This window comes from Ambystoma mexicanum, chromosome 12 (genome assembly GCF_040938575.1).
Source record: "Ambystoma mexicanum isolate Mex_15411 chromosome 12, UKY_AmexF1_1, whole genome shotgun sequence".
NCBI classification, from domain to species: Eukaryota; Metazoa; Chordata; class Amphibia; order Caudata; family Ambystomatidae; genus Ambystoma; species Ambystoma mexicanum.
Window position 1 is genome coordinate 1,066,782,583 of NC_090936.1, and position 972,893 is coordinate 1,067,755,475.

The 972,893-nt window shown below is 45.8% G+C and overlaps 1 protein-coding gene across 2 annotated transcripts; it reads right to left on the reverse strand.

The window, feature by feature from the left end:
- Nucleotides 1-98,349: 98,349 nt before the first annotated feature.
- LOC138514251 (protein phosphatase 1 regulatory subunit 42-like) lies at nucleotides 98,350-917,420 on the reverse strand. Of its 2 annotated transcripts, none has more exons than XM_069629622.1 (10): nucleotides 917,357-917,420; nucleotides 579,284-579,463; nucleotides 578,227-578,259; nucleotides 568,863-568,973; nucleotides 564,200-564,389; nucleotides 546,179-546,379; nucleotides 540,581-540,858; nucleotides 488,755-488,820; nucleotides 440,338-440,500; nucleotides 98,350-100,314 (listed from the first exon to the last, which is right to left on the reverse strand). In XM_069629622.1, exons 2-10 carry the CDS (start codon nucleotides 579,451-579,453, stop codon nucleotides 100,249-100,251), a joined length of 1,278 nt encoding a protein of 425 aa, XP_069485723.1. In that variant the 5' UTR covers nucleotides 579,454-579,463; nucleotides 917,357-917,420; the 3' UTR covers nucleotides 98,350-100,248. The 2 variants fall into 2 exon arrangements, with proteins under 2 accessions (XP_069485723.1, XP_069485722.1); XM_069629621.1 differs by having other exon boundaries at nucleotides 579,281-579,463.
- Nucleotides 917,421-972,893: the final 55,473 nt, after the last annotated feature.

Sequence of the window (972,893 nt, forward strand, 5' to 3'; positions counted from 1 at the left end):
AATCCTTTATAAGGACCCCTTGATAAAGCCTAAGACAGGTTCAGAAGTTGTAACAACTTCTGAGGGACTGGTAAACCAGATCCCCTATAACTTTAAAAAGACTGATGTTCCTCAAAGGGTTTTTAGGTCATATAGCTTACAAAGGAAAACCTTTGATTTGACCATAGGACATAGGTCAAGGTGTCACCACCAAAATGCTGCTGATGGTCTCTCTAGGATGAATGTCATCGACTAGAGGTATGAGATTCATCCAGGAGTGGATTAAATCCTCCTGTCCCTTAGTCTGGGGGGGGCGAGTGTTAGGGAGAATTCTCTCTTTAGGCTGAATTTCCTAACCTAGTGAGTCCTCCAGCAGCTTTGCTGGATTCCTGGAGTTTGTTTTTTTCTCCTGCCAAGAGTGAGACTCTTTTTCTCCCACTCTTGGACATGATTAATGGTGTTCCTTTGACTGGTAATGTGTTTTATGGGCTATGGGGTCCTTTACTCCATAGGGTCTCATGTGTTTTTACTATGTGTGTTACACCGCACCCTCCGTGCAGTAACACAGGGGTGTCATAGTGACACCCCACCATAGACTCCATACCCTGGGACTGACTACTGTCTCCCAGGGCATGTAAAGTCACCATTGGCTTTATTAGTCCCAAATTATTAACAGAAACCAGTACAAACCATCATATTGTGGACGTACTGGTCGGGGCAATTCGATTGCCCCGGGGTCTGTTAGTCGAGGGGGCACGTCGCCGTCCCCCCTGATCGAGTTTTGGCTGGTGGCAGTGGAAACTACTTTTTATATTCGACCGCAAATATTTTCCTAAGGGATTTTTCCATTGTTCGAGGCTACCAACTTTAATTATTTAATTATCATAGCCTCGAACATACCGCCGGTTTATTTAATTAATATTAATTCGCCGGTTGGTATTTTTTGCCAGGACTCGATTCTAAAATGGCGTTTGTGTTCTCTTCTGTGACTCCAACCCAAGTCGAGCCCTTTGTTCCACTTTTTGGCGGGCTTCTCCACAGAAGCCTCCAAAAGTGGTGCCACTCTGTCTGGGTACCACAGGGGGTGTGGGAGGGCGTTTAGGCACCCTGGACTGAGTTACCTTGGTAACTCAAGTCGCACTCTTATGTGATTGGCCCAAGTGGTGAGCCGGCCGGCTCACCACTTAGCATGTTTGATTGACAGCTAGGCTGAGTGAATGGGGGTGTGCTGCATTAAAGCAGGGCTTTGGGGACTGGAACTTCAGAAGTCGCCACAGGACTTGAGAATCCGACGAGGGAGAAGCTGAGCCGACCTACCACGATGACACCACCGGTGGAGCCCTGCGGAACCGACTCACCACTTCCCGGCGACAGAGAAGATATCCCGGCTGGAGAGGCTTCTTCCCCTGACTGGTGGGCACAACCAGTTTTACCTTCTTTCTTCGCACCCCAGACCGGTTTGTGGTTGAACTGCCCGTGTCAAGCACCCCGGCAGCCGGATAGCCACTCACCACTGAACCGCGAATCAACGGACCGCTCCTTGTACCTGAGAAACTCTGCGGCTGGTTTCTTCCCTGGCAATGCAACGGACTCCTGCCTTCCTCCACGACGAGATCCTCTCTTACCCCGGACGTAGCACCGACTTGCATCCGCTGCCAGGAACAACTGCCCCCACTGGAGTATTCTCACCACTTAAGGTACCGTGTCCGCCAGGCCTCCATTTCTAAAGATTGCTACAAGGTAATAATAACCCCTTAACCTTCTGGACTGGGCTGGCCGCCTTGACCCTCTAACTGGTCCCTTTCTTTGGTCCAACTCCTTTTTGTGAACCATTTCAAGACTTTTGTGCACTGCAACCGTGTGACCTTGGACACATTTTGTTTGATCCTCTCTAAGTGGATCCAGCCAGTTGAACTCTAACTTCACGGTTTTACTTTGCCTTCCTCTCTTGATGTGTTCGTGAAAAAAGAGTTGGGATCTGTTTCAATTTATTCTCTGTTTTTCTCTCCCTTTTTAAAACGAACTATTAGAGTGCCATCTACGTTAAGCGCTCACTGCTGTCTGAAAATAAATGGGGCTTTACTTAGGACTTGTATAATATTCTTTTAAGGGAGTGTATATCTTTTAGTGACCGTGTTTTTGAATTGCTTACTATTAGTGCCTGTGTGTTTTTCTAGATGTGGTTTTAAATAAATAATTATATCTCTTTTACACCAAGCCCTGGTCAGTGTTTACTTGTTCTATTGTGTTCTCTTGACCTATTGTGAATACTCTGTATACTGCCTAACTCTTCATGAGGGAAGTCTGACTGCTCAGCCACAGCTAACAAGTGAATCTGTGTGGTACAGACTGCTACCAAGTGGGTTTACTGCCAAACACCTGTAGTCTTAAATCTTTTGCAGTGGTCCCAGAGGGAACTGCACAGGTTTCTGCCTAACAGGGTCGATCAGAGAGGAAAGAAGTCAGCCAAGCTAGGGCCTGATCGGTGATACCCAGGTTGTCACAAAGGCGTTTGAGCAGGATGGCATGGTTGACCGTGTCAAAGGCAGAAGAGAGATCAAGTAAGATGAGGACACAGGGGGTGTTGGAAACAAGGTTGGAGAGCAGGTCTTCACAGATGTTCAGGAGAGCAGTTTCTGTGCTTCTGGCAGCTCTGAAGCCAGACTAATGGTCATGGAGACAACCAACAGATTCAGTGTGAAGATTTAGCTGGGAGATGGACAGCTTTTCCGGGAGTTTGCCCAGGAAAGGAGTGATGGAGATTGGGCAATAGTTAGCCAGGCAGGACAGGTCAGCAGAGGGTTTTTTAAGAAGAGGGTGCACAAGGGAGTGCTTCAGGGGGGAAGAGAACACTCCAGTGGCAAAGGAGTGGTTGCAGAAGTCAGCCAGAGAAGGAGCCAGCGTGTCAATGTGGTCTATGATGGGGTGAACCTGTTTTGACGAGACTTTCATAGATTACACTTGTCTAGAAACCTCATCTGGAGAGAACAGGGGAAAGGCAGACAAGGAGGGAGGAGAAGTGGCCGAAAGAAAGGCCAGAGGACGAGCATTGAGTAGAGGGAGGATGGGGAGAGGAAGATAGAGATGACAGGATGTCCTGAGTTTTAGAAATGAAATGAGAAGCCAGGGACGTGCAGAGGGTTTGGGAGGGGACAGGAGAGGTAGACACTGCACATGATTGGCCAGTTCCTGAGTTCAGCTGAGTTGTTAGATGCCGCAGAGACGCAGGCTTGGATGTGAGCTCTCTTCTTGGTGCGGAGAGAGAGCCAGTATTGCCTTTGGAGCAGGCGGCAGGCCAGTTTGTCAGAGGATGTACCAGAAGCATGCCATTTCCTCTCAGACACCCGGCACTTGCGTTTGAGGGTGACGAGGTCTGATACATACCAGGAGTTGCACTTGGCTTTGGGCTTTAAGCAGATCCTCATGACAGAGGCAAGAACATCAAGAGTATCAGATTTAGCAGAGTGGAGTATGGAAAGTGTTGTGTCACGGTGTGAGTCAGCCAAAGGGGGAAGATGGGGTGAGAAAGTGGCGGCGAATGCCTCAAATGACACACGCTTCATGGGTCGGATGACCGAGAAGGTGGTTGGGAAGGTGGTTGGGAGTGCTGGAGGTGGCTTGGCCTGAGGGTTATCCTCCACAGAGTATTTAAGGCCATTATAACTACTAACTGTAGCCCACAACTTCTCTCCTGAGGATGTAATCTGAGCATACAGATTGGCAAAATGTTTAGACGACGATGTTTCAGAAATAGGATTGACCTGAGCCTCAATTTGAAGATATTTGGACCTATACATTAAGTCCCCGAAACTTTGTTAGTTTTTTAACTCCAGGGTCCCCAGCATTTTTTCAGCATCCATTTGCAGTAGATTATGTTTTTGGTCTTTATGCAATTCCTATGTTGTTGTTTTATTGATTTGCATAAGGATACAGCATCCAACCCTGTATGTGTCCTAGCTAGCCTAAGTTATCTGCGTATTTGCACTTTTCTCTCATGAACCGCGACATCATAACAATGATACATTTTAAGGGTGGAACCAGACAGCAACTAAGACCTTTTTTAGGGATCAATCCATGATAAACATATTAATTTTAGCAATCAAAGAATCAGGAGTGGAACTAACCTCAGGAAAGGATAAGAAGCCTCCTGAACTTAAATACTGATTCACAATCTGTATGTTAGTGACATTCCATTTAACATGATTTCTTGCTTTGTTTGTTACTAGAGGCCTGAGAACACAACTGGGTTTTTAAGTCAATGGTTAATCGGAGAATAGAATGATTGCTCAAAGTAGTCTCAACAATTGTCAACTTCAAGCTTTTATCAAATAAGTCTTGTGACGTAAAAAAATAATCCAACATCGAATGTGTGTCTCCTCTTCTCCAAGTAGGTTTGTTATCAAAATCACCTTTAATGTTACCATTTAACTTAACTAGACCTCGAAGATGCAACACTTGCATTAATGCCATGCCCCTTTACAAAGACAACCTTTGATGATGGTTCATTGGAGCTTCATTTATACTATCTTCATCTAAACACAGACAGTTAAAGTCCCCTGCAACAATAAGGCCATCAGAGTCGTGTTGTTCCAGCCAAGCACCCAAAATAGCTGCCAATGAATCTAAATACCTGTCCTGCGATACCTTCTGGAGCTTTCAATAGGACGAGATTATCAGTAGCTCTTTTGGGAGATTGCTAGAGACTTTCTTGCTTGTATGTTTAACCGCCAAAAAGCATGGGTGGACTGGCCCAGAGGGAACTCTGGAGATTCCCCAGTAGGCCTCTGCACCATAGGCCTCTTTTGTGTGGTATTTCTAAATTTCCCTTTAGGAAAATGGTTGGGCTTGCTGAAAATGTGTAATATGGGGCCACTCTGAAAATTATTTCCAGGGCCTCTTTTGGTTCCCAGTCCAAGCCTGCCAAAAAGTGAGGGGATTCATTGGACAACAATGTAGACTCATATACCTAATCATTTGTTATCGCAACCAATAATCCACCTGAGGGGCATCCCCTAGGCCCTTTGGAATCTGAATTTAAAAAACTGTATAGCCATCAAGATGTCGTAAGTACTGCAACCAGACGTCTTGCAGTAGTACAATATCAAATGACTTGACTACAATGTTCTTTAGCAAGCTAGATAGCAAGTGTATTCCATGAGAGAAACCGTGAAGGCAAGGTCACAGGAAATCATCCAGAATGCACACCCCTACCACACCCCTACCACTTTGTCAGGGTTCCATTTGATTCCTCTTTGTCTGGTCATAGACCGGTCTCACACAGGAAGAAACATTCCCGAATCCCCAGTAGATATAACAGTTTACGTTCACCTCAGAACCCTGGTTCGTCCTTGTTTACACGTCCCTTCAGAGAACGCTATGTGTTGCCTCGGAGACGCTGGCGCCCTTTGCATTCACGTAGGCGTTCAGCTGATCTGTATTTAAGCACGGCGGTGCTTCTGAATTTGTAATTTCAAAGCTACGCATCTTGTTATCTTGTTTTCAAGCTCTTCGAACCCCTTGTCTGCTCTGTGACCTTCCTTGCCTCGTTCTCTTCATTTACCTACTTGTTATCTGTTGTTGACTCGGAACGTCCACAAACTGCATTCGCCTCATCCCTGCACGTCTTACCTGCTTGCTGCCAAACCGGAACGTCCACGGACTGCATTCGTCTCATCCCTGCACATCTTACCTGCTTGCTGCCAAACTGGAACGTCCATGAACTGCATTTGTCTCATCCCTCACGTCTTACCTGCTTATGCCAAACCGGATCGTCCATGGACTGCATTCGTCTCATTCCTCACGTCTTACCTGCTGGTTGCCAAAACAGAACGTCTATTGGACTGCTTCAACTCCAACCATCGTCACGTCTTCCCTCTCTTACAGCTCAAAGACTCTAAGGAACTTAAAGGACATTAGCGCATCGGCGCAAGGATCAAAAGACATTAGCGCAACTGCGCAAGGATCAAAGACTCTTTAGGCGTCCTCTTGCCGGCGGGAATAGGAAACAAGACATTTTGTTTCCAGGACTGCCAGTCCATTACAACAACTTCATCTTCAGAATCCATCCAGACCACTTATTGGTAAGCACACTACTGTCTGGTTCTTCGTTTGTCTTACTATCCTGTACTCATGGTAATAGTCACCTCTCTTGTTTCAGGATACTCACCAATCTAGCTTGGAACTTGCCAGTCCCAGTCTACTTTTCTTGGTTGTGAGTATCTGCTCATCGCCTTGCTTAGATATTTCGTTGTCTTGAGTCATATGTTAATACTTGGTTAATTTCTCTTGCAGCCAGCTGTCTGGGTACCGGGGTGTACCAATATTTTTGGGCAATACTCACCTCAATCTGTCCTTTTGTACTCTTGAGGGGTATATTGTCAGAAAGACTCAATTGCATCACGACGTGTCAAGCCACCACTGCTGGATTTAGCCCTTGGGCCCTAACACACTTGTATTGGACAGGGCAGAGGCAACCTAGGACCAATCTCTTTTTCCCCAACTCTGCATTGTTACCAATTGTAAATACTCGCTTATCTTTAAATGAAAATTGTAAGGGGAGCTAAAGACCTTTGATCAAGGGTTCTTTCATTCTCCCTATTCACAGTAGGGTTTAGTTGCATGTCTGTCAAATTGACAGGAGCAGCAAAAACATCATAACCCAGTGGGATAAAAGAATCTGCTTCTGCCAAGATGCTCTTAAAAATGAAATGCGACAATAAATAAATGTACACAAAGGGCCCGATTCATGGAATAAATTTGCACGGAAAAAGGGGCGCTTGCGTGCAAAATGCGCACAAGCTCCCGTTTGTCGATTCATGGAACACATTGGGCGTGGCTTACCCGAGACTTGCGCTTAATCCGCGTGGGTCAAACACGTCACTGCGACACCACGAACGCTTTGCGCGAGACGCCCAGCGAGGGCGCATACCGTCTAGTGCAGTCACCTAAAAAGGGGGCGGAACACGTGGAATGGGGAACAAAAAGCGCAAATGTGGGCATCACGCGGGATGTACCACAGTAAAATACTTGTGTCGCCCACGCGTGCGCTAACAAAACGTATTCATGGAATCGAACAGGGCTCTCTGGCGCGCAGAAAAAGACGCGCTAATCCGGAAACACGTCCGCCACTTCAAAGCTGGCATAAACGTCAATGCGCACTAAACACAATGCATAAAAAGTGCACGCAAAAGCCAACGCGCGTATACAGCTACGATGAATGTACCATTTTTCGCAGCCGTAATCGTGGGACACCTCAGGAGGAGGAGGATAGCCAGGGCATGCATTATTTTACCCAGGATCAGCCTTTTTGGGATGCCTGATGACCAGGTCTATGGCAGGTATAGGTTTCCACCTCATATCATATTAGACCTGGTCACGAAGTGGGAAGATGACCTCACATCACCCACCCTGTGCTCCCAAGCACTGAGGCCCTTGTAAAAGGTGCTCAATGTACTGCATTTTTTGGCCACTGGGTCATTTCAGCTGACAACTGCCATAGGCCACACAGTCACGCTGCCTACACCGTCTTGGCAATCATGACTGCACGCCCCTCAGTCCGCAGGCACACATACATGCCCAGAACACCTGTAGAAAGGCAGGTCGTGGTCTAGGACTTTTATGGGGTGGCGCACTTCCCTAAAGTGCTTGGTGCCATTGATTGCACCCATGTGGCCCTATGTCCACCTAGGGCCGCAGAGCACATCTATCGCAATCGCAAGCACTGGCATTCCATCAACGTGCAGGTTGTATGTGATGCCAAGGGAATCATGACCTCTGTATATGCAAACTATCCAGGGTCCACCCATGATAGTTTCATTTTCAGAATGTCACCCCTACACTGGGCCCTGGAAGCTGGGAGGCATGGCAACACATAGCTCATTGGTGAGTACAAATGGCACTGCAAATGCATGCATGTCTCACACAGACAAAACCACACCACTGACAACCCATCTCAACTCCACAGGGGACAGTGCCTACCCTCTGAGCACCTACATGATGATGCCAATACGGAACCCCACCACACCACCCCAGGTAAGATACAACGCAGCCCATATTGCAACTAGGGCCATAGTGGAGCAAACATTCGGAGTGCTAAAGTCATGCTTCCACTCCCTTGACCACTCTGGTGGTGAGCTACTATATGCACCACCAGTAGTGTGCAGGATCATTGTGGCAGCATGTGTCCTGCACAATGTTGCAACACAGCGTGGCGTACCGGTGGACATGGTGGTGCCCCCACACCCCCAACCACATGCACGGTGGCTGCGCATGGGAGGGGAAAGGGCATGTGTCGAGGCTGCCCGTACCCAGCTTGTGGCACAATGTTTTATCTAAAATTCAACCCATGCGGAGTGCACACAGCCATGGCACATTCCAGGTGACAATCAATGATGACAAAGGGACAATCAACTGTCCCAACCTTAACACCCTGTGAATGTGTCCTTGGAAGTGCTACATTGTGTGCATTGTATCTCAATCAGGTGTGCACAAAAGGAACACATGGAAGATGGAGTATGCCACTAACACCATGCCAAAGAACACATCTAAATGCTGGTATGTCACCTAAACACTCCCACACTTCAAGTCACCTGGTTGACACACCATGTCATGGCATGCACGTTCCAAAAAGAGAAATAAATGGCCAACACATAACACCACTGTCATAAAGCGCTCAACAATCAACGGAACAAGTTCAGAATCAACTCACTCTCACTCATCAATCTAATAATGTACACAGGAACATCAATTGGCCAGTATAACGTAACACAAACACAGGACCCAAGAGTGAATCCGTCTGACCGTGACCATACATAATTGCACATGTGCCTCAATGTGTCGTGACTTGCACATGGTATATTCATGTGGCAATGCTAACCAAAGGGGGCAAGGAAGCACATACAGCATGAAGGCTAACAATAATGGAGATAGTCAAGCCAATACATGAAGATGGAACATGAACGAAAGATGGATCTCAATGTACAAACAAAAAGGGATGCCAACCATGCACTGGACAAACAATCATGAATCCCACTAGCAGTGTATACACAGGTCGGACTTGAGCCTGTCCACAGATAGAATGGAAGCCCAATGCCTCTGTGTAAGTTACTTTTACACGCTGCACTCCTTGCAAGCCCATGGAAAGGGGAAGCAGGAGTGGCACATGTGCATGGACCCTAAGGCACAAACAAGGAGGGTACCCAAGCGAGACAAGCCTGCATGGGTCCATCTGGGATCTACAGTGGATACCCTCGGCTGCCACACAAAGCAATGCACTTTCACATAAATGCACAATAGACAAAAAACTAGTAAGACAAAATCTAAGGGGTGGGCCACCCAGAAGGGAGGAGGTGCAGGGTGCACGTCAACACCCACATGTGTGGATGTTAAAACAAAACCCTCCATGGGTTAATGGGTCGCATGGCTATCATGGATCGGAAGACCTGTTGCTGATGTCGCCACCCTCTGGTGTTGCATCAGAATGTGGTAGTGGAAAGGGTGGATCATCACGTATAGCCCTGGTCTGGTCCTCCATGGCAGTGGCGATGCAGGACTGAGATGCTTGCATCTGCAACATGATGGCTCGGAGGTCTCCATGCAACACCGCACGGGGTGCACACAGTTCCTCCGTGATGGTACGAGTCACCAGTTGCATCTGCTGTCCGTCTACAGCTGGATGCCTCGAGTGCAACCAGTATAGTCCTGAGGAACCCATACTCTAACCTCAGGGCTTCCCTGTGGGCCCGACCCTCTGCAGCCATGGATGCGTACAGAGCCCTCAGTTCTGCCTGTCAGCTCCTGTTGCTGGCCACCATGTTCAGCCTGTGTGAGCGGCATGTGGACCACAATGCCTGCTGCTGGTGCTCCAACTGTCTTGCTCGGGGTATCATGGAATTGGCCACCCTATCCATGCCCTGAGCCAACATCTCATATGAAGCAGCCTGTTGTTGTGCAACAGCATACATGGACTGATCCCACACAATATCGCCAGCAAACCCACGGCAACCACGTTGGCGGACCACACGCCTGCCTGTGCCAAGGGTACCTGGCCCTTGATGTGATGGCGCTGTCTATGGCTGCAGGACTGCATCCCTCCCTTGATCATCTGCCCTGGAACAGGAGTCAATACTGTGGAGCATGACCCTGCAGCCGTAACCACCACAGATGGACGTACTGACACTAACTGGCCCTGTGAGAGGACGTCCCCCTCCAGACATTTGGGATGCAACAGCACCCAGAGTGGTTGCAATCACCTGCAACAGCACAGAGGTATCCATTTCCGTTTCACCACCAGAGCCAAAGGCTTCCTTGGAGGCGGACTCAGACTGAGTCAGGGCCAGGATGGCCTGTAGCACCAGTGGATCTTCATGGGCTACCACACCACGTACTCCACTGGTAGTTGGTTGTGGCTCAGTATCCTATTCCTCCTCCACCTCCTTCTCTGCATCCAGTGCCTCATCAGCTGCACATGGAAAGAAAAATACATGAAGAGCCATGTAAATAGCATAGCCCACACACATAGGCATCACAATGTCGTCATTTCACAAACTCCTGCACGTACTCAGTGTCCATGCAAGTGAAGGGTAGCATGAAAGCAGCCATGGACGTGTGTGGAAGGGCGAAATACAACATGTAGTGCATGGTGCCTAGCACCTGCTAAACACATGAGCACCTGACTGGCATAGTTCATTCACCAACATCACTGATGCAAAAACACATATGCCACATAGCATAGCCATGCCTGAACTGTAATACTGCATGAGATGGAACTTGCTGACTACTGTCCCAGAGCCATGTACAATGGATGTGACATGACATGACATGTAAATCACAAACTCAATACACACAAGTGTTACACAGTGCTACGATGCAAGGGTGGTGGAATAGTGTGAAACCAGACACACCCATCCCATGAGGTCAGGTCACATTGACATCACACGAGTGAATAGGCATGGTGAAGGTAAGACCTGGGGTTGGAAGTGGGAGTGGGCAGTGCAGTACATGGGAATGGCATACCAATTAAATACAACTACATAATCAGCAATGAAAATGCGGCGGGCTGGTTGAAGTGTATGTGCAGACATCAGGTGTCAATTGCTGCTAGAGGGTTTTAGGGATACAGTAAATAGTCACTGAGTGTGGGGGATGGCAGGTAGGCAGTGCATGGGTACAACTGGTGGCTCAAGGCCTGTGTCGGAGATCAGAGTGTGGGCAGCTGACAAGTGCATTCTCTCAGTCCTCCAGGACTCCAGCAGGGGAGAGGAGGTAGAGAAAGCACAACACATGAGGAAGCATCAGAAGTGCCTCCAGACCCAGAGAAGGTTCACCTCTAGTTCCATTGAGGCAAAGAGGCTGTACCAGAGAGAGGCCCCAGCCAAAGATAGACATTAACCACCAACTAATTGCTTTGAGAAGTAACTGACCCTGAGGGAGTAGGAAAGGGATGATTGAATACCATGAGAAGGAATCAAATTGGGAAGATGGAGTTGAAGGAAATGCGGCACCAGGACCCATAAGGCCGTGTAGATAGTGCACAGCGATTGGAAATTAACAGTGGGAGCCAGTGCCATCATCACAGTCCTAGGAAGATACAATACCTGGCACCAAGACAAAAGGACAATCCCCACTGTACAGGTCAGGATCAGTTGCAGAGGGAAGAGAGTAGAGGCACAGAATTCTTGGTAGAGGCTGTTGCAGTACCCCACCATAGGTATAACCAGTCCTCTGAAGACAGTAAGCTACTGGGGGAATGAGAGTAAAGGAAGAATACCCCTGAGGTGGTGCAGCTGGCAGGGTGACCTTTCAGAGACGTCAGAGATGTGCAGAGAGAAGGCGAGTGTGGAGTGCAGGATTGTCACAGGCGATCCACCATCACAATTTGGAGCAGGAAGAGGGCCAATAGAGGCTGGACAGAGAGCGACATGGAAGGAGTGAGCAGGTGTGGTGATGGGGTTTGTCACAGTGTGCAGCACATTGTGCGTATGCAGTTTGCAGGACAACAAGCACGTGTCAGTCCACCATGACATGGTTTACCCATGACAGTCATGTAAATGCAGGCAGAACTGCCAGACAATCATTACACTTCATCCAAGCAACATACACATGTCCTGGACACACACGCATCACCACTCACCAGACATTTCCTCATTAATTTGGCACGTCTCTCACGCTTTGGATCTGCTCCACATCATTCATAGCACCTATGATCTCCTCATGTGAACTGAGTTCTTCATCCTCTCGTGGTGACCCACCTCCAGTCACCTGAGTAGAGGCGCAGTTGGCACCCATCTTATCTTTGGCTCAGCCCGAGAGGTCATACCAATGCTTCATTGCGTCAGTAGCTGAGTGCCACTCATGGCCCAAGGCATTAATACGATCGGCGACACACTGCCAGTGGGTGTCATGATGCCTACCCCCGGGCATCCAGACCAAGTCCAGCAACCCCGGAAGCAGGCATCATGTTACCCAGAGAAAACCCAGCAACCCTTGTTAGGGGCTATATGGGTACAGTCCTGGCGTCTATGGCGCCAGGCTCATATGGGGGAACAGTCCTGGCACCATAGGCACCAGGCTCATATGTTAAAACTTACCTGATGCAGACCATGCTGCAAGAGATCCAAGCCCATGTGAGGCTTGGAAGGGACTACTTTACCTAGGGACTATTTTATTACTCGGATGTGGTTGTGGAGGAATACTTACCTGGCGCACCCAAGCGAGTCCCCGTGGAGTCCCCGCTTTGCCGCTTCACTCTGCTTCAGTCTGCTCTGCTCCTGCTATTTGGACATACAAAACTTTTGTGGACGCGACTACAACTACCAGCAGGCTTTGTGCTGGTCCCTGTTGGAGGCGGGCCTATATAAGGTTGGAGCCGCGCGCACCGCGCGCGCACCCGAGAGAGTCCCCGTGCAGTCCCTGCTTTGCTGCTTCACTCTGCTTCAGTCTGCTCTGCTCCTGCTATTTGGACATACAAAACTTTTGTGGACGCGACTACAACTACCAGCAGGTGAAACCAACTCTCAAGAAAGCTCTCTTTATCTTACATATAAGGTGAACTATAATAACTATAGTTTGTTCATATTTATCTAGGCTTTGTGCTGGTCCCTGTTGGAGGCGGGCCTATATAAGGTTGGAGCCGCGCGCGCGCACCTGAGCGAGTCCCCGTGGAGTCCCCGCTTTGCCGCTTCGCCGCGGCGTCCGGGGCTCCACGGGGCCTTTTTAAATCTGCTCTCAAGCGGTAGAGCGTTTTATTGCACAGTTTGTTTTGCCCACTAAACTTGTGGCCTGTAGTGTTATTTTTAAAACATGTCTACCAAAAGAAACGAAATTTATCATCTTACAACTGGTATGCCCACGAACACACGGCTACGAATTATGTCAGAAACGCAGCCTATGCTGATCGCGATGGCGGACGAAAGACTTCCATCAAGTTCTGCAGTAAATACATGCTCTACGCCTGTTCAACACTCTGCTTGATCCAAATGCAAAACAAAGGATAAAATGAAAAGGCTACCAATGGATAATGTTGACATTCGGAAATATGGTTTTGGGGCGCAGAGTGGAACGAGCACTCCAGCTCTCCTTACTAATCAGACGGTAACTGCTGCTCATGTTAATGATATTATTGATATTGTGCTAACTAACTCTGAAACAGGTAGTGGGGGTGAGCTGGTGCTTATATCAGATGACAACTTAAAAGAGATTCTGGAAATTTCTAAAATGCCTGCCTCCATGTCAGACAGTATGCTTTTGAAAAATGCTTCGTCTGGCGTTGTGCAGCCTGGAGCTGCTGCGGCTTTAGAAAAACCAAGTGAAATAACAAATGTTCTAGAGAATAACAACTCGGATTGCTCGGCTAGAGCAGAAGGCTCCAAACTATCACAATCCCCAGATATGTTCCATCGTCCTGATTGTGACATATCGACTTTGGAAGCATCATATATACCACCAACTCCACGAAGATCGAATAATATCCTTACGAGCCTTGAAGGATCTTCTAGTAATCCCAAATCTGAAAATTTGACTTTGGAAGTCATGAATATAGCATTAATGGCGCTTGCGAAGCTCTTTGAATCAGTGGACAGCACCTTAAAGTGCCTCACTGCTAATGTCAAAATTCTTGAAAATAATCAAATTAAACTGTCATCAGAGATGTCTTTTTTACATTATGACATTAATGCAAAAATAAATAATGTTACTCATTTACAACAAAAAATAGCCGAGTCTCTGGCCCAGAAGCCGAGTTGTACATTAAAAGAAAGTGTGACTGGGACCTGTATAAGCACTCAAACCATAGAAGACCCAGATTGTCAAATCGTAGAAATCATTATGGACTCTCAAATTTGTCTTGAATCACATAAATCCAGGGTCTCACACAATTCCAAGACAGCGGTTCCCTTTGTGCCAGGTATCATAGTAGAAAAAATGGCACCCCAAGAACCTGTCATATTGTCCCCTATTGAACGTTCTTTAGTACAAAAAGAAAATAATAAAAAACTGGAGTGTGCTCAAACACATAAATCGATCTACCCTGTTTTTGACAAAAAAACTATCAATGAAGTGAGTGAGAATGCCTCAAAAAAGAAGAGCTCCAAACAAACGGCTGTAAAAAAACAAAAAATATGAAAACTGTAAAAGTAACAGCCTCTCATCTATTAAACAATTTGTCAATAATATTACAAGGGTGAATTCTAGATCAACAACAGCAGCGAGCCTCATAACTAAAAAATATGTTGCTCTAGCAAAATCCAAGAAGCTAAAAGACATCACCAGCACTCAGTCAGCGGGAATGATTATGGATCATCCTCCATTGAATGATCTGATCAAATTGGCTGAGGGACAACAGACCTCAGTCAAAAATAAAGATCATAGTGCACTATCCTTTATCCCACTCATCAATCCTAGCAATGATCTTAACGCAGTGGCTGAAAGTCTATCTTTTAGAACTCCAAATAAACACGCTTGTGTGCCTTTGAGAACCACTGTTGAAAAAGTGAATGCAATGAGTGTCCCAATTACAAAAGTGACAGAAGATGTTGCATCATCAAGAAAAGCATTAAGGGAGGAAATTGATTTATATCTGGCGACACGTAGATTTGAACCTCCAGTTTTTCCGATCATAAGTAATGGTCCAGCAAAATTTTCGACTGTCAATTCACCTGATCTTATATCATACGTGATGCCTAGTGAATCAATAAAGCCATCAGTAAAACGAGTATCGTTTGCTGACTCATTGTCATACGCCGATGAGAAAACAACAAGGGAGGGGTTTGTTAATAATAACATGTCACAAACAGATTTAAATGAAATTAAAGAGTCCATCGCACGCCTATGGATGTTAAATTCCAAAGCGCAAATGCAAAACCATTCGAAAGATGAAAGACTCAAAAAACATCCAAACTCACATCAATTTGATAACCAAGCAGTGGCAGACCCAAAGCCTACTTCTGATAAATCAACAAAGTCTGGTAGAAAACAGCAAACAAAAGTAGAAAACAGACACTCCTTGCTCTTAACAGCACGGGAAGATTTAGCTACATCATACAACATGAATCGACAAAGTATTCTCAGACTTTTCTCGGATGTGAAATCCTTGCGGGAGATTGATTCTAATGATATTGATCAGATTGAATTCCCTCGCAGTGAGGATCTGACAACAGTCCTTATATGGTGTCAATCTTTAATTATTTATAACATTATTTGGGCTGCCCGGGACGAGCTGTTTGATTTGGGATTTGTACTCTCACGTAACAACAAAGATGAAGGTCCTATTAAGTCTTGCTTGAAATCTACCCATAGATTCCAACCGTACATCCCTAAACACAGAAATGAAACAAATACACCCATGTATAAGAGTCAAAATGTCATTACTAGAGTATAACTAGATCGAAATAGGGAGCAGGTGGGTTTGTCGGTGCGAAGTTGGAACACTCAAGGTTTCTCTCATTTTATTAATAACTCCGAAAGCATACTGGGCGATTATGATTTGGTTTTTCTACAAGAGACTTGGCTGTCCATTGCACCAACTTGGAATAATTACGATATATTACTTGAACCAGCATTGCGTGCTTTGAGAGGTAGACCTATGTCAGGTCTGCTTATCGCATCTAATTCTCTAGCAAATATCCATCTCTCTCCCTTGCCTTTCAGCAATCCGTTCATCCAATGCTCCTATATTTCTGTCAGTTCTCTTAAAATTGCTTGCATTAATGTATATTGGAATCCAATGGGCATTACAACTGCCAAATTTTTGAAAGATCTAACAGCCGTTCTGGAAAATGTTATGCTTGTGCGGGGAAATTGTACATTTTGTTATTGCGGGTGACTTGAATTTGCATCTTCTCAACAAAGAAACCTCAAAAGATCTTGAGCGTATAAAATTATGGAACAAATTCATGAAGTCATGGAATCTAATTATGCTGAATGGCACAAGTGCAGCGGACTCTCCTCCATTACCGACATGGCATAGCCAAAAACAGTCAGCAACTATTGATTTTATTTTTGTTTCCAGAAATCTCTTTGCACACACTACCGATTTTGCCATCAAGTCATCGCAATATAGCGACCACTGTCCATTAACATTTAAGATCATGCTGTCTCCAGTACCGAATGTAGAAAGTCAATCTCTTATGGGCCAATATGAAACTAATAATTCTCTAAACCGATTAAAATGGTCTCACGAGTCCTTAACATGCTATCGTGACCATATAAGATCTTATGCAGAAATTTCTCAAATGTCAGTAGAGTCATACAGAATGGTCCCTTTTGATCTTATGCAATTATATGCCACAAAACAAAACATCAAATTAAAGTCTGCTCAACCACATGATACTGCAATTCGCACTAGGAAAGCTCTCTTTAAAACACAAAAGCGACAAGCTCTCAAATTATCTCCACTCTTAAAGATTCAAACATTAAGAGCTATCAAAACTGCACATAGAAACTGGATAAAAGAATACAAAATAACAAAACAACAAAAAGAAGGAGAAGATATGTTAGACCAAATTAAGAACAAAAATACAGCACAAATTTAGCAATTTCTAAATTCAGTTACTAATGCATCGCAAGTATCATCTCATATAAATGGAGTGTCGGAAAACGATTGGTGCAAACATTTTTCATCTATATATGTTGCTCCAACCTTGAGTGAGACCTCGGACATGATATTGTCACCCTTTACCTTAAAATTTGATCAAGATGACATTTTTTATTACATTAACAAAACAAGCATGTCGCGGGCTCCGGGTCCTGATGGACTCTCGAACGCGGTCCTAAAGAAACACATCGATATGTGGGCACCAATTTTGTACTCACTCTTTCAATTAATCATTTACCTTCAAAAACTTCCAAGCTCCTGGACACACTCTATCATCGTCCCTATCTATAAAAAAGGAGATAGGCAAAATCCTTTGAGCTATCGACCTATAGCCTTATTAGATGTTCCGGGAAAAATTTTCTGCAGGCTGGTATTACGTGATCTAAATAATTGGTCTCTCCATTGTAAGCGAAGAGACCCGTTTCAATCCGGTTTTGTAGCAGGACTCGGAAACAGCTATTAATTTGACCATTCTTAACGCAATTAAACAATCTTATGCCATGCGAAAGCAACCCTTATATGTCGCATTTGTGGACTTTCGCATGGCATTTGATTCTGTTGACCGAGTGCGTCTTTTAAGGAAACTGGCGTATTATGGTTGCCCAGGGAGATTGTTAAAAATTGTGAGCTTGCTACACTCTAACACTTCCGGGCCTTTTATCTAAATCTATCCCAACTGAGAGGGGACTCAAGCAAGGATGCATACTCGCCTCTACTCTCTTCAATCTATTTTTGCTTGATTTGGCGGATGACCTTGCGGTGGCACAATCTGATCCCCCAAAGTTGGGAAATCAAGCTGTTGCTTGGCTTCTTTATGCTGACGATCTAGTCCTCATTTCTCAAACTCCTAGTGGGCTCCAACACTTACTGAATGTCCTTGATCTTTATGTAACCAAAAATAATCTCACAGTGAATGAACACAAGACGCAAATTATTATTCTTGGGAAACCAAAATCGTCTCTACGGTCTAAATATACATGGTCGATATGTAATAAAAAACTACAGATCGTGAATGAATACAAATATCTAGGAGTATATTTTAACAACTTCGCCTCAGAAAATGCACTTGAGACAACAACTCAAATCAAATTAGCAGGATTAATTTCGCAGGCCAGAATAATTCATGCAAGATTTGGTAAGTTTACTTGCATTCCGATCATGAAATTTTACTAGCTAAAGGTAATACCTGTTCTCATATATGGTTTGGAATCTCTGCTCCTAAGAACTTTTAAGTTCTGGAATGGTATTGAAGCAAAATTTTGGAAACGTATATTTGGACTCCCCAAGTGCACATCTAACATGTTACTGAGATTTGAACTTGGCTTGTTGTCCATTCATGCTCAAGTTACATGGAAAATGTGCAGCCTTCTAAGAAAATGTGTTATGGGGATAAGTAAGCGAGATAGCCTTGCCATCTTAGCAAATTACCTTTTGTTCTCCACTCACTCATTTCCACAAAAATGGAGAACACATGTTATGAATGCCCTTGCTGACGCACACATATCAATTGATCTTTTGATTACAAATCCGAATCGAGCCAAGACTAAAATGTATCAGACCGATTGGCTAGCCACTCAAGAAAAGTGCCTAAGATTAAAAGATTTTAATAGACTTCTTTTTGGTCACAAGGAATTTGGTAGTATGGCTGACTATCTCATTAAATGTCCATCTGTAAATTTAAGATCGAAAATTTTGCGTTTGCGTTTTAATCTATGGCCAGTCAATGACATCTTGTAAAGACGTGGTATGGTCACAAAGAAGCAGAGCCACTGTCGGTTTTGTAATGATAAATCTCAAACAGAAACGCTTGCTCATATCATTATCCAATGTAATGCTTTTGCTCCACATCGATTCAAACTGATAAAAGAAATGACATGGCAACACGTTAGTCGATCCTATGATGAAATATGGTGTGAAATTTTCAGTGCAAGAAAAATATCGATCAGCATTGCTGCTATACAATTGCTTGACATAGCATTTCCTTGTGCAAAAGGAATTTCCTAAAAGTTGCACCTTAGTGTACCAGAAAACCGGGGAAAAAAAAATATACATGTCTATATTTTAATATAGTCCTTTTTATATGTTGAAAGTAAATGTTGATTTTATTTGTTTATCTGAAAAAATGAAAATTTGTAAAGTTGTACTAACAACTAAACCAAATAAAAAAAATAAAAAAAAATACTTACCTGGGACTACTTTGGAGGCTATTTAAACCACGCCCGAAGGGCAGCACACGCTTTGCGTTATTCTGCATCCAGCAGCGTAACGCTCACCGTGCCTGCAGTCAGCATCCAGCCTCGTGCCACGCCCGCCTCGAGTCCAGAGCTCCTAGAAAGAAGAGAAAGAAGAAGAAAGGTTAGAACAAGAACATTATTGGGTTTCTTACCTGATTCCAGATTCATCGCATCTTTGCACGAGGAAAAGACTTTATTTTAAACACGGCGCATCACCAGCAGCAGCGCTGCGCCATACTCACCGTTCCTCGCAGCATCTCTACGATCCGGCGCTGTCTCCAACATTAAGTTGCCGCATTCCAGCACCTAAGGGGGACGAGAAAACAACAAGGTGAGCCGAGGGGAAACAAATAAGGACAATCTCTTGCCAACATATACTTACCTGATTTTACCGCCAGAGGTATTATTCATCAGCACGCCAAATCTTCTTACGCTGCACCTGTAAGAAAAGAGACAGCAGCGAGTTAAACTTTGGCATCATTTAACGGACAGTGTGGAATAGCACAGACTCTTACCAGAACGCTTTCAGCTGCCACAGAACTATCTTCATTTCGGTCTAAGCTGCAAGATAAACAAAGGAATTGGACAAGAGTGATTATTCAGACATTTTTGAACTCTTTAGAACTATATACTTACGGCCCTTCGCCAGGAGTTTTGGAGCCAAGGTTGTCTGGAACTCTTCCAATATCATCAAGCCAGTGAAGTAACTGGCCATCAACATGCCCCTGCATTCCTCGCAGGATGGAGAGCTCTTCATTCAAAACTATAAGGTGAGCTTGGTGAAAGGGAATATCAGAGGTGATAAATGGGGACCCAGTGAGGGGCTATTACTCAACTCCACAGGTGGCTAATTCCCTTTCTCCGCCTTTAGGAGACTACTTCTATGGGTCAAGCAGACAAAGCTAGGTGGGCCAGTCCAGTCAGTCATCTCTGCACTACGCATCACGTTGGTGGAGACCGCGGCTGTCCATTTCTGCCCGACACCCCTGTGGGAACCAGGTGAGCGTAACGGAACGCAAAGCCTCTCTACAAACCCTCACCCGGGTGTCATGGATACCTCAGAAACTGACCAATTGGCCCTATTATTAGGGGAATTTAGGGCTGAAATACATGCCGCTCGTCAAGAAACTAATACCCTCAGGAGAGAACTTATTGTTTCTAAGGAACGCACTGATGATCTTGCTAGACAATTATTGCAAAACCAAGCTGGGCAAACACCATTACCTGGACTCGGGGGGAACTCCTGTTTCATCAAGCAATCCTGTGCAAGTGGTTCTACCAGGGAACATTCCTTTAGCCCCGCCGGAACGTTTTGCTGGGGACTCGAAAAGGTTTGCCGTGTTTGTGAACCAATGCCGCTTGCACTTTTTATGCAGACCTGGAGCCTTTCCAAACGATCAAGCCAAAGTAGCCTTTGTATTATCATATCTCAACGGCAGTGCAGCGGATTGGTCAATTCCACTAGTCCATCAGGATGACCTTATTCATCGGGATTTTCAGGGTTTTCAAATGAGCATGGAAAGACTATTTGCCCGGCACTCCCAAGGACAGGCCCTGGATAATGAACTTTTGTCTCTACGACAGGATAACCAGGACCTTTTAACCTACATCGCAACCTTCAATAGGTTGGTGGTGGAAACTGGATGGCCCGAGGTAAAACAGATTACCTTATTTCATCGAGGACTTCGAGGAGAACTCAAAGATGTTTTGGCTCAAGTTGTGAACCCACCTCAAGACTGTGCTGAATATATAGACTTAGTGGTCCAGTTAGATCACAGACTTCAGAACAGAAAGGCTGACCGAGCCAAGTTCGAGAACCGGGTGTTGGTTAAACCCAATGCTACCCCAAAGGAGCAGATGCCTCAGAACCCATGCAAATCGGAGGGGTTAAAGGACCCTTGACTCAGAGGGAAAGAGAAAGGAGACGGCAAATGCAATTGTGTCTATACTGTGGAACTTCAGGGCATTTTCTATGGGATTGCCCTGTAAAACCACCCAAGAAAGTGGTAGGAGCTGCTGATAAAAGCCATATGGAGTCTGACTCGGGAAATGACCACACCCGACAAGCGTAGAGGTCCGCTTGCCGAGCTTGAAGAAGGATACTCAGACCTCGCACTTTATCATACCAATGGTCTTAATAGATCCAAGGCAACCATAACGTATGCACGCAGTAAGGGCATACATTGATAGCGGTGCCATAGGAAACTATGTGGACCATGAATTGGCTTCTAGGATGAATCTACCTCTCTGCAGAAAGACCACTTCGGATGTCATCACCACAGTCGATGGAACTGAAATTGCCTCTGGGCCTGTAACTCATTCCACTGCAGAGATGACACTATTGGGTCAGGATGGGCATCGCGAGACTATTGTGTTTGATTTAATCAAAGCCCCGCAGTTCCAAATAATACTGGGATACCTTGGTTGGAAACACATAATCCTTGTATTGATTGGCGAGAGAAGAGAATAACCTTCCCGCACATACTTGTTACCCGAAAAAACCCTTGAAAGAAGGCCTGGCCGCAGTCGCTACTCCAGTCGTGCAGTTACCTCAGGAATATCAAGAATTCCAGGATGTTTTCCAAAAAGAACAGGCAAACACCTTACCACCTCACAGATCATATGATTGTCAAATCAATCTCATACCCGGTGCACAACCTCCATGTAGTAGGATCTACGCCCTTACTGAACCTGAAAACCTTCACCTTCTACAACAATACTTGGACCAATACCTTGCCAATGGCTTAATTCGTCCATCCAAGTCCCCTGCATCTTCAGCTTTGTTCTTCGTGCCAAAAAAGGAAGGTGACCTCAGAACGTGATTGACTACCACGCATTGAATCAGATCACGGTTAAGAACCGATACCCATTGCCTCTGATCCCCAAATTACAAGACCAAGTAAAGGACGCTTGCATCTACACTAAATTAGATCTCCGAGGGGCATATCATCTGGTACGTGTGAAGAAAGGCGACGAATGGAAGACTGCTTTTCGCACTAAGTATGGGTTATTCGAATACCAGGTGATGCCCTTCGAGTTGTGCAATGCACCAGCAGCCTTCCAGTATTTAATGAACGATGTCCTTCGTGAACTCATTGACGTCTGTGTTGTCGTATACATAGATGATATTCTAGTGTACTCCTCTTCAGAATCAGACCATGTGAAGCACGTTTGTGCAGTCCTAGAGAAATTACGCCAGCACAAGTTATATGCAAAATTGGAAAAATGCGTTTTTCATGCTACGGAAGTTGAATTCCTGGGATTTATCCTGACTCCAAAAGGAGTCTGAATGGATTCTCGAAAGGTGGACGCACTTCTCAGGTGGCCATCACCCAGTTCAGTTAAAGGAGTACAAAGCATGCTCGGATTTGCTAATTTCTACCGCAGATTCATTCCGGATTTCTCACATGTTGCACACCCTATCACAGCACTCTTGTGAAAAAACAAACGCTTCTTGTGGACTGAAGAAGCTGAAAACGCCTTCCAAGAGTTGAAAGCGAAATTCACGTCTGCACCTGTGTTAAAACACCCACGCCCTGAACTTCCATACATAGTTGAAACTGATGCATCCAGTTTAGCCATGGGAGCTGTCCTGTCCCAGAAGTATCCTGAAACTGGTCAACTTCACCCAGTAGCATTCTGGTCCAGAAAGTTTTCGGCACCCGAGTTAAACTATGCGGTTACCAATAAAGAGTTATTAGCCATCAAATCCGCCTTCAAGGCTTGGCGGCACTATCTTCTCGGTGCCAGGCATACCATTACTGTAATCACCGATCACCATAACTTGCAGTATTTAAAAACAGCCAAGGCCCAATCGTCACGCCAACTTCGATGGGCATTGTTCTTTGCCGAGTTCGATTTTGTGATCAATTATCGACCAGGCTGTAAAAATGGCAAAGCAGACGCCTTATCCCAAATAGGGATGGGAGAAGCATATGTGAACCCAGAACCGGTACCTATAATTTCAGAACAAAGAATTCTTGGCATAACTACTCTACAGACACTAGAGGATATTCAGGTAAAGATCCAATAACTCTTCGATCCAACAGCCCTGCAGGACTGGGTAAAGAAAGGCCCGGACTACTCAGTCATCAATGATCTACCTTATTATCAAGGGCGACTATTTCTGCCACACAAGGAACTCCAAGAACTAGTCATCTCCAATTATCATGACACCCTGATGGAAGGGCACCCAGGTATCGCAAAGACTGAAGCTAAAATTAAGAGACAATTCTGGTGGCCCACCTGGCAAAAAGACATAAAGTCATTTGTAATGTTGTGTGGCATTTGCGCCCAAAACAAAAGTCAGAAGAAAAAACCAGCTGGACTTTTACAACCGTTGGATGTCCCGCCTACACCATGGCACACCTTATCGTTAGAATTTAGTACAGGCCTACCTCCATGTAATGGATTTAACACCATTCTAGTTATTGTGGATCTTTTTTCCAAGATGGCCACTTTATTCCTTTAAAGGGATTACCTTCTGCTTCAATCCTGGCCAAGGAGTTCCTCGAAAACATTGTTTGCATACACGGATTTCCTTCCATATTGGTCTCTGACCGAGGTAGTCAATTTATTTCACATTTTTGGAAGAAATGTCAATTGGCGCAAATCGACATGAGGTTATCAACCAGTCACCACCCCCAGACCGATGGTCAGACGGAGAGAGGATCAACCAGACTCTTGAACAATACCTGCGTTGTATGTTACACCAGACTGAAGGTAATTGGAAGGACATTCTATGGATTGCCGAATACGCATACAATAACTCTGTACATTCTGGAACTGGACAAAGCCCCTTTTATACCATATACGGGCACCATCCTCGAACCTCAGAACTTGACTCACCTCAACACTTAGAAATGTCCACAGTGAACCATCTGCATGCTACTATTACACAAGCCTTTAAGGAAGCAACTGAACATTTGAAGCAAGCGAAAGAAAAATACAAGAAAAATGCTGATCAGCATAGAAGTGATGCTCCACAATACCAGATTGGGGATCACGTTTGGTTGGCCACAAAACACATACCTCAGCTGCCACAGAACTATCTTCATTTCGGTCTAAGCTGCAAGATAAACAAAGGAATTGGACAAGAGTGATTATTCAGACATTTTTGAACTCTTTAGAACTATATACTTACGGCCCTTCGCCAGGAGTTTTGGAGCCAAGGTTGTCTGGAACTCTTCCAATATCATCAAGCCAGTGAAGTAACTGGCCATCAACATGACCCTTCATTCCTCGCCGGATGGAGAGCTCTTCATTCAAAACTATAAGGTGAGCTTGGTGAAAGGGAATATCAGAGGTGATAAATGGGGACCCAGTGAGGGGCTATTACTCAACTCCACAGGTGGCTAATTCCCTTTCTCCGCCTTTAGGAGACTACTTCTATGGGTCAAGCAGACAAAGCTAGGTGGGCCAGTCCAGTCAGTCATCTCTGCACTACGCATCACGTTGGTGGAGACCGCGGCTGTCCATTTCTGCCCGACACCCCTGTGGGAACCAGGTGAGCGTAACGGAACGCAAAGCCTCTCTACAAACCCTCACCCGGGTGTCATGGATACCTCAGAAACTGACCAATTGGCCCTATTATTAGGGGAATTTAGGGCTGAAATACATGCCGCTCGTCAAGAAACTAATACCCTCAGGAGAGAACTTATTGTTTCTAAGGAACGCACTGATGATCTTGCTAGACAATTATTGCAAAACCAAGCTGGGCAAACACCATTACCTGGACTCGGGGGGAACTCCTGTTTCATCAAGCAATCCTGTGCAAGTGGTTCTACCAGGGAACATTCCTTTAGCCCCGCCGGAACGTTTTGCTGGGGACTCGAAAAGGTTTGCCGTGTTTGTGAACCAATGCCGCTTGCACTTTTTATGCAGACCTGGAGCCTTTCCAAACGATCAAGCCAAAGTAGCCTTTGTATTATCATATCTCAACGGCAGTGCAGCGGATTGGTCAATTCCACTAGTCCATCAGGATGACCTTATTCATCGGGATTTTCAGGGTTTTCAAATGAGCATGGAAAGACTATTTGCCCGGCACTCCCAAGGACAGGCCCTGGATAACGAACTTTTGTCTCTACGACAGGATAACCAGGACCTTTTAACCTACATCGCAACCTTCAATAGGTTGGTGGTGGAAACTGGATGGCCCGAGGTAAAACAGATTACCTTATTTCATCGAGGACTTCGAGGAGAACTCAAAGATGTTTTGGCTCAAGTTGTGAACCCACCTCAAGACTGTGCTGAATATATAGACTTAGTGGTCCAGTTAGATCACAGACTTCAGAACAGAAAGGCTGACCGAGCCAAGTTCGAGAACCGGGTGTTGGTTAAACCCAATGCTACCCCAAAGGAGCAGATGCCTCAGAACCCATGCAAATCGGAGGGGTTAAAGGACCCTTGACTCAGAGGGAAAGAGAAAGGAGACGGCAAATGCAATTGTGTCTATACTGTGGAACTTCAGGGCATTTTCTATGGGATTGCCCTGTAAAACCACCCAAGAAAGTGGTAGGAGCTGCTGATAAAAGCCATATGGAGTCTGACTCGGGAAATGACCACACCCGACAAGCGTAGAGGTCCGCTTGCCGAGCTTGAAGAAGGATACTCAGACCTCGCACTTTATCATACCAATGGTCTTAATAGATCCAAGGCAACCATAACGTATGCACGCAGTAAGGGCATACATTGATAGCGGTGCCATAGGAAACTTTGTCTAGAACTCTTCCAATATCCTCAAGCCAGTGAAGTAACTGGCCATCAATGCACCCCTGCGTTCCTCGCAGGATGGAGAGCTCATCATTCAAAACTATAAGGTGAGCTTGGTGAAAGGGAATATCAGAGGTGATAAGTGGGGACGTAGTGAGGGGTTATTACTCAACTCCACGGGTGGCTAATTCCCTTTCTCTGCCTTTAGGAGACTACTTCTATGGGTCAAGCAGACGAAGCTAGGTGGGCCAGTCCAGTCAGTCCTCTCTGCACTACGCATCACGTTGGTGGAGACCGCGGCTGTCCATTTCCGCCTGACACCCCTGTGGGAACCATGTGAGCGTAACAGTGGGCCATACGCTGGGCAGGCATATGTGTGCGCCCTGCCCGAATAAGCATGTGATGTTCGTGTTCCTGCACATAGTCCACGAGGATCTGGAGTTCCTCATCACTAAAACTCCTCTTCATCGATGTGTGGGTCTCCTGTGCCGTGCCTTGGGACTGATCCTGTTTGTCTACTACACGCTTTGCATTCTTGCAAGGTTGTGCAGACCCTAAGTGGCTGGGACCACTTGGGTCAGTAGGTGCTGGGGCACTGGTGGCCTGGGCTGTGGCATCACACACTGATGGTGTGACAGTAGGTGCCCTTGCAGGTGGCTGTACCTGGCTGCTGGTGCTACGATGCTGAGCATGTCCCTTCCCCTTTGATGCATGGATAGCATCTGCCCTGTGTCTCCGTGGACCGGGGTGGGGAGCACCACAGGCCTGGTTGGGTGACCCCGAGGCTGGGTTGTGAGGTCTGCAGATGGCCCTGCAGCTACTTGACCGTGGTGGGTGTTTGCAGCAGTTGACACTGCTGCATCTGACCCTGGGTGCCGGTTCCAGGATGCTGCACAGCATGTCCCTTCCCCTTTGATGCACGGATAGCATCTGCCCCTGTTTCTCTGTGGACCGGGGTGGGGAGCACCACAGGCCCGGCTGGATGACCCGGAGGCTGGGTGGTGAGGTCTGCAGCTGCCCCTGCAGCTTCCTGACCCTGTTGGGTGGGGGGCATATCTCTCCCTGCATGGGCCCGGACTCCTCAGACACCTCCGCCACCTCCGCCACCTCCGCCACCTCCGCCACCTGCGCCATCCCGGCCACCTTTGCCTCCCTTCCCACTAATTGCCCTCCCAGTCATGGCACAGATGGATTAGTGCAATGGGAGGTGTGGCTATTGATTGTCCTGAGCAATTTCAGTGAGGGTGGCAGTGTACGTGATGTTAAACGTACCAGAGTGCCCCAGCAAGGCTCGATGTAACCCCTGGGAAACAAATAAACAGGCTGCGTAATGCACAGGCACCCCAAATATGACAAATACGTGTACGCAACCCCTCGGCAGCCCAAGTGTAAAGGAAAAACTTAACACAGTATGCTGTGGCACCCAGCAACACAAAAAATATGTATGCGAAGGACACATAAGATACAGTGATGTTAAATAAAGGGTTACACGACACACAGGGGCACCCACAGAATGCAACATGCGTATGCAGCTCACCATCAGCCTCAAAAGCCCACGCGCGTGGGCACGGAGGCAATCCCCCACCAAAACAAGAGGCTTGTACGCAGTGAAGAGATTGCGTGGAAACGAAGTCCACACGTCCGCCCGCTATAACTCGGCAAGCGTGTGATGCTCACCCATACACTGCTTTATCCTGAACGCCACACCCAACGTTCACCGCGTGTCACGTATGTTACGCACTTAGGGCCTTTCCTTTGATTTCAGGCTTACATGCTGGTTCCGCACGTGCGGAGTCACTCTGTTTCCGGCTGTCCACGCGAGTAACACGGAAGACCCACGCCCCTGCCTACCAGCCAATTTACCTGCCTCCAAGTGCTCCGAACTGCCTCCTACGAGCCATCTGTTGCTGCCTGCCCACTGTGTGTGCCTGCTGCCCACGTGCCCTGCAATTTTGGTGCCTGCTGTACAGCCACTGCCAGTGCTCCTGTCGTTGGACTTGTGACCACATCTACTGATCTAGAAGAATCCTGACGTGCCAGACCACCGCTCCACATCCCAGCACCAGGACCACCTTGCCCACCCACACCTGCCTCTGGGGTTGCCATGTCTGAAGCATCATTTATTTATTTATTTATTCATATTTTTAAAGCGCACATCAGCCCTTAGGCATCGTGGCGCTGTTAAATAAATGTGTTACTGGTTACATAGGAGGGAAATCATTACTGGTTACATATTCGTCACGCTTAGCAGTTACATAGTATTAATACATTTTAGTTTTAGTTATAGTTACATGGAAGTTGCGTTTTCAGTTTGGGTACAAAATTGCAGGCAGTGAGAGGCAGGAGTCTAAGGAGAGTGGGTGAGGTTATGTGAATAGCGTGGTTTTGAGGGCTTTGCAAAAGGAGAGTAGAGAGGTTTTTGCTCTGAGTGAGTTGGGTAGGGCATTCCAGAGTTTGGCCGCTATGTAGGGGAAGCCGATGCCTCCAGCTTTGACTCTTTTCATGTGGGGTATGCAGAGTTGGTTGGCGTGGTGCCTCCTTTTGGGGCAGGCAGAGATATTCTTGGATATGGTTTCTGATAGATAAGATGGAGCGGAGAGATTGATACACTTGTGTGTAAGGGTAAGGATTTTGAAGTTGATCCTTTCTTTGACTCGGAGCCAATGGGCATCTCGTCTTGCCTGAGTAATGTGTTCATTTTTGGGGATGTGTAAGGTGGCGCAGAGCGCATTATTTTGAACTATTTGTAGCCTGTTTTTAGTAGAGGTGCCTGCCAGAAGGGCATTGCAATAATCGAGTCTTGCTCCTATGGTGGCCCTGGCGATGGAGAGTCAGTTTTGGGTGGTAAGGAAGGGTTTTATAGCATATATCAGTTTTGTGGTGAGGGCGGAGGCAGAAGAGATGGCGTTGACCTGTTTTGTCATTGAGAGTGTGGAGTCTAAGTGGACTCCAAGGGTCTTTACTGATGTGGAAACTGATATGTTTGTGTTGTCTATGGTGAACTGGGAGTAATTTTGGTTAAGTTTGGAGAGGGTTTCCTTAGGGCCTAAAATGATGCTTTCGGTTTGTCCCTGTTAAGGCAGAGACCATTGATTGCCATCCAGATTTGGATGGTGGTGTATATCTGGGAGAGCAATTCTATATATTTGTCATAGTCGCCAGTGAGGGGGAGGAGGACTTGGGTGTCGTCGGCATAGTTTGTATAAGTTATACCGAGCGCGTCCAGAAGGTCATAGAGAGGTGTAGTGACATATAACATCATCGGAGGCAAGTGGCAACCCCCCGGCAGCGAGGCAGAGGGCTGTCAGCTTCTCAGCCAGGGAAGGTGACATTCTGGTGGAGCAAGTCCTGGTGCATTATGATGCCCTCTTCCACGGACTATTGCAAGTCGGCAAGGAAGGACGGAGGAAGATCTGGGCGGACATCGTGGGTGCCATCAATGCGGAGGGGGTGGCACCCCGCAACTACATCCATGTCGACAAGTGCTGGGAGGACTTCAAAGCCAGGACCCACAACAAGGCCTGGCGCTTCCTCAAGGATGGCATGAATCAAGAGGGGCACCGGGGCCGGTTGACCACCGACAACAAGCGGGTTCTGGAGCGGTTCTACCCAGCGCTGTATGCCCAGGTCATGGAATTGGAACTCCGCCTGGAGTTGACTGGTAAGTGTCCATGTGTACATGGCCACCATAGTGCATGTGCATGTTGATGTATGGTTGGAGTGTGCACCTTGGCCTTATGTCTGGTATGCCTCTTGTACAGATGTCTGTGTGCATGTCCCAGACAGTGCTGCATGTGAGTCCATTCAAGCATGCGTGACAACAACAGTGTTTGTGTAGCAATGTGTGATGCGCGGCAGCATGTAACTATGTGCACATGGTTGATTTCATGTGTCTGGACTTGGCCATGTGAGAGGTGTCACATGTGTGCTTTTGGCAACATCATGGACATGCATGGTGCATATGTTCATGTGTCTGAAGAGTGAGTGTGTGACTGGCCAACACTCCGGGATGGATGTCACTTGAGCATTAGATTGTGTGATTGACTCATGCTGCAAATTGACCTCTAGTGTACTCTGACGTGATAGCTCCATGGCCTGCTTCATGACTGTCAATTGATGTGTGTGAATGAGATGTGTATGTCCCATGATGCATGTGAGGCGAATGAACAATTTTGAGGTGCTGACAGTGCTTTGTCCAAGGATGTGATTGTCTGTTGAGAATGCCAGACATGATTGTGCATGTGTGTTAATTACACTAACCTGTGTTGTGGACGGTGATGATGGTTGTGACCTTTGACAGTGCCACTCAGGTGCATTTGTTCTGTGCAAAACAGCCATATGTTCAGTATCCTGATGTTTGTGTTCTATGTCTCCCTATCCACAGCAACGATGAACGAAGAGGACAGAGAAGGCACTGTGGGGCAAGGCAGCAGGGATGCCTCCACCAGGCACAGACGCAAAGCCCAGTCACGCTCCCAGGAAATGTCATCTTCTGGGAGCGAGGAGACTGGTGCCGCGTCCGAGTCAACGGCCGCAGCTGGTGAAGGTGGTCGTGGACTCCTCGGCAGTGGGAGGGACAGGTGAGCCCACATAGGGGCAATCCAATGCGGAATACGGTAGGGAGGCATCCAGGTCGCAGTGGAGGTGCCTGTGCCTAATCCTGCCTCTGGGACTGCGACTGCACCTGCATGCACCTGCGGGCATGCCCCAGGCCGGACCCATCTGCATGTGGTGGATGTTTCCATGCAAACGGAAACTCCAATACCTGTGGATGAAGCAATTCGGGACAGGGTGGAGACATTGCCAGCCGATATCACAAGGTGTACAGGCACCATCCGTGATGATGTGCAGGCTTCCAATCGGGGGCTAGCATGTCATCACAATGAGGTCTGGCGTCTCCTGAACTGGCTAGCACATTTCCTGGTCTCGAATTGGGTACGTGGGCTGGCCACTGCTGCGACCCCCTCCTTGTCTTCCTCCTCTGTCCGCCAGTCGTCTTCCCTGCCGTCTTCCGGCCCAGATACCACCAGGGCCCCCTGTGTACCTGTCACAACCCCGGCGGCCAGTCTGGTGGAGATCACATCCCTTTCAGAATCAGGAGTCGAAGTTGGATCAGCCGAGGTGGTCACCACGCAGACCCGGCCAGCGGCAGGAGCCGTGGTAATGGAGGAAGAGCAGGCACCAAGTAGCAGGGCACGTGCACGACAGCCCCGGGGGTTGTCATCATTCCAGAGGCTGTCCTTGAGGCACAGGCACCGGGCTATTTGGCAGCAGCAGGCTCGGAGTAGGAGGCTACAGGACTCGAGGCATTCAATCGCAGGGAGGCAGGTATTGGCCATCAGACAGGAGGCAAACGTGGACCTTACACAAAGGATGTCTTCCATGTGGGAACGTTTGGCCCAGCAGATCGGGGCAAAGCAGCAGCGGGCATGGGAGGCAAGACTCGCGATGGCCAGGGCGAGAATTCACTGCATCGGGCAGAGAGGCTGGCTGAGCTCCTCGAGAAGACTTGCAGGGAGTTTGAGAGGAGCATGTTGGTGTCCCTGCAAGCCCTCGAGGGGGGAAGCAGAGGCCCGCCTAGGGGAAGTGGACGCAGTGTTCGATGATGCCCTGGCCGAGACTATGAGGGAGCATGGTGAGGAGAAGGACTAGCCCGCTGCCATTGTATATAGTAATTTAGGTGTAAGTTACATTTTTTGGTTCATTTCTTTTTTGGAGTTATTGGCCTGTGCTCCACTTTTTGTATATAGTTATTTATTGGTGTGTCAGTTCCTGGATTTTTAAAAAATCTTTTTGTTATGCATATGGGGCAATGGACCTCTTATAGTTGTACATAGTTTTCATCTTTTTGTATCCTTTTATGTTCTCCATGATGGAATGGTTTTCTTTTAATTTTGGTTTTAATTTTGGAATCATTTAAGGACATGGACCGCATTTTTGAGTTTGACATTTTTTTGTGAACTCTGTTTTTTCATTTGGACATGCTTATTTTTTATTTTTGTTGGTGATTTCATGCACATTTTATTTATTTTCTGTAAATTATTGTCACTTTCATACTTGTTTTATTATATTTTCTTATTTTTACTACAAGTGGTGTTTGGTCTCGGACTTTGTGCAAGTTTGACGCTTCCTTACTCTGTTCTGGGTCCCTGATGATGACCAATGTTGTTCATGTGTTTGCACACAAGCATGCATGTGTCATGTTTGACATCCATTCGCATGGGGCATGTCCTGGTGTGCATGACCAGTGGATGGGTGTTAAGGTGGAGTTGGAGTGTGCACCGTGTGGTGGTCTTTGATTTCACACGTGCAACATATTTGTGTCTTGGTCCTCAGCGTTTTTGGGAGGGTGGTGGATTGGGTGAGTGATGGGAGTGTGTAAGATTGAGATTTTTGGAAGCGGGTTTGCTTGATGCTGTGTAAGTGCCTTCACAATCATGTGTTTGTGCTGATTTCATTGTAGCTTGTGTAGTTGGACATCTTGCTTTGCTATTCCTATTTTTATATTGCTAGGGTATGACACATGGACAGACCAATGCTGCAGTATATGTTGTTGTGTAACGGAATGTTTGCATTGTACACAATCATGACTTGAGTCATTCCTCAGTGCTTGTGCTTTTCTTACTACTCTGCCCTGATGACGTTCTGTGGAAATCTTCTATGGTCAGCTGTGTACCCTCTGAACTTGTCATAAGGTCCCCTTGCACGCCACTTGCACACCAGCAGTGGCTCACAGCCATGCACAATCTTTAGACTGTCTTAATGTATGCCAATAGACACCTACCAACAGTTTGCAACTCCTGTTTTCACTTAGGCTTGGAATTGACACCGGCTGGCCAGATCAACATTGTTGTCGTTTTGGGTGTTTTTGTTGAGGTGTCCTTCATATGTGCAGAACTGCCACCTCTGCAACCACATTTCATCTATCAACATTTCCCAGGCACGGGCACTGTCTCAATGTCACCTGCCCAGACACATTTCTAGTGTCTGTCTTCACTCAGTTCCCCTCCCGGGACTCTTTGGCCCTTTGCACACTTGTGTATGTGTGCATTGCAAATAACATGTGATTTGATTGGATGTCATGTCATGTCCCTCACCCATGGGAGGGTCACTCGTGTGTGTATGGGGTAATAGGTTCATGTGATGTCTGCTCATTGAGGCTCATGCCATGATATGCCAGGTCACGGTTGATGGGGGCTGCGGTAGGGTCCCTTGTGGTGTAGGCTGCCTGCGGGGTGTGGTCACGGGTGATGTGGGCTGGGGTGTGGCTGTCCCTTCAGAAGGGATGTGCTTCCAGTGGATTTGTGCATGAATCTACGCGATTTGGCTGGGGTGCGGACGGGGTACGCGCTGAGTTTCATGCGATTACCCGGTCCGCAACCCAGCCAAATCACGTGGAAACTCAGTGCGTACCCCGTCTGCACCCCAGCCAAATTGCGTGGAAACTCAGCGCGTACTCCATCCGCACCCCAGCCAAATCACATGGAAACTCAGCACGTACCCCGTCCGCACCGAGTTTCCACACGATTTGGCTGGGGGGGCTGTATGCTGGACCAGGGATGGTGCAGGGGCTTGCGCCGTGTAAGCATTTCACTCGCTTTTTACTGCGTGTGGGGCGTGTTGCGGCCGTTCTTGCCGCTGCTGGATGTTCCTTGTGCCACGGCTAGTGAGGACTCGGGTAATCTATGAATATACGTGCCGCGCAATTGTTTCTTTGCGCCACGGCTGGCGCACGCTTGGCGTACGCTACTTCTCGACGCACAGCACTTGCGCCTTTTCTGCACTGGATTCCATGAATCAGGCCCTAAATCGGTGCGGGTTTCATCAATAAAATATATAAAATCAATATCTTTTGAAAGAATATTCTTATTACAAAAATTCATTAAATCACCCTAAAATAGCCTGTCGATTCAGAATTATAGAGCAATCATTTTTCAAAATATTCTACATGGCTAAAAGCTTACCCTCCACATCAAGCAATAGTTTTTCTAACAACCCAGACTTTATGCCCTGAGAATTAGACAAATATTTAGCTTGAAGCTCCTGATTGGAAGGAAACTCTAAAGATTTCCAATCACTCAAACAGCCATCTGGCCAAAATGCACTTTGTCTTGGCACCAGTTGCATTGAATTATGCGAGCTGCAACCACTGTTCCCCTGCAAGTTAGCTTTTGCATGAGCAGCTATTCTCTTTTCTTCCAGAATTAAAAATGGAACAGATGTCAGCTCACGTATACAACCAGCGATGGACCCGAGCTCACAGGCTGATGTTGTTGGCATTGCTTTAGGAGGAAGGATCCTGTGTATGCTTCATAATGGCAGTTACCTACCCAGAGTATGTACAAATCACTTAGATTAATCATTATAAGACTAGAATAAATCGGTTCTAGGTGGAGAACAGCAGCAGTCTGCTCCATGGGCCTGGTCAGATCGACTAACGGTTCACTAAGGCGGGCCTTCACTTTGTTGTTTTTCTTTTGCCCTGATTTATTTGAACTTTTCAAAGACACCTTCTGTGATTGATTAGAAGATCCATTTCCCGCAGACGAGAGAACGTCGTCATCCTGACATAGGAGTTTAGCACGCAATGATCATAGGCATTTTCTAGAGCCACCATTATTAGTGGTAGGAGGATTTTTTATATTTCTTTACTTCTTCTTCACTAGAGGTTTCTTACGCCTTGCTTGATGAATGTTTTGGTTGACTGTATACAACTCTTGGATGATTAATGACGCATCTTTGTCAGGAGTCAGCCCTGAAAATCCAACGTTGACCACTGCGGGTATAGACTTTAAGATGTTTCACACCGGGGTAGTTAGTACAGATTGTTGATCAGTGGTAGATGGATCACTAATCTCAGGAAGATGCTTTTGGGAACAAATTTAGCCTTTCAGAAATGTTACCATGGTGATTAATACAAACAGAGCCTTGGAATTGTCTTTTAATTCAATATTTATGTTCTTGTAAAGTTTCATCAAGGAGTTCAAAACCAAGTTCAAGGCAAAAGGAGAAGGTGGTGCCAGTTCCTGAGAATTGGAAGCATTTACCATTGAACATTACCCTTGGAGTAAAACAAATGCATTGGCATTGGTTTTGGATTATAAAATTGGATATTTGTTAAAGTCAGAATGAGCAGAGTTTGAGGGTGAGTTAAGCAGCAGTAGTGAATCATTAAGTGGATTGGCAGAAAGGCTAGCATTAGCGGATTTGGAAACACAGTAATCTGACCAGCCAGCTTGCCCTGCCCCCGTGCTGACGGTTCTGTTACAGTTTTGGTATTCATCACTTCCCCCAGATACACTGCCCTGTCCTTTAAAACAGACCTCTCTGTCGCTAAATTAGCAGAGTCCTTCTCTGTACCCCTGTATTTTGGCAAACAGTTGAAGGTGATTCCGTTGGGCAATTAAGTGCTCCTCTCACACTGTTAGGCATGATGGATTCAGAAATCAAAGTAGTAGACAAGAGCGAACAAGGCAGGGAGCCATTGCTCACAGATGATTCGCTCACTAAGGCGTGCGTAGCTTCTTAAAGCATACATATTTAGTTCATGGAATACACAGAATCAGCAATCCGTTCCCTGTTCTCAGCACCCAGCACAACTGCTTTAACTGCACTTAGGTGCACTTCACATACGCTTTGCGCCCCAAGCAGTATTTAAAGGGTGCGCCTCCTCTTCCTTCTCACGTTGAACATTGAGTGCAGTAAAGATGAAAATAGGACTCCCCGTAGTCCTTTTAGCAAACAGTGATTTCACTGGATGCAGAAATTAGTTGCAATGTTCACGCTCCACGCCAACAAGCAGACCGTCTCCCAGGCTGCTATAACTGCACCTAGGTGCACTTCATGTGTGCTTCGCGCCATGAGCAGTATTTAAAGGCTGCTCCTCTTCTTCCTTCCTACGTCAAACGCTGAGTGTAGAAAAGATGAAAATAGGACTCCCACTTGTAAATTAGAAGATAAGATTGAAAGATATTCCGTAAAGGGCCTTCCAGAATACCTGAAAATAGTGTTATAGGCAAACTTTACATCTCAGACTAATCATAACAAAAAACACAAGCACATATATTCCATAGAAATTAGAATGAAAAAAAAATGAACTTAGAAGGGAGATAAGGAAAATCACTAAGAATCCTAACGATTGTATGAATGGTGTTGAAAAAATTAGGAAGTTAAAGCAGAGGTATACCAACTGGTTCAAACTAGAACGCATTCGTATTACCCAGGTAGATGGGGAAAAGATGCTAGAAAGTCTGCAGGGGAAAAATACCAGGGCCTTTTGGGACCTCATAAATCATAAAGAAGTAATGAATCGGAAAAAAATGACAAATCCCATATCTGAAGATGTTTGGATAAACTATATTGAGCATATGTATACATCTGAAAATGCCTTAGAGTATATCCAAAAAATAGAGAAATGGGATCTAGACATCACCATAGATATTATTGAGGAGAAGATAAAGAAATCGAACTCCTCAAGAGCCCCTGGACCTAACAAACTAACTAACAATGTTTCGCGGCATTCCTCAAAGTTATGGGCCAAGATTCTTTACATCCAATTTCAAGACATAATAGAGTCACAAACCATTCCTGATTCTTGGAAATTATCATATATGGTGCCAATCTTTAAAAAGGGCTCAAGGGAAGACCCAGTAAATTACCGTACTCTCAGTATAATGGATGCAGATTCTAAAATATTTGCCGCCATTATACTGGAAAGAATTAATGACTGGATTGAAGAGATGAACATCCTTGATCCTAGAATAATAGGATTCCGTAGAAATATGGGGACGGACTGTGGAGGACTCCTGATTAAGTGTCTCCAGACATCAGCCTGGAAATCTTTGGATGCACCAATTTATGTAGCATCCATGGACTTAAGTAAAGCTTTTGATTGTGTAAATAGAAACCTACTGTGGCAGAGGCTTGATTGTTACGGAATTCCAAAGGGGCTATTAAGCATTATAATATTTCTACATAATGAATCTAAAACGCAGATTAGACTGGACTCAGATGGCCTCCTGTCTAGAGAGTGTTCTATTGAAAATGGAATTAGGCAAGGATGTATTCTCGGACCCACTTTGTACAATCTTTATGTTGCAGGGGTAGGAATAGCATTGGATGCATCAGTTTTGGTTTCTCCAAAGATTGGTAAATTGAAAATTAGTTGGGTGAGTCTTGCTGATGACTTTCTGCTTATAGAGACACTATGCCGGGGGGTCTACAAAGACTAATAACTTTTGGCAAATATATGTTGGGAATGGAACTAAAGATCAATTCAGGCAAATCTGTTGTTATCAAATTCACAAAAGGAGGGGTTCAAATGTGGAAAGACTAAGTTTGTGTGGAACTGGGATAGCAACAAACTGACAGTCAAAGATAATTTTCAATTCTTGGGGTATCCCGTAGTAGCCAAGTACAGTAAGACCTTCTTGATAAACTATCTCAACTCAAAAGTCAATGGTATGTTAAATCAAATGGAGAGAGTTGATAATAAGTATGGTCAATTTTCCCTTGAACCATGCAGAGAATTCTATAAAAGTAAGCTACTGCCTACAATTATGCATGGAACTGAATTCTGGCCAAAAAGAATGGAGACAGAATATAGAGCTGTCGAAAGCAAAATCTGCAGATTGATAGACAGAATATAGAGCTGTCGAAAGCAAAATCTGGAGATCGATACTATATGCCTAAATGCATTCCTATAGAGGTTATAAGATACGAATTGGGGATACAATCACTTGTGAGTTTGATTCAGTGGAAGAAACGTTGCCTCATGAATAAATATGAATTTTCTAAGGAAAGAACACTATACTCCCAGCTCAGAGAGAATGATACCGATGGATTTATAGCAAATCTAAGAATTGAATGTGAAGTACTACTCCAAGAAATAGGTGTGACAATGGATTTTCTGGGGAAAAATCTGAATATGGTAAAGAAAAGACTTCAGGTGAATGATTGGGAAAAAACTTGCTTGATACAAAGCTATGTACGCAAATACTAACAGCAGGGAAAAGAGTCAATGAAATGGAACAAAATCTAAAGAAATTTCCTACCAAAAAAATGAAAATTGGTTTTATGAGATTTCGTATGAATGTGTTGTTGACTAATGAAATAAAAAGCATAAGGGCTAGACAATTTGGTGCTGACGGTTCGTGTAGATTTTGTAAAGATAAGGGTGCGCTGGAAACTCTATGCCATCTTATGTCCGAATGCCGAGAGCTAACAACTAAAAGAGAATTGTATTTTAAAGATTTTGTTTACAACGTATGGTTATTTAGGGACCTTTTATGGATAAAAATGTTACATGGAGAATCAATGTCCTTGAGAATAAGAGTTTTAGCATTTATAGAACATGTGTGCGAAATAGAATCAAATTTGCTCGAATTGTATTATGATTGTATTCATGAACAGATGTTGTAAATCCATTATATACTGCACAATTATTAACTGTAAATCGTAAATTGGAAATTGTAAATTGTAAATTATGGATTCATAAGATTTTAAATATATGAAATTGTTATTTTCTTTTTTTGTTTTTAAGTTTTGTAAACGTTTGTAAAAACTAAAACAAAAAAAGATTTTTTTTAAAAAAAGGACTCCCAGTAGTCCTTTTAGCTAACTGCGATTTCACTGGGGACAGTAGTGATGTCATATATTCTTATTTACAGTGGTATCTCTAGACAGCTCTCCCACCATTTATCTGTGATACCCCAATCCTTGTTGCACAGTATCTAGCTATTAGAGAGAGAGAGAAATAGAGAGAGGGAGAGAGAGAGAGAGAGAGAGAGAGAGAGCGCAGCGAGAGAGATTGTCACTAGCAGAATAAGAATGAAAGAGAAATTTGTCTTCAGAGATTAGTGGACGAATTGTGGGAAGGATGCCATTTAGTTCAGTTGTATGCCTTGTCATGTATGTTGTGCTGGTAACGCCTTTTCCTTCCTTCTTGTGCCATTTTAGCCTTGTCTTACCATTCATGGCTGTCCAGGCTGCGTCAATGATTTATTGTCCATCGTAGTGCCTTTTTAGACTAAATTAGCAAATGAAAGTCAGTATTGACTGCCCCATCCAATCAGAATAACCTGAATGCAGAGAATAACTATTGGTATTGACTGCATTCTAAACATTCTAACTTCAGTATCTGACAGGGGCACAACAGAAATGATTTCTCTGTATTCAAAATACAGCAATCCAATTTCACAGCAAGTTTTCTTTCAGCATGTAATTCCCACTGTGGGTGAAGCTTTATTCACTACACTTTCAAGGTGACAGGAAGCATCCCAATTTAATTCACCAAAGAGAAAGCAAAATCATGGACCACTGCTTTCACTTTCCTATAGACAAACAATTCACTTTCAACTACCCTTTCAGCCTCACACCCAAAACTGACACATCCTTCCACTTCACCATAACACTAAAAGTCTCAAAGCACACACCAGGCATGCACAATCTTGATTGGGTCTCCACACAAACTCACACTGGATTTCGAACATACCCACCCCAGGGTATGCCCAGGCCCGGTCTCGCAGGACACAGCGCCTCCACAAACACGTACACCCAGGTGCTTCTGATCTGCATTCATTAACACTTCAGGAACAGCTTTCTTGCCCACCTCACTCTAGCCCGTCAGCGCTGCCTGCGCAGATGTGCAAGCGCCAAGAGGCCATACAAATGGGAAACTTTGTGTTAGATATGACCCAATAGCATTACAGGCGAGTGGAGATTTCATAACTAAACTAATGAGGACATTAGATACAAGCTGTTAATATGGGTAATTGTGGCCATATGTATTATGAAGAAGCTCGATTGCATTGTTAATATTAAGATTCCTAGCCCCACTGTATCATATAAAGAGTAAGGATGCATACTAGGTGTTTGTCACAGCAACAAACTATAGAGGAGCAGATTAAACCATTACACAGTACTAGCTGGGGGTACTTTATTCTGTACAATACTAAAATGACAATGCATTATCTTGTTTCAAAGCAAATAATTGGTGCTTCGAAGGTCAGAACAATTTCCTTTCCATAAACAGATCTTCACTTGCTCCATATGAAAAGCATCTGTGTAAATGCTGTGGTGTGCACGGTCTGCTTTTCCTCAGCGGGAACTGTGAGCCTTCCGGACGGCAGCCTTCTTCCTCTCCCATGACCTTTGCTTCCTGGAAGTAAATGCTCGCTGACATCACGCCTCACTGATCTTAATATAAACAGCGAGTTCTGCGGTCATAACCAGTTGAGGAAAAAGAAAGAAACTCCACAAATTTTAAATGGCATGTTATGTTTTCTTTAGGTCCAAATATAATTTTCAACGGTGGAAAGGCCAGCTGAACAGGTACAAATAGCTGAAAGCAGCTTTTGGCAGAACGTACAGCATTAGAAAGAGTCCAGAAATAAGATGTTTGCTCACTTCCTCTCTAAAGATGAGTGGCTCAAATCTGCATCTTTTTGGAACAGCCTTTCGAGGGGTCAAGAGACTGCCCTCACAGTGGGGGCCTTGACCTTTCTAGCGAAAATTGGTCTAGTTAAAATCAAATACTAACATCGCATTTGAATTGCTATGATTGTGCATAGATGAATTTTGAAAACTTGTATTCGTTCTACGAGGTTATTCTTTTGGATGGCAATTTGATCGTGAATGTGTTTCTATTATATTTGTTGCATTGTAATTTGGTAATTCTTATATAATTTATGGATTGTTTTACTTGTTTTTCTATATATGTGTGTAATGTGATTGCGTCAACCAATACATATTTAAAAAAAAATAGTTTCTACCCAGAGCTGTTGCTGACATGGAGAAAAATCAGGTTGATTCCAGTTGCATCTTGTTTTTGGTGTCCAACAGTGTGTGTTTCTTTGTTTTTTTAATTTATTTGCATAGTTATTTATTGACATTTAAACTGTGACATATTGCAATTCAATATCAATCAAAGGTGCAGAGGGGGGAGGGGTTGTGAGAAAGTAAGTAAAGTAAAGTAAGCAGCTAAAAAAGGGTGTCGGGTGGTCAGGAGAAGGGAGGAAACGGCAGAGAACGTTCACAGGTAACCCTGAGGGTTCCATTCAAGATGGCGGCTGAAGAGAGGTGGAGAGAAAGAGTAGGAAGTGGCAGACAGTGAAAGGGGACATGTCAGGAATCTTGACAGATACAACTAAAGGCCTCATTCCAGATTCTAACTGAGGGGGTGAGAAAGAAGGGTAATGGGTAGACAGGGGGTAAGGGAGTGGGGTGTTCACAGCTAAGCATGACAGCCGTATTTCAGATCCTGACCAAGGAAGTGGAGGAGAAAGGAAGCGCAGACAATATTGCCCAGGGGCCAGACCAGAACTAATAAGAGAAGACAAGAAAGAGTTCCGACCAAGAAAGCCGGACGTTGAGACGAATAGGCCAATAGCAGGCAGCAATAGTGTAACATACTGCTAAACAATAGGGCAGCGGGTAAAATGCTGGGCGGAAGTTATGAACACTCGAAAATGGTCAGCATGCCAACTGGTGACTAAATTATTATGAAGCAAAGAGTCTGGCAAGCCCCAGGTAAGTGAGTTGGGTGAAGGGTTACAAACAGTGGACACTTACTAAGCAGGAGCAAAGGAGGAGGACTGCAGTCTGCGTAGTCCAATATGGAAGAAGCAAAGGCCAAAAGTAGTTACAGTAGAAACCATTTGCAACTGGTCAACTGGATGTCCCACCATAGCCACCTCCCAAAGGCAAGTGGGGGCTGTTTTGTTTCTCTTTGCACATAGAGGTAATAGAAATAGTGAAAAGGTGACATGTTTAGAAGAAGAGCTTCTCTGCTAGCCAAAGGCAGAAATAGGACTATTTCTCTGAACGTTCTGCTGTTCTGAATTCATTTAAATGTATAGTACATTAGCACTGTGGGCGGGGAAGCCAGTCAATCGGGTGGCTAGGAACGCGTGCTGATACTACCAGTGAAAGCCTGTGTTCTATGCCACCTGACTGCCAGCGTCTTTACGGGCGGGTAAACAAATCAAGTGATCCAGTCCCCCACCTTGAAAGACGCCCTTACATCGCTGCTTGATTAAAAAAGGTGAGTGCCCAATCTTTTACCAAACATAAATAACAACTTAATCATACTGTCTGCTGTGCTGCTCACAGTCTCAGTCTGCTGCCTGGTTGTGGTTGACAAATACTTTATGATCTGATCAATTGATTCTGTGATGAACTATAGAGGCTCATATCCTGGCTCTGATACAAGATGATATCGGATGATACCGGACTTGGACAAATATTTTTTTCTCGCTGTCTAGTACTGTGTTGTCTTCTGTCAAAAGGCTTGCCTACTCACATTTTGGTGGCATTGTTTTAGCCCATTGCCTGCGCTTTCACTTAATGTGGGGCACTTGACTAGAAGGGGTTATAATCAACAGAGAGATGGCCTAATGTCAAAGGGTTTGGACTAGCTTATTTTCAGGTCTCCTTATTTGACACAAAAACACTGTTTGTTGGTTTGTAAAAATTCAAATGTTTTTCTGCACCCCATGAATAAGGACCCACAAGTCTGTTTGATGGGTGTATTTTAAGCTTTTAAATACAGCAGTAAAACTCAAAGGAGAATATTTAGGTTCACATCAATTTTCTCCAGTAGACTTACCTTGATAATGTATAAAATGAAGGTAGAATCATTCTCCTTTTGCATAACATGTCTTTGTTCATTTAAAAAAAATGTGTTGTCATTTTGGATTATTAGGTGATGTGTGTACTTTGTAAATCAGGTCTACAAATCAGGGTTGTTAGCTCATGTAGGTCAAACATTCACAAATAACTGCACCTTGATGTAACACAACAGCTGCAGCGTTTGACTCTGTAAACAGAAACCTATCATGGAAAAAGTGGCTGGGTGCGGATTCCTTGGGGTCTGCGGAAACTGCTAATATTGTTGCATAGTGATTCTTGCATTCAGATCAGATTTAATCATGAGGGGTTATTGTCTCGGAAAATGGGCACTAATAATGGCCTATGCCAAGGGTGTATACTGGCACCAACAACGTATGTATGCCTAATGCTTCTTGTCCGCTTTATATCTTTCCCTGAATGTTATCTGCTCATTTCACCAAGTATATGTACTGAGTAACTGGTCGTAACAGCGCCTTGATGCCCCCGGGTTTAGGTGCTTTACAAATGCAAATAAATAATAAATGTCTTTTTAATTTATATTTATCAGATCTGGATGAGGTTTTCGCACCTGTTAGTTTCACCCCTCGCCCTTAGATTTGCACCACTTAGCTTCTTTTGGATGGCATATGCTGATGACATTATGTTGTTCGATAATACACCTATTGTCTAAAAAGACTGATTACCGCCTTTGGTTCCTAGGGCCAAAACAATGTTCTTTCTATGAATCCGGATAAAACCAAAATTCTGGACTTCACGTCTAGCAAACAACCTAATCTCCTTTGTTGGTGGCTGGGCTTGCAGAAGTTAACTGCTGTGGAAAATATTTTTGTATCTGTGGTTCCTCATTTTCAACAAACCATCTAAGGTGAACATTTATGAAATATTAAAAGCCAAGGTGGAACGCCTGGGTGCACATGTGCGGGTTACCAAACAGAAATATAGTGAATTCTCAATGAAATCTCTGGTGAATGCGTGGAATGGAGATGATGCCCATATGGGTGATTGAGAAGTGGAGATGCTTGTGGGGTTGATTTGAGGGAAGCGTTAAATCTCCCCAGTTGTGTTCCCATTGCATTTATGCGATATGAGCTGGGTCTGCATTCACTAATGGCTAGACTATGTTGGAAGGTAATTTGTTTAATGTGGAAGATTATGGTTATTGATTGTAACTTAGAAAAAGCGTCAAGAATCGATTGGAAGATGAACGGGAGACCATTGAGGTAGTCAGACATTACATATATCTTGGCATCATCCTTGACTCCAAGGTCAATGGTTCCATTCAATCTGATCATCATAAGCTAAGATCTGCACACATAGTTGGTGGTATTAGCTCCCTCTTGCATAAAGGGGCAGGCTATTCTTCTGGGATATTGACTAAGCTTTATTCCACCAATATGTTGCTGGTCATCACTTATGCAGCAGAGGTGTGAGCACTAAGAAGCCTTGAGGCAATTTCTAAATTGGAAATTATGACTTTAAAGAAAGTGTTAAAGCTGCCCTTTTCTACCACACCAGAAATCTTTTATTTGGAATTTAACATACTACCAATAAGAGAACGAGTTATGTCCAATTGTTCAATTCTTCACTGGAAACTGCCTCACACTGAAAGAAATACTCTCATGGGTTGGCTATTTGAAGCACTCATCAGCAATGTTTCTTTCATGCAGTCTAGCGGGTTAGCACTGAAAAAGCAGGAAACTGATAGGTGGATTTCTAGAGCACAAGGTGGCGTTCTTTCGATGACTCTGACCTCATACAAAGGAACAATGAAGTCTTTACTAAAATCTTTCGCCACTGAACAGTTAATTGTTAATCTCGCCTCCAAGCCCACTGGGCAATGGTTTATGCCATGTATCCTAGAACGGCAGGTTGTCCAATAATACATCAAGCACTTTATTGGAAACCTTTTAGTTTGGGACTATATGCGTCTTACATTTAATGCTGTGAAAACATACAAGATTATTTGGGGATGGTTTAAAATCCTGAGGAATTAAAGAGTTTGTCGCCTTTGCTGCGATCTTGAAATAGAGTCTGACCCCCGTCTTCTTTGTGGCTGCCCTGCATTGGTTGTGTTGCGATACAGAGCTGTTAGAGCAGCAGGAGGGGCGCATCATGGCTGATGATCCCTGGTCACTTTTAATTTCTGGAACTAATGAAGGATACATTACGCATTTTACTAAATTATGGATAAATGTTTTTCAGATATTATTGATTTTCGATTAAGGATGTTTTAGACTGATGATATTTTGTTCGATTGACTTCTGTTGTTTGTATTAAAAGTTATTAATTTTCACTGCATAATACTATCAATGAAAGCATTTTTTTTAAATGTGGACATTTTTAGATCCACCTAAAGTGTCGATGTATGAGGATATGCACACATTAGTCGACAAAGACACAAATGAAACTATTTGACTTTTTACATACACAAACATTGTTGAGAAATTGGGATTTACTATTCAGACGATACCTATAGATATTATGGGTATTAAGAAAGCACTATATATATACGAGTATACTCGTCCTTTTTACATAGACTTCAATAATAGCCTGGCACTTAAGAGGTTAAGACTGATTGGTGTGAAACTATCAATACTATGCATAAATATAGTGAAGAAAAGTATTTGTCTATGTAGGCCTCTGTGCATTCATCTCTACGTTAATCCTATAATCCAATTTTGAAATAAGTCGCTACTGCACACCTTTTAATGAGTAACAAGTAACTGGTTCAATTCAATTATCTACAGTGTTTTACATTGGTGAGAATTTTTATTATTAAACTTGTGCCAACATAACTCCGCTAGGAGGCAAGTGCATGTGTTTTGCCCTTTCCTGGGCTTTTTCAAGGCACTAATACATTGGTTTAGCGTATCCAGTATGATTAAAAAATACATTTCATTTATTAGCATAATACAAGAGATTTTTTCATCAATAATCCATTAACAATCTTTTTTGATTGGCTTTTGGTTGTAGTTTGTGAATGAACACATTTCTGCTGTCCTGAGGGTTTAGGAAAGAGAAACAGGGGGAATAGGATTAGTCTGTGAACTGCTGGTGTGTAGGAAGGAATCGCCAACAGTTAACAATACTGTTTGTCAGTTTTTAGGATACGGGAGTCCTCGCCCTGCTCTGGTGAGTGACTTCCTCTGTCCAGGGGTACTGTTATTTATGCAGATACTGCGTTGTTCCGCAGTTCATCTTCTGTGTTGTGCAACACTTGATTTCCTGTGATTGCGTATATCATTCCCTAAAATTGAGAAGCTATGTACATTTTTGTATATAGATATTTTTTTAGGGGGAGGTTTCTAAATATTTTCTATATAAACACTGTCCATTTATTTAGGGCCAGATAATTGAATACCGGGTTTCATTGGACTCTCATTGCCCTGGTTGTGTTGAATTTTAATACAATCCTGTGTGTTCTGCTTCACTGTGCATTTAGCCAACTCAAGAAGGGCTACTTTTGAGAGCATACAGTAGGGTGCACATGATTTCACAAAGGCAATGCCCATCAGTCTAGTTGTTCGGATTTATCTTGGACGTGCTCAATACATCCTTGTGTGCCCGACCCAGTCGTTCCATTCTGTTCAGTGGGTTTTTTGGTAGTGCAAGAATGTCGGCTTTGCCGTGTGCATCTATAAAGTTCTTGCTAATTCCATATGCAGGTATTAGGTTCATGATTAGGTAAGTATCGGTCTGTGCTGTTATTCGTACAGAGGAGCCAATTGGTGCGTGATGTCTTTGTTTTTACTTGTTCTTTCATAATATGAAGTTCATCCTTATTTGTAATTTTGGTTATCTGTTTATATCGACGCCGTTTGGAAAATTGTTTTCATTCAATTTGAGTCAGCAGCATCAGACCTTACCTAGCTTATATTCCTTGTTTCAGTGATGCATTTGTTTATCTGTTAACGGGTCCGTGGCTGAGGTGACGTTTTTACTTTTATTTTGTCTCTTATTGCGTCCGTGCCTAAGTTAACAGTGCCTAGTTTACTGTGCTGTGATCTCCTCTCGTTTCGTATCCTGTGCCAGTGTTGTAACAGGCGTGTGTTTTGTTTTGTTCTCATCTAGTGCTGCCGCGGCGTTGGCCATCTGTTGAATATTTAGTGTTATCATTGTCTAACAAGAATTGAATATGCTAAGTTGAATTAAATTAAGGTACCGGTTTGAGTTATACATAAAGGCCTCAGAAATCTATAGTGCCGGTGGTACAGCCAGCTGTGAATAAGGCTAACATCATTTTCTCCAATGTTACATTAATACTTCTGCAAACTAGTATTTTTTTGTATAACGTTTTTGACTAGCTCTTATCTATTGGGAGTTCCCACTGCTCACCTCTTTGTGCTGCCATCCGCTTCTTTTGGATGGTTCCAACCGAGTGTTTCCGTACGAGATGGGATATAGTCGCAATCCGTGACGTTAGTGAGATGTGACGTGTTCACGGCGTACTGGTCCCGTGACGGGGTTTCTCTCAGCATCACGCCTGTTTAACCTATTCGGCACATTACATATTCTGTTTACAGGGCCCGATTATGTCAAAGAACTTATATTAATGGTTTTTGTTAACGGAACTTCTACTAACGGACTGGAAATGTTTATGGCTGTTTTTTCACGTAGCAACTTTGATGCTGTTGTTTTTAGATGTCATCACTTATGGTCGTTAAGTCTGGTAAAATTCACCCTATTTTAAATGTAATAAGAAATGGTTTTACCTCATAAGAAAATTGTTTCAAAAAGATTGTTTTTCCTCCCAACATGTTTTTTATAATTGTATATCTCTGCATTATATATACTCATCTCATGAATTATCATGCCTCAGAGAACACATGTTTCATGAGATGGTTTAATGATCTTATCTATACATTTTGAGACATTTTCAATGGCCAACCCTATCCCCCTTACTATCGGTCCCACCTCAGGTAGTAAGTCTCTATGTGCTTTGGGTAGGAAATATATAGTAGGGATTATTTTTAAGCAGTCCTACCGCCTACCGATTAAGTGGGAACAAATACCGATTTTTAGCATTCCCTTAATAATTCAAAATTGTCGCCCCTGAGAGTGATTTAGTCCCCTGGGTACACTCTTAAAAAAAAAGCCTCACCCGAGGTTTAATTAGCTATGATGTTGCTTCAAACATAACAATAGTGACCAGTTATATAATGCACACCCCAAAGTCATTTGTTTCTTTTCTCATTGATGGCAATGCCACTTGAAAATCTTAGCCCTATTGTAATCTGGGTCTATGTCGGGATACACACCCTCCTGGTAGCTTTACATCTCTATCTACTATCTATGCCATGGCATTTGTGTCTTTCTCTTTGCTTCCCATCTGTCTCCTACTCCCAAGATTGAACACTTTTATATTTTGTGAACATGGTAATATGAGTTCTGCTACAAGGCTGGGGCGCGTGCACCTTTTCATACAGCTGATGATCTGTGTCCTGCATCTCTACATCCGCCTGTATACCATCCTTGCGGTTGCTATAGTTATCATGTGTCCTGTACCTATGCCAGAACACAAATACCCTTGTCGTGGACTGCTAATGCTGCCCTTCAAATGCCCCTTGTTTTTTCTACCCTGATTCTATCAAAGATGGGTACAGGGGCTTAATGTGAGCCCACATACTTATCTTGATTGCTGCTAGGACAGACTATCAAGCTTTGCGATAGAGGGTTTCTTTGGCTCGGGTAGGTCCCCAGATGTGTCTGTGCCCCAGGCCTCAAACCCCCTTAAGAAGGCCTAACCCAGGGCCCCGGTTCGGTTGCATATTTTAGAGGACAGGCCACTTCCCAGCAAACACCCCTTGCGAGTTGGCGGCAGGGATGAAAGCACATCAAGTTTCATTATCTGTTTTTCTGATCTTGATGACATCATGTCCCCCAAGAAGCTAGGACGTAAGGTCCCAGGGATGTGAAAGCCCACTTTCTTCCAATTCCCAAACCCCAATCAGGACTCGTTCATCAGCAAATTGAGTGCAATTTTCATATTTTCATAATGGCGGCAATTTCCCATGTAGCTTATCTGCCACCTTTCACTAGATCCAGCAGGACTCTGGGAAACACAAGCATTCATCATTCACTTAATTGCACAGACCCCCTGTTTCATGTGTTCTGAGGAAAACAAGGCCGATGCGGCATTGAGGGAGTCTGACCCCTCACGACCTTCGCTCCTGCTTATTGTGAGAAGTTTCCATTTCAGCTGGAGCCCCGCTTACCCCCCACACACAGATGAAAAGATGGGGAGTGCTCTCTCCCCTCCCAGCACCGCCCCTCCCGTGAGCGGGCAGCCATCACACAGAAGTACTCCAGCTAGGGGCCAGCCCTTTCATCGTGACAACCTTTCACCCCAAACGTCAACCCTCCCGGCAGCCCTCAGTGCTTTCTAGAGTGGCCCCTGGGGCCTACAGATCATGTTGTGATCGTAAGCTCTTAAGGTTGCCTGTGCGAGTGTGCGTGTCCTCGCTACTGCCGTCACTTTCTAGAGACGGGACTTGCCGAGTGTCACGCAGTGCTTCCGTGTTCAATGCTTACACGTTTAGGCGCCGGTGCCCTTTTTGGACTTCTGAACACTCAATATTGCTTAATACGTTGACAATACATTGTTTCCATGACAGCACGAGGCCCGGCACATATGCCATGGGTAGCCTTCTGTGCCCGAGTGCTGCAATCATAGCCAGGTGCAGCTTCACATGTATAATCATACCATGCAATTTCTTATTGAGCAAACTGCTCAAACCAGTGGCCAGGTATGGGCTCATGGGCTACTCGAGCAATTGAAGATCAAACACAGAACAGACAAGTGTGTCATTTGTCAGGTCGTTCAGCCTCAATTGCAAGATACTGTCATTATATGGCAGACATCCATATATGCTTATCTTCAGCCCGTATATGGCGGGATGTAGCCTCATATGCCATATACGTCCCCCTTGCTCCGCACAGCCACACCTAGGTACTCCATCACATGCTAGGCGTTGCCATCATATGCCAGGTAGTGCCACTTAATGCGAGAATGCATGTTCCTTCGCTAGGTAGAAAGGACCGTACAGGATGACTTTGGAATGCAGTAGCTCCACGTCCCTCTTCCTCGTCTCAGTACTCGCCTTTAAGAGCCTCAATCTCCCTTTGGAACCCTTTTCAATCTCTTATCTGTAGGCTCTACCCCTCCTCTGGAGGTATAACTTCCCCCTAACCCAAGAGGCCTCCGTTTTTCTTAATTCCCCCAGGAACATGAGCTACTTCGCTGTGCGGGGCATGGTGGGGCATCGTTTGGCAGCCCTTGTCCTCTTTGTCCCCCATGGTTCTTGGGGACGACAGGGACTAGAGGATGCCTGCTGGGCCTCCGGCGGGTGTCTGGGCCCAGCAGATGCACACATGATACTGCGGGCAAAAGAAGATGGCCCAATGTGAAAGGCACACTGGTGGGAAAGAGGTGAGGGGCAGCCTGCAGAGGGGCTTACAGGTGTGGCTCCAGATGAGACCTCCGGTTACCCTTGGCATCTCTCCCAGGGTGGGTTCTGAGGCCATGCTCAGGAGGAGGGGAAGGAACATGGACACGCCGGTTGCGTGGCAATACAGTGTTGCCTCCATGCATCTAACTACCACTGCGAGCAATAGATAGGCAATGTCAAGCGTCTTTGCACACCTCATAGTGCGTATAAAGATGGCGTCCTGTTGTCGCCTGGCAACGTTCGTACACACTGTAGGCAGCGTTACCAGCACTTAGAATGGGCGAGTGTACAGGGAAGCGTAAAGTTTTGGAGGTGGAGGCTTCTTCCTCGTCAAAGCATGGCAGTAAAAAGAGGAAGAAAGCCACAAAGGAGGACAAGGACTATACGTCCAGAAGGGGATGAAGCTCCAGTACATGCTTAAAGCTCAACAGTGGAAAGGAAGGAAGAAAGAGTCCCTTTCCCCTTCCTCTTGTCCCTCCTCTTCATCCACTTCTATTTCACCTTCGTCCAGCTCGTCTTCCACTTCAGTGGATGTTGATGCAGAAGCATAGACAGGAAAATACCTGGAAGGTCAGGCTACCTGTATGTTATGTTATAAAGCATTTGTATAGTTCCTAATACCATTGGTATGGCCTCAAAGCGCTGTGGGTGAATGCCCTTGGAGGACCGAAATCCAAGGTATGAGAATTGATCAGAGGATTTTAAATGCGTGTGTGAATTTGAGCCAATCCATAGGTAGGTACAGCCGGCTAAGCCCCTGCTAGCGACCCATGGAGATCTGGCTAGTGGATGGTGCTGTGATAGGTTTTCGATAGAGTATGCGAGTCAAGGAGACTGATTTTATGCCCAGCTAGACCAAACATTTTCGTGGGACTCAGCTGCATTCTAGTGGCAGAGGTGATGTGTATGAGTTAGAGTAGTGTATTATTGTAGATCTGTGCGGGAAGATGGCTGTGCCCCGGGAGGGATACAGTTATCTTCCATTGCGATGGAGTGCAATACATACCAGAGGATCATGGCTGTTGTGTAGTTGTGATGAGAAAATGCATATCATATATTGCACGGATCGGCTGGAATCCATACAATGCGTGTTCGGTCCTGTCTTATTGTCTCCTGACGGGACTCATTGAAGCCCGTACCTACCTGATAGGGTAATATAGTTCACCCAGGAGGTCGACTAGGTTAGCCAAGATGCAGAAGGGAAGAGCCAGGTCTTGAGTGCCTTCCAGAAGGCAAGTGATCCTCTATGAGGCGGATGCTAAAAGGCATAGAGGTCCATATGGTGGAATTTTGGACAGAGAAGGACCCCCTATTCTGGTCGAGTTGACGATTGGGATGACGAGGCTTAGTATCAGTGGAGGTGGCCGATATTTTGAGTCTGGAAGGACGTTCCTCCATGTCTGGAGATGAAGCAGCCATCAGAGACTCAGTTGATAGATAAGTTGGCATGGCCCTTAAGAGGTCCTATGACGGACCACGCCTGGTCCTCTGATCCAACACCTATGAGTCCTATGCTGCTGACACAGTGTTGGCTGGTATCAGGAAACTCTGGTAGTCTCCAAATGTGGGCAAATCCTGTGGGCAGATTCCGATGGACATGCAAGCAAAGGTAGAATTATGTCAGACCTGTTCTGCAATGGGGACAGAAGAACTGTCATGGCCATGGGGGCTACCATCTCTGCAAAGCACTGCACGTGCATTAGGGATTAGAAGTATGAGGATTCCCAGAAGCCAGTAGCCTTAAGATTTCATTAGAAGGCCACATGCTGTTTAGTGACTCATTGGAAACCACAGCCCTTTAGGTTTTCCAAGAAGACAAGCATGTGGACAAATGAAGGCAGACATCCTCCACCTCTGGTTCCTTCGGTTCTAGGCTGTATAATGAGCCACACTTCACCTGGACAAGAGGCAAACAGAAGTCTGGTGTCAGAGATCCATTCAGGAACCCCAGATCCCTGACAAAAGGACAGAATCCCAGAACATTTATGTTACCAGGTGGAAGGAGGACTGGTCTACTTTTCAAAAATACAGTCTCAGATACCTGTCCCACAGCACAGTACGGCAGGTGTACAGAATAGAGTTATCTGCATTGGCGATGATATGGCAGCTTTGCTTTCAGTGCTCCAAGATCTGCAGCTCAAAACGACTTTAGTGAGGGTGACTCAGTCTGAAGTAGGATGGGGGCTTTACTCCAGAGTATTCTTTGTGCCCAGACCGGGAGATGACAAAAGCAGAGTGATTATAGACCTGAAGGATCTTCACAACTTTGTGAGGTCTAGGACATTCGGGATGGAGATGCTACAACAAATCATTCCTGGCATTCGAAGTGGGGACTGGCAGCTGTTGGTAGATTTCCAGGACGCCTATTATCACTTCCCTATATTTAGGAGTTATCAACTCTTCCTGAGATCTGCAGCAGGGAAGGTTCACTTTCAGTTCCGAGTTCTCCCTTTGGCCAGAAGTCAGCTACCAGGGTTTTCACAATGTTGTTGGGCCCCCTTGGTGGCATTCCAACTTCAAGTAGGGATTCACATCAACCCTTACTTAGACTATGACTGGTCAGAGCTATAAACATGAGGAGTTCTGGTATGCCTTTGGAGGGTTTGCCAGTCTCTATCCACCTTGGGATTTCTGATTGCAACCCCAGTATCTGAACGGTTACCTTGTCGGAATAGAAATAATATTATGCCTCCAATTGTAATAGTTGTATGTGTATTGGACTACGCCAAGTTGTCTAAACATCATGGGCGAACAAACTCCACGACAAGGTCTTGACCTTAGAGAAATCAATGTAAGCCGCCATCTTGGATTAAGCCGCCATTTTAGGTTCTCTTGTTATGCAGAAGTCCCCCTGAACATCAAAATGGAGGCCAAATGACATACCGAATGAGATTCTGGTCGTTGTGACCTCCGTACAGCTGAATAATTAATATGCCTGCAGGCCACTTGGCGGGGTCGCGAACAGAGACCTTGTCCTATTGTTGACCTATATGTAAATGTACTACTTATATCAGCGAAACTAATCAAAATGCATATATTAAAGGTTGACCTGGCAAGGAACCCTAAGACTAGTATTGTATTTCGCAGAATGGTTAACCCGCAAGAGGGTTGGCCAAGGGCTGGACAAATTGTATAAATAGCCCGGGTATTCCAATGTGCGCTCTCTCACTAACACATCGAACCCTCGTTGAAGTTCGTTATGTTATACTGAGAGCCGAATAGCTATCCATTGGTCAATTGACTTGGTAACTGTTGTAGCTTGAAATAAAGTACTTGTATGTTTCTTTGTAACCTGTGTTGGTGTGCTTCCTTTTGGGCTTCCCGGCCTCATATTATTTTTCTATTTTTACAGTTGGCGCCCGAACAGGGACCCTCAAGATTGATGCCGGATCATTGAAGGTTGACGCAGTCTATCGAACCGGGATCGGACAGTGTGATACTGCGGGCCCGACCGAGCGAGACGCAATACCTCGGCAGCGCTGCACGATCCGATCCTTGGACAATGGTCGTGTGGTCTGACACGGCATCTTGACAAGGGTCCATTTTTGAGACGGGCAGATTTGTCGAAACCACCAAACACAAGGTAAAATTCGTTAGGTAAATTCTTTGGTAAACCGTACGGTCCTCCTTAGGTTTGGTCAGGTGTAGTTGTGACCCGACTCATAATTTAACCCTGACAATTTGAATTTGGCGTATTGTATCTGCAGACACAATTATTGACCAGGTAACACCAATTTTTTGTGAAATGCCTGGGAAATTGTCTAGCTGCTTTAGGGCACTGTTCCGCAGCGATCGACAATCTTTGGCATTTAGCCGCCCGGCACCACAGGAGGGGTCGCCGGCGTGTACTATGTACTGTAAGCATGGCATTGGAAGTATAGTATTTAATGATATTTGGCACAGACAAACCAGACATGCCCCCGAATTTCAGTGGCCAATCAATGGTAGTTTCGAGATCCCCCGTATTGAATACCTAGAATCGGTCTTCTTAAAAAAGAAGGCCAGACCTGCAGCATTTGATGTTTTGCAGAATTGGAAAAAAGAAGCGTTGCAGCAGCTTAAAAGTAGGGATAAGCATGCACGCCATCATAAAACGAATGCCGAAAAGGCGTTGTTATATGATAAGGAAAAACATTCAGAGTCAGTCAAGAATATGGATAGGGCTTTCTCACTCGGTATCCAGAACATCTATCCCTCTAGAGATTTTCATGTTTCCGAAGAATTTATTGATAAATTGTTAAATGAACGCAGGCCTGGTGCCTCTGCGCCACCTCCGTATGATCCTCTCCCTGGTGCTCTGCCCATTCCTGCTGTTATCCCTGCTGTTATTCCTGTTCCCCCTGTACAACCTATTGTTCCTATTCCTCCAGTTGTTGTTCCTCCACCTACTCTACAACCCCTTCCCCTTGCGCCGATAGTCGCACCTCCATTGAATTTGCCCGCACCTCCGCTCCCGAGTGGTTCTGTACCGACTGAAGTTGATCAGGGTGCGGGGTCAAAGATTGTCACTCGAAATACTGTCTCTGCAGAAAAGAAACGGGAATTATTTGCATGGGCTAAGCATTGTATGGAGAGAGGTGATCAAGCTGATGTTTTCTCCACGTTATCAAATATGGGCAATTTTCCCGCGAAAAATGTTTTTATTGAATGTTTGGGGACTTATTTATGTGTAATGTGGGGTAGATTACATAATGCGGATCTCCCACAAGGGTTGAGGGATCTGAATACTTTAGCGCTTTCGAGGGACACTGAGGAGAAAGTACATGGTCATGTTGAGAGGTTATTTGAGTATAGGAGGGACTTAGAAAAATTGCGGGATGAGGATGATGAAGATGACAGTATGTATGTACAGAAACGGTTCCTTCCGTGTCGTAAATCAGCATCTGAGGAAGTACGAATCTGTACCAAAGATGCGATTCGATGGATCTCGGATTCATCGATACCGCCAGATAAAGTGTATGACACGTATAGTAAGTATACGGTAGAAATGCAGAGGAAGGTGATTCAGGTAATGGTACAGTACCTGCAGGATGAATGTGTAAGGAAGAAGTTTAGTTGTCCTACAGAGTTATCGGGTATTTGTAAGAGGGCTTTTTCACCCAACACTTCTTCGACTGCCTTAGCGCTCGACCTGGCTCTGTTGCTTAGTAAGCGATCGGAATTACCCATATCTCAGTTGCCAATGAGAGAGGTTCCTCCGACATTTGTCCCGAAGGTTGAGATTCCTGCTAACGTTGGGACAGGTACACCCGCTGTGGACATTCCTGCACATTATGTATCACAATTTGTGCACTTCCCGTTTTCGAGACAGGAAGTGACCACTATTAGACAATCAATTCCTGATATTGGGAAAAATCCGACAGGATTCTACAAAGAGATAGAGTCTGTTTTACAGTCCTCTGTGTTCACCCTAAGTGATATTGACTTGCTATTCCCTGTACTCCTGCCCGTAGATTTATGGAAGCAGGTTCGAACAATAGACGATGTGCCCGGGTTGGGAGATACGTGGGCTAACATAACTAGGTTTGATGGGGAAAGACCAGCTGGTGAGAAACCACCTCAGGTAATACTCACTTTGCCTGATAGAATTGTTGCAAAATTGAAAACCATAATTCCTGAGAAAATAATTATTTGGGACAAGCTTACGGCCTGTGTTCAAGGAAAATCTGAAGGTGCCACCGAATTCTTTAATCGATTCGAACAGGTATTCTCTGACTTCAGTGGACAGGACTTGGGCAAAGAGTCTGGGAAAAGGTTGTTTGTGGACAAATTTGTGCGTGGATTGCTGCCTGACATCCAGTCACAGATTATGTCCTCTGAGAGCGCTTGGCAGGCGAAATCCCAATCTGAAGTTTTGCACATGGCTCAGTATTATGAGAACCGTGTTAATAATGAAAAAGAGAGAATAGAGAAGAGGAAAGGAGATTTGAAGACCTTTAGTATTGTTACAGCAAATTGTTAGAAATCCCAGAGGAGGTAATTCACAGACCAGAGGTCAATATGTTCCGAAGGCGAACGTCCCCTTGGGTCCTGTGAATATTAATCAATGTGCCTATTGTCGCCAGGAAGGTCATTGGCGTGCACAGTGCCCCGTCCTTCGACAGAGGTCAAACAACACATTTGGGAGTATGGGTAGACGACCTAGAGGTCGCCTCGGAGTGGGGGGCCCTGATAGAGGTCAGTTCTCACAAGATCCTCAGCAACCTTTTTCAAAGGATAATCAGACTTCGAGTGTGGACACAAGAAACATATTTGATCACCCTTCTGCTGCCTACCTTTCTGAAGAGCGTCCTTTTGACGACATCTTGTTAGGATTGCCCGAAGCAGGGTTTGGAACCTTCACCTATTCCCGTTAGTCAAAAAGGTCCCTACGTTGAACTGTTAGTGGGGAATAGGAAACATCAGTTCTTGATAGACACTGGAGAACAGAAGTGCTCCATTGATCATTCTCGGGTTCCAAACATTCCACTGTCAGGGCAAACTAATGTTTCTGTAGGGTTTTCTGGCATACCAGTTGCTTGTCCGGTTTCTTCGCCGGTGCCTGTTTCTTTGGGTCCCTTTTCGGACCACTGTCCATTCCTCTTGACTTCGAACTGTGGAGAGAATTTGCTGGGGTTAAATCTGTTGAAGAAATTAAATGCAGTAATTCATTGTTCCTCTGACAGAGTGCGACTGACGATTTCACCACACCAACTTCCCATTTCTCAGTTTCTGACTCGACCATTGCCACCTGAGTTTAGCGTTGTCCCGGAATGTTTGTGGGCAGTTGACGACAATGATTTCGGGGTATTACAGGTTGAACCCGTTAAAATAGTTTTGAAACATGGAGTTAAACTACCACACATTCCGCAATATAAAATATCAGTTGAGGGCGAGCGTGCTTTGAAGTGCATTGTTTCCGATTTTGTGCATCGAGGAGTGATCGAAGAGATTGCAGGTAGTTTATGTAACAGTCCGATTTTACCCGTGTACAAGAAAGGCGACAATGCAATCCCATTCCGTTTCATAATTGATCTACGCGCTATTAATAAAGTTGTCGCCCCACAATTTCCAATTGTGCCTGATGGGACAACGATACTAACGATTATCCCTGCTACAGCTACTCACTTTAGTGTTGTGGATCTGAAGAATGCTTTCTTCAGTATTCCTATACACAAGGATAGTAGATATTTGTTCACGTTCACCTTGGGGGGACGTTCGTTCACATTTACTCGTGCACCTTAAGGTTATACTGAAAGACCAAGCTTTTATAGTAGGGGTTTGAAAGAGCAGCTTGACACCCTTGAATTGCCATCTACTTGTACACTGCTTCAGGATGTCGATAACTTGCTTTTAGCTGCAGATTCTGAAAGTGCTTGTAAAGAAGGCACTGTATTGTTGCTTATTCATTTGGCTGAACATGGTCATAAAGCTTCGCTAAAGAAATTTCAATATTGTTGTCAGGAGGTCGCCTATTTAGGCTATCTCCTGTCAAAGGAGGGGAGAAGATTGACACCTGTCAAAGGAGGGGAGAAGATTGACACCTGAAAGAATAAAACACATTTCTGGCATGTCTGTCCCAAATACACAGAAGGAAGTCAGAGCCTTAATAGGTATGGCATCTTACTGCAGGTTGTGGATCCCGAACTTCTCACTAGTGATAAAACCGATGTTGGCCTTGATGAAGAAGGGCATTTCTTCGCCACTGACATGGAAGTCGGAACATCAACGATCATTTGAGCTTCTCAAAACCGCGTTATGCTCTGCACCGGTTCTGGGTACTCCAAATTACAATAAGGCCTTTGTGTTGTTTGTGCATGAATGTGATGGATGTGCTTTGGCTGTGTTAACACAGGAACATGGAGGGAAGAATAGACCGTGCGGCTACTACTCTTCCACCCTTGATCCTGTTGCATGCGCTTTTCCAAGATGTCTGAGAGCCGTCGCTGCTGCTGCCGCGTCTGTGAAACAGAGTGAGGGAATGGTCCTAGGCCATGATTTAACCCTGATGGTACCTCACTCTGTAGATGTCCTATTGAATAAAACCCAAACACAGCACCTCACCTCTGCACGGCTGACGAGGTATGAATTAACTTTGTTTGCCCCTCACATTCAAATTAAGAGGTGTTGTGTTCTTAATCCGGCTGAACTCCTACCTTTCCCGCAAAATACTGTTTGCAGTGACGAAGAATCACATGACTGCCTGTATACTACTGAACAGGAAACAAAGGGCAGGATAGACCTTATAGATACTCCTTTGGATAATTCGGAAGGGGAGCTGTTTTGTGATGGCTCCTGCTTCAAACTTCCGGATGGTACATCTACAGCTGCTTATGCAGTCACTACATTGAGTACGGTTGTTGAAACTAAGAGAATTCCGCATAACTCTGCGCAGGCCGCAGAGATTATAGCGTTGACCCGAGCTTGTGAACTCTCCGAAGGGCGTACAGTAAATATATATACTGATAGCCAGTATGCCTTTGCGGTGGCTCACAACTTTGGGAGGCTGTGGTTGGAAAGAGGGTTACTAACCTCACATGGGACCAAGATTCAGCATGGCCCCCTGATAGTGCAATTGCTCTTGGCACTCGCGCTCCCTAGTCAGTTAGCGATCATGAAATGTACAGCACATCGTAAGGTCATAGATGATGTGGGGAAAGGGAACGCTTTTGCTGACCAGATAGCCAGGCAAACGGCCACAGACCTTAGCAGAGACATGTATGCTCTAAGAGAAACAAGAGATGCCTATGTAATGGATGAGGGTATTGGGTCTGTATGAGATATCCAAGCTGATGCCACAATAGAAGAGTCTAAGAAGTGGGCCGAAGGGATGGGGAAACTAGATGAAGATGGGTGTTGGGTGGACACATCTGAAGGGAAATGGTTGCTCCCTAATTCATATGTGCTGGCTATGGTTACGATGGCACACGGTCCTATGCATGAGTGTGCTCAGCAGATCACGAAAATGTTAGAACAAGTCTGGGTAAATGATAACATTTTGAAAATTGCGCAGCGCTATGTCCAAGGTTGCATGATTTGCTTGCAGCACAATGTGGGGAAGGGGACAGCAACTCCAAGGGGTAGTTTTGGGCCTCCTTCTGTCCCCTTCGAGGTCATCCACTTTGATTTTATTGAGATGGAACGGTGTAACAATCTAAAATACGTCCTTGTGATCATTTGTAAATGGGTTGAGGCTTTTCCCGTTAAAGATGCTACTGCCATGACCACTGCGAAGACTATGGTAAAGGAATTCTTCCCACGATTTGGGTTGCCAAGAGTAATTTGGTCGGACAACGGTCCACATTTTGTTGCAGCAGTCATTTTGCAGATATGCACAGCATTACATATCAAAAAGCAATTTCATTCGGCTAGACATCCTCAGAGTGCTGGGTTGGTAGAGAGACATAACGGTATCCTAAAGAATAAGCTTGCTAAAACATGCGCCGGCACCAAACTGAAATGGCCGGACGCCTTACCTATTGTATTGTTAGCCATGCGTGCCACACCTCAAACTAAGACTGGGCTCTCTCCATTTGAGGTAGTGATGGGGAGACCTGCTAATATTTGGGGTCTTCCAAAGCCTAAAGCGTTGAGAGAGGTTGAAAATGTATTGCTTGTAGACTACTGTAACCAGTTGACTAAAAATCTGTATCTCATTTATCATCAAGTTCGATCAGCTTTACCTGTACAGTTTACAGGCCCAGGACACAATATTCAGCCTGGAAGTTGGGTCCTGGTGAAGGCCTACGAAAGGTCTTCCTGCCTCACGCCTCGCTGGCGGGGACCCTACCTGGTGCTGTTGGTCACCCAGACAGCAGTGCGGGTGGCTGGAAAGAAGCATTGGATCCACGTGACGCATGTCAAGAGACTTCCTCACCCGACGCCACACGTTACAGAAGAAGCAGAACCCCTTGCTGATGCTACAATCTCAGATCCTGGAGTAGCAAATAGCGCTGTGAGTGTGTCGGAGAATCTCTCTGAGCCCGTGGAGCTTGGGGAACAGTCCATTTTGTCTCCACACCCTTTGGAAAGGTCACTTCCGGAAAACGTTGTTTCAAGTTCTGCGACTTCCGTCGCCTCTGATACGTTGCTTCCCTCAGGAAGTGACGTTACCTTATTTCCGGATCAAACAGTACCGGGAACCACCAGGTATGACCTTCGACGAAGAAAATAGAACTACGGCACGGGGTTTGCCTGTGCATCTGGAAAAGAAAAGAGTCATTGAGAGTTTTGTTCTTGCAAAGGAAAGTTTTGGAAAAAAAAAGGGGATTCTGCTGGCTAGGGTTGGGGAAGGACTAAGAAGTCGCGCGACCGTAGTGTCGCCAGCAACAAACATTGGGGTCGTCGATTGGAAAAACTACGATGTCTGCCACCTCCACCACTGCTGCTCGCATTGGACTTGTAAATAAAGGGGTGACCAACTCGGACAATGAACAATGTGCCTGGGCCCCGAAAACGTATTGCTGTGTTGTGATGATAGTAATTGGAATTTGTATAGTTACTGCCGTGGGACTCTGGTACTTTGAAGACATTTATCCTCTAGAGCCTCTTCTGCCAATTGAAATTGTACCTACTGCTCTGACTCCCTCTGTACACCTTCATACTTTGTCACCTAGGGACTCCCAGCATAGACGAAAGTATCATAATAACACTTTCATGATAATAATGAATTCAACGCATGCCATTTTTAATAAGAGTAATTGCTGGATCTGCACCCATTTACCGCAACATGGGAACAAGGGGCTAGGATGGTATATTCACCCTTTACCTTTAACGACTGCTTGCTATGCCTCTCTTAGAGCACTATTCTTTGGCCGTTGGAATGACAGCATCTCAGGGAACTTTGATGGAACTAATTTAAATGATTTTGAGAAACATGAATTGACTCCCCTGGGATGCTCGCTTTTTGCAAATAGAAGTAAGCCTAATGTTGCTTCTATTAGGCCATCTGATGAACTGTCTCTTCCCTTCCAAACTCTAATTTCCTTTAAAATGGCTCCAATAGGTAATAAGGACGCCTTGCCTCCTTCCTACTCCATTAACCATAGCCCTGATTCAGTTCCCTCCTGTGTACAAACGAATGGCACCCGGTCAATGGGAGATTTTGAAGGTTGTGTGAACATTGTAAATCTGATCGGGAAGAACAGGGGGGCCTGTCTATTTCATTTGCGGTAGTACAGCATTTCCCTGGTTGCCCAAGGATTGGCAGGGAACCTGTTATTTAGGAATCCTGTTACCTGGGGTATTCATAGCTAGCACACTGGAAGTTTCTAAGGCTCGCCCACGGCGGGACGAGAATGGAGATACCCCTGGGCAAATATTGGGAGATATAACAAAATCAGTTGTGCCATTTTTGGGACAGATAGCAAATTCTGAAAATATTAGGGGGCTAGCAAGAGTACTGGAGAGAACCATCAACCGGACCACGGATATACTCTATAATATGACACTGGAACAGAAAGCAATAAGATTGGTAGCGCTCCAAAACCGGATGGCATTAGATGTCATTCTGGCAGAACGTGGTGGGGTATGTAAATTAGTGGGGTCCGCTTGTTGTGTTTTCGTACCAGATTCCTCACCGACAATTTTCAAAGCAATCCAGAACTTGCACGTCCTTAGTTCAGAAGTGCATGTTCCTGTGGGAGATTGGAGTATTAGTGCTTGGTTCTGGGATTCCCTACGATCCTGGGGTTGGAAGGTGCTTTCTGTCATACTGGTTATTTTGGGAATTCTGCTATTCCTTTGTTGCTGTATCCAATGTCTACCTAGTATATGTGCAATGCTAGGGGGATGTTGCGCTCAGGCGGTGAGCACGATAGGACATAAAGTGTATGCCCCAGATACAGCATCTAAAGAGTTTGTGTTGCAAGAGGTTCTGTGAACGACCTAATGGCTATAGATATTACAGATAACGATTCAGGATGTATGGACGACAATGTATGGAGTTATTTACAAAGACATTAGAAATGGTATTAGCACTTGGCATAGGCCAAAAGGAGGGTTTGTCGGAATAGAAATAATATTATGCCTCCTACTGTAATAGTTGTATGTGTATTGGCCTACGCCAAGTTGTCTAAACATCATGCGCGAACAAACTCCATGACAAGGTCTTGACCTTAGAGAAATCAATGTAAGCCACCATCTTGGATTAAGCCGCCATTTTAGGTTCTCTTGTTATGCAGTAGTCACCCTGAACATCAAAATGGAGGCCAAATGACATACCGAATGAGATTCTGGTCGTTGTGACCTCCGTACAGCTGAATAATTAATATGCCTGCAGGCCACTTGTCGGGGTCGCGAACAGAGACCTTGTCCTATTGTTGACCTATATGTAAATGTACTACTTATATCAGCGAAACTAATCAAAATGCATATATTAAAGGTTGACCTGGCAAGGAACCCTAAGACCAGTATTGTATTTCGCAGAATGGTTAACCCGCAAGAGGGTTGGCCAAGGGCTGGACAAATTGTATAAATAGCCCGGGTATTCCAATGTGCGCTCTCTCACTAACACAGCGAACCCTCGTTGAAGTTCGTTATGTTATACTGAGAGCCGAATAGCTATCCATTTGTCAATTGACTTGGTAACTGTTGTAGCTTGAAATAAAGTACTTGTATGTTTCTTTGTAACCTGTGTTGGTGTGTTTCCTTTCGGGCTTCCCGGCCTCATATTATTTTTCTATTTTCACACCCTCACAGTCTCTTCAGTTCTGCATGATGAAGAAATGTTAGCCATATGCTGGACAAGGCTGTGGGAATACCTACGCTACATTCTCAGAAGGCCACATGTGACAGGAAGGGTCCTTCAGACTCTCCTGGAACACATGGCTTCAGGGGTTTTGTGGTTCTTTAGGCCAGACTTCATCTGCAACCGCTCATCCAAAATTTTCACTTGTTTGGGACCCTTTGTCAAGGATGTACCTCTGCCAGATCCTGATCACATAGACCTTCAGGAGAGATACTCTCTGGTGGTCCTGCCTATCACACCTTTGCAGAAGCGTGGACATGTCCCTGAGCTGTCAGATCATCTTCCTACAGATGCTTGCAGCCTGGGCTGGAGGGGGGACTCTTCTGAACCAAGATGATCAGGGAAAGTGGTCCTAAGAAGAAGAGTGTTGCTCTTCCAATTGAAAATAACTGCCAGCCACTGGCAAAGCACTGCGGTTCTGCAAGTACCAGCTTCGGAACCAAGCTTTAATCATTCGTTCAAAAAGGCAGTACTACGGCTCTATCCTGTGTGCACCACTAGGGAGGTGAGAGGTTCCGGTCCCTGGGGAACCTATCGATTTTCATAGTTCGTTGGGCAGAGTCTCATCTAGTGTCTCTACATGTGATTCAGATCAGGAGCGTGGACAATACAAGGGCAGGCAGGCTCAGCCGGGTTGTCCTAACTAAAGGGAAAATGGCTCTCCAACACCACATGCTTTGGAAAATGTACAGAAGATTTAGGAATCTGTGTTTAGACCTGTTTGCATCTCCCCTGAGTGCACAGATTCTCAGTTGCTGCTCCAGGTTACCGACATAGGGAGCTTAGGGGTGTGGACGCTCTGCTAATGGAATTGCCTAAGACCCTGGTAGCTGCCTTCCCTCCCATTCCTCATATTTCTTGGGTGATCAGCAAGATAACGGAGAACCAAGTCATGGCAATATTGGTGGTGCCTTTCTAACCCAGGAGGGGCTGCTTCCCCAAATGGAACAAGCTTCAGTTGAATCCCCCGTGGGTACTGCCCAGGTGACCGTCTCCCGATTAGGTGGGGCCAGCGCAGTCCTCAGTCTGTCCAATCCATGGGTGATCTGGAAATTGTAAGGGGGCTGCAAACACTAGGGGCCTTCCTGCAGATGACAGATTTAGGGCAGATGGCCTGCAGGTATTGGTAGTCCCAATACTTAATGCACGACCTGCCACTATTGACCTGAATCTATTGGTTGACACTTACCACGACTCCATGACCACAGCCATAGACACTATTGCCCGCTAAAACTGCACAAAGGTAAACGCAGAGTACATCTGAACTCTTGGTTCACTCCTGAACTTAAAACACTACACACAGAAAAAAGAAAACTTGAGACACTCTGGAAATTGACCCCATCTACAGAAAATAAAGCCAACCTAACCAACATCAGAGCCTCCTATAAAAACTAATCCATACAAAAAAAGAAACATTCAACCTCAGAATAAACCAGGCTGGCTCCAGCACCAAATCATTATTTAACATTCTAAAGGAATTAGAAAACCCTACTCCACCTTCAGATACTAGCACCAAGAATAAACCATGGTGCACTAGCATTCAAAATGCTTTCTCAAACAAGATCATAGGGCTCCAGACTAAAAAGCCGACAAATGTCTCCAACTTACATCTGGCAATCCCTCCATCCCTATCCTGCCATCAACCACATACCATAATTCAGGCTTCAAATTCGACAATGTAACCATTCCCGAGGTACAAAAAAATATAGCATCACTGAAACCCTCTAACTGTAAAGGAGACAGCTGCCCAGCTCAGATCATAAACGATGCAGCTAGAGACTTATCTCCTTTTATTACCAAACTAATAAACTCCTCATTCGCCAGTAACTTAGGCCCAAGTAACCTGAAACAATTGTGGGTCCTCCCATTATTCAAGAAACAAACACTTGACCCGTCTATTCCCACTAATTATAGACGGATCACCACAGTCCCTTTCTTATTGAAAATTTTAGACAGAGTTGCATACTTGCAAATTCAAGACTATCCTGAGACCAACCAACTACTTGGAACTCGACAGTCTGGCTTTAGGCCTCAACATGAAACGGAAACTGCCCTTGTTGATCTGTCTTAAAAGCAAGATTGACGAAATAAAAGACAAAGCCAGAGTTGCCATCCTACTTCTTGACTTATCGGCAGCCTTTGATCTGGTTGACCATAAACTCTTATGCAACCACCTATCATCGGCAGCACACTTTTCCAACTCTGCTGTCACATGGATTCAGTCATTCCTCGCAAACAGAACCATGCATGTTTTCTCATCCCCAGATGCAGCTGATCCTATCCCCATCACCTGCAGTGTCCCACAAGTTACCTGCGTATCACCCACTTTGTGTAATATCTTTACAAAGCCCCTATTTGATAAACTGGATCGTCTGAGTGTCACCTACACAAATTATGCAGATGCCATCCAGATACTCCTACCATTATCAGGCTCATATGACACAGATGTTTGTCGGATTAACAAAGTCTACACGATCATTCAGGCATGGATGGCCACACATGGCCTCTGCCAGAATGATGATAAGACTGAGCTGCTCCAAGTTGGCTCACCTGAGAACCTTTCCAAACTGAGTCTTAACTACAACAGCATCCTCATTGATGGGAATAATATTCCCCTAGCCAAAAAATGTAAAAACTCTTGGTTTCTACCTCGCAAATACTAACCTAACCAAACAGATCAATATGACTGCCCCAGCCACCACCTACACTGACAAGCTGATCAGGGCTTGCAGACCTCTACTGTCTTCCAATAGCTGCCTTATACTGGCCCAAGCACTTATTCAGTCCAAATTGGACTACTGCAATGTCCTTTACTTAGGAGCTAATAAATTGTCACACTCACCTGTGTCTCCGCAGGAGCGATAGACGAGCCTCGCTTGACCCAGAGTCTTAACTTCCCCTGTTTCACCCGGAGGAATACCTGTCAAATACAAGGTGTACACTCAGACCTGAATTCACCCGATTCCCCTGGGCCCTTACCTTCTCTCTACTGTGTGCTCTGATGTCCCCCTATGGGCTTACCTTGATCTTTAGTAGGGTGTGCACTCCATCCTGCATTTGCAGGGGCGCGATTCACTCATGTGATTGGTGACAATGTCTGTAGGCTGAGTTCAGATGCCAAACGCTGTTTTATGCCTTCACAGCGAGGCCGAGAGTTCAAGGCGCCAGTTTCTTCACTGGCTAGAATGTCCTTCCCACAAGTGAACGTTGTGCGGAGAATGTTGAGTGCCAAAATTGTCCGTATTGTCTTTGTTTGCCAGTATTTTTGTGGGTGAGTAGCGCTGCGTGTAGAAGCTAGCTGCTGGTAGGTTTGCGCAGCGCCTTCAATTCGAGCACGCCTGGTAATGTCTCTCCCTTTCCCTTGCAGGAGAAATTATGTGGTATTAGCGCCTCGAATCCGGGTTCAGTGCTACTGGAGACTTGGTGGTTAGGTAAGTTTGCACGCACGCTTTTGGTAAGTATGCACCGCGCAGAGAGAGAGAGCACAGTGAAATAAGTGTCCGCGTTATTGGAGCGAGCGCAATGAATAATGTCTCTTCTTTCTTACAGAGGTTTGTGCGCTTGTGCAACTAACCTGGATTCCAGCGCCGCGGGAAGATTCGGTGAGTAGGCGCAGCATTACTGATGTGCGCGTGTTAACGCTGTTCTTCTTTGTTCTTACAGGTGCCGGGGTAGAAGTCCCCTCTTGACTGGAGATAGCTGCGGCGTGGAGTAAGAACCAGGTAAGCTGAAGCTGAATGATCTAGAGCGGGTAAGAAGAAGTAGGATGATCCAGAGCAGGTGAGCAGAAGCAGGATGATCCGGAGCAGGTAAGCAGAAACAGGATGATCTGGAGCAGGTAAACAGAAACAGGATGATCCGGAGCAGGTGAGCAGATGCTGGCTGATCCAGTGCACGGCAAGTGTGTTGCTGATACAGCCCACAGTAAGCAACACGAAGCACTGGAAGAATCTTGGGTGTGGCTTATATAGCCAGCCACACCCAAACACTAGAGAGCTCATGAGTTATCATGCAGTTCCTGTTTAACAACAGGAAGTGGAAACCAGGAAGTTACTACAAACACTAGGAAGGAATGAAAGGAGGGATTTGTTATGGGTTCTTTGTGTGCCTATGCCAGGCCTGCCAAGCCTCGACCCAGCTTGCCCCAACTGCCTGATACCCATGACAAAATCCATTATTCACAAACTACAGGTTATGCAAAATAATGTGTTTAGAGCTTCCTTAAATATACAGAGAAGAGAGCACATTTCGGCTACTAGAAAGCTTTGCAAATGGCTGTCCATACATGAAAAAATTGACCTAAAAACCATCTGCCTCACCTACAAAGCTCTGAACCACCAAGCCCCACCTTATCTCACAGACAAATTCACTTTGAAACGGTCAGCCAGATTCACAAGATCCACCAACACCTCCTGCCTGGTGGTGCCCAGGTACAACCTAAAAAGAGCTGGCGGAACTAGTTTCCCAGTTCTAGCCGCCCATCTTTGGAATACACTTCCACGGATATCAAAACCAGCCCAACCTTCAAAAAATTCAGAAGCCATATTATCACTTGGCCACTGAATAAAAAGTAACTACACATACCTCAAACCTAATACCCCCTTACCCTTGTTCATCGTTATGTACAGTTCTCTCTCCCCGTTCTTGTATCCCATCTTTGTATTGTCTCCCCATCTACCCTGCACCCTTTCGCTATGTTAAATCTATAAATTTGCAACATATTTCTGTAAACTGTATCTGTAAACTGTATTTTACTTGTAACTACTATCTGTAGTATGTATATATATATAATTCACTAAGAAAAACTTTGGTAAGGGGATGTTATGGTTAATTTGCACTACTAAAAACCTATGAATTTCACAAAAAAACCTTTGCTAACGGAACATTATGGTTCAAAGTTAAACTGAAAAACCCCTGAAATTCTCCAGTTATGGTAAGCTAAGCAACCATAACTTGTGCCACCACCGTGCATTGCTAAGACTAACACCCAGGACATCAAACATGACATCACAAATGTCATTGATGACATCACTGATGACATCACATGTGCATTTACTTTTCATGAAAAGTGTGTACAAGGGATTCTTATTTTAATGTTGACAAAAAAGTGTCAAGGATCATTGGAATAAATATCATGAGCTAATTAGTGCATTAAGCAAAGCATTGGTATAAATAGCATTCTATTATGAAGTTCTTTACAGTATAGTAAGCTACTCATGTATAAACATAAGCATTGTGTGCAGCATACACGATGGAAGTGCAATAATCATAATCTTCCCATGTTCAATAGTGAAATAATAAATGCTTTCTTATTACAGTTTTGCGTACTGTGCAACATGTAATACGTAGCTAATAAAACCCACTTACTACATAATTTCATTATTACATACAAAACACAAAGACAAAACAAAACATACAAATATGAGTATATAAAGGGAAAGTGAACTATGCAAAAAAGCAGCAGTAGAACCAGAAAGTGTTCATTACCTACCTGATTATCTTTATGCACAGAAATGATTGCTCTGCTTCAAACCTACTACTTCCCTATGTATAACTATCACATGATGTGACTGCACCCTAAAGAAAGTAATGCGCATACAAATATGAGCCTAACTAGAGAAAGTATAGTAATTAAAAAAAGCACAACAATAAGAAAGTGTTGATAACCTTACTGATTGTCTTCATACACAGAAAGCATTACTGTATTTCAAGTGTGTATATTCCTTATGTACATGTTTCATATCCTGTGAGTGGACCCTAAATGAATTATTGTAAGAAAATGTTTGAAGTGTAAGTCTACAAATATAGTAGTTTTTGAATTTTTTGTTCCTAACTATTACTGGCCAAGATATATCACTAAAGGAAAAGAGAGCGAGTCAGACATGTGATGTCATCAGTGATGTCATCAATGACATTTGTGATGTAATGTTTGATGTCCTGGGTGTTAGTCTTAGCAATGCACGGTGGTGACGCCAGTTATGGTTGCTTAGCTTACCATAACTGGCGAATTTCAGGGGTTTTTCGGTTTTACTTTGAACCATAATGTTCCGTTAGCAAAGTTATTTTTTTGTGAATTTCATAGGTTTTTAGTAGTGCAACTTAACCATAATGTCCCCTTAAAAAAGTTTTTTAGTGAATTTTATGGGTTTTTAGTAGGGCAACTTAACTGTAACGTCCCTTTAACAAAGTTTTTTTTACTGAATTTCACAGGTTTTCAGTAGAGCAACTTAACCATACCGTCCCTTTTACAAAGTTTTTTTGGTAAAATCATCGGTTTATAGTAGTGGCACGTAACCATAACGTAAAGTAACTTCTGACTTATTTACACACCTTGCAGAGAATACCACATGACAATATGCTGATGTACAGCACGATGACGTGTCCCAGAATCCGTAAACACGTAACAGTAAGATGTATGCCTCGTAGACAGTGTGGAAACAGATTTTATATTGATGTAGGAACGTCCACCTGCAACATTTCCCTTGCACAGCACCAACAAGTATTGGTAGTGAGCTATTAACAATGTAGTACACATTACATACTTTTAGCAAAAGTTCTAGTTATCTGAAAATGACATCAGCTAAGGCCATCCCTCCTCCCCAAGAAACAGCAGCACTGCTGTAATGAAGGAGCATGACAAACACTGCCCCAACCTTACAAATTGCAAACACACAATATTTGTGCGCCGTCCACCTACCCCTCCATATTACTGTTTGGTGCCTCTTTCCTTATTTCCGTTTGCAAATTGCCTTGTTAGCTGTCCTACCAAAAAAGAAAGCCATCCGTTAACAAAGTAATAGTTCCGTTAAGAACCACCTTCCACAGTGTAGGTATATTAAAAAGAAAATCGCATACACTCCATGTACTTTATATTTCTCGGTAAAGGACATAGATGCAATAAGATTTGCCAGTAATAGTATAGATTTGCAAATCAATAACGTGTATTACTGAAAAAAAGGATTTTTGGTTACAAAAAAAAATCTCTTTTCAAGATGGCCACCATAGAAAGGGAAGGCGGTTGTTCCATACATGGCCCCTCTTCGCTTTCCATGGCAGCCTGCAAAAAGCAAAAGTACGTGCCGTGACGCAGAACCTGTAAATAAACATACAGCGACGTACAACGTGGTACCTTACATTTTCAAATGATACACTGGATTTGAAAAGAAAACGTTAACATTTTAGAATTTGTAAAGTAGTTTTATTTAACAAACAACAGTCAGAGACATCGGACTAATCCCATTTTCAATTAAATTGTAACAATGGTTCTAAGGACGTCATTGAAATGTTCATGGTGAGGCACACGTAGTTATTTTCCCATACACAAAGTATGCGTTTCTGTTAGAGCACCCGCTTTGTTTGCACAGTGATTTCCAAGGCAGCGCCATGACCTTTGCCCTACACCACATAAATGATGTTATGTTACTCCTAATGGCTAGTTCAGCATAGGGACAAAGGGGTCCTGGCCGGTTATCCCACAACACTGTAATGGACAGGCAGCCGGTCACAAGCAGTTGCATCTGGCGTCCAAAGAAGCCTTCACTCGGCATCTGGAAAACATGGCACGCACAGTACGGCAAGATGTAGCTAGGCGGAAAACGTAAGAGAAAATATGTGTCAATACCCAAACTTTAGCAAAAAATTTCAAAAAAGACACAAAGATTGTGCAAAGGAGAACACAAATCGAAGTGGTCAAACATGACATTTTAAGGAATTATTAGCATTGACCATGGGTAAATATAGTGACAGCCTACAAATGCCGAGAATCAGCACTCGCCGTAAGGTTTAAAAAAAGGGCAACTACACAGTGAGATGGTAATTCCGTTATGAAGCCAAAATGAATGGACAAGCAAGAAAAAATGACATCTCTTCTTTTTAAACAAGACCAAAAGACTGTGCTAAGTGATACACAAAGCTATGTGGGCAAGCATAACATTTCAAAGAAGAAATATTAGCGGTCAACAAGGGTGACTCCAGTGATAGCCTGCAAACACGAAGAATCAGCACTCTCCGTTATTGGAGAAAAATACAACTGCGCAGAAAGATAATACTTCAGTTGTATTGTCACAATTAGTGTTTCGGTAATATAAAATTAAAACGCGGTTCGGTGTAGAGTCGTCAAAATTAAACTTACATGATGTTTACTGCCTCCATTGTTTTTGGCCAAGTCAGACAGCAATATGTGCGGACCAAAGACTCTTCGTGAACTGATATTTCATGTTCCTTACAAACATTTTTAAAACATAACCTTATCAAATGGTATTTATTCCAAGCTTTCATTCCTTGCATTGCGTTTGTAGTTTCCCTTTCATTCAAGGTCAAAAAACAATTGCCCCTTATGGATTCACTTGGATGAGTGGGCCTACTGAGCTCGCAACCAAAAAAGCAAATCAAGTGACCTTCACTCAGAAGGCAAATACATTCTCACTTTGCAACAACATATGGGAATCCAATCATGAGAACCGCTACTCCCATACGCCTCCAGAACTGCTGTTTCCATCAGACAGTCCAGGTGGCGGCCTCAGATTTCAAAACGTCGGACGCCAGTCTGACTACAATATTAATCTAAATACATTGTACCACAGACGCAGTAATTGGTCGCCGTACATTGAGCACCAACTTCCACTTTACCGTATGAATTTGGTGACAAGAAAACACCACTTTTTGAGTTTCCGCTGCCACATTCCATACCAGCCTAATTAAAGCTCACCTTCGGAAACAGTATTTCATAAGTATAACAAGTGCATTGGTGTCTTGTTTGGTATGCGTTACCGGCGATGTCCGCATACACCAAAACATGAACAAAAGATGGTGGGGGCAGCGAAGAAATCTGACGCACTTCACGCTGTTCCACAACCAATCAGTGAAAGCGCCACATGTCCGCGGACATGATGCTATGGATTAGTCAATCGATTTCTTGTCCGTGGAGCGAACAGGGAAGTGTGACCGCGGAGCGGACATAGATATCACTAATTTTTTTAGACCTACTTTTTTGTTGTTTTTAAGAAAACTACTGGACGGATTGGCACCAAACTTACAAAGGCACACTTGCAAAATAATTCAGAGTGGCCATATACTTTTTCTGCAAAGTTTGGTGAGGATTCGTCCAGGGGGAACAGAGTTATAAGCCGCCCAAAAAGTCCTCTTCCTATGGAAAAAGCAACTTAATCATAACTACACGGCCACTACCGTGGCTGTGTAATGTCTCCTGAAACCATTATCTTCACCTAAGCGCCCAGATACCCCTGGGTCAGGCGCACTATATAAATAAAATAAACAAACAAACAAACACTGTTCTTTGGGACTTTAGACTTTGCCCCTTTCCATCGGCATCCCTCTTTCGGGTTCACTCTTGCCCATCTCACAGTTTCTTCTACTTTCTTACGATGTGGGATTCACTTCCCTTATTCACGATTATCTGCCGGTAAAAGACTTTCGACTTTACAGAGGATTTTACTACACCCCGTATGACCACTTTGACCCTCTTTGTCACCTCTCCCAAGGCCTTCTGGGAATAGTAGTTTCAACAATTGGGTAATTGGCCAGAGGTTCTCGAGTGAGCACCCACGTGGTGCCTGGCTCATCTGCAGCTGGCTTTCCCTTTTCACAATAACAGTTCTTTGAACGTTTTGCAATGAGATGTTTGCTACTTCTGTTCAACACAGTTCGGTTTCTTTATCGGTTTTCCCCTTGACTCACCGGCTGTGATGAACTGCTGGGCTTTCTTCCTATCGGGAGTCAAGGCCGGTACCACGGTAACAGGCCCCTCCCTATGCCCTGCTTATCAGCATAGGTACACTGCGTGTACCGAATGGCATCTGCTGCTGCACACTTGGGCTATTGTTCTCGGTCTTACGATTCCTACCATGAAGGTTTCACGGGCCTTGGTCGGAAAGGGAAGGTCGCTTCTCTCCTTGCCACCCTCTCGGCTCGCACCGTCTTTCTCCTCCTCTTGAACTGCCGTGCCTGAAAAGCTGTCTCGCCGTGCGGTCTGCCTTGCTCGTATGGTTTTCTCGTGCGCCACCTTTTATCCCTGTGGGGAAGGGAACTGCCGTCAGGTATGTGTGATTCTGGTCAATTGCCTGACTTTACCTGACCCTTGTGTTGGGACACGTCAGGTAAACGGCTCTATTAATCCGTTGTCTTTCATGATGTGTGAAAGTGTTTATGTCAGAAAAGGGGGGAGGGGCAGTGTTTTGGAATATCCTACGTGGTATGATGGGGAAAAGGTGTTGAAAGAAGGGGGAAACCGCGTCTCACCCATAGGCGTTCCACTCCCACTCCCCAAGGACCCCCCATCCAGGTGCTCCCCAAGGACCCCCCATCCAGGTGATCCTTCTCACTGGTCCACCCCCAGGAACTGGATCCAATAGCGATGGCTGTGTCCTGGCCACCTGGATGACAGATCAGCCGGGACTCGTCAGGGAGACACCGTCAGGTTTCTCACAGACTATAGAATCCATTGATTTAAAGTATCTAACCTTGAAGTACCTAGCTCGACAACTGGGGAAAATTGGGGCATTTCTGTGCAGACCACCATTTTTGAAGGTCAGCAAGGAGGCTCGTGTTCACGATGCACCCCTTCCTTTATTCCCAAAGTTTCTCTGAGATATCACAGGTCGCAAGAAGTGGTTTCACCAGCTTTCTATCCAGAGCCCACTTCTCCGGAGGAACAGGCCTGACACTGCGCTGATGTTAAAAGAGCAGTTTTGGAATATCTTGATCGTACCAAGCCATTAGCAAAACAGACATACTACTGGTTTCCTTTAGGACTGGGACATTGGCCAGATGGAGTCTATTCCCACTATTAAAGTGTGGATGAGGGCTCATATCCAGATGGCTTATGAACTAGCAGGTCAACGCCTTGAAACACTTGTGTATAGGGGCATTAAACATGCTGTATCATATCATAACACCTCAGGAGCCCAATTCAGGAGAAATCTGCTAGTTGATGGCTAGCTCAGGCACCAGTATGCTAGAAGTATCGCTTAAAGACATTTGTAGAGCTGCCATGTAAGTCAGTCTCAATACATTTATGGGGCACTATCAATCGAATGTGGAGGGTCCCAGGTTTACGTCCTTTGAAGTTGGGGGTGCTGCTGTCTGGTTCTCGATGGATACACGCTTTTTCTATGGTCTGACAGCATAATGTATTGGTGATGGGCTGCTTAAGCATGATTGTTGATGGCTGGTATATTTTATTCGGGGTAGAGGTCCCGATAGGACTAATTATCACAATATGCACCACACCTTTCCCTACACACAACAAACCGCTTCATTATGCAGTGTGCCTAACTCATTGTGAAAAACCCAGCAGAGCATCTTGTGCAACAGAATTAATTCTGCTGAGTATGAGGCATCCCGCTCCAGCACTTGCCTCAATCATTACAGGCCAAAAGACTGCATTGTTTATTTATTTATTTACTTATTTATTTAAGATTTCTAAGCCCCCTACTGCAATATAAACACTCATGGAGCCTCAATTAGGGAAGGGTAGACCATATGTAGATTGAGGACTGAGAGGGGATGCAGGAGATACATGAATATGACCATTCACAGGATATGGTGCATCCCAAGTCAGTTAAGTGTAGGGGTGAGGGTAGTGGAAGGAACGCACATAGACACTCAGTCCAAAAGTGCTAAGAACATCGAAGTCCATGTCATATTCCGATCAGGACGTCACTGGTCATGCTCAGTCAAAGACATGCAAAATCCAGGAAAGTCACCAGACCAAATGGCCAAGTACATGTTATTTGTTGGCCAGCACACCTAACGTCATGAGATGTTGCAAGCGTAGATAGAGGTGTTGGGAGGACTGGGGGCAGGGGGTCTATAGCCCTGGGTCTTTTCTTTTGGTTGTACCCCCAGACAGAAGCCCAGGGGCTACAACCAAAAGGCTAGCTAGCCCTGAGTCCCGACATTCCCGAAATTAGCGTAGCCCCGGATCTTTTCCAGACCTAGCAACACCCCTGAGCATAGATGTTGACTGAACTGCAGAGCAGGCTTTCTGAATGGGTAGAGGCAAACTAGAGGGAACAGTAATTAGTGCCCAGAATAGAGGCTGAAGAGAAAACACAATCTTCAGAGAAGCGCTATGAGTTCTTTGTGGCCATGATGTCAAAGGTCATGTGGCTGGGGCTCGCCAGAGACCAGCCCATAAAGGGGAGCACTCCTATTCCGCGTTCTAGGGGTGGGGGCAGGAGAAGACAGTAGGTCATTTAATCAAATGCTTGGTTGAAACGAAGGCTGTTTAATGGTTTCTCAGAACCTGAAGTAGTTTTCTTCACTTTTCAGTGACAGAATCGTCCAGGGGGCGGTGCTAGGGACTCTGATGGTTCTCCCCTGATCTATTTTTCTTGGTGTGAGTCCTGCTAAGCTTCTTTGCATTGGTGGATCTGAGTTTTATTGAGAGGGAATACTTTATGAAGTTGTGGCTGACATGTGTCAGTCCTTTGTACCTAAAAGATCTATGAATGATACAAAGAGTTTTAAGGTAGCGTTGTCTACCCACTGGGAGCCAGTAGAGGGATTTTAATGATGCAGTAATGAGGGTTGTGGTTTAGGCTCAAGATCAGTCTGATAGCTTTGTTTTGAATCAATTGAAGTTGGTGGAGCACTGTTTTGGGGCTGGCAGGTAGAGGCTGTTGCTAATATTGCTATTATTACATAGCTTGGCAGGCACACTACCTTATTCAGTTGTTATGCCTGGGATTAAAAGGATGTTACAGGATTACAAGCCACAGTCTCCGCCGGTCTCGGCCGCGTTGAACGCGATAGTACGTATGCTTCGCATCAGGTATTGGACTCCCATTATTTTGCTGGACTCAGGGCCTTGCCCAACATAGACCATCATTGGCCACAAATGTTTGCCTTTTTGCAATGCTGAACATGTATAACTTCATGTTCCTGCCTTGACTCCCACTAGCAATGTACCTACAAATTTACCAGGGAAACCTGCATGTCCACCCATTGCCCAGTTAGCAATTGCTAAGGAAAGTATATAAATGCAACGTTTGCACAGTTTGGCAAGTCCTGCCACTAGCTTGAGCGGCTCAGCTAACATCCACGAAACTGTTCACGGTGATCCTTAATATTGTACACGAAGCAAACATGGTATGCATTTACTGTCACACATCGATCCCTTTGCCTCCTCCAAACTCCTTTCTCCAATGAGCCATGGGCCCTGCAAAGCACTGGCGCCCAACATTGCCAGCATCCCCTATCGCAGAGAACCCACGCACACAAGCTTGCCCTTTACCTAAGGTACTCTTCCCTACTGCTAGTTCGCGCTGCAGTGCCTTACCTGACTCTATCAACAGTGCTTTAAGTGGGATTGGGAATCAAGGGGGGGCCCTAGTTAGGGGGTGTAGCCTAAGGACACGCCCCCTTATGAGAGCCCCCCCCCCCATGATTAAGGGAGGCTGGTAAAAGAGGTGTAGCTGGGGCACACTGGCATTATTACCTTTGATGCGCCCAGCCCCTCCTTTTAAACAAAAGAAGGGGCCGGGCGCACCAAAAGGTGTGACATCAGTGTGCCCCAGCTCACACGCAGCAGGCAGCCCTTTTATTCAAGGAGAAAGGTCTGTACTTGAAAGAGGAGGTGGGCTGGAGGATCCAGTCTCTCCTTTTGTTTTCGAGTAACTAGTCATCACCTAGCATCATGCTGGGTGATGACTAGTTAGTTACTCAAAACAAAAGGAGAGCTGAGCAGTCCAGCCCTGCTCCTGTTTCAAGTACTTGTACATCAGGCAGCCCGCACTGCACGGTTACGCCTGATGCTTGCAGGTGTCAGCACTTCGGTATAGAAAAAAGAAAAGGTTTTTTCTAAACCGAAGTGCTGACACCTGCAGGCAGCTCGTATAACCGTGCAGCCTCTACACAGGCTGCCTGAGGTGTCGGCTGGCTGGGGCTAGTGAGGGGTGGGCTCCAGCAGGGCCCTGTCTCGGGAGCCATTACTGGAGACTGCCAGGCTGGCCCCGGACCACTTAAAGCCCTGTCTTTCACCAATTGTTGCACGTACAGAGTCCTACAAGCGAGCACGGCCCGCCTCACACACAGATTCCCCCCTCCTTCCTATGAATGCAGAAACATAGCGAACCTACTCGGTTCGCCAGTCCCGCTGGGGAAACCACATCCCCCACAATCCGCTGCTCTTGAGCATGCGCACTCATTGCAGCGCGAGTCCACGCTGTTAGATCACAGGATAAGACATATTTTCATGTATAAAATAACTTCCGTAACTCTCACAGATGCTTATGTGACTACAATGTGCCTACGTGGCATCACTTACAGTCTACAGACTACCGAAAAATGTGGCACATTACATTTAGAGGATTCTTGTAATGTTCTAAAAGTAAAAGTACTGATTTAGTTTATAAAGCCAAGGGTCCTTGTGACATTAGAATGATGTATGTAAGTGCAGAGCAGAAGGTAATGACCCCAGTTCTTAAAACTCTGATTCTTGCAGGATAGTGCACCAACACCGGACTTGCAAAATGTCCTAAAGTAATTTGAATGGGACAACACACTATTTAAAAAGTTTTCCCAAAACCAAACAATATACCAAAAAATATATTTTAATCTATTTCAGCGTCAATAAAGTTAAAAGAACCCTTTACGGGTGTCTGAAAAACAACCATATACAATAAGAAAAACATACAATAAATTCAATTTAAAACAATTCAGAAACACAAAGTGGGGTTAGTACATGTTTTCTGTGTGCACAACTAGTTGCACAATCACAAAATCGGGTAATAGAAAATGTATTTGCCCTATAATGGTGAGGAAGAAACTCTTTGAAAATAAACGCTTGAATGGCTGCACTCGCCCAGAGACAAGCACCCTGCTGATTCATTTTTCGGAGCTGATATACTGTCACTCCAGTAGACCCTTTTCTGTTGCGTACATCGCACCCAATAAAGAAGGACATCTAATCTAACCTTGTTTCGCCTTATAGGCAAAATTATTAGTCTATCCAGACGTTTCTAAACGCGGTACCCAAGATACTCAAAATCTTGTTTCATCCTCCGTGATCCTTACAAGGAGTTTCCATCTCGCATTTTCTATCTATTCAGAATGGGTCTGAAACACCTAGAACAGAAACATTGACGAAAGAAACGGGTATTATATATTTTTTCAACATCATCAATTTCAACGTCCTGAAGACGGCTACACCTGCAAAGACTGACATTAGTGATAGTGTTTGATCTACTGCAATATGCCGAAACATATGTCGACCATCACACTGGCCTAAAAACATCTAGAAGCCTGTTTCTGACAGAGTTTTGATAAATGTGATATCTCTGCTATTACCCAATTTTGTGACTGTGCAACTAGTTGTGCACACAGAAAAGATGTACGAACCCCACTTTGTGTTTCTGAATTGTTTTGAATTGAATTTATTACATGTTTTTCTTATTGTATATGGTTTATTTCAGACACTCAAAGGGTTCTTTTAACTCCAGCCTTTATTGACGCTGAAATAAATTAAAATATATTTTTGGGAATATTGTTTGGTTTTGGGAACACTTTTTAAATAGTGTGTTGTCCCATTCAAATTACTTTAGGACATTTTGCAAGTCCGGTGTTGGTGCACTATCCTGTAAGAATCAGAGTTTTGAGAACTGGGGTAATTACCTTCTGCTCTGCTCTTACATATGTCTTTGACCCATGAAGGTTCTCCCCCATAAAAAAAACAGGGTCCTCCCATTTTCTGATACCGACATTAGAATGACTACAAGGTTTATGAACAGAAGAATATCGTAACATTGTTCCAGGATTCGGTTAAGAATACAGGCATCGATGGTGGAACACTATCTGTACCATGGGCATGACACAAATGATCTTGCTCTGATAGTCATAGAAACATGGAAGGATATTGAAAGACATAGAAAGATAGAAACTCTCCTGCACAGAAACTTTCACAGGGCTCAATGAACAGATAGAGTGGCCTGTACTACTCAATAGATGAACAGAGAATGCAAGGGCCCTTTTCAACAAAACATGCATAAACCTGCACCTCTTGCCACAGAACGTCACACAGATCAAATGTCTTCTCCACAATATCTTTGCTATTTTGGCTTAACTAACTGGGGTCCTTAGTAGAAGAAGGGTACTGGAATGTGGACTTATACCACTAAGTGGAATATTTTCAAACAAAATACAATTAAAGATTTAGATATTGGCTCCAATATCAGCCAATAGTATCCCCTATACACTTAAACAATTCTCCAAAATTGGTGCGATATTAGACAAAACTACTAAAAAAAGAATGTACTTTGGTGAGTTAGAGGCACTTCCCATCCTCAGCTATGACGGGGCCGAGCCACAGGTATTGATCCGTGCAGTGCCTCCTGAGGGTGAACTGTGCTTTTATGCCTTCCCTTGGAGGACACCAGAACTTCAAGCAACGCAATAGGACTTCAAGTTCCATTAACGCTTGTGGCTTATGGGGATAGATCATGGAGCAAAGCTGAACACTAACTGCAAGCACTTACCAAAACCAAGCTGCAGCCATGCCGGGAAAGAAGGAAGATTCCAGGCTGCCCACGGACCATGTATTCTTGTGAGAACTCTACAATCTTTCAACCCACAAGCACAGGCAGCTCCAGAGCACCATGGAACCAAAACCACACAGATAGGAAATACCAATATGTTGTCAACGGCACAGCATACATTTAATGCCATGGAGACAGCAATTAAGAAACGTGAAGGTAATGTACCTACTACTGTGAGGAATCTGAGCACATCCTCACTTATTTCCCCTATATATCCTCCCATGTGGCCAGGGAAAGGCCGTCGCTTTCGGATCATGAACCTGGGGGTGGATATGTGAAGGAGGATCACCTGGCTGGAGGAGACTTGGGGAGTCGGTATGAGGCACTGTATCCCCCATTTCCCTTTTATAAGTAGTCAAATATTCCCAGTCTTTTATATGGCATTACCAATCTCTTCCCTTTTTTTTCCAGAAAACACTCCCCCAATACACACCAGTCAGGTACTGAGACGGGGAAGAGACAATCCAGAGTCATCCATCCTCTCTTTATTAACTCAGACATACACAAACACTGCTCTAATACTGGGACGGGGAAGAGGCATGCCAACTACCAACACTGTTATGCAGTAAAGGAACATTGTCTGCACCTGGAGCTCAGGGGGTAGTATAAGTGGCCCACTCAGGTGAGGCTAATGAGATCACCTGTGGAATGCTTGCAGGAGAAGCCGGTGGTGAGACCAGGGAGACGTGTGCCCGAAGCGCCCAGGAGCTGCAGACTCGTTGCAGCGGAAGCAGATTGTGGCGGGAGCATTCAAAAGGTCTCCAGTAGCAGAGCTGGTCTGCAGGCCTCCTGGAGTCGCAGGGACTCCTTCTCCGTACAACCAAGGCGGCAGAGATCCTGGAAGAGAGGCACGCTGAGCTGGGAGCAGTGACATCCACTGAGAGCCTGCCGACGCAGCGAGCAGCACCTAAAGACAGCGTACCCAGTGAGTCAAAGGAGCCTGCGTGGTTCCTGCAGGTCGGATAGCTTGTGAGTGGACGAGGAACTATTTAGGCAATATGAATGCCGATCCAGATGGAAACAAACACTTTTGACAGTACGATAACCTGAAGGCTGAGAACACTGCATGAAAGGGTTTTTGTGAATACCGAACTATGAACAAGATGAAATTTATAAGGCAAGAAAGGGCCAAGGAAACAGAAGTCTTTAAACTTGGGAAAACACCTGGGAACATTCCAAGCAGGAGGTAAACTGGGAATTTGATGGTAATCTATTCAATGTGACTGAATGGAACAAAATGAAACCTTTTGTTTTGAATACTGACCCGAAAGAAAGCAAGTACCAATAGAATTGAAAGCAGTTGGTGATATTCCCTGATACAAAGGAACCATGTAAAGTGAAGAAAACAAGCATTGGCAAGGCCCATAAAATATAAGGAATGCGAACTGTGTAAACTGAAGAAAACAAGCATTGGCAAGTGCCATAATGATATAAGGAACTGGGCAAACTGAAAGAATAAGCAGCGGCAAAAACTTTGAGAACATTTGAAAGTATAACAAGTGAATGGTGGCAAAACAAGTATTGAGAAAGCTCCAAGAGGATAAATCCAATGCCACTGAGAAGCAGAAACAGCGGCAGTGTAACTCCGAAGAAGAAGCGAGTAAGGTGTGTCAGTTGTGTGACCTGTAATGGGTGGACAGTGTGGTCCGACATCTGCGCTTAGACCGGATAAACCCACCTAAAGGAAAAGCCACTTAACTTGCCCATAAGCTTGTGTTTGACTGTCAAGGAGAACTTAGGAGATCTGAAATTAAGGAAATGAACCTGGCGATATTGATGAAATTGATGAAAGGCAACACCACCAGAAAAGCTGGGAAGTGCCCTAAGGAATTGTGTTGTTTTGGAACATTGAGAAACTTGAAAGCTTGGGGAAGGGAGCCCGCCATTTTGACAAAGTGAACTATCCTGAAACTTGGGGAAGGGAAACCCCTTTTTCCAACCACGAGCTGAAAGAAGCCCTGAACTTTTATCTGAACTCTTCTAATTTTGATGCTGACATCCCTACACATTATATTCAAGGAGTTGTGAGGGCAGGTATAGATATTGGACGCAGACAGACATTTGCTTTGGACTTCCTGACACATACTATCATTAGTTTAAGTTAGTTAGGAAGTCCCACCTTAGCTGTTAAGATAGATTTCTGAACTCTGACCTGGTGGGCAGAGGTTCGGAAGGCCAGCCTAGTTTCATGGAACAGGGTTTCCTTCTGGACTAGCCAGATTAATCAAGGTAGCATTGGCAGCAGTCAAGACTAGGCCTCAGGAGGGTTTAGGGTGATCAAAAGCCCACAATGAGCACACACAGTAAATGACACTACAAATTACTCTCAGTCAGGTGTGTATATATCAAAAATACATATACATTTATTAAAGGCCTTTTAAATCAAACACAAAGCAAATATCAGTAGTAATAACCAAACCAACAGCACACTAACTATTAAACATATATACAGTCACCAATGGCCTAAAGGAATAGCATACAGTATGGGTCCACAACCTGCAAAGAAAGGAAGCATACAGTGCAAATATTGTTTAGGCAGTTATTCACAATTCAAACCCTAACTGAGAGGCAGTCCAGTCCCTAAGATGAGTGGAGCCTTGAACTCAAAAGTGCTTTTGGTGGTAGTGCACGCGATCATACGGTTGAGTCAAAAAGGGGTCTCTTGCAGGGCTGTAGCGACTTTGGTAGGTGGGTGAGGCAGTGAAGAATAAGTTTCCACTATTCAAGGAGGGTCTCCCCAAGAGGGCAGAACAGGATCCAAGAGTTGGGACTAGCTCGGGAGCAAAGGCTACCTTGATAAAGAAGAGTGGTCCTCAGGGGACACTCATGCGTAAAAATGGATGGATACATCAGGGGCCACCGGTAAGTGTTGCAGGTACTCACCGACCCTCGGCGCACTCCAGACCAAACTTCGGCAGTTGTGTCCACTTCGGTTGCAGGTTCAAATCCTGCAGTTGCGCGGCTCTGTGGCTTTCAGGGGCTGCATTCCAGGGATGAATCCATGGCAGGACAGTGGTGATTTCTCTGTTCCTGATGAAGGGATCAGGCCAATTCCACTGCAGTGAGTCTGAGGGCACAGGGAGGGCATAGCAGCAAGGCACCCACGAAGTTCATCACCGCAGCTGGGTGTACTCTCCTAATTCCAGACCTAGGAATGCTACGTGCACGAAACTCAGCAGGAGAATATCTTATACCCAGAGCTAACAGTCTCCAAATGCTCAAGTGTCAACTCGAGATGGCGGCAGTTCCAGGGCAAAGGTCCCGTATAAGCTGGTGAGTTCAATGGGTGGTCCAGAACACTTCCGAAAAGGCTTGCTTACAGGTTAAGTTGGAGGTGCGCCGAGAATAGTTAGTCCAACTATTACAATGGGTCAAAGCATCTTTGCAGACCTTCTAGGTTCGATCAGGAACAGGGGGTCCAATGAGACGACAGCGGGCTCAGGGTGCCAAACCTTGCACTGGGTCACCAGCGGTTCCTCGGCTGTGCTTCTCGGTTTCAGGATACTTGGTTCCTTTACTCAGTTCAGTGAGTTCAGAAGATCGAACTGGAATGGGTGTAAGATGCCTTCTCTTATCCAGGATATCCTCTGCACCAAAATGAAGAGGACCCAATGAGAGATCTGCCCACATACAGCCATCCCAAATGTGGACCAATCATGGACCACAGTGGTCCCAGTCATTCCCAGCACACCAGATATCCTGGCACCCAGGATGTGTACTGGAACTAGACATTCTAGCCCACATCCTGTGCGCACACACACAAGGCATGCAGAAGCCCGCAAAAGCTTTGGTTTGCGCGGGGGTCTGCATGACCAAATAACACATTTCCCAGACCTGCTCAACCTGTGGAAGGCAAAGGGACAAGATGACCAAAGGACAGAACAAAGAACCTTGTGGAATGGCCATTTTAGTCACTGGCCACTGTCCTGGGCCAAACGCGGTAAACATGATAGAAAAGGGTTACAAATACATGACAATTAACAGCTGCCACCAGCTCTGTCCAAGAAATTTTATACATTCACTGAAAAATCCTTTGAGTGTGTCTAGGGCATTAAAAATGAAAAGAGGACCCCAGCACACTGTACTGTAAGGTACTTTGTGCACAGATAAAATGTTGCTAAAGAATAGCAACAAGGTGAAAGACTAAGGGAAACAAAGTCTCCCAGTACTGACAGTCTGAAGGGCATGTCAGTTGCCCCATAACAAAATGAGCAAAAGCCCAGCAGAGTACAGCAGAAGGCTGGGCTCCACTGGAAAAAGTCAGGCTAGGATGGTCGGACAACAGCAAAAAGTTGGGGGGTTCACAACTGGAGGGAAAATTACGCATAAATGGAATTCTTTCCTAACATTAGCATAGGGCAATTTAGGGCCTTTTCCCAAACTTATTTTTATTTTAATAAATGTTTGTGACTCACTCCTCAGTTGTCTGCGTCTACATCCTGATGCCTTCACACTACCCAATTTCATGGGAATAGTAATAATAGTATTAAGACCCAGCTAAGCAACCAATCAAGAAGGGGCCAATCATAGGATCTGAGATGGGCCACACACGTGAAATACCAAACCCTGGCTAGCTTACAAAGACACCTTCCACAGTAAGTGTATAAAAGTGGCTGAGGAAGCCATTTTGGGATGTGAGCCAGGAGGAAGAAGACTTTCTACTTGCTCCTCCCTAGGCTACATGGACAGAGGTAGCCTACCTGCTGTGATCTATGCAGCAGACGGTATGGCAGATACAAGATAGAGGTCACATCTCAAAGACCAGGGTGTGAAGGGGGCAGAGCTTGCTGCGGGGTTATACCACTGAAACCAGGAACGGGGAAGGCCTGAGGAGTGGTATCTTCCTCCATCCTGAGCCAAAAGAAGGCAAAGATGGAGAGACTTCTGGCAGTAAGCCAATGCTATCAACTGCCTGACAAGGACCCATAGTGAGGGTGGAGAAATACTCTTTGCATCAAGAGATGGTGAATCCATTATTGACAGAGGAAAGGGTGCCACCAATCCGAATCCCAAGGCAGGAGAAGGTGTGAGTGCACTAGACTATGAAAAGAAATGGAGAGACGTGAAAAAGATCTGGATAAAGCCCGAAGAGATCAAAGTGGAGCCTTGAGAAGAAACCGAGAGACCATACAGAGATTGTTACATTACATTAGGCAACCTTCAATATGCTGGATTGGCACAAAGTAGTTGCAGCACCCTTGCTCGTGCCCTACGTAAGAGCTCACACACACAATGGTGGTGCAGCACAGTGACAACCACAAACTAAATCTGCAGCTGCCATCAGCGCCATTTGGTGAGCTGCTCTCACACTACTTGCGAGTAATCAAGTTTAAGGACTAAGGAAAATGACTGCTAACTCAGAGTCCCCCACACCGACGCCCTTTTTCCTTCCTTTTCCGTATCCTCTCTGCCTGTATACACCTCCATTATCATGCCTTCCACTCTTTGGGCATCTGCCCTTGTCATTCTAGCTACCTTAAGCTACTTTACTCTTTTTGTATATAATCTGTATATACATGTATGTAACTGTACAGCAATGTAATTGAAGCTGAACATTTTCTTGTTGCTTTTTGCGCCCTGATACCCTCGGGTCTGGCGCGCATTATAAATAATAAAACAAACAAACAAACAAGTTTAGAACGGTTGATCAGTTAATTGCTCTGACATTTTTACTATTCTGAGCCCCTTGACCTTTTAGGATCCTCTACCAAATTATGATATAAAAAGTAATGTGATTAGCCCAAAGGAAGGGATTTCATAATCACACATTTGCCCTTCAAAAAGTATCACAGAATGTGCAACTACCTTAACATTTTTACGAAGACTACAAATACAGGATAATTGTTCAAATGGTTGATGTGCATATCTAATTTAATCTGTAATGACCAGAGTAACAACATTGAATCCACTTTCATAATAGGTTCCTCACTTTGTAACTTTTAAAAATATATTTCCTCATTTTTTAAAATGACGTTTTTGCTTTCTGTGTCATAAATAATTTACATAAATTAAAATCACTGTTTTGTAACTCACTTTAAGGGTATATTTTTTTTTGTATTGCGACAAATCCCATCTTATTGTCTCTGCTTCCATGGGGGAAGGCCCTTTCCATGAGGCTAGGGAGGAGATGCCGCTACCCGATAGTCCCCCTGTGGGTGGTACTCCGCGGATGGATCTCATGGGGAGGGAAACCCTTAATGGGACCGGTGACGATGGCCCTGGGAGAATGTTGTATTCACCTAACCCTTTGGTGTCCACACTTTCCTTACACCCCACTCAGGACGCTGTGGGTCCCATACCCCTATGTGTTATAGTAGTATAGAGGGTCTCATTAACAATACTGGGATGAGGAAGAGTGAGACTTACCCAAATTTAATACAAAATACCACTGAGACGAAGAAGATGAAGCAAAGAGGAAAAAGCCGACCACAGAACCAACACATGCGGCACAGTTTTCAAGAGGCAGCCTCAATCATAAAAAGGGAAGAAGGACTGAATGAGGAATCCAGCCAGCCCTGGAAGAGCAGAGGAGGAGATGCATGTTCCGTGGCAGGGGACCCGAAGGCTGGAAGCCAATGCGCAGAGAGACGTGACTTTCCAAGATGTCCAAGAGAGGCGGACCTGGCCATGGCAGAGAGAAAAGACACCCGGCCAGCGAAAGCAGACCGAGAACGAAGTTGCAAGCAACCCGAGACATGAAGGAGAATCTGGAGCTGCAGAGCCATGAGAAATTGAACACTGAGCGCAGCAGCAACAGAGAAGTGCGGTTCCACCTCTGAAGAGTCTGGAGACCACCCAAGACTTCTCAAAGGTAGGGAAAGGGTCAGACCAGTTATTGGGCGCAGTGAGTGAGCTGACGGAACTGAAAAACCTCTTAAATATATCCTTGACAGCAAAAGGGGAAAACCGAGGAATTAAACAACTTGATATGAACGTCTGAAACCCATAAACACATCCCGAACAGCAAAAGGGGATAACAGAGGAATTAAACAATTTGTCCGGACTTTGGGAATAAGTCTATGTGGGAGAGTACCTGGCAGGAGAGTACACCAGGTGTGTCCAAGTAGACAATAGGTAAAGCAGGAAGAGGGACCCCGCCAAAGCAGAGGAACAAGGTCTGGGACCCATATGATAGCAGGCAAGCCCTGCCATTGTACAACAGGGTCTGGGGCTCCTATGGAAATGGGCAAGGCCCATCAGTAAAGTATATAACGGTCAAAAACCCACATCAGTGCAAAGATACCTATAACCAGTGGACTGCAGTCCAGAAGAGGTCAGGGAGACCCCGAGAAAATATAAAAAGGGTAAAAAGTGAACCAGACTTCATACACCATTGGTGATTACAGCATTGAGTCATTTGGGAAAGTCTACAGTCAGATCTGGCTGTTTAGTGAACCAGGCCCGATAAGAGACTGGAAAACAACACTTTGTTTTACAGACAGTGGAAGAGGTTGCCTCCAGAAGATTGGGGAGCTGTGATTTGTGTTTCACGAACTGTGTTTGGTTTCAGTAAAAGATTTGCTTCAGGGGATTGGGCAGTTGTATTTGTTTACGAGACGAAGACTCAGATGGAAGAAGAGGTTCCCTCCAGAAGAAGGGAACATTGTAATTTCTATTTTACAAATAAAGGAAGAGGTTCCCTCTAGAAGAGTGGGGAACTGTGTTTTGTTCATAAATTGAAGCAAGAACCAAGGAGCAGGTTCCCTCCATGAGGTTGGGGAACTGTGTTTATTTGAAGTTGGTTTGAGCATTCATGCATGGACATTCAAACCAAATATTCTTTCACAAGAACTGTGCCTTGGAGTCCGCATCCAGAATGAGAGGGGCCTTCTTTCTGAATTAATGACATATCCAGTTTTCTTTGGCGAGTTTGAAATTGTAAGGTATGGAAATAGATTTAAACACAAGATGGTGAACATTTTGCTTTATGGACATCCTGACTATGCCCTTAGTATTTTCTGATGAGGCAGGGCATCTCCTCATATTGATAGGGCAAATAGGATTTTCTTTTCTTTCGCTATTATAAAGAAAAGTCTATGCCAACCAATTTACCACCATCGTGTCAAGACTCATAGTTCTGCACCCTTATAGTATATATATACCCCACAGGCTGATATTAAGTCCACACTGGCTAATCTCAAATAAAAATAGGCCAAAAAATAAGCTGTAGTTAAAACATGTTGGTGCAAAGCACAAAATATGAGGAAAAAAATCCAGGCTTAACTGTATATAAAAGTGATATTTTAAAAGTGTGTCACAGAAATAATTTCAGAATATTTGTTTAAAGGTTGCACGTACACTGTCAATACAGTTTTCTCTAAATTAGTGAAATGTTCTGTACATTTTTGAAATGTGAGCAATAATAAATGTGATAGGAATGAGTTTATAATTGAGTAAGCCACATGATAGGTATCATAGACATTGTATATAAAACAGATCTGAAAAAATAAACTTCTTTTGTATTTGACATTAAAAAAGCTCTCTATGGGTTGAGCAGCCTGCAAGATGGCTGCCTAGCTGTAAAGCTGTGTTTAGTACCTACTCCAATCCGAAAACAACGGCTGATCCCTTCTGTTGTGAGCCCTATAACTCCCTACACATGCTGCCAGGAGTTTGAGGCAGGCTTACCCCCGATATCGTGAAGAATCGGAGTTCAGCGACTGAGATACGCTGCCCGATCTGAGAGGCGGCTTGGACGGCATCGGGCCTACTCCCAGGTCTGTGTGGAGCTGTATGGCCCCGGCCCTGCAGCGGTTCCTGTCTGCACAGGCACCTGGACAGCCCTGATGCAGGCGGCTGCGGCCGTGATGCCGATGTCTGCCGTCCCCAACTGAAGGTGCTTCCAAGGCCCCGTGGAGGGGGCTTGTCTGCTGTCCTGCGGTGGGGAGGGCCGGACCGGAGGCGGGCAACCTGGGCCTCCCCACACTGTGTGTTACCCTGCTGTGCGGAGCGGGCGGCCTGAGATGGGACGCGGCTCCTATTGCTGCCCTGGAGGACGTCGCCTGGATCCCTGAGAGCCGAGGCCGACCCGGCCGTTTCACAGGTGAGTGCGCTGGCGGGAGGTGGGGTGCCACCGCTGGGGTTTTCTATCAGACCCTGTTGACCGCCGCCGGCCCGGTCGCGGCTGCCCATACCCCTGCCTGCGCCTCACTGCAACATAGCCCCTGTGAGGCTGATGGGACCGCTCCATTGGGCTGTGGCGCATTGAGGGAGTCCATGCGCCAATCCCCCCTAAGTGCGGCAGGAACTTGCTCCTGCGGCTCCTGCATCACCCGTCCATTGGGCCTCCATGTGGGCGGAGCACAGCAACTGGTGGGGTGCTGTCCGCACACCTGCCATCTACACATGTTTCTAGCCGGCCTGGGCCCAGACACCACATGTCCCACCGCTCCCCCTAAGCAGCATGTGTGGAAGGGGCCTGAAGACCACGCTATTGGAGCCCCCGCTGCCCTATGGTGCTTTTTCTTGGAGGTTTGTCAGGGTGCACCACTGCACACCACCCTGTAGCCTTCCCAGGCTACCACAGAGTCACAGAACACTCGACTGGGATCACCTGCTCATCTAGTGGTGCAATGGCACAATTGTGCTACATCTGTGGCCACAACTTTGGCGGTCTATCTAGGAACCTGTTTTCTCGATGCTTTATTGTCCACTCCCCCTGTATCGCTTGATGGACCCCTCACAAATGCATGATAAGCCCGTCGGCCCCTCTCTGGCATCTCCTGCTGTGCAGAAATGGAACACGAATGGCCAGAGTGAGTGTGTGTGGGCGCTAAGCATCAGATAGAGAACACTGCTCTCCTATGTTCCTACTGCGGCTCGCTACTGTGTTTCCCTTTCTCTGCTGGGCCTCCACCCTGTCCCCTCATCGACACCTGTGGCTCCTCCCGGGCGCCGTCTGTTCTGCTCGGAGCCCGTGCACTTAACCCCCCGCATCCCCTGGGGCCAGTTGAAGCTGCAATCATCTCTTCACAGCTGTGCCTGGTGGGCTCTAGTGCGTATACCCTTACTGCCTTCATATGTGCCATTCTTTTATGCAGACATCAGCATTGGCCTGGCCATACACCTGCGGATCTACAACTTGTCAAGACTCCTTAGCTGTAGATGGCACACACCTATATGAGGCTCCTTCCACTGTTCAATAAGCTGTCCGGCGACCCGGTTCACTCTCAATCTCATATGCTGGGTGGAAGATCGCAGCCCAGCCTACACCGTCACGTTGCTGTTTCCATCTCTATGCATTCTTCAGCCCTGGAGGTGTCATACTCGGCACGCCACCTACTGCCGGCAGCTAATGGTGCTCTCTGATCCTGTCCCAAATCCAAATTGTTTTCATGGCCATCACCATTGGGTATTGCCCAGCCCCACACGGATCGCTGAAACAGATCCTATCTCCTGACGTCGACCACCCGGGCCCCACCTCCTCTTCAACAGTACTGAAATGTCTAACAAATCCCAAGGTGCCAATAAAACGGGGGCCAGGGATAAGTTTGCCAAGGCAGCACTTCGATCAGAACAGGGTCAAATGTCATCAAATCAGAAAGATCCTCCATCACCCCCGGGCACTCCAGCTCCTGACCTTATGGCGATGATGGAATCGATGGATAAAAACTTCACCTCCATCCATGAAAAGTTGGACGATATAAATGCTAACGTTGCATCACTCAAGTCCCAACTTGATCACGCTGGGACCAGAATCACTGAAGCGGAATCTAGGATTAGCGCTAATGAAGATGGTTTACACACTCTCCAAGGCACGGTTGCCTCTTTTACATGCGACATGACACTTGTCAAGAACAAGTGCGATGACCTGGAATCTAAATCGCGTAGGAACAACATACGTATTATCAGTGTTCCTGAAAACGCCCTTACGGTTCGCATGGAGCTAGCTGTTGAGAACCTGCTTAAGGAGTTGCTGGACAATCCTGATCTGTCCCCCTTCTTCACTGTCGAGCAAGCGCACGGGGCCCTATCCCCGTGACCCAATCCTGGGGACTTCCCTAGACCTATTATCGCTAAAATACTTAATTACAGAGACAGAGATCTTATTCTCCGCCTATCACGTGAGAAAGGGGAACTACGTCTCGGCTCTCAAATAGTCTGGATCTTTCCTGACTTTTCTGTGGGCGTACAGCAGGAGACGTCAGTTTCTTGGTGTGAATTATTTTTTGCGTGAACGTAAGATCTCCTATGCAATACTGTTTCCAGCGCGGCTGAAGTTCATTTTCAGGGAGAAACTCTATTTTTTCACTGTCCCTAAGGAAGTGGTGAAGTTCATTGAGGCGCAGATACCACTCAACAACCCGGCTGATGATCTTATGGACAATGATTGACCTATCAGACTCCTTAAGGTTCATGCACTCAGAATTCTTTAATCTCTGTATGGGCAGCAGCGTCGTATTATCCCAATTATGATACACTCTATCGCCTGCACTGACACTAGGAGCTCTTGCTCAATTATGTACCCATCATAGTATTGCTCCTGAGTATACTCTCACTTACAGCTGTATTCTGATCTACCTGAGCTATTTGGAATTGCTGGTTCACAACTCCAGCTGCTTTAGTTCTATTTCGTTGTCACCGCATATGTCGGTGAAATGGTAAAATGTGTTTGAATTGTTTATACTGCCGATCTATAGTTCCATTCTTGGTACATCATTACTTCTGCTCTTGTCGGATGCACGGCAACAGCACTCCCCGCTGCGGTTGCAATGGCTATTGTAGTGGATTGTTAGGTGTTGGCACCTGTTGGGCCCATAGCACAATCGGTCCACGTCGGGATCGTCCCGCTATCACCTGGATAGAGGGGGATATTGTTGATGGTGCGAAGGGGGTGGGGGGTTCACTGCCAGCTGCAATAGGGTGGTGAGGGGGGAGGGGGTGGTGCTGTTCGGGGAAGTTTTATTGAAAATGGCAGTGGCAGTCCAGTATCTCAGGTCATGTCAGGGCACACTACTACGAACAATCACACTTGCAGAGGCATGCTGTGACACATTAACTGGGGTGTACCTTAGGACAATGAAATGCCTACAAAAATAATGTCCTGGAATATCCGGGGACTAAGTAACTTCACCAAGTCACGCAAAATCATGGCCTACACCCAAAGACATGGTATTAAAATACTTATGCTGCAAGAAACGCACTCCACAGGCAGCTTGGCGATGCACATTGCACCATCCTGGGGACCTAATATATTCTACACGTCCTACTCCACACAAGCTAGGGGAGTGCTGACCTTGATTCATAAATCTATTAAGTTCACACTCCATAAGGACTATATTGATCCCGAGGGAAGATACATTGGGCCTCATTACGACCCTGGTGCTATGGTATAGATGGTGCCGGTATGGCACCGGCACGGTCCATACCGTACCGCCTTATTCCGAGTTATCAATGGTGCCGGTGCAACCATGCTCCCGACCCTCATTCTGCCATGTAGGGCAGAATGGGCATCGGGAGCCCGGCATTAGGGCCTCCCGCAAATGGGCAATTACCGCCCCATTCAACTCGTATTGGGCCGGTAAGTGCTCATTCACAGGAGGCGGTGTCGGTAGCGAGCATGGCGTTAGCCGTGCTGTTGCCGTGCATCCGACATACAGGCACAGCTACCGCCATGGTCGTAATGAGGCCCATTGTCTTGCACTGCACAATAGTGAACAGGGAATATATTCTTGTTAACACTTATGGTCCCAATGTAGACACCCCAGACTTCGTTGATAACATCGCCTCAATACTTCTGGGGTATGTGGGTACTCCAATCATTTGGGGAGGTGATATGAACCTGATTCTCGATACCGGTCTGGACAGGACCGGAACCACACCCAGACCTCTACCACAGGCCGCACGCAGACTACACATACATAATGCATCACTGGACAACAGAGATGTCTAGAGGGCCCTCCACCCTCAGCTACACGAATATACTTACTATTCTACCATCCATGATAGTTCCTCTAGAATCAACCTCTTCCTGGTATCCAACATCCTGATGGGGAAGATTATCGAAGCGCAGATACTCACCCGTACATTGTCCGACCATGCCCCGATCACCCTGTCTGTAGAGTTGGGTGCTCCTGTGCCTACTTTCAGTACATGGAGCTTCAAGTCTGCTGCCCTCTTCAACATAGTCTTCAAGGCTGACATAGTAGCGGACATCGAGACCTTCTTCGAATGCAACTCCCTACAAGCCACTACTGCTGGGGTCCGCTGGGATACTTTCAAGGTATACATCAGAGGGATGTCCATCTCGAGGGAGGCGGGGTTGCTAAAAACCATACGAAATTATCTTAATCACTCCGAATCCAAACTGCGAGACTTGGAACGGGATTATTCGTCAGCAACCGACCCCGCCAAACTCGCTCAAATCAGTGAGGAACTTAAGGTGTTCCAAACACACGCCGCTAGGGATGTTCAATATTTTATCCGCCCACAGGCTGCAGATAAATATGGGGAGGGTGACAGACCTGGCAGAACACTGGCGAAATTAATGAGAGGGGAAGCGGGACAAGCCCAGAGTGTGTCTGTCAGGGATGCACAGGGTGTTCCACAATGGTCGGACCAGCGAATACTAGACATCTTCACTGAGTTCTACACTAATCTGTATGCCTTGCCCCCAGAACACAGTGAACAGCACATGCGAGACCTTCTTGATCAGATTCCCATGACATATATCTCCTCTTCTACCAGGGACCAAATGGACTCCCCAATGGACGAAATAGTCAAGACCATTTTGGACCTCCTGAAGAGCAGAACACCTGGCCCTGATGGACTCACTCCCGTGTTTTACCAGGAGTCTGGGAGGAATCACTTCAGGTATCTGCTCCCCCCCCCTTCCTGCGTGAAGCCGTTATAATGCTATTGCTCAAACCAGGCAAACCTAGCGATGAGTGCGGCTCATCTAGGCCCCTCTCCCTCATGAACATTGACACCAAGATCTTTGCTAAAGTTATAGCAAATCGCTTCCTTCCAAACATCTCACACCTGGTCCATGAAGACCAAGGTGGCTTTGTACACGGGAGATCCACTTCACATAACATCCGGCGTCTCTGTCATGGCCAGAATCGACCAGGACGCGAGTGCCATCGTGGTCACGCTTGATGCTCAAAAGGCATTTGGCATGGTCTCATGAAAATATATGTGGCAGGTCCTAGAGACGGGGATTGGCCCCGACATGATTGGAGACGTTAAATTGCTGTACACTACCCGAATGGCAAGAGTCCAGGTCAATTCCTGACATCTATATTATTCACACTCTTCAGGGGTACTCGACAGGGCAGCCCTTTCCCCCCGATCCTTTTTGCGCTGGTTATAGAACCTATGGCAGACCACCTCAGAGTGCGCCATTCCCACAGGGCAATACGATTGAAAGACTCCCTGGAGATAATATCCCTGTAGGCTGATGACATATTATTATACATTAGAGATCCTGCCACCCATTTGGACCCTATACTATGAGATATGCAAACTCGAACTGCAAAGGTGATGCATGCCCAGCCTCCATTATCAAAGACTGCACTGAAACGCTAGCTCCCTTCCTGTCAGCCTTTGTTAATGCATCCTTTGCCACAGGGAATGTCCCCGCCTCCCTCAAGGAAGCCTGGGTCCACCCTCTTTTAAAGAAACCAACTCTCGATCCCACCTACCCCAACAACTACAGACCTATCAGCACTGTCCCTTTCCTCCTCAAAATACTGGACAAAGCAGCCTACCTGCAGGTTCAGCACTTCATTGAAGAGAACAAACTCCTTGGACTCCGCCAATCTGGTTTCCGTCCCAGACACGGGACCGAAACCGGCCTACTTGACTTGAAAAACCAGATGGATGATGCTAGAGACATGGGTAAACCAGCATTTCTCCTTCTCCTTGATCTATCCGCGGCCTTCGACCTCGTAGATCATGGTGTCCTATGCCACCACCTCTCCTCTACTGCCAAATTCTCCCCAGAGACCACAGCATGGATCACCTCCTTCTTACAAGACAGAACCATGCAAGTATTCTCTGACCTAGCTTCCACCTCACCAACCATCATACTCTGTGGGGTGCCCCAAGGCTCCTGCCTCTCCCCACCCTCTACAACATCTTCACACGACCCCTCTTCCTCATCCTCGATGCTATGGGCATCTCCTACACCAACTACGCCGACGACACTCAGATCCTCCTCACTGGGAACTATGACACTGACTCCCTGACCCTCAACAACCTCTACAACGCCATCCAAGCCTGGATGGCAGACAATGGACTATGCCTCAACTCCCACAAGACTGAACTCCTCCTGGTAGGTTCCCCCGACACGCTTAAAAAATCTAGACTCCCAATTCAGTCACTTCACCATTGACACCATCAAAATTCCTGTCTCAGATTCTGTCAAAACTCTTGGAGTCTACCTGGATTCCAGCCTATCCATGGATAGACAAGTCAACGCAATAGCCTCCGCAGCTGCCTATCATGCCAAACTAATCAACGCAGTCAGACCCTTTCACTCCAAAGAGGATTGCACCAACATAGCCAGAGCCATTACCGGTTGTAGGCTAGACTACTGCAATGTACTCTTTCTAGGAACCTCCAATAAAAACCTAGAGAGACTACAAGTCATACAGAACAATGCTCTCCGGGCAGCCCAAGGCATTGCTAAAAGAGAACACATCTCTGAGGCCAGAAAATTAGCCCACTGGCTCCCAATAAAGGAAAGGATCGTCTTCAAAGCCCTGACACTGACCCACAAGTGCATGTACCTCACTGCTCCTGCCTACCTCTCACAAAGGATCCACCCCGTCTCCAGTACAAGGCCAATCAGATCACTGTATACCAACATGCTCTCTGTGCCATTAGTAAAAAGAGCCAGAGCGGGCGGATCCAGCTTACCTTATCTAGCACCCACTCACTGGAATGCCCTACCTCCCACTATCCGAGGTGAGGCCTCCCTCACCACCTTCCGCAAAGCCTTGAAAACCATCCTCTTCACATAAGGCCCTACACATCAGCATGAATACTTATCATATGACCCGTTGCACAAGTTGTAATATAATGACTGTATGCAATATCTGTAACAACAGTATGATGTTTTGTAGTATTCACAATGTGTCAACGACCGCTACCATGCCTGTACCTGTGTAACTAAGTTCTTGCAAGTAACAGCGCCTCAATGTCCCTGGGCTGCTTGCGAGCTATATAAATATAAATAAATAAATGAATAATTAAATATCACACGTGTGGGCACCCTCTCAGGCTTTGCTATTAATTACTCCAAATCTGAAATCCTCCCACTTACCGACTCCACCCAGCAACCTCACTCTGAGTATCTGCTCCGCTGGTCCCCCAGCGGTATTAAGTACTTGGGTGTCCGAATGTCTCTATCTAAACCTACCCTGCTAGCAGATAACTACCTGGCTGTAACACAACTTGCTGAATCAAAAATGACACAGTGGTGCCATCTCCCACTATCACTCGCTGGGAAACTCTCCCTCATTAAGATGGTCCTAGTCCCCAAATTGCTCTATATTTTTAGCAATGTACCCATGTGGCCCAGGAAACAATACTTCACACAACTACACAAATCATGTGCTCAGTTCCTATGGCATTCAGGTGCAGTACGTAAAAAAGGTCCGATATGACGCTCTCATATGACAATGGGAAATTCACAGCCCCTGACCTACTACTGTACTGGATGTCTGCACAGGCCCAATATGCCACTTACTGGTACCTGAGTTCCTTGACTCGCCTGCATGTCAAATTGGAAACCCTGGCGGCGGCTGAAGTCAATATCATGACACTTGTATTCCATTGTGGTCCCCATCAATCCTGTGGCAACTACCCTGCTGGCTTGGGCTGTCTATTGACGGCTACCGATGTAGCTTACCCCTATTATAAATGGCTCCCCATATGGAGATTCCCAGGATTGGAGCCCACACATGACATGGCCCTGATCCACCGGTGGGGGGCGCTAGGCTAGCAGGCGCTCACTGACCTTTTTCCCGATGGGAAATTCATTGATCCACAGACATGAAGGGTCTGCACTTGCGTTGTTACGATATTATAGGCTCCGTGCTGCCTTCCATGCTCGATGGCCCACTTTCCCTGAAGAGCCTCCTGATACGCCGTAAATTGCTTATATTGCCAACTCAAGCGGCACCCGCAGCATTGTCTCCTCACTTTATAAAATGGTACTGAGGGCACTCCAGTCCAGCCTTCCAGAGCACATACCGAATTGGCCGACGAATTGGGTCTGGAGGACACCGACCAATTATGGGAAAAGATGTGCTCCCTAACTAATCGAGTATCCCTCAACTTCCGTTACTGAGTCATGCAGTTCAAATTACTGAACAGGTTGTATTACACTCCCCTTAAGATCTGTAAATTTGTTCGCACTACCACACACACCTGTGCTCGCTGAAAGTCAGAGGGCGCTGACCATCTACACATGTTTTGGACAAGCCACATATTAGGAGACTTCTGGGATGGGATTTTTAGGGCTCTTACGGACATCACTGGCACAGTGATTGACCCCGATCCGCTGGGGGTGCTATTTGGGGTGTGGAATGACGGTGATTATCCCGTTTATTGCCGTGTTCCTCGATTGATCGAGCTATATATTTCACTCAGCCATTACGGCACTTACCTGAATTCGTCTGTGATTTGTATAACATTATTGGTGGTTCTTGCTGTTTACTGGACACGGCCATCCTTTAGGATTCTCCAGATTTCTTGAATGAATTTGCTCATGCCTTGAAGACGACCTGCGTGTCGAAACACGTGTCGGCTGTTCATGACCAAATTAAATCTACAAATACACTTGTTTTTCTTGTAATAACTATCATTACTTTAATGGTGCAGAGTGCATTACCATCCCATTCTCCATTAGTATATCTTATTAAAACCAACCAGGGTGGATTGGTTGGCGGGATTAGAGTGATTGCTGCTTGCACACATCCTATTTATATAACCCGACCATAGTTAGACTATTTAACTATAATTCAATCACTTTAGCGCACGGATATCTAGTTTCAAATCCACTAGCTAATTCTTGGAATGACGGTGAGGCTAGACGTATGGCTACATTTATGAACATAGCCTGCATGATAGCAAAGAAGTGTGTATTACAATGTTGGAAGAACCCCCCCCCCAATCTTCCAGAAATGGCTCAACACACTTACCTGGGGCAGGAATTGTGAAAAAGAATATCTCAACATGCTCCCCGATCGATCTCGCCCCAGAAACATATGGTCTGCCTTTAATAGCTACCTTATCAGTCAAGAGGAGCGTACATCTGATAATGACTCACCCCCTGTCCCACACGAATGATTCCAAATAGTACGATGGCCCACATCTGTCTGCTTCTCCTACTGTGCATGTGTTATTTTATCTGCTGACGCACTGTGTCTCTGGCATGTATCGATTTTATCGGATGCTTTGATGTGTCTGTTTGCTCTAAACCTCTGTCAATAAAAATAAACGTTTTTTAAAAAAAGCTCTCTATGCGGAAAAGTAAATATGTGTAGGTTCACGATGCAGCTTATCCTCAGTGATTCTGCATTAGACTATTGTTGCATTTAACTTTCTTATCATCACATCAGTGTTTGGCTATGACATGCAAGGGTTAAAATCCGACAGCGGAACTTGAACAGGGGAATAGACAAGGGGTACAATCTCAAAAGGAACCAGGGTATATGGTTCTCTTACAATGTTCTGGTGTCATCATTACATTTCCAGATTCCAATTCTCTTTATCTTAGCTGCTGATGAGATGTCTATTAATATTGCCCTTAATTTATAGTGGTTCTTTCATTATAGTGGAGTGATACTAATGTCTCCCTTAACAACAATCCCACCCCACAATGTGGAATAAGAAACATACTTTTATAATCAGATTATTTAAATTGTATTAAAAATAATAAAAGCATCCAAATTCTGGCGGTCCCCTCACTCATACTGCTGGGAATGCCCCTCAAACAGAACAAAAGAACTTTGACTACAATAAGAAATGATTTAAAACTTCAACTGGCCTACTTTTATTGCAAGCATCAGTTTTATCAAAAACTAGAACAACACATTTACTTTGCATATTCACGCTGACATCCCCACAGCTACAATGACATATGCATGGCTGATCCCTATAATATAGTTAGATGTTTCCTTTACAATGTACTAATCAATATTATATTTGTGAGCATCAAATGAAATACACTTCACAGTTTAATTAATGCAAAATCAAAAAATCCATTGTCAGCAATATATGTTTTCTTCAAAGAGTAAACTGCATATAGGTGTCTTTAGTCTAATTTAACTGGGACATTCTGATCAATGGTACCTATATGCTAGAATGTAGATCCAGAATCAAGCAGTTTGATTTCCCCTTTAAAGTGACATGTATGCCAAGATAAACAATTTCAAACAATTTAGAAATGTAGGTGAATAGTCTACTGGACAGAGGAAGTGAAGGTTATAGTTCAGAGAATACTCCTACTGGACTAAGAAAGAACTTATTCAGAACATCTGAACAGAACATTTGAAACTGAGATTGGGTTTCAAGTTAGGAATAAATTAAATGGAAATGTTAAATGGTTTTGCTTGCCCAACTGGCCCTCTCCAATACTTTTTTTACATCTGTTTATATAAGCTGCCACAGAGCATCCAGCCCTTTAATTACTTTGCCAAATCTGGGAAATCAGATGAAGAAGTCTTGCGTTCCAGGAGACGTCTAGCTTTATGAATTAAACACAGGAGATGAATTAATTATTTGATCAAGAAAGAGAAATGGCTTCCCCTTCCTACTATTCAAATGATATGGGAGTTCATATTTTGATTATGCAATGTGACATGGTATAACTTACATTTCAGTAGTTGATTTAAATGTTGTGTGTCAGAATCAGCCAATGGGATCAATGTCTCAGGACCCCTTGTGACTGGCAATGTCCTACTGAAGGGGAGGAACTTAAATTCCAGGTCATTTGGTTCTCTTCCCCAACCCATTGGATCCAGGTAAGAAGATGTCCTAAGCTTCAATACTCTTCTGCTCTATTTTGAGTATCCCCCTGACTCCAGCCGCTCAGCCGTTTGTCTGCAATTCAGTGCAAATTAATCACCAAATTGCCTGTGTTGGCAGGTTGTAAGAAAATGGCATTTGTCTCTCTGCTTTTACTGCCCAAACTCCACCGACCTTAGCATTTCATGGCACAACAATTATGATTATTAGAAAAGTTCTGAAATTGGTTTCTTTCTCTAATGCACACCCAAAATACCATCCTCCTAGCTTTCATTCTACCAAGAACTTGGAGCATCATTAGAGAGTATCAACCTCAATGCTGTCCCCAAGATTGGGGAAAACATTTCAGCTGAATTGAAATATTTACTTTCAGCATAACTCTGTATATAAATATGTGTGAGTGGGCACAATTACATATTTATGTTTGTGGGAATATTCTACATGTTATGCTGTGGTTTTTATTAATGTATACAAATTATGCAAAAGTATGCATTCCATAATAGAATTTGTATAACCATCTGATCAAGTTTCTAACTTGGTGAGCTGCACAGTACCTGAGTATTTCTCAATTGCAGGCATCAACACAGCAGCACGCTATCTCACATGCTCCCACTCTCCCCATTACCCTCACCCAACCCACTATTTCAGATCCACCAGAGAATCAGGAGGCCATGCAAATTGCACCAGTCTGCGGTATAAATCCTAGTAATATAACATAACATACCATACCATAGCATAGCATAGCATATCCCAAACCGAAAAAGATTGAAATAGTTCCACAGTTTTACATAGGTCATAATTAAGTGTCTCAGAATCAGTATTTCCCATTCCTGTTGAGTCATCCATGTGTGGGTAGCAGGATCCGTGAAGCAGGGAGAGACCCGAGTCCATTGCTTTGGCATCAGTCGCTGTCCCGAGAAGCACCAACTGGTGGGTTGGAAAGTAACCAGGCTGCTGCTTTCAAAACCTGGTCATGAAATGAAAAAAAAACACTGTCAAATTTCCATCAGGGACATCCTTCACTTTACCTCCATCCTATATCTCACCCTCCAAAATATCATTGACAAGGGCCAACCCACAGAGAAATCAGAGATAGCTGTAGCTACTGGATCTACAAAGTCCCTGACTGTCACAAGTCTAACCCAGGACCCAGAAGGCGTGATATGGATTGGGTCTATCCTCTTCTCCAACGCACATGCTGGCATCTCAGATGCCCACTTCGCCACCTGCTTATTATACATGGTGCTCCACCATCCTATTTATTTGGCAATGACAATTCACTTAAAATACAATTGGTGCCTATGCTTTTAATGAAACGTACAGAGTCTCAGAAGTCAGAGGCTTGACAGAACAGTAGTTACTTTAAACTGTTTCATATTGAGTACTTTAATGATAGTCATCAATTGTAACAGTGTGAACTTGGTAGCTGCTCTTTAATCATGGAATGACTTCCATTGGGGCATTTGAGGCCCCCCTTGACATATGAGAACCAAAACCTTCTGGCTTTGCCAACGCTTCTTCCCCCTAACTGGGGGAACACAGATTGGTGACACAACCAGAAGAAGCAAAGACACTCCCATAGCTGAAATATCATTCAAGGAAAATGTTTTCCAGTGTGGAGCACTCTCACGTTTGGGTGGTCGTGTGACCATATGCTACTGTATACAGAATTCACAGACACACTACTGAACAGATACACATAGAATGATTTAGCCTTTCCCATTTTCTCTACCCCAATCGTCCCTGGTACATTCCTAAGTACATGATTAACGAGTGCCTCATGATACATTGTACATTAGCACCCTCGGCGGGTGCGTGCCAATCAGGTTGCTCCAAACCCGGGCCGAATCTACCGATGCAAATCTGGGTTTGGAGCTAACACGGGTGGTCGCCGCACCAAGCGCTGCCATTTTCCCTCCTCCCCTGCCTACTGCCCCCAATCCCAGCTGCTCCTCAACCCCTGCCCCAACTCTCTTTACCCCTTAGGCAGTGGAGTAACTTTGCTGAAAATGTTGGGGGGACATGACATCTGAAGAAAAGGTGCTTCAGCCAAATGAATGGGGACAAAATAGTGTGCCATTAAAGTTGGTGGGGACAAACACCCCTGGACCTCCCTAAAATTACGCCCATGCCCTTAAGGGCTTCAAAAGCCCGGGAACAGCACTGGGGACCGGCTGCAAGTTGGGCCTCAGACGTTTACAGGCCAGTGTAGCCCGCAGAACATGGGGTTATTGCTTAAGTATAAAGCAACCATTACCCAGTGCCCAGCCATGGAGCAGTATTAAAGCCCACTATACTCACCCAAGCCCCTGGCCCGGGTCTACCTATCATGCAAGCATGGACTTGCATTAGCTCGCTTTCTTTTAATGAAATCAATGGCATGGATAGCTTGTTGGAACATGAGTACACAAATTATCTTTTTAATCAATTATGTATTCATGTATTGATGCACAGCACACTACTTGACAGCAACATCAGTATGCCAGTTGTAAAAAGGGAGGGAAGGCGAGGTCAGAAAAGAGCATACAGTAAGGCCCTCGTATTGTTGGGGTCGCCAAATGGTCCAGAGGCAATGACACATGTGGCTACAAGCTCTCTGCATGTTGGGCCACTTTGATACAGCTCTCATACAGCAGCAGTGTAGTGCCTGAGCGGGCAAGGCCAACCCAAAATCTGTAAATGCCCACTCAGCAGCACTGTGTGGGGATTTACAGATGTTAATGTCACTGCGGTGGGCCCCACTACATTAGCTTCAGGCCTCACTTGTCACACAATCCTGGCTCCGCCTCTGGCAGTGTCACCACCCACAACACATTTTGATGTGGGCGGAGAGGCTGAGTGCCCTATGTATTCTGCCTGTACTTTTACACCACACAAGCAGACAGAAAGATATTGATCCCGTGCGATGCTGCCTACCACGATTTTACGTTACAACTGCCATTACTGATTACCTCTGGCAAACATGGGTGCAAGCAGGATAACGCAGTGCAATTAACACACGGAGCGGGTACTGGCACAGGAACCCGGCGACCAACCAGATCCCCAGGATATTTTTGGCAGGAAATGATCAATAATCGATGAAGCACATCATGAGGAGGCAGGCAGGTTCGATCCAGGTTTGCTTTGCCAGATGTTACAGCCTCAACTGACTGAGGCTGTAAGAAAGGAACCAGCAAGATTTCACAGCTAAAAACAAGCTCACATTCCACAGGTCCTCAAAGTGGTCATCATGCTGGGGGAGTGGAAAGATACCAACCACTGCAGAGTTAACTGGGTCATGAGCTTCTGTACTGCTGACCCACGGCAGAGAAGAGGGTTGGACCTCGACTACCTGACCTCTTCCAGATCCTATCATCATAATGAGAAGGCCTAATTAATGAGGATGGAATTCTGTTCTTTTGATATGTCGTGTGGTCCAACTGTAGTCTCGACTCCCTCAATCCCACACAGCATGCTGAGGGTATTTGGAGTTTTGCTTTTTCATCACACAGCTGGTCTAATTTCACATCAATGTGGTGCTGCCCCACCCTCATGGTAAGAGAGAACACCCTGAAAATATGATGATCTAAGGATGTCTGTGCATGAGAGCCAGGTCATGTGCAGAGGCATCCTCATCCTAAGACCCGGGGTCCCATCTCAGCCACTCCTTCTACAATGTTGCGCAGTCCCCACCTGGTTTTGAGCAGAGGAAATATTGCCAGGAAGCAAGAAGCAAGACGGTCCTCTGACCCCAATGGAGGGACAGATGTCACAGCCTGTTTATCCTCACATACAAATCCTAAGGCTTTATTCTTCTTCTTAGGGTTTGTTCCTGGGTGACAGTCGTCAATATATTGATTATTTGCACACATCATCATTTACTACGTCTGCCTATTACAGTTTTGCCCACTTCGCTGGGTATGCAGTGATAAAATCGCTGCAAAAACGTCACCTATACAAAGAATCGTGGCAAAAATGCTGTGGTTTGACCCGGTAAAGGTGAACCCTGTTATACCATTTAAGGGGAGCAGTGGTTGCAGGGGTGTCCCCTTCCCCCCTTAAATGGTATAATGGGTCTGGGAGTTGCGGATTGTCCCCCACATCCTTTAAATTGGTTGCAGCAACAAAACCACTGCATTTTTGCCACGATATTTTGTAACCACAGCAATTTTTGCCGCAATTTTAACACATGGAACCCTTCGCTGCCTTGGACTCATATCGTACGATCATCTGATTCGTCTTATTCCATTTGTCATTTCCACCCTCCCTCAAAATGTCTCTTCAAGATCTTTCCGAATGAGTATATATATGAATATAGATGCTTCATAGTTGCAAACACTTCAATATTAGGAGAAGTGGTATGAATAATGAATTGAGCGCCAAGCCCGGTATGCATTATGTACTTAGTGATTCAAGGTAAACAAATGTTGTGAGCACACAAGGTTCCTCAATTTTTTGTAAAGGGGGCTGTGGTATATGAGGAAGGATACATCAAACAAGCGAGTACATTAACCACTAGCTACCCACCTCTAACACATCCAAGGGGAAGGCTACTTATCAGAAATTATCCTCACAGTGGAATTTTCATACAATTCTGTCTACCACCACGGTCAAAAGTCATATTTTAATCAATATTTACTTCTAACATAACAGTAAAAACAACATAAAAAGCCATATATAGTGTTCATCATTTACGAAAGCCGTAATGGACAAGATGGAGAGAAAACAACACTTCACACTTATGGCTGTAGTTCACATCACAATGTTTACAATCTATCAACATTGGTTATTTAGCGTGATGTTAGTAATAGTGTGACTGAATCACATAACTATTATACACAAATATGGTATAATGGTGTCAAGTGATTGAAGCATGCAATCCTATTAGCACAGACATAGGTTTCAAATATAAAGATCTGTGATCATTTGTATGTTCTCAAAATGCCCTTCGTTTTATGCAAAACAACCAGAAACCCTCACTGGTGCTATTCTTGCTCTTCCTCTTTCTCGTGGGGGTAATTTGAAAGAGTACAGTAAGAGTATTCCAGACTGTGCATATTTTATTTGCGAGCCTAGTAATGCGCATATCCTAATGGAACTTTGCAGGAAACTGCATCTGGGCACAGATATAACAAAACATCAAATCCTCTTAACAATAGCACGCCCAGTCATTGTAAAAGGAACGTTGTCTGTTTTTTTCCCAACACAAACTAAGAGTTGGATAAATGTATGTCTTATGGAAGCTGGTTCCAAAGTTTAGGTCCTACCACTGACAAGCCCTATCACAGCAAGAGGAGAAATGAGCATGAGGACCAATAAGTAATTGTTTATTCTCCGAGTGCGGAGATGTAGGAGGATATTATGGCAAAATCTTAAAAACTGTGCCTTGCTGGACTGGGAGCCAGTGATGATCTTTTTCCAATAAACCGAGATTTCGCACCATTTCGGGAGGCTGAAAATTACACGCATTGCCATATTTTGAATGGTTTGAAGCTTGTGTAAGAGGCTGTCCAAAATGGCTGCCTATAGGACATTACCAAAATCCAGCTGGGAGTTTATGAGTGCAGCAGCCACCAGGGGTCAGTCCTCTTGAAGCATAACATGAAGGGTCCGACTGAGAAGTTGAAGACAGAAAACTGAAGCTCTGACTACTTCCTTCACCTGAGGCGAAAGTGATAGATCGGGGTCCTGATGAAGCGCAGGCTCTAAACCTCACTGGGGAAGGATGTGAGTAATCTGAAGAGGTCGTGAGGTGGTGGGGAGCATAAGGAATCTTTTAAAAGGTATTTAGGGCCCAGCAACATAACTTCTGTTTTGGCTGGGTTCAGCTGTAGGCCATTAAGTATCATCCATTGGCGAACCTCATCCAGATACTGATCTGATTGTGGCTATATTTTAGCAGAGCGGGAAACTGGTTAGGAATGACATTTCAGCTGAAATGTCTGAAGAATAGTTACTGGGCGGCGTTGTGGGATGCGTGACTTGGATGAAATGGAGTATTGCCTTTCGCGTTTCAGGTGAAAGGGGTTTCCCAGCCTTTTTAAACCCACCATAACTCTGCTGATGTTTATTTATCGGACGTTGAATGTTGTAACCCTCCTTGAACGAACGATTAGATTAGCAGTGAAGGCTAGCAAATAATTAATCTCGCTGATTTAATCATGGTGGCCATGTGTTGTTTTCTTTGTACTAAATGTAGACAAGTAGAGATGAGGAGACTCCATTTGGGGAAAGACTGCCGTTTTGTACAGTAACAGAAGCCAAACATGTTCCCTTTTATTGTAGAACACCTCATGTAATCGTCACAGTGTGTAATAATGTCATGTGTATTTATGCATTCAGACATGGTTGTGCTGGAGTTCTGTTCCACCGAATTACAATATTTAGTGTTACATACAATATACTGATATAATGTTCCCGAACTCTTAAAGGCAACATAACTTCTGTTTTGGATGGGTTCAGCTGTAGGACATTAAGTATCATCTATTGGCGAACCTCATCCAGATACTGATCTGGGAGATGCAATAAATGATAACATTGCAAAAATCTAAATAAATAAATACATAATGGGCTGCAGTGTTCTTGGTTACTCTCCCCATAGCTGGAAAAGAATCGTACATACTGTTCAGATGCTGCAGGCAAGGGGGCTCAGAAGCTTGCATCACTCCCTGGGGAACACCCACCCACCGCTTAGCTGTAACAATTCCAATCAAAACATAAACGAATGTCATAACTTAAGCTGCGTGTCTTCAAACATGCCTTACTCCGCAAAAGCGAGACATCTCGCCCAAAGACCTCGAGCAATGGGAGTGTGGACGCCCTGCTTGCGGCTCATCCGTCTTCTGCAGTTGGCAAGCTTTTAGGTTTTAATCCCAAGGAGAGACGGATACTAAGCTACTTCTTGCGAATACAAAAATGACAACAGAAGGTTTTTTCCTCCAATGTTTTTGGAAAAGATGAACTGCCCGCGAGCTTTTTTTCAGAGGCTGATAAGTGAACTTGGCATCCTACCTTAGTTTGCAAGCTTTAGAGCACTGGCCTTAAAACGGGGGGTGCTGGACCAACCCCGATGTGGGAGGGGCCCAGAAACAATATTTTTACTCAACGGGGGTGGGAGCTCAGTATGAAAAAGTGTGAACTCTACTACTTTACAGATTGCACATATCCTTATGGCAATGGCTCTGCCCATTGACTACCATCTTATTGACAAACCTACCGGTCAGTCTTGGGAGGATAGCTCATAGGCAATGCGCTCGCCTTGGAAGCAAGACGACGCAGAGCAGCAGAGGTTCGATCCCCGGATCCGCGCTTAGAAACCTACGGGTATTAAGCGTGTTATAAACAACCTATGATGATCATACAAAGTAGCTGGAGAGTATTAAGATTGACAGGTCCATCTGACTAAATTGCCCCCCCCGCCCGCTCGCACTCGGCAATCGCGCCTCTCCCAAACTATAACCTGCGGTGAAGCAGCTCCTACCCAACGACAATAAATCACTGTTATACACATGAAACAGGTTTGATTACATTGTTATTCAAGAACCTTTAATTAAAATTGCTTTTTATTTTTCTAACAATTAATGTCTATTTTAATTTCTTGTATGTGTGACTTATAAAAGCACATACTTGACTTTTTGCATCCTTTCTGGTCCATCATCCAACTGGTTCTTAATTCGTCACTCTCCTCTGGTCCTTGGCTCCCTTGCATACCTGACAGGTATTGCCATGTCCTTTGTGACACTGAGCCAGCCTAGGCATCTCCTGTTAAATGCTAGGACTGGTATTTGTGTTCTTCCCATTATAAGTATGGGCCTAGAAAGACCACCATGCAAAGTGAAAATCCAGGACGGCTCATGGCGTCAGGCATGGCATGGGCCCCCCACTTGGCAGCAAGGCCCTTGTGAGTTGCTCTGCTTTTCTGTCACCCCTCTGGTCCTTGACTCCCTTGTGAGTCACACTTATCTGCTCAGTCACCCTTCTGGTCTTGGGCAACCCTGTTGATCGCTCTCCTCTGGTCCTTGGTTCATATGGCCCATCACCTCTCTGGTCATTGGCTCCCTCATGAGTTGCTCCTCTAGTTCATCACTCGTCACATTTTGATTTAATCATAAATTACCTGGCTGGTTACCAAGGATCATTTTTGGTGAAATAAGGGAGGAATAAAGTGTTTACAAAGCATCCACTTGTACTCCCCCAAGTGAACAAGGCAAGTGCCAGGTGCTATGGCAGTACTGGCAAAAGGATTCAGTTGTCTGGTTCATGCTAGAGTTGGCCTGTCAATGTACTGAGCATGAATAGCAGTCAGTCAGGCTCTGCTATTCAATGCCCAGGTATCCGCACCATTTTTCACCTGCTACGTGAGGATAGTTCTCAGCTTGCCACTGCCACTGGAGCAGCAGAATCAACGGACAGCACCACCAATGGTGCCTTTCCTGATGAAGGCCAGCATATAGACCGGCTTCAATCAAGCCATGTTTTGGCCGAAACACACCTGTGTCCACACCTGTGTCGATCCCCGTGACACAACTGTATCTTCCCCCTTGTGTATGTTATGTAAATATTTGTTGTGTACACCTTATGTGAACTAACCCTGGGGCCATCTTCAAGCCTCAGGTATACTTTTCCCTGCTTGATAGTTCTTTCTCTATCACATCTATACAGGGAATGTATTTCAGTGTGGAGCTTCAACCTCAATACATCAGAGGTTGACACTTAACCAGTGTTACCACCGTTCACAATAACTTTTGTCCGTTTGATGCCAAAAAACGTTCGTGCTTATCGAAAGATCTGTAAAATAAATTGTTGAATGAACTAAAAAAGGACTGTGTCAATGTAAAATAAATACACATGCATGGCACAACTGGCTTATTTGTAGGATCTTCTTCATCCTGATTATTTCTTTTTTTGTACATATACCCACCTGGGCAAATCAGGACTCCGCCAGGCGCCCTATATTTTTCACTTCTGACAGCATCAGACCCATGTATCCTTATTAAGATCATATCATAGACATGGGGCGGGGCAGCCAGATTATGCCGATGGATCTCGTACATCTGGCTGCATGGGCCAATTTACTGTATTCTCCAAAAGCATATTTTTGGGGCTTTTAGGTGTCACTTGCAACACCTATAAACTGAAACTATTGCATTATAATACAGATAGGGAGAAATCGCAAATGAGGAGCGACACACAGCTTGTAGGTGTTGTTCGGTTATTTGCCCATTGACTGCTCATGGCCATACGAATCCCTGAGGCCATTCCCACCCAGTTCTTGCCCCTCGCCACCCAAAACACCTCCTCATGGGAACTCGTTCAGCTTGCTTTAGCCAAGCCTTACCATCAAACTTTGCACTTAAAGTGCCTGCCAGTGATTTTTCAAAGCAATCGTCTGCGAGTTAATGGCTTCATTGGAGTTGTAAACCCACTACTGGTGTAATAAAAATGTCTTAACCAGGTCTGCCTTCAGCCACTCGATGTATGAGCGCTATGTGCGTCCTTCACGGAAGTCATGTTAAAAGAAAGCATTGGCAAAGCCAACCGTTTTGGTTTGTGTAGAAGTATTAAGTATTTGCCAGGCACTGCTATTAGATGCCCAGGTACTCGCACTCTTTTCTCCCCTGCTACCATTAATGGCCAGTTAATACCACTAGGGCTGTGCCTGCCAAGTATCTTTCCCAAGCTTTCACAAACGCCCAAACTGTTGTCATTGCCAATGCTTGTTTTATGAATTCCAGCCCCCCATAACCCATGTGCTATCCCACTCCCACCTCCCCCCAACTTCTCCAGCACTATTCTACCATTCCCCTATCCGCCCACCCTCACAAAACATACAGTGATAAAATGCAGAAAGTTTTACCTCTGACCAATGCCGTCAGTCAGCTGCAGCTAGATGGGACTAACCTTATTTTCTGGGTGGTAAGATTTGCTCTGTGACCTGTATATCATTAACGCCCAGTGAGGATTGCTTGATAGATTTCTGAATCAGATGAATAGTTCACAATCTGTTAGCATTGGGTTTACCCTAATGACAATGTGGTTTACCATGTTTTGTAGATATATACATTCTGCATATAAATATATATTTATATATAAATTCTGACACGTGCTGCCCAGCAGGCCTTTTCTCTGCACTAGTCTCTAAAGGAGATCCATCCATCTTTGGCAAGCAGATCATGTAGGTATTTCATCTGGCAGGGATACGACTTTGTCCAGAATAGCATCCTGCTGTTGTGTTTGATCAACCATTTTGCCAGAGCAAGGCTTCTCTAACAATGTCATTTCCTACCTTCTGGCGATCTTCACTCAATAATCTCTCAGGGATTGTGTAAGCAGGTCATATCCTTATGTTTAGATCTTGCTGCAATCAAAAAATTGTCTCTAGTGGACTTGTTTAATTATCTTCAGGTGCAGGGTTGGACTGGGACATAAAAGCGTCTAGGGCACCAAATAAAAAGTTGCTCACAGTCGAAAATGTCAGTTCATTCCATTTGTGATAGAGTGTTTCAGTATAACCCAAGATGGAGTTTCTTTTTAAATAATATGTTTGCAAATTGTGCATTTAGAAGCATATTTTTTTCAGTGATACCGGTTAAAACTACTAGCTGAACAGTGAAGTGACACACACTGGCCCACTTTGGCCAAAAAAACGGGTTCACTTTGACCAAAAAATGGTTCACACTTACATATTGCCCCATTGCCCTATAGGTCAGTCTAAGCCTATTCAGGTGTGACAGTCACAGAATGCCATCTGTGAGAGCGGAATAGCCTAACCTTTTCTGATTTGTGTTAATACATTGAGAAGGGTAGCTCTGTCTCTGAAGGTGAGGTTTGCTAATCAGGTGCCCCCTTTCAGATTGTTCCATACATATTGTGCATATGTGACTTTTCTGACCGTGGCCCTCATTAGGACCCTGGCGGTAAGGGGTTTGCGCCAGCGTTAGCTGCGCCGACCCCTTACCGCCAACTACGAGTTCCCATTGCGCCATGGTCATTTTTCCGCCCGCTTTTTGCGGGCGTAAAAATCCATGGCGCTATGGGACCTTGGTGTTAATTACGCCACCGTAATTTACGGTGGCGTAATTAACGCCTTCCCCACTCCCATTGAGCCCTATGGGGCCGAAATGGGAATGGGGAAGGGTAAATGGGTCAATGGGGACTTACCGCCCCGCCGACCTCGGAATGGGGCGGTAAGTCCGCCATCCGCCATGGCGTAAAGGGACTTTGCGCCATGGCGGAAAAGTCCGCCGACGGCGGAAAAAATCCGCCAGGGTCCTAATGAGGGCCCTTGTCTACTGACACCTCACAGCAGCTGCCTTTTGGTTTGGCAACATGGAAGTCACAAAGAGGCAGGTGCATTCCTGCCAGCAAATGTTGGAACTAAAAGTCGGGAAGTCAGGATCTGACTTTAATCGCGGGAAATCTCGGGTCTGAATTCAATTATATAGTTGTGGGCCCCAGGATCTGGAAGCAGTATATGAACCTAAAAAGTAGCCATATCTGGCTATAATATTATGATCGACGGGATTCCACAATTATATTTGCCAAAACCTATTAATGTACATTTATTATCAGCTTGGTTTCCAGTGGTCCTCCAGGTCGTGGCCTCCTGTGTATTCAACATCTGGGACTGGCTTTCACCCAAAATAAACCCTTTGTGCTTGGTCCCAGCAAAAGCCTGTGCCTTCCCTGTGAAATCTTGTCACCTCAGAGGAAGGCAGGAACTCCCCACAAGTGGCACAGAGAGGTCCATTGCTGCAAGCAAAGGACGGACTCTGCTAGGCCAAGGGAAGTCAAACCAGGTTGTCACTTAACAGGGACCATTTGATGTAGGTAGACAAGGGAAGAGGGTGGAATAGAGTAGCACATGAGAGGACTTTCCTTTTCGAGAGCAATTCTACCATCTTGGATTTTCTTAGGGCTCCCTGTTAGGGAGAATTCTCTCTTTAGGCTGAATTTCCTAACCTAGTGAGTCCCCCAGCAGCTTTGCTGGATTTCTGGAGTTTGTTTTTTCTCCTGCCAAGAGTGAGACTCTTTTTCTCCCACTCTTGGACATGATTTATGGTGTTCCTTTGACTGCTAATGTGTTTTATAGGCTATGGGGTCCTTTACTCCATAGGGTCTCATGTGTTTTTTTCTATGTGTGTTACACAGCACCCTCCGTGCAGTAACACAGGGGTGTCATAGTGACACCCCACCATAGACTCCATACCCTGGGACTGACCACTGTCTCCCAGGGCATGTAAAGTCACCATTGGCTTTACTAGTCTCAAATTATTAACAGAAACCAGAACAAACCATCATATTGTGGACGTACTGGTCGGGGCAATTCGATTGCCCCAGGGTCTGTTAGTCGAGGGGGCACGTCTCCGTCCCTCCTGATCGAGTTTTGGCTGGTGGCAGTGGATACTACTTTTTATATTCGACCGCGAATATATTCCTATGGGATTTTCCCAGTGTTCGAGGCTACCAACTTTAATTATTTAATTCTCATAGCCTCGAACATACCGCCAGTTTATTTATTTAATATTAATTCGCCGGCTGGTATTTTTTGCCAGGACTAGATTCTAAAATGGCGTTTATGTGAGCCGACTCACCACTTCCCGACGACAGAGAAGATCTCCCGGCTGGAGAGGCTTCTTCCCCTGACTGGTGGGCACAACCAGTTTACCTTCTTCCCTTCGCACCCCAGACCGGCTTGTGGTCGAATTGCCCGTGCCAAGCACCCCGGCAACCGGATAGCCACTTACCACTGGACCGCGAATAAAAGGACTGCTCCTTTTACCTGAGAACTTCGCGGCTGGTTTCTTCCCTGGCAGTGCAACGGACGATCCTCTCTTCCCCCGGACGAAGCACAGATTTGCATCCGCTGCCAGGAACAACTGCCCTCACTGGAGTATTCTCAACACTTTAAGGTACCGTGTCCGCCAGGCCTCCCTTTCTAAAGATTGCTACAAGGTAATAATAACCCCTTAACCTTCTGGACTGGGCTGGCCGCCTTCACCTTCTAACTGGTCCCTTTCGTTTGGTCCAACTCTTTTTGAACCTTTACAAGACTCTTGTGCACTGCAACCGTGTGACCTTGGACGCATTTCGTTTTGATCCCCTTAAAGTGGATTTGGCCTACTCTAAACTCACGGTGTTACTTTGCCTTTCTCTCTTGTGTTTGTGAAAAAGTGTTGGGATCTGTTTCAATTTATTCTCTGCTTTTCTCTCCCTTTTAAAACAAATTATTAGAGTGCCATCTACGTTAAGCGCTCACCGCTGTCTGAAAATAAGTGGGGCTTTACTTAAGACTTGTCTAATATTCTTCTAAGGGAGTGTATATCTTTTAGTGACCGTGTTTTGAATTGCTTACTATTAGTGCCTATGTGTTTTTCTAGGTGTGGTTTTAAATAAATAATGATATCTCTTTTACACCAAGCCCTGGTTTTACTTGTTCTACTGTGTTCTTTTGACCTATTGTGAATACTCTGTATACTGCCTAACTCTTCTTGAGGGAAGTCTGACTGCTCAGCCACAGCTACCAAGTGAATCTGTGTGGTACAGACTGCTACCAAGTGGGTTTACTGCCAAACACCTGTAGTCTTAAATCTTTTGCAGTGGTCCCAGATGGAACTGCACAGGTTTCTGCCTAACACTGGTGTACAGCGGTGGGATTTGTATTGAGTATACACTTTAGAGTGCTTTTTGAACACTTTAGGACAACTAACCACAGAGCTTAGCACTAAAAAGCTGATTTTCTAACTATGTCTGCTATGAAGAGTTATACCCTAGAATCATTGTCTGCCAAAACTGCTGATTGCTTAAAAGTATTGTGTAGACATAAGGATCTCTCTGAGAAGGGCAAGAAAATGGAACTTATAGAAAGATTGTCAGAAAACCAAAGTCTGGGTGGTACAGAGGAATCTACCCCCCCCCCCCGCTCCCCCCCAGCAAATGGAGAAAACAGTGATGGTATTGATCTGAATCAAAGTCTTGATAATGAGTCAGAAGAGGAAAGTGAACCCAATGAAGTTAGCCACCCTGAGCCTCTGTCTGCCTTACCTACTGTACCTACTGGGCCTATACCAGGTCCTGCATGTAACCCTGCTTATTTTGAACTTAAAAAAATGAAGCTTGAATTAGAGTACAAACGTTTTATTGCTCAATCTGAAAGAAACCAAGAGCTAGAATTCAGAATTATGAATGCCCAGGCTGAGCAAAAGCAAACTGAGTTAAGACTCAGAGAAATAGAGCTTAATCATGAACTAGAAATGAAAATGTTGTCTGTAGAAAATGCTTCTCTCTCCTCTGGTTCCTCTAGGAGTTCCAGTCCCAAAAGACCCCAGACGCCTAAGGAATTAGTGGGTCTGTATGAACCTAAGTTGGATGTGTTGGATTGGTTAAAAATGTTTCAGTATAAGCATGGGCTCCAGGACATCACAGGGAATGATTTACTTCCCTGGTTGTTCTCTAGGCTTCCCCCTGTTGCAACTGATGTGGTAATGGAGTTGGGGAGGTGGATAAGAAGGATTATGAATGTGTGAAACTAGCTTTAATAGCTAGATTTGGGAAGACCCCTTCCCAGTACCTTAAGAGATTTAGGACCCTCAAAAAGCATGATGGTACCCCTTGGGCTACCTGGGTGAGTGAAAGTTTGAAAAACTTAGAGGGATGGATTAAGGGTTACAGAGTTAACACTTATGAAGGAATGAAGAATCTTGTAATGTTGGAGTCGATGCCTGCTCTCCTGAGCTCAGACAGCACTTGGCTGATTCAAAGGAATTAGATTCCAGGAAGGTAGCTAAGGTTGCTGACTTGTGGGTTGCCAACAGGGCCACTCACAAGGATTCTGGGGCTACTCAGAAAAAGGATGAGGGAAAACAGCCAAAAAAGGACTCCAAAGAGAATTCTAATAATTCCAATTCCAAAGAGGGCCCCAAACCAAACCAAAGGGTAAGCCACAAGGGAAACCAAATCAGGCTAGTGTACCTCCTGGTGCCAAACCAGAAGGAGGTCAGAACAAGCCACCATTCCAGAAACCATTTGGTAAATGCTTTGTTTGTGGCTCTACTGACCATGTGAAAGGAGATCCCAGATATAAGGGTAAACCTTCAGGGGTCCAGCTTGTCTCCTTAGCCTTCGCTCCAGAGGAGGAATTACAAATGGCAAGTGGAAACTTTCTATTGCTGGCTGATGAACCCATTGGAGTCTCAGCCAGTGTTTCTTTAGTGTGTCTGGGTTTGTGGGAACAACAGAACTTAGATGTCTATAATTCTATCACAGATGATATTTAAGAGTATTATAAGGAAAGTGTCCAGGTGAATGGTCAGGAGACTCCTGCCATTAGGGACACTGGGGCCAGCATAACTGTGGTGGACAAATCGTTTTTTCAGGCTGAGGATGTTGCTAAGGCACCGAAACGCCTCACCAAGTTAGCTGGAGGGCCTGTGCAGATGCTTCCCCAATTACCAGTTCTCATCCTGTGTAATGACATGACTGTGAAGATACCTGTCAGCATACAAAGTGAGGTGCCAGGAAGAGTTCTGCTGGGTAATGACTTGAAAACTCTTGGAGTAGTGTCACATACCCCCAGACCTCCTAGTAAAAGGTTACAGGAGCTCACCAGACCTGCAAGGGAGAGAACCATGAGAGGTACTCCCAAGGAGATGATGAAGAAAGAGATCACTCCTGCTCCACTGGAGATGTCAGCTGCTGTCTCTAAGAAACTAGAAGAAAAAGGGAAACCTAAAACTTCTAAAAAGAACCTCACAGCCAGCACTCCAGTGCAGCCAACAAGAACTTCCCCTAGGTTGTCCAAAGTTACACCAGTAACTCCCCCTCCAGCTGAGGCTGAGAGGGAGGTACAACCCTGTCTGGTTGAACTAGAATCTGAAGAAGAGCTAGTGGAAGGCCAGGAACTCATTGGAGATCTGGATCCTGTTGACCATCCTGAGCTGCAGTCTTTACTGGCAGAAGGTGGACCCAACAGGGCAGACTTCAGTAAGGGACAGAGAGAATGTCCAACTCTGGAAGGTCTTCGCCACTAGGCAGATGCTCAGGCTGAAGGGCAAGAGCCTGGGAAATATAGGTTACACTGGGAAGATGGCCTCTTCTACAGTGAACCCACGAAGTCTGCACCTGAGGACAACAAACGACTTGTAGTACCCCAAGAGAACAGACCACAGTTCTTGCAGTTAGCCCATGAGATTCCTTTGGCTGGTCACTTGAGTTTCAAGAAGACTAAGGAAAGGCTCTCACTCTACTTTTATTGGCCAAAGATGGGGGCTGAAGTAGATAAATACTGCAGGAGCTGCCACACCTGCCAGACTTCTGGTGAGATTGGTTCCAAGAATGTGGCACCTTTAGTGCCTCTCCATGTAGTGGGAGTCCCATTTGAGAGAGTAGGGATTTGACATTGTTGGTCCCCTTGATCCTCCAACTTCATTAGGCAACAGGTTTATACTGATTGTAGTAGACCATGCTACTAGATACCCTGAGGCAATTCCTATGAGGACTGTTACAGCTCCGGCTGTGGCTAAGGCCCTCCTTGGTATTTTTACCAGGGTTGGGTTTCCTAAGGAAGTAATCTCTGACAGGGGGTCGAATTTTATGTCCCACTACATGAAAGCCATGTGGAAAACCTGTGGAGTTACTTACAAGTTCTCAACCGGATACCACCCTCAGACAAATGGACTGGTTGAAAGGTTCAACAGAACCATGAAGAGCATGATAGGTGCTTTAGAGGACCCCCTTAAAAGAAAGTGGGACCTTCTACTGCCATGCCTTCTCTTTGCTTATAGAGAAGTCCCTCAGGAGGGAGTAGGTTATTCTCCCTTTGAACTTCTTTATGGTCATCCGGTCAGAGGTCCATTGGCCCTGATCAAGGAGGGGTTGGAGAGTGCTCCTTCCCCCAAGCCAGTCAGAGTGACTGACTATGTGATAGGTCTCCGAAGGAGAATGTCACAAATGATGGCAGAAGCAAGTGATAACTTGAAAGCTGGACAAGCATTGGTCAAGCACTGGCATGACCAAAAGGCTAACATGGTCGAGTTTACTCAGGACCAGCTAGTTCTCGTTATGGTTCCAACAAGGCAGAGGGCCTTGCAAGACAAATGGATGGGACCCTTCAAAGTTGTGGGTAAACTTGGAGAGGTCAACTATCTGGTGGACTTGGGCAATCCCAAGGAGGCTCCAACAGTCTTCCACGCCAACAGACTAAAAGCGTATGTCTCCAGACCTGATGTAGGAGCTTTGCTTCCAGCATCATCAGAGGAAGAAGAAGAGAGTGAAGTTCTTCCTGATCTCCTCAGAGGCTTACCTTTAGACGAAAAGATTGAAGGAGTAAATCTCTCTTCAAATCTGACACCTGAGCAACAGGAAGAGTGCAAATCTATGTTAAATCAGTTTGCCTCTCTGTTCTCACTTTCACCAGGCTTGACCCCTTGGGGACAGCATGACATACTCACTGGTGACTGTCTGCCAGTCAAAAGCAGAGGATATCGAATGTCAGAAAATCTAAGAACCCACATCAAAGGTGAGGATAACAAGATGCTTGATCCCGGGGTAATAGAGCCATCTACTAGTCCATGGTGTAGCCCAGTTGTGTTAGTACCAAAGGCAGGATCTAAAGAACTTAGATTCTGTGTGGGTTACAGAGCTCTTAATGCAGTCACTAAGACTGATGCCCACCCTTTGACAAGGACAGATGAGTTGGTGGATAGACTTGGTGCAGCCAAGTTCCTCAGCACATTTGACTTGACGTCAGGCTATTGGCAAATAGCCCTGACAGACCATGCCAAGGAGAAAACTGCATTTTCTACCCCAGTTGGCTTATACCAGTTTAAGGTTATGCCTTTTGGATTGGAAAATGCACCTGCTACTTTTCAAAGGATGGTAAAACAGGTTCTGAATGGGATGGAGGACTTCTGCATGGCATACTTGGATGACATAGCAGTGTTCAGCAATTCCTGGGAAGAACATGTGGACCATCTGAGATATGTTTTGCAGGCTCTTGGAAAGGCCAATCTGACCATAAAGGCAAGTAAATGCCAGATTGAACAGAGTAAATTGGTCTACCTTGGACATGAGGTAGGAGGTGGAGAAATAAGGCCTTTGCTCAGTAAGATTGAAGCTGTGCAAAATTGGACAACACCTACTACTCAGACCCAGGTGACTTAGGTCTCACTGGGTATTACAGGAATTTCAATAAGAACTATGGGTCCATAGCTTCTCCACTGAATGTCATCTCCTCCCCTAAAAAGGTTAGGTGGAATGAGGAATGCAATCAGGCCTTTGAAACCCTGAAAAGGGCTATTTGCCAAGCCCCAGTACTCAGAGCTCCTGACTATCACCAAACTTTCATTGTGCAAACAGATGCTTCAAATGTAGGAATAGGTGCAGTCCTCAGTCAACTGGATGGGAAAGGTAGGGAGCACCCCATTTGCATCATCAGTAGAAAACGGAAGGATCCTGAAACAAGGTGGGCAACCATTGAACGAGAGTGCTTTGCTATTGTGTGGGCTCTGAAGAAGTTTAGGCCATACTTGTATGGTTCTACTTTTGTCATTCAGACTGACCACCAACCCTTGAGATGGTTAATGGAATCGAAAGGGGAAAACCCAAAACTACTGAGATGGCCAATCTGCCTGCAAGGGTTTGATTTCACCTTTGAGCACAGGTCAGGGTGTCACCACCAAAATGCTGATAGTCTCTCTAGGATGTTTGTCATCGACTAGAGGTATGAGATTCATCCAGGAGTGGATTAAATCCTCCTGTCCCTTAGTCTGGGGGGGAGGGGGAGTGTTAGGGAGAATTCTCTCTTTAGGCTGAATTTCCTAACCTAGTGAGTCCCCCAGCAGCTTTGCTGGATTTCTGGAGTTTGTTTGTTCTCCTGCCAAGAATGAGACTCTTTTTCTCCCACTCTTGGACATCATTTATGGTGTTCCTTTGACTGCTAATGTGTTTTATGGGCTATGGGGTCCTTTACTTCATAGGGTCTCATGTGTGTTTTTCTATGTGTGTTACACAGCACCCTCCGTGCAGTAACACAGGGGTGTCATAGTGACACCCCACCATAGACTCCATACCCTGGGACTGACTACTGTCTCCCAGGGCATGTAAAGTCACCATTGGCTTTACTAGTCCCAAATTATTAACAGAAACCAGTACAAACCATCATATTGTGGACGTACTGGTCGGGGCAATTCGATTGCCCCGGGGTCTGTTAGTCGAGGGGGCACGTCTCCGTCCCCCCGATCGAGTTTTGGCTGGTGGCAGTGGATACTACTTTTTATATTCGACCGCAAATATATTCCTATAGGATTTTCCCATTGTTCGAGGCTACCAACTTTAATGATTTAATTCTCATATCCTCGAATTTACCGCTGGTTTATTGATTTAATATTAATTCGCCGGTTGGTATTTTTTGCCAGGACTCGATTCTAAAATGGCGTTTGTGTTCTCTTCTGTGACTCCAACCCAAGTCGAGCCCTTTGCTCCACTTTTTGGCGGGCTTCTCCACAGAGGCCTCCAAAAGTGGTGCCACTCTGTCTGGGTACCACAGGGGGTGTGGGAGGGGGTTTAGGCACCCTGGACTGAGTTACCTTGGTAACTCAAGTCGCACTCTTGTGTGATTGGCCCAAGTGGTGAGCCGGCCGGCTCACCACTTAGCATGTTTGATTGACAACTAGGCTGAGTGAATGGGGGTGTGCTGCATAAAAGCAGGGTTTTGGGGACTGTAACTTCAGAAGTCGCCACAGGACCTGAGAATCCGACAAGGGAGAAGATGAGCCGACCTACCACGACGACACCACCGGTGGAGCCCTGCGGAACCGACTCACCACTTCCCGACGACAGAGAAGATCTCCCGGCTGGAGAGGCTTCTTCCCCTGACTGGTGGGCACAACCAGTTTACCTTCTTCTCTTCGCACCCCAGACTGGCTTGTGGTCAAATTGCCCATGCCAAGCACCCCGGCAACCGGATAGCCACTTACCACTGGACCGCGAATAAAAGAACCGCTCCTTTTACCTGAGAACTCCGTGGCTGGTTTCTTCCCTGGCAGTGCAACGGACTCCTGCCTTCCTCCCCAACGAGATCCTCTCTTCCCCCGGACGAAGCACCGACTTGCATCCGCTGCCAGGAACAACTGCCCCCGCTGGAGTATTCTCACCACTTTAAGGTACCGTGTCCGCCAGGCGTCCCTTTCTAAAGATTTCTACAAGGTAATAATAATCCCTTAACCTTCTGGACTGGGCTGGCCGCCTTGACCTTCTAACTGGTCCCTTTCGTTTGGTCCAACTCTTTTTGAACCTTTACAAGACTCTTGTGCACTGCAACCGTGTGACCTTGGACGCATTTCATTTTGATCCCCTTAAAGTGGATTCGGCCTACTGACTCTAAACTCACGGTGTTACTTTGCCTTCCTCTCTTGTTGTGTTCGTGAAAAAGTGTTGGGATCTGTTTCAATTTATTCTCTGCTTTTCTCTCCCTTTTAAAACAAATTATGAGAGTGCTATCTATGTTAAGCGCTCACCGCTGTCTGAAAATAAGTGGGGCTTTACTTAAGACTTGTCTAATATTCTTCTAAGGGAGTGTATATCTTTTAGTGACTGTGTTTTTGAATTTCTTACTATTAGTGCCTGTGTGTTTTTCTAGATGTGGTTTTAAATAAATAATTATATCTCTTTTACACCAAGCCCTGGTCAGTGTTTACTTGTTCTACTGTGTTCTTTTGACCTATTGTGAATACTATGTATACTGCCTAACTCTTCTTGAGGGAAGTCTGACTGCTCAGCCACAGCTACCAAGTGAATCTGTGAGGTACATACTGCTACCAAGTGGGTTTACTGCCAAACGCCTGAGGTCTTAAATCTTTTGCAGTGGTCCCAGAGGGAACTGCACAGGTTTCTGCCTAACACTCCCAAACTTCCTGTCTTGTTGCCATTTCCCACAGAAATCACTCTGGATATGGCATCAACCGAGGCAGGGAAATGTTGAAAGTGCAATCAGGATTAGAGCCCTTACAGACGGTTAGAAGGGAACCAATCCATTGTGGCCATTTGCCTATAAAGGGGGAGGGGACCCTCTCCTTAGTTCCTGCTCCTTAGTTGATTCATCTTTGGTCTAATGAAGGAGAAGGATTCGTTGGGAAACTGATTGCTTGTAATTAAGCAATAGTGAGCGCTGGCTCGGACATGGTCTCGCGATCGGTTGGACAGGACGTGTCATAATGATACCAGGACCAGAGTGATGTAAGCGCGACATTGCAACGCCACCCTATACCTGCCTTGCTGGTAGGTATTAATCTCTCAGAGGCAAGTGTAGGACAGCTTTCCCGGCACCACGGACGGGTACCCCAGATTTACATGGTGCAAGGACAGTGCACGGCACTGTGTACGGGGGAACCACAGTTGGAAGTTAACTAGTATGCCACAAGTACTCAAAGGACCAAGATATTAGGAAGGTAGTCAGAAAAGCAGAGGTTGAGGCAACAGGAAAGAATCAGGGTAAAATGGAAGAGGCCAGGTAAAAGGCAAGCAAGGCAGCAAAAGGGACCAAAGTGGGAGCAAAAGAGAAGGACAACAAACAGGAGGCAGGCAGCATAGAGAATCACCCAGAATGGGTGAACAGAGAGAAGGGAAGAGAACAAGGCACAGGAGCGAGGCAACAAGGAAGTAGAGACGCACCGAGTGTGGTCACTTTCTGGTTCTTATACTCGTGCGTGAGAACGAGGTTGTTGTTCTCTGGTTGCCTGGCAAACCATTGCGGAGGCTGGGACATATACATAGTAATGGACAACAAGGTTCCACTGTCGACGTCAACAGAAACAGAAGACGGCGCCCCGTGGAATGGAGCCCCTGCAAAATGAGGATTCCAGTCAGTAGATGCAGGGTTAGCGGAGCCCCTAGCGGCCACATCAGAGGCAACAGAACAAACCACCAACAGGTCAGTGGATGCCCTAGTGAGGGCACAGCTTTGTGGGCACCGATGAGACAAGCGCTAGTGGGGATAAAGCCCCAGACCCTCTGTGCTCGTCTGCGGGGCTGCAAACCATGCGGGTGCAGAACACTTGTACAGTCTGCTCCAAAGTCCCCTGCCATAGGAGTGAAAACCAAGATTTACAAGGAAGAGGCCATCTCTTCCCCTATCTATCCAAACAAACATTTGTGGAGACCAATTATTGGACAAGCCCGGCTTGTAAACAGGACACTGGTACCCAGGATCCTGCCCACTAGAGGTAGCTGCCCCTGCAAGTGCTTTCTGGAACCTTCCTGCTTAAGAACGGTATAGGACGATTTTACCGACAAAAAATGGTCGCAATGGCCAAAAGTTCTAAAAATGCTACAACCAAAGGTTTGAACAGCAAAAGTTCGAACCTTTGGTGGTAGCATTGTAAAAAAAAAAAAAAAAAAAGAACGGGGGCTGCGGGGGTTTCCCCCGCATCACCCCGCTCACTATACTTCATGGTATAGTGAGCGGGGCTTGCGGGGGACACCCCTGCAGCCTTCCGTTTAAAAAAAAGAAATTGGGCTGTGGGGGTGTCCCCCGCATCGCCCCGCTCACTATACTTCATGGTATAGTGAGCAGGGGCTACGGGGGACACCCCCGCAGCCTTCTGTTAAATAAATAAATAAATAAAAAACAGGGGCTGCAGGGATGTCCCCCGCATTGCCCCGCTCACTGTACTTCATGGTATAGTGAGCAGGGGATGCGGGGACACCCCCGCAGCCTTCCGTTAAACAAAAAAAAAAGAAAAAAAGAAAACAAAAGGACTCTGTGGCGCCGGTTCCTGATCACGGAAGTGAAAGGGAACTGGCGCTGCAGGAACCCAGCATGAAGATGAAGGTAAGTGGAGTTTGTTTATGTTGGGGGTGTGGGTGGGGGTGTGCTGAGGGTGTGGGTGGGGGGGTGTTATGGGTGTGTTGGGTGTGTAGGTGTGAGTATGTATGTGTGTTCGCATGAGAAAGGTGCAAACTTTTGGTAGTTCGCACCTTTCTCCTGCGACCGTTCCGGCCGCGGTAAATTCAGCCACGGTCGGATCACTGCAAATCTTAAGAACGGCAACACCAAGGCTACCCTTTTCCTTTAAGACCCTGGAAAGGGTCCCCCAGCAACCAAGAAGTGACCCTGAAACAAGATTAAATGTACCAATAGTGGTTCTGTCCCGCTGACCTACGTTAACATGTCCCAGTGACTTGTATGACCCCACTCTCAACCTCTAGTAAAATACATCTTCAATGAACAGGCATTGCTGCTAGAATTATTGCCAGTCCACCTGTGTCTTTAAACCCAGAGTGCCCCCTTTCATTCCAAAGTCTAGATTCTCTGTGTTTGCCCTTACAGCGGTGGGTCACTAGTGTTTTTATTAGTCATGTGTATTTTCTAGTTTAAGTATATTTTTATAACACTTTGGTTGGACAGTCTTTCATTTTGGAACCACAACACTATAGTTGTTTGGTCTGCATCTGTGCTATCTCACATCCCTCCTGAAGAGTATAGCCTGCCCTCTGCCTACGCTACCTTGGTAGTTTTATTCACTACTCGCCCCAGCACTCCGGCTGAGCAGTAGTCATTTCATCACACTGCACCTATTCTTTCTCACTGCAGGCAATCACAGCAGGATTGTACCTAGCACTGAAAGAGACGATATCTCTCAAAGTGTGGGATGTTCATTTCACCGCAGGCCTGAGGTAGCTTTAGCTTCCAACGACCCATTCCCAGGAGTCTCAGTAGGAATGATTGCCCTCACCCGATAACTAGCGTGCACATGCCTGGCCCAAAGGCACTGGCAATAAGAAGCTGATTTTTTGTGGTGCCGCCATCTTGCTCAAGTTACTCTAGTCCCGGGTCGGCATCCTGTAGCTCTCCGGATGTGTTAGACTGCGATCTTCATGACCCTTCACCATTTACCATGCTGGGTAGGGCTGATGGATGGTCAAAAGTTGCACACCCCCACCCTAGTCCCATAGTATGTTTTGTGTCTCAGCACTGGTCCAGATGCTTAGATATTTCAGCCCGTCCGAGACTCCCCCTGAAATTCCATTTCTGTAACAGATGTTTCATGTATAACGCAAGCACACGCATTTCCTCAGCCTTGCCGCATTTTATTTTGTAGCCTGAGATCTGCGAGAACAACTCTCCATTGGGGTAATCAAAGGCAGACATTCCTCAGTACCAGCTGGGGTCATCTGCATACAAACATAGCGTTTGTTCTGTTTCCCCAATATCACACTCCTTCAATAGCACCAACCTTTCGCATCCATAAAGTGAGCTCTTCGATGACAAGAATAACAAACATTAGCAATGACAACAGTTTGGGATTTGCCAGGCACTGCCGTAGTGTTATTAACTGGTCATTGATGGTAGCAGGTGCACAACGGTGTGAGTACCTGGTCATCTAAAAGCAGTGCCTGGCAAATGCCTAATACTTAAACACCAGCCAAAACCTTTGGATTTGCCAATGCTCATTTTTAACAGCCCTTCAGTGCAAGACAGTGCTTAGTGTCTGAAGGCAGACCTGGTTGAGACATTTTTATTACACCACTAGCTGTTTACAGCTCCAATTAAACAAGATAAGAGTTCCCAAACATAAGGGAACTCCCGTCCCCTGCACACTATCACAGGCTGAAGAAAATCAGACAAATATTATTTTTTTTCAATATGCAAAGTCACAGTATGATATGACAAAGATCAAATAAAGTATAAATCTCAACTGTAGAACAGTGGTAAAAAATTATTGTATTAATATGGCCCAATGCGTTTCGAGAATAATCTCTCTTCAGCAGGGGTGATCTTTCTAAAAAATAACCATACACAGTATTCCATAAATGTAATCTCATTACTATAAGTATAAATTCATCACTTGATAGTCATGCAAGGCAATTTCTCTTTTGACTCCTACAAACTTAGAGATAGATGTCAAAGTATAAGGGATGCTCAGAACAGTAAGAACAAAAACACAAAAAACAATAAGTATTCTACCAAATGAGTATTTGGATTAGGTAGTAGTATATCCAAACATTTTGAAGTGAACTCAAATGAAATTATTCAATTGTTGTGTGGGTAAACTTTTGCCACATGCTCTATTCCTTAAATCCCAACAAATCTACAGTGAGAAATTCGTACCTTAACATTCCATAATACGTCTTATAGGAATGTATTTGTATAGTCCATGCTGGCTGCTGCCTAGCTTTCTAAAAAATACAGAATTCCCTACGTAACATAGTGTGTGGTAAGAATGTCGATGTTAAAAATCCAAGGGCAAAGCCTCTCACCCTGCTGGTAGGCAGCGAGGCTAGTTTGAGTGTGTTGAGAAGACTAATGGCCCTCACCGCTATGTGTTGTGGTAAGAGTCCCTTTGTATCTGGGAATAGAAATAGTACATCACCATATTCCAAGTCTATTATTTTAGTTAAGGAGAATCTGAGATGTTAAGAAACCAGTCTGTCAAGCATAAGAGACTGTGCTGATGGGGGCCGGCAGGAGTGTTGGTGGCCATTGGACAGGGGGCCAGGATCCTTCCTATTGGGCTCCTGAGAAAGTGGGGTAATTTAAACAAATTACCCCACAAGCATCCTGCGGCGGCCTACTGGAGGTCTCCTGCAATTCCGAAGTTGACGTCAGAGCCGGGTATTTGCTATGGCTAGCAACGTTACGTACTAATTTTGAGCACAAAGAGCATTGCATCCTACTTCTTTACTCAGAATGTCTTTATCACTGCCTGACAAGTGAGTAGAGAGATGCTCCCTGCCACCCGTGACAAGAGATAGAAAATATATTGTCCTTTCCTCTAAGAGCAATTCTCAGGCGCCAGCTACGGGCACTGGCGCCAAGTCTTCTAGACACGGGGGAGGTATTTGTTTACAAAACCCGGCAGCCATGTTGCACTTACAAGAACCGTGCCTCTAACGGGACGTTCCCTCAGTACTTGATCCAAAAGTGGGATGCACATTCTTGTTATTTTCTCCTGTTGTAAGCCACAGGGGCCAGACCCAGCCAGTGAAGCCTCTTGTTGTTTGAGAGGATCCGACCTGCTTGATTAACTCACTAATCCTACCCGGGCCCTCGAGGCAAGGTGGTTGCGACCATCTTATATTATTCCCCAAATGGCTTTAAGACTTAAGTAGCCGTTGCACTGATCCGGTCTTAGAGTTACCAGTGAACGCTGAGGAGTCTGACCTTTGCCTTGACTCTTTTCACTGGTCAGGTAAATCGATACCAATCTCGTGTGGGCACTCAGTCGTACTTCTGCACCCACGAAGGCGCCGTCCTGCATGACGGTCCCATCACCTGGTACACTGCAAGACACATCCATAGCAGATGCAATAGTAGCCGCCACCTCAATTAAATGAAGGCTTCTTAAGAACCTCCTGGAGCTCGATTTTTGTCCACTTTTCTATTTTTTCTGGTGTTAGTGCATTTGTTGTTGTTTGGACACTTCTCTGCAGAGAGGGGCTGGTAGAGTGGCCACTGTCAAGTCATTTACAGATGTAAGATTCTCAGACCCAGAGAGGATTTACATTGGTCTTGGGAGGATAGCTCAGGGGCAACGTGCTCGCCTTGTAAACAAGCCGACACGGAGCACTACAGGTACGATCCCTGGGTCCACGCTTAGAAACCTCTGGGTATTAAGTGCGTTATAAATAACCTATCTTATCATATCATTGCCGAAATGTAGCGCATGTTTAGCGAGGAGAATCACATGACTTCAATGACTTTTGAATTGCCGCCAAAATTATTTTTATTTCACTAAATTGGAGAGTATCAAGCTCAAGCTGGATATTATCATAGGGTCGAGAAGGAGCTCAGTGCCATATTTAAGGAAGAAATCTCAGGTGCGGTTAGCCTGATGTTTTTCTCTACCTCCCTTAGTGTACAGCGAAGAGCCTGTTGCGAGGGAGCTATACCACCAGAATGATCTATAACAGGGCGGCTATCAATACGGTTAAGATGGTCCGTCAAGAATGATGGCAAATCCTCAACTTCGATGGCTGCATTAAGTTCTGCATTCTCGTTGCCGCCACCCCTTCATCCACCATCTGAATTCCAAATCTAGCAGACTTTGCCCACCAATGAAATCACATTCTGTACAACTCGAGACTTTGCAGAAGGTCTTCTTTCCGAGCTTGTTATCATTCCAGGTATCACGAAAAAGTCAGCCAACATTTTTTGGTTTACCGGTAGCTTTGATGCTATTATATATATCAGGGTTTTTCTTATTAAAAGATGTCTTCATATGTCGTGAATCAGTAATTCGTGAGCAGGCCAAGGGGCTACTGTCATGCACAAGCGACCGGTCGAAAAGCACAGGTCCTGGAGACTGATATAAACAGAACGGTTCATTCAACACAACGCCCATAGCTTTAGCCAAAGGGCCCAATGGAACCAGCATCTCGGGCCTCACCCCAAGACACAACAAAACCCAAATCACTTATGGGAGCGAGCAGGGATGAACCTACCCCCTCCCTACAACACCCAGGTTCAGGAACGCAGGTCTGCTCAGAATTGATAGTCACATAATTTTCCTGCTCAGTAGGTGCGGAGCTAATTGGCACAGAACTCACCAAAGCCGATGATACGACCCCAAACAAAGCTTTAGGTGCCGATTCGATCCTAACAGCCCAGCACTGGCAGAAGAAACCACTTTGTTAGACATTTTAGCAGATTCTGTGATTAGTCACAGCCAGAGAAATTGATACGTTGATAAAAGGAGTTTCCCCTGAAACCGGGATTGAGGTGCTAAAACTTTCCGATGTAATTGTTCCCCCAGTCCTGTTTCCTAGTGAATCGATGCCATGCAATGAATAGATAAACTAATTCTGGGGGGGATCCAGGGGAATGTTGGACACCTCGTGTCCTTTTACAAGGGATCATTTTGAGCCCAGGTCTCTATGGTACTAATACTGACTTTTTCTGAAGTAGGATTATTCCTTAAATTGTATGTTTTTATGGCACCAAAATAGTCAGTCGGTATTGCAGAAACGATCAGGGTAACCTGGGCTACTCACTCTGCCTCATTGAGCCAAAATCCCCCGCAATCCTGCCACCAGCCGCCGGCCCCAACACTTTGCCAGCAATTTGCACGCGCTTCGCACAAGGAGAGTGCTTTTGAGGACTTCCAGTTGAGGTCGGTTAGGCCGGGCTCCAATCCCAGAGTTAAAGGTACAGTATTTCCAAATCCTCCAGTGCTGAGTAAAATAAATACACAAAATAATGAAAACTCCGAGCAACACCAACACACCGACACTTTGCCAGCACTTTGCAGATGGAGATTGCAGGGCAAGTATAAAAGTTGTGCGAACGCCAAACTATCATGTCCATTTGGTCTTGTGGCCAAGTGCCCAGCCTTAAAAACAGGAGACCCAGGTTTGGATGGTTCCATGTGTTAATATCCCCACAAAAATATCGCGATACAAAATTATCGCCATATTTTTGCAGCGATATTTACCCATGGACCCTGCGGGGGATACCCCTGCAACCCCTGCATTATTTAAAATGTGCAAGGGACACCCCCTGCAACCCCTGCTCCAACAAAGTATGCACCCCAAAAATATCGCCTATGGCGAGGCAAACAGTCATATGTACGGCGATATTTTTGGTGAGGATATTTTGTAGGGATACCGTTTGGATACCAGTACGTTCCGTAGCATTTTTTTTTTTTTTACATGCAGGGGTTATGTGCTCATATGGCTGGTGGCGATAGATATCTATTACGTACTGGCTGCAGCAAAGTAGCTGCGCCAAAACACACAGCGCCCAAGGATTAGCGCCAAAACGTCCTACGTCATCTGAAGGTGGGAGTAAGATCATCCTAAAAACGTACAAAACTAAATATACGTCTGCCTAAAGAATATTACCATTTCACGGTTTAGTGCTCCTTTCCTTACTACCTGCCCATCATTTGTTTTTTGTTTTTTAAAATAAACGAGCATTTCTTCTGTTCTACTCCCCCAACTTTTTAAAATCTGGTGAAAGCCAACATTTTTGGCCGATTAAATAAGATTTGTCAAGTCTTTTTTTATTCATGAAATTCATGAGTACAAAAACCTCAAATATTTTATTTACCTTACAAATGCATTTGGTGGCCTTGAAAGTGGCCATTAATGGATTTACACACCTAAAGATGAATGTGCTACTTTGCGGGGAGGAGGCGCAGTAAGGGTTCCATGCCACTTCGCCGACAGTAATTACTTTGTGGTATTTTACCACAAAGTAATTACTTTGAATTCTTTTTAATTTGGGGCCCTCTCGTGCTCCACTTCCCCTTCATTACTGCCCTTACCCCAAACCCCCAACCCCTTTTTATCCCCTACCCACAAATACCTATATTTTTGGATGACATTTCAAAGTAATTACTCTGTGGTAAATTACCATGAAGTAATTACTGTCGGCGAAGCAACAGGATACTGCAGTAAGTCCTTTAACCACCTCTTCCCCTGCCAAGTCACAGGGACACCTGTAGTAAAAGGATGAGTTACAGGTGTGATACTTTATTAAAGTCACTTCAACAAGAATCCCAAAACGTAATGATACCAGAACACTCTATGTCACCAAAGCATAATTTTTCCTGTTTAATTTAATAAAACTGCACTGGAGGAGTTCCTTTGTTAATATAGCTCTATAGACCGAAGGTGAGGTCATTATCAAAGTTCTGTTCAGTAAATTAAGAAAGTCACAAAATAATGTACATGATAAAGAATAGATCGGCCAAAGACAGTGACAGTAGAAAATGGGCCTTAAGATGGGATCGAAAGATGTGAAGGGGAGGCACGGATGTCCGGTGGGAGAATGTTCCATAATTTAGGAGCCAGAGGTGAGAATGAACGGAACCGCGCCAGAGCACAAGGAGTCTTGAGAGAGGAAAGATTGTGAAGATGCTGAGAACGGAGAGAGCGTAAAGGTAAATTTTGCTTTGACATTGCGGATCGGCGAGGATAGAGGAACAAACAAATCTCCTCTTCAAAACCTGGTCTATACCGACTGTGTTCAAAATAACAGCACAGTAACAGGATAATTTAACATTAGAAACATATTCCTATATAGCAAGAGCTACACTAATCAGCAAGTTAAACAGGATTCTCACCTGATGGTCCATTATAGAATAATGGAGAAACACGCGTAGAGAGAGAAAAGAAAGAGGAATTTTCATATCAAGAAAAACCAAAAGTATGATTTGAGGGAGAAAGGAAAGAGGAATTTTTATATCACGAAGAACCAAAAGTCTGATTTGAGATTAAAAAGTGAAAAACAGAGAGAATGGAAAGAGGAATTTTTATATCAAGAAAAAAACAAAAGTATGATTTGTGATTGAAAAGTGAAAAGCAGAGAAAGGAAAAAGGAATGTTTATATCAAGCAGAAACAAACGTGTGATTTGAGATTAAAAAGTGAAAAACAGAGAGAAAGAAAAGAGGAATTTTTATATCAAGAAAAACCAAAAGTATGATTTGTGATTGAAAAGTGAAAAGCAGAGAAAGGAAAAAGGAATGTTTATATCAAGAAGAAACCAACGTGTGATTTGAGATTAAAAAGTGAAAAACAGAGAGAAAGAAAAGAGGAATTTTCATATCAAGAAAAACCAAAAGTATGATTTGAGATTGAAAAGTGAAAGGAAAGAGGAATTTTTATATCAAGAAGAAACAAAAGTATGATTTGAGATTAAAACGTGAATAACAGAAAGAAAGAAAAAGGAAAACATTAATTTGTATGATTTGAGAGAAAGTAATTAAAATAATAACAGTGAAAAGAAAATTGAGTGGTTATTGTGATATCTGGATAAAAAACCACCTGCCATCACCCTGAAAATAATGTAATGGCTGGCGCACTGGCAAATATACCGCCTGAGAGAATACTAGGTTTCGGCTTCAGATGAAGCTGGGCACCATAAATTGGAGTCGTTATCCCAAGGGATAAGAACCCCTTTTAAGGTCTAGAAGATCATTAGCACATAGTGGGAAAAGCAACATATGTTTGGCGTTATGGTGAAGAGTAAAAAATAGCAACTTTAATAGTGAGTACAGCAAGTTGAAAAACCTGCTGATAGATTAAAAGTGGTTGTACTGTGCATTATTTAAAAACATATCCTGCCCTTATAAATTAAGCATTTTAATGGTACGCTTGGTTCACTTGCAACGGTTTAAAAATATAAGTATGCATTTGATGTAATGTAAATGTAAATGGTTTATAAGAAGCTTTTTCCAAGTATCAGCTTTCTCTCGGGGGCATTCATTTGGATGTTGCTGTCGCGTTGTTGCAGGGAGGACGCGTCTTGTTGAAATAAAACGTGCAGGGAAGTAGAAGGGCTGTTTCATGAATGAAGAGGACTGCTTTCTGCTGATTCCCTGTCTGCTTCTGACATCAGCATGCTCAGAATTCACTCTGAGTGTTCCGATTGGCTCAGAGGAGGTCAATATTGACTTCCATGCGCTTAATTTGATTTAAGCGCCTAGAATCAGTGATTTGTAAAACGAAAAGCTGGGACTGGCTGGAAAAGTGCTGTCCCCTGACAGGTAATCGTCTGGTCATACTTCCCAAAGTGAGGCACATTCCCAGCAAGGGAGACTGTCCCTTAGTTGCTGAGTTCCCCACTTGACAAGGCAACATTTCTTCCCAAAATGGCATGTTTCCAATATCGGTGCAATCAATGAACATTTCAACCAATACATAACCCCTGCCACTGCAGGGCAGGTGGCTAATTGTATGGCCCTGATGTTGGATCTAGGACTTCCTCGGTGGGTTGCAGAGCCGACTCACCGACGGGGCACTATTTTGGACTTGGTGTTTGCCCCAGGGACGTCTATCACCACAGCCTCTCCCAGTCCGGAGATGTGGTCTGATCACTTCCTGGTGCCTTTTTCCCTCCCTCTAAAGGTCCCACCTCCTCCTCCTCCTCCTCTGGCTAAACCTGCCATTCTTAAGCGGAGCTGGCTCGGGGGCTTTAACCCTGTGCTAACTACTTATTTGAAAGCACAGTGTGATCAGGCTGCCAGTTGCACCCGGCCACCCTGGATGCCTCATTGATAGCTACTGCTGATTCGCTGGCTCCTTTCAGATCATGTAAGCAGAGAAGCCGCTCTCCGGAGCCCTGGTTTTCTGAGGAACTCAGAGCGGGTAAGCTGCGTTGCAGACAGGCAGAGAGAAAGTGGCGGGTTAGCTACTCGTGTGAAGCAAAGGCTGTCTTTCACTAGTCTCTTACCGCCTATCATAAAGCAGTTGTTAAGGCAACAAAAAGTCTTTTTTAGTCACAAGGTATAGGGGCCCTTAACAAACCAAAGGCCCTCTTTGGCCTCGTTCAATCCCTATCCACTCCAGAGAAAGTGCGTGCCCGGGAGCCGCCCTCACGGGACTTGTGCGACCCTCTCTCTTCTTTCTTCCTGAGAAAAATTTCGACTATTCAGGATAACATAAATGGTGGGGTGCCTCGGTCATCTGCTGATACGGCCCGTGTGGGCCCTGTTACTGCTAATGGGCTGTGGTCCACGTTTCCTACTTTTTCTGACTCTGATGTATTGGATGCTATTTAGCGCCTGAAATCAGCCTCCCCTGCGGATGCCATACCCTTGGCTCTTTTGAAGGACGCTTCGTGTGATCTGATTGCTCACATCACGGCAGCAGTTAATGCTTCATTCACGAGTGGGGTGATCCCGCCCTCACTTAAGCATGGTCTGCTGATCCCTCTGCTAAAAGCCCGTCCTTGGACCCAGAAGTACTGGACAATTATCAACCTATTTCGCTTCTGCCTTTCTTGATGAAGGTTCTGGAAGTACTGGTCTCCTCTCTGTTGGCTGCTTTCTTGGAATCTTCCCAGTACTTTGATTTGTTTCAGTCTGGGTTTCGGCCCATGAGAGACATGGAATCAGTCTTGAACTCGGTGCTGGATGACCTGGTGCGCTTGGCGGATAGTGTGGTGTCTGAGCACTCTTGTTGTTAGATCTCTCCGCTGCTTTCGACGCAGTTGATCATTCCACCTTGATTCCCGTCTTTCTGCCGCTGGTCTGTCGGGCCAAGTCCTCGACTGGTTCGTGGCATTTCTGGCTGATCGTTCCCAGTCAGTTTCTCTCCCTCCATTTCATTCTAGCCATGTCTCACTTTCTTGTGGTGTCCCACAGGGGTCGGCACTGTCTCCTATTTTGTTTAATGTTTACATTAGGCCTCTCCTGTTTCTTATTCAGTCTAATGGGTTTTGTTATTATTCATATGCCGATGATACTTAAATCCTGGTCTGCCTGGACCTCCCCCAATCTGATACGACTGTCCGGCTTAGGAAGTGTCTTGAGGATCTGGGGGTCTGGATGATGACAAATTGGTTAAAGTTGAATGGCAGTAAGACTGTGGTGTTGGTGGTTGGTACTACTTCTCCTCTTTTGTTTTGGACTTCAGACTTTTGGCCCACAACTCTTAACCCTCTCCCCACGCCTGTCTCGTCCATTAGAAATATAGGTGTTAAGATCTCTGCCTCCGTTGCCATGGACGAGCAGTTTGCGGTAGTCTGTGAAACTGGCCATTTTAAACTCTGTATTCTTCGGGAGTTCTTTCCTTTTATTCCTGTAAAGTGTTAGGCTCCGGTTGTGGCAGCACTGGTTTTGTGTGTGGTGAATTACTGCAACTCACTGTATCTGGCACAGCCTCACTGTCTGATTAATAGGCTCCAGTTACTCCAGAACGCTGCCGCTAGATCCATCCTCCCCCCCCCGCTTGGAGCCCATATGGCTCCGCTGCTAAGGCAGCTCCATTGGCTTCCCATTGAAAACCGGTTTGTTTTTAAATCCATGTGCATTGTCCATCGTGTCTTTTATGGCCTTGGCGGAGTATTTGCAGGCAAACTTTTCGCACTATGTGCCTACTCGCTCTCTTCGCTCCCATTCTGCTCGCCTTGTGGTGGTCCCTCCGTTCAGACTGTCTTGGACGGGTGGGAGAGCCTTCCTGGTGGCTGCTGCTAAAGCTTGGAATGATCTTCCTCTCGTTTTACGGGGGACTGTTGATCACCTCACCTTCCGCCGGCTACTGAAAACCTTACTATTCTAGAGTACCCTGACATATTATTAAAATCTCCTTCCATGCGATCAGCGCCATGATGCCGCTGGGCGTACTTGCGCTTAATAAGTTCAATTAACATAAAATAACCAATGTGACTCAAGTGCAAAATTACAATGGTTTGTAAAAGGAAAGCCCAGAACTGGAAACTCAGCCCTCCAAGTGAGAATGGCATGGAGTCATCTGCTCACCCTTAATTAAAAAAATGCTTTGGACAGAGTTTGACAGATGTGTATTATTACCTGGCACGCTGCATGTGACAGTGCCTGGAGACCATGCAAATGGCAGCGGTGCACGGTATATATCCCATCAACATACCATTACAAATGCTGTTTGCGTAAGATTAGAAGAAGACTGCAAGGGTACTAATCTTAGATTTTCATTTCTCCGGCAATTGCAATCTGGGAGTTGTAGTCTTGCTTCATTTCATTTGAAAACAAGCATTGACAAAACCAACAATTTGGTGTTTTGTGTAGGAATGGGACACTGCCATAATGCCACAACCCAACCATAACAGCTGGCAAATGGTGTGAATACATGGGGCATATGAGGGCAGTAGCTGGTTTGTTTATAACATGGATTCAGTGCAAGAAAGAAATGTGAGGATACACGTATTGCTTATAAATCGTATTATTGCTTATTATGCCATGAGCTAATTTACAGCGACAATTAAGCCATTACCTTTCAGAATATTGCTTAGTAGTAACTGTCATATTCACCATAAATGCTGATAGTTTGATGTGCATGTGCAGGAAACAAGAGTTTCAGAGCGCGACAAGGCAAGGGAGGGGAACAGGGGAGAACAAAACAGCGATGTTACTAGGCCCAGTGACATTGAGAATGCGCAAGTGCATGGGGGTGGGGAAAAGTGCATGGAAGGGGGGGAGGTGGAAAGTGCAAAGCAGAGGAGAAACAGATAAATAACAATAAATAAATAATAAAGGCAACAAACAGTGGTAACGCAGCCAGCAATTTGCAAGTGCTAGGATTAAAGGAATGGTTCGGTCAAAATTATTTATTGTCCCTACGGGTCGGCCATGTATTTTTAAGCCTAAATCGCACGATTTTAGAAAAATTTCCTATGGACCTTACCCAAGTTTTCGTCCATTAAACGCACGCGAAAACAGGCACCAGGGCGCTGCCATTTTGTGATACTCCTATCACTTGCCCCATCGTCCTGGCTGACCTGCTTTTGCGGCACTAAATCATATCCCCCACCACTGAGCGTGACATTATCAAAACATTCATATTCCCCGCCTGTGACGTTACTGTGCTGCGTAGGCAAACGCGCCCAGTCGTCTTCTACGCGACTTCACACAGAACCCAGAAACCAACACAGATCAACTCACAACACAGCGCGCCACAATTCGGAATATGAAACTGTACTTTAAAATCAAACAGCAACACAGTACATTTGGTAAAGTACATTTATTTGACATTAAATGTTTATAGAATATTCATCAATTGGCATATTAAATCAGAATGTGATTTTTTTTCTTTTCTCTCTATCCTCATATGCTGTTCCGTTTTATCGTGAGTCACACGCTGTTCCTTTATGGTACACAGGGTGTTGGTTTTTGTTAAAAGAAGCACTTTGGTCGCACGGTGAACCGCAAGGCCGTTCCATCAACTAGGCACTAGGCCAGCGTAAAGGTTGATATGTTGCTTCTAGCCGCTAGTACCGCATAAGGGCATATGGGCCCTTGGCGATCGTCCCATAAGATCGTGAAAGTGGTGCAGTTGTTTACGAGAAGCTGCAGCTGGCGGTTAAAAAAACCATCTGCCGGGGTCTGAAATTGGTGGCAGTAGCAGTAGGGTAGGATATACCTGTTTTGAAAACATAAAAATTATAAATAGTCTCGCCAGCCGATCTTTATTACTATTATTCATTTTATTTATTACGGCCGATCAGAAACTATTTGCTTGCAAGGATAGTGCAATGGAGAATGTTCGGCTCTAAAATCAAATCGAAAACTAACAAAATAAATCGAGGTTAACACATAATGAGAAACTACTGTTTGTCTACATGCGTGTGGAATGTGGACCTGCATGCCCATGTGCCCGGTACAAAGACGATCCCACAAATGTTTTACTTTCTCTTTATTCATTCATTCATCCATTCATTAATTCTTCATTCCGGTATAATAGCATCTAAAGAGTTACTTACATTATATTTGCAATTTCCATTGTGGCTTTGCGTAATGCAGTCCGTAAATCCCACTGTGCTCGTGACAACGATTTTTTGTATACTGAACTAACATGAAACTCGGTCTAGTTTCAGAATTTTCTGCCTTATCGTCTCTTACGTTATTGCCCACCTCCTTCAAATGAAGTCCTTTCGGCATGGTCCCTGTCTCTCAAGGTCAAAAAACAATAGAACCTTATACTGCTAGTGCGAGCTGTGGGCCTCTTCAGGCCGCGAGCTGAAAATCAAAGCCGCTGACCTTCACTCGAAATGAGCATACATTCTTACTTTGCAACATCCCGTAGTAAAGCCATCTGTGAGAACTTGAATTTTCGAATCCATCTATGTACTGGGCCTCAATGTGCAAATGCGAACTGGCTTCTCTCCCATCTGCAACGGCTCGCTTGGCGCGTTCTAAGGCCCCCAATTTTGTCCTCGTTGTCCGCGAGCTTTGCAGCCCTACAGACCCATAACTATGGGGATATTGACTTTTTGGGGGAAGGTCAGGGAAAGTATAAAGTACCCGAGGAGTTGAGTTGAAAGTGAGATTTATTGTTTGTTTGTTTTATTATTTGCAATACGCAAGCCTCCCCTCGGTTAACAGTGCGCAGCATTTACATGAGATTGCGAAACTTAGTTACATCAACAAAAATATATACATACACATATTGACAAGGTCAGCGATATGAGGTGAATAGAGAGAGAAGTCAAAGATGACACCCAAGTTGTTCGCCACCCAGGATGGTGAAGGTAGGGGTTAGGGTTTGCATACTTTGTATGTACACTGTACAATAAAAAATTTTTACAAAAAGACAATCAGATTATAATGATTTAAACCGGGATTTGTACTTCTCAACGAGTTCTTCTTTGGGTGGACATGGCACAGTGGCAATGTTTGGTGACAATGCATCAGAGCTCTGCACAGAAACGCTCAAAATTCCATATCTGTGCTTCTCGAGTACAGCAACAATAAGGCCTTTAACAAAGTCGAACTCCATTTCCTCATAGAATGGTTTGATCACCCATTGCTTACTTCTTTTTGCAAAGGCCGTGGTGTAGCGAAGCATCCCTACATTACCTGTAGTTCTAGATTGTTCACGGCACACATTCTCGTTATGGGCCAAGACCGCAAGTAGAGTCCTATATTTCATGCCCTGCATGCTGAAATGCAAGTGCTTTGGCCTGTACTTTAGGCACATATTGTGGAACACTTCCAAACCTCCTGTGTCAAAGAATTCTGTCAGCCCCCTCAAATTTCTTGATAGAGTTTTATCGAAAACAATCTTCTCAATGGCTTTGTGTGTGGGTGAAGATGGAACCAACCACTTCTTCTTCCGTGCCTCCTCTGGGGACAAAGGGCCATGTTCACATTGGTGGAAATGTAGGTTTTCTGTCCAGCGGTGAACATTGGTACAGTGGTGCATCAGTGACCGCCATTTTTCAAGTAGGATTTCCACTGACCCTTCACAAGTTTTGGAGCTCCACCAAAGATGGTTGCTGATAGACTGGGACCACTGTGAAATACTTTCCAAACCTTTTTTTTTCCCTGCAGCCGAGATTTTCTTATGGATTGATTTAGCAAGATGCCATACATCAAATTGATGTTTAATGTGTGAAAGCTGCTCTCTCATTGTCTTGGCAATTGAAACGTGTCTGTCCGTGGCTATGAGGTCGATGTGCATTCCCCTCGATTGTAGATATTCCACTGATTTTATAAATCCTAGTTTCTCCATGGCCACTGAGGATTTACATTGGGACACCTGCACGACCACCAAACTCACAATTTTCTTACTATCCATGTCCTGAAAGTGGTAGGTTCAGTACTTGGCAGAAAATCCAGGGCTGTCGCACTGTCCATCGCCGGCTAGCCTGAATCGTTTGCCTTCGACAATTGTTCAATTTTCCAAGCATCACTAATGGCCGGAAATAGATAATCACGTTGGTATCTGTAGTACTGTGTTTTAGAAATGAAATGGAGTCCCACAAACTGAAAGAAAGACTTTAACTTTCTAAAACTGGAGCCACTAAAAAGTGATGCAGCTGCACACAGTAGATTGCCTGCTGGCAATTTCCCCAGCATCAGTTATGCAGACCATGAGAACGTATGATTTAATCTACAGGCGGCATGTATTGTGACGTTACTGCCTTGTTTTTGACGAGTCACATGAATCAATGGCTTCCGACATACTTTCCCTCTGACGGAATGCCCACATTTCAGCATACTTATAATATCCATCAAACAACTGTTGAATACTATGTATTTGCCCTCTTTCATTACACTGTCATCCGGCATCACACTTGTTTCGGACTGCATCGTTGAGGACCTATCAGCAGCATTGAAAGAAATATCGCCGATATCAGGTTCTGATGCGTCGGTGAATGCTGCTGCTGGTCATTCTCTGTCATTCCAACATCTGTTACTTAAACATTGATGGGAGAACACAACAATGTCGACAGCTGTTTTGGTGGCAATTTTTTGGCGGGTGTAGATTGTGTGAATTGATCTGTGACTACTTCAGAGCTATCTTCAATACATTCAGTATCATCTTCTTGTGGTGTTGCAGTAGCACTGTAGCAATGGTCCATTACAACTTTACTGGATTCTCCGGACACATTCATTTCATGTTCTGGCCATTGGACATGAGCATCTCTAGTCTCAACACGCAGCGTCTGAATTAAAATTCCTCCATAGTGTAAATGGTCTGGCAAGCAACATCTCTCATTCGCTTCACTGTCTGTGTATGTATAGTTCGTACACCCACGGGTAACTAGAGGACAGATTGGAAAGGGATGTTCAGTTTAAACACAAGATAAAGTATAGTACAATTGACTGGAAAAAAACATAAAATAGTCCCCAGCACAAAAAAAATTCTAAAGTTATGAACTGATTGTAACTAACCTTATTTTTGTTTCTTTTCTTTGCAACTTTTTTGACTCGACCTTCAACATCTGCACGCTGTAGCTCCGATTCGTTTCTGCATCTCTTCCCTTCCTGTTGCGCTGCAACGACTATATTTTTTGTATCCGCATAGACAGCACAGATTGATGCTTCATCGACTCCCTGAAACACAGTACTTTCATTACTATGTATCACAATATTGTTAGCATAAAACACACGTGAGGACGAACACACAGGTACATCTCAATAGCTAAACACGATTTAAACATTGTGTAGAACAATCAAACGACAAGTATTCGAGCTCTGATGACCTAGTTCGATGGAACTGTCAGTATCCATACCTCTGGCTCTGCATGGACTGCCATGAATGATTGTATTGGATCGGATGCATCAGCAACTCCCTGAAACACAGTACTTGCGGCACAGGTACATATAAAGAGATAACCACAAATGATGCTTTGTCTAAAAGAATCAAGGAATATTTAAATATGATCCGATTTAATCGACTTATTTCTCCGATTTCTTTACATCTGCATCATCTAAATGGGATGTTGTGATTGTAATAGAAGCTCCATCGTCTCCCTGAAACACAGTACTTGCGTTAATAGGGAAGAAAGTATAGCAAATGGAATCACGTTATATGATCACGCTCGATGGAGCTGTCAGTATCCATACCTCGTGCTGCTGAAGAATATCTAGGGATGTTGTAAATGTAGTGCGCACTTCCGAAAGCTGTTGCGCCGATTCGTATCCGCATTGTCCCACTTCCACTTCCCCTGGAATTACTTGAATGTCAGGCTCCGCATCAAGTGCGGGGGGTTGACGCTTCAACAACTGCCTGAAACATAGTATTTGCATTAGTGAGGATTACAATATTGAAAACATAACACACACTTGGGGTCGACCGCACAGGTACATATCAATGTCTAACCACAAATGAAACATGGTGTAGAACAAACGACAAGTGTTCCAGTCCTGATGATCATGGTCGATGGAGCTGTCAGTATCCATACCTCGTGCTGCTGAAGAACATCTAGGGCTGTTGTCAATGTGGTGGACGCTTCAGCATCTCCCTGGAAGAGAGTATTTGCATTAGTATGGATAACACTAATTATAACTAAAAACAAACACCAGGGGACGACAACCAAGGTGTATATCAATTGGAAAGCACTAACCAAACAATTGGTAAACTAATCACACGATACATAAAAACTATTACTTGACATGCATAAAACAAGTCTGTAGCGGAATAGCCAAGTAAGATTACCTGATACAAGCTAGAAGTGGTTGATAACTGCGAGCACGTCACGGAAGTAGAATGTTCTTGCTTCAGATTCAAGGGATAGTCAAGCAGTTGTAAAGGTAAATTATTGTTTGATAATGAAATGCCAATATTTAAAATTGCCATGTAAGGAGACAGAATACTTGAGTAATGCATTTGAAAATGCACAATATAGCACAGTTCCCTGTGCCCATATATAGATTTCGTTTGTGGGTTATGAAATCTAAAAATAATATATTGATAAATGTCATTATTCAAAAAGCTATACACTCATATCAATGTCGAAAGTATTATAAATTGGAAACAACACCTAAAATATCAATGAATCCATTCGGCTACCTACACACTACCGCAAGGCCTAAAGCTAAAAACAGACACTTGACTCACCAGTGGCGGAATGTGGACGATTAGAGTGGGAATAGCATTTGCGAGCAATTTTCGTGTCGTTCGACGTTTATTCCTCTTTGTTACCCAAGATGTGGCGTACATGTTCGAGGGAAAGTGCCAGATGCAGATGCGGTATCGATCACCCCTCTTGTCCTCAAAGACTTGTTGGACTCTACTTTCAAGCTCATGCAGTGGATATCCGCAATGTCTGACCCATTCTCTTATTCGATCAACAGTTTTCGGGAATACATGCATTGTAGTGCCTTCAGATTTAGCATGGGTCTTCGAAGGGCAACCGCTAATCGAACAGGCAGGCATTGTTGATAAATCTGAAAAGTAAATATCGACATTATTATACAATCTTGATGAATGAAAATGTGATACAAAAGTAAATGAACCATACAATGTTCAATGCAAAGTTTGTTTTGGTCGCCGGAACTATACCATCATGTGCGGCTTAGTGATTGCATAAGTTGCAGAAATTTGTAAATGATGTGACTAAACTCTGAACATGTGACTCGTCCCTTGGATGTTCTGTCTTGCACGAGAAGGAAACATGCCTACATTATAGCCTGGACCCCCGAAGGATGCAATTCGATGACAATTGACACAGATGAAAATAAATAGATCTATCGATAGCATAAATATTGAAACTCAAGTCAATAGCAATGAGCCAACTGAACATACCACTATTGGGTACTCTAATCGCAAATAAATAGAAATTTAAAAATGACCGAAATATGACTAGGATACATGGCCTTACCTTGACCAACAAACAGTTGGATTCAGCAGGCCGAGCAGTATGTTGCAGGAGAACAGGTAGATGGCCACAGGTAGCACACTGACGAGTTTGCTCGAAGCGGTCACAGATGGCACGACGATGAGCAGATTAGCATAGATCTAAGTGCTTCTCAGGTAGAACGTTCAGGAGTTGACTTGCAAAGCACAAAGATGTTCTCATGAGACATATCAAGTGGTTTATAAAGTATTAGAAACAGAGGTGTGTTTGTGAATGAATGACGTGTGTATGTCGTGGTAGTATGTGGTTTGCAGGGGGGCGGCCAGTGTCAGGGGAGGCCTGCCTGGAGACACGGGGTCTGAGGAGGCCATGTGAGTGATTGCCCCTTTGGCGTGGGATACCTTTTGAAGTGTACATGGTGTTTGGCACATTGGCCGTTATCGCCCCTGACAGCACACCATGGCGGCACTCATCCACGGGTGCGAAATGCCTTTGATAGGGGAGGGGGGTGGATGGATGGGCCGGTGGGCGGGCAGACAAGGCACAGGAAGACTGCTGAATGGAGACACACTTATGTGGATTGCAGGGGGGCGGCCAGCCTCAGGGGAGGCCTGCCTGGAGACACGGGGTATGAGGAGGCCATGTGAGCGATTGCCCCTTTGGCGTGGGATACCTTTTGAAGTGTACATGGTGTTTGGCACCTTGGCCGTTATCGCCCCTGACAGCACACCATGGCAGCGCTCATCCACGGGTGCGAAATGCCTTTGATAGGGGAGGGGGGTGGATGGATGAGCCGGTGGGCGTGCAGGCAAGTGTGTGGGAGCAAGGGGCCATCAGGCCCCTCTCATCCTTTATCTCCTCCTTTACTTCTCAGTAGAAACTCGGACCAAGTGCCCCCAGTAGTGGGTTCGCCCCTTGCCCTTATGTGATGTTAACTTTGGTTGACATTAGCGTAGATGGGACCACTGAGCAGGACACGGGGCATCCATTTTTGTTCCCCCTTTCGACTCCATCTTGATGGCCAGGCCTCACTGCGATAGTACAGCGTGCAGAGCACATGGCCCCCACCCTCGTTCCCACTCTGACTGGAAAACTCCTGAGGTATTTACAACAGCTAATAAATGTAACACATCAATCTTCCTCTGAGATCACTGTCCTGCATGTGAACCAGCCTGAACTAAGCACATAGCTCGTTCATCTCCACAAACGTGGCCTTGCCCACGCACCCTCGCCAGTGGAAACTTACTGCCATTCTGACCCTGTGTCCCTGCAAGGTATTCTCTTCATGTGCCAGACCACTGACCACGCCATGATGCCCTCCTAGCAGATCCCCAACTAACATTAGACCCCTACCACAGTATATCGTTGCCTATCAATAACAAATGACACATACCGGAGATTCTTGTGAGCACAGACCCACACTTCAACCAGTGTGTTAATTGATAGTATAGATATATGTGTGACTTTTATAGAGACATAACCTACTGAAAGACTTTGAACAAGTGTTATTTAGTGCATGCATTATTGAGAATATATTATGTTAGCTTAGATAGTGACCACCCCGCTTCACAGCGACCTGACCTTCACCCATTCGGAGCACAGATGTCTGACGTCCATCCTTGAATGGAGACACACTTCATTCATTTAAAAAATCAAAACAACCGTTGTTGAAATATATATGGTGTTTTATTTTGTATCTTATTTTGATGGCACAATAATACAAGACTTTACACATTGTACAGGTCAGGTTGCAGCACAGCGAGGGAAAATCCCCTGTACTGACCGCTGTCACTTGGGAAAGTTTCTCTTATGGCACGAACGGCACAGGCGGGTATTACTCTTCGAACGCGGTGTACCAGCCTCCCATGAAGCCACCATGTAAAGGAACGATAGGCCACCAGCCGTGTACCACCTGTGAAAAAGAATGATACAAACTGTTTTTAAATGAACAAGATAAGTTTATTAAACGTTTGTTGTCAATGACAATTCTTGTAACTAATGGCATTCTGCTTGGACAAATGCTATCTAGAGACTGCACACTATTGAACGACTTTCATGCGTTAACATGATATGTATATGTAATTTTGGATATAGTAGAAGACCATGAAATAGGAGTGGCATCACAAGCAGAGTATACTACTCGTTACTCGGATTACGAGGCCAAACAGTTGCGCGAAGTTCATGCATAAGCACCATCATTATCCTCAACACGTGAGGCAGGCTGCCCTGAAGTCTGGCAGCTCGGTGATGCGTTGCGGTCGTGGCTCGCCTTCCGAGATGTAGGCCACGCATCCCGAGTTTTCACAGCAGCAGCAGTTCTCCTCCTCGGTTGGCATTAGCTCGCACCGATTGCATGTGCACCAGGTGGAAACACCATCCATGTGACTAGGTCCAGTGTCTTCATCCGTTGATTCGTCCTGCCAAACTGCCGTCCGAAGCCCCATCGTTTTTGCATGTTTCCCTTTCCAGTAGTTCCTCCTCAGTATACTCGGGCTCGTACATGTAGGGCATTATTGTAGCCATTGTGTGGTAAACAAACTAAAATAATTTATAGCGATGGTACAGGTGTTCACACGGGCTACAAGCGGCGAAGGTAGCTGACCAGAGCACAGAAACAAGTCACAGAATACTCAAAGTAACACAGAGAGAGGAATGGAATCGAAAATCTGATGCTGTGTGTTGTGAAACGGTCTGTTTATACTTATTGAGTAAAGAGGCTTCCTGCCGTTTCCATGGTGACACGTCATTAGCTCAAGCGCAGCGATTGTTGATACGAGACGTGCTTTGGCGTTGTGAAATGGGCGCTACGCGTCTGCTGATGACAGGCTCAGGGGCGGGGGATATGATTTAGTGCCACAAAAGCAGGTCAGCCAGGGCGATGGGGCAAGTGATAGGATTATCACAAAATGGCAGCACCCTGGTGCCTGTTTTCGCGTGCGTTTAATGGACGAAAACTCGGGTAAGGTCCATAGGACATTTTTCAAAAATCGTGCGACTTAGGCTTAAAAACACATGGCAGACCCGTAGGGACAATAAAAAATGTTGACCAAACTATTCCTTTAAGGCAGCAGACAGGGTAGGACCGATAAGTGCAGGAAGAAAAAGGGGGGGGGTTCTGTATGGGGACAGATACAGACCCCAGTGCAAGGGGTGGCCCGGAGGCAGTGCGGGAGGGTGACAGGATGAGCAGGTACCTGGGCCCAAAAGACAGAGGGTGGCCAGGTGCACGGTGCCAAGAGAGAACAGATCAGCAGGGGAGAGGGGGAGCGAAGGCAGAAGAAAAGAGGAAGGTCTTGAGGTGCTTCTGGAACCGGAGATGGTTCTCCTCAAGTTTTAGAGTGGCAGGGAGGCTGTTCCAGAGGGAGGCCCCAGCCGAAGACAGAGATCTACCCCCAGCTCGTTTCTTAGAAAAACGACTGACCCTGAGTGAGTTGGAGGTAGAGGAGCGAAGAGCTCGAGAGGGGAGGTATTTGCGGAGGGATAGCTGAAGGTATTTTGGACCCAGGCCCCAGAAAGCCTTGTGGACAATGCAGAGGGTTTTGAATGTAATCCTTGCATCCACTGGGAGCCAGTGAAGAGATTTCAGAGCTGGAGAGATACGATCCCAGGGCTTGAGGCCAAGGACAAGTCTCGCAGTCCTGTTCTGGATTAGTTGCAGAGGGCGGAGAGTAGAGGCAGGTAGATTTAGAAAGAGGCTATTACAATAGTCCAAGCTAGAGAGAACCAGAGCTTGAGATACCATGAGTTTCTGGGGGAAGGAGAGGAAAGGCAGAGTACCTCTGAGGAGGTGCAGTCGGAAATTTGACTTTTTAGAGACCTCAGAGATGTGGGCGGAGAAGGAAAGGGTGGCGTCAAAGATGACCCCGAGGTTCTTAGCCTCGCAGGTGGGGGTAGGAGGAGGGCCAAGGGAGGCCGGCCAGAGAGTGAGGGGAAAGGATGGTGAAGGTGTGCCGATGAGGAGGATCTCCGTCTTAATCTCCGAAGATCATTGGCGGCACACCAATCTTGAATGGCAGTTAGGCAATCAGAGATGAGAGAGGGAGAGGAGGTGGCAGAGGGCAGCTTGAAAATTAGTTGAGTGTCGTCAGTGTAGCACTGGAAATTTGAGCAGAAAATGGCAATGCAGTGGGCGAGAGTTGCCAGGTATTGGTTGAAAGCCAGGGCAAGAGGTTAGACCCCTGGGGAACACCACAGGTAGAGAGGAAGATAGATGAAAGGAAGGACCCAAATTGGACCTGGGAGGGTCGATCTGAGAGAAAAGAGGTCAGCCAGGCCAGAGCCTGATCAGTGATACCCAAGTTTTCACGAAGACAGTTGAGCAGGATGGTATGGTTGACCGTGTCGAAGGCAGAAGAGAGATCAAGGAGGATGAGGACAGAGGGAATGTTAGAGTCAAGGTTGGTGAGCAGATCTTCACAGATGTTTAGGAGAGCAGTTTCCCTGCTTCTGGCAGCTCTGAAGCCAGACTGGTGGTCATGGAGACAGCCAACAGAATTGTAATGAAGGTTAAGCTGAGAGATGGCCAACTTTTCCAGGAGTTTGCCAAGAAAGGGAGTAATGGAAATTGGGCGATAGTTAGCTGGACAAGAAGGATCAGATGTGGGTTTCCTGAGAAGAGGATACACAAAGGAGTGCTTCAGAGGGGAGGGGAAGGATCCAGAGGCAAAGGAGTGGTTGAAAAAATCAGCAAGGGCCAGAGCGAGGGTGTCAATGTGGTCCTTGATGGTTTTAGAGGAACAGGGATGAACCTGTTTTGAAGAGGCTCTCATAGATCGTCTGGGAAGGGTGCCACAGGACAAGTGCTGAAATTGGTGTGCTGGCGTAGACTGGTCGAGGAGGGCCTGGCCCCAGTAAGGCTCATAAGGGACGAGGCACCAGTCGCAGTGGAAAGGGGGCATTAGCACAGGAGGTGGAAAAGGAAAGAGACGGAGAAAGGAAAGACTTCAGAAGCTTCCTGAACTTAAGGAGATCCGGCTCAAGTCTGTGAGGGGGGCTGGGATGCCGTTCCAGAGGGAGACTCCTGCCAAAGAAAGAGATGTACCCCCCACTCTCTGCTTGGAGAAACATCTGATCAGCAGAGAGCTGGAGCTGGATGACCGAAGGGCTCTAGCAGGGAGGTGTTTATTGAGAGGACCTGAGAGCTTTTTAGCTCCTGATTGTGCTCTAGAAGAGCCTGGCTAGCTTGACACCAACAGCAACCAGGAGATACTTGTGGCTCCCCAGGGCAACTGATGGAGAACAAACAACCCTTATTTATTTATGTATTTACTGTTTGCTTGGTAGACGCTTATACAGCAAGTAAAATACTGTTTCAAAGCACCCACAGGGCCAGGGGAGGGAACAAGGGAGTGAAATAGATTACAAAATACAATAATTAATAAAAGCAGTGGAGGGAAAATGAGGAAGGACGACCCTGTTTATGTTTATGTTTAACATTTATATAGCGCAACGGGTACCCTAAGGCTTAAGGGCACTTCGAAATGAAACATTCACAATACACAAACGGACAGGCGGGTAAAACCCAAATAGAAGCAGAGGGTTCGTATGCAGAGAGAAAACATAGATGAGAATCCAACCTACGAAAAGAGAGCAGTTTTCAGCCCTTTTTTCAAAGATTTCTACGGAGGTAATAGTCCTCAATGAAACAGACAATGAGTTCCAATTGAGAGGGGCTGCTGAGATGAAGGCTGAGTCTCTGGATTTTTGGTTTTCACACGTGGCATGGCCAGAGTGTTTGTTTCATCAGAACGCAGGGAGCGGATGTTATTTTTTACTAAGACTAGTTCTTTTAGATATAGTGGCATAACTCCATGTATGCATTTCTGGGTGATAAGAAGCAATCTAAACATAATCCTCGCTTTTACTGGTAACCAATGGAGGCTACGCCGGGCCTCCGACACATGGTCTCTTTTAGATAAGCCTTTCACAACCCTGACTGCTCCATTCTGAATAACTTGCAACCGTGGATTTCAGAAACCGGCAACCCTATGAGTAGGCTGCAGCAATAGTCAATCTTAGAGCCGATTATGGCCCTTGCCAATGTTTCCGCATTGGATTCTGATATGAAGGGTCTCAAACAACGAAACAATTTGAGAAAATATGAGGCAGAGGAGACCAAGTTGTTCACTTGGGCATTCATGTTAAAGTTTTTGTCCAAGTAAATGCCCAAGATTTTCATCTTGCTCATAACCTCAATGTAACAGTCACCAATAATGAATGATTTATAGCGAAGACCTAATTTGTCTAGCTTGGTCTCTGAGCCAGTAATTAAAAGCTCGGTTTTTGAGCTATTTAGAGCTAAGCCATTCAATACCATCCAATCCTGGATTTTCTTGTATATTTCGTTAATCCTTGCTTCATCTTCTGCATGGGAACCTGATATGGGGATGACACATTGGGTGTCATCCGCATATGATCCCCTCGTTCTCGAGCATCTGAAAAAAGGGAATCATAAATATATTATAGAAGCAAGGCGACACGCAAGCACTTTTGGGAACCCCATACGTAAGTATGGTCGGTTCTGCTTCTGCAATGTCGCTGGCCACTCTATTTAGTCTATTCTTCAAAAAAGAGATGACCCAATCAACTGCTTCATCAGAAAAATTGGAATTCTGCCTTAGCCTGGTGGACAGAATGTTATGGTCCACCAGGTCGAAAGCAGCTGACAAATCTAAAATCATGAGAAGGGAAATATGATCACCATCCATTCTCTGTAGGAGATGAGATTTGAGTGCCAACAAAGCTGTTTCGGTGCCGTGATTCAAACGGAATCCTGATTGAAATTTATGATAGATTTGGTTTTGTTCCAAATAGCTGGCGATCTGATTATAGGCCACCCTGTCCAGGATCTTTAACAAGAACGGGGTGTTAGTGATAGGCCTATAGTTAGAGGCGGTGAGAGGGCAGAGGTTGGGTTTTATTAACAAGGGAGTGATACATGCTTTTTTTATATTGTCAGGAACTTTATTTGCTAAAAGGGAGGCATTGACGAACTTGGTTAGGGCTGGAATGATGACCAGAGAACACTCTTTAATTATGAGCGAGGATCAAGGATCCGCTTTACAACTTGTGGTTTTTAGATTAGAAATGATCTTAGACAAGTCTTGCTCTGAGATGGGTTGAAAGCTGAACGTAGCTTGATCCTCTGGATTACTAATGGGGATCAGGGGGCTCTTTTCTAAAACCTGAGTCGAAAAGCTAAGTTTCTTTACCTCGATACCTTCTCTAATTTTAGTCAGTTTGTTGGATAGGGCGGATTGAACCTCCGTACACCATGCCTTATCTTTACTGAAAGTAGCTTGAGGAGCAGGTCTGGGTGCATGAGCCTGTTCTTTTAAGATTTGAAACAGTTCACGGCTGTTAGACTAAGCCTCTGTAATCCTGGTGTCAAAGGATTCCTTCTTAGCAGAGTAGATTGCTGTTTTATAGACCTTTGCAGCTTTTTTATAAGCGGAAAGGTCTATGCAGTTATTTTTGCGCCAGGTGTGTAACAGCTTGATTTTCTTAGATTTAAGTAACTGAAGCTCCTTTCTGAACCATGAGTTGCGTACCTCTACAGGTATTGATTTAGTTTTCAATGGTGCTAAAGTCTCTGTTATAGAGCCCAGCCCCTCAGAGAAAGTACAAGACATTTCATCTAAATTGTCCGTGCTGCTAATCTGTTCGTTAAGAGAAGCGGCCCATTCCGCCATATGTGTAAGATTTAACTTCCTGCGGTTACGCGTCAAGATGGATATTTTGAGAGAAGGAGCTTTCTTTTCATAGTAATCCATCTGAATTGAAAAATAGATACAGAAATGATCAGACCAAGGAAGGACACACGAGCACCTCTTGATCAGTAAGGTTGAGATTCAGAGTCGAAACCCAATCCAGGGTGTGTCCCTTGATATGAGTTGGAACTCGAAAATGTTGAAACATCTCAAGAGAATCGAGGATAGTTACCATATTCTTGGATAACACATCCGTGGCACATCCCAACCACAAATTAAAATCACCCACAAGAAGAAGTTTAGTTTTTGGTTTGAGGAAAGCCAGTAATGAGCTATTAAGAGACGCTGCGAAATTGGGATCAGTTGAGGGAGCTCTATATAATATCACAACATTCACGGTGGTTTCTGCATTAATGGACACCTTAACCCTCAAAAGTTCTGCACCATGTATAGGGTCGATCTTACATTCCCAAGTTTTAAAGTGTGATTTAATAATAAGTGCAACCCCCCCTCCCCTGCTCGAAATCCTATCCAATCTGACAATGTGATACCCTGCAGGGGTAGCCGGTTCCAATATGGGATCCGCTGCGGCGTGACCCCAGGTCTCAGTAAGGGCGCAGATGTCCAGGTCTGAGTCCTGGATTATTGCCGCTACCTGAGTTGCATGTTTTACAAGGGATCTTGTATTGAGCAACATACATTTAAGAGAGCAAGTGCTCATATTAGGGAGGTCCATACAAGATTGGTCCTTGTTACTAATGGTAGAAGTAGGATTGGACGTGGTTTCATGTGTGTCTGGCTCCTGTACCGAAAAGTCCTGAGAGGTTATTGAGTGCAAAGGGACAAGGGGGATAGGAATGTAGTCAGTGCTTGAGCTGTTCATAACCACCTTTAAGGATTTAGGGGGTGGCTGACATGAAAGAGGGGTATGGGTCCCAATATTTGGTGCCTGATGCCTAGGACTGGTTTTAATCCTAGACGCCCACTCCATGCTCAGCGCGTCCATACGATCTCTTGCTTGTGAGTATTCAGAATGTGCAAGTGCAGCAAGGAAAATGACAGAGGGCATAAGTGCTGGAGAGTCTGGGCTCATGGGTGAGCCACAGATGAAGTGCTTGGGTTAATGAGTGCTACACGGCCAGGGACCACGTTAGGAGTAAGTGTGAACCTCTCCTAGGCAGAGGGAGTGCCAAAGCAAGTGCTGAGAGTAGACAGGAACTGGGCAGATTGGGAGTGGGAGGTCAGGGGCCAGAGGATGCATAAGGGCCCCAGACACCAATCACAGCAACTGTGGGATTAGCAGGGAAGAGGAGAAGGGAAGGAGGAGGTGAAGAGGTAGGCCTTGAGGAGCTTCTGGAATTAAAGAAACTCCTGCTCACGGCGCAGAGTCAGGGGAGGCTGTTCCATAGGAGGGAGCCAGTTGAGGAAAGCGATCGAACCACCTACCCTCTGTTTAGCACAGTGCTTTACACACAACATGTTTGTGCCAGAGGAATTAATTGGTCTAGATGGAGAGTATTTCGTAAGTTAAAGTTGGAGACAGTGTGGCCCCGGGACCTGACAGCATTGTGGATGATGCAGAGGGATTTGAATTTAACCTGTGCAACAGCCGGGAGCCAAATAAGACATTTTAGGGCAGGAGAGATGCGGTCCTTGCGTTTAAAACCGAGAATCAGTCTTGCTGTGCTATTCTGGATTAGCTGGAGGGGTCGCAGAGTGGACGAAGGTAGATTCAGGAGGAGGCTATTGCAATAGTCCAGCCTAGAGAGAACCAGGGCTCGGGTAACATTGAGCCTCTGGGGAAAAGTGATAAACAAGAAATTCTTTGAGAAGGAAGAGCTGAAAGTGGGACTTATTGGCAATGTCCTGAGTGTGAGGGAGGAAGGAGAGAGAGGAGTCGAAGATGACACCTGCGCTTGGGAGATCTATAAATAAACATTAGGACACCTCGATACACTGTTTAAAGCATATTTTAAAGCACAAGGGGTCATAAATAATGTACAAAATGATATGTTTGCATTTTATGTGGAACGCTATACGCCAGTTTCCTGTCCTGCCATCATAGCTCCTGGGCACTGGTTAAGGCTGGATACCCAGGAGCTGCTTTTAGCTCCTGCTTATCCAAACTTAATGTCGACCCCTACTGTGACCATAGATCTTCAAGCTCAATCGTTTATAGTGATGTTGGCTAAAAGCTAAGCGTGGACTAGGGCGTCACATGTGACATGGAGCCACCGACAAACATATATCGCCAGAACGCGTTCAGAAGCCCCGGGGTCGGCTCCCACTGTTTAGTGGGCACACGTGCCGTCTTTCCAGGGTGAACCGCGGCCATGCCTTCTTCAAACATACTTTGAGCTGGAAGACAAAGGGATCCCGCAGGAGGAAGATACAGGGCCATAAATCACAGAAAGGCACGCCTGACAGGTGCCCAGGTTCAGAGCCGCGGCGCGCGCTGGCAGGTGCAGGCATCCCTCGAAGGATCAGCGACTCCTAAGTGGGGAAAGCCCTGCCTGGAATGTGTTCTGCTCCATTGAAGATTGATTAGCATTCCTGCAGCAGCCCTGCCCAGATGTGCGCTGGTAGTGGGGTGGGGGGGAGAAAGATCTGGGATCAGCAGGAAGGGAGGGGCAGAGAAGCCAAAGAAAGAGAAAACGAAAAGAAAGAACGTGTGGACATTTAATGGGAGGGAAGAAAGAATAAACAGGAGCAAAAGAAAGGGAAGATTACCGGACAGACGTAGAGGAAGGGAACAAGGGACGGGAGGGAAGGAAAAGATGGGAGGAGGGACGGAGAATGAAAGGATAAGGGAAAGGAAGAGGAGGGAAGGAGAGGAAAGGAGGAACAGGTGAGGGAAGGAAGAGAATAGAGGAAGGGATGGAGACGGGAGGAAGGAATGAAGGGAGTGAATGAGGGGAGAGATGGGGAAGGAGGGTGGAAATGAAGGAGAGAAAGGGGGAATTTAATAATGTGTTCTTATATAGGGTTTATGCTGGAGGATGGAAGGAGGGACAGGTAAAAGAAAGGCACGAGAAGAAAGAAGGAGAGGAGAGGACGATAGGCAGAGCTTTAAGTGGGCCAGGGCTAGGTGGGGCAGAGCCCTGGCAGTCTCCAAAAACTGTGCCGGGGCTCCCTGTTGCCCAGAAGCAGACCATGTTCTATTTTATTTTCCCTATGCGTGTTTGGAGCGCCTTTGCCTCGGCTCCCTGTCAAATCTTGCATAAGCTTCCTGTGCGGTTTCCTGGTTCCCCCTTCCGTCCCCTAGTGACTTCAAAGCTTGCACGCAGGGAGGGACTCACCAGGGCCATCTCCGGGATTGCATGTTGGTCCTCTGAATTGATATGCAGACACGGATTAACATGCGGTTCGCTCTAATGCATGCCTTTCAGCACGCACATAGAAGGGTTAGTGGCTTGATCACTGATGCTGTCAGGGAGGTGTTCTCCACTCCCATGGGCCAGTAGCACTTCATTCCCGGGAGCAGGGCCACAGCAGGGTGCTAGATGTCAACTAAAGGAGCAGCTTGTTTGCAGACAGCCCTCACCATGGCTCCCCTGTGCTGTGCACACCGAGAGCACTGCTCTGCTGCCTTCCTCTGCCTCGCATAGAGGCAGAAGCAAGTCCCAAAGGACCCAATCTGATCAACTGAGCCAGTGGTGCATGCCAGGTTATTTATAGTCCACTTGCTTTGTGCATTTCCTATTGCACAACTAGAGTAGCAGTATTCTCTTTGTAGAATATGTTGATCAAATGCAATAATCAAAGTTGCAAGGCACACTTCTAACTTTGAGTGACACCTCTTTTTCAGAAGGTAGCTGAGTGCGTTTAGTACATGCTGCAGAGATCTGTGGTATTGTTCCATACCAAAGTACCTAACACTAGCATGGCCAACTCAGCCATTCTTCTGTCTGAGGATATATGTGTATAGATATTTTTGTATATAAACAGTGTTGATAGTAAGACTTACTGTGAAACAAAGGAACACAGCATAAAACCCAAAATACATTACTTTGCAATATGCAGGCTAGATACAAGCAATACCATGTCAGACCATGCTGAATCTCTCCAAGTACATGTTTGCAGGGTCACGTACTGTGTTTGACATAGGGCTCCTTCAATGAAAGGGCTGCCTGCTGCTTGCGATCTGGCGCGCACTGGTGTCACATGGTGCGCCCAGCCCCTTCCATCAAAAGTAATAAAGCCAGTTCGCCCCGGCTGTAATCCATTCACCGTGTAGCGTTTTAAATAAACAATAAAATAAATTACCAGCCTCCCCCCACTTAGGCGAGGGAGGTGTGCTCTCCTTAGGGGGCGTGGCCTAGGTACAGGTGCACTAGGCCACGCCCCCGAAGGAGACCCCCGCACCCCTGATTTCTAATCCCATTTAAAGCACAGGGTGTACTCAACGGAGGCTCGGATCACACCCTGCAGTTGAGGCTGGAGGCGGTGTACTCAACGGAGGCTCGGATCACACCCTGCAGGTGAGGCTGGAGGCGGTGTACTCAACGGAGGCTCGGATCACACCCTGCAGTTGAGGCTGGAGGCTCGGATCACACCATGCAGGTGAGGCTGGAGGCGGTATACTCAACTGAGGCTCGGATCACACCATGCAGGTGAGGCTGGAGGCGGTGTACTCAACGGAGGCTCGGATCACACCCTGCAGTTGAGGCTGGAGGCTCGGATCACACCCTGCAGTTGAGGCTGGAGGCGGTGAAAGGCGGTGTACTCACAGAGGCACAGATCACACCATGCAGGTGAGGCTGGAGGCTCGGATCACACCATGCAGGTGAGGCTGGAGGCGGTGTACTCAACGGAGGCTCGGATCACACCCTGCAGTTGAGGCTGGAGGCTCGGATCACACCCTGCAGTTGAGGCTGGAGGTGGTGAAAGGCAGTGTACTCACAGAGGCACAGATCACACCATGCAGGTGAGGCTCGGATCACACCATGCAGGTGAGGCTGGAGGCGGTATACTCAACGGAGGCTCGGATCACACCATGCAGGTGAGGTTGGAGGCGGTGTACTCAACGGAGGCTCGGATCACACCCTGCAGTTGAGGCTGGAGGCTTGGATCACACCCTGCAGTTGAGGCTGGAGGCGGTGAAAGGCGGTGTACTCACAGAGGCACAGATCACACTATGTAGGTGAGGCTGGAGGCTCGGATCACACCATGCAGGTGAGGCTGGAGGCGGTATACTCAACGGAGGCTCGGATCACACCATGCAGGTGAGGCTGGAGGCGGTGTACTCAACGGAGGCTCGGATCACACCATGCAGGTGAGGCTGGAGGCGGTATACTCAACGGAGGCTCGGATCACACCATGCAGGTGAGGTTGGAGGCGGTGTACTCAACGGAGGCTCGGATCACACCCTGCAGTTGAGGCTGGAGGCTTGGATCACACCCTGCAGTTGAGGCTGGAGGCGGTGAAAGGCGGTGTACTCACAGAGGCACAGATCACACTATGTAGGTGAGGCTGGAGGCTCGGATCACACCATGCAGGTGAGGCTGGAGGCGGTATACTCAACGGAGGCTCGGATCACACCATGCAGGTGAGGCTGGAGGCGGTGTACTCAACGGAGGCTCGGATCACACCCTGCACTTGAGGCTGGAGGCTCGGATCACACCCTGCAGTTGAGGCTGGATGTGGTGAAAGGCGGTGTACTCACAGAGGCACAGATCATACCATGCAGGTGAGGCTGGAGGCTCGGATCACACCATGCAGGTGAGGCTGGAGGCGGTATACTCAACGGAGGCTCGGATCACACCATGCAGGTGAGGCTGGAGGCCGTGTACTCAACGGAGACTGGGATCACACCCTGCCGGTGAGACAAGGGGCTAGGACTGTGTGCATGGGGGTAGGGGGGTTAAGGGGGGAGAGATGTAGGGGCTGATAAAGTAGTCGGTGAACGAATCTCCAAATGACACCGAATAGCAAGTGGGGATGAGGCCTGGCACAGATAATCACTGCAAAGTAGAAAAGATGAGGGTTCAGTGGACAGGAAGTTAGGCAGCATTTGTGGAAATAGGAAAGACGGTGGCAGTGAAGGAGACAGCGGGAGTTCGATAGTGAGATGGAAGACTATCCACAGAGACATAAAAAAAGCAGGCACATACATAGAAAGAGACGTATGTGATAGAGATACTCCAGGGAGAGATCAAAAGAGCAGAGTAACAGAGAGACAGGTTTTTTAATTCCTTCACGAGTTTAGACACCTCTGGACACTGGACTAAGGACAGCGGTGCTGAGCTGGCATTCTGGTTTTTGATGTGGCCTCAACACTGGCACGGCTCCACCGCATGTCCTGTGTGATGCCTGTGGCATGCTGCCGGGTGGTGGTAGTGCTAACCTCTGTGTTTTCCTCAATCCCTCAGTGGCGCTCGGCTTGATTGACACCAGGGCACTTCGTGTGCATTGCATTGGACTCACACGCCTTTCTTGTGTAGAAAGTTCCTAATCGATTTCCAAAGCTGCTTTCCTCGTTTCTGCAGCAACGAGTTACACGCAATATAACGATTTCAATGTTTGACCTCATTGCAAAATGTTTTATATGTTCTCAAGAGATAATTGAATAGGGGTCATAAAGATGGCAGGCCCGCAGTTTCAAGAAGAAGACCCTTGTCAGTGAGACTGAATGAAAACGGGAGGATAGCTCAGGGGCAACGCGGTCCTCTTGGAAGCAAGATGATGCGGAGCAACACAGGTTCGTTCCTCGGGCCCACGCTTAGAAACCTCTGGGTAGGAAGCGTGTTATAAATAACCCATTACAATCCCGCTCTGGTATGTTTGCTCACACCAAGTCATCTTGGTCAGAATATCGAATTTAATACTCCTCTTTATTTCGCTGGGAAGCACCTCGCTGAAACAATATAGATGCGATCGAGCCTAAAATGCATATATGAGCACAAAAGTTACTTCCGGCATGTTCTCTGTCACCTGAACAATCCCCATTTTGCACATTTAAAATGTCTTATCCTGCTACCTATTACCCATAAGTATTTATCTCCTAATACCACAAAACACATTGGGCCTCATTACGAGTTCAGCAGTACAGTAAAAGTGGTGGTAATTCCGGGTTTGACCTTGAACTCGAGGATTTACTTCCAGGTTACTGCTGGAGGTAAATCTTACACCTTAAAGCCCACAATCATTCACTGTGCAGAATTACCATTCACTGTTGGCCGTGTATTGGTGGTGACCAGTATTAGCATTCATTTTGAAGTTTGGGATTTCCATTTCCTTCTGTAGTCGACCTGTCTGCAGTTAAGGCGTATAATCACCTAGTCAGTGGCTATAGTGGGGATGACGTGTGCTTAAAGCACGTTGCACAACATTAGTCATACAAGTATAATGGTCAGTATCTATACTGGGCCCAAGTTAAAGGTTGCTAACAACATAGTTGGCGTACCAGGCGGGAAATGGCACTGTAATTATACTGGTGAAACTAATCTAGCTGAGGTATATACGCGCAAATCATAGAATATCACTGCTAACATTGTATAGGCTAATATTATGTAATTTCTCTGCGAGCATTGTATAGGCAACGTGGTAATACTGAGGCCTCATGGTGAGCAAGCAGTAATGCAAGTGTAAGGCTAGTTAGTATTGTGGGAAATACTATTGCAGTGGGTGTGCTAAGGTTTCAAATGGTACTTGCACAGTAGGTCATAATGCAGGCAATACTGAGGAGATCTCTAATGGAGCAATTGCAACGTAAAGCGGCAATGTTTAGCAGCAAAGATACTTCACAAGTGTTTTCACTCCAGAGGACAACTTTAGGTAAGCAATGATTGATCATCCGGAGGCACGATACTCTGGCAAGGTTTACAGTTAGTAGGTGAGCCGAATGTTTTACTGAAACCGAACAAGTAAAAGCAAAGGTAGACCCTGTGGTCAGGTGAAGGCAGTGATTAGCAAACTCGTTAAGTAAAAGTCAAGATGTGGTGTTGAAAGTTAATACGATGTTGCACTCACTGTGTCTATGGATAGGCTGGCGAGTGATGAAGTGTTCCTCATGTGTGCGGATTTGGCGGTCAGGAATAGATCATTTGCGGGGGCCTGTAGGGTACGCGTCATCCTTCTTGTTCTGACTGTGCTAGCTCAACCATCATGTCAGTTCAATCCGTCCAGGAATCTGAGGAGGCACCCGTACTCGTACTTGATCCTGTACTTGATCCTGTATTTGGACCTGGTCTTGGATTGGTACCAAAAAAGAAAATATTGACAAATAAGAGGAAAAACAAACTTTAGCCTTAACTACCCCAGCTCTCCCAGGTATTGCTGACGTAGTGGATTTCAGTATAGCAGACACCGACATAACCACTCTAAGCTCTTTTGGTGATGCCAATCTGCTAATTAGAGAACTCCAGTAGTTCCTGGGTACACCTAGTGCACCCACCAGTTTGATCGCCGAGGAGGGACTAATCATCGATAACCTAGAGACTATCATGGCTGCTTCAACACATCCTCTTTAACTGATGTTAATCTGGGCCTTTGTGTTCCTGGGGATGCGGGGGACGTGGGGGATGTAGACTGTTGATCTATCTCCCAAGTCCAGCAGGTCCAACAATTGTGTTTATGGGGCCTGGCCTGGCCACCCCGGTCCTAACCCCGGCACTATTATCCCCAGACCTCAGCAGAGTGATATTCCTGTTGTTACCCACCCTCTCCCATGTTAGGCTGCCAAGGGAGTCACTGTACTTTGGCTCAAACCAAAACTCAGCCATTTCATGGGGGAGGTCACACCGCCATCCAAAGTGAATATTGATGAGTTTTCCCACCAATCCTCTAGCCCTCCACTTGTAAGTGTGGGACGGGAATCTGGGGGGAGTCTGGCGTGCATCTCAGGGACACCTAAAGTAGCCCCACTGGATAGTGCATTCGGTCTGGCAACCAAAGTCAAGGAAATGCTTATTGCCACCTACAACACCACCCCTGAACAGAAAGGGGAGTGGTTACTAGAATTAAAGTAGTGTTGCAGAACTTGTGGTATAGTTTTGTGGGAACTTTTGCTAATAAAGAACCTGCTTCTGCCCCTAATTCAAGCCACTGGAAAGAGAGCAGTTGCTGCGAATTCCCCAATTAACCAGGTGGGCGTGAAAGCGATCCTGAACAACCTAAATGCCCGAAAGACAGTCGGTCCCCTTATTCATGAACCTTGTAACAATTATCGCAAGACAATCCAGGGAGACAGTGGGCTTTGTGACGGGAATAAAGCACGGTCCAATAAGGTTAAGGTCCAAAGGGGCATAGGGTCATTGTGCAAGCTAGTTACAGCTGACTCCGATCCTAAAGAGACCCTGTGCCTTGTTGCTCTGCTTTCAACGAGGCAGTCTCGTAGCTTGCAGATAGACAGAACCCCCTGGGCGAATGTGATGCCCGTGGAGACGGTCAGCGTGCTAGCCCAGGATCTGCCTAACCTCCAAGATACAAACAGTCCTTTGCACCCTGTTCCATATTTATGCACAGTCCCTAAACTAACCTCAAAGCGAAATGTACCGAGGGATGCTCTCCAGAATAAGTGCTTACATTGATTGCGATCTGTGATGGGTTGTCATTTTGTCACTAGGGAACTTGATGTTGATAGTACCAGGATCTCCAAAACAGCAGAGGACATGCCTGATTCTGTTTAAATCAAGTTTCAAGAGCCCAGAGTGATTATGGACATATTGAGCACCAACAGGTCATGCAACATCACGACAAATAATGTAGTCAAACTCATCCCTTATCCCTGAAGAACTATGTCGAAGGGGTCTGTATTGTCAGGAGTGAATGCTGTTCCGTTGGGGGAAAAGGTCTCTAGGGACTTTCCTTGTTTATGAGCATTAATGATGGCTGACGTATATTCCAGACTGAGAAGTTGCTGTTCTCATATGAGATCATACTGGATCCCAAGACCATTGTGTTTGTGTTGTGGAAACTTTTATGGCTCAATGCCGAAATAAACGTAGGAATGAGAATATTAGGGTGCGCTTTAATGACAAAACCAAACATAATTATATGTTTCACTGATGAAGGAATAGTGTGTTCCACTCCAGAAATACATTATATGGATGTGAGAGAGTTTATATTACCCTTTAAATAAAGCATTATGAGGGATCCTTTTGGGCCCAGAAGTATTTCTGTATGGAGTGACTGTTTTATTGTCATGGTTATCCAGATTGAAAGGTAAACTATTGAGAATACCTGACAAGTTTTTGTTTAGACCAGAAATCCCTATGGACGATGAAGAAGGGCAGATTAGTCCCTTAGAGTTACAAGCAGCAGTCGTAGAGAAAAAAGGGTGGTTCTTCATGGGACAAATTATGAGGGAAGATGATGGAGAACAGTGATAGCCCCCAGTGAAAGATACAAGCTGAAGATTTGCCAGATGAGGAGTTGTTTAAGGATGAGTATTCAGATGATGAATTAGTATTTTTCTTAAGTCTCAATTATTGGATAAAAGTAGAGAATAGAGAAATACCACAGAGAATGGCGTTGGAAAAAAAGACACTGTCATTTTTCCAGGAAGATTTAGAAAAAGTGCCAAAGATTTCATGGACCACAAGTTCATATGATGTGGGTCTATTAAAAGCAGTAGGAGCAGTTACAATCAAGCTTAAACCAGGAGCACGTTTGCTACGTGCAAAGCAATAGCCTGTGTCCAGAGAGGCGGATCCAGGTATATTTGAGACCATTTCTGCTTTAATAAAGTAATGAATTTTGATATCAACTGATTCTCCATGTAACACATCAGTGTACCCAGTGAGAAATGGACGTTTGTTGAAATATATTTAGGACCTTGCCCTCTAAACAATGTAGTCGAAGCGGAGTTTCCTTTAGTTACAAATCCTGCGACAATATTGTGTAACATCCCATCTATGGCAAAATATTTTACAGCAATAGATTTAAAAAATGTGTTCTTTTCAATTCCCCTTCATGAAGACTCACAGGATTTGACTTCCTTTTCATATAGAACGATCCGCCTGAAACATAGTTGATTACTCCACGGGTACTGTGAGACCCCTTCAATCTTTAATAGAGTCCTCCAGATGGACTTAGGCAATATTCCGTTCAAAAGTACAACAGGTCAATATGTGATTGATATTTTGGTGTGCAGTGAGGCAGAAGAAAGATGTAGCGAAGATTCAATTAAACTCATGACTATTCTTTAAGAGAAAGGATACAACGTGGACAAAGAGAAGTTACAGTACTTTCAGGAAGAGGTCTTGTATATAGGACAGTCTATTTCTCATGAAGGGAGGAAAGTCACCCCTGAAAGAGCAGATGCAATTATGAAGACCTCTGAATCTAAACCAGCGGGGGAAATGCAACACTTTCTAGGCCAGTGCAAATTTGAAGGGCCTGGGTTTTCGATTACAGTACTTATATTCAACCACTTTTAAAAGGTCTTAAAAAAGCATAGGTGGGCCAGAGCAAAATAATACAGACAGATGAAATGACTATTCTTGTGATCAATGTGTACAACCCACCTGGGGGCTTTCAAACTAAAAATATCATAACTACTATTGAGAGATTATTCTGCAATGGTTTGTAACATCTCATTCTGGCCTCGTTGTAATTGCAGGTGATTGTAACGACAGGAATCTTCATCTTTCTTCTTCCCAACCTGCCTATGATGCAAGTGTATTGGCCAGTTTTCTGGTCTGCCATGATTTGGCCCTTTTGCCTTTCAAAGTTGTCAATGACACTGTGCCGATCTATACATGGATGAGCGGTATTGCCAAAACTCACATTGATTACATTATCACTGATTCTGTAACTAAATCAAGGTGTAGTGAAGTGACAATCAACATTAATAACTTGAGTGATTATGCTGCACTTAAATGGAAATCACATATCCCTGCATTTGATGGAAAAGGATCTGTGGCAGCCAACGTCGGTTTAAACCAGAAGGGTAACTGCATAGGTTGGTCTGCAACACAAATGGAGGTTCTTAACAAAGCGTTTCGGCAGGACCCGAATGGAATTCGGGCCGCTTTGATTAAAGCTAATTGGGACCTCGAATGCATGGTCCAGATTCATATCTTTCCTACAAGGAAAATGGGTAGCAGAGCAATGATTCAGAACGGCACCTCAAAAAAAAAAAACAGCCCTATGATGCTACAATAGCTGAAAAAAAGAAAGCCCATCGTAAAGCTATAATTAAGATCAAAATAGTGTAGTACTTTTCTCCGATGAATAATTATCTCGTATAAATAATCTGGCAACTAAATACAGGAATTGGAAAGAACACCACAAATTATCAACCAAAAACTCAAACTGGCTTCTTTTATTTGGCTGGCTGAAATCGCATGATAGCAAACAATTCTGGGCAAACTATAATGAATATAAGAAGGATGTCTTCCCAATTTAACTGAACCCTTTACCGTAAAATAAATGGCTGGATTATATTGAGAAGCTATACTATGACTCTGAGATACCTCTCGAATGTTCAAAACCAGATGAGGCAGTATTTAGTATAGTCAACTTTGATATTGATGAGGAATTGTTGATGGACATTATTAAGTTCTCGTGCTCTGGGCCCCGATGGTATGCCTAACTTAGTACTTAAGGCTTTTGCAGAACTCAAGGCCCGGATACTTGACTATTTGTAGAAGTATATAGAATTAACAGGACTGATACCTCATTGTTGGTGTGAATCCATGCTGGTACCTATATTCAAGAAAGACGACAGGCTTAACCCCCATAATTATAGGCTACTTGCTATAATGGATACTAGCCAAAAGAGCTTTGCCTCAATCTTTTTGCGTAAACTAAATAGGTGGCCGGACGATAATGCAATAGTTAGCCCTTTTTCAGACGGGCTTTAGAAAGAATTATACCACTGTCACTCATATATGTGCATTGCAATATCTAACTTCTGAAACGGTTAATTCTAACAGACCACATCTATTCGGTTGTTTTGTGGACTTTAGCAAGGCTTTTGACCTCATGCACTGCTTTGGAGAAAACATATTGATTTGGGTAGAGATCCAAATCTGTAATATTACATTCAACAGCTGTACACTAACACATCGATCACAGTTAGATTGAACCTTGCTGGCCTCTGTGCTAAATATCAAGACACCAACAGCAGCATTAAGCAAGGGTGTGTGTTGGGCCCGATCCTCTATAACCTATTTACAGTGGATCTGAGTCTAGTATTTCGATCACTTAACAACTTTCCACCTAGGATCAATGGTGTACAGATAACTGGTTGTCTTACGCTGATGACATAATAATGTTTGACCTAACTCCTAGCGGCTTACAGCACCCTATAAGTGCATTAGCAGATTATGCTAATGTTAATAGTATGGTCATCAACACAACCAAGTCCACAATCTTATGCTTCAGCAAAAAGAGCACAGATAAGGGGAAGTTTGTTTGGCACGTTAATGGCAGTCACCTCAATAGAGTTGTTGAATACAATTACTTGGGTGTTCCAGTTACCTCTAACCCATGTTCATCATTCTATCAGGAAAAGACCATTACTAAAGCCTGGAGAAAATGGCTCGCCATAAAACATTACATTGTACATCGAGGTGGCTAAAATATTGAAGAGCTTCTGGAGGTTTACAGTGCAAGTATGGTACCCCTCTATACTTTACAGATTGGTAGCCTTGAACCATAAGCAGATCTCTTGGCTAAAACAATTTGAAGGCAAACTCTTGATGTCTGTCATAAATATGCCTAACTCAATACCCGTAGAGGCCTTGCGTCTTGAGTTCGGGGTTACCTCACTCACGACATCATGGTATGTTCAAAGAACTCTTCTATATGCTAAATTTATGGATAGCAGCTTAGTCTCTAATGATCTTTTGCCATTAATGGGTACTCAAACGTTTTATCCTGTACTTACGGCTCAACTTATTGGCTACCATGGTGAAGAGGAAAAATGGGAAGGTCCCTTCCCTCAACCCACGTACAAACTGTGGAAGATGATGTCACGGGCAAAAAACCTCCAGCCACACAAGTTCGCACCTCTGCCCACTGCCCCAGATGCCAACGCACACTGTGACCATGCTCCACCTGCAAAACCAGGCCGCATCCCGCCCAAGACATGCGGCGGGAACCAAGATGGAGCTGGAACCGTGTCACAAGTCTCTCCCCTTCTCACCTGTTTTTCTTGTTTGCTTATGACCTTCTTTGGTGACTTCTTTCGCACGGTCCGGGATTTATATAAGCCCGTGTGCTGGTCTTCGGATTCCAGCGTGAGAAAGATGTTTCAACTCCAGGATACGTTCAGAAGTCCAGGACGGAACCAGGAAGGAATAGTGTGTGGGCTCAGAGACACGGAACGCCGTGACTCGAGCGCGGGCGAAAATCCAGGAAGTTCGGAGGTAAGTTAGAGGGAAGAAAGGAAGAAGGAGGATTCAAGGAACTGGGAAACAGGAGTGAAGAAAAAGGCCTGAGCGAACTCCGGCAATACACGTACAACTACAGTGAGCGGTAGCGTTGAGATGCGGAATGCCGCGGTGCATGTCTGTTTAGTAGTGTGCAAAGCGTGGAGCGCAAAGACTGGCAGGCTGCGTTACGTATCAGGCGGCCATGTTGGGAGGATTACTGCATTCAGTCTTCTATGGGTCAGGGACCACGAAGTCCAGAATGGACGCAGGCGAGGGTTCATGACAAACCGATTGCATGGACCAGCTCGACTAAATGCTTCGCAACCTTAGCTGCCATCACTAGAGATGACATGACGACATAGCTGCGACAGACAGAAACACGTGTTGCCGTTCACCTGGATCATTCACACAGAAATCTACATGAACACGCTCAGTACTATGACTTAGCGGACCACGCACACTCACAGACATGCATTGTTATTATTTTTCACATAGGCCAGCAACTGCATCGCAGAAACGCAAGACGCCAAAATAATTTGTGTATATGCTTGCAGAGCCTTCATGCTACTAACCCTGGGGATAAAACCCTATAGATGTACAAGCAACCACGCTGCGCTCCACACCCTTTTGCCCTATGGACCTTATGCCACATCATACAACCAAGCCAAAGTAGGCCTCAGACCAGAGCCGACAGGCAAGAAGTAGCTCATACGGAGCTACAAGGTGCTGAGTTCACAGAACAACCGCTGACTGGAGCCACCGCAGCCACAGTCATGATGTTGCAATTCACATTCCACGCTCTCCAGGCCAAGGTGACACCTGCCACTGCTGTGACTACCCGAAGCAAAATACAAATCAAATCCCCGTAATTCTGCCTCAGCCACAGTCTCTCAAGACATGACCAGGCTGACCTGATACAATGCCAAGCCCGGAAGACTGAAGAAGCAATGGTGTCTGGGACCCCTCTTGCAACAAAGTCGTAACAACTCAGACACAAGCGGCGATGGGAAAGGAACGCTCTAATGGCAGTAGCAGAACCTGTCCATTGTTTTTCACTGACACATATTTGTTGCCAGCACCAGGTACATTGCGGGCTGGGAACAAGGATGCTCCCAGGCTTGGGGCTCGCTGATGGAGCAATCAGGACACGGGGGCTAACCACTGACGACAATACCACACAACCAATCACTAACTCTCTCCATGTAACAATTTATAGGGACGAACCAAGCATACAACCTGACCTCTACTCCACCAAAAACCCTTTCCACTATATGGTCCTATACTGAATCTACCACTCGGGGAACCAACCTGGAGTGGCGGTAGGTTTGGGGATGAGCTTTCGGAGGTGATGCAAACTGTTACGTCATTCAGGTACAAAACGGGCCTGCGAGCCCGACTAAGATGGGAAATTGACTGGAACCTACGCTCCATGTATTCGTCCCTGGTTGTTTCTTCTAATAAACAGCAGTAACTAATTGCTCTTGTGCGGCCCTTCTACTTCTTTGGGATGAGGAAGGAGTTAGGGCCTTCTGAGAACTGGAGGTCCGCGGACCCCAGGTACGGCTCTGCCGACCACTAGAAGTTACCCTAACACAGGGTGGCAGGTGGTTTTTACATTGTCGCAACATTTGTTGTATCTGTGTTCATAGGCACGTGAATTGTAATAGGGAACAGAGCAAAGGTAGTCCCTTCTTGTGTTGATGAGCATATTGGGTGGGGTGACGAGTCCCCACGTGTTGGACAGAGTGCCGCGCTGATCGGTCTAGATAGCGAACACATGTATGGGGGTGTGGTATTCCTATGAGTCTGCATTGTAGGTCGAAGAATAGATGAGGATTCCTATTAATTGAGTGTTTTAGCTCAGCAAATAGATGATGGATTCCCGCAGCAGGTAGCTAGAGTCTTTCTCAGATTGCGGAAGATAGTTGGCTGGTTAAGTTCCTGTGGTGAGGAAACGTATCACACGCGAGGCGGCGCAGCGGGTGCAGACTAACTATATTAAGAAAAGTGATTAACGGATACTCCACTCCAGGTGTAGTGGGAAGACAGCTGTGGGGATTGTGGAGTTTTTCTTGTGGGGAAAGTGGCGCGCATTACACGTTCAACTGATTGTACGTAGTAGGTTGTGTTAGCTGGTGATGTCAACCATAGAGTATTGGATAGGACATTGTGTTTTTTATGAAGATTGTAGCTGCGGCAAGCAGCTGGGTCACCGTCCAGGTGAGCAGGCGGCCACGCACGGAGAAGGTAGGACTCAATGGGAATGGGGAAGTGGAAATACCGGCACCATCTCGTGATGGTGCCGGTGTTTCCATGTCCGCCTGTAGGCGGGTGGTGTTAAACCCACCAGGTAAGACCTGGCAGGAATGACACCTCCCGCCTGTAGAACACGAGATCACCCGGTCCGGAAACAACGGTGGCTGCGGGTTTACCGCCACCGTTATTTCCAGACCGGGTGACTCGTAATGAGGCCCTATATATTTTAAAATGTCATCGTACTATGGGATAGGAACCCAACACGGCTATCACACGTTAACAACACCACTCCAATACATTAGTAAAACACTGCCACCATACAGAGATAAGATAGTAAAGTACAGTATTGAATGGACTAAAGGTACAGGTGAAAGAATAAGTATTGCGTGGCCGCCTAATGGTAGCTTCTGCAAGGAAACTCAACATTCATTGCTAGCGTACTTACACAACACATACAAGGGGAAGAAGTTGACAAACCATCTAGACATTTTTCAACTCTGGAGGATGTTTCAGGGATATGGGCCAGGGATGATGAGTGTGCAAGAACTAAAGTAAGAAGGAAGGGGATGGTGGGGAGAGGGGTGCGCTCTGCCCCAGGCCCCTCTCAGCGGTGTCACAAACAGCGCTGAGGAGAGCGAGGAAAAGAACGAAGGTCTATACCCAATGAGAGAATTGAAGGAAGCAGCCAAACCCCGAGAGTTGACAGCAGCAGAGGGATATTCAAACCCTACATACAACTCACCACCGTATGCTCCGGGAGAGCACTACCGAAAAACGTCACTTAAAGAGGGCACGGTAGGTATGGAAGGGACAAAGGTGAATGATGATGGCATGAAGAACGCACGGCTTGAATTAGCAAGAATAGGGCCAGACGAATGGATAGGAGCACAGGTGCTCTTAAAGCTATAGGGGATGACCACAGAGATGGAGGAGGGGGCAATCAAGGCAATAGAAAGAGTGGAAGCAGGACGGACACAGAGGGAGGCAGAGGTAAGTAACAAGGAAGAAGGGAACTCACGAAAGGAGGAAGAAGCCAGACTGGAAGAAAAGATTGCTGAACTAAAGAGAACACAAAGCATACTCACTAAGCAGCTTGAACTAAAGGAACTGGAGAGGCAGGTGCAGCTGGGGAGGGAAAAAGGAGTGAGGATGGAACTTGAGCAGCAAGGGAAAGAAGAAAGGGAGCAGGAGGAGGCACGCATACGGTGTATCACCGAAAGGGAAGCGCGTATGGAACAGCGGGAGAATAGGAGAAGGGAAGATGAAAGGGAAGAGGCTGACAGGGAAATGACACTCTGGAAGAAAAAGATCATATCAGAAAGCGCACGTATGTACGAAGAGGGCCGGATAATAGACAACATACTAACGAGGGTTAGTAGAGAAGAGAGTATGAGGGATAGGGATGCAAAGGCCCTGAGCGAGGTGAGTGATGCCATAATGAGGGAACTACGCAGGGTCAGGGCGGACGAGGAAGGTCAGGATGAACGGCAAGATGAAAGAGCATGAAAAGAAAATGACAGTGGTGCGAGGAGTACGTCGAATACACGCAGCAGTGTGTTGGTGACAGCACCCCATGGAGGGGCGGATGACGTAGATACAGGTAAGTGCACTGACATAGATTTGGAAATGGTAACAGTACGATACCCGCGCCCACGCACAAAACTCACATTCTTGGGGGGTTCTGTAGTTACGAGGATGAGGAACAAACATGGTGAGGACTGGGCGATGAAAACGGAGAGGGGCTAAGCAAACTCTACATCACACGTACAGGCACAGGGTTGTCATGGGAATGCAGAACACAAGAGGGGATAACAGCAGAATCAGAAGTTAAAGCACGCGGAGGGAGGATACACTACAGACAATAACATTGTCAGCAATGCACACGCCATATTTCAACAGGCTCAGAGACCTCCTGGGGTGCAAGAGGGAGGGGCCGGCGATAGCGCACAACAAGGACAATTCATGCCAACGCAGGGAACACAGGGAAACGAGAGACACGCCTCATGCACACAACCTCATAGAACTCTTTGACGAATTGTCCGATATGGAGGATGACATGAGAGATATACAGACAACACAACATAAGCGCACACAGGAGGAGATGGCCGAATACACACAGATGCCCTTATTGGAAAGGGTTGGGGCAAGGCCACAATATGTGCCCTGGAAGCATGCAGACAAGGAGGACATTAAGTGCAGGCTACCCTCCTTAAGTGGAGGGGTGGGGAAATGGATATACGAAATGAAAAAATTGACAGCAGGGCACAGGCTAGCGGTTGGTGACGTCAAGGGGCTCTTCATCTCAATTTTGGGCGACACTGCAAATGACATTTGGAAGAGGGCGGGGTTCCCTGGGGTGACAATAAGCAACACATTGCACGACTGGTCGCCATTTGCAAATTGTAGACACACGGTATGGCAGGCACTAAGGGTACAGTACCCTGACACATCAGACATAGCGGTGATTACGTCACGCAAAATGCATGAGGATGAGGATCCTGTTAATTACATCCAAAAAATTCAGGAGAAGTGGCGCCTGGAAATGCGGGAGCCATGGGACAAACACTGGCTATCTTTTATCATATACTGATATAGGGGCTCTGGGAGCCCCTGCAGAGATAACTGAAAAAGCTGGTGGGAATGGAAGCGAAGGTGTGGCCAGAGATACAACTAACCATAGTACACCATTCTAGACTATGGCAAGAGAAGATGAAACAGAAAGAGGAAGACAGGAAGGCAGATGAGGCAAAATTGGTTCAGAAAAAACTATCAAAATATGCCATAGAGGGAGCGCTCATAACAAGCCCCGCCCCACAGGTGCCATCACTTGCGCAGCAACAACCAACCATACAACAACCACAAGTACCGCCCATGACCCAACACTTACCACCCCCGCCCAATACACAGCACCACAAGAATATGCACAACCCATGGGGGGAGGTTACATGACAATGGGCAATGGATATACGAACCACTATAGGGGGAGAGGGGGTTTTAACAGGGGGAGAGGATTTGGACCATCAGCACACCAACCTCTGGGCGGGTTTCGAGGGTATTCCCAATATGGACAGCAGGGATACATGGATAGCACAGGGGGATTTCCATGCAGGCACGGGAGCCGCCCACATGTTGGACATGCGGGTTGGTAGGACACGTAGCACACACATGCAGGGCAACACCGGCACAACCAGGATGGGATGAAGAGGGACAACAGGGCTACCAAGGGGGACCAAACAATTACTACCAACAAGAGGCCCAGCAAACGGGTCAGATGCAGATGGGACAGCAATATAAAGTGCCACAACCACAGCAACAATAGCAAACACACGCCATGCCCAACACACAACAGAAACCACACAAACCTGCTCAACTACAGGCACAACAGCAAATAATAACAGCACAACAACAACACGTCCAGACAGTGCAGCAACTAACACAATTACAAGACGATTCACAACAACCCATGGACACCACAGTACCGATGATGCGAATGGGGGGAGTAATGATCATGGGACATAACCCCTACAGAAATAGCGGACAATCATTGTACCCGCAACAGGACAGCCCACAGACTTCCTTGTTGTGTCCCATCCTGTCGGTAACACCTAACCCTGTGGAGGAATCACGCATAAAAGTGGCAATAGGTGACAAGGCATTCTCCTTCCTAGTTGACACAGGGGCCACTAGATCCTGCATCAGGGAGGGAAAGTTCAAATTGTCAGGCGATGCCATGAACACTCAAGGATTTTCTGGAGCTCGAGGGGTGGTTCCATTTACTGATAACATCTCCTTATCTGTAGGAGATCACAATCTATCTCTGCCCTTGTTATATTCAAAACAAGCACCAGTAAACATACTAGGATGTGACATCATGAGCAGATTGAATATGACTATCTCCTTCACTGACAAAGGCATAATATGCTCCACACCAGGCATACACATGCTCACGGCAAGACAGATACTTCAGGCTTATTGTGGCAAGACAGTGCCAAGATCAGAGCCATTGGACCCCGAGATCTTCCAATACGGGACAGACATGGCAATAGCATGGCTAACAGGCATTGCGGGTAAGGTGTGGAGGAGGCCAGCCACCTATCTTTTCAGACCAAAGACGCCAGTAGGTGAAGGAGAAGGGTCAATAATATCAGTGGATATCGAAGGGATAGTGGCAAGGCAGGACTGGATTGCTGTTCACGCTATATATGAGGAGGGTAAGGCATGGAGAGCAGTGATAGCACTGGTGGAAGGGTGTAGGTTAACGCAGGTGTCAGACAAGGAACTGTTCTCAGACGAGGAAAGATGTGGCGAGATGGTGTTTGAAATGAGTGTCTATGTCTGGTTAAAAGTGACGTACAAGGAGTTAGCAGAGAAAATGGTAATGGCTCCTTGCACCCCCTGATTTTTACGATGCAGATTTGGCTACTGTACCTGCCTCACTATGGACGACTAGTCCCTATGATGAAGGAAGTATAAAGAGCATGGGTGGAGTGAAGATACATTTAAAAAAGGGAGCAATATTACCCAGAGTGAGACAATACCCCCTGTCAAAAGAAGCTGATGAAGGGACTTATGAGACAATAACTGCCTTAATAGAGAGGGGTATATTGGTATCATCAGAATCACTATGCAATACTGTGGTGTACCCTGTGCGCAAGGCCAAAGGAGGGTCCTGGTGCTTCATACAAGATTTGAGACCCCTCAACCACATTGTAGAGGCAGAGTACCCGGTGGCAGATAACCTGGCCACAATATTGTGCAGAATACCAGCAGATGCATTACGATTCACTGTAATCGACCTCAAGAATGCATTCTTTTCAGTACCACTGACTCCAGAATCACAAGATCTGACAAGTCTCACATACCTCAACATAAAATGGAAACACACCAGGTTACCCGAGGGATACTGCGATTCACCATCCATTTTTAACAGAGTTATACAGATGGACCTGGGGAATGTCGAGGTTGAGGGCACGGTGTTGCAATATGTAGATGACATTCTCATCTGCAGCACCACCAAAGAGGAGTGAAGGATAGACTCTGTGAAGATGCTCACAGTGTTGGCCGAGAAAGAGTACAAGGTTGACAAAGCAAAACTGCAATATTGCCAGGAACAGGTTCTGTACATAGGACAGATCATATCACAAAAAGGGCGGAACATCGCACCACAAAGAGCACAAACAATAATGAATACGCCACAGCCACAAACGATACGAGAGTTGCAGCAATTTCTTGGCCTCTGCAATTATTGCAGAGCATGGGTATTTTACTACAGCACATACATAGGGTCCCTACTCACAGCCCTCAGAGAAGCGCAAAGAGGGGGGAGAAAGTTGGGATGGACAAGAGAAATGACTGATGCATTCAATGAATTAAAACCATATCAACCGCACCAGTCCTGGGCATCCTCAATTACGAAGAAGAATTCTACATCTTTTCGCATTGTGATGATGCAGTAATGAAAGCAGTACTCACCCAAAAAACAAGCATGGGACACAAACCTCTAGCATTTTACAGCAGGCATCTAGACCCAGTAATAATGGGTCACTTCCCATGCAAACAGCACCTGGCTGCTGCAGCGTTTGCCGTAGAAAAGTCATCATCCTGTTAAGCTCACCTGATATCCACGGGGACGCCACATGATACTGGATGGTAGGCTGTGCACTATCCTGGATCCCTTTCTGCCTGTTTGTATGTTGGCTAGTGGACAGGTCCTATGACAGGAGAATGTGGGTTTAGATACGGAGCCTGTGATGAGAGTTCCCACCTCCCACTGACCAAGTCACTTCCCCTTGGGTTAGGCCTCACCTTATTTTCTTGTGCATTGAGCTCTCTGTCCTGCGTCTCAGTGCAGGGGCGCAGGTTAGTTGTGGGCGTTCTGAGGGCCTAGTTGCTTCACTGGTCCTGTGCCCTTGTGTCGGGTCCAGTCCGGCTGTGACACCGACTTGTTTAACGTGCTCAGGTGAGTCTTACAGTCTTTGCTCCCTCTCCTGTCTTCTTTCGTTCCCTGTGCTTTTCGGTGTACCTTTTGCTCTTAATGTCTCTTAATGTCTCTTTCTGTCTTCTACAGGGATTGTTGCTGTTGTGGAGCTGCAGCGCCGGATGGTTTAGGTAAGTAGTTTGGGGCTAAGGGCAGCACTGTACAATCTGAGCCAGATGCAAACCTGTTGCCTTTCTCTCCTTCATACAGGAGGCAGTGCGCGGATGATCTGGAATGCAGTTTGTTTGGTGACCGGGTATGCAGGTAAGTGATTAATGGTGTTTTGCTTGTTTCTCCGTCACCCTTGAAGTTTAGCGTAGTGCTATGTTAGAAACCGCTGTTAATGCTGTCCGTTACTTTGCAGGTTGCGGAGCACTCAGGAGATGGCGAGGTTCACAGAGCGTGGATGGATGCAGGGGCTGTTACTCACAGGTAAGTGTCCCTTTGTAATGCGGTTCTTGTTCTTGCAGGTTGCGAAGTGCTCCAGAGATGGGTGAGCCACCGAGCGCAGAAAGATGCGCGGATGGATGTTGGAGCTGCTACTCACAGGTAAGCATTTCTAGTAATGCTGTTCTTGTTCTTGCAGGTTGCCGGGAGAATCCAGGTTGATGCTGCAGATTCAAGCCGCCGGGAGAAGCAGAGGAGCTGGAGCTGGACATGGTGAGTATTACGCTGCAGGAGTGCAGAATAACGCAAAGCATGAATTCCAGTTCGGGTGTGGCTTATATAGCCAACCACACCTGAAGATTCGACCACACCCAAAACACTAGTCTGCATGCTTCAGTTCATGGAACTGAGCTGCAGGAAGGACTTCCATGTTGGATTAAGGCCCAAAGTGGGCTTGCCTTATTCTTGATAATGAGCTTGGCGCCAACAGCGCCAGGACTGTCTCCATGTCTGCTGTTGCTGGGTTTTTAAGACCATTGGAGTCACTCTGTGGGGCTGCAGCCTCACTGCTGCCAGGGGGCTGTTGCAACTGAGGGGGTCAGGGATAGGGGTCATGACACATCCATAATGATGGGATGCTCTACAACACTGTATGTGGAGCACGCCCTCTTCGCAATATTGCATAAGCTGAAAAGCACACTGACTACCCAGAGGGCAACGGGATATGAGATCATACTATCAAGACCAGTACTGTAAATAGTGAAATGCAGAAATGTTAACCCTGCACAGTTCATATCAGAGGTAGTAACAAAGGGTGAACATGCTCACGATTGTGCATATGCCACTGAGTACTACTCATTCACTCGTAAGGTAGAGGAAGACGCCCTAGAGGGGGGTGATGTCATGTACATTGATGGGTCCTCAACCATTGATCAGAGCGATGGCATATGAAGAACAGGTGCAGCCGTAGTGCGATTAAGGGAGGAATGGACAAGCGAGCCAGTCAAATGCGTCAAAATACCCCCACAATATTCAGCAAAAGCAGCAGAACTAGTGGCCCTCATACTGGCTCTAGAAGAAAGTAACAGCAAAAGAGTAACAATATGTTCTGACAGTGCCTACGTCACGTCAACAGTACACTCAAGATTAATAAGATGGCTCCGACAGGGATTTAGAAGAGCAGATGATACCCCGGTGCAACATTCTCGCCTCCTGGATGAACTAATAGAATTAATAACATACCCACATGAACTAGCATTGGTAAAATGTCAGGCACACACAAATGGTGAAGATCCAATATCTAGAGGAATAGAAGCAGCAGACTCCCATGCAAAGCATGCTGCATATTTTACCTCCAAGAAAAACAAAAAGAGAGGGGGAGGGCAAGACAGATGATAATGAAAGAAGGCTACAGGCACCTCCAACAAACACAGATTATGGAACTACAGGCGGCAGCCCCCATGGCACAGAAAGAGTTATGGGTAAAAAGAGAATGTACAATGTCCTCAACAGATGCACTATGGAGACAAAATAACACAGGAAAAGTAGTAATGCCCCTGGCCCTACTGAAAATAGCATTAGCCCAACTGCACCACCCCACTCATACAGGAAAAGAGGTAATTGCAGCATGAATAAAAGAGTCATGGTTCTGTCCCAAATTAAATGCGCACGTAGCAAACTTCATCAGCAATTGCCTCACGTGCCAACAATTTACGGCCGGTCACACGTTACAAGTAATCAAAGGTAAAATTCCACGGCCTGAAGGACCCTTCCTACACCTGCACATCGACTACGTCGATATGATCAATGTATGCCAAGGCTACCAATACATGATTGTGGTAGTATGCCCCTTCTCAAGGTGGATTGAGGCTGGCCCGTGCTCCCATGCCGACGCACAATGGGCAGCTGAATTTCTGGTGAGGGAGGTGTTCCCGAGGTGGGGGGTTTGTGAAGTATTAAGGTCAGACAACGGTCCCCATTTCACAAATGAACTATTCCAGCACATCACTGCGTTACTTGGCATCAAACATAAGTTTGCCTGTGCGTACCACCCACAAGCCAATGGCGTCTGTGAATGCTTCAATGGCCTCTTAAAAGAATCCATCATGAAAACACAGCAGGCGACTAAGAAGAATTGGCTTTACTGCCTTCCTCTAGCCCTGCTCGAGTTGCGAAACAAGCCTCATTCAGATCACCACCTCATGCCCCACGAGGTGGTGACCGGGTGCCAAATGCACTTCCCATTAACGCCATCCACAAGGGATATGTACGACTGCGAAGGAACTCATGATGTATTTGGACAAGAAATGTATGACTATGTTACTTCCTTGGTTACTAGTGCCTCCTTTATCTCTCAACAGATTCGACGGGCACAGGCAAGGTCAAAGAAGGATCAACATGAAACAACTAACAACTAGGACCCAACAGGACAGTGTACATTGAAAGAAGGGGACAACGTATTATTGAGGAGCTTTAATAGAAAGTGGAACACTCCCAGGTTCACGGGGCCACATGTAGTAGAAAGGGTGGCACCCAGGGCTGTAAAGTTAGCAAATAAAGAAGTTTGGACACATATTCACAACATCAAGCCCTACAAAGCACCGACCTCGCCCCATCACAGCAGCGACAGGGCCAACGCATCAGCAACAGAGAGGACAGACAATGGAAAAGAAACATCAAAAGCATCAGATACCCCTAAGGACACAAAAGAGTCACAGCCCGTAGCCCACCCCATGCTTAGGAGATCGCAGACACAAAATTTCCCCAGGGAAAAATGTATTGAGATCTGATGTGAAGATGACATTGGAGTAATACAGATTGCAATATAATAAGTGACAGACAGTAGTTAGTAAACAATAGATATTGCTAGGGGCATCCACAATACGCACCACACTATGTAACATGTGCATGTTCTCTTCTTCTTTTTGTCTTGCACATGCAGGTCTTGCGCATTGTAATGTTATATGTGAATATGTGATAAATGCACATTGATCATTGCCCAGGCTTAAATGTTGCCTCCCATCGACCACCCAGAAGCACTGTCAGACCAGTTTATACACAGCCTTAGAAGGCCAACCCATTCAAGACGTAGCCGGCCATGTGTTTATTATAACACCTTCATTCAATTTATAGTGCAATCAGATCCACACCTCCACGAGGCCCTACCCGCTCTGAGAAACAGGGCAGTTAGGCAGATGTGGGAGGAGCTTTTTGCATGGGCATTGAATGATTATTTGATCCGCAAGGCTTAAGTAACAAATACTAACAGTAACAACGCAACATTTTAGACAATTTCAGGCAGGCACCCATATCATCTCGAGCCAATAGTTGCAAGACAGCATCATAGGTAAGATCAACATGCCAGTGGCCGCAACAATTGTGATTAAAATGTTGGGGGTATTTTTTACCACTGGGCTGACAACTGCCGCTGTCTGGTAGGCCTACTGTGCATTGCATGCACCAGCAACACCCATTACTAACATTTCCCCTACTACAGCTGCAAGGAGCACTGTGTCAGGTGGTACGAGTAGCCCAGGACAAAAAGTAAGAAGAGGTAAACGTAGGGTTTCCATTGATGTAAATGGGGTCGACACATATTTTACAGAATCTGCACACGTCTCTAACAACATGTGGTATAAACACATGTTCGAAATTGGTAAAGATACAACGAAGGACAGTTGTTACATTTGCTTGTTGATTCCATATGCCATGAGCACCTCCCGAACATTTGTTGCCACAGAAGTACCAGCACCCACAGAAGAGTGCCTCCTATATTTAGCGCTGTTTCAAACACGAGGACGGTTCCAAGGTAAAACGGCAACACTTAGATGAAAATCAAGGTCAGCATACCCATACGAAGACAACTTCATTAAAATACTACCTATGTTTGACAACTATTGGCAGCTCACAGAAGGACTGCAGTACATAACAGACAGGCCAGACAAAGGGGAAACAAAAGAAGTGACATTGGACTACCTGCCATTCAAATGGAGCGCAAGAGAGATAGGAGGAGAATCTGAGTACTGGGAAAGACCGCTGATAGTGATCTTTGGCAAGGTGTACACGAAAAATGGATGGGTGGATGGAGTAGGGGGAAGCAAAATACTGATGCTGGCGAAAGCTCCAGTAATGACGCTGAAAGAGGAAAATGACAAATGCTACAAGGAGTGGGCAAAGAGTGCAGGCTTGCTCACCTGGTTGGATGAGGAAGAGAAGCCATTAACAATCATTCCCGTGGCATCCCCCACGCTATGTTACCAGCATGATGAAGAGGTTGCTGTAGGAGTGAACAAAGGATGCAAAAGAATAGTAAAGCTTCCTGAGGTGGGCGCTGGAACAGCAGTACTAATGGACCACTATTGGACCTGCGGCGCAAAAGCATATCACAGCCTACCACAATCATGGGGTGGAGTATGTACTCTTGTACACATCAATGTACCCTCCCTAGTAGTACCACAGAAACACATCAAAATGGAAGACTTCCCCAAAATGGATGAAGGAAACTGGAGAAGGAGAAGGTCCCTGGGACAAATTGGCTGCACATCCCAGGGTGCCACCACCATAGGCAAGACACTGACGAGAATAAAAAGCCAAGGAGAACCTCTCACCGGAAATTACCTTTAGGGCAAATCAGAAACAGCCCTCAGCAACATCCCAGCACCTCACAGACTGTTCAGTAGAGCAACATGTTCTTTCCATCGATAATACATCCGGGGGTACAAGCATATGTGAATGCAAAATGGCTGCAGATAACCAGATGTGAGCTGACGATGACAATAAACTCCACGGTGAACGGATTCAACACCATTAAAGAAGATTTGAAAGCAATACGAATGGTGGCCTTACAGAACAGATACGTGCTGGATCTCCTCACTGCAATGGAAGGAGGAGTTTGCGCAAAAATTGGAAGTTCCTGCTGCACATTAATTCCCGTGAATGATGAAGATAATGGCACACTATCAGAAGCGGTATCACAATTGGCAAAGATGCACACGAAGATGGAAGACGAAGCTAGGGGAACAAAAAAGGATGGAAGTTGGTTCTCGTACCTCTAGTCATGGATGCCATCATGGCTAGAGGATGGTCTCAAGGTGTTAGCAGGATGTCTAATACTGTGACTGGCATCGCTGGTGGGAATAAAGTTATGGATGGCGAGATCAAAACGGACGGCAGAAGAAATGATCGGAATGCATGTCCTTATGCCTGCAGGCGATGAACTACACACGGACGTGGTTCTCAAGGAACGTGAAAGGCTACGCCAGAAGATAGTGGAAGCAGACTTGTACCCACCATCAATAAAAGTTGAAAATCCGCAAAATCCGAAAACATATGTTGGGAAATGGGTTTATTGTAAACCCGGTGGTGGATGTGTATACATGTATTCGTCATTCGAAGATCATGTCAACTACTATGGACACCTGGCAGGAATAACGAAGGTGTGGCGCTTACGAGACGATAAAAGAGTGGACAATTTTGTGGTCGACAAGTCAACCAGAGGAGGGACTGAAGAGGAAAAATGGGAGGGTCCCTTCCCCCAACCCACGTACAAACTGTGGAAGATGATGTCACGGCCAAAGAACCTCCGGCCACATGAGTACGCACCTCTGCCCACTGCCCCGGATGCCAACACACACCGTGACCATGCTCCACCTGCGAAACCAGGCTGCATCCCGCCAAAGACACACGGCAGGAACCAACATGGAGCTGGGACCGATCGTATGGACCAGCTCGACTAAATGCTTCGCAACCTAAGCTTCCATCATTAGAGATGACATGAGGGCATAGCCATGACGGACAGAAACACATGTGCTGCCGCGCACCTGGATCATTCACACACCAATCTACACGAAGAACATGCTCAGTGCTATGACTTAGCGGACCGCGCACACTCACAGACGTGCATCGTTATTATTTTTCACATAGGCCAGCAACTGCATCGCAGAAACGAAAGGCACCGGAAGAGTCTGTGTATATGCTTGCAGAGGCTTCATGCTACTAACCCTGGGGATAAAACCCTATAGATGTACCGATGTACAAAGAACCACACTGCGCCCCACACCCCCTTGCCCTATGGACCTTATGCCACATCATACAACCAAAGTAGGCCTCAGATCAGAGCCTACAGGCAAGAAGCAGCTCATACGGAGCTACAAGCTGCTGAGCTCACAGAACAACCCCTGGCTGGAGCCACTGTAGTCAAGGTCACAATGTTGCAATTCACTTTCCATGCTTTCCAAGCCAAGGTAACACCTGCCACTGCTGCGATTACCCGAAGTAAAATACAAATTAAATCTCCGTAATTCTGCCTCAGCCACGGTCTCTCAACACGTGACCAGGCTGACCTGATACAATGACAAGCCCTGAAGACTGAAGAAGCATTGGTGTCTCACGTCTGAGACCCCTCTTGCAACAAAGTAGCAATTCAGACACAGGCGGCGATGGGAAAGGAGCGCTCTAATGGCAGTAGCAGAAGCTGTCCATTGTTTTTCACTGACACATAGTCATACATTGTTGCCAGCACCAGGTACATCGCGGGCTGGAAACAATGATGCTCCCAGACTTGGGGGCTCGCGGATGGACCAATCAGGACACGGGCGACAATACCACACAAACAATCACTAACTCTCTCCATGTAGCATTTTCAAAGTAACCATTTTTAGGGACGAACCAAGCGTACCACCTGACCTCTACTCAACCAATAACCCTTTCCACTATATGGTCCTATACTAAACCTACCACTCGGGGAACCAACCCAGAGTGGCGGTAGGTTCGGGTATGAGCTTTCGCAGGTGACGCAAACTGTCACATCACTCAGATATAAAACGGGCCTGCGAGCCCGACTAAGATGAAAAGTTGCCTGGAACCTACGCTCCGTGTATTTGTCCCTGCTTGTTTCTTCTAATAAACAGTAGTAACTAATTGCTCTTGTGTGGCCCCTCTACTTCTTTGGGACGAGGAAGGAGTTAGGGCCTTCCGACAGCTGGAGGTCCGAGGACCCCGGGTACAGCTCTGCCGACCACCAGAAATTACCCTAACAATGGATCTCGTTGGTGCTTGGCAAAACATTCCATAAGATATGATATGATAGGTTATTTATAACACGCTTAATACCCAGAGGTTTCTAAGTGCGGACCTGGGGATTGAATCCGTGGTGCTCCATGTCATCTTGCTTCTAAGGCAAGCACGTTGCCACTGAGCTATCCTCCCGAGAGGATCAGTTATGTCGGCTCTGTTAGGCTCATACAGAGACTTGTCGACATGTCCTGACCAATTGTGAGTCATTGCACACCAGCTACATACTTGGTTCCACTGATTTTGTAAGTAATATTGAGCACTGTTGAAGTGACCAATTTTGGTCTACTTTGCTTGGTGCGTCATCAATTGTTATAGTGGCTGCTGCTTTTAATATACAGAAGGAAGCATTGAAGACATTTTTAAAGATGTGACTGTGATTTCATTTGATCTGATTTGAACTGATTTGATTTGATTGTACATACGTGGTAATCAATTGATTTTGGTTCTCGTTTAGGATATGTTTTATTATTAATTGTATTCATTTACTGTACTATTGATATGCCTATTTTATCTTTCTTTTTCATCTGCTTAAAGTTTTGTATTTAACTAAGTGCACACATAAAAAACAATAAAATGATCAAAGGATTTGAAGAATTTAAAAAGTTGATTAGTACAGCCCCTGCCTTAGGAATTTCAGATTATCATGAAGAATATTATTTATTTTCCCATTCAAATGGAGAAGGTATGACAGCAGTCCTTAAACAAAAAAACAACATTAAGACATGGACACAATCCATTAGCCTATTATAGTGGGATTTTAGATCCAGTTCTGAAAGGGCATTATCCTTGTGAGCTGTCTTTAACTGCTGCTGCATTTGCAATTGAAAAACCTTCTAGTATAACAATGGGGGGTTCAGTAGCATTATTTGTTGAGCATGCATTATTTGTGAAATTCAATGAAACATAAGAGTGCATTGACCACACAGAGAGCATCAGGATATGAGGTAATAATATTAAATCATGCGATTAAAATTGTCAGATGTAAGACAGTGAACCCAGCAACGTTTATAGATGAACCAGTAGGAGAGGATGATTATGTACATGATTGCACAACTATAATGAGAATTATAATGAAATCCCCCAAGCTAGAGAATATTCCCTATGGAAGTGGGAAGTTGTTTTTATTGATGGTTCTTCAAAAATGGATGAAATGAATGGCGAAAGGCATACTGGATCAGCGCTAGTGAAGCTGAACCAAGAGGGTGAATTCAAAGTAGTGACAACTGTGAGATTGCCTTTGCATTACTCAGCACAGTCTGCAGAATTCAAGGCGCTTAACTCGGCGCTTCAGTGATTCAAAGATGAGGAAGTGATGGTGTACTCTGACTCCGCCTATGTAAGCACTGTTCGCATGTGGGTGATAAGTGGAAGAAAACGTGTGCTCAATCTCTAATGGAAGAACTATTTGCTCAAACAGCTCATTTACAAAACGCGGTCCATTGTCAGACTGCAAATCTTCACGCACACCCCATCTTGGGAACACTTCACGCACAGTGAACAGTGCATACTTCTGAAGGATTGGTTGTGTGCAGAGCAACAGCCTTAACCAGACAATGGGAAGTAGTTGGGGCAAATGCAGAAAAGGAATGCAAAACCCAATGGCCTAAGATTGCAAGATTGTTGACATGGGTCCACGATGAGGAAGAAACATTGCAGATACTACCCCTGAAGAAGGTGTCCTTATGCTTCAGAAATAATGGTACGGTGAAAGTTGGAGAGAATCGCAAGTGTGGTCGAATTTTTGATGTACCAGGCATAAAGGAAGGAACACGAGTCTTGATGGACCATTACTGGGCCTGTGGATCAAGAGCATATATAAAGTTGCCACCAACATGGGGGGGTGTTTGTTTATTTGTGCTGATAAGCATACTAGCCTTAGTAGTACCGCAAAGTGACGTGCAGATTACAGACTTCCCAAAAGATGGACACGCACCTGAGGAAGAAAAGATCGGTTTACCAAAGCAGACAGAGGAGAAGCAATGACTTTGCAGCAAAATCAATAGATGCCGATTATGACATTCCAGATGAGCATAAGTTGTTCAGCAGAACAGCAGTGATATTCACAGCTATATTCCTGCCAGGAATTCAGACTGCAGTAAATGCCAAGTGGCTGCAAATCACCAGATGGGAGCTTCTGCAAACGATCAATACGACACTAAAAGGATTTAATGCGATGAAAGAAGAGTTGAGGGCAATCAGGCTTATGGCCCTCCAGAACAGTTATGTCCTGGACTTAATTACATAAATGGAAGGAGGCATAAGCGCCAAGATCGGGCCTTCTTGCTGTACATTTTTTACTTACTCATGATGAAGACAGTGGGACTCTGACAGAAGCAATAACGAAGTTGTCAGCCCTGCATATGAACATGGAGGAGGAAGTGGACAAGATTGAGGACAATGATATGATATGATATGGCATTTGTAACGCGCCTATACACAAGTGTTTCAAGGCACGAAAATGGCTGTTTTTCTTCTCTGTTTTCATGGGTTCCAACTTGGTTGTCAAACGCCTTCAAATTACTTTGAGCAGTACTAGTATTGGTATTGCTAGGATTTTATCTCATAAGGATCATCTTGGGACAATGCCAGAAGACAGCCAAGAAAGCTATTGGGATGAAGATCATGATTGATATAGATGCTGAAACTGAAGAGCAGATGCAAAATGAAGAAAGTGCCTGTGAGAGTATAAAGAAAAGTACCCTTGCTCCTCCAGGAATTAAGTTCTACTACCTCGAGGAGCATCGAAAATATGAGGGACAGTGGATATTCTGTCCACCATCAGGAGATTGCTGCCACATGGCCTAGAGTGTGGATGAACATATAAAGAATGCAGGTCGCCTGAGGATTCCAAAGAAACAATTGTATGAAGAGATGATAAAGAAGAATGAAAAAAAGAATGAAGAGAGGAATGTGGTCGATAACTCAACCAGAGGGGGCAATGTAGAGAAGCAAGTGGATGCATTTTCCCCTAACTCCCACCCCCTCACTGCTGTCATACTGGAATAGTAGGAGAAGTGCCTTGTGTGAGACTCCATGCGTTTTGCCTTTACCTCATTGGGTATATGAGAGACGATATGCACTCAGAGAACTTTATCGAATGTACCCTCTCACTGAAAAGTGTGGAAGGATGCCATATGGAAGGATGTCAGCACATACCATTGGACATCATGGAGTGCTGAATGAAATCGGACGTGGGCAGAGTGATGTCATAAAGTAGATATACTGAGCCATGCTGAAACGATATCAACATACTGAAAAGTGATGATGTAATTGAAGTGACAAGAGAAACATGTACGAAACTATAAAGTAATCATGAATGCAAAAGAAGAATAAAGTAACTTGCTGACCAATAAATGTTAATACGCAGTAACATAAGGTAGAAAAGATACATAGAAGCTTGCTATAGAGGATTATATAACGTGGCAAGGATGGCCATTATTGGAAAATGGATGCCGGCTCTTGTAAATATTCAATTCAACTACCTCAGAAGCCAATCAGGGTTAGAGTCAGGAGACACTAGAAACACAGCTTTATGTGCAAAACAAAAAGGAGTCAGTGTTGGCTTGGGATCAAGGAGGCCATTTTTAAGGAATAGCTGTAGAGCACAAAGGGAGGCAGATGGATGAGTCATGGACATGAGACATATTTCTCTAAAATTAAAGAAGTAAACATCTGCAAAGCCAAGTATTGGACAGTTAAAAGTGTATAAAGTCTATGCAAGCTAGAGTGGGCAAGTCTCTGGAGGCCAAGAGGATCAATGACAACCAGTATAATTTAATTAAATAACAGTAAATAAGAAGCTGAAATTGACAAATTTGTGTTCTCTTCACACATGACCCAGAAGTCGAAAACAAGGGCTATTCATTAAGCCTCGAATGAAGATAGTGATATGCTTTCACTCCCTTGAAGGTCCGAGAACAGAGAACAGGCTACAAGGTCAACTACAGACAGGAAGCTTTGGCTCATAGCCAGACTGATGAGAGATGATGGACTATTTGGGAAAGTAGGGAGTAATCTGACATGATCCAAGCACCTGGGTTTCGGTTTCCTTACGTGCTACTACCCGAGTCGAAAGTCCACAGGGTTGGGTGGGAATGCCAACCAATCAGTGGGTCTATGGGACAACCTGCTATACAATGTTGCATAGACCAATCCGCTGCCATTTTGTTTGCTATAATCAGTATTATACGTATGTAGAGGTAGTTTGAGGGTTGTCTTACAGATAAGAGACAGCCAATGAAGTACTAGCCCGTATATTTTCTATAAGTACATATGTTTCCCTAATCCAATCCCGCTCGCTGATATGGTTTGCCACATAGGATGAAGACATAGATGACGCATATTGGGGTATAAGACCCCTGTGCAATCAAGTTTGTATGTGAGTGTTCAAGCATCAATCCGATGTCTACCAGATGACCCTGCTTTATTAAATTGTGAACAAAGTAGTACTGTGCCACATTCCTTGAGTCTGTCTAGTTATTTAGTCTGAGATCTTTATTGGTAATTCAATCTAGTACCAGAGACGCTTCAAGGTGCTAAAGCACAAATGCACACAACTTCATTAGTCACTGAAAAATAGGTTTAAGTGCCAAATCACTATCTTTAATGGTTTGCAGACAATGCGATCCATATCGGCAGGTGGGTAAATAAAGTAACATGTTGCTAATAGGGGCACTTGTTCTGCCTTGGCTGCCTGTTATGTTAGGTAATGAAGATTTTATTATGTGCCAATCACCACCCAAGTGGTCTTTTGTCGCTGGTACCTTGTCCAAAAATATAGTATTGGGCCCTCGCCGGGGGTACCCAGACTAGTCTAATGAGGAATAAAAAAGGAAAACAAAGTGAAAAAGTGGGAGACTTATAAGGGCGTTATTACAGAAACGTTGCATTGGTGCAAGTGCAATTAGTGCTAGGGCAGAAATTGCCCTAGTGCAAAAATATATACTGTCAATGCTTTTTTGCACCAGCGCTCAAGCCTACGACTAGGGCAAATATTACCCTGCTGAAAAAATGCATTAAAATAATATCTTTTTTGCACTAGGGCAGTTTTTGTCCTAATGCTAACCACACTTGCAGTGGTGACAAAGTTTCTGTGATACTGCCCTCAACCTTTTTAATAACGAAATATAGCACTTTTCTCCCGACAGGTTTAGTTTAGTTTAGTTTAGTTTATTCATTTGTATTGCGCACCAGACCCGAGGGTATGAGGGCGCATGAGCAGCAAGGTGATTCAAAGCTTGGTTACAGGATGCTTATACTTTACATTACATAATTATACATTACATTACATAATTACAGTGTGACGATGAAGGAACATGTGTACAGTTTGGCAGGAGAGAATGCAGTAGATGTATTTAAAGAATTACAAATATATACAAGTTTAGTATTACAAATTTACAGATTCTCTTAAAGCATGCAACGCGGAGAGCAGCCGTGTGGTGTTAGAGGTGTTAGTGGTTCGTGTTCTTTAACCAATGGATGTAGTTGCGTCTAAAAAGTGAGTAAGGTTGGGGAGTTCTGAGCGATGGTGGTAGGGAGTTCCAGTGTTGGGGTGCTTTCACCTGGAAGCTGTTGCCACCCATTTTAGTGCGTTTAAACCTGGGGACGGTGAGCAGATTAGCATTGGAGGTTCTGGTGGGTCTGATGGGGCTGTGTTTGCATATTCTGTCTGCCAGATAGCGTGGGGCAGCATTATTCAGGCATTTGTGGGTGAGCGATGCTACTTTAAGCAGGATTTTGTCTGTTGTGCTGAGCCAGTTATGGGATTTCCTGATATTGGAAATGTGTTCCCTCCTGGGAATATTGAGTGCTGCCCTAAGGGCGTTGTTTTGTAGCGTCTGAATTTTGTTGGTGATTTGTTTGGTGGCTCCTATGTAGAGGGCGTTACAATAGTCCAGTTTGGATAATACCAATGCTCTGGCAAGTGTAGTGCAGCTGTGGGTGGAGAGGAAGGGTTTGGCTGCTCTTATGAGCTTACATGTGTAGGCCGTAGAGGATGCCATCGAGCTAACCTGTTTGTGGAAGGTTAGGGAGGAGTCGAGGTATATTCCTAGGGTTTTTACTTCTTTCGAAACCTTGATTAGGTTCCCATCTATGATGAAGTTGGCATAATTGTGGTCGAGTTTGGTTAGGTTGGACGTAGAGCCAAGGATGATGAGTTCAGTTTTGTCATCATTCAGGCATAGACTGTGCGAAGCCATCCATGCCTGGATGATGAGATACACCCTGTTCACCAAGGCCAAATCCTGGATGTAATCTCCCGTCAACGGGATGAGGATCTGTGTATCATCGGTGTAGTTAGTGTAGGTGATACCCAGGCCGTCTAGATCATCAAACAGGGGCTTTGTGAACACGTTGTACAGAGTGGGGGAGACGCACGAGCCCTGTGGGACTCCATATGTAATGGGGATGGGTTCGGCGGCGGCAGAGGAGGAGAAGACTCGCATGGATCTGTTGTTGAGGAATGACTCAATCCAACTGATGGCTTCTTGTGAAAAGTGGGCAGCTGAGTCTAAATGATTACATAGAATTTTATGGTCAACTAGGTCAAACGCTGCAGAGAGGTCTAGCAGGAGTAGTAATGCAGTTTTCCCGTTATCTCTAAGGTCGTCTATTTGGGCTTTCAGATCTATCAGGGCTGTTTCAGTTCCATGTTGGGGTCTGAAGCCGGATTGTCTTATTCCTAGAAGGTGATTTGTTTCAAGATACTTTTGAATTTGTAGGTATGCTGTCTTGTCTAGTATCTTGAGCAGGAATGGGACGGTGGTAATCGGTCTGTAGTTGGTTGGGATGGACGGGTCAAGGGAGGGTTTTTTGAGGAGAGGGAGGACCCAGGACTCTTTAAGGTTACTGGGGACTGTTCCTGAGGAAAAAGAGGCATTGATGAGTCTGGTGATGAATGGCAAGAGGTCTCGTGCCGCGTCTTTAATGATTTGTGGGGGGCAGAGGTCACCTTTGCAGTTGGAAGGTTTAAGGCCAAGAATTATTTTTTCTACTTCGAGGGAAGAGACTTTGGAAAAGCTGAAGCGAGCAGAGTTAGGTGTGTGGTGTGAGGGTGGAGGGCTCGAGTGGGCGTTGATGGGGTTGGTAAGATTGGTGAGGGAGTCTTTCTTATTTTTAATTTTTGTTTGAAGGCCAGTGACTTTGTTGATTAGTGCATTTTGGACACTGGTGCACCATTGTTTGTTTTTAACGCAAGTATCTGGGATTGTTACCGGGGTTTCCAATTCTTTCAGGATAGTAAATAATTCTCTGGAGCTGGAGTTGGATTGGGAGATTCTCAGGTTATTCTCAGGTTATAGGTTATTATTAACCACAGGAAACTGTTTTTTGCCAAGATTAAGCAAAAACAAAGAGGTGATGGCTGGAAGGTTTAGACTGAATCTTAACCACTGGCATTGCTCGGGGCAACCCTCCAGACCATCGTTCTTCGCCTGCCAAGCCATTACAGAAGGGGAAAGACCATATGCAAATCAAGCTTGGCCCCACCCCAAAAGGGGCAGTCCAGCCCGAACTGCTAGGTCACATCCCTTCTGCACGAGACCACAAGCATCCCCAAACATGTTTCGCCCTTGTTGGGGCTCATCAGTGAGGAGTAGCTTGGGTCTCTAGGCCCAGCAGGCACGGGACCCACGTCTGGGCATACCCGTCCCACTGGGGGTGACAAAGCAAAAACAAAGATGTGATGGCTGGAAGGTTTAGACTGAATCTTAACCACTGGCATTGCTCGGGGCAACCCTCCAGACCATCGTTCTTCGCCTGCCAAGCCATTACAGAAGGGGAAAGACCATATGCAAATCAAGCTTGGCCCCACCCCAAAAGGGGCAGTCCAGCCCGAACTGCTAGGTCACATCCCTTCTGCACGAGACCACAAGCATCCCCAAACATGTTTCGCCCTTATTGGGGCTCATCAGTGAGGTGTAGCTTGGGTCTCTAGGCCCAAAATACTAAAATATTTGAAGTATGTTTTTGTTTTTTAAATCATAAACTAATAAAAATGATGTGGAGTTAAAAAATGGATACTTCAATAAAAAGTGAAACTTTACAAACATGTCTTGCTGGATAGAGAAAAGTGAGTCTGAAGCGTGAAAATATTTTACAAAACAGAAAAGCATGCGCAACATGTGCTCCCTTTATTCTTGCGGGAACTCCACAACGCAGGGGCAACCGTAGCCTTGTATCTTATAGGATTCCTGGGAGAGGAAAGCAAAAGATCCTGCCAAGCACTACAATAGTGCTTTTGGTGTTCTTCTGGTGAGTGTCCTGACCACAGGAGGCAAGAGCCCAACAGCTGGCACAGGGGTCTGCAACCTTTGGCTCTCCAGGTAGCAGCATTTGGCTTTCTCTAGCTAAACCTGCATCCAGGATTGCTCAGTCAGTGTCTCTTGGGGGCACAAGCCTGCAGGCTAAATGCCTGCGCTCGCTGGATGGCACAGAGTATCAGAAATGGGTTACCTTATCGCAACTGGTCGACAATAATCAAAGAACAGGGCCTCATCACGAGTTGGGAGCTAACCCCGGGCGGTATTACCGCTGGGGCTATTAGCCCTATCGCCAAACCACCCGGCGCTATTAGCGCCGGATCACAGGTTTGGTGGAACGGTAAGCCCCCATTCCCCATTGGGCACATTCAGGAATTGACCATTCCCCAATGAGCCCAATGGGGAATGTTCGGTATTACCGCCAGCGGTATTACTGCAGGTGGTATTAGCACCGAAAATCGGCAAAATTGCGGCGGATTTGTCCCCTGCTCAGAGCTACATTTAAGGGTTACCGCCAAACTGGCTGGAAAACACCAAGTTGCCCGCTTTGAAAGAGTCCAACAGCTCTGTTGAACCATCTCGGAGCCAACTTAGTAATGAACCATTGTTAGCAAAAGTAATGAGCTTAGCAATGTGGCGCCAGTCCACCTATTACCTACTCGCCAACTTGCCCCATGTCAGTCAATCGATCCTTAAACTTTTCATTTTTTTTTTCTTTTTCTTAGCATTCTGGGACTTTTTTTCTTGATCTTCACAATGTAAATCCAGTAAATCCCAGCATGCAAAAAAGAGGTGTGGGCGAGCATCTCCTGAATCAGATGTGTCATGCGTTGCTGCTGCACGACCCTGTTTGCATCAAGCTGTGCCTTATTTATGTAACCACCGCCCTGATGCCTATGGGTTTGGCGCGCTCTACAAATGTTAAATAAATACATAAATGTTGGCATGTATGCATGATGACAGGCAATCTAGTGAGCGTTCCTTTCATGGACTCGTGTCCGGACTAAACCCCCCCAGAAATCCTAAATTGCCCTCTGGCGTGTGTGACCAGCACTTCTGCTCGCCTTTTCTATTTGCATTCTGGAACTTGTAGTCGATAGATTTACCTCATGAAAAAAAAAATTAAAGGTGCAGAATGCAAAGATTAAAACCAGGACCGGATGAGCTACTCTGTCATGGAACCGCTCCTGGTGTGTTACCTTTGCTACAATTATTATAACTATTATCACTTTTTTTCAAAACATTGTTGTCACCCAAAAGACTTCAGGTGAACAGAGACACCACTTTTCCAGTTGCAGATTTCCATGTTAAAAAAAACACAAAAAAACGAATGCATTCTGGAAGTTGTAGTCTTGGTTCACTTCAAAGGGTCATCTTGGACTTTTAAATTTCATACCAATGGTATTGTTAAACTAAATCCCAGGACTGTAAAACTGGTGCCTCAGTGACATTAGGATATCAGGTCACCCTAATAATTGCCATCAGTTTCCCAATTTTTCAGCGGGGCATAATTGGGAAGTATGGTTCAGGTCATGGGGGAAGAAGATTTCTTGTTGGGTTTGGAGGGTTATTTCAGGGCTGAGAAGAAAAGCTTCCTTTGCATAGATGGCCAATTTAGGAAGGCACTCAGGTCTTGGGAGGATTGCTCAGGGGCAACGTGCTCGCCTTGGAAGCAAGACGACACTGAGCAACACAGGTTCAATCCCCGGTCCGCCCTTAGAAACCTCTGGGTATTAAGCGTGTTATAAATAACCAATCAGAGCATATCTGTGCAGCCTCCTCGCACCCCCAACAGCTACTCCCACCCCTGCCATGATGCACCCCTTCAAAACATTGCATATATTCTTTGTCATCATGCACCCACATGGACGGACAGCGTCAGGGCCATTCAACCTTTTCAAATGAAACGGGCCTCAAATCTCAGAGGTGGCTCCAGCAACTGCCCCCATATTACCAGTCAGCAGTCTAATAACACTGCAATACATTTGTCTATATATTGACTTATAGTGTGCACTTTGCAGTGCTCGCTTTATAAGCTGCCTTCTGTCCGGCCGTAACTTCCATTGGGGAAAACAGAAGTGTTATCACCTCTTTGCTTTTCAACACTGGTTCTTCCACTACAGCCACTTGCTCACAAAGAAGCATTCATAACTATTCAGCAGGCATTCAGTGTTTTAGCTCCCTGTTGGCTTGCCGTCTCGTGATAATTGGCGGCTATTAACCTTATCTTTATCTCCATTATAATGTATGCCCCTCAGGGATGCCTCAGACTGCTTTCTGCTCTAAGAGAGAAGGGGTGCCAACCATCATGTTGAATTGGGCCCCCAGTCATCTTGAGCCGGGCCTGTGGACAGTGCCCACACCATGGTATTTGATCCCTTTTGTTGTATTATCAGCATCTTCAAGTTTCAACATGAAGTGTTTGGGAGCTGAGAAGCCACATATGAACTGGTGCAGCAGCAGGTGAAGGGGTGCCTACCTTACTGATTTTCCTTGGCGGGCATTCCTCCCCCCATAAAAGTAATTGTTCATCTCACCGCACATAGATAGAAACATTCTTTTTGTTTAAAGCATGGAAAAACAGCCTGTGAGCAAGCAGTGTTTGAGAAAGGAGCAATTAGAAGAAATGCCAAGCAGTGCAAAAGCTTTACCGCCCCTTCCCCCCACGGTGCTCCCCACCGATTGGCCAGTGAACTGGGATACTCCGATGTGCTTTCTGACTTCACATTCCTGCCCTCCTTTAACAATAGGCGTGGGTACCTCTGAAGCCAGGGCCGATATTGCAATATCGGCCCTGGCTTCAGAGGTACCCAGCACATGCAAAGCTTCAGGCACCCCAAATTGTTGTTGGCAGGTTTTAGGGGCATGATATAATAACTCCTGGGAGCAGGCTTCATTTCCCCCAGCAGTGAACATAAAACCCGGCCCCCCACCCGTGTGTCCTCAGTGTCCTCCAGAGGCCTAGGGCGCAATATTCAACCCTTTTGTGAGCCAATGCGAAAATAGCCGGTAAAATAGCTTGGCGGGTTGAACGCTGGCTGCTGCGATCTGTGTGTGATCTGCTAGTCGCAGTTTCGAATCCCAGCAAGGCCAACTCAGACTTTCATCCTTCCGAGGTTGATAAATGAGTAGCAAATTAGGCTGGGTGTTATTGTATGTAAACAGTTTCTCTGTAAAGCGCTTTCGCAAAAGCGCTATATAAAACAACACATCTAACGATAGTTCTGTTATGATATTTTTGCATGCTTAGGGGGTCTCGAAGAAGTCATGATGCGTCTCTGTTCACTTCCCTCCTTAACCCTACTGCACTGCACATAAGCTGCGTGAGCTGGCCTAAGTGCGGTGAAAGTGCTGCACAAGCCGAGACATTTTAACGCAGGAGCCTTAAGGCTCACAGAAGGAAGGCCTCCAGTTTCCCAATGGAGGGTTACCTCTACCTGACCCCAGTGCCCTCCACCGGCTGCAGCCCACAGCAGTATTTTTACAGAGTGACCTCTCTTTACAGGAAGCAGTCGCTTGTCAATGTCTAATTTGTTTTTTTACACTTTGATCGTCTTTATGACATTTGCAGCAATGCAATCAGAATAAATGCATAAGCAATATTTCCGGTTCCACGTATTTTTCTTGCATGCAAGACATATTACCAGCGTATTGTTGCAGGGGCAGTGAAAAAAACAAAATAACACATATGAGAAAATACAATGAATACGGTAAAAAATGTTCCCACTTGTGTTAGCATTATTTCCTCATATATGCATTTCTATCCCTATGAAAAGGATACAAACATAAGCAGTTAAATATTAAAGCAGTTAAATTGCAGAATGGAATTTATGTTTTTTGCTTAGTAGGAATAATTATTTGATCTGCTTCAGATATAAACCGCTGACTTTAATTGATGATTGTGTTGTGTTTAATATTTTGAAATGAGAAATAAAGAGTAAAAAAAAAGAGGAGCGTCAGTAACCACTCGTGTGCATTGCACATTTCTCTGTGCCTGCTTTTACAGTTGATTGCACGTTGCATTTGTGAATACACAAAGTGCACTGGAATGCCGGAAATCCCACTGGCTGTGACCAACTGTGCAAAGCAAGGGAATGGGACGCATCATTTCTTCCTGAAAGAGGAGGGACTTGTCTGCCGTGGCTTGCAGGAAAACATGTTAGTTCCAAGCCAAAAAGTGTTTTGGATGGTTTGTGCTAAAATAGTATAGTAGCCTAACTAGAATGACGGGGAGACTATGGCAAAATGCTGTTGAAAATAGTCTAGTAATTAACAGAGAGGAAACTAGAGTTATGTTTTAGTCAAATAAGAAGATACAAAGGCCCCCCTATCTTTATATACATCTTGGGGTGGACATTGATGCTGAGCATATTCTAATTGTCTAATCGCAAAGAAAATAAATGCCACAGCCCTTAATCTGTCCATTGCCACATTTTCCAAGGACACGGCCGGCTCTAGTATGGATGTAATTCTCTGACTGCATAGACAGTGTTTTGTTCCAACAATCTGTTATGGTTTGGAGGCATTAACCTTAGGGGACACTACTTGGCTTCGGCAACCAAGGACGTAGACCGTGTCGACATATTTTGGGCTGCCTACTTGTGTTGTTATGGCTGTCCTCCGATTGGAATTGGGTCTTATTGCATTAGAAAGTACTGCAGTGATAAAAAAGGGAGTCTTGTACATGAAATCGTTGATTAATCCTAGCTGTGGGTTGTTGGCATTACTTGGAGATACTATGAAAATTAGCATTTAAGAAAAGTACATAGCTGGGATATTAGACTTTTTCAACAACAACAAAAAATGTGTGCCCCAAGTGGGACATGGTCTTTGAGGTTTAGAAGAGACTGTTTATCTCCGTCTGCTACTGCAACTGGGCACCTGTCTACGCTCTGAATTTGAGCCCAGGTCCCTGCCCTCCCAGCTGCATACCCGCATTGCCTCCTGGCAACCCTTGCACTTGGGTCTGTATCTTACCTACACTTATTAGACACCCGTTGCCTGCGCTTAATCTCTTGCACTTGCCACATGCTGGCCGCACCACTTGTTGTTTGATCCCATGTTCAGCGCTTTCCACTCCTCCCCAGACCCTTGCACGTTCTCCCTCCCCACTCCCGTGCACTTGCACGATCTCAATGTCACTGGGCCTAGGAAGATTGTTGTTTTGCCCTCCCTTGTACCTCTCCCTTGCCTCGTCACGCTTTGAAACACTGGTGTATAGGCGCGCTATAAATAAAATATAACATATCAAGAAGCCAGAGACATGGGATTGGATACAGAATTTTGAGCATCTTGTCAGAAGGATCTTTCAATTTTAAAACTGCTCAAGGATATTTGCTATTATGTCCATCGCCGTCGCTGCTCAGGTCAAGGACAAGTCTTGCAGTCTCGCAGTCCTGTTCTGGATAAGTTGCAGAGGGCAGAGAGTAGAAGCAGGCAGATTTAGAAAGAGGCAGTTGCAGTAGTCCAGCCTAGAGAGAACCAGCGCTCTAGAAACAGTGAGCTTCTGGGGGAAGGCGAGGAGAGGAAGAATACCTCTGAAGAGGTGCAGTTGGTAGTTTGACTTCTTAGAGATGTTGGAGATGTGAGGAGAAAAGGAGCGTGTGGAGTCGAAGATGACCCTGAGGTTCTTAGCCTCACAGGTGGGAGCAGGAAGAGGGCCAAGGGAGGCCAGCCAGAGAGCGGGATTAAGGCAGAGATTGTTGGCGTCACACCACTCCTGGATAGCAGACAGTCAGAGATGAGAGAAGCAGACGAGGTGGCAGAGCGAGCCTTAAAACGAGCTGAGTTTCATCCGCACAGCACTGAAAGTTGGAGCAGAGAGCGGCAATGCGGTGGGCGAGATGTGCCAGGTATTGGTTGAGCATTCAGCGAGAGAGGTTAGACCCCTGGGGAACACCACAGGTAGAGAATGAGATAGAGGAAAGGAAGGTCCCAAGTTGGATCTGGGAGGGTGGATCAGAGAGGAACGAGGTCAGCCAGGCCAGGGCCTGATCGGTGATAACCAGGTCATCACGAAGATGATTGAGCAGGATGGCATGGTTGACCGTGTCAAAGGCAGAAGAGAGATCGAGTAAGATGAGGACAGAGGGGAAGATTAGAATCAAGGTTAGAGAGCAAGTCTTCTCGAATGTTCAGGAGAGCAGTTTCCGCTGCTCTGATGCCAGACTGATGATCATGGAGACAACCAACAGATTCAGTGTGAAGATTAAGCTGGAAGATGGCCAGCTTTTCCAAGAGTTTTCCCAGGAAAGGAGTGATGGAGAACGGGTGATCGGGTGATAAAATAAAATGCGTAACTTACCTTCTGTCTGGCTCCTACATGACACTATAGGCATTTACCTCACCCAGTTAGCTCCTGCATCATCATTTATAACACAGGGAATGTATCTAAGCGTGTTGGTTTCTGGTGACCAGGTCAATTACTAGTTTCAGAGAAAATGTAATATATTCATTGGTAAGCGGGAGATTACATTCAGTGGCTGTACAAAACTGTGCTATCTTTCGGTGGCCATAACACATTCTAGCTGTAGTGAAGAAGTGCTATATTTCTTGGTAGGCAGGAGGAGGTTATATTCAGTGGCCATAACAGGGTGAGTCATTTTTTGCATTTAAAATATTTATTGTTTTAAATGCATCCGATTCATGCAATATGACATTTACATTGAAATTCATTAGAACAAATACATTGGGGGTCATTCCGAGGTTGGAGGTAAGGGATTACCGGCGCCTGTAAGGGCACCGATGGCGGTAATCCCTTACCTCCGTATTCCGAGTTCCCTTTGCGGGTCCCTCTTTACCTCCTGCTTTTAGCAGGAGTAAATTACGGGACCCACAAAGTGACCTTGGAGTAAATTACGGCACCGTAATTTACGGTGCCGTAATTACCTCCTTCCCCATTCCCATTGAGCCCTATGGGGGCAGAAATGGGGATGGGGAAGGGCTATGGTGAATGGGGAATTACCGGTCCATCCAACCTTGGAATGGACCGGTAATTACTCCATTCACCATGCCGGTATTCCATGGAGTAAATAGCTCCATGGTTGCCAACCATGGAGCTATTTACTCCATGGTGTAGTCCTAACTCGGAATGAGGGCCATTGACATAATTCATTTGAATTACTCCTTGGAACAATACATCAGAAATGTGTAATCGTGCGACACAGGCAACAACCACAAGAAACAGGGAATTAACCACAGTGAGATGCAATCATGGGACAGTACAACTGACCACCATACCACCCCCAGTTTGCGGCATATGCCATCAAAACCAACCACTTCGATAACACCCTATTACAGCCACTGCTAAATCCAGCAAGGTGTCAAGGTAGTATATCACCGAAAAGCGACAAACAGGGTTCTAAGCCCTTATTCACCCCATGCAACAATGACCTAGCAGTCCTACCATATCATTATCCAGGAAAGGATGCCGGTGCGTTGCTACCGGTCACCTTATTTCCAGACCACCATGCTTGTAATGAGGCCCAATGTATTTAATATAATATGTGACCTTTGAGTGGGTAAACACAAGAAGAATAAAAATAAACACGAAGGAAAAGACAACAATGGACAAGGGAAGACAAAGACAACATAGTGAATTAAACATCCACATACACACACCCATAAGAAGAGCTCTGTGCTCATTGGAACCTCCCGCACTGCAATGCAATGGTAACAGGCTCAAAGGGGAGAGCATTGTTGTAACCTCACCAATCCTGAACGGGACTCCCATCTTCAGATATCGCTAAGGAATTTCTCTAGGAGATGCCTCAGTGAGGGCATTAACCCGGATCCCAGTGACTTCCTACCTAACCAGGCTTCCATTCGATGAGTATACGCCACCTGATTCCACCCCAATTCCGTAGATAATTGAGACAGCTCCTTTTGACGTTATGACTTTTACCGCTATGGCTAACAGAGCATCAAATAAGCTCCAGTGCTTAAGCTTCCTATTGAGTGCAAGGTGCACACTCCCCATGAGTACTACGGCCGGCTCAAATGGTAAATTAACTTCACAAATTTGAAGAATTTGCAGCCATATCCTGGCCCTGAATAAGCTTTAGAATTGGCACCAAAATAACATATGAGCCAAAGTACTAACCACCACTTTACAGGACCAGCATAGTGTGATGCCTCTACTCGTGTTGGCCTTACTGTAGCATCATGGAGTGAAGAGGGTGTTGGTATACAACATATACAGCGTTTGAGTCATGGATGCAGCCGATGAGGTGCGTCCAATTTTTTTAAAAATTATTACACCATATACACAGCCAGACCTACTCCGAGATCCTTCCCCCACAGTCACAGTTCCATGCTAGTTCTGTTTTCTCATTGGGCCTGGATTCAGTGCCCTGGCTCAGAATGGCATACACATCCAGCCTTACGGGAAGCTGATCCCCACCACGCTTCAGTGCGGCCCCCTCCATTTACTACTCTCTGTACGCTACTGGTAAGCTAGATATATCTATAGAATTCACCGGCTGGTACACAAAACACCTTTTGCAACTCCACAGGAAGTCAGGCGCCGGTAAATTATTCTGAGTCCGGGGGCAACCCGCCGGTAGAACCGGCAGGTTTACCGCTAGCCTCGGAATGAGGCCCACTGTCTTTTACTGTGAGCGTAAGGCCTTTCACATTCCACGTGATAACATAAAGCATAGTACTGCATCAGCATATGCGACATAGCCGTATACAAATCCATGTGATTCCAGTATTCAGCAATTTCCCGGCCACATCACAGAGGAGACCATGTATCTTCACCACCCATCCCAGTTCCCATCTTCATTTTCACTACAGGTGATTCACCACCACCACACAGGGCAGACAAAACCAATACAGACACAAAAGGATAAATACAGAAATAACCAAGAACGCTAACATTGCATAGACTGGTTGCAAATCATCCCATCTCCACCACGGGCCCAGCCCATAGCCCCTGCATCGCCCTCCCACCAACAGATGATTCAGGCTTGCCGCAACCACAACCTAAATATTCACTCATATCACTGAGGGCCTAAAGGCCCTCAGCAGCACCGGGGCCAGGGGAGGGGGGTAAACCACCAGCGTCACAGAGCCTCACACTCACTCTCAGTAGGACCAATAACACTTATGGACTAACATTGTAATACCATCCCTGCGACACTCAACAGCCAGCTGCACAAGCTTGCAGTCACCCTTGACTTGATTCGTGCTCCACTCTATTGTTAGACTTCAGCGGTGACCTGGATTGTCTCGTGGCTCATGATCCTCTGTCTGCGTGGTTCCAGCATGACGCGGGTCAACTCCAACCCTGCTCGCGGGGCATTTCTGGTATCTGTATCGTGAGAGCCTGGCTTCAACCTCTTGAGAAAGGTCAGAGGTTCTCAATCCCGTCATTGTCCCTGATGACCTTGAGTCCATGGATAGATCTGATGTCATCTCGAGAAATCTCCAGAGATCATCTGGGTCATCATGAGAAGAACTTAGACGCTCCCAGCCCAGTGGTGATTACCATTTTTGCTGGTGCAAGCAGGGCGTATCTTGGCCCCCAGCCAGAGTGCCAAAAAATGGCTTCCTTATGTTCATTGTTTGTTTTGACAAGTCCTGGGCTACATAGACATGGTGACCCTCGAATGACAGCTTGCCTATCTTTTTCCTCACTGCCTCTAAGATTTAGACCACCTGGGTATGCCGGAGTTGGCATGCAATTAAGGGTCCTGGCTTCTTCTCACTGTGTCCCCTCTATGTGCCCTTTGTATTTCGAAGCATGGCATGAAGTTGATTTGGAGTCCCTGAACTAGGCACTTCTCCATCCCTTGTATAGGGTTTGCTCCATCTGCCTTTTCAGGAATTCCAAAACCCTGCTGTTGTTTCTGACGGTTCCTATCTTCCAACTGCAAGACAGCCGACTCTAGCTCATTGACTCCACCCTGAATGTGTTCCAGGCCTTTTCTCCTTCAGCATGGATAGCCACTCCTCTGCGTGATCCAGACGACCTACAAAGGTCCCCATGTCCTTCCTAATGAACATCATCTAGTCTTGGACATCCTGGGTGCGTCTGTCGATGGAAGACACTGTTTTTTTTAATCACTGACAGTTGAGCCATAATTAAGCTTAACTACCCCTGCAGAGGCTCCATAGCTAAGGCACCAGATGATGCACTGCAGAGAGTGTTGGGTGGTGACTTTTTGAGAGCTTCAAATTTCAAGTCTTTTTATGCCATTATCAACATTATCACCAGAGAAACTCTCAATTCCAGTATTTGTGCCGCATAGTGAAATCTCTTTAGCCCCCTTAGATGTTATCCAGTGCTGTAGCCCACTACCTGGCTTATATACTGAGTCTTGCAGTCTAGCAGTCTTGCAGTCTTCAGCATGAGAAAGTACACTCATACACAGTGGCTATATATGCGTGATCAGAACTTCCAAGATGGCCACCCCCATTACCAATGCATATTGCATGCGCAGCATTGGAGAGGAACTACAGGGCTCCGAGGTCTTGGCTCATTGGAAATCTTCAAGCAGTTGACGATCCTTCACGGCTTGAACCCTATCAACTCCTGACACTCCCAGGGGCCCTTCTAACCACACATGACTGACCATAGGTGGTGCTGGGCCACACTGGAATCTCAGCACTCAAAGTCACCTCGCCTCTCAGCGACTGCCAACCTCACATCTCCTGCAGTGGCCCGTCTCGCAGCCCACATGGTGGCTGTCACTGACCTTCTGCTGAGCTCTATGACAGCTGTTAGCAGGCGAGTCACTGGCAGCCCAGCACCGGATTATAACAGTGCAGATATGTCCTCACACAACGAAGCAGGGAGAAACAAAACAAGGTACGTGTCCAGAATAAGAAATTTCATTACGGGTTTGGCGCTCGCAGCTAGTTTGTGGACTTCTAGCGGTCTGCTGGCCAAGCCCTGTAGGGTAAGTTATTTTGAATGACCAGACCAAATACTAGTTGCAGAGAAAAAGTCTTATAATTCTTCATAGGCAGGACATTATATTATGTTGCTGTCAGTGACTGTGCCATCGTTTAATGGTCACACCGAATGCCTATTGCTTGTAAAGTTGAGAATAACAAATCTTAGCGATATATTGAGATACGAGAGCGCATTCAGTGGCTGTAAATGAGTCTGCAACATGCCATCTTATTGGGGGAAAGAAAGTGACAGTTTTCAGTGCCCACATTTCTGGAGCACCTCAATGTGCCAAGGAGGAGAGGGAGGCATTTGGAGGAGGTTCACACTGTCACTGGAGCCAAAGGGGGAGAGGAGTTGTATATTGTAGCTAAAGATGAGTCAAGAGAAACAAGTGCAGATGTGTGAGCATGTTGACCTAGATAAAGATGGTGACCAATCTAGGAATAGGCCACATTTGACTTAACATACCAGTAATGCTGAGAAGGAGGTGGATAATGCCGGAGATACACATAAGAGGGAAAGACAACACTATTCTTTCACCTTTGTGCAGAGTTTTTCAAAAATGTGAAAACTGAAAGTGCAAAATACCTGAGTGTGCCAGCCACAGCATAAGCCTTGCCTTCAGCACTGCCTTGGCCTTCTTGGCCATGCTACAGGACAAAGAATAGAAGCATCTCACCATCCGCCAGTACAGTCTTGGTACCACATCTTTGCAATGCGATATGACCCAGCAACTTGCACATCACTGAGATGGACCCAGAAGACCTCTACTGCAGCCCTTTCATTAATGGTCATTCACCATGCCACCCCGTTAACGGGTGGCACTGTTGGCAGGTGGCTGCCAAGTCCGTAACAATGAATCCTACACTTGACTTCCCGGTGCCACTGGGACATTACAAGTCCTGGCGGTGCGGAAAGTCAGGCACCAGATTTTGTAAGTCCCCATTCCCATGGAGTGCTATAGGACTCTATGGGAATGGGGACTCAGAAGCACTGGCACCATTGCTGATGGTGCCGGTGCTTCCATGGCAACTCCACCTGCCGGGGCCGCTGCACCCGGCATGGTCCAACCTGTCAGGCACAGCGGCCACGGCAGGCAGACACGTAGTGTAGCAGTCCGGAAACAAGGGTTGCAGTTAGCTTAACGGCACCCTTATTTCCAGACCACCACACTTGTAATGATGCCCATTGAATTCAGTGGTGATTTGATGATGCATTTTCTGTAAGACCCTACCATATCAAATATACAGTGTCCTTTCTTCCTTCCAGGACAGAGGATTGAATAACACAAAGGGCCCATTCCTAGCTGGCAGCATTTTGCATGTTCTGGATTCAAAATGCAAATCTGTGCAGTAAGAACAAGTGGAACATTACTCATCGGCCATCTGAGGATTTAACGTCAGTCTCATAGCAACTTAAGTTCACATATCAAAGTAAGTGCGCTAATATTTGGTCCATTCATTAGAGTCTGTTTTGCATTAGGGCACATTTAACTCCAATCAACTAATTTCTCAACTAGTTTCCCTCCCTTCGCAATTCTGAAGACAGCGGTGCAACTAAGCGACCTCTGCAGCTCACTGTGACCCTTACATATCCTTGGAACACCACTCCTTCAATATTTGGGAACTATCCTTCCAGCTCAAAGGACAGTCACTCCTCCTGCTACTTCTATTGTCAAGCCAGTCACCATTAGAGGGTATGGAGGTGAAAGAGCATGCCCCTTCCACAGCATCCTCCACTACAATTTGGTTCTGTTCCCCTGACAGATGGTCATCGGGCAATGCAGGACGTACATGCCAGCATGACACACTATTCAATCCCTCCATGCCTTCCCAAATAGCTGAATACCCACAGGACTACCAACCAGAAGCTGTGGTGGTGGTGGTGGTAGTGGTGCTTGGGAACAGGAACCTGCCGGTGTTTGTGCCACTGTCACAGTAGACAGGAAAGCAGAGGTGTTTGGCCAGACATGGGGGTGGGGGCACTGAAGATTGTGTCTGTGAGTATAGGACCAGCAACATGCAGGTGTGTTCTTCTGTGAGGGCACTTCCTCATTTCCTTCCACATAGCCGAACGGTGCCGTGAAAGAGGGTGCCTTAAGCAAAACAGAAGGAAAGTTTTGAATTAATCATAACCACCACCACAGCTTCTGGTTTGGGCATTGCTCTGAGCAACTCTCCAGACCATTGTGTTTCTGCCTGCCTTGCCAGTAGAGAAGGGGAAAAACCATATGCACATCAGGCTTGGTCACAACCCAACAGGGGCATTCCAGGCCAAACTGCTAGGTCACATCCCTTCTGCACAAGACCACAATCAACCCCAGAAATATTTCTGCCTCATTGGATGGATGCCATCAGTGAGGTGTAGCCTGGGGGTCTCTGCCAAGCAGACTCAGGACCCACATCTGGGGGTATGCAGTGATACAATCGCTGTAAAAATGTCACCAGTACAAAAAAATTGCTGCAAGAATGCTGTGGTTTGACCCGTTAAAGGTATAGCCCATTACACCATTTAAGGGGAGCGGTGGTTGCAGGGGTGTCCCCCGCTCCCTTTAAATGGTATAATGGGTCCACGGGTTGCGGGTGGGATGTCTCTGCATCCTTTACATGGATTGCGGCATCAAAACCACAGGCTTTTTGTCACGATATTTTGTGTCCACTGCCATTTTTGCCGCGATTTTAACACATGGAACCCATCGCAAAAAAATGCAAATCACACAAAACAATGCCCTGAGAGCAGCTCTGAGTATCCCAAAAAGGGATCACATCTCCCAAGCCAGAAAAGTGGCCCACTGGCTAACAATAAAAGAACATATCCTATTCAAATCCATGCCCATCACCCACGGATGCCTCTACGCTGACGCTCCGCCCTACCTCTCTGAAAGGATCACCCTCAATACATCCACCAGACCCACCAGGTCGCACCTAACTAACCAGACCTATGTACCCACATTCAGGGTTGGATTGTCCCCTCAGCCTTTCGGCCCGTGGCCGGACCGAAATCGCCTCTGGGGAGTGGGGGCCGGTTTATGGCCATGCCTGGGACGGTTTGGAATTAAACATTTTTTTTAAAAAAATATCTTTTTCAAATTTGTTTTTTTTTTCCAAAGCCTTTCATCCTTAGGTCTATAAATGAGTACCAACACAGGTTGGGTGATATTTTTTGCGTATTTGTTCTATAAAAAAAGCTTAAACGTAAGTGCTATACAATGACATATCATAGGCCTTGGATGTCTGCTTGGATTCACAGTAATTGAGTGTACTTAGGAACAATGCTATTTGATGCCACTTCCTGTTTTGTCAAGGGGTAAAAGGTCGTGTTTCATTGCTTCCCGGGATGTCACTTTGGGGTGGGGTCAAATGACATCACTTCCCGAGATGTAATCAGAGGTCAAGAGTTGTGAGACGAGGGGTGGGCCACTTTTTTGAGGCGAGGGATGAGCCACTTTTTTTTGGGTGACCGGGCCTATTTCTTGTCCCAGTCCGACCCTGCCCACATTCAAAAGAAGCAAAGCCGGAGGATCCAGCTTCCAACACCTAGCACCAAAAAACTGGAACGCACTCCCCACCACACTAAGGAATGAAAACTCAGACCATGCTTTCCGCAGACTACTCAAAACCACTTTGTTCAACTAGTCCTCTCCACCCTCCTCCTCTTCTACTGTATATGACAACTGTATGTACCTATGTAATGCCCTGCTGTAATCTATGCAGTATGTACGTTATGTGACAAGACTACTTTCAGCGCCACAATGCCCCCGAGCAGATGTGCACTATACAAATCCAAATAAATAAATAAATAAATAAATCTGGGCCTATCCGTCTCACTTGGGGTGACATAAGCAACATAAGATGTTAATGGCTGGAAGGTTCTGAATCAATCATATCGATAGGCAATGCTCTGGGCAACCCTCCAGACCATCGTTTTTCGCCTGCCATGTCATTACAGAATGGCAAAGATTATATGCAAATCAGTCCGGCCCGAACTGCTAGGCATTCAACACGTGACCACAACCAACCCAAGACATGTTTCGGCCTCAAACTGTTCGGGCTGGCTTGCTCTCAATGGTGGCAGCAATAGGCCTATTGTGCAGACAGGCTAAAAAATGGTCCATATTAATACAAAACCTCCCACCCATTACATTTTTTGTCTATAGTGTACCTCCCTATGTGAGAGAGGGTAGGCCAAGACACGGGTCCCTTGTTCGCTGCACCATAGAGAACGAGCTGCACCTCACTGATGAGGCCCAATAAGGCCAAAACATGTCTGGGTTGCTTGTGTTTGCGTGCAGAGGGGAATGTAGATTGGCAGTTCGGGCTGGCCTGCTTTCATTGGTGACGGCACTAAACTGATTTGCATATGGCTGGTCTCTTTCTGTTTTCAGACTGACTAAAAACGGCGGTGTGGAAGGTTGCCCAGAGCAACACCAATGGTTAAGATGAATTCAAACCCTTCCACCCATCACATTATCTGGCTATATATGCTGTGAAAGAGGGGTCACTGGAAGCTGACCTGGGTGCATTAGGACTGAGCAGACCATGTTTCCATCTCATTTGCTTGTGCATTACCATGATCCACACACAGCAACCCTTCTTTGGTGCACCACAATTCACTTATGTGTATTTTGCATAGGTTACATATTGCAGTGCCTACCTGCCACCTCACATTCTCCTCCTCAGCTATACTAAAGTGCTCCAGAGTCCAGGATGTGGTGAGCACTGTTTGGGCACTGGATGTCCCCTGTACCTCCTGAAACATGATCAAGCAGGGATGCCTACACCTGCCTAGCCCCTTGTACAAGTGAAGGCATGGTTGCCCAAGCATCAGTCTCCTCCTCCCGAGGCATCTGCTGGCATGCCATCGGTTGCCCTTCCGTCTCCTCCTGCACCTTGCATACACCACCCCTCGCTGCCACAAGGCAGACCAACTCCTCGATGCATCCTCTCACAGCGTTTCCACCATCTCCTCTCCAACTCCAAAGGCATTGTTCTCTAGCATCTACAGAGCATCCACAATTACAAAGCCCTTCTGAATTAAGTCAAGTATTGCCTGCCAGTCGTACCTGGCCATATCCAACACACACCTCTAGCATAAGGGCACCTTGCCCCCGCACTGCCTACTTCACCCCCTGTCCCAACTCATCCTGTGTCAGGCTAAACACTGAATTATCAGCTCTGCATCCTCCCTTCTCAAGGCTTCCACCAAATGAAACTTCCTCATCATACAACACCTGCCATGACTGTGGGGGTCTGGCACTGAGGGGCCCACAACCACAAGTGGCCCAGCATCCTCTCCTCTAAACCCACACCTGGCCACATCCTCATCCAACAAAAAAGCAACATCCTCTTTCCTCCAAATCTCTGCCCCACATCAAGAAGTTAATTCTCTTCTTGCGAAGGACTAAAGTTGGGCAATGACAAGAAAGATAAGTGGATCGCTTCGGCTCAGGGTTATCAGACAAGGAAAGGCAACTAAAACAGCAAGCATTCTCTGTTGTACGCACTAATGGAAGATAATTTAAGTTAAATTGCACACACAAACGGGAATAAAAAAGGCAATTGTTTTTTACTGTTTATTTATTTTTATTTTTTGGGGTCATGGGATTAAAGGCAGGGTAAAGGAAAGAAAGTCACACACGTCCTAGAAGAACAAACACATGCCCAAATGTGATTAGCAATGCAAAGTGGAAAGGAGCTTTAAAAAAAATCTTTTTGTGACGCAAAGGGGAAAGACAGGGTAAAACGGAAAGATAACAAAGGAGACCTAATACACACACAGAAGAAGGGGGACATTTGGAATAAAAAAGCATTCAAACCTATTTCGCTGGGAGGAAAGGTCAACTATCTGCTCCAAAGATCCCCTACACCGCCTCTAAAACACAATCTCTGGGCTTGTCCTGCAGAATCCCACTCCAACAGTCTTAAATCCACAAAGAGAAAGTGAAAGTGAAAGTGATCTGGTCTGGTCCTTTTACAGGGCTCCTTAAACTTAAGAGTGTACTGAACCACGTTGGGTGTTTCGGGGACTTTGATTGGCCCGCCGAACAGATCCCTGCCTGTCCCCTTGAGGCCCAGGGATGAATTCTGGCACCATTACTGACTGTAGGCAAGATCTGCGGAAACTACGCGTAGTGGAGGACGTGTTGGGTTCGAGCCGCAAGCAAGGCTGGGCGGAAGTTCACCCAGCCTTAATCACCAGCAAGATTGACATGAAACACGAATGTAATAGGTAAGGTGTTATGTTTAAAGATTTAAAACACCCACGTCAGTAGTATCTGCACGGTCTTACAGATTGGGGTTTATTTACTTTTTAGCAGAAGACGCACAGGCAGAATGTGTTTCTAAAATGCACAATTATTTTCCCCTGTTGGGAGACCCCATCCTGTATTAATATAAAATAATAATTTGGCATTCATATAGCCAACGCGCTGCTTATTATTACCCACGGTGTGTGGTGCTCGGGAGGGATTCGAACCTGCGTTAGCAAGCTCTGCACGGATGTGAAAGCGAGCACTCTACTCACTGTGCCACTACTTATTATTACCCACGGTGTGTGGTGCTCGGGAGGAATTCGAACCTGCGTTAGCAAGCTCTGCACGGATGTGAAAGCGAGCACTCTACTCACTGTGCCATTTGACCAGCTTATTGTGATTGCTTTTTGAAATGGGGATTCCTCCTACAATGCACCCTTCCAGTTTTGTACTGGCTTGTCCCCACCCACCTACCCCTTACATTCCTTTAACCCTTACAACCTCACCTGCACACCGCGCCTGCGTTTCAAACACCATTCTTTATCACCACCACGCTGCACGACTAACATGTATGATAATCCCCCCTCGTATGTAATTGTGCCACCCCTGATCTATGTGTGACAAAAAATATCACAATTGTAGGGCAATGTTTGCTTCCTGACTTGTAACTGCAACATGAAAACAGAGAAAGTGAATGAGAATGCGAGAACGCAAGGAAAGCAAGGAATACTGTCTCTGCCACAAACGAAAGGAGGCAAAAGTAGAGGGGATAAGAGAAAAGGAAAGCAAGAGACTGAGCAAAAAACAAAAGGAAGTGATAGGGGAATAAGGAAAAAGAAAGGTGGAGAAAGACAGAGAGAACCTGCAGAATTAAGACAGCACAGTAGAAGTGGACCATGAAAGAGCATGCATTAGGAAGAGATGAAGGGAAGGAAATATGTGTAGCAAGGAGGGCATGGGGGTGTTCTAAAAGAAAACAAGAGGATATCAGGAGCTAGTCATAGTTGACCGATGAGATGGAGAGAAAGGAAGGAATAAAAGGAAGGGAGATCAAGGGATAGAGTTGGGGAGAGTCGTGCTTGTTATTTGCCTGCGGCACCATATTGACTACAATATGCACTGTGTTGGGGCACAAGACGAAAGCATTGATTAATTGATTGATATGTTATTCATAATGCGCCTATAGACAAGTGTTTCAAGGCGCAACCAGGCAAGGGAGGGGCAACAAGGGAGGACAAGACAAACAATCCTACTAGGCCTAGTATTTAGATAGTACAAGTGCACAGACAAGAAGTGCAGGGGAGAGGGTACAGGGAGAAGTCCACCCAGAGGTACTTGAAGAGGAGAGACATCTACCCCAATCTCTGCTTGGAGAAATCACTAACCGGCAGAGAGTTAGAAGTAGCCGAGCGCAGGGCTCTGGAAGAAGAGAGAGTTGGAGATAGCAAGGGTACAGAAGTTCAAGGAATGTCAGATGTCAGAGGAATGTTTGACAGGAGAGCGAGAGTTGAGAGTAGCAAAGTAGAGCAATGTAGAGCAGGTTGCCACTTTCGAACGACTTCCGTGGAAGGGTACAAGGGAGAGAGGTACCCATCGGAAGTGGCAGAGGAGCCTGAGAGGTAACGGGAGGAGGTGGCAGAGGGATTAAAGAGGTGGTGTGGTGACGGGGAACCAAAGAGGTGGAGGCTGAAGGCAGCAAGGGAGCCAGGAGAGAGGAAGCTGGCAAGGCTGCCAGAGCGGTGGGGATCAGAGCTGGCAAGGGAGCCACATGCGAGGCAGATGGGAAGGGAGCTAGAAAGATGGTAGACGGGGGAGGAGCCGGAATGATAGAGGAAGGAGGTGGAGGAGGAGCCAGAAAGGAATAGCAGGAGAAGGAAGGACTTGATGAGGCGCCTATAAAATGGTCAGAGGTTGGGCTGAGGACCCTAGACCATGATGCTACCATTTATATAGACTCTATAGGACTCTTGAGGACTGGAAGGAGGCCACACGGACCTCCCATCGGGTGCCATCGTTAATAGGTAAAGAGGAAGAAGGAGAGAGAAGAGTGACCATATGAAGGGTCCATAGGTCGGGTGAAGGAACGACAAAGAGGATGTTGCTGAAAGTCTCTCTGGAGGAAGCACTGACATAGGTGTCAGCGAAGGGAAGGCCTGGGTTGGAGACCAAGGTGTCCTTCTTAAGCTTCTTCCTACCAGTCTTAGTGAGAAGAGTTGGATAGGAGATAGAAAAACAGAGAAGATGGGAGAGAAAGCACCATAGTGAGTGTGATAGAGGTAAGAGAAGACAGGAGAGAGAGGGAGAAGCAAAAGGAGCACTGCACAGGGCTATGCCTCACAGAGTGCACAGGAAGGGGACACAGAGGGAAGGGAGAGTGGAGGCAAGTGGGTAAAAAACAGGCTGCAACAGAGCACAGAGGACAGTTAAACAAGGCAGCAGCAGACCGTGAGAAACAGCAGTGGGAGCCGGCTCAGAACACCCTAGGAAGGAGGAAAGGGCAGGAGGGCAGCAGTAGAGAAACACAGAGAAGAGGGGAACCTAGAGAAGAGGATAAAGGCGTAGGGGACAAAGCAAACCATGTGAAGCACACCCAGGAACACTTGACCTAGAGGAGAAAAAATGCAGGAGTATGCAAAAACAGAGACAAAGGCCAAAACAATCACCCAGAGGGATAAATGCAGAGAAATGCAAGAAAAATGCAAAGAAAACAGGTCAGAGATTCAGAAAACAGAATACGGCTACCCGGGAGAGGGACAGCCTAAGGGATGCGTGGAAACTGTGCAGGGTAAGAAACAAATTGAAAAAAGAAGTACACGCCAGGTAGGGCAGTTTAGTAGGATGCAGTACTGGCGCGCCCCCTGCCTGCAACTTTGTTACCTTGCAGTAGCTGCTGGTCGATGGCTGTACTGCATGCTCGCACTCTACGACCCGACCCCTTAGTCGCCAAACACTTGCGTTGTTCAACACTGCAGCCTTGTCCTGCAAGTGCTTTGCCGCAGAGGGTCCAATACTTTTTTCTTAAAGGCTCAGAAGTGTGGACGTGCGATGAGTGCTACTATCATCGGGCAGCTTCTCCTGCGCGCCTGCATTGCTCAACACCCCGGCCTTGTCTTGTGAGGGCTTTGCTGCAGACAGTCCGATCCTCTGTTCTTGAAGGCTCGGAAGCGTGGACAGGTGATGCGTGCAACATATCGTCGGGCAGCGTCTCCTGCACACCTGCGTCACTGAACAGTGCATCCTTGTACTGCAAGGGCTTTCCCCCATTATCCACTCGACCTCCCCCATGGTCCATGCGAAGAGGGTGACTGGATACCAAGGAAATTGCATCCACCCACTTTTTTCAGAGAGCAGACAGCCCTCCAACTCCCCCGGCCCAAGTGTTTGAGGAATTAAAAAAATACTTTGTTCCCTTCCATTGGTTTAGGGTAGGGTGACCAGATGTCCTGGTTTTGCTGGCAAAGTCCCGGAAATGGGCCCCCGTCCCGAGAGTTTTTTAAATTTAAAAACCACATCCCGGCTTTGGGGAAATGAAGGGCCTGTAACAATTAGAAAGTACATAAATATTGTAATAGACTCAACATGTTGCCACAGTAGGTTGGGCTTGAACCCCTAACATCAAAAGTCTTAGGCACATTAATTAACTGATAGTGCCACAGAGACCTTAAATGAATGAACTATAAGACCTGCAATATGTATCAGAGCAAAAGCTCTTTTTAGTAATATGTTTATATCAACATTCAAAACCGTGCAATTTATATGCAGGACCAGTGGTAGATATACTGTGGGATGGAGGGGGTTTGAAGGTGGGGGCGGTTTGAGTCGGAGGGGGTGCAGAGTTGGGGGAGGGCCTCTGATGGGGTAGTCCTTTTTGTGTTGTTGGCTGTCCTGGTTTTTCATCTTGAAAGTCTGGTCACCCTAGTTTAGGGTGTTCTGTTGGCTACAAACAGTGCCCAACAAAGCTGGGGTTCGAATCCACTTGTCAGAATCAGAGGCAGGACACACTCGGAGGTGTGATCATCAAAACGCTTGTGAAATGTCTCATTAGGAGATTTTACTATGTAGGAAATATTTAAATACAGTTTTCTAGGTTTAAAAGGTGCATGCCTTTCATACTTTGCCCGAAACATGATGGGAAACGTTCCTCTCTTGGGTTATTTTTCAGGTGTTTTTCTTAGAGGCAAATGCTTATTTGTCCTGTGCACTTTCTCCGATTGGGAAAAAACAATTAAATGACATTGCCATATTTCACTTTTTAAAAAAAATATATTTTATTTAACGTGCTTTAGTTCACATATACATTTTTTCACAAAGAAACAATCAATATCCTTTCTTAAAAGAGATTAAAAAATCACCATACATCATCAGATGAACTGCCCTGTATGAGCTGGTTTCTGACCATGGTCTGGGGGTTTTCCCAGGCACATGACAGCGACATCTGGCGCAAATGTCCATAGAACGTGTCCAGACACTCAACAACTTTCTGCCCCACACTATACATGACAAAGTGTTCAAAGTCCGTGTTGGTCAACGGCATGAAATGCTCACACAGCGGATTCTTAACCGCTGTGTATGATGCATCCGCTGGTTGCAGGGACTGAACAACTTTGTGCAATGCTGGTCCTGCCGAATATAGAAGTGTTGCCACTTTGCTGTCCTCATCTGTCTCACCCGTGGCCCGGAAGTACATGTCCAGCTGATCTACCCAGAGCCGCCACCTTGGTCCAAGGCTTGACTGAGCCTCATAAATATCAAACCCAGGCATTGCTGTGAGTGCCCCTTGCTATCTCGCCGGACACGAGCATCCACTGGGCCCGCTGGTCCTGCCTGCGCAGTCGGTGCTCCTGCACCATCTTCCTGGTCACCCATGGTTGTGAGCGCACACGCACCCCACTTGAGCACTGGTGCCGCAGCTCACAATGGCCCTCCTCCAGGCAGAATGCACTGAAATAGTGAGCGTGCCAATGTTAGCCAACACTGCCCTTCGGGCTAGTTATGGGGATTGACCCTCCACCAAATCCACACAGTCACAACATGCATTTTACGAGTGCACATGCCAGAATGTTCAAAAATGAGCGCACCAAAACACTTGCCACCACTCCACCCTCGGGCTTGCTGTATTGATTGCCCCTCAACCAATTTCCAGCCAGGAATATGGAGTAGCCTACTTAGCCCACAAGCTAGAAGTTGCAAAAATTGAGTGGGTTGGGACACAGGGAACGAAGATAAGAATTTTTTTCCCAGGCCTCCCCTCTTCCTCACCTCACATTCGACGAGAAGAAAATGTCCAAAACACTTCAAAAAGATTTACGAGCACTACAATGCTGCCCCCTGCGTGACGGGATCCAGAAATACATGTGGGAGGTGCATGAGCACTCCTGATAAGAGTCACAACCCTCACCACCACTTGGACAAGATGGCGGCTGACTGCATCAACCTTGGCGACTCTGCGGCATAAAAATTAGGAGAAAAATGACCCCAAATACTTCACCGCCTCAGCCCTTCAGGTTTGCGTCAGAACGTCCACGCAACATCGTCACCACTGTTGGAAGTGGCCAGTGTACTCATCCGGTTCCCATGAGCCCCCCGTTTATTACGAACACATGCGGCAGAGTTGCCTCACTCTGCCGCGTGTGTGCCCTTAAAGGGGCAGGCACCACATGCGCCATTGGTACCACCCCTTCGAAGAAGTTAATCCAAGTCGGAACCGTAGTATTGATTTGGAGACACGTTGGCAAATTCGGTGCTCCCTTCCATATCTTACCATCAATGAAGTTTAAATGAATCTTCTCCACTAAGACGTTTGTTTTCAGTCCATATAAAAGCGATGGGACAACTTTCCCCACATGAACATGTATCAATGACTGGATTGAAAAACCAACACTACTTAAAAGTGACCCTCTTCATTTGTGCTATTGCATAATTTGCTTTGGCTTAATATCTGTCCACTTCCTGTAACGTCACTTCCTATTGTATATGTTAATGAGCCCCTCCTCCCTTTTCTACGACGTGTGCTGTGCGTGAGAGAGATAGCAAGCTTAGCTCGTGTGTGTATGAGAACTCAACATGTCTGTGTGCATCTGTGCTAGAGAGAGAGATAAAGACATGTATGCGACAAGTGAGGAAATCAGCTAGTGTGTGAGAGAGGGGGTGAAAGAAACGTACGCATGAGTGTAAAAGAAAGCTTTAAAGTGTGCCTGAGTGTGAGCAAATGTAGTAAAACGGTATGAATTGTCTCATTCCACGTTACATGTCGTGTGATAACTTACGTAATACTTATAAAACTTGTTCTTTTGAATTGGATTAACCATTTGGAGCAGAAGAAGCGTCACCTGTGATGAATGCGTTTTAACATGTCCCTGTTGGGGGAGGCGGCTCTGCTCCACCTTCTGAACACTTTGGCACTCCTGTGCAGTCCACCTCCCTCATCTGTCCTCCCTCCCCTGGCTGACAGGTAGCCGAGTGCACAGATGCAGAATGCAGGCTTTTCTTTTTTAATCGTGGAGATATTTCGCAGCTGCCAACACTCTAGCACCTGCAGCTAGGAGAGAATGAAAGAAGGGGGCGGCGGGGAGTTTTTCCCTTGACATGCCAGAGCCTGGAGCAACCTGGGTACGGAGGCCAAAGACAGCTCACCTGAAGCGCTGGGAAGGGCCTAGGCTTGATGGGAAAATATTACTTGTCATTCTGCGTTCACATCCCTGCCCCATGCAAACTACCCTAGCCTGATCTGCACTTCCAGGTTACGGAGCACGTATGTTACAGGCTGCCTTTGCTGGCTCCCTCAGGTCTTCACCTCCTTAGGCCTCTGCAGTATCCAGCAGCATTCTTATCACCTCAACAGCTTTTTACTCCATTGTTTTCTAAACTAGTCCCTTGCTGACAAAGAGCGATTAATAGCTTTTCAGTGGCCATTTCGTGTTTCAGCCACCCCCTGGCCTGACTGTATTTCTTTGACTCCATTATAATTTTTGCATTCCATGGGCGCCTAAGACAGTCCCTCGCCGACATCCACAGCTCTAGGTAAGGGGACCTTCAAACATCATGTTGAAATGGGCCATTACGTCATGACATTCAGCCAGCCCTGTCCACCGCCCGCCACCTTTTCCCTGTCTAAGCTGGTACACTCCATTACTATAAAAGGTGGTAGGCAGGACTGGAGGCTAAGGACGCCATGATCCATCCAGTCAGGCCAAGCTCCTCTAGCTCAATTTTGTCCTTCCTGCAAATCTTGCTGAAGACTCTATACATTTGCGTTGTTACATTACATTAGCAGGATTCATACTGCACCTTGTGATGAATACTGACCAGTCCTCACAGAATACCAGCCTAAGGTGTCCTCCCAGGGGGCCAGGGAAAGGCAGCCGCTACCTGATCCTAACCCTGCGGGTGCCAGTAGCCGGGTGGATCACCTGGGAGGAGAAGGCCCCCAAAGGAACAGGAGGGCACCGCTAGGAGATACGCAGTACTCATCTTCCTCAGAGGATGAGCTATCCATGATGCCAGAATATCTAAAGGCTTGCTGTCAGAGTAAGGCTTCCCTTCCCAAAGGTATCCAACATGTTAATAATAAAAACCCTTATGATCCACATAAGAGGAGAACTTGTAAAGATCAGAACATCAATACCAGTATTAATGAGAGTTGTAAGTTTCACTTTGGTTGAGTTGTGAAAATAAGAACCAACCATTACAATCTTGAAAACCTTTATCCAGAAATGTATCCTATCAACAGAATGAATTTGGTAAAATTAAAACAGAAATGAAGAATAGAAACATTGGGGACTTCAAGTCCCATAATGCCCTAAGTACTGGGGCGAGTAAGGAGGGCTCAAAAGGCGAAGAACTGCAATATGCAGTCTAGTTTTCCTGAGAACCTACACCTGAGTGGGAATTTTGATTATTTAAATCCCACGCAGGTGCAGATCAGGAGGAATAGTAGCAGTAGTAGAGGAGCTCATCCGCCGTGTGAGCAGCAGAAGCAGAGAGAAGACGATGGTACCGCTGCTGCTTTTCCAGAGCGTTGCGGCCCTGTGAGAGTCGAGAGAGGAGACACCGGGACCGCTGCTGCTTTTCCAGAGCGTTGCGGCCCTGTGAGAGTCGAGAGAGGAGAAACCGGGACCGCCGCTGCTTTTCTAGAGCGCTGCAGCCCTGAGAGAGTCATCGAAGTTGTGGCCTTGAGGTGCAGAGATTGTGTAGCAGGAAGCAGTGTGGAGGCTCACTGTCCCTCGGGAGAGAGGAGCTCTCCCAGTTCTGTGCAGTGCTTCAGTGGCTGCCAAGCACCGGAGTATGCAAGGAGTGAAGCAGACTACATGCACAGAAAGCACGAGCACTGGAGGTGTGACCGGAGCAGTCACTCATTTAAAACCTGACACAGGAAGCAGAAGCTGCACCAGCAGTGGGTCGGAAGGAAGTGCAGAGGAAGGCCACTGAGTTTGTCTATGCAAGGTGGCTCTGGGGTGCTCCGTGACAGACCGCTGTCTTGAAATAGACATTTAGAATACCGAATTAATGAATTAAAGTACTTTTGGAATAATCCTTGCATTAAGAAAAATGTGAAACCGAATGATAACTACTACTGCCAAAGTAAAGAGGGGGGAATACTCGATAAGGAGAACCAGCATTACCTAAGCAAAAGAGGCAATAATAAATAAGAATAGCACCCTGGCAGGGAGCGCAAGCCAATTCGGTGGCTAGGAACATGGGCTTGAACCGGCTATGAAAGCCACGTTCCATCCTGCCTGACTGCCAGCTCTCCCTTCCTGCCATCTTCCCCCACCCTCTGTCCTTTTTTTTTGGTTGTCCCCCTTCCGACCCCCCAATTACCTTATTTCTGCGGCGGTGGCACTCCCCGCTGCTCCTTCTTCTCAGCTCCTGTAGATCGCCAAGAAAAGGGAAGCGGGGCTCCGCAAAGCCCCGCTTTCCTTTTCATGGTGACCATCTTGCAAAAATATTTTCCTTTGTTCAACAAGACGTATGCGGCGTCCCATTGAACGAAGGAAAATACTTTTTTTTTAGCACCTCTGGCTGCTGCTTTTTTAACCTGGGTGCTAATAGCCTTAATCCCCTGTTCCAAGTGCTGGAACAGGGGGTAATGGCCCAGAGGCCTCATCATCCGCCCTTGCTTCGCTTAGGACGATAACTTGGCCTACCAGGCCGTTACACCCTTGAAACGGGGGATTAATACCATAGGGAAACCCATTTTTCTAGAGAGAGTACACCAGTATTATGTTTTCAGCAGTTGATTGGTGAAACAGAAGAAATCCAAAGCAGCCCTCCTTTTAATTATTATCAAGGAGAGGAAATTAACCTGTATTGTATGTGGCAAACAAGTCAAAGGAGCAAAGGGCATCAATGGGTATTATGTCCTTTTGAAAGAAGTTATCTCTCTAAATGTTGTTAAAGGTTGAAAACCTTTATGAAGTTTGAAGCAGACCGCACCACTAAATACTGGTAGTAGTAGGAGTGTTATCCTGGTAGGTGAGTGTACCAGGAAAATAACTTTTTAGTGGTTAGTCCTGGCAAGTTAATAGATTAGGAAGACGACATAGAAGTATTGCATTGTGTTTGTAGGTTATAGTGGAAAGTAGCAAGGCCATTAGAATGTGGTGGCTTGAACTGTGATAAAAACTCATCCTGACAAAATCGTATTATATATGAAGAGAAAGATGTTGAACAATCACAGAGTGGACATATGAAAGTCTCATGTTTGTGTTGAAGAAGAAAATTGTTAACACTTTGACTAATCTCCTTGTAAGAGACTTTTGTTGTATTTGATCCAAGTGTCAATTGGAAAACATTAACATTAACCCATGGTGACAACGGAGGCCCAAGTGGGCTGTGATTCTGGGACAGAGTTTTTGCAGCAGCATATTTCGTTGTGGTAGAAATCATCAAATGTGTTAGCAAGAATTCTGCTGCAAATATATGTGGGGGTAGGTTTAGGTTAATAATTAATGTAGGGTAATTAAAGTGGGGCTATGGAGCTCTACCCAACATATATTTGCATAAAAATTGTCCAGTCCAAACGAAAAACAATCAGTGAATTCTACTGCGATTAAATAAATTCAACAAAATCGCACAGAACTGTGATTTTATTCCATCTTGGCTTGGTTGGGCATCATTTCTGCCTCTTCGTGCCAACTTCTAATGTGATCTTGTGTTACCACACCGTGACTTTATCCGGGAAGCAAAAGTGTGAGGGAAGTGCTAAGGTTTTCATCAGGTTTGAGCTCCCTGTGAAGGAAATGCTAGGCAGCTACCTATGGTGACACAGTTAGTGGGCACCACATCTCCCCCTAGACACTGTAAACGTGTTGATATTGGAAACTGCCCCTTCAAATAGAGCAGAAGAAAGTCTTGCACCAGCCCTGCATCTCAAGTACTGTGACCACCTCGGGCCCACACTTTTATATTTTTCTTTAGCTTATCTGTGCCCCTACAGAAGAGCATCAACCTTGAATAATTCAGCCTAACTCTTTTTGCTCCCAAAGGGGCAGTTTGACTCAAACTGTTTGCACTCATTTTCTCTTCACGAGACAACGAGCAATCCCAGGCTCCTTTCAGCCTCACCAGAGAGGTTTAGCTTGAGCTGCTTGGTGCTGAGAGAACGGGACCCGAGTCTGGACATACTGGGGCCAGTGGTCAAAGTGGTTGGGGGCGTTGCTCCTCTACTTTAATTTTTTAAGTTTTATTGTTCCTATACTTTTATTTTTGAAAAAGACCGTTCCGGAATGGTTTACTTTTAAAATGAAAGTGTAGGAAGACTGAACATTCCCTCAAACAACAGGTGCTCCTATTTGAGGGTTTGGACTGCACGTGGGAGGGGGCGTGGCAATGGGGTTTGTGGAGCCCAGGGCAGGCCAGCTTGGAACATAATTCCACTACTTCATTTTGTACACTTCGACCACTGACTGGGGTCGATTCACAAAAACGTTACCACCAGTACCTCTCCCTTACTACTGAACAGAGACAACAATTTGCAAAGAAGTTCCCAGGAGTAAATCAAACGTCATAAGGTCAAAAGGATTACCTATCAGCCAATTTTTGGGAAATTGTTTCCCCTATTCCTGTTGGAACTGTTAGACTGGGCATAAAATAGCAATTGCCTCCCGAGATACCAGAGGAACACCTGTGAACCGCACTGCCTAGCGTGCTGACACATATTGGCGATGTATACTGCTGGACAGGCATATAAGGCTGCCATAGGAGCTGGCAAGTCAACCCAATGGAACACATTTGTGGCATAAGCCTAGATATTCTGGGTCTCCAGAATAACACACCTTGATGCTCTGGATAACATATGACTCAATTGGCAAATGGCCCACCTTACAACTGGCACTCAATTCAACAAAATGTCTGCCTATATGGGTGTGCTGTAGACACCCTCTTTTTCAACCTGTGCATGTCCGATCTCGCAGGGGCTCTTCCGTCTAGGAAGACCATGCCACCTTTACCCGCCACCAGCCCCAAAGGGAAAAGCGCCACACCACGGGTCCTGATGTATTTATTTATTTATTTCGCAATTTGTACATTATATTATAGGTTATTTATAATGCGCTTAATACCCAGAGGTTTCTAAGCGTGGACCTGGGGATTTAACCTGTGTTGCTCCGTGTCGTATTGCTTCCAAGGCGAGCACGTTGCCCCTGAGCTTTCCTCCCTAGACACTGAACCCTGAAGCATCTGGGTCTGATGACACTACAGAAGAGGGAGAACTCCCATGGGCTGATTACAGCGGTAGGGCTGTATGCCCACATTCTGGTGCAAATATACATGATGGCTAAAAACTACAGCGATTCCGAAGACGTGGAGATCTAAAACAGAAGCTGGAGTATTAAAAGGCGGATCCGTCTAGGTCAGTGGTATTCACACATTTTCATGCTGAGCCTCCACTTGATTAAAAATATTGCTATTGTGCCCTCCCCCCTTGAGTAAAAATAATGTTGCAGGGCCTCCCAGATGCCATATCTGCTTATATTTTCTATTGGAAGTAGTCATCACGCGCCCTTTTGGAAGAGCCTCGCGTGCTTCTCCCCACTGTTTTGGCGCCAAAGTTTGAAGACCAAGGGACTAGATGAAAAAGTTTGCACCCGTTGAGAGTATAGTTATCGAGGCACGCAAGAGGTGAGCGGATTAGTGTTGTCCGCCCATGACCAGTAAATAGATGCAAAGTTGAGAGTGGAACCCATTGTTTTTACACCAACATTTTAATGTTTTCAGATGTCAAAGGGGTCGCTAGGAGCGGGTTAGGGGGCTTATAGCCCTGTTTTTTTGGTTGTAGATCCATATACAAGCTCAGGGACTGCAACCAAAAGGCTAGCTAGCCCAAGACCCGACAATAGCATAGCCCGGATCCTTTCCAGACCTAGCAACACCCCTGCCAGATGCATTCTGGGATGAAAACATTATGTTAAAATAAAACTTTACCTGCCTCTGCCAGGGGCTTTTCAAATTGCATCCGAAATCTCGTGGAGCTGGGGGGCACAGAGTGTGCTGCAGCCCCCGCACCGGAGACACTCAGGGGATACATGAGTGTTCTTATGAAATATAAGCGCGTTGCAGTCAGTCAACCTCCGCAGATACATTCCAAAACTTGGGTCTGGTGCCATTGGCGTGTCAAACTCGCACGCAGGATGTAAAGCCTGGGCATGCGCAGACTGCAGACATAAGCTCCTGTATTTAAGACCTTCTGCATAGTTAAGAAAGAGAAGAATTCAGAGTTGAAGATGATCCATTTCCTCAGCCGAATGCATCACACAATTCTAACTCCCTCGTATTTAAAATATTTATTTGCAATGCATTCCCCTCCAGGGCAGCTGTCATCCAAAGACCAACCTTGTGCGCTTGGCAGTAAAACATGTCTTGGAGACAGACTGAATTCAAGCAGCAGCATTAGTCAGCAAGGACATCTCACCAGGCAACATCAGAATTTACCTGCACTCAGCGGAAGTAGGTATTTCAAGTGTGTAACCATGTTCTGTTATATCACATCTTATCGCCCCCTCATACTGGGATTGACCTTTTAAAGGGATTTTTTGTGTGTGTGTTTTTAATGGTCTGGACAATTGAACTGGAGAAACACTAATACACACGTACACAATAACTTTTTGTGAGATCTAGAATGAACACGCAGTACTTGCCGGGTAGTTCCAGAAAGAAACTACTACAATGGTAAAACATAGAATTCAGCAAAAACAGAAAATGGACTTGGGCCTTCAGGAAAAATGGTAGGTTCAAGAACAGTCAATTCTTTGGTTGGGCATTTTTTTTTCAGGATACTTTCAGAGTAGCAGGACTGCTTCTTTTGGGTCACATGTGTTAATAAAGTGTATTTGCCTTAACTCTAGCTTTATTCATTTCATATTTATTATTACTGGAATTTTTGTTCAATGATGGCCCTACCCAGAGGTACCATGGTTGATGGTGTAGCTGTGGGGTTTTTGTGTTTTGTGGAAGACAATTTTGTCGAGTGCTTGTGTTGTGATTGTGTTGGAATTGTTGAAAATTGAGGGGTGTGTGTTTGGGGAGTGGGCGTGGTATGAGTGGTGCACTGTGTTTGATTGGTCTGGATGCGTGGTGAGGGGAATGTGTGGTAGAGTGAGTGTAAAGGAGATTGCAAAGTGGTCTGACCATGACACCTAGATTTGATTTTCCACAGAGATTTTTGCTTGAAATCAAAAGATCCTGGGTTTTGCCAGCTGTGTGTGAATGTGTGTGTGGGCAGGGAGATTGATGCCCTGTGCAAGGGCATAGGGGTTGAGTGGAGTGAGATTGCTCTTTAGTTTGTGGTTGCCCTCTGGATGGGAACTACCAGGGTTGAAGACTCCAAGGTAGATATTGATGCAGGGGGAGCTGTGTTTGTTAGCTAAGAAGTGAGTCCATTCAGTGTAAAAAGTGGGAGTGGGGGTTGTAACTGAGGTGGAAAAAGGGGGTGTGTGATTGAGGGGAGCAAGTGAGAGAGGGTTTTAAATGTGTATGGGCATGTGGGGGATTTCTACGTGCGAGTAAATATTTACATATGATGGTAATGCAACCACCTTGTTTGTGTGGGCAGTCTCTGTGGTCGATTGAATAGAGTGGTGGAAGCATGTCAGGGATGATGGGTGAATGCTGGAGTATTGGAAGGCATTTATATGAGCAATTAGGAGTGTGTGCACATTTAAGGGAAGCCCCAGTATTGGTTTGAGTACCTGGCTGCTGTGAGAAACCTGAGGAGTTTCTCCCATGCTATTCCAGGGGATCCCTAACTCAGGTGGCCAGGGGAGGGCCATAGCTCTTGAATCCCAAATCTGGGGCCAGACATGCGAGGGTTGAACACCTGGGAAAGGAACCCTTGGAGACTGTGGGAGGAACGCCGTTGGGTGAACCATGCTATCCCCCCATTGCAATACATCCTTACCCAACATCCCCTCAGTCATCATGGGATATTATCGCCCAAAACCCATTCACCTACAACAGTACATCTGCCCCTTCACCCTACAAAAACCACATGGTTTTTCCATGATCCCTAAGAAAAACTAAAACCCCCACAATCCCTTCATCCACTATAAAAACCCAAAGACCGATACTAGGAACATTGCCTATAATGATATGCAACTGCCCTGTCCCACTAATAAGACCAAGCATGGTCACCAGACCCGCCCACTCAGCCTTTAGGAAATATGTGCAATGCCATTACATGTTCCCCTCCCCATTTTTGTACAATACTAAGAAGAAGAAGTGGAAAAAGAAAGCTATGAAGATTACCCATAGGAGCTAATGCACCGCGCGTTCCTATGGGCAGTCGCCATTTTGTCCCGATAATGCGGCCAAGCAAGATCAGGCCTCCCTCCACAATCATTCCCACCTGAAACCTGTTTAGCCTCCCAGTCAGTATAAAAGACAGAGCACACATGCACACTTTGAGCGAGCTGGGGAGGCTGAGAGGATTGTGCGGTCCAGAGGAGCCAAGGAGAAGCTGCAGAGACCCTGGGAAGGAACCCTGAGAAGGAGGACAGGCTGTCAAGTCACTGGGCCAGTGAGTGCAGGAGGGGCGGTAGTGTGTCAAGAGAGCTGTGCTTCCAGGCAGCCAGACCAAGGGTAGCTGGCGCTATATCTATCAGGACCCAAGGCAAGGCTCATCCCCTGGGTATAACATTAAAACCCAGGCCTCTGAGGGGCAGGTGCGATGACCCTGACCCCAGAAAAGCCCGATTGAAAACCCAACAACTCCCAGAACCTACACAATGCAGTTTTGGGCAGCTGGCCAAGTTGGAGCAAAATAGAGGCTGTTGCATTGTGGACCTTGAAGTCCAGAGACATTTGTTTAATTGAACTTTTGTGCAAAGCGAGAGGGTCTGAGCCCGACTGAGGGAGACTCGTGTGTGAAGCAAAGGAGAGGATCCAAGCCCGACTGAGGGAGACCTGTGTGAGAAGCTAAAGAAGGGGTCCGAGCCCGACTGAGGGAGACCCATGAGAATTGGAGCACAGTGGAACATTGGAAGGAGCAGAACTTCTGGGGTAAAGGCAAACCCACTGGAGCAAAACAACTGATTGAGAGACCAGGGCAAAGGGTTGGGAAACCCTGAAGTTCCCTGCAGGAGGTCATTGCCTCCAAAAAACTGGGAGAGAGCCAAATCCCAGACAAGAAGACTGCATTTTGTTTCAAGGACACCAGCAACCCTCCCGGGTGAACGACGGAGTTGGGGAGCCGAGGCCAAATCTGTGGTATTAACTGACTCCTGAATTGAAGCTGCAAAGTGAATGAACTCGGAAATGCATAATGGTCAAGATTAACCCCGACAAAAGGGGAAGTGAAAAGGTGAATGCTTGAAGAGGAAGATTTCTTTGAACGTTTTGCTTATGGTACAGAACTACCAAGACCAAGAGACACTGGGGCAAATAACACAAAAGTAGAGTGGAAGTGAAAGTTGAAGTAGTCCTGCTGAGGTCCATAATAAAAGACTTGCACATTCGAAAGTCTTCGACATCAGTGAATGGTCCGAGCCCGACTGGGGGAGACCTGGAGTGTGAAATAAGTTAAGGGAATGGAACACCTAATGAATGTGAATAAAGCTTGTGGAAGGGAACCCCTGCAAGTGCTGTGATTGCGAGTTCCGAGCCCGGCAGATGGAGATTTATGTTGAATCAGGTACTTTTTGCTTTGAGAGGTCTGAGCCCGACAGAGGAAGACCTATGTGAACTTTATTCTTTGAGAACTTTGAGCCCGACAGAGGGAGACCTATGTGAACTTTTTATTGAACTGTGAAAGAACTTTGGTGAACTGGAAAACGAGTGACTTTAATGTGGAAGGCAGAGTGGGCCTCGACCCACGTTTTGAACTGCTTCCTGATAACCTGAGCCAGAGTGTGTCATCCTGCCTATGGGGGGAGGCCTTATTCCGTGCTGTCCAATGTGGGAAGGAGAGCTAACTCAGCCATCTTGATTTTATGTTATAACACTGAATTTTCTTTGTATAGATATTCTCCATTACACTTTTTTGTATAAGAGATGGGGCAGGCATTAGGCTTTGTTAGTATAGGCCATTTTGATTTGAGAGAGACTAACTAGGACTGTGTCTTCTTTATTATTTGATGGTAGAGACTACTCACATCATAGATATAAGGCAAAGTAGGAGTTTTTCCAAATCCCGCAAATCTAATAAAGGTTTTGAAATTGTATCTCTTCTGTCAGTGTCATACGTGTGATACCATGCCTTCCTTACAGTGCTTGGTGTCAAAACCTGGCATTGGTGTGAATAACATTTCTTTTTATGGCAATCATTAGCATGTCACATTATAAGAAATGAATAATAGAAAAAGTAATGGCAACTATTTGTATGTATTGAAAACATGGCAAATGCCTTTACAAAGCCAAAAGTAGCTTTGCTAATGCGTGTTATCATTGGTTTTACAACATTGTAAATGGAAATGAAAACAGACATGCTTGGGGTGCCAATGGGCTTTGTGAGATGTGGATGGTGCAATGCGATTATCACTTTGTGGCAGAGTGCATTGTGAGATATGAGGATGGGTTAGTGCTCTTCTAAGCTTCTCCAAGGTTCACCATCATGACATTGGAAGTGAAGTGGCAAGAGCGTTCGGTTTCAGTGGCAGGACGCTTTTAACCCCATCATCACCTTTGACATAGATGCGATAAACGAAACATATCAGGACCGGCACGCTGATCACTTTTTTTGCATTGCCAAATACTGCCCTGAAACTAAGCCAGTCACGCTAGTATACGGCACATTGTTCCAAAATGGCAGTGAATTGAGCCAGCATTGAGTCGCACAGCGTTGTGACAGGTCTCAAAGATGTGGTGCTGTTTAGCAGTGGCACTGCCTTGCGAGTCAGAAATGCTGGGATTGGCATGTGGTGTCAGGTCAGCAGCAATGGAAGTCTCTGTGACTCCTAGGGAGGGTGACCCAGAGGCTTACTTTTGGTGACAAGTCAACTCGATTGGCTCGGCAATGCTTCGGGCGGTGCAGCTCTGTCCTCTGAGAGCCTGAGGAAGCTGGTGGCGGGCAGCGTGTCGAGTTGGTAATACTAGAAGTGTCAACGTTTTCAGATGTGGAGACATTGGCTCTTCGGCATTGAGTGAAATCAGAGATGCACAGGCAGTTGAGTTTCGATGTCAAGGATGACTCTGGCGGTTCCTTTGCATCAGGGTGGATGGTGTCAAAGGTGCCAAGCCGACATCAAGGCAGTTCTAAGAAGCAGGGAGAGCCAAGGGTCACCTCTTTGGTTCTGTGGTTGCTGGGAGACTCAGTCTAGGATTTTCAGGGACAAGGAGTCCTTCTGTTCTGTACTCCCACTCCACGAAGCTTGGCTGGCACCTTCAGGGACCATTCACCTATAGTGAACAGGTTCCTGGTTCTAGCGTCTTGGTCCAGAAGCAGTTCACCCCCAAAGTCCCTGGGGATGGTTAGCAAACAGACTTTGGCTCTACGCTGGATGCCTTCTGTGTTCACTGCTGTGGTGGAGGACTTTGAAGTAGCCAGCACTTTCAACAGAGGTACAATGAATCCTTGTTGTTCTTGTAAGAGTCCAGCACTGAATTAAAGAACGAGGGGTGGCCCCTCTCCTTATAAAGGCATAATGTCACAGGTGATTGGTCCAAAGCAAGCCTGCTATAAGAGGTCCAATCCATGATGTTGTAACAAGTGCCCTTTGCCTTATAACATTTCAGCCAGAAACACTTTCCTGCAGGACATTGAGGGTAAAGAAAAAGGAAGAGAGCCCTAACAGAAACAAACCAAGATGGTGGGAACCTTTTCTGCAATAACCTCTCCTCTCTGGCTACTCTAAACCCACCCCTTCCAATGCCTGCTGGCTTTAAGCAGCTTTAAATGACGTCAGAGTTATGCAGCCTGGTGTAAGAGTGGCTTTGTTATTTCAGTGCTGCCTCTGCGACACCCGTTCTTTGTTGTGCTCTGATGGAAGGTGTTGCCCTTCCTGCCAAAGATTTAAAGAGGCAACAATCTGGCAATTGTTCCACATGGCTATAGTGCAGACAATCAGAACAGACACTAATAAACCGTCAGTCCTGTCATAGCTGGGCTTTGCTGACAGAGCTGACACTAGTATAATATTAAATGGATGTGGCTTATTGGTGTGCTGTCTGTTGTCACCGACCCAAACCAAGGCATGCTTTATTTTTTAATATTTACTGCCACCAGACTGACTACGGCATACAATTATTAAATTTAAAAACAGAGTTGAAGAATATTAAAAAGCCACCTTTGCCTGTAGGAACCTTGTGTTCCAGCAACAGCCAGGAATGTACATGCAAGCTTTAAACCCTATCTGTGCCACTGAAGGGCTGGTGCTGAGGAAGCCAGGAGGCTGTCTAAGCGAAGGTGCACATGTTCACTGCCATTTTGGTGTGGAGCATATATAAAAGCTGGGTCTGATTAGCATACCTCCCTTTCAGAAACCCAATTACCGGCATAATTTTATTTTAATAAAAATCATAAAAGCTCAGGACAGTCTGCCCTCAACGGATGGAATTACAACACAGTTACCTGTGCAGTGTTGTGTGCAAGGTGGCCATCAAATTCGACAATCTTTTGCCTTACGCCCCTTACTGAATTCTTTGTTTGTCAGAGTCCTTGAAACTAGCCATAACAATATTTCAGATGGTCAGGGCTCAATGTCTCTCATTCTCTCATTGGGGTCGATACTCTCTTGTACAAACCACATTTTCCATGCTTGTGATTACAGACCATCTTCTCTGCCAGATTAAAAGTAAACACATGGCGTTTCTGGATTTATGGTCAGGGCTTTCCTACTGACATTCCCATACAGTCTTTCTGAAAGCTATGGTAGCCAAGGTGTGACATCTCTGCATTTAAATTAAGAGAATTTAAGTGCAAGAAGCCTAAACTGAAATTCTGCATAAGCAAGGTAAGCTGACCTGTTGAAACTGAAAACTGACATGGTCCTTCTGACTGGAGAACTGCCCATTCTGAGGTGAGCCACAGCCTCAACCGTAATATATGCCATTGGGCTCAATCCTGATCACACCTCCTCCAACATTCTTCCATATCCCATGTCATCACTGATTCCTTCTTTGAGCGCAGACCGGAATTTACATAACCGATTGCACCCTTTCACAATGCTCAGTTTGTCTTAGCAAATCAGGATGCAGAAATTCTGGGCATTAATACCCAGTAGTTGCCTGAAATGTTTGTTTCTTACCTGCTGGATGCGCAGCATATTCTCTGCTGCCTCTCTCTTTCCCAGCTCACCTTTTTTTAATCCCACTCTGGAGCAAAGCCTCAGCATGCAGCCTACGGCCTGCCCTTGTCTCTGCACTGAGGTGACATGTGGGAGGTTTGGCCTGCTCTCCCCATTGTCCCACTCGCCTGTTCCAGTCTCTCTGAGGCCCCTTTCAATGGTGTTGGATGTCGCATCCTCCAGTCACTTTGCCTCTCAGCACGCACACATCTTTGTAGCAACTAGGCAATGTGGGGAAGGCATGGCAGCTGAAATTAGGTTTTTTAAATTCCTCCTACACCTGGCAAGCCCTAAATCAGGCTCATGAAGTACACAGTCAGATGCTAAAAGATGTAGTACCCTTGGGGGCAGGAATACCATTTATTAGGTGACCCATAGCCATCCTTAACACACCCAATGGCGCAAAAGCATATGTCATTCAGCTGGAATGTTTCAACTGCAATAGAAAGCAGTCCTGAAAAAATAAAGGATTGAATAAAAGAGATTTAATGACGCTGAGAGAAACACAGAGCTCAGAGCAATACCACCAGAGTCACTTATTCCAAAGGCCTGGGGCTGCCTGCAGAGGTCAGGGAACCCTCCATGACCAGCCAGGGTTCATCTATGGACTGATCCTGTGACCCCTGACAAGCTTTTTAAGAAAATAAATTAGGGGCGCCCTGCCCCGGGGCATCCAGTTAAGGGCTGTAGGTATGGTTGCACGTACAACCCCATAGAGGTGCCATTTTGTAACCTGAAGATCCCCTTTCAGTCCCCTGTCCTGCCTCTTAACAGCACCATGTGATCCTGCATCTGCTGCTTTCACTGTCAAAAGAGGACAAGCTTCCTGTTTCCTGTTTATATCTGTCTCCTGCTGACGTGTTTCTGGGTTTCTTTGGGAATTTGAGCGCTTTCATTGAGGAGTCTGCTCGACCGGCATCCAGAGCAAAGGGCTGTCAGAGCATTCTTCGGTTGTATGCAATTGGTTCGATTCAACTACTACTCTGCACCTGCTCAAACATATGAATGAATGAACTCATTAGCACACATTCCCCTGATATACTCCTCCTAATTGCTCATATAAATGCCTTCCAATCACACATCAAGCGGCCATAAAGCAGAGGCCCATCACTGTTCTTGTTTATTATTAATTACCTACAGCATGGCTGAAGAGGCCTCACCGCTCCCACCACTGCCCGTGCACACTTCTGTATACTTTAATTCTCCCCCTCTCTGCCTCTGACTGCTCTTACAGAAAAGCAGTGCATTCGCACCCAACCTGCTTTAATCTGTCCACGTTTAGTAATGTAAGGACATTACAGTTGCTAGCGTTTGCCAATGGTTTCAAATCAATTCACATGTAGATGTGTTGTGGGTGTTCTCAGCTAGCATCGGTGCTCATATATTGTGTAGGGTTAGAGTTGGGAGTTGAGGCAGACAATACCGCCTTTTTTCCACACTGGCTGCATTACTTTATTTCCAGCCATGAGCAAAACATCATTTAAAATTGATAACCACAAGACAAGATGAGCACGACTGCTCCCATTTTTAGAATTTGTACCACAGCATAATGAAAATCGTTGCTGATCGGTGTTATCAATCAGGGACATTTTTGTGATATATCAAGTTCATCACTGAAGACATTTTGAAATGTGAAACTTTGGCACATCGCTGCACACACTTGAAAATGAACATTGGTAGGGAACCTATTTGGGATTGCATTGCTTCATTTACTAGACATCTCAAAAGTGCAGACATTTAGAAAATGCCAAAGATGCCCAGAGGGCAGCGAGGTACAGAAGGCAGGTGTATTGGAGTAGTAAAAAGGTGGGCCTTTGGAGGACCCTCCTACCCTCATCGTCACCACCCAATGAAAAGATGAATTCAAAAAGGAGAAAGGAGGAAGGGGGTTGGATGCATTGAAGGATTCGGATGAGGTTTATTAAATAGGTTGTATACAAATTGTACGAATGACAATTGTTCGAATAACAATTGACCTTCTGCACAATTGACTGAATTTAAACGGTCAATTAGGATATATATGTGGGGGAACCCCCACCCAATCCAACCCCCATCCAATCCCCTTATATTATTATTACCCCAATCCAACCCATTATATATATAAAAATGACCATAGGGTCAATTGTACAGAAGGTCAATTCGGACCCCTGTTATTCGAACAATTGTAGCATTCGAACAAATGTAAATGAACAATTTGGGTAATACCATTAAGTATTCACTGAATTTAGATTTCACTGACTATGGCGAACTGCATTGCACTCTAGTTCATCGTGTATGGAAGGATGGTTGCTTTACAGTGATTAGCCTTTAAAACCAGTGACAAGTCTCACATGTGCACTTTCCCAAATCCCTACCCCAAATGTCATCCGCCCAGAAATGGCATAGACCTCATTCAAGGTCCCCAGTTGTGTTGCTGCACATGTGAGAGTCACCAGAACTGATGATTTTCAATGTGAGAAAATAGTTTACATGGCAGAGCGAGCAAGAAGAAAACAGCCTAAGCAAATAAGACGCAGAGTAAGCAATGCCGCGCAGTCCTGTGTCCTGCTGTCAACGTTCTGCCGTCAACAGTCTTGGAAGGTTGTATCACCCATAAGCCCATGGCTTGTACCAACCCTGCTAAATCCATTACAAATAGCATAGTATGAAGGTCCTGTTTGTTATTACGGTTATCTAGAAAAATGCACACATTGCTACACTGAGAAATCTACAATCTTTGGCCATCCATATGTTTCGGACTACAACTCCCATCAGCCCTAGCCGGTACTGTCAATGGTGAGGGATCATTGGAGATGTAGTTCAAAAAATCAGAAGGGTCACAGGTTGAAGACCTCCATACACAAGCCAAAGCTAGTTGAGAGAGTGAAGCTGGGCAGTACTTCCTCCTTCTGCATATATACTGATGCGGAAGAAGAAATAGATCAATAAGAGGTGACTCGACAAGGCAACAGGTCTTGAATCAGGGCAAAGAGGGCCTCATTTGGCAGCTGGTGTGACAACTGTTGAGGACCAAAGCTCACAGAAGTGTGCACAAATATCTTTGCACTTGTACCATAAGTATGTATGTACTATACCCCCAACTATTTACCAAACTTTAGTGGGATGTCCCTTGCAATGCAGGGGCCTCCGTAGTATATTTTATACAGCAACGTGCAGAATGTATGTGGTGTGAGATCTGAAGGCTGGGCATAGCTGTCACACATACCAAGCCCCTAACTGTCCTACTTGGCTCTCAACCATCCAACACCAACCAACTGTCTGAGGTGGCCATTACTAACCCTTACACAGCCCTCTCCTTGGGCCTTCAACTCGTGGCTCTACGGATGTTATGGACCATGTCTCCCATCATCGCCCACTCTTCAGTATGCTTGCTAAGGCTGATGGGTGTTGTACTCCAAAACATCTGGGGAGCCAATGGTTGCGGACCCTGCAGTAGTGTTATGCAGTGCTAATGCCTGTTAAAGCGGTCTTGTTTTTGAATTTACAGTAGTTGTCTGCAGTACCTATAATCGACATTTGTAATATCGGCCGACACATGAAACATCCTATGCCTTAATAAGAGAGCCATTTCCTCAGTGGGATAGGGATTTATTTTTTTACCCATGTGGCAGTCTCACTGAAAAGGTACACAATGTTTCCTACCCTCGTAGCTACAAATGAAGCATCTGACAATTCTCTGACAATACTAATTGGGTATTGTATACAGTGCACTATATTGTACATTAGCTCTTAAAAACAAGAAAAAATAAAACAATAAAAATATGTAAAACAAAAAACACAATGTTCAGTAGTGTATATAGTGACAAAATAACATTGAATGAGCAAATCAAAATCGGGTGCACAGTTGATTGAGGGGTTCATCCAGTTGGTGAGTGGAACCTTGTTCCCAATCAATTGCTGGTATACCTGGAAGACGCTCAGCATCGCAGTGAATGATATTATAGAGAGAAACTGATGCCTGATTGCTCATGTGCTTGAATGGATGCCTACGTCACACTCTACTGAACCTTACGCTGCATTGGGGCCAAAGCATGCAGGTGCAAGGGCTTAAACCCCTGCTGAATGACTGGGAGCCGCATAGTGGCAAAATGATTAACAAAGTTTCAGAAGGCTGTGCCTTGCAAGTGGCAGAAATAAATCAGGGTCAAAATATTGGCAAGATGTGTTGGTGAGCTGTCGGTTTTGGTCAATAAAAAAAGAGCGGATTGATATGGACAAATGTTGCTCTCAAGTACGTTATATGGTTTGGGGCAGGGAACAATGGATAGCATGTAACCAGGCAGCATATATCATTTATGCTGCATGTCAAAATCTCTGGCTTTGTTAAAGGGGAAGTTCTCTCAGGAATGTTATTGGCCCAATCGATCAGGCGCGTATTTTTGAGCATACATGGATCAATCGTAAAAAGAATTCCAATGCATCTTACCTTGGTTTTTCTCATATTCACACACGCGAAACTCACGGGTGAGGAACCGCCATCTTATGTTTATCTTATCCATTGATCCATTGCCCTAAGTTCAAGGGCCCTCGAGGCAGTAATTCAGTTTACCCGCCCATCAAGCTAACATCACTAGTCAAAGCAGCATGCTCCGCCTATTCTCATGATGTTCGTGGACAGCGCAGCCAAATGTACCCTGTCATCACCAATGTCATAACTTGCACGTTCTGAATGCTCACAAGGCCTAGTAGATCCGCCTCTATCTCTCATTGTTATCCCCGCATTTCATTCCCATGTCTCCTCCCTGTTGCCCTGTGGACGCTTTGACACACAATGTACTTGATGTATAAGCAGCTTACAAATGCACAATAAATAAATAAATACCCACCACAAAACCGGAAGATCAACACACCCATCCACACACAGTGCAAAAGTTCACTTTCTTTTAACAAAAAGAAGACAACTTACAATTTTAAGTAAATACTAATAGTCGGGAATGTAGAAAGAGTTATATTTTGAACATGATGCTCAAAATAGAAAATTACATCCACAAAAACATTGAAAACATTTGTGAATAGAAGTTATAACCAGAAAACAGGGCATGCTTCACATCTTTTCCCAAACTTTCAACCTCCATCAAATATTGCTGATTGCCCTGATCGATCAATTAATTCCTGTATTTGCATTGTGAAGTCAAAGCTCCAAGTGGTTAAATCTAATGCACTTATGTTCCATCTCCAATGTTTGATTGACGTGCATGGTATTTCGTTTGTGAGAACAAAGGACTTCTTTCACTTTGTAATGCAAAACTTTGCAGTCTGCAACTATTCACAATATAAAGGCTGGCATGCTACTCCATTTCACTGCCACTGAAAATAGACAAACTGGTGCCTGAGGATTGTCCCAGAATATGGATATTACAGCTCCATTATTGATGGTTATTGTCCAGATTTGTTAAAAAACCTGTACAGGGGAAGATTGTAACCATGACAAACGCACATCCCCAGGATGTAGCTATGCAAATTTGGGCATGCAATAATATATTTCATTACGCATTTTCAAAAATAATATACAGAGTACATAAATATGATAATTTATGGTAAAATGTACATGTACAATGTATGGTCTTTGCATCAAATTGAACAGTAATCCGGCACATTGTTAATTATCAAGCATGCAGCACACATGATCAGTCTCATAAATATTATGAAAAATTGTCCTTATATTATTTGCGGATTTGCAATTCTCTCTATGTAAAGAGGATCAACCATTTCGAACGACAGATCTCGGTAATAGAAAGTTCACTTTCTATTGCTCGGTTTCATTATAGTGAATATTATCAATTCTTTGTGGCTATTCACCACATTCTGTCCTTCAAATTGTTAGTACGAGGGATTCTTTATTTTGTGTTCATATTGCCAAAGGGAGGTTTCATTTTCAGGAACGAATGCCACAAAAATGAACAATATTATTTTCTACTTTCACATTGCATCCTGTGCAGTGAAAATAAGGAAATATTTCAACTATTCCACATAACAAAATATGTACTTTCTTCTTTACTATAAACATACCCCTTCCCAATGTAACCTTTTTTTTATTTATTTTTTATACTTTAAACATCCAAGAATGCATGCGGAAAGTGGAAGTGTTCATCTGGGTCAGCTCTTTTTTCAATGCAAATCCTCTCAGACACAGAGAGATGGCTACAGCACGAAGTAGAGATGCATGGCATGGATATTTATGAATAAAAAGCGGTGGGTGAATACATAGAGATGGCATGGGTGGACTGGGAAGGGTGCGAAGATGCAATTGTCCCCCAGGCTGGCTGAACTGTTACTCCCAGGGCCAGAGGTGCAAAATACCGGAAAAGCAATATAAAAGAAAACATCTGTCAAATTCCAACCTGCCTCGAGTGAGCTGAGTGTTAAAAGGCTTGCTGGCTTCTCTGTAGATGGAGTCAACCAGTCAACCAGTCATCTTGATTTCAGCAGTTTTATAGGAGCGTCTGGGAGGCCTGCACAGCGAGATGGAAATGAGCCTATGCCACAGGTGCATTTTCATACTGCGCAGCGGCAAAGTATGTATTTAAATGACAGCTTCTGTGACCCTGGATATTAATGTTGGCTCCCGCTACGGACCATAAACCTTTGGTCTATTGCAATCCGCAGCCACTTATCACGACTCCTACTTGTCAAGGAGGTTAGTCTGCATATATTATTAGAGTTTGTCCTTGGTTTGATTCTGTAAGACTAAGGGACCACGCAGGTGGTGAAAGTGCACGGTATAAGAACCTTTAACATAACATAACATTACTTGTGAGTTCATTACAAAAAAGAGTTTAATACCACCCAGAATAATAATCATGAATATTAAAAGGTGGTGTTTTTTGGTACTCACTTTTGTTCACAGTTGAAAAACATGCAGAGAAAAATGTAACTGTCAGGTATTAATTATTAGTGGAATATAACTGAGTGGGTCATTCAGAGGTGGGCAGATTCTTTTGTGAAATACTGCTGGAAAAAGTTACCAAATCCTCCAGTGATATTTCTGAAATCTGCCCCTATTCATAGTTTACCACTAGAGTGGGTGGCATTTCTGGAATACCTCAGTAGATATTCCAAAAAATACCACCTCTGCTGGTGGGAACATAAAAATGTATCATTTTAAGCATCCTTTCAGCCATTTAAAACTTCACTGTGAATGTGGAAATGGCTTATCTACAGTAGTGGCTCATACCCTCTCTGGTATATTTTATGCACATAATAGTCAATATGGTCCCTTTTAGGCATTTCCTGGGAAAGGCCATGAGAATGTCGGCATCGGAGTTGCCATCCTTTTCACGCCTTACCATGACTCTTTCGAAAAACTATAAGTGTTTTGAAGGAAAGTGCGTGTCCTTGAAAACACAAATACATATAATAGGTCACTCTTACTCCCTCTCCATCACCATCACCATATCCCAGGATGACCCCCCTTGCAGTTCCCTCTGCTTCCATGAATTGAAATGTGCAGCCAACTTTAAAAGTAAGTGTAACTTGGCAGCACAATAAATGTCAGGTCCACTCAGCATCTTTCACTGTGTTGCCCAAGTGCAGACCCTGTAGCTACAATTACCATCAAGTCCACAACCAAAACTTCTTGGCGTGTCTGGAAGAGGATGAATGGCAAATAAAGGTGATCTACCATCTACATGTGAACCAGGCCAATGGAAGGGGGTGAGTTACAAGGAATTAGTGACTGAGCAATGTGGGCAAGGGAAGGGGGTGCATGAGGTAAGATAAGAGAACTCTGTTAAGAGCAAATGAATGGCACAAAAGGGTAACATAGGTCTGAAAGTTAATTGTAAGGATTGGAGGGTGAAGGGGCATCAAGGATGTGGTGAAAAGGAAGAACACCAGAGGGTGATGTGTAAGGAAAATACAGTAAATGAGACAGATGTATAAATCAAGAAAGGTAGGTCAGTAGATTGAGTGACCTGCAAGCCCATGTGACTCCCTGTGGAACTGGCTCAACTCGTTTCTTGTTCTAACAAGGTGATGCATACTTGCCTTACGAACATGTGTTTCAATTAAGACATCTTATTTTATGTCAGGTTGCAATATTATTTATTTTATGTCAGGTTGCAATATTATGTGCCTTGCTTCACTGAAATCCAGAATTATTGAACAGCGTTCCAGTTTAACTCTTGAAAAACTTTGCAGAAAGTGTTTTGCTGATTTTAATATTGAAGATGAAAGAGGAAAAGATGAAGTCTCCCATTCAGTCTACTAAATCTGAAACTCTGTAACCAGGAGCCAGTGCTCAAAACCCTGCCTTTCCCACTGTGCACATTAGCAGATCCTGAGCAAGGCACTTTTGGGTACTGTGCCTTATTTCTCTTAATTATTTGTAGGGAAAGTCTTAGCCATATGGGTTCATAATCTATAGAACTACTCCATAAATAATTACAAAATGTATACCATTCAACTCCTTGCACATAACAAATAAACAAACAATTGTTTAATAGTTAAACAAAGTAATGTTAAATACTTTGATCAAAAAGCATACACCATGAGAATTTACTTTTTATGATTGTCGACTTTACAACATCAGTTACACATCGAAAACAGACACAGTAAATCACTTGAAGACATCTTTTAGTCAGAACCTTTATAAAAAAATAATGTTTTATAAGAGAAAGTTGAACACTGTAGATCTAATATTTTTAAAAAAGAATTTTGAAATTGAAACTGTTGAACTTCAAAGATGTCCCAGGGAATTGGTGCGAGTGTTAGCACTACACTGCCATCCTGCAAAACAAAGAGAATACATTACTGCTTCCAAACGTGTGTGGTATTTTAATTTTGATTGCATCTATGCAGCTAAAGGCAGCCAGCAACAGTTTATTAGCACATGTATAGACCATTCAGAGAATGAATTAGTCTGTTAAAATCTTCTACAATCAAAGTTTTTGTGACAAATTACAGTCGTTGTTGCATGTGTGTAGGTGAATGACACAAGGTTGTTGATTGAATGCTTTCCAATTTGTCCAAATTATTATTAATTGTAAATAAATGATCACTTGTCTTATTCCTTTTGAACATAATATGAATAATCAACAATTATGAATATCATTCAATAAAGTCTCACGTCTCATTCCTCATCCTCCTGACTGGTTGCAATACAAGAATAGCATATTGTTGACGTTCCTGCATCCCCCTGTATCAAAATAATTGTTAGAATACTGATGTAAGAGCAAGAACATGTAATGAAAAAGATAATCAATACTGTAATACCATCCTACATACCAATTTATATCAATAGCAAATATAATCAGTAACAATGATCAATATGTTTAAAGTTGAACTTGACCTTATACATTTATAGTATAGTCACATCTAAATGAACAGTATAAAATACAATATCTTGAAAGGGGAGTGAGGTTGCTGTTGATTCCTGAATAGTTGTCAAAGTTGAATCTTGGTCCTTTTTTCAATGTATATATTCAGAACAGTGTTCAATAGAACATGTACATTAGTATTAACATTTAGACAATTCCATGTACTGTAAATACATTTATGTGCATGTCGTTGGCCTCACCATTTGGATATTTGGTGTGTCTGTTGTTTCCTCCGTGGGAACGGTCTGGACTTCCATCAGTGTGGTCTACATAAAGACAGACATGGTAATCAACACATTTACCAAAATAACCAATTTTCATATGGCGCCATTAAAATTTTTAGAAAGGCTCACATTACACAGAGGTATTTGTGTACCTCTAAAGTATGGATCTATTCAAGAAGAAAGTGTAAGATTTAAAAAACGACTGAACATTGTGTTGCAATGGAAAATTGGGCAATAAAATATTAATTCCAATATTTCAAAATAACTCCAAACCTTTTGACGACATATGTATATCCACACCAATTCTGTACATATGAGCAGGCATAAATATTTCAACGTTCACTACTCATCTAAGTCAGCGTATGCTGAAATTCATTGGAACTGGATTGGGAAGTAATTTGCGAAGGCATCTGGGGTGACGCTATTTAGTGTACTTTTTTGGTTCGTACATATCTTCCGAGAGGTGCTTGCTGCAGATGCAGAATCAATTGCCCCTCACGTCCTCTGAGACCTCCTTGGCTCTGCTTTCAATCTCGGTTGTTGAACTGTGGATTTCCAGTATCCATGTTCTTATCAACATCATATCCTTTGGGAGAACAGGCAGCACTGTACCAGGAGTTTTGACATGGCTGATATTAGGGCAACCAAAAACAATACATGAAGGCATTGTGATTATCCAGAAGATCTAGAAAAAAAGAAAGATTAGAATGAATAAAGTATCACAGTGAAAAATAATTCAACCATCACCTAGCTTTGAAAGTAAACTTTTTTTTTGAGTTTGAAAAATGCCCTGTAACCTGGTCTAACCATAACGGCGATCAAATTAGTCAAAAACCATTGGTCTACCACAAGAAGAAGCCTATTGGTAGATTGAACTTCCTTTGAGCCCCCAAAAGAAAACATTCATTGAAAACATGGATTACAAAACATTACATTTCCAAATGATACACTGTCATGTGATGTGGTAATTCCAGAGATAACAATACATAGAAAGGTTGATAATGGTGAAGTCTTCGAGATACACTAAAATCAAAATATGATGTACATTGAATAAAAAGCACTAGAAAAGTACTCAGCAGAGAACGATGACACTCGAACCGTTACTTGTAAAAATAGATGAGCCGATTCAGCAACCAAAATAACAAGCGCTCCGACGATATCCATTGCAGATTGCAGTGATGTTTTCTTGCTAACTTTCAAGGTGTTTATAAACAATTTGAAAAGTGGGTGTGTATGTGAATCATTTAAGTGTTTGTTCCAACCCACCCAGCCCACTTGCGAGTGCACAGTCACAGGTGCGAACTAGCATTAAACCGGAGGGTGATGGATGTGGATGAGGCAAGCGCAATCGGCCCAGAACCTAATCAAAGTTCCCAGAGATATGTTGATTGCAGGGGCGTGGCCTTCATAGGGGAGTCTGGAGACACTGTGTCTCGGGTGGCCATGTGGCTAATGGTCTCCATCCAACAAAAAAAAGTTGAGGTGTACATTGTATTTGCCACCTTGTTCATTCCCATCCACCCAGCCCCATTGTGAGCACTCGGTCACATGTGAGAACTGCCATTGATAGCAGAGGGGGTGAATGTGAATGAGCCGAGCGCAATAGGCCAGGAACCTGGTCAAAGGACACAGAGATATGTTTATTGCAGGTACTGGGTCTTCAAAGCAGAGTCTGAAGACACTGTGTCTCGGGTGGCCATGTGGCCAATGGTCCCCATGCGAAAGAACCCTTTGAGGTGTACATTGTATTTGGCACCTTGTTCGTTCCCATCAACCCAGCCCCTTCACGAGCGCTTGGTCACTGGCGTGAACTGCCATTGATATTGGAGTGGCTGATGTGGATGAGGATAGCGCAATAGGCCCGGAACCTAGTCAAAGGGCACAGAGATATGTTGATTGCAGAGGTGGGGTCTTCAAACGGGAGTCTGGAGACACTGTCTCGGGTGGCAATGTGGCCATTGGTCCCCATGCGAAAGAACCCTTTGAGGTGTACATAGTATTCAGCAGCTTGTGCATTCCCATCCACACCTCCCCCTTGTAAGTGCATGGGCGCAGGTTACAAATGCATTTGGCAAGTGAGGGGGGATGGATAATGAAGAAACCAGTGCAATATGCCAGGAACCTTGTTAAAGGAATGTGATCTTTCATGATCTTCTTGGTATAGCATACATTTATGAATATTAGATGTTTTGATGTGTTGCTGACTTAGTTTTAATCACTTTTCATATTGCCTCATTTATTAAATTTAGTTTGTCACTGAAGGTTTGACGATTATTAATTTTTATTTAAAGAGTACTTTCTTCTGAAACAGACTGTAATATAATATAGAGTACGTGAAGGCAAAACAGAACAAGTCGGTAAATAGTAAGATTATAATTTACAATTGCACTTTCAATTAAAGTACTTTTTTTTATTTTGACTGTAGCGTTTGTGCCTTGTTATATGTTGATGGTGACAGTTTGAGATTAGAAATAAAAAATGGGAACTTTAAATGAAAAACATACTCAATATAAATAATTAAAAAAATACAATGTAAAAATATTATATGCATACATTTTTATAGAAAAATAAATAGTTTTTGTAAAAAGGTACTTTTTTAATATAAGGTTGATTGACGGCATTGACAAACTACACATTGTACTGTTGTGGTTGAGGTACTGTCTGTAAAAATCCTGTGTATTGTCCAGAGTCACTGGTAAATTTCTCATGATTTGGCTCGAACCACACTGGCAGGTATTACTCGTCGAACGTGGGATCCCAGTCTTCCATGAATCTACCCTGTAAACGCTCGATAAGCCAGAAGCCTGTACCATCTGTGTAAGAGATACAGAAAAAGTTTACTTGAATTCATCCAATAATTGCAGTTATCTTGTTTGCACTGTCTTCTAAAATATAAGGCATTGGTATGCTTAAAAAAAGTACCTTTGCGAGCAAAGTACTGTCAGTACTATTGTTTTCAAGTAGGGATGAATTTGAAATGTGGACACCCATTGCAGCAAAAAAACAAGTTTGGAACATAGGGAAATATTGATTTTAACTTTAAAGTAAACCAAATGTAATTGTTAGGTCACTAAATATAATTTTGAATACTTTGGCTTGAGGTTAGAACAAGACATTTTTTTAAAATATATGCCAAATTCTATCGTCAGTGATCCATCAAAGTTATAATGTAGTAGAACAACATAACATTTTAGCAGTCTTGGTTGTCAGAAATACAACGTATAAAAAGGAAACGTACTCATTACTTGGATTACGAGGGAGAACTGTTGCTCGAAGTATGTGCATAAGGACCATCATTATTCGCATCACAGATCTTGTAAGGTAGGCTGCCCTGAAGTCATGCAGCTCATACAGCAGTTCTGTATTAAAGTTGGCATCACATCACAACGATGGAAGGTACGCCAGCTGGAAGCGTCTTCCATGCGACTAGGATCAGGCTCTGACGATTGTCACGACATTCATCTGATTCTTCCTCATTTCAGCTTCTTTGTCTATTAACCACTTCCTATGCTGTGTATTCGGGTTCACACAGATAGGGCTGAATTGTTGCCATAATTCCTGGATATTGAAGAAGTATGAAATCAACAGTCAGAAAAATTAAAAAAGGTTTAATTTGTACACAGTAATGAAATGAGATTTTAGTTTAAAATGTAATGTAAAAGAAAAATATGAGAAGAAACAGCCATGTTACAAAAACCCATAGTGCAAAGACAAGCATAATAGTCACAAACTTTGAAATTTTGCATTGACATATGTAAAAAAGAAGCCATGTAAATATAGAATTTTAATATGATTTGTTGAAGACATTTGTAAAGTAGAGAACCATATTTTATATTACAATCGATTGCACAGTTAATTCGTTAGATGTAGTGTAGTACCTCTTCTCAGTAGGTCGTTCTTGGTAGATAGCTAAACAGAGCAAAAGGAACTCATGGAGGATCGGAGTGAAATACGCTGACACTAAGGACCAAGAAACTCAAATGTCTGATCAGAAAGGGTTTGTTGATAATACCGAGGTAAGAGGGTCTTGACGATTCCATGGAGACACTAATAGATTCTGCATTGAGGACGTTGAAATGAGACATGCATTGGCGTTTTGAAAAGGGGCGTAAATGTCAAGTGATGTCAGCTTGAGGGGGCGGGTGATCTGAATTACCACTGCGAGAGCACTTGAATTTAGTGCGACAGATCAACGGATAACATTAGCACAAGATGGCGGTTCCCGACCCATGAGTTTTGCATGTGTAAATGTGAGATAAACAAAGGTAAGATGCACTGGAATTTTTTACGATCGATTGATGTATACTCAAAAATACATGCCCGATCGATTGGGCCAATAACATTTCAATACAAAAAAGAAGGTGGGTGAGGCGCGCACTCCCGGTCCTGGTCAATTGAACCTGTTGCAAAAAATAAGTAGCTGGGTCACATCCCAAAATAGACAAATATTCACAGGGTTAGATCCCTTCTGCTGCAAATCAGGTACTCAGGATTAACAGGGTTAGATCCCTTGCTGCAAATCAGGTACTCAGTAATAACAGGGTTAGATCCCTCAGCTGCAGTTCTGTGGTCTGTAGTTGTTCTCCTCCTAGCGCTTTCTTATCTCAAATAATCATCAGGGAGGCTGTTGAGCAGGTGTGTCTAATTAGACGCAAAGGATTCTGGTAGCTGTAGTGAAAACGTTTTTTCTGTTCAGGTGACCAGCAACCGACACCCCTCCAAAGCACAAGTCCTTCCCAAATTTGGGGGAGGGGAGAGAACCATCTTTATGATTCTCCAAAGTGGGGCATAGTCACCCCGTGGCGCTGCCTCTGGAGCCCGGGACTCCCATAGCATTCAGTACAAAAAAGAAGGTGGGTGAGGCGCGCACTCCCGGTCCTGGTCAATTGAACCTGTTGCAAAAAATAAGTAGCTGGGTCACATCCCAAAATAGACAAATATTCACAGGGTTAGATCCCTTCTGCTGCAAATCAGGTACTCAGTATTAACAGGGTTAGATCCCTTGCTGCAAATCAGGTACTCAGTAATAACAGGGTTAGATCCCTCAGCTGCAGTTCTGTGGTCTGTAGTTGTTCTCCTCCTAGCGCTTTCTTATCTCAAATAATCATCAGGGAGGCTGTTGAGCAGGTGTGTCTAATTAGACTCAAAGGATTCTGGTAGCTGTAGTGAAAACGTTTTTTTCTGTTCAGGTGACCAGCAACCGACACCCTCCAAAGCACAAGTCCTTCCCAAATTTGGGGGAGGGGAGAGAACCATCTTTATGATTCTCCAAAGTGGGGCACAGTCACCCCGTGGCGCTGCCTCTGGAGCCCGGGACTCCCATAGCATTCAGTACAAAAAAGAAGGTGGGTGAGGCGCGCACTCCCGGTCCTGGTCAATTGAACCTGTTGCAAAAAATAAGTAGCTGGGTCACATCCCAAAATAGACAAATATTCACAGGGTTAGATCCCTTCTGCTGCAAATCAGGTACTCAGTATTAACAGGGTTAGATCCCTTGCTGCAAATCAGGTACTCAGTAATAACAGGGTTAGATCCCTCAGCTGCAGTTCTGTGGTCTGTAGTTGTTCTCCTCCTAGCGCTTTCTTATCTCAAATAATCATCAGGGAGGCTGTTGAGCAGGTGTGTCTAATTAGACTCAAAGGATTCTGGTAGCTGTAGTGAAAACGTTTTTTTCTGTTCAGGTGACCAGCAACCGACACCCCTCCAAAGCACAAGTCCTTCCCAAATTTGGGGGAGGGGAGAGAACCATCTTTATGATTCTCCAAAGTGGGGCACAGTCACCCCGTGGCGCTGCCTCTGGAGCCCGGGACTCCCATAGCATTCAGTACAAAAAAGAAGGTGGGTGAGGCGCGCACTCCCGGTCCTGGTCAATTGAACCTGTTGCAAAAAATAAGTAGCTGGGTCACATCCCAAAATAGACAAATATTCACAGGGTTAGATCCCTTCTGCTGCAAATCAGGTACTCAGTATTAACAGGGTTAGATCCCTTGCTGCAAATCAGGTACTCAGTAATAACAGGGTTAGATCCCTCAGCTGCAGTTCTGTGGTCTGTAGTTGTTCTCCTCCTAGCGCTTTCTTATCTCAAATAATCATCAGGGAGGCTGTTGAGCAGGTGTGTCTAATTAGACTCAAAGGATTCTGGTAGCTGTAGTGAAAACGTTTTTTCTGTTCAGGTGACCAGCAACCGACACCCCTCCAAAGCACAAGTCCTTCCCAAATTTGGGGGAGGGGAGAGAACCATCTTTATGATTCTCCAAAGTGGGGCACAGTCACCCCGTGGCGCTGCCTCTGGAGCCCGGGACTCCCATAGCATTCAGTACAAAAAAGAAGGTGGGTGAGGCGCGCACTCCCGGTCCTGGTCAATTGAACCTGTTGCAAAAAATAAGTAGCTGGGTCACATCCCAAAATAGACAAATATTCACAGGGTTAGATCCCTTCTGCTGCAAATCAGGTACTCAGTATTAACAGGGTTAGATCCCTTGCTGCAAATCAGGTACTCAGTAATAACAGGGTTAGATCCCTCAGCTGCAGTTCTGTGGTCTGTAGTTGTTCTCCTCCTAGCGCTTTCTTATCTCAAATAATCATCAGGGAGGCTGTTGAGCAGGTGTGTCTAATTAGACTCAAAGGATTCTGGTAGCTGTAGTGAAAACGTTTTTTTCTGTTCAGGTGACCAGCAACCGACACCCCTCCAAAGCACAAGTCCTTCCCAAATTTGGTGGAGGGGAGAGAACCATCTTTATGATTCTCCAAAGTGGGGCACAGTCACCCCGTGGCGCTGCCTCTGGAGCCCGGGACTCCCATAGCATTCAGTACAAAAAAGAAGGTGGGTGAGGCGCGCACTCCCGGTCCTGGTCAATTGAACCTATTGCAAAAAATAAGTAGCTGGGTCACATCCCAAAATAGACAAATATTCACAGGGTTAGATCCCTTCTGCTGCAAATCAGGTACTCAGTATTAACAGGGTTAGATCCCTTGCTGCAAATCAGGTACTCAGTAATAACAGGGTTAGATCCCTCAGCTGCAGTTCTGTGGTCTGTAGTTGTTCTCCTCCTAGCGCTTTCTTATCTCAAATAATCATCAGGGAGGCTGTTGAGCAGGTGTGTCTAATTAGACTCAAAGGATTCTGGTAGCTGTAGTGAAAACGTTTTTTTTCTGTTCAGGTGACCAGCAACCGACACCCCTCCAAAGCACAAGTCCTTCCCAAATTTGGGGGAGGGGAGAGAACCATCTTTATGATTCTCCAAAGTGGGGCACAGTCACCCCGTGGCGCTGCCTCTGGAGCCCGGGACTCCCATAGCATTCAGTACAAAAAAGAAGGTGGGTGAGGCGCGCACTCCCGGTCCTGGTCAATTGAACCTGTTGCAAAAAATAAGTAGCTGGGTCACATCCCAAAATAGACAAATATTCACAGGGTTAGATCCCTTCTGCTGCAAATCAGGTACTCAGTATTAACAGGGAAGGACTTGTGCTTTGGAGGGGTGTCGGTTGCTGGTCACCTGAACAGAAAAAACCGTTTTCACTACAGCTACCAGAATCCTTTGAGTCTAATTAGACACACCTGCTCAACAGCCTCCCTGATGATTGAGATAAGAAAGCGCTAGGAGGAGAACAACTACAGACCACAGAACTGCAGCTGAGGGATTTAACCCTGTTATTACTGAGTACCTGATTTGCAGCAAGGGATCTAACCCTGTTAATACTGAGTACCTGATTTGCAGCAGAAGGGATCTAACCCTGTGAATATTTGTCCATTTTGGGATTTGACCCAGCTACTTAATATATTTTTTGCAACAGGTTCAATTGACCAGGACCGGGAGTGCGCGCCTCACCCACCTTCTTTTTTGTACTCAATAACATTTCAAGGCTTTGTCGTGCAACCATTTCATCAGCATAAGCATGAACTCTTCAAAGCTTTTCCTTGTGTGCGTGGATGGTAATATATGTGTATCATCTACATAATTGAATAAGGAGAATCCAAAAGATCGAATGGGAGCCACCTTTGGCCGTATGCATATGAAAAAGAATAATGACAGAGTAGAGACCTGAGGGTTTCTAGAGATAGATCAGGTGAGGGTGGCACACTTAGTGTGCATTCTGCTACAAATTAGTATTGGGTGATATTTATCAATACATTGAATTTATTTAAACAGGTAGTCATTCTTTTGGTCAGGTAGCTCAACAAGGGTGTCTAGTAAATCCATCAATGGACTTTCCATTTCATTAATTTGCGTCGAGGGACTTGCATTGAAAAAAATTCATTGAATGCATGTTTTTAAAGGAAAATAGTATGGTTGAAGTTACACCTCTTGCATACATGCGCCACAATTTCAAAAAATAATGCCTCCACTCAGTAGGATTGTGATTATAAAGTGCTTATATTTATGTGAACGGGTGCCCTTTTAGGATGACACGTGTTTCAACTGACCCAGCCATCTTTTTCAAATCAGGGCTAAATATGAATCCATTTTCTTTGAAAACGGAGTAGAGGAGCCAATATTTTTCCGTTGTTACCCTGCACATGCGACAAATCCATTGCTTTAATGAGGGCGCTGAGGTCTAATCTTATAAGTGTCCACTGAAAAGGTTAATTTCAATTCCATGTTTTTAAAGGGTAAAGGGTAAAGGGTTATTTCTTGGTGGGGGGGGTTTAAAGGGTAAAAAACAAAGTTTGGGGGGACCCCCGCATTAAAAAAAAAAAATTAATTGAAAAAATGCATTCAATGCTAATTTTTTCGATGCAATAAACTCAATGGAAATGTCCCTCGATGCAAAAAATTTGATGGAAAGACCATAAACCCTCAACAAGTAACATGGTCACTGCTGATATTTGTATTTACCCTATCAGTCACAAATCCGAAATCCTGGCAAGGATTGCTCTGCCTTTCAACTATGCAACTTTCCAGGGATGACTCAGCTCTGCTAGGATTCTTTAATGCATCCTGGAACTCTACCCATACTTGAGTGCAGAAAGTACATAACCCACTGTGCTATTTTTTCAGATTGCGGTGGAACAGGCACAGTGAAGTGAGACTGATTGAACTAAGGGCCCGGAAGAGTTTTGTCACTACTTCTTTCCTCCCAAACCTCACCCGGTGGGAGGTGCGGAGTGTTGTAGGTAGGATTGGCACTGAGTGGGTGCCCAGGCTCAGGCTCAAACTTCTTTTGCTGGAACTCTTCGGGTTGTCACTTCCAAGTGACGGCCTGAAGTGCTCCAAGAAATGAAACTTGTAACGCGCGTGCTGCAAAGCGCACATTTAAACAATCTGCGGCACGAACATACTATCAAAAAGGAATCTATTGCTGTATTATAAAACCGCTGACTGGCAACACGGGAGCAGTTGCTGGGGGCCCCCATGAGGCTTGTGGCCGCTTTCATTTGGAAAAGTTGAAAGGCCCTGACTCCATACCTGTCCAGACTACATGCATGCCAACATTATTCATTCCACTCCGGACTCACTAGTCAAGTCCTGGTTTTAATTTGCATTCTGGGAGTTATAGTCCTGGATGGCCTCATTTTAAGTTAAATCCAGCACAGGGTTATTGTCTCCCTAATGGACTGGACAATGTTGGTACCTGTGCAGGCAAAGAGGCCGAGCGCTCGCTTTAAATCAGCAGTCCTTTCTTCTTTACCTAGCAGAGGTATGCCTGGAATTCTTTTGGGAACTTTCCAAAAAGATGCTTCCTGCTCTGCCTTTTTCCCGATGCTCAGATTTCGGTCGCAGGGAACGGCCGCCTTCGCCGAGAGCGTGCCTGGGCCTCGGTGGCAATCCCCCGCAGGGGAGGGTGTGTTCGCGCCGCCTTGTGATCAGGCCTGGTGTTGACAGATCTGCTCGAGTTATCGCTGCCAGCGACCTGTAACCTCCCCGTGGAAAGACAGTTTAGTTGCGGCAGTGACCCGGATCACCGCGCCTCCTCCCTTTCGTCACTTCCAGGGGTATTCAGGAAGCGCATAAACAGACTCCCCAACGCGCCTAGCTGATTAGGGGAGCCTGTGGTTGGAATACAGCAGGATAGCATGGGCTCAATTAACATTAAAAGCAATCCCAGACGCTAGGCTTCATTTCTTTCGCATTTTCCCAAACAATCCTGAAAATCCATATTCAATGAAATAGCTCAGTGGGTCAGGAGCCTGGTGCAGAAATTATTTTAACTGATCCACACCGATCTCTGCAGTAGAGCACGGAAACCCTAGGTCACTGGTAAGAACTAAATCTCCGACTTTCATCGTTCTTCAGTCAATAAAATGATCACTGTTAGGTTTGCCTCTAAGCAAGGCTTTTCATTAGGCTTTAAGAGAGTATTCAGCTCCTGGTGTACACTATATTATATTAGCACCCTGTGGGTGGAGCCAACCAATCAGGAGGCAAGGAACGCAGGCTGAAACTGTTAATTTAACACGCGTTCCAATCCGCCTGATGGCCGGTTCCTCCCCCCTTTTTAACAACGGCATTCACCGCCGCCACAGCTGCTCCTTCCACTCCTCTACCGTGAGGCCACCGTGGAATTGGAAGAGGTGCTATGTACGGAGCCCCGCCTTCCCAATGGCGTCCCATTCACATGAAGAAAATACTTCAAATGAGCCACGTTCCAGCCTGTGGAGCAGGTGCTAATAGTGTTAAGTACCTATGCCACGGGATATACCGGGGGTAACGTCCCAGGGCCCTCTTAACGCCTTAGAAATGATCAATACTAATTGGACTAAGTTGATATTGATATTTTATTTGTATTGCATGTGTCTCAGAGCGCGAAGAGGCAAGGGAGGGGAACAAGGGAGAACAAAAACAACGATCTTACTAGGCCCAGTGACATTGAGAATGTGCAAGTGCAGGGGAGAGGGCAGGGGGAAAGTGCAGGGGTAGGGGAGAAGTGGAGAGTGCTGAGCATAGGAATGGAAAACAGCAAGTGGTCGTGTAGTCAGCAATTGGCAAGTGCTAGGTATAAGTTAAACGGAATAGGGCGCATCCTGAGATGGAATCATGCACACGCTTTCAAAGTGACACAGAACTTCATCAGGAGGTAGCGCCACGTTAGTCCCATTGTAAATAAATCACAAAATGTGTGTTTTTGATAACTTCAATGGAATTAATTGAAATAATATTATGCTGAGATGCAAATCAGAGGGACCACCTATTGTTGGCATGACCTGAAGCTTCAACACTTTTTAAGACCCACTACCATGGCTGCCAGGCTTGACCTCCTGAACATCCCTAAAACACACATCCCCATCACAGCTATCCCTCTATCAAAACACACACACCAGCCTCGTCCTCAGCTGGCTGGATTACTGGCCGCGCCCCGTGAGGCACCCCGTCTTCGACTGTGCTGATCTCAACAAGATATTGAATACTGCTCTCCGTTCCTTCCGCATCCTACCACGATTCCACAAAACCCCATGCAGAGCCTTCAAGCGGGGTGTCTTCATGCAAAATCGCTCACTATTCAAATCCACCCACAGTCAGCCCTGCCCCCTATGCAGCAGTGAATCTATCTTCCAATACCCCTGCCCCCTGTTCTACACTTTCAAGCTCTCTCACCCCAAATGTCCTCTGCCCATGCGCAGAGATCTCCCGCGTTTGCTCCATCTCGCTTCCTGGCTCTCCATCACTGGAGCTCCCTTCCCCTGAAATGGAGGACATCCTAAGAGTGACTGGCTCTTGAAGAATGGAAACCCAGAGTCTTAGAGGGTATCACTTCCCCACCTAATGATCCCCAACTACTTCATCGCTGGATTGCATTTGTGTTTATATAAATGTAAATAATGAGGATGTGTTTAAAGTTTGCCCTCCCCCCATTTACTGTTTCCAGCTCTTTCCCCACCCCGAGCCGCTTTAATCTATTAACTACCAGATCATGATTTGAGAAATATTTGTAAACTACTCAGCAATTAAACAGCTCCAGCCATCAATAAACACTTTCTGCTGTCTTACTTGGTAAACGGAGGATGTCCTGGTCTTGTGAGCAAGACCACGCAGAGCAACAGAGGTTCGAGTCCCAGACCCATGCTCAGAAAAAATAAATATATGTGCTTTTTATTTGCAAAATAATCGTTCAGTAGCTCCTTGTCTTCAAAGCCTGTTCGCTTCCTATAGCTCGGATGTTTTAAAAAAAACATTATTAGGGCCTCAACATGAGTTTGGTGGTAACCCTTAAATGCGGCGGTAACACTATTACCGCCGCATTTAAGGGTCTGCCAAATCACGGGCTTGGCGGATTTACCCCCAGCTCTGAGCTGGGGGCGAATCCGCCGCGATAATGGCACCGAACATTCCCCATTGGGCTCAATTCCCGAAAGGGCCCAATGGGGAATGGGGACTTACTGTCCCGCCAAACTTGTGATCCGGCGCCGGGGGGGTTTGGCGTTAGGGCCAATAGCGCTGCGGTAATGCCGCCGGGATTAGCGCCCAACCCGTGATGAGGCCCTTCTATTAGTGTTGTTATTGGGGTATTTACTGAGCACAGTCCTAGCTTCGGGAAGCCGCAGGGCGCTCTACAATCACAGGGCGAAGAATGCACTGAGCGAAGCAGAGGAAAAGGAAATGGGGAGCCAACAACAGGATAGTGCAGGCAATTGGCAGCAAGGGCTCTACAGCTTTAAGTTTGTAGCATTAGCAATTGAGCAGGGGGTAGCGGAAGATGGGCCAGGTGTTATGGGGGACAATTTGAAAATGATGTTTGGGGATCCACTTGTCTACAACTGGGAAAAACAGTCTAAAACACATGTGGGGTGCGTAGATTAGAATGGAGAGATAAAGGAATGGAGGGAGGGGGTGAGTAGCTGCAGATTGTCACAGGAGAGGTTTATTGGTGGCTGCACAGATTAAAGAAAGGCGGGCAGCTTGGATATGAAACACTGAATGTCCACTGAAAAGCTAGTAAGCTCTCTCTGTCAGCAAGATGCGACCGTAGTTGAAACTGGAGTAAAAAAGCAACAAGGAGATAAGAACACTGCTGGATACTGCAATGCCCGTGAGAGGTGACTGCCCTAGGGACAAGAAAAGGCAGCTGAAACGTGCGTGCTGCAAAGGGCCCAATTAACGTACTGAATTAAAGAAGTATTTTGCTTTGTAATAAGACTTCCAACATGGAGGCAGCAGTTCAGGGCCCCCATGAGGCTCGACACATGATATGATATGACTGGTTATTTATAACGCGCGTAACACCCAGAGGTTTCTAAGCACGGACCCGGGGATCGGACCTGTATTGTTCTGTGTCATCTTGCTTCCAAGGCACGCACGTTGCCCCTGAGCTATTCTCCCAAGACAACTGCTTCAACTGAAACAGCAGAAAGGTCCTGGCACTGTCTCTGACTTTGGCGTCAGCAGGCCAGAAAAAGGCAGAATCATAAAGTGGTGGGAGAGTGCTCTGACCCAAGGTTTAGGAGACAAGATGGGTAGAGCTTGTGGGCAGTAAGGGGGCTATCTATGTTAACTCATGAATGACACCAAGAAGAAAGACTGAGACATAAAGTAAGTCTATGTCTATTGAAAAGGCTAGGAGAAGCAGCTTGAGGCTAGTCAGTGCTCCTAAAAGTTACCCTTAATTATTAACCATACCTGGAGTGCCCTGGAGGACGTCAGGAGTTGGTGAGAATCCCAAAGCCACACATAGGGAAGAGGGGAAGACAGTTTCTTGGTCAAGGGGCACAGCGAGTAGAGCGCTTGCTTTGACATCCATGCAGAGCTTGCTAACGCAGGTTCGAATCCCGGTAGGGCCAAACTCAGCCTTTCATCCTTCGAGGTCGATAAATGATCACCACACATCGTGGGTAATAATAAGCAGCGCTCAGATACCTGAGGGTTCGTAGCGCTATGTAAATGCGAAATATATATAGAAGCCACTCTTAAAAAACAGTGACTTTGTCATGACTGTGGCACAGGGTAATCAACTACAATATTTCTAATTATATTTATTTGTGAGTGAAAGTAGTGCTTCGAAACAGAAACACTGCACACAAGGTTGAGTGCTTAAACAGCAACCCCATAGCGTGGGCGCTTTACAACAAATGGCATTCATATATTGGATGACACCTTCACCAGGTGATGGGGGTGTGATTGGGTCATTATAATTAGACACCACCGCCGACCTGTAATGCAAAATGTTTATTGCACTGACTATATATTAGAGAGAGAAAGAGAGAGAGAGACAGAGAGAGAGACAGAGAGAGAGAGAGAGAGAGTGTGTGTGTGTGTGAATTTCAGTGAAAAAAAACGTTGTCAAAGGGATGTTATGGTTACAATTAAATTCTAAAAACCCCAGAAATTCACCAGTTATGGTAAGCTAAGCAACAATAACTTGTGCCACCACTGTGCACTTCTAAGATTAACACAGAGGACAACAAGTGTCAATGACACTTATGATGTCATCTTTGATGTCCTGGGTGTTAGTGTTAGCACTGCACGGTGGTGGCGTGAGCTATGGTTGCTTAGCTTGCCATAACGGACACATTTCTGTTCTTTTTTAAATTTTACTTGCAACCATAACGTCCCTTTGACAAAATGTTTTCACTGAATTTCATAGGTTTTTAATAGTGCAACTTAACCATAACGTCCCTTTAACAAAGTTTTTTCACTGAATTCCATAGGTTTTTACCAGTACATCCGAATTTGCTACAATTTCCTAATCTCATGCTCACCCCCAAAATAGCAGCATTTTCGACCAATGTAGAAAGTTCCAAGTGAAAATTGTGCCATTCACCACCTTCTTGCAACCCTCATAAAACTTAGATCAACTTTCTACAACTTTTTACACCTTTTTTTGTTCGCTGATGTCCATGAACATCAGACGTCACAGCAAACTTTCCGGCACAGTGTCACGTGACCACATTGAACGGGGATTACCGCCCCAGCCCGTTAAGATGAGGTAGAAATACTTTGAGATGAATGGGGATACAGAAGATACTTCAACATCAATAATCAGACTAACTCAGAAAGTTGCCAAAGGTTTGACGGTTTTAATGTCAATTATCTAAAACAGGGAGTACAATGGACATCAACGGACGTCTCACAGCATGATCTCGAAACATTTAATAAAAAACATGAGTTATATAGCAAAAACTCATTACTGACGTCAAACTACGTGGTTGAGAACGTCATCCTACGTGGAAAACTAAACAAACCTATTGGAGAGAAGGATTGGGTCTAAGGGAACATCTAGGTATACGTTCCAATATGGTCTAAGAGAAGGATAGGGTCTTTAACGTCAGGTGGGACAACTAAGCCCTCCCCTCAAACAGGTCACTATGAACGTCATCAATTACACAACGTCCCATTGCTTACACAATATATAGGGCTTTTCACTACGTGGCCCTCTATAACTGGTTGGCACTCTTACATCCGTCAGAACTTTTCCACCTGTGCCAGCAGCACGCAGGCTGGTCTTCAGGTGCTGGTGAGTTGGTCTTCACCATTGCTTCCCACCAATTAGAATAGCATCTATCATCACCTCAGTGGTCTGCACGTCAATTACGGATTTGAACTCGGCCTTGGAAATTTTCCTTGCTCTGGAGAATACGAGATGTGGTTCGTCATGATTGCCCTTTTTTACTCCTCCACATGGCTGAAGAACGAATTTGAGCTCTTGGTGTATTTAAAATATTATTATTTAATGGACCTCTGACGTCTTCCTTGTTTTCGTGCACGTCTTCTGAACAGGAGTTTTTTCTTTCACACGTTTGTAACTACCTGTTTGATCATTCCAGTTCAAAGCAGCCATGGCTTCTTGGGACTGATTGAGCCTCACCATTCTGAGATTCACTCCTGTAATTCAATTGCTTTTTAACTGCGACACACTGGAAACAGCCTTCCTTTTTCTGGTCCAGCTATGCTATAATGCGTAGTGGAATCGTCCATAGTTCACTCACTCCTATATATATATATATATACACATACATTGGTGCTTGCCGCAATCTATTCACTTCATAGCCATCCTCAAGAATTTTTCGTCTTCTTGCGTTTCTTTGCATCTGTACACATGTAAAATTACTTGATATCTTCATCGTCTTTGTAACATCTTCATCTCGATCCAGAAATGGTACTTATCTTTGATACTTTGACGTTTATAGAATATCTACGTTCTTCTGTCTCTGCATGTCTTCTGGGTGCATCAGCCTTACTTCATATGTCGTCACCAATCTGCTCTTTTGCTAATTTTTCACTCCTCTTCTGGTATTTCATTCAAATGACCATCATACTATCGTGTATGCAGGTATGGCTTTCTTTTTTTTTATAAAGTATTTTATTATTATTATTATAGTACAATAATCACAAAAAACAACCAAAGCAAATCAACATAAAGACTGTCATGGTCATTCATAATCAACAGAGGTAGTACACATATCATCAGAGGTCGAACAGCTTTCTCAGTACATATAATAGCGTGTAGTACAAAATACCCAGTGCCCGCTCCCCAGAATGTAGGAGGGATTCTCAGGTCACTTCATCTTCCCATCTATCCCATCTTTTCGAGGCTTTGTTGGGACAGCCTCGTGCTTGGTAGATCCTATGCTCCATCATAGCGCATGTGTCCATATCCGATTTCCATTGGTCCAGTGTCGGAGAATCAGGGGCTTGTCATTTCTGCGCCAAATTACGCTTAATCAGTCCCATCGCCGTATACAGGAGCAATCTCTCCCACTTGTTAACCTCAGTTTCATCAGGCACACCCAGGAGTAAGGCCTTTGGGTCCAGTGGTATGGTACGGGTCAGCACTCGGGAGAGGTCCCTACAGCATGCATTCCAAAAGGTTTATATCCGGGGACATGCCCACAAGATGTGAATGAAGGTTCTCTCCTCCTCCCCGCATCGCAGACAATTCGGGTTTGGGGCCCGTTTCCAGCCGTATAGGCGCGTCCTAGGGTAATATACCCGGTGCAGTATTTTCAGCTGCACAAGTCGAAGCCTAGAGGAAATAGCGATTTCCCGGGGATGCATGAGGACTTGTATCCAGTCCTCTGGATCTATTTCCCCCACATCTGCTTCCCATTTCGCCTTGAGCTCATTCAGTTCAGGGGTGGCAAAGGAAGATATGGCATTGTAGAGGATGGAAGTGCATTTGGTGGGAATATATGCCGGCAGGATGTTACGCTCTATAGGGGTGTACTCCGGTACCAATGTGTCTGCTGTTAAGTAGGGTCTTAAGGCGTGGGCCAGGCGTATGTAATGATATCGCTCCGTGTTTGGGATCTGAAATTGTAGTTGCAGGTCGTCAAATGAGGTCAATCTCCCATCTGTGAGCATATCCCCAACTCTAGTGACCCCCGCTCTCACCCATTTGGGCTGTGAAAACAAGGAAATAATATGAGGCAGGGTAACCAAAAAGGAAACACACCAAACACAGGTTACAAAGGAACATACAAAGTACTTTATTTTATACTGAATCCAGTTACAAAAGAACAGAACAAAATTCAGATAGCTATCGACCCTCAGTACAACACTCAGAACTCCGGCGTGGTTCGGTGTGCTCAGTGAGTGCAAATATTCATTGAAACAGTCAGGCTTTTATACATTTCTCCAGCCTGTTGTCCAGCCTTTCTGCAGGTTAACCATTCCATAAATAAGTTACTGCCCTAGGGTCCCTTGCCAGGTCAAATCTAGTTCATCTTAGGTTTATACATTAACAAGAAGAAATGGTAATAATGTATGCTCTAGGCCTAACATTACAATGCGGGACTTAATTTATACAATATAGTTAAGCAGGTGTTCTCATTCAATTATAGATCAGTTTCGGTGATACAGGTAATCCATTGCACACAGGTCAGCAGAAGGACAAGGTCTCAGCTCATGACCCTAACAAGTGGCCTGCAGGCAAGTTATACATTAGCTGTACAGAGGTCATGACAATCAAGTTCTGTTCTGAATAACATAGGCTACCATTTTAGCTCACATGGTGACTTTATAGAGCAAGAAAACCTAAAATGGCGGCTTGACCCAAAATGACAGTTTACATGGTTTCTAAGGTCAGGACCTTGCAATGCAAATTTATTCACATGTAGTTTATAAGCAGCTTGTTAGCAGCTTGGCGTAGGCCAATATACATATATTCATAGCAATAGGAGGCACGATATAATTTCTAGTTTGACAGGGCCATGGCTCAAATTTCCGGATTTCAGCTAGGTTATTATTTTGCCAGAGGGGTTGTGCGGTAGTAACTTTGTTTTCCCACCCAATGAATCGGTGTGCCTGTCCCCATATCATAATAAGGTGTGTTGTGGTTGTGGGTGGGGGAGTTCTTGGAAGGGGTTGATAGAGGAGGGACAGCAGATCTGTGTTCTGTATAGTGGCTATCTCAGCACGTATGTGAGGTAAGTCTCGATTTCCATGAAGAAGATCATTAACTACTGCCAGTTGTGATGCCCAATAGTAAGTTTGGAGACAGGGAACTCCTATTCCTCCCTCCCAGCTCGATCTCTGGAGTGTGGTTAACGCGATTCGTGGCTGGCCTCCCCCCATATGAGATCTCTGAGAAGTGTCTCCACTTGTTGAAATTCTAGGTCTGGGATTTTGAGTGGGGCATTCTGAAGGATGTAAAGGAATCTGGGAAGGGCCATCATTTTAAAGAGTGCCGCCCTTCCCATAAGTGTCAGGGGGAGGAGTTTCCAGTGTTGGACATCAACAATGAAACGGTCTGTGATCGGTCGGAGATTGTGTTCTATATAACTTGTCAAGTCCCCGGATATCCATATTCCCAGATATCGAAAGCCCTGTCATTCCACTCGGTACGGGCACTGCTGGGGGATTGCTTGTTCTCCACCCTTTACAGGAAAGAAAACTGATTTATCCAAGTTGATTCTGAGTCCACTAAATTCACCAAAGCGGATGAGCAGTTGTGTTACAATAGGGGAGGTCCTTGGCGGGTCTCCCAGATATAAAAGGAGATCATCTGCGTAGAGAGATGTACGATCATCATATCCCTCTGGCCATCTAAACCCCGTCCAGGCCGTATTTTGGCAAAGCCAAAGCGGCAATGGTTCGATTGCAAGGGCAAACAGAAGGGGGAAAGCGGACATCCCTGCCGTGTGCCCCAACCCAGAGGGAAGGACCTGGAGGACCATCCGTTTACTTTCACTTCAGCTTGGATGTTGGTATAAAGTAACTTCACCCATCCCAGAAAGGCTTCTCCGAATCCCATACGGCGCATGATCTCCCAGAGGCTGTCCCATCGAATGGAATCTAACGCCTTTTCGAAATCGATTGCCAACAGGGCCAAACGTCCATCTATAATCGGGGATCTCTCAAATGCCAGATGGAGATGGCGTAGATTCATCCGAGTCGATTTGCAAGGCATAAATCCACATTGGTCCGGGTGGACCAGGGTGGGTGCGACCAGTTGTAATCGGTTCGCTAGTAGCTTAAGTCGGGTAAGGTCCATAGGAAAGTTTTCTACGATCTACCGATTTATGCTTAAAAACACATGGCCGAACCGTAGGAACAATAAAAAAAAAGTCCCGGAACTATCCTTTAATCAGTGATATAGGTCTGTAGGAAGCACATTTGTGTGGAGGTTTGTCAGGTTTGTGAATGACCACAATGGTCGCCTTAGAGAGATCTGGTGGGAGAGTCCCCTGTTCCCAGGCAGCAAGAAACATTCTATGCAGGGGAGCCGCCATTTTGTCTGCCCCTAGCTTTTGCCAGGTTTCAACAGGGAATTCATTCGGGCCTGGTGCCTTCCCTGATTGGAGTTGAGATAGCGCCGCTGAAATCTCAGCCTCCGATAAGGCAGAGTCCAATTGGTCCCTCTGTTGCTCAGAGAGAGTCAGCAACGTTACCGCATCTAAGAGGGAGGGGTTTAGCAGAGAGGTTGGGGCTCGATACAAGCCTGCGTAAAACGCTGCGAAGGCCTCAGCAATCCCAGCGTCTGAGTGATAGCTGTCGCCCTGTGGTGTAACTATTTCCCGGACATGGCGCTGTCCCTCGTCCCTTTTCTGCAGCCAGGCGAGCAATTTACCTGCCTTGTCCCCTAGTTCGTACACCCTCGCATTAGCCTGCCAATGGGCCTGCTTAGCGTCATCCATCGCTCTGTTCCGAAGGCGTTCTTGGGCGCGTTGAAGGGATCAATGAGTCTCGGGCGTGGGATCAGAAATGTGCTTAGTCTCCCAGTAGCTCACTTCCCTCTCGGCCTCTAGTAGTTCCTGGAGCCGGGAGTTTCTTTTATGTGTCGTCCAGGAGAGAATCTCACCCCTGAGCACTGTTTTATATGCCTCCCATAATGTCACAGGGTTATCTACCGATTCCTCATTAATTTCGAAATATTCGGCTGATACTTCCTCTAGGCGATCTATCAGTTCTGGGAACCCTAAATAGTAGCTGTTAAGTCTCCACGTTCTGGGGGGGAGAGGACCCTGCATACGTATTTCCACTGAGAGTGGTGAGTGGTCCGAGATGCCCCGAGGGAGCAATTCTGCGGACATTGCCCTGTAAAGGTCGGTATGTGGCAGAAAGAAATAATCCAATCTGGACATGGAACCGTGGGCAGCGGAGTGAAAAGAATATTCCCTATCATCCGGGTGTAACTCCCTCCATACATCTCTGAGCCCAAGAGCAGATGTAAAGTTGGCTAATCTGGTAGGGGGATCTGGGCTACGATTCCGGAGATGGTAATGGTCAGTGTTATTATTCATGGTGTCATTGAAGTCCCCCCCTAGGATGTATGTATCAGGGTGATGTTTCCCTATAAGGGTGGTGAGGTCATTCAGTAACTCCTGTCCCAGCCCAGGTGGAGAATAGATCAAGGCAATTGCTACAGTTTGACACCAGATTGTTCCCAAGATGAACACATATCGGCCCCTGGGGTCCTGTTCTACAGTTTGTTGAATAAATGGGATGCGTTTGTGTATCAGAATGAGGCTGCCCCTGGAGCCCATTGTGTACCCCGCATGAAAGGCAAGGCGATAATTGGTTCTCTGAAAAAAGGCACAGTTTGATCCGGCCAGGTGGGTTTCTGTTAGGAGGACCACATCAGGGGAATGTCTATTTAAAAATTGCATGATAAGACGCTGTTTAATTCCCGAGCCCATACCATTCACATTCCATGAGTGATGTACACATTTGTGCGGAGGACATTTATTACGCATGATGGGGCTTTCCAGGGTATAGCGATCAGCGATCAGTGAAAGATGGCGGCATAGCTCCCGCCCGTACCAAAGGAGCAGGGGTGCCCTGTGGAGTGGTACAGAGTATCCCCAACCAAGGACAATGATTCGTTTGACCTATGAGCATGTGACAGTCTCGAAATAACAAAGTTTTGAACTTTCCCAACTCACCCCCACCCTATACTCCACCCCAACACAAAGTACCTGTCGCCCAAACATTGCTGAACCTACAACTTAAGGTGTCAGCTCGAAAACCAGACCCTTGGATAGAGTCCAATGAAGCAAGAAAGAGAGAGGGGGGGGGAAAGGTTTGACCAGGGGAGGGATCAGAGCTTCCCCCAGAGTTCCCTCTCTTGCGCCCAATGTCAACATTTTCCATGGTGGACAGATTATGCGTCGGGATCAGAGGCGTGGACAGTGCACGCCCAGATGTCAGAGCACTGCTCCTAGCCCCCCGAGTAAGGGACAACAGTTTGTTCTGTGTTCTTCTTGTTCTGCCACTGGCTCCAGGATCTCCTGCCCCTCCCGGTCTGGGTTTCCCCTCGGGGAGGCCCGCCTAGGTCCTGGTCGGGGTCTTCCTCTCGGTCTCCTTGGTCTTGCAGTCCAATCTCCTTCTATGTGAGCCTCTGCCCATTTCCAGGCCTCTTGTGGGTCATTGAAGTGAACAGTAGTTCCTTTATGAAAGATTTTAAGTTGGGCCGGGAAGAGCAGACCGTATTTCACATTCAGTTGAGCCAGTTGTCTCTTGAGTGGTTCAAACGATTGTCGTGCCCGCTGCACTTCTCGGGTATAGTCCGGGAAGAAGGCGATTCGGGAGCCGTTATGGGTGATCGACCCTTGCAAGCGTGACAGTTGCAGGAGGGCGTCCCTGTCCTGGTAGTTGAGCAGGCGGGCGATGATAGTACGGGTTGGAGCACCCGGGAGTGGTTTGCCCGAAGGCATACTATGAGCCCTCTCCACTGAAAAGAACTTTGAGAAGGATTGGGCCTCGAAGATGTCCACGAGCCATTGTTCTAGGAACAGTTCCATGCATTGTCCCTCTTCCCCCTCCGGCAGGCCCAGGATGCGGACGTCGTTACGGCGGGACCTTCCCTCTCCATCATCCACTCTTGATTCAAGGGTTTTTAAGCGGCTTAAGGCTTGGGACAGTTGACGATTGATCCCGCCAATGTTGTCTTCCACTTCAGAGATGCGGTGTTCCGGAGCTCCTGTTCTGGAAGTCAGCTTCTGCAAATCGTGGCGCAGGAAGGAGACATCCGCCGCAATACTGTCAATTTTGGTCTCCATGGAGGATCGGGAGTTGGCGATGGCTGCCATTACGTCATGTAAGGAGAGAGAGCCGTCCCCCGTGGGGGAGTTTGGTCGTGTTGCTGGGCCCGCCGGGGCTGGGGTAGTAGCGACGGCAAACTGGTCTATACTGCTCTGTGTGGATGGATTCTTCTGCCTGTCCTTCCCCATATTTCCGGGAGCCGTGGAGCGTCTGGCACAATGGGTCGAGTGGTATTGTTTGTGCGCAGTTAGAGTAAACGTTCCTCCCAGGTGTGTGATGTTGCAACCCTGTAACGGGTCAGATGGAGAGCCGTGGGTCCCCCAGAGCGTCCTCCAGTAGGCTAATATGGCAAAGTACTTTAAGCGCCTGGGGCTCAGTGCCCCTTATTGGGCCTTCACAGAACCTTCACAGAACTCGCGGACCTCCGGCGTTTCTAACAGTTCACCCAAGAAGTGGTGGTCCCTCTTTTGCTTCCGGTGTGTTATGGCTCTCAACAGGCACCAGACTCCGTTATCTGTATGGATCAGGGGGGTACCTCATGCGCGGTCTTGTCGCTGCTGTCCTCTGCAGTCCGGGAGCCGGGAGGTACTCACGGCGTGGTGTCCCAGAGTTAAAACGGCCCAGGAGATAGGAGCCGCCTGCCACTGGGATCGCAGGAGGGCTCCGCTATCCTTCCTCCGCCTCCTCGCAGCTGGGGTCCGTCCGGGCGTCCTCCAGATGTCAGCGAGCTCTGCTGGTAATTAGTCCCAGGCCCCACTACCCTCGTGCACAGCCTCTTGCCCGCGTGGCGAGGGGGGGGGACGAGAAGAGTGGGCGCCCACTGGTGTCCGCCTCGCGCTCCGCTCCGCACCTCACCGTGTTAAGTCGCCCCACACCTCCCAATCAGGAGGAGGCGGTCTGCCCTCGGGTACCAGCGGCCATCTTGGTCTCGTAGTTCAGGCGGTGCTGCCGGCCCTCGGCGAATTGTGGATTTGGCCCGCCGGGTGGGGAGATAGGTGCCCAAACCTCCGTCGATCCTAGCCCACAGCTTCACGGGCTCGGTTGCAATGTTTATATCGCACGAGATCCCCAGGAATCAAGATAAAACTGCAGGATTGTTTCGGCGCTTACGGGAGCTCACTCAGCTCACGTCCGCATCATACGCGCGCTGGCCACGCCCCCTCAGGTATGGCTTTCTTAAGGGGAACCCTGCTTCCAGGATTCTCCTTGGTATTGCTATTTTCACTAGTACTGCATGTACTTCACACTCTGGTACATAACATATAGGCAACATGGGCGAGATGCTTGAGGTAGAGGCACTTGGCTCCTTCTCTGCAACATGTTCGCAAATGGGTCCGTGCTTTGCAGACATTTTGAAACTGCATTTTCAGCCAACCTAGGAAGTTTCAAGCTGAAAGTTTACCCTTGCACAGCTCCTAGACCTATTCTTACTAATTTGTCATCTGCAATCCAGAGAGAGCACCTGCTTGGAAGAGTATTAGCACACCTGCTACTTAACTTCAAAAATGGTATCAGCCACGGCCATCCCTCCTCCCCAGGAACTAACACCATCACCAGCTGGAAGGCGTGGACGAGGGAAAAGGCGCAATGATGCAGAGGAGGATCAAGAGGACCAGGAAGATGAGATCGGGGAAATGCCTACCTCCAGCACCCCGAGAGAAACACAGGTGTTGAGCGGTTCTTTAAGACTGTACAAGGGGTACCAAAGGCTCGGGCTACCCATGTTGAATGCATTGAGTGTACTCAGTCGCGGACAACATGGGCAGTACTCTTTTGGTACCACGTCCATGCGCTGCCACACCCACTCATATCACCCGGGTGCTCTGAGAAAGTCTGTTCCCTTCTCGACACACGACTCTGCAGGGGGGAGCAGTTTCAGAGGGATTTTCAGGCCACGGTCAAGGAGCATGAGAAACACTGTCATGCCCAACATCTTCCCCTGTCCATCTGCCCCTTTGTATCTGTGGTTGGTGCCCCTTCCTTCCCCCTCCCTCTCCTACACAAAACAAAATCCCAAAAAATATAAAAGACAGAAAGACAAAAAAATGGTTCTTTCAGGACCCACCTTTCACAGTGAAAAAAATAGAACTAAAAATAAAAATCACAGGACATTTTGCAGTCTGTATAGTGCGGTTGTAGTGGAGTAGTGGCGTAGTGGAGGTTGTATATACTACTGAACTTAATTATTTTTTCTAACTTTCACAAAAACTGCTTCTATTTTTTTCTGTTTTGTTTTTCATATATTACAAATACTAACAAAATAATTCACAACATATTTCATGAGTTCACAAAAAAATGTCAGTGCACTTTGGATATTCTAAAGAAAATTCTGATTTCCGACATCAGTCAAATGCACTCCATCTCCTCGAAAAATATTTACGCCATCCAACTTGTTATTTTCGTTGTCAAAAGATGCTATTCCTAAAGCATATAAAAAAAAGCACATACACTTTTATTGACATGCTGTCCAGCTTCTACCATTTGAGGACAAAAAAGGTTTTGGCGTCTCCATATTTGTCTTTGATTTCAGAAAAAAAAATATTTACTGCTGTAAACAGTTCCATTAGGCCTCTAATCATATCCTTCATGGCAAACTGCAAAGATCCTGCAGTCACATAGCCCAAACTGTTGCCTCCACAATGCACAATAACAATATTTGGATGTTTAAAGTGAGCCATACTCTCACAGAATGGTAATAAAGTTTTCCAGTTTAAGCCACAATCTGCATACCATGAAACTTCCACTTCGCCCCCAATCCAATAGTAGCAGAGATGCCACGAGATTTAGTATAAACTTTTAATGAATGGATCTGAGAATCTCCCACCATCCACACAGTCTGCTTCTTCATAGCCATCTTCACTACACAACAATGAAAACACTTCCTACCATGTATTCCTGCACTTCAACTCCTCCTCCAGACCCACACAACCCAAGTGGCTAGTCCCCTAATGTTCTCTTTCCACCCCAGACATTCTTAAAAGACCTGGATGTCACGTGAGGATCCGCGGACTACCGCGATATCTGCGGACTCCACAGCACCGGCAATGCTTGTATTCACCTATAAAACAGCTCCCTATCAACTTTTTCCACTCCCCCAACCTTTCCAGACCCTCTTTCAGCCACAAACTAACCCTAATTATGTTTTCCAGACTCTTTGCTCACCATGCAGTCCGAGGACTACAAAGGGTGTCCGCGGACCCAACATGGCGACCATTTCCAAAAATCTGACGCAGCTCACGTTTTCGAACAACCAATCTGCATGCTCCTTTGATGTCCACAGACACCAAACCACCCTCCGATTGGTCCAGAGGTGTCCACGGACTCTAAATCAGGAAATTAGTCCACAGACCGGACCAAGATATCACACATTTTCTGAGGTGCTGAGGTTCGTTGTCCAATAAGCGTGCTTTTCTGCACCTTACCTGCTTGTACGTCCCTCACTTCATAATGTTTTTTTTTTTTTACAGGAAAGTATTTTCTCTCTGTGAACAGGATACCTCGCAGCTTCCTGTTCAAAGAGAGAACATACTACACCAACATGGCCGCCATGGAATTGGAAGGCGGGGCTCCATATGGAGCCCCTCTACCATTTGCATGGTGGCCACACTGGGACAGGAGCTGACAGGAGCTGTGCTGGAGGGTCCCCTCCGCTGCAATCAGATATGTGGGATGGGGGAGGGAGAGGGGAAAAAAGCAAGATTGGTGGAGGAAGTAGGCAGGCGGGGAAACCAGCCACCAGGCTCCTTGGAACGTGGGCTGACAGTAGTAGTGTTATCCCACATCCTGAGCTCCCTGATTAACTAGCACCCCCGCTCAGGGTGCTAATGCCTGTTTATGCCCGACATCACATGTATAGTCACGAGATGCAAGGTACAGCCTAACATGTGGAGATTCTGCCATATTCATATGCCAAGTGCAGGATGGGGAGGCTGGTAGTAGGACAGACCTTTTCGATGCTGCATGGCTGGGGATGAAGTGTGGGGGGAGGCAAGCAATTTTGTTCCTCCTGATACCAATACTGCCTTTTGCCTCCCAGATCCAGAAGTAATGGGAAGACCAGGAACTAGGACTAATGACAAGGGTGCGTTGTGGCATGAGTTGGAAGAGATGGCGGACCCCTGAGCCACGGTCACTCACCTTCAAAAGAAACTCTTGTATTCCTAACCACCCCCATTACCTTCCAGTAGCCAATAAGTAGCTACATAAGGGGTAGCCCAGTAGCCCCAGATGTATCCCTTCACTAGCCAACGTCCCATCCACAATCCCTCAGCAGTTGGGGGGACGTTGGGTGGGGGGGGGTACTTGGGGGTGGGCATACCTCTGAGGGCAAGCTCCATTTGCTTTCTGTTCTTAGCACTGGTCCTATGACCTTTGACCAACAGTAACAAGGGCAGTGCCAGGGGTGCCAAAAGGGAATCCATGGATACCAGCTGGTACCCCTGGAAGCTCCCAAATGATGTTCCTGATCAACCAAAATGGAAATGGTGACTGTTGCGCTGTACAGATACTGCTTAACATAACATAACATGCAGCTGTACAGTTTACAACCGGTTGCTGTTAGTTAATTTGGGATCTGAGCCTGTGCACATGTGTGTTTACTGTGTATGGAGTATGTGCAGTATTAGGTGGATCTCCCTGCACGTGTGTTGGGAAGACACTGCTTAATTACGTAACTTCCTGTTTGATTGATTAAAATAATGGTACAGGAGCACGTGTCCAGTATGTTGCAATTGGGAAAGCCCTGCTGGTGTGCTTGGGCGGGTTCTCCTGGTGAACTCTTGATGTACTGTTGGCTTTCACGTAAGCCTTACATGACTATAAACCTACATCTCAGGATGCTTTCGTTGGCTTTTAGGTATTTGTAGGTGCCTTTCTTAGTCAGGGTCAGCTCAGTTCTTTACATTTCTGGCAGTTAAAAGGCAACTAGAATATATTCCACTATAATTTCGCTTTTGGCCACATTACATGATCTGTCTTTCTATGTTTAATGAGTTCAGTAAACAAGCTAGTAGTTTACTTTTTCATCCGCTTGCAAGAATATGGCTAGAAAGGCCATGCCCCAGTCAATGGTTTAATATGGTCGAGGATGTTGCAAATGTTTTGGGGTGATCCATACGCTTCTGTGTTTTCCCAGAGTGACATTTGGGGAATCGCTCGGATAGCATCATGTCATATTTATGCATCAAACTGTAGACCATGGCTGAGTACTGCAATGACATGCCATGATGGGGAAGACTCTAAAGAAATCAAGAGATTTTCTAGAATGGCTTGTGCTTCTGAAAAGTCAGTAGGGCTGGATCAGAGTCAGTGACGCAGGAGGCCTTCATCTTTAATGAAACGTACTACCCACAACTCCCCGCCCCTCCCATCCACACTTGTAGAGGCATTTGCCCATCTCAAAATGTACAATTAATTCTATTGCTCTTCCCCTGCTTCTTTTCACCTGCTAGCGAAGTTTTACTTTTATTTTATTGTTCATTTATAACGCGCTTAATAGCAGCGAGTGGCATTTATACCACGCTTAGTAGCAGCGAGTGGCTTCTAACCGCAGCATCGGGATTCGGATCTGTGTTGAGCTGCGTTGTCTTGCTTCCAAGACAAACGCGTTGCCCCTGAGCTATCCTTCTTCCCCTGCACTTCGGTTGTTCTTCAGATGATAATAGTTCCCAATATGTAAACACAGGACATCATTTCGAGAGGCTGTAAATGTTGGTGTAACAATAGTCAACATAAGCTTAGGAGACAGGGCACAGGAATATCCCAGTCCTAAATTCCACTCAAAGAACTCTTGAAAATGTCTTCTCCCAAAGACTCTGGGCAATGGTAGTCTGTAACTAATCTCTAGCTAAGCTGTAGACTGAATAATTACGGTAGCACAGCGAAGATGTTATGACTCCCACATACAGCCAGCTTGGGGGAATAGCACTGCCCCCACGTGCAGAATGTTGCTGATGCACCACCGAATAGCTGCTGCTGCAATGGCAGTCCAACCCGTTTCTAGTCAGTTTCCAGAACACAGGCATTCACCCAACCACCACTGATATTCTAACAGCAAACATGACGTCATATACATGATATCCAGACAGTAGTGGGGAATGACAATACGTGTCACAATAGTCATCTCGTTCAGGCTGTCATGGATTTCTCAAAATACCTCTGCCATGGCTATGGAGTTTCAATCAAGCATGTGGCATTGTGGTACAGCAAAAAAGAATCTTGATTTGGTGCTAACATCTTTCAACAGTTGGCTGAATTTTCAATCATGTTTTTCCTATAGTGACCTTTTTGTTACTTGGTGGCTGCAGGATTTTCCCGTGGGGAAATTCCATTCTTTTGAACTCACAGTTCTCACTCACCTCACTTCACAGTTTTCCGAAGCTTTTTAAAGCAAATCATTTTAGATGCAAATTACACGGTTTTCAATTGAGCTTATTCTTCACTCCAGTCAAATGCTGAGATCCACTTAAGAACTAATAATGAAAATGAGATCTCTTTGAGATTTCTACCACCAGACTACAGAAAAGGTCCAACCGAAAGCAAATGACATGACTTTAGGAGAATAAGTATATTTCACTTCTCGGAAGTGAAGCGTGCCAATGAAACCACGTGGTCTTCATATAGAGTGGAGGCAACGGCTGCGAATCAGCCAAAGGGTCAAAGGTTCATCAAGACCACAGCAGCCAATGAAAGGAACCTAAGAGGAAGCCATCTGAGGGTTAACCCAGCTCCACATCAGGCCTTGGACCAAATCTCATGAGTTCAGTGAAATGGCACCACCTGGTTAGAAGTAAATCTCCATGACTGTGCGAAACCAAAGGCAGGCAAAACTATAAAACCTACACATATCTGACTCTGTAAGGCGGCAGGCAAGTTATAACGCTACAGGTGCTGACTACTACCCATTAACCACAAGGAATCTCCTATTCACTTGTCGGGCTCACCAAAACCGTATTGATAGCTTGGAACTGTGGTCCATTATGAGTACGGCTGTGCAGTAAATATCGGCGGTAACCATTACCGCACCGCCATACTATAAGTTAGGCAGTGAAGTGGAGGATTCACTTCCAGCCAAAAGCTGGAAGTAAATCTGATACTTTACCGCTGAAAATGAGCAAAAGTGGCAGAATTACTGTCGGCGGTAATTATGCCAGAATCCCCATGGTGTCCTTTGGACTCCAACAAATGGGGAATAACCCCACCTACCGCCACTTGTAATCTGGCAGTAAATCCGCTGGACCAAGTGGCGGTAACAGTAATTCCGTTTGGCGGTATTCCAATGGATTTACTACTGGAATACCACCAAAATTGCAACGAGGTTGAAGAGTCCACAACCCACTGGTATCATGGGAAGTTTACAGGATGTGCTGCCCACAGTCTAATTTCTAGAACATTGGCAATACGGAGTTTGGTGGCAGCACGTGCTCCTAGCCCCAAAATTCAAGCAGAAACAGAACATGTTACCCATCAGACAATGGATTGCTTTATGTAATCAATCCGACTGTCAAAGACAATTGAAAGTAAACTATAACACAATACCTTTTCATCCCCCACCCACAATGTATGATGTGGATTTGGGCTGTCTGGGAAAGGTTTGCTAAGAGTTGCTCTGCTTTGCAGTTTCCTAGAACCCAGGCCTTGAATGTCATCTAAGAAGTGAGAAAATGGCTCACTTAAGGATAGTGGAAGTAGACTAAAGCCCCGACTAAAATTACACCATCAGGCTTAAGCGATCCATGAGCCCTGACTAAAGTTTCACCATCAGGAATACATGTGATCCGGCAGCCCAGACTAAAGTTGTACCATCAGGGATGCGTGCAATCCGTGAGCCCTGACTAAAGTTGCACCATCAGGGATGCATGCAATCCGTGAGCCCTGACTAAAGTTGTACCATCAGGGATGCATGCGATCCGTGAGCCCTGACTAAAATGACACCATCAGGCTTAAGCAATCCGTGAGCCCTGACTAAAGTTGCACCATCAGGGATGTGTGCAATCCGTGAGCCCTGACTAAAGTTGTACCATAAGGGATGCATGCGATCTGTGAGCCCTGACTAAAGTTGCACCATCAGGGATGCATGCGATCCGTGAGTCCTGACTAAAGTTGTACCATCAGGGATGCATGCGATCCGTGAGCCCTGACTAAAATGACACCATCAGGCTTAAGCAATCCGTGAGCCCTGACTAAAGTTGCACCATCAGGGATGCATGCGATCCGTGAGCCCAGACTAAAGTTGTACCATCAGGGATGCGTGCAATCCGTGAGCCCTGACTAAAGTTGTACCATCAGGGATGCATGCGATCCGTGAGCCCTGACTAAAGTTGTACCATCAGGGATGCATGCGATCCGTGAGCCCTGACTAAAGTTGCACCATCAGGGATGCATGCGATCCGTGAGCCCTGACTAAAGATGTACCATCAGGGATGCATGCGATCCGTGAGCCCTGACTAAAATGACACCATCAGGCTTCAGCAATCCGTGAGCCCTGACTAAAGTTGCACCATCAGGGATGCATGCGATCCGTGAGCCCAGACTAAAGTTGTACCATCAGGTATGCGTGCAATTCGTGAGCCCTGACTAAAGTTGCACCATCAGGGATGCATGCGATCCGTGAGCCCTGACTAAAGTTGTACCATCAGGGATGCATGCGATCCGTGAGCCCTGACTAAAGTTGTACCATCAGGGATGCATGCGATCCATGAGCCCTGACTAAAGATGTACCATCAGGGATGCATGCGATCCGTGAGCCGTGAGTAAAGTTGCACCATTAGGGATGCATGCGATCCGTGGGCCCTGACTAAAGTTGTACCATCTGGGATGCATGCGATCCATGAGCCCTGACTAAAGTTGTACCATCGGGGATGCATGCGATCCGGGAGCCGTGAGTAAAGTTGCACCATTAGGGATGCATGCGATCCGTGAGCCGTGAGTAAAATTACACCATCAGGCTTAACCGATCTGTGAGCCTGGACTAAATTTACACCATCAGGGATGCATGCGAATCGTGAGCCCTAACTAAAATTACCTCATCATGGATGCAAGTGACAGCTCACTATGGGAGACTAGGCACTTGCGTGTCATGCTACTTTCAACCCACCAACAGAAAACCCTGCACTGGGAGTGAAATGTTCCTTAGGCAACCTCTCAATTGTGGTTGGACAGGTACCGATTCCTCAGTTCAAGAGAGTCAATAGGCAACGTCTTAGAGAGTTCCTTTTGCTCATTCTGGTTGCTGCAGCGGGACCGCAGAAAAGAAACTGACCAGTTACATGTAAATGCAGTTGGACTATTTCCCAAAGTTCTGATTCATCTCCTCACACAGCATAGATAGATCAGTGAATGACCACGTGTGTGCCATTGACATGCGTGGGTGACCCCGGTGGATGGCAACTTCCCACGCTCCTCACCAAAAGCATGTGGTCATTCTGGAACGATGTATGCCACACCCACATGTAGAGGTAGAGATCAAATGATGGCCACCATTGGAAAAATATCTCCTATATCATGCCCCCATGCATTTGAACGGATGAGCCATGCATGGTTTTGACGTGTACAAAAACCAGGCACAAGAAGGCCGATTGCGGAGGAATGGGGATGCGGATTTCCAGTGGCACGATGATGTTCTTGCTCTGTGTGGAAACCATGTGCCAGTGTGAGTTCCCCGGTGTGGAAACTGACTGCTGCATGTTGCCACAACACAAAATGGCCCAAGGACACATAGCGGGATCTTGGGAAGGACCGATTTCCCTGAATGCCCTCAATACCCTCCTTTATAGGCAGGGTACCCGTTACCCCCAGACTCAGATCATAAATCAGCATGTATGTTCCCAACCGAGTTCCCTGTTCTGTGCCTGTGCTCAGAGCAGTTCTCCCTACTCTGCCTGTTAGGGTTCCACTGATGTGGAGTACACGATGCCCCCCTATAGCCATCAAGATACATCAATTCTCCCCAAACTCCCTCCATCTGCTGCAGTTACTTCCTCCCGTCAATAGGGGGCAGTAGGAGGAATCCTGCATAGGGAAGTTCCCTGGAGCCCTGCTCTTTACATAAAAAACTATCCAAGTGAGCTGCGGTACGAAACATGGGGGTGGGATAATTTTAGCCACCAGTCCATGCTGATAATAAAAATATGCTAATTAGTGCGTGCCAAATGTTTGTGCAATTTGATATATATTTCACTTAATTGCTGGGAGGGAGGAAACCATGCTAAGGCACCATTTGCTGGCATACTTTAAGGCATTGAGGCTGTTTTGATGGACAGAGTTGGCGCATTGAGTTTGTTGTTTAATTGTTTATTTAGGTGGCATGTTGCATTCTGCCTGCCTTAAAGGGTTTGCATGCCTTGCTGATGGTGTCAAGGTGGAAGGCCAGGCCTTGTGTTGATAAGTCGCCATGATTGTTTGATGAGCCAATGAGGCAGAAGGAGAGCAGCCGGCAGACCATTCTCTAATTGGACTCTGTCCCTCATTGGAGGAGCTGGGGGTTGATCTTGTCCAATGTGCTATTCTGTGAAAGCTAGTCTTTGGTTCCCCAGCCTACAAAACTATAGGGCCATGCACAAACAAACATGACATAAGATGATATGCCATAACCTAGTATTAATAAACCAACATAGCATAACCTAGCAAAGCAGGTATGGGATTGATAAAGGACTACCGTCGTTGGGAGGCAACACAGCACTGTACATGGAGGCCATCTGCTCCCCCTGCACCCTACCTGTAACCAAAGGACAGGGGTCACACAGGAAGATGAAATGGAAAGGAGTAGGGAAGTGTGTGAAGGGGTGGGCAGGGTTGAGTGGGTTGTGTGCGATTTTAACGAACCAAAAAATAAAGAATGCAATTTTTTACTGAACTCAGAAAAACAAAACAAATGCTGAATTTTTGGGGGGTCCCCCAAGCTTCCTGTTTACCCCCCCCCCCAACCAGATTTAACTCCTTATCCCACCCCACATATATATTTTTAAAATCAGTATTATTTCATTGGTTATGATATGATAGGTTATTTATAACGCGCGTAATACCCAGAGGTTTCTAAGCACGGACTGGGATCGAACCTGTGTTGCTCCCTGTCGTCTTGCTCCCAAGGCGAGCACATTGCCGCTGAGCTATCCCCTAAATTCATTCTTTATTTTTTATTAGGTATAATTACAGGATACCGGTTGTGTGGAGCATGCAGTCATTGGTGAGATTTTATTTGAAGATTAGGCTATTCAGGTCCTTCCGGACAACGTAACATGGCCACCGCCAATGACATGGTGAACCACGCCCCTCCCCCTCCTCCCCCAAATAAGAAAGTGAGCTTTAAAAGAAATCCCACGTCAAATGGAGTGAAGGAGATGCTACAGGTGGAGTGGTCTGCTGAAGGGAAAGCACATCCAAGTTGAGGACAGCACGGGTCCGCAAACGCCATCAAAGCGATAAAGACTGTTTTGTCTACACTTCTGATGCTTAGCCTAGCCATTTCTACAGGGCCTGGGGCCAGGCATCTGTTATTTTGCTACAGCTGTTTCTGACATCTATACGATAACTTTCTCAGCCACAACATGATGACTAAAAAAGACACATTCTTTCACTTTGTTTTTAAAAATATGGTTTATGTGAGGGCAGTATTCCATTAAAATTGTGTCAGATGGTCCAATATTTGCATCTAGCATCATATTGATAATTGTAATCATAACTCTCAAATTCAGTGAGTATGTTAAATCATCAGACAACAAAACTAAGACTTAATTTACAAATATTTGATGTGGCCCGATATAAGGTAATGGAAGCCCAGACCGTTTGGGCTCAATCTGCTGAGCTTTAATCAAGTCTATGTTAAAAGGACAAGCATACTCTTCCCTAGCACTTAAGGGGTCAATGTCTCGGGAGGATAGCTCAGGGGCAATGTACTCGCCTTGGAAGCAAGATGACACGGAGCAACACAGGTTCGATCCCCCGGACACGCTTAGAAAGCTCTGGGTATTAAGCACGTTATAAATAACCAATCACATCATACTGATATATATATTTGGTTATGTCGTGTTGATCTTTTTTATATCCTGCAATAGATCACCACAGTAGTAGTATCAGAGCGTCTAGGCTGCAGTGAAAACACACACAGTCCAGCCTCTATGCGCAGAACCAGGCTTCAAACCAGTGCTGCTTTGCATTGTCTTGCTTCCAAGATAAGTGCGTTGCCTCTGAGCTATCCTTCAGAATCCAAGATGACCAAGTCCTCACCAGGAGTATGCAGAGCTTAACCTGTGAAAGCAAAAGGTGCAGGGCCACCGTAACCAGTGCTGCTCTGCATTGTCATGCTTCCAAGATATGTGCGCTGCCCCTGAGCTATCCTCCAGAATCCAAGAGGACCAAGTCCTCACCAGGAGTATCCAGAGCTTAACCTGTGAAAGCAAAAGGTGCAGGGCCATCATAACCTTCTAGTTTGTCCAACTATAAGCATGAGGATCATCTTCAATTTGCATGTCAACAAGTCACAATGGCAACAGTGTATTCTCGGATTTAACATTAAGCCTTTACACATGTCCTATACAATGTAGTTCCGCTAGTGTCCACGTTCAGTATTTAGACAGCATTGTAGTTGATGTATATCCGCAGATCAGACTTGTTGGCGCAGATAGTCCTCTGTCTACAAGTCAGGCATGGGACAAGGTCTCTTTACCCGACCCAAGCATTCGGCCAACGGACAGTTTGAACATTAACTTCTATACAAAGGTCAGGACGGCTCAGTTACAAGCGGGAAAAAATGTCAACCATTTTATAACACAGAATTACTTTGGAGTAGAAATCAAAATTGTGGATGGACCTAAAATGGCGGCTAAATCGATCTAAGATCGGAACTTTGCAACACGGATTTATTCGCAGAGCGACTGGGCTTAGGCCAATATATATAATAAAGGAGGCACAATATGATATCCCGTTTAACACCAATGAGAAGGATCTCAGTTTTACTGGCATTAAGGCAGAGATTGTCAGCAGCACACCATCATGGGCGTAATTTTAGGGGGGACAGGGGTGTTTGTCCCCCCCAACTTTCATGGCACATGATTTTGTCCTCATTCATTTGAATGGGGCATTTTTTTTCAGATGACATGTCCCCGCCAACATTTTCAGCAACGTTACTCCACTGCACACCATGCCTGAATAGCAGTCAGACAGTCAGGAATGAGAGAGGAAGAAGCAGGGGCAGTGGAGGGAAGCTTGAAGGAAAACTGTGTGTCATCCGCATAACACTGCAAGTGAGGAGAAAAGGCGGAGATCAAATGGGCTACAGAGCAAGGTAGATGTTGAAGAGCCACGTCAAGAGGATAGAGCCCCGAGGGATGCCGCAGGTGGAGAGTGATGGAGGAGAGAAAAGGGCCCAGTTGAACCTGGGAAGGTCGGTCAGAGAGGAAGGAGGTAAGCCAGTCCAATGCCAGGTCCATGATGCCAAGGGTATCATGGAGCCGATTTATAAGGGTGGCATGATTGACCGTATCAAAGGCAGAGGAAAGGTAAAAAAGGATGAATACGGAAAGAGAGTTGGAATCGAGATTTGTGAGAAAGTCTTCACGGGTGTTCAGGAGTGCAGTGTTTGTGCCTCTGGCTATTCTGAAGCCAGACTGGTGGTCATGGAGACAACCAATAGATTCAGAGTGTTGAATTAGCTGGGAGATGACTAGCTTCTCCAAGAGTTTGCCCAGAAATGGGGGAGTGGAGATAGGGCGGCAGTCAGCTGGGCGGGAGGGGTCTGCTGAGGGGTTTTTAAGGAGAGGGTGCACAAGGGAGTGCTTGAGGCATAATGGGAAGGAGCCAGTGGCAAAGTGGCAAAGGAGTGATTGCAGAAATCAGCCAATGCTGGAGCAAAGGAGGCAATGTTGTCCTTGATAGTTCTGGAGGAGTTGGGGAGCACCTGTTTGGAGGACACTTTCATAGAGAGGACTTGTCTAGAGACCTCATCCGGATGTATGGGTGAGAAAGAGGAGAGTCTGAGGGAAGGGCAGGGGGGGCAAGGGAGGTCTGAGAGTGGGTGATGGAGAAGGGAGGGGTGTAGAGGAGAGTGATGATAGGATGTATAGGATGTATTCTAAGTAGTCCTCTCATTGAGGGACAAATTGGGGCAGAAACCAAACCTGATGGACATACTGTGGCAGAACTTGGCACTGAGGGGCCAATAGGCAGACCACCCAACTGAGGAGCAAATTTGGGCAGAACTTTGCACTGAGGGGCAAACTGCACTGCTGCACACAGTTGGGTTTCCAGTAGACCACAGTCTGAACCTAGCATCTGTTGTGTCTTAGGGCTAACGGAAACACATGCGCTGGCACACTGCCATGTGTCAAATATCTCTGTGAGGAGAGATGACTATTATCGGGATATAGTCAGGTATAGCCAGAGCACAAGTCCATGAGTCTCCATGTGTCGTTTAAGCATCATTCCCCAGCCCAAAGTAACAGACATCTGGAACTCTGTTCCTATGGAATGCAGACCAGTCTGCCTTACCAGCAATCACTGGAAATAACTCAGGTGGACAGAAACCAGGGACATGCGAGCCAAGCCAAAGGAATGTGATATTTATGGGACAGTCCGGAAGCAGATTCTCGGAAGAACAAAAAGGTGAGCACAATGTGTAAACCACCGGAGGAGGTGCCTGCCCACGGAAAGGGGGCGCTATGGCCTGGCAGACATTCGCAGAGCTTTGCCACATAAGAGATGCAGGCGAAGGACCGCTATGCTCCATGTCCTGGTTTCAGGTCCAAACTCTGACCTTTGACCCTCAGTACTTCCTTGTACTACCCTGCGCATCATGATCCCATCCCTATATTGGAACTCATCATTGGAGCCCTGGAGAAATCAGGACGCATCGCTCTATGCCGAACGGCTCTTTACGTGGGGTCCACAGCCATAGAGCCTAAGATTACCCTTGCGCATCCTGTAGAATGGCGAAAAAAGGGGTGGAAAGGCTGTGTTTTGAACTCTTGACCATTCTTTACTGAAAGTTTAGTAGATCATTTTGAGTTGGAAAGAAAAGCAAAAACAGACACCAATAGTTACACTGGATCAAAATAACAAATGCCCCAAGTGGTTCAAAAATTAAGGCACATTTTACAAAGTTGATGTAGCCTGTCCTGAAGTGAAACAATTCTCAAACTTCAACAAACCACACTGCATACCAGGAACCCTGGTGATCAGTCCTGTGGTGCGCGCAGAAGGGCACAGCGCAGCAGAGTCTGGACGTCCCATTGCAAGGCGAAGGTGTACAGTGTGTGCTTGCCTTCTATAGGGAGGAAGTACATCAGAAAAGATTGGTATAATGATTCCATGCCTGCTCACTTGGTTCACGAAGCACTTTAACGCTTGCTCCTCTTTAACACGGCAGCTCATTTTAAATGAGCTCATAGTTTAGCGGCAGGCGACGTTACTTTAGCACTGCAATGTACGGCTCCCGGCCACTACATTTTGGGCATTCGCACCATTGAGTGCAAATGTGCGGGGAGGAAGGCCACATAAAAGGCTTTTACATTGCACTTTGTTGTACAAATAAAATAAACGCTGCCTGCCTTGTACGCAAAGCAGGCAGCATTTACAATCGATCCCCAGGGGGTCCGCCTGTTTTCCGTAGGCAAACGCCACATGGACACTCAGCATTTGTGGCAGAATGAAAATGCATGCTGGCGCAAATGCTGGGGCATTTGTATGGCAGAGAGGAAGGGAGGCAGCGGAAATGCAAGTTGTGCTCTGCTCCTCTTCACTGCCAATCAAACATTAAAGCCTTCGGCAGCATTAAAGCCTTCCGAAATCCAGTTTTGGGGGTTGGCACATGGCTTCTAGCCTCAGAGGCCTTCATGGGTGAGCCCACAACATGACCACTGCCACGCTCTCCTATGGCCCAGGTTGTGCATAAGGAGCTGAAATCAGGGAGACAAGGCACGCGGTTTGACACTGCTTGTTAGGCTAAATTTGCTGATTAAGCATTACTCCCCAACAACGTCTACAGATGCAGTTAAACTTAACCCTTTAACTTTTCACAAGTTCCAACTCTTTTTACATGTACGTTTACCGGCATGGGGTTGACTGGTACTCAATTGGTGGATAGCTCATGGATCAAGCACTCACCTCTGACATAAAGCCAGCCTACACTTCACATATTCAAATTCCCTGCAGAGCAGTCTCAGCCCTTCGTGCTTCTAATATCAAGAAATTGAGTACCATTGCACTGGGTAATATGAACAGCTATTATTATAGTGCTTCGTAGCTCGAGGATTCTAAAACTAAGCCCTCTGTAAAACGATTAATAATCTGGAAATTGCTCCCCATAGCCTAGATAGTAGGACGTACTTCCATGTTAAATGATGTAATAGTGTTTTCTAATGGAATGACAAATCGAGCAAGTGAGCTTGTGAACAACAAAGCAAAGTGCTCTGTAATTTTACAATTTCGTGGAAGTGGTACGGAAGAGGGCACTTATGTTTGCAGTTATGTGCGAACAAGTCCCCACCGTGCCATTTTTGTCATTTACACTATAAAGTGGCAAAAGAAAGTGTGACTTTGTTGTGCAAATTAAGTAAATGGCACTATCCATTTACGCATGGCAGGCAGCATTTGCAATGGATTCCTATGGAATCCCCCTGCTTTTTGAAGGTGTAAAAATCAAGTGGACTACATAGGAATCCATTAGTTTTATTCCAACATGAAAATACCATGATGGCGTGAGTGGTTTTTGGAGGAGAAAAGGATGGCTAAAATTGTACTCCCATTCAGTGTCCCCCCTCCACCTCGAAAAATCAATCACAGACATGTTATAATGGTTCCATGTAATAATGTTATAATGTCCACGAAAATAATGTCATCGTTTTTTGCAGAGACATTATTGCATTGAACATGCAGGGGACACCCCCCACAACACCTGTCTTTTTACCCAAACATTATGTATGGGGAAACTGGTATAATACCTTTACACCTGTCTTCAGCAAAGTTTTTTAGATTGCGCTGACTTGAAAAATGGGACACTTAGTGTCAAATAAAGAAAAGTTGAACAAGTAAGTAAAAAAGATACATTTAGCAAATCTGGCATGGTTAATACAATGAAACCATAATGCAGCATGTCAGCATGTCTGGGAATTGATAAAGAAGTAAAAGTTCCAACATCTTTGTCAATTTCAAAGGATGTCTTAAATTGATTTGTAATGTCAGATGGTGTTGGGTTATCTTACCGGAGCCGGCCCTTTGCGCTATTCCTTCTCGCGTTACTTGACTCAATACGAAGTCGGGATGAACAAGCTGAAAAAGCAGTGGTAAGGGAGAAACACCTTTAGGGGCCCAAGTGGAACCCAGACCAGAAAGCTTAAAAAATAGAAGAGACCAGGGTTTGTGGTGGTTTAATGCATGTATCTAAAAAAATTAAATAAAATAAAAAAAGTTCCAGACTGGTGGGTCAGAGCTCCCCCAACAACCAGAAAGGAAAGGAAAGAGGCTCAGTGACCGGCTCGATGGTAAGGAAGAAAGGCAAAGGGTGATGAGAGAAACAGAAAGTTGAAAACAGATGGATTGAGGGTGCGGGGAGGACAGAAAAGGGTGGCAGGCCAAGGGAATACAGGATTACTTTCAGGATAAGGAGAACAGCTTGAGTGGGCGAGGACTTAGACAGTATACATGGATAATGTGAAAGCAAGTCAATGATAAAAAGATGGTGATCGACCCTGATCGGCCATATATCGAGATGAGCTGCCATGACAGTGTGCATAGAAAATCAAAAGAACAGCCTAAGTAGTATCAGTGATACGCTGGAAGACTGCATGGTAGAGCTGGATACAATGTTTCTAGAGAAAGGTAGCAGAAAGGGGATGTCAGGTTCAACTTATCGTCAGAAATTGACACAAGAGGGGAAGGACTGACCTTGACATATTCAGTGCGGCGCTTAACTCTAACTTGAGACAAGACGTACGGATTAAGATTCGCGAAGATAAGGGTATAAGGATAGAGCTGCGAGGCTACTCCTGGGTGGAGACAGAGAACAAAGCATGGTCATCCAAAGGCAAGGCGTAAGCCAGGCTTAAGCAAAGGCAAGGCTACTCCTGGGTGGAGACAGAGAACAAAGCATGGTCATCCAAAGGCAAGGCTTAAGCCAGGCATAAGCAAAGGCAAGGCTACTCCTGGGTGGAGACAGAGAACAAATCATGGTCATCCAAAGGCAAGGCTTAAGCCAGGCTTAAGCAAAGGCAAGGCTACTCCTGGGTGGAGACAGAGAGCAAAGCATGGTCATCCAAAGGCAACGCTTAAGAAAGGAGTGTCAGTCCTACGGTAGGTATGACCACACTAAAACCACGTGCAACGAAGCACTGCTCACAAATTACGCAACAAGATTATAAGGCATGTTAGAGGGGTGCATGCTAGAAGAACTCAAAAGTCCCAATCACTTAATAACTAGGCAGGGCTATTCCTGTAAAACATCAAGACAAAGCCAGACATTTTAGTGTTGATAGATGGGGCATATTGGGAAAAGGTGTGCTGCAAATAGAACTCCATAGTTTCGCACTTTGAAACACTTGTCTATGGCACGATATAAATAAAATATCACATCATAGATATATTAATTCACAAAGGGCCATCTCCCATTATATTGACCACGAGTGAAACTTGTTGTTTAAGACTGTGTTGAAACAAGGCAGCTCAACAGCAACATTTAGGCATGGCCCCGCTCATCTGGTACCTCCAACGTGTCCTACACCCTAAATCAAAGAACAGTCTTCATTCACAAAAGCTAGATTTTAACACCATGTGTTAATTTATTCTTATTCGGGAATCGAAATGAACATTTGATAAGCAGGTGCTAAAAGCAGCTCCTGGGTGTCCAGCATTAACCAGTGACTAGGAGCTACCACTGGGGAACCAGGAGCTAGTACATAGCCTTCCGCAAGTCTAACTTCCACATAAGATACAACCATATCACTGTGTCCTTAATTTATAACCCCTTATGCTTTAAATGTTATCTACATGTGTCCTAATGTTTATTTATAGATTGTCCCAAATGCACAGAGATGCATTTGTTTGTTGGGCATCAGTTGGCCTGGGGAGCCAAAAGTAACTCCTGGTAGCTGTTGGTGCCAAGCAGGAGCTCAATAGCTCCCAGCTCCCCTCAATTTCGAACCCTGATTAGTCAAAGGTGCCTTTATCACACCAGAGTAGTTATTTCAGCTTAGGGCGTTGGTGGGGGCAGGTATATTTCCTCCAAAAGAGGAACAGGTCTGGTATTTCAAGGAATGCCAGGAGCAGCAATATTTCAAGATGATAAAAAAATCTTGCTTTAGGCAGAGTACAGAAGTAGTCATTACTGGCACATGACTCTGGGAGTTCTAAACGCTATATATCGAGAATGATTGGCCATACAAGTGAATGTGAAAGTATTAGAGGAAGTGACGAATGAGAGATTTCATTCCTTTTTCGCAGGGATTGAATGGACTGCCGCTCTACAACTATTTGAAATATCAAAGCATTCTGGAAATGAGTTTTTTGCATGTGTAGCAGTCATTAGTGGACACTGAAGTATTTAGTTATTTGATTTGATTTGGGGCATTAATTGAACGTAAACCTAGCTTGGGCAAACAATGGAACCATGGACAAACTACAGAAAACCCTTGCATTTGCTTCATGCGCTCTTCATCATTCAGAAATATGCAACTACTCAGTATATGTGAGTCATTGGACTGCTGGTGATCAGCAGAATATTTCTATTCAGGGGAATGGGGGACAAGTGGGATCACAAAGCACGCATATAGGTACTAACTCCTGCAGAAGCTGTCGAGATCACCTTTATATGGATAGGCCTGGGGGTCAGGTTACAGGAAAACCAACTTTTCCAGTGTGCAAAAATGTCACATTTACTGGTACCGCGCAGGTCGGATCATGGTATCGTTCCATTTGCTTTTAGGATGTCGCCACTCATTACCCTGCCCCTCCATTGGAGTTAGTGACTCTACAGATTCGTTTAATCTTTCTCTGCTGTCATCATTTTTCACATCTACTGCCAACCTCTTAGCCCCACTCACAAAATCCAGGCCCCGTAGACTTCACTCAGAGCCTTGGTTCTTCTCAGAGCTTGCCAATCTCTGCCTCCTTTGGAGGCAGACCCAGCGAAAGTGGCGTATCTCTTACTGCCCATCTACTTGACTGGCTCTCTGTAGGGCGACCGCACTTTATCAGGCCACCGTTATTGATGCTAAACGTGTTTTCTTTACTTCTCGGCTTGAATCAGTGGTAAACCAACCAAAGGAATTGCTCAAACTTGTTCATTCTCTGTCTTCTGACCCCTCCTCTTGTTCTGTTGTCCCCTCTCAATCCTTCTGTGATTCCTTGTCTTTGTTCATTCACTACATCATTTCTATTCGACTGAAGATCTATGATTCCCAGTCTCCTTCATCTGCTGTCATCCTAATTCATCTAATCACTCCTCTGCCTGGTCCTCTTTTCCTTCTTTATCCACGCCACTATTGCTCTGAAATCGGTATCTCCCTTGGATTCTATTCCTCTCTCTATCCTTAAGGACTTTAATCCTTCTACAGCACCTCTTGTGTCTTCTGCAAATAATTTGTCGTTCTCAGACAGCTTCATCCCATTGTCGCTCAAACACGCTCTGGTGATTCCCCTTCTTAAAAAACCCTCTTTGGACCCTTTTCTTCCTTTTAACTATCACCCTATTTCTCTTCTTCCTATTCTTATGAAGCTGCTTGAGTCTTTGGTTACCCCTCTGTTCCGCTCTTTTCTTGATGATTCTGGCTCTCTTGATCCCTTCCAGGCTGGTTTCTGCCCTAGTCGGGGCGCAGCATCTGTGCTGGTATCCGCCTTGGATAACCTGACCCGTCTCGTTCACCAGGTTGGTGTCGGGCATTGATGTTATTAGATCTTGCAGCGGCTTTCGACACCATTGCTCATGCCATCCTTCTTGGTCGGCAGTCCTCAGCGGGTATCTCCGGCCCAGTGTTCAATTGGTTTCACTCTATCTCATTGCTCTCAGTCACTCTTTACTGCTCCGTACACCTCGTCTTCAGCCCCCATCAGTTGTGGTGTCTCCCAAGGCTTGCCTCTCTCTCTTCACTTTAATTTATACATACAACCTCTTGTTAAATTGATTCTCTCTTTTGGGTATTGGTGCTACTCCAATGGGGATGATACACAAATTCTTGTCCGGCTTGACCTTTCACTTCAAGCCACTGCTGAGCGCTGTCACTCTTGTTTACTTTCTGTGTATTTATTTATTTATTGTTCACTTGTTAGGCGCCTATACAGCAAGTAAATACCGTTTCAGAGCACACACAGGGCAAAGGGAGGGAATGGAGCGTCAAACGCATTGGTAAACACAAAATACTAAAAAACAGCGGGAGAAAAAGGAAAAACCTACTATGCAGTGCGAGTATTCAGAACGTGCAAGTGCAGCAAGGAAGAGGGAAGGGGGAAGTGCTAAAGTGTGTGCTCGTGGGTGAGCCAAAGATAAGTGTACAGTAGAAGTCTATAGTGAGGAGAGTGGCACACAACCAGGGGCCGCGATGGCTAAGTGCGAGCCTCCAAGGTGGAGGGAGTGCAAGGGCAAGTGCTGAGAGTAGACAGGAGCTAGGACGATTGGGTGTGGGAGGTCAGGGGCCCTGAGGACGCATGAGGGTCCAGGACACTAATCACAGCAGCTGTGAAAATTGCACGTGAATGTGCAACAACTGGCTTTGCCTGAATGGCAATAAAAGTGATATTCTGGTAGTGGGCCCTGTTGATGTGGCCAATCTTTGGTCCTCCACTCACTGCTCTGCAGTTCTGGGTCCACTACCTAAACCTGCCTCAGTTGTCAGGAACCTGGGAGTTAAGCTTTCTGCCTCACTTTCTACTGAGGCTCAAGTCAGCTCGGTGTGCTAGATGGTTCACCTTAAGCTCTGTATTCTTTGCAAAATAGTCCCGTACCTGCCACCTCATTTGCGTCCTCTCATGGTCTCCTCTATGGTATCTGGGTCACTTCACTATTGGGTCAGCCTGCCTACCTACCTCAAAGGCTAAAGATCCTCCAGAACGCTGTCGGGGGGAAACTCTGCCGGGGTCGGCCGGGCCGTACGCGGACCTCCGGGCAGGGAGGCCCCAACTCCTCCCGTATATCCCAGATGAGATAGAGTATGAGACACACGCAAGAAGCAAGGTGACTCTGCTGTTTATTAGACAGAAACGGCAGGGATGGGTCAAGGAGCGTACGCGTCCGTCCTGACACACACACAATCGTAGGGCTCGCAGGCCCTTTTTACCTTGATATGACGCGCTACTTGCGTCACATTGGAAAGTTAGCAAAAAACCTATCGCCACTCTTAATTGGTTACTCGAGTGGTAGGGTTAGTATAGCACACGTATAGAGAACAATGTTAGTGGTCGAGGGTTAGTCAGGTGATATATCTGGGTTGTCCCTACGATTAGATACATGAGAATTGTTACATGAAGACCCCTGATGATTGGTTAAAGTTAATGGCGTCAGTGATAGGAGCCCCATGTTCTGATTGGTGCGCCCGCGAGCTTCCCAGCCTGGGACCATCGCTGTTCCCAGCTCTCGGTGTACCTGTCATTTGCAACAATGTTTCACTATGGGTACGTGCAGACAATGTGAGGATTTATTCATAGCTGGAAGGCCGACTGCTCCCACTGTCGCAGATGTCCATTGAGCCTTTTTTAATTGTATCTGCTTATATCTTGTAACGAGAGATCCAGATGCTTTCTTTCTCCTGGGCTTGGCATCCTGTCAGGTTCGGCTTGGTCACGTGAGGTGGGACCGTGTTTGAGGCATAATTCTGCACAATTAATATTGTTTTTGCCACTGTGTATCCGGTTTAATTTGCAGGTGTGACTTTAACGTTGGTGCGCGGCGTGCGAGGTTGCAACATCGTGCCCTTGATGATTTGCTCTTGGAATGTGGGTTTGCAACATTGCGACCTTGGCTGGTTGCTTCGCCGGGCTCATTCTGCAGGATCAGCAATCTGACTCTTGTTCTTTTAACGTCCATGGAAGCTCTTGCTTGCGGCCTACTTAGGCCTGGTGTATAAGTGGGTCCGCCTGGTGCACAGGTGCTTTAGGTTACAGTACCATATAGTTTCATGACCAGTATCGTGTCTTCATTATATTTCTCATTGTGGCAACTGGTTTTAGGAGAAGCGTGAGCAAGCTTTTTAGATGAGTTCATGACGCGTCTTGCGTTGCTGCATTTTGAAAGCCTATGTAGAAAATAATAAAGATGCACGTCCGTGAGTATGTCTGTCGCCTACGTCATAGCACTGGGTATATTCTTCGTGTAGATTGGTGCGGGAGTGTCCAGTGTGCATATTTGTACAGGTGTGCTAACCGTTGGCTAGGTCGTCATGGCATCTCTAACGACATGTAGGCTTTAGTCTAGTTGGTCCGTGTCGCAGGTGTCGGCATGGCTAGTGCGGGCTGCTGGGCAGGCAGATGGACACATCCGTATGTTCCTGTACCAGGGTATCTGGTCGTCTGGTAAATGGACAAACTCTTCTCGTGGCGGGTGTCTGGGTCGTGACCCTTTAGGCCAAGCGCGAGAGGTGAAGGACGGGAGCCTGGTCTTCCATTCTCCCACTTCAGTCCCCCCTCTGGTCGACTTGTCGACCACAAACATATCCTTTTCGTTGTCTCCTCTTACTCTCCATATCTTAGTTATTCCTCCTAAATGTCCATAGTGGTTCACATGATCTTCAAATGACCAATACATATATTCACAGGTTCCTCCCGGAGTACAGTATACCCATTTCCCTATGTAGCTCCTGGGGTTTCTTGGGTTCTCGATCTTCACCGATGGTGGGTCTAGATGGTTGGTGATGATTTGGTTGCGCAACTTCTCCCTCTCCTGTATTATTACGCCTGTGTGTTGGCCGTCATCTGCTGGCATCAAGGGGTGCATACCGACCATTTCAAGCAACTCGTCAGTGGTGCGTGCCTTCCGGGCCTTCCAAAATCTAATTATGATCAGTGTAGCTCCAGCCAAAATAGTACAACCAACTATAATTTTCAGTCCATCTGACAGCCAGGATGGCATCCATGACCATAATAGTGAAAACCAGCTCTTATCCTTGTTTACATCGTTACTTTCATCCATCATTTTGGAGTGCATCTGGGCCAATTGTGAAACTGCTTCTGTCAGTGTACCATTGTCAGCATCGTTGGCAGGAATGAACGTGCAGCATGATTGTCCTATCTTTGCACAAACTCCTCCTTCCATGGCTGTGAGAAGGTCCAATACATATCTGTTCTGGAGTGCTACCATCCTTATAGCTCGCAGCTCCTCTTTTATTGCGTTGAATCCATTTACTGTAGAATTGATAGTCATCATTAGTTCCCATCTAGTTATCAGGAGCCATTTTGCGTTTGCGTAAGCCTGCAGTCCCGGATGTATTATTGAGGAGAAGAACATTGCTGCTCTGCTGAATAGTCTGTGTTCTGGCGGTATTGAAGTGAGTGCCGTTTCCGACCTTCCCCACAGGTAATTTCCTGTCAGAGGTTCTCCTTGTCTTTTCCTTCTATTTAGGACAGTATCATTGCTGTTGGTCCTGTTCTTTTGCTCCTCCTGAAGTGGTGCAGATCTCTTTTTTCTCTTGTCCCCTTCATCCATTTTGGGAAAGTTCGCCACATTCACATGCTTCTTGGGTACCACTAGTGATGGTACATTGACGTGCACCATTGTGCACACACCATTCCACAGGGGAGGCAGTGTATGGTATGCCTTTTCTCCACAGGCCCAATAATGGTCCATTATTACTGCTGTTCCTGCTCCCCCCTCAGGTAACTCCATCACGCTTGCACAGTTGGTGTTGTATCCTACGTCCACCTCTCCTTTATGTTGGTAACATACCTTAGGCGCAGTCAGCGGCAGTATTGTTATTGGGTCTTCATCCGTCTCCACCCACGTGAGCATGGGTACGTACTTGATCCACGTCATCCAACATCGGTGGTTGTGTGCCTCGATAGTTGAGATAGTTTCTTTTGTTACCATGTTGCTGCCAATCACTCCTATCTCCCAGCTATTGTCCAGGTACACCTTCCCGGTTATCGTCACAGTGGCCTCTCCCAACATCCTTGTTTACCAGGAACTTCAGTGGTGTACCAATCACATGGTAGATACTGCAGTGTTACTTTCTTTGTTTCTCCTTTTGCAGGACCACTTGTTATGTATTTGAATGCTTCAGCATGTAAACTGCTCTTGTGGTAACTCAAATAGGTCTTGAGGAAGTTGTTTTCATATGGGTATGAGTCTCGTGTTTTCCATGCCATATGCACCACTGTCCCTTGAAATCTTCCTTTCGTTTGGAACAGTGCCAAGTATATTATGCACCGTGCTGTCTTTTCATCTATTTCTGTGGCAACAAATGTTCGAGAAGCACTCATGGCGTATGGTATTAATGAGCAAACGTAGCAGCTGTCCTCTGTTGTCTGCTTACCAATGCGGGTCATGTGTTGGTACCATATGTTGTTTGAGACGTGTGCTGAATCTTGTATATAATTATCAATACCTTTATTGTCTGAGTATGTGCTGCGTTTAACTCTATTTTGCTTGGGTGCAATTTTACTACTATCACCTGACGTAACACCTGTTGCAGCAGGGGACGGGGGTGTATTAGGTTTGGGTGCAGCAATAAAATGAATAGCATAGCTGTACTGCCATACAGAGGCAGCCAAGAACCCGGTGATCATCAAAATCCCTATTAGTTTTATTACATATGCTAATTTCACCGGCATTTTGCTCTTACCTTGCTGCAGTCCTGGCAGCGTATTCTTGCGACGTTAAAGTTGCCCGCCTGAAAATTCTCAAAATGCTTGTTATTAAATGTTAGTTGTTGTTTTTCTTTAAGCTCTCCCTATCAAATAGTCATTCAGTGCCCAGGCGAAGAGCTGTTCCCACGCTACTCTAAGTGATCTATCTCTTAGGACCGGCAAGTATGGGTGGAGGTGGGGCATTGAATATTCTATGGCCAAGAGGAATGCTGTGTAGTAGACACGTACCCTTCTCCTTTTCAGGTACGTTGGCCTTTTTATTTCGTATACAAATTGGTGTGACAATTCTTCCGGGTAGTTATCGTCTGGGAGTACCATCTACTCCTGGGCAGTGAATTTGTTAGTTATCTATTTTCTTAACAATACAATAATACGCAGTTCCTGTATGTGCGAGAGAAGAGAAAAGAGAACATTCACGTGTTTACATGTGTACTTGTGCAGGCAATGTCCTTCAGTTCGGGTATTACTATTTTTGGGGGTAGGGGTCAATGGGCAGGGGGTTTGGGCTCAGCTGGCGGAAGTATTTTTACTCTTTGAGCGTGTGACCATGGGGTGGGCAGTATGGGGATCACCCCTTTCTTCGTCAGTTATTGTCTCCGGGGAAGCTGGGGAGTGACAGGGCATGGGAACAATTGGGTCGTTGGCTGTGGTAGAACTCTCTTCCGCCGTTGGTGATGTTGTTGTTGTTCTCCCAATGGACCTGTCGGTGGCGCTGGGGCGGGTCTGCAGTTTGTAGATCTTTACATCATGTAGGTGGTTCCAGGCACGCTTGTCCTGTAGCTTTACTGCTCTTGTTGATACTTCCTCTACCAGATGGGGGCCAGTAAATCGTTCATTATTCCATTTCCTGTTGAAATTGCGAAGTAGCACGTGGTCACCTTTAGCAAGTTTACACAGGTTTTCCTTTTCCAATTCTGTATTCGCGCCTTCTTGTTGATTGCTGTTAGACCCGCCCCGTGTGCGCTCGAGCTGTTGAGACACAAACTCAACACTAGTAATCAAAGAAGACACATATTGGTACATTTCATCACCTAGAACACTCGCTGTACTTTCGTGGTCAGTAAATGCTCTTGACGTTGGCGTTAGGGGAAGGCGCATTTGACGTCCGGTAACCACCTCGTGTGGGGTGAGGTGGTGGTCGGAACCTGGTCTATTCCTCAGTTCAAATAGGGCTAATGGAAGGCAATATAACCAGCTTTTCTTTGTTGTTTGTTGTATCTTTGCAATTGCCTCCTTTAATAGGCCATTCAGGCGTTCACATACACCGTTGGCCTGTGAGTGGTATGCACATGCGAATTTGTGTTTTATGTTCAGCAAAGATGTGATATGCTGGAACATTTCGTTTGCGAAATGTGGGCCATTGTCTGACCTTAACACCTCGCACACTCCCCACCTGGGGAAGACCTCCCTCACTAGTAATTTAGCTGCTCTAAATGCATCTGGGTGTGAACAGGGCCCTGCTTCAATCCACCTAGAGAATGGGCATACTACTACAATCATATACCTATTACCTTGACATATGTTGATCATATCAACATAGTCAATATGAAGATGCCGAAAAGGTCCCTCTGGCCGGGGTATAGTACCTGAGACAATTGCTGATAAAATTCGACACATGAGAATTTAACTCGGGGCAGAACCAATCTTCTCTAATTCGTGCTGCAATTACTTCCTTGCCTGTGTGGGCTGGGTGATGTAGTTGGCTCAGGGCGGTGTTCAAAAGTGCCAATGGTATTACAACCTTTCTAGTGCCACCCTGTCGCCATAGTGCGTCGGTTGGTGACATTGTGCATCCTCTTTTTACCCATATTTCTTTTTCGGCCATTGGTGCAGCCGCTTGTAGCTCCATAATCTGCGTGGCTGGGAGATGGGTGTACCCTTCCCTTATCAACATCTCCTTAGCCATTCCCCTCCCTCTCCCTCTCTGTGATTCTGGGGGGTTCCATATCTCACCAAAGTATGCAGCATATTTCGCATGTGCGTCGGCTGCTGCATTCCCTTTTGAGACGTGGTCTTCACCATTGGTGTGTTCGGTGCATTTTACTAGGGCTAATTCTTGGGGGTCATTTATTACTTCAATTAGTTCAGCCAATAAGAGGGCATGTTGCACTGGAGTGCCATCAGCTCTCCTAAACCCTCTTCTTCTCCATTTCGACAGCCCTGAGTGGACAGTGGATGTAACATATGCACTGTCGGAGTATATGGTTACTCGTTTGTCAAAGCTTTCCTTCAATGCCAATATTAGTGCAACCAGTTCTGCGGCTTGAGCGGAGTAATGCTGTGGTAATTGTACACATTTCATAGCCACACACACCGGTACCTCCATCATTTTTACCACTGCTGCCCCAGTTCTCCTTATCCCATCTCCTTGATCAATAGTTGATGACCCATCAATAAACAAAAGCTCACCTCCCTCTAGTGCGTTTTCTTCAACTTTTCTAGTACATGAGTACATTTCAGTTATTTGCGTACAGTCATGGGCATAATCTCCCTCCTCAATTACTTCTGCTAGGAACCTTGCAGGGTTAACCGTGCTACATCTAACAATTGCTAGTTCAGCTCTAGACAGAATGATCTCATAACCTGATGCCCTCTGCGTGGTTAGGGTGGACTTAGGTTTATTCAATATTGCAAATAGTGCATGTTCCACAAACAGTGTAGTTGGACATCCCATGGTTATTGCTGATGCTTTTTCCACTGCAAAAGCAGCTGCAGCGAGACCTTGTTCGCAAGGGAAGTGACCTAACATCACAGGGTCCAAGTGACCGCTGTAAAATGCTACTGGTTTATAGCCCAGGCTCGTTTTTTGGGCCAATACTGCTTTCATTACTGCTGAGTCGCAATGTGAAAATATAAAAAATTGTCGCTCATAGTCTGGGGATGCCAGTACTGGAGCAGTTGATATCGCATCTTTCAATTCATCAAAGGCCTCTTTCATTTCCATAGTCCACCCCAACTTTTTCTCCCCTTTATTAGCTTCCCTTAAAGCCTCAAGCAGGGGTCCTATGTATGAACTGTAATCAAATACCCATGCTCTACAGTAGTTGCACAGCCCCAGGAATTGCTGCAGTTCCCTCACAGTTTGTGGCATTGGAGTGCTTGAAATGGCCTGTGCTCTTTGTGGTGCAATCTTTCTTCCATGTTGGGATATGAGTTGGCCAATGTAAAGTACTTGTTCTTGACAGTATTGTATCTTTTCCATGTCTACCTTGTACCCTTTTTCAGCCAATATTGTCAACATCTTTAAGGAGTCCTCTCTGCATTTACTTTCGTTTGTACTGCAAATTATTATGTCATCCACATACTGCAACACTGTGCTTTCCACTTCAATGTTACCCAAATCCATCTGTATTACTCTATTGAAAATTGAGGGTGATTCGCAATACCCCTGTGGCAATCTGGTATGTTTCCACTTTGTATTTTGGTAAGTGAAGCTTGTCAGATCTTGTGAGTCTGGGTGCAATGGTATTGAGAAAAAAGCATTTTTAAGGTCGATCACTGTAAATCGTGATGCTTCCGCTGGAATGCCACACAATATTGTGGCCGGGTTTGCTGTTACGGGATATTCTGCTTCTACTATGTTGTTCAAGGGCCTGAGATCCTGTATGAAGCGCCAAGACCCCCCTTTAGCCTTGCGCACTGGGTACACAGCCATGTTGCATGGTGATTCTGAGGGGACCAATATGCCATTGTTTATAAGGGCCGTTATGGTTTCATATATGCCCTCATCTGCCTCTTTTGACAGTGGGTACTGTTTCACTCTGGGGAGTATGGCACCTTTTTTCAATTTTATCCTTACTCCCCCCTATGCTTTTTATGCACCCCACGTCATAAGGGCTAATAGTCCACAATGATTTGGGTACCTTTGACATATCCTCCTTAAAGAAGGGGACTGGGGTGCATGCGGGTGCCTCAAGTGCCATCGCAATTTTCTGTGCTACTTGTTTGTGAGCCACTCTTAGCCATATTTCTACACTCATCATGAACACCATTTCACCTTCCTCCTTTTCTTCTGAGAACAGCTCCTCATCTGACACCTGGGTTAGCCTACATCCTTCTGCTAGTGCTATCACTGCCCTCCATGCTCTTCCTTCTTTATCTTGGGCGTGCACAGCAATATAATCAGCTGTTGCAATAATGCTCTCAATGTCCATTAGAACCACCTTTCCTTCTGGTTCATTAACAGGTGTTTCTGGTCGGAACAGATAGGCTGCTGACCTCCTCCATATTTTCCCTTCTATCCCTGGCATCCATGCAAATGCCATATCTGTTCCATACTGGAATAGCTCGCCATCTACTGGCTCCGCCCTAATCGCTGTCTGTCCACAGTATGCTTGCATAATCTGTCGTGCTGCGAGCATGTTAATCCCTGGAGTAGAGCAAATTATGCCGTCCTCTGTAAAGGAGATCGTCATATTCAACCTGTTCATTATGTCTCTCCCCAGTATATTTACTGGTGAGGCACTATAATATAAAAGTGGAACTGACAGATCATAATCTCCAATAGATAAGGGAATGTTATCAGTAAAGGGAACCAACCCTCTAGCCCCAGAGAATCCTTGGGTGTTCATGGCTTCGCCTGACATCTTAAATTTACCTTCCCTTATGCAAGACCGGGTCGCCCCGGTGTCAACAAGGAATGATAATTTTTTGTCACCTATCGTTACCTCTATGCGTGGCTCCTCCGCACTATTAGGTGTTACTGACAGGATGGGACACACCAAGGCCGTCTGTGGGCTGTCCTATTGAGGGTACAATGATTGGCCATTTCCTGTGTAAGGGTTGTGTCCCAAGACCGTCACCCTACCCAATTGTGTTTGCTGTGTTTGGGGTTGTTGTGTTATCGCTACCTGTTGTTGTGGCAGTGAATATGTCTGTGGCTGTTGTTGTGTTATTTGTTGTTGTTGTTCACTTCCCTGTTGCAACGTCTGCTGTTGTTGTATGCCCTGCTGTTCTTGTGAGGTCCTAGGTTGTCCCTGTTCATTCCATGCTGGTGTTCCTGGCCTAACCCTACACGTGCGTGACATGTGTCCTAATAATCCACAACTCCAACACACGGGTGGTTCCCTACTCTGCCATGGGAAGCTCCCTGTGTTGTCCTGGTATACTGGTTGCCCTGTGGGGTAGGAATTTCTAAGTCCTCCCACCTGCTGTTGGGTGTTATATCCGTATCCTCTCCCTCTCATAAATCCTCCTCTCCCCCTGTTATAATTATAATACCCAGCTCCTTGCATTGGGTACCCTCCTCCCATGTTGGTTGCGTGTAATTGCAGTGGCGGCGCTTGTTGTGTTATAGTCTGTGAAGGTGGTATTTGGGCGGGATCTTGTGCAGCCACTACTTGTGTGGGGCTTTGGGCCATTGTTGTGGGCGTAGTTATTAGTGCCCCTTCCATTGTGTATTTAGTAAGTTTTTTCTGTACTAGTTTAGCCTCTTCTGTTTTCCTGTCCTCTTCCTTTTGTTTCATTTTTCCTTGCCATGTCCTGCTGTGATGTACTATAGTCAGTTGTATTTCTGGCCATGGTTTTGCTTCCATTCCCACTACTTTCTTTAGTTGTTTCTGAACTCCTTCTGGGAGCCCTTGTACTAGTATATGATAGAATATTGCTGGTGTTTTATCCCATTGCTCTCTAGTTTCCATGCGCCACTTCTCTTGGATCTCCTGGATATAATCAACAGGAGCCTCATTCTCACGCATCTTACGGGAAGTAATTACTCCTATGTCTGATGTGTCTGGGTACTGTACCCTCAGTGCCTGCCATAGTGCATGTCTGCAGTTTGCGAATGGTGCCCCATCATGCGATGTGTTTGTTATTGTTACCCCATGAAATCCCGCTCTCTTCCAAATGTCATCCGCTCTATCCCCTAATATTGATATTAACAGGCCCTTTACATCTCCTACTGCTAGTTTCTGTCCTGCGGTGTGTTTTTCCATTTCATATATCCACTTACCCGCACCTCCACTTAATGATGGAAGCCTACATTTTATATTTTCTTTATCTGTATGCTTCCAAGGGACATACTGTGGTCTAACCCCTCCTCTCTCCAAAAGTGGCATTAAGTTGTGTCTCGTTTCACCCTTTATGTTCCATAATATCGAGTCCTCACACCCGTCCTCGTCTTCCGTTTCTTTTACATCTTCAATTTCGTCCTCATTACCCCTGCTCTTAACTCCTTCTTCTCCATCCTTTCCCCTCCTTTCATCATTTCCTGTATTTAATGTGGGCATGTGTATTTGTCTGTCCTGCCTGCGACTAGGGAGGTCTCTAAGCCGACATGCATAGGGTGTCAGTTCGTCTATGAAGGGCGCGAGTTTTATTTTGTGCAACGAGCGTGAGGTGGTTGAGCATGTAGGGTGCGATGGGGGAGGGCGTGATGGGGATGGGGATGGTGTGGCTTCATGTGTTTGTCTTTCCGCTAGTCCTTGCTCTCCCTCCTCACTTCTCTCCAGCTCCTCCTTTCTCCTACTGATCCATGGCGAGTCTATGTTGGTTCGGGTGAGGTATAGTTTATCTAAGCTTTCCCTTTCACTTTTTCTTCCTTCCCTCTCCACTCCTTCTTCCTCCTCACTACAAAAGTCATTCATAAACGGCATCCCCCACTCGGTCTTTTTCCCTTTTATTGTTACTGTTTGTAAGTCTATTAGGTCTAATTCTCCTTTTTCTCCGTTACCAACTGCTCCCCCTAGTGCTGATGTTGTCGCTACTTCTCTGCTTCTATATACATTCCCCCATCTTTCACTCTCCCTACTCCTATCTTCTCTTCCTCCTTCACTTCTCTCCTCCATCTCCCTACTATTTTCCTCCCTTTTCCTTTTCAATTCCTCCATCACTTCATTGCTCATCTGTTCCAATATTCTTTCATCCTCTTTCTTCCTTTCCCATTTCACCCTTTCTCTTTCTACTATACTCTCTATTACCTTCCCTTCTTCATATTTCTTAGTTGTCTCTGATAGTAACCTCCTCTTCCATATTGCCATTTCTTTTTCTTTTTCTTCTTCTTCCCTCTTCTTCTCTCGCAGCACTACTCTTGATACCCTATCTGCTGCTGCTTTAACCCTTTCAGCTTCTCTCCTTTGCTCCTCATTCCGTTCCCTTAATTTTTCCAATTCGTTCTTACCTTCTTTCCTTTTCCTCGCTCTCTCTCTTTCCTCCCTCTCGAGCTGTTTGATCAATTCATTCTGCTCATCCCTTAGCTTTGCTAGTCGTTCCTCCAAAATCTCTTCCTTTTGCCGTAATAGCTCTTCCCCCCTCATTTCACTCTCTCTGGCACTATCCTCGTCTGTTTTCTTTACTACCTCCCTCACTTCTCCAGTTAGTGAACCTCGTAATTTTAATAATATCTGTGCAGCTACCCACTCATCATTTCCTATCTCTACAGTCTGTTCTTCTCCAATCCTCCCCTCCCCCACTGGCATCTTCCTATGAGCCACATATGGTGGAGGGCTGTATGCCGGGTTCGAGTATCCTTCAGCCGCCCTTAACTGTCCTCTTTCTATTTCGCCTAATTCTCTTAAAGGGTACAGCCCCCCTCCCTCTGTTTTCACTTCCTGTGTTATGGGTATCTCGTTGCTCGGTTCCTTTTTTATGTCATCTAATTTATTATTCTTTACTCCTCCTTTTCCGTTCCCCGTGTTTTTTCTGCTTTCACTCCCCTTTTTCCCATCCTCTCCTTCCTCCTTAATCTCTTTTTCTTCCGGTTTTTCCCCCATAGTGAACATTCCATTTGGTCCTGGTCTGGACCCCTGGAACATCCTCCATAAGTTAAACACCTCCACATGGTTTGCCAACTTCTTCCACTTGTATGTATTGTGCAGATGGTTTAGCAGTGAATGTTGGGCATATGGATCGAAGCTACCATTAGGCGGCCATGGTGTTAGCATTTTGTTATCCGTCCCCTGGGTCCATTCTATGCTGTACTTAATTAGTTTCTCCCTATGGGGTGGCAGTGTGGTGCATATGTGTTGTAGTGGGGTAGTGAGGGTGTTCCCCCACCCTCCCTACCCTGTCCCGTATGACATAGTAGCGCTCCACTTGTTACCCTTCCCCTATCTGGTAGCAGTTTATCTCACTAGCAGTTTACAATATACAACCTTATATTGTTTACCTGGCCCGGTAAGTTTGGGGACTTACGACAATCCTTTGATAAAATTATAAAATAAAAAAATGGGGTTTTTACATTTGTATATTCCCTTCTGTCTTTCTTTCTTTATACAACACCCTTACGGCCCCCTGCGGCCGAAGCGCACGCAGCCCCCTGCGGCTGCGTACCCCTTATGACGCTCTTATACAGTCGTCCTGTTTCCACGTTCTCCTCCCCCTTTTACACTTGCCGTGGCCGGCGTTCTCCGTGCGCAGCCACGCCCCTCCCCCCTTCTCCTTTCCCCGATCAACTCGTTTACCGTTTATCTCCGTGTCCACTCCCTTACCATATTTCTCTTCCCCACCACTCTCAAAACCAAGGTGCCTTGTGCTCGTGATATCCTATTAAAGCCCTACTGGTGACGTCACCGATCTCTTCGAGCTACTGGTAAGTTCTTCATATGTTCTTTAAGTTCAAAATACACTTGCAATCTACCCCCGTTAACCCTACAGCTGTCTTCCTGTCACTCCTGGAACAAGGTAATCAAATCAATAATATAATCGGACTGCGCACGCTGCGTCGCCTCGCGTGTGATACGCCCCTCGACAGGAGGGCTTAACCAGCCAATTATCTTCCGTATTGGGCAACTAGCTAGCTACCGCCTACAGGGAAACATCATCTACCTATCGAGTTTCTTGCTCGAACAATAGGGATCCTCATCTACTCATCGATCAATAAATGCCAAATCGTAGGAAACCACACACACCCACCCTTACACGTAGTCGCAACCTAGGCCAATCAGTGTCTACGAGCGGCCGCACGTGATGTTTTTGTGCTCCGCCCCCCTCTTTCGCGTGACGTAGCCGACTGCTCTCGCACTCGTTTCACTACCATTCATTCCATTGCCAACACTAAGTTGTTAAACCTTCGCCGCGCACCTGTGCAACACCTCCCTCCTCCCTTATTTACTTCCTCCCCCCTCCCTCACAATTTCGCATTGCTTGTTGTGCGTGTCATGCTCACCAAGTTCTCTCGATGCAGGGCCGCTCGACTGCGTGCACCCCTCCAAGTGGCTCGCCACCTCCCCTCGTCTGGACCACGTCTGGACACTCGCCAACCGCGGGCGGGATACTTCTCAACCGGCTCCCGAGGGCCAATATCCGGATTGCACTGTCCGGTCTTCTCGCAGCTCCGCGATGGTCCTGTAGTCCTCAGAAGGGGGCAACGGCAGAGGGGGCCGCGCCGCCGGGCCTCCTCGCAACGGGAGTGCCTGGAAAAAGTAAAAATAAAAAGGTGGATCTTAAACAGATCTCAGCAGTGCCTCCAACTTGTCGGGGGGAAATTCTGCCGGGGTCGGCCGGGCCGTCCGCAGACCTCCGGGCAGGGAGGCCCCAACTCCTCCTGTATATCCCAGATGAGATAGAGTATGAGACACACGCAAGAAGCAAGGTGACTCTGCTGTTTATTAGACAGAAACGGCAGGGATGGGTCAAGGAGCGTACGCGTCCGTCCTGACACACACACAATCGTAGGGTTGCAGGCCCTTTTTACCTTGATATGACGCGCTACTTGCGTCACATTGGAAAGTTAGCAAAAAACCTATTGCCACTCTTAATTGGTTACTCGAGTGGTAGGGTTAGTATAGCACACGTATAGAGAACAATGTTAGTGGTCGAGGGTTAGTCAGGTGATATATCTGGGTTGTCCCTACGATTAGATACATGAGAATTGTTACATGAAGACCCCTGATGATTGGTTAAAGTTAATGGCGTCAGTGATAGGAGCCCCATGTTCTGATTGGTGCGCCCGCGAGCTTCCCAGCCTGGGACCATCGCTGTTCCCAGCTCTCGGTGTACCTGTCATTTGCAACAATGTTTCACTATGGGTACGTGCAGACAATGTGAGGATTTATTCATAGCTGGAAGGCCGACTGCTCCCACTGTCGCAGATGTCCATTGAGCCTTTTTTAATTGTATCTGCTTATATCTTGTAACGAGAGATCCAGACGCTTTCTTTCTCCTGGGCTTGGCATCCTGTCAGGTTCTGCTTGGTCACGTGAGGTGGGACCGTGTTTGAGGCATAATTCTGCACAATTAATATTGTTTTTCCACTGTGTGTCCGGTTTAATTTGCAGGTGTGACTTTAACGTTGGTGCGCGGCGTGCGAGGTTGCAACATCGTGCCATTGATGATTTGCTCTTGGAATGTGGGTTTGCAACATTGCGACCTTGGCTGGTTGCTTCGCCGGGCTCATTCTGCAGGATCAGCAATCTGACTCTTGTTCTTTTAACGTCCATGGAAGCTCTTGCTTGCGGCCTACTTAGGCCTGGTGTATAAGTGGGTCCGTCTGGTGCACAGGTGCTTTAGGTTACAGTACCATATAGTTTCATGACCAGTATCGTGTCTTCATTATATTTCTCATTGTGGCAACTGGTTTTAGGAGAAGCGTGAGCAAGCTTTTTAGATGAGTTCATGACGCGTCTTGCGTTGCTGCATTTTGAAAGCCTATGTAGAAAATAATAAAGATGCACGTCCGTGAGTATGTCTGTCGCCTACGTCATAGCACTGGGTATATTCTTCGTGTAGATTGGTGCGGGAGTGTCCAGTGTGTATATTTGTACAGGTGTGCTAACCGTTGGCTAGGTCGTCATGGCATCTCTAGCGACGTGTAGGCTTTAGTCTAGTTGGTCCGTGCCGCAGGTGTCGGCATGGCTAGTGCGGGCTGCTGGGCAGGCAGATGGACACATCCGTATGTTCCTGTACCAGGGTATCTGATCGTCTGGTAAATGGACAAACTCTTCTCGTGGCGGGTGTCTGGGTCGTGACCCTTTAGGCCAAGCGCGAGAGGTGAAGGACGGGAGCCTGGTCTTCCATTCTCCCACTTCAACGCTGCACCTAGGGTTGCTACTGGCACCCCGTGTTACGCTTCTAGTTCCCCCGGTTCTCGTGTCTCTTCATTGGTTTCCCGTATTACAGCGTGTGAAGTGTAAGGCTTGATGCATTGTTCATCTGACTTTTTATGGCACGGGCCCTGAGTTTTTACAGACCAAATTCTGTCCTTATGTGCCTTCTCGCGCATTTTGCTCTGTGGCTGCACTGCGCGTCTCTTTACCTCGCGTCAGACATTCCCGTGTTGGGGGTCGTGATTTCTCTGTCACAGCAGCTCTTATATGGAACTCTATTCATGTATCCCTTCTTTCGATTCAGGGTCACCTGCTTTTCCGACGCACCCGTAAAATCTTTTTTTGTTTTAAGTGTTTCCCCTTTTCCTCTCTGGCATTTTCTACAGCACCATGATCCCCTTGCTGGTGTAGGTTGGGCTCTACCTGTTGCAAGTGTCACTGATTTAATTTATGTTTCAATGGAAGTGATAAAAAAGGAAGATAGTGTGCAAATGAAGATGAAATGCTTTAGAAAGTGTAGAATTGTGTTTTTATAGGCTGCCCTAGGCACACTTGATTAAATAAGTGAATGGAGAATTGTTCTGGGAGGAGGTCATTTTACTCCACCTTCAGGAGTGAAGGAGAGGTTCATGGATCCATCTTGTGGCCATGATGAAATGGGCATGTCAGTAACCAAATGAAAACTCGGGGAGGAATGTTAGTGGCCAGCTATGTGACGTGTCTTTGGACCCAGTAGAACTTCTTGTTGGATCTTGGCAAAAGATCACAGCTACAATTAAAAGGTACCTTGAGAATTTACTTTAACGTAACAGACATCCATTGGTCATGGAGGCTTGAGGCACTGGCGGAGCTGTCCATGGCTGATTCGGTTCCATTGTGGATGACAGGATCCAACTTGTGGCCATGGCAGCATTCAGATCCCCCTCCAATGGAGGGAATCCTCCGGGGTCTGCCCTGTCCCTGCTGCTTTTAAAGTTAACTTCCAATCCTTTGCGAGGCTTTGCAGGGACACGGCTTACACTTCTTTTCCATTCAGATGATATCTGGTTGAACTGGGTTCTTCGAATGACCCCACATGATTTTCCTGAATGACGATGATAGGATGGCCGGTCATTTGCTAAACCATAATGCCGAGAAGCCAGGGGTGATGGTAGTGGGTGTAGCACTGTGGGACCCCAGTTCTGACCTCCAGAAATGGGCCCCCTCCCTCATTCAGTCTCTGTAGTTAGGAACGTTGCTTTTATTTTTCGTAAACCATAGATTGGAGCGATGTCCAAAAGGTGTTACTTTGCACTAAAACTCTTAGATAACATCTTTCCTTTCATTTGAGCTTAAGTCTACCTCAGTCTCTGCATCCAGGTCTATGGGAACTCCCTTTATTTAGGCTTACCCAGTTAAGTGGTTTGTTGTTTCCAAATGATCTGGAATGCAGAAGCTAGACTGGCCACAGGCACACCGTTCCATACTCTATCTACTCCTGATTGGTTACCTTCCCAACAATGAATGAAGATTCAGGTCTGCTCCACCAAGCTTGATATGTCTTAGGTGAAGACAGACAAGTTATGCTGCCTCTAGCGCATGTCAGGAATCCAATTCTGTCATTGAACCAAATCTGGAAAAACCGACATTGCATACCATACATGCATGCATGTACAATGTAAACAGTTACTATTAGCAAACTGCAGGAAATCTACAATTTTTCGGAAATGCATTAACAAAGAAAATAAAAAAATAAATAAATTACTAAAACGTCTGATTAGCCTTTCTACCTGGCCAACATCCTGTGGATGATAACCAGAGTTGAGGTTTCTTGGACAAACTGCTCTTCAAAACCTATAACAATGGTTTGAATGTATAGCAGAAATCATCTTTCTTGCACGAATGTTGTGGTATTTTAAGACTTTGAATAGATGATGTCCTGCCTTACCCCCAGACAATGTTTAAGATATAATTGGTGTTTTGAACCTTCCCCTTTTATAAATGGCTTGTATGTCTTGCAATGACAGGTTGATATATATGGGGCTTATGCTAGAGGTCATTCCATCCCGACATCCTCTCCATGAACAGCGACCACCTGAGTTATAAAACATGTGGTTATCTTCCTAAAGTTCAAACCTCAGTATCCTTATTTTAGGGTGGTACTCGTGATAGGAGCATACTAGCAGGGTTCTAATAACACTATTTCAGTCTATCAAGCTGTGTTATGTTATGCTGTTCTGTTGTGCAATTTGTGATGCACTCTCCGCCACAGGAGTGCCTCTTTGAGCAAGCTAATCCATACACCCGTAGCACGCATAGGACATGAATCAGTTTACCGGGGAAAAGGGAAGGTTCTAACAGCCTTTCTGGATGGAAATCGGTCTTCAAAGAATCTAACATCAGCTGGAAGGAAGCTCCACATGGAAGCAGCACAGACTGACAAGACTTGTCCTCTGGTTCTTTTCAATGTAGATTTTGGTATCTGATGAGACAATGACTGCTTGGTTCTAGTGCATATTTACTGATTGCATGCCTAATAAAAAGGGGGCCGGAGTCATGTTGTCATGCCTGCGTGCGTCACAAGCTGGCTCACTTACCCTGCACTTTGGTGCCGTCCCTGGCACTCCTGGACATTTGGCACACTCCCTGATGCCCGACCTCGCTTCCTCTCCAGAGAATGATCCACTGTTCCCGTCCTCAGGGTTGAATGGCGCCAGCCCTGGGTGCTGCCATCTTGCTGCTGTTGTGTGTCCTTGGAGGCCCTGCCCCTGGATACGCCACATGCGCAGTGTGTCGGGCGACCTCCGTTGCAACATGTCCGGCATCCGTTGGGATGCAGCCTGCCAAGGAGGCATATAGAAGCAGCCTCTTCTGCTTGGCGGGTGGATCTTAATACTGCTTCCCACTAGGTCCGATCCTGGAAGTTCCTTGTTTCTTCAGTCCATTCACTGCCCCTTCGCTTCCTCTTCTGTCTGGCTTCCCTGATCGCTGTCCCCCTTCTGTGAGGGGGGCTCTCTTCCCTGCCCTTGCTCTGCCTGTCTTCTTGCCATTCATTGGTGCTCCAGCTACACAGTTGCCAGGCTCCTTGGTCTGGTGCTTACCACATGTATTAGTCCACCTGTCCATCTCTAGACGCATAGCCCAGTTCTTCTGCAATCCTTGACTGTTGGGTCCTGGTCTGCCCATCATCTGTCATATCGTAGGCTTGGAGCACGCAAATCAGACGAAGCAGGGCCATAGTGCGGGGAGTTGGCCCTGGTCTGAACTAAGTTACACTTCTTGGGGAATTCCTGAATTGGCCATTTGCACCGCTCTACCAGCAATCCAGGCAACATGGCAGTGTCCGAAGATTCCATTTTCACCAGAGATACAGGGGCGCAACAAAGGAGGAACACCATGACACATGTTAAGCATTGCATATCATGCAGTGCGATTTGAATTGTACATTGCAATCCACAGGAAGCCAGGGTAGCCCAGAAAATATGTTCAGATCTGTGAAGTCTAATAAGTGAGCAGGCAGATGCATTTTAGAGTCTTTGGAGCCTATTCATTAGGTATTTAGGTTGCTCTAGAATTACATTTTTTTGGCATAGCTGTCAGCGACAGCCCTTACCTTGGGTGCTTTGTGAGGTTTTGGATCGAAGAGGTAAGGCCTGTCTCCCCAGGTAGCCCGCACCACCATCTGTATTTACCACAGAAAGGCCAGAGGGTTAACCTGAGATTTCAAGTCTCCAATTGCAGAGGAAAAACTCAGGACTGGGAAAAAACCTCCAGTTGTGGTGCAGTCAGGAAATAGGATAGTCCTCAAGTATCCGGGAAGTTTGATGAAGCCAGGAGGCAGGAGAATAGGTAAGCGAGTGAACACCACAGAGGGATAAGGCAGAAGAACAACAGGAGCCCAGGTCAGAAGGAAGAGGGCACAGGAATCAGGAGCGAAGCAGAAGCACCGGCCAGGAAGGGAAACAGAAGGTTAGACAAGCATTGTAGAAATCAAAAGGGAAGACAAGATTACGACACACCACTTACCATCTGTCTCCCGTTCCTGTAGTTGTTCCTGAGTGTGCAGCACCATATTGTGGCTCGGACGTCATGGCGTTAAGGCATACAGGACGTTGGCGCCATCTTGGAAGGGGCAAAATACCTCTCCATCATTGCCATAGAGATGCCAAAGCATGTTTTTACCAGGCCCAGGCGAGGTAGTGAAATTCCCTAACAGTAGCCCAGAATACAGAGAATCAATACCATAACTACTTGTACTCGGCTCTGAGAGTCCAAAAAGGAAAGTACTCTCCAAAGGAATTGCAGGGTAAAAAGTCCCTGCTGGGCCACTACAATCACTTGTGGATACAGGTTGAAGTTAGACTATCGGGCCCCTAGATTCATGAACATATTCATTGGCTAAGGAAGGGCACCCAGTTTATGTATTGACTTGTCAAGTGCAACGCTAACCCTAGGGTATCTTGGCAATTTGCAACTGGCCGAGAGCGGAAGACCAGAAACGAGGAAGCTCGACTGGGAGTTAAACTGTTGATGGGAACAGCAAAGTTTTTAATGCTTTCCTAAGTTCCTGAAGGCAAATACGTTCACATAGTCTTAAATTCAATGGCCATTGATCGACTAATTTGTCTGTAATCAATATCTCCATTTTGGCCAGATTCATTTTAAGGCATATCCAGTTACAATTGGGCAGTAGAAAGTCTCTGAATCAATTAGAGCCAGGAGGCTTATCCATGCCAACGGTTTGGGTATCGTCTGCATAATTGTATTTGGTGACCCCCAAAGATTTAACAAGCTCCAGTAAAGGACAGATGTAAACATACAAAAGGATAAACGCCATGCTGAGCCCTGTGGGACACTGCATTTCATAGGGCGGGTTTTTGAATAAAAATATGGCAACATCATTGATTATTGGTGATTGTTGGTGATCGAATAAAACGGATTTAAGCCATTTACCCACCTCTGGAAGTCTTTGGAGTGGAGTTTCATAGCAGAAAGTGTTGAACACATCCAAAACTTCCATAAGGACCAGGGCTTCATTTCCACCCTGATCGATCCATAGTCTTACATCACCCAAAATGGAGGTAAGAACTGACTCAGTTAGTCCCAGGAGAAGGTCTGATCCCAGCTTGATACTGGTTGAGAAAGGAATGTTTTTAAGAAAGGCGTAAAATTGGTTTCCAACCACATTTTCCATCAGTTTGGCCATGTAGGGAATATTAGAAATAGGGCAACACTTACACAAGTCCAAAGTTGTTGATCTTAGTGGGATGCAATGAAAACGTGCCCTTGTAATTAGATATCTGTCATAGAGCTTATAAAATCTTTTGACACATGACACAATGGCTGGTTACACTTGACATTGAATCCTTGTATACAAAGTTTCCACAGCAAGGGACACTAATAGTGATTCGTAAGTGATGCTCAATGTAGGAGACTACAATCTAGAACGTCCAAGATTTGCAATAAAAAGATGAAAAAACGTACATGACCATCTCGGTCATAGTTACCAACAAAAACTAATACCAAATACTACGCAGGCAACGTTATGGTTAACTGAACGAGCAACAGGACACGCTCCATGTGGTGGATGCTCTGTATGTCAGCAGACATGGAGAAGGACATCCATAAATATCGGGTGGACCACCCCATGGATACAAAAGAATTTTACTCATTACAATTCAACCGATGTGATATATCTGATAACCTGCCCATGTGATCTTCGATATGTGGGGATGACAGCATGGAAAGTCAGACTGAGACTCGCAAAGCATAAATCGTGCATGCGGACAAGAAGAGTGACTACCCCGATGGTAGAACATTTACTCCTTAAAAAACACCCAGAAAAGGAGTTGAAATGGACCGTCCTAGAACAAGTTTGATTACCACCAAGAGGAGGGGCTATTGGCCGCCTCCTACTCATGGCAGAAAAGAAATCGATTTTCAGATTAAAAACAGCCCTGAAGGGCCTCAATGAAGGAACCCCTGGGCAACATCTGGCCACTGCCTGACAGAGCAGCCCATATGGTCAACATATAAGATCCGACGATTGAAAGGGCGCAACATCCCTGCAATTAGACATGGTTCAGATTCACCACAGGAGCATTAGACAATATGCTATATGCAGAGTACAGACATTCCAGCCTATGCACACTTGAGTCTTACAGTAGACACAGGTATTTTTCGTATATTTATTTTCATTTAAAAAATAAATAAAGAAAGAAATGGATCGGATGTTCGTTTCTATGTGGAATTTATGGCACAATAGTTACATCATACTCGCAGATACACACACACGCACATGGTATCCTGTCCGTTTTCACAGGAGCATGTTTTTTGTGCACACTCTGAACGAGTCCGAAATGACATAAGCAACGATGATGCTCAGCGTGGATAGACATGGAGACGGCTAGCAGTGGGCGTGGTTAATTTGCGGGCACCTCTATAGCACCTGCATGCTAACACAACCACAAGCATACTGGAAATAACACACACACACAACTGTGTGGCGAAAGGTGGAAGAAATGGTATATAAGTAAAATATCAAACCAGTCGTTTGCCTGGTACTTTCACCCCACAGGGGCATAGGTAAAATGCATTAAACAAATTGCATAAAAGCGGTGTAGGTACTACACTGCCCCTTCCAAGATGCCGGCTTGTATTGCAACATAGCCCATTGCGAGACGCATTTCCAGAAACTAGGACATTGAAAGGGTAATAATACAAAACCCAGCGTAGTACGTTGGATACTAGCCGACTGAATGGAGGCACGTCGCACTATTCAACCGCCGGGTGAGTCCTGCTATTTTTCCTTGTCTTTACAAATTGTAATGAAAAAGGACGGTCTGTTTATCGGCCGCTAGTCTAACACGTTCTGACACGGCTTAGTTGCACGTGAATAACAGCAGTAGTAACCTCAACTGCACGTCAGATTTTCGAAGTTTCAAACTTTGATTCAATCTAAATCCACCTTTTTGTTTCATCTAAATTGCTTCAGTGAGCAAGCCATAAAAGCGACAGTCTAACAACACTGCACGCTTGCAATCACTGCCCGAAAATTGAGGAAAGACACCGAGCAAAATCAAAGGCCTTTGGCATGCTGGTAAGCAATGATGGGGAGCAGGTGCAAGTGGATCTAGATCACCTGGCTGCAGCCCAGCCCACCTGGCACCTTCTTGGTTGCCGCTCTTTTTCCCCACTTAGCAAGCCCCACCCACCTGGCACCTTCCTGGTTGCTGCTCTTTTTCCCCACTTTGTCATGAATCGGTGGGTGTGCCCCTTTTGGGCTTCATGGTCCCTGTCACAACGGGCTTGTTCACATGAATACTTCCAATATGGCCGTCCAGCGTATTCCCTTCTCGCTCCATGCCCTGGACGTAGCCCTTCTCTATTTCTAGACCACGCCTTCCGCGGCTCCGCGTGTCTCAATGCTATTGCGAAGTAGCGACCAGACGTGTGCTCCGTAGCTCGCGGTTCTTCTCCTTTTCCACTCCCGCTTTCCCTTCCTTATCCTCCCCCTTCATCTACCTCCTGGATTCGAGTTCTAGTGAACTTGCATTGCCTCCTGGATTCCTGGGTTCGGCCTCCTGGAAAACTGAACGCATTCTGGATTCGGCAGAGACACGGGCCGCCTTCTTCAAAACCCGCTCCATCCGTAAGAAGGCATCAACCAAGGACGCCGGTAAAGAACGGACTCAGGTGAGAAGGAGGGAACTCCTTGACAGTTTGAGACGCCACCCGATCGAAAGCAATATCGACATGGAGGCTGCCGTGCAGGACCTGATGCGTCATATGCAGGAACTATCAACCGAGGTACAGAATCTGAAAGCGGAGAATGCCGCTCTCAAACAATTGGTCCTATCCCGGGATTCTGCTACAAAAGAAAGTGTCATACTGGGCGGCGTCGTGGATAAATACAACGGCTTAGCAAAAACCCTTCGTGCATTCCTGGATTCGTGCTTGGTTCACTTTACCTTCAAGCCTTACTACTTTGCGACCCCCAGGTCCAAGGTGGGTTTTATAATCTCTCACCTTTCCGGGAATGCCTTAACTTGGGCCACTCCCCTCGTTAACTCTAGTGATGCCCTCTTGGACGATTATGATGGGTTTATACGGGCCCTTAAAGGCATGTTTGACCGCCCTGAGCAGGTTTTCAGTGCACAAGAACGCTTGTTAGATTTTCAGTAAGGGACCCAGGATATGCTCACGTATGTGACTCGATTTAAACAGCTGGCAAAGGAAGCTGACTGGTCCACTGAGGCGAGTTTTACCCTGTTCAGAAGAGGATTGAACGAAGAAATTAAGGATGAGCTGGCCAGAGTGGCACCACCAAGTTCGTTCCAGGCACTAATGGATCTTGCCATGCAGATTGACTTCCGTATCCAGGAAAGGAAGTCAGAAAAGAAAAAATCCAGGGGAACTCCTTCCAAGGTAACATTTGAGGGTACCCCCAGACCGGACATCAACCCAAGCCCAGTCACGGAATCCGAGCCAATGTAGATTAGGGCCTATCGTGGACCCATATCTCCACAAGAGAGAATGAGGAGAATTCATACGGGCTTGTGCATGTACTGTGCCTCAGATAAGCATTTGGTAAGGGAATGTCCTTTAGCACCCCCTCGGCATTCGGGAAACGCCAGCTCCCGATCCTAGATGGATCTGAGCTTCGGGAGAGAGATGTTTGCTCCACATCCATTCCATCCTTGAACTCTCCTGGACAAAACACTTTGGTGGTACTACAGGCCTTTTTATCACCATCCAAGAATACGAACTATTCCATTTTGGCCCTGGTAGACTGCGGAGCTATGGGAATATTCATCGATCATGAGTGGGTTGCTAAACATCGGATTCCCTACGAAACACGAAGCACCATGCAACCTGTGGAAGCTATCAACGGAAGACCCCTCATATCAGGGCCCATAAGCCTGCAGACCAAGGAGATTTGGCTTTCAATAAATCACCATCAGGAGCTGATCAGGTTTGACTTTATTAAGTCAGCTCATTACCCCTTGGTATTGGGCATGCCCTGGCTACAGAAACACAACCCATATATCAACTGGTCTGCGGGTTCTCTATTCCTAGGCTCGGAGTTTTGCATGTCTCACTGTCTATCCCTAGAACCTCCATTAACACACCCAAAGGAAACAACAAAGGAACAACAGACACCACTAATGGTATCCAATGTCATGCAAGTTCCTGAGGCCTACCAAGCATATGCTGATGTGTTTTCGACTGCCATTGTCCAGGCCTTACCCCCACACAGACCTGAAGACTGCGTAATAGATACGGAACCCGTTGCAGTGATTCCCTTGGGCAGGATGTTCATTCTTTCCGAACCCAAGAAGAAGGCCCTAAGAGAATACCTGGATACCAACCTTGAAAATGGCACCATAAGACCTTCGTAATCCTGCTCCACCAAGCTTGATATGTCTTAGGTGCAGACAGACAAGTTATGCTGCCTCTAGCGCACGTCAGGAATCCAATTCTGTCATTGAACCAAATCTGGAAAACAACGATGCATACCATACATACATGCATGCATGTACAATGTAAACAGTTACTATTAGCAAACTGCAGGAAATCTACAATTTTTCGGAAATGCATTAAGAAAGAAAATCAAAAAAATACTAAAACATCTGATTAGCCTTTCTACCTGGCCATCATCCTGTGGATGATAACCAGAGTTGAGGTTTCTTGGGACACCCAATACCTTACAAACTGCTCTTCAAAACCAATAACAATGGTTTGAGTGTATAGCAGAAATCATCTTTCTTGCACGAATGTTGTGGTATTTTAAGACTTTGAATAGATGATGTCCTGCCTTACCCCCAGACAATGTTTAAGATATAATTGGTGTTTTGAACCTTCCCCTTTTATAAATGGCTTGTATGTCTTGCAATGACAGGTTGATATATATGGGGCTTATGCTAGAGGTCATTCCATCCCGACATCCTCTCCATGAACAGCGACCACCTGAGTTATAAAACATGTGGTTATCTTCCTAAAGTTCAAACCTCAGTATCCTTATTTTAGGGTGGTACTCATGATAGGAGCATACTAGCAGGGTTCTAATAACACTATTTCAGTCTATCAAGCTGTGTTATGTTATGCTGTTCTGATGCACTGTCCGCCACAGGAGTGCCTCTTTGAGCAAGCTAATCCATACACCCGTAGCACGCATAGGACATGAATCAGTTTACCGGGGGAAAAGGGAAGGTTCTAACAGCCTTTCTGGATGGAAAGCGGTCTTCAAAGCTTCTAACATCAGCTGGAAGGGAGCTCCACATGGAAGCAGCACGGACTGACAAGACTTGTCCTCTGGTTCTTTTCAATGTAGATTTTGGTATCTGATGAGACAATGACTGCTTGGTTCTAGTGCATATTTACTGATTGCATGCCTAAGAAAAAGGGGGCCGGAGTCATGTTGTCATGCCTGCGTGCGTCACAAGCTGGCTCACTTACCCTGCACTTTGGTGCCGTCCCTGGCACTCCTGGACATTTAGCACACTCCCTGATGCCCGACCTCGCTTCCTCTCCAGAGAATGATCCACTGTTCCCGTCCTCAGGGTTGAATCGCGCCAGCCCTGGGTGCTGCCATCTAGCTGCTGTTTTGTGTCCTTGGAGGCCCTGCCCCTGGATACGCCACATGCGCAGTGTGTCGGGCGACCTCCGTTGCAACATGTCCGGGTCTGTTGGGATGCAGCCTGCCAAGGAGGCATATAGAAGCAGCCTCTTCTGCTTGGCGGGTGGATCTTAATACTGCTTCCCACTAGGTCCGGTCCTGGAAGTTCCTACCACCTGGAGTTCCTTGTTTCTTCAGTCCATTCACTGCCCCTTCGCTTCCTCTTCTGTCTGGCTTCCCTGATTGCTGTCCCCCTTCTGTGAGGGGGGCTCTCTTCCATGCCCTTGCTCTGCCTGTCTTCTTGCCATTCATTGGTGCTCCAGCTACACAGTTGCCAGGCTCCTTGGTCTGGTGCTTACCACATGTATTAGTCCACCTGTCCATCTCTAGACGCATAGCCCAGTTCTTCTGCAATCCTTGACTGTTGGGTCCTGGTCTGCCCATCATCTGTCATATCGTAGGCTTGGAGCACGCAAATCAGAGGAAGCAGGGCCATAGTGCGGGGAGTTGGCCCTGGTCTGAACTAAGTTACACTTCTTGGGGAATTCCTGAATTGGCCATTTGCACCGCTCTACCAGCAATCCAGGCAACATGGCAGTGTCCGAAGATTCAATTTTCACCAGAAAAACAGAGGCGCAACAAAGGAGGGACACCGTGACACATGTTAAGCACTGCATATCATGCAGTGCGATTTGAATTGTACATTGCAATCCACAGGAAGCCAGGGTAGCCCAGAAAATATGTTCAGATCTGTGAAGTCTAATAAGTGAGCAGGCAGATGCATTTTAGAGTCTTTGGAGCCTATTCATTAGGTATTTAGGTTGCTCTAGAATTGCACTTCTTTGGCATAGCTGTCAGCGACAGCCCTTACCTTGGGTGCTTTGTGAGGTTTTGGATCAAAGAGGTAAGGTCTGTCTCCCCAGGTAGCCCGCACCACCGTCTGTATTTACCACCGAAAGGCCAGAGGGTTAACCTGAGATTGCAAGTCTCCAATTGCAGAGGAAAAACCAGGACTTGGAAAAAACCTCCAGTTGTGGTGCAGTCAGGAAATAGGAGAGTCCTCAAGTATCCGGGAAGTTTGATGAAGCCAGGAGGCAGGAGAATAGGTAAGCGAGTGAACACCACAGAGGGAGAAGGCAGAAGAACAACAGGAGCCCAGGTCAGAAGGAAGAGGGCACAGGAATCAGGAGCGAAGCAGAAGCACCGGCCAGGAAGGGAAACAGAAGGTTAGACAAGCATTGTAGAAATCAAAAGGGAAGACAAGATTACGACGCACCACTTACCATCTGTCTCCCGTTCCTGTAGTTGTTCCTGAGTGTGCAGCACCATATTGTGGCTCGGACGTCATGGCGTTAAGGCATACAGGACGTTGGCGCCATCTTGGAAGGGGCAAAATACCTCTCCATCATTGCCATAGAGATGCCAATGCATGTTTTTACCAGGCCCAGGCGAGGCAGTGAGAGTTCCTAACAGTAGCCCAGAATACAGAAAATCAATACAGGTTGAAGTTAGACTATCGGGGCCCCTAGATTCATGAACATATTCATTGGCTAAGGAAGGGCACCCAGTTTATGTATTGACTTGTCAAGTGCAACGCTAACTCTAGGGTATCTTGGCAATTTGCAACTGGCCGAGAGCGGAAGACCAGAAACGAGGAAGCTAGACTGGGAGTTAAACTGTTGATGGGAACAGCAACGTTGTTAATGCTTTCCTAAGTTCCTGAAGGCAAATACGTTCACATAGTCTTAAATTCAATGGCCATTGATCGACTAATTTGTCTGTAATCAATATCTCCATTTTGGCCAGATTCATTTTAAGGCATATCCAGGTACAATTGGGCAGTAGAAAGTCTCTGAATCAATTAGAGCCAGGAGACTTATCCATGCCAACGGTTTGGGTATCATCTGCATAATTGTATTTGGTGACCCCCAAAGATTTAACAAGCTCCAGTAAAGGACAGATGTAAACATACAAAAGGATAAAAGCCACGCTGAGCCCTGTGGGACGCTGCATTTCATAGGGCGGGTTTTTGAATAAAAATATGGCAACATCATTGATTATTGGTGATTGTTGGTGATCGAATAAAAAGGATTTAAGCCATTTAACCACCTCTGGAAGTCTTTGGAGTGGAGTTTCATAGCAGAAAGTGTTGAACACATCCGAAACTTCCATAAGGACCAGAGCTTCATTTCCCCCCGATCGATCCATAGTCTTACATCACCCAAATGGAGGTAAGAACTGACTCAGTTAGTCCCAGGAGAAGGTCTGATCCCTGCTTGATGCTGGTTGAGAAAGGAATGTTTTTAAGAAAGGCGTAAAATTGGTTTCCAACCACATTTTCCATCAGTTTGGCCATGTAGGGAATATTAGAAATAGGTGTCATGCTCCGCGTTCCTGCGCACAGGCGTCCGGTTGCATCTATTTCCAGCTGGAAGCTGCCCTGGCGGCTGCTTTCAGTTCGCGGAATACGCCGCACTACATTATCCAGCATTCCTTCTTCCCGCGGTCACCTGAAGCGCACGCAACGTGTCTTGCGTCCTGAAAAGGATACCAGTATTTAGTACGGCGTATCGCCGCAACGGGTGCTCCTAAACTAAGTAATTAGTTCGAGTGCCCGATTTATTGACTTCCTGATTCCTGTGTTTCTTTGACCCTGCTTATGCTTTAAGGATTACTCTTGAACGTTTTTTCCATACGATTTCTGGCGCCATTTCCCTCGGCTGTTTTCCCTTGGTAAACAAACTCACGGCCTTCTTAACAGACTGTTTCCCTCTTGGCCTTGTTTGGTGTGACGCCCTGGAATTTGTTAACCTCAAGTTCAATGCAATACAGAACACTAGGAGAATCTGAATGAAACCTCTTTTCAAGTTTCTTTTCTCTCTTCTGGCTGCTAACTCCACTGGCTTTCTGAACCTTTCAACCTCACGTGTGTCACAAGCCCACAATACACTCTTTTTCTGGATCTACTATCAACGCTGCTCTCATCACCAGAAACATTGCTCTACACATCGAAGTGACCGATTGGACGCTCTCCTGATTTGGTGGTCACTACTTGGATTGGATATTCTCACTTTGGGGACGCTTTGCTGATTTCCTTGGGGATTATTTTTGGACTCTAGTTGCGCCCTCGTGCCGTTCGGGTTAGGTGGATTATTGCACAGACTTCCTTCATCTGAGACTTTCTTCCTTCTTCACCTTGTCATAGGTTGCGGGACTTCCTTTTGGCTAAGCAGGTAAGAGAGGGTAATTGCGGGCGGGTGATTGCTGCACTTTGGTAACTCTGGCTGCTCTCTTGAACCATCGTTTCTGCTTTGTTCCCTTAGCTCTGTTGTCGCTGCACCTGCCTTTTCACTCAAGCCCCTGGCCTGTTAGTTATAGTTTATTTCTACAGGCTGCGCTCTTGGGGGGAAAGTCTTGTTAACATCACGTTCAAGATATCCCAGAGCAGAGGGGCTCCCAAGGTGGATGCTGATTCTGTATCCTTTATAAGTCTGTATCCTTTTTCAAGTTGAGTTAAAGTGTGACAGATTTAGGAGCCTATTTTTGCCTGTCGGCCATGGAAACCGGAGCCGATCCAATGGCTGCCGTGATGCAAGCCTTTACGGTTTTGTGCACCGACATGGCATCCGCACATGCGACTCTCCATCATCGCATGGATGTGCTACAGAGTTTTGTGCAGCCGTTACCTCCCGATGAGGAGTTTGGCGATGTTGCTGCTGCAGCAGCCCCTCCTGTACCCCAGGCGCCACCACCTGCTTTGGCACCCATTGTGCTTCCTGGACCCTTTCCCTTGGCCCCTCGGGAACGCTTTTTTGGAGATCCGAAAACCTATCGGACTTTCGTAAATCAATGCTGTCTGCATTTCCTTTGTCGACCATTGGCATTTCCGGACGCTACTACTAAAGCAACGTTTCTTCTTTCCCATTTGGGAGGAACAGCAGCGGCTTGGGCTAACCCATTACTCGAAGCCAACGACCCAGCCCTGTATGACTTTGATGCCCTTATTTAGTCTATGAATAGCGTGTTTGACATATGTTACAAGGCGCAAACTTCAGATCTTGAATTCCTTGCCATCAGCCAGTGCAAAACAGACCTTTTGTCCTATCTTGCCCGCTTTAATCAGTTAGCAGCGGAAACCACCTGGCCCGAACAGAAGAAGGCAGCCGTCTTCTATAAGGGACTTTCAGATGAACTAAAGGATGCTCTGTCAGTGGTACCTGCTCTACCGTCTGGTTTTCCGGAACTATTGGACTTTGTCCTGCAGGTTGACGCTCGGCTGCGACAAAGACGTGGCGAACGGCGTATCCCTGACCTTCGCTTCTCAGCCAAGTCAGAAACGGCCTCTCCTGCCCTTGCAGGAGAAGCCGAACCAATGCAAATAGGGGCAATCAGAGGTCCGCTAACCAAAGCCGAACGAGAACGGCGTATGGTTAACAACCTATGCTTCTACTGTGGCCACTCTGGTCATTATATTCGTGTATGCCCTAGGAGACCTGTTAAGACTGCGGGAAACGCCAAGACTCGTCCTTAAGCCGAGCCCTAAGGATGAGTCATCAAATGGACGGCTCGGACCAATGTCCTCCCTTCTCACACATCTACCTTGCCATGTGTTTCTCGATCCCTGGTGTTAAGCCCTTCACCAATCCAATTACGATTGATTCAGGGGCTAGCGGGAACTATATGGATATACAATTGGCTAAACGCCATGGTTTAATGGTAGTTCCTAAGGGTAGACCTGAGGAGGTACATGTCGTAGACGGTTCTCGTCTGGTATCCGGATGGGTAACAGAACAGACGGTCCCGCTTTGCATGTCTACCACAGAAGGTCACACTGAACAAATAGTGTTTGACCTTATTTCGGCTCCCCAGTTTGGGATCATTCTTGGTCTATCTTGGCTCCGGACTCATAACCCTGTAATTGACTGGGTCAAACAAACGGTACATTTTTCTTCTGTGTTTTGTACCCAACATTGTTTTCAAAACCCGGATGTGACGTCTTTGTCTCCTTGCTTAGCCTTGGTGGCTAACGTCTCCTCCATTAGTGCCACGCTGAGTGATCCAACATCCGAACTACCAGCAGTGTACAAGGACTTCTCTGACGTATTCAACAAAAGGCTATCAGAGAAACTCCCTCCACATCGTTGCTATGACTGCCCCATTGATGTGGTACCTTGGGCAGTGATACCTCATGGTTGTGTTTACTCCCTGACTGTTAATAAAGAGAAACATCTAAAAGAGTATGTGGATAAGGCATTGCGTTTGGGACACATTCGACCTTCCCGGTCCCCTGCAGCCTCTCCCATATTTTTCGTACCAAAAAAGGAGGGGGATCTACGTCCTTGTGTAGATTATAGAGCCTTGAACAAAATAACGGTTAAGAACCAATACCGTTGCCTCTCATAACGGAACTACTCGATAAAATGACATCCTCTACCATTTTCACTAAATTAGATCTTAGAGGGGCATACAATTTGGTGAGGATGCGAAGCGGGGACAAATGGAAAACCGCTTTCAAAACGAAGTTTGGGCTTTACGAATACTGCGTTATGCCCTTTGGGCTCTGCAACGCTCCAGCCACATTCCAGCACTTCGTTAATGACATCTTTGGAGACATGCTGGACTCTTATGTAGTGATCTACCTAGATGATATTCTGATATTCTCGGATTCACTCACTCAACACATCCAACATGTTCGCTCCGTACTGCAGCGTTTGCGTGAACACTCTCTCTATGCTAAGTTAGAAAAATGTGTGTTCCACGCATCCTCAGTTGAGTTCTTGGGGTTTCAAATATCTGCAAAAGGGGTGCTCATGTGCACTTCTAAGGTTAAAGCAGTAATGGACTGGCTGGTTCCGGATTCTGTAAAGGCGCTTCAATCTTTTCTGGGTTTTTCAAATTTCTATAGGCGCTTTATTGCCTAATTTTCTGAAATAGTGGCCCCCCTTACCCGTCTCACCAGTCCCAGGGTTCCGTTCTTGTGGGACTACAAAGCCCAGGCGGCCTTTGAGGCATTAAAAGAGGCCTTTACTTCTGCTCCCGTTCTGCAACACCCAAACCCTTCTCTCCCTTTTATAGTGGAAGCAGATGCCTCCGCTATAGCGGTGGGGGCCATCCTGTCACAGATCTGCCCCACTACACAGCAGTTACATCCGGTGGCTTATTTCTCCCGAAAACTATCTTCGGCTGAACGCAATTACACCATCATGGAGAGGGAACTCTTAGCAATTTGAGCGGCTTTTAAGGAGTGGAGACACCATCTTCTGGGTGCTCGACATCCAGTAACAGTGTACACCGACCACCGGAACCTCCAGGCTCTCTCACATGCAAAATGTACCAATGCTCGACAAATACGTTGGCATTTATTTTTCATGCTATTTGACTTCACAGTCACATACCGCCCTGGCCCTCTACATGGAAAAGCAGACGCCTTGTCCCGTGTTGGTGCCGATTTTGACACCCAAAGATCGGTATCACCTATACTGCCCTCAGGTTCAGTTGTTTGTGTCTGTTCGGTTTCCACCTCACTCCTTGACCCAGTGCGGCAGTGGGCCAAAGACCATGTCTCTTTTCTCATCACATTGGGTGCCCAGATTGTTACAGGTCTTCCTTATGTTGATGGACTTTTGTACTTACCTGATAACCAAACCAGACGGAAGGCCTTGGAATGGGCACATGATACTCCGTTAGCTGCCCACCCGGGTAAACTTTAAACCTATGACCTGCTACATCGATGGTGCTGGTGGCCTGGTATGAAGAAGGATACCGAATCATACGTATCTAAGTGTGCGATATGTATACAATGTAAGAGACAACCGGGGAAACCCTTCGGTCTTTTGATGAACATGCCCCTGCCACCACATCCGTGGCATACGGTTACTCTCGATTTTGTGGTAGAACTCCCCTTGGTCAGGGGCATGTCAACTGTGCTCGTGGTGGTGGACGTTTTCACAAAAATGGCACGATTCATACCATGTTCGGGTATACCTACTGCTCCATTACTGGCCAGTTTGTTCTTTGATCATGTGGTGCGTTTCTTCGGTCTACCTACAATCATGATTTCCGATCAGGGAGCCCAATTTACCTCATGGTTGGAGAGCCCTTACCCATTCCCTTGGCATAGACGCACAACTTTCGTCGTCCTACCAGCCCCAAACGGACGGACAAACCGAACATACCAATGGCACCATAGAACAGTACCTTCGTTGTCTATGCTTGCAACATCAAACCAACTGGTTATCCGTTTTGGGAACCGCAGAGTTTGCATATAATAACTCCCGACACACTTCAATAGGTTGTTCCCCGTTTTACGCCTTGTACGGGTTACACCCAAGAATCCTTCCACCCGTCCTACCTTCATTGGACCAAATTCCTGCTGCAAAAACCACGAGGGACACTCTGGTTGCTATACGCGATTCAGTTGTTTCTCATCTACAGGCAGCACAGTCCCGGGCAAAGACGCAAGCAGATAAACATCGTTCACCAGCCCCCTCCTATGCACCTGGTGATCGTGCCTGGCTTGCGACCAGGTACCTCACTATTCGGGTTAAACAGAAGCTGTTGCCTCGCTATGTAGGCCCCTACAAGGTACTTCATTGTCTCAATCCTGTTGTTGTCCGTTTGGACATCCCGTTCCATTGGCGGATTCACCCTGTTTTTCACGTTTCCTTGCTCTGTACTTTTGTGCCTGGCACCCGGCTTTCTGTTGCTCCTGCTCCAATCACTGTACAGGGAGAAGACGAATATGAAGAGCATGCTATACTAGACACCCGTCTACGTCACGGAGTACGTTCCTACCTGATTGATTGGAAAGGTTATGGTCCCGAGGATAGGACCTGGGAACCGGCCTCCAATTTGCATGCACCCCGACTCCTGCGCGCCTTTTGGTTGGAAAGATTGCATGCCCGCAGGGGTGGTCGCCCTTTGCGGGGGGGTACTGTCAGGCCCCGCGTTCCTGCTTACAGGCGTCCGGGGGCATCTATTTCCAGGTGGAAGCTGCCCTGGCGACTGCTTTCAGTTCGCGGAATACGCCGCACTACATTATCCAGCATTCCTTCTTCCCGCGGTCACCTGAAGCGCACACAACGTGTCTTGCGTCCTGGAAAGGATACCAGTATTTAGTACGGCGTATCCCCGCAATGGGTGCTCCTAAACTAAGTAATTAGTTTAAGTGACGATTTATTGACTTCCTGATTCCTGTGTTTCTTTGACCCGGCTTATGCTTTAAGGATTACTCTTGAACGTTTTTTCCCTACGATTTCTGGCGCCATTTCCCTCGGCTGTTTTCCCTTGGTAAACAAACTCACGGCCTTCTTAACGGACTGTTTCCCTCTTGCCCTTGTTTGTTGTGATGCCCTGGAATTTGTTAACCTCAAGTTCAACGCAATACAGAACACTAGGAGAATCTGAACAAAACCTCTTTTCAAGTTTCTTTTCTCTCTTCTGACTGCTAACTCCACTGGCTTTCTGAACCTTTCAACCTCACGTGTGTCACAAGCCCACAATTCACTCTTTTTCTGGATCTACTATCAATGCTGCTCTCATCACCAGAAACATTGCTCTACACATCAAAGTGACCGATTGGACGCTCTCCTGATTTAGTGGTCACTACTTGGATTGGATATTCTCACTTTGGGGACGCTTTGCTGATTTCCTTGGGGATTATTTTTGGACTCTAGTTGCGCCCTCGTGCCGTTCGGGTTAGGTAGATTATTGCACAGACTTCCTTCAACTGAGACTTTCTTCCTTCTTCACCTTGTCATCACTTTGCTGAACTCACATAGGATGCGGGACTTCCTTTTGGCTAAGCAGGTAAGAGAGGGTAATTGCGGGCGGGTGATTGCTGCACTTTGGTAACTCTGGCTGCTCTCTTGAACCATCGTTTCTGCTTTGTTCCCTTAGGTCTGTTGTTGCTGCACCTGTCTTTTCACTCAAGCCCCTGGCCTGTTATAGTTTATTTCTACAGGCTGCGCTCTTGGGGGGAAAGTCTTGTTTTTTTTTTTTTAAAATAATTTTATTATTTTTGATCAAACAATACATTAAACAGCAAATAAACATAAAACCAGAAACAACATAAACACTGCACTCCCACCCGCCTCCCCCCATATGAGCCTGTTTATTCCTTGCTTTCGATATCTGTTTCATGTGTCGGGGTCTCACTGCTTTCAGATCCTGCTGGGGCCACTGCGGCTCCGAACATTTCGGCTATCAGCAGTTTCCATGCCATTAAAGAACCCGTTTCCTCTTCACCCCCAGCGCCACTGGCTTCTTGCCACACAATTGTTTCTGCCTCAGCCCATTTTTGCAGGTCTTTCCACCACACCTCCACTCGCGGCCCATGACACTTCTTCCACCCCATGGCAATCCTGCATTTCGCCAGCACGTATGCTAGGTCTTTTAATTTTTCAATATGTCTGTACTTCCGCGTTCTGGGATACCCCCCCAACAGGCAGGCCCAGGCCGAGTCTATTGCTAGTGTGATCCCTTTTCCCGCTAACTTCAGAGCCACTTCCCCCCAATAGGCTCCAATTACTGGGCATGCCCAGAACATATGTATCATGTCTGCATCCTCCTCGTCGCATTTAGGGCAAGCCTGGCGCCCAACATTTCTAAACCTTGATATTCTCCGAGGGGTCCTGTAGGCCCTGTGCGTCATGTACAGCTGTAGTTGCTTGAACCTAGCATTTCTCGACACCTTCTTATGATATCCCATAGCCCGTTTCCACATCCCATCCTCCATCGGGGCTCCCATCCCTGTTTCCCATTCTGTTCTCAAGTGTCTCAGGTCCTTCCCGATACCAATCATCAGCATCTCGTACAACCTGGACACTTCATGTCCCCCCTCTGCAGTGTCGTATATCACCTCAACGGTGGTGTTCGGTTCCTCCGCCAACCTGGCTTCGGGCCACCTACTCAGGATCTCCTGTACTATCTTGTGGTAAGTTATATACTGCCCACTATGCAGTCCCGACATCATCCTTAGCTCCCCCAACTCCACGATAGCCCCTTCCTGCCAGATGTCTCCCAAGGTGACTAGTCCCACCGACTCCCAATAAGTCCTAATGATTACCCTCAATTGCCCATCTCCCTTCGTCAGTGCAACCAGCGGCACCTGCGGGACACAAGGGAAAGGGTCCCCCATCATTCGGCAGGCTCGGCGCCACATGCTCCATCCCAACCACAGCATCCTAGGGCGCCCCCTCACCTCAGAGCTAGCCACCCAAATTATTTCCCGCAAGTAAAAAGGAGCACAATCTCTCGCGAGCAATCTGTGTTCCGGGGTTTCCTCATCAGAGAGCCACCTGGCTACGTACTGCAGTTGTGCCGCTACATAATAAGCCTCGAAGTTGGGCAGTTTGATACCGCCTTTCTCATAAAAGTTCTGCAGTTTCCATAATGCAACTCTGTGTCGGGTGCCATGCCACAAAAAGTCCCTGCACAAGCTGTGTAGTCTAGCAAAAAACGCCCTAGGGATCATATAAGGGATATTGTTGAAATAATGTAAAAGTCGGGGCAGGACCACCATTTTAAGCATAGCCCCCCTGCCCATCATCGTAAGGGGCAACCTTTCCCAAAACCTCATACACTTTCCAATTTTTCCTATAGCAATTTCGGTGTTGCGCCTGTGTTCCTCCTCAACGGAGTGATATACGTCTATCCCCAAATAGCGGAAGGAGCCCACCACCCACGGGATCTGCAACACAGGTAGCCTCTCCACAGGCTTTCCCACGTACCTCCCCAGCGGGAATAGACTAGATTTTTGGGGGTTCACTGCTATACCAGACAGTCTGGCGTACCGCTCCATCACCTCCAAGACATATTGAAGATTCTCTTCCGGATACATTAAATATAACAACAGATCATCCGCGTACAAGGAGATGAGATGCCTTTCCTCTCCTATCTCAATGCCAATCAGCTCATATTGTTGTCTGAGGTATATCGCTAGGGGCTCCAGGGCCAGGATGTATAACATCGGGGACCACGGGCATCCCTGTCTAGTGCCTTTGCCTAGCTGCCATCTCTCAGACACCACTGCCCCCGTACGGACCCTAGCTAACGGTTCGCTATATAGCATTCTAGCCCATTTAATGTAACCCGGCCCCATGCCATACTCCCGCAGGGCCGCCAGCAGCCACGGCCACTTCACAGAATCTAACGCCTTGACCGCGTCCAGCGTCACAATCGCCATTTCGCTATCTTGTCCACATCCCCATTCGACCACTCGGTGGAGTCGTCTATGGTTGTGAGTGATGTTTCTACTCGGGACATAGCCTGTTTGGTCAGGGTGAATCAACTTCCCAATCACTCTCCGCATTCTATTAGCCAAGACCGCCGTGAGGATCTTACTGTCCTGATTTAACATCGACAGAGGCCTATAAGAGCTACAGCTATGTCCTGGTTTATTGGGTTTGGGGAGCGGTATAATAATCGCCTCTCTAAGCGACTCCGGCAGCCGTCCCACTTCAAATGCCTCGTTAAGCATGTCTAGCATGGGTGGAAGCACCTCTTCCTGATATATTTTATAGAATTCGCTAGGGAACCCATCTGCCCCCGGGGCTTTACAAGTAGGTAACTGCCTCACCGTCTCTTTCAGTTCCTCAAGAGTGATTGGTGCATCAAGTTCCTCCCTTTCCTCGTCACTCACCTTGGGCAGACCTATGTCCTCCAATACTTCCTCAATCTCATTTTGGTTGCTATCCCCATCATCTACATATAAGGCAGTATAATATTTCGCAAATGCCCCGTTTACTCCCTCCTGAGTATCCACCGTCTCACCCTCCTCATCGGTTACAGTTCTAATCGGGGATCTGGGGGCTTCGCTCTTATATAGCCACGCCAGGAGCCGGCCCGTTTTATCTCCTCCCGCATGTTGCCTTTCTATGTATTTTTTGTAGTTTAGATTACAGAGCCTGTCCCAGCATTCCGCACACTTCCGCTGTAGTCTAGATATTTCTTTCGTGTCTGCCTCCTCTCCCTCCAGCTTCTTCTCTAGTTCAGTCTCTGCCTCTTGTAGTTCAGCCATGACCCCACCCAGCAACCCCTTTGACTTAGCAATGGCAACCCCTCGCATCACCACTTTGAAGGCCTCCCATAGAGTGCCCGCTGACTGCACGCTGCCAGTGTTCATTTCGAAGTAAGCAATAATCTCCTCCCTCAGATCCTCCCTGAAAACCAAGTCTTTGAGCGCCTCCGCACGGAGGCGCCATGTTGGTATTCGCGCCCTGGGGGGGCAATACTGCCACCGGAGGACCAGGGGCGAGTGATCCGAGAGAACCCTAGCTTTATATTCTGCGTGGGTACTCTCAGTAACCACGTCCGGGGTGGCAAAGATATAATCAAGTCTCGTGTATAGCTGATGCGGAGCCGAGTAGTGCGAATACTGTCTCCCCTCAGGGTGTTTCACTCTCCACACATCAGCCAAGCCAAAGTCTGTTAGCAATCCCTGCAACACCTTGGCCGCTGGGCTGAGCCTAGCCGCCCCCCCGTCCGACCTATCTATTTTTGGGTTCAAGACACAATTGAAGTCCCCTCCCCACACCACCGCAGTCCCCACCCCCGCACTCAGCTTAGTGCACAACGTCTTAAAGTATGCCGCCGTATTTTGGTTTGGGGCATAAGTATTCACTATACATACTTCTCTGTTTTCTAACAGCCCTTTGATTATGACTAGCCTCCCTTCTGCATCTACAGTTTCTTCAATCATCTTAAATGGGACATGCGGCGCTATCCACACAAGCACTCCCCTTGCATAAGCAGAATACGATGAGCCCACCGCTATTCCTTTCCATTTCGTCTTCACCACTTCCAACCTCTCCTTCGTGAGATGTGTCTCTTGCAACAAGGCGATGTCTATCTTCTGTCGCCTCAAGTACAACATAACCTTATTTCGCTTCAGGTAACTGTTGAGCCCTCTAATATTCCAGGTTAATATTTTGAGATCACCCATGGTCTGTCAATTGCTCCCCATCCCCTCCCCCCCCCGGCCCTCCCCTTCACACCAAACAGATTCCCTGTAATAGAACGCCCACCAGGCTCATATATGTATTTTAAACACCCCAACACCCCAACCCAACTAACTGCCCAGCTCCATCCCTGGATCTCAGGCATTCCCGCGTTTGGCTCTCCCTTGGCTACCCAATTGAGAACCCAGCAGGGCGTCACCTCACTAACAGTGACCTAACTAACCTCTAAATGGGGGTAGAGAGATCGGTCTCGGGAGACTCCTACCTTACATAGCATTTTTCATGCGCACGGCTCATGCTTTCCACCAGCCGAAGTGTGCCAGCCGCCTAGCCACATCAATGACTATAATCAAGTCCCACAGATCTCAATCCAGCTAACTCCATCCCTCTGCTCGTCCCGTCAAACTGCATCTTGCTTTTGGATATCCGGCTCCTGGGGGCAGCTCTGCATGTCTAGCCACCCCATGGCGTCTTCTGGAGTTTCAAAGAACAGCATCCTGCTTCCGTGGAACACCTTTAATTTAGCCGGGTAGAGCAGCATATATCTGTAGCCCGCCTCCCGCAATCTCCTCTTCACCGATCCGAAGTTCATGCGACTTCGCTGCACCCGCAGGGTGTAATCCGGATAAGCAGTTATGTTCGCCGCACCCCGTTGTATTGTTCCCCCCTTAGGGAAGTGTTCAAGGATTTGTTCGCGATCCCGATAATTCAGAATCTTAGCAATCAATGGCCTGGGCGGGCTACCCGGAGGTGGCTTCCTGGTCAGAGCCCTGTGCGCCCTTTCCACAGCGAATCCCTGTGATAGGATCCCCCCGGTGATTTCCTGCAGCAGCATATTTTCCACGTACTCCGTTGGATTGTGGCCCTCGGCTCCTTCCGGCAGTCCGACAATACGAATATTATTTCTCCGAGCGCGCCCTTCTGCCTCATCAGCTCTGCTCTCCAAATTGCCCAATCGGTGCACCACGGCATGTAGCTCCCTTTTGTGTGCAGCACAGTCTGCAGTGGTCGGGCCCATTTCCTTTTCCAGGGTCTCCGTGCGCTCCGCCAGAGTCCTGACATCTTGCCTGAGGAGGTTCACATCTTCTTGTACTGCCCCAACTTGCCGCTCCATCGCTGTTTTCAATTCCGACACAGCCAGTTGGAGCTTGGACTCCCAGGCCGCCTTCAAGTCCGCAATTGCTTCCAGGACCTCATGATTTGTACTCACGGCGGTCATTCCACCTGCTGGGGTCTTATCCTTGCTCTTGATTCCTTCAGGGCCAGTCGGCGTTCTGGTGTATTCATCTAGCGTAGGCTGCTTAGCTTTCGCTCTCGGGGGCTTGCTGGCCATTTCGTTAACAACAGTCTATCGTTAAACCTTGAGATTCAGGGGGCGATCCGCTTTGTGTGACCCAAGCGGATGGTGGCCACTCCCCCGCCGACACTGTTTCTTGGTGATGTGCCTAGGCGTGTCTCCGCCTGCGGCCTATTGCCTGCACGGAGCTCGGCTATTTACTGCCCCTTGCTATAGACTTTGCAGGTCCTAGCTTTCGCTACCTTCTCTCACCTTTCTCGGGGCGAGTGACGTCCAGTGTCTGCAGTGCAGGTCATTTCTCGTGCTTGGAACCAATGTTATGCAGTATCACCTTGCCTCAACCCCCTCAGGCGGTGTACTCCGGGGGCTGGTGCGGCCCCCTATGCTGCAGCATTTACGTGGCCTGTCCTGCGGGCTCCTCTGCTCTTCCCCATTATCAGCAGGCCATCAGGCGTGTTGTAGGTGGGCTCCGTTATGGGGCTCCCTCTCCGATGGAATCAAACAGATAGCACAAAGGGCATCTCCCTGCCTTTGCCATAAAATAATTCCTGGCGTAGTGCGGGCGCGCGAAAGTTTTCCGGGACTCCTGGAGCTTAACTTTTCTCCGCTCAAGCAGATTAGTTCGAGGCAACAACGTTGCAACCTCGCGTGGGTCTAAGCACGGAACGCGCGTCACTGCCGAATCCCATCGGCGCCTGCAACAATGTATCTTGGCCAGCGTGTGCGATCATCTTCGCACTCTTCGTCTGCAGCACCTCAGCATGCCCGCGTCCCGCACTCGCCTCAAGCCGTCTCCGCATGGGGGGCACTTCACGGTTGCCGATTGCTATTGTTCACTTGGCCTCGCACATCCCACGGTGTCGGCGTCCACATCAGCGCCGATCGGACGCCAAGCCTCCGCGGCGCCTACCCGTTCCTTTGTTCCGATTGGCCGCCATTTTGAATCCCAATCCGGCGAGAAGCGGGCTGATGTTTTTGCCTTTATCTACTGCGTGCCAGCTGCATTCGTCGCGATTCGTTCCACATGCATGCGGTGGAACTTCACACGACTGCTCCTACTTTTTCAGCGCCGTGCGCCTCATTTCTCGCCCGTTTTTGTCCGCGGCGTACAGGATCATCAGGAGCTCCTCCACAGACTCGTCCTCTCACATGGCACCGTAGCCACGCCCCCCCGGGGGGAAAGTCTTGTTAACATCACGTTCAAGATATCCCGGAGCAGAGGGGCTCCCAAGGTGGATGCTGATTCTGTATCCTTTATAAGTCTGTATCCTTTTTCAAGTTGAGTTAAAGTGTGACATTAGGGCAACACTTACACAAGTCCAAAGTTATTGATCTTAGTGGGATGCAATGAAAACGTGCCCTTGTAATTGGAGATCTGTCATAGAGCTTATAAAATCTTTTGACACATGACACAATCAGCCTCATTACGACCCCGGCGCTAAACCATGGTGCTGTTAGCACCATGGTCCATGCCGGGGTCCGTCATGGTGAATGGCGGAATTACCGCCCCATTCCAAGGTTGATGGGGCGGTAATTCCCCATTCACCATGGCCCCTTCCCCATTCCCATTTTTGCCCCATAGGGTTCAATGGGAATGGGGAAGGCGCCAAGTACGGTGCCGCAAATTGCGGCACCGTACTTAGCACCAAGGTCCCTTTGCGGCACTCTACTTTAACGGCTGGAAAAACCATCCGTTAAGGTCGGGTTACGCAAAGGGACCTTGTAATCAGGCGTTAAGGGTTTAACGGCGCTGACACATTTTACGGCGCCGTTTAACCCTCGTAATGAGGCCCAATGGCTGGTTACACTTGACATTGAATCCTTGTATAAAAAGTTTCCACAGCAAGAGACACTAATAGTGATTCGTAAGGTTTTAGAAAATTGTATACCACCACCAGAAGTTCCTGTTCAATTTATTTCACAACTTACAGAACTTGCATGAACAAACAACTTTTTATATATCACAAACATTTTTTTCAACAAGGATCAGCGACTGCTATGGGACAACGTTTGCTCCGAGCCTTGACAATTTATATGTAAGTGCATTTGAGGAAGACACAATCTACGACAACAATCCTTTTTGACAACATCTGGATATCTGGCGTAGATACATCAATGATATTTTCATCATATTTACAGAAAGCGAAGACCAACTCGCACATTTTTACGAATGGCTAAATACAAAGAACAGGTACGTACACTTTACAATGACCAAAAGCTGAACTGCGATCCAGTTTTTGGATCTATGGATCACAATAGAGGAAGGCACAATACAAACTACGGTCTACCACAAACTTACAGACCGTAAATCCATATCAACATTTTATAGTTTTCCACCCCCTGAGCCTGAGACGGAACCTGCCTTTAGGACAGTTCTTGAGGTATAGAAGAAATTGCTCAAGTAGATTTGAATTTGAAAAGCAAGCAACAGAACTCAGAATGAAATTGAGGGAACGAGGCTATCCGAAAAAGATAGTCCACCACGCACGTAAAAGGGCAGCAAATGCACTGATAGAGGGGACATTACAACAACACCAATGCCTTGCTAGACCTGAACCGCAAATTACTGCTGTCCTGGCAATTCCCCATTGGTGAACCAACTGAAGAAGGCAATTAACCGACTATGGCCGATGCTCAATGTAGGAGACTACAATCTAGAACATCCAAGATTTGCAATAAAAAGATGAAAAAACGTACATGACCATCTCGGTCATAGTTACCAACAAAAACTAATAGCAAATACTACGCAGGCAACGTTATGGTTAACTGAACGAGCAACAGGACACACTCCATGTGGTGGATGCTCTGTATGTCAGCAGACATGGAGAAGGACATCCATAAATATCGGGTGGACCACCCCATGGATACAAAAGAATTGTACTCATTGCAATTCAACCGATGTGATATATCTGATAACCTGCCCATGTGATCTTCGATATGTGGGGATGACAGCATGGAAAGTCAGACTGAGACTCGCAAAGCATAAATCGTGCACACGGACAAGAAGAGTGACTACCCCGATGGTAGAACATTTACTCCTTAAAAAACACCCAGAAAAGGAGTTGAAATGGACCGTCCTAGAACAAGTTTGATTACCACCAAAGGAGGGGCTATTGGCCGCCTCCTACTCATGGCAGAAAAGAAATGGATTTTCAGATTAAAAGCAGCCCTGAAGGGCCTCAATGAAGGAACCCCTGGGCAACATCTGGCCACTGCCTGACAGAGCAGCCCATATGGTCAACATATAAGATCCGACGATTGAAAGGGCGCAACATCCCTGCAATTAGACATGGTTCAGATTCACCACAGGAGCATTAGACAATATGCTATATGCAGAGTACAGACATTCCAGCCTATGCACACTTGAGTCTTACAGTAGACACAGGTATTTTTCGTATATTTATTTTCATTTAAAAAATAAATAAAGAAAGAAATGGATCGGATGTTCGTTTCTATGTGGAATTTATGGCACAATAGTTACATCATACTCGCAGATACACACACACGCACATGGTATCCTGTCCGTTTTCACAGGAGCATGTTCTTTGTGCACACTCTGAACGAGTCCGAAATGACATAAGCAACGATGATGCTCAGCGTGGATAGACATGGAGAAGGCTAGCAGTGGGCGTGGTTAATTTGCGGGCACCTCTATAGCACCTGCATGCTAACACAACCACAAGCATACTGGAAATAACACACACACAACTGTGTGGCGAAAGGTGGAAGAAAAGTAAAATATCAAACCACTCGTTTGCCTGGTACTTTAACCCCACAGGGGCATAGATAAAATGCATTAAACAAATTGAATAAAAGCGGTGTAGGTACCACACTGCCCCTTCCAAGATGCCGGCTTGTATTGCAACATAGCCCATTGCGAGACGCATTTCCAGAAACTAGGACATTGAAAGGGTAATAATACATAACCCAGCGTCGTACGTTGGATACTAGCCGACTGAATGGAGGCACGTCGCACTTTTCAACCGCCGGGTGAGTCCTGCTATTTTTCCTTGTCTTTACAAATTGTAATGAAAAAGGACGGTCTGTTTATCGGCCGCTAGTCTAACACGTTCTGACACGGCTTAGTTGCACGTGAATATGTAGTAACCTCAACTGCACGTGAGATTTTCGAAGTTTCAAACTTTGATTCAATCTAAATCCACCTTTTTGTTTCATCTAAATTGCTTCAGTGAGCAAGCCATAAAAGCGACAGCCTAACAACTCTGCACGCTTGCAATCACTGCCCGAAAATTGAGGAAAGACACCGAGCAAAATCAAAGGCCTTTGGCATGTTGGTAAGCAATGATGGGGAGCAGGTGCAAGTGGATCTAGGTCACCTGGCTGCAGCCCAGCCCACCTGGCACCTTCTTGGTTGCTGCTCTTTTTCCCCACTTTGTCATGAATCGCAGGGTGCGCCCCTTTTTGGCTTCATGGTCCCTGTCACAACGGGCTTGTTCACATGAATACTTCCAATATGGCCGTCCAGCGTATTCCCTTCTCGCTCCATGCCCTGGACGTAGCCCTTCTCTATTTCTAGACCACGCCTTCCGCGGCTCAGCGTGTCTCAATGCTATTGCGAAGCAGCGACCAGACGTGTGCTCCGTAGCTCGCGGTTCTTCTCCTTTTCCACTCCCGCTTTCCCTTCCTTATCCTCCCCCATCATCTACCTCCTGGATTCGAGTTCTAGCGAACTTGCATTGCCTCCTGGATTCCTGGGTTCGGCCTCCTGGAAAACTGAACGCATTCTGGATTCGGCAGAGACACGGGCCGCCTTCTTCAAAACCCGCTCCATCCGTAAGAAGGCATCAACCAAGGACGCCGGTAAAGAACGGACTCAGGTGAGAAGGAGGGAACTCCTTGACAGTTTGAGACGCCACCCGATCGAAAGCGATATCGACATGGAGGCTGCCGTGCAGGACCTGATGCGTCATATGCAGGAACTATCAACCGAGGTACAGAAACTGAAAGCGGAGAACGCCGCTCTCAAACAATTGGTCCTATCCTGTGATTCTGCTACAAAAGAAAGTGTCATACTGGGCGGCGTCATGGATAAATACAACGGCTTAGCAAAAACCCTTCGTGCATTCCTGGATTTGTGCTTGGTTCACTTTACCTTCAAGCCTTACTACTTTGCGACCCCCAGGGCCAAGGTGGGTTTTATAATCTCTCACCTTTCCGGGAATGCCTTAACTTGGGCCACTCCCCTCGTTAACTCTAGTGATGCCCTCTTGGACGATTATGATGGGTTTATACGGGCCCTTAAAGGCATGTTTGGCCGCCCTGAGCAGGTTTTCAGTGCACAAGAACGCTTGTTAGATTTTCAGTAAGGGACCCAGGATATGCTCACGTATGTGACCCGATTTAAACAACTGGCAAAGGAAGCTGACTGGTCCACTGAGGTGAGTTTTACCCTGTTCAGAACAGGATTGAACGAAGAAATTAAGGATGAGCTGGCCAGAGTGGCACGACCAAGCTCGTTCCAGGCACTAATGGATCTTGCCATGCAGATTGACTTCCGTATCCAGGAAAGGAAGTCAGAATAGAAAAAATCCAGGGGAACTCCTTCCAAGGTAACATTTGAGGGTACCCCCAGACCGGACATCAACCCAAGCCCAGTCACGGAATCCGAGCCCATGCAGATTGGGGCCTTTTGTGGACCCATATCTCCACAAGAGAGAATGAGGAGAATTCATACGGGCTTGTGCATGTACTGTGCCTCAGATAAGCATTTGGTAAGGGAATGTCCTTTAGCACCCCCTTGGCATTCGGGAAATGCCAGCTCCCGATCCCAGATGGATCTGAGCTTCGGGAGAGAGATGTTTGCTCCACATCCATTCCATCCTTGAACTCTCCTGGACAAAACAATTTGTTGGTACTACAGGCCTTTTTATCACCATCCAAGAATACAAACTATTCCATTTTGGCCCTGGTAGACTGCAGAGCTATGGGAATATTCATCGATCATGAGTGGGTTGCTAAACATCGGATTCCCTACGAAACACGAAGCACCATGCAACCTGTGGAAGCTATCGACGGAAGACCCCTCACATCAGGGCCCATAAGCCTGCAGACCAAGGAGATCTGGCTTTCAATAAATCACCATCAGGAGCTGATCAGGTTTGACATTATTAAGTCAGCTCATTACCCCTTGGTATTGGGCATGCCCTGGCTACAGAAACACAACCCATATATCAACTGGTCTGCGGGTTCTCTATTCCTAGGCTCGGAGTTTTGCATGTCTCACTGTCTATCCCTAGAACCTCCATTAACACACCCAAAGGAAACAACAAAGGAACAACAGACACCACTAATGGTATCCAATGTCATGCAAGTTCCTGAGACCTACCAAGCATATGCTGATGTGTTTTCGACTGCCATTGTCGAGGCCTTACCCCCACACAGACCTGAAGACTGCGTAATAGATACGGAACCCTCTGCAGTGATTCCCTTCGGCAGGATGTTCATTCTTTCCGAACCCAAGAAGAAGGCCCTAAGAGAATACCTGGATACCAACCTTGAAAATGGCACCATAAGACCTTCGTAATCCTGCTCCACCAAGCTTGATATGTCTTAGGTGCAGACAGACAAGTTATGCTGCCTCTAGCGCACGTCAGGAATCCAATTCTGTCATTGAACCAAATCTGGAAAAACAACGATGCATACCATACATGCATGCATGTACAATGTAAACAGTTACTATTAGCAAACTGCAGGAAATCTACAATTTTTCGGAAATGCATTAACAAAGAAAATCAAAAAAATACTAAAACGTCTGATTAGCCTTTCTACCTGGCCATCATCCTGTGGATGATAACCAAAGTTGAGGTTTCTTGGGACACCCAATACCTTACAAACTGCTCTTCAAAACCAATAACAATGGTTTGAGTGTATAGCAGAAATCATCTTTCTTGCACGAATGTTGTGGTATTTTAAGACTTTGAATAGATGATGTCCTGCCTTACCCCCAGACAATGTTTAAGATATAATTGGTGTTTTGAACCTTCCCCTTTTATAAATGGCTTGTATGTCTTGCAATGACAGGTTGATATATATGGGGCTTATGCTAGAGGTCATTCCATCCCGACATCCTCTCCATGAACAGCGACCACCTGAGTTATAAAACATGTGGTTATCTTCCTAAAGTTCAAACCTCAGTATCCTTATTTTAGGGTGGTACTCGTGATAGGAGCATACTAGCAGGGTCCTAATAACACTATTTCAGTCTATCAAGCTGTGTTATGTTATGCTGTTCTGTTGTGCAATTTGTGATGCACTGTCCGCCACAGGAGTGCCTCTTTGAGCAAGCTAGTCCATACACCCATAGCACGCATAGGACATGAATCAGTTTACCGGGGAAAAGGGAAGGTTCTAACAGCCTTTCTGGATGGAAAGCGGTCTTCAAAGAATCTAACATCAGCTGGAAGGAAGCTCCACATGGAAGCAGCACAGACTGACAAGACTTGTCCTCTGGTTCTTTTCAATGTAGATTTTGGTATCTGATGAGACAATGACTGCTTGGTTCTAGTGCATATTTACTGATTGCATGCCTAATAAAAAGGGGGCCGGAGTCATGTTGTCATGCCTGCGTGCGTCACAAGCTGGCTCACTTACCCTGCACTTTGGTGCCGTCCCTGGCACTCCTGGACATTTGGCACACTCCCTGATGCCCGACCTCGCTTCCTCTCCAGAGAATGATCCGCTGTTCCCGTCCTCAGGGTTGAATGGCGCCATCCCTGGGTGCTGCCATCTTGCTGCTGTTGTGTGTCCTTGGAGGCCCTGCCCCTGGATACGCCACATGCGCAGTGTGTCGGGCGACCTCCGTTGCAACATGTCCGGCATCCGTTGGGATGCAGCCTGCCAAGGAGGCATATAGAAGCAGCCTCTTCTGCTTGGCGGGTGGATCTTAATACTGCTTCCCACTAGGTCCGATCCTGGAAGTTCCTACCACCTGGAGTTCCTTGTTTCTTCAGTCCATTCACTGCCCCTTCGCTTCCTCTTCTGTCTGGCTTCCCTGATTGCTGTCCCCCTTCTGTGAAAGGGACTCTCTTCCCTGCCCTTGCTCTGCCTGTCTTCTTGCCATTCATTGGTGCTCCAGCTACACAGTTGCCAGGCTCCTTGGTCTGGTGCTTACCACATGTATTAGTCCACCTGCCCATCTCTAGACGCATAGCCCAGTTCTTCTGCAATCCTTGACTGTTGGGTCCTGGTCTGTCCATCATCTGTCATATCGTAGGCTTGGAGCACGCAAATCAGAGGAAGCAGGGCCATAGTGCGGGGAGTTGGCCCTGGTCTGACCTAAGTTACACTTCTTGGGGAATTCCTGAATTGGCCATTTGCACCGCTCTACCAGCAATCCAGGCAACATGGCAGTGTCCGAAGATTCAATTTTCACCAGAGATACAGGGGCGCAACAAAGGAGGGACACCGTGACACATGTTAAGCACTGCATATCATGCAGTGTGATTTGAATTGTACATTGCAATCCACAGGAAGCCAGGGTAGCCCAGAAAATATGATCAGATCTGTGAAGTCTAGCAAGTGAGCAGGCAGATGCATTTTAGAGTCTTTGGAGCCTATTCATTAGGTATTTAGGTTGCTCTAGAATTGCATTTTTTTGTTTGGCATAGCTGTCAGCGACAGCCCTTACCTTGGGTGCTTTGTGAGGTTTTGGATCAAAGAGGTAAGGTCTGTCTCCCCAGGTAGCCCGCACCACCGTCTGTATTTACCACAGAAAGGCCAGAGGGTTAACCTGAGATTGCAAGTCTCCAATTGCAGAGGAAAAACCAGGACTTGGAAAAAACCTCCAGTTGTGGTGCAGTCAGGAAATAGGAGAGTCCTCAAGTATCCGGGAAGTTTGATGAAGCGAGGAGGCAGGAGAATAGGTAAGCGAGTGAACACCACAGAGGGAGAAGGCAGAAGAACAACAGGAGCCCAGGTCAGAAGGAAGAGGGCACAGGAATCAGGAGCAAAGCAGAAGCACCGGCCAGGAAGGGAAACAGAAGGTTAGACAAGCATTGTAGAAATCAAAAGGGAAGACGAGATTACGACGCACCACTTACCATCTGTCTCCCGTTCTTGTAGTTGTTCCTGAGTGTGCAGCACCATCTTGTGGCTCGGACGTCATGGCGTTAAGGCATACAGGACGTTGGCGCCATCTTGGAAGGGGCAAAATACCTCTCCATCATTGCCATAGAGATGCCAATGCATGTTTTTACCAGGCCCAGGCGAGGCAGTGAAAGTTCCTAACAGTAGCCCAGAATACATAGAATCAATACAGGTTGAAGTTAGACTATCGGGGCCCCTAGATTCATGAACATATTCATTGGCTAAGGAAGGGCACCCAGTTTATGTATTGACTTGTCAAGTGCAACGCTAACTCTAGGGTATCTTGGCAATTTGCAACTGGCCGAGAGCGGAAGACCAGAAACGAGGAAGCTAGACTGGGAGTTAAACTGTTGATGGGAACAGCAAAGTTTTTAATGCTTTCCTAAGTTCCTGAAGGCAAATACGTTCACATAGTCTTAAATTCAATGGCCATTGATCGACTAATTTGTCTGTAATCAATATCTCCATTTTGGCCAGATTCATTTTAAGGCATATCCAGGTACAATTGGGCAGTAGAAAGTCTCTGAATCAATTAGAGCCAGGAGACTTATCCATGCCAACGGTTTGGGTATCATCTGCATAATTGTATTTGGTGACCCCCAAAGATTTAACAAGCTCCAGTAAAGGACAGATGTAAACATAGAAAAGGATAAAAGCCACGCTGAGCCCTGTGGGACACTACATTTCATAGGGCGGGTTTTTGAATAAAAATATGGCAACCTCATTGATTATTGGTGATTGTTGGTGATCGAATAAAAAGGATTTAAGCCATTTAACCACCTCTGGAAGTCTTTGGAGTGGAGTTTCATAGCAGAAAGTGTTGAAAACATCCGAAACTTCCATAAGGACCAGAGCTTCATTTCCCCCCGATCGATCCATAGTCTTACATCACCCAAATGGAGGTAAGAACTGACTCAGTTAGTCCCAGGAGAAGGTCTGATCCCTGCTTGATGCTGGTTGAGAAAGGAATGTTTTTAAGAAAGGCGTAAAATTGGTTTCCAACCACATTTTCCATCAGTTTGGCCATGTAGGGAATATTAGAAATAGGTGTCATGCTCCGCGTTCCTGCTTACAGGCGTCCGGGGGCATCTATTTCCAGGTGGAAGCTGCCCTGGCGACTGCTTTCAGTTCGCGGAATACGCCGCTCTACATTATCCAGCATTCCTTCTTGCCGCGGTCACCTGAAGCGCACGCAACGTGTCTTGCGTCCTGGAAAGGATACCAGTATTTAGTACGGCGTATCCCCGCAACGGGTGCTCCTAAACTAAGTAATTAGTTCGAGTGCCCGATTTATTGACTTCCTGATTCCTGTGTTTCTTTGACCCTGCTTATGCTTTAAGGATTACTCTTGAACGTTTTTTCCCTACGATTTCTGGCGCCATTTCCCTCGGCTGTTTTCCCTTGGTAAACAAACTCACGGCCTTCTTAACGGACTGTTTCCCTCTTGGCCTTGTTTGGTGTGACGCCCTGGAATTTGTTAACCTCAAGTTCAATGCAATACAGAACACTAGGAGAATCTGAACGAAACCTCTTTTCAAGTTTCTTTTCTCTCTTCTGGCTGCTAACTCCACTGGCTTTCTGAACCTTTCAACCTCACGTGTGTCACAAGCCCACAATACACTCTTTTTCTGGATCTACTATCAACGCTGCTCTCATCACCAGAAACGTTGCTCTACACATCGAAGTGACCGATTGGACGCTCTCCTGATTTGGTGGTCACTACTTGGATTGGATATTCTCACTTTGGGGACACTTTGCTGATTTCCTTGGGGATTATTTTTGGACTCTAGTTGCGCCCTCGTGCCGTTCGGGTTAGGTGGATTATTGCACATACTTCCTGCAACTGAGACTTTCTTCCTTCTTCACCTTGTCATCACTTTGCTGAACTCACATAGGTTGCGGGACTTCCTTTTGGCTAAGCAGGTAAGAGAGGGTAATTGCGGGCGGGTGATTGCTGCACTTTGGTAACTCTGGCTGCTCTCTTGAACCATCGTTTCTGCTTTGTTCCCTTAGCTCTGTTGTCGCTGCACCTGCCTTTTCACTCAAGCCCTGGCCTGTTAGTTATAGTTTATTTCTACAGGCTGCGCTCTTGGGGGGAAAGTCTTGTTAACAGCACGTTCAAGATATCCCGGAGCAGAGGGGCTCCCAAGGTGGATGCTGATTCTGTATCCTTTATAAGTCTGTATCCTTTTTCAAGTTGAGTTAAAGTGTGACATTAGGGCAACACTTACACAAGTCCAAAGTTATTGATCTTAGTGGGATGCAATGAAAATGTGCCCTTGTAATTAGAGATCTGTCATAGAGCTTATAAAATCTTTTGACACATGACACAATCAGCCTCATTACGACCCCGGCGCTAAACCATGGTGCTGTTAGCACCATGGTCCATGCCGTGGTCCGCCATGGTGAATGGCGGAATTACCGCCCCATTCCAAGGTTGACGGGGCGGTAATTCCCCATTCACCATGGCCCCTTCCCCATTCCCATTTTTGCCCCATAGGGCTCAATGGGAATGGGGAAGGCGCCAAGTACGGTGACGCAAATTGCGGCACCGTACTTAGCACCAAGGTCCCTTTGCGGCACTCTACTTTAACGGCTGGAAAAACCATCCGTTAAGGTCGGGTCCCGCAAAGGGACCTCGTAATCAGGCGTTAAGGGTTTAACGGTGCTGACACATTTTACGGCGCCGTTAAACCCTCGTAATGAGGCCCAATGGCTGGTTACACTTGACATTGAATCCTTGTATACAAAGTTTCCACAGCAAGAGACACTAATAGTGATTCGTAAGGTTTTAGAAAATTGTATACCACCACCAGAAGTTCCTGTTCAATTTATTTCACAATTTACAGAACTTGCATGAACAAACAACTTTTTTGTATATCACAAACATTTTTTTCAACAAGGATCAGAGACTGCTATGGGACAACGTTTGCTCCGAGCCTTGACAATTTATATGTAAGTGCATTTGAGGAAGACACAATCTACGACAACAATCCTTTTTGACAAAATCTGGATATCTGGCGTAGATACATCAATGATATTTTCATCATATTTACAGAAAGCGAAGACCAACTCGCACATTTTTACGAATGGCTAAATACAAAGAACAGGTACGTACACTTTACAATGACCAAAAGCTGAACTGCGATCCAGTTTTTGGATCTATGGATCACAATAGAGGAAGGCACAATACAAACTACGGTCTACCACAAACTTACAGACCGTAAATCCATATCAACATTTTATAGTTTTCCACCCCCTGAGCCTGAGACGGAACCTGCCTTTAGGACAGTTCTTGAGGTATAGAAGAAATTGCTCAAGTAGATTTGAATTTGAAAAGCAAGCAACAGAACTCAGAATGAAATTGAGGGAACGAGGCTATCCGAAAAAGATAGTCCACCACGCACGTAAAAGGGCAGCAAATGCACTGAGAGAGGGGACATTACAACAACACCAATGCCTTGCTAGACCTGGACCGCAAATTACTGCTGTCCTGGCAATTCCCCATTGGTGAACCAACTGAAGAAGGCAATTAACCGACTATGGCCGATGCTCAATGTAGGAGACTACAATCTAGAACATCCAAGATTTGCAATAAAAAGATGAAAAAACGTACATGACCATCTCGGTCATAGTTACCAACAAAAACTAATAGCAAATGCTAAGCAGGCAACGTTATGGTTAACTGAGCGAGCAACAGGACACGCTCCATGTGATGGATGCTCTGCATGTCAGCAGACATGGAGAAGGACATCCATAAATATCAGGTGGACCACCCCATGGATACAAAAGAATTTTACTCATTGATATTCAACCGATGTGATATATCTGATAACCTGCCCATGTGATATGTGGGGATGACAGCACGGAAAGTCAGACTGAGACTCGCAAAGCATAAATCGTGCACACGGACAAGAAGAGTGACTACCCCGATGGTAGAACATTTACTCCTTAAAAAACACCCAGAAAAGGAGTTGAAATGGACCGTCCTAGAACAAGTTTGATTACCACCAAGAGGAGGGGCTATTGGCCGCCTCCTACTCATGGCAGAAAAGAAATAGATTTTCAGACTAAAAACAGCCCTGAAGGGCCTCAATGAAGGAACCCCTGGGCAACATCTGGCCACTGCCTGACAGAGCAGCCCATATGGTCAACATATAAGATCCGACGATTGAAAGGGCGCAACATCCCTGCAATTAGACATGGTTCAGATTCACCACAGGAGCATTAGACAATATGCTATATGCAGAGTACAGACATTCCAGCCTATGCACACTTGAGTCTTACAGTAGACACAGGTATTTTTCGTATATTTATTTTCATTTAAAAAATAAATAAAGAAAGAAATGGATCGGATGTTCGTTTCTATGTGGAATTTATGGCTCAATAGTTACATCATACTCGCAGATACACACACACGCACATGGTATCCTGTCCGTTTTCACAGGAGCATGTTTTTTTGTGCACACTCTGAACGAGTCCGAAATGACATAAGCAACGATGATGCTCAGTGTGGATAGACATGGAGAAGGCTAGCAGTGGGCGTGGTTAATTTGCGGGCACCTCTATAGCACCTGCATACTAACACAACCACAAGCATACTGGAAATAACACACACACAACTGTGTGGCGAAAGGTCGAAGAAATGGTATATAAGTAAAATATCAAACCAGTCGTTTGCCTGGTACTTTAACCCCACAGGGGCATAGATAAAATGCATTAAACCAATTGCATAAAAGCGGTGTAGGTACTACACTGCCCCTTCCAAGATGCCGGCTTGTATTGCAACATAGCCCATTGCGAGACGCATTTGCAGAAACTAAGACATTGAAAGGGTAATAATACAAAACCCAGCGTAGTACGTTGGATACTAGCCGACTGAATGGAGGCACGTCGCACTATTCAACCGCCGGGTGAGTCCTGCTATTTTTCCTTGTCTTTACAAATTGTAATGAAAAAGGACGGTCTGTTTATCGGCCGCTAGTCTAACACGTTCTGACACGGCTTAGTTGCACGTGAATAGCAGCAGTAGTAACCTCAACTGCACGTCAGATTTTCGAAGTTTCAAACTTTGATTCAATCTAAATCCACCTTTTTGTTTCATCTAAATTGCTTCAGTAAGCAAGCCATGAAAGCGACAGCCTAACAACTCTGCACGCTTGCAATCACTGCCCGAAAATTGAAGAAAGACACCGAGCAAAATCAAAGGCCTTTGGCATGTTGGTAAGCAATGATGGGGAGCAGGTGCAAGTGGATCTAGGTCACCTGGCTGCAGCCCAGCCCACCTGGCACCTTCCTGGTTGTCGCTCTTTTTCCCCCACTTAGCAAGCCCCGCCCTTCTGGTACCTTCCTGGTTGCTGCTCTTTTTCTCTACTTAAGGAGCCCTGCAGCCTATTTTACTTTGCAGATGGGGAGCAGGTGCAAGTGGATGTAGGTCACCTGGCCTAAGCCCCGCCCACCTTCTTAGCCCTGCCTCTTCCTTCCTGCTCTTAACTCTTAGACCAAGGGCGTCTCTCGCTCAGGCGTCTAAAGCGAAGGGCTGATAAAGAAAAGGGCAATTCCTGTTCGGACAGCAGGTAAGCATGCACCAACATGTGTATACTCCCTCTGTCTCTACAGGCTGTCCCCGCCCCCTCTTGTACCCTTTGATGTTTCCTTGTGCCCCCCTCCCTTCTTGCACACAGGTGTTGCCTGTTTTTCTTGATTCTTCTACCCTGCTCCCCCTCCCCACCTTGCCTCCTCTGGCCTAATTCTGCAGGAGTCTGTCCTGATACATTTTGGTTTCAACATCACCGTCTTGTGGCTAATGCTGGATTTGACTTTTATGGACTTCATGGATTCACGGTGTGTGACTCTTTCTCAACTCTCATGCTGGAATTTCTTTGCATCTTGCACTCATGGTGGCCCTGAATCATGCTGTTCCCATCTTCATCTTGTATCCTAGCGTGCAACATTATGTGTTACTACTGACTTCTGCAATTGTGTTCGCTCTCCCCTCTTGCTTCTCCACTCTTTTTGACTGCTTACTCTCTGTTCTCTCCTCCTCTCCCTTTCTCCCTTTTCCTATCTTCTCCCCTCCTCCCCTTACTTTCTTCTATGCACGTACTCTCTTAGAATTGTCTTTAGACCTAGTATGATAGCAACCTTGTCTGTCTCCTTCCCCCTCCTCCTACTTGTTTACCCCTCACCCCCTCCAGCACTATCTGAAATGTCGTCAGACCTAGTACAATATCCGCTTGTTTTGTTCCTCTCTTCCCTCTCTCTCTCACCTTTTGTTTTTCTCCGGGTCTACCAGAAATGTCATCAGGCTTAGTACGGTAGTCGCCTGTCTGTTTCCATTTCCTTCCCACTCTCTCCCTCCCTTCCTTATCTGTCTTCTCTCTTGCACTATCTGAAATGTCGTCAGGCCGAGTATTATGGTTAATTTCACATAATTACTTTTCATGGCCTGTAAGAATGTCGTTATTTTCCCTTGTTCCCTCCCTTGCCTTGAAGCGCTTGAAAACACATTGTGTATAGGCGCTATATAAATAAACTATCATATCATATCATGTTTGTTTTTGCTTGATGTGAACTACACTAGGCTTACTATAATATTTGAAAAGCGGAAGAGGAGGTTGTTTTGCTCCCCCCACCCCACCTTTTCCCACTTCTCCTTAGCAAGACTAGGAAGTTAATTGACACATAGAATCGAGACATTATGTCTTTGGTATGAATTTCATATGTATAATAAAACCTCTGTAAAACGTTCAGACTAAGCTAAAGGAACACATTCTGTGTTTCTCTATTTTTTATTTTATTTCTGTCCTCTGCAGATGATGCTAAAACCCACAACAAAAAAAAAGCAGTCACAGCGATGGGGTGACAGCATGGCAGATAGAGCACTTAAATCAAGAAGGTTCAACGTTTTTTTCTGAACCTGGCGCCCTGAGGAAGGTGGTATAAGCAATATAAACCAACTGAAACCGGTAGACATTAAGGATACGTTTTCACTAAAAACACGCGCAAGATCAAATAATTGCAAAAAGACCTACAGGTGGACTTTTTCTTTCCCCACTTGCAACTCTTGTCTGTTGCCAACGATTCATTTCCTTTTCTTTTATTCATTTCTCTTGTCTTTTTCTTTCCTTCTGTTATGAACACAAGAAGCTATTTTTGTGTTGAAAGTTGTTATCAATAATTGACACAATGCAACAGAATAAAACATTAGAAGCGACTGGTTGTGAGCCAATAGTGTTTTTAGAAGCATGTAGATAGGGAAAACATCTTCCTGTCCTTCACCTAGATAAGCGTCTCACCAGCGCTGACTAGGGATAGCACACCCACACATGGAGGGAAAGTGAGAGTCTTTGAAGGGACAGATAGCGATTTGTTAGCTGTATCCCATTCTAGTAGAGGTCCTCTCTTCACAGTATTTTCACATTTAATTGAGGCATCAGAGAGGTTCAGGAGTCCAGCCCTGTATGCCCTTTAGTTTGTTGCTTCATAGAGCTTATCACTCCATAAAATACAATCTTGGATGGTGTTTGTTGCAAATATAGATCTACAATTAAAAGGTTTTAAAAGTTCTTTGATTTATCTGCAAACTAAAACAAGGCACTTCAAGTGTGATTAAAACTCTTTGTGTGATCTAGTTTAAAATAGAGAGAAGAAATATGACTGTGCGTTCATTTTCAATAACAAAGGGCTAACATAAAACTATGGGATCATTAAAGCACCCCTTTTAGATAAGGTATTAGTAATGATAAGCTGAGTAAGGACTGCCATGGGACTGGACCAAAGGCGTAAGCAATGACATCATGGACATCATTTAGGGGTCGCCAAGAGTCGCGACTGCGACCCCTGAGGTCTCCCTTGCTACCCTGTGGTCTCCCTTGCTACCCCTAAAAAACATGTTTTTACATTATTTTTTTTAGGTTGAGGCTCATGGGTTGTGGCCAGCAGTATGTTGCTTGTTGTTTCTGGAGTGGCTGGTTTTCTGATAGCTATAGCCAGTAAAATAGCTCAGTGGGTTGAGCGTTGGCTGCTGCAATGTGTGTGTGATCTGCAGGTTCGACTCCCAGCAAGGTCAACTCACCTTTCATCCTGATGAGGTTGATAAATGAGTTCCAACACAGGTTGGGTGATATTGTATGTATATTAGTTCTATATGAAGCGCTTAAGCTTAAGAGCTATATAATGACACATAATTATCGCTTGGCCTTGGACGTCTGCTTGCATTCACAGTGATTTGGTAGTATGGGCCTATAGGCACTGATAATAACAATACATATGGTATGTACATACATTCTTGTATGAAATGTATATCACTTTACAGTGATATCGTAACCATATTGTTCGTAGTGTACTTAGAAATCATTCTATGTTATGCCACTACTTGTTTTGTCAAGGGGTGAAAGGTCATGTTGCCTCGCTTCTCGTGATTGCACTTCAGGGTGGGGTCAAATGACATCACTTCATCTGATGTCATCAGCTGTCAAGGATCATGCAATGTCACTTCCGCTACCCTTGGCATTTTGGTGAAATGACGTCCGTGAATGATATACAGGTTTGAGAGACATCTTCCAAGTAGATCTGATTGAGCTTGGTGTGCACTGCATAAGTAGAAGCAGATCTCGGGAGACCCCACAGTTTATGGGGTTTTGCAAAGCTATCTCTGCTACAAAGTCGCACCATATTTAGCTACTTTAAAAATAAATGTATTGTATAAACCATAAGAATCCTATTTAAAGGTTGTGACTTGCACATATTCATAAATCGTGACATACCGCCCAGAGCCTGTTTAATTCTAACGAGTTGTCTGGCAATATGACAGCCATCTGTTAGATAAGCGAATACCTAGATCAGTAATCCCCAATGTGTAGCTCGGGAGTAACACCTAAAAAAAAGTTATTCTTTTTTTTTTTTTTTTTTTAAATGGAAGCTCCTGTGCTGTGTTTAGTGCCATGTGGCTCTTTGCCTATGGAGTGGCAAGCTTTCTTGTGCAGGCCTCTTATTTAAAAAAAAAAACAGGGATTTCCACAAGTGTAACACTTTGAGCAGTGACCCTAAATAAGAAAGAATAGGAATAACAAATAATTTGTCTTTCTGGAATTCTCTACAATAACTGCTAGACTCATTAAAGTTTTATTTCAGGCACACTTTCAGGGGGTGAGTCACTGATTAAAGAATCAGTCTGTTCTTATACACCTCAAATTCACAATTCAGACAAAACGTACAAAACGCATTTACAGTAGAATAAGCATCCATTTCGGACCATTTATTTTGCTTTTTGCAAGTTACTGTTATAGCATGTTTTTTTCTGCCGTTGTCTCTGTTACGATCATAAACAAATTAACAAGGGGGGTCCTGGGAGTCTCTCTGCCAGACATTAGTCCTGGTTGCGAGAGACTTACCCAGAGTCTTTAGCTCACTATCTTTCACAGAGAAGAAATATCCTAAACATATCAGTCTTTGTCCTGCCCTGGGGCAGTCCAGCACCGAAATGCTACGATCATGACAAGACAGTCCATCTCAGTGTCCTCGTCACTTGACAAAATCCTTGTGCCTAAAAGCTTGTGTACAGTGTAGAAATGTTTGACCATAGCACATAATGTGGCTCTTGATTTCATTGTGCCAAAATGGCATACTGTTCAGGATGTTTGTTTGCATGTATGAGATAACTAGGGCTCAGAGTACGGGATGCTGTGTGAGTGCGCTGCTTTCCCTGCACTACTCTAAATTCTTTAACACACAGTTATGAACCCTCCCAATGTTATGTATTTTGCAACCTCTGAAGCCTGAAAAGTAGATCCACGCAGGCGTGACATGTGGCCAACTTTGCACCAGACCTGCAGAGGAACTGGCCTGCTGTTAAATCTCAATTGCCATTGTAATGGTATCCACTACAGAGTGTAATTTTGAATTCTGACTTGGAGAGCGTTCAGACATTTAATTCCTCTTTTTACAATAGCCGGTGGTAAGATAGCTATAGCCAGTAAAAGCTCAGTGGGTTGAGCGCTCGCTGCTGAGATGTGTGTGTGTGATATGCGAATCCCGGCAAGACCAACTCAGCCTTTCATCCTTCTGAGGTGGATAAATGAGTACCAACACCCATTGGGTGATATTGTACGTATATTTGTTCTATGCAAGGTGCTTAAGCGTAAGGGTTATATACTAACTCATCATTATCATTTGGCCTTGGACAACTGCTTGCATTCACAGTAATTTGGAAATATGGTTCTATACACACTGATATTAAGGTCATCAGATGTCAAGGGTTGTGTGATGTCAGGCATTTTGGTGAAATGACGTTCCTGAGGTACTGAAGGCATGAGACCTCAACAGCAGTATAGCTAGTGCTGTGAATCCTGGACTGTGTGGGAACGTTAACAAATTAGCCTGATGTGGTTCCACTTGGCTTATTTGCCCTCTCTCCCCTGATGTTAGATCCCCACGCCCTTGTTTCTCTGCTTCCTGACCTTGTTCTTCTCCCTATGATTGTAAAGCGCTTTGTTGCTTCCTGAAGCTTGGTCCACGCTCAATAAATACCCTAATAATAATAATAATAATAATATTACCATATTTTGAACAACTTGACTGTCCCAATGTGCCTAAAAATGTGCAACTTGCCTCTTAATTTCCGTTAACATTTCCTGTAAACAACCACTTAATATGAAATGAAGCTATAAGTCACAGTACATTTCCTGGGCTCGAATTGCACATGCACAGTCTAGATAACTGTTAAGCTCTGCAAAAGAATGCGTTCTATTAGCAATCTTAAGATTATTACATTTAAAATTTGAATTGCAATACTTTTTACACCAACTGAGCCCAATTTGTTCCGTTGAAGAATGGACGTTGCTCACCATTTCATTTGATGTGCACATTTTGCTCATTCTGCACAAAAGGTTGGGGACCCCCCTGGCCTAGATAATCAAATTCAGACGCCTGAGGGATGGCACAGTTAGTATTCAACATCTTAGGAATTTTGGGACACTCTCTAGTTAGGGTGCAAACCAAAATAGCAGACTTGGCAGCATTAACATGTACATCTAGGTGGATTCGTTTGCGTATACTCTGTGATCACGAGGAGCAAGGCTCTCAGAGTTTGTGGATTAGGCACTGCGCCATCTGCGTATGCTAGAACTGGCAATGGCGTGCTACCATCATCATCAAGTCTGTTTATTCAGATCCATCAAACAGTATCATTACAATAGAACACAACACTGAATAAAACTAACAGGTCCACAGAAAAAATAAGATAAACGAAAAAAGCATAAAATCATTCATCTAACCGCATCACTATATAATGAGTAAAATGTAATAGTTCAAAGAATTACAGAGTTAAAACATCTAATTGTGAACAGACACAATTATTACACATCCGTCTTAGTAAAAAAGTTGTTCTCGGTTTCCATGCTACCTTTAGGGAACATGCGAGAGCAAAAGCAACCCCAGGATCGGGGGGTGGGTAGACAGCTGGCTTGACCCCAGGCACATCGGCACCCATCTTAACCAGAGTGTCATAGAGGCCATTTATATATAAAGAAAATAATAAGGACTCAGCACACAACTGTGTCTTACTCCTGAATCTACCAGGAAGTGCAGTGACCATTTTCATAACTTCATACATTCCTTATTCTCTTGATGTGCGCTAATAAAAATATTCAACATGCCATAATTTAGCACAGAACACTCACATACCTGCTCCAAAGCCCATTTCTCACACCACACTTCATGGGAGACTGAATACAGAAACGGCCAAAGCCTCACATCCTGTGCTACAGCTGTCTTCTTCTTCTTCTTAATTATCGGGTGTGTGGGCGGACCCACGCAGGCGCTTCCCCATCCTAAAGGATGATGTGCACCAGACCCACCAATCAATACTTGCCTCACATAAACTCACAACTCCTCCCACCGCCCCGTCTGCCTCACAAAATCCATCACACTGTTCCTCCTCCTGCCTCTCACCCCGTCACCTCCCAGCAAAGCCTTCCCACTAAGCTCAGCCACTGTTCTATAAGTCTTACAATTCACAGATATGTTTTTGTTAGGGTGAGTATTGTGACCAATGAAAACAGAGAGTTTAACTTCCATTGTTCCCTCAAAAGGGTGTGTTGCTGAATGAGTACAAGACATGTTTCAAATTTAAAATTGCGGGCATCCTTACGTTCCCATAATGCTCTTTGCTTTTATGCAAATTGGCAGGATTGGGTTTTGTGAAGAGATACTGTGTTGCTGACCTGACCTGTGAACTGGCCTGGGGACATTCCCCTCTGCCCCATCACAGCCTCCCCACGGCTCCACCCCTCCAAGGACGAGAGGGATCCCCCAGTAGGTTTTTTTCTCCATTTCTAGCACTGGTTAAGAAGGTTAACTTCAAGGCAAAACATGAGCTCCCCACCTAGCAGTACACTTGCTGTACACACCAGTGAATTGTAACTTTTCTATGTTTTATATTACATTTTTGTCTGTTATTGCACGGACAGCATTGGGATCAATGCCTGCAATCATGACACGGACACGAGCACACAGCCCTTTGGTGTGTGGGTAATACAAGTCAATCGGCCTTAATCCTTGTGGATTATTATGTCACCAAAACCCCAAACATGGTATTGGAGGTCCATAGTACATGATTACCATTCATGTATTCCTTACAGAACACTGTGTAAGATGGCCTTATAATGCAAAAAATGTGGTCCGGTCACATGATCAAAGTAAAATAAGTGTTTTGAAAATTGCACCTGCCCCCAAATGGCAATATTGGGCCTCAACACACCATGGCAATATGTTATAGCGATTGTGGGTGTAATGTCTTCCGGGTCTGTCGCTCAGTGGACCAATGCATCCACTGCAGTGGCCTGTGTTTGACCTCATGGTCACAGGTTCGAATCCCGGCAGGTCCACTCAGCCCTTCCAGTACCATTAAAGGCATGGTCTAGTAAAAAATGTTATTTAAGAAAAAAGATAGGCAACATAAAAAAAAAAATACTAGCATTCTCTTTTTTAAAACTTCCTATGTAAAATTTTGAGCTATTCAAGCACAAAATTCGCAAAAGCAAGCACATGGGCGCATCCATTTTGTGAAATGGATGCCCTCCTGTGCTGGCTTTTGCTTTTGCGGCACTAATGAAGGAAAAGCCAGCCAGCTGTAGTAAACAAAAGCTACCGCTGGGTGGCTTTCCCTTCATTAGTGCTGTACGCAGAGGACGGGGACCGGAGACCAGAGCAGGAAAGCTGCAGCTGAATCTCGGTAAGTGCTATTTATTTGAAAAAAAAAAATAAGCACTAGCTGCGTTTTTTTTTTCTAAGTTTTCCGGGCTGGAGGAGCCCGGAAAACTTAGAAATAAAAGCGCAGCTTTAAAAACGTTGTATTTATGTTTGCGGTCGCTTTTGAATCGACCGCAAACATAAATACAACGTTATTGTGTTGGAAAACGCTGCAGGTTTTCTTTCCAAGTTTCTCAGGCTCCTCCGGCTCGGAGGAGCCTGAGAAACTCGGAAAGAAAAAACGCAGCGTTTTCCAACACAACCGCGTTGTGTTTCTGCCTGCTGTGGCTATCACTTTGGGTCTCCGGTGCTCCCCCAGGGGAGCACCGGAGACCCAAAGTGAAAGCCAAGGCAGGCAGAAACACAACGCGGTTGTGTTTACATGCCGCGGTGTTTCTGCCTACAGCTGATTTCCCATTTGGGGCTCTCAGGCTCCCCATGGAGAGCCCGAGAGCCCCAAATGGGAAATGCTAAATGCTGCGTTGTTTCTGCCTAAATCTGCTTTCCCATTTGGGGCTCTCGGGCTCCCAGTAGGGAGCCCGAGAGCCCCAAATGGGAAAGCAGATTCAGGCAGAAACAACGCGGTTGTTTTCCGCAATGCTGCGTTGTTTCTGCCTGAATCTGCTTTCCCATTTGGGGAGCCCGAGAGCCCCAAATGGGAAAGCAGATTCAGGCAGAAACAACACGGTTGTTTTCCGCAATGCCGCGTTGTTTTCTGCCTAAATCTGCTTTCCCATTTAGGGCTCTCGGGCTCCCCGTGGGGAGCCGGAGAGCCCCAAATGGGAAAGCAGATTCAGGAAGAAACACAACGCGGTTGTGTTGGAAAACGCTGCGGTTTTTCTTTCCGAGTTTCTCAGGCTCCTCCGAGCCGGAGGAGCCTGAGAAACTTGGAAAGAAAAACCGCAGCGTTTTCCAACACAATAACGTTGTATTTATGTTTGCGGTCACTTCAAAAGCGACCGTAAACATAAATACAACGTTTTTAAAGCTGCAGTTTTATTTCTAAGTTTTCCGGGCTCCTCCAGCCCGGAAAACTTAGAAAAAAAACCGCAGCTAGTGCTTATTTTAAAAAAAAATAAATAGCACTTACCGAGATTCAGCTGCAGCTTTCCTGCTCTGGTCTCCGGTCCGCGTCCTCCAAGTCCCAGCACCAATGAAGGAAAAGCCACCCAGAATAGCTCAAAATTGTACATAGGAAGTTTTAAAAAAGAGAATGCTAGTATTTTTTTTTTATGTTGCCTATCTATTTTTTAAATAAAATTTTTTACTAGACCATGCCTTTAAATTGGGTAACAATAAACATCTGTTATCTGTCAATAGCACCAAATTGCCCGTCTGGGGCTGAATGTGTGCTCTAGAAATACAGCGCGCGTGCGCGTGCGCGTGTGTGTGTGTGTGTATTGGGTATGTATTCTTTGTGTGGATGCACATGTCAGACACCAAACCTTCATTGGGAGAAATAATTGAACCTGTTTAGGATGAAATAGTATCTAGTGCTGAAGTTACCGATTGTTGAGACGGAAGTCCAAGGCCAGGATTCCCTGCTTGAGCAAGTGATGTGATCCTGCACATCACTTCTCTTGCCTGCAAAAATACCATGTGTAGGCACTGGAAACAATCCTGCACATTACATTACATTCTATTACTTGATCCTACACTCCTTGATAGCATGGGGTATTGGCCCCAACGCCTCCCCTGTCATCACCCAACTAATCGCCCAGCACAGAGGTCGGTTACCGTTCGTGTGGGCCGAATACAGCGGTGGTCTGGGTGGCCAGGAGGCAAGGCTCTCCTCCGTGTCCACGGGCCCTGCTGTTTCCGCCCAGCGTCCTTAAGGACAGAGAGGGGCGGATGCCATACATTTCTCACCAGGCCCAGAGGGTGCGAAGTGCTTGCTCAGGGAGAGTGGCTCCTCACCTTTCACCTTTTGGTTGAGGTCTTTATAATGCAAGCATCTGCAGAGCCTCTTGGGAGGCGCACGTGCCCTGGGGACAGCAGGGAAGTGACAGTGAGCAGGCGCTCCCTGATGGATCCCAGCTACAATGGAAGAAAATAGCTGAGGGGGGAGAGGGGTCCACGAAGACCATTCTAGTGGGGGCGATTGTAGGGTGGGGGGGGTTAACTACCTCTCAGCAAGACAGGGAGAGGCTGGCAGACCTGTGGAGCCTCAGGAAGCCTGACACGTGACACATTTCGACCTTTAAAACAGGTGCCCAGTAAAACTACCACGGGCCAGGCTAACAATCTGCGAGGGGGTGAGTGAGAAGTGTCAGATCAAGCCAAAGGGCATGGGGAAGCGGGGCAGGGTGGCACCCGCCTCCCAAGCAAGTTCAGGACGGTTCGTTTCCAGCTCGAATGGATACAACCCTGAAAAAAACATGTTTATCGGACTCTGCAGAAGCACGTTTAAAATGTGAGTTGCTGTATTCAGACCAGAAAGTGGTGTAACACTTTCAAATAAACCACATAAATAAACAGTTAGTTGTGGCAGTTGTTCGGGTGTCAGTGGTAGCCCTATTATTGGGATGTGATGGGCTGCAGGGGGCTTTTTTATACTTTCTATTACACATAAAAACACACTAGCAGGAAACAAAAAATAACGACTCAGTGGATTTTAGAGGATTCCCATATTAAGGCGCATTGAGGCGCTTTAACCATGGATGCCCAACTGTGCAGTGTGTTAAGGGCTTTGGGGAAGTGAAGGGGTTGGCAAGGGAGTTAGCGGACGAAAGGCCCCAATCATAGTAGAGCACTCATCTGGCCATGGCAGGGAAGTGGGAGAGTGAGGGGAGGCGAACTTGGTGACAGAATTCAAGGTTATTAAGGGAGCGGGGGGAGGGGACAGCTAAATCCTCAAACGGCCTCGAATGAAAAAACGGGCATGTACCTCCTGAGACTCAGGGTGTACAAGCATCCCGTCGTGGAAGATTACACGAGCCCAACCGGTTCAGTCCAGGATAGAGATACAAACTAACCAATACCACTAACAATTTCCTTCTCTGCATACACCTCTCAAACTCCAAACCAAACACAACCACAAACCTCTAGCGCAGCAAACCACACGAACTTCACTACACTGCAACAACAAAACAAAAACACACATACACTCGCACATCAGCACACGACGATTACTGGCCTCATACACCCCAGGCCCAGCCGACGGAACCACCGGGCTGAGGCTGCCAACAGCACATCACTGCAATCTTGCACTTTTGCAGCCTCCACCCACTAACCCACCCTCCCTCCCTCTTTCAGAGCCGCCAGAGCGCCTGGGGACTACTCCGGTGGTGATAGTGCGCGGTACAAATGACCTTTAACATTAACATTAACATAAGCTCAAGGTGCTTTTTAGACAATATGGCGACCAGAGCAAAACCATAGAATGTCACCCCTCCCTCTCTAGACAGCAAACACTGCACGGCAACCGCGCCCCAACAATATGAAACCATTACAATATAAATAAAAGCGAGTTTCAATAACTTGTAATTAAATTACTTAAAAAGTAATAAGGCAGAGCAAAGGCCTGTAGACCTCGCTCAAGCAAAAAGTATACCTTTCAGGGTCTCATAATGTATATTAGTACCTGGCAAGCAGTTGTAACAATGTTACGGTGCCCGCAATTAGTTTGAATGTGGGTGTTACTAGCCCATGAATCCCTCACCACAGTGGGATTACGCGCCAATCTTTCCTCTTCTGGCAACATCTTACTTGTTTATTATTATTTTTTTACTCCTTTCAATGGTATTCATGGAAAGGGAGAACAGACTTAATTTCCCCTTCCATTGGGCCCATTTGTTTTTTTTCTTTTTTCAGTTGCGAAACGCCAGAGTGTCTCGCAACTGAAGCAAGTTGCTTTTAGTACCCCGGTCTCAGTAAGTCACATCTCAGCCTTGGCTCTTACAATGGGAATGATGGCTCTAGAAATAATAATTAAATCAATTCCAATAAGGAAGTGTGGAGGACTATGGGGAAGAAGTTTGTGCTAATGAAGAGAAAGCGAAGTATAGCGGAAGCCAGATGAGGTGGGGTCTAGTGGAGAGTGAGCAAAAGATACTAAGAAGGATGAGACAGAAATGTGGGTTTTTGGAAGGAGGACACAGGATTTAATGGGGAAGACGCAAGCTCTGGTGTGGAGGAAGGGGCACTAGTGATGAATGGGGCTTAAAAGGAGGCATTCTGGGCAGCAATGGAGGTTTAAAGGGGGATGAAAGGATATTTCCTGATAAGAAAGAGGTGGCCATTGAGAATGAAAGGCAGTCTAGGCAGCAATAGGTACGGTCTAAAAGGAAGGAAACTGAGGGCAACTAGGGAGGTCTAGAGAGGAGCATTGCAATCTAGTGAGAAGGGGTGGCAGCTAGTGGGCAGGTATAGTGGGATTTAGGCATTATAGTTGCGTGGGGGTGGGGGAAAGAAAAGGAGAGTCGTCTAGTGAAAGGGGAGTGAGATCTACAGAGGAAATGAGTTCCAGTGGGGAGAAAGCAAGGTCCTTTGGGGCGGAAATGATATCCTGCAGTGTGCTGGGGGCGGAGGTTATGTCCTGTGCGCAGGGATGTCCTATGCAGGGAAACTGAAGTCCTGCGCAAGAGGACGTGATGTCCTGTAGGGGTGGAGGTGGAGCGGTAGGAGGAAAATCACTGCAGTACTGCTCCGTAAAAGCCCATGCATGTGGAAAGTATGTTGAGGAAGTCTTCATGATCAACAGTATCGAAGGAAGAGAGGTTGAGTAGAACGAATAAGCAAGGGTTCCCTTTGTCCTTGATGTGGAGAACGCTGTTGCTAACTTGGATAGAGGCAGTCGTTGGCTGATCATAGTTTTAGTATTTGCTCTTCAGAAGAGGTAGGGTCAGTCCTGTTTTCAGTGCATCTGGAAAAGTGTCATGCATGAGGGATGCACCGCGGACAGTGGATGCTTAACCCGTGAAGGGTGTGGCCCAAACTGAGCCCAGCTATGCAGGGCTACATACTTGTAAGGGACATTAAGAAAGAAAGACACAGACAGCAATGTGTAGGGGAAAAAGACTTAATGTGTTAGTGTATTTAATATTGAGTAATGTTTGGGGTTAGACTTGGACTGAACCATCCACCCTACCATGCGGATGGATAGAATGAAGAAAAATAGAACAGAAAAGAACAAAGTACTGAGCTCACCTGATCAAAAGTGGGCCGGGCAGGGGAGAAAAAACATTCCAAAAGAAGCCGCTGAAAAAGAAAACAATTGGAGAAAAATGAAAAAAGTAGACAGGAGACAAAGCAGCTCTCTGGTGGGCTGTTGCCGCGAGCGCCCCCCCCCCAGAGCCGAATATCTTTATGACAATGGGGCCGCATGTGTGTGAGCCAGGTGTGACAAATCAACTTCCGGGGCACCAGTGGTCCAGGGATGAACATTGGTTTCTAAACCATCAATCAGCCCAGCAGCTCTGGTACACCAGAAGGGATCCGAACAGATTGGAACACAAGTAAATTATGAACCTCTTTGTCCAATTTTGGTAACATGGATGGAACATCAGGCTCATCCTTGCAAGGTCGTGGATCATTGGTTCATTGGAACACATTGAAAATACAGTTATTACTCAATGATAAAAGGGACTGTCCAGTCAAGATTGTATAACAATATCTACTTTATTATGATCACAACACACAGTTCTAGCACACTTCAAAATACAACACACCCTATAAAGGAGTGCAGAGGACAGGCGGTTTCAAAGAAAGAAAATGAATGAACTCTGGAAACTGACAGGAGTCTGTAAAGTAATTAATCACAATAATTCAAGGATACTTGGTTTCAACCCAAAGGGCCAATGGGTCATAAAATGTCACTAGGGGCCTTCGGATAAGGACTAGTTGGACAGAACCACAATGTAGCTTGTGCTGAAGATGTTCTTGGTGCTCGACAGGGTTGAGTTGGTTTCAGGGCGCTTTGCAACTTCTGCAACCGAGTTCAAGACAGGACACAGGTGTGGGTATCAGGCGGCAGGCAGTTCACTGAGCCAGACTGCACGGACGGCTGCAGGCTGGCCTGCACAGCGCTCGGTTCATGAATCATTGTCTCAGTACTGGTCAGCAGTTCTGAAGCACTGGTCGAGGCGTCTTAGACATCGTTAGCGACTTCGACGAAACGGGCAGCGGGGCGGTCGGTTGCAACTCGAGGGACTAGACTGGCTTGAAAATGTCCTTTAAGGCAGAAGTCAGTGGATGCTTGACGATGCACTCATCCTAGCTTTATACTGGGCTTGTGTTGTCCTTTAAGGCAGACATCTCAAAGCTGAGGAGAGTGTTGCAGGCAGCTGCCTTGTCCTTAGTTCGGTTCAGAGACTCTCTGGCACTTCACACCTAGGAAACCTGCTGCAGAGCCTAGCAGGGCACGCTGTGTGCTGGCTGGGTACCGGTTCTGGTGCTGGTGGAGGGTCCTCTGGATTCAGTATCTCCCTCTGTTCCCTGGGAGATATTTAGGGAGGGATCTTGCTTCCTTATTGGAAGTCCTGGTCTTCCTTCACTGGCGGAAGATGTAAGGAAGACTGTACCTTCAGCAAGTGCCCAATGCTGAGTTCTTCTTGCTACTCCTTGTAAAGTCCTCAGATGATCTGCCCAAAAGAGGGGCTCAGATCTCTTTTAAAAGCCAAATGGGCCACAGCGATTGGTGTAGGCTAAGCCTACCGTAATTAACCAATCCCGAGTCCCCACCAACAATCTCCTGTATGCATGAGGTCATAACCAGAGTGCTTAGCAACAGAAAAGCTAAAGGGGTAAAAACATGTAATACTAAGTCCCACCCATCTACCTGTCTGTTGTAGATCAAAGGGTCTCTCTAGTTAATGGAGCTCTCTGTGGTTCTGAATAAAGCGGCAGGTCCACCTTGAAGCTGCAGCGAGAACAGACTTTCTGTCTACATCAATCCACATACTCATAACTTCTGAATGGGCCCCCTCTCCGGCAAGGAATATTGTAAATATGCAATCCCATGCAGTTTCACTGTCCATTGATACTAAGGGCGGGATCCGGCTTCAGGTTCACACAGTGCATATCAAAGGTTGTTGGGGTTTCCTATCTCCTTCGTTAACCTCTGCAGCCCGGCCTCACGTGGACCTGTTTGAAGTATACTCTAGTAGTATGCTAATTATGTTAATCACTGCCACCATTCGGCAGGGCTCAACAAAAGGACAGGGTGGATCCATGGAGCCTTTGATAGTTAATTAGGCTGGCCATGGCAGGGGGAAGGTTTTTCCCTACCCCTTCTGAGATTTATTTTATTTCTTTTTTTATTGGTTATTTATAAGGCACTGTACAATAAGACAGTGTTTTGGTGTAATCCTAGCTGTCATATCCCCACTAAAAATGACAGGGGGCACTGCACCTGCAGGCTGTGTCCATCCAGAGTACACAGTCTATGTGTGTGTCGTGCAGTGATCTTATGAAAATGTGTGCGGATGAGCCCCACACATTTTCCGGAGCATGATCTACCATCATTCAATTTCATTTAAAATTTCAAAAAATCCAGGCGAGCGCACACCCACCATGTGTATGGTCGAATTCCTCACACCAAAGCTACATACTCGCAGTAGAATGGGCACCCATATGGCTGTGTGAACTGTAGGCTGGCCTGGGACCCTGACTGGAAAGGCACAAGCGGTAAAAAAACATCCTGTGTGCGTGACATGGTGTGGGATCAAAGACAGTGCCTCCCAGGCCCGGCCACTTGGTCCCGTTAGCCTGAACTGGACAACATGGCCATGCTCCATGACGGACCCCGAAGGGAGGGCCTTGCAAGATAACAAAAGCTTCCCGGGCCAAGATGCCAGGTGGGCCCCTGGAGGTGAAGAGTGGGAGTAAGTGGCTCCATAAGCAGCCCCACCACAAAGGGTGGAGTGGCGAAGAAGGTGAAATTCCAGGCTACTCTGTCATTGCGGGCCTAAAGAAGAGAAGTAGCAGGCTGCCCACATCCTGACAGCCCGGGTGAAGCAGAGGGGTCCGGTATGCTAGCCAGAGTGCCAGATAGTCCACGGCACAACCAATGCATCATGCTGGCACATTGAAGACAGTGGGTGGGGAAGCAGGATTGTGGAGGCGCCGCAGTTATGATGGCGGCATCCCCCATGACAACGGGGCCACCGCCTGAAGAATTAAAAGCTGTGGGATGCAGCAGTGACGACAGATGGAGCCCCAGAGCATGAGACCACCCAAGAGGGTCTGAAATTGCCATGGGCGTGGCAGTGGGTGCCTAGGAACAATTTTAAGGCACAGCCCACACAGCGGGATCGGGTGGCACAACATGGTGGATGGGGCCACCCAGAAGAGTAATAGGCACAAGTGAATCAGATGAAGTGATGCACCATGTGGCAGAGGGGGCCCCACCAACTAAAAGATAGAAGATTAGGGTGACACATCCCCATTTCCCAACAAAGGGCAGACCACCCCAAAATACCCAAAGACAGCCACACCCAAAGGTACTGTAAAGGGGTGGCTGATTGCAGTAGCCACCCTTATGTAATTTAACAAATTAATATATATCAGTGCATTTATGTTTATTTGTATTGTATTTAAATGTACATTTATTTGTGTGTGTGTAATGCTCTAGCCATAGGTTTTATGGAACAAGTTACTTACCTGTAACTGTTGTTCTCCAGCATGGGTCTGGCATGGATTCACATGCTCATGAATATTCCCCGTCGTCAGGCCGGGAATCCTCGGTATTGAAAAAAATTAGTATCGGCTTCGTTTCTGATCTGTCTTTCTTAGTAGTAACCAATAACTGGTCTCTGGGTCATACTGCCCCCAGCCAATGACTGCCCTCTCCCTAAGCCCCACCTCTGGCAGCCATCCTCAGATTTGGTAGCACGTAAAGTGGCAGTATGACCAAGTGAAGAGCCGCAGAGGGGTCGGCGGAGCATGTGAATCCATGCCAGACCCATGCTGGAGAACAACAGTTACAGGTAAGTAACTTGTTCCTTCTCCAGCATGGGGTCTGGCATGGATTCACATGCTCATGAATAAGAGAATACATAGCAGTACACACATGCACAACCACAGGAGGTGGCAACAGGCGCAACATTAAGCAATACAACAACTCAACATTAAGCATCTCTTACCTCCTCACCAGGCTCACCTTAAGCGAACATGTTGCGCAGCACTGCTTGGCCGATCCTGGACTCCTCCCTGGAGTCCCGATCGACGCAGTAGAATCATGTGAAGGTGTGCGTCGACCTCCACGTCACAGCCCTGCAGATGTCCAGCAGGGGCACACCAGACAGGAACGCTGTGGTAGCAGCGATCGCTCTGGTCGAATGGGCTCTCGGATGGCCGGGCAGCAGTCGGTTTGCCAACCGGTGACAGTGCATGATGCAGCCGGAGAGCCATCTGGAAATGGAAGTCTTCGAGAGAGCCTTCCCTTGATTCACAGTCCCAAAGTTCAAAAACTGCTGTGATGTCTTCCGAAAACTCTTCGTGCGGTCCACGTAGAACTTCAACGCTCTAGCTACATCCAGCGAGCGCAGAGTCCTTTCAGCCGGCGACGAAGGAGACGGGAAGAAAACTGGCAACACCAAGGGTTCGTTGAGGTGGAAGTCTGACGGCACCTTGGGCATGAAGGAGGGGTGCGTCCTCAGCACCACCCTCGTGTCGTGAAACGTCAAGTATGGTGGCTTGCAAGATAGGGCCTGGATATCTCCCACTCGTCGTGCGGAGGTGATGGCCAAGAGAAACGCTGTCTTCCACGACAGAAACTTCAACGGTGCCGAATGCATAGGCTCAAATGGGGCGCCCATGAGCCTGGTCAGCACCACGTTGAGCTCCCCCACCGGGGCAGGGGCCTTCACCGGCGGGAATGATCGGAACAATCCTTTCATAAATTCCTTCACCAGTCGATGAGACCACAAGGACACCCGTCCCGTAGTTCTGGTGTATCGTGAGATGGCGGCCAGATGGATCTTGATGGAAGCGTGAGCTAGTCCAGCCTTGGCCAATGACAGTAGGTACGGCAATACTTGAGGGGCCGTAATCCGCAGAGGGTTAATCTTCTGTGCACGGCACCAGACAGAGAACCTCTTCCATTTATATCTGTAGCACTTGAGAGTTGAGGACGCCCTGGCCTCTCTGCAGTCGGCCGGGATGTCGTACCCTCCAAACTCTAGTGCTGCAGGAGCCAGGCCTGCAAGTTCAGCGACTCCGGGTTGTGGTGAAGAATGGCGCCTCCTTCTCTGGAGAGAAGATCTGCGTCCGTCGGCAGCTTGGCTGGTGTGGACGTTGACAAGTCCAGAAGGTCCGGGAACCAGATCTGTCTTGGCCACGCTGGTGCGACGAGGATCATCCTGTACCGGGACCTCTTGAGCTGGTTGATGAGCCGGAGCAGCAACGGCAGCGGAGGGAACGCATAAGAAATAGGCCGTCCCAGGGGAACGAGAAAGCATCGCCCTTGCTCCTCGGCTGGGAGAACCTGCTGGCGAACCTCCGGCACTTGGAATTCGTCACCGTCGCGAAGAGATCGATTTGGGGTTCGCCCCATCGTCGGAAGAGTCGATTCATTTGATCCTGGTGTAGTTCCCACTCGTGGCACGAGCGCAACTCTCTGCTGAGTGAGTCGGCGATCGTGTTTTTTATTCCTGCCAGATGAAGAGGCACCAGAAACATCCCTTGGGCGACAGCCCAATGCCACAGATCCTGGGCTTCCTTGGATAGGGCAGGGGATCTGGTTCCGCCCTGCTTCTGGATGTAGAACATCGTGGTGATGTTGTCGGTGAAGATCCTCACCACCTTGCCCTTGAGGGACGGAAGAAAAGACCTGAGGGCCAAGAACACTGCGCGGAGTGACTTCTCCTCCGGGAGCCAAAGGCCTCTCACGTGAAGATCTCCGGAGTGCGCTCCCCAACCTTCCAGGGAAGCATCCGTCGTCACCGTCACCTGGTGAGCTGGGGTCTGAAAGTCCGTGCCCGCCGACAGATGAGAGTGGGTACCCCACCACCGGATCGCCTGACGGAACGTCTCGTTGAGGGGGATCCTGTCCTCGAAGCTGCCCATCGACTGGACTCAGCGGGCATCGAGGAACTCTTGTAAGGGGCGCATCCGAAGCCTACAAAGGCGCACCAGATAAATGCAGGAGGACATCATCCCGAGGAGGGACTTGATAGATCTTACCCTGGCCATGTCCGTGGCCAGCAGACGCTGTCGAGCTTGGCTCCCAGAAACAGGGCGACTTGCGGCAGAACCAGGTGGGATTTTGGAAAGTTGATGGAGAATCCCAGGTCCGTGAGCAGCTGGGCGGTCTTCGCAGTGTGCTCCACGGCGAGCTCCCTTGTCCTTGCCTGGCTGAGCCAGTCGTCCAGGTAGGGGTAGACGTGGATCCCCTGTAGGCGCAGCCGCGCCACCACCGGTGCGAGGCACTTGGTGAACACCCTGGGTGCCGACTTCAATCCGAATGGGAGGGCCTTGAACTGGTAGTGCCGCCCTTGGACCACGAACCTGAGGAACTTTCGGTGTCTTTTTAGAATGGGGATGTGGAAGCACGACAGGAAATCGCCCTCCTCCAGCTGTCCCAGCACGTGCTGGAGGCGGACCATCCGGAACTTCTGTGCCTTGATGTACTTGTTCAGTCGTCGCAGGTCCAGGATGGGGCGCCATCCTCCTGTCTTCTTTTTTACAAGGAAGTACCTTGAGTAAACTCCGTAACCCCGAAGCCTCTTTGGGACGAGCTCGATGGCACCCTTCTTGAGCATCACCCTTACTTCCAACAGTAGTTGAGGGACGTGATTTTCCTTCCTGGCCACAGGTGGAACACGAGGGCACTTCTTCTGAAACTAGAGGGCGTGCCCTTCGGCCATGGTGTCCAGCACCCAACAGTCGGTGAAGATGGACACCCACACGCTGACGAACCTCGCCAGCCGGCCTCCCACCGGGGTGCTTCGGCGGGGGCCCGACACCACGGTCGGTTCAATCTTGTTTGGAGGCCGCCTTGCCTCCTTGGCCTCCCTGTCGACGACGACGGGCACCACCTGACTTGCCGCGTCCCCTGTAGGCTTCCTGGGAACGAAGATCTTGCCGCTTGGCGGTACGTGGAGGAGCCACTGCCGGATCCCTTGGAGGCACCTTGTCTGCTTCCGGAGCTCCGAAAGGACGGCCGTCGTTGTTGGAGCACTCCAAGTGCCCGGGCAGTCTCCATGTCTGTCTTGATGGCCTGAAGGGACTCATCAACCGCCTTCCCAAACAGGTTGTTCCCGTCGAAGGGCATGTCCAAAACCTTGGTTTGTACGTCCTGATGGAAATCCGTCGCCTTGAGCCATTCTCATCGTCTCAGGCAAACGCTGTTGACCAACTGACGGAAACCGGTGTCAGCGATGTCCGTTGCCACTGTGATGGCGTGGTCTGAAGCAATCTCTCCTTCCTGTAGGATTTCAAGGGCCCCAGCCCTTTTGGCGTCCGGAAGGAAGTCCAACAGAGGGGCGATTTTGAACCACAACTCCCTGTCGTAGCGGGCTACGATAGCCAGGGCGTTTGCCACCTTGATAGTCTTCGCTGCGGATGAGATGACCCGTCGTCCAATTGTGTCCAGCTTCCTGCCCTCTCCGTCCGGCGGGGAAGTTGATGTTGAGGCCGATGCCCCCCCAGCTTTCTTCTTTGCCGCCGCCGAGACAACCGAATACGGGCTAGGTTGCGCCCGAAGGCACAAGGAGGCAGCATCGGGGACCCGGTACTTCTTCTCGTACCGGGCCCTCTTTGCCGGCGCCATGGCAGGGTTCTTGAGGAGGGCGAGCCCCTCATCCCAGATGTCATGAAGAAGTGGTTCAGGCGAGGACCGTCTTCCTTTTAGCCTTGCGCCGTTGGTAAAGGAACCCTTCCTTCTTCTTCTCTTCTGGGCAGAGCTGGAAGAGCTTGGATGCCCTGGAAATCATGGCATGAAAGGATCCAATCTCGTCAGGCGGGGACGCCTGAGCAGGGGGTGACGGGGGACACGTCCTGTTGTCGCCTCCGTCGTCATCTGTACCTGTCGTAGCCGTGTCTGTGCCTGTATCATCCCCGTGGGTAGTAGACCGGGGGGAAGGCAGAGCAGGCCACAGAGGTGGGAGAGGTGGCGTAGGATGCGTCCTCCTCCTCTTATGAGGTGGACTTTCCGGGTGAATTAAGGCCATCGTCACCTTCTGTACGCCTGGGGCCTTCACCTTGGGGGGAGGGTCCGAGCCTCGCTCCCCCTCTGCCGGAATCTTCGAAATCGACCGGGGCCTCTCCAGAAGCTTCGCCGGGTTCTCCGACTTCCTCTTACCCGAGTCAGAGCGTTGGCTCGTGGTTCATGGCGCCGGGGAGGATGCGCCCTGCCTGGCAGCCAAGGAGCCCGACCGTTCCGCACTCTCGGTGCCCGCGGACTCGCGGTGCTTGGCCTTTTGTTGGGCCCCCGTCGCCGGGGCGCCCTCACAGGACTTAGAAGATCGCTCGAACTTCTTTTTCTTCTTCTCGCCTGACGGGCTCTTCCCTTCCAGCAAGTTGGCGAGACGGAGGTGGCGATCCTTCATGGTCCGCTCCGACATGTTCCCACAAAACGCACAGTCCTTCTCCGTGTGCGCCTTGTCCTCATGGAGACAGTAGAGGCATAACAAATGCTCGTCCTCCTTGAAAACTTTCTGAAGCTGGCATCTAGAACAGTTCCTGAACAGCTTCCCGGGCGTCGAGATTCCTTTCTCCTGGGCCATGTCCGGGGTAGGCCTCAGAACTTCTGGAAACCTCCAAAAGCGTAACTCGACAAAATCTTCACCCTTGAGGGGCGTAGAAAACTCTGAAACGGATCCCCGTTGATCGGATGTAGAAACGGTGGAGCTTGAGGCTCTATTTAACCGGAAAATGAGAAAAATCTCCTGAAAAAGCACGACAACGCAGCAAAAGCTCGAGAGCTACAGCACGAGGACTCCCAACACTTGAATGTGTAGTAAAAATCTGAGGATGGCTACCAGAGGCGGGGCTTAGGGAGAGGGCAGTCATTGGCTGGGGGCAGTATGACCCAGAGACCAGTGATTGGTTACTACTAAGAAAGACAGATCAGAAACGAAACTGAAACTGATTTTTTTCTATACCGAGGATTCCCGGCCTGACGACGGGGAATATTCATGAGCATGTGAATCCATGCCAGACCCCATGCTGGAGAATTACAGTTATTAATGTTGCACTGCCTGATAGTAATTACGTAGGGAGAGTTGGATTTAGAAGGTAAGGGGGTATCCTGGTGAAGGGGCAAGTAAGGGAAGCGCTGGGCTGCCAGAGGCTGCCGCCTAGGAGGTGGGTTGTGGGCTCACCGAGAGGCCATCTACAGGCCCTCCCTCTACAGTGGGTGGTACCAGGTAGAAAGAAGTGGTCTGACCCGTCGGCTCTAACCTAGGTGTCTATATGTGATCCCTCTAAGGGTGGGTGGCCTAATGTGACAGATTCCTCAGAGGGACTTCATGCCAGGGGACTACAGGAGGGATCCCTAAAAAATCCACCCTGGTTCATTTTCCCTATCTGACTGTAGAAGGCAAGGACTCAGAATGTGGCCCATGCTCTGTTTCACAGCGATTTTATTTGCAGGCTGCAGTGCACCCTTTCCTTTCCAGCTCGTCTGAGGCATGGGGTTGGTGGGTTCCCCTGGGGACTGTCCCTGGGGGAAGTGTACACCAATGCACCTGTTTAGGGGCAGAAAACAGGGGCAATGGCTATTATCACCTTAACAAAGGAGGAGGGGAGGATGTAGTCTGAGTGAATAGTGAGTTTCAGGGCTGCAAGAATGTTGGTCTTCTGGAGTAGTTGTCCTGAATTCGATCCATCTTGAGATGTTGTGGACTGGGCTGAGCAGGACATCTGGTGTGCCTGGAGCTGTCAGTGTGTTTTTTCGTCTTGTCTGAAGTTGATGGATTGATATTGATATTTTATTTGTTTCGCGCTCATACAGACGTGTTTCAGAGCGCAACGAGGCAAAGAAGGGGAAACATGCGAGGACAAAAACAAACGTTCTTACTAGGCCAAGTGACATTGAGAACGCACAAGGGGAGGGGAGGAGAAAGTGAAAGGGAGAGGTGGAAAGTGCTGAGCAGGGAGAAAAACGACAGCAACAGGAAGTGCAGCCAGCAAAGGTGGCAAGTGCGAGGGTTAAAGGGAAGACAAGGGGTGTCTAATAAGTGCAAGTAAGGGGACTGTAGCGTTACAGATACAGACCCAAGTGCAAGGGTTGGCCGAAGGCAGTGCCGGTCTGTGGCAGGGTGGGCAAAGACATGGGCCTGAAATCAGAGGGTAGCCAGGTGCAAGGAGCAGAAACAGACAGATCAGTAGGGGCGAGGAAGAGCGAAGGCCGAAGCAAAGAGGAAGGTCTTGAGGTTCTCCCCAAGTTTCAGAGTGGCAGGGAGGCTGTTCCAGAGGGAGGCCCCAGTCGAGGAAAGATCTACCCCCAACGCGTTGCTTAGAGAAGCGACTGACCCTGAGGGAGTTCGAGGTGAAGGAGCGAAGAGCTTGAGTGGGAAGGTATTTACTGAGGGAGAGTTGAAGGTATTTGGGACCCAGACCTCAGAAAGCCTTGTGGACAATGCAGAGGGTCTTGAATTTAATCCTTGCAGCCACTGGGAGCCAATGAAGAGATTTCAGGGCTGGAGAGATACGATCCCATGGCTTGTGGCCAAGGACAAGTGTCACAGTCCTGTTCTGGATAAGTTGCAGAGTGCAGAGAGTAGAAGCAGGTAGATTTAGAAAGGCTGTTGCAGTAGTCAAGCCTAGAGAGAACCACAGAGCTCTAGAGACACTAAGCTTCTGGGTGAAGGAAAGGAAGGTATCAGCTGAGGAGGTGCAGTTGGCAGTTTGACTTCTTAGAGACTTTCGGAGATGTGTGGAGAAAGGAGAGTGTGGAGTCGAAGATGACCCTGAGAATCTTAGGTGGGAGCAGGAAGAGGGCCAAGGGAGGTTGGCAAGAGAGTGACAGGAAAAGAAGGGGCAGGTGTGCCAATGAGGAGAATCTCTGTCTTACTGGCATTCAGGCACAGATCATTGGCGGCACACCACTCCTGGATGGCAGACAGACAGTCATAGATGAGGGAGGGAGAAGAGGTGGCAGAGGGGAGCCTGAAAACTAGCTGAGTGTCATCCGCATAGCACTGAAAGTTGGAACAGAGAGCGGCAATGCGGTGGGCAAGGGGTGGCAGTTATTGGTTGAAAAACCAGGGAGAGAGGTTAGACCCCGGGGGAACACTGCAAGAAGAGAGAGAGAGATGGAGGAGAGGAAGGAGACCAGTTGGACCTGGGAGGGTCGATCAGAGAGGAAAGAGGTCAGCCAGCCCACGGCCTGATCGGTGATGCCCAGGTTATCACGGAGGCTGTTGAGCAGGATGGCTTGGTTGACTGTGTCAAAGCCAAAAGAGAGATCGAGTAAGATTAGGACAGCAGGGATGTTAGAATCAAGGTTGGAGAGCAGGTCTTCATGGATGTTCAGGAGAGCAGTTTCCATGCTTCTGGCAGCTCTGAAGCCAGACTGATGGTCATGGAGACAACCAACAGAGTGAGTGTGAAGATTAAGCTGGGAGATGGCCAGCTTTTCCAAGAGCTTGCCCAGGAAAGGAGTAATAGAAATTGGGCGATAGTTAGCCGGCAGGAGGGGTCGGCTGTAGTTTTTTTGAGAAGAGGGAGGGGAAGATATGGTTACAGAAGTCAGCCAAAGCCTGAGCAAGGGTGTCAATGTGGTCCTTGATGGTTTTGGACGAACAGGGAGGAACCTGTTTTGATGAGACTTTCATTGATCGGACTTGTCCGCAAATCTTGTCAGGGAAGAAAAGAGGAAAACATGAGAAGATGAGAAGGAGGGAGGAGAGGTGGCTGCAGGCTGCAGGGGGGCTGGAGGGGTCAGAGAGAGAAGGGGGAGGAGGAGAGGAAGTGAGGGTGCACAGGATGTCCTGGATTTTAGAGATGAAGTGAGAGGCTAGCACCATAAAAAGGGCCTGAGAGGCACCAGGAGAGGTAGAGACTGCAGCAGGGTTGGCCAGCTCCTTGCAGCTTTTAAAGAGTTTGGCTGAATTGTTAGATGCCGAAAGAGATGCAGGCTTGGATATGGGCTCTCTTCTTAGTGTGGACAAGGAGCCGGTATTGCCATTGAAGCAGGCGGCAGGCCAGTTTGTAAGAGGATGCACAAGAAGCCCACAATTTCCTCTCAGCCCCCCTACACTTGGCGTTTAAAAGGTAACTAGGTCTTCCATGGAACGCGATATTGCAGGGTCTGTCAGGGGGGTGATGCTTGCATGCTGGATGCTGCGTAATAGTTTTCTACAGCTGTGCTGATGATGCTCTGCACGCTGAATGGAGACGCTTAAGGTGATGAGGTGTTCATTTTGGTACCACAAATAAACAGCATTCATTTTCTTGTCACTTTTATTGTCTCATGATTTTTCAACAGCATGCCAAAATATCTCACTTCTTCTGGGTAGCAAGACACGGATGTCATTTAGGCATAGGCAGGGGTCGCAACTGCGGTCCCTTGCTACCCCTGTGGTCACCCTTGCTACCCCTACAAAAAAAGAAAAAAATATGTTTACATTTTTTTTTTAAATGGACGATCCTGGGCTAGGGCCAGCACCATGTGGCTCTTTGTTTCTGGAGTGGCTGGCTTTCTTGTTCAGGCCTCTTAAAAAACAGGGAGTTCCACAAATGTATCCCTTTGAGCCGTGACCCAAAATAAGAAAGAATAGGAATGACAAATAATTTGTCTTTCTGGAATTCTATACAATACTTGCTAGACTAAATAAAGGTTTATTTCAGGCACACTTCAGGGGGTGAATCACTGATTTACTCAGTTCTTAAACACCTCAAATTCACAATGCAGACAAAAAGCATTTAGAGTATAATAAGCATTAATTTCGGACTATGTGTTTTACTTTTTGCAAGTTGCAGTTATAGTATGTTTTTTTTCTACTGTTGTCTCTGTTACAATCATCACAAGACATTCCATCTCGTTGACGTCGGCCACTTTACAAAATCCTTGCGCCTAAAAGCTTGTGTACAATGTAGAAATGTTTGACCATGGCACATAAAGTGGTCCTTGATTTCATTGTGCCACAATGAATGCCTTGGTGTAATGTGTTTATCTTTCCTATCTCCATGGCATGCTGTTCATGATGTTTGTTTGCATGTATGAGGTAGCGAGTGCCCAGAGTACGGGATGCCATGTGAGGCCAACCTCTGAAGCCTGAAAAGTAGGTACACGCAGGCTTGACATGTGGCCACCAGGGTCGGATTGGCCCCTCAGCCTTTCGGCCTGTGGCCGGACCGTAATCGTCCATGGGGAGTTGTGGGCGGTTTCTGCCAAGGTCTGGGCTGGTTTGGACAAAAATAAACATGTGAAAAAATATATATATTTGAAAAATAAATAAAAACATTTTGAAAAAAAACACCTGACACCTGCAATGGCGTAATTCATCAAAGCAAGTTGATTTATTTGCATGCAATGCATGATGTGTGCATCATAAATTATGATGCATGCATCATTCACATGCTGCTGCAGCATGCAAAGTTGAGGGTCTGTGACTGCCGGGCCGGCCGTTGTCACTGTGCCACCACTCCAGGGGGCACGGTGCCCCCTGGAGTTGCTGTGCTGTTGTATTAGTGATAAATACGTATAAGTGATAAACGACCAATTTTAGAGTAGAATAAGCATCCATTTCAGAGTATGTTTGTTTGTTTGTTTTATTTGTATGGCGCTCCAAACCCAGAGGTAGAAGGGCGCTTAAGAATTTGGTTACAGCGTTGAGAAGTATCTTTGTGTTGCATACTTTGTACAAGTTTATAATATATACATATATATATATATACAGTGATCAATAAACAGAGCATGTGCAGTACGTACAATAAACAATTTTCAGTATAAATACAGTGTCTAAGCCAGTTACCGCATGGGTCTGGTGTTAATGGCGTTCTTTGTTTAGCAGCCAGCTGATGACCCGCTTCCTAAAGATCTGGAAGGATTCGACAGTTTTGATGTTAAGCGGTAGGGAGTTCCAGAGTTGGGGGACAAGCACTGTGAAGCTTACCCCTCCAGCTCTTTTTAGGTGGAACCTGGGCACTAATAAGCAAAGAGTGTTGGAGGATCTGGTGGATCTGGTGGCAGGTTTCAGGGTGAATTTATTAGCTAGATATGGTGGTGCTAGGTGATTGCGGGATTTGTACGTGAGGCAGATGGTTTTTAGATCAATTTTTTGGCATATGGATAGCCATTTGCAGGCTTTCCTAGTAGCGGAGATATGCTCTTGTCTGGGAATGTTGAGGGCTGCGCGCAAGGCGTTATTTTGTATTACCTGCAGCTTGTTGAGTACGGATTGATTAGCACCTAGGTACAGGCTGTTACAGTAATCCAGTTTGGATTGTATTAGGGCCCTGGCAAGGGTGAGGCAGCTGTTGGGTGATAGGAAAGGTCTGCTGGCCCTAATGAGCTTGCCGGTACAGGCAGCGGCTGAGGCGGTCATATTGGTGTGTTTGCTAAGGTTGGTGTTGGCATCTAGATAGAAACCAAGGGTTTTTACGCTTTTGGCTATGGGGATGGCATGGCCATCGATGGTGATGTTGTTATAGCTAGGGTCAAGTTTAGGTAGAGTGTTGGGGGAGCCGACGATTAGGAGCTCTGTCTTCTCATCATTCAGGCAGAGACCATGGGAGGCCATCCATGCCTGAATGATGGAGAATATTTTGTTGATCCGGGCGGAGTCTTCTTGGTAATTACCAGAGATGGTGAGGAGTATCTGGGTGTCATCTGCGTAGTTTGTGTAGGTGACACCCAGACGGTCCAGTTGGTCAAATAGAGGCTTTGTAAATATGTTGTACAAAGTGGGGGATACACAGGATCCTTGTGGGACCCCGCATGTGATGGGGATGGGGTCTGCTGCAGCTGTAGTGGAAAATACTTGCATGGTTCACAAAGACATGTATTTTGCCTTTCGCAAGTTGTAGTAATAGCATGTTTTTTTCTGCCGTTGTCTCTGTTACGATCATCACAAGACCTTCCATCTCAGTGTCCTCGGTCACTGTCTATCTTTCCCATCTCCCTAGCATGCTGTTCAGGATGCTTGTGTGCATATATGAGGTAAAGAGTGCTCAGAGTGTGGGATGTCCTGTGAGTGCACTGCTTTCCCTATTTTGCCAACCTCTGAAGCCTGAAAGTAGATGCATTCAGGCTTGACATGCGGCCAACTTTTCACCAGACCTGCAGATGCACTTAACTGGCCTGTTATTAAATTTGAGTTACCAGTTTAATGGTATCCACTACAGAATAATTGATCATTTTACTATAGCTGATATGATAGCTCAGTGGGTTGAGCACTCGCTGTTGCGCTGTGTGTGTGATCTGCAGGTTCGAATCCCAGTAAGGCCATCTCAACCTTTCATCCTTCTTAGGTCGATAAATGAGTAACAACACACGTTGGGTGATATTGTATGCATATTTGTTCTATAAAAAAAGAGCTTAAGCGTAAGTGCTATACAATAACATATCATTTGGCATTGGGAGTCTGCTTGCATTCACAGTAATTGACAATATGGATCTATACACACAGATATTAATGATACATATGGTGATCCATTCTTGTATGAAATGTATATGACATTAGTGAAATCATAACCATATTTTTGTAGTGTACTTTGGAACATTGTTATTCGATGCCACTTCCTTTTTTGTCAAGATGTGAAAGGTCGTGTTTCATCGCTACCCGGGATGTCACTATCGGGTGGGGTCAGATGACATCACTTCTGGTGATGTCATCAGAGGTCAAGGATCGTGAGGCGAGGGATGGGGTGGGCCACTTTTTTGAGGCAAGGGGTGGGCCACTTTTTTTTGGGTGTCCGGGCCTATTTCTTGTCCCAGTCCGACCCTGGTGGCCACTTTGCAGCAGACCTGCAGATGAACTGGCCTGCTGTTAAATCTGTTACCAGTTTAATGGTATGCACTACAGAGTGTAATTTGCTTTCTGACTTTGAGAACATTCAGACATATAATTGCTCATTTTGCTATAGCCGGTAAAATAGCTCAGTCGGTTGATCGCTCACTGCAGCGATGTGTGTGTGATAAACAGCTTGCAGGTTCGAAACCCGCCAAGGCCAACTCAGCCTTTCATCCTTCTGAGGTTGACAAATGAGTACCAACAAAGGTTGGGTGATATTGTATGTATGTTTTTTCTATATAAAGTGTGTAAGAGTAAGTGCTATATAATAACACATCATTTGTGCTTGGACGTCTGCTTGCATTCACAGTAATTTGGTAATATGGGCCTATACACACTGATATTAACATTACATATGGTGATCCATTCTTGTATGAAATGTATATCACATTACAGTGATATCGTAACCATATTTTTTGTAGTTTACTTAGGAACATTGCTGAGTGATGCCACATCCTGTTTGTCAAGGAGTGAAAGGCCGTGTTCCATCGCTTCCTGTGATGTCAACTCAGGGTGGGGGTCTAATGACATCACTTCCTGTGATGTCATCAGGGGTCAAGGGTCGTGTGATGTCACTGACGCTACCCCTGGCCTTTTGGTGAAATGACGTCGCTGAAGCAAGATCCTTTCACTAGCAGAAGCAGTGGAAATCCTTTTCTTGGTGTGGCCTTCACAAATGCCAGCCTTACCATGTGAGTTGCTTTGAGGTTGGAAAAAGGCAGGGATGTGTCCAAGAAGGGCATAGCTCAAAGCCAATTAAAGGAGGGCAGAGACATTGGAAGGTCAGTGTCAGGAATCGGACGTAGTAAAGCCAAATTAGAGCCAACCTGTTTGAGTGAGGGGTTGGATGTCAGGAATCGAAATAAAGAAGCTAAATGCAGCTCCCGGATGTCATGAATCGCCTACTAACAAGGAACTACCTCCGAGGATGAAGGCGGTAGCACATAGCGTGACACAATTCCAACTAGCACATGCAATGCCAACGATATACTTTTGCCCATTGCATATGAACCAATATGCTACAAGTGCCAAGGACGAGTCCTTGGAAGTGCATGTGCAGTGCCAAGGACGAGATAGCTCGTCATTTTTGGCTCTTTGTTTTGTGTGATCAGGGATCACACAAAACAGTAATCCAACCCCCGGGCTATGTGAGGGAGCCAGGGGGCTGGATTACCTTCAGTTTCACGTCGGCGCGCGTAATGCACGTCGGCGTGAAACTGAAAGTAATTTTCACTGCAGCAGCCATTTAGGGCTGCTGCAGTGAAAATATAAGGTAAGTGTTCACCTTTCTCCCCCTCGATCTCCGGCTGTATTTCAAACCGGAGATCGGGGGAGGTGTCGTTGGAAAGGGGAGAACCTCCCCTTTCCAACGACACCCTGTGTGACAGCATTGCTGCCCGCGGATCGGGCGCAGGGCGCTCGATGCGCGGGCAGCAATGCCCACTAGACACCAGGGAAACGTTTGTGACGTGGGGGGAAAGAGGGCTGCTTACAGTAAGCAGCCCTCGCCCCCCCTGCCCCCAAAGTATGGGGGCACATATATAATGACCCCTGGGGGCAGACAGGTGACCATCTGCCCCCAGGGGTGGGGGCATAATAAATAAAAAGCAAAATAAAAAAAAAACGTGATGGGAAGGGGGAGGGGGTTTAGGAGCCCGGGCCACCACAGATTTTGTCGGAAATGGTGTCATTGGAAAGGGGAAACTCTCCCCTTTCCAAGGACACCGTTTGTGACAGCATTGCTGCCCGCGTTTCGGGCGCAGGGCGCTCGATTCGCGGGCAGCAATGCCCACTAGAAACAGGGATGTCTTTGAATGCGGGGGGAAGGTGGGGGATGCTTACAGTAAGCAGCCCTCGCCCTTCCCCGGCCCCCAAATCATGGGGGCACATATGTGTACAACCCTGGGTCATCTGCCCACAGGAAAGGGGGAAAAAATGTTTTAAAAAATAAACGGAAAGCAATGGGGATGGGGGTGGGGGTGGCTGGGATTTTTTTGCCCCACTGAAATGGTGGTGGCCTTCCCCCTCCCACACCAAGTGGAAAGTGGGGCCACCCTTGTAGCCCTTCCTGGGGGCAGATTTATGCCCCCAGGCAGGAGTACATGAGGTGGCCCCCCATCCAGTTTGGGGCTGAAGGGGGAGGGCCACCAGGAAATAGTGTGCAGGCCCCCCAAAGGATGGGGCCTGCAGGTTAGGGCCCGCCTGGGGGCAGATGGCTGATCATCGGCCCCCAGGGAAGGGGGCAAAAAGAAAATATATAATAATAACAAAAGGGAATTTTGGGTGGGATTGGGGGGAGCCACTAGCCAGCAGGGATATATTTGACAGAAAAGGGGGGTGGCCCTCTCCCCCTCGCCCCAAGGGGAAATGGGGGCACCCCTTGTAGCCTTCCCTGGGGGCAAAAATCTGCTCCTAGGAAGGGGCATCTGACCCCAGGGAGGGCTGCATGAGATGCCTCCCTCTTATAGGCCCCAGGGAGGGCTGAATGAGATGCCCCCCCTTGCATTTGGTGTGGGGGGTAGAGGGTCACCCCCAGTACATTATAAAATTACCTGACGGTTTAGAGTGCCCCTCATCCCGCCCTAAAGTGTAGTGTATCTTTTCCATTTTCTTCTTTGTTTACGAAAGTTGCCTTGGTGCAGAGGGGCACATTGGTGTGCCAATCTGGTGCCGGGGTGCCCAAACCTTACTGCCCCACCCACTGGGGGGCCTTTCCCACCATTTTTGGGGACCCTCTCCCCCACACCCCAAATAGAGGGGGGGTGTACCTCACGCAGTCATTTGTAGGATTCCCACGGGTGTTCTCTTTTGGGAAATGCATGGGGTTCTCTGTTTTCCTTGCTGGCTTCGACACCCTAGGCCCAAATCTGTAGGTTGCCCACATGAACAAAATGGTCAGTGGCGAAAGGTTTGGGGTTACCAGTGGGTTACCCTTTTTTCTTTTGCACCCCGGTAGGTGCACCCACACATGTGAGGTACCGTTTTCATCGGGACACGTGTGGGGACGCGGGAAGGTAGGCCATGTGTTGTTGGCGGTGTGTTTCGGTGGGTGGCCAGAGCGAAATGTCTGAGAATTGTCTTCATTTCCAGCCAATTTCAGAAACATTTCCCTGTGTCCACCCACCGAAACACGCTGCCAACAACAGATGTCATACCTTCTCGCGTTCCCACAGGTGTCCCGACGAAAAAGTTACCTCACATGTGTGGGTGCACCTACTGGGGTGCAAAAGGAAAAGGGTAACCCGCTGGTAACCCCAAGCCTTTCGCCACAGCACAATTTGTTCATGTGGGTAACCTACAGATTTGGGCCTAGGGTGTCAAAGCCAGCAAGGAAAACAGGGAACCCATGCATTTCCCAAAAGAGGACACCCGTGGGAATGCACAGAGGTCTGACTTGCGTGAAGCGGGCCCGAATCTACTACCCAGAACCCACGGCAAATTCCAAATTTGGGGGTAAAAAACACAATTTCCAGACATTTCACTCTGCTCAAACACCGAAACACGCTGCCAACAACAGCTGTCATACCTTCCCACGTTCCCACAGGTGTCCCAACAAAAACGATACCTCACATGTGTGGGTTCACCAATCTAGCCGCAAAGGGAAAAGGCTAACCCACTGATAACCACAAAAGGGTTTGGGGAGATAACCTACAGATTTGGGCATAGGGTGTCCAAGCCACCAAGGAAAACAGGGAACCCCATGCATTTCCCAAAAGAGGACACCCGTGTGAATGCACAGAGGTCCCACTTGCGCAAAGCGGACCAGAATGTTTTACCCAGAACCCCCGACAATGTGAAAAATGTGGGTTTTTTCGGCACATTTCAGACTTTGCCGGGGCTTCTTGGTAATACATATTGGGCCGATTTGCCAAATCATACCTCTGCGGATTTCCACGGGTGTCCTCTTTTCGGAAATGCATGGGATTCCCTGTTTTCCTTGGTGGCTTGGACACCCGAGGCCCATATCTGTATGTTGTGCTTGTCTGGAGAAAGTGTCAAATTCAGGTGTCGGAACAGACTTGGGGTTACCTGTGTTTTAGGCTTTGCCCTTGGCGCCCAGTTAGGTGCACCCACACATGTGAGGTACCGCTTTCCTCGGGACACCTGTGGGAACGTGGGACGGTAGGCCATGTGTTGTTGGCGGTGTGTTTCGATGGGTGCGCCGAGTGAAATGTGCGGAAAATGCATTTTTTTCCCCACATTTTGGACTTTGCGGGGGTGTCTGTGTAATAAATTCTGGGCCGATTTGCCAAATCATACCTCTGCCGATTCCCACGGGTGTCCTCTTTTCGGAAATGCATGGGGTTCTCTGTTTTCCTTGGTGGCTTGGACACCCGAGGCCCATATCTGTATGTTGTGCTTGTCTGGAGAAAGTGTCAAATTCAGGTGTCGAAACAGACTTGGGGTTACCTGTTTTTTAGGCTTTCCCCTTGGCGCCCAGGTAGGTGCACCCACACATGTGAGGTACCGTTTTCATCGGGACACCTGTGGGAACATGGGACAGTAGGCCATGTGTTGTTGGCAGCGTGTTACAATGGGTGCGTTGAGTGAAATGTGTGGAAAATGCGTTTTTTCCCCACATTTCGGACTTTGCGGGGGTGTCTGGGTAATAAATTCTGGGCCGATTTGTGCAAATCATAACTCTGCGGATTCCCACGGGTGTCCTGGTTTCGGAAATACATGGGGTTCCCTGTTTTCCTTGGTGGCTTGGACACGCGAGGCCCATATCTGTATTTTGTGCTTGTCTGGAGAAAGTGTCAAATTCAGGTGTCGAAACAGACTTGGGGTTACCTGTGTTTTAGGCTTTCCCCTTGGCGCCCAGGTAGGTGCACCCACACATGTGAGGTACCGTTTTCATTGGGACACCTGTGGGAACGCGGGACGGTAGGCCATGTGTTGTTGGCGGCGTGTTTCGATGGGTGCGCCGAGTGAAATGTGCGGAAAATGCATTTTTTTCCCCACATTTTAGACTTTGCGGGGGTGTCTGGGTAATACATTCTGGGCCGACTTGCGCAAATCATACCTCTGCCGATTCCCACGGGTGTCCTCTTTTCGGAAATGCATGGGGTTCCCTGTTTTCCTTGGTGGCTTGGACACCCGAGGCCCATATCTGTACGTTGTGCTTGTCTGGAGAAAGTGTCAAATTCAGGTGTCGAAACAGACTTGGGGTTACCTGTGTTTTAGGCTTTCCTCTTGGTGCCCAGGTAGGTGCACCCACACATGTGAGGTACCGTTTTCATCGGAACACCTGTGGGAACCTGGGACGGTAGGCCATGTGTTGTTGGTGGCTTGCTTCGATGGGTGCGCCGAGTGAAATGTGCAGAAAATGCATTTTTTTCCCACATTTCGGACTTTGCGGGGGTGTCTGGGTAATACATTCTGGGACGATTTGCGCAAATCATACCTCTGTGGATTCCCACGGGTGTCCACTTTTCGGAAATGCATTGGGTTCCCTGTTTTCCTTGGTGGCTTGGACACCCGAGGCCACTATCTGTATGTTGTGCATGTCTCGAGAAAGTGTCAAATTCAGGTGTCGAAACAGACTTGGGGTTACCTGTGTTTTAGGCTTTCCCCTTGGTGCCTAGGTAGGTGCACCCACACATGTGAGGTACCGTTTTAAACTGGACACCTGTGGGAATGTGGGACGGTAGGCCATGTGTTGTTGGTGTCGTGTTTCGATGGGTGCACCGAGTGAAATGTGCAGAAAATGCATTTTTTTCCCACATTTTGGACTTTGCGGGGGCATCTGGGTAATAAATTCTGGGCCGATTTGCACAAATCATACCTCTGCGGATTCCCACGGGTGTCCTCTTTTCGGAAATGCATGGGGTTCCCTGTTTTCCTTGGTGGCTTGGACACCCGAGGCCCATATCTGTATGTTGTGCTTGTCTGGAGAAAGGGTCAAATTCAGGTGTCAAAACAGACTTGGGGTTACCTGTGTTTTAGGCTTTTCCCTTGGCGCCCAGGTAGGTGCACCCACACATGTGAGGTACCGTTCTGATCGGGACACCTGTGGAGACGCGGGACGGTAGGCCATGTGTTGTTGGCGGTGTGCTTCGATGGGTGATCCTTAATAGACTCAAAAGCAAGAGATTCGCTGAAACCCAACAACATTTACCTCCCTCTAAAACCAAACCAGGGGCATTGAGCATCACTGTTTACTAGTTGGTAGCGAGGCTGAACCCTGCAGCAAGCCTTCAAGAATTGGTGGCATAATCGTCAGGTACACTATCACAGTTGTAGAGATACACCCACAATTATATGTGCACTCAAATAATATTACAGAAGTTACTTATACATAAAATAACATGTATTGCCAAAAAAGCTGAAAAAAAAATATATAGTGTAGAGGCAGGTGGTACATCAAAGACTTTGCCTGCCCAAAATGCTAGTGTATAAAATGGCATTAATGTATGTTAAAGGACTGCAACATTTCTTCCATACTGGGTGCACCTCGGCCCATGGATGGCCATCAAGGTTGAGACCAGGCCAGCAGAGGGAGGGCTTCACCTGGAGGTCGGTCCTCCAGCGCACAGAGTGCCATCACATACTGATTAAGAATAGGCAACAGCTCACCGCAGACAAGCCAGGTAACTAAAGCCATCAACTACCTGATGATCACACCAAAACTACAAACAGCACCCCTGAACCTCAAAGAGCCCAACAATTACCGCCCCATTGTGCGGTGGCAGAGGAACTCCAAGACTCTGTAGAAAACTACAAGCACACACAGAATCCAACAACACACTGAACATATATGAGTCAAGACTCTGCCCGCATCCTGGAACACAAACCACACTTGGGCAAACACAAAATGACCAGAAATTAATCAGCTTCAAAGTTTGTTGAATTACCAAACGTGGCACTAGAAACAATATTTGACTATTTCCAAAACAAAGACCCCCTGCGCTTAAAACACATTTTTAATTTCAAGCAATGGTAGGCCTTGCACTAGAAAAATAAAATTATATCCGAGAATGATCTCCTTTGCCAGTCGAATAGAAACTCTGCTAGTTATGCAACAAAGAGTATTCTTGGTTCTACATTGAAATACCCAATACTTTTTAACGCACCACCATACTAAGAGTTTGGTGGTAAGATGGAGGATAAAGCCTCCATTATACAGCCAAAAATCAGATAAATCGCCTGAATTACCGGCAACAGTAATTCTGGCGGAAATCCCCTGGAGCCCAATGGATTCCGGAGATGAGGACTTCCATCAACCTACCGCCACTTGCAATCCCACGGTAAATCTGTGCTGCCTAGGGCTGATGGGAGCTGTAGTGCAAAGCATCTGGAGAGCCCAAGGTTGCAGACCCCTGTTTTTTTTTTTTTTACAGTGGCAATGCTGGCATATAGCCATTGTGCAGAAACCCCCCATAATGTATACACGTATGGAAGAGAAGCCCTTGAACCTCTGAGAAAGGCGTGTGATGAGCAGAACAGAGGCTCTCTGGGTTTTTGGCAGGTTGCAAGCTGCATGAGCACCCGTAGGCGTGGGCCGATTCCGCCACTCAGAAAGGCACCTTTTGTAGGAGTGGGCCTCTGCCTGGGTATGGCCAGCTCTGCTCTCTCCCAGGGGGAAGATTGCGCTCCATCCTGTGCACAGGTTCAGCTTAGCGGCCTTCCTTTGTTTAATGACCTTTTTTTTTTGTTTAACTGCACGCAGACAGATGTTTTTTATCTGTGGACATGTGCAGACAGAGGTGCTGTGCAAAGGCCCTCCGAGGATGCAGGCTACATCGTGCAACAGGGGCTGAAGCCGAGAGGCAGCCATCACTTTGAACTCGTTCATCCCTTTAGCATTTGTTGAAATTCCACCACCCACATTCTTTTTTTAAAGTTCAAGTTTGAGCAGACTTCTGAATTGCGCAAAATACGGATCACCATGCGAAAGGAGCAGAGACTACCACCCTAACCTGCGATGGGACTTTAGAGAGAAATTGGAGACTGAAAACAATATTTTGCGATTTAGGACTCAGTTTAAATCCTCCCTAATGCTGCCAGAAGAGCACAAACGGCCGGATTCACAAAGATGTGCACTACTGAAAATTCAGACGGTTCATAGTGATTGCATCGAATGCCAAAGCATCTAAAACAAAGCAATGAAAAAAAAAGCATGGAAGGCATTTTTTTTTTTTTTGGGGGGTCCCCACCAACTCCCTTTTTTACCCCTTAAAACCCATTATACTTAAAATCAAACCTTTACCTTTGAAAAAAATGCATTTTATGCTTTTTCTTCGATGTTTTTTTTCTGATGCTTTTGGCATTTAATGCTTTGTATTCGATGCAATGACTGGATACCATTCAGACATGGCCGGCAGCATCTTAGATCTGTCCCTTTGTCTCGCGCCTGATTCATAAGTGTGAGGGGTAGAAATGGAGCAAATCTGGAGATGCTGAAGCATGAGCAAGTTTTTATGAATTGCATTTGCCAATAAGCATCTCAAAAATGTTCCAGGCATCTCCCAATCTGCTCCAGGTTTAGGCTTTTAACAGGTGCCCATCAGAAATGCTTGCTCTCCGGCATCTCTCTGCATGTGCTCCAGAGCAAACACCGGGGGCAGGTATGTGTAGGTGAGCGAGCTTCTTGCTGGAATAAGGGAACGGAAAGGTCATTGTAATGGATTATTTGTAGTGGGTTATTTATAACATGCTTAATACCCAGAGGTTTATAAGCGCGGATCCGGGGATTGCACACGTGTTGCTCAACGTCGTCTTGCTTCCAAGATGAGCACATTGCCCCTGAGCTATCCTCCCGAAATAGAGTAGAGGAAGAGGTGAGGGATCCCTAAGGCCATAAGGTGGTTCGTGATAGGGAAAGTTTGAGCTTATAATGAACATAAGAATGAAGACTGTGACAAATCCCTAGCTATCGTCACTTCTCCCCGAGGAGGAACCCCTTCCCATGAGGCCAGGGAGGTGAGGCCGTTACCCAATAGTCCTCTTGGGGGTGGCACTCAGCGGGAGAATCTCATGCAGTGGGGCCCCCTCCCCATGGGACTAAGGACGACTATCCAGGGAGAACGCAGTATATTTCTCATCAATCCCCCTCGCCTAAGCCTACTTTACCTTGCCATCCCAGGTATATGTGTTATGTATGTAGTAGTAGCAGTACTGAGATGAAGTAGAGGCAGGTCCACCTTAGAGAGAGCTCTCAGGGAAATACTGGGATGGGGAGGAGATGCAGAGGCATGAAGAGCACTCCACGAAACACTATTGAGCAGTCAACTGTTTGACTAATTCCTATTGGCCAAGGCCAACACAAAATAGAAGAGGGAAAACCAAGCAACGAGTCACCCCAGGAGGATCCGCATGCCTGGAGAACATCCAGCATAGAGCAGAGAGGAAGCCTTGGACCGGGATGCAAGAACGGGAGAAGAGATGACCTTACCCTGTCTGCAATACCCTGGCCGACCGGAGAGCTGGAAGAGATGAAGTCTGATGGAGCGGAGCCATTGGACTGCACGGTCGTGGAGAGACCCGCCACCGGCTCAACACCACATGCTGCAGAGCCGCTGCAGTGGTCGTGCAAGAAGAGTGAAAGCACAAGAAGCCGAGCAGAGCAACAGAAGTGCTTGCAACCGGTGAACAAGGTCTGACATAGATCCAAAAGATACAAGGGTTGTGTGGGGAAGAAGGGAGGGCAAGAGAAGCCCAGAAACCAGGGTCAGGGACACATACATATCTTTAGAGACTACGAGACACGATAGTACCTGGCAGGATAGTGAACCAGGTCTATCACCAACAAGATATAAAGAGGAGAGAAGGGTCAGGGACCTGCAACGGAAGAAAGCGGTCATCACAACTACTCTTCCCCATCACAGTACCTGGCAAGGAAGTGAACCAGGTCTGGCAACAGGGGTCTGGGACCCACACACATAGGAAGACCATCACATTCACCCTGCTTCATCACAGTACCTGGCAAGGAAGTAAACCAGGTCTGCCAACAGGGGTCTGGGACCCACACACACATAGGAAGAGCATCACATTCACTCTTCATCGTCACAGTACCTGGCAAGTAAGTAAACCAGGTCTGCCAACAGGGGTCTGGGACCCAAACACACATAGGAAGAGCATCACATTCACTCTTCATCGTCACAGTACCTGGCAAGGAAGTAAACCAGGTCTGCCACCACAGGCCTGGGACCCGCATCCAAAATAAGGGCCTGAAGAAGGAAGGCATTCCCCTAGCCTTTGTGAACTGTGGTAAAGAGCCTGAGAAGGGTCTTGGGAAGGGAGTCAGTCCCCCTACTATAGTGAAACCATGAACCCAAGAGAAGCCAGGGGAAGGAAGCCATGCCCTCTGGTGTTGTGTATTGTGAAGCCAAGAGAGATCACTGGATGGTAGCCATAACCCCTGGTGTTGTTTACTGTGAAGCCAAGGCTGATCAGTGGAAGGAAGCCATAACACCTGATGTTGTGTTCTATGAAGCCAAGGGAAACCATAGGAAGGAAGCCATACCCCCTGGTGTTGTGTACCGTGAAGTCAAGAAGAAAGCCATGGGAAGGGAGCCATTCCCCTGGCAAGGTGAAAGTATTGAGAACAAGATTCATGGAGAAGGGAGACATTCTCCAAGAATCCAAGAGACAACAATAAGGAATGATGTTTAAGTTGGGACTTTACATTTGAGTTAGAACTGAGAACCTTACAGCATTACAAGCTGGAACTTTGTTTGCCATTTTGGAAAGGAATTGACACCTGGGGAAGGGAGTCATTCTCTCAGGAGAAGTTACCAACTGCAATTGAAACTATAGCCCATTGCCCAGACGAAGGGAGCTATTCTTCTGGACCAAGAAGATCCACTCTTTAGTATTAGTTACAAGTGTGAGGGACAGAAGTAGGCATTTTGACACATGACGGTGGACTCTGTTGATTTACTGGGACATTCTGACTTAATCCTTAGTTCCTTGGTTGAGGAAGGAAAACCCCTCTTAGGTGTCCTCCTTACTTTAACAAAATAAAAGTTTATGCCAAAAGTCATGCCACCAGTGTGTATTGACTTTTCTGGAAATTCTATTGTTAATAACCTAAGGATTGCTATATTTGATGACATTTTTTTAAAACAAAATGCCTGCCACACTTCCTCCAAATTAAAAAATAAAAATAAAAATCCTGGGAGAAATGTGTTAAATGGTTCAGAAGTTATTACGAAAACAAAACAAAAAAAGCTGCTTTCTGCCTGCTCCCATTCATTTTCCTATAGTGAATAAGGTACTTCCATTGAACACACGTGGCATGAAAACAGCTGGACAGATTTGCATCAAATAAGAAACAACTTGGGTAGAAAGTGCTGAAGATGTGCCATTTGATGGTTTAAGATAAAACCGTGCAGTAGTTTTGAAATAATTTGATTGAGAATGGACTGCCCCGCCCCCAAAAAACGTTTATATAGCACCCATGATGCACTGCATGAGTAAGGATTTTGATTTTAAAAAAGTCGCCATTTTTTATCCTCGATGGAAACGATTCACGCGGTAATCCAGAGGAAAGCCAAAAGAGAAAACTACTCAAAATTATATTTGGAGGACAAAAGGGTGGAATTTACATCATAGAAGTGTTGGGGAAGTGAAAAGAGGGCTAAGTGTGTAGTGGCAGAGTTAGCGGTGGGCTGGCGAGCACGTTTGTTCCAGACCGTTTTTGTTTCACTGAGTCCCTGTGGAAATGTCACAAAATGGGCACAAAGAAAACGTGTCACACGAACCAGCGAGTGAGTGTGGTAATAGGAGAGGTTGAGGGAGGATTTACACGAGGTGGGAACCTAGAATGGAGGTGGGGGGCACATAAATTGCAGTGGGATGGGGAAGACTTAAATTGTCAAGTGTTTTTCCATTCTCGCGGTAAACAGCCATCTTTTTATTTTCATCGATGAGAGATGTTGTTGTGCTTAGATCGCTGTATTTGCTGATTAATTCACAGTAAATTTACACCGTAACCAAAGAAGGGTCAGAAAAGTGCTTTTCAAAATGTATGTTAAAACATACAGGGAAACCACCAACATTAGTACAGCGCCCATGCCAGTTAAATCTGATAATTGAATTGTGAGAGGGGAATTTGAACCTCTGCTGTAGGCCTAGCCCACTAGCCATGGTCACTGTCTTTTAGTCTATTTGGTGTAATAAGGACAGTGGACACAGTCGAACGGCGTAGCAACTGACCCTGGCCAAAGACTATGTCCGGTGGGCCAGGATCTTTTTGTCTCATTTTTGCAATGTGGAGAGTGTACATGGCTGAAGCCATTACCCACGACCATGGGCCATGGCTCGGTCTTTTGTAGGAATTGGTCAAATAAGATCTGGAGAAGAAATAGCATAACAAATCCATTGAAATTCAGTGAAAGACTCTGGATAAGAGAGGGTTAAGATTAATTTATCACAACAAAACCCTGACATTGGGATTGTGTGGGAAGTTATGGCAAGCTTAACACTGAGTAACCCCCGTTTCTCAGCCCAGGAGCACATACACGAGATCACTGCAGGGATCAACAATGAAATAAAAAATGACGAATCTCTACGAAACAATGCACACAAATATAGAACTGACTCTGAATTTCTTTGGACAGTTTGTGCAGTTTTGAAAAGGTGGAGTAAAGTTGTAGTGGGGGGGGGGCAATATGTTCAAAATCCAGATAGACTTGATAGGAAATAAATGTTGCTTGCGGCCAGAGCCACAACTACTGGACGTATTTGCAATATACTTGCGTGAGGAGCGGCAGCCTCGCCCTGAAAGTTTGCTTTTGCAAATTTGGTGTTCATCCAAACAGCTGATTTTTTGTAAATGTCTACAAAATAGGTTAAATATTGAGTGATTCCTCAGTTCGGTCCAGGGACTCACTTCCTCTGGACCAATTAGACATCTGAATAAAGTTTGCGGACATGGCGTGTAGGCAATACACTTGCCCTACAAATGAAGCAACCTTTCGTGAGGTGAGGGGTGGTGTCAGTGGAGAGTGGGGTGGATTATGACTATCAAAGGGCAACAATTGGTGTATTTTCTTTTCCAATGTCCACAAACATCTCCGATGTTCAGGGACCTTGCACCATTTGACGAATCACCACAAAACATATAAAAACAGAGTCTTTTTGGAATACTTTTGTAAAGTTCGGTGGTATTTCGTTAAGGAGGTGCAGAGTTATAGCAGAATGGGAAAGAAAATCCTGTCCCGCCTGCAGCCCAAACCTCTTGACAGATTTTCACCAAACTTGTGTGTGAGCTTTGGCCAGGTCCCATAAGCATGCTTTTGCAAATTTGGTGTTAATCCGTCTAGGGAATCGTGTTGTTTTACTGACGCTGATTTTTCTGAAGGAATTCATTACTTCGAAAATGAATCGAAATATATGGGGTAGGTTAAAGTTCAAATGGGTGGGAAGGGCTGGGGTAGGGGTAGGAGTATAGGTAAAGGGGGGCTGGGAGAGGACACCCCTACAATAAAAAAAGAAATAAAAAAGTAATAATTAAAAAATAATAAAAATCATTTCATTTTTTCAAAGTAATTTCTTTCATCAAAATTTGCTTCAAAAAAATGAACATCGATGAAGGGACATAGCGCCCTGTCTAGTGTTTTATTTGTTCAAATGTGCCAAAATGTGGGTATAAAAAAATGATGATATATATGATTTAACTGAGGCATGGGGCCCCCGCCAGGACAATGTGCCCACTTGTCATAGCCACCAGGGACCAGCTATCAGGGTTAATGTGGGCACTGGGTCTGACCCACTGCAATGCCCAATGTCTACTCAGATAGGCTTAGCAGTGCCTGCAACATGGCTAAAGCCCATGCCCCAGGGATTGTGGCCACTGACCATGGTCACAAGCCATGAACAGTGGACACTAGGGCCATCATGGGGGTACAGTGGCCTCTGGACCAGGCTCCTTGCCTGGCCCAATGTCTTTTGTGGACTGCTTTTTTGTATAATTGGGTCCCTGAAGATGGTCTTTGACAGAAATGCATTCAACAACATACAACTATCTGTGTCTTTGGAATAAAAACTGTTTTTGAACTATATACCGATGTCATGAGACATTTATGTAAAAAACGAACAAAAGATTGTTAAGACAAATGCTTTTTTGAATTGTATCATGAATCTGAATAAGAAAATGCATTGATACACACTTGGGGTCCTTTCAACTTCCTAGGTTAAATAACTTAGGATCTATTATTGGACAGGTTTTTATTATTAACCACGACACAATAAAAATAAAGACTTTGCAATTTAGAGAAAAACTCTTTGTTAAAAGGGTGTTATTTGCAGTGCAAAATCGAAACACCAAAGAGATTTGCCATTTATGGTACGCTATGCAGCCATAACCTGCGCCCTTCATGCATTGCTTAGACTGACAGTCAGGGCTGTGTGAGAAACCTGAGGGTAGTCTCCCAGGTAAATCCCAGGAATCCCTTATTCAGGTGGCCAGGGATGAACTTGCCCTCCCAGATCCGTATGCAAAACGCAACACTAATAGTAGTCTGAATATGAATACTATAGCTGACTTAAAAGTAGATGAGTATAAACAAACGGAAGTGTAAAATAGAAAGGTGCCTGAGATAGTTGTTAACTGTAAATAGCCACCAAAATAAATCAATGCAATAACCCTAATCAACGTCTTAGTCACCGTCAAACTAAATTCCTCCTATAAAACATCCAACAGTTCAGAAGTCATTAAAGGGATAGTCCAGTAAAACATTTTATTTTAAATATAGATAGGCAACATTAAAAAAATAATACTAGCACTTTTTAAAAAAAAACTTCCTATGTAAAATTTTGAGCTATTCAAGCTCAAAATTCGCAAAAGCAAGCACATGGGCGCATCCATTTTGTGAAATGGATTCCCGCCTGTGCTGGCTTTTGCTTTTGCGGCACTAATGAAGGAAAAGCCAGCCAGCTGTAGTAAACAAAAGCTACCGCTGGGTGGCTTTTCCTTCATTGGTGCTGTACGCGGAGGACGGGGACCGGAGACCAGAGCAGGAAAGCTGCAGCTGAATCTCGGTAAGTGCTATTTATTTAAAAAAAAAAATAAGCACTAGCTGCGTTTTTTTTTCTAAGTTTTCCGGGCTGGAGGAGCCCGGAAAACTTAGAAATAAAACCGCAGCTTTAAAAACGTTGTATTTATGTTTGCGGTCGCTTTTGAAGCGACCGCACACATAAATACAACGTTGTGTTTGAAAACGCTGCGGTTTTTCTTTCCAAGTTTCTCAGGCTCCTCCGGCTCGGAGGAGCCTGAGAAACTCGGAAAGAAAAACTGCAGCGTTTTCAAAGACAACGTGCTGTGTTTCTGCCTGCTGTGGCTATCACTTTGGTGTTTCTGCCTAAATCTGCTTTCCCATTTGGGGCTCTCGGGCTCCCCACGGGGGGCCCGAGAGCCCCAAATGGGAAGGCTGGTTTAGGCAGAAACACTGCAGCATTTAGCATTTCCCATTTGGGGCTCTCGGGCCCCCCGTGGGGAGCCCGAGAGCCCCAAATGGGAAAGCAGATTTAGGCAGAAACACTGCAGCATTTAGCATTTCCCATTTGGGGCACTCGGGCCCCCGTGGGGAGCCCGAGAGCCCCAAATGGGAAATCAGCTGTAGGCAGAAACACAGCGGCATGTAAACACAACCGTGTTGTGTTTCTGCCTGCCTTGGCTTTCACTTTGGGTCTCCGGTGCTCCCCTCGGGGAGCACCGGAGACCCAAAGTGATAGCCACAGCAGGCAGAAACACAACACAGTTGTGTTTGAAAACGCTGCGGTTTTTCTCTCCGAGTTTCTCAGGCTCCTCCAGGAGCCTGAGAAACTTGGAAAGAAAAACCGCAGCGTTTTCAAACACAACGTTGTATTTATGTTTGCGGTCGCTTCAAAAGCGACCGCAAACATAAATACAACGTTTTTAAAGCTGCAGTTTTATTTCTAAGTTTTCCGGGCTCCTCCAGCCCGGAAAACTTTGAAAAAAAACGCAGCTAGTGCTTATTTTTAAATAAAAAATAAATAGCACTTACCGAGATTCAGCTGCAGCTTTCCTGCTCTGGTCTCCGGTCCCCGTCCTCCGCGTGCAGCGCCAATGAAGGAAAAGCCACCCAGCGGTAGCTTTTGTTTACTACAGCTGGCTGGCTTCTCCTTCATTAGTGCTTGAATAGCTTTACATAGGAAGTTTAAAAAAAAAAGTGCTAGTATTATTTTTTTAATGTTGCCTATCTATTTTTAAAATAACATTTTTTACTGGACTAGTCCCTTTAAGTGTGGAAGTTAGTACACAAAGTCAATAACCACCAAGCTCACCTGAAAGTAGGTAAAACAGAAGATCAAACTGCAACACAGAAATCCGGAAACTAAATGGAAAATAGGCTAAAAATCAACTGCCAAATGCAACAGTCAGCATGAAACACTAAAAAATAATGAACATTTTCACCATGGTTTATCGGTGGCTTCTATATCTTTACTACTCAGTACTAACCAGCGCGTCTTCTCAGCTCACAGTTTTCAGTCACGCTGCTAGTCCTGCCACTCACTTAAATACCAGGGAAAAACGGAGGCAAACAAAACTACAATAAACATTAAAAATTGTAGTTCTTAAGGTCATAGCTTAAAGATGTGCAATTGCCCACCACTCCCAATGCAGAAAATACCAACCAGGTTATCTCCGATACACTAGAGAAAATACATGAGAGACTGTTAGCTATTATACCCAAAAACTAAATAAATGAATTCAATGCTATAATAAAGCCAAGAGAGATACTAAAATGGTAGTTCTTTAAACCCATAGCTTGGAGGTCTAGAACGGCCCACAAACTTCCTGCATTCTCGGCAGGAAATACCAATCAGGTCATCTCTTATACACACAAAAAATTCCTACGAGAGCGGTTCATCTATTATACCCCAAAGAACATTTTCAAAAATGAAAATAAATGAATGCCTCAACCCACAAATGGTTCATAATGTAAACATTCACGATACCCTCCATTTAGAAACAAAAGACAATCATAATGATCAAATACCATAAAAAGGTAAACGAATAAAGCAATCAGCATTCCAAATAAATTAGCAACAATATGTTCTAAAAATCGAAATAAACAATCTCTAAAAAAAATAAGAAACACTTGTTCCCCCAATAACTTAAAAGCCACATCAAAAGAGATGACCTTGACATTGAAATATCACAAATGCAAGATACATTTCAGTGTGATTGTGCCATTACCAAATTGAAGGCAAATACTATGGGCCTCATTACAAGTTTGCCGGTCGGGGAACTACGGTACTGGTAAGCTTGCCGGTACTGTAGTTCCCGGACCAGCAAATTACGAGTTGTGCTTGCGGGTGCCTTTCAAGCCGCCAGATCAGACCTGGTGGGCAGAGTGGCACCCGCGAGCACAGCATGCACCGGCACCATTCACGAATGGTGCCGGTACATGCGGCTTCCCCATTCCCATTGAGCCCTATGGGGCGCAAATGGGAATGGGGTAATATTCCTTCCGGCACCCTGGAATGGACAATTACCGGGTCCGCCAGGGTTGTAATATCCCAGTAATTGCCCATTCCAGGGCGCCTGAAATTTTTTTTTACATATTACAGGCATGGCTGTCCGCCAGGGTCATAATGAGGCCCTATGTCTAGAGATCAATAATTAGGAGCAGCGATTGAAAAGCTGGTACCATCATTGCTTCATGTAGTTGATTATACATGTCAGAGTGATTTTCAGCATTTTCACTCTTTCTGATTTATTTTGGGAATTTATATATCATAAGCCTAACTCACATCAGAGGATCGGTGCACTGAGCAATCATTATACAATATAGTGCAATTCCATAACACATACATACGTTGACGCCACTAATGGAGTAAAACAACAAGGGAGTTAAACATTCAGATCAGCTTTGACTAGGACCACAAACCCATAACCATGTTATTTCCGTCCTTAATTATGTAATCAGTAATGATTTATATTCCCAACTATTATTGAAACACCAGCATCTTAAGTTCTTTCCGAAAGCTCAAAAGTGTTAAGCTTGGATGTAAAAAAGAGGAAGAATACCACGGCACTGGGAAATAGTAAGAACAATATTGAAAGTTTTCTCTCTACTTTGCCTTGGACTAGCTGGTCTTAGAATTTCATCATTACAGGCGATTCTTATGCCTCCTGAAATCTGTGGTTAATTTAGCCAATTCAGCCGAATACATAGCCTTTGCTGGTTTACAACCTTATAAATTAGACATCCCACCTAAAAAAATATTTGCTTCCGGAGATCGGTGTCGCTCAATGTAAGACCAGCAATATTGGTGATAGAGGATAGTCTTTCCCCTGCTACCTACTTTCATGATAAACTGCTGTTAATGTAATAGGCGTAGAGTTACGTAAGCCCATCAGCACAGCATTAGCCCATATATGTTCACAAGTACAAGAACCTGGACAACAGTTCCGAAGCTCTCTACAAGGAGACAGGGCTTAATCCTCAATAACAGGTGAAGCTGAAAATACACCACTTGCAACATTGTATCTACAGGCAGCTTCAGAGCAAGCAAAAGGATTGGAAAACAAGTGATTTTGTGCCAGTGGTAAGGGCTGGATAAAAAGAATACAATTACATGGCCATTAACTATTCTTGAAAGCTGCCTTGTGGTGGGGCACGGCCGAGTGGCGACGGAGATGGCCACATAGCAGAGGAGCTCTGGGAACCGAGGAGAATTTCTTTTTGTTTAACATGCTGTTGGTCAACATTTATCCATGAATTTTACTTTTATGGGTACCCCAAGTGTAACTCTACTTGCGGAGCATTTACAAACCTCTACTCAAATTAAAACGCTTCAATAAGCACAGACGCCGATCCGTGGTGCTGATACTACATACAGAGTCTTTGGATTCTACATTGATACAGAAATAAGACCGCTACAGTTTGAAACACAATTAAGGCACTTACCTTCTACTATGCCTGCAGCGACGTTCCTCTGCAATCCTCTGGTCGTTCCTCCGCAGCTCCATGACTTTCGTTGACAAGGCGCATGCAACTACACAACGTTAAAGGTGGGCGAGGCCTGCAGCAGCGACCTTGCGTCAGGAATTGCCCGACACTTCCTGTCAGCTGACACAGACTATGCAAGCAAGGTAATCCACTCGCAGTGAGGTAACGCTCTTTCTGCACCACAAAGGCTGTACGTTTTAATATATCACTTACAAATGACCTTGTTAGTTTCTAACATCCTCGCAACAGAAATATAGGTGTTAACCAGTGTTTTAACACTTTTGGAGTTTGCTAATGGATTGTATCTGAATTATTAATTAAACAACCTCACATGGATCCCAATCAATTCAATGCTATTTTTTCAAAAAACTGAAATGCTTAGAAAGCTGAAATGCTCCACTTAGAGAAGAGTGTGTAATTCAAGTTTTACACATTTGTGCAGTTTTTATTATTGAACTCTTTCTAATTTCCTGATAGAACAGCTCCAATTGGGACCTCGTTAATTCTCTATTTTATTAACCCCATTGACCAATTTCTATTTATCCTTAATCTTAAACTTTGGACTTTGCTGAGGTTAAATTACCCTGATTATTTGAACTGTCAGACAGCCTGAATTTTGTATTGTACATTTATTCGGCAAGCAAAATAAGTAACTCAAACACCTAATTCCCAATTTCTCCTCTCCGTCATGAGTTGTAGCCAATTTAATTGGCCTACAAACTTAATAAAATTTACCAGGGATATTTCATTGGATTTGCCATTCTAACTTCCAGCTGAGTTTATCCTCTACCCTGAACATAGCTGATACTTCCAAAAATATGTCCTCTTCTGACAATACAGCATTCAATGCTTGTATGGTGAAAAGTTTAGAAGAACTTGGTAGCATTCGTTCCTCTATTTCCACGCTAGACCTCCGCTCCTCCTCCATTCAGGAAGAACTCAAAGGCTTCAAAAATGACATCAAACTATTCTCTAGCAGGCTTGATGAAGCAGAATAAATAATTAGCACTGTGGAAGACAGAGTAGACGACTTAGAAAGCATGCAAACTAAACTCATGCAACTGGAATATGAAGTTACAGAGTTAGAGGACAGAAATCACAGAGACAACCTTCACTTTTATGGGATCCCTGAAAAAGCAGAAGGTGATGACCCTATCAACCTTCTAACCAAATGGATTTCCTCAACCCTGGGATTACCCGGATTAGTTACCACCTTTCCAGCAATAATTCCTCTCCAAGGCTGTTTATTGCTTGCTTCCTCCGACATCAACAAGCATGTCAAGTTCTCCAAACTGCCAGGAAAAACTCCCCTATTCTTTTCCAATACAATAGAATCTTCATTTCTCCAGATCTCTCCAGAGTTACTCAAGCTAAAAGGAAAGGATTCCTAGATACAAGACCTCTCCTAAAGTCCCTCAATATCAGGTACGAGCTATTGGACCCCGTAAGAATAATCATTACCATTCCTGATGGACCCACTAAAGAATTCACTGATCCAAATGAACTCCACAATATTCTTCAATCCTTACAACCAACACTGATGGATACATCTTCTCTGAATCCTGTAACTAATTCTTCTGTATCAGATCCTCAACCTTCTATATTGGCTTTCAGAAGACCCAAGAATCAACATATCAAATACTCCTAAACGTAGCAGATCAACATCCATTCCTGCTCATCACAGAGACAAATCTAGATCTCTCATCAACTCCATTGATCCCTCACTTGCAACTTTGCAAACACGATCAACTTTAAATCCGGATTACATCACACAATTATCTTGGATGAGTAATATTTTATCACTGTTGATCAAACAGATTTAACTATTTATATCTCTACTGATCATACAGCATGCTTAAACCTTCATAATTAACTTTGCTAATCTCTCCTTTGTTCTTACTTCTCTTCGCTGTGCTTATTCCATTTCCACACTTTGGCATCCCCTACAAGATTCTTGATTGCTCACTCTTCAATTAATCTCATGTATACCATCTTGCCATTTCTTATTCACATACATCCATTTCTATTCATCTTATTCATACTTATACATTTCTCCTCCTATTGTCATCTCCCCCCTTACGTTTTTCGCCATTTGCTCCGAGTGTACCGTTATATTCAGCATTTCTTATTCCATACATCTCTCGAGATTCTTCAAAGTGTATTATGGCTATATATTATTGATTACTGTTTTTTTCTGCATTATACATTGTATTTGTCAACATTTTCGTAATTTGTTCTAATGTCTGTTAAATTTCTCACATGGAATGTGAAGGGGTTAGGCCATCCCATTAAAGGTAGCAAGAATTTTACCAAATTTACGAAACAAAAACTGGATATTATAGGTCTCCAAGAAACCCATTTAAATTCTGATATTGAAAATCTTAAGATCAGAGCCCCCTTGAATAGTCACACACTTTTCTCAAATGCTTTAAATAAAAAAGGTGGAGTGTCTGTTTTGATCAATAAGCAATTAAGCTTTTCACTCGTTAGTGAAGATAAAGATCCAGAGGGTCGATGGATTATTGTGGAAGCAAATAGCAATAATTTACCTGTCACCATTGTAAATATCTATGGTCCTAATGATCCCAACCCCGGCTTTTGGTCCATTTTTCTTACAGTTTGCTCACAGAAGAATTCCGACAAGCTCTTTTTTTGTGTTAATATGAACCAGATTTTTGATTTCGCCCTACACCGTAAATCCTCCTCAAATTTTACCAATTCCAAATCTCGCAATAGCTTCTTAAATCTAGAAGAAAAAAAAAATCTAGTTGACTCTTGGCGCTTCTGTCATTCAGAACTAAAGATTTAACGTTTTATTCCCCGCCTCACCAGTCCTTTTCCAGACTAGATTATATTTCTGTTAATTCCTCATTAACTCCTTACATATTAAACTCTGAAATTGGTCCATTAACGGTCTCTGATCATGTCCCAGTATCCACTATTATTGAATGCACTCCTTCCAATAAACTCTCTCCTAGATCGAGATTCAATTAATTTCTTCTTAAAGACCAAGCCTTTATAAGCAAATCCAATACCATTATTAAGGAATTTTTCTTTAATAATCGTCCTGAACACACAGCTATGTACAATAATTGGGACACTTTTACATTTTTCCTCTAAGGATTTATGATCCAAATAGTTGCTATCAAAAAAGACAATCTGAATTTACTCACAACACCATTTTAACATCAATTAAAGCCCTTGAACAATCCTAGTATGTAAACCCAGATCCGAGCATCTTGAACTCCCTTATAGTTAAACACATTGAATTCAATAAAGTCTGCACTGATAAAGCAGCTAATTCCATTCTCATATCCAAAACCAAATTACACAATGGATCTAACTGTTAGCCTCTTACCTAAAAAAAAAAGAGAGAAAAATCTCATATAAAACATAAAATCTCCCCTGAGGGTAACAGATTAACAAAACCAAAATACATAAACAATGCCTTTCTTGATTTCTACTCTAAGTCATATACCTCTGATCCCTCCATCAATGCTGCGGATATCAATTCTTTCTTTGCAGCAAACAAGAAAGCAAATATCTCCGAACCGATTGATTTATGCCCCCTTGATTCCCCTATTTCCCTTACCGAAATTAAACAAGCTATATTTGACCTTAAACTCAACAAAGCACCTAGCCCGGATGGATTCACCTTAGATTTTTATAAAACTTTCTTTGACTCCATTGCTCCCAAACTTTTAGAATTATATTCCTACTTTATAGAAATTGGACAAAACCCTACATCCTTTAGAGAAGCCCTTTTAATACTCTCTCCTAAACCCGACAAGGATCCATCGATAATTAAAAACTACCCACCCATTTCTCTCATTAACTCAAAAATACTTGCGAAACGACTAGAATCATACCTCCCCAAACTAATAAATCCAGATCAATCTGGTTATGTCAAAGGTCGCCTTGCTTCCTCTAACTATAGACTGTTATTTAACACACTTCCGCACTTCCATAACACAAATGAAGCTTCTGCCCTTCTTGCCCTTGATGCTGAAAAAGAATTTGATCATGTATTCTGGCCTTTCATGTTCCATTCTTTAACCTGGCATGGTTTTCCTCCTTATTTCATCAATCTGATTAAAATTCTAACCTCCTCACCTACCACCCGTATTCTCATCAATAATTCGCTCTCCTCCTCATTTCAAATTGAAAGAGGAACTCGTCAAGATTGTCCTCTTTCTCCCTTATTATTTAATCTGGCTTTAGAACCCCTTCTTCAAAGCATTAGAATGACCACGTGCAATAAAGGTATCTTTATAAATAATATAGAAATTAAACTCTCTGCCTACGCCGATGATATTCTAATATACCTCCCTGAACCTGCTTCTTCCGTTCAACATTTAATATCCACTATAAATAATTGTTCTACTGTTTCTGGATACAAATTGAATTTCGACAAATCGGAGGTCATGCCCCTCATATTTGCCTGTAACATTACTAATATCCATCTTTCTGGCTTGTCCTGGCAACCATCTCATATCAAATATTTTGGACTTCTTATTGCTAAGGATATCTACACTACTATTAATCTCAACACTAACTATCTAATTGAAAAAGTCACAGAAATGACTGAAAGGTGGTCGCTTCTTTTTCTATCTTGGTGGAGACGCCTTGACACTATCAAGATGATGATCAGCCCCAACATCTTATATACACTTTCCATGATCCCCACTATAATTCATAAATCCTTCTACAAAAAACTGGATTTACTTCTTCTTAAATTCCTATGGAATCATAAAACATAGCTCATTGCTATTAATAAGCTAAGGCTTCGCAAATCCTCAGGAGGAGTACAATTTCCTAATTTGCAATTGTATCATAAAGCTTTTATCCTGAAACAATTAACTATTTTTAAACATTACGAATCCCATCTTAATAATGCCCCTCTATGGATTAACATTGAAGCTAGCCATATCTCTCTGCTCTCCCTTTCCTATTTTCTAACACCCTCATCATAGCCCAATATTTCTACCTTCCCATCACTGCACTTTTTAAAAATCATCTGGAATAATTTCCCAGCCAATTCTTTCGCTAAAGCTAATCCTGATGACACTTTTCTTTGGTTTAATAAGCAAAATTCTACCAAATCCAATCATTCTACTATATATAGATGGTACACTTCAGGTATCAAGTTTACTAAACAATGAATCCAGAACTCAGAAGTAGTCCCTTTCCCGACGATCTGCTCACAATATAATATCCCCAGTTCAGATATTCCCTTTTACAGATCCCCAATTAAATCAATCACTAAATCTCTACCTACTCTGAACCAGAAATCCCCCTCTCCTTTGCTAAACCTTTTAATCAATAATTCCTCTATTAATGCCACCAAACTTTATATTTTCCTAAATCACCCTCCCTCCCTCCCCCAACTTGCTTAACCTCAGTACTATCAGACCATGGGAATCAATTGGAATGTTCAACCCTACTTCGATAATTGGACCAACATTTTTTAAATGTCGTCAGTCTACATCCCCTGCAGCCAACCTTACCCAAAGATTTTTTTTAATCTTTCATTGTACTTTTCTCACTCACTCACGTATTGCCGAAGCTGTAGATGGTTTATCCAATCATTGCTGGTCATGTTCTGAACCAAATGCAGATTTTACTCATTTAATTTTCAATTGTATGTATGTTTATGCTTTCTGGTCTAAAGTTTGGTCACGCTTGCCATCAATTTTTCTTTTAGCAGAACCATTAAGGCTTGCTAATCTCATGATTGGTTCTATAGTTAACCCTGTTTTTTAAAAAAAAATGACTGTCCTTGTCTGTTTAACTTGTTTATAAACATTGCCTTTCAAAAAATATTGCATGTAATTGGAAGAATACTGTAAATCTCTCGCTCAATACTTAGTGGAATTCTATTTGCTCTATCCATCGAATGGAACAATGTGTTATAGACTGCGTCACGAGGACGTTGCGTACCTGTTCGTCTGGTTGAAGACCTTGATGATGATGCCAGGCTGTCAGGAGTCCTGCGTTGATGTGGTTGATGACGCGAGAAGCCAGCCCAGCTCCCGCCCGAATGGAACCGGGTTGGAGATGAACCAGCTCCTAACGCCACGAGTCTGCTCACCCCTGATTTACGTGGCGTCAGGACAGTGCAAGCACTGACAGGGGGAGCCTTTCCAGATGACGATACTGAGTCCCAAGGAAGACTGGGTCCGGAAGATGGAAGTCCCAAGGAAGACTGGATCCGGAAGATGGAAGTCCCAAGGAAGACTGGATCCGGAAGATGGAAGTCCCAAGGAAGAGGACACAGTGGAAGTTGGTAGGAGGCAGGATCCGGGAAAGGAAAGTAGAAGTATGGCTCACAAGGTAACCTCTAGGCAGAGGGAGGCTGAATGGGCAGGCAGACAAGGTACAAGGGCAAGGACCAACTAATAGACACAGGGGAACCACCCAACCCAGGAGAGGGGAAAAGGAACCACCCAACCACAGGACAAGGGAAGGAAGGATAAGGCAAGGCAACTACAGATGTACCCGAGGGTACCAGGAACAAGGAGGACAAGAATCAGGTAACAGGTAAGGAAGGCACAAGGAACCGGCGAGGAAACACGATCCTAATCAAACCGCGTTGAGACGCAGTTTGAATGAACAACCGGGCTCCTTAAATAGGACTGCCAACCCCTAGGAGGCTTGGAACGCACGCCGTGCCGTCTCCCAAGCGTTGGCTGGCTCGGAGAGAGGCGTGGACCGCAAGGTCCTCCAAAGCGAGTACTCCGTGCAGCGCGCATGCGCGAAGATCGCGAAACGGCCGCCCGCGCATGCGCTGACCAACCTGCCCAGGAAACCCGGAAGCGCCCGATGACCAGAACAACCCAGGGACCCCTAAGCGAAAGCGCGGGTACAGCCTCCAGGACGGGGCGCGCCGCTTCAAGTAAGTGGACCCCAATGCGGGCGGCGTGACACTATGCCCCCTCCCAGAAAGACCCGGAGCCCCCGGCTTCCAGGGACAACGAAGGAAAAAGTCACGAACCAGACGGGGCGCATGCACATGACAGCGTGGCTCCCAAGTGCGATCACAAGCAGGGTAGCCCTTCCAATCAACAAGGAATTGGAGCACGCCCCGACGAATCCGTGAGTCACATATTTCCTGTACCTCAAATTCAGGGACCCCCCGTACTTGAATGGAGGAAGGCCGAGGACTGGAACGCCCAAAGACATCCTTCACAAAGGGTTTCAAAAGGGAGACATGAAACACTGGATGCACTCGCCAAGATTGGGGTAACACCAGTCGAAAAGCAACTGAGGACAAACGTTTAGAAATCCTGAAAGGCCCATAGAATCGGGGTGCCAATTTGGTGGGCAGATTGCGTACTGGCAAGTTCTTAGAGGACAACCAAACCAAATCGCCCACCTGGAGATCCGGCTCCGTAGTCCGACACTTGTCTGCCTGCTTTTTCATGCGCTTCCGTGTCTCAACCAGGGTACCCCGGGCCAGGTCGTGCTGCTTTTGGATGTCCGAAACCAATTGATCCGCAGAAGGAACAGCACTAGGTAGTACTGGAGTAAAAGGAACCAACTTGGGATGTAGTCCAGTAGAGCAAAAGAAAGGGCTGATACCAGTAGCAGTATGCGTTGCGTTGTTATAGGACACCTCAGCCAAATCAAGATTCTTCACCCAGTTGGATTGAGTAGCATTGGCATAACAGCGTAGGTACTGCTCAAGAGTTTGGTTAGTTCTCTCCGTCTGTCCGTTTGTGTGCGGATGATAACCAGAACTCAAGGCTCTGCGGATACCAAGATGATTGCACAATTGATGCCAAAACGAAGAGAGAAACTGTGAGCCACGATCAGAGATGATCTTCTCCGGTAATCCATGTAGCCGGTAAATGTTGTGTAGAAATGCCAGAGCCATCTGAGAGGAGGTAGGTATCTTAGAAAAAGGTATAAAGTGAGCATACTTCGTGAAACAGTCCACTACTACCATAATGCAAGTATTGCCCTCGGAAGGCGGAAGCTCGACAATAAAGTCAGTGGCGATGGTGTGCCATGGGTAAGGCGGTGTTTCAGTAGGCTGAAGCAATCCCAAAGGTTTTCTTCTTAGCGTCTTAGTTTGAGCGCAAACTGGACAACTCTCCACATACCTCTTGACCTCCTTAGCCCAACCCGGCCACCAGAATTGTCTGGAAACCAGCTCCTGAGTGGCCTTGACGCCACGATGACCACCAACATGTGAATCGTGTAACCCTTGAAGGATGTCTAACCGGAGTGAACACGTCGGTAAGTACAGACGTTTCAAAAAGAACAAAAGACCGTTGTGTTCAGTGATCTGTGGTCGCTTCAGAATGTCGGCTCGATCAGGGTCCACCAATGTTTCTTGTACTATTCTCTGCAGATGAGGAGAAATCGTCAAAAGAAAATGCTTAGGAGAAAACATTGGAGTGTTCTGACTGCAATCCTTCTCTTCCTTCTCCAGAGAGCGCGATAAGGCGTCAGCCTTCAGGTTCTGAGAGCTGGGGATGTAAGAAATGTTGAAGTCGTAGTGAGAAAAGAAAAAAGCCCACCTGGCCTGGCGAGCGGTGCGACACTGCAAGGATCGTAAAAATTGCAGGTTACGATGATCAGTGCGGACTTCTACAGAAAAAAGACCTCCCAGCAAGTGGTGCCTCCACTCCTCAAACGCAGTCTTAATGGCCAAGAGTTCCTTCTCTATGACAGCGTAGTTCTGTTCACTCGGAGCGAGCTTTCGTGAGAAATAGGCCACCGGGTGTTCTTCGTCAGATATTGGATGCTTCTGTAGGAGAACAGCGCCAACAGCGAAGTTGGAAGCATCAGCCTCAACGATGTAAGGCATCTCGTCGTTGGGATGACGTAAAACAGGAGCTGTACTGAACGCCGTCTTCAAACGGTTGAAGGCTGCTAACGCCTCTGAATCCCAAAGGAACGGAGTCTTAACGCTGGTCAAACGAGTCAACGAGGCCGTGATACGAGAAAACTGAGGAATGAAGCGCCGATAAAAATTGGCGAATCCCAGGAATCTTTGGAGGGACTTCAAGTCATGAGGTTGTTTCCAGTCTCGGATTGCTTGTACTTTATCAGAATCCATGTGGATTCCAGCCTCGCTGATTACATACCCCAGAAACTCCATCTTGTTCCGATGAAATGAACATTTTTCAGCTTTGGCGAACAATTGATACTGTGATAAACGTAGAAGGACCTCTCGTACATGTGAAACGTGTTCCTCCGGATTTTCTGAGAAGACCAGGATATCATCCAGATAAACCCAAACCGAGATGCCAATCAAGTCACTGAAGATGTGATCCATGAACCGCTGGAAGACGGCCGGGGCATTACACAACCCGAAGGGCATTACCCTGTATTCGTAATGCCCAAATGGAGTCTTAAAGGCCGTCTTCCACTCGTCGCCCTCCTTGATTCTGACTAAATGGTAGGCTCCCCGAAGGTCTAGCTTGGTGAACTCTCTGGCTGACCGTAATGACTCCATGATGTTTCGAATCAAAGGTAACGGGTACCTGTCCTTAAGGGTGATGTCATTCAATTGACGATAATCGATACATGGCCGTAGAGTGCCCTCCTTCTTCTTCACAAAAAACAGCGGGAATCCCGCGGGGGATTTGGAAGGTACGATGTATCCTTTCTTGACACAATCATCCAAGTAGTTCCGAAGTACCAGTCTTTCGGTCTGAGTCAAGGAATAAACCTTCCCATGTGGGATCACCGCACCTGGGATCAGGTCAATGGAGCAATCAAAAGTTCTGTGAGGTGGAAGGGGTATGTCTCCAGGCTCAGAAAATACTGTCCTCAGGTCAGCATACGCATGTGGAATCTGGGACAAGGAGCACAAACCAAGTGGGTTCTTACCAGTGGTAAGAGAGGTTGAGGTTGGTGACTTCAATGACGTGCTGGAACCACAACATTCCTGAATACAAAGAGTAGAGGTAAACACTAGAATACGAGACTTCCAATTGATCGAGGGATTGTGTCGCTGAAGCCAAGGTAATCCCAACACCACTTGATATGAAGGCGATTTGATGACATCGAGAGCAATTTTCTCCTCATGAGCCTCGATCCGCAATAGCATGCCAACTGTATGCAATCGTATAGGTCCGGAAGATAAAGGTGTACCATCAATGACCTCCACAGGTATCGCATCTCTTCTGGTAAGCAATGGTATGCCGTTGTTGATGGCGAATTCCTTATCAATATAATTACCGGAAGCCCCACAATCCAATAATCCATGAACATCAATTGTCTTCTCCTGCCACTTCAGACTGATTTTCAAAATCATCAAGACGGCTGGCTGCATGGGCGGAAACGCTGTACTGGCACAAGAAAGGACTTGTAGCAAAGAAGGACCTGTCGTAGCCTTTCCAATAGACGACAGGTCTCCTAGTTTCCCCCTTTCTTGATAGGACGCAAAGGACAGGTACCCAGATAGTGGCCGGCAGCTCCACAGTATAGACACAATCGCAGACTTCTTCTGCGCTTCTTCTCTTCTTCTGATAAGGGACCCCTTACTGCACCTAATTGCATTGGTTCAGTAGAGGAATCCGAAGGTACTGGCAGTCCAGTCGGTAGGGTTGAAGGCCTGGGGAACACCTTCTCAAACCGACGTCTCTCACCCTTTCTCTCGGCCAATCTCTGGTCTATCCTCAAAACTTGTTCAATAAGTTTCTGTAGATCTTCGGGTTCAGGAATGTGCAACAACTCGTCCTTGTATTCCTCTCTTAATCCCCGGCGAAACAAGGTCTTCTGTGTTATCTCTGGCCATAGGGAATCAGTCGCCAGTTGACGAAAACGGCTGATATAAGTTATTATATCGGAATTTGCCTGTTGAATATCCATCAATAGATTCTGTGCTGTGGAAGCCAGATTAGGAGACTGGAAAACATCCAAGAACGCTTTTTCAAAGGCCAAGAAATCGCTAAGAATGGGGCTATTAGTAACAACCAGGGGTGTAGCCCAAGCAAGAGCATTCCCAGATAAATTGCCCAAAATGTAGCCGATCTTGGCTTTATCATTGTTGAAATGAGTCGAACGGTAGAGGAAATGTATCCGACAATGATTGCAGAATTCACCCACACGTCTGGGATCTCCATCGAACTTGATGGGTGCGGTGTGGGCCATGGTGTTTTCAGACTGTGGAGATGCCCCTATGTTCTGTGTCACCATTTGACGTAAAGTCACGTTCTCCTGACGGAGTGCTGTCATCTCAGCACGGAGAGCTTGTACTTCAATACGAAGACCTGGGTCCTCTTCCATCTCAGAGTCCGAAGTATCCGAAGGCAGGCGTCTCAATCTGTTATAGACTGCGTCACGAGGACGTTGCGTACCTGTTCGTCTGGTTGAAGACCTTGATGATGATGCCAGGCTGTCAGGAGTCCTGCGTTGATGTGGTTGATGACGCGAGAAGCCAGCCCAGCTCCCGCCCGAATGGAACCGGGTTGGAGATGAACCAGCTCCTAACGCCACGAGTCTGCTCACCCCTGATTTACGTGGCGTCAGGACAGTGCAAGCACTGACAGGGGGAGCCTTTCCAGATGACGATACTGAGTCCCAAGGAAGACTGGGTCCGGAAGATGGAAGTCCCAAGGAAGACTGGATCCGGAAGATGGAAGTCCCAAGGAAGACTGGATCCGGAAGATGGAAGTCCCAAGGAAGAGGACACAGTGGAAGTTGGTAGGAGGCAGGATCCGGGAAAGGAAAGTAGAAGTATGGCTCACAAGGTAACCTCTAGGCAGAGGGAGGCTGAATGGGCAGGCAGACAAGGTACAAGGGCAAGGACCAACTAATAGACACAGGGGAACCACCCAACCCAGGAGAGGGGAAAAGGAACCACCCAACCACAGGACAAGGGAAGGAAGGACAAGGCAAGGCAACTACAGATGTACCCGAGGGTACCAGGAACAAGGAGGACAAGAATCAGGTAACAGGTAAGGAAGGCACAAGGAACCGGCGAGGAAACACGATCCTAATCAAACCGCGTTGAGACGCAGTTTGAATGAACAACCGGGCTCCTTAAATAGGACTGCCAACCCCTAGGAGGCTTGGAACGCACGCCGTGCCGTCTCCCAAGCGTTGGCTGGCTCGGAGAGAGGCGTGGACCGCAAGGTCCTCCAAAGCGAGTACTCCGTGCAGCGCGCATGCGCGAAGATCGCGAAACGGCCGCCCGCGCATGCGCTGACCAACCTGCCCAGGAAACCCGGAAGCGCCCGATAACCAGAACAACCCAGGGACCCCTAAGCGAAAGCGCGGGTACAGCCTCCAGGACGGGGCGCGCCGCTTCAAGTAAGTGGACCCCAATGCGGGCGGCGTGACACAATGTCATGCTTCTTCATTTGACTATCTACATGAATTCAATGCTAAATGGAATAAATGTGTGAATTATCTTAATACGCATGATTAGCTGATTTTACCTATTTAGTAATGTACCCCTACCCTATTCTGACCTAATGTTTTATGTCCTGTTGGTATGTCCGTATTCCCCCCTCCTTTGTCTCATCATTGTTCATTTCTACCAAGTTAAATGAAACCATTGTATTCAACATGTTTTTTTTATATTAATTATATACATTTTGACATGGGAAGTTATGTAATTGTTGAAAAATAACTAACTCTGTTAGTAATATTTGCCTCTATTCAATTTTAATAATAAAAATATTTGAACTGAAATTCGCCTGGTTGCCTCCATGATGAGAAATAGATAAACTCCATCTTTAGAAGGCTCCTATAGACCGAGGACACCCAAGCCTAGCTAGCAGTGAGATACCCCTCCAGATGATGGTCGGCAGCTGACACCACCTTAAGATATACTTTCATAAGGGGTTCCACTGCTTGCCCTGATGTTAACTGCTTCTCCTGCAACCATCGTAAAGCTAAGGTTACCACCCACTGCTTCACCTTCTTGGCTCTCACCACCTTCTCCTGGTTTTCACTGCTACCTCACCACTCACTTCCACCATTCGAGCCTCTGATTCTTCCGCCACTCTCCAATCTTCTCCAAATGGAAGCCTCCTGCTCCTCCAAACCGCAGAGAGAAAATCGTTTTGTGTGCTCGTATAGTGCGCTCTCTCCTCCCCCTAGGTGGGACTTTCACTAAGGCCTGCACCTATGTCTTGTGTGAAGTCTGGGATTAGTTGTTGCCACTGAGTGCACGTGGGCCAGCTTTGGGTCTATGGGGCTGGACCTAGCTAACATTTTGATAGTGAGATTTCCTCCACTTCGACTTCCTGGTACCACCAGTGCTGCGCGGAGTTCTCATGTGCTTGAAGCATGTGAACTAGACGTGGAAAACCGCACTGGGTAAACCTATGTTAACACACTTATGTTCCCTTTTCATACCGTGCGTCACTGAAATTGAAACATTGTATCCATGGCATCGCGAATCTCTTGTGAGAAATCATGCTTCTGCAAATTTGCTTCTTGCCTAGCATTCAAGTAGTCACAGACGTGTAACATTGCATTTGTGGGGCTTTGTGAACTCATTTAATGGCGTATATGAAGCTGAAACTGCATATAAACACATGCTTGCATCATTGAGTGAAGTGAAATGAGATCCCATAAAGTGTTTGTTTTTTCTATGACTACTACAGTAGAAATAAGCCAGGCCCCCAAGACTAGGCTGTAGTGAGGGACTGTGAATGTCCAGAGACATGTGAGGAGGACTAAGGTAGGATGACAAGGGCATACACCCCAGGATCCAAACCCACTGGTTTGGGGTGACACCCATTCCCATGAGTCATCATCTTGGTTGTCCCCAGAAAACAACATAATTTAGGGAGACACTAATTAAATACATAAATATAAATAAATAAAACATTAAATAAATGAATACAAAATAAAGCTAGAGTTGCTTGAATTAAGGGTGAGCATAGGAGACTAAGCGGCTGCTTGCCGAACCAGCTCTCACATATACAAGTACCGCAATAAAACATAACATAGAAATATAAAAATGGCTCCTTTGGCACTCTAACCTCCTCAAACAGACTGAACCAATCTGAAGCATGCCTGGATTATGGGAAAGATTGCCAAAGAGGGACTTGCCAAGAGATGTAATATCTACTGCACGTCGCCAGTGCGCATCGCATGGCAGAGGGACACCGGAGCCTGCATGGTGATTCTGGCTAAAGCAACTAAGAGCAATATTTTGGACATATTTTTCATCCCTTCTTGTTCCTGCCTCTACCATGGACAACAATCCCAGAAGCCCTAGGGTAACATAGAGCTGGCCTAACGGGGGAAAGAAAGAGCAGGAGCCAATTCGGAAGTAAACAGGGGGTAAGAGTCCCTTCTATAAAAAGCCAGACCAGGAGACAGAAGCTCAGTTTGAGTTTGGGCAGCAAATGGAGAGGACAATGAGCTGCAGAACATTTTTCGGAACCGGAAGAGAAGCCTCTCATTTGGCCAACACGGAACTTCAGCCCTTTTCCAACGGCTGATGGATCCCCTATTGGAACCACATCAAGAATATGCCAGAGCCTCTACGGACGGAATAGGCGGGCACAGTCAGAATGGGAGACCCATATCCAACATCTAAGATGGGTCTTGAATAGCTTGAAAGAAGTGGGTCTTACAGCAAACCTGGCCAGGCGTACATGAGCCATCTCACCGGTACACTACCTAGGATGCCAGGCAGGAATGGTGAAATTCTGCCGGTACACTACCTCGGATGCCATCCAGGAATGGTGAAATTCTGCCTCGGGTCCCGAAAGTTCAAGCATTACAAAAAGCACCTATTGTGAAGGAGAAGGATCTAAGGTCAGTCTTGGGCCTCATTGGGCAAATCTTTCCTCGTGAGAAACACTATTATCTGATATGCTCTCAAGCAATCATTCAAGCAGGGTGAAATGGAGTCAACAGGCCTCGTTGGCCTTTCAAGACGCCTAATGCTAACCATCGCCCCCAATTCCATGGACCTGTTTGTACAACATCAAAAGTTGGCTTATTCTATTTATTGGGTTTTTGTAAGGTGCTAAGCCCTTTGCTTGGCCTGGGAGCAGTACTGCCAGAAGTCAGAGACCAAGAGCAACAAGCACTTCTGTAAATTAGCAGATCATGGTCTTCTTAGAAAAGTGAATACTCTGTGGTCATATATGGAGTACATAGCTATAAAATGTGACACAAAGGCCTCAAGGTGCTATCTAGCCAACAGATGTTCCGTGCGAGGCACCTACCATGCTCCGTTGCTATGGTTTTCCAGACTTTTTTCGCTGAATCATTGAAATATGTAGGGGGTGAGGGGTTAAAAGGGGTTGGAAGGGGGTTGCGGTAGCGTTAATAATATAGGGAGAGTGCTAAGGAGGATTGGGTGAGAGCTCCTAAATATATTTTAAAAAATCAATGAGTTTTTTCAAAATAATGTCTTTGAAAAAAACAATTCTAAAAAACTCAAGTAGGTAAATGGACATAGAACCGTTCTGCGGTGGTTGCTACCTTTACATGCCTTTTTGTTTTTTTCTGGAGAACACAGGGAGGATCCAGTTTCCCACTCCTCTTTCTGACAAAATGGTGAAGTTGAAGCCAAGGGAGAGAGTATGTAGTAAACCGCCCTGCCCAAACAGACTGACATGCTACATGTGCATTCTGTACACGCAATATTAAAACTACATTGATTATGGCGTTACGAACATGGCCGAACAATGTCAAATCTCACATGATTTATGGAAAAGACTGCCAACAAGAGACTCCGGTAGAGCAATTAGGTCTACTGAACAGATCACGTATGTGGTACCTGGATGCAGAAGTGAAATGATACTCAAACTGGTGGATGGGTTTTGTTCTCATCCTCTTCCCCGCCTCGACGTCTGACATCGTTCCCAGAAACTCAAAGGGAATTGAGCCGGCATAAGCTCTCAGACGATGATGTGCAAATGTGACACAAGAAGAGCTAGGGAGGAGCAGATTAGGGGTGAAGATGAGCTGCGGTTGGTCAAGGGTCCTGACCATGAAAGGCCAGGAGATAAAAGCTCAGGTCGAGTTTGAGGAGCAGATGGAGAGGAATCTGGAGCTGCTGAACCTTCACCAGAGTCTGATGATTAGCTGCACAGGGTCGAGGAGACCGTCGAGTCTCATCCCTGCAAAAGAGCTCATGAAAAAGCCAACTGCCCGAGAGGGCTGAAGAAACCATTAAGACTGCGTGCGTCTCACACCTACCCCACTATATCAGAGGTCCCAATGGCCCTAGGAGACTGCAAAAGCATGAATCCTCTAAGACATTAATCTGAAGCCTGTGCACCAAAATGCAACTGTCTTTTGCTTGTGGGACAACACTTTTCTTTATTGCACATAATGCCGGTGAAATCCAAATCTGACGACAGAGGAAGAAATCCTCCTCTGTGTGTCATCCACACCCTACAATGGGCTGGTGACCATCACAACCATGTCTCGGCCTGTGCAAATAGATTCTTCTCTTATGATTTCAATGCACATAAAAAGTGTTAAAGTACAAGTGTAGCTCTGCACTAGTGATTCCTCCGGCCCGGAGTGTAGAGTGCGGAATATGTTTGTACCACAAAACTGGTGCATAAGGGTGGGAAGGTTTGGGGAGTTACGGTGCAACTACTGCAATGTCCATCTCATCAGCACACACAGAGCTGGAGTCTTGGGGCGGGGGGAAGAGATCAGCGGGGATCAATGAGCAGATTGCACAGGAGCAGCTACACTGAGATTTCTGTAAATTAGAAAGTGATGGCTCGGCCCTGAAGCTGGTGCGATTATGCTGCCAATCCCACAGTATACACACTGCTGAATTTGCATGCTTTGTAGTGTGGAAAGCACAACTGCTCACTGCCATTTCATTTGGTCACTTTGGAAGGATGGTGATTGTGGACATTGGTGCGGAGCACGTGGCCGTTCACCACTGGATTCTGTCAGGACTCAGGCCTCCAGAAGGAGTGAAAAGGGAGATATAGGCCTAAAAGACTGGAATGCTCACAAGGTCCTGGGAAGATGGCTATCCAGAGAGAGTGTGGCCTCACTATCCTCTAGAAATACTAAGAAGCTGAGAAAGATCATCACTGAATCAACGATTCACGGTGTTAATTCCACGATTCAACACACACCATCACAAAGAAGGAATAAGAAACACAACTATCACCAAGCCGAAAAGCTGAAGAACAAATGTAGGAGCCAAGTGGAGAACATAGCGGATGCTGGGACAGGGTACTATGGAGGAGAACCACAGGAACTAGCTGGAAATGTAGGGTGCATACCTGCACCCAGATACTTGAGGAACACTAAGGCACACCATCAGACGTAAGAAAGATTCACATTCATGTGTGGGGAATGTGATGAAGTCCCCTACCCTTTTCTGGGGACAACCAAGATGATGACTCATGGGAATGGGTGTCACCCCAAACCAGTGGGTGTGGATCCTGGGGTGTATGCCCTTGTCATCCTACCTTAGGCCTCCTCACATGTCTCTGGACATTCACAGTCCCTCACTACAGCCTAGTCTTGGGGGCCTGGCTTATTTCTACTGTAGTAGTCATAGAAAAAACAAACACTTTATGGGATCTCATTTCACTTCACTCAATGATGCAAGCATGTGTTTATATGCAGTTTCAGCTTCACATACGCCATTAAATGAGTTCACAAAGCCCCACAAATGCAATGTTACACGTCTGTGACTACTTGTATGCTAGGCAAGAAGCACGTTTGCAGAAGCATGATTTCTCACAAGAGATTCGCAATGCAATGGATACAATGTTTCAGTTTCAGTGACGCACGGTACGAAAAGGGAACATAAGTGTGTTAACATAAGCTTACCCAGTGCGGTTTTCCACGTCTAGTTCACATGCTTCAAGCACATGAGAACTCCGCGCAGCACTGGTGGTACCAGGAAGTCGAAGTGGAGGAAATCTCACTATCAAAATGTTAGCTAGGTCCAGCCCCATATACCCAAAGCTGGGGCGACATTTCACAAAATGTGCACTCAAGTACTTTCCCCAAATATTCTCGAACTTGAGTTAAAATAGTAATAAATACCCATCCTAGAATATGTGGGGGAAGGCTTTTAGGGGTGCACAAAAAGCCTATTTGGTGACTTTTTCCCCACGGGACCTTTTCACATAGGACCAACAGTTATACTCCCACAGAACGAACCCAGTTTTCCTTCATTTGTTGTGCCTGTCCAGTTTTAGGGGTGTAATTATGAGTTTGGCGATATTACCTTCAGAAATACTGGGCCTCATTCCGACCCTGGCGCAAAGGGATACCGGGCACCGGTAAGGACACCAGTGCCGGTAATCCCTTTGCGCCCTTTTCCGAGGTCCCCCAACGGGACCCGTAAGGTACGTTTGGTCAGACCAAACGTACCTTACTGTTCCTGTTAGGGCCCAGGGTCAAATAACGGCCTTGGCATGCGCCGGCCCGTTATTTGCGCCCTCCCCATTCCCATTGAGCTCTATGGGGGCTCAAATGGAAATGGGTATGGGGGCTAATAGCGCCATGACTACCTCCAATCTCGGAATGAGGCCCACTGTCCAACAGTAATACTGTTACCGCGTGCGGTAGGCATGCAGAAATGTTAAGGGTCTGAGTAATTCGGAGTCATGTGGACCCTTAAGTTATTCCCTATTTTGGAGTCCCACTGGACTCAATAATTAGCACGTGCGGTAATTGTTTGTGTGGCAGTCATCAAGACACAAAAGCAGGAAAAGTAGAAGCATTTATAGTCTGAAACTCAGAATTTTGGCAGAGTGGTCAAACATCCGGCGTTCTACCACTACTGGCAAACTCATAATCGGGCATTGGAGTAATCTGGCATTGACCAGTATTGAATATTAGCGTGGTTGCAGCTCTGCCAGAACAGCTGCTGAACCCCACCGGCTATACACCTCCTGCGTCTTTAACCAACACACTTTGCATGCCAAGGGAAACAGCAAAGTACATTACCCAAAGGCGGGGGATATAATACAACCCAGATTTAAAAAAAAGTTATTTTTAAGGACCGGCCTAGTTTAGGAAAACCTACCAATAAATTAAAGTACAATACAAACAGAGCCAACGGCAACAGCCTGCAGTGCAAGCTGCCATGCTTTGGTGTGCAGTAGGTATTGCAGAGCCAACTATTCCTGTCTATTCCGGACAGTAAACGACATGTCTGCGCTGTGTAAGGGGTAGAAGTTTGGAAACTGTGCAAAATGTAGCACTGGTGGCAAACATAGTCATATGCTCTTGGCCCACTTAGCTTTCTAGACCGAGACGGATGCGGAAGCGTTACAAGAAGGACATACGCGCGAATAACTTTCTGTATTTGCTGTACTATTTTTTCTATTGTTACAACTGTATGTAAATGTCTAACTTGTGCAACATAAGAAATGCGCCAAGATACCTAAGGGTTCGGTGCGAGATATATATATATATATATATATATATATATATATATATATATATATATATATATATATATATATATATATATATATATATATACACACACATTTCTGCAGGAGCTTTAACTTAGGGAGGAAAAAAGTGTATATTTTCAATGAAAACCACTCCTGTCAAGTACAATTAAATACATTTAAAGGTCTTTGAGACAGGAAGTAGAAAGAGTGAAACATCCCAGACTGCTTCATGCTTTTCTGAAAGCAGTAAGTCTTTTCTGAACCACCTGGGAAGCATGCCCCATGCAGGAGTGATTCCTTGATCCCCACTGCTTGAGGAGTTCAAAGGGATGACGTCTCTGCAGTGACCACACATTTGTCAACACAACCCGTACACCTGCAACCCATTGGGGGAGCTTTCGAAACCTTCCAGATATAGTAAAGAAAGGGTCTACGAAAAGTCATGGGGCAGGGACCGCCATTCTCTGATCTCGGCCAATGGTGTCAGGTCTTGGAAACATGCCATGTTCTTGTGGTGCCAGTCATGCCAGGTATGAGGCTTGGCCCAGCCAGTCACAATTAAGCTGGTATCTCTGGGTTGCAGAACATACTGCAGCGCTACGCTATGGTTAAATGTATATGGGTCTGCTAGAGGCATAGAGGCACTGCACGACTATAGGCCTGGAACGAGAAGGGCGGGGATGGCTATGCAGCCCACAGATGCGGTGGAATCCAGGAGTAGCGTTATATCTATGCCATCCTTAAAATGCAGAAATACAATCACTCGAGTCCAACCCTCAGGAGCTCACATTGCGTTCAAATAAGGGAACTACCGAAATTTAAGATCCTCTATGTTGCAAACAAGGCACTTCAAAAAAGACCTCCATCTTTTTTCTGCTTGACATTCTACCCCATTGACTAACCAGACGTCTATGGTCGACTTCCCAGATACCACAATGCATCCTCCGGCATATATATAAAAGGTCTGCAGGGAGATCTCTGGATACTCAAAGCTGCGCCCCCTGGAAATCACTCTGAATACACACCAGACCTGAAACAGTCTTTCTATGATTCCGCAGAGCAGGCCTTTAAGTGTGCCGGGGCTAGACAGGGCAGAGCCCTGACAATCTCTGAAAATTGTGTCTGAGACACGGCCCTGCCAGTGCTCCATAAAGTCCCCTGGTAACTGCAGGCCACTAACCCGCTAGAAGCCAAGTTTTTTTTCTTCTCGAAATTCTGAAGCTCTTGTGTATAAGTGAGAGCCTGGGGCTTTAGAAAAAAAGCCTCACCTTTTGTTAGGAGGGTTTTTTAAAGTCACTATCTGGGATAGGTCTAGGAAAAGCCAACCAAGGGTTAGCACGGTTTCTTACAGTGCCAGTTGGGCAAAGTCGCTCTCTTAAGTAGTCATGACCAAGCAGCAAGACTGAACTAAGGAGGCAGTCGCCACTGTGGTATAGTACAGTTAACAGTTATCAGATCAGGCAAGTAAAAGACCCACACAGGTAAGTTATAAAAATAGCAATCTTTTATTACAGAACTACAATAAGGTGCCATTTAGATATTGTAAGGTAAGTAAAACTACATTAGAACGCATATACACCTACAGTTAGGTCACCCACAAAGGATTACACTGTACTTTAAATTACTTTGGCATAAAACACTTACATTTACTTTTCTCTTGTAAAGTAGGGATCAAGTGATGTTATTTTGCAATGAAGCCCAGCACCATATACTGACTTTGGAAGTCCAGGCCTAGTCTACCCCATGTCTGTGTAGGTTTTTGAGCTGTCCCAAAACGCTCCTGAGGATGGAGGTGAGTAACCAGGGGGAGAAACTCAATCAGTGCAGGAGGTGGGTGAGATAAACAGATCTCACACACCTGTGGAGTAAGAAAAAATCCCAGAGAATCCAGCAGAAGTGCTGGGAGGTTCAGGAGTAGCAAAAAGAAAATCTTCCTGACACTTTTTCAACAGCAATTTTTTCAACCCCCGCCAAGCACACCATTAACTACAGTTGAGGGGATCATCCCCCTCATACTCCAGTGAGAGGGTGATGATCGATGCAAAAGGATGCCTGGCAGGGTGTTGGTGCTGCAATTAAGAGTCAACACTTAGCTGACCTGAATAGCGCCTGTTAGGCTATGCCCTTTTTGCAAAATCGAACCGGGCTGTTACGCAGCAGGGCTTAACAGGAGGCATTCATGTTAGGAATGTATTGCCTCTTAATTGTGACACCAACGCCTTTGGGAAGTCTTATTTAGATTAGATCTGCCTTGTGACTACATTCCCGCACACGGCACGTTCCAGCTGCTATATTGCTTCTACCGGACTGCTGTAGAACTACATCTCCCAGCAGACCGGCAGCCGCATATAGGGAAACGTCAGGCGCTTCAGCGCCGGTGCTTCCGCGGCAAGCCAGTCTTCGCCAGTCTGTGCCGGAAAATGGCGTTCGGAGCTGAACTCCGCCCAAAGCTACTATCAACACTCTGACTCCCCTCAAGGAATTAATCAGGTATGGGATATCTAAAAACATGCAAACCTTTGACCCAAACAAAGCAGTTACATCAAATAGCACTGGTAAAAAAATATATCGAAGTCAAACATGATTCCACTAACCTTCCCCAAGATATAGACATATCAGTGCTCACAACAGATCCAGGTCCTACGCTGAACATCTGTGATACAGATTATACCCCAAATTTCAACTTACCTATTGACACCCCTTTTGTTACTCCACTCACCATCACTACCCCACAATCCAGCATCAATCCGGGCGACACACCAACAGAACTTACACCTGCTCCCAACGCTGCAAAACCACAGGACATCAAAATAGGACTCCTAAACACAAGGTCCATGAACAACAATGCACAAGACATCCATGATGGTTGTAGGTTATAGTATCGAAAACAAAAGGATCGAATGCCTTTTGTTGGTCAGTCAAAGGACCGAAAAAAAGGGTCGATTTTTAAAAAATGTTTATTGGGGGGGTTGTTCCCTACTCCCAACCCCCAGTTTTCTTTATTAAAAACACTTTTTTTACCAACCCAAACTTAAAAAATATATAAATAAATAAATAAAAAAATTCGACCCTTTTTTTCGATCCTTTTGTATTCGAGCAAAAGGTCATTCGATCCTTTATTTTCGATCCTTTGACTGGACACCATCCATGATTACATCACTCAAGACAAACTTGATATATTATGCATCACGGAAACCTGACTACAAGAGCCGGGGGGACCTACAATTGATGTCGCAGTTCCCGAAGTATTTAACATTTACTATAAATAGGGAGGTAAGCAGAGGAGGGGGAGTGGCTATTATAGCCAATCAAAACCTGAACCTTTTTCCCTCATCCATACATTGCAATGGATGTGAGATAATCATGTTGAAAATATCACCCTCGAAAAATAGCAGCATTAACCTTATAGTTGTCTACAGACCACCTTCCTTAATTTCTGATTTTAATGATGAGCTAGTCCATTTGCTGAACACCCTAAAGGGACCCAACACAGGCACACTGTCATTGGGAGACCTCAATAGATGGAAAGGAAACCCCCAAGATAAAGACACTATCTCTCTTGAAAAAGAGCTAATCTCCATTGACTATCATGTTCTCAACTCCAAGCCCACCTGCATTAGCAGAACGCAACTTGATTGGATTATTTCCAACAATGTAAGTGCCACTAATCTTGAGACATATCCCTGCATATGGTCCAAGCACCATAACATTGAGCTGAACCTCACCCCCAAAGAAAACATACAAACATTGAATTATACCCCAATCATCACTCTAAGCAGAAACTTTAAAAAGATTACACCAGTCCACCTTGAGCTAGGTATCGCTCATATACTGAACTCCACGGAGGAAGAGGATTCATGCAAAAAACTAATAGCCACCTACAATGATCAATTCACAAAAATTATCAACCTATACACTCCGCTCAAACAAAAACTAGTAAGGCCCAACAAAAACCATCAACATTGGTTTAATGCTGAAACCAATAACCGCAAAAAAGTGAAGAGAAAAGCTGAAAAGAAATGATCTAAAGACCCCTCGGTTAGTAACAAAGAAAACTGGAAAAAGTTAGACCAAGCATACAGAGAAAAACTGACATCAGCAAAAAAAAGCTACTAGAATGACCAAATCAACTCAGCATCCAACTCTACAGGCAGACTTTTCCAAATCCTCAAATCAATCGACAAACCTGTTACCCTGTTGCCTCCATTCCAACCGTCTCAAGGAGACTGTGAAATGGTACAAACAGTGTTTCATAACAAAGTCATGAGAGCCCGGGAGAAAATCCAAACATGCACCACAACAAATCAATCCTCTATTCAACCCAATCATGAAACCAAGGCCATCCACCCAGAGTTGACTAAATTTCAGTTCTCCAAAACCACAGTAAAAGAAATAACTTAAGTCCTTGCATCCACTAAGTGCACCTTCTGTACAGAAAACACCCTCCCACCCAAAATGGTTCTTGACAACACTGAGCTCTTTGCCCCTTTTTTGTGCAGAATGGTTAACTCGTCCTTTAGAGACCGCAAGGTACCCACATCCATCAAAACAGTAATGGTGACACCACTTGTAAAAAAACCCGGCTTAGACCAACGTGACTCAGTCAATCTTCCACCTATCACAAATTGCAACTTTCTCCTTAAAATTCTAGATAAAGTTGCAACAAGCCAGCTGCAAATATATATCTACAAGAATATTCTATTACATACCCAACAGACAGGATTCAGGGAGGCCCATGGCTCAGAAACTGCCCTACTGGACCTCCAGATCAAAATGTTGGGTATAATGGACAAAGGCAAATCAGGACTACTAATCCTGCTGGACCTCTCAGCAGCTTTTGATCTGCTAGATCATCAGAATCTCCGAGAGGCCCTAGAGAAGTCAGGTAATTGTTCACCAGATGCCATTAAATGGATAGCCTCCTTTCTGGGAAACAGGAGCTCCAGGATCTATTGGGGTGACCACACATCGCCCTCTCAGCAGGTAGATTGTGGTCTCCCCCAAGGAGCCAGTTTTTCACTGCTGCTATTTAACATCTATATGCACCGTCTCTGCACCCTTCTGACCAACTTGGGCATATTTTTCACAAACCTCGAAGATGATACGCAACTAACTGGCTGCCACACCACGGACAATAGTAGGCTTGACTCGGTCTCCAACTCCATTGAGGCATGGATGAAGACCAACTGGGTGTGCCTCCATGGAGGGGAAACTGAACTCATGGTGTTTGGTTCCCCTCAAGCACGAGCAAAACTAGATCCAGCTTATGCAACCTTTAATATTAAAAACTCACCAGTTAGGGTCTCAGAAAAATTGAAGACTCTCGGTGTATACCTGCAGGCCTCCCTTGGAGAAGAAGCACAGGTGGCATACCTCAAATGGACATGCCAATACCACCAAAGACTGTTAAAACAAATCAAACCTCATTTGAGCCAACAAAATAGCTCCAATATCCTTTGAGCTATCATACTATCCAGACTAGATTACGGAAACTCCCTAATGCTAGGTGCCAATAGAAAGTGCCTTAAGCAATGCCAAGGCATTAAAAATAATGCCATAAGGACAATCACCTGCAAATCTAAGAGAGACCATATTACCGAAGAACAAAAATCCCTCCACTGGCTCACTATCAAAGACTGTATCACTTTCAAGTTTATGTCTCTTGTTCATCATTGTCTCTATGGCTCTGCCCTGAACTACCTCAAAAAACAAATCAGCCCCTAGGTACCCAGTCGGACGTTAAAATCGGAAAATAAAGAGCTGGTTAAAACTGGACAAACTAATAAAACCAATGGCTTGGGTCGAGCTTTCCCCGGCCTAGCCACGATCAAATGGAATACATTTCATCTAGATCTCTGACTTGAGTCCAACTATTAGAACTTCAGAAAAAAACTGTAAACTGCATTGCTTAAGTAAACTCCTGCTCAACCAAGCTCTGTCCCACTAACTGACTGAACCGGTCCACTCTTCCTGTTCTCCTATGTTGTCCAGTGTCTTTTTGTTAGCGCCCTGATGCCTGCGTGCTGTGGCGCTCTATAAATATATCATGAAAATAAATCAATAAACCCTCTGCCAGCAGAGGCGTTGCTAGGAGGTGGCTTAGGGGGCTATAGCCCCAGGTCTTTTGATTGTAGCCCCGGGTAGAATCTCAGGGCCTACAACCAAAAGGCTACCTAGCCCCGAGTCCCGACAGCCCAGACATTAGCATAGCCCCGGATCTTTTCAAGACCTAGCAACACCCCTGCCTGCCAGGCTACGCCCCTTTTCAGCCACTCTCCCATAAGAGCCCCAGCTCACTTGTGCATGCCACTTAAAGAACTGCTGCAGAAGCTTAAAACGATCCTGTTCCTCAGAGACTTTGCCACTTAGATCAATGACCATGGACTCCCACTAAATTAATTAGCAGAAAATCATATCGGTCACTAGGTAGTACTTACAAACAAGCCTGTAGAGCTACAGGCGATTGAACTTGATGAAGTGAGCCTTTGGTGTTGCCTTTTAAGTCGCCTCCCCAAATGCTCAGAGTTGTGACAGTGAAGCAGCACAAGCACTGTACAAAATACATGCATCAATATTAAATAATCTGATCAACATTGCCAACAGTTCCAATTAACTTTTTTTTTAAATCCAGAGATAGGGGGCATCACGCCCGAGATAGTTTTCTGGTGTAGGACCTTTGCAAGATTTAGGCAGGCCAGGAAAACCCCAGTCTCTGGATTACGGATTGCCTCATGCAGAGACGAGTGCTTAACCTGTGAGCTGCTTGCTGTTGCAAGAGCCATGCAGATAAAAGGCCAACAACCAAATCTGGAGTTTTCACAACCTCCAAAAAGGGGTAACCTTTGGTGTGAAGGGAAATTCAGGGCAGCTCCCTGGGAATGTCAACACTGGAAAAGACCAGAGCACTTTTGACAAGGTTGGTCATTTAACAGTTGCAGCCAATCTTCTTTCTACAATATCTTTCTATTCAGGACTCAATAAAACAGTTACAAAGAGAATTGTGAATGGGAGTTTATAGGGGAGTAGTGAGTGTGGCGAATCAACTTCCGGGGCACCAGTGGTCCAGGGATAAATATCGGTTTCTAAACCATCAATCAGCCCCAAACCTCTAGTACACCAGAAGGGGTCCAAATGGATTGGAACACAAACAAATTATAAACCTCCTTGTCCAATTTTTGGTAACGTGGATGGAACAACAGGCTTATCTCCGCAAGGTCGTCGATCATTGGTTAGTTGTAACACAGTGAAAATACAATTATTACCCATTGATAAAAGGGACTGTCCAGTCAAGGTTGTATAAACATATCTACCTTGTAAAGGAACACAGAGGACAGTTTCACGAAGGAAAGGGATGTACTCTGGATACTGACAGGAGGGTAGTTAGTAAAGCAATCAGTCTTAACTGTTCAAGGCCATTTCATTTCAGCACCAAGGGAGCAAGGGGTCGTAAATGTCACTAGGGATGGGGACAGAAACACAATGTACCTGGTGCTTGAGATGATTATGATGCTCAACAGCGTCCAGTCGGTTCCAGGATGCTTTGCAGCTCCTGTGACAGAGTTCAAGATGGGGGACAGTTGTGTCTATCAGGCGGCAGGCAGTTTGGCAAGAAAGGCTGAACATACAGATGCAGGCTGGCCTACACGGTGGCTCCGGATCAAGAATCATTGTCTCTGTGCTGGTTGGCGGATCTCGAACACTGGCTGGTCGAGGCATCTCAGATGGCTTTAGTGACTGCAGCATGACAACAGTCAGTGGTGCAGCCGGTCACAGTTCGAGGGCTCGACTGCCTCAAAAATGCCCTTAAAAGATGGACACTGGTTGATGCTTGTGTGTCACTCCTCCTAGCTCCTTCGCAGGGCTCATGGTATCCTTTCAAGGAAGATGGCCCAAAGCTTAGGAGAGTGCTTGCAGGCAACGGCTTTGTCCTTTGTTCACAGACTCTCTGGCACTTCCCACCTAAGAAGCTTGCTGGCAGAACCAAGCAGGGCAGGCTGTGTGGTGGCTGGGTACTGGTTCTGGAGCTGCTGGAAGGGTCCTCTGAGTCCGGAATCTCCCTCTGTTCCCTGGGAGATGTTTTGGGGTGGCATCTTGCTTTTCTCTTGGAAATTCTGGCCATTCTTCACTGGCGGAAGGTGTAAGGTAGACTGTACCTTCAGCCAGGGTCCAAATTAGTCCTTCTTACTCCTTTCAAAGTCACTGGATGATCTGCTAAGTGAGGGGCTCAGCCCTCTGTTAAAGCCAAATGGGCCCCAGTGATTGGAGCAGGCTAAGCCTACCTTATGTAACCAATCAGGGGTCCCCACCAACAATCTTCTGTTATGTGTGAGGTCAGGACCGAAGTCTAAGCGAAATACCTACTTAAAGTGCACACATGTCTGAGTGGCATGGTCATCTTCATTGATGGAAAATGCTGATTGATTATTTTGTCTCTAGAAGGTCTATTTTTATCTTTTTTTGGCAAGTAGTGCTTTTGCTCCTTTGATTCTACTCATATATTGGCCGCTTTCATGTGACATATGATTTCATGAAGCCGTGGAGCAGAGTGTGGTTGATTAAATAAAACCATAGAGCACGGCGTGGTGGATTAAATTAAACTGAGGAACAGGGTGTGTTGGATTCAATTAAACCAAGAAGCAGGATGTGGAGGATTCAATTAAACCAAGAAGCAGGGTGTGGTGGATTCAATTAAACCAAGGAGAAGGGTGTGGTGGATTCTCTTAAACCGAGGAGTAGGGTCTGGAGGGTTCAATTAAACCGACGAGCAGGGTGTGGTGGATTCAATGAAACCAACGAACAGGGTGTGGTGGATTCAATGAAACCAACGAGCAGGGTGTGGTGGATTCAATTAAACTGAGGAGCAGGGTCTGGAGGGTTCAATTAAGCCAACGAGCAGTGTGTGGTGGATTCAATGAAACCAAGGAACAGGGTGTGGTGGATTCAATTAAACCAAGGAGCAGAGTGTGGAGGGTTCAATTAATACGAGGAGCAGGATGTGGTGGATTCAATTAAACCAAGGAGCAGGGTGTGAAGGGTTCAATTAAACCAAGGGGCAGGGTGTGGAGGGTTCAAATAAACCAAGGAGCAGGGTGTGGAGGGTTCAATTAAACCAAGGAGCAGGGTGTGGAGGGTTCAATTAAACCAAGGGGCAGGGTATGGAAGCAGAGTGCTTTGCAACAGGAAAGGTAGGAGGTGACAACATGTACTCCTATGGTTCAATTAAACCAAGGAGCAGGGTGTGGTGGATTAAATAAAACTGAGGAGCAGGTTGTGGATAGTCTCAAAAAGGTCTTCGAGGGGTGGTGTTCACTCATCGAGATTTAAGGAGGCTTTGGTAGCAATTAAAAAAATAACTACATTGGTGAGTATCTTACTTTGCTACCTTCAAGCAGGAAGAGAGGAAATATTGATAACAATGAGCTTGATGCCTTCTAAGCGCTGCAATAATAGGAGTCCTTGATATCAATCTGTGACAGCGTCAGGGACCTGAGTGTGTGACGCGACTTTATAGTACTCAATTTAGTGTCCTCATAAGAATACAAGTCTGGGGGGGCCCTGCAGGGATTCAAGGATGTGTCTTACTTGATGAGTACAGACATCTGGGGTGGGTGCTCCCTTTGCTGAGCTATCTAGCCAGTAGCTCCTCTGAGATTTTCGTTTTAGCATTTTATGATGGAACATGTAGAGTGCAATGACTGATTGGTGAGAAAGTGGTCAGACATCGTTCATGGAGGGATAGCATGCATTTTACCTCTGGAGCCTTGCATATACTTCTCTCGTACCCTCATTATTGGAGTCAGTAGGATATTTTCGGTTTCATCCCATTACCATCCCATTTATTCCTGGTGGATTGGGATACATTGAGTGGTTTATTACTTGAATCACATCAATTGCTATGTTGAAAACAACTCTCTGGGACCTGTTTTTAGTACTCAATGTAAGCCACATTCTGTAAAATAAATGTCAATATATTATTTTCCATACAGCAAATAGGATTTCACAAGCAGTGAGCTTGATTTTTGTTTTGTTTATTATTCATGTCTTGCATCATTAATGCAAACCTTTCACATTACAGCAAATTCAATGAACAAAAGAATACACATTTCTATATAAAGATGATTAAAATATACATAGACAATCCAAGACATAAGAAAATCAAAAGAAAGTAGCAAAATATAAAATTCCATTCTATTAGGAAAGATTTGCAATAAAAACCTAATAGAAGCTAAAACAAGATAATTATGATTACCCACTAAAATTCTAGCCAGTAATTCATCTACGCTAAAATACCTAACAATTTCAACGTAGCGTTCAAGGGTCAGTTGCCTCAATATATTAAGGCCTTTGCATTCCACAACGATGTGTTTTCGTTTTTCTACGTTTGCTTCATTTTTGCAGTTTACACAAAAGTGTATGGCCTTGAGACCGCGATCAAGCCGCCAAAATCTCATTAGTCGGGAACAGATTGAGACTGATTCTTAGAATCTTTTGCCTATATTTATTGTCTGTAAATATTGCAGGTATTTTGGTAGTTTCCTGCAATTCCTGGTCCTGATATATATTTGAATAGCTTATATTTAGCGCCCTTATCTCTCATTTACGATCCAGTTTTGTTCACGTTGCTTTTTCCTCAAGGAGAGCATATGCATAGGGAGCAACTCTGCAGGGATGTTAAGTTCAGATAAAAACTCTCTATATCCTTTTCCCCACATAATCAGTTCTTGATCAGTTTGCTGCACTAGAGCTAGTTTTATGGATTAAAAAATTGACGTCCTAGGTGGGTCCAAGACCTTCCTATATAAGGACGTTATTTTCCACTTAACGTGTATTCTAGGGATACTAGACCAAGTTCATATCTAATTATGGGTATTGGAACCTCATTCAGAAATTTCAACATTGAGTGATAAAATAAACCCTCAAATTGAAACCATGGATTACACCTCCAGTCACCCCAGACTTCGGCTCCATAGGTTAAAACTGGAGTAAGCTTAATTTTGTAGAACTTTAACACGGGCATTAGGGAACAATGACCATAAATGTTGTTCAATTTCTTAGCTTGTGCGACCAACGGCAAGGTTTTTGTTTGGAGTCTTTTCAGGCCCTCCTTAGCTGAACATCAAGCACGAATGGGAAAACCCAGGTAGATCAAGGAATCTGTTGGCTTTAATGCAACAAGATTTAGTGCCTTGTAAATTGTTTATTTATTTTTGCTCCTCTCATCATTACCATAACTAACGTTTTGGTAGCATTCATTTCCAGCATGTTACATTTCAGATATTGATGAATGGCATTTATTTTTCTTTGAAGACCCTATCAGTTCAATCAATCAATATTATTATTATTATTATTAAAATCAGACTTCTGTAGTTTGGTGTTCTCCCATACCAGTGGAAAATTGTGCAACCCCTCAAAAGCCTCCCACAAGTCAGATATATAGAGATTGAACAACATGGGGGCAAGGACACAGCCTTGACGTAACATGGGGGCAAGGACACAGCCTTGACGTAACATGGGGGCAAGGACACAGCCTTCACATAATCCTCTGATAATTGAGTTAGACATTTCCCCCATGTTGTTCAATCTGACCTGAAAGACTGTGTCTGAATGGATGAATCTTTTTATATTGAATAAGGGGAGTGGGAAACTCCATTTCCTCAGTTTAGTCAACAGGAGATCCATGTGGATCAATAAAATATAGGTAGATTGATAAATATAAATATTCATCATTTAATATTGATAACATATTGTGCAAATGAAAACCCTTTGTTAAGTACCTGTATTTAAAGTGCCCCAAGTATCCCATAAACCAAATTAGTAATCAGGTTTTTCTCTGGTGTTTTGTTTGCTGGTTCTTTTAATCTGCCCTGGTCTTTGGTCTTCTTCTTCTTGGATGTTCTTCCTCCTCCACCACCTCTTCATCTGCAACCGCTGAATTGGTATTTCTCGTTGCAGTATCTTTTGTGATTGTTTCTGCAAATCTCAGATGCTTTGTTGTGTCCTACCATGTCTGAAGTGTTTTATTTGGTCTAAAAAATGCCTTTATTTACTAGATTGTTTTTCACTCGTGGTACTTAACAAAGGGCTTTCATTCATACCCACCAACCCCATTGTCAGGGGCAGACCTGGGGGGGCACGCAAAAAGCATGCAGCAAAGTATGCGGCGGCACCTGTAGTGAAGAAACTGGTGGGTGTCCTGCACTATGGGCCACGTGTTGTGAATGTGTGTGGTGTTCAGGTGGGATGGGGAAGGGTGCTGCCATACAGGAGACTGCTTTGTCCTCCCTGTAGGCTGCAGGCGCTGCAAGTGCATTGAGACTACACTTCCCAGCATGCCTCGCGCACAGACAGCCAATCAGGAATCAGATCGGGCGTGGTACGCCCCAACGCGCATGCGCGAGAACACCAACACGGGGCTTGTGCTCGAGATCGCTGTGGAGGAGGACGTGAGACACCGAGCTCCGTAGGAAAACCCGTGCGAGGGGCCCCGCCCCGCCTGATTGAGAGTCTGGCCCCTCGCCGATACTCAGATAAGTTTGGGACGCATACCCGGGGAATCGAAGCCACGCAATACTCAATCCTGAGAAAGCCTGTAGAGAGAGTTTTGGGAAGCGCAGGGGCCACAGTCTCCCAGTCCATAGCGCTCGCCCCTGCGCCGGCATACGAGATAAGTACAGGCCCTGGGACAAAAGTGTTTAGCAGCGCGAGTCATGCAGAAATGAGGAGCGCAACATTGGCACCATAAAAAGGAGAATACCCGTGCCCCAAGCCACGCGCGGCGAAGCTCGCGCTGACACGTTACTAACGACCTGTTTTGCGCCTGGGGAAGAAAGTATGAATGCGGCATGGAGTGAATGACCGTGTGTATGTGTGACCTGGAATAACACATACTCTTTCTTTGTAGCGGAAGACGTGACCAGTCCACACTGTTTTCGGAGACGCAGCACAGACTGACAGCTTCCCAAGGACCGAGCACTCGGACCGGACAATGAACCCAAGCTAAGTGTTGCATGCTAGTTTACCTCTGACAGTGGTTACCCACTGCCAATTGAACTGCTCAAAGGGGTCAAATGTTGCTTATGTGATTCACACTTCAGAAAGCGTACTGTGTGGTCCAGCCTGCAGGCTCTGCAGGAATTATCATGTGGTGTGTTATGACGATGAAGGTGTGCAGCAGTTGAACCTCACCCAATTTCCCTCTACCTACCCATTACCTCGCCCTACTCCTTTTCCCGGTTTTCCCACAACCCCCCAACCTATCCAATCAACGAGACCCTAACCCTCTTTCCCTGCCCTGGTCGCGAAGGCCTGCGTAAGCTTCGTCTTGCAGGTATCAAGACCAGTGTGGGGGTAGTTGGTACATCCACTCCTGCGCCAGGTACCGGTGTGCAACCCCGACACCCATTGAGTGCATTGAAACATAAATTGACTTGTTTAAATTAAATTTGTGAGAAAGCTCAACCTAAAGACATTTGTTCACAATAGAACTGTGCAATCGGACATTCCAACAGAAAATATTTTACCCAGTACCTTCACAGTAGGTGATATTGAAGACACTAGATAACTCCTGTCTTTAAATGAGGAAACTAACGCACCAGGCCGACAAATCATTCACGGTCTAGAGATGTTATCTGATACTCTACATGATTCCTGTCTAAGAGCTAAATCTAAATTTACACCGGAAAAAGTTCCAGGCAGCATTATAGAAACCTTTTACAAGGCCATACTATCAGACATGCACACGTTAATGGATAAGAATCAAAACAGAAACCTACCCTTACATTATGTCAATTTAACTTTGCAAGAACTCAGCGCAGTAGACAACCTAGCCAATTATCAGACCATCATCATTAAGGAGGCAGGCAAGGGTGGGAATATAGCTATCCTCTTCTGAGAAGACTATATCACCATGGGACACAAACACCTTGACACACCAGGGTGTTATAGCACACATAAGCATAATTCAATGGCTGAGATTCTGCAGGAGTACACACAGATTGTCTTTAAATGGCATTTTAGGGGCATTTTGATGGACGAGGACGGATCATATTTGTATCATGAGGAGCCTACATTCAGGAACGTCATTTCACCAAAATGCCAGGGGTAGCAGAAGTGACATCACAATGCCACACCCCCAAGAGTGAAACCACAGGAAGTGATGTCATTTGACCACGCCCCCATGAGACATCACAGAAAGTGATGTAATTTGACCGCGCCCCCACATGACATCACAGGACGTGGCATCATAAAGCATTATCCCTTAGTACACTAAGAAAAATATGGTTACGATATCACTATATTGTGACATTTCCCTTTGCTGCCTCCACCTCAGCGCTGTTCCGTGCTTGCTTGTTGCCGCTCAGCACTCAACACCACACTGGCACGTGTTGTCAATAACCATTTATTTGTTTCTGCAATAGAAGCAGCCATTACAGCTTACCTCCCTGTTTCATCAATTAGGGATAGATTATTGGATGTGAACACCTGCAAGAGCTTGCTGCCAAGCTCACCTCCTGGCTGGGATTAGATAACATATTAAACGGTTCTTTATTTTCAGGCCAAAAACTCAACTGGGAAGCTGGAGAATTCCAGTACTAACAATCCCCTATCTGCAGGCACCTCAAATTGTTTAGTATTGCCATCAGTTCCCAAAAGGTCTGAGGCATTTATTATTTAGAATTATTTCTAGTTGTTATAACATACTTGATAAAAGCTCTTGGCGGCAGGCATTGTCTTCCCAGTCATTGTCGCATCTGCCAGGATGGAAATGATAAACACACACACACACAGTGCTCCCCTTTCTTCCAGTTATCATTGTTAGAGGGCCCTGGAAGCCTCTGCACAGGTGGTTAGGAGGCATGTATGCTTTATTGGCTTTTCACTGCAGCCCTGGTGTGAAAGCCACCGCACTACGTGTAATAGGAACAATAACAGTGCACGGCCAGGCTGTTGCATGGCAAAACAGTAGAACACACCGAAACATGCAAAAAAAGAACATGCAATGTGTACTGTGCGTACTAGTGCAGGCTTAGAGTGACAAACAATCAGAGGAAGTAGGTGTGTGTAGTGTAGGCGGATTCAATTCAACACTACAGCTAAGTCAATGCCTAGTCTGGGATGTTGAGGGAAACCCTTATTGATATATTTTTATGTCCAGTTCGTTTACTCTGGATGACAACCCTCTCTAAGAATCCCCCTGACCCCACTGAGCCAAGAAGTAGGTTTGTTTTGCAAATTAAAAGGTTTATTTGAAAATTAAACAATATATATATATATATATATATATCACACTTTTATAATAAATTAATGTTTGATAGCACACTGGTGAAGATGATAGTGATCAACAATGGATAATGTTACAGTGGTACACACTTTTTGATATAGAGAGGATAAAGTAGATGAGAATGCTTTTATGGCTTCAAGGACAATGCAATGATGAATGAAAATGCAGTACAGAAAATAAACTTGATATGACTTCAACAAAAGACAATGTAATCACTTTTCTTTGACAATTCACCCCCCCCCCCCTTCTATGCAAGGTAAAGAGATGGGAGGAAAGCACACAGTTCTCAGGAATGCAATCAAATATAATTCAGTTCCCCCCCTAGCAAGCTTAGAGGATAACAGGTAGGAGTTTTAAACACAGGCAATATACTTTGATGTGTTGCAATAAAGTGAAAAATATGCTAAAAAGGCTTTTAATTCCCTATAGGGGGTTCAGGGTAGGTGATGGCTACTTTATATTAATTCAGGATCACTTTAGCAATGCTCTATGAAAGATTGTCAGGTTGCACACGAATTTCAGCAAGGAAAGCAAGGACAAATATTTTTACACGTGGCTGAAATTAAGCAAAATGTCAAATCGCGGCAAATTTAGTCGCGTGCATCGCGCGCAATTACGGAGGCACTATAAGATACTTAAGATGACAGTTAAAACTCGCTCCTAGCACAAACGGTTCCGGAGATACGGCCGATTTAGTAAAGGTAGTTTTTCGGATTTGAAATTTTAAAGCTCAGAATGACAGATGACAGTTTTCAGTTTTAAAGATGACAGAATGACACGATTCTAGGAGGCAGTTCTAATAGGCTATAATAGTTTGGATTAGATTATTTTAAACTAAGAGATTGGTTTTGGCACAGTGCTAGCTGGGTACTCACACTAGATTTTGGACAGGAATGCGACTTCGTCACCGATCGGGTCAGGATTGGCTGGACTTCTGCTAGCGGTTCTTCACAGCAATCTGGTCTCTGGGTCTCCGGTTCTGTTATCGGTTCTGCTCTCAGCACTGCACAGTTCTGGTCTCTCTGGATCTCGGGTCTCTCTGGATCTCTGGTCTCTCTGGATCTCTGGTCTCTGGAGATTGATGGATTTGAAGTCTGGAGTCTCCGTGCAAAGCGTCCCGCAAGAAAGTGGAAAGTCAATCTCTACCTGGGTTCCAGTGGCTCTTTTTATGTGTTTAGAAAGTGGGTGGGTCGGCTCATTCTGCATGCCCAACCCTCTCAACTTATCATTGGCCAGTTCCTCCTCTCTTCCTTGATTGGGGGAACTGGGTTGTGAGTCAGAGTGATGAGTTAGGTTTATGGTCAGAGGATACTCCCCTTGTCAAATTGCACACAAATCTATTTCTGATCCAAATACATATTTATCTATGTACCATTTTTTCTAATATTATGGGTCCAGTTAACATATTTTCTGTAGCACCAAACCATCCGATCCCTGTTTTTGTACGATGTCGTGTCCACTTATGACAGAATTCTCCCCTTTTCATCCAGATAACGACCTCTAAACCTTTCCAGATTTTACACAAATGTGCACCAGGGATATGGGTTTCAGATGATAAAGTGTCAGATTTTTAATATGCATACACTTGGAGTAACAACCTTTTTTTCCGCTACTATCCCCAAGAACATCCCACAGGGTCCTAACACCTCTTAAAATGTGCACAGAAAAATCACAAGAATGATGATGTTATTTATATAATTTTTACAAGTCTGCACTATGAATTATCCATCTTTTCAAAATCATGCTCTGGCCCCAAAGGGGTGTGGTTTTCCAAAGCACATAGTGGAATTTCTGGTTTATCCACTTCCCCCCAGCTCAGCTTGCTCTCACCAGCACTGCCCCTCCCAGTTTCTCCCAAGAGGAAGCCATTTTACGACCCCCCCAATATAACATTTGCCTGAGCCAGGGACAGTGCTTTGTTTAGTTTCCTGTAGTCCCCAGGTGCCACTCCCCTAATTCAATCAGAGAGGTGTCATCTTCCTTTGGCAGGGGCAGCAGGATGCAGCCAGGCCTGGGAACACAGCTGCTGAATTCCCTCTCCTGTCGGGGGTAGTTGTCAGGCAGAATCCACTCTCTTCAAGACAGGCTTCAGCTAAATGTCACTTTAGTTCCCAGTTTTCTACATTCAAATCACACTGACAATTTTTACACATGCAGCTAGAACACTGATTCTAAGTTCAAAACTATGACATTTAAACAATTGCAACCTATGTGACACTCACAAGTAGGTCACTCATTTATTCTAAACATTTCGATTTTAGTGGCTTTAAACCCAAATTCACTTAAGCTGCTGACATCCCCAGCTATTTTTTTGATATACATTAAATAATTACTTCCTTCAAGTCATTTCAGAATATAGTTTTACATTGTATCCACCTCTTAGCAAGTCTTTCCTTGGCCTGGTTTGGGTTCATTTGTTCAGTTCTACACAAAAGTCTGTTGGTTTTAAAACGCCGGCTTTCTGATAGTGGTGAGCACCAGTATTGCATCCATTTTTGACATTAAGGAAATTAATTCCCCACAGTTCTGGGTTGCTTTTGGCAATCAGCATTGCCATTCCTAATGGTTTCAGGCTGCTGTGTGTGTAGCCCAATGGTGGTTTTAGGCAGTGCCCTCCTGTGCTCACAACATAGGCAAAAACGGGTGGCAGCCTATTCTTCATGTTTTCCCTGTGCACTCTCTGGGGAGTTCTGGCCATCATGATGTTTTCAATGCCAGTAATGCACAGTTTTATGGTAGGGCTTGGATGCATGGGTAAAAACATCCCACAGTAGTAAAGGAGAGAAAGAATGGGGTACAACTGGGATTTGGGAAGGTGCATAGCCTTGGGGGGCCACTACAAGTGAATGAATGCCAATAGCTGGGACAATACACATAGCACATGACCGCTTGATAGTTCAGTAGCACCTGTAGGTGGAGGCAGGAATGCATTAATGAAAGGTGCAACGTGCTGCAACAATACAAACTAAGATGTAATCCAGTCACCTCGGGATGCTCGCTGACATGAAGGAAGGAATTCCACAAACATACAGCTAATCCAAACAAGCAAGAGCCCGATGGATTAAGGCAGGCCACCACTGGCCTAGGAGACTATGGAATGACCCACCTACCCATGAATCTCACACTGGAGCCCAACCAATGAGATGCCAGGAAACGCCTAAATTGAACTGCACTTTTTTCTTTAGCCCACACCAAAAAATGAACGCATGACTTTCCTACCTTACTGTGCAGGAAGTAGGCCGACCATGTGTCCCTAAAGTGGAAGCAGTCACCCTGATCGGCCAGCAAGACATATACCCTTGATGTTGTAATATTTAGTCGAAATTACTGCTAAAGGCGAAAGCCTGCGCACGACCTGGAATGAACAGAACCTATGGGTCCCAAAGTTAGAACCAACAGAAAGGCAATTCTATTTTATTGAAACTATCCTTTGGGTAGATGTCAATTAATTTCGGCTTTCCCAATGTGGACTGTCTGTACAATAGGCTGTGATGTCCATGTTACTATCACACTGTTATGCGGTAGGGTGTGTCAGATAGGGGCGAGGGGTGGTTGCACGGCCAAATCAGACCTCTAAACTAGGCCCCTCTCTGCTAACTGCACGCCTTTCCACGGGCAACCCTTCCAGCGTACAGGTGCACAAACAAACAAGGCGCAATAAACATGAACACGCTAACTGAAAATGTAATCTTAGGTCTAGTACTTGCAAGATATTGATTTTAAAATGGCCATTCATTTCCTGTATATACGCAAGTACCCCAAAGTGATTTTACAGCAGTTAGCGCGTGTCTTCAGGTTGGATTTAATGCCGCATGGATGGGCAGACTTCGGGCCAGTTTGTTTGCTTTTCTTAACTCTTTCTGCCCACGTATTTTGTTCGTCCTTAAGGGCACATTTCCCACGCCCTGTGCAGTCACGTTGACATGATGAATTCAAAAGCAATGAGAAACAAATGTACCAAGTATAAGGGGGCGGTGAGCTCAAAAGATTTGTTTTTTGTTGCTTAGCTCATATGCCGCACTGCACCACACTTAGGGAGTCAAAGCTATGACGGACAGAAGGAAAACCAATGTTTGATAATTAAATACACTCTGGTATTAGCCGAGCAAGCGCAGCAAAACACGAACAATAATCTACTAGAATTCCAAAATAAACACGTCAGATCAGCAGCGCTTGCTTGCTGCACACACGAGTCCCTGGGCCGTATACGCCATTGCCCAGCCAGGCTGCAGCGCACCTGGCACAGATAAGAGCACAATACAGTCACACACGACAACGAGGACCCACGGCAACCACCCCACACCCAGGCCAGCACACGCACTCATCCCCGACCTGACGTGGTGTCACTCACTGTGTTTCAGTCAGAGCAAGTTTGACTTCCCCAAGGATCCGTCATCAGCCGTTTCCTATTCTCCGGCCCTCTCGGACAGCGGCAGTGCTGTGCCCCTGCAGTTGGCACACATGAATGGGCTGGCTGTGTCGCGGGTTAGAGTGCCAGTAATTGAGGGATATAATGCAGCCCAGGAGCTCGACGGAACGCACACTGCCATGAAGAGGACTGGAGTTCTGTACTGCGCCACAGCCACACACGTGCTGCTGAAATGACAAGACAAAATGGAGGAACCCGGCACCATGCGTGCTAGCTGTGGCCACGCCCCTTGCATTCCAATTGGAGGAATGCAGAGGTTGCAAAAGATTGGCAGAGGTCGCAAGCCAATCAGCAGGGGTCGCTCTTGCGACCTCTGGTGACCCCTAAATAACGTCCCTGCCTTCATTGGCCACGATATGTTTTCCACCTAAGATTCATAAAGACCAGCTTTCAGCGGGATAGTTTGGGTCACCAAAAATGCATCGAAATACATGGATCAGTACTTACAACCAATGGTTTTGAATTTGAAATCATACATACGTGACTCTGCACACATCATATAAAATATTGAATCAAGTGGAGTGCCATAAGAATTATTATTTAGCCAGCTTTTACGTCAAGGTATTGTCATGCGCCCGTTCTCCTGGCGCCTTTGGGACTGTTGGCGTTCTTTCCGCCATTGATTGTCCCTCCATGTCATTGCACGTACCGCATCCGCGGTCCAGTCTTTTGCAACATGGCTGCCGCCGGGAGGTTCTTATTCTCAGTCCTGCCGGCGGTCGGCTTGTTGCAACTGTGTATTTTTCTCCATTACGGTTCATCGCTGTGATTTTTCCCTCTGGCTCTGCTGAGCCCGCTATCCTTTACCTCTTGCCACCCTCGGCAGCTCAGTATTCTCTCCTCTCCTCGTTTCTGCTTCTCAATTCCTCCCATGCCTCTTGGCACTCTCGCTCTCTGTTCGCTGCTTTTGCCTGGCTTCCTGCCTTCCCCCCCCCTAGGGCTTCTTGCTCTCTCTCCCTGGTCCACAGGGCTGGCTTTCCTCGCTACCTGCTCGCACAGCTCCTGTCTTCTGCGCTTGCCTCCACCTGCCTATCCTGCTGCGCTTAGCTTTGCTCCGGTCCGCCTACGTTCTTCTCCTCCCGTGCACCTTCCTGGATTCTCCTTTGTCAGTCTTCTGTTGGACTTTGTATCTATTGGACACAGACGTATGTGATTTACCATCCAGAGACAGAAACTGCTAACCTCTAAACCCTCATCATTCCAGGTTTTTTTTGTGCCGCACAAGGCTTTTTCCCCTCCTTGGTTTCCGGGGGACAGGGGTCACTGATCTACTGGTTCTCCAGTCAACCATTGAGGCATTGTCCCACGGTAGACTGTATCTACACAAAAAAGAAGCTTCCAGAGTCGTGGGGAAAAAGAAGCCACCCATGGTCACCACCAGCAGCTCAGGTGAGAAGCAGGGATTTAGCTCAGAACCCTAAAGGTTGACCATTATACACCTCTATTGACCATTCACTAGCCATTGAATCATTTGACTATAATATGTCAGGGTTATCAGCTACATACTTCTTGCATTAATCAAGGAATTACTTGTATTTGCAATGATGAAAAACTTTTTTGTTTTCGATGGTGAATACTATATAAAGAAAATAGGAGTAGCGATGGGTGCTTGCTATGCCCCTTCTCTAGCAAATGTTTTGATGGCGCATTTTGAACAGAAACATGCATTACCATTGAATACTTTGTCGTGTCATGTTAGCAAATGGTGCTGTTACATAGACATTTTTCTAATATAGGATGGCACTCCAGAAGAGTTTATTGAATAGACTGACTATCTTATTACTGAAAACTTTGGACAGGAATTGGTGGGACATATACATGACATCTATCTATTTTTAGATTTGGTGATTTACTTAAAGGACAATACTATACACATTTGTACACTTCTGGCAACCAGCTGCCATTTGATTCATGTTATAGATAATATCCCTGTTTGGGAAATTATACGGGCAAGACGTAACTGCAGTGAGTTCCACAGCTGGGAGGCAGCCACCGAGAAGACTCACCCTCCAACAGTGGCTCTGGAAAAACAGGGGACCATCAGCAGTAAGGAATTGGCTGAACAAAGGTTTCTGACGGGAGTGCACTTGATACATTTCTTCTGAAGGAAAAGAGCACCTCCCCATAATATTAATGATGGACAATACACATAGACTTGAACTTAATTTGCACCTCCACAGGGTGTCCGTGAATGCTCTGGAGCGCTGGGGTTACATGAGAACATTTAGGATAACCAGCAGCCAAATGAGGAGCAGAGTTCTGCAGTACCTGCAGACGTTGAATCAAAAATGTGAGCTGAGAAAGCAGTGTGAAGGTCCATTAGTCTAAGGTCCCAGCAATAGTCACTGAGACTACAAGACTATGCAGACCCACTGAGATGAATGGACACATTCTCCTCAGAATCGTCCACTTAAGGTGCCCTGAATTACACCTGCAGAGCCACTGATAGGGACGATGAGACTTTAATCCAAAAACTTTTAACAACTGCCACAGGAACTGGCAATTGGCCAAGTGTAAAAGGTCTGTAATCGGCATTCCACATCGTCTGAGCTGAAACTGAACACCTCAGGACCATAACTTCAGTTTTTCCAGCATTGAAACTGAGCCATTTGGCATTCATCCACCTGCGTATATCATCAAGGTAGTTTCTCAGTCGCACAGCCGGAAAGTCCTGCTCTCCGTCGATTCTCAGAATCAGCAGCTCCCCGTCGATTCTCAGAATCAGCAGCGTGTCATCTGCACAGGTGTAAAACTGGTACCCATGTGAACGAATGAGTCTAGTGAGCCGAAGCACATATATATTGAATAGCAGGGTGGAGATTGCCAAACCCAGGTGAACACCACAGGTCAGTCGAGATGGTGCATACATTAAAGGGGGGGAGAGAGGGCACCTGCAATCGATTATCAGGCAAGAACTGAGCCTCCAACCCCAATCTCTTCAAGGAGGTGACACAAAATAAGATGGAAAACAGTGTCAAATGCTGCCGAGAGAGCAGGCAAGATCATCAGACCAACCCCACCCTGATCCACCACCATGGACAAACCGTCAATCACAGAGACCAACCCTGACTCTGTTCCTCCCATAGATGGTCTAAACACAGACTGAAATGAGTCCAGAACATTCTAGTGCTTGAGAAAATCTCTAATCCTGAACAATTGCTTGCAAGGTCTTCATCAGAAACCTCAGCAGGGAAATTGGGCGAAAGTTGGCCGGTCCGCAAGGTCTAGCCTAGGCTTTTTCAGAAAAGGAGATACCACTGCCCGTGTAAGATCTTCAGGAATTAACCGAATTTCAAGAGGTGGTTCAAAGTCACAGTCAGCACCGACATAAACCCAGTGCCCAGTCTTTTTATAATTTTTAATGGGATGGGTTTGTTTGTTTGTTTGTTTATTTTATTTGTAAAGTGCTCCAGACCCGTGGGTAGATGGGCGCATAAAGAGTTCAGTTACAGGAATGAGGTATACATTATACATGGGTCAACAATGATAGATTACAGCAATTTACAGCATTTTACATTATTTACAGAACTTCAGCAGGTTCAGCGGAGATTCAGAGGTAATAACTATTCTTTGTTCAGTAGCCAGCGAATAACCTGTTTCCTAAAGATAGGGAAGAACTCAATTGTTTTGATATTGAGGGGTAGGGAGTTTCAGAGTCGAGAGGCAAGCACAGTGAAACTGGAACCACCTGCTCTGTTTAATGTGAATCTAGGCACTACCAAGCATAAGGAGTTGGGTGACTTGGTGATTCTGGGAGCGGATTTCATAGTGAATTTGTTGGTGAGATAAGGTGGGGCTAGGTTATTTAAGGCTTTGTAGGTGTGGCAGATAGTTTTTAGGTCAATTTTTTGTTGTATTGAGAGCCATTTGCATGATTTCCTTGTAGTGGAAATGTGCTCTCGTCTGGGGATGTTAAGTGCTGCGCGCAGTGCATTATTCTGGAGAACCTGGTTTTTCTTAATTATTGATTGGTTGGCACCTAGGTATAGGCTGCTGCAATAGTCCAGTTTGGACTGTATGAGTGCTCTGGCAAGTGTGAGGCAGCTGTGGGGCGAAAGGAAAGGTCTGCAGGCTCTTATCAGTTTGCCAGTGTAGGCAGTGGCTGATGCGGTCATATTAGTTTGTTTGGTGAGGTTGGTGTCGGCATCAAAGTAAAAGCCTAGGGTTTTCACACTATTAACAATGGGAATGGTGTTGCCGTCGATGATGATGTTTTTGTAGTGAGGACTGAGTTTGGACAGGTTGCTGGGAGAGCCAACTAGGAGAAGCTCTGTCTTCTCATCATTCAGACAGAGGCTGTGAGTGGCCATCCATGCCTGAATGATTGAGAAGATTTCATTGATTCGGGTGACGTCTTTGTTGTAGTTGCCTGAGATAGTGAGGAGTATCTGGGTGTCGTCTGCATAGTTGGTGTAGGTGACATCCAGACGGTCCAGTTTGTCGAAAAGTGGCTTTGTAAATATGTTGTACAGGGTCGGGGAGACGCAAGAGCCTTGTGGGACTCCGCATGTGATGGGAATGGGGTCTGCTGCTGATGTGATGGAGAAGACTCTCATGGTTCTGTTCGCTAGGAAGGATTGTATCCAGGCGGTGGCGGAGGGGGAGAAATGTGCTGCGCTAGATAGGTGGCTGCAAAGGATATCATGATCAACTAAATCGAAGGCTGCCGAGAGGTCTAGTAGGAGTAGGATAGCGGCCTTACCTTTGTCTTTAATTTCGTCAATCTGACTTTTTTGGTCCACAAGGGCAGTTTCTGTACCATGTAGAGGTCTGAAGCCAGATTGACGAATACTTAGGAGTTGGTTGGATTCCAGGTGCTCCTGGATTTGGAGGTAAGCGACTTTGTCCAGTATTTTTAGCAGGAATGGGACCGTTGTGATGGGTCTATAGTTAGTGGGTATGGCTGGGTCAAGTGATTGTTTTTTTAGCAGGGGGAGAACCCAGGATTGTTTTAGGTTGCTAGGGACTGAGTTATTAGCGAAGGAGAGGTTGATACGTTTAGTAATGAAAGGGGAGAGGTCTCTGGCTGCATCTTTTATTATCTGGGCGGGACAGCTGTCCCCTTTGCAATTAGATGGTTTTAATGAGGCAATGATTTTTTGGACTTCTGTAGTAGTGACTTTTTTAAAGGTGAAGGCTGTATTAAGATCGGTGGGAGAGGATGCGTTTGGGCTGGTAGATTTGCTGCTAGGGAGTTGTAGGCGTTTGTCCTCAATTCTGGTTTGGAGTCCTAGGATTTTGGAGTTAAGGGCGTTTTGGATGCTGGTGCACCAGGGCTTGTCTTTTATGCAAGTGTCTGCAGGTGGATTTGGGTTCTCTAGTTCCTTTAGAATTTTGAAGAGTTCTTTAGTGGAGGAGCCTGCCTGATCTATCCTGACGTTATAAGCGTCTTTGTTAGTGCGAATTATCTCTTTTTTGTATAGGGTGGATTTAAGCCTGAGGTTGGATTTGTTTTCCGCTGATGGGTTCGTCTTCCATATGAGTTCTAGTTTAGCGTTTTGTTTCCTGAGTTATTTAAGTTCAGGGGAGTACCACGAGTTTAGATGGGCTGTTGGTTTGCTTTTGCGTATTTTCATGGGGGCAATGGTATCTATGGCGCTGGCCATGGACATGTTGAAGGTGTCAACCAGTAGGTTTAGTTCAGCATTGGCCGGTAGTGCATTTAGGGCTGGTAGGACCAGTGGTATCAAGGCATCGGCCGTAATGTTTCCTTTATTTCTGGTCGGGCAGCCAGGTGCCATTGGGCATTTTTTAGGAGCTGCCTGATAGATATTAATTTTGATGGGGATAAGGTGGTGGTCTGACCAAGTGAGGGGTTGAGGGTCGCTACAAGTGGTGTTGCAGTTAGCTAGTGATGTAGCTGGGGCATCGTTAGGGTAATTGTAGCCAAGATTAAAGTCTCCAAGCAGAATAGCTTGTGCTAGCGGCTTGGAATTTTCGGCAATGAGCGACGTGATATCTTCTTCAAAGACTCCAGGTGGGCCTGGTGGTCTGTAGATAAGGTGAAGTGTGATTGTACTTGTGGGAGAAGTTTGTAACTTGACTGTGTGTAGCTCACAAGATTTAAGTGATGATGAGGAGACTGATCTACAGCCAAGTAGTGATTTAGAGATGAATGCTACGCCACCTCCCCTACCGTTAGGTCTATCGGCTCTGAGGATGGAGTAGTTGGCTGGGATGGCTATAGATAGATAAGGTCATGATGCCTCATGTAGCCACGTTTCCGTTAAGGCAAAGAAGTCAAGATCATTAGTTAAGATGGTTTCGGCCACTTCAGTAGGGTGTGCCGCCAGGGATCTGACATTGAGCAGGGCTCCTTTAAGGGGCCGTGGATTGGGCTTGTTGAGGGTCTTTGGTGACTTCTGGGTTGTGGTGCTGTAATTGGCAGAGTCCCTTCTGGTTTTCGGGTGGAGTCTTGTGGCAAGTCTGTTGTTGCGTGCTATGATGTTGGGGTTGGCGGTGCATAGGATTTTTTGGGCAACCTTTGGGATGGGGGGCTTAGTATTGAGTTTAGTTTGGTTAGGCTTGGTGGTGTCCGGCACATTGCCTAGGGCAATAGGTCTAAAGTGATTGGAGATAGAGTTGGCTGGGAGGCTGGTGTCTTTGGCTGAGGTATGGTGATGGTGTCCGTTTGGTGAGAAGGGTGGCCAGGAGGGTAGGAACGGTGTGGGGCAGGGGATGGGGTAGTGTCTGGGACATCCGAGGTGGGCTAGGCCGTTCTTGAAGGCAATGAAGACATTGCCACTACAGGGATCATTGTCTTGTATGACACAAAAGGGGAACATGGTTAGAGTGAGCCAGATGAACATGGTCTAGTCACAGGGTTACGCCGTTAGTAGGCTGAAGTGTAGTGGGGCCGTAACTAGCGTTGACATTACACTTAGGCTAAGCTGCAGTAAGGCGGCAGTAGGAAGTGTGGGCGCATTGTTAGGCTGGAGTACAATAGGCTACAGCGCTGGCCATCTGAAGGACTTCATCAATGAAACAATTCTCAAACCTTGGTCCTCTGTTGCTGGGGAAAATTCAGGAAAAGTGGCACTGCCCACACTTTCCCCTCCTTCATGGGGCAGATCAATAGGTTGCTCCAGGATGCTAAGGGCAATAGAATTCTGAATCTTAAGTTATTATGTCATGAAATAACAGTGAAAGTGAGTCACATAGGTCTTCAGAAGCTGAAATAGAGTGGCCCACAGTCTCTTTACCTGACAATTCTCGTACAACAGCAAACAGTTCCAGGGACTGTTTTTTTTTGCAGCCAAAATATGTCCCAAGAAATAGCTAATCTTAGCTTCCCCAATAGCTTTATGATAGTGGAGGCGAGTCACCCTAAGGGCCACTCTGTCCTCTTCAGAGTAGGCTCGCTGCCACTGACATTCGTCCTGCTTACACTGTAGTTTGAGGTTGCCTAAAACTGGGGAAAACCATGGAGTCGGTAGCCTAGATGACTTTCTCTGTTTATTTTCTGAGGCCAGAATATCTGCAGCGGTGTCAAAAGCAAAGTGCAAAGACTGGAGCAAGTCCAAGTTTAGTCTGGAGTTGCCATGGTCATATTATTCCTTTACAGTAGCTAATAGTGTGTCAGGATCAACATGCTTCCCAACTGTACAGCATTCTCAAATAACATTGGCATCTCCTTAATATTAAGGACTGCCTTCTAATTATAATTGTTTTTTTATAACGCGCTTAATACCAAAGAGGTTTCTAAGTGCAGACCCAGGATTCGAACCTGTGTTGTTCTTTGTCATCTTGCTTCCAAGACGAGCGTGTTTACAATGAGCTATGCTACCCATGCCTTAGGTCAGATGTTGGTGCCAAACCCAATATAGTTTACAAAAAAGCACCCACCTTATGCAATACACTATGTCCTAGTTATATGCAACTATTAAAAGCAACAGGAAATTGGCTGACCGCAGAACAACAGATCGTATGTGGTGTCTGTTCAATGTGTCCCTTTGCTTTGGTCAATACACACAAACGCACTGGTGCTACTACCCAATGTATATATCCATTTATTTTTAACTGTTGCAGCACATTTGTACTCTATATTATTATCTGTATCTGTGGCAAGCTATGCATAGGAAGCATGATTTGTGAATTGCATATTCGCATCAGGGGCCATCTGAGTGATACTGGCAGCCAGGACCAGAGCCTTCCCTTGGCACAGTGCTGGAATAGGATACACCAAACAGAATACAAGAAAGATGTGAGATTTCTAGCCATCTATCAAGCCAAAACATTGCTGAGAGGTGGCAGCAGGGAGAACAATTTGAGAAAAAGGGAAGCCAAACCTACATGCAAATTGAGGACCACCATACAAGGTCTGAAAAGGGAAAAAGAACTTGAGGTTTTTCTCCGATATACTTACATGATGCTGCCATCTTTCCTTCAAACGATTTAAAATGTACCACATGGAGATATTCCCATTTCACCAAAAGAATGATGATGCCATACAATGGATACATGCTTGATGCCATTCAACCTGATGCCAGCTGATTAGCAGTGAAAAATGTTGCCAGATACGATACTGCCAATTGAATTAGAGCCTATGCACTATTGCAATGTACTTTATATTGTAAGGTTATTAATTCCTGTTTTCTGCCTTCAAACTGCACACACAAGGGAGGTTCCCTCGATATACAATTGTGTAACGGTACGGACACTTTGTTTATGTATGATATTACACGTGTATCCGCATGAGGACGTCATTCTGACTACACATCCTTACGTTTCACCAGTGCTTAATTTGTGGGGGTGGTTGCCGGTGGCCAACACGGCACTCTTTTTTGGGCACCGGAACTCATGCAGGGCCAGCGCACGTGCAATTGCTTTGTTTGTTCTTCCACTCCGCTTTGCTTCGATTATAAATCATTGGGATTTGTCATTCTGATCTCGATCTCTCTCGTGCTTGCAGGTTGCAGGCCATGGCTGGCTGGGCCTGGGAGGGCCAGCAATAGCAATGAACAACAAACTGTTACAAACAACAGCCAATGAAAATTACCATTCTGTTGTTACTATGCAGTATTTGATACGTTCTGTATAGTAACACAGAATGTGCAGTTTTCATTGGCTGTTCTCCTGAGCCAGTGAAATTACATGGTGAAATGTTGTTGTTGCCACAGGAGGCAGCGCGGTGCCACCTTCATTTCACGAGTTACTGTGAAGTGAAGGTGTCGAGGCGTGGCGTCGTCGGTCCTGACTTGTGAGAGAGAGAGCCTGCCCTGCGTGGTGCGGCCTAGTTGCTTCCTGGGGCCCCCTCTGCCTGATTTTTCATTTGTGCGGGTGCCAGTGTACGCACTCGGCCCACCCCACCCTGAGGCCCCAACAGGAGACCAAGTCCCAGCCGGCAAAGCAGATAAGTCACTTGTTGTTGCGTGCGGTGCATCCTGAGCCTGTCACAGTCAAGTGATCAGGCAAGGCCCAGGTCGGGGCCCGGGTGCCGGCACGGTCCCCTGGTGGTGTCCTGACTGCCCAGGAGTCAGGATCCCACCAGGGGCCCGTCCGGGCTTTTGTCTGTGTGACCTGTGTGCAGTGTGCTGCTGACTGCAGTCAGTGCCAGGCCCAGGCCAATTTCTGTTACCAGGGGCTGCCGGCTGCCGCAGAATTGGATGACTCTGCAGCTGGCGGCCGGGTCTGTGGATTGTGCCCAAAAGTACATTTTTTACTTTTTTCTTTGAAAACCTGACCTTCTGTGGGGCCGGTGGCTGGGGCCCCGCCCCACGGAAGGTAGGTTTTAAAAGAAATAACTTATTTTGAGTGGCAGCTGTGGCCCATCATTTCTAAAGTGATGCACACCTATTTTTATCATCATCAAGTTCAGCATGGCGGTGGCGGTGGCGGCCCCACGGAAGGTAGCCTACGTGCTTGAGGCAAGTCAGGGCAAGGCCCAGGACGGGCGGCGCACGGGCGGCAGCGTGGTCCCACTAGTCTGTCACAAAAGGAATGAAATGTCGTTGGCAACTTTGGCCACTTTTTCATTGGTGCCGAGCCCGACTCGAAACAATTGTATGCCCCAGTCCGACCCTGGATATCATTCATTTAAGCGAAACATGAACTGTGTATTTTTGCCTGGCTGTTTTCGTTCTTCCTTTTAATGTTATCGGCCTCATTAGTTCACAAACGAGCTTCAGCGAGGGGACCCGGTCCGGAACAGTGCACGTATTGGGCCAAACCCGAACCAGCTGCTCTTTGCGAGAAAAGCCCATACAAAGACGAACTTCTGAAATGCCATTTCAGGCAAAGATCCACACATGGAAACTAGATGGGGATAAACATGGTGCACGTGCCCACTAATCTGTTGTCATAAATAAAAGCACTAGCTGAGTATTTGTGTATAATTCTCAACCGTCTTTTGCTGTCATTTTTTTTACATAATTCCAGCGCATGTATTCTATCCTGATGTGTGGTTTATACACCAGATGTGGCCCCTTAACCTGGGTACAATACGCTCCGAGCATGTGCTCTGAATGAGAGCACATGCAATCGTCAGATAGGAACCCTCAGATAGAGGTGGGTGTCTGTTACACCCTGCAGTTTAGTGAAGTATGTCAAGAACATGTCAGTGGAAAGGAGATATCCGAATATGCATTCTCCTCTGGCTCCTGAATATTGGGTGATAAAACATATTTAATGTTTTAATATGTGTTAAGGTGGAAAGAGGCCCTAAATCAGAAGTAGCACAGGCCGTTGATTTCACAACAATGTCTTGAAGTAATGACTTTTTCCAAGTTATACAACACCATCCTCATGCTTGAAGGAAGGGTGAAGGGGGATGCATTTATGAGATGTGATGACTGACTGATAAGGGCTTGAGAGTAAATTGATTACACAAAACACCTGGATCAGGTGATTGAGGAATGGGCTGAGGGGAGGGTGCTCTTCGTGAGGTAACCGATTAACAATACTTGGTGTACTTTAACAGACTGTCAGATCGGGCAAAAGGGGTAGAGGCAAATACCGTGCAACAATGACTGAAACAGAATGCTTTTTAATTTAGTTGCATTTTTAAAGCGCTCAGACAGCCCTGGGGCATCGAGGTGGAGTTACAGGAGGAGCATGTCTTAGTTGCGTATTTATAACGCGCTGAACGCCCAGAGGCTTCTATGCAAGGAGTCGGGGATCGAACCTGTGTTGCTTCGTGTCGTCTTGCTTCCAATCGAGCACATTGCTGCTGAGCTATCCTGAGTCCCGGGACAATGATTGCAACGCAACTCCAATCAGAGCCATTTGGGAAACAGGGCGGTGGGAGGGGGTGGGCTGGGCGGTGGGGGGTCATTCTACAAAATTGACAAATAATATAACATCCACAGGTTTGCAACAATGCATTATCACTTCGAGGACAGCAAGTATGGTCCAGTCGTCTAACAAGTGTGCTCTAGAACGTGTTTCTACAATGTCATAATTCTTAAATGTTGTCGCAACAAGGAATGAAGAGAAGAACCAAGTGGTGCAAAGTGCTTGCTGTAGACTTTTATTAAATAAATCAAACCTATCTATCCTTATCTTTAAGGGGTTTTCCCTACCTAACCTAAAGAAACTCAGGCTACTTGTCAGGAAGTCAGTGTGAGTCAAAGCAAAAATGCCCCATCTCGGTGGCAAAGGCTCCTATTCTATCCCTGTCAAAACACTATAAAGTCCAGCTAATGTTCATAATCCAGATGAATGACTCCCTTCACCTGGATATAAAGCGCGCAAACGCTTATCAGGTTGTTCAAAACAAAAGTTCCACAAGATCCAACAGAAAACAAATAGTCACATAAAGTTCTTGTGAGGCTAGGAAAATGACTCCCTTCTCCTAGCTGGTTCCCTGATGTTCTTCACAACTTTCAACATGGTTTGTAGCTCTGTTATGGAGGTTTTCAGAGTCTCTAGGTTTTTGAACAATTCTTGGTCTGCCACACTGGGATGATGAAGTTGTTCCTGGAGTTCCTCTCGACTCCCCAGTACCATCCTCCTGAAGGACAGGCCAGGGAACTGTATCATAAAATGCGTAACTGGTATTTGTATTTCTTTATGCTTATAAGAGTTTCTTTGTATATTGAAGAGGCAAGGTTAAGACATGCGCCATAAAGACGGGTGCCTTGGCAGGACCTGGTGCTGACCAATTATCAATATTTACTAGAGAGATGAAAGAAGAGGGTTGGGGTTTGGCTCGATGGTGCCTCCCTAGACGATTCTAGGGTGTGTAGGATGATGCTCACTCTTAGCAGGGGTTTCCCCAGCTATTCAGTGTTTGGATAGGGAAGGAAAGGATAAACTATCACCAGGCCTCTAACCCTTTCAGGCCAATTCCAGGGTCAATAAAATAACCCCCTTTTTATGGCATTTTGTGGAGTTGAGTTCTTGGGTTCCTGGACAATGTATCTTCTCAATCACTGAGGTAGGTACCCTCTGTTCATACTATTCACTGTTCTCCCTTGTTGCTTTTACATTTCATGAAAAGGTCTAAAGAGTTTCTTAAACAGCTCCTCTGCTCCCTCACAGACTTTCATTAACTTCCGTTACCTGCTCTAGGGGTCGGGATGATTCATTGGGTCAGTAGGAATTTGGATGACACCATCAGCCTTTGCTGTGTGGGGTGCCAGTCCCTGGAGCCTCACACTGCTCGCTTGTGTGTTATTGATAGTGGCTTTGACCGTCCTTTTCATATAGGCCCTGGCGCCACCAGTACTCAGCATTTCCCCCCGGCTCTGTCTCCCTTCTCTGTAGCAAGCCTGGGGTAGCGGTTTCGGCATAGTTGTCGGACCCGGCGGTCCACCCACAACAGATCACGCCACCGCGGTACACTCCATGCCTTTCTATCAGGCCCTCTGCCGGCCCCCTGAGGAGAAGTTTTCCACTCTTCAGGGAAATTCTTCTAACCGAGGCAAAAGGCCACTCGTTCTTGGTTGCATTTGTATTTTTACCTGCCGACCACCAAGTATAGTTCTGATAATGTTTGGTGTTCTGTCTTCGTATATAACGTGTGCTCCAGCTTCTGCTTCTACTTCTCCTCTGAAAACCATAGCAGCCTACTGGGTTTCCTCGTTCATTCTCCTGAACCACACCATCAACACCTCTCTTTCAGGACATCATGTTCTTCCTTCGTGATATGCGGATATCTCACTCTCTCGACCTTGGCCACTTCCACGGTCTCCGTTCTCATCTATAAGTGGGTCTCTCCAGCCTTGACTCGTTCTCGCTCTTCCTCCACTATCTCTACTACTCTCCTCACTGTCCTTCCTGGGACTCTCCTAGGTACTCTTCCCGGTACTCTTACAGTTTTCTTTGTTTCTGCTGCCCTGATATACTGTTCATTTAAATTTTTACAGCTGCACTGGAGTTTTTCCAGGTCGCTTGAAGCACTCTAGAAAGTTTATTTTTCTCAGTTCCAAAACCATCAGGGTGGTTTGATCTTTCACAGTAACACATGGTTTTAGTCATGAGCTTAGACCCATAAGGCTTTGGTCCCACCATCAACCTACCAGGTTGGGGTTTTAAGGGGTTGGTCTCAAAATGGCCTCCTTATCCACAGGGGAGGAGTCTCTTTCCATGATATCCTCCTGCATTACCATGCCTAGGGGACGATTGGTTAGCGGCTTGACCTCCCTAGCCTCATTGAGAAGCCTTCTCCCCTGGGGAGAAGTGACGCTATCTGAAGGATCGTCACACTATTCACAGATTACTGCCCCTAAAAATCTCATGGTCAGCAGAGGCAAGAAACATACTTTAGGGGGACTCACGTATATTAGAAAGAAAGCGAGTGCTGATTAATTCACACAACATATCCTTACCTAATCTTTGACTTGACAAGACTATTTGAAGAGGACAAATTAAGGGTTCTCATATAGGGTATTCGGTCTTGTTTTATTCGTATTTTTAACTGGATTGGATGACTATGGACACATTCGAATAGAAGGAGGTTATGATCGTTACCTATTGAGCAGGACTTTAGTGGACTTGACGAACATAATATATTTATGGTTATACGGAAATTGAAACACTTACAAGCTCCAATTCTGACATCGTTTTCGAAAGCTGCCATACATTGACATTTTTTGGTGCTTTCATGAACGTTTATCTAATGGTTCTATCTTTATTTTACTTTTTGTTCCCTTACTACATCATTTCTGTTATCTCTCCCTTTCTTTCCCTCATCACACTACCTTGTCCACCATCATTTGGACATCAATATTGTTTAAAGTTGTAACCAATGCCTTGTTAAGGCCCTGAAGGGTATAACGCATGGCTGTGTAGTTGGTGGTAATGGCGGCAATGAGCATTGAACTGCATATTGTTCTAGTTTTAGGAGAGCAATTTGACAGAATTATTTTGTCACCTTACTAACAAGCACACTATCTTTTTTCAGACTTGTTTATAACTACCCATAATGGTAAATAAGCCTTCTTAGCAACTCCGTGATTGTCAAGTCTATAGTTTTGGGTAAGAACGCTTGCACGGGGGATTGTCGTAACTTTAAGTTTCCAATCAGTTACGCTGTATTGTATATTTGTATTGATTAGCTTTGTCAATTTTCCTGCTTGTAAACAACATTATATTCTGTAAGGTAAATGTTTTCTATAGGTCAGATTATACCTGCATTTTCCATTCAGTACAAGTGACCCAGGAAGTGTTTTTGTAGCATTTTGTGAGATACATTTCTTACATGACTGTTTCATGGTTTGCCACAGTTCGGTCTTCGTTTCACTATGTGCAGTCTCCCTCCACCTCCAGACACTACACATTATGTTTACAAGGTAAAGACCATTATAGAAGGAATGCACAGATTACAGGCACTTGTATGTATTTATTGTGCCTTGTTGGTGTCTTGATCGTAATACCATTTAAAGAGATGTGAACTTGCAAATCAGACTTTCGCATCACTGGAGATCATATACAGGAAGGTCATGGCATTACGGTCACAGTGGGTGGATTGTTTACATAGACTTCCGTATACAACATTAAAAAAAGACTTTTTCTAAATTCTCTGTAGACGCCATCCAGTTTCAGTTTATTGTTTTGCAAATATAAAAAAAATGCATTTGAACAAAACGAAACTGAGCAAAATATTCACATTCCAAAGACAAATAAACACAAGATTATTTGTAATCACAGTCTCCGATCCAAAGCAAAATTCCTATAATTCATATAGCTCCATAATGATACGAATTCCATTACGACAGCTTCTTTTGATGTTATTGATTTCCATGTTCCTGAATGTCATAAATGATCGATAATTACAATAGTGTCAGGCATCACGCTCTTCTTAGTAAACACAGGTGTTCAAACATATACAGTAATCGTCCTTTAATGAATACATCTAGCGTATATTATTTTAAACCCAAAAGTATTGCTATAAAAATGGCCTAGATTTATATTTTTGCAACAACATTTACATTGGGAATACTATACAGTTATTCCATCGCCTCTTTATTTTTAACAAAAGTCCCAGAATTTACAATCTCAGTATCATTTGTTGTGAATACTTGCTAAACCAAGGAAAACCAGGAACATATATGCTCACATGTTTCAATAGCCAATTCACAACAACAAAATCACAACATTCTAAATTTCACTCTACATGCGGGATAAATGAGAGTTGAAAGAATTAAAAAAAAACATAAAATACCTTCAATGTTTAGTTGTGAAATCTCATAGCAAACATTACTGGTGATCACTTACACTGCTTAGTATCACATTTTGTCTATCATCAGAGAAGCTCAAATTTAAAGGTTGTCTTTCTCTTTTTTTTAACATTTGTCCCCTACTTTGGTCAGTACAAGGGGTTACACAAACTTTGTAAAAAAAATTCAAACCATGTAAACTTTTTCACATGTAAAACTAGGCAAGGAGAACATTTCATCTCTTCTACTTGAACATTTATATTATGCCAAAACTAAAAATGTGCTTACTGAATGGACTACTTCCATGCCATAAGGTAAAGAGCTACTACAAATGCAGCTGCAGGTGTTAACTGCCTCAAACGCAACCATGTCCTAAGGAGATTCCCTTAAATTATTTGCAACTTCTTGGTTTCCCGATTTATTTATTTTATTTAAAACACATAAAATCAACAGGACAAACAATCAGAACAAATAGCACTGGATTGGTGCGAAGGGGGAATACCAGGGGGAAAACCTGAGTCAAATAAAACCAGCTCCGAAAGAAATCAAACAGATAATGCCTAATCGGGTGGTAGGTTGAAGAGGAGCGTCTTTAACTCCTTTTTAAACGTAACTGTGGTCTCCAAGGCTCTCCGATTAGGAGAGAGGAGACTGGCCCCTAGTTTATGAACACTCCTGCGCTAAGCTCTGGTAATTTTATGAGCCCACACCTCTTGGTATGGTTAGAGAAAAAGTCCTGGTTACCTTGCAAGGGTATGTTCGGAAAAATTGATTTACATTCTGGTTGCAGTTGGTACAGTGTAGGTTTTTTATTTTAGTGTGGACTCATAATCCTAGTGGTGGTCAGCCGACACGTGTTTCGACCTTGTGGGGTTTTATCAAGGCTAAATTACGTTTTAGTATAGGTGGCCCAGGATGGGGTCCCGTTTTGTGGTTAGTGCGGGTCCTGTGTGTTCACAGTCTGGGTCCTGATGGGTCTAGGTTTAGGAGTTTGGCGTTCTGGACGAGCGAATGCTACAGGTTTTGGAGTTCCGGCCAAGCAAATGGTGTATTGATGTGTACCGAGTGGTACCGAAGGTACACATCAATACAGCATTCGCTCGGCCGGAACTCCAAAACCTGCAGCAAAACCTACACTGTACCAACCGCAACCAGCGTGGAAATGAATCTTGCCGAACATATCCTTGCAAGGTAGCCAGGACTTTTTCTCAAAGATTAGGAAGCAACAGATTCCACAGATCGGGACCTTGCACACTAAAACTATGCCCGCCTGCCTTCATCGGACTAAATCTGGGTTTAAGCAGTCTCATGCGATATTGGGGCCTAAGTGGGCGAGAAGATACCTGAGATTGAAGGCATGCTATGAGATACTATGGTGCCGTATTCATCACACATTTGTTTGTAAGAGTCAGGACTTTATGCCTGATTCCAAGTTTTACGGGCAACCAGTGAAGGCCCCGCCTCGCCACAGTAACATGGGCTCGCCTAGCAGGACCTGAGACTGCCTTCACTGCAACATTCTGTGAAACCTGAAGAGCAGCTATATTCGAATGAGTACAACCACTGAGCAAACTATTGCAGTAGTCCAAACGTGTGTTAATGAGGACTGAGGCCAGGGTGGCTAGGTTCTCATAGGAGAGAAAGGGTTAATATTAGACAAAGGTTTTGTTATCAACCCGCAGGAGGACCGGATGAGGGCCACATGATGTGACATGGACAGTTCAGCATCCAAAACCACCCCTAGGGTTTTAACCATCTCTGCCACTGGGATCCGCATACCCAGGAGTAAGAAATATTTATACTCAACTGGCAAGTACCGCAACCTCATCGTAGGAGCTACAATTAGAAGATCAGTTTAACTAGCATTTAGCGCCAAGGAGTTAGCCCATCCAAAGGTGGATGGCTTTGTAAATAATATTCAGCTTAGCTGCATCCTCGAGGTATGAGCCAGATAATTTAACAATCACCTGGGTGTCATCAGCGTAGTTGGCCACATAGACACCCAGGCATATCACAGATGTATTGAAAAAATAAAAGTGTCAACAATACACAGTCTTGTTTGATACCTTTCTGGGTTGGTACCAATCTGGAGATCTGGTGTGCATTTTCCAATCTAACTTTGGTGTTTGTATTAGAATTCAGCATTTGAATCATATTCAGTAAAACCAAATCTATGTGCAATTATGAAGTTTGCTCCAGTAACCATGTCAAACCTTGTTTTATATTCAATACAACAGCAGTGTAAGAGAAGTTTGCACCCTTTGATAGGTCCCAGGTGACAAAGTTCTTCTTCAATTCTAAACAGCATTAGTTCTCACTCTACCAGCTTCCCAGCAACAGGATCCACCAAGGCAGTATATTCGCTTCACTGTCATCCAGAACCACCAGCATGGTACCTTCCCAGTTACCAATCAAGGATCAAACAACTTTTTACCAAAATGGATTAGCCTCTATTCAGCAAAGATGGATTCACCAAATCCATCTAAACCAAACCCCATTATCCAGATTGACGTGGCATGCTGAATCCTCTTTACAGTGAATACCTGGTCTTTGGAAGCATGGTCCATTTTCTATGGCCAGTGTTTACCACACACAGGCAGGAAGAGGATCAGGTGTGGCAACAATGTGGAGGTAAGGAGAGCATGATGGTTGGGTGAGGGGGTGTGGGCGGACAGCATGAGTGGATGGGGCAAGGAGGTGGAGCCCCCATTAGGGACGAAAGAGGTGAGCAGGCAGGCCTTTAGGACATGGATAGGGAGTAGGAACAGGACTGTGGCAGGTGGGAGAGATAAGGGGCGTTGGTGGGGATGTAGAAAAGCTCCAGATCCAGAGTTGGATTCTGTGGAAAGGATTTGGTGGACATGCCATGAGAGAGGGATGCGGTGGGAGGGATTTTCACAAATGAGTGATTCTGTACAGGACCACAGATCCTTCAGAATAGATTGGCCACGGGATTATAAAAATGTAATCCTACAACAATTGTGATTTACAATAAAACTTTCTGACATGTGAATTGACTTTATATTCTAGGCACTGAGTAGATGTTGCCCTCTTCAAGTGTTATGGGTCACATCCATCCCTCCCTTTTGGGGGCTGGTTATGTGTTAAGGTCCAGAGGTGTTCTGTATCAGTCAGTTGTCTGATTATTTGGGGGCAGTGCTTTAAGTGGGCCGGGGCCAGACGGGGCTGGGCCGGGCCATGGCAGTCTCCAAAAAGTGGTGCTGAGCCGGAGCCCTGCCGGGGCCCCCCGGTCCCATCACACCACGGCGGGACACATTATCCCGCCACGGCTGCAGCCGCGACAGGAGATGCGCCCATCATTGAGTTATCAAGCTGACAAAAATGCCAGCCAGCCGCAGCGTTGCTGCTGCTGCTGGCTGCCACTTCTGTCAGTCTGTGTGACTCATTCTGGTGACCCCTCACGCGAGGGGTCACCAGAGGAAGTTGCTGTCCCTTTGTTTCACCATCCCCAGGTCACCGAGGAGTCTTTGACAACTCGGCAAACCTGGGGACTGTGTGACATATTTCAAGGTTTATAAAAGATGGCTTGAAAAGTACACAATTCAAGCCATCTTCTATAAAGCTTTGCAGACGAACAAAGACGTCTCAGGCAGATGAAAAAACTATTTGCAGAACAGTGCCGGCCATCTTGGAATGATGATTTCAGCCATTGCTTTTCACAGTGTATGCCATTGTATTCCTGAATTTACGATATTCATGCATTGATTCCAAGACTATTTTTCTACAAACAAAACAGCTCCCGAGTGTCTGAAGTGCCTAAAAGAAATATGTTAGAATGTGCTGCCGTACATATCCTATTATTCATATTAGTTTCTTTCCATGTGTAAGTTATCAACGGAAAGCAAGATTGTGATTCAGAAATGGAAGGTGGCAATATTTTCTTTTCCGATTACTCCATGCTCGGCATCTCAATAGCTGCCATCTGGATGAGGGGCAGTGGTGGGGAGGGCACACCTTTATAGTGTTTAGGTGGCCATCTGCCAGGATTCCAGTGAGAGGGGCGTGGTTTGCCTCTACAGGAACTGATAAGGGGTAGCTCCCTTAGAATTGTGTCCCATTACACCTGCCTTTCAAAGGCAACTGCTGTGGCCTTTGTCCTGATTGCATAGCCCCATGGGAGTGGGCCACTGTTTGTACAATTCAAGCGTACATACAATCATCTACATACCTATAAAAGCCTTGGATGCTTGATGACCAGGAGAGCCGCTAAAGGTCTCCTCTACCTCAACTCTCACCACCATTTTGTGCGTCTCAGTAAGGCCTTGTGTGACAAACCTGTGGGATACTGAAATCCAGCGCAGAGCCTGAAGGCCTTGATTTGTTTGTTTCCTCAGGGCAAACTCCCTATCGGCTGCGTGGACCTCTGGCAAACACAGGATGCACCATCCTCAGAATCCAAGTCTCTGAGAGTCCTCTGGTGTGGAGGCAACCCTTCGGGCCTAGGCTAATTGACCTAGGATAAAGCACCACTGATATCCCTGTGGGCCTCTGGGAAAGTCCCATGATGATAGCAGGAAACCATCTTCACATTCTTTGTAACCCTCCCAGGAGTGGAACTCCTTGGAAAGGAATTGCCTTGCTGTGGTGCCTGAGAAGAAAAGAGGATTCCTCTCTTTGTCCTTCTTCCGTACTAATTCCTTAAAGTGCATATGGGGAGATCTAGGAAAAATGCATCTTCAGGGCTGAAGACAATTCTTTAATGCTATTGGAGAGAATGGGGGTCATTACGACCCTAGCGTTAAGGGTTTAACGGCGCCGTAAAAGGTGTCGGCGCCGTTAAACCCTTAACGCCTGATTACGAGGTCCCTTTGCGAGTTAAAGTAGGGTTTGCGGTACCGTACTTAGCGCCTTCCCAGTCCCATTGAGCCCTATGGGGCAGGGCCATGGTGAAATGGGGAAATACCGCCCCGCCTTGGAATGGGGCGGTATTTCCCCACTCCACCATGGCAGACTCGTTACAACACCGGCAGCAGCCATGGTGCTAATAGCGCCATGGTTTAGCGCCGGGGTTGTAATGAGGGCCAATGTGTGCTACATGCAATGCAGTTATACGACTGTTGCTCGGTCCCCAGGAACTCAAGCAGTGTGTGGGAATCAGAGGCCACAAACAATGATTCGCATGATGCCCATTGCCAGAAACCAATCACCACCCACATGCATCAGAACAACTCGGTGTGCCGGGGGACATAGCGAGAAGAAAGAACAAAATATAACATGGGAAAGCCAGAAAGAACGAAAACAAATGAATAATAATCGAGAGTGCTGCAGGTGCAGGCATCCGTTACTTTGCATGGAAAAGAGGACTTACAGGCCGTCATGTGGTGCATCCACACCCTAGCCGCAGCACCTATGCATGTTCGGAGCCTAAGGGCAAAGGCATTTTTGGGGTGAAAATGGCTCCGGTCCCATCCATATGGCGGGACATCCTGTAGTCTAGAGGAAAGGGGATGGGATGTAGGAGGATGTCGCTTTCATTTGATAGGTTGGGACAATTCACTGGACGGGGAATTCACAGCTAGGCACGAATCAAGGGAAACCCCACATGCCATGTTATTTTCTAATAACCAGAATATCCCAAAAAGGAAAAAGGACAGTGGTCACCGTGTCCTCCCCGATGGCATTTATAACTGTTTTCCATCATGCTTAAAACAATTGAATAGATAGTCGCAGAAAGGTTCCTCTGGTAGGAAGGTACTGTGCTGGAAACATTACACTGCGTGCCTTTATGGAGCCTCAAACCCTCGCCCGACCTCGTACCACAACTTTCCTATCCGCACATACATCCATAAAAATAAAAAAAGGGTCGAATTCTGGTCGTACAAAAGTGAACGTTCAATGCGACCACTTTAAAAAAGAAGTCAGTAAAAACACGTGCCATGTTTTTACTGAGCCAAGGCAGCCATGGGCGTAATTTTAGGGGGGGGGGGCAGGGGTGTTTGTCCCCCCCAACTTTCATGGCACACCATTTTGTCCCCATTCATTTGGCTGGGGCACCTTTTCTTCATATCTCATGTCCCCCCCCCAACATTTTCAGCAAAGTTACTCCACAGGATACAGCCTCCACCCTTCTTGTGTACATGGGTTTTATGGCACCTTTGCGAGATATATACTTCACAGTACCACATCAAACCAAGTTAAACATGCAGTTGCACATCAGAGGCTGCTCTTTAACTAGTGATTATGAAGCAACACCCTGGAATGAAGAGAAAGCATGCAGTGCCCCGAAGAAAACAGACGTGAGGCTTCCGACAGCTTACAAGACTTCACGGCATAGTCATTAGAAGCCGTTTACAAGAGCACGGCTTACCTCTTCGGGCTCCGTTAGGTCTTTGAAAGGCAGGCCCTGCGGCCTCCTCCTCCCGAGCTCCCACCTCTCCCAGAATTTGGTAAACAGGTACTTCTCCATAGCCCTTGGAACCTTCTGAGGATCAATGCTCTGGAAATCCTCCGGGGGGATGGTGTCAATGTACCTACGACAGAACGAAGAGCACGAGTGACTTCACCACACATTATGAGGTAAGTACCATCTTCAGCCAGTAACAGAAAGAGAGTCATTGATTGAACCGACACTTGACCCTGACTCCCCTAACAACTACCGTCCAATCACCACCTTGCCTTTTTTACTAAATATTCTGGACAGGGCTGCCTATCTACAGATACAGTCCTACTTGGAAACTCATAACATCCTTGGCAAAAGACAATGGCCCTCATTACGACCCTTGCGGAAATTGACTGACCGGACCGCAACAGCGTAAATAGCGTTTCCGCCATTGCACGAAGGAGCAAAGTGCGGCTAATTACGACCCATCGGGCACGAGCATTACGCCATGGCGGAATCCGAAAGGCTGCGATGGCGGAAATGACCCCAAAACGGCCCTTACCGCCGCCGTACGCTGCACCAGGTGCAATACCGCCACCCATCTTAGCGGTCACCGTAATGAGCGGGCACCGTAATGAGCGGCCACCGCAAATTACGGGCACCGTAAATATACGGAAACGGAAGTAAAAGCATGTGGCCGGAACGGGAAACAGCACGCCGCACAACTATAAAATCCGAATCCCAACACAACCATAAAAAATCCGACCCTGACACACATCCCAACCCGTTCGCAACCCCAGTTAAAAAAATAAATATGGGAAAGGTAGCCAAGAAAGCGTGTGATCGCAAGCGGCAGGTCCACTTCTCCCGAGAGGAACTGACCGTGCTGACCGAGACCCTGCAGGAAAATGCCGCCGTCGTCTTCTCCAGTCAAATGACCAGGACGGCCCTTGCCAACAAGAAGGCCATATGGGCCCTTGTGGCACAGCGCGTAACTGCGGTGGGGACAACACCCCGCACGCCACAGCAATGTCGCAAGCGGTGGGACGACCTGCGGATCCGCGTACGCAGCATACTTTCTGCGAACAGGAACATCGCCACAGCTACCGGGGGGGGATCAGAGTCGCCCATCAAGTTGACCCCCTGGGAGGAGATCTGCGCCTCCACCATAGGAATGGAGAGCATAGAGGGAGTCGGAGGGATGGAGAAAGGAGTGCCGACATCCGGAGAATCAGGTAGGTTGGCCAAGAGAAACAATGCGAAATCCACAAACCACGAACATGTGCAGTACCATGTGACCCCATAGTGCAATACATACTTTGCCCTGACAGCGCCCTCTAAAAGTCAGAATGAATAAACAAATTTATCAAGATGCCATAAACAACCCCTACATGTGCAGCATGCACCCCCTAACTGCAGGCAGCCAAATGAATGCATCCTCAACCCACACGAAAATGAGACCACCTCCAAGGCCCAGTCCCAAATCACCCTCATGTACCACCCCAATGCATTTGATACGTTGCCATTCCAAATCCCACAGACCCATAACTAACGCTCGCCCCTCTTTACTCCACCACAGGGTCCGATACCAACGACGAGCTGCAGGACACCCCTACCAGCACGCCTGCAAAGAGGGCCAGGACCAACGTCCCAAGAGCCTCCACCTCAGGTGCAAGGATCAAGACACGGCAGCAGCAGGAATCAAGTGCCAGCACACTGGAGGGGACTGCAACAGGCACCCCAGCAGCCAGCAAGTCCACAACCCCAGCACCACAGGTCCCCCCAAAGAACGTATCTGATGGCACTGCCTCTGGTGGTAGCAGCACCATAGGTGACACAGCTGTCATGCCAGCATGCTCCGACACGGAAAACAGTGCTGGCGACGTAGGTACCATCCATGACCTTTCCCAATCCCCCTGCATGTCCCATCCCCTACACCATGACGAAACCACGCAGGGGCACCCAGAAGACGACGACTGGCCAACCCCCACAAGTCCTGTGCCAAGGCAACATGTGTTGAGCAGCCCCCCTGTCACACCACCGCAAATGTCCATGGCCCAGCAGAGGCAACAGTCCCTCGACCTGCTGATCGAGCAACAGCAGGAAGTGTCCACGCTACTCAAGGACCATGCGAATGAATGCGGGGGTTCCAGGGCAGCCATGGAAACATCCACCGAGACACTCAGGGCACAAATAGAGAAAAGTAGTGAGAGCCTCAGGGGAGAAATGGAGAGAAGCACCGAGAGCCTGAGAGCACAAATGGAGAGAAGCACCGAGAGCCTGAGAGCACAAATGGAGAAAAGCACCGAGAGCCTGAGGGGGGAACTGAATGCGACGTCCAAAGACGTTTGTGCTGAACTTGCTGCTGTGCGCCGTGTGCTCTCGGAGCTCTCACAAACCCTCAGAGACATGCATGGACGCGAGCAGGCAGAGACGTCATCCGTGGCAAGTTCCGTCCAGGGCAGCCCCCAACGCAGATCTGGCAGGAACCTGCGCTCCACGGGCAGGGGTGCCCCTGATACCCGTAGAGGGGGCTTGCAATAGCGTCTACCCACGGGCAGCATGCATATTTGGACACTGGTGTTGGGGGGGGAGGAAGTAGGGTGGAGGGGGTGTGTTGGGCTTCACTGGGTGGCGGGTCCATAGGGTGTATGAATCAAATCACATTAACAATACAGCACTTCATTATCATCCAATGACATGTGTGGACATTGATATTTGCGTACGAGGCCTTCATAGGCGTACAGTCCACTATGTGCCTGTACTACACACACACAGTGCCACAGGTCCCCTTTCCGTGTAATAGGCACCATGCGTGGTTGCTAGAAGCATGCATCTATGATGCTCTGTCGGATTGCACGTGCATCCTGTGCCTCATGGACTCCTTGGGGTGCCTCCACATCCCCACCCTCATCATCATCATCTTCAGGTGCATGCAGTACAGCGTCAGGGGGCATGGGCACATTCCTACGTATGCACATGTTGTGCAGCATGACACATGCCATGACCATCTTAGAAACCCTCTCATGGCTGTACATGAGTGCCCCGCCAGACCTGCTGAGGCTGCGGAAACGAGCCTTCAGTAGGCCGAATGCCTGTTCAATGACCACACGGCTACGTGAGTGGGCATGGTTGTAGTCCTCCTCATGCTGGTTCTGTGGGTTCCGGATTGGTGTAAGGAGCCATCTCTTCAGTGGATACCCGGCATCACCTGTATGGGACGAATAAAGGGTGTCAGTGGAATGATAGTGCTAAGTAGCCCCCCCCCCCTCCTGCAAGGTCATTGACGCATCAAATGGGCCACGATGTCATGCATGGAATGAGACTCACCGAGTAGCCAGGATCTGTGCCCTGCGTGTCGCTCCATGTAGCGTGGTATTCTTGAGTTCCTCAGGACCATAGAATCATGGGTAGATCCTGGAAATCTGGCACAACAATGCGTAAAGATCTTGTTGGAGTCACACACCATTTGCACATTGATTGAATGAAATTGTTTCCGGTTGCGGTACTGGACCTCCATGGCATGTGGGACAACCAATTCAACATGGGTGCAGTCGATGGCACCAATGCAACCCGGGATGCCGCCAAGTGCATGGAATCCCACCTTTGCGTTGGTAATTTCCTGGTACGTGCGTGGTAGTGTGATGTGGTCGTCGGCGTGCTTCAGGAGGGCATCGTGCACTTGGGAGAGTGTCCGTGAGAACAGTGGCTGTGAAATGCCATGCAACTGTCCCACTGTGTGCTGGTAGGTGCCTGTGGCCAGGAAGTGGAGTACAGACACCACCTTCAGTAGGGGTGGGATGGCGGTTGGGCTATCTATCATGCTCACGAGGTCAGCATGTGTCATGTCCACAATGGCGATTATGGTGTCCCGGTCCAAACGGTAGAGGGTGTGGATCTGCTCAGCAGTGAGGTTGAACGGATCAGCTCGGAGGCGTGGGATTGCGGGCCGCCTGCGTGTTGGTAGTGGCAGTGCTTGTGGGCCTTGCTGACCCTGCCTTGCCCTCCTCCTCCTCCTTCTCCTCCGTCTCCCCTGTGCGCCCGGTTGTTGTACCTGTTGTTGTTCGTCGTCTTCTTGTAGTTGTAGCACTTGCAGTGCTATCTGGTGCCCCAGGCCCAACATCGCTAGTCCTGCCGGTAGCATTTTGGAGTGGGAGTGGTTGTGGGCGGGGTTTGGGTCTGCTATATATGTGCTGTCGGCCTGTATGGCCTCCACCTGTGCTGATTGAATGAATCTGTGGCAGATGCAATCCCTTCTGGCCGAGCACGTCCCGCACGTAAGGCTGCATTTGGCCGCATGGCATCTTGGGATTGGAATCATGTATCGAATCCCGATGGCAGTGTGATGTACTTTGACTGATTTTCATGCTAGGCTCCCATTGTTACACATGCTATGATTGCAGCCGCTTACATACCTGTGAAGAGTCAGTGGTATGTAGGGCTCGATCGATGGCCGACCCTCATGCAGCACAGTATCGTACTTCACCGACGGGCGTGGCGTCCCATTTGTGATTGCAGCCAGTTAGCATTATGACACACAGCCGCACTACATTGATGTAATTGTGAATGCAAGCGTTCACAGAAGCCTTTTCGACGTAATGTTGCAAGTGAGGAATTCGAAGGCCAGCATTTTTGGTTGCGAAGTAGCGGTGAGGAGACGCCCACAGGTCTGGCTGGAAATGTAACGTTCTATTGTTGAATGTCCTTGGGACAGGGCCCATAACGAGCAAGCAATGAATGACATGAATTGAATGGGATGCGCAATAGCGTAGTGGACGATAAGGCAGGACGTTCCCAAGTCCATCTAGCTTCACGACACTACAGATCCGGCCAGGAGCACAGTGGTTTTTGCAGACTGCATTACGCACAGACGCGATGGAAGTTTCACATATTATGTGAGTGAATGTTCATGCGTTTTCATTGCGGGATGAGGGAATGATGAATGGATGCATGGACAGATGATTCCATTTAGGGTCTGCCATGTACATGTGTTTTTTGATTCAATCCCCTTCCCCTGCGCTATGTGATGCAAGGCTGCCATAGTGGGACTTACGTCTATCTGCCCTTGTCGGATCCTCCCTGTCTCGACGCGCCTTCATACACTTGTGTCTAGGCACGTTACTAATCCCATGTCATGGGTTCTATCTTGACGGACGCATGCACAGTAACCGACGTTGCCAATGGTGTATTAACCTCGATTGGTTTCGTTATGTATCGATACTGATTTAGGGGTGTGTATATTCCTTTGGAGTGGGCTAGCATGCATATGGGTGTGGATTTGGTGTGTTGAATGAAGATAGTGATGCATCATGTGTCCTGTAGTGCAATCGGTTAATTTGTGTTTCATTTTGGTGACAGGTATCTCCTGCCCTATTGCAGATGCCATCTGTACGCCACTCCTCCAGATGGATTTTACTCTCGACACCTCCAGCTTCGGGTGAATCAGTGGAGCACCATTACGATCTTATGGGACGATCGCCAATGGGCCACATGCCCTTACGCTGTTCTGGTGGCTAGGTGCAACATTTCGGCCTTTCAGCTGGACTAGTGCCTGCCTCATGGGACGGACCTGCGGTTCTTGCCGCTTCCATGTTGCCTTTTGGAACGTTGATGTTGGCCCTGTGTGCCATGATGGTACAGGGCGTCACACAAGTGGAAGCTGGTCAATTATTGCAGATGCAGCCCTCGGTGATGATGGATGTTTTGGTGTTATTTTACAAATTGCTGTGAGGCCTTTGTCATTTGGATGTGCATTTAAATTGTATTCCGATATTTGGCGTGTTGCGTTATTCTTTGCAGGTGATGTGGCGATTTTCGATTTGTGGCGGTATGTATTGCGAGATGATCTGCATTGTGTTCCGCCTTCTGAGTTGAGTTGTGTGGTACAGTACTGGCCGCTTTTGCCTACGTAGCACAGTGTGGTCACGGATAGGGGCTGCCATTGTGACTGTTTACATGATGTGCTGTTCAGGGGCGGGGGATTGGCTTTTGGCCGACTGGTGCCTGTCAGCCAGGTCGATTGATGGTATGATGGGATGTTCAGAATGTGGCTGGTCACAGGTGCCTGTGTTTGCGTGCGTTTGTTGGAGGGGGACTGGGGTCATGTCCATTGGAATAGCTTCTGTATTCATGCCATCTGTGCCCTGCAGCTCCCATCGGCCCCTCTTGGGATGTGCCTGGCTGCTCAGTCACCCTGCCAACTTGTGTGGTACATGCTTCTGCTGATGGTTGGTTTGTTTACTGGCAAGAGTACAGGGCTGGTGCAATCCCCCTCAGGATGCTGTTTTGGATGTTGCCTTGCGCTGGTGGCAAGCGATGGGGGACTACTGTTGTTTTGTGTCATGTGTTCTTGATTTCCATTTTGATGTCTTGTACCTTCACATGCCTGTGCTGCATCAGTACGGCTATGGTGACATGCCGTACATGGATGCCCACTCACGGGGCGCTTTGAACACCTGCATGCATTTCTACGTTGGCATGCATGGGTGAATTGTAGATTTCACTGGTTGCATGGTGTGAGTACATTGCGCCTGCCAGGAGTTGTGCAATGTGGCCAGGGAGTGGAGTACAGGCACTCAGTGGGCCATTTACGGTTGGTTCACGATGCCGTATTTCTCGCCATGGCGGAATGGTCCATTCCGCCATGCCTGATGGCGTTAGGTACATGTCCGCTAGGGTCGGAATTGGCGTAGCGTTGCACCATGGTGGTGTTTGCGGTTTGGCATGGTGCGCGCGCGCGTGCTTAGTGCAGTTAGCGTTGGCGTTCACTACGGTGTCGCTAATGGCTTCGTACTTTGCGGTGACGGGTCATAGTCGCACCGAGCGATTTTCGATGGCGGTATTGCATTTCCGCCATCGTTTTCCCCTTTCCGCAAGGGTCGTAATGAGGGCCAATCTGGCTTACGCCCTCGTCATGGCACTGAATCAGTCTTATTTGACCTTAAGAATCAGCTCCTCGAAGCCATGGACAAAGGCAAGTCCTCACTCCTCCTACTCTTGGATCTCTCAGCTGCCTTTGACTTGGTTGACCACAAGATCTTGTGCAAACACCTTGCTGACAATGCTCATTTCTCTCCGGAGGCCACTGCCTGGATCACTTCTTTCCTTTAAGGCCCAGCTATGAGAGTCTCTTCCGACCAAGCCTCAGCATCCCCAACCCCCATTGAGTGCAGAGTGCCACAAGGATCCTGCATCGCCCCCACTCTTTACAACCGCTTCACACTCCCACTCTTCAGAGACTTAGAAGAATTCGGCATATCTTTCACAAACTATGCCGATGACACACAAATTCTTCTCCCCCTAACAGGCAACTATGAGCAAGACCTCAACAACCTCCAATCTACATATGCTCGCATCCAGGCCTGGATGGCCGCCAATGGGCTCTGTTTAAATGGGGAAAAAATAGAAATTCTGCTGGTAGGCCCCAAAGAAGCCCTAAAAAAACTAGATGAGAAGTACAACCCATTCGATATTGAAAACACTACCATCACAGCCTCTAGCACAGTGAAAACCCTTGGCGTATATCTGGACTCCATGCTATCAATGGATAAGCAAGTCAGTGCCATCTCATCCGCTGCTGCATTTACCACAAAAATCATAAACGCAGTAAAACCTCACCTATCACCAAGCAACCTACTTAATATCGCTAGAGCCACAATTGGCGCAAAACTTGACTACTGTAACATCCTTCTCATAGGCACCTCTGCTAACAACATCAACAAACTTCAAATGGCACAAAACAATGCCCTCAGAGCCGCCCTCAGCATCCCTAAATCAGAGCATATCTCCCAGGCTAGGTGTCATGTCACGCGGGAGACTGGGGTCTGCCGCTCCCATTTCCTCCTGGCGAGTCTACCCGCGCGTTCGCGTCTGGGGACTCGCCGGGAGGGGAGCGACTGGTTACGGGGCCGGCGGCCTTCGGCGCATGCGCGGGAGACCTCTGTCTCGGTTCCGCGCATGCGCCGTGGACTGGGCTCGCCTCCTTGGAGGGGCTTGCCTTCCAGGCCTCGTTGTGGGTTCGCCGGCGCCCGGAAACGGAACGGCTTGCGTTCCAGGCCTCTCGGGCGCCGGTGGCCCATAAAAGAAGCCGCGAGTCGAAGCGGGTCGCGTCTCAACGCGGTTCGCTTCGCTCGCCTCGTTGTTCCTGCCTCCAGCACTTACCTGGGTCCTGTCTTGGGCCAGCCTGCCTCCAGCTCTTACCTGGGTCCTGTCCTGGGCCAGCCTGCCTCTAGCCCTTACCTGGGTCCTGTCCTGGGCCAGCCTGCCTCCAGCTCTTACCTGGGTCCTGTCTTGGTCCAGCCTGCCTCCAGTCTTTACCTGGGTCCTGTCCTGGGCCAGCCTGCCTCCAGCTCTTACCTGGGTCCTGTCCTGGGCCAGTCTGCCACCAGCCTTTACCTGGGCCCTGTCCTGGGTCATCTACCACCAACTGTGTATCTGGGTCATACCCTATGCTAGCCTGCACTCTCCTGTTCCATCCTGGGCACGTTTAGACAGTTCTTTATTTGGCCAGACAGCAAGCTCCATCTGACCTCCCTCTTTCCTGTCTTGCCTGACTCCGAACTCTATCCTGTGTACCATTGGAACCATCAGCACCAGCCAAGCTCCATCTGACCTCCCTCTTTCCTGTCTTGCCTGACTCCGAACTCTATCCTGTGTACCATTGGAACCATCAGCACCAGCCAAGCTCCATCTGACCTCCCTCTTTCCTGTCTTGCCTGACTCCAAACTTTATCCTGTGTACCATTGGAACCATCAGCACCAGCCAAGCTCCTTTTGCCTACTGCGAATTCCCTTTCTGCCACACTGGTCTATCTACCAACTGTCGCTGCACAGAGGTTCTTGGAAGATTCATGGTCTCGACAACAAGCTCCACCTGGACTATGGTTCCATCCGTCTGAGCCTAACAATCCTCTTGTCACGCTTATCTGGAGAGTGCCTTTCGTGACATTGGGAGTTGGTCCATCCTCCACCCAGTTCCTCTTTTGGGTGGTGGAGAGGCTGGTTCCTCGTGCCACTAGCTCATCAGTTCCCGGACTCCAGACTGGCGACCTCTGCGAGACCAACCACCAAGACTGCAGGTACGCGGTCCTCTCGGGCCAACCAGCTTGACAGATTGAGACGCCTGCCTTCTGATTCGGAGATGGATGATTCGCAAGACATGAGGAACGAGTTGCTAGCGCTCAGGGCCGAGATGACCGCCCTGCGTCAGGAGAATCAAACTTTACGTCAAATGATAACGCAAGGAGCACCCAGTACCTCTCAAGTAGAGGGATCATTGGCTCATACAACACCCATCAAATTCGACGGAGACCCTAGACGGGTGGCAGAGTTTTGTAACCACTGCAGGATACATTTTCTCTTCAGGTCTACCTATTTCAACAACGATAGGGCCAAGATTGGGTACATCTTGGGGAACCTAACTGGGAACGCATTAGCTTGGGCAACTCCGTTTGTGGTTACGAACAGTCCTATTTTTAATGACTTTGCTGCCTTTGAAAAGGCCTTCCTTGAGGTGTTCCAGACGCCGAACCTGGCCTCCGTTGCACAGAATCAATTGATGGACTACAAACAGGGAAGCACTGACATCATCACCTACATCAGCCGCTTCCAACTTTTGGCTACCGACTCCCAGTGGCCCGAAATTACACAGAAGACACTGTTTCGTCGAGGCCTGAGAGAGGAGTACAAGGATGAGTTACTTGAACCCGAGAGCCTTCAACTCTTGATTGATCAGGTACTCCGTATTGACCAAAGGTTAGCCGAACGAAAGGCTGAGAGACGTCGGCTTGACAGAAGCAGTCCCAGGACGACCAGCTCACCCGCAGGTTTGTTCGGGTCGACCGAATCCGGACCTGAGCCCACGCAAGTAGGAGCCATGAGAGGACCTTTGACGGAAGAAGAGAAGAAACGAAGGAGGTCTTTGCGTTTGTGTCTTTACTGTGGAGCAGCTGGGCATTATTTGGGTACGTGCCCTTTGCGTCCGCAGAAGAAGAAGTCGGGAAACTAAGAGACCTGTCGTATACTGGAAGGGCAACGACAGGTCCTATACCTTCCTCAGACCCTTCTGTTATTTGTTCTATTCGTCTGCCCATGCAACCAGCGGTGCTACAGACCCTGAAGGTCCAAATTAAGTTACCAGACAAGAACCTGGAAGTATTCGGTCTATTGGACAGTGGGGCTTCTGGCAATTACATTGACGAAACGTTCGTCTCCAGGCATAAGATACCACTCATTTCCAGACACACACCTCTGGCTGTGGAGCTTATTGATGGTACTCCCTTGTCTTCTGGACCCGTTAGTCAGTTCACAGTTGGACTGGCTCTTCTGATTGCTGACCATTATGAAGAACTTGCCTTGGATGTTATTAAGTCACCGACCTACAAGGTGGTCTTGGGATTACCTTGGTTGCAATACCACAATCCTTTGATAGACTGGAGAACCCAGACCTTGACCTTTTCATCCACAGTGTGTGCTCAAGAATGCAAGCTACCGGTTCCCACCATGGCCGTTTCGACCTCTCTAGAAAAAGACTGCAGTGGGGTCCATCTATGTTCCACGTCTCTGGTCCCACAGGAATATTCCGAATTTAAACAGGTATTCTCTGAACCCGGCGACATACCCCTTCCTCCACACCGTTCCTTTGATTGCTCCATTGAACTGCTGCCGAACCACGTCATTCCCCATGGGAAAATATATGCCCTAACACGTGACGAGAAGCAAGTTCTTCAGGAGTATTTGTCAGAGAGTCTAAGAAAGGGGTACATTGTGCCGTCAAAATCACCCGCAGGATTTCCCCTGTTTTTTGTAAAGAAGAAAGAAGGTACATTGAGACCCTGTGTCGACTACCGGCAGTTGAACGACATAACAGCCAAAGACCGGTATCCTTTACCTTTAATTCGCAGTATCCTTGAAACCCTGCACACTGCGCGAATCTTCTCCAAATTGGACCTCCGCGGAGCTTATCATTTGGTGCGCATCAGGAGTGGGGACGAGTGGAAGACAGCTTTCAAGACACCTTTTGGGCATTTTGAGTACAGGGTTATGCCTTTCGGCTTATGTAATGCCCCTGCTGTTTTTCAACGATTCATGGACTACATCTTTGGTGATCTGCTAGGATTATCCCTCTGGGTTTACCTGGACGACATACTGATTTTTTCTAAATCCTTAGACGAGCATGTGGAACACGTTCGTGAGGTCCTTCGTCGGCTGTCCATCAATAACCTATTTGCCAAAGCAGAGAAATGTAGCTTTCACCAACCCAGCATTGAGTTTTTGGGATTTGTTATCAATCAGGAAGGTATTGGGATGGATCCCAAGAAGGTGCGAGCCATACAAGAATGGAAACATCCACACGATATCAAGGCTCTCCAACGCTTTTTGGGATTCGCAAACTTTTACAGGCGCTTTATTCCACAGTTCTCGCAGATCTCGGCGCCTCTCACCAGGTTAACCAGCAGCAAGATCTCTTTCGAATGGGATTCCGTGGCTTCTCAGGCTTTCGACGTCTTGAAGTCGGCTTTTATGGCTGCCCCGATCCTGCGCCATCCCCAGGAAGAGTTGCCCTACATAGTGGAGGCCGACGCTTCCAGCTTCGCGGTAGGAGCAGTCCTTCTTCAGAAAGATCCAACCACGTTAGTAGAACATCCAGTGGCCTATTATTCTCGCAAGCTGAGTCCCAGCGAAAGAAACTACGCGGTGATTGAAAAGGAACTGTTGGCCATCAAGACCGCATTCGAGGAATGGAGACATTTTCTCCTCGGAGCTCGCTTTTCTGTGGAGGTGCGGACAGATCATCGCAATCTGCAATATCTTCGCTCTTTGCAATGTCGGACTCCTCGTCAAGCCCGGTGGGCCTTCTTCTTCTCTCCGTTTGAGTTCCATGTTACTTATATCCCGGGAACCTCCAATTTGAAGGCGGATGCTCTTTCCAGGTCCCTGGAAAACGTGGAAGAGACGTCTTGTCCAGATCTGCCACTGATTTCTCCTCGCCATTTTTTGCTGGCCTTGTCCCCTCACCTTAAGTCCATCGCGGAAGCCACTCGGTCGGATCCAGAAAGAACGACCCTTCTTAGTCGGCAATTGGTTTCAGAACGAGATGGACTGTTGTTTTTTCAGAAAAGACTCTACATACCTAGAGGAGCTGTTAGAAGGGGCATTCTACATGGATTCCATGATTCACCCATAGGAGGACATCGCAGGATCAGAGCCACTCGAGAGTTGATATCCCGACAGTTCTGGTGGCCTGGTTGGGCGACCGAGGTCCAGAAGTACATCGAAAGTTGTCCAATTTGTGCCCAGTGCAAGGTTCCTAGAAGACAACCATTGGGATTGCTAATGCCCACTGAAATAGCACCCTATCCGTGGCATACTATCGCTACCGATTTCATTGTGGATTTGCCTCCATCAGAAGTGTACACCTGTATAATGGTGGTTGTGGACAGCTTCACCAAACTGGCCCATTTCATCCCATTCCAGAAAATCCCTACAGCTACTCAAATGGCTTCAGCATTCCTGCACGAAATTTACCGGTTGCACGGCCTACCGGAGAAGATCATATCGGATCGGGGAACCCAGTTCCTTTCATCATTTTGGAGCCAGGTGTGTGGTCATCTGGGAATACATAGAGCCCTAAGCTCAGGCTATCACCCACAGACCAATGGGCTAACCGAAAGGACCAATCAGACTTTGGAGGAGTACCTCCGCTGTTTTGCCAATGCCACACAGTCTAATTGGAAAGATGGGTTAGATCTGGCAGAAGTGTCCTACAACAACACCGTTCATGCTTCCATTGGAGTCAGCCCATTCTTCTGTTCCACTGGTCTACATCCTCGATTGATGCCTTTTCAACCAGTTCCATCTAGTACTGTTCCCTCTGCTGATGGCCTGGTCTTACACATCCGGAAACAACAAGAACTAGCATGCGAGATCTTGAGTGAAGCCAAGGATCGGATGAAGAGACAGGCAGACAGGAAGAGGAGTGCAGAACCAGATTTCCGGGAGGGTGACAAGGTGTGGTTATCCTCAAAGAACTTGCCCCTTCACAACCTGCCCGTCAAACTGGCCCCTCGATATTTGGGGCCATTTGTTATCACCAAGCGGCTGTCCTCTGTAGCCTTCCGTCTTCGACTACCCCCTTCTTGGCGTGTACATCCCGTTTTCCATGTGTCCCTGTTGAAACCCTATGTGGTCGATAATTACGGCCACACCTCTCCTCGTCCGGCCTCTGTTCTGGTGCAGGGCGTCCCGGAGTTTGAGGTACACGAGATCTGTGATGCCCGTTACCGCAGAGGGGTACTCCACTATTTGGTTGATTGGAAGGGGTACCCAGCCTGTGATCGTACATGGGAACCGCGCCAGCACGTGCATGCACCCCGGCTGATACGTGAGTTCTATGTACGATTTCCCTGGAAACCTGGGGCCCCGGGTCTTCCTGGGAGGGGGCATAGTGTCATGTCACGCGGGAGACTGGGGTCTGCCGCTCCCATTTCCTCCTGGCGAGTCTACCCGCGCGTTCGCGTCTGGGGACTCGCCGGGAGGGGAGCGACTGGTTACGGGGCCGGCGGCCTTCGGCGCATGCGCGGGAGACCTCTGTCTCGGTTCCGCGCATGCGCCGTGGACTGGGCTCGCCTCCTTGGAGGGGCTTGCCTTCCAGGCCTCGTTGTGGGTTCGCCGGCGCCCGGAAACGGAACGGCTTGCGTTCCAGGCCTCTCGGGCGCCGGCGGCCTATAAAAGAAGCCGCAAGTCGAAGCGGGTCGCGTCTCAACGCGGTTCGCTTCGCTCGCCTCGTTGTTCCTGCCTCCAGCACTTACCTGGGTCCTGTCTTGGGCCAGCCTGCCTCCAGAACTTACCTGGGTCCTGTCCTGGGCCAGCCTGCCTCCAGCCCTTACCTGGGTCCTGTCCTGGGCCAGCCTGCCTCCAGCTCTTACCTGGGTCCTGTCTTGGTCCAGCCTGCCTCCAGTCTTTACCTGGGTCCTGTCCTGGGCCAGCCTGCCTCCAGCTCTTACCTGGGTCCTGTCCTGGGCCAGTCTGCCACCAGCCTTTACCTGGGTCCTGTCCTGGGTCAGCCTTCCACCAGCCCTTACCTGAGCCCTGTCCTGGGTCATCTACCACCAACTGTGTATCTGGGTCATACCCTATGCTAGCCTGCACTCTCCTGTTCCATCCTGGGCACGTTTAGACAGTTCTTTGTTTGGCCAGACAGCAAGCTCCATCTGACCTCCCTCTTTCCTGTCTTGCCTGACTCCGAACTCTATCCTGTGTACCATTGGAACCATCAGCACCAGCCAAGCTCCATCTGACCTCCCTCTTTCCTGTCTTGCCTGACTCCAAACTCTATCCTGTGTACCATTGGAACCATCAGCACCAGCCAAGCTCCATCTGACCTCCCTCTTTCCTGTCTTGCCTGACTCCGAACTTTATCCTGTGTACCATTGGAACCATCAGCACCAGCCAAGCTCCTTTTGCCTACTGCGAATTCCCTTTCTGCCACACTGGTCTATCTACCAACTGTCGCTGCACAGAGGTTCTTGGAAGATTCATGGTCTCGACAACAAGCTCCACCTGGACTATGGTTCCATCCGTCTGAGCCTAACAATCCTCTTGTCACGCTTATCTGGAGAGTGCCTTTCGTGACATTGGGAGTTGGTCCATCCTCCACCCAGTTCCTCTTTTGGGTGGTGGAGAGGCTGGTTCCTCGTGCCACTAGTTCATCAGTTCCCGGACTCCAGACTGGCGACCTCTGCGAGACCAACCACCAAGACTGCAGGTACGCGGTCCTCTCGGGCCAACCAGCTTGACACTAGGAAGGATGCCCACTGCCTCCATATCAAAGAATGCATAACATTCAAAGCCCTCACCATCACACACAAATGCATCGCCCGGACCGCCCCAGCATACCTAGTAGACAGAATACACCAGGCTCCTGCCCACAGACCCAAACGTGACCAATATTCTCACCTGCTTTCGGTTCCAGCCTTCAACAGAGCTAAAGCTGGCAGCTCCAGCTTTGAAGTCCTAGCCCCAATAGCCTGGAACGTGCTGCCCCTCAGCCTAAGAAGCAAAGAATCCATCACAGTGTTCAGAAAGTTGCTTAAAACAAAGTTATTTAACTAATACTGTCTACAAATGTACCGTTCTCCCCACTGTTCCATTGTAACCTCGGAACACTCTGCCAAAACTGTCACTATAACATGTACTATTGTAACATTGCCTGCTAAGTAAATCTTCTGTAACAGCGCCACAATGCTTCTGGGCCGCTGGGCGCTTTATACATTCAAATAAATAAATTGGCTGCACTGCTAGGGGAAAAGCCGGAGGACTGGTGGGATGCACACGGAGCAGTAGAAATATCAGGTAAAATGGAGGTTGTGCATCCAGGCCACATCTGGAGTATTCTGGCTCTGTATACCAGCCATCTAGATTCTCTCTTCACTTACAAAGCTAAAGCCTTGGTGAAAATTCACCAAAGGGAGGAAGCCTTGTCTGGATCTGCCCCGCTGTTATCCAAAGTCGCTGGGTCAACTGCTGACCCTTCAAGATCTTTGAAGGTTTAGCAACCTCATCTCCAATACAAGCCTACTGATCCCCATCACCTACAATCGCCTACAGTCCCTCAGGTCCAGACCCGGGACGCATTCCAAAATGGAGTGAATTCCTGTCCATGGCTGCCAACCATGCAGCGCATACTGATCATCCTGACCTACAGACCCTCAGGTCACAATCCCTGATTCCATCCAGGATTAAATTAATTCCTGTCTGTGGCCACCCATGCAGATCAGATCTTGCTGATCAGGGCCCCAATGACTTGGATAGACATTGCAGAAAACAAGCATGGCCAAAAAATACTGGAGTCAATGAAATACAACGTTTTCACACACCTATCTATCTTCCTGCACACATACACTGGCATACCTTAGAGGTCATGTTCTCCCACACTTGCACTATTGCTGATCCAAAAGCCAACCCTAACTTCTGGTCCAATCACATTCTCAGGCAAGGCTGATTATTGTCTCCCATGACCAAGCCTAGGGTTTTTAAGACTTTCCAACACTTTCAGATCATAAATAAAATGATCACAGGGAAGCTTTGCAAGCCAGTTGTCATACAACCTGGCCGTCTAGAGGTAAATCCCATCCCAGAAGCCCTGTGCAAAAAGTGCAATGATGCAGTCACCAGAACTCTGGACTCTGGACTGCCAAGCCCTTATGATTTGCTTTTGTATTCGCTCTCCCCTCTTGCTTCTCCACTCTTTTTGACTCCTCCTATCCCTTTCTCCCTTTTCCTATTCCCTCCCCTCCTCCCCTTACTTTCTTCTATACACTTACACTATAAGAATTGTTCCTGAACCTAGTATGATAGCAAACTAGTCTGTCTCTCACCCTCCCCTTACTTGCCCCCTCTCCTTCAGCACTATCTGAAATGTAGACAGGCCTAGTACGATAGTCACTTGTTTTGTTCCTCCCCTCCCTTTCTGCACCCTTCTCCCTCACCTTTTGTTTTTCTCCGGCTCTACCAGAAATGTCGTCAGGCCTAGTCCGGTAGTCGCCTGTCTACTTGCACTATTTGAAATGTCATCAGGCCGAGTACAATAGTTAATTTCACATCCTTAATGTTCATGGCCTGTAAGCATGTAATTGTATGTTCCCTAGTTCCCTCCCTTGCCTTGAAGCGCTTTGAAACACATTGTGTATATGCGCTATATAAATGAACGATCATATCATATCATGATAGCAAAAAGACCCAAATCACAGTGGAGGAGCATGAACAAATGGTCACTCCAGTTGCCATTTTGAAACGAGACAAAAATCTGCAATGAATTTAGAAAAAAACACTCAATCCTGATGGCAAAGTAAAATGTCTTAATCATAGGAGGAACTACAGGCAAACCATTCAATGAAAAAAGACAGCCTTCCTGCATCAGTGTATTTACCTCTGCCAAAAAAAGAAACGTAAGAAATGTTCTTAATCTATGAAGAACTGATTACCGCTACTCAAATGGTATCATCCTGGGAACCTTCCCAGAATATGGCGGTGGAGATCACAACCTTCTCAATCTCCAAGATAGAAGGCGTTCAAAGTTCTATCGCACAAACAGCAAACCAACACTCCCCTCGATTGCCTGCAGCAAACCTGCACAACCAATGGCAGTGTTCCAGCACATCAGTGGAAATGCTGAAAAGCGTAAATACCATAGAAACATTCAAAGCCCTGACATCACTGTGCCCACGTGCCCTGTCCACCTGTCCTCAAAACATGGAGCCATAATGGACTGTCCGCAGATGGCCTTATGGAACTCCTCCATCTTCTCTGGCACAGTGTCTTCAACCTTAAAACAGCCAATATCATGCGCATCTTAAAGCAGAAAGATGCAGTACCTACTGTCATAGGTAATCGCCACTCCATTTCTTTCATGGCCATTGAAGCTAAGCTCATCGAGAAGCTGGTCACGAAGCAACTCCAAGAATGCAGTGAACACCATGATTTACTCCATGACAAACAGTCAAGTCTTCGCGGGTGAAGGAGTATGGCAACTGCCTGCCTGGACACAAGAGAGGAAGTCCTTCTGAACCTGGATACAGACATCCAGCCGCAGTCGCCCTTGTGGACCTATCACCTACAAATGATGGTTCATAGATTGATGCATAGAATTAAGCAATACATATGCATTGAAGACACAGCGGGAGTGGATCGCACCCTTCCTGTTGGACTGTAGAGCCAGGTGAAAAGCCGTAACTTCAGGTCCCAGCTAATCTCCTTCTCATGTGGGATTGCTGAGGGCTCTTGCCTCTAACCATGGTTATGCATGCATTGAATTTAACATGTGAACGGAACATAGCACAGGGGCAACGTCTTGGAAGCACGACCACGTGGAGCAACAGAGGTTTGAATCCCCTACCGCACTTAGGAACCGAACTCAGGTACGTTATTAGGTGCGTTATAAAAAAACTATTTAAAAAAATATATGCAGACAATGCGTACATCAGAATCAATCTAGAGACCAGCTCTAGTGCCTGCATACACCACATCACTGCCTGCCTATCAGCAGTTGCCAGAGAAAAAGGAAATCCTTACTTGTTGTGAAACACTTTAGTGCATCTGACTCAAAGATATTGGCCCCATAACCACACTGGTTGAGAAGGTAAAGAACTGGATCTATGTGATTACTGTACGGGCCAAATTCCCGCATACGGTTATTCCGAATGCGGAAATGGAGCTGCACCAATCCCCTCCTTGTGACTGTGGGGGACACCCACCAAACCCATTTTACCATACAAAGGGGAGTGGGGAACACCCCTGATCCCCTTGTTCAGTATTATTGGATTCAGCATTTTCGTTACTGCCGAATTTGCAGTAAACGTGCATTCAGCATTTTATTTCGTATTATGGAGCGATACCTAAAGAACCTAGGTGTCATCTTTGACCAGAACCTCACCTTCTCAAAACACATTTTAGCACCCGTGACCAAATCACATTTCTCCTAAATTGTCTTTGCAGAATATTCCCTCCTGAAGACATGAACTTCAAGATCCACATCCTCCAGGCCTTGGTGATTTCTAAATGAGACTTCTATAATGGTCTGCAATGGGGCCTACCTAGCAGGTAACTACACGCTTGCAGTCAGTCCAGAACAGGGCCAACCACCTTATCCTTGGCCTTAGGAAACGTAAACCAATCTGGGTGCTGTTCAAGCTGCACTGGCTTCTGATCACGTCCTGCATCAAGTTTCTATGCTTTACCAAATAGGCCTACTGAGGCACTGACCGCAAATACCTCACCACACAAACCATCAAATATGCACCCAAAGGCTCCTGGGATACTGAGCATGCAGTTGTTTATTGGTGTACACCTAGAAACTGAAGAAATTTGTGAAAGAGAAGGTAGTTGCAGGACCTGGACTATGGAACGCCCTAATCGACATGCATCAAGCCCTTCAAACTTTTCTCTTCAGAACGGCATCCCTTGAACATTTTTAAAAACATTTGACAACTACCTAGCCTTACGGCCACTGCCGCTTATGTTTCTTCTCATGTCTTGCACTTCCAGGCGGGAATAGGCTAAAGCACTTAAGCCTATGTATTGCCGGTAAAACCTGTATCATCCTTCACGCTCGCTTCTTTTTCCCTTTTCCTCCCACCCCTATCTTCCATATGCGCTCTGAAGTATTTTGTATTCATGTGTGCCTTAAAAACCACCACATTAATACATTTAAAAATGAATAACCATCTAGAGTGCTGGGTTTCGCAAACTAGCAGCCAGTTCTGGGGGCCACATCAGGAGTATGTCATCCAGTTCTGGAGGCCACATCTATAATACTCAGTCAAGTTGTGGAGGCCATGTATGGAACATTGTGTCCAATTCTTGAGGCAACTTCTGCAATACAGTGTCCATGTCCTTGATGTCACCTAAGGTTCTGTAGGCCACATCATAAGATGGTGGTGGACATATTGGAGACAGTCGAGAGAAGTGCTACCAGATGGGGAATCTTTTAGACTACAAATCACGTGGAGGAATTCCTTTTCACTAATCTCCTCAACGGGATGTCAAACGTATTTTAACTTCCTCCCAAGACAACATATGAGGAGAATTCTTTCCGAAGCCATTCTTGAACAGTTTCCATAGCTAATTTCCATTGCCAGAAAGGGGTCCACATTCCATCGGATCAAAGAATGCGTGCCAGTCGGTTCATAGTGAGTGTTTCGACAGTCAAATTTTCGAATGACAAAAGTGACGACACAAAAGTGTCGAAAAAAATGTTTAGAATGTATTTTTTTTATAGGGGCGTTCCCCCACCAAGCCTCCGTGTTTTTTTTGTAAAAACACTTATTTAACTATACGAAATTAAAATAAACTCGTTAATATTAAAAAATATACATTTGACACTTTTTTTTCAAAACTTTTCTTTCAGAACTTTTGTCATTCGGAACTATTGTTTCGAAACTTTGTCTGAACAGCGTGCCAGTCAATGGAAATGCATGGGAACACTGGTTCACTCGTTTTCGTCCCACACCGTTTGCAGCCGGAACATGACGCCATTTTGGAAGATGATATATAAAAGAACTAGAACGGAGACCTGGTCAGCGAGGATCGATGGAGTGGCTCAAGCTCTCATCCTTGGCCTACTTCTGCACCTAATGGAGATGAAGAAGTGCAAACTACGGGTTCCATGTAATAATGCCCCTGCAAAAATGTCCCTTGACAAAAAAGTCGCCGTTTTTTGCAGAGACATTATTACATTGAACATGCGGGGGACACCCCTCCAACCCCTATTTTTTATTTTTCCAATGGGAGCAGGGAACATCCTCGCAACCCATCCCCATACATAAAGTTACTGCATATAATGTTGCCAATGGCTTTTCCTGGCGACATTATGTATAGGGACATTATTTCCTGATACCTAACTCAGGGGGTCATCAAGTAGTTAACATCTGCTTGGCTACCTGCCCCCGGTTCTTGTTACACTGAGAACAGAATATCAGGAAACAGACCCTCAAATGTTATGTCACAATATATTGATGGGTTAGTCGCTTAGTGCTTGCCATATACTGCAAACAGGAGGCGAGCGCAGCCTTTTTGAGTGCATAGTCTGGGGCACACTCGGACTCAGCGAAGACCAGCCAGTGAAGGATAACCACTGTAACTGATTCCTGGTATATTTATAACTGATGAAAGATATACGTTTAATTTACAAATCACTGTAATAGCTCACTCGTGAAACAGACAGCAGTTTTGAGAAGAATTGCAAACCGCTAGCATCCTATTGCTTCCAGGTCAAGAGTCCATGTTGCGTGTGTGCGATATCAGCAGCAATGTCCGCCCTCATTGATGCCTCTCCGGCTGCAGCTCAGCTATGTGCAAAACAGTTTTTCATACTGCACCAGTCACCACACTACCGATCTAACATCACCAAGCGTGCATGATACCAAGCAGCACGTACACGCTTATCGCAAAGGCTCTTCTGGTTTGTATGAAGGCAATCATTGGCATCTTCCTGGCATTTTCCTGGGCACATGTGCATTGCTCCAGAGACCTGATCCGGTTGCCAGACATTTCGTCGAAAAAAATTGGTCCCCCCACCAACCCCCTTTTTTCTCTAAAAACCCCTTTTTTAACTAAACGAAAACCCGAAAAATAAATATATAAATTCGACCATTTGGTTTTCGACCAAATTGCGTCGACCAAATTGCAGTCGACGAGTTTTTTTTCGACGAGTTGACTGGACACCACCTGATCCCACGTGAAAGCCACAACTCTCCTCTAACAGCCTCAAAGCTGTGGAATGAAACACTTGTGTAGAGGCGCATTATAAATAACCTATCAATCAATCAATCTGTGGAGTACTTCACTATGTGGAAGAATTAAATTAGAATAGTATCCATTCACAGAATGCTATCTCCCTTCAGCGCTCATTGTACCACACTTCCGATTGTTGACTTGCTTATTTGAATACAACTCCCGAAGAATACTAGGCCACTTTCTATATCCTGCTAGCCCCCCGAAATACGGGGATTTTTTTGTTAAAGAATAAGCAAGTGGGAGCCTCCCAACCGTATGGGTCCTCTTGGGCACATTTGAAACCCATCACGTAACCATACACCACATCTATCTAGTACCACACATCGTCGGTTCTACGTAAAATAAAAAGAGAAAAAACACTAGGCCTAAAAGACCGAGGTTTTTCTAGTTTAATTCCCAAAATTTGTGGGGGGTTTTTCACATTTAGTTTTAATAATGTAAGGTGAGACCGCCCCTCCACCCATTTCCTCCACCTTTATTTTTAATCTTACCCAAACCCCCATATATTTGTATAAAAATGGGTACCAAAATCCTGGTGAAATTCTACCCAAAAGACTCTGATTCATGGAATTATTCGCGTGTAAAATGGGGATTTACGTGTCATTCTGCCTGCAAATCCCTGTTTGACGAATAGGGATTTGCGTGTAGAATGGCACGCAAATCCCCGTTTTACACGTAAATAATTCCATCTTTTCGCCTCATTGTTTTCTGATTCTGCTCCAGATAGTTCCATCACATTAAAGCAGCACTTCAAAACAAAATAAATGCTCTTAAACATTTGACCACGCTAATCATTAATTAATCACAGTTAAGAAATGCCCATCTCCACTATTACAAACACACTCCCTTCCAGACTTCCTCACTCAACCGGTTTGTCTTTTTTCTAAAATCCCTTCGGCATCTCCTCCCCTTCCTCACAATAATAATTTAATGAAGGACAAACAGGAAAAATACAGCAATGTATAAAGCAACAGAGAAACCAAAATTAATGTAAAAGCATCATTCACAATTCTCACTCACAAAAAATGGCTGCGGCTAAAACAGAGGTTTCCTCAGGATGCACTCATGGTGCATCAGGGAGAAACTGACAGACACCAGTAATCTCTATGATATGTCATTTCAAGAGTGTTGCAGAGAGCGAAGTCTCTTGCTAGGCTGACCTAATCAGAGCAGAAGCGTTTGGTGCATCAATCACCATGTTTCTCTTGAAGTATGTATACATGTTTCAAATGTGGTATCTACTGTGTTGATTGGTCCAACCCTGCAGAACGGGTCCAGAAAATAAGCTTTGTGTTTATTGCTTCAGTCAGTTTTATCTTGATGCTTGATTTCTGCTTGGTACCTCTGTCATATACTGTTACGCTCCCTTATACAAAATGTAGAATTATCCCCGTTTGCTATTTAAATCATTACCTCGGAAAATTAAGGGATTTTCATACTTCCGTTACTTTTTGTATCCAATTTGTTGTTGATCACTAGCTTAAGAAACAAAACTTCTAGCACAGTTTGTACTTGTGTCCCCCCTGGGGATTTCAATTGCTTTGTGTCCGACGTTGTTCCATGCCAGGTTTCAAATAATCAAGCAATCTTGGCTTGACACCGTACTGTATTCTGGTACTTGTAGTTCTGTATTTCTAAACTATACAAGAATGCAGAATGCCATGCGCTCACACTAGGATTTACAGAATATGACGGGAGAGTTATGTTTCAGAATATCTTTCAGTGTATCTTTATTTAACAAGAGTGTGAATGGAGGACTTTGGTGAGGGAAAAGGGGCAGTGGTTTGTCTGCAGTGTCAGCTTCAGAATTATTCACACGCATACGTTATTTTGCATTCATGGCACCTTTGTGCAGGAGCACAGAACATGCTCAACTATGCATGTTTGCCTGCATGGGGGTTAATATAGCGCAAACCAAACTGGCAAGAAGCGTAGTGCTGTATAAAAAAAGCAAAAATACAGAATGGCAGGCCAATTAAGAGGTTTTCTCCTATGAGGCCAGGTTCAATATTTATTTATTTATTTAATTTGATATAAGGTTCATGTATTTGTAGAGCTCCTGAGGTCTTTGTGAAACCTGCATGCATATGTTCCAAGGGCCCTTTTTGCCTTTCATCCTCAGACAGTCATTAAAGGGAACACCATTTAATTTGTTAACAGCAACATTTGTTATTTAAAATGTAATGCAAATAGCCTGTGAAAGCTCAAACTTTGGTCATGGGCGAGTGGAAAAGGTAACATTGCGATAACATACATCTCTCTTTTCCATTGTGCGGGTAGCCTTGCAGCCTAGGCCCAAGTGAACATGCTGCCGGCCCATCCTGTAGAGAAACCCTTGCTGCGCCATTGTGGGAGACTGCTAAAAATCGGCCTTTCCATGGACAAGTGTCTCTTTATAAAACTGTAATCCCCTGCCAGCCAGCTTCCGAAGTCAACTGACCTCTGCACCTGTTTTTCGCTGTCCCTTGGCTTCTCTGCTCTTTTTCACTTTTTTTTAAATTCTCTGATCTCTTCTCCTCCCCCCCCTCCCTCTTCTCTTTGTCTCCTCCCCCCTCCCTTACTTTTCTATGTACTTACTCTATCAGAATTGTCCCTGGACCTAGTGTGATAGAAACAAATGTTTGCCCCCTCCCTTTTTACTTGTTATTGCATCCCACACCTCCTCCAGCTCTATCTGTAATGTTGTCAGGCCTAGTACGATAATCACTTGTTTTGTTCCTCTCCCTCCTTTCTCCTGCCCTCTCCCTCACCTCTTGTAATTCTCCAGCTCTACCAGAAATGTCGTCAGGCCTAGTACGGTAGTCACCTGTCTGTTTCCATTTCCTTCCCATCTGTATCTTAGCTCTTGCACTATCTGAAATGTCGCCAGGCTGAGTATGATAGTTAATTTCACATTCTTGGTGTTCATGGCCTGCAAGAATGTTTTGTATTTTCCCTTGTTCCGACGTGCTTTGAAACACATTGGGCCTCATTAAGACCCTGGCGGTGACGGTATGAACGGTGCCGGTAAGGCACCGGCACCGATCATACCGTCCGGCCGCATTACGAGTTTTGCTCGCGGGTCCCTGACAGACTGCCAGGTCTTACCTGGCGGGCTGTGCGGCACCCACGAGCATAACTCGTAATTGCGCCGGCACGGTTATCAACAGTGCCGGTGCAACCATGCTTCCCACCCCCATTCTGCCCATGGGGATCGGGAGACCCGCAATACCGCCACCCGCGAATGGTCAATTACCGGCCCATTCATCTCGTAATGGGCCGGTTATTGCCCAATCACGGTAGGCGGTGCTGGTAGCGAGCATGGCGGTAGCCGTGCCTGCCATACAGGCACGGCTACCGCCATGCTCGTAATGAGGCCCATTGTCTATAAGCACTATACAAATAATCTATCATATCATATGATAACCTTAATTTCTTTGAACCTACTGCCCCTTCCCCTACTTGCATCTCTTATTTCTCACTGCTCCTATACTAATCTCCTCCATCAACCTGTAATCCTAAAACAGAACCTTAACCCTAACATGTGACCTTAACCTCTAATCCTGACTCTATTTCCTATAGCGGTAGACATTGACTATCAGTCGCATGCATGGCTCACCTAAAGCAAACTCGCATTAGGCAGTCACTCATTTGGAGGTAACCCTTTGAAGTTCACACCGTCCTATCAAGTTTGCCCTCCCCCTCTGGTACATGGTTTATTGAATCACTTTGTCAGCCCGAGAATGGTTGGAATGGGAAATGGAAATGTCAGGGTCATTTGAAAGTTTGGTGCATGTCTTGTCGTAGACCAATGTAAACGGTAACATCATGACTCTGGTATTTCCTCTGCCAAACTGTATTAATGTTACCGCATGCAGTCACTTTAAGGGCACGCATGATTCAGAGTCATGCAGACCATTCAGTCAGTGTCCATTTTGGAGCCGGGTAGAACTGAATGTGGATTACCTATTATCACATGCGGCAATTGCCACATGTGTTAATTACAACATGCATTAATGATTTTGTGTGGTGCTAGTTACCTCTACACAGGAGCAGGCTCCAGAAACGAAATTCAAAATTTGGCAGAATGATAAAACACCCAGTATTCTAAAATATCAGACAATTTACCACTATGGCCAAACTTCTAACCGGGCCCCTTGTGTTCATTTTTTTACTCACTGTTGCATTACAATTGTTGTATGGTGTGTTATCACTTTTAATCAGGCCTTTAAGTGGGCCGGGGCTAACCTTGGCCAATCCTCAACAGTCTCCAGAAAGGGCTCCCGAGCCGGGGCCCTGCTGGGGCCCACCCCCGACTAGCCCCAGACATGCTGATGCTGGAGGCAGCTTGTGTAGCCGAAGCGCTGCGGTTACACAGGCTGCCTGCAGGTGTCAGCACTTCCGATTAGAAAGAAGAAAATGCATTGCTGCCTTTTCTTTTTTCTAAATCGAAGTGTTAACACCTGCAATCAGCCTGTGTAACCGTGCACCACTTTGGGTACACGAGCTGCTTGATGTCTCCGTACTCCCAAACAGGAGGAGGACTGGACTGCCCAGCTCTCCTTTTGTTTCCAAGTAACTAGTCATCACGCAGCAGCATGAAGCACCTTGGCTTCATGCTGCATGATGACTTTACTCAAAAACAAAAGTAGAGCTGGGTAGTCCAGTCCTCCTCCTGTTTCTGAGTACAGAGCCATCAGCAGCAGGCAGACCTTTCATTCAAGGAGCTTGTGGTTAAAGCGTTGCACCACAGGGCTCCTTGAATGAAAGGGCTGCCTGCTGCTTGCGAGCTGGGGCACACGGGTGTCACACCTTTGGTGCGCCCAGCCTCTTCTTTTGTTTAAAAGGAGGGTTTGGGCACATCAAAGGTAATAATGCCAGTGCGCCCCAGCTCTACTTCTTTTACCAGCCCCTAGCCCCACACTTAGGCGAGGAGGGGCTCTCCTTAAGGGATGTGGCTTGGGTACGGGTGTATAGGCCACGCCCCTAAGGAGAGCCCCCCTCGATTTGTAATCCCAGTTAAATCACTGCTTTTAATCAAGTTTGCATTGGTTTCCAAATGGCAAACTACCCATCAGACTAAGAAACATGGAGCCGGCACACACAGTGCTTAGATTTGCAACTGTAGCTCTTGCTTGGTTGTCTGACATTCTGCCTGTTGTCTTCTTAGGCACTGAGTACATGGGGGCAGTTGACCCTCATACTATTTGAAGCACGTTTTGCTTGATTCTTCTACCCTGCTCCCCCACTCCCCTTTCCCCCCCTCCGGCCAACTTCTGCAGGAGTCTGTCCTGATACATTCTGGTTTCACCATCAACGTCATGTGGCTAATGCTGGATTTGACTTTTATGGAATTCATTGATTCACAGTGCGTCACCCTTTGTCAACTCTCATGCTGGACTTTCCTTTGCTGTACTCATGGTGGCCCTGAATCGTGCTGTTCCCATCTTCATCCTGTATCCTGGCTTGCAACATACTACTGACTTCTGCAATTGTATTCGCTCTCCACTCTTGCTTCTCCACTCTTTTTGACTGCTTACTCTCTGTTCTCTCCTCCTCGCCCTGTCTCCCTTTTCCTATCTCCTCCCCTTACTTTCTTCTATGCACTTACTCTATCAGAATTGTCCCTAGACCTAGTACGATAGCAACCTTGTCTGTTTCCTCCCCCTCCCCTTACTCCCCCCCTCCAGCACTATCTGAAATGTTGTCAGGCCTAGTACAATAGCCGTTTGTTTTGTTCCTCCCCTCCCTTTCTGCACTCCTCTCCTCACTTTTTGTTTTTCTCCGTCTCTACCAGAAATGTTGTCAGGCCTAGAACGGTAGTCACCTGTCTGTTTCCATTTCCTTCCCACTCTCCCCCTCCCTCCCTTATCTATGTCTTAGCTCTTGCACTATCTGAAATGTTGTCAGGCCGAGTACGATAGTTAATTTCACATCCTTACTGTTCATGGCCTGTAAGAATGTGGTTGTATTATCCCTTGTTCCCTCCCTTGCCTTGAAGCGCTTTGAAACACATTGTGTATAGGCGCTATATAAATAAACTATCATATCATATCATATCACGGGAGCAGTAGTGCCATTTTGGATTTTCAGCATGTAATTGTATGGAGGGGACCAAAAACGAGAAAAAAAAACAATAAAACACAGGACTGAGTGGTGTGCGCTTTTAAATCGCTCAGCACAACAGGCCTCCTGGCTCCTCCCCTGCTGGGCTGAGGCTCAGTGAAGTGTTAGCATGCCTCTTGCAAAATCAGCAAGCTCTCCTCACTTCAAAGTAGGAAGGCCCCCTCACTAATGGTGCACTTGAGCCTTAATTGCGGGGTGGAAGGAGGCGGCTGGACAAGCCAAAGCTATTTGGCGGGTGCAGAAGAAGTAAGAGGAAGGTGGAGAGCCAAAAGCAGAATGGTCAGGAAAGACAGCTCAGCAGGTGAGAGGATTGTTGCTGAAATATATATTTAGACCTGCTTGTAAATCCTATGGCCTTTTTTCCAACACCTCCTGCAAAATGTGCTCTAAACTGGGTTCTTTCCACCTGGGGATGGGTATGGCCCCCTCGCTTCGCTCTGTGTGGGAATTTCCGTGCCACATAGCGAAAATCAAAAGTTGTCACCTATGGTTTTCCTACTGTTCCAAACGTGTGCGTCCCCGCAGTTGGCTACCCATACTGCACTCTGCTACCAAGCACTTATTATTGGCCTGCTTTTGGATTTCCGCAGTGACTTGCCAACCTGGATAATGCTCTATCCAGTTGGCCTGCCTCACTCTGTTTTCGGATTACCCACTGTGCTGTCACCTGGGAAAGTGTAGTTTGGGGATGCGGTCTGCTTTTCAAAGCCATCTCTGTTCCTCTCCTCCCGCTCCTTACTGGATTGCATTCCTTCTCCTCTCCTGCGAACCTTGGACTTGTTAGATACCTTGCATAACCCCAGTTTTTGGCCCCCTAGTTGAGTTCTCAGGCCACCAGGATCAGGTCCTTGCAAACTATTCATTTGTTGAGTCACCAGTGGTTCCTTCAGCTCAGCGTCCAGTCATCCATGATCTGTGGATTGAGGCCCCTTTGAGTCAAGGAGTTGTGTTATGTTATGTTGATTCATACCGTGCACCGCTACCACCCAGAAGCACCCTCAAGGAGTGCCCATTTATGCTTCCAGCTGTACCCCTACTTGCTCTAAGAAAGTGTTATACAGGGAGAGGGGATGTATTGCTGTGTTAAAACTGCCTTGACTCACAGGTTTGCTTCTTTTGCAGCCTGGGAAGTGAGGTGTCCAGCATTCCTCCCACCTTTTCACCTGACCGGTCAGCGCAGTGATGGCATATCATCCCCATGCTGCGCTCTATGGAGTAAAGTCTTGCTGGGAGCTCCAGTGCGCCCGGCCTTTGACATTCTATCACAAATTAGGAACTCACAACATGGGTATTACTGTGGCAATAACCGCCGAACCAGCGGGCCATTACCACCTATGGTTCCATAAGGCGGTAATGGCCCGCTGCCGAGGCGGTTATTGCCATCAGTATTCCGGTGTCTGCAGGCTCAGGATACTTGTTTTCCCTAGTTTGCAGCCACGGAACACTAATGGCTGACGAAACCTTTTCAAGCGGCATTTCTTTTGCCTTTTGAAAAGGTTTTGTCACAGTACGAGTTGGTTCTAGGAACACTAGAACGCGCGTACTGCTTCATTAATACAGAGCAACAGGGCGGCATTTTGGGCTAAGTTGCTCCGTACTACTGAATCGGAGGAAACTGGCCACCTTGGAAAAGGGAGAAGGGACTACGTGTGGTCCCTTCACCCTTTACATGGTCGCCAGAGAAAAAAAAAGAGTGTACACGGTGCAAGATGCACGTTAGTGCGTCCACGGGATTACACTGTGGTATGGTTCGGAAACGAGCCAATCCACGTTAAGTGTATCCCGTGGAACGTCGCCGCCGGGTTCTAATGGTATATATGCAAGTCTTTTCTCCATGGTTACCATTATTGAACCTGGTGAAGGCTTATGGACAGGAAACGTGTTTTTGGTATGGTGTGTGACCTGTAAATGCCCCAATACCGCAATCCTTTGATTAATTGCTGAATGAAAGGTTTTCTTGGATCTGGGCAGCCCATGTGCCAGAGAAACTTCTCTCCCCCGGATTAGGCATTTCCACATCCAAGGTACATTTGCTTTATCTTTGTATATCGACATACACAAACACATATCCGACACAGGGCCAGATTAACCATAGAGCAAAAGGTTCATCTGTACCAGATCGCCACGAATGCTGATGATTTTAGAAAACTTTGTTTTTTGCACCAAGGTCTGTCTTTATGTAACTTATCTGACTGCTGGTCAAAACCTCTGCTGACACATTCCCAGAAATCCATCGACAAGAAAGCCTGTTACTGCCATACAATATTTGTTATATTGTGTTCCATTATGTTATGTTATTGGGATTTATACTACACTCCACTGCCATTTTCATTGTCTCCAGGTGCTCATCTAAAGTAGATTTATTAAAAAGTTATTCCTCAAGCTGGATCCCTAGCGATAACTCGTTAGCACTGTAGGTAAGTAACCTCATGCTCCATCGCCGCTTGCCCTAGTAAGTGCTGGTGTGCCGATTACAAATGGGGTGTAGAGGTCCTCTCCCTATCCTCTCTCACTACTTTCCTGTTTTCTAAAAGTAAGTGCATACGTAATGGGGGTCGGTCTCTGTCTTTAATGTTACCGCCTCCAGAGCGTATGTCTTATAACATAAAATGGTTTCCCTGTGATCAGTAGTCAAGGGATGTTAAAAAATCATATATTTCTGTTCGCCTAACACAAGGTTAGATAGAACTAATGATTATATTGCTTCAAACACGCCCCGTACATCTATGTATATGGGGTATCGGAGTCTGGATAATCAGTCCAGTACTACTTAAAAATAGGTCAACCGGTTTCAGCGGGATTTCGTTATTGGCCGCTTTCTTCAGGACGAATACTTCTGATTATGGTATTCTATATGTAATGTTCAATATTGCGAAGGTTATCAGGATATCTTCGAGTGTCCCATGGGCTTAATTAATGGATCCCTGAATCCTATAGGATAAAACGACAAGAAAGACAAATGGGACTATCATCAGTCTATGGGTGCTTCTAAACGGGTTTGCATTGCGTGGGTTTGTCTGCTCACACATTCTAAAGGTAAGCCTTTTCTTACCTGTGTTGGGAAGTCTTTGCTTGTTGCTGCCTTTTCTATGGTGAGCAGATCATATGCCCAGCTTTATACGTTCCATACTGGAATCTGTGGATACATTAATGGTAAATGCTGGTATCTCGTTATCTCATACTCTGATATTCTACCCCTATGGGGGAGGTGTGGTACACCAAGACATAACATACATTGTTCACCTGTCTTCGCTGATGGATCTTTGCACGATAGAGGTATATGGTCGATTCTTCTGTCCTTGAAGCCGTGCTCCTATGGACAAAAACACAGGGTCCCTTAGGGACATGTAACTCAATGGTCTCTATACAACTAGGGCCCACTCTCAATGGTGTAACCCTTTTGTTATAGCCTGTATGAGCATCTCTTACATTAGCCTGTCTCATTCTAGTGTCCGCTCTACATAGTGTGTTTCCAGTGCCAGTATCTAGGGCTACAAGTGCCTATGTTCTTCTGTTTATTTAAAAGCTCCCGCATTCAAAGCTGGATGTATTTATGGTGTGCTCATCTGCGCCTTCACAAGTCTATACGTACGAGACTGCTAAACCGCCGTTGTGTCATATTCTATTATACTCCTGAGTAATATGTAGTTCCTTAACAGTGAACTGCGCTCTATTTAGATGAGCATGTGCTCTTATGCATATTCCCAAGTGTACATGTTCGGGGCTGGTAACCCGCCATTCATACCTAGTACATTCTACTCCTGCGTACTTCGTGATTCCTAAATAGTGAACAGCTCTATATCTTAGTGTGGCCCACTCGAACACTCTCATACCTTCCTCACCTTAATTGCTTGTGTAAGCCGTGTCTCGTATGCCGGTTCATGTAAGGTGCCATCTTGGATTACACTTTGTTTATATGCCATCGTCGTACTCACGTGATTTGGTGCCTCCGTGTTAATAAAATCTCTAAATCACTGTGTGGCGGTTCATAATGGGCCACATACGGGATGTCAACCTCTGTTGTGTTTTCGCGTCTCCGTATCATTGAAACTCGCTCCCGTATGTCTATTTTTTGAGACACGCTACGACAACTATTTTGCCCCAAGGCTACTGGGAAATGTAGTTTATACTCCTATTGCTGTATCGCGTAGTGATTATAGCGGCTCCCGACAGTGGCTATATCACGAACTGGGTCATGTAGGTTACTTACCTACAGGGCTAACGAGTTATCGCTAGGGATCCAGCTTGAGCAATAACTTTTTAATAAATATCCTTCTGTCATTTTTGTGATACAATAATGAAGGTATAGTCGGGAGGTGACTACCTTTTGACTCTCGTTTGTTGTTACTTTATCTTCTGGCGGTGTCACTAACCGTGACTCAGTGTACCAAGAGGACACTCTAAAAAACATAGAATAATGAACAGGAATAGACGTGGACTACATACAGGAGTGCTTTCTAACAAACAGACAATAAATATAACGTGATGGCAGAACCAATGTACCTAGCCTTTGCTGAGGATCTAGGGGAGGGCATTTTGGCCAACCCCTCGATACTAGGCGTGGAACAACAAGCAGCCATAGCTACGAAAGGTGATGAATGGAACGAACTTGAGGTGTTACGGAAAAAGTTGATTAGAACCGAGCTACATGGGGCCATAATGACCGAGTATCTGCGGGCACATATAGCTCCGAATGGACTCATCATCCGAATAGAGCCCAGAATCTTCCTGGAAGAACTCGAATTTAGAAAGGACTGGAGTTTTATTTCAAATAAGTGTACAAGGGACTGGATCATACTGATCATAAATACGGCAAAAACTGTCTCAGAGAGACTAATGAATGAAATGATTATTAAACAAGATGCCTTAACGACTAAAATGATCATAGGAGATTACCTCAAGAGTATGGCAGCTTTGGATGCAACAATTAAAGAATTCAAGGATCTGAACCTTAACAAAAAAGTGACCAAACTAAAAAAGGACATTGCCGCATACTCTCATGAAAAGAAGTACCCATACACAATGGATGCATATTATGAGGAACAGGAGAAGAATGCAAAAATACCCTACACAGGATCCATGAGAGGGAGACAATACCAACAAAGAAATAGACCAATACCGGGGAACTGGAACTTTTCAAGCGGCAGCTCAGATGAAGACACAGGTAGAACCAACAATAATGTCCGTTTTGACTACCAACAGCAGAATAGAGGTGGACAAACCCGGGGTTTCAGGCACCGAGAGGACGCGGAAGAGACAGGGGTTGGTGTCAGGCACAGTCACCCAGGGTCACCAGGAACAGAGGGAAAGGGTGGTACCAACAGAACGCATACCCGCAGAACGACCCCCAAGAATAAGAACAGACTCCGTGCCAACTGGAAAAGAATCACTGGTGGTTAACCTTTCAACGTTCACATTGTCAACCACACATTTAAGGGTTCTCCAAAAAGGCCTACACCCCCACATGACCCATTTCAAACAAGAATTGAAATTACTCAGTTGATGAGAAAAAGATACAGCTTAAACAATTCTTCTCTAAGAACATCTATGAAGGAGCATCAGATGTTACGGGATTACATAACAAATCTACTTTTTATCCACCTCCACATGCAATCACAGTGGAATCCCAGACTTTTGAGAAAGTTATCCTAAAAAAAATTAGAAGAAATTGAAGCAGAAGACACGAGTGTTTTTTTTTACAACATGACAAAAATGGAAAATACATCCTTGAAAGAATTACAGATGAACACAGATATAATCATAAAACCGGCAGACAAGGGGGGAGCCATTGTTATTATGAACAAAGCTGACTATGACATAATGGTGAATACCCTGATAGAAGATCGAGCCACCTATCAAAAACTCGGAAGCAACCCTACAGAGAGACTGAGGAATATGATCAATCCAATCATTGAAGAGGCAGAAGCCAAAGGCCACATCAGCGTCAAAGAAGCCGCTTTCCTAAGCCCATCTTTTCCAAGGCGACCTGCCTTTTACGCCCTACCTAAAATGCATAAGAGCATCTATCCAATACCCGGGCGCCCAATAGTCTCCGGCATTGGTTCCATTTTAGAACCATTATCACAATTTGTGGATTTCTTCCTAAGAGAAGAAGTTAGTAAAATGCGGTCGTATACTAAAGACACTACTGCTGTTTTGGTCCACCTGAAAAAACTCACAGTAGAGAGTCAAGACATTTATATTGTGACCATGGATATTGAATCACTTTATTCAAAAATTCATCAAAGGGAAACTCTGAAAGTGATCGAGAAGATATTACAAGCTAAAACTCTCGACATGCCCATCGCATTGATAATGCAATTGGCAGAAATAGCCCTGACCAAGAATTATTTCTTGAATGAAGACGGAGACCGCATTATTAGACCTTAAAACTCAAATCGAGGTTCTAAAGGATCAAGGCAAACTAGCAATGCTACTACTTCTCGACCTTTCAGCCGCATTCGATCTGGTCAACCATCAGATCCTGTGCGAGCACCTCCATTCCGCTGCCAACTTCTCTTCCTCGGCTGCGGCTTGGATCAAATCTTTCCTGAGCAACAGATCCATGAGAGTCTTTGCCCCATCCGCAGCCGCGGACCCTTCCCCGATTCACTGTGGCGTTCCTCAGGGATCTTGTGTGTCACCTACACTCTATAACATTTTCACGAAACCACTCTTTGATGTGCTTGACTATCTGGGTGTCTCCTGTACTAACTATGCGGACGACACCCAGATACTCATCCCCATCACTGGTGATTATCTAGGTGACACCAAGGCCCTTAACGACGTCTACTTGGTCATCCAAGCCTGGATGGCCCAACATCAGTTGTGCTTGAATGATGACAAGACGGAGCTCCTGATCTTGGGCACTGCACAACGCCTGAGCAGACTAGAGCCGTCCTATCAGTCATTCAACATAGATGGTAATATCATTCGTGTCTCAAAAGATACCAAAACGTTAGGTTTCTACCTTGATGCCACACTCTCATTAACCCGGCAAACTAATGCTGTCAGATCTGCGTCTGCATACACATGCAAACTTATCGCAGCTTGCAGACCATTCCTCACTACGTCTAACAGCGTTACGCTAGCGAGAACCCTTATTATGGCTAAAATTGATTACTGTAGTGCTCTTTATCTTGGCACCAGCCAAGAGAACCTGAACAGACTTCAAACGACACAAAACAACGCCATTCGTGCCGCTTTAAACATTCCCCGACACCACCACATCACAGAAACCAGAAGTAAGTTAAATTGGCTACCTGTCAAACAGAGAATTTCACTCAAAACACTCGCCCTTACGCACAAATGCCTAGCCAACAAAGCCCCGATCTACCTTGGTAGTCGACTGTCGCGCCATTCTACCTCCCGACCTCTAAGAACAGCCCAATCCCACTGTCTAGCGATCCCCAGATTTAAATTGTAAAAAGCAGGGGGCTCAAGTTTCCCCGTCTTAGCTTCCAAGTTATGGAACTCCCTCCCTGTTACAATTAGAGCGGAAGACTCTTTCAATACCTTCAAAGCCAATACTAGATCTTGGCTTTTCAACCAGTTTTTAAGGCCGGCTTCGCGCTTCTTCCTGACCTACCCTGACTTGCCGACCGCTACTATCACCTATCGGCACTGAAACTACTGTACATATGTATATAAGATCCTCTTGTAAATGTATATAATGTTTCTTTGTTATACCTGCATATCTGATCCCATGTGTAAATGTTTAATGATTCTCTGTTATACCTGCATATCTGTAACCTTGTACAAATTGCGCCCTGATGCCTCCGGGCCTGTTGGTTTGCGCGTTATAAAATAAAATACAAATACAAATACAACTACTATGAACAAATAGCTGGAACAGCAATGGGGGCAACCTTTGCACCAACTCTATCAAATTGTATATGTCACAGACTTTGAGGACAAATGTATATATCCTAAGACTAACCCCTTTGCCAATAACATTGTGAACTGGCGTCGATACATCCACGATATACTTTTAGTATTCAATGGGGATAGCACTACACTGGACAACTTCAGTAGATGGATCAACAAACTCAATCCATTTCTCAAATTCACCCATGAGGCAAGCAAAACAGAAGCCATCTTCCTTGACCTCAAGATCATGAGAACGGGACATACCTTTGAGATGACAGTTTTTCAAAAACCAACGGACAGGAACTCTCTGCTCGACTATAATAGTTTTCATCAAAGGTCACTAAAGGAAAACTTACCGTTTGGCCAGTTTCTTAGGTTCAGGAGGAACTGTACCACCAGAAACGAGTATGACCGACAAGCGGAAAGACTTACAAAGAACCTGAAGGACAGGAATTATCCACACAGAATAATTAAACAAGCAAAGAAGAGGGCGAGAAATATACTAAGAGAAATAACCCTCAACGAACAGGGCAAAAGGAACAGAGATGAAAATACAATTACAGCAGTATTTAGTCATTCTACAGTTACGAATCGACTAAAAAAAGAAATCCGGAAAGCCTGGCACATATGGAATGTAGAGGAAAATCCACTACCGATACGTCTGTTTGCAATTCGGAGGAGAAAAAACCTGAGGGATTCCTTGGTGCATAGTTATAAAGAAAATAGACCGGTACCGGACACGACCACCCTCTGGAATGCACCGAGACCATTGGGCCACACACCGTGTAGGAAATTGCTCAGTATGTAAATTTACAGATCGTACTACATCCATCGATATAGGTTGGAAGTACCCTGGGAACAAAGGACCTTCACAAATTTTAATACCACAAATGTGGTCTATTTAATTCAATGCCCATGCAACAGAAAATACATCGGAATGAGGACGAGAGCCATCAAAATCTGCATTGGAGAACATAGGTCCAACATCAGGACCAAGAAAAGAACAGCTCCATTGGTCGAACATTAAATTGAAATGAAACACACAGAAAATGACCTCGTATGGACTATATTAAAAAGTCAAAATACCGAAACGAGGTGACAATATAGCAGCTCTCTTGTTGAGAAGAGAACAACAATGGATCTTCAGATTACGGAGTCACCAACTTGGCCTCAACAAAGAAATTTTTTGGCAAGCCCTGGCTGTTATGTAAGAGGAGGACAATGCACGAATTAGCAGACTAAGAAGACTGATATGGCTCTCAAGGTGCTTTAACAATATTCAACATCCGCTCTGAAACCGCACGGGCAATAACGTTGTAAACATCTCCATGTGTCATACTCCTTATATTCCGCCGTTAGACCGGAAAACCACTTGGACTACACGCCACTGAAGAAATACAGACTTTCTTCCTGAGAGCACGGCTTGCAGTGTAATTAAACCTGTCAGGCCAAGGGCTCAGGCAAAAAGGCGGAATGCACAGCAGAGCTAGATGGAAGAAACAAACAAGGCAACTATTACATACTGTTGTTGATGGCAATAAACCAGTCCATCTACCCCCTCTGAGACCCACAAGCTTACCTGTAGAAATTCCTTTTCTTGCGGAATACCTACTTGTGACAGAACACAAGACAGGGTGAAGGTGAAGGTCTGCTGGCAACTTTGAGAGTGTCCCAAGGACAATGTTACTGATGTCCCAAGACCAGGTAGAGGGATTCCCCGACCCGGATGGCACGAGGACGCTGCTAGGGAGGTGGTAGAACAATCCTTAGCAAGGCAGCAAAACGTCTCAAAATCCAATGAGTGATGTAAACAGCAAAGCGTCCCCAAAATCCAGTGAGTGATGCAAACAGCAAAGCGTCCCAAAATCCAGTGAGTGATGCAAACAGCAAAGCGTCCCAAAATCCAATAAGTGATGCAACAGCAAAGCGTCCCAAAAATCCCCAAAAAGAGTCAAGCCAATAGAAAAATGTCCCAATGTGTGTGCAAACAGCACCGTGTTTCCAAATGCATCAAGAAAGGTTTCAGGAAAAAAGGCGTAGTGTTTTTTTTATAAACACCTTTGGAGAGCGGGTAACCAGGAGCGGGTAAGGGATGCATGCAGAGTCAGGAATCAGAAAGGGAGCCGGGAACAAGACATGAGAAGTGCAATCCAAAAGGCAGTCCGGTAAGAATTCCGTGGTCAAGCAGGGGAGGGCAAATCAGAAAAGCGCCGAAACAGAATCAGCAAGCAGGGAACGGAGTCCGGAAGGTAAGCAGAAGTCAGAAAACCAGGTAAACAGAAAGTATGGAAACTTTTCCGAGTAACGCTGCTCACCGTAATACAACGGTTTCGAGCACAAGCTTTCCGGGGGCGTGTCTAGATATAGGAAGTAGGTTTGAAATGAGGCGTAGAACGCATACCAGGAAAGGAGCATTCCAAGAGTTATGCCAAGTGCAAGTCCCATTGGGAAATCTAGTTTTTCGTTGATGTAATCGCCAGGACAAGCGCCATGGGTTTCCCCCATTGGCATAAGAATGTCGTAGGAATCCGGGGGGCATGACACCATGGCGACAGTAGAATTAATTACTAGCAGAACACTGACAAACATATTGTACTTTGCAAATACAACACTGAATATTACATTTGACCCCGCCTCCCTGTACCACTCAGGACCGACCAGTAAATGGCACGGAATTGGTAGCCTATTGTTGGACAGGATCTAGGAAGACAGGGAGGTAACTATAACAATGACTATGGTAAAATATAAATATGTGAGTATACTATACTTCCCAGCATTCTGGGGGCGGAACAGGTAGACAGAGCGTGTCTCCAAGAACCGAGAGAAGGTACGAAGTGTTGATGACACGTAGTTGCTGGAACCCAACATTGTTAAAATAGTGAGATCCTGAACATGACCCAGTTTGTGATATAGCCACTGTCGGGAGCCGCTATAATCACTACGCATTACAGAAATAAGAGTATAAACTACATTTCCTACTAGCCTTGGGGCAAAATGGTAGTTGTAGCGTGTCTCAAAAAACAGACAGAGGAGCGAGTTTCAATGATATGGAGACGCGGAAACACAACAGAGGTTGACATCCCGTATGTGTCCCATTATGAACCGCCACACAGTGATTTAGAGATTATACTCGCGTTTTATTAACACAGAGGCACCAAATCACATGAGCGCGACAATGGCATATAAACAAAGTGTAATCCAAGATGGTGCCTTACATGAACCGGCATACGAGACATGGCTTACACAAGCAATTAAGGCGAGGAAGGTATGAGAGTGTTCGAGTGGGCCACACTAAGATATAGCGCTGTTCACTATTTAGGAATCATAAAGTACGCAGGAGTAGAATGTACTAGGAATGAATGGCGGGTTACCAGCCCTGAACGTGTACACTTGGGTATATGCATAAGAGCACATGCTAATCTAAATAGAGCGCAGTTCACTGTTAAGGAACTACGTATTACTCAGGAGTAGAATAGAATATGACACAATGGTAGTTTAGCAGTCTCGTACGTGTAGACTCGTGAAGGCGCAGATTAGCACACGCATAAATACATCCAGCTCCGAATGCGGGAGCATTTAAATAAACAGAAGAACATAGGCGCTTGTAGCCCTAGATACTGGCACTGGAAACACACTATGCAAAGCGGACACCAGAATGAGACAGGCTACTGTAAGAGATGCTCATACAGGCTATAACAAAAGGGCGACACCATTGAGAGTGGGCCCTAGTTGTATAGAGACCATTGAGTTACATGTCCCTAAGGGATCATGTGTTTTTGTCCGTAGGAGCACAGCTTCAAGGACAGAAGAATCGACCATATACCTTCTATCGTGCAAAGATCCATCAGCGAAGACAGGTGAACAATGTATGTTGTTATGTCTTGGTGTACCACAACTCCCCCATAGGGGTAGAATATCAGAGTATGAGATAACGAGACACCAGCATTTACCATTAATGTATCCACAGATTCCAGTATGGAACATATAAAGCTGGGCATATGATCTATTCACCATAGAACAGGCAGCAACAAGCAAAGACTGCCCAACACAGGTAAGAAAATGCTTACCTTTAGAATGTGTGAGCAGACAAACCCACACAATGCAAACCCGTTTAGAAGCACCCATAGACTGATGACAGTCCCATTTGTCTTTCTTGTCGTTTTATCCTATAGGATTCAGGGATCCATTTATTAAGCCCATGGGACACTCGAAGATATCCTGATAACCTTTGCAATATTGAAGATTACATATAGAATACCATAATCAGAAGTATTCGTCCTGAAGAAAGTGGCCAATAACGAAATCCCGCTGAAACCGGTTGACCTATTTTTAAGTAGTACTGGACTGATTATCCAGACTCCGATACCCCATATACATAGATGTAGGGGGCGTGTTTGAAGCAATTATAATCATTCGTTCTATCTAACCTTGTGTTAGGCGAACAGAAATATATGATTTTTTAACATCCCTTGACTACTGATCACAGGGAAAGCATGTTTTAAGACATACGCTTTGGAGGCGGTAACATTAAAGACAGAGACCGACCCCCATTACGTATGCACTTACTTTTAGAAAACAGGAAAGTAGTGAGAGAGGATAGGGAGAGGACCTCTACACCCCATTTGTAGTCGGCACACCAGCACTTACTAGGGCTGGCGGCGATGGGGCACGAGGTTACTTACCTACAGGGCTAACAAGTTATCGCTAGGGATCCAGCTTGAGGAATAACTTTTTAATAAATATCCTTCTGTCATTTTTGTGATACAATAATTAAGGTATAGATGGGAGGTGACTACCTTTTGACTCTCGTTTGTTGTTAGCTCATCTAAAGTAGACAAGGGTGGGTGAGGTTAGTTGGAAGAGAGGAAAACGCAAGTTGGCTTTCCTGTTGTGTTGATGTGTGCAGACTAGAAGTACCCTGAGTTCTGCATCCGAGTCAGTTTACAGTTGTTCTGTGCGAAGAGCATAGAGGCATTATTTTATAGAGTAATTATAATTGTTCTTTTATAATGCGCTTAATACCAACAAGTGGTTTCAAACTTGTGTTGCGCTGCATTGTTTTTCTTCCAAGACAAACGTGTTGCCCCTGAGCTATCCTTTGCATCCGAAGGGAGCCTCGTGTGTCCCAAAATGCCAGAATGCATTGGCCCGGGGAGTGGTTTGTAAATTAATTGTAGAAGTGTAGCATACGGATGTTTGATCTGTCAGTAAGGGAGAGGTCTTCACTTGCCATTTGTGGATGGTTTGGTTTTCTATGGGTATTGTGTGTTTGAATGTAGAACTTGAGCGTGTTCGAGCGGAAAGCAGTCAGTGACCTCGATAGCCACACAAACCTGAAGTCACATATAGCAGATCATAACATGGTATAGGAAGGCATGACGGAAATCATATTGTGCCTCCTTTTGATTTATATTGGCTTAAGCCTAGTCGCTCTATTGGGAAAACAGTGTTGCAAAGTTCAGATTTTGGATCAACTTCGCTGCCATTTTAGAATCATCCGCCATTTTGATTTCTGTTTGTACATTCTCTGTTCTAAAATGGTGGACTGTTTTCAACTTACAACCAAGCTCGCGACCTCTGAGTTCTGTTAATGGTTAGACTGTCCAAGAGCCGACTGTTTAGACTAGGTAATGAGACCTTGTACTATACATGAACTGTTGTCCTAGCATTGTCTGCGCTAACAAGCCTCATCCGCGAATATACATCTGGAACAATGAAATGTAAACGCCAAGCGTGGACATAGGCTGAACTCGATTGAATGCAACTTGTAAAAGGAACTTGCTGTAGGATATGGGAACATACGTTGTCATTGTATGACTGTGGAAATGCAAACATGTGTAATCCTTTGTAAAATATTGCGTGAACCGAATGTGAACTAGGCACAAACTCTAGACCGCAGATTATTAACGTGAAGAGGGGCTGGAAAATATTACTCAAAACTGTATAAAAGCACGAATGTCTAGATGTCCAGCACTCTCTCTCCTCTCTTTGACGGGGTGGCATTCATTGCGGGGTGTTGAGAGCCAGATAGCTATCTGTGTTTCTTTGTAACTGTACAGAATAAAGATCTGTGAATCTTTTTCGCCCGTGATTGGTGTATTTCCTTTTGTGGTACTCAGCCTCGATATTTTCACGTTCTTACACACTAGCCACATGCAACCATGTCCCTTTTCACTTTCTCACATTACCAATGTCTATCTCTCTCTCTTTGTCTCTGTCTCGGTGTCTCCCTGTCTCTCTCCATTTCCTCTTTCCTCTTGTGCCTCTGTCTCTCTCTCTCTCTCTCTCTCTCCTATACATTTTACCCTGTGGGCCACAAGACACAAGAACACAGAAATAGGGAAGTCTGGAGAACCCACTTATTACCATACACTAGGTGCAGAGGGTTATGGAAGACAAGAACATTTGGTTCAGAGAAACAGCTGCTTGCGCTATGCAGACATCAGGCACAACTTTTCAACTTCCTTAGTAAGTAGGTTGGCAGGCTGAAAACTATCTCAAACCTCACTCCAACTTACTGTGATTAGTAGTCAGCTGGGTCGTTTGCCTGTCGGGTGCATCGTACAGCGTTTGTCAGGCACTTGTCAGGTGTTCAGGGCAGTGGCCAGAATCCCTTTCTCCAGAATCCCTATCTTAAATGTCTCAAATCTCATGTCTCATCTTGAGACTCCTTCTCCCTCTCTGATTCTGGACCCAACAGCGATAACCCTTCTCCGGTCATACAAAAAGGATTCCAAGGGGTTGGATGGAAAAACACCGTTGGTTTTCTTACAATTGCCATAAAAAAGTTGCGGTATCGAAAAACAAGTTAAGTCACACACAAATAGACAAGGGTATCAATGTAAGTGCACAGTGCCTCAAATGTCCATGCAACGGGAACCAACCCAGAATCAATGAGCTATATTGACTGTATGGGCATTTAATAATTTTATACTAACTATGCCAACAAGCCTGGCGTACTAAGCAATTCTATGAGCAGTGGCCTTGTCCTATGTCCGGAGCACTTCCAACTTTAGAATTGTGTTCCATAGCACGATCCAGCCACAGGGGAGCACATCGAGGAGCAGGGCATGGGTAGAAACAGAAGGCGGGCAGGGAGCGCCCGGCAGCTTAAGGAGCTGCCATAGTTCGACACTTCTCACCCCTGCCCCGCCAACTAAACTCCAGACTCTCTAATGAGGTTCTCAACAGGCACAGCGATCGAAACCCTACAGCAGGCACCAGGGTCCAATTCATACAGGTTCCCATTCAAATGGGGACCATCAGTGCTTACTTTATAGCCCAGCCCCTCCAGGAAAACCAGGTGGCAGTACGATATAGACAGGGGTAATCACCAGGGAGCCAAGGTCTTCTTTCTTAAATCGCTTACTTGTCCGGTTGTCGCCTGCTGGATTGAATGAACACCATTCGCACCTCATCAATACTGTTTCTGACCTTCAAGCAATAACTGTTAAGAGTGCTTGGACCTTCTACCACCACACTCAGCGCAAACACCAAAGCAGCACCAACACTGCACCATTTCGCTACCGTGGGCTTACGCCACTACGGGGAGGGAGTAAGGTTTTTGTAGATTAGTGGGCGCGATCACTACTGGAAGCAGCAAGGGAATTCTCTCCAGACACACGATAGTGCGCCAGCACCGTGCCCTTTCGCCACCGGAGGCATAATCAGGTCACCTTCCTGTAATAATTGTTTTACAGAGTATGGAGAGTATGTTATGCAGCCTTCGTATTTCTAATCAAACAACATTTGCACTTCTTAAATCACATCCAACTAACAATAGTGACTTCCAATTTCCACTCAAAGCTGGGCCGACAGTCATCTAACACTAACAGCTACCATGTTATATGCTAGGCTGACAGCAAATGCATATTTGAAATATTAACATTTAAAGAAACAATTTAAAAAACAAATAAATACTTTATTCTTGTGATTTTTAAAATCAAAGTGCTCTATAATCGATATATTGAAAAATACTAGTTCTGTTTTCTAGGATGTCCCTTTTCTAAGGAGCATTGTAATTCTTCTGTAGTCAGTGCATATAATAAATGGTTCAGTGCATAGAATAAATGGATAATGAGTTGGTGAGAACAGACTTTATCCATTCAATTAATTACAATAATGAAATTTTTAAAAAAAACACAGAATTCATAATGTGTTAATGCATATATATGTTTTTCTGTGGAAACTGATAAATAATATATACATCAGGAAATAAATCATAGTACAGTAGGGGTAAACACTAAAGGACATCTGTTATTTGAAACACATAACTAACCAAGTGGACTAAATGGCTATACAGTATATGGAATAGGCCACTCCAAGATGGATGCATATTTGTCTTGTGCACACTAAGAATTTCTAGTCCTCTTTTTGTTGATACAAACACATTTACCTATTTCTGATTTTGTGTAATTTGACAAATAATGCACATATCCGGAATTAAATAATAGAAGACGAAAGATCACTAATAACAGACATTTGTTATTTGAAAACGGACATTTGTTGTTTGAAAGCGGACCAAATGACTAGCAATTTTATGGAAAGGCCCACTTCAAGATGGATGCCTATTTGCCTGTTGAACACCAAGAACTACTAGTCCTCTTTTTCGTTGCTATCATCCAACAGGATCACCCTCACAAAACATGCAAGTACTGTGCTGCGTGCATTGCAAACCTGAACGGGGTAAGTGCCAAATAGAATAGCGAAATGGATGTTAAGCTATGGCTTATTGTGTCAAAGTACAGATAGTTTTGCAACATTCTAAATGGTTTGATATTGAATTCTCAGATAACAAACAAGTTAACAAATAGACGATTTGCATACCCAACCGGATTGTATGTGAAAAATGGACCGTTGTTCAGGACAAACTTGCTAAGGGGTAAATTCCATAGTTTTAAATTGAAAGCATACAGTATATTTTATGTTAATTAATTTGAAACTGATGAGACAAACATAGGATAAGCAAAATTATTTATTTTTATTTTTTATTTATTTTATTGGATATTTATAAAGCACCTATACATCAAATGGTGTTTCAAGACAAACAAGGGGGAGGGTACAAAGGAGAACACAACAATAATGGTCCTACTAGGCCATGTGTAATTCGGAATTGTGCAAGTACAGTAAAAAGAAGTGCAGGGGATGTGAGGGGGGGTGCCGATAGGGGTGGAAGGGAAAATGCTAGGGTGGGAGGCAGAGTGGTGGCATGTAAGGGCAGGGGGGAGGAGGAGGAGGAGAAAGAAGGAGGCCCCTGGTGCAAGGCAAGTGCTAAGGGTAGGCCAGATAGGCAAGAGCCAGGGGATGCAGGGAGTGAGGACCACATGCTAAATGCAAAGACGGTGATGGATCAGAAGGGCAAGTGCAAGTAAGGGGGGCCTGGTGGGCTGGGATATACTTGGAGAGGAGGGCCTGGTGTCCTGTATGACTCAGAAGTGACCAGGCAGCCTGTCAATGTGGCAGAGGGAGGTATTAGCAGGGGAGGGGAGAGGGAAGGAAGAAGAGAAAGCAAGGGTCTTGAGAAGCTTCTGGAACTTAAAGAGATCCACCTCAAGCCTGAGAGGGGCAGGGAGGCCATTTCAGAGGGAGGCGCCTGCCGAAGAGAGATATCTACCCCCACTCTCTGCTTGGAAAAGCCTCTGATCTGCAGAGAGTTGGAGCTAGAGGACCAAAGGGCTTTAGCAGGGAAGTATTTAGGGAGAGAGAGTTGGATGCAGAGGGGTCCCAGGCCCCAGAAAGCCTACTGAATGGTGTAGAGGGTCTTGAACTTGATCCTTGCAGCCACCGGGAGCCAGTGGGGAGATTTTTGGGCTGGAGAGATGCAGTCCCTGGGCTTGAGGCAAAGGATAAGTCTTGCAGTCCTATTCTGGATTAGTTGAAGGGGCGAGGGGGGAGGATAACGGTAGAGCGAGGAAGAGGCTGTTGTTGTAGTCCAGCCTAGAGAGGCCCAGAGTTCTCGAGACATTGGGCCTCATTGCGAGGTTGGCTGTAACCTGCAGGTGCTACCGGTGGGTTGCCGCCAACCCCGTAACATTGATTTTGCCACCTGATATCCTGGTGGCACCGGGAAATCACAAGTGGCGGCGGAACAGTAAATTCCCAGTCCCATAGGACTCCTTTGGAATGGGGACTCTGAAGCACTGGCACTGTTAGCAATAGTGCCGGAGCTTCAGTGAGAGAAATGCTGGTGGGGGCCTGATTTCACGGCAGGTCAGGTAAGGCCTGCCAGGGGATCTGTGGCCCCTACCGGCATTCGCGTAGTACAGAGGTCCGGAAAGGGTTCCAGTACTTTGCTACCAGCACCCTTCTTTCCAGACCACCGTACTTGTAATGAAGCCCATTGAGTTTGTGGGGGACGGTGAGGAACAGGCGAATGCCTCTGAGGAGGTGCAGCTGAAAGTGTGACTTCTTAGCAAGGTCCATGATGTGAGGAGAGAAGGAGAGAGAGGAGTCGAAGGTGATGCCAATCTTTTTAGCCTCACAAGACGGTGAGGGCAGGGGACCCATGGAGGGTGTCCCTGGAGAAGGAGGGAAGGAGGAAGTAAGGGTTCCAATCAGAAGGATCTCAGTCTTACTGTCATTAAGGCAGAGATTGGTATCAGCGCACCATGCCTGAATAGCAGTCCGACGGTCAGGAATGTTAGAGGAAGATGAGGAAATGGAGGAAAGCTTGAAGGAGAGCTGTGTGTCGTCCGCATAACACTGAAAATGAGGAGAGAAGGTTGGCCAGAGGGGCAAGGTAGATGTTGAACAACCAAGGCGAGTGGATAGAGCCCTGAGGGACGCCGCATAAGGATTGTATGTTACAATAACAATTTTGAACAAGCATGGATACAACTATACACCAACGAATCAATAAATAGATAAAAACTAAATAGATTTAAACACTAAAAGAAAAATATAATATACAAATGAGGTAGAATAAAACTAGATTTACAAGAAACATAATGGATATGTAACCTATTTCTCTTTTTCACTCCTCCCCTATACTATCACTGCTTGTATATTGATTCAAATAATTTCTTTTACTTTGCATACTAATTGGTGGCTTATGAAATATTTTAACTGATTTAAAACAGAAATAAAATACATGGAATATTAGAATGTAATGAAACTAATATAAAGAATAACAAAATGTAGATTCATTAAAGACGTTCACTAAGGATACTGTAATTTGACAGATCCGTAGAGTGAAGCACTGTTGACAAATGTTTTTCATTTTGACAAGTGCTTTATACATTATATAATGACAATTGTTTGTGTTACAACATAACTTAGGAAAGGTGTATCTAAGAAAGAATTATAACTTTTATTAGAAAAGGGAAAGGGAAATCCTAGAAAACAGGACTGTTTTCTTATGATTAGTACATTTCAATATATCGATTTTAGATCACAGTTTGATGTTAAAATCAGTGTCACAAGAATACAACATTAATGATGTTTTACATTGTTGCGCACATTTGAAAGTTGAATTTCTTTCAGTGTTGTTATTTGGTTTTATGCACTGCTCGGAGTGCATATAATATAACAAATTGCAGCAACACACTGTACAAGATGTTTCTGTACCTAAAGATTCAATATAAGAAATAGCTCAGACAGGGAATTTAGGTATTTCCTACTGTTGTAATCTTTAAAACATACTTGACAGACTATGTGCCGCCCTGTTTCTTTCTTTGCAATTGAGATTCAAAGCAGATAAACCCAATAGAACAGGGCTTCAAAATGTATCTCAAAACTCTAACTGGGAACAGCTGACCCTGTGCCCACTGCATACCATTTCCCCCGGGCAGGTGCCCGACCCTTAAGCCAACCAAAGGGTCTCTTTGGTTCATCCATGTAGAGAGACAGAAATGCGTAAACACTCGTTTGCCAACTGTACAGACACTTTTGTTCATCCTGGACTTTGGTTTAGAATCACTGCTGGACACGGCCTACAAACCATTCCTATTTATTTATTTAATTATTATTACACTTGATTTTGCGTGCCTAACTCTCAGGCCTCTGGGCGCATAGCTTAAGAATGTGGTTACAGGCACAGGAGTTATGCAAAGTTGGTTGCATGTTAGTCAAGCGCAGGAGATTAGTTACCATTGATTCAGTTTAAGAGATTGTTTGCAGGTTATGCAAATCACAGACCATGCATACTTGGAAGAATTTGGTTACAGGTTATGCAGGTTATGCTTAGGAGATTGGTTACAATTGATTCAGTTTAAGAGATTGGTTACATGTTGCAATTGAGATTATTCTCATTATACTCATACTATGAGATTATTGTACAGAGAAACTGCTTTCTGGATTGTTTGCAGCACACCCTAGTAGCTGTAGCACACCATTACTGATCATGCTGCTATATGAACAGTGGCTATCTTCTGAGGCACTCATAGAAATGAGTTGTTCTGTGTGTGACTCATGATGCATGCGCTAGTGAACGGGAGGTAGTCCTCAAGAGTGGCATGGAGGTGTCACCATTCATTACAAACACAAGAGCACTACAGAGGTGGGCCTGATAGCCAGCCATGATTTTGCCCAATCAGCTACACCACCATATGCACTACCAGTCTCCAGCTTAGTTTTCTTGTTCAAAATCAGAATTGTAATATGTGCGAAGTTTGCAAACTCCTCACACATCCTATTCCCTAAGGTTCTCATGTCTGCCTGTTGTCCTTCACAGGGTCGTAAAATAAGTGCTGTTACAGAGGGCAATAGCAACTGTTAGCAAGGATGCCATCAAGGGAGGTCAGATCAAATGTACTTCACAAATTCTCTTTTATCTGGCTACTCCAGTGCTCCTCTAAAGTGCTGCATTGAATGATGGTAAGCAGTAAGCCGTAGCAAAACATGGAGGACTGCACACTCCATGAAAATCAGGAAAGCTGAGATAGCTCAGCAGCTACAGAGTCCAATCCCAGTCACATAGCTCTGCCTGTTCAGGTGCCTGCTGCAGAGTTTGGTGTGTAACTAGCCTGCAGGTTATAGGTTCCAATCCTAGAACGATAGCTCAGCCAGCTAACGCATTTGCTGCAGCAATGCTCTCAATGATCTGGCCTCCCCACCTGAATGATTGCACACTGCTCCTCTGGAAGCTTAATGCAGCCCTCCGCTGCCAAACATGGCTAAGAAGTGCTTCAATGCATACCTTACCTCACGCAACCTTCCATCTCCGCGCCAAGGTTCTCCTCGTACTCCTTCAGCTCTTCCTGTAGATCTCTACAAGGAGGAGAGTGAGTGTCAGTGAGGGTGGCATTTACCAAGTGCCATATACAATACAAGCATTTACATAGCCAATAAAGTTGAGTTTTGTGTAGGCATTTCCAGCTACAGCCCTTTGACGCCACTTGCCTCAGCCTGGGTTAGGTGTACTATCGTATTTTGAGAATCTAATCTTTTCAATGATGGCATGGCGCCAACTGGGGGACAGCAGAGATGCTGTGCCCTTCTTGCTGCTTTTATCCGATTATGGCACCTGTGGGATGTATTTACCCATGCATCCGAGCCCTACCTCAAAACTGTGCAGTACTGACATGGAAAACCTCATGATGGCCAGAGCTTCCCAGAAAATGCACAGGGAAATGCATGAAGAATAGGCTGCCACTCATTTTTGCCGATGTTATGGGCACAGAAGGAAACTGCCTAAAACCACCATTGGACTACCCACACAGTAGTCTGAAACCATTGGGAATGGCAATGCTGATTGCCAAAAGCAAACCCATAACTGTTGGGAATTCACTTTCTTAAATCTCAAAAATGGTTGCAGTACCAGTACTCACCACTATCCAAAAGCCGGCAATTTAAAACAACACCAGATTTTACTTTTTGCAAAACTGAATAAATGAACCCAAAACAGGCCAAAGAAAGACTTACTGAGAGGTGGATCCAATGTAAAGTTATATTCTGAAGTGACTTGAAGGTTTATAACAAGACTGGCTGCGCTGTGGATTTCAGCAGTTTAAGTAAATTTGGACTGAAAGACACTAAAAAAAATCTAAATGTTTAAATTGACTGAGTGACCTACTTTTGAGTGTCACATAGGTTGCAATTGTTTAAATGTCATAGTTTTAAACTTAGAATCAGCCTTCTAGCTGCATATGTGAAAATGTTTAGTTTTATTTGAATGCAGAAACTGGGGAACAGAAATGACAGCTTAAAGAGATTCCAATTTGCCTGGCAACTACCCCCATCAGGAGTGAAACTTGATTCACAGCTGTGTTCCCAGGCCTAGCTGCCCTTTTGCTGCTCACACTAAGGATATGCCATCTATCTGATAATTGAATTACCTGTGCTCTGCAGGAGAGTGAACAAAGCCCTCTTCACTCAGGCAAAGGTTTTTATTACCGCAGTCGTAAAATGTAGCTTCCTCTTGGCAGGAGCTGGGAGGGGCACTGCCTGTGAGAGCAAGCTGGCTTGGCAGAACTGGATGAACCAGAAATTCAATCTTGTGCTGAGGGTAAACCACACCCCTTTGGAGCCAGAACATAACTTTAAAAAGATGAATAACTCATAGAGCGGACATGTGAAAATTTTATAAATGATACCATAATTCTTGTGATTTTTCTGCCCACAGTTTAAGAGGTTTTTAGAACCGGTGGTATGTTCAGGGGGGTGTCAGCGGAAAAGTGGGGATAACTCTAAATGTATGCATGTTAAAAATCTGAAACTTCATCAGTTAATGTCCGTACTCTCTGCGCACATGTATGTAAAGTTGGGTCAATGTCAGAAATTGCAAAATCAGTTAAAAAGTGAAATATGTGCCATTTCTGAATGCAAGCTCCCAGGAAGAGCAGAGTTTGAACAGGGGATACCTCCTGTAATGCATGATGGGTGCATATGATTTTAAAACAATATGTACCTCTGCAAATATGTATTTGTTTCAAATCTAGATTTGTGTGTAAGTTGACAGGAGGAGTGGACTTTCTGCAGGCTGTAAAATGACATCACTCTGACTCACAGTTCATTCCCCAATCAAATGATAAATGGAAGTTTGACCAATTAGAAGCTGAGAGAGAGGTAGGGTCAGTGATGCTAGAACACACCCACATTCTAAACACATAAAAGCAGACAGACAGGACAGATAGGGACCTTCAATTCCATTTGCTGCAACGCACTCTGCCGGACCATACAACATCCAGAGATCCAGACTTCAAATTCATCAAACCTCCAGAGAGCCAAACTAGAGACTTCAATCTATCCAGAACTAGAGACCCAGACCAGAGAACCAGAGAGAGCTGACCCAGATCACTGTGAAGTGCAGAGACCAGAGGCGAGTTTAAAACCTGACCAGATCCATGGCGAGGCCCATTTCACTCAAGAATATAGTGTGAGTACCTAGAAAACTGTGCAGAACCAGTCTCCTAGTTAAAATAATATAATTCAATCCATTTTTAACCTAAGTAGAACTGCAGCTTAGCAATTGTGTTATCCTGCCATCATTTTTAAAGCTGAAAAAGTGTGCGTTTAAAATTTCAAATCTGAAAAACGACCTTTATTCAATCGTTCATATCTCCGCAACCGTTTGTGCTAGAGACTTGCAGTAACTTTCATTTTGAAGCTGGGATCCTAGGCTTTCCTAGGACCCCAAAACGATAGAGATAGTCCTTGTGGTTCCTCTGTAATAGCGCTCGGCGCATCCGCGAATTTTGCCGCGATTTGCAAATTTCTTCACATGTAAAAACTGCTGCTGCTTGCCTTCCATTTGCCAGAAATTCGTTTAACCTGCTAACTATCCCTGCCTCATTGCTAGTGTGAGCCTGGACTAATATTAACTAGATACCACTCACCCTGAACCTCTGAAAGGGAATTAAAAAGCATTTCCAGCATATTTCTCATCCATTGCTAGCACATATCAAAGCATTTGGGCCTGTGTTTTCAAAACTCCTATCTGTGTTTTAAACTTCTGTTGTCTAAGCTTGGGGGGGGATTGAACTGATTACATTGATTGCATTTCTGAGAACTGTGTGCTTTCCTCCCATTCCCTTGCATTGCATAAAGAGGGGGGGAGTGAATAGCCAGAGAAAAGTGATTACATTGTTTTGTTGAAATCATATTGAGTATTTTCTATACTGCATTTCATTCATTCAACCTTGCATTTCCTTGAACCCTATAAAGCATTCTCTACCACATTATCCTTCTGTACCTATTTACCAGTGTGCTACCTTATGCATTTCATCTCAACTCCTTAGTAATTATAAAGAAGTGTGCTAGTGCCAGATTCTCTGTTGTTAATCTGTATCATATCAGATTAAGTGTGATATTCAATTATTAATTTATTATAAAGTGTCATATATATATCTATTGTTTAAATTATCAAATAAACCCTTTTAACTTGCAAAACAGAACTACTTCTTGGCTCAGTGGGGTCAGGGGGATTCCAAGAGAGGGGTGTTATATAGGGGTAGTCGTCCAGAACGCATGAACTGGACCTAAAGATATATCAATAAGGGTTTTCATTCAGTATTATAGACTAGGCGTTGACTTAGCTGTAGTGTTGAATTGAATCCTCTTACACACCCATGATCTCCCCTGCATTCTATGCTCTAGTTTTCCAATTGCATTTCACTGCTGTGCCTTGTCAAGAATACACACTGCATGGGATGTTTGCAAGGATGTACTTAGGGGTGTCAATTGCATCAGGTCTCTACCATGTACATGAGGGCAGTGTGTAAATTGCTAGCTGCCGCCAATCATCCAAACCTATAAAAATGGCCACCTTTAGAAATTAGACCCTCTGCCAGAGGTGAGCCGCCTTACAATGCTCAGGCATAAAGCGGCGCAGAGTGCAGTTGTTTAGTGGCCATTTCTTTACACTGTAAGTAATAGGTATTACTATCACCCACCTTAATGGTACTCAGTTTAGGCCTGCTGTGATTCGGACATGTGACCTGCTACATGCAAGAAGGCATAAGAAGCTTTGCACAAATGTTGGAGGACACTGAAATAGTTTGGTCCGAAATAATACCCAGGCAGGAATGGCGAGGCGCTCGATCAGGTAACGTGGTTTAGAGATCTAGGCAGAGGATAATTAGGATGATGGAGCAGTTCATGCAGATGGAAGGGTTGGGCTTTATCATACATTGGATGCTCTTTGAGAAAGATCCAGCCAATTACAGAGCGGATGGGGTGCACTTATTGGACAGAGGGCACAACGTCTTTTTACTGGATATCTTTGGTGAACTCTTGAGAGCTGGATGCAAGTAGGACTGAAAGGATGAGTATGGGAGGTGTGGGGCATTGGTGGTCATGGAGGGGCCACCCCCAAAGCATGGTAAAGTTACAGAGTGGTCCTAGCTGAGGAGGAATCACGCTGCGGATGCTAGCCGCAAGCATCATCTGCTGACTGCTTGGTCACAGTTGGTGCAGGTGCAAAGCACACTATTTGCAGGCCCATTTTGTAGCCAGAGGACAAGCCATTGGAAAGAGGCAGACCGTCACTGCCTCTGCAATGAGGTCTTTTTCCAAGGGACTCATGTCATTTACTGGATGGTGCGACTTAAGGCCCAGGAATCCAGGCATATTGCAGGTTCCAGTGCCTGCCACCGAGTCATGCAGTCAGTGCTTTAAATGGAAAAATCGAAGTGCAGGTACTCACCAATCTAGACTTTACGTGGGCTGCGGCTCAGACCCGATAAGGTCCAAAAATTGCTCTCATCCCGGGGCCCTGCCAGGTCTCCCCGACCCGATTCTATGAAACGTTCTGCCCAGGCACCTAGCTCTCTATTTGTCTCGCTTTCTATGCGTGTCTTGCTATTAGTGGTTCACTAACGTTAGATATCATTTTCTAATTGTCTCTCTCCCCACTTCCACCCCATCCAATCAGATTTTCGCCCACTTCCTCTCTGTGTAAGTCCCTTTTTGATTAGCTTAGGCCTGCGGACCCTGACACACTGAAACATTTGTATCAGTGATTGCAAACGAAAACACAGTATGATGGTCTACTTTTAAGTAATTTGTCTGAAATGTGATTCTGTCAGCCTAATAGTCACATCTCAAAGACGTCCATCAATCACAGACTAATTTTGAGTTTTGTCGCCAATATTGTGATGCATTAAATTCGGCAGGCTTTAGAGGACAGGACGGTCAGAAAAAAAAATTATACCATACAAATAACTGGTTCCCTGTGTTAATATCCCCGCAAAAATATTATGATTCAAAAATATCGCCTATGGCGAGACAAACTGTCATATGTACGACAATATTTTTGGTGGGATATTTTGTAGGGATACCAAATAACTATGTCCTATGTCTAAACTATGATGCTTAAAGAGAAAAGTCAATGATAAACTCTCACCATCCCCACAGAAACCTGCTGAGGGACAGAGGGGGTTTGCTTAAATTAAACAGTGAGTAGGGAGAAGAACAGCTTAGCTTCAAAGCTGATCATCCCAATGAGTTGTTCTTCTGCAGACATTTAGATGTGTAACTTGGCTTCAAACCTGATCATACCAAAGTAGCTCTGCGGATTTGACTCAGGGCAGCATATCACGCCTTCGCCATGATTGGAAGGGGTTCATTTTCTTCCCTGTGCTAAAGGCAGAGAGTGACCGCTCTCCCCAACGCTGACGTGTTAGCAGTCCCCCCCCCCATGCAATTTTGTTTGCTTGCACCACGAAGCGCAAAAATACATGGAAATTCAGGCGAAACAGAGTTTGAGTGCATTCTGCCATAATCACAGGATATTCCAAGTGACTGTTTGCTTTAGGCCCTGATCCCTTGTAAGTCAGATGTAGGTGTTTGTTGATTTCCGTAGTGCAATCGTAAATGCTTCCCGACGTGTATATAAATAGTGGTAGTTATTTAGATGAATTCCCATGGAATGTACCAGCTTTTACCAGTTGCTAAAAGCTGGCGGATTCCATAGGAACCAAATGCATATTTGCCATCAACAGACGCAGATGCTGGTGGATATGCATTTGTTTTTGAAAGGTGGAGCGTATGGGGTGGCGGGCATTTAAGATTTGTCCTGAGTACCGAGTGAGAAGTCAGAACTTTGAAATTCCCCTGGAGTGACAAATTAGGTTAAAAACCATGCATATATTTTTTACACTGGGTTTTTACTCTACATTTACTGCTCTAGGAGATTTCAAAATGACCCCCCAAATCTGGCCCATTGTTACAGAGGATTTTCTTCTCAGGACTCCCAATTTGTGCGGATAACGCACAATACGAATACATTATTTGCCCAGGATCACACACTTTGCTTAAGTAGTGAAAACAGGATTTGATCACAGTCGCGATTTAAGCACTTGACAATTATCTTCCCATCTACCGTTATTATAAGTATTTGTTACGGTTTGGGTTTGAAAAGATAACATAATATTTTAATTGCAATGTATTTTAAAGCACACAACATTACATAAAACACTAACCTGACATTAAATCCATCGTTTCAGAAAAACATGTCAATCAAAAACAGTATTATAGTTTTATTTTACCCATCCTGACTGGAAGTTGACAGTACAGGCCTAGGAAGATGTGTGCGATTTTCAAACTGTTTTCACAATGAAAGAAAATGGGTTTTAAAATTGTATTCACAGTGAAAGAAAAGGCAATGTCATCTGCTTTATTTCACACAGCATGTAACGTTATGCTCCCCTTCCATGTATTATCGCCCCTCCCTTAACACCTCTTATTGGACAGTAGTCCTTCCCCAGGCAATCCTGCTCTTGGGCCATGAACCTCAAATTGCTCTTATTGTAATGCTTTGTTGAAACAAAGTGAAATTTCAAGAGGGAGCAGCTGTGCTTCCTGACCTGGGGCAAGACAAGAGAGGATGCTGGCAACTATTCCCCTCAAGCTCTGAGAAGTTCTTGCCCTCAACAAGGTCAAAAACAAGAAGTGCAGGTACCGAGTGCCGGTAAAAGCCGGCCCATTTATAGCACTACATGCAGTGAATCTTTCTTTAACTCCAAGACTCTTAATGCCTCTCTGACAAGTTTCCCAGTTCCATGCGTGGCACCTTAAGCCCGTCCTAGTTTTTGTTTCCAATTGCATGCTAGCTTGTAGTTTTGTTTTTCTCATTTCAAGGGTTGGCCTACAAGTCCCAGCATGCCGTGCAGAATAAAAACAGACTGACTGAAAGATTCTGCGTAGAACTGGGGAACTCGGCAGCTATATTAATGCGGCCCGCCATGAATAAACATGGCAGCTGCCATAATCACAGGATATTGCAAATGACTGTTTGCTTTAGGCCCTGATCCCTTGTTAGTCAGATGTTGGTGTTTGTTGATTTCCCCAGATTGGGAGTAGGAATTCTCTGTTATTTATTACACGGCCTTCTTGTCCAACAAGTCAATTTGTTGTATATTGTGTCGGTTTGGAATTCTTTTAATTTTTCTCTTGAAGATTTAGTCTTTTTTTCTTCAGTTTGTTTTATTCTTGTGGATGTTATGATTTTGTGTATATTGTTCTTTTTCTACATTTCAGAATTATATGGAGCTCCTTCATACACTGTGTTGAAAAATGTGTAATTAAGTAAAATCATTTTTCTTTTTTTGTGTGTAATCATTCGGTCATTACCTCATCATTCGTACTGATTTATCTAACTGTGTCAACTAAATGTAAAAATAGCTATGTGTTTATTCAACTACATTTAAAGTCTATCTGTTGATGGGGGATACTGCTATCAAACCAATGTTAACTAAAGTCACATATAGTAAATAATCAAATGAAGCAATTTATGTAATAGCTTCTATAAATCATTCCTGGTGGGAAGAACCTTTCATGTCTATTATTGCTCTTAGGCAGTGGGCAGAGGGCATAGCGTTCCCAGCCTCTCCGCTTGCGTCAAACTAGTGGTGCATGGAAGGATATCCGTGATTTCACCAAATCCACTTCATCTAAAGGAGAAATCATCAAATGTTTGTCCCTTCTAATTATCTTTTATTATGCGGTTGGAGGCCCCTCACCCCCACCCCCTACTCCCCACTTCCCCGTACCTTATCCTATCCCCTTACCCCACCCCCATCTATGTTTTTGTTTTAAATTTACCTTCTTACCTAACCAATTCGAATTAAAAAAAAAGTTTGGTGATTTCTGATTTGGTGAAATTGGATTAGGTGAAAACTAGGGTATCGGTATGAAAAGAGACAGCGGGGAAACGCACGGAGCACATTCCCGGCTGTACGGCTAGCTCCATGCAGGGAAAACGAATGAAAATGGCGCAGCTGGTGCCATTGTTCTCATTAGTGGAAGTGAGGCCCTTGAACTTCAGCTGTAGATCCCCATCCGATGGGCCTCGGGAAAGGTCTGGAACTCTCAGCTCCCCGCTTTGAAACGGTACCTTGAGAGGGGGCTCGGCCTGCGCGCCATTTCCAGGATGGAGCTGATGCAGCATGGTGCGCCCCTAGCGGCCAGACTGCCTGAGCGCATGCTCCGGTAACACAAATCGCGCTCAGATAATTGGCAGCTCATCATTTGTAGGGCAAGACCCCACGTAAAAGAGGGAACGCCTTTATTTGAATGCATATCCGCAGCGTGCATTCGGTATTACACTAGAGGGGCACAAAGTGCAACTTGAGCGCACATTGAATAACGTGGCCACACAAGGATAAAGTGAACGTCAGGGTAAACAGAAGTGGGCAGGGGTCCAGTCCTAAAAAATAAGTGGGGGCACTCATTAATATATGTGACGTCATCAGGATCAAGGTGAACTATGCAAATTTCATTCAATTGGCTTTGCATAATAGAAATTGCACAGGACAGTTGGAAATGGGCGTTTCATAAAATCAAATACATTAAAAAAACTGAGGATATTCTCTTCTAAATGGATTTAAAAATGTTAAAAAGTGGGGGCGTATTCAACCCCAAGAATCAATGCCAATGTTTTCTCTGGAGAGTGCAGTCCTGAAATGTGACATTTCACCTTTAGTTGTTCATTATTTTTCACCAGGTTATCTGGTGTAGTGGTGAACGGCCCGACCTGAAAACCTGGCGACCGGTTCGAAACCCCAGGTCGCTTTAGATTATAATTTCGAAAAAGACAGTCAAAGTGCCTTTATTTACATACAGCCTCCCGCCCCTTCTGGACGCCTAGTAAGTAAAATAAAAAAAAATGCATCGTATCAGCATCAAGACCCCAAGTGTTGATGGAAGTGGGACAGGGTTGTGGTGGGTCTACGGAAGGAAGACCCCGAAGCATGAGGTGTGGACTTTGACAGTTGTGGGCGGGGGGCTAATGGGTTGTGAGTTGGTCTGGACTACGCTCTTGGAAAGGTGCGTCTGCATTGCGTTAGTCACAAAGAGGGAAGCCTGCTGGATTCTGTTTTTAGCTGCACGCTCTTGACCACAGAGAAAAATCAGAAGTATAATTCTTGTCATCACCCACAAAGTGCAAACAATGGCTTCGTCAAAGCCACAAGGCTCGGTAATTCGGTAGTTGACCCAGCACTAAGCCTCCCCTACAGAAGTGACGGAGCGTAAAGTTAAATAAGCCATACAAGTCAACCAATTAGGGAAGAAAAAAAGGAAGACCGCATGTAGACAAAATTTGGCAAGCAACACAAAATATCAAAAGAAATATGCACTGATCTAGTGTGGCGTGAAAATAACTGCTCTTAGAACATACAAAGTAGGAGAAAGTATTAGAAAAATGTGGGACAGAAGGAAAGCGTGATAGAAAATGTTTTGGGAAAATAACCAAGTGTTGACATTTGCGCTTTAGGGTTGAGGACGGTTACTAGATAGAGCACAGGGTTCCACTGGGCGTAAATAGTGCTGTCATCGGCCGAGCACTTTGGCTGCTGCTAGAAGGCTAATTATGGGGCTTAGTCTCGGGCACAGAGGGGACGGAAACAAGCAAAAGAGAGGGCATACAAGTGCTATCATCAAAGGTGAGCAATTCATTCATGTGTACTTTAATACTACTATCACGTCAGCGACTGCCCAGCTACAGAAACTATGCCCATATTTACAAAAACAAATGAAGTCCCTTAATGGAAACTCACTTTAAATGCTCTCGCGTAACATGTGCACAGGGAGAGGGACGCGCATCAGGAAGGAGACAGGAGGCCTGATTTAGTGGCCCATGCTTCGAAGCCTACAGAATACAAATAACCCATGCATTGATATCATCTAGGGCCCTGCAGAAGTTTTGAGCCTGCCTGCCTACTGACTGTTGTTTACAAATAAAGTCCCATCTGTTCAATTACTCATGCATCCCCTATGGCAAACTCGGGTAGGGTGCTCACCTTTCTTTAGGGAATATATATTGATAGCGTGCAATAACCAAGGTTGAAATGCATATCAACAAGTTCAAGTGCCCTGGTGGTTCAGAAGATAGCTCAGTGTGGTAAACCCTCATTGCAGAGATCTGTGTTCATCTGCCAGATCAAAGTACCCAGGATATCGACACGGTAATCTGTCTTTCCTCAGTCTTAGGTCGAGAAAGACATTGGCGATAGTAAAACCTACTGTGCTACACAACCACTGAAAGCTCTAGTTCTAAAAACTAAAATAGCATCAGTATGGTGCAGTCCTAAAGCTTGGTTCTTCCAAATGAGGCCAGCAAACACGTGACCGTCACCACCAATAAAGCATACAGCATTATTCAAGAGTGTTGATTCGGCAGACAAATGTAAGACTTTGGAGCGAAAGTGTCCGGGCTCATACAATATCCCGGCTTTGCCAATAGACGATACTGTGATCTTGGACAAATTATCTTCTGTGAAAAAGTTACCCATCTCACATACCGATTGCACTGCTTAGCTCACTGCTCCTCTTTATTTTCATGTAGCCCATTGGAGTCAAAGGGGGCTTGCGAGAGAGCCAACTAAAGGTCACAGTCTCTAGTGCGCTTACTTTCGGGTCTGCTTATTTGACACAAAAACGTGTTTTGTGAAATTTCAAACTAAAACCCTACGAGACTGCTAATCTGAGTTCTGTGTCTACTCTAGGGTATTTGCCCTGCGTCTGTACTACAACCTGTATCTCTTCCTCTCGGCTGCTATTGATAAAATCTTTCCGGAACCTACACTAGAACAAGCAACCTTGTCAAGGACTGCTAATGTTGTCGTTGACATGCCATTTGTTTATCGTTATGATTCCAGTGAGGATGAAGGGGATCAATAAGGGGACTTGAAGGGAGTAGCCATGCTTATTTTGATCTCACTGTCAGGCAGCATATCAAGCCCTGCGGTGTGATTGGGACAGAAAGGGATGGAGGGGCAATAAGAGATTGTTGGACCCATAATTCCTTTGGTTTTGGGGTGGGCGCCAAATGCTTATGGTTCCATGTGATATTTTCACCGCAAAAATATCGCGACGCAAAAATATCGCCATATTTTTGCAGCGAAAATAACACATGGACCCTGCGGGGGACACCCCTGCATCATTTTTTTATGTGCGGTAGACACCCCCGCAACCCCGTCACCTAATATTTTCGCCACCAAAAATATCGCCTATGGCCGTTCCCGACGACCATATGTACGGCAATATTTTTGCATGCAAAAATATTACCTGATACTATGCTTATGTGCCCCCGGTCTGCAAGAGCCCTTAAAGGCATTGTGTACTGATGTAACAAAATGCCATCTGCGAGGGTGAAACAGCCTGAGAATTTTTTATTTTTAATAATGAAATGACGTGGGTAGATCAGTCTCTGAAAGTGGGGTCTGTTATTTAGATCCCCTTCAATAATGTCCCATGATGAAAAGCATAGTGCAAACATTTAACTCTGTCTGTCTACCGACACTCCTTGGCAGCAGCTCTCTAGTTTGGCAACATGGCAATCACAAATTGACATGTTCATTCCTGCCAGTAGATTATGGAACCAAAGCACTGGCAGTCATTTTCTGCTTTTCATCCATGGACAATCCTGATCTTAAACTATATCTTTGTATGCTTACAGACAGGGCTGTCACAAGATGTGGTGAGGCCCGGGGCAAAACATTTTGTGTGGCCCCTTTTGATGTTACGCACTGGGCCAGTGGCAGCACCTTCTCAAACAGGGCACTCGAGAAATCTCCCCTTGAGTTTGTGTGGAGGAACCCAAATATGGTTTATTACTACAACTGCAAATCAACCACAGTAAAGTTAGATTTCTCTACTGAAGAAAGGTTTTATGCCAGACTGACCTTTGTGTCATAGGCATAAACATATATAGGATGGCATCACAGCATGTGGTGCCTGACGCCAGCATTAAGGAGCACCCTACCCCAGTGTGCGCATTAAAACACACAGCATACACAGTGACAGATGGATGATGTACAGTGGAGGCTGGTGAATTTCTGAACTGAAGAGGCTTAAATGTTTGTGCCAATTATGCAGGATCAGCAGAGCACAGTGAGGGTGCCCGAACCAAACATTTGAGGGGGTGTCTCACTCCCAAGAAAATGTTTGAAACATTGGGTTACAATTATGCATTTTACAGCACTTTCTTTGTAACATTGGGTAAAAATCCACACAGTTTGCAATTGGTTTTGTATGGAAGCACATGGAAAAACCCAATAGTTGCAAGTCACCAACCTTGCACAGGAACATTTTCCAATACATTTCATGCCGCCGTTGCACACAACATATGCTAGTATAAAGATATGTTCATGCTGGTTGTTCCCACACAACATATGCTAGTATAAAGATATATTCATGCTGGTTGTTCCCATGTGGTCCATGCAGGCTGCACCAATATATGCCATTATTACCATGTACACCCTCACTGCCAGTAAACATGCCATGCCACAGAAATTATGTCCAGGCTGACTGTGCACCATAAGTGTTCTTACTGGCTCAATTGGTCTAAATTCAATGTGGGCCACTTTAGCCAAGTAGTATGTTTACTTTAACCTTGATGCACAGTCCTGTGCAACATGGGTAAAGCAAAACAAGCATTGGCAATCCTAACAATTTGGGCTTTTATGTAGGCCTGGTAAAGGCACTGCTGTATTGGTATTAACTGGCCGTTGATGGTAGCAGGTGTAAACTGGTTTGAGTACCTGAGCATCTAATAGCAGTGCCTGGCAAATGCATAGTACTTATGCACAAGCCAAAACTGTTGGCTTTGCCAATGTTTGTTTTTAACAGGACTTCAGTGAAAGACACATAGGGTGCAACACCATTGAGCGGATTGGACTCCAGCCCCCTCCCAAAATTTTGGGTTTTGTTGACTCGACCTGGCTGCATGGGCGGAGACAGCCCCTGGCTAGGGAGGGCTGAAGCCCTCCCACTTTGAGGCAGAAGGCCTCTCCCGAAGTGTTGACAGCCTGTAGCTCTCATTATGGAGTGGCAGCAGCATCAAACATGCAGAGTACAAATGCCGATCCATGCGATATCAACAGACTAACTTTGATAAAGCCAAAGTGTTAACTTCTGGTCTCAGCTTTTAGATTGCCAACCTCTCCAGAGATTAGCATAGCATTATGAAAGTAAAGAGCCTCTGAACTGGGGTGAAAGGTACGACTAGTGGCCAAAGGGAAGGTGAAATTGCTATTCAGTTTCCTAGCTGGGCTCAGGGTGTTGGGAGGGAAGTGGGAGCAGGGCTGGTTGAAGATGTGTCAGGGCCAGTGGGGGCCTATTTGTTTGCGTTGTTTGTGGGCCACCCCAGGCCTTACAGATTGGAAAAATAGGCCAAGGCACCTGTGGAGTGATTAAATCAATAATTAAGTCAAAATAATACAGTGAGGTGGTTAAAAGATGCAGATTATCAGTAGGTGTCTGTGTCATAAGACTGCCAACATGGGGCAGCTGCTTGGGGGCCCATTTCAACTGCAAAAGCTGAAAGACGCAGACGCCATCCCTCAGTGGGGAGACCGACAGCGCAATGGGTTTATTGGCCCCACTCACTATCCACTTTAAAAACTGTCATCCAGGGGGGCGCTGTTGCGCGCAACGAATATGGCCGCCTAGGTGGAGAGCTCCGGCTCGTACGAAATCCTTTTTATAAAATATCCTGCCAGAACCAACGCGGATATCTGCAAACTTCATAATATCGTGGCGGAAGGTGCAAGGTATAAACCCTGAAAAAGCGAGACGCCCAGAGTGCCGTACGACGAAGAAATCTGTGTCGGACCCTGCAGCGGCAGTGGAGCTGCAGCGTGACCGCTCAAGAGCTCTGCGCGTCTTCTACTCTGGCCCGGGATCCTGAGGACAGCATGCAGGCCAAGTGGGGGAGGGGCACCAAGACCGTACCGGGGCGCCGCAGATCGGCTGAGGCGAACTCGCTGCCACCCTCTCCTCTGAGGAAACACCCACGACTGCCAGCCCCCCTCGTGTGGGGGAGGCCCTGCGAGCCGCGGCGGATGCATTTATGGCCCGAATCCCGCATTGGCAGCAAAAGGGTTGCCCAAAGACACAGACGGGCGGTGACGCTCCGCACCTGCTGGGGACGGATCCGCATACACTGCGAACTCCTTGAAATCCAGTATCCCCTTCCTGGGCAACTTGCACGCGATTGGACCCATGGATTCCTGCAGCAGGAGAGGAGCAGAGACAACACCACCAAGTGAGTGCAACGCTGCAAGAGTGCGCCCGACTGTGATATCCTGGTGCGGGCCTGCGCTGTGACTGTGGGAGGGAGAGGCTGGACGCTCGTGCCTTAAGGGTAACAAGAACCGTGCACCTCATTGGAAGAGGGGAGGACATACAAATACACTGCCAGTACTGCCCGTATACAGCCACGAGGGCCAGGTGCAGTTATTCCCCTATGCTGCACGGCCACCTCGGGGGAGTGGAATTGGTGGCCTCTTATCGACTGGTGGCTGGGCGACACACATTGCGGCCTCCACCGGCGACCCTCTGGAGGCAGTGGGAGTCCCCTTGCAGCAGCCCACAATCGAGTGCCACTCACTGAAGCGAGCTGGGAGCCATATCTGATCTGTAACGCATCCTGCGCCACGACCGGGGCGACGGCATTGCCCTCTTAATATACACCTAACTCTTTTACTGGGTACTAAGGTACTAGACTCCTATACGTGGGAGAGCATAGTCCACCCCGAAGTGGTAATCGACACACATGGGCCGCACGGAGAAGAAGGGTGCAGGAGGGAAAAAAACGGCCCAATGGAATCCTTTGCTAGCTCCCAGCCACTCGGTGTGGCTGGAGGACCGCCACAGACATCCGACAACCTTGAGACAGATCCTTTAGATCACCTGGCTACGGTGGTGCAAAATGGATTCATGCCGGTCAACGTCAAGCTGGACAACATAGTGGCGACAATTGGATCCTGGAAAGTGCGAGTGGAAAAAGAGAGTACGCGCATTACGGAAGCGGAGAATAGAATAAGCACGAATGAAGACACGATAACACAACATGGCCGCGATATAGCCAAACTCAAAACGGAGCTGCGCAAAACACAAATCAAGCGCGAGGATTTGGAATCCAGATCACGCAGAAATAACATTCGGATAGTCGGGGTTTCGGAAACGTTTGGCAAAGGCTCCATGGAAAGACAGGTAGAAAATTTGCTTAAGACGGTCCTCGGGACGGAGTCCCTCTCAGACCACTTTCTTGTCGAGAGAGCTCACCGTACTCTCGCACCCCCTCCGAAACCAGGCGCTCCGCCCGCACCATTGTGGCAAGGCTCCTAAATTACAGGGACACAATACTCCGATTATCGAGGGAGAAAGGATCGCTGCAATTCGAGGAAAAAAAAATACACATATATCTGGACTTTTCGGCAAACATACAAACACAGAGAAGGTCTTATGAGATGGTCAAGAAACAGCTGAGGTTATGTAATGTGCTATCCGCCCTAATCTTCCCTGCAAAAATGCGAATTCAAAACAGTGGAAGAGCCCACTTCTTTGAAAACCCCTCAGATCGAATGGCATATGTGGAGGCCTCCATCCCACTTCCTTCCGGTGATCGGGGGAGAGCCCAAAATGCGAGGCCAAGATCTGGGGAGGAGAGAAGGGACCCAGCAGATGGATGAAGATACACCATCCCCACGCAGGGACATTACTTAAGGAACACTAACACTGTTGGTCTGAAACAAACTTCTTTGTTTATCGAGCCGTGAAGCCTCCATTGAGGGCAGCCAGATGGCCACAGCAGCTGTCCCTCTGGAAAGGTCCAACAGCTCAGAAGTAAGCCCACAGGGGAAGTTATGAGTGTTATGGGGCTGCATCGTCAAGTTCGGGGTGTTGGTGTGGGCGGGGGGGTCAGGGTATACGGAAATGTTTTGCCATGTTGAGCTATGGGGCAGGGGGGAAGGGGGGAAAGTTGCAAGCCGGCCTTGCAGTTGATGAAGCGAAGTTGCTCTGGTTTTGAGATTGGTTTGAAGGTTAAGTAGTCTCGCAGGTACGGTTGCTACTCCCGTCATATGAACACTGGAATTGGTTTATGCCATGGCGGGTAAAGACACTCATAGGAAATATGGCACAGATGGGTTGAGAATACCACTCCTGTCCTGGATTGTAAGAGGTCTAAACAACCCAATGAAGGCCAGGAAGGTTGTAAATTATGTTGCTACGCATTCCCCACAGATTGTGATACTACAAGAAACTCATGCAATGGGTGCCGTAAACATGAATATAATGCCCAAATGGGGAAAGACACGATATTATACGAACTATTCGTCTCAGTCAAGGGGAGTTATAATTCTCATATATTCTCATACACCCCTCATTGGGGTTCCAGTTAGCGGGACACAAGGTAGACTCGCTGGGAAGGTATGTGCTGGTATGGGGGGAGATTGCTGGTAAACAAATCACATTGGTTAACACAAATGGCCCCAACATTGACGACCCAGACTTTTACTTAAATATATATATATATATGAAACCCTAAATAAACTCGACGCATCGTCCATAGTATGGGGGGGATTTCAGTATGGCCCTTGACCCGTTGACAGATAGATCCAGCACGAAAATGAGGCCACCAACCAAAATGGCACTGACACTGGGTACTACTTGCACAAATGACATTGACAGATGCATGGCGCACATTACACCCAGATGATAGGCGATCCACCTACTACTCATCCGTCCATGACAGTGAATCACGTATAGATTACTTCTTTGTGTCGCAGGGCCTTTCTGAGACACTGCATAGCTGCGAAATCCTGCCCCGTATGCTGTCTGATCACTCCCTGTAATACTGGAGCTCAAGCTGAGAGACGTTCCCAGGCCTGCTAGGAGATGGAGAATGCCGAGTGGGATACTTGGTGACCCATGCATAGTGGAGTCCCTACGGGAGGAAATAAACAGAGTTTTTTACTAATAATATTGGGACGGTGGCACGGGTATCCACGGTATGGGAAACCTTCAAGGTCTGGGCTAGGGGGGCACTTATCTCGAAATCCACGGGCCTTTTGAGGGGAGTAAGAAGAGAGCTTGAAGGACTGGAAAATGCCTTAAATAGTCTTGAGGAAACTTACAGCCGCACACAAGAGAGGGCCACTCTGGCTGAGATTCACAAATCCATTAAAGACTTTGACGATCTAGCTGCCAGAGAAAAACGATACATGGCAGCCCCGGCCAGGGCACGTAGATATGGCGAGGGCAACAAGGCGGGTAGAACATTGGCTAACCTGATTAAGCATGAGAGGCAATCACACTCAATTACCAGCATGCAAGCAGTAACAGGCGAGGTAGTAACAAGCGAAGAAGGTATAAACCAGGAATTTACCAAATTTTATCAATCACTTTATTCAAACAGAGACAGGAAAACTACCGCTGAGATTAAGACATACTTGGCAACACTGGGGCTCCCAAAACTACCGCTTGAAAACAAAATGGCCCTAGATCAACCGATCACTGCGGAAGAGGTGAACAAGGCGATCATGGGGCTGGCATCGGGCAAAGCGCCGGGCTCGGACGGGCTAGGGGCCTAATTCTACAAAGAGTTCCATACGGAACTAGTTCCCATAATGCTAGAGACATGGTAGGAAGCCCTAGAGGGAAACATGCTACCCCCGACAATGAGAGAAGCAATTATAAATGTGCTGCCCAAGCCCCGATGCCCGCCTAACGACATGTCATCATACAGGCCCTTATCGCTCATCAATGTTGACGCTAAGATATTTGCTAAGGTATTGGCAAACCGAATGCTGCCCCTGGTCTCCACATTAGTCCACCCTGATCAAAATGGTTTTATTCCCCTAAGATCTACTGCGCTGAACCTCCGTAGACTATTTGGTATTATGGCACAGATAGATCCAGGCAGAAGCGCAGTCGGTGTGGCCCTAGACGCAGAGAAGGCATTCGACTCCGCTTTGTGGGTGTATCTCCTCACGGTGCTGGAAGCATTTGGGGTGGGACCCGCCTTCATTAGATTTTTCCGGCTACTCTACACCGCTCCAGGTGCCAGAGTATGCACCAACAGAACCATCTCCGAGTTTTTCCAATTAGATAGGGGTACACGGCAGGGGTGTCTCTTCTCGCCCATCTTGTTTGCCTTGACTATTGAGCCCATGGCAGCGGCAGTCAGACTGAGACATGGGGATAAGGGAATAAACATGAAAGGCTCCATCCAGCTAATTTCACTCTACGCTGACGATACACTTCTATATGCCCGCGAACCAGAGGAAAATATAGCACCCATTATGACTGATATACATGAGTTTGCAGAATACTCGGGATATGTCATCAACACATCTAAATCGGAAATATTCCCGCTCACCCCATCCACTAAATGCCCAACAAGCACATGCAGACTCAAATGGTCGTAACAGCACATCAGATACCTTGGTGTGCTAGTATCTAGTACCAGACACACGCTTTATGCAGACAACCACGAACAGGCACTACAAACTCTGGGCAACAAGCTGCAGATTTGGGGACGCCTCCCCATATCCCTATATGGCAGAATAGCACTACTCAAAATGATAGCCCTCCCAAAGCTACTGTACTTCTTTATAAATATGCCCATATGGCCGGGCAGAGACTTCTTTTCCAGATTGCGGTCATTGGTAGTCACCTTCCTATGGAACGGGAAAACGGCAAGAATCGGGTGGGAGAAAATGACAGAGCCCTATAACACCGGGGGTATAGCGGCCCCAGACTTTGAGCTCTACTATCTTGTTGCTCAGGCACAGTTTGCGAAGTACTGGTACGAAGAGTCAGATGAAACACCACACACTTGGGTAGAAACACAAACTATATCTCCTGCAGACATCAGGTCAGTTATATTTAATCCACGACACAAAGACACATGCAATTATGACCCGGTCAGCTGCACGGTCCGGGCCTGGGGCGCGCTATTTAAAAGATTAAAGCTGGAGACTCCATATAACCCAGAGGTCCCCTTGTGGAACTTTCCGGGTATGCCCCCGACTTCTGATACGTGTATCCAGGAGGCCTGCGACCCTCATATGGAAATGAAGGTGGGCGATATGTTCATAAATGGTAAATTTGCTACTAAAGAAGACTTCACGAGAGCACTGGGTGGTGGGCCACTCAAAATACTACAATACTACAGGGTTAGAGCTGCGTTTCAGAAAAGGTGGCCTGTGTTTCCAGATGAGCCCCCCCAACACCCTTGTACACAACTTATCACCACGAAAGCTGGCCTGGGTATATCCAAATTTTATGTGGCAATACAAACCCACACCCCTACAATAAACCGGGTCAAAGACAAATGGGAGGCAGACCTGCAAATGCCCATCCCGGAAGATAAATGGAACAGATACTGTGCACTCACGAAAAAAGTTTCTTTAAATGCGGGGCTACGCCTGATCCAATTCAAACTCCTTAATAGATTGCACTACACGCCAGCTAAGATGGTAAAATATGTGGCGGAATACAGGGGGGAATGCCCCAAGCGTGGGTCCCAGAGTGCTGGCTCCTTTCATATGTACTGGGAGTGTCCTGCGCTGTTGAGATTCTGGGGAGAGGTGGCCGAGATGCTATCAGAAATCACGCAGATACCCCCACAGTTAGCTCCCCAAAAATACTTATTTGGAGACATCGGCAAGTGTTCAGAGAAAACTAGGAGATTATTTAATGTTTCATATGCGGTGGCGAAGAAATGTATCCTTCAAACCTGGAAAACTCCTACACCATCAACCATGACCACTTTCCTCTGTTTACTGACATATACCAATGAATGTGAAGAACAATATGTTTTGACATTGCGTGGGGTAAGTCAACCAAAAGACATATGGGGCCCCTTCCGCACATATTTGTGTGAAATGCTCTCAAATGGTGAAGTGTCCATTTAACACTAAATGTAAATGTTTTACCTGTTTGTTGACTTTTATGTATTGATGGGATGGGGCTGCTGTAACTGTTGAGACCACTGTTGAACAATAAAAAGAGTTTAAAAACAAAAAAACTGTCATCCAGCCCCGCCGGGCTGACCAACAGAGCTGTGGCCAGATAGAACAAGACACAGATGTTAAACGGAGCCTGGGCTTCGCTGTTAAAAGGCCCTGAAGTTACTAGCATAAAACATTTCACTGTTAGCACCTGCATTCACAAACATACATTTTTAGGTAATTGAAATTGTGATGTGGGGTTAGCACTTGCATGCCAGGGTAGTCATTGGAAGGGAAGTGGTTACATGAGATATCTCATTCTCATAGCAGTCCTTAAGTCTAACGGTTCAGAAATGAGGGCGAGAGTTAGCTGCTAGTAACATTGAAGCTTCATCAGAATAGTCTCATTCGAATGTGAAAAGATATTAGATGTCACTTGCCCACACAAGTAAGTTTACCCCTCCCCCACAGGCTCTGAATTTAGGGTCCCTCCCAACATTTGAAATGTTAGTCCCACTCCGCCACCCCCCGAACATTTTGCGTAGGTGTACCTCTGATGCCATGACCCCACCCCTTAATTAAGTGGCCCGCAGGTCTGCTAAATTTAGGGGCGGGGGCGCACACTCCCATACAACACTTTCACCCATGCATTTATCCACCAGTCACACAACGCCTTGCATGCACGCATACATAACACCAAACACAGCATTGACACAAACATAAACACCAACATACAAGCACACATTCATGCACATATACATACGCGTTTAATTTAAATACACATATATACTACACATATATACACATTTAAATTAAAATGAAAAACACTTACCTTACCTCCATGCACCCCTGAAAAGCCCCATCACAACCCGGCTGCCTGGAAGGAGAGAACTCCTCTCCTATCAGTCAGCGTGTTTACACTGAGCAACGTGAACATACTAACTGACAGGAGAGGAGTCCTCTCTTGTCATTCAGCTTGTCCACATTGTCAGCTGAAAGACGGGAGACAACAGAGCTCACTTCTGAGCCCTGCTGTCTCACATAATTTAGCTGTTTGTTGCAAAGCCAAACGGGTTCGCAACAAACAGCAAAATCATTTCAGGGGCAGAGAGGAGACAGCACAGTCCCCCGTGTGAATAATGGACACAGGAGACTGTGCTGCCTTCTATTTAGGAGAGGGGGGCCCAAGCAGTTTGCCCTTCCACCCCCCCCCTCGTGACGGCCCTGCTTACAGAACCTTGCAGCAGATAAGGCTCCAAATATAAGCCTTGTTTGGTTTTAACATGGTGGTCTCTGGGAGTCTACAATTAAACTGACCGAACGTATTTTTGTCATATTATCGTCAGCTTGGTTACTAGTGACTTACTCACAAGGTCTTATGGATATCATTGTCTAGGAACAAGATTTCACCCAAAACAACCCAGATGCGCCCAGCCAATGGAAAACCCCTCTTGATCCCTGGGAAGGTTTGTAACTTCCTACAGAAATCTCACCAGGGGGGTAGTTTGGAACCACTGTGTCAAAGGCATGCCCTGTCAGGTCAATGGAGGGCTCACACCAGGTTGGTAATTGGCAGAGTCTTTGATGTAGGCAGCGAGGAGGAGGGGCTGAACTGCAGTAGCTCAGGAGGGGACATTTTAGGAAGAGAGGGGATCCCAGATTCTTAGCATTTTCTAGAGCTCCCAAACTTCATGTGACTCCTCCCCATTTCCTGGAGACAAAACCCTCAAAGTATGACACTGCCAGGCAGAAGACTGAAACACCAGCCAGGATTGGACCCCTTACTTTTGAAGATTGTCTACTTAATGGGGTGAGATAACCACCTATTTTGAATCGTCAATGTACTACTGAAGAGGAATACACCTGAAACTTAGTTGGGGGTACAGTCTGCTCTAAAGTCCTCTTCCATAGATGTGAAGACAAAGGCTTCCAATAAAAGGGCAAGCCTTTCCCCTCAAACATCCCTGAGGTATATTTGGGGTGACCTGCTGGCTGGACAAGGCCTACTGCAAGCTGAGACCACTTGTACCCAGGAACTTGCTCATTGGAGGGAACAGACCCTTCAAACGTTCTCTAAAAACCGTCCTCTCTAAGAGGCGAAGGTCAAGAACTTATCTTGCACCTGGATACCATGCATGGGATTCCCCAACAACTGGAAGTCAAGGAACTGCTCTGGACTCTGATTTCCAGATTTGATAGATTTTCGAGCAGGATCAACAGTTTCCAGATGCTTTTTTGGCTGCTGCAAGTACCCAGAGCTGCCTTTGACAGTTGTTGCTGTCGAGCCATCACATCAAGACTTGACCCTTCACCTGCCTGTGCTCCAGCCATTTTGGAGCCTATCACCACTGCAGTACCACATCCGATTTGAGACACCAACTCGACCCATTGCCTGCCTGTTTTTCACTAGATTTCAGCTGGTCACTGCCCCAGGGCCACACCGCATCCCTCGGCTGTCTCGAGCTGACTTGACTGGCCTGATGGCTGTGATCCATTGGGAACTGATTCGACATTGACTTGACAACTTGCAAAGAGCCTAGAAGCCTGGCTGTATGTTGTCGAGTTCCAAGAACAAGCATTAAAGGAGTCATTCTGTGCCCCTGGCCTGTCTTAGTGGGCCCTAGTGATTAGTAAGACCCTACTCCCCATCCTTTTAAAAGACCTCATCAGTGAACTTGCCATTTCTGCTGAAATTATTGCTTGTGCACCCTGTCTTCAGATCTCTCTTACAGGTCTTACAGGGGCGGCTGATAGTGTTTTTTATTAGTGCTTTATTTTGTGTTTAATTGGTTGGATATGCTTTTTTTCTGTACCACAACATGGTTGCTGCTTTGGATGCTTCTGTGCCAACTCACATTTATTCTGAAGAGAATTGCCTGCCCTCGCCCCATACTACCTTAAAGAATCGTAGGAGGTATACCTATCAGTCGGTGCCTGCTTCACGTTTATGATAGGGATCACAACTGGTATAGTAACAGTATGGGTCTCATTTGATCCATTGCTCATTGATGTATTCCTGCAGAGCAGCATCAGCTCGTCACACCTCAGCCAACAGCGATGGACACTTGCCTTGAAGTGGCATTGAAACCCCAGAGCAGCACGACACAAAGGGTTCCTGGTTTGCTATGGCATGAAGGATGGTGTAGAGGATGAGCTTGGGTATTCAAAGTCTGCTAGAATCATCGATTGATGCCCAGGTTGCTGTGTACAAGCCAGTTTCTGGCCTTTACACATTGCAGGCTGCAGCTGCAAATGCTTTACATTTGTTCTTCTTATTGGTCACTGCAAATATTGAACTGTTCTGCTACTGCCCATGCAGCTCTGTTTCTCGCACACCCCTGGATTCTGTAGTCCATTGTATTCTGGGACTTGTAGTTCAGATCAATGGACTTATAATTAATGTTAGCTATTCCGCAGGGACTGGAGGGAGAGGCCAGTGAGAAGTGTTGTGTACATAGGTTTCCATTTCTAAATATTAACCAAAAAGTGTCATTATTATATATTGGCTTTTGGTATTTAGGGTATTGTTGAATTACTGGTGCTTATGAAAATTAACTACATTATCTTTCTGAATGGGAAAACATCATTGAATTTCACGTGATTTTCCCAGCTTTGTACCTTAATAATGGCTGGGGAGTTGGTGTAGTTTTTCAGATTCCCTGTTACAGAACCACAGGTGGTATACCATGCATGAAACCCATGCTCCCATAATGTTACATTCAGATATAGCACCAGGATTTCTGCTTCACATCCCAAAAGGAAATGAAGGAGTAATATTATGTTTGCTAATTGCTTACTGTGAGGAATTGCCATCTGACAAAGGTATAGGTGCCCTGGCTTTTGAGATTTTATTAATAAAATAATGTGGGTAATTCCCTCTCAGAAAGGGTGATGTGCTAACCAGAGCCTCCTTTCATAAACTCCATGTTGCAAGCATAGTGCCATGTCCCCTGCTGCATCAGTCTCCTGATCTCCAGATCCTGTTCTCCAGTGGCAAAGAGCAGGCTCAGAGGTCACAAGTGCCCTTTTGACAGCTTTTGTGAGAGCCAAGTTACTTCACCACAGAGGCTGAATTTAAAGCCTGCAACTCTGTTCCAAAACCACATAGTAATGAGGAATTACCACCATTCTGATGACACTTTAATCTTTAATCTTTACACATAAAGTCATACCTGAGTAACAGAACTATAAGAAGCCACATCAGATTGATATCATGCACGTGTCGGCACTGTGAGCCTAGGCCATCTGTAAAAGGTTGTGTGTATTCTGGTCAGACAACCCATCGCTGCCAGCCTGCAGGGCCTGCAGGGCAAGGGAATGAATGTCTGTGTCTCTCCTTTGATCCTTGTTTTAGGTCTGGTAACACCTCTTTCCAGCAGGACAGCCTCCCAACAGGACCTGTCCTGGGAAACAGGAATCAAAGGGCACACCCATCCCAAAAGGACTAGCCTCACCTCAGAGTGCTGCATACCAAAAGAACCTTTGATTTCATTGGCAACAGAAGGGGGCTAGAGAGGGAGCTCAGCATAGTTGAAGGAACATTCCACAATTTTGTTTCTCTGTATGTCCTTCTTTCCTAGCTGTGTCCTCCATTCCTCTAGCGGGTGTGGTCAGCAGGTAAATACCACTTGTCTCCAGTACAGGTATTGGACACCTTAAAGCAGGATTTATTTTGTCCAATTACCTGTGGAAGTCTGCTATAAAAGATGGGGTTTCCCTCTGCTTCTTTGATTCATCTCAGGACATCAACACTTCAAGAAGTATTTGGATTCTGTTGGGAGAGCATTCCTTTCCAAGGGCCTTTAGCTTGAGGTGAAGAGAGGTGTTCCAAGGTAGAGGCAAGTTCCCTAACCATCCCCTTGGCACTTTTGGGGTGACTTACTGCTGGAGCAAGACCTGCCTCTCTGCCAGCTACACCTGTATACAGGACCTCACTGGAGGTCAAGGATACCTGTGGGTGTTTGTCAGCATTCCCTGTGCTTGGGGGAACATCTTGCCCGTGAGACCCTGGATTGGGACTCTCAACAACCTGAGAGCTAGACCAGCCAGGATTCTTGTGTTTTTGCTGTTGAACAAATTTAAGTCACGTTTCAATCCCTTTCGACACATTCGGACCACAAGGACCCACCAGTGCTGCTTTTGGCACTCTCAGGATCTTTGAATTGCTTGCTCAGTACCAATAATCCTGGTCCAATATCACTGAATCACCAAGAACAGCAAGAAGATATTATTGACTCCTAACTATCCAGCTGATCCACCTTTGGAGCCTAGAGCCTGGTTAGAGAAATACAGGAGGGAAAGCCCCAAAATATAGCACAGGACAAAGGGCTATCAATAGAAGAAAAACACAAAGGGGAGTCCTGTCTAAAGAAACAAAGTTGATTGCAATTTAATTATATGCAAAAAGAATTTAAAGTGTATCTGCTCCTATATTGTAGCATAATTTATGCATATCCAAAGGATAAGTGTACGGGCAAAGGGGAAGGTGGTACACGCACTCATATAAATTAAATAGAATAGAAACTGAGAGTAGTTTTTTTATTTTCTCTCTTCTCAGTCATTCAACAAAAACTGGATTGTAAATTCCAGTAAGTAAGGCAGACATTGCATATAAACAATTATACAATTATTCCGCTTTACAAAAAGAGAATGCTGCATTGGAAACTTTTGCGGCACATGTGTAACAAACTTAGGTGAGTGAATACATAAAGATACCATGTAATGACGTTTCAAAGAGAAAGGCACATATACAGGCTCAAAATATTTACACATTTATCTCAAACATATATAAACAACATGAACAATTGTTGCTCTAAGCACAGAACCTTGGATAGGTCTGACAAAAGCCAGGCTAGAGGGTGACCAAAATGGATCTAGAGCCTGGTTAGGGCACTTTTGATCCTGTTTGCTTGCTGGAGAGAAATACTTTTATGAACACTGGTTTTTGATTACCTTTCACTCCCATTCATTACCCACAGTGCTGCATCTTTCTAAATTGGAATATTCTGTGTTCTTTCCACAGGGGCGAGTTTTTGTAGTGTTTTTTCTATTAGGTTATTATAGCATATTGTGTTTATTTTATATATATTTATTTATAGAACCTTGATTTGACATTTCCTTTATTTTTGACTGTTATGCTTTGCTGTTTGGGTTGCTACTGGATCACATTCTTGAGATGCAGCCTTCCCTCAGCCCACGTTACCATGGAAGGCGAAGGAGGTATAATCTCTTAACGGTGCCATTTTGACCTTTGGGATTGGGATCACTCTTGTTTTGTAGAAATGTCAGGGTCTGAGAAGGCGGCTTAGCCACTACTCATCCTTGTACTCCTGCGCGGCAGAAGTCATTTTGTCACACTTAGATGAAGTTTATACCATGCGACAAAGCTGAAGAGCAGACAATGCATTTTGGGGAACGGTAAGGGACTATACCAGGGTCCGTTGGTGGCAGTGTGAGGTTCTGTTGAGTGCATGTGAGAGATTTTTCACAAAACATTGGTAAGTGGCTTTGTGTTAATTTGGCTTCTGGTTGGATCTTCTGTTGGCTCTTGTGTCATCTAGAGGTGCTGCTGTGAGAATGCCTGGGGGTGCAGCGTGGTGATGATGCAAGCAAGACCTCTGGGTGACAGAGGGAGAGGAATCAGAAGTGAAGCAGATATGTGAAGCAATAACATAACAACGTGAAATTACATTTTGGATGGAAAAAGTATAATCCATTTGAAAAAGGGGCAGACGCAAGTGTGCCTATTGATATCAGGGAACTGCATTCCTACCACCTACATTGACTCGGGTTCATCTCCCTTTTCTGGTCAGCCCTCAGAGCTTGCCTTTTCCGTATGCTGTGCCCAGTTAGAATCACCAGAACTAAGCAGATCAATAAAAGCAAAAGGCACACCCGATCCCCTCTTCAATGTTCCCACGAGATCTGCTCCAAAACATGCATGCTTTCAGATAGTGTCAGAACTGGCGTCCCCTTCCCTTAACTCCTCCTCACCTGGGTCCTCCAAGGAGCTATCAGGAGGCTTCCTTCTTCCTTCTTATTTTTCACGGTTTCTCCTCCTTCTCCTTCTTTCAATGCAAATAAGGGCGAGTCTCCTGGGAGGCCACCGTGACTGGAAGGGAACCAAGTCCTGGGGACCCCCGAGGAGCAAGCCCCCGGATACAGGGAAAAAGCTGTATCAGCAGAAACGCCCCCCCACCCCGAGTACATAGATCCTTGATGTCAATTCCCTTGTGGAGTAGCCAGTGTATGGATATTGGGAATCACAGTCCTTTTGGAGAGTTTAGCAGATACTCCAGGAGTAGAGGCTATCCTCATAGCTGGGAATAGGAAATTCCATAGGTAGTACACATGAATACTGTGTGAGGAGCAACAGGGCGACTTCAATGGAGAGGTAAAGGGTAGCTCAGCAGAGGAAAATACGGATGACTGGACAGGTGGAAGAAAGGTCCGTCTTTATGAATTCACCGTGGATACTTCAGCCGTTGAAGAGGAGTAAATGAAAGCGGTACGCATGGTGCTGGGAACAGTGGGCATGTCTGCAGCTGAAGACAAGGGTGCGTTACCGAAAACGGTGCCGCGAGAAAAGAAAAATAAGAATAAAGACTGAGATTGACTATCAAGAGTACAGACGAGGTAAGTAAGATATAAGAAATAAAGAAATAAAGAAATAAATAAAAGTACGAAGAGAAAGGACAGCAAAGTCCGTAGAAAAAATAAACTCACCCGTGAGTAATAACGGAAGCTTAGCCCTGGAAAAAGGAATACCTGAAAGAGAGTAGTTCCACAGAAATAGTACAGGAGCGAAGAAACTATAGAGAAAACACAGCTAATAGAAAAATACTGGATAACTAGGAGAGCACAGAAATCCAGCAGCGTCTAAGATTCTGAACAAACGATACAACGCATATGAGGAAAGGTGCGTGTAGCGTAAGTATGTTCCGGTGGCCATCTTGAAAAAAGACTAGGCTGGCAATTCGGAACTTGGGGCTCCATATTAGGTGTATCTCCAGTGGAACCAACACCTCCATAGCTGGTGCATGACAGTATGCCCCCGTTTATATCTGGATCCTCCCGGCATGCTGGGATAGAGCCTGTTGAACCTTTGCACCAATCTTGGAGAATGTATATGAGAGGTTGGTTCCCAGGTTCTTTCCGACCTGGGGTATCCCTTCCAGTGTACCAGATATTGCAGAATGCCCTGTCTATATCGGGAATCCACCAACCGGGCAACCTCATACTCTTCCGGTACTGCTGCTGAAGGGACTCTGTTCTTGTTGATCGGTCTATAGAACGGATCCTCAACATAGGGCTTTAGCAATGAGGAATAAAACACAGGATGTATCCTTCTGAGGTGATGTGGAAGTTTTAACTTGAAAGCCACTGGATTGTCCCTGATCTCAATACGAAATGGTCCCACATAACGGGGAGAAAATTTACCCAACTGTGCCCATCGTGGCAGGTATCTAGTGGACAACCAGACTCAAGTTCCGGGTTCGCATTGGGTGTTTGAACCTCTCTTGGTGTCGGCATACCATTTATAAGTCTTACGGCTGTCTTCCAGAGTTCTAAGAGCCTTCTGGTGGGTCTTATTGAGCTCTGACATAGTTTGTCCACCGCCGGAACCTTGAAATTGGAAAGAATGGTACCCGGCAATGAGTGCGGATGGTATCCATATGTGCACTTGAATGGGCTCTTTCCAATGGCTGGATGGATGGTGTTGTTACAGGCGAACTCCGCCACGGGAATGAGAGAAGCCCAATCATCTTGTTCTGAATTACAAAAACAACGTAAGTATTGTTCCAAATTGGCATTCAGCCTTTCTGTTTGGCCATTGGACTGTGGGTGATAACCCGATGAGAGTGCTCTTTGAATTCCTAACTTGTCACAAAGGGAGGTCCAAAAGTTTGAGGTGAATTGTACTCCTCTGTCGGATATTATCACCCGGGGTATACCATGTAGCCTTACTATTTCTCTGAGGAACACGGCTGCTGTGTCTGCTGCTGACGGTACTCCCGGTAAAGGGGTGAAATGAGCCAATTTAGAGTAGGGATCTACAGTCACCAGAATCGCGGTCTTCCCCAGAGATGGTGGTAAATCAACCACGAAGTACATTGAGTTTTTTTCCTACGGATGGGATGGTAAGACTGCTTGTTGCAGTAATCCGAAGGGTTTCTGTCTGGATACCTTACCCACGGCACAGATGGGACAGGATCTAACATATGAACAGACATCAGAGCGTATTGACTGCCACCAAAAGTACCTGGAGAGGAGATCATATGTTGCATTTGTCCCTTATGTCCTGCTAAGGGTAGATCATGGCATAATCTCAATGCCTGCTCTTGTAAAGCGGGCGTAGGTAAAAAGAGGGAAGGTCCTTGAAACCAGAGTTCTCCTCTCTTCTGTAGGCCATTCGGAAGCAGTCCCTTCTGCTTCCATCTCTTACAGTCGTCCTGTACCTTATTGAGGAATGTGTTGACCACTGCTAGGAACCTTTGCGTGGGTAACAGTCTTTCTCCTTCTACGATCTGCTTGCTATCTTTGGCCCAGCTCCTGGAAAGAGCGTCTGCTAGACTATTTTGGGTTCCTGGGATGTAAGTTATTTGTAAATCGAAGTTTGAAAAATAGTATGCCCATTGGGCGTGTCTAGAGTCGCGACACTCCATCTGTTTGAGGACTCTCAGATTCCGGTGGTCGGTGCGTATGAGAAACTGATGTGTTGTTCCCGGTAGCAGATGCCTCCATTCCTCACAAGCCTTCCTCATGGCTAACAGCTCTCTTTCCAGAACTGAATAATTCTGTTCACTCGCTGAAAACATCCGGGGGTAGTCGGCTATGGGGTGTTCAAGACAGTCAAGTCCTTCTTGTAATAGTACAGCACCCAAGGCCCCGCCGGAAGCATCGGTCTCTAAAATGAAAGGCTTGGATTGGTCAGTTAAGTACTGGTGCTGCTGTGAACAATGTCTTCAGCTGTGTGAAAGCGGCTTGCACTTCTGGGTTCCAACTGAAGATACACCCCCTTCTTGAGTAGAGAAGTAAGGGGTAAAACAATTTGAGAGAAATTAGGAATGAACCGGCGATAGAAATTAGCCAGTCCCAAAAAACCACTTCATGGGCCGACTGAATCTCTTCCTTCTGCTCCTGGATTTAATGTCTTCCACAATATGCTGAGTCGAAATTTTATTTATTTGAACTCCAGTTAATGCAGGGGTTGTGTCGTCTCACCATGAAATCCCCAAGATTATGGGATAATGTGCAGCTCTAATGACATCAAATACTAGGGTCTCAGTGTGTTTACTCATAGAGATGAGAACTGGTAGTGTCTCTCTAGTTATTGGTCCTGAAGACAAAGGGCAACCATCAACTCCTTCTACAGGTATGGGTATCTTCTTATCTTGGAGCGGGATGCGATTTTCAGTTGCCCAGGTCACATCGATGAAATTACCCGCCGCACCACAGTCTAACATAGTCAGGACAGAGATGGATCGACCTGACTCGATTGTTAGGGAGATCTGAAACACCATTAAACTATAGTCTTTGGTTCCTTTATCTCTGGCTTTGGTGAAGTTGCAAGGGCTAGGGCTGTTCTCCCCGTAGTCTCCCTTGCATATGTACGGGGTTGGGCGTTTCCCTGACATCTTGAGGGAATCTCTTTACAATTCTGTAATTGATGTTTGGACAAGCCACAGTAGATACAGAGGTTTTGGTCTCGTCTTCTCTTTCTCTCTTCCGAGGTCAGGGGTCCTCTTGTCGCCCCTATCTGCATTGGTTCGTCAAACATTGGTCTTTCCTTCGGAATCACAGGAGGGTTGTATGTCAACTGATAACCTCTTCCTCTTCGTCTTTCCTGTCTTCTTTCTAACAAACGGAACTCAATCCGAAGCACTAGAGTCACAAGTTCCTGAAAGGTGTTCGGTCTTGCTACCCGGGCCAACTCGTCTTTTATCTCCTCATGCAAGCCTCTGCGGAATATGGTCTGTTGGACCATATCCAGCCATCCAGCGGTTGTGGCTAGTCATTGAAACTGTGTCACGTACGTTTGAATATCCTGGTTCCCCTGCTTAACATCTAGTAAAGCTTCATACGTTGAATACTGCACTTCTGGTCTATCGAAATGTGCCTTGAAGTTAAGTACAAACTGGTCATAATCATTAATTGAAGAATCTTGGGCCGTCACAAGAGGCGTTGCCCATGCCAGAGCACTTCCTGCTAGATTTGATATCAGTAATCCTACTCTTGCTCTCCCAATCTCAAACATCTTTTGTCTGAAAGATAAGTACACCGAGCAGGCATCAAGGAATTCTTTAATTACCTTGGGATTACCATCATATTTACCAAAAACAAAAGGCATAGGTGGCAGGTTGCCTCTTCCTTCTTCTCTTGCTGCGGCTTGTTGGCGAAGGGTTAAGTTCTCTGCGTGCAGGTTCTGCATCTCTACCCTGAGCCCTTGGATGGCATTAAATAGTTCCTGAAACTGTTCTAGGGTAGCCATTGTCTCCTTTTGGCGTTGTATACTGTCAGAACTGGCGTCCCCTTCCCTTAACTCCTCCTCACCTGTGTCCTCCAAGGAGTTATCAGGAGGTTTAGCTTCCTTCTTCCTTCTTGGTTTACTCGGTTTCTCCTCCTTCTTCTTTCGATGCAAATAAGGGCGAGTCTCCTCGGAGGCCACCGTGACCGGAAGGGAACCAAGTCCTGGGGACCCCCGAGGAGCAAGCCCCCGAAAACAGGGAAAAAGCTGTATCAGCAGAAAAAACCCTGAGTACGTAGATCCTTGATGTCAATTCCCTTGTGGAGTAGCCGGTGTATGGATACTGGGATTCACAGTCCTTTCGGAGAGTTTAGCAGATACTCCAGGAGTGGTTTATAGTCACTATTTGGAATAACATTTGGTCGAAAGTCAAAATGTTGAGAAAAGAATGTCGAAAAAAAAAATTCAAATGTCTTTTTTAGTTTGTTTTTTGTTCGAAATGGGGGGATTGCCCCAAAAACATTTTTTTCCGTTTTAACCCTTTTTTTTACTTGCGGAACCAAAAAAAAAACATGTAAATAAAAAAATAAAACTTTCGAAGTTTTTTTTTTTTTTTAAATAATTTTTTCCACATTTTTGTCATTCGACCAAATGTTTGACATTTTGACTGGACACCTCCAGGAGTAGAGGCTATCCTCATAGTTGGGAATAGGAAATTCCATGGGTAGTACACATTGATACTGTGTGAGGAGCAACAGGGCGACTTCAATGGAGAGGTAAAGGGTAGCCCAGCAGATGAAAAGACGGATGACTGGACAGGTGGAAGAAAGGTCCATCTTTATGAATTCACTGTGGATACTTCAGCCATTGAAGAGGAGTAAATGAAAGCAGTACGTATGGTGCTGGGAACAGTGGGCGTGTCTGCAGCCGAAGACAAGGGTGCGTTACCGAAAACGGTGCCCCGAGAAAAGAGAAATAAGAATAGAGACTGAGATTGACTATCAAGAGTACAGACGAGGTAAGTAAGATATAAGAAATAAAGAAATAAAGAAAAGTACGAAGAGAAAGGACAACTGAAAGTCTGTAGAAGAAAAAATAAACTCACCCATGAGTAATAACGGAATCTTAGCCTTGGAAAAAGGAATACCTGAAAGAGAGTAGTTCCACGGAAACAGTGCAGGAGCGAAGAAACTATAGAGAAAACACAGCTAATAGCAAAATACTGGATCACTAGGAGAGCACAGAAATCCAGCAGCGTCTAAGGTTCTGAACAAACGATACAACGCATATGAGGAAAGGTGCGTGTAGCGTAAGTACGTTCCGGCGCCCATCTTGAAAAAAGACTAGGCTGGCAATTCGGAACTTGGGGCTCCATATTAGGTGTATCTCCAGCGGAACCAACACCTCCATGGCTGGTGCATGACAGATAGCTTCTATGGCCCTTCAGTAGATTGAACCATCATAGCCACTCTGAGCGGGTGGAAGAGAGAAATTACGTTGGCAGGATGTAGGCTTTCTGACCAGAGGCACATGATTGAGGCTTTATTAAACACGCAGCACCTGTGCAAAGAATGCCCCCCCCTTTAAACTCTTTTCACAATCACAGGACTGAAAAACCACTCCAAGCCTTGCTATTTATCTATAGTTTCCACTCGCTCACCTGAGTAATGTCCGAGCAGGTCTCCGCTGTAGACAGAATTCAGAGAACACACTTGCATGTGTGCTGACAGAATGGGCACCATTCTCTTCCACCAACCCTCCGACCCCCAAAAAGGCAGAGATGACCAAATACACAGCTGGAGCCCAAAAGGTTTTCTATGAGTTATCTTTAAGGACTGGCCCTCCCACATGTGTTGGACTACAACTCCAATTGGCCCTAGCCAGCATAGTCAATAGGGGGGAATCATGGGAGTTGTAGCTCAAAATATCTTGCGAGCCGCAAGTTGCAGAACCCCAGATCTGCCGCTTACATCTTCGAAGCGACAAAGTTACACATCAAAATGGAAGAGGAAGTAGAAGACGTTGCAGATGACAGCTGGTTTGCATCAATCTTCTCATGGGTTCTGCAATGGATGGCAAATATTTTCAAGTTTCTTGGAGCCCTGTTGGTGATGATCATGTTTGGATTCTGTGTGATCAGGATAATAATCACACAATGCAAGGAGACGGCAAAGAAAGCAGTAGGAATGAAGATTATGGACGATGAATCAGGGTTCAAAACCAAAGAGCTGACAGATGAAGAAATCAGACTATGTGAAGGACGAATGGACAATGCAGTCGCATGACCTGGAGCATTGGTGAGCATGTGAAATCAGCAGGATGCCTGGAAGAAGTGAAAGATATGGACTCCAAAGAAACACTATTTCAGGAGAGGATGTCTGGATGTGAAGGTTGATGAGAGAGTGGTCAATGAATTGCCCAGAGGGGGGGTGTAGAGGAGGAGCCAAGTACCTTTACCAAAAGCCCCACCCCTATGCTGGCTATATGTTGGGAACTGGAAATTGCGACATACACAGTACCAGTGAGGGTGCCTACACTGCAAAGAATCCTGGAGAGAAGGTACCCATTGAGAATACCCTATATGCATGCACAAAGAAATAACGGTCTTCTAAAGGAAGTCACGGAAGAAGTGTGAAAATAAATGGGAAAGAAGACTGGTGACGTCATGCAAGATGAAAAAGATGCACCTAGATGAGATGCCAATAAATAAGAATATAGACATTATGAGGAAACTGATAATGATGAAGTATTGAAGTTATCAACATTGCAGGATCGAAAGGATGATTGCTTGTGCGAAGAAAATGCAAAGTCATTTTACAATTGTACAGATGCTGTAATGCAAGTAGACAAAGTAATCATGAGGCTAGCTATGTAGTGAATTAGACTGTAGGCGATGCACCAATCTATATTTATAGGAATGTATAGAATCTGGATGTTCCACAATGCACTTTAGCAAACTTGAACCTCATGAACAGAAGAGGATTTGACTGTGGCACAGTTGAATAAAGTAGCTGATGGAGAAGAATTCATGAAAGGCTGGCTGGCCCAAATCATGAGTCGAGACCGCAGTGAACCTGAATGTCTGTTCAAGAAGTTACATAAACGTGAGAAAGAAGCAAGTTCTTGTTTGAGGTGCAATGGAAAAACGCTGAAGGTGCCAAGAGTTCATCATTTAATAGTATTTTATGCAACTGAAGAGCTCGAAAACGTGGTCTACAGTCACATGGTCAGATGAAAATAGGCTTTGAGTTGAGCAACACCGAAACCAGAAGATAAGACCATGCCACACTCCCTCTTATTCCCAGGCACGGGCAGCGCTACAAGGCCGAGTTCAAAGCCTTAATTGAATGACAGACCGCAGGAGTGATGATAGAGGAGGACTAGTTGAGTGAGGAGGCATGGCCAGCCCGATTTCTCCCCCCCCCCTACGGCACCTGGGGTTCCAGCTTGCCTGCTGCCAACGATTGGAACATTCCAGAAGGGAACAAGCATGCCAACCAATCGTAGAGGGCCACGTAGTACAGAGCCCTTTAGTTTGAGAGGCCAATATGGTGTTGAATATTAGTATGACAAGGAAGATGACTTGCACTTGGGATGGGCTTAGTAGTCCACCTGATCCTAGAGACCCAATCACTACTCCCGGCTGTATCGAAGGTATACCTAGATGTTCCCTGAAGGCCAATCACTTTCCCTAGTAGGTTTTCTTATTTTGCCACCTGGGATGACGTTAGCAGTGACAAATCTTTAGTATAAGAATGCTGTTTTTTCATGAAATGATTTGAGAGAAATCGAGCGAGCGTCCGTTGATGATCATTGTAACTCCCTGTTTTAGATAATTGTTAATAAAACAGTACCCTGCTTTGCCAACTTCCTAACTCGGTCTGATTATTGATGTATGAGTAAGTTCTGCATCCCCATCCATCTCTAAGTACTGCTACCTTGTCTTAAAGGGCCTTAGGTCACGGGGTTCACGACCGAAGCATTGCTCTTCATAGCAAACTAAACCTCTGATACGCGTTCAGGCACAAAAGAATAGGCCACATTTTAATTGTGCTTTTACATAGCATTTCTAATAAGGGTCATTGTAACTCAACTTTTCGACCACATTTGGGAGTACATAAAACAGAGATAAGTTGATTTGTAGAGAATCATACAGTTTAGTGATGTGAGGAATGCTGGATTGTACTAATTCCAAATTCAACAAATCCCACAGTTTGACAAAAAAATACATTGTCAAAGCTAGCAAATTTCACACTAGCCCTCCCACCGAAATAGATCTATTTTGCTTTGGGTAATGATTGGTAGTACTTGCCTTGCTTAGCCTTAAAACAGAGTGCAGTATATCTGCGGTAATGTTGTCGTCTCTTGGGGACTCAGGCCTCAGAAAATCTCAACCACCCATCAAACAATGCAGGCTATGATTTGCTTTTTATTGTGAGAAGAAATACAACAGCAGATGTTTCTATTAGAGACCGAAGTGAAAATTCAGCCTGAGGTGTTGCTTCTATAAATGGTATTCATTAATATTATCATCATAATTATTAATAATATTATACTATATTGATCATCTTTGCAAGCTATTAAAGTATCCATGGATGTCTCTTTTCGGGTAGCCACACACCCTATAGCATCTAATGGAAATAAAACACAGTGAGATAAAGTAATTTCCCAGGTTTACATACATTTGTCAACATTGGAATCTGGGATTGGAGCCCATATTTTTTGGTTTAACAATTTTAAATGTAGTAGTAGACCACACCTCTTTCCGTCCCATCCTTAGTGGTACACCTGTGTACACTACAATGCATTCTGCAAAGCAGTCTTTAAGACCTAAATTGGTATTCAGTGCTGTATAAGACAGCGTTATTGAACACAAGGTCCAAACCGACAAGATCAATAATGAACCTGAAAAAACGAGACATCCTTATAGAAACATGTAAGTATGAGTCACTCTGAAAGAGGATATGATCAGTACAGACAAGGCATGTCCGTAAAAGGTCATTCAGAAAGCTGCGTGGATTGGAAATTAATATGTGCCGTCCTCTGTTAATGCCAAAGGCAAAGCAGCAGAAACACTGCTCAAACAATTTCAGAAGTTCTCAAATGATGAAATAGGCTATCATTTACATATAAATAGAGGTGATAAGGTACTACATCAGAAAAGCAATGCAACCACTTATGCAAAGGGTTCTTTGTGGTAATTTACTGGTGGCAATTTACTTATTCTTTAAAACAAAAACAAACAAATCTTCTAATAGGGGTCTTCCCATACCAACCACCAACCCCTTCCTACCTCAAACCCTACCCTTTACCGGCCTTATATACCCTATCCCTCTACATATACGTCTCTATTAAACCCCACAAAGTAAATTACAATGCAGTAAATTAACCCATACTAATTTATTTCGATGAAACCACAGGTCACGATGCAAAGAGTCTGTGTCAGGGTTACAGCCCAGAAGACTCCTCTGCATGGACAGTTTCTAGTTTGCCTGCTTGCAGCTTCATACCATTGCAAGGGAGCCTGGAGTCTGAGGATAGAGAGAAGAGATGTGCTCATCAGGAGCGTCCAGCATGGGGGCGTGCAGGTGCTAAAGAAAACTTCAACTCGATTCATGTGCCAGTGTCAGAGGGAAGAAAACAGACACAGATTGCTTACCCGAAGAAATGTCAAAGGGGACGGGCTCTCTGCAAATGCAAGTGTGTGCACTGGAGATACATGGAAACTAGAACAAATTGTGTACATTTCAAAAGTGGGCTATGTGTGGCATTCATTATGTTTCCAGCTCTTATGCGACTTGCCAATCCCCATTGTACCATGACGAGTCGCATTGCACAGCCTGCCTTCAGGATTCTAAGGAGCTCTGGTGACCAGGAGTGCCCAAATACCAATTGTACTGCTGCCTGGAAGATGTAAATGGTGGCTTCCCAGCGCCCCGCGAGGGGTCCCCAGGTGTTAGGACTTTTAAGATCAAGGGTTAAAGCTACATAGCCTATAACTCATCTCAGAGTGAGGGTGATGAAAAGAGAAAAGGGGAGCCCCCATATGACACATGGACAGACCCCCTTGTTAGGCCAGTCAATCACCCCAACCACCTCCCAAAATCGATGCCAGTGTGGTTTCAAGAACAGGGAGCAACAATAGTTCCTGAAAGGAAATCCCGTCCTTCAGAATTGCTAATGATGTGGCCCTAACATCTATGTGCGGCTCTGGTGCCGCAGTAGAATGTCCACCGCTCAGGCAAGGAATGGTTACGAACCCGCGGTTCATGCATTTTCCGGCAGTCACAGCTGTCAGAAAACTAGGTTTTTTCGATCAGCAGGAAGGTCATGTGAAGTGACGATAGTTCGTCTTGAAGATAATTTCAAAAGATTGACGAATTTCGCTTCATAAACTTTAATGATTTGGTGCATATAATTGAACAACCATCAAAGATCTATTCTGATGAACATTTCTTTTGCTTCCTAGCCGAACACAGCAATGATGTTTAAAAGCTGGGCAAGCAAACGCATGCCGATGATACATTGAAACAGAAAGAGCGGAACCTCTAAAGGTTTGTCCCGCGGAAGGAGGACACCAGTCTGAAACGCGTTGGGATTATTAGAAACAATCTGTCAGGGGCTTGAGGGCAGAGATGTGCCCACAAGGCTGAGGGAGAAAAGTGCACAAGAGGCAGGAGTGTAAGGAATCCTGCAGACAAGAAAGGGTAGGCAATAACTACAAACAGGCATCAAATGCAGTGAACAGAAAGGGGCAGTAAATACAAGTAGACAAACACGTTATGCTCCCAATTGAGGTGTAAAAAGAATGGGGGGAAGAGTCAGGGGAAACTCTAGCCTTCAGAGCTGGTTACTATTACAGGGCCCCACTCTGAATGCTCATGGAAAAAAGCAGCAGGAGTGGGTATCTGTGTCTGGACTCTAAGGCATGAACAAGGAAACAGTACTCACAATACTGAAGCCTGTACGGGTCCAGCAAGAACAAACAGGGACTGCCTCCTGAAACAGGAACCAGCACACTATTAACAATATGGCACAAGGTACAATACTGAAACGCGCCAAAGGAAAGGGGCAGAGATTGCCTGCTGGGAAACCTAGCAGCCAAACTCTGAACAAAGGAATCACACAAGCACAGGTGAGGACAAGAAGAGTAACATAAATATCCAAGGAAATAACAGGATGTCAAAGTGAGCAAAGTTCAGGACACCGAACAGGGAAAAAGAGGCAAAGCAAGAAGATAAGAATCTAAATGCAAGGGTACAGGAATCTGAAACTGCACAGTATACACTAAGGACCGGAATATCAAGGAACAGCGGACTGAACTATAGACCAGGAACAAGAAAACTCAGGACCGAAACTCTGGACTAGGATAACAAGGACTGAACTGCAGACTGGTAACAAGGACTATGTACTGCAGACAGATAAGGCAACACAGGACTGGAATCTAGGAAGCTAAAGCCAGGTAACATGGACTAGTGGCACAGAACAAGGAATTGCAGGCAGGGTACAAAGGACTGCAAGCAGGGGAGCAGGGCTGCAGAGCAGGAAGCACAAAGGAGCAGGGCAGAAAGCTGGGGAGAGCAGCAAGAGTAGCAGGGTTGCAAGGCAGGGTGCACAGGGCACTGGAGGTTCTGGCAGCAACAGGATACAGCAGAAAATCAAAGCTCAAAGCACAAGTATCTGAGAGCAAACTGAATGCCAGAGCAATGTGCTCCTGCAGGAAGCTGCTTAAATACCAACCTGCCCTCTACAGAAGCAAGCCCATTAGCAGCACCTGGAGCACCACACCTGAAGGTAATTTGCCTCCTCCCTCTCTGATCCTGGGAAAGTGAAAGCAGCACTGATCTCTAGGCTTCTGGGGATAGTAGTTCCAGAACTGCTGCATCAGAATAGCCAGTAATTGAGATCTGCCACAAGGTGCATTATGGGATATGTAGTTTGTGAAATTAAGTAATGAAGTACCAAAGTTTTACAAACGGTAAGTAAAAACAAAAATATGAATAGGTATTGTCCAGGGAGGATTATGGTGATGAATGACTCCCAAATAGCCCACAATGGGTGCCAATTGGTGCTCCAAAGGCACAGTCGTGACACAATCCATTTAGCTGATTATAGTACACATAGATGTTGAATTTTTGTTTCTACTGTTTATGCAAGAATCTGCTGCACTTTTTTCAAGGAACTGTTCATGTACCTGAACAACACAATTAAGAATGATTCAATATCCAAATGTTAAGATGTTTCATAATGTTGCTATATGAGAATATAATGTGACAACTGCAGAAATTAAATTAAGTGAAACACAATACTTTTATAAGAAAGGAAATATTATTGGTTATGGATTTGAAAATATACCATAGAATTAGGATGTGTTTCTCATTGAGAGTGCTGGGTATTCACAATAGATTCTTGTCTGTTGGATTTGCATATGTGTCACCTAACACAGATTCACAGAAGCAATGGTAGGAAAGCTCACTGTGCAGTGCCGGAGCGTGTAGACCGAGTACCACAACCAGAATAGCTCGCACCTCTTCTGGCTCTCGCACCAACAAGCACAAGGAGAGTCAGATCTTTGGGGAAGAACAGGAGTGGAGACGTAGGAGAGTCTGCTACATGCAATACCACAGACTGGCACAGACCAAAGCCAAAGGCTATACTTTAGCCCATAGTGCGAGAGTGAGAGACCAGAGATCCTGATCCTGGTAGTGACCAGACCCCGACAAAAGAGTAAAATGCCTGGTGAGAGCTACTATGGGCCTCATTATGACCCTGGGGCTGCCGGCCCTGTTAAACCCCTACCGCCTCATTACGAGGTCCGCTCGCGGGACCCAGTAAGGACGCCTAGTAAAACCAGGCATCCTTAGCGGGTCACGCGAGCGGCCCAGCATGCTAACAACGGGTCCGTCATTAAAAGGGCCCATTGTTAGCATGCTCCCCATTCCCATAGAGCCCTATGGGGCTCAAATGGGGATGTACCGGGACCGGGTTCCCTGAATGGGGAAATACCGGACCCTCCAAGGTTGAAATGGCCGGTATTTCCCCATTCAGGGAACCCAGACCCGGTACCCGGAATGGGGGTAGCCATGCCGCAAATAGAGGCATGGCTACCTCCATTCTTGTAATGAGGCCCTATATCTAGGCACTGGCAGAGCTCAGATCCAGGGAAAGGGAGAAGGCTACATAGTCTTCTGATGGCTATTTCTGGTACTCTGGCAGATACCGTAAGATGGAACTTGAAAGAAACAGCTAAAAGCCTGCAGAAAACTATTTCCCAGAAGCTGGGAAGAATCAGACACTGAGAGAGAACCAAGTAGACCTTGGCCCAGGAGGGCGGCCTATTGCTTGTAGGTTATAAAAACGCAGACCGACAAAACCTTAGGCAAGAGGGCAGAAATTCTTGTCAGTAGTGCTGTGTAAAATGTATCACCAGCAGGCCAGGGTGGTGACCTGTGGCAAGAGGGTGATTATATCTGAGCCTGACACTTACCCTAAATCAAACAGGGGGAACGGCTTCCTGATAGGTGACGTTAAGTAGCGATCTGTGCCATAAATCCCAGCGTCAAAAGGCGAACTGGGTACTATAGCTCAGAAACTGTAAGGGGTGTTACATTTCTGAGACTGTGATATATAGGGGCTTTAGGGAAGACCATCATTCCCATAGACAGGTCCTTGGAACTCATTCAGTTATCCCATCCTGACACTTCAGGATTGGGAATATTTGATTGCTAGTTTGATTCCCCTAAACCATTCAGGCATTAACCTCACCCAACATACTGTATTCAATAAAAGAGTTACACTTTATTTGAGACTACTACATATTTGGCTAATCCTTTGTCACACATCTTAATTCATTGCTTGCAAAAACAGGGCACGTTCACAAATTTAGCGATGGAAAGGTTCATCCGTGAAGACCTGCTCTCTAACCTTGACTCTAACATTCCCTCTGGCCTCATCCTTCTTGATCTCTCCTCTGCTTTCGACACGGTCAACCATACCATCCTGCTCAACCGTCTCTGTGACAACCTGGGTATCACCGATCAGGCTCTGGCCTGGCTGACCTCTCTCCTTTCTGATCGATCCTCCCAGGTACAACTTGGGTCCTTCCTATCCTCTATCTCCCTCTCTACCTGTGGTGTTCCCCAGGGGTCTAACCTCTCACCCTGGCTTTTCAACCAATACCTGGCAACTCTCGCCTACTGCATTTCCAATTTCTACTAAAACTTCCAGTCCTATGCTGATGACACCCAACTCATTTTCAGGCTTCCCTCAGACACTTCCTCTCCTTCCCTCATCTCTGATTGCCTAATTGCCATCCAAAATTGGTGTGCCGCCAACGATCTTTGCCTAAATGCCAACAAGAGGGTTGGGTGCGCCATACAAATAAATAAACAAACAAACATGCAAGGCTAAGAATCTCGGGGTCATCTTTGACTCCACACTTTCCTTCTCTGAACACATCTCTGACGACTCTAATCCGTCTTGATCTCTCCTCTGCTTTCGACACGGTCAACCATACCATCCTGCTCAACTGTCTCCGTAACAACCTGGGTATCACTGATCAGGCTCTGGCCTCGCTGACCTCTTTCTTTTCTTTTTTTTTTTCAAATATATTTTTATTGTTATCAACAAGTACATCGGCCGAAAGGCCCCCCAAAAAAAAGGCAACCAACATTTGATCACAAAGAAACCATTTTCCATTTTCAACAAAACCAAAGAAGAAACGAAGAAAAGAAGAGAGAAACAAAGAGCCCTTTCCCTCCCCCCCCACCCACACCTCTTCCGCGGGCCTGAGCCTGGGGGACAGCAATGAGAGGGAGACATCATCTTCCTTTGAGGAGTATAAAACAGGGGGTCTGAATTATGCAGATGTTTCCTCCTGCATGGTCTTCCAAAGGTGGCCAAAGTACACATAGAATGTTAAGGTTCAGTCTCTTTTCAGTGTTACGAGAGTACAAGCGTTGTAACTATTGCGGGGCCACTTGTGCCTCCCTGTAAAACTGCAGAAAAATGAGCAATTGCTGCTCTATGTATGTATGCGTTTCTCTCAAAATGGCAGTCAGGCTCTCCATTTCGTAAATTTCCTTTGCTTTTCTCAGCCAGTTTACTTTTGTGGGGAGGGAGGAGGCCTTCCACTTTATTGTGACTCAGACACAGGCTGCTAGTAGCAACTTCCTTGGCATGTGTGGGAGGAGCGTGTATCTATCTTCAGTGTGCTCCACACCGAAAAGAACCAGGAGGGGGGAAAGTTCTCTGTGGATGCCTTCAATCTCATGGATCCACCCCAAACTTTCCTTCCAGAACAACTGAATCCTGGGGCAGCCCCACCACTGATGCCATTACATATAGACTTGCGTGCACCCTCTCCAGCAATAGGGGGAAATGCCCTGATACATTCTAGCTAAACGTTGCAGGGTTAGGTGCCATTGTGTGAGGATTCTACAGTAATGCATTTTATATTGCATTGCAATAGATGATTTCCAAACCGCCCTGTATATGGCGTCCCAACCCGTTGGATTGCCCTCCCACTCCAAATCTCGGTTAAACTGGTCTCTGTCTGCACCTGCCAGCGGGGGAAACACAACCCTCGACATGTAATCCTCGGTGGATTCAGGGGAAGGAGGAATATCTGCGGTGTAGAGTCGCTCATAAAATTTAGCAAATAGGGCCATAATGTCCTCTGGTTTTGTCAAAATCAGGTTAAGGGGTGACCGCACTTTCAGGACCGCTCTGTCTGCTCTTTCTTTGCGGAGCCTCGCTGCTAACAGAGTGTGAGCTTTTTCCCCTCTTTCAAAATATTTCTGTTTGGTGAACCGCAGGCTGGTCAAAGCCCTGCTCTGGAGTCAGCGGCTTCCCCTTTTTCTCTTACTAAGGCCTGCTCCTTCTCTAGTATCTGTTGTCTGAGCTGGGTTTCTCTTAGCAGTTTCAACCTTTTGACTGAAGCTCCTTGTACTATTATGAGTCCTCTCGTTGTAGCTTTTGCGGCTTCCCAGAACGTAGAGATTGGGGTTTCACCGGTGTTATTTCTTTTGAAGAAATCACATATTTCTTCTTCTAGCCCTTCCCGGAAGAGCTTGTCCTTGAACAGCGTGTCGTTACAGGTCCATTGACTATCGACCGGAGCGGTCTTTCCCAAATGCAAACCAACAATGACCATGTCATGTTCTGACCATCCTACCACCTCTATCTCGGCTTCTGTGATCGGATGCTCTAGACTGGTATCTAAAAGGATATAGTCTATACGTGTGAAGGTTTGGTGAGGGTGCGAGTAAAAGTTGTAAGCTTTCCTAACCGGGTGTGCTATTCGCCAAGCATCTATAAGATGGTGGGTAGTAATCAATTGTTGGAATGATGTGTTGTCTGGTGGGGGAGGGTTCCAGTGCGGAACGAATGCCAATCTAACGTTGGAGCCATGATTTGGTTAAACCCCCCCCCCCAACAAATCAGTGGGCCTACTCTTTCCCCTTCCAAGGTGGCTAATAAATCCCTACAGAAGTTGAGCTGTTGGGTGTTTGGTGAGTAGGCTGAGCACAGTCTGATCGTAGTGGACCCCCGAGAGCCTTGTATAATTAAAAACGCCCCGCTCTGGTCCCTGCGAATGCGAGTGATGTGAAGGCCCAAAGTGGAGCGATACAGCATACCCACTCCTCCCTTTTTCCCAGCCCCGAGGCCCACAGTGACCTGCCTAGGATCCCCCCCTTTTATCTCAAATTCTGCCCGTAGCTTATATTTTGTTTCCTGGACTAACAGAATGTCCAGGTTAGCTTGTCTGAAGGTTCGCTTTAACATGGACCTTTTCTGTGGTGAATTTAGACCTTTCACATTGAACGACCCCACTCTGATTATGTCACCCCTCATCACCAGAGAGGTTATGGCTTGTCATCTGTACCTCGACTTTCCATATGAAAAACCAAATTCCATACATGCTCGGATACATTATCTCAGAGTCTGTGATCCCCACAAATTGGGCAGGCCCCGCGTACCCCTCCCCCTGTCCCTAAGAAGAACAAAGAATAGGAAAAAAGTGAAGGAAATAGAAGAGAGTGAATACATTTTCTACGTAAAAGCGAAGACACCCCATATGTGAACATAGGGCCACACAACGGCTGCAGCCCCTAAAACCTTCCGGCTAATAATCTCTCTATGGTTACTGTGCATTTGCGAACTCTTGGATCCAACTGTTTATAATGCCCAGCCCGGCAGCGGTTTTGGGTATGCTTTGAGCTGCCTTATTTTCTTTTCTTTTCTCCTCGACGTGTCCCATCAAGGAGTGTTTCATCTCTGGAACTTCTTGCCACCTCTGGTCTTGCTCTTTTGCCTCTAGGGGCCCGTGCCGCTTCTGATGAGGAGGGTATTTATTCATCAACATCTCTATATGGGCTTGCCTGCAGGTTCTTAAGTACTCCCTCCGCTTCCTCTCCTGAGGTCACCCTAAATTCCTCAGTCCCAAAAGTGAAGACCAGGGTGAATGGGTGGTTCCACCGATATCCGGGTCCCTGGTTGCACAGCCAAGAAGTGAGGGGGCCAGCATGCTCTTCTGTGGACTAGAGTGGAGGTTAATAAATCCTGGAAGATTTTAACCTTAGAATCTTCAAAGTTAATGAAGTCCAACTCTCTCGCTTTTTGAAGGATCTCTATTTTATGTTTATAGTGATGACATCTTGCTAGCACCAATCTCGGCCCACCAGGTGGGCCCACTGCCATGTGGACTCTTTCAAACTCCAGCTGGGGAGTGATCGGGGAGGGGAGAATCGAGGCAACGAGGTCCTTGACCGTCCTTCATAGGGAAGCAGGAGTCTCCCCAGGGAGTTCTTTCAGGCCTTGTATCCAGATATTAGCTCTGCTTTCCCTACTTTCGAGGTCATCCACCTTTGCTTCCAGATCCCGGTTTTGTTCTAATTCTTGAAATCGGCCCTCCGTTCTCATTTCAATAAGATCCGCAGATTGCTGGTAATTCTCTAATGCCTCTACTTTATCTTCCATTTTATTAATCTTGTCCTGTAGAATGTTGACCGTTGTGGTCATACTTGTTCTGAAGGCCTGTATTTCCCCAAGCAAGAGGCGGATGTCTGCTTTGGTGGACAGTTCTTGGTCTCCCCCTCGGATCATCTTGAGAGGAGGGCAAGGCCATTTCTGCGGATTCTCGTCGGTATTTCTGTAGTTTTTGGACTATGGCGATGACAGCGGGAGACTGCATGCAGGGCTTTCACTTGGTGATTCTCTTGGACCGCTTGCTTGTCGCTTGTGTACCATAGGCCCGCCCTTGACCTTTACAACATGCCCCAGGTTTCACAGCCCTCACCCGGTGAGGGCACTGGGCCCAGCTACGATCTTAAAGCTGCCATCGACTATGTGGCTCTTTGAGCTGGTGGCGGTCCTCCCAACCACAGTCTCACAACACGCCGGGTGGTATCTCCCTTACAAGCCACACAGGTGGGAGGAAGCGTTGGCTGCTCCAAGGTCAGGCCACCCACCTGGCCTGACGTTTAGAGTGTGTCTCCCGCTCCACGCTTGATGAGGGGGTGGAGAACCCGCCACCCCTGAGAGGCCCAAACAGAGGGCAGTGGTCAGCTACCTGTGCTTCCTTTGGCCCTATAGAAGAATCTTGAGTGTCGCCTCATACAGGGCAGAAGGTTAGTTGAGGTAACAGCAGGCGACACTGAAGGAAAACCCCCTGTGCTGCTCTCTGACAGGTGGTTTGGCCACTACTGGGTCAGTCCGCTGGGCAGGTTTGAACCATATAGGGAATTCCTCTTTGCTTGCAGGTGAATGGTCTCTGTACTAGTAAGTTCCAATGGCCTCGCCCTGCCCAACCGTCTAAGATTTAAGCGGGAGACTGTCTCAAGTGACTGTAGATGCAGCCTGGGAGCAGAACTCTATGCTGCAGCGTGTCTCTCAGTTGAGGCCGTTGTGGCCGCGACCCAGGCTGACTCCTTGATGGCAACCTGCACTTACCGGCCCCTGGGCCGACTGCCGCTCCTTCCCCACTCCTTACCTGGCAATAGAGGGTAATCATGGCCAAGTTCAGGAGGACCCCCGCATTGCTGGGCCTCTTTGTGGCTATCTGAGTCCGCCGCTCCCCAGCCAGGAGTTGCTCAAGTCGAGGCGTGCACACCACGCACACCGGGGGCTCACTGTTGGAGAGCCAGAACCCCACTCCTGCGTGATTCCAGATAACGGCTGCTGAGGTTGCTGCAGTTTGGCGATGGGGCTTCGAGTCCTGCATCCGGCCCTGAATCTTTGTGCGGACCGGGGGATGGTCAGTCCGGGGTAATTCCTTACTCACGAGTGCCATCCTTGATTCCCTTGCAGAGAGCGGCCGCAACGTTTTGCAGATGCAGGAGGAGTATAGCCACCCGGCTCGATCCTCGCCTAAGCCGCCTCAGGTCACACACCGGCACTGTGGTCCACTCAGGGCTCTCTCCAGAAGCTGCTGGGATGCTGATGCGTGGGGCACAGACCCCTCTGTCGTCCCGGCCCACGCAGCCACCTCCTCCAATACTGCTCTGGCTGGTGCAGGTCTCTCCAAGATTCGCCGGCTGTGTCTCGCACCACAGGCTATCAGTCCTCGTCAGATGGCCCCAGGACACCCGCACGAGTCGGCGCGCACATCAGTCAGCGCAGGGGCTCCGCTCCGCCGTCTCTTGGCCCTCCGAGAGGGAGCACCCCTGCAGTCTAACACAGAGGACCCCCTGGGTCAGGCACTCACGGGGCCAGGCCTCTGCGTCCCACACATTCCGTCCAGGCGGCGCTCTTTGCAGGGCTGCTGTATTCCAGGCCTTGCACGTAGTTCGGGGCGCCCCCCTGCGTCACAGCCGGAGCACCGCGCTACACTCCCGGAGGCCCCGACCCACGGTTCCGGGGCTGGCTTGCAGGCATTGTTTTCGGGTTTTCCGGGACCAATTCTGGCCGAAAATACAGCTGCAGATGCCTGGTGTCTCGGGCTTTCTGAGTGACAAATTCCGGCGTGCTGCAGGCTGGGCAGACTAAATAAATTTGCTTCTGGACGGAGGTCTAGGGGGAGCTCAGCAGTCAGGCTTCCATATAGCCTGCGCCCCCTGGTGGTCTCCCAACCTCTTTCCTTTCTGATCGACCCTCCCAGGTACAACTTGGGTCCTTCCTATCCTCTATCTCCCTATCTACCTGTGATGTTCCCCAGGGGTTTAACCTCTCGCCCTGGCTTTTCAAGCAATACCGGCCAACTCTCGCCTACTGCATTTCCATTTTCTGCTCAAACTTCCAGTACTATGCTGATGACACTCATTTTCAGGCTTTCATCAGACACGAACGACCTTTGCTTAAATGCCAACAAGACTGAGATCCTCCTCATTGGTACACCTTCACCATCCTTTCCCCGTACTCTCTGTCCGGCCTCCCTTGGCCCTCCTCCTATCCCTACCTGCGAGGCTAAGAATCTCGGGGTCATCTTTGACTCCACACTTTCCTCCTCCGGACACATCTCTGACGGCTCTAAAAAGTCAAACTTTTTTCTGCACCTCCTTAGAGGTACTCTGCCTTTCCTCTCCTTCCCTCAGAAGCTCACTGTCTCCCAAGCTCTGGTTCTCTCTAGGTTAGACTACTGTCACAGCCTCTTTCTAAATTTACCTGCCTCTACTCTCCGCTCTTTACAACTAATCCATAACAGGACTGCAAGACTTGTCCTAGGCCTCAAGCCATGGGATCGTATCTCTCCAGCTCTGAAATCCCTTCATTGGCTTCCAGAGGATGCAAGAATTAAATTTAAAACCATCTGCATTGTCCACATGGATTTCTGGGGCCTGGGCACAAAATACCTTCAACTATCCCTCTGTAAATACCTCCCCACTCGAGCCCTGCGCTCCTCTATTGCCAACCCCTTACGGGTCAGCTGTTTTTCAAAGAAACGAGCTGGGGGCAGCTCTCTGAACTCGGCTGGGGCCTCCCTTTGGAACAGCCTCCAGGCCATCTTGAAACTTGAGGAGAACCATCTTCGGTTCCGGAAGCTCCTCAAGACCTTCCTCTTCGCTTCTGCCTTTTGCCCCTCTTCTCCCCTGATGATCTGTTTTTCTCTCTCAGCACCGTGCACCTGGCCACCCTCTGTCCTTCGGGCCCAGGTACCTGATCACCCTGCCTCCCTCCCGCACTGCCTTCGGGCCACCCTTTGCACTGGGATCTGTACCCATACAGTCCCCCATTTTTCTCTGCACTTATCAGATATGATATGATATATGATATGATATGATATGATATGGCATTTGTAACGTGCCTATACACAAGTGTTTCAAAGCGCGACGAGGCAGGGAGGGGGAGAACAAGGGGAAGACAGACAACGATCCTACTAGGCCAGGTGTCATTCAGATCGCGCAAGTGCAGGGGTAGGGGGAAGGGAAAAAGTGCAAGGGGAGGGGGGAAGTGCTGATCAGGGTAAGTAGAATAAAAATAAATAAATAATAAATAAGTAGGGCCAGATGGTGGCAAGTGCAAGGTAAGTGCAGACAAGTGCTAGGAGGGGGGAGCTGTAGGGATGCAGAGACAGTCCTGCAGTGCAGGGGTTGCCAGGGAGGCAGTGCAAGTGGAGAGTGGCTGGGCCAAGGACCGAGGTCGGTGAGAGTGGCCCAGGTGCAGGTTCAGTGCAGTTTCAGTGAAGAATTTAGCAGGGGAGAGGGGGAGAGAAAGCAGAAGCAAAGAGGAAGGTTTTGAGGTGCTTCCGGAACCGAAGATGGTTCTCCTCAAGTTTCAGGGAGGCAGGAAGGCTGTTCCAGAGAGAGGCCCCTGCCGCAGAGAGAGATCTACCCCCAGCTCGTTACTTCGAGAAGCGGCTGACCCTGAGGGAGTTGGAGACAGATGAGCGGAGGGCTCGGGAAGGAAGATATTTAGGAAGAAAGAGTTGAAGGTATTTAGGCCCCAGGCCCCAGAAGGCCTTGTGGACAATGCAGAGGGTTTTGAACTTAATCCTCGCAGCCACTGGGAGCCAGTGTAGAGATTTCAGTCCTGGAGAGATATGGTCCCTGGGCTTGAGGCCAAGGACAAGTCTCGCAGTCCTGTACTGGATGAGTTGCAGAGGGCGGAGAGTGGAGGCAGGCAGATTAAGATAGAGGCTGTTACAGTAGTCCAGCTTCGAGAGAACCAGGGCTCTGGAGACCGTGAGCTTCTGGGGGAAGGAGAGGAAGGGAAGAATACCTCTGAGGAGGTGCAGCTGGTAGTGTGACTTCTTAGAGACGTCAGATATATGAGGAGAGAAGGAGAGTGTTGAGTCAAAGATGACCCCGAGGTTTTTTGCCTTGCAAGTAGGAGCAGGAAGTGGGCCAAGAGAGGCTGGCCAAAGCACTGCAGGGAAGGAGGGAGTGGGTGGGCCGATGAGTAGAATCTCAGTCTTACTGGCATTAAGGCAGAGGTCATTGGCGGCACACCATTCCTGGATAGCAGACAGTCGGAGATGAGGGAAGGAGAGGAGGAGGCCGAGGGTAGCCTGAAAATGAGCTGGGTATCGTCCGCATAGCACTGAAAGTTGGGGCAGAGAGTGGCGATGCGGTGGGCAAGGAGTTCCCTATCTGACTAATCATGCACTTACCACTTGCTGGCTGCACTTACCACTTTTTCACTGCCTTTTTTATTTACTTATTGGACTTATTATTTATTCTGTTTTTCTCCTCTGCTCCGCACTTTCCATCTCTCCCCCTTCCACGCACTTACCCCTTTTCCCCTTTCCATGCACTTGCACGTTTTTAATGTCACTGGGCTTAGTAAGATCGTTGTTTGTGTTTCTCCCTTTGCTTGGTTGCGCTCTGAAACACGTGTGTATGAGCGCTATATAAATAAAATATCATATATCATATCATATCATAGCCAACCAATTTATTTCAATGGAAAAACAAATTCGGCTCGGTTTTCGCAGCAGGAAGATTCTCGCCACCAAACACAACTCTGACATGTTGAGGGGCTCTCTCATTTTTCACAGGTATGCATAGTTAGCATCTAAGCAATGCAAAACGTGCAACGTTGGCTAAGAGGGGCATTATGCAAGCAAAAGTGTTGGCATATTACTTGAAGAATGAAGATTGGAAATGCAAATGATACCCAATTGGAGAGTATGAAACTGAGATGTGTGCTAACTGGAGAATTAAGGAAAGCCGCAAAGAGATTTTAGTGCGACATTTAAGGGGTGGAACATTGAATAGTGTGCAACAGTGCATAGCTGTCAAGGGGCTATTAGACCAAACCTTTTACTCAAAAATGAGGACCAGCTCGATGGTTCACAGTAAGGGGTAGGCAGCGGACTGTTGGGGTGTCGGTCAGGCAGAGAGTGGGACAGGGGTCCATTCTCATTGCTTACGCTTTGAACAGGCCAAACCTGTTGGACCCCTACCCTCACTATTGTTTTCAACCTCACATAAACCAGTACTTGAATTTAGCTTTCCACATTATAGAGGATTGTGTTGGCCTCACGATGTTTAGTTCTCGTCTGGAAATTAAATTCTTGCTTCCTAATTTCCTAAATTTAGGAATCGTTCTACATTCGATTAAGAAATGGCAAATACACAAGAGGATGTTTGTTCTCTTACACTATCCAGTTTCTTCTCACATTATCAACCGTATTTCAGCTTTCCTATGTAAGCAGAACAATACATTTTTCTTCTGGTGGTTGGAACACACAGCATAAAGGCAAAAACTAGGACATGTGTGTCGCTTATTCACCTTCGGGAGAATATAAAAAACCGGGACGTCAACCAAATCAGCAGTTTTTCCCAACTAAAATGAGCTTACTGGTTTGATGTGGAACTCCACGAATAATAGGTAGCTAACTGTTGTTCTGCACTGCATATGTTCCTATTACTTTTCAATACACAAAGTCAGGTCGAACTAAAACAACACCATTTAAAATCATTGGTCCTGTTATATGTAGAATGACAAGGTATGAAAAAGTGCACATTAAGACATCAGTATATGCAAAAGGTATTACATTAAATGAATGCCTCGGATTCAATTCAACCCTGGATCTAAGAACATGGGAGGCTTTGACAACCCTTAAAACAGGCACTGTGGGGCCCCTTATACTGTATAATACACCAGACACTCTCTTCAGTTTCACCCAGGCTCTATGTGTTTGCATTCTTCCCTACCATTCTCAAGCCCTTCCCTGTTTCCACCCATCTCTTCTGCTCTCTCTGATATCACCAGGCTTATTCCGGCCCCTCCAGGTCATCATTTTAAAGCTTGCATATCCAAATGAAGAACGGAGAGAAATAAATCAAATGGAGGAATTACGTACTATGATCAAATGATGATCATTGGTATGTACAATAACTGTGCTGCTGACCTTAGCCTCCACTATGTGTAATGAGAAATACTGTGGCATTTGAAAAGCTCAATAGCGCTTTGTAGGACTGATATCCATGTGGCTTACAGGATCCTGTTGTGGAGGTGGTGGATGGTGCCTTCAACGTCCTTCCTCTTTTTCTGCAGTTTTTCCATGAAGCTCTTCCTTGCAGACTCCTTCAGGTGCTCCTTCATCTGAGCCCCGTCTGGGAAGTTGAGCGCCGGATCCGGGAGCAGCAGAGACTGGTCCACAGACAAGAGCAGGGATTTGCTGGGGCTCTTCAGAAGGGCGTTATCCAGGATCTCCACCGAGGTGGACTGGGCTACGGCAGTGACGTAGCGGTTGTCTCGAGCCAGCGGGTTGCCCTTTGGCAGAAACAGGAGGAAAGAAGATAAAGGTTGAAAAATGTAATTACTAGGCCACGGTCCAAAAACCTAAAAAATCCTCTTGGCATATACATCTGTTTGAATTTGGGCCCAAAGAGTATTCAAAATGCAATACATCCATGCACATCAGTATAAAAATATCATGCCACAATGTTGAAGGAAGCATATGGAGTCTACTTGGCACACCGACCTCGAACTAATGTGAAACCGGTGGTGCCGAGAGCTTGTGTTCTAATGAAGAACACAGTTATATGAGAACGGTCCTGCTGGTAAATTGGTCCCCTCAAGAAGTTCTACCATCTTCCCAGTGTTATCAATGGAACGAAACATGGGTTATTTTTGACTGCATATTTGAGCAGTTTTTTTAATTTTACATCTATGTAGGAGCTACATTTAATTACATTTAATTACCTCATGTGGATGAACACGATTTGTTAATTTTTACGTGCTCTTAAATTTAATTTGGCAGATTGGTGATTATTTTTGCTTTAGGGTTTTATTTGTATGCATTCTTGTGATGTAATGTATAAAGTCACTTTAATAGATAGCTGCACACGTGACTTTACTGATTTTTCTAATTTTTGTGTGTTTTTATGATGAAATTACAAATCAAATGTATCTTTGTAATCCATGCTACTCACTTGACGTAAAACATTGATTGTGTTATTAGTCAGTTTAGACAGGTGAGTTATTAATTTTGTACCAGTGAACATTTCGTTCCCTTACACAGTGCAAAGGCGGTGGGGTCTCTGTTGTAAATTGTTATCTGTGCTTTTTGGGCGCGATCCCCTCTCCAGGTTTTGTCCAATGTCTTTCTTAAGGTTTTTGTTGTTACAAAGTTGAAGGAAGCATATGGAGTCATCACTGGTATGCAAACAACATTTGCTAATAAGGCAGCAAAAATTCTGTTTTAAGGACAATTATGTTGGAATTAGGAATAAGTTACACCAATACAATTCTAGGATTTACACCAAAAATAAATCTGATAACATTTTTGCATTTGGCATTCAAGTTGGAAGAAATGAATTTTGCGTTACAATTAAGACTTACAGGGAGGGGGATCATTACAGTTTCCCCAGTTTGGAAAAAATGACGGTAAAATAGCCAGTAATTCCAGACCGGTGAAACACAAGTTTGTCGGTGGGGGCCACATATCTACCTCCAGGCCTGCCCTGCCAGTTGATTAGGCCCCCACTGGCATAAAAACTACACAATTACCAGCACCGGTGCTACTGGTACTACCAGTGCCGATAATTGTGGCAATCCACTCCATGGAGTCCTATGGGACTCCATGGAATGGGGGGTTACCAGCATTCCCACTGCTCGTAATATCCCGGTAATACCGGAATATCAGGCCGCGGTAATGCTAATTCAATTTTGGTGGCATCCTCCCGGAATTACCGGTGGGATCCCAGCAAACTCGGAATGGAGGCCACAGACTGAGGGACGGTTCATTACTGTGGGATAATGACCTGCCCCCATGTTATTGCTTGAGGCAAAGCGGGTGGAATAAGTACGGGAAAGGTAATTATCTCATGTGTTTTGATTGTGGGGGAAAAATGGGCACACATAAGTGACTTGTAAATGTTAAATGGATTAACATGGATCAAGTAACAATAAGATTCCTGTGTCCCTTTACAAAGCTGAAGAGAATTGTTTCTGTGCTGCTTGTCAGGATGCTGCTTAAGGCACAATGTTTGGATGTAGATCTATCCTAAGGCTTATGGACTGCATTATTAATCAATAAACCCAGAGTGGCGGGGGCTTTACCACATGAGTTAAAACCTAGGGGCCGAGATACAGGCCCTCAATGTGAGCTCCGGTGCTTTACCAGACCCAGTAAAGCCCCCGCCCATCAAGGTTTATTGCTATTTGCATTCCGGCATGCTTACCAGGATGCTAATAGTTTTTTTCTTAAGTTGAGAAACAACACGATTGCCTTTTCTCTACTTAAAAAATAAAACTTCAAACCAAGATGGCCACCATGGTCAAGTGAGAAGAGAACTACACATAGTCCCTTCTCACTTTCCATATTGACCATTCCGGTGGCAGGGAAGCGCTGGAGCACTGAATGTTTCAGGCTCCTACGAGGGACTTGGAAGTTTTAGGTAAGTGGGGTACGGGTTGGGCATGGGGGAGTGGGCAGAAGAGGTGGAAATTGAGGGCGGGTGTGAGAAGGAAGGGGGCTCAGGAGTACTTACCTGCTGCTGAACTGTGAAGAGGGTGCCCTTCCACTTCTGACGGTTAGGAAAGTGGTATTTACCATGAGGTAAAGCCCCCATTCTTAGCTTTCTTATTTAAATGCTGTCTCCCTCCCCACCCCTCTGGGCTGCTACTGCTGGTTAGAACTATAAAGGACGCAGTTTGAAACATTGAGCATTTCCAGCTGGAGTGCAACATTGGCCGGCGTCAAAACATATATTGCACTGCAGAGGCATTCAATTTGTTATTGCACAGCCAAGGCAATATTATTGACTGCACCAAAGAAGCATGAAAGTGTACATTGAAATACATGCAAAAATGGAGTGGGGCTAGGCACTATGACTATATGTTATAGACTACATCTTTACATTTAATCAACTAGACATTCTGAAAAGAATATTTAAAAATGTAAAATTATCTTTTGTAAATCATATCCAGTATGTAAAGCAGCACATTGAGCTCAAATTACTACAAATCATGAAAAAATGGCAAGTATTCTTGGTTGTCATTTTGTATAATGTCCCAGATGCCTTGTTCACTTTAACAGCTAACACACCTGTTGCAAACGCTCAGAGAGATGGTTATAAACGGCAAGCAGACAAGGAGGTTCTCCTATTTAACCATTTTACTAGGTTTTGTTAAATATGTGTCACTTTGGTGACACCTAGGGGAGCAACAACTATTTGTACGGATAGTTTTAGATGACAAACACACGTATCTTAGTAATTTGTCATTAGGAAGTCCTTTCATATATTTCTGGTGTTGTGATTTTCTGAAAGGTGAACATTCTGCATGTGCCATGGTTGCAAATGGCTGCCTCTGCTGTCGGATGGAAAGGAAAGTGTTCCAGATGTCGGAGGCTTAAGAGAACAAGGCCTGTTTCGCTCTACTTTATTTGTTTGAAAGGTGGGTTTGTTTCTGGATCCATGGTTCCTTCATAGCATCATGATTCGGATCTCATATATGTGTCTAGGAGTTCAATTAAGTGTGAACGGGTCATCGCCTTAGTGGACTAGACCATGTGTCTGCAACCTGTGGCTCTCTAGGTGTTTTAGACTACAACTCCCATGAACCCTCGGCATTAACTATGGCAGCTAGGGTGATGGGAGTTGTAGTCCAAATCATCAGGTGAGCCATAGGTTGCAGATCCCTGGCCTAGACAAGCACGGTTGGTTTCACTAAAGGTGTAGGCCGAAGGCAAAACCAACTAACACATATCTGGTTACTGTGGGGGCAACACTAGTCAATCTTGCAAAATTCCACCAAAAACAGGAGCGGTCCCTTGCCCAATCATAAGGCACTCAGATGTCCTTTGGAGTCCCTGCCTCCTACACCAGCTTCAGCAGTGTGTCTACAGCGGTCACGCAGCATGATCACTGAATGCAAATGGATAAGCCCATTACCTTCTCATTTGCGGGAACTTAAGAGATATGATGAAGAACTAAACGTTTAATGGTGAAACTGAGATACTTCAGCTAAATCAACAGATACAAAGTAAGCTCCAAGGAAAGGAAACACCCAGGTTCAACAGGCCACTGTGAAGCGCACATTGCGTGTATCGTGGTCCCAAGAAAAGAAATACCCAAGGACCTTATGTAGCCAGCTCAGAGGTCACATTAACCAATCCCAGCTGCCAGCAAAATCAGGTGTATGGGAAGGAACCCACGGGGATGCACACTCGTAGGCCTTGACAGATAGACCTAACTGTGGGCCTCTGCTTTGATACCCGTGTACAAACAGTGAGAAGAGGGAATCTCCGGTTCACATTCATTGCCTCTGGACTCAGTTCTGCAGCGGAGGCAATGCCGATGCATGCACTGTCCGGCAAACAAAGAAGGCAAGGAGACCCTGGTATGCTCATTGGAACCCAGACGGTAAGGTGGAAGACCACAGACTCCGGCTCTGCTTGACTGTGCTGGTGCTTGCACCAGTTATCCTCACCATTGCCCCCATGCCTAGTGTGCAACACAAGCGGGCATCTGACTTTACAGGCTGGTAGACGAGAAAGGGAGGCTAGCTCTCTATAGAAGTATGACCAGATGATTCTCCCCGCAACTAACCACAGCAAACTCAGAACACAGTCATTACACAGACCATTTTCACAACCTGTAACCTTCTTAGGTTTAATGGAGAGGGCAGGGCAGACCGGTCACAAAAAGAATGACATTGGGGGTCGTTACAAATTTGGCGGTATTCTGCCTGTACTACCAGTGGGTTACCGGCAAACCTGGCAAACCTGGCTTACCGTTATCAGCACCCGATATCCCGGTGTTACCAGGCAACGGCAGTAAGTTTACATTCCATTGAGTCCATGGTATGGGATTGACGCAATTACTGGTACTGGTAGTACCAGAGCCGGTGATTGTGACAATTATTTGCTGGTAGGGGGCTAAACATCCAGCAGGTCAAGCCTGCCGGTAGTTCACTGCCTCTACCAGCAAACTCGTAGTGTTCCGGCAAACTCAGAGTTTTCCGTAATGCCAGAGCTGGTACTAGTGGCATTCTTTCCGGAATTTTTACCAGACTGGCACACTCGTAATGGCCCCCATTGTACGTGAAAACCAGGGCCTGCACCATGCTACTTTAAATGCCTGGCACGCCAACGTATGTCAGGAAAAGGCACTGCAATCAGGCAAATGTGATCTAATTAGAATCGCACACTAAAATCCATAAGTAATTCAACATTGCCCAAACTAACCAATGAGTCTGATCTCTGCACGCCTGCGTGTTATCATAGCTTGATCCTTATGGGGAGCTACCAGCAACGTAGCAAGATGCACCATAAACTGTACTTTAAACCTATGAGAAGCTTGGAACCCCTTAATAAGTTATTTTGCACACTATAATTTAACTTTGAATAAACAAATAAAAGATCTTTAATAGAAACAGGGGAGACAACAACCGATGGAGAACATGATTTAGGATGGAGAAAGGAACAAAAGAAGACTGAGTGCAGGAATGAAGAGGGAAAGTTGAGGGTGTAGTTTGAGAGCAAGAACAAGGAGGAATATTTGAGGGAACAGGACGAGGGTAAGACAGGAAGAGGAGGGGGCCTTAGCGAGTTTCATGGACAGCCAATGGACAGCAGCTTCCTCACCTTCAGCTTTAGCTGCTTGAGCCGGTGGAGCCCTCGGAGCACCTGCAGGGACTGCAGCAGGAACTGAAGGTCGTTGTTGGAGGCATCCAAGATGTTGAGTGTCACCGTTGCGGACAGGTGTAGCAGGCTGGAGATCTCATTGTTCTGAACGTAGAGCTCATGCAAGCAGGGGAGGTTCTGAATCCCATCCAAAGATTTCAACTGCAAGGTGCGAGAAACACTATGCACATTAAACACATCACCCTATTCAAGATGCCCCCCCCTCCACTTCTTCAAAGTAATATCCCTAGTGTGTATAGGTATAGTGTTTTATATACCTCAAACCTAGCTACAAGGCAGCAGAGAGCTAAACATGTAAAAGGATGACACAGGAATAGTGTTGCTCCCTCCGAGTTGCGGGTTAGAGGTTGAAGACGGGTTGTGGTATGAGAAAGGGTCGTAGAGAGTAGTCACCTGGGGGGCAAAGGCGACATTTAAGTGTTGCTCATTACATGACGGGTAGTGTGAGGGGTCAGAAATGATGGCACAAGGATGTGTTATTCTGAATCAAAGATATTTTAAGTAATTAAAAATGGGTTGGAAAAATGCCTTTCTAGCCCTATTCTAAAGAGGAACTTGCCTATCTAAAAACTAAAACTAAGGATCTGTCAGTGTCAGGATGTCAGTAACTGAAAAACCACCCTTGTGTCCAAAACAACCTATCCTGACCCTCACACTTATTAAACAAACAACAAATGGTGCAAGGAAATGTCTTTAACTTAAAACCTGATGTTAGAAACAGTGTAAGAATGACTTCAATGAAAATATTTTCCAAGGAGAGCAGAGTCCCCTTCCCCTAGTTTCTTAAACAGGATGGCAAAATGTCTTTTTTTAACTAAGAGTTCCTTGGTGTCTTTATTGGACTCACAAACGTCTTATGCAACCAAAATGTTCTGTTCAAGCAAAATGTTCTGGAACAGTCTTTCTGTAAGAGTTGTTGTATCTCGGTAGATGACCTGGTATACTTCTCTGCCAGGAATATTAATACAACTTTCCACTGTCTGGTGTACTCGCCTGCCAGGACTTCTCTTTAGGATTCTCAGATCACCTGGTGTACTTTCTTGCCAGAAATCTGTGAAAAATCTCAACAGCTTAGTATACATGCCTGCCAGGACTCTTTGTACAACTTCAACTTCCTGGTATACTCGCCTACCGGGACTTCTTATGTGTTTCATAGTTCTAAGATTCAACTTCAGATGCCTGGGGTATTCACCTGCCAGAGCTCTTATGTATTTCCCAGTTCTTTGATATACCATAGTAGTGTAATAAAAATCAAGTTCAACGCGGTATGAAGGAACACACTTATCAGCTGCAAGAGTGGCACTGTAAAAAGGGGAGGGGCTATTTCTGAAATGTGTGAAATAAAATGCTTAATAAAACTAATCCATAAATACAGGGGCACAGGTAAGTATAATCAAACTTAGTGGTAGAATTAAATGCTGTAAATAGGCCTTAAAAGCTTGCTTTTGTAGAAAATGTGTTCACATTTTGTGTGAGGCAAAGGCCGATGTGGCTGGTGATTTAGTGCAGAGTCTGTGATCCCAGGCCAGCGCTGAGCGAAGTATACAGTGGTTGTTATTTTTCGATATCATAGAATAGAGCTCACAGGGTCCGCCAACAAATAATGAATACATGACCATTTTATAATTCAAATCATTTATGAAATACGATTTTCTAATGAAGCCAAAAGGAACAACAGTGGTTTCAAATTGCCCCATAGAACATCCTCGCTGAGAAACGGGTTAGAGTGTCCCCGATATGCAACATTTGTATAGCAGTAGGTCTGTGGTTCAAGGCTCTGGTGGTGTCATGGTGGAAAACAATTCTAATGAGCGTCAGGATGAGGCGAACAGGGCAGTTGATTAAAGTTCCGCTGGTCATCTCAAATGTTGCAATGACTTAACTTTGTGCTGTGGGAATTGGGGGTGGATTGTGACGTCACAGGTGGTAATTGAGGATGTGTGGGAAGGTTTGTGGACCCAATAATTAAACACAATTTATGCTTTTCTATAAGGGTTCAAAGTGCGAAGTCCAATCAGCTTTGTGTGGGGAGATTTATTCATGTCGAACGACTCTGAATACTAACTACTTGCATTGTATACAAGTTCTAACCTTAGGGGCTTTTGTTTGACAGTACCTTTTCATGTTTGAATTTGCTGTCCCAGCTGCGTGTGGGGCCCTGAATTAAACTGTGTTAATTCTTGCACCAGCGTACACTCCTTTTTGACTACTTTTGAAATATTCTGGTGAGTATTACGAGGCGGCCGCATAGCATGTACCATGTGCTGCTTGGTATATCTACCTGTGTTAATATTTTGCTTAAAAATACTTGCTCTTCCTTTCCCAATGGGCTCTTCTGCTTTGCTGGCTCTGACGGTGTGATTCGTGTTCAGGACCCCCAACGTGACTGGCAACGTCTCCTTCTGCATGGCTCGCTGTACCTCTCTCTTCCATAGTGTGGTCGCCATTTTTAAATGTCCGCTCATTGCAGGTTTTGAAAAACAACTACTAAAACTGCTACCTTTTTTGTATTTTTGCAAGAAACTTAGGGTTGGTCACCTAAGTTACCTGGGTGAACCCAGACGTGGACCCTTTGCTCACTGTGCTCAGAGAGGCACAGCTCCACCACACTGATGAGGCCCAACAAGGCTGAAACACGTGTCTGGGGTTGCTGTTGGAGCTCTTGTTCAAAGGAGGTTTGCCTGGCATTTCAGTGCTGGTCTGCCCTTGTGGGCGGGACAAAGACTAATATGCAAATGTCTATTGCTCCTTTGTGAAAAGTACAGTGAGCAAAAAACAATGGCTGCAGACTCTCAAAGTGGGTAAAAAGCACTGAACAGGTTTTCATGCCATGTTCTTTCTAGAGAGGGGTGCCTGCTACTTTATTTGTATTTTTGCAAGGAACTAGGGGTGGGTCACCCTAAGTTACCTGGGGGAACCCAGACATGGAACCCTTGCTCACTGCTCAGAGAGACACAGCGCCACCACACTGACGAGGCCCAACAAGGCTGAAACACGTGTCTGGGGTTGCTGTTGGAACTCTTGTTCAAAGGAGGTTTGCCTGGCATTTCAGTGCTGGTCTGCCCTTGTGGGCGGGACAAAGACTAATATGCAAATGGCTATTGCTCCTTTGTGAAAAGTACAGTGAGCAAAAAACAATGGCTGCAGACTCTCAAAGTGGGTAAAAACCACTGAACAGGTTTTTATGCCATGTTCTTTCTAGAGAGGGGTGCCTGCTACTTTATTTGTATTTTTGCAAGGAACTAGGGGTGGGTCACCCTAAGTTACCTGGGGGAACCCAGACATGGAACCCTTGCTCACTGATCAGAGAGACACAGCGCCACCTCACTGATGAGGCCCAACAAGGCTGAAACATGTGTCTGGGGTTGCTGTTGGTACTCTTGTTCAAAGGAGGTTTGCCTGGCATTTTTGGTGCTGGACTGCCCTTGTGGGTGGGACAAAGACTGATATGCAAATGGCTATTCCTTCTTTGTGAAAAGTACAGTGACCAAAAAGCAATGGCTGCAGACTCTCAAAGTGGGTAAAAACCACTGAACAGGTTATCATGCCATGTTCTTTCTAGAGAGAGGTGCCTACTACCTTTTTGTATTATTGAAAAACAACTAGTCTGCATGTTATACTTCAAGCTCCTGTCACTCTGCACAAACATCCTTTTCCTCCTCTTCCTCTTCCTCCTCCACCTCCTCCTCCTCCTCCTCCTCCTCCTCCTCTCAGTACCTGAGTGGTTGTGGGAGTTGATGTCCATAACTTTCTTTGAGCTTTCAATTCCTGGATGGGTTTTCTCTCAGATTATACAAAAAGGCACATCGGGATTAGAGGTCATGGTTACCTTTGGACTCTTAACCCTTAAGTGGGGTTTCTCCTGGACTTTACAAAAAGGAACATCAAGAACAAAAGGTGTTATATGTGAATTATAAGTGATTGGGTGGAAAGTGGGGGCCTGACTAGAATGATGAAGAAAAAAGGTTTCTTGACTTCCTCTACAGGGGTAATCATTATCTGACAATAGGCCATTAAGAGTTTAGGGGGTCTTACTCATGGGAAAGGGGGGGGGACACTGTGACTCCTCCAATTAAGTCATAACATCTCCCTGGTAGTTGTCTCCCCCATGTGATCCTCCCTCATGTAACTGCTCCCAGGGTCAGGATCAGGTAGCGGCTGCCGTCCCCTGGCCACATGGGAGGAGGTTCCCACTGGGGAATCTGTGATGATTCCACTGGATTCATTACAAGTAGGTAGAACAATTGTGCCCTTTGTATGTTTCATCTACTTCTATGTAGTCAATTCTACTCCCTGCTCTATTGCCCCACTGGCTTTTATGGGGGGGTCCCTCCCCATACCTCCTTATCACTACCAACTAACCTTTCTCTCTGACACCTATGTATTCTCTATACCTTCCAAAATGGCATGCTATTATCCAGGTTTCATGTAAGCGTGTGTTTGCTCTTTTTGGCTGAACCCTGTTTGAAGAAAAACCATACTCACCCATCTATCTGGCAACAAGTCATTATTTCTGCATAAAACAGTTGGCGAGAAAATGCAAACTGACATAAATTAGTGCACACTCACACAACCATGCAAATACAAGGGGGTGGTTAAGCGGATTGCAATGTGGTGACTGGAATAGCAGGAAGTTCGGGTTGTTGTTGTATCCCAGGCAAACTTTCTCAGGACAAGAAAGGTGTCTGATCACATGAGTGTTCTGGGGATAAAAGGAGAGTGGTGTGACAAATCTGGAAACTTAGTCCCTTCTTCCCAAGGGGGAGCTACCCCTTTGGGGGGCTAGGAAGGTAAGCGCATTAAGCAAAACCCTCCCTAGGGTTTTGGGAAAGCAGACCTCACTGAATTGACTCCCCTCCAAGGACTCAGATTCCCATGGGGAAGTCCCTATACACCAGAGATTATCTGCATGCATGGGAGCCAGAGATACTGACAAGACATATATGCGTATGCCTCAAGATAATAATATGGACAATCCCTTGTTGTGCTTGGTTTAAAGTAATAATGAACTTTACACCTGTTTGACAATCTGTGCTGAGAGTCACATGCTTTCTCATTGCAGGAGCGAGGATAAAGGACTAACGACCCTTGAATGGAGGAGGAGAGACCATCCGTAGAGGAGAGTCTCCAATGGGAGTACATCAACGAGGGCAGAGCTGAATTGCACAGCGCAGCCAGATGGGGCAGGGAGGGAGGTGAACACCAAAGGAAGACACTGCCGCCCTGATACAGGTGTATACTGTGGCTGAAAAGCCAAGGCCAAGCAATGCAAAGCTTATCTTGAGGCGTGCCCACACCAAGGACGTGGTGGGCCTGGACCCGGTGCCCGTGAACGAAAATAGAGACCGAGGGAGGAGTGAGTCCTCCACTCCTAACAAGATTGCAGAAAGGTGATAGAATGCCACGATGAGCAAAATGTGCTCGTAGCCAAACCAGAAGACGGACAAGCTGAAAAGAGACACACCCTCACTGGCGCAGAGCCTGAAATGCAGAAGGTATGGGGGTTGCCCAGGTTAAGGGGAAGAAAGAGAGAAGGGTTACGAGAGCCCTAGGAACCAGAGGAGGATAAACTTCCTGAAGGGTCCCAAAAACTCACAAGAGTGGAGAGAATCACAAGTAGAAAAAAGGGGTTACTGATACCGCAGAGAGCTAAGAAAAGTATTGCAAGAAGAGAGCCAGAGAGGTCCAATAAAGGGAGCCAGAGAGGTCCTATTAAGAAAGCAAAGAAAGAGATGAGGGGAGCCCGGAAGCACCCAAACCCAGAATCTAGTGGGAAGAAAACACCACAAGTGGTGGAAAGGGATCAGGGAAATATCCCTCCATCTAAAGAACATTGGCCATTTTGTTTTCTCTGGAATTTTTTGGTTGTTGAAGTTGGGAAACTTGAGAAACTGTGAAATGATATGATATCATTCCATATCATATGATATCATATCATAAATAAGGAGAACTGTCAAATTTAGGAATTCAGAGCCAGGGGAAATTCATGGAGAAGCTGTGAAATGTTTTCTGTTATTTTGTCTAAGTGATAGCGTCAGTTTAGTGGATAGGTTTGGACGGAGGACTCATTTTCTTTGGACTATTCACGAGCACCTTAGCTTAGTTTGATAGGAAGTAAACTCCCCTTTAGCAATCGGGTTAGTGAGGCTTTTTCTTCTTCTTTTAAGATGAATAAAGATATGTAAGATGTATGTCCTCTGGTCCGAGTCCTTCTTCTGGTTTGCCACAGCAGTTAGAGAGCAGCTCTGAAGAAATCTCCAAAGAACAGAAAGTGTAACGGATCCATGAAAACAAAACATGGAACTCCCTAACAGGAAGACTTGCATGTTTGTGACTTTCCCATACATGCTCAATTGTCCTACAACTGAGATGCATGTACCGACTCTATATGGGTGGGTCGGAGGTTAGGGGGCTGGAAGATCTCTGTCTCTTTATGCGCCAGGGCTAATATTCAATTATGCAAGCTATCCAAGAAAAGTTGGTTTGAGGCCGTAGACCTCTTTCTGGATAAAAGCCACAAACCCAAAGCTGCATGGAGGGGGCGTTTGGAATGCTGTTGACTGCTCCCACATTGCAGAACCTCGGGGAACCCTCGGTCTAAAGCAGGGCCAGGCAGCGAGCTGACGAACATTGTCCATTTGCTGAGTTCAGCAGAGGTAGAACTATTTGAAATGGCACTGATATATACTGAGCTTCTGTGAAAGGCTGTCGCCAAACCCCTTTTCTAGTGGCGGGATCCCCAATCCCTCCTCTAAAACTGAAGCAAAGCTGTCCAGTGGACCCCTACGTTTGTGGAGTTTCTGGGAGGGCAACTGTAAAATTTTCATCAGCCCCCACCCTCTCACAAGAACATTCATAGTCAAGGAGAGGTAAAAAGGGATATTGAAACTCCCAGACATGTCAAGTGCGGTGAGACCTAAGAAAGAGAAAAACCCCAGTTGTTCGTTATTATGTGGAACGTAGGGAGAGAAAACAGCTGTATTGAAAACCTCAGAAATTGAATAGTGGAGAATGAGACTCAAAGGGGCCAGACGTTTGAAAGGAGGGTTGAACTGATAACCATAACAATTTCTGAGTGTGTATTAAGACTCAAGGAGGTGAAAATGCTGCATGCATGCAAAATCTTTGGGCAAGATTCTTAAACCTTTTTTTGGTGCACGCGAGGGGATGAGCTAGTGCATCTCCTCCCCTGTGCCAAAAACAAAGCAGCCCAATTCTCAGATGGCCTTTTCCCCTCTTTATGCATTTCCACAAATAAGGGGTCATTTCTGCGCATTTAAATGTGCATCCAGAATTCACAAGTGGGATGCTCTTTTAAATGCACAGAAACAAGGTTCTCCCCCTCCCTCCTGCATCTGTTCAGAACAGGTGCATGGAAAGGCGCAAATCATGGGAGATTCATTTCTGACCCTTTCATGGTTTCTTTTTTTTAGTGTACACCGCAGAATTTCCATGCTTATTTCCCAGTTGTTTCACTGAGACCAGCCCTTTTACGGCCTGTCTGAGTGGAATGTGCTCCCAGTAACCGCACGGTTGCCTGGAGCTATCATACTTTAGTGTTGGGTGCAGACTTTCAACACTAATGTAGGCAAAAGGAAATCTTTGCCCTGTTCTCCAGCACCTCCAGAAATGCTTGGGTCATCTTTGTCAATACGTTGACCTGAGCATTTCGGCTATGAGCGCAAATGAAAGGAGCGCATTCTCTGCGCTCCTTTCATTTGCGCTCATATTTGAGAATCTGACAATTAGTCTATACCCCCCACCATCCCCAATGAAAAAGGTTAGATACTGTGGCGAATTAAGAGTATTCGTCCCTTCTCCTGAGGGGCGAGCCGCCCCCTGTGAGGCTAGGGAGGTGAACCGACTCCGCCAGACCTTCCCTAGGGGTCTAGGCAAGTGAGTCCTCACTGGGAGTGACTCATTCCCACGAGGAACTCCCAATACCAGAAACAATATCTGCTTATATGGGATTATCTTCTATATCAAGTCAAACATCTTTGTTTCCATTGAATTCAGGTAACGCTAGATCAACTAGGAAAGCTGAAGCCTAACGGAATGCCCATTTGCATTCTGACACATATGTAGCTGAGACTAATTGATTGAGAGAGAGGAGAGGGCCATGTGCACGTGAAGCCCTTTGACGTCGTTACGCCTTGGAGTGGCAGAGCAGTGAGTAACCATGGATCCCATGTTTGTCAGTGAAGGAGAGAACGCCAGCCGAGAACGCCGAAAAACTGGTATTGCAAACACGGGCAAAACAACTGGCAGGACAGAGTTCAGGAGACCGTCCATTTTTGTGGCATGACCATGCAAGATCTTTGGTGGGCCTGGAGCCCGATGAATGATGACGAAACCAACCGGAATGGGAGAAAAGAAATCTCCCACCAGATGAGCGATGCTGAACAGCCCGAGTTGACCAAAAACTCTGAGCGACTCTGCAGCAGAGTCAGGAAAACGATAGCAGAAGCAGAGAGAAGCCGCTTGGTCTCAAACCCAGAGTGCAAGAATTGAAAGCCCAGGAATGAATGTATCCGGGTAGAGCAATCAAGGGGGAGGAAACAGAGAATACAAACTAAATATGAAATGAAATATAAGAATGAATGTGAAACTGAGAGAAACTAGAAGAGTGTATACTGGGAGGAACCCAGGAAGTTGCTCAGTGTTACATTTGTCAAACATTGGAACATTCCAGGAAAATGCTGTGGAAGCCATTCGATATTAAGTTTAAGTACAAAGGCCAGCATTAGAATAGAAGACGAGGGGGGTAAACCAGTGGAATGGCCCCAGGAGTAGTGAACCCACTATAGTGAAAAGGAGGAGCAAGAGAAACCAAGTCCTAACAGAGGCAGACCTCCGCACAAGGACAGCATAGAACTGAAAACAAGAGGAAGACTCATAAGAGACTATATTCAGAAGGAAAATAAGATGGACAGTAAGGTCCTCATGAAAACTAACAAACTCCAGGAAAGATTAACAGGAAATGTGTACTACGAGCTACAGGAGCTCATGAGAAAACTTGTGAGAGTTTGGACCCATATTACTAATTCACTGATTTTGAAAACATGAAGATAACAAACTTCTTTTGTGAAGAAAACCCTGGAGGAAAGGTCTCACACTCATCAGGCCAAAAAGGAACATGCCAGAAAGAATACAAACTGCCAATCTTGAGTTATTACTTTTAGTGATGGGGCAAGTAAGAAGTAAGGTTTTGGACTGTGTACAGCACATTTTGGACCTTTATTTAGTTCTGTTAGGCAGAACTTTTCCCAATAGCACTAGGGCAAGATAGGCATTTTCTCTTAGCTTCATTCATGTCTACCATGAGTCCAAATCAATTTACAAAAATGGTTGGATGACACAGGGCCTATTAGCAACGCCCAAGTGGGGGTTCTGAACTGGCTGGGGCACGGTGGATCACTGTTTTCTATTCTCTTTATGAATCCAGAAATACACAAAATTACTTAAAATGACGTTGTGTGTCATCGTTCTGGATCTGAAAACAGTGTTCGACTGTGCCAAGAGCACTACTATGGCACATCTTGAATAAGCAAAAAGTCCCTATTGCGGATTTCGATGCTATTAAATTGCTACATGTGCACAACCAGGCCTGTGTGTGATATGGCCTGGGAGGGAACCTGACTGATCACTTTGACATACTGAAGGGGGTGTGCCAGGGATGCGTCTTAGCCCCACTAATTTTCCTGTTATATCATCAGGAAATTGTGGATGCTCTAGAAGCAGGCGCCTTGAATGTCCCTAAAATTGGGTCAAAGAAATGGTCCACCCTATTTCTCGCCACTTCTCCAGCCGGGCAGAAGTGGCCTTTATCATCTCAGCAAAATGTAAGGAGCTTGGACTTGAGCGTAACAGCACTAAAACCGAAGTTATAGTCTTTAAATACCCCTTCTCCAAGCCCTGCCAGGTGAAAATTGAGGTAGACGGCCATACACTGGACCAAGTGGGGCATTTTGACTCCCTAGGGATTAGATTCAATGAGGTGGGGGTGGACTAACCAATTCCTTAAATCCAAGGTAAGCTTAATTAAGAATAGAAGGGCCATTCAGTCCTTTTTTTTTTTCGGGACATGGTCGTGGGGCAATTTCCCCAGCCCTAGCATTATTTGATTAGCAAGATAAGCAAACTTTATGGCACAGAGATCTAGGGCTTTGCAAACACAAAACCTTTGTCCCACATCAAGAACATCTTCTTAAAGAAGATGCTGCTCCTGTGTAAGAATACCTCAACCACATTGACACATCTATAATTGCAAGTACTGCCTCTGGCTGACGTAGTTGCCCTCAAACCACCCCTATATTGGGTGAGAGTTTGGTCTTCCCCGAGCCTGCCCCCCTCAAAGATGCTCCAAGTGATGTTTTGCAATTTGAAGGTGTAAAAAGCCAGGGCTGGTTCCTCCATGTAAAATAGATGCTCTGTGGGCTAGGACTTAGACATTTTTCGGAAAATCCCAATGAGTGTCGCCCTTCTCTTACGGCAGAGCTCAAGATGATCAGCAAAATACAATGCCCTTGGGATTAATACCCTGATACAAAGTGCTGGGCTACCAATAGCAATACAACCCTGCAGGGGGGCATTACTAGCTAGGTAATGTCCTGGTCTAACGTTAAAGCCGTTGCTTCACTCCAGCTTCTAATTTATGCCCTGGGGCATTAACTGATCGGTAATGCCCCCTGCTTGTATTATATTGCTTAAATTACGGTCATCGTTTTTATACAGTGCCAAATCACCAATGTAGTCATCACAAAGCGTCTAGGGTAATCTGAGAATCAGCATATTGTACCCTCAGCAGGTGTACGTAAAGCTAAGTCTGCAGAATGAAAGGGAGAAGAACAACTAGAAAAAGGACAGGATAGAGGGCATAAGTACCTCCGATAAATGGAAGGAGAGATAAGGCAGGGTATTTTGTGATAGCATGGGTGCATTCCAGCCCTGTAAGGCAGACAGCAGAATGTATGATGTGGTACAGATGGGTTTATTAAATTGTGTATGATATTCAATGGAATGGGTCACAAGGCAGATTTGGAGAACATGTAAATGAGTACACTATGTATTATTTTGATGTGAGAGAGGTTTGCTGTGTGCTTGCGCAATCCCTTAAAGATGTAGTGGCTTATTTGTCTGGGCCTACCTTTAACTTACAGCACATGTCAAAACTCTTGAATATTAATTCTGGATCTGCACAGACTGAGGCCTGAGCGTGGCCTATTTAAGTAGACACTGTGCATGAAGGTCAATATTTGTAAGTCACAGGAGCTGTGGGACAGAGGGGAAAAACCCAGAGCCTAGCGACTCCCCTGGCAGTTGCCATGGTGCCGAACCACCCGACTTGGCATGCACAGAGCATCATAGAGCCCGGACTGCGTGATGTAATCACGGTGACGTGATGATGTCAGACATAGTGGGTGCAGAAGCGTGCTAAGAGTCAACTGTTATTTAAGGGAAAACAGACTGCAATGAAGCGCTGCTCAGTAGTAGTGAATAGCATTCCGATTGTATTTTTGTGTTCTTTCTGGATGTTGGCCTTGGATTGCCATTCTGCACTGCTTTGGAATCCCTCCTGTACCTTTCTTCAGTGTGTTGCCTGTTGCCTACATTGCCTGGGCATTGGATTACTTTTTAGACTTCCCCTTGTACTATGTTTTGGTGCCTACTTGGAACTCTGTCCTGGTTCTACCTTTTGGAAAGGTCTTGAAACTTTTGCTTCCCTGGTAAAGTCCTATCCGTGTGGGATTTCGCCTCTGACTTGTTCAAACCCTGGGCTCCCATGTCCTTTGTCTTTGCACTGGGTTTAGTCCAGGTCCAGCAGGAGTTGACCCTTCGCTCTCCCATTTAGTTGAGCTCCGGTGTCATACGGGTAAGCTCCTTGTGGACTTGTTGACCCTATTGCATCGTTACAGGCTTGACTTATGGATGCTACTCCCGATGGACGCCTGGCCCTCCACTAAGTTGTCTGTGCTCTCTGAACATAGTGAGGTAGGTGTGTTTCTCCTTCCTTGTGATGCCTACAGCCATAATTGGTTGTTGGTGTTTACTGGTATATTCTGCTAACCATACATGTTCCTTTGTTCTTTAGCCCTGGGAGAGAGCCGGGTAGCATCCATTCACCAGCCTTTTCATCAGAGCCCTCTCTATCCCGGTTCAATAAGATTAGGGAACCCTGCTCTAGTACGCAAATTCTCATACCGTCTGAACTCCTGTGTCCTGAAAAACCTGGCAGTCGATAACAGAGTGTGTGATGGGGACAACGAATCCAACGGATACATTCCAGCATATGTTGAAAGCCTTAAATGTGAAGTTCTCAAGATCAGAACATTCCCAGTTCCCAATGGAGCTTATGAATTGGCTTAATTTTACCAGTATGGAAACTCAATTCCACTACCACAGGCAGAGTGCTTTATGCTAGCGAGTGGCCACCATATGAATGATGCTATGTTAGACTTCCAAGGGCAAAGATATGCATTGCAGACAAAAGTGCAAATAATTCATTAAACAAGTGAAAATTATAAAAAGGTTATGCAATATAATGAAGACACCCTGGTGTGATCCCCGATTCTTGGCCCGTATGGACTAAGTCAATTGTTCCCATCTAAAATATTAAGGGACTACTGGTAAAAAAAAAAAAAAAAAAAAAACTAATGATTTTGTTTTGTGCACTATTAATGTTATGGTGTGTAACTTGACTCAGCTTTTAATGCAAATGTCCAACTTTACAGACTCACACTTTGAAGGTGTCCTTCCTGAGCTGCGAGTTTCACTGATAGTGTAGGATAGTGTAGGGATAAGACACCAGATCTGCTCTGCTCACAAAGGAGGGGTGTGTGTTTACATAATGACTTTAGCTATCGAGCCTTCTGTGTGTGCTAACTGGTATGATCTGATGGCAGGGGGAGGGGAGTGGGTGGAAGAGAGATGTACCTAGGGCTGGTACAAGTAAGTATCCACCCTCCAAAGCAAACTGTCACTTAGGTGCCCTTCTCCCTTATAATGGGGTGATATATGGTTCTGTCTGGTGATGCCATATCTATCTACCTGGATTTGCCTTATCATAGCCCCTTTACAGAGTGGTTCTCTTTATGGGACATAGGATAAGTTGGTCCTTTTGCAACACCATGACCGTGATTAAAGAATTCCTCAAAGGAATGCCTTTCAGATCTTCCCTTCCATTGTTGTGCCCTCAGTGCTGCTTTGTGAATTGCCCAGAGTATCTGACCCTGCTCCTCCCGGAACCTTAATCAACCCATCTACTACTCGGTCTTGGTATTGGGTTGCGGAACTGTGATCGCAGCCTTGCATTCTGGGGAGTATTTAAGGCTTGTGTTCTTTCTGATGTTAGGTGGGGCCCTTGCCTGAGAATGGCCTGGGTACGGTGTATAACGTGAATTATAATTTTTATTCCACTTGATGCTAGTACAGTATTTTCAAGGTAGGGCGTACACGGTCTTGCCTTTTCAAGTTAAGGCCCTTTCTGAATGATTGGTCCAGTAGCCATATAACCCTAATACCTGATATTGCAATAAGTCAAGCAAGGCTTGAAGCAGCTTGAGCACATTCTAGATCAGGTTCAACTTGAGGTTTGCAACCTTTATTACCGCCACCTTGGACAGCGTTTCCTGATTCTTTACTTTTCCCAAAAACAACAGTGCTTCTCCGAAGGGCACAACACTATGCAGTTCTAATGTTTTGGCTAGAAGACAGCAAACTCTGCATTTTAGTCCCAGTCACACAAAACAAGCTTTTTTGCACCCAGAAGTATAAACGTTTGTGAGAAATCTGACAGTGTTCTCCCATCTACTCGCCCGGGATCCTCCAGTCAGGTGGCCAGGGAAGGGCCATCGCTTTTGGATCCCGACCCTGGGGATGGACAAGTGAGGGAGTATCACCTGAGTGGAGGGTCACAAGGGATTGGGAGGAGAACATCTGAGGGCAAGACATGGTATTCCCCCTTTTTCCATTTCCCTCAGCTTTCATGGGGTATTTCCAAACCCATTCCATCCCCCCTCCACATTTCCAACAAATACTGGGACGAGGTAGAGGAAACTGGGAATAGTGAAGATTTCCCCTAGAAATAACTTGGGTAGTATAAGGGGAACCGGCTGTAGAAATAACTTAAGTTTTCCCATTGATAGAGTTAGGCACAGTCAGGCATTTACTAATTTTGACACACACCTGACTCCACTTGACTGTTTTTCCAAATATAAATGGTGTGGCTCTACACCGGTGATAGAGCGAGCTTGGGATGTTGTTTGGACCAGAGAAGCCAAGGAGCAGGGTCGACGGCCCAGAGGAGAATGGCGTACCGGGACGCTGTTTGTGAGCTGCTATTGGCAGTTGGAACATTGCTCGTACCCTTGGAACCTGTGCCGGCTCCAAGGGTGTCTGAGCAGCAGATGGTGAGACCCTGACCACTGGCCCGCATAACCAGAAAGGACCGCTTGTCACAGCGCTGCTGCCCGGGTGAGTATCGTGAAAGTAGGCAAGAAAGAGAGAGAGAGAGAGAAAGAAAGAGAGAGAAAGAAAGAGAGAGAAAGAAAGAGAGAAAGAGAAAGAGAAAGAGAGAGAGAGAGAGAGAGAGAGAGAGAGAGACTCAGGAGTATACGACTGAATGAAGCGTAGCGGACGAAAGGATTGCATAAAGCGGCACAGAGCGGAAAAGAGGAAATAAATGAAAGGAAACTAGTCAAGCAATATAGGTTGAAAAAAAGAGGAAAGTAAGAAAAGCAGAGCGTGTAAGGGGCGAGAAGTGAAAGAACTGTAATAAATGGAGCGCAAGCAACCCCAAAACGAGAGAGAAGGGTGCAAGCGACCTGGCAGAGTGGAAAGTGTGCAGGTGTGACCGGGAAAGCTGGAAAAGTTGCCAGGGGGCACAAAAAGGACCAAGAAGGTGCATGCAGGTGCCAGTTGGCACAAGAAGGAGAGAAAGGTGCATATGTGCAGGAAAAGGAAAGAAAGGTTACAGTGGGCACGAGAAAAATTAAACTGGGTTAAAGATCGGAGAGGTTGCGCTTAGGAGAAGCAAAGAACCAGGCATTTTCAAAAGTCTCTGATGCTACCCTTTGAAAGAATTGTACATGAAAGAAAGTTACTTCTTGATAAACTGAAATAGTGTTTTGAAACGCAAGAGGGGCCTGAGCTTGGGGAAGGGAACCCTGAGAGGCCTAAAAGCTGAACTTGTGTTTGAACTTTGAAGAGGCCTAACCTTGGGGAAGTGAATCCTAAGAGGCCAATCAAAGCAGAATTTTGATTATTTGGTGTAAATTCAAGGAATTGAAGTTTGAGGAAGGGAACCCCAAGGCATTAAGAACATTGACATTGTTTGAACTATGAAGGTCCTATAAACAGTCCTTTTTGATTGAGCTTGTTCTTTTGAAGTTGACCAACCTACAGCTAGTGAGAAGACCGCCTGAAACCAATCCTAGTTTCCAATTTTTGTTGAACCACCACTTTTTGCTTTTATAAGACTTCCTAACACTTTTTTGTCAAAGAGTGAGAGCACACATAGGTTTGGACACAGACAGAATTTTATTTTGGACTTCCAGACTTTGACGGACCTTAGAAACATAGTTAAGGGAACCATCGCTTTAGTGTCAGGGCAGTTAGGCATTACACCAACCCATGTACTTTAGTAAAGAAAGGTTTTGAAACGATTATCTTTGAGTCTGTATTTCTCTTGCTAACATGCCTGTCTCACACATTTCAAACATTCAGTAAAATAGTCCCACTCCCCAGATCTAGTCTGTACTCAGAGGTGGATTTGGATGTCACCTGCATACCTCTGGAAGCTGCATTAGGCCCAAACACAGTTTGCCTTCATCCTATCCTTTCAATGTTTCCCCCAGATCGAAATGGTGCAAAAAAGTCTGAAACAAATGTATACAACTCGTCTTTGAAAAAGGTCGAGTGAAGGAAGCAATGGGAATGTACCCAAAAGAGACATTTCTAATGTCTGAATACATTTTTGAAGGCAGTTGTGCTTCACAATGGATGTGGATTTTGCAATGTTTCTCTTTAACAACCGCTGACTAAGCCAATATATTTGTCTGAACTATATCCAAGTGCAGTTGCTAATGGCTATGGTGTGCCGAACAGGGCCAGGTGCAGCCATCACATGCCAAAATAGTGCCCATGCACTGCCATCATTTCCTATTTGAGTCATTTATTTCGGTTTAACATATTTATGAGTGCAAACTATCATTGAGGAGAAGGGGGCTTATTGTCACTTGAGTGTGGGGTACATTAGAAGAATTACTGAGTCAGAATGATGGGTGTTCTGCTTTCTAGGAAACCAAAGATGATTGACCAGCAGCAAGAGCCACACATTGTGGCCATCTAAAGAAGCGAAGCGGGCAACCCACAGGCGCTTTACTGAGCGACTTGACTTTCAACCAAAGGAAGCCTGGTTGATCAAGAGTCATGGCCACGGTTGCTAACAAATGTTTGAGAAAAACTCTAGTCAAACACAATAGCAGACTCAGTGAATTACGCACACACTCTTGATCTTGGAGGCTGCCAAGTTATGATAAAACATTTTCAAGAGTTCTGAACTGTTTGGAATTAGAAAATCAATGTGTTAAGGAGACCCACAAAGTGCAAGAAGTCAGCTCAGTAGGTGAATACAAATGCGCCCCCCACTGGGAAGCTTTACCAAATCTGCTTAGTCTGATTTGTCCCGGGCTGCAGAAGGAATGTTCTAGGAGGTGGATGAAGAGATTTGAGCTGAAAGAAGCAGGAGATCAGTGAAACCCCGATTTGTGAAGAGCAAGTTGAGAATCGAGGTATATGCTAACATTTTCCCAATGCTCCATGGCTTCCCAGCTAGGTTTGCACTTTCCATACATGCAATGTTTCTTACTACAGTACAGGTGATAGCGCAGGTTCATTCCTTTGACTCAGTGCTCGCTCATCGAGTGACACGATTTAAGTCTTGCTGATGTTCAGTTTCAAAATATCATGGACATTCAGTGCTACCTATAGATGTGAGGCCCTTGTATATAGGAGAAACAGAATCCATGCTGGAGCAGAAGGGCAGATAATGCATGCATGCAAATATGGAATAATGAATGGAGAAGGAAGAACCAAGGGCCAACCAAATTCCCTTCAATGGAAACTACTATCTTCAAATTAAGATGCAATGGATACAATGGGGCTCATTAGGAATTCCCTGGTCTGGAAAAAATGCCGGTAGAAATGCTGCCAATTCTGGTACTGGAATTTCTTCTGGACTGGGGAAACGCAACCTTGCCGATGGGGGCACAGATCTACTGGCGTGCCTGACCTGCCAGTAGATCTGGCTCCTACCAGCAAATAAATGTCGGAATCACTGGCACAGGTAATTCCGGCATTCCTATCCCATGGAGTGCACTAGGACTCCATGGAACGTGAACTTACTGGCTTCTCCACCGCCCGTAATGTCCCGGTAATTCCGGGATATCATGCGGCGGGCGGTAGGGGCAGTTTCCCAGTATCCCGCTGGAATTACCAGCGGGGTACTGGGAAACTTGTAATGGGCTCCAATGTGTTTTCGATATTATGTTTTCAGCACCTGATGTGATCTGCATTAAGGGATGAAAATATTTAATAAATTAGCTAGTGGTCCTGCTAACCCATCAAGTTCCTGTAATTACTCTACCAAATCTGCAGAGTCTGATTTGTTACACCCGGCTGAAGAATTTATGTTCTCAGACGGTGAAGGTAGGAACTGCTGTGACTCTAACACCTGCCCAACTTTTAGCTAAAGGTGGATACCTCCATGTAGCAGCCTGCGCTTTCTCCGCTTAACATTTCACCCTCCACGCATTCTCAACTCAGACAGAGACTTGTATTCTTGGTATTGTGTGTGACAAGTGTGAGAATCTGCACATGCAGCAGCCCTCGGTAAACTCTAGTGAAAAATGTACAAAGTCAACATCAAAGAAACTGGAATTTGGAATAAAGCCCTCGGACTACCTTGTTGGAATCCAGGTGCAGATGGGTGAGGTTACTCAGCAGGGGCAGGTCTCGGATGGTCCTCACTTGGTTGTGAGACAGTTGGAGCTTGGCAAGGCCCCGGCACAGCTCCAAGCCCTTAGTGCTCGATAGGGCGTTGTAGTTCAGGTTCAACACAGCAAGGTTAGGAAGAACGCCAACCCCGTCGATGCTGGTTCAAGAGAGGGAAACGATATGTTAATCACAGCGAAATCTGTCTATATGGAACCAAGTGAGCTAGAGCATGCCACTGGGTGCCTATGGAAGTGAACCACTAGGATAATACACACGAATGTTATTCAGTAACCAAAAGAATGAGACACTGGACATCACTGGAAATTGTCATTGGGTCCCCATGAAAGCCAGGGAATGTCACCCAGTAGGGAGATGCTATGCAGCACATATAGCAATGTGTAATTGCCCCTAAAGGAAACGATCCTACATTGGGAGCCTTTAGGGGTGCGTCATTAGGTGCATTCGGAAGAAGATATAGCAAGTCTAGTGAAGCAGTGGTGTAGTTAAGGATTCATTTGTAGTGTGATGGGCCTTGGTTAGTCTGTTTGTAGTAACCTTAATGTTGATATTTTCAACATCTTGTAAGTAACCTTAACTCTCTTTAAAAAAACACATGTTTTATAAATAGTTTCGTGTGTGTGTGTATGTGTTTGTGCGTGTGTGAGTTTGTGTGTTTGTTTGGGCGTTTGTTTGTGTGTGTGTGTTTGTGCGTTTGTGCTTGTGTGTGTGTGTTTGTGTGTGCGTTTGTGTGTGTGTGTGAGAGAGAGAGAGAGAGAGAGAGAGAGAGAGAGAGAGAGAGAGAGAGAGAGAGAGAGATATATATATCCAGGTCATTTATAATGTTACAGATTTAATGAACATTCATACATGGTACGGATAGTGAATGTTGCTATCATTAGTGCCCATCCATTACTTGCATTCAGAGGGGAGCTAGTTCTTTGGAACAGGTGTGTAGCTATGTGTGTGCTTATGTGGCATACCTAACTCCATAGGGTGTAGTCAATCCATCACTTGTGAGCAGCTGTGTTTGAGTCTTGGCGAATGTGTGACACACAGTCTCCCCAACTCTGCATGTGGAAGCCATCATTTGCATTGTTGGGCATGTGTACTTATTTGGTTAGGAGTAGTAGAACAGAGAGAGAGCGAAAGTGTGTGTGCGTGTGTGTGTGCGTGTGTGTGTGTGTGTGAGAGAGAGAGAGAGAGAGAGAGAGAGAGAGAGAGAGAGAAAGAGAGAGGGAGAGCGAACGAGAGGGAGAGAAAGTGTGTGTGTGTGTGTGTGTGTGCGTGAGAGAGTGAGAGAAAGAGAGAGGAGGGAGAGCGAGAGAGAAGGAGAGAGTGTGTGTGAGCGAGAGTGAGAGAGAGAGAGAGAGAGCGAACGAGAGGGAGAGAAAGTGTGTGTGTGTGCGTGAGAGAGAGTGTGTGTGCGTGAGAGAGTGAGAGAAAGAGAGAGGAGGGAGAGGGAGAGAAAGTGTGTGTGTGTGCGTGAGAGAGTGAGAGAAAGAGAGAGGAGGGAGAGCAAGAGAGAGGGAGAGAGAGTGTATGTGTGCGTGTGAGCGAGAGAGAGAGTGAGAGAGAGAGAGGGAGAGCGAACGAGAGGGAGAGAAAGTGTGTGTGTGTGTGTGCATGAGAGAGTGAGAGAAAGAGAGAGGAGGGAGAGCGAGAGAGAGGGAGAGAGAGTGTGTGTGTGCGTGTGAGCGAGAGAGAGTGAGAGAGAGAGAGAGAGCGAACGAGAGGGAGAGAAAGTGTGTGTGTGTGTGTGTGTGTGCGTGAGAGAGAGTGTGTGTGCGTGAGAGAGTGAGAGAAAGAGAGAGGAGGGAGAGACAGTGTGTGTGTGTGTGTGTGCGTGAGAGAGAGAGAGAGAGAGAGAGAGTGAGAGAGAGAGAGAGAGAGAGAGAGAGAGAAAGGGAGAGCGAACGAGAGGGAGAGACAGTGTGTGCGTGAGAGAGAGTGTGTGTGCGTGAGAGAGTGAGAGAAAGAGAGAGGAGGGAGAGCGAGAGAGGGAGAGAGAGTGTGTGTGTGTGCGTGAGAGAGAGAGAGCGAGAGAGAGGGAGAGAGAGTGTGTGTGCGCGAGAGAGAGTATAGATAGATGTAAAGCAATTGCAACACTTGTTGCACCTTCTTTTTACATGAAAATCAATAAATGTTACTAATCTAGACGGGTGTGTTTGAATGTGGGAAGTGCTGGAAAGAGGTTTCCTTCCTGACAATTGTATTGAACATGCATGGACGAGGTCATAGGTTACGCAGGGCATAGTTGACACATCCTTTCTAATTTTCCTACGTAAAGTGTTGTGTATCAACACACATATATATATAGTGCTTTGATTGAACACCCTTAGTGCAAAAACTGTTAGATGGCTTTGCCCCAAATAAGAAAAAACGTGGGCACAAATCGCCTCAGATGTGACTATTGGTGGTTTGAGGTAAATCTGTCCATTCGTTTTCAAAATATTCGGCGCAGGAGGTGGTGCCCCCTGCTCCTGCAACATATTTATATATCTCCCATGGTGCTCTGCAGCGGAGAGGCTGAGAGGCTTTTCAGAAATGAAAGGCCCCCATAGATATTTGTGTTCGATGCAAGCGATTTCCACGTTAATACAGAGGGAAGTCAAAAATGAAAAGTACTCAAAATTACATCTGGAGGAGGAAAAGGGGCGCATTCATGTCAGGCTACTGGGCGGAAGGGGGGCAGAGGACCACATGTACAGTGGGGGAGTTTGGGGTGGGCTGGGGTTTGTGGCTGAACATTTTTCGCGAGATTCACACAGTAACACTGAAAGGCGGACTAAGAAAAGAAAATGTGTCACACAAACCAAAGAGTAAAAGAGGCTAATGGGAGAGGGTCAGAGAGGTAAAACACAAGGGACGGGGTGGTGGGACCAAGAAAATAGGAGGGGGGAGACAGAGTGATTGTCAGGGAGGATGAGAGAAGACTGTAATGTTTTAGCAAATGTCACGTGGCAGAAGTCCATGGCTAGTGGACAAGTGGCAAAGGCAGAAGGGAAGTGTGTCCTGAAGCTGCTGGCCATGGACTCAGGCTATGGCTAGTGGTATCTGGTTAGGTAGGCCACGGTCATGGCCAGTGTCCTTCTTTCTTTTTAGTGCAATATTGGCAGTGGCCACAGCCGAAGGCCTTGGCTGCTGGCCACGTCTTGTGGGCCCTGATGAAACTATACCATAGCAGAACTTGTGTAAGTCAGTGAAAGACTTTAGTTCAGAGAGAGTGAAGGTGTTTGGACTATCGCAAAACAACCCATGGAATTCGGTGGATGTGGGAATTGATTAGCATCTTAATTTGGTGTGTCCCCTATTGCAAAGCCCATGGGCACATGCATGATATCACAGAAAGTATTCAAAATAACATCATGTGGGACATTACGGGGGGTAGGAGGGTGATGTTAAGATTCTCATCACTTCCCACCCCCGCTGAATTTCAAGGATTTTGTGCGATAAAACTGATCACCTTAACTCTCTCTTGAAGATATTGTTCAAATGCCTGAATTCACAGAGATCTTGACATGCAATGGCCTACTCTGGTGTTTACTTATTCACATTGTGCATTGCAGATAAGTAGACCACTCTGGTTGATGTCTCCAATAATTCCCATTTGGCTCCATCGAGCTACTTAACCAATCCAATGTGTCGATAAACCTAATGTCTCGTAGCTAATTTCCCATGCTAAATTAAATGTCAAATGAACCTTTAACATACAGACACAATTATTATCCCCTCCTTATAATCCTTATAATAGCCCTACTCTTAAGAAGGTGTATTCCAGAAGGAATCTTTCCCACCTGTTTCTCATGTGACCTCTTCAAGATTGTGATGGATGCCATCTCACCAATTTTCCTCAAGTACTTTGTTTCCCTTCCATCATTCCACAAGCCCCACACATGCTTCCCGATATGCCACACAACGTTTAATTATAAGCCTGTTTCTAATTTTACTTGTTGTTCCCCATTTCTGTTGAGGAAAGTTTGGCCCAATTACTTAAAGGCAGAATTTAGGAAGATTGCTCTACACACAGCCGTGCACCCGCCACTGATCTCGTAGGTTTACCTCCCTACCCTAAGGGGGTGGGGGAGATGCACTTGGAGCTCCTTTCCTGCACTTACCTTCTATAGCTCTTATTGGTTCATAGATTTCAGCTTATTGTTTTACATAACCCCCCACTCTTCACTGGTAATAGATATGATCTGTCTACCAGTAGGTGTATGGCTTCATTTTAGTCACCAACCATTGGTCTACTGTACTTGTCCCTCTGTTATTTTCCCAGCTGCCTTTGGTATCCCTCCCATCTAAAAGCACTGTGAAACAACTTACTTGTAATTATACACAATACAAACAAAAATTACACAAAATATAAAACCATATATTGCTACTTTTCTATAAAGAAAAGAACACCAATAAGTCTTCCTTTTCTTTATTCAATCTGTTGGGTGGTCATTCGAGCATTTGCAATTAATTTCACCCCATTTCAAATTTGGCATATGACCTTAAAAACAGTGTTCTCAATAGTGCGCCCCCAGGTCTCTAGGGGAAAGCCATCTTGTTCCTTCATGTTGCTATGAAGCAGGATAAAGCCACTGCATATTCGTGGGCACCGTGGCCCTCAGGTAAGCAGACCTACTTGTCCAATGCGTTCAGGGAGGCATCCAGCTCGGACAGGTTCTCGAAAGGGAGCAGGCCGCCAGCCTTCAGTTCCTCCAGCTCGTTTAGCGAAACGTCCAGTTTAAGAACCCTGAAGAAGAGGTAGAGGCGAAACTATTACAGTGAGTGGTTATATGGTAATGGCATGACATGCTATTTACATGCAGATGACTCTATTGTATGGAAGGGCCTGGTTGCGCACTTCGCTTTAATGTTAACATGCATCATGCACAATGATATGACATATAGAGGGGTGAACTATGCATTACGTAGATGTATCGAATATGCTGCAGGAATGTGTGAACCTCAACTGAGACGTCTGGCGTGTATTTCTCCAACAGCCTGGTGGAGTTTGATTGGCTTCAGGAGTATGTCCTTCTGTATGTCGGATGCAGGTGTCACCCCATTACAGGGAATATCTGTGTAACCCTCCCTGAAGCTGCATTCATGCTATCTCAGAACTGCACCCTGGTAGACGTTCCACACCTTCCAACAAGCATGCCAGAGCACAGGCAACCCAAAGCATTCCCCAACTATACCCACATCTTGGCACGACCTTGCATTTCTTTATATTATGCATTACTGTGTACAGAGCTTTATGTGCACATAGTGGAAGACGATGGAGGATGCCTCAGCCAATCGGCTTCGAGAAAGAGTACTACATAGCAATGGCAGTCTCGGGAGGATAGCTCAGGGGCAACGTGCTCGCCTTGGAAGCAAGACGCCGAAAGCACCACAGCTTTGATCCCCGAGTCCGTGCTTAGAAACCTCTGGGTATATAACGCGTTATAAATAACCTATCATAAATAAGAATCCTGTTAATGCTCATAGTAGGGAAGCTAGAACCGGAAACGCCATCGTTCTTTGGGCCTCCTTAAGAGTTTGGAGGTAATTTGGTGGTCATTCAGCCGAATGACCACCAAACTCATTACTGTTACCACCAATTGGTCCTGTGGAGTTACCACAGGATTACAAGTGGTGGTAATTCCCCATTTCTGGAGTCCATAGGACTGCATGGGGATTATTAGCAGATTGACATGGTAAATCCACTGATTTTTGGAGGTAAAGTGGAGGATTTACCAGGGCCATATTACTGCATGCAGGATAAAAACAGCGGTAATGTCGCATATGGTATAGCTCATCTGTGGAAGAAGCTTGCTCTTCACAAAAGCAGGCAGTTTGTACGAATTTTAGGTATGAATTTGACAGAGTGGTAAAATATCAGTATTCAAAAATACTACGGAGCTTGTGTCATAAAATTTGACGTCAGGGAGTTGTTATGTTTGCACTGCAATGTATACAGAACCCCAAAGCCACATTTTCATCATTTGCCCAGCGACGTGCAATGTGAGTAAACACCAAATTATAATAAAACCCTCCCTGACATGATCGCATATCTTGGAGGGTTTAATTTCAATTGTGAACACTGCTTACCATGCGCGCATGGTACGTAGTGCTCACAATTACAATTCAACCATCCGCGACATGAAGGTTTCAATGTAATTGTACACGCTGCCCGGCGACAAGCGAGCACAATGGATGCCTATGGGGTCCACCTGCTTTATGCTGGTGCAGGAAGGGAAGCAGCGGAAATGCAAGTGGTGTTCACCCCTTCTCTCCGCCCCTTCTCTCGGCCACACTGCATGACTGAAAATGAGCTGTGGCGTGATGCAAGGTGTTAAAGCCAGACTTGAGGCTCTTACGCCTTCAATTCACGTTCTGACTCATGTAGATGTTCTACCACAACTGGCAAACTCCTAATGAGGCCCTATCGCCTAATATCATTACTGAATACATTTGCAGTCAATAATTGTTGTTAATTGACCCTTTTGTCGGTTATTGGCAACATATACTTTTAAAGAACTTCACCTATTGATGCATCTTTGCTTTGTAAATGTCTGCTGTCCATCATCCAGAGTCATGTGATCTAATAATCAGAACCAACCCGACCCCCCGCCACCCGGGTCAGATTATAGTGGCATTGATTTCAAAATTTTGCGGCAGCAAAAAATCAGTGGTTGTGGCACAAACTCTTTGCAGCATTTATTTCAAATTTAAATAGTAAAAGTAAAATCTAGAAATGCATGGCTTCTGTTCCTATTGTGCCTCTTGATTGAAAACAAACACAGTTCCTTTATTGATGTGTGCTTTGTTTGTTTGTTTGTTTATTTATATAGCGCTCCAGACCCGGAGGAAAAAGGTGCATAGGGCCAAAGTTACAGGTACATTATATGCAGTTACATAGTACATTACATGCATTTTACATAATATGATATATGCAGTTTGCAGATTACATAATATGAAATATACAGTTAGCAGATTACAAATTTAAGATCTACAATAAACAGGCAAAGGGCATCAATTTAAAGAAAGGTTTGATGTCAGGGATGCTAGTTTTTATCCAGTAACCAGCTGATAACCTGTTTTCTGAAGGATTGAAATGATTCAATAGATTTGATGTTGAATGGTAGTGTGTTCCAGAGTTGGGAGGCAAGGACCGTGAAGCTGGAACCTCCAGCTCTTTTTACGGAGAATCTGGGCACTGATGGGGATAATGTGTTGGTGGATCTGGTGGTTCTAGTAGTGGATTTCAGGGTGAATTTGTTGGTGTGATAAGGTGGAGGTAGGTGCTTTAAGGCTTTGTATGTAAGAAAAATAGTCTTTAAGTCAATTTTTTGTTGGATAGTAAGCCATTTGCATGATATTCTGGTGGTGGCGATATGCTCGCGCCTTGATATGTTTAGGGCTGCTCGCAAAGCGTTGTTTTGGATCACCTGGAGTTTTTTGATTATGGATTGGTTTGCGCCTAGGTAGAGACTGTTACAGTAGTCCAATTTAGATTGTATAAGGGCCCTGGCCAAAGTAAGGCAACTATTTGTGGATAGGAACGGTCTGCATGCCCTGATCAGCTTACCAGTGCAGGCCGTGGCAGAGGCAGTCATGTTGACTTGTTTGGAAAGGTTAGTGTTGGCATCAAGGTAGAAACCAAGCGTTTTCACATTTTTGACAATACGGATAATGTTCCCATCAATAATGAAGCTAATGTAGTTGGGGCTAAGTTTCATCAGGTTATTGGGTGTACTGACAAGGAGACGTTCAGTTTTGTCATCATTAAGGCATAACCATCCATGCCTGAATGATGGAGAATATTTCATTGACCCGTGTGAGGTCGGCATTGTAGTTACCAGAGAGGGTAAGGAGTATCTCGGTTTCATCTGCGTAATTAGTGTAGGTGACACCCAGATGGTCCAGTTTGTCAAAGAGTGGCTTTGTAAATATATTATACAAAGTGGGCGAAACACAGGAGCCTTGTGGGACCCCACAGATGATAGGGATAGGGTCTTCTGTGGCTACTGGAGAGAAGACCCTCATGGTTCTGTTGGCTAAGAAGGATTGTATACACATGACAGCAGAAGAGGAGAAATGAGCTGCAGAGGATAGGTGGTTGCAGAGGATTTTATGGCCGACCAAATTGAACGCTGCGGAGAGATCTAGGAGGAGAAGGATGGCGGCGTTCCCTTTGTCTTTAATTTCATCAATCTGGCTTTTGAGGTCGACAAGGGCAGTTTCTGTTCCATGTTGAGGTCTAAAGCCAGATTGACGTATTCCTAACAGTTGGTTAGTCTCTAGGTAATCCTGAATTTGCAAGTAGGCAACTCTGTCTAGAATTTTTAACAGGAATGGGACCGTGGTGATAGGTCTGTAATTAGTGGGTATGGCAGGGTCTAGGGTTTGTTTTTTTAAAAGGGGGAGAACCCAAGATTGTTTCAAGTTACTGGGGACAAGGATAGTGGAGAAAGACAGGTTTATAAGTTTGGTGGTGATGAAAGGGGATAGTTCTCTGTCTGCGTCTTTTATGATCTGGGCAGGGCAGCTGTCCCCTTTACAGTTAGAAGATTTTAAGGAGGCTATAATTTTTTGTACTTCTGGTATTGTTACCTTTTTGAAAGTGAAGCCTAGGTTAGCGTCAATGGAAAGTGGTGTACTAGGGTTGGTGGGCTTAATACTGGTGAGTTGATTTCGTTTATCTTCTATTTTGGTTTGGAGCCCAACAATTTTGTTAGCAAGGGCGTTCTGGATACTGGTGTACCAGATTTTATCTTTAGTACAAGTTTCTGTTGGAGGGTTAGGGTTTTCTAATTCCTTGAGCATGGTGTGCGGCTTTGGAACCCCCGGTCATGTGTAAATCAGATATCGGAAGCGGACACTGCTTTACTGTTGTGCTGTAATTAAACTAACTGGCTGATGAACACAATTCCAAATGTGACTTTTGTGCTGCTAATGACATTTTGGGGCACTTTAAAAAAAATAAAGAAAAACAATTTTGCAGCTTTTTGTTGCCTCCGCAAAATTGCTATAAACTAGATGGTCAAAATAATGGTCCACCAGCCAATTAAACACAGATATGGTCAGCTTAATTTGTAAATAAATAAGTGCCAGGGCCCCTATATTTTCTGGTACATTTCGGGGCAGGCAGCGTGGGACGAGTATGCTCAGCCGTGGGTCCCAAGCCTTCTGGACCAAGAGACCTAAGCTACTCCGCACTGATGATGCCCAACAGGCTGAAATATGTCTGAGGATGCTTGTGTTTCTGTGCAGAGGGGATGTGGCCAAGCAGTTCGGGTTGGACTGTTCCCATTGGTGGCAGTACAAGACTGATTTATATCGCTGGGCCGCTATTGCAGTTACACAGACGTGCGAAAAAACAGCAGTGTGGAGGGTTGCCCAGAGCATTGCCAGTGATCACGATTTATTCAAAACCTTCCACCCATCACTTTTTTGGTTATTGTAAGTGTTTCATTAAACATATAATCGTGGTTATCATTGTGCTGTGCTTCTTTAGATGGCAAGTCGAACTTAATTGACCGTTTAACCACTGAAAACAAGCGTTAAACAAAGAGTGCTTTCCTCGTATGGTGCATCGATGGACAAATGCAGGCAAAATCATTACTGAACAGGTGAACTTTCCTGTGAAACACTGCAGCAAGATCATCTTCTGTAGGTTGGCACTCAGGACAGGCGCTCCTCCTTCGGCAATGGCCTTTTCCCTGGCATTGCCCTGGTTTTGGTGCTGCTGGTTGTCCTGCTGTTTCAGTCCACCCTGTTGTGGCAATGATTCTGGTTATTGCAATAGCGGAGCTGCACCAATGTCAGGTAGAACGCTGAAGCAGTGTGAGGGCACAACCAGCACGGGCGCACAGTAATATCACATTCCAACTCATTGGTATGCATGAAAATGGATAACGAGTACTGCCACATCAGTGAGGTTCATCAGGTTCATTAATTACTTTGAACCAGCCCAGCATGCAGAGACACGTGGTGTCATGCATCCAGACACACACTTATCCAGTTGCACCGACGCGTGCTGGAGGTCCATTCTTGCGGCGATGCGGGCCACGGGTGCGCTCTAATTCCGCACCCGCCCAGTGGCTTGGTCTATCCCGCGCGCTGTGGCACCCTTGGCGCTGTTGGCCCCGCTCGTGATGGTGCTTGCCATGGCTTTTACAGATGCGCTGGAGTGCCGCCTTGCCCCTCTGCTGCTCACGTGACCCGCATCTCCTGCCTGGACGGCAACGAACTGCTCACGTGACGCCCACACAACACAGAGGGCGGTCACATGTCCAGGAAGTGATAGGTTAAAAGAAGCCCATTCCTGATACTCGGAGCTTCTCAGCTCTTTTCTACAGCGTTTTGGCTACATCTGTGCTCTGTGTTATTTTGTTCGACTTCCTGGATTTTGGACCTCGTTTTCCTGGCCTTTTAGACTGCCTTTGGTTTTGCCCTTTTGGATTTGGTATTGTTTTCCTGAACTGACAACCTGAACTGCTGCTACCTTGGATTTTGCTCAACCGGATTGCTTTCTCTCTCACCCCTTGGCTCTGGCATTTAAGAACTCTGGAATACTCAAGTACTTTGTTGAACTCTGATCACAGTACCACATAGACTTCTCCCATCAAGACCACGGTGGACCATGCACTTGTCACAACAGAGGTACAATTCCATCTCCTCCATCACAATCCACAACACCATTCAGGAGGAACAGTTAGGTAACCAGTTGTCATCGGTCATCCCCACGGGTAGGTGCCCTTGTGCTTGTATGGTTGTACATATCTGTAGAGTCCCTATACCTTTGCATAGCTAACATTGTGTTTTCCCTTGCAGCCATCTGGGCCCCGGTGCTCTCTCTGTTCCTGCCACCTGTGGCCCCAATAATCGGTCAGCAAGTTGTTTGTACTTTTTCTGACTGGTACTTGGGGATGGAGATGTACTAATCCACGTGGACCTCGGTTCTTGACACATGGCCAGTGCACACTGTTGTTGCTTGCTGTGTGGCTGCTACTGCCTCACAAATAAAATGATAAAGGGTCTCGTTACGAGTATGGTGGTGTGGGAAATAGGTGGTGGTGATGGCATTACCGCCACTCTTCCTGCTCCGCCAGACTATGAGTTGGGATTTACCTTCAGCATCATGCTGGAAGTAAATCTTCCACCCGTCCACAAACAATCAGCAAATTACTGCCAGTGGAATTAACGCTGTGGTAATTCCACCGAAATTGAGCATGGGGTCATATCGACTCCAAATTAATGGGGACTAACATCACCACCACCCCTTGTAATCTGACAGTAAATCCGCCCGGATCAAGTAATGTTAACATTAATTCCGGTGAGCGGTATTCAAGCAGAGTTACCACCAGAATACCATCCCACTTGTAATAAGCCCCACAGTTTCCAAAACACCACATCATAATCAAACTGAGTTTATGACAATAAGTGCCAGGGCTCACAAATTAACACCAGGGCTGAGCCCGGGCAAACACCCCCAAACATTAAGCACTGGGCAGCTTTCATTACTATTTCATTTCGAGGTGCTTGCTATGATGGGACAGAGCACGTCTAAACTAACACTGCCTAGCTGGTGCAATTGGGAAAAACAGGTTTAATTTCGCTTTCCTTAAACTGAAAGCAACTGAAGAAGTTTGCTGCCCCCATCGAGCAGCTTCCCTTGGCATTATTAGACAGTCTGCAGGGCATTATTATGGCATTATTGTCCTATGTAGTCTCTCGCCTTAGAGGGCGATTAAGAATCTGCCCAGGATTATGAATTTGCCTTAATACTCTGATTGAAAGCGCTTTACAAATGCATAGAAACCAGGTGCAACAATATTAGAGAATATCCACTCACCCAAGTGGAGCGTATTTAGGAATACCTCAATCCAAGATCAGAGGTAAAAGTGTAATGAATCCACTTTTTGTACTCCCAGGTTTTTTTCTTTGCAGGGTGGGAGAGAGGGGAATAACTGCTGGAGTTATTTCTTTTCAAAGTCTTCCTAGAACCGTCAACCCTTCAGACCTCACCTGCCACATGCATGGCTGGTATGAATGACACGAGTGCAGAAAGCTTGTTGTTTACCTGTGTTTTCCCTTCAAAGTGGAGGTAAAGAGAGGTTTGAATTGCCTCTTTGCTTTTCCTCACCCCTCGAATTGCCTGCCTTATCAACTGAGGCACAAGGCAATTTTGCAGATGTGGTGAGCTGGCATCCCCACCTCGCTCAACACATGTTTACTTATCTATAGCATTTATTACACGCCCAAACCAGGAGGTATCACGGCCTAAGTTACATAGGAGTGCTTATCTGGTTACAGTGGAAGTTACAATACAGGCAGGATAAGAAACAAGATTATTTACCAAACAGTACACATAGTTTGTGAGGTGCAAAGTTAAAATAACAGTCCAATATTACAGGATATAATGAAACTAGTTACAATTTGTTGAATTGCCATGTTTTGATAAGACTCTTAAAGCGCTGGTGAGAGGGCTAATTTATAATGTGCATGGGAAGGGTGTTCCAGATCTTGGGTGCAGCCACTGGGAAGCTGACACCCCTGGACCTGGTGCGCTTGAACCTTGGGATGAATAGGTGTGTGCTGGAACCCGATCTCACGGATCTGGTGGACCTTTTTTGGGTGACACTGTTGTTGAGGTATGCAGGGGCATCCTTGGTTATACATTTGTGTGTGATGATGAGGGCCTTGAATAGAATTCCGGCTTGGATGCGAAGCCAGTGGCCATACCTCCTGATGTGAGAGATATTATTGTCTCTTCTTTTTAGACCACAGGAAGCCCTTAAGGATTTGTTTTGAAACAATTGCAGTTTGACCAGATTTGTATTTGTGGTGCCTAGCAGGAGGATATTGCCACAGACGTGCACTGCACAGAAGCCACCACATTTATTGCCCTTCACACAGTTGAGCATTTCCTTTCTATGCTGTCGCAAGCGGTGAGTATGTGACCGAGCCGCAGGCACAGCAGGCACAGTGGGAGACCTTTAACTCCTGCCTCCTGAATAATCTGTAGCATACGTATTTTGAGGTGGGGAGAACTCAGCGGACCACCGACATTAGCACTTACATTCTGTCGGGTCCCTGGATGCAATTTTAAATATTTACAAAGTGTAGTGTAGAACCAAGCACAATTGCCTCAGTTTTACCCTCCACTTTAAAAAAATGTAAATGCCAGCTGCAAATTACGCTTTGCAGGCAGTGTTTGCTAATGGATCCCAAAGGGATCCGCCTGCTCACTAGCCGATAAAAATGCAAGGCAGATTCCACAGGACTCCATTGGTGTTATGCCTGTATGAAAACCTTACGTAGGTGTAAAATGTTGCACTCTCCCATAACAGGAGGAAAGCAAAGCAGACATGCAAACTCTGCTTTGTGCCCTTCTTACACGTTGGAAGTGCACGAAAATAGGATGCAGCGTGAAACCATTTCACCTGGCTTTTACGCTTTTAGTTTGCACCCCACTCGTTGCAAAAGGACCCCATTTACTCTGTTGTGGATCACGTGTTCAAAAAGCAGAGCGTGTTTGAGTGGAGGGTGAGTCATGAGCGGCCACTCTCCGTAATTCGGTGGAATAGACCTCGCACTTTGTAGCCAAACGTATTGATAGTATTCAGCTTTCTTTATCCTCCTGTGAAGGCAGGATAGCACATGGGCAAAGGTCTTGGAAGCAAAACCACGCAGAGCAACAGAGGTTCGAATCCCAGATCCGCGCTTAGAATCCAAACTCAGGTATGGTATTGGGCGCCTTATAAAAAAAACAATTAAATTAAAAAAAGAAAATATATATATATTATCTGCCTCCTAGTGAATCATTGAACCCATGCAAGTCAATTATGATCTACAATTATTCCTCTGTCTGTTTCAAAATCCCCGCTCAGATGTTCTCTAATGCTGGCATGCACATAGGAGGGCAGGGGGCACTCATGGAGTGTAAAGTGCTGCTATCAGTGGACAGAAAAACCACACACGAAGGAAGCAATGTAGCAGACTCCAGATTTTACCTCTCAGGAAACTGGGTCACAGGGAATTTCTGCCTACAAGAGAAACCAAAAATAGAGGTTAATGCTAGCGTTGGAGTCTAACATATGTTATTGATTCATGCATTCATTTGTCTTGTGTGCTATACCCCAAGAACAAATGCAGGGTCTATGAGCTTTCCCCACTTTTCTTTCGCCAAATGCAAATTTGCTTTATTTATTTGGCCAATTCTACCACTTTTTTAAAACAAAAAAGCGGGGGAACACCCCCGCTTCTCCTCTCTGTTCACCAGCCCACCACCCCCCCCCCCTATACATACAAAACCCAAACTTACCATCTATAGGTTTGTGGTCAAATAAAGTGGTAAAAACAACCACGACCAAAACAAAAAAAAAACAACTCTGCAAATTTGCACTCAGGAAAAGTGAGGAATACCCAAATAAACAGTGCACAAAGAGAATGTGAGTACAGCAGAAGTGAAGAGCAACATACGGAAATGGGAGGTAAGAGGGCGTCAAACTTCGCTTGTTTCCGATCCTGCCTAGGATTGGGCGAGTGTTCAAGTATTTATGGTGAATTATGGGACTGTAATATTGGTTGCTTGTATAGGGTTACACCACCATGTAGCACTTTGAAAGAGCAGATGGTAAAGAGTGCTGTTCAGAGGGCAGGAAGGAGGAAGCAGGAGAGGAAAGGAGTCAGCGTCATGTAATGCTGGTTGAGCAAAGAGGAGAGGAAGCGTGGATGGACATGGCAGCCAGCATTTACGATCGGTCTTGATAATGGGAGTAAACCAACACGGAAACCTGGGTACGTCCAGGTTTTCTCAATAAAGTTACCCATTGCCAAATGAATCAAAATAGAAAGGAGGGAAATGCTGAAATGTTAGTGTATTTGCAAGCGACCCCCTCTGTGGGATTTACAGGTAAATCCAAAATGAGGGACACGTCTTATGAATTGTTTAGCCCTGGGTCAGATTCCGCTGGGATCCAGTTCTAAAACAAATCTGAGGTCAGGAATGTCTAGTTCTGTCTATAAGGCCTCTAAGAAAAAAGTAACACCTTTATAAAAATACACCACCTGGGATTTGGCGACCGAAATTCAAAGCCGAAATCCAGGTCCTTGAGTCGCGACATCTTCATGGTGACGCAGTAGTGGGGCCCGGCCTGCTTGATGCTCCAGGTGAGCGGCAGATCGTCAATGATTGTGGCCCGGTCCTCCACAAACTGGCGCTCAATCTTTCGGTCCATGGCTCCAAGGCTTGGAGAAAAAAAGAGAAAAAGGGAAAAGTGTTCTCAGTCAGATTTGATGGCTCTGGGGCCACAATGGCACTTTGGTACACATCTGCTGATGGCACTCTGGGCAACTGACAAGTATTACTTTATTTACCGCACCAGTCAGGTTTTGTGGCAGGAATGGGAACCGCAATTAATTTGCTAACCTTGCATGCACTTAAGGCCCAAGCTCATGCCACAAGACGACCAATATTGTGTGCTTTTTGTCAACCTACACTCCGCATGTGTCTAGAGTCAAACTTATAAAGAAACTGATAGCGGCAGAATGTCCACCAACTCTTTGTGACATCATCCACGAACTGCACTCAGAAACCTCTATTCAAGTTAGATTAAATATGGCAGGTCTACTTTCAACACCAATTGCAACCACAAAAGGGCTTAAGCAAGGCTGCACCCTTGCATCAGCCATATTTAACTTGTTTATACAAGACATTAAGAATATCTTCAAGCACATTTGTTCTGATTCACCTTAAATGGCCAATGCAGTTATTCAAGCCTTATGGTATGCAGATGACCTGGTCCTCATATCGAAAAAACCCATGAGATTACAGAAGTTATTGTCTGCTCTCTCACTATATCTAGATGCTAATGAGTTGATAATCAATCTGAAAAAAAACACAAATTGTGACATACTCCCCTATTAATTCAAAGCGACATTATATGTCTTGGAACATCAAGAATGTTAAACTAGAAATAGTTGCAGAATATACATATTTAGATATGCAATTCTGCGGCACATATCCTAAGAACCCGCACTGGGATGCAATCCAACATAAATTAAACAATGCCATCTCGCAGATCAGAGTGATCCTACATAGATATGGAAAATGTTCTATTAAGTCGGCTGTAACCTTCTGGAACCAAAAAGTTATTCCAACTCTTCCATATGGTCTAGAAACAAAACATATAATTCTAAACACTGCCCTAAATAAACTCGAGGCCCAGTATTGGCAAAAAGTGCTCAATCTTCCACAATCAGTGCCGTGTCCCTGGCTACGATATGAGCTTGGTTTGATTTCGATGATAGCCTTGTATAGTTGGCGTTTATGTGCTCTATTTCGAAAATGTCATGACAATGGGCCTCATTAAACGGTAGGCGGAGAACCATGGCGCTATTAGCGCCATGGTTCATGCCGGTAAAATACCGGCACCGCCTTGGTGGAAAGGGGAATTACCGCCCCATTCCAAGGTTGGCGGGGCGGTAATTCCCCCTTCCACCATTGCCCTTCCCCATTCCCATTTTTGCCCCATAGGGCTCTATGGGAATGGGGAAGGCGCTAATTACGGTACCGCAAATTGCGGTACTGTAATTAGCTCCACTGGTCCCTTTGCGGGTTCCTGCAAAAATCAGGCGTTAAATTCCCCAACCCGCAAAGGGACCTCGTAGTAAGGCGGTAAGGATTTACCAGTACCGGTAAAATACAGGTACCGGTAAACCCTTACCGCCTACGTGTAATGAGGCCCAATGTCTTAAGAAGGATATCATTGTACAGCTGAGCGCCGGTGAGTGAATATCCTTATTATTTGCATCCGTGTGCCCTTTGTGGGCACTTGCCCCGTGTGTCCTGCAGCCCCAGGCCCTTTCCCAGTCGGCCTCCCCTGCCTCCCCACCCTGCTCCCATTTCCTGATTCCCATCCCTCCCGCTTCCCAGCCCGCCCACCACCCCCGTGATTGGCTGATCCTCCAACTCACTGCAGGCCGTGCCCAGATTGGCTAGCAGGCCCTCAGTCACCAGCCATTACAGACCTTCCCAGGGCAGCCCTCTGCCCGGCAGCCCCCTGCGACTAAGGACCCTGGGACAAAGGACAGCTCATACAGAGACAGCTCCTGACCATATCTGCAGGTATCTGCAGGAGAAGCAAGAAGCCACCAATAAGTAAGTGTGGGAAGGGCAGGGCCTGAGGCAATCACTTCACGCCATTCTACCCACCCACCCACGCATCTAACAAAGCATCACCACTGTAAACTAGTCATAGCTGTAGCATATTTGCACTTGGAAACTCTAATCGATGTAGACTAGACCTAAATGTGCGCCCAATACCCTCACTGTGAAAGTTGTGTTTAAAAGTGTGCCCAGTAGCCTCCATTGAAAGTGCATTTAGAAGTGTGCCCAATAGCCTCACTGTGAAAGTTGCATTTAAAAGTGTGCCCCGTAGCCTCCATTGAAATTTCATTTAGAAGTGTGCCCAATAGCCTCACTGTGAAAGTTGCATTTAAAAGTATGCCCAATAGCCTCCATTGAAAGTGCATTTAGAAGTGTGCCCAATAGCCTCACTGTGAAAATTACTTTTAGAAGTGTGCCCAATAGCCTCCATTAAAAGTGCATTTAGAAATGTGCCCAATAGCCTCACTGTGAAAGTTGCATTTAAAAGTGTGCCCAATAGCCTCCATCGAAAGGGCACTTAGAAGTGTGCCCAATAGCCTCCATTGAAAGTGCATTTAGAAGTGTGCCCAATTGCCTGTCTGTGGAAGGCCGCATTTTGAAGTGTGACCAATAGCCTCCCTTGAAAATTGCATTTACAAGTGTGCCCAATAGCCTCCCTCGAAAGTGGCGTTTAGAAGTGTGCCCAATAGCCTCCATTGAAAGTGCATTTAAAAGTGTGCCCAATAGCCTGTCTGTGGAAGGCCACATTTAGAAGTGTGCTCAATAGCCTCACCGTCAAAGTTACATCTAAAAGTGTGCCCAATAGCCTGTCTTTGGAAGGCCACATTTAGAAGTGTGCTCAATAGCCTCACTGTCAAAGTTATATCTAGAAGTGTGCCCAATAGCCTGTCTGTGGAAGGCCACATTTAGAAATGTGCTCACTGTGAAACTTGCGTTTAGAAGTGTGCTCAATAGCCGCCATTCAAAGTGCATTTAGAATTGTGCCCAATAGCCTTACTGTGAAACTTGCGTTTAGAAGTGTGCCCAATAGCCTCCATTGAAAGTTGCATTTAGAAGTGTGCTCAATAGCCTCACTGTGAAAGTTGCATTTAAAAGTGTGCCCAATAGCCTCCATTGAAAGTGCATTTAGAAGTGTGCCCAATAGCCTCCATTGAAAGTGCATTTAGAAGTGTGCCCAATAGCCTCCATTGAAAGTGCATTTAGAAGTGTACCCAATAGCCTCCATTGAAAGTGCATGTAGAAGTCTGCCCAATAGCCTCCATTGAAAGTGCATTTAGAAGTCTGCCCAATAGCCTCCATTGAAATGGCATTTAGAAGTGTGCCCAATAGCCTCCATTGAAAGTTGCATTTAGAAGTGTGCTCAATAGCCTCACTGTGAAAGTTGCATTTAGAAGTGTGCCCAATAGCCTCCATTGAAAGTGCATTTAGAAGTGTGCCCAATAGCCTCCATTGAAAGCTACTTTAGAAGTGTGCCCAACAGCTTCACTTGAAAATTGCATTTAGAAGTGTGCCCACTGTGAAACTTGCGTTTAGAAGTGTGCTCAATAGCCGCCATTCAAAGTGCATTTAGAATTGTGCCCAATAGCCTTACTGTGAAACTTGCGTTTAGAAGTGTGCCCAATAGCCTCCATTGAAAGTTGCATTTAGAAGTGTGCTCAATAGCCTCACTGTGAAAGTTGCATTTAAAAGTGTGCCCAATAGCCTCCATTGAAAGTGCATTTAGAAGTGTGCCCAATAGCCTCCATTGAAAGTGCATTTAGAAGTGTGCCCAATAGCCTCCATTGAAAGTGCATTTAGAAGTGTACCCAATAGCCTCCATTGAAAGTGCATGTAGAAGTCTGCCCAATAGCCTCCATTGAAAGTGCATTTAGAAGTCTGCCCAATAGCCTCCATTGAAAGTGCATTTAGAAGTGTGCCCAATAGCCTCCATTGAAAGTTGCATTTAGAAGTGTGCCCAATTGCCTTACTGTGAAAGTTGCATTTAGAAGTGTGCCCAATAGCCTCCCTTGAAAGTTGCTTTTAGAAGTGTGCCCGATAGCCTCCCTTGAAAGCTACTTTAGAAGTGTGCCCAACAGCTTCACTTGAAAATTGCATTTAGAAGTGTGCCCAATAGCCTCCCTCGAAAGTGGCGTTTAGAAGTGTGCCCAATAGCCTCCATTGAAAGTGCATTTAGAAGTGTGCCCAATAGCCTGTCTGTGGAAGCCCACATTTAGAAATGTGCTCACTGTGAAACTTGCATTTAGAAGTGTGCTCAATAACCGCCATTGAAAGTGCATTTAGAAGTGTGCCCAATAGCCTCCATTGAAAGTGCATAGAAGTGATGTTTATGGTAGGGTTGAATACAGAGAACGTGTTGAAGACCATATAACCCACCATATCACATCACCACACTTACTCTCTCCTTTACATCACCACTCAACTAGAACACAGAGATACTATGACACCATTCGGTATATCTGTTCTCATACCAACATCCGCCGCTCACTCCACATCACTCTAAGTAAACACTGCTGGTAACTCACCCCCCAGCCAGGCGTTCTCCTCAGGCCTAACACAGCCACCTCCGCTCTGGGTAAATCCTGCCAGAACGAACACATACTCCTGATCTCTCAACCACCACACCTACCGCTAAGAAGCAGCTATTACACTGATGCCGCACGAGCTGCACACATACCCGGTGCCCACATGCACCTTTTGACTCTCCCTACTCTCTCTACTGATCTGAACTTCGGTTCCCAAGGGCGTTCAACCTACCAGCGCCTTCAGACCATACCAATGGTATATAAGGCGCTATATAAATGCAAAATAACAATAACAATGTTCACTTCACATCACATTTTTGTTCGGGAATGGACATGCCATGTAATGAAAATCTTGGGGAATGCAGATGTTTTGATTGAAGTCCTTCTTACCAATCCGGACAGAGCCAAACGTAAGATCTATCAACTGGATTGGATTGAAACCAGAAATATATGCTTACTGTACAAAGATTTCCACTCTAATTGTTAGGGGAAAAAAGGTTCAGATTCATGGAATCATATTTGAATAGGGCACCATCCCCAGCATTAAGACAGTCTATTTTGCTAATGCGCCTCAATCTCTGGCCTACACGTGATTTAATGGCAGAAGGCAAAATAATCAGTGTGACTCAAAACTTATGTTGCTTTTGTATGGTGCGGACAGAAAAAGAGACGATGGAACATCTAATAGTGAAATGTACGGCGCTAATTAAACCAAGAGCCACTCATTTTCATAAGCACCTGGCTTACTTTAGCAACATGTTACCAGAATTTAGATGGCCTACAGTACTGTCTACACCATTAATGAGCATTTGCAAGGCCAAGCATCATTTTATCAATTCTTTGAATCTTGGTGAATGTAATTGGGCCCATCACTTAGGAAAATGATCAATGAAAGGAGAATGTATGTGGACTTTAACTCATATTGGTGCTCTTGTGGGACAAAGACAGGAACAACATCACATCTGTGTAAACAACAAATCCTTCTTTTATAACTGGTATATGACATCAGTGATAATGAAATGTTGATGATGAGACTTGTGAGTTCTAATATAATTTTCCCCTTGAATATATGACTGCTAAGGGCAATGGGTGCTCATGATTGTCGATAGCTAATTGCTAAATGGTTCGGTTATTTTTAAATGAAAGGACAATGAAATGATAATGTATTCATTTGTATTTGTAATATGTTTCTGTAACAATTTTGAAAGGTTGATGTATGTCAGCTAAATCAATAAAAAAAATTAAAAAAATTAAACAAAATAAAAAAGTATTACTTTATAGTAGCACAGGACCGAATTCTGCCACACTACCAGCTGGGATTCAGCATGAATTGGCATAAATAACGGTGTTCATTTACATTTTTATTATAGTGTCTATTGAGTGTTTGACAATACAAGTTTATATAAACATGTTACTTAAAAACAAAAATAAGCTAGGAATTAAACCATATCCTTTACATCCAGGGTTGTCCAAATCTGAGCCTCGAGGGCCAGAATCCTGATGGGTTTTCAGGATATCCCACCTTAATATTCACGAGGAAAAATTTGCATACATTGAGAATCAATGTATGCAAATTTATATCATGAATATTAATGAGGGGTATCCTGAAAGCCCACCATGGATCCAGCCTTCGGAGGCCTGGAGTTGGACAACCCACCAAGAAAAAGATTGCCAAGATCCGGTATTAAACTTTAGACTCAATGCAATTCACAGGCCGTGGCAAGCAGGAAGCAGGTCTGCAGAGCCCCCCAGGGCTTGTTATTAAATGCATTTCCCATGATTACCACCTTGCTCCGGCGCGGAAGTGAGGCTGTTTGCATTGGAATAGGGCACTCATGCATCAGCATGAGTGCCCTATTCCAATTATTAGCTCCCTGCAAGGCAAGGCTCCGGAGCGAGAAGGTGCTCCCCCCCCCCCCACTCCCTCTGTTGACCAGGGATGCGCAGCGAGGGGGGGAGGGACAATTTGCCCAGAGCGCTACTGCCGCTAAGAGGCCGGCCCTGCATGGTTGTTCCAGTAGTATTCAGACTTATGCAAACTTTTTTTTTTACTGACCCATCCCATGATTAAAAATAGTGTTTCGAGGACCCCCACAAGCTACGACTACTTATATATTCTATTAAAATAAGTAACCATAATCCCGTTTTAATGACCCTCAAGCCCCCTCTCCCCGGATATCTTTTGAGCCAGTCTTTTGGGCTAGTCCCACTGTTTGAAGATCACTTCTGTAAAACATGCACAGCAGGCCCATGACTGCTGAACTTGAGTGTAGAAAATGCCCAGCAAGCACTGTAGGGGGGGTCGCTGTGCCTGGGCATAGCCGAACACAATGCACAATGCCCTGGTCACATGACTGTAGTCCATGCTCAGTAAGCACAATGACCGCTGGATACCTTGGCTGGGCATGGCCGAACACCATGCCACGGTCACATGGCTGTAGGCCATGCCCAGCAGGCACTGCAGGTTGGTCACTATGCCTGGGCATGGCCAAACACCTTACCATTTTCACATGACTGTAAGCCAGGCACAGCAGGTGGGTCACTATGCCAGGGCATGGTCAAACACCATGCCAACTAAGGTCACTTGACTGTAGGACATGTCCAGCAGGCACGGCAGGTGGGGTCACTGTGCCTGAGCCTGACCAAACACCATACCCCAGTCACATGACTGAAGGCCATGCCCAGGCCCAGTGGCCCACCTTCAGTGCCTGCTGGGCCTGGCCAGACACCATGCCCCAGTCACGTGACTGATAAGCCATGCCCAGTTAGCACAGTGACCACTGGGCCTCAGGGAACAGAATGCTGCTGTGCGTCTGTACACAGTGTGTAGATAAATACTGGCTACGCAGTGGGGAGTGACGTCACAGGTAGGGAACGTAAATTGAAAGTCATTTGCATATTTGATTTTAAGATGTCTTCCCCAATTCAAGAAAGTCCACAGGAAAAGAAAACATGTCCCGAGAGAACATGATTTCTTAAAACGCACCTTTTAGATACAAAAATGTGTAAGAAAACGTGTCCTGTACAGCAGAAAGTCAATAGGAGTGTTTGACCACGCAGTAATGTTTCTGGACTCCCAGCCGGCTACCAGGTTCGAATCCGGAGCACACAGGGTTGGTGCAGTTGACGCGTGTTCCCTCGACTTGAGCCCTGATTTTACGCTACCATTGGTTATGCGTCAAGGATCCTGGCTTGAGTCCATACTGACTCCTCCTTTTAAGAACTGATCTGAAATAAGCGCACTCAATTTAAATCCTTCTAAATTCAGATGCCAGAATGGTCACTAGAACCCTTACGAGGGAACATATTACAACCATGCTGAGGACATACCAACTCATGCTTATTTAGGCCAGAGTTGCAAGTAAAGCCTTAAGATTAACCTACAAAACACTCGTTCTGAGAGAGTTCTGTGCAAAAGACCGGCGCACAGTTTCCTTTTCATGCTCTTAGTTATACGGAAATGGTCGTGGTATTAATCTTCTTATGGCATCCGGACAGAAGTTGAAATCCCTCCTTTTCTAGAGTCTGTTCTCGCTCCCTGCTATCGGCCATTCCTGTAGACCTTAGCACTATACACGCCAATTAGACAGCTAATGGAAATAGAAAAGATATTTCTGGGATTCAAAAAGAGAACAAATGTAAGGATTTTTCTTACTAGGGTAGAAGGTTGTGGGGCACCAACTTTCCACTCTATGGTAAATTTCATCCATGCAATTACTGGGATCTTGGACCTGACTCGTTATCAAATGCAATATGTGCCTTGCCATAGTGCCCACCATTTTGTGCAGCAGAACAGAGACGCAGGACTCGCAATTGAGTTGTCAGGTGCCACACCAAAACTAAAATCCCAATTCCTGTCTTAAGCAAAATGGGGACTGTGATGCTTACTGGGAGACATTCTGAGAAACCATCTTCCGGCTATAGCACCGCCCTGTTGGCAGGCTGTCTGCTCCATTCCATAAGAGTTTGATACCCTAGTGGCAGAAATTGGCACTTATTATTTCCAGCACGCACAACAGGCAACTCTTCCCCTTCAGTCATTAGAGTCCTTTCATCCATGCTTCGATGTATAGCAAAGCGGAACAGGGTTTTCTAGGTTCCAGAGTGCCATAGCTCAAGTCTTTTCCACACAGCCAAATACACATTTGTTGGGGCTGAAGTACATTTATACTTGGTCCATACCTTGGTTTACGGATCTTTGGAAAGGGAATCGATCCAATCATTTTTCATGTTGGTGCCGGAGGTGTGTTAACAGTCTCTGTTCCTGCAAGTACGACCAGCAAGCATGATAGACATTTTGCTACAGCGCGCCATGTGGGAGTTGTACTATGGCAGCGGTCTGCAACCTTTGGCTCTCCAGGTGTTTTGGACTACAACTCCCACCATCCCTATCCATTCTAGTCAATGGCAAGGGTTCATGGGAATTGTAGTCCAAACATCTGAAGAGTCCATGGTTGTAGACCCCTGCACTATGGCAATGTCTTTTGACATGACTTTTCCAATACACTAGATGATTATTCTAGGTTACAGTGTATCCATGCCACCAGACTCCAGACAGTCCAGGAACCGCTAAAGCAACCTACATTATATGTTGTAACCCAATAAAGAGATAAGCATTGTGAATACATACGCCCCCAACCAAAATACGGCGGCATATTTCAGAACCTTGTGTCATAACCTCAGCATCTGTATGGGTGGGGCGGCGATCTGGAGAAGGGATTTTAATTGTGTATTAGATCCCAGGGTAGATAGATCGGATGGGAAGATGGATAGACCTGCTCCAGTGGCTAAAGCGCTGCTGGCCCTACTGGACGACTTTGGTCTAGCGGATGTGTGGAGAACAAAACACCCCTGAGATAGGCAATTCTCGCACTACTCTGCCCCGCAACAACTACATACGAGGTTGGACTATGGCTTTGCCACGTCGGACGTGGTGATGGAGTGCACTCAAGCCGAATATAAAGCAAGGGTCCTTCCGGACCACTCGCCCCTGGCTATTGGTTGGTAATATTGCCCCCCCGAGGGCTAGGATTCCGACATGGCACCTTCGGACAGAGACACTTAAGGATCCCGCCTTCAGGGAAGATTTAAGGGAAGAGATTATCAACTATTTTGAGATAAATACGGGTAGTGTTGACTCTGCGAGCACATGATGGGAAACTTTCAAGGTGGTGATGAGAGGGGTAGCTATAGCAAAATCAAAAGGCCTACAAGGTGGGATTTTAGCTGATATACATGAAACGGAAAGGGAACTGGAAGAGGCATTGAAAGAGGGAGGTGCAGATACGGAACCGAAACTGAAACTGCAGAATAAATGTGCGGAGCAATGGGAAAGATTATGTAACCTCAACTATAAAAAATACATAGAGAGACAGCATGCGGGAGGGGATTAAACGGGAAGGCTTTTGGCATGGTTATACAAGAGCGAGACTCCTAGGCCCGCGATTAGAACGATTGAGAGGGCAGATGGTAGTGTAGCTGACACTCAGGAAGGAGTTAATCAGGAGTTTGTAGAATATTATAAATTACTATACGAGGATGAGGGGAGTAGTAGGCCTGGGGAGATTACAGAAACACTGGAGGATATAGGACTGCCTAAGATAAGTGCGGAAGAAAGAGAGGAGTTAGATGCACCGATTACCTTGGAAGAGTTGGAGGAAGTGGTGAGGCAGCTGCCTACCTGTAAGACTCCAGGGTCAGACGGGTTCCAAAGTGAATTTTATAAAGAATATAAGGAAGAAGTGCTCCCCCCAATGCTAGAAATGTTAAATGAAGCATTTGAGGTGGGACGACTGCCGGAGTCGCTCAGAGAGGCGATCATAATACCGCTTCCCAAACCCAATAAGCCTGGGCATAGTTGTGGCTCTTATAGACCTCTGTCAATGTTGAACCAGGACAGCAAGATATTGACGGCTGTCCTGGCTAATAGAATGCGTAGGGTTATTGGCAAACTAATACACCCCGACCAGACGGGCTATGTCCCAAATAGAAACATAACTCACAATCATAGGCGACTCCATCGGGTGGTTGAGTGGGGGAGTGAGAACGAGGGCGAAATGGCAATTGTGTCCTTAGATGCGGTTAAGGGTTTTGATTCAGTCAAGTGGCCATGGCTGCTTGCCGCCTTAGCAGGTTATGGAATGGGGCCTGGATACATAAGGTGGGCAAAGATGCTATATAGTGAGCCGTTAGCTAGGGTTAGAACGGGATTGGTGATATCTGAAAGATGGCAATTAAGTAGAGGCACCAGGCAGGGGTGCCCAGGGTCCCCAATGCTCTATATACTAGCCTTGGAGCCCCTAGCAATATACCTTACGCAACAATATGACACCATAGGTACCGAGGTGGGCGGGGAAAGACACCTGATTTCCCTGTATGCTGATAACTTGCTACTGTACTTGAGGTATCTGGAAGAAAATCTCCAGTGCATACTAGAAGTGATGGATAAATATGCGGGGCTGTCTGGTATAGCAGTGAACCCCCAAAAATCTAGTATCTTCCTGCTATGTAGCTATAAGGGGACCCCTGCGGGACGGTTGCCGGTGCTAGAAACACCATGGGCGATTAGTACATTTAGGTATCTTGGGATAGACGTGTACCACACGGTGGAGGAGGAGCACAGATACAATACTGAGAGAGCCATTGAGAAAATTGAGAAATGCATGAATTTCTGGGAGAAGTTGCCCCTTGCAATGTTGGGACGAGGGGCACTGCTAAAGATGGTGGTCCTGCCCAGGCTCCTGCACTATTTCGGAAATATTCCGTATCTGATACCCAAGACATTTTTCACCAAACTGAATAGCATGTGTAGGGACTTCCTTTGGCATGGCACCAGGAATAGAGTAGCATTATGGAAGCTGCAGAACTTTTACGAGAAAGGTGGAATAAAACTGCCCAATTATGAGGTCTATTATGTTGCGAGCCAACTGCAATATATAGCCAAACGGCTCTCAGAGGAACCGACCCCCGAATTCAGGCTGTTTGGACACGATTGTGCCCCATATTATCTGAAAGAATTGATCTGGCTGTCCAAGATGGAAATGGAGGGACGCCCCAAGATGATGAAACTTGGGTGGGAGATGTGGCGCCGGGCGTGTCAGATGATGGGGAACCCATTCCCATGCTCCCCGCAAGTGCCACCAGTTGCACTGACGGGGGGGAGATAAGCAGCAGCGGATGATAACACGAAACCACTGGGAGGTGGTTGGGGTGGTGACAATGGGAGATATTTGGCGGGAAGGGACCATCATAGAGTTTGAAGTGCTGGGGGAGGAGATGGGGTTACACCCGGGCCAGTATATTACTTATTACAGAATGGTCCAGAGAATCAGGAGAACATGGCCTGAAACGGTATTGGAGGGAGAACCAGATGATACCGTAGATATGATACATGATATGACAGAGGGGGGGCATGAGATCTCTAGACTATATGAGATGATGATGTCCAAGGTAGGGAAGGAGTTAACATAATTGAGGCAAGACTGGGAGGCGGAGGTGGGCGCCCCTCTGGAAGACGAGATGTGGGAACGCGCTTTAGGATACCACAAGAAGGTGTCTAGAAATGCAAGACTGAAACAGATACAGCTATATGTCACGCATAGAGCATACATGACACCAGAAGGGATATCTAGGTTCAAGGATGCTGCGAAACAAACATGTCCCAAATGCAATGAAGAAAAGGCTGGCATGGTGCACATGTTTTGGACATGCCCAGTAATTGAGTGCTTCTGGGGCGAAATAGCACAAAAGCTAGAGGAAAGGGGGATCATGATGGTCGTAAACACAGCTTGGGCTTGTTTGCTGGGGGGGTTCCCCAGATCGCAGAGACTTAAGCATATTAACAAACTGAAAGATTTAGCTTATGCGCTGGCAAAAAGAAGGATAGCCATGGGATGGAAGACATGTCATAAGCCACGGGTGGAGGTGTGGTGGAAGGATTTGCAGAAATGGGCAGAGGCAGAAACCGTGGTATGGCAAGAAGCTAGCACTGTGGGGGGGGGGGAGAGGTGGGAAACCTGGTGGCATGGAGGTCATTAATAATGGAATTGTTTGGGATGGTGCCAGACCTGACAGGATCCACGAAGTGTGATACCCCACCGCGCGAGGCAGATATAGAGGGTGTGGAACAAATAGGCTCGTAAGGGAGGGTGGGACGGGGGAAGCAGTGACCAAAATAAATTGATGAACATTTGTATTTTTTGATGCATACACTGCGTGTGTGGTTTGTATTGTTTTTGTTTGAAAATTAATAAAGTTTAAAAAAAAATAATATATAATATTTTGGTCCCTGTCATGAAGCCAAGTAGCCACTTCGATTGAAGCACAGAGGCACGAGAAACATCGCACAGCTTTTGGTTTGATTAGTGCTAGGTTCGTGCAGTGGCACGAGAAACTCTGTGCCGCTCTTTTCGATCGTGCTAGGTTCATGAGACGGCATGAGAAACTTCGCACTTTGCTTTTTGATACGCAGAGGTGGTTTAACGGCGGATTGTTGCGAAAACAGATTGAAATCTTACAGATTTCGCTTCCGAGATTGGCAGAACAGAATTTAACAATTTCGCCCGGCCCTAATTAACATGACGTTGAGTGTTAATATTCCCCAGTAATTGTTTTATATGCATCAAACATGGAATAATAGTACCGCCTTCCTTGCTCATTCTGCTCTGAATGAGCATTTGAGTTAAAGCTGCTTTTTGATTAGACCATAATCACAGCCAGTGGTGGGCTGGTTCAAGTAAAAGGGTATCCATTAAGAAGCCCATACACAGTTCAATATGAACTACATGATGCACCACTGATCTGTGAAGCCGCAACAATTAATTAAAAACAAAATCGTTTTCTATAATTTGAAGTGAGGGTAAATTCGAGAAGCCCCATAGCGAAGCTCAATATCTCAAAATTGATTACATTTTACACAATAGATTTTTTAAATTATATCAATTGGTTGAGCATGGCACATTTTGTAAATTGTGTAATCCCTCCCATGGCTTGTTTCATTCTAATAACTGGCATATTTTTGTCTCAGGAGGATAGCTCAGGGGCAACGTGCTCACCTTGAAAGCAAGACAACACGGAGCAACACAGGTTCGATCCTCGGTCCGTGCTTAGAAACCGCTGGGTATTAAGTGCGTTATCAATAACCTATCATATCATAATTTCCTGCAAAACATGTGGAAAAACGTATTCCAAGATAATCAAAGGAAGTCGTTCTTGGTATAATATTGGTGTTACTATACATCTTAGATATGAGCCTTTTTTGCTTTCAGTGGCACAGACAAGAATGGATGATTTTGTGTTAATTTCTAAATCCCTTACATTTATAAACTTGGTATACTCGGTTATCAGAAGCTGGAGAGCCATTGGTGGCCTTGCCAGCAGGACGGTATCGTCCGCATAAGCCAGTACCGGTAAGGACATGTTCCCTATTCTTAACCAGGGAGTCGTAGAGGCCATTAATATGTAAGGAGAACAGAAGGGAGGACAAACATATAATGTGCATCTACCCGCATCATCACTTCTGACAAAGGCCTGTGCATTATGAATATCCCTTAAAATGTTTAGCATGTCAGGAGGCAATCCGGGGACCTGAGCACGGCCCACAGTTTGGCCCTATTAATCTTGTCAAAGGCGTTGTCAGGTTCAAAAGGGCCATGTATATAGGTTCTTTCTTAATGTACAATGAGTGTGCCACAATTAGATATAAATTCAGGGCTTGTTCACTTGTGTCCACAACAGAACGAAAGCCCAATTGGATTTTTGTCAGAATGCCGTTTTTTCACCGGTCCAGCGTTCCAATTTATTTAACATGGCTCAGCCAAATATTTGAAAGTTCGAATTTAGGAGAAAAATTAGTCCATAAGATGTTGGATTATTGCCGGAGCGCTTCGTGAAAATTGGGTTAATAACTGCCAGCTTCCAACTAGCTGGAGCGTTTCACGTTTTTATTATGTTATTAAAATAGGTGCCCATATATCTTTCAAATCGACAGAAATGCCATCCTGCCCAGTACAACAACCAAGTGCCTGGGCTTTCATGGCCACCATTACCTTTCTAATGAAAATGTAACAGAATCTATGGGGTCAGCCCTGCCTTCTGCCCCATTATAAAATATCATAAGCTCTTACTCAAATTGGGGGTACTATACAAGGATCCAGGGCGGGTAATCCATGCCTCGTCACTAACATTCGTTTTCATACTATTGTTTACTCTCCTATATTTTGGCCCATAAAACACCAGATCCCAAAACATGTTTGAGTCATTGTCTGCAGTGGCCTGCGTCAGGTCGGACCATGCCTCAGTCTCCAATTCGAGCTTGAGCTTAACAATTGCAAGTTTATATGTAGTACGTGCTTACAGAATCTCTTTCCTAGAGGTTTTGGTGTATTTCAATAAACAGAGGAGCATTCTGTGCAGTATCACCTGGAGCGTTCCAAGTGCCAGATGGAATTACCAATACACGATCTCAGACCTAAGTTACTGGACAGACTCAATAAATATAACAATTATCAAAATAAGTAGGTAAACCTGGTGAACCAACAGAGTGCAGCTCACTCACTCTTAATTACATTTCAATTACACAAAGGCTTTATACCTCGATGTGCGTCAACTATGATGTCATCCTACATGGTAAACAGTAAAAACCTATTGCAAGGAGGGATTAGTTAAGGGGACATATATTCCTATATTTTGATTAGGTGTCAGCAACATAATTGACTGCCCTCTATTTGGTAGTCATGCCTTGAATTACCTCCAACTATGTATAATAGCAGAATAACAGCAGCGGATTGGCCACTGCAACAATGTATGGTTCATCGCTACATAGGCCCTCATGATTGGTTGGCATTCTCTCCCAACCTTGGACATTCGGCTCGTTAGCAGCACGTAAGCAAAACGAGACCCAGGTGCAGAGAACAATATCAGACCACTGCCCACTTGGCTAATTAGCCTACCATCTCGCGTCAGTTAGGCCCTAAGCCAAGGCTTCTTCTTTTTAGTTGACCTTGCTGACTGTTCTCTTCCTTGGGAATTTTAAGGGAGTGTAGGTACATCGCTATCTTCGTCTGAAGCTTAATGAATATGCTTTGTTTTCCAATCTTGCACCACGTGTGAGGACATCACAATTTTGTGCATTCTGACCTTTTATTTAGTGCTATTTAATTCAATTATACTAGCTTTCCCCTCTAATATCTGTGACAAATGTCAAGAGGGTGTAAAGCAAACCATGGTCCATTTGTTATCAGAATGTATGGGGACGTGGCCTCTCAGAATTAAAAGATTTAGAAGATTTGTTCATGACCCGAAAACTCTGAATTCAAAATTGTTTTGGCAAAGACTGTCGCAAGGCCATGAAACTTTTCTAACTCATGAAGTAACATGCTTCTTAAAAGATCTGAAACCAACTAGGCATGTGACCTAGAGGATTTCTCCTTCTTTCTCTTTCTGTTTTTTATAAGATTTCGAATGTCTAGGTATTTTTAAGTGTTTTGCGATGAGGTGGAACTGATTCAAACTGCTACTTTCTCCTCCTTTTCTTGTTCTTTATTTTATCTCTTGCTTTGGGATTATTCTTAAATTATTTTTCTCTTCTCCTTTGTTTTCCTTTGTCTTTTTTGCTTATTTGGAATTAACATCTCTTATTAAATTCCTTCTCTATATAATGCTTTTTGTAATTTCGGGATATTTCTTTTGTTGTATACTGGTTTGGTAAAAAGTGTTTTATATGCAAAATGCATTCCTGTGTAAAAAGTTTGACTAATATGACAATAAATTTTTTTTGACTAATATGACAATAAAAAAAAAGAAATTCAATTATACTAGGTGCTATTGATCCTCTTGGCCTCTGGAGACTTGGTTGCTCCGTCTTACACATGCTTTTTGCATCTCTCATTATTCAATACTTGGCACTTGCAAATGTTCTCTCCTTTAGTTAATCTAAGAGAAATATGTTGTGCGTATGTAGCTTATCCTCTTTGACTCCCCTTGTGCCTTGCAGTTATCTCTTGATGTGGCATCATTGATACCAAGCCAAACAGATATTCGTTGTTCCTCGCATAAAGCTGTTTTCCAGCACCTGTTAGCCACCGTAGCCTCGATCTCTCTCCTTCAGGCTTCTGAGCTCACTATTATATGAAACCGACATCCATCTTTTCACCATGCCCGCTTTATATTTTCTACTAATGCAAGCTACTATATGTCTCATCTGCCCTGCGTTTCTACATATATACATCTACTGGTTCTCTTCTCACTTATTTTCTTAGTGTATAAGATTTTTTCATAGTTGCATAAATGTTTACTTTGTTACTTCAATAACATCTTTATTCTTTAAGTATTCTTATATCGTTTCAGTGCATCCTTGTGTCTTCTCTTTATGATGTCACTTTAGTCTTGCCTGACTTCACTTTTAGCTCTTCTAAGTCCAATGGTGTATGCAGATATCCTTCCGCCACATCAGTGTGAAGGTACATTCGATATGGTTGTCTGAGTGCATAACGTTTCTTGTATCTTCCATGTAGTTTGGGATAATACCTGGTGTCATGCGCAGTGCTTTCTTGCTGTTTTTCCAATATGACGGAGGTAAGGGGGCAGGCACTAGAGATGACGTGTACATCTGCCTCTCTACATTCCCCCCTTAGGTCGAGTCCTCAAACACCTCCTCAATTTTCTTCACCTTTTCTTCACACTTTGGTTTCCTTGGAATCAATATCTTGGTCACCATTTTCAGGTCACCTGCATTCTTTATGTGCTCGTCCACACTCCAGGTCATACGGCAACACTTCCCAGTTGGTTGACGGAATACCCAATGTCCTACATAGAACTTATGATCCATAGGCTAATAAAACTTCATTCCTGGGGGTGCCATGGGACATCCTTTCAGGTGCTCACGGGCGGTGCTTTACATCTGTGTGTGCTCGCCAGTCTCAGCATTCACATTGATTATTATCTTCATTACAATAGCTTTCTTTGTTGGCTTCTTGCACTATCCTATGATTATTCTTATAAGACAGAATCCTATCAATACTAACACTAGTATCGCTCCAAACAACTTGAAGGCATTCACCAGCCAGCCAGGTTGGAATCCACGAGAACAGGGACAAGAACCAGTCATCTTCGGTTGCGTCTACTTCTTCCTCCATTTTCATATGCAGGGTTGACAGCATGGTTATTGCCTCCGCCAGGGTTCCAATTTCTCCATCATAGGCAGGTATGTATCTACAGCAAGAAGGCCCGATCTTGGTGCACATGCCACCTTCCATTCCTGTAATCAAATCCTGAAGACGAATGGCCCTCAATTCTTCTCTAATGACATTAAATCCTTTTATTGTCGTTTTTATTGTTTGCAACAGTTCACAGCTGGTTATTTGTAATCACTTGGCGTTCACAGCAGTCTGAATTCCTGGCATGGATAAAGCTGTAGATATCACTGCTGTTCATCTGAACAGTTTATGCTCAGCTGGAATGTCATGATAGGCCTCTATTGATTTTTTAGAGAAATAGTTCTTGCTCTTCAGTCATATGAGGTTGAGCGATCTCTTCTTTCTTTGGTGTGCATCTATCTTCAGAAAGTCGTCGATATGAAGATCACTTTGGGAAATCCACACTGCAGGAACATGTATGATCACTATAGAGCATCTTCCTCTTCTGTTTTTAGGCAGCTCCATATAAGCTTTGGATCCACAGGCCCAATAGTGGTCCATTAGAATGGCAGTTCCTCCATTCATTCCTGGTATGTCAATTACCTGCTTGCAATTTTTGTTTTCTCCAACTTTAGTCAAACCCTTGTTCCTGAAACACAATGTGACATTATCCATCGTCGGTATGAATACAGGTCCTGCTTCATTTTTGACCGATGTTAACAATTTAAAATACTTGGCCCATGCTTTCAGACATTCGTCATTCACTATTTGCACTATCTGTACTGGTGCGGTCATAAATCAATGTGTGCTACAGGCTAGCATTCCGTCTTCCCACCCTGTGCTGGTTGCTACTTGTCCATATACTAATAGCTGAGGTCTCTCCCAGCATCCTGGCATTTCCCGTGCTTCTGCACAACCCAGTCTCTTTTGTTCAACAATCCTTATCTGGCCTCCAGTCATACCACTGAGGGAATACATATACATTCTACTTATCCAGGCTGTGTCTTTTTCCACTTGCTGTGTTATTGTGTATTCATCTTCATATAGAAATGTCATTCTTAACCTCCATCGTAGGGTTGCCCATCTTCCTTCAAATTGTCCTCATGTTGTGCATGCTGCTAGACGGCTGAGACACTTTGCATCATGAATAGGTATTTATTTTGCAATAAATGTCCTAGTTGTGCTCATGGCATAGGGGATGAGGGAACACACATAGCAGCTCTCATATGACATTCACCTTCCCACCTCCTTCAATTGCTGATACGACTATTGTTTAAATGGGCTGAATTATCAAGATATGCATTTATATCCTAAGGATATTCTTCAGCATCTCTTAAATCGATTACTTTGTTTAGAAATATGAGGAAAAATGTTACTCGTGCTTTTATTAGGGATAAAAATTGATGTCTCATTGCTCAAAACTCCAGCAGCATTATTAATCATTATTTGACGAAACACCATACTAATAAGGAAAAAAAGACAAATCATTGTACAGAATGAGGTTACAAGAAGTGTTCCAAATAAACGTATCGATCAGCTTGCTGGTAGTGTATCTCTTATAACTTGGAAAATTCCCATTTTTTTTATTAAACGTGTCATTGTTTTCGCTTTTATTAACCACGCTCTTTTATAATTTTTTAATTTTTTTATTGTGTTAAAGTTCAAAAGAAAAAGAACTTTTCACAAAATGAAGCACAATAAAAAAACATAATAGCAAAACAACACAATTGACATATACATTAAATTCAGCAACAATTACAAATTGAATATAAAAGTACAAAAAAGGTAGCAGGCGCCCCTCTCTCGAAAGAACAAGGCATGATAACCTGTTCAGTGGTTATTAACCACATTGAGAGTTTGCAGCCATTGCTTTTTGCTCACTGTACCTTCACAGATGGGAAATATCCATTTGCATATCAGTCTTTGTCTCGCCCACAAGGGCAGTCCAGCACCGAAATGCTATGGCAATTCCTCTCTGAACAAGAGTACCATCAGCAACCCCATACACGTGTTTCAGCCTTGTTGGGCATCATCAGTGAGGTGAAGCTGAGCCTCTCTAAGCACAGTGAGCAGGGAGTCCACGTCTGGTTGCCCCCAGGTACCCTAGGGTGACCAACCCCAAGTTCCTTTCAAAAATACAAAAAAGGTAGCAGGCGCCCCTCTCTCGAAAGAACAAGGCATGATAACCTGTTCAGTGGTTATTAACCACATTGAGAGTTCGCAGCCATTGCTTTTTGCTCACTGTACCTTCACAGATGGGAAATATCCATTTGCATATCAGTCTTTGTCCCGCCCACAAGGGCAGTCCAGCACCGAAATGCTATGGCAATTCCTCTCTGAACAAGAGTACCATCAGCAACCCCATACACGTGTTTCAGCCTTGTTGGGCATCATCAGTGAGGTGAAGCTGAGCCTCTCTAAGCACAGTGAGCAGGGAGTCCACGTCTGGTTGCCCCCAGGTAACCTAGGGTGACCAACCCCGAATTCCTTTCAAAAATACAAAAAAGGTAGCAGGCGCCCCTCTCTCGAAAGAACAAGGCATGATAACCTGTTCAGTGGTTATTAACCACATTGAGAGTTCGCAGCCATTGCTTTTTGCTCACTGTACCTTCACAGATGGGAAATATCCATTTGCATATCAGTCTTTGTCCCGCCCACAAGGGCAGTCCAGCACCGAAATGCTATGGCAATTCCTCTCTGAACAAGAGTACCATCAGCAACCCCATACACGTGTTTCAGCCTTGTTGGGCATCATCAGTGAGGTGAAGCTGAGCCTCTCTAAGCACAGTGAGCAGGGAGTCCACGTCTGGTTGCCCCCAGGTAACCCAGGGTGACCAACCCCAAGTTCCTTTCAAAAATACAAAAAAGGTAGCAGACGCCCCTCTCTCGAAAGAACAAGGCATGATAACCTGTTCAGTGGTTATTAACCACATTGAGAGTTCGCAGCCATTGCTTTTTGCTCACTGTACCTTCACAGATGGGAAATATCCATTTGCATATCAGTCTTTGTCCCGCCCACAAGGGCAGTCCAGCACCGAAATGCTATGGCAATTCCTCTCTGAACAAGAGTACCATCAGCAACCCCATACACGTGTTTCAGCCTTGTTGGGCATCATCAGTGAGGTGAAGCTGAGCCTCTCATTCCGGTGCTGGACTGCCCATGTGGGCGGGACAAAGACTGATATGCAAATGGATATTTCCCATCTGTGAAAGGTACAGTGAGCAAAAAGCAGATGGCTGCGAACTCTCAATGTGGTTAACAACCACTGAACAGGTTATCATGCCTTGTTCTTCCGAGAGAGGGGCGCCTGCTACCTTTGTTGAATTCTTTGAAGGAACTTGGGGTTGGTCACCCTAGGTTACCTGGGGGCAACCAGACGTGGACTCCCTGCTCACTGTACTTAGAGAGGCTCAGCTTCACCTCACTGATGATGCCCAACAAGGCTGAAACACGTGTATGGGGTTGCTGGTGGTACTCTTGTTCAGAGAGGAATTGCCATGGCATTTCGGTGCTGGACTGCCCATGTGGGCGGGACAAAGACTGATATGCAAATGGATATTTCCCATCTGTGAAAGGTACAGTGAGCAAAAAGCAGATGGCTGCGAACTCTCAATGTGGTTAACAACCACTGAACAGGTTATCATGCCTTGTTCTTCCGAGAGAGGGGCGCCTGCTACCTTTGTTGAATTCTTTGAAGGAACTTGGGGTTGGTCACCCTAGGTTACCTGGGGGCAACCAGACGTGGACTCCCTGCTCACTGTACTTAGAGAGGCTCAGCTTCACCTCACTGATGATGCCCAACAAGGCTGAAACACGTGTATGGGGTTGCTGGTGGTACTCTTGTTCAGAGAGGAATTGCCATGGCATTTCGGTGCTGGACTGCCCATGTGGGCGGGACAAAGACTGATATGCAAATGGATATTTCCCATCTGTGAAAGGTACAGTGAGCAAAAAGCAGATGGCTGCGAACTCTCAATGTGGTTAACAACCACTGAACAGGTTATCATGCCTTGTTCTTCCGAGAGAGGGGCGCCTGCTACCTTTGTTGAATTCTTTGAAGGAACTTGGGGTTGGTCACCCTAGGTTACCTGGGGGCAACCAGACGTGGACTCCCTGCTCACTGTACTTAGAGAGGCTCAGCTTCACCTCACTGATGATGCCCAACAAGGCTGAAACACGTGTATGGGGTTGCTGGTGGTACTCTTGTTCAGAGAGGAATTGCCATGGCATTTCGGTGCTGGACTGCCCATGTGGGCGGGACAAAGACTGATATGCAAATGGATATTTCCCATCTGTGAAAGGTACAGTGAGCAAAAAGCAGATGGCTGCGAACTCTCAATGTGGTTAACAACCACTGAACAGGTTATCATGCCTTCTTCTTCCGAGAGAGGGGCGCCTGCTACCTTTGTTGAATATAAAAGTAAGATTCAATCATAAGATACTATATACAATAAAAGGTTAGGCATTTTACACAACAATTCCAGATACAGGAGCCTAAACATCAATATTCCCAAGACTCAAAAGCAGTTTGACCTCTTCTTCAAATTTACATAAGCGTTCTTTAGCCACTTTCCTTATCTGAGTGATGGCAATAATCAGATAGTTACTCCTCCCAGAGAGACAGCGCAACTAACGCACTAACCACACCCTTTCATTATAGAAATTGTAAAATGATCGCAATGATGACCCTGAAAATAATAGGACTGTTTTTTTTTATTTACGAGTTTATAATCACCAAAGTGATTTTAACAAGTTAGACACAAAATTTCCGTAGATCAGAGAAAGAAGAAAAGAAAAGAAAAAGAAAAAAAAATGTTGAAACAAGTCAATGGTATCAGCCCAGTAAACTATGCAGCAGACAAGGAGGGCCTAGCTTAGAAGAGCAAACAGAGTAGAACTAAACAGAACTGACCAGCCTCTCCGAAGGATTTGTGCTAATTTTAGCAAACCTACTCAGACTCCGGTGCTTTGACTTCAAAGATCAGCTCTACGATTTTGGTAGCTGCTATCGTCCATGAAGGTCTAAGCCCCCCTATGAGTCGGTCCCACCAGAGATCAGCGTCTGTTAAGTATGCTTGCTCCAAGTGATAAAGCAGATAAGGAGATCTGTGAGAAGAAGTTCCTGGGCATAATAAGAGGAGATGCCGAAGCGTTTCGATGGTTTGATTATCTTTGCAGAAACAGCAAATGTTAGTCCCAGAAAGGCCTCTTATATGCAGAATCTCATTTGTAGGCAGCGGGTTCAGCCTAGCCCGAAGAAGTATTGCTCGCGTTTTCCTGTTCTGGTGTTTTATGAGAAATGGTTGGATTTCGTTTGATTTCTGTGAGCTGGAGGCAGATGCTGAGTTAATTTGTAAGTAACTCCCTTTTCCAACGTATTTATCCAGTCCATTTCGTCTAAGCGTTTCTTAGTTTTTGTTGGGTTACCCAACAGTTCTTCCATAGAGCTGCCACAGGCTTCTAGCTGTAGTTCACAGTTTGACTCCCAGGAGGTCAGTAGTTTACATTTACCAGCGGTCATCTCCTCTTGTACCATGGAGAAAATCGTGGCAGAAGATGGATCCTTGATTTTTCGATATAACATAATCAAAGCTCTCATAACTATTGACTCCAAGGACAAGAGTGAGAGTTCCCGTCTGGTCAGAGCCAAAGATGTTGAAGTTGGAAGGTTCAGGACCGAACGCCAAAAAAAGACTCTCCAGTCTCGACCACAAGGCTTTAGGTAACGATGGCATAGCCTCATTTCCATAGGTGATTGTTGGAACCACTTTCCCTCGATAGAATTTAAGTAGGGGCATCAGAGAAAATCTGCCATATTTTCTATCTAGGACTTTGGCCTGCGAGATAAGATTCCTCATTTTAGCTAGCAGATGTGATTGCATTGCCAGGTCTTTAGGTGTCAAATCGATTAGTACCCCAAGATATTTAAATTCTGACACTTGTTCTACTTTTTCTCCGGCCAGAAACCATGAGTAGTTGTGTGTTTTTTTTTGTTTGTTTTTAAGCCCTTTTTCAAAGACCATGATTTTCGTTTTTTGCTTGTTGACTTCCAGGCCGTTGGCTTCCGTATATTTAGTTAATGAAACCAGCTGGCGTTGAAGGCTTATTGGGGTCTGATCGAGTTGAATAAGATCATCCGCATACAGGAGTCTTGGCACTTTCATGTTACCCATTTCTGGGAGAAAACACTGTGTCACAGTGATGGTGTCTTTATAATCTCCAAAGTATGCCAAGAATAGGGCCGGAGCGAGGGGGCAGCCCTGTTTAACCCCTCGGGTAGTGGGTATCACGGCGGAAAGTAGACCCCTTGAATTAAGCCGGACCTGGACAGTAGTGGTAGCATGTAAAGCTTGTAGCGGGCTCAAAATCTCCAGAGGGCAAACCCAGGTGATTCATTTTTCCCAGCGTTTTCTTCTATTCACTAAATCAAAAGCCTGGGTGAGGTCTATGAATGCCAGGTATAATTTCTGCTTGGCAACCAGGACTTTTGATTTAAGTATACTTAACAAGAAGATATTGATGCTGGTTCCTATGCCCTTTTTGAACCCAGATTGAAGAGGGTCGTTGCAGGGAGCTTTTTTTACCCATGAGTTGAAATGTTCAAGGAGTAGTGATCCATAAACCTTCCCTATGACATCGAGTAAAGCCTCCGTCCGAAAATTCCTAGGGTCGTCTTTTCTTCCTTTTTTGTATATTGGAATAATCACCGCTGATGTCCAGGAAGGCAGGATTCTTCTGTGAGTCGAGCATTTTTAAAAAATCAAGTTTAGAAGATTAGCCCAGTCCTCTGGCGCCGATTTTAGATTTTCATTGCAAAGGCCGCCTGGTCCTGGCGCCTTTGAGTTCTTAAGCTTAGTTATTAAGCGCAGGATGTCTGATTTTTCATGAAGGTCGATCCAGCGATCAGATGTCGAATGTAGGGCAGCTAAAGGTAGCTCATCTGGAGAGGCAAACAATATTGAATAAAAATGTATCCAAGTTGCCTCCGAGATAATATTTGACATTGATGATTCTGTGGCTTTAGCCCGTGGATTAATCAACCTCCACAACTCTCTGGAGTTACTGTTCTTGATTTGTTCCAGTATGGCCTCGGAATCTTTTTTATAAAGGACGAGTCGATGTGATCTTAACCAATTTTTGTAAGATCTTATTGCTTCCCTCATGTAGATTCCGTTAGCAGCCGTATTGTGACCTGCCACAGATCTTTTAGCTCTGCGGAGCGTGTTACGCCTCGCTACTACCAGGGCGTCAAAGTTGTGTATATGACAAGGGGTTCCGAGTTAGAGTCATTTGCTCCTTTGATGGTCAATCTATAGGGTTCGAGAAGTGGTCTGTAATCCACCTCGAGGTGGATCGCACTGTGACCATAAGAGACTGTAATCTCTCAGATATTTGCCTGGGTGACCCGTACCCGGTTGCCTTTGCCTTCTGGTTCGACTACTCCCAGGTAGTGAGTACTTAATGGTTTTGTTGATGTCCATTTTATCTGCAAGAGATTGTGGTCACTTTGCGTTGACTGATGAATCGAGCCAGAAGAAATTCAGAGGCAAAGATGTAATCGATAGTTGAGTAAGCCAGACCACGCTTCCACGTTGGTAAGATAGCGGTGTCGGGTAGCATAGTTGCTGTATTAAAGAGATGTCTTGATTTCATTAAGTTGGACCACTCCTTTCCCCGAAGGCAGGGTTTAAACTGTGCAGACTCTACAGGTTCTGGGAGAGCCAAAGGACATTTGATGTTGAGGTCTCCACAAATAATGACCTTCTCTAGATATACTGAGTCCAGCGTGGATGTCACAAGATCGAACAATTGGTCCTTTTGGATTCCCTTGGGGTTCCAATAGATGGTCATTACCAGCAGGAATGATTGCGTAAGAGAGACTGCGCCAACCTCTTTGTGGAGCCAAGAGACAAGAACTGCTAGGATGAATGGGTACTTCAAGACGATCTTCACTATTTGTAAACCGCTACCCATCCGCACTGCAATTAACAGCCCTGACGAAGGTCTGCCTTTATCCCCCATCAATGCCTCTGAAAAAGCAATTTCAAATCCATCCAATGTTGGTTTAGTTTTGCGCCACAACTCTTGCAGACATAAAATGTTGTATCCCCCTAGGTTGATGTCGCCTGGAGCTGTTAAATGGCCGAACCCTCTTGTATTCCAGCTGGCCAATGAGAGTGGCTGAAGCTCTTCGAACGTCGTTGCCTGTAATAGTGGCTATTTGTGCAGGCGAGTCGAAAGGGCTTTCGGCAGCCATGCCCATGTTTGGGCCTTAAGCTCTGGTCTACACGGAGCCACCTTCTGTTTTTCCTCTTGATCATTCTTGGAATGTCCTTGTTTTTTTGAGCGTGATGTTTGCTCTTCTCTGCGGGTTGATGCCTGAACAGCATCTGAGCTATTGTCTATCAAGGAGCCTAAATAGGGCCCTTCTGTTGTCCCTGGTTCCAGATTTTGTTAAGCTGTTTTTGTGGAATCCATGCCTCGGTCCATATATTTTCTGTCCGATTTGAGGCATGTCAATTCAAATCCTTACTTATAAAATACTTTCATTGCCTTTGTCAGCAAAGTGACCACTCTTTCAGATGTGATGTAGAGGAAGCAGGAGGCCTTTTGCCCCTCACGGGATGGTTCCACCGTTCTCAAGTCTTCTGATTTGATTTCTCTCAGAGCCGAGATGCTGTGAATCAGGGACATCACTGTACGTCTGTTTAGCACAAGATATTTGTGGTTAGATGTACGTTGGCAAATTTTGAAAGTTGGGTTCAGCTTTTGCTTATGCTGCTCTTGGTTAGATGTCTTCTGATGATGTACTTTATCAGAAGATTTCAATTTTGCATTAGTATCCTGATCGAATTGGCTATACTGGAACTGAGTACTATTAGTAGTTCTCTGTGAAAGTTCTGTTTGCCTTTGAGTATGAACCCTCGAAGTATGTTTAATCAGTGGACGTCGAACTGGTGAATCTGGTAGAATGATCTTATGTGAACAATCCTCAGTATGCTTACTTGGTCGAGGCCCTTGGTTATTCCGTAGATCCTTGAAACAATCAATCAACGAGAAGAAGCTTGGGAGATCTCGGGTGACTGTTTGAAGGAAGGGCGTCTCATTATGAGACGGGAGAGCAACACCTTCTGAATGGCTGTGAGCACTAATATCCAAGTGTTGACTTAAGTCCATTGACTCCCTGTGATTTAAAAATTCATTTATCGATTTTGGAGAATGAGAATTGAGAGCTGATGATTTCTGCTGGCTTGAGGGTTCTTTTGGGGCTAGTTCAAGCGCCCCGGTGTTGTATTTTTTTGGTGTGGAAAGTCTTCGGACGATCGTTCAGGTTTCTGAAGAGATGGTATTGGCTTAAACAATGGGGCCGTTTTGAGGCATACTTGTGCAGAAGAGGCCTGGGTTTTAGATCCCATAGACAGGAAGGAGTCAGTGGCCCCAATCACGGCCATTTGTGGAGGTTTTTTCCCTGAGTTGACCTCACACCTTTATTTTCTTTGTGCAAGGGCATATCATCCAGACACACCACATTGTTATCCCTGGGTTTGCTGGACGTTGAGTTAGGTCTGGTTCGCAATCAGTTGGTGTGGCTCGCTGAGTGATTAGAAGAAGATTTTGGTCTTGTTCCGTAATCCAAGTTGGTAGTCTCTGCCCAAAGAGGGTCTTGTATTTCCGTTTGCGAGCTTGCATCCGCCAGATTTATTGGGTTCTTAGTTTTCCCAGAATCATTAGAGGCCTTGGGGAGCCAGTTCTACACATGACAGGCCCAATGTCTGGATCATTTCTCCGTCTTTCCAGGGCATTGATGTAGCCTTCCAGATAGATGAGTTTTGAATTCATCATCGCGAAGATAGATGTGTGGTCTTTTAAGGAGTCATTGATCGTCTCATATAACTTGCAGAAAGGTGACAATGCAATAGTCACAGAAGACATGATGTACATGATGCCTATTTTCTTGGAAGGTGTGTCCCTTGAAGTGTTATAAAGTGTATCACTTGATCTTCTGTTAACAGGGAGTCTAGGTGGTGAAATTGGTGGCCAAGGCCGAGGAATTTGTTGCGTTTTGTGCTGAAGAGCAGCCATCGGAGGGGCCAATTCCACAAGGACATCCTGATCTTGTTCCTTCCTTTGAGTTGGCCCTTGAGAAAGATTACAACCGTGGGCCAATGGATCAGTGGAAGCGTTTGCAATCGTCCACTTATCACAAGTTTGAGGCAATAAGGGTGTAAGATCCCGAGGATGAAAGTTGTTTTTGTGCACTGGTTCTGTTTGTAATATTGGCCGGCCAGTTAAGCCACTCTGCCGTTGAGGAATCTGGCTTCCCGGTGGGTGTCGAATTTCTTGGGGACTCTGATGGATCGTTGGGTCCTCTCGTAAGGACTCTGGTTGTAGGGCCAACCTTTGTAATGGAGACGTTAAATGGGCCTGGTCACCCTGTATTTCAGAAGGCGGTGGTAAAGGCGCTGGAGTGTGTTTGGTAACTTTTCTTCCTTCATCTTCTGTCATTGATGGAGAGACCTGATCCAAAGTAGTGGAGGTGCTCGTAGGATGAGATATTACAGAGGAAAGCAAAGGTTCAAGAAGTGCTTCTAATAGGTCTGCGTCTGAAATGTCCCCTGTCCCCTTCTGTTTTTTATTTGCTTGCCTTTGGAACAGATACTTCAAAGAGTTTTCTAGGCGCGCACTTGCAGAAGTGTTTGTCATGGGGCGTTTTTTAATAGATGGTTTTATGCCTGATCTTATTTTTTGGTGATCAGGCGAGAAGGGATACCATTCAAGTGGCGAGTTGCAGGGCCTTGCCTGAGACCCTCCTTCATTTCTTCTTTTCTCCTTTCTTCACTCAAATTGATCCCAGGTTCTGAAAGTTCTAGTTGAACGGGTGTAGATTCAAGGATAGCTGGCTTAAGGGCCTGAGGATCCAAATCACCCTGGGAAACCTCCACAGAGACTGGCACTTCTCTAAAGTCCATATGTGGCGCTGCAGCAGGAGACTCCTGCGATATGGCAAGTTTCTCCAGTGTTGTAGTGTGGATCTGTGCACTTGTAATAACAAGTGATGGTGCAATGAGTTTGTCGGCCACCAGATGGCACTGTGGGGCAGCCACGCTCGTTTCCTGAGAGCTTAAGCGTGTAGCTTCTCCGGAGTCACTGGTTTGGCAGTCGGATGTTTGGCAGTTGGGAGCCTGAGTGTCCGGCTGCTCCTCCTGCTCCTCCATCTGCCCGTGCTTCTCCCGGATGAAGTCGGGATCGATTGTGATGTCCAGCCCATGCCCCCCCAACCTCCTTCGAGGGACGGCTCCTCCATGTTTTTCACACGGTCGGGTCGAGGCAGAGACAAAGGCACAAATGGTCCACCAAATCCTACTTGGCTCACACTCGGGCCCTCCAGCGTCCCACCCCCGCTGTCAGGGCCACGATGGAGGCGGCCTCCGGTGACCAGGTAAGTGCAGACGCAGGCTGAAACCAGCCCGTTGGCAATAGTTTCTGTTTTTGTTTTGAAGTACGCGGCTGTACAGAATGTTTAGCCGCTCTCTTAGGCGGCAAAGTTTGCAATGTACCTCCAGGCCTCTTTAGTGCACCTGAGATGGATGACATACCAGCTTGGGGTGTTGAGGGCTTATCTGAAGAAAGTGTTACTGTGGGTGGATTTAAGGGGTCGCTAGGAGCACTTGGGAGGTCAATGTCTGTGCGAGAACTCCGCAGCTTGCGAGGCTCTTCCTCCGATGTAGTAAGTCGAGAGGCCAAAGTTTCACCCCCAGCCGCCATTAGACTGCCACAGACTGCCCACTCTCACACCACTCCGCTCTGCTTCGCTCCACCAGCAGTCTCTTGTAGAAAAGGCACCAAACTAGTAGTGGACACGGTGAAAAGACTGTAGGACTGCCACAGACTGCCCACTCTCACACCACTCTAGGACTGTTTTTAGGATTTCCAAAAAATGTAACAACATCAACGTGTAAAGCTGGGTAAGATTGCAGCATTTAAGTGAAAACAGCATACAAGAATGTGTGCAACACTATTGTTATAGGTAACAAAGTGTCGAATGCTCTCCTTCTTTGTATTTTATCACCAACACATTTCTTTTACCTATCTAGAATAGTTCTGGAACTGCTGCAAAAGTGTATTCGTTCTTTCCCTTTAGACTTGGGAATTTTAAAAGTTCACATTTTCTTTATTTTGATAAGTCCTTGTTTTTGCTCTTGGTAGTGTGAGAAACCTGATGGTATTCTCTGACCTACTCCACTGGGATCTTCCATTCAGGTGGCCAGGGAAGGGCTAACACTTTTGAATCCCGACCCTGGGGGTGGACAAGCGAGGGAGGATCACCTGAGTGGAGGGTCACAGAGGATTGGGAGTAGAATACCAAAGGGTGAGACATGGTATTCCCCCTTTCCTAATTGTACACCAACCCATTTTCCCTCAGCCTTTATGGGGTATTTCACTCTCATCCCATCTCCCTCTCCCCATTTCCAATAGGTACTGGGACAAGGAAGCGGTGATCGGGAGCAATGAGGATTACCCATAGAAACAGCATAGGGATACAAAGTGAGGCTTACCATCTAACACCTTTGAATTGTCCCACTAATAGAGTCAGGCAAGGTCAGGCACTTTTCCCTAACTGTGCACACCTGACTCTAATTGACTTTCACCTGCAGTATAAAAAGGGTGGTTCTGCCAGAAGCATTGAGCAAGCTGGGGTTGCTGGATGGAACCAGGGGGCCAGAAGAGCAGCCCAAAGGGACCGGTGGAGTGCAGGACGCTGAGATGCTGGTACGGTGTGTGTGAGGGGCTGCAGCGTGGTGAGGGATCCCGGTCTCCAGGAAGCTATAGCGGGACGGAAGGCAGTCTATCAGCCTTGTTTAGGCCAGTGCTCGTTCCCCTGGGACGTGTGCGGGTCCCAGGGATGTCAGAGGGGGAGGTGGTGAGACCCTGGCATCGGCCCAAACCCATTGACCTGCTTGCCAGCACCACGCTACTATTGGTGAGTTTTGTGAACCAGAAAGAAACTCAGTAGCGTGTGGGTGGCTGGAGCCGGAACAGGAGTGTTGAGAAAAATGAACAGCCTGGTGAGTGAAAGTGGAAAAAAGCAAAGCAAAGCAAGAGAAAGGGGAAAAACAAAGCAAAGCAAGTGAAGATCGAAAGCGGGAAAGTGGGAAGAAAGTAAAGCAGAGTAACAGAACAGGGCGCTAGAGGCACGGAAATAAAGAGAGACAGAGCAAGTGCACTGGTGGCGTGGAAACAGCCAAAAGTTGGTGCGTACAACCCGAAAGTAATGAAAAGGGTGCAAGGGACCTGAAACCAAGAAAGACAGCAAAGAGACAGAGAGAAGGAAACAGGAGCCAAGAGAAGGTTCAAGCAGCCCGAGAGCGAGAAAGATGGTGCAAACGACCTAAAATGAATACAGAGAGTGCAAGAATCACATTAAGTGGAAAACGAAGGTGCAAGAGAGCACAGTGAAAAGCAGAGAGAAGAGTGCAAGAGACACAGAAAAGTGAAAATAAGGTTCAGGTTTGCATGACAGAAAAGAAGGTGTGCAGGAAGCACAGTAAAGTGGAAGAGAACAGAGGGAAAGGGGCACAGAAGAAGAAAAGTTGCCAGAGAATAAGGAGAGGGGTTCGAGGTCAGAGTGGTCGCACCTCGGAGGAGCAAAGAACCAGTGTTCTCGAAAGCCTCTGATACTTACCCCATGAAAGAACTGTACAGTGAAAGGTACATCTTAACAAGAGGAACCTTTTGTTTGTTTTTTGACTTGCGTAAAGAGGGGGCTAGGCTTAGGGAAGGGAACCCTAAGAGGCCCCCTAAAGACATTGTTAAACTTTGTAAAGAGAGGCCTACACTTGGGGAAGGGAGCCCTGAGAGGCCTTACAGGAACTGTGTCTTTTTCTTTGGAACTGGAAGGATCAAGGCTTGGGGAAGGGAACCCCAAGAGACCCGGAGACATTGTGAACTCTTTTGACCTACGGAAAGAGCCCTGCGTGGAAGGTTCCAAGGGCAACCCTTTTGAGTGGAACTATTTTGAACTGGTAGAACTACACCTATTGGTAAGACTACCTGAAACCAGCTGTGGTTTACATTTTCTTTTTGAGTCAGTAATTTTCCTTTAAGAAGATCCCCTTTAACATTTGGTTTAAGAGTGAGGGCAAGCATAGGTTTGAACACAGATGAACTTTGGTTTTGAACTTATGGACATCGACGGCCCCTAGAAGCATCAGTTGAGGGAACAATCCCCTTAGGGCCAGATAGGCATTACACCAACGCCCACAAAGTTGGATAATAAAGGTTTTCAAACTGTTACTTTTGAGTCTGTGTCTCTCTCTCCTGATACCATGTCTGTCTGACAGTAGCTGATCTTGTCACCATTCATGAAACTTCTTCTCTTGCTTCACTGTCAGCGGGAGAAAGGGGTTTAGGGTCCCTCCTGTGAACGGCTTACGTCATGCAGATACATCTAGACTCTTCTTCCTTCGAGTTTCACTACGGTGGGTGTGACTCCCTCTAGTAGGTACAATCCTTCACACAGGGTTTATTCCAAGTGCTTACAAAACTCCTTACATGCACTTGGTCCCCTGGGTACAAACTATCGTGTTTTAGCCAGTCACTGGGATCAACTGTGTGGCTGTCTTCAATCATCTTCGACCCTTCCCTCTGATTTTTGTTCTGTTGAGAAATAAAAGAAACACTAGCAGTGATATTTGCTAAATAATCATGCACCTCATTACGTAATGTGTTTGCTACACTGTGAGCATCAGTTTCTATTCGTGTGGGTGGATCAAGAGGTACTCTCATGCAGCATCCAGCCACCAACTCTTGAGGAGTCAGGTGATGATCTGAGCCAGGCTGATTCCCAAGTGTAAATAATGCAAGGGGTAGGCTATGAAGCTACCCCTTCTTCAAAGTATCTTGATCTCAGCTATCCTTTCTTTAAGGAGTCCATTTAATCTCTTGCAAAAACCATTTGCCTGTGAGTGATAGGCAGATAAGAATGTGTGCTTTATACCCAATACAAGAGTGATATGCTCAAACATTTCCTTTGCATAATTTCACCCATTATCAGACCCCAGGACTTTGCACACACCCCATCTAGGAAACACCTCATGTATGTGAAACCTGGCAGCACATGTGGCATCGGGGTGCATACATGGACCTGCCTCAATCCACCTGGAAAGGGCACATACTACCACCAACATATCTTAACTTATCTTAATAACACTGGTAGAGCGCAACGTAAGCCCAAAGGCATCTTGGCGCTAAGCTAAAGAGGTAAGTCCGATCAGCAGGATGAGAGCAAAAAGAGAAAAATCTTTAGTGCCCAACGAAAAGGCAAATGGGCCTCAATGTTGCACAGAGAAAAAGGAAGTTGGTGCCAGGCCTTCGCAGCCACCACAGAAAAAGCATGACCACCCACCCGGGCAAGCCTGAAACTTGGGGGCTGTATGGTCTTCAAATCTTGAGAGCGGAGCGGCCTGGTAGATACATACATACAGAACTTGTTCTGAAGAAATTCAGCTCCCAATTTGTAGATGGCTTTGCGCACAACGCACAGGGCCTTAAATCTAATGCGCTGCTTGACAGGGAGCCAATGAGGTTGACGCAGAAACGGGGTCATATGGGCACCACGAGCAAAGCAGTATCCCATGTCCAAAGAATCAGATGAAGGTATATTTGAAACCATTTCTGCTTTAGTACAGCAGGGAGTGTTGGTGCCATCAGAATCCCCATGTAACACGGCTATGTACCCAGTGAAGAAATCGTCAGGGGGGTTCGTCGAGATTTATTCAGGATCTACGTCCTCTAATCAATATTGCTGAAGCAGAGTTTCTTCTGGTTCCGAATCCAGCTATGATATTATGCAATATTCCAGCCACAGCCAATTATTTCACAGTAATAGACTTGACCAGCACCCTTTTCTCAATTCCCCTTCATGTGGACTCACAAGATGTGACCTTGTTTTTTTATAGAAACCAGTGCTGGAAACCCACACAATTTCCTCAGGGGTACTGTGAGTACCCATCGATCTTCAATAGGGTCCTTCAATGGACCTAGGTAATGTACAGCTTGTGAGCACAATCATTCAGTACGTGGATGACATACTAGTGTGCAGCGTGACAGAAGAAAAGTGCAGAAAAGACTCAGTCCAACTAATGACCATACTAGCCGAGAAAGGATACAAAGTAGACGAAGAGAAATTACAATATTGTCAGGAAGAAGTCCTGTACATAGGACATATAATCTCTCAGGGAATTCTGCAGACTGTGCTGAACAATGTGAAGGCAGTCTCGCACTTGTCACTACTTTAAATTCACCACTCATTTTTAACATCACTACTGCTGATCCCATATGTCTTTCTACTGTTTGATCAATTTTAAAAGAACCATCAATTAATACGATTTCCCCTCTGGGGAATATCGTCATGGAACTCAGTATATGTTGTGCAATCATGTACATAGTCCTCCTTTCCCATTGGTTCTGCTATGAACGTAGCTGGATTCACTACTCTACATCTAACAATTTTGATTGCTGGGTTCGAAATAATTACCTCATAACCTGATGTCCTTTGTGTAGTCAATGTACCTTTGGGCTTCTCTAAAATGGCAAATAAGGAATGCTCAAAAAATAACATAATTGAGCACCCCATGGTAATAATTGGAGCTTTTTCAATCGTGAAAGCAGCAGCAACTAGCGCTTGTTCGCAAGGATAATGTACTCTCATTACTGGGTCTAAAATCCCACTATAGTTGGCTAATGGGTAGGCTAATGGTTTATGACCATGTCCTAATGTCGTCTTCTGAGTGAGGACTTCTGTCATGTCATGTGAGAATAGACAAAACTCTTCGTTATAGTGTGGAATTTCTGACACTGGCGCTGCACAAATCGCCCTTTTAAATTCTTCAAATTCTTCAGTCATCTCGTCTGTCCATGTTATCTTACTTTTGCCTACCTGTGCTTCATTTAGTCCCTTTAAAAATTGTCAAATATATGTACTGTAATCACAAACCCAGGCCCTGCAATAATAACACAGGCCTAAAAATCGTTGCATTTCCCTCACTGTCTCTGGCTTAGAAGTCTTCATGGTTGTTTCTGCTCTCTCAGGTGTCACATTTCTCCCTTCTTGAGAGATTATCTGTCCTATGTACAGGACCTCTTCCTGACAATATTGTAATTTCTCTTTGTCTACTTTGTATCCTTTCTCGGCTAGTATGGTCATTGGTTGGACTGAGTCTTATCTGCACTTTTCTTCTGTCACGCTGCACACTAGTATATCATCCACGTACTGAATGATTGTGCTCACAAGCTGTACATTACCTAGGTCCATTGAAGGACCCTATTGAAGATCGATGGGTACTCACAGTACCCCTGAGGAAATTGTGTGTGTTTCCAGCACTGGTTTCTATAAAATAAACAAGGTCACATCTTGTGAGTCCACATGAAGGGGAATTGAGAAAAGGGTGCTGGTCAAGTCTATTACTGTAAAATACTTGGCTGTGGCTGGAATATTGCATAATATCATAGCTGGATTCGGAACCAGAAGAAACTCTGCTTCAGCAATATTAATTAGTGGACATAGATCCTGAATAAATCTGAACGAACCTCCCTGTCGATTTCTTCACTGGGTACATAGCCGTGTTACATGGGTATTCTGATGGCACCAACACTCCCTGCTGTACTAAAGCAGAAATGGTTTCAAATATACCTTCATCTGATTCTTTGGACATGGGATACTGCTTTGCTTGTGGCAAAATTGCTCCTGGTTTGAGTTTAAATATGACTGCTCCTGCTCCACTCAATAGACCCACATCATATGGACTACTGGTCCATACAATGCTTGGTACCTTCCCTAAATCTTCCTGGAAAAATTAAGTTTTAATTTTTACTGATGCTATTCTCTGTGGTATTTCTCTATTCTCTACTTTTATCCATTAAGTGATATTCATTGGCTGAATATTCATCACTAAATAGTTCTTCATCTGTCAAGTCTGTTAGTCTATATCCTTCACCAAGAGTTATTACTGCTATCCATCCTCTTCCCTCATCATCTGTCCCATGAACAACCACCCTTTCCTCTCTGACCACTGCTGTTTCTAACTCTAAAGGGATAACCTGTCCTTCTTCGTCCTTTATAGGTATTTCTGGCCTGAACAAACATTCATCAGGTATTCTCAACACTTTACCTATCAGTCTAGGAAGCCATGTCAACAAAATATTTACTCCATACAAAAATACTTCTTGGTCTAAAGGAACACCTTGTAATGCTTTTTGGCCTGTAAATGCTAATATGAATTCCATTACATCCATATAATGTATCCCTGGAGTGGAATACACTATCCCTTGTCAGTGAAAGATATTGTCATGTTTAATGTTGTCATCAAGTCACTTCCTAATATGTTAACTGACGTCTGCAGAGAATACGATAGTGGCATAGACACGTCATGTTATCCTATGGAGATTGGTCATTCTTCAGTAAAAGGAACTAAACTCCTAGCCCCAGAGAATCCTTGCACATTCATGGCAATGCCAGACATCGAGTACTTTCTCTCCCGAATACAGGAATGCGTTGCTCTAGTGTCTACAAGAAACAAAAATGTCTTGCCTCCTATCATTACCCTGACCCTTGGTTCCTCTTGGGGGTTCAGTGTCCCTGACAGTACTGAACACATCAAGTCGCTCTGTGAGCTTTCCTATTGTGGATACAAATTCATCCCTGTGAAGGTATTTCCTCCTACCCCAGTCACAATCCCTATCCTGGGTGTAGATGCGTGTGGGACTCCTATATTCGCATTGCATTGTGGCACCGTTGCTTGCTGTGTCTGTGCTTCCTGGGTTTGTACTTGTTGTGTTTGCATAGGCGCTTGATGTGGTTACCTTATGGTGACTATACTTGCAATGGACCTTACTTGTGCTTGCTGTGTTTGCGGCGAATGTGTCTGATTCTGTGTGTGATCTTGGGCATAACATTCTTGTGGTTCTGTATTATACTGTGGAAAATAGCCCATTACCCTTCTTGGAGCTTGCCAGTTCTGCTCAATGCCCCCTCTACTTCTACTCGTTTGGGCCATATGTCCCGTATTCCCACAATTCCAGCATTGCTGCGGTTGTCCTCCATTAAATCCTCCTTCCCTTTGAGGGTTTTGAAATCCCCCTCATCCTCTGCTAGGTTCATTCCCTCTACCTTGTGGCCAAATCTTTTACCCACTTTGATCTATAGGCTACCCAACATTACCTGGCTGCTCTGGCTGCAACTCTCATGTTGGTAAACCTTCACCACTTGTCAATACTGCTCCTTCTATAGTGATGTTTGCCCATTTTTTCTGAACTAACTTTGCTTCCTCCAGCTTTCTACTCTCAGCTTTCTTTTTATTCTTCTCTTGTATTAATTGACAATGATGTACAATAGTCAACTGAATATCTGGCCCTGGCTTCGCTTCCACCCCCTACCTGTGTCTTCATTTACCATTGCACTGGCTCAGGCAGTCACTGACATAAAATATGATAAAATAATGCCACCCTTTCATCCCACAGTTCCCTCAACTCAAGATGCCAACATGCTTGAATCTCTTGAATAAATGCAACATGATCTTCATCCTCACCCATTCTGCTTGTCATAATTGCACCCATGTCTAATGTGTCAGGATATTGTAGTCTGAGCACCCTCCATACGTCTGTTCTGCAATTATTAAATGGCCCTCCATCGCGTGTCGTGTTTTGCACAGTTACACTTGCATATCCTGCTCATTTCCAAATGTTGTCGGCTCTCTCTCCTAAAATAGCTGCTAACTGGCCTTTTACACAACCCACTGCTAACATTATTCCCGCTGTCATTCTTTCTTACTCATGAATCCATTTGCCCACACCTGCAATCAAACTAGGCAATTTACACTTCAAATTATCTTTGTTTATTTGTGGCCACGGTATATATTGTGGTCATCCTCCCTATTTCTCTAAAAATGGGAATTGTGTGAATCCTGGTCCACAATCATACCCACCTACACTTCTCGTCTTTTAGGTGGGGCTAGTTTTGCTGTTCGTCTCCATCCTGGCAATGACCTTAATCTGCTTACATAGTGTTAGGATATATCCCCTACACTGCGCAACTGTGCTGGTGGTCATGCAGAATGTGGTGTTGGTTCTGGTGTTTTTTCTTTTGGGGCTTCTAAATCTGAGCACTTTATCCCTCTTTCTATGCTTGGGTCTATCGAAAAACCATATTTATTTATCTGTTATTTATATTTATTTATATTGTGCATAAAGACAGGCCACAGGCATGATAGCGCACACATAGCAAACACACATAAAACAATTACATAGCAGTCTCCGGAGTTACAGGGGAGCTGGGAGATTCAGAAAAATAAAAGTGTTTTCAGCATTTGTTTAAACCTGGGCAGGGACCTACATAGTCTCAGGTCCAGGGGGAGGTCATTCCAGTTTTTTGGTGCAGCACAGCTGAAAGACCCTTGTGCCACTATTTTGAGCTTAACCCTAGGAATCTGAAGCAGAACAGCATTGTTAGACCTCAGTGTCCTGGGTGCAGGCAGCCAAGTGAGCTGGTTTGATAGATATCCTGGGCTAATGCCATACAGGCACTTATGAGTCAGGCACAGTGTGTGAAAAGATATCCTGCTGGCCACAGGGAGCCAGACCAGAGTGTGCTGTGTCTCTGAGACATGGTCCTTTCTTTGCAAGCCTTCCACCACTACTGGACTGCTCACGTGTGCCCTCATGTTCAACTCACGGTCAATAACTACACCCAATGTCTTAACCTTAGAGAGGGTTGAAATACTACAGCCCACTATCTGAAACATATGATAGTCTGGGCCAAGTTGCTTCAACCGTGCTACTGTGCCGACGATCATCAACTCTGTTTTGGCATAATTAAGTGCCAAATCGTTCTCCAGCATCCAAGTTTGTATGATGGAGTACACAGAGCTGATGGCCTCCGTGTCCCTGATGTAGTCACCAGAAAGTGGGATGCGCCTTCTCTTCGCGCTCTTTCATTTTCCTCCCTTTCTTCATCGGACATCATTATACTCCAGCTTGTATGGCTGTCATCCTTTCTTCATCATCAAGATCTAGTCTACTTAAGGACAGCATTCTATACTCGTCTGTCATTACGTCATCCAGTCTACCTCCAATTTCTTTCCGTGGAGATCCTTCAATACTCCCTTTGGTTTTGTAGCCATCTTTCTCCCTCATTCGCCTCTCTAAATCCCCAATCCGTTTCCCAGTGCCTTCTGCCTCATGCTCATCAGCCCATGTCTGTATTCTTTGTATCCCTTGCAGCTCCCTGCCGGGCTGTTGTGACCCTCTCTTCTTCCCATCGTTCTCACATTTCAATTGGCACTATACATCTATTAACGAGGTGATCTATTTCATCATCCCTTTGGTCACTGCTCCTAATTTCTTCTTCCCTTCTTCTCATCTCCCTTTTCTCTTCTTCCTCTCGCCATCTTTGCAACTTACATTCTATCAATCTCTGTGTTTCTATTTCATCATGTTTCATCTCCTCTAATCTCTCATTCTCTCTTTTGTTCCTCATACCTTCTTCGTTCTTCCTTTTATTTCCTTTTTCCTTCTCCTCTCTGTATGCTCTCTTATTACTCTTCCTTCTTTTCCCGTTTCTCTCTGTCTTCTCTTTCTCTCACACCATCAATACTGTTTCTGTGTAACTTGACTAATATCTCTCCTCCCATCCATTCATTTTGAACCATTGTCACTTCCTTGGCTTTATCCTTCCCTTCTTTTTGTCTCTTAGCTTCTTCCTCTATCTCTATCTGTCTGTTCCTTCTTTCATCATGCCCTTTATATTAATTGCCTGCTGACATATATTTGCATTCTTTAATCTTGTTTTCTTCCATGTTGTCCTCATTATTATAAGCGGAGGCTTTGTATGTCGGATTAACATATCCCGCTGCTGCTTTTATCAATGTTTCTCAGTGTCGATACTCTTGTTTTCAGAAGGAGAAAGAGAAGGAGAAAGAGGAGCCGAGGGTGTTGTATCCTACCCTTTATGTTGAGTAAGCAGCCAATCCTTTTCGGGCGGGTCTTCCTTCTCGCTCTGATATATTTTCCATAGCTCTAAAATGGCTAACCTTTTGTGTAACTTCTACCCTGTATATGCAGCATGTAAGTATTTTGTCATATGTTGCAATACGGTTCTTGATAACGAACCTTCTTAAGATCATGGCATAAACTTTTTGCCAACCGCACCTTTTACCCACTCGGCATGGTACTTCCTAATCTTGGGTGTGTATCTTGGTAATGCTTTGCATACGTGTAGCAGGGGAGTGTCCCCATAGTGACAAGTTGTTTTTATCTGTCAATACTTACCGGTTCTCTGATTTCTTTCTTACTTTAATCAATTATACAGCAGTAATCAATTCAGGCAAGCACCATCAATCGCCGCCCATTAACAAAACACAATTTATTGACCAATTTTTAAAGCCTTTACAATGATGCTCTCTTTGATATGATATGATAAGATATGGCATTTATAACGCGCCTATACACAAGTGTTTCAAGGCGCGACGAGGCAAGGGGGGAACAGAGCGAAGACAGAGACAACAATCTTACTAGATCAGGTGACATTGAGATTGCGCAAGTGCAGGGGACGGGGGAATGGGAATAGGGCAGGGGGCAAGTGGGAGGGGTCAGTGCAGTACATGGGATCAACAGTAAAAGAAAAAATAGAATAAATAAAAGCAATAAGTAAAATAAAGCGGCCAGCTGGTGGCAAGTGCAGGGGTAAGTGCAGACATCAGGTGTCAAGTGCTAGTAGGGGCTGGAGGGATACAGAAAAACAGTCCCCAAGTGCGGGGGTTGCCACGGAGGCAGTGCAGGTGTGCAACTGGCGGGGCAGGGGACCTGGGCCCAAGATCAGAGGGTGGCTAGGTGATCAGTGCAGTAGCAGTTTCAGCCAGGAATTCAGCAGGTTTATAGTTCCTTTGTTTATATTCCTATTGATTCTTGCTGTCCTGCTGTTTTATTATTGACACTCTAAGAATCTTATATCATCTACTATTTTTCTCAACTTTTATCCTCCTCTGATTGACGTCAATCGCTTAATTTTAGAGTCTGATAACCAGCTAGATTATTACTATTATTGTATGTGAAGACCCCAAGGGCTCTTCCCTATCAACCACCTTGGTATTCTCTTCAGGGGTGGCTACGGAGGGGTTATTGCTGTTGGGTCTGGACCCGGGAAGTGAGCCAGAGAGGGAGGAGGAGTCCCAAGGTGAGACATGGTGTCCCGCTTTCCTTAACACCTCCCTACCCGACATTCCCTCTTCTACCAAACACCATTATGAATCCTATATTGTTGCCCCATCCCAATTACAACAGGTACCAACAAAAAAGGAAGGCGTAGGGGAACCAGCAAAAGGAGAAAACATATATCATCCCATTTTACAGCACCAAGATTGTTCCCCTTCTCCTAAAAGCATTTGTTATAATTTTCCTACCACCACTCGGAAACACTACAACTCCCATAATTCCTTGCCACTGTTTTTTCCCAAAACCACTAGGTCAAAGAAGAGGCAAACTGGAGCTATGAAGATTACCCATAGGAACCAATGTACCATGTATTCCTATGGCCAGTCTCCATCTTGTACCGTTAACCAGGTCAGGCAGAGTCAGGCAGGGCTGGACAACAACTCACACCTGACGCCTTCTCCCAGCCAGTATATAAGGTGGAGCACACAGGCACACTTTGAGTGAGCTGGGGATGCTGGAGGAAGCACAGAGGCCAGGAGGAAGGAACTGCAGCTGGAGGAACCCTGGAAGGCATGGAGGAAGAAGAACTGTCAAAATACTGAGCCTGTGAGTACATGGAAGGCTGCAGTATGGGCAGTGAGCTCTGTCTCCAGGGAGCCAAATCAGGGGAAGCTGGGGTTATCTGGCAGTGCCCAAGCCAAAACGTCTCCACTCGGTCGGATACTAAAGCCCAGGCCTTTAAGGGCTGGTGGTGAGACCATGACCTCAGGAAACATTCTATTTAAAACTTGCAGCTCCCAAAACCACCAGAATGCTGTTTTAGGGGAGCTAGTGAAGTGGGAGTGAAATAAGAACATTGCATTGTGGGACTTGAAGTTCAGAGACATTTTTAATGGGTGAACTTTTTATACAAAGCGAGAGGGTACGAGCCTGGCTGAGGGAGACCCAAGGGCAAAGGAAAAGGAGGGTCCGAGCCCAGGTAAGGGAGACTCGTATGAGAAGTAAAGGAGGGTCTGAGCCCAGCTGAGGGAGACCCGTGTGAGAAGTACAGGAGGGTCGGAGCCCGGCTGAAGGAGACCCGTGTTAGAAGTAAAGGAGGGTCTGAGCCTGGTTCAGGGAGAACCGTGTAAGAAGTAAAGGACGGGTCCGAGCCCGGCTGAGGGAGACCCATGTGAGAAGTAAAGGAGAGGTCTGAGCCCGACCGAGGGATACCCATGAGAAGTTAAGTGAACAGAGAGAAGAGACAAAACTCTTTTGTGTTGTAAAGATACCAGCCACCCTACTGGGTGACCGGCAGAGTTGGGGAGGTGCAGCAGCAGTTGTGGCATCAGCCTTGACTTGAGGATTAAAGCCGCGAAACAAGAAAACAAATTAACACAGCCGGTGAGTTGATGAAAGCAATGAAAGTCCGGTCTTTGTTAACTGAAACTTGACAGAAACAGTATGCAACGAATAAAGGTTGTGCGTGTGCCGATAAGACACGAGAGAAAGCAAAGCATTGTAAAGAACTGTAAATTAAAGATACAAAGTAACAGAGTGGTATGGTGAATTACGATTGCCCAATGAACAGAGATGCAAGATTTAAACTGTTGTTAGGTTTGATCCCGGCAGAGGGGAAACCTGGATGTGAGATATCCTTGAACTATGAAATAAATACTGTGCTCGAAAATACATTTACCAGGAGGCCTTGGTGTAGGAGAGAAAAAGTGACGTTGGAGGAAAGAAGGTCAAAGTGGTCATGCAGAGGTAAGAGCAAAAGCATCACAGTTTCGAAAGTCTTTGACAGCGGAAGAAAAGGGAAAAGAGGCTAGAGCCCGATGGAGGGAAGTCTTTGAAAGTGTGATTGAAGCTTGGGGAAGGGAGCCCTATAAATTGTGATTGAAAGGTTTGAGCCCCGCGGAGGGAAACCTGTACTGAATTGTGGTAACCAGAAGGAAACAAACTTTTGTTGACCTGTATTGCAAGCTAAAAGGTGACCTGGACTGGAGTGAGAAAAAACCAAGAGGTCCAGCGGATAAAATAACGACTTCTCGTGGAAGGCCAAGTGGGCCCTCGTCCATGAAACAAACTGCATCTTTGAGTCTGAAGTCAGAGTGTGCCGCAAGGTCCAAGTGTGTCACATTACCCCGTGCTACAAAACGTGAGGAAGGGAGTTTACTCAGACATACTGACATTTCTTTTGAACACTGATTTTCCTTTTTGCATTACACATTCCCTTTACACATTTATTGTATTAGAAAGAGGGCAGGCATTTGGTCCATTAGTATAGACCATTTTAATTAGACTAAAGACTGACCAGGACTGCATTTTCTTTTTGTTTGATGGTCGGGAATACTTATCCTAATCTTAGATATAGGGGAAGATAGGAGTTTTCCAACCTCTTTTAAAGCACCAGTAAAGGTTTTGAAACTTGCAACTCTTGTGTCAGTGTCTACTTGTGCTATGCCTCCCTCACACCTAGTAATATAAAGGTTTTTATGGCTACTTATTTATAACCCCAAACAAATGTGCCCTTTAATTTTCTACGATCGTTTTCTCCTACTTTCTCTAGTAAAGGTAGCTCATCTCCAGTTTACCCCATTCTGGAGTTTGACACGCATTCTTCAATCACGGCCTTGACTCAGGAATCTAAAAAGATAACCCACTTGGAGTTTAATGTGTGTCCTTCTGTCAACTTGGAACAAGGAATCGAGGTATCTCCTGCTCTTTCTTAACCCAAATCTGGTTACTATATATATTTACACTTAAAATAAAATCCCTCACCTTTATTTGCCACTTTCTACTTACATCCGTTGCTCAGCTGCAGTCCCTCAGTATCGACTCTTCCCCAGTTGACTAGTTCACCTTCAGTTCACGGAGGGCCTGCATTGACTGAACAGGAATTTCATTAAAGGGGACCCTGCCACCCGTTGCTTTTTAACACGTGTGTCTTTTCTCCGTTCTCCACAGGAAACTGTGCGATCTTCTGGCTAATGGTGGAAGATGTCACAAATCCGAGAATCTGGATCTGGGCCCGGGAGACTGTGCCAGAACCATCCGCACCACTTCCAAAATATGCAGTAGCACCTGGAGCATTCATAGTGCCAGATGGAATTACCAATAAACAACCTCAGACCCAAATAACTAGACAGACTCAAAGAATGTGGTAAAATACTACTTTATTATCAGCTCAAATAAAGTAGGGAAACCTGGTGAACAAACAGAGTGTAGCTCACTCACTCTCAATTACATTTCAATTACACAAAGGCTTTATACATCAATGTACCTCAGCTATTATGTCACCCTACATGATAAACAGTAAAAACGTATTGCAAGGAGGGATTGGTTAAGGGAACATATATACCTATATTTCGTTTAGGTATTAGTTACATAATTGACTGCCCTCTATTTGGTAGGCAGGCCTTGAACAACCTCCAACTACGTATAAAACAGTTTAATAGCAGAATAACAGCAGCGGATTGGCCCCTGCAACAATGTATGCTTCATCGCTACATAGGCCCTCATGACTGGTTAGCATTCTCTCCCCACCTTGGACATGCGTCTCGTTAGCAGCACGTAAGCAAAACGAAACCCAGGTGCAGAGAACAACGTCAGACTACTGCCCACTTGGTAAATTAGCCAGCCTACCATCTCTCATCCGTTAGGCCCTAAGTCAATGCTTCTTCTTTGTAGTTGACTTTGCTAACTGTTCTCTTCCTTGGGACTTTTAAGGGAGTGTAGGTATGTTGCTATCTTCATCTGAAGCTTAATGAATAGGCCTTGTTTTCCAATCTTGCGCCACGTGTGAGGAGACCACGATTTTGTCCATTCTGATCTTTTATTTAGTGCCATGGTGCTATTACCCCTCTTGGCCTCTGGTGACTTGGTTGCTCCGTTTTACACAGGCATTCTGCATCTTTGATTATTCAATACTTGGCACTTGCACATTTTCGCTCCTTTGCTTAATCTAAGAGAAATATGTTAGGCGTATGTAGCTTATCCTCTTTGACTCTTGCAGTTACCTCTTGATGTGACATCCTTGATTTCTAGCCAAACAGATATTCTTTGTTCCCTGCACAAAGCTGTTTTCCAGCACCTGTCAGCTCCTGTAGCCTTGATCTCTCTCCTTCAGGTTTCTTATCTCCCTATTATACAAAACAAATGTCCATCTTTTCATCATAGCAGCTTTACTCGCGTTATATTTTCTACTGCAGCAAGATTCTATGTGTCTCATCTACCTTGCTTTTCTGCGTATATACATCTATTAGTTCTCTTCTCACTTATTTTCTTAGTGCATATGATTTCTTGAGATTTGCATAAAGGTTTACTTTGTTACTTCAATTATATCTTCATTCTTTAAGTATTCTTATATCGTTTCAATGCATCCTTGTGTCTCCTCTTTATCACGTCACTTTACTCTTGCCTGACATCACTTATGGCTCTTCTATGTCCAATGGTGTATACAAACATCCTTCCACCACATCAGCTTGAGGGTACATTCAATATGATTGTCTGAGTGCATAACGTCTCTCATATGTTTGATGCAGTATTGGGATAATATCTGGTGTCACGCACGGTGCTTTCTTGCTGTTTTTCCAATATGATGGAGGTGAAGGGGCAGGCACTAGAGAGGACGTGTACAGCTGCCTCTCTACTATTCTTATTCACTACATTCCTTATTGAACCAGCCCATTTTGTTCCTGGTCTTCTTTGTTTTGAAGAGCTAGTGTAAAAGGAGTTGGATACTTTTGACATAAGTGCACTGAATACTGTTAGGGGTAATGATTACCTCTATATCTACTAATAACGAAAGATAGAGTGTGTTTGCACTACAAATAAAATTAAGTATAAGTGATTTGTCCAGAGACTCCCATCTAATTCTCGTGCGAGAAGATGAGAATTGTGCCATGTGGTCCGTTGATATAGGTAGCTCATCATTCCATTTAATGTTTAATACTATTGGATGGTGGACACTATAAATGTCTTCCTCAACATGCAAATCTATGAATTTTGACCATAAAAAGATGGGAATGCAAAAATAATCAATAGTCGAGGAACCCTGATGCCCTTTAAAAATAAGTTTGTCTGGAATGTCATAAGGCCCCCTGCCATTGACAGAACTCATACCCAATTCTATAAACCATAAATAGAACATATGTGTCTGTCCATCATGCATGGTTCTAGTATGCCCAGAAGATCATCCTCGGATTCGTCAAACAAATATGATGGTGGTTTGTTGCCAATTTTTAGGTCCACACAATACTGCCCATTCATTAATAAACCATGTTTGTAAAATGCTATCCTCCATAAATTGTTTAAAACCCAAGAGACTATCTGACTCCTTATATATTTTTATTTTTTTATTTGTTTTGGTTACACAGTAACCTTTACAAAAGAGAAATATATTTACAACCAAGAACAAATACATACATCTCAGAAGCTCACGTAAAGTTAAACATGCAAAGAAGCACAAAAAAGCTACAAAACTTAAAATGTTAGAACAGAGGCACAAGGCATAAAAACCATACGTACAATTTATACAACTGCTGGTGCTCGATCTATTTATCCCAACATTGTGGCCAGTTCATTCATTTCCCAAAGTAAATCAAACAGTAGTCCCATCACAGTCCACACTTAAACTTAAGAAAACGAAGAACTCCTAGTTGGAGCTTAATTCTCTTCCCATGTAGCATCTCTTGCCATAGAGCTTTAAGATCGACACATTCGGTGTTAGGAACAAACTCAGAAAAACATTTAATGCGTTCTTGTCTTAAACTAATGCATTCAGTTAAGATATGTTCCAAAGTCTCCTCCTGTGCCTCATTTCTACAGAATCTGCATCGATGAACAGTGTCTAAATCACCAGACCTAATGTTTAATATCATTCCTGTTTCTAAAACATTAAACCTGAACCTCATAAATGCTTGCCTCCACACTTTGCTCGGAAGTTTAACTAAGTATTGTTCCATGACACCCAGTTTTTTGTTGGATACTAGTTGGTAATAGAGTTTCTTATCCAAAACTTCAGCGACCGTAGAGTTCCAATCACATGCTGCAGGAGGCTCTTAACCTTCATTGGATTCAGAATCAGGAGTTCCCGTGAAACCCCCACTTTACCCAGAGGATCCAAAGCCCCCTTTTCCAATTCATGTAGAACAATAGCTACTGCATTACCCTTGACAAGCCCCCTACCACTGATTCCATTGGTATCCTTGCCCACCACCAGTTTCCTGTATAGAGAGATGCGTCGCCACTCTATTATACATGATAAGGAGAATAACCCCAATTCATAACGAATGGCGGCGACTGGGACACATTTAGGTAGGCACCAGACCAAGGATCTCAAAAATTGGCCCTCATATTTGCCAATTTCCTTCCTGCACCACAACGGTGCAAATTCAAGCCCACAACAAAACTGGGTGACCGTTTTATGCTTATACATGTGAAGGCATGGTAAAAGGGAACATTTCCCATATTTATTGTCTATTTTTCGTAACTGAGCAATCAGAGGGCTGATTTTCTTATCTAAGTAGTTACAAAAATTAATATTTTAAGTGTCCTCAAAAATCGGATAACCTAGATATCTAAAAGAGTGACGCACTGTTAATTTCACACGATCCATAAACCATGAATACCTAATAATACTTTTCCTTTGACTTAAACGCAATATGAAGGTTGTGGCTTGGTTAATTACTAAAGAGTTGTCCTGGGTATAGTTCTTAAGGGAGACCAATAAGCGCTGCAAACCAATAGGATAGAATCATACAAAATAATGTCATCTGCGTACACCGACCAGACGACCTTAGCTCCTTCTACTTTTGGTGCTGCGAAGGATGCTTCTTCCAGGTGAGGACCAACATCAGAGATATACATATTAAAAACAGTGGGATCAAAGATGCAGCCCTGTCTCAGGCCATTACCAGCCTTGATTTCCTCAGACAGGGATCCATTGATGTTCAATCGCACCCTTTTTTTTGAGTCTGCATGAAGATGGTAAAGTATCGAGAGCAGTGGAGCGGGCATACCCAATGCATACAATTTAGCCCAAAGGGTGGTTCTATTCACAGAATCAAACGCAGAGATCAGATCTATTGATGCCAGATAAATGGGAGTACTGCCCACGGTCTGGGTCTGTTGCTGCATGATATTTATCAAGAGTCTGCCTGCGTCCGTGCCCACACACTTTCTAAAGACAAATTGAAAGGGGGAAAGGATCCTGTAATCCGCCATCCAGTTCTTTATGTATTCCAAAATTAAAGAAGCGAAAATCTTGGAATCCGCATCCAACAGTGCGATGGGTCTATGACTGGAAGGAGCAGACCTATCGCCCTTTTTGTGAATAGGGACTACATATGACATGTGCCAGCTCTTTGGAAAGACCCTGGTAAATATAATATCTTTAAATAAAAAGAACAAGATTCTTGCCCATAGATCTGGATTCCCTTTGAAGACTACATTTGCAATCAAATTAGGGCCAGGTGCCCTTGATGTTGAACAGCGAGCAATCAATCTCTGTATATCCGTCAAAACAAATGGGATGTTCCATTGACTCGACCCAATATGCTGTGGCACCATCCACTTAGTATCTGAAGGACAGTACAGAGTGCAGAAATGCCCTGCCCACACTTCAGAGGGAATACATACTGTTTGTACTCTAACCTGGACTTTGTCTCTCCTATTTATAAGTGTCCAGAAATTCTGGGTGTTGACATGAGTAAGAGCCTGCAGCATATTTTCTGCATCTCTCTGATAGAGCAAAGCTCTTAAGATTCTGGCTCTAGTTTTCCATTTATTTTTTGCCTTACTTAAAATACCATTGAGCAAGTGAATACCATGCATTTTTAGTAAGAGACGATTCTCCCTATTCCTGTCTTTCTTAAGTTGATGCATGGCTGGGTTAGAAACATTCGAGTGAGTGTGACATGCTGTCTTGGATTTCTTAATCCCTGCGGGTCCAAAAATGACACCTTTAGCATAACTCTCAAATCATCATGGGTATAAATTGACAATTTGTTATCAAAACCATTAATTTCAAAGTCTTGAAAAAAGACCTTATTGACCTTCTCAATATTGTCGCTGTGCCAGTTAATTCTATTGCCTGATTTATTAAGGTACAATCGTTGCCTAAAAGTCCCCATAGGGGTGACTCGGGGGGGCTTGGCTTGTATGGATACTTTGAGCAGACTATGGTCACTATCGTCTGTGGGTATTATACAAAATGTTGAAATTATCTTATATAGAGTCAAACTGGCAAAGACATAGTCAATGGTAGAGCAATCAGTCCCATTCGTCCATGTTTTACAATCCTTGTCGATCCCCAAAAGATCATTTACACAAAACAAACCTCAATCAGTGAGGGCATGAAACCATATGGCACCCTGCAATTTTTTTATGAGAAGAACTACACACTACGGGATTAGTGCGTTGGCCCTCATGTAGCCCAAGGTTCCCTGGATCCACTGTAGCGTTGAAATCCCCTGTAACAATAATACCCAGTGTTTTACATAACTCTTGACAGTCTCGGATGATGGCATCTATCATTTCAATGAATTCGTTCAACTCCAGATCCGGGCACCAATACAAGTTAATAATCAATAAGTATCCCAGGTAGTCCGGGTGTAGAAAGTTCAGAAGCATAGCAATACACCCCCTATGAATCGTGAACAATTTAGTACATTTAAATGAGAGGGAATTTCTTACAGCAATAAGCAGGCCACCAAATGGTCTACCTTTGGCTTTTTTGACAGCAAGAACTTGATGTATAAAAAAGCCATCCAACACCAATGGGGACAAGGCCCAAGTTTCGTGAATGCAGAATATACTAGCATCATATAGGAGCATCGCACTTGGGGAAGGTAGCTCGAGTGCACGATTGCCTCTAGAATTCCATGATACTAAACAATAAGGAGAGGCGATCTATGGCTTTTCTTGAAGTGCATGAATTTTTACCACGGATTCTCTAAGTGACTGAGTGAGCCATCTCATATCAGCTTCTGAAGTTGGAGTAAGCGAAGTCTCCCGCACGTTATTATTATTATTTTTTTGCTGTATGGCCACATTTTGGTCATTTGACCTCATCCCCTGTACAACAGCCCCAAGCCTTAAGAAAAGATCATTGCAAAGTTCTAAATCGAAGCCATAGCAGTGCAAAGCTATGCTATGTGGGCTGTAATAAAAATGTATAATCCATATGGTACAACCATTCTTAAAGCTTAATTTGAGCACAAGCAAATCATTTAGGCCAGTATTGATGAAACTATAAGGATGTTTTTATGAAGACAGCTAAACCACCATAATTCCTTCCACTGGGTTTTTTCATGCCTTAGATTGGCGAGAACAATAGCCATCCAACACAGCCTCATCCAGAGAACAAGTTTCCTGTATGAGAAAGACATCGAAATCTTGCAAGTCATTTAATACATCAGCCCTATCTAGTTTCCCTGCAGCATCAATTCCAAGATAGGTATGATAGGGTTGCCTTTGCCAATTCTTTATTCATCGTTTGGTCAATGTCCTGGGCCTTGGTGTTGATAAGGGCAGGGGTTACACAGCCATTTATGGCCTCCACTATACTATGTGAAGCTGTAGGCAAATCTATCAGTCATTCTACATCAGGACAGGACTTCAAATCTATTCTAGCAGCCCATATCAGGTGGGGTGTTAGATTTGGGAAGTGTACAGGAGGCTCTCACTGGTTGTTCACTAGGCATGTTTTGAATCAGGGGTTAGGAGGTATTAGAAGAAGGACATGTATTCTTAGCTGTAATCCTTTAATGGATGTAGTATAAGGTCTATTATTCCAAGAGTATAGACCTGGCGGGTAAGATGTGCTGCAAGGATAATCATTCTGAGTTAGCAGCCTGTTGGCATATGCCCAGGTTGGAAGTGAGATAGGATGTCATCATGGTATTTGCAAAAGATACCACAATACAATCACCCTTTGTTGACTTTTGTGTTTTACCAATCCAGCCCACCCTTCGTGCCATCAATATGTCTTGTGGATTAATTTGGCCCTTTTAACTTTGTATTAATCCAATGACTGGATGTATTGATTAGAGAGGCGGTGGACTCTTGAACCCCAAATGTAGAGGTTCAACCACCACAAAAACACCCACCAAAGGAAGTGCTGCAGGAAGAAGATGGAGAATCACTTGGTTTGCATAGTCACATAAAAGGCCTGACCCATCCCAGGAATGCACATGAAGAGTTTACATACAAAGGTCTTCACGGCCTGTTTAAACCTGTTCCAAAGATTACACAAACAAATCCAAAACCACAGATATTACTAATGGATCTTGGGCTTTTGGCTTCAAAAAGACCTTGTCATCATTTCTCAAAGGCTATGCTGCCATAAAATAACTCCATTAATCCAGGTCAAGGGAAAGGCTACTAAACTCTATGAGCACTGAAGAAGACATTCTGACATGAAACACATTATTAGCATACAAGAGAGAATATGTAGGCGATGCGCCACCACTGCCACCTGCAGTAAAGCATCAGTAACTTCACACTGGAAAACCTGATTCATCTTAACATGAGGTCAATTTTATATTAAATGTATAATTGGTAAATGTATTGCTGTGCTGCAACAGAAGCTCTGATTGATACAAGATTTTTGACAGTTTGTAGATAGAAAGAATATCTATAATGTTTCATTAAACCATATATATACACATCATTCCATATTTTAAATTAGCAAAAAATGGCAAAGATTCATAAGTCTACCAGATTCTATCAGAATGCAATCATTCAAAGTCTCTAAATGTGTGAATCAACTTGCAGAATCTGAAAGTATTTAATATTTTAATCAGAAATTATAGTATAAAATCAAAATAGGCTTTACTCAATAGGAATGGTTTCCCTACCATCTTTGGATCTAGAAAGCCACAACTCTGCCACAAGGCAGTGAAGTCATAAAGATATAAATTATATGCACACAGGACATAAGATTAATAAAGACAGAGTAAGGCGAAGGAGACTATTATGGAATATAGGGAGATGAACATTACGAATTGGAACTGAAGATGGGAGAACAGAGCTTGAAGGACTGACCCCAGGGAGATTGGAGACCAGTCCATTGAGAGAAGACCAGTCCATTAAGAGGATGATCAGTCTATAAAAGGGAAATTGATTTCCAAATAGCCACCTGAAAGGAAGGTTTGCTTAAGGAATAATTTCTGGCTGACTGAGTCCCCTGCTGGTGCTCCTAAATCAGAAGTTACATCTTAAAAGGTCGATTAAAACCCCCAATCAACCCCAAACTGTTTATATAGATTGATCAGGGTAAAATCTGGATGGACACACAGATTAGGAAAGTGCAGGGAATGCAATTTAAAAACAGGAAAACAGGTTCTGATATCTCCATGCCCTGGCTTCTACCATCCTCACTTAACACAAAGTGAGATGGTGTTTCTTTAAAGCCCAATCTCCTTTGTATTGATAAAGAACATTTCAAAATGAATGTATTTTTTTTGCCACTTCAACGTAAAATTGCCTTTGTAGAATTGAGTACGATTTGAAATATAATTAGAGGTTTAAACCGGTCTAAAGACCTTTGGCCCATAGTATGGTTGTAAAATACCATAGCCTAGAGTGAGATCATGTATTAATGCATCCGGGGAAAGCCATAGTTATAGATTAGATGTTGGCACAACAAACTTGAATACAAAATAATTAATTATATTGAAGAAAATTGTGCAAAGTGCAAATCCCTGCATTCCCTCATCTTTCAATGCACAGGCAGACTCATGTGTAATGTGGAAGGACACAGTTAAAAAACAACAGTGTACATATTACAGGGTAACAATTCCAATGGCAATAAAGTCAAATGAGTCCACCGCGCTTGCAATGAAATGAAATAGGTGCAGCAACAACAAAAAAACATTGCCTGTGTACACCACAATGAACAAATGAATTGAAATGAGAGAGTTCCAATCACTCAGCACCAATTGTTAGGTTCTGGTATGCTTCAGTTGCATAAGGTGTTTATTTTACACAGAATTCAGCCTGATACAGAGCAAAAGAGTATTGCGCTCACCCGACAGGGTCCCAGCAGGTTGATATACCTGACTGGAACAATTTGTGATCTACCAGATCTCTACATAATCAAGCCTCGGATCATGAGCATGTCTATGCTCGAAACACGTGTCAGGCTGAATTCTGTGTCAAATAAACACTTTATGCAACTGAAGCATACCAGAACTTAACAATTGGCGCTGAGTGATTGGAACTCTCTCATTTCAATACATATTACAGGGGAATAGTATATTTTCAGTCCAAAAATACACGCAGGCTGAAAGCCACATACATGCAGACATTAAGGTTTGCAAGCATACACAGATTGAAAAGTTCCACATGCAAGTAGCTTGAAAACAGTACACAAACAAACGAATGTACTGCTGCATACAAAGCTGTAGTCACAGTTGCACACACAAGTGCGGACTGCGATCATACACTCCTGTTTAGTGAAAGTCATGCACACAAGGTTTAGAGAAAGCTGCACCCATGCATTTTGAGAACACAGTATGCATTTGGGTTCAGAACAGGGTAAATAAATCATTGAGAACATTTGGAATTTAAACCTTCAGGAGACAAATTAATTTGATCATTGTCTACCTTGAATGACCTACACAGCAAATACATTTACTACATCCCACCTGCACATGGGAGTTGGTTGATGGTAGATATTCTATCAAGTAATTATTCAAACACATTTTTACTGATACCATACTTGTCTTGATACTGGAGAAAAACTAGCATTCTGAAAAGTGGTTTGGAATGCTTAGATGCAAATATACATACACTGGCCGAGAAGCAGCAATGTTAGTATTGAAGTAAAATTGCATTTCTGAGATTAAAGGATTTATAGGAATACTTATGCTTAATATTATTTAGATTGCAATATCGCGCAATGAAAACAAATGCTTATGTGGACTGACAATAGTGAGATTCATATAGGCAGGTAATTCAAGTTTCTGATTGAATATTGGTTTTCCTATAGCTTTCTGTTAATCTCCATGGTGCTAAACTGCAGACCTACTTGGTAAAGTTACTTTTAAAAACATTTCGATTTGGACTACCTCATTGTCTGTTCCTTGCCCAGAATTGTTTGGTGGAATTGTATAAATAGCAATATTAGATTAGCATGTTATGCCTTTCGACCGCTAACCGCGGCCCATCACAGCGAAGACCGTGTGAAACCAGCCCTACTCTGACAATTCCACGCAGACCATGAAGAATCCTAAACCACAACTACATACTCAACCTGAGAAGATGGAGTAGTGAGGCTCAAACCTCGGTATCCAATATTCACCGCTAATGGATACAATCTATCTGTGAGAAGAAGAAAGACAAGCATGTTATGCCAGCGTGAGCCTAGAAATCAAAGGATTTAAAAATACACAAATATTTCTACAATGCCCCTTTTGAGTGCCCGAATGAAAATAATTTGTTAGAAGGGGCTCCTTTATTTAATTTGTGGCTGTAGAACTTAGGAACTCAGCCCCTGTCAGCAGATACCTGAAATTGACATTGGTGTGTACCTTGTACTAATAAAAGTGAGTGGCAGACCATGATGGGTAACACCCAAATCTCTGCACCTTTACAGCAGAATGTCAGAACTTTTGCAAAAAATGTCAGATTTTGATCTTTTCTGTAGACAGCCCATGATCGCTGTATACTGGGCAGTCGCTATAATTACAGCAGTTAGAACCCGGGGAATCAGACATGAAGCGCTATATATACACCTGATGCTTTATTATTCTTTTTTCCGCAGCTGAGTACTTTGGATACAATCCAACCGGCTTTGTCGATGGGTTCAGGAATGTCTGCTCACTTATCCTGGACACACACAAGCACGCTTTCTGAGAACAACTCCAAAATCCAAGTTAACTACAGTGAACATATGTCAGCAAGAGACTGAAGTGTCACCACATTCTGGCAGCTTGAGTCACAGAGAACACCTGGGACGATTCCGAACGGATGATGCGTGTTTGCTTTTGGAATTCCGTGAAATTGTCCAAACCTGGGTATCATTCTCCTGTCCGCGGGTGAGCGCTAGAGCAGTGGGTTCGACCCGTTTTGAAATGGACTCCCACCTCAAGACTGCTCGGGACGAGAATGCCAGGGCCAGTTTTTATGTCTCTTACACTTCTGATGTCGTCTGTGTGTCAGACAATAAAAGCTTCTGATGGACAAAGAGAAGCCAGGGTATACAAAGCAAGCATAAAGCTGGAGCCCAAGTTGTGTCTGTGTGTAAACAGTCGGCAGTGAATGTGTAAGGCTGGTGGGTGTGATTGGTTGTGCATTTTATTTATCCTTGGGACTGTTAAGACGGTGCTGTTTGTAGCATTCGTCTATTGTCTCTGGAGCGCAAATGCCTCCTTTTCACGCCGAATTTTACGTTAGGGCTTGGAAAGCTGGTGCTAGTCACCTCTATCAGAAGAAACAATTGTTATAGGGAGCATGAATGGGATGGCAATCGTGGAGGGATATGCATACATCTGTGCCATGACTAATAGCAGTAGCTCTGTGTTATCTACATTCTTGGCACATTAACGCGATTTAGCACATTCACCTCGGGCTGCAAAAGCATCTGTCTGAAAGGCAATGAGTCAATTGTAGCTAACAAACAACTTCTGATTTCATTAAAAACTTCTTATCCAAATGTGTCTTTAGCCAACTGATTTCTAAGCATACAGCATCCCACACACAGCCTGGTTTTAAAGCACTGTTCTTGTCTCATTTATTTTTTCTTTTGAGTATAAAAAGGTCCAAACTAGTAGTAACATGTTAATCTTGGTTTTTAGAGCCATATCAAAAGGTAAAGACCAATAGTAACATGTTATGAATTTTACTGGAATGATTTGTTGACATTTATATTGTAATTTGAAAACTATTGTAATGTAACAAAAAATGCATATGAACCAGGAACCGGTCTGCCTGAAAAAAAGACCAAGCTGTTGGCTTTGATAATGCTTGTTATTACTGGGATCGAGCCAGAACTATCTTCTAAGGTTTTGAGAATCCAATCAAACACCATATTCTCTAGGCAACTAGGAAGCAAGATGATAATGTAATTAAGTAAGTGCTGAGGTCTGCCTGCATGTCCCCACAGGGGCCTACAGGACACAGGGATGGGAGGAACAATAATTCAAGTGAGGTCCAGAGATCTCCCCAAACTTAACCAGAGACGGTTGGGCTTGCTTAAAATGCTATCACTTTAGGACTTATATCTACATTTTTTCCAAGGAAACGTTTAACCCCATATACGACCCATCACACTGGAGAGAAGGAGACACTTACCAAGAAATCGGGGACCAGGACCCCACAGCGGTTAGAACTTAACAAACCATCAGTATTGAAACAGACTGACTCCAAGCTAAAACCTTGGTGAAAGTGTCTCTGTTTCATTAAGTAAAATCACTGTTACGAAACCCCAATAGACTACATTTTAGTTAAGAAGCCCAAAGGGCATGGTCTGCAACATGTGGCACTTCAGATGTTTTTGACTACGACTCCCATGATCCTTCACCATTGACTATGCTGGCTAGGACTGATGGAAGTTACTGCCCAAAACGTCTGGAAAGCCAAATATTGCAGATTCCTTCCCTAGGGTGTGCCGCAAGTTACAAAGAACTTCTTATTGACCTATTGGAACAAGAACAACCATAAATGAAAATAGAAAAAGGTATATCATGTCTATCAATCTTAGGAAGTCTTACCATTCAGATAATCATAGCCCATTATGATCGTTGGCCTATTATGTGCATAGCATTCAGATAATCATAGGCCCATTATATGATAGGAAGGCTTTGCCTTCGGATAATTTGCCTATTATGGTAATAGGCAGGCATAGCATTCATATCATCTTATGTCCATTATTTGTTAGGTACAAGAAGTACAACTTCCCCTAGACGATTTGGGTCCAATGGGGCTGGAATACCATTCAGATAATTATGAATTATGTACAGAGCTGCAAAGGCTTGTTATTAAAATGAGTTTAGTTTCTTAATAAAGCCCAGGAAGGCTAAGCATTCAGATAACCTTAGGCCTATTATGGGCAAAAGAACGCTTAGCATTCAGATTATTTTAGGCCCATTATGAGATTAGGAAGGCTTGGCATTCAGATAATTGTAGGCCTATTATGGACGTAGGAAGGTTTAACATTCAGATAATCTTAGGGCTGTTATGGGCATAGGAAGGTTTAGCATTCATATAATCTGAGGCCTATTATGGGCCTTGGGAGGCTCGGCATTCAGATAATCTCAGGTCCGTTATAGGCCTAGCAAGGTTTACCATTCAGATAATTGAAAATGATGTATAGAGCTGCAAAGGCTTACTAAAATGAGTTTCGTTTCTTAATACAGCCAGGAAGGCTTAGCATTCAGATAATCCTAGGCCTATTATGGTCATAGGAAGGCTTGGCATTCAGATATTTCTAAGCCTATTATGGTCATAGGAAGGCTAAGCATTCAGATAATCTTGGGCCTACAACAGACATACAAAGGTTTAGCAGTCAGATAACCTTTGGCCCATTATAGGACTAGGGAGGTTTAGCATTCAAATAATTTTAGGCATATGATGGGCATAGAAAGGTTTAGCATTCATATAATCTTAGGCCTGTTATGGGCATAGGAAGGCTTAGCAGTCAGATAATATTAGGTCTATTATGGGCATGGGAAGGTTTAGCATTCAGATAATCTTAGGCCTATTATGGGCATAGAAAGGTTTAGCATTCAGATAATCTTAGGCCTGTTATGGGCATAGAAAGGCTTAGCATTCATATAATCTTAGGCCTGTTATGGGCATAGGAAGGTTTAGCATTCATATAATGTTAGGCCTGTTATGGGATTAGGAAGGTTTAGCATTCAGATATTGTTAGGCCTATTATGGGCATAGAAAGGTTTAGCATTCATATAATCTTAGGCCTGTTATGGGCATAGGAAGGTTTAGCATTCAGATAATTTTAGGCCTATTATGGGCATAGAAAGGTTTAGCATTAATATAATCTTAGGCCTGTTAAGGGCATAGGAAGGTTTAGCATTCATATAATCTTAGGCCTGTTATGGGCATAGGAAGGTTTAGCATTCACATAATCTTAGGCCTGTTATGGGCATAGGAAGGTTTAGCATTCAGATAATCTTAGGCCTATTATGGGCATAGAAAAGCTTAGCGTCATATAATCTTACTTCCATTATTTGTTAGGTACAAGAAGTACAACTTCCCCTGGACGATTTGGGACACATGGCAGTGGAATAGGGCATGACAGATAGGACAGTGACACTTGATATAAGGTCAACAGAATCGCTTCAAGGTGCTGGAGCATACATAGTAAATGTCTCAGGATAGATCCTGGGTTGAGAATTTGCCTCTGTAGAGGGGGAACGTCTCGGTTGGGGGGAGAGGAGGAAGCTGGAGTGCAATACTTGATCGGTAGTGGTGGAGTGCCCAGGAAGCATTTTGACTGGTAGGCATAGCGTATCTAAGCTCTACTGGGTATATTAGTACAGCGCCTTAGACAACCTGTCCTAGAAGGATTTCTGCATGGGATATCAATGTCCAAGGTTGGGTATTAGGTAGTTCTGACACCCGATGTGCATAACCCCTCAGTCTCTAGCCTTGCAGCGGATGTCTAGGCAATTAAGACTTGGACACAATCAACCTCCGTTGTAAATAGCTACAGCGAGTTAGGTCAGAGGGGCATGGCAAAGTCACAGGTTATAGAGTGCATGTCTTGGAACATAAATGCGTCGAATAGCCCAGTTTTAAATCACACGACATAGCCAAACATAGATTTTGGGCTGCTACAGGAAACGCAGCTAACAGATGAGGTGCTGTGTACATTACAGAGAGGCTCGGAAGGCCAGGAGGTTCACAGTTGTTATCACTCCAAATCTAGACGGGTAAGCATCTTACTCCATTAGAGATTAGTCTAGTTTAATTCTCAGGTGCTTACAGCTCAAATGAGTATCTAAGCAAGTGCCTACAAAGTATGTAAGTAACACTGCGCTAGACGTAAACATCAACAGTGACATCATGAGGCTGGGACATATGTACCTCTCTAATCAAGAGCCTGGTATGGTGCTAAATGAGGTTGCAGACTCGATTTGTAACAAGGGCTCTGGCAGAATCTTGAACGGTGGAGCCTTCAACATTGCACCCACTGGATCACTACTTACACCGGAGTTCCCAGAATCAGGTGAGGGACCAGACAGACAGGGAAATGCTCCACACACGCATGAAGGATCCAGGCCTTTGTGATGAATTGAGGCTGTAAAACCACCACAGGGCAGGATTTAGGGTGACCAGATTTAAAAAGTAAAATAAAATGAGACAAGGCAACTAACGTAAAAGTAGGACTAACTCTTGAAAGTGGCTGTCAAGGCACTACACTTCAATAACATTTGGAGGAGAAGGGGATTTAAGTGTTACTCTTCAAAGAAACACATATTATAATTTATTTATCACAAACGAACACGATCTTAAGTTGTAAAATACAGCATTTCTTCTTTGCGAGATTGTGTATTCCTGCCGCCAACCATGAAGAACTACTACAAAAAACCGGGACCACTGCAGTTTCCAATGGGAACATGATCTTGAGAAAGGGGAACAGAGCACCAAATACCGGGACAGTCCCTGCAAAATCGGGTCGTCTGGTCATCCTAGTGGGAATACACTTTCATGTCTCTGGTCCCTCAATCAATTTTGTTTCTGGCGGAAAGGGTTGTCTTGAGCGCATGCGCATCAACGCAGATTGGAAGCAGCGCTATTTCTGGCCACGCGCCTGTACAGATGAGTGCTGCACTGCGGCAGTAACACAGAGCCCGATCCAGCTACACGCCCGGGATTTGAAGGGTTCATTACTAGGTTATAAAGCACTTCACTGTGGCGAGCATGTAGACTGGGAAAAGTTTACAGGCGTTCATTGGGATAATCTTCTACGTTGCCTATGAAGAAAGAAAGCACCAGGCAGAGCTAGTGAAACGAGAGCAAAACATGAAATGACTAATTGAATCTGAATTGTGGCAAAACTCTCAGGAGGGAGATTTTGAGACAGACTGAAACAACAACCCGCAACATTAATGTTCTGCTGAGAAGGAACGCAGAATTTGCTTTGTTGGGGTGGTCCTGACTCCTGAGCGGGAGGGGAACGAGGCTCGAAGAGCCTTGCATATCGCCTAACTATGTGTGCAGAGCAATGTGATCCATGGGGTGACGGATTCCAAAGAGGAATTGCTTGAAGCAAATTCTTCCATGAACGCCACCTTCACAGAACAGCAAGGAGTTCTCCAGTCAGAGCTTACTACCACTGAAGTTTCTGGCATCAAAGATTCTCTTCAGAGATGCAAGGCAGGCCCTGTGGCTTTCGTAAACAGTTACCGAGTGACATTGTGCTTCTCCTTACCAAAATGCACAACAATGAATTCAAGAAACAATGCACCCTGCCCCCATTCATCCATGACAGGAAATACACAATTATTCTTGCACAAACCTGTCAAAGACCCGCTGTGGTCTTCTAGTTGGTCCTACGGGCAGTTTGCAAAAGGAATCCATTTCACACACCCCACTGTATAGGTCTAGTGAGCAATGGGATTTGCAAAACAGACCATCTTACCTTCTATGTCCCACACCCATCTCCCCTTACTCTCTGGGGTAGACTCCCAGAACAGACCCTCCACACTTTCCTTCAGCCTCCCCCGCTCGCCTAGTCCCGAGACACCCTCAGAGTCCCCACAGCTCCCTTCACGCCCTTTTGCTCCACTCCCCATTCCGCTCGCCCCCCACCTGTCTCACCTGCTCCTGCGCTGGCCCAGCCCATCCCGCCCCCTGTCACTCTCCATGCATTCCAGAGGAGAGCAGTTAGCACCAGATTACATACGAAATGTCCTCTTCTGAATACATGGCACAGGCCGTGCCAGTTACCGGGCATCGGCTTAATCAACTTGAACACGAAGATATTCACAGAATTCTGGGCCGTGTGGCAGGGAGAAATGATGTGGATATTGAGGCATGGGAACTAGGCTGGACTTGTGAAACGTATTCATTCCATGCCCTTATTGAACATTATCCAACACTGCAGGAACAGGAAGTACACTGGTCATATGGAGCCTGCATGCAGAAAAAGCATCTAACAGTTTACAGTGGTGCTACTTGTTCGGCATCCTTTGCAGAATGATCTTTCAAGAGGCCTACTGAGAGACCATGAAGTCAATATACAAAGGGGCAATAGGCTCGGGAGGATAGCTCAGTGGCAACATGCTCGCCTTGGAAGCAAGACGACGCAGAGCAACACAGGTTCGATCCCCGGGTCCGCGCTTAGAAACCTCCGGGGAGCACCGGAGACCCAAAGTGAAAGCCACAGCAGGCAGAAACACACGCGGTTATGTTTACATGCCACGTAGTGTTTCTACCTGCAGCTGATTTCCCATTTGGGGCTCTCGGGCCCCCCGGGGGGAGCCCGAGAGCCCCAAATGGTAAAGCAGATTCAGGCAGAAACAACGCGGTTGTGTTGGAAAACGCTGCGGTTTTTCTTTCCGAGTTTCTCAGGCTTCAAAAGCGACCGCAAACATAAATACGTTTTTAAAGCTGCGGTTTTATTTCTAAGTTTTCCGGGCTCCTCCAGCCCGGAAAACTTAGAAAAAAAAACGCAGCTAGTGCTTATTTTTAATAAAAAAATAAATAGCACTTACCGGGATTCAGCTGCAGCTTTCCTGCTCTGGTCTCCGGTCCCCGTCCTCCGCCTACAGCACTAATGAAGGGAAAGCCACCCAGCGGTAGCCTTTGTTTACTACAGCTGGCTGGCTTTTCCTTCATTAGTGCCGCAAAAGCAAAAGCCAGCAGAGGAGGGCCTCCATTTCACAAAATGGATGCGCCCATGTGCTTGCTTTTGCGAATTTTGAGCTTGAATAGCTCAAAATTTTACATAGGAAGTTTTAAAACGGAGAATGCTAGTATTTTTTTTATGTTGCCTATCTATTTTTTAAATAAAAATGTTTACTAGACCATCCCTTTAACCATCTAACAAAAGGAAAAGAGAGCAAAAATAAAAATACTTTCCTTCTATGGTAAATTGATGGACCAATGTAGGCAAAATAATTTCTGAACTGATGAGTTGCCTGTCAAACACTGCAGCAAGATCGTTTGCATAGGCTGGCACTCATGACTGGCTCCCCTGTTCGATATGGGTCTTTTCACTGACTTTGCCCAAGTGTTGGGGCTGTTGGCTGGTAACTGCCTTGTTGTTGTCAACCCACCCTGCTGGTTATTACACGAGAGAAGTTGCAGCAATGCCATGCAGGCTGAGTGGAGCAGTGTGTGGATATGGCCAGCCTCTTTGCCTAGGACTGATACCTTGTATCTCATTCTTTTTCCTGAAAATTGATAAATAGTCCTGCCCTGCCAAACTGAGTCATCATGTTTGTGAATAAAAATGAACCAGCCCAGGATGCAGAGACCCTGGCCAGTGCACACTGTTGTTGATTATTTCACTCTGACAGACTAGTAGATAAAATAATAAAGTTGCCAAAACACCACAACATAATCAAGCTGGTCTTAAAAATTCATTCAGTTGGCCAGGGAAGGGCTATCGCTTATGGATCCCGACCCTGGCGGCGGAAAAGCGAGGTAGGAGTACTTGAGTGGAGGGTCACGGGGATTGTGATGAGACTGCCTAAATGTGAGACATGGTATTCCCCCTTTTCCCATTATACATGAAAACCAGGAAAGAGGACGTGAGCACCCCGAAAAAAGGATAGAGAGTATGAGCGACCCAAAAGTAGAAAAAGGAAGGTGCGAGGGTGTAAGATCAAATTGGAGAGTGTGCCAGGGGCACAGCAAAGCAAAAGGAGTGTGCAAGAAGCCCAATAAAGAGAAATGGAGATCAAGTTTGCACTGCAAAGTGGAAAGCTAAACAAGAGCAGAGTGGAAAAGGCACCAGCGGAAAAAGGTGCCAGATGAAAGACATAAGGTGTAAAGCAAGGATCAGAAGTCAGAGTGGTTGCGCAGGGGAGGAGCAAAAGCCCAGCGTTTTTTAAAGTCTCCGACACTGCCCTATGAAAGGATACTGGGCCTCATTATGAGTCCGGCGGTAGCCATGCTGGTAAATCCGGCACGGCTGCCACCAGAGTCATTTATTTTCTGGCACCCGTCAATGGGCAATTACTGGGGCATAACAGCCCGGCGGAACCGGTAATTGCCCATTCCCGGCTGCTGAAAAATATTTACTCCCCATTCCCATTTGAGCCCCATAGGGCTCAATGGGAACGGGGTCGTCGGATGCACCGGCACCATTTATGAATGGTGCCGGTGCATCCGACATGGTGTGCTCACGGGTGCCGGTCCGCCTGCCAGGTCAGACCTGGCGGGTGAAAAGGCACCCGCAAGCAGAACTCGTAGTTTGCTGGTCCGGTACAACGGTGCCGGTAGCTTACCGGCACCGTTGTTACCGGACCGGCAAACTTGTAATGAGGCCCTATGTGTTCAAAGGTACATCCTGACAAGGGGAACATTTGTTCAAAACCAAAGAGGCCTAAGCTTGGGGAAGGGAACCTTGAGAGACCCACAGAGACATTGTGAACTTTGCAAGAGAGGCCTAGCCTTGGGGAAGGGAACCCTGAGAGGCCTAACCAGAAACTGTGCATTTTTGTTTGGAAGTGGAAGGATTAAAGCTTGGGGAAGGAACCCCAAGAGACCCAGAGACATTGAGAACTTAATTGACTTGCTGCAAGAGCCTTATGTGAAAGGTTCTGATGGCAACCCTTTTGAGTTTAACTATTTATGTAACTGGCAGAACTACACCTGATGGTAAGGCTACCTGAAACCATTCTTGGTTTGCAATTCTTTTGTTTTGAGCCACCATTTTATCTTTAAAAAGATCCCAGAAAACATTTTGTCCAAGAGTGAGGGCAAGCATAGCTTGTAACACAGACATATTTTGGTTTTGGATTCATGGACATCGACGGCCCTTAGAAACATCTGTCGGGGGGGAAATTCTGCCGGGGTCGGCTGGGCCGTCCGCAGACCTCAGGGCAGGGAGGCCCCAACTCCTCCCGTATATCCCAGATGAGATAGAGTATGAGACACACGCAAGAAGCAAGGTGACTCTGCTGTTTATTATGCAAAAACGGCAGGGATGGGTCAAGGAGCGTACACGTCCGTCCTGACACACACACAATCGTAGGGCTCGCAGGCCCTTTTTACCTTATTATGACGCGCTACTTGCGTCACCTTGGAAAGTTAGCAAAAAACCTATCGCCACTCTTAATTGGTTGCTCGAGTGGTAGGGTTAGTATAGCACACGTATAGAGAATAATGTTAGTGGACGAGGGTTAGTCAGGTGATATATCTGGGTTGTCCCTTCAATTAGATACATGAGAATTGTTACATGAAGACCCCTGATGATTGGTTAAAGTTAATGGCGTCAGTGATAGGAGCCCCATGTTCTGATTGGTGCGCCCGTGAGCTTCCCAGCCTGGGACCATCGCTGTTCCCAGCTCTCGGTGTACCTGTCATTTGCAACAATGTATCACTATGGGTACGTGCAGACAATGTGAGGACTTATTCATAGCTGGACGGCCGACTACTCCCACTGTCGCAGATGTCCATTGAGTCTTTTAATTGTATCTGCCTATGTCTTGTAACGAGGGATCCAGACGCTTTCTTCCTCCTGGGCTTGGCATCCTGTCAGGTTCGGCTTGGTCACGTGAGGTGGGACCGTGTTTGAGGCAGAATTCTGCACAATTAATATTGTTTTTCCCACTGTGTGCCTGGTTTAATTTGCAGGTGTGACTTTAACGTTGGTGTGCGGCGTGCGAGGTTGCAACATCGTGCCCTTGATGGTTTGCTCTCGGAATGTGGGTTGGCAACATTGCGACCTTGGCTGTTTGCTTCGCTGGGCTCATTCTGCAGGATCAGCAACCTGACTCTTGTTCTTTTAACGTCCATGGAAGCTCTTGCTTGTGGCCTACTTAGGCCTGGTGTATAAGTGGAGCCATTTGGTGCACAGGCGCTTTAGGTTACAGTGCCATATTGTCTTATGACCAGTATCGTGTCTTCATTATATTTCTCATAGTGGCAACTGGTTTTGGGAGAAGCGTAAGCAAGCTTTTTAGCTGAGTTCATGATGCGTCTTGCGTTTCTGCATTTTGAAAGCCTATATGGAAAATAATAAAGATGCACGTCCGTGAGTGTGTCTGTCGCCTTCGTCATAGCACTGAATATATTCTTCGTGTAGATTGGTGCGGGAGTGTCCATTGTGTATATTTGTACAGGTGTGCTGACCGTTGGCTAGGTCGTCATGGCATCTCTAACGACGTGTAGGTTTTAGTCTAGTTGATCCGGGCCGCAGGTGTCGGCATGGCTAGTGCGGGCTGCTGGGCAGGCAGATGGACACATCCGTACGTTCCTGTACCAGGGTATTTGGTCGTCTGGTAGATGGGCAAACTCTTCTCGTGGCCGATGTCTGGGTCGTGACCCTTTAGGCCACGCGCGAGAGGTGAAGGACGGGAGCCTGGTCTTCCATTCTCCCACTTCAGTCCCCCCTCTGGTCGACTTGTCGACCACAAACATATCCTTTTCGTTGTCTCCTCTTACTCTCCATATCTTAGTTATTCCTCCTAAATGTCCATAGTGGTTCACATGATCTTCAAATGGCCAATACATATATTCACAGGTTCCTCCAGGAGTACAGTATACCCATTTCCCTATGTAGCTCCTGGGGTTTCTTGGGTTCTCGATCTTCACCGATGGTGGGTCCAGATGGTTGGTGATGATCTGGTTGCGCAACTTCTCTCTCTCTTGTATTATTATGCCTGTGTGTTGGCCGTCATCTGCTGGCATCAAGGGGTGCATACCGACCATTTCAAGCAACTCGTCAGTGGTGCGTGCCTTCCGGGCCTTCCAAAATCTTATTATGATCAGCGTAGCTCCAGCCAAATTAGTACAACCAACTATAATTTTCAGTCCATCTGACAGCCAAGATGGCATCCATGACCATAATAGTGAAAACCAGCTCTTATCCTTGTTTACACCGTTACTTTCATCCATCATTTTGGAGTGCATCTGGGCCAATTGTGAAACTGCTTCGGTCAGTGTACCATTGTCAGCATCGTTGGCAGGAATGAACGTGCAGCATGATTGTCCTATCTTTGCGCTGACTCCTCCTTCCATGGCTGTGAGGAGGTCCAATACATATCTGTTCTGGAGTGCTACCATCCTTACAGCTCGCAGCTCCTCTTTTATTGCGTTAAATCCATTTACTGTAGAATTGATGGTCATCATTAGTTCCCATCTAGTTATCTGGAGCCATTTTGCGTTTGCGTAAGCCTGCAGTCCCGGATGTATTATTGAGGAGAAGAACATTGCTGCTCTGCTGAATAGTCTGTGTTCTGGCGGGATTGAAGTGAGTGCCGTTTCCGACCTTCCCCACAGGTAATTTCCTGTCAGAGGTTCTCCTTGTCTTTTCCTTCTATTTAGGACAGTATCATTGCTGTTGGTCCTGTTCCTTTGCTCCTCCTGAAGTGGTGCAGATCTCTTTTTTCTCTTGTCCCCTTCATCCATTTTGGGAAAGTTCGCCACATTCACATGCTTCTTGGGTACCACTAGTGATGGTACATTGACGTGCACCATTGTGCACACACCATTCCACAGGGGAGGCAGTGTATGGTATGCCTTTTCTCCACAGGCCCAATAATGGTCCATTATTACTGCTGTTCCTGCTCCCCCCTCAGGTAACTCCATCACGCTTGCACAGTTGGTGTTGTATCCTACGTCCACCTCTCCTTTATGTTGGTAGCATACCTTAGGCGCAGTCAGCGGCAGTATTGTTATTGGGTCTTCATCCGTCTCCACCCACGTGAGCATGGGTACGTACTTGATCCACGTCGTCCAACATCTGTGGTTGTGTGCCTCGATAGTTGAGATAGTTTCTTTTGTTACCATGTTGCTGCCAATCACTCCTATCTCCCAACTGTTGTCCAGGTACACCTTCCCAGTTATCGTCACCAGTGGCCTCTCCCAACATCCTTGTTTACCAGGAACTTCAGTGGCGTACCAATCACATGGTAGATACTGCAGGGTTACTTTCTTTGTTTCCCCTTTTGCAGGACCAGTTGTTATGTATTTGAATGCTTCAGCATGTAGACTGCTCTTGTGGTAACTCAAATAAGTCTTGAGGAAGTTATTTTCATATGGGTATGAGTCTCGTGTTTTCCACACCATATGCACCACTGTCCCTTGGAACCTTCCCTTCGTTTGGAACAGTGCCAAGTATATTATGCATCGTGCTGTCTTTTCATCTATTTCTGTGGCAACAAATGTTCGAGAAGCGCTCATGGCGTATGGTATTAATGAGCAAACGTAGCAGCTGTCCTCTGTTGTCTGCTTACCAATGCGGGTCATGTGTTGGTACCATATGTTGTTTGAGACGTGTGCTGAATCTTGTATATAATTATCAATACCTTTATTATCTGAGTATGTGCTGCGTTTAACTCTATTTTGCTTGTGTGCAATTTTACTATTATCACCTGACGTAACACCTGTTGCAGCTGGGGATGGGGGTGTATTAGGTTTGGGTGCAGCAATAATATTGAAAGCATAGCTGTACTGCCATACAGAGGCAGCCAAGAACCCGGTGATCATCAAAATCCCTATTATCTTTATTACATATGCTAATTTCACCGGCATTTTGCTCTTACCTTGCTGCAGTCCTGGCAGCGTATTCTTGCGACGTTACAGTTGCCCGCCTGAAAATTCTCAATATGCTGGTTATTAAATGTTAGTTGTTGTTTTTTCATTAAGCTCTCCCTATCAAATAGTCATTCAGTGCCCAGGCGAAGAGCTGTTCCCACGCTACTCTAAGTGATCTATCTCTTAGGACAGGCAAGTATGGGTGAAGGTGGGGCATTGAATATTCTATGGCCAAGAGGAATGCTGTGTAGTAGACACGTACCCTTCTCCTTTTCAGGTACGTTGGCCTTTTTATTTCATATACAAATTGGTGTGACAATTCTTCCGGATAGTTATCGTCTGGGGGTACCATCTACTCCTGGGCAGTGAATTTGTTAGTTATCTATTTTCTTAGCAATACAATAATACGCAGTTCCTGCATGTGCGAGAGAAGAGAAAAGAGAGCATTCACGTGTTTACATGTGTACGTGTGCAAGGCAATGTCCTTCAGTTCGGTTATTACTGTATTGGGGGTAGGGGTCAATGGGCAGGGGGTTTGGGCTCAGCTGGCGGAAGTATTTTTACTCTTTGAGCGTGTGACCATGGGGTGGGCAGTATGGGGATCACCCCTTTCTTCTTCAGTTATTGTCTCCGGGGAATCTGGGGAGTGACAGGGTATGGGAACAATTGGGTCGTTGGCTGTGGTAGAACTCTCTTCCTCCGTTGGTGGTGTTGTTGCTGTACTCCCGATGGACCTGTCGGTGGCGCTGGGGCGGGTCTGGAGTTTGTAGATCTTTACATCGTGTAGGTGGTTCCAGGCACGCTTGTCCTGTAGCTTTACTGCTCTCGTTGATACCTCCTCTACCAGATGGGGGCCAGTGAATCGTACACTGTTCCACTTCCTATTGAAATTGCGAAGTAGTACGTGGTCACCTTTAGCTACTTTACACAGTCTTTCCTTTTCCAATTCTTTATCCTCGTCTTCTTGTTGATTGCTGTTAGACCCGCCCCGTGTGCGCTCGAGCTGTTGAGACACAAACACTACACTAGTAATCAAAGAAGACACATATTGGTACATTTCATCACCAAGAACACCTGCTGCGCTTTCATGGTCGGTAAATGCTCTTGATGTTGGCGTTAGGGGAAGGCGCATTTGACGTCCGGTAACCACCTCGTGTGGGGTGAGGTGGTGGTCGGACCCTGGTCTATTCCTTAGCTCAAATAGGGCTAATGGAAGGCAATATAACCAACTCTTCTTTGTTGTTTGCTGTATCTTTGCAATTGCCTCTTTTAATAGGCCATTCAGGCGTTCACATACACCGTAGGCCTGTGGGTGGTATGCACATGCAAATTTATGCTTTATGTTCAGCAAGGATGTGATGCGCTGGAACATTTCGTTTGCGAAATGTGGGCCATTGTCTGATCTTAACACCTCGCACACTCCCCACCTTGGGAAGACCTCCCTCACTAGGAATTTAGCTGCTCTAAATGCATCTGGGTGTGAACAGGGCCCTGCTTCAATCCACCTAGAAAATGGGCATACTACTACAATCATATACCTATTGCCTTGACATATGTTGATCATATCAACATAGTCAATATGGAGATGCCGAAAAGGTCCCTCTGGCCGGGGTATAGTACCTCTTATTACTTTTAGGGTATGGCCGGCCGTAAACTGTTGACATGTGAGACAATTGCTGATAAAATTTGACACATGAGAATTTAACTCGGGGCAGAACCAATCTTCTCTAATTCGTGCTGCAATTACTTCCTTGCCTGTGTGGGCTGGATGATGTAGTTGGCTCAGGGCGGTGTTCAAAAGTGCCAATGGTATTACAACCTTCCCAGTGCCACCCTGGCGCCATAGTGCGTCGGTTGGTGACATTGTGCATCCTCTTTTTACCCATATTTCTTTTTCGGCCATTGGTGCGGCCGCTTGTAGCTCCATAATCTGCGTGGCTGGGAGATGGGTGTACCCTTCTCTTATCAACATCTCCTTAGCCACTCCCCTCCCTCTCCCTCTCTGTGACTCTGGGGGGTTCCATATCTCCCCAAAGTATGCAGCATACTTCGCATGTGCGTCTGCTGCTGCATTCCCCTTTGAGACGTGGTCTTCACCATTGGTGTGTGCGGCGCATTTTACTAGTGCTAACTCTTGGGGGTCATTTATTACTTCAATTAGTTCAGCCAATAAGAGGGCATGTTGCACTGGAGTGCCATCAGCTCTCCTAAACCCTCTTCTTCTCCATTTCGACAGCCCTGAGTGGACAGTGGATGTAACATATGCACTGTCGGAGTATATGGTTACTCGTTTGTCAAAGCTTTCCTTCAACGCCAAGATCAGTGCAACCAGTTCCGCGGCTTCAGCGGAGTAATGCTGTGGTAATTGTACACATTTCATAGCCACACACACCGGTACCTCCATCATTTTTACCACTGCTGCCCCAGTTCTCCTTATCCCATCTGTTTGATCAATAGTTGATGACCCATCAATAAACAACAGCTCACCTCCCTCTAGTGCGTTTTCTTCAACCTTTCTAGTACATGAGTACATTTCAGTTATTTGCGTACAGTCATGGGCATAATCTCCCTCCTCAATTACTTCTGCTAGGAACCTTGCAGGGTTAACCGTGCTACATCTAACAATTGATAGTTCACATTTAGATAGAATTATCTAATAACCTGATGCCCTCTGCGTGGTTAGGGTGGACTTAGGTTTATTCAATATTGCAAATAGTGCATGTTCCACAAACAGTGTAGTTGGGCACCCCATGGTGATTGCTGATGCTTTTTCCACTGCAAAGGCAGCTGCAGCGAGACCTTGTTCGCAAGGGAAGTGACCTAACATCACAGGGTCCAAGTGACCACTGTAAAATGCTACTGGTTTGTAGCCCATGCTTGTTTTTTGAGCCAACACAGCTTTCATTACTGCTGAGTCGCAATGTGAAAATATAAAAAATTGTCGCTCATAGTCTGGGGATGCCAGTACTGGAGCAGTTGATATCGCATCTTTCAATTCACTAAAAGCCTCTTTCATTTCCATAGTCCACCCCAACTTTTTCTCCCCTTTATTAGCTTCCCTTAAAGCCTCAAGCAGGGGTCCTATGTACGAGCTGTAATCAAATACCCATGCTCTACAGTAGTTGCACAGCCCCAGAAATTGCTGCAGTTCCCTCACAGTTTGTGGCATTGGAGTGCTTGAAATGGCCTGTGCTCTTTGTGGTGCAATCTTTCTTCCATGTTGGGATATAAGTTGACCAATGTAAAGTACCTGTTCTTGACAGTATTGTATCTTTTCCATGTCTACCTTGTACCCTTTTTCAGCCAATATTGTCAACATCTTTAAGGAGTCCTCTCTGCATTTACTTTCGTTTGTACTGCAAATTATTATGTCATCCACATACTGCAACACTGTGCTTTCCACGTCAATGTTACCCAAATCCATCTGTATTACTCTATTGAATATTGAGGGTGATTCGCAATACCCCTGTGGCAATCTAGTATGTTTCCACTTTGTATTTCGGTAAGTGAAGCTTGTCAGATCTTGTGAGTCTGGGTGCAATGGTATTGAGAAAAAAGCATTTTTAAGGTTGATCACTGTAAATCGTGATGCTTCTGCTGGAATGCCACACAATATTGTGGCCGGGTTTGCTGCTACGGGATATTCTGCTTCTACTATATTGTTCAAGGGCCTAAGATCCTGTATGAAGCGCCAAGACCCCCCTTTAGCCTTGCGCACTGGGTACACAGCCGTGTTGCACAGTGACTCTGAGGGGACCAATATGCCATTGTTTATAAGGGCCGTTATGGTTTCATATATGCCCTCATCTGCCTCTTTTGACAGTGGATACTGTTTCACTCTGGGGAGTATTGCACCTTTTTTCAATTTTATCCTTACTCCCCCTATGCTTTTGATGCATCCCACGTCATAAGGGCTAGTAGTCCACAATGATTTGGGTACCTTTGACATATCCTCCTTAAAGAAGGGGACCGGGGTGCATGCGGGTACCTCGAGTGCCATCGCAATTTTCTGTGCTACTTGTTTGTGAGCCACTTTTAGCCATATTTCTACACTCATCATGAACACCATTTCACCTTCCTCTTTTCCTTCTGAAAACAGCTCCTCATCTGACACCTGGGTTAGCCTACATCCTTCTGCTAGTGTTATCACTGCCCTCCATGCTCTTCCTTCTTTGTCTTGGGCATGCACAGCAATATAATCAGCCGTTGCAATAATGCTCTCAATGTCCATTGGAACCACCTTCCCTTCTGGTTCATTAACAGGTGTTTCTGGTCTGAACAGATAGGCAGCTGGCCTCCTCCATATTTTCCCTTCTATCCCTGGCATCCATGCAAATGCCATGTCTGTTCCATACTGGAATAGTTCGCCATCTACTGGCTCCGCCCTAATCGCTGTCTGTCCGCAGTATGCTTGCATAATCTGTCGTGCTGTGAGCATGTTAATCCCTGGAGTAGAGCAAATTATGCCGTCCTCTGTAAAGGAGATCGTCATATTCAACCTGTTCATTATGTCTCTCCCCAGTATATTTACTGGTGAGGCACTATAATATAAAAGTGGAACTGACAGATCATAATCTCCAATAGATAAAGGAATGTTATCAGTAAAGGGAACCAACCCTCTAGCCCCAGAGAATCCTTGGGTATTCATGGCTTCGCCTGACATCTTAAATTTACCTTCCCTTATGCAAGACCGGGTCGCCCCGGTGTCAACAAGGAATGATAATTTTTTGTCACCTATCGTTACCTCTATGCGTGGCTCCTCCGCACTATTAGGTGTTACTGACAGGATGGGACACACCAAGGCCGTCTGTGGGCTGTCCTATTGAGGGTACAATGATTGGCCATTTCCTGTGTAGGGGTTGTGTCCCAAGACCGTCACCCTCCCCAATTGTGTTTGTTGTGCTTGGGGTTGTTGTGTCATCGCTACCTGTTGTTGTGGCAGTGAATATGTCTGTGGCTGTTGTTGTGTTATTTGTTGTTGTTGTTCATTTCCTTGTTGCAACGTCTGCTGTTGTTGCATGCCCTGCTGTTCTTGTGAGGGCCTTGGTTGTCCCTGTTCACTCCATGATGGTGTTCCTGGCCTAACTCTACACGTGCGTGACATGTGTCCTAATAATCCACAACTCCAACACACTGGTGGTTCCCTACTCTGCCATGGGAAGCTCCCTGTGTTGTCCTGGTATACTGGTTGCCCTGTGGGGTAGTAATTTCTAAGTCCTCCCATCTGCTGTTGGGTGTTATATCCGTATCCTCTCCCTCTCATAAATCCTCCTCTCCCCCTGTTATAATTATAATACCCAGCTCCTTGCATTTGGTACCCTCCTCCCATGTTGGTTGCGTATGGTTGCAGTGGCGGCGCCTGTTGTGTTATAGTCTGTGAAGGTGGTATTTGGGCGGAATCTTGTGCAGCCACTACTTGTGTGGGGCTTTGGGCCATTGTTGCGGGCGCAGTTATTAGTGCCCCTTCCATTGTGTATTTAGTAAGTTTTTTCTGTACTAGTTTAGCCTCTTCCGTTTTCCTGTCCTCTTCCTTTTGTTTCATTTTTCCTTGCCATGTCCTGCAGTGATGCACTATAGTCAGTTGTATTTCTGGCCATGGTTTTGCTTCCATCCCCACTACTTTCTTTAGTTGTTTCTGAACTCCTTCTGGGAGCCCTTGTACTAGTATGTGATAGAATATTGCTGGTGTTTTATCCCATTGCTCTCTAGTTTCCATGCGCCACTTCTCTTGGATCTCCTGGATATAATCAACAGGATCTTCATTCTCACGCATCTTACGGGAGGTAATTGCTCCTATGTCTGATGTGTCTGGATACTGTACCCTCAGTGCCTGCCATAGTGCATGCCTGCAGTTTGCGAATGGTGCCCCATCATGCGATGTGTTTGTTATTGTTACCCCATGGAATCCTGCCCTCTTCCAAATGTCATCCGCTCTATCCCCTAATATTGATATTAAAAGGCCCTTTACATCTCCTACTGCCAGTTTCTGTCCTGCGGTGTGTTTTTCCATTTCATATATCCACTTACCCGCACCTCCACTTAATGATGGAAGCCTACATTTTATATTTTCTTTATCTGTATGCTTCCAAGGGACATACTGTGGTCTAACCCCTCCTCTCTCCAAAAGTGGCATTAAGTTGTGTCTCGTTTCACCCTTTATGTTCCATAATATCGAGTCCTCACACCCGTCCTCCTCTTCCGTTTCTTTTACATCTTCAATTTCGTCCTTATTACCCCTGCTCTTAACTCCTTCTTCTCCATCCTTTCCCCTCCTTTCATCATTTCCTGTATTTAATGTGGGCATGTGTAGTCGTCTGTCCTGCCTGCGACTAGGGAGGTCTCTAAGCTGACATGCATAGGGTGTCAGTTCGTCTATGAAGGGCGCGAGTTTTATTTTGCGCAACGAGCGTGAGGTGGTTGAGCATGTAGGGTGCGATGGGGGAGGGCGTGACGGGGATGGGGAGGGTAGGGGAGTGGCTTCATGTATCCGTCCTTCCGCTAGTCCTTGCTCTCCCTCCTCACTTCTCTCCAGCTCATCCTTTCTCCTACTGATCCATGGCGAGTCTATGTTGGTTCGGGTGAGGTATAGTTTGTCTAAACTTTCCCTTTCACTTTTTCTTCCTTCCTTCTCCACTCCTTCTTCTTCCTCACTACAAAAGTCAGTCATAAACGGCACCCCCCACTCGGTCTTTTTCCCTTTTATTGTTACTGTTTGTAAGTCTATTAGGTCTAATTCTCCTTTTTCTCTGTTACCAACTGCTCCCCCTAGTGCTGATGTTGTCGCTACTTCTATGCTTCTATATACATCCCCCCATCTTTCACTCTCCCTACTCCTATCTTCTCTTCCTCCTTCACTTCTCTCCTCCATCTCCCTACTATTTTCCTCCCTTTTCCTTTTTAATTCCTCCATCACTTCATTGCTCATCTGTTCCAATATTCTTTCATCCTCTTTCTTCCTTTCCCATTTCACCCTTTCTCTTTCTACTATACTCTCTATTACCTTCCCTTCTTCATATTTCTTAGTTGTCTCTGATAGTAACCTCCTCTTCCATATTGCCATTTCTTTTTCTTTTTCTTCTTCTTCCCTCTTCTTCTCTCGCAGCACTACTCTTGATACCCTATCTGCTGCTGCTTTTACCCTTTCAGCTTCTCTCCTTTGCTCCTCATTCCGTTCCCTTAATTTTTCCAATTCGTTCTTACCTTCTTTCCTTTTCCTCGCTCTCTCTCTTTCCTCCCTCTCGAGCTGTTTGATCAATTCATTCTGCTCATCCCTTAGCTTTGCTAGTCGTTCCTCCAAAATCTCTTCCTTTTGCCGTAATAGCTCTTACCCCCTCATTTCACTCTCTCTGGCACTATCCTCGTCTGTTTTCTTTACTACCTCCCTCTCTTCTCCAGTTAGTGAACCTCGTAATTTTAATAATATCTGTGCAGCTACCCACTCATCATTTCCTATCTCTACAGTCTGTTCTTCTCCAGTCCTCCCCTCCCCCACTGGCATCTTCCTATGAGCCACATATGGTGGAGGGCTGTATGCCGGGTTCGAGTATCCCTCAGCCGCCCTTAACTGTCCTCTTTCTATTTCTCCTAATTCTCTTAAAGGGTACAGCCCCCCTCCCTCTGTTTTCACTTCCTGTGTTATGGGTATCTCGTTGCTCGGTTCCTTTTTTATGTCATCTAATTTATTATTCTTTACTCCTCCTTCTCCGTTCCCCGTGTTTTTTCTGCTTTCACTCCCCTTTTTCCCATCCTCTCCTTCCTCCTTAATCTCTTTTTCTTCCGGTTTTTCCCCCATAGTGAACATTCCATTTGGTCCTGGTCGGGACCCCTGGAACATCCTCCATAGGTTAAACACCTCCACATGGTTTGCCAACTTCTTCCCCTTGTATGTATTGTGTAGATGGTTTAGCAGTGAATGTTGGGCATATGGATCGAAGCTACCATTAGGCGGCCATGGTGTTAGCATTTTGTTATCCGTCCCCTGGGTCCATTCTATGCTGTACTTAATTAGTTTCTCCCTGTGGGGTGGCAGTGTGGTGCATATGTGTTGTAGTGGGGTAGTGAGGGTGTTCCCCCACCCTCCCGACCCTGTCCCGTATGACATAGTAGCGCTCCACTTGTTACCCTTCCCCTATCTGGTAGCAGTTTATCTCACTAGCAGTTTACAATATACAACCTTATATTGTTTACCTGGCCCCGTAAGTTTGGGGACTTGCGACAATCCTTTAATAAAAATAATAAAAAATATGGGGTTTTACATTTGTATATTCCCTTCTGTCTTTCTTTCTTTATACAACACCCTTACGGCCCCCTGCGGCCGAGGCGCACGCAGCCCCCTGCAAGCAACATTGTAGACCTGCAAGCAACTAATATCACTAATGTCATCTCAGAACTAGGCTTCTCCCAAAAAATCCTACAACCCACACACGAAAAAGGCCGTATACTTGATTGGGTTGCTGACTATAACTGCAATACAACGATTGTCGATATCACCTCACAAATCTGGACTGATCATGCACTGATAACTTTCCTCCTAAATGTTAACCTGGCCCTACCTATTGCAAATGCTCTGGCTCCCCCTTTGCCAACCAGAAACAAAAAACTTATAACTACAGAAAAACTGCTACCACTCATCCTCCCCAGATTAAACTCTCTACCTGACTTATTGGACACCTCATCACTAGTAAATGAATTCAACTCTTCCATGGCTACAGCTCTAGATACTATTGCCCCACTGAAACTGAGAAAGAGCAAGCCCAGAGCCCACCTAAACACCTGGTTTACTCCTCACCTCAAATCTCTAAGACTTGAAAAACGTAAATGCGAATCTGCTTGGCGACTAACCCCAACAGAGACAAATAAAATTACACTCATCAATGCCTCCAAGATTTACAAAAATGAAATAAAGAAAGCAAAAAGAGATAATTTCAACAACAGAATACTGCAGGCCAAATCTGGAACGAAAGAACTATTCCTTATACTAAAGGAACTAGAAAACCCTATTCCTATCCAAGATAACTGTGACAAAAATAAAATATGGTGCTCGAACATCCAAAAAGCACTAAATGACAAAATTGCCACACTCCAATCAAAAATTGAGAGAAAGAAACAGAATATTCCACCCTCAACTAACCCAAGAGGCAAACCACCAATCAGTACTAAACTAGACCATAAATTTAACTTCTCGAAAGTAACTATACTCGAAACTGAAAAGATAATACTTTCACTCAAGCCATCCAATTGCCGAGGCGACCTATGCCCAGCCCAACTAATAAAGGACGCGGCCAGAGACCTCTCCCCATTCATTTCTAAGCTTATTAATGCCTCCTTTGCTTCAGGCACTATACCAGATAACCTCAAGCAATCCTGGGTCCTCCCCCTCCTAAAAAAACAAACACTGGACCCATCCATCCCGACTAACTACAGGCCTATCACAACGGTACCCTTCCTGTTAAAAATCCTAGACAGGGTAGCCTACCTGCAGATCCAAAAACATCTGGAGCTGCACCACCTTTTAGGCACAAGACAATCAGGCTTCAGACCCCAGCACGGAACTGAAACCGCGCTCATCGATCTTAAAACTCAGGTTAATGAGCTGAGAGACTCTGGAAAGATGGCCCTACTCCTCTTACTGGACCTCTCTGCAGCCTTCGACCTAGTGGATCATGATGTGCTCTGCACCCACCTAGAAACAGCTGCCCATTTCTCCACACATGCCATCGCATGGATCAAATCATTCCTAACCGGTAGAACTATGAGAGTCTTCTCTACTTCTGCTGCTGCTGACCCTGTATCCATCACATGTGGAGTCCCACAAGGTTCTTGTGTCTCCCCCACTATGTACAACATCTTCACGAAGCCCTTGTTCGATGATCTAGATGATCTGGGTGTTACCTACACTAACTATGCGGATGACACTCAGATTCTCATACCACTTTCAGGGGATTATGAACAAGATTTGGCATTAGTGAACAAGACCTATCTCATCATTCAGGCATGGATGGCCACCCACGGGCTATGCCTGAATGATGACAAAACGGAACTTATCATACTGGGGAACAAACAAAACATCAATAGATTAAAAGAAGAATACTCCTCCTTCGTCATAGACGGCAACACTATCAAGGTGGCAAAAGAGGTAAAAACATTAGGGTTTTACCTTGATTCCCACCTCTCCCTAACCAAACAGGTGAGCGCAATGGCATCCAGCACCGCATATACCTGCAAGCTGATTAGAGCCGCAAAACCATACCTATCCACTGCCAACTGCCTAACCCTTGCTCGAGCATTAGTGCTGTCGAAATTGGACTATTGCAACGCACTATACTTAGGGGCCAATAAACATACGTTGCAAAAGATTCAAACACTACAGAACAATGCTCTTAGAGCTGCCTTAGGAATTCCAAGAAGGGAGCATATTTCAGAGGCTAGAAGACAATCCAACTGGCTCTCCACAGCGGACAAAATCAAACTCAAGACAGCTTCTCTAACTTTCAAAAGTATCAACCATCTAGCACCCAAATACCTAGCTGCTAAATTCAACAGAAAAATCTCCACTAGACCTACCAGAGAAGCATACTCCAACCAGTTAGTGATACCCCCATTTAAACTAAGTACGGCCGGAGGAAACAGCTTCCCGGTCAAAGCTGCCCAGCTTTGGAACTCCCTCCCGCCCGGCCTGAGATCTACCCAATCCTACGCTCTCTTCAGATCTAACTGTATCAACTGGATCAAAGAAAATGACCGATAGTCCCGCCCTACACTAACATAACCACTGTCCTACAGACGTACTATGCACATAATTATATACTCTCTATCTTCCTACTGCATATTTCCTGTACATATTATGTTATATGTTTATATTATGCACATTGAATATTCTCCCTACTGTCCTGCATTATGTAATTTCTACGATGTATAACCACCACTTGTAAGCATGCGTAACCTGTAAAGTTTAAAGTATCCTTGAACAACGCGCCCGGTTACCCTCGGGTTTGGTGCGCGCTATAAATAATAAACAAACAAACAAACAAACAAACCCCTTATGACGCTCTTATACAGTCGTCCTGTTTCCACGTTCTCCTCCCCCTTTTACACTTGCAGTGGCCGGCGTTCTCCGTGCGCAGCCACGCCCCTCCCCCCTTCTCCTTTCCCCGATCAACTCGTTTACCGTTTATCTCCGTGTCCACTCCCTTACCATATTTCTCTTCCCCACCACTCTTAAAACGAAGGTGCCTTGTGCTCGCGATATTCTATGAAAGCCCTACTGGTGACGTCACCGATCTCTTCGAGCTACTGGTAAGTTCTTCATATGTTCTTTAAGTTCAAAATACACTTGCAATCTACAGCTGTCTTCCTGTCACTCCTGGAACAAGGTAACCAAATCAATAATATAATCGGACTGCGCACACTGCGTCGCCTCGCGTGTGATACGCCCCTCAACAGGAGGGCTTAACCAGCCAATTATCTTCCGTATTGGGCAACTAACTAGCTACCGCCTACAGGGAAACGTCATCTACCTATCGAGTTTCTTGCTCGAACAATAGGTATCCTCATCTACTCATTGATCAATAAATGCCAAATCGTAGGAAACCACACACACCCACCCTTACACGTTGTCGCAACCTAGGCCAATCAGTGTCTACGAGCGGCCGCACGTGATGTTTTCGTGCTCCGCCCTCCTCTCTCGCGTGACGTAGCCGACTGCTCTCGCACTCAACTCGTTCCACTATCATTCATTCCATTGCCAACACTAGATCGTCAGACCTTCGCCGCGCACCTGTGCAACACCTCCCTCCTCCCTTATTTAATTCCTCCCCCCTCCCTCACAATTTCGCATTGCTTGTTGTGCGTGTCATGCTCACCAAGTTCTCTCGATGCGGGGCCGCTCGACTGCGTGCACCCCTCCAAGCGGCTCGCCACCTCCCCTCGTCTGGACCACGTCTGGACACTCGCCAACCGCGGGCGGGATACTTCTCAACCGGCTCCCGAGGGCCAATATCTGGATTGCGCTGTCCGGTCTTCTTGCAGCTCCGCGATGGTCCTGTAGTCCTCAGAAGGGGGCAACGGCAGAGGGGGCCGCGCCGCCGGGCCTCCTCGCAGCGGGAGTGCCTGGAAAAAGTAAAAAATAAATAAATAAAAAAAAATAAAAAGGCGGATCTTAAACAGATCTCAGCAGTGCCTCCAACTTGTCGGGGGGGAAATTCTGCCGGGGTCGGCCGGGCCATCCGCAGACCTCAGGGCAGGGAGGCCCCAACTCCTCCCGTATTTCCCAGATGAGATAGAGTATGAGACACACGCAAGAAGCAAGGTGACTGCTGTTTATTATGCAAAAACGGCAGGGATGGGTCAAGGAGCGTATGCGTCCGTCCTGACACACACACAATCGTAGGGCTCGCAGGCCCTTTTTACCTTATTATGACGCGCTACTTGCGTCACCTTGGAGAGTTAGCAAAAAACCTATCGCCACTCTTAATTGGTTGCTCGAGTGGTAGGGTTAGTATAGCACACGTATAGAGAACAATGTTAGTGGACGAGGGTTAGTCAGGTGATATATCTGGGTTGTCCCTTCAATTAGATACATGAGAATTGTTACATGAAGACCCCTGATGATTGGTTAAAGTTAATGGCGTCAGTGATAGGAGCCCCATGTTCTGATTGGTGCGCCCGCGAGCTTCCCAGCCTGGGACCATCGCTGTTCCCAGCTCTCGGTGTACCTGTCATTTGCAACAATGTATCACTATGGGTACGTGCAGACAATGTGAGGACTTATTCATAGCTGGACGGCCGACTACTCCCACTGTCGCAGATGTCCATTGAGTCTTTTAATTGTATCTGCCTATGTCTTGTAACGAGGGATCCAGACGCTTTCTTCCTCCTGGGCTTGGCATCCTGTCAGGTTCGGCTTGGTCACGTGAGGTGGGACCGTGTTTGAGGCAGAATTCTGCACAATTAATATTGTTTTTCCCACTGTGTGCCTGGTTTAATTTGCAGGTGTGACTTTAACGTTGGTGTGCGGCGTGCGAGGTTGCAACATCGTGCCCTTGATGGTTTGCTCTCGGAATGTGGGTTGGCAACATTGCGACCTTGGCTGTTTGCTTCGCTGGGCTCATTCTGCAGGATCAGCAACCTGACTCTTGTTCTTTTAACGTCCATGGAAGCTCTTGCTTGTGGCCTACTTAGGCCTGGTGTATAAGTGGAGCCATTTGGTGCACAGGCGCTTTAGGTTACAGTGCCATATTGTCTTATGACCAGTATCGTGTCTTCATTATATTTCTCATAGTGGCAACTGGTTTTGGGAGAAGCGTAAGCAAGCTTTTTAGCTGAGTTCATGATGCGTCTTGCGTTTCTGCATTTTGAAAGCCTATATGGAAAATAATAAAGATGCACGTCCGTGAGTGTGTCTGTCGCCTTCGTCATATCACTGAATATATTCTTCGTGTAGATTGGTGCGGGAGTGTCCAGTGTGTATATTTGTACAGGTGTGCTGACCGTTGGCTAGGTCGTCATGGCATCTCTAACGACGTGTAGGTTTTAGTCTAGTTGATCCGGGCCGCAGGTGTCGGCATGGCTAGTGCGGGCTGCTGGGCAGGCAGATGGACACATCCGTATGTTCCTGTACCAGGGTATTTGGTCGTCTGGTAGATGGGCAAACTGTTCTCGTGGCGGATGTCTGGGTCGTGACCCTTTAGGCCAAGCGCGAGAGGTGAAGGACGGGAGCCTGGTCTTCCATTCTCCCACTTCACATCAGTTGAGGGAATAACCCCCCTTAGTGTTAGGGCCAGTTAGGTATTACACAACCCCAACAAAGCTTATCAATAAAGGTTTTCAAACAGTTGCTTTTGAGTCTGTGACTCTCTTGATCGCATGCCTGTCTCACACCCGATAGAGTAAATTTGTGGCAAAGTTTTAGAGGTTTAGCCAGATGCCGGCAGGACTGACCAGCAAGATCTCTGTTTTTTCTTTGTTTATTCCCAATCATGATTCTATTTCTTGATATATTGCTTGAATTTTATTATGATTAACGAGAGGATCGCCCTCTGGCTTGAAAAGAAATTGGGTGTCGTCAGCATAGTTTTGGAACTCAACCTTTAATTCTACCAGGATGTCATGAAGGGGTATAATGTAGAGATTAAACAGTAATGGAGATATGCACGCTCCTTGCAGAACATTTAATTCCACCCTGGAGTCAATGATTCCTCAATGGAGGAATGAGTCAACCCAAGCTGCAGATTTAGCCGATGCTTGGGTTATGTTGCAGAAGTATTGAAGAGTAAAATGGTCCAATGAACCTTAATCCATAATACAGATTAAGGAAGCTTTAACATCAAATACCGCTTGTTCTGTATGCCCTGAGGGACGAAAACCCAATTTGCGGTCTCCTAGCAGAAGGTTAGATTCTAGGTAATCTTGGAGATGGGTGCTCGCCATCTTTTCAAGAATTTGTATTATAAAAGGTGTGCTAGAGATGGGCTGATAATTAGCACAGTTTTCTGGGCCCAGGTTGGCCTTCTTCAATAGTGGGGTAATCCCCACTGATTTAAGATTGTCAGGAACGAAACCATTGTGAAAAGAAGTGCTGAAAAATGTTGCAATTATACGACGGATGCGATCTGCACAATTATTTATAGCTATGGAAGAACATATATCTCCAACGCATGTCGTATGGTTAAGATTAAGAATAATAGATTCCTCCGGATGCACTGACTTAAAATTAAAAATGGAGTCAGGAGTCGATTTAGGTGGTGGTGTATCGCTTGTTTGGTTCAATTCCTGTAATAAAAATTGGTGTTTGAATAGTTTTAACTTGCTAACAATACCGTTTCTGTTTTTTTTGGGATTCTGTCAGAGAAAAATTATTGAAATGTATTAATCCAAGTCGCTGAGGGAGGAATGGGATTTGGGCTGGTTGTCTGCTTCTTTTGACCATCTAAGAATTTGAATAATGCTCATGTCGAATTGCCTGCAAAGTCGATTTGGTGTGCAAAAAAGGCTTTTTTTTTCTTTCTAGAGTAGAGATTTTATATTTCTGCCTTTCTAATTTGAGCATAAAGTTGTTGTACGAGTTGGGATTTCTTCTCCGTACCCGCTCTAATTTGCGTACTTTCTTTTTATGAGGTTTCTGATCAGCATTCTACATTATACCATTTATTGCCCAGGGTCTTAAGTTTTTCTTTTTTAGTTAGAAGGGGAAAGGGGGGCAACTTGCTCTGAAAGATGGAGACCATCATGCAATATATTAGCTATATCTTCTGCAGAGGATTGCTCTTTAACTTTAGCATCAAATTGGTTCAATCCAGCAACAAGATTACTGACGGTTAAGTTCTCCATATTGTGGTAGGAAAGAATAACTGTGGAAAACTGGGACAAAAAAAAAAAGAGGACAAAGATAGCTGAACAAAAATTAAAGCTTGACCAGACCAGTCGACTGGTACAGCGTGATGGTTCTGGGGATGGAGCATGAAATTTCTCCCCCAGTCTAGGGTACAACCTTTGATGTGGATATGCTTAGAGAATGCAATGATGAAGACCAATTTGTTTAAGACAAGTCCAAAAGAGGGGGACATTGCATCAGCGGGAGCATTGAAATCTCCTTATATGACGAGCAGTGTCATAGTTTTCATGTGAAATACAATAATTCCCATGTAGAAGAAATGTTGGCATAAGGTGCTCGATAAATAACTAAGAGTTGACCTTCTAGGGTGTTAGAGTGCCAATGTTAATGCTTAAGAATTTGCATTCTGGGATTGCAACTTCTGGATTAACTTTGATAGATATTGAATTTGAAAGAATAAGCGCACCACCACCACCTCGTTTGGATTTTCTGTGCGCTCTGAGCATGGTGTATTTGGAAGAGTAGAGAAAATTACTGACGGTTAAGTCCTTAATCCTTAGAAATCATCAGCCAGATTTCCATAACCGCCATATAATCAAGGTTATAGTGCAAGAAGGCATAAATGATTTCTGTTGAATGGCATGGGATTCACAAGCTGTCATTTATGAGTGGCCAGCGTATTTTTGATTATTTGGATTTCATCTGAATTTGATTTATATGACGGATATTATGGTTCTGGTGAACGGAAGGCGGCGTCTTTCAATAATGGCGTATCTGTCTGTTGAGGCTGTAGTGATCCTATGATCCGGGGGACATTGCTCTTAGGCTGAGACATATGGCTATTTTCTGGGTGGAGGGACCGAGCCGGTTGTATGTTACCTGTTGTGTTTGTAGTTTGAGTGTTCCTCTAGGAATGTTTAACTGATAAAGAAACGTACAAGGCACATAATAATGCTGAATTAGTGCTAATAAAGGAGGGAAGGAAAGGATGAGATGTCAGTGTTGGTAAGAGCAGGTCAGACGCATAAACAATTCTCGTAGATCGGAATAACATGCTGTCTAAGGCGGGGATGCAATAACGAGAAAAAAAGAAAAGGCTAAGAGGCAGCAACAGGGAGCGACAGAGGATGAGTAGGAACCGGGGCCAGGGAAGGACTACATCAAAACTTTAAAAAACTTTACCTGAAGAGTGGGGCATGAGTGACAGAGTGGCTCGCCAGGCGCAGCAGGCAAACAGGCTTTGTGGCAGCGCTTCCTGAATATTTCCTGAATGATCTGCCTGTCCGTTGAACAGGGAAAGACATATCGAAATTCAATGACCCGGCTACAAGTGCATGTGAGGCGGCTTCGTCTATCCAGACCTGGCATGCCATTATATGGCGTATATACTCAACCAATGTTCCTACTCGAGTAGTAGACGGGGAGAGAAAAGACGTGGAGATCCCAAAGTGAGTGATGGTGGAATATGTAGTGGTACCGGACTCGCCCCTGCAGTCGATCTTACAATCCACCCATTCCTATCACAAAAGCCTTCTACCAGAAACAGTCAAGCAACCATAGACATCATTCTGAAATTTGGCAAGGAAAAGGCAGCGTTCTAGGAGATTTGGCAAGGTAAAGGCAGCGTTCTAGGAGATTTGGCAAGGAAAAGGCAGCGTTCTAGGAGATTTGGCAAGGAAAAGGCAGCGTTCTAGGAGATTTGGCAAGGAAAAGGCAGCATTCTAGGAGATTTGGTAGAGTTGTTTTCATTGAATTAGAATTCGTCAAATTCTTTTTTTTCTTTTATTCAATTTGGGCGCAAATATATGCAGGGGGAGACTCCCCACAACCCCCCGACGACCCTTTAAATTCATTATCACGATTACCCACCCCGCCACATATATTTGCAGCAATGTTCTAATTCGATGTGAATTCTACCTCGACTATCCCAAATGCAGGAGGTTGGCTTGCTGGAAAATGCAAGCATCTGGCTAAATGACAGCCTATACATGGACAATGAACTGCTGGAGGGCAAAGATTGGCTATGCTGGGGCACTTCGAGTGGTATTATGCCCTTGGGGGACCTGAGCTTGAAATACGGTTTGGGTGACACGGAGCCCAAAAGATAGAACACCCCGAGTGGTGGCACATGCTGGAAGCGGAGAAGCCTGGAAAAAGCCCCCACTGACAGACCTGGTGGAGAGCATCATCAGCAGGAACCCTAAAGCGTCCATCATCTATAAGGCACTGAGAGAGGCGCAGATCAAGAGGTCAATCAAAACAAATGCTAGAGTGGGAATGAGATTGGAGGAGTGGGACAAGCTGTGCTATGGAGAGATCCGCCCAGACGGGCGTCTAAGCTTTCTACAGCAGTAAATTATCCACCAAAGGTATTGGACTCCCCTCCAAAGGGGCAGAATCCGCCCTGACACTTCCTGCTGGAGATAGGGCTTCCCAAAAGCAGGCAGTGAGCACTCACTCCAGTTATACACAATATGTGAAGTGTTGGCAAGGATAGAAGTGGTCACTGGCCGAGCCATGTCACTGGACCCTCGTTTGCTAACTCTAGGAGACATGAGAAGATCTCTGGTGCTGAGGGGTCATTGCAAGATGGGGATCACCAGACCTCTCATAACCAGACATTGGAAGGGGAAGAGTAAAAACACTATGCAAAACTGGACATCGCTTGATGACCCATCAGGCAGAGCTGGAGAAAGTAACTTGCATTCTGAGAGGCCTAATGGCAGAACCTCAGCGGATCTGGGAGTTTTTTTTTTTTTAGGTGTATGAGAACTGAAGCTACATGTGAAGGTCTTGTCCCCGATCTACCTGGCTGGAAAGCGTCTAAGGCAGGCTTATAAACTGTATTACCACCCTCGGCCGGGCGGGAGCCAATCAGGTTGCTCCAAACCCGGGCTGAATCTACTGATGCAAGCCTGGATTCTGAGCAACCCAGTTACTCTGTGCACCCACCCTGCACCAGTGCTACTGTTTCCCCTCTCCCACCCCCAAATCCAGCCCCTCAACACCCACCAATTTACCTTAAATGTACTCCTGCGCCGGTTCCTCGTCCTACTCCACCAGCTTGGCTTCCTGGTAAGGCATGGAAATGGAAGAGAGGCTCAGAGTGGAGCCCTGCCTTCCATTTCCATGGCAACCCTGACTCTCCCCAGTTGCTGCTGCGAACCAGCACGGCCAGGTTTTTTTTCTATTGCTATTAGCACCTCGAGGGTCTACCTCGTGTTAAGTGATATGATGTGCCTGTACTATTGTGGGATTACACATTATGCCTTTGGTAATTTTGCGGGTGTCCTTACTGAAAACAGATGCGAGCTCATAGTGTTCAGCAAATTGTCTCTTCTGTGCTGTGTGTTGCTATTGTATTTTGGAAAATCTATATAAAATGTAAGAGGAATAAAAAAGATTTTGCCTTTGACATGGGGCAAGCTTTTTCTTAGCAGGTTTCGACTCGACCCTTCGTTTTACCAAGGTCACAAAATCAATTGCCGTACTATAAATAATATCAGATATTATTTACAGGGTTTAGAAGTCGGAAGAATCCATTAACCATCTTATAAAAATCTGACCGTATTATTTTTTTAAAGGGCAGAGTGATATAGAAGTTTTTAACTGCAAGTGGCCTGACCAAACTCCAATGTGGGAAATTCGTTGAATATTCTATGTGAAGTGCATTGCTGATCTACGTCAAGTCCACAGAGGGCCTCTTCGCACACAGAAACTTCTGTGGCAATTGTGGCACATTGGCACTCCTGTTGGCAGCAGAGCGGCCCAGCACTGAATGGGCAACGTCTGAACCTTCTGCTCACATGGCGGAGCGGATTCGCTGCACACCAGAGAGCAGTGCAGGGAACAGGGACAAGCGCTACAATTTGCACAGGTTCCAGGAGCGCATTCTGTTTGCACCGGGTGCTATGTGCGCAAGAACTCAGAGTGTCATTTTTTAGTTCACCGTAAATTACGTAAAGGGGAACTGTCCAGTTTGCACTTATGTCCTAAAAGGTCACCTCTGCGTAATTGCCATCATTTGAATTACAAAAGGAAGGCGTAAAGTGGAGGCAAACTATAGAACTATGAATGTTAGCATGGCAAAGGTCAGGTAACCCACTAACCAATATAAGCTCCAACTATGCATACCTATCCCACTCAAAAAACTCACACAACCATCTCTCGCTAACCCATCCCACCTTTATCGTTTATAGATCCGCCTGAGCGCCTGGGGACCAATTCCGTTGGGGACGGTGTGCGGTACAAATACCTTTAACATTTAGCATTTAACAAAATCGCCTTTACGCCTCCATTTGCACTCTGCTACGCTTATTCAGTAAACAGCATATGCCATGCATGGCAGGCAGCATTTATAAAGTAGTCCTTTGGAGTCCATTTGCTTTTTGATAGTGCAAAGGACTAGAACACTAGGGATCTTGTTTTTGAGTTCCTCATAAATTACACAGAGGTAACTTGGAACTTGTTAGATTTTTTTTTTTTTTTTTTTTTTTTTTTATTTTTATTTGATTTAGTTGAAACAACAACTTTACAAATATTTTTCTTTTCTTCCATACAAACAGTACAAAATGGTAGCATATTAAGAGATTAGAAGAATAGTGAGCAAATTTTGACAGTAAATAAGTGATACATTATAAAACCCAAAAAACAATAGGGAGGAGAATAAGTCCTGGGAATTTAAAAGCTACATATTTTTAAACTATACATGTAGCAAATTGTTATTGTTTATCTGTTTCACTTTCACTGATCCATTGTGCAAGATTTGTTCTATTAATGGTTAATATGACCTTTTTTTTTTGCTCTTCTGGGAATGCAGCATCTAGGATTGCAATGGTTGCTATTCGCACAGATGTTTTCGAAGAGTTAAAGATGGCTGCCCATATTTCAGTATCTGTGCGCACATGATATTTCATATTCATACATTTGATTAGCTTGCCACGATGGAAATCAAAGGCTCTACATTTCATAATTATATGTTGTAGTGTTTCTATGGTGGTGATGTCATTGCAAAATCGGCAGTGACCCGCTTCTTTTTTGATCATGCCTCGTCTTAATAGTATTTCATTGACTGGCCATTGGTTAAAGCGGAATCTTAAAATTTTCGATCTTAGTTGAGGAGAGGGACATTTCATCAGGTAATCAGCCAATGTTCGGAAGTGTTTATGACCAAAGAGAAGTCTATCAAAGTCTTTGAGATTGAGACATTTCTCCTGAGTTATCACCCAATCCATCTGAAAGAGCTTAGTTTTAGCTCTATTTGGATTTGTTACCAAGATGTCAAGTGAGATATCCGCTTTAGCCAACGCGTTTATAGCATGATTTCTCCATTGTTGTGGAAAAATGTGAGCAGAAGATGTTAAATAAACAGCTAAAACTGCAAGGCTATTTCTCATCGAAATTCCCATCATACATTTTCTGAGCAAACTGCATATTTTCCAAGTTATTTGGGCTTGGATTGATATAAGCCCCAGTTCAAATCTCAGAAGCATGTTAGGTGTACTTCTCGGTAAATTTAAGACTGTTTTCCAAAATTTTGCTTCTATGCGATCCCAGAATATAACAGGTTTGGGTAGCATAGATTCAAGTCCATATGTGATGACTGGTATAATTTTCTGCTGGTAGAATGACATGAGAGGGGCACAAGAGAATTTCCCGAATTTTGCATGGATGATTCTTGCTTGCGAGGTGAGCATTAATAATTTAGCTCGCAACGACAATTCAAAGGGATTATCGAGAGTTGAGTTAGTGAAGTTGGTCCCCAAGTATTTATACTCCGAGACCACTTCAAGTTTATGATTAGAGATTGTCCAGTAAAATTTGTTATACAAGGTCGCTTTCGGTTTACCCAAAATGATGACTTGGGTCTTTTTTTGGTTCACAGTGAGATTGTTTCTAAAGGTATACTGGTCAAGTACATCCAACAAAATTTGTAAGCCAGAAGGCGTCTGGGAGATAAGAACCAAGTCATCAGCATAGAGGAGCCATGCTATCACTTGTTTGCCTAGTTTAGGTGAGTCTGAGTGAACTGCGGCAAATTCATCAGCTAAATCTAGCAGAAATAAATTGAATAAGGTGGATGCCAAGATGCACCCTTGTTTTAGACCTCTAGCTGTCATTATACGTTTGGATAGGGTACCTTCCATACTCAGCTTGATTTGTATAGAGGTGTTAGAGTGAAGCAGACCCACGATCTTAACTAGGGATTCAGGACAGTTGTATTTTATTAGTTTTCTGATTAGTAGATTTCGGTCTACTGAATCGAAGGCCATACGAAAATCAATGAATGCTAAGTAGAGAGGTTGTTTTCGTTGGGCGTAAGACATCTTGAGTGCATTCAGGATTGTAAGATTTATTGAGGTTCCTAATCCTGAGACAAACCCAGATTGAAAAGGGTCTCTACGGTGAGTTGCGAGAATCCAGGCATTCAAATCGCGGAGCACTAATCTGCAGAAGATTTTGCCGGAGACATCCAGCAAGGCTATTGGGCGATAGCTCATCGGATTTTGTCTGTTGCCCTTTTTAAAGATCGGAACAATGATTGAGTGGGACCAAGATCTTGGAATGTTTTGATGTTGTATAATTAATCGAAATAGCGTGTAAAGTATGGAAGTCCACACGTCCACATTTTCTTTTATTACTGCGTTCGAAAGTCCATCCGGGCCTGGGGCACGTGACATGCTGGCATTTTTGATGAGATTTCGGATATCATCTTCATCAAAATCAAGCTTAAAGTTGGAGCAAGGCATGTCTAATGATCCGGACCCAAGAGGAGCTGCATATATCCCTGAGAAATGAGATACCCAGTCATTTTCTGATACCCCATTTATCTGAGAGGCAAGCTGAGGTGCTGACGTGACTGAATTAATTAATTTCCAGCTTTGTGCTGAGTTCTTTCTTAGCACTTGATTTAGCATTAACTCGCCATTTTTTTGATAGTTGGTGATCTTATGATCCCGCATCCAATTTCTATATGCGGTTTTAATGGTTCTCAATTTTGAGGCTTTGTCTGGTTCTGCTAGATGTTGGATTTGTCTCTTTTGTTTGCGAAACAGTGCTTTCCTTAGGCGAACTACATTATCGCATACCTGAGTTCTTTTCCCATAGGATTTGTGATGCGTTGCATATAACTGCATCAGTTGAAACGGTTCTGGTTCATTTATGCTAATATTTTGGGACTGATCATTCTCAAACGTTTGTAAGTGATCACGATAACGTGTTAAGGATTGCTTAGTCCATTTTAGCCGATTTAAAGAGTTGTTAATATTGGCTGACCCACTGTAAGTTTGTCTTGGCGCACTTCTATCAAGATTTAACATGAGATTGCATGTAAGTGGCTGGTGATCACTATACTCAGAGGTTTTAACTGCAAAGTCAGTTATATGGTCAAAAAGACATCTAGTGACAAATATGTAATCAATGATAGCAGTATAGTTTCTGCTCCGCCACGTCGGAAGAGGTGGAGAATCAGCTGTGCTGGTACCATTTAGCATGATTAAGTTCCATGCTTTCGCAAACTTAGTCCAAAGATCAGCCCGTTCATTTTTTTTAGCAGAGTCGCCTCGTAATAGATGTAGATTCAAATCACCTGCAAGAATGATGTGTATAATGCCATTGTTCAACATAATGTATTCAAGAGCAGTTGTGAGATTTTTAAAAAACATAGCAACTGTGATACTCAAGGGATTCCAATACACATTTAAGCATGCAATCTTGCAAGATTTAACAACAACGAGGGTACATTGTATAAATGGATTTATCGCCGGTAATGCAGTTAGCTGTAAATTTGCTCGTGTGTTAATAGCAGTAAGTAATCCGGACATAGGTCGGCCTTTGTCTGCTCGTATGGCCGGCTCCAGAAGCATTTCAAAATTATTCCAGCTTGGAATGGTGGTGAGCCAGGTTTCCTGTAGCAGTATGATGTCAAAGTCTTGGAGTATACTCTTAGGGTTATTAATCAAATGGTTATGGCCTCGAGTATTCCAGCTGACTAGGGATAGACATACTTGTTTATTGGTTGTATCTAGCTATACTCTCGTGATCTTGGTTTGTTCTTGTGGATACTCTTTTCGTTCCCCGATGTTATAAATTGAGGTGGGGTATTGTGATTTTTGCAGTGTTTTGAGACATGACTTCAGAGGATGTCTTGCAGCATCAGATCGTGAAAGTTTAAAGCCCATTTCAAATAGAGCTTCTCGCGCTGCCCATATCACATTATGTACAATCAGAGAAGTCGTCCACACAAGTACCACACCTAAGTCATTCTCGTTTTGGAATTCGATTTGATCAATATCTTGTGATTGAATGTCTCTGAGTGTTGATATATCAGAGAACAAATTGAGCACACTCTGGCGGTTCAAAATATATTGATGAGCCTGACGACACTCTAGTAGCAAGGCATGTCTTGTTACAATTTTGCCTTGTACCTTTTTCAATGTCATGTTCATATGCTTGTCTGGTTTACTGCTGCTCACTTCACAGGATTTGTCTGTATCAACCTGTGATGGCATTGTTTGTTTTTTATTGTTGTCATCATTTTTTTTTTGAGGCAACATGCGCTGCGATTCCGAATTTATCATCCATAGACGCGCAATGGACTCTTTTATTTCATCAATGTCTTTTTGTCTGTTAATATTGTTATTTACTGAGTCCTGTGCTAAATTATGCTGATCTGGGAATACTGAGTCAGCAAAAGATACTCGTTTGGGAGTAGTCGTGTTCGATTCTATGCTCTGCGCAACCATGATGTTAGCAACGGAGCATTTCGCAGGTCCATTGGCTGTAATGGGGAGCCTGGGGGGTTCAAATTTTCGGTTCTCTAAGTAGAGATCAATCTCTCGTCTCAAGTTTTGCCTTGATACAAGCGTGTCGTCAGTTGTTTTGCTCAAGCTATTTTTTACTGGATGTAATGGAATTTGACTAGCCTTTTCACCATTGTCTTGAGATGTCAAGCGGTGAGTGGAGTGATGACCTTCAGCAAGTTTTATTAACTCATCAAGAGGAGGATGATCTATAATTACTCGAGGGGACTGGCAGGACTCTAAATATTTAGATTTCCTCAATTTGGTTAATGCATCATATTTTTTTGTTATAATCCCAGAGACCACTTGGGTAGTGGTGTTGGCACGTGATAGATTGTTAATAAAATGTCTCGTTGACGATGAGACTGTCATTTTTGCCATTTTGACATTTTTGGATTTTTTTTGAGATGGCAGTTTTTTAGGTTTGACATTTTTTCCCGCTGTATTTTTGTTGATTCTAGCATCGAAAACGGGGTATATAGACTTCTCAGGTGCAACCGCTCTGTTCGCTTCCTCAGGTAAGGTTGTCATAGAGGAAGCTTGAGTTAGATCATGAGACTGGGCTGGGATAGAGTTATCTGTAATGATGCCGTTTACAAACGGTAGCTGAACATACGTTTCAGCGGGTGGAGTGGTCTGTAGTTCTTGTTGTGTGTGTCCCATCTTGGCCTTAATTTCTACATTCTGAATATTTGGATCTTTCTTTGTTTGTGTGTGCGCATCTATAAGAGCTAAGGTTTTGCTTACTGTTACTGGGAGCTTTTTATTAATGAATATAGACATCTTTTTTTGGAACTCAAGTTCTTGAGTGTGTTTTTTAGCAGAGTCCTTTCGGAAGGATGCCAATTCAGATCTAAATTTGAATATTTCGGAGTTAAGCAGATCAAACTTTTCTGTGAGCACTCTAAGTGTGCCATCAGTGGATTCAAATAATTTGGCAAGAGACATAAGTGCTATATTCATGACCTCTAAGGTTAGATTAGCGGGTTTAGATATGTCCGTCAAGTTAGGAGTTGAGGCTTGATGACCATCTTGCACTCTGCGAGGAGTTGGAGGGATAAATGAGATCTCAACTGCAGTGCTACCACTAGATTGCTGGAACATGTCAGGGGATTGTGAGAGGTTCGACCTTTCTAGACTGGCTGAGAAGGAAGAGTTAATCGAATCTAGGTCAATTATGGCTGCTTCTACAATTTCATTCACAGGAGGACCTGTGTACGGTACTCCAGACAAGGCGTTTCTTAACAACATGCTATCAGACATTGATGCAGACAGCTTTTCATTGTCAGTCATTAAAGATGCGTTACATACGATCTGAACATTAGGATCAGCTGTTTGATTGTTACAAGCGATTTGTACCTCATTGGTGGTGGGGGTTATCGGAGATTCCGTACACACCGCAATACTTGCCACTTCAGCATGTCTCAAGGCTCCAAACCCATATTTCCGTATGTCTGTGTTACGGTCCTTCCGATCCTTTTTGTGATATGATATTTTAGATTTTTGTCGAGAATTCTGTTGAACTGGTGTAGAACACAAGGTGGATGGAACAGCGTTTAAGATGGGGCTTTCGCGGTCAGGATGGATCTCAGTCATAATTCTTTGTCTTGTATTGACCGGCATGCCCGATGTCAACCGGAGAAAGCCGTTAGGGCAAATGGACATGAACACAAGTAAAACTCAATGAGTTGCAACGTAAAATCGTAATTGCTCAAATCTTAGTTTTAGACGGGGAGCAGTATTACGAAGTAAGCACTCGGCCCTGTCGGTGAACCCCGTGTGAGTGTGAGCCTCAGTACCGCGGAGCCCCGGACGCCGCGGCGAAGCGGCAAAGCGGGACTCCACGGGACTCGCTTGGGTGCGCGCGCGCGGTGCGCGCGACCTCGTTCTTTTATGGGCCCGCCTCCAACAAGGTTACCAATGGCCTGCTGGTAAATGCAATACAAGAGTCCACAGTAGTCCACAGTGATTCAAGCTCCACAAAAGTTCAGGGCTCGGGAGCAGAGTAACGCGGCAAAGCGGGACTCCACGGGACTCGCTTGGGTGCGCGCGCGCGGTGCGCGCGACCTCGTTCTTTTATGGGCCCGCCTCCAACAAGGTTACCAATGGCCTGTACAGTGCTCCTTCCTCCGTGATTCTCTTCCGAAGCACGTAGAGACTAGATTTTACACTTCGAAGCACACAGTTCCCATCTGTGTAATTTAAAAAACAATGTTAAAAAACTTTATTTAAGTTAAGTTTTTTTGCATATGATAAACAGACACAAATAACTGGCACTGAATCATTAGGAAGACGGAGAGCGTTGAGAGAAACTTCCCCTTGAGGCGTCTTGCTTCCAAGACGAGCACGCTGCCCCGGAGCTATCCTCCGGAGTGAAAAAGTGCAGCAGAAAATGGGGTTGTACTCACTTGTACTGCAACCTTTTGCACTCCGACGTGAAAAATGAGTAAATGCCCCCGCGCCCTACCATATACACATGGCATCCAGCACCTGCAGTAGGACGCCCGCCCCGGCGCCGGAGAAGAGAAGGATTACAGGGCTGGAGCCCAGGACAGGGAGCTTGCCGTGCCGAGGCTGGGAGCCTAACGTGCGGGATAGGAGCCCAGGACCGGGAGCTTGCCGTGCTGAGGAGGGGCTGGAGCCCAAGTCCGGGAGTGCAGTGCAAGCAGCGACAGCTGAGGGTGGAGGTGGACGGTTCGGGTTGTTGTGCCAGGAGGAGGAATCATCGCAGTAAGCCGGAAGGAGTGGAAGCACGGCGGGAAACAAAAGAGGACTCACCTGTGGGGAAGGAGCTGAGCGGCGCCGGAAGAAGCGAGGGGAAGAAAATAAGGAGCTGCTGGGGCTGAGAGAGCCGCGGCCCTTATCCAACAGGTTACCCGGGCCGGCAGAGGGTTTAAGGAGGTTGCGTGAGCGGGGCACGTGACCGGGCAGCCGGGCTGAAAAATGTTGTTGGCACCGTCCGCCATTGGAGACACATGCCCCAAGTTCGGTGCATACGTTAGGCACCTGGGCTGCCTGGGTGAAAGAGCATGGCGAGTTCTTATGAAGAATAATCACTGAGGAGGTGCAGGAAATCAGCCCTTGTGGTAGACACAGGGAAGGTGCTGAGCTCGCGGCACAACACCTGAGGAGGCCAGGCAACTGGGAAGCACTGGCAGGAGCCGCTAGATTTTTGTTTCTCAAGGACAGCAACCTAGCAACAGGAAACATTTGCTCTACCTACAAGACAATGGAGCTGGCCGCCTTTCTGGAGATGGCAAGATTGGCTGCAGAAACCCATGTGCCCGACTGGATGACCACAATGGTGGCCCAAACAGGACAGGAAACGCCTGGGCCTCGCCACTCATGTTTCAGGACAGTGCCAGTGAAGGGGCACTGGCAGAAGTAGAGGTACGGGAAGAAGAAGAGGGGGAACATGAAGAGGAAGAGGTTCAGGCAAAGAAGAGAAAAAGGACTATGACTGCAAAGGCCAGGGCGAACAAGGAGCAGTCCAACGCCAGCAAGAAGCCAAGAGGGGAAGGGAGGGCGCAGGAGGATGCAGCCTTACCGGCTCCGATACCTGCTGAGGCTCCAGGGGACCGTGGTGGCACACCCAGCACTCCTGTAACCAGACCAGTGGAAGTAGCTGCAGAGGGACCCACATCCCTTGAGATGGTCAAAAGTATGTTCATGGAGTGCATGCAAGCATGGGGGAAAAGTGGGCAAGTTCCAAATGTATGTGCTAATGACAGTATGTTGAGAAATGTGGTAAATGAAAATGGTGCGCTATATCAGCAAGGGATGACCCAGGGCTCAGGGGGCCTTGGAGTGGAATGTATCATGCCTTTTCTCCTGTGGGGGGGATTGGTCTGGTACCTCAAAGGGATGTAATTCCGCCAGGTGGGTTTCAGTCGGTCGGTTTGCCTAGTACAGGTCCAGTGGGGGGGGATGAGTCAGCTGTCCCAAGTATCCACGCCAGCTGGAACACTGCACGGGCAGGGTTGTGGGGGCAGGGGCCCGGGGCTCTCAATGTCAGTGGGGAGAGCCAGGCACAGCCTTCACCAGTGGTCCCAACCAACTTGAGGGCGGGGGGAGCTTGGGGGCAGGTAACCCAGTATGGAAGACCAATGCCAGGGTTTGCACCAGTGCGAGCAGCATCAACTCATTGGTGTGGCACATTCCATGGCCCACCAGGGAGAGGCTATGGAGGAAAGAATTTGTGGACATCTTTGACTTGTTGGTGATTGTGCCTTTGGGGGAAGATTTGAAAGACTTGTCAGAGAAAGTGAAAGAAAAAAGAGAAAGGGAGAGGTTTAAGGTGGAACACACTATCCACAATTGGCTCAAAGCATTTAGAATTTACATGGTTGTGATGCTAGAACAATACCCGCATGATGCAATATCAATGGTGGTTTATGAGCAATATATCCATGACCTATACCTGAAGTATGGGGATGAAGAATGGCTGGATTATGATCGGGGCTTCAGGCTAACAATGCAAGTGTGGCCCGCTATGTCCTGGGATGAGATGGATGTCGGGGGGTACATTGACAAGATGGTGGAGGGAGTCCGGGGACAAACAGCAAGGGGAGAAGTCTCAGGTTTGGAGAGTCAGAAGGGGTTATTTGCATCGGGTTAGGGGGTCCTTTCGCAGGCCCTCCTCCTGGGTCAATCGGGCAGCAAGCTACCAGGGGGAGCGAACAGATTGCTGGAGGTTTGCAGAAGGGGATTGCCCCTTTGGTAAAACATGTCGATTCAGGCACCCACGGGGTGGGAGCTCTGGGGCTCGCAGCTCCGCCTCAGGCGAAGCAAAGCATAAAAGCAACAGCAATCTTAAAGAGACGTCAAAGAGAGAGTGAGGAATTACCAGAAAGAAGCCATTTTGACAAACCTGTGAGAGACAAAAGTATGATTAAAACGAATTTACCCACACCAGTTAACCTCCTTGCCACAACTCCTTTTCTTAATATCTATCAGAACAAGGTTGATGCAAAGTTGTTGTGGCAAGGGTTCAGGTGGGGTTTCAAGATCCCTGGAGCAGGAGACATGGGGTTTAAGGAGGCAACCAACTTACGGTCAGCACTGGATAGGCCAGAGGTGGTGGAACGCAAAGTGAAGGAAATCCAGCTAGGTAGAGTGGCTGGCCCTTTCTCTTCCCCTCCCATGGACAATTTGGTGGCGTCACCACTAGGGCTGGTGCCCGAAAAAGAGGAAGGCCAGTACCGCCTGATCCACCACCTCTCGTTTCCAGAAGGGCAATCTGTGAATGATGGCATACCAGAGGAGTTGTGTACCGTTCAGTGTGCCTCCCTGGATGACGCAATACAGATGGTAAAAGAGGCAGGGAGGGGTGCCCTAATGGGTAAGTCAGACATTGAGACAGCCTTCAGACTCTTGCCAATTCACAGAGAGAGCCATCACTTGCTAGGCTCCAAGGTGAACAACAAATATTTTTATGACAAATGTCTGCCGATGGGCTGTGCCATTTCATGCTCGTACTTTGAAGCATTCAGTACCTTCCTGGAATTTACTTTGAAGGAAAAGATGAAGGAAGGTGGGATCTTCATTGATAAAGAAGGGACTGGGAAGTGCAGGGCACTCATGGCGGCATTTCAGGGGTTGATGTTAAACATGGGGGTCCCATTAGTAGCAGGGAAGACGGTAGGTCCAGCCACTACATTGACATTTCTGGGGATTGAAATCAACTCAGTCAAGGGCGAATGCAGGCTCCCACAGGACAAGGTGCAGAAATTGAAGGAGATCATAAAGGGGCTGAAGGGGAAGAACAAAGAAACCTTGAGGGAGCTGCAGTCACTGGCGGGTAACCTTAATTTCGCTGGGAAAGTAATACCTGCAGAGAAAGTGTTTGCCAGAGGTATAGAGCTGAAGACAGTGGGACTGCAGCATGCTTCCCAACATGTCCGGTTGGGATTGGACGTAAAAGAGGACCTCCGGATGTGGGAAAATTTTTTGGAGAAGTCAAATGGGATTTCAATCTGGAGGGAGGACTGGGCCAGCAGCGAGAGGCTCAAACTATTTACTGATTCATCAGGGTCTCACGGTTTCGGGGCGATCTTGGGGGTCAGGTGGTGCGGTAAGGCATGGCCTGCGGATTGGCATCTGAAGGGAATCACGAAGGACATCACGCCGTTGGAGCCATTTCCCATTGTAGTAGCATTTAAGCTATGGGGGGAACACCTGGAGAACAAAAAGGTGTCATTGTGGTCAGACAACTTGGCGGTGGTTCAGATTATTAATCTGGGGTCATCAAGCAATGTTATGTTATGTTATGTTACTTTGCATTTATATAGTGCCTTATGTACCATTGGTATGGTCTGAAGGCGCTGATAGGTTGAACGCCCTTGGGAACCGAAGTTCAAGTCAGTAGAGAGAGTCAAAGGTGCGTGTGAGCACCGGATATGTGTGCAGCTGGTGTGGCATATGTGAAATAGCTGCTTCTTAGTGGTAGGTGTGGTGGTTGAGAGGTCACTAGTATGTGTTTGTTCTGGCAGGATTTATCCAGACCGAATTGTGGCTGCGTTGGGTCTGAGGAGAACGCTTGGCGGGGGGTGTGAAACCAGCAGTTTTTAGTTAGAGTGATGGGGAGTTTGAGGCAGATGTTGGTATGAGAACAGCTATACCGAATGGTGTCATAGTATCGCTGTGTTCTATTTGAGTGGTGGTGTAAAGAAGAGAGTAAGCGTGACGATGTGAATATGGTGGTTTACTGCAGGTGCTTGAGATCGCGCACTCTCCAATAGTTCCATGAGCTTCATCCGTTCCATGTACTTTGACTGTTCCATGCATTACGACCGTTTCAAGAACTCACACCGTTCCTTTCAAAGCTCTTTCACCCGTTCCATGCCCTCAAACCATTCCATTCCAACATCACGCCATTCTGTGCACTCCAACCGGTTCTATGTACTCCATGCACTCCCATCCGTTCCATGGACTCCCATCCGTTCCATGCATTCCCATCCGTTCCATGCACTCCCATCCGTTCCATGCACTCCACCATTTTAGGCACTACTCCTTTCATTCGTTCTACCCACGTTATCCTTTCTCATGCATCATCCACACACAAACCATTCACACTGCTCGTTTTATTCGTTCTACCCATGTTATCCTTACTCCAAGCATCATCTATCCGCATACGTCATCTTCACACGTTCCATTCACTAAACTAATAGCACCCATTTCACTCGCTCCATGCGCTTCATTAGTACCGCCTACTTCGGTGGTTTCAAGCACATCACCCGTTCATTCACCTACTTCATCCATTTTACCCTTTCACCCGTTCCAACCACTTCACCCATTCTACATCAGTTCATCCGTTCCATCCACACACTTCACCCGTTCCATCCACACACTTCACCCGTTCCATCCACACACTTCACCCGTTCCATCCACACACTTCACCCGTTCCATCCACATACTTTGCGCGATATAGGGTATCTACTTCACCCGATATAGGGCAGGTTTACAAGACTTTGGCATAGTGACGTTATTGGGGACACTGTCAAATCCCGCTATGCCAGAGTGGTGTTGTTATATACACTTCTAGAATCAACTTTGTACCAAGAGGATATTGGTCACACTTCTAAAATCAGCCAAGGCACGCTAAAAGGCACACTTCTAAGTACAATAAGGGCACGCTATTAGGCACACTTCTAAATTCAACTAAGGCACACTATTAGGCACACTTCTAAATTCAACTAAGGCATGCTATTAGGCACACTTCTAACTTCAACTTTGCACAAAGAGGATAATTGGTACACTTCTATATTCAGCTTTGCAGAAAGAGGATAATAGGCAGCCAAAACAACTTTGCAATGGGGATTATATTAGACAACCAAATTTAAATTTCCACAGTGAGGATATTCAACTAAGGCGCGCTAATGGGCACACTTTTAAGGTAAACCAAAGGCACGCCTTCAGGCACAGTTCTAGATTCAACCAGGGCACATGATTAGGCACCCTTCTAAAATTAAGCTTTGCACAGAGAGGATATTAGGCGCACTTCTAAATTCAACCAAGGCGCGCTAATAGGTACACTCCTAAGTTCAACTTTGCACAGAGAGGATATTGGGGAACCCAATGCAACTCTGCACAGAGAAGATATCAGGCACACTTATAAATTCAACCAGGGCGCGTTATTTGGCACCCTTCTAAAATCAGACAAGGCACGTTATTAGGCACACTACTAAATTCAACTTTGTACTGAGAGGATATTATGCATACTTCTAAATTCAACCAAGGCATGTTAATAGGCACCCTTCTAAAGTCAACTTTGCTCAGGGAAGATATTAGGCATACTTCTAAATTCAGCCAAGGCACGCTAATAGGCATACTTCTAAATTCAACTTTGCACAGAGAGGATAATAGGCACACTTCTAGATTCAACTTTGCACAAAGAGGGTATTAGGCACATTTCAGGATTTAATGAGGGCACGCTATTAGACACATTTCTAAATGCAACTTTGCACAGAGAGGATAATAGGCACACTTCTAGATTCAGCTTTGCTCAGAGAGGGTATTAGGCACATTTCAAGGTTCAGCGAGGGCACGCTATTAGGCACACTTCTAGAGTCAACCAGGGCATGTTAATATGCACACTTCTAAGTTCAGCTTTGCACAGAGAGGATATTAGGCACACTTCTAAATTCAACTTTGCACAGAGAGGATAATAGAGACACTTCAAAATTCAGCCTTGCACAGGGAGGATATTAGGCACATTTCTAGATTCAACTTTGCACAGAGAGAGTATTAGGCATATTTCAAGATTCAACGAGGGCACACTATTAGGCACACTTCTGGAGTCAATCAGGGCATGTTAATATGCACACTTCTAAATTCAACCAAGGCATGCTAATAGGCACATTTCTAGATTCAACTTTGCACAGAGAGGATATTAGGCACACTTCTAGAGTCAACCAGGGCATGTTAATATGCCCACTTCTAAATTCAACTTTGCACAGAGAGGATATTAGGCACACTTCTGGAGTCAACCAGGACATGTTAATATGCACACTTCGAAATTCAACTTTGCACAGAGAGGATATTAGGCACACTTCTGGAGTCAACCAGGGCATGCTAATATGCACACTTCTAAATTCAACTTTCAACTTTGCACAGAGAGGATATTAGGCACACGTTTAGATCCAACCAGGGCACGTTAATAGGCGTATTTCTATCCAGATGCGGTGCAAGTTAAAGTTCAGTTTCCTACATGTGTGGCACTAGCTAAAATGGCAAGTAAGTTAATATGCATCACAAGGCAACATTTACTATCCATTTATAGTGGTCACAAGTCTTCCTAATTATGTATTGTTTAGTTATATGGCAGTCTACATTATTGAAGGTAAGGTAGAGTGACAGGGGCTTTCTGGAGTAGAGTAATTGCTCTACACCCCACCCATGTCACACTCACGGTTTTGTTGGTGTCTGTTGGCTTCCTTGGCTTCCCCTGCTGACATCTGCAGACACATCTTGGAGCCGTCAATGTTGGAGCCGCCTTTTGCCTAGGGGCCCTTAGCCATGGGGGCTGCACGGGCAGAGGGCTGCCCTGGGAAGGTCGTGAAGGCCAGGGTGAGACAGCCTACTGGCCAATCAGGGCATGGTGGGCGGGTCAGGAGGCGGGAAGTGGGACACCAGGAAGCGGGGAGCTGGAGGGGTTGCAGGAGGGAAATCAGGCAGCTGTGGGGTTAAGAGAAGGTGGGTGGAGGCGAGTTGGGCAAGATGGCAGGGAGCAATGCAGAAAACACTCACCAGAAGAAACACACAAGTCAAATGGGGCCTTCGCGGTGGAGCGGGACGCGAGTTCCCAAAGCACACGGCCTACTGGCCAATCAGGGCACAGTGGGCGGGTCGGGAGGCGGGAGGTGGGACACCAGGAAGCGGGGAGCTGGAGGGGTTGCGGGAGGGAAATCAGGCGGCTGTGGGGTTAAGGGAAGGTGGGTGGAGGCGAGTTGGGCAAGATGGCAGGGAGCAATGCAGAAAACACTCACCAGGAGAAACACACGAGACAAATGGGACCTTCGCAGTGGAGCGGGCCGCTAGTTCCCAAAGCACACGGCCTACTGGCCAATCAGAGCACAGTGGGCTGGGCGGGAGGTGGGACACCAGGAAGCAGGGAGCTGGATGGGTTGCGGGAGGGAAATCAGGCGGCTGTGGGGTTAAGGGAAGGTGGGTGGAGGCTAATTGGGCAAGATGGCATGGAGCAATGCAGAAAACACTCACCAGGAGAAACACACGAGTCAAATGGGGCCTTTGCAGCGGAGCGGGCCGCTAGTTCCCAAAGCACACGGCCTACTGGCCAATCAGAGCACAGTGGGCGGGTCAGGAGGCGGGAGGTGGGACACCAGGAAGCGGGAGGGGTTGCAGGAGGGAAATCAGGCAGCTGTGGGGTTAAGGGAAGGTGGGTGGAGGCGAGTTGGGCAAGATGGCAGGGAGTAATGCAGAAAACACTCACCAGGAGAAACACACGAGTCAAATGTAAGGGTGTTGAAGTTGCTCAGGAAACTCAGTAAATGCCTACTGGCTTTAAACATCGAGGTCAGGGCTCGGCACATTCCCGGCATCAAAAACACAGCCGCTAATTCTTTGTTTCGTTTACAGTGGGAGAAGTTCAGAGATAGCTGCCCAGAAGCAAGGAAGGTGATGTCCCTGTTCAAGGAGCACTGGTGGGGGATGATTGGGGTGATCTGAGCTCTCTCATAGACACAGCTCTGGCACCAGGCACAGCAAAAAGGGGCAGGGCTTGTTGGGAATGGTTTACAGTGTTTCAAAGGGACGTACTGTCAGAAGGGCAAAGAGAGTTACCAGTGCAGGCCTTTGTGGGCTGGTGCTGGAGGATGGGGAAAACCAGAGCCTTGATTACATATCACTTGGCGGCAATAGCTCATTATGCCAAACTTCGGGGTGAAAGGGACCCCACCAAGGAGCATTCCATCACATTGGCCATGAGAGGATGGGCCAAGCAAATGGTACTGAAGCCTGATAATAGGCGGCCCATGGACGTAGTAAAACTGCATGGTTTAATTAAATGTCTGAATACAGTATGCAGCAGTAAGGCGGAGAGAGTGCTATTTACAGCGGCCTTCACAGTAGCATTCTTTGGGGCCCTCAGGGTGAGCGAGCTTGTGCCCGAGAACAAAGGGGGTAAGGGCTTGGCTTCTTGCGAGTAAGGGATGTTCAGTCAAATAGCACCCAGGTGATCATTTACGTACGGAGGTCAAAGACTGACCAGAAGGGGAAAGGGGTGGCATTGACACTACATGCCATCCAGGCCAGTTTAGTATGCCCGGTAGCGGCCTTGGCCAGCTTCCTTCAGCAACGGCCGCCGTCGGTTTCAGAGGCGCAATTGCTGTTGCATAGGGAAGGGTCCGCCTTGAGCCGCTTCCAGTTGAAGAAAGTGATGGAACTGGCATTGGCAAAAATGGGGTTGATGGAGGGGTGGTTCGGGACTCATTCTTTCAGGATCCGGGTGGCCACCTCCGCAGCAGCTGGGGGGTTAGGGACGGAAGACATCAAGAAGATAGAAAGATGGTCTTCAGGGTGTTTTAAAAGGTACATCAGGGAGGAGAACATTTAAAGTAACATGCCATCTCATCTCCTTCTCATTACCAGCTTCGCAGAGGAGGAAGAGGCCCTCCGTTTGGGATGGGGGGAACTCATTTATTTCAAGGGTCGGGGCTAGCTGGACACCGCAGCAGGAGGAGCTGACGACCGGCGAGTACTGGATCTGGTGGCATGGGATGCCAGGGATGAAATGGGCGCAGCTGCAGGGGCTTCTATGGAAGTTGCTGGGTAAGCAGCAGAGACCAGATGTGCTGGTCATCAACTAGGGGGGGGTACAATTCGACTAAACTAGGGTGGGAGGGTCTTGTTGAGGGACATGATGTTCTCATTGCAGTAGATATCAGCACAGCTGGGAGAGACAGAGATTGTGTGGTCATAGATAATTCCCAGGCCGGAATGGAGGGGAGCCGAGAACCACACGGCAGTTGAAAGATCAAGGAAGAAGTTGAATTGCGCCATGTCTAAATTCTGCAAGTGCAGAGGCTTCCAACACATCAGACATGGCCTGATCAACTTAAAAGCCCCTAAATACTTTGTAAGCGATATCCAATCAACACTACAGCTAAGTCAATCCCTGAGATGCTGAGGAAAACCCTTATTGATGTATTTTTATATCCAGTTCAGTACTCTGGATGACAACCCTTGTATAACACCCCCCTCTTAGAATCCCCCTGACCCCACTGAGCCAAGAAGTAGGTTTGTTTTGCAAATTAAAAGGTTTATTTGAAAATTTAAACAATATATATATATATCACACTTCTATAAATAAATTGATAATGGATATTGTTTGTTTGTTTGTTTTGTTTGTTTGTTTATTTATTTCTATAGCGCTCCGGACCCAGGAGTATAGGGGCGCTTAGTACAAGGTTACAAGGCACGGTACAGGGTAATAAGCAGTGAAGCTAGAACAATTTAAATAACAGTTATATACAGGCAGTGAGGGTGAAAGCACGCGGTAGTGAGATAAGTGAGGAATAAACAGTCAATACATTCTAGAGCTAGGTCTGACTTCAAAGTTGGCTATTTGTCAGTAGCCACCCAATGACCAGTTTCCTAAATGACTGGAAGGAGTTGGATGCTTTAATGCTCAGTGGCAAGGAGTTCCAGAGTTGGGGGGCGAGGACAGTAAAACTCGAGCCTCCGGCTCTTTTGGAGTTAAATCTAGGCACTGCAAGGCATAAGGTGTTAGAAGATCTCGTGGTTCTAACGGACGGTTTCATGGTGAGTTTGTCGGTCAGGTATGGGGGTGCTAGATTGTTGAGAGCTTTATACGTCAGGCAAAGTGTTTTTAGGTCGATTTTATGTTGGATAGTGAGCCATCTGCATGCCGTTCTGGTGGCTGAAATGTGCTCACGTCTAGGGATATTTAGCGCTGCCCGAAGTGCATTGTTTTGAAGGACTTGGAGCTTGTTAATTGACGCTTGATTGGCACCTAGGTAGAGACTATTGCAATAGTCTAGTTTAGATTGTATAAGGCCTCTGGATAGTATGAGGCAACTATTAGGGGAGAGAAATGGTCTACAGGCTCTAATGAGTTTTCCGGTATATGCCGTGGCAGAGGCAGTAGCATTAATTTGTTTGGTGAAGTTAACGTTGGCATCGAGATAGAAGCCAAGTGTTTTCACATTTTTGGCGACCGGGATGGTGTTGCCATCGATTATGATGTTCGAGTAGTTAGGACTTAATTTTTGTAGGTTATTCGGTGAGCCAACAATGAGCAGTTCGGTCTTCTCGTCATTGAGGCAGAGGCCATGTGTGGCCATCCATGCCTGGATGACAGAGAAGATTTCATTGATCCTAGCTACATCAGTATCGTAGTTGCCCGAGATAGTGAGGAGTATCTGGGTGTCATCCGCGTAATTTGTATAAATGACACCCAGGCGGTCTAGTTTATCGAAGAGGGGCTTTGTAAAGATATTGTAGAGGGTGGGTGAGACACATGATCCTTGTGGGACACCACAGGATATGGGGATAGGGTCTGCTGCTGCCTCCAGAGAGAAGACCCTCATAGTTCTGTTGGCTAGGAAGGACTGTATCCATGAGACAGCAGAGGGGGAGAAGTGGGCGGCAGAGGAGAGGTGGTTACAGAGTATTTTATGGTCAACCAGGTCGAAGGCCGCTGAGAGATCTAATAGGAGTAGGATGGCAACCTTACCCTTATCTTTGATTTCGTCAATCTGGCTTTTAAGGTCGACAAGAGCAGTTTCGGTTCTATGCTGAGGCCGGAAGCCAGACTGACGCAATCCGAGTAATTGGTTAGACTCTAGGTAATGCTGAATTTGCAGGTAAGCAACTCTATCGAGTATTTTTAGCAAGAAGGGAACAGTTGTAATGGGCCTGTAATTTGTGGGGATGGAGGGATCCAGAGTCTGTTTTTTTAGTAGCGGGAGGACCCATGATTGTTTCAGATTGTTGGGTACCGAATTAGTGGAGAAGGATGCGTTTATGAGCTTGGAAATGAAGGGGGCGAGGTCTCTAGCAGCATCTTTTATGATCTGTGCAGGGCAGCTGTCCCCTTTGCAGTTTGATGGTTTGAGGGAAGTTATGATTTTTTGCACTTCTAGTGCGGTTACGTTTTTGAAGGTGAATCCCTGGTTGGTGTTAGGGGTGGTAGGTGGGCTGGGCATGATGGTGCTAACGGTGGGGCTGCTATTAAAGAGTTGAAGTCTTTTGTTTTCGATTTTAGTTTGTAGGCCAGTGATTTTGTTTGCCAGGGCGTCTTGGATATTTGTGCACCAAGATTGGTCCTTCACAGACGAGTCCATAGGTGGATTGGGGTTTTCTAACTCCTTCAGGATAGTGAATAGCTCTTTGGTACTGGAACTGGCATTACTTATTCTTGTGTTGTAGGCTTCCTTTTTTGTGCGGATAATTTCTTTTTTATAGAGGGAAGATGCATTTATGAGATTGACTTTTTGTTCCTCGGAAGGGTTCTTTTTCCAGAGGGTTTCCATTTTGGACTTATTTTTTCTTAGTATTTTGAGTTCTGGAGTATACCAAGAATTGAGGTGTGCCTTAGGTTTACTTTTGCGTAATTTTAGTGGAGCAACACGGTCAATAGCATTGGTCATGACGCTATTGTAGGTGTCTACTAGAAGGGTAGGGTCTGATATGTTAGGGATCATGTTAAGGGTAGGTAGAACCAGTGGGATGAGGGCTTCACTGGTGATGTTCCGTTTGTTTCTCGTCAGGCATGCTGGTGCAGGCGGGTGTTGTCTGTGGAGGGGGTTGTTAGTGCTAATGTCGAATGAGAGTAGGAAGTGGTCAGTCCATATCAGTGGTTGTGGGTCTCTGCAGATGATGTTGAAGTTGTGGGCAGTGAGCCAGTCTAGGGTTCTGCCTTTTTGATGCGTGGGTAAGGTGTTAAGTTGAGAGTAGTTGTGTTCGCCAAGTACATTGGCGAGGGAGGCAGCTGGAATGTCATGAGGGTCATTGTAGCCCAGGTTGAAGTCACCAAGGATAATATTCTGTGATAGAGGTTTGGATTTTTCGGCTATGAGGGTGGTTATGTCTTCTTCGAATGAACCTATAGGCCCAGGGGGTCTGTATAATAGGTCCAAGGTAATGGAGTTCTTAGGGGAAGTTTGAATTTTGATAGATAAATATTCGCAGGACTTTAGAGTAGGGGCGGTCATCGGTCTAATGTCAAGTGAGGATTTGAAGATGAGTGCTACACCTCCTCCACGGGCATCCGGTCTGTCGGCCCTGAGGATGGAGTAGTTGTCTGGAACTGCAAGAGATAGAGAGGGGCCTGCTGCAGTATGGAGCCAAGTTTCTGTGGTAGCTAGGAAATCCAGGTCTGCTGCGAATATGATGTCTGCAATTTCCGTAGGGTGGGCCACAAGGGATCTAACATTAAGTAGGGCTCCTTTGAGTGGCACAGAGTTTGCAATGGGGTTTTTATTGGTGATTTTAGTGATATGATTCGTGGTCATTTTGCTAAGTAGGTTAGGGAGTCTGCATCCTAGTCTGTCGTTACGGGTCATGATGTTGGGGAGTCTGCATCCTAGTCTGTCGTTACGGGTCATGATGTTGGGGTAGGCTACAGGGCTATGTTCAGTTGAACTACGCAAGTTTAGGATGTTGTCAGAGTGGTCATCTGTAACGAGGCTGCGTGGGGTATTACCTAAAGTAGCGCTCGTTTTGGTAATAGGGTCTATGGATGCGCTGTGGGAGAAAGGAGGTAGGGAAGGTAGGAAGGGTGTAGGGCAAGGTATGGGGTAATGTCTAGGACAGGCAAGCTTGGCGAGTCCATTACTGAATGGGATATAGCTATTTCTACTGCATGGTGTGCAGTCCGGCATAATGCAAAAGGGGAACATGATGAGAATTAGCCAGGCTGGCATAGTTTGGGAGTGGATTTGGGTAGTATCTGGCTAGCAACCAGAGGGCCCAGCACAATCAATGTGGTCGAGTAGCGACCAGAGGCACAACTCAGTTACAGTGGTCCGTTAGCGACCATATTACACTTGTAAATATGAGCAGTAGTCAGCAAGAGGTAACTTATGAATAGGAACAGAAGAATAAGGTGGGAAAGAATGCTTTATATGGTTCAAGGAAGCGCAAGGTGGAATAAAATGCAGTACAGAAATAACTTGTTATGATTTTAGCAAAAGGTAATATGATCACTTTTTCTTTTGACAATCCACTCCCCCCCCTATGCAATACAAGAAATGGAAGGAGAGCACACAGTCTTCAAGAATCCCAACAAATCACACTTTATAATGCAATACAGAGTTCCAGTTCTCCCAGCAAGCTTAGGGAAAACAGGGATGAGTTTTAAACACAGGCGAATTACTTTAATATGGTTTGCAAGGAAGTGAAAAGGTGCTAAAATTGCTTTTAATTCTCTCTAGAGGTTCCGGGTAGGTGATGGCTACTTTATATTAGTTCAGGCTCACTTTAACAATACCCTATGAATGATTAGCAGATTGCAAACGAATTTTAGCAAAGAGAAACAAAAAGCCGCTGATTTCTACAGATGAAGAAATCGGGCCAAATCGCAAATCGCGGTAAATTTCGCAAGTGCATGTCTCGCGATTACGGAAAGAGTATAGGGAGTAGGAAGTTGGTTCGTTAGAAAGCCTAGATTCTAAGCTTTCAGATGAAAGTTAAATCTTGTTCCTAACACAAACGGTTCCGGCGATACGGATGATTTAATAAAGGTAGATTTTCGGATTTAAGTAAAACTCAAAATGACAGGTGACAGCTTGCAGCTGCAGAATTGACAGGTGACAGTTGTGCAGCTCTAAAAATGACAGATGACACGATTTCTAGGAGGCTGTTCTAATAAGGTTAAATGGCTTGAATTAGATTATTTTAACTAAGAGATTGGGTTCTGCACAGTTCTGGCGGATACTCACTCCTAATTTTGAAATGAATGGGCCTCGTCACGGATCTGGTCAACTGGACGGGACTTCGGTTCTCTCTGCTCGGCTGGTCAATCAGGCTCCGGTTCTGCTCACAGCGGTCTGGGTCTCTCTGGATCTCTGCTGGTCTAGCCTCTCTGGATACGGCGGGTCAATCAGGCACCGGTTCTGCTCACAGCGGTCTGGGTCTGGTCTGCGGTTCCGGCAACAGTTCTTGGCAAAGTATTCAAACAGCTCGCCCGGCTGTTGAATAGTTTGGTTAGGTTTGCTGGATTCTGAAGGCCTGCTGAGAATACTTTTGCTTGCAGTGGGCCTTCTAGGTTCAAAGTTCTGTAGTCTATGTTTAGCTTGGGAGTCTAAGTGTTGGATCTCTGGATGTGAAGTCATCGGTCAGCATGCTCCGCAGCAAATGGAATTGAATCCCTACCTGTCCCAGCAGTCTCTTTTTATGTGTTATAAAAAGTGGGTGGAGAGGCTAGCATCCCTTAGCCTGCCCCTCTCTTGATTTGATAGGTCAATAGATTATTTGGTCCCTGATTTGGGAAGGGATAGTGTGTCAGAGTGATGTCATTTTTATGACCTGCAGAAATGACACTCCCCTGGTCAATGTGCACACAAACCTATTCCTGATCCAAATACATATTTCCCAGGTACACAGTTGTTTGACATCACATACACACATCATATATTACTAAAGATAGTCCCTGTCCCGACTCTGGCGTTTCTAGGAGCTTGCATTCAAAAATGGCAACTTATTTTTGATTTTAGTGGGTTTTGCAACATTGGTTTTTCATCAAAAATTATACAAAGGTACATTTCCCTTCCACATATATCCCAGTAACTTTCCATGTTTCTAGCTTAAACACATTGTCTACAATAATCATAATTAGCGGGGTTTTGCCCCAGAACATGGTACAAATTGGAGTTTGGACTCAAATCGTGAGGGCATTTTTCAAACTAAGACTCTCAAAGTTGTACATTCCTGTCATTTGGTTACAATAAATTATCACTGTTTCTATAAAATATATATTTGTTGCAATTCAACTCCCCAAAGTGTTTGGGTCTGCCTCCAGGAGTCTGGGTGGGTCAGTGATCACATGTTTCTCCTTGCTGGCAGAGGGCTTTTGACAGGAAACACTCAAAATTAACATACCCCATTCAACAGAAAGAGCCTTTTGTGTGGGCTCCAGCAGGCTGCCTGGAAGTCTCTCCTCAATCAATCAACAGGGTCATGTGATATCCTGCCTCCTGGGGTGGGAATCTCTGAGGTGTTAAGGTTTCCCAGCCTCTTGGCCTCTGGGAACAGCAGGTGGCTAAGGTTTCCAATTAACCAACAAGCTTTGAAGTCCCTGCCCCTCTTGCAACTCCTAAATACAGTTTCCCTGTCAGAGTTTAGACCGCTAGCGCCACCTTGGGGAATTTGTCGGTACTGCATCCATTTTTGAGTTGTCTTGAATTACTGCATTTCAATAGAGTGGTCTTTTGCTTGATAGTATAGAACCCTTGCTTAACATTGTTTTGATGGCATCCTTACAGTAGAGTGGTGATGTGGAACCCCCCACAAAAAGGTTGTATCTTTGGAGTGGTCTCGTGCCAACTGCGCAGTTCTCCTATTCTGGCGTTAATGTGGGCGGCGATAGCTCATCCACACATCCACCCAGTCTATTGATTTAGTTTGTTCTGGGATAGAATAATGGGCGGCGACAGCTCATCCCCACATCTACCCAGTCTATTGATTCAACATGGGTCAAAACCCTTGACAACTTTCTAAAAAATGGTGTTCATCTATCGGCAATGGGAATGGAGCTCTTCTGCGGGAATATATGTACAAAGCTATTGGAGCTATAAAAGGAAGTAGGAGAGAAGGAGAGCCACGGTGGACGGTAACCCACCAAGTGGCGTGGCAGTGTTTGGGCGACCAAGCACAAAAGACAGACTCCGAATGAGCCAGAAGGAAGCCGGAAGGGTCTTCCCTCTTCTCGGACCAGCGCCTCTTGGGAGCCTAATGGCAGGGGCATCTGGTGGTAACAACAAGGGCTCAGCTTCCCCCCCAAAAAAAATGGCGCTCTCCCCGCCCACGGACACCTGCAGGGGCAGGGTAGGCTCAGGCACAAAGGGTTGGGAGAGTTGGGCCTCCTAGGGACTTTGTGCAAAGGAATAGGGGGAAGCAGGTGTATTGGACACGGAGCAAGCGCCACACTTACAGACTGAATTTCACTAAATGTGTGCAGTGATTCTTTTGTTGTGAAAATAAAACTGCGGCCAAGTTTGCAATTTTAAGTACAACTGTCTCATTCCAGCTAATTTTCTTAAGGGGAAAATAAAGGGAAATGGAGGAATTAGAAACATTTGGCTTATTGGCTATGGGTACAAATGGACAAATGCAGGGGTTATGTATTCCTATATAATCAGACAGCTTTTTGCTGGTGTAAACAAACAGCAGGCGGATTCTATAGAAATCCACAACATTCGCACCAGCCTGAAAATGCATGCTAGTGCAAATGCTGCTGAAGTATATGTATGGTGCAGAAGAAGGGCGAGGCGGAATCAGAACTTAAGATCAGCCACACCACCCCCTGCACCGCTATACAAGTGAATGAATAGAAGCTGCAACGTAAACTTAAACTAAATGTGTAAAAGTCACATTAACTTTACGTTACAGCTCAACGAAAATGTTTTCCGTAGATTCCAATTTGTAATTTGTGGTTAAATAAAAACCCTCTTACAACCACAATGGCTAAAACGCTTGCCTCACAGGACTACTGCGAAACAAATCACCAAACCACACAGATTACTCACCACACAATTATCTTTATTCTAAAAAGCAACGCTGGACCTAGTGTTTCTTCCCAAGCCTAACTTGTATCTTGTAGTCTGTAGTTCTGTGTGTGCAACTTGGAGGGGCTAGGGGTGAAGGGAGGGGGGGGCGTTACAGATTCAAACCTGGCTAGACCAACTCAACATTTTGATAACCCTCCTCCTCACCACAAGCCTACATGTCAACCGTATTAGTAGGGAGGGCACATAGTACCGTTGCTTGGTAACAGAATATATGTTTGTAAAGTGCCAAAACGTAATGTGGCCCCTTTTGTGCGCTATATAAAGAGTCTGTGGCCTCTTACCTTTGTAGGGAGCAGGTGGTTATATATCCTTGCCAGCTTCCTACCCTGTGAGGAAATGTGCGATTCCTGGCACCCAATGCACAGTGGGTGTTGCCGACAGACCCCACCCTCCACAGTAGTCAGTCCATCAGGACGCGGACTGTTGTTTGGTGCCATGGTGCCCAGCGAGGAGGGGGCAGGGCATTTCCAAAGGCAAGGTGTGCAAATAAAGGAGTGCACATTAATTCACACATGCACGCTGGCGCAAGACATTCCACCACCCTGATCTCCAGTAATCACTTGATGCCAGGGCAAGACAGTCAAGGTGAACCACTTCCTCATTCATCCATTCCTGCACTGCAAGCAGGAGGGGAGTCAAGTCTGGGCAGCGGCAGAGTTAGACCAGAGCGCCTTCAAAGCAGGTGCTTGGGGGTGGTAGGAGGGCGCATGTGAGCAGTTTTCCGACAGTACGCAATTTTCCTAGACAATGTACCGTCACCATACAAGATTCATAGCGAGCGAGAGAGAGAAAACGCACACCGCGAACTGAAGTTTTTAAGATCACGCTTCAAATAGCACAACAAGTGATAACAGAGAGCACTGTGATTAGCAAAAGCACACGAGTTGATCATTTAAGCAAGTGCCATAGCGCAGAGATTAAGGCAATCTTGAGCGCTTCAGTTGCTGCACAGGTTGGATGGGTGATCGAGCTACAAAGAGTCAATGATCAGGCGTATTTTAGCAAACAGAAGTTATATAGAAGTGTGTTCATTTTCATTAGCCAAATTCGATTTTTCCACCATGAATGCATCTGGCGGTGGGGGGTGAAGGTGGAGACACATAAATAGGTGAAAGTAAGGCAATGCCAGCATATCTAGGAGCCAGGTTATGAATATTTTTTACAAAGCCAAGCATGCAAAGTAAAGAGTCTCCAGTAACCTCTGAACCCTACTGTTACTGAGTGGTAAATTACTTTGTGTTCAATTTCATCTTGGCTTTTCTTCCTTTAGTGGGGATTCCCCCACAGCACACCTACCCACTCCTTACTTCCAGCCCCTACAAACCCCAATGCCCCCACATATATCTATTTATCCCAGGATGGATATGAACTCAAAATAACTTTCCGCTCAGTAATTCTAGTCGATGAAACCACAGTATACACTAAGAAAGAAGTCCATTAACTTTCTATCAAAACAGAGTTACTGCCAGGCATTGCCATGCGAGAAGGACACCATCTGCATTGTCGGGATGCCACCTGAGGCAACAAAGGTGGCCTCAGCGGTAGAAACCCGGTGTGGCATAGATTTGATATTGATATTTTATTTTTATTGCGCTTGTACACAAGTGTTTCAGAGCGCGACAAGGCAAGGGAGGGGAACATGGGAGAACAAAACAACGATCTTACTAGGCCCATTGACATTGAAAACACGCAAGTGCATGGGAGAGGGGGAGGGGAAAAGTGCATGGAAGGGGGAGAAGTGGAAAGTGCGAAGTAAAAGAGAAACAGATAAATAATAAATAAATAAATAATAAAGGCAACAGATGGCAGGGTGAGTAGGTACCAGAGCCCGGAGGACAGAGGGTGGCCAGGTGCACGGTGCCAAGAGAGAGCAGATCAGCAGGGGAGAAGGGGAGCGAAGGCAGAGGCAAAGAGGAAGGTCTTGAGGTGCTTCCGGAACTGGAGATGGTTCTCCTCAAGTTTTAGAGTGGCAGGAAGGCTTTTCCAAAGGGAGGTCCCAGGCGAAGACAGAGATCTACCCCCAGCTCGTTTCTTTGAAAAACGACTGACCCTCAGGGAGTTAGAGGTAGAGGGGCGAATAGCTCGAGAGGGGAGGTATTTGCGGAGGGATAGCTGAAGGTATTTTGGACCCAGGCCCCAGAAAGCCTTGTGGACAATGCAGAGGGTTTTGAATTTAATCCTTGCATTCACTGGGAGCCAATGGAGAGATTTCAGAGCTGGAGAGATACGATCCCAGGGCTTGAGGCCCAGGACAAGTCTCACAGTCCTGTTCTGGATTAGTTGCAGAGAGCGGAGAGTAGAGGCAGGTAGATTTAGAAAGAGGCTGTTATAATAGTCCAACCTAGAGAGAACCAGAGTTTGGGAGACCATGAGCTTCTGAGGGAAGGAAAGGAAAGGCAGAGTACCTCTGAGGAGGTTAATTAGGAAGTTTGACTTTATAGAGACCTCAGAGATGTGGTCGGAGAAGGAAAGTGTGGAGTCAAAGATGATCCCGAGGTTTTTAGCCTCGCAGGTGGGGGTAGGAGGAGGGCCAAGGGAAGCCGGCCAGAGAGTGAGGGGAAAGGATGGTGAAGGTGGGCCGATGAGTAGGATCACCGTCTTAGTGGCATTCATACAAAGATTACTGGCGTCACACCAATCTTGAATGGCAGTTAGGCAATCAGAGATGAGAGAGTGAGAGGAGGTGGCCGAGGGCAGCCTGAAAATGAGTTGTGTGTCGTCAGCGTAACACTGGAAATTTGAGCAGAAAATGGCAATGCAGTGGGTGAGAGTTGCCAGGTATTGGTTGAAAAGCCAGGGCGAGAGGTTAGACCCCTGGGGAACACCACAGGTAGAGAGGAAGATAGATGATAGGAAGGACCCAAGTTGGACCTGGGAGGGTCGATCAGAGAGGAAAGACGCCAGCCAGGCCAGAGCCTGATCAGTGATACCAAGGTTATCATGCATATGGATGAGCAGGATGGTATGGTTGACCGTGTCGAAGGCAGAAGAGAGATCGAGGAGGATGAGGATAGAGGGAATGTTAGAGTCAAGGTTGGACAGCAGATCTTCACGGATGTTGAGGAGAGCAGTTTCCGTGCTTCTGGCAGCTCTGAAGCCAGACTGGTGGTCATGGAGACAGCCAAGAGAATTGGAATGAAGGTTAAGCTGAGAGATGGCCAACTTTTCCAGGAGTTTGCCAAGAATGGGAGTATTGGAAATTGGGCAATAGTTAGTTGGACAAGAAGGATCAGCTGTGGGTTTCTTGAGAAGAGGATGCACAAGGGAGTGCTTCAGAGGGGAGGGGAAGGATCCTGAGGCAAAGGAGTGGTTGCAAAAATCAGCAAGGGCCGGAGCAAGGGTGTCAATGTGGTCCTTGATGGTTTTAGAGGAACAGGGATGAACCTGTTTTGACGAGGCTTTCATAGATCGGACTTGTCTAGTGACCCCTGAGGAAAGGACGAGGAAAGGACGAGAAGGTTGGTGGGGGGTGTGTGTAAAGGAGGGTCAGCAAGCACAGATGGAAAGGGGAGAGGAGAGGTGGGCTTTGGGGTGGACAGGATGTCCTGGGATTTTGAGATGAAGTGAGAGGCAAGGGCATTGCAAAGAGCCTGGGAGGCAACCGGAGGGGAAGACACTGCAGCAGGGTTGGCCAGCTCCTTGCAGATTTTAAAGAGTTTGGCCAAGTTGTTAGATGCCGCAGAGACACGAGCTTGAATGTGGACTCTATACTTGGTGAGGACAGAGAGTCAGTATTATCTTTGTAGCAGGCGACAGGCCAGTTTGTCAGAGGATGAATAAGAAGCCCTCCATTTCCTCTGAGCCACCCTACGCATACGTTTAAGTGTAGCTAGGTCAGAGTCATACCAGGAATTGCACTTGGTTTTGGACTTCAAACAGATCCTCATGACAGGGGCAAGAGCATCAAGAGTATCAGAAATTGAAGAGTAGAGCAGAAGCAGGGCTGTGTTAGGATGTGAGAAAGCCAGAGGTGGAGGGGGGGAGAAAGCAAAAGCCTCAACTCACACACGCTTTATGGGCAGGATGTCCGAGAAGGTAGGTGGCAGTATTGGGGTAGGCTTGGCTTGGGGGGAAGAGAGGGAGAGATGAGAGGAGAGGAGGGAGTGATCACTCCAAGAGAGAGGTGTGGTCAGAGGGATGGAGAGAGGGAAGTCAGAGGAGATCAAGACATTGAGTGTGTGCGCTGCAGAGTGAGTCGGGCCATTTCATGTATTTGAAGTGTAGGAGCCAACCTTTTTGAGGAATGGGTACTCTCTTAAGCAGCATACCAGTGCTGTCCCAAATTCGACGTCAATCGCAAGATTCAAGGAGCTTTCCCATTCTTGCTTAGCTACCGTCGAGCCTCCTCCGCTCCATTTCATTTAAAAAGAGATTGCTTTATAAGTCGATCCAACATTCACAACATATTGAAGATAGCCCTTAGGCATAGTTTTAGGGAACACCTGGAATTAATGTACCATTTCCTCTTTCAGTCTATAAAATAGCAAAAGATGGATTGGGGGGATTGTGTGGGTTCCCCCTAAATCCACATAATCTCTCAGTGCAAATAATTCCCCTTCTGTTATGAGATCTTCAAGCCTTGCAAGGTCTAACACATTGGCCCTCTTTATGAGCTGACCGGCCAGAAATAAAGTGCCGGTAACAACGTATACCAGCACCTTTCCAGACCAGCCAACTCCAAGTCTGCCACTAGGGGCTCAGATCTACCGGCAGGTCTGACCTGTCGGTAGATCAGGCCCCTACCGGCAGATAAATGCCTCAATCACCTGCATCATTACAAACAGGACTAGTGATTTGGGCAACTCCATCTCACAGAGTCCTATATGGAATGGGGAGTTAATGGCGTCCCCACCATCTGTAATATCCTGGTAAGAACGGGATATCGGGCGGCAGAGATGGTACAGTAGTTTTCCAAGTTCCCAGTGGGATACCAGGAAACTCAGAATCAGCCCATTATATAGTTCTTCACAATTCAAGGTCCAGACGTACCTCCAGTCCTCGAATCCTACAAAGAAAGAGCATTAATGACCTACCATAAAGTGAAGCCCAACCCATCTCAATACAGGGGTGGGCTCTGTGCTAAATTCACCCTTCTTCCTAAAGTTGAAATAGCTAACAGTGCCGTTATCCAGATTTGGCGGCCATGTGTATCTTTTCAATGTACAAATATCGACCATATGACGAAGAGTTAAGGAGTTAGCATGCTCCGTTTAGGCAATGAGGTAGTAGGACACTCGATCCGGGCCTCCATGGTCCTGTGATCACCGACTCGAGCAGGCCTATGATCCATTATGCGCACAGCAACCAAATCAAGAAGAGGATGGGTGGTGACCATGATTTAGCAGCACATCGCCTAAGATGGCTTCTCAGCACCGTCACTGGAATGATGCAAATATAATTCCTCATAATGAAAACTCCTTCTCCTCAGAATGTTGTGCAGGCGCCCATGTCTGCCCCCTCTCCATCAAGCTCTGGTCATCTCAGTGATGATATTGTCCGGTTTCCACTATGGAAATGGGGAATGGCATGCCATATCATACAATACTCAAGTTGTGGGGTGGGGTGGGCATGGAGCATAGCCAAACCTCATTACCCCTGCCCCCATGTCCCAATGCACTCCCCATGCCTGCTCTCCCAATCCGTGCAAAGCTTGTCTTTCGATATGCCTGCCCGGGCTCACAGCAGCAGCCGGCCCCAGCACTACAATTGCAAAAAGCAAATAGGAAAGGCACTGAGACAGGCTGCAACACTGTTGCAACTGTGCCTGGTCATGCATGCCCTGCATGTGCCTACGCAATCCGCACAGTCAAATGAGCATATGGCCATACACAGTGTAGAGAGGAAATCCCTCTAATCTAGACTTGAATATATAATAATGGAAGCATGAAAGAGGGAAGGAATTACATTAGCTTTGTCAAATTTAAAAACAGGTCCACATTTTCCTTATATTGTTTTTGTTGCTGGGACAGGCTAAAGTCTTCATTTTAATCTTGTATGTATGAAAACTTTATGGACATTCTCTCGTGAATTGAAAAAGCAAGATAGGTTAGATGGTTAGCTATTTCCAGTTTAACCTGGGTTAGTCTCCCTGCAAAGTTGACATTTGTCCTGCTTTTAGGAGCAGTCATTACTAAAGTTTTTGATTTGGAAGGGTTCATTTCCATGTCATGTTTTTAATATGAAGCTGGAGAGCATGTAGTGAGCGCTGAAGACCAATTAGGGTCTGATCAAATAGTACTAGGTCATCAGCATAAGCTAATTAATTCCTAGGAGAAGTACCTAAACGTGAAGGAAATAGCCTGGCATCGTTACAGGCCGCGTCTATGTGAGAAATGAAAAGATTAAACAAGGAGCAAAGACTCAGCCTTGACGTAGTCCCCTGAATATAGCAATGGAATTGGGCATATGGCCGCTAGCAGTTAGTTTCACTTGATTTGTAGTGTCAGTATTGTGATGTCGGGCCCTCCGTGATGGTGGGGGCCCGGCACAGGATGGGGGCCTGGCCAGGCCTGATGGCGCTGCGCTTCGCTGCACGGAAATCACACGCGTCTACTCGGTAAGATGCATAAACCCGGACTGGCGCTCGCACGTCAGTTCCGGTGATTCCTTTATTTCTCTATCCCCCGCCCCTGACACGTGACCGGGAGTCTTCTGGCACGTGACACCACATTCCTCCCCAACATGGAATGTTTTCCACAATAATTAACAATAACATATCAAAACAGGTGTAGTCTATTCTAGTCTCTCGGAGCTTGTCTTGGCAGACTCACCCGCTGGTAGATTCCATCTACGACGTACCCTTGGAGACGGGAGGATGGTCTCGGTTTTTTCCGCAGGTGGTATCGGGGATGGCTCCTCTCGGGATCTTCCGCTGGAGGGCTTTCTGGCCTGGTTTCATCCTCGTGCAGGTTGGGTGTCCTTGGCTCTCGTGGTAATTTGTAGGCTCTGGGTGTCTCCTGGTCATGTGACCGACGGGGCGATCTGGTTTCCTCACTGCCTGTCCAGGGCTCGAACTCATAGTTCAGGGACATTTTCTTGGGCGTGGCCCTGTTTTTGACTAGTACAGTGTCTCCAGGTATCAGTTCCCGGTGGATGGCTCGTCGAGTGAGGTTCTCTTGTTTGTTCTGTTTAGCCCTCCTTGCCTCTATAGCCGGGATGTCCGGATCTGGTGCCACCCACTGCGGGTGTATGGGGAGTTCTGCTTGTATGGGTACCCCGAACATGAGTGCCGCGGGGCTGATCCCCGTCGAGGAGTGTGGGGTCTGCCGTTGGGTCCTCAGGAAGCCATAAACTGCCTTCAGCCAGGAGTATCCTCGTTCCTTTGCGATGCGGATAACCTTGTTGAGCGATCCTATGAAACGTTCGGCATCGCCGTTTGCTTGTGGCCATCCTGGGGTGATCTGCTTGTGTCGTATACTGAGGTCCTGGAAGAATTGGCGTTATTCTTGGCTGGTGAAGGGCGGCCCGTTGTCACTTTTGATTTTTGACGGGATTCCGTGTATCGCAAATATTTTCTCTAAGGCTAGAGTCATGGTCTCCGTGTTGGTGGATGCCACGTGCTCGACTTCAGGATACCGGCTGAATTCGTTGACTGGGACGAGTAGGTAGCCTTCTCCTGCGATGGTGCAGTAATCGATGCTAACGGCTTCCCACCGTTTGCTGCTCCTCGAGGCGCTGATGATGGGTTCTAGGTTCTCGGCTCTCCTGGTGGCTTGGCAGGCTGCACAGGACCCCACGAGGTCCATCACTCGCTGTTGCATGTGGGACATCCACATCCTGGACTTCAGGTATGCAGTGGTTTTCACAATTCCTTGGTGCCCGCTGTGGGCTAGTTTGAGGGCCCTTTCTTCCAGTGTTGTGGGTAACACGATTCGGTGACCTTTGAGTATCACTCCTTCGGGGGCTATGGTAAGTTTGTGGTGGATTCCGAACAGTGTTTGTAGTTTCTCTTGGGCGGATGTTGTGCGCTGAGCCATAGAGGTCAGAACATTTTTCCAGTTCCCAGATTGGATGGCGAGAGTGGTGTGGGTCAGGGTGGCGTCGGCCTCGGTCTCGTTGGCTATCTCCTGCAGAGTCAGAGTCCGTGGTAGGGCACATGCCACCACGTGGCACACTTGTTCGTCCGTCTCCATCGCGTGGCGTTCTTCCTGATCGGTGGCAGGCCGCGGGTGGCGGGACAGGGAGTCGGCTGGGTTATCCGCACCCGCTCGGTACTCCATCTCTATGTTGTAGGGCTGGAGCTGTCGCATCCACTTCTTGATTCGTGCTGGGGGGTGCAGTGCTGAACCTCTGAATATTGGGATTAGGGGCTTGTGGTCGGAGAATACCATTGCTTGTTTGCCTAGCAGATAGACCGTGAAATGTCTGCATCCCCACAGGATTGCAAGGGTTTCTTTTTCTATATGCGCGTAGTTCTGTTCAGTTTTGGTTAGCGCACGACTGGCAAAAGCGATGGGGTGTATGTCCCCCTCCTTGTCTGTTTGGGTGAGCACGGCCCCTAAGCCGACCGGGCTGGCGTCAACTAGGAGTTCAGTGTGTCTCTCAATGTCAAAAAATGCCATTGTTTTGGAGGCGGACAGCGTGTCTTTGATTCGCTGGAATGCTTGTTGATGAGTGGACGACCACTCCCACTTTTGGTCTCTTTGTTAATTTGCGGTGGGGGCTTGCGATGGTGGCGAGGTCTGGGATGAATCTCGTGCAGTACGTTGCCATTCCCATGAAGCTCCTTACTTCTGTGGCGGATTGTGGGGCTATTGTGCTTTTGATATCGTTAACTTTGGCTGGATCTGGCAACACTCCTCTTGCGTTAAAGATGTATCCAAAGAAGCAGAGTTCTTCCCTTCAAAATTCGCACTTCTCGGCATTCAGGGTCAGTCCAGCCTCTTCCTTTCTGCGTAGGACCGCAGCGAGTCGTTTGAGGTGTTCTTTTTCGTTTGTGGCATATACGATAATGTTGTCACTAATGTTTGTTGTCCCTTCCAGGCCAGTGAGGACCTTCTGGATTTCGTGCTGAAATACTTCGGCTGCTGATGATATTCCGAAGGTTTAGATGCTTGTATTGTCTCAGTCCGAGGTGGGAGGAGAAAGTGGTGATGTATCTCGACTCCTTGGCCAGTTTGAGTTGGTGGTATCCGCACCTGAGGTCGAGCTTGCTGAAAATTGTCGCCCCTGTCAGGTCGACATTGAGCTCATCTATTGTTGGTGTAATATGGCATTCTCTCCCAATAGCTGCGTTGGGGAGCCTCATATCAATGCAGATCCACACTGCGTTGGGTTGTTTGGGTTTCTTTGCAACTACCATGGGGGATACCCACAGGGTTGACCCTGAGGTCGTCTCTATTATGCCAGCCTTTTCCAGTTTGTCAAGTTCTTTTTCCACAGCCTCTCTCATGTGGAACGGCACTCGGCGATGGCGCACAGCTTTTGGTTCAATGGCAGGGTCAATATGGAGTTTGCTGGATCTGCCTTTCAGGCACCCGATGCCCTGGAATACTTTGTGGTGCTGTTCTAGTAGATCATTGATTCCCGTGTTTTGGATGCTGAAGGCAAATTGTATTATTTGCAGTTTTTCGGCAGTTCTACGCTTAAGTGTGTCTCGCAGCCTGCGTCGACAACGTAGATTCATGCTCGGCACGTGGTGTTGTTGTGGGAGAATTCTGATTTGAATGACACTTGCACCGGCAGGGGTTTCTTGCAGCCGTATGCGTATAGTCGAACTTTCCTTTCTTGGAGCCTGGGTAGGGCGTGCATGTTCATCCTGAATTCCCAAAAGGAATCATTGTAGGCTCCACCCACTCCCGCAGTATATCACCAAGAAAATGAGGGCAACCCCAATTCAGAAGTTTAACACACAACCGGTTCCCGTATATACAGTCAAATGCACTAGGAAAATGGATGGAAGTGAAAAAGATTGGTCTGGTATTTCGTACTGTTCTCTTTTGAAACAAAGAACAAGACCATTAAGTGAAGTACCGAAGCCTTTCCTAAAAGAAGATTGACAATGAAGAGGGGGTTGGGATCTTGCCACAACCCCCCTTTCACTAAATTCATGACAAGGCGAAAGGTCAGGAAACACCACAATCATCCATTCTATTTTGGACGAATTCCTAACGGACCAATGATTGACAAATATGTTGAGAGGTATCCCCTCAGCCAGCCATACAGGCCAGGTTTGTTTGTTTATTTATTTATATCGCGCTCCAGACCCAGAGGTAAGAGGGCGCTTCAGGAAATGGTTTCATAGTACAATATATACATTTTTCATTTATACAGGAATTTATACAGATTATTGGTAAAGAGCAAAGCTAAATATAGGCAGTATCATCTGGCAGGTGAGAAGATGGTAAAAGTTAGTTTTTATTGAGTAACCATCCAATAACATGTTTCCTAAAAGACTGAAAGGACTCTATAGATTTGATGTTAAATGGTAGGGTGTTCCAGAGTTGGGAGGCAAGGACCGTGAAGCTGGAACCTCCAGCTCTTTTTAAGGAGAATCTAGGTACTGTTAAGCATATGGTATTTGAGGACTTGGTAAGTCTGGTAGCAGGTTTCAAGGTAAATTTGTTGGTGAGATACAGTGGGGCTAAATGGTTTAAGGCTTTGTATGCAAGACGGACGGATTTTAGGTCGATTTTTTGTTGTATGGATAGCCATTTGCACGCTTTTCTGGTGGTGGAGATGTGCTCTTCCCTGGGGATGTTTAATGCTGCACGTAGTGCGTTATTTTGGAGCACCTGTAGTTTGTTAATTATGGACCAGTTTGCGCCAAGGTAAAGACTGTTACAGTAGTCCAATTTAGACTGTATAAGAGCCCTGGCCAGCGTAAGGTAGCTATTAGAGGACAAAAAGGGTCTGCTGGCCCTGATCAGCTTGCCAGTGTAGGCAGTGGCTGATGCAGTCATGTTGATTTGTTTGGAGAGGTTAGTGTTGGTATCAAGATAAAGGCCAAGGGTTTTCACACTTTTAACAATGGGGATAGCATTACCATTGATGATAATGTTATTGTAGTTAGGGCTGAGTTTTGACGGGATATAGGGTGAACTGACAAGGAGAAGCTCAGTCTTCTCATCATTCAGGCATAGGCCGTGTATGGCCATCCATGCCTGAATGATGGAGATTTTGTTAATCCGGATGACGTCAGCGTTGTAATTGCCTGAGAGGGTGAGGAGTATCTGGGTGTCATCTGCATAATTGGTGTAGGTGACACCCAGATGGTCCAAATTGTCAAAGAGTGGCTTTGTAAATATATTGTACAAAGTGGGCGAGACACAAGAGCCTTGTGGGACACCGCAGGTCATAGGGAAAGGGTCTGCTGCTGCTATTGGTGAAAAGACCCTCATGGTTCTGTTAGCCAAAAAGGATTGTATCCATATGATGGCAGAGGAGGAGAAATGAGCTACGGAAGATAGGTGGTTGCAGATGATTTTATGATCAACCAGGTCGAAGGCCGCTGAGAGGTCTAGAAGGAGTAAGATGGCGGCTTTACCTTTGTCGTTGATTTCATCGATCTGACTTTTGAGGTCAACTAGGGCAGTTTCTGTTCCGTGTTGAGGTCTAAAGCCAGATTGACGAATTCCTAACAGTTGGTTGGACTCCAGGTAGTCCTGAATTTGCAGGTAAGCAACTCTGTCCAGGATTTTTAGCTAGAATGGGACCGTGGTGATGGGTCTATAATTAGTGGGTATGGCTGGGTTAAAAGATTGTTTTTTAAGAGTGGGAGAACCCATGATTGTTTCAGGTTGCTAGGGACTGAATTAGTAGAGAAAGACAGGTTAATTAGTTTAGTGATGAAAGGGGATAGATCTCTGGCTGTGTCTTTTATGATCTGGGCGGGGCAGCTGTCCCCTTTGCAGTTTGATGGTTTTAGAGAGGTGATGATTTTTTGAACTTCCAATATAGTTACCTTTTTAAATGTAAAGCCTACATTGGGGTCAATGGGCGTTAGTGGGCTAGGGCTAGTGGGCTTACTGCTAGTAAGTTGTTGACGTTTGTCCTCAATTTTGGTTTGGAGCCCTATGATTTTGTTGGCAAGGGCGTTCTGAATACTGGTGCACCAGGGTTTATCTTTTGTGCAGGTATCCGTGGGAGGATTGGAATTTTCTAATTCCTTGAGTATGTTAAATAGTTCTTTGGTGCAGGATCCTGCTTGATTTATCCTAGCATTATAGGCATCTTTTCTGGTGCGAATTATCTCCTTTTTATATAAAGAGGAGATATTTGTCAGATTGGATTTGTTTTCAGCAGATGGTTCCGTTTTCCATAGTAATTCGAGCTTAGCTTTCTTTTTTCTGAGTATTTTAAGTTCAGGGGTGTACCAGGAGTTCAAATGAGCTCTAGGTTTACCTTTGCGCAATTTCAATGGGGCGATGCTATCAATGGCAATGGCCATGGAGTCGTTGAAGGTGTTGACCAATAGGTTAAGATCGGCAGTGGCTGGAATTGCGTTGAGGGTGGGGAGGACCAGGGGTATTAGGGCTTCAGCGGTGATGTTGCGTTTATTTCTGGTCAGACATGCTGGTGCTATAGGGTATTTTTTTGGAACTAGGTTGTTGATATTAATATCTAATGGGATGAGGTAGTGGTCAGTCCATGCGAGAGGCTGGGGGTACTTGCAAGTAATATTGCAACTGAGGGCCGCTACCCAGTCAATGATTCTGCCTTTCTGATGAGTAGGTTGATTGCTAAGTTGTGAGAAGCCATGCTCAGCTAGAGCCTTGGCTAAGGAGGAGGCTGGAAGGTCATTCGGGTCGCTGTAACCAAGGTTAAAATCCCCAAGGATGATAATTTGTGCTGATGGCTTGGAGTTTTCAGCAATTAGCGAAGTGATGTCTTCTTCAAAGGCTCCGGGAGGTCTATATAATAGGTGAGTAGAGATCGTACATTTAGGCAAGGTTTGCAACTTGATTGTGAGATGCTCGCAAGATTTGAGTGTGGAGGTGCAGTACAGATCTATCCCTGTGTGCATGAAGAGCTGCAGGCCATGGTCAGAGACACCTATATGGACAGCCTCGACTAGAGGACCGAGTAGCCATGCTGCTGAATTCGATAGAGACACCACGACATAGCAGAGTTAGACATAAAGCACATGTGCCATCCGCACTTCGGGACACAAACACACACACTCAAATTCATGAAGAACATGAGCATACAGTTCTATAGTTAGGGGACAGATACATATACATACTATTAGTTTTTGCCATTAGCCAAGTGCAGCAATGCGAAACCGCAAGGCACAAGAGATCCTGACAAAGCTTGCAGATACTTAAGTTTGAATAACCCTATGGAACTGTAGGAGCACTTATGGGACCTGACAGAGCCAAGTATGACTAACCTATTGAAGTATAGAATGGACCAGGTAGAAACTGCATTATAAGGTTTCGGAAAAGTACAGTAGGCCTCAGGCCTCTGAACAAGAGACAAGCTAAACTGATTCAGGCTGGACAGAGAGCAAGATGTGTAAGACAGGACCTGCAGCCAAGGCCAAGAGATACGGATGACATTCCTATCCCCGGACGACAAAGGGACCAGCTGCTGAAAATACAAATAAATCCTCCTAATTCAGAGCTGCAGTGCTGTCATTTGTGGTCTCTGAACACGTGACGCGGCCGAAGCAGACAATGGACAGTGATCAGCGGTGGGAAAGGAGAGACGGTCTCAGGCAGCCAAACACATACTGCAAGAAGTATGCAACAGGTTTTGCGCTGGACAGGAGAATATTCTCATATGGCAAAGGTGGTGAACACAAGTTACAATACAGACACATAATCATTCTTATCAACTTGAAAAGGTACACAGTGAGCTGAGAACCATTTTTGGTCCCAGTCCTGGGGACATCAGCTCTAGCCAATCACAGTTTAGTACCCTAGGGGTGGGTAGCCACGGGCAAGAACCAATGCTAAGTCCACTACTCTGCAACAATTTAGTAAATTGGACTTTGGGGAAGGGACAGGCCAGTCACCTGACATGCAAGGGTCAGTAGAATAACATCTATAGTGTCATGTATAGGGTATAGAGTGCTCAGTACCCAATCACCTTGCCCAATAGGTTTTCTGGAGTAGGGCCCAGGTTGTGACAAAGTGGTGACACCATTTGAGGGTAAAACTGGCCTGCGAGCCAAGGAGGAGCGAGATGTGCATGAATAATCTTCTGTTCCTGTGCTGATCCCTGTTGGTTTTTGGCTGTAATTAACCGCACTTTGAGCTTGACGTTGACCGAGCCCTCCATGTATCCTGGGGGAGGGTGTTGGGTCCTCTGAGTTTGCAAGCTTCCAGTATCCCCCTGGCATACAGGGGGAGTCTCCCCCAAACAAGTTGGTAGCAGAGGGTGGTTTTGATCTATCAAACTCTGGGTTATGGGCCCAGCGTGAATCCAACTTTCCTCTTTCGTGCATCCGAGTTTCTAAGTTCCTAAAAATAAGGGCAGAGAAGATTTTTCTAGATGTGTCTAATCAGAGTATTGGGCGATCATTGAAAGGATTTTAATCATTCACACTTTTTGTAAATAGTGACCAAGTTGGAGATCTTAGATGTCACGGATGAGGCATAGAATAAGTCTTCAAGATTTGTTCAAACAGCAATTGTCAAAATAGTAGCCCATAAGAGGTTATTCTTTGAGGGTGAAATTAGATAAACCGTTGAGACCCAGAGTTCGAAAGGGTTTTGCTTCTATGATTAGCTCTCTGGAAAAATTCATATACTTTACAGAAGTACTAAGAGCATTAAACGTAGATTGCTCAAATTATTGGAGGGTGTTTACATTTTTTAAAAATTCAATCCATTTAGATTCTTCAATTGAGTTAATTTGAGAATAAGCCTGGATGTCCACTTCCTCATTAATGATACTCCAAACATTTGCTACATCTTTATAAGATTGCAGTCTTTCTGAATCTTGTAATTCTTATGAGAACTCAACGAGGTTTTATGCTGTTGACTGAGGACTCTTGTTTGTTCCTTTCGTAAGGGAAAGGGCAAGTTCTCTCATGCACCGATTTACTGCCTTAGACCCCTTTTTTGTAATTCATTTCAACTTTATGGCTAGAAGAATTACAACTTTCTTTCCGAAACTCAATGAAGACCCTTGAATATTCCTTTGGAGTGCACGCTTGAGTTTATCAATAAAAAAGACTCCTAAATAGACAGGTCAGATTATCGTTACACTTACTAACAGCTCGAGCATTCCATTGATTGTATTTAAGCCTCTATTCTTTTCCAAAAGTTGCGAGCATCTAGATTTGAAAACACTGTTGGTCAGGAGCTTCCAATTAAGACAAAGGGTGGAGTGATCACTCATTTTGGTATGCATTACTTGTAACGAGTGACAACAATTAAAAACAAAGTTAGTCACAAATATATAATCTATTATATAACCAAAAACACTGCTGTGCTAAGTGTGCTGTGGGCGAATATCACCATTTAGTTGCTGTAAACCACATCTATTGTCATCAATATATACTCCATATACTCATCAATTCATTCAATTTCTTACCCTGTGTCGAGATTGAATCTTGTAAATAGATGTAAAATAGCTTGGATCAACATCGGCCACTATGTAAGAGCAATTTAAGTCACCTGCAATAATGATGTTGTTAGAAGAATAACTATCAATGCAGCGAGAAATAATTTTTGTTATATGTTCGAGCAGTACTGTCTGATCAAGTTTGCCGGAATGCCAGCATGTGTTTTCTAACAAGGTATAATCCATCAAATGATGCTTGCTTTTGTCCCAAACAATTTTGAATGCTTGGATACTCAGAATTGTATCCAATCACTTGGTGGACTGTATACCAATATATTTTATGGCGGCAAGCAACAGGCATCTACGAGGACACCCCTTGAACCCATTACAGCAGATGCCAGATGCACAGTAAATCCGTCAAGTGAAGGTTTTCCTCTAAACCATACCTCTTGCAACATTAAAATGTCAATCTGTTTTGTTATAAGGGCTTCCCTGGTCGTTAATCACGCTTCTGAAGCTCGACAGTTCCAAGAGAGGATTGTTCTGAAATCTGAATTAAAGACATTGTTTGTTTTTGCTCATTGTGTCCTTAGAGACCACCAGGGCGGAAGAGAACCAAAACCAGTCCTGATGCCTAGGATTGATCTCTTTTGGTGTTTTATCAGCAAAGGTGACCAACTGTAAACCCGGAAGGGTAATTCCACAATAAATTTGCAAATGCAGGTTAGCAGACAATATATGGTTTTGCAAACTTGCTTCCTTTTTTTTTTTTAAGATGACAGTTTATAAATGAAATACTCTCAATAAAAAAAAAACAGGTCATTCCCCATAAGGGAGTAAAGTGAAGGATCATACCCCATAGGGAGTAAAGTGAACGAGCATACTGCATAGGGAGTAATGTCAAGGATCATACCCCATAGGAAGTAAAGTCAAGGATCATACTGCATAGGGAGTAGAGAGAAGGTTCATACCGCATAGGGCATAAAGTGAAGGATCATACCCCATAGGGAGTTAAGTGAAGGATCATACCCCATAGGGAGTAAAGTGAAGGCCTCGGACAAGAAGGTTTCATAAATGAGGCGTGAAGGAATATGAAGAATAATCTTATCCAGACATTCTTGACTTATAAATTCAACTTGTTCAATGTCTAATGAATTAATGTAAAGCAGGCCAGGTATTTCATTTAACACAATTAATACATTAGCTCTATTCTGAACAACTTTTTTGTTAGTTGGTTAAACAAATTCTAAGCCTAAATGGTTCAATAGTGATGGTCCCAACTGGTTGTTTAGGCCAGAAGAAGGTGTCAGTGTTGGAGAAGTCTCTGTTCTAAAGTGCGAAATTCTCTTAGATGTCTAGTATCGATAAGATTAAATAAAATAAATACATGCAGGTTCCAGAAGGTGCTGAACTGACATCCTGCAGGTAGGCACAGGAGGGCCGTCTCTTCCTGAGTGGGAAATTAGGCATGGAACCTTCCTCCATTATAGCGATAGGGGGAGTGAAAAAAACCCAATGTAATATTTATTTTCCAACTATTACAACTGAAAAGTCTGATAAACGGGAAGTGAGGGATGGACTGAGTAGCAAAGTTGGAGCCCTGGAAAAGCCCAGCCCATTGAAATGAATGCAGTCCATTGAATTGAATGAGGGACCATAGAAGATAATGGTTGTCCATACGAATCAATGTAATTTTAAAGCACATTTTGCAGAAATGCATTCCAATTCAGTTTTACAGTGCATATTGTCTCAGTCGTTTCTGTTCTGGGGTCCACCTTCACATGTGGCAATCCTGATCTATCTAGAATTCACCCAGTCCAAATGGGCAACTGCCCAAAAATTAACCTCTGCAGGTTCTGGGAGCCCAGGTACCATTCTTAGCACAGGCCTCTATTTGGGGGTGGATGGTTGTTACACAGGCATGATCTAATCCAGGTTTAATTCTTGGCAACTGAAGGAAAGCTTCAGGGGGTCCAAGGGACATTTTAAATCAAATGTTAACAATGCAAGTACCCTCGGACAAAATACTTACATTTACATGTACTGACAAAGCAAATCTATGTAGTAAAGCTTTGTTTTTATAACTGTGAGAACCTTTTGCACTGTTAAAGGTGTGTTGCATTTGTAATAGCATGAGCTATTTAATGATATGTGCGTACATGTGTTTCTTTGGTGGAGGGTGCTCTGGCCTCATGAAAGTGTTTAGATTGTCAATGATGGCATGTATTGTGAGCACGGAAATCATTGATGTTTCTTTTGCTGTGCCAATACCGGCTTAGGTTGTGGGCACAGGCATCATGAAAGTGTTCTCCAGTGGCATCACTGGCACATATTCTGGGCACAGTGAACATGACCAGCAACAATATATTATGAAAAATGTCTTTCGAAATAAAATGGGCCTAATGCATTTCAGAACATTCGCCATAAACAGAAAAAGAGGCCATGAGTGAGGGAACACAGGTTTTAAAAAAGAGTTAAGGATATTCCCAATATAAAGCTGAAGTCTAAAAGCCAATGTTAAGGTACAAACAATAAGTACACATGTAGTCTTTACTACTTCACAGCACTTGCTTAAAATATTATGTAGCTCATGTCCAGGCTATAGTTACAGTGTTTCTTCTGAAGAAGTGGAGTATCTTGAGATAAGGTTTCGGATGGGAAGAACAAGCTACAAGATGAAAAGAAGAAATAGGGTGGGAGCATAAGACGGTTTAATGAAAACAAGTTAGAAAAAGAGAACTCGTCCTTCTCAAAGCCCGATCATCTGGCTCCCAAGTTAAATTTGCCAAAGGAACCTTCTGCAGACCAAGCAGAAGGATGGAGGAAACACATCCTGTTAGTCATTTCTAAGAGTCACTGTTTTAGAGATACTTTGCCTGGGTGATTTCCTTAATAATAAAGATAGTAAGCAAGAATGACGTTCACCAGACTGACAATACTGCAGAGGGTAAGCTTCATGAAAGCCAATATTAGTGAATGTATTTTCCTGGGTAAAGACCAATAACTTTACTTTTCATCAACAATTAAAATATCTGCCTGCATACACTGCAACCTTTGCCTGTTGACACTGGGAATGACCGTGGGGTCATTTATTTCTCACCCACAAATCATTGATAGGCCTAAAGAGAAACTAATGGCACCTCTCCACTCATTCCACAGTGTGGAGCTAGACAGAAACCACACTGTTCATGGCTTCACTGAGGGCCTCAAGAACACATCAACTCTCGAAGATGGTCTCAAAGGGTTTTATTAAAGGTTTTAATATCGTTCCACAAACAGAAATGCCTCGCTCTCCTCTAGCCCAGCCCTCCCTAAATCCCAAGGGGGCCACTAGAGATGTGTAACCTAAAAGGCAGCTTGTGAAGAGTCTCAGTGTTACAAAGGAATGACCGAAAATTGCACCGGGAAAGATAATGCCGGATCCACAGGTAGGACCACACCTCACCAAACTGGAGGGGTAGTCTAACACATTAGCGTGACACAAAAAGTGGGTGCCCCCTGCAAGCCCTGCTGAGGGGTCCCCACACCACACACTGCTGCCCCCCACTGGGCATTGGGGCGCTCGCACCGCAGGATTTGCTGGGTCTCCCATTACGCCAGTGGCCAAACCATGTGTTCAAGCTTCCTACAGGAAACACCTTGAGCTCGGTATGACAACGTTCTCAATGGGTTGGTGCATGAATCATTGATGAGTAGTGGGGCTGAAGACACAGGGAAGGACCGTTAAGTACCTGATGCAAGCCCTTCCCCCCTAACCCTGCCTAGAGGAAGCCGAGGGGTGGGAAACCTACCACGGCAACCCTACCGAATGGAGGACTAGATCTGGAACTGACACGTTCTGAGGATTCGGGACAGTATGACCTGGGAACTAACAAAGAACCCCATGGCCATCCCCTTCATAGCAGATGACCTGGGCACTAACAAAGAACCCCATGACCATCCCCTTCATAGCGAGATGACCTGGGCACTAACAAAGAACCATAAAGCCACCCCCCTTCATAGCGAGAAGACCTGGGCCCTAACAAAGAACCCCAAGGCCACCCTCTTCATAGCGAGATGAAAAGTGAAGGACTAGGCCCTCTTGAGGAAATACCTCAGAAACCAAGGAAAGAGTAGGTCCCTCAGGGGCTCTCACTCACAGGGTTTGCTCAGTTGGACAAAGAGGTAACTGTTTCAGGAGAGATGGTGAAGACTTCCCTCAAAGACTCATGCTTACAGATTGACAGTATCAGCATATGCTAATGGCTCCTATAGACCCAACACTGGGGAACAGGGCATGGGTGAGTAAGGAAAGCAGCAAGCAAGGGAATAGCAGACGCATATACCAGAAGGCATCGCCTAGGCAAAATGGAGCAGAGTGGAAAACAAATGAGGAGAACAAGCACCAGAGACGTCAACACCAACAACCGGTTACGCCAGGAGCAGTTGCTGTGTCTGGTGTGTGGCCATAAAAACTCACAGATGCGTTTTAGCAGGCAAGCAGAAGTCCTCAATAAGGTCAGATCCATGGTGCAGAGTGCCATAAAGTAAGTGAAGCTAGGAGCAGGTTCATGGCATGGAAGGTGCTGTCAGGTAAGTGGAGCAGGCAGCATGTCTGTGGCATGGTGCAGGGCTTAGTATATTGGAACTAGCAGACTGTGAGATAAGTGTGCTTGCTTCCATGAGCCTCAAAAGGCTGCCCACCAACTGTCTGCAGCACGCCCATCATGGAGCCGCTCACTGGCCCACGCAGTGGGAAATACACCTGACACTCTAATTTTATTAATTGCTGTTTATTTCCTAATTTCCATTTGCTGATAGTTGTCCATTCAAAATGGTTCCAAATTTGGAAGATAACCAAACTCTGGTACATGAAGGTACAGTGTGTGGGATGTTTTGGCCACTGGCTCTGCCCTGCAACATCACTGTGTGTTGCTTTCATCAAAAACAACAGAATGGCCACCAAAAAGCGTGCTAAAGATCTCTGAGAAGTGCGCAGGGAAACCTGAAAAATAGGCCGCCAATCCATTTTTCCTATGTCAGTGGTAAAACAGGAGACCACACTGCCAAAACCTATCATTGGGCTGCCCGCAGAGTGAAATGAAACTGCTTGAAAAGGCAGTGCTGCATTGCCAGGAAAATCCAGAAGTGCTTTAAAATCCGTTTTTCCTTAGCTGTTGAAAAGTGCAAAATCATGGTTCCCAAACATCAGAAAAGATCCAACATCCTTGTTGGGTGTTAAACATCACCTTATTTAAGGAATCCCCATAAGCACAATGTCAGGAGAAACACCTTATACAAAAATCCACATTCAAAAGGTGCTTGCTGTGGAAAAATATGTCAGATATGGGCGCAGTACCGCCACTCGCCTGTGTCAGAAGCTCTCATTATTTATACTGTCAGTTTAAAACTTGTGTCTTAAAATCAAATTGTAGAAAAGAAGAGACTTGCCATCAAAAGCAATATGGGTTATTACAATTCAATCTCTATGTTTGAAAAAGACTGAAATGAAGATATTTGTGTGTATATTGGTAGAAAATGTAAATTGTATTTTAGAAAAGCCCAATTTTAAGCAGTGTTTTAAAAGTGAACTAATGTAGCCACTTCAAAGGCACATTCCCCAGTTTGCTCAAACAAAAGCATCTTCGCCCTGCTCTCAGCTCAGGAACTGGCATGGGGTTGTTAATGGAGGGGGGAGGAGATTTGCTCTGCTGCTCTGGGAAAGAGACAATAGGCTTCTTGAACTGAAAGGAAATGTAAATTTGGGTGTCGACAGAAAAACAACTGCTGGCAGGAAGAGGCTCAGGTTGCTCTGGCCCAGCCAAACCTTGGAGGCGGGGACAGACAGTTTTGTTTATTCTGAAAGCACAGAAAATATCCTTTTTGAAAAAGACTCATAGAAAACTGAACAAAATTGGTAAAAATCTGTAAATATAGTGTTGTTAAAATGAAATTTCTGCTCACAGTTTGAAACTATTCTGGAATCTGCGCGATATTCAGAGACCAGACCACTAAAATATTGATATTGTAGAAATTGTGATCATGCTAGGAATATGAAAGTTTACAGGATTATGCCCAGATTCCATGTGCATGTATGTGGAAAAATGTGTACAGATCTGACACTGTGCAACCAACCAAAAGCGCGAAAAACTGTCAGTTTTGAACCGAAACTCTCTAGAAGATGGGACTCGGACGGATACGTGCTTTATTAAATATGTGATGTGAAGATGTATTATTAGCAAGTTGATGATATTGTAGATATGCTTTCTATGAAAAATAGATTTTCTGTGTAGGAACAAAGGGGAGGTTTTTCCCTGCATTGTAAATTGCAGCATCACTATGACACTAGGTTTCCTTCTCAAATCAGGAGAGGGGCAATACTCTGACCAATCAGATTCCTAGAGGTTGGGCTTAGTATAATCAGCCTACCCACCCCTTTGGGAAATAGATAAATAGGGACTGTTTAGGACCTAGACACACACATTCACCCATCAACTGATTTATTGGCGAAGCGCTCTGCAGGAGAATCCAGATCCAGACTCCAGAACTCTGAAAGCAGAAGGCCTAATTCTAAGCTGAACCCTTCTCAGCTGGCCTTTAAAATCTTGCAACCTGATTTTACCCCCAGACTTCCAAGGGGCACATCAAAATTGAACAGCCTGGCTGTGCTGTTTTCTGCTTCTTGCCAATAACTCTTGCCAGAACCCAGAGATCCAAACCAGTAGAGCAGAGCTGAACCCAGATAGCTGTAAACTCCAGAACCAACCCGTCAGATCCAGTCCAGAGTGCCGTGCAGAGACCAGAGTGCTGTGCTGAGTGCAAACCCGGGTGCCTGAATCCTGTCTGGTGGGCTAACAGAATTCCAGTCCGAAACCTTTGACCAGATCCTGACGGGCCTATTCCAAAACCATAGTTGTGAGTATTTAGCAAAGAATTGTCCTTAGCCAATCTCTTAGCTTTAAGTAATCCAATCCCAAACCATTATAGCATATCCATAACTGCATTGTAGAATCTCTTTTGTCTTTTCTGAATCTTTCCCTCACCCATATAGTCCTTTGTTAATTGTAGTGATAAAATCATCTTTGCGCTGATATATTTGCTGAAGAAAGGCAAGCGTCTCGGCAGATAGAAACCATCCGAGGGCGTCACTGGATCGGTTGCTGTGCTGTTGTGTAGCTTGTGGCTTCATAGACTCCCTAGTGTAAAAAATCTTTGTTTGCAATATTCAAAAGTGCATCTTTCATTTGAAAATCTTGACTCTTTTGAGAAAAATATCAACCTCTACTAAAACCTTCATAACTTCTGAACGGTACCTGCTAGAAACAAAATTTAAGTGTCAGATTGAAGCTAACATCCTCATCTTTCATATGAACCATATTCCAACTCGTTATAGTTTTTCTGTAATCATATTTCTCGCGTGCTGAAAAGTTTGCTGCGATTCTGCATTTGGCTCAATTTCATCACATGTAAAATAGCTATTTCTTGCACTCAACCTCTGAATTCAGTCTCCTATCTGCCACTCATTCAACCATCATTGCTAGTGTTTACCTGAACCTACCCAAAGCGGCTCCCACTAGTTTTGAACCCCATTTAGAGAATTTGATCCATTTTTAGCATTTTTCCCATTCATTTAAAATCATATTCAAAATCAATTGACCTGTTTTGAAATCATTCCTGTTTCTCTCTAAGCTTGCTGGGGGAATTGGGATTGAAACTGCATTTGTAGAGTGTTTACTCCTGAAACCTGTTTTCTCTCCTTCCATCTCTATATTTCATATAAGGGGGGATTGAGTAGTATCAGGGGGAAATAGTGATTACATTGCATTTGACTGAACACACAAAAGTATTATTTCTGTGCTGCATTAATTTCCTATCATTGCATTTCATTGAACCCACATAAAGGTTATTCTATGCTACATTATTCTTCTCATCCATACTCCTACTGATTAAAGAGATTAAAGAGATTGTTGATTGTAATATCACCCATTGGTGATCATTGTATAGATATTAATAGTGTGATATCTAGATATTGTTCAAATTCATAAAAGTGTGATATATATATATATTGTTCAATTCATAAAATAAATCTTTTAACTTTGCAAAACGACCTACTTCTTGGTTCAGTGAGACCACGGGGGATTCAAAGAGAGGGGCGTGATATAAGGGTACATCATTCAGAAATAAAAGAACTTTAGACATAAAAATATATAATTAAGGGTTCCAGCTGGGCATCACATGCTAGGCATTGACTTAGGTGGAGTGCTTGGTTGAAACCACTTACAAGTGATTTGCTCAAGATCTCACAATATGGTCATCTGGAGGACTCAGGCTTAGATGCAGGGTCACCTGAGATCACAGACACCATCTTAATCACTAGATTCTACTGTTCAATATGGGAAACAGCATGCTTCTCAAACAGTGAGGGTCTTTCAAGGGCCAGAAGGGCTGATCCAGGGCTTGCACCTCTGTACAGCTGGCAGGGGAGTCGCTGAACTAGGATACATACAGGAAGCCATGCCCCATCTCATTGCAGTACATTCATCCTTCCACTCAAATCTCGCAGTCCTGCTGCCTTCATAGTCAGGCATGGGCAACACAGTACTACACTCTTCTAGGTTCAGAATACCCACCATATGCTATAGCGCACAACTATTGCTGTCAACTGAGTCAAGCGTGGTTGACACCCAGTAAATGCAATACTATTGCATTTACTGGGTGTCAACCACGCTTGACTCAGTTGACTGTCACACGCAAGCTCTATACCCCTCCGAAGGCTCTAAGCTACCAAAAAACAAAAGCATCAGATTTCACCCACACATAACTCAACAGGTTGAGGGGCATGGTATGATGCGAGAGCCTGGTATTCAATGGCAATACCTCCACTTTGTTGCAATACCTGGCATATGGTGCAAGAACCTGTAATTTGATGACAATAGTTGGCATACAATACAAGTACTCAGTAATTGATACAGTACCTGGAATATGGGACAAGTATCTGGCCATTTGATAGCAATGTCTGGCATTCTGTGTCTCTGGTGGCCACTGCCCCTCTCTGGCTCTACCGCCACACAGAGCCTTTTAAGACCATTTCCAGGGCGAAGCTCCAGGGAAGTTCTGCCAAGTCCCACTGCTGTCTGCAGAAGGGACTGGAGGTTGTGCTGGGGACATCAACACCTTACACTCCGTGACATCTAAACAACAGGTGTGCTGTCCCCGCTGCCTTCTGCCGGCATACGATGCCTGACCACCAGGTCTGCCTCCTCCACCATAATCTGGGCGGCATACTACTGCAACGCACGGTGTGATTTCCGCCGTGTCTCAGGTGGCCATGATCCCTCTCTGGCTCTGCTCCCACCAGAACCTGTTCAGACCATTTCTGTGGCAAAGCGCCTGCGAAGTCCAGCAAAGTGCGCCTGCTGTCTTCGGCTGGGACTGGGGGTTGCACTGGGAGTGAGTTCAAGACCTTACGCTCTGTGGCATCTAAACAACGGGACTGTCCCCGAAGGATTTACCAGCCACCTTCTGCCAACATCTGGTGCACGGCTGCCGGGTCCGACTTCCTCCACTATCATCTGGGCGGTATACTCCTTTGGCGCGCAGTGTTCTTGTCTGCCGCATCTCAGATAGTCATGCCCCCTCGCCGACTCCACCCCATCCAGAACCTTTTAAGATAATTTCCAGGGCAAAGCCCCAGCGAAGTCTGGCCGAGTCCACAGAGCATCTGTGGCATTTTCTGCTACTGTCCTCCTTATCCCCGCCATGTCTGTCTACACTGCTTTGCTGCTGCACCGCTTCTTCCCATCTTTGCCCCGAGAGTTGGGCCCCTTGTCTTATTTCTCTCTTCCTCTCCTTTGTGCCATGCCCTGCATTCAGTAAGGATCTCTAGTCTTTCCTTAAGTTTCTGCCGCTGTTTATTTCAATTTATTGCCAATACTTCCATTCTTATGTTGATTCTCCCTCACACTTTCCCCTTATTTTCAACCTACTATTGTCCACTCTATATCTTCTCGCCATTCCAGTCACCATTTGTTATTCATTCTCAACCTCACAACCCTATTAATTTGATGTGTCCTCCTTGCACAGATCTTTCTTCCATCAACAGTGCCCTATGTAAGACCTGCTTGCTTTATAATGAAGCTTATTCTGTTTTGGATATCTTCCTTCGATTCTTTCTTCATTTTCTTTGTTTTACGAAGACCTGGTTCATTCCATTCAATTCTGTTACTCCGGCCACTTCCTCTTCCTCCTTCTCTCACTCGCTCCGCCCATCTGGGTTCGGTGGGGTGTTGGGATTTTATCTTCTACTTAGTTTACTTCTGTTCCTAATGCACCCGATTCCCCAGTATTCTCTACTTTTGAATAACACTTTCCCTCTTTTTCTAAACCTCAATCCCTTGCTTTTCTAATTATCTATCACCCTCCTGGTCCAGTTACTTCTTTCTGTTATGATCGTGATGCCTTTTTTTCAACTCTTCTTCCTTCTGAGATCCCGTTGATTCTTCTTGAAGACTTCAATATCCATCTCTACTCTACCCATTCCAATGTTCCTCTCTTATCTATCCTTGACTCTTCATTTCTTTAATATCCCAACTCCTTCTTCACACACATCTCTTGCGCCTCCCTTGACTTAATGTTCTCTACTGTCCCACCGTCTTGCTTTACTCATCAGATCAGTTCCTTCTTTCTTTTTCCCTTTTGTTACCTCCCCTATCGCTGCCGCACCTCTATCTACCTGCTCTACAGAAAGGTGACATGTACTCAAATCAAATAACAGAATGGCAGCGGGTAAGCCAGCTTTTGAATTATTTCTTGTTTTTTCCAACATTCTGAGAACAACAGGATAGCGAATTACTAAATACCCACTATATTTATACTATACATATCTCAAATGGCAGGCAACCACAAGAACAGAACTAAAATACCCACCACTACTGCGAACATAGTGACTTGTGCGCAGACACACAAAAATAGAGGTAGGCTTTTAATCCTCCATCCTTAGTTACTACTATATGCTCGCTGAACGCATTTCCATACATACCGTCTAATTGATTTGTTATTTAGTTTGTAATGTGCTTTGGGGTAAGGTGCTATGAAAATACAATGAAATACAAATGCAATATGATAACATGGCGCTTGCTGGTAATAAGTACCATATTATACATACAAAATACCAGGAGTCATGGGCTCAACCCTTTAGATTATGTTGTTTATTCACATATGAAGTAGCATTTGTGTATTAATGGTTAATACCATACCATAATGGCTAAATTCCAAAAGTGATACTATGTTCCATAATAAAACTGAAATAATTGTTAAACAGGCACACAAAAAAATCATTAATACAATTGGAATCAAGATTCCCCTAGGTTTTCAAACCCATAACCAATGATCTCTCATTGGTTACAAAGGGCTCCATTGTAATACTGCATATCTTGTTTCGTCTTGTTTCATCGTATCCAAAGACAATATTCAATCCGTAGACCAATTCAGTCTCATTGGTTGCTAATGGATTACACTTCAGTGGGGGAATTCAATCCTAGGTTATAGCTCCCATTCATCACTATTTTGTTAACCATCAATGCTCAAATGCTACTCCATATGTGAGTAAACAACACAATCTTAAGATATGTATACACAGTTGAGCACATGATTCCTAGTATTTTGTTTGTATTACTAATTTAAAGTGTCCCTGGGGTTTGAGGACACAACCAGGATTCACATAGAATAATATGTAATAAATAAAAGGCCAGAGGTATGTTTGTCTGAAGCCATCATGGGCCCACTTCACCTGTTACCACCGCTACAGGGAGCTGTTGTTTTACGCATACAACAATAAGACTTCAAGTTCATCTTCCAGGAACCAAATGTGTACTACAACAATGATAACATACAGTTAGCTGCAGAAAAGGCCCTCAGTGATACCACTTTAACAGCACACTTCAAGTTGCATACACTAGAAAATATATACATAAAAAAAACATACACACAGAAATGCAGTTGATTAGGCACTAGTTGTCCAACAAAGTGTTTCCCATACAGAGGGCTTTCTGTGAATACAGTTCTTTTCAGCATATCAGGCCCCCACAAGGTGTCTCTTAAGACTCTGAAAATGTCTTTCTTCGCACACTTTGGCCATTGTAAATGGGCTATTACACTCGTTATAATATATAAGTGATCTTTTGGTGGGAATAACTGGTAAGCAATATTTTTGCTTACCATTTAATGCAAGAATCTGGACATTTTACAGTAGTAGACAGCTTTTCATGGCAGTGCTTGGCATCTGATTATAGTACATGGCATGTAATGGCAATACTTGCCATATGATGTGTCTAGGATTTTATGGGAATGCCCGTCAAAGTAGGAGTATTAGGATATTTGATGGGGAAACTGGGCATAAGATAAAAGTACCCTATGCGATTGCTTGTAATGTGATGTGTAAATATGGCATTTCAGGGCAACACCAGACATGTGACCAGAGGATTTAGCATTTGATGAGACGAGGTTATGCGATGCAACTACCTGGCCTTCTGATGAGAATGCCTGGCATGAGATGAAAGTATCTGACATCGGATGGGAATACCTGGCCTGCGAGTACCTGGCCTTTACAGGGAATGCATTGCCTGGCCACTGTAGCAGCTGATGGAAATACCTGACATGTGGTGTGTACCTGGGCATTCAACTCAAATAGCCGACAACCCCGAACGAAAACGATTTCACTGCACACAAAACACAATCTATGGCCGATTTTGCCAATTCTCGTTTTTACATGTAGATCACATACTGGTTACTAGAAACTTAAGAATACGGTAATATTTTACATACAGGATTAGTTTACTTTGTGTCAAAGAATCCATGCTTTCAGGTTTACTGTTAATATTCAATTAAGGGTAGATAAAATTTGCATATTGGTGCACTAACTTTTAAAAATTAACGCATGACTAAACTAATCTGTTTAACGTCATGCCAAAAAACAAATGCATGCAAAAAGCTGCATTAAAACCAGGCCTGTTGTCCAAACTTTTCCTTCCCAGGGACTATTTCTTAGGGCCAGTTAGTCACTCACTCACTGGACAGGCTTTGTAAAAAAAGACCCAAAAAAAATGATAAATATTACTTGTATTAAGAAACGGCTCAATCATTTTCCAGACGTTGGCCGATAGGGCACGTGAGGTCAGAATAAGGATGGTTTCACATCTGCAAACTCAATCTGTATCCATCTGTGAACAAATCATAGATTGAAGTACTGTTGCTTTCTTTTCAAATGTATCATAACTGCACTACTTTCATAAACGTACATGTAGCTCCTGCTCCAGCTAACACCGGCATCAGAGTACCAGAGCCCAACCTTGACCCAATAGTTACTACAAACAATTCCAACGTCCTCATAATATTGGGAGACTTTAATGCTGTCCTTAAGAACTTTGGGAACGTCGACCTATCCTCGCTTAATGCAGACTTGATTAGGATAATAACATGCATGCCAACATTATCTATTCCATTCGAGAGACGCTGGTTCAGTCCTAGTTTTACCTTTGCATTCTGGGACATGTAGTCCTGGATTTCCACATTATTAACCCGCCTTCTACAAGTCTCAGCATGCAAAGATAAAACGAAGACTGGAGTATTGGCTCCCGAATGGAAAGAATAATGTTGGCACGTATGTAATAATCACTAGAGTTCTCATATAGCACTTCATGCTGGATGCCGCCTGCTTCTAAGTGCTGTAAAAGTAGGTGTTAGACCCTGTCCAGTGGTCCGTATCGGGTCATATCGGCCCGGATACCATTGTAAAAAGCCTTCACTTTGCTCTAGCCTTTAACTCGGGCCCCGGGCTGATAATACCCGATCCGGCCCTCCAGATCGAGTCTTAACGCTATATTAATGCAAGGACTAGGTTTTCGGATTCTTTTCTTTTGAACTCATTTTCTTGGTGAAGTCACAATCATTATTTGATAAATGAAGAAATATTTACAGTAGAATATTTATTTACTGTATTGCTGCCATTTAGCGCAGGAGGGTGGGCATCTATCAGAATGCTACCCCTTATTCTAAACAGCAATGCCGGTTATTAAACACATTGATTTACACTGCGAAACATAGGAGTTTGCATAACATTACAAGCTGCGCAATAATTGGTTTTCCCCAATGAAACTGATTCAACATTGGAGCACTTGACATTTCTTTTACATCAGAGAGGTAGTGATCAAGAATGTGACCATGTATTATAAAGAATAAAGTATTCCCACTGTATATTCTAAGAATATTGTAGGTCGCCTCAACATTTTCATGAGCTTACGAAAGGAACTCCGCACTCAGCGTCCTTGGTGGCTTGAAATATCATCATAGCATACTTTTTGGGTCTGCAACCTTTGGCTCATCAGATGTTTTGGACTACCACTTGCATCAGCACTAGTCGGTATGGTTACTGGTGGGGGGGGGTGATGATAGTGGTAGTGCAAAAACATCTGGAGAGCCACGTATACATAGTAAAAGGTATTCTCAAAATGACTGCTTCGAAATATACCAAAAGCAAAGTCTTCTCTGGTGAACGTGGGACAACAACTTTTAAGCATCACAATAATTAGGGTGAGAGAATACACACACTTTGATAGCAAGATATCTACCCAATTAAAGAAAAAAAACAGTTGTTTTTTAATTTTCTCTGAGGGTCAAAAGGATTTTTGCCCCCAAGGTTTTTGATGCACATTCATTTGTCATGGGGTGATCAGAGACACTTGTCAGTTTTCAAATTTGTACATAATATACATAAATACAGTACAGTCAATTTTACTAGATTTGTTTTAACATAGAACATGTTTTTCCTTTTTTGTAACGACAGGAATTAATTTACAAATAACACGTGGACACGATACAGAATTACAGTGAACAGGTATCAGTGTTGATTGTGGACACTGAAATAGTAGAAAAGCCGTCAACACTATTGTGTTTCGGCCAAAGGAATAAAGCGGAATATTGAAGCTTACAATGTGGTGGCCTTCATCAGGACAGTGAAATAGGTTGTGTGGACGAGTGTCCTGACAGTCTTGTATGCAGAACTCTACTACGGTGAAGGGCTCATGAGCCATGCCCCTGTTCTGATTGCAGGAGACGTAAGAACACCAGATTTCTTGGTGGTTATGGGTATATCCAATTACCTCTATTTCAGTAATAGAAGAGGTACATGTAGGCGTATCCGGCTGTCTCAGGATGAGTAGGTTAATGCATGCTAAATCCTAGCGCATGATCAGTGGATAGGCGCTGTCAGGTCCAAAAAAGTACTAGGGCCTGTTCCCAGTTTGTTGATAAAGTATGAGCCGTGCATGAAACTGCTATTGAATACAGCGCGCCGCTAGGACTGCTCACGCGAAAAGCGGCTTTTCACGTGAGCAGTCCTAGTGGCGTCTGGAACAGATGAATTTTCAGGCTGATTCATGGAATTAATGTGCGCTGAAATTTTCAGCGCAAGCGTGCAAAAGCGTGTGAATCGCAGTGCCAGTGCGAAAATCGCAGCGAAACCTGCGCACAGCAATTCATGGAAGTCAGTGCGCGTGTAAATCTCAGGATGTGCGCCAAAATTCTGCATGGCGCACGCTGGCGCACACGTCTCCAAACAGCGTGCGCTACGCGCACAGCGAAATCGCACATAGCGCGGCGCACACAACAAAAGTAGGAGGAACAGAGGGCATGACACGCGGAATGGGGAACAACGGGTGAAAATGTGGGCGTCACGGGGGAAGTACGGGAGGCAAATGCGCGGCACGCCCACACGCACGTTCAAAACACGTATTCATGGATTCGAATGGGGCTAACAGGTGCACCAAAAAAGACGCGCTAATCCGGAAACACATACGCCAGCAGGAAGCAGGCGTACGTGTTGAAAACGCAGCATAAAAGTGAGCGCAAACAACAAACAAGCTCAGACGCCAGGATGAATATACCGTTCCTAGCAGCAGTGGTCGTGGGATACCGCAGGAGGAGGATAGTCAGGCCCAGAATTTTCACACCCAGAACCAGCCTTTTTGGGATGACTGATGACTAGGTGTATGGGAGGTACAGGTTTCCACCTCACATAATACTCGACCTGGTGAGTGAGTGGGAGGATGACCTCACATCACCCACCCTGTGCTCCCAAGCACTCAGCCCCCTGGAGAAGGTCCTCAATGTACTGCACTTCTTGGCCACTGGATCATTTCAGCGGACAAGTGCTATAGTGGGGGGGTGTCACAGGCCACGCAGTCATGCTGCCTACACCAGGTCTTGGCCATCATGACTGCACGCCCATCAGTCCGCAGGCACATATACCTGCCAAGAACACCTGCAGAAAGGCAGGCTGCCGTCCAGGATTTCTACGGGGTGGCACAATTCCCCAAAGTCCTAGGTACCATTGATTGCACCCGTGTGGCTCTAGGTCCCCCCAGGGCATCATAGCACATCTATAGAAACCACAAGCACTGGCATTCCATCAACGTCCAGTTAGTAAGGGATGCCAAGGGAATCATCACCTCAGTATATGCCAACTATCCAGGGTCCACCCACGAAAGTTTTATTTACAGAATGTCAACCCTAAACCGGGACCTAGAAGCTGGGCGGCATGGCGATACATGGCTGCTCGGTGAGTATAAATGCCACAGATACGGAGTAATGTCACAACCCCACTAATGATACCCATCACCACATCCCCAGGGGACAGTGCCTAGCCTCTGAGCACCAACATGATGACGCCAATTCGGAACCCCACCACGCCACCCGAGGTAAGATACAACACAGCCCACATTGCAACCCAGGGCATAGTGGAGCGCACATTCGGAGTGCTCAAGTCACGCTTTCGCTCCCTTGACCGTTCTGGCGGGCAGCTGTTATACGCTCCCCCAGTAGTGTGCAGGATCATAGTGGCAGCATGTGTCCTGCACAACGTTGCAACACGCCGGGGCCTGCCCTTGGACATGGTGGTGCCCCCACATCCCCAACCACATGCACGGCGGCTTCGCATGGGAGGGGAAAGGGCACGGGGTGAGGCAGCCCGTACGCAGCTGGTGGCTAATTACTTCACCTAAAATCACACCCCTGTGGAGTGCACACAGCCCTGGCACATACCATCTGACAATCAATGTGATGACATAAGGGACAGTCAACTGTCACAACCATACCAGCCTGAGACTGGTCACCTGGAAGTGTTACATTGTGTGCATCCCTACCTACACAAACACCACCAATGCTGTGTCATCAAAAGACACACTTCTATGCTGCTAAATTCATTACCCCCTTGCAAAATACAACATGACAACAGTGTCATGTCACCCAACCCCTCCCCAGCACCGCCACCCAACACACCATGGCATGTCATGCTATGTGAGAGCAAACAAAGCAATCCCCAAAACCTGACACAAGTGTCACAAAGTACAGTGTCCCTAATGGAAACTGGCCACACACAATATGCTCCCAGTAATGTAGAACTAACAACACACATGACCAAATACTTACCAACAATACAATGCAGCTACACAACCTCAAACATAGCAAAAACATGACAGTACTAAGTTAAAGTAGTGGTAGTCTTACAACCTGATTGTGCCAGCACATCGCCCCCTTCCAACTGTACAGTGTTGCTGCCACGCAAATGTGTAAGTGCACTGCTTACAACATGAACTCCATCTCCAAAGTAGACGGCCTTGTGAAGACATGAGGAATGAACCTGCAAATTAGGAGGAAGACATGGATGCACAAGCACATATCAATACACCATGCAGTGTACAATACAACAACAATATCCACTAGGAATGTATACACAGTATTGACTACAGACTGCCCACACAGCTCTTGGGAGTCTACGTCACTGTGTAAGTCACTGTCACTTGGGCACACCCTTTGCAAGCCCATGGAAACGGGAAGCAGGAGGGGTGTGTGTCTCACGAACCCAAGCATCTTACACAAACTCAGGACAAGCCTGCATGTGCCCAACCGGAATACAGTGGATGCCCACGGGAGCCACACAAGGCAACACACTGTAAAAAAAAATCAAAAATCAAAAATCAAAAACCAAAAATGGCCATGTGTGGGCCGGGGGGTGGGGGGTCACCCAGGAGGTCCGAGGACAGGGTGTGCACCAACAGCCACCTGTGTGGATGTTGGAAAAAAAAAACACCTCCATGGGCTCATGGCCTGCACGGCTATGCCAATGTGGGAGAACTGCTGCTGTCGCTCTCATCACCCTCAGCTGCTGCATCAGGAGGTGGTGGTGCTATGGGAGGCAGCCCACGCAAAGCCCTGGTATGGTCCTCCATGGCAGCAAGCATGTGGGTGTGGAAGGTCTCGTTCTGTAGGATTATAGTGCGGAGATCCCCATGCAGCACCTGACGTGATGCCCAGATCTCCTCCCGAGTTGCCTGCATCTCAGCTGAGAGCGAACATGTGAGCCGCTCCAGCTGCTGTTCTGTCCTCAACTTAGTGGAAGCCTCAAGGTCAACAAGAGTCTCCCTGAGGTGATGGAGTTCTACCCTCAGGGCTTCCCTGTGGCCCTGGGACTCTATTGATATCGATTGGCGTAGAGTCTCCAGTGCCGCCTGTCGGTCCCTGTTGGACGCCAACATGTCCTCCCTGTGTGATTGGCAAATGGAGTCTGTTGCCTGCTGTAGTTGCTCCATCTGCCTTTCAGGGGGGACAATGGAAGTGGCCACCCTCTCCATTGCTTGAGCCATCATCTCAACTGATGCTGCCTGTTGGGTTGCCATACCGTACATGGATTGTTCCCATGCAGTATTTCCTGGTGGAGTACTGCTGCCGCGTCGGCGGGCAGCACACCTGTTTGGGGCAAGGCGATCTGCGCCAGGCTGCAGGACTGCATTCCCCCTCTGATCTGCTGGCCCAGGAACAGGATCAGATGTTGTGGAGTGTGACCCTGCATCCATAACCGCCAAAGGCAGACTTACCAACACTGACATCCCCATGGAGGGTTCTACCGCTGGTGCAGGTCGGTTGGACAGAACAGAATCCCTGCCAGAAACACTACCTGCGACGGCACATATGTCTCATCATCCGAATCAGCACCTGAATACAGGTCTGGGGAGGTGCACCCAGAGACACCCCTGGACAGAATGGTCTGCAGCAAGATTGGGTTCTCACCCACCACCACACCACGTCCCCCACTGGTGCCCGGTCGTGCCTGAGATCCCTCCTGGGTCTGCACCACCTCCTCAACCTCAACAGCATCAAGTGCGTCATCCCCTGCAAAAACATGAAAGACAAAAAATGGAAACAGGCATTAGCACCATAGCACACAAATAGGCCTGACAAGCTACAGAACCACTACATGATTTACACATGTCCCACATGACTATAACCCTCCCATGCATGCACTGGGGAGGCAAAAGGCAGACACTGATGACACCAAGATGGAAGAGCAACACATTTGCTGCATGCTGGCTAGCACTACCATCACACATTGGCCTGTGAGTGGTATGTCCAATACACATACATGACTCATGCCATCACACAGATGGCATAAACCATAGCCATGGTACATTCCACAAGTACATCCATATGTCAGTGAATGAGTACTGTCAGCCATCCATGTGAGATGGACATGATGAGATGAAAAATGCTACATAGTGTGACAAAAAAGGCATGTGCCACACACTGCAACACATCCAGTGTACAAAAATACAGTGATTGCAGGCCGATGTACACATCAATGGTTGTGCACTTCAACATGACAGGAAACAACTATCATTATTCCACATTCAAACAGGCCCCAAAAATGTATGTGATCAGGCCAATACTCAATCAGCCTGAATGGTCAAATCATTCACCTAACAAGGTAACACATGTGGGCCAATGTGGGGTTCATCAATGACAGAAGCATGTCACAAATGTGACAATAGGGCTGAGGAATGCGTAGCAAAAGTGGGAGAATTGAAACAATCAGCCTGAACGAACACTGAAAAATACAAACAATGTTGTTGCAAGATGCCACTTCAAGGGCAACTGCCGTAATGTTGCGCTAAATTACTACTGTGGGCAGAAGGGATACTGTCACACCCAAATCCAAGGCCGCTGAATGTTTTGGATGAAGCACATGGGTGACCCATACCACTCAGGTACACACACCCTCACCTCGCACTCAATCAGAACCCGTCACCCAAACAACATACACATGCATTACACACACATGCATGGGCACTCACCGCACAATGCATCATAATCAGGTAGTTCTCCCACACCTTGGATCTGTTCCTCTGTGACGAAGGCCCCAGCAACAGACTCATGTTCAGTGAGTTCGTTGTCCTCTTGTGGAGACCCACCGCCAGTCACCAGAGTAGCGGCATGATTTGAGGTCAGCTTGTTCTTTGCTCTGCGTTTCAGGTCATTCCACCGCTTGTAGCAATCATCAGCTGTGCGCCTCACAAATCCAAGGGCACTTATGCGGTCGCGATGATCTGCCAGTGTGCCTTACGTTGACCAGTTGTGGTCTTGGACCCTGCAGTCACCAGCATTTCGTGGCTATGTGCCGACACATAGGACACAAGTGCATCAAGTTCCACCTCATTAAAGCAAGGCTTCCTTGAGGTACCGGAGTGTGTAGCCGTGTCTGGGGTCTCAGTCTGTCATGCCAGAGCACCCTTCTTCCTCTTCTTTAAAGGTGGAGCAGAGCCAGAGTGGCTTACGCCGCTCTGGTCAGTAGTGGCAGAATCACCGGTGGACTGGGTAGTAGGAGTGTGGGAATGCACAATGACCATAGGTCTTGATGCAGGCATTGGTTGCAGGGTAATGTTGTTGTCGTCAGTTTGATGGACCTGGACTGACACTGTCCTGGCTGGGAGAGTCAGAGCTGGGGCGGATGGAGCTGCAGCTGCCCCTGCAGCCTCCCCACCCTGCATACTTGGGCCAGCAGATGACATAGCTGCCCCAGATCCACGTGGCTTGGTGACAACAACTTTCACTGCCACACGTAGCCTAGACTTGCTGACCTGGAAGTCAGCCAGGGAGTCATCCTGTGCCAGGTCAGGTGCCACAATGGGCTGGTCCAACAGGGGCTGAGCTGGGATGGTGTCAGCCACGTTTCCCTCAACCATGGGGGGGGCATGGGTGTCCCTGATTGTTCCTCCACACATGGGGGTATAGGGGCACCCTGCAAATCCCGGCCACGTCCCCTACCGCGCCCACTATGCCCACCTTTTGAAGGTCGGCCACCTTTGCCTCCCTTACCGCTTGGTTGCCTCCCAACCATGGCACTGATGTTGTTGTGCGTATGGGAGTTGCAGTAAACTATTGTCCTGGGCAATTGGGGGTCAAAGGGGTAGGATACTAGATGGGATTCGTACCCTAGTGCTCTAACAAGGATGTCTGTGACCCCTGGGGGAAGATGGCGGGTCACGCAACGCACAGGCAGCCCAAAATCAAAAATTAACTTGCACGCAACCCCTTGTAGACCACGTGCGTGAAAAAATGAACCCGCACTGCGCTGTGGCACCTAGAAACACAAAAATAAGCGTATGCATAATACACGCAGCCTACAATGACCTCTGAAGGAGAACGCGACACACGAGGCAAGCACAGTTGCTAAGTACATGCGGAACTCACTGTCTGCCTGGAAAAAGAATGTGAAAAATACGCACGTGTGCGTGTTGGCAACACCCCCGCCAAAAGAAGAATTGTACGCTGTCTGAGGAGACAGGACAAAAGGAGAAGTGAACTCTGTTTGAGGAAACAGGCCCAACAAAAATTCAGAAAAGAGCTTTCAGAGGTAACAGGGAGTATGAACTAGAAACGCTGTGAAGTAATCGCGTGTGAACCGACAAGAAGTACAGATTTCACCCACTCGCTCTCCACGAAAAGCACGTACAAGGAAATGGCGTCCTACACGTAGCTTTTAAACCGGCCCACACGTACATGTCAGATACGCGTGTACGCGGGCGCTTTCCTCCAATTACACGCGATGACACTCGGACGTGCATTTTTCCTCGTGTGCTCTGTCATCACATGCTATGAGGGAAACGCCCGCGCGCGTAATGTAATTTACGCGCTTAGGCGATGACACTCGTACGTGCGGTTTTTCCACATGTGCTCTGTCATCACGTGCTATGAGGGAAACGCCTGCGCGCGAAATGTAACTTACGCGCTAAGGGCCTTTGGTCCAATGAAATCACGTGCGTGTGCTGACGCACTTACGCGCTAAGGCCCTTTCCTCGAATTACACGCTGACGTGCAATTTTTTCATGTACCAAATCACTCCGTATCAAGCTGGCCATGCGAAAACACACGGAAGACCATGCTCCTGCCCAGAAGGCCGAATTACTGCCCCCTAGAGCCCCGAGCACGCTCCCACCTGCCATCTGCTGCTGCCTGACTGCCTGCTGCCCACGTGCCCTGCCATTTGCTGCCTGCACGTCAGCCAGGGGTGTAGTTGCTGTGACCACCCCTGCTGGAACCGAAGACTCCCGACTGGGATTCCATCGCTCCACAGCCCAGCCCCAGGACCCAGTTGCCCACCCACTCCTGCCTCTGGGGTTGCCATGTCCAGCACAACACCATCTGGCAGCACTGGCAACCCCCAGCCAGAGAGGCAGAGGGCCACTAGCTTCACTGCCACCGAAGTTGGTGTCCTGGTGGAGCAAGTCCTGGGGCAGTATGATGCCCTCTTTGGAAGTTCGCGCGCCGACAATGAAGGATGGACCAGGATCTGGATGGACATCATGACTGCCATCTACGCGGAGGGGGTGGCAGTCCGCGACTTACATCATGTCAAGAAGCACTGGGAGGACTTCAGGTCCAGGACCCTCAACAAGGCCCGGCGCCTCGCTAAGGCAGCAGATGCCAGGGGGCGCCGGGGCCAGCTGTCGAACCATCAAATGAGGGTCCTGGAACGCATATGCCTAGCGCTCTACGTCCAGATCCTTGAGAGGCAGACCCGTCTGGAGTCGAGCGGTAAGTGTACATGCATGTTGATAGTACGCTGTGCGTGTCGTGGTGTGCCAGTAGTGTGCAGGTTGCACATGTGTTTATGTAGGACCATGTAGGGATGTGTATGAACATGGGCGTGAGGCTGCCACATGCGAGTCCTCTCAGTTGTGAGACCCATTGATGGTGTATGTGTTGGTAAGCATGCTGGGCAAATGCAGGTGTGGGAGCACACGTTTGAATTTCTGTGTATGTACATTGGCATGGTTGTGGCATGGATGGTGGTTCATAATGCATGTATCTGCACTGTGTACATATGCATGTATGTGTATCTGACAAGTGTGCAACTGTGATGCAACATGGATGCACGTGGCACTGATATGTAGAAGGATGAATGGCAGATGTGACATGTATGGCGATCTCATCACTGCAACAGTTGGAGGGGATGTAAACATGCATGTAAGTGTGGTGCGTGTGTGCATGTCTAGTCCACTCCTTGTGTTTCATGTGATGTCAGGCTCACCTTTGGCCGTTCATGCTGTTGTATGTGTATGGATGGTGCTGCCTGGTGCAATATTGCTGTTGAAATGTTCACGTGTGTGAGTTAAAATGACATGTGTGTCGTGGAGTGTGATGCCGTGTCTGTAGTTAAACAATGCCACTCATGTGCAACTGTCATGTGTGTATCAGTCCATTGTACAGTGCCCTGATGCCTGTGTTTTATCTCTCCCTGTCTGCAGCGTCAACTGAAGAAGAGGGTGGTGAGGGTGCTGTGGAGCACAGCAGTAGGGATCATCCCACCAGCCGGAGACGCAAGGCCCGGCTCCCCTCCCAGGTTGTCATCTTGTCGGGGAGTGAGGAGTCCGGTGCCGCGTCCCAGGCCACAGCTGCTGAGGGAAGATCCAAGAGGCGGAGGTCGGAGTTGGACTCCTCGGCAGCAGAAGGGGCAGCTGAGACCCATCAGGGTGCGATGGAGGAAGATGGCACGGAGTCATCCAGGTTGGTGGGGGGTTTGGTGGAGGAGGAGGCCGTGCAAGGGACAGACACGGGGTCTGGAGGTGGGGATTTCACTGGTGCTAGTGGTGCAGTGCAGGGGCTGGCACAAGAGGCAGCACAGGCCACTGCGGAGGTGCCTGTGTGTAATCCTGTGACTGCATCATCCCGCACCAGCAGGGATGCCTACGTCCAGACCCGTTTTCAGGGAGGGGATCCGCTTACAACAACTGGCCTTCCTCTCCCTGCGGAAGTGGCTATCCAGGACCGGGTTGAGCCTGTCCTGGGTGGGGTGGCGTTGCATCAACGGGCCATGCGAGGTGACCTGCAGTCTTTTCATGAGGAGACTGCACGTCATCTCGAATGGCTCGTTGACCGCGTTGACCTACTGGGACAGCTCACCAGGGCCGGATTCCTCAGTTTGCTGGACCTTGTTCCGACCCCCTCCTCAACTGAACCCCCTATGCACCAGTCGTACTCCATGCCATCTTCCCACCCATGTATCACCTGGGTACCCTGTGGAGCTGCCTCTGACCCTGCGGCCACGCTGGTGGAGGACACATCCCTGCCACAGTTGGGAGTCGGACGTCCAGCAGGGGTGGCCGCATCAACAACTGCACCCCAGCCGGAGGAGGATGTGCAGGCAGCAAGAGCCAGGGCACAGGCGGAGGCACAGCAGCAGCAGCAACAAGGTGGGAGCCATGATGGCTCGGGGCCTTCGTCATCAGAGGGGCAGGCATCGGCCAGAGGGCAGGAGGACCCAGGACTGGAAGTGTCTTCCGTGTGGCAGCGGTTAGGCCATGCTATAGATGCGGAGCGGCAGTGGGCAGAAGAGGCACGGCTCACGATGGTCAGGGCGGAGGAGGGCCCTGAAGCAGGCAGAGTGCCTCGAGGCAACTCGCAGGGAGTTAGAACAGGCCATGAGTGCCTCCCTGCGAGACCTCAGGGCCAGGACAGAGGCCCGCCTCCAGGACATTGAGCAGGAGTTCGATGATGCCCTGGCCCGGGACATCCAAAAGTGAGCCGTCAGACTAGCCCGCTGCCATTGTAAATAGTTTTTAGAGTTAGGTTTCCTTTTCGTTTTCCTTTTATTTGTGGTCAATGGACAATGCCACACACATTTGTATATAGTTATATTTTTAGGTAGTTTCTTAGGTAGGTTTCATTTGTTTAGTTGGGCTCATGGACCCTTTACATCGTTGGACAATGGATTGATTTTTTTGGGGGATTTTTGCACATGGATTAATGGACTTTTATTTTGGACAATGGATTGTATATAGTTACATCATGGATTCATTTGGATTTTCTTTTCATTATGGACATGGAGTAATGTTTTTTTTTCAGGACAATGTATTGTAAATAGTTGGACTATGTATTGCTTTCGCATTTTTATTTATCATTATGAACATGAAACAATAGATATCTTTTTTTTACCTTTTTTTGGATTTGCGTTGGTGGAGGGAGAGTTTGGACTGTTTTTCTATCAAAGTTTTTGCATTGCTTATCATTTTCATTCTTTAATCTTTTTCACATGCTTTTCATTTCATGTTTGATATTTTGGTATGCTTTCATTTCATTTATTTATTTATGTAGATAATACATTTTCATATTTTAGTTCCATGTGCGGGATTTGCTCATTGTGTTGATGCATGTGAAATTGTGGGTTTACACAGGCAATGCCAACCAGTGTATGTGTGTGATGGACATGTGTTGATGTACATAGTTGAGTTTTGGTTTGTGTCTTGAGATAGGCATGTCAGTGTGGGGTGGATTGGGAAATCATTGCGTCTCAAGAATGGGGTGGCGTGATGTGGTATTTTTTGGTGTAGAAGTGGGCCATGACTGTGCATCTTTATTTCGTGTAGGGGGGACATGAGTGGGACATGAGTGGGGGCCTGCTGGCAGGTGCCCTGCACTGCTGGGGGGTGGGGGTGCAGGGGGACATGAGTGGGACATGAGTGGGGGCCTGCTGGCAGGTGCCCTGCACTGCTGGGGGGTGGGGGTGCAAGGGGACGAGTGGGACATGAGTGGGGGCCTGCTGGCAGGTGCCCTGCACTGCTGGGGGTTGGGGGTGCAAGGGGACATGGGTGGGGGCCTGCTGGCAGGTGCCCTGCACTGCTGCGGGGTGGGGGTGCAGGGGGACATGAGTGGGGGCCTGCTGGCAGGTGCCCTGCACTGCTGGGGGGTGGAGGTGCAAAGGGACATGAGTGGGACATGAGTGGGGGCCTGCTGGCAGGTGCCCTGCACTGCTGGGGGGTGGGGGTGCAAAGGGACATGAGTGGGTGATCAGTAGTGCAAGCTGACATGTGGCTTGGCTGGGGGGGCATGCCCATGGTAGATGGGCTGCCTGTGGGACATGACCAGGGGTGCAGGGTAGTCACCTGTGGTGTGGGCTGCCTGCAGGGGCCGTGGGGGGTATAGAGGGAACACCTGGGAGGACCCACACTGCCAATTCACGTGTAGGACTCCCCGTGCACTCCCGAAATTCAGTACACCCCTCTGACAGCAAAATCGCGTGTGAAACTTCCCACGCACCCCCGAAATACACGTACCCCGCTCGCACAGGGCCCTTTCGCATGTGAGACTTCCCCCGGACCCCAGGAATACACGTACCCCACTCGCACAGGACCAATATTCCTGGGGGTTTGAGTGAAGTTTTACACGCGAAAGGGCCCTGTGCGAGCAGGGTACGTGTATTACTGGGGTTCGCGGGAAGTCTCAAATGCGATTTCAGCAGGGTACGTGTATTTCGGGGGTGCGTGGGAAGTTTCACACGGGAAAGGGCCTGTGTGAGTGTGGTAGGTGTATTCCTGGGGTTCACGGGAAGTCTCACACGCAATTTCAGCAGGGTACGTGTATTTCGGGGGTGCGCGGGAAGTTTCACACGCAAAAGGGCCTGTGCGAGTGGGGTACATGTATTCCTGGGGTTCGCGGGAAGTCTCAGACGCGATTTCAGCAGGGTACGTGTATTTCAGGGGTGCGCGGGAAGTTCCACACACGAAAGGGCCTGTGCGAGTGGGGTACGTGTATTCCTGGGGTTCGCGGGAAGTCTCACACGCGATTTCAGCAGGGTACGTGTATTTTGGGGGTGCGCGGGGAGTCCTACACGTGAATTGGCAGTGTGGGTCCTCCCAGGTGTTCCCTCTATACCCTCCACAGCCCCTGCAGGCAGACCACACCACACCACACCACAGGGGACTACCCTGCACCCCTGGTCATGTCCCGCAGGCAGCCCATCCACCATGGGCATGCCCCCAGCCAAGCCACATGTCAGCTTGCACTACTGATCACCAACGCATGACCCCCTGCACCCCCACCCCCCAGCAGTGCAGGGCACCTGCCAGCAGGCCCCCACTCATGTCCCACTCATGTCCCCCTGCACCCCCGCCCCCCAGCAGTGCATGGCACCTGCCAGCAGGCCCCCACTCATGTCCCCCTGCACCCCCACGCCCCAGCAGTGCAGGGCACCTGCCAGCAGGCCCCCACTCATGTCCCCTTGCACCCCCACCCCCCAGCAGTGCAGGGCACCGGCCAGCAGGCCCCCACTCATGTCCCCCTGCACCCCCACCCCCCAGCAGTGCAGGGCACCTGCCAGCAGGCCCCCACTCATGTCCCCTTGCACCCCCACTCCCCAGCAGTGCAGGACACCTGCCAGCAGGCCCCCACTCATGTCCCACTCATGTCCCCCTGCACCCCCACCCCCCAGCAGTGCAGGGCACCTGCCAGCAGGCCCCCACTCATGTCTCCCTGCACCCCCACCCCCCAGCAGTGCAGGGCACCTGCCAGCAGGCCCCCACTCATGTCCCACTCATGTCCCCTTGCACCCCCACTGCCTAGCAGTGCAGGGCACCTGCCAGAAGGCCCCCACTCATGTCCCACTCATGTCCCCTTGCACCCCCACTGCCCAGCAGTGCAGGGCACCTGCCAGAAGGCCCCCACTCATGTTCCCCTGCACCCCCAGCCCCCAGCAGTGCAGGGCACCTGCCAGTAGGCCCCCACTCATGTCCCACTCATGTCCCCCTGCTCCCAGGTCATGACGATCCTCAATCATGGCCCTTATGGCCAGCCTCCCCAGCCCAAAGACCCAACCAAGTATTGGATCCACCCACATAGAAAAGGCAATTACATGATACAACCTCAATGGCAAGTATGTAAATGAACACATGTCCGTCACACACACACACACACACACACAATGGGTGCAAGTGAATGTGAAAACCCATATCATGACATGCATGAAACCAATGAGATAATACCACACATCAAAGTATGAAGAAAAAAAAGGAATTCAACACAACATGAATGTAATCAAAATCCAACACACAACAATGGGAATAATAAAAGAAAAGCTGCATGTCCGTAAAAGAATAAAAAACAAGAAATCATAATCCAAAGAAATCCAAAAGAAATAGTGTCCAAAGTCACAGTCCAACAAAGCAAATCCAAGGGAAAAAAGAAAGTGAAAACTAATGCTCCATGGTGAAAATAAAAAAAAAAGAGAATAATCCAATGGTGAACTATGTACAGATGAACAATCCAGGGTCCATGAGCCCAACTGATGAAATGAAACCTATCAAAAATACTACCTAATAAAAAACTATATACAAAAACGTGGTGCATTGTTCAAGCGCAACCAAAATAAAGAAAAAACGAAAGGAAACCTAACACTATCTAACTATATACAATGGCGGCGGGCAAGTCCAGCGGCTCACTCTGTGGTATCCCGGGCCAGGGCATCATCGAACTCCATGTCTATTTGCCGGAGGCGGGCCTCTGTCCTGGCCCGAGGTCTCGCAGGGAGGCACTCATGGCCTGTTTCAACTCCCTGCGAGTTGCCTCGAGGCACTCTGCCCGCCTCAAAGCCCGACGCATTAAGAACTCCGTCCTGACCATGGTGAGCCGCACCTCTTCCGCCCGCCGCCGCTCTGCACCTATCTGCTGGCCCAACCGGTGCCACACGGAAGACACTCCCATTCCTGGGTCCTCCTGCCCTCTGGCCGATGCCTGCCCCTCCGATGTTGATGGCCCCGAGCCATCATTTCTCCCACCTAGAGCCTGCTCCTGCTGCTGCTGTCCATGTGCCGTGTCTGATGGTGCCTGCACATCCTCCATCAGCTGGTCTCCAGTTGTGGTGTCCACCCCTGCTGGGCCGCCGACTCCCGACTGTGGCAGGGATGTGAGCTCCACCAAGCTGGCTGTGTTGGTCGGGCCAGGTCCACAGGGGGCGCTGGTGGAATCTGGGCCAAAAGACGGTGTGGAGAACGACTGGCGCATAGTCTCCACAGAGGAGGAGAGGTCCGCTAGAGTGCGCGACACATGTAGGAACCCACCAACCAGGGCCCCTCCCAGCAGTGCCACATCACGATGCTGCTCTCCGTGATGGCGTGCATTCTCCGCCCAGGAAGAACGCCCTCATCGCGAATGACGTGTGCGCAACGCGACACCAACCAGGACGGAGCCCATACGTTCGTGGGACCCCTCGTCCACAGGTAGTGGAGAGGCAGATGACATGGCACTCTCCCCTACCTGCGGACGGGCCTGGGACGGGGCCTCCCTGCTGGTGCATGGTGGTGCAGTCACAGGGTCAGGGACAGCGACATGCACAGGCCTCTCCGCGGTGATCTGTGCTGCCTCCTGACCCTGGCCCTGGACTGCACCACTTGCACCAGTGGTACTAGCCCCACCAGGCCCCATGTGCGGCTCAGTAGCGGGCTCCTCCTCCTCTGTGGAGACCATCAACCTGGATGTCTCCACACCGTCTTCCGCCATTGGAAGCCCCTGTGGGGGCTGACCCGGCCCTTCCGCCACAGCCGTTGTGGCAGACGCAGCACCAACCCCCTCGCTCCCAGATGATGGTAATTCCTGGGAGGGTGGCTGGGCCTTGCGTCGCGCGCCCAGTGGAGGCATCCCCGCCGCTTGTCTCCACAGCGCCGTCTCCGCCCTCTTCTTCACTTGACGCTGCGTAGAGGGAGACATAGAACACAAGCATCAGGGTACAGTACAAAATACCCTAGACAGGAAGCAATAACACATGAGTGGCACTGTCAAATGTCACTTCCATCCTGTCATTCACAACACATGGGTGAATGCACACAACACACATGCAGAAACAGTCCTGGCGCCTGCAATCAACATCAACATCCATGTAGAAGGGCCCCTGTAAACCAAGATGTTGCCTTCAAAGTCACATGCATCCATGGCGTTTCAAAGTCACACACACACACTTCTCAGGCACACACACACACATACATGTGCACCATACATGTACATGACATCAGCACCCATTCCTCACCCCCCCCCCCCTTCATGTCCAGGAACAGAGACAGCCATGCTTTCATGTGTGCATTCCGCATAGAGCTCATCATGTTGCATTAAAACACATGCACCAACCATGGGGTTCACACATTGCTGGTCTCACATGCATGACCATGATGTCCCTGCACACACATATCCATACATGGCCTATGTCACACATACAGGCAAGCATCAGACTACCAGCACACTGCAACATGCCCTGTCTCACACAGCAATGCTTGGCCACTTACCGCTCAACTCCAGACGGGTCTGCCTCCGAAGGATCTGGGTGTGGAGCGCTGGGCCTACGTGTTCCAGGACCCTCATCTGGATGTTACTCATCCGTGCCCGGCCCCCCTCCGCGAGGCGCCGGGCCTTGTGGAGGGTCCTGGAGCTGAAATCCTCCCAGCGATTCTTGACGTGCTTGATGTTGCGGGTTGCCACCCCCTCTGCGTTGATGGCAACCACTACATCGTCCCAGATCCTCTCCCGTCCTTCCTTGTGATGTTCCGAAGAGGGCATCATAATGCCCCAGAACATGCTCCACCAGGACACCAACTTGGGTGGCAGTGAAGCTGGCGGCCCTCTGCCTCTCTGGCTGGGGGTTGCCAGTGGTGCCAGAAGGAGATGTGCCCGACATGGCAACCCCAGAGGCAGGAGTGGGTGGGCAACTGGGTACTGGGCTGGGCTGTGGAGCGATGGTATCCCAGTCGGGAGTCTTCTGTTCCAGCAGGGGTGGACACAGCAACTGGACCCCTGCAGATGGCTGATGTGCAGGCACCAAATAGCAGGGCACGTGGGCAGCAGACAGTCAGGCAGCAGCAGATGGCAGGTGGGAGCGTGCTGGGGGCTATAGGGGGCAGGAAAATGGCCTTCAGGGCAGGAGCGTGGTCTTCCGTGTGTGTATGCGTGGCCAGCTTGATACGGAGTGATTTGGCACGTGAAAAAATTGCACGTCAGCGTGTAATTCGAGGAAAGGCCCTTAGCGCGTAAGCGGGTCAGCACACGTACGCGATTTCATTGGACCAAAGGCTGTAAGCGCGTCTGTGACGTATCGCGCACGGCATTGCCCTTTCACGTGTAAAATTTCGAACCCCGAACCCACGAACCCCAGGAATACACGTACCCCACTCGCACAGGGCCCTTTCGCGTGTAAAACTTCCCGCGCACCCCCGTAATACACGTACCCTGCTGAAATCATGTGTGAGACTTCCCGCAAACCCCAGTTATACACGTACCCCACTCGCACAGGCCCATTCGCGTGTGAAACTTCCTGCGAACCCCGTAATACACGTACCCTTCTCCAATCGCGTGTGAAACTTCCCGCGAACCCCAGTAATACATGTACCCCGCTCGCACAGGGCCTATCGCTTGTGAAACTTCCCGCGCACCCCCGAAAATACATGTACCCGGATCCAATCGCGTGTGAGACTTCCCGCGAACCCCCATAATACACGTACCCTGCTCCAATCGCGTGTGAAACTTCCCGCAAACCCCAGTTATACACGTACCCCACTCGCACAGGCCCTTTCGCGTGTGAAACTTCCCGTGAACCCCGTAATACACGTACCCTGCTCCAATCGCGTGTGAAACTTCACGCAAACCCCAGTTAGACACATACCCCACTCGCACAGGCCCTTTCGCGTGTGAAACTTCATGCAAACCCCAGTAATACACGTTCCCCGCTTGGCGTTTGCTGTTTGGCAGCCCTGTAAACTGGTCCAGGGTTAGCGCAGCCCTTTGCGCTGGATTGGGGATTTTGATGGCTTTTCCTTGTGCGAGGGCTTTCTTGGGGGCGTAACTGGCGCTGCTGCAGGGTCGCTGCGCCACTCTGCGCCACGGCTGGTTTTGGAGGCTAAAATCCATGAATACGCTGTGCGCGGAAATCGATTTTAGCCCACGTGGCTGGCGCAGACATTCGCACGCGCACACTGTGCGCCAGCCGCGTGCGCCACTTGTGCGCAAAATTCTATGAATTACCCCCTTAATCTCCTCAATGATCCGCCCCAAGCTCAAACTCAAGGTAAACAAGTCGAACCCTGAAGGTATTACTTAGAGACCTGGATGAGCCAGCCCATTTGGAGCCTGGATCTCCTATTATAATTGATATGATATATGTCATTTATAATGCGCCTGTACTCATGCCTCTAGCACTGCGGAATAGCCATCAGGCCCAAAGTCAATAAAGCCGGTGAAAGCCCTTTTGCGGATAAGTTACGTTCCTCATTTTTCCGTTGGTCAGGAACAGGTAGCCACAGCAATGATAGCACGTGGGGCCTCATCAAATGTTAGGCGCCAATGCTGCCAAACGGAATGATCGTTACTGCATGCGGTAAGCATGTGGCAATGGAAAGGCTTTGCATGTTCTAGAGTCGTGCAGACCCTTCAGTTATTTCCCATTGTGAAGTCCCAATGGACTACACGGTTATCAGCAATTACTGCATACATTAATTAACACATGTGGTAAAGGCATTGTGTGGAGGACATTTCCTCAACACAAAACAAGGAGGTGAACATGATATTTGGTGGTGCGGTGAAAGTGGCGGCAATCACGTTACCACCACATTCTTACTGCCTGCATCACAGATCTCTTAATGAGGGCCCAAGTCTCCATTCCGACATTGTGCAATTCAGGGTTCATACTTCACTTTTCAAGAGTGATCAAAAAATCGATCTCAATCGCTACCAACCCATGATTAGGGTCGGACTGGGACATAAAATAGTTTCGGGCAACAATGAAAAAGTGGCCCACAGTTGCAAATGGCTATTCATTCAGTTTGTGACACTATTTGAATAGTACCCAAGGGGAAATTTTTTGATAAAACGTGATGCAAATTGTGCATTTTAAAGAGGCCATGATGCAGCTGTATTAGATACAATGTTGCAACTAAATATGTGTTTTGTGTAGTTAAAGGAATTGGAAAAAGGTTAGTGTGTAGTTTTGGATATATTTTAGATTTGTAACAGGTAGCAGCATAATTAGAAGTAGCATGGGTACAATGTTATTGTGCAATGTACAACCTCTAGCACGTACAAGCATGTAGCAGGGAGGTTCACGCACACGACAGAGAAGTTTGCCAAGGGGAAATCAATGTGAGGGGGTGCAGTAATCTTGAACAGTGTACATGTGGGGATTCAACAAAGGTTTAAATTGCAGACACATTTTAGGACATTGCGAAAACATGTGGTTCATTGTGGGCACATGGAGACAGAGCAGATTGTGGTTTTCGCTTAGTTGGCATCAGCGTGAGCCGCAGAGTATTTTGGTTTTGCAAGAATGGTTTTTCACCTGGCTTGGAAAGCTGAAGGTCATGGAAGGAGGGAGGTAGCGATCTGCATTTGGGCAGTTTGTGATAGCATCACAAACCGGGTCGGACTGGGACAAGAAATAGGCCTGGTCACCCAAAAAAAAGTGGCCCACCCCTCGCCTCACGACCCTTGACCTCTGATGACATCACCGGAAGTGATGTCATTTGACCCCACCCCAAAGTGACATCCCGGGAAGTGATGAAACATGACCTTTCACCCCTTGACAAAACAGGAAGTGGCATCAAATGGCATTGTTCCTAAGTACACTACGAAAAATATGGTTATGATTTCACTAATGTGATATACATTTCATACAAGAATGGATCACCATGTGTATCATTAATATCTCTGTGTATAGATCCATATTGTCAAATTACTGTGAATGCAAGCAGACGTCCAAGGCCAAATGATAATATGTTATTGTATAGCACTTACGTTTAAGCTCTTTTTTATAGAAAAAATATACATACAATATCACCCAGCCTGTGTTGGCACTCATTTATCGACCTAAGAAGGATGAAAGGCTTTTTGAAAGAAAAAAAATAAGATCAAAAATGAGAAAAAAAATGTTTCTTTTTCATTTTTTTTTTACTCCAAACTGGCCCCCATTCCCCAGGGACGATTTCGGCCCGGCCATGGACCGAAAGGCCGAGGGGGGCAATCTGACTCTGATCACAAAGGGCTGAAGGCGATAACTGAATGAAAGGCCACCTGGTTGGGTTTTTGGGCCAGATTGGGTATGTAGATACAAGAGGCAATCTTCCTGAGAGCACGTAGGTTTGTTTTTTCGATGACCAGGGAAGTCCGGTTACATAGTGGATTGAATTGGGGGTTAGTTTATAAAACACAAGCAAGGACAGGTGCTTAAGGGCAAAGCTTGTCTGGTGTTTTATGGGCACTCAGGAAAATATACAGGATGAGTGCTGGGGGTTGTATGATTTGAGATAGTATTTGCAAATAAGGTGACCTGAAAGAACGCAGGAAGAAATAATAAGAGACGCCGCCGCATCTGGGGCGATAAGAATTTTACTGCTGGTTCAAAGGAATGATTATGGTTTTTCTGCAACCTCTTGTTTTTAATGTATTTATGAAAAGCTTTGCACCTCACGTACTGGGTTAATGTTTCTCTGACAAATGAGACAACTTAACCGTTGAATTGTTTTGAGTTAGTAAACCAATTATATTTTAGGCTTATATGACCGACTACGGAAATAAACCATATGTTAAAGGTGATTTTGTTTTGTTTATGCATCCAATGGGGTTAGAGAATGTAAAGGGATTAGATGTAATTGTATTAGGAATAGCCATTGGGATTTTGTGGAATGCCTTTGTAACAAAATATGTGTGATTAAGCAAATTGTTTTAGTGTGTTTACAAGGTTCAACCTTGTTGAGAACTGCAATAGATTGTTAGTTTCCAATTTGACGAAGCTAACTCTTTCCAGCTATTAGCATGCAATAATATGATATTACATGATAGGTTATTTATAAAGCGCATAATACCCAGAGGTTTCTAAGCGCGGACCCATGGATCGAACCTGTGTTGCTCCTTGTCGTCTTCCTTTCAAGGCGAGCACGTTGGCCCTGAGCTATCCTCCCGGAACTTGCTTTTCTGCCAAAGTTTTGTTTGGCAGAGCAGGGGTGGTTTACACAGTGGATTTCGAAGTCACATTCCTACATTTGGTGACCCATGATGTGATCTCAGGCCTTCTACTGGGGGTTGCCACACACATTTGGAGGTGGCCCCTTTCTGCACTGATCAGTTTACATGTGCACATTAAGAAATGGCCTGCATGGACCAAATTGACTGAAGACCTGTCTGTTCACTCAGCAAAGGTGCTACGTTCGAGCTGTGCAGGCTCTTTTGACAAGGCACGGTTTCAGAGAGCTTCGAAGGAGGTCTATTTATGTGAGTGCACTGTGTGAGAAAAGCAAGCGGGGGTACATGGAAAATGGTATTTCTTTTAATTTCTGGGATTGTTCAAGAGGGGTGTGGAGTCCGAGAGGTTGTTGAGCCTTGTTTGGAGTCAGGAGGTTAAGTGAAACTGAATGAAAGGGAGAGATTTGACTTATCAATGTGATGGTATGGTGAATTGTTATATGCTGGCTGATTGCTGGCTCTGCTTAAGTTGCCGCTCATAGTGCTATAACATTTTATTATATTGTGTGTGCATTTTTACTGTATTGTGTGCCTGTGCCTCGCTTTCCCAAAATCCACTGTGCTTTTAAACTATTTAGACATGGCAATGTGCGTGCCGCGAGCGTAGTCTTTCTTTCTACGCTGGGTACTTGATTAGTCTGCTCTTTCTTGCCACGCATCTCGCAGTCACGTGGCCCTCATTCACAACACTTATGTCTCGCTCATTCTGGCGGCACAGTAGATGGGCGCAGCGCGCTTCGCTTTTGCGCACCGAAGGCACGCTTAAGGCAAGCCAGTCTGGGCCCATCCGGGTCCCGGCAGGGTGGCTGGGTCAAGGCTCCTTTTAACCTGGTGAGGCTGATTCCATCCCTACCGCATTTGGCAGATGGGAACAACCCATTGCACTGGCCCCGCCCGACACTATTTGGTCTTCTGGCTTTCTACCTAAACTAGCAGCCATTATTACTGAGTCTGCACTGAATCCTTATCAGCTTAATTGCCCGTTATGCAATGCTAGGTCCCTGGTGGCCCATGCTGCCGACTGTTTTGACCTGCTATCTGTCTCCAAAACATTCTGCGGTCAAAGAAGGGGCACACTTCCTAACAAGATGTGCGTTTAATCTTGTTCACAGGCACCATTTATGGGTGCAAGGATTGTATTTAAACTAATAGAGGAAACAGATCTGCAGACAGAGCCTGGGGCTGAAGGGTTCCCTGTGAGATTGTGCCTGTCCCCTTTAAGTCTGTTCACTTGTCAGCATAGTGTGAGCAGTACTCCTGTGAACCCATGAAGAGCAGCATCTTTCCATTCTATACTCATCTCCGCATTTACATGTAAAGCCACAGGTTGGGTCCGGTGGAAAAGGGGTGTTGGGGTGGTCGGGGTCTTGCCCCTCAGGGCACAGCCTGCCAATACAAATTCCTGTAATTAAATAAATAGAGGCTTGAGGGAGTATTCTTCAACGAAAGAAAACAATGGAAGCAGCCCGGGCCCTTCTCTTCACTATGATTATGTGAAGTTAGTAAGAACCTGTACAAACCAGAAACATATTTATCAACTGTGCCAAAATCAAGCCAGAAAGACATCCAACATAAGGTGGAATGCATTACCCTTAAGAGACAGAGGGCCTCATTAAACGGTATGCGGTAACCATGGTGCTATTAGCGCCATGGTTGCCGCCAGTATTTTACCGTGTCCGCCTTGGTGGATGGCGGAATTACCGGCCTACTCCAAGGTGAGCGGGCCGGTAATTCCCCATTCACCAAGGCACTTCCCCATTCCCATTTTTGCCCCCATAGGGCTCAATGGGAATGGGGAAGGAGGTAATTACGGTACCGCAAATTGCGGTACTGTAATTAGCACCAAGGTCCCTTTGCGGGCCCGTTCCTTAACGGCTGCTAAAACCAGACGTTGAGGTCGGATCCGGCAAAGGGACCTCGTAGTAAGGCGGTAAGGGTTTACCGGTACCGGTGCCCTTACCGGTACCGGTAAACCCTTACCGCATATCGTGTAATGAGGCCCAGAGGCACCGATTCGGAGTTTGTCTCAGCGGGTGCTCAGCATGCAGCGATGAAAAACCTAATTTTTAATTTTGAAAACAAAGTTGACTTAGAAAGACTGCTCAGAGACGGCTCAGAGCAGTCTTTCTAAATCGAACCCCACACCCCTTGCTGCAAACGAGCGCCTGCAGGGGCTGACAGGCAGGGAAATTGCAGGTGTACGGGTTAGAGAGAGAGCGAGAGAGCGATAGAGAGACTGTGTCTGTGGAGGGGCGCTGGAGGGCAGTGGTCGAAGTGAGCGGGAGCGTTTGGGAGTGGTGCTCCTCTACTTTTTTAAATAAAGTTTTACTGCTCCTATACTTTTATTTTAAAAAGAAACTGTTCCGGAATGGTTTAGTTTTAAAATAACAGTGTAGGAACAAATTGAAACTTGGTCTTTCAGTGCACTACATTGAACGTTCCCTTAGACAGCAGGTGCACGTGTTTGAGGGTTTGTATTGTCTGTGGGAAGCGGTGTGGTGATGGGTTTTGTGGGGAGTGGGTGCAGGCAAGCAGGGAACATAGTTCCACTACTTCTTTTCGTACACTTCGACCACTGCTGGAGGGGAATGTTTTGGGCAGGAAAGGTAGGCGGTAGGAGAGCAAAGGGGGTGGGCGGGGGATCGGCTTCCGGCGTAGTTCGTGGGAGAGGGGAGTGAAACCCGCCTGAAATTGTGATAATCCAGGAAATGAAAGGCTGTACCAAATTGACCAAAGGAACAAAATAAATTCCGTCCTTTTTGTGTGCGGTCTTCAATATTCGGGATGGTCACACGAAACCGTGTGTTCTGCACATACATGTAATTTTCACAACAGCATGTGCCGCACCCTCTGCACTTTATTTATATTTGGGGTCGGGGGCATGCTTGAGGAATGATTGTCAGAAAAAGTGACAGTCATCTTCACTGTGGGCACTGCAAAGTAGAAGTGCTGGACAAGCAACATATTACAGAGGTACCAGCATACCTAAGCACAATACAAATATTTAAAATAGTCAGCAGTAACGTGGCGTTGAGATCCCCCTTTTACAATATGAACTAAGACGGACAGATTTGCCAGTCAAGATTGTATGCAAACCACAGAGGTTGCATAAAGTCCATTTAGGTGCTTACAGATCAATGTCGCTTTCACAACGGTGCAGGCCGGATTTGATGAAAAAGTGAAGTTATGTAAAATCTCTCAAGTTTCCACCACCCCTAGCACTGCCCCAATCATTGTATACCCCTCTCCAAGAGGGAGGCTGGCTACTATATTCATTTTTGCCTTTTCAAGCAAGCGTAAGGCCAAAATTGCATAACTTTATTTGAACGGCTTATCATCCAAAGCAAGTCAAACCTGCCTGGAACCTGCTCTTTGACGGGGAAAAACTACCAAAGGGTTCATTTCTATGTAATATTTTCATACACATCATGGTGTCAAAGCAAAGGGGTCACTTATATGTTGTATTTTCATACAAATCATTGTGTCAAAGCAATACCTTGTGTTCTGACAAGATGAGGGCGTGTAGCGACATCTGCTCTTTTTTTCGCTTTACGATGAAAACACAGAACAAAATGACTATTCAAAACATGGTGAAATGTTTAGTTAAACACAAAATTTGTTTTGAAAGACTTCATTGCACACATTAATAAACGTGTACTTACATTCTCGGGAATGGCATAGCTCTGCAAAGTGTAAAATGTCTAATTTGAATAATTCTCATTTTAACATATACATGTTACAGAAAATCTGACAAATACGCCATATTGAAATGTGACATCATGCAAAGACAATATGCTTAATAATGCAATGTCAGTCATAAGAAGCAGATGCTAAGAGACTGCATTTATAATTAGGGTTGTAAACATCCTAATCTGAGGTTTCTAATGTAAACATTTGGTGGAATACTGTTACGGTCACCTGGTATCCACAGGGACGCCACTCAGCCCTGTTTGGTTGCAGGTATCTTCTCCCCAGTTTCCCAGATGTTGTCTATGGAGGATGTTTAGCCTGAAATTACAGGAGGGCTTGGTTCAAGACTGACCAACTGAGGTAAATATCCTCCCACCACCCCTGTGACTTCAGCCCCATCTGGGCCCTCTCCTCACCTTGTTGTGGGACTAGGCGTGCTCTCCGTCCTGCCTTCTTGGCAGGGGCGCGTTGTCTTCTGTGGGCGTGTGCGGCCAAGTTACTTCACTGGCACGTGCCCGTTTAAATGTCTCTCAGGTAGGTCTTATTGCAGCAGTTCTGTATAGCGTTGTTATTCGTGCAGGCCTTTCTTTGTCTAATAATGTCTTTTTCTCCCCTAGGTGTGCAGAGTTTCAGCATTTCAAACTGGTTGAGTTGGGCCTCGTCGGTAAATGATGGCGTGAGATGTGTGCTACAATGCGGTAAGTAAGCACTATGCACAGTGCTGCCTTGTCTTGCCTTGCTAACCTGTTTTCTTCCTTCCTTACAGGTCATGGTACTTTTCCAGCATGTGCGGAACTCCGGAGCGGTGCCGGCCGGGAGGCGACCAGCCTGGTAAGCTTCTTGTGTTATTTGTGGTTTAGCACAGTCAGAATATGCCTTCTCTAATATTGTCCTCTCCTTCCCTCTTTCAGGTCTTTCCGTCCGGAAGGTATGCGGAATCCAGAAGAAGCTGTTCACTGGAGCTGAGAGCAGATAGCAGGATGGAGATTGCAGGTAAGATGCTGCTAACGATGTCTCTTTTGTCTCCTCTGCAGGTTCTTCTTCTCCGAGGCTCATAGGGATCACAAGACATGGTGAGCGTCACGTTGCAGTCTGCAAAGTAACGCAAAGCGTGCTTTCTTGTTCGGGTGTGGTTTAGATAGCCTCAACAAAGTAGTCCAGGTAAAGTAGTTCCTAGGCCTCCACACCCAAAACACTATACCGCATAGCTTAGTTCCTAGGAACCAAGCTATGTGTGTGCCTCAATGTTGGCTGCAGGCCCAAATGAAAAAAGTAGTCTCCCTTTACACAAGTTCTTCCAAGTATATGAGCATGGCGCCATAAGCACCGGGACTGGCCACAAGAGAGTCTTGGGAGTGGGTGCCAGGCTTTCAAGGCCTTGATGGAGCCCGAGCCCTGATCCTACTTGGCAAGTGGACTTGCCAATGGGGGTCTGGGGTAAGGGTCATGACAGCACTCCCCCCTAAGGCCCCTCCCATGGTGGTTCTTCTGTTTGGCCCAGGTTTAGTTGGAAAGTTCTGATGAAATTTCTTGATCAGACGTGATGCATGGATGTTCTCGCTGGGCTCCCAGGATCTATCTTGAGGTCCATACCCCTTCCAATCGACGAGGTAGTATAATTTGGAACTAGTGTACTTAGAGTCCAGGATTTCCTTGACTTCAAATTCTGGTTCTCCGTCAACGAGTATGGGTTTTGGTGGTGTCATAACCCGTATACCGGGTTGCAGCAGTTTCAAGAGTGAGACATGGAATACCGGGTGGATTTGTAGATTAGGTGGTAATTCCAGTTTGATGGCTGCTGGGTTGATAATTTCCTTGATGGTATAGGGTCCCAAATATCGACATATCCAAATACCCTTGACGGGTACAAATCTAGCGGCTAACCAAACCTTGTCTCCTACTTGATAGTCAGGAGCTCTTCTTCGGTGTTGATCGGCAAATTTCTTTTGCTTGTCCTTGGTGTGAGTGAGATGTTCTTTCGCCTTTTTAAAAGCCTGAGAGATGGTTGTGTGAAGAGTCTTCACTGCTGGCATTTCCAAGCTGTCTGGAAGGTCTAGTTCGGAAGTATGTGGGTGTCTGCCATAAAGGGTGAAGAAAGGCGTTTGTCCGGTGCTAGAATGCAAGGAATTGTTATAAGCATATTCTGCTATCCATAGTAAGTCCTTCCAATTCCTTTCCTCATGGTGCAGCATGCACTGTAAGTATTGCTCGAGAGTTTGTTTGGTCCTCTCTGTTTGGCCATCCATTTGGGGATGGTGACTGGTGGAAAGTTGGATGTCAATTTGCGCCATTGCACAACACTTTCTCCAGAAGTTGGACACAAACTGGCTGCCTCAATCAGAGACCAGAACCGATGGAAAGCCATGTAGTTTAACAATGCCTTCCAGGAACACTTTTGCTAACCTGGATGCATCTGGGAGACCCTTGAGAGGAATGAAGTGTGCCATCTTCGAGAACAAGTCAACGACTACTAGGATGGTGTTGAACCCTTGACTGGGAGGCAGGTCAGTCATAAAGTCAAGTGAAAGGGTGTGCCATGGAGCAGGAGGAATGTAGGAGACCAGCTGGTTTCTGTTTTAGCGATTTATTTTGTGCGCATATACCGCAGGACTGAATATACTGGATGATGTCCTTAGGCCAGGTAGGGCACCAAATGTTCTGTTTCACCTTGGCTAGGGTTTTGGCAATTCCAGGGTGTCCTTCAATCAGTGAATCATGATGACCTGAAATCATTTGTTGTTGTAGTTCCTTCTTGGGTACGTATAGACGGTCCCTAAAAAAGGGCAATTGGTCTTTAATGGAGTATTGTTCTCCCTGAGTATGCCATGAAAGTAAGGTGGCGGGATTCATTGCTCGTTGAATTTCGTTTTGGAGTTCTGTTTGCATCAAGGCTGCCGTGACACCCAAGAGTTTGTCTTCAGGAATAATGGGTACAGGATCTGGAGTTGTATACACCATTTCATCAATGTTCATACGGGATAAGGCATCAGCCTTCTTATTTCGGACTCCTGGTCGAAACGTGATTACATAATCGTATTCGGTAAAGAAAAGGGCCCACCGTAGTTGGCGCGAGAACTGGGCCTTTGCTGTTTTTAGATATTGAAGGTTTCGGTGGTCTGTGATTACTGTAATAGTGTGTCTGGCCCCCAGGAGGTAGTGTCACCAGGCCTTAAAGGTGGATTTAATGGCCAGGAGTTCTTTGTCGGTGATGGCATAATTGATCTCCGGAAGTGAGAACTTTTTCGACCCGAAGGCCACAGGGTGTAGCTGGCCAGTTTCAGGGTCCCTCTGTGAAAGAACAGCACCCATTGCCATACTGGAAGCATCAGTTTCTACGATATAAGGGAGGTCTGGACGAGGGTGTTGCAGGATTGGAGCGGATGTGAACCTTTGTTTGAGTTCTTGAAAAGCTTTTTCTGCTTCTTCGGTCCAAACAAACTTTTTGTTGTTTTTTCGTTATAGTACTGTGATCGGGTGTACAATCTGAGAGAAGTCTGGGATGAACCGGCGGTAGAAGTTTTCAAAGCCCAGCATGCTTTGAACCCCTTTCAGAGATGTCGGTGATGGCCATTTCAGAATGGCGTCTACCTTGTGCACGTCCATTCTGATGCCTCCTGGAGTGAGGATAAAATCAAGGAATTCTACTTCGGTCATGTGAAAAAAGAATTTCTCAAGCTTTGCATATAAGCGATGTTGACGGAGCTTAGCGAGAACAGAACAAACGTGCTTGACATGGTCTTGCTTCGAGGCCGAGTACACTAAGAGGTCATCTATTTAAACCAAGGTGCAAACATCAATTATTTCTCTCAAGACATCATTCATGAAATATTGGAATGCTGCGGGAGTGTTGCATAGCCCAAAGGGCATGACTTGGTATTCGTACAAGCCGTATTTGGTATGGAAAGAGGTTTTCCACTCATCCCTGCTTCTAACTCGGACCAGGTGGTATGCTCCTCAAAGGTCCAATTTGGTATAAATCTGGGCATCTTTGACATGGTCTAGCATTTCAGGGATGAGTGGCAGGGGTTAGCGGTTCTTCACAGTGATCTGGTTTAATGCGCGGTAGTCGATGCATGTCCTCAAGTCCCCTTCTTTCTTTGGTACGAAGAACAAAGGACTGGCTGCCGGGGACTTACACGGGCGGATAAATCTGTTTGCCAGGTACTGATCTAGATAGGATTTCAGGTGGTGATTTTCTGGTTCTGTGAGTGCATAGATTCTGCTACAAGGGATTAGTGCACCCGGAACGAGGTCGATCTGGCAGTCATAGGGCCTGTGCGGCGGTAATGTGTTTGCTTGATCCTTTTGGAACACATCCTGGAAATCGTGGTATTCACTTGGTAGGGCATTAGTTACTCCCAGCGGTGATGCTGCCGCTCTGGGAGTCATGGGGGTACTGAAGTCGGGTTTCTGCTCTTGGTAATAGCAGGCAGGGGAGCATTTGTCAAGGAAGGTTAATTTCCGTGCACGCCAGTCTATCAAAGGATTGTGAGCAACTAACCATGGCATCCCTAATATTAGCCGGAACTGAGGTGCCTTGATGAAATCAAACAAAATGGACTCCCGGTGTCCATCCTGACAAAGCAAGGTTACCCCGGCTGTGCACTGGGTTACTGGGTTATCCTGGTAGGATAGCTTAACGGCAACATGTGCGCCTTGGAAGCAAGACAACACTAAGCAACACAGGTTCGATCCCCAGGTCCGCGCATAGAAACCTCTGGGTCTTTAAGCGTGTTATAAATACGTAACTAAGACAACAACAAAAAATACGCAACTGAAATGACGAACAATTCTTGTAACAGCGCCTCGATGCCCGTGGGCTGTGTGAGCGCTTTAAAAATGCAAATAAATTTAAAAAAAAAAGAAAAACTGGTCTGGAAGCGATTTCTGTCCCATCCACGGTGGTTACCTTGTCAGTGGTCGGCTTGGAACATAAAGGAAGCCCCATCTCTGCTGCCAGTTCTTGATCAATATAATTCCCCCTGCTCCACTATCTATGTATGCCTCGACGGCATGCATTCTAGACGACCATTGGTGGTTAATTAAGATCCCTGGTATTGCAAAATGCGAGGTCAGTGGCTCTTTCTTTTCACTCGACAAACTGACCTCTACGTTTGCCGAGCTTGGTAGTTTTCCGACTCCTTAACCTCATCCTTCTCTGTGGCCCCGACTGTTCTCCTTGCGGGTTTCACTGGGCAGTCCTTAAGGAAATGTCCTGGTTTTCCATAATACAAACAAAGTTGTTCTTGTCTTCTTTTATCCCGCTCTTGTTTTGTTAATGGAGGTCGTATCCCTCCGATTTCCATGGGTTCTACAGTGTTTTCTGGCACATGTGATACATTGTTCCTTGGTCGAACATACACGGCCCGAGTGTCCGTCTTAGACAGATCTGCTTTTCGATCGTGCAACCGGTGGTCTAGCTGCACAACCACAATAATTAATTTGGTACAGTCTCTGGGTGGGTCAACCTCCTGGGCTAGAATGTCCTTTAATTCGCCTCGTAGGCCCCAGTGAAATAACATGGTTCTTTTGTTTTCAGGCCACCCAGCTTCAGCAACCAGTCTATTGAAGGTGGCAATGTACGTTAACAAGTCTTGATTCCCCTGTCGGAGTGATAAGAGTTTGTTGCCTACTGCTTGTTCTTGTATATGGCGAGCAAAAAGTTTTTCCATTTCTCTCTGGAACCCCCCAAAGTCATGTAACAAAGGATCATCATGGGTTACCAGTGGCACCGACCAGTCCGCTGCGCTACCACTCGGGTAAGACAAAACAAAAGCTACCCGAGCTTGGTCGTTTGGAAATGCTACAGGCCTACAAAGGAAGTGAAGGTGACACTGATTGATGAATGCTGCATACTTCCTTGGGTCACCTGAGAACCGTTCTGGTGGTGCCAGGGGAACGGTTCCGGGTAGCGTAATTTGTACTGGAGTGGGGGAAATGGATGATAAGGTGGGGTCTTGTGCCGGTGGATTGTTTCTGGGCAGGGGAGTCGGTCCTGCCTGTGATTGCAAGAACTGCCTACCAATCTCTTCAGTGCGATCCTTGTTTACTACTAAGTCCCTCCGGAGAGCATTAGTCTCTTGCCTGGCAGAATGAACCTCGGCACGTAATTGTCCTAATAATTGAGCCGATTGGTCGATTTCCGATGTCTCCATGGAACCCAGGTGGAATAGTTATGGTAGGCTTTGCGTTCTGTTAAACTCACCAGGTATCCACGGGGACACCACTCAGCCCAGTTTGGTTGCAGGTATCTTCTGCCCAGTTTCCCAGATGTTGTCTATGGAGGATGTTCAGCCTGAAATTACAGGAGGGCTGGGTTCAAGACTGGCCAACTGAGGTAAATATCCTCCCACCACCCTGTGTGACTTCAGCCTCCTCTGGACCCTCTCCTCACCTTGTTGTGGGATTAGGCATGCTCTCCGTCCTGCCTTCTTGGCAGGGGCGCATTGTCTTCTGTGGGCGAGTGCGGCCAAGTTACTTCACTGGCGCGTGCCAATTTAAATGTCTCTCAGGTAGGTGTTATTGCAGCAGTTCTGTATAGCGTTGTTAGTCGGGCAGGCCTTTCTTTGTCTAATAATGTCTTTTTCTCCTCTAGGTGTGCGGTGCTTCACTGTGGCAAACTGGTTGAGTTGGGCCTCGCGAGATGTGCGCTACAATCCGGTAAGTAAGCGCTATTCACAGCGCTGCCTTGTCTTGCTTTGCTAACCTCTTTTCTTCCTTCATTACAGGTCGCGGTGCTTCTCCAGCGTGTGTGGAACTCTGGAGCAGTGCCGGCCGGGAGGCGACCAGCCTGGTAAGCTTCTTCTGCTATTTGTGGTTTAGCACTGTCACAATATGCCTTCTCTAATATTGTCCTCCCCTTCCCTCTTTCAGGTCTTTAGGTCCGGAAGGTATGCAGAATCCAGAAGAAGCTGTTCACTGGAGCCGAGAGTGGATAACAGGATGGAGATTGCAGGTAAGATGCTGCTAACGATGTCTCTTTTGTCTCCTCAGCAGGTTCTTCTTCTCCGAGGCTCATAGGGATCACAGGACACGGTGAGCGTCACGTTGCAGTCTGCAAAGTAACGCGAAGCGTGCTTTCTTGTTCGGGTTTGGTTTAGATAGCCTCAACAAAGTAGTCCAGGTAATGTAGTCCCTAGGCCACCACACCCAAAACACTATACCGCATAGCTTAGTTCCTAGGAACCAAGCTACGTGTGTGCCTCCATGTTGGCTGCAGGCCCAAATGAAAAAAGTAGTCCCCCTTTACACAAGTTCTTCAAAGTGTATGAGCCTGGTGCCAGGACTGACCCCAAGAGAGTCTTGGGAGTGAGTGCCAGGCCTTCAAGGTCTTGATGGAGCCCCAAGCCCTGATCCTACCAGGCAAGTGGACTTGCCAGTGGGGGTCTGGGTAAGGGTCGTGACAAATACATGGTTTATGAGAAATTAAACCGAATAGTTCAAGCAGTTTTTGAGGTAAGCGCACAGCAACCAGGGATGAGGAGGCAATGCTCTTAAGAGATATTTTCAAGATGGAAGACAATGGTGCCCAGTTTTCTGTGCCAGGCGCCAAACTAAGTGTGTGCAAGTAACAGAGTCAAATTAGCTTCAATTCAATGGAAAGTTACAGAACGGCTAGTACAACTGATTAAATGAATGACACACACCTGTTCAGATTAGATTGGCTAACAGGGAAACAAGTGTGGGCCAGATGAACTAGGAGGAGCAGTCTTAAGCCTTTATAAGCCAGCTGTACAAGGCAGCAAGGTAGACTTCACAGAAAACAGCCAGAGGCCACATCACTTTAGATCCAGAGGAGGATGGTGGTACTGAGTTTTAGAACAGCACAAAAAGATCGCTTGTATTACTCCTCATACTTCTTTTTGTCCAGGAGAAGTTGATCCCTTAAAGCAGAGAGGAAGCAAGAGAGGAATCTGTGCAGGTGAATTTTAAATGCTTTACCTGTAATTTTGTACCCATAGCTCTAGGTGGCATGTAGGTTAATCTTAGTTAACCGTCCACAGAGGCCAAGGGTTTTTACAGCATTTTTACTCGGGCGTATGACCTTACCTGTTCCGGTGCTTGCCAATCGACATGTCGAAATAGAAAGTATACAGTGCCTTCTATTGTAATAAATATATCTTATATTGGCCTACGCCAAGCTGCTCGAAAGTCACTTGCGAAAGAAATCTGTGTTGCAAGGTCCTGACCTTAAATCCATGTAAGCCGCCATTTTATGTCAAACCGCCATTTTAGGATTCGTTGTGTAAAGGTCACCCTGTGAGCTAAAATGGTGGACGACGTCATTCCAGAATACAACATGGCCGTCTTGACCTCTGTACATAGCTAATGTGAAATTTGCCTGCAGGCCACTTGTTGAGGTCATGAACTGAGACCTTGTCCTTCATTGACCTATGTGTAGAAGGATTACTTGTACAATGAAAACTAATCCACGAGAATATGTTGAGACAATGTATTCAAATACTGAACGAAGAACATCTGTTTAACTACATTGTATTAATGTTTAAGAAGGCCGGCATGGAAAACTTTAGAATACACAGTTATTGCATACACTTGTTGATACATGTATTAAAGGCAAACCAGTTATATGTGGTTATTTGAGACTTGGCACGAACCCTAGATCGGTGATGTATTAAAAGGAATATTAACCCGAAGTGAGGCTGGACATCGCGCCCACTAAATGTATAAAAAGCGAATGCATTCTAATGTACAGCGTCTCTCACTGAACACACTGAACCACGCTGGATTTCGTTGTGTTGTACTGAGGGCCGATAGCTATCTGATTTTGCTCTGATTTTGTAACTGGATTCAGTATAAAATAAAGTACTTTGTATGTTCCTTTGTAACCCGTGTTCGCTGTATTTCCTTTGGGGTACTCAGCCTCGATATTCTTTTTCTGTTTTCACAGTTGGCGCCCGAATAGGGACCCTCAAGATTGATGCCGGATTGTTGAAGGTTGACACACGCTATTGGACCGGGATCGGACTGTGTGACATAAGGGGCCCCCTGAACGAGACGCGACACCTCAGCAGGGCTGCACGACCCGATCCTTGGACGAAAAGAGTGTGGTCCGAGATGGCATTTTGACGAGGGTCCACTTATCGAGGCGGGCCTCGAAATCTCCATACACGAGGTAAGATTAGTTAGGTAAGATTCTTAGAAGTACCGATCGGTCCTCCTTAGGTTTGGTCAGGTGAGTCATGACCCGATTCTTAGTTTAACCCTGACAATTTGAATTTTGGCGTACTGTATCTGCAGACAATTATTGACCAGGTAACACCAAGAATTTGAGATATGCCTGGGAAATTGTCTACCTGCTTTAGGGCATTATTCCGCAGTGATAGACAATCTTTGGAATTTAGCTGTCCCCCAGGAGGGGTCGCCGGCATGTACTATGTACTGTAAGTATGGCATTGGAAGTATAGTATTTAATGATATTTGGCACAGACATACCAGACATGCCTCCGAATTTCAGTGGCCAATCAATGGTAGTTTTGAGATCCCTCGTATTGAATATTTGGAGTCAGTCTTGTTAAAGAAAAAGGCTAGACCTGCATCATTTGATGTTTTGCAGAATTGGAAAAAAGAAGCGTTACAACAACTTAAAGGTAGAGAAAAACATGCACGTCATCATAAAACGAACGCTGAAAAAGCATTGTTATATGACCAAAAAAACAGTCTGAGGCGACTAAAAATATGGATAGGGCTTTCTCACTTGGAATTCAGAAAATCTATCCTTCTAAAGATCTTCATATTTCTGATGAGTTTATTGACAAAATATTAAATGAACGAAGGACTGGTGCCTCTGCGCCACCTCCGTATGTTCCTCTTCCCACTGCTGTACCTCTTCCTGCTGTTATTCCTGCTCTTCCTTCTCAACCTGTTGTCCCTATTCCTCCGGTTTTTGTCCCTCCACCTGCTCCTCCGCCTCTTTTTATCGCACCAGTTATAACACCTCCATCAAATTTGCCTGCTCCCTCTCTTCCAAGTGGTCCTGAGCCGCTTGTAATCGATCGAGGTACAGGAACAAAAGTTGTCACTCGCAATACTGTACCGCCGGAGAAGAAACGTGAGTTAATTGCATGGACTAAGCATTGTATGGAGAAGGATGATCAAGCTAGCTATGTATATGTATAATGTATAATGTGAGGAAGATTAAATAATGCGGATGTTCCGCAAGGGTTAAGGGATCTAAATACTCTAGCGCTTTCTAGAGACACTGTGGAGAAGGTAAATGTGCATGTCGAGAGGTTATTTGGGTATAGGAAGGAGTTAGAAAAGTTACAGAATGAGGATGATGAAGAGGAGAATATGTATGTACAGAAACGGTTCCTTCCGTGTCGTAAACCGATATCGGAGGAAATGCGAATTTGTAAGAAAGACGCGATTAGATGGATGTCAGACATAACGATAACTCCAGTTGAGGTATATGACACATATAGTCAATATACGTTAGAAATGCAGAGGAAAGTGATACAGGTAATGGTAGAATACCTGCAGGATGAATGTGTAAAATGAAAGATTAGTTGTCCCACAGAGTTATTGAGCATTTATAAGAGAGCTTTTTCACTTGACACTTCTTCGACTGCTTTAGCGCTCGACTTGGCTCTGTTGCTTAGTAAGCGTTCGGAGTCACCTATTTCTCAGTTGCCTATGAGAGAGGTTCCTCCGACATTTGTCCCAAAGGTTAAGGTTGCGGCCGGTGCTGTAAATAATATAGTTGCTGTGAACATTCCTGCACATTATGTATCACAGTTTGTTCACGTCCCGTTCTGAAGACAGGAAGTGAATACTATTAGGCAATCTATCCCCGATATTAGGAAAAATCTGACAGGGCTCTATTAAGAGATAGAATCCGTTTTGCAGTCTTCAGTGTTCACCTTAGGTGACATTGATTTGTTGTTTCCTGTACTCCTGCCCGTAGATGTATGGAAACAAGTTAGAACTATTGACAATGTACCCGGGTTGGTAGATACATGGGCGAATATAACCAGACTCGATGGGGAAAGGCCAGCTGGCGAAAGACCGCAACAGGTGATATTAACTCTGCCTGATAGAATCATTGCTAAATTAAAAACCATAATTCCTGAGAAGAGAATTATTTGGGACAAGCTTACGGCCTGTGTCCAAGGAAAGTCTGAAGGTGCTACCGAGTTCTTCAATCGGTTCGAACAGGTATTCTCAGATTTCAGTGGACAAGATTTAGGCACAGAGTCTGGGAAAAGATTATTTGTGGACAAATTCGTACGTGGATCACTGCCTGACATCCAGTCACAGATTATGTCTTCTGAGAGCGCTTGGCAGGCGAAATCACAATCAGAAGTACTGCACATGGCTCAGTACTATGAAAACCGTGTCAATAATGATAAAGATAGGATTGAAAAAACGGAAAGGCGATTTAAAAACTAAAGTGCTATTGCAGCAAATTGTTAGGGGCCCCAGAGGGGGTAGTTCTCAGGTTAGAGGTCAGTATATCCCTCAGGGGAATGTGCCTTTGGATCCTGTGAATATTAACCAGTGTGCTTATTGTCGTCGAGAGGGTCATTGGCGAGCACAATGCCCTGTCCTTCAACAAAGGTCGAATAATACATTTGGTAATATGAGTAGGCGATCCAGAGGTCGCATGGGCGTAGGGGGCCCTGGTAGAGGTCAGTTCACACAGGACCCTCAGCAACCTTTTTCGCAGGACAATCAGACTCCGATTGCGGACACCAGGAATATATTTGATCATCCTTCCGCTGCATATTTATCTGAAGAGCTTCCTTTTGATGATATTCTGTTTCATTAGGATTGCCCGAAGCAGGGTTTGGAACCTACACCTATTCCCGTCAATCAGAAAGGTCACTACGTTGAAATGGTGGTGGGAAATAGGAAACATCAGTTTTTGATAGACACTGGAGCACAGAAGTGTTCCATTGATCATTCGCGGGTTCCAAACATTGCACTGTCAGGGCAAACCAATGTTTCTGTAGGGTTTTCCGGTACACCAGTTGTTTGTCCGTTTTCTATGCCGGTACCTATTTCTTTGGGTCCCTTTACGGACCAGTGTCCAATTCTGTTGACTTCGGATTGCGGAGAGAACTTGCTGGGGTTGAATTTGTTAAAAGAATTAAATGCAGTGATTTATTGTTCTTCTGATGGAGTGCGCTTGACGATTTCACCACAGCAATTTTCTGCCTCGCAATTTTTGACTAGACCTTTGCCTCCAGAATTCATTGATGTACCAGAGAGTTTGTGGGCTATCGACGACAATGATGTTGGTGTTTTACAGATTGAGCCTGTTAAGATAGTTTTGAAACATGGAATTGAGCTGCCACGCATTCCCCAGTATAATATTTCGGTTGAGGGCGAGCAAGCTTTGAAATGTATTATTTCCGATTTTGTGCATCGCGGTGTGATTGAAGAAATCTCAGGATGTTTGTGTCATAGTCCGATTTTACCCGTGTACAAGAAAGGCGATAATGTAATTCCATTCCGTTTTATAATTGATTTATGTGCCATTAATAAAGTTGTGGCACCACAATTTCCAATTGTGCCTGATGTAACAACACTCCTAACCATGATTCCAGCAACAGCTACTTACTTTAGTGTTGTGGACTTAAAGAATGCGTTCTTTAGTATTCCTATACACAAGGATAGTAGATATTTGTTCACGTTCACATTAGGGGGACACTCGTTTACATTTACTCGTGCACCTCAAGGGTACACAAAGAGTCCTAGTATTTATAGTAGAGCTTTGAAAGAACAACTTGATACCCTTGAACTGCCCTCTACCTGTACTTTGCTTCAGTACGTTGACGATTTGCTTCTAGCTGCTGACTCTGACAGTGCCAGTAAGGAGGGCACTGTGTTATTACTTGTTCATCTAGCTAAGCATGGTCACAAAGCTTCGCTTAAAAAATTTCAATATTGTTGTCAGGAGGTTGCTTATTTAGGCTATTTCCTGTCAAAGGAGGGAAGAAGATTGACACCTGAAAGAATAAAACACATTTCTGGCATGTCTGTCCCAAATACACAGAAGGAAGTTAGGGCCTTGATAGGTATGGCTTCTTACTGTAGGTTGTGGATGCCGAATTTCTCACTAGTGATCAAACCGATGGTGGCTTTGACAAAGAAGGGCATTTCTTCACCATTGCCATGGAACGCGGTACACCAGCAGTCGTTTGACTTGCTTAAGACTGCATTATGCTCTGCACCAGTTTTGGGCACATCAAACTATGAAAAGGCATTTGTGTTGTTTGTGCATGAATGTGATGGATGTGCTTTGGCTGTATTAACGCAGGAACATGGAGGGAAGAATAGGCCGTGCGGTTACTATTCTTCCGCCCTTGATCCTGTAGCATGCGCTTTGCCAAGATGTTTGCGCGCTGTCGCTGCTGCTGCCGTGTCTGTAAAACAGGGTGAGGGAATGGTCGTAGGCCATGATCTAACCCTGATGGTGCCTCACTCTGTAGATGTTCTATTGAACCGAACTCAAACGCAACACCTCACTTCTGCACGGTTGACAAGATATGAATTGATCTTGTTTGCTCCTCACATTCAAATTAAGAGGTGTTGTGTCCTTAATCCGGCTGAACTCCTACCTTTTCCGCAAGATACTACTTGCAGTAAATATATATACTGATAGTCAGTATGCCTTTGGGGTGGTTCACAACTTTGGGAGACTTTGGTCAGAAAGAGGGTTCCTAATTTCGCATGGCACCAAGATTCAACATGGCTCCCTAATAGTGCAACTACTCTCAGCACTTGCGCTCCCTACTCAGTTAGTGATATTGGAAAAGGGAATGCTTTTGCTGATCAGATAGCTAGACAAACTGCTATTGATCTCTTCACGGAGATATAGGTTTCAAGGGAGACTATAGATCATCAAGAACAAGCTCGCTAAGACGTGTGCCGGCACCAAACTAAAATGGCCGGACGCCTTACCGATCGTGTTACTAGCCATGCGTACAACCCCTCAAACTAAGACTGGGCTCTCTCCATTTGAGGTGGTAATAGGGAGACCTGCCAATATCTGGAACCTTCCAAAATGTCGAACTTTAAAGAATGTTGAAAATGTACTACTTTCAAATTATTGTAGCCAATTGACTAAAAACCTGTATTTGATTTATCTCCAGGTACGAGAGGCTTTACCTGTGCGATACGAGGGCCCGGGCCACGGCATACGGCCTGGGAGTTGGGTGCTCGTCAAATCATTTGAGCGCACCTCCTGACACGCGCCTCTCTGGCGTGGGCCATTCCAAGTCCTGTTGGTCACCCAGAAAGCCGTGCGGGTAGCTGTACGAAAGAACTGGATCCACGCGTCACACGTCAAGAAACTTCCTCGCCCTGTGCCACACGCTACAGAAGAAACAGAACCCCTCGCTGATACTGCAACCAATGATCCCAAAGCAGTAAGCAGCACTGAGAGTGTGTAGGAGAATATCTCTGAGCCCGGGAAGCTTGGGGAAGCTGCCATTTTGTCCCCACACTCTCCACAAATTTTGCACCCGGAAACGGCTGTTTCCAATTCAGCCCCTTCACTTGCCTCCGACACGTTGCTTCCAGCAGGAAGTGATGACATATTGTTTCCAGATCAATCAGTACCAGGAAAAGTATGATATAACCTGCGACCACGAAGGTAGACTTACGGCACGGTTTTGCTGTGCATCTGATAGACTTGCTGCACGGTTCGGCTGTGCATTCAGAGAAGGAAAAGAGTCATCGAGGGCTTGCTTTTTGCCCAAATTTGAGAAAGGGGATTCTGTTGGCTAAGGGCTGTGGAAGGACTAAGAAGCCGCGCGACCGGGGGGTCGCCAGCAACGAACATTGGGGTTTCCATCTGAAGACTACGATGCCTGCCACCGCTACCGCTCATATGGGACTTGTAAATAAGGGGGTGACCAACCGGGACAATGAACAAAATGCCTGGGCCCCGAAAATGTATTGCTGTATTCCTATAATGATATTTGGTTTTTTAATAGTCCCTGCCTTAGGATTATGGTACCTCGGGGAAACTCACTCTTTAGAACTTTTGTTGCCTACTGAAAGTGCTCCCATTGTTCCTACACCCTTTATACATTTGCACACTTTATCCCCTCGGGATTCCCAGCACAGACAAAGGTACCACAATAACACTCTACTACTTATCATGAATGCTACACATGCCATTTTTAATAAATCCAACTGCTGGGTCTGCTCACATTTACCACAACACGGGGATAAGGGGTTAGGTTGGTATATTCATCCTTTACCGTTGACAACTGCCTGCTATGCTTCTCTTAGAGCACTGTTCTTTGGCCGATGGAATGATAGCATCTCAGGGAACTTTGATGGCACCAATTTGAATAGTTTTGAGAAAACGTGTCTTGACTCCCCTGGGATGCTCGCTTTTTGCAAATAGGAGTAAACCGAATATTGCTTCTATTAGGCCTTCTGACAAACTGTCTCATCCTTTCCAATCTTTGATTTCCTTTAAAATGGCTCCGATAGGCAATAAGGATGCCATGCCTCCTTCTTACACTGTTAACCATAGCCCCGATTCTTTTTGCATACAGACGAATGGAACTCAGTCAATGGGAAATTTTTTAGGTTGTGACAATGTTGCAAATTTAACTGGGGAGAATAGACCTTTGTATGTAGGCGAACCTATCTACTTTGTCTGCGGTAATGTAGCATTCCCGTGGTTGCCCAGGGATTGGCAGGGAACCTGTTATTTAGGGATCCTGTTACCTGGGGTGTTTATAGCTAGAAGAAGTTTCGAAGGCTCGTCCACAGCAGGATGGAATGGTGACACCCCAGCATAAATCTTATATAGCTAAATCAGTTGTGCCATTTTGGGGGCAGATAGCGAATTCAGAAGATATCAGAAAACTAGCGAGAGTACTGGAGAGAGCCATCATCCGGACCACGGATATACTCTATAATATGAAGTTAGAACAAAAGGCGGTGAGATTAGTAGCACTTCAAAATCGAATGGCATTAGATGTCATTTTAGCTGAGCGTGGTGGAGTATGCAAATTAGTGGGGTCCGCTTGCTGTGTTTTCGTTCCAGATTCCTCCCCAACTATCTTCAAAGCAATACAGAATCTGCACGTCCTTAGTTCTGAAGTGCATGTTCCCGAGGGAAATTGGGATCTGAGCGCTTGGCTCTGGGACTTCTTGCGATCTTGTGGTTGGAAGGTGCTTTCGGTCTTATTGATTATTTTGGGAATACTGTTTGTTTGTTGCTGTATTCAGTGTCTGCCTGGTATGTGTTCGATACTAGGGGGATGTTGCGCACAAGCGATAGGTTCGATAGGACATAAAGTGTATGCCCCAGATAAGACTTCCAAAGAATACGTATTGAAGGATATTTTAGCAAAAGACCTAATGGCAATAGATATTTCTGATAGTGATTCAGGGTGCATGGACAATGATGCATGGAGTTATTTGCAAGGAGATCCAAAGTAGTTTTTAGTACTTGGCATAGGCCAAAAGGAGGGTTTGTCAAAATAGAAAGTATACCGTGCCTCCTATTGTAATAAATATATTTAATATTGGCCTACGCCAAGCTGCTCGAATGTCGCTTGCGAAAGAAATCTGTGTTGCAAGGTCCTGACCTTAAATCTATGTAAGCCGCCATTTTAGGTCAAACCGCCATTTTAGGATTCGTTGTGTAAAAGTCACCCTGTGAGCTAAAATGGTGGACGATGTCATTCAAGAATACAACATGGCCGTCTTGACCTCTGTACATAGCTAATGTGTAATTTGCCTGCAGGCCACTTGTAGAGGTCATGAACTGAGACCTTGTCCTTCATTGACCTATGTGTAGAAGGATTACTCGTACAATGAAAACTAATCCACGAGCATATGTTGAGACAATGTATTCAAATACTGAACGAAGAACATCTGTTTAACTACATTGTATTAATGTTTAAGAAGGCCTGCATGGAAAACTTTAGAATACACAGTTATCGCATACGCTTGTTGATACATGTATTAAAGGCAAACCAGTTATATGCGGTAATTTGAGACTTGGCACAAACCCTAGATCGGTGATGTATTAAAAGGAATATTAACCCGAAGTGGGGCTGGACATCGCACCCACTAAATGTATAAAAAGCGAATGCATTCTAATGTACAGCGTCTCTCACTGAACACACTGAACCACGCTGGAGTTCGTTGTGTTGTACTGAGGGTCGATAGCTATCTGATTTTGATCTGTTTTTATAACTGGATTCAGTATAAAATAAAGTACTTTGTATGTTCCTTTGCAACCCATGTTCGGTGTATTTCCTTTGGGGTACTCAGCCTCGATATTCTTTTTCTGTTTTCACAGACACAGAACCATGATTGTATGATTTTAATTTGTATTGTGCCACAATGGCTGCACACACATAGCTGTAGTTAAGAAGTGAATAGAAGAGTAAGATGCTGGGTATCTACTCAACAATATAACGAACTGTATATTGTTTGCCTAAACAATTTTTAATGTTTTTATATTATCTCTACAAGGGAATAAATATGCACAAATGCTAAAGAAAAGAGTGAGGGCATTCTTAATGCGCTTCTATTTACGAGGATTTAAGACAAAATATTACATGTGCAAATACTCATTGTTATAGTGATGAACCAGTAAAGGAAAGATGTTGATAACATATAATGCTTATCATGCACACAAGGGTAATACACACTAGTGCCTACACACTCTCGAACAAAAGCAAGATTACTGACCAACAGAAAGCCTGTCAGTTGCTCAGAAGTAGTGGTTTGTCCTGCTCTAGGTGCAGAGAAATGCAACCCTCTCCAGAGCCTTGCATTGGCTACAGCACTGTTCTGTGCCCGAAAACCTGACACAGCCTCATGTGACAATTTAGAATGCCTTTGGGGTGGTGGTTACACTTTAAAATGCATGGTATGATGAAATGTGTGACCAAACAGAGGGCAGAGGCGAGAAAGAGCCAAGCCTTCGGAGGTGGAGAAGACAGCATGAAAATGGAAACGGCTCTCCGGGAGCATCTTTTCACTGGCAGTGGCAAGCTTCTATTCCCTGACCGCAGTGCGCGGCATGTCTGGTAGTGCACTACTGCATTATAAAATTCCCAGAAGATATGGTACAATCACCACTCATAATAGAGAGAAAAATTGGACATCACGTGTATGACCTCAAAGTGCAGTTTGCTGTGGAGCCCTAGAGCGATTGCCACGCCATTGCAGGGCGCAGCACAACTGACTATTTGAACTGCTTGAATGGTGTGCTCTGGTAGCAGACACCTGTGAGAAACCTGACGGTATTCTCCCACCCACGCCATCAGGATCTTCCATTCAGGTGGCCAGGGAAGGCCCTTTGCTTTTGGATCCTCACCCTGAGGGTGGACAAGTGAGGGAAGACCACCTGGTGGAGGATCACAGGGGATTTGGAGAAGGATACCCGAGGGTGAGACATGGTATTTCCTCATTGTGGAAAACACTTTAGCCTACTCTCTCTCAGCTTTTGTGGGGTGTTTACAATCTCACCTCACCTCATCTCCCCCTCTCCATCTCCATCTCCAGTACTGAGACGAGAAGGAGGCCACTAAGATCAATGAAAAGCAAGGGAAGCCACCTTTAGAGAAAACTAGAGAAAACTACTGTCCCACTAATAGTCAGGTAGAGTCAGGCATTGGTAAGTAACCAATCACACCTGACTCCACTTGACTGTGTGTTCAACTATAAAAGGTGTGGTCAGTCACAGAGAAATTAACAAGCTTGAGATGCACTAGATGCAGTCCGGACTGGTGGAGCCCAGAGGAGGCAAGAAGCAGCAGCTGCAGGCAGGACAGAGACGGTGCGCAGAGACAGTGGCCCGGTGTGTTTGGGCTTCAGCGTGGCGAGGGAGCCGGAGAAGCAATGCTTGCATTTCGCAGGCTAGGTCCAGTCAATTGCTTGTTTCCGTGGGGCCACTGCTGACCCCAAAGGTGACTGAGGCGCAGGTGATGAAATCCTGACCTCAACCGTGCATTACCTGGAGGAACCGCCTCCCAACGCAATGCTGCCCGCTGCATTTCATGGAGAATGCAAGTGAAATTCGGGAGTGTAAATGAGAGCGAAGCGGGAGAAAGGCACTGACAGCAAAAGCGGCACAGAATCAGAAAAGAAAGGAAAGTGTGAAAGTTGCAGAAAAGGCTGAAAGCGCAGCAAGGAGATGGAAAAGCTGAACGTGCAGCAAGGTTAAAGAAAGAAAGGGAAAAGCAAATGAGAAATACAGGTCGGAGCGAAAGCTGAAAAAAAGCGCTTGATCGAAGCGGAAAGCGAGAGAAAGTGAAAAGAAGTAGCGAGTGGCCCGTAGCAAGAGACGGGCACGAGAAAGATAAAGAAAAGTGCCTGGGGCACGATAAAGAAGGTGCAAGTGTCCACAGAACAAAAAGAGGGTGCAAGTGTGCACGCAAAGGAACGCAGAGAGTGCAGAGTGCACAGAAAGGAAACCAGAAGGTGCAAGTGTGCACGAAAAGGAAACCAGAAGAACAGGGGTGCAGAAGGCATCTGAAGGGAACAAAATGGGAAGCGAAGAATTTGAGAGCAAAGAGGGGCAAGAGGGTCAGAGTGGTCACAACTAGTAAAAGTGAAAAGACTAACGTTTTCGAAAGCCTCTGATTCTAGCCCGGAAAAGATAGTTTGTTAATCCAAGACTGAACTGTACTGAATCATGTGTTGTGGTTGGAAGATGGAAGAGGCCTAAAACCTGGGGGTCAGGATAGAGACCCTGAGAGGCCTATTTAAGAATTCTAAGTACATCCCGATAAAGAACTGGTTTTGTGTTTGAAGGTTGAAGAGGCCTGATCTTTGGGAAGTGAACTCTAAGAGGCCAAACCAAGTTGGAGACATGTTAGTTTTTGTTGAACTGTGGAGAACATTGAAGCGTGGCAAAGCGAACCTAGAGAAGCTTACAAAAGGAACTGCGTTCCCATTTTTCATGGTGTTTTGAAAGGAACTGTATTGCCATTCTCTCATGGTGTTTTGAAACTCGTTAAACTGAAGTTTGGGGAAGGGAACCCCAAGCGACTTAAAGACACTGAAAGTAGTTAGAATAACTGTAAGGGACCTGAGGAGAAGGTCTTACGAACAGCTCTGGTAATTGAACTTAATTGTGTGACGCTGACCCAGCAGCACCTGGTAAGAATACCAACGGAAACCAATCCTGGTTTCCATTTTTGTTGAAACACAATTTTTCTTATTTCTGAGAAGACTTCCTATTACATTTTTGTATAGAGTGAGGGCAAGCATAGGTTTAGACACAGACAGACATTTATTTTGGACTCGTAGACAACGACGACTATTAGAAGCATCCGTTGAGGAAATAATGTCTTTAGAGTTAGGGCCAGTCAGCTATTACACCAACCCAGGAACCTTGGTAAATAAAGGTTTTCAAACAAACCCACTTTAGTCCGTGACACTTTTGATACCATGCCTGTCTTACACATCAATCAACATTGTAAAGTATAAATTTGCACGGATCCAAGGGATTAAGATCAGTGTACATGAAACCAATTTCCATTAAGAAGGGCTACTTGAACTGAGGAATGTATGCTTCAGTGCATTTAATTAATGCATATGACATCCATGCTCAAATCTAGCTCTAATTAGGTAGCAGTGGAATTCTAATAGCTAACAGTCTGCTGTATTGTTAAGTGTTTTAAAATTCTATTTGTATAATGCCATATAAATACCTCTCTAAGGAGTTCTTTGTATTGAGACTGGGTATGCGCACATCTATATACATGCAGACATCCTTATCTGAGCCCCTCCTCTTCTAATAAAAAAGCTCTCCTCATACAGTAGAGGAAACATTATCTTGGGAAACAATTGATTTTATCTTATGACGAATCTGAGGACGACGTCCATTCTTCCCTTGGGGGGGGGCTTTCCCATCGGGCTACGGCGGTGTGTCCACAATACACAAATCCCCCCAAGGGTGGTACACTGGGGGAGGATCATATGGTACAGGAAGCCCCTTTATGCGAATAGGGGCAGCCCTCCCCAGAGAATGCGGTATCCCCGCCAATCGCCTGACCCTAGACCCCTTTCTACGACCCCTTCCCTAATAAGCTCACGAGTTGTTGTCATCTTACCCTTCCCCTAGAAAGTACTGGGACAAGGAAGAATAGGAATTACCTAACTGAATATCCCTTTCCCAGTACTGTGACGAGTAAGATTTCCAGTGACTCACAAGAGAGTCAGAAGATCAATACTGTAATGAGGGAGAAGTGAAGAGGCATAACAATTACCAAAAGGAATCTATTGTTTTCTCAAATTCTATTGGCCAGAGTCGGTATAAAAGGGAAGAAAGACTCCAGGCGTATGAGAGGAGCCCTCCATGGGCCAACATGGGCCAACCATGTGGGAGGAGTGAAGACAGTCCTGAAAAGCAAGAAAAGGGAGTACAGGGACTCTTTTATGGAGGCAGTGGGATCTCTAGCAAATCCAAGTAGGAGACTGGCCCAGCAGTAGGAGAAGCTGCCACCCAGCTGGGCAAGAAAGCTGGAGATCACAGTCTGCTGGACTTGCACAAATCCAAGGAGAGACTGGCCCAGCAGAGGGAGAGATAGACATCCAGCTGAGGAGGAAAGCTGGGGCTCACAGTCTGCTGAGTTCAGCTGGGACTGAGACCAGAGAGAGCGGTCCTCTGAGAATAAAGGTGCCCGAACGCTACCGGAGCCTCAAGGAGCCGCTGGTACCTACGAGGAAGTCTCTGACAGGTACACTGATTTCCCGGGAGGTGCTAGAGGTCTAGGGAAGCAGCAGGGTGAACCCAGAAGCAGGGGGAAGAGGACTGCCACCATTAAGCAAATACAAAGTCAAGAAAAAGAGGGTCTGGGACCCTACCCTTTGAAAGTCAGAGCAAGACAAATGAGAAACCAAGAGTAAGAGGATATGTGACCCTACCCTCTGAAAGTCAGAGGGAGACAAATGAGAGACAGTTGTATACTTGGCAGGAGAGTGAACCGCAGCGGTGCAAGTCTGGGACCTGCACCCAAAAGAAAGGGTCTGGGACCCTGAAGCGAATGGGAGATAGTTGTATACTGGGCAGGAGATTAACCCAAGAGGATATAACACAACAGTGTGAGTCTGGGACCCGCACCCACATGAGAAGCCAAGGTTTAAAGCAAAGAGGGTCTGGGACCCTGTGAAGAGAAAAGAGACAGTCTCTGAGAATACAGTGGCTTGGCATGAGAGTGAACCAAGCCACTCTGCGAGTCTGGGACACACACCTATATCAGAGGTTAGAAATAAAGAGGGTCAAGTGCCCTAAGACTGATAAAAGGACTCCTACGCTTGGTAGCGTAGCATGCCAAGCTGGTAGGATACAAGAACTGTGAAGCCAAGAAACAGTTCCTAGTGGATTATCAAGTGACTTAAAACTAAGAAGAAGTCTAGGGGAAAGGAGCACAACCCTTGCACGGGAAACTTGCATTTATGAATATTGTTTATTTCATCACCTTTTATTACTAGAGAGACTGGGAGCTTTTCTGTTTGAAAGCACAAGGAGCACTTTTTTGCTTTAAGAAGAGGCCATCCTTGCAGTTACCTTAGCTCATTAGCGTCAGGGACACAAGTAGGTTTTGGGACACGACAGTGACAGACTTTTCACTTTCAGACTTCCTGACAGTTTCATTAGTATCCTTTAAGATAGGGAAACCCATTGTAGCTTTAAGGCTACAGAGACTTTTTCCAACCTTTTCTTATTTACTAAAGGTTTATACCCAGAAACATGTCCCCATTGTGTCTGAGTCTTACTTCTGCATCTTAACGCTTGACATCCAAATCTTGAGGCTGTTCAAATGGGGACGTATGTTTCATGGTTACAAACAATGAATTGTAAAGGTACGTGTTGTGAAAAATTAATTGAGCTCCAAGCTCAGTCATTAGGTACACAGTAATTCAGGCACGCAATCCTTTTATCACAGGTGTTTTTGTCGAATGTCAACTCGTTATGATACGTGTTCCTTCCTATGTTGCCAAAATGCTCTTTGAATTATATGAAGTAGCCAGGAACCCTCATGTGTGCCATGTGTACCTGTTCCCTTTCTGATAGCATTATTTTGAAAGAGTACAATGGGAGCGTGCAAGACTTTCCACCTTGGAATGATAGCCTTTCAGAAAGTAATGCATACGGTTAGTCTAGGTTTTGATGATGTGCGTTGCTAAGAGACTTTAGACCTTATTGTAGCTACAATATATTGTAGAAGTCATCATTGCAAGTTTATCATTGTATTACAATTCATTTCCTTTAATAGTTTCTTTCGGCAAGCATTTTGTCTCATAAAATGGCCTTCATTCTTGGAAAGGAGCGAGTTCAAATTAAAGCAATAATCTGCTTCTTTTGTGAGCACTAAGGCAATAATGTTTACTTGTGTGCTGGCTCCTGATTGGCCGGTGGACTGCTAAACCGCAGGAGAGGCCTCTGTCGCTGCTCCTTTCATTCAGCTTGTACCCATAAAAAAATACAGCACCACTCCTTTCAAGGTACTTGTTTTTTGTGTGGTCACGCTGCTGTCGGCAATAACTGAAGCGCGGCATTAAGGGTTGGGAGGGCAGTGGGGTGGAGGGGTAGAGGTGGATAAGAGGGAGTCAGAAGAAAACAGGTGATATAACTAGGAAGGATGTGATCAGGGTAAGGAGAGAATGAGATATAAAAAAAGAGAGAGAAAGAGGGGGAGTGTGTGAGAGAGAGAGACAGAGAGACCGAAGGTGCAAACCCTTTGAACTATACGTCAAGATATCCTGGCCAATGACAGGATATCCCTAGAACGTTGTGCAGGGAAAGATAGAAAAGGCCTCAATCTGTAGGCGCTCACCGAAAGCTTAGGATAGATGGGCAATAGCTAGTCTTAATTATCAGAGGTCCAGGGATCAGTTAGGGAAACCCATCACAAAAAGAGGAAACACGTATGGACATATTGTTAATAAAACCCTTGAACCGTTTTTTGGAGTCAGGACATTTTTAGACCATCTGTGACAATGCACTACCAATGGCTTGCTTTATCTTACTAGATGCTCGATGTGCTCCATCCAGAGAGGCCGACCTCGCTGGTGTCCCTAGAATTAATTCCTTTTCTCCGCAACTGTACCTTTGCTAAAGTATATGGCCAATGTCTTTTTACAGATGGGCAAAATTAAATAATTCAGCTCCCCTCAATTGGTAAATACAGTGGCACCCCACACCGAACTGGCAGAATACACTACCAGCAAGGCACCCTCCACCCACCAGAAAGATTGGATGGACCCCGACTTTCCATCAAACCATAGTATCTCCATCTTCTAGCCAGTCAGGGTGCAAAGAATGCTCTTGTAATTGAATTGGCCATTCACACAAGCCATTTGGCCAACTTTGCCTTATTTTGGGGCACTGCTTCAATCTACTGTTCAAATGCTTTGACCGCCAACCACTCTGCATCTCTCCATGCCCCACACTGACCAAACATCTATAATGTGGTGCACTCTGTCCAAGTCGGTGAGGCAAAAATGCACAGTTACCCCGTACCATTCCATCTGCAGGCAGAATGTTATGGCCACCACTATCGCCTTTGCACAGACTGCCTCAGTACCTTCCTTTACGTTGTTACCAATCATATGGTGAGTCCTGGACCAACTGGACACTCCCATTCATAGATATCTGACTGGCTTCCAAAAGGAGATCCTGCTACTTCCTGCTCTTCAAGGAGCGCAGAGACTGTCAGTAGGTTGGACGGGAATGAGAAATTGCGACTATACTTTCTCACTTGCCTCCCGCCAAACTTGCCTTCAATAGTGGGCTTGCTGGGAGGATGCCTCAAAAATGAAAAGTAGATCATTTCAGGATTCTCCGTAAGCATCAGCAATGCAGGCCACGAAATTATCGCAGCTACCACCAGGGCTCCCTGTGGCCATTCTCAAGAACTCCTGGAGACAATGAAAACGGCAGCGGTCAACGGTATCACTTATCATAACATATAGATGTTTGATAGTCAATGATATGTTGCATTATTAAAGCCCATTTCAGCACTTTTCTGACCAATCATTGCACCCATCCAAAATCAATGTAAGTTCTGCAATGGGCAGCGTTTATCCCACTGCTGCAACCATTTGCACAGCAATCTCTGGCACAGTGTGGAGCTCTGCTGTGTGGATGCAGCCCTCACCAAAAGTAAGGGGATTCCATTGTCCCGTTGTATTCCCAGCATTGGTCAGAGACTACTCTACCGATTAAGAGACGCCTTCCAGACACCCGCTGCAGGGATTGGGCTGGCATCAAGAATTAAGGCATAGCTACAGAGCTATTTCTACATCACCCCGCTCGTCCACATCCCATCATGGGCCAGTGGCATTCATTGAGCCCAGCAGGCAACAGTGATGAGATATCTTATCATCACAGGAGGGTGAAAAGACAGAATTTGACTGTTTCTGTGTGCTAATCCGCTGTCACCCAACAATGCAGATCATCGCCAGTCAGTGATAGAAGTGAATGGGAAAGGTCGGGAGTGGTGTTCCACTACTTTTATTTTTTTCTGTTTACCATTCCTCTACTTTTTAAGACCATATTTACTATTCTATACAGAGGATTTGCACTTTCATGTCCTTGTGTGAGTGTAAAGTTATAATAGAGCCTTAGTTACTAGTCACTTATGCTCCCGCTTCCTTCTACACTGCTGAGACCACAGTTCCACGACTTTTTTCGGTGCACTTCTACCACTGTCGCCGGTGCTGGCTCTGCTTTTCTTGGCAAGTCCTGAGCTCAAGCCCTTGTGCCTTATTTTGATTTTGGATATTAATTGCACTGTTAATCTGTTGACTATTCTCCAGCAAACGCTTCAGTGCTGTAGTATCTCTCGTGGGCCTTAGTCTCAAAAGTAACATCAGGGCAATACTATTTGCTTTTATTTTCTCCCGGTTTTGAACAAATGTTTTTGATTTTCGTCGAGAGCCGGTGATCCTTTCCCACCGTATGGGAGCTCTTTGCGTTCCCGCCCCACTGAAAGGAACATCAAAAACAGCCGGGCATTTCTTTTGATTACACGGTCCCTGCGGATGAGAGGCCATTCGCCTCGGAAATGGACTGCAGACTTCCCAGCAGGCGCTATGTATGTGTGTCTGGACAAGATGGCCCGGCTTTCAGCATCTTTCATATAGGAGGAGGCAAGCTTCTGGAAGCAGGTGATGGCCAGATGTGCTGCCAAGCCTGAAATACAGCGGCAGGCTCAGCAGAGGCAACCACCGCCATCATTCAACACAAAAATGTAAAAATTATAAAAGCATTTTGCTTGACATACTTCCTGTAGTTATTCCTTTTCAGGGCACGAGTCGAGGGTACAGGCTCGTGGAAGTAGTTCCCCTACTTTTTCCAGAGAAGGAACGCTCTCCCCTTCAGGCCAGCTGAGGGCGGAGCAGACGGTGTGGCATTTGAATGTGAGCCTGAGGAATTGAGCAGCTCAGCAGGGTCGCATGCTGGGCTGCAATTAATTACCACCCTGTCCCCGTTTGCTTTGAGATACATGTGTAGCCTATGTCTGCAAGCCAAAAACACAGGCTGCCAACAATGGAGGGCTCAGTACTGGCATGGATTTAAAAACAAGTAATAAGCTGTCCAAGTGTGTCCATTGCATTTCTATGACGCAGGAAGGGTTGGTAAGAACGCTGTCTGCTACGGCGTGGGACCTTGAGCATTGTGACCAGTTGGGTGGTATGTCAAGAGCGAGTAAATGTTAAGTCTTGTGACTTCAGTTGGTTTAAAGGGTGCTGCTTTTTTGGCATATAATTGCCCTGATCTGTGAGCACATATTGTGTCCGATCACATATAGGGGGGCAGCACGTGTTTCGACAAGAAGGTCTTTGTCAAGGCTGTGTTTAAACAAGGTTGGTATAGTGTACATTGTTGTGGTGAGTAGCAACCAACCATGATCACCAATGAGAAATGCCACACTGTTCATTGGCAGCTGACATGAATGCCTTATTGTATAAGGTACATAATGTGTGAGGTGAGGAGCAAGTGATGGTGAGCACAAACCTAGAACACATTATGCACAATGTACAATTTAAATTATCAAAGTGGTTAGCGCCCACAGTAGGGGAATGGAGGTTGGTTTCAACAGGTAACGGAGAGAGTGCACCAAGGGGCGAAAGAGAGAGAGAGAATTGGAGAAGTAGCATTAGATGGGGTTGAGCAGAAAGGGAGGTTAACATGTTAGGTCTGTGTGTTGGATCTTACCAGGTGAGAGTTGTGCTTAGTCTTGATAGATGTTACTGAATTCATTGGATGCTGGATAGCAGACTTGATAAAAGAAAGGAATGAACAGTCATGTAGAGGGGGAGGGGATCCTGGCTGGTGTTGAGCAAGTGAGTGTAATTCTATGGAGGGTCTGGGGGGTGTTACATGGGCTGGCAGTAGCCATTGTGGTCTGCAGGCTCAGTGCTGATGTCTGTATGCTCATGAGATTTTTGCTGAGCAAGCAAATATGGCTGCTTGGGCAGTATGAGCAGGGTGGGCTTGTCAGTGAGGGGTATTTATTTATTTATTTTGTCATTTGTATAGCACCCAAAGGCATCTAGGCGCTTTTAGCTTAAGAGATTGGTTACATTTGTTTCTTACAATGATAACAGGTTACAGTCATAGTTATAGTTACAGTTTAGCGGCAAGGTAATAGGAAGGGTGAAGGAGGGCCCCCCTGGCTGTTTGCTAGGAGCTTAAGTTAAGAACCAGGTCTTGGTGTGAAGCATGCATGGTCGGTGTGATGGTTGTACTGTGGAGCGACGTTTGTTCAGCACTGCGGTATGGGCAGAAGGGTGGGCCGCCAAAGATGCTCTGGGAACCGGGGGATGTTACTTACATGGGCAAGGGGCACCGAGTGATAATGGCCATAAGTTAGTCTGATAGTGTCGTGGGACCGGGGGAGTGTCGGGAGCGGGATGTCACTCGAGAGTGTTGAATATTGCTGAAAGGGTAGTGGGTGAGACGCCGGAGAGTCCCAGGGGACTACGGGAGCATGGCGTGTTAATGGCTGGTTAGCATGGTGGCAGGAGTGGCACTCCTGTGTGTGTTTGGTGCTGGATGGGCATGGAGTGATTTGGGCTGATCGTATCCTAAGCGGGTAGCACACAGTGTAGCAGGGCCTTGTGTGTGGCTCCAGGTGTAGTGTTGTTGGGTTGCCTGGTGCGTTGCCCGTGGCCATGGGACGGGTGCCCAGAGAGGAGTGTGAGTGGCGTGGATCCTTCCATCCCGGCCGCCATCTTTGATGTGTGTATATAGAACATCTGTATACTGACTGGCCCGGAGCAGACTAGTAGCTACGCTCTGATAGGCAGTAGAGTGGTGTGACATCACATAGTTGGCAAGTGCTGTACATGAAGGGGAATAAGCCCTAGAGGGCGTCATTTACTAATAGTTGTGCCAAACAAGGCATTTGTTAGTGATGTAAGAGTGGATAGGCTAGCAATATTGGGGTGAAAGTGTGGCACTTATGGTGAGGCAAGTGGCAGGGGAATGTGTTGGCGCATCATGGTAGAGCACCATGTCGGTTCTCGTTGTAGGGATGATGGTGTGGAAGGCTAATGTTCTTATGGGAAATGGGGCGACAGGGTGGTCTGCCCATTGGTAGAAAGTTATGTAAGAAATGTTGGAGACGCATGCAAGTGTGTGGAGGCAAAATATGTTCTCGAAGTCTGTGACGAGGTGGCGCAGCACGGAAGTTGGCCCCGGGTGGAGGCATATATGTTTGGAAAGTCGTAAGGCAGTAGTTGTTACTCAATTGTGTGATGGGGTGGTGCTGCATGGTAGATCTCTCCAGTGCAGGGGAGACAGTACATTGTAAGGAAGGCATGGTATCAAGAATAGACAGACACAAGTGATCACAGTTCAAGGGTGTGTATTAACCTGGTTAAATAAGGTGGAAAAACGCCTAATCTGAACTGAAATCTAAGATGGGAGCAAGCTACAACCATCAAATAATTATAAGGCAATCCTAGTGGCGTCTTGTCAAAATAAAAGGGCCTATACTAAAAAACCTATTGCCAATTTTTACAACTAAATACCAAAACGAGTGTGGGATAGGATTCACAGGACAGAAACAAGTGTTTACTAATAATAAGTCAGGATGTGTTAGCCGGGGGGTCTACCTTCCCCATGTTTTGAGCACAGGACAAGGTGGGACTTCTGAGCACAGCACACGTCGAGCTTCCCCAGCACGAAACGACCGTTCTGCTTCGGGTATCAGGGCCGTCAGTGGTTAAGTGCCTTTTTCTACAAAAAGTCTCTTGTCGTCTCTGAGGACCTGATAGGCTCCAAAATAACAAACAAAAAGTTATTTTAAAATGTTCGGTGGGTGATGCCTTCACCCCTCGGTCCCCCTATTCCAGGCGCATACCCTTCTCGACTGTTTGTCTCCCTTTGTCAGGTTCACTCTGGCTTTTGCAAATGGCTTTTTAAACAGTTTCTCGTGGACTTCTCTGCCGGGTTCACTTTTATCAACACACTGGGCCTCATTACAACTGTTGTGGTAAGGCAACAACGGCACCATCAGTGCTACCGGTGCCGTTGTTGCCATGCCGCAACATTATGAGTTTGCTTGCAGGTGCCGCTCTGGACGCCTGGCCAGACCGGCATGTAGAGCAGCACCCGCAAGCAGACCAGGATGGTAGCAACGGTACCATTATGAACGGTACTGCTGCTACCATCCTCCCCATTCCCATTGAGCCCTATGAGGGCTCAATGGGAATGGGGACATACCGGCTCCGGGTCCCACAAAAGGGAAATTACCCAGCCCTCCAAGGTCAGAATGGCCCGGTAATTCCCCTTTCGCGGGACCCGAGTTTGGGGGTAGCAATGCCCTTGCTAAGAACATGGCTACCTCCAACCTCGTAATGAGGCCCACTGTTTCTTAGGACATTAGACTATGCCCCTCTTTATTGGCATCCCTCCTTTGGGTTCACTCTTGCCACCTTTTATTTCCTTTTGTTTCTCTTGATGCAGGATTCACTTCCCTTGCTTCCTCAACAGTTTGTCAGTCAAAGACTTTTGACTGTACGGGGATGTTGCTCGACCTCTGTATGACCACTTTGACCTTTCTTGGCAGTTTTCCTATGGCCTTCTAGTATCCGTAGTTCACTCATCATGGGATTAACCAGAGTCTCTCGAGTGAGCACCCACATGGCGCTGATTCCCTCTGCAGATGATCTTCCCTTAACAATTTACAATTATTTGCACTTATCTCAATGTGTCACTTTGCGACTTTCATTCAACACAGTTTGGTTTCTTATTGATTCTTCCCTTGACTCACTGGCTGTGGTGAACCGCTTGGCTTTCCTTGTATCTAGAGTCAAGGCCAGTACCACGGTAGCAGTTGTCTCAGTCCTGCTTATCACGCTCTGTGTACCGCTGCAATCTGCTGCAACACACTTGAGCTATTGTCTGCGGTCTAACGATTCCTTCTGCAGAGGTCTTGCGGGTCTGGGTCAGTAAGGGCAAGGTTGCTTCTCTCCTCATCAGCCTTTCGATATTCGCCACCTTTCTCCTCCTCTTGAATTGCTGTGCCTAGATAGCTGTCTCGTCATGCGGTCTGCTTTGCTTGTCTTGTGCTCCACCTTTTATCCCTGTGGGGAAGGGAAAGGGCCATCAGGTGTGTGTGTGTGTGTGTGTGTGATCCTGGTCAATTGCCTGACTTTAGCTGACCCGGGTGTTGGGACATGTCAGGTAAATGGCTTTGGTGTTTGTCCGTCTTTCGTGATGTGTGAAAGTGTTTGCGTCTGTAAAGGGGGGCAGAGTTTCCGAGCTTCTTGTAGAACAGGATGGGGAAAAGGTATTAGAAAATACCTCATACTTGCTTTTGGTACTTTTCTTAATGTGCCAGCTTTATGTAGAGATTATTTTGTAACATATTACACGGCCCACGGTAGTGGCCGTGTAGTTATGGTTAAGTTGCTGTTTCCATAGGAAGAGCACGTTTTGGGCGTCCTGTAACTCCGCTCCCCCTGGACGAATCCTCACCAAAAAAAGTATATGGGCCACTTTCAATTTTTTTGCAAAGTTTGGTGAGGTTTGGTTCGGGGGGGCAAAGTTATACAGGGGGGGTCCCAAAACGTCTTTTTTCCCATAGACTGAATGGGGAAAAAACTTTGCTCACGCTTAGAGCCCAAACCGCTGGACGGATTTTCACCAAATTTGTGGCAGGGGCAGCGGCTTGGTCCCGAAAGCGTGCTTTTGTAAATTTGGTGAAAATCCGTCCAGTAGTTTTTTAAAAAATGACCAAAAAGTATGTAAAAAAAATTAGTGATATCTATGTTCGGTCCGCGGACACTTTTCCCTGTTCGCTCCGCGGACAGTGTCCCGATTGGTTAAACGGCTTGCGTCATGTCCGCGGACATACGATGTGTCCGCTGATTGGATGGTGAAGAGCATGAAGTGCGTCCGATTTTTGGAAACGCCCGCCATCTTGTATCCGCGGACAGCGCGGTTTCAAATGGTGGGGAAATACAATTTTGGCAAGTGTGTTGGTCTGTAAGACTGTTTGGGGATGGTGGGGGGGGTAAGAGATGGTTTGAATATTGTATCTATCTGTTGTGTACGTTGTGTCCACGGACAGTAGCACTGTCCTTGATGTCCGTAATTGTCCCATATGGGAATGTCCTAAGGACACTATACCTGTCCGTACTGTTCGCAGGCAAGTTGAAATTGTTCTAAGAACACACGCAGTTTTTGGGATGTCTGCAAATAAATGAAAATGGAGGTGTCCTGAGGACACTATACCTGTACGTATTGTTCGCAGGCAAGAAGAAACTGTTATAAGGACATCTAAGGTGTCCGCTGACATTAAAAATGCCATGAGGCCTAGTTAAAAATGTTTGATTCTATGGGTGTGATCATAGTTAAAAATGTTTGATTCTATGGTTGTGATCTATGGGTGTGATATGCTGCAGTGGTTTGCTGCCAGGGCCTAGAGTCTTGGGTGCATGGTCGAAGGCCATGCACCCAAGACTCTAGCCCCTGGCGGCAACCACCAGAGCATATCACACCCATCGATCACACCCATAGAATCAAATATGGGTGTGATGTATGGGTGTGATATGTTTTGGAGTTGTGGCCAGAGTGTACCCAAGACCGAAGTTATGAGTACTGAAGTTATAAGCTACTATGGGTGTGATATGTTGTGGTGGTTGTGGCAGGGTGCATGGGTGAAGGCTGTAGGCTGTATACTCAATACTCTAGGTCCTGACCACAACCACTGCACCATATCACAGTGATAGATCACACCTATAGATTTGATTATCTTTCAAATGGTGTCAATTATACCTACTGCATGATTTGTTGAAATTCGATCCATTTTTTGCATGTGTTTGGTACCTGGAGGAAGTATTCTTTTTCAAGTTCTGTGATAAAAGAAAAGTGCATGTTAGTGTATGTATTCTATAAAGACTTATTACATTTCATAATAGATATTTCAGCTTTTTTTTTTTACCCTCATATTTGGTTTACAAACCAGTGTACTGTGCATTTTGCTCAGTTTCTGTGATTGTTTTTGAAATCATTGGGTCTGGGGGACAAAAAAATCCTTGTCAGATTAAAAAAACCTTTTTTGTTATGCTACAGTCTATTTGTTTGTTTCCTTTCAGTGTGTACTTCTTGTTTCTGGTTAATGTTCTATCTGTTGGATTGTTGCAGATTTCTGAAGCAGTTACATACCTGCTGGCGTATTGTAACTATCTATTTTATGTTACAATGTATTGGTATTCGTTTATCTCTTTGGTTGTTATACAATCTTAGGCTAGTTAGATACCTGTTGGCGTATTCTAACAGTTTATAGTTTTTTCATTGATTTTTTTTTAATGTTGAAGTACAGATTAGTTATTACATTTTGGTTTTAAGAAGATTAAAAAAGCGTTTGTAAGATTTGCTGGTAATCTCGGCCTTAGAGTAACCATCCATATTTTTGTTGCAGATTTCTGAAGCAGTTAGATACCTGTTGGTGTGTTCTAACTGTTTTTTTCTTGTTATAATTTAGTGGTATTCATTTATCTGTTTGGTTGTTATAGAATCTTGGGATATTAGGATACCTGTTGGTGTATTCTAACAGTTTATAGTTTTCTAAGTGAAGTTTTGTTAATTTTTAAATTCAGATTAGTTATTAAATTTTGGCTTTAAAAAGATTAAATAAGCATTTGTAAGATTTGCTGGTAATCTCTGCTTTAGAGTAATGGTACTATCATTACATTCAAACCATCCACATTTCTTTTTTATGTATGCAGTGTAGTGACCTGCATTGGTTGTGGCTCCTGCGTGGTAGATTATACCTATTGTTGTGAAGGTGTTTCTACCAAGTGATACTTGACCATGTGTGAATCCAGTCAGCTTGCAGTTGTTTTTGGTACCATCTGCATTATAACGTAGAAGCATTAGTATTAAGTATTTACTATGTGTTTGTATTAGTAAGGTAGAGCGATTATCTGAATTGCAGTTAGTACATATACTGCCATGGTTTGCATGTTGTACACGTTGCTGAAATGGAATGGATTCACAATTTGGTATGGATACATACACGAAGCGCTCGTTAGGGATTTCTTCTTGTTTAACATTGTTGCAGAGAGTGCAGGTATGTTTCCATATGTATGAAATCTGGAAGATTTCATTTATATGTATGTTTTTTCCAATACTTGTAGTAAGTACATTAGAACTTCTTGTGGATCTTCTTGTGAGTTTAAAGTGAATTTTACCATTCAGGCAAAGTAGTCCAATTTTTGTCTTATTCTGTGAACAATATACGTGTTGTCAGGATTGTTTTTTGCGTTTCTATGAAGGACTAACATTTGCAAATACAATTGGTCTATACTGTGTAAGTAAATCTTGTCAACAATTGGTGGCAATCGAAATAGAATATTCATTGCTACATTTGTGTAACAACTTACACCAGTTACATTTGAAAATTTGAATGGACCAGGTAGTTCTGTGTCCAGGTCATTTTTCCGGAGTGTATGTTGCCTCTCTGAAGAAGTTACTTTGACTAATAGGTTCTTCTTTACTTATGGTGAATGATGAATTATTAGCTTCTTTTACTCTCTTTGCAGGATTTGCAGTCAGATACTGTTGCATTTCTGTTTGAATTAGTTTTCTTTTACAATGTTTTATTTTTTGTGGAACAGGATATGCTTTTAGATTAGGGTTGTATAGTGAACGTAGTGTATTGTATTCTAGAATGCAAGGAATATCAGCATTGACTTTACTTGCATCAAAGTTGATTAGAAATAGACCTTCAAGTGTACATAAGCATGATAGTGCTACGTATCTCATGCCTTCTTTAAAGACTTTGTTACCAATATCTATCAATGCCTTGTCTAGAAAAGACCTTGGGATTTATGAATGGTGACTGCATATGCAAGAGTTAGAGAAAATTGTTCTCTACATACATACATGTCTTTGAAGAGAAGGAATCGAGCTGTTGAGCGCCCTATCCTTTTTACTTCTGAAAGTTTGTCAAAGAGTATATTGACAAACTGAATGTTCTTGTCACGTGGGTATGTTTGAAAGCCAACAACTGTACCCAGAGCCCCATTAACCAGTCCTTGCTCCACGTCCAGGTTACGTTTAAGCATTACTCTACAGATTAAGGGTCATTTTAATATTTTTTCCAAGCCAGCTGTGTTGGAGATTGAATTTTCTAAGGCATTTAGTCTTGTTGTGGCTTGTTGACACATTGGTAGTGTAATACCATGTACGTTCAATTTGTCTGTGGAGCAAATTTCAATTATTGGTTGCATGTCTTTTTTTAACATGGTCTCAGGTTCAGTCTGATCTTTATTATCTTCACCAACCCCCTCCTCACCTGATGTCTTGAAGGTATCGTCTGTACCTGTGTCCCCAGAGTCGTCTGAAGATAGCTCTTTCCTTCTCTGTCTCCAATTATCGCTGGGCTTCATACACGTCCTTTTCCCCTGTTTGGAGTGATGGGAGTGAGCTCCACCAGAGGCCACTTTGCCAGAGATGCAGCTTGCCTGGCAGCGGGGACCCCGAGGAGCCCACCCCAGGCCAGGGAAAAGCCTTGCCGAAAAACCCTGGCAGATGGTTATGGCTGAATGGACAATGAATCCCAGAATGCACAGTGTAGTTGATGAAGTGTTCCGTGATATCTCCGGGAGAAGATCCGAATGCTTGAATAACACGGACGGATGGAAACTCAGAGACTGGAGGTGAAAGGGAAAGGTAGCGTGACGTGCACCTCGCGTAGATAGAACAAGCGTGCACGGGGAAAAAGGGGAATACAAGAGGTAGGCAAAGTAGAAGGCACAAGGAGTACAAGCCGTCTGAGAATGGCAGAAACGAAGGGTATGCCGTTTGGGAGCGGCAAGAGTACACACACACAGGAGCGCTGGATTACCTTCCGTAGCACTGGAAGTTGCAACGCGAATGCGTTAGTTGCTTCTTGGAAGATAAAGGCCGAATAGTCCTTCCTCTATTGCTCATGGTGACATGGCCGGCAAGCATCAAACGTCTAGACCGCGTACAGCGTTCTCAGGGAATAGTCCTTCCTCTATTTCCTCCATACCCTCCATGGCAGGCGAGCCGTGAAGTTCGATGGTAGGCGAGGCGTGACAGTATGACCCCCTTCTTAGGTTTCCTCCCCCTGGTTTCCCGGGATGAAGGCGATGGAACCTTTGTATTAGCCGAGCAGCAGTAATGTTCTTAACAGGTTCCCAAGAGCATTCTGTCTTTGGATATCCTTTCCAAAATATCAGATATTGCAGAACACCTCTTTTGTATCTGGAATCAAGGATGTTGGAAACTTCATATTCCTCAGCAATTTCTGTGATCTTGGGAGGATGTCCTTTTGTCTTTCGAAAATGAGGGTCCTTAACGTATGGTTTGAGGAGTGAGGTATGAAAGACAGGATGGATTCTTTTAAGAGTTGGAGGAAGATCCAATCTATAAGCTACAGGATTGATCTTGGCTGTAATACGAAAGAGTCCTAAATACCTGGGCGCAAATTTTCCTGAATGAACCCATCTGGTAGGTACTTCGTAGCTAGCCACACTCGATTCCCTACTTCCCACTGGGGGTTTGGACTTCTTTTCTAGTCTGCCCATCTTTTACAATCCTGTCGAGCCTTTGTGAGATTGGATTTGGATTCTCGATGCATCCTCTGTATGGTATCTAATAGATGGTCTACTGAAGGCGTATTTGTAGGAGGAATACCAGAGAGGGGTATATGTTTCGGGTCATAACCGTATGTGCATTTGAAAGGACTCATACCTAGAGAGGTACGTGTAGTGTTATTGTATAGAATTCCGCCATGGGTAGAAGATGAAACCAGTCATCCTGCTCTTGGTTACAAAAACACTGTATGTACTGTTCTAGTGTGGCGTTTAAACGCTCAGTTTGCCCATTACTCTCCGGGTGGAACCCTGAGTAAAGAGATCTTCGGATTCCTAGTGTTCTGCACAGAGTAGTCCAGAATTTGGACGTGAATTGAGGGCCTCTGTCGGACACTATATTGATAGGTATTCCATGTAGTCTGACTATGTCTTTAAGAAAGACTTCTACAGTAATGCTGGCTGTAGGGATTCCTTTAAGAGGTGAAAAATGAGCTAATTTGCTAAAGGAATCAACAGTGACAATTATGGCAGTGTGTCCACTTGACTCCGGTAGATCTACTATAAAATCAGTAGAAATGTGTTGCCAAGGTCCTTGAGGTTGAGTTTCTTGCTGTAGGAGTCCTAAGGGTTTGTGGTGGTCGTACTTGTTTTGGGCACACACCGGACAAGCCTTAACATACTCCTTGACATCCTTAATCAGAGAAGGCCACCAAAACTGACAGGATGTTAAGTCCAAAGTGGCTCTTTGGCCCTTATGTCCTGCAGAAGGAATATCATGACACGAGGACATTGCTTGTACTTGGAGATTCCGAGTTGTTATATACAACGCGTCCTTCTTGAAGAGAAGGTTGCCCTTCCAGTTTAAGTCCATCCTTACGCCTCTCTTGTTCTGTTGTTCCGTCTTTACCTGTTGTAAAAACGTATTTATGATATTGATGAATGTCTTTCCTGCCATCATGAGTTCCGGTTCTGGTGGATCTCCTGTTTCCTCACTCATGCTGCGAGAAAGGGCGTCTGCCAGAGTGTTGTCCTTTCCTGGAAGGTAGGTAATCTCAAAGTCAAATTGTGAGAAGAAATATGCCCACTTGGCGTGTCGTGCATTGCGACATTCCATCTTTTGAAGTACTTTAAGGTTCTGATAATCCGTACGGACCAAAAAAGGAACTACAGAGCCTTGTAGAAGATGTCTCCATTCTTCGCAGGCCTGTCGGATGGCCAGGAGTTCCTTTTCTAGAACGGAATAGTTACATTCACTAGTGGTCAATGTGCGGGAATAATAAGAGACCGGATGTTCTAATCCGTCTTCCTCTTTCTGTAGTAAAGCTGCCCCAATAGCACCATGGGAAGCGTCGGTTTCCACTATGAATGGGCGTGTTTGGTCTGGTTGTCTTAGAACTGGAGCTGTTACAAAGGATCTTTTTAGTAGTTGGAAGGCGTGTTCAGTGCTGGAATCCCAGAGGAATTTCACCCCTTTCTTCAAAAGATGGGTGATAGGAAGAATAATCTCAGAGAAATTAGGGATGAACTTTCTATAACAATTTGCTAGTCCTAGGAATCGTTGGATCCCTTTGACATTGGAGGGTGCAGGCCAGTTGGTAATCGCATTAGTCTTGGCTGGGTCCGCTGTATGTTATCTGCGGATAATATGAAACCCAGATACGGTACAGTGGATGCCTCAAACACACACTTTTCAGGTTTAGCTAGCAGACAGTTTTTTCTTAAGCGTTGTAAAACTTCTATAACCAAGATGCGATGTTCCGACAAAGTGGTAGAGAAGACAAGGATGTCATCCAGGTAAACGACCACTGAGGAATAGAGCATGTCTGAAAAAAGGTTGTCCAGGAATCTTTGGATTATGTGCAGCCTTTATATTTTATTTACATTATGTTAGTTCAACATGCTATGCAAATAAGTAGAATAGAAAGTGTATGACACGCTTGGTTTCTTAAGGCTGTGTTATTGGATGTTAGGAGACAGAAGAAATAATGATATACTTATTTTGCAATTTTTATAAGGTAAATGGCTGATACTTTATAGAAAAGCATGGAATGTATGCATTTGTGAAGGTGTGGGTAATAAATCAGAAAGATGTGATGTACAGGTAGTGGTGTTATTGCAGTTGGGAGTTTTTCAATGTTAGTGTTTATCTGTGTGAGTGTTTGAAGGTGCTTGACTTTATCCTGGCTGTGGGTAATTGTTTAGATAGCCGTGTGTGTAAAAATGTGTTTACATAGCAGACAGGTTTGGAAGTGACAGTTGATTAAAGTAGATGGGACAAATGACAGTAAGTTCATTTTATAGGTTATACAGATTAAGTGACAGTTACTCTGTTTATATGCATTCATAAGATTTGTATTTTTACTGTGTAGTTTGTATTCATGCATGTGGATATGCATGCAGCTGCAAGTAGAAATCTTGGAGACTTGTACAGTAGTTTTGTAGTAGGTGCTTTCCAATGATATGAGACTTGTACTCGGTGTAATCTATAGTACATTTGAAGTGCTGAACTCTGATGATGCAGTTAGATGTAGAGGTCTTGAATGTGATTGGTGGATGGTTGTGTGACTGCTTAGCTGCATCCAATGAGGGAATGGCACAGAGAGTGAAGTGGAAATGGTAGAAGGGCTGTCTAGGTTACGATATGTCCGCGGACATAACGGAAGTCCACGGACACCGCAAATTACATACAGGGATTTTGGGGTGGAGAGGCATGCAAATGAGAATGAGCAGAGGAATTGATTGGTCAGTAAGGTTTGGTGGGTGTGTTGTGTAAGAAGACAGTTTGTCAGAAGGTCTTTTTCCTGAGAGAAGAACAGTTATCTATGGCTGTGTGTTTCAGAAAACAGATTGTCTGGATTTTGGGAGACTCATGGATACATTGGTTGGAGGTGCATGCACAACGCTGTGGAGTAGCTGCAGATCTTGGATTCCCTCATGTGGAAGTGCACTGGCATGGAGTACGCGGAATGAAGTGGCTAGACTTGCTACCTCTCTGTGCTAGTTTGCAGACAGAGCATCATCCAGACATAATTATAATTCATTGTGGAGGGAACAATTTGGGACATGTGTCAGGAATTTCTTTGAAATTTGCGATGAAAGAAGGACTTGGGAAGGTCATGGATATGTTTCCAAATTCCCCAAGTAATTTTTTCTCGTATTGCGCAGACAAATGTGGCTGCGTTCTTCTTCATTTTGTCCACAAATGGAGAAAGCGAGGCGTAATGTCAATAAGGCTGTTTGTGCCTTTCTAAGAGATGTTGGCATGTCCTCTTTTCACAATGAAAATATTAGGTTTCGTAGCACAAACATTTTTGGTAGAGATTGAGTCCATTTTACTTATGCTGGTAATAAGATTTTTCTGAGAAATGTACAAGATGCATTGTGTCCTTTTGTGAAATTACAGCCAGCTTTTTTGCAATAGGTGCTGACTTTTTTAATGTTTTTTAAATACAAAAAAATACCACAAAAGGCTCTTTTCAGAGCCACCACTTTCTCCCAGATAAAAGTGCAATCATTTTGATAGGGCAACACCCCAACATTTTTGATGTTCGAGAACTGTCCGTGGACTTCTAAAAAAAAGAAAAATCAGTAGCCTGCTGAATTTATTTCCCACTTCTATTTTTTGACTGTGAAAGGCGGCTCTGAAAAGAGCCTTTTTTTTAAAATGTTGTTGTTTTATATTTTTTTTGGTTTTTTACACATGACACACTAGGAGAGGAGGGGAAAGGAGGGTAAGGGGGGACACCAACCACAGGGGTAAAAAAGGGTGGGGGAGAGAGGAAGATGTAGGGTGGGCCTTACTTAGGTAGTGAGCAGGTCTTCTCATGCTCTGAGACCAGAGTCTCAAAAGCAATTTGAAGTCTCTCCCCCCTGCAGAGTACTACGTGGCAGTACATACACAAAACTGTGACCCTCGAAAGGTAAGGGTCATCAGCATTGTGAATGGCCTGTGAGGCAGCTGGAGGGATGCGCTCTCCCACAGGAGTGTCTCTTGTGGTGAGAGGAGCGTAAACAGAGGATGAAGTAGAGGAACTCAACCTACTACGCTCGTTGCAAGGTACAACCTTACGAACGGCCCTACTGTGGAATGACTTTAGGTGACGCTTCATAGTAGTCGTACCAAAGCTGTACGAACCAGGCCTCCTGCGACTCAGTACCATTTTGCACTCGTTGCAGGCGACTTTGTTCGCACTTGTATACGTTACCATGAATGGTAATTAACCGCCACACCCAAGAATCACGGCGAGTGCTGGTAGTAGGGACTTCCACTACCTCATCCTCATCATCCTCTTCATCCTCCTCTGCATCCTCATGCCTGTTCCCCTCTTCAGGCCCTTGGGGAGGTGGTGGAGGGGGGGGGTGGTGCTGAGGCAGATGTAGCACCAGGTGGCAGTAGAGGAGCCATGGATGCCATCAGGATTAAGAAGAAAATCTTCACAAATTGGCAGCAAAATGCACCGTGTTCTGTAAGGTAGCCAGAAACACAAAGAGGATGAGCTCTGGGGTGTGGCCTTTTATAGGGGTGCTGCTGCACGGTTCGCATACACCCGCGCTGTCCGCGGACAGGACAAACATTCAAAAAGTGCTCAAAAAGTTCTAAAAAATATGTAGAAAGTCTGGTTTATTGTCTGGGACACGTGCTATGGTGCATTTTTAGTATAAAATACTGTGGATTGCCCGAAAAGGTACTTTTAAAATGTTCGGGGACCCAGACAGTGTCCGCAATTCAGGACACACGCTCAGCGTGGGTACGGTCACATGATGGCGCCGCGAACATATCCGTGAACGGAAGAGGTGTTCGCAGGACATCAAATGCACGAGAACGGTTGAGCGCATGCGCGCGGGTGTTCTATGGACAGTGTTCAGGTCCTGAAATGAATTAAAAGTGCGACACAAGTGACGTGAACACTAACGGACAGGCGCAATGTTCGGAGAACTTACGGGTGTGGTGCGCATGTGCGTAGATGTTCTTTAGGCAGTACAGACAGGTATAGTGTCCTTAGAACACCTACATTTTGATTAATTGGACATCCCGGACACTGAGTGTGTTCTTAGAATAGTTCCAACTTGCCTGCGAACAGTACGGACAGGTGCAGTGTCCTTAGGACACCTCCATTTTGATTAATTGCGGACATCCCGGACACTGAGTGTGTTCTTAGTACAGTTTCAATTTGCCAGCGTACAGTACGGACAGGTGCAGTGTCCTTAGGACAGCTCCATTTTGATTAATTGCGGACATCCCGGACACTGAGTATGTTCTTAGTACAGTTTCAATTTGCCAGCGTGCAGTACGGATAGGTATTGTCCTTAGGACACCTCCATTTTGATTAATTATGGACATCGCGGACAACAAGTGTGTTCTTAGAACAGTTTCAACTTGCCAGCGAAACGTACAGACAGGTACAGTGTTCTTACGACACCTCCATTTTGGTTAATTGCGGATATCCCGGACACCGAGAGTGGTCTTAGAACAGTTTCAACTTGCCTGCGAACAGTACGGACAGGTATAGTGTCCTTAGTATACCTCCACTTTCGTTTCATTGCGTACATCCCGGACACCGAATGTGTTCTTAGAACAGTTTGGACTTGCTTGCGAACATTACGGACAGGCATAATGTTCTTAGAACATCTCCATTTTGGTTAATTGCGGACATCCCGGGCACCTCGTTTGTTCTTGGAACAGTTTCAACTTTCACTTTTTTTGTATCTAATACAGAAATTTTACAAATATATAATAAAAATGAAGTACACTTATTAGCTTCTGGTAAGTTGTGTTCTTACTGGTTTGTAGCTCTGCTGTTGCTCCTAGTTGTGCAGTTTCTGGGAGGCAATTATGTTGGAAGCCTATCTTTCTTCTTTTGGTATATTCCATTTTAGTACATATTGTATTTAAATGAATGCTTGATGTGTTACATATATGGGTGTCAAGGGTTTTGACCCATGTTGAATCAATAGACTGGGTAGATGTGGGGATGAGCTGTCGCCGCCCATTATTCTATCCCAGAACAAACTAAATCAATAGACTGGGTGGATGTGGGGATGAGCTATCGCCTCCCACATTCACGCCAGAATAGGAGAATTGCGCAGTTGGCACGAGACCACTCCAAAGATACAACCTTCTTGTGGGGGGTTCCACATCACCACTCTACTGTAAGGATGCCATCAAAACAATGTTAAGCAAGGGTCCTATACTATCAAGCAAAAGACCACTCTATTGAAATGCAGTAAATCAAGACAACTCAAAAATGGATGCAGTACCGACAAATTCCCCAAGGTGGCGGTAGCGGACTAAACTCTGACAGGGAAACTGTATTTAGGAGTTGCAAGAGGGGCAGGGACTTCAAAGCTTGTTGGTTAATTGAAAATCTTAGCCACCTGCTGTTCCCTGAGGCCAAGAGGCTGGGAAACCTTAACACCTCAGAGATTGCCACACCAGGAGGCAGGATATCACATGACCCTGTTGATTGATTGAGGAGAGACTTCCAGGCAGCCTGCTGGAGCCCACACAAAAGGCTCTTTCTGTTGAATGGGGTATGTTAATTTTGAGTGTTTCCTGTCAACAGCCCTCTGCCAGCAAAGAGAGACACATGATCACTGACCCACCCAGACTTCTGGAGGCGGACCCAAACACTTGGGGAGTTGAATTGCAACAAATATATATTTTATAGAAATAGTGATAACTTATTGTAACCAAATGACAGGAATGTACAACTTTGAGAGTCTTAGTTTGAAAAATGCCCTCACGATTTGAGTCCAAACTCCAATTTGTACCATGTTCTGGGGCAAAACCCCGCTAATTATGAATATTGTAGACAATGTGTTTAAGCTAGAGACATGGAAAGTTACTGGGATATATGTGGAAGGGAAATGTACCTTTGTATGATTTTTGATGAAAATCCCATATTGCACAACCCACTAAAATCGAAAAATAAGTTGCCATTTTTGAATGCAAGCTCCTAGAAACGCCAGAGGCGGAACAGAGACTACCTTAAGCAAGGTGCCATATGTACATGTAATGTCAACCACTTGTGTACCTGGGAAATATGTATTTGAATCAAATATAGATTTGTGGGCAAATTGACCAGGGGAGGATCCTCTGACCCATAAACAGACCTCATCATGATGACAATCCATTTCCTTCCCCCAATCATGGAGAGGGGAGAATTGGGCCAATGACAAGTAGAGAGGGGCAGGCTCAGTTATGCCACGCACACACCCACTTCCAAAACACATAAAAAGAGACTGCTGGGACAGGTAGAGACATTCAATTCCATTTTCTGTGGGACGCTCTGCCGGGAGACTCCAGACTTCACACCCATCAATCTTCAGAGACCAGAAATTTACTTCAGAACTTAAAGCAAGGGCCTAAACCCACAAACTGAGAACTCTTCTCAGCAGGCCTCAGCATCCTTAAAATCATTTGCAAACTATTCCACGGGCGAGCTGTTTGAATTCTTTGCCAAGAACAATTGCCAGAGACCAGACCAGAGATCCAGAGAACCACAGGCCGCTGTATCCAGAGAGCTGACCCAGACCGATGTGAGCAGAACCGGTGACTGATTGACCCGCCGAGCAGAGAGAACCGAAGTCCAGTCAAGTTGACCAGATCCGTGACGAGGCCCATTCATTTCAAAATTAGGAGTGAGTATCCGCCAGAACTGTGCAGAACCCAATCTCTTAGTTAAAATAATCTAATCCAAACTATTTTAACCTAAGTAGAACTGCCTCCTAGTAATCCTGTCATCTGTCATTCTAAAGCTGCGAGCTGTCATCTGTCATCCTAACGCTGCCAACTGTCACCTGTCATTTTGAGTTTTACTTTAAATCCGAAAATCTACCTTTATTAAATCGTCCGTATCTCTTGAACCGTTTGGGCTAGGAACGAAATTTAACTTTCATTTTAAAGCTGTGATTCTAGGCTTTCCAGGGAACCTAGACTTCCCACTCCTTATACTTTTACCGCAATTTGCGATTTGGCTCAATTTCTCCACTTGTCAAAATAGCAGCTCCATTCTTTCCTTTGTTAAAATCCGTGTGCAACCTGACAATCATTCATAGGGCATTGCTAAAGTGAGCCTGAACTAATATAAACCAGATCTCACTCACCCTGAATCTCTAGAGGGAATTAAAATCAGTTAGCACATTTTTCCATCCATTGCCATCACATTTGAAAGCATTTTGGGCCTGTGTGTTAAAAAGCATACCTGTTTTCCTCTAAGCTTGCTGGGGGAGAACTGCATTTTGTATTGCATTTTGTTGGGATTCTTGAAGACTGTGTGCTCTCCTTCCATTTCTTACATTGCATAGGGGGGGGAGTGAATTGTCAAGGAAAAGTGATTACATTGTCTTTTGTTGAAGCCATATCAAGTTATTTTCTGTACTGCATTTCACTCATCATTGCGTTTCCTTGAACCATATAAAGCATTCTTTCCCACCTTATTCTTCTGTTCCTATTCATAAGTTACCTCTTGCTGATTACTGCTCATATCCACAAGTGTAATATCCATTATCAATTTATTTATAGAAGTGTGATATATATATATATATATATATATATATATATATATATATATATTGTTTACATTTTCAAATAAACCTTTTCATTTGCAAAACAAACCTACTTCTTGGCTCAGTGGGGTCAGGGGGATTCTAAAAGGGGGGTGTTATACAAGGGTTGTCATCCAGAGTACTGAACTGGACATAAAAATACATCAATAAGGGTTTTCCTCAGCATCCCAGACTAGGCATTGACTTAGCTGTAGTGTTGATTGAATATCGCTTACATGGGTTACACTTATTATTTATTACTACATATAATGTGTATGTGTGCTGGTTTGTGAACTTGTGCAGATATGATATGATATGATATGGAATTTGTAACGCGCCTATACACAAGTGTTTCAAGGCGCGAGTTCTGATGTCTGATGTCTAGACTTCCCACTCCTTATACTTTTACCGCAATTTGCGATTTGGCTCAATTTCTAGACTTCCCACTCCTTATACTTTTACCGCAATTTGCGATTTGGCTCAATTTCTCCACTTGTCAAAATAGCAGCTCCATTCTTTCCTTTGTTAAAATCCGTGTGCAACCTGACAATCATTCATAGGGCATTGCTAAAGTGAGCCTGAACTAATATAAACCAGATCTCACTCACCCTGAATCTCTAGAGGGAATTAAAATCAGTTAGCACATTTTCCCATCCATTGCCATCACATTTGAAAGCATTTTGGGCCTGTGTGTTAAAAAGCATACCTGTTTTCCTCTAAGCTTGCTGGGGGAGAACTGCATTTTGTATTGCATTTTGTTGGGATTCTTGAAGACTGTGTGCTCTCCTTCCATTTCTTACATTGCATAGGGGGGGGAGTGAATTGTCAAGGAAAAGTGATTACATTGTCTTTTGTTGAAGCCATATCAAGTTATTTTCTGTACTGCATTTCACTCATCATTGCGTTTCCTTGAACCATATAAAGCATTCTTTCCCACCTTATTCTTCTGTTCCTATTCATAAGTTACCTCTTGCTGATTACTGCTCATATCCACAAGTGTAATATCCATTATCAATTTATTTATAGAAGTGTGATATATATATATATATATATATATATATATATATATATATATATATATATATTGTTTACATTTTCAAATAAACCTTTTCATTTGCAAAACAAACCTACTTCTTGGCTCAGTGGGGTCAGGGGGATTCTAAGAGGGGGGTGTTATACAAGGGTTGTCATCCAGAGTACTGAACTGGACATAAAAATACATCAATAAGGGTTTTCCTCAGCATCCCAGACTAGGCATTGACTTAGTTGTAGTGTTGATTGAATATCGCTTACATGGGTTACACTTATTATTTATTACTACATATAATGTGTATGTGTGCTGGTTTGTGAACTTGTGCAGATATGATATGATATGATATGGAATTTGTAACGCGCCTATACACAAGTGTTTCAAGGCGCGAGTTCTGATGTCTGATGTCTAGACTTCCCACTCCTTATACTTTTACCGCAATTTGCGATTTGGCTCAATTTCTAGACTTCCCACTCCTTATACTTTTACCGCAATTTGCGATTTGGCTCAATTTCTCCACTTGTCAAAATAGCAGCTCCATTCTTTCCTTTGTTAAAATCCGTGTGCAACCTGACAATCATTCATAGGGCATTGCTAAAGTGAGCCTGAACTAATATAAACCAGATCTCACTCACCCTGAATCTCTAGAGGGAATTAAAATCAGTTAGCACATTTTCCCATCCATTGCCATCACATTTGAAAGCATTTTGGGCCTGCGTGTTAAAAAGCATACCTGTTTTCCTCTAAGCTTGCTGGGGGAGAACTGCATTTTGTATTGCATTTTGTTGGGATTCTTGAAGACTGTGTGCTCTCCTTCCATTTCTTACATTGCATAGGGGGGGGAGTGAATTGTCAAGGAAAAGTGATTACATTGTCTTTTGTTGAAGCCATATCAAGTTATTTTCTGTACTGCATTTCACTCATCATTGCGTTTCCTTGAACCATATAAAGCATTCTTTCCCACCTTATTCTTCTGTTCCTATTCATAAGTTACCTCTTGCTGATTACTGCTCATATCCACAAGTGTAATATCCATTATCAATTTATTTATAGAAGTGTGATATATATATATATATATATATATATATATATATATATATTGTTTAAATTTTCAAATAAACCTTTTCATTTGCAAAACAAACCTACTTCTTGGCTCAGTGGGGTCAGGGGGATTCTAAGAGGGGGGTGTTATACAAGGGTTGTCATCCAGAGTACTGAACTGGACATAAAAATACATCAATAAGGGTTTTCCTCAGCATCCCAGACTAGGCATTGACTTAGCTGTAGTGTTGATTGAATATCGCTTACATGGGTTACACTTATTATTTATTACTACATATAATGTGTATGTGTGCTGGTTTGTGAACTTGTGCAGATATGATATGATATGATATGGCATTTGTAACGCGCCTATACACAAGTGTTTCAAGGCGCGAGTTCTGATGTCTGATGTCATCAATGACATTTGTGATGTCATCTTTGATGTCCTGGGTGTTAGTCTTTGCAGTGCACAGTGGTGGCACGAGTTATGGCTGTTTAACTTACCATAACTGGTGAATTTCAGGGATTTGTCGGTTTTACTTGGAACCCTAACATCCCTTTAGCAAAGTTTTTTTTATTGAATTTCTGACACAAATCTGTGGCTTGTCGGTAATATCCAAGTCACTTTCCAATTCTGTCTCCTCCCCCTCCTCCTCACCTGATGAAAGAGCTTTCTTTGACTTCTTTCTTTCTTTCCTTAATGTGAGATTTATTTTTTAGCAGATATGGTCTACCGCAGAACAACGCCACAATGAACTTCGACTCAGAAGAATGGAATCCTGATGCCAGTGGAAATATGGTAAGTATCCACAAATATCTGAGAGACCCAGGTAAGAACCAGAATCCGAGGATCCAAGAGGGCACTGGAGGAAAAGAGAGCGAAGGAGGGGAGAAGGAGACAGAGGAAAACGAACCAGGAAGGCTCAGCGAGACTGTCCAAGAGACGGAACAGGAATACCGAAGAAAACAGAAGAATAGCGGGAACCGGGCAAGGGAGCCCAAGGAAGGAGAGAGGGGCTCAGCAGAGCCAAGGGAAATAACGCAAACGCAGCAACCAGCAGAGTAGCGACCTAAGTTGCAACGTGAATGCCGGCAGCACTGAAGCACTGATAAACACAGGCGGCGGCCATCTTGAAAAAGACTAGCGCGCAGCCTAGCGTTGCGGCCCCAACATGGTGAAACATATCAATGGCAGCCAAGTTTCCATCGGTACCAATGCCTCATAAAGAAGGGATGCATGACAGTATGTCCCCCCCCGCAGTGCAGAAAAAACCCGGTCTACCGGGGTGAGCCCGATAAAATCTTTGTACCAGGCGTGGGGCGCGAACATTAGTGCTGGGTTCCCATGAGTCTTCTGAGGAAGGATAGCCTTTCCAGGAGATTAGAATTCCAATCTCCCCCTACGATAACGGGAGTCCTTGATTCCTGCAACTTCATATACATCATCCTCCAATTCCTGTGCCTCCGTAGGTCGAATCAGAGAGGTGGCAGGAATGTCCTCCAGAGCTAGACGTAGCAGGGAAGAATGGAACACCGGGTGGACCCTCTTCAAGCATTTGGGCAATCTGAGGCGGAATACTACAGGATTTATCCGGGAGATCACAGTGTAAGGCCCCACAAATCTGGGAGACAATTTAGTCGGGTGAACCCAACTGGGTAAATATTTGGTTGACAACCAAACCTGTGAACCCACCTTAAATATGGGCACTTTGGTACGTTTCTGATCAGCATACTGCTTGTAATGACTGCAAGCCTGTGTCAGAGCTTCTGTGGCCAATCGGTGTGCTTCCATAATTTGTTTCAATCGATCATCGATGGTGGGACAGATGGTGTCGGAAGCAGAGACGGGCAAAATACTCCTCGGGTGTCTTCCAAATGTGCTGTAGAAATGAGTTAGGCCTGTGGCAGAATGTCTACTATTATTATATGCAAACTCTGCCGTAGGCAACAAATCGTACCAGTTGTCTTGGGTATAGTTGGTGTAACATCGAAGATACTGTTTCAAAGTCCGATTCAATCTCTCTGTCTGCCCATTGGTTTGTGGGTGGAACAATGCTCTTTCTATACCCAATTTCTGACAAAGAGCGGTCCAAAATTTCGAGGTAAATTGGCTTCCCCGATCAGAGATTACTTTTATGGGTAAACCGTGCAAACGGAATATATCTTGCACGAATACTTCCGCCATTTGTGATGCAGATGATAAACCCGGAAATGGGGAAAAATGAGCCAATTTGGTCAGGGAGTCCACGGTAACCATGATGCATGTGTGTCCCTGAGAGGCTGGAAGGTCCACAATAAAGTTAGTGGAAATTTGTTCCCGGGGAGTTTTGGGCAAAGGAATTTGTTCCAAGAGTCCAATGGGTTTTTGAAAGCAGTGTTTACTTCAGGCACACTGAACACATTCTTGAACTTATTTCTTAATGTCTGAGGACATATTTGGCCAAAAGAACAAACTCCGGACCAGTTCTTCTGTGTTCTTCCTACCCTTATGTCCTGCTGTACAATGATCATGACACCACGACATGACCTTGGGCTGTAGCTCAAGTTGAGGCACAAATAATCTCTTGTTCACAAAACATAACCCTTCTTTCATTTCCATCTGATTCCGGGGTGAAGAAAGAGCGGGAAGATCTACTCGAGCTGTGGCAGTCTTGACTTGACAGAGGAAAGACGCAACGGATATGATAAACACTCGGTTGGGGAAAAGTATTTCCTTGGGGAAGAGGGAAGGATCTTCAGAAGTATATCGACGGGAGAGTGCATCGGTGATAACATTCTGACTGCCTGGAATGTATGTAAACTCAAAATCATACTGGGCAAAGAAATGTGCCCACCTTGCCTGGCGTGAGTTGGCACATTGCTTATTTTGTAAGGCTTTCAGATTCTTGTGATCTGTCCTGATCAGAAATTGACTTCATCCTCCCTGCAGAAGATGTTACCACTCCTCACACGCAAGCTTTATAGCCAAAAGCTCTTGTTCGATAACCGAATAATTCTTCTGGCTGACGGTGAGAGTCTTTGAGAGATACGCAGTGGGATGTTCCGTTCCATTTCCTTGTTTCCTTGAAGGAGAACCGCTCCAACAGCATTAGCAGAGGTGTCTGCTTCCAAGATAAATATTTTGGCTTGGTTGGGCTGGACAAGAACGGGAGCCGAACACAAACTTTCCTTCAAGAATTGGAAGGCTGTTTCCGCCTCCGGAGACCATGAGAAGGGTTGGTTATCTTTCTTCAAGAGAGAGGTAAGAGGAACAACCGTAGATTAAAAGTTTTGGATACATTTTCGGTAGAAGTTGGTAAATCCAAAAAATCTCTGGACCTCTTTTACGGTCGTGGGAGACAGCCATTCCAAAATGGCTGAGACTTTGTTCGGATCCATTCCTATCCCCTCTTGGGAGAGGATAAACCCCAAATATGGGACTGAAGAAACCTGAAATTCACACTTACTTGGTTTCACTAGCAGATGGTTCTCTTGGAGTCGGCAGAGAACTTCATGGAGATGGGCCGAGTGTTCTTGTCGGGACTTTGAAAAAACTAGGATGTCATCTAAATAGATGATCACTGAGTGGAACAACAAATCGGAAAAAGTGCGTCCATAAATCTTTGGAATACCGCAGAGGCATTCACCAATCCAAAGGGCATTACCCTATATTCGTATAGACCGTAGGGTGTCCTGAACGCTGTTTTCCACTCATCTCCTGTCCTGATGCGCAAGAGATGGTACGCATTTCTTAGGTCCACTTTAGTAAATACCGTGGCACCTCTTAACGCTTCAAGGATGTCAGCTCTTTCATCAGGTGAGGAGGAGGGGGAGGAGACAGAATTGGAAAGTGACTTGGATATCCAGGTGATCTTCCCTCACAGGTCTACCCCCTGAAACTGGATCCAATACCGATGGTCGTGTCCTGGCCACCTGGATGACAGATCCCGGGCACTAGTCAGGGAGACACCTTCAGGTTTCTCACAATATCCACTCACCGAAATGGCTGGATGCATATATGCATGCTCTGTAGGTGCCTGGCAGCAGTTGAAACGCAAGTGTGGGGGTGATGAAGTATAGTGGGAGGGGGTAGTTATAAGTAGAGCTTCCGATGGCGGAGGCTATAGAAGGCAGCGTGTCCTGGTGGCGAGGCTAGGAGTGAGTGGGAAGGCTACATTGGAAGATAATAACCCGGTTTTCACAGTTTCAAAGAAAAACATTCAGTTCATGATCAGAGTTGAGGCCTTGGCTCATGCTTCTATATCACAGATGAGCTTTGACTCACATTGTCAGAGTCTAATCTCCCTGTCCCCTCCTCTTGTATCACATGGAATGAGTTCTAGTCCCACAAATCTGATGTTCTCTTTCTTTTCAAGTTGATGATTTTCTTGACACATAATGTCAGTGGATATGTTGTGTCTTGTGAATTTAAGAGGCTCAAGTGTTCATCCTGGTTCTCAGTTCCCTGATGGTGCTCCCGATATATCTCAAATTGCATGTGTAGGTGATCACATAGATGACAAATTTAGACTGCCCCATACCCATATACTTCATCATCCCCACACTTGCGCGTCAACTCCTGCCAGGGACCTACAGAGCATGCCTATATGCATCCAGCCATTTTGATAAAAGGATTAACTGTCCTCCCTCGACTGGAGATATTTACCATGCAGCACCACCCCATCACACAAGTGAGTAACAACTATTGCCTTAACGACTTTCCAAGCATATGTGCCTCTGCCCAGAGCCAACCACCATGCTGTGCCACCTCCTTGCAGATGTTTAGAACATATTTCGCCTCCACACACACACACACGTGTGTTTCCAACATTTCTCACATAACGTTCTACCAATGGGCAGACCACCCACCATTAGCCTTCCACGCCACCATCCGTACAACGAGAACCGACATGGTGCTCTACCATGATGCGCACACTTGTGCACCAACACACATTTTAACTTTAGATCTGACAATGGAAACTAGTGACACCCCACCCTGCCACTTGCCTCATCATAAGTGCACCCTTTCACTCCAATATTGCTAGCCTTTCTACTCTAACATATCCAACAAATACATTGTTTGGCGCAACTATTAGTAAATGACCCATAGGGCTTATTCCCCTTCATGTACAGCACTTGCCAACTATGAGGTGTCACACCAACTCTACCTCCTATCAGAGCGTAGCTACTATTCAGCTCCGGGCCAATCAGTATCCAGATGTTATATATACACACATTAAAGATGGCAGCTGGGTTCAAAAGATCACTGTGACCGTTCATCTCTTCTCCGGAGGCCACACAGGCCTATCAGGTAAGACAGCCCAGTCCTGGGCATTGCCACAGCAATTTTGCCCACCCACACCAAGATTCCCCACACGGACACCCCCACACAGACTCAACCCTTCACCAGTGTCCACTGTAGTCATGACAACCACACCCCTCTTGAGCCCCTCATCCACGCCACACACACTCCTCTTGGGACATCCCAGGGCCACGGGCAACACACCAGGCAACCCGCCAACAGTACACCTGGAGCCACACAGGTGTCCCTGCTACACCGCGTGCTACCCGCTTAGGATACAAGCAGCCCAAATCACTCCATACCCATCCAGCACCCAACATACACACAGGAGTACCACTCCTGCCACCACGCTTACCAGCCATTACCACACCATGCTCCCCTAGTCCCCTGGGACTTTCCGGCATCCCCGCCGCGACTCCTTCAGCAATATCCATCACTCCCCTGGCCCCCACGAGACTATCAGACTAACTTATGGCCATTACCACTCGGTGGCCCCTTGTCCATGCCAATAACATCCTCCGGTTCCCAGTGCATTCTTGGGGATCCACCCCTCCGTTCATACTGCAGCACTGAACAAACGTTGTTCCCCAATACAACCATCACACTTCACACCAAGACCTGGTTCTTAACCTAAACTCCTTGCAAACAGCCAGCGTGCCCCTCCATCACCCTTCCTATTATCTTGCCGCTAGACCCCCCTGCCTGCCCAGCCCACCCTGCTCACACTGCCCAAGCAGCAGATTTGCTTGCTCAGAGAAAATCTTACGAGCACACAGGCAACAGCCCTGAGCCTGTAGACTACAACGGCTTCTACCAACCCTTGTAACACCCCTCTGACCATCCATAGTATTAGACTTACTTGCTCACCCCACCCCCTCTCTACATGACTGTTCATTCCTTTCTTTCTTTCTTTCTTCCAGTCTGCTATCCAGCATCCAATGAATTCAGTAACATCTATCAAGACTTAAGACTAAGCACAACTCTCACCTGGTAAGATCCAACACACAGACCTAACATGTTAACCTCCCTTTCTGCTCAACCCCATCTAATGACATCTCTCCAATTCTCGCTCTCTTTTTTACCCCTTGGTGCACTCTCTCCGTTACCTGTTGAAACCAACCTCCATTCCCCTACTGTGGGCGCTAACCACTATGATAATTGATAATTGATTGAAATTGTACATTGTGTATAATGTGTTCTATGTTTGTGCGCTCCTAACTCCTAATGTTTGTGCTCACCATCACTTGCGCCTCACCTCACACACTGTCACCTTATACACTAATTCATTCATGTCACCTGGCAATGAACACTGTCTTCCACAACAATGTACACTATACACACCTTGTTTAAACAAGGCCTTGACAAAGACCTTCTTGTCGAAACATGTGCTCGCCCCCTATATGTGATCGGGCACAATATGTGCTCACAGATCAGGGCAATTATATGCCAATAAAGCAGCACCCTTTAAACCAACTGAAGTGACAAGACTTATCATTTACTCGCTCTTGACATACCACCCAACTGGTCACAATGCTCAAGGTCCTACGCCGTAGCAGACGTGGTTCTTACCAACTCTTCTTACCTCACAATACGGGACATTACAGCATTGCCCCGCAAAATCCAAACTACCAGCGGCACGACACACACACAATATATACTATGATCAGTGCAGTGATCCCTCTTTTCTAAATGCTCTCATCTTTACCCCGATTGCATTTTTATGACGACTGATTGTTTTAAACATATACATACATTTGTTATGTTCAACTGTAAATCTGATCTCATCATGCTGGTCAGATATCACAGAAAAGTGAGTGCTTACCCCTGATATCTGCGCGCCTGCTGAATCCCTGCAGGCGCGCTCAGCCTTTCATCCTTATGAGGTTGGTAAACTGAGTACCACTCTGAGGGATAATAATGTCATCAGTTATTTCAGCGCTCGGTAGTGCTATATAAGAAATCGATATTATTATTATAATGCATAAAAACACGCTGCATGAGTGTGTAAAGAAATTACTATAAGCAGGCAACTTTAGTGCAGGCTCTATTTGCAGTGGGTTTAAGTCTTTAAAGTAGTGGAAGACCAAAGCTGTTCAGTCACTCCTGACTGTACTAATTGCTGAATTAATTTCTTATTTTTTGTTGTTTTTCAATTTGAATTGTTTTTGGACTGGTCTCGCTGGATGGAGGTTGGGTTAATGGTTGGATGTATTGACTTGATAATGGGGTTGGTAATACTAAACTGGCTATTTTTTTGTATCATAAATCAATCTCGTCATTGTATATGTTTTTGTTTGGTTTCATAATATTTGGTTTGCTCACATATTTAATTTGGAATACATATAGTGTTCATGTGACTGTATTTAACATGGAAGTCCAGCCCTCAGGAAGACCTTAAAAGGTCGAAAGACATGTGGGGCGATGATAGATATGAAATCTTTATGAACTTTGATCTTGAAAGAGTGTATTTGTCAATCCTATCAATTGTGAATTTTTCTGTTTGATAAAACATTGAAAGGAGTTAGGAGCGCACGTTTCCGAGCCACTAGCTTAGATTTTTGCTCCAGTGGTTACATTGCGACCTTGGAAATCAGGAGACACACGGTCTAATCCAGATTTAACACACTTCACCAAAAAACAGTGAAGTCTCAGCAAATCAACTTTGCTCGCTGCCCCTTTTCTCCCTTATCGGTCCAAATGAGGAGTGCATAGAAACAGGCTGCTAGTGTTCAGTACTACAGGTAAAAGCAGATGTTCATCACACAAGGGTTCAGAGGCAAGTCAATTTGAGGTGTGCATTAGTATCTCCTATCTCACAAATTAAGATCGAGAAGATATCAAACAAGGTAAATGACATGTGAAGGTAAAACATGTTCCCCGTGTCCTGCTTCCTCGTCCTCGTCCTCATCCTCATCTTTACTCCTCGAAGGTAATCTGCCCTGTGACCCGTGGTTCTCACATGGCTCCTTTTATTTTTATCTTTTTACACCATCATTAGCATCCAGGTTACCCACGAGAGAGAGAGAGAGAGAGAGAGAGAGAGAGAGAGAGAGAGAGAGAGAGAGAGAGAGAGAGAGAGAGAGAGAGAGAGAGAGAGAGAGAGAGAGAGAGAGAGAGAGAGAGAGAGAGAGAGAGAGAGAGAGAGAGAGAGAGAGAGAGAGAGAGAGAGAGAGAGAGAGAGAGAGAGAGAGAGAGAGAGAGAGAGAGAGAGAGAGAGAGAGAGAGAGAGAGAGAGAGAGAGAGAGAGAGAGAGAGAGAGAGAGAGAGAGAGAGAGAGAGAGAGAGAGAGAGAGAGACCGAGACCGAGACCGACCTGCTTGGCTTGTTCTGCTCATAAGGTGTGTTGAAAATATCCCATCTGCCAGGTTGAATAGCTGAGAGGCAGTGGCTATAGTCTAGGTCTGGAGAGGAGAGGGCCTGGGGAACTAATCACCCAGGATACAATGGGGTGCCATGAGGTTTTCCCGAGGATCCTGGGCATGGGTAGAAGCTGCAGATCCCCTTATCGCCAGCCTCCTCCTTGAGAGACGATTTACTCCTATCCAGTTTATTTCACGGACCCCTTCTTTGGCTCTCCCAATGGTGCTCATGTCCATCCAGTTCACACCTTTTGAACCTCTGGTATCTGATGATGCTGAATACCTCACAATGACTATGGTTTCCTTGTGGTCATCACCTCAGACAGGAATATCTGGGAGGTGCTCTTTCCTATAACCTCCTGTACTTGGGTGTCTTCCTGTTATCTATCACAAAGAAAAGTAGGAGTAATGCAGATTACTAGTAAGTAATCAGAACATTCCCCATTACCACCCCATCCCTTTTCCTTGTCCCAGCACGTATCCATGGAGGCATTCACCTTACCACAGGGGTCCACTCTCAATGTCCCTAGCCATAGCCTCATGCTCCACCTGCACATGTCCCTGGCTTTCTAATAGGACTGTATGAGAGATGAAGCAAAAACAAAGGTGATGGCTGGAAGGTTTAGAATGAATCTTAACCACTGGCATTGCTCTGGGCACCCCCCAGACCATAGTTCTTCGCCTGCCAAGCCATTACAGAAGGGGAAAGACCATATGCAAATCAGGCTTGGTCCCACCCCAAAAGGGGCAGTCCAGCCCGAACTGCTAGGTCACATCCCTTCTGCACGAGACCACAAGCATCCCCAAACATGTTTCGGCCTTGTCTGGCCTCATCAGTGAGGAGTAGCTTGGGTCTCTAGGCCCAGCAGGCACGGGACCCACGTCTGGGCATACCCGTCCCACTCGGTGTGACAAAGCAAAAACAAAGAGGTGATGGCTGGAAGGTTTAGAATGAATCTTAACCACTGGCATTGCACTGGGCACCCTCCAGACCATCGTTCTTCGCCTGCCAAGCCATTACAGAAGGGGAAAGACCATATGCAAATCAGGCTTGGTCCCACCCAAAAAGGGGCAGTCCAGCCTGAACTGCTAGGTCACATCCCTTCTACACGAGACCACGATATATGCAGGATTACTGCATCTCAATGGGCAAGGGGATTTCACATTTGCAGAATGTGCGCTTTGTCCCCGATGCCACACAAATGCCAAGCCCAAATGATCAGATTGAGGTTACACCACATACACTTGACGAAATCCAAACAAGACAAACTGCTGAGGAGAAGAAAGGCTCCAGGTCCCGACAGAATGAAACCAGAGATGTTTCTTGGACATCAGACTGATGGGCCGACGTCCTGCTGCAGGTTTTTAATACCTTTCTACAGGCAAGCAGGTTCCCAGAATCCTGGCCGCATGGTATTATAGTGCCAATATTTAAAGAAGGGGATCCCACAGACCCGAGTTGCTACAGACCTATAACACTTCTGGATAGCTCAGGGAAGCTTTTTTTCCAAGCTGGATTTCTAGCAGACTTGGGGAATTGATATAGTCCTCAAATATCATTACCAGTAATCAAGATGGCTTTCTGCCAGGATGCTCACCTATTGACCACTGTATGGTATTAGCCGCTATACTTGGTAAACACATTCGAATTCAAGGGATGAGCCTATACGGAGACTTCTTTGATATAATTTGATATAAAGCAGGAGTTTGACATGGTGGACAGGAATACTCTATGGTCCAAATTGGACACACTTGGGATCCAAGAGGGCTTCCTTAAACTAATCCAACTGATATACAAAAAAATATCGAGCTCTTCAGCCCCTTTTGACTCCAATGGGGGAGCCAGTCAGGGGTGCCCCCCTAGCTCCTCTACTATTTCTATTAATGTTGGCAGATTTTGAGTCCTTCTTTACGAACCACAGACACAGAGCTCTTTCTCTTAATGACGAGAAACATTGTTTCTCTGTTGTATGCTCATCATACAGTCCTGTTGGATTTAGCTTCGATAGGCCTACAAAAAAGTCTTCGGGCAGTATCAGCATCTTTAAATCCTTGAGGCTAGAATTAAACCTCACAAAAACAAACCTTTTACTAATTGGAAGGATAAGATGCTTATCCAAATGATATACAGATAAAACCAACATAGAGGTGGTAAAACAATACACATTTGGGTATTACCTTTTCATACAATGGGTCCTGGATAGCAAACAAACTGAGAATAAGGAACCTACTAACCCTTAAGGCTGAGGAGACTCCTCCAGTTTTATTATAAATCTGGTGTCAATGCTCTTATGAAATGCACTGAGGTATTCAAAGCTAAAATCTCCTCGGTTGCTTTGTATGGAGTGGAAGTTTGGGGATACTCGGGTCAAGGACCCCTGGAAACGATTCAAAATAATTTCTTAAGATCTATCTTGGATCTTCCGAACAGTATCCCGGTGCGTCCCATCAGGCTAGAGCTGGGTATGCCGCCTTTGGCCTCTCATTGCACTGCCGCTCCACTCAAATACCTCGTTAAAAGAATTTGGCTGCTGGGTTCTCAAGTTACAAGGTAAAAATCCAGTAAACCAATTGTCCAAAGGGAATTCAATAAACTCCTCTGGTTGGTGGTCACATATTTTAGAGGTCTGTGCGAGATGGAGCATTCACAACCCCATGACCCAACCAAATGAGCAGTCCCTACATGATGCTCTGAGAAGTATAAAAACTGCTACAGAACAGATTGAGCCACTGCAAACAAGCTCACTTCCTTACAATGTTGGATTCCAATAAAAGACCCCCTGGTCTCTGAAGATTACGTAAACTCCATACGCTTTCCAAGGCTTAGATCTCTTTTCACCCACATGCGACTGAATGTTCTTCAACTGGCGGCAAATCCTGGGCCAACAAGTCTAGCCCGGTGGCTAAGTGTTGCGTCCGTGAAATTGGACAAACAGAATATCTGCCTCATTTTTTACTGTTATGCAGCAAATATCTGCTACAGAAATGGTCAAATGCATTATGTTATAACTACAGTGTATTTATACATTTTTGTGAAGGTGTGTGATTTAATCTATTGTAAATGTAGCAAACGTACAAATATTTTGTATTGTTATTTATTATCATGGTGGAGGCCGAATAAAATCTTGTGGAACCTGGAGAAAAATCACACCCCATTCCATCGCAGATTCCAGTTCATAGGTATGATATTATATGATTTTGCATTTGTATCGCGCCTCTACACAAGTGTTTCTAGGCGCCACAAGATGGGGAGGGTGTAGAGGAGGAGCTACATGTCTCTACAGGAAGTCCCTCCCCCCAATGGTCTATATGCTGTAAACCTGAGATTGCGTCATACTTAAAAATAACAGCTGTGCCCATTCTACATCGTATATTTGAAAGAAGGTATCCACTAAGGAAACCCTATCTAATGTATCGACGAAGAGATGACCATCTGAGGGAAGAACTTCCCAAAGGGATATGAAAATGAGAGAAAGAGGACCTGGAAACGTCACGAAAGACGAACGCGACGCCCTGAGAAGACTGGCTGAAGAAAACATATGGACCTTATAGAAACGAAGTTGGGAATCGAGTAAAGTTTCATATGCAAAGAGAAAGTTGCACGTGAGAAGAGCACTGCAGAAAATGCCAGCCGTTCAACAAGATGTACAGATGCTGTAACGCAAGTAGATCAAGTAATCTTGGAAGGTGGCTATAACTAGTGAATAGACTGCAGGCGAAGCCACCATTATATAGAAGCTGGACATCGGTGTCACAAATTTAGTAAGTTCAGACCAATGAAGAAAGGAGCCGAAAGCTGTGTCGGAGCATAATTTAGCTGAGATCGTGGAAGAGTCTGGAAGGGCTGTCTGGCCTGGTGTCAAAGCTAAAGCTGGGTATCTATTCTTAAAGGCAGTGAACGTGAGGTGTTGAATCATCCCTTGTTAAGGTGCAAAGAAAGGACACCATGCATGCCAGGTTTTATTTGTTTAAGACAATTAAATGCTGCACAATGGACCAAATCGTGGTCTCCTGTTACGTGAGCAAAGGATGAAAATAGAGTTCAGGCGTGGAGGGCCAGAACAACGATAGTGCGTGCTTGCACTCCATTATATTCCCAGACACAGCGATGCTTTACAAGGCCAAGTTCAAAGACAATCTTCATGCCAGAAGGCATCAGTGATGAGAGATTGTGGGCTAATTGGGTGGGAGGTAAAGTCAAGTCAACCTCCTGGGACCTGGGTATGAGCTTACGTGCTAAATGAGTCAAATGTTCTAGAAAGGCATGAGCGTGGCAACCAATTATAGAGGACCATATAACAGAGGGCCTTATAGTTTGAGAGCCAATGATATACCGTGTTGAAGTGACTTGCACTAGTGGTGGGCATAAGTTGTCCACCTGACAGTAGAGATCCGATCACAACCCAGCCCCTTATAGAAAGTATACTTAGATGTTCCCCTTGATCCCATCACAAGCCCTGGTAGGTTGTCCTTATTTGCCACGTAGTATGACGTCACCTATGATGGATTTTTAGTAAAAAATATATGTTTTTACGAAATGCGCTGAGTAAGGTGATGAGAGCTCGAGCAAACGTCCGTTGATGTCCGTTGCAACGCCCCGTTTTAGATACTTGTTATTAAAACATTAACATTTGCCATCTTCCTGAGTTGGTTCGATTATTTGGTGTAAGAGTTACCTTGCCTCCCATCCACTGCATACATGCAACCCAAAGAGGAGCTGAAAGGTAGAGATGAGGAGAGAGGAGGTGAGTTCAGCCCATTCAGAGAGGATGAGGGTGACCTGGCCAGGTGGCCTGTAGATGATGGCCAAAGTTAGAGAGAGGGCCAGGAGAGATAGAGAGCCTGCAGACCAGGCATTCAAAGGAGGAGTAGGCCTGAGTGGGGATGATAGAGGCAGGTACCCACTCAGGAAAGATCAGGGCCACTCCATCACAGGGCTGATTGGTCCTGGGCTTGGAGAGGATCTTGTAGCCCTCAGGGAAGAGAGTGTCAGAACTTGCGACAGAGCTGGCCATGAACCATGTCCAGTGAGAGTGAGAACACCCAGGTCCAGTTCTTCGAGGAGGTGGCAGATGTCAGAGGAGTTTTTGGCAGCAGAGCAAGAGTTTAGAATAGCTACGTGGAGCAGGTTGCCACTTTTGAAAGTCTTCCGGGGAGGAGTACAGGACAGAGGTAAACACAGTGGAAGAGGCAGAGGAGCCCAAGAGAGGGCAGAGATAGAAGGAGGGGGCATAGGGCCCTGAGAGGAGGAAGAGGGGGAGCCCGAGAGGAGGCGGCAGAGGGGGAGAGTGGCAGAGGAGCCAGAAAGGTAGAGGAGGAAGGTGGCTGAGGAGCCAGAGAGGTGGTAGATGGAGTGGCAGGAGAAGGGAGGAAGTTGATAAGACCCGGGAGACGCCTATCAAGGAGGAGGAGGTTGGGCTGAATGCCCGTGACCAAGACAATGCCATTTAGATGACAAGGAGGACAAGAGGACCTCCCATCTTGTGCCACCATTAATGGGCGAGGAGGAAAAAGGAGAGAGAACTGCAACCCTGTGTAGGTTCCATAAGTCGGAAAAGGGAACGACAAAGAGGATGTCAGTGAGAGTCTGTCTGGAGTAGGCACTGGTGTAAGTATCAGCGATGGGAAGGCCTGGATTGGAGACCAGGATGTCCTTCTTGATTTTCTTCCTGCCAGACTCAGTGAGAGGGATAAGATAGGTGATAGAAAAGCACTTAGAGAAGATGGGTGAGACCGAGAGAACCATAGAGGGATGCAGTGAGAAAGGAAGTGGAAGAGCGTGAGTGGGAAGAGAGAGGAGAAGAAACACAGCACAGGGCTACGCCACAATGCATAAACATCGTGTTTCGCGTTTCCTAGGAGGGACAAAGGCCATTTTCTATTTTTTTTTAAACAGCAAATGCAAAAACACCCAGATTCAACTTTCAAGGCCAAATACGACAGTTCACCTAATGCCAGATATGAATAACAAACAACTGTGACGTGTAGTAGACAGCAAACATTACCAATAGAAGTAATAAGAGAGGAGGGACAGTTAAATAGGGAGCAGTAATGGCTGTCTTTCTTACCTTGTCAGTCGCTGCTGGTTGCCGGCTGCCTGAATGCTCCCATGGTGCCCTATTCAACACAGTGACATCTTTCCAAAGGGTCACCAAGTAATATTGATGCAGGAATAGACCATTGAGCAGTCTGCTGTTAGCACTAGCTTTGCCACGGCTTTGTCTCCAGAGGCTGATGGCAGCAGGTGTTTTCATCGTTCCCTTGGCTAACCTCAACATGCATCCTCTGATCTCACATTTCGCAGGTTGTGAAATCCCCATTCATTGAACTTCAAGTTCCTCCCAGAGGAGCGAGAGGTTTTTTCTTCTGCAGGAAGGAACTCCCGGGAGAATCTCGGGAGGAGATTTCTCCTGGACCGACCAGATTCATGAGGGGCATTGTGGTCTGGTGTTGGGCATTTCAGGGGTCATGAATTAACTCAAATTGGAGAGAACAGAAACCCAGCTGCAGGTGTCTTCAGGACTTTTCCCCACAATTCAGGGGGGGCTGTTGTAGTGAGAATAGACAGCACCATAGCTTATGTGAACAGTCATGGGTTAACAGATCTCAGTCCTTGGAAGAGGGTGGCCATTTCCCTAAGAATTTGGCAGAGGGATATCTGGCTTTATCTGCCACTTTTATAAGTGGGTTAGACACTGTGGTAGCAAACACATTGAACCGGGTGTTCCCATCATCCCAGAAGCTCTCACTTAGTCTAGAGTACTTAGAACTCTTGATGATTAGGAATGGGGTTCCCCAGGTAGATCTGTTTACCCCCAGCAGTGAACAATAGCCTTCCTTTGTTTTGTACTAGGTTTCATCAACCAAGAGCCTGGGAGATGGATGCTCTGTCCCAATATTGGCCAGCAGAAGAATTAGTGTATTTCCGCATTCTGCTGGGTACGACGTTGTTACATCGCCAGGCTTTTTTTCAGTTTATTTGCCTACAAATGTTTGCTGAAAAAAACACATCGAAAAATATGGGTGGGCTGTGAGTAAGGGGTTTTAAGGGTAGGAGGGAATAGGGACTAGATACTAGGGAGGGGGATCTGGGGGGAACCCCCCAAAATATTTTGAAAAATCTATTTGTTTTTTCAGTAAAGAATATTTGGCAAAAAATTCAGCGAAACAAAAAACCTGCCGATCTAAGAACATAGAACATTCTGCTCTTACCCAGAGTTCTGGTGCAGCCCACAAACAGTCAGGTCCGTCTAATCCTGCTAGTTCCTTGTTTGACCAAGGAGTCATGATTGGCATGATTCTCCAATAAGCAATCGCACCCCTTTTCAGGTTTCTGAGGATGCCGCCTCAGGTAAGGAGATCTCTGGGCAGTCAGGGTACCCTCAGTTGGCCGTGGGTAAATTGGCACTTGAAATGGCAGCGGTCTCGCAAGGGTTTCTCTGAGCAAGTGGTGGCTATCCTTCAGAGTTCATGAAAGCCTTACACTCTACGGCCTTACTCTAGGCATTGGGGTTCCTTTGCAGGTGGGTGCACTTCCAGGGGTGTCCCTCCATTACAGTGTGAATTTATCTTTATCTCAATCACTAACGGAGTGTACTCAATGGATGCTCCAAGCTAATAAATCAATAAGGCGAAACACGTGTCAAACCTAGAAGGGCGCAACAATTCAACTATTATCTGTTTGATGAGACCACACTGATCCAAGATTTATGCTTCAGAAATTACAAAAACAACTTATTTAAAAATAAAAACCAACTAACCTAACCGGAATTATTGATTTATTAGCTTGGCGCATCCACTGAGTACACTCAGTTATTGATCACGTTTTCTAAGATGTGGGTATACCTTAGGTACTCGAGTCGGATGTGAAAAGCGTGAATTTGACGCCTCCACTGCATGGAGGTTAGAATATTTTTCGTGTGGTGCACAGTGGCAGTCCTACTACCCAGCAGCCTAGCTCTGTATTTACATTTCTTTTGATCTCAGTTTCTACTGAGGCAGGGGGTCTAGCGTTGGTGAGCTCTACTCGGAGGGCCCAGTGGACTGGCGTTAAGACGAATAGGGAAGCTTGGGATTCTGTTCCCTCCAATCTTTCTTCATTTTCTCACCTTCTGAGGAGTTTTGCCATTCCTTGCTCTTCTTCTCACTCTTGGAATCTACTTTTGGTTTTGGGAGCCCTCCCGGGTCCTCTGTTTGGACCTCTTATTGGAAACAGTTTTATTGGTAGCCAATACTGCGGCATGCAGGTAGGGGAAGCTAGGGGCACTTCTCTGAAAACCTCCATGTTTGGAGATTGCAGATGAAGCAGTTACTCTTAGATGTGACCCCTCCTTTGCCCAAAGTTAGTATCTAGGTTTTACTTATCTCAGGTCATTGTCTTACCAGGTATCAAAAGGGGAATGACAGGGAAGGGGGTATATCCATGACTTGTCATTTATCTCAGAGGGACGGCATCCTACTGGCCCTTCCACAGCCTGTCAGATTTTGGTGCAGCAGCAGAGGTAGAAAGGCTTCCTCATCAACCACCAGCAGATGAGTAAAACAAGCCATTCCCCTGGCACATTCCGTTTCCCAGGTTGCTTAGAGTGTTCAGGTCAGGTCTATTAGGGGCAGTGCTCAATTTGTAAGAAAATAAATGCCAGGGTCCAAATATTGAGGCAGCACCCCGTCTACTGTTGACACCACCCACTGTTGCTCCATACAGTGTCACACGGCTGTTTCATATGGCGTCAACATATTTGGGGTTCAAGCCCTAACTCCCATAGGTTCATTGAGGGTGAAATCAATGTAACATTGGGGTTGCATCCTGAAATAAAATTGGGTTTCTTTAAAAAACACATCATCGTTAACATTATGCTCTAATCATGCACCTGCCAAGTACATTCTAAGTACTGTTGGCTGTGGACTCGGACTGGTCTGCGCTGTTCTCTGGATTTTCTCTGCAGCGCCGCCTTTGTTCTGCACTGGACTACTCCCTGCCTCTGGACGCCGTGTGTACGGCTCGGAGCTTTTCGAACGCCTGGAGGACGTCCTACTGTGATACACACAGTTTGCCTGGTCCCCGTTCGTGAAAAGGAGGTGACTGACTATTATGACCTAACTTGTCCCTGCCCACTGAACTGCCCATTGAACTGCCTATTCCATCTACCTTTAATTGACTTGCTCTCTGGGAAAGGGCCCCTCCTTGTTACATTCTTTCAATTGTGTTCCCTGCCTTGTAAAGTCCCGGAGGTGTGGTTAACGTTCTTTCTCTGTGTTTCTTCTTCTTAGGCCCCGCCCCCCTGTGTCGAGTGACGCCCAGGAAGCCTTGATAACATCAGCCTCCTCGCGCACCCGCGCCGCGCACCTGCCAAGTACATTCTAAGTACTGTTGGCTGTGGACTCGGACTGGTCTGCGCTGTTCTCTGGATTTTCTCTGCAGCGCCGCCTTTGTTCTGCACTGGACTACTCCCTGCCTCTGGACGCCGTGTGTACGGCTCGGAGCTTTTCGAACGCCTGGAGGACGTCCTACTGTGATACACACAGTTTGCCTGGCCCCCGTTCGTGAAAAGGAGGTGACTGACTATTATGACCTAACTTGTCCCTGCCCACTGAACTGCCCATTGAACTGCCTATTCCATCTACCTTTAATTGACTTGCTCTCTGGGAAAGGGCCCCTCCTTGTTACATTCTTTCAATTGTGTTCCCCGCCTTGTAAAGTCCCGGAGGTGTGGTTAACGTTCTTTCTCTGTGTTTCTTCTTCTTAGGCCCCGCCCCCCTGTGTCGAGTGACGCCCAGGAAGCCTTGATAACATCAGCCTCCTCGCGCACCCGCGCCGCGCACCTGCCAAGTACATTCTAAGTACTGTTGGCTGTTCGCGGTTCGCGGGAGCGCGGAGGAGGTTCTTAGGCTTCCGTTAGTGTCCTGTTTGATCTAGAAGCACGAGCGGTTTGTCATTCATCGTCCAGAGTTTATTGTAAATTATTTTGAAATTTCTGTTATATTTTTGGTTATTGTGGCCCAATCACCCAAGTTTTGGGGAGTCCCACCGTCTGGGGGGGTACAGTGAGTGGTGCTCCGGGTGGGGTGCCTTCAACATTGGGTCCACAATTCAAACAAATGTGCATTACTATTGTTATTATTCCAACATGTTACTTTTATGTGTCTAGAGGCCATGTTTACTCTTTTGGTAACTTTCCTTGTAAACCTATAGAGGCCTCGTCTTGAAGTGCGGACTTGTGCCATTATACCACTGTTATTTGGCATTATCTTTCGCCTTGGCAAAAAAGGGGCGGGCCTTACAGCTTGGTTTTGGGGTGTGTGCCGCTCCCGAGTATGAGTCCGATACTAAGAAGTGGTAGTAAAATCGGCTCTCCCGTGCAAGACCTCGCCCCAGAGGTTATTACCAATACGCTAATCCCTCCTCTTCTTCAGTACTCGGCAGCCACCGCTCCTTTGCTACCTAGGTCTAGCCTCCCTATAGAGAGAGGCGTGGGACGGGGTCAGGCGGGATATATGGACCTCGCCATAGCAGCCGTACCATCTTTGACCAGCTCCCCTTCACTGCATGGTCCGTCTCCGGCATTGGCTGTGCCAACTTTTTCAGTCCAAGACGCTAACGACTATGTTGGTGATGAGGGCGAGGTGTTCAATCATGGGCTTGACGTAGATTGCTCCTCTACACAAGACCTCCGAGGCCTCCATTGTCTCACAGACACGTCTATCTTGGCACCCACGATTGTCAGCGAACTAAGTAAAAGAGTGCGGCTCTCCTTGGGCCCTTCGTCTCCTGCGTCATCCGCTTTTCCATTCCGTGAACAAGTACACTTTCACATTCCCCCAGTAACTATCAGTGAAATAAATGGCGACCATGGGACGGCTCCATCGACTTTTTCACATAGGGTCTTGGAAGGGGGTGTCGCCACTCCATATGACAACACATCTTTTGGCACTGAGACGGCAGTAGGGCCTTTGTTTGTAGAAGGTGCGGTTCCCTTTTCCCTGGTGAATGAAGAGGCAGATGTCACTGCTCCAAAGGGAGAAGTTAGATCGGCCTCTATCCCAGAGGAATACTGCTCACACTCGCAGTTAAACGAACCCTTCAATTTTCCAGTCATTTCACGAATTCTCAATTTACTGGATAAGGGACACGAGCTGACACACTGTACTCTAAGGGAGATGCAATCTTCATTTTCTCTTATGAAAGACAAGATGGCCAGACTGGAGGGCTTTATTCTAGCTGAAGAGCACTCTAGATCCTTCTATCTGGCCCATTTTGAAAAATTGTTGGAGAGTGTCCCACATAGAGCACCCCAGCTCCTAACTCCTATATTGACTTACACTCAGGGCTCCCAGACTGAGCCGGGAATGGGCTCCATAGTTGTCCCACAGACTTCTTACTCTCAGGTAGTGTCAGGGTCCAATCCACTGATGACGTTACATGCCAACTCGGAGGCCATTGACTTGGTGGAGGTTCTTAAACTTCAGCACGAACGTCTATTACAGGTGGAACAGCTTCTCTATAAGCTAGCTGCCACCAAACAGCTCTTGGATCCAGAAGACCCCTCAAGAGAGGGATCCAAAGTTACTCAAGGTCTTGCTACTCCCTCTGATAGTCCCTCCGCCCTGACTGACATCATTGAGGCTCCGCCCAGTCCTGCATTGTTGGCAGTAGACTTGGGCTCGGACTTGGAGGAAGGACCCGTGGTGCATGAAGGAAGACACTTTGTTTCGCGTAAAGCGAGAAAGTCCTTCCTAAGAGCCCAAAAACGTCTAAACCTTACCAGGGCTGGCTTAAAGAACGCTAGCATCTACATACCACCTCCTGTTCGTGCTTTAACGATCCCCGAACCTATAGCAACCTTGGGTACGGGGACCAGCCACGATGATTCTGGCCTAACCCTCTGCGACCTTGACGAAGAAAGTAGGAAACATCTTCAGGTTGCAGCTTTGAAATCTGGGAACACACAGATCGCCTCTCGTGGCCCCCAAGGAACTTCCACGGTCAAGCTCCAATCACAGTTACATTCTTTTTTTCCCAACATCCAACCCAGAAAGGCGAGCTCGACGTTGCTAGCCGAGGCCTCAGTCACACCTGTTCTGAGTCCAAGTTGTGCTCCCCCCCAGTTGGAAACCGTTTTGGTTGGGACGGATGCAGTTACCATTCCCCTAGCCCCCTATGGTGCTGTAAGTGTAGATCTTGGTCGTCCTCCTTCTCCTTTAGAAGTACCTGGGGTCTCGGCGTCTCCCAACGTGGAGGTGATGCATCTCCCGCCCTCAGCGGTAGGAAAATCTCTTCCAGCTGTCCTGTCCTTCTCGCACACACCAAAGGACATGAAATTAATCCTTGGTTGGTCGAGCAATCCAGAGTCAAACGGCCCTGCTCGTATAAACAGGTCATTTTTGATGAATTCATTCTTTCAAATTCCAGCCCTTAGGAACCTTTCATCTAAAGATCTAGATTGGGTTAAATTGGCAACCCATAACAATCATAGAGCCCTGTGCAGAGTCCAATCGCAGATTATTACCAAAATGCTGTTGGACTTTGCTGAGGACTTCCATTCCATCGGTCTGACTCCATGCCTATTCTCGGACATGGATAGTGCATGGGCCTATCTTGACTGGGTAGCTCCCACCTTGCCAGTATGTCCTGTGGGGCAGGGTACAGACTCATCTGACTCTCAGGTTACGCAACTAGCCCTCCAATTAGCATCGCTAACCCAAGCATTGAGTGGGCTAGCTTGGCTGGAACCCCTGATAAAAACAGCTGCAGCCATCAAAGGGCCTACTCCAGGCTCATAACTGTCCAGACTGACTATTGCATCCTGGAATTGTTGTGGCCTGGGCAATTTGGTCGCATGGCATAAGCGGGCTGCCCCTGATCGGAAACCCGACATCTTATTTTTGCAGGAAACGATGAGCCTATCCGAGCTTTATCTCGATGGGTACTCCAGTTTCTCGGTCCCAGCCAGTCGCATTCTTACAGGCCGTCCCTCGGGCGGTATTGCTGTCCTTATCAAAAATGGTCTAAAAGCAGTGGCCTCTATTCTTGATACTTCGAAATCGTGCGTCTTAGTGGAGCTGTTGTTTGAACCCGCCGAGGTTGTCCCTTTGCTTTTAATGTCGCTGTATTGGAACCCCAAGTCTGTTTCTTTTCCCCTGCTCGTGGATGATCTCGACAGGATGTTGGGTCATGCTGCAGTCTCGTGTCCCTACCATGAAATTGTGATTGGAGGCGATTTAAACTCATACCTTCAGTTCTCTCACTCACTAGGATCTCTTTCTTCCCTTTCCTCCTACGCCCAACAAGCTGTTCATAGAGGGTACCATTTGTTAAGATTCTTTGAAAAATGGGGTATCTACCCAATTCAATTTGCACCTAACCCTTCACATATTTCATGGTCACGGGGCAACCTTTCATCCCTTATTGACTACGTCCTTGCATCCAAAGTGTGTTCCGGGTTGCTTGAACCAGTCTTAATTCTAGACTTGGGTCTGAGCGACCACCACATGCTGTGTTCAATACTTCAGATGAGGTGTGAGGTCTATAGTCCTTCACCTCCAGTCTCTTTGGCGGTTCCCGACAGAAACACCATCTCTGTCAACTGGAATCCGGCCGTGTGTAGGAAATTGGTGTTTTTGGTGAATAGAGAGCTCATACCAAACTATGACGACCTTATGTCGCAGGGGAATATCAAAAAAATCAACGACAGAAACATCAACATGATTCAGCTTCACCTACTTTCCTTAGCGAAGGACGCTTTGGCTAAAGGCAGCCCATTGGATGTCAACCCAAACCTGAATCAGATAGCAACATTAAAAAAGCAAAAAAATCGGGATCTGGCTACTTTAAGAAAAAAGGCCCTCAGCCCTCTCACCTACCATCGGGAAAAAAACCATATCATTGGGTGCTTTAAGCACCATACTAAGTCTCTTTTTCAGGCTGCCTTCACTCTCGCGAATCAACATATGATTAGCTTGCTTTGCAAAAAAAAAAACTCGAGAGATATGGGCAATCTTAAGAAACCCCTCAGGTAAGGTGGACACTCGATCTGTGGCGATTATCTCGGGCTCCGAATGGGAGAAGTATTTCTCTCAAAAATATGCCTTGCCTACCACTCATGCCACTATTGAGAGTACAGACACGTGTTTGTCCATGCCGCGAGTCTGTCCTTGGGCCAAAAAAGACATCATATGGGCGATTTCCCAATTGAAGTTCTCCAAAGCAGCCGGTCCTGATGGGCTTCCTCCCTGCGTTCTAAAAGATGACCCTCACTTTTGGGCCAGTTACCTTCTTCCCTGCTACCAGCTAATCTACATAACTGGTAAGATCCCGGAATCATGGCTGACTGCCATAATCATTCCAATACATAAAAAGGGTGTGCTAAACAACCCCTTAAATTTCAGGCCTATTGCCCTTATAGATACTGCTGCGAAAATTTTTGCACGTCTGCTTCTATCAGAATTGGAAGGCTGCATACATGAGCTAACAATTCTTTCCAAAGCACAGGTCGGTTTCCGCAGAGCAATGGGCACCCAATTAAATGCTACGATCCTAGCCCATCTTCTTCGGAATGCACATACCAAAACTAATGGAACTATATATATGGCAGCCTTGGACCTCTCGGCTGCATTTGATAACGTACTCCGTACCCGGCTTTGGCAAAAGATGCTGGCCTATGGCATACCATCTCCACTAGTTGCATTAATTGCAGCCTTACACCAGAAGACTTCTTACCGAGTCCGCATCAATGCGGAAGGGCTATTGTCTAACAACATACCCACATACATAGGTGTTAAACAGGGCTGCAACTTGGCAGCAGTCCTGTTTAATCTTTACCTTGCCGACATCGATGAGATCTGGCAAGGTTCTAACTCTTTTCCGGTCATACTGGGTTCTATGCGGCTGCATTGGCTAGCTTTCGCCGATGATATTATAATATTTGATAGAGAGCCGTTTGGACTCCAAAACAAATTAAATCTGTTTGGAGAATATTGTAAGCTCAATAATATGACTATTAACTCACTTAAATCGCATATATTGGTTTTCACTGCTAAAAAAAAGCTTCCGAGATTCAACTTTACAATTAATGCTCAGGTGATCTTGAGAAAAGAGGAGATGAAGTATTTGGGCTATCATTTATCGAATGGGATGTCAGCTAACATGTGGCGCTCAGTATTGATTGCAAAGTTTAACCCCCTTCTGGCCCAAATGAGAATCATTTTCACCAAATATTGTCGTTACTCTCTCCTGCCTTTGATACATTACTACACCATGAAGATAGAGCCCACCCTCCTCTATGCAGTAGACATCTGCCTTTTGAACTTGGGGCCCCTCCTGAACATCCTACAGGGTAAACTTTGGAAGAACATTTTGGGGCTGCCCGGATACCTACCGAACGCCATAATTATTCATTAATTGGGTCTATATCCACTAGAAGACAGACTTATTTGGCGGACGGTATCTGCGTTTTCTAAAATGATTTCCCCCCCCCCCAAATTCTCTCTATGAGGACTTTCAGGAAATGTTAGCCGGAACGTGTCCTATTTCGCTCACCATTGTGAAAGATAAAATACAAGCGGTTTTAATTTCTTTGAATATGACGCAGGATGATCTGGTAAATAACCCTGCCAAAGTTAAAAGGCGTTTTTTCAAAAATTCTTGGGCTCACAATTGTGATCGGATTGGACGCTACTCTTCCTTCACTATATATGCCACCTTTAGACATGCAGTCGCACCTCGGCTGCCTTATATCCTGTCTTTCCCAGACAAAGGAGCAAGAAGGCATTACATGCGCTTCCGCATGGATCTCATCCAGACGGGTGCCCGCATTAGAAATTGGAACGGCTATAGGGCATTGACAAAATGGGAGGGATGCAGATTTTGCCTAAACACATCTGAGCCTGAAACCCTGACACATCTCTTCATGCACTGTAATTTCTTTCTCAGGCATAGACAACGTTGCTTGGCCGCATATCTTACTTCGTTCTCTCTGTTTGAATGCCACCTAGTATGGCTGCGATGTATGCAGGGAAATTCTAATTCCATCATACTAGCAACCGTTAGACTCGTTGCAATAATAGAAGAACATCTGTTGTTACTCAATAGGACCTTCTGGAGAGGGTAAACTTTTAAACCTTTGAGACTTTGCATATTCAATAACTATTGGTACTTGCCGTCTGTTAGAGGCAAGACCTAAGTTGGTAGAGGCCTGCGACGCCTATTAGCACCATCATGTTGGGTAGGTTAGGTTAGGTTAGGATTGATATTTGGTATCGTAGACCCCCACTGTGATTTTGTGATTCTGTGATTCTGTGATTCTGTGATTCGGTGATGCCATGTTTATGTGATCTTGTGACTTTGTGAGTCGGTGATTTCGGGGATCCTTGTTGATGCATTAGGAAATGTTTTAACGTTCCAATGATTTTAGTATTGTTTGGTTGTGTAATTATTTGTGTTATTGCGTTTGTTTTATGAGATTTTATATGTTTTATATGTGTTATATATAATTTGTAAAGGTGTAAATTTAATTTTGCTACCAAAACAAACAAATAAATAAAAAATAAAATAAAAAAATTAAATTATGCTCTAATCCTATCGGTGTAAAGTGGAGCATGTTAACAAATTAACCACAAGAAAAAAAAAAAAACACAAAAGTCTTTCCTCCTATGGTAAATTGATGGATGAATATAGGCAAAATCATTACTGAACTGATGAGGTTCCTGTCAAACACCGCAGCAAGATCGTATTGCATAGGTTGGCACTCATGACTGGCTCTCCTGTTTCACACAAGTGTTTTCACTGACTTTGCCCATGTGTTGGGGCTGTTGGCTGGTGACTGCTGGTTATTACACTAGAGAATTTGTAGCAATGTTGTGCAGACTGAGTGGAGCAGTGTGTGGACATGGCCAGCATCAGTGCCCAGGATTGTCACCTTGCATCTCATTGTTTTTCATGAAAATTGATTGTTCGGCTCTTCCCCCCTGGGTCATCAGGTTTGCGAATAACAATGAGCCAGCCCAGGATGCTGAGACCTTGGCCAGTGCACACTGTTGTTGATTGTTATGTTACTATGACTGACGGTTAAAATAATAAAGTTGCCAAAACACCACAACATAATCAAGCCTGGCTTAAAAATAAGTGCTGGGGCTCAGAAATAAGTGCCGGGCTGAGCCCTGGCAAGCCCCCACACAAATTAAGCATTGATTAGGGTTATGCTACTTCCTGGGCAGATGTTAGTGGCGTCTCATTGCAGAAGAGCTGCCACATGGGCTGTGTCCTCTAAATTCATGCAGCCTTACAGACCACATATCTTGCAGGCAGGTGTGCCACTGGAGCTCTAAGGACTTTACTGTCACGATGTCCTACTGTTGCAAAGAAATCACTAACGCTGTCGCAATGATCTATGGTTTCAGCTTGACTCTGGAAAGAGAGAGACCCCAGTATTCTTCATCTGTAAGTATTGGGACTGTTATCAGGGCCTCGGGCCCTGAGAAAATGAATGACGCAACACCGGAGGGTCTATATACGTCTGCTTTATTTTACTAAATAACAGGAACTAACTTTCTCTCTTTCCACTCCTCCTCTTCCTCTCCCCACTCTGGCCTATAACTTGTCTCGTCCTTAAAGGGGCAGAGACTTGTAACATCAACCCGGCCAAATGTTCAAGCGTCAGGCATAACACTCTTCCACTAGGCGAGCAGGTCTTCTAGTCATGCGCTGGGTCACATGCTTCCTCCATTCAGTCCCGACGGTCCCAGTGTTTCGGGTATATCCAGCACCAGGTGTCGATCCCGTTCTGGGGGAATCCATAAGTCATCCCTCAGCTCTCTCGGCTCCGGATCTGGTGCTGGCAGCGGTGGCTCGAGTTCCTCTCTTTTGATGAAGTGTTTGAACTGCGAACTGTTCCTTGTGACTTCTCGATCAGAGTTTTGGGCTGTCACCATGGTCCCTTTGACAGCGACCACATTTAGTGTTTTTTGTGCATACCTTGCGTCGGTTTTCACTGTCATGGTTTGTTGCACAAGGACTTTGTCTCCAACTTGGAAATCTTTGGGCACTGCTCTCCTTCTCATGTCTGAGTCTAGTTTTGCTTGTTCTTTTCCTTCGGTGTCTCTCCTTATGATCTCTTTGTTCACTTCTTCTTGTGCGCTAGGATTCCTTACAATGCAAGTGAGGACTTGATAATGCATCATCAGTTCTGCGGGTGTCTTATTGGTGGCTTCATGCAGCATGTTACGATAGTCTCATAGTGCTTGATTTGGGTTGGTGGCTTCTATGCAAGCTTTTTGGACTGTCTTTTTGATGGAGGCCATGAATCGTTTGGCCATTCCATTGGCTTGTGGCCATCTGAGGGTGATCTTTTGGTGGGTGAACCCCATGTGCTTTGTGAAAACTTCGAATTTGTGGCCGTTGAAAGGAGGTCCGTTGTCAGACTTGATGGATGGTGGGATGCCGCAATCACTAAGTACTTCAACGAACGTTGCTGCCACTTGAGGGTATGCGGTTGTTGTCACCCACTTGATGGGGAATCTTGAATATTCGTCAATGAATAGTAAGGTATTCGCCTGACTCCATCGGGCCATAGAAATCAACAGGTACTCTGTCCCATGGCTGGTCTGGTATATGCGTTGGTTGTAACGGGATGGGGCTTCCGCTCGTGCAGTGCACTGACATGGCAGCCAGCTGTCTACAAGCGAGCCCAAGAAGGGGAACCAGAGGTGACATCTCAGCTGTCTTTTCGTGTGTTGTCGGCTCCTCTGTGCCCTTCGTGTGCCGTTTTGATGACCTTGGCTCTGAGCGTTGCAGGGATGACTAGTCGACACCCTCTCAGCAGGATGGAGTGGTCCTTGACCGCTAGCTCTGTGTGTACTCTTGCAAGTCTTTCCAGCTCTTCTTTGCACCCCCCGGGTGGTTTTGGGTAGCGTGGCAGTAATCCTTCCACTTATTGTTGCATGTGAGGCTGATGGCCAACGACATGGATGGGTCAGCTGCGGATGCAGCCGTGACAGCCTTAAGTGACAAGGCGGGTGATAACACATTGGCGGCGACGTAATTGATGTATTCTGCATCGCCGTCGCAAGTGGTCGGTGCTCCTGCAGGGTGACGAGAGAGGTAGTCTGCCGGATTCTGGTCACCTCCCGGCCTGTGGATGATGGTATAATCATATTCCTGCAACCTAATGCCTCATCCCTCTATCCTGGGGGCATCTTTGTACATGGGTTGCCAAAAAGAGATAATAATGCCTGATGGTCCGTGATCAGTGTGAATCTCTTTCCAATGATGAAATTATGGAAATGTTCACAGGCCCTCACCGCTGCCAGGCTCTCCTTCTCGCCTTGCAAGTAGGCGGACTCGGTGACTGACAGGGGTCTGCTCGCATTAGCGATGATGTGTCTGGGAAGTGTGTTGGCCCCGCTTGTCTGAGCCAGGATGGCTCCAAGTCCCACAGGGCTTGCATCAACAGTTATTTCTGTGTGCCAATTGGGGTCGAAATACACTTTGTTGATGCAGTCGAAAGCCTTCCGACAGTCATTCGACCACTCAAGCACCAAGTCTTTTTGCAGCAGCTTCCTCAGGGGCTCAGTGAGGGATGCGTAGTGTGGAATGTAGCGTGGGCAGTAGCCCAACATCCCAAGGAACAACTGCGGATCTGCTACCTGCTGTGCTGGAGCTTGCAGGTTGGTTATTGTACTGACTTTATCGGGGCCAGGAGTCATGCCGTCGTTTGAGAAAATGTGGCCAAAAATGTTTAGTTTCTTCTTGCTGAACCTGCTCTTCTCCAGGTTGAGTGTCAGGCCAGCCTCTTGTAATGCTGCACATTTAGCTAGCAGAGCTGCGTCGTGGTTCTCTTGCGATGTGCCGAACACAAGGATATCATCGCTGTAGTTTAGCGCGCCCCTGATTGGTCTGATAACCTGTTTTATAGCCTCCTGAAAGATCTCGGCAGCCGAGGAGATGCCAAAATGCAGGCGTCTGTAGCGGAAAAGACCATCATGGGTGGCTAACGTACTGATGCTCCTCGACTCCGGGTGAAGTTCCAACTGGTTGTATCCCTGTATTAAGTCATGTTTTACGAACATTGTTGACTTGTTGAGCATCACGATCATGTCTTCTATGCATGGACCTGGGTTGTGCTCCCTTTGTATGGCAGTGTTGGCCATCCTCATGTCTACACAGAACCGCAGGCGTCTACCTTCTTTGGGTAAAATGACTGGGGGGATACCCAGTGGGTCGTGGCTGTTGCTGGCTCGATAATGCGGTCATGTAATAGTTGGTCAAGTTCCATCGAGACTGCCTCCTGTAGGTGAAAACCTACCGTCCTGGGATTTTGGGGATTCGGCCTGACAGAAGTGTCAGTGTGCAGTTTTACTGCACTCCTTTGAGCTTTCCAAGTCCTTTACATGGGTGAGGGAACATAGCCAGGATCATTTCCTTCGTGATGTGATTCGGTTGCTTTGGGGTGGCGTTGATTGCACATGTCTGCTCTCTCCTGTCACTTGCAAGAGCGGCTGAATTGGATCACCCCACCTTCTTGAAAGTGGATATCGATGAGGCCTAGGCAGCATGCTGTATGGTAATTGAGTAAACAGCAGCCTTTTGTCGGACTTCGGATGACATGAATGGTGGTGTCCAGCGTCAAGCCCTTGAGCATGAGCCATGTCTTGAAACGCCCAATTGAATGTTAAGACAGTGTCGCCCCCATTGGAAAATTCTGAGTTGGTCCTCTTGAGCTCTGGTATCTCGGGCAATTGTAAGAATCCTCGTTTCATGATACTGACTATTATACCCGAGTTGACCAGAAAACAAAATTTCTTGTTACCGACATATTCTGGGTGCTTCACTTGCCCTGCGGTCATCGTGGATGAGGTTGACCTATTCGTCCTGCTCATACTCATCTGTGCCTCGATCAACAGCGACCTGGTAATGTTCATTGCAGTCTTCCAGAGCATCTGCGGGTTCATCATATTTGTCCATAAAAACCAGGAATACTGGTCATAGCTGTAGAAGGGTTGGTCGAAGTCTGGTGGGTGGTACACCTCCACTGCTCTAACGTATCGTCATTGCCCTTGATAGTAGGGCCTGTTCTGTTAAACTGGGGCCAAAGGAGGGTGTCCATATGATCTGCTTTGTGGCTGCAGGTTCGTTCACAGGTTGGGGAATGGTCTCCCTTCCCCGCAGGCTGTTTGATATTGACCTTCTCTCCCACATTTGGTGCATATTTGTGACAGTGCTGGGCAAGTCCCTGAGTGTGGGAACGCCATCCTGCACCGGTAGCAATGTCTCTGTGGTCTATTGCTTGTCTGGGTGGACCCCCTGTAGAGCATGGCCCCTCTGTCTCTGGGCCGCTTGGGTGCCGGGTGGATGGCCGCGATAAGTTCACTGTGATCTTGTTTTGCGTTTGAGCTACCCGTCATGGAAGCCGATTGTGCGTCCACCCTCTCAAAGATTCTCGCCACCTTGCTCAATGGAGAGGGGCTTCTTCAGCAGCTGTTTTCTTAGGGTGGGTAATGGGCATCCTTCTATCACTCGCAGCCTTATGGCTTTGTCGGCAGAGAATGCATGAAACTGACAGTGGGGGCTCTTCATCCAGAGGCGGGTGATTAATTTGTCGATGGTCTCCTCTGGCCTTTGTGTACACTGGTTGAACATGTATCTTTCATAGTTCTGATTAGGTTCAATAATGAGTTTTCTGTTTAGGTAGGCGATCAGCGTGGTAAAGTCAGTTTGAGCTTCAGGGGGAATGGTCTTGACAATGGTCTTTATTTCACTGCCCACAAGGTTAATAACAGGTTGTGCAAGTTTGGTGATTTCTCCTCCCCGGCTATTTTTACAAAGTGGTTGAAATATTCTATCCATTCTATCCACCTCGGACCTTTATCGGCTTGGAGCGTCATGGTGGGAGTGGCTTGCGCAACAAGGCTGCCCTGGACGTGGGGGCAGGAGGCGGTGTCCCAGAGTTGCTCATGTTGACAGGTGTCTTAGACGTGTAGAGGGCAGCGCCTATGAGTAGGCTTTGAGTTGTGGTTGTCGTGGATGTCCCTCTAGCGATGTTGTGCGTTGTCTAGTGGAGTGGCTCTTATGGGGAGTCCTTCTTCTGAATTGTACAGGGGTTCCTGCGCTGGAAATGTGGCTTCCGTGTACAGTGCAGCGTGTGCCATGGGTGCATTTGGTGTGGGGGGATTGTGCTGGTCCCTTGGGAGGGTGGGATCAGTTTCCGATGATGGAGTCTGTTAATATGCCTTTGTTCTGTTTAATGACATTATATTTATTTATTTATTTTTTCTGGAGCTGTGTGCTGTGAAAGGGTGACGTGCTGGGTCGTTGGCGGGATCGTCGTTATGCAAGAGGGAGGGGCGCCACTTCCAATTGCTGCCTTACTTTAATATGGGTCTGCAGCGTTCAGCTGTCACGTGGCCTTGAGCTGCTGGTGGACTGCCACACGGCAACATAGAGGGAGGCCGTGTATCACCCAGAGGGGTCGACAGCACTGTGGGGCTCCGGAGTGAAGAACGCCCTGGAGGCGTGGAGTCACTAGTTGCCCGGGTTCGGGTGCGTCACTGGAGGTATTGGCAGGCCGTGGGGTCTCCGTTGCCCGGCGTGCGTGCCGAGGAGGTGGGATCACCTCAGGAGAACAAACAGGCACAGTGGGATCACTGGCCAGTTTATGGGACTCTGGTGTGCAGGAACAAACTCGTCGCCAGTTGTTGTCAGGTCCTCGGGCCCTGGGAAAATGAAGGACGCCACACCGGAGGGTCTATATACGTCTGCTTTATTTTACTAACTAACAGGAACTAACTTTCTTTCCACTACTCCACTTCCTCTCCCCACGCCCGCTTCCCACCTAGAACTTGTCTCGTCCTTAAAGGGGCAGAGACTTGTAACAGGGACGAGGAAAAGTGACAGGGGTAATGGTTGGAGAACAGGGATAACGGTTGGACACTCCCTCCCCGCCCCGTACTGATGACATACTCAGTTTTGGGAATGAAAAGCAGGTGGGGCATGGCGTTATGGGTACTTTTATACCACAGTTGGGAGAGGTAAGCTTTTTTTTTTTAAGGGATAGCCAATTGAGTCTAGGCTCCTGTCCTGTGGGGGAGGTGGGCGCTTTCATTGACAAGTGCTGTGTTGAGGAATAGTACAGCAAGGTATAATGAAGATTACCAGTAAGTAACCCAACCATTTTCATCTACCCTGTGCATCACCCACTACCGTCCACCGCCCTCCCCCTTTCATCAAGCTATTTAAAGGTTAGCGAGTTCCATGGGCTACAAACTACCTACGGAGATTTGCATGGATCCAGTAGGTCTCGGGTTCGAATCCTGGCATGGTCGATTCAGGATGTCATTCTTAACAAAGATGATACACGTCGTATGATTCATTTGGGTAAAGTAACTATCCTCTGCAGTCTGCAGCTTTGGGGGAACTAACGTGGGTTAGTTATGGAGTGACAAGTGGGCTAGCGAGCACCATAAAAAACACTATTAGAAAAAGCAAGGTTACCTGAGAAGCTGCAAGTAGTAATGAGCGTTTTCACAGATAAACACCAACTTTTTAGGTTCGACTATTCCAAGTCAAAAGTTTCTTGAAGCTAAAAAGTGCCGGTGCCTCAGTGAAGACCCTAGAGCTCGAGTGCACTACCAAAGTAGGCTGTGGCGCAGGATGGCCACAATGGAGTCGGTACACCCCTTTTTGGCGCTGCCGATTCGGCGCGGGTCGGTTTGGCGCAACCGCTTTGGCGCGGCAGCCAGTTCGGCGCGCCCATTTTGGCGCAGAAGCCTTTCTGGCGCCGCCAATTTGGCGCAAGGGACGTTTGGACGTGGCTGACATTGTAGCCACGTTGAAACGCCCTCAGACCAAATGGAGCTTAATGTGACTGCCTACATCGCATGTTATATTATCCTAGCACATTCGTTCGGCTTATTAGCACCGAATCAGCGGTGCCAAAAGTGGTGCACTGTGACCTGGTTCCTCTCCAGTGCACCCCAATGTGGGAGCTGCCCACCTAGCTTATTGGGAGTTGCTCTGCTGTTGCGTTAGTGTAGAGTGCACCCAGATAATTATGCTTGCCCCCCCCCCCCCCCCCCATCCCTCTCCTAGCCCGTGCTGCAAAGCTTTCTTTCGCAATGCCACTGCCTCACACGTTAATATAAGTTCTGGCTATTTGTATTGGGGGAGGGGGCAGTGGGGTGGTTAAGCCACTAGTAGTTTCAGAAGATTAAATGTAGCAGGCGCGTTAACCCGCTGCTCTATTTTACCAGCAACAGTTTTGAGAAACCCATGTACTCTTGGGAATCCTCACAAGCAAGGAGGTGGGGGCAGGGGTGCCTGCAAGCGATCAGCGTCAGTGCTGCACGGAGCTGATAGTTAAACTTGCTGCCGCGCACACGTATATCAGTTATCTTGGATCTGTGTTAATTGGGGCACCTGCGTTGCTCTTGTTTTTGGGAACCCCACAAACACACAGCCTTGCACAAGCCGATGCATTGCAAAGGCTGGCAGAGTTGCAAAGGCTGGCAGGGTTGGGAAACAAATGCAGCATTCCTGGCGCCAAAAGATCCCGCGGCGAAACGTTCCAGCGCCGAACTGGGCGCGCCAAAATGGGCGCGCCCAAATGTCTCCTGCGCCCAAGTGGTCGCGGCGAATCGGCCCGCGCCGAACTGGCCGCGCCAAATCGTCCTGCTCTGCAATGGAGTGGAGAAAGTAGAGAAAAACTAGAGCACCACTGACACCTACAGGCTAATCAGGGGAAGGCACGGAGAGGGTGTGGCACATTACATACCAGCTGGGTAAATAGTGCCTCTTAAATTAGGCGAACGCTCAAGGACTGTCTGCAAAATAACTGGCGACACTTTTTATATTTGTCCTCCCGTGTGGATACTGAACCAGTAATTATCAGCACTTTGATGATGCAGGGCGACCCTGTCGCCGTTTAATCGCCAGTTTCAAAACCCCAATCCCCAAAATGTGTGGAATGGAACACAAAAGCGACATGCTCCGATTCCATCACAGTAAGTACCAGCGCTAAACACAGCACAGGTGTCTTCTGGGCAAATGTTTCTGCTTGGGTAACAAGCAATGGAGAAGTCATATTTTCTTTAACCCTTATTACATAAACATGTTTACACTAAGGCAAACAATAAAACGGATGCTTAAGGAGGAAACCAGCTTTGCGCCGCATTTAGCTGCCAACATGCGTTATGCCGTTATACCAGGGTAGGAAAACTGAGCCTGTGTGGCTCGCTGTTGCGTTGAGTGACTAAATGTGTTCTGCTCCTGTGCTCCGCTTTTACAAGTGTAATTCTATCTTGTTAACAATACTACGTTTAGTATTACGTTTCTGACCTTTGATACAGTCTTTCTTCTTCCGGGATTGGTAACCACACCAGAGCTGACCCAGGCTTAACAACAAGCGCCGCTATTCAGATCTGGTTATCTTTGAGAACGCCACTGCTCTGGTGCCTTAGATGTCTGCTCTATCACACTTCAAAAGATGTCCACTCCTGCTCTAAATATTACTTTGAATGTTTTCAAATTGGAAAGGCAGCAGGTAGATGCGTCTTCGGTCTGAAAAAGACACTGGCAATCTGGCCAAGGGCATGTCAGAAACCCTGCAGCCACAGCGAGGCATGCATGCCATCTCTCCCTTTGCTGAACTAAAGCCACCCAGAGAGGCACCTGCCCTGGCCTTCTTTTTTAAAACCATTTTCAGATTATGATACAACAAATGGGCTGGCAGAATCCTTAGATATTTAAAATATTCACACAGTCACTCAAAATAAAAATCCAAATGCTTGTGTCTAGTAATGTGTTTATATTTCTCTTGTTCAAACCTTATTTGCAAAATGGGTGGTGTTAGTGGAGAGCAGTTACATTCCTCTCTATTCTCGGTTCTTTCATCTCCTCTCCCTCTTCTCATATTTTATGTGAACGCACTCCAGCAGAAGTTTGCATGGTTATTTGAATGTTAATGGGTAAGCTTGCTGCAGAGTTGTGGAGGGGAGCCGATGGCAGTGGTATATAGTTAAGGGCCTGCTGAAAGGAATGACGAGGCGACCATTGAAGGAGTCTCGGTATAAGATCTATGAATATCTGGGTGCTTAGTTCTGTGCTTGCATATTTAAAGGAGTGCATCTTTAAACTAGGACACCTCACTGTAAGCAGCTCTTCCAGAACTTGGTCAGAAGGGGGTAATTCGGCGCAAAGTAACAATTTAAAGGAGAGAGCATCTTCAATCAGGATGCCTATGCTGTCAGATGTTCTTCCATGGTCCTTTCAGAAGGGGGTAATTCAGAGAAAATAATCTATTTAAAGGAGAGCATCTATAAGTCAGAATCCAAGCACTGTAAGATGTTCCTCCATGGCTGTTGGATGGGGTTAATTCAGATGAAAGCAACCATTAAAAGGAGAGAGCACCTTTAAATCAGGATGCCAGTGCTGTAAGATGATCTTTCATGGTCCTGTCAGAAGGGGATAAATCAGAGGAAAGCAATTATTTAAAGGGGGGTATCTTTAATTCAGAATGCCTGCTCTGCAAAATGTTCTTCCATGGTCCTTTCAGAAGGGGGTCCTTCAGAGGGAAAAAAACGATTGAAATGAGTACATCTTTAATTCATCATGCTGCACTATAAGATGTTCCTCCACTGCTGTTGGATGGAGTTACTTCAAAGGAAAGCAACTATTTAAAAGGGGAGCATCTTTAATTCAGAATGCCTGCTCTATAAGATGCTCTGCCATGGTCCTTTCAGAAGGGGGTAATTCAGAGAGAAAAACGATTGAAATAAGTACATCTTTAATTCATGATGCCCGCACTGTAAGATGTTCCTCTATGGCTGTTGGAAGGGGTTAATTCAGATGAAACAACTATTTAAAGAAGACCATCTTTAATTCAGAATACTTCACTGTAAGATGTTATTCCATGGTCCTGTCAGAAGGGGGTAATTTAGAGGGAAGCAACAATTGAAAAGAGAGCATCTTTAATTAAGAATGCCTGCACTGTAAGATGTTCTTCCATTGTCCTATCAGACGGGAGCAATTCAGATCAAACCATCTATTGAAAGAAAAGCATCTTTAATTCATAATGCCTCACTGAAAGATGTTCTTTCATGGTCCGGTCAGAAAGGGATAATTCTGAGGAAAGCAGCTATTTAAAAGAGAGCATCTTTAATTCAGAATGGCTGCCCTGTAAAATGTTCCTCCATGGCTGTTAGAAGGGAGAACTTTAGAAGATAGCAACTATTCAAAGGAGAGCAATTTTAATTAAAAAGTCTGCGCTGTGAAGATGTTCCACCAAGGCTGGTAGAAGGCAGTAATTCAGAAGAAAGCAACTAATTAAAGAAGAGCATCATTAATTCGGAATGTCTGCACTGTAAGGTATTCTTCCATGGTCCTGTCAGAAGGGGATCATTCAGACAAAGTTACTATTTAAAGGAGAACATCTTTAATTCAGAGAGCCTGCACTGTAAGATGTTCCATTATCACTGTTAGAAGGGGATCCTTCAGAGGAAAGCAACAAGCTAGACGGGTGGGTAAGCTGTGTAACCATGGGGGAGAGGGTGGCATGCATTTCCTTGCACATTTCCCATAGCTTTACATAGAAATTAAAGCTAGAAACATCCACTGGGAGCAGCACATGGGTGGGGCAGCACCTTGGCAATTCGATATTGCGCAGCTCACCTGCAGATACGCATACAGGGAGTAAGGAAGGAGGGGTTGTTTTGCCTCCTTATACTTTCAACGTGAAGGAAATCATCTGCTCTTGCAATAGTGGGGGGGACGCCTTCCTTGCCCTCAGGGTACACTGACAGCCCCCACCTCCTCCTCCTCCTGTGTTCATGCGGCCCAAGCTAATTTCTCATGGATGTTCTGGTGCAAATTGTTGCAAACAGTGTATTCTTTTATCCTTCTTCTGAGCTCATTGTTCTGTGTGTGAACGGAGTGAATCCTGCCCTGTGGCCCAATCGTCTCCACAAATCTGCTCTTGCTCCTCTCACCCCCACCTTTGGAAGTTACTGCCTGCAGACCCATTTGCCCCTCCATTCTCCCTTTGTTGTAACAGAAGTGTGACGCTTCTCCAATGACCACTCCTGAGTGCCCCTCATATAATTGATTTCATGCATCATATATTACACTAAAAACCAACACATCAATCTGCCCACCCGAGATCTGTGGCACCTTGACCAATAAATCCCAGATCATTCCCTCTGATAACGCACCTTGGGAGCAAGACCCACACCCCCCACTACCTCTACAAAGGCCTAAAGCAGAAATGTGTTTATATGTATTTGCAATTGATAGGTAACCACACATTCTAGATGTTGTTTTATGTCCTGCATTGTTCCTCATGTGTCAGAAAATGTTATGTAGTTTAGTTAGACAGAGTGACGCCCTCTCGTAGAGCTGACCTGACCATCACTCTACCCAGATGAGCCCGGCCGTCCCACACAAAGAACCAGCCTATCCTGTGGAGCCGGCCCTTATATCGATATAATGTATTTGTATTCACCACCAATCCTGATGCAATCCTGTGTCCTTATAGGCAAACGGCAATAATGGCGTTTCCACACCATATAATGTACAATTTTTGTAATGTTTGGCAGAGCGCTCAAGGCAGCAGATTTCTCTGGATGCTGAATTCTACAAACCTTCATTTCACTTACAACCAATCTCTTGGTCTCATTCCCAACTGGGATGTGTCCTTTGTTATGGGTTTATAATTGCATTGTTGGGGAGTGAGCACCTTCACTTGGTGACCCCGGCTACGTGATTGTGGGTGCTCCAACAAGGCCCCTGTGCCATGCGGCGAGATCCAGGACGCCCCCAGCAAAACCATCGCCACCTGCGGCTGACCAGTGAGAGTATGCACCAAAGAGTTTCCAAGGGTCCCGGCCATTGCAAATACCCGACTGCTCGCCGGGGTGGGCCAACGCTTTGTTGGGGGGGCGGCACACTGATTGTGGATAAACCATGAACGGAGGCTCTCGGATCACCTCGGACACGCGGGTATTGGTTGAGAGCAACCTAAAAAGGTAAAAGTCTTATGGTGAGGGAATGGCCTGGGAGTCAGATTAAGTGTGCATGGGAGTGTGCGAGTGTTGACTTGTGTGCTTTTCTTTCTCTTTTCTTATATGGCCATTAGGATTTTTTGTGAAGAGATAATGGTTAAAATAAAAGTTAAAAAGGAGAATATGTTAACCTCGCTCTGAAAGGGGGTAGAAGGCGGGTCCCCGTAGCAGTGTCTCGACCAGTGCAGGATATAAGTGGAAGTAAAAAAGAAAACATCGTAGGAGTCTTGTATATTGAGGAGACTCGGGAGATATTAGCAAACTCTTTTTTTTGTGTGCAATAAGTATTTTTGGAGGTAGACCGAGAAGGGGCCCAGGGAGAGGTGAATGTGAAGAGTGAGTGTGGGGAAAGAACCCAACAGGGTTAACGGGAAAGGGGTAAAAGGAAAGGGTTATTGATATTTGTTCACTGTTAGTAAAGTACGTCAGGTTGTACCAATGTCTATCCGTTAAATGGTTTTTATGTTCCACTGTCTCTGTTTGTGTTTATGGAGTATTCTGGGTCGAACAAAGTTTAAGTGAAAGTGTTTCTGAATTGTAATGTTTTGAAGTTTTTTCTCGACAAAGATATGGTTAACTAACTTAGTTTGTGGAATTAGCATACACATACAAGTACACACACGCAAGGTAGTAGCAAAAGAAAAGCCATGGGGGCAGACACTTGCTTAATGCACATTTGTGACTACCTCCCTCTGTACAGTGATAAAATAAAGTATCATGACCAGTGGCTCTTGGGGGGCGTGGCCTGGAGCCGATGGCATACAGAGGCTGAATAGCCGAGCTCCAGCCGAGACGCCGTTTCTCGATCCTTTTTGCCGGTATAAGAAGTGCCTACGACCACGAAAAGCTGATGCAGAGGTGGGAGAAGCTGACCCCGACACAACCTGCTTGACCAACTGGGAAAATCGGATCCTCTGGTCGGCGAAATTGTCCTCGAATCAGACCCCCCGTCTCGCTTCCATACGCATCCAAGATGGCGCCCCGCGCCACTTAGCGGAAACTCCGAGAAGGGAGCCACCATCAAACGACATCCGGGGACTAAGGTGGCCAGATCGAGCAGAGACAACATGACGGAGCACGATCGCATGCCGAACATCGAAAGGGAGAGCCCTCACCCTGCTTCTCACTGCTGGGCGAGGCCCGCCACAGCGGCACCTGTACACCCGAGGTACACTACGCAGGCTCAGCCGTCGCCGTGGACGGTCCGCTGAGGGCGCACACTACCACCGGAGGTTCCTCCCCAGCGTCGCCCCGAAGCACAGGACAGCGAGAACCAGCTGCAGAGCGCGACTACGGCGCCCCCAGATCTCCCTACCCCGGCGAGCCGGACGCTCAGAGGTAAGGGCAGCAACGGCGACTTCACAGATATAGTGGCGGCACCTCTACTCCCCTGCAGATTCGGATTCATTGACTTTTGACACCTTACTCTACGGGGAGACGGCTGATATCCCCACCGGTAACTCATCTAGAGTGTCCCAGGGGCAGCATCACCGAGACTCCAAAATGGCCGCCAAGAACAAAGCGAAAGCAGCCACCATGGACTCATTTGTATCCGCCAAGCCAAAAACCCCCATACAGGCTCGCTCTTGTGCCCCAGAGATTACCCACACGAAAGAGGGGGAAACCACGGATAACCACTCCCAAACATTGGAGGCTATTGCTTCATTGAGGACACACAGACTCTAAGATCGACAAATTTAAAATGGACATTCAACTCATGCGTCAGGACGCCCGCAAATTAACCGAGAGGGTGACAAACACTGAGACTTCAATAGAAGCAACGGCTGGGGCCACAACAGTCTTGAAGTCCAAGGTTGCAGACCTGGAGAAGAAAGTGGCTATCCTAGAGGAGAGGTCCAAGGAGGCCGAAGGTCGGGCTAGACGGGGCAACATTAGGATACTAGGAGTACCAGAAGGAGATGAAGGCCCAAACACTACAGCCTATGTATAATCCTTACTACAACAAGAGATTGGGGCTGGGAAACTGTCGCAAGGATTTGCGGTCGAAAGGGCCCACAGGTCACTCCAGAAGCGGCCCCCACCTGGATCATTTCCACGATCAATAATTGCTAAAATTCTAAACTTTCAGGATAGGGAAATTATCCTACGGCACTCCAGGGAAGAAGGCCCCATCGAACGTGGCGACTCTAAAATAACCATTTATCCCGATTACACTCAAAGTGCAGAGGGAGAGGAACTCTTTTGTCCCAGTAAAAGCAAGACTTCGACAACTAAACCTGAAATACAGGCTGCTCTACCCATCACGCTTGAAAGTCATCTTCAACGGGCATGCCATATTCCTAGAAAACCCAACGGCCGCCAACATGTGGCTGGAAGACAACAACCTCGCAGATGGCAAAAGATGCTCCCCAGATGGAAGTTTGAGTTTCTTAGACCGTCGGCACATGACACACGCTGCCATAAATGGCCACAACAAGCACAATCAACCAGACCTCAGAAGGTTATCCAACTAACAGTTAGCTACATAGAAACGGCCCTCGTTCGGCCTCTCCGCCAGACACCAGCCCTATCCCCCGCAGACAATCCTGGTCGGGACAGCCACCTGCCCGACCCAGCTCGTGCCCGATTCCCGGATGGCTTGAGAGCGCCCGAGCACCACAACGAAGATGTAGTCGCTGGGCGCACCAGTTTGAGTTTTGTTAATAGTTTTGTTAGTTATACAGTCTTCACACCACTACCGCTGAAGAAGCACAGGATGGGTGCATGCTACAACTTGGGGGGGCGAAGAACTTGATTACTCCCGTCAACGGTCTCATAACCTCAGATTGGCATTACTACAGGCTCCAGAAGAGGAGCTGCCAGCCGGCCTCAAAACATCGACCCGATGGCGTCACAACTCAAGGTCATGACGTGGAATGTGAGGGGGATGAGCTCATACCTGAGACGAAATCTAATACAATCCTATCTCCGCAGGAAAAAGGTCTCGATTGCAATGTTGCAAGAGACGCATCTTACAGAAGACGCCATGTCCAAATTAATAGATCGGTGGGCTGGGACCGGGAGAGGATCCCCCAACTCCAAATACTCAAGGGGGGTGTTCACATGGGTGAACCCGAATGTGCCCTTCCAATTGCAAGGATTCGAGTCCGATAAAGAGGGAAGGTATGTGATAATGTGGGGCACTATCGAACAGACTCCAATTTGCCTAGTCAACTCGTACTTCCCGCAACACGGAATACCATCACACCTCAGAGCAATAAGCTCAAGCATAGCATACCACCGAAATAGGACCTTTATATGGGGGGGGGACTTCAACTGCGTCATTGATGGCTCTATGGACAGGTCAGCACCACCCCCCCATCCAAGCAACCCCGCAACATGTGCTCTGACAGAAACACTGCAACAACTCAATTTGGTGGATATTTGGAGGGAACAACATCCTGTTGAAAAGATCTATTCCTATTATTCAGCCCCGCATAAGATCCACACGAGAATCGACTATCTGTTCATCGACAGAGAACAAGTACCATTGGCAGAAACCACGGCATACTTAGGAAGATCAATCTCAGACCACTCCCCACTGATCATGCAATGGCGATTAACGGGGCCTAGACCACCAATCCCCATGTGAAGGATGCCCACAGCGGCCCTCGCCGACCCGGAGTTCAGGGAGGACCTCGCTGAAAAACTAGAAGAATACATCGACATTAATAAAGGCTCAGTATCTACCTGGAGCACATTGTGGGAAGCCATGAAGGTGGTGGCTAGAGGAGAAATAATATCAAAAGCTGGAGGCACTCGTAAGCAATTGAGGTCTGAACTCGAAGCACAAGAAAAAGATCTCCCGCCTAGAATCCACCTCAAACATTACTCCAGAGGTTGAAACGAAGTTGAAGGAAGCCCGCGAGAAATGTCAATCTTCCTGGGACAGATTGGAGAAGTTTGGCTTCGCAACATACACTACCAGGTCTCATAAGGAATCTGACAAACCCGGCAGATTGCTGGCCTGGCTATGTAAGCGTGAACGCCCCAGGCACCTCCCAACGGAGATACTGGACGAAAACGGGGCACGCCACAAGACACAACTAGGAATTAATGAAGCGTTTGCCAAATTCTACTCCAGATTATACTCCCACGAAACACAAGTAGACAGAGACGAAATCAAAGAAACACTAGATGAGATAGGCCTCCCCAAAATATCCAGCGAACAGAGAGAGGCACTGGAAATGAAAATCACAGCAGAAGACGTGACAGGTGCAATCAGATCGCTGGCCACCTGTAAGGCTCCCGGAAGTGACAGCCTCCCGCCTGAATTTTACAAAACGTACGAACCCATCCTCACCCCAATCCTCCACGAGGTCTACCTAGAGGCCTACGAAAACGGGGTCTTACCTAACACTATGAAAGAGACAATAATTATTCCCATGCTCAAACCAAACAAACCACCCACCAACTGACTCTTATCGTCCTCTGGCCATGTTAAATTATGACAGTAAGATTCTCACCACTATACTGGCCAGCAGACTCGCTAGGGTGGTAGGGTCCCTAATCCACGAAGACCAGAATGGCTTTGTCCCAGGACGCAACACCACAGCTAACCTGAGAAGGCTCCAACACATTATGGCCGAAACCTATGAGAATGAAGAAGACCTAGCAGTACTATCACTCGATGCCATCAAGGCCTTTGATTCTATCTTCTGGGAATGGCTCGTCGAGGTACTGAGGGGGTTCGGGTTTGGCGAGGGCTTTGTCAGATGGATCGCAGTACTCTATAATTCGCCTATGGCAAGAGTAAAAACCGGCAGAACAGTGTCTGATTCCTGGAAAATACAAAGGGGCACCAGACAAGGGTGCCCACTCTCTCCCATGCTATACATATTGGGCCTGGAGCCGAATGCCATATATTTTAGGAATCAGTTCTTTGACGCTGGCATCAAAGTGGGCAACGAACATAACATAATATCCCTATACGCGGATGATGTCCTTTTATACTTGAAAGATCCCCAGGTCAACGCACCAATCACATTGGATGTACTAGATAACTATGCAAAATACTCCGGGATCAAATTCAGTAGACTGAAATCCTCTGCCTTTCCCTTGGCTAGCCTGAGAGGCTTAGAAGAAACTGACCTCCCGAACATTGGGATAAAGTGGCAACTCGACACGTTCCGGTACCTAGGAATTAATGTGAGCAACACCCCGATGCTCACACACGAGCACAACACGGAAGTAGCAATAACCAGCCTTCGCAGATCCATGAAATTTTGGTCTAGACTCCCACTTGCAATGGTGGGCAGAGCAGCAATCGTTAAGAGGATAGTCCTCCCCGGATTTCTTTATTTCTTCGTCAACATATGCCACTACGTCAGACCGCCCTTCTTTAAGAAATTAGAGGCACTTATCAAGGACTTCCTATGGGGACCTACCAGGCATAAATTGACTTTGGCTACTCTATCCCTCCCATACAAGGAAGGGGGAATACAACTCCCAGACCTCCAGTTGTATTATTTTGCGGCACAGCTTAGCCACGTGACGAAGTGGCTCTCGGACGAACCATCTGCCAAGCTGGGGCTATTGAGACAATCTTCCTCCAGAATATTCCCCAGGGAAACTCTTTGGAACACCCTACGACAATCCCCAGATGCCCCCCTGATCATCGAACTTGGCAGACAGATTTGGACCAGAACCTGCTACATCAGGCAGGTGAAACACCCTTACTCTCCAGACAATCCCATCCTGATTGACGTGTGCGGAACAGAATCGGATCTCTCCACAGCTAGGAGGTGGGAGGACTCCGGAATGTACACATGGGGGGATATGTTTGAGGAGGGCGAATTCAGGGATTTTGAATCGCTGCAGGCTAATGAAGGGCTATCAAGCGGCCAGTTCCTCTGGTATCATCGGCTCAAACAAACCGCCAAGAAGATCTGGTGCACCTGGCCGGAGGAACCCACCCCAGACCCACTGTTACAAGAGATGCACGACCTCACGGATGGCTGGAAACCGGTCTCTTGACTCTATAAGAGGCTCATCGACAAACCCAACCCCAAAAGCGAGACACTGAAGGCGAAATGGGAAACCGATCTTGAAACTACGCTTACAGACAAGGAATGGGAAAGAACGCTACTATACCCCAAGAAGGTGTCGAGAAACTCCAGATTCGGTCAGATACAACTAAACGTCCTGTATCGGACGTATATGACCCCACACAGGGTGGCCTCCTTCAACAAACAGGCCTCCCCGGCTTGCCCATGGTGTGGGAATGACAAAGCTGATCTGATCCACATGATCTGGACTTGCATCAGGACAATGGCGCTGTGGTCTAAAGTCAAACAAACCTGCACTGACGCCTGGATAAGCAGATATGAATGGACACCCGGAGAATGCTTATTAGGGGCTTACCCCAGACTAAGCAAATACAAACATGTTGTCAAGTTGATGGGCATTTCATTTATCTTTGCGAAAAGAGCTATAGCCATGGCATGGAAGACACAAGGGGGCCCTAGACATGAACGCTGGATGAAAGAATTAGAGAGATGGACTGCAGCCGAATCCAGAGCCTGGCAAGATGGAATCACCTCTAACGGAGACATTGCGAGTGGCACTCTGGACTCTTGGAAGGCCCTCCTGAAAGATATACACTTCAGTGCAGACCACAAACCCCCCTGAGAAACCCCACTACTTTGCCATAACTGATCCCTCGCACTCACCTGGATATGGTGATCCTCCTGACCGAGATCCCTCCCACTTCCCGAGACGTCGGAACCCCCATTTGCACCCATGTCCACCTAAGTAAGAGGAACTGTTTCCCATGAAGACTGTTGTTGTTTATGTTTATTGTTTTAGTTAATTTTCTTGTATTTGTATGCATCCAATACAAATGCCAATAAAATACGTTTAAAAAAAAATGACCAGTGGCTCACTGAGATTAAGGGGAAGGGGTTGTCCCCAGTATGACAGGAAGGTGGATCTTTTGACAAAAGAGAATTAGATCTTGTAACAACATATTTGCTAGCCAAGTACAAGCGGAAACAGCTCCAAAATCGAAGGGAGGTCCTAGATCTCTGGAGGATGTTTGAAGAGACCCCTCCTGTAACTGATGAGGGGAAGGAAGTGCCAGCCGAGGTGGTATCTGTGCCGACAGGAGGAGGGGGAGAAAGTAAGGAAGGAGAACCAACGAAATTGTACCCACTCCTAACTAGACCTGCTGAAGGTTATAGCGACCCATCCTACCTGCCCCAGCCAAGCGCGCCCGCTACCCCCACAACAGCATCCTGCCCCGTATGATCCCACAGGACTGCATGGCCCTACAAGTGCACCACTAGTAAACATTGCAACTTTTACTAGGGATCTAGAAAGACAACTGACCACCACACAAGCAGAATTAACCCAGCTAACAACACTGTGTGATAGGAGCCAAATGCTGCCAGGGGGCAGGGAGACCCTTTCGCCGGCCCCGTCTAAAAACACCTCCAGTTTAACAGAGGACGAGTGGAAGTCTGGAGAATTCTTCTTCCACCTCAATAACACCCCAATAAAAGTGCTACATGGAGATCAAGGAAGCAACAAAGCAAGTGATGAACAAGGTAGTGTAGCATCTGACAGGGAAGCAGAAATAGATGAATGTTGGAGAGACTTAGACGAGTACGAGGAAGGAATTGCCGCAGCAGGCCAACAGCTGCCACTGCGAAACGAGCCGGAGGACTGGGAACCAGTGAGGGAGAGATGGCAAGGGAGACTAAGGAGCAGGGTAGGGAACATGGTAGTGACGAAAAAGAAAGGGATAAAGGTAAGTAAGATAAAGGGAAGAAAAAGTTACAGATGCCCTTATCCACAAAGGAGCAGGAAGGCCTTATTATGTGCCTTGGGCATTAATGGATAAGACTAATCTGTTAAAAGCATTGCCTCCGCTGTCGGGGGGGGCAAGCAAATGGATATACATTTTTGAGAAAAATACTGCAGGGTTCCCACTGGCTATGGGAGACGTACAAAGCTTATTAGTATCCGCAGTGGGTGATCAAGCAGACAGGGTGTGGGTGAAGGCAGGATTCCGGGGTTAACAACTTATTGTGATCGCCATGATAGTTCATCCTTTAATAACATAAGAGCCCAGGTGTGGGAGGCACTGCGAAGAACCTTCCCAGACACCCCTGATTTACACTCTGTAATGCAATGCACAATGGTGGATGAGGAAGATACAGTGCAATACATTCTTCGGGTGCAGGACTTGTGGAGAGCGAAAACGGGCATGGCTTGGGACCAGTCAACCTCCCTTTTTTACTTCATTATCAAGAGAGGCCTCCCAAAGGAGGTACAAAAGGCCCTAGATAAAATTGCTAGGATGGATGCCAAAGGCTGGCCTGAAATACAGAGGGCCTCATTACGAGGTTGGAGGTAGCCATGCCATTTATACCGGCATGGCTACCTCCAAACGGGTCCAGCACTGGGTCCCGCGAAAGGGGAATTACTGGGCCATTCTGACCTCGGCTGGCCCAGTAATTCCCCATGCGCAGGACCCGGAACCGGTATGTCCCATTCTCATTTTAGCCCCCATAGGGCTCAATTGGAATTGGGAGGATGGTAGCAGCAGTACCGTTCATTACGGTACCATTACTACCATCCAGTACTAGTCGCGGGGGCCGCTCTGCACGCCAGGACTGACCAGGCATGCAGAGCGGCACCCGTGAGCAGAACTCATAATGTGGTGGCATGGTAACAACGGCGCTGGTAGCACTACTGGCGCCGTTGTTGCCTTACCGCCACAGTCGTAATGAGGCCCAGAGTATCATAGTACATCACTGTAGGAGGATCAAAGAAAGCGAAAAAGAAATTGCACAAAGAAGGTTGGCAGATGAAGCGAAACTTGTGCAAAATAAACTGGTGAAGGGTGCAGCGGTAACAGCCGCCCTACCCTCTGAAAGGCAGAGGGAGGGAGAGGAAGGGTCAGTAGCTGTACAGGCAAGGATGGCAGCAGCGTGGACAAACAGGCAGGAGCAATGATCTGGAGAGGAGCAGTACGAGAGACCACAATGGCAGGGAAGGCCTGAAAGAGGTGGGTACAGAGAACTGAGAGGGGGATGTGGAGGGCCAGGGCCTGGAGGTGGAGGGCAAGGAACATGTTGGACATGTGGAAGGTGGGGCCATTTTTCAAGGCAATGTTGCATTCACCCCATGGGACATTATCAGAATACACAACGTTTCGAGGGCGAGAAACAGTTTGGTCACCCCCTCCCAGGCAGCCCATATGGGCTACCCATGGGAGGGTACGGACAGCGGAAACAATATGACAACAGTTACCAACAAGGGCCCCAGCCGCCCCAGCAAGGACCCCAAACACCACCACAAGGAGGACAACAGCGAATGACGTGTCAAAACCTAATGGGGAACACACACTCAAATCCTTTTGTCACTACAGCAAATAGCGCGCCAGCACTGTTTCACGGAACAGCAGCAGTGGGGGAAAGCATTTTCTCATTTCTAGGTACCAACACACATCCCAATTAGGGCAGCCCACAGAGAACACTTGCATGTCCAGTACTATCAACCACCCTACGTCCAGATGAGGAACCACTGGTGAGGGCGGAGATAGGAAATAAGCGGTTCATCTTTATGGCGGACTTGGGCGGAAAAATCGTGCCTCATGGAAGGCCAGTTTCCGCTGTCAGGCAAGATTTTGGAAATGCAGGAATTCTCTGGGGCAATTTTAAAGGTTCTCTACACAAAAGATTTGGATGTGACAGTGGGGGGAAAGACAGTGCGAGCACCCCTACTATATCATGAAGACTCACCAATTAATCTGCTTGGGAGGGACCTCCTTAGTAAGCTCAACATGACAATTTCTTACCGAGAGGGGTGTGGTATGTTCAACCCACGGGGTATGCCCACTTCGGGCAATGCTTATGATTCATGCCCTGACAAACGAAGTAGCAGTGAGGGGGGTGCCCACGAATGCAGGCATATTTGTCTATGGCATACAGGTTCTGGCAAGGGTGGTGCCAGAAATAAAGCGAAAGAAATGGAGAGCGCCTTCTGATTTCATTTTCCACCCAGTGGCAGCCCCAGAGATTTTGCCCGGTACTGTCCTCTCTTTAGATCTACAGGGAGTGCAAGTATCAGCTGAACGTATTGTGGCAACAGGACTGGACACGCATGGATGTGAATGGAGAACAGTTTTGTGCATAGACCCAAATATAGCACTGCAAGATTAAACTGAGGAGGAGCCGATCACTGACGAGGTCAATGATGGGAGATTATAATGGATATTTGCATGCCATGTGACATAATGATCCAAAACAGACGAATAACCAACCCCCTCATGGCCACCGTCAATACACTGCTGTCAATATTTGATGAGGACATGAAAAAAGTACCAGTAAATGTATGGATTACATGCCTCCATGATGTAAGGCTCCTACAGGAAGTGACACCAGTAAAAATAAAACTTAAACCAGGAGCAGTACTCCCCAGGGTTAAACAATACCCACTGTCCCGAGAAGCACAAGAAGGGATAAAAGAGACAATACACGCAATACTGCAGCAAGGTATCATCGTACCATCAACCTCAACTTGTAATACAGCAATTTACCCCATTTAAAAAAAGTGAGGGGGCGGCTTGGAGAATGATACAGGACCTGCGCCCACTTAATGATGTCATACAGAAGGAGTTCCCTTTGGTCCCAAATCCCGCGTCCATCTTGTGCAGCGTTCCAAAATAAGCCACGTGCTTTATAGTAGTGGACTTGAAAAATGCTTTTTTCTCGGTACCACTTGACCCCAGTTCCCAATATCTGACAGCATTTACCCTAGGGGGGAAAAGATATGAGCATTTTATGGGTAAAGCATAAACTGTGTTCAATTTACCACCTGCAAGCAAACAGAATGGTCGAGAAGATAAACGGCTGGCCAAAAAGCAGGCTCTCCAAGCTGTATCACACCCTAAAAAAGAACTGGGTCTATTGCCTGCCTCTAGCACTGTTCCAGCTACGAACGCAGCCAAGTAAGGACCATCATTTGTCCCTGCATGAAATAGTGACGGGAAGACACATTCAGACACAGTGAGATGAGCATCGGATGCACACAGAGCTGCCACAGTACTGGGGGACGAGCTCAGGGAATATCGGACTCAACTCACAAGAGCAGTAAGAAGCATAGCCAAACAGATAGCACCCCCATTCACACGAGAAGGAGAAACAGATACAAACACCCCAGCAACAGACAGTCCCATGTCCCAGTTAATGCCAGAGAGTATATGTACATGCGCAGCTTTGTATGGAGATGGAACTCTCCAAGATTTCATGGCCCTTATGAAGTAATATATTGCACACCTTCCACAGTGAAGGTTAAGGGCCTGAAATATTGGATACAGCTATCTGATGTAAGGAAAGCACATGGTAGCACGGTACCAGAAAGGGGACAGCAACAAGAAACAGAAGTAGCTGTACCTTGATGTGGGGAATGATATGGAGGTAAAATCAAATGTATATAACAGCATAGAAGGAATGTGTAGATAGTATAATTACAAACGGTTTTTAAAAGTATGTTATGTTAAACGGTGATCTAAGATGTAAAATATTTAGTCATCCCTTCTCCATTGTCGTCTCCTTTTATTCTCCTCTTCTCCCCTACTCTTCTTCCGTCCTCCTTTTATTCTCCTCTCCTTCCCTCCTCCTTTTCTTCTCTTCTCCCTTTCTCTCATTTTCTTGCTCTCCCTCTTCTCTTGCTCTCTTTTCTTCATAGAGAAAATGTGCGGTTTATGATAATTGCAAGTGTACTTAACTCTCCTGGAGTGATTACTTTCTCCTTTCCTCCCATCTTACCCTCTCTATGCCACAGGCCAAGCCACTTCCATCACTGCCACCCACCTTCTCTGTCATCCGACACCCATGACGTGCATATCAGTTGAGGCTTTTTCCACCACTTTCTCACCCCCTTCTCACCCTTTGGCCGACTCTCACCCTGACACAGCCCTCTCTACGCTCCACTCTGCTATATCTGATTTTCTTGATATCCTGGCCCCTGTCATGAGAATCCGCCTGAAGCCCAAAGCCAAGTGCAACTCCTGGTATGACTCAGACCTCATCACCCTTAAACACAAGTGAAGGGAGGCCGATAGGAAATAGTGTGCTTCATGTACATCCTCTGACAAACTGGCAGCCGCCTGCTCCAAAGGCAATACCGGCTCTCTGTCCTCACCATGAAGAGAGCTCATATCCAAGCCTGTGTCTCTGCGGCATCTAACAACTCGGCTGAACTCTTTAAAATCTGCAAGGAACTGGCCAATCCTGCCGCAGTCTCTACCTCTCCTGTCCCCTCCCAGGCCCTCTGCACGACACTGGCTTCTCATTTCATCTCTAAAACTCAGGACATCCTGTCCTCACTCTCCCCCTCTCCCCTCCCTCCCTCTACTCCCTGCTCTTCCTCTGGCCCTTCTGCAGCCACCTTTCCTTCTCTGCCTTTCCGCTATTCGCTGCAGAGGAGGTTTCTAGACAAGTCAGATCTATGAAAGTCTCGTCAAAACAGGTTCACCCCTGTTCCTCCAAAACCATCAAGGACCACATCAACTCTCTGACTCCTGCCCTGGCTGACTTCTGCAACCACTCCTTCACCACTGTAGTCTTCCCATCCCCCCTGAAGCACTCCCTTGTGCACCTTCTTCTCAAGAAACCGTCTGCCGACCCCTCCTGCCTGGCTAAATATCACCCAATCTCCATCAGCCCCTTACTGGGCAAGCTCCTGGAGAAACTGGCCATCTCCCAGCTTGATCTCCACAGTGAATCTGTTGGTTGTCTTCATGACTATCCGTCTGGCTTCAGAGCTGCCAGAAGCACGGAAACTGCTCCCCTGAACATCCGTGAAGACCTGCTCTCCAACCTTGCCTCTAATACCCCCGTGTCATCATCTTGCTTGATCTCTCTTCTACCTTTGACACTGTCAACCATGCCATCCTGCTCAATTGTCTGTGATAACCTGGGTATCACCGGTCAGGCCCTGGCATGGCTGACTTCTTTCCACTCTGACCGACCCTCCCAGGTCCAACTTGGGTCCTTCCTCTCCACTATCTTTTTCTCTACCTGTGGTGTCCCCCAGGGGTCTAACCTCTCTCCCTTGCTGTTCAATCAATACCTGGGACTCCTTGCCCACTGCATTGCCACACTCTGCCCCAACTTTCAGTGCTATGCGGATGACACTCAACTCATTTTCAGGCTACCTTCGGCCACCTCTTCTCCCTCCCTCATCTCTGACTGTCTGTCTGCTATCCAGGAGTGGTGTACCACCAATGACCTCTGCCTTAATGCCAGTAAGATTGAGATTCTCCTCATCAGCACACTCGCTCCCTCTTTTGCTGTCACTCTCTTGGCGGCCTCTCTTGGCCCTCTTCCTGCGCCCACCGGCAAGGCTAAAAACCTTGGTGTCATCTTCGACTCCACACTCTCCTTCTCTCCTCACATCTCTGACATCTCTAAGAAGTCACACCACCAGCTGCACCTTCTCAAAGGTATTCTTCCTTTCCTCTCCTTCCCCCAGAAGCTCACTGTCTCCAGGGTGCTGGTTCTTTCTAGGCTGGACTACTGCAACAGCCTCTTTCTAAATCTGCCTGCTTCTACTCTCCACCCTCTGCAACTCATCCAGAACAGGACCCGAGACTTGGCCTTGGCCTCAAGCCCAAGGATCGTATCTCTCCAGCACAGAAATCTCTGCACTGGCTCCCAGTGGCTGCGAGGATTAAGTTCAAAACCCTATGCATTGTCCACGAGGCCTTCTGGGGCACGGGGCCTCAATACCTTCAACTCCTCTTCCTAAATATTTTCCCTCTCGAGTTCTTCGCTCATCCGCGTCCAACTCCCTCAAGGTCAGTCGCTTCTCCAAGCAACGAGTTGGTGGTGGATCTCTTTCTTCAGCTGGGGCCTCCCTCTGGAACAGCCTCCCTGAAACTTGAGGAGAACCATCTCCGGTTCCGGAAGCACCTCAAAACCTTACTCTTTACTTCTGCTTTTTCTCCTCCCCTCCCCTGCTGACCTCCTGCTGTAACCTGAACTGCACCGGTTACCTGGACACCCTCTGATCTCATGCCCAGGTCCTCCCCCGCTCGTCTCACACACCTGCACTGCCTGCTGGCAACCCCCGCACTTGGGGACTGTTTCTGTATCCCTGCAGTCCCCCTTACCAGCACTTGACACCTGATGTCTGCACGTACCCTTGCACTTGCCACTTGCTGGCCATTACCTTACTTATTGCTATAATCTATTCCCATGTGCTGCACTGTCCCTCCCCCATCCCATGCATTTGTGCGATCTGAATGACATCTGGCCCAGTAGGATAGTTGTCTGTCCACCCTTTGTTCCCCCTCCCTTGCCTCGTCGCGCCTTGAACCACTTGTGTATAGGCGCGTTATAAATGCCCTATCATTGTATCACCCTCTTTAGGTTCAAACATGGAGGAAACAAGGGCCCTCACTGACAACTCCACAGATGTAGATAGCAATAGGGAAAGTGTCATAAGTGCCAACATGCCAAATTGGTTTAATTAACCATGTACTTTACAGTGCAATTTGTATTTCTTAAAAAGGTGACCTCATGCATGTTCACAAAAGACTTAAGACCAAAAAAATGTGTCATCAGTAAATTTGGTATATCATACATTTGACTTTTCGATGAAGAGGTAATCATGGGTCACAAATTATGGTCCAATTGGCAAACTGTAAGACATTTTGGCGAGTGGTGTACATTGCATAAATCACTCTTACTTGTACTACATTTGGATGCACGCTGATGCCTACCAAACCATGTGTCAGGCTTTTCTGCTCAGTCTACACTCAACCAGAGACTTGTGCTTTTATAGTTGTCCCTTTGTAATCCTGTAAATAATTTGCATAAATAAGCAGCACTGGGTTAGTCCCTGTACCTTTCCTCTTAGCTGTTTCCCCACAGGACTGAGTTTGTGTCAAAATACAGCCACTACACTTCAAGTGGGCATTGCTGGGAGGTGCAGCACATTAGTGCAGCCACACATGTGTTATGTGGTACCCCCAATAGATAGTCCCACACGCCTGCAGTATATGGTAATTTGTGTGTCTTCTCAATTCTCTGCCCGCTGGTGGGTTAAACAACACTATTTTCTCCTGGGCATTTTACTTCACAAGTATATTTGCATATCTACTGTACAGTTTAAATGTCTTTTTTGGGCCACTGCAGCATGGGCAAGGGGCCACTGAAGAGTGGGCCGCTATGTTGTGCTTGCACCTCCGCCCCTCGCCCCAAACCAAAAGTTGCCAGTCCTCCCCTGCTTATCCTCAATAATTTTGCTTACATTATGACGTGAACGCACCACGCTGCAGACGCTGCGATGTCTACTGACCTTTAGAATGATATAAGGCATCCGTGAGACGACAACGGGCAGCGCTTGTCATTCCTTGATGAAAACCCACTTCATTTGGTCGTGTTCTTTCTCAATGTGCCTCGCCGTCTCTCAAGCAGCTTCTCAGCCATTATGCTACTGACTCTGCACCCAATTCTTCATAAATGCTCACACACCCAACCCTCCATTTTTCTTTTCTTACTTTTTCCCATTTCTGCAGTTAGTGTCACGCGGAGGCCTGTAAGGAAGGCATGGTATCAAAGTAAAACAGACATAAGTGATCACAGTTCAGGGGTGTTTATTGAACTTTATCAGGGGTGTGAAAAACGCCTATCTAAATCTAAGATGGGAGCAAGCTACGACCATCAAATAATAATAACACAGTCCTAGTGGAGTCTAGTCAAATGAAAAGGGCATATGCTAAAAAAGAAAATATTGCCAATTCTTACCGCTATGCTACAAAATAGTGTGGGATAATGTTTACAAAAGAAAGAAGTGTTCACAAAATGATTAGTCAGGATGTTGGGCCGTGGGCCTCCCTTCCCCACATTTTTAGCACAGGACAAGGAGGGTCACTCAAGTGCAGCACACTCCTGAGCTTCTTTGGCACAAGGTCACAGTTTCTTTCACCAACATCAGGGCCTTCTGTGCCCAAGTCTCTTTTCCTGTGTAAAGTCTCTTACCTCAAAGAAAGTTCCTTTCTCACTATTCACGTCAGACGATTTACTTTTCATCCTGTATCCCCCTCAGCCGGGCTCCAATCCTTCTTTCACTGTTAGGCATCCCTCAGTCGGGTTCACATTTGCCACAACTATCTTCTCGGGTGCGTTACTGTTCACCCAGGATTAGTCCACCTCAGCTGGGTTCAGACCAACTTCAGTTTACAGACAATCGAACACTTACGAGTGTGCATGGGATTCAACATAACCCGCTTCAAGACCACTTTGATTTTACAGTTCAGCAATTCTTCCCCGCTCAGCCGGGGAGGATTGGGGGGGTCCAAACCGAGACCTTCGAGTGAGCACCCACGCGGCGCCAGACCACTCTGTATCTGGTACCTATCTTGGCTTCACAAAGTTCAATTGTATTCAAGTTCTCTTTCGTCATACAATGTTACTGCTTCCAACCTTGAGCATAACAGTCCGATCGGCTATCAGTTTCTCAACTCACCGGCTGTGCTAAACTTGTTGGCATTACTTTGCTGTCTGAGTCAAGGACAGTACCACAGTGGCTTTCGCTTCTTGCTGCCTTGGCTATCAATGCAGGAGGGCCCGTGCACCTTTAACACATGCTACACTGTTCGCCAGTTGCAATGCTCGGTCTTATGTTTCTTTTCCTTGCGGATTCTTGAAAGTCACAGTTCTGTGTTGAAAAGGGCAAGGTTAATTCCCTCCTTTTCGCCGTCTCTGATCTAGCCACCTTTCTCCTTGGTTTAAACTGCCATCTCAGAATTGCTGCTTCCTCGTGCGTCTTGCCTTGCTCTGCCTTTTATCCATGTGTGGAAGTGTAATGGGAGTCAGGTGTGTGTAGTTATCCGTAATTGCCCGACTTTGCTTGGCCGCAAAACTGGGACAACATGGCGTGCTCTCATAGGGAGGTGTAGCCCTGGTATTCCTGTGGGGATTCTTTGTTTCCTATTTCATTAACCCTCATCCTAGGAGAGTTGGTAAAATCGGAAGGGTGAGAATCTGGGAAATTGTAGTTTTTGCAGAATGAACTGGAAACATCTGTAAAATAATAGTGTGGAGGTAGGTCAAGGGAATAACTGAGTATTGTCGTGAAATGAATAGGGGGGATTGTGGGGACGGTAGTGTTTTATAAAAGTAGACTGGGAGTTCGGAAAATAATAATCAGAGGGACGGGGAGAAGAATGACTGGAAGTACTTGGGTAGTCAACAGGAAAATAAGGATTCTGGGAGATGTAGTTTCCCAATGCAATTGCATTTCTAATAGGTTTGGCAGATGCAGAGGGGTTGTTGGATTTTCCTTTTGATAAGGGAGATTCATTTGGTGGAAGGGAGGTTGATTGGGAACTGCCTATAAAGGCCTCAGGGACTTCGTCCTCCTCACCTTCTTCCCCGGTGAAATACTGCATCTCACCTGCGGTCTGCCTCCAAGCATAACCCTGTATTCCCTTACCCAGATGATCCTCCCCGGTTCATCCATCCCTAGGGTTGGGTTAGGAGGTTGGGGTAGGAGAGCGTCTATCTGGGAGAATACCATCAGGTTTCTCACAGGCCTTCCCTGTCCATGCGCCGACTTAGGTATTTTTACCCCGGCTAAGCAAAGATTGCATGTATATCTCATTAATTACATTAAAGTTATATTGCTCTCAATAAAAGATATGTGCAAATTCTGCCTCTCTTCTTTTTCTAAATGAACTACTCTGCCATGTTACATGCAGCAGGCAGAGTTTACATTGATACATGATTTTGTCATGTAGCCTTACCTCCATAGGTCATTACATGCAGAGACAGCCTTAGGGCAGGGCGGGCCAGGTGGCCACCCGAGGCGCCCTGCAAATAGACCCCGCCACGCCAGCTCGGGGAGTCTTTTAAGGTCTCCCACAAGCTGGCGTGGTGGGAAGGCGCATCAGTCGCCCTACTGAAATTAAATGCGCTCAGTGGAGCGTATTTAATAACAGTAGGACGGCGGACAGGCCCATTGAAATATTCCCCCCTCCCCCCCCCCCGCTGCATGACTAAGGGCGTGCAGGAAGATGGGAGGGGTGCCACATTTTTATCTGCTTCCGGGGGTGGGGAATACTTAGTTTGATAAGCGACTGTGCTGCTGTTTTATAGAAATTGGGCATTTTAAACATTATACCTCATTTTACCGTCCACCCTTCCCTTGATAGGTCTCTATGTGTGTGGAACGCTTGCTTTTTTGACCAACCTACTATAGAACACTGAGAAGATCATTAATAGATCAATATACCCACTTTGATTTTTTTGGGGGGGAGGGGGTGGGTGTTGCAGCACCCTTTACTGAAAATAGGAATCCTGTCATTTTTTACGGAATCCTGGAATTGCGTGTGTGTGCGTGTGCGTGTGTAAGTTCAAAGAGTGACGGTTGGTGAGGGACTTCAGCATGGGACTAGAGCTGTTATGGTATATACTCCCTCTGTTCATAACTTTGTCTTAACCTGCAACTGAAGATTAAAGTACTTACTTTCCATTTGTCCTTAGCACCTCCGCCTGGTCTCTGAGTCTGAGTATCCATGCTGAATGCTTCATATTGGTGACAAGGATGTTGAAAAAACATCCTGGGATGAAATCCTGAGCAGCGTTGGTGGAGGCCCGTCCTGGTGTCTGAGGAGTGTGTCAGGAAAAGCTGAAGGAGGCCGGAAGATGGTGGCAGGGGGTGCAGCAGGAGGCCAGGTGTTGGTGTCAGGAAGCGCAGTAGGTGTCCAGTGGCCAACCAGTGGCCAACCAGGTCCTGGGGTGTCATCGAGGAAAGTGGCATCATCCCCAGCCTCTACACATTGATGTGGTGGCTGCCAGTTTCAAAGAAGAAACCAGCTTGGGAGGTCCCTCGGATCCTGCCCCCGCTGCATCCTGTCTTGAGGCTGACCATCTACCTCCTATGATATCATAAGAGCGTGTACATCGCTCCAAAATGGCCACCGACATCGAGCCCGCTGCTGTGTGCATTTCACAACCTGAGCTAGCAACAAGACCACTCTTGCCACAGCAGCGTCTATCCTGCCTCCTGGGCCAATGGGATCTCCTTCAACACCTCACATGCCCAGGAAGTGAGACAGCAGGCTAAGCCGCCCCAACCCAGAGGACCACACCAAAGGGCCCTTCCCGTCTGGGAAAATAGTGAAAATGTCGACTGCAAAAATGTCGAAAAAAATAAATAAATTCGAATGTTTTTTTTTAATTTTATTTTTTAATGGGGTTCCCCCCAAACCCCCCGTTTATTTTTTATAGCTAAACCCAAAAAAGCATACAAATAAAAAAAAAAACACATTCGATTTGTTTTCTTCGAATGTTTATTTTTTTTCCACATTTTTGTTTTCGACTTTTTGCAGTCGACATTATAACTGCACACCCATGTCGGGGCATGGAGGACATGGAAAGGCCTCCCTTTAGCAGACCCACATACTCCAATCAGCATCTGATGCACACTTGTGCTCAATTGTATACCCATTGTTGTGAAACATTACCACTCCCACACCATCCCCATCCCACCCCCACGTGCTTCCTCCCACCATTGTACATACCCCATTTCCACAAATACCACCTCCCGATGTGTACACTCTCACCACAAGCACACCATGGTCACAGGAACCTTGCTTGTGCTTGCCCAGTCTTCCCAGTCACTTCCATAAACGATGGCTTACCGCGCTGGAGCATGAATAACACAGTAACCTAAGCCGAATGTCCAAACACATTAGAGAGACCAGAGCCACCCACCTCTGCTTGTGTACACATTAGGGTACTGCCACCTCGTTCTACCCTTGACAGCGCTTCCACTTTGGACCGTTTTCATGCATATGTGCCTCTACTTCCGTTGTGCCTATCTGTGCCTCCCGCCGCTGTCCGTGTGCATGCTAATGTGCAATCGCCTCTGTCCTGGCAGCCTGAGCCTCCAGCTGCTGCCCATGTGCATGCTAATGCGCAATCGCCTCTGTCCTGGCAGCCTGAGCCCCCTCCCACAGCCGGTGCTAATGCTAATGCGTCATTGCCCGCTACATGCCCTGCTCTGCCTCCCACCATGGCCTGTGCCCATGAGTCCACTAATGCGCACTTACCGCCTACCCGCCATATCTTCCCGCCTACTATGGCCCATTATTATGCCAGTGCGCAGCCACTCCCATCAGACCATGATGGGCCCCCGGAAAAAAAATGGCCCTCCTCTCTGGCTCACTTAAACCTACACTCATGCCCACATTGCACACTAACCCCCTCTGCGCGCCTGCCAGACCAACCTCACTCAAGACCTTCAGGCTCTCGCTGCCTACCACCACACCATCCATCGGCCTGCTCAGAATTAAACACCTACGAGCCTGCACCCTCCAGCCTCCCACACACCATGCATGTGGAAACGTGTCATGATGCCTACCTCCGAGGAGCCAGACAGGGCCCGGCACTCTCAGAGGCAGGCAACATGTATACTAGGGAAATCCCAGCCACCCCAGATAGGGTGCTCTTTGGACTCAGTCCTGGCGCCGTTGGCGTCAGGCTCATAAGGGATAACAGTCCTGGCACCATCGGCGCCAGGCTCATACAAGATATGGAAGGAATAGTGTTTGGTGCAAATTTACCTGGCAGACCATGCTGCAATTTCCTTACCTGGCAGATCATTCTGCAACTTCCAGATGAAAAAGGAACTACTTAACCACACGGGTGTGGCTGGTGGCAGGATACATACCTTCAGTGGAAGGATACATACCTGGGACTACTTGAAAGGCTATTTAAGCCACGCCCAGACAGCAAACCACGCTTCGCGTTGTTCTGCTCATAGCAGCTGGACGCTCACCCTGCCTGCTCCTGCTCCAGTCCTCGACCACGCCTGCCAGCATCCTGGAAACACCTAAGGATAGAAAAGGGAAGAACAAACAGGTGAAAACAAACCTTACCTGTTAAAGCTGCATTCCGGATTCAGCGCGCCAACGTTCCTGCAAAAAGACATCATTTTAAATACTCACCGCGTCGCATACATCTCGGCGCACTTCTCTTACCTGAACGTGGCGCCTTCGGCTCTGCGACGCCCATTCGGATCTCCTGCAGCATTCCAGCACCTACGGGGAGATGAAGACAAGAAAGCAAGGTGAGAAGGGGAAAATAACCAAGAAGCACTTACCTGCCAAGCTAATTCTTCTTACCTTCGGGTCGATGCCATTCCTTGGGCATTTCAGCACCCCGGCCCCTATGGGGAAAAAGCAAACATCACATTAGTGAATGCAAGAACCGTAGCAAACAAACTATTTAAAACTTACCTGCTTACAGGTCGGACTCAGCTTCTGCTTCGTGCCAGCTCCATTTCTTCGGCATTCTCGAACTCCGGCCCCTAAGGAAAAAGAGACAGGAAAAGACAGTAGTGGGCCTACACCAAAACTCACCTGAAATCAGGTTTTCGACGGAAACCGCCCTCAGCCCGGAGTCTTCCATTACCTCCAAAAGAGAAGAGGAACAGTTTAGACTCAAGCTTGCCATAAACAATTACGGTACTTACCGGAACAGACAAGCGAACTCAAACTTACTATCCAGTGACGTAACTGGATCCCAACGCGCCCCTACATCAGAAGCAGGATGGAGAGCTCGCCTTTTCAATCCCTAAGGTGAGTCTCCACAGGGAATTACAGAAGGGTTGCAAGGAGGGTGGGAAGGGGAACGGGAGATCAACACAAAACCCGCAGAGTATTAACCCTTCCTTTTCGCTCACAGAAGGGTATTCATCCGAGCCAGACAAGCCAGATTTGGGAACCCAGCCCACTCCATCTTCAGGGTGCTGAACATCTCCTTCGAAGAGGCCACTGCCGTCCAGACCACGCCCGCGCCTCCGTGGGAACCAGGTGAGCGTTACAGAACGCGAAGCCTACCCACAATTACCCACCCAGGCGCCATGGAGACTTCCGAAACAGACCAACTGGCCCAACTATTGGGGGAATTACGGGCGGAAGTTCACGCCGCCCGCCAAGAAACCAACGTTCTTCGAAGAGAACTGATCTTGTCCAAAGAACGAACCGATGACCTGGCTAAACAGCTTTTGCAGAATCAGGCTGGACAAACGCCATTAACTGCTTCTGGGAGAGAGTCCACTCCTATGGCTTCCACTAACCCGGTGCAAATTAACCTGCTGGGAAACATGCCTTTGGCCCCACCTGAACGTTTTGCGGGGGACCCCAAGAAATACGCTGTTTTCATGAACCAATGTCGTTTACACTTTTTATGTAGACCTGGGGCCTTCCCTAATGACCAAACTAGGGTGGCTTTTGTTTTATCGTATCTCAGCGGCTGTGCAGCCGATTGGTCTATTCCGTTGGTAAATCAAGACGATCCTATCCTTCGTGACTTTCAACGCTTCCAGGCTAGTATGGAGAGATTATTTGCCCGGCACGCCCAGGGTGAGGCCTTGGATAACGAACTTCTGTCTTTGCGTCAAGGGAACCAAGACCTCCTAACTTATATCGCCACATTTAACAGACTGATCGTGGAAACTGGGTGGCCTGAGAATAAAAGAATCACCTTGTTTCATCGAGGACTTCGTGGAGAGCTAAAAGACGTTCTGGCTCACATTGTGAATCCACCCCAACTCTGTGAGGAATACATTGATTTAGTGATCCAACTTGATCATAGACTCCAGAATAGAAAGACTGATCGGACTAGATTTGAAACTCGGGATTTGGTAAAAACCCACGCAAACCCCAAGAGTACCGACACTTCAGAGCCAATGCAAATTGGGGGAGTAAAAGGACCCCTAACACAGAAAGAACGAGAAAGAAGACGGCAAAACCAGTTATGTCTCTATTGCGGAGAGTCTGGACACTTTCTACAAAATTGCCCGGTAAAACCACCCAAGAAGGTGGTTGGAGCCACAGACCAAAACCTTCCAAAATCTGATTCGGGAAACGATCAAGCCCGACAAGCGTAGAGGTCCGCTTGCCGAGCGTGAAGACAAACTCTTTGACCTCGCATTTCATCATGCCAATGACCCTCGTGGATCCAAAGCAGCCTCAACGATTATATGGCATAAAGGCCTATCTCGACAGTGGGGCTATTGGGAACTATGTTGATCTTGAATTGGCTTCCAGGATTGGTCTCCCTCTCCGACCAAAAATCACCAAAGATGTCATTACCACGGTTGATGGGACCGAAATTGCCTCTGGGCCGGTAACACATTGTACCACAGAAATGACACTGGTTGGCCAAGATGGTCATAGGGAAACCATAGTGTTTGGCGTAATCAAGGCTCCACAATTTCAGGTAATCTTGTGGATCCCTTGGTTAGAAGCACATAATCCTCGAATTGACTGGCGAGCAAAGAGTATCACCTTTCCTAACTGTATACAAACTTGTTATTCCGGAAATCCACAAGTGGGTCTAGCCTCAGTAACCTCTGTGTCAGCACAACTACCACTTGAGTATCAGGACTTTCAGGACGTTTTTCAAATAGAACAGGCCAACACCTTACCACCTCACCGGCCATACGATTGTCAAATTGATGTGGTACCCAATGCTCAACCGCCTTGTAGTAGGATTTATGCCCTTACCGAACCAGAGAATCTTCATTTACGCCAGTATTTGGATCAGTATCTTGCCAATGGGTTTATTCGCCCGTCAAAGTCACCAGCTTCTTCAGCTATGTTCTTCGTGCCGAAAAAGGAAGGCGACCTTAGAACATGTATTGACTATCGCGCCTTAAATCAGATAACGGTTAAGAATCGTTACCCCCTGCCTCTGATCCCTGAACTCCTCGACCAGGTGAAAGATGCCTGCATCTTTACCAAGCTGGATTTAAGCGGGGCTTACCATCTGGTGCGCGTCAGAGAAGGCAATGAATGGAAAACGGCCTTCCGCACCAAATACGGACTCTTTGAATACCAAGTGATGCCCTTCGGGTTGTGCAACGCACCTGCTGCCTTCCAGTATTTTATGAATGACGTCTTTCGAGAACTCAGATGTTTGTGTCATCATATATATTGACGACATCCTAGTGTACTCTTCCTCGGAATCTGATCACCGAAAACATGTTAAGGCCGTCCTGGAGAAACTACGCCAGCACAAACTATTTGCAAAGCTCAAAAAGTGCATTTTTCACGTCACGGAGGTTGAGTTTCTTGGTTTCGTCCTAACGCCAAAGGGAGTTCGAATGGACTCACGGAAAGTGGACGCGATCCTCAAATGGCCATCCCCTAGTTCTGTGAAAGGGGTTCAGAGCATGCTTGGTTTTGCCAATTTCTATCGAAGGTTTATCCCGGAGTTTTCTCGAGTGGTTCAACCCATCACAGCCCTCTTACGGAAAAACAAACGCTTCAAATGGACTACGGAAGCAGAACAAGCATTTCAGGAACTAAAAACTAAATTCACCTCCGCACCTGTGTTAAAACATCCCCGTCCAGATCTCCCTTACGTTGTGGAAACTGACGCATCTAGTTTAGCCATGGGAGCGGTTCTATCACAGAGGGACCCAGTCTCGAACCAACTGCATCCTGTGGCCTTTTGGTCCAGAAAATTCTCAGCTCCAGAAGTTAACTACGCAATCACAGATAAAGAACTATTAGCTATCAAGTCAGCTTTCAAGGCTTGGCGTCATTACCTTCTCGGCGCAAGACATACTGTTACCGTAATTACAGACCACAGGAATTTGCAATACTTAAAAACGGCCAAAGCTCAATCCTCACGCCAACTCCGTTGGGCCCTGTTCTTTGCAGAATTTGACTTTGTGATCACCTATCGCCCCGGCTGCAAGAATGGCAAGGCGGACGCACTATCTCGAATAGGAATGGGCGATTCTACCCCAACTCTAGATCCAGTTCCGATTATTCCCGAACAGAGAATTTTGGGGGTGATCTCCTCACAAACTCTAGACGATATTCAAACTAGAGTTAAATTGCTTTTCGACGCTGCAGCCTTGCAAGAATGGAGCCTGAAAGATCCCAGATTTTCAATTAATAACGATTTACCTTATTTCCAGGGGCGACTGTTCTTGCCTCAAAAGGATTTGCAAGATCTCGTTATTGCCCATCATCATGAGACACTAATGGAAGGACACCCGGGCATCGCTAAGACTGAAGAAAAAATTAAAAGGCATTTCTGGTGGCCCTCCTGGCGAAAGGATATAAAATCTTTTGTGATGACATGCGCAGTGTGCGCCCAAAATAAAAGTCAAAAGCAAAAACCAGCCGGTCCGTTACGACCTCTGGACATCCCACCGGCACCTTGGCACACTTTATCGCTGGATTTTATAACTGACCTACCTCCTTGTCATGGATTTAATACTATACTGGTAATTGTAGACCTCTTCTTCAGATGGCCCATTTTATTCCCTTGAAAGGGCTGCCTTCAGCCTCCACCCTAGCCAAGGAATTTCTTGAGAACGTCGTTCGTCTACATGGTTTTCCATCCATATTAATCTCTGATCGGGGAAGCCAGTTTATTTCTCGGTTCTGGAAGAGATGTTGCCAAATGGCACAAGTTGATGTGCGTTTATCTACCAGCCACCATCCTCAGACCAAGCGATCATATACATGCACCTCGTCTAATACAAAAATGTCATCGTAAGTTTCCACACAAACCAAAGCCTCCGGACAGTACATCCTTGGGAGGGGCCTTGGGGGGAGGTACTGTCATGATGCCTACCTCCAAGGAGCTAGACAAGGCCCGGCACCCTCAGAGGCAGGCAACATGTATACTAGGGAAATCCCAGCCACCCCAGATAGGGGCTCTTTGGACTCAGTCCTGGCGCCGTTGGCGTCAGGCTCATAAGGAATAACAGTCCTGGCACCATCGGCGCCAGGCCCATACAAGATATGGAAGGAATAGTGTTTGGTGCAAACGTACCTGGCAGACCATGCTGCAATTTCCTTACCTGGCAGATCATTCTGCACCTTCCAGATGAAAAAGGAACTACTTAACCAGACGGGTGTGGCTGGTGGCCGGAGTGGAAGGATACATACCTGGGACTACTTGAAAGGCTATTTAAGCCACGCCCAGACAGCAAACCACGCTTCGCGTTGTTCTGTTCATAGCAGCTGGACGCTCACCGTGCCTGCTCCTGCTCCAGTCCTCGACCACGCCTGCCAGCATCCTGGAAACACCTAAGGATAGAAAAGGGAAGAAGAAACAGGTGAAAACAAACCTTACCTGTTAAAGCTGCATTCCGGATTCAGCGTGCCAACGTTCCTGCAAAAAGACATCATTTTAAATACTCACCGCGTCGCATACATCTCGGCGCACTTCTCTTACCTGAACGTGGCGTCTTCGGCTCTGCGACGCCCATCCGGATCTCCTGCAGCATTCCAGCACCTACGGGGAGACGAAGACAAGAAAGCAAGGTGAGAAGGGGAAAATAACCAAGAAGCACTTACCTGCCAAGCTAATTCTTCTTACCTTCGGGTCGATGCCATTCCTTGGGCATTTCAGCACCCTGGCCCCTATGGGGAAAAAGCACATATCACATTAGTGAATGCAAGAACCATAGCAAACGAACTATTTAAAACTTACCTGCTTACAGGTCGGACTCAGCTTCTGCTTCGTGCCGGCTCCATTTCTTCGGCATTCTCGAACTCCGGCCCCTAAGGAAAAAGAGACAGGAAAAGACAGTAGTGGGCCTACACCAAAACTCACCTGAAATCAGGTTTTCGACGGAAACCGCCCTAAGCCCAGAGTCTTCCATTACCTGCAAAAGAGAAGAGGAACAGTTTAGACTCAAGCTTGCCATAAACATTTACGGTACTTACCGGAACAGACAAGCGAACTCGAACTTACTATCCAGTGACGTAACTGGATCCCAACGCGCCCCTGCATCAGAAGCAGGATGGAGAGCTCGCCTTTTCAATCCCTAAGGTGAGTCTCCACAGGGAATTACAGAAGGGTTGCAAGGAGGGTGAGAAGGGGAACGGGAGATCAACACAAAACCCGCAGAGTATTAACCCTTCCTTTTCGCTCACAGAAGGGTATTCATCCGAGCCAGACAAGCCAGATTTGGGAACCCAGCCCACTCCATCTTCAGGGTGCTGAACATCTCCTTCGAAGAGGGCACTGCCGTCCAGACCACGCCCGCGCCTCCGTGGGAACCAGGTGAGCGTTACAACATGCCATTCTGCCACCCACCGTGCACCCACTTTAATATGCCTGCAGCCTAATACACCCTTCACCATACCACCACGCCCATGCCTGCAGCAGAACACACCCATGACCACACCACCACGCCTTTGCGCGTCATCTGCACCTCTCCTGTACCAGAATGCAGCCTTGACATCACAACCACGCCTCAGCCCACCAACTACTCCTCTCATGCCTGCCCCACCCTCGAGTCCTAACGCCTTCAGGTGCGCCCTTATCAACGCGTGCTCCCTTTGTGCACACACCACTGCCATCCAGGACTTACTACTAGATAGCAATCAAGACTTACTTGCAGTCACTGAAACTTAGCCACACAATGCCTCTGGTCCCTTGCTCTTACTAGCCATCCCCACTAACTACATATCCTTAGGATGAATAGACCCGAGAAATCAGGAGGTGGAGTCGCTCTCATTACAAAAAATTCCTTGCCCATTAGAGCTTCATCACTACCCACTGATCTAAGGATACAAACTCCTGTTGGAAAAACTTGAGGCCAATGCTCAATCTATCATCAACATCCTCCTCCTCTACCGCAACCCTAACAATCTGAATGCACCCGACATAGACATCCCTCTACTCCTCACCCACCTCATCAAGCTTAACACTAAATTCATCGCCCTCATGGCTTCACTTCATGACCTTAGCTTCACACAATTTGTCACTACACCCACCCATTCCAAAGGCAGAATCATGGACTGGATCTTGAACCTCAATACACCAGTCTGCATCACCTTGGTGTACCCCCGTTCCCTGGACTGGCCACTCCCTGATTCCATTTAGTCTTTTCCAAGAGTCCACCACCACACGTAAAGAAACCAAAAAACACTCCATAACCTCTAGAATACACACTCGCAAACTCACTATGGGATTGCTAGAATCTGTCTTTTATCTCCTCGCCATCTGGAAGTAACAACCCTGACACCATCATCTTCACATACAATGCCACTCTACTGCACGGCTTCCTGTCATTTTTTCGAAAGCAAAACTTTCGAATGCAATTTTTGAGAATACATTCTTTCTAATAGTCATTTTTTCGACTAGTCGTTCTTCTGAAAAAAATTTGAATATGGTATCTAAATGCAGGTAAGTATTAGTGCAGGGTTGGGGCTTGGGTTAGTTTAAGGGTTACATTGGGGGTTACAATAGGGTTAGGGTTAGGGCTTAGGGTTGGGTTTAGGGTTGGGGCTAGGGTTAGTTTAGGTGTTAAAATAGGGTTAGGGTTGGGGCTTGGGTTAGAATAGGTGTTAAAATAGGGTTAGGGTTGGGGTTTGGGTTAGGGTTGGGGTTTGGGTTGGGGGTTGGGGGAACCCCACCCCCAATATACACAAAAACTTTAAAACGTAACAAGTGGCTGGCAAGTGCTGAAATTTCAGCACTGGACAGCTCCATGTAACGTTTTAAAGTTACAAGAAAGCATTGAAATGCTACTTTTAACATGTAAAAGTGCATTTCTATTGAAACCAGTCCATGTCTATTGTCGACAGATTGGTTTCGATAAAAATGTACTTTTGCATGTTAAAATTAGCATGTCGAAGCTTTTCTTTTCAAAACTTTTGTTTCGAGACTTTAGTGATTCGAAACTTTTGTTTTGAAACAATCACTATAAACCCTACTTCACACCCTTAACCTCCATGCGCCTCTAAAAACCACTGTACAGAAAAATAACTCCAGTAACAAATGGTTTTCCAAAGCCCTACTTACCCTTTGTAGACATAATCAATCACTTGAACATCTATGGAGAAAGAACCCCTCCCCATCCAATAAAGAAGCTTTCCTCTCCTCTGCTAGAAACTACAAAAATGCCATAACCACAACCAAATCTGGAATCTAGGAACCCATCTCCAACACAAAGGAGCTATTCAAAATGTTCAGAGAGCTTGAATCCTCTATACCTCCAGCTTCACCAAAGACAAACGGGTGCACCACAATCCAAATGGCAACAGCAGACAAAACCTTGCAAGCTAAGAGACAAAACCATCTTGAAGAAATCCCTACTTACCAAAGCTCCTGCACCTCCTCCTTACACCTTCATTGACTCCACCACTACCACCCCTCCTCCCTTGCAATTTACTCCAGTGTCACCTACACATATACAAACCATCATACAACACCTAACCGTCCAACTGCAAAGGTGACACATGCCCTTCCAACATTGTTAAGCTCTGTGCCACCGCGCTCGCATTCATTATTTCTAAATTTATCAATGCCTCCTTTACATCCAGTCCGTCCCTATAACCATCAAGAAGCATGGGTTATAACTCTACTCAAGAAAACTTCCCTTGACCCTTCTCTCGCCACCAGCTACCACCCAATCACCACAGTGCCCAATCTACTCATAATTCTTGACCAGATAGCTTATACACAACTCCAAGCTCACCTAGAGCACCAATGCCTCCCTGACATCCACCAATCAGATTTAGGCCTAGACTTAGTACCAAAGCTGCCCTGTTTGACCTCAAGATCCAACTTGACTGCATCCGAGAAGCAGGAGACCTTGCCATTCTTCTCCTTCTCGGCCTCTCGGCAGCCTTCGACTAAGTTGACCACAACATCCTTTGCCAGAATCCCACCACTAAATTCAACTTTTCTAACTATGCCACCAGCTGGATCACATTGTTCAATAGCAAGAGTATATCCAGGGTTTTCATTGGGTCAGAGGCTGCAGACCGCCTCCCAGTACCATACGGCATCCTCCAAAGATCCTGTATCCACCCTATTCTCTACAATATGTACACAAGACCTCAGTTTGACCACCTCAACCTACTCGACATACCATATACGGACACAAGTTACACATGGTTTTGGCTAAAACCTTTTATTTAAATGAAAAAGGGGCTGTAAAAATACCTCACTATCTCTAATCTAAGAGGAATTTCCATACCTCAACAAAAAGCAAATGGGTTTGTCAGTGCCAAGCTGTCCAAATAAAGTAAGTCCTGTGTCCGTAACCCTATTCTGGCCCTCATACTCTAAAGAAACTCTATGGTGCAAAGGGCAATTTCCTTGGCTTCTTCAAGTGTTCCAAAATGAGTTAAAAATCCAACAAAAAGGTTTTCCTCATGGACAAAAGTTCACAGTTCTAGAGGGAACGTCCTTTCCTAGCTTCTTTGCATTTAACCTCCAGTTTCAAACAAATCACCAAGTTTCCAAGAGGGCTTCCTCTCTCCCCTTAGAGTGTTCACATAGCTTGAGGGTCTTGCTCCCTTACCCAAGGTTTCTTTTTACTTCTAGTTTCAAATGCACCTTTTGTCGTGCGGGAACTTTCCTTCTCTTTATACACTTTTGTTCACAGTTCACATAGTTGTTTTCATTTAACTTCTTCTGTTAATATGTCACAACCATAGCTCAAGGTTTCCAAGACATGATTTTCCCCAGAGCCACCTCATTATAGTTAATAAGCATCTTTTCCTTTTCAAAGTTTATACAACAGATACATTTGCCTTCACCTGGTATCCTCACAGGACTTGTATAGCTAAAACATTCAACGTTTTGTAGTATCAGTGGGAAAATGTCTCCCTTCCCCTGATGTTGGACAGGCTGGGCTCACTAACCTGCCCAACACAGTCACTTGTCTTGACAAAGGTTCACAAGGCCAAACAGGATATTTTCTTCCCTTGGCCTCTTTAAGGAAGGCATGGCATCAAAGCAAGATAGACACAAGTAATCACAGTTGAAGGGTGTTCATTAAACTGTAAAATGGGTGAGATAAACGCCCAATCTAAACCTAAATCTAAGATGGTAGCAAGCTACGACCATCTAATAATAAAAATACCGTCCAAGTGGAGTCTAGTCAAATAAAAAGGGCCTACACTAAGAAAACCTATTGCCAGTCCTTACCGCTATGTTACAAAATAGTGTGGGATAATGTTCACAAAATAATAAGTCAGGAGGTTAGGGCTGGGGATTCCCTTCCCCATGATTTAAGCATGGTACAAGGTGGGACTCTTGAGCATAGCACACTCCTAGGCTTCTCCAGCACGAGTTTAAAGTTCCTTTTCTCAATATCAGGACCTTTTGTGTCCAAGTCTCTTTCATGCAAAGTCTCTTGCTTTAGAGGGCCCGATATGCCATAAACAACAAAACTAAAGTTCCTTCTACTAATCTTCACGTCTGGCGATTACTCGTCACCCTTGGATCGCCCTCAGCTGGGCTCCGATCCTTCTCTCACCGTTAGCCTCCCTCAGTCGGGCACATACCAATAACTCCCTGTGGACATCGCTCAGTCGGGTTCACGTTTGTCGTCACAATGTTCACAGGTGTATTACACTTCACCCTAATTCACAGGCATGCCTCAGCAGGGTTCACATTTGCCAAAATAACTCTGTTCACTTCTTTTTCTCACAATGCAGGATTCACTTCCCTTAGCTTTTTGCTTGACGACCATCAGTCAGATTTACTACTGCTTTTCAATTACACGCTCTTCATTTGTAATATTGAAAAGTCTCAATGTCTTTTTAAACAAGCATCTAGTTTAGTTAGGTCCCGCTCATCCAGGCTTGACCTTCCTTCACCGACTTCCAAAAGCACTTGCTAGTTCAAACAAAGACTTCCGAACGGTGATCTTGCTGGGTCACTCTGTTATTCTCTGGCAAGTACGTATTTCAAAATATCACAGTTCACACAGCATTCCCCTCATCCGGGGTCAAATGCCAGGGTCACATTTCCCTTAGTCGGGTTTACACTTTCATATTCTTCAAAGAGTACTGCAACATGCCAAGGACTTTCGATTGTACAGGGGTTTTGGCTTGACCCTTGTATGACCACCTCAACACCTCCTGCTGGCCTCCCCTAGGGCCTCTTGGCACTTGTAGTTTCAACAACAATCAATGACTTTAGACTGCACAAGGGGTTTGACTTGACCCTCATATGACCACTTTGATTTCTCAGTTCAATACATTCTCCTTGTTCAGGAGCGGGTAATCAGTCAGAATCCTTTGTTTAAGAGTACACGCGGTGCCAGACCACTCTAACTATACATATTTTGCTTGCAAAAGACCTTTGTGTTTTAGTCTTCTTTCTTCATATAACGTTGCTCTTCACAACCTTGAGCCCAACACAGTCCGATCTATTATCAGCTCTTTCTGACTCACCAGCTGTGCCGATCTCTGTTGGCGTATCCTGCCTCTGGGGTCAAGGACAGTACCACAATGTCAACTGCTTCGCCCCGCCCTGGCTATCAGTGTTGGAGGATCCCATGTACTGCCGACATCCTTCGCACCATTCGCCAGCTGCAATTCCCGGTCTTATGTTTCCCTTCTCAGAGGCTCCGCAGGTCTGGGTTAAAAAGGGCAAGGGCAATCCCCTTCTCTTCGTCCCTTCAGGTCTCACCGCCTTTCTCCTCCATTTGAACTGCCGTCCTGGAATAGCTGCTTCCTCATGCGTTTGGCCTTGCTCAGAGTGTGCTTTCGTTCTTCGCCTTTTATCCCTATGGGGAAAGGGAAGGGAAGTCAGGTGTGTGTAATTCTCAGCAATTGCCTGACCATTGTGTTGGGACAAGTCAGGTATATGATGCTGGTGTTAGTCCATCATCTTTCATGGTAATCTGTCTGTGAGAAAGTGTTTGTGGCAAGAAATGGGGGCGGGAGGGTTCTAGATGTCCTAAGGGGTAGGATGGGGAAAAGGTGTTATAAGGAAGGGGTACCACATCTCACCATTCGGTATCCCACTTCCACTCCCTGAAGACTCCTCACCTAGGGGATCCTCCCGCACTGGCCCACCCCCAGGAACTGGATCCAATAGCGATGGCCGTGTCCTAGCCACCTGGATGACAGATCCCCGGGGCCTCTTCTCCGTCTGCTTTGTAGAATTGACTTGTGGGCACCCGGCTCAGCACAGTCTTGCCACTGTGCCTTTCTCCTTGATGTGCGGTTCCCTTGCTTGTGGTAAACAGCCAGCACCTCCTCCTTGCCTTGGTGAGGCAGGATTGGCCTTTCCGTTGTCTGCCACAGCACGTCTTCCCCAAGCGTGTTACAGACTAGCAGGCAGACCCTTGTCTGCAGCTCTCTCTATTCCTGTGGCTTCTCCCTCTCTCTATGGACTCTAATGGGCCTCGCCCCTACAGAGTAAGGAAATCAACTCTCCTGCCAGTCTGGTGAATTCAGTAGACTGGGAGCACCAGCTTTCCTCCTCAAGTGGCTGGATATCACTCTGTCTCCTCGACCAGTGTGCAGGTTCAGCAGACTGTGAGCCACAGCTCTCCTGGTCAGCTTCTTCTCCTTCAGCAGGGCCAGTCTCTCCTCACTGCCTCCTAGTAAACGTCTCAGTCTTCCCTCTTCTGGCTTCTCTGGACTGGCTTTTTTATTGGCTGCGGCCAATAGGATTTGGGGAAAGACTAGACCACTGATAGTGGTTCTCATTAAGAGTGATCATTGTTGCTCTTCGCCTCTTTCTTGTCTCAGTTGCTGGAAAGAGACTATACTGCTGACAGTGATTCCCATGAGAAGCTAACATAATTCCTCTCCCTCCCTCGTCACAGTACTGAGAATGTGATCTATATTCAGGTGATGTATTCTTCCTCGTCCCAGTACTTTTTTTTGAGACTGGTAAGAGGTGTTTATTAGGGGAAGGATTGTTCTTAGAGTTATAGGACAATGGTTTAAGGTCCTTTGACTGCCAGGAATACTGTGTTCCATCTAGCAAGTCCACTTTACTCCCATTAGGATTGTCAACCCTCACATGGTCCTCTGGTCCCCCCGCAGGCAGCTACTCCCAGGGTCTGGATCAGGTAGCGGCCACCGTTCCCTGCCCATATGGGGAGAGGCTCTCCCAGAGCAAATACTAGTGACATCGCTAGATTCATCACAGTCACCATCCTGGAATCAGGAGGCACCGATATGATCGTTGCCAAATTCAGCCAGGGCACACTCCTTTGTGTGATCAATCATTTTTCTCTCCATGTCGGGGCATTTGAGCACTGTTGGTAAGTGGCAGTTTGCAGTCTGCTCTGCAAGCCACAAGGCCACGTGCGTGCTCTTTGTCTGCTCATAAGATGCAATAATGAATCATGGTTGTGTGTGCCTAGCCTCTACAGTGTCTGTCTGCTGTTCCTGGGTAGGTCACCTTAACTGGTCTAAGGCAAAGGTTGGGAATATGGAGAGGCTGTGGGGAATTCTCTGTATACCACCTTAGGGACTAGCATCACAGAGTAGGTAGCCTCCCCAGTCCCCCAGGGTTCGTCTAGCACAGTGGTCTTTAAGCTGTTGGCTGCTACCCTTTGAGTGGTCCAGAGGATGGTCTGGGGTGGGGTGTGGGGGCGGTGAGGCTCTTGCAAATGGGAGAGTGGTAACTTTATTAAATAGAAAATCTAGACCTTTTTGGAAATTGGGGGCCCACCAACAGTATTTGTAAATGGGCAGAGACTTATCTTAAAAACATATGGACATTATTGCTCTAACCCCCCGTTCTGACATCAAGCATGGGACTTTGTCACAACATCCATGGGTCCATAGTTGCAATAAGCACTGTAAGGGTGCAGAAGTGAGACTCTGGCACAGAGGGGTCATAGTGTTTGCTATAAACATTTATTCAAGGGTAAAACGGAAAAGAAAACCCTATTTCACCCTAAGTCAAAGAGGGGTTTCCCTGCCTCAACTGAAATAACTAGTTTCAGAATGTCCAAAGCAAAAGTCCCAATGTCCAGTGTCAAAAATCATGCCTCTGTCCCTTACACACTAAGCTAACTAAATCAAAGGAGATGCCTTCTTGGTCCAGAGGAATGACTCCCTTCCCCTGGACAAAAGGCAGTTCTTGTCTTGGTAAGACTTTCCCAATGAGGTTTCAGCCACTCCTTAGCTGTTGGGGAAGTGTCTCACTTTCCCCAGCCTTCCTCAAGTTTACAACATAATTCCTTGGGGTGCCCGACCCTCGTTGGCAGCTTTGGTTTCCTCTCGGTGGGTACTGTGCTGAAGAAGACCAGCCTGGACACACTTGCCAAGCTGTATTGAGTCCCTGACCCTGGTGTGCAGACCTGGCACTGGCACTCACCAGGCACTGCGACAAAGTTGAAGTGGTCCGACAAATGACATTCAGCAGTACCTGCATTGAACGCTTGGTTCTGCTTTTTTGACTCCACTGCTATTGAGAGTGAAGGACATGTTTCTTCAGTGGCTGCCGGAATGCTGGTAGCTCTGCCTGCAAACTTCTACTATTTACAGCAAACCTCCCACGAAGCGGACTGCGAAGTGGTCCGACAAGGGACAGTCAGCAGGCCATGGGCTGCGGCGAGGCCATAAGGCGCGGGGTAAGATTCCCATCACTGTGAAGTAAGTGATTGGCATAATTATCGACTAGGAATCAGTTACTGGCTACAGTTCCTAAAATCGTCCCTTTGCTATATCTAACTGTGTTTGCTAAAGTTTGCCGGAGACTTTGGGGACTTAGACTTTTAGTCCCTTTGATCTGGCGTTGATCAGGCGTAACGCACATTCAGACCCATTTTGGAGACAAGTGCCTCTTTTTGGTCAATCTATACTGTGCAAGCAAGTAGCTCTTTCAAACGTGTATGGTGCTCGGAGTCCCCTAGAGACTGCAGGGATTATCTATCCCTTTGATCTGGGGGACCGGGTATATCTATACTGACACGCTGTTTGATCACACTAAGAAGGTGATAGGCAGCCTTCCTACGAACATTAGATCTGGGCTGCGTAGTCAGGCGGGCTACGAGGACAGGAATTCTGGACAAGAACCTACACAAGGAATGGTAGAACTTGAGGATAGAACACTCAGGCCCTTCAGGCCCCCCAGGAGTGTTTATTGATATGCCACTACCCCCCTGTATAAACTTTAGAGGCTACAGGTAATGTCCCAACATCGGAATCCACAGCACACGTGGTACAACTTATTCCTGTGAGTATGAATCACCAGTGTAACTCGGGTGAATTGATGAATATGGACACAGGCAGCTTGGTTAAACCCCAATTCGCCTCCTGTGTGAATAATGGTGGAAGATCATTGACTTCTTTGAAAACACCACAAACAAATTCTGTTTTTTCACCAATAGCTGCCTGACACTTTCTTGGTCATTACTTTGTTAAAAAGGCTATACGAGTACGGAAGTCAAATGTGTGCCTCTTGCAATAGGAAAGGTGATGCTGGACTACTCGGTAATGAAGAAGCACGAGACCCTTGTAGGGCCAAAAGCCCTTACAGACCTTAGTATAATCGAGTTTGCGGGTCAGAGGGCTCCTTTGCTTGATAACATTGGAAGCGTTATACAACACACTTGTGACGCATCACAGATTGGCTCTCCCTCCGATTTAAATAATATTATAGACCAATATTCAATCACAAATGAACCAGCTGGGCATGCCCAGAACCTAGGAGAATCTTTCCTGGGGTTGAATGATCATTGTGACAATGATGCGCTTCACCATACTTTAAGGGAAGTTGATGAAAGGATTAGACTAACCCACCCAATGGTCTCCGCCCTGGCCATGGTGTTGAGTTCTTTTGTTTCATTATATGATAATATCTGGAATCAACTAAAATCGACAAATATTTTGATTTCAGAGGTTAATGGTAAACTTGACTTCATTGGCTCGAAGATGCGCTTTTGACCTGTGGGTAAAGGTTTGACCCTAGGTGAAGATGCAATTGGAGGACATCATTTGTTAACTAATGAAGTGGCTGAAATCAAAATATCTGCTATAATAGTTCCTCCTGATAGGGAACTTGACCCATCCCAGATTGTTTCCTCTGATAGGGAACTTGCATTTACAAACCCCACTATTGAGGTCTTGAAAGAATGTGATACTAAACATAAGGCTACGCAACCTACCTGTTTGCCCCTACAGAAGGCACATGATCCAACTGTTGACCCAGTACAGCTGGAGAAAGATCAGGGAAAACAATCTACAGTATCTGAGAATCCGCAAGCCAGTAGCATTGAACAAGGGATGGCTACCAAAACTGTGAAAAATGGGAGAAAAGAACATTGTACAGCGAAGGACTTGATATCAAAACACAAGACTTAATTATAAGCCCCTCTTTTGCATAAGCATGCCTCTGCGATTGGAGGAAGGTATGGCAGTGGACTTGGTAACTACAAAAGGGACCACTCTGGACTCTATAGTCCAGACTGACCCAATTGACTGAGTCTCCCATGCGCCCCAATGTATCTTGGCTGCTATTGGAGGATTAGGTGCTATTACAAATGGTGGGGAAGGAGGAGGCTCATCTGAGGCAGTCCATTGTGATTGTAGCATTTCTGCTCTGTTGGGTGGGGATGTGATGATGTGTAATGGGATTTGGAGCTCACCTGTGCTGCCGGTTATAACGATAAAACATCCAGTTAATCCCACAGCTACCGATATTAATCAGGCAGCTAAATTTGATTTGGTGGGGCTAATATGGAAAGCGGAGGGGGAAACCTGCTGAGTAATCACAAATCATTGCTGCGCTCCATTTGCCTCCCAACTAACGTGTCCAAGCAGGACTTGCCTCAGCCAGTTATCCGCAATTTGGGATGCCGGCCCTTGGATGGTGGTTGTATGGCTATTGGTAGCTGGATTTGGCAAACCTGGTTGTGGGGCAATAGACGACCAATGTCTTAGGAAACCTACCAACATTATACCCATCACTGGCAGCAGGGGTTGGCAATCTCTAGGAACGCCTTCATGTTCCATCCAAATATAAATCGTTGGATTTGCAACCAAAAAATAAAGATTGCCACACACGCCAGTCGTATTGTATTTTGCAAAATGCTACAGGTTATGATTCGGAAATTGGAAAAGTCCAATGGAAATAATGGTGGGAGGCTGTTTGAATCACGGACGGATAAGAGGGTGTTCCACCTTAGAATAAGTGCTTTGGGCCCGAATTATCAGGTTTGTTTAAACCAGACAAATATTTTACAGATCTTTGCTGAAATCCCAGTCTTGGGTCTTCTTAGTTCAACTGACATTGACAAGGTGGCCTTTCCGGATAGAAACTCCCCAGACATCAGTATTGCCTACTTTCACTTTTCACTGGTGAAAGAGCTTGTATTCTCCCAAAGAGTCTGCCTACAGGCCTTGGGATTTCGGATCTGCCCCTTTGAGCTAATAGAGAGAAGCTCTCTCTGACCTAGGGAGGGGCTCTGAATAGTGGTCCGGCCATCTAGGGATGAAGATAGAAGAATGAGCCGGGGGTGGGGATGTACAGGCAGATGGGGGGAATATTGACTGGACTGCGGTGACATCACCTCTCTGGAGGAAACCAGTCCCATAATTCCAAGAGCGTTCCGGGTATGGGGACTAGAGAGATTGCCCTCTGCCTTAAATCTTGGAACACCTGCGGTAACCGACACCTATTCTCTAATCCTGCACCCATGGCTATTCTTAGAAAGGCACATTGTATCTGCCTACAGGAAACCTGGTTAACTAATGTTCCAGTATTAGATGGCTACCAAGTCCTCACCCAAATGGCTAAGACTAGTAAGGGTGGGAGGGCCTCTGTGGGATTACTTATTGCTTTAGACATAGCCTTGGGTTTGACTGTATTCTTGAAGATCTACCGTGTGGTGCAATGGGGTTGACACTCTGGTTCCCAGACTCTTCACTGCACCTCCTGATTATTAACATCTACTGGCACAGGGGAATTGCTGAATTGAATTGTTTTGTAAATTCTGAATGTGAACGTATAACTGAGTGGTTAGCCAGATAACCGGCTGGAAGAGTTAACATGGTGGGAGATTTTAATGCGAATTGCCACTTTTGGGATTTGGATGAGGAGCTTCGGGATTCCTCTTCAGACATGGTTTCACTGGATTTCAAGAGCCAGGCGGGTAGAGGTTGGTGCTTGATTTTGGAGAGGCTGGGGCTGCAGCCCTTGTTAGGTAAAATACCTTGCCAACAGAATGCAATCGAATTACATACGTGGTTTAGAGGGAATATCTCCTCTGTGTTAGATTACATATTTATGGATGAATGCCTGACCAATTGTTTTACATCATTCACATTATTAAAAAATTATTGGAGGGACCATGCTATTCTTTCATCAAAATTTGAAATAGTCCTGTTAACTAGAATCTACACGACCTTGCTAAATATAAGAACTAACTCTGCAAGGAACGCGACACGTTCGTCAGACCCAAATATTAATATCCTCAATCTTAATTTGCAAATAATGATGAATACCTCAACTTTGGAATGGAATATAAGGAATGTTAATGCTAATGCGACCCAGACTCTCATACAGGACTTGGTAAATGGGTAAGACTACACCCAGGGTTTAAATCGATTACATCATTTAGACCCCGACACCGCTACAATGAAGAACTAGTAATGGCAAAAACCACTATGAGTAGGGATATGAGGAAAGCGGTTCACCTTAGTGATGATGCTACTGTTAAATTAACAAAAATGTAAGAACTTTTGTAAATCAATTTAAAAAAAAGCTATTACAACAAGATGCCGAGAATATCATGAGGCTGCTGATAAATCGTAGAGTGGGTGAATTTTTGTCAGTAATTAACTCACAAGACTCTGATTTTGTTACAACCCAACTAAATCCTATACCGGAGTCTGATTGGGTTAATGTTTTGTGAAAATCTGTTTGGAATAATACCAATAAAAACTGGTGTTCACAGTGTCCTTAGTCTCGGGTCTTTGAATTATATGTGGTGGCCTGAATTGGATATTGAGACAATCCAAATCCTAATTAAAAGATGTAAAAAAATCGCGGGCCCGGGACCTAATGGTTTAACTAACAACACTTTTAAGGCGGATGTGGTTAATTGGTTAAATCTGCTACCCTTACAGTTTGGGAGTATTATTGGCACCAGTAAATTCCTATCTTCATGGAGTACAGCCAATGTGGTCGTTATTTTCAAATGTGGAAGCAGGTCGGAACCTAAAAATTACTGCCCGATATCCTTGATTGATGCTGATTGTAAAATCTTTTCTGCTTTCCTTTTAACCCATTTGGAAGCCTGGGCATCTTCTGCTCACCCGTTAAGTAAATTACAGACGGGGTTCCGAAAGGAACATTCCACTAACATAAATGGTCTTGTTGTCAGAAGCATCCAAGAAGCTGCATGGTCAAAGCCCAAGGGTGTACTTATATGGCCTCAGTTGAACTATCTGCAGCTTTTGACCTTGTAGTCAGGAACCGCTTATGGCAATATTAACTAACTGGGATATGCCCCTAGGGCTCCTGCGGTTGGTAAATAGTATCTATGAAAATTGTGAGATCCAAATGCAACTAAATCAACAGGGTGACCTTTCTAAGAGAATACGCTTGTACCGGAGTCTGAGGCAGGGTTGCGTCTTAGCCCCCTGGCTTTTTAACCAGTATGTCTCGGATGTTGCGGTTTCCTTAAATGGAAAGGAACTTATTGCACACAAATTTGGATACACGGAGATCTCATGGATGGCATATGCCGACGACTTTCTGATCTTTGATTAATCAAGGGTTGGCATGTACAGACTACTGAAGGTGCAGAGTCTGCCCGAGAGAATGGTCTTGTTATTAATCCTAAAAAAACTAAGATTATGGCATTCTCAAAGAAAAGGTTACACAAACTCATGAACTATTGAAGGTACTAAGATAACATACTCTATAAGCATGATATAGCTGGGATATCATTTTGGTGTGCATACAGGTATAAGACAAATAGCAGAAATACTCCAGAAAAGGCACTTCACCTACAGTCCCAAATTGTAAAAGTAGATCTGAAATTTGGTAGATTTTCTCTGAAACCAGCTGTTTTACGAAGGGAACGTTGTCCCAAAAGTGATATATGGCCTTGAACTATACAATGACCCAATATTCAAACTTCTGGACAGGATTGAGGGCAAGCTGTGGAGGAAAATCTTATCCATACCAAATGCTGTACCGTTAGCAGCTATTCGATTCGACCTTGGGGTTATATTATTATCAGCTAGGGTTGAGTGGCGGATGTTGTTGATCTACTCAAAACTGGTTTCACCCATTCCTTGCTCACTCTACGAAACTCTTGGTGAGGTGATTAACCTAAACATAATCTCAGTAGTGAATCCTCAATACCTTATTCAGTTTGGAAGAAGGTGTGAAGTGATTTTGCTGAGAATTGGCATGATCAGGCCACTCTAGTTAATAATCCAACTAAAGTCAAAAGAGCCTTATTTGATTTGGATTGGGTAAAAACAACTGACTTATGTCACTCATACTCGTCCCTGAGCCATTTATCACGTAAGCATAAACGTCGAGGAAAGTTATGTAAACTACTTGATTCCCGATCGACATCACTGGAACCTGCTTCCTACTCAGGAAATTTTACTTCGGAGAAGCTTAATTACTAAAGCAGAAAGAACGTGTAGATTGTGTAATGGCAGTTTGGAAACGACAAAGCACTTGGTACTTGATTGTGTTCACATGCGATTAAGTATATGGAACCATTTTTGAAGTTGCTATTGGGACTTTGTGACCCCAATATACGGAAGCATCGCCTGAATATACACAATGCACATGAAGGCTTAGCTTTATCAGGATTTATTAAAAGTCTACATTTGGAGTAATACTTCAGTGGCGATTTTTATGGATTTTAAATGAGTAATCCTTGGTTCTTTCCCACTTATAAATATCTCTCATTAGCAGTTTCATTTGCGATCATTGATTTATGGAAACCCAAGGTATTTTATGGAAATATTTTATGTATATAAACTTTTCATTTAAATTTGGAACGTGCAAAATTGCTAAATGTACTCTGAAATAACGTAAATTGATTTGTTATATTCTGTTATGTTTTGTTTTAGGACTTTGTTGTAAGTTTACAGTTTTCATTTTTCTGTTTGTTTTGTTTTCATATGCTTTGTGTTTGTAAAGGTTTAATTTAAACCAAATACAATAAAAAAACAAATAGCCTGGATTCACTTCCAGGTTGTAGTGAGTCATACAGACCTGGTTCACTAACCTGCCAAATACTGTATGGACTTTCTATTAACTTCCAATTTTCTTTATTTGGGTACGCGTCCCAGACTTGCTATTCCGACTTTAGGTTTTCCTTTCTGTGGGCTTAATTTACTTTCCTGCCAAGCCTTAGTATAAGTCCATGTTCCTCTTTGCTTTTCTCCCACTGTGTTAGGGTCCCAGGCCCTCCTTTACCAGTCTTTTGATCCATGCAACCACCTCCTTGAGCCTTCAGAGCCTTCTTGGCTACCCATGTACCTTTGTGGTATGGTTTGCGCGAGTGCTGGCTCCCTTGAGGTAGCGCGGCTTGTTTGTGGGACTCCGGTAACTTCCCGGAGCATCCCTTGCTCTGCGGGAAGTTACCGGAGTTGCTCTTCTTTTCTTCCGGGACAGTGTGGTCTTGCACTATCACGCTTCCCTGGCTCTGGGGCACCTGGAGTCTTAGTCCATGTGCGGTTCTCACATCCTTCACTGGCCTCTGACACCCGGCATCCCTCTTTTTGGCTTTCTCGGTCAGCACCCGCCTGCACGCCAGGCTCGTCCTGGCTCTCATGGATCGCTTGACAACCTGTAAAATCCCTCTTCAGTTTTTATTTTATTTCTTCCAATCAATTGTTGCAAACAACTAAACTGGTATAAGTGGTTCCAATAGTTATTCGGTATTGCTCTGCGCTTCCTCCTTGTCTCAGTACTAACCGAGTGCTGTTTTGGTAACTCACTAAGACTCCTCCTAATCTCAGTACTCTCTGTTTGGACTGCTTTAGAAAAGTGCATAGGGTACGGAGGTAGGATTGAAGAGGAATGAGGTGAAGGAAAGGTGGGCTAACTGTAGGTGTCATGAACCATCGGACACACCCTTCTGGGCCTCCAGGTCCTTGAAACGTCGGGGCTTACACTCTGTTGTACTTCCAACATGGCCGTAAGCACAGAACGCTGCTTACCAGCCTTCACGTCCGATGCAGCACGTTCTATAAATTAGTCACACCCCTGCGGCCCTGTGTGTCTCAATGCTACTGTTAGCTGTGGCTAGACATGTGCTACGTAGTTCGCCTTCGCAGAACTCTGTTGTTTCCTGGTTCCCAGATCCTTCGCTTTCCCCTACTGTCCTTTCTCCTTCTTATTCAGCCTTCTTACCGGATTCCGTGCACCCGCCTCCGAGTGCACCTTCTCCTTATCCTGGACTTCCTGGAGTTTCCTATTGATCCCGGACATCGAAGATGAACGAACACTGGAAGCCGAAGATGGCTGAGCGGGCTTGTACAAGACCCGTACCGTACGGAAGAAAACTCCTCCTAAAGAGCCCATCAAGCAGAGAAAACAGGTGAGAAAGGGGGAAACCTGTGACAGTAGGAAGGGGGTCTGGGGTCATGGGATTGGTGGGAATACTGCGTTCTCTCCAGGTCATCACAAATCCGATTTTGGGTTTCCCTCCTCATGAGAGCCACCCGCTGAGTACCACCCCCAGAGGGATTCTTGGGTAGCAGCTTCACCTCCCTGGCCCCATCGAAAGGGGGAGAAGTGATGACATCTGGAGATTTGTCACAGCAGATAGGAACAGAAACTTTACAGAAACCTATGAATCTTCCATTGAAATCTATAATACTCCTTGTTGCAAATCTCTACATAGTTCTCTTTGTGCTCCAACACAACCCTTGAAATTATTCTGCCCTCTCCTCACTTTCTGACTTGGTCTCTTTGCCTGACTGTTCTCTGCAATCTCCTTCTCTTCCTAATTTTCTCCCTTCAAGTGGTTCCTTTAACTTTGCCCTTTAGTCTCACTTTATTATCTCTCCATCTGTGCGATCAATCTCTTTCTCTCCCCCTGATTTTTCACCCCCCTATTCTCCTTTTCACCCATACTATCTGCCCTTTTCTTCCCACTTTCCCCTTTTCTGGCTCACCTGTTCTGCTTCTCCTGACCTTGTTCCTTTGTTTCGCTTTTCGTTCACTTTCCAGTCATCTTCGGTCTCATATACCCCCCCTTCCTATGTATTACACCCCCTCTTCTTCACCTTTGCACTTCACTTACCCTTGTTCTACATTATTTCTTTCCTTTCTCTCCCCATCTCTAGATCACCCCTTCTTTACATCTCTAACTCACACTATCAGCTCTTCTCTGCTTGTCTATCCTGTGTTTCCTGCTATCACCTCCCTACCGTTTCCCTCCCCATCTCTCTATCCTTGCCTCCTCCAGAGTCTCTGCCTCACTCTCCTTAGTTTCCTCCCACCCTTCTTCTGTTTCTATTTATTATTCCCCACCTCCCACACTTTCCTTTTGCTGAAGGCATCTGTGCAGATCAAGCTCAGAACTTGAAAATTTGTTTCCGCTAGACCCCACAGAAAGTTAAAAAAAACAGAATACAGATCTGAAAACCGTGCAACACAACAAAAATACAGACAATCGCGACAAGATCCAGAGAGGATCCATTCCTAATTACTGTACAGTTTTTTCAATAAATATCGTTTGAAGAAAATGCAGAATACCAGCACAGGATCTTTACCCCACCGGTGAGGTAAAGATCATTTACCCTGTGCTTCAAATCATTTCATAGAGGGTTTCAAAGGTTGTGCAATGTCAGGGTCACTTACGCTGCCTAAATGATTTTGGTGAAATTACTTTACTGCACCCGAGATAGTTAGGCTAGCAATGCCTAACGGTTACATGCAGGGGAGGGGGGCGAGTGTTATTTGTTAGGTATCATGCTGCTATGCTGAAGGCATTAGCCAATGTGGTCAGAGAGGTTTCAGCATGTTGTGAGGCCAGTGTGGAATGTGGTGTGTGTCACTGTGTGAGTGTTCTGGGATTGACAGTTACAGCCAGAAGTTGGCCGAGTGTGGATGGCCGGTCTCTCTATGTATTCATCTACTTACCATGAATGTCTACTTTCTTATGTATGTACCATTGAAGTCTAGGTCCAGTGTTTTCTCTGGTGTAGTGAACCCACAACAGGGAGGTACATGAAAGGTGGGGATGGGGGAGAAGGAAATGAAGATTCTGGGTGGTGCCAGTCCGAGGCATTTCTGGGGGGGGGGGGAGGTCAGAGGGCGCTATAGACCCAGGTATTTTTGTTGTAGCCCCAGATAGAATCTCAGGGGCTACAACCAAAAGTCTAGCTAGCCCAGAGTCCCAACAGTCCTGACATTAATGTAGCCCCGGATCTTTTCTAGACCTAGCAACACCCCTGTCAGAAACAGGATGTGAATATCCTGGAGCTAACGCCTGCATTGGGAAACGCGCAGTCTACCTCTGGACCCTAGCACCCAGCAGAGTGATTGTTTTTCAGATACATTTTTTGGTGTTGCTCTATGGTTGAAGGGGGGGTCACCACGTCATAGCCCCCTATCTTTCTTACATAATTTGGATTCCCCTTGAACTTGCTTTAGACACACACACACACCAAAAATGGCAATTTAACCTCATTACGTTTGTGCTGATAAAAAAGCGCACCAGTGCTCTAGCACCAATATAACCACAGGCCACTGAAGAATCTGCTGGGGTCCCCAGAACCTTCTCCTGAAAAGCCTTCCGATAGATGGATCACTGCAGAAAAGTAGCCAATTTCTTTTTTCGGACACCTTAGGTAAAAAATGGGGCTCCTGAAGCATATCCCAGAAGAGCTTGAAAGGAGCATAATGCAACTAGATTTATGGCAGCCCACATTATTTCAGAATTATCATGAAAAATAGTTCATGATTGGAAGCAGGCTCAGAAGGCTGTCTGAAGGTAGGCTTTACTTGAGCCCAGGCCTTTTGTCTTGTAAACTTCAAAGGAGGCAAGTACAGCATGCATCGAGAAGGCAGTGAGCTCACTGCTAAGAACTGTCTGACACCATGGCCAATCAAAGGAGCCCCATTTGTGGGCATCAGTTTGAAGGTAAAAAGACAGGAGGGGGTGGGGTGGTTAACAAAATGTTAAAGAAACAAATGAAAACAGGAAATCTATTGCTGTGTAAAGATACAATTGGAATGCCACCCCCTGAGAGACATGGTAGAAAGATACTAGGCACTGCGGCAGGGTCCTCTTTCTTTGTTTACTACCAATAATAGGCAATGGCCCATGAATTCTCTCCCTCTAGATTCACCATGGAATTAGTTGAGAACGGGGTAGCGTAAAGGTAGTACAGAGGTATGCAGGTAAGGAATTAACAGAAAACACTCCCTGCTGGTTACAACGAGGATTGAGGGACCACATTTATTTTATTTTTACAATGTATTAAGCGCACTAAGCCCATGGGCATCAAGGCGCTGGTTACAAGGTTAATTGATTGACGATTGGTGCATATAGTCAGGTGACACAGGTCAATCCAGCGAGGGGCCATCGGAGAACAGCAGTGTCTTAAGGTGTTTTCAGAAGGTCCAATAGGATAGTTCTGATCTTAGAGCAAGAGTTAATGATTTCCAGTTCTTGATGGCGATGACCGGGAATCTCATCCTGCCAGCTATAGCGAGTTTGAATCTTGGGGTGATCAGATGGTGAGAGTAAGAGGAGTGAGTCAGTCTTCAGGATTGAGCTTTTTTTTGAGCTTTTGGGAGAGGTATATAGGGGCAGAGTTGGATAGGCATTTTTGGGTAATTGCCAGAGTTTTGAAAGTGATACGATCACAAATTGGGATCCAATGAGCTTTCCTTCTGGGCGCCGATATATGCTCTTGCCTGGTGATGTTCAGAGTAGCTTGAAGTTCCTTGCTCTGGGTGACTGGATGGCATTAAAAAGCAAAGGATGGCCATACAAGCAGCAGTAGCGCAAATGCTTGGGTGACACCAGGTTAATGTGCTATCAACTGAAGTAGATGATGAAAGCGGTTATGCCTGCAGTGCTTTCGAAGTATCTGGCTAAAAAAGCAAATGCAATATAAATGCTCTATAAACTAATTGCCTTTTGATCAACCACATTTTCATAGAATTTTTGTATTGCTGGCCAAATAGACAGTTTGCAAGCAGTTCAATATCAGTTCTAGGTTTATTTATTCCGTTTATGGGGTTGAATCAACTTTTTCATTGTTTATAAATTGTATAAAACAGCAGGAAATTACCATTTCTGCATTTCTTTGGTTTTTCAAGCCACTCTTTGCAATAAATATGTAGTGATAAATGTATTGATTGAAATTGTGAATGAAAGACGATCCCAAATTTGTATAAGAAAAGTTACCAAGGAACATTTCTAGACTAGAAACCAAAAAAAGTAGTACCTACCAAAATCAAACATTTTGCGTTCTTAGATAGGGCAGAGTAGTTCTGCCCAGTGTGACAGTCCCATTGTTGAGGTCAGGGAACGGTACAGTGGGGACAGGAGACAGGCTCCTCCAGCTTCCATGATGCCGACCAGCCATACAGATAAGGGGTGTATCGCCTGGGGACCAATTCTGTTGGTGACGGTGCGCTCTGTGAGATGTTTTAACCCACTTCTGTTCTGCTATGCTGCAGCACTGTGTTATGAGGGTGCCAGAAATAACAAAATGGCCGCGAAACCCTTGTGTGCACCAAACCCTCTAAAAATCGTGCTTTGCAAAGCACAAAAAAATGGCTGCCCAATCTGCCACGCATGTTGTCAGTGGTGTAACAAAGATCTCACTACTGGAATAAGTCACTGGGCTCCACAACAAGTAAAAATGGAGAACAGAAGGAAAAAGCAGTGTTGCTAAATGAACCCCCGAAATCTTGCCTTAAATCTTTTTTTTCTTTGTTGCTGAGACTGCAGAATGCTGGTACAAAACACCCTCAAACATCCAAAATTCTTGCTGGGTGCTACAATTCACTTAGTTCAAGAAATCATTGTGAACTTGCAAGGTCCTGAAAAGCTGAAAGCATAAAAGGGATTTCCACAGCAAAAGTGGCCTGTCTGTGGATTTCAAAAATCTCTGTGCACCAGTGGACTGCCGAGATGACAGCTGTCAAGAGCCTGCCTGATTAAACTTTAAATATGTATAAACTAAAATCAAATGTTTGCAATCTAAGAGGCCTGTTACTGAGAGTAACCGTCTTGTAATTGTTTTGATCCCATGGTTTAAAATCTTAAATCAGGATTCTAGCTGCTATTTTCAAATCACAAGTTTGTTTTAAGCTAAGGGAAAATGCAACCAAATTAACAATTAAATCAAGCCTGGCTAAAAGCTACCAAACTGCAATATCAGGTTTCTCCACAGAAAGATGTCCTTCTCCCAACCAGGAAATCGCACCTAAGCGGTAATTATATGGTTTGGAAAGAACTTGGTCTACAGAGGCAAAAGGGAACGATGAACAGCTGCTGCTAAGGAAATGCGGGGTGTGAGGACCGTCGTAAATGTCCTCTGCCAAGAGCAAACAGGGAGGAGACTGCTTCTGGATTCCTGGGAGAGACCAAGGGGTGGAGCTAAAACAACCATCTGTGGCTGAACCTTCACAAAGAACATTTTCTTAAAATACTTATAATTTGCCAGTGAAAATTGTACAAAATATAAAAATAACAGATTTGTGAAACTAAATTTTGGCTGCACATTTCAAGAGGCGGCATAATTGCGTGACATGTTCTGGAAAGAAATGGCAGAAAATGTGATTTTACACAAAATGTATTTTCGCCAGAAGTCTCAAACTTTATACACTTAAGCCTTTGTTAAACGACATTGTATTCTTGATCAAAAGGGCAAAATTCTGTGAAAAGCCGAGACAAGATCGCACGCTATGGGGTTTTGAGGGATAGCTGCTATATAAAATATGTAATCTGTATATGTGATTGTTATAGAGGTTGCACATGTGTAAATATGAATGGTGCCAAAAGTAGATTTGTGTTCAAGTGGCTAGGGGTGGATTCTCTGCCTCATAAAATCACACCATAAAGGTGACACACTGTTTCTCTCCTCCTATCAAGGAAGAGAGTAGACTCTGACCCAATCACCTGTCAAAGGGGCGAACTTAGGCTGAACCAGCCCACACACCCCTTTATCATAGCATAAATAGAGACAGCTCACTGCTCAAAAAGACTGATTCACTCACTATCCTGATACTGGCGGAGCACCCTGCTGCTGAACTCTACATCTTCCTTGCTCCAGACTCCAGAAACTTGGCAAAGCAGAAACCCATTGCATAGCTGAACCATTTTCAGCTAGGCCTCAAATTCCAGAACCCCACAGACCCAAGGGGAAGCATCAATATACAGCCAGGCTGTGCTGTACTGCTTGCCTGCTGAAAATAATTATCATCAGAACCAAGAAGGGCTGATCCAATCCAGTCCTGTGCCCTGCTGTGACCAGAGTGCATTGCAGATCCATTCTAGTCCTGTGCCGTGCTGTGACCAGAGCGCCTTGCTGATTGCAGATCCAATCCGATGTGCCCAGCTGTCTGTCCTAGAACCAGATCCCAGTCCCTGACCAGAATCTTGATGGACCAGAATCCTGACGGTTCCGCTTAAAAACATATCTAGTGAGTATCTATAGAAAGAACTGGGTCACTAGCATATGTACTGTCCATAGCCAATCCCTATCTTAAACCCATCCTATCTTCTACTCAGAACCTGTATTGTTAGGAGTACTTTTGAATTATCTGAACTCTCTCCAAACCATTCTATCTTCCTCCTGTAATAGTATTGCTAAAAGTATCTTTGTGCTGACCTTTTCCCATCTGAAGAAGGCGAATCCTTAGCAGGCAGTCTTTCTGATCAAGTGGCTGTGTTCCTGTGGGGCATTAGTTTTGTTCATAGTCATCCTCTAGTGTAAGAAATCCTTTTGTCATTTTAAAAGTGCATTCCTGTTTCCCATTCTGCTTGTAGCCAACATCCACAGATTTAAATCGCATCTAACACCGCATCCCGAATCCCTATGGTTCTCCCATTATCGCGATTATCGCATAGTGAAAAGTCTGCTGCTAATTTTCGTTTTCGGGAAATTCTGACACGTGTAAAACAAATTTTGATTGCTTCCAACTTGAATTTTAAAACTTCAAATTGTTTCTTGGTATTAAATCATTGCCTGTGTTTGTGTGCAACTATCCAAAGCGGCTCCCCCTAAGAATTCATAACAATTTCAGCAATTTTGACCATATTTGGTGTTTTTGCCCAGTCCATTCTAAAGATAGCTTTCAAAGCCATTCTGACAGCTTGACAGTCAATTCCGTTTTTCTCTTGTGTTTGCTGGGGGAAAGTGGGATTGATATTCTGTTTTAATTCTGCCATTCCTGAATACCTGTTTTCTCCTCCTATCTCTTTCCAGTGCCTATTGGGGGGTTGAGGGATGTGCAGGGGGAACCTCTAACCACAGTTCTATCTGATCTGAACACACACACACAAACACAAAAGTATAATTTATGTGCTGAATTGTTTTGCTCACTATTACTCCTTGTGTATTAAAGAGATTATTCAGTGTTACATCACCCACTTTGCAAACCAGCCTGATTCCTGGTTCAGTGTGACCGGGGGCAGTCGGGTTCCAGGAGAGGGGTGCGATATGAGTGGTATATCATTCAGAATAAAGAACATTTAGACAAAAATAAATAAGGATTTCAGTTGTGCATTACATGCTAGGCGTAGACTTGGATGTGTGTCGGATTGAAATCACTTACAGCTTGGGGGCTCGTCAGGAGATCCTGAATTAGACATACCACTTGTGACAGTCTAACACAGCATGCTAACTGACGGGATACATACACCTTGTTGGGCTACCACACTGTGCTACACTGTAAAAACATCCTTCAATAGAAATACTCAAAGGAGTTGGGCCTGGTTTGCAAAAGTAAAATAACCCTGAGATAAGTCAGAACGAAATTAATATTTCCAGAATAGCGACCTTAGTGGAAATCAATATGGCAAAAGAACACCTACTGCACAAATTGTTCGTCAGGGGTGAATGGGTAGAGCAGGATGAGAATGTCTGGCTGCAGGAAATCAAACAACAAATCACTGCCATAGAATTAGATACATGGCAGGACCAGGGTCCATTACACCAGGCACTTAGTGAATTGTATATGGCCCCAAAAGTAAAAGAGCAATGTAAAATTGCCAAAATAGCAGTTTACCTATACCTCCACATTGGAGTAATACAGGTAAAATATGCTGAAAACTTAGATCTGGCAAAGAGGTTAGTACAATCCCTAGAGAAATCCCAAACTGATTTGGACTCTGCAGAGCAAATTCTACAAAAGAACCAAGAATCAGAGAAGGAAACCAGACAGTAGCTGATAAAATTAAAGGAAAATCTGGATATCCTGCAGCAAGAGAAGGTAGGGCAAAATACCAAATTACTGACACTGCAAAAAGAGTGTCAAGAAAGGTTGGATTCGCTACAACAGAGCCAACAAAAGCTGGAAAAGCAAGTAAATTATAATATAGAGCCTGCACAGGGCAGATAGTTGCCCTAGAAAATCAGATTGATGAAATGAAGGAGGAAAATAATAAATTAATAGTGAAGGATCTCCAAACTCAAACCGATTTTGATGAGGAGCGCCAGAAAATTATGTGCCATTAGAAAACAAAGGGACGACCTGGCTGCACAGAGGGGTACTCTAATTCAGGAAAGGGACACCTTAGACCGGGAAGTCAGCCATTTAAAAACCAAGGTGGAAGAAAATCACCTGGTTCGGGGACTGGGTGAACTTAAAATGGATTATGAAAATCTGTTAGAGCTCACCAGGAGGGTGGAAGATGCTCTGGCAAAGAATGATCAGGCCAGCAAAGTTCAGGCTCGGGAGGTGAGCCTCCTGCAGCAATAATTGGCCAAATACTCCCAAAGCAGACAGCAAGCACAGAGAGACAATGAGGCTCTCTGTGAAAAAAATGACAGGCTCCATAGACAGATAGCCATGCAGGAACAACTAATAGAGACCAGTAAGGCCTTAATAGAAGAAAAAAAGGGTCAGATTCTTGCATGCCGTCAGGGAGTAGGGGCTGAGAGAGATGAGGTCAGATGGGAGAGGGAAACCCCTGAGCATAACCTCAGGAACCCTGTTCTCGGCAGAGACTAGAATCCCTTCAATTCCATAGACTCTGCCACCCCCATGTCCACTGGCTCACATGAACCAAGGGCCACAGGGATGGTAGACTTCAACCCAATGGGAAATATGGGGCTAATAGGTCAGCGCCTCCCAGAAATGGATGGGCAGGCATCTCTGTACAGGTTCCCAAGTGCTAGGGCCATCTTCTCTGATCAGGGAGACGCTAGTGAGGGGTGAATCAGAGAAATGGATCCTCAGAAATATAACTTACCAAGAGATCAGGCAGCGACATTTGGTGGGGAATTTCATGAGACTAGGCTCCCCAAGAGCATACTAAAAACCTCTTCCCAGCTAGGACAGTGGGGGGGGGGGGGGTACTCAGCCAATCCTGGGAGCAAGGAAGAGTCAGAAGACTCTTCTGAGCGCCACAGGTCCCTAGACACTAGGCCCCCACATTCTGACAGCCATTACCAAGCTCGCAGAATCAGGGAGAGCCTAGGAGATCAGACAGCCACCTCTGGTAGCAGTGCCTCTGAGTCAGAGGATGAGTGGACCAGGGTGATCAGAACTAAAAAGGCCAACAAAGTTAAGAGGGCTTTAATTAAGGATCCCCTCAAGCAAATAAAAGTTATTAGGAGCGTCATTATGCCCTACCACAAAAAATGACAAATACTCAGTTTGGGAGCACCTTGAATTATTTGAGCAGATGGAGACTTTCCATCTGAAGGACAGCCAAAGCTGTATTCAGTATGTAAAGTGGACGTTTTCTCCTGAGTACTCCAGCTTCTTTGCGGGGCTGGAGGATCAGAATCATTCCAGATGGTCCACCTATAGGGCGGCCATCCTGAAAATATTTTCCATTCATAGGAACCCTCTAGAGGCTCGCAAGGCAGCCTACAACTTACAATGTGGGGAAGACCAGGCCCCGCAAGAATCTGTTCAGGAATTGAAACGCGCCTTTGCGCAGACCACTAGAAGGGTGCACACTGACAGTAGGGAGTTTGTGAACACCTTCTTTCATGCTCTCTCGGAGTACATTATGACCCAGCTAGTGAGGGACTTTCATGAGAAAAGATCACTAGACTGGGTCATTGAACAAGCAACGTGCATCCATGAAGTACAGAAGCCGTTGGAAAATAAAAATATTAGCAAAAGCACCAAACCAACCAGCACCCCTGCTGCTGCTAAGGTGGCGTAGGTGAAGGTTGCCCCCATTTTAGATCTGGAGTGGGGGGGCCTAAAAACCTTTGCACGCAGAATCAGACCAACCCCAGGCCCAGAATGCCTTCAGGCCAATCCCAAACAGGGAGCCAGGGAGGTAACCCCACAAATGGGACCCCTAACTCCCCTGACTACATCAGCCCACGCTACAAGGGAAATAGACCCATCCTGGGCTATGTGCGGACTCCTCCAGCCCAAGGGGGGGATCCAACCAGACAGCAGGAAACCCAGGAAACTTCCCTCCTCACTTTCCCCAGGAGGGCAGTAATCCCCCAAAAGCTGGACCAAATTTCTTTCCCCGGTACCCGCCAAACTTCAACCCCCAAAACAACCCTTCTTTCTTTCGCCACTTTCCTGAGCCCAGACAGCCCAATCCGTGAGAGGGTCGGCCATGGGTGGTGGGGTACCCAAACTACCCTAAGCAGGGGTATTATGCGAGAAGGGATAGTTATCCTTCCCGGGATCAACCCAGGGTAGACCTGAGCACCCTGTACCAGCCAGGGCGGGTGTCCCAACTAGAGTGCCAGGTCCAGAACATGGCACAGGATATTGGTCTCATGCCGAGGGCTCAACAGAACCCTCAGATGAGCATGGCGACTCAGATTTCCTCAAATCCAAGGTCTGGTGCTCCAGAATAATGATGGAGGAAGAACCCCGACAACCCACTGGTTCCCAGGGAGGAGGCACAAGGAAGGGGGGTGTAAAGCCTTAGAGGAAACTTCCTTCCAAACTTGTGAAAAGCCCCTGGAAACCCAGGAACCAGAACCAAAATCTCCTGCCCCCGAAAGTCTGCAGCCCAAGGAGCAGAGGGTGGGGAGGAGAAATAAAGACCCTAAAAGGCCCATTTTGTGGAGGAGGTGCTAATCTTCCAGTTTGAAGGAGAGGGGTCCTCAGAGGATTCTGGGGAAAAGGATCTTCTCCTTCAGGGATGGGGGAACTCCTCCCAAAGAAAAATGGGTCCCAAATCCAGACTGGGTAGATGTGGGGACCGAGTTAAAACCGCCCATCATGAGTACCCGGAATGACCAGCATGAAAATCCCCTTGTTCAAACCCATCCTGGTGACTGCCTCCAAAAAGGGGGTAGGGAGGCAACCCAGAATCAGAACCAGGGGAACCCAAAACCTCCCTCATATCTAGCTGTCACCTTTTTCTTACAGGTTCCCAAGATCCCAAACAGAATCCTGCCCAAATCACCTCTCTGTCAGTATCCAAAGCAAAGAAATTAACCCACCAATTGGCCAGAAATGTGCATTATCTTTTCCCCCTTGAGGAAAAGGAGGGAAGATGTCATGCCCCGGTGCAAATACACAGGCAATGTACAATTTTGGCACTGGTGGACACTGGATCCCAAGCTACCCTTCTGTCAAAAAGGGCCTTTGATCAGCTGAATTCGGGAAGGGGGGAGAAATACCAAATTCCTCTCACCCCTCTTCCTGGACAACTTCAGAACTTCGATGGGAAGGAAATTCCTGTCGAGGGGACTGCAGATCTAGACATTAAAATTGGGCGACACAAGGTGAAGCACCCGGTCATAGTTGTGACTCCACAGGGTACACCATGTTTACTAGGGAATGACATCCTGCGTAGATTGTCTCCCCTCAGATTGTGTAAACAAGGTCCTCTGGACCCAGACTAAACGACCAATAAATTTGAAACTGAATGTCAACCAGGTTAGGTTAAATGGCACCTGCCACATGGTTGAACAAAAACCTGACCAAATAGAATTTCACTTCCAGAATAATCAAATCCCAGACGTGACAGTAATTACAGTAGGACAACAAACTGGCGATAGGGAGTCCTCTCTATTTCTGAAAATCAACCTTCCTTCCAGTCTAAGGTGGCATTCCACACTGGAGAGAAACACTCTGAAATTCTATACAAATTCACAATCAGAAAATCCCATTCCTATAGTCCAAAAAGATGAGAAATCAGCTCAAAGCTTGGCTGATATTCAGAAAATTGGAGAGCAGTTATGCATCCCTATTCAGTTAAATGAGGGGGAAGGACTCTGTTCTCGCCAGAGTGTGTGTGAACAACGGTAAGAGCTTCATCAGTGAGGCCATGTTCCGCAAACTCTCAAAAGATCCAGCCGTTCCCACATTTAAACTGTTAGACAAATGGAAAATGGACCTGGAAACACCCAATTCCAAACCCTCCTGAGGTGTATGCTCAAAATGTCCACAGGCAACAAGAGCATAGTCCATAATTGTTAGGTTGTGTGAGATGTCCCTGCTCCATTTTACTTAGGCACTGGCATTCTCCAATCGCTTTGCCATTAGTTTGGACCTAATAAACTTCAAAGCTTGGTCCCGATTAGTGGGTAATCCCATGGACTATGATGAGCCAGAGAAAGCATTTCGGTAAGCTCAACTTCTGCCATATGCAGTTGAAATTCAGATTGGAGAGGAAGTCACCATCCCAGAACGGACCAGACAATTCTCACTGGAAGTAAAAATTAAGAGGACAGAAACTGAAAAATCCTGACACCTATGTCAATCTTAACGCTCATTTCCAACATAAAGGGTTGGGGGTAAACCCAACACCACTAGTCAACATAGAACACGGCACCATTTGAAGAGTATCAATCTGGGTGCAGGCACCATTATTGGAATGGCGGTTGATGACTGACATTTTTCCATAGATTTAGGTAACAAACTCTTAGGACCAATCCCCAAGGACTGCTTTGACAGTGATAGCGACGATGACAACACCAGACAGAATCTTCACCCGGCATGGCGGGAATTTCCTGGTGTACTCTTCCTGCCCTTATGGTAAGGAAGATGTGACCTGTGACTTTAGGAGGGATGAGGTGATCTTTCAAGTCCACAAGGACTGCCTTCCCCACCTAAAGCCATTAGTCCAAATTAGCACTCTGACCAGGGACTTCTCCACCCAGATGGTTGAAGAGAGTCAACCTAGCTGATGCCTGTGAGACTCCGGAGCAAAAGCAAAAATTGAAACAAGTTTTCTTAGATTTTCAAGATCTCTTTGTGGTGGACTCATATGACTGGTGGTCGCACTGACATCCACACAACAACAATTCCCACGGACCCTGGCATGCTTTCAGTGTTTTTGAAGCAATATCGCTTGCCTCTCGCATCAATGGAGTCCCGTACTGCAATAAATAAGAACCTTGAGTCCCGTGGGATAATTCGTCCAGTCCACAGCACCTTCAATAATCCGGTGCTGGGGATTTTGAATCCAAACGGCCAGTGGAGACTCTGTGCTGACCTGAGGGAGCTCAACAAATGGGTCCACACTTCCCAATTGCCTCTTGCTTACATAGACCAAGGGCTGGCCCAGATCCAGGGGACACAGGTATTCACTGTCATTGACCCGACCAATGGGTACTGGACTGTACCTGTCAGTAGGGAGCACCAATACAAGCTGGCCTTTACCTTTGGGGGGCAGCAGTACACTTGGACCCGGACTCCTTTTGGATACATCAAAACAATTTAATATCTTACTACACAAGGCCATGCCCGACCTGGGTGAAAGTGGTAACCTGGTCTATGTAGACGATGTTCTAGTCAAAATTCCAAATGGGGAGGAACACATAGTGGAGATCTGCTATGTCCTGACACAGTTGAGGGCTGCTGGAGCAAAGCTCTCCTTTCAAAAGGCACAGTGGTGCAGAACCTGTGTCAATTTCTTGGGGCATGAGATAACTCCTCAGGGTCTCTGTCCCCAGGAAAAGAAAGTAAAAGCACTCCAGAAAATAAAAGACCCCACAACTCTGCGGGAACTAAGGAGCCTCCTTGGACTAACTAATTACAGCAGAAACTTCATTGAGGATTACGCAGAGATCACAAGACACCTGATCCATCTTTTGAAGGGGGTGGTCAAGTGGGAGTGGGGTCCTGAAGAAGCCGAGGCAGTAAGACAACTCAAAAGAAGCCTCTCACAAGCGCCTTGCCTAGCTTACCCTGTTCTTCTTGGAGACAGGGTTCTCAAATACATGCTTGACTGCAGTATTATATCAAAAGCATGACAAGGTCAATAAAGTAATCTCCTATGTGAGTAAGACTTTATCCTCGGTGGAGGAAAAATTCAACGATTGTGAGAAGGCACTCCTGGCAACGTTGTGGGCATTGAAGAATTACTGCCTGTTTATCCAGGGAGAACACATCATAGTGGAGACTCCATACCAACCTTTGCAATATCTTCAAAGTGACAGAATCCGGGCCGGAAATGGGAGTAATTCCCCGAATTACTTCCTGGATTCTGTCAATGAAGGCTTTCCTGTGGAGGTCAGATATGCCAAAACAAGAAGAGTCCCCTCGCGCAAGGTCTGGCTGACTTGCATGATTGTGCCAGAGAAAACTGTCTCGAGGACGAAAGTCTTAAAATCAAGGACAACAGGGAGGCATACCTTAATTCCCCACACAAAGTCTGTGAAGAAGACCAGTGTGAGGGAATGCCCATTGTCTATGTGGATGGGTGCTCCTAGCATGTTGACAACAACGGGGAAAAGGAACTTGTGGCCTGCGTAGGGAATGCATGGGTGAATGAGGCCCCAGAACCCTCTGCTGGGTACAAAATCGGTCCCCGAAGTAGTCAAGTGACAGAGCTGAAAGCTGTGCATCAAGTCATCCTCACTGCTGTCCAACACCAACTCCATGAACTGGTCATAATCACTGATTCCGATTATGTATGGAACAGGTTAGTGGAGCACCTGGTTAAGTGGAAAGCCAGAGGCATGCTATGTGCTAATAATAAACCTTTAAAACATTGGAAATTAATACAACATATTGATGATCTGGTCACCTCGAATGGGATGACCATCTACTGGAAAAGATCAAGGGTCATTCTAAAGTAGAGGGACCAGACAAAACTGGAAATGATCTAGCTGATCAGCTGGCCAAAACCAGAGCCATCCCAGGGGATCTACTTGAGATCGAGTCCCTGTTGGGGGAAATCCAGGTCACTGCTATCACTAGGTTCCAGACAAATGCTCACAATGAACTCACAACTGCAAAATGGAGTAAGGAGACCCCAGATGCTGATTTTATTACGGTTCAAAAAGGGGATCCAATAATTGGTGAATTTTATCAACACATTGAGGACCCTGAGAACTTTCCCCTGACGGATACCGATTACATAGGGAAATGGGACCTCAGAGTGTTGGTGAAATGTCCAAAAATGTTCTGATTCCACGACGGTTTGTCGGTGAGGAAATCCATAGCTGGGCGTGCCCAGTGGGTGGTCCCTACCTCATTCCGAAGCCTGATACTAAGTCACGCCCATGATGCGGCCACAGCCGGTCATTGGGGGTTTCATACGACACTAGAAATCTTGCGAGAGGTTGCATACTGGCCACACATAGGGCAGGATATCGACCAATACTTGAACGGGTGTCTTGTATGTGCACAATTTCAGCCAACATCACTAACACACTGTGCTCCCCTCTAGAAGAGGGGGATGACAGTGCCTTGGTCAGATTTACAAGTCGATTTCATCGGGCCTGTGATTTGCTCCTCTAGGGGGAACAAGTACATGTTGACTGTAACATGCTTGTTCAGTAAATGTGTGGAATGTCTCCTGGCCCCAAACTGCAAGGCAGAAACAGCAGCTGCCCTGATGATCAATCACATCTTCTCGTGTTTTGGACTACCCCAAAGGATTGAGTCAGACCGAGGTAGCCACTTTACCAGCAAAGTGATGACAAAGATGTGGGAGATACTTGGGGTCAAAAGGAAACTACACATTGCCTACCGGCAGCCTCTAGTGGTGGAGTTGAGAGATACAACAAGACTATTGTGAGCATATTACAAAAGTTTGTGGCAGATTCTGGGCCAAGTTGGGACATTCGATTACCTCTTGTCCTGATGGCCATCAGATCTACCCCTTCTTCTGTAACAAAAATGTCCAGTTTCAGCTGATGACTGGACGAAAGATGGTGCTACCCCAGCATCTGCTCTACAGAACCCAAGAGCAGACCCTTGATAAATGCCTCCACAACTCATGAGTATGTTGGGAATCTGAGAAAACACCTTCAACATGCTTTTGCCTATGCTCAGCGGAATCTAGAAAGATCTGCAGACAGTATGAAGACCCACTATGATCTTAAAACAACTAAAAAAGAATACCAAGTAGGAGACCGGGTCTACTTGTACAATTTCCAAAGGAACCAAGCCAAACAGCGCAAATTCCTCCCAACTTGGCGGGGTCCTTTCGAAATTGTAGACAGAATCACCAGTCCCCTACAAAATCCACATCCCCAAGGGCAGTTTGGCAGAAGGGGAAGATAAGTGGGTCCACATAAACCATCTGAAGAGTTGCCATCCTAGGAATACTTTGCGGCAGATAGAGGAGTTCACCGGAAACCCAGAGTGGGACATTCCGGATACCTAGAAGAATCCAACTGTTAAAACCATTAGTAAATACAGGCGGAGAATATTGTAAATTGTATTTCAATGTATGCATCCGCCCCACTACATGAGTAGTAGTGGGGATATTTCCATAAACATGCTCTGTTCTGTCTCACAGCATTGGAACCAAGAATTTCTAATTACCAAGGAGGACCACTCGGGGACCGGGAGGAAAGACCCAAGGAGCCCGGAGTATCGCTCCATACTCTCATCCAGAACCAGCGAGGAGAGCATGTCGATCCAGCATTGATGGGAGAAGCAGAAGACTTTCTCCACCTGAACCAAAGAAAGAACATCCCCAATCTTCCGACTTCCCCTTGATGGGCGGTCAAACTCAAGTCATGAGGGGGGGCTCTGTGGGATGTTTTAACCCACTTCTGCTCTGCTATGCTGCAGCACTGAGTTATGAGGGTGTCGGAAATAACAAAATAGCTGGGAAACCCTTGTGCGCGCAAAAACCTCTGAAAATCGCACTTTGCAAAGCACAAAAAGATGGCTGCCCAATCTGCCACGCATGTTGTCAGTGATGGAACAGAGATCTCACTCCTGGAATATGTCACTGGGCTCCACAACAAGTAAAAATGGAGTACAGAAGGAAAAAGCAGTCTTGCTAAATGAAACCCCAAAATCTTGTCTTAAATCTTTTTTTTTTGTTGCTGAGACTGCAGAATGCCGGTGCAAAACACCCTCAAACATCCAAAATCCTTGCTGGGTGCTACAATTCACTTAGTTTAAGAAATCATTGTGAACTTGCAAGGTCCTAAAAAGCTGAAAGCATAAAGGGATTGCCACAGCAAAAGTGGCCTGTCTGTGGGTTTCAAAAATGTCTGTGCAGTAGTGGACTGCTGAGATGACAGCTTTCAAGAGCCTGCCTGATTAAACTTTAAACCTGTATAAACTGAAATCAAATGTTTGAAATCTAAGAGGCCTGTTACTGATAGTAACCATCTTGTAATTGTTCTGATCCCATGGTTTAAATCTTGAATCAGAATTTTAGCTGCTATTTTGAAATCACAAGTTTGTTTTAAGCTAAGGGAAAATGCAACAGAATTAACAATTAAATCAAGCCTGGCTAAAAGCTACCAAACTGGAATATCAGGTTTCTCCACAGAAGGATGGACTTTCCCCCCACCAGGAAATGACACCCAAGTGGTAAATATAGGGTTTGGAAAGAACTTGGTCTACAGAGGCAAAAGGGAACAATGAACAGCTGCTGCTAAGGAAATGCAGGGTGTGAGGACTGTTGTAAATGGCCTCTGCCAAAAGCAAACGGGGAGGAGACTGCGTCTGTATTTCCAGGGAGAGACCAAGGGGTGGAGCTAAAACCACCATCTGTGGCTGAACCTTCACAAAGAACATTTTCTTGAAAGACTTATAATTTGCCAGTGAAAATTGTACAAAATATAAAAATAACAGATTTGTGAATCTAAATTTTGGCTGCACATTTCAAGAGGCGGCAAAATCGTGTGACATGTTCTGGAAAGAAATGGCAGAAAATGTGATTTTACACAAAATGTATTTTCGCTAGAAGTCTGAAACTTTATACACTTATGCCCATTTTAAATGCGCACACTTGTAGAAATTTGCTAATAAATTGGACATTGTGTTCCTGATGAAAAGGGCAGAATTCTGTGAAAAGCCGAGACAAGATCCCACAGCTACGGGGTTTTGAGGGATAGCAGCTATATAAAATATGTAATCTGTATATGTGATTGTTTTAGAGGTTGCACATGTTTAATTATGTATGGTGCCAAAAGTAGATTTTCTGTTCAAGGGGTTAGGGGTGGATTCTCTGCCTCATAAAAATCACACCATAAAGGTGACACACTGTTTCCTCCTATCAAGGCAGAGAGTAGACTCTAACCCAATCGCCTGTCAAAGGGGCGAGCTTAGGCTAAACCAGCCCACACACCCCTTTATCATAGCATAAATAGAGACAGCTCACCACTCAAAAAGACAGACAGATTCCCTCACTATCCTGATACTGGCGGAGCACCATGCTGCTGAACTCTACATCTTCCTTGTTCCAGTCTCCAGAAACTTGGCAAAGCAGAAACCCATTCCATAGCTGAACCATTTTCAGCTAGGCCTCAAATTCCAGAACCAGAACTCCACAGACCTAAGGGGAAGCATCAATATACAGCCGGGTTGCACTGTACTGCTTGCTTGCTGAAAATAATCATCATCAGAACCAAGAAGGGCTGATCCAATCAAGTCCTGTGCTGTGCTGTGACCAGAGTGCATTGCAGATCCAGTCTAGTCCTGTGCCGTGCTATGAGCAGAGCGCCTTGCTGATTGCAGATCCAATCTGATATGCCCAGCTGTCTGTCCTAGAACCAGATCCCATTCCCTGACCAGAATCTTGACAGACCAGAATCCTGACGGTTCCGTTTAAAAACATATCTAGTGAGTATCTATAGAAAGAACTGTGTCACTAGCATATGTACTGTCCATAGTCAATCCCTATCTTAACCCCATCCTATCTTGTATTCAGAACATGTATTGTTAGGAGTACTTTTGAATTATCTGAACTCTCTCCAAACCATTTCATCTTCCTCCTGTAATAGTATTGCTAAAGCTATCTTTGCGGTGATCTTTTCCCATCTGAAGAAGGAGAGTCCTTAGAGGGCAGTCATTCTGATCAAGTGGCTGTGTTCCTGTGGGGCATTCGTTTTGTTTATAGTCATCCTCTAGTGTAAGAAATCCTTTAGTCATTTTAAAAGTGCATTCCTGTTTCCCATTCTTGCGCCTATCTCGAAAAAACGACCTCCACTAAAACGCCCATAACTTCCTCAGTTTTTGTGCTAGAAACTCCCGTTATCGCGATTATCGCTCAGTGAAATGTTTGCCGCGAATTTCGCTTTTGGGAAATTCTGACACTTGTAAAACAGCTTTTGATTGCTTCCAACTTGAATTTTAAGATTTCAAATTGTTTCTTGGTATTAAATCATTGCCAGTGTTTGTGTGCAACTATCCAAAGCGGCTCCCATAAGAATGTATAACAATTTCAGCAGTTTTGACCATATTTGGTGTTTTTGCCTAGTTCATTCTAAAGATAACTTTCAAAACCATTCTGACAGCTTGACAGTCAATTCCGTTTTTCTCTTGCGTTTGCTGGGGGAAAGTGGGATTGATATTCTGTTTGAATTCTGCCATTCCTGAATACCTGTTCTCTCCTATCTCTTTCCATTGCCTATCGGGGGGGTTGAGGGATGTGCAGGGGGAACCTCTAACCACAGTGCTATCTGATCTGAACACACACACAAAAGTATCATTTCTGTGCTGAATTGTTTTGCTCATAATTACTCCTTGTGTATTAAAAAGATTATTCAGTGTTACATCACCCCATTGGTGATTATTGTGTACCCATTGAAACATAGTGTGATTAAATTGTAAATACATAAATAAATATTAACTTTGCAAACCAGCCTAATTCCTGGTTCAGTGTGACCGGCGGTGATTCCAGGAGAGGGGCGTGATATGAGTGGTATATCGTTCAGAATAAAGAAGTTTTAGACAAAAATAAACAAGGATTTCAGTTGTGCATTACATGCTAGGCGTTGACTTGGATGTGTGCCGGATTGTAATCACTTACAGCGGTACAAATACCTTTAACATTAACATAAGAGGTGTATCGGCCACTTGTACTCCCTAAAATAGGCAAATATTTCCCAAAAAATAAAAATAGGGAGTAAAAATACTTCCAACAAAAATGGGAAACGGACACAACAGAGAATGTCCCCCTGCTTTCATCAACACAGCTCCATGGATGTTTGGACCAGTAGTACACGTAGAGCCACAGGAAAAAACTCATTACTTACACATCGGAAGAGATAAAAATGGACCTCTTAATGTGCATGAATAACTTGGTTCAAAGAAATATTTCTCATGAAACATTTGTTTTACAGGTAAACATTTTTACTTGCTTATTAAATACTCCCACTGGGAATGGGATTTACGTTTTTACTCCCTGAAAAAACATTTTACTCCCAACTTAAAAAAAATAAGGAATAAAACAATCCCCACTTCTAAATCATGCCTGGAGCACTCATGCTGACCCAACAGGAGTCCTATACAAGATCACCCCCCCCCCAAAAAAACTTCATGTTAGCATGTGATCTGCATGCCTAGAAAAGGTATAACAATACTTGCCAAACTGTGTGAGTGCGTGAGCATTTATGGTGAGGGTAACCCGAGTGTAGGATTGCAACATCTAGAAAATGGCAAGAGTACTTGAGCATGTAATGGCAACAGCTAAATGGGGCTAGTCCCTGGGCATATAATGCCAACTGCTGGCAAATGGTTGCATGCCAGATAGATGCTCATGTGCAACGTGCTGGCTTTGCACATAGGGCAATGCCATGCAACGTTTGCAACCCTGGTGGCACTGGCAAGGCCCTTCTTCATAACGAGGGCAATGAATCGAGTACCGTCAGTGGGTAAAAATAACACTGAACAATACAAAGCTTAGAAGTGATCAAAGTATAATGCGAACATATTGTAATGCCCAGTAAATTGTGGTAAGTGCTGATGTCTGCTGGCAAAAGCTGGACATCTGTGCGAGTACTTGGCAAGGATGCAAGTTCATGAATTTATGAAAACGATACCTGCAATAGGTTTTACATTAAAGTATCCTGGCAAAACCTATGACATGATGGTTACTTAAACATGCAATTGTAATGGTAGGCGAATCATGAATTGACATGGGCATGGGATCCCAACACCCACAGTACAAAGAAAGAAAACCTTTATACTACACACATGTCAAAACTGTTGTCTTTGTCATTAATTGTTGCTACAATAATGGTTTCCTATCTTTGGACAAACACATTGTACATAAAACACAAACAAGCACACACAAACAAAATACACACCACCACCAAGTAGTCCCCTTAAATGAAATCCCCCCAGCCTTCAACCCTTTCATTTTTTGACTCCTTAAACTTTTGCTAAAACTTATTGGGCATCAACAAACATTGTTTTGTTCCATACTTGTTCAAACAGGTTTTGCCACCCGTTAAGGAGCATAGTTGGGCAAGGTGATGCCTGTTTCCAGACATGGGCTTTCGTGTAACAGATCAATGCATTCTGGGAGTTGTATTCTTTTGTTTCAACTGAAATAACACACTAGAAAACAATGAATTTCAAAAGAAGCCCCAGTGGTGTTCAGATGGCATGAAGTCAGACAGTGCTTGCCCACAAACAGGAAAATAAGACTGGTCGCCTGCTAAAATATCAATAATGAATGCCAATTCCTCTCCTCCTATTACGCCTTCCTTTGGCCATTTACTTTGGTCCCCCACTCACACAGGCCACCTCTTACCCTTTTGATTTAGAAAAAAGGAAAAGCAGACATAATAATAATAATATGCATTTTATATAGTGCTACAAACCCTGAGGCATCTGAGCGCCGCTTATTACCCACAGTGTGTGGTGCTCATTTATCGACCTCGGAAGGATGAAAGGCTGAGTTTCGTCAGCAGGCTCTGTGCGGATGTCAAAGCGAGCGCTCTACTCGCTGTGCTATCTGACCAGGCATGCAGACCTTGCAGTACACGCCCTATCCTCCATTCCGGCATACCAGTGCTATGAAGAAATTATCACACTGTTTAAGATTCATTAGCTTCACAAACAGATGCTAATGAGGGAGGCAGGAGGCTTATTGAAAAAACTGAGCAGAGTATTAAATGATTGGCTGCATCATGGGAGGTAGATGGCAAGGGCAGTGCAGGCTTGTGTCCCCTGCCTCGGTCCGTGTAGTGCTCAGTGTTAAATGACAGTTCCCTGCACTCTGAGGCGGCAGATTAACAGGCTGCCTGCTACAGCCTTTGCACCCAACCTTGCCCCGGGCTCTCACATGGGTTGCCGGCCCATGAAAAGGGCTTGCATGCAAGCAATACATTGGGGTAGGACCGGCCTTAGCCCTAGCAACGCCCGGGACAAAACTACATTTGGCTCTCCCCCAGCCCCCATATGGCTGCCCCATTCTAGCGTAGCAGCAGTTCTCTATTGAAATGGAAAGCGCCCCGCTCCCATGCTGGAGCACCCGGGCCAGCACGAGAGCGAAGCGCTTTTCATTTTAATAGGGTGCCTTCATCACGCTAGCTCGGCTGAGTCCTTGAAAAACTCCCCTGAGCTAGAGTAGCAGGGGGCTAATGTGGCGCCCCGGGCGACTGCCCAGGTCACCGATACCTAAAGCCGGCTCTGTGTCATGGGAGCAGAGGACAAACTAGCTGGGGGGTCCACAGCAGAATCAGGCAATACTGATGGCTACCCCGCTTTGATGGGTTTGGACCACAGAGCAGTGCACAGGGTCCAAGTAACAGAGACATTAGGAGCTACACCTGGGAAGGGGTCTAGAGACAGAAGGCCTCATCACGAGTTGGGCGGTATCCTGACTGGGATACTGCCCAACTATTTGTGTTACCACCCAACCATGCGGTTGGGTTACCACCGGATCACAGGTTTGCGGGTAACTGTAAATCCCCATTCCCCATTGGGTCCGTTGGACTCAATGTGGAATTATCTGCGCAATTAGTGCGCGCTAATAGTGCCGCGCTAATTGCACCCGAAAATGGGCATTAAGTTGGCGCATTAAATGCTGCCAGACTAGTGTTTGGGAGGCCCCTTAAATGTGGAGGTAATAGCATTACCGCTGCATTTAAGGGCTACCCGCCCAACTCGTGATGAGGCCCAGTAACTAGTACTGTGCCAAGACTAATGAACCCTCACAGATGTACCTACTGAAACCCTCACTGTAGCAATCACCAACAGAGCCGGAGAACAAAACGAAGTAAGGATGAAACCATAATCAGTGAATCTGGAGTTGGGAGAAGTGGGAGAATAGGAAGAAAGTGAAGGGAAGGAAAGCATTGTAGGAAGGACAGATGAGATCAAGAACTAGGTTGGATGAGAGAAAGAGAGAGACCGTCAGGAGCTAGCCTTGGCTGAGACTCTAGAGGCCCTTTGGCACCCAGCTGAGGCAGGTGACAAACAATTGGTTGAAAGACTCAGGGACGTCATTTAGGGGTCGCCAGCGGTCACAACTGCAACCTCTGTGGTCTCCCTTGCGATATATATTTTTTTTAGTAATGCAAGCTCCTGAGCTGTGGCCAGCACCATGTGGCACTTTACTTTTGGAGTGGCTGGCTTTCTTGTTCAGGCCCCTTAAAAACAAACAAAAAAAAGAAAAATAAGAACAGGAGTGCCACAAGTCTAACACTTTCAGCATTGACTCTAAATAAGAAGAATAGGAATACCAAATAATGTGTCTTTCTGGAATTCTATACAATAATTGCTAGACTCATTAAAGGTTTATTTCAGGCACACTTCGGGGGGTGAGTCACTGATTAAGTCTGTTCTTAAACCCCTCAACTCAGCCTTTCATCCTTCTGAGGTCGATAAATGAGTACCAACACAGGTTGGATGATATTGGGTGTATATTTTTTCTATATAAAGCGCTTAAGCGTAAGTGCTATATAATAACACATCATTATCATTTGGTCATGGACGTCTGCTTGCATTCACAGTTATTTGGTAATATGGTCCTATACACACTGATCTTAATGAAACATATGGTGATCCATTCTTGTATGAAATGAAATGTACATCACATAATACTGATATCGTAACCATATTTTTCGTAGTGTACAATGCTATGTGATGCCACTTCCTGTTTTGTCAACGGGTGAAATGTGTTCCATCGCTACCCGCGATATCACTTTGGGGTGGGGTCAAATGACATAATTTCCTGTGATGTCATCAGGGGTCAAGGAACATGTGATGTCACTTCCGCTACCCCTGGCATTTTGGTGAAATGACATCCCTGGAAAAACTGCCTGCTAGGCCCCTAGCTTGGTGAATCTGGCCATTCTAGGTAGTACAGAACATGAAATGAAGAAAGAGCAAAGCGAGGTGAAGTACACACCCGATGCGTGTTCCCCTGCATAATCCGGTATACATTTCCCACAGCACTCAAATGCAGCGGCACTCTTAGCTCGTGCTGATCGCTCCACTTTGCCTTAGCGTGGCTGTGTGTGCAGCGTGTTTCCTTCCCTAACCTGAGCGTACCTCCCTCTCAAGGTAAGAAGCATCCTACAGGTTGGAATCATGTCGTTCTCCTAAATTAATTGAAAAAAACTAGGCTCTCCCCATAGATTCAGAGCATAGTCTACAAGGAGGAACAGCAAGGTGTTATTCTGATTCCTAGAAAACCCGTACAAGCAATATTAGTATATATATATATTTATTTATAGTGCAACCCAAGCTTGGGAGCAATGGAGCTCAGTACAGGTCTTAGAGCAAAACATTGGTCCTGAGAATCTAACAAGGCATCGAGTAAACACCAGCAAACATTATCACAGTGCAATATGCAGATGAAAGTGTTGAACAGATGGCTGGAATCGAAGTTACACCAAGGTGTTGCTGGAAGAGCCACGACTTCAGTTCCTTCCTAAACCGAACGACACTTTGGACAGTCCAGACTGCCACCAGGATGGAGTTCCAGAGGACCAGAACGAAGCATGAGAAGGACTGTTTGCTAGTTTACTCCTTGCGAGACGCTCCAGTTTCCAGTCTGGTGATGGTCATACAGTCATCTCACAGTAAACTGCCCAATTGAATTGAATTGATATTTTATTCCTATTGCGCTCATACACAAGTGTTTCAGAGCGCGACAAGGCAAGGGAAGTGGAGCACGGGAGAACAAAACAACAATCTTACTAGGCCCATTGACATTGAGAACGTGCAAGTGCATGGAAGGGGAGAAATAGAGAGTGCGGAGCAAAGGAGAAACAGATACATAATAATAACAACAAACAATGGTAGTGCAGACAGCAAGTGGCAAGTGCTGGGTTTAAGGCAGCAGACAGGGTAGGTCTCATAAGTGTAGGAAGAAAAAAGGGGGGGACCTGTATGGGTACAGATACAGACCCCAGTACAAGGGGTAGCCTGGAGGCAGAGCGAGAGGGTGGCAGGGTGAGCAGGTACCTAGTCCTAGAGGACAGAGGGTGTCCAGGTGCACGGTGCCGAGATAGAATAGATCAGTGGGAGAAGGGGGGGCAAAGGCAGAAGCAAAGAGGAAGGTCTTGAGGTGCTTCCGGAACCAGAGATGGTTCGCCTCAAGTTTTAGAGTGGCAGGTAGCCTGTTCTAGAGGGAGGCCACATCCGAAGACAGATCTACAACGAGCTTGTTTCTTTGAAAGTCGACTGAACCTGAAGGAGTTAGAGGTAGAGGAGTGAAGAGCTCAAGAGGCGTGGTATTTGTGGAGGGATAGCTGAAGGTATTTTGACCCAGGCCCCAGAAAGCCTTGTGGACAATGCAGAGGGATTTGAATTTAATCCTTGCATCCACTGGGAGTCAATGGAGAGATTTCAGAGCTGGAGAGATACGATCCCAGGGCTTGAGGCCAAGGACAAGTCTCAGAGTCCTGTTCTGGATTAGTTGCAGAGGGCAGAGAGCAGAGGCAGGTAGGTTTAGGAGGAGGCTGTTACAATAGTCCAACTTAGAGAGAACCAGAGCTTGGGAGACAGTGAGCTTCTGCGGGAAAGAGAGGAAATGCAGAGTACCTCTGAGGAGGTGCAGTAGGAAGTTTAACTTTTTAGAGACATCAAAGATGTGGGCGGAGAAGGAAAGTGTGGAGTCAAAGATGACCCGAGGTTCTTAGCCTCGCAGGTGGGGATAGGAGGAGTGCCAAGGGAGGCCGGCCAGAGAGTGAGGGGAAAGGATGGTGATGGTGGGCAGAGGAGGAGGATCTCTGTCTTACTGGCATTCAGACAAAGATCGTTGGCGGCACACTAATCTTGAATGGCAATTAGAGATGAGAGAGGGGGAGGAGGTGGCTGAGGGCAGCCTGAAAATGAGTGGAGTGTCGTCAGCGTAGCACTGGAAATTTGAGCAGAAAATGGCAATGCAGTGGGCGAGAGTTGTCAGGTATTGGTTGAAAAGCTAGGGCGAGAGGTTAGACCCCCTGGGGAACACCACAGGTAGAGAGCAAGACAAATGATAGGAAGGACCCAAGTTGCACCTGGGAGGGTCGATCAGAGAGGAAAGAGGTCAGCCAGGCCAGAGCCTGATCGGTGATACCCAGGTTATCACGGAGATGGTTGGGCAGGGTGGTATGGTTGAACGTGTCGAAAGCAGAGGAGAGATTGAGTAGGATGAGGACAGAGGGAATGTTAGAGTCAAGGTTGGAGAGCAGATCCTCACGGATGTTCAGGAGAGCAGTTTCCATGCCTCTGCCAGCTCTGAAGCCAGACTGATGGTAATGGAGACAACTAACAGAATCGGAATGAAGGTTAAGCTGAGAAATGGACAGCTTTTCCAGGAGTTTGCCCAGAAAGGGAGCAATGGAAATTGGGCGATAGTTGGCCGGAGAAGAAGGATCAGCTGTGGGTTTCTGAGAAGAGGCTGCACAAGGGAGTGATACGGAGTGGAGGGGAAGGATCCTGAGGCAAAGGAGTGGTTGCAAAAATTGGCAAGGGCCGGAGCGAGGGAATCAATGTGGTTTTAGAGGAACAGGGATGAACCTGTTTTGACGAGGCTTTCATAGATCGGACTAGTCTAGCGATCTCATCAGGGGAGAAAAGAGAAAAGGCTGAGAAGGAGGGTGGGGGGGTGGCTGAAGCAGGGTCCACAAACACAGACGGAGAGGGGAAACGAGAGGGAGTGGAGGAGAGGGTGGACAGGGTTTCTGAGATAAATTGAGAGGCAAGGGCATTGCAGAGAGCCTGGAAGGCAAGAGGAGGGGTAGAGACTGCAGCAGTATTTGGCCAGCAACTTGGAGATTTTAAAGAGTTCGGCCGAGTTGTTAGATGCCGAAGAGACACAGGTTTGAATATGGACTCTCTTCTTGGTGCGGACAGAGAGTCGGTATTGCCTTTGGAGCAGGTGACAGGCCGGATCCTCATGATAGGGGCAAGAACATCAAGAGTATCAGAAATAGAAGAGTAGAGAAGGGACAGGGCTTTGTCAGGGTGTGAGTCAGTCAGAGGAGGAATGGGGTGAGAGAAGGTGGCAGCAAAATCCTCAACTGACACACACTTCATGGGCCGGATGTTCGAGAGGGTAGGTGGCAATGTTGGGGTAGGTTTGGCTTGGGGGGGGGAGAGAGGGAGATATGAGAGGAGAGGAGGCAGTGGTCACTCCAGGAGAGAGGAGTTGTGAGAGGGATAGAGATCAAGACATCAAGTGTGTGTCCTGCAGAGTGAGTCGGGCCAGAGGGGAGGATAGAGAGGGAGAGGGAATCGTAGAGGTCGTGAAAGAGCACAGAGGAGGAACAGGGAGAATCGAGGTGGATGTTGAAGTCACCTAGGATGAGGAGTTGAGTTGTAAAGTCAAGGAGGGAGGAGGCGAGATCAGCCCACTCAGAGAGAAAAAGAGGTGATTTGACCAGAGGGACAGTAGAGAGTAGCAACAGTAAAGAGTGGCTAGGAGAGAGACAGCCTGGAGACAAGGCATTCAAAAGAGGAGTAAATCTGAGTGGGAATGATAGTGGCAGGGATCCGCTCAGGAAAGATAAGGGCTACACCCCCTCCGGCCGGCTGGATCTGGGTGCGGAGAGGATCTTGTAGCCATCAGGAAGGAGAGTGTCAAAGCTTGTGACAGAGCTGGCCGTGTACCATGTCTCTGTAAGACCGAGGACATCAAGCTCCAGTTCTTCAAAGAGGTAGCAGATGTCAGACGAGTGTTTGACAGCAGAGCGAGAGTTGAGGGTGGCACGTTGAAGAAGGTTGCCAGCCTTAAAGACCTTCTGGCAGGCGTACAAATCAGAAGAACGCCCTACAGAGGTGTGGAGGTAGCCTGAGGTGGGGCAGAGAAGGAGGGAAGAGTGGGCAAGGTAGCCAAGGCATGAGAGGAGAGGTCACCCGGAGATGAAAGGAAGTTGATGAGGCGGGGGACCCACCTATCGAAGAGAAGGAGATTGGCCTGAGGGCCTTGGACCATGACAGTGCCATTTAGGTAGACATTACGGATGACTCTGGAGAAGTCGAAGGAATCCATGAGGACTTCCCAGTGAGTGCCACCATTAATGGGAGAGAAGGAGACAGGACAGAGCACAGAGATCAAATGCAGGTTCCATAGATCTGGCGAAGGAACGACTAAGAGGATGTCGGTGAGGGTCTGTCTGGAAGAGGCGCTAGAATAGGTATCAGCGATAGGCAGCCCTGGGTTGGAGGCCAGGATATCCTTTTAAAACTTCTTCTTTTCAGACTTAGTGAGAAGGGAAGGATAGTTGTTAGAGAAGCAGGTGGAATATATGGAGAAGCAGAAAGCACCATGGGTGAGAAGAGAGAGGAGGCAGAGGGGGGAGAAAGCAAGTACAGCGGTATGGAACAGTCACTGGACTAATAGGTTACACTCAATGGATGGCCAAAGTTAAATGCAGAACACACCCAAATTTGACTTTCAAGATAAATGCAGAACACACCCAAGTTTAATTTTCAAGTTAAATGCAGAACACATCCAAGTTTGACTTTCAAGTTAAATGTAGGGCCCTGTAGTTATGGTGAAGAAGTGGGAATCAGAGATTAAAGGTGAGTACAGAAACGACTTCATCTGAGTACCTAACAGGGAGAGCTGAGAGTACAAGCAGAGAAGTGGATAATGGAGCCAGGAAGGTAGAAAAGGGCAATCAGGAGGAAGGAGCTAACCCAAGGAGACTGGAGGTAAGGCGGTAAGGGGTTAACTGCACCGCCACCTTTTACCGCCTAATTACGAGGTCCCTTTGCGGGTCTCTACCTTAACGGCTGGTTTTTACCAGCCGTTAAGGATTGGAACCGCAAAGGCACCTTGGAGGTATTTACGGTACCACAATTTGTGGTACCGTAACTACCGCCTTTCCCATTTCCATTGAGCCCTAGGGGGGCAAAAATGGGAAGGTGGAAGGGCCAATGGTGAATGGGGAATTACCGCCCGCCAACCTTGGAATGGGGCGGTAATTCCGCCATTCACCATGGCGGAAATCGGTAAAATACTGGCGGCAACCATGGCGCTACTAGCGCCATGGTTACCGCCTGGGTCGTAATGACCCCCATGGTAGTCCAGTAGTCCAGTGATAGCAACCTCAACGAGGGTTGGGCTGTAGCAGAAGTCTCATGTAGCAGCCTGTCAGCGGACAGAGAAGCAGACAGGGGCCTTAGAAGTGGGCCTTTAGAGAGTGGGCCAGCTAAGCCTGCCGGTCCCCGGTTGGCCAGATGCAGTCAGGCACCAGCCAATGGAAGAGCGGGGCAGGCCAAAGCAGCTAACTCCCACTGCCTCAGACACAGCAAATCCCCAAGCGGCCAATGATTTTAGTTTGGTCGTCAGGTAGGCTGGCATACCAGCACTGGTTGACTTGTAGGACAGGGAGCCAGTGTAATTCTCATAGATGGGGTGATGTGGTTACATTTGTTAGAGCAAGTGAAGTGGTGAGCCACGACGTAGAGGGACACTCAGAACGGCCACATGAGCATCCGGGAGCAAGAGAGGATTTGTAAGTGATTTCAATCTGGCACACACCCAAGTCTAGCCCAGCATGTAGTGCGCAATTGAAGCCCCTATTTATTTTTGTCTATAAGTTCAATATTCTGAACGATATACCATTCATATCACACCATTCTCCTGAGACCAACCCCCCCCCGGTCACACTGAACCAGGAATCAGGCTGGTTTGCAAAGGTAAATATTTATTTATATATTTAAAATTAATCACAATATATTTTAATGGGTAAACAACAATCACCAATGGGGTGACAGAACACAGAATAATATCTTGAATGCACTAGGAATCAAATAATGATCACAAAAACAAATGCAGCACAGAAAAGATTACTTTTGAATTGGTTTGGACAGATGGCACTATGGTTAGAGGTTCCCCCTGCAACACCCCTCAACCCACCAATAGGCAATTAAATAGATGTGAGGAGAGAGCAGGTATTCATGAATAGCACAAACACAAATCAAACAGAATATCACTCCCACCTTCCCCCTTCAAACACAAGAGAAAACGGAATTGACTTTTCAGCTGTCAGGTTGGCTTTGAAATTGTCTTTGGAATTGACTGGCATAAAACACCAAATGTGGTCAAAAATACTTAAATTCTTATAAATTCTTATGGGAGCCGCTTTGAACAGTTGCACGCAATCACATACAATGATTTAGTCAAAAGAAAGCATTTGAAATCTCAAAGTCCAAGTAGGAAACAATTTAAAGCTATTTCACATGTGTAAAACCTTTCAAAATTTTAAATCGCTGCAAATTTTCCTTGCACGATTTTCGCTATAATGGGTGAATCGCACTGTTTTGCAATACGGTTTTGGGTTCTATGGATAGCTACGGATGTTAGGTACAAATAGGAGTTTCTAATATAAAAATAAAAAAGGGGGGTTATAGAGGTTTTAGTAAGAGTCGTTTTTGCAAAATAGGCACGAGAATGGAAAACAGAAATGCACTTTGAAAAGACAGCTGGACTTGATTACACTATATTAGGACTATGAAAAAGAGGATGCCACACATGAATCTCCACAGTTACGTGGCCGGCGTAACCCTTCACATGGTGGATGCTCAATTTCTTTCTGGGATTCAATTTAGTTACTCAAAATCACTAATGACTTCTGATTTTAGAAAACAAATGAGCGAAAATTAGCGCAAGAAAGGTTCTGACAATACTATTATTCTGAATTTACAGATAGGATGGGTGCAGATTGGGACAAGACAATGCAAATATACTATAGGTCACTGTTCTGCCTATTAATACTTGCAGTCCTTTGTAATTAAATGGGACCGTCAGTTCTGGTCATGGATTGGATCTGGTCTAGGAAGTACAGCACATCAGGTGCAGGACTGGATCAGCTAGGCCGTTCCCTGGATTTTGTACAGGATCTACCCTTCTTGTTTGTGGGTAGTTCAATTAGCTGGATAGCAAGTTCCTCAGGCAAGCCTTGTGGTAGCAAGCCAGAGAGTTTCAGGATACTAGTTCAAAAGGCCTTCTCACCCTACAGCGCTTCTCGGGGTGGAGAGAATACATTTGAGTATTTGGGCCTTGCTGAAAATCAATAGTTCTCTATTGCTGGCAAGAGTCTTGGCATCTGGATCTGGAAGGATATTAAAGCTGGATGTACAATGCTGGATCAGAGTGCTTCGCCAGAATCAGGTAAGTCAGTGGATCAGTGAGACCCTATGTGCTGTCAGCTGTCTCTATTTATCCTTTCAAATGACATCACAAAATGGCTGTATGGGCCGGCTTAGCTAAGCTTGCCCCTGTGCACTAGGATTGGACAAAACTTCATCCCTGCCCTGCAATTGAGTGATTGGATCCAGGCCGGATGTCACATTTTAGGGTTTGCTTTACAATCTTAAGAAACCTCCCTTTAGCCACTGGTCTCAAAATCAGATTTTATACTAAAGCTACATTTCTACATTGGTCACCTCTACACAAATCACACACAAAGATTCCATATTTTATATAGCATCTGTTCCTCAAAACCCTGCAGCGGTGGGATCTTGTTTCAACTTTCGAAAGAATTTTGTCCTTTTCACTATGAACACAATTTCCATATTTTATGCAAATTTATCACAAATGTGTGTGTTTAACATAGGGATGTGTGTGTACATTTTCACAATTTTAGCATTAATACATTTCACATAAAACCACATATATTGCCATTCCTGTCCAGAACATGTCACACGGTTCTACCGCCTCTTCACACGTGCAACCAAAAATGAGATTAACAACTCTGTTCTTCTATTTTTCACCGCTTTGAAACACAAGTTCTGAGTCTCTTGAAAAATGTTCATTGTTTATTCTTAACAGCAGATGGTCGCTTTGCTCCACCCCTTTGTCTCTCATGGGAGTCCAGTGCATCCCCCTCCTTGTGGAAGTTCCTGCCAGGAGCAATTTACGACCCTCTCACACCTCTGTTTCCTGGGCTGAAGGGTCTGCTATTGTTCATTCTGTTTCTGTAGACAAGAGTCTGGATTAACCCACAATTAACATCTCCCAGTGAGTTTCTGCTCCCCCTGGAAGAAACCTGTTTGTCCACTTCCAAAGGGTTGCAGCTCAGCCAAGCTAATGTATTCTTACTTTGTAAATCCAGGAAAAACCAAATGTGTTGCATCAAACATAAATACATTACTTTCTTAGCTTTAACCTATGGGATCAAATACACAACTGAAATCTGTATTCCTTTTAGCCACAATCCTTTTACGTTTGCTGATCTGGCAGATTTTTTGTTTAGATCTTTTAAATTCTTTGAAGTTTCATCAGGAGCTCATCTGACAGCTGTCATTCAGGTAGCCCAAGGTACTGCACACAGATTTTGGCTGGGGCTGTCAGTTTACAGACAATCCAGTTTTTCTGAAGAATGTTTTGCTCTTCACATTAGGACTTTATATGTTCGCAATGCTTCATTAGATTACATGATTTTTAGCACCAAATAAGATTTTGAATGTTGAGAAGTGTTGTGTATAGGCATTTTGGGAGTTTTTAGCAACAAGGCAAATATCATTTATAGGCACATTTTGGAGTTTCATTTGCAAAGCTCTGCTTCTCTCTCTGCACTCTGTTTGCTGGTCATGGAGCCCACTGGCACATTTTCTGCAGTATGTGCTCCATTCCACCACACATGCACCATGGGTGGCAGGTTGTGCATCCATCTTTTTGGGTGTTGCAGAACATGGTTTTTGTAGGTTTTTGGCGCACAAAAGAGTTTTGCCGACATTGTTGCTGCTTCTTGCGCCATAACTATCAGTGTGATGCCGCATAGCATAGCAGGGTGGGTCAATACATCCCAAAGATTGGCTTACCCCATCAATATGTGAGATCACTAGGACCTGCACCACCATTTGGAAGTCCTAGAGCATGAGGAATGGCTTGATGTGCGATTTCCATTGTTGAAACATTTTTGGCTTTTCACTAATGCATGGTTTTGCTATTCTGTTTTTTCCTCAGATGTAGGCCATGCTACCAAATTATTTTTGAATTGCCTGTACTGTAAAGCAAAATAAATTAGAATTCCTCTCATTAGGTGTAATGGGATTTTTATCACCTCTACAACTAGAGCTTTTCCTACAACCCAAAGGCAATGTGCTAAACCCACACCCCCTAGTAGGGGTTGTGGTAGAAATAGAGGTAGAGAAAAAGCAGATACATGTGGTAACCAGTGAAAAAGATATGATTAACAAAGAGGCATTATACGATGGTGTAATTTCAACGTTTAACTTTATTAACGTAAAATAACTTCATCACCTATATTATGCAATATAATGCAGTTCCTGTTTAAACCACTGGAGGCATATGCGCAAGTTCTAGTTTCCAGACTCTAGAGACTGCCATTTTTAATAGTCAGTGTTTACGGGTTTGGAAGGATCGAAGGAGAAGACGTTTGCAGGTTCGTCACTGTTTTGGATTTTTGGGGGGGGGGATATCCATGGATTTTGGAACACGGTTTGTGTATGACTGGATAACTTTTTTGATGTTTTTTTTTTTTTCTCAGGATTCTGGATTTTGGATTGCCAGATCGCCAGATTTCCATTTTAAACTGCCAATGTCATGGATCTCAACTTGCCCTTGGATTTTTATGGGGGGGATTCCTTGGATTTTGGATTGTTTTTGTGGACATGGTTTTTGGATCGCTAATTTTATTTTTGGAACTTTAAAAGTCATGGATTTCACCATGGATTTGCATGGTTTGCGCAGGATTTCTTGGATTTTCTATCAATTTTCAGGGACATGTTTCTTGAATTGGTGCATTTCTTGGTGCACACTTTAAAAGCCATTTATTTCATGAAGTTTGGGTATTTCTTTGGGGGGATGGATGTTGGATTGAGTTTACTGGATACGGTTCTTGGTTTGCTGTATTTCTTGGTGCAAACTTTAAAAGCCATGGATTTCATCACACCTTTGGATGTATTTCTTTGGGAATTTTTTGGATTTGGGATCAATTTTCGTGTACATTGTTTTTGGATTGCTGCATTTCTTCTTGGGAAAAGAAAAAATGTACTATTCATAACGGTGCAACACATGGATGGATATGGATAGATATTTACAACTCAAAGTTGGTAAGTTTAATATTTTTTTAAATATTTTTACTGTTTGGTCTTTAACAACTGTTATTGCTGTGAGAAACCTGACGGTTTCTCCCTTGCTCGTCCCCGGAGATCTGTCATCCAGGGGTCCAGGACACATCCATTGCTATTGGATCCAGTTCCTGGGGGTGGACCAGTGAGGGAGGATCACCGGGATGGAGAGGCCCTCTGGTTTGAAAGTGGGACAATGATGTGTGAGACGCAGTATCCCCCTTCTTCCAACACCTTTTCCCCATCCTACCACGTAATATATTCAGAAACACTGCTTCCCCCCCTTTTCCACACGAACAAAGACAACGGACTAACACCAGAGCCGTTTACCTGGCATGTCCCAATGACAGGGTCAGGCAAAGTAAGGCAATTGACCAGAATCACACACACCCGACAGCCCTTTCCCTTCCCCACAGGGATAAAAGGTGGAGCACGAGAGCACAATACGAGCAAGGCAGACCACACGACGAGAGAGCTCTCAAAACCCCAGCTGTTCAAGAGGGGGAGAAAGGTGCGAGAACCAAAAGGCTGACAAGGAGAGAAACGACCTTGCACTTTCTGACCCAGACACGCGAGACCTCCATGGAAGGAATCGTAAGACCGCAAACAATAGCCCAGGTGTGTTGCAGCAGATGTCAACAATACACGGACCGTGCCTACGCTGATAAGCAGGAAAGAGGGAGATGCCTGCTACCGTGGTACCGGCCTTGACTCCCGATATGAAGAAAGCCAAGAAGTTCATCACAGCCGAGTCCAGGGGAGAACCGATAAAGAAACCAAACTGTGTTGAATGAAAGTCGCAAAGTGGCACATTGAGGAAAATTCAAAGAACTGTAAATTTAATTATTTAGGGAAGACCAGCTGCTGAGGGGTCCGGCACCATGTGGGTGCTCACTCGAGAGATTCTGGTTAATACTGGGTTTGAAGGAAACTACTGATACCAGAAGGCCCGAGGGGAGCCGCAAGGAAAAGGTCAAAGTGGTCATACAGGGGTCTAGCAAAATCCCCATACATTTGAAGGTCTTTGACTGACAAACTATTGAGAACACAAGGGAAGTGAATCCTGCATCAGAACTAAGTAAAAGCAGTTGTGAAATGGCAAGAGTGAACCTGATGGAGGGATGCCAATAAAGAGGGGCAAAGTCTAAAGTCCCAAGGAACAGTGCGTTGATGAAAGTAAACCCGACAGTGGGGTGTCTGCAGTGAACTGTTTAAACAGACTTGTGAATGTTGCAGGGGAGATAGTTCTGAAAAGCCATAGTAACCCCGTCGAAGGGAGGCTGACATTTGTGAGGAATCTACACCCAGAAGAGGGGGACGCATGGGTGAAGTCATCACCCAACGTACATTTGGAACAGATCTTATTTTTGTTTGTTATTTTTTGGAACCCATCAGGTCCTTGAAGGCAAGAGACTTTTTGTAGAAAAGAGACTTAACCACTGAAGGTCCTGAAATGTGAAGCGGTACTGTAGTCTTGTGCTGGGAAAACTGGAGTGTGCTGTGCTCAGGAATCCCACCTTTTCCCGTGCTCAAAACGTGGGGAATGGGGACCCCCCCGGCTTCCACATCCTGACTTTTTATTTATGAACACTTCCTTCTTTCTTGTGAACACTATCTCACACTCTTTTTGTATTTAGCATAATGATTGGCAATAGGTTTTTCTTAGTACAGGTCCATTTATTTGACACAACGGCACTAGGACTGCCTTATTATTATTTGATGGTCGTACCTTGCTCCCATCTTAAATTAGGTGTTTTTCCAACCTACCCATAGAGTTTAATAAACACCCTTGAACTGTGATCATGTGTCTAAAGTCTCTCCCCTTCTCACCTGTTTTTCCTTGCTTGCGACCTTCTTTGGAGATTTCTTTCGCACGGTCCAGGATTTGTATAGAACCGTGTGCTGGTCTTCGGGTTCCAGCATGAGGATAGGAGTCCTACACCAGAAGGCGTTCAGAAGTCCTGGGGCCGGGAACCAGGAAGGCAACAATGTCCGAGCTCGGAAGCACGGAACGCCGTGACCCGAGCACGGGTGAGGTTCCAGGAAGAAGCTGAAAGGTAAGTCCGAGGAAGGGAAAAGGAAAGGAAGAAGATTCAAGGAATCGGGAAAAAGGACTCGGAAGGAAGCCCCGAGCCAACTCCGGCAACACACGTCATGCTACACAGAGAAGTAGCGTTGAAACGCGCAGAGCCGCAGGGGCGTGTCCGCTTTGTAGAATGTTGAACGTAGCGCATAAAGACTGGCAAGGGAGGATTACGGAATTCAGTCTTCTAAGGGTCAGGGACCACGAAGTCCAGAATGGACGTAGACGGTGGTTCATGACAGTATGCCTCCTCTGAAGCCCAGCTCCTCCGGGTTTGCTTGGATGGATGAGATGGTACCTTTGTATCAGCCGGGGGGCATTAATGTTTGAAACAGGCTCCCAAGTGCGCTCACTGGGAGGATACCCTTTCCACTCGACCAAATACTGAAGTTGACCACGTCAGTACCTAGAGTCACAAATTCTGGAGACCTCATACTCGAGTTAGTCATCGAAAATCACTGGGGTAGATCTTGGAGCTGTTCGAGAGATCTGGACATATGGTTTTAACAGAGAAGTGTGGAAGACTGGATGACTCCTTTTCCATGACTCTGGTAGTCGAAGCCGAAAGGCCACTGGATTAACAATTTCTTTTATAGAAAAAGGTCCGTAATACCTGGGAGTCAATTTCTTTGGTCGTAGGTGACGAGGAAGGAGTTTTGAGGATAACCAGACCTTATCGCCTATTGAATAGGACGGCCCAGGCCGCCTTTTGGAGTCTGCAAATTGTTTAACGTCTCTTCAGGCCTTTTCTAGGTGTTCCTTTGCTTCTTTGTGCACATCGATTAGTGTTTCAATCCAGGAATCAACCGCAGGAACTGGGGTAGGATGTGGGAGAATGGAAGGTAGGACTGAGGGATGAAATCCTTGACTACAGAAGAAAGGACTGGCCTTGATAGCAGAATGATCCGAATTGTTGTATGCAAATTCGGCCACAGGTATTAAGAGTGACCAATCATCCTGGACTTTGGTGGCGAAGCAGCAAAGATACTGTTCCAGGGTTTGGTTTACTCGTTCGGTAGCTCCATTTTTCTGTGGATGATAACCCGAAGACAATGCACGTAAATTCCCAAAATACGACATAGCTGTTTCCAGAACTGGGCTATGTACTGGGGTCCTCTTTCAGAAATGATTTTGGAAGGTAGTCCATGAAGCCGGAAAATGTGTTCTAGAAAAATCCTAGCAAGTTCAGATGAGGATGGTAGTTTGTATAGAGGTGTAAAGTGAGCCATATGTGTGAACAAATCAATGGTAAGCATTATAGTCGTGTAGCCTCTGGAAGAAGGTAGTTCTACGATAAAATCTGTGGCAATTATTTCCCAGGGTCTTGTTGGTAGTTCTGGTTGGTGTAGGAGACCTGCTGGTTTTTTATTGGCATGTCTGTTCTGATTACAGAGTGCACAAGTCTGGACATAGGTCTCGATGTCATCCTTCATCCTTGGCCACCAAAACTGTCTTTGTATAATATGGAGGGTGTTGGTGATGCCACGGTGTCCTGAATGGAGAGTATCATGGCATAGGCTTGTGATCTTTTGTCTTAATCCAGGAGTAGGGATGACCAACCGATTGTCCTTGAATAGATATCTGTCTCTTGTTTTGAGATTCCACTGATTGAACCCTGGAAGGAGTTTAAGCGAAACAGAGGACTGAGTTTGGACTCGAAAATCTTCCAGGAGAGTGGTTGCTTGAGCAACAAATATTGTGTATTGTGTTGGGAACCATTTTAGGAAAGGGTTGGTCCTCAAGGGGTTCGTAATCAGGACGTCTGGATAAGGCATCAGCTATAATGTTATGTGTTCCAGGAAAATGATGGATTTGAAATTGGTATTTGGCAAAAAAGAAGGCCCAACGGGCTTGGTGACTGTTTCCATATTCCAGGGATTGTAGGACTTGAAGATTCCGATGGACTTCTACTGGATGTTTGGCTGCCAGAAGGAGATGACACCAATCAGTGAAGGCTTGACGAATGGCTAACAATTCCTTCTCCAGGACTGAATGAGTTTCACTGGGAGTCAAGGTGCGGGAGAGATAGGCGATGGGGTGTTCTAACCGGTCGCCAAGTTCCTGTTTCAGGATTGCCCCGATGGCATAGTTGGAGGTATCAGTTTCTACAATGAAGGGTCGGACAGTGTCGGGTTGAGCTAGGATGGGAGCTTGTGTGAACTCCAACTTCAAGCGTTGAAATTCCGAATCTTGGGCTGAGGTCCACTGAAAGGGGGTATCTTTCTTTAATAACGAGACAATGGGGTGCACTATCTCAGAAAATGCGGGTATACATTTTCTGTAGAAATTAGCAAGCCCCAGGAAGGGTTGAATTTGTTTAACAGTGGTTGGAACCGGCCAAGATAGAATGGAGTCAACCATGGAAGAATCCATTCAAATCCCCTTTGGGCTAAGAACGAATCCATGATAGTGAACAGTTGATACAAGCAATAGACATTTCTCGGGCTTGGCCAGGAGCTTATGTTCTCGCAAACGTTGTAAGACTGCCCTTACGTGCTCTTCGTGTTTCAGATGGTCCTTGGAGTAGATCAGTATGTCGTCTAAATATACGATAACAAAGAGGAACAACATTTCAGAAAAGACCCGGTCCATGAAACGTTGGAAAACTGCAGGGGCATTAGCAAGTCCAAAGAGCATGACCAAGTATTCAAAATGGCCAAAGGGTGTTCTAAAGGCTGTTTTCCATTCATCACCTTCTTTTATACAAATAATTTGGTAGGCACCCCTGAGATCTAGTTTCGTGAAGATGACTGCACCTCTAACTGCTTCTAGGATATCCGAGATGAGATGTAATGGGTAACGGTCCTTGAGAGTACATTGGTTAAGGCCACGGTAATCCAAACATGGCCTAAGCTCCTTGGAATCCTTCTTAGGGACGAAGAAAAGGGAAGCGCCCGCTGGGGACTTGGATGGTCGAATAGTTCCATTTTCCAAGTTGGTGTCCAGGTATTCCCAGAGGGCCCTTTTTTTCAGGTTCTGACAGAATAAACATTCTACCGAAGGGAATCACGGCTGAAGGTTCAGTGTCAATGGCGCAATCCTCAGGTCTGTGGGGTGGTAGAGCTTGAACGAATGCTGTTGAGAATACATCTGTGTATGCCTGGTAGGCCCTGGGAATCCTGATAACGTTAGAGACGGTGACCGGGATCTGCTGAGTTTCTTAAGAGTCTTCAGAGGAACTTGGTAAAGTGATTGGGGACAAACAGTGGGACATACAAATTTCTGAACCAAGAAATAAGGAGCCTGCTGCCCAGTTGATGAAGGGGTTGTGCCTCTGTAACCAGGGCATGCCTAGAACCATAGGATAGTGGGCAGATCTTTTAATATCAAATCTGATCCTCTCTTGGTGGTGGTTTATAGAAAGAGGAACCTCCTTGGTTTGGGTCCTGAAGCTAAGGGTCTCCCATCAGTAGCTTAAACAGGTTGCATAGTCTCTCGTGTTTCGTGGGGGATGTTGTGACTAGTGACCCAGTCATGATCTATGAATATGCCCATGGCTCCGCAATCCACTAATGCCAGGATGGGGTAGGATTCTTTTTTGGAAGGCGATAGCAATGCCTCTAGAATCACAAGATTGTTTTGTCCAGGAGAGTTCAGGGAAGGAATTGATGAGGAGCAGACACCTTTCTCCCCAAACTGTGCCCCATCTAGGATCGGGAGCTGGCGTTTCCCGAACACCGTGGTGGAGCGATCGGGCACTCTCTCACAAGGTGTTTATCGGAGGCGCAGTACATGCAGTCCAGTGTGAATCCGGCGCATCCTTTCTTGTGGGGTAATGGGTCCACGGAAGGCCCCCAGTTGCATGGGTTCTGGATCCGGGCTTGGAGAAGCTGCTGGCCCTGGTTTGTATGGATGGTCTGTGGGAGCCTTTTGGGATGTTGACTTGGACTTTCTTTTCTCTGCCTTTCTTTCCTGGATTTGAAAGTCGATTTGTAAGGAGAGGTCCATGAGGGCCTGGAAGGAGCTTGGGCGAGCTACCCTGACTAACTCGTCCTTTATTTCCTCATTTAGGCCTCTCCGAAAGAGGGTGAAGCTGGCTTCTTGGGACCAATCAGCCTTTTTCACAAGTTGTTTAAAGCGGGTCAAATAGGTAAGCATATCCTGAATCGACTAACGGGGTTGCCCAGGTCAAGGCGTTACCAGTGAGGTGTGAGATCATAAACCCCACCTTTGCTCTTGGGGTGGAAAAGTAGTAGGGCTTGAAGGTGAAATGCACCAAACATGAATCAAGGAAGTTACGAAGGTTCTTAGAAGAGCCATCATATTTGTCAACTAGTCCTCCCAATAAGACACGTTCTCTAGCTGCTGAGTCACGAGACAAAACTAGCTGCTTTAAAGCAGCATTCTCTGCCTTAAGGTTCTGGACTTCAGTCGTTAATTCCTGCATACCTCGCATGAGGTCTTGAACCACGGCTTCCATCTCTGTATTCGTATCGTTTTTTAGGCGTCTCAATCTGTCACAAGTCTCTACCCTTCTCACCTGTTTTTCCTTGCTTGCGATCTTCTTGGGAGATTTCTTTCGCACGGTCCGGGATTTGTATAGACCCGTGTGCTGGTCTTCGGGTTCCAGCGTGAGGATAGCAGTCCTACAACAGAAGGCGTTCAGAAGTCCAGGGGCCGAGAACCAGGAAGGCAACAATGTCCGAGTTCAGAAGCACGGAATGATGTGACCCGCGCGCGGGCCTGGATTCAGGAAGAAGCTCGTAGGTAAGTCCGAGGAAGGGAAAAAGAAAGGAAGAAGATTCAAGGAATCGGGAAACAGGACTCGGAAGGAAGCCGCAGGGGTGTGTCCGCTTTGTAGAATGTTGAATGTAGCACGTAAAGACTGGCAAGCTGCGTTCCGTACTGAACAGCCATGTTGGGAGGATTACGGAATTCAGTCTTCTACGGGTCAGGGACCACGAAGTCCAGAATGGACGTAGACGGTGGTTCATGACATCACGTGTAAATGTCTATCCTTGATACCATGCCTTCCTTACATATGGTGTCAGAAGTGGGATGTGACTTAATTGAAACTAATTGGAGAACCCTACAATTTCAAAAGCTCAGTCAGACATCCTTTAGCCACCAAAGAATAAATAAGGTTTGATATTTGTAGCAGTTGGGAAGCTAGTACTCCCCCTTGGAAAAGAGGAATGATCCCTACTGACTTAGTTTTGATACCCCCTCCAGGGTGCTACAATCGATTGGCCCCAAAATCTGGTCTAGCTTCGAAGTTCAGGATAGACGTCTTAGCAGGCATTATTGATCCCGACATTCGGGGGGGATGTGAAGTTTCTCTTACAAAATCATGGTAAGATCCCTTCCTCAATTTAAAGAAAATGAGCCAGATAAAACAGAAAAGGGTAACTTAGGCTTTGGGTAAACTGATCAATCTCTTAACATCGAAGAACGGAAGGAAGAAGTGCTCACAATCTATCCCGACCTAGCCTTCACCCAGCGAAATTATCCAGCCCTCGATGAAGCTTTTTTACAAGCAATTCCGGAAGAAGAAGGCTTAGAAAAGGAGAGTCCCTTTTTCTTCTCAAAGCAAGGACTGCTTTATAGAAGAGAAACCTCTACAGAAGTTGTAGTAAAAACACAATTGGTAATACCCAAGAGCCACCGAAAGGTTGTACTGGAGATTGCGCATTCCCATCTTACCGGGAGGCATTTAGGACAATCTAAAACCCCGGGACACATATTAGTTGGATGTTTTACTGGCCAGGTACCCACCGATATACAAACTTTCATTTGGACGTGCGAAATATGCCAAAAGACCAGCACGCACATCCCATTACCTGCCCCTCTGAACCCGTTGCTGATCATAGGAGTCCTGTTTTCAAGAATTGGTATAGACATAATTGGACCTCTAGCGACATCCAGATTAGGAAATAAATATGTCCTTGTGATTGTGGATTATGCGACAAGATATCCTGAGGCATTCCCAATGTGAAATAATACCACACAGCAGATCCTAACACATTTCTACTGTATTTTTCCAAGGTCGGTTGTCACAAGGAAATACTAACAGACCAGGGTTTGAATTTTATGAGTAAGCTTATGGCCGAAGTCAAAGAGTTACTCCATGTTACCACCTTACGAACTTCTGTCTACTATCCCCAAACCAATGGCTTGGTAGAAAGATTCAATAGGACCCTAAAACGGATCCTGTGGGCACTATTTGCAGTGAGGTAAACCCCTCATGCTTCCACAGGTTTCTCTCCCTTTGAATTACTCTATGGAAGAGAGCCCAGAGATGTCCTGGACATGCTCTGGGAAACCTGGGAAGAACGAGAGGAGGCCCCCATTCCCATCTCACAAACCGCCACCAGAATGCGAGATCATATGAAATTGGTTTGAGACTTAGTTTGTACTCATACGGAAAAAGGCCCAGAGCCAACGAAAGGCCACTTATGACAAAAAAGTAAATCTATGATAATTTTCCATAGGACAGTAAGTACTGGTCCTCTTGCCCACCTCAGAAAACTAACTTGTCTCCAATTTGCACAGACCTTATGTGATAGTAGAATGAACGGGAACCTGTACTTATAAAGTAACCCAACCGGACAGAAAACAGAAGGTCTATTTATATCATGTGAATCTCTTGAAAGAGTGGAAGGAGAATCCATCAGCCACCCATGACAAAATTCTAGCCTGTCTGGTTTCTGAACACAGATAACTGACTTAATTCCTCCCGAGCTAACTATCCAACAATAGAAAGATCTAAAAGATGTAGTGATCTCATTTCCCAATGTATTCTCTGAAAAACCAGAAGAATGAAAGGTACATACCATTATATTAGAACACCTACAGGTAAAGCAGTTCATTTAAAACCGTACACCAGAAGCCTGTAAAGAGATAGTGATCAAGGAAGTCAAGAAAATGTTGAAAGCCAATATTATTGAACCCTCCTCAAGTCCATGGTCCTCTCCTATTGTGTTGGTCACTAAACCTACCAGAGATTCCTGGAGATTCTGCATAGGCTTCCATCAAGTCAATGCCATCTCGGACTTCGTTGCCACGTTCGAATTCGGGCATGTGCGAGACTATTTGTAAACATGCTTCTGTTTCCTTGGGTGTTGATGGCTGCAGGATTTATTTATGGAACAATGTAATCACCTACTCAATTATCTGGATAGGCGCACTTTGAAAATGATACATTTATTAGTGCACCACCATTTTATGTTTGTTATTTGCGGAACAAATAAATCACATATAACCATACATGTGCTCATCAAAGAGACAGTGGTCAATAAACCCCTGCAGTGGGCTATGAACCTTCATGAATCCACACAGGATTACTAATGTCTTTACATTTATAGAGGGACTACAGTTAAACCGCTTACCAACCCACTTCTTACTGAAACATGCACAATATACTGTAAGACAAAATACAGCAATTTACATAGATTCCCCACACTTAATTCACATGAACATATGTTCATGAAAAATCAATCAAAAAAGGCCCTCAATGAATGCTCACATACTTTCCTGCAAAATTAATTTCATTTTGATACAAGAAAAAAGTAATTAGAAACATAATTGCTATTATCACTGTGATTACACATAACCCACTCAATATAACAAAGGCTATTCATGAAAACATGTCCTTCATTTTCTAGCCTATATCCCTACTTATAATGAAACAATTAAATGAAAAAGCAAAACAGCTATGTGCATCATTGATAAATTCTAGAGAACTCCAGAATGTAAATATTGTGAAAGTAGGCAAGAGTCCTGGCCCGGACTGCCTTACTGTCGCCTTTTACAAGAGGTTGGGCCCTAGATTACTTTTCTATAACAAGAAGGGACACCAGGATGGAATACAACAAGGTCAATCCTGGTCTAGCAATATACAAAACAAAAAGAAACAGACTTTGTGTATATATGTGTACAATTGTTCATGATGCAGGTTATAGCAATGCTCGAGTGGGATAAAGAATTAATTTACCCTACTCTAAACACCAATTGTAAATTCAATTGTATTGTCAGAAATGTGCATAAAAAAAACTAAAAAATCATGCTTTTGTCTACTCAGCAAGTATAACGTGCAACGCAAAAAAGTGACGCATGCTGGATGAAACATTGCAAAATTCATAATTCTATCAAAAATGGAAAACAGTTCATACATGCACATGAAAAACAGCAATATAAAAACAGCAATATATATATACAAAGTGTAGGTGGGTTGTGGTTATTGTTATTTCTTATTCAAAACAACCCTTACCTATCAAATAACTGTTTGTGTCACGCTTTACAGATAGTAGCAGCCTTAATCACCAGCTGTTTACAATTTGGAAATGTTTTAACCATTCGTTTAAAAAGAGGTCTATTTGTGAGGCTTACCTCGAGTAATCATCGAGTTAGTAGCCGAGGTATGCTGCGATGAGCTAATTCTCTGTAATGTTCCCTGAGAAAACACAAACCACTTATTTTGCTGCATTCATGACTGCACGGGTTGTCTATGTTGCCATGTGCGGTACTTTCAATAAAGAAAATAGAGCGAGAAGCACTTACTTATACGGCTCATCCTCTATTATTGGATTATTGGGGTCTTCCATCTCCCATTCCCAATTGTCACATTCTCACGTTCCCTTATTGTCTTCCACACGCTTAGTTCAATTATGTGCTGCAATGACATACGTGTGTCTGAATATTTCACAGCTCTCATCATATTCAAGCTTTCACTAGGTTCAATCCAGAAGTCAGAATTATTTATTTATTTTGTTGCTTATATAGGGCACCAAGCCCAAAGGCATCTGGGCGCTGTCTTACAAAAAAAAGTTACAATTGTTACTCTGGTTACATAAATACAATGGTCAAGAGGCATGGTAAATAAAGTTCAAATGTATTGTTAAAAAGGTACAAAAATGTACATAGTTACACTTGCGAGACCAAGGATGGAAAGTTGGATATTACTACGTTCCACAGGTAAGGGTGGGGGCTTTAATTACCCAGGCCTTGCATGAAGAGGTGCGTTCTGAGCTGTCTGCAGAATACCCAGAAGGACTCTTATGATCTTAGATGGACCGGGAGGGTGTTTTATTGTTTGCTAGCAATGGTAGGGAAGCTACTGCCGCCCGATTTTTGGAGCTTGAACCTTGGGGTTGGGAGGCAGTGCAAGTCTGCTGCTCTTGTGGGCCTTGCACAGTGAGAAATTGTGAATTTGTCTGATAAGTAGATGGGGCCCACCCGATGAAGGCATGTGTGTGTCAAGGTTAGTGTTTTGAACTTGATTCGGTCTTGTACAGGTAGCCAGTAGTGTTTTTGTCTTAAGGAGATATGCGCCGATCTGAGAATATTGAGCGCAGCCCTGAGGGCGTTATTTTGCAGCACCTGGAGTTTACGGATATCCTGGTTCTTAGTGCTAGCATATAAGACTTTACAGTAGTCTAGTTGGGACAGGACTAGGGCTCTAGCCAGAGTGATGCAGCCATCTGGAGATTGGAATTGTCTGCATGCGTTGATGAGTTTACAGGTGTAGGTTGTGGCTGAGGTGGTAACGTTTATTTGTTTAGTGAGAGTAAGTGTTGAGTCCAAATAAAAACCTAGTGTTTTTACCTCGTTGGAGACGTTGATGGTATTACCAGCAATGTTAAAGGATTTAAAGGCATCATTTAGTTTGGCAAGCCTGAGTTGAGAGCCTATAAGGAGCAAGTTGGCCTTGTCGTCATTCAAGAACAACCCGTGATGCGCAATCCAGGCTTGAATGGTGAATTAAATGGCATGGAGTGTGGCGATGTCTGAGTTGTGGTCTCCCGTGATCGGTATGAGAATCTGGGTGTCATCTGCGTAGTTAGTGTAGGTGACACCTAGATTGTCAAGATGGTCAAATAGTGGCTTTGTAAAGATGTTGTACAAAGTCAGGGAAACACACGATCCTTGGGGTACTCCACATGATATAATGGTGGGAGGTGCTTCCGCTTTGGTGGAGAAGACTTTCATTGTTCTGTCTGTTAGGAATGATTTTATCTATAAGGTGGAGTTGGGGGAGAACTGAGCTGCTGTGACCTAGTGTTTGCACAGGAGGTTGTGGTCCGCAAGATTTAATGCACCCGAGAGAACGAGGAGAAGAAAGGCTAGCTTCCCTTTGTCTTTCAGGTCGTCCATTTGGACTTTCAAATCTAGGAGTGCTGTTTCCGTCCCATGTTACGGGCGGAAACCAGACTGACGTAGCCCTAGGATGTTGTTTGCTTCAAGGTATTTCTGTATTTGAGTTTAAGCTACTCTGTCTAGTATTTTCAGAAGAAATTGTACTGTCATTATTGGGCAGTAATTCGTGGGAATGTTTGGTTCGAGGGTAGGTTTTTTAAATAATGTAGATGCCCATGCATTCTTTAGGTTCGTGGGGATGCAATTGTTTTTAAACGAGACGTTAATGAGATTGGTGATGAAAGGGGAAGATGGGGTGCGCAGTCTTTAAATACTGTTGGTGAGCAGGGATCACCTTGGCACTGTGACGGTTTTAGACTCGAGATGATTTGAAGGACTTCTGAGTTAGTGACCTGCGTGAATTCAAATTGAGGCACTTTATAGTTGGTAGGGGCATTCTCTTGAAGACTAGGAAGATCGGGAGGTTTAGCTAGACTTTCTTTTTTCTTCAATTTTAGGTTGGAGTTGTGTCTCTGGGAGCGTTCTGTGTGTTCAAACACCAGCTTGCACACTTGTTGCAACTTTCCACGGTGGGAATCAGGGTTTCTAGTTCCCCAAGTATTGAGAAAAGTTACTTAGTTTTAGAATTAGGCTTGGTGATTCTGTCATTATACAACATACTTTTTGTAAGGAGTACTTGTTGTTTGCATTGTCTGGTGGCACTGTCAAAATGATTTTTATTTAGTACTGTTGGTGACTTCTTCCAATGAGATGCTGCCTTCCTTTTAGCCTTTCTTAGTGCTTTTAAGGTTGGGGTGAACCATCCATTTAGGTGGGCATGTTGTTTGGCTTTGGGTAAGGCAAGTGGAGCTCATTTATTTATGGCTGTGAGTATGGTGTCATTGTAATGCATCGTCATTTTAGTTGGGTCAGACAAATTGTACGTGGATTGTATTGCCAGGACAGGTTGCAATAATGGGAGTAAGTTATTGGCTGTGATGTTCCGTTTGTTTCTGAACGGAGCAGCAGGGGACAGTTTTTGGAGATTGCTCTGGTTGATCTTGGTATCGATATTGAATGTTATGGAGGTGGTGATCAGACCATGGGCAGGGCGAGTTCGATAAGATGGCCGAGTTGCAATTGATATCCACAAGCCAGTCGAGAGTTCAACCTTTCACACGAGTGGGGTTGTGGATACTATGCGAGAAGCCGAGTGCTGACATGGTGTTGGCCATGGATAGAGGGTTTTTGTCGAGTGGGTCATTGAGGCCCAAGTTAAAATCGCCCAGTATTATGGTTTGTGATTTTGGTTTGGCGTTCGAGGAGAGGACTTGCGTTACCTCGTTCTTGAAGGCGAGTACAGGCCCTGGTGGTCTGTATATGAGGTGGATATTGGGTGTGGAAGTTGCAGATAGCGACATTTTTACTACTAAGAGATCACCTGAAGTGATGGGAGTGACAGGGGTCTTTTCTCATGTTCAGGGATGTTTTAGCGATGATGGCAACGGCGCCATCTGGGTCGGCAATTGAGACGGCGGGGCCAGCTGCGGCGTGTAGGCAGGATTCTGTAATGGCTATGAAGTCTAGCTTATGTGATGTGATAGTGTCTATGATGTCTATTGCGTGGGCTGGTAAGGATCTGGCATTGATGAGGGCTCCTAGGATGTTGTCTGGCGTGTTGATTTTGGTATGGTGGAGGTTGGGTGGGTGTGTACCTTTGCGGGCAGTTCTGAGTGCTAGGAATGAGTTCCTTGTGAGGGTGGTGGGGGAATTAGAACAGGAAGTGTCTCTAGTGGGCTTTGTTCTGGTTGCTAGGTTGTAGTTTCTGAGTGACAGTGCACAGGGGCAACTGATGGGATGAATGAGGCATTGCTGGGTTGACACAGATCCATAACCGCACCTGTCATTGTGCTTAATCTTGTTGCCGTTTCGGAAAGCTGCAGGTGGGATGTGGCTCAACTGGGTGGAGCGGGAGTCTGGTAGGTGTAGTGGCAAGGATCTGGACTGGGGTAGTCTGCAGCTTGGCAGGGTCATGGCATGCCTTGCGTGAATTAGGTGTTTGATAAGTGTGGTGGACATGTTTGGTTGTTGATGGGGTAGGTGCTGGTGGCAATATCTGCTGAATTGGGCATAGTTCAATATGGTGGCAGCAGGCTAGGGCACAGTTCAGTATAGTGGTAGCAGGCTAGGGCACAGTTCAGTATTGTGGTAGCTGGCTAGGGCACAGTTTTGCATTAGTGGTAGCAGGCTAGGGCACAATTTCACATTAGCGGTAACAGGCTAGGGCACAGTTCAACATAGTGGTAGCAGGCTAGGGCACAATTTCACAGTAGTGGTAGCAGGCTAGGGTACCGTTCAATATAGTGGTAGCAGGCTAGGGCACAGTTCAATATAGTGGTAGCCGGCTAGGGCACAATTTCACATTAGTGGTAGCCGGCTAGGGCACAATTTCGCATTAGCTGTAGCAGGCTAGGGCACAGTTCAATATAGTGGTAGCCGGCTCAGACACAGTTCAATATAGTGGTAGCAGGCTAGGGCATGAGGTTTGTTTACTGAGTCATGCTAGGGCATCAAATACTAGGGCACACATATCGGGAGAGGCACCATTTTGTAGCTAGAGACATAAGCAGGGCATGGGCTGAAGAAGGTAAACTGGGATGTAGTTTGGGCAGCGTTTTGTAGATAGCAAGGCTACAAGGGTGGGTTACAAATGGTGGGGAGGCGGAGGTTGCTCCATCTGTGAGACATGGATAAAGGGGACAGTAAATTCTGAGGATACAATCGAGGGACTTAGCACTATGTACGGTTGCGGGAGCCAAAGTCTCGAGAGTTTTTAGTATGGGCATAGGACAACATGGAGATGAAGGTAAGGCGCCACTACAGCGCGTAGGTGAGGAATAAGAATGCTGCTATCCCCCACAATGCACATTCTGTCTAGCTGTACACATGAGGTGTCTCTTGCTCTCACATGCTTCCCAAATTACCTCTCAGCAACCATCCACATCCCATCCCAACATGGGTGACTAGCAGGGACTTGGCCACCCCTACCTACCTTCGTATTGTCTAAAATGCATACACACATTCTAAACCTCTATGATGGTTTTCCCATACCTAGACTTCAGTCCACCGAGGGCGTTTAACCTACAGCATGTTGGGACCATACCAATGGTGAAAGGTGCTATACAAATGACAATTACATAACATTAAACACAAGTCCGGTCTCACCCTTTTACTTTCTCTGGATACCAAGAAGGCATTTGAGAGGGTGCACTGGGCTTATTTTAGGGAGGTACTCCTTAAAGTTGCTTTGTACTGAAAATTCTGTCTATGATATTTCCCCATTATTCGAACCCCATAGGAAAGATAAAGAGTCAACGGTTGGCTTCCTGCTGACATTTTCTTGTTAAGAGGCACTCGACAGGGGTAACGGATCTCTCTACCTTTTTGTAGTGGTGACAGACCCTTTTCCACGAAGAATAAAGAGCAGTCAAGAGATTTCAGGCACAGAAACTGGGAAGAGCCAGCATGCAAACTCATTGGGCCTCCTTATGAGTCCAGCGGTAGCAGTGGTGGTAAATCCGGCAGGCTGCCGCCGGACTCGTGGGGATTTACCGGCTCCGGACTTGCCAGAATTACCAGGGCATTACAGCCCCAGTGATCCGGTAATTCCGGAGCCAGCATTCTGTAAATCCCATGGGACTCCACAGGAATGGGGAAGTGGAAACACCGGCACCATGTGGTAACGGTATCAGTGTTTCCGCGTCCATCTGCAGCCGGTGGCATTACGCCTGCCAGGTCAGACCTGGCGGATGTAACACCACACGGCAACAGAACTTGTAGTTAGCCGGACCGGGAAACGGTGCTGGTACAGTTTTACCAGCACCGTTATATCCGGCCCAGCTAACTTATAATGAGGGCCATTGTTTGCAGACAATGTTATATTGTTATTGGCTAAATAGTAAGCCACTCTGAGAGGAGTATTGAGGGAGATTTGGAACTTTGATGGGTCTTTGGATTTAAAATAAGTCTTAAATGTTCAAGTCATTGATTCCTGATAAGCAAGGGCACCCCTAGAGAATCCTACTCCATCTGTCTCAATGTGATACTTCGGGGTATATCCGAAAACCGATTCAGTTCCAATTGTTTAGTAATAACAATAATAGGTCATTTGACACAATTAGTCAAGATTGAGCCAGATGGAAACTCTGGTTTGGATTTTGACTGGGCAGATTTTACAGCGTAAAAATTAAATGTGGGTCCACAGCTATTATACCTCTTTCAGGTGGACCCAATCCCCACTAATAGTACAGTGCTTTGTGGAATGCAGAGAGAAGTGCTGTATTTTATATGTGGAAAGAAAAGCCCCAGAAAAAAACAAAAAGGTCCTACTTACACTTCAATCTAAGGGGGGGGGGGATTAGCGTTCTCAAATCAGATTAAATATCAGGAAGCCTCCCAGCTGAAAGCTGTGGCGAAATGAATTCAAACCTGGATGGAGAAACACTGGTAGTTTATGGAGCAGAGTATAGTGGAGTGGCACGTTTGGTCTCGGCCATGGCTGGAAAAGAGGCTGGAGGCCCAAAATGTGTATTTCTACAATGCTACTCGAGCTTAATTGTTCAAAGAGTGGGTTTCATGTGTTAAGAAAGTTTGGATATCCCGGATGACCCTCGTACCTTTTTACTGGGTGCTGCACACACACTACATTATCTTTGGCATTCCCCTTCAGGGAAACTTGCTATGCATCTTCTCTTTGCTGATAAACTGACCCTAGTGCCAAACTGGAATTCCCAGATAACATCCACAATAAATGTGTCTGGCCAGAGTTTGCAATATGTTTTCTGATGGAGTAGTTCATATGGTATCCAGTCATTTTATTGCAAACAAAATAGAGTGGTACATAGCAGAGCGGACAAAAACACTGAAAATCACAGAAAAGATTAAATAAATATATAAATGGTAGTCGGGTAAGGGGTTAAAATGGGTTAGGAAGGGGTGGCTTTAAAAGGGGTGCTTTGGGTGGGGACCCCCAAAAGCCCAAATAAAAAAAAAACAAAATCAAATTTAGTGTTTTGTCCACGATGAAATGTACCACTCGGTAAGATTCCACATAACTGTTAATATCGGGTATTATCGCTATACTAAAAAATTCCAAGCAACCTGGGGTCAGTTTATTCTATACATGTCTGGTGAGTTAAATATGTTCTTATGCCCCACCCCAGAATTCGAGCTTTGAGGTTGCTGGAGGACGTCTCAACATGAATTTACTATTCCTCCCCCTTCCGCTGTATTTGGGTCACTTGTGCAGTCGGAGTGATGTCAGTTATATTACACTGAATGTCCTTTTTGAGGGTCCTACCAAAGTTGGTGTAAGGGGGAGGAGGGAAAAAAGCATGAAATATGTTGATATTTTAACTGTTTGTATGAATTATTTCTTACACAAATCAATTAAATGTGTTTGCAAAAAAAGAAGGCGAGAGGGCAATCCTGCATACGTATCTTCAGCATGTTCTCTAATCGAAACCATAGAAATAAAGGTGTCTTCTCGATCATTAGCAACAGTACGAGCACGCTACCAAACAGTACACAATGGGACAGTGCTGGATTTCAAATATACATTTTTTAGCAATCAAACATGGTAGATACACTAAATGCAGGTAATAATTGGAACCTCCTTGATGCCACCAAGTAGATATTTATTACATTGTCGACCTGAACACGGGGTATCAGCAATATCAGGCAGTGTTTCTGCTATTCCTGCCCAAAACGGAACAACACAAGGACCGCTCCAGAATGTAATTTTAAAGAGAAACAGCAGGCAATCCATGGCCTTTAAGACACTCATCCCTACATTTTGGGGAGAAATCATATTCGTTTTTTACTGTGTCAATAAGAAATGCATTCAGACACTGGAGATGGCATAATGGTAAACTTCAATGGGTCCTCTTACATTATGCAAGAATGAAAATGTGTCAATGTGGGGTTATTACCCATGGCGGTGAGCTAGACAGGGTTAGGGGGTTCCAGAGTGTGTTCCCTGGGAGCTTTATGGAGTTTACTGGAAGCATGGCAGTGGTTGTAGGGTGGCGGCAAAACGCAGCGATTATTTACTGCTACTCTTCATTATTCCTAGTACTACTCTTCTTCATCCCAGTACTTACATGTGAGCATCAGGCTCCATGATGGGAAATCATGTGTAGTTTTGAATTTTTTTACTTTGCCCCCTCACTGTCAGGCTGAGGTAAGGACACTGTGGTGGAACTCAGGCAGCGGGGGGAAAGAGGTTAGAACGGGAACAAGAAAATACCACAGTTTATAAAAACATTTTATTTTACCCAACCTATACTACTCAGAGTACTTACCTGTTACCTTGATTACCGCCATGTCTCTCTTCCTTATCAGAGTGCTTTCTTGTGAAGCATACATTCTCTTAGCGATGGATAGTTCCAAATAACCACTCAGATCACTGATGACATGTGCACCAACCATCATCCATGTGATATCTTTGATTCAAACATATGAATTCAGAGTAACCCTGCAGTCAACATACCAATCTCAAAAGCCCCAGCCCCTGCATGTGCATGTGCAAACTCAAGTGGTAATATTTAATAAACATGTTCGGGTCCACCCAGGTAGCTGCTCGGAATGTGTCCTTCCTAAGAAGCCGCCATCGCCCCGGTTGATCTCCCCTGAACCTGGGGGGCAATTAGCTCTAGCTGACACACAGGCAATACAAATAGTCTCTCTGATCCATCTACTGACTGCAGGCACCATGGCTTTCTGCCCTGGGCAAGAACCCTGAAACATGACAAATAGATTGCCGGCCCTCCTAAATTGGCCAGATCTTTCCAAGTAAATCAGAACCATCCTCCTTACATCTAAACGGTGCCACTCTACTACTTCTGGAGAAGAGTTGTTTGGAAAGAATGAACATAGTTCTTTCTGGAGAGGGGCGCTGGATACCTTTTTTGTAAAGTTTTTGCAAGGAACTTGGGGTTGGTCACCCCGAGTTACCTGGGGGAACCCAGACGTGGACTCCCTGCTCACTGTGCTCCGACAGAGTGGCACAGCTCCACCTCACTGATGAGGCCCAATAAGGCTGAAACACGTGTATGGGGCTGCTGTTGGTACTCTTGTTCAGAAGGGAATTTTCATAGCATTTTGGTGCTGGACTGCCCATGTGGGCGAGACAAAGACTGATATGCAAATGTTATTTCCCATATATGAAAGGTACAGTGAGCAAAAAGCAATGGCTGCAAACTCTCAAAGTGGGAAAAAAAAACAGAACTGGTTATCATGCCATGTTCTTTTTGGAGAGGGGCGACTGCTGCCATTTTTATAGAAAAACTTTGTGTGACAAATTAAATGTTGGCCCCACTTTGGGTGGAAATGTCAGAGTAAGAGTGTCTGCCTGAAGCACCAGTAAGGAGCTTTGTATGTTAGGGTGCCAATTTCTCCATCCTTGTAGCGGCAGTAATGTCCACTTAGGACTTAGAACCGCCTAGGGTAAGTGTTTTTTAATGTCACATCTCCCAGGGGCTCAAACAAAGATAAATGCGATGTCCCATAGGGGCATCCCAGATAATTAGTCTGGATAGTGAGAAAATCTTTAAGAAATTGTTCACCAAGGTTACATTAAGTGAATCATTCCTCCATGCTTCCCTGAATGTCCCAATAGCTGACCAATGAGACCTGAGAATATATACTGAGAGCCCCAAATTGAACCCTTTCTAGAGAAACTGTAGCTCTTCGAAGCCACCTTTGGGATCAATGGGAAAGGAGGGAAGGCATAAAACAGGCCCTTCGCCACCGAACCGCTATAACATCCTGCCCCAAGTTTCTGGGCACGGGCCTCTGGAGCAGAACAGGGGCGACTTTTCATTCTGTACATTGTTACATTGTAATAAAATCTCATCAATGACGTGAGTGTATCGGAGCAGTTTATATTAGTAGGTCCCCAGGTGGGTGCATCCTCCACATAACAAACGACGCCTCTGTACGATTCTGAATCTCATGATTCCAGAATCATGCAGTGTGTCATCCTGCTGACAGAACCATACATTATAACATCTCCCCCTCTACCTTCTTCACAGAAAACCAAAGGAAAGTGGGATGGAAGAAAAAGAGAAGAAAGAGCAGAGTGAAAGAATAGAATTTAACTAAGCACTGGGAAAACTTTTGATAAAAAACATTCAGCGCATACAATGAAAAAAAAACAGCAAACCATATATATCAATTCAAATGTTTGGGTACACTAAAATACTCTTGAAACACATTACAAAAAAAAAAAAAGGATATGGCCAGATCGTAGAAAACTTCAGAGAGTCTTGTTGCACAGATACTATTAACATGGCCGACACCCAAATGTTTCAATAGTAGGCATAGTCCTTCTTGAAATTGTGCATAATTCTCCTGTTCTTAGATGGCATGCCATTTTCACCAACAATGTTCTTGGGGAGCTCTTGAAATCCTCGTACTCTCTCATCCCTGAGAACCTCTTGTACTACTTTGTCCTCCAATAGTTCACTTTCTTTTGCTGGTATAATATCATCACAAGACCATTTCTTTCCATTCTCCAATATCACAGATTTCTTTGAACAATTGATTACCCTTTGTGAGGCTCTATATCTAGATTCACCTTTTAACTTTCCTTGGTTCTCTTACACAAACCCAATCACCTCTCCCAATAGCACTTTCTGTCACATGCTTCCTGTTATCGTAGTATCTTTTATACTCATCTTGTCTCTTTCTTACCCTCCTGACAATTTCATCCATGTTGATTTCCTTGTTCCTTCTGGGGGCAAGCCAAGCAGGTCTCAGTCTGTTTATAGCCATCCTACCTCTCATAAGGGTAAATGGTTCTTCTGCAGTGACAGAATGTGGAGTAACTCTGTACGTATTCAGTGCTTCTTTCAATGTCTCCTTCCAAGGCAAATTGTTGGCTATCGCTAATTGAATGGTTACCTTGATGAAACCATTCATTCTCTCGACTAACCCATTTGCAATTGGGTGATACAGTGCTGTGGTCTTGCGTTCGATGGCTCTTTCCTTAAAGAAGTTTCGAACTTCTGCCGACATGAATTGGGCACCATTATCTGTGAACAGTTCTCGAGGGTCTACTTCCCTGTTAAATATTTCCTCCAAAAACTTTAGCACTTTTATGGAAGTGACTGTACCCTCTGCTACCCCCCATTCCACCCACCTGGAGGTATAATCAACTAACACAATAAAGTATATCTTCTGAGGGCCCAATGTTTCAAATGGTCCTGTTATATCAATGGCCAATTTAGTCCACACAGATTTAGGAATTTCCACTGGTTGGAGAGGTGTGGTTTGTGTACATTTCCCTTTGTCACTCACAGCACAAGCAGTGCAATCCTTTACTAAAAGCTCCATTTGATTCCACATATTTGGCCAACTGTTTGCTTCTCTAACTCTTCTCTTCGTTAAACTTCTCCCCACGTGACCTTCATCTGCATTATTCTTTCTCTCAGAGACGTGGGAGGAATTATCCGGTCTCCTCTATAAAACGCACGTGTCGTCATTGGAGATCTCATCCTTTATCTTCTCCCGAAACGTGATGCTCATATCAATTTCCTTCCAGTTGTTCCTGATGGCCTTCCTCAGGTATTCTTGTTCAACATCGTTATTTGTTGCCCGGGTCCATTCTTCCTTTGAGAAACTCAGATGTATGTAAGCTACAATCCATTCAGCCTCTTGTTCTCCCATTGTTTCGTTATCTCCTGTATCACCATATTCACAGTCCCAAGGGAGTCTGGAAAAACAGTTTGCGACAAGATTGGATCTCCCAGGGATGTACTTGACCAGTATATTATACTGCATGATGTCTAAAGTCCACCTCCTTATTCTCGGTGAAGTTAAATGCAGGTTTTTAGAGTTCAACACATGGATTAATGGCTTATGGTCAGTTTTCAGTTAATCTGGAACGTACAAATAAGTCCCTTAAAAAGCTCAAGAATCCACTTAACTCCCAACGCTTCCCTTTCGATGGTGGAGTAGTTTCTTTCTCCACCCTTAAGAACCCTAGACGCAAAAGCAATAGGAAACATTATGCCTTCCTGCAGTTGTTCGAGAACACCGCCTAACCCGATGTTGCTGGCATCAACAGATATCATAGTCTTAAACTTACAATCAAACATTCTGAGGGTCGGGGCCCTATTCACCAATTGTTTTATTTGATTAAATTCTTCCTTGCAGTTATCTGACCATGTGAACGTTGCACCTTTACTCATCACTTCTCTCGTGTACCTAGTTCTGTCCGAATAGTGGTCAATGAATTTTGATTAATACTCTGCTAACCTTAGGAAACTCTGAAGTTGGTCTTTATTCACGGGTTTAGGAATGTGCAAAATTGTGTCCACTTCGGTTTTCTTTGGCTTAATCCCTTCAGCGTTAATTCTTTTTCATTTTGCATTTGTCCATTTTGAGCGCGAGACCTTTCTCCTGGATGACTTGCAGTACCCGTAGTAACTTTGCATTGTGCTCGTCTTCCGTCATTGCAGAAACAAGTATGTCATCCTGAAAAAAAATACACACCTTGCAGGCCAATGAACAATTGATGCATTACCCTCTGAAAAACAGCCGCCGCTGATGCTAAGCCGAAAGGCATCCGTTTATATCTGAATGCCCCCAGTGGAGTGATGAAAGATGTAAGGTGTCTCGACTCTTCATCCAAAACGACCTGATGATAGGCTGACGACAGATCCAATGTTGTAAAGAACTTCACTTGGTTTCATTGTGGTGAGCATTTCACTTATATTAGGTAATGGATGGTGATCTACCCATATGTTTGCGTTCAGATCTCTTAAGTCTATGCACATCCTGATTGATCCATCCGGTTTTCGCACGATGACAATTGGAAAGAGCCATTCTGAGCTCTCTATCCGCTCGATAATGTCTTGCTCACATAGCCTCACTAGTTCTTTTTGTAGGGCCTCCTTTGTGCCAATTGGGATGTTTCTCACCCTGTGAACTATCGGTTTAGCACCTCTCTTCAGTACAATCCGATGTTTAAAGCCTTTCAGGTGCCAATGGTTTCATTGAAAACTCTTGCGAAACGCTTTGCTAAATTCTCACTTGTCTCATAACTGTCCCCAGTGATACTCAATATGGAAATGCTTTCTCCTGGGTGTATCTTGATTTGTAATGATGCTGGCTCCCACCACCCAATGATGGAGAACCCATTTTCAGCCACAAACAACATGCAGTAAGTTTTCCTTACTCTAAAACTCAAACGTACCCAAGTGTAACCAATTATGTTGATAGGTGTCTTTCCATAACCTGTCGCTCTTACTCTTGCCGGTTGTAACTCTTCCATTTTTCCTCTTAGATCCTTTACAAATGTCTCTGTGTCCACAATGGTGTATGGAGAACCTGTGTCCACCATAACTTGTAAAGATACTCCATTTATCGACATAGGTACCCACGGACCCATGCATTTTTCGGATGGTGTGATCTCCAGAATTTGTACTTCTGTATTGAGTCCATCAGTGACAGACAGTAGGCTATTTGGATTGTCGATTCCTTCCAATGCCCGTATACTTGTCATGCTGCCTGTGGCGGTACGACTTCCCTCTCTCTGTGCCCCAGCCACAATATGGGTCTGCCTATTCCTCTGGCACTCCTGCATACTTTGCCAAAATGACCAACATATCCACATTTGTAGCATTCTGCTGAAAACGCTGGACATTTCCTTTCTATGTTGGTATGCCTGTATCTGCCGCATTTATGGCATCTGTTTTGTGCCCTATTCACATACTCCCTCTCTTTCTTGGCACTGGTGTTAACATCAGCCCTGGTCATTCTTTTCACCAAGGCAATCAACGCTTCTTCATCCCCGTTTTCACCTTGTGTATTTTGGACGCATCTTATTCCAGCATTTTCGACCCCACTCTGTAATTCCTTCATGCATCTCTCTCCCAGCTCTATCGATCTGGCTGTTTCCATAGCCTGTTCCAAAGTTGGGTTTCTTGCTTGCCACAACTGCTTTTGTATGCGAGGATCTGCAGCTTGCAACTTGATCTCTCAAGTACTCATCAGCTACACCGGTGAAACTGCAGGTTGATATCAGACCTCTTAATGCTGCCATGAAGGTATCCTCACTCTCCCCTTTATTCTGTCGTCTGGAGAAAAATCGGTATCGTTCTAGGACGATGTTAGTTTTGTTGCCAATATGTCTCGTTAATTTCATTAGTGCGGTCTCATATTTTCTGCCCCCACTTGTTGCCTCCCCACCATCCACTGGATCAGGCAATGTTCTAAAAATGCGCAAAGCCTCTGCACCCACACAATTCAGCAAGGTGGCTTCCTTCAAGTCATCATTGTATTTGACTCCACCTATAGCCCTCAGTTATACTTAAAAACTGTCCTGCCATTGCTCCCAGGTAGATGTTGGATTACCTGGCTGTGCTAAAAATTGGATACAAGCTATTACGTTCTGCATCTCCATAGTGTCTCTCCTTTACTGCTCTCTTCACTTTCTCCCTTTTTTTTGCTGGTATTTCACTGTGGAAACTGATATCTTTGAGTTTGTTAGACAGCTATGACAACAATTTCGTAGTTATATTTTTCTGTCTGGCAGGTATGTCTGTTATTTTGCACAGTTTGTACCTTCCTTATACTCATATGATTTCATGCAGAGTTTGTACCTGATTCGAATTGTGCTGAGGAGTATATTGAGTATGTTTCACTCGTCTTTCGGTACTGTAACTGTTGACATTATGTTGCTGTGGCAAAGCATGTAATTTTCTCAAAGTGGCAACACGTATCTCACGTAATTTTGGGTCCTTTACTCTAATGTTGCAGTCCGTTGTGCACGTCCGGGTTCATAAAATGCGGGTGGGCCGCAAAGCACTTTCTGTGGTTTTTCTACTGTTTCCTTTCACAGCGGACGTACTTGCTATCACCGCTGGTCTCCAGGAAGTACTCTATTGCTTTGTGGGGCCACGACGCTTGCCTTCCGTCATGTGCCGCCTCTCTCGTTTTGCCCGGCACGGTTGTGTGTGCGTCTCCGCCGGGGACCTCCTCTGATGAACAATCCTTGTCGCCAATGTTACATTGTAATAAAATCTCATCAATGACGTGAGTGTATCAGAGCAGTTTATTTATATTAGGAGGTCCCCAGTGGGTGCATCCTCCACATAACAAAAGACGCCTCTGTATGATTCTGAAGCTTACGATTCCAGAATCATGCGGTGTGCATCCTGCTGACAGAACCATACATTATAACATACATCCTGTGAAACATTTCCTGCCACAGCTCCCACCGCGCAGAAGAACGCTGTCTGCTCAGTTTGTCTGCTTCGGAATTAGCCAAGCCTCTGATATTCACTGCCTTGATGGAAAAAGGTTCTCGCCCACCCACTTCCCCAGGTCTTTCTCCAGATGTTCCAGGGCCTTAGAGTAAGATTCCCCCCGTCTGTTGATGCAGGCCATAGCTATTGTATTGTCCGTCTGGAGGATAGTTCTGAGAAAGAAGAAAATAAAGGAAGCTTAAGGATCCGTTGATATGCATTGAAGGCGAGAGAGAGTTCTGCCTTTTTATACACATGATTGTGAAAAAGATGATGTTGAGATTGCTCTCTAGACACACATCATAAAATAAGCTATCATTGTGAACTCGACCAAAGATGACCATCCTTTTAGACAAGATGGATGTGCCGACCTAGGCTGTGTTGTAGTATTCAGAGCATGAAAATGTAAGTGATTGTCAGTAAAAAAAAACCAACAGGATTACATTACAACACTATATGATGTGCGTAGAAGGCCTAGGATGATTAATGACGAAAATTGGAAATGGGTAACTAGTCCCTTTAATTAAAAAAGCAGTTATTTCTGCCTATGCATGTGTACATGCTTGCCAACCTGGAAGAACAGAGTTTGGGAAGGTGTAGTGAAGCGGTGTAGTCACCGCAGAATAGTGAAGGGTGTGGACTAGCTGCATCACTGCACTACACGCGCATGAAATCAGTACATAGAGGGCATAGGGCGACATCACAGGATGCGACAAAGCCCACGAGGAGCACACGTACAGCGAGTGGATGTCTCTGCTCCCGGCTGGGAAAAGGCACACTTCTGCTCACCTAGACACTAAGGGGCACAGTAAGATGGCTAAATGCAAGTATGAGAAGAAAGCTTGCCCTAATAAAAAGGACCAATTGTGGCCTCTTCCTGAGTGGTGTGTATCCTTGACCCCGACTCCCACAATGGTGACGAAGGTGGAATATCACCAAGATCAATGAAAGGGAAAGGAACAAACCACCAGCACATTAAGGAACGGAAAGACAAACAGAAAAAAGAAAGGAAAGGAAGAAAAGAAGCGCAAAGGAAGAGCTAGAAATGATAAAGTCAATGGCTCAGCATGTGGGAACTCCGCCAGTGTGCCTGCAAAATCGAGGTGGGCCAACCATACAGTGGTAACAATGGGTGCAGAACTTCAATGTATATATGGAGGCACTGGGGCTCCAAGAACTGAGTGAAAAGGGGAAGCCAGAGTCCGGCTGATTAACCTAGGTTTGATATCTGGACAGATGCCTATTAGAAAGGGATTCAGACAGGGCTGTGTCTTAGCGCTCATATTATTTAATATGTTTCTTACTGACTTTGACAGTATTTTTGTTGAGAAGCTGAATGCAGTTCCAAAAAATGTTTTACATTTTTTTTTTTTTAAACAAGAAGTTCTTTGGTAAGATTGGTTGGGAATCTCATTGGGAGTATGGCAAAGGCTCCATCTTAAAACTTTTAAAAATTGTGCGGAAAAATGGGATTGGGTCAATTAGCCATGAAGAAGTTGCTAAGATGAAGTACGTTCTCTAGGATGTTTTTTTCCTATAAACAACTGCATACCTATTTTAGTGTTTTACCCTCTCTAGCCTCACAGAGAATATTTATGAGCATACGGCTAAATAGACTGGATATTTTAGAGGTCGAAGGGGCTTGGATGGGTATTCAGTTTGAAGGGAGGACCTGCAGAATCTGCAATGATGTGCAAGTAATTGAGTCAGCAAGGCATGTCTTGACCTCCTGCCCTATTATGAGACCCGTCTATGAATGTTATTTGATTAACTATGTAGAGGATTTTGAAGTTATCTCCAGGGAAATATTCTGGTTTAGATGTGTGTCAGGCTATAGTTGTGGATTGACAATTGCTATCTCACAGGTATGGAAAAGTGTGAATAAATACCTGTTGAACGCGTGTCTCAGATCTCTAATCTGTATTTAGTTAGTGCTAAGAATTATATATATGTTCACCATTTTTTTTCTAGATTGCTTGTGTCGTTGCTTTTGTGACTTTTTATACTGGTTACTCTGTTTAATTTTGTATCTTGTGTAGAGGTAGATCTTGTTCAGTTGGAACCCAGTTGTAATCTTATTTTGAATTTTAATTGAAGCTGGCTTGGTTTTCATTTCCGATTATGTAAATGTCTTGTTTCTTTTTTGTGACATCTTATTTTGAATATGGGTAAAAGTTTGATAACTATATACACAATAAATAAAATAAGAAAAAAGAATGCCTTGTGGAGAGGAGGGAAGCAAATATTTGACACTGCTGATAGAAAAGGAGAACAATGGGTCAAGCAGAGAGAGCCCCTACGAAGATGCCCTTACAAGATTGAAGAAGAGGTTGGAGAACAGAGGCAATGATCTGAGGTATCGGCTACACTACTGTGGAAGGAAGCAAGATGTGAACAAGACCATCGAGGGCTACCTTACGGCGCTGAGAGAATTACCAACAGGCTGCCACTTTGGAGACAACATTAGAGAGTTTCATTGGTGGTGGGGTGCAGGAGCTCAAACATATAAGAAAATTAATGTGCAATGCAAGACGCCCACGCTGAAAAACAATCCTGAACTTAGTACACACTGTGAAAGAGAGTATGTTGCACAAACAGAAATAGTATAAACAACGCTGAGAAGGAAATCATGAACATCAACGAAGCAAGGTGGAAGAGCAACAGATCAAGAAGAGTGGATAGCCCAGAAATGGGAGAGCACCAAAAAACAGAAGAACCCAGAAATCCAAGCGAGTGCTACAAGTGTGGTATGGGCAAACATGTGACACACACAACAGAGGGTGTCCCGTGCGAGAGAATACATTTGCAAAATGTCAGATGATAGGCCTCTTTGCGAGAATGTGCAGAAACAAGTCGGTGAGACAAGTGGAGAGGAATTGAGCAACAGCAAGAAATTCGACAAAGAACATGAACCCCAGCACGTCAAAATACTGAGCGTCAACGCGATCACAAAAAAAGGAAAGAAGGAAAAACCATACTAGGACGTGCAAGTAGAATGCAAGCTCATAAGGATGATGGCCGACTCCGGATCATACCCCACCATCATTTCTGGGGAACAGTATGAACAGAGATGGAAAAATGAGGTACAGACACTAAAGAAGTCCTGATCCAAACCAGGAGCCTGCAGAGACAAAGAAATCAAGATACTAGGACACTTCAAGACAGACATACATTTAAAGGACAGGAAGACCAGAGGAAGGGTATATGGGTGTAGGAGACCCACTCCTGGGATGGCCGCACCAAGCCGAACTGACATCAAACTGAATCTGAATGCCAAAGAACAGGTAAAGCATACTTGAAAGTTATGTGGATATACCTGATGGCATGATAGGAACACTAAAAGGGTGCATGCACCAGATCGAACTACAGGAAGGAGCTACCCAGGTCAGGCAAAAGATGAGACCTGTGCCAGTCACTGTGAGGGAAGAACTGCAAGAAGTGTCCAAGTGACTCCTGGAGGAAGACATCATTAAAGCAGTTGAAGCCACAGCATGGCTTAGCCTGGGAGCGATAACCAGGAGGAACGGATCCGACAAGCTCCAGGTGTGCATAGAGAATCAAGGAGTGGTAAGGGACAACTTTCCATTGCCCAAAATATCAGAGATGATGCAGTCCTTACAGCGAGCTGCCATATCGTTAAAGCTGGACATCACCAGAGCATATCATCAGGTCAAACTATACCCAAAGGTGAGACACCTAACAGCATTAATGGCTTTGTATGGCACATATAAGTACAAACGCATACCTTTCAGATTGTGCTTAGCAGCCTCATTGTTCCAAAGAATCATGACCAAAACGTGGCAAGGCATGGGGAATGTCAAGGTCTTTCGAAATTACATGTTGATCCATAGCAACACGATAAAAGAACATGATGCAGCACTGTAAAAGGTACTGGAAAGGCTAAGGAAGAAAGGATTCCATTTGAAAAGACAGTAGTGTGAGCTACTGAAGGAAATATTAGACTTTCTGGGGTTACACCATCTCCACAGCTGGCCTGGAATGACAGTATGGCGCAAGCCCTGGAACCCCAGACAGCAGAACAATTGAAGTCCTTTGGGGGATGCCAGAACACACTGCAATATTTTTGAAGGACTTCGCCAACAAAACGCATGATTGAGGAAGCTTCTGAGGAAAGGAGAGAAGTGTTAGTGGACAGATCATCATTCAATACATAAAGGACATCATAGAAACTCCGATCTTCAGGGTCTTTGATGCAAGAAACTGAACCATCATAGCAGCCGATGCAAAGGATTATGGGATAGGAGCAGCACAGCACAGCTGCAGCAGGCACGTGGGGAGACATACACAGTGGTATTTGCATCCAAAGCACTGAAGAGCATGGAGCAACACTACTCTGTGATTGAAAAAGAGATGCATGGGTAATCAGACTCCAAGATTAGTAAGGGTAACAATGAAAATGCAGGAGTATAACTTTCAGATAGCGCACATGCCTGGGTGGAAGAACCAGCAAGCAGACTGCATATTGAGACTACCACTAGTAAAAGGAGGCAGAAGGGACTAATCTGAAAGAAGAATGTGGGGTCACGTTGATCATGTAAAAGCAGGAACAAGAAAATCAGGCAATAACATTAGAAGAATGGTGCACAGAATCAGAAAAGGATGACAACTTAGTGAAAGCGTTGGAGTAAACTCAGAAAGGGTGGACAGGAGAAAGAGTACTAGTGCCAGAGATGCAAAATTACTGGAAGATACAAACCAAACTACATGAGCACAACGGAGTTCTGATGAGAGGAAATGTGCGGATACCTCTCACCAGCCTCAGTAGCAAGATAAAATGGCTGGGCCATGAAGCACACACAGGGATAACGCTTACCAAAAGAAAGAGAAGGGAACAATATTGGTGGCCACAAATGGACTCAGAAACAGAGAGGACCCTGAAGAACTTCACCCTCTGCAAAGTAGAGGACAAGTGAATGGTGACAAGAGTAGCACTGTTGGAGACAGTAGAATGGCCCAAATAAGTGTGGGACCAACTACAGGTAGACTTCATAGGACCCATGGAGCATCTGCCAGCTGAGCATAAGTATACTGCAGTCATGGTAGACTATGCGTCCAAAAGGTCAGGTGTTCACTTCATGGTGGAGATGAAGGCCAGGTCAGCCATAGCCTACTTCGACATATTCAGGAGAGAGGGATTCCCGAAGACCATAGTCACAGACAATGGAGTACAGTTCATCTCTGAAGAAATGAAAGAGTACCTGCAGAAGAATGACATGAGTCATGAGAAGTCCACGCTATATCACCCCACAGGAAATGGACAGGTCGAAAGAATGAACCACTATGTGAAAGGTATAAAATAAGCAGCATATAGAGGAGAACTGGACAGAAGAAGTGAGTAAATGTATAGCAGCACATTGGTGACTCTGAACAGCGTCACAGGAGTATCATGTTCTACATGATGAGAAGGAGGATGGCAAATACAAGGCTGTCTCCCAATGGATAAAGAAGAATGGAAGACAGAGAAGAAATTGAGAGAGACAGAAGGGTGAAGCAAACTCAAATAAGAAGAAAGGAAACACAAGATGTGAGGAAAGCAGATAGGACATCAGGCAAGGAGAATGGGTGAAGATCAAAATGCCACACATAGACAAATGGACTATGTCTAAGTACAGTGCCCCGATACAGGCCAACGAGGTACACGAGCAGTACATTTAGACGGCAGACGGGAAGAAATGGATCAAGGACAGAATTGCACTTTTCGGTTAAAAAGAAGATGTGGAGGACCAGAAGGGAGCCAATGAGATTGAAGAAAGGACCTGAAAAGAGCAGGGACCAGGAGAAGAGAGGAGAATCAAACAAGAGGACCAGGGACAAGAGCGGAGGATCCCCCACTGAAACGGACAGGAGCCACAGAACAGAATGGGGAAGTGAAAGCGCATGGAGAAAGAACATCTGAGAAGGCAAGAGATGATGGAAGCGAAGAGATGCAGTCACTGAGAACCAGTAGGGAAATATGCCACCAGGTAAACACAAGGAATATGTTATGGATTAAACGCATGTTTGTTAACAAAAGTTAACAAAAGTGGATAGTGCAGTGATGCGGAGTAGCCGTGCAAGAACAGTGAGGGACACAGACTAAACGTGTCACTGCGCTACATGCGCAGGACAGGGCGTCAGCACAAAAGTGAGGCGGGCAACATCACAGGAAGAGACAAAGACCGGGAGAAAGACATGGACTGTGAGCGGACGGCTCTGCTCCTTGCTGGGAAAAGGCACGTGTCTGTGCACCTGGACAATAAAGGGCACAGAAAGATGGCTAAATGTAACTTGTGAGAAGAAAGCTTAACCTAATAAAAGAAGTAATTACAACCACTTCCTGAGTGGTATGTATCCTTTACCACGACTCCTATAGAAGGTCAATGTTGTGCCGATGATTGTATGCTGCAAAGGAAAAAACTTAAGATGAATAACAGTGAAAGATCCATACACAATAAGACACACATTAACCACATATATCCTCTATATATGCAGAACCTTGCAGCTTGTAGCACGATTCCCCAAACAACGAAAATGCAAGTGCCAAAAAATTGAAGAAATGCCACTAAAACTGCACCAAATCTAGTATCTTACCATTAGGCAAAATTACTCATCACTGAAAATGTTGGATACCTCATGCAAACAGCAATCAAGTCTCCATGACAAAGACATATACATGAACCAACTCACTGCAAGAAATTGTTTTCAATTATCCTCCTTGGACCCCTAATCAAACCTACTACCAAACTAGTTTTGCTAGGAAACTTCAATTTGGTGTTCCATGATCCACGTGACAAAAGAGCTGCAGTCCTCTCTACCACACTCTTGGATTTGAAATGTACACAAATATTAACCAATCCCACTCACAACAGAGGCTGCATCCTTGACTGGATTATCAACCACAACACCAACCGTACCTTTACTGCCAATACCCCCGCCCCCTGGACTGACCACCACCTGATCAAACTCCCCCTCTCTTATCCACACTCACCCAACAATCGACCTACCACTCCCCAACTTACCCTCATCTGCAATACACAGAAATTCAGCAAAGACACACTCTATGCCAACTCTCAGCCACCACACATGCCACCCTGACCCACAATCTCTCGCCAAGCACTATAACGCTGTGCTCCTCAAAACTCTTGACCTAAACGCCCCACTCAAACCCATGGCCCAGAAACAGTTCAAAATCACAGCCATAAAAGATTTGCTCTTGAGCACCTCTGGAAAAGACACCCTACCCGAACCAACAAAATCGCCTTCACCAACGCTGTCAACATCTACAAAACCTCACTCATACACACCAAAGATCACAACAAAATCACTGAAGCACACTCTTCAGAATCCTGTAAAGATTTTGAATTGTAGTGTTTTTTTTTACTAAAACATGGAATCTGCGTGAAATGCATTCTGGGTGCGCCCAGGGCAGAAGTTGACATTTTCTTCCTCAGTGATATCTGTATTTAATGTGAAGTTTGCACACTGTTTCACCGGCAAACATGTTTTTCAGCAAGGCTCACTGTTATATTATGCTGTATTTGTTCAATTTGATTTAGAAAAAGTGCTGGCTGACACCTGATAACATTGCAAGAGCCGAAGGAAAGTTATGCTGTCTTTCGCGCTCCCATGAGAAAGGGAAGAGTTTACCTCTTGAGGTTACCATGGGTCATTCAGCCGAGAATCTATGGGAATTGGGAGCAGGTGGAAAGCCATAAAGTTATGGGAAATTCAAATACAGATTTGTGTGATGTTTAAAATGACAAGCACTGAAAACAGAAAAGCTTTGGAGAAGCGTAGACACAAGGCTTTCCATTCCCATTGCAGAGAGAATCTTTTGTGCCTGGCCTGTTTTTGGAGCTCATCAGTAATGCGGGGTATGATGCAGAGATGTTCTGCATGGAGTTCAATGGTGACGTATTTTTAAAGCATTTACTAATCATTAATGTGTTTTCTTTACTGCATTTATCTTGTTATGTATGCCGATTGAGAATAAACATCCATAAAGAGCGATTGTATAATCTAACTGAGTGTGTGTCTGTGTGAATAATTGTCTTCCAGCATCCAAGGTTGTTTTTCAGTTTGTGTACTGGGGAAGAAAATCAAGACGTGTACTTTTTGGAAAGCAAAACATAAGGCGTCACAAACAGGATGTCGCCTTGTGCTGTAAAATTCCAGGCATCCAGGAATCTGTGCTTGTTCGTTTAAAGGTAAGATTTATGTTGCAAGGTTTTTTTTCTTTGAAGTGAGAGCCTGGTTTGTTAAGTGGCATGTTGTGTGTGCACTTTGCGTGACTGCGTTTGAGCTGCGGTGAATACGTTATTGCGCATAGACCATTGTAAATTATTTTAAATATGAATACCCTGTTTAAGAAGAGAGATAAAGGGATCTATGCTGGCAGGGATTGCTTTAATCCTGTTATTCCTGGCTGGGCTGAGAGCCATTATGATACGTTGGCAAAGGCGTGGGCATGCAGTGCTTGGCTGTGCCAGGCAAGGGAGGAAGGTTTGGGCATTGTAGGGCCTGCAGAGGTGGTGTCATGTGTACATCAGGTTCCAGTGTACAAGGGAAAGGAATTTGCTGCTCTTGGGAGGCGAGGGTGGATTCTATTGTATGCTCACAGAGAAATGTGTAACTGGAGGCAGATGTATTATACTTGGAAAAGGAGTTAGCTGCTGAAAAGCACATTTCACTGATGTAACAATTACAATTGAAAATCTGGCATTATAGAGTACATAAATATCAGGAAGTTGCTGAAAGGGCTGCTGTCAAAGCTGCTCAATATAAATATAAGAAGTGCTGTGGCAGTGTCAACAAAAGGAAAGTTGTGGCTGTGATATCCAATGCAGGGGCAGATTAGGATCCTGATAAATGGGATGGTGATATCTGGAATTCAACTGATTCAGAGTGCAGCCCACAGGGTAAAGCAGTATCTGAATGAGAACGGGGTGACAAGGCTGTAACTGCTAAGCCAGTGACTAAGTGTAGGGCTGGTCCCCAACCACATAATCCGGGAGCAGGCGTTGTAGATTTCACCACACTGGAAGATTACACACAACAATAAATCAGTAAGATTATTACTTGACTGAGGCAAAAGTCATGGGAGCCCTTACTCAACTGGATGGTGCAAATATATGATGGAGGTGCTGGGGGCCTGCTAGTAGATTCCACAGATTCTCTACACTTCCTGCCTCTGTCCAGTGATACTAATATACAATAAGCATTGCGCGCTGGGCCTCCTCCAGATGCAAATGACCAAGCTTCACAGGTATCTCTGTTGCATCTAGTGGCCCTGGACTGTAAATGCAAATATCTCATCCACCACGTATTGGCCCACTGAGGCAAAGAAGTGATATGCGTTGACGGAGGCAGTTAAATAAAATCAGAGAAGATGCTATGAAAGAAGTAGTTCATGTAGATGAACCAGTACATATGGGGGTGGTGCCATTGTCAGTGTCAACCAGAAATAGGGTCATAAGAACTGCCTCACCCACATATACGGGTGTCATTAAGCGTGGCAAGGCAGCAGACCAACATGGTGTGTCTGCTGTAGGCTCCCGGGAGGCGCATCTCCGCAGGCCCTACAGCGGTGCTGCAATACCGGTAATCAGCCAACAAAGTTAAATCAACTGCTCGCAACAACCCGTGCAATGGGCAATTCAATACAGGGTGCGAGTGATGCAGTGTACCCCCTGCACTGCGCCCAACCCATCAGCGCCGGGTCCACCAAAATGGTGACTGCCACCGGACCATGAGGAGTGGGCATGCCCTGATGACCATCCATGTCTTATGACCCTGCCGCTACCCCCCCAACCCCTGAGAAAACGCCAGTCAGACCACTGTCATAAGCTGAGGCGGAGCCCTGAGATAGCTGCAACTGAAGCTGAAGGATGAGGAGGCTGTAGGAGAGCACCTGGGACAGCTCCATCGGTACACCCCCCTGGACTCCATATCGCATGCCCCGTGCCCGGGATGACCTCGGGCCTGCAGGCACGGGGCTTACTGGGTGGAGTACTTTGGATGCAACAGCTTCAGGCAAGAGCGTCCTGCTGAGCACACACATATGCACAACTATCCCAAACATCTTTCACAACATCACTGGAGCAGCCAGCAGCCTGGTCGCAGTGAGTGGCTGTGTGATCCCCCTCTGGTGAAATAGGGGAAGCGAGCAGTCAGCGGCGCTGAGGGGCCTATTTGCTCCGTTTTACACCAGCATAGGCTCCAGCATAAGACTGGTGTACTGCAACCCATTCCCGCAAACCAATTTCAAATCGGGGTGGAAGAACCCAGCCTGCTTTTTAGACACCCTCCTGGTGCGCCATAACTCCGCCCCAGTCATCAGGTAGCACGGGCACCATAATTGAGCGACAGAGGGAGCCCTACCACACTCTGGCCCCTGGGGGACACCTCAGTTTATATTGGCTCACGTGCAGTGACCCCTGGGCATGACCTTCAGTGATATAGCAGACCTAGCAGTGTGGAGCAGCCAAGGGTGCAGTCTGGGGAGTAAGTGGCCTGCCACTCCACAACGCTAGGAGGCCTGGAATTCATCTGTGCCCCAGCTCAGGGAAGCATCATTTTAGACGGGGGTCCTGATCAGTGTCCCAGGGAACCTGCCTGCAGTGACGAGAGGTGTGTGGCCGGGCCCTCACCTGGCAATGGCCAAGTCACTGGGTAAGCCGAAGCAGGGGGACATTAAGACCAGGATTACCTCTCTGGACCCCAAAGAGAAGCATGTGCTATCAGCTACCGCACAGGTCCATGCGCCGGAGACTGCAGGCGATCACAAGGACAGTCTGGCCACCAAATCCGACCTGATGCTGATGTTGGCAGAACTCAAGCAGGAAATTCAGAGGTCAGGAGACCGGCTCTCAAAATATATAGCTGAACTGAATGACCATGAGCGGTCGGCTTAAAGACGGCTAGATGGCCTGGGGGACAGCGCATTGTGACCACGAAGGACCAAGTGCAACAAATCTGGAGCCGTTAGGAAGATATGGAGAACCGCTCCCGACACAACAACGGCCGCATTTGAGGGATTCCCCTCCGGATGAAGGACCAGGAGCTGAAGCAGTACGTGCATGAGCTCTACTGCCTCCTGCTGGACCTGGAGAACAAGGAGGAACTTCTTCTGGACAGAACACAGAGTATACTGCTCTGCCCAGGTACAGAGAAATCTGCTCCCCGATGTGCTGACATAGGTCCACTTCTCTAAGCAGAAGGCTCCCTGACTTTCCACGAACCTGCCCTTTAGTTGTTCCAGGACATAGCCCCCGGGACTCTCGCCAGAAATAACCAGTTCAGCCCTCTCACAGCCTGGCTGCAAGAGCAAGGGATAAAGTATAAATGGGGGTTCCCATGAAAATTACTCTTCGAATACTGTGGCCGGAAACTTGTGATTAGATCTGAGAGGGAGGCAGAGGAATTCCTTACGCAGACGGTGGATGGAAGGCGTAGACCTACAACCAGTGATATTCACCCTACTCAAGACGAACCAGAAGAGGGGGGACCACCCCCACCCAAAAGATCCATGGAGGGCCGGAAAGGACCGAGGGGGTCCTCGAAGAAGAGAGCCCTCCAGCAATCGGGAGACCAGTCACTCTTGATGAACGAGCAGAAAGTGCTGACCAGACTCCCTTGATTTGCAGTTGCTGGTGAATAGTCGGGCTGAGGTCACAGGGGGGGGGGGTGCTGTGGATAAACTGTGTAGCTCTAGTCAAGTTATGGCTCGTGGTGGTATTGTGCAGTTGCAAGTTGGTTTGACAGTTGGTTTTGGGCAATCTATCAATATGGTCAGGCCCTGTGAGGAAGCGATGCCGGCAAAACGCCTGATGGAGGATATTTACCAGAGGGTTGTTTTTCTGCAGAGACTTGTATCCCTTTTTTATTTGTGTTTGGTTTTTTAGGGCTATTTATAATGGGGGCTTTTGGAATTTTAAAGGTGATGATGTAACTATCATGTGGACTTGGTTCAAAGTTATCATGATCCCTTTCAGCCCTGCTGGGGGGGAGCAACGCAGGTTATCTCTCCCTGGGGTCGGTAATATAACACATTCTCTGGACCTGCAGCTCTCAACACTAACCGTGCTACCCGTGGATAACAGAATGACTGGGGATGCCCCTGACTTTTGCTACCACACCGGGAATGTCCAAAATCTTAATTCCCCAATCAAACGAAAGTCAGTCATTCAGAGGCTGGCAAGACTTGCACCCGACCACGTGTTCCTTCATGAAACCCAGTTACTCCCTGGGGACGAACTATGCATGGCCCATAAACCCTACTCGAGGTCCCTTTTCTCTACTAGTGGCACCAAAATGAAAGGGGTAGGTATCCTCATTAAGAAGGGTTTGTCACTCAAGGTGCTGGGGGTGATGTGGGATCCAGGAGGTAGATTCCTAGTTCTAAATACCAAACTGGGGGTCCAGAAGATATCCCTGGTTTTACTATATGCCCCAAACACTGGTCAATAGGTCTTTACTGCGCTCACTAAATTGCTACTGGGATTCTCAGAGGGTGATCCAATTATAGCCAGGAATTTTAATTCTGTTATAGATCACACTAAAGACAAAACTCTATCCTCATCAGTAGCAGACAAGCACAACTTCTTGGTCTTGACAAAGCTGTTGAGAGACCTCTCGGTTATAGAGGCCTGAAAGTTCTTTCATCCTGAAGAACGGGATTATACCTTTTATTCCGCGGTGCACCTCGGGCACTCCAGGTTGGATATGGCATTGGTCTCTAGGTCCCTTATCCCGACGGTTACCCAGTGTGAGATACTCCCGAGGGTCCTCTCCGATCACACTCCGGTCTGCATTCGCCTGGACCTTGGGGCCACGGTGACCAAACATCATAAATTTTGGCATTTCAATGACTTCCTATTGAGGGATACAGTGATGCGAGCACACATTTCCAAGGCATTCACCAACTACCTCACAGATAACGACACAGTGGTAATGGACCCGCACCTAGTCTGGGATGCGGCTAAAGCGGTCCTCCGAGGTGTCATTATCAGCCACGCTGCCGCATGTGCAAAAGCCTATAAGGCTAGGGAGGAGGTCCAACAGCAGGCAGCCAATCACAAGCAAATTATTTGGCGCAAATCCCTCAAGGAGTTACAGGCTGCACAGAAACTACTGGAAGTCCTCCTCACTGACAAGGCGGCACAGGCGCTTCTCTCGGCCCACCATTATTATTATGTAAGGGGCAATAAAGCCAACCAACTGTTGGCTGCTAAGCTACAGAAGCACGCCCAGCACAACTTTTTCCCAGACCTACTGGATGGGGATGGAAGGAGGGTTACTCAATAGACGGCCAAAGTGGCGCTCATGGAAAATACTTCAGCAAATTGGGGGTGGGAGGAGCATCTCCAGGGCACTGGATCAAAAGGAGCAATATACGGCTCAAGCAAGGCTCCCGCAGGATACAGGCAATGACAGAAAGGCTCTTGAATCTGAAATTACCGAACAAGAGGTCCTGGGAGCCATACATAGGCTCCCTGCGTGGAAAGCCCCCGGACCAGACAGCTTCTTGCCCCAGTTTAACAAAGCTTTTGCACCTATGGAGGACCCCCAACTGGCCAAACTGTTCAACAGTGTTTTCAGATCGTGGCAGATCACTCGGCCTACAGGCCAATAGCCCTTGATGTTGATGCCAAAATGTACAATAAGGTCCTGGTCGGAAGGCTGACCGAAGTCCTCCCCGAACTGATAGATTGGGACCAAACCTGTTTATAGTGGGGCGCCGGGCACACGACATTTGCACAGTGGTGGATGTAACAGCAGCCAAAAGGGAAATCTCTGAAAGCTTTGTGCTGCTCACCCTTGACGCCCGCAACGCATTTGATAGCATGGATTGGGCATACATAGAAGGGGTCCTGCGACACTGCAACGTTGGCCCAAACTTTGTTTGTCTTGTAATGGCCAACTATGAAGCCCCTAGGACAAGAACTAATGTCAATGGTCAGCTCTCCCAGTACATTCAAGCAGTAAGAGATGGGAGGCAGGGCTGCCCGCTCCCGCTTCTTAATTTCGCCCTGGTGATGGAGCCATTGGCTCTGCACATCCGGTGCAACGTGCTGATTCCCGGGGTGACCCTCGGGGGAGGCACGCACAAGCTGGCGCTCTATGCCGACGATGTTCTTCCTCACCGATCCCCTGCAATCCATGCCAGAATTAACAAAAGCCCTTGGTGAATTTGGTGAGGCATCAAGCTTTTGGATTAATAGAGATAAATCCCTGGAGCTGAATGTTTCAGAAAACCCGGTAAAACCCTGCATAGGCTTTACCGGAATCTGGCTATCACTGGGTGCCTACTGAGTTGCCATATTTGGATGTCACAATTACCACTGACTTCACCTCGCTGGTGGGTGCCAATCTCCTGCACTTGATAAAATATGCCTGAGACCAATTGGCACATTGGGCCCACCAGGAAATCTCATGACTGGGCCGGTTCTTAGCTGTAAAGATGACCCTACTCCCAAACTTCTTATACATGTTTCAGGGGCTGCCTCTAAAAGTGTGGGCAAGAGAACTGGAAGGGATCCAAAAGGGACATCACTAAATTTATGTGGGGTGGGGGGGAGCAAATGCCTGAGGGTCCCGAAGATGGTATTATTAAAAGCCACATTTGCAGGGGGGCTCGGGGTCCCATCCGTGATGAATTACCTTCTGGCAGAGCAATTAGCCCCTGCCTTGGACTGGGCGCCAGAGATTCGGCCCTCTCGCTGGAAGGATATAGAGAATGCAGGCTTATCGACCCCATTACACGAGTTCCTGGTTGTCTCAGTGGAGGCTAGGGGGCTAGATCTCGCCAGCCACTGCGGTCACCCTGGGACACTGGGACAAGGCGCATGGGCTCCTAGGAATCCCAAAGGGGTCAGGACCTCTCACACCTATTTCACGCTACCTGGATTTCTCCCCTGGTACAGCTAGGGGGACTTTTGCAGCCTGAGAAAGAGACTCCCTGATGAGACTTTGGGATCTATTTCACCAAGGGGAACCCCTCACCTTTGAAGATTGCAAGGCCAAATTCAAGGTGACCGAAACCGAGCGGTTTTGTTACATCCAACTTAAACACTGGATCACTAACCCGATGACAAAGAGAATAGCTACCAGAGAATCCAAGGGGACTGAACTCTCTGCCTTAGAGGGGAGGGGCTGTGGGAGGGTTTCCCAATCTATATAAGCTTCTGGGGAGCCTGTAGGGGGGAAGCAAACCCCCTCATCTGACAAAGGTGGGAGCAAGAACTGGGCAGGAAATCCCAGAAGAATCGAGGGCTAAGATCTGGCGGCGAACACACGCTAGCTCAAGGTTCACACAGGAAAAAGAAGGGGCAATAAAACTCTGCTACAGGTGGTACCTCATGCCACCGAAACTATATCACATATCCCCAGAGCTGTCGGACCAGTGCTGGCAAGGGCATGGAGAGGCGGGTAGCACGCTACACATGTGGTGATCCTGCCCCGATATGGCTATATTCTGGAAGGAGGTCCTATCGCAAATTAAAGACATAACTGGAGCCCAACTCCCCGATGACCTCTTGGTGGATCTACTCGGCAATGTGCCGAAGGACGGCTCGTACCCGCTCACGGGTTCCCGCGCCTCCCTGATAACTCAATTGCTTCTGGCAGCAAAGATATCTAGGGCCCCATTTTGGAAATCCAGGGAGGGTCTCCGCCTGGTTTACTGGTGGTCCAAGGTTTGGGAGATGTTGGCCATGGAGAGGATTATGGTGCTTGTGACAAACACTATTCCCAAATACGTGTTCACCTGGTCCCCATTCTTTGAACATGTTAAGGACAGGGAGGCCAACTTATTCAGACCCCGCATTGTGCGAAACTTGAGCCTTATGTGACCAGTCGATGGTGGGACGCCTGGTGGGGGGCGGTGTGTCAGGAGGAGGGGAACATCGAAACACTATAGGGACTGAAAGCACAACACATATTTAATCTCTGAATTGCTATGGGGCACAAGGCATTCTATTGCTCTGTTGGGAACAGGCAACTGGAGTCCAAGGATCCAAAGCCCAGTATCGCCTTCTGTACATCCAGTGTTTTTTTTTCTTTTTTTTCTTTGGGTGGGTGGAACTGGAGGGGTGGATTCAGAAAAAAGTGTCACTAGACCATTCACTGTTGCTCCGATTATTTTCACCATGTCTTGTCATGTGACCAACAATTAAATAAAGCTTATAAAAGCTTTTTTTTAAAAGAGTGTCATTATGACTTTGTTAGTGGGCATGTCTGGGAAGTCAATTGACGAAGTAGTAGATGCTATTCGCCAATCGTCAAGATCTGGGTGAATGGGATAAAGGTGAGGTCAGACCCAGAGAGAGAGGGGCGCAGTGAGAGAAGAACATAAGGCAGGAGACAAGATAGTAGAGAATCCCGAGTGTCAAGAAAGGACATGTTTTTGGCATTGTTAAATGATGGTGTGCCACGGGAGGAGATTGATGGTACTGAAACCAGGAAAATGTATGGATTGTATAAAAAGAAGGGATTGCTAGGAAAGAGCGCTATAAAAAAGTTAAGAGACAGGTGGTGACCAGGCAAAAAAGGGACACTTCACCTTCAGCACCTCCTGAGGAGAAGTCGGGAGAAGGGTCTATGGGGATACCTTCCATGTACCAGCCAACATGTGCTGATTTGAGAAAAGTGGTGAGTGCAATGTTAGAGTCTGGATACACTCGTTCCCAATTTGACTAGGATTATGGGCAAAACCCAGCAGTGTCTGCTCATATAAAAGTTGGCAGACAACCTCATGATAATGTTAAGATATTTTGGAAACACACAAGAGGTACGAGCTTGGATAGAAACCGGGTAGGAGGACTCACTGACTTGAAGTGGGAGAATGGAAGACCAGGCTCCCGTCCTTCACCTCTCGCGCTTGGCCTAGAGGGTCACGGCCCAGACACCCGCCGCGGGAAGAGTTTGTCCATTTACCAGACGACCAGGTACCCTGGTACAGGAACATACGGATGTGTCCACCTGCCTGCCCAGCAGCCCGCACTGGCCATGCCGACACCTGCGGCTCGGATCAGCTAGACTAAAAACCACACGTCGTTAGAGATGCCATGACGACCTAGACAACGGGAAGCACATCTGTACAAGTATACACACTTAACATTTCCACACCAATTTACACAAAGAACATACTCAGTGCTCTGACGTAGGCGACAGGCATATTCACGGACGTGCATCTTTATTATTTTTACATAGGCTTTCAGAATGCAGAAACGCAAGATGCATCATGAACTCATCTATAACGCTTGCTCACGCTTCCCTTGAAACCCGTTACCACCATGAGAGGTATAATGGAAACACGATACTGGTCATGGAAATGTATGCTACTATAATCTAAAGCACCTATGCACCAAACAGACTACTTAAGCACCAGGCCCGAGTAGGCCTCAAACAAGAGCTCCCGTGGACATTAACAAAGCAAGAGTCAGGTTGCTGATCCTGCAGAAAGAACCCGATGGAGCAACCAGCCAAGGTCGCAATGTTGCAAGCCCACATCCAAGAACAAATCATCAAAGGCACGATGTTGCAACCTCGTACTCCGCGTACCAACGTTAAAGTCATATCTACAAATTAAACCAGACACACAGTGGAAAAGCAATATTAATTGTGCAGAATTCTGCCTCAAACACGGTCCCGCCTCACGTGACCAAGCCGAATCTGACGAGATGCCAAAACCCAGGAGAGAAAAGGCGTCTGGGTCCCTCACTACGAGACACAGGCCGAGACACTTGAAAGGCTCAATGGACACCTGCTACAGTGGGAGCGGTCAGCGGGAGCGGTCAGCCTTCCACCTATGAATAAATCCTCACATTGTCTGCACGTACCCATATTGAAACATTGTTGCAAACACAGGTACACCGAGAGCTGGGAACAACGGTGGTCCCAGGCTGGGGAGCTCACGGATGCACCAATCAGAACATGGGGCTCTTATCTCAGACGTCAGTAACATTAGCCAATCCTCAGGAGCCTTCATGTAACAATTCTTATGTATCCAATTATAGGGACAACCCAGATATACCACCTGACTACACCTTGTCCACTAATATCATTCTCTATATGTGTACTATACTAACCCTACCACTCGAGCAACCAATTAAGAGTGGCGATAGGTTTTTTGTTAACTTTCTGAAGTGACGCAAGTAGCGCGTCATAATGCAGTAAAAAGGGCCTGCGAGCCCCACGATTATGTGTGTGTCAGGACGGACGCGTACGCTCCTTGACCCATCCCTGCCGTTTTGTATAAATAAACAGCAGAGTCGCCTTGCTCCTTGTGTGCGTCTCATACTCTATCTCATCTGGGATATACGGGAGGAGTTGGGGCCTCCCTGCCCGGAGGTCTGCGGACGGCCCGGCCGACCCCGGCAGAATTTCCCCCCGACAAGTTAGAGGCACTGCTGAGATCTGTTTAAGATCAACTTTTATTTTTAGTTTTTCCAGGCTCTCCCGTTGCGAGGAGGCCCGGCGGCGCGGCCCCCTCTGCCGTTGCCCCCTTCTGAGGACTACAGGACCATCGCGGAGCCGCGAGAAGACCGGACAGCGCAATCCGGATATTGGCCCTCGGGAGCCGGTTGAGAAGTATCCCGCCCGCGGTCGGCGAGTGTCCAGACGTGGTCCAGACGAGGGGAGGTGGCGAGCTGCTTGGAGGGTGCACGCAGTCGAGTGGCCCTGCATCGAGAGAACTTGGTGAGCATGACACGCACAACAAGCAATGCGAAATTGTGAGGGAGGGGGAGGAAGTAAATAAGGGAGCGGGGAGGTATTGTAGAGATGTGCGGCGAAGGTTTAATTGAGTGTTGCTAATAGAATGAATGATAGGAAAACGAGTGCGAGAACAGTCGGCTAACGTTACGCGAAAGAGGGGGGCGGGGCACGAAAACATCACGTGCAGCCGCTCGTAACAGTCAGCTAACGTTACGCGAAAGAGGGGGGCGGGGCACGAAAAAATCACGTGCAGCCGCTCGTAAGACCCTGATGGTCTAAATTGCGACTAAGTGTGAGGGTGGGTGTGTGTGGTTTCCTACGACTTGACATTTATTGATCAATGAGTAGATGAGGTTCCCTATTGTTCGAGCAAGAAACTCGATAGGTAGATGACGTTTCCCTGTGGGCGGTAGCTAGTTACATAGTTGCCCAAAACGGAAGATAATTGGCTGGTTAAGCCCTCCTGTTAAGGGACGTATCACACGCGAGGCGACGCAGCGTGCGCAGTCCGGTTATATTATTGATGAGATTACCTTGTTCCAGGAGAGACAGGAAGACAGCTGTAGGGTTAGCGGGGTAGATTGCAAGTGTATTTTGAACTTAAAAAACATAACAAGAATATACCAGTAGCTCGAAGAAATCGGTGACGTCACCAGTAGGGATTTAATAGGATATCGCGAGCACAAGGAATTTTGGGTTTGAGAGTGGTGGGGAAGAGAAGCATGATGAAGGAGCTGGTACGGAGATAAACTATAAACCAGCGCACGGAGAACGCCGGCCACGGCAAGTGTAAACGGGGGAGGAGAACGGAGAAACAGGACGACTGTATAAGATCATCGTAAGGGGTACGCAGCCGCAGGGGGCTGCGTGCGCTTCGGCCGCAGGGGGCCGTAGGGGAAGGAATATAATATAACATCATATTTATTATCATTGCATAATTTGTCAAAAGGATTGTCGAAAGTCCCCACACTTGCGGGGCGAGGTAAGCAATACAAGGTTGTATATCGTAAACTGCTAGTAAGGGGAAGGGTAACAAGGGGAGTGAATTTATGTCATACGGGAGAGGGTCGGGAGGGTGGGGGAACACCCTCACTACCCCACTACAGCACATATGCACCACACTGCCACCACATAGGGAGAAGTTAATTAAGTACAGCATAGAGTGGACCCAGGGGACAGATAACAAAATGTTAACACCATGGCCGCCTAATGGTAGTTTCGATCCATATGCCCAACATTCACTACTGAACCATCTGCACAATACATACAAGGGGAAGAAGTTGGCAAACCATGTGGAGGTGTTTAACTTATGGAGGATGTTCCAGGGGTCTCGACCAGGACCAAATGGAATGTTCACTATGGGGGAAACACCGGAAGAAAAGGAGATTAAGAAAGAAGGTACGGGTGGGGAAAAGGAGTGCGAAAGCACAAAGAATACGGGGAACGAAAGACAGGGAGGAGAAAAGATTGATAAATCAGACGACATAAAAAAGGAACCGAGCAATGGGATACCCATAACACCGGGAGTGAAAACAGAGGGAGGAGGGTTGTACCCTTTAAGAGAATTAGGAGAAATAGCAGGACAGTTAAGGGCGGCTGAAGGATACTCAAACCCGGCATACAGCCCTCCACCATATGTGGATCATGGGAAGATACCAATGGGGGACAGGAGGATTAGAGAAGAGCAGACTGTAGAGATAGGAAACGATGAGTGGATAGCTGCACAGATATTGTTGAAATTACGAGGCTCACTAACTGGAGAAGAAAGGGAGGCGGTAAGGAGAACAAACGAGGATAGTGCCAGAGAGAGTGAAATGAGGGGAGAGGAGCTACTACGGCAGAAGGAAGAGATTTTGGAGGAAAGATTAGCAGAACTAAGGGATGAGCAGAATGAACTGATCAAACAACTTGAGCGGGAAGAAAGAGAGAGAGTGAGGAAAAGGAAAGAAGGTAAGGACGAATTGGAAAAATTAAGGGAACGAAGTGAGGAACAAAAGAGAGAAGCTGAAAGGGTAAAAGGAGCAGCAGATAGGGTATCAAGAGTAGTGCTGAGAGAGAAGAAGAAGGAAGAAGTAGAAAAGGAAAAAGAAATGGAAATATGGAGGAGGAGGATAATATCAGAGGCAACTAAGAAATATGAAGAGGGGAAGGTAATAGAGAGTATAGTAGAAAGAGAAAGGGTGAAATGGGAAAGGAAGAAAGAGGATGAAAGGATATTGGAACAGATGAGCAACGAAGTAATGGAGGAGTTGAAAAGGAAAAGGGAGGAAAATAGTAGGGAAATGGAGGAGAGGAGTGAAGGAGGAAGAGAAGAGAGGGGTTGGGAGAGTGAAAGATGGGGAGATGTATATAAAAGTAGAGAGGTAGCAACAACATCAGCACAAAGGGGAACAGTTGGTAACAACGGAAAGGGAGAAAGAGACCTAATAGACTTAAAAACAGTAACAATAAAAGGAAAAAAGGCAGAGTGGGGGGTGCCATTTATGAATGATTTTTGCAGTGAGGAGGAAGGAGGAGTGGAGAAGGATGGAAGGAAGAGTGAAAGGGAAAGCTTAGATAAACTATACCTTACTAGAACAAACATAGATTCGCCCTGGATGAGTAGAAGATGGGAGGAGCTGGAGAGAAGTAAGGAGGAAGTGAAAAGAATAGGGGAAACACAAACCAATGAAACCACGCCACCCACATCACCATCGCACCCTCCCACGTCACGCCCTACATGTTCAACTACCGCGCGCTCTCTGCACAGAATAAAGCTTGCGCCCTTCATGAATGAACTTACACCGTATGCATGTCGGCTTAGGGACCTCCCTAGTCGCAGGCAAGACAGACAAATAAACATACCCATATTGAACACAGGAAATGATGAAAAAAGGGGAAAGGAAGAAGAGGGAGGTAGGAGCAGAGGTAGTAAGGAAGAATTTGGAGTAGTAAAAGAAATGGGGAAAGAGGAGGGGTGTGAAGACTCAACATTATGGAGCGTAAAGGGTGACACAAGACAGAATTTAATGCCACTGCTGGAGAGAGGAGGGGTTAGACCACAGTATGTACCTTGGAAACATACGGATAAGGAAAATATAAAATGTAGGCTCCCATCACTAAGTGGAGGTGCGGGTAAGTGGATATATGAAATGGAAAAACACACCGCAGGACAGAAACTAGCAGTAGGAGATGTGAAGGGCCTGTTAATATCAATATTAGGGGATAGAGCGGATGACATTTGGAAAAGAGCGGGATTCCATGGGGTAACAATAACGAACACATCGCATGATGGGGCACCATTTGCAAACTGCAGACATGCGCTATGGCAGGCACTGAGAGTGCAGTACCCAGACACATCAGACATAGGAGCCATTACTTCCCGTAAGATGGGTGAAAATGAGGATCCTGTTGATTATATCCAGGATGTTCAAGAGAAGTGGCGCATGGAAACTAGAGAACAATGGGACAAAACACCAGCCATATTTTATCATATACTAGTACAAGGGCTCCCAGAAGGAGTTCAAAAACAACTAAAGAAAGTAGTGGGGATGGAAGCAAAACCATGGCCAGAAATACAACTGACTATAGTACATCACTGCAGAACATGGCAAGGAAAAATGAAACAAAAGGAAGAGGATAGGAAAACAGAAGAACTTACTAAATACACAATGGAAGGGGCACTAATAACTACGCCCACACCAATGGCCCAAAGCCCAACGCAAGTAGTGGCTGCACAAGATCCCGCACAAATAACGCCTCCACAAGGTGTAATACAGCAAGTGCCGCCTCTGCAATTACACGCACCAAACATGGGAGGAGGGTACCCAATGCAAGGAACTGGGTATCATAGTTATAACCGAGGGAGAGGAGGGTTTATGAGGGGGAGAGGATATGGATATAATACCCAACAACAGGCTGGGGGACTAAGAAATAACTACCCCACAGGGCAACCCGTATACCAGGACAACACAGGGAGCTTCCCATGGCAAAACAGGGAACCACCCGTGTGTTGGAGCTGCGGACTATTGGGACACATGTCACGTACATGTAGGGTCAGGCCAGGAACACCAGCATGGAATGAACAAGCACAACCCAGGACATTACAAGAACAGCAGGGCATACAACAACAGCAGACGTCACAAAAGGGGAGTGACCCACAACAACAAACAACGCAACAGCCACAAACCTATTCACTGCCACAACAACAAATAACACAGTACCTGCCACCGCCACAACAACAAGTAGCGTTAATACAACCACCACCCCAAAATGAACGAACACAATTGGGTGGGGTGACGGTGTTGGGACACAACCCTTACACAGGGAATGGCCAATCATTGTACCCCCAATAGGCCAGCCCACAGACGGCCTTGGTGTGTCCCATCCTGTCAGTAACACCTAATAGTGCGGAGGAACCACGCATAGAGGTAACGATAGGTGACAAAAAATTATCATTTCTTGTTGACACCGGGGCAACCCGGTCTTGCATAAGGGAAGGTAAATTTAAGATGTCAGGCGAAGCCATGAACACCCAAGGATTTTCTGGGGCTAAAGGGTTGGTTCCATTTACTGATAATGTTCCCTTATCTATTGGAGATTATGTTCTGTCAGTTCCACTCTTGTATTATAGTGCCTCACCAGTAAATATACTGGGGAGGGACATAATGAACAGGTTGAACATGACGATCTCCTTTACAGAGGATGGCATAATTTGCTCTACTCCAGGGATTAACATGCTCGCAGCACGACAGATTTTGCAAGCATACTGTGGACAGACAGCGATTAGGGCGGAGCCAGTAGATGGCGAGATATTCCAATATGGCACTGACATGGCATTTGCATGGATGCCAGGGATAGAAGGGAAAATATGGAGGAGACCAGCAGCCTATCTATTCCGACCAGAAACACCAGGTAATGAACTAGAAGGGAAGGTGTTTGTAGTGGACATTGAGAGCATTATTGCAACAGCTGATTATGTTGCTGTGCACACCCAAGATAAAGAAGGGAGAGCATGGAGGGCGGTGATAGCACTAGCAGAAGGATGTAGGCTGACCCAGGTGTCAGATGAAGAGCTGTTCTCAGAAGAAAAGGAAGAAAATGAAATGGTGTTCATGATGAGTGTAGAAATATGGCTAAGAGTGGCTCACAAACAAGTAGCACAGAAAATTGCAATGGCACTTGAGGCACCCGCAGGCACCCCAGTCCCATTTTTTAAGGAGGATATGTCAAAGGTGCCCAAATCATTATGGACTATTAGCCCTTATGACGTGGGATGCATAAAAAGCATAGGGGGTGTAAGGATAAAATTGAAAAAAGGTGCGATACTACCAAGAGTTAAACAGTACCCATTGTCAAAAGAGGCAGATGAGGGCATATTTGAAACCATAACGGCCCTTATAAACAATGGCATATTGGTCCCCTCAGAATCACCATGTAACACAGCTGTGTACCCGGTGCGCAAGGCTAAAGGGGGGTCTTGGCGCTTCATACAGGACCTCAGACCCTTGAACAACATAGTAGAAGCAGAGTATCCAGTAACAGCAAACCCGGCCACAATATTGTGTGGCATTCCAGCAGAAGCATCACGATTTACAGTGATTGACCTTAAAAATGCTTTCTTCTCAATACCATTACACCCAGACTCACAAGATTTGACAAGCTTCACTTACCGAAATACAAAGTGGAAACATACCAGATTACCACAGGGGTATTGTGAATCACCCTCAATTTTCAATAGAGTAATACAGATGGATTTGGGTAACGTTGAGGTGGAAAGCACAGTGTTACAGTATGTGGATGACATAATAATTTGCAGTACAAACGAAAGCAAATGTAGAGAGGACTCCTTAAAAATGTTGACGATACTGGCAGAAAAGGGGTACAAGGTAGACATGGAAAAGATACAATACTGTCAGGAACAGGTACTTTACATTGGTCAACTGATATCCCAACATGGAAGAAGGATTGCACCACAAAGAGCACAGGCCATCTCAAGCACTCCCGTGCCACAGACTGTGAGAGAACTGCAGCAATTTCTGGGGCTGTGCAACTACTGTAGAGCATGGGTATTTGATTACAGCTCATACATAGGACCCCTGCTTGAGGGTTTGAAGGAAGCAAATAAAGGGGAGAAAAAGTTGGGATGGACTATGGAAATGAGGGAGGCATTTGACGAATTAAAAGACGCGATATCAACTGCTCCAGTACTTGCATCCCCAGACTATGAGCGGCGCTTCTTTATATTTTCACATTGCGACTCAGCAGTGATGAAAGCAGTATTGGCCCAAAAAACTAGCATGGGCTATAAACCAGTAGCATTTTACAGCGGTCACTTAGACCCTATAATGTTAGGCCACTTCTCTTGTGAACAAGGTCTTGCTGCAGCTGCTTTTGCAGTAGAAAAAGCATCAGCAATAACTATGGGGTGTCCAACTACACTATTTGTGGAACATGCACTATTTGCGATATTGAATAAACCTAAGTCCACGTTAACGACACAGAGGGCATCAGGTTATGAGATTATTTTGTCTAAAGCTGAACTGGCAATTGTTAGATGTAGCACGGTTAACCCTGCAAGGTTCCTAGCAGAAGTAATTGAAGAGGGAGATTACGCCCACGACTGCACCCAAGTAACTGAAATATACTCATGTACTAGGAAAGTTGAAGAAAACGCACTAGAGGGAGGTGAGCTTTTGTTTATTGATGGGTCATCAACTATTGATCAAGGAGATGGGATACGAAGGACTGGGGCAGCAGTAGTAAAAATGATGGAGGCGCCGGTGTGTGTGGCTATGAAGTGTGTACAATTACCACAGCACTACTCTGCTCAAGCGGCGGAACTCGTTGCACTAATATTGGCATTAAAGGAAAGTTTTAATAAAAAAGTAACTATATATTCCGACAGTGCATATGTTACATCCACTGTCCACTCAGGGCTATCAAAATGGAGAAGGAGAGGGTTTAGGAGAGCTGATGGCACTCCAGTACAACATGCCCTCTTGTTGGCTGAACTAATTGAAGTAATAAACGACCCCCAAGAACTAGCCCTAGTAAAATGCACCGCACACACCAATGGAGAAGACTACGTTTCAAAAGGAAATGCAGCAGCAGACGCACATGCGAAATATGCTGCATATTTTGGTGAGATATGGAACCCCACAGACTCACAGAGAGGGAGAGGGAGGGGAATAGCGAGGGAAATGTTAATAAGAGAAGGGTACACCCATCTCCCAGCAACACAGATTATGGAGCTACAAGCGGCTGCACCAATGGCTGAAAAAGAAGTATGGGTGAAAAGAGGATGCACAATGTCACCAACCGACGCACTATGGCGCCAGGGTGGCACTGGGAAAGTTGTAATACCGTTGGCACTGTTAAATACCGCCTTGAGCCAATTACATCACCCTGCCCATACAGGCAAGGAAATAATTGCAGCACGAATTAGAGAAGATTGGTTTTGTCCCGAGTTAACCTCCCATGTGTCAAATTTTATCAGCAATTGCCTCACATGTCAACAGTTTACGGCCGGTCATACTCTAAAAGTGATAAGAGGTACAATACCCCGGCCAGAAGGACCTTTTCGGCACCTTCACATTGACTATGTTGATATGATCAACATCTGTCAAGGCAATAGGTATATGATTGTAGTAGTATGTCCATTTTCTAGGTGGATTGAAGCAGGGCCCTGTTCACACCCTGATGTGTTTAGAGCAGCCAAATTCATAGTAAGGGAGGTCTTCCCCAGGTGGGGAGTGTGCGAGGTGTTAAGATCAGACAACGGCCCCCATTTCGCAAATGAAATGTTCCAGCATATTACATCCCTGCTGAACATTAAACACAAATTTGCATGTGCATACCACCCACAGGCTAATGGTGTATGTGAACGCCTGAATGGCCTGTTGAAGGAGGCAATTGCTAAAATACAACAAACAACAAAGAAAAGTTGGTTGTATTGCCTTCCGTTAGCATTGTTTGAACTTAGAAACAGGCCAGGGTCCGACCACCACCTCACCCCTCACGAAGTGGTTACTGGACGTCAAATGCGCCTCCCCCTAACACCAACGTCAAGGGCATTCACCGATAACGAAAGTTCAGCGAATGTGTTAGGAGATGAAATGTATCAATATGTGTCTTCTTTGATTACTAGTGTCGTGTTTGTGTCTCAACAGCTCGAGCGCACACGGGGCGGGTCTACCAGCAATCAAGAAAAAGACGAAAGTACGGAATTGGGAAAGGAGAACTCGTGCAAACTTGCCAAAGGTGACCACGTACTACTTCGCAATTTCAATAGAAGGTGGCACGAGAAGAGGTTCACTGGCCCCCATCTGGTAGAGGACGTATCAACAAGAGCAGTAAAACTAAAGGATAAGCGTGCCTGGAACCACCTACATGACGTAAAGATCTACAAACTGCAGACCCGCCCCAGCGCCAACGACAGGTCCGTTGGACGAACAGCAACAACATCGCCGACAGCGGAAGAAAGTTCCACCACAGACAACGACCCAATTGTTCCCTCGGAGACGATAACTGACGAAGAAAGGGGTGATCCCCATACTGCCCACCCCATGGTCACGCGCTCAAAGAGTAAAAATACTTCCGCCATCTGAGCGCAAACCCCCCCCCATTGACTGCTAAGTACAGTTGTAACTAAAACTAAAGGACATTGCTTGCACCAATACACATGTAAACACGTGAATGTTCTCTTTTTTCTCTCGCACATACAGGAACTGCGTAATATTGTATTGTTAAGAAAAGCTAATTAACAAGTTCAGTGTACAGGCGTAGATGGTGCTGCCAGACGATAACTACCCAGAAGAATTGTCACACCAATTTATATACGAAATAAAGAGGCCAACATACCTAAAAAGGAGAAGGGTACGTGTGTACTACACAGCCTTCCTCCTGGCCATAGAATATTACATGCCCCACCTCCGCCCATACTTGCCGGTCCTAAGAGACCCATCACTTAGAGTAGCGTGGGAGCAGCTCTTCGCCTGGGCACTGAATGACCACTTGATAGGGAGAGCTTAAAGGAAACAAAACTAACATTTAATAACGAGCACTTTTGAGAATTTTTAGGCGGGCAACTGTAACGTCGCAAGAATAAGCTGCCAGGACCGCAGCAAGGTAAGAGCAAAATGCCGGTGAAATTAGCATATGTAATAAAAATAATAGGGATTTTTATGATCACCGGGTTCTTGGCTGCCTCTGTCTGGCAGTACAGCTATGCTATTGATTTTATTGCTGCACCCAAACTTAATATACCCCCGTCCCCTGCTGCAACAGGTGTTACGTCAGGTGGTAATCGTAATTTTGCACCCAAGCAAAATAGAGTTAAACGCAGCACGTACTCAGACAATAAAGGTATTGATAATTATGTACAAGATTCAGCACACGTCACAAACAACATATGGTACCAACACATGACCCGCATTGGTAAGCAGACAACTGAGGATAGCTGTTACGTTTGCTCATTAATACCATACGCCATGAGCGCTTCACGAACATTTGTTGCCACAGAAATAGATGAAAAAACAGCACAGTGCATAATATATTTGGCCCTGTTCCAAACGAAAGGAAGATTTCAAGGAACAGTAGTGCACATGACATGGAAAACACGAGACTCATACCCATATGAAAACAACTTCCTCAAGACCTATCTGAGTTATCACAAGACCAGTTTACATGCTGAAGCATTCAGGTACATAACAAGTGGCCCTGCAAAAGGAGAAACAAAGAAGGTAACACTGCAGTACCTACCATGTGATTGGTACGCAACTGAAGTTCCGGGTAAACAAGGATGCTGGGAGAGGCCGCTACTGACGATAACAGGAAAGGTGTTCCTGGGCAACAGCTGGGAGATAGGAGTGATTGGCAGCAACATGGTAACAAAAGAAACTATCTCAACTATCGAGACACACAATCATCGATGTTGGACGACGTGGATCAAGTATGTACCAATGCTCACGTGGGTAGAAGAAGATGAAGACCCGATAACTATACTACCATTGACTGCGCCTAAAGTATGCTACCAGCATAAAGGAGAGGTGGACGTAGGATATAACACCAATTGTGCAAGCGTGATGGAGTTGCCTGAGGGGGGAGCGGGAACAGCAGTAATAATGGACCATTATTGGGCCTGTGGGGAAAAGGCATATCATACACTGCCTCCCCTGTGGAATGGTGTGTGCACAATGGTACACGTCAATGTACCATCACTAGTGGTACCTAAGAAGCATGTCGATGTGGCGAAATTTCCTAAAATGGATGAAGGGGATAAGAGAAGAAAGAGATCTGCACCACTTCAGAAGGAGCAAGGAAACAGGACCAACAGCAATGATACTGTCCTAAACAGGAGAAAAAGACAAGGAGAGCCATTGACAGGAAATTACCTGTGGGGAAGGTCGGAAACGGAACTAACATCAATACCGCCAGAACATAGACTATTCAGCAGAGCAGCAATGTTCTTCTCCTCAATAATACATCCGGGACTGCAGGCATACGCAAACGCAAAATGGCTCCAAATAACAAGGTGGGAACTAATGATGACCATCAATTCAACAGTAAATGGGTTCAACGCAATTAAAGAGGAGCTGCGAGCTGTAAGGATGGTAGCACTCCAGAACAGATATGTATTGGACCTTCTCACAGCAATGGAAGGAGGAGTCTGTGCAAAAATAGGACAATCTTGCTGCACGTTCATACCTGCCAACGATGCTGACAATGGTACACTGACAGAAGCAGTTTCACAATTGGCCCAGATGCACTCCAAAATGATGGACGAAAGTAACGGTGTAAACAAGGATAAGAGCTGGTTTTCACTATTATGGTCATGGATGCCATCTTGGCTGTCAGATGGACTGAAAATAATAGTGGGATGTGCTATTTTGGCTGGAGCTACCCTGATCATAATTAGATTTTGGAAGGCCCGGAAAGCACGCACGACTGACGAGTTGCTGGAAATGGTGGGAATGCACCCCTTAATGCCAGCAGATGACGGCCAGCATACAGGTGTGATAATACAAGAAAGGGAGAAGTTGCGCACCCAAATCATCACCAATCATCTAGACCCACCATCAGTGAAGATTGAGAACCCAAGGAACCCCAGGAGCTACATAGGAAGATGGGTATACTGTACTCCTGGAGGAACATGTGAATACATGTATTGGTCATTTGAAGATCATGTAAACCATTATGGACATCTCGGAGGGATAACTAAGATATGGAGGGTAAGAGGAGATAACGAGAAGGATATGTTTGTGGTCGACAAGTCGACCAGAGGGGGGACTGAAGTGGGAGAATGGAAGACCAGGCTCCCGTCCTTCACCTCTCGCGCTTGGCCTAGAGGGTCACGGCCCAGACACCCGCCGCGGGAAGAGTTTGTCCATTTACCAGACGACCAGGTACCCTGGTACAGGAACATACGGATGTGTCCACCTGCCTGCCCAGCAGCCCGCACTGGCCATGCCGACACCTGCGGCTCGGATCAGCTAGACTAAAAACCACACGTCGTTAGAGATGCCATGACGACCTAGACAACGGGAAGCACATCTGTACAAGTATACACACTTAACATTTCCACACCAATTTACACGAAGAACATACTCAGTGCTCTGACGTAGGCGACAGGCATATTCACGGACGTGCATCTTTATTATTTTTACATAGGCTTTCAGAATGCAGAAACGCAAGATGCATCATGAACTCATCTATAACGCTTGCTCACGCTTCCCTTGAAACCCGTTACCACCATGAGAGGTATAATGGAAACACGATACTGGTCATGGAAATGTATGCTACTATAATCTAAAGCACCTATGCACCAAACAGACTACTTAAGCACCAGGCCCGAGTAGGCCTCAAACAAGAGCTCCCGTGGACATTAACAAAGCAAGAGTCAGGTTGCTGATCCTGCAGAAAGAACCCGATGGAGCAACCAGCCAAGGTCGCAATGTTGCAAGCCCACATCCAAGAACAAATCATCAAAGGCACGATGTTGCAACCTCGTACTCCGCGTACCAACGTTAAAGTCATATCTACAAATTAAACCAGACACACAGTGGAAAAGCAATATTAATTGTGCAGAATTCTGCCTCAAACACGGTCCCGCCTCACGTGACCAAGCCGAATCTGACGAGATGCCAAAACCCAGGAGAGAAAAGGCGTCTGGGTCCCTCACTACGAGACACAGGCCGAGACACTTGAAAGGCTGAATGGACACCTGCTACAGTGGGAGCGGTCAGCGGGAGCGGTCAGCCTTCCACCTATGAATAAATCCTCACATTGTCTGCACGTACCCATATTGAAACATTGTTGCAAACACAGGTACACCGAGAGCTGGGAACAACGGTGGTCCCAGGCTGGGGAGCTCACGGATGCACCAATCAGAACATGGGGCTCTTATCTCAGACGTCAGTAACATTAGCCAATCCTCAGGAGCCTTCATGTAACAATTCTTATGTATCCAATTATAGGGACAACCCAGATATACCACCTGACTACACCTTGTCCACTAATATCATTCTCTATATGTGTACTATACTAACCCTACCACTCGAGCAACCAATTAAGAGTGGCGATAGGTTTTTTGTTAACTTTCTGAAGTGATGCAAGTAGCGCGTCATAATGCAGTAAAAAGGGCCTGCGAGCCCCACGATTATGTGTGTGTCAGGACGGACGCGTACGCTCCTTGACCCATCCCTGCCGTTTTGTATAAATAAACAGCAGAGTCGCCTTGCTCCTTGTGTGCGTCTCATACTCTATCTCATCTGGGACATACGGGAGGAGTTGGGGCCTCCCTGCCCGGAGGTCTGCGGACGGCCCGGCCGACCCCGGCAGAATTTCCCCCCCGACAGACTCATGGAAATCCTTCAAGATTGAAAGGTTCACACTTTACCATTACTGGGCTTGGGGGAAAGAAACACCAGCAGTACAGACAGGAGTGGAAATGAAGATAGTCAATTTGTCAAAGAAGTGTTCATTGCCCCGTACCTGAATACATAATCAGTTTTCACATAATGGAAGGGTTGCCTTTGGGACTAGGGGGTAAAACATATCAATTTGGAGTAAAGGCATGGACTTGTACACCAGTTATTGTAGGAAAATTGGAACTCCCTCTGGTGTACGTGTCTTTGGCCACAAAGCATGCATCTATGAAGCAATACTACATTCCTGGAGGTCATAAGGACATTTCAGACACCATTAAAGAATATGTAGAAGCAGGAGTGTTAGGTCCAGTTACTACTGCTTGGAATAATCCGATCAGGCCTCTAAAAAAAGAAGATGGGAGTTGGAGGATGACAGAGAATTATAGAGAATTGAACAAACATGCTCCTCCTTTAGTTCCTTCAGTCCCAGACACTGTCACTTTGAGAGCATACAGCAGTTTAAGGGAATCTGGTACGCTGTGTTAGATTTGGCAAATGCCCTTTTCTCTGTGCAAATTGCCAAAGAGTGCCATAAGCAGGTTTTATTTTCTTGGGGTTGGCGTCAGTCCACCTTCACGAGATTGCCTATGGGGTACTTGCATAGCCCAACCCCTCTTTTACTGACTGGTGGCAGAACACTTATAAGATACCATGCACACCTCACATACAAATCTCACATTACATTGATGATATTCTGATCCAGGGCACGGATGATCGAAGTGTGTAAAATCAGTATGAGGCAATCATTAACGGGTTGTAGAAGGCAGGGTGGGAGATTAACCGTAACAAAATTCAAGGGCCGGCTGAGTGAGACTGTGGTATTTTGGGGAATTCAATGGCATAATGGGCATCGTGAGATGGTGCCGAAAGCCTGACAAAAGATACTGGAGTTTACCACACCTGAGAACAAGAATCAAGCGTGGCAGTTCATAGAGCTGTTTGGGTTTTAAAGACCGCATATACCACATTTAGGGCAAATATTGGCAACACTTTACAAACTGACGTGAAAGAAGTATGAATTTGAGTGCAGTAAGAAGCAGCAAAGAGCATTTGATTTGGCAAAATACACAGTGCAGCATGTGCTCGATTTGGGGCCTTTGAAGTCAGGAGAAGTAGAACTGAATGCATCAGTAGAAGGGAATTATGCTAACTGGAGCCTATGGCAAAAACAAGATAACAAATGTGTTCCTTTAGGATTTTGGAGTTGCAAATTACCCAAGGCTGGGGATAGATACATCCGTTTGAGAAGCAATTGCTAGCATGCTATTGAGCTCTTGTTCATACTGAACAAATGACAGTAGGTCATGATGTACTCAGCAGGCCCGAAATCCCGATTAAGCAGTGGGCGTTGAGCTCTCCTAAAACACACAGGATAGGACAGGCTCAAAAAGACAGTATGAATCAAATGGAAATGGTATATCCAAGACAGAGCAAAATCAGGAAAAGGTGGAGTTAATTACATGAGCAAGTGGCTAGTGTGCCACCTGTAGATACATACCGTAGGAGGAGCAGAAATGTGCAAGTCTCCGGTGAAATGGGGAGTACATTATGTGGATTTGACAGTAGAACAGACAGAACATGCCTGGTTCACTGATGGCTCAGCCCGTTATGTGGGAACTGAGCGTTATTGGAAAGCAGGGTCATATAATCCCATGAAGATCCTAACAACATCAGTTGAAGGAAAGAGCAGCCAGTTTGCAGAGCTGTATGCAGTGTATCAAGCTTTGAAACAGTAGCAAATGGGCTAGCTGTGGGACTGCCAATATGGCAAAAGAACGGATGGAAAACGAAATCCAAAGAATTGTGGGGAAAGGAACTGTGGCAAGATATCTGGGAAATGCTATCACAAAGTCAAGTAATAGTGGATCATGTGGATGCGCATTGTACTACTGATTCATTAGAACGCTGGTTCAATTCTGTTGCAGACAAACACACCAAGATTTTCTCTGTGGACGCAGAGGCTCAGGAGGGCAATTTTGAGGATTTAGCCAAGTGGGCTCACCAGAAATGTGGACACATGTGGGAGAAAGCTACTAGCAGGTGGTCACAAGCTCGAGGGATTAGTATCCCTTTAGAAGTAGTGAAAACAGTGATTTTGCAATGTCCTGTCTGTAAGCATCAGCAGCACACACACACCCCTCACATTGTCCAGGGTACTTTACGAAGAGGCAAGTTGCAGGCGCAAATCTGGCAGATCAAATATATTGGTCCTATGCCAATTAGTAAAATTTGCCAGTATTGTGAGAAACCTGAGGGTACTCTCCCTAGCCAGCCCAGAGAATCCCTCATTCAGGTGGCTTGGGAAGGACCAATGCTCTCCGACCCCAACTCCAGGGGTGGACGGATGAAAGAATATCACCTGGAAATGGGAACCCAGGGTTGTGCTCAGGGAAAGACCCCAGGTGAGACACAGCACTATACTGAGCAAGAGGGAGAGGAAAACGAGACATCTGAAGCCTTTATAGGCTATATGACATCTACCTCCCTTCCTCTTGGTGAATCCCTCTGACTGGGATCCAATGGCCCCTCCGTACCAAGCCATTCCCCTAAGATTCCAAACTTCAAACACCCAAATTCAGAGAATCCTCCTTTCTCCGATATTCCCCACTTTAATGATCCCTCCAAGTCCAGTAAATGCCCCAGAACCCCCAACCCTGATTACACCCACAAACCATCTTCCCCAGAATCCTTATCACTCCATTCCCTGCCCAAATGTTCCCAATCATTTTTCACCAAATCCCTCGAATTATTCCTTCCCAGGCACCCCATCTATGCAGATAAAATACCCCGGTTCCCACAATCCCCCTTGTTTATTGACTGATATTAATTCCGGTCACTCCTGCTTGCTTTCCAAACCCTATCAATCTCACCCTTCTGACTTTATCAGCACCCCTAGGACAAAGAATATAAATTCCCATGACAAACCCTTTTTTTAACACAAACCCTTTCTCACCCCATGGAAGACGGCAGACTAACACCAGAGCCGTTCACCTGACATGTTCCAATACCAGTGTCAGGCAGAGTCAGGCAGTTAACCTGAATCACACACACCTGATGGCCCTTTCCCTTCCCCATAGGGTTAAAAGGTGGAGTAAGAGACCACAGTACAGGCAAGGCAGACCACACGACCTGACAGCTATCCAGACCCAGCAGTTCAAAAGGAGGAGAAAGGTGGCAAACGTCAAAGGGTTGGCGAAGAGAGACACAACCTTGCCCTCTTTGACAAAACACAACCCTGCAACCCCTCCACTGAAAGAATCGTAAGGCTGAGGACCATAACCCAAGTGTGCTGCAGCAGATGTCAACAGTACACAGAGCGTATCATCGCTTATAAGCCAGAACGAGGAAGACTGGCTTCCGTGGTAGCAACCTTGACTCCAGTTAAAGAGGAACGCCAAAGCGGTTCATCACAGCCGGGGAGTCGAGGGGAGAAACAATAAGAACCGGGCTGTGGTGAATGAAAGTTGCTAAGTGCAAAAGTAAGAAATGTTTAAGAAACAGTAACATTGTAAAAGATAGACCAGCTACAAAAGAGAGCCTGCACTACGTGGCCGCTGCTCCGAGAAACCCTTTTCAATCCCCTTCTGAATTAAACAACAGTTACCAGAAGGCCGTAGGAGAGCCGTCAAGATAGGACAAAGTGGTCATACAGGAGGTCAAGCAAAATCCCTGTACAGTTGAAAGCCTTTGACCTAAGAACTTTGAGAAATTAAGGGAAATGAATCCTACAAACATAGAAAGCGAATGTGAATTTGAAGTTGTCAAGAGTGAACCTGGAAGAGGGATGCTGACGAGAAGCAGGCAAGTCTAAAGTCCCAAGAAACAGTGTGTTGACAAGAGTGAACCCGGCCGAGGGATGTCCGCTGGAACTGTTTAAAAAGACATTGAGATTTGTGCATGAAGGAAAAGCCATAGTGAACCAGGTGGAGGGAGGCTGAAAGCAAAAGAAGGTTCAGCACCCAGAAGAGGAGGGCCCATGGGTGAACCCAGCACCAGAGAAAAGTCAGTAATCCCGGTGGAGGGAGGCTGAAAACAGAGAAGGGTCTGCGCCCGGAAGAGTGGGACCCAGGGGTGAGTCCATCACCCGGGCAATACATAAAACAGAACTTTGTGTTTGTTGTTTTGTTCTTAGTAAAATCTATCAGGCCCTCAAGACCAGGAAACCATAACCACTGAAGGCCTTGATATCGACAAGAACTGTTTTAGGATCCAAGCCTAGATGAGGGATCCAGGGGGGGTGGAAAGCTATCACCCAACTCCACGGGAAACAGGGGACAGTTCCTGGAAGAGGGGGCCCAGGGGCAAAGAATCCTCACCCTATGTAAAATCAGGAAACAAACTTTCATTTTATTGAGGGACCTTTGTTTTGTTATTTGACTATGTCAGGCCCTAAAAGGCAAGAGACTTTCAGGAGAAACGAGACTTGGCCATCGACGGTCCTGATAGCTGCAAGTGGAACTGTTGTCTCGTGCTGGGGAAGCTCAAGACTGTACTGTGCTCCAAGATCCCGCCTTAGCCCATGCTCAAAACGTGGGAAGGGAGTCCCAGGCAATTACATTCTGACATATTATTTGAGAGCACTTGAGAACTATCCCAAACCCCTTTTTGTATTAGTTGTAAGGTTTGGCAATAGTCTTCTTAGTATAGGCCCTTTTTTATTTGACACAACGCCACTAGGACTGCCTTATTTTCATTTGATGGTTGACGCTTGCTCCCATCTCAGATTTAGGTTTAGATTAGGCGTTTTTCTAACCTGCATACAGTTTAATAAACACCCTTGAACTGTGATCACTAGTGTCTGTCTTTACTGTTGCCATCATGAGTTCCTTACTGTATGCATGCACAATTGTGGACACATATTCTGGATATTTGATGATACTGCCCTGCAAGAGAGCCACACAAATGAACACTATTAAAATTGTTTGATCAAATTACCTTGTATTACGGTGTTTCCTTACAAATTCTGAGTGACACATTGTGTATAGACGCTATATAAATAAACTATTGTATCATATCATAATCATATCAATGGCTCACATTTTAAAGGCAAGTTGATTCAGGAATATTGTCAGTGGTTCTACCGGTAGTCAGTCAAAATCTCGAAACCAAAATATCGAATACAAAAAGACCGAAAAAAAAAATATCGAAAAAAAAAATATCGAATTTTTTATTTATTTATTTATATATGTTTTTGGGGTCAGGTAAGTAAAAAAAAAGGGGTAAAATAAAAAAAAAATGAAAAAAAAGGGGGGTTGGGGGGGGAACCCCCCCATTTAAAAAAAAACACATTGAAAAAAAAATTCGATATTTTATTTTTCGGCCTTTTGTATTCGAGATTTTGGTTTTCGAGATTTTGGTTTTCGATATTATCACTATAAACCGGTTCTACCATATCACCCTGAAGCATCGGGTGTGATTGAAAGAATGGTTTGCTGAAAAAACAGTTGCACAAATCAGGCAATGGTAATCTGACAGGCTGGCGTGATCCTGTGTTTGATGTTGTACAGATTCTCAACAACAGACTATTGACTGAAAATGAAAACACCCTAAATGCAAATGGTAACACTTGCATTACAGATGCAACCTCATTCAGGTGTATAGACTATTATACTGGGAGATAACACCAGGTGCTTTAGCTCCATACTGCGCAACTCCAGAATCTGCAGGGGTAGACTTACATTCTCACCAAGAGATCAGATTAGAGCATTCTCACCAAGAGATAAGATTAGAACGCAGACGTATAATAGTAATTGAAACTGGGATTGGAGTACAGATTCCGCCTGAACACACGGGATTGATTGTCCCTAGATCTGGATTGCCACTGAAGGACATCCAAGCACTGGGAGGAGTGATAGATGCTGATTATCAAGGAGAAATTAAAGTCATTTTAATGAACAGTGGAGACCAAATACTGCCTATCCATGTAGGAGACAAGATAGCCCAGCTGATTGTCATAGCTGTAATATTTTCCATAATCAGAAAGGGGGAGCCCCCTACATTATTAACTACTCGTGGGGACCATGGTTTTGGCTCATCAGATTGCATGGTACTGGGTGTAAAGGTTGCAGATGTCATAGCGCCGGGACCAAGTAGTTTTGGTGATGGAACCTGGCAAAAACAAATGGAATTATGTACCTGCAAACAAATGTTACTTAAGAGGGTGATTATCAACACTGATATGTCTTTTCTGGGTTTGCTTCGTAGAACCTGTGCCTGGCTGGTGTAATTGTACTACTGAATGGACTCCATTTGGAAGGGTCAAACGACACACTGCAACAAACACAAGATGTCGCATTTGCGCAGCCAACCAATGTGAATCTGATGACGTTGAGTAATGAGGTTCGGAGGTCGCTTGATGGCACCGCCGACAAACCAGCCACAGCAGTCACGAAGAGCAAAATTTGCAAAGCTCTGAGGACACGCCAATTACAAGCTCAAGGAACATTAACGCCAGCTGCAGAAGATGTGTTTTCAACACGGCAAACATATCCTCTGATGAATGCCCAAACTGAGTACATGTGGGCATACCTTGCACGAACGAAAGGTTTTAAATATTTCGTACATCAGTTTAACTGATGTTCACAATGCGAACGGTCTGCTGAATACATGTCTGGTAGTGGTGCAAACACCTGCTTCCACTTTGGGACACATTTTTGGAATTATACATAAAGATCCTTAGTGGAGGATTCCCATTTGTGACAATCATTTTCTGTCTACGAATATTGCAGATTTTGCCTAGAAACAAACCAAACATTGAGTAACCTAACGCAGATAGTGACTTACCTTATCAACCAAGGGAATATCTGTTATATGACGACCTGTAATCCTAAGGAGGTTGGCAAAGGTCAACAAGTGAACATTACTAAAAAGGACAACCAGACTGTATTTGAAAAGCAGTTGGGTTCACATGCTTCAAGCACATGCACCAACATTAACACCATCATGTTATGTAATCATACAGTTCTAGCTGCTAGTCATTTAAATCATATGAAACTTCCTTGAGGATGACTTTTTCATGTGGTAATATTGCCTACACTTATTTTCCAGCTAACATTTCTGGAGGACCATGTGCTTTAGCAATACTTGCTTTGATGATGTTTCCTTTGCAGACACCACTACATAGAATCACAAGATCACGTTTTTAATCTATAGGGGTATCCCCAGACGGTGATCAGAAACCAAAGTCTTAGCTCTTGTATATTCATTGGTGGGAGTTTGGGGATTAGCTGCTGGGTGCTATAACACTTTGATTAAGCTAGCATGCTTAGTAGTGAAAGGGTTGAATCATACCTCTCAAGCCTTAGAGGAATTGCTTCTAGATAGCCAAGCTATGAGAAAAGTAGCCTTGCAGAATAGAGCTGCTATTGATTATTTGTTATTGAAACATAATTTAGGTTGTAACACATTTGAAGGAATGTGTTGTTTTAGCTTGAGTGGCCATTCCCAGTCTGTGCAAAACCACATTCAAAATTGGAAGGATTTGACAAAGCAGGTAACATCATACCACATTGGGAATTGGTGGGATTGGCTGTTTTCTTGGATTCCAGATGTTGGAGGAATTTTGAGTAATGCCTTGCTAGTATTTTTATAATTGTTATTTTAAGGTGGAGAAGTGGGTGGAAAAGTGGTCTTATGTGGTTACTAACTGCAGTATGCTCACCACTTCCATTATCCAGAGGTGGAGACTCAGTCCTACTGAGAGAAGCAATAGCTACAAAACACCACTTTCAGCGCGGAGCGCGCGCGGAGAAGTGGGTGGAAAAGTGGTCTGTCGTGGTCACTAACTGAAGTCTGCTCACCACTTCCATTTTCCAGAGGCGGAGACTCAGTCTTACTGAGAGAGGCAATAGCTACAAAACACCACTTTCAGCACGGAGCAGTGGGTGGAAAAGTGGTCTGTCATGGTCTGTCGCATGCCAGAGTAAGGAGCGCGACCCGCCGGCCGGAAACTGGGAAAGCTAACATCACTGTCTCAACCACGCATAGCAGCCGTGCAAACTTGAACTCGACTGCCTGCAGAACGCACATAGTGCGGGTTGACACATGGTAAACTGAGCAATACTGGGGCAAGGGCACTGAGAACTTGTCAAGTGTTATTTGAGATTATCAATAGGTCTCCCCCCCCTCCCCTGAACTGTAGAAATGGCGCGGGAAAATTCCCAGGGCCAATATCACCAGCTTTGCCCATGAAGAAGATGAAGAGCACTGCCTGCGAAGCTCACGCCCGAGGCTTGACGTCGAAAAACTGCAAGGGCAGCTGTCACTCGACACTCGTGACAGAACCTCCATAAACAAGCATCAAGTACAATATAAGCACGACTCTGAAAATATGACAAATCGACAGCATGTGTTACAGTGCACAGAACATTCAGCCGCCATGAAAGGCACAACAGCTCCAACTACAGGCAAGCAAACTTTACCAGCGGCGTCCGTGGAACTGGGGAGAGAGGAGCAGGAAACACGGTCCTGTCAGCCATGCGGGTCCCCTGGACGCAGGCGGTCGCCTAGCTGAGCCGCAAGGCTGCGCCTGCCTGGCCGGCGTGCTCCGGATGGGGGCAGGGAGGGACGGCGCAGTTGGTCGTGGAGCGGGAGGCGGACTGGAGCCGGAGGCCTTCCCTGCAATGGGTGGGGAGGCCGAGCAGAGGGGGCCGCCGGCGGTGCGGCGGTCCCCAGGTAGTGGTCTGGTGGAGCGGTGCGCAGACTCGGGTCCCGGCCGGGAGTGCATGCCGGGACTTGGTGGTCTCATGACTGCCTGCCTCTCACTGCCACAAGCTGGAGGTGGCCCATTACAGCTTGATGGACAGTCTGCCTGCATGTTGATAACTGCACAGATTCATGCAGGCTCAGACTGCC

Excerpts from the sequence above, each read along its gene's own strand:
- LOC138514251 (XM_069629621.1), bottom strand. The coding sequence starts at position 579,453 with ATGGACCGAAAGATTGAGCGCCAGTTTGTGGAGGACCGGGCCACAATC. Across the intron at positions 540,859-546,178 it reads TCAAGCAGCTAAAGCTGAAG|GGCAACCCGCTGGCTCGAGA; the intron begins GTGAGGAAGCTG and ends TTTCTGCCAAAG. Across the intron at positions 100,315-440,337 it reads ACCTAACGGAGCCCGAAGAG|GTTTTGAAAGCAGCAGCCTG; the intron begins GTAAGCCGTGCT and ends TTTCATGACCAG.